This window comes from Pleurodeles waltl, chromosome 4_1, assembly GCF_031143425.1.
Source record: "Pleurodeles waltl isolate 20211129_DDA chromosome 4_1, aPleWal1.hap1.20221129, whole genome shotgun sequence".
Taxonomy (NCBI): domain Eukaryota; kingdom Metazoa; phylum Chordata; class Amphibia; order Caudata; family Salamandridae; genus Pleurodeles; species Pleurodeles waltl.
In genome coordinates, this window is record NC_090442.1 from 658086181 (window position 1) to 659123021 (window position 1036841).

General features: G+C 46.1%; 3 protein-coding genes and 3 non-coding genes across 7 annotated transcripts; 3 read left to right on the forward strand and 3 right to left on the reverse strand.

Annotated features, from left to right (window-relative positions):
- Nucleotides 1–22130: 22130 nt before the first annotated feature.
- Nucleotides 22131–32983, reverse strand: RPL18A (ribosomal protein L18a). The gene is made up of 5 exons (XM_069229123.1): nt 32842–32983; nt 27916–28095; nt 25500–25629; nt 24076–24185; nt 22131–22271 (listed from the first exon to the last, which is right to left on the reverse strand). Exons 1-5 carry the CDS (start codon nt 32857–32859, stop codon nt 22179–22181), a joined length of 531 nt encoding a protein of 176 aa, XP_069085224.1. The 5' UTR covers nt 32860–32983; the 3' UTR covers nt 22131–22178.
- LOC138288640 (small nucleolar RNA SNORA68) lies at nt 23269–23402 on the reverse strand. Its single transcript, XR_011202501.1, has one exon. It is a non-coding gene; the product is annotated as a small nucleolar RNA SNORA68 (small nucleolar RNA).
- On the reverse strand, nt 26620–26748 carry LOC138288639 (small nucleolar RNA SNORA68). The gene has a single exon (XR_011202500.1). It is a non-coding gene; the product is annotated as a small nucleolar RNA SNORA68 (small nucleolar RNA).
- A 436-nt stretch (nt 32984–33419) lies between the features above and the next one.
- N6AMT1 (N-6 adenine-specific DNA methyltransferase 1) lies at nt 33420–195686 on the forward strand. 2 transcript variants are annotated; one of them, XM_069229124.1, is made up of 7 exons: nt 33436–33567; nt 79095–79224; nt 101013–101099; nt 104693–104783; nt 148135–148218; nt 161490–161631; nt 195116–195686. In XM_069229124.1, the coding sequence occupies exons 2-7, from the start codon at nt 79100–79102 to the stop codon at nt 195223–195225; spliced, it is 639 nt and encodes a 212-aa protein (XP_069085225.1). In that variant the 5' UTR covers nt 33436–33567; nt 79095–79099; the 3' UTR covers nt 195226–195686. The 2 variants fall into 2 exon arrangements, with proteins under 2 accessions (XP_069085226.1, XP_069085225.1); XM_069229125.1 differs by lacking the exon at nt 79095–79224 and having other exon boundaries at nt 33420–33567.
- A 43130-nt stretch (nt 195687–238816) lies between these two features.
- On the forward strand, nt 238817–949008 carry XPOT (exportin for tRNA). The gene is made up of 25 exons (XM_069229126.1): nt 238817–238985; nt 276672–276811; nt 296628–296710; nt 314110–314166; nt 353369–353438; nt 413537–413755; nt 534550–534734; nt 541990–542158; nt 543549–543785; nt 557227–557265; nt 560313–560375; nt 622843–622967; nt 667873–668017; nt 735386–735505; nt 736232–736326; nt 744642–744711; nt 805761–805999; nt 813018–813303; nt 814132–814321; nt 833685–833801; nt 840425–840540; nt 851500–851547; nt 864629–864700; nt 881657–881713; nt 948356–949008. Exons 2-25 carry the CDS (start codon nt 276752–276754, stop codon nt 948380–948382), a joined length of 2889 nt encoding a protein of 962 aa, XP_069085227.1. The 5' UTR covers nt 238817–238985; nt 276672–276751; the 3' UTR covers nt 948383–949008.
- On the forward strand, nt 730159–730231 carry TRNAK-UUU (transfer RNA lysine (anticodon UUU)). The gene has a single exon. It is a non-coding gene; the product is annotated as a tRNA-Lys (tRNA).
- Nucleotides 949009–1036841: the final 87833 nt, after the last annotated feature.

A 1036841-nucleotide genomic window follows, 5' to 3' on the forward strand; every position in this document is an offset into this window, starting at 1 on the left:
ACTGCAACCCTCCCTCCCCTCACTAGACTGAGACTACCCAGCATTGCTGCCTAGGTCACTGGATCTCCTACAGGATCCAGGAGAAAGTTTCATCAACCTACATCTTATGGCTGGCAGATATCTGGAGAAGATGAAAGCTGCTAGGAATTTCGGGGGCACCTTCTTTTAAGGAAAAGGCATGGGCAGCAGGCACCCATAAGAGAAACAAGTCTGCCTGGTCAGCTTGGATCAGTTGGCGCGTGGTGAGAAATGTGGATCCCCATGAAGGCAGATGTGCTAAAAGTGAATTTCTTATCGCAGCTGGCATTGGTAGATAGAGCATTACTCTTAATTCCTTTCCTTCGGCCATTTCAACGATTATTTTCAGGTGGTGGGTAACCCAGTACGTTCCCACCCATTGACACAACTAAAGGCATCAGCTTCTCAAATCCTAGATACACTCACATATGGGAAGTTAACAAAGAAGTCTCTTCTTACAAGATGGCTGTAAGTTTTACCTTTCTCTGAAACAACTTTTTGCAACGTTAATGCTACTTTGTCCCATTTCATGCAAAAGGGTGTCAGATGTGAGGGCACTGGATTTGCAATGTAGGTCCTATACCCCAGAGGGTATCAAATGTTTACTGTCTCACAACAGACTAAAGCTGACACTGTCTGTATTTTACCCATCTTTATCAGACAACCCCAGTTTGTGTATGGTTTGTTGCTTGAGAGTATGAAAGTGTCTCAAGAGCTCCAATCAGGTGAGGTAAACCAGCTATTGATATCCATTACCAAACCACATTGGGAGGTATCTACACCCACCATGGCCAGATGAGTGATGCAGGAAGCCGGTGTTAATGTTTTCCTTTTTGGGGTACACTCCACTGGGGGAGCTTTTGCATCCAAGGCCTTTATTTTGGGGACTAGATTGGGAAGATTTAAGAACTGCAGATTGATCAACAGACTCCACCTTTAAGAGATTATATTGCAAACCAACGATCGTTTAGCTTCATTGGTGGCAAGTAAGCTTTAAACAAGCATAATTAAGCATCTGGTTCTGACAGAATGAAAAAGGTCTTAACTAGTGTGAAAGAAAATTCCAACGAACCGACTAGGGCATACAGGGAAGAACTGGTGACCTTAGCACGCACAGAATTAATGACCAGGGGCCCACAAGTACACCAGAAATATACACAACAAATGGCAAAAGATCTGCCCGCAGAACACCATTGGGACACCTCGCGAATGAGCTTTACTAATGAGGAACTTCAAGGGTGGGAGGATGAAACTTTGTACGAAACATTACAAAATGCTATACTAAAGTTACAAAATTGGGACACACTGCTACAAGGGCTAAATACAGCACAGATACTACAAGAATTAGAGGAACAGAAAAAGATACTGCACCAGATGCCTCTGAGAGAGGTGCCCACAGCTACAATAGGGGAGGAAGGCCACGTAACAACATACGTCTACGTACCATGGCTAGCCAATGACCTGTACGCCTTCACCAAGGACTACCCAAAACTACGTGAAGAGCCACAGAAATGGTACACAGAGTTGAACAGGATAGTGGCAATGGGGGAATTTCTGTGGAAGGATATAAACATGCTGTTCAGCATAATAATACCACAGGATCTCTGGGAGGATTGTAAGAAAGTGGTACAATGGCCAACAGAGGAACCAGAAAGGGGTAAAGGAGGGGCACCAGGAAAAGCAGTGGAGAAAGCAAGAGAGAGAGTAATTAAATATATAAAAGAAAAGGTACCAGAGGAAAAGACAGATTGGTCAAAAATAATACATACAAAACAAGAAAAGAATGAAAGTGTAACAAGTTACTATGACCGGTTACTCCAGGTGTACCAACAGAGCAGCGGGATGAAGAACCCACTAGGAGAGGCAATGCCAGCATTTGTAACTAACTTTGTATATGGATTACAGCAACGAATACAAAGTCACTTACAAACTTCACTTATGTGCTGGCAACAAGAAGCAATTGACAAAGTGTTAGTAGCAGCTAGGTACTGCGCTGATTACCAGGAAAACATGCAAAAAACAGAGGAAGAAAAGGTAAAAAAGGATAAGGTGAAACTTATGGTGGCACAGGAGAGCCAGGGAAGGGGTAGAGGAAGAGGAAGGGGCAGGGACGAGGGGAAAGGGTACCTTTCACGCCCCCGCCAGGCACTACCTGTTTCCACTGCAACCAACAAGGACACTGGAAAGCAGATTGCCCACGGCTAGCTGGAGGACAAGGGGGCAGAGGGCAACAGAGGCAGCAGCAGGAAATAGCACTACCACCTCCACCCTACACCAACAACGCATATAATGCCTACCCCTATGAACAGGCATGCGCTGGGTGGGGCAAACATCAAGACACACCACAAGCACCACAAAGAGGACACGGGTTTCCTCCTCCTCCCCCAGAGGCAAACTTCATGGGACCGGTATTATCAGTAGATCAAGCCGGCCCCTATGTGGAGGGGACGGTGATGAGCAAAACAGTGCTATTCCTAGTAGATACTGGGGTCACTAGATCAATGCTGAGAGCCTCCGATATACCAAATGCACCACTATCAGAAGTACAAATTACAGCAGTGGGGATGACAGGGCAACCCATGGACGAATTCCTTACACAGCCATTAACACTCACAGTAGGTCCTATCACCGTTAACCACCAATTCATCTTCACTAGATACTGCCCTGTAAATTTGCTAGGTAGGGACCTCCTATGCAAGCTACAGTGTGCCATTAGATGCTCACCGGAAGGCATCTTCCTGGCAAGTAAGGAGAATGGGATAACATTACAGGCATTCACCCATTGCACAACAGTCAAGCAGGAACAGTCACACACTCTTCCCCCTGAACTACAAGAAGTGGTCCCCAATGAGGTATGGGCGAAGGGACCGAATGATGTAGGAAGAATTCTGGACTACCCACCAGTAAAAGTGTTGCTGTGCCCTGGTGCAAAGTTACCACAGGCACCACAATACAAATTGGCATAGGAAGGAGAGGAGGGTATAGCTCCAGTAATAGATCTCTTGAGACGAGGAATATTGCGGGAAACTAGAAGTAGCCCATGCAACACTCCGATACTCCCTGGGAAAAAGGCAGCAACAGGGCCCAATGGAGCCCAGATATACAGGTTTACTCAGGACCTTAGAGAACTTAACAAGGCAGTAGTACCATCATTCCCAGTAGTTCCAAACCCAGCGACCATATTGTCAAATATTCCAAGTACAGCCACCCACTTCACCGTCCTAGATCTCAGCAATGCGTTCTTCTCAGTGCCTCTACACAAGGATTCCCAAGATCTTTTTGCGTTCTCATTCAGATCGAGAAGACTCAAATGGACACAGTTGCCTCAAGGCTTCTGTGATTCCCCTTCAGTCTTCTCGGACGCTCGGAGGTCAGACCTTGCATCACTACATCTACCGGGAGGATCTACCCTGATACAGTACATTGATGACTTGTTATTGGCCTCACCATCGCGGACGGCTTGCGTCCAAGACATGGTGGCTCTACTGTGCCACCTAGCAAGGAAAGGGCATAAGGTCTCCCAAAAGAAGTTGCAGTTCTGTCAAACAAAAGTGAAGTACCAGGGACACGAGCTATCCCAGGGAGTTAGGAAATTGCTGCCTGATAGGATAGCCACCATAACACAACACCCAAGACCAAAGACACAAACAGAGGTTTGTGCATTCCTGGGGGTGGCAGGCTACTGTAGACACTGGATACCAAACTTCTCCCTGATTGCAACACCACTGTTAAACCTAACTCACAAAGATGTGCCAGACAAGGTACACAGGCCGGAACAATGTGAGGAGGCCTTCCAAGAGTTGAAGAAAGAATTGTGTGCCACACCAGCACTAGGTCTCCCTGACTACACCAAGGACTTTCACTTGTTCTGTCATGAAAAGGGGGGCTGCTCACTAGGGGTCCTAGCACAGAAACACAGTACCTACTACCGCCCGGTGGCTTACTATTCAGCCACCCTAGATCCAGTGGCAGCAGGCCTTCCCCCCATGTTTAAGAGCGGTAGCAGCAGCGGCCCTTGCAGTAGAACAATCAGAGAACAGTGTCTTAGCACACACATTAATATTACACGTTCCCCACGCAGTGGACACGTTACTTACCACCACCAAGACGCAGCACCTGACAAACGCCCGCCTCTCACGCTATGAGCGAACACTGCTTGCGCCACATATTAAAATAAAGAGGTGCACTACTCTGAACCCCTCCTGCCTGCTACCAACAGAAAGAGATCACGATGACCCAACAATAGACAATTCCTTCCATGATTGTGTTGCAGCAACAGAGATACATACCAAAGTTAGGCCAGATTTGAGAGACACCCCATTCCCCGAGGCAGAAGGTGATCTATTTGTCGATGGTTCATGCATCAGAGACCACACTGGAAAAGTACAGGCAGCATATGCTGTAGGAACGACTAGGAGGTTACTAAAAGGAGGGAGGTTACCATCAGTAGCAAGCGCTCAAGCGGCAGAACTGATAGCACTGACTAGAGCATGCAGATTGGCAGCAGGACGGACAGCAAACATCTACACAGACAGTCAACATGCGTTTGGTGTCACACATGACTTTGGTCAGCTGTGGGCAATGAGGGGGTTCCTCAGCAGGTCAACGGATACAACATGCATCACTGATAGTTGACTTGCTACAAGCTTTACTGATGCCCAAGAAAGTGGCGATTGTAAAATGCCAGCACACACCTCAGCAAAGGATTACGTTTCAATGGGAAACGCATTTATTGACAAGAAAGTACGAAAAATTGCACTTAGTGGGTGTGAATACGAAATGGTTCAGGTAAAGCCTAACATAAGAAGTAAAGAGGAAAACACACACTTTGACCCAAAAAGCGTACAGCTACAGGCACAAGGAAAGGAATGTGAAGAATGGGAGGGGGCAGGTTATAAGAAAAACGAAGAAGGCATTTGGGTGGGACCAAACGGGAAGATATGCTTACCCTCCCTGTTCCTGACCTCCATGTCACGGCACTTCCATGGCCCCTCACATGTGGGAAGGGATGGAATGATACGACTGTTTTCACAGTGCTTGTTCAACCAAAAATTCAGACAATGTGCAGAACAGTTGTGTAAAAGGTGTACCGTGTGTGCACAATATAACACAGGAAAGGGCACCCCAACAGCACCAGGCCACTTTCCACCACCACACGGACCCTTCGAAAGTCTCCAAATGGATTTCATTGAAATGCCTCCAGTGAATAAAATAAGATATGTTCTGGTAATAGTGTGCATGTTCAGCAAATGGGTGGAGGCATACCCAACAAAAAATGGTGATGCACAAACTATCGCAAAGTGTGTATTAAAAGAACTGGTACCGCGTTTTGGGGTGCCGACTCTTAAGTTCTGACAATGGACCAGGATTCATCTCCCAGGTTATTCAGGGCCTTTGCAAAGGCCTGGGAATAACTCAAAAGTTACATTGTGCATATCACCCACCGGCAGTGGGAGCCGTGGACAGAAGGAACGGGGTACTGAAGAATAAGATAGGGAAGATATGCGCAGTGACAGAGTTATCATGGATAGACGCACTCCCATTGGTACTCCTTGCCATGAGGAGCACACCTGACCGCGTCACAAAACTGAGCCCCCATGAAATTGTTTTTGGTCGCCCCATGAACATACCAGGACACATGTCAGTTGCCCCATTGGCTATAACTGATGATCTCTTGTTACAATACTGTAAAAAAAATAACTGAGACACTCCGTTATCTTCACCGCCAGGTGTTGCAGGCCTTACCAGAAGAAGGTACACCACCGGAACAAGGACTGCATCCTGGAGACTGGGTGTGGGTAAAGGCCCACACCAGACGTCACTGCCTTCAACCACGGTGGAAGGGACCACACCAAGTCCTGTTGACAACAGCCACAGCAGTCAAGTGTGAGGGCATCACATCCTGGGTCCATACCTCACACACCAAGAAGGCAGCTGGACCAAAGGACGACCAGCCGCCAACAAAGTTGCCGATGAGAGTAATGCCACCTTCACCACAGTGGTACAACCTTCATTCAACAAGCGCCACCAGCCAACACTGACGGAACTGCTCCTGCTACACTCCCACAGGAGTCGGAGAGTGTAAGCGGGTTCCCCAGTACACCAGAACATTGTTTTTGTACTGCTTGTGCTGCAACCCCACAGGAGTCGGAGGGTGCAAGCGGGTCCTTCAAGACACCACGGTACTCTTTCAGAACTGCTTGTGCTACTCTCCACAGGAGTCGGAGAGTCTAGTGAGCCCACTTAAGTATTAAAGACATCAGGATATAAACGAACCGAATACTAAAAGTCCGCAAGAAAAATTTGCACCGAGAGGTACAGATCCCAGTCCTGCGGAAGCGGCCTGTCACTAGGATCGGTGCGGCTTGTAGCCCTATTGAGAGGTGCCTCTTCCAATTAGGAATACAGCAAAAATAGGACAAAAGGGCCATACCTCGGGTCAGTGGACTATCGCACCCAACTCCCTTAGAACTGGACATTGGGATTCACCCCTTTATACTCTGCATAACTACAAGTGTCAAATGGCATTCGACGTCGCCCCGAAAATATACCGAAGGGATAGACTATTCATGTGGCACTCCTACAGGAATAAGGAGGTACCAAAGGTTACATACCAATAGAACTGGTTTCAAGTGCTAGCCACATCCGACCACACCCTATAAGGCGACATGGATTTCAGATTACAACGTAAGAAAAAGGAGAAGAAGAAGTGGCTACTGGTGGTCACAGCATTACTCACCCCGGTAGCAGCTATAATACTAACAACGATCCTGATAGTATATAAAGACGACATACATATTCCATGGCTCGACCAGGAACACTACATCCCCAAAAGTCGCCAGGGTGAAGGAGCAACCGGTGGTGAGAACAATAACTCAAAACAACATGAGAGCGTGGAGGATAAAACAAAATGGGTGAAATATACAAAATGGAAAGAAGATGGAGAAGATTATAAGGACAATACATTTGTGCAAATGGTATCAATGTACAAAGAACTAGCAAATGTGTCTGATTGTTATATCTGTACCAACCTACTAGCCAGGAGAAAAGAACTTACACTCAGATGCCCCTCACAGAATTCGTGGCATGTAATATATTAGATAATATGTTGGGGGGGAATTTAAAAGAAATGAGAACAAGGAAAAGGGAAAAGGAGAGAATAAGAGAAAATATAAACATAGGAGAAATGAGGAGAAAAAGGGATGACTATGGTTTGGAAGACAAACCTTATGTAGGAGATATACAAGAAAAATTGGTAGAAAGTGTCAAATAAATTGAAGGAAGAAGATAGGAGAAGAAAGAAGTGTAGGAGATTAGATCCGAAGAAAGGAGAAGAGAATTTATTGAATACATTTACAACAGAAAGAGGGAAGGATTACACTGAAAGGGATCATGGCTCAGAACAACGAATACCATGCCTGGCCATAGAATTTGAAATAAAAGGCACCATGGTGTTTCAAATACTCAAGAGGTAACGCAGACACTAGAAAAAACGAAATTGATGTGGGACATAGTATTTGCAATAAAACATTGAGCCTGGACTACAAAAGGAACAACAACAGGTTTGGCCATAGCCCTGACACCTCCCAAAGGAATATTTATTATATGTGGGACATCAGCATTTTTTAAATTGCCAGCAGGATGGAAGGGTACCTGCTACCTAGCATTCGTGCTACCAAAAATGGCGCATAGAACAGAATTACAGAAGGGGGAAAGAACACACTTGGCGGGGTGCGCAGGAAGAGGACACCAACATGGGTGGATGAGGTAATAGCAATAGAGGGGATCATAGTGATGCCATTAGGGATAGCACACTCACAATATAAAATTCACAGACTGCCCGAATTAGTGGAAGGGCTAGCCAGCAACACCGCAGCAGCCTTAGGGAACATCACTGAGGAACTCAGACATGAGGGCAGTTGTAATCGAGAATAGGCTTGCTCTAGACACCATCCTGGCAAGAGGGAGGGGTCTGTGCAGTGATCCATCAGGAATGCTGCATGTATATACCGTATGTTAGACCTGACAGCCTTAGGGTAGTCACCCCTAACTTTTTGCCTGCCTCCCTCCACTTTGTGGACACTGTTTTTGCTGGTTTTTAGACTCTGCGCACTTTACCACTGCTAACCAGTGCTAAAGTGCATATGCTCTCTCCCTTAAAACATGGTAACCTTGAATCATACCTGATTGGACTATTAATTTACTTATAAGTCCCTAGTAAGGTGCACTTTATGTGCATAGGGCTGGTAAATTAAATGCTACTAGTGGGCCAGCAGCACTGGTTGTGCCACCCACTTAAGTAGCCCCTTTTCCTTGTCTCAGGCCTGCCATTGCAAGGCCTGTGGGTGCAGTTTCACTGCCACCTCGACTTGGCATTTAAAAGTACTTGCCAAGCCTAGAACTCCCCTTTTTCTACATATAAGTCACCCTTAATGTGTGCCCTAGGTAACCCCTAGAGCAGGGTGCTGTGTGGGTAAAAGGTAGGACATGTACCTGTGTAGTTATATGTCCTGGTAGTGTAAAACTCCTAAATTCGTTGTTACACTACTGTGAGGCCTGCTCCCTTCATAGGCTAACATTGGGGCTGCCCTCATACACTGTTGAAGTGGCAGCTGCTGATCTTAAAGGAGCAGGAAGGTCATATTTAGTATGGCCAGAATGGTAATACAAAATCCTGCTGACTGGTGAAGTCGGATTTAATATTACTATTCTAGAAATGCCACTTTTAGAAAGTGAGCATTTCTTTGCACTTAAATCCTTCCGTGCCTTACAATCCACGTCTGGCTGGGCTTGGTTGACAGCTCCTTGTGCATTCACTCAGACACACCCCAAACACAGGGTACACAGCCTCACTTGCATACATCTGCATTTTGCATGGGTCTTCTTGGGCTGGGAGGGTGGAGGGCCTGCTCTCACACAAAGGACTGCCACACCCCCTACTGGGACCCTGGCAGACAGGATTGAACTGAAAGGGGACCTGGTGCACTTCTTAGCCACTCTTTGAAGTCTCCCCCACTTCAAAGGCACATTTGGGTATAAAACAGGGCCTCTGCCCTACCTCATCAGACACTTGCTGGAGAAGAAACCTGAACCAGAAACTACATCCTGCCAAGAAGAACTGCCTGGCTGCTCAAAGGACTCACCTGTCTGCTTTCTACAAAAGGACTGCTGCCTTGCTGTTGGCCTGCTGCCTTGCTGAACTCTTGTCTGGCTGTGAAAGTGCTCTTCAAGGGCTTGGATAGAGCTTGCCTCCTGTTCCCTGAAGTCTCAGGACCAAAAAGACTTCCCTCTTTCGCTTGGACGCTCCGTGCGCCGAAAATTTCGACGCACAGCTTGTTCCGCGGCAAGAAAAACACCGCACACCGACGCAACGCTCTTGGGACGACCGAAAATCCGACGCACGGCTTCGCAAGGACAACGCCACCCAACCTCTAGAGGAGAAATCGACGCGACGCCTGCCGTTAGATCGTAATTTCAACGCGCAGCCCCGCAGAACGACGCGCAGCTGGAAAACAAGCAGGAAAATCCACGCACAGACCCGGGACATCTGGTAATCCTCACGATCCACGAAAAGAGACTGTCCGCGCGCCGGAAAACGACGCACGACTTTCCCGCGTGGAAAATAACGACGCAAGTCCGTGTGTGCTGAGGAGAAAGTCGACGCACACACCCTTTTTCCACGCACCTCTTCTTTTGTGGCCCTCTGAGGAAATAGAGGACAAAGGTAGAAGAAGGAGCTGGGAAAGTGGCAGATGGGACAGACGTTGGAGGAATGCTGGATGGAACAGCAGCATGGTTCAGGGGTTGGGGTACCTGGTTGGTAGAGGTACTAGTGATAGGGATCATGGCACTGATAACGCTATGTGTGCTCATACCAGTTTGTCCATCCTTCCTGGCCCTACTCTTGAAAAAAACCTGTCACCAGAAACACACACATTATCGAAGAAAAAGATATAAGGATGACAACAGGGACGAGCAAGAGGTAGAAATGAGAGCAATACACCATGACCCTTAGATTTGTCATTGAGTATCAGAGGGCGGAATGTGGAATCGCATTTTACAGTTCTTAGGTATGCTATGCCTAGTGGCCCCTGTGATACACAATGACAATCTCTGCACAGGCCTATCATTAAGTAAAGAGGCCTACAAATGTAATTCGCTACTGCTAGGAACGCATTATGTTGCAAAGCTTGCTCTCTGAACAGCCATCATGAAACATCGTCATTCCATGCTAGCTGAAGCAATCTCCCTTCTGGAAAGTACCAGTCTGAGTACGTGATGTTCTCAAGTTCTGTCACAAGATGGACCTTGTGATATTAGGCACGTAGGCCACCTTGTGTAAAATCCTTGTCTATGCTTTTTTTATTACTATATATGGTGTGATAGGAAAAAAACACCTTCAGCCATAATGGAGAAATAATCATAAGTCAATCATACGTCAATGTCAAAGAACCAATAGAACGTCGAATTAGGTTTGTGGTTTAATACTATAAAAGATTGTGTATTACTTCCTTTAATCAGGCTGTTCATGTACAACTAGTACCGAGCATCCTCCATGTACATGTCTTTCTATCTCTAATAAATTCTTTGTTTACCTAGAAGAGCTGGCTAACGGTCGTTTGTATCCTGGATGGGTGCTGAATAATTAGGCTTCTACAGTTGAATCAGCAATGTTAATGAAATTGCAGGTGGTAGAACTCCACTGCGAAGACAAAGAACAAAGGGGTTCACCCGGTCATAAACATATGAGAATTCAACAGCTAGCTGGTATATCAACATTTCAATTTGTAGGGAGACCATCTTCTAAGAGATCTCCAACAGGGAGACATGATGATCGGATTGTATTTGAAGGATACCTATATTTTGATACAAATCTTTCCACCACTCGACTCTTCCTTCAGTTCCTCTGAAGAGATCACAGTTAAGAATTCAGAGTGCTTCCCACACAGTGATGCTTCATGAAACTGCTGAAACCAGTAGTGGCGTGATTGAGAAGACCATGCACGATCATCTACCTTTCTGTGTCATTGATGCATCCATCGGGCAACTCCAACACCACTGCAACCCCCCCTCCCCTCACTAGACTGAGACTACCCAGCATTGCTAGCTAGGTCACTGGATCTCCTACAGGATTCAGGAGAAAGTTTCATCAACCTACATCTTATGGCTGGCAGATATCTGGAGAAGATGAAAGCTGCTAGGAATTTCGGGGGCACCTTCTTTTAAGGAAAAGGCATGGGCAGCAGGCACACATAAGAGAAACAAGTCTGCCTGGTCAGCTTGGATCAGTTGGTGCATGGGGAGAAATGTGGATCCCCATGAAGGCAGATGTGCTAAAAGTGAATTTCTTATCGCAGCTGGCATTGGTAGATAGAGCATTACTCTTAATTCCTTTCCTTCGGCCATTTCAACGATTTTCAGGTGGCGGGTAACCCAGTACATTCCCACCCATTGACACAACTAAAGGCATCAGCTTCTCAAATCCTAGATACACTCACATATGGGAAGTTAACAAAGAAGTCTCTTCTTACAAGATGGCTGTAAGTTTTACCTTTCTCTGAAACAACTTTTTGCAACGTTAATGCTACTTTGTCCCATTTCATGCAAAAGGGTGTCAGATGTGAGGGCACTGGATTTGCAATGTAGGTCCTATACCCCAGAGGGTATCGAATGTTTACTGTCTCACAACAGACTAAAGCTGACACTGTCTGTATTTTACCCATCTTTCCTAGACAACCCCAGTTTGTGTATGGTTTGTTGCTTGAGAGTATGAAAGTGCCTCAAGAGCTCCAATCAGGTGAGGTAAACCAGCTATTGATATCCATTACCAAACCACATTGGGAGGTATCTACACCCACCATGGCCAGATGGGTGATGCAGGAAGCCGGTGTTAATGTTTTCCTTTTTGGGGTACACTCCACTGGGGGAGCTTTTGCATCCAAGGCCTTTATTTTGGGGGCTAGATTGGGAAGATTAAAGAACTGCAGATTGGTCAACAGACTCCACCTTTAAGCGATTATATTGCAAACCAACGATCGGTTAGCTTCATTGGTGGCAAGTAAGCTTTGAACAAGCATAATTAAGCATCTGGTGACAGAATGTAAAAGGTCTTAACTAGCATGAAAGAAAATTCCAATTCTATTACAGGACACAGAAGCAAAATTATCCCCTCTGTAATCCCTATTATGCATATCCAGGTGTCTGAAGAGGAAGGAGGAGCCATGATGGGTGCAGGTATCTTACTTAACATATTTATACTCTGCCTCATGTTAATTTTTCAATGTTTACCATTGTCATAGTATTTACTGCTTGTATTACCGGCCTTGTTTAGGCAGAGCTCCTGTCTAGTTAGAGGCTGAACAATGATGACCACCATAGTAGCTATGAGATGCAAGGGTGTCAACTTTCTTTCTCTCTCAACACAAAAAAAAAAAAACAGGGTGACATGGACTGTTATACAGAGGGATTAGCTTTTGTGTCCCATATTATTGTTGATGACATAATTGGGTTATTCCTGGGAGAGTTTAAATTACATTTTTTTGCTGGTGTGAGTTTCGTAAAAGTTAACTATACCTACCGGCTGGTTAGGAATTTTTTTTAAGTTTCCCTTCACCCTTTGGCAGAACCGCATCTGAGATTCCATGCATACAGATTTAGTAAACATGGATTTAACTGCCAGCTTTACAGGTATTAACTGGGCTGGGTTTAAGAGCACCGACAGGCCTTAAAGAGAACGCTGTGCAAAAACTTAGCTGGTAACCCTTGAAAAGTAGGGTAAAACCATATATTTGTATTCTGTACACTGCAAGGATGTTAACCGGTGTTCTCAAATAGCTGCAAACCTGAAGCTATTTAAACATTAGGAAACTTTTCTAAACATTCATCTGTTAACTTGCACTGATGCACGTGGTTGGCAGCCAACACTGAAAATCATTTTTTCAGTTACTGTGAGCCCAGATAGTCCTTCCTCAGGGAAGCCTTGGTCTATGCGTTGCACCCCTACATGAGAGAATTCCTCAAGACACATTAAGAAAGTCTAGTAAACTCCTACAGCTCTAAGCTTGATCTTCGTTCATTATGACATTTTTAGATTCAGGGGTATGCCCAATATATGAAATGTGTGGAGTAACCATCTGCAGGAGCAGTCAACCAACAATCAGAATGCTAGAGTCAGATGGCCTGGGTTATCAACGTGGAGGACAGCAATCACAATAAAAAAATAAAAAATAAAAAACACACGAACAGTCACTCACAAGCATAGTTTCCCCAGCACTGACCCCATCCCAAGCCCTTCAAAAGGAAAAACCTGTCTGGTATTGTAGCTCTATTCAAACTCCTAAGATCTCTATTCCCTAATGGTAACAGAAAATGTTCTGGATCCTCCTGCAGTATCAAATTTAGAGCAGAAATTATAACAGTACTGTAGCAAGGCAAACGTATTATATGGTATGATCAGGTAGTCTTACTTGGAATACCAACACAATATGTGGACGTCGGGCTCACTCAGCAAACCCTAGCTCAGTCCTGGTAGTGTGGCAAAGAGCAGTCATGCTACATAGGGTAACACCTGTAAAGCATTTCACCTGACCAACATGGACAATAAATAAATGACTCCACAGACATCAAGACCAATTTAGAAAAATAGTCAGATTAGACACCAAAACACTTTGTAGCTTTTGTACAACCCGAGTCTATGGAAATAAAAAAAAAATTGAAGGAAAAAAAAAAAAAAAGTACTTTGTAGGTTAGGCGCCCCCATTGATGTCAATGGGGATAATAGGGTGCACTCTGGAACTTGTATGGCGAATTCCAGCAAACCCACAGGGACTTAAGGCTCTGCGGGTACCTAGACCAAGAGTCAAACTTTTGTTACCTTGCCCAGGGAGTCAGGCTGCAGAGATGACTTGGCTGTACTTGGTACTGAATGGTCCGCAGTGACTGGTGCATTTTGCACTCAGTTTCAAAAATGGATGGATTTGGGGGTGGACACACACACACTAAGGGAGGAGCCAGGATTCAAACCTTGGATCTTCACCACCTCGTCTGGTGGCTGCAGGTACAGAGGTAGCTCCTGCCAATCACCCTTTCCGGCTCCAAACTGAGGAGGGGGGGGTGACATTTATCCCTATGCTTTTGGAGAAGCCAGGGGGTGGTTGGTGCACTCGAGTCTGAACGTTGAATGGCCATTGGTTTCCAGGCAGGCGACTGACAAGCCTTGGTAGCAGCAAAGGTTTTCCACAGGCTTTCTGGCGGCCTGAGGTCGTTTGGCAGGGAGTAGAGGCTTGAAACTTGGCAGGGGTCTCACTTCCACTCCTTAGATGCTGGACACAGTTTAGACTGAGGTACTGTTAGCCTGTTGGGTCGCTATTCTTCCATGTCAGTCATTCTTTACTCCTGCAATTTACAGGTGACTGGTGCCACCTGTCAGGAGTCTTCCTTAGTTTTGGTGTCGGTGGGGGCCCCTCTGGTCAGGACCAGCGGGTTTCGACCTTCAGCGCACGTCAGGCACTGTTTAAGTATTGCCCCCCCCCCCCCCGAGGTCATTCTGTGCCTTCCTCTTCACGTTCGGGTCCAGGTCCTCTTGATAGTGCAGATGTGTCTGCTTTTCTCTCCTTTTCCAAGGAAGAACGAAGTTCTGGGGCCAGGTGAAACCCTTAATGAAAATGTCACTTACCCAGTGTACATCTATTCGTGGCATTGGTCACTGCAGATTCACATGTTGTGCACAGTCCGCCATCTGGTGTTGGGTCGGAGTGTTACAAGTTGTTTTTCTTCAAAGAAGTCTTTCGAGTCACGAGACCGAGGGACTCCTCCTCTTTGCTTCCATTGCGCATGGGCGTCGGCTCCATCTTAGATTGTTTTTCCCGCAGAGGGTGAGGTAGGAGTTGTGTGTGTTAGTAATAGTGCCCATGCAATGGAATGAATAAGTATGTACAAATTAAGGTTAAGTAAAATATATATATATATATATATATATATATACACAAATGTACAAATGTTGAAGATAACTTCCAACGGCTACAGGCTCCCGGGGAGGCGGGTGGGCACATGTGAATCTGCAGCGACCAATGCCATGAACAGATGTACACTGGGTAAGTGACATTTTCAGTTCGATGGCATCTGTTGCTGCAGATACACATGTTGTGCATAGACTAGTAAGCAGTTATCTCCCCAAAAGCGGTGGCTCAGCCTGTAGGAGTGGAAGTAGTCTGAAACAAAGTTCTCAGTACGGCTTGACCTACTGTGGCTTGTTGTGCGGATAGCACGTCTACACAGTAGTGTTTAGTAAATGTGTGAGGCGTGGACCATGTGGCTGCCTTACATATTTCGTGCATTGGAATATTTCCTAGGAATGCCATGGTAGCGCCTTTTTTTCTGGTTGAGTGTGCCCTTGGTGTAATGGGCAGTTGTCGCTTTGCTTTAAGATAGCAGGTTTGGATGCACTTAACTATCCATCTGGCTATACCTTGTTTTGATATTGGGTTTCCTGTATGAGGTTTTTGAAATGCAATAAACAGTTGTTTTGTTTTCCTAACCTCCTTTGTTCTGTTGATGTAGTACATTAGTGCTCTTTTGACATCTAATGTATGTAGTGCCCTTTCAGCTACTGAGTCTGGCTGTGGGAAGAACACTGGTAACTCTACCGTTTGATTTAAGTGGAACGGTGAAATAACCTTTGATAGGAATTTAGGATTGGTTCTTAGTACAACCTTATTTTTGTGTATTTGGATAAAAGGTTCTTGTAAACGCCTGAATTTCACTTACTCTTCTTAGAGATGTGATGGCAATGAGAAATGCAACTTTCCAGGTTAAGAATTGTATTTCGCAAGAATGCATGGGTTCAAAAGGTGGTCCCATGAGTCTTGTCAAGACGATGTTAAGGTTCCATGAAGGAACAGGTGGTGTTCTTGGTGGTATTCTTCTTCTTAGGCCCTCCATAAATGCTTTAATGACGGGTATCCTAAACAGTGAAGTAGAATGGGTAATCTGCAGGTATGCAGATATTGCTGCAAGGTGTATTTTAATGGAAGAGAAGGCTAGATTTGACTTTTGTAAGTGTAGTAAGTATCCCACTACATCTTTTGGGGATGCGTGTAATGGATGAACTTGATTATTATGGCAGTAGCAAACAAACCTTTTCCATTTGCTTGCATAGCAGTGTCTAGTGGATGGTCTTCTAGCTTGTTTTATGACTTCCATACATTCTTGAGTGAGGTTTAAATGTCCGAATTCTAGGATTTCAGGAGCCAGATTGCTAGATTGAGCGATGCTGGGTTTGGATGCCTGATCTGTTGTTTGTGTGGTGTTAACAGATCTGGCCTGTTGGGTAACTTGACGTGTGGTACTACTGACAGGTCTAGTAGTGTTGTGTACCAAGGTTGTCTTGCCCATGTTGGTGCTATTAATATGAGTTTGAGTTTGTTTTGACTCAATTTGTTTACTAGATATGGAAGGAGAGGGGGAGGGGGGGAAAGCGTATGCAAATTTCCCTGACCAGTTCATCCATAGGGCATTGCCTTGAGACTGTGTGGGTACCTGGATGCGAAGTTTTGGCATTTTGCGTTCTCTTTTGTTGCAAATAGGTCTATTTGCGGTGTACCCCAAAGTTTGAAGTAAGTGTTTAGGATTTGGGGGTGAATCTCCCATTCGTGGACCTGTTGGTGATCTCGAGAGAGATTGTCTGCTAGTTGATTTTGGATCCCTGGAATAAACTGTGCTATTAGGCGAATGTGGTTGTGAATTATCCATTGCCATGTTTTGTGCTAGGAGACATAGCTGTGTAGAGTGTGTTCCCCCTTGCTTGTTTAGGTAATACATTGTTGTCATGTTGTCTGTTTTGACAAGAACGTATTTGTGGGTTATGATGGGTTGAAATGCTTTTAGCGCCAGGAATACTGCTAGTAATTCGAGGTGATTTATATGCAGTTTTGTTTGATGTTCGTCCCATTGTCCTTGGATGGTGTGGTGATCGAGGTGAGCTCCCCACCCTGTCATGGAAGCATCTGTTATTACGTATTGTGGAACTGGGTCTTGGAACGGCCGCCCTTTGTTTAAATTTGTACTGTTCCACCATAGAAGCGAGATGTATGTTTGGCGGTCTATCAACACCAGATCTAGAAGGTGACCCTGTGCATGTGACCATTGTGATGCTAGGCACTGTTGTAAGGGCCTCATATTCAGTCCTGCGTTTGGGACAATGGCTATGCATGAGGACATCATACCTAGGAGTTTTAAAACCACTTTTGCCTGTATTTTTAGTGTTGGATACATGGCCTGTATGACCTTGTGAAAATTTTGAACCCTTTGTGGACTCGGAGTGGCTAATCCTTTTGTTGTGTTGATTACCGCTCCTAAGTAGTGCTGTATTTTGCACGGCACAATGTGTGATTTTTTGTAGTTGAGGGAGAACCCGAGTTTGTAGAGGGTTTGTATGACATACTCTGTGTGTTGTGAACACTTTGTTAGCGAGTTGGTCTTGATTAGCCAATCGTCTAGATACGGGAATACGTGTATTTGCTGCCTTCTGATGTGTGCGGCTACTACTGCTAGGCATTTGGTAAATACTCTTGGTGCGGTCGTTATACCGAACGGTAAGACTTTGAATTGATAGTGTATTCCCTTGAATACAAACCTTAGGTATTTCCTGTGCGAAGGGTGTATCGGTATGTGGAAATACGAGTCTTTGAGATCTAAGGTTGTCATGTAATCTTATTGCTTTAGCAGTGGTAACACCTCCTGTAGCGTGACCATGTGAAAGTGGTCTGATTTGATGTAGGTGTTTAGTATTCTGAGATCTAAGATTGGCCTCAGTGTTTTGTCCTTTTTGGGTATTAGAAAGTACAGTGAATAGACTCCTGTGTTTATTTCTGTACATGGTACCAGTTCTATTGCTTCTTTTTGCAGTAGTGCTTGAACTTCTATTTCTAGGAGGTCTAAATGCTGTTTTGACATTTTTTGTGTTTTTGGTGGGATATTTGGAGGGATCTGTAGAAATTCTATGCAATAACCATGTTGGATAATTGCTAAGACCCAAGTGTCTGTTGTTATATCCACCCACGATTGATAAAACTGACTTAGTCTTCCCCCACTGGTGTTATGTGGAGGGGTTGAGTGACTTGTAAGTCACTGTTTGGTTGTTGGGGTTTTGGGGCTTTGAAATTTTCCCCGGTTTCTCGGGAATTGTCCCCCTCTGTACTGGCCCCGAAAACCTCCCCTTTGGTACTGTCCCTGGTAGGTAGACGGTGTTGATTGTGAGGTGCTGGCTTGTGTGGCCTGACCCCGAAACCCCCCTCTGAAGGTTGTTTTACGGAAGGTGCCGAAAGTGCCTCTGCTTTGCGGGGAGTAGAGCGCGCCCATGGCCTTGGCTGTGTCAGTGTCCTTTTTCAGCTTCTCAATCGCCGTGTCAACCTCTGGTCCGAACAATTGTTGTTCGTTGAACGGCATATTGAGTACTGCTTGCTGTATTTCTGGTTTAAAGCCAGATGTGCGTAACCATGCGTGCCTTCTGATGGTTACTGCAGTGTTTATTGTTCTTGCAGCTGTGTCCGCTGCATCCATAGAGGAGCGTATTTGGTTATTGGAGATGTTTTGTCCCTCCTCAACCACCTGTTTTGCCCGCTTTTGAAATTCTTTGGGTAGATGCTCGATGAGATGCTGCATCTCGTCCCAATGGGCTCAGTCATAATGCGCTAGGAGCGCCTGAGAGTTTGCGATGCGCCACTGGCTTGCAGCTTGTACAGCAACTCTTTTCCCAGCTGCGTCGAATTTTCGGCTTTCCTTATCCGGGGGTGGTGCATCGCCCGATGTGTGTGAATTGGCTCTTTTGCGAGCTGCTCCTACCATGACTGAGTCTGGTGGCAGTTGAGAGGTGATAAAAAGCCGGGTCTGTGGGAGGTGCTTTATATTTTTTCTCTACCCTCGGAGTGATCGCTCTACTCTTGACAGGGTCTTTGAAGATTTGCTTCGCGTGCCTTAGCATTCCTGGAAGCATAGGCAGGCTTTGGTAGTTGCTATGGGTGGAGGAGAGGGTGTTAAAAAGGAAGTCATCCTCGACAGGTTCTGTGTGTAACGACACGTTGTGGAATTCTGCTGCCCTAGCTACCACCTGCGCATACGCTGTGCTGTCCTCAGGTGGTGAGGGCTTGGTAGGGTATGACTCTGGACTATTGTCTGACACTGGGGCGTCGTATAGGTCCCAAGCATCTTGGTCATCTTGGCTCATGGTGGTGTGAGCCAGTGAATGTGACTGAGTTTGTGCCGGTGATATTTGAGTTACAGGTGGAGGAGAAGGTGGCGGAGTTGCTTTCTTTGCCACCTTTGCTTGTGGTGTTAGTTGTTCAGTTTGGAACTCTAGTCTCCTTTTTCTCCTGATTGGTGGAAGAGTGCTAATCTTCCCTGTTCCACTCTGGATGAAGATCCTCTTTTGTGTATGGTCTACATCAGTAGTCTGTAACTCCTCTTCAAACCTCTGTTTACGCATTTGAGAGGACAATGATTGTTCCTCTGAATATGAGCCGGTAGTGGGTTCGGTTGCTGGTTGTTTTGGCACCGAAACTGTCTTTTTTTGTTTTCGGCTCAGAGGCGAATCTCTTTTTTGGAGTTGAGCCTTCTCGGCGTCGATCATCCTCGGTGCCGCTGTCTCTGCGTCGAGCAGCGTCGGCTCTGCTTTCTCTGTGTCGATCTTTTTCGGCAACACTTTCTCGGTCCCGAGAATGTTGCGTGCCTGTGTCTCGACCCGAGTCGGACGTTCTGGGCACCAGTTTGGCCTTTTTCGGTGCCGTTGGACGGTCACCTTTATGGGATGAGCCATGGCCAGTTGGCAGTGGCGTCCCCTGGGCCTTGTCTGTTTTCTTGTGCTGTGTGCTTTGACGTCTTACTCAGTTTCATCGACGTCTAATTCATCTGAGTCCGATTCATGGATGGAGAAGGCTTCCTCCTCTTCTTGTTCCTCAAACTCTCGGTGTTCTGTCGGCGTGGACGCCATCTGTAATCTTCTGGCTCGACGGTCATAGAGCGTTTTTCGGGACCGGAACGCACGACAGGCCTCACAAGTTTCTTCTTTGTGCTCGGGTGACAGGCACAAGTTACAGACCAAATGTTGGTCCGTATATGGATATTTATTGTGGCATTTGGGACAGAATCGGAACGGGGTCCGTTCCATCGGTGTCGATGTTACATGCGGTCGGGCCGACCAGGCCCCGACGGGGGATCGAAATTACCCGAAGGGCTACCGGAGCTGTTCACGATTCGGTGTCGATTCTAACTATCCCGAGCGAAACAATACCGACGTAGTTTTTCGAAGTTTTGACTATCTTTCCGTCCCGAAACCCGGAGCGAAAAGTAACACGTCCGAACCCGAGGGCGGAAAAAAAAACAATCTAAGATGGAGCCGACGCCCATGCGCAATGGAAGCAAAGAGGAGGAGTCCCTCGGTCTCGTGACTCGAAAGACTTCTTCGAAGAAAAACAACTTGTAACACTCCGACCCAACACCAGATGGCGTACTGTGCACAACATGTGTATCTGCAGCAACAGATGCCATCGAACACCCGTTTTAGGGGGAGTTAAGGGTGTGGGGGACAGTGGCCAGTGGGCTACTGTCCCTGCAGCTAGTCCACCCCTGCAGGGACGACTTCCCGTGGGAAGTACTTTACTTTCTAGAATCCACCAATTTTAGGGTCTGCCTAGATGGCAGAACCCTTCCTTGGCGTGCAGATCTCCTAACCCACCTCAAAAGGTGTGGCTAGTTTGAGGGAGGTGCACATGGCCTGCATAGCTAATTTCCTACATGCCCGACTGGGCAATAAAAGTCTTTGATCTCTGCTGGTTGGTTGGAAGGGAGGGGGGTAGAGCTCAGCACAAAGGCAGGGGGAAGCGTTTGAGGTTCACCGTCCTGATGCTAATCTCACTAGCCAGCCAGGGAGGGAGGGAGGTGTGACCTTCTTCCCAGGAATTTTGCCTTCTGTCCTGCCAAGGGGCTAGCACCACCAGTAGGTCAGACCCTTGTCTGTGGCAGCACCTGGGCTAGAGGAGGCCTGCCTTAGGGGGTGACCGACCTGTCCATGGGTAATAGGACTCTGCCAGCAGAGGGTGTGGGCAGTCATGCAGGCAGCAGGCTGACATGGTAGCTCTGCAATCGCTTACTTGGGATACTCTGGCTGGCACAATCAGTGCTGCAGCCCTGTTATCCAGTTTGCCATCTTTGCCCTGGGTACCATTTACTGGGGGATTTACAGGTGTTGTAAGGTGCTTGCCTATACAATTCGACGTACAACTTAAGGGTTGGTACTGGGGCCTGGTTAGCTCAAAGGCCACAGCATCTGACAGCAAAAAGTGGGGGTTACCATCCAAAAAAAGGGCACCTTACAACAAGTATCATGCACAGAACTGCTAACTGGAGTGTCCTCTGCTCAGCAGAAAATGTTGGCATTAGGAGGGTAGCTTTTTTGACCATTTTGGAGCACAACATTTAGGTTAACAAATAGGCAAGCAAAGGACGCTACCACTAAGTTTCTAATTTTCACAAAACTTTTCATTGTTGGTTCCCTTCATAAAAACAGCACATTGGTGCAATTTCACACCAAAAATGTGAAATTACAGGGTGTCACAAGCAAAACCTTATGTCACCCACTTTAAAAGTTACCAAACTAGCAACTGTCAGTGTCACAATCCCCTACAGCACAGCAAAGGAGTATGTATGGGAATTCTAGAGTAGCCATCTTTCGATCTATTTAGGTGAAGGGGGGGGGGGGGGGGGGAACGTACAATCCTACACCAGGTTTAAACTGCAACATAAACTAGTCAAAGGTTGACTACCAAATATTATATGTTTATTTAAAAAAATGTCATCCTGCAGCTAACCACCAACACTGGCCCCAAATATGTAGACTGGAGTTAGAAAAGCAAAATTAATGCAGTCCTACAAAAAAACTAAAATGACTGGTTAACTTTAAAAATGTTTTCCTCTAATGATATTGTACACTTCAGTATACTTTACTACATTTTTGCACATAACCATAGCCAAAGCATTTTTGTTGAGTGCGCAATGCAGACACTAAAACAAGCTTTTACAACACATCTTCAAGAACGGGGACACAAAAAATAAAACCAAAACGCTTTCCAACTAGAATTTTATTATACAGATCCATAGAAGTTTTCCTTTTAGAAGAATGTATTTGGTCTCTTGGTGGTAAAACGTGGTTTGTGCTGGCGGCGTAGAACTCTGTGAGGCAGAGGGAACTTGATTTTAGAGTCCTGCAAAGGAGGGAAAGAAAAAAAAAAAAGTTTAGCGTCCCTTTTTTGCCTTTTATACACCCTCTACTGTTTGTCTGTGGTTTCCAACCTTTTCTGCAGCTAGAGCTACTTAGTGAAAATCACAGTGAGCTACCGAATGCTAAACAACGTAAGCATTATTACCAGACACCCCCACACCTAGGTATCTTGACCATAAGCCTAATATCCACAGAGCCAGATACTATGGTTTGAACAAAATACTTTGACTGAGGGAATATCAATGGGATATGTGTATGGGTAATGGAGCATCTGTTATATGTACTTGTGGAACAGAACATACCTTGGTCATTTGTGGCACCATTAAGTAAAACCGACAGCCATTTTTTTTTTTTAATAGGAGAAGTTTAGATTGCAGAAACATTCATGATGTGGAACATTTTCTGCACTTCAAAATTCTCCAATTTAAATAATGATGGTATTTTTCATTTATAAATATGGCACAATGTTCTACTCACCACTGGGAGCAAGAGGCCTGCTATTTGTAAATGCAACACTGAATGTTTGTGAGAAAATTAAAATGAGTTAAATGTAAAGTAACATTTTATTTTAATTTTCTCCGATTTAAAATCATTGAGAAACATCATTTGGTTCTCACTTCCAAAATAATATTGAGTTGATGAGGACTTTTAAGAGTTAAATACTTAAGTGCTTCCATTCTTCACCTCTGCCCTGGGTCATAAATCTGACTCCACCACTGCTGCTCATCAGGCCCTGCTATCTGCAGCCTCATGATAATAATGTAAAATAAACAGAGCTTTCCCTTAATTTGAAAAAGAGAAATGGGACCCAATGCTTTTTAAAAATGAACTCTGGGCCACCAGCTACTCTGAAGGGGTCTGCCTGGTCTAGAGCTACTGAATATTATATACACACACACACATATATATATATACTATTTAAAAACTTAAAATTAATAAAAAGCTGACCTAGTGAGATAAATTTCCATTTTCTCAACAATACTTGTAGCACCTTCTAATTTCACTTTCATGAGCACTTCAGCCCACAAAAGGCGACAAGGTGCAGTTTCAATTTATGCAGCCCAGACAAGAACATTACAGGACGAAGTAATATTCTTTGGGTTTTGGGTGCAACGAGATGAAGTAATTATACAGTTGTAAGCAAAGTACATAAGAATAGACATCTAAGACAAGCTGGAGCAGTCTTTATAGGGTCATCAGTTGGATGTCACTATTGACACCATATTCTAGTCCTGTTTTCTCTTCTACAAGTCATGGAGTCAAAGTGGTTCTACTGATGTGGATTATGGATAGAACTTACAGAATACATTTCATTGTCGAAGTCCAGGATAACATACTATCTATTATTACCCATCTTGTTACTATAAGCATTTGTGACTGCTATTAATACACAACCAAAAAGGAACTGCAGTCTTCATAAACTTAAGTACTTTACAGCACTAATGTCAGATTAGCCACCAGGCACAGGTGTTTTTTTGTACCCAAGTACCTTCTACTCAACCACTAAAAATAGCCTTAACAAGTGACTGTACTGCCTCCCGCTGAGCATTATGTACATATTCTCAGAACTGGTGCCTTTCCATGTTCAGGGTTAAAAGTACTTTAGACTCCTGTGTTTGGACATTGTGCAACATTCATAAGACTACAATCCACAACACAGAAGTGAATTTACAAATGTTCTCACTGTTCTACTAACCAAATACAGGACAGTTGTCTACATTCACTAGAATGCAGACTACAGCAAAGTTCTGATACCCTCCTTGTTACCAAAATACAGCATTACTCACATGGAACTGCTTGACTGCAGGCCTACGGCACTTGCTGGCGGCAACCTCCTCAACCTTCATTATCTGAATAGAATGGGCTCTGGCACGATGACGAGCTCCCATATCCCGATCTAAAGTAAAGATTAATGGTTAGCATAGGATCACGAACCACAATTTGTCAGAACTAGCAACATCCTTTAGTCAATGTGTTTTCTCCCCCCCCCTACCAAAAAAAGCTGTTCACATGGATTTCTCTACCAAACGAGTTGCAAAATTGTACAAAACATTCACTCTATCAAGTAGTTTTAATTTTTCATCTGGACATGTGAAAAGGTGCTCCTAGCAAAACGAAAAACTACAGGGGAAAGTTGAAGCTTGCAAAAATATATTTCCAATTAATTTAGGTATACAGGAAACAGCTAACATGTGAAAAGTTAGTTTTGGTTAGCAGTACAGTGGCTTCTAGTGAAGGTGATAGATTTGCCATTAATAGTTTTATATCAGACAAGGTTATTTCTAAATGGTGGGTCAGAATGATCAATTATCTTCTGCTCAAATATTCCAACGTCTTTCAGCTGTTCCCATTTAAATGTATAACACGCTACCCTTCGGTGGTTTATGTTCTAAAATTCTTATTACCCTTCTGCCTCAGGCTATATTGGTGGTTAAAGGTCCCTTACTAGCGCCTCGCACATACAACTCTGGTTCAGGGCCTTTCAAGAACAGTTACAGCACTTAACTACTGGCTATAGTTAAGTGAAAAAATAAAAGCCACTCAATGATCATGAGTTTTTTTTTTAGAATGACGTCTAGGCTAGTGGAGGTACCAGTTTTAAGGCAAGAGTGCTTCCAAGCATTCTTTTCTAGGCGCCTTGCATTCATTAACAGGCAGAGAGGTTGAACATGATGAATTACTAATTGCCATACTCCAGGATGCTTTTAGTTGCATGTCGTAAATTACTGTCAGCTGGACAGGAGTTAAGCAAGTTGGGCAAGGCTGGGATTAGAATCCGACTGGAAATTTTAGTGTTCAAGCAGGACGATGTTAAATTAAGCACTTAATCATAGTGACAACTAAATGTAAAGCCTGAGCAAGAATTGTGAAATATTCATAATTTATTTAGTATAATATAATGAAAAACATTGCGATGTTTATATCATGTAAATGCTGAACACCTCTGATATAACCACGATTTAAGAGGACTCAAATCTTCGCCCACTCAGGGGCAGACTATGCATATTCATTACAACACCCTGAATTCTGTTCAAGATTCACTTTTCAGATTGTGACTTACACAAGGCATGTAAAATGGACAGTACAAGGTGGAATTACATAATTTCTTGTGAAAAAAAGTATAGGTTGTATTACATGTAAAAATACAAACACTGCCCATTTGCATCAATAAGTTGTACAACTAACTGAAGGGCACACAAAGTGATCTTACAGCATTGCGTCACAGCATTGGCAGTTGTTAGGTCTCTGTACTCTCTATACATGTTGTGGGTTCCACTGCGGGAATCATAACGCAGCCAAATACCAAAGTTCTTAACCTTCAATGGAGACTTATCAAACACCTGCAAGACAAAGCAGACCGTGAAATAGGTTAGTACATGGGCAACTTCACATCAACCAAACTCATTCTTTATATATGCCTTACTATATGGACACACAGGAGAGATTTCTCTAGCAGTTTAGGAGACAATGGCCCTCATTCCGAGCCTGGCGGGCGGCGGAGGCCGCCCGCCAGGCTTCCCCCCTCCGAAATACCGCTCCGCGGTCGTAAGACCGCGGAGGGTATTCCGAGTTTTCCCCTGGGCTGGCGGGCGGTCTTCACAAGACCGCCCGCCAGCCCAGGGGAAAACTCCCTTCCCACGATGACGCCGGCTCGTAATAGAGCCGGCGGAGTGGGAAGGTGCGACGGGTGCAGTTGCACCCGTCGCGTATTTCAGTGTCTGCTTTGCAGACACTGAAATACTTTTAGGGGCCCTCTTACGGGGGCCCCTGCCGTGCCCATGCCATAGGCATGGGCACGGCAGGGCCCCGCGACTCCCCCTCCCGCCATCCGGTTCCCGGCGGGAGAACCGCCAGGAACTGGATGGCGGGAGGGGGAGTCGGAATCCCCATGCCGGCGCAGCATGCTGCGCCGGCTTGGAGGATTCCTTTGGGGCAGCGGGAAACCGGCGGGAGACCGCCGGTTTCCCTTCTCTGACCGCGGCTGAGCCGCCGCGGTCAGAATGCCCCGCGGGGCACCGCCGGCCTGTCGGCGGTGCCACCGCGTCCCACGGCCCTGGCGGACTTGTTCCGCCAGGGTCGTAATGACCCCCAATATATCTGACCTTTGCTACCACACCAAGAGAACGCACTGCATGGCAACATTTGCTTTTCCAGTGCATATTTTCTAGAAAGGTGCAATGATAAACCTGTCAATAGGACCTTAACTACAAACCTACTAATGTTACAAATAACCCAAATTAGCAGTCATATCAGATTATCTACGAAAAACAAACTTGAAAAATGCTAGAGCATGCAGATGGTGTGATCACTTGAAACAATCCCCAGGCAAAACATGTAGCACCTTACGTTTCACTTTCAGGAGCATTTAAGCAATTGAAAGGCGACAAGGTACAATTAATGTCTGCACACCAGACAAGAACATTACAATGAATTAATGCTCTTTGGGTTTTGTGTGCAATTCCCTGAAATTTGGAAGTACAACCCGGTTTTGTGAGAGATAAAAAAAAAAAAAATACCCTATATTCTCTTATGGGTGTTCACAGATAATGGACATCTGAAATCCATAAGAGGAGCAAGTAAGTAATTAGTAAAGCGACAAACAAATATTTTCAGTATAACCGAGCAAAGTATCAATTACGTAGAGCAGAACTTACCGAGAGTTTGTAAAGTCTTACTAAGTACATTATGTAAGATTGAAGTGCAAAAAAATATCTGCAGCTACTAAAGCCTATTTAACATACATAAATCAATTGCCCAACAAGTTGCTGCATTCATAAGTAAGCAAAAAAAAAAAATTCCTCACTGCACTGGTTCAAACAAGTTTATGAAAAAAACAAAAGGAAATAACGCAAAAAAAATACATAATTCAAAGTTAGAATCACAAATAGGTATTAGCTGCAAACTAAAACACAAGTTGGTGAGAAACTTTTTTATATACTGAGAACGTTGGAACAAAAAGGAACTGCAGCTTCGTGCAGATGCCAGGTGAGCTGTTTCACATATTTAATTGCTGTGAGTATGCATGACAAACTAAGTTATTGTAGGTGATTTCAATCATTTTCAGATTTTAAAAAATTAATTAAAAAAGAAAAAAGGCGCGAGGACACTCTTGATCAACAAAAAAATTCATCTTTGTGATTCTCTCTCTCCCCCCACCCCCCAAACTACCAAATTAAGGGCAGGCTTAATACAACATGTGTCTATCAAGTGGTTTATAATTAGAGAAAGTATAGTAGTTGAAGCATGTCTAGTCCTGCCCACAGATACTTGGAGACATCAGTTTTTAAATGACAAGTCCTGAGGCACCATATTTTGGAGGCTATTCAGAAACTGGAAAATAAAAAAGAAGAAAAAAAGATGAATTTTTAGAAGTGTCCAGATCTTTAGAATGTGAATTAGATCATTACTGCTGGTCATGGAGAATTAGCGATGTACCAATGCCAGTGGGACAGTATTTGTAAGAATAGAGCCTTGTGACAAAATCAGCACATCCAAAGAACAATGTCACGACATAGCTAAGCGACAAGGTCATCTTTATAATGTAATGCAACTGGCTAAACTATACAAGGAAACCTAATATAGAAACAATAATAAAAAGCATTGTAAGTTATAGTATGAAAAGTCACCTGGCCACAGTACACAATTTCTCCGGAAGCCTTCTTCATCTTCTTAAGTTGAGAAACGAAATACCAAAATCGTGACTTGGCAACGACATGGTTGGGGGCAAAGATCCGCATGCGGTACAGGGGAGGGACTTTAGTTTTAACTGTAGGCAAAGCGCGCCCAACAACCTTGTACTCCCGAAGCTGGAAAGAAAGGATTTACAAATTTTAAGTTTTTATCTGAACCAAGGCAATTCCGCATAAACTGCATGATACATTACTCTACAAGAGCTACATTGTGACAACCAATAGTATGTAGCCCCCCGATGTGCACTGATATAAAATATGCATTAGTTGGCGAACAAATGTAGCCCCTTCAGATTCATTTTCATTAACACATCAACTCACAAAAGGCAATAAGGTAAAAATGTCAGAACATCAGACCACAACATTACAATGGTCTTTGGGAACATTCTTAGGAAACATTCCATCAATTGTCCATTATGCTGTAGACCTATGTTTTTCTATACTAATATTTAACATTTCCTTTAGCTAGTAACATAAAACATGTGTAATAAAGCTTACACCATTGCAAAGGTGTAAAAATACACAATGAAAGACACGCTCTTTAGCACTATCATAAAAATAGGAGTCCACGTAAAAATGTATTTTCTTACTAAAATACAGACCAATTTGACAGCGACGTTTATGGAGAGATCCAACTTCAATGATCACCTTAAAGATAGGGGCAGAAATGGCTACTGCAGCAATTAAAGTTTTGGTCACTTCATTGAAACCAGCACCATTGTGAATAAAAAACCATTTGAGACATTGTGAGGCCCCAATTACCACACCCAGCATACCATACTAACACAAAACAACATTGCAGCTTAGGGCACAAACTCTAAAAAGCTGCTTGCCTGCAATACCACAATGATCGCATGTCACGCTAAAGATAGGCAAGCCTGAGCATTCTTTATTTTTTCCTCAGTTTAACAACGTAACTAAGATGTTCAACCCCTACCCTTTCACTGTTCATAGTCCAGTCAGGGGAAGGCAGTGCCTTCACTTACACTAAACAATGGCTCCAGAAATAAAGACATTCTTTACCCATATCACAACAGACCAAATTAACATGAAAATTGTATTTACTGAACATAGGCTATTAACTCAAGTTGTGAAATATTTAAACAGAAAGCACTGTCATTCAGTAATAAAGACAGAGAAGATGGGGTTCAAATCCCAGCTTTCAAACTTTACCAAATTGTGCACTCCTGCAAAAATCACCACTCCAATATAAATTGGATTAACAAAGGGTCAAACCTGAGACTATCTTGGAATAAATTCAGCTCAAAAGAGCCTCATATATATGCACACCAGCTTGACACTCCTGTCAATGACGTGGCACTCCCAGGATTTTCATGAAATCTTAATTTAACACGAACAAATGATACCAAACAAACACCAACGCGTTTCGACCTACACGGTCTTGATCACGGTAATTATCCAATCCATTAAGTGCTCTATTTATACTCTCCGTCTCATTTCAGCCTTTATGTGGCATTCGGGGATATGTAGTTTTTTTTTAATAAAAAAAAGTGTGAATACATCAATTACTTCTAATAAATCACATCTGTCTACCAAACCCCACAATTCCATTACACCCCTAGCAATATCAACCATCAAAAGTAGACATATTACGCAGCTTAAAAACACAGACCATTTTCTATATTTGCGAATATGAGTCGCATTGGGTATTATAAAAATATAGAAGTTATTATTATACATGTGGCCTAAAAACTGACAAAGATGTAACAATAATATATATAGATACTGGTGATAGCTGTATAACTTTGGCAAGTATATACTCAGAAATATAGAAAATGGTCTGTGTTTTTAAGCTGCGTAATATATATGTTGACTTTTGATGGTTGATATTGTTATGGGCGTAATGGAATTGTGGGGTTTGGTAGACAAATGTGATTTATTAGAAGAAATTGATGTATTCACACTTTTATTAAAAAACTACATATCCCAGAATGCCACATAAAGGCTGAAATGATGGAGAGTAGAAATAGAGCACTTAATGGATTGGATAATTACTGTGATCATTACCGATTAGGTCGAAACGCGTTTGTGTGGTATCATTTGTTTGTGGTAAATGAAGATTTCATGAAAATCTTGGGAGTGCCGCGTCATTAACAGGAGTGTCAAGCTGGTGTGCAAGGAAAGTGAGGGAAAGGACCTTCCATGGCACGGGCAGCGAAATTAAGAAGCGCGCCTTAATTGGACCCCTTTGGGACGAATGAATATATATATATATACACACACATACATATATACACACACACATATACATACACACACACACACACACACACACACAAGAAAACAATGTTGCTCCACTTTCAAGAATTTTGCCCATAAAGACAGCACACAACAACCAGACATCTTTTGGTCTACGCGATGTGAAATGTTAATGTTTAAAAGCCATTACGTGTACAGGGGTGTGGTGTTTCATAAAATATCTACTTGTCCATGGGACAGGTTGCTTCATAAATCTACTTGTCCTGTAAAATAATCTACTTGTCCCTTTGATGCCATGTAGTGCTGCAACACATTATGGCAGCAATATAATTATATAAGAGCTCTGATAATAGCCTCTCTTATTAGGCCAGGCCTAATATTAGTGCAGCTCGAATACTAGCAATTTCCTTATTTCCCCACTGGTCCTCAGCTCTACATACTGGGGCTGGAGGTAGCAGAAAGTAATAGTTCCTGGGTTAGAATGCCTATTTCAGTCTCTGCAAACCTACTAACTGCATGTTTTAAGGGTTTTCACCAGCTCTTCTCTAATCTTCTCCTATAACGCGAAAGGGTGGAAATTTACTACTGAAAAGGGCAGAAGTTAAAAGCTTAGTTCAGGGTCGGGGAAGAAAAATAGTGGTGGGAAGGAACGTAAGCTTGTAAAAGCTCAGATTGTCACATGAGCAAATTTACAAATGCACATTTGCTCATGCTAAAATACAGTTCACAAATATTTTTAGGAGTACGATTTTCTAGTCTACTTTAAATTCTAGCATATTATTAATGAAATACATAAATCTGCACTAGGGCAGACCTACACCATGGGCCCATTTTGTGAGCCATTTTGTTCAGTGGCAGGAACTATTGTGGCAATGTGTGCTTTGAGACCAGGAAAGACGTTTGCTTCTTGCCAATGTTTGTTACAGTGGTGAGGGTCTGGAAGCTCCCACAGCAATAAAGATTTACAAAAACTGTTTAAAGTTTAATGAGGTCCCTTTGAGACTACAACATTTTAGCCAATGTATATACCAGACCATGTCAAAGCTGCTGCTTCTATGTACATATAGGTGCAAGCAGACTCGCCACAAGAAGTGTTGATGCTTCATCTGGGCTATATAAATACATTCACAGTTATAAACCTGTGGAAAATTGTGCTTTAAAATGTATTTTTTGGATTTTACCTAGGACGAAAAATCTTCCCACTGAAAACGCCTAAAAGAGTCCCGATTACAATCCTGGGAAATTCATAACATACCACCACTTTCAAAGATCATACAAGCAGCCTTTAACAGTACAATAAAACATGTGCCATCTAAAATACACATTTGTTCAGTGTTATATTATTCATCCAGCTACAGACCTGTCAACCCAAACAGAAATGTTCAAGTGTGAGAAGGGGGCAGATTCCTTATGTGGAGAGATACCTACGAGGCACTTTTGCCCCACCTCTGCTCCCAAACCCCGTCTTGCAAAAACAAGAATAAAGTCTGCTGAGACTGATGCCGCTGTCTTGGGGGTGTGTTTTAACATCACTTAAGGGACCTTAGCAGTTCAAAGCCTCCAAAAATGAGCTGGAACTCCACTATTTAGTGGTTTTCACCTAGATTTCCCTTCTACTGTATGATTTAGGCTAATCACCTGGTGTGATATTGCCTCCTCGCCAGGCGACCATGTAAAAGGAGAACATATCATGCGTCACATTTTTATCATGGTTTGAGTTGGTAGGTCTGCACCTATTATGGCACTTCTGGATCATCATTTACTGTGATCTTGTTAGAATTAGGGACAAGTGATATTGTTAACTGGGAAGATTTATGGCCATGTCAGCTCATTCGATGTTAACAGGGTCACCCGGAATGTCAAAACACACAGTTTCAAGCATTTTAGTGAATTGACGCCTACGACTGGTTCTGGCATGGGTCACCTCATCACTTTCCTGCCTCAGCAATCTCTAATAAAGAGTACATCACATTAAGATTAGATGAACAAAATAATGTCAAAAGGCTTAACCGTAAAAATAGCGTTTTGTACTACTTAAATTAGATGTGCTGAGAGTGAAAGCATGCAATTAAATCAGTTTCAGTCAAACAGTCAGCCCCAGCTACAAGCATGGCTATATGTCCTTAGAACTTCCACGGTGATGAACAGTTCCTCCAGTCTACCTCACGAACTTCAACCTAACGGGGAATTGCATGTACCAAGAAAGTTAGCTTCATCTATCCGCGTCATAAAAGTAACTACCTTCATCCAATGACACTCAAAACCAGTTAAATTGGCACCGACAGAATCTCTATGACAATCATTCTACTGAACAACGTAGAACTCAGTCTGGTCACCAGAAATCCACATGTTGAGGTAGAGGATGCATCGGATCCCTAGATAAAGCTATCGGGTTGGTTTGCAGCAGCACGTCGTAGTGCGGAATACAGCATACAGGGCCAGTAGCTGATCACACCTGGCCCACTCACGGTGCACCGCCATGCTGCAGATTTCTCGCCCGTGCGCACCCCGGGGCAAGACGCCTTCTCTCCCGGCATCTGAGAGAATACTCCTGACAGCACAAAAATTAGTCAACCCTCGAATAAACGACACTCTATTGGGACCTCAGAGCTCACAACACTTCCAGAATAAAAGCGCCCTTACGTTCCCCGATGCCTTCATGATGCCTCGACCACGGCCAGCGAGGAAAAGGAAGCGCGAGGTCCGACGACCGCTAGACGTCACCCGAACGCAGGAAGTTCACACCCAGTTAATAGACCAAGAGCACCCATTGGTCGAGAGTCAAACGATGCCTTAAGAATCATTGGCTAGCTTTTCTATCAGTCAATAATTTTACGTCTGCACGGCTGCAGTTTTATATAGAGTGAAGAACGTCAGTGGCTGATTGTTGGGGTAATAGAAGTAGGACTGGAGGTGCATTCCCCCAGGTGAAATGAACCACTTTCTCATGACATAGTAGCAGCCATCTTGGAAGTAATTAAAACATGTCTCCCAAGTGCACTGTCATCAAAACGGGATAACCCAGTGCCTTCATTTAAACTCTATACTCAAACCGCTAAAATGCTTCCTAGAACACTTTAGACTGGTGTGGAGGTATTACAAATTGAGCACAAATGCATTTATATTAGAATTGTAAAACTTCGCAGGTTTTTGCTTGGCTTTCGAAAGCTCGCGAGCTATTCTCTTTGCCAATGGAATTGCTTCTTGTCCATTTCTCTTTTTCTAGCAGCCGGCGCAGTTTTAGGTGGTACATAACCATATGTACACGCTGCCCGAGAACTACAGCAAAAGTGTCTCAGACACAACTAATACACGGCCGATGAGCTCGAACCTGGATTGGCTGGGCTGTTTAAGCATCCTGTGTAAAGAGTAAGAGGAACGGGTCGAGGGGAGGGGATGGGGGCGTTGGAAGAAAGGACAGCTGCATTTTTTGATATTTATGTATTATCTTTACGAGTTAATATTCGTGTTATGTTTACTTTGGCAGAACCAGTTTCGTTTGTCACATAATTATGTGTTTAGTATTGGGTTCTTTCAGAAGGGGAAGAGGCTGCTGCTAAACTATTCATCTTGTTTGTTTCAGTAGAGAGGTCACGCTGGCTGGCGTTCTCGTGTGGAATTATATATATATATTTCCATATTAACATAGCTGTTACATTTTCTACGCCAAAACGACGGTACTATTTGTGCAACGCCAGGGCTCACGTAGTAGGGGTGTGGTTGAGTTTTTTAAAATGTACCTGTCAAAGGGACGAGGTGCTACAGAAATATTTTTGTCCTACCTATAAAGACATGTAGTTGTCCCACCTACTGCATAAACAATTTAGGTGGGCCCGCACTTATGCACTACCAGTCTAATGCAGCCTCCTGATTGTAATTGCAGAGTATACTTGCCCCCATTCACTACCTTTCCTCCAGTAGGGACATACCGAGACTGCATGGGGCATACTTGGATGATGGAAAAGACCAGATGAAAGGAAGGTGGTCATTCGCAATGCAGTAAATTAGTCGGAAGAAAGTAGCTCATAGGACAGGACAATTGCACAAAGAAGTAGAAGGGCTTGTCACGGAGAGTGATGCCAACACAGAACTATATCGGGCAGGGAAGTGATGAGAGTGGCTATTATCGCAGGTTGCTAGCAGCATCAGTGAGAGACTGACATTCAGATAAGTAGCTGTCACTGGAGCGTACCTGAGAGGGTTCAGCAAGATAGAGGGGGTGGGAACAAACAAACTAGTAGTGCACTGGTGAAAGGGAAGACGAGCAACCAGCATGCAGGGTCGTGGGAGTGCCGGTAAAACGGGCATAGAAAGATCTCAAGAGATTTACGAGTTGATACCATGATTACATTGAGGGATGGCTTGAGAAATCAGGTGTTTGGCTTGAGTACTGGAAGGCAGTCTGAAAAATTCCACCCATCATATTTTTTTATTCTATTTTCCTCAGTAGCGTAAGGCTAGGGCACAGAAGTAGGGACGTCATAGGAATCTCAGTAAAAGAGGGAAGTGCAGTGTTGGGGGCTGTGGCAGAAATATCAGATGGTGAGGGGTAAAAAAAATCTGGCAAGGAAAAAACAAAAATCAGATAGATCATATAGCAACGGGAATAGTGCAATTGAAGCCAGGACTAATTACAAGATTGCTTGTATCACCCATAAAGCTCTACACACATCCACTTCCTGCTACTTGGCTGACAAACTCATGCTATCAGGCTGCTCTAGACCTTCGAGAAACGCCAAAGCAATGCTGCTTGAACACTACTCCCGCCCTTTAAAGAGAGCGAGTGATGGCACAGTTCTTCTCGGGTAGCGCAACCGGCATCTGGAATTCATTACCTTCAAATCTACACGCAACTTGATGGTGACCTTTAAAACAAACCTGAAAGCCCTTCTCCAGCTATATGTTAGCTAAAACACTGCACACAGACATCTAAACTGCCTTAACCTCTTACTGTTTATGTACCATGTTGTATTTTCAACTTTTGCATTTATTTATAGTTGTATTTTTTCTTTTTAAACTGCCTGTAACTTTAATGTAACAAAACCTTTCTTTTGTACAGCGCCTTAGGGTAATATCCGCCCTATGTAAATATGCATAAATAAATAAGGTGCAGGAGGTCTGAGAAGGAGAGCACTTAACTGAAACAGGCTACAGCGGGAAAACTGGGAAAAATCTATAAATGGACAAGGCGGCTCAGTGGGCTGTGGCTTGCTGCTGACAGGGGCAGCTGTTGTGATTTGCAGGTGGCAGTTCAATTTTCATCAAGGCAGATACCAGTTTCCAGCCTTTGAGTTCAGAAAATGGAGTACATTTAAACTGAACAACAGTAACATCTGTTATTTGTAGCTCAAAGAAACTGTAGAATAACGGTTAAGCACTATGTGAAAAACAAATTATCGATGGAGGGTGGATTGAGGTAGCGGGTAAGTGACATAATTAGAGATGAAATGCAAAACTTTTGTGAAAGAACTGAAGTGTCAAGAGCACTGGCAGAAAAACTAGAGGAAGTCATAGAAACCATAGTTGAAACAAAACTGGCAATAAATAAACACAGCACACGGATTATGGGATGGATAGGTAGTAGAAGGTGGGCAGATTATAATGGGACTGAGGGACAATAGGTAACTAGGCCAGAACGCAATGGGTGATATTAGAGTAGCGGCTTGTAGGCCAAAGGAGGGATCGTGAAAAAAGGCACAATTTACTAACCCGTAAGATGAGTATGTTTTGGTGTGGCATACAAGCATGCCGTGGTCCCCTAATTCAGGCAAAGAAAATAGTCCTCCCAAACCCTTAGATTTGATAGTCTTAAACAGCTATATTTGGGGAGCAGCAGATCCTGCAGACTCTTGAGCCCCAATGTCACTGCACCTACTGTGCTATCAACTGTGCCCCATGAGTATCGTCTCCTTACTAGCAGCTAGTGTGATCTGCCCACCACTTGTTTAAAGCCTGGTTAAGCAGATACTGCCTTCAATCATTAACAGTCAGTAAATGGGGGGGAAGTGGTCTGGAGATTAAAATAGGAAGTGAGTGGCTGGAGGAAAGAAATGATGGTAAAAAAAGAACTACACAGTGTCTTCCTCCCAGCTCCCTTTTCATAGAGAAACCTCCAGAGCCGGTTTATTCCTAGTAGTGAGGAGGCAGTGGGCTTTAAGACCCCAAATTCTGGTTTATAAATACCCTCTGGGGAAAAAGTGGAAGATCCCTGATGGCAGCATCCTGAGCCCCAGCAGTCTGACATGAGCAGAATAAACAGAAAATACATGAAATTGGGCCCCAGAAAACAAACAGTCCCGTAATCTGCACACCAAGTAGCGACCCCATAGTTTTCTTCATCACAATTTACTTCACAATCAAGGCACAAGCAAACGATATTTGTGTGCCTTGTCACTGATGTGAGCCCCTGACCTTATTTGGTCTTTTATAGTTTGGTTCATAAGGGAACACGTAAGAGGTTCGATGGACTTTTGGACTACGCCTGGAGTGATTCTACTATGAGTTTTACCTCCAATTGACAAACCTTTCAACATAATCAATAAACAAACATTTCCTTTTGAGACACTAATATTTACGCACCATGACCCATTTGGCCACGAATAACCACACTTTTTAATAAAAGTTAGAAAGTTTATTTTCCTATATTAACAATACTAAAGTCATGTAAATTAGTCTCAATACCAAATGATAAACATACATGAATAACACCGACTGACCAAATCTTCTAAAGAATCCTAATTTAACCAAAGCATTTATGGTTAAGCAATAAAGAGTCAGTGCAAATTAATAACAAAAACAACTGCGCAATAGAAGTGACATACGTCTAGATTCAACAGGTGAACAACATCAACTCTTTGTTAATTGCAATTTGTTACCATTCCCAATACTCCCTAACTAACCTTCTGATTAAAATAGCATGTTTGGGCTTCATGCTAAACAATTTTATTCAACGTTAATTTGGAAAAACATCTAAACTATGGCTCTATCAAAATAGCGGTTGGTACCTAGAAACAAAGAACAATTTACAACAAGTACCATAACATTTTGTTATACCTCTCCTCAATTGGATCAGCAGGCTGCGATTCTCTTCGTCAGTTGGACATCCGTCTGGACAGCTTCAGAAACGGGGAAGTGAAAGAGAATAGCTTAGACATGGGGGACTCTAAGCTATTTGAACTATTTAAGAAGCAATCTCTAAGAGATCAGCATCCACCATTAGCAATTTAAGCAATTAAGTAAAAGTTAGTAAATAAAGTCATCAGGAACTGTTCAGCTCCTCAAACAGAACCACTAAGGGGAAAATCAGAATAGGAAAAAGCTCCCTCTCCCATGTGCAGTTGGTCTAAGTTAGAATGTCCTAAAGAATTTTCCCACATTGTCATTGATCAGAAAATCATACGTTTATATTTAATCCAATAGAAATTAAAACCCAACCCTAAGATTATAACTAAACTGTCTTTCACATGTCGATGACTGCCTCCCCTTCTGTTCCCATCGTCAGACTTGTCAGGTAACTTTTTTTGTTGCAATACGTAGTCCAGTCAGTGCATCCATTGTTGGTTCCTGGGAACATCGCTGTCTCACGCATCAAACTTTACAAAGTTACATTTTCTAGTACAAGGCATTCTAGCAGCCAGTTCTCATTAGAAAGCTAAAGGCATCTGCGAATCGCTTGGTCAGCACAGTGTGAAAAATGAAAGCATTAATTCTCTGGTCATACATTTGCCACTATTTTATTAAGCATGGCAGCTTAACGTGAGGTTGTGCAGACTGGGCCCAAACCTCGCTAATTTAAGGCCTAAAATTAATTAAACAAATACGTAACATGTAATAGTTAATATGACATAGTAATACCATTTTTTTCTGTACACGTGCACATCAATCAATAATATACTAAAAGCATTACCTATTTTACATAGCGGCCACTCAACTGGGCACATTTTCCAAATCGCACATTATTTTCTGTGTTAGCCTAATTCCATGCAAATTCTTAACCCATAATAAATGAAGATCATAAGTAATTAATTCAGCTTTCACAGTCACTCCTCTGATAACCACACCTTACATCACTCTGTACAAATGTTTGTTCACCTAAAATTTGGATTCTCTGTAACTTTTATTTCTTTTTTCCCTTCTTGAATTTTCTCTAAAGCATTTCTCCAATTTAATTTCTTCCCTCCTCTGATCATTTTTCAGTTACTTCATTTTAATCATGCGATTAAATTTTTAAATTCCATATGCTCCAATTATACAAGTGACAGTAATCAATATTATCTGTATTATCTTCAAAAAATTATACCTTTCCCTAGGTTGCCCAGCCAATTTTCCACAGAAGCAAAACTTTCTCCAACCTTTTCTCAAACTCCAGGTTCTTTCAACTCTTTCAAATTAGAGCTATCATTAGTCAAATTGTTAAATAAGGCCTCTAACCTCTTTACTATTGTTAGGTATAAATGTGCAACATTGTTGTGAGTTCAGAATTTTACAAACTCCACCCTCCATTGCTAAAAGGATGTCTAACGCGAGGCAATTCTGAAGAGTCATACATCTTACCGCAGCCATTTCTGTGTCCATTAGGATCATGGCTCCTGAAAAAATAGTCAGCATGTTATACACAATAGTAGACAACTTTAACATTTTTAAAGAATTCAGAATAACTCCCACAGAAAGAATTATAGCTCCAAAAATATCTCCAATTATGTCAGAATAAGGTTCTCGCCTTTGTCTAACATGATGCAATTCAGGGATTTTAGATACCTTATTCAGGTTCTCAAGTTGATAAATCTTTGGGAAAACTATCCCCAAGTGACATCTGTCATACCATCCTCTTGGAACACGGTAATAAGTATGTGGTCCACAGATGTAATAAACCCTTGGAATTGCTAGGTCTTGTCCATTTAACATGAAAGTCTATTTGCTCTGGAATAGAAACACGTCTACATTCACTCGTTCCCACAAACAATGTATCAGTTCTAGATTTAGGTCTATATACACAAAGCTTCCGTACGTGTTATGCTTCTAAAGCTAATTTAATTTGTGTCTTTATTTAGCTAAATGCATGGTCATTTCTAAATGTCCTTTTCTATAAGCCCTTCTCTAATTTCTCCTTTAATGCCTTTCTCCTGTCATCAGTCTGATCTAAGAAACTCTTTTCTATAGGTGTAAGCAAGCATGTCAGGTTATTTCTGTGTGCCTAAGCTGTGCCAAAGGTTAATGTAGGTTCAAAGAAACCTCTCACTAATTCTATATTATTTCCTTAGCTACCCTACTCAGGTACTTAATTATAGGAACAAACAAGAACACTAATTCATGATTTGAATAGAAATACTGAATGTATTCTTGGTTATAGAATCTTGTTAGTAAAAGAGTGCAACTTATTCCATAAGTAAGAGGCAAACTATGGTAAGTAATTCCTTCCTCCACTGATGAAGGAATGTACGTACAAACATAACAATCTCTCGCATTCATCGTCTCAACATATTCACACAATAGGCAATAGAAAACATTAGATGAAAGATTCCCTTGGGAACTGTCTACGTGCAAATATTTCTCATCTCTCCTAAACTTGTCTAATTCTGTAAGTGTAGTAGGTATGGCTGGCTACAATTTTATCAGGAAAAGTCATACTCACATTCAATACAAAACACCCTATCATGCACACAATTGCCAAATCAATACCTATGTATTTACAGCACTTTTTGTTTCCAGACTGCTGATTGTGCTTACTCGTGATCTGTAAAGAATCAGAAAGTAGAAGAGCATAATATAACCATGGAGCAAAAGCAAAACACAAATCTTCAATCTTCTTTAGTAGTTATTTACAGCTTTCAGTCTCTTTTCCTGGATTTGTAAAAAATAGGTAGTTTCTCAAAATCGGCAATTGGTCAAAATCTTTTAAGCAGCTTGTCAAATTAGGTTATTTCTAAAGTCTTTTCCGGTTACTTTCAATTGTCTCTTTTTCACTTTTCCTAGTGTCACGACTTTTCAAGGGTCAGTTCATTGATCTTCTTCATGTGCCAAAATATAGACCTGGAATTTCTCGATCAAAACAAACAGACAAAAATTCACTCTGCCATTCACTTGTCGTTGCATACTCCCATTCAGGACCTGAGTACCTTCTGCTTGCAATTCGCTTTCTTTTCAATCTTCGATCTCCATTTAACTCTCCATCACTCTAGTCTTCGCTTCTTGTTGAGTCTATTTCTTCTTCAATTGTTGTCACTGTAATTCCTCCTTTTTTCTTGGCTTGTGACTTCAGCCACTTATCTACTTTCAGTGGACCTTTTGTCAATGCTCTTTTCAGTGTTGGGCTTGTAATTTCCCTTCGTGCTGCAGGATTTTCACTTGAGGTACCTGCTTCTGGTTCAAGAGGAGTCAGATCTTTTTGGCTTTGACCCACCTCAGCTCCTTCCTTTTCAGGGCCTCTTGTTTTCTCTGTTTGTCTTTCAAGACCATCTGCATCTGGTAGTGCCCTCCTCTGACTAGACTCTCCTGCTACCTCAGTTGAGGTTGGTTCACTGTCACTCTCCTGTGTGTCTTCCACTTTGTCTCTCACAGGAGTGTTTACTCTGTTTTCGGTCTGCTCAGATTCACTTCTCTGATTCTTCCATTTCCTGCTCCTTTTCTGGAATTTGTCCGGAAGTTGTTGGTACTCTCAACAACTCTTCTTCATTGTCCGCGTATGGCTGGCATGAATCCAGTTCGGAACTCCAGCGCACTTCACAGCTGTAGTAGTAACCAGTTTTACTTGATACAGCCCTTTCCACCTTGGCTCCAAGCAAGTCTTCCTCACATGTTTTCTGATCACAACCCAATCTCCTGCTGTCAGGTTGTGGTTTTGATCTTGAGATAGTTGTAGTGTGGTGGCTTCCACCTGATGAGAGAAAGAGCGAACCACATGAGCCAGACCCTTGAAGTAATCCAACACCATTTCATCTGTTATGTTCACAAGTGCATTGGCAGGAATCTGTGGAAATCTCATTCCTCTGCCCATGAGGATTTCATGCGGCAACAGTCCAGTTTTTCTGTCAGTTGAGTTTCTCATGCTCATCAGATCTACCGGTAGTGTGTCTGGCCATTTCAGGTTCATGGACGCACACATCATGGCAAGTCTTGACTTTAAGGTGCCAATTATTTGCTCAACAAGTCCGGAGGCTTCAGGGTGCTACAATGCAACTTTTGCTCAATATTTGAAGCTGAACATAGTAATTTAATTATTTCATTGCTGAAGTGACTTCCTCTATTTGATTCTAAAGAGACAGGAAAACCAAAACGAGTTATCAGTTCCCTAAACAACAACTTTGCTGCTGTAAGACTGTCATTTATTTGTGTGGGGTAGGCTTTAATCCAGTGACTAAAGATACAAACAATTACCACCGCATATCTCAATCCTCCACACACAGGCATCTCAATGAAATCCATCTGCATTCTGCTAAATGGACCTCCTGCTCTACCAATGTGGCTCAAATTAACCACAGTCCTCTTTCCCATGCTCATCTGCTGACAGATAATGCAACAGTGGCACATTGCTTCAGCAACCTGTCTAAACTTTGGATTGAACCAAAACTGTTTAAATGTTCGAATCATAGCATTCCTCCCAACATGTACTTGACCACGATAATATCTAGCAATGTGAGTCAACAAATGGTTTTGTAAAACCAGTTGTCCCTCCCCGGACACCCAAACATCATCCTCATGCTGAACACATTTCAAATTTAGCCGCGTTTTCTTTTCCTCCTTGTTAACGTTATCCTGAAGCGCTTTCAATTCTTCCCAAATGTCAATCACATTTAGCGCATAGCTGGTACATATTTCTTCCTCTGGTAACAATTCCCATTTATCTTTGAACGATATACAGTTCAATAGGCAAAACCTTGCGACTTGATCCGCATATCCATTTCCCATTGAAACAAAATCTTGTGATTTCAGGTGTGCACTGAATTTCACCACAGCAATCTTTTCAGGCATTTGTAAAGCTTGTAACAAATCATGGATTCTTTCACCATTTCTAACTAGTGAACCCGAAGAGGTCAGGAAACCCCATTGTGACCATAGCTGGCCAAAATCGTGGACTATTCAAAATATATACTGGCTATCAGTACAAATGGTAACTTTAAGCTGTGCAGAGACATGGCATGCTCTCATAAGGGCTGCCAACTCAGCCACTGGTGCAGAATACACTCCTCGATGCCAGGACGCTTCGAGTATACCAGAAATTGTGCACACAGCATATCCTGCTCTCAATGTTCCCATGTTATCTCTTAAACAGGAACCATCAATAAAAATAATCTGGTCATTTTCCTCCAGTCGGATATCTTTAATGTCAGGTCTCAGTTTTGTGCACAAATCAGTAACCTCCAGACAGTCATGTTCAACTTCCTTTAATTTGTCAATGTCAACAATTCAGTTTGGAAGCAAATTTGCTGGGTTATGCACTGTACACCTTTTCAGAGTTACATTTGGAGAACCTGGAATTACAGTCTCATAGCAGGTCAACCTTGCATTGGTTAAATGTTGACCTGCTTCTGGTTAGCAAAACTTCAATGGAGTGAGGGACCATAACAGTTAAAGGATGTCCCATCACAATGCTCTCACTCTGAGTGAGGCTCAATCCAACCGCTCCTACTGTACGCAAACAGCCAGGTAAAGCTGCTGCAACTGGGTCCAAAGTAGCTGAAAAATATGCTACTGGGGCGGTTTACCCCACCATAGACTAGTGTCAAATGGGCAAGGGACATGTATCACGTTCATGACAAAACAACATGAAGGGTTTTGTGTAGTCAGGCATACCCAAAGCCAGAGCTTTGCACACACTCTCTATCAATTCAGTAAAGGCTTTCATACAAGCTTGGTCTAACACTAAGGGATCAGTAATTTCTTTGTGAATCAGCTTCTGCAATGGCTTGAAAATGATCGATAAGTTAGGAATCCACTGGTGATAATAGCTCACCTTCCCAAAAACATTCTGACATCACTCTGTGTAGCTGGGGGATTCATATGTAATATGGCAGTGACCCTTTCTCCGGAAATTTTCCTAGCTCCCTTTTCAATTAGGTGTCCCAAGTATTTCACTTCTTTCTGACAGTATGCTGTAATTTTGCTGGTGACACTTTATATCCATTCTGTCCCAAGTGATTCAGCAAGGCAACAGTATCATACTTGCATGGTTCTCTTGTCTTTGAAGCAACCAATAAATCATCAATGTACTGGACTAACGTTGATTGGAAAGGCAAATCCAATGGCTCCAGGTTCCTTTTCAGGATCTGATTGAAGATGGATGGTGACTCTGAACACCCTTGAGGAATTCTGCACCAACAATAGACTCAATCCAAAGATTTAAAACAGAAGATAAATTGGCTACCCTCATGAAGAGGTACAGAAAAGAATGCATGCAACAGGTCCACTACAGTAAACCATTCAGCATCACATGTGTTCTGAAACAATATCACTGCTGGATTTGGTACCACTGGACAACATTTAATCACCACATCATTTACTTTCCTCAAATCCTGAACTATCCGAAATTTCCCACATGGTTTTCGCAATCCCATTATTGGTGAATTACATGGCCTGCTCAATACTTCTTTTAAAACACCTTGCCTTACAAACTCTGCAATTATGGGTGCAATCCCTTCAGTTGTGTCATGTGGTATTGAGGAATCTGGGGAAAAATCACATTTGGCTTGACTAGAACCTTAACTGGCTCAACTCCTTTGATAAGACCAATGTCTTTTCTTGTAAAATCACACAATTTCATTTGAACTGTTCCCTGTAGGTCAGAAGGAAGATCTCATATTGTAGAAACTGGAAAGAAACTGATCAAAGGGTACTCCTCATTCACTGAGTCACAATTTGTTCATGTGGACAAGTCATCTTCATCATCACTGTTTGTCTGAATGGCAATTCCATCATTTGAGCAAGTAATCAAATATCTTGTTTTGCATAGCAAGTCCCTTCCCAGTAAGGATACAAGACTCGAGTCGCAAACTACGAATTCGTGTACTCTTTTAAAGTTGCCAATTTTAACCTGAACTGGTTCTGTAATTGGGTTTGTCAAATACTGGCTTGCAACTCTTACATTCTGTACTGTTTTCCCTTAAAGGGGCAGGTTTGGAACTTCTTCCCTCCTCACTGTACAGCGTGTAACTTTTGTGCCAACTAAAAATTAGACTTTGTGACCCATCACGTTTCCCTTCACATATGGACCTTTCTGATCTACTTCTAATGAAGCTGCTAACACTCATTCCTCTTCATCTGAATTCTTGCTCACCCAGTTATCATTCGCTTCATCCTCACTGTGTAATGGGTATTGGTGTTTTGTGTTAAGCCTTTGACCTGTGACCTGCTGAGGAAGCATCATCTGCTGCTGCTCCATTGGGGCTTGAGGTATCTGAATTTGCTGCCTAGGTACCATTTGAACTTGGGATTGCATTTGCTGCAACTGTGGCACCTGCAAACGTGACATTTGCAGTTGTTGTGTAGGCGGAAAACCTTACACCTGATTCACATTATTTTGGAAATTTGGATTTTGACTTCTCATTCTTGGTCCTTTCATATTGGGGAAAGAATTTATTTCGTTCGTCTGCTGAACAACACCTTCCTGACTTAACATCAGACACTCCTGTTTCCAATGTCCGAGGCCTCCGCAAGCGTGACATGGTAACATCCTTTTCATCCCTTGCACATAATTCTGAATAACCACAGTAGTCAAATCAGGACCACGGTTCACATTTCCAATTCCATCCCAACCTCTACCTTTCGCCTGGTTCTGCAACCACACTTTTCCCTGCTGCGGAAAACTTCCCTGCATTCCTGATTGTGCTGCTTTAATCTGCATCACCGTTGCCTTTTCTTTAAACGTTCTCTGTTTCAGCGCAATCTCGTCACTACAGTACTTTGCATACTGCAATACTTCATCAATCGGCTTCGCTTGCCAACAAGTCAAATGACTCTTAATCATTTTGCTAATTTCAGGTCTCAGTCCTTCAACAAATCTGAACACAAAATGAATCATGTCTTTCGGCTCAGTAGTTTGTGTGCCACTGTAATGTTTAAATGCCTGAAACAGTCTCTCATAGTATGCATGAATTGACTCCTTCCCTTCCTGAGCTGTCCTGTCTATTCTCTGCCAGTCAGTATATATTGATGGGCGAAATTCTCATTTTCAGAAATTCAATTGCCTTATAGTAGTATTTCATTACGTCAGGAGATGGTGCACCTTTAGCTGGATCTCTTTGAGGTTCTCTTGTCGTCCAGTCTACACTCCTCTTGCACCCAACCAATAAGTTGTCCGGCACAACTATTTCTAACATGGTGTTCAAATCCTCCCACAGGCATTTTGCGAGTTTCACAAACCTATCTGTCTGCTGATACCATTCCACTGGTTTCTCTCTCTATCTGGGATACTCATTAGTAAGAGACAAAGGGGGTAATTCTGACCCTGGCGGTCATTGACCGCCAGGGTCAATGACCGCGGGAGCACCGCCAACAGGCTGGCGGTGCTCCCAAGGGCATTCTGACCGCGGCGGTATGGCCGCGGTCAGAAACGGAAAACCGGCGGTCTCCCGCCGGTTTTCCGCTGCCCTGAGGAATCCTCCATGGCGGCGCAGCTTGCTGCGCCGCCATGGGGATTCCGACCCCCTCACCGCCATCCTGTTCCTGGCGGTTGTGACCGCCAGGAACAGGATGGCGGTGAGGGGTGTCGTGGGGCCCCTGGGGGCCCCTGCAGTGCCCATGCCACTGCAGGGGCCCCCGTAAGAGGGCCCCTAAAAGATTTTCAGTGTCTGCCATGCAGACACTAAAAATCGCGACGGGTGCTACTGCACCCGTCACACCCTTCCCACTCCGCCGGTTCCATTCGGAGCCGGCTTCCTCGTGGGAAGGGGTTTCCCGCTGGGCTGGCGGGCGGCCTTCTGGCGGTCGCCCGCCAGCCCAGCGGGAAACACAGAATAACCGCGGCGGTCTTCTGACCGCGTAGCGGTATTCTGTTGGGGGAACTTTGGCGGGCGGCCTCCGCTGCCCGCCAAAGTTAGAATCACCCCCAAAATGTCACTTCTGCTCCAAGGGACATGAACAAAATTGCCTCCCGGAATCTCTCTCATAGATATTATTTTCACGGGGTCTTTAATCTGCTGCACATTTGCAGTAAGATTCCAGAATCCCTTTTCTTCTTGTCTCTTTTCTTCACCCACCTGCCTTCCCACCTATCTAATGCTCCTGCTGTTTCAATGTTCTGAACTAATTCCCTAATGTGAATTTTGATTCCCGGTATTCTCATGTTCTCAAAGTCCTTTGAGTCGAACTCTGATCTGTAACTCCTCTTTAAATGCTTTTTTTCTCAATTTCTACGTCATATTTTTCTGCCAGGTCTGTTAATTTCTGATGTACTATTCCTGCTTTGTTGGTAATCAATTTGCACAAATAACGTAACTCATCTTCACGGCATGAGTCAAGTCTGTCTAATCCCATCGTTCCCTTGAGTAAATCTTCTGCTTCTAGTCTAAGCCTTCCTTTCCAACATTGTAGTGAAACATTGTTATTACTTACACCGGGCACTTGCTGTAATGTTAGGCTAGGGGTCTCTGGTGTCATTGTAAAGGAGTTAGGGCCTATTTCTGGTCTTCCAAAATCATTCGGTGGGGTCCTAGGGTAACTCACATTTCTTAACGGTCCTGTTCAATTAAATGTCGGTCATTCTTGCGTTCTCAGTAAATCTTTCCCTCCGTACGCTTGGATTCATTATTTTCTGTTCACTGCTCTTATTGTTTACTTGGGCAAACTGGTTTGACTGGACCTATGATAACCAGTACTGACACTGCATCTGCACTTCGTCGGGCCCTGGGATCTCTCAGGTACATTACTCCTGTACTCTGACTTTTCAATGCAGACACCTTGTTATGAGGGTGTATCTTGGGATTGTCTGTGTTTGCATTGGGGACATCAAATTTGGGGTAGACTATTTGAATCAGAGTCGGCTTCTGATAAACTTGTCTCATGTGGGCAGCCTTCCCTGCCGGCACTACTAAGTTTGTTGCAGTATCTATAATAGGTACATCTGCATAGATTCTGGGTATGTCAATCTACGGCATAGGCATTTGAATTGCAGAAGTGGTGGGAACACTATGGCTAACCTGTATCTGTCTCTGCGTAGATTCAATTGGTACTGGAGCTGTAGGGTCTACATGAGTGTTGAACCTGACTCCTGTGCTGCATACGGGGGAGACAATTTCTCAGTAACTGCAAAATAAACTCGTCATAATCTGATTCTTCATCGTAAGTCAAAGACTTTCGAGACTGTGTGGATTTCTGCTCTCTATCATCTGAAGGATAGGAACCTTCTTTTTGGTACTCTTCTTAGCCTCGCTCCCGTTCTCTTGTGTAATTGCAGGAAACAACCCAATTCCCTCTGAAGTCTGCGCTCTCCAAATCCTCTGCTCACTATCCGATCTTGCCTCAGCTAAAGTTTTCTCAGCTTTTCGCATTCTCCTTTCATATTTCTGTTGCTGTCTAGCCACTAATTCCCAAATAGCTAATGCTTCCAACTGTGCAGGTCTCAGGGGAGGTTTCAAATCATACAGTACACTCCTCAAATTCTCTAAAATCCTCAATTTAAATGTTCCATGGGTGGGAAATGCTAAGCTCCCTTCTTTCTCTGTCTCTCTGCACCATTGTTTCAACTAAAAGCATGGTGTAGGACCTTGTTCTCCAAATACAATATATGCGGGTGTACCTCCCAGTAGTGTAATTTCTCCTATTCTAGTTGTAATGAATGTATCTCCCCTTAGGGCACTTTTCAAAGCTTTGAAAAATGTAATTTTCTGTAATTTACACTGCTTTCAATTGAATCAGGAAGTGAATTTCAATCCCAAAATCCTTTTCACCTACCTTCTCAACCAATTATGCTTCATGGTTGTCCACCAATCCGTTCGCGGCTTTTCACACTAACCAACCTATCTCAGCACCGCTCCAATGATGTCACAGTGACACGTACAGCAGCTGACAGAGCCCCTCGGCTTGCCCTCCTATACTCAGATCTGCACAAAAATACATGCGAATATTGAGTGCATTAAATTAAATCAACACACAACTTGTCTGTTTACTACAGGTAGGTAAAACAATCGCTTCAGAAACCTTGCTGAATTTTCAACTGCGGCATTTCGCTCTGACAGGCACTCCTTGTATCTCAGTTTCCCTGACTGGCAAACAAAATTTGACCAGCAAATTTTACTCTCAACTGATCACTGGATCCTCCTGGTGCACATAGGACTCACCAAATCTCTGTCAAAAAACTATCACTCACTTTAACACACATTCTAGAGTTTGTAAACCACACCCAATTTCCTATTAAAAAGACAAATTACAACATAAATCAAGTGTATCATACACTGTGCAAGTGCAAAACCTATTTCATTAATGCTGTCACTAGAAACGCTGAGAACATCCTCAAACAAGCATTGGCAAACTCCAAGGTTTTGGGAAAGTCATGGTAGGTTCTTAGGGAGACATGATCTTTCGCTTGTAGTACCAGATCTGCAAAATTATAGCCTTTGTAGCTGGGGAATCATAGTAGTCACTTAAGGAGATGCACCATCCAATTTTTCTACCAAATCTGTGAATTACGGTAATCTCTTAAGGAGACTAACCATCCTGCCTATAATGGCCTCACAAGGAGACTAACCATCCGACTCTGCTACCAAGAACTGTGAGCGCACCTGACCTTATTTGGTCTTTTATAGTTTAGTTTATAAGGGGACGCGTTAGAGGTTCGATGGACCTTTGGAATACGCTTGGAGTGATTCCACGATGAGTTGTACCTCCAATCGACAATCCTTTCAACGTAACCAATAAACAAACATTTCCTTTGGAGACAATAATCTTTACGCACCATGACCCATTTGGTCACGAATAGCCACACCTTTTAATAAAAGTTAGAAAGCTTATTTCCCTATATTAACAATACTAAAGTCACATAAATTAGTCTTAATTCCAAATGATAAACATACATGAATAACAACGGCTGACCAAATCTTCTTAAGAATGTCAATTTAACCAAAGCATTTACGGTTAAGCATTCAATAGTGACAGTGCAAATTAATAACAAAAACAACTGCACAATAGAAATTAAATACCTTTAGATTCAACAGGTGAACAACATCAACTCTTTGTTAATTGCAATTAGTTACCATTCCCAGAGCTCCCTAAATAACCTTCTGATTACAATAGCATGTTTGGGCTTCATGCAAAATTTTTTAGTCAAAGTTAATTTGGAAAAACATCTATACTGTGGCTCTATCAAAACAGCGGTTGGTACCTAAAAACAAATAACAATCTACAACAAGTACAATAACATTTTGTTATACCTATCCTCAATTGGATGAGCAGGCTGCAATTCTCTTCTTCAGTTGGACATCTGTCTGGTCAGCTTCAGCAACAGGGCAGTGAAAGGGAATGGCTCAGACATGGGGGATCTAAGCTAGATAAACCATTTAAGAAGCAATCTCTAAGGGATCAGCATCCACAATTAGCAATTTAAGCAATTAAGTCAAAGTTAGAAAATAAAGTGATCAGGAACTGTTCAGCTCCTCAAACAGAACCCCTAGGGGGAAAATCAGAATAGTAAAAAGCTCCCTCTCCCATGTGCAGTCGGGCTAAGTTAGAATGTCCTAAAGAATCTTTCCACATTGTCATTGGTCAGAAAATCGTATGTTTACATTTAATCCAATAGAAATTAAAACCCAAATCTAAGATATAACTAAACTGTCTTTCACATGTCGATGACTGGCTCCTCTTCTCCTGTTCCCATCGTCAAACTCATCATGTAAATTTATTGTTGCAATCCTTAGTTCAGTCAGTTCATCCATGTAAATTTATTGTTGCAATCCGTAGTTCAGTCAGTTCATCCATTGTTGGTTCCTGGGGAGAACGCTGTCTCACGAATCAAATTTTACAAAGTTACATTTTCTAATAAAGACATTCTAGCAGGCAGTTCTCAGGAGAAAGCTAAAGACTTCTGCAAATTGTTTAGTCAGCACAGTGTGAACAATGAAAGCATTAATTCTCTGGTCAGACATGTTCCACTATTTTATTAAACATGGCAGCTTAATGTGAAGTTGTGCAGACTGGGCACAGACCTCGCTAACTTAAGGCCTAAACTTAATAAAACAAATCCATAACATATAATCATTAATATGACATACTAATAAAACATTTTCTCTACAATTGCACATCTGCAGTGCTTAATTTGTAAATAAAAAGGTGCCGGTGCCCAGAGCCCTCCACTTAAACATGCAGCTGCTGCAATTAAATGTGCGAACTCAGAATACTGAGGCAGGGTAATCCTGAAGCCATCTCAGGCCTCTTCAATCCATATAAAGCCACTCCACGTCTCTTCAGCTCACTCTTGCAGCTTTCTGCTTTCTCCCTTTGTGACGCTTTTCCTTTTTCTCTTCCTCCGTCTTTCCCATATGTGTCTTTTGCTCGCAGCAAATGCTTGAGGCCGAAGAATAAGCCCCGGCCCTCAAAAATAAGTGCCGGTGCTCAGCACCGGAAACAACAAGCACAAATTAAGCACTGCACATCAGTCAAATAATAATTTGCATTTACTAAAAGCATTAAGTATTTTAAATTGCGACAGCCACTCAAGTGAGCACATTTTCCAAATCGCACATTATTTTGAATGTTAGCCTAATTCCATGCAAATTCTTACCCATAATAAATGAAAATCATTAGTAATTAATTCAGCTTTCACACTGATGAACAAACACCCTCTAGACACAGACATTTTAGACGAAAATACTGAATTAAGCAGTAATCATAGTTTCAAAATGTATATGTATCAAGGCCAGCTAAATACCTCCCCACCTATTATGTGGACATACCCTGAAAACTGTAACAGTGCAACTATGTGAGTATAATATAATGCACATAGTTTTCACTCCATGTCGCTTTAATGATCAATTAACTAATTACAATCATCTATTTTAAAAGCTCATGTCATTTTAAGGTAAAAGTGATGGTGATGATGATCACATGCGAAGGACCACATAAATAGGTGTCTGATAACATACTTTAGTGTCCTTTTATGTATAAAAGGCAGTCCAGGTGCCTGGAGGGGACCAAGTACAGTGGGCTAAACCAGTTCAAAGATAGCTCCAGAGAGATATGGAATGCCTGTATGTGAGATGACTATACCTTCTCACAAGGAAAATATTTTTGTCTCGGTATTGCATAGATCAGGTCAGAGGTGTAGGAAGGGGGTGCTCTCTGCATTTAACCTGCTACATGGATAGGTTACAAAAGAGGCATAGGTAGTTGAAGAACAGAAGCTAAGTACTTTAGCCAAGTGGAGGAGCTGGAGGAGAGAAGGGGTTGAAAAGGAGGTCCGGGAAAGACTGTGGGCAGATGACCATGGATTGAGAATTCAAGCACAGAGCTCAAGTGCTTTTCTGCTAGAGAGCTGTGGACAGGGAGTAAAATGTTGGCAGGGAGGGACATTTAGATTGGGAGAAGATACTTGGAGCTAGTCCCAGTGTTTCATAAGTCTCCTCCTCTGTGAGTGAACTGGAAGGCATATCTGTGCTTTAGTTCTGCACAGGAGATGTTTTGGGTGTGCTGCCTGACCGTTTGGTTAAGTGTCTCAGCTCTCTGGAGTTTGCAATCTTACCACTGAACCTGTTATATTTAGAACAGGTTTTTTATTTTCCTTCTGTAGGCCTGCTACCAATAAATTGAGATACAATCAGCCAATTTCAACTTAGGGTGCACACTCAGGCCTTTGACGCACAAACACCAGTAAGGAGTTACCTGAGCCAACGACAGGCCACCATACATTTCTCACAATATAAGGGAGGGACTGAAAGTTCTAAGGTGCTACAGCCCTGGTTCTTTTTATCGTAGTAACTGTAATTACTGATGGAGCCACAATGCACAGAATTTCACTCTGAAATGTAACCTTATTGAGGTTGTGGCTATATTAGAGGCAGAAGAGCAAAATAAAATGTTTACTTATCCGACGAACTAAACAGAAATGAAAACTTCTTGCCTCAGGCTCAAATCCTCATAGCCCGAGCAGGGGGTGATACAATTTCCAATTAGGGAGGTGGGTGTGGCATGTTGAGATGCTTGATAACATTTCGAACCAATAGTCGCAAGTGGTTGTAATTTAAATACCACTTTAGAGGTTGAGGTAATTGTTGCATTACAAAGCACACATGACTATTGTAATTGAGTCAGAATTAGATCTGATTTAAAGCCACTGTACAGTGAAACTATATCTATTCCAAGACATTTTGGGAGTATATTCTAGTTGTTGGTTAATTTTAAAGTATACTAGACTAGTTACTTTATCCAAAACCAGATGTGATTTACAGACCGTTTACTAATGGAAATGTGGGACTCTCCAAAGACATTTGTGGTAGTGGGCCAAGGAGGCTGCTCGGGTAAATGGCCCTGTTACTTACCGGTACTCTTCATTACCCTTAGTCTATTTCACCCTTGTCAAGGTCATTACTAATGAAGTATCTGCCATTTCGAGAGAGGAACAAAGCATAAGGATCACAAAATGCAAGTCTCACCCACCTATACAGGAGCTGGTACCTTCAGGCTCCTCCTCTAAACACCCAAGCCCCGTCAAGGGACTGAAAGGAGGGGGCAGGTGGGAGTGTTGTAATGACTGTGACGAGGAAGAAATGTACTGAGGGCAATTAAAATTACTGGTAAGTAACCAGGCCATTACACCTATGTCTCTCGTATCAGTCATTACTAATGAGGTATTCCAAAGCTAAAGTCCTTTGACAATTTAAAGAACAGGCCTGGTGAGGAATCTTAAATATACACCACCCAAATTTGATGCATATAAAAACACAACAAGCAGTAGTACAGACTAAATTATGATAATGCAGGCTTGAGAACCCCTGTACCCAAGTTTGATAGCAAGTCTGACAACTTATTCAGTTGATAATGTCTAACAAAAGTATGCTCTGATGACCATGTTGCATCTCTGCATTTCTCATGAATAGATCATACCTGAAACACAGCTATCCGTCTTGTTGATCTACATTGAACTGGAAGATTTCCTTGTCCTGCCAGAAAGCATGGTTGACCATATCGGTCAGTTCAACTGCTTCCAGATTGACCAAATATCACAGATTAATGATTGCTTTTTCTGTAATGCTGAGACCTGTCTACAAAATAGATAAAACTCTTTTAATATCCAAGGTGCTCAACAGTTTCTCTTCAGCAGTAGAAGAAGAAGGATTGAAAGAAGGAAGTAAACTCTCCTGAGATCTGTGAAAAACAGAGTTAACGTTAGAAATGAAAGTAGAGGCAGGTTTAAATTTCCAATCTTGCGTGGAGAAGTAGTAGCATAGAGAACAGAACCTTGAAAGAGAAATTTTAAATCCACCTCTTCCAGAAGTTTAAAAGGATGGACATTTAAAGCCATAAACACAAGACAAGGTCCCAAGAAGGAGAGATCAAATTTGATATAGGTTTAGTAATAAAAAAGCTTCCTTCCCTAATCTAGGTTTAGAAAAGACTCTGAAAGCCCTAATCACAAACCATTGAAATCTGAAGCTTGAAAGAGATGGAATAAGGTGAAACCCATCCAAGAGATACTGCAAGACCAAAGCGACATCAGAAGTTGGAGAAAAATCATTGTAAACAGAAGACTCTTCGTGCTTAGTCTAAGATTTAAAAGTGGATGGCCTTCATGAATCCTGAATCACCTCCACCAATCTTGAAAAACCTCTTTGCAAACAAGTTCAACCTCTCAACATCGAAACCTGTAGTGTAAGCTTGATAGGAAGATAGAGAGCAGAAGGCTTGAGAGGGGATGGAGATACAGGAAGCACCCAAGGAAGGAGTACTGCCAGAGACTTCATCAAAGTGAACCTTCTTCTCTGTGGCCAAAGGGGAACCACCATTATCAATGTTGCTTTCTCCTGTACTTTGGAGAGAACGTTCTCAATCAGAGTCAATGGAGGAAAGGCATAAATAATCCTCTTGTGCACGTTAATCATGAGTGCCTCTATCCCCAAGCTCCTTTCTCTGGGAATCAGAAGCAAAACCAGTGAAGGAGGGAAACCCAGGAATGGCCTTCCGAATGTCTTGCATACTTTCCTGAAAGACATTCTGGACAACAGGTGTTCCTGTGATGACTGGAACTTCCTGCTTAAAGGGTCGATTATTACAGTGTTGATTGCTCTGATACAGCCTGCTGCATGATTTGAAAAGTTCTTCTCTCCCCAAGAACTCAATTGGATCACCACTAAATTGAGGGCCTTCAACTGAGTACTTCCTTGATGAATTATGAATGAGAATGAAACAGTGTTGTCTGTTTTGACCAGAACATTTTTGTGAAGTACTAGGTTCTCAAAAAACTTCAGTACTCTGAAGATCCCCATCAATTCTTTACAATTTAATGATTTCCGGCTATCTGAAATTGGCCATCTGAACTGAAAGTTCTTGTTGCACAAGGTAGCTCACCAGCCATTGTGACTGGCATCCACTGGACTGTGTGAACACATGCCTCCATATGACCCTGGACCTCCAACCACAACTTGGCTTGAGCCTCTTGGGTGGACATCAGTTTGAGAAATACCAAATGTACATGTACAATCTTCTTCTCTCGGAGAAGGACTTTCCTTGGTTAAGCTCTGAAGTGAGCCTTGATAATGGTCAGGTACTTGGAAGGTTGAAGCTGACATTTCCAAATCTTCAGAAGACCCAAACGTGGTGATCATTTTTGTGTGATCCCAAATATGAAAAGTCTCTTCTTCTGTTAGAACATGTAGGAACCGTTAATACATCTGTGCCATTGAAAAAAATCTAGACTTTCTTTTACTAATAACTAGGAAAATCAAATTTTCTTAGAAGTCCAGAGGTTCCTGTTATGCTTGTTCAAAGAATAACAATGACTCTGGAAATGACAAATAACGGACCTCAGACCTTCTTTCAGATTGGACATGCAGGCAACAATTATTAGATCTTAAGATCTGCCTTCTGGGCCTTATGCTACGACTAAACACTTTCAAATGACATCTCGATTTTTAGCTCTGACTTTGGCAATGGCCAAACACACTCTAGCTATCAACTATAAATCAACACATGCATCTGAAATACATAAATGGAGGTCATAACTATGTAAGTGGGCACAAAACGATCTCCATCATATGCTGCGCCTAACGGAACAGGCAGGATTGATGGACTGGGGCACTATCTAAGTTCAGATCGACACCCAAGTCAGTTGACAAGCCTACCTGATCTGGCATAAACCCTCCCTTGATCCTCAACAATAACACAAAATTGCATATACACACAGGCCTTTGTTTCTGATTGATTAATCCCTGCAGTGCACTTATAGATCTCTTGCCAGTTTATCTTCAAGCTGTTAGGATGAGGGAATGATTGAGAAATAGATTGTGAAGTATTGGTTAAAGTTTGAGAAATGTTGGCATTAGTATTAAAAAAAATTGGACATGCGATAAAATTGGAAACCACAGCCGAGAGTACCAAAGAGGTGGTACCAGTACAGATACTACTTGTTGACAGTGTGCTTGGACAAGGACTATGAAAATCATTAGCAAAGGGAAAAAGCATAATTTTTTAATTAATTTATTTATTTATACAAATTTTACAAAACAACACTAGTAACCGCCCTGTGAGCTGTACATCAAGTGGAGGGGATACAGTAGTGCACAAAAATCTCGCAAGTAACCACCAGAGGCAAAATACAATGATCGAAGATCTCAACAAATCCAGCTTAGCGGAGACCAGCAGCCTCCTGGTCATCCAAAAACACAGCCACAAGAAGCGCACCACACAAATGAAGTCCGCAAACAGTCACTAGGGCACAAACGCACCCAACTCAACCCAACCAACAAAGTAAGGGCGGCAGAGCAAGCACGAACAGCGGGGGCCATTATCAAACATAACATACATGGCGCACAGTGTATCCCAACCAAGCCAAGCTATGTCAGAATGTAGCATGACATAGGAAGCAGCATCGCACTTCATTCAACCCTGAGAGCCCAGAAAAGCGCAGAAGGGCGCCCGATATGCCTAGGACGAGAATTCGCAGGGGCCAGCTCCCAGAAAATTGCCAACTGTTCCTGACAGAACGCAGCATCACGCAGCCAGTCAGCTCTACGCGGCGCCCTGCCCCGCCCCCAGCACAGCCACCCTTCTCTTTGCCAGAAGAAGCAGTATGCCCACCAGACGCCTCCATGCCGATGGCACCCCGTCCAGCAATCCAAGTAGCGCCATCACAGGGGAGAAAGGCACAACCAAGCCCGTCATTCCAGCAATATCATGTATCACATCCTCCCAAAAGGCACGCACCACAGCACAGTTCCATGCAAGATGTAAAAAATCTGCGTCTGGAGCCTGACAGCGCTCACAGCGAGCATCAACCCGCAAACCCATAGCACATAAGCTGCGAGGGGTATAGTATAGCCGGTGCAGAAATTTAAAGTGGATGAGACGCAGCCTATAGTTGGGAGACAGCATTCGCATATGCGCACAACAACTCCTCCACATTTCCTCGGTAAGCACCTCCCCCACATCCAGCTCCCATTTGGCCTTAGCAGTCACCGCCACCGCTCCCCGCTGCTCCTGCATGCACCCATACAATCGAGTAATGAGCCTCCGAGACGACTGCGCCCGCCACAGCAACTCCAGTGTTCGACAAGTCTCAGGCACGGCTGGGAGACCAGGATACTGCGCACGAAGCATAGCGTAAACCCGCAGTAAATATAGCCGATGTAATGGGTTGTCAGCACCCGCCCGCAGTGCCTCCTCCGGTGCAAGCAAACAGCCATTCACGAACCAAGCTCCCAGTGATGACAGCCCAGGTGTCTCAAGGAATTCACGCAGGCGAGTGTTGCGAGACATCCGCTCATCCGCCACATCCAACACCGCCATCGCGGGGGCAAAAAGCAATCCCGTCCCAGAGCTACGCCCCAACGCCGTCTAGGCCCTGGAAGTACATGCCACAGAATCTATCCCTCTCGCATGGGTCCGAGACAAACATCCGAGAACTCTTGGCAGTCGATCCCGCCAGACCAAGTCACTCTCAGGCGCAACATGAGGCAGATACCTTATAGGATGAATCCAGAAATACGCAAAGTGGGCCTGCCCGCAATAATAATAAAGCTCCAGATCCGGGGCAGCAAGGCCTCCCATCTCAAACAGCAGCGTCAGCTTCTCCCACGCAATCCTAGGCTGCCCGCCCGCCCGCCCACACCAGTCGCACCAAAGCGGATCTAAGCCTCCGAAGAAAAGTCACAGTAAGCACAAGCGGCAGGTTAACAAAGAGGTATAAGAACTTGGGCGAAACAACCATTTTAGCGATGCCAATGCGTCCAATGAGCGAAAACGGTAGTGTGTGCCACACCTCCAGTCTATCTTCCAGCCAGGACATCAATCTACCATAATTGGCAAGCCACAAAGTTTCTACATCACCGCTAAGCCACACTCCCAAATAACAGACCACCGACTTAGACCAGTTCACCGTGATGCCTGAGAAGCCGCCAAATCGAACGACCTCAGTCAACAGAACATCCATACAGTATTCTCACCTGGCTCCCTTACATATAACGCAATATCATCCGCATACAGCGAGATTAGAATCGGCCGCTGCCGAAACTGCAGACCCCTATGGTTGTGATGCTGCCGCAGATAAGCCGCCAACGGTTCCATGGCGATGGTGAAAAGGAGCGGGGACAAAGGGCATCCCTGACGAGTCCCCCGGGCCACAGGCAACGGGCCACAGACAAGGGCTCCGAAATACAACCATTCAGCCTCAACCGCGCAACAGGGCCCGAATACAGCAAGCAACTCAATTTAATAAATCGGGAATTCATGCCCACCTGGCCCAACAGCACGAACAAGTATGGCCAGGCCAAAGAATCAAATGATTTAGTCGCGTCCAAAAACACAGCAACCGCCTCTTCATCTGCCGAAAGACCACCCAAAACCGCGGAAAAGAAGATTATGCATCGTCGACCGCTCCGGTACGAAGCCCGACTGGTCCAGAAGCACCAAGTGTGGCATCAGGGGCCGCAGACACAGCGCCAACAGCTTAGCAAGTACTTTATTGTCCACGTCTCTACACATGCACATCTGCAGTGCTTAATTTGTAAATAAAAAGGTGCCGGTGCCCAGAGCCCTCCACTTAAACACGCAGCTGCTGCAATTAAATGTGCGAACACAGAATACTGAGGCAGGGTAATCCTGAAGCCATCTCAGGCCTCTTCAATCCATATAAAGCCACTCCACGTCTCTTCAGCTCACTCTTGCAGCTTTCTGCTTTCTCCCTTTGTGACGCTTTTCCTTTTTCTCTTCCTCCGTCTTTCCCATATGTGTCTTTTGCTCGCAGCAAATGCTTGAGGCCGAAGAATAAGCCCCGGCCCTCAAAAATAAGTGCCGGTGCTCAGCACCGGAAACAACAAGCACAAATTAAGCACTGCACATCAGTCAAATAATAATTTGCATTTACTAAAAGCATTAAGTATTTTAAATTGCGACAGCCACTCAAGTGAGCACATTTTCCAAATCGCACATTACTTTGAATGTTAGCCTAATTCCATGCAAATTCTTACCCATAATAAATGAAAATCATTAGTAATTAATTCAGCTTTCACACTGATGAACAAACACCCTCTAGACACAGACATTTTAGACGAAAATACTGAATTAAGCAGTAATCATAGTTTCAAAATGTATATGTATCAAGGCCAGCTAAATACCTCCCCACCTATTATGTAGACATACCCTGAAAACTGTAACAGTGCAACTATGTGAGTATAATATAATGCACATAGTTTTCACTCCATGTCGCTTTAATGATCAATTAACTAATTACAATCATCTATTTTAAAAGCTCATGTCATTTTAAGGTAAAAGTGATGGTGATGATGATCACATGCGAAGGACCACATAAATAGGTGTCTGATAACATACTTTAGTGTCCTTTTATGTATAAAAGGCAGTCCAGGTGCCTGGAGGGGACCAAGTACAGTGGGCTAAACCAGTTCAAAGATAGCTCCAGAGAGATATGGAATGCCTGTATGTGAGATGACTATACCTTCTCACAAGGAAAATATTTTTGTCTCGGTATTGCATAGATCAGGTCAGAGGTGTAGGAAGGGGGTGCTCTCTGCATTTAACCTGCTACATGGATAGGTTACAAAAGAGGCATAGGTAGTTGAAGAACAGAAGCTAAGTACTTTAGCCAAGTGGAGGAGCTGGAGGAGAGAAGGGGTTGAAAAGGAGGTCCGGGAAAGACTGTGGGCAGATGACCATGGATTGAGAATTCAAGCACAGAGCTCAAGTGCTTTTCTGCTAGAGAGCTGTGGACAGGGAGTAAAATGTTGGCAGGGAGGGACATTTAGATTGGGAGAAGATACTTGGAGCTAGTCCCAGTGTTTCATAAGTCTCCTCCTCTGTGAGTGAACTGGAAGGCATATCTGTGCTTAAGTTCTGCACAGGAGATGTTTTGGGTGTGCTGCCTGACCGTTTGGTTAAGTGTCTCAGCTCTCTGGAGTTTGTAATCTTACCACTGAACCTGTTATATTTAGAACAGGTTTTTTATTTTCCTTCTGTAGGCCTGCTACCAATAAATTGAGATACAATCAGCCAATTTCAACTTAGGGTGCACACTCAGGCCTTTGACGCACAAACACCAGTAAGGAGTTACCTGAGCCAACGACAGGCCACCATACATTTCTCACAATATAAGGGAGGGACTGAAAGTTCTAAGGTGCTACAGCCCTGGTTCTTTTTATCGTAGTAACTGTAATTACTGATGGAGCCACAATGCACAGAATTTCACTCTGAAATGTAACCTTATTGAGGTTGTGGCTATATTAGAGGCAGAAGAGCAAAATAAAATGTTTACTTATCCGACGAACTAAACAGAAATGAAAACTTCTTGCCTCAGGCTCAAATCCTCATAGCCCGAGGAGGGGGTGATACAATTTCCAATTAGGGAGGTGGGTGTGGCATGTTGAGATGCTTGATAACATTTCGAACCAATAGTCGCAAGTGGTTGTAATTTAAATACCACTTTAGAGGTTGAGGTAATTGTTGCATTACAAAGCACACATGACTATTGTAATTGAGTCAGAATTAGATCTGATTTAAAGCCACTGTACAGTGAAACTATATCTATTCCAAGACATTTTGGGAGTATATTCTAGTTGTTGGTTAATTTTAAAGTATACTAGACTAGTTACTTTATCCAAAACCAGATGTGATTTACAGACCGTTTACTAATGGAAATGTGGGACTCTCCAAAGACATTTGTGGTAGTGGGCCAAGGAGGCTGCTTGGGTAAATGGCCCTGTTACTTACCGGTACTCTTCATTACCCTTAGTCTATTTCACCCTTGTCAAGGTCATTACTAATGAAGTATCTGCCATTTCGAGAGAGGAACAAAGCATAAGGATCACAAAATGCAAGTCTCACCCACCTATACAGGAGCTGGTACCTTCAGGCTCCTCCTCTAAACACCCAAGCCCCGTCAAGGGACTGAAAGGAGGGGGCAGGTGGGAGTGTTGTAATGACTGTGACTAGGAAGAAATGTACTGAGGGCAATTAAAATTACTGGTAAGTAACCAGGCCATTACACCTATGTCTCTCGTATCAGTCATTACTAATGAGGTATTCCAAAGCTAAAGTCCTTTGACAATTTAAAGAACAGGCCTGGTGAGGAATCTTAAATATACACCACCCAAATTTGATGCATATAAAAACACAACAAGCAGTAGTACAGACTAAATTATGATAATGCAGGCTTGAGAACCCCTGTACCCAAGTTTGATAGCAAGTCTGACAATTTATTCTGTTGATAATGTCTAACAAAAGTATGCTCTGATGACCATGTTGCATCTCTGCATTTCTCATGAATAGATCATACCTGAAACACAGCTATCCGTCTTGTTGATCTACATTGAACTGGAAGATTTCCTTGTCCTGCCAGAAAGCATGGTTGACCATATCGGTCAGTTCAACTGCTTCCAGATTGACCAAATATCACAGATTAATGATTGCTTTTTCTGTAATGCTGAGACCTGTCTACAAAATAGATAAAACTCTTTTAATATCCAAGGTGCTCAACAGTTTCTCTTCAGCAGTAGAAGAAGAAGGATTGAAAGAAGGAAGTAAACTCTCCTGAGATCTGTGAAAAACAGAGTTAACGTTAGAAATGAAAGTAGAGGCAGGTTTAAATTTCCAATCTTGCGTGGAGAAGTAGTAGCATAGAGAACAGAACCTTGAAAGAGAAATTTTAAATCCACCTCTTCCAGAAGTTTAAAAGGATGGACATTTAAAGCCATAAACACAAGACAAGGTCCCAAGAAGGAGAGATCAAATTTGATATAGGTTTAGTAATAAAAAAGCTTCCTTCCCTAATCTAGGTTTAGAAAAGACTCTGAAAGCCCTAATCACAAACCATTGAAATCTGAAGCTTGAAAGAGATGGAATAAGGTGAAACCCATCCAAGAGATACTGCAAGACCAAAGCGACATCAGAAGTTGGAGAAAAATCATTGTAAACAGAAGACTCTTCATGCTTAGTCTAAGATTTAAAAGTGGATGGCCTTCATGAATCCTGAATCACCTCCACCAATCTTGAAAAACCTCTTTGCAAACAAGTTCAACCTCTCAACATCGAAACCTGTAGTGTAAGCTTGATAGGAAGAGAGAGAGCAGAAGGCTTGAGAGGGGATGGAGATACAGGAAGCACCCAAGGAAGGAGTACTGCCAGAGACTTCATCAAAGTGAACCTTCTTCTCTGTGGCCAAAGGGGAACCACCATTATCAATGTTGCTTTCTCCTGTACTTTGGAGAGAACGTTCTCAATCAGAGTCAATGGAGGAAAGGCATAAATAATCCTCTTGTGCACGTTAATCATGAGCGCCTCTATCCCCAAGCTCCTTTCTCTGGGAATCAGAAGCAAAACCAGTGAAGGAGGGAAACCCAGGAATGGCCTTCCGAATGTCTTGCATACTTTCCTGAAAGCCATTCTGGACAACAGGTGTTCCTGTGATGACTGGAACTTCCTGCTTAAAGGGTCGATTATTACAGTGTTGATTGCTCTGATACAGCCTGCTGCATGATTTGAAAAGTTCTTCTCTCCCCAAGAACTCAATTGGATCACCACTAAATTGAGGGCCTTCAACTGAGTACTTCTTTGATGAATTATGAATGAGAATGAAACAGTGTTGTCTGTTTTGACCAGAACATTTTTGTGAAGTACTAGGTTCTCAAAAAACTTCAGTACTCTGAAGATCCACATCAATTATTTACAATTTAATGATTTCCGGCTATCTGAAATTGGCCATCTGAACTGAAAGTTCTTGTTGCACAAGGTAGCTCACCAGCCATTGTGACTGGCATCCACTGGACTGTGTGAACACATGCCGCCATATGACCCTGGACCTCCAACCACAACTTGGCTTGAGCCTCTTGGGTGGACATCAGTTTGAGAAGTACCAAATGTACATGTACAATCTTCTTCTCTCGGAGAAGGACTTTCCTTGGGTAAGCTCTGAAGTGAGCCCTGATAAGGGTCAGGTACTTGGAAGGTTGAAGCTGACATTTCCAAATCTTCAGAAGACCCAAACGTGGTGATCATTTTTGTGTGATCCCAAATATGAAAAGTCTCTTCTTCTGTTAGAACATGTAGGAACCGTCAATACATCTGTGCCATTGAAAAAAATCTAGACTTTCTTTTACTAATAACTAGGAAAATCAAATTTTCTTAGAAGTCCAGAGGTTCCTGTTATGCTTGTTCAAAGAATAACAATGACTCTGGAAATGACAAATAACGGACCTCAGACCTTCTTTCAGATTGGACATGCAGGCAACAATTATTAGATCTTAAGATCTGCCTTCTGGGCCTTATGCTACGACTAAACACTTTCAAATGACATCTCGATTTTTAGCTCTGACTTTGGCAATGGCCAAACACACTCTAGCTATCAACTAGAAATCAACACATGCATCTGAAATACATAAATGGAGGTCATAACTATGTAAGTGGGCACAAAACGATCTCCATCATATGCTGCGCCTAACGGAACAGGCAGGATTGATGGACTGGGGCACTATCTAAGTTCAGATCGACACCCAAGTCAGTTGACAAGCCTACCTGATCTGGCATAAACCCTCCCTTGATCCTCAACAATAACACAAAATTGCATATACACACAGGCCTTTGTTTCTGATTGATTAATCCCTGCAGTGCACTTATAGATCTCTTGCAAGTTTATCTTCAAGCTGTTAGGATGAGGGAATGATTGAGAAATAGATTGTGAAGTATTGGTTAAAGTTTGAGAAATGTTGGCATTAGTATTTAAAAAAATTGGACATGCGATAAAATTGGAAACCACAGCCGAGAGTACCAAAGAGGTGGTACCAGTACAGATACTACTTGTTGACAGTGTGCTTGGACAAGGACTATGAAAATCATTAGCAAAGGGAAAAAGCATAATTTTTTAATTAATTTATTTATTTATACAAATTTTACAAAACAACACTAGTAACCGCCCTGTGAGCTGTACATCAAGTGGAGGGGATACAGTAGTGCACAAAAATCTCGCAAGTAACCACCAGAGGCAAAATACAATGATCGAAGATCTCAACAAATCCAGCTTAGCGGAGACCAGCAGCCTCCTGGTCATCCAAAAACACAGCCACAAGAAGCGCACCACACAAATGAAGTCCGCAAACAGTCACTAGGGCACAAACACACCCAACTCAACCCAACCAACAAAGTAAGGGCGGCAGAGCAAGCACGAACAGCGGGGGCCATTATCAAACGTAACATACATGGCGCACAGTGTATCCCAACCAAGCCAAGCTATGTCAGAATGTAGCATGACATAGGAAGCAGCATCGCACTTCATTCAACCCTGAGAGCCCAGAAAAGCGCAGAAGGGCGCCCGATATGCCTAGGACTAGAATTCGCAGGGGCCAGCTCCCAGAAAATTGCCAACTGTTCCTGACAGAACGCAGCATCACGCAGCCAGTCAGCTCTACGCGGCGCCCTGCCCCGCCCCCAGCACAGCCACCCTTCTCTTTGCCAGAAGAAGCAGTATGCCCACCAGACGCCTCCATGCCGATGGCACCCCGTCCAGCAATCCAAGTAGCGCCATCACAGGGGAGAAAGGCACAACCAAGCCCGTCATTCCAGCAATATCATGTATCACATCCTCCCAAAAGGCACGCACCACAGCACAGTTCCATGCAAGATGTAAAAAATCTGCGTCTGGAGCCTGACAGCGCTCACAGCGAGCATCAACCCGCAAACCCATAGCACATAAGCTGCGAGGGGTATAGTATAGCCGGTGCAGAAATTTAAAGTGGATGAGACGCAGCCTATAGTTGGGAGACAGCATTCGCATATGCGCACAACAACTCCTCCACATTTCCTCGGTAAGCACCTCCCCCACATCCAGCTCCCATTTGGCCTTAGCAGTCACCGCCACCGCTCCCCGCTGCTCCTGCATGCACCCATACAATCGAGTAATGAGCCTCCGAGACGACTGCGCCCGCCACAGCAACTCCAGTGTTCGACAAGTCTCAGGCACGGCTGGGAGACCAGGATACTGCGCACGAAGCATAGCGTAAACCCGCAGTAAATATAGCCGATGTAATGGGTTGTCAGCACCCGCCCGCAGTGCCTCCTCCGGTGCAAGCAAACAGCCATTCACAAACCAAGCTCCCAGTGATGACAGCCCAGGTGTCTCAAGGAATTCACGCAGGCGAGCGTTGCGAGACATCCGCTCATCCGCCACATCCAACACCGCCATCGCGGGGGCAAAAAGCAATCCCGTCCCAGAGCTACGCCCCAACGCCGTCTAGGCCCTGGAAGTACATGCCACAGAATCTATCCCTCTCGCATGGGTCCGAGACAAACATCCGAGAACTCTTGGCAGTGGATCCGGCCAGACCAAGTCACTCTCAGGCGCAACATGAGGCAGATACCTTATAGGATGAATCCAGAAATACGCAAAGTGGGCCTGCCCGCAATAATAATAAAGCTCCAGATCCGGGGCAGCAAGGCCTCCCATCTCAAACAGCAGCGTCAGCTTCTCCCACGCAATCCTAGGCTGCCCGCCCGCCCGCCCACACCAGTCGCACCAAAGCGGATCTAAGCCTCCGAAGAAAAGTCACAGTAAGCACAAGCGGCAGGTTAACAAAGAGGTATAAGAACTTGGGCGAAACAACCATTTTAGCGATGCCAATGCGTCCAATGAGCGAAAACGGTAGTGTGTGCCACACCTCCAGTCTATCTTCCAGCCAGGACATCAATGTACCATAATTGGCAAGCCACAAAGTTTCTACATCACAGCTAAGCCACACTCCCAAATAACAGACCACCGACTTAGACCAGTTCACCGTGATGCCTGAGAAGCCGCCAAATCGAACGACCTCAGTCAACAGAACATCCATATTCTCACCTGGCTCCCTTACATATAACGCAATATCATCCGCATACAGCGAGATTAGAATCGGCCGCTGCCGAAACTGCAGACCCCTATGGTTGTGATGCTGCCGCAGATAAGCCGCCAACGGTTCCATGGCGATGGTGAAAAGGAGCGGGGACAAAGGGCATCCCTGACGAGTCCCCCGGGCCACAGGCAACGGGCCACAGACAAGGGCTCCGAAATACAACCATTCAGCCTCAACCGCGCAACAGGGCCCGAATACAGCAAGCAAATCAATTTAATAAATCGGGAATTCATGCCCACCTGGCCCAACAGCACGAACAAGTATGGCCAGGCCAAAGAATCAAATGATTTAGTCGCGTCCAAAAACACAGCAACCGCCTCTTCATCTGCCGAAAGACCACCCAAAACCGCGGAAAAGAAGATTATGCATTGTCGACCGCTCCGGTACGAAGCCCGACTGGTCCAGAAGCACCAAGCGTGGCATCAGGGGCCGCAGACACAGCGCCAACAGCTTAGCAAGTACTTTATTGTCCACGTTAATCATGGACAATGGACGGTACGAATCACAACTGTACGGGTTCTTGACAGGTTTCAGGATCGTAGCAATCAGCGCTTCCCTCAGGGACGCAGGGAGGGATCCTGTCTCCAAAGCCTCAGCATAAACCTCCAGCAAATAAGGAGCTAGAATATCAGTGTAGTCCTTATAAAAGGCAGGAGTTAGCCCATCTAACCCCGGAGCCTTCTCTCCAGGCAGCCCACTGATAACTGCCTTGTCCTCCTCCACAGAAAAAGGCTCATCAAAATAGGCCCTATGAGCCTCCTCAAACCAAAGTAAACTAATCTCCGAGAAGTAAGCCTGCGCCGCATCAAGGTTATGCCCAGAGGGAGCAGAATATAGATCCTCAAAATATTGTGCAAAAACCTGCATTACACCTTCAGTACCCAATACTCTCTTTCCTCCCTGCCCATCGATTCCGGTCACATACTCACTCGCCCAGGGCTTGCGCAGCTGACTCGCTAGTGTCCGGTCCGGCCCGCCCTGCCCCCCTCCCCATAACGCCGTGCCCTGGCATACTTACCCAGAAAACAAACTTCCAGCTGAGCGGCTTCCTTATATCTAGAAATCGCCTCTCGCAGGGCCGCCACCGTCTCGCTCGCCCAATCCGCCACCAATTGCGCCTCCAGCTCCGATATATGCCCCTCCAGCTCGGCCAATACTCTCCGCAGCGCACGAAGCATCCCATGCTGCTTGGCCAGACACTCTCCCCGAATGACCACTTTAAAGGCCTCCCAGAGCGTACCTGCAGACTCTACCGACCCACGGTTCTCAGCAAAGAAATTCACAATGGCACTCTAATCTCTTCTCGAAATACCTGATCTCGAAGTGCTCTCCGCGGCAGACGCCATGCAAACGCGGCACTCGGGGCACCAGCTATGGAAAGCCGCAACAGGACCTGAGAGTGGTCCGAGACTGTCCAAGCCAGATGGTCTACCGACTGTGTCCACATCTCCGCATCTCGAGTGCCCAGCCATCGATCCAAGCGCGACCAGCTGCTATGAACATAATTAATGCACGTGCCCTCTCTCTTATCCCCATGCTTCACTCTCGATAAATCAACCAGGACACCATCACACATGACAGTCCTTAACGCAGCAGCAGCAGAATGCCGAGGCCTGGACGCACTCTCCCGATCACGCTCAGGATCCAGAACAACATTGAAGTCACCTCCCCAGATCACAGTCCCATGTCCCAGCGAGTCAACCAGGCGCCCCACCTCGCAGAAAAACCCAGGGTCATCAACATTCGGGCCATACACTGACATCAACTGACAAGGCCGATCCAACAGGGTGCCATTCAACAACACATAGCGCCCCTCTGGGTCCACAATCACACGATGAGTGCGCCACCGCAGCCCCCTACGAATCAGAATCACCACTCCTCTAGCATAGCGTGAAAAACCCACTCCATGGCATTCACCAATCCACCCAGCCCGCAACCGGTGCATCATAGAGCCATCCAAATGCGTCTCCTGAAGCATACATATATCGATATGGTGAAGCTGAAGATAAGCAGCCATTAGTCGAACCTTGCGCTGATCATTCAAGCCACGCACATTCCATGTAAGACAGTTAACTGTCGCCATCAGTCTTTGCCATAAACCAGCAACCACTCTCTCTGCCCCACCAGCATGCCACCCGCCGCCGCCTGCCAAGCCCCCACAATCCAGGGAGGCAAGAACCATATCTTGTGCCTCTCCCTCTTCTGATAATACGGCGAAATACTGTTTTAATTTAATTTGAATTCAGATGTGAAGTTTTAAAATTGTTAAAAAGTGAATTTGAAATCTGTCATTTTTTTAAATTGCAATCAGCACTGGTGTGTCCTAGGAACGAGACGCTCGCTTTTTACTAGCAGTTTGTTCCGTTTTCGGCCGCCATTTTGGGGGGTTAGCGCTCCAGCTTTTAGTGCTGGAGGGCTATATTAGCCACAACAGGAGCGCGGCGCGCACCTGAAGGTAGGCAGAGGTCCCTTGTGCCTCTCCCTCTTCTGATAATACGGCGAAATACTGTTTTAATTTAATTTGAATTCAGATGTGAAGTTTTAAAATTGTTAAAAAGTGAATTTGAAATCTGTCATTTTTTTAAATTGCAATCGGCACTGGTGTGTCCTAGGAACGAGACGCTCGCTTTTTACTAGCAGTTTGTTCCGTTTTCGGCCGCCATTTTGGGGGGTTAGCGCTCCAGCTTTTAGTGCTGGAGGGCTATATTAGCCACAACAGGAGCGCGACGCGCGCGGCGGGCGCGCCAAAGGCAAGCCCGTCTGCGCCCGTCCGCGCCAGAATGAGCCAAGAGTCCAGAAATTATGCCCGAGCCGGAGGGATAGGTATTACTTATTCAAGTGAAGAACTACTTCTCCTTAATAAAAATTCCTCAGTCCTATGCCATAACAGTCTAGACCCAGATAAGGTTAACTTTAGATGCCCCAGTTGTGCATGGTCACATAAAGCATTGACAAACCACCGACAAGCGAAGAATTATGTTAGATTTCCTATATGTCTAGTTAATTGTCGGTCACTAGGAGCGCATGCTAGGGACATTCATCTCCTAATAGAACAAACTGAACCCCTGGCCATTGTTTCTAACAGAAACATGGCTGGATGAAAGCTCCGCACCAGATATTGTCATGGCCCTCCCCTCAGGCTATAAGATTAGCAGAGTGGCCAGACCTAGCAGAGGGGGAGGCATTGCAGTCATTTTTAGAGACACATGTAAGATCGACTGTGCCCCTTCCCTAATTAAAGGCTGCGAAAGCATGTCGTTTGCGATCAATGTAAACCCTCACTATACACTCTCGGGGGTATTGATCTACCGTCCACCTGGTCCCATGGGAGATTTTATAATGTCACTAGCAGAATACACTTCGCAAATAACACACACTAAATCTAATTTTTTAGTGCTGGGTGACTTCAACCTCCATATAGAAAATATAGATACTGCATCTTCTAAGATGTTGATAGCAGAGATGAATGCATGTGATCTAAACCAACGTATTCAGGGCCCCACCCATGTTAAGGGCCATACACTTGACCTGGCTTTCTCTAATAATCCTAATTTAAAATTTTTACTATCTTCCCCGCTTGTATGGTCCGATCATTTCCTTGTGGAAATGGAATTACATCTTACGCACTACAAGACCCCACACAGGGGGGGCACCCCCTCGCCGTAGGAAATGGCATAGGTTAAAATCCGTAGATTTTGTCTCTGCACTGGAGAAAAACAGACCAGGGAGCATAAATACAAATAATATAACAGTCTTTTCGCATTCTGTTAATAAATGGATAGAGAACAGTTTAGATGAGATTATACCTCTCTCCTCGTCGAAATGCACCCGGCGTAAGAAGTCACCTCTGTGGTACAATGCCGATTTACTGGAGAAAAAAAGAGAGTGTAGGAAACTTGAGAGGAGATGGCGATGCACCAAAAATGAATCCATGAAAAAGGATTATAAAATTTTGATCCGAGATTATCACATGGAAATTAAAAAAGCTCAGGCGATCTAAGTTGCAGGAAAAATCGAAGCGGCTGCCAACTCACCTAAGGAGATCTTTAATGCCTTAAAAGATCTCATCCATCCAAGAGAGGAAGCAGAAAGTAGGGATACCCCCCAACAACGTGTAGAAGAGCTGGCTGTTTTTTTCCTGGACAAAATCCAGAATATCTACCTTGCATTCCCTAACACCCCTAATATAGGACAGGAAAGAATAAATTATGAGGCCAGGGAGGTAATCACTTTTACAAATTTCACTCCTATCAGTCTGGACAGAGTTATCAATTTAATGAGATTAACAAAATCGGGCTCTCCACTTGACCCGGCCCCTCCCCAGGTTTTATCCTTGGGAATCTCAGTAGTAGGGCCGATAATAAAGAATCTTATTAATAATTCTCTGAGTGACGGCATAGTACCTGATCACTGGAAACAAGCCATTGTCAAACCACTCCTGAAGAAAACCGGCTTGGACCCCAAGATACTGAGTAACTATAGACCAATCTCATTGCTGCCCTTAATCGCCAAATTGGCGGAGAAACATGTACACTCTCAATTATCCTCATTCCTGGAAGAAAATAATTGTATACATCCGACCCAGATGGGTTTCAGACCTAAACATGGCACTGAAACTGCCTTGATTGCCATAACAGAAGAGGCAAGGAAGAGGATGGACTCAGGTATGGAAACCCCGATTATCCTCCTTGACCTAAGTGCTGCTTTTGATACAGTTGATTTAAAAATCCTTATAGAAAGGGTACAAGGATGTGGAATTGCTGGGTCTGCGTTAGACTGGATTTGCTCCTTCTTATATGGAAGGTCTTTTCAGGTACTTGACAGAGAATGCATCTCTAGGAGCACTTTTAGCAGCTGTGGTGTTCCTCAGGGCTCGGCCTTGAGTCCATTACTTTTTAACATCTACATGAGGCCATCAGCAGGCATAGTTGAGCCCTTCGGACTGAAGATAGTTTCTTATGCCGATGATACGCAGCTGATAGTTTCCTTCTCCAACTTCCATCCGGATATGGGCCTAGCCTTAGGTCCTTGTATGAAGGCAGTTGCAACCTGGATGGCTGATAGTAAACTAAAGCTCAACGATGATAAAACGGAGGTTATGTTTTTTGGAAATAAAATTCCTCCTTTTAACTCCAGCATACTGAGAGGAATATCAACCCTCCCCCCTCCTAAAGGCCTGATTAAAAGCCTCGGGGTATGGCTTGATCCCCTTCTCTCTATGGCCCAACATGCAAATAGAGTAGCAGGAACCGCCTTTGCTCTACTAAGGACCTTGAGGAAGGTGTTAACTATTCTACCTTTCACAGCGAGGAGAATGGTTGTCCAGGCACTGATTGGTGCCCGGATTGACTATGGAAATGCGTTGTTCATTGGCTCCCCGAAATATGTAATTCAGAGACTGCAAAGAGTACAAATTGCAGCGGCTCGTCTGCTACTAAACATCCCTAAACATCACTCAATACGGCCAGGAATTGTTTCTTTACACTGGCTCCCGGTAGCAGAAAGGATTCAGTTCAAGACCCTGTGCCACGTTCACAGATCTATATTTGATAAGGGACCTGAAATGTTGAAAACTCTTGTTCAGGCCTATATTCCAGCCAGACCTCTTAGATCCTCCTCAGCTAATCTGGCTAAAGTTCCAATCATGAGGAAAGCCAGATGGGGAGGAAGATCGGTAGCTTACCAAGGCGCTTTACTTTGGAATAACCTTCCTCTCAAGCTGAGAGCTAATTCTCAAGAGTTGTTGTTCAGAAAAGAATTGAAGACCTGGCTATTTAAAACTTAAATCCCCTCAATAATTTTTTTAAGCAGTATGTCATCATTACGGCTGTATAAGCGCTACGAGGCCGTTGGCAGTTAGGCGCTATATAAACCTCTATAACATAACATAACATAACATCTCCACTCAACAGTGAAACACCCAAACGAAACACTCACCCCCCCCCACCCACGCCGATACCCCAACTGGATCAAAGCCAAAACACCCCCACCCAACCCCCAAAAAGAACATACAGGGGCCCACAACATTGTTAAGGGACTCATCCAAGGGTCTTGAGCTAGCCATCCAGACCGTCCGCAAGCAGACAGACCGGAAAGGACGAAGGGCAGAAACAAACTAAGACACAGACATAGCGGCTTAAAGAAAGTACCATAAGTCCAATACGCCAAGCACTCCAAGCAGGAGCCAAGTTCCAGCAGCGCCGCAGCGCAGAGGCAGTCAATCAGTATCACTGATGGCCTACCGATCCGGGCCAGCAGCTTCAGCTCCATCAGTCACAGAGCGCCACGGTAGCGTTTTAACAAACTTGGCCGCCCGTTTTGGGTCCGTGAAGAAATGCAGCGTGCCACCATGCTGAATCCTAAGCTTCGCCGGGTATATGAGTGAAAAACGCGCCGCCGTCAAACTCAAGGAGCGCTTCACTGGTAAAAAGGCCCTACGAGCCGCCTGCACAGTCAGAGTATAATCAGGGAAAAAAGATAACTCCGTGTTACCATATAACACTGGGCGGCGCTCCCGGGCCAGTCGCAGCACATTGTCACGGTCGCGATAGTTAAGGAGGGTGAAAATAACAGGACACGGCGGGGTCGCAGGGGGAGGCTGAGGACCCAGTGATCGATGCACCTTCTTCACCACCAGCATGCGAGAGAGCTCGCCAGAGAACAATTCCGCAAGCAACTTCTCCATTCTGCCCATGTCTGTAGTCTCAGGAAGACCAAGCATTCTGACATTGTTCCGCCTGGAACGCGCCTCCAAATCCTCATTCTTATTCCTGATCACCTCCAACACCCGCTCCATCTGTAACAGACGTTCTCTCCCCCGATGTCCCTGGTCTTCCAACTACGAAGTGCGCAACTCAAGTTGCTCAAAACGGGCATCATGCTCATCCGCCCGGGCCCGGATGCGATCCATCTGTTCTGTCAAATGATCCAGCTTGGCGTCAATGCCCGCCAGGCTGCTCTTGAGATCCAAAAACATGGACCGAACCGAAGCATCCGAGGCCCCCTCCTCCATCTGTACCTCTCCAGTTAATGGCCTGGGGCCGCCCCCCTTCCGCCTACCACCATCAAATGAGAGCTTCGCCTGTCGCTGGTCCGCCTTGCCCATATCGTACAGCACCAAAGAGCCAGCTACCAGCAGACCTTCAAGTACCAGGGGCCCAACAGTCCAATCAAACAGCCAGGTGAGTTCCAGAGGCCCACAATACACTTGATGGGCTCCACAAAGTATTAAGGACCGGCCAGAATGTCCATCACGCCTCCATCACCATCAGCAGCTTTACAGTTACTTCCGTCTGCGCAGCCCGCAAAGGCCCCACTCCAGTGCAGTGGCAGAAGGCCTCAAAGAAATCCCAAACAGGCCAATTCTGCACCAGAAGCCACAGGTGGCTCCCCCCAGCCCGAATCAGCCGGCAATCAGGGCTCCAGGGCCCACAGGCGGAGCCCAGGGCTAGGCAGGTCGAGACAGGCCACCAAGTGTGCAGGACCAGCCTCCAGCCCAACCGATCAGCACCACAGCAGGGAAGTACAGGGGGCCCCCCACCCCGATGCAAGCGCCAAACTAGGGCCCCCCCAGCCGCCACCAGCACAGCAAGGCAGCCTCCCCCGGCATCTCAGAGGGAGGCACACTCAGCCGCCAAGAGCACACAGCCAGCCCACAAGGGCCGCGTAACTCCAGCCCGGGGCCAGCCAAGCAGGTCCACAAAAGGGGGGGGGGGGCCCGGGCCGAAATCGACCGCCGAAGGTCCCCCAAGTCACCACTCACCGCTCGCCGCATCCCAGCGGGGCCCCAAATTTCCACCGCCGGCCACCTCCAGAGCCGCAGGGCACAGCAGCCGCCCGCACCGCCTCAATCCGGGCAGACTCGCCTGCCCAGGCCCCGCGGCCGCGCGGCCACCCCCACCAGGCCGCACGCCCAAAGCCAGGGGCCGGCCAGATTTCTCTCGGGGGTCTGCGGCCCGATGCGACCGCCGAGGGACCCCCCCACCCAGGAAGCACCTTCCACACACCCCGCTCCTGCGGAGCGTAAAAGCCTCTCCGGGCCGAGCTGTAGTCCCTTCAGCCAGGCAGGCCTCCAACCGCAGGCTCGCCCCAGGTCCGGCCCGCTCCGCGTCACTCCACCATGGGAGCACCCACAGGAGAAAAATAACCGCCGGCAGGGACACCACAGCAAACTGGAGGGCTCCCAACAGAGGGGCCCCCCCCAGCACTGCCACATCAGGAGAAATGAACGTTAAATGCCCTAAGTCCGGCAGAGCCTGACGAGGTGACAGCCATCTTGCCGGCAGGCTAGCTCCGCCCCCATCAGCATAATTGACATTTCAAGGTCAGTCCTGTAGGAAGGCATATCTGGCAGTATTTGCAGATATGACCTCGAACTGTAAAAGTAAGGGAGATGGAGATTTACACGAAGCTAAAGGGTCCAAAAAGTGTGGACTCCACTGAGAAGAATTGTTTTTGAATATCATAGGATGAAGAAAAACACCCACTGGAGTCTAGAAGATGTCTGGAATACCAATAAGCTATGGGGTTCAGATTTCTCTTGCAGATATTCTGCTCTGACTGAAATTTATTGTTGAATACAAAACTCCCAAAGACCCTTTGAGAGCTCTGCTGAAGGTCTGAATCTTGATTAATATATCTGATAGCCATCAGGTTACTCATCCTTAAAAGAATGACACAGTCAACTCTGTACTTTGCAAAGATCTGAATTGCAAAAGAACTGGCAAGCTGTCATTGGCAGGTCTGCTATGAGACAGTTTCAATCTTTCGTTGTTACGTAAAAATGACCAACCACTCCCTGAGGTTATCTCAGACTTCAGATTTCAACAGAAAGTCAAGAGGTATGATCAGAGGTGGCAGTTAGGAGGAATGAAAATGTTTTACTGGAGACAGTAAAAAAACGGTCTACCATGCCAGAGCCAGCAACAAGATGAGCAGAGAAGGATGTTCAAGGAAAATATTTGGAATCCCATGAATCCAAATAGCGAGCAATATGCTAAATTGTAATTGTGACACAGGTTGGAACTAGTTTCAACTCCTTAAACAGTCCAAATTCAGGGAGGGAACCTGTGAAAAAGCAAGAAGGCAGAAACATCATCTTACCTTTTGGTAACAAATTTCCTGACATAATGTTAACACTGCAAGTTTCCCAAAATATAAATATATATTTGTGGCTGGCTCTGTATTCCTTAGTCGTAGAGTAGGTAACCTGTAGTGTTTTCTAAACTTGAAGCATTACAGAGTTGCTGCAGGCATACATTTTCCCAGTGGACAGGGTTTCAGAAACGCCGCCACCAGAAATGAGTCTCCCTCCTGAATACAACATGCCGGGCCACAAAGAAGCTCGAGAGGAAGAAGCAGTGCAGGCACGATCAACATGAAGAGAGCAGAGCAGGCCTGGCACCCATGGGTAAGTGAGCCTAACATAAGTATCTGTAAACAGTGTATGTGCAGAGATGACTCCTATTCTGACCATTAGCCTAAAGTCAAGGCTCCACCACCTCTACCAACACAACCTATCAGACTAGAATCTGATTCTAGTACAACGTCTATGAGGGGGAAATGAAGATAGTATTCCTCTTCCAACCCTCTAAATGGTGGTCTAACCACCATTGGAGTTCTAGAATGGCTTCCAAAGAAATTGCATTTCTATAAGAAAGATCTTTTTGAAGATGACCCATCCATTCTACTTGAAGGGGAGACTCTGTCAGATGCAAGATTGTTTTCATCTTCAAATGATGGTATATTATAAAGCAACGGAACTGTTTGAAGTTTATTATGGGTCCCATATTATTGTTGTTCTCTTGAAACAGAAACATATTGCTTAAAAAGCCTTAAATATATAAAGGAATTTGCAAGATAGCTCCTTTCTGGGGTAGGGAGTGTATTTCCTGATCTGTTTAATCCAGTGAGAAACAGGGATGCTGCCAAACGACAAATTGATCTGCAATTGCATACAGTTCTATCACATCACCTTGAACAATGGATAGCACCCATGGGCCTGCTGTAATTGCCTGTGAAACAGTTAGAAATTCTGATAGACGTCCTTCAAAAATAAGAGATCCAGAATAAACACACGTACCAGTAACAGGGGGTTCCCCTTTGAGCTCTGAAACCTCTGTTCTTGAAACCTCTTCATCTTGGGAAAAGGACTGTGGACTGTACGTGTGGGCTGAAATTTGGAACCTGTGAAGAAGTTGAGCTTGCTGCCTAACTGGCTGGCAAATGGTACCGACCTCTGCCGGCCCTAGTAAAAACCTGTTGACCGAAAACTCTTGCGAGAAAAGACAGCTATGTCCTGGGAAGAAAACAGGATGACTTATTTACTCAGTTCCTTTATGAGTCTCCAAACAATAAGCCTTTGGCACGGGAACCAGCTTTTGTGCTTGTCATAGACTTTAAGTTAGGGTCAGTTTTGAGTGTGAGGCCCCTGCATCATTGTGGGATATAGCGCTGTTACCATTGACCAGTAAACAGCTTGCTGTGTGGGTTCAATTTGCTAGTTCATTGGGATCAATATGTTTATCTTCCAATATTGCCTCTTCAGCAATGTCCACGATCTTGGTGAAAGAACTAATTACACCAAGAAACACATCCTGGCTCACTGAGCAAGCTCTTTTTACACCCTTGTTATGATCTTTTTGGAATTTGGAAAAGAAAACTAGTTATAGTAGAGTCTATGGAGGAAGTAGTTGTACCATTCTCTGGCACCGATGGACGTGGACATTCTGAACATAAACGGAGATGTGGTTTGTTTGTGTTCTGATTTTTTTTGTTAGCATTTATTGCACAATATAGTCTGTAGGGACCCACTCAGTACTATTAGGGTGGTAAATGAAAGCAGGATCAAACATTGATAATTGGCTGGCTGACAATGGCCTACACGTTTTTGAGGGAGAACCAGACCATTCAATATTAATGGATAACAGATCATCCTTTTTATTGTTAGTTCTGTCATTATCAGTATTGCACTATAGGAAGCTGGCTTGTCCAGTGGGGCAAATTCTCCCATCACTGCGAACTTAGCACCTAGCAAACACTGTTCCTCAAAGACTGCCTCGTCTATCCCTTGGTAGCGTAGGACTGAGATGGAAAGTAACTTGAGAGAATGTGTGTTAAAGGTTAAAACTACCAGCACAACACTTGCACCAAGAAACCACTCCGAAAAGCTCTCAGCCCAATTTAGTAAAATCAAAACATATTTCATGATTAAAATAAGACCTAAATGACAAAAAGTGGTTGAGTCGCTGGAAAGTTATAGCTTCTTAGAGTGACAGTTGCATTCCACAAGGTGACTATGCTACTATATACTGCCAAACTTTGGGTAGTCAAGGATACTAAGATACAATTTTTCACATGAAGGTAATCAGCTGTACTGAAGTGAAGGGTGGGTGATATTATGCATAGGAGCACCTGAGATACATCTGTCCAGTTAAAATCTCAAGATAACAAAAATGTGGTAGGTGGGCACATAGAAGGCAATGGCTGCTATGTCATCCTTGATGGAGAGAATTGATGATCAAGGAGGTTGGATGTCAATGTAATTATTGAAAATATATGATGGGAGGTTAATTGTCAGCACTGACACACACGCATACATAATAACACAAGCGTTGGTAAGAATTATGCAAGAGTCATCTTCAGGTTGACTACAGCTGGTACCTGGTATGAGATCTAGATTCATGTTGGTCGATTACTTTCCAAGCCTCATTACTAAGACAGTTTTGGCTAGGTGCTCCACCTAAATGGTAGGACACTAGACACACTTGGTACAAGAGTGGCATACCGACTGAGTGGATGATCTGTGAGGTGGCAATCCCTACTAACTAGAAAATTGATGGGGATAACTGATTTCATGTTTGTTGCACCCACTGTTTGGGTGGGGCAAACTTTAGTTTGCAGGGTGGACAGTTCTTTGATTGCCCAGTTGGGAGTGGGTAGTAAAGGATATGTTATTTTTTTATCTAAAGTGTAGATGGATGAAGATAACAAAATATTTATCTTTGGATCCAACGCTGTGTGCTACCGCTGTCCGTTGGTATGCTCCTGCCCAATAGGATGTACTGCACTCAAATGACTTGTAGTGTTTGAGACCTTAATGATTACCAATAGCTCCTTAGGATCTACTCATTCCTTTGCAGACATGAAGTGGGATTAGTTGTGATCTTATACGTATAGCCAGCATATGGGGCCTAAAGGACCTGCCCATTTGGGTCTCACCTGGGTCACCACTATTAGTGAAATATACTTTCCAAGTTGCACAATGTTCTGATTTATGGGTTTAAAGATGGTCAAGAGATTGGCCTTCTTAACATTTATACCTCTAACATTGAGGTCCTGTCCTTTTTTGATAAACTGCTTCAGGTTTTGGTTCCAGACCTGGGTGTGGTAATAGCCTGGCGAGCCACCTAAACTGCACACTTCACAGTGTGCAGGATTGACTCTTGCTGAGTACCAGTGCTTTGTGTGCTGCCTTTTGGAGATTCTCTGCAACACAAATGTGGGATTTAACAGAGACCACCCAGATGTCAGGGAATAATTATTTTACATTGTTTAATTTGATCCTTCAAATCTATTTGTACTTTTAAGTTGGCTTTTTTTTAAAATAAATATACTGATTTTGAACTTACCTTAAAAGTCGAAGTCCGGGTGCAGTAGTAAGTAATAACAGATGCCTAAGTAATAAAGTTGGAATAATACTAAGTAGAAGCAATGGGGGTTCAGGTAATGAGGGTGCACCCACTGAAAGGCAAACAATTCCACTGAGGTTAGCAGGCTTTCTGCTGCTCATGCAAGACACTCCCCACCATGCTTGTATACTTATCTGAAAGAGCAGAGACCAAACATGTACAATCGTTTGATCAGTCAACCTTACAATCTTGCCTGATTGGCCAGACGGAAGCAGGAAAGATTTGGAATCCGAACTAAATTATGCTGCCCCCTCCAATGTGGATTCCGTTTACTCGGTAGAGAGCTAGCTTCACACCCCAGGAATTGTTCAGATAAAATTCTCATCATTGCAGAGTAAGGAGAAAGGAAAAAAGCAAGAGATAGTGACGTTGTACCAAAGTTTGAGATGGTCTGGTCTGATACGTATTAAACCAGGTTCCTAGGTAGAATTGCCAGAAGCATTGTCAGTGATATAGTGGTTTTTAATTGGTTACTGGGGGAAGGTTTATGTGAAACATGGATCTAACTTGTGTCCCAATACTAAATGTTCTAACTAGTCAGCTAGACCTTAAGTATAGTTTTTGTTTGTGTGTTTATAGTGGGCTAAAAGCTTCTTCAACATGATCATAAATGCTTGTGACTTTCTTAGCTCCACACATTTCACTGTGGCATCTATTACACTCTCATCATATTTTCTCCTTCTACTCACAGGTACCATGTACCCTACTCCATTATATTCACATGTTGGAGAAGAACCTTTCACTAATGTGTATGTGCCATCTGAGGACACCTTTATCCTAATAGACGCTCTCGAAAAAGATGCAAAACATATACAGCAAAGGTACTGAATGGCATGGAATGGTTAAAAGAAATAGTGACATCTAAATGTGCTAATAATAGCAAACAGCATAACAATATTCCTCTCCGGTATAAATGCCTGATGCAAAGTTTGGTGGGAATGTGGAATGCTCTGAGATATATGAGATACAATCGCATTTCCAAATACATAAAGGAATCATATTTGGGAAAGTCAGATATTGTGTTTATAAAATTAGAGCTTCAAAGTCCAGAAATGTCACAAAGTCTGTAAGAACCTTTAACCCTGGTTTATGCCATTGATTAGCTGTTGGATGCTTAAAGCATTCAGGAGGATAGAAATCGTGCCTAATTGGACTATAGTGGGAGACAGTAAGATGTTCAGCTAGTGGGAGAGACATGCCATTGGTTAGGAATAACTCAAGCTTTCAGTTAATCACATTTTATGTTCTTCTCTGGGGAGAATTGCCAAAGATGTTTTGTGTACCCCAGTGCAACTTATCGATTTAAGCCATAACTCACTAATAGTTTTAAGCTGCGCCTCACTGATGAGGCTAAAAGCAGCCTAGAGTTGCTTGTGTTTCTGTACAGATAAGGCATGGTTTGCATTCTATGCTGAGCTGACTCTCTTGGGTTTGGATGAAGTCAGAATAGGCTACGACTAAACACTCTTTTTTTTAACACAGGAGTGACCACAAACATGATGGAAATGAATGGTACCCTGAGCAGTGTTATGTTAAATTAATGTGTGAGTACGCATAGGCATAAATCCAACCTATGGAGATATAGGATAATCTTTAATCCTTTGATGTTATAATTTCATTTGATATTTCTCGATTCAAAATGTATCCACATTTATCCAGAATTCATCCTTATTTGAAAATATTGCAGAGCCAGCCAACACTTGTTTTGAGGGATAACCCTCCTCTTCAAGGCTGTAAAAATCATTTTTAGACATAAAAATCATAGACATTTATTATTAGTATTGAGTTTTGTGTGTTTATCGCAAGATGGGTGCTATTCAGACATAGATTAAAATTATTCAAAAGAGTTTCTCATTTAGTTCTATATCAATTATATTGTAATCTTGTTTGTGACAAATGTTTTGAAGAAAATCAGTAAAATCAAATAATTTTTATTTATGTCTGAATAACTTCCCTCTTGGGTTAGACATTTGGAATCAGTATGTAGTACGGATTTCAATGACATATGTCAGGGAAGTTGACATATGTACTGTAGTTTTAATTTGTTTGCATTGTGTGTACTATGCATTGAATTTTGTGTGTTTATGACCAAACATGGCATCCACAAAGGGAGGCAAGAGTGGACTATTAAAGACATGCTATCTAAATCCTAAGACCTCAAACATGACATTCCAATACGCAGTGCACCCAAGGGAGAGATGCCCAAACAGGCCAACCAAGAGCCTTGGCAGAAGTCCCATTGGCATTTATGGTGGACCTTTTTGAGGGCTTAAGAAAGGACTTCTTAACCTTGAAAGAAGAACTAAGATCAGACACTCAGTCGCTGAAACAGGACATGCAGGAGCTTAGGGACAGAGTTGACACATTAGAAGGGCAGTGCAGTGCTACCGAGGAGGTAACTAAGTTTATGGAACAAGAACTTCTCATCCTTGAAAATGGAAGACAGTGAAATTAGAGGAACACCTTAATCAGCGGAAGGAGATGGCCTAGACGGCTGTTTCAAATGACTCTTCAGGCAAATACTCCCTAGCCTAGATGAGGGAGACCTCATTCTCAACTGCATACATCGGGTTGCTTTGTGGCCCGCCCAGGCCAATTGTGACCCTGATATTCCTGACCTGCCTCCACCACTTTCATTAGAAGGTGACCATCATAGAAGCAGCTAGGAATCTAGAGAAGATTGAGTTTGAGAGATACACATTAAAGTTCTACCATGAGCTGCCAATGCTTACTTTGCAGGAAAGACATGAATTCTGCCCAGTTACAGAGTTCTTAAGAACCAGAGGCATCCACTACAGATGGAGGACACCCATTCAGAATTAATTTTCACATGGGAAGGCACTCTCTATCAGCACAAATCACTGAAAGAAATTAATCAAATCCTGGGGCTCAACAATGCCTACCAAGCGGGCTTGCCAAACGACCCCTGAGCATATTACAAAAGCTGGCCATTAAAGGAGGGCAGTAGCATCAAAAATACTTTTAAAGCCCCAGGGAGACATCATAGCAGCTGAAAGATAGGCAGTACTAGATAAAATAAAAGTCTGGGGAACACTGCGTCACTTGATAGGTGGCCAGGCATGAGGCCTGCTCTGTGATTATGATCTGGGCAAGAAGGGGGGCTACACAAAGAGAATGCAAACTGGTCAGGTCAGAAGGAAGGATATACCTTCTCTACATAAGTATTAGAGACATATAATTACACATAGAGGTTGGAGGTACTAAAATGTATCCCTTTGTCCCTGTTGCATCTAAGCCAGAGGTGAGACACGTACAGTATTTTGTTGTTTGATGACTGTTGCTTGTTTTTGTTTGGGAGGTTTGATGAATTGGGTGTGGAAACCCACAGTCCTTTCATCCCAACAAAGACTAAGCACTCCCTAACTCATGTGTTGTGATCCTAAGTGGAGGGGTGGCAGGGTGGCGGGGGGAGGAGATCATAATGTAGTGAGGTTCCCTTGTACTCAGTTATGCCACACAATCAATATTGGTATCCTCAAAATATTAAGTCTAAATGTCAAGGACCTCAATGCCCCTGCTAAGAGCGAGGTCAGTGTTGCCATACTCGGAGATACTGGCAGTCAGAAATGCCTTCTGTAAGAAACATACTTACTAAACTTTGGTGTGCTATTCGCTACAAGTGGTTCCTCCAGAGGTACTTCACCTCAGATTCTAAGAATAAATCACATGTGGCAATTCTATTAGCACACACACTTAACGGGAGTGTGAAAAACATTGCCAAGGATATTAGCAGAGGACACTAGCGTTGAGCCTAACCTTGGGAGGTCAAACCTTCACATAGCATCCATCTATGCTCCTAACATCAGTGAAGAACAATTTCTAAAAACAGAGATTGTGCACTTTTTGCAGTCACCCACCAAGAAATTGTTATTGGGAGGGACCTTAACCTCATGATGAGTAATGTATAGGGCAGATCTACACATAGGGTGAGATCTCTCTAGAGTGAAGGGCGTAGCTGCAAGAGATGGGATGATTTGATATGAGGACACCTAAATCCCCATCAACAAGATTACACACACTTCTCAGCAGCTCATAAAACCTATGCAAGACCTTATCACTTCCTGGGTACCTCCATAGTCCTCAACCTGCTAGATGAGGTAGAGACAGGAGTGTGTTCCAATTTGGACCACTTTGCATATCCCTCCACTGCCTAAATGGCTTAATGCGTGGTGCCTAAGAGATATACTCTCCTCCATAGCGAACTGAATAAGACTACCATTGAAGAAGCTATGTCCTAGTTTGTCAGAGAAAATGACAGAGTGTGAGGGCTTAATCCATCTATGAGAAACGCTAAAGGTCATTATCCGTGGAGCCTTTATATCCTTAGCCGCATCCATTAATAAGGACCGGGCAGTCAATTGCACCCAGTTGGAGGGCCCAGTTAGTAGACTGGAAGGGGAACATTAAAAAAACTGGGTCTTCCAAGACATGGGGCACATTGCAAGCGGTGTGTTTACAACTAAAGATATTAGACACAGACAGGACTGACTAAGCACTCCTTAGACTAAAGCAGAAATACTGAAAAAAGGCGTTAATAATGCAGGCAGGATCCTTGCTTGCAACTTGCAAGCTCAGACTGCAACAATTCACATATACTCCATTCGATCAGAGAACGGGGCACTGTTCACTATGAAGAGTGAGACTGAACAGGCATTTAGTGACTTCTGTCCTACCCTATGTGTGGAGGAAGAGCCTAGAGAATTGGATAGAGCAGAACTGCTGGAAAAGATTCCCCCTTCCATAGCTTGCAGACTCCAGGTGGTCATTTTGTGCAAGCCTGTTGAAGTGGAGGAAGTTATCTTGGCTATTTTCGAGACTCTAACTTTAGAAATCTCTGGGTCCTGACTGTTAGCATCAGTCCTTACACAATTGTTAAGTGCAGTAGGGAAAATGGGAGAAGCTATTATTACAATGCAGGTGGCGGTCGTTACAGTCTTACCTAAGCCAGGGAAGAACTCTCAAACTTTGCTCTTCTTGCCGCCTGATATCACTTCTTAATATTGATGCCGAACAACTAATGGGTGTCCTAGCTCATCGCTTGGGAGGCCATATGCGATCGTAGCCTGAAGTTATCACCATGCTCCTAGAGATCCAGCATTCCTCTCCATGCACCCATCACAAGAAAGCTTAGTCATCCAAGCTTCTTGTTTAGGGGCCTTCCTTAACCCCCATCCCCCCCACCTCAACCATGATCGAAATGTATAGAGCCCTGGGGAAAGAATGCCTTTTGGCGTTAAGACACTTGAGGGCCATGCTACTGGCAGAACTGTTGTTTTCCGGTCTATAATCAGGCAATGGACATGGCCCATATGATTCCACCACAGGTTCCGACCGACATGAAGGTTGACTTCCAGGAAGTCATACCCTACGGCCACAATGCACCCTGACACATCATAAAATCTGAGTTGGACACCGCAGACTCCGTTGCACAAGCCATGGGTACCTCAGTCATGGTGTGGCATCATGCTTGGCTTAGGACATCCAACGTTTCTTCTGATGTTCAGTCCAATCTAACGGACCTCCCCTTTGATGGAGTCTGCCTGTTTAGCGATGAAGCTGATTCAGTGCTGGGGCCCTCCAAGGCGTGTTAGGCCACAGCCTGATCCTTAGACCTTTGGGAGAAGATCGTTCCAGACAGTACCAACCAGCACTCCAGCCGCATAACCTGCTCATCAGACAATACAGAGAACTACAATGAGGAAAGGGTCATGGATCCCCCTTGCAAACCTCCTTCTATTCCTCTTCCTCCTCCCCTACCCCCCCCCAGGGAAGCAGGACCAATTCCCTTCCCCATCCCCATGCAGCACCTGTGTGTGGGTGTCCCTCTTTCTTCTGGCCTGGAAGGCTGTTACTTTGGACCAGTAGGCCCTTCAAATCATACAAAGGGGCTACACAGTTCCCTTCCTTCAGGTTCTTCCCACATCCTGCCACTTCCTAATTCTCCTCCTCCTCCTGAACATTTGGCTGTTGTTCAGCGGGAAGTGGCAGCTCTTCTCCTCAAAGAAGCCGTGGAGTTAGTGACAGAGAAGGAAAAGGGCTATGGTTGTTACATGTGTTACTTCCTGGTGCCGAAGAAGGATGGCAGTCTGCATCCAATTCTAGGTCTCACATGCCTTGACTTCTTCCTCAAAAAGAAAAAGTTCAGGATGTTTAGGATTGCACAAGTTTGACTGGTGTTGGAGCTGCAGGATGCATGCTTCCACATCCAGATCTTCCAGTCACATCGTAAGTACTTGTGATTTGTGATGGGTTCTACATACTACCAATTTGCATTACTGCCTTTTAGTTTGACATTAGCACCTCAAGTCTTCATGAAGGGGATGGCAGTAGTTTAAACCCATCTAGTACTGTCAGGTATCCCTGTCGTCCCATACGTGTATGACTGGCTACTCAAAGCTGCTTGCCGAACATGGTGTTGCTCCACTTGCAGTCAGTGGCATCTCTGCTGTTCGACCTGGGCTTTTCGATCAATAAACCCAAATCTCACCTGTGGCCTTCCCAACTACTCCAGTTAACTTTGGTCATTATTGGACACCACCCCTCTCCACACCTTCCCTCCATCACAAATAACACAGGATATTCAGTAGATGGTTCCATATTTCCAGCAAAGCGAGAGAGTACCAGTTCTGAGAGCCCCGAGATTCCTAAGTCTGCTGGCTTCCTGCAACCTTCTAGTCATCCAGGCATGTTAGCATGAGGGCCCAGCAATGGTGATTCTGCAGGCAGTAGGTCCAGTATGAAGGAGACCTGATCTCCCCCAGCACTGTGGCAGAATTGGTTTGGTGAGTGCAATAAATAGCAGTGTTGGCTGACTGGGGTGTGAGCCCTGGTCAACCAGCAACTACAATCTTTGCCCGTGTGGGGCACAATCCAACCCTTCATTAACCTGTGCTCAATCCTCTGGTAGCTTGGCATAGATCAGTCAGTCTTAACTTAGAGATCATGTGTAAAGTATTTGTGCAACACTTCAAACAGTAATTAATATGAAAATACCACACAAAAAGGATCCCATACCAATTTGGATCAATAGAGCTTTCTTTAATGCACAAAACAAAAACAAAATAAACATCCAATCAGTACAAGCAGAGATATGAAATTTTAAAGATTTTAGTGAAAATAGTGCCTAGAAGCAAAAAGCTCCAATCAAGTGTAAGTGGAGCTGGGTCCAGCTTCTCTCTCCCATCCTACCAGTGATGGCCCATACAGTCACACCTAAGCTCCACATTGTGTGCGGTTGGCTAGGAGACATACACAAAGCCTGTCATCTACACCCAGGCATGTGTCCCAGAGACAGGCTGCAGACACATAATGGCTAAGACAGGATCATGCCAACTTACTAAAAGTGGCATTTTCAAAATTGTAATTTAAAATCCGACTTCACCACAAGTTAGTATTTTTCATTACAATTCCAAAGACGCCAAATTTGAACTGCTTACCTGTAATAGGGTAACTCCAATGTTAACCAATGGGAGAGGTAGGCCTTGCAGTAGTGAAACTAATTCAAGAGTGTTTCACTACCAGGACATGTAAAACTTAAATGTTCATGTCGTACTTTGTAAATATATTGCACCCTGACCTCTGGGCTGCCCCGGACCCCCCCTAGGGGTGACTTATGTGGATTAAAAAGGAAGATTTGAGCCCAGCAAAAAAGGTTACTTTGACAGATCGAAATCCCAGTTTAAAGCTGCAAACACACAGGCTGCAATGGCAAGCCTGAGACATGTTTAAAGTGCTACTTAAGTAGCTGGCACAAACAGTGCCGTAGGCCCATTAGCAGCATTTAATTTACAGGCCCTGGGCACATGGAGTGCCATTTCACTAGAAACTTATAAGTAAATTGAGTATGCTAATTAGATGTAAGCCAGCCTAACATGTTTTAAGGAGGGACCACAAGCGCTTTAGCAATGGTTAGCAGTGGTAAAGTGCACAGAGCCCTAAGGTCAGCAAAAACTAACTTAACAAAAACAGGAGGTCCGAAGGCAAAAAGTTAGGGGGAAAAACCACAATCAAAGATGCCAGGTCTAACAGTGGGGAACAAGAAAAACCTGACTTGTTGGATTACCTTCACCATCCTCTCCACCACAGATCGTGACTACAGTAGTGACATATGCCTCCAGCCTAGGGTGGGGAGGCCTTCTGGAGGCTCTGGAGACGAGGAGCCTTCGGTCTCTGGAAGAGCAGACACTTCACATCACTGGAACTGCGGGTGATTCAGCAGGTGCTTATGGCCTTCCCCTCCATCATGGGTTGGCCCATCCAGATCTTGACTACTGCGATGTGGTACGTAAACAAGCAAGGGGAAGTAGGGTCTCACCTCCATTGCCTGCAGGCGTTGAGACTGTGGTCGTGGGCCCACTGACAAGGGATTTGGCTTACGGACAATCACCTAGCAGGGTGTGTGAATGAGAGTGGCATATTCTACCTGATGTAGTTCAGGACATCTTCGCTCAGTGGGGCACTCTTCAGGTGAACTTATTTGCCTCCTCAGAAAATGCTCAGTACCAAGAGTTCTGTGTCCTCCAGTATCAGGTTAGGGAATCTTGGGGGATGCATTTCAGTTGAGATGGAACTTTCCGCTGCATTACGAGTCGTCCCCCCCCTCTCATACCATTGATTCCTTGAGTTCTCAGGAAGATTCACCAAGACCAGGCCCAAGTCATTCCCATCACTCTGGATTGACCAAGAAGAGTGTGGTATGCAGACTTTCTGCACTTCCCCACTTTTTCCCACTCCAGCTTCCATTCAGGCCAGACCTTTGCTCCCAATCGGGAGAACTGGTTCTGCACCCCAATCTCTGAGACTTCCACCTTCATGCTTGGAGGTGGAGAGGGGCAACTTAAGCGCTTTCCAGCTGCCACCAATGGTGGCTGACATTATCTTATCTGTGTGTCGCCTGCCCCAATAAATCTGCTTATGGGGCATCTTTGTTGCATAGTGTGTGGACAATGGTGTGGGTCCATTGCAGGCCAGACTATTGCTACAATTTGCACTTTTCCTTGCTCATAGGGAATGTACTATTGGCCTTATAAAGGGCTACTGAGCCGCCATTGTCCGCTATCCTGTCTGCCAGAGCAGCTGTTCCTGTTTAGGTCCCTTGATGCCATGCCTTTTTTTTAAGGGCCTGACCAGGAGAAATATGGGGGTCTAGTGAAGAAATTTCTGATCACAATTACTTTTCCTACCACTCCCAAATTTTATAACCCCCAGTTTTACCCTGGGACTCAAAAAGGAGGTCGGTATGGTGATTGGTGATCTGTTTGACCTGGAGGGTTTAAGGCCTTTGAGCAAGTTATAAATGATTATGGTATAACGGCTGGGTGGAGGTTCTGATATTGTCCACTCCAACGCTGGGTCACCAACCCTGTGACTAAATTGGTGTTTCTGCTCCCACTTGAACAATATCTTATCACTAAATCTAGGGATAAAACATTTTTTGAGAGATGTATAAATACCTTGTACATGGAAGGGAGTCTGGGAAGATGACTGACTAGCTGCTGTGGGGGAAAGAGCTCGGGATAACAACCAGGGTTCGAGAGTGGGAGGCAGAATCCAGTGAGAAAAAAAACTACAGCAGCCAGCGCAGCTATTAAGAAGTACATGGACCACAGTTAAAGCTAGTACTTGGTGAAGAGGTTGCGGGCACACTGGGTCACTGTTACACCTGCTCTAGCCATGTCCTAAACTTACTAAGTACTGGAACAAGATATTAGATGCAATATTCAATAACAACATACTGAATCTACCAACATGCATAGTTCTTTGGGTTGAGGATAATGTTTCCTTCCCTCTGTAATCACTGAGGATTAAGCTGATGACGATTTCCATGCGTGTGGCTTAACAAGTGATCCTGGGCACAAGGGGAACTGCCAACATACCGAACCACCGACAATGGTTATGTAAAATATGGGGCCTAATGTGTATGGAAAAAATCTCTTTGGCAATTGAGCTAAAAGGGAGTGACTTTGCAAAGTGCTGGAAACCGTGTCTGAAATTTCTCTCCTCTGAGTTTCCGGAAGTAACCATAACCATACATAGGGATAAGGGAACGCATGATTAACCATACATGGGGATAAATGAACACACGATAAACCAACCATACATCAGGATAAGGGAGCACAGAGCTGATATCTTATAACATGACGAAAACAATAAGACTGCAATGGATCGCAGATCTCTCTTAGATGGGTAATAGTGCCTTTAGAGTAGAAGGGAATGGGGATTGGGAAAATTTATATTTGTCTTATTGACACCTTTCTCTCTGACGAATTGGAGATTTGAGTTTTTCAAATGGAGACCCCCCCCCTGGTGATTTCTGGAAGGGTGCTTCGGTCTATCACCCTCCAGGCTTTAAGAAAATTTTCAGTCATACATTGGTAGAATGTTTAGTTCCAGATGTGCTTGCCACAAATAATTTGCTTCTGGCGGTGATTTTAATTACCACTGGGAAGATACCTCAGATACACATGTAATCTGTATATTTCCTCACCTTAAATTGTTAAGGCTACAGCAGAAGGTCTCTGGCCATACTTTAGATCTCTTGTTCACCAACTTTCAGTTCTTAAATGTAGATCCCCTCATTCTCTTGTCTGGACCAATCATTATGCCATCAGCTTTCATTTTTCGAGAGCAGCTGGATGAGCAGAAGAACTTCAAGACAGTGGAAACGAGTTACACCCCTCTCCTTTTTAACTGCCTTTCATTCACCAGCGATAAAGCATAGTGATGATATAGAAATTGCCTTAACGTGTGTCCCCATAATAAGGCAAAATGACTACTCTACCAAAGGCAGCATCGATCAGGATTTACCAGGTCATTGCCATTAACTAAAAACTTTTCAGAGTGGGACCAAAGGCACAAATACCCAAGAAAGTCAGCTGATAAGATGTCACATCCTCAGTTAGAGGACCAAGCCAATTGCTCAAGAAGTGAGAGGTGTTACAGCGTATTAGACTATGATACTTTGAGCAAAAGGCAGCCAATATAGCTTACCCCGAGCAGACATTTGCCCTTCCAGAAGAGTCAAGGGGGTGGCCCGTCCCTGCTTCTTCATGGCACTGATGGGCACAGGACAGGCCCGTCCTTGGCCCAGGCTTCACCTGAGCACGGCCCGCACGCGTCCCATGCTGAGGAATGATGGATCGCACTTTATAGTGTTGCTGTAGCTCCCCAAGTTCGGCTTGTCCCAGTACCGCCTCCTGGGGCCCAGGGGATTCTGGTAAACTAAGTCCTCAACACTTTTGGATGGTTTGGTGAACCCCTCCTGCAGGACGATGGAACACGCTATATAGCGCTGCTGCAGCTCCCTATATGCAGCTTGTACCAGGGACTGCCTCCTGGCGCCAAGGGGATTGTGGTAATTGAAGACCTCAACACTTTTGGATGCGTTGGTTAACCCACACTGTGGGACGATGGGCTGCCCTATATAGCGCCACTGCAGCTTGTACCAGGGACCGCCTCCCCGGGGCCAAAGGGATTGTGGTAAAGAAAGCCCTCAACACTTTTGGACACCTTTTAACCCGCGCTGCGGGACGATGTAACACACTATATAGCGCTGCTGCAGCTCTCCAGGTGCAGCTAGTACCAGAGACCATCTTCTGGGGCCCAGGGGATTGGGGTAAACAAAGCCTTCAACACTTTTGGATGCACTGGTTAAACCCAACAGGGACCAAGTCTTTACAGGAAAAAAGGGTAAAAAAACACAAACTGGCTACGAGCCCGCGACATGACCATCCATCAGACAGTCTAACTATTAATAACATTGATAACCTATTTGGAGAAGTAGATAATCTCCTGGGTGGCATTGACCATACCAACTCTCTATCAAGACATTCTCTGAAGAAAGTACCATCCATATTCCTAAGAAAATGGAAGAGTAACGCAATCTGGACTCACATGTTCCCTCAACTTCAAACTCAGCCTCAGATGTGGACCCAACAAAGGTTCCCGGATGTGACAGCGATGTAATAACCACTACACAGCAAACTGTATCCATAGACACTGTATCTGTGCCCCTTTCTCCTTTGACAAACTTTGTAAATAGATCTCTGCCCCTTGCGAGCCCTACTCAGGTTTTTGTTTTATTCCCAAAGGGAGCTGATGCTCTCCCTCCTTCTGTCCTGCACTCATCCAGATTGAACCCAGCTGTTCTGCTTGAAAACATAGTTCGGGAATCAGGCTCTTTTGAAATAGTCTGCATCCTACAAACTCTCCAAACAGAGGTAGGGGATTTGAGGTCTAAGATTAACTTAATGTTCACAGAAATCGAAGAGCTTAAAGCTTTAGGGGCTCATTATGAGTTTGGCAGTTGGACAAGCCAACTGCCAAACTCTTGGGGATGAGGCAACAGTCACCTCTGCTGCATTACCCCCACCATATTACGATTTTCCCACCCGGCTGGCCAGTGGGATCATCGTATTACAACGTTCCCACCATTCAGACTGGTGGGACCTGTGCTACTGTATTGGTCTTTACGAGAGCTGAGGCCAATACCGTAGCACAACAGCACCCTTGGCAGACAGTGCGCATTCCGAGGGTGCTGGGAAGGGGGGGGGGGGGCTGCACTGCCCCTGACATGGACAGTGCAGGGGCCCCCTGGTCCAGTCTTACCATGGTGGGGTCCCTGCCAATGAATGGCTGGCCGAAACAGGAGTTGTGATCAGCATGACTGCTCTGAGTTCAGCGCCGCCGTGGTTCACCACAAGTCCGACCTCTGTCAGCCCATTGGGAACCATGTTGGTGGGAGTCCCCTGGCAGTCCGACCACCAGGGTCGTAATGTGGCTGTCAGACCTCCTGGAGTGAGGCTGTCTGACCATACCTGCGAGTCTGGCAGTCCTTGGACCGCCAGACTCGTAATAAGGCCCTTAGTTAATCCATCTTTTGCAGCTAAAATCTCTCATGGGACAAATAATTGCGCTTACACTTCATTCATTAATCATAAAAAAGTTGTAAAAAAACAATAGTCATGAAAAGCCGTGCTTCTCATCTAAGTTGGTAACACCTCAGTCAGCAGACAAACGATTTTTTTGTACCACCTATAGTTGGTATCTGTAGACTTAAAGTCTGCATTTGACCTCGTTCCACGTGGAAAGCTCTGGGAGGCCCTTAAAACTAAAGGGCTCCCACATAACATCTTGGAAGTTTTGATTAATTTACATGAGAACATATACGCCTAGTTAGATATGGAGGGGGTGGGGAACTCCCTGATCGGATACCCATCCAAAATGGAGTGCGTCTGGGATGTGTCCTAGCCCAACCCTATTTTTCTTTTATCTGAATGATGTGGCACAATTTTTAGAAGATTACCTGAACGACGTGCCTTGACTCACTGGTTGTAAGATTCCCCTTTTGCTATTTGTTGAAGATACCCCTTTGAGATAGAAAATCCTGAGTGGCCTCCAATCCCTAGTGGACACTGCTTTTTGCAGCGAGTGAGGGTTGGTTATTAACCACTCTAAGTCAAAGTTTATGGTTATCAGCCTGCTTAAGTCTTTATGGGTTCTCTAACTCTGGATGGCAGACCACTAGATAGGGTCAGTGAGTTCATCTACTTGGGGATCAAGCTAACTAAATCGATATCTTGGTTGTCTCCGGTTGAGAGAAGTAGTCTGAATCTTACTTAGCGCTCTACTGCCATCTTAAAACTGTACAGGGCCTCTCGAACCAGACAGATATCCTTGTAGGTCCGCCTTGAAAGTATATAGAGCTAAGGCTGAGGGCAGCGCATTGTATGGGGCTGAAGTATGGGGCAATGCTAATTTAGCTCTTACTAACCTCCTAATAAATACTCTGCTGATCCCGGGACCTGTCCTAGAGCCGATTGTTTAAAAAGCCCAACTTAGACCACTTTTGTTTTGGCAAAGGCTTAAATACTCCTCAGCAAGGATTTTTATAGCTCTTTCCAGGATGGAGCTGACCATGAAATGACTGGTAAAATCAAATGTCTTTATTATATTAAAAATCTGTTATTTAAGATTGGTCTAGTGAATTTTGGTCTTCTTCCACTACCATAAAACAGCTTTCTAGATCTTCTCTTAAGAAAGCTTTTTAGGAGTACATGCATGTCAAATAAATTAGCAATGTTTCAGAGGGATTTCTTGCAGATAACTTTTTCGATTTTAAGGGTATTATGGCCTTTGAGCCTTTTTTAAGTTATATAACTCAGACAGCTGCTAAGAGTATATATTGTAAATTCCGTTAAGGCACTCTCCAACTACAGTCGCTCCAAGTGAAATGGCATCCCGATGCTGTGTGAGCTCTATATGTCCAATATGTCAGCAGGCTGAGGAAACCTTGGCTCATTTTGTTTTCTTTTGCCCCTCCTATGTGCGTCCCTGAAAATTTCGGATTATTCCCATGTGTAAACAGTTTGGTTGTAGACATTATCACAGCATTATGGCCAGACAGTCGATTGTATGGGCAGTATCCAAATATTTGCATTGGAGTTGGTGCATTAGATCCTAATCAGGCAATACTGAAGATCTTAAATAGACAGTATACAAGATTGCTTATATTTTTATTGTGTTATTGTTTTTTTCTGTTTTTTTGTATTGATGTTGAGATTTGTATTACTCCTATTATGTATGGTTAGTTTGTTTTGTGATATTTTATGATTTTGCTTTATCTGTATTGATGGCCCTCTTTTTTGGTTTGGTTCTAGGAAACAGTATTTTTTAGCTCACAATTGACCTTACGTTTTGACCGAGCTGAATTATTTTATCTGATGGACTTGGCTGTCAAGCTTTTTATGTTTCTATCAACTTTGTAAAAAATGTTTCCATTTTATGAACGCTACATATATATGTGCTTCTCTTGTACTTTTATTGTGAAAGAATACCCAATAAAGTATTTGATGATGATGATATTGCCTTAATAGTGTACCATAACTCTCTTACACATGCCTTTGATACATTTGCTCCCCCTGAATATGGTGCTTCCAACTCCTCCTGACCTCATGTTCCTCTGTACTCTGAGGTATTGAGGACCAGAAAAACAACCAGTACAAAACTGGAAAGGAGTTGGCATCTGACCAAATCCCCCTCTGGTAAAAATGCTTACAAATTATCATAGAAAAATTAGAGAAGTGCGCAGACTTTATGCAATTAATAGGATTGACCAGGCTGGCAATTCTACTAAAAAACATTTTAGGGAGTTTGATGAATTCACCAAACCATAGGCCTGTAACACTGCTAGTCCTGTTTCACAAGGATTGTGTGATTCCCTAGCTGATCATTTTGAGGGGGAAAACATTAAAATGTATCACAACTTCCCTATTCCATCTCCAGAAGCTTCCGACTTATACAGTCATAACTCTCCTTCAAATTCCTGTGCATTATTGGAGACGTTTGTGGCTGTCTCCCAAGATTAGGTGCAGGAGATGCTAGACAAAGCTAAATCGGGTTCCCCTTTGGACCAGTGTATCCCCCATATTATGGCCAGTCTTTCAGCCACACTAACGCTGTATATCACATCTCTTATCTATCCCTAGACTCAGCGAAGCTGCCATGAGATTGGAAATCTGCACACGTTACCCCCATTCTAAAGAAAATCAATGCAGATCCCAACGACTTGGCCAATTATCAGTCCATCTTATGCCTCCCCTTCTAGGTAAGGTTTTAGGGGTCTTGTGAATAAACTTGCATCTTATTTAGAGGACCACAACTTACTGGACCCCTCTCAATCTGGCTTTAGGGCTTTCCACAGTATGGAGACCGCATTGGTTGCTGTAGTTGATTATATTATACTTTTACTGGAGGGTACCACTCCAACAATGCTGGTATCACTCGATCTATCAGCTGCTTTTGACATAGTCTCCCATTCTATTCTGATCCCTAGGCTGTATGAATCAGGCATCTATGGTAAGGTCTTGCACTGGTCCATCGAGTTCTTTGGATAACAGGACCCAGACAATTTCACTTGATTTTTTTTAAATCCCAAACTATGAGCATGAACAAGACAGGGCCCCCTTGCACCAGGCAGACCTGGGCAGGCCTGGGCAGGCCTGCAGTCCTGTTTGTCCCGTTATTGCATTGGATGGCACAATATATGCTGCAGCCCACTAGTGACATTCAACTTACAGGCCCACTGAAGGTGGGGCAAGGCCCACAAAGCAGGCCCACCGAAGCTGAGGCAAGGTAACCGAGACCCTATGGGACCGCCCGTAAGCACCGACACAACCCAAGCCCACAGCAGATCTCAATGAGGCCATCCAAAACTTCACCACCTGGTGACCACCAAATTCGCGGACAGAGTCGCTCCGTTGAAACCAGCTATAACCAACAACACCTCCAAGCCAGCAAGATGGTACACTCCGGAGCTTAGGAAATCCAAACACGACTGCCACCGACTCGAGAAACAATGGCGCATGACCAAGGACCCCTCTGACAGAACTGCCAACTAGGCGCAGCCCTCAAAAACTACTACCACTACATAAAGGCAGCAAAGAGGGCAGCACTCACTGCCCACATTGACACCGAAGCCAACCACACAAAAGAACTCTTCAGAATCATCAAAGAATTCTCTAACCCAATAGCCACAGAGACCACCTTCCACCCATCCTAGGAACTCTGCAACACTCTCTCAGACTACTTCTACAGCAAGATCACCACCATATACAACAATTTCGACCACCAACCCTCCACCTCCAACCAAGACAACATCTCTCAAACAGGAAACGCCAGCCACACAATAACCTCCTGGTTCCCGATTACCTCACATACCACCGCAGCCATCATGTCATCCATCCACTCTAGGGTACCCACTGACCCCTGCCCCCACTGGCTCTCCAACCTTGGAGCCAACACTATGAGCATGGAATTAACTTGCTTCCTCAACACCTCCATCTCCACGGCAACCTTCCCGGATGAGTAGAAGCACACAGAGGCCAGACTCCTCCCAAAGAAACCCTCTGCTGACCCCAGCAACTTCAAAAACTACAGACTGAGCTCCCTGCTCCTCTTCCGGACCAAAGCACTAGAAAAAGCCATCAACCAACAGCTCACCTACTACCTCAAATGAAACCACCTTCTCAACACCTCACGATCAGGATTCCGAGCCAACCACAGCATGGAGACCCCACTGATTGCCGCCACAGACATTATCAGGACCATCCTCGACCGAGGGGAGTCAGCAGCTCTAATCCTACGGATCTCTCCGTGACGTTTGATACAGTCTCTCATCACACTATCCTCAACAGACTCCACAACATATGCATTCAACAAAATACCCCTAAGTGGGTTGCTTCTTTCCTCTCAGACCGCATCCGCCTTCCTCTCTTCACTTCTGCACCCAAGAACATCACATGTGGCGTACCCAAGGATCCTCCCTCAGCCCCACCCTGCTCAAAATCAATATGACCCCCCTCGCAGACATCATCAGATCCTACAAACTCAATATAGTCTCCTACGCCGATGACACTCATCTAATCCTCTCGCTCTCCAAAGACCCCCACAACACCAAAGCCAGGTTGTGCAACAACATGACCAACGTAGCAACATGGATGAAAATCAGATGCCTCAAACAAAACACCGGCAAAATGGTCTTTGGGAAGAACAGCTCCATGTAGGTCCTCAGCTAGTGGCCAGCAGAACTCTGACCAACACCCTGTCCCTCAGACCACGAATGAAACCTCAGCATCATCCTCAACTGCCAACTATCCATGAATCGACAAGTAAACTCAGTCGCCTCCTCCAGCTTCTACATCCTCCGTATGCTCTGCCGAGTCTCCAGATGGAACCCTACCGACACCAGAAAGACCGTCATGCACGCCCTGGTCACCAGCTGTCCTGACTATGGTAACACTCTCTATGCCGGAGTGTCCTCCCAGCTATTTAAAAGTCTACAGACTCTACAGAAGACCGCAGCCAGACTCATTCTCAACCTCCCTAAGAGTTCAAGCATCACCCCACACCTTAAGAACCTCCACTGGCTTCCCGTCAAGAAGAGATGCCAATTCAAAACCCAATTCAAGCTCTCCACAACCTAGGTCCCAGCAAGACAACTATGCTCTGCCTAGCTTAACCTCGCACCCCCCTCAGACTGCATCACCCGCTCCTTCTCCTACACAGCAGCTAAGTCCTGGACCAGCCTGCCACTCCACCTCCAAACAGCTCCCTCCCTGGCAGACTTCAGGAGGACACTCAAGATGAGACTTTTCAATAGAGACACAGCACCCTCAGCACCCAGATACACTTAGAGGTGATAGTGTATCGCCATACAAATGCTATGATTGATTGATTGGTTGATTGACAGGCCCCTGGTAAGCTATAGGTACCATGTACTCAGGATTTATAGGTAAGTTAAATATGCCATTCAGGAGTATACCAATATCACCATGTTGATAGAAGGAGAACCAGCATGTTACCTCTTGTTAGCAGAGGTAAAATGCACAGAGTTCTATAGCCAGCAAAAATAGGGTTTAGCAAAAAGGCAAAACAATGGCGGTGACCTAGCAGAAAGGACACATTTCCAGCAGCTCTCACCTATATAATTACGACCACACATCCTTTAGTAAACGATTGAATACTGGATTATGTACTGAGGATAACTGTAGGCCTATAAAGCACACTAATACCTTGTGGTCGGGTGTTCGGTCACTAGCACAGGGAACCAAAGATGGCAAGATGGATACCTTAGCAGTTCTGCAAATGAGCTACATTATCAGTTTCTTGAGGGGGGAAAAAGACATGCACTCAGACAGGAGAAAATAGTTCAAGAATTTGCCCGGCAATTAGCTAAGAGAAAGATGTGGTCTCAATACAAGTGTGATGAAATTTGGGAACAGGCAGAAATGTTTCAAAGGTGGGTTGCTACCAGTAAAGCTTGTTTATGATATAGACTCCGAGGTTGTAGTGTCTGAAGTTTATCTTTGTTTAGTAGCCCTTTATATTTTTTATGGTTCCTATTCTATTAAAAGTATCTAATACTTTTCTTCATATCAGTATGTCTCTGGTGAAAAAATGTGTACAGAGAAACAATTCTGATGTGATAAAATAGCTTAGAAATTGTGAAAACATCTTAGTACATATAAAATCATTTTGTGGAAAAGAGATGTAAGTAATGTCTAGGTATTTACAGTGACATGTAATATAAAATACTTGCTGTGACTGGTAATATGGTATTATTGGTTATTTTTCCATGAATCTTTTCCGCTTGCAAGAAACTATTTTACAAGTAATGGGTGTAGGAAAGTGCCCCTTTTGACATGGCTACCCCCCACACACTTTCTGCCTGGTATTGAAGCTAACTTGACTGTGTGTGTGCTGGGATCCTGCTAACCATGCCCCAGCACCAGTGTTCTTTCCCTAAACTGTACCATTTGTTCCACAATTGGCACACCCCTGGCATACAGCTAAATCTCTTGTAAAAGGTACCAGTAGTACCAAGGGCTCTGTGGCCAGGGAGGGTCCCTAAGGGATGCAGCATGTATTGTGCTAACCCAAGTGGCCCCTTGCCAAGCACATGCACACTGCCATTGCAGATTGTGTGTGCTGGTAGGGAGAAGAGGGCAAAGTCAACATGGCACCCCACTCACCACTTCCTGTGGCATAGGAATGTCACCCCTCAAGCAGGCCTTACAGCCCTAAGGCAGGGTGCACTAAACCATAGGTGAGGGCATAGCTGCATGAGCAATATGCCCCTATAGTGTCTAAGTCCATTTTTAGATATTGTAAGAGCAGTGTGGCCATATTAGGTACATGGGCTGGGAGTATGTCATTACGAACTCCACAGCTCCTTGATGGCTTCACTGAAGGCTAGGAAGTTTGGTATCACACTTCTCAGCACAATAAACCCACACTGATGCCAGTATTGAATTTATTGCACAATGCACAGAGGGGGCATCTTGGAGATCCCTCCTGCACTTTACCCAACTCTTTAGTGCAGGACTGACTAGTCTGTGCCAGTCTGCCACTAACAGACAAGTTTCTGCCCCCTTGGGGTGTGAGCTTTTGGGCTCTCTGGGGTCTGGAACAAAGCCTGCTCTGGGTGGAGGTGCTTCCCCTCCAAGAACTGTAACACTTGACTGTGAGCCTCAAAGGCTCAGGTCTCCTGTTACAGTTCCCCAGGGCACTCTAGCTAGAGGAGATGCCTGCCCCCCCAAGACAAAGCCCAAGATTCCCAATGCCCAAGGAGAACCCTGCACCCGCAGCCTTTTGGCCTTGGGGAATCCGACAATGGCCCAGCAACGTCCAGTGGGCACCTACCCTGCCTGTCCATCCTTTGGTTTCCCGGAACCGACCCCCTGGACCCAGCCTGCAGCATCTTTTGTGACTCCCCATGGTCCCCCTATTGAAAAGCATTGGGCACCCAGCTCTCTGTTTGCACCCTGCACCCGGCCGCCCCTGTGCCGCTGTGGGTGTCGTAGTTTGGACTCTTGCTCTGAGCAAGACTGCTGGTCTCAGGATGACAGTACTTTTCGTTTGTAGGTGACTAAATCTCTTCCTACAACTAGTTGTAACTGTTGTCCAAACCTTACCGGCTCACTAGCAGTACCTCACCAGACACACAATAGTAAAATGTGATTTGTAGCAGTCGCTTACGCATGGACTCAAAGTAAGATATCTCAGGGTTGTCGTGGTTAAACGGAAATTACCCTTTTCTCACAGATCTATTATGTCTCATACAAACAAAGGCAATGACACAGATGCAGTGAAGTTATAATAGTTTTTATTTAACATAACTGCAATTTGCGATAAGTTGCATGAACTGCAATGATTAGGATAATGAATATACCAAGAAACAGTATTGTGAAGAAGAGAGTCATGGTTATAAAGACCCCCACCATTTTTGCAATATATGAAAGAAGTATATATATATATATATGAGATGGAATATGCCCTAATACCCTAATGAGAATAGGCCTAACCTCCTACCTAAAGGAGAGCTGGGTTTGCTATACCTAATCTGCCCAAGCAAGGTCCATGAGAGGAGCCCCCAACCCTCGTTACCTTGGAATGAGGTCTCTATCTCAGACTCCGTAGGGACACGAAGACTGGGTCAGCGTCAAGACGACTGCAGCATCGATATCAGCGATGGTGGCGATGCCCTCTGGTCGGAATCCCTCTGATTATCTGTCTAAAGTGTGATGTATTTATACAGATCTACAAGGTCCCCTGACGTAGGTGTAATTCAAAACAATAGATAACAGGCATGCTTGGGACGGCAATTAATATCAACAATCCCTCGAAAGTATAGGGAGGGAAAATCCCTAAGTGTGAACATCTACTGTTTGTTTGTCTTTCGTGCTTGATCTTGACGCCTTGGCGCAGTGACACCGATAATAAGACTCATAACAAGTGGCCTAACTATAAACAAGGCCGCCATCTTAAAGGAAATAAATAATTAAATGGACTAAGACAGAGCAAGCTAAGTAGGTTAAAAGTCACTAGGTGACGGGGGCACGAGTTTACAAGCCTACGGCTAAGCTAACTCCTGTTATCCCGTTAAAACAAACTAGGATTCACTACAAGGGTGTGTGTTTTTGTAGACCTATGGCCCCCAGTGCTCTTCTACACCCCCAGGTCTGCTCCCAGAGGACGCGGGTACTTACCTGCCAGCAGATCTTTTCCGAGTGCCCCCCTTCTCCATAGGATCCCATTCTAAACCCAACATCAACTTTGACCTCTGCACCCAGCTGGCCCTGTGTTGCTTGTGATGCATGTTTGGAGTCAACTTGACCTTTGACCGGTGGACATCCTAATTCCCAGAGACTGGAACTGTAAGATGAGTACTTACCTTCAAAACTTACTAATACTTTTCCTCCACTATGACAGCATTGGTTACTATGAAAAATGTCATTGTGTCAACTTTTGAAATAGAAAATTGCTACTTACTTGTAAACTGCTTTAGCTGCTGAAACCATACAAATTACATTTGATATATATGCTTGATACCTACTTGCAACTGTACTTAACTGCAACAAAGTTCTTCTGGATCTAGTATTAAACTAACAAAATATATTTTTGCTATATAAAATCAATTAGCCTGGAGTTACTCAAGTGTGTGCCTCATTTCTTGACTGTATGTGAACATCAAATGCTTTGCACTACCCTCTGATAAGTCTAACGGCTTGACCACACTACCACAAAAGAGAGCATTAGTATTATCTACTTTAGCTTCTGGGGAACCCCTGGACTCTGTGCACACTACACCTCATTTTGGTAGGGTATATACAGAGCCAGCCTTCTACAATGGGCTCACATTGACCTCAAACACAGACATGCTTCACTTTTTCATTTACTGTGGGATAGTTCCATAAATACTGAAAAACACAAACCGCAAAACTATTTTTAAATGAAAAGTCAGAAGTCTTATTTATATCATTTTAAATCTGTTCAGTATCTCTACATTCTAATGGCATTGTGCCTTTTAAAACTATTGTTTCTTGAAAGGCAAAGTTTTCTGGGACACTCTCTTTGCTATTCTATTGTATTGCATACACATTTCTGCATGCCCAGATACAGCTGAAGCTGCCATTTGTTGCCTTGTAGTTCCAAAGTGATTAGAAATGCTTTTTTAAAGTTAAATGCTAAAGTGAACCACTTAGAATGTGTACTATTGTCTGGTCTAACAACATTTTGATTCTATTTTTAGTGTTGAAATTTGTCTTGAAGTTGGATCAGGATCAGGTCTGGTGTCTACCTTTCTAGCTACAGTTGTTGGGCCCAACGCATTATATCTGTAAGTCCTACTGAATGGCTGTGCCTTGTTTCAAAATGCAATAAGAGTGTATGGTCAAAGGTCCAGTGCACAACTATATTTCTGTTTTTAAATGTATGTTATACGTCTACAATTGCCCTTTGGTTGCCATCATAACACCGGGTCTCAGTTAGTAGACCAGAAACTGTCTCCTATCACTGTGTTGATTCAGTCAGGGACAGGTGGAATATAAAGTAAGGCTATTAAAGGAAAACTAGACTGACAGGCACAGTTTTTGTCACCCAGCATATAAATCATGATATTACTCAGTTACCTTACTGGGAACCCCAGTAGCAAATAAATCAGGGTGTCGCTAATGAGATACTTCTGCTTGTGCCTTAATTCTGGGTGAAATGTTTAATTTGTAGTATGTTACATGCCTTTGTTATTACTCTTCATAACATTGGGTTTAAAGAACACCAACTATAGATACGAGTCCTTTATAGTGACGAAAATAAAAATCCCTCCATAAGTGACACAATAAACTACACAATCTTCATTCAATGAGTTGTCAAACCCAAGGTCAGCACTGACTGAGATTACGGTAAAGTGTAATACTTCTTTCTTTCAACCAGACTCCAAAGTTGCTTTGGCACCTTTCATTTATGAAACACTTCACTGTTTTCTAATAAAAATCGATGTGGGTCATGTTCCCAGAGAAAAATACAATTTGGGAAGACAGAGAAGTAAGATCAAATCCTACTTGAGGTCCTATGCTTTCATTAAAACAACAGTAAACAAGCATTGGCAAACGCAATAGGTCTCGCCTATGCAAGAGCTATTGGCTTTGCCAGTGTATTTTAACCATATTTTGTTGTACACCTGCGTGGCTGCTGTTTAGCATGGCTAAAAGTTAGTAGTGTCAGAGAGAGTGGTCTGGTGTGGAGTGTTGTTCAGTGGGTATAGTGCCATAGAATGATGTAGAGTGCAGTTGACTGTCGTAGTGTGGCGTAGAGTGTTGGGAGGGAGTAGAGTGTCTTGAGGGAGTGGGTGTAGAGTGAAGTAGAGTGTCCTAGAGTTGATTGGTGTAGAGTGTAGTACAGTGAGGTGGTATCGAGTGTTGTAAAGTGGAGTGGTGTAGAGGCTGTTGTGTAGAGTGGATCAGAGTGTTGTGTTGTAGAGTGACATAGAGCAGAGTAGATTGTCGTAGAGTGGAGTAGTGTAGTAGAGTGGTATGGAATGACATAGAATATTGTAGAATGGAGTGGCGTGGAGTAGTGTGTCATAGAGAAGAGTGAAATAAAGTGGCATGGAGTGGTGTAGAGGGAGTTGTGGAGAGTGTCGTAGTGTAGCATCATAGAGTGGCATAGAGTGGAGTAGAGTTCAAAGGAGTAGAGCATCATAGGGTATTGCAGAGTGTAGGGTCGTAAAATAGAGTGTCATAGAGTGGAGTAAAGTAGCCTAGAGTGAAGTGGCATAAAGTAGATTGGCATAGAGTGCATAGGTTTTGAGTAAAGTGATGTAGAACTTATTGGCATAGATTAGAGTGGCATTGAGTGCAGTGGTGTAGCGCAGAGTGGCATAGAGTGGACTGCAGTGGCATATAGTGCAGTTGCACAGGGTGAAGTGGCACCGGGTGGAGTAGAGTGGCATAGAGTAGATTGTTTCAGAGTAGAGTGAATTGTGTAGAGTGGAGTGGTGCAGGGTAGAGTGCAGAGGTGTAGAGTAAAGTGACATAAGGTGCAGTGGAGTACAGTGGTGTAGAGTAGAATTGAGTACAGTGACGTAGAGTGCAATGGTGTAGAGTATTGTGTAGTCACGTAGAGTGCAGTGGTACAGAGTAGTTGGCATACAGTGCATTGTTTTTTAGTAAAGTGCTGTAGAGTGCATTGGCGAAGAGTGCAGTGGTTTGGAGTATAGTGCCATAGAATTGATTTACCTGGACTTAAACTGTATTATATCCAGGATACTAGGTGGCAGTTTCATGTCTCTAGTGCACAACTAAAATTCTAGCTGGGACCGTCCTCTGCTTTAATGACCGTAGGTAAACAGAATCTGTAATTTAAAAAATCACAGGCAAAATGATCTGCATAATGAGTAAGCCATGAATAATCCTATTTTGGCCAGAAAGCAAGGCAGTAAGGGTAGGGATCTGTATAGTTTGAAAGCACAATATACCAACCCTGTGATGTCCAAGAGATTTCAGTAGTTTATACACTGGACATTTAGGGACTTGTGCAGACAGACTCGTGGTTTGGGCTTCGAATAATAAATATGAGTCCTCTTCTATTAGAAGGTATGTACATAGACAATTAGTGGTCAGAACATGTAGCGCTTGGCTTCCCAAAGTATTAGTTGAGGACATAAAAAGACTCTTGCCTTCTAAGGCACAAGAACTCTAAAATGTGCATGAGAAATAGTCTTAGTTCATTGCCAGATATGAACTTCCTGGCAAGTTCAGAAGTTTGGACTTTTTGGGGTACTGTGCCTTAAAAGTAGCACAAGGAGACCATATAGGAATGACAAATTTCCTAGCTATCATGAAGGAAAATGTCAATACCATTAAGGACACAAATATAAGGATTATGCCCTTGTCCCTTGTGTTATTTTCACAGTGTTTATGGGAAATGTGACTGTTTTATCTGGTTGTTGCTTTAACTGCTGCTATTCAAACTACAGTGAAGTATGAGAGCACAGTCCCGTGCTGAGAAGATTTCAAAGACACAGTAGAAAAATATTTGCAGACACCTGTCAATTAACTAACAGCGAGGACAGATAGTAGAACAGGTTGTAAGTGACATGTTTATAGTCAGTACATTCTGATAAATATCTAGCCAGTGAAGAGTGCTTCCATGATGACCATTGCAAAGTGCTTAAGTATTTTTTCCAGCTAGTAGGATCTTGATCAGGTGGCATAGTAAAAGTTACATTGAGGGTCTTATAAAATAGTGACTGGCCTTAGTTATGAGCAGCATTTTCACAAGAGGTAGTCTGTAAACATTTCATTTAGAACAGACATAATTTATTCAAAGCACTGTGAACTTGACACAATTGGAAGAGAACACTTTAGGACACAATAAATTTCCAATACACATTGGATTACCTGTACTTCATATAGCCACACTCAGTAGAAAAGTAATTCAGATAAGAAATCTGTTGTTAATAAATGATAAAGCCTTCTGGTACTATCCTGATCTCGCCAGAGCCCTATGATATCATCCTATAAAAAATACCACGGAGATGCTCCTATTTAATCAAGAGCTTAAATGAAATTTTGATGTTAAGCACATGAAAATGGCATGTCTTCAAGATACAAACCAGGGGAAGAGACAGTAACATCTGCCCAGCATTCTAAAGATGCCCTCTTGACATCTTCAATTTTGAAATTATGCATGCCAGTGTTTCAAAGATTTGGTATTTAACACTATTAAATTGAGGAGCAAGTATTACTTCAAAGTGCAGATACTTTTTTAAAAGGTCTGTTCGGGGTGGCCTACACAGACTTTTGCATGTTGCTCTACTGGTTTAGTACTTATTGACTGATCCGGTTTGAAAATGTGCTTCTGATGAATTATGACATTTTTATCCCATCTTACTGTGACTATGAAATAATAAACATTATTTTGCTCCTATAGGTGCACTGACATCAACAACGAAGCAACAGCCTGTTCTGTAGAGACTGCGCTGCGCAACAAAGTCCACATTCAGCCTATAGTAACTGATTTGGTGAGAAGCAAGACTGTTTGACAAATTAATACATTCGTAACATTCAGTTTAGCAGCAAAGCTGTATATCATATTCATCTACAGTGCTGATTCAGATATCCTCATTGCTCTTATTTTAACTCATGTCAATGGCATGTTCAGCCATTCCTGTCATTTTGTTTCATTGTACTGTATTTTAGCCCTAATGAAAGAATGGTCTTAACTGAATTACTTATATAAAACTGCCATAATGAAAGCTAAGGCAACTTTTCTTTCTAGCAACATTCCGATGCCACATATATAAATCAAGACGTTTTCTCCATTGTTAATGAGCTCAGACCCCTTACATCATTACAACTTTAGATACTTCAGAGGAGAAATGCAATGCATTTTCTGCTTGTTTTGTTCATACATTCTCTTCCATTCCTCAAGACTTTCAGGAGCACTTGAATGTAAGTCACCGGACTGGCCTATCCTTGTTGCCTCACCTACAGACATGCTGACGGAGCAATCTCCCCTGTACAAAGATTGTTTTTGACTCTTCGTAGCAGTGAGCGCGCTGGTTCATCTTTTGACCTGCTCCCCATTAAACTGCACAATGAGCTGCTGCTCTCTGAGTGCTTCTTTCTTTAGCCTGCCATTTATAAAGCTTCTTTATCATCTGGAATGTTTTCCAGTAATTTCAAACATGCATTAGTCACTCCCATTCTACAAAATCCTCATTTAGATCCCAGTATGTTGGCTAATTATTGGCCCATTTCCATGTTTACCTTTCTGTCTAAAGTTCTTGTATGGACATATTTTTGCACCTCCAATACTTTATGCAATTAACTCTGTGCTACAGTCTCGGCAACAAAAGTTTGCCCTAGTTATAGCACTGAATGGGCTGTGGTATCTGCCAGCAGTTTCCTGCGCTGCTATGCCAACCTTGATTTACCCACTGCTCTTACTCCTTTAGACCTATCAGCAGCGTTTGATATGATAAACCACCACATCCTCCTCAGTAGACTCTGGGAGATTGGACTCAGGGAGTTTGTGCTTTCTTGGTCTGCACGTTTTTTATCTAACAGATAGTTTTAGATATCATACTCTTCGTCTAGATGTTCTATCAGAACTTTGGATTGTTCCATTGGGATCTAGCTTGCCTCTTCTATTGTTCAATCTATATATGGTCCCACTAGCCAACTTTATCCAGTTATGCGGTTCTGATCTGTTTTTGTCTGCTGAAAACAGTAAAATTGCTCTGTAGATCAAAGGAGATGGCATGAGGCTACAGCTGCTTTCCATGATAGACCAAAGTCAAGGGCTGGATAAATGCCAACCATTTAAATCTGAAAGGTCATAGGACCAAGATTCTGTGTTTGGTCTGTTCCTCCTCTTTTGACCAACATTCTTTGAGTCTAAACCAGCACTGTCCACTCCTGTGAAAAACCTACAGGTAGTATTGGCTCTGACATGTCTTTGGTGGATCAAGTTAATGTAGTGACCAAGAGCTGTTTCTTCCAACTGCGCTCTCTTAACGATATTTTATACCAATTTATCTTCTCCAACAAGAACCACATCATAAATGCCTTTGTGTCTTCATGTCTATCCTATTGCAATTCGGTCTGTCTTCGATTGACAAACCACTTAATTCATAAACTCCAACTTATACACAATTATTCAGCAAGACTTGTACTAAGGCAGAAGATGGGAGACAACAGCTCCAGTTCTGGCCTCTCTACACTGGTTGCCAGTGAAAGCCTATATTCCTTTCAAGTTCATGTGAATGATACATAGAACTATCCTTTTGTCAGTCTGTTCTGCTATGAATTCTCTTTTTTGCCTGTATCATTCATTGTATTCATTCAGATGACAGAATACACTCCTCCTTTCTCCTTCAGACGTTTGCCACCAAAAACTTGGCAGTCAGGCTTTTTCTCTATTGGCTGCTGGGGAATGGAATCCATTGCCGGTTTACCTCGGCAGACCAGTGACTACCAGAATTTCAGGAAAGCGCTAAAGACTTGGCTGTTTAAACATTATTTTTAGTTGGCCTATCTGCGTTTTCGTCTACGATGTGTCTTTTTGAATTCAGAGTTATTTTTCCAACACCATGATACCCCTTGGGATGAATGCATACCTTTCAAAACTCCAGACTAAACTAGTACTTTTACTCCTTCATTTAGAATGGCAGATAAATGTAAAGCATAAGAACAACAATGCAGTGCTCAGTAAACCAACAAAACAGGTCTGCAGAACATTTTACAACTAAATTCGAAAAATTGGTGGGGCTAACACCCTAAAATTGGAAAACCTGAGGTGAGCAAATCCTAGTTACTGGTCGAAGTCTGAGGAACTCTGCTTTTGGACCTTTGCACAGATTAAATAAACATTGTCATAAGATCTACATTTTGCATCTTACCATTAAAAATATATAGACAAAAAAAGATTTTGCTAAATCGTTCCACGTTTTATTGGTCTTCAATCCTGTGCCAGTTTTCACAGGCCTCTAAAAACTGGAAACTTTGCCAAAAGTTCCATGTCCTTAATATTAGATTTTTTTCTTCTTTTTATCCTTTTTTCTGGTATGTTGTTATTTTCGTTTGCACACATCTTTCCTGTGCAGCTAAACATGTACCTCTACAGCCTTGGGCGTATGCACCAAATCACTGTTGGGTTGAAAATGTCCAGTGCATAATGAATGAGCATGTACACCTCCTCTTGGTGCTTGACTGCATGTGAAACTGGAATTGTGACTTTTTTTCTTTGGCCCTACCAGCAAATATATCTTAGTTGAGGTGGGTCATCCCAGCAAGTATCCAGAGGGCAATCTTCTGAGGAGCACAACTGCTAAGACAGTTGCAAGGGCATGCCTAGGTTACTTTTATCAGAATGACATACTGAAACAACTTTCCAATGCAGACCATTATTTGAAACTTACTTCAGATCCCACTAGAGAAATACAAAATATGATTTTCAACTTGACAACCGAGGGTAAAGAGGAGGGGTTCTTGACACAGAGCAAATTTCTTTATCTCAGTGTCAAGAACTCATGCACACCTGTGATATACACTTTACCCAAGGTGCACACGAATTTGGACCCTCTTCCTAGCAGACAAATTATGTTTGATTCTGGTTCCATCACGGAACCTATTGGACAGTACATTGATTTTTTCATCATTTTTTTTTCAGAAGAGATTTTGGGCCACACGTACGAAGCCTGTTTGAAGTCGCAAATGGGTCCATTTGTGGAATCGGCCCGTTTGGAAATGTAAAAATGCATTTTGAAATGTACCAAACCCAAATAGCGATTCTGCAACCTGTTACTGAATCGCAATTCGGTTTTGCCATTCGGTATTAAGAAGGGGCGTGTTGAGGGCGCCCCTTCCTAATACCGAATCGCAGTGGTATGTGTGAATGTTTTGTAACCAAAACGCGGTCACAAAACATTCTTAGACTTGAAAATTGAATTGGAAAAAGGCCTACTGTACACTGGTTTTGAAAATCTATGGAAATGAACACACTACTATCCTATTCTAGTAATTATCCACCAGCCCTCAGAGACTCCCTTTGATATAGCCAGTTTCTGAGGATTAGAAGAAATTGCAAATTCAGGAATGATTTCATTGAGGAAGCAGGTACTCTATTCTAGAAATTAATTGCAAGAGGTTATCCTACGGGCTTGATAAAAGGTTCACTCAAAAGGGCATGGTATTGCCTCCTGACACTGAATCTTAAAGGCTATGCAAACAAACTAGTACGTGTGGCCACTTTCTCACCTATCTCAAGCCACCCAACCGTATAAACATTATAACATTACACTATGTGGAGTACAATCACACAGAAGATGAAATCCAGTGGCAGGTTATCTTTGTCATCTCAGTATCAGACAGGGGCAGTGGCATCACATCTTTACTGAACAAAGAGGAACTGAAATGGATTCTGTGTCTGTCTGGACATGATTTCGGGCTTGAACCGCATGCTAGACTGGACTTCATTACTCTGATAGTTCCAGATGAGTTTCCTGAAGGACTTTCAAAATGTATACATGATATGTAATTGTTGCTCTGTGTTCGATGTGACAAACCTTACGTTTGACATCTGGGAACATACAAATTATTATATCAGGTGCGTTCTCTCAATAACAAGAATTTGAATGCTTACCTAAAATGTTTTTAATTCCTCCTCTTACAGTGTATATTTTCTAGACAGCATCTTTTTTAAGATTGTTTTTTGAGGTGGTTGGAAGGTAGGCACTCCCTTTCAAAATGCTTCTATGGTCTGACAAGAATGAACACCTGTGACCGCAGTGGCCTCTTTCTATATCCCCCTGTTTATATACGGTCAGATAACATGGCTTTCTAGACGCAGTTATCTGGTTTATCCTTCCTACCTGGTATGGAATACCCCATTGTGGATGTCACACACAACCAGGCCTCAAGGTTAGTTTGCCCCCAATTTCTACCCTTTTTGGCCCTTGATATCTTGCAGTTGTCTTTCAGGCCTCCTTGACAACTCAACATTTTACATTTTTTTTGCAGTCTGGAGCCTCTGTTATCTGTTTTTGCCTATCCCGCTGAAGTTGTTTGAATATTGAGACACGTCACATTCTCATCTGCATAGTTCCCCACACGTCCCGTCCAGTGAAGGAAGTATTGGTGAGCCAGACCTTTGATTCTCCTATTGCCTCTATTTCACAATATATTAATTTGCTCAAACTCCTTCTGAAACCTTAGACAGTGGATCCACATCCCCCGTCTGGAAAATGTATATAAAAGTGGGATCCAAACCACTCAGGTTTTCAGGTTTTTTATTAAAGATTTAGATCTTACATCGAAATCTACACTATATAAAACAATTCACTACAAATTCATTAAAGAGCTAAACAATGAAAATATTTTCCACACATCGCTGTGATATCCTTAAAACTGGGCAAACAAAAATAACATGCTCGATTGTCTCTATATCTGCATGACAAAGGTTACAAATTCTTTCTTTCCGAGGAATGCCCCACCAGGCATCGGTTATAACCTCTACCGGCAAACAATTAATCCTGAAGAGCAATATACACCTTCAAGCACCCTATGCTCCAAATTCCAGTTTAAATATGCCTGAGGGGTAGCCAGAAGACATGATTGAATCACATTAACAAAATGAGGCTTGGCGTTACAAACCTTCATATCATACAACATGGAAGAATTCTTCAAATGACACTTTAAAAATGACTTAAGATGAACATAACTCATATTCTGAATGTCTAATTTTGACAATGTAAAGTGCTCCAGTGCAAATTGAACATTAGATAAGAACGGCCCAGAACATACATAATCAAGAATAATGTCCAAAGCTATAAAACGCCTTAAAGTATTAGCATTAGCATGTAAAATACAATGATACCATCTCAAGATAGCTTCTAGTCCTCTAATATAGATACTCACCAATCCTAATTCTCATCTTAATGCTTCCACCGAGACCATGGAATTTAAAGTGCAACTAGTACGCAAAATGTTACCTTCCACCTTATGCATAAAGTGCCAACTACTAACTTTGATAATGTCAACAGCATAAAGAAGAGTGGGAGGAACTTTCATTTTCTATACAGTTAAAATACATTTAACCTGTTGCCCCATAAAGTGATTTTAATGAATTTCCATGGGTATAAGCCTTATTTGAAATATGGGCAATATGATCCTTATCTGCCAAATTTACTGACATAATTCTGCCCCGGTAGGGATACGATTTTACTTCCGCTAAAGACATATTTTTGAAGGACCAACTATACCTTTAACCCTGCGGGCAACCTTTTACAGAGCATCTCATAACTTTAGTCTTATTTCTGTTAACCTTCAGAAACTGGGCGTCCAAGTAAGTTGATAGAGCATCAAGAAGCTTCTGAATGTCTTTAGGGGTCAAATCCAATTAAACAATATCATCTACATAGAGCAGAGTCTCCAAAGAATAACCACCTAATTTTGGGGCATCCCCACCAATCTTACTCAACGCAATGGGTAAATCCGCCATATATACTGAAAAAAAGCAGAGAGGCCAGTAAACAGTCCTGTTTAAGCCCCTTTCTATTCGGGATCTCCAGTGTCATGCCCCGCCTACAACATAACATGACACCAAGTGTCTGTATGAAGGGAAATAATATGTTTTATGGTATAACTCTGTTCATCAAAGTATTCAATATACAGAATAAATTACAACATCTCTGCCTCTATCTACAGGCCAGCGGGCATATACAATCAACAAGCATTTGGTCATAGAGCTGCATAGGAGGGGGGCACGGGACGGTGTAGAATTAGCAGCGTTAACAATTGAGGAGGTCCATCATGCACCTATTTTAACATTAAAGATCGAAGGAAGTATGTATTTCTTACGTATTTGTAAAACAGGGAGGGGGAGGTTAAAATTCGTCTTTCTGTGTGAGGCGCAGAACCCTTAGGTACTGCAGGCATGTAAGCTCCTGAAGTTCCTGAGACAAGTACCTAATACATGCTCCCCATGTCTTATCGAAGTGCGGGAGAGCACGGTCTACCATGGCGGTTAATTTCTCCATTCCCAGTATAGCCCACAGTTTACACCACCAATTCAAAGTGGTAGGACATCGTCCGTGCCCCACCGTGCCAATATAACTTGACAGCCGGTGCCCTGTGCTAAGGCTCTAGCTTATCCTCGCGCCGATCACAATAGGTACGTCATAGTGTTGGGCAGTCCTAATATGATGTAGCTTGGGAAACGTGGTATGTCTGTATCATACATTTTGTCAATGTCTGACAGAAAGTCTTGCCAAGATGTTCCCAGTTAGGAGCATTGCCAAAGTATGTGTGTAAAAGTCCCTTGCTGCCTTCACTGTCACCAGCATATGTAATTTGCCCTGGGTTTCCACTTGGCCAATCTAGTTGGGGTGTAGTGCCAGTAACGCACTATCTTTATAAAGTGTTCCAGGCCGTCGGCTGTACACGCCGTCGCCTGGCCCTCGCTGCAATATGTCAGACCATTCTTTATGCTTAAAGGTCCTCTGGCATTCTTTTCCCCATCTTCTCTGCTCTGGTGATGCCGTCTTTAGTGTAGGTGTATTGAGGAAGGTGTATCTGTCCGATAGCAGGCGTCTATCTGTGTCTCTAGTGAGCAACAGCTGTTCGAATGGTGTGAGCAGGCGGCTCACATGTGGCCTCACATGAGGCTGTGTGAGCCAGTGACAAATTGCTGGTTACTTCCAGTGGGCATTGGGGGAAAGGCTGAATTCAGCTCATAGTTGTGCGAATTCCCAGAGCCCAGCTTGTTCAAATAAGTCCCCCGCTCTTTTGCAACCTGAAGCTTGCCAGTGTTTAACGAGGACACGTTCATTGCCGAAGGGAAGTCCTGGTTGCTTCTCTGTGGTGTCAATGGGGAAAGCTATGTTGATAATGATTTCATGATCTGTACCCTGTCCCACGTTCCCACTGTAGTTTGAAGCACTGGCGATGAATATACCCCTGCTGGTCTGGACAGCTTTGGAAGCCATGGGATCTTCCAAATATGAATCCTAACTATCACCTGATCTATAAAGCACCAGTACTTCTCAGTCATAGGCCTAGACCATTCCACCATATATCTAATCTTGGCAGCTTGATAATGGAGTAATTGTGGGATCCCCAATCCACCCTTCTTCATTGGCCAATAGGCCTGATTTCTGAGAGATGCGTGCTTTCTTGCTTCCCACCCCACCCCCATGTATGCTTCCAGCATTGCTTGTCTTTTCCCTAGACTTTGTGGTGGGAGAGGTAGAGGTAGTGTCTGCATCACGTACAAGAGTTTAGAGAGAAGTGTCATTTTTATCACTTCTAGTGGTCCTATTCAGGAGAGAGCAGCTCCAGCCCAAGGTTGGAGGTCCGATCTCACCATGAATATTAACCTTGCATACTATTCCCATATTTAGGCTCATCAACTGGAGCTAAAAGTTTTGACGTTGGACAACCAGCTTGCACTGCTATGTCACATTTACTGATTATTTTAACAAAATCAGGCTGCACTCCAACAGAAGCATCAACCCGCTCACATTTCATTTGAGGCTCTTTCAAAATTATTGTTAAGATGACCAGCATATGATCAGAGCTGTCAGTCAGTTTTTCCAGCAGCCGCAAAATAGAAGACAGGATTATCTTGAGACACTGAAGAATCCTAGAGAAACAAACATAGTCACTAGACGAATTTACTGCTGGATTTAGCAACAGCTCTGGACCAGAACCTGCCAAAAGAATCGACCTGGAAGAGAGATTTTTACTAGGAGTACTACTAAAACATTCCAGTGACTTTCTCTTTCTCTGGGAGGGTGGCACAGCATTTATAATAGATGAAGAAGCTGAAGGAGGACCAGCTTTGCAATGTGATATCAGGGGAGAGAATATCCAAATTTCAACAAGGCATCCCCAAGGCAGGACTCTTGTTGATAAGTCTGGTATCTCTCGCACTGAAAAATGCAAAAAGAACAAGTGATGGACGGAATGCTGAACTATGTCAAACATTCACCCCCAGTACAGAGATCTGGGCCTAAATCCATCGTTTTTTTGCTGCCCATGCCATTCCAGTTTGGACCCAGCCATATGCAAATCAGTCTTGACCCTGTTCCCCAGGGTCCAGAGTCCAGCCCGAACTGCCAGGCCATCTTACCCGGACTGGAAACAAGCATCCTGGGACCGGTTTCGGGGTTTCACCCCTCATCAACCAGGCTAGCTTGAATCCAGTGGCATGGGAAGCACAGGACCCACTTCTGGGCATACCCTTCCCACTTAGGGCGACAAATGCAAAAAGAACAAGTGATGGACGGAATGCTGAACAATGTCAAACATTCACCCCCAGTACAGAGATCTGGGCCTAAATCCATTGTTTTTTTGCTGCCCATGCCATTCCAGTTTGGACCCAGCCATATGCAAATCAGTCTTGACTGGGGTGGCATGGTGAGCAAAAGAACGATGGATAAAACCCAGATCTGTGACTGGGGGTGAGTGTTTGCATTGTCAGCACTCTGTCCATCATCCTTTTGTGTTACTAATGTTGCCCTAAGTGGGAAGGGTATGCCCAGACGTGGGTCCCTTGCTCACTGTGCCACTGGAATCAAGCTAGCCTGGCAGTTTGGGCTGGACTGTTCCCATGAGAAAAAGGGTCAAGACTGATTTGCATATGGCTGGGTCTGAACTGGGGTGGCATGGTGAGCAAAAGAACGATAGATTAAACCCAGATCTGTGACTGGGGGTGAATGTTTGCATTGTCAGAACTCTGTCCATCATCCTTTTGTGTTACTAATGTTGCCCTAAGTGGGAAGGGTATGCCCAGACGTGGGTCCCTTGCTCACTGTGCCACTGGAATCAAGCTAGCCTGGCTGAAGAAGGGTGATACCCTGAAACCGGTCCCAGGATGCTTGTTTCCGGTCCAGGGAGGACCTGGCCTGGCAGTTTGGGCTGGACTGTTCCCATGAGAAAAAGGGTCAAGACTGATTTGAATATGGCTGGGTCTGAACTGGGGTGGCATGGTGAGCAAAAGAACGATGGATTAAACCCAGATCTGTGACTGGGGGGGGGGGGGTGTTTGCATTGTCAGCACTCCGTCCATCATCCTTTTGTGTTACTAATGTATCTCTCGCACTGAAGCCCAAAAGCATCTGAGCCTGGAAGAACAACATTGAGCTGCTCTTTTCCATTAAACACTGATTAATACTTGAGGTGAGCGATGCAATATTAGATGAAGCCCCGTCTCCCAAAGAGTTATAAAGAGAGCTATGAAGATTCTCCATCTGTTCTGCTCCCTCATTTACCAGTCCGTTACTCAGAGGCGATAAATCAGCTTCTGCTTTACCCTTGGCCTCTCCAGGATGCAAGAAATAATACTGAAACATTGATTTCTCCTTTATGATACCAAAAAGTGGTGCCTTATTTCTTAATTGATTAGATTGCGTTTTTTGGCAACATCTTGTAGTGATCAATCTCCTGATTAATCTTCCCTATTTCAACTTTTTGGCAGTCACCCTAATGCTTGGCAAAAAATCGAAACAACAACAATGGCAACAACAGCTGGGGGCAGGTGGCGGCGAAAAATTATTTTGCCACTCGCACACCAGAAAAGAAGCTCGCCACTTCTGCCATGAACAAACTACTAAACAGAAGCCCGACTATAACGAGCCAACCAATGGTATTTGGGAGCGTGCAGAAATTCACCGTGGGGTGCAAGCCGCGCACCGACCTGCTGCCGGCCGCCTCCGCACCACACAGCGAGTCTGTGGCCCAAAGCCAGCCCCACAACCAGTTCAACTGTCCAAGAGTGGAGCCGCAGTGACTCCGTCCATCCTATTCTAAGCAGCGAAATGAGAGGACCAACACCAGCCGTATTACAGCCACAATTAAATCAATTAAGTCAGTTAAGTCAGAGTTACTAACTCGGAGGAGAGCAGAGCACCAACAGACAAGAGGGAGGTGCAAGGTGAGGACGAGTAACCAAAGGGCCCCCGCCACACACCCTCCAGACCCACTCATCGTCTACCTGGCTGTCAGGACTGAGCTCCTCTCTTCTTCACCTTCACCTTCTCCGGTCTGGTTCTGTTCCTACCTCACAGCAACACAAACTTCTGCTGGGAGAAATGTTGCCACCACCACCGCCTCTCAAGCACACCATGGACGCCCTCAAAGCTTTAAAAAAAACTTTTTAACACGAAAAGGTGTAGTATGATAGGGTGCCCAACATTAGGCAATGGGCATTGCGGAAATCACAATGCTCCCCACGGCCCTCTAATTCTCCAATGGCTTGTTCTGCTTGTACTGCAGAAGAGTGGAAAAGCAGGAATGCGGGGGTGGTAACCACAACGCTCCCCACGAACCTCCAGCACCTTACTCCACAGCTTTACTCCACAGTTCTTAGTGGCTACCACTCCTCTAGACCTTGTGGTAGCCACAAAACTCGCTGCGGCTGCACCCACTCCTCACTCCTGTAGGGTTAGGAAAGCGGCGGCAGCAGCAATCGGTAAGTGGCAGCAGTGGCGGTAGGCCCACTGCACCGCTCACCGCAATCCTCTGCCCTCCCAACACCAGCAACCCCTCCTCTGTCCCACCGTGGTTAGGCGAAGGGGGGTGGGTAGGATGGATAATGATGTGTGGTGAGCCTTGGCGCCTTCCTCCTCTGCTCCGCGATGGACAATTGACCAGTGGCGGTTTCTGTGCACGGGCGTCGGGCTCCGCCCCCTGTATAGTCAAAGTTAAAAGCAGTGGCGGTTTCTGTGCACGGGTGTCGGGGCTCCGCCCTCTGTATAGTCAAAGTTAAAAGAAAGCAATCACTCCAATATTATATGTTTTTAATTTTTTTAAAACCCTCTTATAACTTTAAAGAACGGGGAGCACTGCACTGTCTGCCCCACTCGCCGACACCATTGTTGTAGTTCCTGTTCTTAATAACAGTGCAGACACGTGACTGACACATTACTTTACCTGCTCTCCCAGCAGACCCAAAGTCTAAGTATTTGCCAGGCTGACAGTCTCACAGCCCTGAGGGCTGTGATGTCATCAGCTCGGCAAAGACCTAGCATCGAGGCCCAGTCTCCACCCACTGATGACGTTGAGGTGAAGTTAGCCCTTGGCGTTTTTAATGCAAGCGCTGTAGGGCTTACACTCCACATCAATCAGAGAGTGGAGGGTATTGTCACTCCACCCTTTCCTAACTTGTTACAGGGTGTGGGTGGGACCACCCTGTGACAAGTTGGGAAAGGGTGTGGCGAACGGGTAGCCATAAAATCGAGTCTGCGCACACTCGACTTGAGTGGTGTCTGAGACTGCCAGTGCTCCCACGCTTGAGCCATTTTAGTAACAGTGCATGCCGTGTGTAGGGTCCGATAGATCTATGATTTACTGCAGTGCCGCATTGACATATGTAAAGGAGTCAGGCCAGCATTCGGCAGTTCACCAGGTAAGGGTCATAAAAAATAAATTAATAGCTGCCGGGCCTAGGCTCACTTGCGTAGTTGTAATTCTTCAATAGGACTGTGAATTTTCTGTCGAAACTTGGTACTATTTTAAAACATTTCTTCTTGTGCTTTAACAAGTTCAGAGTTGCAATTATCGGTGCTAATAAGTACACATGCTGTTAACGAGTAAATTGGGTTTTATATGAGCGTAACCTCACTTTATTATGTTTCCTTAAAAAAGTGAGTTTGAAGTTGCATTTGGTGGAATGTAAATTAAATGTCTTTTTGTATGCGCCAAAGGACAAACTCTGTAGGCCTGTGTATCCAGCGAAATGTGCGGTGCAATTATTGTGAAAAATTGCCTCTGAGTTTCAACATGCATGCATCTAACTTTCACCCACTACACCCTACATTGTTTATGTCCAATTGCAAAATGATCATGTGTCACTGCCTATAATAATCTTTCAAACTCCCCATGAGCAGCAGGCGTTCTATATATGGCAAATCCAATTAGAAATCACTGCAATTCAAACAAAGCAATGGCAGGAGTATGCATGCATATCATGCATGATTTCACACGAGGCTGAGGAACCCTATGCACTCACACACATGGCTGTTACAGGGTGTAGGTCCCTGCTAGCTCGCGCCTATATGTTTAAAATGGCCCCACTGATGTTCATCCACTATTTTGTTTCCACATTCCAAGCCGGGGTATATAGATTAAGTTGGGGCACAGAGAGCCTAGTTGTGCTGCAGTCTGTCATGATTCACCTACTCCATGTATTACATGTTTTTTTAATATACATATGCACGTATGCCCGCATCCCCCCTAACGTGAACCTCCGCATTCATAATCATAAGCCACCTCTGTGGACTAGACACGCCAACGCCAGATCATTTTAAAAGTAAATGAAAACAGAAACACCAGTGCAGAACCAAACCCACGTCATGGAGGATTTCAACCAGACACGCCGTGGCAAATGAAAAAAGCACCAAAGCAAACAACAAAGGATGTTGGCTAATTGCTTGTTTGTGTTCGTTAAGTGCATGTGTTGTTGTTTAAGGCGAGGGAAGGTCATTGTTATCCTGGGTCTGAATATTATGTACAGTGCAATGGGAATAAAGGGCCGAGTTTCAGTGTAGACAGATCTGTCAAACAAATACACTGTGTGGGTGCCCGGTGTGCCTGGCAGCGCCTCTGCTGGGTATATAGCCCTCTGTGTCAGTGCAGGCACACACTTGGTTACAGGGCTTTCATTGTGCCGTAGGTGGGTGGTGTGGTGTGTGGTTTTGTAACTGTATGTCATCAGAGCTGCCAAGCTCCCATACTGCTTGTGACATGTCCATGTTTTGAGTGCATTTGCCGTTTGCGTGTGACACTCAAATGGTTTTGTGACACTTTTCTACAGTAATAAGACACATTTCAGAAAGGATTGTGAGACACCTACAGCTATTTGCACTTTTTTTTAGTCAACAGCAAAGTTGCATTCTGGGATTTGTAGTTTTGTTTGTAGAGATTGCTGGAGGACAAAGAAGTAGATTGGTTGAATCTTCCTGGCATCTATGCCAGCCACCTGGATACATTTTTGTCAAGTTTAGGTCCAGGCAGAAATGTAGGTGATACTACAGCATTGTGTTTTCTGCTGTATTCAGTTAATTAGGTGACAACTGCTAGGGGCATGTAATGTCTGTGAATCAGCCCTTGCTGGCGTTGTACTCAAACTTACAAAGGCTACTTCTGCTACACACAATAGCATTTGCAAATGATTGGTTTATTATTTTCACTATCAAATTAACTGGAATTATAGTTCATCTCGCATGGCTTTGTGTTGAGATCCATATACAAATAAACAATGCATCAAGCCTGCAGCACTATCTTTATATAAAAGAACTTTCAAACTTGAGGTTGTGATTGACAGGAAGAAAAACATGGTATACTCGAACTTTGAGCAGGCTGGAAAGATACTCATTAAAAATCAGTCAGCAATATGTGAGGGAGAAACTAACCCTAAAACCTCTTGACAGCTGCACACATCAATAAAGAAGGAAATCAGGCTTGCCTAAAAAGCCAGGCTTATGAAACGTATTCCTTTTATCTTAAAAAATGGAGCTTGAAAATGCAGCTTTTTATCCCATTTTTGTTAAATTAGATTTGCACAGGAAACGGCGACTAAGCTCCCCAAAAAATGCTGTGCCACACTGCCCTCTGTCCCCCACCCCTAGAACGAAGCCCAGCCCCACCACTCACAAACTTCACCAGCCGCCACTGCAATTGACTCCTCCCATCATGCACCTTCGGCACCCCACGCAATGATGTGCATCTCCAAACTAAACCACTCCACTGTGTTCCATTTCAAAGTTCTTCTTGTCCATGAAAAGGATTGCTCTGCAGAATTCTTAAAGAGATATGTACGTCCAGGGTTGGTATTTGCACAGCAACCAAGAGGTGAGGGAACATCACTTTCTGCTGAAGGAACTGATGGTCTACCTAGAGCCTATAAACGTGCCTGCCTACCGACAGAAAAAAAGACTGTGCATGGGCATGCTGAAGAAGAGACTGTAAAGGAGGAGTAGTCCTGCATGTTACCAGTTTGGGGTAGAGCCAGAGAATGTGAGGGACTGCCAGGGAGTGACCTGTATGTGGAAGGGATCCTCCATTCTCCCTAAGACATTCTCATTGTGAACCTCCTGAAGTCTTCTATAGAAATAAAGTATAGAGTGGCATAGGCAGCCCGGTGTGACTGAGAGTGTTCTTGCTGCCAACTTCATCCTGAGCGCTCCATCAAAAATGAAGTGTAAACAACTGTTATTCACAAGGTGGAGATCAACCTGGAGGCTGCATCTATCTGTTCCAAGCAAGACCTTTTCCACAGCCTAGAGAGCTTAGAAGCCGTGCTGTAGCAGCAAGATCGCTGCATACATTAGTCCTACATCCGGCTGGACTGCAGCTCCCAGGCACAGGTTATTTCAGGGCTGGGAACTGTGTGCGAACAGGAGACTGAATAAACAAATTAAGACATTTTTAAACAAATATTTCATGAAGTGAAAAGCGAAGTGAACTATGCAGTGCATATGCTTCTTGGGGGTGACTGAATGAAATGCATCTGTGCCTAGCCATCGACATGTCTCGGATTAGATGCCAGTAATTGCAGATGCTGTGGAACTCCATTAGGGGGGGGAGGGTTGGCACCAAAGGGTATAGCACATAATGATCATGAGCAGGATTTTTTTAACCCTGTGTTGCATTCCTTTAATTGTGTCAGATATGATTGTTATGTAAATCTGAATGCAGCACTGCATAAAGCACCTGTGTTGCAGGCACCTAACCATGGTCAGTCCTTCATTGTTCGAACTGACGATTTAGAGAAAGGAGTTTGAACAGTATTGGCTCACCTTGAAGACAATGGCAGAGAGCATTCAGTTTATGGGCCGCAGATTGCTTACTAGGGAACAGAACTGGGCAGCCATTGAAAGAGAATGATTTGTGATAGTGTGGGCCTCAGGTTCCGCCCTTATTTGTTTGATAACAAGTTTGCGGATCAGACCAATCACAAGCCAATGTTATTTTTCCTAGTGTCACACAAATCTAGTGTGTGCTCAGAGGCCGAGGCTTCATATGAAACCTGGTGCTGCACAGATCAATACAAGAATCTCATATTCCACGATCGCAGCCAGAATCAGGTAGTGTGGCTCAACAGATGAGCCACCTGTTCATGTTTCTGCAGGCTTTTTTCAAAAGTTAAACAATGCCAAACAGAAACATACAACTCCTATCTATAAAAATTCCAAAACTGTAGGAAAAGACTACGTTGTGCCACTCATTCAGACCACAGGGCAGCAGTGTGAAATACAACCTGGTCGGGATATTTGAATAAAAGTTCTGAAAATGTTTGTGTACTCCCAGTTTTATAACACCAGCTTAAATCCTAAAATCATCCAAAAATATTTTTGGTTGTTGGTGGTGTGATTCACAGTTAGTCACCAGACTATTTAATCACATAGATTCAAGCAATGGGGTTTCTTCTTACTTTAGTCAAATTGTCAAGATGAAATGCCAAGGGTGTTCTCACCTGGTATCCCCAGTGAAGAACATAAGAATGTCCTTGATGTGCCAACAAAACCTTTTTTGGCTCCAAGGCCTTATCTGAAGTGAGGTTTGAAAAACAGTGCGTCTTTCATCCCCGGTGCATGTTACACCAGCGATCTTCAGGTGTACATGATCTGTCACAGAGCCAAAGCTCTGCTGCAGACTCGCTCATCTGCCCATGGCCTTTCCCAATTCAACCACAAACCTTTTTATCTAAAAGAAATGTTTCACTATCTGAGTTGTATTCCTAGATTATACTTCACCGCAGTATGAAGTTTACCAGCGATCATAGGTTCCTTGCAGCCTCTAAGGGGAAATGAGCCTAGCAGAAAAGTTTGCATTTGTCACTTTCATCCTGATTCATGTCATGGGAAAATCTTTGTTTGAAACACGTTTTAATTATGTAGTGTTTTATATATTATTCTTCCATGCCCAGCTAGGTTTTGATGCTGTGACTTTGTGCTGCTTCTCTCCCTGCCCACATCTCCTTGCTGTCTTCTTCTGACATGTCTGAGTTACTTCGAGGCCTTTTCATGATTCTTTTGTTAGCTCGTCCTTCTCCGTTGCCCTCCGTGTTATACTGCTACTTCTTCGAACTCCTCTAGCCCTCAACGTGGTTGTGCGTCTACCTGCTTCTCTGTGGTTCTCCATGTTTTCACACTTTTACCTACTCACTTTATTCCTGGCTAACTCTTTTTCCTTGCGGTATTTTCATGTGCATTACCATTTCACCAAAATGATTAAAAAAATAATAATTGACGCTAAGTTGGCCCCAGAGCCTAGAGAAAGATTTCAAGTTTTTATTTTCCTTCGGGGGTTGGTATTTTTCACATATTGTCACAGCACCAAAGAGGTGTCCTTTCCCTCATAGGTTGTTGCCAACTCCATCAAAGCTCCGGTATCTGCTGTTCATCCCACAGCTCCTCAGATTATGAAGTGTCTATAGTAGAGTTTCCAGACTTGGCACCATCTGCTGCATCATTCACAAGTCACAATGGCAGACCAAGCAGGCACAGGGCCACATTTCTTTGGATATTTCCTAAAATGCTAAAACTTAAACCCTCCTCTACTTAATTAAAGCAGAGTTGATGCTGGCAAAAGCTTGGATTCTTAGAGTGTGCTGTTCCCGTGGATTTGGAGACCTGAAAGACAGAATGGAGTTCTCCAAGGTGGCAGTGGAGGCCAAGAGGCTGATTGAGAGATCTGCCGTCTGAGGGCACCAGCAATGCAAAATCGTAAATGGCACTGCCTGCAAAAGAAAGGTAGCAGTCATGGGTAACTGGCAGAAAGGCGGCTGCCCTTGAGATTATATATAAGCGCTTATTTTCTAAACTGCGCCTTTCATCTGGGAACAAGTAAATAGTGAACAGCAGACTTTAGGTCATGGGAGCTTGCATCACTTGGGGCAGATCCTTGCTCTGCAGTTGATGTGGCCTCTGAGAAGAGCTTCTATGCTACCTTCACTACTTCAGCAGGGGGAACTGCTGGAGATTACCAAGAGTGCTGTACAGGATTATGACACCCATTACTCAGGAAGGGCTCTCTGATCCTGTAGTATGTGTTGAAGACTTTCATCTACATAGTTTTTGCAAGTACCTGCTTACTCTGGTGGCTTCTTTGTGGTCAAGAAGTCTGACTAACTGGGGCGGCTAGAGAGTCTGGCAGCAAGATGGCCGCCGCCTAGTGAAGCTCTGCTGATGTTAACCTGCGGGCCCGATCCTACTCCTAACTGCACTGTCGGCCTGCGGCATGTAGAGATGAAGCCGCTTCTGCAGCCATTGAGACCCAAGATGCCTAAGGTGACCAAACATCACTAGCCTTCCCCACGGCCGCGCCAGGCCTTAGGCGTGGGTCGCACCATGGTATCCCGCAAGGGCCCTCTCCCCTGGCTGTCACAGCCTGGGCACACTGAGGGAGCTGCACGGGAGGGTACTTTTTGCTGGCCCGGCCCTGCTGCCCCTCTGATACCACACCGGGACATAAGGCGGGAGATCATTTGTGACACCACCCGGCCACGTGAAGCCCCTGGCAGCCGGGTGCTGCCTGCCTGTGTTGCGGCCTGCGCTGAAGCCTAAAGAGCAGGCCACCTCTGGAGACCATCAAGGCCCCCCTCTCCCATGCTGAGAGACACCAGGTGCACTGAGGGCATGGCGAGATGATCCGCTGTGTGCTTACGCGGCCCCGCTGCATCCCTGTTGCTTTGCAGCCCTGGAGACCCCCAGCGGAAGGAGATGACGCGGCGGGCGGGGGCCTGATAACACCAGAAGCACTCCCAACAGCTTCCCAGACCGACGAGATCATGGTCAACAACCACATCCATTACTGCAGTAAGTGAGGGGTGCCTTGTGCAACATCCCCCCAGATATTATTTGCTGTAAGTGAGGCTGCTATGCAGGGCCTGAGCATCGTGTACCGACCATGTCCCAGGGTCGCACACTGTTGCTTTCTCTGCGGCACTATGGAGGGCCGCTTTACACCTCAAGCGACCTGAAGCGTGGTCTGTAGAGCTGTGGCATCGAAATGCTACATTGCTCTGCTGCTGGCTCTATCTCTGAAGTTTGGCTGGGCCTGCTACCTCCATACCTTGTCTGCTGCTGCTGTGGCCCCTCCTGGCCCTTCTACAAGGGCTATTACACCTGTAATGGACTCTTGTCACCCTGGGCTCCTCCCCACCCCCACAACACCCTAGGCCTGCTCATGCCCCCCACTGAATTCCCCTGCTGCTGGGGAGAGGTGGGGCCTGGGAAGGGTCTTGAGCATCTCCCAATACCACATACCTCATTGCCCCATGGCCGGACTGTGACTGCAACCCTCGGGCCTGAGCGCATAGGGCATTGTGAGACAGCTAGCTGAGACCCTGGCACACAACAACCTCTTTACCTTCCCCCATTTAACTACGCACCCATTGCCAATATCTGGCACCGGTCTCCTGCCCACCCAACAGACTGGAAAGACATGGGGGGAACAGGACGCACGCTTATCAAAATCGACCTTTGAGGGCAAGCGACAAACGAACCACACTGAACCAGACAGATCTGCAGAGGATCCCCGAATGGCCCTATGGAGACTCTCTGCAGGACAACAACTTAAAGGAGATCCTAGTAGACGTTAAAAACAGCCTGCATGCCATAGACACAAAAATTGACCTCCTCACCATTCGCATCAACAGCAGGAAAGGGAGAGCAGAAAAGCACAAAGATCTGTTGGACCATCTTGAAACTCAAGTATCAGATGCGGAAGATGCCCAGGCTGCTGCTGGTGAACACCTTTTTTCACATGAATAAAGTCCTCAAACTCATTAAACTCAAAAACTAGGACTTCTAAGTGCGATCCTGGTACAATATTCTCTGCATAACAGGGATCCCTGAGTCCCTGAGCAATTGATAAAATGGAAGACTTTGTAGAGGCAATGCTTCGATCACTGTTCAAGGATGCTCTTTCAACAGTTTTCATTGTAGTGCACGCCCACAAACCACTCGGCCTGCGTCCTCCCCCTGGGACCCTAGCTCGACCCATAGTCGCCAGATTCCTTAATTACAGAGACCACGATTTGGTCCTCCAGCTCACCCGCGAGCACCCCTTTGGCCAATACCAGGGAAGTGTGGTCTCCTTTTACCCCACTTCTATGCTGGTGGTGCATGCGGCCCTCCAGATGACTCCTCCAGAAAGCGGATATTCCATTTGCACTACTCGACCCTGCCAAGCTGCACATTCTCTATGAGGGGAAGCCTCACTATTTTTCTGATGCCAAGGACTCCTTAAAGTTTTCAGAACATGCTACAACGCAGAAGGCGACTCCTCGGGCGTCTCCACAGCATCACGATGACAGCTGTCTCGGTGACAACGACTAGAGCCTTGTACAGCTACAGGTGTGCTCTGACCCCCAACAACTGTGCACCTACTCCCCTGACAAGCTAAAACTGTAACTGTCCTGTCATGTGCCCCCACTGCTGCTAATGGGAGGCCACTGCTAACACATCTTTACCTTCTAAACTAATACTGACTATTCACTTTGCGAACCTCGCTGACTCCATCCCCGGTGCTGTGGCACCCCTTGCGGCAACACAGTTCTATCTCGGCTGGCTCTTTTGGGATGGGATTTTGGGTGGGGATTGGAATGGGGGCTTTCAACTATGTTTGGCGGTTGAAGTGGGTGGGGGGAGGGTTCTGTTTATTGGTTCAATTGGTTGGTTTACTCTCTCCCTTCCTTCTTCCCGGCATATTCTCAAACTACACTCCTGCCCTTGGCGGCTACGGGCTGTGCCTGGCCCCACTTCCTCCTCCTCTGCCACCCCTTCTCCACAGTGCAATGACCATCACCAGATGTTTGACTTTGAATGACCGATGTAAAGCCAGACCGGTGCACACCTACATCAATAGGCATCATATTGATCTTTGCTTTCTCCAGGAACTCCACTTGACCCTGATCACTGTCCCCTGTTTTCACGCAGGATGGTGTGCTGAAACTCATGTATCCCTATGCTCTAGCTACGCCAGGGGAGTGGCAATACTTCTGCGTAAAGACTTGCCCTGGCAGCAGAGACAAGCCCTATGCTATGCCAATGGGAGAAATGTCCCTTTGCCGGCACACTCCAAATGTCACACAGTCATCCGGGCCTCAATATACAGCCCCATCGCTGACAGCCCAGAATTCTTCTCCGAGGTGTGGTGACTGATTTCTAGCCTAGGCCCAGGAGCCGTCATAGTACTTGATGGCGAGGTGGACCACTCTGGTGCCCCAGTCCCAACACAGCGGCACAGCTCCACACACCTGTTCGTAACAACTACATCACCAGTGTCTGCCGGCTGACACACACCAGCAGCGCAGAGGGCACCTGTGTGACAAACTCACGCAGCGTGTGGTCATGCATAGACTACTGGATGCTCACCCGCGATGCCCTTACCTGGGCCACCTCTGCGACACACGTGGCCCGCGTCCTTTCCAGTCATGCCCCTATCCTGCTGGAACTATCAATGCCAATAGCAGTCCCACGTGCCTTCACAAGGCGTCTGGCTCCCTAGAGCACACTGAGAAGCGGTATTTCGAGACGAGGTTCATGCTGTGATTATAGACTACCAATAATGAAGGCTCTGTCACCTCCCCATTGATGCTTTGGGAAGCCTTTAAAAAGCTTATTTGCAGCATTTGCATTGCAAAACAATCTGGCATCTTCAAGACGATAAGAGGGCAGCTGGCTATGTGAGAACGGGGCCTCCGTTCAATTGAGCTGGAGTTGTACGCCACGAAAAATGCCACCACTATGGTGGCCATCCATGCCAAACTTACGGAATATGATGAACAGGCAGTGCATGAGACTAGATACTTGAGCCAAGAGGTGACTGCACATCGTTATGGGAGGGTGAGCACCCTGGTAAGACGCTTGCAGGCATGCTGCGTAGATCCTGGCCCTCTATGTTATAGAGATCCTAGACAACTGCGAGGAGCAACAAACCACCCCTACCGGTCTCCACCAAACCATGACCTCATTTTAATCCAAGCTCTATAGTGCCAAAACGGTGCCCGGAACAAGGAGCTGACAGCATCTTGGATACAATCCAGCTGGTGGGCTGGACCAGGCCCATTTTCTATAACTGGACTCCCCTTTCATAGCTGAAGAAATTAGGCAGGTCATGCATGGTCTCCGTGGCGTCAAGGCGCCTGGCCTGGTTGGTCTCACCACCGTCTATAAAGAGTATGCTGCCATGCAGGCTCCCCATCTCTTGGCGATGTATGAAGACTCACTGACATCCTGTGCTGCTGTCTGCGTGAAGCAGTCATTGTCACTATACTAAAACCAGACAAGATGGCCTATGGATGCGATTCATCCCGGCCATTATCCATGATAAATGTTGACAACAAAATATTCACAAAACTCTTCGCAAACCGTCTCCTCTTCCTACTGCCTGATATTGTCCGCAGTCGGGTTCATGCCTGGCCGGTCTACCTCACACAATCCCCGCACAGTTTGCCTTCGTGCATTCCAGCCACCCTCGGCTCGCTGCTGCTGTACTGCTTGTTTCCACAAAGGTGTTTGACTCCTTTTGGGTGGCCATAGTTGTGCCGGCTACTCTTGCGCCTTGGCCTCAGTCCGCACTTTAGCTGCATGTTACCAGTTTGGGGTAGAGCCAGAGAATGTGAGGGACTGCCAGGGAGTGACCTGTATGTGGAAGGGATCCTCCATTCTCCCTAAGACATTCTCATTGTGAACCTCCTGAAGTCTTCTATAGAAATAAAGTATAGAGTGGCATAGGCAGCCCGGTGTGACTGAGAGTGTTCTTGCTGCCAACTTCATCCTGAGCGCTCCATCAAAAATGAAGTGTAAACAACTGTTATTCACAAGGTGGAGATCAACCTGGAGGCTGCATCTATCTGTTCCAAGCAAGACCTTTTCCACAGCCTAGAGAGCTTAGAAGCCGTGCTGTAGCAGCAAGATCGCTGCATACATTAGTCCTACATCCGGCTGGACTGCAGCTCCCAGGCACAGGTTATTTCAGGGCTGGGAACTGTGTGCGAACAGGAGACTGAATAAACAAATTAAGACATTTTTAAACAAATATTTCATGAAGTGAAAAGCGAAGTGAACTATGCAGTGCATATGCTTCTTGGGGGTGACTGAATGAAATGCATCTGTGCCTAGCCATCGACATGTCTCGGATTAGATGCCAGTAATTGCAGATGCTGTGGAACTCCATTAGGGGGGGGAGGGTTGGCACCAAAGGGTATAGCACATAATGATCATGAGCAGGATTTTTTTAACCCTGTGTTGCATTCCTTTAATTGTGTCAGATATGATTGTTATGTAAATCTGAATGCAGCACTGCATAAAGCACCTGTGTTGCAGGCACCTAACCATGGTCAGTCCTTCATTGTTCGAACTGACGATTTAGAGAAAGGAGTTTGAACAGTATTGGCTCACCTTGAAGACAATGGCAGAGAGCATTCAGTTTATGGGCCGCAGATTGCTTACTAGGGAACAGAACTGGGCAGCCATTGAAAGAGAATGATTTGTGATAGTGTGGGCCTCAGGTTCCGCCCTTATTTGTTTGATAACAAGTTTGCGGATCAGACCAATCACAAGCCAATGTTATTTTTCCTAGTGTCACACAAATCTAGTGTGTGCTCAGAGGCCGAGGCTTCATATGAAACCTGGTGCTGCACAGATCAATACAAGAATCTCATATTCCACGATCGCAGTCAGAATCAGGTAGTGTGGCTCAACAAATGAGCCACCTGTTCATGTTTCTGCAGGCTTTTTTCAAAAGTTAAACAATGCCAAACAGAAACATACAACTCCTATCTATAAAAATTCAAAAACTGTAGGAAAAGACTACGTTGTGCCACTCATTCAGACCACAGGGCAGCAGTGTGAAATACAACCTGGTCGGGATATTTGAATAAAAGTTCTGAAAATGTTTGTGTACTCCCAGTTTTATAACACCAGCTTAAATCTTAAAATCATCCAAAAATATTTTTGGTTGTTGGTGGTGTGATTCACAGTTAGTCACCAGACTATTTAATCACATAGATTCAAGCAATGGGGTTTCTTCTTACTTTAGTCAAATTGTCAAGATGAAATGCCAAGGGTGTTCTCACCTGGTATCCCCAGTGAAGAACATAAGAATGTCCTTGATGTGCCAACAAATCTTTTTTGGCTCCAAGGCCTTATCTGAAGTGAGGTTTGAAAAACAGTGCGTCTTTCATCCCCGGTGCATGTTACACCAGCGATCTTCAGGTGTACATGATCTGTCACAGAGCCAAAGCTCTGCTGCAGACTCGCTCATCTGCCCATGGCCTTTCCCAATTCAACCACAAACCTTTTTATCTAAAAGAAATGTTTCACTATCTGAGTTGTATTCCTAGATTATACTTCACCGCAGTATGAAGTTTACCAGCGATCATAGGTTCCTTGCAGCCTCTAAGGGGAAATGAGCCTAGCAGAAAAGTTTGCATTTGTCACTTTCATCCTGATTCATGTCATGGGAAAATCTTTGTTTGAAACACGTTTTAATTATGTAATGTTTTATATATTATTCTTCCATGCCCAGCTAGGTTTTGATGCTGTGACTTTGTGCTGCTTCTCTCCCTGCCCACATCTCCTTGCTGTCTTCTTCTGACATGTCTGAGTTACTTCGAGGCCTTTTCATGATTCTTTTGTTAGCTCGTCCTTCTCCGTTGCCCTCCGTGTTATACTGCTACTTCTTCGAACTCCTCTAGCCCTCAACGTGGTTGTGCGTCTACCTGCTTCTCTGTGGTTCTCCATGTTTTCACACTTTTACCTACTCACTTTATTCCTGGCTAACTCTTTTTCCTTGCGGTATTTTCATGTGCATTACCATTTCACCAAAATGATTTAAAAAATAATAATTGACGCTAAGTTGGCCCCAGAGCCTAGAGAAAGATTTCAAGTTTTTATTTTCCTTCGGGGGTTGGTATTTTTCACATATTGTCACAGCACCAAAGAGGTGTCCTTTCCCTCATAGGTTGTTGCCAACTCCATCAAAGCTCCGGTATCTGCTGTTCATCCCACAGCTCCTCAGATTATGAAGTGTCTATAGTAGAGTTTCCAGACTTGGCACCATCTGCTGCATCATTCACAAGTCACAATGGCAGACCAAGCAGGCACAGGGCCACATTTCTTTGGATATTTCCTAAAATGCTAAAACTTAAACCCTCCTCTACTTAATTAAAGCAGAGTTGATGCTGGCAAAAGCTTGGATTCTTAGAGTGTGCTGTTCCCGTGGATTTGGAGACCTGAAAGACAGAATGGAGTTCTCCAAGGTGGCAGTGGAGGCCAAGAGGCTGATTGAGAGATCTGCCGTCTGAGGGCACCAGCAATGCAAAATCGTAAATGGCACTGCCTGCAAAAGAAAGGTAGCAGTCATGGGTAACTGGCAGAAAGGCGGCTGCCCTTGAGATTATATATAAGCGCTTATTTTCTAAACTGCGCCTTTCATCTGGGAACAAGTAAATAGTGAACAGCAGACTTTAGGTCATGGGAGCTTGCATCACTTGGGGCAGATCCTTGCTCTGCAGTTGATGTGGCCTCTGAGAAGAGCTTCTATGCTACCTTCACTACTTCAGCAGGGGGAACTGCTGGAGATTACCAAGAGTGCTGTACAGGATTATGACACCCATTACTCAGGAAGGGCTCTCTGATCCTGTAGTATGTGTTGAAGACTTTCATCTACATAGTTTTTGCAAGTACCTGCTTACTCTGGTGGCTTCTTTGTGGTCAAGAAGTCTGACTAACTGGGGCGGCTAGAGAGTCTGGCAGCAAGATGGCCGCCGCCTAGTGAAGCTCTGCTGATGTTAACCTGCGGGCCCGATCCTACTCCTAACTGCACTGTCGGCCTGCGGCATGTAGAGATGAAGCCGCTTCTGCAGCCATTGAGACCCAAGATGCCTAAGGTGACCAAACATCACTAGCCTTCCCCACGGCCGCGCCAGGCCTTAGGCGTGGGTCGCACCATGGTATCCCGCAAGGGCCCTCTCCCCTGGCTGTCACAGCCTGGGCACACTGAGGGAGCTGCACGGGAGGGTACTTTTTGCTGGCCCGGCCCTGCTGCCCCTCTGATACCACACCGGGACATAAGGCGGGAGATCATTTGTGACACCACCCGGCCACGTGAAGCCCCTGGCAGCCGGGTGCTGCCTGCCTGTGTTGCGGCCTGCGCTGAAGCCTAAAGAGCAGGCCACCTCTGGAGACCATCAAGGCCCCCCTCTCCCATGCTGAGAGACACCAGGTGCACTGAGGGCATGGCGAGATGATCCGCTGTGTGCTTACGCGGCCCCGCTGCATCCCTGTTGCTTTGCAGCCCTGGAGACCCCCTGCGGAAGGAGATGACGCGGCGGGCGGGGGCCTGATAACACCAGAAGCACTCCCAACAGCTTCCCAGACCGACGAGATCATGGTCAACAACCACATCCATTACTGCAGTAAGTGAGGGGTGCCTTGTGCAACATCCCCCCAGATATTATTTGCTGTAAGTGAGGCTGCTATGCAGGGCCTGAGCATCGTGTACCGACCATGTCCCAGGGTCGCACACTGTTGCTTTCTCTGCGGCACTATGGAGGGCCGCTTTACACCTCAAGCGACCTGAAGCGTGGTCTGTAGAGCTGTGGCATCGAAATGCTACATTGCTCTGCTGCTGGCTCTATCTCTGAAGTTTGGCTGGGCCTGCTACCTCCATACCTTGTCTGCTGCTGCTGTGGCCCCTCCTGGCCCTTCTACAAGGGCTATTACACCTGTAATGGACTCGTCACCCTGGGCTCCTCCCCACCCCCACAACACCCTAGGCCTGCTCATGCCCCCCACTGAATTCCCCTGCTGCTGGGGAGAGGTGGGGCCTGGGAAGGGTCTTGAGCATCTCCCAATACCACATACCTCATTGCCCCATGGCCGGACTGTGACTGCAACCCTCGGGCCTGAGCGCATAGGGCATTGTGAGACAGCTAGCTGAGACCCTGGCACACAACAACCTCTTTACCTTCCCCCATTTAACTACGCACCCATTGCCAATATCTGGCACCGGTCTCCTGCCCACCCAACAGACTGGAAAGACATGGGGGGAACAGGACGCACACTTATCAAAATCGACCTTTGAGGGCAAGCGACAAACGAACCACACTGAACCAGACAGATCTGCAGAGGATCCCCGAATGGCCCTATGGAGACTCTCTGCAGGACAACAACTTAAAGGAGATCCTAGTAGACGTTAAAAACAGCCTGCATGCCATAGACACAAAAATTGACCTCCTCACCATTCACATCAACAGCAGGAAAGGGAGAGCAGAAAAGCACAAAGATCTGTTGGACCATCTTGAAACTCAAGTATCAGATGCGGAAGATGCCCAGGCTGCTGCTGGTGAACACCTTTTTTCACATGAATAAAGTCCTCAAACTCATTAAACTCAAAAACTAGGACTTCTAAGTGCGATCCTGGTACAATATTCTCTGCATAACAGGGATCCCTGAGTCCCTGAGCAATTGATAAAATGGAAGACTTTGTAGAGGCAATGCTTCGATCACTGTTCAAGGATGCTCTTTCAACAGTTTTCATTGTAGTGCACGCCCACAAACCACTCGGCCTGCGTCCTCCCCCTGGGACCCTAGCTCGACCCATAGTCGCCAGATTCCTTAATTACAGAGACCACGATTTGGTCCTCCAGCTCACCCGCGAGCACCCCTTTGGCCAATACCAGGGAAGTGTGGTCTCCTTTTACCCCGCTTCTATGCTGGTGGTGCATGCGGCCCTCCAGATGACTCCTCCAGAAAGCGGATATTCCATTTGCACTACTCGACCCTGCCAAGCTGCACATTCTCTATGAGGGGAAGCCTCACTATTTTTCTGATGCCAAGGACTCCTTAAAGTTTTCAGAACATGCTACAACGCAGAAGGCGACTCCTCGGGCGTCTCCACAGCATCACGATGACAGCTGTCTCGGTGACAACGACTAGAGCCTTGTACAGCTACAGGTGTGCTCTGACCCCCAACAACTGTGCACCTACTCCCCTGACAAGCTAAAACTGTAACTGTCCTGTCATGTGCCCCCACTGCTGCTAATGGGAGGCCACTGCTAACACATCTTTACCTTCTAAACTAATACTGACTATTCACTTTGCGAACCTCGCTGACTCCATCCCCGGTGCTGTGGCACCCCTTGCGGCAACACAGTTCTATCTCGGCTGGCTCTTTTGGGATGGGATTTTGGGTGGGGATTGGAATGGGGGCTTTCAACTATGTTTGGCGGTTGAAGTGGGTGGGGGGAGGGTTCTGTTTATTGGTTCAATTGGTTGGTTTACTCTCTCCCTTCCTTCTTCCCGGCATATTCTCAAACTACACTCCTGCCCTTGGCGGCTACGGGCTGTGCCTGGCCCCACTTCCTCCTCCTCTGCCACCCCTTCTCCACAGTGCAATGACCATCACCAGATGTTTGACTTTGAATGACCGATGTAAAGCCAGACCGGTGCACACCTACATCAATAGGCATCATATTGATCTTTGCTTTCTCCAGGAACTCCACTTGACCCTGATCACTGTCCCCTGTTTTCACGCAGGATGGTGTGCTGAAACTCATGTATCCCTATGCTCTAGCTACGCCAGGGGAGTGGCAATACTTCTGCGTAAAGACTTGCCCTGGCAGCAGAGACAAGCCCTATGCTATGCCAATGGGAGAAATGTCCCTTTGCCGGCACACTCCAAATGTCACACAGTCATCCAGGCCTCAATATACAGCCCCATCGCTGACAGCCCAGAATTCTTCTCCGAGGTGTGGTGACTGATTTCTAGCCTAGGCCCAGGAGCCGTCATAGTACTTGATGGCGAGGTGGACCACTCTGGTGCCCCAGGCCCAACACAGCGGCACAGCTCCACACACCTGTTCGTAACAACTACATCACCAGTGTCTGCCGGCTGACACACACCAGCAGCGCAGAGGGCACCTGTGTGACAATCTCACGCAGCGTGTGGTCATGCATAGACTACTGGATGCTCACCCGCGATGCCCTTACCTGGGCCACCTCTGCGACACACGTGGCCCGCGTCCTTTCCAGTCATGCCCCTATCCTGCTGGAACTATCAATGCCAATAGCAGTCCCACGTGCCTTCACAAGGCGTCTGGCTCCCTAGAGCACACTGAGAAGCGGTATTTCGAGACGAGGTTCATGCTGTGATTATAGACTACCAATAATGAAGGCTCTGTCACCTCCCCATTGATGCTTTGGGAAGCCTTTAAAAAGCTTATTTGCAGCATTTGCATTGCAAAACAATCTGGCATCTTCAAGACGATAAGAGGGCAGCTGGCTATGTGAGAACGGGGCCTCCGTTCAATTGAGCTGGAGTTGTACGCCACGAAAAATGCCACCACTATGGTGGCCATCCATGCCAAACTTACGGAATATGATGAACAGGCAGTGCATGAGACTAGATACTTGAGCCAAGAGGTGACTGCACATCGTTATGGGAGGGTGAGCACCCTGGTAAGACGCTTGCAGGCATGCTGCGTAGATCCTGGCCCTCTATGTTATAGAGATCCTAGACAACTGCGAGGAGCAACAAACCACCCCTACCGGTCTCCACCAAACCATGACCTCATTTTAATCCAAGCTCTATAGTGCCAAAACGGTGCCCGGAACAAGGAGCTGACAGCATCTTGGATACAATCCAGCTGGTGGGCTGGACCAGGCCCATTTTCTATAACTGGACTCCCCTTTCATAGCTGAAGAAATTAGGCAGGTCATGCATGGTCTCCGTGGCGTCAAGGCGCCTGGCCTGGTTGGTCTCACCACCGTCTATAAAGAGTATGCTGCCATGCAGGCTCCCCATCTCTTGGCGATGTATGAAGACTCACTGACATCCTGTGCTGCTGTCTGCGTGAAGCAGTCATTGTCACTATACTAAAACCAGACAAGATGGCCTATGGATGCGATTCATCCCGGCCATTATCCATGATAAATGTTGACAACAAAATATTCACAAAACTCTTCGCAAACCGTCTCCTCTTCCTACTGCCTGATATTGTCCGCAGTCGGGTTCATGCCTGGCCGGTCTACCTCACACAATCCCCGCACAGTTTGCCTTCGTGCATTCCAGCCACCCTCGGCTCGCTGCTGCTGTACTGCTTGTTTCCACAAAGGTGTTTGACTCCTTTTGGGTGGCCATAGTTGTGCCGGCTACTCTTGCGCCTTGGCCTCAGTCCGCACTTTAGCCGCATGATTATGCTTGATTATGCTTCCATGACAGGCCGCCTCCTCCTCAACATTTTCTTGGAGCCTTTCCCGATTGCCCTAGGAACTCGCCAAGGGTTCCCGCTGTGTTCAGAATCTATTGGTCGTGGTGATGGGACCACTGGCAGCCCGGCTGCAGCAACCCCGCGCCCGCAGGGGCCTTGGCTTCCGGGCCAGGGGTCTAGTGGTGCCCTTGTATGCTGGTGATGTGATATTGTACACCTGCGACCCCACAAAAAACTGTCTCCCTTGATAGGCGAACTCATTCGCTCTGGAGGATACTCAGGTGTCCATGTCAACTGGGCCAAGTCCACACCGTTTCCCCTCACTGAGTGTAGGCTGTCAATCCCATCGGAGTACCCACTGCGATGCCCCTTGCGCCGGTATGATACCTGGGCATATGGCTCAGTCGAGACTTGAAGGAACTTTGAAGGGCTATCTGTGGCTGTGCCATGGCGTGGCTGGAGGAGAGGATCCTGTCATGAACTCGACTTCGCTTCTCTGTAGGTAGCGATTGTGAACATTATTATATGGCCTAAATTTCTGTATCTCTCTTCAAACAGGCGCCGATCCCACTGACAGCACATTTCCTTCGCCGGCTGCGCTCCAGCTTAGTCGAGGCTGGCAAGCAGCCAAGGATTATGTGGGAGACGCTCACCCAACCATTTCAGCAGGGGGGTTTAAGGCCTTCAGTATTATGCACAGAAGCCCAATATATTCACTTTTGGCTCTACCCCACTTAATTTCAACCTCATACCGCAGTGGAGGCGGACCAGGAAGCGGCTTGCCCTCTGACAACGGCACTATACCAACCAAGCCACCGCGGGCTGAAATCAACATGGTAGAATGCATGCGGCGGTGTGCCCGACTCCTCTGCCTAGACGTTCCCTCCACCCCCATCACACGCACCCCTACTGCCGCTGCTGCAAGATGAAGGCACCAAAGCGAGAGCACATAAGTGCTGTCTCACAACATGTGCGGACCTGTGCCCTGACGACCACTTCTTACCCCCATTTGTGCCTTCAAGCCCCCATCCCACAGCGCTTAATGTCCTCCTCCATCATCAGCTCCGATCTACTCTGAGCTACTTGCAGCACAATACATTCCCTGCTTCCCCCTCCCAAAACGTGACAACTAACCCCTCCTACCTCCGCAGACTAGTCACCCGTCTATATTCAGGGCCACGGGGATTGTGCAGCAGGCGAGGGCCAAATTATGCGGCAGGGTTCAGTAAATTATGAGGCAATAAAAGGGAAATTTTGTAGAAGGATTACTTCATTATTTCGTCATTTCTAAACGTGGTAACACTGTCTGGACATTGAGTGCACTTCATTAGTACCATTTTAATACCCAAATATAGCAATAAGAAACAAAAAAGTGACAAGTTCAGCTTTGCAAAGGGCCTTTCACTGCGCTGTAACAGATGCTGCTGCATTTTTAGTAATTTTGAATCGTTTGAGCTACAAACAAAATGTTTTTTGCTAAAATCTGCAGATTATGCGGCAGATGATAGACTATGTGGTAAATGCGACAAATCTATATACTTATGTGAAAATCGCCGTGGCTGTACAATCCCATAATTCCAGCGGCCTTGCCTATGTTCTGTCATGCAAAAAAAAGCACTGGCACATGCCGCTGCGGCCGTGCTGCCTGGGAACTGGACACAAAACCTCCTCCCCCCAACCCTCTCCAGTCACTGATGCGCAATGGATCTTCTGTTGCAGCCAAACTGCAGCCCTCTCCCCCAACTATAGACTGCAACTTATTCACTTCAAATTCCTTCACAGCCTGAATCGCCACCCTGGACAGCTTCACTGCTTGAGGCTTGTGGCGGATGTGCTCTCCCTGCGCTGCGCAGCTCCACGGGACTCCTTCCTCTATCTCGCCTGGGAGTATCCACGAGAGGCGGACTACTGGTCTGAGGTTTTCTACCTTCCGCTCCCTATCGCCAGCCAAACTCCGCCCCTTAGACCCTTCTGGTCAGCCTTTTAGGATATGTGAAGGCTAGTTTCTATGAGGTCCCTTGCCTCATGGACCAACCCCCCCTACTTCTGGCCAAACGACGCATCCCCATGCACTGGGGGAGAGGGCCTGTTGCCAAGACTGAGGCTCTGTTACACAACGCAGCTTACTGCCAAGAACAGCTCTCCACCTATTGGGAGCCTATGAAGCCACGATCACACCCACAAGATATCTAGGAGCCGCTGCTGAAATACCTACGACAGGGACACACACACCCCAGCTGGACTCTGAGGGGATTCCCTGGGCGGCAACGCTCCCCCTCAGGCAGTGAAGAGGCCACATCCAACATGGGCCCAGCCCCTGCTCATCGGTTCTCTTGACACCTCATGCACTGGGGTGTCTGGAGGAGTTACGCACCCACATACCATACATCTCCTTGCCGGACCACAGACGAGCCAGTATGTTCTGAACTGCTATGTTGGCACTGCTGTAAATGTATCTCTCTGCTGGTGGGTTGATGCAATGATCCTTCATGTATTCAAGTGCTCCCCCACCATGCCCCCCCTCTGCTCCCCCACAAGGTTGTTGTCCTGTTGTTAGCTTAACAAAAATGCCAATAAATAATTCAAAAATAAAATAAGTCTGACTGACTAGTGCCAGTGCCCTCCTCACACGTCAAGTCATCACAACAGACTAAGCTTTACTTCTTTGAGAATTCTGAAGAGACACATACCTTGCAGCTTCAGAAGGATTGAGAGATTGAGAGGAAGAACATGGTATGACAGCGGATAGGTCCTTATCTTGTGAAGCTATGGCTAGTTCTGGCAACAATATCAATGATATCAGGAAAGAAATGCAGAGCCTAGGCTCAGTAGCAATCATACATTTGTTGTCTGGGTCTGTCACGAAGGCACTGCCTCTGTTGTAACAGAGACAATGAAGCATTTGTTAAAAGCCTGTAGAACACAGTCTCGGTTACTGTTCCAGGGCAGCCAGGTAGCTCTTTATCAAGATTTGGTAGCATTCACATTGTTGAGAAAGAGCCTGAAGTATCCTGTGGCAGAGGCATTCCAATTCAAGCAAATCTAATATTGCGGGTAGTATCTGGAAAGTCTGCAGTTTTTCTGGAAAGATAATGAATCAACTGCATAATCAGTTGAAGACGCTACAAGGCCATTGAAAAGTCACTACAAGAAATAGGAAGCACATGAGCTGAACTTTAAAAAATGACAGATGGAGTACAAACATAACCAACTGCTTGTGCATGCGCACAACGGAATAGGGACACACAGGCCAAATGAATTTCTTTTGCTACGTAAGCTATGGAGGACCTGGGGCAGGAATGCTGATGATGGAGAACGTGAATTTAAGTATTGCTCATTGACCATACGTACATAAGAGCTTGTGAAGGCTAAGTTGTCTCAGAGCCAAACTTCAACCCTCGTTACGCTTTTCTTATTACCTACTTATTTCCCTTCTTTGCTCCTGTCCTGTCAAATGGTACACTTGGAAGAGACATGGTTGATACTGTTTAAGTGGCCAACTTAGGTCTATGTAAACGGTGGGGTGATTGGTTTGACAAAGCCCCGATCAAAGTGCAAATGGATTGTTCAGTATGGGACATTTGGAGGTAGAGGAGAAAAAGGGCTCATCCATTCGGACACCTTGATATGAACGATGGATCTAGTAGTGATCTTTGGAGTTTGTCAATCGCTTTTCAAGCTCATCTCCCCAAACGTAAGAGAACTCAAACTGCCAAATAAATTGCAAGGCGCATGTTATTATCTGGGACACCAAGCTGCAGACATAGGCTTCCTGCAGGCCTATCGCATAAGAATGGTATAGATTATACCTTGTTTGCCATTTTGGGTCAGACTCTTCTAAATCAAGAGAAACAGCTATCTCTTCCATACAGGGTGCTTGCTTGCTATATAGTCTCTTCCCCAAAAGGATCTAGGTGTTAATTTTGAATGTAGCTCAGGATAGGGACCTTCTAGACGTTGTGCTTTCTTTGCCCCATCTCTAAGATGCTAAGGTCAATAGGGGTGCTTCAGTGTGGTGTGGAGGCAGCTATCAGCAAGTGTAGACCTCCTGGATGTATGACCAGAGCTGCAAACAAACAGTTGGAAATAATGCTCAGTGATTTAGGTGTTATAGATATTCTGCGGCATTTCCATTCCACTAACAGGGAATATCCCCACTTTTTGTCTTTGCATTGTACCTACATTCACATAGATTAAATTTTTGTCTGCAGCACCATGATGTGGGTGCAGCAAACAGAGATTGGGAACATGGAACTAGAAAACCATGCTCAAGTAACCTTGCTTTGGAGGAACACATATCTAAACAAGGTGCTTTATAGATGTCAGATCAAGGATCACTTTTTGAGAGACCCTGTCCGGATGCAGGAGGCAAGGGAATAAATACTGAACTTTTTGAACAGGCATAAAGATAGCCCCATCTCTCCGGCTACTAATGGGAGATGCTTAAGGCAACTGGGTGAGGTACCTTGATGATCTTAGACACAAATACAAATAGAGAAAGAAGATTGGAGACCAACAAACTACAAAACTGGTTGCAGAAACAAGAAAACGCTAATAAGGAATGTACAATGGTGACACACATCAGGAAAATGGATAGACTGGTGGACAGCTGGCTCGTTTACAAGCTAAAAAAGCGGAATTACATCTCCTGAGACTGGCAAACAATTTATAGTTGGCCAATAAGGACAACAGGCTACTAGTTTCTTACTGTAAAAAATAGAGCAGATCATACATGTAGGAAGCTGGCTCTGTATATACTATACCAAAATGAGTATACCGTGCATAGAGTCTAGGCGTTCCCCAGAGGCTTAACAGAGGCTAAAGTAGATAATACTAATGCTCTCTTTTGTGGTAGTGTGGTTGAGCAGTTAGGCTTATCAGAAGGTAGTGCAAAGCATTTGTTGTACACACAGTCAAGAAATGAGGCACACACAATGACTAACTTCAGGCCAATAGATTTTATATAGCAAAAATATATTTTGTTCCTTTATTACTAGAACCAGAAGATCTTTGTTGCAGGTAAGTACAGTTGTAAATAGGTATCAACCATATGTGTCAAATGTACTTTGTTTGGTTTTTGCAGATAAAGCAGATTACAAGTAAGTAACACATTTCACAGTTTTTCATAGAAGTCAGTAGAGTCCGGGGGGGGAGTGTTAGCACAGTCAACAGGTAAGTACACAACTTATGATTCCAGTCTTCAGGGAATAGGGTGTCCACGGGTCAAAGTTTGGGCTGACTTTAGCAACACAAAAGGATGATGGACGGAATGCTGAACAATGCAAACTCTCACCCCCAGTCACAGATCTGGGTTTAATCCATTGTTCTTTTGCTCACCATGCCACCCCAGTTTGGACCCAGCCACATGCAAATTAGTCTTGACCCTGTTCCTCATGGGAACAGTCCAGCCCGAAGTGCCAGGCCAGGTCCTCCCTGGACCTGAAACAAGCATCCTGGGACTGGTTTCAGGGTATCACCTTTCATCAGCCAGGCTAGCTTGAATCCAGTGGCACAGTGAGCACAGCACCCACGTCCTGGCATATCCTTCCCACTTAGGGCAACTTTAGCAACACAAAAGGATGATGGACGGAATGCTGAACAATGCAAACACTCACCCCCAGTCACATATCTGGGTTTAATCCATCGTTCTTTTGCTCACCCTGCCAGCCCAGTTTGGACTCAGACATATGCAAATCAGTCTTGACTCTGTTCCTCATGGGAACAGTCCAGCCCTAACTGCCAGGCCAGGTCCTCCCTGGAGCGGAAACAAGCATCCTGGGACCGGATCTGGAAATTTTAGGATGACCTCAAAGGTGCACCATCAGCAGCACAGGGCCGGCTAGGTGCAGAGGTCAAAGTTGGCGTCGGGTTTTCAATGGAATCCTATGAGGACTGGTGGTGCTTGATAGAAAGCAGATTGCAGGTAAGTACCTGCAGTTTCAGGACACAGGCCTAGGGGGTTTAGGTCAGCATTGGGAGAAGGGGAGAGGGCACACCAAACACACACCCTTAGTGGCACAAGGGCAGCCAGGTGCAGGGTGCAAACACAGAGCTGGGAGCCCAATGCTTTCCAATGGGGGGACTATGGAGGTCACAAAAGATGCTGCAGGCTGGGTCCAGGGGGCGGTTCCGGGAAACCAAAGGCTGGACAAGCAGGAGATGCGCCCGCTGGACGTTGCTGGACCGTCATCAGATTCTCGAAGGCCAGGGGACTGCGGGTGCAGGGGTCTCCTTGGGCATTGGGAATCTTCAGCAGATCTGGTTGCAGTCAGGGGGGTTCTCTGTATTCATCCTGCAGGCATCATTGTGTTGGCCAGGAGGGGTCAACCCACATAGACTTGAGGTCGGAATCGCCTGTGGACCTTCTCTGGACCAGTGGGCCACCTGGACTTGGGCCGTGGGTGTCAGGTGCAGAATGGGCAGGGGTCGCGGACCTAGGGCGGTTCTGGAGTCCTTTTAGAGGGTTTCTTCTGGACATGGCTGCTGTCCTCAGGAGCTCTTGGTCCCCTGCTGGGCATGCAGTCCTCTGGGGGTTTGGAGAGGTCTCTGGTCGTGTATGATGCGTCACCTTTTTGGAGCAGGAGTCTTGAAGCTGCAGACAGGCCAGTAGGGCTGGGTGAGGCAGTTGTTGTCAGGAGTCTTCACTGCTGGGGGTCGCTTTGCAATCCTTCTTTCTTCTTTCTTTAGATCGCCAGGAATCTGGTGAGTAAGGTTCAGGGGTGCCCCTAAATACTAGATTTAGGGGTGTTACAGGGATCAGAGGGTATTAGCCAATGCCTACTGTCCCTGAGGGTGGGTACACCCTTCCCCTGCCCTCTCCCTTTGGGGAGGGGAGCACATTCGTATCCCTATTGGTCCCTCTCCTCCAAACCAGGATGGAGGATTCTGCAAAGATGGGGTCACTTCAGCTCTGGACACCTATGGGATTGTCCTAGCTGCAGTGGTCATTCCTCCTTCTTTTACCTAATTTTCCCACTGGACCTGCTGTCAAAAGTGGGACCTGGTCCTACGGGCGAGCATTTCCACTAGCTCGTGTGCCCTGGGGAATTGTAACAGGAGGCCTGAGCATTTGAGGCTCACTGCCAAGTGTTACAGTTCCTGCAGGGGGGAGGTGTGAAGCACCTCCACCCAGAGCAGGCATTGAGTCTGACCCCAGAGAGCACAAAGGCTCTCACCCGATGTGGTCAGAAACATGTCTGTTAGTGGCGGGCCGGCACAGACTGGTCAGCCCTGCACTAAAGGGTTTGGTAAAATTCTTAGGCCCAGTCCGCTGCTTTCAGAATATCCTCCAAGCAAGCTCCAAGAGCAAAGGCCTTTGAGTACATCACTCCTTGAGTAGAGTGTGTCCTGAAAGGTTTGGTATCAAGACCCGCTTCTTGCATTATCCACCGCAGCCATCTTGCGATGGTCGTGATGAGACCTCCTTGAAAGTTTTACTTAGAGTGATCAACAGTTCCTTCTCCCCGTGAGGATGAAGTTCTTCTATCATGGTCGCATAGGCTTTTATGCATTGTACCACGCACAACTTGGGTGAGTCAGGAACGGCTGGAAATGAAATAAGGTGTTGTTTACTTCGCCGAGTGACATCAAATGTGACAACTTCTGGTATAAAGGTTCTTCCTGTGATGTCTATGGCTCTGACATCCGATATCTTTCTGCAGGAGATGAAGCACAAAAGAATGGCCAGCTTGGCCGACAACTGCTTGTGGGAGAGGTGCCTGTTACTTGGCCACGAGGAAAGAAGTTTTAAGACCTTATTGACCTCCCAAAGGAGGTCAGAGGTGGAAGAGACAATTTAATGCTCTGCAGCAATTTCTTAACCAGGGGATGTTCCCATTTTGCCCGACCCGCATTCACAGCGTGGCCCGCAGAGATTGCCGATATAAATGTATTGACTGGTCTACAAGCCAGTCCATCCGAAACTAAGGAGGCAAGGAAATTCAGGATGTGTACAACATCCGTGTAAGAAGCTGGGTTCTGGACGGACGGGGACAGACAGACAGATACACACACTTTATTTTGCCTGCTTTTTTGATGCAACTTTGACTGAAGTGCACTGGGTTCCTGCTAACCAGGTTGCCAGTGTTCTTCCCCAAAACAAGACACCTGGTCACTTGATCCCAAAGTGGTCAGGCCCCTTTAGCACCTCTGTAAGTTCCTAGTAAATGGTACCTCTGCTACCTAATGCCTAGGTACTAAAGAGGGTCCTTAAGAGTTACAGTATAACTTGTGCCACTCTAAGGAACCCAGCACGAACTTCATGCAGACTGCCATTGCATGCTGTGTGACATGCTACTCCAACGTGACATGACACACATCCTGTGTGCCATGTCCCCTAAACACTGCATGTAATATTTGTAAGTTACCCTTCCAGCAGGCCTTCCAGCAGGCCTTCCAGCTTAAGGCAGGGTGTATTATATTACATGTGAGAACATATCTGCAAGAGCAGATATGGTCGTGCTATGTCTGTCGATTCTTAATCATAGTAAATGAACAGGGAAGCCATTTTATATGTGCTGGACACTTCCCCAGCTACATGATGGCTTCAAAGAGAATAGAAATATTTGATATGAAATACCTCCTATTAATAAACCCTCACTGATTCCATTGATGGAGTTATTAATACATGCACCCAGAAGGGTGCCTTAGAGGTGTCCTCTGAAAACCTACCAACTGCTGGTGGGCTCACTGGCTAGTTCTAGCCAGCCTGCCACCAACTAATGTTAATACACCCCTCCCAACAGAATAACCTGCCAATCTGCATTCCAAGTCAGGAGGCTTCAAAGAAGCTCTCTGCAGTTGGTATTCAGATCTGGCCTTCCTCAGAGAAAGATGCTGACCACCTCTAGGGTGACCAGCACAAAATTAACACAGCATTAGATGTTCCACCATCTTGTGTGTGTTGTAATTAGGAATTCTGGGACAGGGTGATGCCCACTACCCAAAGGAAGTGGTCATCTAGGGGAGTAGTGAGCCCAAGGGTAAGTAGCCCATTAGGTACTACCCTTCACTCCCCTTAACATCCCATAAATTGAGAATTTAGGGGACTCCCTGATACCAGGACTTCAGATCTTTGCTGGTCACAAAGGAGTGGACAAGAAGCCTACTGAGCGAGAACCGAGGAGTACGACGGATTTGGTGCCAACCCTGCCAGTCTACCTGCTGCACCCGAATCGTGTGGCGTAACTGGCCTTTACGGCTGCTGTAGCCGCCAAGAAACCGGGAGAGCTGCCAGTGCTTCTCAAATCACCAAGAAGAATTCCTTTGGAGCAGAGGAGCCACTTCCCTGCATCTGCAGGCAACCTAAGAAGATTTGCGAGGACCCGGGACCGCAAAACTCGATGCCAGACATCACCACTTCAACCAAGCCACCTAGCTCAGGCTGGAGTGGGCCAATGGCGTCAACATGGTTCCCAGGCCCTCCAGAGACAAAGTTTATTTTGAGTTCACCCACTGGGGGCTTCCCAACAGCGCTTCCAGCCTCTGCCTGTAGGCCCCCCCTCAACCACGACTGCCTCTAGTGACGGAGACCCGACGGTCCACTGCATTTGTGCACCCGGATGCCCCGGACCGAGGAGAAAAGGACCACTGGTGTCCCAACATCCCCCAGGCTCGTGAGACCCAATCCCACTTGTTGATTCGGCCAGACTGATCCCCACAGTCAACGCCTGCAGCCTGTTTATGTGGGCCCCCTCTACCGCGACCACCACCGGTGATGGAAACCTGATGGTCCAAACCCCATCATGCACACGGCCGCCCTGGTGCAAGGAGATCAGGACCAGAGCATCGCAAGAAATGAACATCCCCTTGGTGGTTCACCTGGACTGGACTTTCAGTCCACCCCTGCAACATCTTAATGACCGTACTGATCTCATTTTACTTTGACGGGGTACCTGGCACTGAACTGCACCTCTGCACCCGGCCACCTCAGTGCCGCCTGAGGTGACCTGTTGGTGTGGCCTAGGAACCTGCCCTGTACTCACCTTAAGTCCAAAAGATTGGTCCTGTAAGTTACTGTGAAATACTTTTGCCATGTATGTTTTCTCTCCCACATAAAAAAACACTGCAGCTACAGAAAAATGCACTGTCAGCTTTTGAAAACTCAAAAAATTCCCATCTCGAGAAGTACTCACCTGATTCCGGTGATCTTGGTATCTAAATTTATATAAAAGTATGTGTTATTTTTATAAATTTGTTTTGTATTTTTTATTTAGTGTGTTCCTCACTTACTGCCTATGTGTGTACCTTACATGCTTAGCACTACTCCCTGATATGCCTAACTGCTTGCCCACACTGCCACAAAAGAGGGCATTTGGGGTGTCATTTGTACCTCCGTAATTCCTTTGGGGATTTCCTGGACTCTTTCTACAGTGTACCACTTTTTGGTTCACTATATAAAAAACCAGCTTCCTACAGTCCGGGATCCAAAATCCGTTGCAGACATTAACCCATCCATCGAGACCAGGCCAATCAATATCTTTTAACTGTACCATTCGCCTATGCTTGTGAGAGGAGGTCTGCTACATCTCTCAAAAGGCCAAGGACTTGCCATCGAGACCTGTAATCTTCCAGGCCATAAGCCGGAGGTTGCCATTCCTCACTAGGTAATAGTGATTCCCAGAGGGATTCCTCAGGAGATGAAGACTGTTGTACAGACAGATCTGAGAAGCCCAGGAAAGTTCCATCAGAAATGGAAACTATGCTTGCGACTTCCACACAAGGGTGTTCACTACCATATCCTCCCTCTGCCTGCGCACCTGAGCTGTCAGCCGCATGATCATGGCGAAGGGGAGTAAGGCATAACTCTGTTCCATCATCCAATCCTGGAGCAAGGCATTGATCCTACTGCTCCTGGATCCAGTCTCCAACTGAAGTACCGGGGAAGCTAATGGTCAAGTCTGGATGCAAATAAGTAAATTGTGAATGGGCCCCAAAGGGAAGAAAGGGCTTTAAACATTGACGGAAGTAGTCACCACAGGCTCGAATCTTGAAGATGTTGAGACTGCCAGTCCACAACTTGACTGGCTGACCACTGGAGATGTTCGGCCGTCACCAAAACATGGTGTTCCAGGCAGTACTCTCAAAAGTTCTTAGCTAGATCTGAGAGGGCTCTGGACCACATATCCCCCAGATGGTTGATATAACTGAGCGCCGCCACATCTTCAGAAGGCCACACGACTGTACTCGGTCTCTGGTCCAACATTTGACTGCAAAGGAACCCTGCATCAGCATTTGGCATGTAGGGACTGTTCTGCGGCGGAGCATCCTCGCCGGTGGTGAACTCTGTCCACTGGCTGAATCGCTAGATCTGGTTTTAAACTGAAAATGGCACAACCACTCCACGCCTCCATGTGGGAGAGCAACCACTCAAGCTCATCTTTGGCCTCTTCGGCAGGGTAATGTACTGGGAGTAGGTGAGACTGTGGCAAAAATTAGATGCTTTCATTCGTCAGAGGGCCCGAAAGTGAAGGGACTTCACGAATATGTCCCAAATTGAGGATGACATTAGGCCTACCACCCTGGCAATCTGGTGGAGGGAGGTCTGTGGTTTCGCCAGCATTTTTCTCACCTCATGTTGTATTTTGGCCACCTTCCTGGACAGAAGGCTCAGCGTTGTCTCCACCAAACTGATCACGAACCCCAGGAATGTGATGGAGCGAGAACTGGAGAAACTTGACTTCTCTCGGTTGATAACAAATCCCAGAGGCTGAAGTAGATTCACCCCCATCACTAGATGGCGTGAAAAAGCATGCAGACATTGTTTCATGAGAAGCATATTGTCCAGATACACTATCATGCGTACTCTGGACTCCCTCAAGCGTTCTATCACTGGCTTGAGAACTTTGGTGAAACACCAAGGAGCCGAAGACAGGCCGAAAGGTAAAGAGGTGAATTTGAAAGTTTGTCTTTGCCATTGGAGGTGGGTTTCCAGGACCGATGGTGGTGGGAATCTCCATCTGAGCCTACTTGAGAACCCTCTGAGGCCGGGGAGGGGAGTTTCGCGCATTTATGTTCGGATTCAAGGAGCCTTTTGGGGCTGGCTAGTTTGGGAGAGTAGGAGGGTTAAAGCCTAAGAAAGCCTTTTCTTAACCTGTCAAAAGCATTTAGGTCCACCCCTGTGAATTGCGGGCACTTGTGCGGATTCTCAGAGGGGGAGGCAGAGTTCAACCCTGGAGGTTATGGGGCCGAAGACCCAGCCAGGTCTTCACCTCTGTGCGAGGGGTTGTAGGAACCACTTTGCCATTTCCATGAGTCTCTTCTCCAGAGGGGCCAATGCTTCCGAGACTTGTGTATTATGGAGGTGTCCACCGCATCACAGAACTCATCTGTGACGGGGAAGTATGAGACTTCTTCATCCTCCTCATAATAGTCTCCGTAATCTTCCATGAGGCCGATGAAGCAAGTATACTGGGCTGTGGAAAGATATGTCTATATATATTGGACGGTGGCCACCCACCAGATAAGAGGGAATTAGGCACTGTAGAGGGTAGGCCCCAGCACTATGATATAGCCGGCTACAGATTTTGTAAGGTCTACACTGAAGGAGAGGGGTAGCGGAGCAAGTCATAGGGGGTTATTACAACTTTGGAGGAGGTGTTAATCCGTCCCAAATGAGACGGATATACCACCAGCCGTATTACGAGTTCCATAGGATATAATGGACTCGTAATACGGCTGGTGGTATATCCGTCACTTTACCGTCACTTTTGGGACGGATTAACACCTCCTCCAAAGTTGTAATAACCCCCATAGGCCTAAACGACATGGAATGGCAGGCTACAGGCTTTGGAGGGCCTAAAATACTATATGGTGGTTAGAGAAAGCCGTGGGCTACAGGCCCTGGGAGGCCCTTGGAGGCCCTCAATCAGGTAAATGAAGAATAAGCCTTGGCAGACAATTTGCCCTTATTCTCAAATGGGCTCTTCTTGGGGGAAAATGGCAGCCTGGGCCGTGTCTGTCATTATGTAGGAGCCACTGCTCCTAGAATGATCTTACCCCGCAGGGTGCTCTGACTCCAGGCTGACGGGGGCCACCAAGTTCATTGCTACTGTGGACAAAGATGCTCAGCAAAGTAGGTTATAACTCCTGTGTGCTCCACGGTTGAACGAGAATGAGCATCTTGAACTCAATGCACACCCCGAGCGATCACGGACCGCCGCTCGTTCTGACCCCAAGCCCTCAGATGAGGAAATTAACTTAGTGAGTGGGCGCGATGGAGCAGCGAGGTTATTCCAGCGGCCACTTATGTACACGAGGCCTAAGCGCCTTCCTACAAGAGAAAATCAAGCCAAAAACCACAAAAACATGAATTGGGACTGGAGCCCCAGCACTTAACTGACAGGGCCTGCGAGCAGAAAAGAAAGATGGCAATAGAAGAGAGAAAGCACCTTTTCCAGAGACTCACAGAGCCTGATTAATTGTGGACTTGTTTATTTGCAACTTCATTTTTCCTGGGGTTAGGGGAAATTAGGTTTCTGTTGACATGTTAATGTGCCTGCTGTACTAATAAACAAGTAAGTAAAGCTTAATCCTTGTTTCCGGGTCCTGCCATAGAACTCCATTTATTCCTCTGACGCTAATAATTTGCTGCTTCTTTGTTCAGTATTAAAAGTGTAAGAACATTGGCTCTTCTCTTTTGCTCCTAGGTCAAAGGGTTATTGCCACGGTTACATGGAATTGTTGACCTGTTGATTTTTAATCCACCTTATGTGACGACTCCCCCTGAAGAGGTAAGGCTGTGAGATATTGATTTCAGGGACATGCAGGTGCAAGGTATGTGCTGCGTATATATTTAGGCTGTGGAGAATTATTTTGAGGTATGATAAGGACCTTTTAGAGAATCTCACATTGATTGTAACTCAGTCAAAACCAGGGGCCATTCATCATTGTACTTTGCAGATCATTTCACAGTAAGAATCTGGCAAATGTAGGCAGATGGAATACAGGGAGTTGTGCACCTGCTTGGTCACCGTACAACATGCACATATTTTCTGTGTCTTAATAGTTTGTGCATATTTACATATATCTCTAATTCAACAGAGTGACTACATTTATTAGCTCAATATTCTGTAAATGTTTCACATGTATATATAGCTATAATAAATAATAACACATTGGTTCTAGATGCATTTTTTAAAATCTGAGTGTTGAAAAAAGCAACAGAGCACCGGTTACTAGAATTGTAGAACTGAATTGCACGACTGTAATAACATGACATTCAATTCCAGAAAGAATTCTGAAATGTTCTTTCTATACTGCATGTCCCCATTTAGAATTTTTAAAGAAGCTGGGTTGGTACTGGGGAGTGAGGCTCCCACTGCCATACCAGTTTAGCATCTTCTTAGGTAAATATAGTTTCATTGACAAACTCTGGGCCTCGCCCTGATACCATGGCACAAAGGAATATGCTTTTCCCCAGATAAATGCGTATAATGATTCAAGCAGTGCCAAACATCAGTCAAGGGACCCACTATTCATATGTCAAATAAGCAAAAATTAAAAAAAAATTATGATTAAAACATGACCAAAACATGTAAATAGGACTTGAAATATAATTTTTTTTTTAAAGTTACAAATCCACACAAACATGATTTAGATATAAAAGTCAATAGGATTTTCCATGGATTAACCAAAAGCAACTTTTACCCAGAAGCAAAATACATCTACCAGGAATCCCAGCTCCTTGTGCCCGTACACAGCCCAGCAGAGCAGGACAGGATTAGTTACTTCTTGCAGGGTGGTACATCCACGTCTTTTGAAGGAACCCATGGCTACTGATTCCCACAGGGGACTTATTTTATGTCCCTTTGCTTCTGTGTCACAAGCAGTAATTTGGTCCCCACTTTTCCATGCCCTGCACAGTGGCTGGCGGTAATTTTACGAGGGTGCGTAGCAGGGGAGGTTACAAATGCACCACACTTACACCCATTCATTCGCACACGCACTCACACACCCGTTGACAACCCTCACTAACAAATACACATACATTCATACAAACATGCATTCACCAAACTTAAAAAAAAAAAAAAAGAAGCCTTACCTCAAGACCAGCAGCTCCAACAGGGAACCAATCTCGTCACAGAGTGGGATGCGGTCAGTGAGACTGCTGATCCCACCCCATTCTTTGAGGAGATGTCACTGGTTCACAGTCGGCCCTGGGCACTTCAAGGCTTAAAACTGAAGCACAAAGGTCCGAAGCAATCAGTGATGTTCCCTCTTGTCACGAGGGTGAGGACCTCAAGGCACCTTTGCCAGTTTGAAGAGGCCATGCCTACGGGGCTGTGACTTCTTCAGCCCAGCAAAGTTCAGTTCAAGCAGCCAGGAGTCCGCACATTTAGCAGCTACTGGCTGCCTGACCTGAACCAGTAGGGTATCTGTCAGGCTGACTTTTGTTCACGTCAGGAAAAAGATAGTGGGTGTGGCTCCTCAGCCCATATAGACGACTAGGTCACTGCTGGCCTTGCATATGTTCCTCATGATGATGCCCAGAGCCCACTGACATCCAGTGAGGGGTTCTAGAATGCCAGGCGGCAACAATTTGAAATGAGATCAAACACTTATTCCTGCCAGGGCTCCACACAATACAGTCCAATTCTACTTCCAACTGTTCTGCTGGTTCTTACCCTGAATGTTATCTTTACTGGGATCAATAATGTTGAGAACACCAAGAGGCTGTAATATTATCCAGCTGTTCCACCGGTACTCCTGTGAGGTGCCCACAGTGATCTTTTGAAGACATAGCTTGTCTTTCTTTAATTGTTATGGAATAACAATGCAGGGCTATATATTTTCTGCTCTGCAGAGAAAATATTTGTCTAGGAGATAACTATATCCTTTTTAGGGTAGGTAGACCCTAAATACATATTCATATTTGTCCAGGCTTTGCTTTTTTGACAGATTTAATTGAGGATGGGGGTAGCGTTTGCTTATTTATCTCCAGCACTCTCTTTTTGAATATCCATCTACAGGAAAGCCCTCCAACCCTCAAGATACAGGGAAACAAACATCTCCTCTTCTTTTGAAGATTCCTTAATGTTGTTGGGTACTTATGGGCAGCCACCACCCTCTCCCAGGCTGACAGTAGATCTGCTCTCCGCTGCTCTCTTCCAAGTTGCAGTCATGTTCGTTGTGCCAGTAATCAGAAGCCTATAAGATGTGTACTGTTAGCAGTGTTGGATGGGAGGTCCACAGCCTTCCCCAGACTATGCTTATCATGTGCTTTGTTACATTTATAGTTGGATATAACCATCCTTGTCTTCCTTTTTTAAATACATAAAATTAGAACATTGATACATGGAATATACATGGCATTCTAGCAAACCTACACCTAAAAAATATGTGAATAAAATAAAGTTTCTCAGGAGATAGTACTTAACTAACATTAGTAACTGAGAAGGAATTAAGAATAAGCTATTACCTAAGAAACTTAATGTAAATCTAGCAGCCAATTTGTGAGTGCTTCTCCTGTGGCTACCAGTGGAATCATTGTGATCCAATTCATCTCCACCATGGACTTCACAGTTCTCCTGAAACTAATAGTATTCCCTGTCCTTACTACTTGCTTTTGAAACCTTCACCATCCTGTTAGCATTCCACCTTTGATTCCTCAAATTTCGTACAGTATTCCCACACACAATGTCATTCATTACAGGTTTATCAAACTTAGCATCTTCTTTCCTGATGTGACTGGTCCTCTTGATCCTGACTACATGACCTACAGCAAAAACAGCTCTTTTCTTCCTGTCTTCGTATCAGCATCTTCTGCCAAGAGTTTCTTCAACCTTGCACCTAACAATTTCGTCCAAAGCCTTCAAAGGTATCCCTTGTTTGATTCATTTCTACATCCAGGCAGGACACACTTTAGAGAAGGAACATCTACCCTGCAAAAGCTTGGATGGAGAAACTTTAGTGGCTCTGTGAGGCATGGTTCTGTGGAACCAAATCTTGGAGCACACCAAATGTATTATATCACATTCATTCATACGTGCCCATTGAATGCTTTCATTTAATTTAGTTCATTTGTTCTACTGGCCCATTTGCCAGAAGACATTTCTGCACTGACAACTATTATCCGAAACAAGATATTCCAGAAACCCTTGTCTAGTAAATACATCCTTTAACAATGCAGTGGCTTTATAGGCCTGCACAAACTAAACTTCAGGCCACTGGCTATAATAATCAAAACAAAGGTAAACTTGCACTGATTGGGTAGTGAACTGAATGGATCGTGGGTTATTGATCTTAAATTGTTGGTCACTTGACAGACAAATCACAATACATTTTACACAATCATCAATTTCTCGGCCCATACCTGGCCACCAAAATGTTTTACAAAGGCAGCATTTTGTCAAGGTGCCTGTCATGAACACACTATATAATCTTAAGTCTTAAAAGAGATCATCCTATCGCTGAGCATCAGAAGACTGCAATGCAAACTGTATGCTTTTGGACAATATTTATTTTTGTTGTTCCTTCCACTCTCGCATGTAAGATGTAGAAGCACCTACAAGAGCTACTGACGCTACCAGACAGTCTTCACACTCATCATTTTCAATACATTCATTAACATCTTCTATTGGACATCTAAACAAACAGTCCACCTGGCATTTTCCAACTAGGTATGTAAATTACATCAAAACTAAATTGTAAAAGCTTAGAAGCTAATTTGTCAAACTTAGGCATGGAATTACATGGCCTCCCCATTCAATATGTAAACGAGTAATGTACCTCCCTTTCTCTAAAAAACAATGTGTGAGGCATAACTTTTTGCTCACCTATTTCTCGAGTGAGTGTGGACCCAACCCACAGTTGCTGACATGATCTGTAATGACACACAACTTCAAAGAGTATAATGGTAACAAAGCTTTTGCACCAGTCATTCGGTTCTTGATCCATTCAAATGTCTTTTTGACAATTTACATCCCATTCACGGCACATTCTTCTTTAGCACATTACTCAAACATTGCATTTAGGAAGCATAATCAGGAATAAACTGTGAATAAAATTCACATAATACCATGAATGGTTTACACCTCTCCTTTTTTTTGGGTAGACGAGTATCCTTAACAGCTTTGGTAAGAGCAGGTCTCAGTTTTACACCTTTATCGTATACAATATGCCCAGATATTAAATTTGCTATTTCAAAACACTAAGGCCCTCATTTCAACCTCGGCGGTCCTTTCCAAAGACCCCTGAGGTACCGCCGTGCCGAAGACTGCCAATGTTGGCGGACTTCGTCCAACCATATTATGGTGACCCTCTCCCTTTTTTGGACGGAGAGCCGCCAGCAGCCATACTGGCGGTCGGCGGTGTAGTGGAGGCTGCTCCACCGTCACTGCCACGTCATCAGAACACCGCCCACCGAAATACAACTCAGTATTCGGCGTGGCAGTGTTCTGGTGACGGGGTGCTGGCAGCGGAGCAGCCCCCATGGATCCTGTTCCCTCCCGGAGGATCACCGAAACAGGTAAGGTGATCGTTCATTAGGGGAGGGGGGCGGATGGGTGTTGTGTGGTGTGTGCGTGCATGGGGGTGTGAGTGTGTAGAAGGGGGTGTGTGAGTGCGTGTATGTATGCGGGGGCGTAATATGGGTAGGGGAAATGTTACATGTATGTATGTGTGCATGTATGTGCGTGTGTATGTGTGTGAGTGGTGTGAGCGTGCGTGAAGGTGGTGTGTGGGGGGTATGTTTGGGGGGTCTATGGGGGTTGGGGTGAGGGGGCGGGGGTGGGGAGAGGGTCCTCCTACCTTTGGTGGGTGGTAGGGGGGGTCGTGGGTGTTGGGGGAGGACTGTGGGGAGGGGGAGGAGTAGACCCCAATCAGTGCCAGGGAACAAATTTCCTGGCACTGATAGTGCATACCGCCATGGATTTTGTGGCGGTTGAAAACTCCACGAAATCCATGACGGTATGCGGGGTCCTGATACCTCCGGCGGACTAGTGACGGCCGCCCCCCTGGAGACCGTTGTCTCCAGCCTGGCGGTCGTTACCACCGTGGCGGATGGTGAGGGACATTGGCGGTTTGGCATATGCCAAATCGCCAATGTCATAATGGGGCGATAATGACCGCCGGCCTGTTTGCAGTCTTACCACCATTTTTGCACCGTCCGCCAGGGTCGGAATGCGGGCCTAACTCTTCTATTTTGTCTGCATTTTTATAAAACTTCAAGAACCTTGGACAGAGTTCCATGCTCTGCACTGTTTGCAGAATAAATCAAGGCGTCTTCTTGAAATAAAGACACCCTTTTGATATCCTTATGGTTATGATACATAAACAGAAGCCATCAAATCCAATCTAAAAGCAAAAACTTCAGGGTGATGGATGGAATGCTTAATTACTCTCACCTACTCACAATTGCTGAGGGCCACATTCCAGTCCATCATTTTTTTGCACAGTGAGCCACCTCAGTTTAGACCCAGCCATATACAAATCAATCTTGACCATGTTCCTCGTGGGAACAGTGTAGCCCGAACTGCCAGGCCAGGTTCTTCCTGAACAGAAACACAAGCACCCTAGGACATGCTTTGCCCTACTTAAGGCTCTTCAGCCAGGTATAGCTTGGTTCTAGTGGCACAGTGAACCTGGGACCCATGTCAGAGTATACCCGGCGCACCTAGAGGGGCAGATGCAAAACAATAAGGTGATGGATGCAGTGCTTGAATTGATCTTATCAACTGGCAATCTCTCTGGGCCATATCCCAATTCATCCTTTTTTCTACCCACCATGCTTCCTCAGTTTGAACTCAGCCATATGTAAATCAGTGTTGACCCTGCTCCTCGTGGGAACAGTCCTACCTGGACTGTTAGGCCAGGTCTCCCTGAACCGTAACACAAGCAACCTAGGACTGGTTTTGCCTTAGTTTGGGCTCTTCAGCCAGGTATAGCTTGTTTCTAGTGGCACAGCAAGCCCAGGACCCACGTATGGGCATAGCCAGTGCACTTAGGGTGGCAAATGAAAAAACAATAAGGTGATGCTTGAATTAATGTCAGCCACTTGAAACCTCTTGGGGCCACATCCCAATCCATCGTTATTTTTCCCACCTTGCCACCTCAGTTTGGACCCAGCCATATGCAAATCAGTCATGACGCTGCTCCTCATGGGAACATTCCAGCCCGAACTGCCAAGTCATGTCTTCACTTACCTGAAACACAAGCAACCTAGGACAAGTTTCGCCCTACTTAGGGCTCTTCAGCCAGGTATAGCTTGGGTCTAGTGGCGCAGTGAACCCGGGACCCATGTCTATGCGCACCTGACGCACTTAGGGCGGCAAATGCAAAAAATAACAAGGTGATGAATGGAATGCTTGAATTAATATCAGCCACTGGCAGACGCTTAGGCCACATCCCAATCCATTGTTTTTTTGCCCACAATCCCACCTTAGTTTGGACATAGGCAAATCAGTCTTGACGCTGCTCCTCATGGGAACAGTCCAGCCTGAACGGCCAGGTCCTCTCTGAAACAGGACATTGGCAACCTAGAACCGGTTTCACACTGGTTGGGGCTCCTCAGACAGTTATAGCTTCATTTCAGTGGAACAGTGAGTAATTCCAAACTGAGATGGCATGATGGGCAAATTAAGATGGATTGGGATGTGGCCTGAGCGATTGTCAGTGGCTAAGAATAATTAAAGCATTCCATCCATCACCTTGTTCTTTTTTCATTTGCCGCCCTAAGTGTGCTCGGTATGAGAAGATGAGGGTCCCGCGCTGCCTGTGCCACTGGAACCAAGTCTGCTTCTAGGTCCTGGATGGATGTAATGACACAACCCCTCCACACAGCTACCAAAGTGGAGAGTCTTATTAAACCCCATTTGGTGAAACCGGCTAGTCCAGCAGTTGCAGACAACCAAGTGCCCTACCACAGCAGGGTCACTGCTATCAACCTCCCATGCCAGTGCATGTCCTTTAGTGATGCGTGCCAGCAAAGGAAGGGAAAGCGAGTAACAGGAGGGAGTGGGTATGGTGGTGACTTAACATATTGTAAGTTATGGATTCCATAGGAGTCGAGGAGTACATGCTCCAGACAGCTGGCCAATTTGTTTCTATCCCCATGTAGCCAGTCATCTAATGGCACCAAAAGGGATGCCCAGTAACATAGTTTAACATCTGCCCATCCCAGTCCAGTCACATATGAGAACACTGGCATTTAGCAAACGATACTCATCTTGTTGGCCCATACAAAAAGCCCCAATTTGGGCTTGGAAGTTCGAGAAAAAGATTGGGGGGAGAATGTATGGATAATGTTGGAGGATGTAACGGAATCGTGGGAGGGAAATCATTTTAAAAAGTGCTCCTCTGCCCGCCATCTCAGTGGCAAAGATACCCACGTCTCAAAGTCATGTTTCATCCTGCAAAGTAAAGGTGCCATATTTAAGTCTTAATAGCTCTTTTGGGTGAAAACCATAGTCATACCTAGGTAGCGGAAGCTGTCTTCCGCCAGCTGGAGTCCAGCGTCACTAAACGCCCATAGCAGCCACACAAATACTGACTTCCCCCAGTTCACCTGTAACCCTGATGTATCACTGTAAAGCTGAAGAATTTCTATCAGGCGGGACATAGTAGTCTCAGGACATTGAACTAATAGTATCATTTGCATAAAGGGAAACACTGTCTTCCAGCCCACTACACCACCAGAAACTCTGCACTTTAGTATCTACCCTGAGCCCTGAGTAGCCCCGTTGGGGGCTCCACCACAAAAGTGAAGAGCAGTGGGTATAGCGGGCATCCCTGTTGAGTGCCCTGCTCTATGGTAAAGGGAAGGCAGAGAATTCTGTTGACCCTGGCCTGGGCCCATAGGTCTCTGTAATTGTTTTCTATACAGCCAATGAACTGAGGGCCCAACTGCATTTTATGAAGGACTAGTAGCAAGAAGGGCCAGTGGACGGAGGCAGAATCTCGCTGCACATCAGTTAACAGCAGATGTGCAATGAGATTCTGACTCCGTCCATAATTCAATAATTAATTTCAACATTGATGAGTGATTTGGGAGGTTGCGAGGTGCATTCCATGTTTTTTTTTCCAGGCATGAGGATGACTGTCATGGTGGTCCTCCTTAGATCAGAAGGGAGTCTGCCCCCCTCCCGCTAGGGCATCCTCAAATAAGGCCAACAGATGCAGGGCAAGCCCAGAGGTGTACCTCTTAAAGTATTCTGGTGGAAGCCATTGGGGCAAAGTGTCTTGCCAGAGTTCATGGATGCATTAGCCTGCAGCACCTCCTCCACTTACTGTGATAGGTAAGTCCAGGTCAGCGCTGCCCCTACAACCCCCTCCACACCCAGCTGGTATGCGAATCTCCAGGACAATTACACTGGCATGCCAGTCAGTGGAATTGCTTCCCGGCCTTGTCCCCCAGTTCATACACTCTTCCCTGAGAATAGGACCAGCCTAATCAGGTCAAGCCCATGAGCGTCTTCCCGAAGTCCAATCTGGCTTGATTTAACTTGTCTCTGGTCAAGAGTGTATGGCCTCTGCCCGCTCAAGTCAGACTATGGCCCTCATTACAACCTTGGCGGGTGGCGGAGGCCGCCTGCCAAGGTTTTACCGCTGAGCGGCCGCCAATGCGGCCGCAATCCCGCCGGCCACATTATGAGATCCCCGCTGATGAACAGAGTTTCCGCCCGCCGGCCCAGCGGGGATGTCGCCGTAACAAGGGAGCCAGCTCCTAATGGAGTCGGCGGTGTTGCGACGGTTGCAGCTGCACCTACACCCGTCGTGCTTTTCACTGTCTGCTATGCCTGGGGGGCGCTGCATTGCCAATGCCATGCCCCCAGGGGCCCCACGACTCCCCTTCCCGCCAGCCTTTCTATGGCGGTCTCTACCGCCTTGGACAGGCTGCCGGGAAGGGGAGTCATAATCCCCTGCCCTGGAGGATTAAAACCGCCGGGACAACCATGGCGGGAAACCGCCGGGACAACCATGGTGGCAAACCGCCGGTCCCAGAGGTGCGAACGCAGCGCTACCGCCGCGGTCGTAATAAGGCAGCTTGTACCACCAGCCTATTGGCGGTACAGTCGCCAAAACAGCCCTGGCGGTCTTTGACCGCCAGGGTTGTAATGAGGCCCCATGCCTTGTTCAAGAGTCAGCAAGGCCTCTTCTCGTGTCCTGGTGCTACCTTTGATGCACGCCAGGCCTCCACCTGGATTGTGACCCTACAGGATTCCCATAGAGTATGTGGGCAAGAGATCGTACTAGCAGTGCAGTCAATGTAATCAGAAAGGGTGTCATGGATGTTGTTGCTGAAGTTGTGGTCGAGAAACTACCAAGGATTTAACTGGACAAACTTCGCTCACCACCAGCTGCTTTCCCAATAGGGGAATCCCCTCCAGATTTGAGCCGGCAACCAGGATGGGGCATACTCTCTGAGAAGTGTCCACGGGCTGCCATCCAAGAATCCTGTAAGGAAGACTTAGCGGTCTGTAAAGACTCACTGCACCACCATTGGGAAGGTTTTCCATAGTAATATAGCCACCGCCGAGAGCCCTCTGTGCTATACCCTACTGTAACCATATCTGCCTAAAAAAGGAGCAGTTCATACCCAGGAGGTATGTTTCATGAAGTAATAAAACAGCAGGTTGGAGCCATTTGACATGCAGCGTAACTGCAGCCCGCTTAAATTTATCATTTAGCCCAATGACATTCCATGAGAGTATACTGTGTCTCCTGGAGACTGCACTTATGCGGTCACTGGTCCTCAAGGGTGGGTGTATTACTTAGGAGTAGTTAAAGGACAGTCGAAGAGAATAGCACCTCAAGGGAACACAGATATGCAGTACTAAACAACCTGTGAACAAAAAAACGTGAACCCACCTTCCCCCTTCCACCTCCTCCACCCTACATTTCTGCCCACGAAGCATCTGTTCCTCAAACAAGGACTGAGTGAGAGCCCCAAGGATTATCCAAATGAAAGAAAGAGAATAGGCAGGGAAACACAACAGTAGGCCACTGAGTTATACAATTGATACTTGAATCCAGCAGGGGAGGTCGGCCTAGCATCGACATTACAGTCAGGTGTTGCAATCACTGATATGGGGCCAGAGTGATTACCATGGGCTGAGGTTAATTCAAGCATTCAATCCAACATTTCTCTGTATACTTGAAGTTGTGTATTTCAACATATTTTGTAAGTCAGTGACCCACGGTATATGTGATAATGACACAAGGTTGATTATATAGGTGTGTGTCCTCGTACCTTGTCGTCATCAAATGGTGTGATAATGAAGGGAGTCCAGGCGGCAAAATGACAGAAAAGATCCAGTTTTTCAGGACATTATAAGAAAGAAGCACCTCAGCACAGCATTCTCAGTCCCCCAAATCACACACTGCCACATGTTTTTTCCAGGTTCTACCATGGAATGCTACTCACACATTCTACAGTAAAGTTACGTCGAAGGGTGAAACAATTCAATAGACTAGACACCTTAATGAAATCTACTTTGCGATCACTACAGTTTTCGATAATTTTCCACAATTACAGTAATAGTTTTTTTTTTAATTGCTGGAGTGATCCAAACAGATCCAAATCATAAGTGTTTCCTTATACAACTACATCTTACCTGTCACAGCCATACCTCAATTTCCTTCTCCTGCCTGAATCCACATTAGGATAGTTCATCATAACTTAACTACACAATTGTGTCTTTTTTCTTTTCTTCCTCTATTTGTTTTCACAAAAATGAATGTTTATACATTACTTTTGTGCAACGACCTGAGGATTGAATGCAAAAATAAATGCTGCAACTTAAAATACTTGTTGGGCCAGTTTGACAAATGTCAGAAAGTGTCATTCATAGATTTGTGCACTGCATAAAGGTGGAAAGTAAGTATTACTTAAGAACTCTTCATGCCTCGATTATGTATGTATGTGTGTATTATTTCTATAGTTCAAACCTAGCCAAAAGGCTAAGGAGCGCCATACCTTGTCAAAGACAAGCATAAAGTCAACAAGCTACAGGAGAGGTAGCTGTTTTTTGTACTTTTAATGCATGTTGATGCAGAATTCTTTAAAGAGGGGTGTCTTCATTTCTTTCCTAAATTTGAACAGCGTTTGGGCGGTCCTGATGAATACAGGGTTGCTCCAGATCCGAGTGCAGCAATGGAAATTTCCTGTTGCCTTGTTATTTTTTTTTTTTTTACACTACCTAGTCTGCAGTCTGAAGGTGTCCTGGCCAAGGTTATGCTGAGAACCACCAGAGATGCAGAGTTTATCTATAATATAAGACGTGGTGGTGGTCATGATGGCTTCATGAATTATGCAACTGGTTTTGAGAGATGGAACATTCTGGTAGTTAGAGCCAATGACTTTGAAAAGGCTAAGGGTGATGTAATCCTATTTCTCCAGGATGAGCAGTGCTGTGGCATGTACGGTGCCCATAAAGAGTGGCATTATGGAGTATGAGAGGCCATATAGCATGGCATTATCACATCCAGATGCAAACAGCGGTTCCGAAGTTGGTTTCTGAAAAAAACAGTTTCACTTTCTTTAGAAGGGAGACCTGGTGCGAGTCCGCCGTTGTGTTTTTTGGCAGTGTTTTCCTTGAGGGTGAGGTTGATGACCAGGGTGAATCCAAGTGACTTGACACTCGGTGAAAGTGGGATTTGAAGCTGTCAAGATTCACGTAATTGAGCCAGGTTTGTAGTGTTTCTTGTTGTTCTTCGCAAATTACAGGATTTTTGCATTGATTGGGTTGAGCGTCAGGTAGATGGGGACATCTAGGCGTGGATGTTGTGTAGGCAGTGTTTGAGGTACTGGATATCTGAATTGGAGGAGACTTTTAAGTAGAGTTGTGTATCATCGACATATTGGTAAATTTGAATACTGTTATTTGTGAGTGGAGCACCAAGAGGCTTCATGTTGAGGTTGAAGATAACTAGGGACAGTATGGAACCCTGGGGGACTCCATAGGTGGTAGGGATTTTTTGTGACCTGGAGGTGCACATGTGAACAAACCATTGTTGGTTGGAAAAGCTATTCGTATGCATGGAAGAACCTGTGCTAGTGCACCATGTGCAATAATAATTCAGTAATCCTGTATTTAGACTATGAGAGGAAATGTGAGTATGTCCAGCAGATATGCTACCAAAATGGAGACTCCCATAACGAAAATAGGACTTTAGAAGGTTTCGGAAAGAGAGACCCCAGGAAAGGCTTCACATATGAATTAACACAAACACAAATGAGTAAATTATCCCCCAGCAGTCCTGATTGACTAAAACGGAGCATGATCCGTGCTCACACAGTGCTTCAGCCAGAGTGTTTGCATGCTGCATCAATGAATAGCAGCCATCCTACACTGCCGAAAGTGCTGTGCAAACTTACTTCAGTCCTAAATTGAACACAGCCACGTCTTCAAGTGCTTCAGTCAGTCCCCTTCATGTGCACAAGTGAGTCAGTAAAACTTTATCTGCGTTGGCTGGGCTTTACTCTCCACTATTAGTCACTCCAACACTGTTCACTTCTTCAGATGAATGTTGCTGTGAACCCTCAGTAGCACAAGCATGGATAGACAAGGAATGTTGATGAATATGCAACGTTTTTTAAGAGGGAAATGTTTTCAACTAATGTAGTTTGCTGTTGCCCAAAACCTCACCCTTCCTTAGAAAACAAGCTGGCATGGGGCTACCTTGCTCTCCTGGCTTTCCATGACGCCCATGACCTGAAAACCTCCTGCCTGTTTGTGTGTTAGAGCACCATATGGCCTTGATGCCCTCGGTTCAGGGGATGGTAAGAGCCTGTGCTTGTGTTTAAATTTAGATCTTAAACATGGCCACCTTCGTTGTTTTAGGTGCCAATGTCTTAGTATCTCTTAAAGTTAATAGAACATAGCCCTTGTCAGCAGTGATAGTCAAAATTGGCTCCAGGCATGCCAGTATGGCAGCGCTTGCTTTTATAATGCCCACACTTCCTTGTCTATTCATGCAAAAATATTTGGTGTGGTGCATTTGCTGCGGTGTTTATCCTAATAATTGTTTTACAAAGTAAGCACTGTCCTCCTGTCCATCACAGCTTGGAACCTCCGATTTAACAGCGTCCTGGGCTGGAGGCAAAAATGGCAGAGAAGTAATGGACCGTTTTTTCCCTTTTGTGCCAGAGCTACTTTCTGACCGAGGATTATTCTACTTGGTAACTCTTGAAGAGAACAATCCAGGTAAGAGTAGCATAACATACACTGACCATACAGTGCATATGTTTCGGTTTGTACCAGTCTGGTAAATGTTGTAAAACATGCTGTTCATGCATATGAAAGTTGTATACACTGAGCTGCCTTGTGCATTGCCTTCTCATGATATCCTAACTTCCTCAAGTGTGCCCATTACTACTTTGTGAAAAGGGCAATCACAGACTGTGTGCAGCTTACACTGGGTGCTCTAAGGGGGTTGTGTGCAGCACTGGATGTCTGTTGTGTAGTGCAGCATAGTGTGTGTACAGCATACCTGTGCAACAAAGAGTGCTCTGCAGTGTGCAATAGAGCTTGTGTTCGGCAGGAACTACAGAGCAGTGCAGCAGAAGATATTAAGAGCAGAGGCGGTACTTAATTTGGGCCGGTGGTTGCAAGTGGGGCCTATCAGCACTTATTTTTGGGGACCGGCACCTATTTCTACTCATCAAACTTTGGCCCAGAGCAGAAAAGGGAGAAAAACACTAAAGGCGCGAGAGAAGGCTGGAAAGATTGCACCAAGGGGAGAAAACAGGAACCTGGAAGAGTGAGATCAAGAAGGAGGGAGGGTCTAGTGGATGAAGGTGGCATAAGGCGGAATCACCTCAGTATTTAGCACGCCGATACTCAATAGCACCAGTAACAGGTTTCTGAGCAAAACGCATTCGTTAACAAACCTAGAAGCAGCTGTCCCTTACGACTGGCTTCAGCGAGCAGCCCCTTTTACATTGTTCAGTCTAACCGTGAACATGAAAATACTAAACTCATATAAGTCAGCCCCCTCTGCCTCGTCTCAAGGCTTCTGATTACAGGAGGAGGAGGGGGCTGAGGCATGATCCAGCTACAGAGTGTTGGTTCAAACTACAGTCCTCTTTAGCTGAGTGTCTGGATTATGCATATCTGAGGGGTGTAGTTCAACTACAAATCCCGCACACAGGCACAATCCATGGTATTTAGCAGACATGCTGTGAATGCCTTCGGCAGCACTGCTAAAATGTGTTTTGTCAGAGCACACATCAGTGCATCCCTGGAGCCAATGAAAAGCCACACAGACCTGCAGGGGCAGGATCACCAGCACTATTCCAGCTTCTTATATGGCTGTGCATCCCTTCCTGTTAAGAAGCTGGGAGATGGACTGAGGTGGGTTTTACCCCTGTCAAACCTGCTCCTGATACTACATCTGACTCCTCATTGGGAATCATGGCTTGCAGATTCCAGTGCCCAGCCCCAGATTCAGATTCCCATTCTGCTGCCATGAAGCCTCTGAGGTGCCAGCTAATTAAGCAAGGTAAGTAAAAACATGTTATTTCTCTATGCATGTGCGTATGTGTTTGAGAGTGACCGAGATGGACTGGGATTGAGTGAGCGTGTGTGTGAGTGTGTTTGAGTGCCAATGCGAGTGAAAGTGAGTTAGAATCTGAATTTGAGAGTGTATATGAATAAGTGATAATGAGCACAAAGGAGTGAGTGTGTTAGGATGAGTGATTGATTGGCAATTGTGTGGGGGAGTGGAAGTGAGCCAGGGGTGGATCGATCAGTTGTGCAGCAAGTGCAGTTTCACTAGGGCCCAGACTCGTGGGAGTGGCTTTTTAAGGCATCCCTTCCAAATACCGAATCCCAGTGGTATGTATTAATTTTTTGTAACTGAATTCTGGTCGCAAAACAGTAATACTTTACCACCAACTCAAAATTGGTGGTAACAAATTCACAAATCGGAAGGGGGGAGGCGTTCCCCGGCGGCCCCTTCCCCTTTTATAATTTTAAACAAAGTATTTTAAAAAACTAAAACAATTTAAATGTTTTGTTTTCTTTTTTTAAATGTATCCCATTTTCCTCTAGGGAAAACAAGATCCATTTAAAAAAAAAAAAAAAAGCAATCACAGACATGGTGGCTGGCTGACTCCAGCAGGCCACCATCCCTGTGATGCCTGGGATTCCTAGAAGGTGGCAAATTGTGACCTACCTCATTAATTAGGTCAATTTACTACCCATTTGGAATTATTATTTTAAAAATAAATATGTCTGTCATACATTATGAATTAAAATTCCCAAATTGTGATTCAATAAGAATCACAATTTGGAAATCGCAGTTGCTAGTGTTGACACATCTGGCCCTTAATGTGAGAGGCAGTGGGTATGTCTGAGGCAATTTTTTTTTAAATGGGATGAACTGGCCGGTATTACGCCCTACCACTTCCAAAGCATACTAGCCTACACTGAAAGTAAGCACTGATGCTGCTGCTCAGTGCAGTAAAAAGTATGTGCATAGTATCGAGTGCAGGGGCAGAATGCAGGCGTCTGCAGTCCTTGGATGCAGGGGAGCCCCCAGCCTATTAGCAGAGCCCCCAAACTCTCAGGGGCCCCCCATTGTGCCCAAGACCAATGAATATCTAGGCAATCTGAAAGATTCAGGGCTCCCTCATCACGTTCTCCAGAGATGCCCCATCTTATTCCGTTATGCCACCGATCGAATGGACTTCACACATTGTGTTGTGTGGTGGCGAATACATTTTATGCAGATATCACAGACCATGTGATGGGGGCTTTTTTACATTTTGCCTTATACAATTATGAATTTCTGAAATAGAGCTCTTGTATGAAGTGATCACAAAGTTTTAGTCCTTGAAAAATGTTATTTTCAACTTTCATAAGCAGAGTCAAAAGTTTCCATTTTAATATTATTTCTAGCGCCCGATCTATAGACATCCACATTTAATGAAATAGCCTGCAATTTGTTTACTCTTCTATCACACCGCATTCATATAATAAAACATTTTATTTTGTTGAAAATTAACTAGTCTAAGTAACTTTCTACACTTTTGTAACCCCTCAGTACCTTTAACCCAAAAATACCTAAAAAGGTCCTTAGTTCCCTTTATTAAAATGTTGACTGTATTCGACGCATCAAAGGCGACCTCTGAATGCTTGACTACTACTATGGGATAACATTATACATCTTTATTGTGTGGCAGAAGGCATCCTCTGATGACAGTTCATGAAAGCAAGCGAGGCACAGTTGTTTCAACACTATTGCACTTGTAGATACAAACAGCAGTCCACAGTTGATGCCACATTATGCGTTCTTTTTCTGATTGCTTGCATGCTGAAGTGCTGTTGTTTCATTGTATCTGTACGGCAATGTGGTTGTAGAATTTCAACAACTGAAATGGCAGCTAGAAGCCCTTGCTTCAAGCAGAGTGTGCCCGGGTACTTTACCTCCTTGTCCGTCTTCCTGGATGCAGTCTTTACGCTTGAGATACTTCTCCTTTCTGGCAGAACCAGTTCCCTAGCTGAAGCAAAAAGTTCCTCCAAGATGGCCCCTGTTACCCAGGAGCCACCATAAAAGGGAGGAACTACTGATGCACTTCCTGTAATGTACCATGTAAATGCCAAGAGACAAATATCAAAACTGGAAAGAATCAACTGAAATGGCAGCTAGAAGCCCTTGCTTCAAGCAGAGTGTGCCCCAGTACTTTACCTCTTTGTCCGTCTTCCTAGATGCAGTTCTTACGCTTGAGATACTTCTCCTTTCTGGCAGAACCAGTTCCCTAGCTGAAGCAAAAAGTTCTTCCAAGATGGCCCCTGTTACCCAGGAGCCACCACAAAAGGGAGGAACTACTGATGCATATTCTGTAATGTACCATGTAAATGCCAAGAGACAAACATAAAAACTGGAAAGAATCAACTGAAATGGCAGCTAGAAGCCCTTGCTTCAAGCAGAGTGTGCCCGGGTACTTTACCTCCTTGTCCGTCTTCCTGGATGTAGTCCTTACGCTTGAGATACTTCTCCTTTCTGGCAGAACCAGTTCCCTAGCTGAACCAAAAAGTTTCTCCAAGATGGTCCCTGTTACCCAGGAGCCACCACAAAAGGGATGAACTACTGATGCACTTCCTGTAATGTACCATGTAAATGCCAAAAGACAAACATAAAAACTGGAAAGAATTAACGCCATACCTGGGTTGGGAGGACGGGACTAAAATATTTTCTAGCTAACGCATCAAAAATCTTCAGTTCTATTAAGGACACTGAGGCGAGGATTATGCTTCTCCTTCTTTGAGGTTTATTAATACCAAATCGACAGCAGCCAATCATAAAAGACTTTTTTAATAAACTACATTTCCCGCAAACCATAGTATGACATCACGTCTCCTGCATCAGTCCCAATGTCTCTGCAGATATATAAATTGCATTGTTGTCATAATGCGTCCTCTTTCTCTGCCCTGTCAGTTATTTAACTTCGGCAGTAAAAACCAACTTCCACAACTGGAGATCACGGCAACTTCTTAACCATATCAGAGCGACAAAGATAAGATCAGGAACTAACACCATCCAAGATTAACAGGATCTGGAAGAAAAATTAATTCTAGAACTTCTTATTCATCTGTTCAGAGTTCTGATCAGACTCTGGGAAGAACAGAGAAAAAAAACAACGTAATAATTAGTGCCGATAGGGTAAAAACATGTAAATATCTGAGAACACAATATTATTGCCACATAGGAAACAGATACCACATATGCCTTTATCAGCACGTAACATCCAATGCTACGTAGAGTAAAGGATATCACATATGAATACATTGGTACCTGAGGGTGGGATAATATGAAGAATATGTGAACACTTCAGCATGAAAACCAATATTATTCAAAAAGTGAGGGTGGCATAATCCTCTCCATCGTGTCTTTAATATAATTGAAAATTCTTGACACGTTAGGTAGAATTTTTTTTAATTCTATGTCAGGACCGGAGGCTTCGGATTATGCATGTTCAGAGCTGTTGTAACAAAATTGAAGCCACATCTAGAAACAGCTTGTAAAAAGAAAATTCTGAAAATACCACCAGTAAACCCAGACGTTGCTCAAATTATATCTTGTATTGTAGAAACTAAGGCATAGTATTTCAAGGCCATATTCCATCCGATTGAGTAAGCTCTAAACTTAGAAGCATCCTTTGGAGAAAATCAGTGCACCCTGAAAGTTACACTATCTGAGAGTATTGAAAGGAAAACTAAACTGCAGAGCCAGTAAGAAAGGTCCCAAACAGATGCTGAAAACACTTAAAATGGTCTTTGTGTCTCCCCCAACACTACATCAGGACAACCTGGGATTGTCCAGAAATTAAATGAGTAGTCAGCTCAAAATCATCGCTGATCCTCTTGTTATGGGAAAAAGCATCCTGCCTGAAAAACAAAGCAAGCCTACCTGGGGAACTAGGGTAAATACCGTAACATTCTGCAGGAAAATTCAACGTAATAGAATGGTTCTGCAAGAGAATTCAACATAATAGAATCCGGTAAAATAGTTTTCTTGGTAAATTAAAGTTGGGAAACTAGCTAAGAGGGAACCCGATGATGGCCATAATATCTCAGAGAACAGAAACATCTGAAGGGAAGGAATAGACCATACAATTCTACTGTCTATAGAAAGATTGCTAAGCTGGTCCTCTCCAAAAGAGGTGAAGACTTAGGTGGTCATTACAACCCTGGCGGACGGTGTTAAAGCGGCGGTAAGACCGCCAACAGGCCGGCGGTAAAAATATTGCAATTACGACCGTGGCGGAAACCGCCAACTAAGACAGCCACTTTAACACTCCGACCGCCACGGCGGTACAAACAAACAGCACGGCGGTCACCGCCAACAGACAAGCGGGAGACAATGTACCGCCCACACTATTATGACAGGCCAATCCGCCACCTTTTCCGGGGCGGATTCACCGCGGATAAAAACACGGCAGAAACAGAAATTTCAAAGGGAAAACGCTCACCTCTACACACCCCACGAGGAACGAGGACACCATGGACCCGGAACTCCAAATTCTACCTGCGATAGTCTTCCTGCTCCTCTACCAGGAGCACGAACGCCGGCGGCGAAGACCACAGTGAGTACTGCACCTACGACACGGGGGGAGAGAAAAAACAGGGACATACACACGCAACACCCCCACCCTCACCCACTACAACACACACACTAATGCATATTAATACATCACAGTTACATCCCCCAACCCCCTGGGGAAGAATGCAAAGACAATAGAAAATGAGTGTAACCATTGTAATATATTAAAATCAAGTAGGCAAAAATATATATATACACCATTTACAAAATATATACCAAGCATAGTAGTACAGGTAGTGCTCCAATTAAGTCAGTGGAACACTGGGCCCACACGGTATGGGCGAGGCCCACACAAGATCCCCGACCATGATGGAGAGAACACTGCAGGGGCATCAGACAGCAACTAAACAGGCTCCTCAGGGGGAGGGAAAGGGGGGGCACCTCAGCCGCTTGAGTGCACGACGCCAAATCCACGAGGGGGCCACATGCCCACTGTTCATTCCTGGGGAGTGCAAAGCCACAGTCTCTCAAGTCTCTACAGTGGGTGGTCTGCCCACTGTTCAATCCTGGGGAGTGCAAAGCCACAGTCTCTTAAGTCTCTACAGTGAGTGGTCTGCCAACTGTTCAATCCTGGGGAGTGAAAAGCCACAGGCTCTCAAGTCTCTACAGTGGGTGAGTTTCCCACTGTTCAATCCTGGGGAGTGCAAAGCCACAGTCTTTCAAGTCTCTACAGTGGGTGGTCTGCCCACTGTTCAATCCTGGGGAGTGCAAAGCCACAGTCTCTCAAGTCTCTACAGTGGGTGGGTTGCCCACTGTTCAATCCTGGGGAGTGCAAAGCCACAGTCTCTCAAGTCTCTACAGTGGGTGGGTTGCCCACTGCTATATCCTGGGGAGTGTAAAGCCACAGTCTCTCGAGTCTCTACAGTGGGTGGGTTGCCCACTGCTATGTCCTGGGGAGTGCAAAGCCACAGTCTCTCAAGTCTCTACAGTGGGTGGGTTGCCCACTGGTATATCATGGGGCGTCCAAAGCCACAGTCTCTCAAGTCTCTACAGTGGGTGGTCTGCCCACTGTTCAATCCTGGGGAGTGCAAAGCCACAGTCTCTCAAGTCTCTACAGTGGGTGGTCTGCCCAATGTTCAATCCTGGGGAGTGCAAAGCCACAGTCTCTCAAGTCTCTACAGTGGGTGGGTTGCCCACTGTTCAATCCTGGGGAGTGCACAGCCACAGTCTCTCAAGTCTCTACAGTGGGTGGGTTGCCCACTGCTATATCCTGGGGAGTGCAAAGCCACAGTCTCTCAAGTTTTTACAGTGGGTGGCTTGCCCACTGTTCAATCCTGGAGAGTGCAAAGCCACAGTCTCTCAAGTCTCTACAGTGGGTGGGTTGCCCACTGTTCCATCCTGGGGAGTGCAAAGCCACAGTCTCTCAAGTGGATAACAGTCTCCACTGGTTCTGGAGGGGGCCTTGTGCTCAGAGTGCTTCATCCTGCTAAGGACAGAGGTAGTGGATGTATCTCTCCACTGGTTATGGAGGGGGCCTTGTGCCCAGAGTGCTTCAACCTGCTAAGGACAGAGGTTGTGGATGTATCTCTCCACTGGCTCTGAAGGGGACCTTGTGCCCAGAGTGCTTCATTCAGCCCGTGACGGACTCAGTAGCGTCAGTGCCCTTGGCGCTCATGGGCCAGCGGTGCTTGAGGCGGCAGTGCCTCAGCGGTGCTTGAGGGAGCGGTGCCCTGTTCAGCGGTGCTTGAGGCGGCGGTGCCCTGTTCAGCGGAGCTTCAGGCGACGGTGCCCTGTTCAGCGGTGCTTCAGGCGGCGGTGCCCTGTTCAGCGGTGCTTGTGGCGGCGGTGCCTTGTTCAGCGGTGCCCTGTTCAGCGGTGCTTGAGGCGGCGGTGCCCTGTTCAGCGGTGCTTGAGGCGGCGGTGCCCTGTTCAGTGGTGCTTGAGGTAGCGGTGCCCTGTTCAGCGGTGCTTGAGACGGCGGCCTCCATTGCAGGGACTCAGCTGCTGGCGGTCCTTCATGGCCCAGCGGGGCTTGTGCTGGCGGTTCTCCATGGCCCAGCGGGACTTTTGCTGGCGGTCCTTCATGGCCCAGCGGGGCTTTTGCTGGTGGTCCTTCATGGCCCAGCAGGGCTTGTGCTGGCGGTCCTTCAAGGCCCAGCGGGGCTTGTGCTGGCGGTCCTTCATGGCCCAGCGGGGCTTGTGCTGGCGGTCCTTCATGGCCCAGCGGGGCTTGTGCTGGCGGTGGCCTCCTGGGCAGCTGGGCTGGTGCTGGTGGTGGCCTCCTGGGCAGCTGGGCTGGTGCTGGCGGTGGCCTCCTGGGCAGCTGGGCTGTTGCTGGCGGTGGCCTCCTGGGCAGCTGGGCTGTTGCTGGCGGTGGCCTCCTGGGCAGCTGGGCTGGTGCTGGCAGTGACCTCCTGAGCAGCTGGGCTGGTGCTGGCGGTGGCCTCCTGGGCAGCGGGATGATGACAGTCTTCTCCGCCGTGCTGCTCTTCCCAGACTTGCCGGGTTTCTTGTGGCCCTTCCCCACCTTGGAAGGTGTCACAGCTGACTCCACACTCCCACCGGGACCCCTGGGAGCAGCTTTGGTGGCTGGAGTCTTCCCCCTCTCCCGCCGGGCACTGGCCAACTTCTGATGCTTCACAGGTGGGGGACTGTCTGTGCTGTGGCTCTGTGCCACACTGGCTGCCCTGGTGGCCGGTGCACTCCAGATTCCGATGACTACAGGCACCACTGGTCCCAGAGATGTTGTGGCTGAGGTGCTAGTTCGGGACCTATGAGACGGACGGGGTGGGGGAGGTGTGGGAAAGAGGTCAAGGTTGGACAGGAAAAGTTTTTTGGACACTGGGACGGGTAGCTGGATGGGGTTTGGGAGTGGAGGAAGAGGTTGTGGTTGTAGGAGGTGTTCTTTTGCTGACTTTGGGTGAAGGTGCATGCGCAGGAGGCTTTCGTGAGGTGGATGGCTGTTGGGTGGGTGTGTGCCTGCGTTTGTGTATCTTCAGAGGGGGCGTCACAGACACACTGGGAGAGGACACGGGACGTGTGAATGGCAGTGGGGGTGGTGACTGCACGTGAGCGGGGTGTGGTGGTGGGTGTGCTGGAGAGGGACGTAGTGGCTGTAGAGGTAGTGCATGCAGGTATGAGTGTAGACAAGACAGGGAGGGAGGAGGGAGACGAGGAGGAGGGGGACACAGTGGAGGAAGTGGATGTTGGTGTGTCTGCATGTGTATGATGCTTGCGTGAGTGCCTGTGGGATGTGTGGTGCTTATGTTTGCCTGAGCTGCCCTTGTGTGTTGACGTGTGTGCATGCTGGTCTGTAGGTGTGCTTGGGATAGGCTGGGGTACAGGGGATTGGGTCGGGGTGGAGGAAGTTGGAGGGGGGAGGCTAGACACAGGGACAATGGCTTCCATCAGTGCTGAGGCCAGAGTCTGAAAAAGCTCGCTGAAGGGCCGCCTGACCAGAATGAATGCCCTCCAGGAATGCATTTGTTTGTTGCAACTGCCTTTCTACACCCTGGATGGCATTCAAAATGGTAGTCTGCCCAACAGTGAGGGAACTGAGGAGGTCAATGGTCTCCTCACTGAGGGCAGCAGGGCTGACTGGGGCAGGGCCTGAGGTGCCTGGGGCGAAGGTGATGCCCACCCTCCCGGGTGAGTGGGCACGGGGAGAAGGCTGAGGGGCTGCTGGGAGGGCGGTGCTGGAAGGGGGGGTGCGGCTGTACCTGTAGATGGGAGAGGCACAGATGTTGCCGCCACCACAAGGGAGCTCCCATCAGAGGACGAGTCCGTGTCACTGGTCTCAGCTCCTGTCCCCGCCGTGGAGCTCCCCTCGCCCTCCATCCCACTGGTGAACTCCGAGTCCGTAGTGTGGCCCTCCATGGCCATGTGGGATGCAGCTCCCTCGTGCTCCGGTGCCACTGCTCCTCCGCCTGGTGATGCTAATGCACACAAGAACAGGGAGACCACAAAAAGGGGGGAGGGAGTCAGAAGAAAGACATGTTGAGTGCATGCATTACCGCTACCGTTGGCGGACATGACAGACACAGAAGCCCCCTGCACTACGCCGCACTCTTGGGCTCCACTGTTCAATTCCTGGGAAATGGCCTACAAGGCTATGGACGACATCTGCACACATAGATGACGCAGGGTCATGACTAGGTGTACTTGGCACTCTACAGAGGTGGGCTGGGGTGCCACATGGCCTGCCTTACGGAGGGACCTTGCCTACGGAACTCGACCTGGCCTAGGGAAACCCACAGCCCACCTCCCCCACCCAGACCCCTCCACTGCGCGCAAAGTCAGCAGAATGCGAGTGTACTCACCCCCTTGTGGCTGCTGCGATGCCCTCAAGTGCCCATCCAACTCCGGGTACGTCACCGCCAGGACCCTGAACATTAGGGGGGTCATGGTGTGACGGGCACCCCTCCCACGTTGGGAGGCCATCCCCAGCTGAGCCTCCGCCGTCTTCTTGCTCCAGCGGCGAATGTCCTCCCATCTTTTCCGGCAGTGGGTGCTCCGTCTGTGGTAGACCCCCAGGGTCCGGACGTCCTTGGTGATGGCACGCCAAATATGTTTTTTGTGGTGGGCGCTGACCTACATGATTTGTACATGGGGAAGAGAAAGTTATTACCAACTGCACCGTCAAAGTGATTGGCCCCCATCCCTACCCTTGCCATGTGGCACATGCACTCACCGTCGTTTCATTCACGCTGCACTCTTCCCCCCCCTTCCTTCTTACATCAACCCCTCTCCACACAGGCATAGCCCATACAGCATGCTCCCAGTGTACTTACCTGTTTGTCTGGAGGACCGTAGAGTAGCGTCTACTGGGGGAGGACCCCATCCACGAGTTTCTCCAACTCCTCCGATGGGAAGGCAGGGGCCCTTTCCCCAGACACTCAAGCCATTGTCTCTTCCAGAGCGAGGTCACTGCAGCACTTGCAGTGTAGGTCCTCTCCTGTCGAAGATCAGGTATCGAGTGATTGAACAGATAGAAAATGGCGGTCACATCCACAGCGGTGCGTACCGTCACCGCCGGCGTACAGCGTCATTGGCTCCTCAGACCCATAGGGTCCAATGTTAACCAATGCAGCATGGTGCCGCGGTCTTCGACCGCCTACCGCGACGGTGTACAACGCCAGCGCAATTACCTCACATCCCATTGTCCCACTTTAGAGGTCAGGCAGCCGCCATTTCAGGGGCCCACATGGCTTCATTTTCAACTGCGTCACAAATATCTAGGCCTAGACTCAACACACATACAGGCCACTTTTCGGATTAGGATTCGTGTTCTGTGTATGCTGTGGGTACGTACCTCTGAGTTGTTTGACTCTGTGCTCGCTGTTGTCCTGCAGAGGCACCGTCCGCTGGGACATGTGAGGAGATGGTGGCATCCTCCGGTGTACCGACCGTTGGTGGACCTGTCGACAATGTCAGCTATCCGCCATCCCACAGGAATCCCCCCTCAAGTGCAGGTGCTGTCAGTGCTCCATTTCCTTGCAAGTGGGTCATTTCAAACAACAGTGGCCATAGCATCAGGGATGTCCCAGCCTATGTTTTCCAACGTGTTGTCCAGGGTGTTGTCTGCCCTGCTGAAACACATGCGGAGCTACATCGTTTTCCCTCAGGTTGAGGATTTGCCTACAGTGAAAGGTGATATCTATGCCCTGGGACATATCCCCAACATCATAGGTGCCACTGATGGGACACATGTGGCTTTGGTCCCTCCACCCACAGGAGTGAACAGGTGTACAGAAACCGGAAGAGTTATCATTCGATGAATGTACAGGTGGTATGTTTGGCAGAACAGTACATCTCCTATGTGAATGCCATGTTCCCTGGCTTAGTGCATGACGCTTACATCCTGCGGAATAGCAGCATCCATATGTAATGGGTCAACTCCAGAGGCACCGTGTGTGGCTATTAGGTGAGCACCTGGAAGCTAGTCAGTGGGAATGGTTGTCTGGGTATATCCCTCCAGGTTAGTGTGTGTCTAACAGTTGTCCCTCGCCATTTGCAGGTGACTCTGGTTACCCCAACCTGTCATGGCTACTGACCCCAGTGAGGAATCCCAGGACAAGGGCAGAGGAATGCTACAATGAGGCACATGGGCAAACTAAAAGGGTGATCAAACGCACCTTCGGCCTCCTGAAGGCGAGGTTTAGGTGCCTCCATATGACAGATGGATCCCTATTCTACTCACCAAAGAAGGTGTGCCAGATCATCGTGGCCTGCTGTATGCTTCACAACTTGGCTTTGCGACGACGGGTGCCCTTTCTGCAGGAGTATGGTCCAGATGGCAGTGTTGTTGCAGCTGTGGAGCCTGTGGACAGTGAAGTCGAGGAAGCAGAGGAAGAAGACATGGACAACAGGGACTCAGTGATCCAGCAATATTTCCAGTGAGACACAGGTAAGAATACAAACCTGCCTACTACATGTACTTATACACTACTACCTCTCTACTGTCTGTCTTTTTCACCCAGTGTATGGTCACTGAGTTGTCACTTTCCCTTACGATTTCACAGATCTGGGTCCCACAGTGTGACATCTGCTTTGATTCCCCATGGACTAGAGCTGTGTGACATAGGTATGTTGACATTACAAATGAAAGAGCTTTTTGCCACAGTTATTGCTAATACAGTATTCTGAAATCACAGACTCCAGATTGTTTTGTGCTTTAAGGGTGTTTATTTTAGTGCTCAAAATTGGAGGGGGTAGCAAAATGGTGAGGGGTGATGGCGGATAAATGTCCATGGCAGAGTCCAGTCTATTAGTCTCACAGGTGCATTGCCCAAATGGGCATAGGAAGTGGAGCTGGGGCAGTTTAAGGATGGACAGGGTGACAAAGTGGGACAGTAGGATGACAATCAGGGTGATCTCATTTTTTGGCGGGGGTCCTGGCATTGTTCTCTGTCTTGTTCCTGGATCTCAGGGACCATTTGCGAGGTGGTTCTCCCTCTGCAGGGGGTGGGGTGCTGGTGTGGTGGTCCTGTGGCAGTGCCTCCTGTCCACTAGCGCCGGCGGAGGTGGTGGGCAGTTCATCGTCCAGGCTAGTGTCAGGAGCCCCTTGTAGTGCCACAGTGTCTCTCCTGGTGTTGAGTACTTCCTTCAGCACCCCTACGATGGTGCCAAGGGTGAAATTGATGGTTCTGAGTTCCTCCCTGAAGCCCATATACTGTTCCTCCTGCAGGCGCTGGGTCTCATGAAACTTTGCCAGCACTGTTGCCATCGTCTCCTGGGAGTGGTGGTAGGCTCCCATGATGGAGGAGAGGGCCTCGTGGAGAGTGGGTTCCCTGGGCCTGTCCGCCCCCTGTCGCACAGGGGGCGGACCAGTTCCCCTGTGTTCCTGGGCCTCCGTCCCCTGGACCGTATGCCCACTACCACTGCCCCCAGGTCACTGTTGTTGTTGGGGTGGTGGGTTAGCCTGGGTTCCCTGTAGTGGTGGACACACTGCTGATTGATGTGTCCTGGGGACGGAGGTATGGGCCCGGTGGGTGGGTGCTGTGCTGGTGTTTCCAGATGGGGGGAAGCTCTGTAGTGGCCTGTGACTGGGTGTGGAGAACCGACTGTCCCGAGGTCCCCGATGGGCTGGGCTGGTCATCTAGATCCAGTTGTACAGAGGTGCTGTCATCACTGTGGGCCTCTTCGGTTGGTGGTGTGGACATGTGTGGACCCTCCTGTCCGGTGACGTTGGGTAGGGGTCCTGCAAGGGTATAAAGGCATGATTATTGCATCTGTGTGTGTCAAGGTGTGCAATGGGTGGGTGACCGTGTACCCCAGTGCTAGCATTCCTGTGTGGGACCTTGTGTGATGATGGTTTAGGGGGGTGTATGGGTATGTGCAGTGTGCATGCTTTAGTGATGGGTGTCCATGCTTTGGTATTGCATGCAGGGCCTGGTGTTGGGTTGTGTGGTTTGTGATAGTGGGACATTTGTGAGGAGTAGGAGTGCTGGGGGTGAGGGCGAGGGTGGGGGTAGGTGATAGCATGCAGGTGGGTGGGGGATGAAGTAGTTAAAGGTTTGACTTACCAGAGTCCATTCCTCCACCTACTCCTGCGAGGCCCTCAGGATGCAGAATCTCCAAGACCTGCTCCTCCCATGTTGTTAGTCGTGGGGGAGGAGGTGGGGGTCTGCCGCCAGTCCGCTTAACCGCCAGGTGGTGTCTGGAGACCATGGAACGCACCTTCCCCGTAGGTCGTTCCACGTCTTCCTGATGTCCTCCCGATTTCTTGGGTGCTGTCCCACTGCGTTGGCCCTGTCTACTATTCTTCGCCATAGCTCCATCTTCCTTGCAATGGAGGTGTGCTGCACCTGTGATCCGAATAGCTGTGGTTCTACCTGGACGATTTCCTCCACCATGACCCTGAGCTCCTCCTCCGAGAACCTGAGGTGTCTTTGCCGTGCCATGGGGTGGTGTAGGTGATGTGTGGGGTGATAAGTGTGCTGAAATATGTAGTGGGGTGTTGTGTGAGGTGCGTGGAAGTTATGTGGGTGATGGTGTTGTGTGCCTGTGGATGCTAGTGTTGTTGATGGTGGTGTTTCTCTCTGGCTTTCGTTCATGATTTGTTGTCGTAAGGGTTTGTTGGTGATGTGGGTGGGTGTTTTATAGTGTATTGGGTGTGTGGGAGTGGTGTGTGTATGTGTACCAGGTGTGTGTATTTGGAATTGTCCAATGTGGCTGTGTTTGTATTTTGAGCGTGGCGGTGTGTACCGCCAATGGAATTCCGCGGTTGAAAGACCGCTGCGTGGATTTGTGTGTCGTGATAGTGTGAGCGTACTTCTGTTGGCGTGATGGTGGAGGTTTTGTTTTCGCCAGTTTATCACTGACCTTTGGTGCGGCGGACTTGTGTGGGTGTCTGAATTTTGTCGGATTCCGAACTGTGGGTCATAATAGCTGTGGCGGAATGCCGCGGCGGTGTGGTGGCGGTCTTCTGCACGGTGGTAAGCGGCTTTTACCGCCAATGTCATAATGAGGGCCTTAGTGACGTTACCAAAAGGTGCCCGAAAGGTGCACAGAAAAAGTATATGGAAAAAACATTTCTGGTAGGAATATGAAGAAAGAAACAACTGGGGATCCAAGGGAAACCAAACCTTGCCTGTTGTACCAGACCTAAGGCCTTTTCCTGGATGGCCGTACTACCTGTGAGTGAAAACTGACCAGGTCTGGGTAGGAAAAGGAGAAAATGTCTTTATTCCGAAATGGTTGGGAGGAAAAAAATTGCATTTAGAGAAGCACTAGGTCGTGAAACGAAGATGAAGATGGTCCTATGACAAGACATAGTTGTAGACACCACTGGAATCAAAAGAAAAAGAGAGAAAATTGTCTGGGTTATCGCATGTTATCTCAAAAGGACTGGAAATCAGGGAGAACTTTCCTTATCAGAAAAATTTGCGTTGTTTCTATTTGAAAAGTGAGAATATATGCTGATACTCTCAGGATGTTTAAGAAAGGGACAAAAGCATCATGTAGAAAAAACTCCTTAATTTGAAGGAGCATGTGTCGAGGATCTTCAAACTTGCATTGGGAGAAAGGGAAAACTGAACAGGATCGTTCTGAAGACCTGGGAACAAGGTGAGTCTTTCCTGGCAGAATAACCCGTATCAGTCATGTTTGGAACAGAGTTAGAATTGCCAGAACTTGAGAGAGAACATTATGCAGGAAAAAGCTTTCCAATTCGCAGGAGGGTGTCCGTGGTGCTTACTGCTCCTTGTGCCCATCTTAGAAGAACTTCAGGATCCCCATTTGTGTTAGGGGCGAGGATTTCTTTTACCACAGTGGGTGCTTGAAAAAGGGGTTCCACTTGGGATCGAGTACTAACTTCAACAGGAGCGTCTGATCAAGGGCAGATGGAGAGAAGACTGGTCGTCCCTGTCAGAGCCCTTCATAGAGCGGGTGCTGACGGGGTCTGTGACAACAGGAGGGGGTGTCCAGTTTATGGAGCGGGAATGTATGGTCATGTGAGGCTGAAAGTCTGGAGAGATTGTAGGAGTAGAGAGAAGGCAGAAGGCTTTGGGGGGGGGGAGTAATCTTCAGGGTCCCAGCAAACCAGCTTACAACTGAGGGTGAAAGCATCGACGTGAGTCAGAAAGGAAGGAATCAGGGCTGACCGTAGTGTCGGTAGAAGTAGAGTGAGAGGTGCAGAGGCCGTTAGAGGAAGGGAGGACCATAAAAGAAGAGAGGCCATGAGGCAGGCTCTGTGACAAAGGATCTAGTGACATAACAGGGGGGTCTAATGGAGGGAGAGGCATGGCAGACGTCTCAGGGAATGTGGAGGGGAGTAACCTCTAGTAAGGCAAAGCGAACGGGTTGTGTCTCAGAAGCGTCCAGAGTTTCTATTTTGCCGCCTGCTCACTTGAGTTCCTAGCTTGTTGCTCAAGGCGAACAAGCTAGAAGCAATCAGAGGCTTGAAGAAAAAAACCTGTGGTAGGTGACAGGGGAGGCCCTGAACAGAGGCAGAAAGTGAGAGAGCTGGTATCTGAGTCGGCAAGTCTCAAGCCCGTCAGGTGAAACCTGTATAACCAATACACTTGCCCACCTGAGGGGACTGTTTCTACACTACGAGTTTTGCCGCAAGAGCTGAGCTCTCTCTTGTGTAGCCAAGCGTTGTCTCTCTCACCCGTCCGATACAGGCCGGGACAACCCGCTGTCTGTACCTCATACGCGACGGGGTACGAGCAAAACAGGACAGAGAACTGTCCGTGCCACAGCGCACTGCCTCACTGCCTCAGGGCACTCCCGTCGTGTGCCACTGAAATACAACCTGAAGCAGTTAACAAGACTTGAACCTTTTAGCCTGCAGAGTGAGAGGCTACTACAACCTTAACTATTAGGCTACAAATAACTCTTGCGTGCCAAAATAACCCATATATATAAAGACAATGATGAAAAACTAATTCTACTTATCTGTGGTGAAGCAGCAAAGAAAGAGGACACATTATGACGACAATGCAATTTATACATGTGCATAGACAATGGGATTGGCGAGACGTGATGTCATGCTATGGTTTGTTGGAAATGTAGTTTATTTAAAAATAGTCTGTTTTGATTAGGCTGCTGTCAATTTGGTATTATTACACAGCAAAGAAGGAGAAGCATAATCTGATTCCTCCAGTCCCGACATAGAATCAGGACTGCATCAAGGAAAACCAGGACTTGAAGTAATAAAGATTACGGGTAAGTTACCTGGGCATTACCAAATCCCGCCATTGTTAGTGATTTCATCTTTTTATGTAGTTGGTTTCTGCGGGCATGTGGAAGTTGTTGATGGTCAAAGCTGGGGTGTTCTGAACACAGCAGTTCTTTGAATATTATGCAGGGTTCATCATTTCAACTTGGCAATATTAGTTTGACGAGTGAAAGTGAAGTGTCTGTTAGGGGATGAAAATGGGAGATGATGTGTTGATGTGTAACAGCAGCATACACTGATTATTTGTTTTGGGAGTGAGTGGCACTCTTTCAGATGCTGCTTGAAGGGTTTTCAAGCAGTAAGATGGTATGCAACTGCTCCTGGTTACCGCTGAACAATCTTGTGAGATAGTTGTCAGAGCAGTGATCTCTCTTGAAGGAGGGAGAAGAGAGTTGATGGCGTCTGCTAATAATGTCCTCATTAACACCCTCAACTAGTGCACTCCTGTGTGTGACTCCTGCTTTTCTCCTTTCTTGTATGTCAGAGAGAAAGACTTGTGAGGCACACAGCTCAGCATCCCAAGGGCTTCCCTTAGCCTGCCTCTGCTTCGGCCAGATGTGGCTTGTGTCACAATGTTTGCTGTGCATATTAATACCTGTTTATCGTAATGTTACTTTTAAGTTTCCTATTGTGCTGTTTGATTTGAAACCTGTAGATAATTGTGGAGCATGCTGGTGAGAACGTGCTGCATTGAAATATTATGACTGATGTGTATTTAGAAGAGGCAGAGTGTACGTGCGAGCATGAGAGAGCGAGAATGAACAAAAGAGAGAAAAGCCAGAAAAAGCAAAAAGAGAGATGGTAAGAGAGAAAATAGAGTACGTGCGTGAAAGAGAAACATCGAAAAAAGAGAGCTTGAGAGCAGCAGCGGCGCCGGCAATAACGCTCGGTGGAGCGGGGGGTAATAATAATAAAAAAACACTTACCTGCCACAGGCCCCTTCCATGTTCCTCACCGCCTCAGAGCTTCTCTGCTTCTTCTCTCCCCACCGAATCCAGATTCTTCTCTCATGCTGAATAAGCGCCTGAATTGGTCTGAGCGAGCTGAAATTCTGCTCAGTTGGGGACTGGGAGCCTGCACTGGTTCTTCACCCGGGCTGTGCAACACAGTCCAGGTGAAGAATTCTAAGTGTGCATGTAGTGAATCCTATCTTGTTTTAGTGGGAAGCAGGAGTTAGGTTAGCCTTCTGGCTTGTAGACTTGTGCCCCCGCCCCCCCAGTGACTTTTACCCTACTTAGTTTGCTATGTTTTAGCTCAATTAATTAATTATAGCTTTCCAAGATGGCTGCATTGTTTTTAGTTAGGCCAATGTTTTAGTTTCTTGTTATCAGTGCCACTGTGCTAAGGCATCACTATCAGCGACAAAGATAAATAGACTGTAGGTATTCCTATTAGGTACATTCCCTCTTTTCGCTTTCGAGGGAACTGTTTATGTAATTGCTGCCCCAAGCATGTCTTGTTATCTGTTGTTTGGGACCAGACCTACGTCAGGGGTCCGATAAGATCTGTATGAATGCACCCTACACAGACAGACAGTCAGAGGGATTTCTACCAGATGCCATCAATGCTATCGATGCAACATGTCGCCTTGATGCTGACACAGTCTTCGTGTCCCCACGGAGTCTGCTATAGAGACCTCATGCCAAGGTAACAAGGGTTGGGGGGCTCTTCTCATGGACACAGCATTGGCAGATTAGGTTTATCACACCTAGCTCTCTTTAGGGTAGGTTCATCATGTCAGGGTATTAGGACAGATATCTTATCTCATGTTATTTTATGTTTTTGCAAGATGGTGGAGGTCTTTGTACTAATGACTCTCGTTTTCACAATTCTGTTTCTTGCACTGTTCATTATCCTTATCATTGCAGCTCATGCAATTTATCGTAGATTGCAGTATTGTTAATACAAACCTATTAAGCCTTTACTGCATCTCTTTCATTGCCTGTGTGTTTGACTGAGAAATGTTGTTCATGTGAGATAGGGGTACTCTCCGTTTAACCAGGACACTCCCTGAGATGTCCCACTCTTGGGTACATGCATAAAGGCTGACACAAATCACCTTTTACTGTTTGGGTTTTTGGTGAGGTGCTGCTTGTGAGCCGGGAGGGTTGGGACGACAGTTGCAGCTTGTTGTAGGATTGGCTTAGTCACCTACAAACATAAGTACTGCCATCCTTAAACCAGTAGTCTTGCCTAGAGCAAGAGTCAAACTACGACATGGCGCCACCAACGATGGTGTTTAGGCACTAATTTACGGATAGCCTGACTATCACTGTCTCACATACAACAGGTACCCTAAGTACTTTTATACAGAGACGTCCGTGGTCTTAGGGAAGATCTTCCTCAGCTGAACAGGGAGCACCTGAGTAGGCTGTAGTTTGTTCGAGCTCGAACCATTCAAAGGACTTTTACTCCCCACTTGGTGTTCCATATCTGTTACCCATTACACAATATGGCTAACGCCATAGATATTCCTGAGAATGCTAGACAAGCATTAAAATTACACCTAGTAGCGCATGGCTTAACAGATGAGGACGGGGATGTCACATTCATAGTAGAAGCTAATGAAGCTTACCAAGCAGAAACATTCTACTCTTGGGTCACCTTTCCTGAGGAAGACCAAAGATCACTCACAATCCACACATACAGAATAGCAAACGTACCTCAACAGTACCAAACATACCAGTATCTTGAAATACCAATTACTTATTAAGAACATAAGAACTAGTTTAACGGCGCCCTACCACACAGCCAGTGAGACTAGGTCCCTTAGGTAATGACAGACCAACGTGGCCTATGTTTGCCACATACCCACCTCACCTAGGTGTACATGCAGGCAGCTGATCTGCGCAATTTATACACTGATCTAGTAACACTATATAGACGACTTGTTCAGTTCATAATGCGAACTCTGAACACTAAACCAGCGCGTCCAGCACTACCAGCACCTGCCGGATATCAATTGGCTACTACTGGGATTAATACACAAACAGTACATTCCATTATGGATAAAGTGCCCACAGAACGTGAGAAAATCCCCTTCTGGATACCAAGAAAACAAATCAGCTGGAAGCTGTGTTTCCCCATACTGGACCACAGGAAAAACAGATTGGATAGTTCCCTCAGTGGATGACTGGGCCACATGGGGTATAGTCTTCACTGCAGTTTATACTACCACACATGGTACCCAGGCAATTTGCCAATTTACCGGAAGTGTTAAAACAAATTCAGAATGAGCCCTAGATTTGAGGATGAAACTAATGCGTAACTTCAATGCAGTCTCCTCAATAATACTCTGTAACATTAAAGGTGAAGCAGTAGCATTGGCTATACGCCAGCGGCTCCAGGAGATTCCACATTTGGACCAGGAGAAACACCTACGGAAAATAATTTCCGATACCAATACCAGTATAGGATGGGATAGTTTGGGAGCCAAACCGAAAAAGCCTGAAATAGAAAGTACCACCTCTAAGGAAGGTACTAAACAAGCACAGGAGGGTTCTAAAAAGCGCCCGGATAAACAAAAACAATTTAAAGACAGACAAAGCCAGAGAGTAGATTCTCCACACCTGTAGAACTCCGACAGGAGATATAGGTGGTCATCGCCAGGCGGGAACCGCCATTTGGCCGCTATGCGGTCAAAAGACCGCTGCCGGCATTTCAACCTTCCCGCTGGGCCGGCGGGCGCTAACCATGTTAGCGCCCGCCGGCCCAGCGGGAAGGAGGCCTGCAACACAGGAGCCGGCTCCGAATGGAGCCGGCGGTGTTGCGGGCGTGCGACGGGTGCAGTTGCTAAGCAGACAGTGAAAAGCTTCATGGGGCCCTGTTAGGGGGCCCCTGCACTGCCCATGCCAGTGGCATGGTCAGTGCATGGGCCCCCAGGGGCCCCAGGACACCCGTTCCTGCCAGCCTCTTCCTGGCGGTGAAAACCGCTAGAAACAGGCTGGCGGGAAGGGGGTCAGAATCCCCAGGGCAGCGCTGCTTGCAGCGCTGCCCTGGCGGATTCGCCCAGCCGGGGGAAAAACGGCGGGAAACCGCCGGCCCCGGTTTTCTGACCGCCGCAGTCAGAATGGGCTTGGAAGCACCGCCAGCCTGTTGGCGGTGCTTCCGTCATTCGCGACCCATAATCTCGAGAAACAGAGAAAATATAAAAGCTCCTGACAGATACACTGATTCATGTCCCTCTAGTTCCTTTCAGGATGCACCAGATAGATGTAGCGAGAGAGGGTGCCGTCCAGATCGACATCCTGAATAAGTGAAACAGAAGAAAGACTCCCCACACTCTTCAGACAAAAAAGAAGACAAGCCCCAACAAGAAAAGCCACAATTTAAAAAAAAAAGGTGGCAGCACTGTCAATTAAAAATGCCAGAACACTTGAGTACACTGCTGAAGAAAAAGACGTGGGCAGTGTCACTGTTAGACAGCGCAGCAGAGGTCACGGTATGTCACCAGAGTCTGAAAGATCATCTGAATGCAACAGCAACTAGCGATTTAATTGCAGTTGAGACCATGGACGGGTACGTCCTCCCACCCGATAGAGTTTATGAATTAAATATCCAAATTGAGGAGATGTAGAGCACCCCATTGGTGTGACATTATCGGATGAACTTAGTTGTGATATCCTGCTGGCTGAAAGGGACTGGCCATTCTAGCACGTCCGTAAGCTCCCACATGGGGAAGATGTAGTTTTGCCTTCTTCTGTTTCTGATCTTGTTCCGAAGGCTGTAAAACAAGCCTACACTGTCAATAGGGTTTTAACGCAGGCACCTGTGTGATACCGCAACCATGTAGGTTGGGACAAGGATTCTCCTTGGCATGTAGTACCTATCAGGTCTACACCCCAGCCTCAGCCACAATATCCTGTTAAAAACTAAGCAAAAGCTCCAGTGATGGTCTTTATGCAGAATAGTCTTTGATTACAGACATTTAACAGTCATACACACACGGACGCTATACAAAATTCACATAGCACAGCACTAAATAACAACAGTGAGTGAAAAATACAAAATAACCTCGGATATCTCCAATGTTTTTTTCTGCCAAAACATAGCACACGAAAGTCGGGACCTGAGCGCATTCTCATGTGGCTCACAAAAACGCTTCTGCCGTTTGCCCCAAGGCTGTAAGATCAGCCCAGTTCTCAGTCCGTTTAACATCAATATTACATGATATTGATCCCGAGGCTTTGTCTTATGTGGATGACATCTATCTCACAGATGACGACCTCAACATTCATCTTGCCAGGGTCGATCGGATCGTTCTAGGATCTGCAGCCCTTGCCTACAAATTTAATTTTCGGAAAACAAAAATAGTCTTTCTCAGCGCATTGTTCCTGGGATACGAGCTATTAAACGAGGGCAAGTGCCTGGCCCCGCACTTTCTAGAAAAATGTGCTCAACTCCAACCACCAAATACAATTAAGTAACTACAGTCCTTAATTGGTTTCTTTAACTTTGGCAGAACTTACATTCCTGATTATGAACAACATATCAAGACACTTTATGACTTAATATGCCCCACGAAGAGACTAAACAGTAGAACACACACGCATTCTTAGGGAATTGCAATAGGACATGCTAGAAGCAAAACACTTACACACACGTGACAACAAAACAAATTTGGTCATCAGAATAATTGCTGGTGCCATTGGGTTCACTTATGTTACCTTTAACGAAGGAGACATGGTACCCATAGCATATAAATCACATTGATACTCTAACACAGAACAATGCTTTGCACCCACAGAAAAAATTCTAACCACAGTTCAGTTGGCTGTCATTAAGGAGAGGCGACTTGCCCAAGGGAAACGCATTATTGTCGTTAACCCTGGTGCCAGTCTTCGAGGCCGTCACCAAAGCAAGCGTTCCTAATGCTAAAGCATTACATCCATGCTGGATTCAGTGGGCAACTTCCCTGACTTCCACAGATGTGGATTACATCAGACACATGAATTTCTCCAATACGAACAGAAGTACCGTGCACCTCTAGACATTTTGTCATTTGACAGATACCATGCTGTTGTTTAGACTGATGGTTCAGCACAACCAGCTGTAGGTACTAGACATCTATACTCAGCCATTTGCGCAGCGGTGAGCAGACTGATGAAGGATGGTGTATTCCACCCTCACAATACCTGCACGCAGACTTTATGGGATTGCACAGCTCAGCTGGCTGAACTCAAAGCCCTTTTTTTTAGCGCTAGAACATACAGAGACAGGACTACTGACTCTGATTGTCTGTGATTCGTACTACTGTGTGCAATCACACAATGATTATCTTAATCACTGGAAGTTGAACTGGTTTAGAGATTCTAAAGGGAACACCATAAAACACAGAACTCTGTGAGGGAGGATAAGCTACCTTGTGCCCATTGGGCTACCAATGTGTAGGAGTACACGTTATTGGCAACACTTTGACTGATAAAGCTGCCAAATCTGCAGTAGCTACGTCTTCTGTGGCTGCAGTGACTCGTTCTCAGACAAGATTGGATAATGAAATTCTGACGTCCGTGAAAGCCTCAGCTCAAGGCAAGTCACTCTTAAAAGCATATCCTACAAAATACTCATACCACATCAGTGCACAGAATGTTGCCTATACAGCAATTCCTTGGGTTGGAGACCGAGCAATCTCCAACCAAGACCATAGATTAGATCTCATCAAAGCAGCGCATGAGGGTGTCGCATCTGCTCATTCTGGTATCTCGGCCACAATAACACTCTTACAGAAACGCTTCTGGTGGCCAGGTCTATAAAAACAGACAAGGCAATACGTCCTTTGTTGTGACATTTGCCAGCAAATTTAGGGCTCCAACATCAAACGCCCACTGTAGACATCCTTCTTAGTGTCCAACAAGCCACTACAATGTGTGTAACTGGACCCTTGCGGTCCGCTCCAACCAGATGGTGAATACAAACACATCTTAGTCGTTGTAGATTCTTGTTCTAAATTCCTGTGGGTATGGCCTCAGCGGTCAGCTGACGCTCGAACTGTGATAAAAGACTTGCTGATCTTTATCGGTACATATGCGGTTGCAGCATTCCACTCAGACCAAAGCCCTGCCTTTGCCTCTAAGGCATTCAGGGACACCATGGGGACGATGGGTGTTGAACTCCATTACTCCTCACCATACCATCCCGAGGGAAATTCGGTCATGTAGAGGAGGAATCGAGATCTAAAGCAGTCCTGAATAGCTAGAGTATTAGGTTCTGGCCACAGTTGGCTTCATCTCCTATATGGGGTACAGAGAGCACTGAACAATCTGCCAAGATGGTTATTGGGGGGAAGCACTCCTTATGACGTTCTCTTTGGGATACTTATGTATGTCCCAGATCATGGGGGCCCTGGTATGGTGGCAGCAGATACACCATTTGCCATAAATGAATGCCTCACTGTCTTACAGGAGCTTCAGCAATTTCGCGATGATAATTCATCCGCTAGTGCTGCCACCTTAGGAATAAGGGATTTACCAACAACTTCTACTGCCTGGATTCCTACACTTGGAGATCTGGTTCATGAGACGATTGCTGTGAAGAAGGAATTCAGCCTGTCCTAGAGAGCACTGCTCCTAGTCCTGGGAAAACAAGGCACCAGCACTGTTATCCTACCACCACTGCCAGGCTCTAAAGCTAACAGATTAATATCCATTGACGACATCAAACTTTACCATGTGGCTGATCCTGCATAGTAGATCCAGAGATCCCTTGGGTAGTTCCCGGTCCCCTCTCACTACCCAACAGGACATATCGCTTCAAAGAAGAAGCAACAATACTTCTGACCACACAAGCATGTCTAACAATGCTACAAATACCTCCTCGACCATGGAGAGGGCAGAAAATGAGCTCTTGCTGATTCCTGTTACCACTTCAACTACATCACCTATCCAAGATGTGGCTGTCTTCTATTCCAACACAAAAACAACACAACACAAACTGACGACATTGTCTACTATGAGCCTCCAAGTGAAGTGGATCCATCTACCGGTAATGTACCTGCTGCAGTGTTTGCAGAGACTGCTTCTGGTTACTTCATCAATATTGATGAATTTTCTTCAACTTCATTCACTCCTGCGATTAAAACTGTTTCAAAGACATGTAAGCTGTATATATGGCTTAAAAACAACTATTTAATTCACCGATGTAACTATCGATCATTATTCTTGACATTATTTGCATTTTTTCTAGGGATTGTTTTTGTGACTGTTTTCTTTCTGCTTATCACTGATCATTACCTTGTTGAACTCTCCTCTGTTGATCTTGTGGATGAAGTCTTAACTCCATATCATTCCTCACATAAGGTCTGAAGAGACTTGTCCCTTGTGAACATTTCAACTGTACCAATTCCCAATGGGATTGTGTGGGATAAAGTTCCATTCGATATATATACGGGCCTCCTAAGGTCATTCAGATTCCTTATGTTTCCCAAATGTCTATGACTGATGTAATTACACCTGGTGTTGTAGCTGATAAATGGGATGTCCAGACAGTTGATTCAATGTTAACTGAAATGAAAGACTATGCGGTATTTGAAAGTGATGATGTGAATACCAACACAAAGAATTATGGGGAAATGTTCTGCTATAACAACTGGGGACATTACTACCTGCACTGTGCAACTAGACATAGATCAGTATTTAATTATACGCAGTGGGAACACTGTTCAACTCCACCTGTGTGGAGCCCAAAATTTATGCGGATATATTTACTTATTTTTCTGGGCACAACACAAAAAATACACAGTCATATTACTTCAAATTACCACCTTCAAAAATTAGGAACATTTTGCTAACTAATACACAGTTAATTTACTCAGATTCCTTTTTTTCCCATCTTGCAGTTGAACGTTACGATTACTAGAAGAACACTATTGATGTAAAGACTGTATGGGGAACACAAGATTGTGAAATACAGGGTAGGGAAGCTTTATTTAGAGCGTGCCTTATTCTGTGCAAATGATCTTTTTAAATGACACCATTCAACAGACATCCTGCCTGGGGTTAGCAAAAATGAAGGAAATAAGTGCGCCCAGTATCCCCACACCTGCAAAATTTTATATCTGGCAATGCTTCCTAAATGTCACAGAGGAAGAACTAGATGCAAAGGTTCTGGCTAGTACCTACAACTCTTCACTTTCCAGTCCGATGGGTGGTTAGTATGGCCAATAGACACAAATGAGTGTCATACACGTTTTGTGAATTCTTCAGGGTGTTTCAAATTTAGCCGGCCAGACCCTCGCTTTGTCTCTGGTCAACACACGGGTATAGTTCCAACAAACAGTGTGGGTAAACTGTGCCAACAGTGGGGACAGACTAACACATTAGTCGCAGTTAGGGAACATCTTAACACTCTTTCTGAAGATATAGACTTACAGGACTTCTTGTTAGGTCCGAGAAAGCCACACTCTAAAAGATTCATCTATGCCACATATAATGAGATCTGGAAGCTTTCTCAGATAGAAGCTGCTGCGCGTTTAAGGCAGTAGACAAAAAAAATTAGAAAAGGCTTTAGCTGTTGTCGACAACGGCATGAACACTGTCCAACAAGGTTTATTCCCTAACGAACATAGTGTCGTCTTCGATTGATATTATTCAGACAGACATGTCCCTTTTATACCATGGACAAAGTAAGCTGCGTCCCGTCATGCAGTCAAGTTGAACATTACAGACTCTGAAAAACAGCCGCGTTCCGTGGAAGTATACTAACGGTAGTGACTTGTTTGCTACTTTTTATTTATCCAAGGAACAAAAGACAATGGCTAAAAGGGAAGCGAGTTTCACCATGCTTCACATTGAAAAGTTAGAGAAGTTGCCTTTTACAGTTGCAGAAAGTCCATCAACGGTATGGCTCCTACATAGCATTATACATATGCCCGTTTCCACTTTTAATTTTTTGAAATGCCTGAAACATCTTGTTGTGGGCAGATACGAGCGGCTAGGCGATAGCTATATTAAAGAAGAGTGGGGGTTTGCCTTTGAATATAAGGGTTTGAATGGCGAAACAAGGGTCTCTCTTAGCGGAAGTGAATGTGAGACTACTGTTAGTTGTTCAACAAGTGTCCCTTCATGGCCTCTGCAATGCAGGGGTCGCAAACTAGGCCTGTTTTCTGAAGGGTACTCCCGTCCCTTTGATTTGACCAGCATTTCATGTACTTGTCACAATCTGCACGATGCTTCTCACCTTTGGATGAAGAGCTTGAAAAAGCTCCTAGTCTTCTGTGGTTGTGGACTGACCAAGATAAGGGTGACCCTTAGTAGTAGCCACGGTGCTGCTTGACCGGAAATGCCCAAGCAGACAGTACCCTCCAGAAGGAGTCCCAGAGGAAAAAAAAAACAAAATGTGGGAAAACCCTCTACACAGGAACTTCTAAAAAAGAGGAAAAACCAAGAGTGAAAAAAGGAAAAATTGGAAAAAGCCACAGTCAGAGCAACAGGAACTGGAGAAAAAACACGACAAACAGGAGCGAGGATCACCACCAAGAGGAAGTGTTTGCAACACAAAGAATACCAGAACTGAAGGGCTTATATATTAGGAGACAGGAAGTGACAAAATAGGAAGAAAGAGTGACACCATCTTGGATTGGGAAAGCCAAATAGAAAAGAATAGGAAAAAAGTAGCAGTATAAAAGAAAAAAGAAAGAAGGCATGCTGGGAAAAAGGAATACCAAGAAGAAAACAACATGGACACCAGAACAAGAAAAAGAAATGAAGGTGGAAAAATAAGAAGAAAAAAGGAAGAAAGAATAGGGTTCAGACCAGGTAAGTACGGGAATAAGTATCAGGGCTGAAGGCAGGAAGAGCGGTGCGACCGGGAACATGAAATGTGCTTACCCGACCGTGCCAAGAACAAAGACAGGCAAAAACGTGGGCCGCATCGATGTCACCACTCCAAGTATCGGAGCGTCAGACCGACCGCAATGCGCAAGAGGGACGCTGCGGTAGACAGCGGCATCACAGTACTTTCAAATGGAAGTTATTTGGTGCTGAGCGACCAAAGCTGTTGCGGTATGTGACCAGGAATTGCCTACGGCTACGCAATTTGAGTCTCTAAGGCAGTTATATGTTACGGAAATGTTTTATTCCCCCCACAAAAAAGAGGTAAGAGTAGCAGAAATGTGGCCACACATTGATACTGCTCATGTAAATTATGACATGCCGAGCAGACTAAAGGCGCTACTGTTTCAAAAACAAGTTGCGTTGACATCGTTTGGAGAGATGTATGCTCTCCAGATAGCAAGCTCATCAGCAGAGATACAATCCCTATTAAATACCAACTTCCCCAAGCACTTTGGAGAGCTGGTATCCTAAATATTCAACTCCTCAAGCACTACGGGATTGTCCATTTCTTTAGGCTGTCGGGTCTGGATTCATGCCCATCTTCCAGACTGTCTTCGGAGTCATAACTTCAGCCATCCATTCACTCTTTTCAAGTGCTTTTGGTGGCCTTCCTATCACTTTGGCGTTAATAGGCAGAATACTGCTGCTATTGGTTCTGATTCGCAGTGGTTGTGTCTTTCCAGCTAAGCGGAGTGATGGAGCCAAGTGATGGAACCACAGCCACCAGCTCAGCTGTGCCGTGAATGCATGGTTCAGTTCTTTAATGCTCCGTTGCTGGAAGAGTTGGAGCGTGACTGGTCATTGTCATTCAGATCAGTCCTATGGTGCGTGCAGCCAGTCTTTCGCTGTGTGTGGTGCCTCTTCAAACATTTGCCTACAGTGTGCCATGCTGTTCCACCAGTGCCTCCTGTGGACCAAGAACTGCTGATGTCCCCAATGAGGGTTCATTCACGGTCATGCCCCTTGAGACTAAGACTGATTTGCGAGGCCACTTATGAGCCACCCTTGGTGAACGATCTGGCTCTTTTTGGCGTTGTGGAGAGTGCCGCCCATGTATGAGGTCCTGCACAAGAGACTGTCACACACTACTGCTCCGTGGATCCGTCTGCCTATCCTGTTATTGATCTAACATCTGACGATGTGGCCTCCTTTCTGAGGGCCTTTCCATTTAATGGCTTAGAACACACTGCAAGATCATGACTACTGGTAAATAGATTTGATGATTGGCTTATCCCACCAAAATTTAAAGCTTGACTTTTTACTTTGGCCTGCTGTGCTTCTCATGGTCGACATTATGGGGGTTATTCCAACTTTGGAGGAAGTGGTAATCCGTCCCAAAAGTGACGGTAAAGTGACGGATATACCACCAGCCGTATTACGAGTCCATTATATCCTATGGAACTCGTAATACGGCTGGTGATAAATCCGTCACATTTGGGAGGGATTACCACCTCCTCCAAAGTTGGAATAACCCCCTATATCTCTTTGTATGTTTTTAGCTATTTTTTAACATGTTTTTAAAATACGATTTTTTTAGTTAGTTTAATTTTAGTTTGTTTTAGTCCAGAGCATTTTTAGCTTGGATTAATTTGCTTTCGGTGGCGTCAACCTATGGCGTCATACTTGCTCTAACAGTAGGGAGGGTGAAGTGAATCCTATCTTGTTTTAATGGGAAGCAAGAGTTAGCTTAGCCTTCTGGCTTGTAGACTTGTGCCCCCGTCGGCTAGTGACTTTTACCCTACTTAGTTTGTTCTGTTTTGGAACAATTACTTAATTATATATTTTCAAGATGGCTGCATTGTTTTTAGTTAGGCCAATGTTTTAGTTTCATGTTATCAGTGCCACTGTGCTGAGGCACCCCCATCAGCGACAAAGATCAACAAACTGCAGGTATTCATATTAGGTACTCCCTCTTTGTGCTTTTGAGGGAATTGTTTATGTAATTGCCACCCAAGCATGTCTTGTTATCTATTTTTTGGGAACAGACCTATGTCAGGGGTCTGATCTGTATAAAAGCACCCTATGCAGACATATAGGCGGTCATTATGAACATGGCGGGTTGGCCCACCATGCCGGCGTTGGCGGGTGAAACCGCCAGCCGGCATGGCCACATAATGATCGCGGTGAGGGCCCCCATCGGCAGTCCTCACTCACCGCCAGGCTTCCTCTATCAGGCAGCCTGGCAGCGGGCGGAAACATCATGCGGGGCTACCCCTCGGATATGTTTCCGAATCCTCCAGCCTTTCCCTGGCGTGTTTCCCCGCCAGGGAAAGGCTAGCGGAGGGGGTGCCCCAGTGCAGTGCCCAGTCGCGCAGGTCACTGCCCGATTTTCTGAGCCGCCGTCAATGTCCCGGCCAGGCCTTCCTGTGGGCCGGTGGGCGGAAACAATGTTTCCACCCACTGGCCCACAGGAAGGTTCATTTTTTGGCCGGCGGGGATCCGGGGACGCTGGCGGTCAGTGTTTCGACCGCCAGCATGAACACGCGGTTGTTACCGCAGTGTTCATAATGAGGGCCATAGTCAGAGGGACTCCTACCAGATGCCATCAACGCTATTGATGCAACACATCGCCTTGATGCTGACCCAGTCTTCATGTCCCCACAGAGTCTGATATAGAGACCTCATTCCAAGGTAATGAGTTGGGAGGCTCTTCTCATGGACACGGCATTGGCAGATTAGGTTTATCACACCTAGCTCTCTTTAGGTTAGGGATTTGGTTCATCAGGTTAGGGTATTAGGACATATATCATATCTCATGTAATTTTATGTTATTGCTAGATGGTGGGAGTCTTCGTACTAATGACTCTCATTTTTACAATTCTGTTTCTTGCACTGTTCATTATCCTTATCATTGCAGCCCATGCAATTTATCATAGATTGCAGTATTGTTAATAAAACCTATTAAGCCTTTACTGCATCTCTTTCATTGCCTGTGTGTTTGACTGAGACATGTTGTTCATGTGAGAAATGGGTAATCTCCGTTTAACCACGACATTCCCTGAGATGTCACACTCTTAAGTCCATGCGTAAAGGCTGCCACAAATCACCTTTTACTGTTTGGGATTTTGGTGAGGTGCTTCTTGTGAGCCGGGAGGGTTTGGACGACAGTTGTGACCTGTTGTAGGATGGGCTTAGTCACCTACAAACATAAGTACTGTCATCCTTAAACCAGCGGTCTTGCCTAGAGCAAGAGTCAAACTACGGATGCATGTCTGTTTGGCTGTCCTAGAATATCTGGCCAAACCGACATGCACTTAGAATGCACAGTACTCCTCTTTCCCCTGGTGACGACGAGGATGGGCTCGCCCCGCCCTATACTCTGTAGACTGGTCGAGGAGGAAGCGAAAAATAAAATGATAATAAAATAGGATTATTATCATTTTATTTTTCTACTGCCTTTCATAAGTGGGGTAATGCTCCTCCGCATAATGGAGGAGCCGCCCCTGCTAGAGAGTGCTAGCAGAAAAAAACAAGGAAGCTAAAGACAGCAAGAAAATAAAACTTAACAAAGGAAAATTTATATTGAAAGAAAATAGCACGCGGGCATACAGTCAGAGTATGGTTTGGCCCCTTTGCATTGGGTACCGGCTTTGCTTCAAATCAGCTGCTTGCACTAAAGAGGGTTAGAATTGACAGTAGCGGAGCAATATCTCTTCATACATAGAATGGATACAGTTTTGCCTGTAGCAGTGCAAGCATGGGTGGCTCCTCCGTTTGGGTGGAGGAGTGTCGCCCCCTCCTGCCAGCAGCGGCAGCTGCAAAATCTTTAGAAGAAAACGATAATAAACGGTGCTTATTATTTTTTTTGTAAAGGGCCGGTGTCAAGGGGGTGACGAGCGAGGGAGGGACTGCACAGCCCTCCCTCTTAGTGCGAATGTATGTTTTGCCGGTCGTATCGGGCCGGCCAAACACATGTGCGCAGTGTGCTCCCTCCAGCCTGGGACTGTGTTGCCGGGCTGGAGAGAGCAGGTATTGGCTCCCTGTCTGCAGCAGAGGAGGTGCGGCAGCATGCAGGTAAGTGGTTTGAAAAAATAATAGTTTAATGTTTTTTTCCCCCGAAACTACACTCCCCCTGCCCCACCCGCACCGCCCCGTCCCTTCCACGAGCCGCAACTGAGTGCAAGGTTAGCACAGGCTGAGGTAATGCAAGCTTCTTTCACACACAGAAAAAATAATTTAGAATTAGCATCACTTCACAATCTGCACAAGCCAAGTATGACCAGCATCAGTGCAAGGTTCTTCAAACACAGACTAGGAGCTGCACAAAAGCAACCTTGCAGGCTTCCTTCACACACAAAGAACAGGTAGAGCAGTGCTGACACACAGAGAAGGAAGATAACATACAGCAATAGTGCAATTATTCTCATAAACACAAGAGATAGGCCACACCCACTGGGGTGCTTGGTTCCCTTTACAGACACTAAACTGTTACTGTACATCAATTGTGGCAACAGTGCAAGTGTCACTAACACAAACTCCTAAACTGGTATAGTACATCAGTTGTTGCAACAATCTAAGTGTCACTAACACAAACATTAAACTGGTACAGTACATCAATTGTGGTAACAGTCGAAGTGTGAGTCACACTGAACCGGTCCAGTGTAGCTAGCAGCAGTGCAGTGTTGCCACAACACACTCACCAACACAAGAGGAACAGCACAGGTAACAGACTTTTGAGACTCATTTGTAAAGAGAAACTATAGATATTCACCATTAGTACACCTTTCCCTCACACATAACAGGTTCAGTAGAGGCAGCAGCAATGCAAGGGTCTGTTACACATAGTTCAGCAGCACCGTGGGAAAACGCGGTGCAAGCTTCCCTCACACCAAAAGCAAAACATAACCATCATTGGCAGGAGCAGAATGTGCGACTCAACCCATGTAACACAACTTACCGATATGCCTCAGACCGCGCACACAACAGAACCTTTCATCCCCACGGACCATTGAGTGCAATATTGCATGATGGCCTCGATGTCACCATCCCTACGCAACCCAACCGTAGGCCAGGTGCTCAGCGCAACATGTGGTAGGAGGGATGATGGTAACAAGACTAATGGGCTAGTTACTTTCATTGCTATGTTTTGTTTCTCTCTAGTTGCCACGCAACTGGGAAACTCCATAGTCCATATCTGGACTTGTGCATTTTGACTTGTGCACTGGCTTTGCGCTCTTGTTTACCCACACTGGTGATCACGATTACTTATAGTTCCATTGCACCGCTTTCCTTAGTTGACCTCACTATTGCTTGATACTAAGTTTGATGACTATCTTGTGTCCTTAGAAATGTGACCTACTGAGTATGTACAGGAAATTTGGGCTGCATGTAACCACCACCATACATAACGTGCCTGGATAAATTGTAATGTGAAAAACAGCAATAAGCAGATTTAAAGAAAAAAAGTCATAGGCAGGAGCAGAGCAGTTTTCCATTCGTATGGAAATCCACCACTTGTGCATGAGCAGGTTATTTTCTATAGCATACCTTCAATTTCTTGATGTTTCTTGATGTTATTTAGAGCAATTAGGAAGCATTGAAACATAAGTGCCTAAAGCTTGATAAAATGGAATGCTGTTTTGCTATTGATGGATTGACCACTGTTTACTAACTCATATTCTTTTATTGCAGGTGATGTTATTAAATGTATGCAGGAACTTGGGCTACAGGGGACTGTGGCTCTTAGTCGACAAGCAGGAAGAGAACGACTTAGCGTACTGAAATTTTCCAGATCCTCCTAACCTTACTTAAGCTTCTGCGTTTTGAAGATGCAAAAAAGATTTCAGCTTCACTCAATGATGGAGAGAATTGCACAGAACGTATTTTGGCACATTACTGACAGTTGAGCAGAAAATACTCCGAAGCCAACTCAAAACCAGAAGACTATGTGCCCTACAGACTGCTTCTGTTACCCTTGACCTGATGCTAAATGTGTATTTGCTCTAAGTACATACACGGGGTCAGCGTTAACCTTTTTCATTTCTAGAAAACAGGGCATGTAAGGCAAACTGCATAAGTTAATGTTTCAAGTAGACAAAATAACCCATTTTGGATCAGGGAACGTCTTCTGAATAAATCTTGAATACATGGCATTGTTATAACTAAAAAAGAAAAACAATTGAAATGCTTTCTTAAGTTTAAAAGGGACCTAAATGAGAGACATTTCTGTTCTGCAAAATATATCTACCTCTGTTTAATATCATGCTTTGTGTCTGTACTTCACCTATATCTCTTTCCTCTGGTACTCTTGTAAAAATTGTTTTTTTTTTTCAGATCATTCATTCTCACTCCTTGGTAACTAACTTTACTAGGTTTGGATGACCTCTGATTCTCCTCTGTAATCACTGCCATTGAGTGTTGCTCTTTATTCTGCAACCCGTGCTTGGCAACATCTCTGGTCCCAGGATCAAAGAACCACATATTATCATGCTTTTCTTTTACCTTTTGGAGATCTTAGGGAAACCATTTGGCGCATACTGGCAATCCACCAATATACTGGCGAGTATCAATATAGCAGTGATTTTTCACATCATGTCAGGTCCAGGATCTCTTTATGTGGCCCGTTAGGAATGGTTCTCTAGTGCGTTGTAAAGAGATTTTCATTAATTGTAGTGTTAATCACTGGAATGGAGGGCACCATTAGCATAGTCCCTCACATCAAAAGCTGAAAGAACTTCAACGTTTTGCAAACTGCTCTTCAGACAAGTGAGAACGGTAAGTGACTTATTAAATGGATGAGTGAGTGACGAGATCAAACGTTAGTCTGATGTGAGAATTTTACTATGTTCTGTTTTCTTTCTTTGTGGAATTTGTAGTTTTGAGTTTATGTTGAAACAAACCTAAAACTTCGAGTCCCACTGGCAAAGGAAAATAATAATAAGAGCAGCAGCTTATAGCACCAAATATTGGACTCCTTAAAATCTTTTAGCGAGTGCTCAGTTCCTAATGTGTTATACAAGTCGGTCCCTAGGTACTTTGGTCAGTTTAGAAGAGAAGTTTAATGATTGTTTGTGGCCATGTAGGGTGTACATATGTGTGTGTGTGTGTGTGTGTGTGTATATATATATATAAAAATAAATATACAATAATTCCATTGCAGATGTTGCAGTGATATTATCAATGATGCATAGAAGAGGTCATGAGTGATGTAATATTTGGGATAATTAGCAGTGCATGGTGAGGATAAAAGTTATAGTTACCCTAGGGCACGAGTTATAATTACTTGAGATAACGGACTGGTGAATTTCTGTGGCTGTTAGAGTTTAATTTTTTTTTTAACTTAAAGTAATATTTTATTACCATAAATAAATCCAACACCCCACTGTGTGCGGCCTCTGGGGTTGACTGCAAAGCCTGGGCTGGGGCCAGGTCTTGTGGCCACCCCCCCCATCAAAGGCAGCCAACCCCACGCTGCACAGGGCCTTTGGTCGCACTAGGCAGGGAGTTGGCCGGAGACCTTGACCTGCAGCCAACCCCTCGTTCACCTTTGGCCGTGGCTGTGTTCAGTGGGGGTTTGGCTGGAGGCCCTACACCCACCCCGTAGTTATCCTACGCCATGATGTGCAGGCTCTTTGGCCATCTGCAGCAGGGGATTGAGTCTCTGGGTTCCTGCTGACCCCACCCCCCTGGGACAAATACTATTAAACAGGGGAGAGGGGTATGCAGATCCTCTCGACAAGTCTTTTTGGGCCAGGGGACCACATCCCTAAGGGACTTATGGATTTTAAAGGACAGAGGGGCCATGCAACCCCTCCCCACCCTTTCTGAGCCTCATTAGACCCTGGGGACCCGAACTACAAGGGTCCTATGTACTTTACTGGGGAGAGTAGCCACATGGTCCCTCCTCGCTGAGACTTAGTAGACCACAGGAATCTCATCATGAGGTGTGTGCTCCGGTGCCCACCCGGGGACCCACTCTGCAGAGGTTGGGGGCCATAGTGGAGCCCCAGGGGCCCTGTGGCCCCAGGCAGCTCCCCAGAGGCTGCGAGCGCTTGCATTGCTCCTGCCTGGAGGAGCAGCTCTTTATGCTGCTCCCTCCGGGCGGGAGCAATATCTTGATTAGTTTCCCTGCCCGCATCAGTGCAGGAAGAGAAAAAGGTCAAAAGTTTGCTCTTTGCTGGCGGGAGCATTTTCTAAAGCTCCTACCCGCTGGGAGCAGACTTTGTGTTTGCTCACATTTGGCTGGAGTTTTTCAAATACTCCCACCAGGCGGGAGCAAACACAAGTTTCTCCCGCCAATGCCGGTGGGGGAAGGGAAACTGCTGTGCCATGGGGATGGGCTCCCCGGAACACAGCATGTGAGCTAGCCCCAAGGGAAGGAGTCTCCAGGGGCATTAATAGCTCTGAGAGGGTAGTATCCTAGTGGTTGGGGTCCACATGGCCTTTTAATGGTTGGCTGGGGGAGAACAGCCCCACTCCCCTTATAAATACTTTGGGCCCCATGGCATGGTGGTCCCCAGGAATGAAAACAGCCTGTGGAGGGCGTGTGTGCCTCGCTCCCATTACAAAATACTTTGGGCCCTGTGGGATGGGGTACAGCCTCGGGACGGGGGATGCGTACCCAATAAAAATAAACATGGGTTGTCCCTCCGGGCTTTGGTATACCATGGGGGATTTTTTTTAAAGGAGCGTGAAAGGTGCACTGATTTTTTTTTTTTTAAATTGCTGCAGATTTGCGGATTCTCCCTCAATTCGCAGCAAAAGAAAAATTTAAAAAACGTTTTTGGTCCCAGGAGGATATCCCCCATCCCCAAGCATAGGGGGTTTAAGGTATTCCTACCCTGTCCTTTATGTCTTTTTTCTAGGACTTGGAACTGAATTTGAGTTGTAAGATGACTGCCACCACTTCCTATTTGAGGTAGTGACAGCCAATCAGATCCCATTTTGAGAACTGTCACATCTGCAGATCCTCCACAGCGTGATATATATATATTTTTTTAACCTTAATTTCTCCAGAACTAATGAACAGATTGACGCCAAAAAACACAAAGCACACCTCCTGGACCAAGCTCTAGCTTTCTTCTATATTTGGTGTAAATCCATTCAGCGGTTTGGGCTGTAGTGTTGTCTAAAATCCCCAGGGAAAAATGAATGTGGAAAATCCATTTCTTTCTCCACTCCCGCTTGACGGATCACCCAAAACATTCACAAAAAATCTAAGGTTCCTGCGATGGTATAGTTAAGTTCACATTTTAAACATACAAAACAATAGAAATTCACCTGTTTTACTTAGTTATTTCAAGTTACTGTAACGTGTGCCCTAAGGTAAGTATAACTCGTGACCTCACCTGGCATGTTTTTTTCATCAAAAATGTTACTGCAAATATTACATTGATATTACCAGTGATGTTATTAAAAATGTCAGGAGTGTTGTAATGTATGGGGTAATTAGCAGTGCATGGTGAGGGCGCGAGTTATAGTTACTTGAGATAACTCTAACTATAACAGGTGAATTTCTGTGGTTTTGTATGTTTAAAATGTGAGCCTAACTATAACGTCCCTGTAGACTTTGTTTTTTTTTAAGTGAATTTCTATGTTTTTCCAATTCTATTTCCTAGCTATAACGTCCCTGTAACCTTTGTTCTTTTCAGTGAATTGCTATGTTTTTTTCAGCGTAAAGTAATTTTCATTACTATACGTTAATCCAACCACTGCCGCCCAATGCATGTGGCAGTGTGCGGCGGAGGTTGTGCAGAGGGCCTGGCCTGTAGCCAACCACTTATAACCACTCAACCTTGCACCAGTCCCTGCAGCCAACCACCCAACCCGGAGAGAGAGAAAAGTGAGAGATTAAAAGAGAGAGCGATTTAGGCCTTGATGAATGATATACTTAAAATGTTTTTATCAATTAAAAAGAGTCAGATCACCTTTCAGTATGTAACTTAAATACATTTAGTTGAAAAACTAAATCAGGAAATAACCACAGATTCACCTAGACTGGAACCTTTAACCTTCAGTTTGCATGTCTGAGACCTTAACCACTAGGCCAGAGGCGACTCCTTACTATGCAGTGTCCAGACTTAGCTATGCCATTCCCACAGATCTTGAGGGGAAATATACTTCAGTGTTCCATCACTAGGAATGTTTAACAGCCAAACACTTGAACATAAACAGACACACTTTCATGAGATGCTAGGATTTGAACCTTCAACATACTGACAGTCCAAGAGCTTTACTATTAGGCCAGGAGTGACACTTGTCTGCTGACCATTCAAAGGTGAGTATAACATTTGCGCCAAACATCTTGGTAGTTTGACACTTTGAAGTCATTGCATTGAGTGACCATTGTAATAACAATCTCTCTCTCTCTATCTTCCATCCCATCATTATGGTATGGAAGAGAGAGTGAGAAGACTGTGGGGGAGCCTCAAGGCCCCTGCAGTCCTAGCAGCTCCCCACTTCCTGTGGTAGCTGGCATTGCTCCCGCAAGCAGGGAGCTGCTTTAAATACCAGCTCCCTGCGGTGGGAGCAATGTTTTTATCTGTTTCCCTGCATGCAACTTTGCATGCAGGGAAACAGATGAAAACTCTGCCTTGTGCAAGTGAGAGCTGTTTGATAGCTGGGGTGGCTGTCCCCAGGGCCATCTATGGCTCCTTGAGGGAGCCTGCATGGCCCCCCTCCAATGTAAAATATCCCCAGGAGGTGGTGGTCTCCGGGCCTGAGGGTCCGCAACAGACCCCGTTCATTATTTAATATCAGCCCGGGGAATGTGGTGGTCCCTAGGGTTGCGGGGTGGGTGCCCCCCGCATTTTATTTGATCAATACCCCAGGGCCACACCCCTGCATTTATTTTGACTAAAGCCTCAGGGAGGTGGTGGTCCCTGGGGCATCAAAATGCCCTAGTAGGGGGGCCCCGTGAGCCCCTCTCCTTTATTTCAACATGACCCTGGGACCTACCCTACCCGGGGGCTTCATAAAAACAACAGCAGGAGTCCATGTTTTTTTTTTTTATTATTATTTTTACCATGAAGTTGCAACGTTGTTCCAGATTCACTGCAATTTTTTTAAAGTGCTTTTTTGCCCTGGTGGGGCTCCTCTAGTGGGACCACCAGAGCTTAAGGGTAAGGGTGTCCCTACCCTGGCCCCTTTTCTTTTTTTTCCACTTTTTTTCTGGGACTCCGCTGAAGCCTAGTCTCAAGATGGCTGCCAACGTTGCCTCGTTTAAAGTGTTGGCAGCCAATCAGAGCTCTGCAGCTCTCTGCATGAGCTCTTTTGATTTGCAAAGTCGTCAGGGAGTATCCGTGGCCCTAGATATACAAATTTATTTTCTCTTCAATAGCTCAAAAACTACTGAAGAAATTCACAACAAATAACCAAAAGCACAATCTGCGAAGCAATATCTATCTTTCTGACAAATTTTGTGTAATTCTGTCCAGCAGTTTGGGGTCGTGTTCAAAACTCCTATGGGAATTAACATGGGAAACGCAAGTTTTTTTAACACCCTTTTTTCTTGGCCCCCACTTGACGGATCACCCTGTAACGTCCTATGCACAACAAGAATTACCAGCACCCTTTTTTGTGGGAAAATTTTGCCAAGATTTGTCAAGCGTGCCAAAGATATAGGCAAGTAAAAAAATAAAAAAATGCTTTTTCTATGGAAATATAGGATATATAAATATATATATATATACACGCACACACATACATATATTCACTTTAAAAAAACAAAGGTTACAGGGACAGGGATGGTGTTTTTAAGCTCATGAGCACCCTTTTCCCGCCCCTTTTCCCCCACTTATCTAGTCGCCAAATGAGCTGAATGTGCACAAGAGAGAATGCACTTAATAAAAGAAAGTAAACGAACAGAACAACAAATATACATAAATCAATATAAAACACTTACCTGACAAGGGCTTCTTGTTTGTCTCTTTTCCTTACCTCTCGCTGGCCACCGTACAACCAACCCACGACGAAGTTTTGCGGAACTGGAGAAACCTAAAAAAAACGAAAAGAAGAGCCTTAAGGGAAGAGATTAATCAGGTCCTGTCAAAGCAAAGACTTCAGTTGAATAAACAAACTTATTAAAAACTATTATTTTGGGAGTACTGCTTGTCTGTACGGGAAGAAGTAGTGTAACCCTCCCTGGTCGGCACCTGTGACAGTGTCGCATAGGCTCTCATTATTCTAATGAGACTACTGGATTTTGAGCAGCAAAGATTGTCCACAGTGTGGGAGACTGAGTCTAACCCTCAGTGGGTGACACCTGTCGCTCTAAATCCGGGTTTTGCTCCGGCTAACTAGCAGTACCTCTTCTCTCCCAAAAGGTAGAGATGACTGGGCAGCCGAGCGCATGACATATCATACTTCTCAGTGAAGTCGTGGTCACTCAGGTCGCATCCAGTTTTCTCATTCACAATTCGGTCTCATATATAAATGACAATGAAAGCAGTATAAGTTTTAAAGACTGGTTTAATAAAACAACTGCATTTTAGATAGCAAAGCGTGAGCTGCAATAACCAGAATGACACAACATGACAATATTAAAATGGTGACCATGAGAGTGAAGCATAAGAATAACGCTATCATATTGCCACTAGAATCGATGGACTATTTTCTATCTGAATCATAATTTGAGCACAGCATGTTAAGCTCTAATCCTGCCTTTCAGGTTCCGCCGGGAGGACATCGACCCTCATACCTGAGCAAAGGCCTGTAGTCTGCATTAGCATCTGCAGCGAAGCATTCAGCAATCAGCATACAGTTGTGGTTCCCTGGCTAGAATCTCCCTCTTAACGTGTAATGGGACTAGGAAGTGTTTTTATAATAACACAGCTAATGTTCTAAGAAAATGTCCCTTCGTAAGGATGTGTATTTTCTACGAATGTTGGAGACTAAACTTCTACCACGTTCACCGGCAATGTACCAAACTGTAGCCTTGACTGAAGCACAAAGTGATCAAGAATGTCTTTATTTGAGAACACAGTGCTGGGCTAAGCAAAACAGTTAGATAGAAGAAATTAAAACAAGACCGTAAAACTGGTTATTGTAAAAATAACAATGCGAAGCCGAATAAAATATATCTAGGTCAAAGTGCACAGCAGCCTAGTGTATTAAACTAACGTGCATGGAGCTATAGCTAAATGGCTACACAACAACAGAACCCAAGAAACCTTTAAATTGGCTGACAAAACAGACAATGGGATTTATATGTTGAGACAAATGTAAAGCCTGTCGCATCGGTAAAAACAAAAGAGACTTTTTGAATTTTAAAGGTAAAAAAGTGACAATGAGAATTACTTGCAACACCACATATGTAATATATGTGACTACATTTTACTGAGGACTAAGGCATGTGGGCAGTACCATGTGCTCCCTGAAGAAAAGCATACTGAAGCATATTAGAGCTGTGCAGAACCCGGCTTTGACCTATGCTATGACAAAGCATCTTCTTACACATCCTGGGGAAGACCGGCTAAGTACGTTTTACTTTGGTATAGCCAGCATTTGGAAGAATGAAAGAGGAGGTGATACATTGCAGGATCTAAGATGTTTGGAGTCAAAATTCATCATAAGGTTAAGGAAGGACGAAGAATGAATGGTGATGAGGAACTTTACAGTCATCTGTGAAATAATGAATTTCAAACACTTCCTTTTTCAGTTTATTATATGTTTTTGATTTCTTCTGGTTGGAGAAACTTAACTGTTGCTGAGTATCTGCAAAAGGGATAATTTTCCATAGAATGTAATTACATATGTAGGATAAACCGGGTGACGAGTTAGATTTGAGTTTCTTGTTGCAGACCAGATTGTGACATTGATATTTGAAAAGCTTCCCACATACGTTAATTTCTCCAGTAGTACTACATCATGAAATGTTCATAATTGGAAAGTCTCTTGATAGTTGTTAAATTGGGTTGTATTGACATCTGAATTATGTGTCAAGGACAGCTTACACAACAATGACGGTAGTAATAACTAAACCACACTTTTACATCTTGGCAGGGGATTAGACCTCATTTGAATTAAGCACTAAGGCACTAAGCCTACATGGTTTACACATTATCTATTATTATAGATACAAGGGGAAGAGACATTCTTGAACTACTAAAGTATAATATGGGAATTGAAATTGAGTGTTTGTCTCTCCTAGGAGGTAATGTGATTGATTGATGAGTTAATAGAACATCATTATGGCGACTCCATCAACTGTACACACAGAATTTACATCTTCACTCTAGGAGAATATGTATATCAACTGACAGGTACAGATGAGTGTTATGACTTAACTCATATGTGTTACATACCAGATGATTATTGATAAAAAATATGTAATATGAGCAGCTCAATATAAGCATACAAGTATAGAGAGATGAGGCAAAACCGTTCCACAAATTAATGTGGTTTCATTTTTGATTGTCATTTTGCTTTCTGCCTGCATATTAATGACCTGTACATTTGTTTATATTAGATATTGTATTGTGAAGGTTTTTATTGTATAACTACAAATCCCATAATGCCTCTTAGGTGGTCAGAAATAGGCAAGTATAAATAGAAGTAATGGAAGATGGACTCACTATACCGTGCACAAAACTTGTAGTCGAAACACGTCGGTGGTGGGGTAACAGTGTATGCTGGAAGGCTCCTGCGTTTGCCGATATCTTCCACCAATGAGCCGGTGCTGGGCAAGTGGGCGCAGGACCAACTATGAATAACTAATTTTGTGTTTTCACTCCAGAAAAACGCCCGCACTCCAGAATGCTGCTTAAAACGTTTAATCAAAGCTCACGCATATCGACCAACTCGGTCTTCGCCAGAGCACATACCTTGGAAAAACATATTGTCACATTTAAAGACATTACAACCCTGGTGGTTGGTGATAAAGTGGCGGTAATACTGGGGAATTGGGGGGTTGGGGCACCTCAGCCAGAAGATGGAACTACACCACTGGTCCTGGAGGGGGCAACATGCCCATTGTTCTGTCCTGGGGAGTGCAAGGCCATAGTCTCTCAAGTGGGTGACTTGCCCACTGGTTCTGGAGGGGGCATCGTGCCCTGTGCTCTTGTTCCTGGGGAGGATGGGGTTGGTGGGTGTCTTCCCCACTGGTTCTGGAGGGGGCAACATGCCCTGTGCTCTTGATCCTGGGGAGTGCAGGGCCACAGTCTCTCAAGGGGGTGATTTGCCCACTGGTTCTGGAGGGGGCATCGCGCCCTGTGCTCTTGTTCCTGGGGATGATGGGGTTGGTGGGTGTCTTCCCCACTGGTTCTGGAAGGGACATCGTGCCCTGTGCCCTTCGTCCTGGGGAGGATGGGGTGAGTGGATGTCTTCCCCACTGGTTCTGGAGGGGGCATCTTGCCCTGTGCTCTTGTTCCTGGGGACGCTGGGGTGAGTGGGTATCTTCCCCACTGGTTCTGGAAGGGGCATTGTGCCCCGTGATGCAGATCTTGGGGAGTGCAAGGTCACACTCTCTCAGCTGGGTGTCATACCCACAGGACTTGAAGGGGGCAGGCAGCACAACAGCCCATAGAGGCAGGTCTACAGAATGTCCGCCGGTGGTGATGGCTGCTCAGTGGTGGCAGTGGTGTTGCTGCTGCTGCTGCTCCTACTCGTGTTGTGGGGGGAAGCTCCTGCCCAAACCCCTGCAGCCTCGGATGGCTGCCCACTGCTGTTGGTGGTGGTGCTGCTGGTAGTGGTAGGGGGAAGCTCCTGCCCCTCCCCTGCAGCCTCGGACGGCTGCCCACTGCTGGTGGTGGTGGTGCTGCTGCTGGTAGTGGTAGGGGGAAGCTTCTGCCCATCCCCTGCAGCCTCGGAGAGCTGCCCACTGCTGGTGGTGGTGATGCTGGTTGTTGTGGGGGGAAGCTTCAGCCCATCCCCTGCAGCCTCGGACGGCTGCACAACCATGGTTGGTGGTGGGGGCTCCGACTGAGTCCCAGCACCAGGCCCCTTGTCCTTCCCGCCTGCTGGTGCAGGCCCCTTCTCCTTCCTGCCTACTGGTGCAGGCCCCTTGCCCTTCCTGGCAGCAGTTGGGGATGGCTCCTTGCCCTTCCTGGCAGCAGCTGGTGATGGCCCCATGCCCTTCCTGGCAGCAGCTGGGAAGGGCTCCTTGTCCTTCAGGGCAGCAGCTGCGGAGGGCTCCTTGCTCTTTCTGGCAGCAGCTGGGGAGGGCTCCTTGCCCTTCCGACCAGCACTTGGGGCAGGCACCCTTTCCATGAGGTTTCCTGGTGTCCTGCATCCTTTACCACCACAAGTTGCTGTGGACACTAGTGGGCCCGTGGACTGGGTGGCTGAGGTGCTTGCCTGGGTTTTAGCCACCCTGGCCAGACGTGAAGGACGGGGGGCAGGGGTAGGGAAGAGGTCAATGGTGGAGAGGAAAAGCTGCTTAGGGACATTGGGGCGGGAAGAGGGAGAAGGTTTGGGAGTGGAGGAAGAGAGAGTGGTGTGGGAGGTGTCTGTCTGCTGTGTTTGGGTGCAGGTGCATGGGCTGGATGCTGTTGTGAGGTGGATGGCTGTTGGGTGTCTAAGTGCTTGCATTTGTGTACCTTGGGAAGGGGGGGAACAGACACAGTGGGAGAGGACACAGGGGACGTGTGCATGGCTGTTGGGGTGGTGTCTGCCAGTGAGGTGTGTGTTCTGCTAGGTGTGGTGGTGATGGCGATAGTGGATGAGGATGTAGTGCATGCAGGTGTGAGTAGATGCAACTGGGCGGGAGGTGGAGGAGGAGGAGATCACAGTGAAGGCAGTGGATGTTGGTATGTCTGCATCTGGATGGTATTTGTGTGAGTGCCTGTGGGATAATGTGTGGTGCTTGTGTTTGCCTGTGCCACTTTTGTGTGTTGACTTGTGTGCATGCTGGTCTGCCTGTGTGCTTGGGATAGGTTGGGGTTGAAGGGAATGGGACTGGGAAGAGGCAGTTGGAGGAGGGAGGGTGGAAACAGGGACAATGGCTGCCATCAGAGAGGAGGCCAGAGCCTGGATTGATCTCTGTTGGGCCACCAAGCCATTGTGAATGCCCTCCAGAAATGCATTGCTCTGTTGCATTTGGGCTACCAGCCCCTGGATGGCATTCACAATGGTTGACTGCCCAACAGAGATGGATCTCAGGAGGTCAATAGCCTCCTCACTCAGGGCAGCAGGGCTAACTGGGGCAGGGCCTGAGGTGTCTGGGGCGAAGGAGTTGCCCACCCTCCTGGGTGAGCGGGCACAGGCAACTAGCTGAGGGGCTGCTGGGAGGGTAGTGCTGGTACGGGGGTTGGCGGCTGTACCTGTAGTTGGGTGGGCCACAGAGGTGTCTGCCACCACCAGGGACCCTCCATCGGAGGAGGTATCTGTGTCCAAACTGTCCCCTCCAGTTTCTCTCGTGGTGCTCCCTTCGCCCTCCGTCCTACTGATGCCCTCACCATCGGTGGACTCTGCCTCCTGGGTCCTGTGGGATGCAGCTCCCTCCGTCACCAGTGCCTCTGCTCCTCTGCCACATGATGCTAATGCACATAAGATCAGGATGACAAAACAAAAAGGAGGGGTGAGACAAAGGATACACTGGGTCATTGGCTGCACAAACACCACCATTGGCATACACAGCACACTCACACACAGGGAACAGGATTACGCTGCATTACCAGTAACAATGCTAGTCACCAGGGCATGGGGAGGGACACATACCGCCAACTGCAGCATACCTGGGACCCAAACAGCCTTGCCCAGTAGTGGATGCCTACAAGCTAGGTAGGAGGAATATCACATCAGAACCCTGCCCAATATGGGACCTACTCTGCAATGTCAGGCCTGGCCTAGGGGCACCTACAGACACACATCCCCCACCTGGATACCACCCCAACAGAAGTAGGTTGTAATGATGGTCACTGTACTCACCCCCTTGTGGCTGCTGTGATGCCCTCAAGGGCCCATCCAGCTCCGGATAGGCCACCGCCAGTATGCAGGCTATCAGGGGGGTCAGGGTTCGACGGGCACCCCTTCCTCTTTGGGAAGCCATCCCCAGCTGAGCCTCTGCCGTCTTCAGTGCCCAGCTTCTCAGGTCCTCCCACCGTTTCCGACAGTTGGTGCTCTGTCTGACGTAGACTTCCAGGGTCCACACGTCGTTGGCACGGCATATACCCTTCTTTTGATGGGCACTGACCTGCAGAGGAAATACTCACAGGGAAAGGTATTATTCAGACTGTCTTGCCTGTTAAACTCATGGCCCACCATACCCCTTCCCATCCCCATTTGCACAGATATGGCCCAGCAAACAAGCTGCACGACGCCCAGGGAACATCCACCAACCCCCCCGGACACGAGGCCTTCACACACACCACTCAATGCATTCATGCCCCATGCATCGTGCTCACAGTGTACTCACCTTCTGGTCTGAAGGCCCATACAGCAGTCCGGACCCCATTCACCAGTCTCTCCAACTCCGCCGAGGTGAAGGCAGGGACCCTTTCCCCAGTCACATGGGCAATGGTCGGTTCCAGAAGCAGGTCACAGCAGCACATGCAGTGTAGGTCCTCTCCTGTTGAAGGTCAGGTCGCAAGTGAGTGAACAAATAGAAAATGGCGGTCACATCCACGGCGGTGCATACTGTCACCGCTGGCGTACATCACCATTGGCCACTGTACCCCATAGGGCCCAATATTATCCCATGAGGCATTGCAACGCGGTTCCCGACCACCTCCCGCAACAGCGCACAACGTCTGCGGAATTACCTCACTTCCACCTGTCCCTCCACACAGGACAGGCGGACGTCATTTCAGGGGTGGGGGGTCAGGCCCTGGATTATAACTGCATCACATTTTACAATTAGACTGCACGAGGATGCCTGATTTAAGACACCAGACTGCGCGAGTTTTTTGTTTTGTTTAGGAAGGTTGTATTTTTTGGTCTTTAGATGGTATATATGGTATAGGTATGAGGTAGTTGTTGTTAGGTGGAGGGTTGCGATGTCTTCTCCTTCTGGACACTAAATCTCGTCGTCTTCTTCTTTTCTTTCTTTCAGGACCTCGCGGGAAGCGTGTGGAAAGAGAAGAGAATAGATATGGTAAGTGTGGGAGTGGGGTTTGGTTTTCTTTATTCTCTCTCTTTTCCTTTCCTCTCTGTTTTCCTTTCCCCTGTCTCTTCTCTTCACTCTCTTATCTCCTTCCCTGGTTCTCTCTCGCTTTCTCTTCTTTTACTTTCCTTGCTGTCTTTTCTGTCTTATCTTCCCCTCTTCTCCTGTTGTTCGTGTGATAGGGTCTTCTTTACTCTCATACTTTTCCCTTTCGTCTCTCGTGGTTTGGTTTCTGCACTATTATTAGTATACTGGTCTCTCCGCTGTCTTGGTCTTTTTTCTGCTTAGCCCTGTTCTGTCTGGTTGGTGCCTTGTTTTTCCTCTTTTCTTCTATGCGTTTTCCTATGTTTTATATCTCTCACCACCCCCCCTGTAGTGCCCGTTTCCTTCCCACCTCCCCGCCTTTCTTCGCCTCCCGCCTCCCGCTCCTTTCCTTCGTCCCGCACCCCCGTACCTGGAGTGGCCACGCTTCTCCTGAAGCGTGGCGGCTCTTTCACGGGCTTCCTGGGGTCAGCGGTCTTCACAACGGGGCTCCTCCGGCTCCAACTCCAACGTTGTTCCGCTCCTCCGGAGAGCGGTTTCCTCGTCTTCGGTGTCGGCGTCCTCCTGAGCCGTCCGTTCTTTTCCGGTTGAAAACTCCGATATACCCCAGCTCCTATTCCCGGCGCCCTCCCCGGAAAAGGGAGGAAGCCTCCTTTTGACCACCGTCAGATCCCGCGGTGGTGGCAGGGAACCAATGAGAGTGCCGCCTTCCCGGGTTACTTCCGGTGTGGAAGTGGCAGTGTCAGCACAAGTCCGAGGAGAGTGTGGGTCGGATCGGAGCAACCCATCACATACACTCCCCCTAGAGAGCGTCTGTTGATGACGCTCCGTAGCAGGATGCCGGGAGAGAAAATCAGCATTGACCATGTGACGGCCCGGAGAATGGAGCACCTGAAAAGAAAAAGGTTGTAGAGAAAGAAACCATCTCAGGATCCTAGGGTTGGTATCCTTATTGCGAGCGAGCCAGGTGAGAGGAGCATGATCAGTCAAGAGGGTAAAGGGACGGCCACTGAGATAATAACAGAGGGACTCAATGGCCCACTTAATGGCCAGGCACTCCTTCTCAATGGTCGCATAGTGCTGTTCTCGCGGGAGTAGCTTCCTACTGATGTATAAGATGGGACGGGTAGTACCATCAGATTGCGGTTGAGACAACACAGCCCCTAGCCCAACTCCAGAAGCATCGGTTTGCAAACAAAACGCGCTATTGAAGTCAGGGCAACACAACACAGGGTCAGTAGACAGTGCATTCTTGAGCCTGAGAAAGCTGCGCATACTAGCCTCGGACAAAGATGCTAAGGTTTTTGTGGACCCATTTTTCAGTAAGTTAGTAAGGGGCTCGGCTACGGTGGAAAACCCGGGTATAAACCGTCTGTAGTACCCTATGAGACTGAGAAAGGCACGTACTTCTTTTTTTGATGTCGGTACTGGGATCTGTTGGATAGCTTCCACCTTCTCTATTTGTGGGCGGACCTGGCCCTGTCCTAAGATGTAGCCTAAATATCTTATAGAGGTACATCCCAGTTTACACTTCTCTGGGTTGGCGGTCAATTGTGCTTCCCTTAATGCCTGTAATACCGCTGTTAAGTGTCGGAGGTGGTCAGACCATGTCTCACTAAATATCACGATGTCATCTAAGTATGCTGCCGCATACAAGGGATGGGGACGTAAGACCATATCCATTAACCTTTGAAAGGTGGCGGGAGCCCCATGCAACCCAAAGGGCAGGACGGTAAATTGATACAACCCAGAAGGTGCCGCGAAGGCGGTTTTTTCTCGGTCTGTTTTTTTAAAAGGGATCTGCCAATACCCCTTGGTTAGATCTAGGGTAGACATGAACTTGGCGTGCCCTATTTTCTCCAATAGTTCGTCTATGCGAGGCATGGGATATGCGTCGAAACAAGTGAGCTCATTGACCCTCCTGTAGTCTACGCAAAATCGGGTAGTCCCATCTGGCTTGGGTACCAACACCACAGGAGAACACCAGGGACTATTGGACGGTTCTATAATGCCTGTCTGTAACATGTTTTGGACTTCTTGTTTAATTACGGTTTTCTTGGCCTTGGGAATTCTGTAGGGTCTTTGTTGTGCTATTGCCTCGCTTTTAGTACGGATACTATGTTCAGTTAATGTAGTGTGACCGGGTTGTCAGGAAAAAACGTCTGCATAGGATTTAACCGTCTGTGAGAGGGACGTTTTATATGACTCAAATAGGGTGGGATTGATTTGTGGTTTACTGTCTTCTGGGTTTTGGGAGGGGGAAAAGGAGGGATACGGTATGTCTTCTCTATGATCTGTTGTGATATGTTGAATTTTGTGTATTTCGTCAGTCTCCTGCCATTTTTTAAACAGGTTTATGTGATAGATCTAGTCTTTATGGGGCCTATGGGGAAGGGCCAACCTATACGTTGTGGGGTTGATCCGCTCTAATACTTCATATGGCCCTTGTCATCGGGCTAACAGTTTATTCTCACTACTGGGGAGAAGGATCAGAGCCTTGTCCCCGACATTAAGAGTACGAAGCACACTTCTAGTATCGTGATTTTTCTTCTGTCTCTCTTGGGCTTCCCGGAGGTTATCGTGAGCCCTATCCCAAACAGACTGCAGATTCTCTCTCAATTCTTTAGTATAGGTCAGGAGATCCTTAGTTTCCAAGTCTGTCTCTTCCCACTGTTCAACTAACATATCTAGGAGAGTTCGAGGGGTTCGGCCAAATAATAGTTCGTAGGGACTATGTCCAAGGGATGATTGCGTGTGTGTACGTATTGCGTATAGTACAAGGGGTAGCTTTTTTCCCAATCCCTTCCGTCCTCCGCAATGCTTTTCCTACGTAATGATTTAATAATCCGATTATATCGTTCCACTAGTCCATCTGTTTGGGGGTGGTATACGGAGGTCCTGATTTGTTTTATTCCCAAGGTTTTGCTGACCTCTCCCATAAGCCGGGACATGAATGGGGTACCTTGATCAGTAAGGATCTCTTTAGGAAAACCGACCCGTGAAAAAAACTCAATCATAGCCTGAGCTACTACCTTTGTGTGAATACTGGGGAGAGGAATAGCCTCAGGATATCGAGTGGCATAGTCCACCAGCACCAGGATATATTGTCTCCCTCGATTAGACTGAGTGAGGGGACCAATAAGGTCCATTCCCACCTGGGAAAAAGGGGTTTCTATGACCGGGAGGGGCTGTAACGGAGCAGGGGGTTGCGTGACTGGATTATAGAGATGGCATTTCTGACAGTTTTGGCAGAACCTACGTATCTCCCCATATACCCCGGGCCAGTAAAATCGCTGGAGTACCGCCTCTTCTGTCTTGTCCCTTCCGAGATGCCCTTCCCCTTTTTCACCATGTGCTGACTGCAGAACCTGTGTTCGATAGCTGATAGGGACTAATAATTGTCTCTTTGGGTTGCCTCCTGACTGGGGTATCCTATATAATAGGTTATTATGGATGTGAAATGAGGGTCCTGCCCCTGCTCTCTCGTTACTAAGGGCTTTTTCCCATGCATTCTTTAATGAGGGATCCTCTCTCTGACTTTGTCTAAAATCACCCGCCACGGTATATACCTTGCCTGTGACTTCCGGCAAGTCAGTGTTCCCACGGTTCTCCTCCCAATGTAGTTGTCTCTGGACTCTTTTCTGACTTTTACTTAAGTGAGGTTTGATAGGTCGAACTTCAGCTACCTCAGTCTCATAGGGTATTTCTTCCCACCATTTTTTCATCATGTGTTCCTCCCCGGCTTTACTTAACAACCGTGTGAAGGCCGTATAATCTGTCCCAATGATAATATCTTCTTCGAGATGTGGCAACAGCCCCACCTTGAGGGGTTCTTCCTCACCCCTCCACTGAAACCTAATCATAGCTACAGGATAATAGGATTGGTCTCCATGGACACAGCCGATTAATACCTGGGCCTGGGGCAGAGTTTGCCTTGGGCCCACCAGGTCTTGTCTTATCAAGCTCTGACTGCAACCCGAGTCAACCAGAGCTACTTTCTCCTGTCCGTTCAGAAGAATGGGGAGAGTATATGTAGGTTTAGTCTCTCCTGCCCAGAATACCCTTCCCTTGGTGACACCGATTTCCATTGGTTCTTCTATATCCTTTTTTTGAGGACAGAATCGTGCGATGTGACCCCATTCTGAACAATTGTAAAACTGAGGTCCATTTGAGGGATATGAGGCTGGGGTCGGATGGATACGGACTCGTTCCAGTTCATGTGAGCTCGGGGGTCGAGGAAGTATTCCCTTTCCTATACTTGGATGCACAGAGGATGGTACTGGGTTTCTGCTAGGATTGGCTCTAAAATCCGGGCTCCTGTGAAAGGCACAAGCTAATTCAATGGCCGTTTCATTGCTTAACCCGGGATGTTGGCGAACCCAGTTCCTTGTGGAAGGAGGTAGTGCATCCAGGTATTGTTCCAGTACTATGACATTGAACATCTCCTCCCGAGTCTTTTCTGTGGGCCGCAACCCCCGCCCAGCAGCGTGTCGAACTCTGTAATATAGGGTGCAGGGTTTTCCTGTAACATCCATTTCATGTGTCGGAATTTATTCCGATAACTTTTGCTGTCCAGTCCCACTCTTTCTAGGATGGTCTTTTTGATCTCTTTATAGGATTTATGGCCTGATATGTTGCTTGTAATTGTCCGGTTAACAGTGGGGCAATATATTGACCCCATTTATCTTCGGGCCAACTGGCTGAGCTGGCCACCCTCTCGAAATTAAGAAAGAAGGAGTCAGGATCTTCCTGGTCTGATATTTTTGGAGCACGCTGCTGGGTACATTAGGATGTACCTTTGTGTGGGCAATGGTTTCTGTTAATTTGCTCAGGGCAGTTTCGTGGACGAGTTGGTTGTTGGCCATAATTGTGGCCTGACTTTTAAGTGCTGTTTGCAAAGCGTCTCTCTCCTCTTTAGCTTCCTTCATTTGTTGCTCCCACATCAACTGGAGATGACGTTGTCCTTCTGCGAGTTGCACGATTACATCCGCCATGGTGGGTTTTTCCTCCATCTTCTTTATAGGAGACCGGCTATAAATCCCACTTCTGACACCACTTTGTACGAGGATGGCTGATTTAAGACACCAGACCGCGCTGTTTTTTTTTTTCGTTTAGGAAGGTTGTATTTATTGGTCTTTAGATGGTATATATGTTATAGGTATGAGGTAGTTGTTGTTAGGTGGAGGGTTGCGATGTCTTCTCCTTCTGGACACTAAATCTCGTCTTCTTCTTCTTTTCTTTCTTTCAGGACCTCGCGGGAAGCGTGTGGAAAGAGTAGAGAATAGATATGGTAAGTGTGGGAGTGGGGTTTGGTTTTCTTTATTCTCTCTCATTTCCTTTCCTCTCTGTTTTCCTTTCCCCTGTCTCTTCTCTTCACTCTCTTATCTCCTTCCCTGGTTCTCTCTCGCTTTCTCTTCTTTTACTTTCCTTGCTGTCTTTTCTTTCTTATCTTCCCCTCTTCTCCTGTTGTTTGTGTGATAGGGTCTTCTTTACTCTCATACTTTTCCCTTTCGTCTCTCCTGGTTTGGTTTCTGCACTATTATTAGTATACTGGTCTCTCCGCTGTCTTGGTCTTTTTTCTGCTTAGCCCTGTTCTGTCTGGTTGGTGCCTTGTTTTTCCTCTTTTCTTCTATGCGTTTTCCTATGTTTTATATCTCTCACCACCCCCCGTCAGTGCTCCCCATGTAGTGCCCGTTTCCTTTCCCAACTCCCCGCCTTTCTTCGCCTCCCGCTCCTTTTCTTCGTCCCGCACCCCCGTACCTGGAGTGGCCACGCTTCTCCTGAAGCGTGGCGGCTCTTTCACGGGCTTCCCGGGGTCAGCGGTCTTCACAACGGGGCTCCTCCGGCTCCAACTCCAATGTTGTTCCGCTCCTCCGGAGAGCGGTTTCCTTGTCTTCGGTGTCGGCGTCCTCCTGAGCCGTCCGTTCTTTTCCGGTTGAAAACTCTGATATACTCCAGCTCCTATTCCCGGCACCCTCCCCGGAAAAGGGAGGAAGCCTCCTTTTGACCACCGTCAGATCCCGCGGTGGTGGCAGGGAACCAATGAGAGTGCCGCCCTCCTGGGTTACTTCCGGTGTGGAAGTGGCAGTAGCAGCACAAGTCCAAGGAGAGTGTGGGTCGGATCGGAGCGACCCATCACATAGACATACAGGACAAATGCCACTTATACATTTAAAATTAACATCATGCATTGTACTGTTGTGGCTACAATGTACAGTTTGTGACCGGCTCCTCACTCTTTTGCCCCATAGATTGCTATCGCTGCGGATGAATAGAAAATGGAGACATATCCCTGTGTACAGACCCCTGGTAGACTTGGCAACAATGGAGCACAGGCATATTATCCTCACCTACAGACTTGACAGGGCCACAATCACGGAGCTGTGTGCCCAGCTGGAGCCTGACCTGATATCTGATATCCGTCACCCCACTGGGATCCCCCCTCTTGTGCAAGTCCTAGCTGTGCTCCATTTCTTGACAACTGGTTCTTTCCAAGTGGCAGTGGGCTTGGCAGCAGGAATGTCACAGCCAATGTTCTCAATAGTGCTGGCAAGAGTGTTGTCTGCCCTGATTAAACACATGTGCAGTACATTGTTTTCCCCCAGGTGGAGGATTTGGCAACAGTGAAAGCTGACTTCTATGCAATGGGACATATCCCCAACATCATAGGGCAATTGATGGAACACATTTTGCATTTGTCCCCCCACCCGGTGAAATGAACAGGTGTTCAGAAATCAAAAAAGTTCTCACTCAATGAATGTCCAGATGGTGTGCCTCGGGGACCAATACATCTCTCACGTCAGTGCTAAGTATCCTGGGTCGGTGCATGATGCCTTTATCCTGAGGAATAGCAGCATCCCTAATGTGATGGCCCAACTACAGAGGCACAGGGTGTGGCTAATAGGTGGATGTTCGTGTATGGGTATGGTGTGGGCCATATGGCATAGTGTGTGGCTAAATGTTGTCCCTCAATATTTGCAGGTGACTCAGGTTTTCCCAACCTATCATGGCTCCTGACCCCTTTGAGGAATCCCAGGACAAGGGCAGAGGAATGTTACAATAAGGCACACGGGCGAACAAGAAGGATAATTGAATGTACCTTTGGCCTACTGAAGGCCAGGTTTCGGGGCCTCCATCTAACAGGTGGATCCCTATGCTACTCACCCAAGAAGGTCTGCCAGATAATCGTGGCATGCTGCATGTTGCATAACCTTGCCCTGAGACGCCATGTGCCGTTTCTGCAGGAGGAGGCTGGAGATGGCCGTGTGGCAGCAGTGGACCCTGTGGACAGTGAAGATGAGGAGGATGAGGATGAGGATGAGGACAACAGAACTGCAGTGATTCGTCAATACTTCCAATGACACACAGTTAAGACAGTGTAACTTCACATTTCATTGTCATTCTTTGGTTTCACATTGTCACTGGCAGGCTGTGCTTTCCCACTTCTATGCCCACTCACTGTACCCTTTGGCAACTCTTTTTGCAGATGTTGGTACCCCACTATCGCTCCTGGTGTGTTCACTGCAGCCAACTACAGGTCTATCTTATGTGAACATTACTGTACAGTTGATTTGAAATGTTTGAACCTTGTTAAACAAATACATACTTAAATCATTTCACATACTCCATACTTTTTCAAAGTGTGTTTATTGAAGTGTTAAGAAGAAGAGGGGGAAGTGCAATGGGATGGGGTGATGATGGAGGAAAGTCCAGGGTATTGTTCCAGTCTATTTGTAGCACAGGTGCATTGTCCAAGGGGACATAGGAAGGGAAGCAATGGCAGTTCACAGTGGACAGGGTGACAGAGTGGGACACAAGGGTGACAATCAGGAGAGTTTAATTTCCTGGCGGGGGTCTTGGCAATAGTCTCTGGCATCTGCCTGTATCCCAGGGAAAGTTTGCGGGATGGTTCTCCTTCTGCAGGAGGAGGGGTGCTGGTGGCCTGTTGATCCTGTGGCGGGGCCTCCTGTCCGCTAGTGGAGGTGGAAGGCAGTTCAGATGTCTGGCTAGTGGCAGGGGCCCGCTGTTGTGAGGCTGCCTCCCTCATAATGTTGGCCATGTCTGCCAACACCCCTACAATGGAGACCAGGGTGTTGTTAATGACCGGCAAGTCCTCCCCGATCCCCTGATACTGTCCCTCCTGCATCCGCCTGTTCTCCTGCACGTTGGCCAGGATCTGGCCCAGCGTATCCTGGGAATGTTGGTATGCTCCCAGGATCTCGGTGAGTGCCTCCTGGAGAGTCGGTTCCCTGGGCCTGTCCTCCCCCTAGTGCACAGCAGTCCTCCCAGCGTCCCTGTTGTCCTGTGCCTCTGTCCCTGAACCGTGTGCCCACTGCCACTGATCCCTGATTTTCTTGGGTGCGAGGTGTGCCCTGGGGTCCCTCTAGTGGTGGACACACTGCTGATTGACATGTCCTGGGGACAGAGGCATGGGTATGCTGAGTGGGTGTTGTGGTGGTGTTTCCTGAGGGGGGAGGCTCTGTGGTGGTGTGTGACTGTGGCTGGGTAACCGACTGTTCAGAGGTCCCTGATGGGCCAGGTTGGTCATCCAGATCCAGGCGACCAGAGTTGCTGTCATCACTGTGGGCCTCTTCTGTGTGGGGACTGGATATTGCTGGCACCTCTTTTCTTGTGACATTGGCTGGGATACCTGTGGGGATATAAATGCAGAGTTGTTGTTTCTGGGTTTGACATACTGTGCATGGGTGGGTTGCCCTCTTTGGTTGTATTTTCCCTGCCAGCTTTAAGTTGTGTGACTTGGCATGTGGTGAGCTAGCTGGTTCTCTCTGGTGTGCATGCTTTAGAGATAGGTGTCCATGCAAGTCTGTGTGTGGTGTCCATGTATTGGTATGGCATGCAGGGCTTGGCATTGGGATGAGTGAGGTGTGATGGTGGGGTGTGTGGGAAGTGGCGGAGTGATGGGAGTGAGGGTGGGGGTATGTGATGGCATGCAGGTAGGGGGGGGGTAGTAGTAGCCTAGAGTTGACATACCAGAGTCCAGTCCTCCTGCTACTCCTGCCAGGCCCTCTGGATGCATGATTGCCAAGAGTTGCTCCTCCCATGTTGTTAGTTGTGGGGGAGGAGCTGGGGGTACACCGCCAGTCCTCTGTACAGCGAGTTGGTGTCTTGCTGCAATAGAACGTACTTTCCCCCGTAGGTCGTTCCACCTCTTCCTGATATCATCCCTTGTTCTGGGGTGCTGTGCTACGGCGTTGACCCTGTCCACGATCCTCCGCCATAGCTCCATCTTCCTAGCAATGGATATCTGCTGCACCTGTGCTCCAAATAGCTGAGGCTCTACCCTGATGGTTTCCTCCACCATGACCCTTAGCTCCTCCTCAGAGAATCGGGGGTGTCTTTGGGGTGCCATGGGTGTTGTGTGAGTAGTGTGGGTGAGGGTGTGTAGGGGGATGTGTTGGGGTGTGTGTTGTAAGGTGCGTGGGTGGTGTATAGGTGATGGTGGTGCGTGGCTCTGGTCTTGTCTGTGGTTGTGGTGTCTATCTTGTGGCAATTGTTTGTAATCATAAAGGGTTGTGGGTAGTGTGGGTGTGTGTTTTATAGTGGTGTGGGTGTGGTGTGTATGGGTGCCAGGTGTCTGTTGTTTGAATGTCCAATGTGGCGTTGTTTTGTTTGAGTGTGTGTATTTTGAGCGCGGCAGTATGTACCGCCAATGGTTTACCGCCATTGAATGTCTGCCGTGGTGATTCGTGGGTCACAATGTGATGGGCGTTGTTCTGTTAGCGTAACGGTGTGGGTTTGGATACTGCCAGTTTATCACTGACCTTTGGTGTGGTGGAGTTGTGTCTGTGGCTGAATAGTGACAAATTGGTGTGTGTGTGTCATAATATGGTGAACGGATATCCGCAGCGGCGGTATGTTGGCGCAGTCAGCATGGCAGTGAGTGGGATTTACCGACAATGTCATAATAAGGGCCATAGCCACATCTCCTAAACCATAAACATGAAAAAAAATCCTTCAAAAGGCTGTCATTTTGTTGTCCTTATTTTGGTTGTTATTATTGTGTAATGTTTTTTATTAGGGCTGTTACATTTAGTCACCTGCCGGATGACTACTAGTATAGCAGTTATATAATGCCACTTGGCAGGGCTATCACTGCATGTCTTTTCATAGGATTTGCTGGGCAGATAATGCTACAAGAAATATTCTATTTGTGGGAATTCTCGTAAATACAATTTCAAATAGTTTTTTCCTATCATGTTTAAGAGACCGATGTGTTGATAATTTGTTGCAATGTAATATAAACAATGTATCGTGATGTTTGATCTGAACAAAATGACAGCCTTTTGAAGATTTATTTTTTCTATATATGGTTTAGGGGATGTGGCTATGTCTTTAAATGTGGCAATATGTTTTTCCAAGGTATGTGCTCTGATGAAGACCGAGTTGGTCGATACGCTTTAATTAAACCTTTTATAACCAGCATTCTGGAGAGCGGGTGTTTTTGTGGAGTGAAAACACTAAGGAACCTTTGATTTATTCACTGAAAAAAACAAAGGTTACAGGGACGTTATAGTTAGGTTATGAATTTACTCATACAAAACCACAGAAATTCAGCACTCATAGTTAGAGTTCTTTCAAGTAACTATAACTCGTGCTCTAAGGTAACTATAACTCGCGCCCTTGCCATGCACAGTTCACTTATCAATGATGTTATTGCAAACGTTGCAGAGATAGCAAAGCTGCCATATAAGATCTCATAAATGACATAATATGTGGAGTAATTAGCTGTGCATGGCAAAGGTGCGAGGTATAGTTACTTGAGAGAATTCTAACTATAACTACTGAATTTCCGAGTAAGTTCAGAACCTAACTATAATGTCCCTGTAATCTTTGTTTTTTTCAGTGAATTTCTATGTTTTTTTAACGTAAAGTCATTTTAATACATTATTCCAAGTCCCGCAGCGCCCGGCTTTCAGCTGTGTGCTGTGGGGTTTGGTCTCAAGGCCTGGCGTTGCAGCCAAGTCCTTATAACCACCTAACCCCGCGCCATGTATGGCCTTTGGCTGTGCGCATCGCAGGTTGGCCAGAGGGCCTGTCTCTGTCAGTGGATGTGTGAGTGGTTGTATGAGTGTCTGAGTGGGTCTGAAAGTGGATGTGTGAGTCTATGAGGGGTCTGAGTAGGTGCATGAGTGAGTGTGTCAGTGGGCGCCTGAGCCTCTGAGTGCATGTATGAGTGAATGAATTAGTGTGTGAATAAGTGTGTTTTAGAAAATATATATTTTACAATTGTGAATAATTTGCGGAAATTTACGGAAATCCGCAGATTTTTGTTAATATCGTGTGCCATGATGCAAAAATACCTTAAACCTATAATTTGCCCCTAAAACATACCTACATCACATCGCTGGGGTCAGGGTCTCTTCACCCTGACCCCTTATGACACTTTCAATTTGAATTTTCACCCCCGGGGACCGTGTCTGTGAAATAAAATAGCGGTTGCAACTTTCTAGTCAGGTTTCAGTCAGCCAATTACAAAGCTTCTTTTTGTGAATTATTCATGGCCAGTGTTATACATATTTATTTGCCCTCAAATATCTCCTGAACTACTGAATGGATTTACACCAAATAACAAAAAGCACAATCTGCGTACTGGCAGCTAGCGTTCTGCCAAATTTGGTGTAATTCTGTCCAGTGGTGTGGGCTGTAGACGTGTTGACATGTCCTATGGGGATTAACATGGGAAACGCAATGTTTTTGAGCCCCCTTTTTCTCTGCCCCCGCTTGATGGATCACACCGAAACGTCCCATGTGCAACTAGAATCACCGGGCTACCTTTTTTTGGAACATTTCATGAAGATTCGTCAAACGGTGCCAAAGATATAGGCAAGTCAAAAAACACTTTTTTCTATGGAAACATGGTCCTAACTATTACAAAGGTTACAGGTGCATTATAGTTCGGCTCACATTTTAAATGTACAAAACCATAGAAATTCATTGGTTATACTTAGAGGTATTTCAAGTAACTAAAACTCGCGCCCTAAGGTAACCATGACTTTCGCTCTCGCCATGCACAGTTATGTAATCAATAATTTTACTGCAGATGTTACAGGGACATTATAAATTATGTTAACAAAGATGTCATAAATGCTGTAATTTGTGGGGTAATTAGCAGTGCATAGTGAGAGCACGAGATATAGTTACCTTAGGGTGTGAGTTACAGTTACTTGAAATAATTCTAACTATAACAGGTGAATTTCCATGGTTTTGTATGTTTAAATGTGACCCTAACTATGACACCCCTGTAACCTTTGCTTTTTTTTATTGAATTTCAATGGGATTTTTAATTCTATTTCCTAACTGCCTAAGTTCCCTGTAACCTTTGTTTTTTTCATTTCTACAGTTGTTTAATGTAAAGTAATTTTCATTATTATACTTTAATTCAACCACTACTGCGCACGGCCTTTGGTGGTAGTTGGTCACAGGGCCTGCAGCCAACCCCTATAACCACCTAACCTCGCGCTGCGCACGGACTTCGGCTTGGTGGGAGTTGTCAATGCTCCTGCTAAGTCAAAGCAAACAGCTATATCCCAGGGGGCACACTGGGTCAAAGTAGGAGCCAGCCCTGATGGATGGTGGTCCCCAGGGCCATCAGTGGCTTGAGGAGGCCGCATGGCCTGGTGGCACTCCCCAGGGCCATCAGTGGCTCCTTGAGGGGGCCCCCCTCCAACTAAAATAGTCCTGGTAAGGTGGACGCCAGCTCCCTTGTAGTTAAGGAGATTTTAGCCCTGGGGTGTGGTGGTCCCCAGGACTGCGGGGGCGTTCACCCTCCCCCTGCATCCCATATCATATTGGCCCAAGGGTAGGTGGCAGTCCCCCTGCATAACATATGACATTGGTCCTGGGGAGGTGGCGCTTCCCAGGGCTTGGGCTAGCCCAGGAGGGGGGGCCCCATTCACCCCCTCCTTATTTTTTGCATGCCCCTGGGACTTGCCCACCCGAGGGCTTCATGAAAAGGACAGGAAACCCCTGGGTATTTTTTAAACGTCTTAAAAATCTGTGTATTTTTCTGACTTTTTTTTTTAATTAAAAAAATGCTTTTAAGCCCTAGTGGGGTGCCTCTGAGTGTCCCTACCCTGGCCCCTTTTATTTTATTTTTACTTTGTTTGCTGAGACTTGAGTCCCAAAATGGCTGCCAACACTTCCTGGTCGAAGTGTTGACAGCCAATCAGATATCTGCAAAGGGACTGTTGGAGCCGCGTCCCTATATATCTATATTTTTTTAATTCTAATTTCTCCTAAACTTCTGAACGGATTTACACCAAATGACAAAAGGTGTACTCTCAGGACCAAGATCTAGCTTTCTGCCAAATTTGTTGTAACTCCGTTCAGCGGTTCCGGCTGTAGTCTCTAGAAAGCAGTTAAATTGACCAAAGTATAGGTTTTGAAAATTTTCTGAAGATTCGTCAAGCAGCGCCAAAGGTATTGACAAAAAAAAATGCTCCATCTATGGTAAAAAAAAACAGTCCTATCTATAATTACCTAGTGGCGACTGCCACCAGGTGATATATATATATATATATATATTCACTTAAAAAAACAAAGGTTACAGGGATGGTGTTTGGATTAACGAATAGAAATTAAAATTACTTCCATTAAAAAAAACATAGAATTTCACTGAAAAAAAGCAAAGGTTACAGGGGCGTTATATTTAGGCCATTGAATTTAAAAAAACATAGAAATTAACTTAAAAAAATCAAAGGTTACAGGGATGTTATAGTTAGTCTCACACTTTAAATGTACCAAACCACAGAAATGCACCTGTTATAGTTAGAGTTAACTCAAGTACCTATAACTTGTGCCTTAAGATAACTGCTAATTACCCCACATAATACATCACTCATGACATCTTTGATAACATCAATGATAATATCAATGGAACATTTGCAGTAAAATTATTTAGTAGAAAACTGTGCATGGCGGGGGGGGTGAGTTATAGTTACCTTAGGGCACGATTTATAGTTACTTGAGATAAATGTAACAATAACAGGTGAATTTCTATGGTTTTGTACATTTTAAATGTGAGCCTAACTAACGCCCATGTAACCTTTGTTTTTTTAAGTGAATATATATGTGTATACACACACACATATCTTTGGGTGTGTGCATATATATTGCCGTAAGGACTCTTGTATTGGCTCTTGTATCTCGACAAGATTGCTGGATTAGGGGCGGCAGCACTTCTGCTTGTAGGTGACTAAGTCACTCCTACACCAGTTGGCAACCGTCAGATCAATCCTTCCGGCTCTCTAGCAGCACCTCACCAAAACCCAAATAGTAAAGGTGATTTCTGGCAGCCTATCACATGGACTCTGAAAACTTCTCTGGAAAATCGTGGTGGAACAAGTCTTACCCTTTTCTCTTGTTAGCAATAAGTCTCTTACACACACACACACACACACACAGGCAAGAAAGAAGATGCAGGATAGTTTTCAATACATTGATTGAAAAGACTACAGTCTGCGATAAAATGCATGAGCTGCAATGATTAGGATAATGACGAATAACAAAATTAGGATTGTGAAGATAAGCTATGTAAATATGAACAACCCCAACATGCTGCAATAAACATGAATATTCAAATTCCTCCCTAAAGCACATTTTCTACCCTAAAGAGAGCAAGACATGATAAACCTAATCTGCTAATGCTGTGTCCATGAGAAGCACCCCAACCCCCGTTACCTTAGGACAAGGTCGGCCTCCAGTCAGGCTCCGTAGAGACAAAAAGGCTGAGGTCTGCTGCAAAGTGACATGCAGTATAGATGGAATATCCTGGGTAGAACCCCCTCTAATGGCCTTGGTCTCACAAGATGTTTTTATAAAGCACGTGTTTTTATTTGTGCAGACATCCTGACACGAGTATGTACCTAAATGTTAGATTGTGTGCTCAAACTTGTATCAATAATATCATAACAAATGCCTGACATGTTCAGATTCTGTGCTTGTCCAACGTAAAGCAAAGAACATGATGACAAGCTAATATGTACATAAAAGTACACAGGGTGTGTGTGTGTAAAAAACATTTACATTGTAAAGCCATTTGTTGCAATGGCATTCAGTATTCCATCATACATCCGTCACCTGATTATTATACTTCCCATTTGCCATAAGCGCATATTGGGTGTGTGCCTGGAATTGTTGCCGATGACCTAACAAGATTAACATTTGGGACACAACTGAAAACTCCACCCCACATACAATGTGCAAGCGTATTTTTGAGCAATGTCATGGTAAGAAACTAAAGAGGAAGTCAATTTGGCATTATAAGCATATAGCACTACTGATGATAGTGGATTCCCATCTAGCGCTCCCTTGACAACCACATATCTATTCTTCTGGTCTACCTGGGGGTACTGAATCATGAATGGATCCCCAATGCAAACCACACCAACACCTTCCTAGCAAATCAACATAGTAGTTCCCGCTATGGAACCCCACCATCTTTTTCGCAGCTTAGTCAGCTCTGGGGCTGTAAGGTGGGTCTCTTGTTAATATACAAAGTGAGTATGATGATGTTTGAGGTAAACGTGGATGTAGTATCTGATCTCTTTTATAGCTTGTATATGCAGATCAAATTTATTTTATGCTCTTTCAAGGTTTTCTCCACACTGTTAACTTGCACTCCTGTGTCAACAGACTTGTCCATCTTGGCCGTAGGTCTGCCAGGAGGATTCCTAGCTTTAGATTTCTTAGGTTTTACCATGCCCACAGCTCTGAATTTGATACTTACACCTCCTAGCTATCCCCACTGGCTTGATTGGTAAAGAAATGTAAGGGGGAGGGGCGTGGCTTCGGGCGTCAAGATGGCGGTCGCACTCTGAGAGTGCTCTGGACCCCTCCGTCATCCGCCCATAGTTAACGCGGTCTAAAGGAGCAGAAAGATGCCGATTCAGACACCCTTGTGACCCTGGGGTCCCGTAGGGGGTCGATTGCGGCAAACGAGCGAGGATCCTACACCCCGCGCTCATGCGACGATCCAGCTGATCCCGGGAAGGGAAAAGAAGATGGCGGCCGCAACGCGATACGCCCGGCTGGGCTGAGGTCGGGCCGATGGCCTCACCGATGACGACCGCGACGAATCGAGGGAGCGGTGAGAGCCCCTAGGGAGCCTGGGCCGTGCTCCGGCCGCAGACCCCTGTGACCGGGGGGCCGGCGAGACCCCGGCCAAGAAAGAGAGAAACCAGGTGAGCGGCGCTGCCCCTGCGTACTGGCCCACGGGTGCTGGTCAAGAGGCCGAGACCGCCCATCTGTCCTACCAAGCCCGCGGGACTGAATTGAGGCGGCCGGGCGAAGAAAAGAGGACCGCCGCCGCAGCTGATGCCCTTCCCCCCGCGGTCCCTTCTGGCGCGAAGTAAGGGTGGGGGCCGCGTGGGGGGTTAAGACCCGGCTGAGGGCCGGGTGGGGCCCCGGGGGGACGAAGACACGACTTAAAGGCCAAAGAGGGGAGGAGGAGAGAGAAGGGGACGGCGATTGTGGGAACCCCCCTCTACCATCTCTGTTACGACAAAAAGGAGACCCAGTGGCCCGCTTCCTACTCTCCCTCAGACCCTCATCCGGATGGGGTTCGCCATGGCCCGTAACAGGAGCTAGAAGCAGACCAAGATCCGAGACATGGAGGAAAACATCCCAGAACGGACTGAAATTTAGGGCTCCGAACCTTAAATAGCTTATCCTTATCGAAACAGATCTAAAAATCAGAGGCCAACTTGAGGCAAGCTGTTCCTCCCCGCGCATGCACTCTGCAGTTACCTACTGACATTTCACTGACATTACCCTTCCAAATAGGAACACATACAACCCAGGGCTACGCTGATATCCGTGACGCCCTCGTTAAGAGAACCCCGTACTTTCTTGTGTATATTGCAAGATGGAACCTGCCATTGAAATACCAGGTCCTGGGTATGGGGGGACCTAGGCCCTGATCTAAAGCGAGTTCCTCCCATCTAAACGGAGGGAGCGAGGAGGGGGCTATCGGAGGGGAACCAGCGACCCGGCCCTCCTGCGGTGCCAGCAAGAGATGCCTCCGCAGGGCCCAGGGGAGAGTAAAAGAGACTGGAGGATGCCCCTGAGACAATGACCTCCTGCCGTCCCTGCGCAGAGCGGCACGGCGAAACCTTCCTTGGTCCAAGACACCTGAAAGCACACTGAAGTCTTAGGCTTGAAAACGTAATACGGAGGGTGCGACATACCTGACCCCCGTCCCAGGTGCCACGATGGGAAAAGATAAGGCGAACAAACAACCTCCACCCTCCCAGCAAAAAATCGACCAGTTCACGACGACGACGGGCCAACGGGGAGGGGGAGACACAGCTAGCAGGGGTCCGGCTCCGGATGGAGTGAACGCCATTCTCCAAGCTATTCAATCATCACAGACGGCCGTGGAGACCAAAATCGGAGAGGTGCGAGTGGACATGGGCCTCATCAGACAAGACCTGAGAAATGCAGTGAACCGAATCACTGAGGTAGAATCCCGAGTTTCTCAGAATGAAAGCGATTTTTCAGACCTCAAAACCAAAGTGGCCCAGCTGCAGACCCGAACCAGTGAGCTTCACCGCCGTGCAGAGGATGCTGAAAACCGGGCAAGACGCAACAACTTACGCTTCATCGGTTTCCCCGAGGGCATAGAGGATGACAAGACCTCCGAGTTCCTAGAGAGATGGATCAAAACTTGGATGCCGGACCAGTCCCTCTCGCCCTGGTTCGCAGTCGAACGAGCCCACAGAGCGCTCGCACCTCGTCCTCCTCCGGGCGGCCCAAAGCGCCCGATGATCGCACGATTTCTTAACTTTAAAGACAGAGACAATATCCTCAAGGAAGCGAGGCGGTTGGAAGATCTTCAATGGGAAAACCACAAAATCCTAATTTTTCCGGACTACACCAGAGAGGTCCAAACCCGCCGCAGGTCATACAAGCTTGTTAAACAAAAACTTAGGGCAATGCAACTCACGTACATGCTCCTCTTCCCCGCACGCCTCAAAGTTCTCATGGCTGGGAAAGCATACTTTTTCGAATCACCAGAGGAGGCATGGGACTGGCTGACAGAGGAGGGCGTCGGAGCCCGAAGAGGTCCCCCGAGAACTACGGGGAAAACCCCGCGTATCGAACCCTCCTCTTCAGAGGGGCCCCGGAGGAGCCGGCGGCGAACCAGATCCCGGAGAGGTAGGCGGAAAGACCTGAACACTCCTGCAGACAATGAGGCGGCCCAGGACTCTTACCCACAGACAGAGAACACCTCTGATGCCCTCCCGGGGCCTCGGACACCGACTCAGACAGCGGGGGACGGTCGCTTGAGTCAATCTCCGGGCCTCGGCTGACATAATATGTGTGACCCCTTTGTTGGAAGCGGGGGAGACTTGCCGCGCTTGGCTTGATCAGGCAGGCCTCAGCGGGACTGCCATTGATGACACCGGAGACTTCCTAATGTATGGTGTCTGACGCTCAATTTGTGACCGTTAATTGCAATTGATCCGAGTGAAAGGAGGGGTCCACCACTCCACCCCAATGACAGCTCCACTGGCTGTCTGGTTCTGGTTGGGTATTTGGGCGACAGATGCTTCCGGGGTGGGAGTATGGAGAGGGGGGGTCTTGGTTTTGGGGGGGGGGGAAGTTTGAGTTTGAATTAGGTTTAAAAGGCAACAAGTTAGTTAGCCTGGTTTGTAATCTTAAGGTTCCACTGACATGTTTGAAATGGTCGTCCCCAGACTCGCACCCGCACACTCAATCTTGTATAGCACCTGCACAACCCACGCTTGGCCCTCAATTACCCTAGTCCTCTCCTGGAATGTAAACGGCCTATTAGATAAGATCAAGAGGTCAGCAGTATTTAACACCCTCCGTAGATACTACCCCTCAGTGGTCCTTTTGCAGGAGACCCACCTCCTTGGGTCCAGGTGCCCTATGCTTGCGCGAGGAGGATATGATAGAGTATACCACACGGGATTCACCAGAGGCTCTAGAGGAGTGGCTATCCTGTTCCACCGATCTCTACCCATGGCGATCACAGCCACGCAGTCCGACCCACAGGGTAGATTTGTAGTAGTCACAGAGACTCTTCAGGGGCACCCATTAAACTTTGTATGCGCCTATGCTCCTCCGGCGGGTCTTGATGCCTTCCTACTTTCGCTCCACTGAGTGACTTCAGGACTTCCTCAAGGGACCACCCTACTGGGAGGCGACTTCAACGTGGTTCTTGACCCAACTCTGGACGTATCTGGGGGGATCACCACTAGTAGATCCAAACGGGCTTCAACCCTAAGCAACTGGGCGGAGAGCCTTGGCTTATGCGAGGTGTGGCGCACCTGGCACCCTAGAGAACGCCAATACACGCATACATCGGCTGCACACCAGACGCAATCCAGAATAGACCTTGTGTTTATGCCCGCCCTGGACTTCTTAAACGTCGCAGGGGCAGAGATTCTCCCTCGGGAGGTCTCGGACCATGCGCCAATACGTATCCGACTGGGCGGAGTAGACCCCACCAGGCGGCCTATGTGGCGCCTGAACGCTTGGCACTTACAGGACAAAGACTACACGCAGGAAATCAGGAATCACCTTAGCCAATATTTTGAATTAAACGTAGGTTCGGTTCGATCCCCGGGAATATTATGGGCCGCTTGTAAAGCCACTCTTAGAGGACACGCCAAACCCATCCTTCGGTCCCGTGAGCGAGACCAGAACTCCCAGATCTCTGAGCTGGAGACCAAGGCCCTAAGACTGGAACGCCAGCACGTAAACTTGGCATCGGCCTCTACCATGAGGCAGCTGACTAGAGTGAGAGAGGATATCAAACACATAATGCTGGAGCACATGTGGAGAGCCTCAGCAGCCCGAATTTATGGATGGGGGGATAAAAATGGGAAGCTGCTGCACTGGCTGGCCACCCGCCCCATGGCAGAATTATACCCGAAATTTTAGAGGACTCAGGCTCCCTTGTCAAAACATCAGTGGAAATTGCACATAGTTTCGCCTCCTACTATACTAGTCTATATGCCAAACACCCACGTCCCGCCATTGAGAGAGAGAGACCCCTACTAAACGATATTACCCTTCCTAGGGTGTCCCCGGAGGCGAGAGACAGATTAGAGGAGGCCATTAGCCTCACAGAGATCTGCAATGCAATATCCAGCCTGGCCACGGGCAAAACCCCAGGCCCTGACGGTTTCCCAGCAGAATTATATAGTAAATGCAGCGACATTCTGGGTCCCCACCTGCTTAACATGTATGACGAAGCTGAAAACCAAGGCCGCTTCCCTACTGAGATTGACCAAGCGACAATTGTGGTGATCCCCAAAACTCAACCTCCATCGCGACATTGCTTAGCGTACCGGCCCATCTCGCTCCTAAATGTTGAAATCAAGGTGCTCTCCTCGATCCTTGCCTCCAGACTGAAGGAGGTAATGCCCACACTGGTACACCCTGACCAATGTGGTTTCATGCCTACCCGTAGTACTAGGCACTGCATCAGGCGATTACATCTGGCCCTGGCGCACCACAAAACTCTGTCACACACGCACTTGGCACTACTTCTACTTGATTTTGAAAAGGCCTTTGACACAGTGGATTGGTCTTACCTCGAACAGATCCTACATAAGAACGGACTCGGACCTAAATTTCGAGGACTAGTGAAACTCCTGTACTCTAACCCAACTGCCCGAGTCCGGGTGAATGGAGTGGTCTCTGACCCGTTCCCCATTGGCCGTGGAACTCAACAGTGATGCCCGCTATCCCCCCTACTCTTTGCGCTAGTAATAGAACCCTTGGCGATACTACTGAGAAGTGACCCACTAATTGAGGGCTGGCGCTGGCCCTCCGGTTCGGAGGACCGAGTGGCATTGTATGCGGACGATGTTCTCCTGTATATCTCTAACCCACACAAAAGCGGCCCACGCGTCCTAGAGATCCTGAGACTTTTCGCAGAAGCCTCGGGACTGATCCTGAACCCAGCCAAGTCCTTGCTAATACCCTTACATCGCTCTCGCGACTGTATAGATTGGCAACGAAACATCCCAATACGGAGAAACAGCTTCAAATACCTAGGAGTACATATTTCGCTGTTTCCTGAGTTAGTGTGGGAACTTAATATCACGCCACTAACAAAGAAAATCAAGACCGATCTCCTGCGCTGGAGAACCCTCCCCCTGAATCTGCTTGGCAGAATAGCGCTTTACAAGATGATGATCCTTCCCAGGCTCCTATACCTCCTGCAGAACTTTCCACTTCCCGTCCCCATGAGATGGTTCGGGGAGATGGACTCCTTAGCGCGCCAATTCATATGGGGCGGTACTCGCACACGACTATCGCTCAAAACATGTCAGAGGGACATATACGACGGTGGCTTGGGCATGTCAAATATCCAATGCTACTATCTGGCGATGCACGCGCTCGTAATTAATGACTGGGTGGGGGGTGGGTGGACAGACCCCGCATATCAACTAGAACTACAGACAATGGGCTACCCACGGATCTTCGGTGCCCTATACGGGAACCCGATCCCCCGAGATGTCCCAGACGTGACCAAAGTGGTATCACAGGGATGGTGGACGGCCCATAAAGTGACGGGGTGGTGGAGACGTCTTACCCAACAGACCCCGCTATGGCATGGGAGGCAGTTGGTACAAGTGGCAGACCCTGGAGGGCTTCGAGAACTGGGACAACATAGGTATCTCCACTCTGGGTGATATCTGGGGAGGATCACATATGCGGTCTTTTCAGGATCTTCAGAAACAATACTCTTTAAACAAAACACAGTTCCACCGATATCTTCAGTTACGCCATGCCCTACTAGTACATATACAGGCAGGGGACACCATACCCGAGCATAGCCCCATGGAAGCCAAGGCATTGATGGGAGACCTGGGCAGGGGAGGGGTTTCCCAGATATTTCGCACCCTAATTACCGCCGCTGTGGGCCCCCTGGGAGGGCTGCGCCAAAGGTGGGAGAATTGGGTGGGTCCCATGGAGGAAACGGACTGGACAGAAGCACTGATGGCCCCACGCTCCCTTACAATGGCCACTCACTTCCGATTAATACAAACATACTTTCTTCATACCGCATATCTCTCGCCCGCCAAATTACACAGAGCGGGCCTCCGCCCCTCGGCGGAATGCCCCCACTGCGGGAGTCCCACAGCTGATTTCTTCCACATGGTATGGGCATGCCCAACCATAGCGGCTTATTGGGAAGCGGTGGTGCAGGAGATCTCTGGGGTCTTACAAGAAGATGTAAAGAGGATGCCGTTGCCTCTCCTTCTGGGGGTCATGGGAGACATTGGGCTGCGAAGAGCAGATCGGACCTTCTTAGGGGTGGCATGCCTGGTGGCCAAGAGGGATATAATGGCAGATTGGAAGGCCAGAAATGCACCGACACTGACTAAATGGAGACGGGGGTAGACTGGTGTGCGCAGCAAGAGAAACTTGTATATGAGGCCAGAGGTTGTTTAAATAAACATAATAAGATATGGGGGAAGTGGGAGGGCATGACAGGCTTCTAGGTTCTAGATTTTGTGTAATATTTATCAACAATGTGTAGCGGGGGCTTCGGGTTCGACCATCATTGTTTAATGCCCGTTGGCATCATGTTGAATTGTACACATTATTGTTTCATGCAAAATCAATAAAGTCTCTTTATCAACAAAAAAAAGAAATGTAAGGGGTTGATCTGAAGTTTGTAGCAGTGGTGTAACGAAAGGTACACCAAGGGGGCCCCCTTGAGACTCATTCTGGTGCTCTCTATCAGGGTACTGTGCTGAGGGGGGCCCTTGGAGCTTGCTCCCCCCCCCCCCACACAGGGATGCGAGGGCCTTTGTTACACCACTGGTTTATAGTGACAAATTGCTGCTGCTAGTCTTGTGGGTAGTCAAACTGTAATCCAGTCAAGTTGCCTCCATGCCAAAATACATACTATGTGTGTGACAGAAGAAGTACAATGCTAATAGTAAATAAATTAAATTGGGAAGGCTAGGGGAGAAACCCCTACTCTCCTCAATGGGCCCAATAAAGATTGTGCCAACAGCTGTAAAGCAGTAAGACATGATCTGTGATGTTGAGGTTCAAGAGCAAAGAGGCAGGCTTGTTATGTCTTCTGCGATATGGGATTTGGGTGCTCCTGATGGATTTAAAAAAGTTGCTAGTTCAGGCATCTTGCCTTCTCCCAATCCAATGTGCCCCTGTATGTGAATATCAAAGACTACAAAGCAAAAGGGAGTAAGGAGGGGTGCCCCCAGAACCGTGCCCTGTATTCCAGTCCCCGGCCAGCAATCAGGGGTGCCTGAACATGAACTGCCTCACACCCTAGGTCAGCCCCTTGTATACATCCACAAAGGCTCTGCTGCAGGGCCACTCATTGAAATGGCCCCCGGCCCCCTAATAAGGTTGTTTTCCTATCCCCCATTTAGCCTCTTCAGGATTCGGTCCTCAGGCATTGATGGGGATCGGGGAGCAGGAGAAGAAAGGAGCTATGTGCATGATGCATTAGAAAGCTCAAAATGTGAACTATTAGAAATGGTTGGACAGAGTGAGTGTGATCAGGGTATGTAGTTGATAATGAGTTTTTGACTGGTGAAGAACCAATATTTAGAGGAATGTATTATGTTTGTGTTACAACTGCTTATTTTAACCTCCCATGTAACTGAGTGGGGAGCTGGTATCTTGATATAGTTTTTCCTTGTGCTTATCATGCGATTGAAATGAATGAATTAAATGATACTGGTTTCAGAGGAGTAAAACATGGCTTTAGACAAGTACTAATGGATTTGTGTGGTGCTTTATTACATCTGTGTAGCTTTGAATGATGTGGAAATAAGAAAGCTTTCCACTTCGGTGGACCATTTGGCTACTGACACCGCAGGTTCATTAACCCATATTAATGAAGAGATACTGGCTGTGCATGCTATGGTGATGCAAACTTGCCTTGCTTTGGACATTCTTCTTGTTAAAGAAGGCAGAGTCTATCGTATATTGATGGTCCAGTTGTACAGCACATTCATACCTGACAGTAGCCAGCTAATTATTAATAATAGTATTAACATTACTAGTGTTTCCAATGTGGCAAAGGTTCTTGAAGAGTATCGTTTGTGTGAAACAGTTACTTCATGCTATAATGCAATTGGAAATGAGAATTCAAAAGGTAGGAGAATGGTTTGGTGATGTGGGTGGAAGTATGACTTGTGAAATCCTACTCCCGCTAATATTCATTCTACTTTGTATAATCAGTCTCATTCTTTAAATAACATTTTAAAAAATAATTTGTTTTAAGAGGGATATAAATTGTGGGTGTGAAAGGAAGGTGCTGACAACAACAAAAAGGGGAAAAGAGAGAGGATACTGAACTGGAGAACATGCAAGCATGTGCCTATGACAAGATCAAACTTTTGGAAGAACCAAGATGCAAGAAATTGAAGATGATGGAAACTGTATTATAAATTGATTTAGGGCCTGATTTAGATTTTTTTATGTTAACTTTATTTATAAATTTAGTTCAACGTAGAGCACTGACATCACATACAAATAGGATGTAAAGGCATATATAACTATGGTAGCATTTGAGCATTCAATAAATTGATGAGACATATTCAGACACATTAAGGTCTTGGCAGGCAAAGGGAGTAAATGGTTATCTTTTCTCAGTCCCGGCATACCAGGAGCATCAAGAGACATATTCTGTTGGTGTGTTATTACACAAAAAAAGTTTGAGCTAGGTTTGGGGAAAATCCACAGTCGACACGTTATATGACATTGGTTCCATTATTTAGTGTCAGAGGTTTCTCATTGTAGCAGGTAGTTTCTGAGGGGTTGCCAAATGTCAGGAGAACGGGAAGAAGCAGGTTGGAGGGATGCGTAGACCTTGCGTGTAGCGTCGCAGCATATCATACTACGTATCCAGTCTTAAGCAGAAGGGCAAAGTTCACTTCCTCAGTGAAGGGTGATCTTGTGCGTAGGTAATAGGAATGCTATAGCAGTAAATCTGCACACTCCTGTAGGCACATCAGCTACATATCCCAACGGGGTCAGTGGTGGGCCAGGTGCTATAGATGTCCCAAACATCGTGGAGAGTTGTGTGAATATAGACTGCCAGTTGGCGCCAATTGGATTGCAATTCCAAATCATATGTGAGAAATCAGCTTTGGGAACATTGTATTTTGGGCACTGGGAGGATCGGGATTGATCAAACCTGGCCAATGCACTCGGTAATAAGTAGACACAATGTAAACATTTGTAATGTATCAATTTATGTCTGTGATTGGGAGATACCAGTTTAGTTTGTGTAAAGCAGAAAAGCAACGTCTTCTCTGGTAGTGGTTGGCCCAACTCGTGTTCCCACTTCTCCCAGAGCTCTGGTGTCTGGAGTGTTATTGTGGTGTGATAGAGTTTGAACAATAACGCCTGCCCTCAGTGTCTGTAATCAACAGTGTCGGGGGGAGAAGTCGTTAGAGGGTAGGAGGGGACCTGGGCTCACAGGGTGCTATGAATGCACCTCAGAGAAAGTGGTCAAGTAGAGAGGTGTTTGCAAACTGATTATCATCTCAGTGGGACAAGGCTTGACCATCAGCAAACGTGTAGAGCTCATGGCGTGCAAGGGTGTGTTGGACCAGTCTGTCCTGCATAGGGGGTAAAAAAGTGGTTATTCGGTAGCAGGGGAGTAGAGGAGGCCACCCCCAAGTAGCCTGAGGAGTCTTCTCCATGCCCACCTGGTGGTGGAGAGGGGTTGTATGGCAGTCAGGCCCATCCGAACACCCATTGGGAGTATGGAGGCTAGTGGTATTTGAACCATCTGATCGCATTCCCGGACACCGTAGGGGAGGCAGGCATCAGGGTGGAACCAATGATAGGAGTAATGGCATTGGGTGGCAAGATAGTAACGTTGGAAGTGGGGAACCCGGAACCTGCCCCTATCACAGGGCAGCACTAAGGTATCCCACCCCACCCCGGGCCTATGACCCTCCCAGACCAAGAGAATAAGCAAGGTTTGGGCCTGAAATAGATCTTTGACGGTATTACTGCCAGTCTGCTGCTGAAGTGGACCCAAGTACGCCATCAAGTAGATGGTGTTCTGACTACCATATTTAGATGTATTACGGCTGAGCCGCCGACCGCCAAAACAGAGTGCTCTTCTGAGCCATCATGCTGGCGGGTTCCCGCCAACCATATTTAGATGTTAAAGTCCTTCAGGGGCTGTACTGGCTGACGGAGGGAGGCCATTGCAGGATCCAATGGACATCGTACAATGGCAGTGGCTACGGAAGACGTGTCTCATACACACAATCGGTACCTTAGCCAAAGCACCATACAACACACTACATACACACTACTATCCAGTGCCATTCCACCACAATCCAACACTCACTTGTCTGAAACACACATTGCCATACACCCATGACACAACATACACACATTCTTGGCACTACACCCACATGCAACACAACCACAACCAACACAACTACTCACTCATCTACAGAAACACACACCTACAACAGCACAACTACACACATCACAACAACGACCACCAGTCAACAACACTAAAAGTTACACACAGCAACACAACACACAACCAAACATACGCAACTACGTCAGGCCCATATGCACGTGGAACACAATCAAACACAACCACATCACCCACTCCAGCTCTCCTCACCTCAGCCAGCCAATCGAATTGCACACACACACATGTACTGACTCTCATACACAACTGGAAGCATAACATCACAGGTACAGATCCCCTTGCCATGTGCACACATGGGCATAGTTTACAAGTGTGAATGTTACATCATTGTGGTGGCAGCAATCATTTGGAAATAAATACTGACACCAAAATGATATCTGTGTATGTGTGCCTTGCACCAGTGTGTCCCCATCCATGTCAGACACAATTGTGTCCCCGACATATGCATGTCACAGTAATTTTAATAAATTACTGTGACATGTATATGACTACAGTGGTCCCAAGCTCATGTGCAGTGACCACATAACATAGACTGGCAAGGCGGAGTCCTCACCTTCGAGTCTGATGACGGTGGGGGGGGGTCTCATGTTTTCTCCGTGGTCCAGTGGCAGCAGTGACGGAAAGTCTTGTCCAGTCATATCCATTCAAAAACAGAAGTGAAATCTGGTAAAAAGGATGATGTTTACCTCATATCCTTCCACTAATCTGGCAACTCCGGTGTGGAGGTAGCACCGCTACAATTGGTTTGGCGGAGAGGCACATCCAAACCTGCTCGGCGGTAAGGGTGTTTGGAGTCCCGCCGTCAGCTACTTTCTCCTATGGCACCGTCAATGCAGTTAGGAAGTTCAGGCAAAGTCGGCGGGACTCGTGCAGGTTATCTGCTATTGGACAGGCTCAGACTCCTTAAATAAGTTTAAGGCTTCAATAGCTGAATTAAATACACCACCAACAATGTCTGAAATAATGTCTGCTGCCAGAACAGCCCCCAGTCTCAAACCAACCACCTCTAGAACATTGTCACCAAGGAGACTCTAACGTTCCTGGCATGAGACAAACGCTTCATTTAAAAACAAATTACAATTATACATAACTACAACAGACCGCCAATATCTAAATGGGGTGGACGGACTGCCAAGTTGGCAATCAGATTTTCTGTCGGAAAGTTGACGGCAGGACCATTACTGCCAAGATCTAAATCAGGCCCTTAGTGAGAATCATGTAAATGGTGATGCTTTGTTCATCATCAGAGGGGGCATTTGGTAGAGCAAATTCTTAATAAATAATGGCTATTTAATTACGAATGATTTACAGATGGAAATATTTTTTCTTCATTCTGTAGAACTGTGTTTTCCTTGAGTTAGCCAAACACAGGGCAAGGCTCCATTTTTTATTTTAAATAGAACTCTGTTTTCATTATTACTTTCTATTTATGCAGCAAAATGTCCACTGAAGCATTATTAAATGCAATATGTTTTGTGATTCTCTCATTTCCTTTCAAATAGGATGTTCTTGGTGAGCTCTGGAAAAAGCTTTCCTTTGATAATGTTGCTATTCAAGGATCTTCCTGCTTGAAGCTCAGTGAGACCACTCTTTTTATAAATCTGTAATTGTTATTTGTGAAACAAAATGTGTACTGTCACAGCCTGTGAAATTAAGGCAAATGGGAAATAAGGGTCTGATTTAGAACTTGGCCAAGGTGACTACTCCGTCACAAACGTGGCGGATATCTCCCCCGCCGTATTATGATCCAATTATATCCTATGGGGAATCATAATATAGAGGATGGGACATCTGTCACGTTTGTGACTGAGTATTCTATCCGCCAAGTTCTGAATCAGGCCCTAATTGTTCTTCATTTAGGAGATGATATTAGGTTTTGTTCCATTTTATTCTGTATTGTGATTTTCTGAGTCTATGTACTTTTGGCTCACCTCATGCTGACTGTATGAATTTACTGTGTGTTTTTGCTAAAAAGAGGGTTTATTTAGGAGGTGAACCATGTGGAGTTTCCCTACTCTTAGAGAGCGACCCATGTCAGTCTGCCTGTAATTAGGACTTAAAATAATGTTGATATTTATTTTGAGACAATACGTTATGTCAGACCTCTTGCTGCATCTATTAGCTTATTGCTAGACAGTATTTGTTTTTTGCAGTTGACTGAGCTTTATGCTAATTCCATGCATATGAGATTATTAAAACGTTGACTGATCTTATTTTTGCCTTAATTTATATCCTTTCTCAAAAAGGCTTATTGAATTGATTGTGTTACTTGATTTGTTGAATACAATCTAATCTTCTTAGGGGAACACGTCCAAAGAATACCTACACTTCTCCAGATTCTCCGTAGGCGCTTTATTTTTACTTTATCTTATAAAACAGCATCATCGCTACTGTAATCTTTGACAATCCATGTAACAAAATACTAGCCTACAGGCTTTAGGAAAGTGTAATAACAATACTCTTTTAAAGATTTAGGGGGTCATTACGACCCTGGCGGCCAGCGGTACACTAGCGGTAACACTGCCAACAGGCTGGCGGTGTTCCGCCAGTGTATTATTACCGTGGCGCATTAGCCACGGCCATACCGCCGCCCCCCCAAGCAGTGCTGCCCTGGGGATTATGAGTCCCCAACCGCCAGCCTGTCCATGGCGGTAAACACTGCCATGGAAAGGCTGGCGGTAAGAGGGACTCGGGGTGCCCCTAGGGGCCCCTGCACTGCCCATGCACTTGGCATGGGCAGTGCAGGGGCCCCCAGACACAGCCCCATCGCGCATTGAAATGTGCGACGGGTGCTGCTGCACCCGCTGCACATCAACATTGCTGCCGGCTGCAATGTGGATGTGACTTTTCCGCTGGGCCACCGGACGGAAAGGCTGTTTCCGTCCACTGGCCCAACGGAAATGTCATAATAGGGAGCCACCAATACTGCCAGCACTGGCGTTATTGTGGCGCCCGCGGCTTCAGCGGTCTTTTTACAAGACTGCCGAAGTCGTAACGAGGGCCTTATTGTCTTTAACATACTTTTACACAGAGAAGACAGAAACAGAAGACAAAAAAATTAACTAAACTAAAATACTAAACCGAAATACTAAACCAGTTAAACCAAAACCTGCCTACTAAAGTATGTGTTTGGGTATTGTGGATAAAAAGAAAACATAACAAAGTACTTATCCACTTTTTTATTATGTTCATTATAATATTTGCATGCGTTGTTTGTGCCACTAATAAAGTATATTCCTTCTTTTAGAACTAGGGCGCCAGTTGGTCCCTGGATGAATTCCTCATCCCAAGTCAGAATGTCTCTCTATTCTAATTATTCCTATTCACCATCACATTTCTGTAGTCCATATATTTTCAATTGAGTCATTTTAAAATACTATTCATTGGCTTAGCCAGTACTTATACACGGATAGGTACTTACAACATGGCAGCTACCGGACAGCTGATTCGAAAGGTGTTGCAGCAAAAGAGCTTGCTCTCAAAAGAGGGCCCAGCCGACCTAGCATCACTTACTGCCGTATATGTGGCAGCCATTTTGAACAAGGCTATTTTAGCGCGTCAAACAGAATAAAACATACACCGATGTAAAAAAAAAAATATACGAATATTCTAGTGGATTGGATGCATGAAAAATAATTAAAATAACTGAGGGGGCGATTATTTTTTAAACTATTTTCTAGTAGTTGTGCGATATTAGCGCAATACTTATTTTAAGAACGTCGTTCACAAAACTTTACATACGTAGATAACCTAAAAATTCCCCATATCTGACAACTTAAAGTGTCTTTTAAGACATTCAATGCAATATTGAATCCCGGTAGGTCTCCTCGCATGCTGTCCGTGTAGTCCTTCTTTTGTGTCGGTAGGTGGGTCGTGGCCGTGTGGTGGCGAGAGATGGTGTAGCTGAGGCTGCCGCTTCTGCATCTCCACACGCTGTTCTCTTTGCCTACTGCCTCGTAAAGCTGGCAGATCGCCCCTTTCTCCGTAGTGGAGGAGCACGACCTGGACATGGAGTAACAAAAAAGGTAAGAAGCGGGTGAAGAGAGCTGGCTGGCAGCAATTAGTGACAGGCACGTGAGGGCTGGCAGGCTGCTTTGAGAAGACTGTCTGTGCGGGTAGTTCCCTTCGGGACCCGGAGAGCCTTCTGGGAGTATAGGAATGGAGCCTACTCACCAGACAGCATCTTTTTCCAGAACATCTGTGTTGCCAGGGACCATAAATTCCAGACCTAGTCTTTCGTTCAGCTGCCAGATGTATTGGGAGTTGTATTCTTGGTTCACTTCATTTGAAAAAAAAATTGGATGAACCTGCCTCAAAGCAATGGTTTGTAAAAGTAAAATCCAAGTTAACTTATATGGTTCTTGGGGTTATGGGACATCTGGAGCAGGGTGTGTATCCCAGAAATTACAGACAGTGGGTTATTTCCTTCTGCTGCTTTACACTGAAGGGCAGCAGAGTGATCATGAACGATAACCCTACTTTTCAGGATTGGGGAGGTGAAGCCTCATCCAAGCAGCAGGGTATGTCTTACTTTCAAGGAGTAATGTAGTGCCTATATTCCAAATAGCCTGGCAAAGTCTGAGTTTATTTCTGGGACCAACTGTTAGATCCTTTGATTGTGATCAGGGGAGGAATGGGGAAATAGAGTTGCAATATTGCCTGTTTTCTCTGTCCCTTCAGATTTGTCAAGTCTTATGTTTAGGGAATATTTAAGGTGTTCTGAAGAAGGGGTTTTGCAAAAAGAATTTAGGTGCAGTGGTGCACCATCATATAAAATGTAATAAACGTATGTGTCCGCTAAGTTCTAGCCTACACATAGATATGAAATAAAAACATTGAAGTTCCTCATGACACAAAACTTAACTAATGTTGTGTTTGTAAGAACTCCAGTGAAAAAACAGAGGTTATTATGTTTGGGAAATAGGATAAAATAGGTGTTTTTTTTTTAACTCAGTATTTTAAAAGTACCAGGCAGTTGTTACTCGATGGATACAGTTACCTTCTTGTAAATAGATAGTCACCGTTCCCCTTTTAGCCCTTGTTCTGAATTAACCTCTGGTTTACTGTTGGTTACAAGTGTTCATGAACAGCCGCCAGCAGAGGGAAACATAGGAGCCTAAACCCATTGTTAATTAATGTGAACAGATTGGCTTGAGGGTTCAAGCCAAATCACCAGCATGACAATGAAGCTCAAATTCTTCATTGACCTATGTCATAAAACTAGGTGTGTATGGCCCAAACACAGCAGGGTGAGCAAGGAATCCCCTGCCTGCAAGGGAGACCCTCCAGAGCATGGCCTTCTCAAATAATGAACTGCTGAAATCATGATAGCCCACCATTCCTTTTAGCTGAGGTGAGGTTAAGATCAGGTGGTCCACACAGTTGTAGGCAACTTGTAAGTTTGTTAACATGAGCTCCATTGAGGTAACATTATCTGGTAGACCCTGGCCTAATTCTAAGTAACACCACGCCAGGAGCATGATGACTCTTGCTCAGTTCATCCTGGAATGAGATTTCCCCAAAGAACCAATTTGGAACAAACACACCTAAGATTCTCCAGACATCACACATTGTCAGCACTTTCACCACTCATGCAGTCCTAGACAAAGCAAGAAAAGACACAGCAGGTAACTTGCGAACAGTTAAGGATAGAGGGATTAAGCGAATGCCTGTGGGAGTATGACAGTTAGCCTATGGACAGGCTTGGAACCACGGGTCGTTGAGTGCAGTAGTTTTTATGATGAATTATACTGATGTTTACATGTCTTGCAAATTTAGAACTGGATGGATTATTTAATATGAATTTTAGATTTAAAATGGGTTTGTAAACTAATATGGAAATAATAATACAAAACACTTCAAATAAACTAGTCAAGTTATATTTGAACTAGACAATTTCACCCCCTTTCAGGGCACAAGAAACACAAACTTACATTTACTACTTTAGTATAAGATGTTATTGAAACAGGAAAAATGATCATCTTGCTAAAAGCCCGTACTAACCAGTACTACCTTAGGCAAAAAGTGCTTCATTGGATTTATTCACGCTGCAAACCCCAGACTTGAGAAGGGATACCAATTCTCTGGCGTACTAGGAACAGGGCAGCACCAAGTGAAGCCATGAAGAACGGGCAGAGGAAACAGGCTTTTGCATTCCTGGCCCTGAGGATCTCTAGCTACCAGTGGGTCCTTTTGGCTGGCCTGCTGCTTTAATTGAAAGGGGAACTAAATGCCATAGCATATATCCCATGTTAAGTAATAGGATCTCTCCAGTTCAGCTAGGAAGGATTGGAATTTTCCCACAAGCCCATATTGAAGTATATCCTTGGTAAGGTGGTTCCCTACAGAAAACTGTTAACAGAGGAGCGTTGACAGTAAAAAGGAACAAAGGGCAGAGTATGATTCTTCCAATTAAGGTGCCAAAAAGGCAGGGGGCTTAGCTGTTATTGCAATAACCCACCTTAACTAATACTACCCACGCCACTAAAAAAAATGATACGTGAGGCTCCACAGATGAGATCTCCGGGACATTGACTACTGTTTTTAAGGAGGGTCAATTATCCCAGAAATCAATCGGACATCAAGAGAGATTTTCTGCTCCCAAGCTAGTTGAGGGAGCACATGCTGCATGAAATTAGTTGTTGAAACCCCCCCCACAGATTTCCTTGCCCAGCTACGCATCGGTTTGCATGAAGAGGCTAGAGGTTTTTTCCTGAGTTCAGGAAATGGGTTAATGTCATCTGCACTAGTCTGCAGGCACAGATTAATACCAATGTGATGTTAGTGTCGACCTGTATGAGGGGATGCATGCCAAAGCTGCTTATTTTCACCTTCAGTGTCTGTTCGAGTAAAAGGCACACAAATAGAGTTGTCAAACACAGACAGACAGACATCGTTATTGCAATTTATGTGGGTGATGTGTTTATAAATTAGACATGTATGAATGTTATCCAGTCCTCAGTTGTGAATGCTGTAAATGTTGGTTATGGTTGAAGAAATTAGAATAGTTTCTAGATTGGCAAATAACAGAGGTGAGTGAATTCTATTCCCTTCGAGTGGATACACAGCTCTTTTGTTAGCTTATTTGGTGTAGCCAGTGATTAATTATTTCTCTGGGGTACAGGGGTGTGGAACTTTATAAAATATCTACTTGTCCGTGGGACTGGTTGCTTCTTAAATCTACTTGTCGTATAAAAAAATCTGCTTGTACCTTTGTGCCATGTAGTTCTGCGACAAATTATGGCAGCAGTCTCATGTAAGATCTCTGATGATAGCATCTCTGATTATGCCGGGGCTACTACTATAGGAGGGTTTCAATACTTGCAATTTAAGCCCCTACCTTAGCAATTACCTTGTTTTGCCACCTTTTTGCATATCTACATACTGGGTCTGGAGGAAGCAGTAAGCAATATTTCCAGGGCTGGAATGCCTTTGAGTTTGTGCAAACCTCCTGACTTAGATGTTTAAGGAGTTTCACCAGCTCTTCTCTAATCTTTTCCCATACTGAGAAAGGTTGAAAATTTTAGTCTTGCAAAGAACATGAAGTGCTCCTCCCACCAGACTCACAGAGGGCATTTGTTGTGCTAAGGGGGCCCTTGGAGAGGTCCCCGCACCACAGGGGCTGTGGGTCCTTTCTTACGCCACTGGTGACAGTGTGTGTTTTTCAGACCAAACATTTTTTTTGTTTTGCTTTTTGCCAGTGTTGTTTACAACGGTGAAGGCCTGGCAGCTCCCACAACAATAAAGTGTTACAAACGCCATGTCAAAACAAGACACGCATTGATGAAACCAAAAGACTCGCAACAAATGTCAGATCTGATGGCTTTGCTATTGCTTGTTTACGTATAAGGATACGTTCATGGCCCCAATCGTGTTCCAGTGATAGTATTCATAATTGGTCCATATTTCGGGCAACTCCCCGTCTTAGTTTTCCCTCACCTCCTCCCACCGCAGCAACCGCCACTGTGGGTGGGGGCAAGGGAAACGACGTGGGGGAGGTCAATAATGGAGAGATCCGTGGGAAGAGATGAATGATTCTTGTAGGTCATGGGGTCTGTAAGGCAGAGACAGTTAACAAAAGAGAGAGATTGGAGTAAAAAGAAGGAAAACCTGATGCATGGGTCTGAGGGAGGGAATCTATAAACATGCTGAAGGGATAGGGAAGCGAAGATAGGCAATGGTATAACGTAACTGATCACCCTTTCAGGAACACACTGGGGGATGCTGAGGTGTCAAGGATGTCTTAACATACTAAGCAGATTTTGAGCCGATATAGATCATGTTGATTAATGGGTGAGAGGGGTTGGTGCTAGACTTGAAGCACTGTGAATAGCGAACATCTGGTATGATGCGCTACTGATCTGGGGTTAGTTCTGAGCTATAAGGTATGAGAGCCAGAAACAAAAAGGAGAATCCCATAACAAACACACAACATTCGGGAGAAGAGAGAAAAAGGAAGGAGGTGGAAGATAGAAAAGGAGCTATGGAAAGGGTAAAGGGTAAAGAGAAGAGGATAGGAAGAAAGCGTATCAATATTAATAAAAACAATAACAGTAACTTCGGCCAAGGGGAGGGGGGGGTGGATGGAAATACAGTGGGGAGGATAAAGGGTGGTTTTTTTTGGGGGAGAGTAGGTGTGTGAAAGTAACTGAGTCCAAGGAAGGGTGAGAGGTATTGGAGATGATGAGGGCCCTGGGGATGATTAGTAGATGAGCACATCTTATCCACAGCCAAACATTGCTTAGCCCAAACGGGAGTGCAAGATAGGGTGTCTCTAGTACCAAGTGAAACGATATGGTAGTAGCCTGGGGCATGAATGTGTAGGTTCCCGGTGTGTGTTACAATGTCCGTTAGCATTAATCTCGGTGCCAACATATGTCCACTAATCCTCTGGTGCATATAGGAAAGGGGCCCACGTCTGTAGGAAGACTTCCAGCTTGTCCTGGAGACCGTAAATGAGCTTCTAATGCGTGGCTGCCTGGTACATAGCAGCAATCCATCCCCATGAAAAAGGACAACAGCTGTGCGCCAGTGTCTGAGGATACATACCTTGGACGTAGCGAGCGCAGTATGTAGTAGACGTTGTTGTGGCCGTGTTAGGCAACTTATCTCGCTGGTATCGTTTAATAATAATAGGGAAGGGGTGAGGGAGAACGATGGTGATATTATATCCCAGAGGGTACGCCCTACTTTCTGCCAAAAAGCGTGTATAGCTGGGCAGTCATGTAGGATGTGAGGCAGATCACAGCGGTCATGAGGGCACCTCCAGCAGGAGGCGTGGGATAATAACCCCTGTTGTGCTTGTGTTAAATGTTTCACTTTTATTGGTCCATTTGTGAAATGTTCCTCCATTGTGCGCTGAGTTCCCTCCCAGGCGATTTCACTAAGTGAACATTTTTGTTGGCCACTGTAGGAAGCTGGCCTGGTTGTGTGGTGCGTACCTGTGGTGTTATCACCTTATGCCACGTCCAGGTATCCCCTATTAGTGAACTGTAGGCAGTGTCTAGGAATTCAGGGCTCTCTAGAGGTAGCTGTGGATGAACAGCCAAGACTTATCTAGGAGATATGCTAAGCTTATGCAATACCACTATAGTCACACAGCACTTACCCACATGAAAGACCGTACAGTGTTAAGTCCCTGAACATTGTTTTCCTTGGAATGGCTGTAGTCTCAGGCAAGTGTTAACTCTATGATAGGGAAAACTACAGACACCTAGTGCACATGTTTGGTGGTGGTAATTTTTATTATTATTATTATTTGTCTGCTGAGTCCTGATTTTTGTTTTGCATTTTTGTGGGGGGTTTATATAATGTTGTTGGCAAAGGCAGAAGTACCAGAGTGAAGAATACAGAAGAACCTTGAACAGAGGAAAGGAACAGGACTATCTACTTCCTAATTGAGTTTTTATTTTCTGTTCACCTCTTCATCTTTGTGAATTAATAAAGAACAAAAGCTCCAGGCACAAGCTCTTAATTGTGATTACTTGCCTTTTTAAGTATTGGCCTGTGACAGGTCTGTAGTGTGCGGTCAGGACTGCCAGACCTGGTATTCACAGGCACCGTTATGAAAGTAGTCATTGACCTAATATTGTGAGTACTTTAGCCCTATACAGCCCTTTGGACTCAGATCTTTGGATCGCAAGGGTGTAGAATGGTTTGTTTTTCTGTAGTAACCTTCCTTTTATGTGCAGTATTTAGTTGTGTGTGCAATAAAGTAGTTTACTTTTTATAAAACGAAAGCCCTAACTGGGTGCTTTTCCATTAATGGGCACTTTGCTCTTTTTCTGTGTGCTGAGTTTCTAGTTCACGCCACCTTATTGAGTAAGTATTTATCAGTTAAGCGCTAAAGGGCAGTACATGGTAATCCACTGGGGGTCCAGTAGTAAGGTGACCACGATGTACCAATGGGAAAGGACTCCAGCTGTCACAGTTGAAGCACAGTAACCTTTGATTGCCCTGGGTACGCCCAAACCAGGTCTAGTCTTGCATTGTATCATGTTTGTGACATTGGGTGAAGCTTGTTTTGGGGTATCCCTAATTTGATCATTAGGATGTGCCTTCCAAACACATGGTTCATATGCTCTAGACCAGTGCACAGCTGAAGAGTCCATATGTCATAGAAGTGGTTTAGCCTAGTATGGTGGGTAATGGAGTGTCTGGAGGATTGCTTGCGTAGTTTTTATTACAACCCTGATCACTTAACTCTTTTTATGAGGCCCTAGTGTGTCATGTAATGTTTACTAATTTGTATTATTTTCCAATTCTGTTTCTTGGCCGACACCAATACATCATATTGAAATATTTGGCTACATGTATTAGGGTAACAATCTTTTAAAGAGCCTTTGCCTGATAAGGACAGAAAATCCTGCATTATTCACTTTTGTCCTCTTGTAGTGAACTCAGGGTTACTCCCAGAATGCCTGTGAAGGAGATACATCTTTCGGTTTTACATTTAACTTTTGCAGCCATATCTGGTATCCAGGTTCCTCATTCTCCTCTCTTCTTCTCCTGCTCATCGAGTCGAACCTTAATGCTGTTTGACGCCTCAGCTAGAGAAGGTGCCATCACTTGACTCTTTTATCTAAACCTGTTAAACAAAAGACTCTGTTAGACCAGTGGTTGCTATTGTTTAGCCTGGTTGGATGCTTAATGCAGCCACTTAGATTTTGGAAGAGATGGGGAGCTGCGGGGTACCTGAGCTTCTGAAGACCATGGGTCTTGGTCATCCCCCATTTGCTTTTAGGTTCTGCTCGTTGACTCTCTTTGCCTTGATTATACCAGTGCCAAGGGGTGGTGTAAAGAAATGGCTCCCTGTTGCAGTTACCCCCCCACTTTTTGCCTGATACTGATGCTGACTTGACTGAGAAGTGTGCTGGGACCCTGCTAACCAGGCCCCAGCACCAGTGTTCTTTCACCTAAAATGTACCATTGTCTCCACAATTGGCACAACCCTGGCACCCAGGTAAGTCCCTTGTAACTGGTACCCCTGGTACCAAGGGCCCTGATGCCAGGGAAGGTCTCTAAGGGCTGCAGCATGTCTTATGCCACCCTAGGGACCCCTCACCCAGCACAGACACACTGCTTGCCAGCTTGTGTGTGCTGGTGGGGAGAAAAAGACTAAGTCGACAAGGCACTCCCCTCAGGGTGCCATGCCAACCTCACACTATGGCATAGGTAAGTCACCCCTCTAGCAGGCCTTACACCCCTAAGGCAGGGTGCACTATACCACAGGTGAGGGCATAGGTGCATGAGCACTATGCCCCTTCAGTGTCTAAGCAAAACCTTAGACATTGTAAGTGCAGGGTAGCTATAAGAGTATATGGTCTGGGAGTCTGTCAAAAACGAACTCCACAGCTCCATAATGGCTACACTGAATACTGGGAACTTTGGTATCAAACTTCTCAGAATAATAAACCCACACTGATGCCAGTGTTGGATTTATTAAAAAATGCACACAGAGGGCATCTTAGAGATGCCCCCTGTATTTTACCCAATTGTTCAGTGCAGGACTGACTGGTCTCTGCCAGCCTGCTGCTGAGAGACGAGTTTCTGACCCCATGCGGTGAGAGCCTTTGTGCTCTCTGAGGACAGAAACAAAGCCTGCTCTGGGTGGAGGTGCTTCACACACCCCCCCTGCAGGAACTGTAACACTTAGCAGTGAGCTTCAAAGGCTCAAGCTTTGTGTTACAATGACCCAGGGCACTCCAGCTAGTGGAGATGCCCGCCCCCTGGACACAGCCCCCACTTTTGGCGGCAAGTCCAGGAGAGATAATCAGAAAAACAAGGAGGAGTCACTGGCCAGTCAGGACAGCCCTTAAGTTGTCCTGAGCTGAGGTGACTCTGACTTTTAGAAATCCTCCATCTTGTAGAAGGAGGATTCCCCCAATAGGAATAGGGATGTGCCCCCCTCCCCTCAGGGAGGAGGCACAAAGAGGGTGTACCCACCCTCAAGGACAGTAGCCATTGGCTACTGCCCTCCCAGACCTAAACACACCCCTAAATTCAGTATTTAGGGGCTCCCCAGAACCTAGGAAACGAGATTCCTGCAACCTAAGAAGAAGAGGACTGCTGAACTGAAAAACCCTGCAGAGAAGACGGAGACACCAACTGCTTTGGCCCCAGCTCTACCGGCCTGTCTCCCCACTTCTAAAGACACTGCTCCAGCGACGCTTTCCCCAGGACCAGCGACCTCTGAATCCTCAGTGGACTGCCCTGCTCTAGAAGGACCAAGAAACTCCAGAGGACAGCGGCTCTGTTCACCCAAGACTGCAACTTTGTTTCAAAGGAGCAACTTCCAGACAACTGCGTTTCCAGCCGGAAGCGTGAGACTTGCTACTCTGCACCAGACGCCCCCGGCTCGACTTGTGGAGAAACAACACTTCAGGGAGGACTCCCCGGCGACTACGAGACTGTGAGTAACCAGAGTTGCCCCCCCTGAGCCCCCACAGCGACGCCTGCAGAGGGAATCCCGAGGCTCCCCCTGACCGCGACTGCCGGACTCCCAGATCCTGACGCCTGGAAAAGACTCTGCACCCACAGCCCCCAGGACCTGAAGGATCCGAACTCCAGTGCAGGAGTGACCCCCAGGAGGCCCTCTCCCTTGCCCAGGTGGTGGCTACCCCGAGGAGCCCCCCCCCCCCTTGCCTGCCTGCATCGCTGAAGAGACCCCTTGGTCTCCCATTGATTTCAATTACAAACCCGACGCGTGTTTGCACACTGCACCCGGCCGCCCCTGTGCTGCTGAGGGCGTACTTTCTGTGCTAACTTGTGTCCCCCCCGGTGTCCTACAAAACCCCCCTGGTCTGCCCTCCGAAGACGCAGGTACTTACCTGCTGGCAGACTGGAACCGGGGCACCCCCTTCTCCATTGAAGCCCATGCGTTTTGGGCACCACTTTGACCTCTGCACCTGACCGGCCCTGAGCTGCTGGTGTGGTAACTTTGGGGTTGCTCTGAACCCCCAACAGTGGGCTACCTTGGACCCAAACTTGAACCCCGTAGGTGGTTTACGTACCTGCAAAAACTAACAAACTCTTACTCCCCCCAGGAACTGTTGAAAATTGCTCTAAGTGTCTAGTTTTAAAATAGCTATATGTGATTTATGTGAAAAGTATATATGCTATTTTGATTATTCAAAGTTCCTAAAGTACCTACCTGCAATACCTTTCATTTGAAGTATTACATGTAAAATTTGAACCTGTGGTTCTTAAAATAAACTAAGAAAATATATTTTTCTATACAAAAACCTATTGGCCTGGAATTGTCTTTGAGTGTGTGTTCCTCATTTATTGCCTGTGTGTGTACAACAAATGCTTAAAACTACTCCTTTGATAAGCCTACTGCTCGACCACACTACCACAAAATAGAGCATTAGTATTATCTCTTTTTGCCACTATCTTACCTCTAAGGGGAACCCCTGGACTCTGTGCATACTATTTCTTACTTTGAAATAGTGAATACCGAGCCAACTTCCTACATTGGTGGATCAGCGATGGGGTACAAGACTTTGCATTTGCTGGACTACTCAGCCAATACCTGATCACATGACAAATTCCAAAAATTGTCATTAGAAATTGATTTTTACAATTTGAGCTATTTTTCTAAATTCTTAAAAGTCCTGCTAGGGACTTGTGTTAGTCCCTGTTAGCATTTATTTTAGAGTTTAAAAAGTTTTGTGAAAGTTTGAATTAGGTTCTAGAAATACTTTTAGATTCTTAAAAAGTATTCCAACTTTTAGAAACATAATGTCTGGTGCAGAAGAGAATGTGATGGAACTCGACCTCACACCTTACCTCCATCTTAAGATGAGGGAGCTAAGGTCTCTCTGCAAAATAAAGAAAATCCCAGTTGGCTTAAGACCCTCCAAACAACAGCTCCAGGAGCTTTTGGCAGAGTTTGAAAAAGCCAACCCCTCTGAGGATGACCTCACAGAGGGAGAAGATAGTGACTTGGAGGAGAATTCTCCCCTTCCAGTCCTAATTAGGGAGATCAGGGACCCTCAATCCCTGACTCCAAACATAAAAGTCAGAGATGCTGCTTCCCTCACAGGAGGGGCCAGCACCTCTGTTATCACTGAGGAGAGCCTCAGTGAAGATGACCTCCTGCTAGCCAGGATGGCCAAAAGATTGGCTTTGGAAAGACAGATCCTAGCCATAGAAAGGGAAAGACAAGAGATGGGCCTAGGTCCCATCAATGGTGTCAACATAAATAGGGTCAGAGATTCTCCTGACATGTTGAAAATCCCTAAAGGGATTGTAACTAAATATGAAGATGGTGATGACATCACCAAATGGTTCACAGCTTTTGAGAGGGCTTGTGCAACCAGAAAAGTAAACAGATCTTACTGGGGTGTTCTTTGGGAAATGTTCACTGGAAAGTGTAGGGATAGACTCCTCACACTCTCTGGAAAAGATGCAGAATCTTATGACCTCGTGAAGGGTACCCTGATTGAGGGCTTTGGATTCTCCACTGAGGAGTATAGAATTAGATTCAGGGGGGCTCAAAAATCCTTGAGCCAGACCTGGGTTGATTTTATAGACTACTCAGTGAAAACACTGGATGGTTGGGTAACTGGAAATGAAGTGCATGACTATGTTGGGCTTTATAATTTGTTTATGAAAGAACACATTTTAAGTAACTGCTTCAATGAAAAGTTGCATCAGTATCTGGTAGACCTAGGTCCAATTTCTCCCCAAGAATTGGGAAAGAAGGCAGACCACTGGGTCAAGACTAGGGTAACCAAAACTTCCACTGGGGGTGACCAAAAGAAAGGGGTTACAAAGCCTCCCCAGGAGAAAGTGGGTGACACTAGAAATAAAGAAAAAGAGTCCTCTGTAGGCCCCCAAAAACCAGACCAGGTGGGTGGGCCCCGAGACATAACCCAAAACAAAGGTGGGTACCAGGGTAAGAACTGGGATGCCACTAAGGCATGGTGCCATAACTGTAGACAGACAGGGCACCAAACCAAGGACACTTCTTGTCCCAAAAACAAACCACCTAGCAAAATCCCAGGGGTAACCAGTGTAGCCATTGGGGATGACTCCTCAGATGAGGAGGTCTTCATAGCCTTCAACTGGAAAAAGGGCCCAACAGGTGAGTTGGAGATTCCAGAGGGAAGTAGACACTTCCAACACCTACTGGTGAATGGAATCCCAGCCACTGCCCTGAGAGACACTTGTGCCAGTCACACTATTGTGCATGACAGGCTGGTGTTCTCAAACCAGTACATCCCAGGTGAGATGGCCAGAGTAAGAGTTAGCCCAGACAGGGTCACTGATAGGCCTGTGGCTTTTGTGCCCATAGAAGTGGGTGGGACTTTTAGCTGGAGAAGGGTGGTAGTCAGTACAGACCTCCCCCTTGATTGTCTCCTTGGAAATGACTACCCAGAGGTTAGTCAGAGCCCAAGAGAGGAACTGGTCCAGTGCCAGTCCTCTCCCAAGGATTCTGGAGGTCCTGCCTCTGCAGTAAATGCAAGTAGGCCGCAGAAGAAAAAGAAAAGAAAATGGTGTAGGAAGGGTGGACAACCTTTAGCCAAGGTTCCAGCAAGCCAAGGAGATTCTGCTCCAGTAGGGGAGAACTCCACAAGTGGCACTGGTAAAGTCCAACCTGACCCACAAGAAGTCCTGGCTAGTCAGGCAACTGTTAAGCCTGAGTGGGGGGCTCCTCAGCTAACAGAAGAAAGAGTGGAAGAAGGGTGTTTACTACAAGCTGTAGTAACCCCCCACTCAAATACAGCAGACAGGCACCCTGAACCCAAAGAAGCCTGTAACTTAGCCCCTTCCCTTGTAGGTGAAGAGCTAAAGGTGTGGTTCTGGGCACTGACAGCTGTCAGTGGCCTCTGCTGGGTGTTAGCCTTTATGGCTGCACTATCCTTGGCATGGTGGTCAGACCCCATGCCAAGTAGCAAGTTAGGCCCCCTGACCCTGTTGGTCATGGTGGGGTTACTCCAGCTCTGGGTAACCTCTTTGGCTAAGATAAGATTAGCAGAGGTGGATACCTCTAACCCCAAAATAGAGAGAATGGGTGAAGACATTAAAAGCACAGACAAGAGGCAGTTCAGATTAGGTCCTATCACTGTGGAAGTGGGTCAGTTCCCCAGAGGGAATGACCTGAACAGGAGGATGTAAGGCAGACTAGGCCCTGCAACAAACCAGCCTATTTCCTCTACTCTTCCTTGCCTGACAGACTAGGAAGACTTTCCCAGCTTTGGCTGAGTCTCCTGGCCTGTGGGCTGGGGGGGGGGGGGGGGGGGGGGGGGGGCTTGTGTAAAGAAATGGCTCCCTGTTGCAGTTACCCCCCACTTTTTGCCTGATACTGATGCTGACTTGACTGAGAAGTGTGCTGGGGCTCTGCTAACCAGGCCCCAGCACCAGTGTTCTTTCACCTAAAATGTACCATTGTCTCCACAATTGGCACAACCCTGGCACCGAGGTAAGTCCCTTGTAACTGGTACCCCTGGTACCAAGGGCCCTGATGCCAGGGAAGGTCTCTAAGGGCTGCAGCATGTCTTATGCCACCCTAGGGACCCCTCACCCAGCACAGACACACTGCTTGCCAGCTTGTGTGTGCTGGTGGGGAGAAAAAGACTAAGTCGACATGGCACTCCCCTCAGGGTGCCATGCCAACCTCACACTGCCTATGGCATAGGTAAGTCACCCCTCTAGCAGGCCTTACAGCCCTAAGGCAGGGTGCACTATACCACAGGTGAGGGCATAGGTGCATGAGCACTATGCCCCTACAGTGTCTAAGCAAAACCTTAGACTTTGTAAGTGCAGGGTAGCCATAAGAGTATATGGTCTGGGAGTCTGTCAAAAACGAACTCCACAGCTCCATAATGGCTACACTGAATACTGGGAAGTTTAGTATCAAACTTTTCAGAATAATAAACCCACACTGATGCCAGTGTTGCATTTATTAAAAAATGCACACAGAGGGCATCTTAGAGATGCCCCCTGTATTTTACCCAATTGTTCAGTGCAGGACTGACTGGTCTCTGCCGGCCTGCTGCTGAGAGACGAGTTTCTGACCCCATGCGGTGAGAGCCTTTGTGCTCTCTGAGGACAGAAACAAAGCCTGCTCTGGGTGGAGGTGCTTCACACCTCTCCCCTGCAGGAACTGTAACACCTAGCAGTGAGCTTCAAAGGCTCAAGCTTCGTGTTACAATGCCCCAGGGCACTCCAGCTAGTGGAGATGCCTGCCCCCTGGACACAGCTCCCACTTTTGGCAGCAAGTCCAGGAGAGATAATGAGAAAAACAAGGAGTCGTCACTGGCCAGTCAGGACAGCCCCTAAGGTGTCCTGAGCTGAGGTGACTCTGACTTTTAGAAATCCCCCATCTTGTAGAAGGAGGATTCCCCCAATAGGAATAGGGATGTGCCCCCCTCCCCTCAGGGAGGAGGCACAAAGAGGGTGTACCCACCCTCAAGGACAGTAGCCATTGGCTACTGCCCTCCCAGACCTAAACACACCCCTAAATTCAGTATTTAGGGGCTCCCCAGAACCTAGGAAACGAGATTCCTGCAACCTAAGAAGAAGAGGACTGCTGAACTGAAAAACCCTGCAGAGAAGACGGAGACACCAACTGCTTTGGCCCCAGCTCTACCGGCCTGTCTCCCCACTTCTAAAGACACTGCTCCAGCGACGTTTTCCCCAGGACCAGCGACCTCTGAATCCTCAGAGGACTGCCCTGCTCTAGAAGGACCAAGAAACTCCAGAGGACAGCGGCTCTGTTCACCCAAGACTGCAACTTTGTTTCAAAGGAGCAACTTCCGGACAACTGCGTTTCTAGCCGGAAGCGTGAGACTTGCTACTCTGCACCCGACGCCCCCGGCTCGACTTGTGGAGAAACAACACTTCAGGGAGGACTCCCCGGCGACTACGAGACTGTGAGTAACCAGAGTTGCCTCCCCTGAGCCCCCACAGCGACGCCTGCAGAGGGAATCCCGAGGCTCCCCCTGACCGCGACTGCCTGACTCCCAGATCCCGATGCCTGGAAAAGACTCTGCACCCGCAGCCCCCAGGACCTGAAGGATCCGAACTCCAGTGCAGGAGTGACCCCCAGGAGGCCCTCTCCCTTGCCCAGGTGGTGGCTACCCCGAGGAGCCCCCCCCCCCCCTTGCCTGCCTGCATCGCTGAAGAGACCCCTTGGTCTCCCATTGATTTCAATTACAAACCTGACGCGTGTTTGCACACTGCACCCGGCCGCCCCCGTGCTGCTGAGGGCGTACTTTCTGTGCTAACTTGTGTCCCCCCTCGGTGCCCTACAAAACCCCCCTGGTCTGCCCTCCGAAGACGCAGGTACTTACCTGCTGGCAGACTGGAACCGGGGCACCCCCTTCTCCATTGGAGCCTATGCATTTTGGGCACCACTTTGACCTCTGCACCTGACCGGCCCTGAGCTGCTGGTGTGGTAACTTTGGGGTTGCTCTGAACCCCCAACGGTGGGCTACCTTGGACCCAAAGTTGAACCCCGTAGGTGGTTTACTTACCTGCAAAAACTAACAAACTCTTACTCCCCCCAGGAACTGTTGAAAATTGCAGTGTCTAGTTTTAAAATAGCTATATGTGATTTATGTGAAAAGTATATATGCTATTTTGATTATTCAAAGTTCCTAAAGTACCTACCTGCAATACCTTTCATTTGAAGTATTACATGTAAAATTTGAACCTGTGGTTCTTAAAATAAACTAAGAAAATATATTTTTCTATACAAAAACCTATTGTCCTGGAATTGTCTTTGAGTGTGTGTTCCTCATTTATTGCCTGTGTGTGTACAACAAATGCTTAACACTACTCCTTTGATAAGCCTACTGCTCGACCACACTACCACAAAATAGAGCATTAGTATTATCTCTTTTTGCCACTATCTTACCTCTAAGGGGAACCCCTGGACTCTGTGCATACTATTTCTTACTTTGAAATAGTGCATACAGAGCCAACTTCCTACAGGCGGGTTGTTGGTATCAGTTTATTTGCCTAATTAGTGTTTGTTGATATCTTAGGCCCAACCATGGGGCTGGTATGTATCTGGGCATCTCATTTTGGGAATTGTTTTCTCTCTGCCTGTTCTTTGATACAAGACAACTCTGCAACCACTGAATCATATATCAACTGTACACATTAGACACATAGCCTGGCATCATCATCTGTGCAACTGGCCTCTAAGCCATTCAGTTGGTCTAGTGTTTGCTACTTCAACTACATATCCAGTTTTGGCAATACTTGCAGACTGCCCAGTACACACAGTCAACATTACACCCACATCCTGTCACCATCCTGCACACAACACAATTGTAAGCTATAAAGTTGGCTATATGCTTGTTTCCTCAACATCAAGCTATATTTACACATCATGTTGCAGCAATGGTGCTCTTTAGATAGCTCCTGCTATCTGCATGCACACAACACAGCCTTATATTATGCAACGTCAGTGGTATATTTATTCAGGTTACACCGACACACCTGTACTCTCACTAGTCTACATATTACCCACTCTGAAGAAGTTAATTGAAACACACCACACCCAAATACACTTACGGTATCAAAGATTCTTCAAAACATAACTACCAAAAGCCGAGCAACCATGCACTTTAGCAGACTACCACAATTTTACATTTCCTCTGTCAACACATCCACTCTCATTTTATTTGTATATGTTTTTATTGATTTATCTCAAAGTTCTAACATAACACTGGCAAAACGGAAGTCCAGTACAACATGTCTCTTTGATTCAGTAGAACATTGCCATGTGCTCAGAAATCAAGAAAGAGAGTGGAGAAGAAATAGAGGTAGAGCAAATAAAAACAGAAAAGTGAAAGACAGAGGAGACGAAACACTCCCCCCTCCCCTCTCCCCTAATGTCATGCAGACGGTGGCACAGCTGTGAACATCAAGGCTACAGTTATGAACATTATGCAGTATAATAATCAGTTTTTGGTGGTAATCGTGGAGACCGTATGGAAATGGAATCTCAGTTCAGTAAATCAGAGGAATGTTATGTCTGAAGGCGTGGGATGCCACAGTTCTGTCGACACCATGAAAGTACTTATGGGCTGTGCAATCCGCAGATATCGGCAAATGACACATTGATACTCTTTGATCTGGGCACCCACCTCCAGTAGGACACATCATTTTTTGCCCCTACCTTCACCACAAATCCATCCAAGCAATTCCCTCCTCTTATTATCATGCCCTGCAGCCTCATTTTTGTATAGTAGTCAGCCTCGGCTCGAGTCCACGTCAGAAGTGATGTCAACCATTCCCCAAAGTCTGGAGTGGCTGGGGCTTTCCAACACATTGCTATTTAAAGATTAAAGAGGACAAATGCTAGGACAGCAACTTTATGCAAGTATTTGTCTTCAGCCTTTTGTGTTCACACCCCCAATATACAGGATTCTGGAGTGAGTGGCAGCACGCGCTCTACTATCGCACTTGTGGTCCCTGTAACCTTTTCCTGTACATGATGGAGTGATGGGCACTCCCACTCCTTATGATAGAAGCCCACATCTAGGGTTTTGCATCGGGGGCAGACAGAGACTGCCCCTCGATAAATACGTAGTTTGGAGACAGATATGTCTGGTTTATACAGTTGGTGTGTGAACCAAAAGCGTGGATTGCAAGACACTTCCTTAACTTGTTGCATCGCCTGTGTCCATTGTCGATCAGTCAGTGGCAAAGACAACACCGTGTTCCACCTCGCCTGTGCCTGTAGTAGACCCCCATTACCCATTGTTTGAAAAGCCTTGCATATGTCTGTGATACCATCCTGTGTACCCCTTGTGTTAGCAAAAGGTGTAGCACCTGAGAGCAAGGAGGGTGTCTTCCCTCCACCACGTCCCCCTCCCGTGGAGTCAGAAATTTGCACTGGATTGCCTGATGTTCCTGGATGTGCCCTGCTGGTATTCCACATTCATCTCTGAGGTCTTGGAAGGTCATAAGGACCCCCTCTTTATATAGGTCTCCCAGAGTTGAAACACCTGCAGCTTCCCATGTAGTCACATCAACACAAATATATCTCTTAAACCTGGCATCTGTCAAATCGGAACAAGGGGGAAGTAAGCCAAATCACACCGTGCCCTGTCAGATATAGCGCTCAACATTCCCGGGTTACCCTCATCTGTCAGCACTCCTCTATTTGTCGAGATTGCGGTGATGAGAGCCATGTATATAATGAGGCTCCATTGAGCGATGCAGAATTGTTAGTCTTTCAGGACAGGCACCTGTGCTTAGTCACCACATTGGCCATTGAAGCTGGACTGCCTCATAGTACCACTGATAGTTGGGTGCGCCTAGTCCCCTTCTAATTGCAGTCTCTGTAGCACTGACAAGGCCGCACTCCTCCTTCCTTTACCCCATATAAGCTCAGTCAACATACTGTGTATTTCCTTAAAGAATGCTTTGGGAAGGTACAAAGGGAGGGCAGCAGAATAATATAGGAGCCTAGCCAGTACCAGCATCGTTGCTATCACCACCTGTCCCACTGGGGACAGCGAAAGGGAGGTCCAGAAGGGAACAGATGCGTATCCCCCTCCTGGCCTTACCGATATTGCCATCCCTGAGGTCTTCAGGACTATGATAAATCTGCACTCCTAAATATTTGAAGGTGTCATAACGCCACTTCAGCTGGCACCCCGAGAGGAGGACTCATTCCGGCTCCCATACCAGTGAACACGGGTATATGCAGGATTTGCCCCTGTTCACCCACAATCCAGATAGCTCCCCAAAATCATCCATCAGTTTCATTAAGACTGGGAGTGTGGAGGGTGTGTCTTGTAAAAACACTAACCCATCATCAGCATATAATGAAACATCATGGTGTTCTCCCTGAACCTGTATACCCTACTGCTGTGCCTTACGGTGCAGTTCGCATGCCAGAGGTTCCATGGCCAGGACAAATAGCAGAGGGGATAATGGGCATTCCTGCCTGGTGCCCCTTTGAATAGCAAAGGTGTCTGAAATAGTAATTCCTATATGCACTCTTGCGGTCGAGCTCCCATATACGGTCTGGACCCAGCTCACAAAAGTGGGGAAGAAACCCATTTGGACAAGGGAGACAATGAGAAATTCCCATCCCAAAGTATCAAAGGCCTTTTTTATATCCAGTTATACAGCACATAATCCTCTATCGTGTTCAGGGGCCATGTCAATTCACCAAAGTAGCTGCTGGATGTTAATGAAGGTTTTACGACTGGGAATAAAGCCCAACTGGTCTGTGTGCCCCAAACTATTGATAACCAGGAGCAGCCTATTTGCCAATACTTTCCCTAGCACCTTACAGTCTAGGTTCAAGAGGGATAATGGACTGGAAGACCGGACGTCCAAAAGGTCCCGGTCAGGTTTGAGTAGCACTCCTATGAGTGACTCTCTGAGGGTTTGCAGCAATTGACCCTGTTGTCTAGCCTCACTAAAGACCTCTAACAATTTGGGCACCAGTATGGCTGTGTACATTGCATAGTATTTGATGGGGAGCCCATCTGTGCCTGGAGTCTTGTTCCTGGTGATCTATTTAATAGCTTGTTTAATTTCATCAAGCTGTAGTGGTAAATCCAATTCCAGTTCCTCTCTGTGGTCATCGACCATGTGGGCAGAACCAAGCCACAGAGATATGTCTGCACATAGTTAGCAGAGGGTGTAGGTATTTCTGTATGTAGTGACCTGTAATATTCCTTGAAGGCAGTGTTGATAACTGCCTGTGTATTAACCACCACACCATCTGGCAAACGTATGGCTCCTGTCGGTTAAATAACTGGCCATACTAGTAACCTGCTGGACTGGTCTCCCTCAGTGTACACTGTGGCCAGATGGCGCCTATAATCCTGTCTCCCTAGTCGTGTGTCTGTGTTCCCCTACGCAAACAGTACAGTTTTTCCACATAAGAGGGCCGGGGCACTGCCTCTGTCTCCAGTTCTCTCATCTTCCCCTCCAGCTTAAGGAGCTTACGTTACTGACCTCACCAGGATGCTCCCAGACAATGGCCTCGCACCAATACCTTATGAACTTCCCATTCTAACTTCCTGGATGTCGCTGTCTTGCTATTTTGCTCAAAATAGGCAAGGGTCTGGTTCGAGAGGTCTTCTCCAGGTAGGGATCTTTGACCGTACCCTCCACCAGGTCATCGTGAGCAATAGTGGGGAGTGGTCCGAGAGCATGCGCACCAGGTATTCTACACCTCTGACCTGCCGGCCCAGGGACTCGTCACAGAGAAAGGGATCTTGTCTTGTATGAATACCATAGACCGGAGTGTAATAAGAGTATTTAACGTGCATGAGATTGTGTAAGTGGCAGGCATCATACAAGCGATGCTGGGATATCCACTCCTGGAGGAGACACGTTGCCCGGATACACCCTGTGCCTTGTAACGGAGGGATCGATCTGTCCCTGATCACATCAGGCACACAATTTTAATCTCCACCCCACATTCCAGGTTTTTGAGGATCTCGCAATAATGCTAGGGTAAGAATGTCCACGCCGGTTGGCCAACATTCGGGACGTATATGCCCACTATCACCAATAGAAGGCCATCCAATTGTTCTTCTAGGATCATATATCTGTCTTCTATATCAGTCTTGTGTGACTCTACCACGTAGGAAACACCAGGGGAAACCCCCCGTCACACCCCTCGCATAGGCAGAAGAAGTGGTGTCCTACACCTCTCCATTTAGCTTGCACCCTTTCAAGTGCTGTTTGCGTGAGGTGCGTTTCTTATAAAATCGCCACATGTATATGGTGACGTTTGTGATATGCGAGTATCTTACAGCGCTTAGCAGGGCTGTGGAATTTAATAAAATATCCACTTGTCCATGTGACAAGTTGCTTCATAAATCTACTTGTCCTGTAAAAAAAAATCTACTTGTCCCTTTGGTGCCATGTAGTACTGTGACAAATTATGACAGCAATCTCAGGGGTGTTGAATTCCTATAGCCCAGTGTACAGGACATATTGTTTGGTGTCAAGGATAACAAGTTTTCAGGTTTATTTTGTCCTTTGGACAAGTAGGCCGAACCCCCTGCAGCACAAACCCTTTGGCTGCCAGGTTACAGAATTCCATTAGGGAGCAGGGAAGGGAATTGTCTGCAGTTGAGGTAATATTTGTGTTCAAATGTTAATGTTGTTCAAAGTTGTACTTATGGTTCATTACTGTAAAGTCTTTATTATTAGGGTGAGTGCTCTAAATAAATGTTGTAGTCTTGGACTGCACTATTGACAGTGGTTCCAGTAAAATAATGGGTAGACACGTTTGCAAAGTTTAACAATGTGAGACTACGTATAATGCTCCCAGGATATTCTCTGATTAGATGCATATTTTTGCAGAAGCTTACAAGCAAGATTCATGATTCTTTGCTTTCAAAATAAAATATTCACAAAAAAGTGCTTCTAGGAAAAAAATGTTTTGCTAAATTACTGTGAAATGTTAGGTACCATTTCTTTGAAGCATCATTTACTAAAATGTGTTGATGCATGCTAGTATATCCCAAAAATATTCATAATGGAAAATCGGTCTTACCAGTTTCAACAAGACTATGGGAAACATGGAAATAAACGAGCATTGGCAAAGCCAATAGGTCCAACATTGGCGGTCAGTCTTTTGGTTTTGTCAATGTGTGTCTAGTTTTGGCATAGCTTTTTTTAAACCTTTATTGTTGTGGGAGCTGCCAGGCCCTCACCATTATAACAAACACTTGCAAAAAGCAAACATTATTTGGTCTCAAAAAGCACACATTGCCATTGTAGCTCTTGGCACTGAGCAAAACTACTTTGTGTGCTGATATGCGGCTTGTAAAAGAGTAGACTGCTATCACTCTCAGTGAAGCCAGCCAACACATGGGTAAAGAGAGAGAGAGTTTTAATAAAAGCAGAAGGTATTGGTTAATGCCAGACCTAATTAGGGGCACAATTCTTGAAGAAAGTCACAAAAGTACACCCAGCGTAGATGTCTTTGCATTAGTGCAGATTTACGTATTTCATGAATTCATAAGAATTCATACAAGTAGACCAGGTAATTGTACTCCTACAAAATATTCCTGATCTGTATTTTAGCACGAGAAAATATGCATGTACAGATTTGTACATGTGAAAATCTGTCCTGGGAGACAGGCTATAGGAATTCCACACCCTTGCTTAGTAATAGTGGCCATGCTGTGTACATTCCACGTCAGCAGTTTATAGTGAGATGCATCGCCCATGTGTTACAGTGTATGAGTGTAGTGCTCCCCCTCGCGCCATCCCCAGGTACCGAAAGCATAGTAGCAGGAAATCGATCTTTGGGGCTGTAGGCCTTTGGTTGCTAGTGCACACATTCTGTACCCCGAGCATTAGTCTGCACTGTCTTTGCCAAGTGCACTTGCCATAATACAGAGAGGTGAAAGACAGTACAGAACCAAAGATTTAAAAAAAACTATAAGAATAACTCCTACCCTTGCCAGTAAGACCAGTAGTCTCCGGCCTAAACTCCCCATGCAAACAGTAACAGCATTTGAATAAAACTGATATATTCTATGAATGGTCCTCTTACAATTTGGTTGCCCTCTGGGGCATGGCACTCTTTCAGGAGCTCAGGTTCTACTTTTTCACCCACCTGCATGAACATGATGGGAAGGCTGCATCTAGAAACCCTGACCCCCCGCCACTGGGCAACCAGGCACATGAGGCACCAAGTCGAGAATAGCACAGAGATCAGCAAGCTCCGAGAGGGAAGCAGCCGAGGCATCATATTAAGTCATTCGTCGACCCAGGCGTCACCTCCAGACCCCAACCCTCTGAGTTGCTGGCCACTAAGCTGGCATCCTCCACTGCCTGTGCTCGCTCCCTGGCAGCCTGCTCCCTTTTGGCGCGGTGTGTCAAATTCTTGCATCTCCTGCAACGAGGCTTAGGTACCATCCACTTCTCTGTAGGTTTATTGGTGCCTGCTGCTCCCGCCATCACCTTGACGTGCAGCCAGGTCCAGGTATCTTCAGGAGTGGAGAAAAAATAAGCGACATCTTCATGTATCTCTTTCAATTTGGTCGGTAACAGCAGGGCATATTTTAGCAAATGTTTGCAGAGTTTCTGCTTCACTGCATTGTAAGAGTTACGGCGTTGTTGTACTTCAGCAATAAAGTTTGGATATGCCATGATATTGACATTTTTATAGTTCCAGGGGCCTCTAGAGCGTAACAGTTGCTGGATCAAGTTGCAGTCTCTATAAGAAAATGGGCATTCACTGGGCACGGTCGATCCCCAGGAGACTGTGGCCTACTGCATGTGAGATGCGCCCGTTCCACTGAGAAGAACTTCAGTACTTTACCACCCAAGACAGTGGACATCAGCCAATTCTCCAAGAAGATTTCCAAGTTGGGGTCCTCAGAGCATTCCAGAAATCCAAGGAACCAGACATTATTGCGACGGGAGCGTCCCTCTGCATCCTCTGCCGGTCGATGTAGCGCCTCAACCTCTGACTGGAGGGTGGGTCTCATGCTTGTGAGTTCTGACTTTGATTCGTCAAACCTCTCTACCAATTTGCAGTGGTCTACTCTGAGTAAGTTTACTCGGGGAGACCGGGCCAATCTTGGCTTCCAAGGAGGCTGTCCTGTTTGGGGTCCCTCACTCACTGGCCATCCAGCTTCATTCGCCACCTTCAGCGCACACCCTACGACGCCCTCAGGGGACCCCTGTAATTGTGTCTCACTGGGAGCACTGGACACATTTTTGGTAAATCTCTCTCCAGCTCATCATGAAAGGCTCATCATTTGGGTGTAGTCAGCGCGGCAAGCTCTTCTAATGTGCAGGTGTATGAGGAGAAATGCGCCTCACAGCAGATTATGATGGTAAAGTTCACAAGGGCCACCTGTATTCAGCAACTCGATACCCAAACTCTGGGCCAGAGCAGTTAGGCCCACCCAGTCAAATTAAAGGGTGACGTCTGCTAATTGGGCCTCTTAGCTCGTTCAGCAATGGCAGTTCTGAGTCATGATTTCCTCTGCCTGTTATGGCCCAGGGCTCTGGTGCAGCTGTGAGGGCCCCAGTATAGCGCCTCAGCACGCGCCCTCACCTTTATGCCTGGTGTGCATCCTTTTGGGCTCACGGCGGGGGAACAGCTACAGTCCTCTGCTCAACCTCCCAGTCCACACTTCTCAGTAGGTCTTCACCACTGGTGCACCGGCGAAAGCGCTCTGGAGGCTGCTTGTTGGCGCCAATCAAATCATGGCCTATCAGGGCTTCTTATTGCTGCAATTAGCGTTCCTCGCAGCCCCATGCCTTCTCAGTAGTCCTGGGAGTGCAGCAGCGCCCCCCCTCCATAGCTGTGCAGCAACCTCTGATGATTCATCGGCCTGCGGTCCCACCGCAGCTGGCGGAGCCTCAGGACGAATCTAGCTCCCAGCGCACCCTGCCCGACTGCTTCCTGACAGCAGTCATTCGCGGAGTTACAGCAGTTCACCCCGCATCGTCTGGGGATTTCCCCCAGCATGGCTGGGGATGAAGGGAGAACAGATCTGGCCAATGTATACAGGATTCAAGGTGGGCCGATCCAGAGGTCGGCAAAGCGCATCTGTCCTGGTCATTATCTTTGCCTCCCACCCCCATCCACTCTCATAATGTCAACACATCTTTTCTATTTGGTCCTACTGGCCTCTTTCTTGTATGACTGCCATCTGAACAACAAGAAACAAAACTTCATTAAAGTGAAGAGCTATGGGGCCATTGATGGAAAGGTAAGATTTATAGTAGGAAGTATGTGCTTCAGTCTATGGTCCTTGTACTGTAACAACCCCTGTTTCTGTAATCTTCTCAGACCAACATTCTATACAGCCTTCTCGTCAACATTCTGAACATTCTTGAGCATAGAACATAAGTCAAAGGAGTGGGGAGACAAAGAGAGGAATATACCACGTGAACAGCATATTACAACACATCTCCTTATTCAAGGAACATTTTCTTAAGATACACATTCAATACAGTTTGTGTTCTTTGAGCCATACAGGAGACTTACGCTTCCTGTAACATTTATAGTTGTTATTAGCTATTGACTCATGGCCATCGATGGGTGTTATTTCTGTTTCTGGAATTAAGAATTACCGGACTCTTCATACTTCTGTCCATTCTGTAGGTGCGGCCCTCTTCCAAAATTTACCATTTTGTGTTTCACACTTTTAATCCTAGCAGTTTCATAGGACTTTAAATTTGTTTTGTGCAGAAACTGGTTTCTTTATCACTATCCACTGTCCAACATGTCATTTTGTGGTACCACTCCCCGCTTATTGTCCTTCTATTGTTGGTATTTGTTCTGGTGTTGCTTCACATTTGCAATTACTTCACCTCTATCAACCCATACAGGATTACCTCCGTTAAACTAATTTGGAGTCCTTTTTTTACCACATTTTCTTCCCTTGAGCGAAACAAAAGGGGAGACACCTGAAACCTCATTAGGTGTAATATATGACCACAACGTATCTCCTAAAGCTTTCTCTTTGGAATATCTGACATAGTGTGCTTGTTCAATAGTCTTTTTGATGAAGTACTTTTATTTTTATATCCCTGAGTGTTTTCTTTCGTGTGTGTAAATGCTGTGTGACTACAGTGGTATTGCTTGAGCTTTGCACTTCTCCTAGATAAGCCTTGGCTGTTCATCCACAGCTACCTCTAGAGAGCCTGGCTTCTAGACAATGCCTACACTACACTAATAGGGGACACCTGGACCTGGTCTTAGGTGTAAGTACCCAAGGTACCCACCACACACCAGGCCAGCTTCCTACAGTAAGCTGCCATAACAACATGTATTTGTATATGACCTGAATAGACTGATAGGCCCAATAATGTCAAGACCCAACTTGTCCCATATTTTAGAAGGTAGCTCTTTGGGGGATAGAGGGGCTTTGTGAATGATTTTAGTTTTGTCACTTGAACTACATGTGAAACAGTCCTTGACTTTGTTCTCTATCATAGATTCCATATTTGGAAGACAATATTCCTCTTTGATTTTACTCTTGGTCATGCTTCTGCCTCAGTTACCTTTATGGGCAATGTCAACAATGTGCTTGTGCATGTTCTCCGATGATACAATTTTATCAGCTTTACAAATAACATGATTAATGATGAGTTCATTTCTCATATTCCAGAAAGATTGGAGTTCATCTGTAAGATCATAGGATTTTCCAGGCCAACCATTCAGTATTTTTTGTTTGGCTAGAGATAACATGTAAGAACAATTTCCTTAGAACGTTTTTTTCTGAATACTGCTTTTTACTGGTAAACAAGATGAGCAGTCAGAAACATGAGGCCTAGCACCAGAAACATATTCAATTATTCAATCTTGAATTGTAGCCTTATAATCCCAACCTCCACTTAGAGATACGTAGCATGGTTTCTTCTAGTCCCTTGGCGGAAAACATAGGTATCAGTGGCCTATGATCCATTCTTAAAGTATGTAGTAAACCCCATAGATAAAAGTTTAAATGATTTATTGCGTAATAATAGGTTAGTGCTTCTCTCTACAGTAGAGTAATTTATTACTGCATCCTTTAAAGTTATTGGTGAAAAAGCATTAAACTTTTCCTCCCCATTGTCAATTTGAGTCAAAATTACTCCTAATCCCTTGTTGCTGGCATCTGTGGTTAGGTTGGTTTTAGACTGGACGTTAAAATTGCCTATATTGGGGGCATTTGTGACTGCTTCTTTTGATCTCCCTGAAAGTTTTCTTACAATCTTTAGTCCACTGAAAGAAATTCCCTTTCTTGATAATACTCTTAATGGGCACACTAGGTCAGCAAAATGTTTGATCTACTTGGGCACATATTCTGCCAGGCCTAGCATTGACTTGAATTCTTCCTTACGTGTAGGAGAACGTGCTAACCTGACAGAGTCTATTAAATTGTATTTGTGCCTAATTCCCTCTGCTTGTATTTTGATATCATTAGTACATCTTGCTAATTGGTCTCTTATTAGAGAGTCCGCTAATGAACCGAATTTGCATGTGGCAGATAAAACCTTTAAGACCTGCTATGTCGTTCACAAGTTTCTCATTCCTTCCTTGAACCCTACTCATGTTTTTCTAGCACAGTTATTTATCTTTTCAGTGTACTGCTTGCCGTACTTCTTCAACAGCCCTAAAAACATCACCATGATATTCACTCAATCCTTTACCATCATTCTCATCCAGGACAAGCAGATCAACAGATACTTTCCTCCCATGTATTCCTATAGTGTGTAACAAAATATGTTTTTTGTGTCAGAAAGAAAATCTTTCCGCCCCTACGGCTATTAAATGAGACTCAGAGTTTCACACATCTTTTCCGTGGTAGAATTAGTTCTCCCACTATCATATAGGAAAGGTGAAGGTTGTAACATACTAGATGCAGCCACAGTGAATTAGCAAAAATAATAGTTTAATCAATAAACTAGAATTAACCATGCAGTGTTCCAAAGGATATGAAAGATTTTGCATGAAAAATAAGTTTTTAAGGGTTTCAATTTACTTTTAAATCAACTTGCACTTTGAGCAGGCACATCTGATAGAGACTTCTTCCTTACCTTTGAATTGTTCCAAGCATCAGACTGCATCCGGAAGAGTTTACATGAGCAGTACCCCTGTGCGCCGGTGGGTGCCGTGGATCAGCTCCGTGCAGCGTCGTCCGTGGCGGAAGTGATATCTGCATCACCTGTATAGGCGTCACCTCGGCGCGCTGATGACGGCTCTTTTCTTTTCACATCAGTTAGCGCTGATCCGGAGAAGAGCTACACCTCTGTCACTTTTTGACAGGATTGTTTCAGTGTTTTGTCAACTTTAAAAAAAAAAAAAATTCCTCCTGGTATGTCAAGGAATGTCTTCAAGAAAGACAGAATTTAAAGCATGTGGCACGCCAATGTTGTTTTGGCCCCACGTCTCGTGTCTGTGGTGTCTGGAGCGCAAACATGACTCTAATCAATCTCCGACTGCTGGGCCAAGGCGCTGAAGGCTTTGAGGGCGCAGTCTCTAAAGTTGCTAGTGGCCAGGCAGATAACTCCTTAGCGGTCTTGATTGAGAGGGAGTCCCGGGACCCTCAAATGGTCCCAAGTCCTCTATGTCCCATTCAAAGTTGTTGGGACACTCCGGTAAGAGGCACAAGAAGTCGAAGCGTGCTTCGACTTCTCCTCTTCCGTCCGCCGATGCGACGACGGAACATCAGCATTGGAAGCATGGTTCTTCAGGGCATATGCCAAGGCCGACTCCGGGCCTCCCTGCTTTTCCAGGCGCGACCCCTGCTCTACTCTGAGGTTTATGAGGCAGTGAAACTCGAGCGGACTGACCCCTCAGGAGTGCCTTTGGCCCCCACGGAGCCAGGAGGGGGGTCTCATCTGGTTCCCCCCTGGCATCTCCGATGGGCCCCATGGATCTGATCATGATCAGATCCAATGGTTGTGCCACTGCGTCCTTCCCCCGATGCTGGTGCCGATGCTCCTGGCGCCCTTCAACGGTGCCGGCCTCATTTGGATCCCCGAATCTGACAGAGAGCTGGAACAGCCCCAACCGATGTCTATTCCGGTGCCGACAGGACCTGTGTGTCCTATGTTGGTGCTTCAACCTTATTCTGAAGAGCTAGGCATCGGGGAAGAATGGGAGGGGTCATTGGACCCTTTACAATACATAGGGGGTGATTCTGACATTGACGGGCGGCGGAGGCCGCCCGCCAATGTTCCCCTGTCAAAATACCGCTCCGCGGTCACAAGACCGCTGAGGGTATTTTGAGATTTGCCCTGGGCTGGCGGGCGGCCGCCAAAAGGCCGCCCGCCAGCCCAGGGCAAATCTACCTTCCCACAAGGACGCCGGCTCCGAATGGAGCCGGCGTAGTGGGAAGGTGCGACGGGTGCTGTTGCACCCGTCGCGTATTTCAGTGTCTGCAAAGCAGACACTGAAATACCTTGCGGGGCCCTCTTACGGGGGCCCCTGCAGTGCCCATGCCATTGGCATGGGCACTGCAGGGGCCCCCAGGGGCCCCGCGGCACCCCCTACCGCCATCCTGTTCCTGGCGGGTGGATGGCGGTAGGGGGTGTCAGAATCCCCATGGCGACGGAGCACGCTCCGCCGCCATGGAGGATTCCCCCGAGCAGCGGAAAGTCGTCGGGGGACCGCCGACTTTCCGCTTCTGACCGCGGCTGAACCGCCACGGTCAGAATGCTCGTGGGAGCACCGCCAGCCTGTTGGCGGTGCTCCCGTGGTCGGTGGCCCTGGCAGCCACCGGCCGCCAGGGTCAGAATGACCCCCATAATATCAAGAAATGGACTTGTGTGAAGAACTGGGTAAAGTAAGGAGACTACACTCGTCTTCAGATGCTGGTATGCTTTCTCCCCCTGCCTTGACTACGGAGGAGGGAGCTACCTATGGTATAGTGGTTAAGAGGTCAGTTGAGATCCTGGACCTTGAGTTGCCTTTGGTGGCAGTCAATGTTAACATCTTGACAGAGGTGCTGCAACCATGAGTTTCTTCCTCCGAACCCCTAATCCCTTTCTACAAAATCCTCATTGATGTCCTTCTGGGTATCTGGTCCAAACCCAGCACAAGTGCGCCTGTAAATAGGACGATTGCCTGCCACCATCGCTCCGCCCCAGGGAGCCCAAGCTTCTTCACCCAACATCTTACCCCATAGAGCTGGATGGTCCAAGCCTCTACCTTCCATGGTGCGTTCCTTGCTGCTCCCAGGACAGGGAATCCGAGAGACTGCGTGGCTTTGGAAAGAAAATGTTTTTTTCCGCCAGCATTGTGATCAGTCATCACTGCATTCTTATTGGACCTGTTGCGCAAGTGCTGCCACAGGTCCCGTAGTAGCCCCGGGCCTTTCGCTCCCATGCATTTACAGATAGGAGAGACACAGCAAAGTTTGCTATTTGATGTGGTTTGGACATGACCGACTGTCTGGGCAGGGCAATTGCAACGATGATGGCACTCAGCCACCATGCCTGGCTTAGAACATGTGGCTTTTCAGGGTATGTCCAGGCTTCCCTCAAGGACATGCCCTTTGATTGCAGCTGTTTTTTCAGAGGCAAAGCAGACTCTGCACTGGAGTGCTTTAAGGACTTGTGGGCTACAGCCAAGTCCTCAACTGCCCTGCATCATCCGCAGTATGCCTTTTGCTAATTTCTTGGCTACGGAAGGGGCGTTCAACCGCGCCAACCCTATCACAGCAACGTCCTGCGCAAGCTTCCAGCCTTTGCATGGGTGCTTTCAGTTCACTGTGCTCCCCTTTGGCCTTACCTGCGCCCCTCGGTTGTTTACCAAGGTGACGGTTGCAGCACATCTGTGGAGATAAGAGGTGCCAATCTTCCCCTATTTTGAGGACTGGCTGTTGAAGGCGGGCTCACCCCAGGCTGTTGTTTCCCACTATCAAACTATGGCGAATCTCCTGCATTTGCTGTTATTCACTATCAGCATGCCAAAGTCACACCTGACTCCCTCTCAGACGCTCCCTTTCATCAAAGCTGTTCTGGACACAGTGCAGTTTCAGGCTTATTCTCCCGAGTGTCGAGTCTAGGATATTCAGACTATGATACAGGTGTTTCAGCCTCTATCCTGGATTTTGGTGGGACTGATTATGAGACTGCTGGGCCTCATGGTCTACTGCAGCCTGCTAGTGACACATGCCAGATGGCATATGCGTTCTCTGCAGTAGGACCTGAAGTTTCATTGGGTACAGCATTAGGGGAATCTCTACGACATGGTCCAGATCTCGGAGCGAACTGCAAAAGACCTGCACTGGCGACTAATGAACCAGTATTGGGTTCAGAGGCAGAACCCTCTCCCTTTCCTCATCAGATCTGACAGTTGTGACAGAAGTGTCACTTCCGGGATGAGGCGGCATCCTGGGAGAGGTGGAGATTAGAGAAAGCTGGTCTCCAGTTGAATCTGGACTCCACATCAACATGCCGGAGCTCCGTGCGTTCTGACTGGCAGTGAAAGCCTTTCTTCCCTCTATCAATGGAGGGCTGGTTCAGGTGTTCACAGACAACACCACTGCCATGTGGTACTGCAACAAGTAGGGCGGGGTGGGGTCTTGATCCCATTGTCAAGAGGCTCTGCGCCTCTGGGGATGGCTGGAACAGCAGGGCAAATCCCAGATGGTTCAACATCTGGCAGGTTCCCTGAAGGCCAGTGCAGACAAACACAGCCGTTGATGCTTAGTGGATCGCGAGTGTAGTCTCCATCCAAAGGTGATGCAAGGTCTCTTGGTTAGATCTGTTTGCTTCCGCTGAGAATGTACAATGTCAGCAGTTTTGTGCTCTGGAGTTTCCGAAGTGGCTTTGCATCTCATGTAGAGCTCAGGCCTCCTGTACACCTTTCTGCCCCTACCCCTCCTACCAGGTGTTTTCAAGAGGATCTGGAAGACCAGGCCCAAGTCATCCTTGTTGCTCCGGACTGGGCACAGAGAGTCTGTTATACCGAACTTCTGAACATGAGTGTCGATCCTCCGATCAGGCTGCCCTGTTCTGGTGGATCTTCAGTAGCAGGGGAAGGTCCTCCACCCGAACCTGTTAACTCTCCGCCTTCTTGTGTGGAGCTTGAGTGGCAACAGTTGACAGCTTTGAACCTTCCTCCCGAATTCTACAAAGTTGTTCTGTCCGCCAAGCATTCCTTAAACAAGACCATATATGCCTGATGATGGAAGAAATTTGTATTATATTGTACAGAAAGGTCAATTGACCCGCTTTCTGTCAGCAATGAAGACAGAAATTACCCACATAATCCTGGAAAAGTGCCAGAGGGAAACAACCCTTCAGGCTCCTACCTCAGATCTGCGAAGCCCACAATGCACCCAATTTGCCCACTGCAGATGCCAGCTCAGCAAGGATGGAAGGGCACTCACATCCACACAGGACCCCGCCTCCAATTTTGGTCTCTGTGGTCAGGAAGCCCTAGGTGCTTGGTAGCTTCCATAGAAACTAGTCTGTTGTTGCGGGCATGCACCTTCCCTTAAACTCTGTTACCAGGCTCCTTTTCTCAGTGGAGTAAAGATAACCCCCAGTGCATTCCCAACCACTATACCGGACTGTGAATCTAGAAGGCTGGATACCTTTGGTATGAAGTTGTTCTCTTCTCCAGCCTAGCACTGTGATTGGTAAAACTGCGTACCTTTTGGGCTGATACCTAGACATTTTATTAAATTCGGTTGCACACGTGCGTCCCATGATCTTGAAGGAGGCCTCAGTTATACTCTTCGAAGCTATTACTGATGGGCGAGATGCAACAAGGTTCACTATCAGATGTGGACTGGGCACGACTGACTCGCTGGCAGAGCGAATGCATCATTGATTTCACACTATACACTCTGCCTGGCTTTTCAGGGGATTCCCAGTCTTTGCTTATGGATGTATCGTTTGCTGGTTTTCGGCTTTTTGATGAGAAGACAGACTCTGCACCGGAGCACTTTTTTAAGGACAGCGGAGCTATGACAAAGTTCTTGGGTCTGTCCATGGCCACACACTGGCCCTAGTCTGCCTTTCGCTCCTCCCTTGGCTACTGGAGGGGCTTCCAACCACGTCTGTTCTGTCCAGGCACCAGGCTTTCAAGCATTTTGTGGCTGTGGGTGCGTCTCCCAGAAATCATGTGGGAACACCAGGCAGAGGTCGGGCCAATCTGCCATTTCTTAGGCAGTCACAGCCTCCAAAGCCCTTCAGTTTGCCCTTATGGGCACCCAGTGGGAGGCAGGATTCACCATCACTTGCCTCACTGGAAGTCTACAAGATGAGACAAGTGAGTTTTGCAGATTGTTTAGAGGGGTTACTCTAGCCCCCTTTCTGGGAATCCATGCCACCACTTACGACCGACTGAACACCATATGTCTTTGCTCTGTCAGGAATTAGTAGCTCTTTTGGCCAAGAAAGTGAGCAAGAGGATACTGGCATCAGAAGAAGGTTGTGGTTGCTATTTCAGCTACTTTTTGGTGTCCAAAAAGGACTGAGGCCTTCGTCCTATCCTACTCCAGCCCCTTCTCAACTTCTTTCTGTAAAAGCAGCTCAATATATTCAACTGAGCTGAGGCATGCATGCCCCGGACCCTGCAGACTGGATCGTAGCATAGTACTTGCAGGATGCATATTTACACATTCCTGTCCTCCCCGCTGACAGGCATTACCTGTGGTTCACAGTAGGCCAATAGTACTTTCAGTTCGCTGTGCTCCCTTGTGGCTTTACTAGCATCCCTCGGGTGTTCACCAAAGTGATGGCGGTGGTTGCAGCATACCTGCAGAGGTTGGAAGTCCCAGTCTTCCCCCTAACTCAATGATTTGCTATTGAGTGCAGGCTTGCATCAGGCAGTCATCTCCCATCTCCAGACTAATGTGGACCTCCTGCTTTCACTGGGGTTCACTATCAGAGTGGGCGCAGCATCAGGGGTATCTCTACAACATAGTCTAGGTCTCGGAGGGAACTACAAAAGACCTGCAGTGGTGGTTGGCAAACCACAATTGGGTCTAGGGCAGACCCCTCTCCCTTACCCAGCCAGAGCTGACTGTAGTTACAGATGCATCACTCCTGGGCTCAGGTGGCCACCTGGGAAAGATGGAGATCAGAGTGCTCTGGTTTCCAGTGGAGTCTGGACTTCATGTCAACCGTTGGAGCTTTGGATTATCAATTGGTATTGAAAGCCTTCCTTCTATCAGGGGAAGGCTGATGCAGGTATTCATGAACAACATCACCTCCATGTTGTACTCTAACAGGATGGGTTGGGGGTCATACACAAGGCCAAGCGTCTCTGGACACGGCTGTAATGTCAGGGCATTTTCCTGGTCAATCAGCACCTGGCAGGCTCCTCGAACACCTGGACAGATGAATTCGGTCATCAATGTCTAGTAGATCACAGTGGCATCTCCACCCGCCGGTGGTGCACAGTTTCTTTTCGCTCTGGGGAAACCCTTGGTTGGAAATGCCCACCATCGTTGAGAATGGGGATATCAGTAATTCTGCATTCAAAGCGGCTCTTCCTCGGAGAAGCTTTTGGTCTCGGGTGGAGCTCCTGACTCCTGTATACCTTTCTGCCTATACCACTCCTGTCCAAGGTTTTCAAGAAAATCAGGAAAGACCAGGCCCACGTTATTCTTATGGCTTCAGATTGGACACGGAGAGTGGTATCCAGAGCTTCTGAGCATAAGCATTGATTTTCCGATCAGGCTGTAGGGGAGGGTCCTGCACCAGAACCTGCGCACTTTCTGCCATCAAGCGTGGAGATCGAGTGGTGACAATTGACAGCTTTCAACCTTCCCCCTGAAGTTTGTGAGTTGATTCTGTCAGCCAGGTGTCCCTCCATGAAGACAGTTTACGCATGCCAGTAGAACAAATTTGTGGCATGGTGTGTATCTAGAAACATTGACGTTTCTGCACGTCTATCCCAGATTTTACTGTTTGTTCTTTATCTAGCCCTTGCCACAGTTAAAAGTTATCTGCCATTTCAAAATTCTTGCGGTTTCCGGATCAGCTTTCTTTGTTCTCAAGTTACCCATTGTGGCTAGGTTCCTGAAAGCATGTGTTACCCCCATCCCCTTTAAAAAAAACTTTCATCATGCCTGAGTGAGTTCTTAACCTGGTCCTCACCTTCCTCTTGTGCGTGCCCTTTGAGTTGCTACACAACTGCCTAGTTTCCTTGCTTACTATCAAGACTCCTTTCCTAGTGCCCATAACACTGCCATGGAGGGTTAATGAACTGCAGGCGCTCTCTGTGCATCTTCCTTTAACCCAGACACACTGGTTATGAGGACCTGTGCCTCCTTCCTTCCTTCTGAAGGTTGAGACATCCTTTCACGTAGGCCAAAACATCACCTTGTCTACCTTCTTTGCTCCGCTTCAGCCTTCTAAAGAAGAGGAGCAACTCCACAGCCTGGACCCAAAAAGAACATTGTCGTTTTTCCTTCATGTTTTGCTTCACTAATGACTAAGCTGAAACACGCATGCACTGCAAAAATCTCTGGAATGCGCTTCTTAGTCCAAAGAAGACATTTATTATTTCACTTTGCAAATTTCCTAAAAGGAGATTAGCATGCTGAAAACACACATTTAAAAATGGTCACATCAATGAAAGAAAACATGTACACATGATTCTCCACTACAATATACACAGCAAATATATGTATCTATATTATAATGCAAAACAAATAATGAATTAAAAAAAATGCATCACCATGAGGCAAAGGCATAACTGCTTCATCTCCCTCCCATTCAGCATCAGATCGCCAGATCCTAGAATATGTCAAGGAGAGAGAGATAAATTATCCTCACGGGAAGGATGACACACTCCAGCATCCTCGATATGCCTGAGATCTGCAAACACTCTCTGTCCCTGGTCCATGTGGTCTCGGCCTCCTATACTTTGAACAAACCAGAGAAAAAAATTCTAGAACATCCCTCTCTCTGCAGAAGTTTATTTAAAAAAATGCTGATTGCTTTAGGCCAGCTTTGAAAATAACACGTTATGACTTGGCCATAATCCCAAGGATGACAATTCAAAACAAGACCGTACCCTGCTGTCTTAGTACATTCTTATCAGCCTAAGCCCTTGGTGGGAAAGAACACAAAAAATAAAAACAAGTGCACATTGTACAATGTGGAAAACTGCTTGCAGCTTTTAACGTGGCAGTGGCTAATGCTAGAATAAAGTAAATAGGCAAAATGAATCTGGTGGTCACTAATGCTAAGTGCAACATGGAGGTAGTGGTCAAAACATAAATATCACTACACTTGATCACACATAAGATTTCCGGGTGGATGAGCAACTCTTTTTATGGCATGTTGGGGCCAAAAACGTGAAGGAAATGTAGAAACAGACAATCTCACGATGGATAGTGCTCTGTATTACGATCTGCTATGCATTAGCCAAGAAGTAACCCCCCTGAGGGTTTGCATGTTCATTGCACCAGAGTCAAGGCTGTGATAACTGCGTTAGCTCCCTGAGTCTCTCTCCTGGACATCTGTCAGGCAGCAATGTGGCCTTCGTTACACTTATTCACAAAGCATTACTCTCTGGATGGTCAGGTTCGATGTTATGGACACTTGGCCTGTTCATTCCTGAAGGGCTCTCTAGTTTAATCTTTTTTGCAGAGCCACTTCTGGGGAGATTTTGCTTGGATATCTATTTTAAGGTAAGGAATCTGCAGCTAGAAGTCTCTATCAGATGAACAAGTTACTAACCTTCAGTAACACCTTATCCGGTAGCGACTGTGTCTAGCTGTAGATTCCTTACCGACCTTCCCATTCTCCCCGCCCTGCGAACTCATTCATTAGGGTCACTCTTCTGAAGCCTTAACAATACACACATGTAGGTCAGAATTCTTCATGGGTGTGTTTTTTCTGCTGTGAAAAGTCAGGAAAACAAACTGACTTCTGCGCACTGGGGTGGCACCTATATCTGAACCACACACATCACTGTCTGGGGCCATCACGGAGCCGAACTACACATCATACCAGCACACAGGGGTACTGCTAAAAAATTTCCAGATCCCGTCTGATGCCTGGGGATTATTTTAAGGTAAGACATCTGTGGCTAGATAATCCTACCATATGAGGCATTACCGAAAGTAAGTAACTTCTTCTTCACTACCCTGCGTCAATGCTTCACACTGCACTGCCCACGCGGTCCTCACTCTCCCTACCACTGCATACTCCTATTTCATATATTATGTTGCACATCCATGCAGACTCACATGGCCTACTTGTGCTGCCTCCTTGACATAGCTTCTAGGGGCAACTTCATAATATGCCCACCAGAACCTCTTTTTCACACTGCCATATATACCTATCTCCTCACACCACCTTAAAATGCAAGCTCCTTAGACTGTCCACTTCTGCTTGATTTTTTTCACTGCCCACTAGTGCCTTCTTTTCTCTCTCCATTCATGCTGGCATTTCCACCTGCTCACCAGTACCATTTTCCCACATTCCCCTCCTGTGTGCGTCATATCTGCTCTGGAGCTTGATGGTGGAATTTAGTTTTCATGAGCAGCCAGTTCCTCGTCTCTGTGCTGAGATAGTGGCTGGTGTGCTGATAATGCTTTTTCCCCTCTCTTGCTCTTCGATCTCTTGTGTTTCCATATATCATTATGCTTATTAACATCCTCTTGTGCTCTCTTCTTCTGCTTCCTCGCATTCTGCAACATTGCTCTTACTTTTTTTGTTCATTCTTTTATTCTTGTTTCATTTCACTTATCCCTGGATTGACCTATTTTCTGTCTCTTATGGCTTTCTACTCTTTTCCATTTCCTTCTTTTCTCCTCGCTTTCCTTTCACACACCCCTCCTCTTCCATCTTTGACCCATTCCCTGTTCGGCCCAGCTCCCATCATCTTCCAGTAGAGGAAGGGCAGCCATTCTTGTAGTTTACCAGTCAGAGAAGCAACCAGTGGGAGGGATGAGGTGAGTTGACATCTCAGAACCCTTATGCATTCACCTGCATATCTTCCACTTGTTTAGGACAGGCTCTGCTATGAGGGAACTAGCTCGTACTGTCCCGACACCCCTTTATCTGTATTCTCTATTGAGTTCTAAACTTATACCACGTCTATACTCTGAGAATGACCATTTCCTACCTAAATGCTCATCTAGCCAGCCAGTGCATGTTATTTTATGTGAATCATGCCAGAGTGGGCAACAGAAAACTGTGCATGATGTGCCTAGAAGTAGTTTCTAGCCTATTTCTATTCTTCGTTATGAAAAAAGAGTGTATAGATTTCTGAGATGTATATAGGATCTTTGGGTGCTTGCTGTTTGCTGTGATGCGTGTATGTGCTGAAGGACAAGCGTGATTGGACCTGCATACACAATATACTTTTTTTCAGGATTAGGATGTTTGCGACTATTTGTAGTATTTTGGCAAATAAAAACAATGGTAGTATACATTTTATTAGCATTATTCATTCTAATTCGACCAGCCACCTCAGAAGTGTCTGCAGATCTTGTGTTATTTTTTGTCCAAATCTTTGACTCTCAAAAGCTTTTTATTTAAATTCTTCACACAGAAGCCCATAAAGACAGATATGTGCGTCCTCTGCATAACTTTAATTGTGAATGCTAGTATTTCTCTGTCCTTTGTACACTTACCAATGCTTATTTGGATTGGCTAGTCCAAAGAACATGAAAACTTGATTGTGCAAGTAAGGTTGAATGCCAATCATTCCTTATCTGTGTGTACACTTTAATTTGCTATGTACTGCGTGTTTATGCTGACCTGTATCGTCATTGTGCTAAACAGACGTGTTTCTCCTAATGTTGCTTTTCTGCTTCTTTTTTTCACAGATGTCCACAGTCCATGCATTTAGAGAATGGGGAGACACTGTTGAGAAAAATAGGCAACTTGAACTCTAGCAGTTGCAGCTATGGATGAACAAGCCCTTCTGGGGTTAAACCCAAATGCTGATGCGGATCTGCGGCAAAGAGTATGTATTCCATTATTTCATAATCTGGATATGGTCAACCAGTATCACCTCTCTCTAGCCTCCATTTCCTATGATTATTTGTACGAAAAGTAGCTGTTCTTTTGCTTTGAAAAATGGTTCTCCTGATCCCAGCAACTATTACTGATGGTTAGCTTAGTCTAATAAACTTTCTTTTTGTGACAATTTAAGGTCAAGTCTGGCGGATAGAAAGTGAAGGTTTGTTATTCCTTTTTCCATCATCCTCAAAATGAGTTTGGATATGTGCTTAAAGTTGATTTGTTCCACAAAGACATAACCTAGACTAAAAGTCAAATATTGTGCATTGAGACTTTCAGGCAAAACAGATGTGTTTAAATTATGAACAAAATATTTATTTGATAGGCTGTGTGGATAAATGTTATCTAACATGTTCTTCTGTTTAAGTGTTCCAGGAGAATTCTGTAGTAGTTGTTGGCCAGCCCCACTGATACTTCAGCAGAGCGTGTTGCATTAGTGAATTTTGATTATAGGAGCGTGTTCATGAGATTTTTTGATAGTGACGTAAATGTTAGTTTCTGAAGTAGTCTTAAAGATCATAACAAAAAGCCTCCAGAGTTGACCTGAGAGGTGAATCATGTGTATGGTTCTTGGGTTACGTTTTCATAACCACCTTGCTTCTATAATGTGACTACCAGGAACACGCTTGTAGGATCATTGGGGCAGAGCTATTTATAAAATATTCATCTTTAGATACTGGTTTGGCATTTAGCCAACATGTGCATGACTTTGGTACCCTTACTTATACGAGAGACAGTCACTGAGGCGTAACACGGGCAAAAAACAAACCGCACTTGTGTTCCCACTGATGGTTATTATTAAAAGGTTGACATTGTAGAAGAGCATGGATCCAGTGTGGCACTGGATTCTTTGGACCTGTCCTTACCACAGAGATCTTAATGGATTTTAGCATCCTGATAGGACCGGTACAACCACTTCAACAACCTCATGTGTTAAACGATACTCATCCACGGTGTTTCAGGACACAGCCAATGATATCAATGGATTGGAGATTGAGAAACAAGGGGAGGTGTTTAGTCTTTTGGGATTACTTGTGATAACTAGAAAAAAATTAATGGATGTTTGTACGTGCTAAGCAGAACACACTTTGCCCGGGCCTATTATTCAGTGTGGTGCAATGACATTTCCTGCATCTTTTGACTACGAGGTGGAGCGTCTCACTAAAACACGTTAAATGTGTTTCTAGTGGCTGAGGCTTTAAATTGTTTGGATGTGGTGAAAGGTAAGCAAATTGGTAGGAAAATCAATGGCTTCTCAATAAACTGATAAATCAGATGATTCAGATTGAAGATCCTTTTATTGAGTAGAACTTGAGAAGCTCCTCTCTCATCTGATATAAACTCATAAACCATTTTATTGATATCTTTCTCTGCCCTTTTCATTGCATTAGGAAGGAAACTTAATGCGGTCAGCGGGGGTATTGTCTGTTTTGCACTGTAGGTACTCATTCTGGGCTGGTATAGATCTTGGGTGCAAATGAAATGCAAGAGAAGCCAGTTAATGACCCAACTTGTCTCCAAGTCTTTTCATAGGGACATGTAGTAGTGGATCATCATCTCATGTGAATTGCTTGGAGATGCTGAACATTAGGGCACCCATGTCTCTGATAGTGGCAGTCAGCTGTTTTGGGTAATGGTGGCCCTATGGCAAACCTGCTTGCACAAAGATACACTTAAACTCTTATCACCACCCGCACACTGCAATCTCCATCCTTCTCTGAAGTCATGTCCCACAATCGCTACATCTGTTGGAAGAAAAGCATAAAGAAGGTTGACAGAGCTTAACCGAGCTATGCAGAGTACTTCTGTCCCTGTTCCTTTGTATTGTGGATACAATAGATGTGAGTCAACATGGACTTGCAGATCAAATGTAATTGTATGTGTAGTTTAGTTTTTTTGTAATGCTGTACAACATACGAGGATGACGGTTATATTAATATGTTTTCTTAAATCTTATATAGAGAACAGCTATGTAAGATCTAGTGGCTAGTGTGCAGAGACGTTTGCAAATGTTATGGTACCTTGTGTCTAAGTGGAAAGAAAGTTTAGTGTCCATGTGAAGCTGTGAGACAAGGTTTGGTCAGCTTTGCATGTGTAGTAGTGTGCAGTTGGCTATAATCACTCCTATAGCTTCTTTTTTTGTATGTTGTATGTGAGTTTCAATAGTCCGGTATTACCAAATGCATATTTATTGCTAAAGGTTTACTGTTTAAATTTCTCCTAGATTCTTCAGATCCTTTGTGTGTCACGGACTACTCATCGTCTATGTCTGTGGCCCACAGGAACTGCAGAGAGGTCTTGATTTTTGTAGGTTCTGCCTTGACCCATGTAGGGACAGCCCTTTCTGGTAGCCACAGTGCTGCCGACGGAGGGAACGCCAAAAGCAGTCCGTGCCCTCCAGAAGGAGTCCCAGAGGAAAAAAAAAAAAAAAAAGGGAAAAAAGCTCTAAGCAGGAACTCCCTGGAACAAGAACAAAAGTTAAAAGGTAAGTCTTTTCAACAGGACAAAAAATAGTACTGAAAAAAGCTGGAACAGGTTAGGAAAAAATATAACTGGCGAAGAAAGAAGCAGGAGCGAAAATCACCACCAAAGGAAGTGTTGCAGTGCAAGGAGAACAGGAATCACTCACCTCATATACCCAAGAAAAGGAAGTGACCAACAGGAAGTAAAAAGGCACCATATTGGATTGGGAATACATCATAGAAGCCTATAGAGAAAGACACCATGTTAAAAAAAAAAAGGTTCCTAAGGCATGCAGGGCAAAAGAAGGCATGCTGGGAAGAAGAAAGAACATGGCAGCTGGAAAAGAAGAAAAGGAAAAAAGGATAGACTTTAAGTGAGGGTGTGTGGGGGGGAAGTGTTCAAGAACCTAGTGAGGGCGCACACCCGCAACTCGTCGAGGCCCCATGCCCAATTTGGGACCTTCGAGAAAAATAAAGAATGGCAGAGGCGCAACACACCCTTCTGGTGGAATTCTAGCTACCGTCATAATTCCATGGACGGTGGGTAGCCCCAGTGACTGTATGTTGGCGGCCCTCGCCGTGGCGGTAGGCAGCATTTGCCGCCAATGTCATAATGAGGGCCATAGTTTGTTTCGGAAAAAGAAATGGGTCACATACAAATTTTAATTATTATGTAGTGTAATGGCTTGGGTGGAAAGACGTTTTCTCAAGATGGATAGCCTGAGAAGGCTGTTAGCATATCATATGTTTGTGTTTGTGATGTGACAAGGAAAGAAGTACAAGGGTGGAGTAATCACAGGATTTTGGTTATTGCTTTGTGTCTGTTAAAACATTCTATTTTTGTTCATACATCTACACTGCAAATCCAACTTATTTAGATCAGCATGGCAGAGGAGAAAGATGTAGGTGTGGAGAAGAGGCATTGCTCTCTTGATGCAAGTATGACTACATGGAAATGCCCATTCCTCCTAAGCCAGTCAGGTTTGATTAGGAATTGCACAGGGTCCTAAGAACCACGGAAACAGGTAGGGGAGCCTTACGCCTCCTTATTGCACAAACTCCATCAGTAAGTGGGGTTAATAGGCAGGCATCTTTTGCCCTGAAGAAAGTATGTCATTGGTCGAAACTTGTAGGCAATATTATCTTTGGATGTAGAAATCATTACGTCTCTAGACACATCCCATCTGTTTTTTTTAACAGTGGTGCAGATATCTGCAGAATAAAGAGATAGCAATGGTTTAAGCATAGCCATTTTTTATTGGAAACCCTACACCCTTCCAGAAAAATACTTTATTATGAGCTCCCAAACCCTTTCTGACTTGTTTGAGCTCATTTGGGTGAAATCTACCTACCTGGATAAGAGTAGGCACCTATGATGAAGCATGCCGCCTATTGGCGGGTATTGTGTCTCTTATAATCTCTAAAAGATATTCCCTAAGACATTGATACTCAAAGTATGCCCCGAGGGGCCACATGCGGTCTTCCCACCCTTTACATGTAGCCTCCTGGTCAAAAGCAGCACTGGGCTGCTGTTTTCTTGACTCCATACTAACAGTGAGAAAGAAGTTAAATAAACAGGCAATCCTTTATGTATGGGTTAACTGAAGTTAACGAAAGGAAGTAACTAGGTTATCCTGCACTGCTTAACCTTAGAAACAACTTTATTTTTAAAGAAATCTTGCAGCAAAAGTGTAAAAATATGATAAAATCTCTTCAAAATTCAACTAGTGTATTTCATTAACATACAGAACCGTTTCACCTTGGTACATCACATTATATCAGTACATTGGGAGGTATGTGTTTTAAAAGGCGATAGTTTTCAAACATGAATTTACATTCATGGTATCCAACCCCCCCCGACAACAATGACTATAGTGAGCTAAGATGCTAGTCAGCTGTTAAGTGCGTTCTTTGGGCTGGGTTCCTTTTATTCACCAACAACATAATTAAATCAAACACAGGAGAAGGTTTTGCACATTGCACATCCTCAAATCATGAATTTCAACATATTTTTGTATGTGATAATGAAGTAAAAAGAGGCAAAGTGAAATAAAAGAATTGCCTAGGATCACATACTTTGGTAAAGTGGCAAAGTTGGGATTAATTCCAGGTTTTCTGGTTTAACATTGTCCAATTTAGCAGTTGTATAAGCTTTGTTTCCAGTACAGCCACCTTACTAGCACCACCCCCCAGAACCTATCCGTCTGAGTGCCACCCTGCTGGCACCAAAGCGGTGCTCTGTCACATCACAGGCAAAGCATTTTGGCCCCCAGGAAAATGTTTGAGTACTCATGCTGTAAGACATCATGTTAGACCTATAATAGAGGACTGACAGACACTCTGGTCATCATGCCTTTAGTGTGTAAAATAGTTGTTACTGGGAGAACTTTTGATGAACAATTAAATTATCTCATTCTTCATGTGTGTGACAAGTAAAATTTATTTGCCTATGACATAATCCTAAAATATATAAAACAGTGATGGATGGAATGTTTAAATCAATCTCAACCACTGCTAATTGCCTGGGCCGGCATCCCAGTCCATGGTTATTTTGCACACTGTGACACCTCACGTTTGACTCATCCATATGCAAATCAGTCTTGAGCCAGCTCCAATGGGTACAGACCTCCCTTAACTGGAATACAAGCAACCCAGGACCAGTTTCACCCTAGGTGGGGTGGTGGGTATCCACAGACATGAGTTCTGTGCACAATGTCACTAGAACCAAACTAAACTTGACTGATGAGCCCCTCCTAGGGCAAAACTGGCCCTGGGTTGCTTGTGTTCTTATTCATGGAGTGCGTGGCCTATCAGTTCGGGATTGGCTGTTTCCATGGAGCGGGGTCAAGACGATTTTCATATGGTGGGGTCTGAACTGAGGAGGCATGGTGCTCAAAATAAGAATGGATTGGGATATGGCCTGAGTAATTACCAGTGGCTGGGATTAATTGAACCATTCCATCCATCACTTTTTGCATAGTTTAGTATGACATAATTTTGGCATAGGAGGACAGGTTTCCAGCCTTTGTTAGCAGAGCACCCCAGGGGTAGGAGGTGATTAAAGTACCCTTTTCCCCCCCATTTAACCTGACAGCATCAGGGAACACTGTGCTAGACAGTGGGCTGGGAAACTCGCTCCAGAGCCATAAAGAAACCAGACGGGATGGGATACAAACTAAATTCTTCATGTCAATCCCTTAAGGAGTATGTCTAAGATCCAGTCTCAGTATCCAATAAAACCAGAGCCTTAGCGAGATAAAAGCTATTCTAATGCAATTACAATACCAAGGCATAATAGCACCTTGCAATTCACCAATGAATATTTCCCTTTCACCTATTTTAAACCAAGATGGAACATATAGCATAGTAATGGACTATAGGAATTTAAATTGATACACACCTGTGTATATATATATGCCATACAAAATGTGCACAGTACGTATCTCATGACAAATCTGGTGTATAAAAAATGTAAGGCCAACCCTAGATATTGCAGATGGTATTTTTGTGTAAAAATATACCACCTGAAAGCGGGTACTAGGAATAACAAGACCAACCTAGTTATGAGAATTGTACCCACCGCCTCTGTAAATTACATAGCTGTAGCCAATGTGGTGCAGACAATTCCCATAGCATACAAATAACATTTGTACACAAATGTAAAATCATTTTTTGCATCCACTGAGAAAATTCTTGCAGCTTTTACAAACAGCCATTTGGAAAGAGTATTCTTTTCCCAGGGAAAACAAATTCTTGTTGTTTCTGCAGTGCCTGCCTTTGAGGCGTCCATCAACGCCACTGTTCCAAAAGCTAAATCACTATATCCCTGGTGGATTCAATGAATATAATCATTACATACAAAAGATGGGGAGTTTCACTGTGTTCCTACACTAAGGACACAAATTCTCTAATTTGAGCAGAAAGGGACCATTACACCAGAAACATTACCCATTGAGTGCTATTAGAACTTGATCTATAAAGACAACTCTGAACAGCCAGCTATGGGAACAAAACAGAAAATATGCACTGCCTGAATGTAATGTGTGAACTACCCCTGTGGCTACCAGACACGACTAATTCTTTATAAAGGTCTGAACGTTAGCAGATCTCTCAGAGAAAATGAATCTACTGCAACTAGAATGCATCTAAAGTGTAGTATTGCTTCTGGCATTTGGAAAACTGTGCCCTAATGGAGTGAGAGCCTTGTTTTGGTGCACATATTGTTAATTTCAAATATGTCTGGAGCTGCATCTGGAGCATCCACCTGTGAATTGCATAAATGTAGAATGTCTTTTGAGACCGTTGAGGTCACATCTGAGGTTTTGCCTCACAATCATGATGCCCATCCTATAAAATGTCCAATATGACAGACCAGCATCACCTTTTGAGCTGTTTCCAAACTACTGACTTGAACAAGAGTTGGTATTTATGGTGTCACTACCACCATCACTGGTGTCCCCTCTATCTATGGAGTGAGAAGAGTCATGCAACAGTTCACCCATGAACAACTTGAGCCGGCTGTTGAATCACCAAGAGAATGTCACAGAGGCTCAATAGCTGCATGCATCCTTTCACATGAACATTGTTGTGCAGCATGTGAATCCACTGCACACAACAACCCTGATTTAACAACTTCAGATGCCGAGGAACTTTAAAAAAGGACAAAACTTCAAAGACTGAAGATAAAGGGAATATTTTTTTCATCTTCTGTCTAATTTTTGTTGCTCTTAAGCCACTTTCATTTTCCTGTTGGGCCTTTATAATAACATGCATTGTTTTGCTTACGTTGACAAAAGGTATGTGTATTTTATTAAGCCCAGCTGTGACTATTTTATGTGTTAATGAAGATGCAATATTTTAATATGCAGTAGCTTCAAATATGCAAGGCTTCTCAAGTGAACATGTCGATTTGATACAAATACACTGCAATTATTGTGAAATGCAAACGCAAGGCTTTTTAAATAATCATGAAATGTATACCTTCCATTCTGCATGCGCTATGCATTGTTTTATTAGGCTTTATGATGAGTCTTTTAATGTGTCCTTACTTGGGGCCTGATTATGACCATGGCGGATGGGATACTCCGTCACAAACGTGACAGATATCCCGCCCGTCGGCTTACAAGTTCCATAGGGTATAATGGAACTTGGGATACGGCGGATGGGATATCCATCACGTTTGTGACAGAGTATCCCATCCGCCAAGGTCGTAATCAGGCCCATACTGTTAGCCTGACTGAGGTATTTTCCATTGTCAGCCTCAAGTGAGTTGTCTGGACATTTCACAATAAACGGGTACATTCAGTTTGCACAGCAATACCCTCTTGCTTGATTGCAGAATATGAGCCATGAATCTGGCCAAGATGCCCGGAGTATCTACTTCTCAAAGTCACCATCAGTGGGCATTTTGTTACGTAAATTCCAAGACTTGACCATCTGGGTTAGAAAGGATATTGCTTGAGAAGTATCTAGAAGAGAATGGATTTTAGACTGCTAGTTGTTGGCCCTCTTGGACTGATATTTGACACATGGAATAGAAGCAGAGTTTAGGTGTGCTCCACTCCCAGAGAGCATGTTTTTACTAAGAGAACAGCTACGTTTCCTCCGCCTTCTGCTCCAGCTGAGAGTCTGATAAACACAGAAGCACACTGTGTTCAGGTAGCCAGAACAACAATCCAAATATTCTCCCATTAGGCAAAATTAGTTTACTTCATGCTCTCAGGGTAGTACATAAGAATAAGGTATAGGATTTAGGAATCGTGTTCCTTAGAAACAGGGTCGAAATGTTTATTTTTTTCACATTTCTAGTAACTTTAATTATAGCAATCTGTTTTATATGTCTTGTGCTCACAATGCATGTACTGAGGAGCAGGTTACGGCAATTAATGTTTTTAAACATGCTTTGAGTCTTTATTAGTACATATGCTTGAGAGTGACATTCTAAACACAAAAAGCTGGGTTTCCAATTACCACTGCATCCCTGAAAACAAAGGGACTATTTGTTTACCAGAAAGCACCTCTCCCCCATGAGACCAGGCATGGTGTGGGTCTGTATTTCACCAAACCCGCCTTCCTCATGCATAGCACACTGAACTAAATCTGTGAGTTATAGGACTAGGGGATCTAAATCTGTAGACTAAGGGTGTATACCCCTAAGATACATAACACAAGGAGAGAGACAAAAGTGGTGTATAGCCCCGTAAAAAGGTAAACAAATAAAAAAAAAAACTTTATAATATCTAGTATATTCTTCAGAAATTTTTAACACTTGAAAGTGATTCAACAAATCCAACCTCAGAGCACAAAATACCTTTGTCATCTGTTTGCATTCAGTGGGAAGGCTTCATCATGGTAACCCAACTTTCGTTAACATAATATGGAAACCCATCAGCACAATAGTTTTACTTGTTGCTGAATTCAGATTTGGTTTTCATTGCGTCTTGTGAAAATGGAGGAGCTGAATCTGTAGCCATAGTTACATATGTACAAGAAACAAGGCCAGGTTCTGCATGAATGGTCAGTGCAAAACACATCTGCCTTGTGTTAGTCTATTGAAGAAACAGTCCACTTGTGTATTATCATGCACATGTATTTCCTTTCTTAAACAAACTCTGTTTTCTATGGGTATGTCATGTACATTTTACAGCTGCCGAATTGTTAGACTGAGAATTATGCAGTGTATGTAATACAATGTGAGGAAAACAAGAGGATTTATCAGTCCATCACAGGGCCTCCCTTATTATATTGTACATAAAATAGCATGAATTTCTGCAAAGACAAATGGCACGACCAATCAGATTTATTAAAGTCATCCTCTTAAGCTGCATGGGCTATCCTTTTCAGAAAACACAGACCCTCACTCAACAAGGTGGCATGCTTCATCATCGGGTTTTACTCCATGTTGTGTGGGTAGTGCAATACCCAGCATGCTCTGAAGGGGAACTTTGATAGAGATCTTTTCTCCAAGTTTTGTGGTCCAGCCAGGTTACAAGACTATGCCCTTGCTCGTCTTTAACAGGTTGGTGTACAGTATATTGGAAAGAGTTAAAAATTGGCTATGGATTCCTAAATATTATTTATTCCTGGAAGTAATCCTTGTCAAGGGTATAAACAGAAACTTGAGCTTATATGATAGAAACGGTCCGTGGGTTCTATTTTGTGGACACCCTGTTTTTTGCCTTTGTAGCTGAGGAGAGGTCACTGGTTATTCTCCAGGACCTGTGTAACCCTAGTCTAATAACAAAATCGCAGCACACATCACGGTGGTTCATCCTGTTTCACTATGTCTCATACAGGAATGACATTGGGTTAACTTACCATAAATACAGTTGGTGTAGGGCCCACTGTTGATGCAATGACATGAGGCACCACTTGACAATGATAAAAAAAAATACATTGGTGTGTGTATAGTTAGCCCCTTCAGATGAAATGTATCTATTGTTTTACCAGTGTGTGGATGACCTATAATCACCTACTTGCCCGTTGAAGATATCCCTGTGGTTTACCTGCCTGTGCCAGTATGACTTTTGTCCTGGCTTAGGGACGGTTGATCAATGCTTAAATCCTCCTCTTATTTAAATCTTTATCTTATTGTTAAAAAGTATGCAGTGCCGAGCAAGGTGCTATACATGGCGTTTATGGATTTACACTTGGCATTCAGAAGTCACTAGGGAGATGCTTTGGGGTATTATGCTGCTTATGGGAGTTGAGTTTAATACTGCTAAATTATTGCATGATTCACACATGAATATGCCAGCCACAGTCAGATGTGGGATAAATAGGGAATGCACTGAGCACTTTAACCGAGAACGGGGAGTGTGGCAATACTGTATTCTGGTGCTTTTTTTATTCACTCTTTATATCAATCATCTGGAAAAGGCACTTGTTAATGAAAGGGTGATATGCCCTGGATAGGCTCAAGCCAGATTCTAGCTCTTGGCTACGCTGACAAGTCTTCATTTCTAGGATAGCATTGGGGCTCAGGAGTCTATTACATTTCCTTTGTGTGCTTCATGGTTAGTTTAGACCTGGGTACCAACTTTAATAAATCCTGTGTAGTGGTGGTTTGCCCCGGTCTACCAAAACTAGAGCCTTTTGTGTCAGAAGCAATACCATCAGCTATGTGGCTACCTTCCTGTAAGTAGAAATGTTGTTAGACTCTGTCATGAACTGGTCCCCTTTGTTTGCTTTTAGAGGCAATATCTGTGCTAGGAGTGTAGCCTCTGTTTTTATTTTTCCAAAAGACTGGGTTGTAAGCCCATTGAGACCATGTTGAAAATGTATAAGGACAAATATGTCCCCATTGCAGCTTAAGATCTGGGTTATACTAATTTTTATACCTTATCTTTTACTTACAATAAGGTTTTAAAGGGACACTTATCTCTTCCTCAAAGTTCCCCTTCCTTTCATGTGGAACTTGGATTGTGATTTTTTTCTGACACTTTATAGCTGCAGCCTTTGTTACTGTAGCTGTCTGTTTGGCAGAGACCTGAAAAGCACCTTAATCGCTTAATCTTAAGGGACTGTATGTCCCTTGACTGAGCCCATAGAATTTCCTGGCTAAACTACTTTAAAACATGTAAGCTGGGATGTCCCAAGATCTTTGATCGCCCAGAGGCCATTGTTAAAAGCTATGCCGCCAGGACATAAAAGGCATTTATGACCTGGAAGTTCATTGAGAGATAAAAGTGTGAAATTAGTAAGTCTTCAGTAAGAGATGATATCTTGTGGCAAAATATTTCCATCCGTAGAAACTTATTTGTTGATTGATATGCCTAACTATTGTCATTCTTTACAGTCTCGTTTTAGACTTAACTTGATAAATGTTTAGTTAGCTACATTTGATTCTTTCCCTGTATCATGCAGATGTAATGGCGTTTCAACCCACGACATGATGCATTTAGTTATAATTTGTTCCTTTTACAAAGATTTGCAGAAATCTTTTATCTTTCCTTTGTTGGTTGGCAAACATTTTTTGCAAGTGTGTCCTACCCTGTTGTACTTTTAGTCATTGTCTAACATACAAACATTCCTGTTTTCATGTGGCTTGTTTTTTTAATCCGGGGCTGTCAGACTAAGGAAACGTTTACAATGTGATTAATGTACTGTCTTTTATTACTGCTTATGTCTTTTACACTTTTAATTTATTGAAACTGAATAAAGAAAGAACTTGGTCTTGGGACTACCTGTGTCTATGTTCCCGGATAGTAGTTTGCAGGGCGGATCGTGTTGTATGTAAATCGACATCCATGCTGGCGCCAAACGTGTGTAGTGCGTCTTTGCATAGATGGCTCAAGGCGTATGCAGAAGGCAGTGCCATCTTGGGTGATGATAATCTTTCAACAGCCTAAACTGAGCTGATCTTCAACGTTTCCAGATGCCATCTTTAAATTGGTTTATACTCTATACTGCCCACATTCTGTATTACTGTTGCAGGGACCCTGCAAAGATCCCAGCTTCGTAAAGGATGCAGTAATATCGGGTGTAACCAATGCATGATTTTATTGGGGGGAAAAAACCCATCTTTTTATTTTGTATTAAAAAAAGTGCAATGGTAAAGTTCTTTGTCTGAGGAGAAATATTATCACCATTAATTACTGCTTTGGCATATTATAACTAGGTGGTCAGAGTTGATTGTGTGCTCATATCTTGAGTTTAAGGTGAGATAATGTTATAATTTCAAGATCATAACATTGTCTGAATTAGTTTATTGATAAGAGTCCATGGGATTTCATCATTGAGACCTTTATCATATGTTTTCTGTTAGTAGATTCATCTTTGTTATTTTCTAAAGAGGCTCTGTTGAGTGCATGTTCCTTCCAGTACTGGCTCCGAAACCACCCATGTCATAGCATCTGGTGTGTAAGTGTTCTGCAGATGATGAGTGTAGGAAGTTGGCTCTGTATGTGCTATTTCAAAGTAAGGAATAGCATGCACAGAGTCCAAGGGTTCCCCTTAGAGGTAAGATAGTGGCAAAAAGAGATAACACTAATGCTCTATTTTGTGGTAGTGTGGTCGAGCAGTAGGCTTATCCAAGGAGTAGTGTTAAGCATTTGTTGTACATACACACAGGCAATAAATGAGGAACACACACTCAGAGACAAATCCAGCCAATAGGTTTTGTTATAGAAAAATATATTTTCTTAGTTTATTTTAAGAACCACAGGTTCAAATTCTACATGTAATATCTCATTTGAAAGGTATTGCAGGTAAGTACTTTAGGAACTTTAAATCATTGCATTAGCATGTATACTTTTTACATAAAACACAATAAGCTGTTGTAAAAGTGGACACAGTGCAATTTTCACAGTTCCTGGGGGAGGTAAGTTTTTGTTAGTTTTGTCAGGTAAGTAAATCACTTACAAGTCTCAGGTTTGGGTCCAAGGTAGCCCACCGTTGGGGGTTCAGAGCAACCCCAAAGTTACCACACCAGCAGCTCAGGGCCGGTCAGGTGCAGAGGTCAAAGAGGTGCCCAAAACGCATAGGCTTCAATGGAGAGAAGGGGGTGCCCCGGTTCCGGTCTGCCAGCAGGTAAGTACCCGCGTCTTCGGAGGGCAGACCAGGGGGGTTTTGTAGGGCACTGGGGGGGACACAAGTCAGCACAAAAAGTACACCCTCAGCAGCGCGGGGGCGGCCGGGTGCAGTGTGCAAACAAGCGTCGGGTTCTCTGTAGATTTCAATGAGAGATCAAGGGATCTCTTCAGCGGTGCAGGCAGGCAAGGGGGGGCTCCTCGGGGTAGCCACCACCTGGGCAAGGGAGAGTGCCTCCTGGGGGTCACTCCTGCACAGGAGTTCCGTTCCTTTAGGTGCTGGGGGCTGCGGGTGCAGGGTCTTTTCCAGCTGTCGGGAAATGGAGTTCAGGCAGTCGCGGTCAGGGGGAGCCTCGGGATTCCCTCTGCAGGCGTCGCTGTGGGGGCTCAGGGGGGACAACTTTGGTTACTCACGGACTCGGAGTCGCCGGAGGGTCCTCCCTGAGGTGTTGGTTCTCCACCAGTCGAGTCGGGGTCGCCGGTGCAGTGTTGCAAGTCTCACGCTTCTTGCGGGGAGTTGCCGGGGTCTTTAAATCTGCTCCTTGAAACAAAGTTGCAGTTCTTTTGGAGCAGGGCCGCTGTCCTCGGGAGTTCCTTGTTTGGTTTGAAGCAGGGCAGTCCTCTGAGGATTCAGAGGTGGCTGGTCCTTTGGAAAGCGTCGCTGGAGCAGGGTTCTTTGGAAGGCAGGAGACAGGCCGGTAGGACTGGGGCCAAAGCAGTTGGTGTCTTCTGTTCTTCCTCTGCAGGGGTTTTTCAGCTCGGCAGTCTTCTTCTTCTTGTAGTTTCAGGAATCTAAATTCTTAGGTTCAGGGAAGCCCTTAAATACTAAATTTAAGGGCGTGTTTAGGTCTGGGGGGTTAGTAGCCAATGGCTACTAGCCCTGAGGGTGGGTACACCCTCTTTGTGCCTCCTCCCAAGGGGAGGGGGTCACATCCCTAATCCTATTGGGGAATCCTCCATCTGCAAGATGGAGGATTTCTAAAAGTTAGAGTCACTTCAGCTCAGGACACCTTAGGGGCTGTCCTGACTGGCCAGTGACTCCTCCTTGTTATTCTAATTATTTTCTTCGGCCTTGCCGCCAAAAGTGGGGGCCGTGGCCGGAGGGGGCGGGCAACTCCACTAGCTGGAGTGTCCTGTGGTGCTGGCACAAAGGGGTGAGCCTTTGAGGCTCACCGCCAGGTGTGACAGCTCCTGCCTGGGGGAGGTGTTAGCATCTCCACCCAGTGCAGGCTTTGTTACTGGCCTCAGAGTTACAAAGGCACTCTCCCCATGGGGCTAGCAACATGTCTCGGTTGTGGCAGGCTGCTGGAACCAGTCAGCCTACACTGAACAATTGGGTAAAATACAGGGGGCATCTCTAAGGTGCCCTCTGTGTGCATTTTTTAATAAATCCAACACTGGCATAAGTGTGGGTTTATTATTCTGAGAAGTTTGATACTAAACTTCCCAGTATTCAGTGTAGCCATTATGGAGCTGTGGAGTTCGTTTTTGACAGACTCCCAGCCCATATACTCTAATGGCTACCCTGCACTTACAATGTCTAAGGTTTTGCTTAGACACTGTAGGGGCATAGTGCTCATGCACATATGCCCTCACCTGTGGTATAGTGCACCCTGCCTTAGGGCTGTAAGGCCTACTAGAGGGGTGACTTACCTATGCCACAGGCAGTGGGAGGTTGGCATGGCACCCTGAGGGGAGTGCCATGTCGACTTAGTCATTTTCTCCCCATCAGCACACACAAGCTGGCAAGCAGTGTGTCTGTGCTGAGTGAGGGGTCCCTAGGGTGGCATAAGACATGCTGCAGCCCTTAGAGACCTTCCCTGGCATCAGGGCCCTTGGTACCAGGGGTACCAGTTACAAGGGACTTACCTAGGTGCCAGGGTTGTGCCAATTGTGGAAACAATGGTACATTTTAGGTGAAAGAACACTGGTGCTGGGGCCTGGTTAGCAGGGTCCCAGCACACTTCTCAGTCAAGTCAGCATCAGTATCAGGCAAAAAGTGGGGGGTAACTGCAACAGGGAGCCATTTCTTTACACAAGCCCCCCCCAGCCCACAGGCCAGGAGACTCAGCCAAAGCTGGGAGAGTCTTCCTAGTCTGTCAGGCGAGGAAGAGTAGAGGAAATAGGCTGGTTTGTTTTTGGGACAAGAAGTGTCCTTGGTGTGGTGCCCTGTCTGTTTACAGTTATGGCACCATGCCTTAGTGGCATCCCAGTTCTTACCCTGGTACCCACCTTTGTTTTGGGTTGTGTCTCAGGGCCCACCCACCTGGTCTGGTTTTTGGGGGCCTACAGAGGACTCTTTTTCTTTGTTTCTAGTGTCACCCACTTTCTCCTGGGGAGGCTTTGTAACCCCTTTCTTTTGGTCACCCCCAGTGGAAGTTTTGGTTACCCTAGTCTTGACCCAGTGGTCTGCCTTCTTTCCCAATTCTTGGGGAGAAATTGGACCTAGGTCTACCAGATACTGATGCAACTTTTCATTGAAGCAGTTACTTAAAATGTGTTCTTTCATAAACAAATTATAAAGCCCAACATAGTCATGCACTTCATTTCCAGTTACCCAACCATCCAGTGTTTTCACTGAGTAGTCTACAAAATCAACCCAGGTCTGGCTCGAGGATTTTTGAGCCCCCCTGAACCTAATCCTGTACTCCTCAGTGGAGAATCCAAAGCCCTCAATCAGGGTACCCTTCATGAGGTCATAAGATTCTGCATCTTTACCAGAGAGTGTGAGGAGTCTATCCCTACACTTTCCAGTGAACATTTCCCAAAGGAGAGCACCCCAGTGAGATTTGCTTACTTTTCTGGTTACACAAGCCCTCTCAAAAGCTGTGAACCATTTGGTGATGTCATCACCATCTTCATATTTAGTTACAATCCCTTTAGGGATTTTCAACATGTCAGGAGAATCTCTGACCCTATTTATGTTGCTGCCACCATTGATGGGTCCTAGGCCCATCTCTTGTCTTTCCCTTTCTATGGCTAGGATCTGTCTTTCCAAAGCCAATCTTTTGGCCATCCTGGCTAACTGGATGTCCTCTTCACTGGAGTTATCCTCAGTGATTTCAGAGAGGTTGGTCCCTCCTGTGAGGGAACCAGCATCTCTGACTATGATTTGTGGAGTCAGGGCTTGAGAGGCCCTGTCTTCCCTAGATAGGACTGGTAGGGGGGAATCACCCTCCAAGTCACTATCATCATCCTCTGTGTTGCCATCCTCAGAGGGGTTGGCCTTTTCAAACTCTGCCAACAGCTCCTGGAGCTGTAGTTTGGAAGGTCTGGGGCCCATTACTATTTTCTTTATTTTACAGAGTGACCTTAGCTCCCTCATCTTAAGATGGAGGTAAGGTGTGGTGTCGAGTTCCACCACATTCATCTCTGCACTAGACATTATGCTTCTAAAAGTTGGAATACTTTTTAAGAATCTAAAAACTAGTTCTAGAATCTAATTCAAACTTTTACCAAACTTTTAAACTCTAAAAGAAATGCTAAACAGGATCTAACACAAGGCCCTAGCAGGTCTTTTAAGAATTTAGAAAAATTTCAAATTGCAAAAAATCAAGTTCTAATGACAATTTTTGGAATTTGTCGTGTGATCAGGTATTGGCTGAGTAGTCCAGCAAATGCAAAGTCTTGTATCCCACCGCTGATCCACCAATGTAGGAAGTTGGCTCTGTATGTGCTATTTCAATGTAAGGAATAGCATGCACAGAGTCCAAGGGTTCCCCTTAGAGGTAAGATAGTGGCAAAAAGAGATAATACTAATGCTGTATTTTGTGGTAGTGTGGTCGAGCAGTAGGCTTATCCAAGGAGTAGTGTTAAGCATTTGTTGTACATACACACAGGCAATAAATGAGGAACACACACTCAGAGACAAATCCAGCCAATAGGTTTTGTTATAGAAAAATATATTTTCTTAGTTTATTTTAAGAACCACAGGTTCAAATTCTACATGTAATATCTCATTTGAAAGGTATTGCAGGTAAGTACTTTAGGAACTTTAAATCATTGCATTAGCATGTATACTTTTTACATAAAACACAATAAGCTGTTGTAAAAGTGGACACAGTGCAATTTTCACAGTTCCTGGGGGAGGTAAGTTTTTGTTAGTTTTGTCATGTAAGTAAATCACTTACAAGTCTCAGGTTTGGGTCCAAGGTAGCCCACCGTTGGGGGTTCAGAGCAACCCCAAAGTTACCACACCAGCAGCTCAGGGCCGGTCAGGTGCAGAGGTCAAAGAGGTGGCCAAAACGCATAGGCTTCAATGGAGAGAAGGGGGTGCCCCGGTTCCGGTCTGCCAGCAGGTAAGTACCCGCGTCTTCGGAGGGCAGACCAGGGGGGTTTTGTAGGGCACTGGGGGGGACACAAGTCAGCACAAAAAGTACAGCCTCAGCAGCGCGGGGGCGGCCGGGTGCAGTGTGCAAACAAGCGTCGGGTTCTCTGTAGATTTCAATGAGAGATCAAGGGATCTCTTCAGCGGTGCAGGCAGGCAAGGGGGGGGCTCCTCGGGGTAGCCACCACCTGGGCAAGGGAGAGTGCCTCCTGGGGGTCACTCCTTCACAGGAGTTCCGTTCCTTTAGGTGCTGGGGGCTGCGGGTGCAGGGTCTTTTCCAGCCGTCGGGAAATGGAGTTCAGGCAGTCGCGGTCAGGGGGAGCCTCGGGATTCCCTCTGCAGGCGTCGCTGTGGGGGCTCAGGGGGGACAACTTTGGTTACTCACGGACTCGGAGTCGCCGGAGGGTCCTCTCTGAGGTGTTGGTTCTCCACCAGTCGAGTCGGGGTCGCCGGGTGCAGTGTTGCAAGTCTCACGCTTCTTGCGGGGAGTTGCAGGGGTCTTTAAATCTGCTCTTTGAAACAAAGTTGCAGTTCTTTTGGAGCAGGGCCGCTGTCCTCGGGAGTTCCTTGTTTGGTTTGAAGCAGGGCAGTCCTCTGAGGATTCAGAGGTCGCTGGTCCTTTGGAAAGCGTCGCTGGAGCAGGGTTCTTTGGAAGGCAGGAGACAGGCCGGTAGGACTGGGGCCAAAGCAGTTGGTGTCTTCTGTTCTTCCTCTGCAGGGGTTTTTCAGCTCGGCAGTCTTCTTCTTCTTGTAGTTTCAGGAATCTAAATTCTTAGGTTCAGGGAAGCCCTTAAATACTAAATTTAAGGGCGTGTTTAGGTCTGGGGGGTTAGTAGCCAATGGCTACTAGCCCTGAGGGTGGGTACACCCTCTTTGTGCCTCCTCCCAAGGGGAGGGTGTCACATCCCTAATCCTATGGGGGAATCCCCCATCTGCAAGATGGAGGATTTCTAAAAGTTAGAGTCACTTCAGCTCAGGACACCTTAGGGGCTGTCCTGACTGGCCAGTGACTCCTCCTTGTTATTCTCATTATTTTCTTCGGCCTTGCCGCCAAAAGTGGGGGCCGTGGCCGGAGGGGGCGGGCAACTCCACTAGCTGGAGTGTCCTGCGGTGCTGGCACAAAGGGGTGATCCTTTGAGGCTCACCGCCAGGTGTGACAGCTCCTGCCTGGGGGAGGTGTTAGCATCTCCACCCAGTGCAGGCTTTGTTACTGGCCTCAGAGTGACAAAGGCACTCTCCCCATGGGGCCAGCAACATGTCTCGGTTGTGGCAGGCTGCTGGAACCAGTCAGCCTACACTGAACAATTGGGTAAAATACAGGGGGCATCTCTAAGGTGCCCTCTGTGTGCATTTTTTAATAAATCCAACACTGGCATCAGTGTGGGTTTATTATTCTGAGAAGTTTGATACTAAACTTCCCAGTATTCAGTGTAGCCATTATGGAGCTGTGGAGTTCGTTTTTGACAGACTCCCAGCCCATATACTCTAATGGCTACCCTGCACTTACAATGTCTAAGGTTTTGCTTAGACACTGTAGGGGCATAGTGCTCATGCACATATGCCCTCACCTGTGGTATAGTGCACCCTGCCTTAGGGCTGTAAGGCCTACTAGAGCGGTGACTTACCTATGCCACAGGCAGTGGGAGGTTGGCATGGCACCCTGAGGGGAGTGCCATGTCGACTTAGTCATTTTCTCCCCATCAGCACACACAAGCTGGCAAGCAGTGTGTCTGTGCTGAGTGAGGGGTCCCTAGGGTGGCATAAGACATGCTGCAGCCCTTAGAGACCTTCCCTGGCATCAGGGCCCTTGGTACCAGGGGTACCAGTTACAAGGGACTTACCTAGGTGCCAGGGTTGTGCCAATTGTGGAAACAATGGTACATTTTAGGTGAAAGAACACTGGTGCTGGGGCCTGGTTAGCAGGGTCCCAGCACACTTCTCAGTCAAGTCAGCATCAGTATCAGGCAGAAAGTGGGGGGTAACTGCAACAGGGAGCCATTTCTTTACAATGAGTGACTAGTTTAGTAGGTGTAAGGTCTGCATATCATACTCCTATGTTTGTTAATTTGAACCTTAATGGGCCTTGTAGTCATACTAGGATACTGTTAATTACATGGGCAATTGATCCAACAAATGCAATTATATGTATTGTAGTAGGTGTGCTTGAGCAGTATCCATTTACAAAAGAGCAATGATGGATCTACAAACTGTGAACATATAATGTAGGCCTCAATGATGAAATCACATGCACTCACATCAATAAAGTATTTTATAAGGAAAGTAACGTTTTATACTTATTTTCAAAACCAGTTTTCGTTAAGGAGAAATACCTTTTAAGTTGCTGGGTATAAATTTTAATGATGAATGTTTTAGCATGATTGAATAGTGTTCCTCTGTTAATCACCTATCATTCATGTTTTGTTTTGTCTTTACTTTTGGTAGGCATTAACCTATTTTGAACAACTGAAGCTTTCCCAGGATGCTTGGCAAGTATGCGCAGAAGCTTTGGCAAAAGGGGTTTACAGGTAACAACGATTTGCTAAGCATTTCAGACATCTGACTATTTGCCTTTGTCTTGGCAAAAACCTGGGTTTTGCATGGCAGATTCTTCATTCACAGTCATAAATGTTAGAATAGTTTCCTGCTTCATGCACGGACCCTGGAACACTTTTTATCGAATGTGTAACGTAGAGATGGTGAAGATTCCAGCATTTCCATATTCAGAGATTCACACTCAAAAGCCCTCGGAAGACAAGGTTGTCCAAATTTTAGACCATTTACGAGAAAACCCTTCTTAAAACAACATTGCAACACCTAAAACTCAAGCTGATACCTTACAGTCTAAGTGGTGGTTAAATGATAATCCTGTTGTGCTTTAACGTTAGGAGAGTTTAAAAACACACTTAAAAATTCTAGGTGCTTCCAAATCTCATTATTCCATTTACTGACAGTTTCTTGCAAAGCCATTCCTTTTTTTCCAGCTAATCTGAATGCAATAATGCATCACTCTGGTTGCTTTTTTCACAATTTTCTGTTTTTTTTCCTTATGATATATGAATTTTTTATTTCACTCAACATCTTCAACATCAAAGAAGCCTTGTGAGAAGTTTTTTGCTGTTATCCCCATTTTTGCCAATTCTTATGCCTTCACTATTTGTGAAGTAGCCATTAGGTGGGAGTAAAAAAGATTGCCATAGACACTCACCAGGTGTGTGTGTGTTGTCTACCTCCAGGTTTCTCACTCACTTAAGTAGTGTTAATTCTGCTCAAACGTGTAAAATAACTTTACAAGTTAAAGAACACATCTGACTGTGAGGGAAGCAGGAAGATGTTAGGTCAAACAGAAGTAAACGAGTGACAATGCCTCCAGGGAACATTCTGTTTCACTGTGACTCTGCCTCCGATCCCAAAGAGTCTCATAGAGTAAGATCCAGGGAAAGAATTTCAAGATAAAGAAAAATAAGCCGTCTCCACTGACATTCTTGTCATTGTTATGAGGCATCAATGGCTTCTATGTCAGCAAAGGTACATTGCTGAACTGCTCTTTAAGGACAACTTTACTCTTTATTTTAAAACAGCACCACAACAGCTGTCAGGTTAGCCTTTGACTTTTAAAGCTCTCTCAAATTACTTCCAATGCTGGAACAATTTACACCATGGACATAGCTTGACGCTACTTACTTAAGTTGAGGTTTTTAACATTGAGTCAATCTCCGGAGGTGATTCTTATATGCTTAAGAAGAGGTTGAGACTGTTGCAGTCTCCTGACCAGTTGCCGATATCATTAGAAACTCACAGCATCTTAATCTGCCTCTTCTTCCTAAAGCCAAACGTGTCTTGAAAGAGACCATTGACTGTCTAGTCTCCTGTTGCAGTCATTCCATCTCAGCTCCATCTTTCTCATCAAGTGATCTAGATTTACATTGCTTTCCAAGAAAATTAAGGAGATTTCCTTTCCAAACAGCTTGTCACGACACCAACCCACTCCGCATGACACAGACTCAACCCTGTTTTCTCGGCCAGCTATCGCGTCTCTTTTAACCACACCACCGAACTCCACTGGACAGACCACCGCTGCATCCACTTTTCCTTCAAGAAACCCACAACACACCACCAACCACAACAGATCCCAACCCCAGTTGGAACAAGGTCACCAAAGACCAGCTAATAGCGACCCTCTCCCAGAACCCACCCATCAACACCACCGACACTGATGGAGCTGCCTACAACTTCAGGCAATGGGTCAACACCTGTGCCAATACTCTCGCCCCCATCAAGTATCCCTCAACAGAAGCACCAACAGAAAGGCCTTCTGGTTTACCGCCGAACTCCACGAATCTAAGCAAAGCTGCCGAAGACTCGAAAGAAAATGGTGCTAAGATCAGACTCTGGAGAACCTCACAGCCTTCAAAAACACCATCCGCAGACACCACCAACTCATCTCAGCTGCCAAGGAAACGCCTTCAAAGACTCAACAACAACGCACACAGCTGCAAGGAGCTCTTCAACGTTGTGAAGGAACTCTCCAACCCCAGCTCCAATGACATCCTGCCATCCCAAGACCTCTGCGACTCTCTAGCCTCCTACTTCCACCGCAAGACTGCAGACATCCTCGACAGCTTGGATAGGGTGCAAACCGACTGCCAACTAGAGACCCCATGTCTAGCATGTGCTTTACAGATTCCTGATTTGATTGATTGATTGATAAAGTCTTCTGATTCAGGTGATAGGGTCACCTTCCTGCAATACACTGCCCTTCTTATTGGGCTCTACCTTGGCTTGAAGAGAAATAAACTAACAATAAATTTAAACATTCCTCTGGGAAAATCCTCAGACGTCAATTTCCATAATAATTGAGACTTCAGCCCAGAGGCTTTCACAGGCCTTTGCTACTGCAATTACCAGGCTCGCTTGAAATAACACAGCAGAAGTTTTTAACACCAGCTGTTGTTAACGCTTCCACACTTCGCTTCCTAAAGAAATGCAAACCACCACTGCAAGACCCTGACTTCTTGAGGTCGTCCCCTAAACTGGACTTCATCATTGTCCCTGCAGTAAGGAGACATGCTTTAGGCCCAGAATCATCGCCTCCTGACACAGAGCAAAAGACTGGATGTAGAAGGCAAGGATGATACGGCAGTAACAGGGCCAATTCTAAAGCATGCAAAAAGCGATGGATGGAATGTTTGAGTGAATCTCAGCCACTGCTGGTAATTACTCGGGGCTTCATCCCAGTCCATCGTCATTTTGTACACCATGCCTCCTCAGTTTGGACCCAGCTATATGCAAGTGAGTCTTGACCATGATCCAGTGGAACAGTCCAACCCAGGTCCTTCCTGAACCAGAACAAAAGCAAACAAGGACTGGTTTTGCCATTGTTATGGGCTTATCAGCCGGGTGCAGCTTGGTTATAGTGACAGCGTGTACAGGACCCACGTCTGGCCATTCCCGTACCACCTTAGGGCAACATACTAAAGCATACAAAAAGTGATGGATGGAATGCTTTACTTAATCTCAGTTACTGGTAATCACTCAGGGCCGCATCCCAGTCCATTGTTATTTTGTACATCATGCCACTGCAGTTTAGACCTAGCTTTGTGCAGTTGACGCTGCTCCAGTGGGAACAGTCCAGCCTAAACTTCCAAGCCAGGTCCTTCCAGAACGCATGCAACCCGAGACCACAATGACTACCAAATATGGGATACCCTGACCTGCCTTGAGAGTGCAGAGATTTGGGAGAGGTAGTCTGAGAAGGTCATCTGGTTTCTAACCAGGTTATCAGTACCGCAATCTATTATGCACAGCTGGCAACTGCAGGGTACTCCTACTGAATTACACTACAACGCTCTTCCTGGTTGCACCGCACCACTATCATGTAAATTCCTCAACTGAAAATATTTAACCTTTCATACCCAGGTGCTTCCCTTCTTAGTCAGCATGATTAGGAAACAATCATGTAAATGAACCTACGATGCCAAGGCTGTTGAAATGGAGGAACGTTGTTTTATAAATTATAATACAGAAAAAGGGACTGCTGTTATCATGATCAGAGGGTTCAGTCCCCTTGCTGGACCAATTGAATAAGCAGGGCTGGGATATGCTTACAGAAATGAGGGCTAGGGAACAATTAGTCAATCTTACAATATGCTGCGCTGATCTTTAATCTGAAGTCCGGTGGTTGAACCTTCTCCAAGTACAGTTGCAGCAGCCTACCTCAGGTGTCAGAAAATATTAATTACCCATACCTAGATGAATGAGTTATAAAGTCCTGTGGTTCAGAGAAAGCGACACAAGATCTGCGCACAACAGTCTCTGTGATATGCCAACCAGACTGGTTCAGAACTCTATAGCAACCCCCAGTAAAAGTTCTATCTTATCACAAGAACAATATTAAAAACACCACAAGGAAAAGCGTTTTCCTTGGTGGAGAGCATGTCATCAATCTGGGGTCAACTCACCATAAAGACTTCCTTTCTTAAAATGCAACAGATTTTCTCCCTGTTCTAAGGGCCTGCTGCATCTTCATTGTTTCAAATGCGAAACTACGCAAGACCAGTGCAGCAATGTCTGGAGGATCACTGGTCACAGTGGGGGGGACAACTGGGATAACAAATTCTAGCAATCACTAGCAGCAAAGCAGCTCCTGTCATGGTGGACGGGAAAAATCTCCAAATTCCCTTCTTACAAAATCCTTCAGCTAAGTTGCTAGTCACTGATTAATTCCTTTCTGCTGAGGGCCCATCAGTGGCTCGTTCAGTCCAAAGAATGTGGTCAGGAACGAAAAGTTGTTTTCACATCAGTTTCTTAGATTTAAAGGCAGTCTGTATGACCTTCAAAGATTTTCTACTGTGTCTGATAATGAGCATCATTTAGGGATACAGGAAGGTCTGAGGTTGAGACTCATGTCTCTAGACAGCTGGCTATCTATGTAGTGTACTGAATGTGGGAGTACACTTTGAGGATAGTACAGACGACCCTTATTGTTTTACAGGGGTCAAAATAATAATCCTTAAAGCTCTCTTTTCTGGTAGTGTGGTTGAGCAGTTAGGCTTATCAGAGGGTAGTGATAAGCATTTGTTGAACACACAGCGTCAATAAATGAGACAGTCAAGGAAGAAACTCAAGACCAGCATAGAAAAATAACATAGAATAACATAGATAGATAAAAATTGCATAGATTTTTATCTTAATTTAGACACTACGATCTACAGAACCAGGTAAGTACTTTGAGTTAGTGATATTTCAACACTTAGAAAGAACAGCTGCCAGATTTGAGGAAAGAGCCTCGAACACAGTAACGTTAACCTGTGGGGAAAACGTACACTGCAAAGGGTCACTTCCAATCAACTTTCACGACTGATCTTCTGGACTTAAGGTAAGTAGGTGCCAAGGTCCTTAGGTGCTCCTTGTGATAGGAGCCTCATACGCTATGCGGTAAAGTCAATGGGAGCAATACCTGGAAGAAAGGGCTGCAAGTGGGGCCTTGTGACAAGTCCGGCTGAATCCACGGGGGTGGGAAGGGGGTGGGGGTTCGGTTCCTGACAGTCTCAGCTCTGCAGAAACATCATTGATTCTCTTGAGCCTGGGCTCAGGAGCTCGGGCGCAGAGGTGTTTTGTCCGGCTGGTCCCTGGTGTTAGAGACTCTGAATTCTTGGGGCCCACCTGGAGACGGGGTAAAACAAAGCAGCAAGGCCACTCTCGTGAAGGCCTTGGTGATGCTGACGTTCCTCATAGGTAGGTCAGGCTGGGCGGCGTTGGTTTTCCGCTAGATGCTAAACAAGCATTGGTGTGTGCAACTGGCGGTGGTACTCTGGGTATTGGTGCAGGGTGGCTCCAGGCAGGTTCAAGCTTCTCAGAACCAGGCTAGGGCGACAGTGCTGCACTTCTGGGCACTCGGATCCTCCTCCTGATGAGATGCTCCCCTGGTGGACCCGATGGTCTGCAAAACGGAGAGCCAGCCAGTCGCGGTTGGTGCCTGCTGGTGCAGGGAAGTGGCTCCACCACTGCAAGGGAGATGCTGACTGGGGGGCGAAGTGCTGGCAGTCCTCCAAGGCTCTGGGCAAATACTTAGCTATAGGATGAGTCGGGTCTTTGCAATTGTCGAAATAAAAGCAGGCAGGCAGGGTTTTGCACCAAGTCCTCAGTCACAACACATTTCTTGTGCCTGCGGCTTTTCTTTGTCCTCCTTTTTGTAGTCAAGGAAATCTGAAGTCCTGGTGTCAGGGCGCCACCTACGTACTCAATTTAGGGGAGTGAAGGGTAGTATCCAATGGGCTAATCACCCCTAGGGTGGCTACACGAGCTATAGGACCACCTTCTGTGGGGAGTGGGCATAACCCTGTCCCTGAATTTCTGATTCCACCAAAAACAAGCTAGTGGAACCCTTCCTTCTTGGAGGACATCAGACAACCCACCTTAGGGGTGTGACTAGCCGGGTAGTGAAACACCTACTTGCATTGCAAATTTCCCGCTGATCCTGGTGCCAAATTGGCCTCAGGGCAGGGTGTGGCATCTCCTAAGTCTGGAGGAAGCCGAGGTCTCATATCAAAGACTGCAGGGACTTCAAAGTCCCGGGCCTTGATTTGCAGATTCACTAGCCATCCTGATGGAGGAGGTGATAACACCTTCCCCAGGAGGAGGCTTTGTTTCCAGCTTCTGAGAGCTTGGGCTCTCCCTCCAGGCAAGCAGTTCAATATCAGTCAACCAGCCCACTAGAGGACTAGTAGGTTTTCGGGGACACCTCTATGGTGCCCTCTGTCATAATAAATCCAATACTGGCATTTGTAAGGCCTGCTATGTGGGTGACTTACATATATTGTATACAGTGACTCTGTCATCGCACAAAATGAGTGTGCCATGCCAAGTTTTCACTCATGGTTTGCACCATGACACACAGTCTGTAATGGCAGGCTGCATGCAGATTGCAGGGAGGGTCCCTTAGCGTGGCACAATACATGCTGCAGACCTTAGGAACCTTCTTTAGTACCCAGGCCTTAGCTCCAGGGTTACCATTTACTAGGAAAGAGCACTGGAACTGGGGACCTGGTTAGCAGGAACCTAGTGCACCTTCTGTTGAAAAACCTCAGTTCCAGTGGCAAAAAAGTGGGGGTGACCTTCTCAAAAGGTGCACTTTCCTACAACAATGAATGTGCTCACTACTTTAATTTAATGTTTACAATGCTGTTTAGCACAAGAATGCATAAGAAAGGGTTATTTACTTTAGTCTTGGTTCTGCATCATGGACATTGTCATTTAAATCATAAATGTCCCACCCTCCTCCTCTGCATTGTATCTGCCCTTAAGATCAAAGCATTAATTTTTGTTCTGCTCAGTAAAGCCTCAAAAGGAAATACTTTTGTGACTCAGTTGCCAGTACCAGGCATCGTGGAATTTGCAAAAGACTATGGACAAAATTATTCAAAGTGCCCTAGGGCCGTAACTGGCATGTGCGCCTGCTTTGCGCGCCCTTGGGTACTTTGGTATTACAGAAAGGGCAGCAGACGCTTGTGCGGCCCCTTATGTAATACAGATAGCACTGGCGCACATAGAACACCAGTGCTCTCACCAGAGGGTGTTCCCTCAATTGCCTGGAGGCGTGGCCCAATGCAAATGAGGGAATCCCTTTGCCTGTGCGCCAGTGATGTGTTATAGGCGCAAATGCAGAGTCAAAAAAGCTCTCCGTGCTCCCCCTGATAGCAGCCATCAAGAGGGGGAAAGGAGGTCCTATAGACCCCCTACGCATCCCATTGCAGGTAGTTGCAGTCATTCACTGCATCGCCTGCAAGGGGATCTCTAATCCTTCTTAAAAGTGCAGGTGGGTTGCTGCATGCACAGTGAAACACAGAGCAGCTGCTTCAAAGCTGTTCTGTTTTTTTCACTTGATTGTGCTGTCCTGGGGGAGGCATGAGTTTGCGTCTTCCCTAGAGTCGGCGCATTCAATTTAATAAGGCACACTTTCTCTGTTTGCACCCAGCACACTTGTTTTGAGGCTTGCCGTGGCGCAATTAGAGGAAGTGCACTCTGTGTAATAGGGCCCCTGGACTCTTAATAAAACTAATGTTAAAGGCTTGTAGGCTGCTCTTTCATTTATGGTTTAGACACATGTGGCAGTTTGAGTTATAAGTAATGTAGTGAATTTTAAGAGGGGTTTTATTTTTTAAATACTTTTAAATTTGAGAAAATCTTGCCTTAGGTGGAAAGGATAGCACTGCATTTGGACAGGCTGGACTGTTCACCCTTTCTGGGTTAAATATTTGGGGAAAAATGTTCTGGGGTTCTCGCATGCAGTTGATAATTAGTATACATTTTACAACTTTATTGAAGGGTGCCTATTATGTAGAGCTAAGACAACAAGTATTTAACCATTTTCTTTAGGGTAATCATTGCAAATCATTATCACTGGGCAAAATGATATGTGATTTTACCAAATGGTGGAACTCTGCTCCCTGCTTTGGAAAACTAACTTGTTAAATGGGTAGTGTTTTTGTTTTGTTTAATCCCACCAACATTAGTAACAACAAATTGAGGTAACCACTATTATATCTGGAGGGAACCCCGTGGGGTGGGTGTTATCTCCTTGAGGAAGCAGCAGATTCCCTTCTGCCGCTCACTTCAGAAGATGGATCCTTGATAGATTTATTCCAGTGCACAGTTCATTCTGTGATGTAATAAGCTTGAATTCTGAATCTTGCGGGAGCTATATGGCTACATCACAAATAGGTACTTCTGAAGTCTGTGCCAAGGGCTTTTGCATGTGTTTCTTTGATGTCGAGAGGACAGTATTTGAAATAGGAGCCTATCCTATTCCCAATGGTTATGCTTCCTATGAACATTCATGGTATAAGATCATGGACACAAATGAGCCCTCACCAAATACTACATAATGTATAGTTTCAGCAGTGGATAGCAGTCATAGATATTCTTTGGTGCATATTTGATACACCGTACCACCTTCCATGAACATGTCAAATTGCCTCCTCAAATAATAGCTGTGAGCCTGTGTCCAAGATAACTATAACCTATACTACACATTTTTTTATAGCACCATATTGACCATTTGATTGACTTCTTGGCACTGTGGGCGGCATTTAGGAGCATGGCCACACATGCACGGAACATATGAGCACATTTATTGTGGCCCCGCAGGACTTTTCTGCAACTGTGTAATTCTTGTGACATTTTAAAGGTGTTTGCATGCTTTGTGTCCTTTTGCAGAGTTAAGATTCTCTTAATTAGCAATGTAAAAGCATTTGATTAGAAATTTGTAGGAAGTTGGCTCTGTATGTGCTATTTCAAAGTAAGGAATAGCATGCACAGAGTCCAAGGGTTCCCCTTAGAGGTAAAATAGTGGTGAAAATAGATAATACTAATGCTCTATTTTGTGGTAGTGTGGTCGAGCAGTAGACTTATCCAAGGAGTAGTGTTAAGCATTTGTTGTACATACACATAGACAATAAATGAGGTACACACACTCAGAGACAAATCCAGCCAATAGGTTTTTATATAGAAAAATATCTTTTCTTAGTTTATTTTAAGAACCACAGGTTCAAATTCTACATGTAATATCTCATTCGAAAGGTATTGCAGGTAAGTACTTTAGGAACTTCAAATCATCAAAATTGCATGTATACTTTTCAAGTTATTGACAAATAGCTGTTTTAAAAGTGGACACTTAGTGCAATTTTCACAGTTCCTAGGGGAGGTAAGTATTTGTTAGGTTAACCAGGTAAGTAAGACACTTACAGGGCTTAGTTCTTGGTCCAAGGTAGCCCACCGTTGGGGGTTCAGAGCAACCCCAAAGTCACCACACCAGCAGCTCAGGGCCGGTCAGGTGCAGAGTTCAAAGTGGTGCCCAAAACACATAGGCTAGAATGGAGAGAAGGGGGTGCCCCGGTTCCGGTCTGCTTGCAGGTAAGTACCCGCGTCTTCGGAGGGCAGACCAGGGGGGTTTTGTAGGGCACCGGGGGGGACACAAGTCCACACAGAGATTTCACCCTCAGCAGCGCGGGGGCGGCCGGGTGCAGTGTAGAAACAAGCGTCGGGTTTTCAATGTTAGTCTATGAGAGATCTCGGGATCTCTTCAGCGCTGCAGGCAGGCAAGGGGGGGATTCCTCGGGGAAACCTCCACTTGGGCGAGGGAGAGGGACTCCTGGGGGTCACTCCTCCAGTGAAAGTCCGGTCCTTCAGGTCCTGGGGGCTGCGGGTGCAGGGTCTCTCCCAGGCGTCGGGACTTTAGGTTCAAAGAGTCGCGGTCAGGGGAAGCCTCGGGATTCCCTCTGCAGGCGGCGCTGTGGGGGCTCAGGGGGGACAGGTTTTGGTACTCACAGTATCAGAGTAGTCCTGGGGTCCCTCCTGAGGTGTTGGATCGCCACCAGCCGAGTCGGGGTCGCCGGGTGCAATGTGGCAAGTCTCACGCTTCTTGCGGGGAGCTTGCAGGGTTCTTTAAAGCTGCTGGAAACAAAGTTGCAGCTTTTCTTGGGGCAGGTCCGCTGTCCTCGGGAGTTTCTTGTCTTTTCGAAGCAGGGGCAGTCCTCAGAGGATGTCGAGGTCGCTGGTCCCTTTGGAAGGCGTCGCTGGAGCAGGATCTTTGGAAGGCAGGAGACAGGCCGGTGAGTTTCTGGAGCCAAGGCAGTTGTCGTCTTCTGGTCTTCCGCTGCAGGGGTTTTCAGCTGGGCAGTCCTTCTTCTTGTAGTTGCAGGAATCTAATTTTCTAGGGTTCAGGGTAGCCCTTAAATACTAAATTTAAGGGCGTGTTTAGGTCTGGGGGGTTAGTAGCCAATGGCTACTAGCCCTGAGGGTGGATACACCCTCTTTGTGCCTCCTCCCAAGGGGAGGGGGTCACATTCCTATCCCTATTGGGGGAATCCTCCTTCTACAAGATGGAGGATTTCTAAAAGTCAGAGTCACCTCAGCTCAGGACACCTTAGGGGCTGTCCTGACTGGCCAGTGACTCCTCCTTGTTTTTCTCATTATCTCTCCTGGACTTGCCGCCAAAAGTGGGGGCTGGGTCCAGGGGGTGGGCATCTCCACTAGCTGGAGTGCCCTGGGGCATTGTAACACGAAGCTTGAGCCTTTGAAGCTCACTGCTAGGTGTTACAGTTCCTGCAGGGGGGAGGTGTGAAGCACCTCCACCCAGAGCAGGCTTTGTTTCTGTCCTCAGAGAGCACAAAGGCTCTCACCGCATGAGGTCAGACACTTGTCTCTCAGCAGCAGACTGGCACAGACCAGTCAGTCCTGCACTGAACAATTGGGTAAAATACAGGGGGTATCTCTAAGATGCCCTCTGTGTGCATTTTTTTAATAAATCCAACACTGGCATCAGTGTGGGTTTATTATTCTGAGAAGTTTGATACTAAACTTCCCAGTATTCAGTGTAGCCATTATGGAGCTGTGGAGTTCGTTTTTGACAGACTCCCAGCCCATATACTCTTACGGCTACCCTGCACTTACAATGTCTAAGGTTTTGCTTAGACACTGTAGGGGCATAGTGCTCATGCACATATGCCCTCACCTGTGGTATAGTGCACCCTGCCTTAGGGCTGTAAGGCCTACTAGAGGGGTGACTTACCTATGCCACAGGCAGTGGGAGGTTGGCATGGCACCCTGAGGGGAGTGCCATGTCGACTTAGTCATTTTCTCCCCATCAGCACACACAAGCTGGCAAGCAGTGTGTCTGTGCTGAGTGAGGGGTCCCTAGGGTGGCATAAGACATGCTGCAGCCCTTAGAGACCTTCCCTGGCATCAGGGCCCTTGGTACCAGGGGTACCAGTTACAAGGGACTTACCTAGGTGCAAGGGTTGTGCCAATTGTGGAAACAATGGTACATTTTAGGTGAAAGAACACTGGTGCTGGGGCCTGGTTAGCAGGGTCCCAGCACACTTCTCAGTCAAGTCAGCATCAGTATCAGGCAAAAAGTGGGGGGTAACTGCAACAGGGAGCCATTTCTTTACACAAGCCCCCCCCAGCCCACAGGCCAGGAGACTCAGCCAAAGCTGGGAGAGTCTTCCTAGTCTGTCAGGCGAGGAAGAGTAGAGGAAATAGGCTGGTTTGTTGCAGGGCCTACTCTGCCTTACATCCTCCTGTTCAGGTCATTCCCTCTGGGGAACTGACCCACTCCCACAGTGATAGGACCTAGTCTGAACTGCCTCTTGTCTGTGCTTTTTATGTCTTCACCCATTCTCTCTATTTTGGGGTTAGAGGTATCCACCTCTGCTAATCTTATCTTAGCCAGGGTCACCCCTAGCTTACCCAAAGAGGTTACCCAGAGCTGGAGTAACCCCACCATGACCAACAGGGTCAGGGGGCCTAACTTGCTATTTGGCATGGGGTCAGACCACCATGCCAAGGATAGTGCAGCCATAAAGGCTAACACCCAGCAGAGGCCACTGACAGCTATCAGTGCCCAGAACCACACCTTTAGCTCACCTACAAGGGAAGGGGCTAAGTTACAGGCTTCTTTGGGTTCAGGGTGCCTGTCTGCTGTATTAGAGTGGGGGGTTACCACATCTTGTAGTAAACACCCTTCTTCCACTCTTTCTTCTGTTAGCTGAGGAGCCACCCACTCAGGCTTAACAGTTGCCTGACTAGCCAGGACTTCTTGTGGGTCAGGTTGGACTTTATCAGAGCCACTTTTGGAGTTCTCCCCTACTGGAGCAGAATCTCCTTGGCTTGCTGGAACCTTGGCTAAAGGTTGTCCACCTTTCCTACTCTGTTTCCTTTTCTTTTTCTTCTGGGGCCTACTTGCATTTACTGCAGAGGCAGGCACTCCAGAATCCTTGGGAGAGGACTGACACTGGACCAGTTCCTCTCTTGGGCTCTGACTAACCTCTGGGTAGTCATTTCCAAGGAGACAATCAAGGGGGAGGTCTGTACTGACTACCACCCTTCTCCAGCTAAAAGTTCCACCCACTTCTATGGGCACAAAAGCCACAGGCCTATCAGTGACCCTGTCTGGGCTAACTCTTACTCTGGCCATCTCACCTGGGATGTACTGGTTTGAGAACACCAGCCTGTCATGCACAATAGTGTGACTGGCACAAGTGTCTCTCAGGGCAGTGGCTGGGATTCCATTCACCAGTAGGTGGTGGAAGTGTCTACTTCCCTCTGGAATCTCCAACTCACCTGTTGGGCCCTTTTTCCAGTTGAAGGCTATGAAGACCTCCTCATCTGAGGAGTCATCTCCAATGGCTACACTGGTTACCCCTGGGGTTTTGCTAGGGGGTCGGTTTTTGGGACAAGAAGTGTCCTTGGTGTGGTGCCCTGTCTGTTTACAGTTATGGCACCATGCCTTAGTGGCATCCCAGCTCTTACCCTGGTACCCACCTTTGTTTTGGGTTGTGTCTCTGGGCCCACCCACCTGGTCTGGTTTTTGGGGGCCTACAGGGGACTCTTTTTCTTTGTTTCTAGTGTCACCCACTTTCTCCTGGGGAGGCTTTGTAACCCCTTTCTTTTGGTCACCCCCAGTGGAAGTTTTGGTTACCCTAGTCTTGACCCAGTGGTCTGCCTTCTTTCCCAATTCTTGGGGAGAAATTGGACCTAGGTCTACCAGATACTGATGCAACTTTTCATTGAAGCAGTTACTTAAAATGTGTTCTTTCATAAACAAATTATAAAGCCCAACATAGTCATACACTTCATTTCCAGTTACCCAACCATCCAGTGTTTTCACTGAGTAGTCAACATAATCAACCCAGGTCTGGCTCGAGGATTTTTGAGCCCCCCTGAATCTAATCCTATACTCCTCAGTGGAGAATCCAAAGCCCTCAATCAGGGTACCCTTCATGAGGTCATAAGATTCTGCATCTTTTCCAGAGAGTGTGAGGAGTCTATCCCTACACTTTCCAGTGAACATTTCCCAAAGGAGAGCACCCCAGTGAGATCTGTTTACTTTTCTGGTTACACAAGCCCTCTCAAAAGCTGTGAACCATTTGGTGATGTCATCACCATCTTCATATTTTGTTACAATCCCTTTGGGGATTTTTAGGATGTCAGGAGAATCTCTGACCCTATTTAAGTTGCTGCCACCATCGATGGGACCTAGGCCCATCTCTTTTCTTTCCCTTTCTATGGCTAGGAGCTGCTTTTCCAAAGCCAATCTTTTGACCATCCTGGCTAACAGGGGGTCATCTTCACTGGAGTTATCCTCAGTGATTTCAGAGGTGTTGGTCTCTCCTGTGAGGGAACCAGCATCTCTGACTATTATTTTTGGAGTCAGGGTTTGAGGGACCCTGTTCTCCCTAGATAGGACTGGTAGGGGGGAATTTTCCTCCAAGTCACTATCCTCTTCCTCTGAGTTGCCACCCTCAGAGGGGTTGGCCTTTTCAAACTCTGCCAAAAGCTCCTTGAGCTGTATTTTGGTAGGTTTGGGGCCCATTGTTATTTTCTTTATTTTACAGAGTGACCTTAGCTCCCTCATCTTAAGATGGAGGTAAGGTGTGGTGTCGAGTTCCACCACAGTCACATCTGTGCTAGACATTTTGCTTCTAAAAGTTGGAATACTTTTTAAGAATCTACAACTGGTTCTAGAATCTAATTCAAACTTTTACAAACTTTTAAACTCTAAAAGAAATGCTAAACAGGATCTAACACAAGGCCCTAGCAGGTCTTTTAAGAATTTAGAAAACTTTTCAAATTGCAAAAATCAATTTCTAATGACAATTTTGGAATTTGTCGTGTGATCAGGTATTGGCTGAGTAGTCCAGCAAATGCAAAGTCTTGTACCCCACCGCTGATCCACCAATGTAGGAAGTTGGCTCTGTATGTGCTATTTCAAAGTAAGGAATAGCATGCACAGAGTCCAAGGGTTCCCCTTAGAGGTAAAATAGTGGTGAAAATAGATAATACTAATGCTCTATTTTGTGGTAGTGTGGTCGAGCAGTAGACTTATCCAAGGAGTAGTGTTAAGCATTTGTTGTACATACACATAGACAATAAATGAGGTACACACACTCAGAGACAAATCCAGCCAATAGGTTTTTATATAGAAAAATATCTTTTCTTAGTTTATTTTAAGAACCACAGGTTCAAATTCTACATGTAATATCTCATTCGAAAGGTATTGCAGGTAAGTACTTTAGGAACTTCAAATCATCAAAATTGCATGTATACTTTTCAAGTTATTGACAAATAGCTGTTTTAAAAGTGGACACTTAGTGCAATTTTCACAGTTCCTAGGGGAGGTAAGTATTTGTTAGGTTAACCAGGTAAGTAAGACACTTACAGGGCTTAGTTCTTGGTCCAAGGTAGCCCACCGTTGGGGGTTCAGAGCAACCCCAAAGTCACCACACCAGCAGCTCAGGGCCGGTCAGGTGCAGAGTTCAAAGTGGTGCCCAAAACACATAGGCTAGAATGGAGAGAAGGGGGTGCCCCGGTTCCGGTCTGCTTGCAGGTAAGTACCCGCGTCTTCGGAGGGCAGACCAGGGGGGTTTTGTAGGGCACCGGGGGGGACACAAGTCCACACAGAGATTTCACCCTCAGCAGCGCGGGGGCGGCCGGGTGCAGTGTAGAAACAAGCGTCGGGTTTTCAATGTTAGTCTATGAGAGATCTCGGGATCTCTTCAGCGCTGCAGGCAGGCAAGGGGGGGATTCCTCGGGGAAACCTCCACTTGGGCGAGGGAGAGGGACTCCTGGGGGTCACTCCTCCAGTGAAAGTCCGGTCCTTCAGGTCCTGGGGGCTGCGGGTGCAGGGTCTCTCCCAGGCGTCGGGACTTTAGGTTCAAAGAGTCGCGGTCAGGGGAAGCCTCGGGATTCCCTCTGCAGGCGGCGCTGTGGGGGCTCAGGGGGGACAGGTTTTGGTACTCACAGTATCAGAGTAGTCCTGGGGTCCCTCCTGAGGTGTTGGATCGCCACCAGCCGAGTCGGGGTCGCCGGGTGCAATGTGGCAAGTCTCACGCTTCTTGCGGGGAGCTTGCAGGGTTCTTTAAAGCTGCTGGAAACAAAGTTGCAGCTTTTCTTGGGGCAGGTCCGCTGTCCTCGGGAGTTTCTTGTCTTTTCGAAGCAGGGGCAGTCCTCAGAGGATGTCGAGGTCGCTGGTCCCTTTGGAAGGCGTCGCTGGAGCAGGATCTTTGGAAGGCAGGAGACAGGCCGGTGAGTTTCTGGAGCCAAGGCAGTTGTCGTCTTCTGGTCTTCCGCTGCAGGGGTTTTCAGCTGGGCAGTCCTTCTTCTTGTAGTTGCAGGAATCTAATTTTCTAGGGTTCAGGGTAGCCCTTAAATACTAAATTTAAGGGCGTGTTTAGGTCTGGGGGGTTAGTAGCCAATGGCTACTAGCCCTGAGGGTGGATACACCCTCTTTGTGCCTCCTCCCAAGGGGAGGGGGTCACATTCCTATCCCTATTGGGGGAATCCTCCTTCTACAAGATGGAGGATTTCTAAAAGTCAGAGTCACCTCAGCTCAGGACACCTTAGGGGCTGTCCTGACTGGCCAGTGACTCCTCCTTGTTTTTCTCATTATCTCTCCTGGACTTGCCGCCAAAAGTGGGGGCTGGGTCCAGGGGGTGGGCATCTCCACTAGCTGGAGTGCCCTGGGGCATTGTAACACGAAGCTTGAGCCTTTGAAGCTCACTGCTAGGTGTTAAAGTTCCTGCAGGGGGGAGGTGTGAAGCACCTCCACCCAGAGCAGGCTTTGTTTCTGTCCTCAGAGAGCACAAAGGCTCTCACCGCATGAGGTCAGACACTTGTCTCTCAGCAGCAGACTGGCACAGACCAGTCAGTCCTGCACTGAACAATTGGGTAAAATACAGGGGGTATCTCTAAGATGCCCTCTGTGTGCATTTTTTTAATAAATCCAACACTGGCATCAGTGTGGGTTTATTATTCTGAGAAGTTTGATACTAAACTTCCCAGTATTCAGTGTAGCCATTATGGAGCTGTGGAGTTCGTTTTTGACAGACTCCCAGCCCATATACTCTTACGGCTACCCTGCACTTACAATGTCTAAGGTTTTGCTTAGACACTGTAGGGGCATAGTGCTCATGCACATATGCCCTCACCTGTGGTATAGTGCACCCTGCCTTAGGGCTGTAAGGCCTACTAGAGGGGTGACTTACCTATGCCACAGGCAGTGGGAGGTTGGCATGGCACCCTGAGGGGAGTGCCATGTCGACTTAGTCATTTTCTCCCCATCAGCACACACAAGCTGGCAAGCAGTGTGTCTGTGCTGAGTGAGGGGTCCCTAGGGTGGCATAAGACATGCTGCAGCCCTTAGAGACCTTCCCTGGCATCAGGGCCCTTGGTACCAGGGGTACCAGTTACAAGGGACTTACCTAGGTGCAAGGGTTGTGCCAATTGTGGAAACAATGGTACATTTTAGGTGAAAGAACACTGGTGCTGGGGCCTGGTTAGCAGGGTCCCAGCACACTTCTCAGTCAAGTCAGCATCAGTATCAGGCAAAAAGTGGGGGGTAACTGCAACAGGGAGCCATTTCTTTACAAAATTGATTACCGATTACCAATCATAACTCTTCTGAAACAGGCTGTCAAAGTCCAGAATTACTTGATGTGTCCATTATTTTATTTTGATACTGTTTTAGGGGAATTCTTAGTATCTAAAAACACTAGCTTTCGTGCAGCTGATTGGAGCACTGGGGCAATTTTGGCATTCAATTGATCTGATCATATTGCATATGGTAATGTTAAGAAACTACAAAAACATTACTGAAATGTGCATGATTGCCTTGTAACCGGGTTTGACTGCTAGTGTAGGAGCAGCATTAACTGAATGGATAGATCTCCTTTAAGTGAGGAGAGATGCATTCCAGTCAGAAATCTGTACAAAAAATTACTTGCTGTTATTACAGCTTGTCGATTGTAGAAAAATATGTGTTAAATTAAAACATAGTTACATAAAGCTGAATTCAATATTGGACAGTTGGATGACAGGATGGTATATTCAGAATCTTCCACTGACTTGATGTATTCCTCTGTTTCAGTGATGATCATGCGAAGTTCTTCTGTTTTCAAGTTCTGGAACATCAAATTAAATTCAAGTAAGTTCATTTAAACTTTGATTTCGTCTCATAAAGCTTGTATTTTAGAAAAGGTAGAAGCTTACTAGGGAAGACTCTTTCGATCTCCTATGCAAATGATGAAACCGACAGCACAGGTAAGAAGGTTATATGCCATCCAAGCAAATCTTTTAGTGCTGTTATTAATAAATGTAACAAAGTTAGGTTAGGCAACCTTTGGTACTTAATATAAGGCTTTCTTAAGAACTCACCAATAGTGCCTAATTGGTTTGAAAGGTGACAGATCTCTTGCCTGGCCATTTATAAGAAACAGCTTAGACTGACATTTGTCCCTAGTACACAAACATGTGATTTGTGGGATGCTTGATTTAATCTCACCCACTGGTAATTACTGAGGGCCACATCACAATCCATTGTTATTTTGCAAACCATGCCCCAAAGATTAGACCTAATCCTATGCAAATCAACCTCTATCCTGTTCTAACAGGAACAACCCAACCCTAATGGCCAACTCTGGTTCCTTAAACCAGAACACAAGCAACCCAAGATCATTTTCATCCCGATTGGGGCTTCAGTTGGGTGCAGCTTGGTTTGAGTGGCACAATGAGCACAAGACCCAGGTCTGTACATACACGGCACTCTTAGGGCGTCACACTGACGTAAACAAAAAAGTGATGGGTGAGATACTTGAATTAATCTCAGCCACTGGTTATTACTGACTGCTGCATCCCAATCCATCATTTTTTGCTCACCATGCCATCTCCGATTAGACCAAGTCATATGTAAATCAGCTTTGGTCCTGGTTCAGTAGGAACAGCCTAGCCTGAACTGCCAAGCCAGGTCCTCTTTGAACAGAATACAAGCAACCCAATTTTGGCGTCACCCCAGTTGGTACCCTTCAATTGGGTGCTGCTTGATTCTAGTGGCACAGTGAGCACGGGACAAATTTCTGGGTTTGCCCATCACACTCATTGAAGTAAATAAAAAGTGATGGGTGGAATTCCTGAATTAATCTCAGCCACTGATTATTTCTTGGGGCTGCATCCCAGTCCATCGTGTTTCATTTTTTGCCCCGCCATGCTACTTAGTATAGATCCAGACATATGTAAATCAACCTTGATCCTACTCCAATAAGAGCAGTCCTGCCCGAACTGCAAAGTCAGGTACTCTCTGAACTGGCCTTAGGTCGCTTGTGTTCCTTTGCAGAGAGGACTTGGCAAGGCAGAGGGACTGGACTGTTCCTATTGGAGCAGGACCAAGGCTGATTTGCGTATAACTGGGCCTAATCTGAGTTGGCATGGTGAGCAAAACAACGATGGACTAAGATGTGCCTTTATTACACAGTTGTTGTTTTTTTTAGAGGATTTTCATTCTGCTTTAAAATTGTTGCTGGCACCCTCATGATGATATAACTTGCAAAACCATTCCAATAATATGTTTCTAGTTACTTTCTTCCATTGCCACTGTGGCGCCCCCTAACACTACATAATGTCTTTGAGAATTATTTTATCATATCATAATTTGATGTTTTCTTGCATCGTTTCACTGCTTGCCATCATATTCTCTGTCTTATTGCTACTTTCTTCAAAAAGTTGAAATGTGCTTTTCATGCTTGACAACTGGCACACCTTCATTTTAGTTTTAATGTCTGCAGTTTGCTTTTGTACGTTTTTTTGTTTTAACCTGGAGGCTACTTTTATGTCTTCTTTTTCAAAATCCGATAAGCCTTCTGTCTTTCACAGAGCTAGTTCCACTTAACTAATACTGCAATGTTAATACTGTAAACCTTGTCCCTTCTGTACACGGACTCTGTCCTCTCTCACTTTGCTCAGTCTGCACAGTAAAAGCTTTTTGGATGGATACTTCTAACTGCAAATTCCTGAATATTTCCTAGGCGTCACACAGGATCTGGAAACTCTAAAGTAGTACCCCTTTGTGCTGGTAGATGGTGTCTTGTGGCTCTACGCTGATGTCATTGTGCTCCCAAAGTGTGGTACGGACCTGCAGATAAGCACCACTCATGCACGCCAATGTCAATGGCTTTCTTTCCGCACCTCTTGGGCTGAGTAATGGGCAACAATGTGGCAATTCGGTGTGTTGCCCGGATGAGGTCTATGGTCTTCTCTGGGGATGTCTAAGCATTCCTGACGGACATGTCATTTGAAAAGTGGACTCAGCCCTGAAGCAGTTTAAGAAGAGTAAGGCCTCTTCTTGGGTTTTTCTGCTTCCACCATTGTTCCTTCAACAATTTTGTCCTTTGCATGGCTACAGTCAGAGTTTTCAGTTTAACCAGTGCTAGACCCTCCACCAGCACAGCAGGCATTCTAGTCCTTCCATGGCCAAGGCCATGGTGCTCCGAGACTGCACTCAGGCCACCTGGGGATGGCCCTTTAGGATCTGCCATAGCAAAAAGGCCTTCTGGCACATAGCCACCTTGTTGGAAGCAGGATTCGAGATTTCCACCAGGTTTGGCAAGCCATCAATATAGACAAGTGGGCCCCCTGAACTGTCCATTGAGGCCACGACCTCCCATTTTTTTTTCTACCCTGCTGCACCTCCCACCACCATCAGGGCTGGTGAGGGAGGACTGTTTGTCTATCTTGAGGCAGGAAGAGCAGGTAATTTTAACCAAAAGGCTGTAAAGAGGGCTCTGGCTTCAGAAATGGGAACTGGGTGCTACTCCTGCTATTTCCTTGTGCCGAAGAAGGACAAAGTCCTTTGTACTATTTGGTTCTTTGGCCTCTCAATGCTTTCCTGAGGAAGGACACCCTAGCCGAGGTCCTGACTGCCCTAGACCCCAGAGACTGGATGGTGGTGTTGGACTAGCAGGGTGCTTTTTTCAGATCCCAATCCTGCAAGCCACCAGGCACTACCTGCTTTTATCACAGTGTGTGCCTGGAGCATTTTAAGTTCTTTGGCCTCACCAGTGCTGAGTGTTCAAGAAAGTGATGAAAGTGGTCACCTTTGGGTATTGGGGATATGTTTCTTCCTTCACCATGATGACTCGCTCTTGAAGAAGGGTTCCTTCCAGGCAGCCATCAACCACCTCCAGACGAGGAGGAACCTCCTGACATTGTTGGGGCTCACTGACAATGTGCGGAAGGGTCACACCTGACTCCTTCGTAGATTCCCTCATTCATCTGTGCTATTTTGGATTCGTTCAGTTTCTTGCCTTTCCCCAGGAGTGGAGACAGGCTATGATCCCAGTGTTTTGGCGTGAGTCCTGGAACTCAGTGCAGACAATTCTAGGGTTTCTGAAATTGTTGGCCTCCTTCATCATGCTGGCCACAGACACCAGGTGACATATGTAGGGTCTGCAGTGGGACTCGAAATCCCAGTTGTTGCAGCATCAAGGGAATATGTTAGATTTTATCCAGATTTTGGAGGAAACTGCAAAAGACCAACAGAGACGGCTACTGAACTGCAGATGGGTCAGTTGCAGACCCTCTTGTTACCCCATCCAGTGCTGATTGTGGTTATGGACCCATCACTCTTGGCCATGTGCATCTCTCCTCTGATCAAGCTGCTGCTTCGGGAGAATCTTCTGATGTTGTAGCAGGGCAGGGTTCTGCACCCAAGCCCGCATAATTAGCACCTCTATGCTTGGGGATTGGGTGGCGGCAGTTGACCTCCTTCGACTTTCCAACTGAGTTTGTTTATTTCATCTTGGATTTGAGGCATCTTTCCCCTGTATCATTGTATACCATTTGATGGGACAATTTTGTTGATTGGTGCAGCACCAGACAAATTGACCCATTGCGAGCAAAGTTTTTTGAAGGTTTGTTAATTGTTTTGTTCCTGGTCCAGCAAGGGATTCCTTTGAGCACTGTTAAGGCTACTTATCAGCTCTTTTGGCTTTATTGTGGTTACCCGATCAACTATTTTTAAGTTACTTATTGTGATGAGATTTCTTTTTTTTTTTAACCCTTTTGCTGCTAAGCCTTTTACCTCCCCTCCCCCACATGCTAAGCCTTTTTTTCTTTTAAGCTATTTGGGGTAGGTCATCCTTAGGCCCCCCCATAACTTTTTGTCCACCTAAGCTATCAATGCCAAATTTGTTCCCTTTTTTCCAACATTCTGGGTATTCTAAAAATACCCAGGGTTTGCGGAATCCCCTGGAGCGGAGTGTTTTTTTTAAAGAAAAATGGGGGAAAAGTACTGCAGAAGAAAGTGTCTTTTTTGTCTTTTTCCTTGCAAAGGGCATCAACGAAGGGTTTGCAGTGCTAAACTCACCATCATCCCAGCTTTCAGGAACAGGCAGACTTGAATCAGAAAATCAAATATTTCAACACAATTTGGGGATTTTACTGGTACATATCCCATTTTTACTATTTTTTTGTGCTTTCAGCCTCCTTCCAGTTAGTGGTAGAAATGGGTGTGAAACCAGTGGTGGTTCCCAAAAAGATATACATTTCGGAAAAGTAGACAAAATTCTGAATTCAGCCAGGGGTATTTGTGTAGACCCTTCAAGGTTTCCCCAAAGAAAGTAACAGTTGAAATAAAAAAAATATTGAAATTGAGTTGGAAAAACCAGCCATTGTGTCTATGTTCTGTAACTTCTTCGAACTATGGCAGAACTATGGCAGATTTCCAAACTCAATAGACCATTCTGTCCGCTGGACCCTGTTGGTTGCAGGATATATAGGCTTTGTAGGTTCACCAAGAACCCTAGGTACCCAGAGCCAATAACTGAGCTGCACCTTGCAATGGTTTTTCATTGTGTACTAGGTATAATGTAATTCATTTGGTAAAATATAAAGAGTGAAAAATAGTTTTCAGGGAAACCTATGTATTTCCCAAATGGGCACAAAGTATGGAGTTTGGAAGCAGTGTTTATTTGCACATCTCTGAATTTGGGGTTACCCATACTAGCATGTGAATTAGAGGGCATTTCTCAAAATGACTTCTTTCTTATGAACTGTCTTACATTTGGAAGGTGCAAATGCAGATAAAGACAATTGGTAATAACACGTATTCTACTATTTGTGTTCCCCCTAAGTCCCCTGAGGAAATAGTACCTCACTTATGTGGGCTGTTCTAGTGCCTGCATCAGGAAATGTTGCAAGCGCAACATGGATACATCACTTTTTTCCATGCAAAACTGACCTGCCCTTTACAAAGTGGGTAGCTGTGTTTTTTGGGCCCTACCTCAGCTTGCACCTAGGGAAACCTAGCAAAGCTATACATTTCAGAAAACTAGACACCCAGGGAAACCCAGGATGAGGTGACGTGTGTGGCTCTCACCAGGTTGTTTTACCCAGAATCCCTTGCAAACCTCAAACGTCGACTAAAAACCCATTCACCTCACATTTCTATGATGGAAAGTTCTGGAATCTGAACAGAGCCACAACCCTCCTTCCACCCAGGATTCTTCTTACCATCTTCTGATGAAAATGGTGCCTCACTTGTGAGAGTAGGCCTAGTGCCCGTGACAGGAAACGTCCCAAAACACAACATGGATACATCACATTTGTTCACACAAAACTGAACCGTTCTTTGCAAAGTGACTAGCTTGGTTTTTGGGTCTTACCTCAGCTGGCACCTAGGGAAACCAAGCAAACCTGTATTCAGGATGGGGTAACTTGTGTGGCTCTCTCCAGGTTTTATTAACCAGAATCCCTTGTAAACCTCAAACGTTGTCTTAAAAACACATTTTCAGCACATTTCTGTGATACACAGTTCTGGAATCTGATGTTACATTTGGACTTGAACTTAGTCCTTATGTTTTTTTGAAGTGCGCCTCTTTTGAGCAGCTGCACAGTTGTGCATTGAGGCTTCTGACGTTGAAGGTGGTGTTTCTCATCACCATAACATCGGCTATACGTTTAGTCAACTGCAGGCTCTTTCCGTCTACATATAATATGCAACTTTCTTTCCGGTAAAGTTGGTGTTTTGGACCGGAGCTTCTTTTCTGCCAAAAGTGGTCACTCCATTTCATGTCAGGCCGAGTGTCACTCTTCCAACATTCTTTCCTCCTTCTCACCTCTTTTAGGGATTAGAGAGACTCCATCATTTGGACCCTAAGAGGACACTAAGCTTTTTTTTTTAACATTTCCTTATTTTTTAACAATAAACGATGCAAACGAATAAACATAAGTGTCATCACCATATAAAATGATCAAAAACCCTTCTATATGTCAAGAGGAAATACAGGGCACTAAGCTTTTATATTGATCGCATCAAAGAGCTTTGAGTGGATGCTCAACTGTTTTTGGGGTTTTCCGCAGCAGAGAAGGGCACGGCAGTACCAAAATGGATTATCTTTTGATAGATTGTTCACTGCATAAAGATCTGCTGTCACTGGATAAGAAGTAACCCCAAGAATGGTTATTGGTTCATTCCACCAGAGCTAAAGTAACAGACCCACCACTTGGAAGGTACAACTACGTTATCTACTGACAAGGTGAGGAACCTGCAATTATAAGTATCTGTCAGAAGAACAAGTCACTGTCTTTCTGGTGGATGCCCTAAATAACAGTAGATTCTTCACCGACCCACCGGCCTGCTCATTCTGAGCACTAGACTCTTTTTCATCTAAAGAGGTCCTAATCTAGAGATCAGTATTTTAGTCATGCCAGTATGCAGATGAGCCCTATTTCCAAGGGATTGAACAGTCCAAGAAAGCAACTGACTTCATGCATGGATGCAACTTATGGCTGCACTTGTCACTTCTGGATGCCACAAGTTGCTTCCATTTCACCTGATGGCACGCAGAAGTACTGCTTTAAATTTTCTGGATCCTGCCCGGCGCCTGGTGAATATTCACAAGGTGAGGAATCTGCGCTTGGATAGAATAGCCACCAGAAAGATTGTTACCAAAATACCTTGTTCTTCAAGAGCCCAAGACAGTTCGCAGTTGTTTTGTAGTTTGACTGAGGTGCCATTTACTCTTCTTTCTTTTACCTGTACGCAAATGAAGATTAAATAGAGATTTCCTCTGAGGACATTATTTCTTTAGGAAAACAGTGGATCAATATCTACTACGGATTAAATACTCTTCAACATGGTGTCTTCAGGCTGCATGCTCTTAGGGTTCTTGCCAGGTTTCACAAGTAAAAACATATTGTACATCTTTGTTAACCCAAAAAATCTTGCTGTCTGCCTTAGCAGCGAGTATGCTAAGATCTAGGTATCTGTAAACACTTCCAATCGCTCTGCTTGACATGCCTTCTATAGTGAAGTGGCCCTCTCAAAATAATCTTGAAAAATTATTGTTTTAGATGTTGAACCTGAATGCTTCTGAGGTTACATTCAGCATGGATGGAGATTTATTTTTTATTTTAGTAGCAGGATGACCAAGCCCACCACCCTTGGTATGTAGATCTGGCTTCACTCAAAGGAGAGGTGCCAACCCCCCTGCCCCAAGGCCCATTTGAAATCTGGCCAGGCAGGAAATTTAGTATTCAGGGAGGTGTCCAACCCTCTTGGCATGGTTACCCCTGAATTTTTGCCTTTGCTGATGCTATGTTTTGAATTGAAAGTGTGCTGAGGCCTGCTAACCAGGCCCCAGCACCAGTGTTCTTTCCCTAACCTGTACTTTTGTTTTCACAATTGGCACACCCTGGCATCCAGGTAAGTCCCTTGTAACTGGTACCCCTGGTACCAAGGGCCCTGATGCCAGGGAAGGTCTCTAAGGGCTGCAGCATATCTTATGCCACCCTGGGGACCCCTCACTCAGCACAGACACACTGCTTGCCAGCTTGTGTGTGCTGGTGAGGACAAAACGAGTAAGTAGACATGGCACTCCCCTCAGGGTGCCATGCCAACCTCACACTGCCTATGCAGTATAGATAAGTCACCCCTTTAGCAGGCCTTACAGCCCTAAGGCAGGGTGCACTATACCATAGGTGAGGGCACCAGTGCATGAGCTCTGTGCCCCTACAGTGTCTAAGCAAAACCTTAGACATTGTAAGTGCAGGGTAGCCATAAGAGTATATGGTCTGGGAGTCTGTCAGACACGAACTCCACAGCACCATAATGGCTACACTGAAAACTGGGAAGTTTGGTATCAAACTTCTCAGCACAATAAATGCACACTGATGCCAGTGTACATTTTATTGTAAAATACACCCCAGAGGGCACCTTAGAGGTGCCCCTTGAAACCTTAACCAACTACCCGTGTAGGCTGACTGGTTCTAGCAGCCTGCCACACTCGAGACATGTTGCTGGCCACATGGGGAGAGTGCCTTTGTCACTCTGTGGCTAGTAACAAAGCCTGCACTGGGTGGAGATGCTATCACCTCCCCCAGGCAGGAGCTGTAACACCTGGCGGTGAGCCTCAAAGGCTCACCCCCTTTGTTCCAGCACCACAGGGCACTCCAGCTAGTGGAGTTGCCCGCCCCCTCCGGCCACGGCCCCACTTTTGGCGGCAAGGCCGGAGGAAATTAATGAGAATAACAAGGAGGAGTCACTGGCCAGTCAGGACAGCCCCTAAGGTGTCCTGAGCTGAGGCGACTCTAACTTTTAGAAATCCTCCATCTTGCAGATGGAGGATTCCCCCAATAGGGATAGCAATGTGACACCCTCCCCTTGGGAGGAGGCACAAAGAGGGTGTACTCACCCTCAGGGCTAGTAGCCATTGGCTACTAACCCCCCAGACCTAAACACGCCCTTAAATTTAGTATTTAAGGGCTCCCCTGAACCTAGGAACTCAGATTCCTGCAACCTAAGAAGAAGAGGACTGCTGAGCTGAAAAACCCTGCAGAGAAGACGGAGACACCAACTGCCTTGGCCCCAGCTCTACCGGCCTGTCTCCCCCCTTCGGAAGAAAACTGCTCCAGCGACGCTTTCCCCAGGACCAGCGACCTCTGAATCCTCAGAGGACTGCCCTGCTCTAAAAGGACCAAGAAACTCCCAAGAACAGCGGCCCTGTTCAACAAAGACTGCAACTTTGTTTCCAGAGGAGCAACTTTAAAGAGCCGTGCAAATTCCCACCAGAAGCGTGAGACTTGCAACACTGCACCCGGCGACCCTGTCTCGACTGGTGAAGAAACAACGCTACAGGGAGGACCCCCAGGCGACTCCAAGACTGTGAGTAACCAAAGTTGTCCCCCCTGAGCCCCCACAGCGACGCCTGCAGAGGGAATCCCGAGGCTCCCCCTGACCGCGACTGTCTGATTCCCAGATCCAGGCGCCTGGAAAAGACCCGCAGCCCCCAGGACCTGAAGGATCGGAACTCCAGTGCAGGAGTGACCCCCAGGAGGCCCTCTCCCTTGCCCAGGTGGTGGCTACCCCGAGGAGCCCCCCCTTGCCTGCCTGCACCGCTGAAGAGACCCCTTAGTCTCCCATTGATTCCTATTACAAACCTGATGCTTGTTTGCACACTGCACCCGGCCGCCCCTGCACTGCTGAGGGTGTACTTTCTGTGTGGACTTGTGTCCCCCCCGGTGCCCTACAAAACCCCCCTGGTCTGCCCTCCGAAGACGTGGGTACTTACCTGCTGGCAGACTGGAACCGGGGCACCCTCTTCTCCATTGAAGCCTATGCGTTTTGGGCACCACTTTGAACTCTGCACCTGACCGGCCCTGAGCTGCTGGTGTGGTGACTTTGGGGTTGCTCTGAACCCCCAACGGTGGGCTACCTTGGACCCCAATTTGAACCCCGTAGGTGGTTTACTTACCTGCAAAAACTAACATTAACTTACCTCCCCCAGGAACTGTGAAAATTGCACTCTCCACTTTTAAAATAGCTATATGTGTTTTATGTAAAAAATATATATGCTATTGTGATTATTCAAAGTTCCTAAAGTACTTACCTGCAATACCTTTCAAATGAGATATTACATGTAGAATTTGAACCTGTGGTTCTTAAAATAAACTAAGAAAATATATTTTTCTATAACAAAAACCTATTGGCCTGGATTTGTCTCTGAGTGTGTGTTCCTCATTTATTGCCTGTGTGTATGTACAACAAATGCTTACCACTACTCCTTTGATAAGCCTACTGCTCAACCACACTACCACAAAATAGAGCATTAGTATTATCTCTTTTTGCCACTATCTTGCCTCTAAGGGGAACCCTTGGACTCTGTGCATACTATTCCTTACTTTGAAATAGTGCATACAGAGCCAACTTCCTACATATCCCAAGGGGTAAGTAGCCCATTGGCTACTACCCTATTCTATCCTAACGCCCCTAAACTGAGTATTGGGTGCAGACCCTGCCACCAGGAAATCAGATTTCTGCTGACCTATGAAGAAGGGCACTCCAGATCTGCACAAGCAATGACTGAAAAGAAGCACCTGTCTTGGCCCCAGCACTGCCGGCCTGTCTGCTGTTTCCACCAATTTGCACCAAAGTCGACCTGTCCTGCAAGCTGCTGTGCCTCTTCAAGCTTGGGAAAACTACCTGCCTTCAGTAAAGATCCAGGAACTCTCTTGGAGAGGTGGAGCGGCTTCACTGCATCTAGCAGGCACCCCAAGAGACCTGAGAGGACTCTGGACCGCAAAAACCCAACACCGAAAGCACCAAGGCACCTGTGCCACCTAGCCTGAGTCGAAGTGTGCCAAAGTGGTTTCCCAGCCCTCTAGAGACAGGGCCCACCTTGGACTGACCCAAAGTGGACTCCCTGATGCTGCCCGCAGCCTCTGCCCACGGGCCTCCTCAACCACAAGTGCCCCCGGTGGAGAAAATCTGATACCTTAGGACACTTCTTCACCTGTTGCCCGTGGACTAAAGGTGTCCCCAAGCTTCTCAAGACTTGAACCCACCTGTTGGTTCTCCTCGACTGGACTCCCTGTCCAAACCTGCACCTTCTTTTCAACTGGACCGATCCCCACTGACTAACATTAGGCACAAGATGCCATACTACACCTCTGCACCCGGCCTCCTCAGTTCCACCCGGTGTGACCTGTTGGTGTGGTCCTGACCCTTCCGCAATATTTACCTTATGTCCAGGCGATTGGCCCTGTACGTTTCTGTACTGTATCTGTTTGCCTTATTTGTTTTTCCTCCATAGGATAACATTGCAGCTTCAAAAAATTGAATGTTGTTGACTTTTCAGAACTGCAAGGATTTTTCTTGCAAAACATACTTATCTGGTTGTATTGATTCTTGGTATTTTTCTAAATTGGTGGGGATCTCCTTATTGGGTTGTGTGCCTCATTTATTGACTGTGTGTGTATTTGCAGATGTCTAACACTCCTCTTTGATAAGCCTGAGGCTGCTCGACTACACTACCCCCTAAAAGAGAATTTTGGGATTGCTAGAGCAAGCCCCTGTCCACTCGTAAAGGAACCCCTGGGCTCTTTCTATGATATGTCTCAATTTGATGCATCATATAAAGAGCCAGCTTCCTACACTAACCAAAAGTAAAGGGTGTGTCTAGCAGTTTGAGTAATTTTACAAAATGTGATGGTGTGCTGATTTGGCTTGTTGTTGAGGATAACGTGTATTTTTTGAGGAAGGATTCCCTTCTGTTTGGCAGTGTTTTGTTTGATCTTCTATGAGAGGATAGTGGTTAATTCAACAGTGCTTCTTATTCTATAGCTCATAAAAATCTAATGATATCTATTAGGAAACCAGAGGTTGTGTAATCCAAAGAACCGTTGAAGGATCATTCTTGCCCTTTATTTAAAAAAAAATAAAAAAAATGACATACATGCTTCTGAAAGCTGATTTATGACCCTCAGAGGCCTACCTGTTTTTCTCCAAGGAGACCATTTCAAAGCACTGATTGTCATGACCTGAGTTTCTTCCTTGAATGATTCCAAAAGAGTTGGGAGAAAGCATGAATTTGCCATTCAGTAGAACCCAAAAATAATTTCACATGAGAAATAAGTCAAACATTGTCAAAATAAGTGCCTAAGGCAGCAAAAGTGATGCATTAGATAGTTTCAAGTTGTCTTTTCAGGTTGTGTCCTGTAGAATACTGCATTTGTATAGATGACTTACCTTTTGGGGTGGCAGACATAACTCATTTTATTATGATTGCCTCACTGAAACATACAGCCCTTGCCTTACATAGCTCCCAGTCTCCATAACATTCTGCTTAGTAGCATGTAGATAGCTGTACTGTTAGTCACATTCTTTCTTCCTTGTTCTTATGAAGCCTTACTTACCCGATGCTATGAAATCTGTCCACCTCTCCTTGAATGTTCATGGAGGAGAACTTTCTGCCTGAACCTTCAGTTCCTTGTGTCATTGTTGGTGAACATCTGAAATATTGGAGAACATTCATATATGCTCCAGTGGCAATTGATGTAGGCTTTAGTTGGCTTCACTTGGAAATAGTCTTTCATTGTCATGATGAGTGTTAGCAGGGGTATGGATGGAGGAGGAGGATTTGTATATACCTCAGAAAGTATCACTGAAAGTAAGGTTTACGGTTTTAAAATGAGGGTGCAATCTGTACAAGTGATGTTTGTATTACAGAAATGTCTGCATTAAAAAGAGCTTCCAGCACTACTTATTTTTGCAAAAATTTCATTGAAATATTTCCCTTACAATATAATCCATTACGACAGGAAACAAGTTTCTAATTGATTTTTTTCTAGTATAACTGAGTTAATTCATTCCATCAGAAAATACTGTCCTTATTGTTGCCACCCTGCCGCTGTTTTCACGCATGTACTCTGTTCATATAACTTTCAAATTGCTGGAAATCGTTTTATTTAAATCTTTTTTTAGCTTGTCTGGGCACCCTTTTTTGTGCACCTCTTTCATTCACCATTTTTCTATCCATTTCGGGAAGCCAAACAGTAATGGTATCATAAACTCTAATGGGGCAACTCTGTAATCCTGCGAACCTGGGCTAGTAAATGCAAGAACAAGACATTGGTTGTCCTCTGCACCTATCTTCTGAAGGTTCTCATCTCAACCTTGGGGGCGGCACCTGGCTACTATTATTTAGTGACTAGAAATTAATGTCCTGACTTATTGTTTTCCATATGAGAATGTTTTCCTTTATACTGGTTGATACTATTAACTTTTTTGTCCTGATGATGACCCTGATAAATCACCCCAAAAGGGTTTCAATACCAATGAACTAGTGGACTGATATAATTTATCATGATGAACACACTGTACTGTTATTTTGAATTGTGCTGAGAATCTTTAACATAATCAGCCCACAGTGACAAATGTACATACATGTTGTATATATTTTTGTACAGCATCAACACACAGACTTTTACCAATGTCACCACTCACTTTCACTTCGTTATTTTCGAAAACCTGTATTGTGATATATTGTATTAAACTAAGTATATAATTCTATTCTAATGCTTCTGGATCGTAAAACTGGGCTTAGGAGGTTTATGCTCAAAATCTCTACCGAAAAGAACCATTGTCTTGTTCTTACACAGCAATGGTAAGCAGGCTAAGGATTTTCAATTGCCTTGCAATGACTCCTTTTGATGACACCAATATGTTGCCTACTTTTCTCCAACTCTGATATCCATCTATCACAATAGGCTGTATTGCTTGGACTTCACTCTAATATTAGACTAGACCGTATCTTCTTCTGGATACTTTTGACTTCAGATTTCTCGCCTTTCGAATCATCTCATGTCTCAGACTTGATCTAGAAACTTGTGCAGTGGGTCCCATCCCAACACCTGGTGTTTTCATCCGCTGAGCAGACTCCACACTGCCTCTGGATGTGACAACAGCAGCTTCCCTTGTGCACTGATATCCCTTCCTCTTTCTCCACACCTTTTGTTGTGAATCCAAAGTTCTGCTTCTGATTTCAGCACGTGCCATTTTTTTCTCTAAAAAATCTTTCCAACAGAGTGATAGGGATGTCTTCGCAGAAAACCTGGGTTTACAATTTGTACTGTGACTGCTGGAAGCAGATGTCTGTCATGGACCTGCTCAAAGTTGCCTTTGGAGTCTCTGAACTAAGTGTGGCTTGAAGTCCTTCAACAGAGTCTCACTGATGCACCAAAAGGCCATCAAGGAATGCAAAGCCGAAACTTACATGGAAGCACAAGAAGAGGGGCTGGTCCTGAGGTCGCTGCTGGCGCTGGTCCAGTTTGCTGTCATCTTGTATGTCTAAGATGAGGTCAAAAGACAGGTGGAGTTATAAGCAGAAGACTTGAAGCAGGGTTTATTTCCTTGCCGATGTTCCTCTCTCTATGAGAAGTTGCACACTCACGGCTCCTTTGTGACTCCAGCAGGTTCTTGTCACTCGGATCCTGTTCCGGGTCTCAAACCGATATGTACTGAATTTCCTGGGCTATCTTTGACTCTGCAGCACACTTAATCCTTCAAAGAGGCCATGCTGCATTATTGAAGATGTTTCCAGGTCCCTGTAGTGCGCTTTTAGGCCCAGGTTGCCACTGGGCCCTCCAGCTGGAATCCTGAAGTCAGGTCCCTCCCCAGGACTCTCTGACCCCATCCAAACTCACTCCAGCCTGCACCCTGTCACCTTTGCCTCCAGCTCTGTCATTTGTCCCCGGTTCTGGGCCAGATCCAGACTCCACACTTGTTCCAATGTCACATCCAAAGCTGACTTCATCCCGATCCCGTCATATGTTCAGTATTGAAATAACAAAAGCCCAGCATGTGGATTTTGGGTGATTTCACTGTTGCTTCCCTGCTTAAGCAGCAATTTTGCCAAAGATTGTAGCCCTTGATTGGCTCTGGCTCTGGTTAAAGGGCCTGACCTAGTATCTTATAACGATGATGAGGCAGTGGATCAGCTTATGCCCCCTCTCACTACACTGATGAATGCCTGTATTTGGATTTATTGAATGCTAGTGGCTAAATACGTCTCCTGAAACGGACCCTAATTTGCCCTTGGGACACCATTCTGAGAATAGTGGTGTACATAGGGCCTGGGAGGTCTTGGATTAACAGTTGCCTTCTAGGGGGAGTGAGACTAATTTATTGACTGAAATTCTTAAACTTAGGCCATCTGCCTCTGAACCTTTGTTGTCATTTAATGAGCCCCTCACAAACTGCCTTTCTCCATGAGCCACACCTTTATTCTGGTCTCATGGTGAGCAGTCAGATTGCATAGCCCATAGGCCTGCTTATGGGGACCCCACATTCTTGACACAGCACCTGAATATGGCGAGCCTTTTGGTACAGGCTTTCACCACCAAACTCGTTCTGAATGCCTTTTTTCTGGCTCCTCCTGATATACAGTCCAAATGGATGGATTTTTTTAAGCAAATGTGTTTTGTTTGCCAGGCTAAACCTCAGGTCTTTGAACGCAGTGTGCCTCTTGAGTCGTTATCCTCACAATTTTTGGGACATGATGAGTGAGATTTTGCCTGCCTTTCCTGAAGATTTCAGGAATTCCTTTTTGAAGACAGTTCACATCAGCCACATTGCTGCACGACATGTGCTTTTGGCCAGCTTGAACACCAGAGATTGTCCCGTATGCCACAGGCACAAGTGTGGGTTTTCAGCACCTGCATGTGTTAAGGGGCATGAGACACTGACAGGATGTACAAGACCAAGAGACCATGAAGGCTGAGACCCATGCAGCTGGACCATAGCCCGAATGTCCAAGATTCACTGGAGAGGTGGAAAAGCATTCAGAGCCACCACATTCAAGATGGCCACAGGTAAGGGAATGTACTGCAGGGGCAGATGGGATTTTAGTTTGTTGATGAAGAAACCCAGGGTGGACAGTAATGAAATTGTTGTCTGCAGTTGGTCCAGGACTAGCTGAGGTAATGTTTCCTGCCGTAGCTAGTTGTTGATGTACAGAAAAACATGTGTCCCAGACGTGTGTAGATTGGTGCGACCACTGACATCATCTTTATGTACCCGGGGGCTGTGATAAGGCCGAAGGGCAGGATGATGATTTGATTATTTTCCATTCTGTCCAGGAACCAGAAGGAACACCTATGGGACTGCCTGCAATATAGGCACATAAAAGTACACATTCAACAGACACATCCAGTCTTCGGAATCCATGGCCAGTGGAACCTAGGCCAGTGTATGAATTTGTCCTTCCTTAGTAAGGTGCTCGGAAGTCTGACATCCAAGATGATCGGGATCTTCTGGGACCAGAGGGGTTAGATTAGTAGAAGTAGAGTCAATGAAATATGGTTCCCTTGAATCCTGTTAGATAATTCAGGGTGTGGGTCAGGTTGCTGACAGAGTCGATGCCCATTTTTATCATGAAAAGGGCATAGTTTATGATTTGTAAGGTAGGTTTCTAAGTGTTGTAGTGTGATCTGAAGCCATATTGATAGTTGTTTAGTAGATGGTAGGTGTTGATGTGCTCTCCAAGTTATACATCAACTGTTTTTTTATTTATCCTGCTGGTGAAGTGTAGATGAGTGATAAGGTGGTAGTTGGCAGTGTAGTTAGTCTAGCGTGTTTTTCTTCAGGAGTGTGTATTTTGCCTGTCTTTTGAACTTCATGGGAGATGTCTTTAGCAAGGGTGGTATTGATAAAGGTGAGCATACCTTTTTCCCTTACTGGCTACTGACCCGAAGACAGCAAACCACCACTCGGGCTTCCTGGATCGTGTACCCGCACTGGGAATGCAAGCGACTGAGCCCTGGAAGAGGCAGCAAGAGAGGGAGGAAACCATGTTAAAACCTGCGCACGAACCTCCAAATATTTGTATTTATGCCCCTTCAACCCCGCAATCGCAGAAGAATTCTCATGCGGAATGGAGGTGGACTGCTTACAATTTAAACGCAGCAAGGAACAATTGACTCCAAAATCATAACCCAAAAAATATAGAACAGGGGAATGCCATAAGCATTTTGTCCTGGAACATCGCTGGAGCAAAAAGTATAATCGCACAAGCAAATAGCTGCAACTACAAATTAATTGTATTGCAAGAAACATGACTAATGGACCCCATTCATCTAGGTGGTTACAGACTACACCATATCAGTGCAGTGAAACCAAATAGATCTGGCAGACCGAGTGGAGGCCTCGCAATCTACGTTTCAACAGCGCTTTGTGCAACAACAGAGCAACTAGCACTTTCAACTGATGATCTGCAGGTAATCAAACTCGGCTTTGGAGACCATCATAAAGCAGCTCCTTTTGTTAAATTTAACTTCTACGTCCATCCACTGAAAATCCGCAAGCCTAGCTTTTCAAGAAACTACTGAACAAAATTGTGGAAATAGATATGCCCACCCAATCTGGGATATTCTTGCGATGGATGACTTTAATGCACATTTAATTCATACGCCAGACCCAGACGAACCGCTGACTGCAGAAAATGCTCTATGGTTAGTCCTGCTTCAAGTCCTTCAACTACGGAAAAAAAACGGATGGTATGTGTAAAGAAATGGCTCCCTGTTGCAGTTACCCCCCACTTTTTGCCTGATACTGATGCTGACTTGACTGAGAAGTGTGCTGGGACCCTGCTAACCAGGCCCCAGCACCAGTGTTCTTTCACCTAAAATGTACCATTGTTTCCACAATTGGCACAACCCTGGCACCTAGGTAAGTCCCTTGTAACTGGTACCCCTGGTACCAAGGGCCCTGATGCCAGGGAAGGTCTCTAAGGGCTGCAGCATGTCTTATGCCACCCTAGGGGACCCCTCACTCAGCACAGACACACTGCTTGCCAGCTTGTGTGTGCTGGTGGGGAGAAAATGACTAAGTCGACATGGCACTCCCCTCAGGGTGCCATGCCAACCTCACACTGCCTGTGGCATAGTTAAGTCACCCCTCTAGCAGGCCTTACAGCCCTAAGGCAGGGTGCACTATACCACAGGTGAGGGCATAGGTGCATGAGCACTATGCCCCTACAGTGTCTAAGCAAAACCTTAGACATTGTAAGTGCAGGGTAGCCATAAGAGTATATGGGCTGGGAGTCTGTCAAAAACGAACTCCACAGCTCCATAATGGCTACACTGAAAACTGGGATGTTTGGTATCAAACTTCTCAGAATAATGAACCCACACTGATGCCAGTGTTGGATTTATTAAAAAATGCACACAGAGGGCATCTTAGAGATACCCCCTGTATTTTACCCAATTGTTCAGTGCAGGACTGACTGGTCTGTGCCAGCCTGCTGCTGAGAGACGAGTTTCTGACCCCATGTGGTGAGAGCCTTTGTGCTCTCTGAGGACAGAAACAATGCCTGCTCTGGGTGGAGGTGCTTCACACCTTCCCCCTGCAGGAACTGTAACACCTAGCAGTGAGCTTCAAAGGCTCAAGCGTCGTGTTACAATGCCCCAGGGCACTCCAGCTAGTGGAGATGCCCGCCCCCCAGACCCAGACCCCACTTTTGGCGGCAAGTCCCGGAGAGATAATGAGAAAAACAAGGAGGAGTCACTGGCCAGTCAGGACAGCCCCAGGGGTGGGGAATTTGTATCTCCCGACGCCCGAGACATGATGATTCCTGCCGCAGACAAGAAGTTTTAATCTGTACTTAGTCCGCCGGACAAGCAGACATTCTGCTAAGCTCTCCTGCAACTTATACAAGCACTGAGTCTGTTATTTCAAATTGCATGCTGAAAATGTCCCGAGTGCTTATTTTCATAGGTAAATACGTTAACCATAATAGGAAGAGAGAGAGCTTTGAGCACTCCTGTTCACAGCTAAAAAGCGAGGTGAAAACAGATCGTCTAGTTATTGGTTGTGGGCCGACACACTAAAAATTACATGCTGTAAAATGCCTTCCGAGAGTGAAACAATACCCCGTTGCGTTCCCCTGAGGTAGGATTGAAGTGGGAAGTATCAGATGCCCGGTCCCTGCATGTTTGAAACACTGTGGCAAATCTAGATGAATTCCTTGCTGCAGGCCATTTACAATGAAAATCGGAAGAAAAACGAGAGCACAAGAAGCCCGTGATCACAGTGACTGCCCGGCTCGCATGCCAAACAGCTGACAGTGAGTATGCTGCTTAACAGTGGCTGCCGAGAGTTTTCTGGCGTGGCCCGATTTGTTGATAGGCGGCATGATGAAGAAGGAATTGTGAAGTAGGTTACAGGGCAGGCAACTCTCCTTGTCAGGGAACCGAAGGTCAAGAGAGCACGAGTTCCCGAGTGTGGTATAGCACGAGTTCCCGAGTGTGGTATGCCTGCTGAGCAGCAGGGGCTCCAGAATGCTGTCACTTGCTGGAAGTGGAATAGGCAAACAAGATGTAACAAGTGGATCTCAAGTACTAGTTCAGAGAATGTGTTCGGATTTGCTGTTCAAACCATCATGGTGTCAAAAATACCACATTTGTCACCCAGGCAAACGAGGGGAAGCCACCATGAGTGGGGGTTGCTGTCAAATGTTTGAGTGCTTTTAGTGCCAAGGGTCGACTCTGGCTCTAAGAGCCTTGCGTGAGCCAGGCCTTAAAATATTTGTCATGGCTATCATGCAACAAACATGTCAGAATATGACAGTGTATTCACAACTCAAAAATTGTATATCCTTAACACAAGAAAGCTTTTCAGCATAGTGCATCAAATTATATCACTTCATTGAGAGGCATTTATTAATTTGCGAGTTTTCAAACACGCACATGAAGTGCTGATGACAATGCTATGAGGAAACTCAGATGCAAGCCAGTAATCTTGTGCACCATACATGTGACCTTGATTCTTATTATACTTACAGCACCATTATAGGCCACTGAATTAAGAACGAGAGGTTTTTGTGGAGAGAAGGAGGCTTGGTGAAATAAAGTATTTGCCTAGGATAAAACAATTTGATAAAGCGGGGAAGTGACGATTGATCCTGGTTCCCAGTTTCACATTGTACAATTCAGCAACTAAATAGCTATTTCTTTCACCTACCTAGAAGTAATGCTTTGTACTTAATTCTTATAGAATACGATTAGAGCGTCTGTGATGGGAATAATCCAGGTTATATTTTTGACTGTTTTATACGAATATACGACGAAACAACGACTGCAAAAAAAACTACTGCTTTAACAACGAGGTCGGAACACCGACCTCGTTGCTACTACTAATGATTTTACCACGAATGCCTTAACAACGATATTTCGTTGTAAAGGCATTCCTGATAAAATCATTAGCAATAGGCACCATTCACCCTACATCCCTCACCCCACTCCCCCAACCCCACCCCAAAACCTAAAACCCCCTGACCCCTCACCCACTCCCCAAAACCAAAAATGCCCCACCCCCCCAACCCCACCCCAAAACCTAAAACCCCCTGACCTCCCACCCCCTCCCCAAAACCTAAACCCGCCACTTACCTTCACCAAGTCCCTTCTTTGTACCTTAACCACGCATGTTCGTTGTTCAGAACATACGTAGTTAAGGCACAAAAAAACGAAGTCGTGGTTAAAAAAAGCGTTGTTGCGCTTTCGTTAACCACGACCTTCATAAAAAAAAAAGTCGTAAAAAAGGATGTTTCCCGTTTTATCCAGCTCAAATCTAACGCAATGAAATAACATTTCTTCACAACAGACATAGACCATGCGCCACCTTTTTTCATCACAGAGAGATTTGCTGGGATTCACAGAATGCTGAGCCGAGGCTGAATTTGAACCTGGTTCCACATATTGCATGGTTAGCAGCTGTAGCCAATAGTCCACATCGCCCCTAATAAAAGTTGGCTTGTCTGAACCTGTTGCCATGTTTTTTTCCCCACTTGCACTCGGTTCACACCCAATTAATATTGTGGCATGTTTACTATGTTATTTGCAACTGTGTGTGCTTCATTGAGAGCTTTAAATCGATATTTTAGCTACCATTGTAAATGTTTTATCATCCTGTCATCACTGCACAGGACACGTTAATTAGCTTCTATATTTCCCTGACTAGACCTGCGCAGCTCTTTACAACACACCTCTAAGATCGGTGTTACTGTGGGGGCAGGTTGCAGGACTGCTGGAAGACTTGAAGCAAAGTGGGATCGTTAGAGTAAAGCGGCTGCTGGACAGACCTTCTATTAGATAAGCACAAATAACACTGGGTAAAGAAAAGTGGGCAATCTGTGGTGAAAGAGTTGAAGGCAAGGGAGTTGCAGCTGTTGACAAGCACAGAGGGAGGGGATTTTGGAGTCGAGGTGAAAGAAAGATACTTGCAGCCTGTGGTGGGACTGGAGGAGAGGTAATGAAACCTATTGTGAGAGTGGTGAAGAAGAGGACAATTGCGGAACCTGTAGTAAGATTGGACATAGCGCATGCAGCTGTTGGAGGGGAGAGTGGCGAAGAGGGGAATTAAATCTGTTGTGAGAAAGGTGGGGAAGGTTGCATACATATTTCTGTATTTCTTCCTGTATGTATGTATGTATGTATGTATGTATGTATGTATGTATGTATGTATGTATGTATATATATATATATATATATATGTATATATATATAAAGAAAGTGCTGTATGTTAACAGGAAATTTATTAAACCAATGTTGTGTTGTGAGAAAGCAAGAAAGTATGATGGATCCTCAGAGTCAATGGAAGAGATATGGGCTCAGAAGTCAGAGAGTGAAGGGTAAGTGGTTTATGCCTATGGCAAGAAAACAGCCTGGGAGATAAAATGCTTCTCTAAGAGGATTTGCACGGCAGCCTACTAATGCAGCCAAGAGGCTGAGATGGACATGTTTACTTTGGAGGCTGTTTTAATGCATCCATGCAAGCCCTTCTAGTCGATTTGTACGGTAGGTGGGACAAGTGTATTTCTTTACAGGGCTAGAAGATTACTGTGGAACTTTGTCCTTTAGACAAGTAATTTTTTTCAAAAATTCCACACCCCTGCAGCCCCTAAGGTGTCCTGAACTGAGGTGACTGTGACTTTTAGAAATCCTCCATCTTGTAGAAGGAGGATTCCCCCAATAGGGATAGGAATGTGACCCTCTCCCCTTGGGAGGAGGCACAAAGAGGGTGTACCCACCCTCAGGGCTAGTAGCCATTGGCTACTAACCCCCCAGACCTAAACACGCCCTTAAATTTAGTATTTAAGGGCTCCCCTGAACCTAAGAATTTAGATTCCTGCAACTTACCAAAGAAGAAGAAGACTGCTGAGCTGAAAACCCCTGCAGAAGAAGAAAGAAGACACCAACTGCTTTGGCCCCAGTCCTACCGGCCTGTCTCCTGCCTTCTAAAGAAACCTGCTCCAGCAACGCTTTCTCAAGGACCAGCGACCTCTGAATCCTCAGAGGACTGCCCTGCTTCAAGAGGAACAAGAAACTCCCGAGGACAGCGGACCTGCTCCAAAAAGACTGCAACTTTGTATCCAGAGGAGCAGAGTTAAAGACCCCTGCAATCCCCGCAAGAAGCGTGAGACTTGCAACACTGCACCCGGCGACCCCGACTCGACTGGTGGAGAAACAACGCTACAGGGAGGACCCCCAGGCGACTCTGAGACTGTGAGTAACCAAAGTTGTCCCCCCTGAGCCCCCACAGCGACGCCTGCAGAGGGAATCCCCAGGCTCCCCCTGACCACGACTGCCTGACTCTAAAATCCCGACGGCTGGAAGAGACCCTGCACCCGCAGCCCCCAGCTCCTGAAGGAATGGAACTTCAGTGCAGGAGTGACCCCCAGGAGGCCCTCTCCCTTGCCCAGGTGGTGGCTACCCCGAGGAGCCCCCCCCCCCATGCCTGCCTGCACCGCTGAAGAGACCCCTTGGTTTCCCATTGACTCCCATTGGAAACCTGACGCTTGTTTGCACACTGCACCCGGCCGCCCCCGCGCTGCTGAGGGTGTACTTTTTGTGTGGACTTGTGTCCCCCCCGGTGCCCTACAAAACCCCCCTGGTCTGCCCTCCGAAGACGCGGGTACTTACCTGCTGGCAGACTGGAACCGGGGCACCCCCTTCTCTCCATTGAAGCCTATGTGTTTTGGGCACCTCTTTGACCTCTGCACCTGACCGGCCCTGAGCTGCTGGTGTGGTAACTTTGGGGTTGCTCTGAACCCCCAACGGTGGGCTACCTTGGACCCAAATCTGAAACTTGTAGGTGATTTACTTACCTGCTAAAACTAACAATACTTTACCTCCCCCAGGAACTGTGAAAATTGCACTAAGTATCCACTTTTAAAACAGCTTATTGTGTTTTATGTAAAAAGTATATATGCTACTGTGATTATTCAAAGTTCCCAAAGTACTTACCTGCAATACCTTTCAGTATGGGCAGGAAACTGGTCGACGCCTTGGAACATCTGGGCATGAGGGTCCTTAACTGTAGAACTAAAGATGATACGCCTCCAAGTTACACCTACTATAGCTCAAATGTGGGCTCAACAATAGATTACATTGCTATGAACCTTTCTCTATTGCCTCGAGAGAGAACATTCAAAATTGAAACCACCCTTCAAAGTGATCATTCATTCCAGCACATAGAACTGAATCTGAATGCCCCATGTTTTATGCCAGTCGCTGTCGACCTTGGTATTCTTGTATCCATCAACTTAAAAAATCTGTCCTGGTAGGAGAACTCACTACCGAAGATTAGCACCAAGATAAAAATCTTGTACCAAACTGCAATTCTTTTAAACACCTCAGCAGCGGAAGTGTGGACCACCTTTCTAGCTACATTATCCTCACTCAGTCCCGCTCCGCTCCTTGCAACGACGCGAACACAGTTAGTGTCCTCAAACCTGTCGATAATATGTTTACATTTAAGAAGGAAATTGAGGTATGAGCTCAGAAAAATTATAAAAGCGAATGTCACAGTATCCATGTGCGATAGAATAAAGTCCCTAAGGAAAAATTATAAATCTCGGGTATGGCTCGAAAGCAAGAAGAAGGAGGACAGCTTTTGGTCAAAACTGCTGTGCAACTCAACACCAGTAAATTCTAGGGCTTTTTGGGCAATGGTTAATGGCATTGACCAGATGTCAAGTGATATCAATTACTCGTCTATACCCAAAGAAAAATGGGTGAATCATTTGACTAACATCTTTTCCAACCAAGAATCACATAACACTATTTCATACTTAAAAGAGCAAGCATGTTCCGACTAGGTCTGCCAAAACCACATAGGCTACGACATAAAGGCATTATCTCTAGTGATTAAGAAGGGACATAGGTACGGTGCACCCGGCCCCATGGCCTTCCACAGGCAGTGTTCAAGGCTGACCTAGAATACTGGTCTACGCCACTTGCAATCCTCTTCATGGAGGTAGAGCGTAGCAGAATTATACCAGACAGTTAAAGAGGATCTATTATTAATCTGATAATTAAAGGAGGGGCTCGAGCTAATCTGGCCAACTATAGACTGATCGCCCTAATTGACTCTTAGACCAAATACTTTGCCTCTTTGCTCATGGATGATTTGCTGGACTTGTCCAACTCAGTCAATCTAGTTCCCCTAAATCAGACTGGCTTTCGGAAAGGATATGGCACTATGATAAACATATTAGCATTAAGCGATATTGCTGACAAATCAAAACGCCTAAAGGAAAAACTACATAAGTGTTTTATAGTCTTTAAAAGTGCTTTTGACCGTGTGGACAGAGCCATCCTTTGGGGAAAGTTGCGAAGTTAGGGCCTGCATGAAAGAATTCTCAGAAGCATTGAAATGCTATATGATAAAAACCTGGGTGCAGGTCAAGTTAGCTGATGGCACAAAACCTTCGAGGAGGATCCCAACAAATATAGGTCTGAAACAAGCATGTGTTCTGGCTCCGCACCTGTTTAATCTTTTCGTGGCTGACCTATCCCCAAAGTTGGATGCAATAAACTCTCTGAATTTGGGAAATCTGCCTATATCACACCTCTCATACGCAGATGATATAGTGTAATTGAGCTATTCAAAAGTGGGTTTGCAGCGGTTGGTTAGCACCCTGGACAGCTTTGCAGTAACAAATAAATTGGAAATCAATACCAGCAAGTCAAAAACCATGTCCATGGGGTGCACCTTCAATCCTGCACTCAGTCTTAAGTTAGGCAACGCATGATTGGAATACATTAGTCATTACAAATATTTGGGCCTCAATATAGATAATAAACTGAACTTTGTAGTGCAAAGTGTTGACATTCGCCTTTTGTGTCCTGGCCAAAAGGTTGAATGGGCCATCTCATAAACTTCTATTGTCTGTCCGCCAAACTTTTACCAGCCATTATGTATGGGAGAGCGGCACTTCATGGGAAAGACGCCTTCATTTTGGACCAGCAACAAATAAAAATCTATAAACATGTTTTTTGTCTCCCCCATACTGCTTCTTCCTCACAAGTTAGACTAGAGTTTGGTCTCAAACAACAACAGCTAGACAGTACATTTCGTACGATTAAGACCTGGTATAAAATAAGAGGAAATAAAATGAGCCCGTTAGTTGCATCCTTATGGAATTCTGTAGCCAAAGATCCAAAGTCAGTATGCAATGTGTATCTACAGTGCTCTCTGCACGAGACTCAAATGACACACTTATCGAACTCTAATATGTCATACCCCATTTTTTGATGTGCACTAAGAAGAGAAGTTAGGCTGCAGTCCTCACTGAACAACAAGGGCAAACTTGCAGTTTGGTACCAGCACAGTACTTGATTTCAACATTTCCAGTGCACATTAAACGCCAGCTACTTGCCATGCGACTAGGGTCCCTGCTGTCTCTAGCTGATCAACCAACATGGAAGAATGGGGGTGAGATGTTATGCAGGCTATGCAATGCCGGAAAAGAGGACATGGTTCATCTGATTTTGTATATGCCCGGTCCTAAGAGAAGCGCGCCGTCAACTGCTAAAACCAGTTTTTATCATGAATGGAGTCTGCTCCTGTCTGCCAGCAGTAATGAAAGTGTTTAATCCAACCGAACCGCAGATAAATTGTAGGCTCGTGAAATTTCTAGCCTTGCAAGCTAAATATTTCAATGGCTGTCCATGAATGTTATTTTATAGCAAATTCTAATATACCATGAGGATTTAACAACCTCTTTTACGTAAATGGGATTGTTTTAGTAGGTTACGTGAATTTTATATTTTAATGAATTTAGAGTGTATAGTGTACAGTTCAGCGGTCGTGACCAAGCAATAAGTATGGGTTTTGTAATCAAGAGGATTCAATTGTAACCATGCCCATTGGAGAGTTTGCGTACTTCTCCTCTCCTTTTGTTAGCTCCTCACTTTTGATCAGATTAAAACCTATAGCACTTAGAATGATTTTATACTTAGAATATTTTTTAACGGATTCATGTAAAGTATTATATAGCAAATGTAGGTATTTCTATTTGCGCTTCATATTTTAGCGAATTTTCTAGCACTTTAGTGAGACTTGAGGTTCATAATAGTTTTACCACTTCTGTCCAAAATGTCTAGTATCGTATTGAAATTCACGGATTGTTCTTAAGCATGTCATTGCAGTGACCATGTGTTCCGTTTGTCTTTGCTAAGATTTTAATTAATCATGCAAATAAAGATTACATACATAAGTGAGAGGGTTTCTTCATTGAGGGCTTTGATGAAGAATGAGGTAGGATATTCTCTTTATAGATGGTGGCTTTGAGGGAGTTGAAGATGTTGCTGAGGTCACTGAGAGACAGGGGCTTGAAGGTTGACCTTTGTGCTGTTAAAGTGGAGAAAGCCAGGTGTCTGAGGTAAAGCAGATGTGGTGTTCTTTAAGATCGTCATGCAGATTATTTGTTCTTTAAGATTGTCATGGGGAGGATTCTAAACATGTGCTCCCCTTGCACAGGGGAGAGTTGTATGTGTTTTTTTTTTCTGCATCCAGTTCAAGGTGGTCTAGTCAAGAGTATTTGCCTTCATCACTCTGTTGGAGCAATTTGACCAGCATTTCCATTTCTATTTTGATTAGAGAGATTTGCAGAGGACTACCTGCTTTCACACAGGTTAACCTACTTTGTAATACCTGTAATTGTTGCTTATTCCAAGCTTTTCTGGACCATATTTTCTCAGTTCTTTCAACATTGTTTGCCTCAAATTCCACCCACTGAAGTGGATCCAATTATCCCGTTGGGATAGCCTGGATTATTCAGTTGGGATAGCCTGGCTAGCCTAGATGTCTTTTGGGTCCCTCAATACTTGAAGCCTTCCGCAGAGCATTCTTTTCTGCAAACACTTCCAGTTCCACTGTCTCTGTCTCACCCAGAGACTAGTTCTCTGATTATAATTAGCTTGCATATTTGTTTTTGTAAGCTATGGTAGGAATTTCACTGCTTTGACTTGATGCTCATGAATTCTCCCGACCAAGGCTTTTTGAATCCATTTGGGTTCTGTTCTCACCACCATCAACATTTACCATTTACTTCTTGTTATTTCTGAAAGGATGTCTACTTAAGGATAGTCCAGGCATTTGCTTTTCTTTTCAGCTTTCAGTTTAAATCTTTTTGCTGAGTTTTCATATAAAAAATAATTATTGTTTAACAGTACAATGGCAACAAGTTCTTTATTGGATGTATGATTCCATGCACTCTGGGGGATACTTAAAGGACCCCCCCCCATTATTTCTCCTACAAGTCTTCTAGGGTTTTTCAGACAGCCTCCGCTCCTGTCACCCCTCATACAGGTTTCTGTCCTCCTGCTGCTTGAAGGCAGAACAAAGTATTTCCTGTGGGCAGGGAGGCAGCACCCTCTCCCTTGGAAATAGCTGTTACAAGGCTTGGGAAGGGTAGCCTCCCCAAGGCATGGTTTGCTTTAAAGGGCACATTTGGGACTCTCCTCGCATAAACCAGTTTCCACCATTCCAGGGACCACAGGACCCTGCTCTGGTGAAAAACTGGACACTCTCCTGTCCATCACCACCCCAGGGGTGGTGCCCAAATCTCCTTCAGGTGGCCACTCGATTCTGCCATCTTGAAGCCAAGATGTGCAGAGACCCCTGGAAACATCTGAGTGGCCAGATCAGCCAGGTGACGTCAGAGACCCCTCCTTTTAGATGGTCACCCTGTAAGGTGACCAAACCCCCTTTTAGGGCTATTTAAGGACTCCAGGTTCGACATGCAAGACTCCATCAGGACATCTCTGCATCGTTTACTTTTACTTCTGGCCACTGGAACCGCAACTGCTCTCTTCAAGAACTGACAAGACTGGAATTCCCGAGACAACCTCATCTTGCAAAAATGTTTCTCTGGCTTCTTCCAGCAACTGCAACATTTTCCCGGTCGTTCATCCTCTGGGGTCAGCAAGACGTCAGCCTGCACCAAGAAGCAAGAAGGAATTTCCCTTGGAGTGAAGGAGTCACTGCTCTGCATCTGCAGGCACCTACAGCAATGATGTGCAGCAACGTGGATCTGCCCTCCTCTGGAACTGCGTGGATCCTGCATCACAGGTGGTGATCTTGAGTGGTCCCCTTGGTCCTCTCTGCTCGCTGTCTAACATGGGAGACGGTGAGCCCTTGCCCCTCCTTGCAGGACAGTACCCCTGTGCAATGCGACTCTTTCAGCAACCAAGGCTTGTTGTCTCCTGCACCAAGGGCTCTTCAGGCTCCGAGTAGCCCCGGCCTCTAGCACTTTATCCTGCCAAGAACAGTCTCCTCTCTTCTGCTCTAGCGACGTGGGACTCCTCTCCATGTGTGTTGATTGGGCCTCACTGCAACTTACTGTGCCTGCTGCCAGTGAGCGCTGCAACTGCTTCTGCTGGCTCTTCCGACTGCTGACGGACACCCTGGACTCCCCTCCAAGGGTGGAGTCCCCTGGACGTTGCTGGTCCTCTTTAGCCTTACAACTCTTTTGCTTCAACAAGCCTTGGCAAATGCAAGAAGGTGGTTCTCCTAACCACTACCCATCTGCGACCTGACGCCTGATGTGGGACACCATCTGAACTGCTCCAAGGACTCCTCTTTAGCTCCTGGGCTCCACAGCTGGTATTCTATCGACCCAGATCTTCATCCACAGAAGGGTGGGTGGTGGCTCCTGCCCCCATTGGACGCTCCGTTATGGATTGGACTCTGTCCCCTTCTTTTGCAGGTCATCTTCTTCCAGAATTCACCTTTGGTTTCTTCTAGTCTGATCCTGTTTGTGCGCAATCCCTTTTCTAAGTCCTCTTGTTAGTCCTTGGGAACACCAGGTGCTTACCTCTGCTCTCCTGGTTGCTCGGGGTCACTTAGGTACTCCCATCTTGGGGTCCCTAGTTCTTCCTGCTTCCCTCTAACGATTCCATATCCTTGGGTGGGGGACTTAACTTTGCATTCCACTATTTTAGTGTATGGTTAGGTCCTCCCCTAGGGCCCTAACTATTTTTCACTAATTCTTACCAATGCTTTTTGTGCCATTCCTTAATTAGTATTAGTGTGTGTGTGTGATATATATATATATATATGTTCGATGGCATGTGTAGCTGCAGATACACATGCTGTGCACATCCCGCCATCTGGTGTTGGGCTCGGAGTGTTACAAGTTGTTTTTCTTCGAAGAAGTCTTTTCGAGTCACGAGACCGAGGGACTCCTCCCATTTCGACTCCATTGCGCATGGGCGTCGACTCCATCTTAGATTGGTTTTTTTTCCGCCATCGGGTTCGGACGTGTTCCTTTTTGCTCCGTGTTTCGGGTCGGAAAGTTAGTTAGAATCTCGGAAAAAACGTCTGTATTGTTTGCGTTCGGTATCGGGTTAGTTACAGCAGATCGACACCGAATTTTGAAGAGCTCCGGTGGCCCTACGGGGTTTTTTCGATCCCCCGTTGGGGCCTGGTCGGCCCAGCCACGTGTGACTTCAAGACTGATGGAACGGACCCCATTCCGCTTCTGTCCAAAATGCCATAACAAGTATACGGATCAGCATCTGGTCTGTAACTTGTGCTTGTCCCCAGAGCACAAGGAAGATACTTGTGAGGCCTGTCGAGCGTTTCGGTCGAGAAAGACGTTAAGAGACCGAAGAGCCAGAAGACTGCAGATGGCGTAGACGCCGACAGGACAAGAGTGTTTCGAGAAGGAAGAGGAAGCTTTCTCTATCCACGAGTCGGACTCGGAAGAGCTCGAGGCCGAAGAAATGCCGAAAACCGTGAGTAAGACGTCGAAACATAAGACTCACGAGAAGTCAACAAAAGCCCAGGGGACGCCACCGCCAACAGGCCATGGCTTAACCCAAAAAATAGGTGACCGATCCAAGGCACCGAAAAAGGGCACGCTGGTGTCGAAGTCATCCGACTCCGGTCGCGATACCGCCACACAGCAATCTCGGACCCGAGACATCGGTTCAGAGAAATTTCGGCACCGAACAAATTCGGCACCGAGACACCACCACGCCGAAAATTACAAAGGTTTCTTCGGAGCCTAAAAAGACGTCCGAAAAAGTTTATGTTCCGAAACATCCAGCCTCGGAGCCAAAAACCGGTTCCTATACAGAGGAACAAGGATTGTCCTCCCAAATGCAAAAACATAGATTCGGAGAGGAACTTCAAGCAGTAGAGCCAAACTATACTCAAAGGAGGCTCCACATTCAACAAGACACAGGGAAGATAACCACTCTTCCCCCAATTAAAATAAAAAGAAAACTTGCCTTTCAACAAAAGGACAAGGAGCCACAGGCAAAGGTGGCAAGGAAAACAACTCCACCACCGTCTCCACCACCATCAGTGCACACATCACCAGTAGCAACTCCTCCACTGATGCACTCCCGACTCATACTACCATGAGTCAAGATGATCCCAATGCATGGGACCTTTACGATGCTCCAGTATCGGACAACAGCCCAGACTCGTACCCTGCCAGGCTGTCCCCACCTGAGGACAGTACATCTTACACACAGGTGATCGCAAGGGCAGCTGCTTTCCATAACGTCACCTTGCATTCCGAACCAATTGAGGATGACTTTTTGTTTAACACGCTATCCTCCACTCATAGCCAATACCAAAGACTACCTATGCTCCCAGGAATGCTAAAACATTCAAAACAAATCTTTCAGGATCCTGTTAAAGGCCGAGCCATAACTCCAAGGGTGGAGAAAAAGTACAAGCCACCGCCAACAGATCCAGTTTATATTACAACGCAGTTAACACCAGACTCAGTAGTTGTCGGGGCAGCTCGTAAGTGAGCAAACTCTCATACCTCGGGGGACGCACCACCTCCAGACAAAGAGAGTCACAAATTTGATGCTGCGGGCAAAAGGGTTGCAGCACAAGCAGCAAACCAATGGCGCATTGCCAATTCACAAGCACTTTTGGCAAGATATGATAGAGCTCACTGGGATGAGATGCAACATTTGATAGAACACTTACCCAAGGAGTTCCAAAAAAGAGCACAACAAGTGGTGGAAAAAGGCCAAAGTATCTCTAATAATCAGATACAGTCTTCAATGGATGCAGCAGATACGGCTGCAAGGACAGTAAATACTGCAATAACAATAAGAAGGCACGCATGGCTGCGCACGTCAGGGTTCAAGCCGGAAATTCAACAAGCCGTGCTAAATATGCCATTTAATGAACAGCAGTTGTTTGGGCCGGAAGTCGACACTGCTATTGATAAACTCAAGAAAGACAGTGATACAGCAAAAGCCATGGGCGCACTCTACTCCCCGCAGAGCAGAGGCACATTTCGCAAAACACCTTGTAGGGGAGGGTTTCGAGGACAACCTACAGAAACCACAACATCACAAACAAGGCCCACTTACCAAAGCCAGTATCAGCGGGGAAGTTTTCGGGGGCAATATAGAGGGGGACAATTCCAAAAAAATAGAGGAAAATTCCAAAGCCCCAAAACTCCTCAAAATAAGCAGTGACTTACAAGTCACACATCCCCATCACATAACACCTGTGGGGGGAAGACTAAGCCAATTTTACAAACATTGGGAGGAGATGACAACAGATACTTGGGTACTAGCAATTATCCAGCATGGTTATTGCATAGAATTTCTCGAATTCCCTCCAACAGTCCCACCGAAAACACACAGTATGTCAAAACAACATATAAATCTTCTAGGATTAGAAGTTCAAGCATTGCTCCAAAAAGAGGCAATAGAATTAGTACCAAAACAAGAACTAAACACAGGAGTTTACTCACTGTACTTTCTGATACCCAAAAAAGACAAAAGTCTAAGACCTATACTAGATCTCAGAATATTAAATACATACATCAAATCAGACCACTTTCACATGGTTACATTACAAGAAGTAATCCCACTGCTCAAACAACAAGACTACATGACAACACTGGATCTAAAGGATGCATATTTCCATATACCAATACATCCTTCACACAGAAAGTACCTAAGGTTTGTATTCCAAGGGATACATTACCAATTCAGAGTGTTGCCATTCGGAATAACAACTGCGCCAAGAGTTTTTACAAAATGTCTAGCAGTAGTAGCTGCACATATCACAAGGCAGCAAATACATGTGTTCCCGTACCTAGACGATTGGTTAATCAAAACCAACACGCAAATACAGTGTTCACAACACACAAATTATGTCATAGAAACCCTACACAAACTAGGTTTCTCAATCAATTACTCAAAGTCACACCTTCTGCCGTGTCAAACACAGCAATTCCTAGGGGCAACAATCAACACAGTAAAAGGAATTGCCACTCCAAGTCCACAAAGAGTCCAAACATTTCACAATGTAATACAAGCCATGTATCCAAACCAAAAGATACAGGTCAAATTGGTAATGAAACTGCTAGGCATGATGTCTTCATGCATAGCCATTGTCCCAAACGCAAGGCTGCACATGCGGCCCTTACAACAGTGCGTAGCATCACAATGGTCACAAGCACAGGGTCAACTTCTAGATCTGGTGTTGATAGACCGCCAAACATACATCTCGCTTCAATGGTGGAACAGTGTAGGAAGTTGGCTCTGTATGTGCTATTTCAAAGTAAGGAATAGCATGCACAGAGTCCAAGGGTTCCCCTTAGAGGTAAAATAGTGGTAAAAATAGATAATACTAATGCTCTATTTTGTGGTAGTGTGGTCGAGCAGTAGGCTTATCCAAGGAGTAGTGTTAAGCATTTGTTGTACATACACATAGACAATAAATGAGGTACACACACTCAGAGACAAATCCAGCCAATAGGTTTTGTTATAGAAAAATATCTTTTCTTAGTTTATTTTAAGAACCACAGGTTCAAATTTAACATGTAATATCTTGTTTGAAAGGTATTGCAGGTAAGTACATTAGGAACTTTGAATCATTTCAATTGCATGTATACTTTTCAAGTTATTCATAAATAGCTATTTCAAAAGTGGACACTTAGTGCAATTTTCACAGTTCCTGGGGGAGGTAAGTATTTGTTAGTTTTACCAGGTAAGTAAGACACTTACAGGGTTCAGTTCTTGGTCCAAGGTAGCCCACCGTTGGGGGTTCAGAGCAACCCCAAAGTCACCACACCAGCAGCTCAGGGCCGGTCAGGTGCAGAGTTCAAAGTGGTGCCCAAAACGCATAGGCTATAATGGAGAGAAGGGGGTGCCCCGGTTCCGGTCTGCTTGCAGGTAAGTACCCGCGTCTTCGGAGGGCAGACCAGGGGGGTTTTGTAGGGCACCGGGGGGGACACAAGCCCACACAGAAATTTCACCCTCAGCGGCGCGGGGCGGCCGGGTGCAGTGTTAGAACAAGCGTCGGGTTCGCAATGTAAGTCAATGAGAGATCAAGGGATCTCTTCAGCGCTGCAGGCAGGCAAGGGGGGGCTTCCTCGGGGAAACCTCCACTTGGGCAAGGGAGAGGGACTCCTGGGGGTCACTTCTGCAGTGAAAGTCCGGTCCTTCAGGTCCTGGGGGCTGCGGGTGCAGGGTCTTTTCCAGGCGTCGGGACTTAGGTTTCAGAGAGTCGCGGTCAGGGGAAGCCTCGGGATTCCCTCTGCAGGCGGCGCTGTGGGGGCTCAGGGGGGACAGGTTTTGGTACTCACAGTCGCAGAGTAGTCCGGGGGTCCTCCCTGAGGTGTTGGTTCTCCACCAGCCGAGTCGGGGTCGCCGGGTGCAGTGTTGCAAGTCTCACGCTTCTTGCGGGGAGATTGCAGGGTTCTTTAAGGCTGCTTCTTGAAACAAAGTTGCAGTCTTTTTGGAGCAGGTCCGCTGTCCTCTGGAGTTTCTTGTCGTCGTCGAAGCAGGGCAGTCCTCAGAGGATGCAGAGGTTGCTGGTCCCTTTGGAAGGCGTCGCTGGAGCAGAGTTCTTTGGAAGGCAGGAGACAGGCCGGTGAGTTTCTGGAGCCAAGGCAGTTGTTGTCTTCTGGTCTTCCTCTGCAGGGGTTTTCAGCTAGGCAGTCCTTCTTCTTGTTGTTGCAGGAATCTAATTTTCTAGGGTTCAGGGTAGCCCTTAAATACTAAATTTAAGGGCGTGTTTAGGTCTGGGGGGTTAGTAGCCAATGGCTACTAGCCCTGAGGGTGGGTACACCCTCTTTGTGCCTCCTCCCAAGGGGAGGGGGTCACAATCCTAACCCTATTGGGGGAATCCTCCATCTGCAAGATGGAGGATTTCTAAAAGTTAGAGTCACCTCAGCTCAGGACACCTTAGGGGCTGTCCTGACTGGCCAGTGACTCCTCCTTGTTGTTTTCTTTGTTCCCTCCAGCCTTGCCGCCAAAAGTGGGGGCCGTGGCCGGAGGGGGCGGGCAACTCCACTAAGCTGGAGTGCCCTGCTGGGCTGTGACAAAGGGGTGAGCCTTTGAGGCTCACCGCCAGGTGTTACAGCTCCTGCCTGGGGGAGGTGTTAGCATCTCCACCCAGTGCAGGCTTTGTTACTGGCCTCAGAGTGACAAAGGCACTCTCCCCATGGGGCCAGCAACATGTCTCTAGTGTGGCAGGCTGCTGGAACTAGTCAGCCTACACAGACAGTCGGTTAAGTTTCAGGGGGCACCTCTAAGGTGCCCTCTGGGGTGTATTTTGCAATAAAATGTACACTGGCATCAGTGTGCATTTATTGTGCTGAGAAGTATGATACCAAACTTCCCAGTTTTCAGTGTAGCCATTATGGTGCTGTGGAGTTCGTGTTTGACAAACTCCCAGACCATACACTCTTATGGCTACCCTGCACTTACAATGTCTAAGGTTTTGTTTAGACACTGTAGGGGTACCATGCTCATGCACTGGTACCCTCACCTATGGTATAGTGCACCCTGCCTTAGGGCTGTAAGGCCTGCTAGAGGGGTGACTGACCTATACTTGCATAGGTAGTGAGAGGCTGGCATGGCACCCTGAGGGGAGTGCCATGTCGACTTACTCGTTTTGTTCTCACTAGCACACACAAGCTGGCAAGCAGTGTGTCTGTGCTGAGTGAGAGGTCTCCAGGGTGGCATAAGACCTGCTGCAGCCCTTAGAGACCTTCCTTGGCATCAGGGCCCTTGGTACTAGAAGTACCAGTTACAAGGGACTTATCTGGATGCCAGGGTCTGCCAATTGTGGATACAAAAGTACAGGTTAGGGAAAGAACACTGGTGCTGGGGCCTGGTTAGCAGGCCTCAGCACACTTTCAATTGTAAACATAGCATCAGCAAAGGCAAAAAGTCAGGGGGCAACCATGCCAAGGAGGCATTACCTTACAAACAGTATAAATTTAAACCAAGGGCGGCCTTTTCAAGACCCAGTGCCACAATACGTAATAACGACAGATGCATCCATGACAGGGTGGGGAGCACACCTCAATCAGCACAGCATCCAAGGACAATGGGACATTCAGCAAAGACAGTTTCATATAAATCACTTAGAACTGTTAGCGGTGTTTCTAGCGCTGAAAGCATTTCAACCCATAATAACCCACAAATACACTCTTGTCAAGACAGACAACATGACAACAATGTATTACCTAAACAAACAGGGAGGAACACACTCGACACAGTTGTGTCTCCTGACACAAAAAAATATGGCATTGGGCGATTCACAACCACATTCGCCTAATAGCACAATTTATTCCAGGGATTCAGAATCAGTTAGCAGACAATCTCTCTCGGGATCATCAACAGATCCACGAATGGGAAATTCACCCCCAAATACTGAACACTTACTTCCGAATTTGGGGAACGCCACAAATTGATCTATTTGCAACAAAAGAAAACTCAAAATGCCAAAACTTCGCATCCAGGTACCCACAACATCAGTCTCAGGGCAATGCACTATGGATGAACTGGTCAGGGATATTTGCATACGCTTTTCCCCCTCTCTCACTCCTTTCATATCTAGTAAACAAGTTGAGTCAAAACAAACTCAAACTCATACTAATAGCACCAACATGGGCAAGGCAACCTTGGTACACAACACTACTAGACCTTTCAGTAGTACCTCATGTCAAACTACCAAACAGACCAGATCTGTTAACACAACACAAACAACAGATCAGACATCCAAATCCAGCATCGCTGAATCTAGCAATTTGGCTCCTGAAATCCTAGAATTCGGGCACTTAGACCTCACACAGGAATGTATGGAGGTCATAAAACAAGCTAGAAAACCTACCACTAGACACTGCTATGCAAATAAGTGGAAAAGATTTGTTTATTACTGCCATAATAATCAAATTCAACCTTTACACGCATCTGCAAAAGATATAGTAGGATACTTACTACATTTGCAAAAATCAAAACTAGCTTTCTCTTCCATTAAAATACATCTTACTGCAATTTCAGCTTACCTGCAAATTACGCACTCAACTTCATTATTTAGGATACCAGTCATAAAAGCGTTTATGGAAGGCCTAAAGAGAATTATACCACCAAGAACACCACCAGTTCCTTCATGGAACCTCAACATTGTCTTAACACGACTCATGGGTCCACCTTTTGAGCCCATGCACTCTTGTGAAATGCAATACTTAACGTGGAAAGTTGCATTTTTAATTGCCATCACATCTCTAAAAAGAGTGAGTGAAATTCAAGCATTTACCATTCAAGAACCATTTATTCAAATACACAAAAATAAAGTTGTTCTACGGACAAATCCTAAATTTTTACCAAAAGTAATCTCACCGTTCCACTTGAATCAAACGGTAGAATTACCAGTGTTCTTCCCACAGCCAGATTCTGTAGCTGAAAGAGCACTACATACATTAGACATCAAAAGAACACTAATGTACTACATTGACAGAACAAAACTAATTCGAAAGACAAAACAACTATTTATTGCCTTTCAAAAACCTCATACAGGAAATCCAATTTCAAAACAAGGCATTGCTAGATGGATAGTTAAGTGCATTCAAACCTGCTATCTTAAAGCTAAAAGAGAACTGCCTATTACACCAAAGGCACACTCAACCAGAAAGAAAGGTGCTACCATGGCCTTTCTAGGAAATAGTCCAATGAACGAAATATGTAAGGCAGCAACATGGTCTACGCCTCATACATTTACCAAGCACTACTGTGTAGATGTGTTAACTGCACAACAGGCAACAGTAGGTCAAGCTGTACTAAGAACATTATTTCAAACTACTTCAACTCCTACAGGCTGAACCACCGCTTTTGGGGAGATAACTGCTTACTAGTCTATGCACAGCATGTGTATCTGCAGCTACACATGCCATTGAACGGAAAATGTCACTTACCCAGTGTACATCTGTTCGTGGCATTAGTCGCTGCAGATTCACATGCGCCCACCCGCCTCTCCGGGAGCCTGGAGCCGTTTAGAAGTAGATCTTAAACATTTGTACGTTTGTAAATATATTACTTTAAACTTCATTATGTACATACGCATTCACTCCATTGCATGGGCACTATTACTAACATACACAACTCCTACCTCACCCTCTGCGGGAAAAACAATCTAAGATGGAGTCGACGCCCATGCGCAATGGAGTCGAAATGGGAGGAGTCCCTTGGTCTCGTGACTCGAAAAGACTTCTTCGAAGAAAAACAACTTGTAACACTCCGAGCCCAACACCAGATGGCGGGATGTGCACAGCATGTGAATCTGCAGCGACTAATGCCACGAACAGATGTTAATCCAAACAATTATGGCAACGCGTTTCGGCCTGAGACTTCGACTGGCCATATATGTATATATAGTGTACTTTCCTCCAGTTGGGAGGACTGCCTATGAGTAATCTAGTGTAGTGTTACTGTAGTAAAGTACTTTTATTTTTGTAACACTGTGTGGGTTCTTTCATGTGTGACATGTTGCGGTGTGGCTATAGTGGTATTGCATAAGCTTTGCATTTCTCCTAGATTAGTCTTGGCTACTCATCCACAGCTACCTCTAGAGAGCCCTGGCTTTCTATACACTGCCTACATTCACTAATAAGGATTTCCTGGACCTGGTATAAGGTGCCAATACCATAGGTGTCCACCACACACCAGGCCAGCATCCTACAGTGTCTCAGAATGCAGATTTCAGTTATTGCTAGAGCATATTCTAGCCATAATTTTTTATGACTGTTTAGTCCATCACTGTCTTCTATATCAAGAAATAGTGTTATTTCCATTGACTGGGCTAACTAAGTCACTGGAATCCGACAGCTGATGCTGGATAGAGTTCCAATAAGTATTCTCTTTCGAACAAAACCAAAAGAAACCAGCATTCCTTCGAGGTTGAATTTCCCAGCATGGACCGCACGCCTAATAAGACATTACTCTTCAGGGTTCTGGCACTTGAGGTGCCCCTCCAAACACATGGTCACTTTTGTGCCTTTCCTATAGTTATCCTTATCTTTGAAGTTACATGATGTGTGAAGTGTATGCTGATGCTTTGAACACTATCAGTGATGTACATTCATTGCTACTTAGCTAAATAGGAAATGTCCAGGAATATATTATACTACACTGTTAATTGCAGACATCTGATTCATGATGCTTATGTATAATAGGTTATCAAAGCCAATCCAATTAATAACATTAAAGCAATCTGTTGAGGCTTACAAGTAGCTCTTCTAAATGTCTTTACTTTGTCTGGAAAAACATATGAATTTCATACAAATTGAGCAATTAAATGCATTTTATAGAGTGATACTGGTGACAACCAATCCTTGATTAATTTCATAGTATTCTTGTGGTGTATAGTTCCTAACTATATTGATCACATTTATGTTGACAGACTGATGTGGATGCACTCACTGCCCCATTCTTGCCCTCTTTACTTTTCTTCTCTTCATAAAGATGTGCACCTCAAAATTATTTCTTTGTCAGTCACAGTATGTGCCTCAGTTGGAACAAGAAAGTGAAATAGTTGGAGTGATTAGTGTGCTACCGAGAAGTGAGTGGGTGGTCTAGCTTGTGGGTATTGGTCTCTCAAGGGTTACTTAAATTCCATTGCCTACCCAAACTTTGTTATAGCATTAGCTCTTCCCATAACTCTATTTATGACTGTATTACTTTCCCTTCTTTGTTGAAAGTATGAGCTGTGTATTACACGGGGATCTTCATGAAAATTAGGTTCTGTTTATGGAAGGTGCAGCCTTGTTAGAGGGCTTTCGGTATAATGAGACCCTGTCTTTACTGCCAGACATATCGTGGATTTCACCAGTTAATTTGATAAATGTATCAGTTGTGTTCATCTGGCTTTGGGTTTACTACTTCTTGTCTACTTTCTTTGTTTTCATGTAAAACAGATATTTCAGAGCAATTATTTTAATTGTTATGCTGTTTTCTTTCAGATATTCTGAATTGACTGAAAACCAGCAGCAACTAATTAGGGAAACGCTAATCACTTGGCTGCAAGCCCAGGTACGTTTTTCTGCAAAATAATTAATGTGTTTACTTTGTTTAAAGGATGACAAAGCCTCTCAACTGTACCTCTATTTCTATCTGATAGAGACTTCTAGCTGCAGAGTCCTTTCTTTTGAATTCCCTGGCGTCCGCTTCGAATCCGTACTTTTTTCTGCTGAGCAATACCATGCTTGCCCTGTTTGGTGGCATTGTTCGGCTCCGCATGGCGTCATCAGCGTCGTTAGATCCGTCTGTGATGTCATGATTGCCTGGCGTTTATGGTAGTTCTTTTTCTTTTGCACCGGTTAAGCGCAGTTCCGGGATCAAGCTACCCTCTGCCTTTTTTGGCAGGCCTTTTTTCTGACTCTTTTGTTGAAGCTTTTTCGTCTGTGCAAGATGTCATCAAGGAAGACGGGATTCAAGACGTGTGGTGTCTGCGATCGCGCCAGATCAGTGATAGACCCCCACCAGGTATGTCTGTGGTATCTTGACAGAGACCATGGCTCAAAGTTGTGCTCCAACTGCAAGGCCATGGCCCTTAAAGCTTTGAGAGAGCGGTCTCTGAACTGTGGCTCAGCAGTTGACGTCGGTAGTCACGACTCCCAGGAGGTCACGGTCCCGCTTCAGGAGGAGGTCGCGGGACCGCTCCAGGAGCCCCAAGCCCTCTTCTTCTCATTTGAGGTCCTCGGGGAAGAGGCACAAAAAGAAGTAGTAGTCCAAGCAGACTTTGACTTTGCCATGCCAGTCGGCTGACGAGGCATCTCAGGAACATCCACATTCCGAGCACGGCTCTGCTGAGCCAATACCAGTCTGACTTCGTGTAAAGAAATGGCTCCCTGTTGCAGTTACCCCCCACTTTTTGCCTGATACTGATGCTGACTTGACTGAGAAGTGTGCTGGGACCCTGCTAACCAGGCCCCAGCACCAGTGTTCTTTCACCTAAAATGTACCATTGTCTCCACAATTGGCACCCAGGTAAGTCCCTTGTAACTGGTACCCCTGGTACCAAGGGCCCTGATGCCAGGGAAGGTCTCTAAGGGCTGCAGCATGACTTATGCCACCCTAGGGACCCCTCACTCAGCACAGACACACTGCTTGCCAGCTTGTGTGTGCTGGTGGGGAGAAAATGACTAAGTCGACATGGCACTCCCCTCAGGGTGCCATGCCAACCTCACACTGCCTGTGGCATAGGTAAGTCACCCCTCTAGCAGGCCTTACAGCCCTAAGGCAGGGTGCACTATACCACAGGTGAGGGCATATGTGCATGAGCACTATGCCCCTATAGTGTCCAAGCAAAAACCTTAGACATTGTAAGTGCAGGGTAGCCATAAGAGTATATGGTCTGGGAGTCTGTCAAAAACGAACTCCACAGCTCCATAATGGCTACACTGAATACTGGGAAGTTTAGTATCAAACTTCTCAGAATAATAAACCCACACTGATGCCAGTGTTGGATTTATTAAAAAATGCACACAGAGGGCCTCTTAGAGATGCCCCCTGTATTTTACCCAATTGTTCAGTGCAGGACTGACTGGTCTGTGCCAGCTTGCTGCTGAGAGACGAGTTTCTGACCTCATGCGGTGAGAGCCTTTGTGCTCTCTGAGGACAGAAACAAAGCCTGCTCTGGGTGGAGGTGCTTCACACCTCCCCCTGAAGGAACTGTAACACCTAGCAGTGAGCTTCAAAGGCTCAAGCTTCGTGTTACAATGCCCCAGGGCACTCCAGCAAGTGGAGATGCCCGCCCCCTGGACACAGCCCCCACTTTTGGCGGCAAGTCCAGGAGAGATAATGAGAAAAACAAGGAGGAGTCAGTGGCCAGTCAGGACAGCCCCTAAGGTGTCCTGAGCTGAAGTGACTCTAACTTTTAGAAATCCTCCATCTTGCAGATGGAGGATTCCCCAATAGGATTAGGGATGTGACCCCCTCCCCTTGGGAGGAGGCACAAAGAGGGTGTACCCACCCTCAGGGCTAGTAGCCATTGGCTACTAACCCCCCAGACCTAAACACGCCCTTAAATTTAGTATTTAAGGGCTTCCATGAACCTAAGAATTTAGATTCCTGAAACCTAGAAGAAGACTGCTGAGCTGAAAAACCCCTGCAGAGGAAGAACAGAAGACACCCACTGCTTTGGACCCAGTCCTACCGGCCTGTCTCCTGCCTTCCAAAGAACCCTGCTCCAGCGACGCTTTCCAAGGGACCAGCGACCTCTGAATCCTCTGAGGACTGCCCTGCTTCAAGAAAGACAAGAAACTCCCGAGGACAGCGGCACTGCTCCAAAAGAACTGCAACTTTGTTTCAAGGAGCAGATTTAAAGACCCCTGCAACTCCCCGCAAGAAGCGTGAGACTTGCAACACTGCACCCGGCGACCCCGACTCGACTGGTGGAGAACCAACACCTCAGGGAGGACCCTCCGGCGACCCCGAGACCGTGAGTAACCAAAGTTGTCCCCCCTGAGCCCCCACAGCGGCGCCTGCAGAGGGAATCCAGAGGCTCCCCCTGACCGCGACTGCCTGAACTCCATTTCCCGACGGCTGGAAAAGACCCTGCACCCGCAGCCCCCAGCACCTAAAGGAACGGAACTCCTGTGCAGGAGTGACCCCCAGGAGGCCCTCTCCCTTGCCCAGGTGGTGGTTACCCCGAGGAGCCCCCCCCCCTTGCCTGCCTGCACCGCTGAAGAGATCCCTTGGTCTCTCATTGAAACCTACAGAGAACCCGACGCTTGTTTACACACTGCACCCGGCAGCCCCCGTGCTGCTGAGGGTGTACTTTTTGTGCTAACTTGTGTCCCCCCCCGGTGCCCTACAAAACCTCCCTGGTCTGCCCTCCGAAGACGCGGGTACTTACCTGCTGGCAGACCGGAACCGGGGCACCCCCTTCTCTCCATTGAAGCCTATGTGTTTTGGGCTCCTCTTTGACCTCTGCCCCGGACCGGCCCTGAGCTGCTGGCGTGGTAACTTTGGGGTTGCTCTGAACCCCCAACGGTGGGCTACCTTGGACCCAAACCTGAGACTTGTAAGTGATTTACTTACCTGACAAAACTAACAAAAACTTACCTCCCCCAGGAACTGTGAAAATTGCAGTGTCCACTTTTAAAACAGCTATTTGTGTTTTATATGAAAAGTATATATGCTACTGTAATTATTCAAAGTTCCTAAAGTACTTACCTGCAATACCTTTCAAATTAGATATTACATGTAGAATTTGAACCTGTGGTTCTTAAAATAAACTCAGAAAAGATATTTTTCTATAACAAAACCTATTGGCTGGATTTGTCTCTGAGTGTGTGTTCCTCACTTATTGCCTGTGTGTATGTACAACAAATGCTTAACACTACTCCTTTGATAAGCCTACTGCTCGACCACACTACCACAAAATAGAGCATTAGTATTATCTCTTTTTGCCACTATCTTACCTCTAAGGGGAACCCTTGGACTCTGTGCATGCTATTCCTTACTTTGAAATAGTACATACAGAGCCAACTTCCTACACTTCGCGTCTCCCCCAATATCCGGGAGCTGGAGCAATCCCTGCTCAAATTAAAAACCCTGCAAGGTCAGCAGGGGCCCTATCGGGTTCGATGCCAGCAGCTTCAGCCTCTGTTCTGTTGGAAACCCCGGGATCCGATACTGGATCCAGACTAATGCTGGTTCCATACAGTCGGCCTCCTCCGGTGCCAGTCCTGACGTCGACGCGAGCCCCACCGGTGGTGCGAGCCCCATTCTCATTCCAGATGAGCTGGAACAACGTCGTAAAACACCTATTCCAACTTTGACGGCGCCGACATGGCCCAGATCAGTGCCTGAGACTTATTTTGAACCGCTAGGCACAGGTGAGGAATGGGAGGGGTCTGAGGACCCTTTAGGCTATGGATTGGAGTAGGACTAGTATGAGGATCTAGGGGAAGCCAATGGACTGGATATTTCTCCAGACGCTGGTATGCTCTCACTTCCTTTTGTGGCTACAGAGGAGGGAGTGTAGTATGCCGTGGTGGTGCGTAGAGCAGCTGAGGTCTTGGATCTAGAGTTGCCTACGGTGCCGGTCAGGACTAACATCCTGACAGGGGTGCTTCAGCTGGGGGTTGCTACATCCGAGCCGATGTTACCCTTCAACAAAGCCCTTACTGATGTCCTGCTGAGGACGTGGTCCAAACCCAGCACAGTGGCTCCTGCGAATAGGACAATTGGACGCCGCCATTGACTAGCTCCTACCGACCCAAACTTCGGGTCACCCAGCAACCCACCACTGAGAACTTGGTGGTTCAAGACTCTTCTTCCCATGGTGCCTTCCCTTCCGCTCCCCTGGATAGGGAATCCAATAGGCTGGACCAACTTGGGAAGAAGATGTTTTCTTCCTCAAGCCCGGAATTAAGGTCCGTAAATACCTCATGCCTATTGGGCCATTTTTCCCATACTTTATGGGATACGGTGGCACAGGAGCTGCCCCAGGTCCTGTAGGGCGTATGGGACACTCTCACTCAAGCTGTCAAGAATGCAGCCAAGTTTACAATTCAGTGTGGTTTGGGCACGACCAACTCACTGGGCAGGGCGATTTCATCGACAGTGGCCCTTCATCGCCATGCCTGGCTTTGTACGACTATCTTTTCGGGCGATGTGCAAGCAAACCTGATAGATATGCCCTTCGATGGCTCGTGCTTTTTTGAAGTAAAGGCAGACTCGGTGCTTGAGCGGTTCAAAGACTCTTGAGCTACGGACAGATTCTTGGGCCTCTCTGCACCTGCTTGCTAGCAGTCTGCCTTTTGCCCCTTTTGAGGCTTCAAAAGGGGCGTGGTACCACGCTATCCGCAGGTCAGCCACCATCCTCCATCATCCCAGCATCCAGTGTGAGGTCGAGGTCGTGGTACCTTCAGACCTAGAGAGTCTAGCCAGAGGTCGGCCACCACGCATCCCCCCTCTTCCACAGCACCCAAGCCCTCCTAATACGGTTCTGCAAGACCATGTTCGTCCAGTTGGAGGGAGGATTCAGTTTCATCTCCCTCACTGGCAGTCCATAACATCAGACAAGTGGGTCTTGCAGATCATATAGAAGGGCTGTTCCCTCCCCTTCCAGTCTTTCCCTCCCTCTGCCCCTCTATTGAAAGAACGGCTGATGGAGGATCATTTAATCTTGCTCTGCGAGGAAGTTATGGCTCTCTTGGCCAAGGGACCCATAGAAAGGCTCCCGATGTCAGAAGTAGGCAGTGGTTGTTATTCCCGCTACTTTCTGATTCAAAAAAAGAACCAGGGTCTTCGCCCTATCTTGGATTTAAGGGACGTCTATCTCTTCCTCAAGAAGGAGAAATTCAAGATGCTCACTCTTGCTCAGGTCTTGTCTGCCCTAGACTAAGCAGACTGGATAGTAGTGTTTGACTTGCAGGATGCCTATTTTCACATCCCCAACCGGCCCGCCCACAGGTGTTACTTTGGGTTCAAGGTGGGCCACGAGCACTTTCAGTTTACTGTGCTCCCCTTCGGTCTCACCAGTGCCCCTCAGGTGTTCACCAAGATGATGCCGGTGGTAGCAGCTCATCTGCGCAGGTTAGGGATTTCAGTCTTCCCCTACCTCGACGACTGGCTGTTGAAGGCTCCTATGCCCCAGGCTCGCGTCACCCACCTTCAGACTATGGCGGACCTCCTGCATTCGCTGGGGTTTACTATAAATGTGCTGAAGTCACAACTGACTCCCTCTCAAAAGCTCCCTTTCATCTGAGTTGTTCTGGGCACAGTGCAGTTTTGGGTTTATCCTCCTGAGCACAGTCCAGGGTATTCAGGTGATGATACTGATGTTTCGGCCTCTATCCTGGATTTCGGTGAAACAGACTCTGGGGCTGTTGGAACTCATGGCATCCTGCATCCTGTTAGTCAAACATGCCAGATGGCATATGAGGGCTCTGCAGTGGGACCTGAAGGTCCATTGGGCGCAGCATCAGGGAAATCTTACAGACACAGTTCAGATCTCGGAGGTAACTGCAAAAGGCCTGCGATGGTGGTTAGTGAACTGCGATTGGGTCAGAGACAGACTCCTCTCCCTTCCCCAGCCTGATCTCACAGTAGTGACAGATGCGTCACTTCTGGGATGGGGTGGCCATCTGGGAGAGGCGGAGATCAGAGGCCTCTGGTCTCCAGCTGAATCCAGACTCCATATCAACTTGCTGGAGCTCCAGGTGATCCGACTAGCACTGAAAGCATTTCTTCCTGTTGTGAAAGGGAAGATAATGCAGTTATTCACAGACAACACCACCGCAATGTGGTACTGCAACAAGCAGGGCAGGGTGAGGTCATAGACCCTTTGTCAAGAGGCTCTGCGTCTCTGGACATGGCTGGAACAGCAGGGCATAACCCGAGTGTTCCAACACTTGGCAGGTTCTCTGAAAGCCAGGGCAGACCATCTCAGCCATCGATGCCTAGCGGATCACAAATGGTATCTCCATCCGGAGGTTGCGCAAAGGACTGTTTCAGCAGAAGGGAGAGCCTTGGTTAGATCTGTTCGCTTCCGCAGAGAATGCTCAATGTCAGCAGTATTGCACGTTGGAGTTTCCAGGGTGGCAATCACTCGGCAACGCTTTTCGTTGCGAGTGGAGTTCAGGCTCTCCTGTACTCTTTTCGCCCATACCACTCCTACCCAGAGTTCTCAAGAAGATCAAGAACGACCAGGCCCAAGTCATCCTAGTGGCTCTGGATTGGGCACATAGAGTCTGGTATCCCGAGGTTCTCAAAATGAGCATCAATCCTCCAATCAGGCTGCCCCTTTGGGAGGCAGCAGCAGGGAAGGGTTCTCCACCGAACCTGTTAACTCTGCATCTTCATGCGTGGAGGTTGAGCAGCGGTAGTTGATGGCTTTTGGCCTTCTTTCTGTCTATAAAGTTGTTTTGGCAGCCAGGCGTCTCTCCACTAAAACGGTATACTCCTGCCATTGGAGACGCTTTGTATATTACCGTACAGAAAGGCCTATTGATCGTCTTTCTGATATCCTTCTCTTTATACTTTACCTTGCCCAGCAGGGTTCTGCCTTGGGTACTCTCAAGGGCTATCTTTCTGCCTTATCGGCATTCCTTTGACTGCCTGATCAGCCTTCTCTTTTTCTAATCCCCCATTGTGCATAGATTCCTCAAAGGGCTTAAACATATGTTTCATCCTGCGCCTCAATGGGACTTATATCTTGTCCTCACATTTCTTATGTGTGCTCCCTTCGATCCTTTACACAACTGTTCCCTCTGGCTGCTCACCATCAAGACAGCCTTCTTATTGGCAATAACATCTGCCAGGAGGGTGAGTGAGATGCAAGCTCTGTCAACAGAGCCACTGTGTCTCACTATGTATCCAGACAAGGTGGTACTCAGAACCTGTGCCTCTTTCCTTCCCAAGGTGGTGACCCCATTCCATCTGGGTCAGAACATCACCCTGCCCACCTTCTTTGCTCCGCTGCATCCCTCTAAGGAAGATGAACGACTCCCGTGACTGGACCCAAAAAGAGCATTGTCGTTCTACCTTGACCGCACAAAAGAGTTCCGGGTGGGTGACTGTAGGAAGTTGGCTCTGTATGCACTATTTCAAAGTAAGGAATAGTATGCACAGAGTCCAAGGGTTCCCCTTAGAGGTAAGATAGTGGCAAAAAGAGATAATACTAATGCTCTATTTTGTGGTAGTGTGGTCGAGCAGTAGGCTTATCAAAGGAGTAGTGTTAAGCATTTGTTGTACATACACACAGGCAATAAATGAGGAACACACACTCAGAGACAAATCCAGCCAATAGGTTTTGTTATAGAAAAATATATTTTCTTAGTTTATTTTAAGAACCACAGGTTCAAATTCTACATGTAATATCTCATTTGAAAGGTATTGCAGGTAAGTACTTTAGGAACTTTGAATAATCACAATAGCATATATACTTTTCACATAAAACACAAATAGCTGTTTTAAAAGTGGACACAGTGCAATTTTCACAGTTCCTGGGGGAGGTAAAGTATTGTTAGTTTTAGCAGGTAAGTAAACCACCTACGGGGTTGAGATCGGGGTCCAAGGTAGCCCACCGTTGGGGGTTCAGAGCAACCCCAAAGTCACCACACCAGCAGCTCAGGGCCAGTCAGGTGCAGAGTTCAAAGTGGTGCCCAAAACGCCTAGGCTTCAATGGAGAGAAGGGGGTGCCCCGGTTCCAGTCTGCCAGCAGGTAACTACCCGCGTCTTCGGAGGGCAGACCAGGGGGGTTTTGTAGGGCACCGGGGGGGACACAAGTCCACACAAAAAGTACACCCTCAGCAGCGCAGGGGCGGCCGGGTGCAGTGTGCAAACAAGCGTCGGGTTTTCAATAGTTTCCTATGAGAGACCAAGGGGTCTCTTCAGCGATGCAGGCAAGGGGGGGCTCCTCGGGGTAGCCACCACCTGGACAAGGGAGAGGGCCTCCTGGGGTTCACTCCTGCCCTGGAGTTCCGATCCTTCAGGTGCTGGGGGCTGCGGGTGCAGGGTCTTTTCCAGCCGTCGGGAAATTAGAGTTCTGGCAGTCGCGGTCAGCGGGAGCCTCGGGATTCCCTCTGCAGGTGTCGCTGTGGGGGCTCAGGGGGGACAACTTTGGTTACTCACGGTCTTGGAGTCGCCGGAGGGTCCTCCCTGAGGTGTTGTTTCTCCACCAGTCGAGTCGGGGTCGCCGGGTGCAGTGTTACAAGTCTCACGCTTCTTGCGGGGATTGCAGGGGTCTTTAAATCTGCTCCTCTGGATACAAAGTTGCAGTCTTTTTGGAGCAGGTCCGCTGTCCTCGGGAGTTTCTTGTTCCTCTTGAAGCAGGGCAGTCCTCTGAGGATTCAGAGGTCGCTGGTCCTTGAGAAAGCGTCGCTGGAGCAGGTTTCTTTAGAAGGCAGGAGACAGGCCGGTAGGACTGGGGCCAAAGCAGTTGGTGTCTTCTTTCTTCTTCTGCAGGGGTTTTCAGCTCAGCAGTCTTCTTCTTCGGTAAGTTGCAGGAATCTAAATTCTTAGGTTCAGGGGAGCCCTTAAATACTAAATTTAAGGGCGTGTTTAGGTCTGGGGGGTTAGTAGCCAATGGCTACTAGCCCTGAGGGTGGGTAAACCCTCTTTGTGCCTCCTCCCAAGGGGAGGGGGTCACATTCCTATCCCTATTGGGGGAATCCTCCATCTGCAAGATGGAGGATTTCTAAAAGTCAGAGTCACCTCAGCTCAGGACACCTTAGGGGCTGTCCTGACTGGCCAGTGACTCCTCCTTGTTTTTCTCATTATCTCTCCTGGACTTGCCGCCAAAAGCGGGGGCTGGGTCCAGGGGGCGGGCATCTCCACTAGCTGGAGTGCCCTGGGGCATTGTAACACGAAGCTTGAGCCTTTGAAGCTCACTGCTAGGTCTTACAGTTCCTGCAGGGGGAGGTGTGAAGCACCTCCACCCAGAGCAGGCTTTGTTTCTGTCCTCAGAGAGCACAAAGGCTCTCACTGCATGAGGTCAGAAACTCGTCTCTCAGCAGCAGGCTGGCACAGACCAGTCCGTCCTGCACTGAACAATTGGGTAAATACAGGGGGCATCTCTAAGATGCTCTCTGTGTGCATTTTTTAATAAATCCAACACTGGCATCAGTGTGGGTTTATTATTCTGAGAAGTTTGATACTAAACTTCCCAGTATTCAGTGTAGCCATTATGGAGCTGTGGAGTTCGTTTTTGACAGACTCCCAGCCCATATACTCTTATGGCTACACTGCACTTACAATGTCTAAGGGTTTGCTTAGACACTGTAGGGGCATAGTGCTCATGCACTGGTGCCCTCACCTATGGTATAGTGCACCCTGCCTTAGGGCTGTAAGGCCTATTAGAGGGGTGACTTATCTATACTGCATAGGCAGTGTGAGGTTGGCATGGCACCCTGAGGGGAGTGCCATGTCGACTTACTCGTTTTGTTCTCATCAGCACACACAAGCTGGCAAGCAGTGTGTCTGTGCTGAGTGAAGGGTCCCCAGGGTGGCATAAGATATGCTGCAGCCCTTAGAGACCTTCCCTGGCATCAGGGCCCTTGGTACCAGGGGTACCAGTTACAAGGGACTTACCTGGATGCCAGGGTGTGCCAATTGTGGAATCAAAAGTACATTTCAGGTGAAAGAACACTGGTGCTGGGGCCTGGTTAGCAGGGTCCCAGCACACTTCTCAGTCAAGTCAGCATCAGTATCAGGCAAAAAGTGGGGGGTAACTGCAACAGGGAGCCATTTCTTTACAGTAACCAACTCTTTGTGGGGTACGTTGGAGCAAAGAAGGGTCGGGCAGTGCAGAAGTGAACCATTTCGCCCTGGGTCATTCTCTGCATCAAGATCTGCTACGCATTGGCCAGGAAGCAGCTTCCTTAGGGCTTGAGGGCTCATTCCTTCAAGGGGCAAAGCTGCTGTTAGTGCGCTAGGTCAGTGCGTTCCAGTCCTGGAGATTTGTCATGGGGCAACATGGGTCTCTTTGCACATGTTTGCAAAGCATTACTGCCTGGACAATCAGGTACAGAGAGATGGACACTTTTCCCATTCAGTCCTACAGGACTTTAGTGTAGTAGAGGTATCCGCAGCCCGCCGCCAGGAGGTTATGGCTTGGGTATCTATTCAAAGGTAAGGAATCTGCAGCTAGAAGTCTCTATCAGATGAACAAGTTACCTACCTTCGGTAACGCATTATCTGGTAGAGACTCTATCTAGCTGCAGATTCCTTACACCCACTGTAGGAAGTTGGCTCTGTATATACTATCTCAAAGTGAGAGATAGTGTGCAGAGAGTCCAAGGGTTCCCCTTAGAGGTAAGATAGTGGCAAAATTAGATAATTCTAATGCTCTATTTTGTGGTAGTGTGGTCGAGCAGTAGGCTCATCAGAGGATAGTGTTAAGCATTTGTTGTACACACACCGGTAGTAAATGAGGAACACACACTCAAAGACTTAACTCCAGGCCAATAGTTTTTATATAGAAACATATCTTTTCTCAATTTATTTTTATAACCACAAGTTCAAGATTTGAAGTAAATACATAAAATGCAAGGTACTCCACACAGGTAAGTTAGGAACTTTGAATTAGAGCAATACCATATACAGATTTTGTTAAAATGGCAATAAGCTATTTTAAAAGTAGACACAGTGCAAAATCAACAGTCCCTGGGAGAGGTAAGTATTGGTTAGATTGTGAGGTAAACAAGACACTTACAAGTCTCAATTTCTGGGCATAGGCAGCCCACAGTTAGGTGTTCAAGGCAACCCCAAAGTTACCACACCAGCAGCTCAAGGCAGGTCAGGTGCAGAGGTCAAAGGTGTGCCCAAAACACATAGACGCCTATGGAGAACTGGGGTGCTCCGGTTTGGGTCTGCCAGCAGGTAAGTACCCGCGTCCTCGGGGGTGGACCAGGGGGGTTTTGTAGAGCACTGGGGGGGGGGGACACAAGTAGGCACACAAAACACACCCTCAGCGGCACAGGGGCGGCCGGGTGCAGCCTGCAAAGCAGGCATCTGGTTTTGTATAGGAAACAATGGAGGGACCCTGGGGTCACTCTGGCGGTGCAGGCAGGGCACAGGGGGGCTCCTCGGGCAAGCCACCGACTGGGCTGGGCAAAGGGTCGCCTGGTGGTCACTCCTGCACTTAAGTTTGGTTTCTTCTGGTCCTGGGGGCTGTGGGTGCAGTGCTTGGTCCAGGTGTCAGGTCCCTTGTTACAGGCAGTCGCGGTCAGGGGGAGCCTCTGGATTCTCTCTGCGTGCGTTGCTGTGGGGATCCAGGGGGGTCGTCTCGGGCTACTCACGAGGTTGCAGTCGCCTGGGAGTCCTTCCTGTGGTGCTGGTTCCCTGGAGCTTGAGCCGGGGGCGTCGGGTGCAGAGGGTGTAGTCTCACGCTTCCGGCAGGAAGAGTGAGTTCTTTAAAAGTTGCTTCTTTGTTGCAAAGATGTTGCTGTTGTTGAGCAGAGCTGCTGCTCACAGGAGTTTCTTGGTCCTTTGGTTCAGGGCAGTCCTCTGAGGCTTCAGAGGTCGCTGGTCCCTGTCGGATGCGTTGCTGTTGCAGGTTTTCGAGTCAGGAGACAGGCCGGTAGGGCTGGGGCCAAAGCAGTTGTCGTCTTCCGTCGTCTCTGCAGGGCTTTCAGGTCAGCAGTCCTTAGTTCAGGTTTCAGGAATCTGATTTCCTGGGTTCTTGGGTGTTCCTAAATACTACATTTAGGGGTGTGTTTAGGTCTGGGAGGGCAGTAGCCAATGGCCACTGTCCTGTAGGGTGGCTACACCCTCTTTGTGCCTCCTCCCTGAGGGGAGGGGGGCACATTCCTAATCCTATTGGGGGGATCCTCCAAACTTAAGATGGAGGATTTCTAAAGGCAGGGGTCACCTCAGCTCAGGACACCTTAGGGGCTGTCCTGACTGGTGGGTGACGACTCCTTGTTTTTCTCATTATCTCCTCGAGCCTTGGTGCCAAAAGTGGGGACAGTGGCCGGAGGGGCGGGCATCTCCACTAGCTGGGATGCCCTGTGGCGCTGTAACAAAAGGGTGAGCCTTTGAGGCTCACCGTCAGGTGTTACAGTTCCTGCAGGGGGAGGTGAGAAGCACCTCCACCCAGTACAGGCTTTGTTCCTGGCCACAGAGTTGTGGGAGGCTGGCAGAAACTGCCTAACACTAGAAGTATTCAGGGGCATGTAGGAAGCTGGCTCTGTATGTACTATTTCAAAGTAAGAAATAGCATGCACAGAGTCCAAGGGTTCCCCTTAGAGGTAAGATAGTGGCAAAAAGAGATCATTCTAATGCTCTATTTTGTGATAGTGTGGTCGAGCAGTAGGCTTATCAGAGGGTAGTGTTAGGCATTTGTTGTACATACACAGGCAATAAATGAGGAACACACACTCAAAGACAATTCCAGGCCAATAGGTTTTTATATTGAAAAATATATTTTCTTAGTTTATTTTAAGAACCACAGGTTCAAGATTTACAAACAATACTTTAAATGAAAGGTATTTCACTTAGGAACTTTAGGAACTTTGAATTAGCAAAATAGCATATACAGTTCTCACACAAATGGCAATAAGCTATTTTAAAACTGGACACAGTGCAATTTTCAACAGTTCCTGGGGGAGGTAAGCGTTTGTTAGTTTTGCAGGTAAGTAAACCACCTCCAGGGTTCAAAGTTGGGTCCAAGGTAGCCCACCGTTGGGGGTTCAGGGCAACCCCAAAGTTACCACCCCAGCAGCTCAGGGCCAGTCAGGTGCAGAGGTCAAAGTGGTGCCCAAAACGCATAGGCTTCAATGGAGAAGGGGGTGCCCCGGTTCCAGTCTGCCAGCAGGTAAGTACCCACGTCTTCGGGGGGCAGACCAGGGGGGTTTTGTAGGGCACCGGGGGGGACACAAGTCAACACAAAAAGTACACCCTCAGCGGCACGGGGGCGGCCGGGTGCAGTGTGCAAACAGGTGTCGGGTTCGCAATAGGATTCAATGGGAGACCAAGGGGTCTCTTCAGCGATGCAGGCAAGGGGGGGGCTCCTTGGGGTAGCCACCACCTGGGCAAGGGAGAGGGCCACCTGGGGGTCGCTCCTGCACTGGAGGTCGGATTCTTCAGGTCCTGGGGGCTGCGGGTGCAGTGTCCTTACCAGGCGTTGGGTCTTTGAAGCAGGCAGTCGCGGTCAGGGGGGAGCCTCTGGATTCCCTCTGCAGGCGTCGCTGTGGGGGCTCAGGGGGGCCAACCCTGGCTACTCACAGTCTCGCAGTTACCGGGGAGTCCTCCCTGTGGTGTTTGTTCTCCACAAGTCGAGCCGGGGGCGTCGGGTGCAGAGTGCAAAGTCTCACGCTTCCAGGGGGAAACGTGTGTTGTTTCAAAGTTGCTTCTTTGTTGCAAAGTTGCAGTCTTTGTGGAGCAGAGCCGCTGTCCTCTGGAGTTCTTGGTCCTTCTAGATGCAGGGTAGTCCTCTGAGGCTTCAGAGGTCGCTGGACCCTGTGGATCGCGTCGCTGGAGCAGTGTCTTTAGAAGTGGGGAGACAGGCCGGTAGAGCTGGGGCCAAAGCAGTTGGTGTCTCCGTCTTCTCTGCAGGTTTTCAGCTCAGCAGTCCTTCTTCGTCTTAGGTTGCAGGAATCTATCTTGCTGTGTTCTGGGAGCCCCTAAATACTCAATTTAGGGGTGTGTTTAGGTCTGGGGAGTTAGTAGCCAATGGCTACTAGCCCTGAAGGTGGCTACACCCTATGTGTGCCTCCTCCCTGAGGGGAGGGGGGGCACATCAATAATCCTATTGGGGGAATCCTCCATCTGCAAGATGGAGGATTTCTAAAAGTCAGACTCACCTCAGTTCAGGACACCTATGGGGCTGTCCTGACTGGCCAGTGACTCCTCCTTGTTTTTCTCATTATCTCCTCCGGCCTTGCCGCCAAAAGTGGGGCCGTGGCCGGAGGGGGCGGGCAACTCCACTAGCTGGAATGCCCTGGGGTGCTGTAACAAAGGGGGTGAGCCTTTGAGGCTCACCGCCAGGTGTTACAGTTCCTGCAGGGGGAGGTGAGAAGCACCTCCACCCAGTACAGGCTTGGTTACTAGCCACAGAGTGACAAAGGCACTCTCCCCATGTGGCCAGCAACATGTCTGGTGTGTGGAAGGCTGCTGAAACTAGTCAGCCCACACTGGTAGTCGGTTAAGGTTTCAGGGGGCACCTCTAAGGTGCCCTCTGGGGTGTATGTTACAATAAAATGTACACTGGCATCAGTGTGCATTTATTGTACTGAGAAGTTTGATACCAAACTTCACAGTTTTCAGTGTAGCCAATATGGTGCTGTGGAGTTCGTGCATGACAGACTCCCAGACCATATACTCTTATGGCTACCCTGCACTTACAATGTCTAAGGTTTTGCTTAGACACTGTAGGGGCATAGTGCTCATGCACTTATGCCCTTACCTATGGTATAGTGCACCCTGCATTAGGGCTGTAAGGCCTGTTAGAGGGGTGACTTATCTATACCTGTAGGCAGTGTGAGGTTGGCATGGCACCCTGAGGGGAGTGCCATGTCGACTTAGTCATTTTATCCCCACTAGCACACACAAGCTGGCAAGCAGTGTGTCTGTGCTGAGTGAGGGGTCCCCAGGGTGGCATAAGATATGCTGCAGCCCTTAGAGACCTTCCCTGGCATCAGGGCCCTTGGAACCAGAGGTACCAGTTACAAGGGACTTACCTGGATGCAAGGGTGTGCCAATTGTGGAAACAAAAGTACAGGTTAGGGAAAGACCTCTGGTGCTGGGGCCTGGTTAGCAGGCCTCAGCACACTTTCAAATCATAACTTGGCATCAGCAAAGGCAAAAAGTCAGGGGGTAGCCATGCCAAGGAGGCATTTCCTTACACAACCCCCCCCCCCAAATGAGAGAGGATGAGACTAACCTTTCCCAAGAGAGTCTTCATTTTCTAAGTGGAAGAACCTGGAAAGGCCATCTGCATTGGCATGGGCAGTCCCAGGTCTGTGTTCCACTATAAAGTCCATTACCTTTAGGGAGATGGACCACCTCAACAGTTTTGGATTTTCACCTTTCATTTGCATTAGCCATCTGAGAGGTCTGTGGTCAGTTTGAACTAAAAAGTGAGTACCAAAGAGGTATGGTCTCAGCTTCTTCAGGGGCCAAACCACAGCAAAGGCCTCCCTCTCAATGGCACTCCAACGCTGCTCCCTGGGGAGTAACATCCTGCTAATGAAAGCAACAGGCTGGTCAAGGCCATCATCATTTGTTTGGGACAAAACTGCCCCTATCCCATGTTCAGAGGCATCAGTCTGCACAATGAACTGCTTGGAGTAATCTGGAGCTTTGAGAACTGGTGCGGTGCACATTGCTTGTTTCAGGGTGTCAAAGGCTTGTTGGCATTCCACAGTCCAGTTTACCTTCTTGGGCATTTTCTTGGAGGTAAGTTCTGTGAGGGGTGTCACTATGGATCCATATCCCTTCACAAACCTCCTGTAGTACCCAGTCAAGCCAAGGAATGCCCTGACTTGAGTCTGGGTTTTTGGAGCTGCCCAGTCCAGAATAGTCTGGATCTTAGGCTGGAGTGGCTGAACTTGGCCTCCACCTACAAGGTGTCCCAAGTAAACCACAGTTCCCTGCCCTATCTGGCATTTGGATGCCTTGATAGAGAGGCCTGCAGATTGCAGGGCCTTCAAAACCTTCTTCAGGTGGACCAGGTGATCCTGCCAGCTGGAGCTAAAGACAGCAATATCGCCAAGATAAGCTGCACTAAAGGACTCCAAGCCAGCAAGGACTTGATTCACCAACCTTTGGAAGGTGGCAGGGGCATTCTTTAAACCGAAGGGCATAACAGTAAACTGATAATGCCCATCAGGTGTGGAGAATGCTGTCTTTTCTTTTGCTCCAGGTGCCATTTTGATTTGCCAGTACCCTGCTGTCAAGTCAAAGGTACTTAAGTATTTGGCAGCACCTAGTTTGTCTATCAGTTCGTCTGCCCTTGGAATGGGATGGGCATCTGTCTTGGTGACAGAGTTAAGTCCTCTGTAGTCCATACAAAACCTCATCTCTCTCTTTCCATCTTTGGTGTGAGGTTTGGGGACTAAGACCACTGGGCTAGCCCAGGGGCTGTCAGGGTGCTCAATGACTCCCAATTCCAGCATCTTGTGGACTTCCACTTTGATGCTTTCCTTAACTTGGTCATACTGTCTGAAAAGTTTGTTTTTGACAGGCATGCTGTCTCCTGTGTCCACATCATGGGTACACAGGTGTGTCTGACCAGGGGTTAGGGAAAGGAGCTCAGCAAACTGTTGCAGGACCTTCCTACAGTCAGATTGCTGTTGGCCAGAGAGGGTGTCTGAATAGATTACTCCATCTACTGAACCATCTTTAGGGTCTGTGGAGAGGAGATCAGGGAGAGGTTCACTCTCAGCTTCCTGGTCCTCATCTGTTACCATCAACACATTTACATCTGCCCTGTCATGGAAGAGTTTGAGGCGGTTCACATGGATCACCCTTTTGGGGGTCCTGCTAGTGCCTAGGTCTACCAGGTAGGTGACCTGACTCTTCTTCTCTAGCACTGGGTAAGGGCCACTCCATCTGTCCTGGAGTGCCCTGGGAACCATAGGCTCCAGAACCCAGACTTTCTGCCCTGGCTGAAATTCAACCATTGCAGCCTTTTGGTCATACCAAAACTTCTGGAGCTGTTGGCTGGCCTCAAGGTTTTTGCTTGCCTTTTCCATATACTCTACCATCCTTGAACGTAGGCCTAGTACATAGTCCACCATATCTTGTTTAGGCTCATGAAGAGGTCTCTCCCAGCCTTCTTTTACAAGAGCTAGTGGTCCCCTTACAGGATGGCCAAACAGAAGTTCAAAGGGGGAAAACCCTACTCCCTTCTGAGGCACCTCTCTGTAGGCGAAAAGCAGGCATGGCAAGAGGACATCCCATCTCCTTTTGAGTTTTTCAGGGAGCCCCATGATCATGCCTTTTTAATGTCTTGTTAAATCTTTCAACAAGACCATTGGTTTGTGGATGGTATGGTGTGGTGAATTTGTAAGTCACCCCACACTCATTCCACATATGTTCCAGGTATGCTGACATAAAGTTGGTACCTCTGTCAGACACCACCTCCTCAGGAAATCCCACTCTGGTAAAAATACCAATGAGTGCTTTGGCTACTGCAGGGGCAGTAGTTGACCTAAGGGGAATTGCTTCAGGGTATCTAGTAGCATGATCCACCACTACTAGTATGTATTGGTTCCCTGAGGCTGTGGGAGGTTCAAGTGGACCCACTATGTCCACACCCACTCTTTCAAAGGGGACCCCCACCACTGGAAGTGGAATGAGGGGGGCCTTTGGGTGTCCACCTGTCTTACCACTGGCTTGACAGGTGGCACAGGAAACACAAAACTCCTTGACCTTCTGGGACATGTTGGGCCAATAGAAGTGGTTGACTAATCTCTCCCACGTCTTGGTCTGTCCCAAATGCCCAGCAAGAGGAATATCATGAGCTAAGGTCAGAATGAACTTCCTAAACTCCTGAGGCACTACCACTCTCCTAGTGGCACCAGGTTTGGGATCTCTTGCCTCAGTGTAGAGGAGTCCATCTTCCCAATAGACTCTGTGTTCCTGTTATTTTTCCTTTGGACTCTTCAGCAGCTTGCTGCCTAAGGCCTTCAAGAGAGGGACAGGTTTCTTGCCCCTTACACAACTGTTACCTTGAGGGTCCCCCTGGGCCTAGGAGCTCAACCTGATAAGGTCCTAACTCCATGGACTCAGTTCCCTCAGAGGGCAGAACTTCTTCCTGGGAAGAGAGGTTCTCTTTTTCTTATTGTGTTGAAGCTGGTTCCCCAGCCTTCTTTCCGTTTCTCTTGGAGGGTTGGGCCCTTTTTCCAGGCTCCAACACCTCTTTTTCACCCTGAGCCTTGCACTGTGCCCTTGTCTTGACACACACCAGTTCAGGGATACCCAGCATGGCTGCATGGGTTTTAAGTTCTACCTCAGCCCATGCTGAGGACTCCAGGTCATTTCCAAGAAAACAGTCTACAGGGATATTTGAGGAGACCACCACCTGTTTCAGGCCATTGACCCCTCCCCACTCTAAAGTTACCATAGCCATGGGATGTACTTTAGTCTGATTGTCAGCGATGGTGACTGGATAAGTTTGTCCAGCCAGGTATTGACCAGGGGAAACCAGTTTCTCTGTCCCCATGGTGACACTGGCACCTGTATCCCTCAGGCCTTCTACACTTGTCCCATTAATTAAGAGTTGCTGCCTGTATTTTTGCACAATAGGGGGCCAGGCAGCCAGTGTGGCTAAGTCCACCCCACCCTCAGAGACTAATGTAGCTTCAGTGTGAACACTGACTTGCTCTGGGCACACTGTGGATCCCACTTGGAGACTGGCCATTCCAGTGTTAGCTGGAGTAGAGTCAGAAGTGGAACCTTTCTTGGGACAGGCCTTGTCTCCAGTTTGGTGTCCTTGCTGATTACAGCTACGACACCAGGCCTTTTTGGGATCAAAGTTTTTACCCTTGTACCCAAAATTGGATTGTGAAGAGGCTCTGGACCCTCCCTCCTGAGCAGGTTTTTGGGGCCCTATAGAAGACTCTTTACTATTTTTCCCTTTGGATGTCTCAACACTCTTCCCCTGGGGAGTCTTTGTGACCCCTTTCTTTTGGTCACCCCTTGTGGAAGTCTTGGTCACCCTAGTCTTGACCCAATGGTCCGCCTTCTTTCCAAATTCTTGGGGAGAAATTGGGCCTAGGTCTACCAGATGCTGATGCAGTTTATCATTGAAACAATTACTTAACAGGTGTTCTTTCACAAATAAATTGTACAGCCCATCATAATCATTTACACCACTGCGTTGAATCCAACCATCCAGTGTTTTTACTGAGTAGTCAACAAAATCAACCCAGGTCTGGCTCGAGGATTTTTGAGCCCCCCTGAACTTAATTCTATACTCCTCAGTGGAGAATCCAAAGCCCTCAATCAGGGTAGCCTTCATGAGGTCATAGGATTCTGCATCTTTTCCAGAGAGTGTGAGGAGTCTATCCCTACACTTTCCAGTGAACATTTCCCAAAGGAGAGCACCCCAGTGAGATCTGTTTACTTTTCTGGTTGCACAAGCCCTCTCAAAAGCTGTGAACCATTTGGTGATGTCATCACCATCTTCATATTTAGTTACAATCCCTTTTGGGATTTTCAACATGTCAGGAGAATCTCTGACCCTATTTATGTTGCTGCCACCATTGATGGGACCTAGGCCCATCTCTTGTCTTTCCCTTTCTATGGCTAGGAGCTGTCTCTCTAAAGCCAATCTTTTGACCATCCTGGCTAACAGGAGATCATCTTCACTGAGGCTATCCTCAGTGATTCCAGAGGTGCTGGACTCTCCTGTGAGAGAATCCGCATCTCTGACTATCACATTTGGAGTCAGGGTTTGAGGGACCCTGTTCTCCCTAACTAGGACTGGAGGTGGGAATTCCTCCACATCACTAGCTTCCCCTTCTGGGAGGTTATCCTCAGAGGGGTTGTTCTTTGCAAACTCTGACAAAAGCTGCTGGAGCTGTGCTTTGGTAGGGTTTGAACCAGTTTTAATCTTTTTGGTTTTGCAGAGAGACCTTAACTGTGACATCCTAAGATGCAGGTAAGGGGTGACGTTGAGTTCCATCACATTCTCTTCTGCATTAGACATTATGTTTCTAAAAGTTGGAATACTTTTTAAGAATCTAAAACTATCTCTAGAACTTTATTCAAACTTTTACAAAACTTTTAAACTCTAAAAGAAATGCTAACAGGGACTAACACAAGGCCCTAGCAGGACTTTTAAAAATTTAGAAAAATAGCTCAAATTTCAAACATCTGTTTCTAATGACAATTTTTGGAATTTAGTTGTGTGATCAGGTATTGGCTGAGTAGTCCAGCAAATGCAAAGTCTTGTACCCCACCGCTGATCGACCAATGTAGGAAGTTGGCTCTGTATGCACTATTTCAAAGTAAGGAATAGTATGCACAGAGTCCAAGGGTTCCCCTTAGAGGTAAGATAGTGGCAAAAAGAGATAATACTAATGCTCTATTTTGTGGTAGTGTGGTCGAGCAGTAGGCTTATCAGAGGGTAGTGTTAGGCATTTGTTGTACATACACAGGCAATAAATGAGGAACACACTCAGAGACAATTCCAGGCCAATAGGTTTTTATATAGAAAAATATAGTTCGATGGCATCTGTCGCTGTAGATACACATGGTATGCATGAGCTCGCCATCTGGTGTTGGGTCGGAGTGTTACAAGTTGTTTTTCTTCGAAGAAGTGTTTTCGAGTCACGGGACCGAGTGACTCCACCTTCTGTGCTCATTGCGCATGGGCGTCGACTCCATCTTCGATTGTTTTCTTTCCGCCATCGGGTTCGGACGTGTTCCTGTCGCTCCGAGTTTCGGAACGGAAAGTTAGCTGAAGACGGAAGATTTTCGACGGTATCGTTGCGATCCGGTTAGAGATAGACACATACGACGACGCGTTCAACATCGAAGCGCCTCGGTGCCCTTCGGGGTAGATTTCGGCACCCCGTCGGGGCCTAGTCGGCCCGACCGCGTGGAGGACAACGCCGATGGATCGGACCCCGTTTCGATTCTGCCCCGAATGCCACAACAAATATCCTTATACGGACCTACACTCGGTCTGTAATCTGTGCCTGTCACCCGAGCACAGCGAAGAATCCTGTGAGGCCTGTCGGGCGTTCCGGTCCCGAAAAACTCTGCGCGACCGTCGAGCGAGAAGACTCCAGATGGCGTCCACGCCAAAAGAGCGTCCACAGTTCGAGACAGAAGAGGAACAGGAGGAATCCTTTTCCATCCAGGATTCAGACTCCGACGAGCTACACTCTACAAGAACTGTGAGTAAGACGTCGAGATCAAACCTTAAAAAAGGAAAGAAGGCCCAGGGGACGCCACTGCCAACCGGCCATGGCTCCACCCAAATTCTCGGTGACCAACAATCGGCACCGAAAAAGGCCCATTCAGTGTCGAGATCGTCCGACTTCGGTCGAGACACCGGCACGCAGCCTCCTCGGGACCGAGAGAGTGCTAAACAGAAGCATCGACACCGAGAGTTCGGTGTCGACACCGATCGACGCCGAGACAGTGGCGCCGAAGACCATAGAGGCCAAGAATTTTCGGCACAGAAAAAGAGGAAGGTTACCTCGGAGCCGAAAAAACAATCGACAGGGCTTTCGGAGCCGAAAAAAGCGACATCAGACCCTGTTTCTGGCTCCTATACCGAAGAGCATTCTATGTCTTCTCAAATGAAGAAACATAGATTTGAACAAGAACTGCAATCCACTGACGTGGATCACACGCAAAAGCGTATCTTTATTCAGCAGGGGACTGGGAAGATCAGTACCCTCCCACCTGTCAAACGAAAGAGAACGCTTCAGTTTACTCCTCAGCAACAAACAACACAAAAGGTAACACCTCCTCCCTCGCCTCCACCTGTAACTCCGGCTTCGCCAACTTACACCCCGTCACATTCGCCAGCTCACACCGCCATGAGCCACGACGACCAAGATCAGGATGCGTGGGACTTGTACGACGCACCAGTGTCTGATAACAGCCCAGACACATACCCAACTAGGCCATCACCACCGGAAGACAGCACAGCCTACTCGCAAGTGGTGGCTAGAGCAGCTCTATTCCATAATGTGGAACTACACTCGGAACAAGTAGAGGATGATTTTTTATTTAACACCCTCTCCTCAACCCACAGCTCCTACCAAAGCCTGCCGATGCTCCCAGGCATGCTACGCCATGCAAAGGACATTTTCAAGGAGCCAGTTAAAAGTAGGGCAGTGACGCCTAGGGTGGACAAAAAGTATAAGGCGCCTCCTACGGACCCTGTCTTCATCACCTCTCAGCTGCCACCAGACTCTGTGGTGGTAGGGGCTGCCAGAAAACGGGCAAACTCACACACTTCTGGGGATGCACCTCCCCCAGATAAAGAAAGTAGGAAGTTCGATGCAGCCGGGAAGAGGGTTGCTGTCCAAGCAGCAAACCAGTGGCGCATCGCAAATTCACAAGCGCTGCTAGCGCGATACGACAGAGCCCACTGGGATGAGATGCAGCATCTCATTGAACATCTCCCAAAAGATCTGCAAAAAAGAGCAAAACAGGTTGTTGAGGAGGGTCAAAACATTTCCAACAATCAAATACGCTCCTCCATGGATGCAGCAGACACGGCCGCAAGAACCATTAATACGTCGGTTACCATCCGTAGGCACGCATGGCTCAGAACGTCTGGATTCAAGCCAGAAATTCAGCAGGCAGTGCTTAACATGCCAGTAAACGAGAAACTTCTGTTCGGTCCGGAGGTCGACACAGCTATAGAAAAGCTCAAGAAGGACACTGACACTGCCAAGGCCATGGGCGCACTCTACTCCCCGCAGAGCAGAGGATCTTATAACACCTTCCGCAAAACACCTTTTAGAGGAGGGTTTCGGGGTCAGGCCACACAAGCTAGCACCTCACAGTCCGCACCGCCCACCTACCAGGGACAGTACAGGGGAGGTTTTCGGGGCCAGTATAGAGGGGGGCAATTTCCTAGGAATAGAGGAAGATTTCAAAGCCCCAAAACCACTACCAACAAGCAGTGACTCACACGTCACTCACCCCTCCCACACAACACCAGTGGGGGGGAGGATACATCAATATTACGAAGCATGGGACAAAATAACTACAGATACATGGGTCCTAGCAATTATCCAACATGGTTATTGCATAGAATTCATGCAATTCCCTCCAGACATACCACCAAAATCACAAAATTTATCAAAATACCATTCACAACTTCTAGAGATAGAAGTTCAAGCACTACTGCAAAAAAATGCAATAGAATTAGTACCAAGCACACAAATAAACACAGGAGTTTATTCACTGTACTTCTTGATACCAAAAAAGGACGAAACACTGAGACCAATTCTAGACCTCAGGGTAGTAAACACATTCATCAAATCAGACCACTTTCACATGGTCACACTACAAGAAGTGTTACCATTGCTCAGAAAACACGACTACATGACAACCCTAGACCTCAAGGACGCATATTTCCATATACCAATCCATCAATCACACAGGAAATATCTAAGGTTTGTATTCAAAGGAATACATTACCAATTCAAAGTATTGCCTTTTGGTTTAACAACCGCTCCAAGAGTATTCACAAAGTGCCTAGCAGTAGTCGCTGCACACATCAGAAGGCAGCAAATACATGTGTTCCCGTATCTAGACGACTGGCTAATCAAAACCAGTTCGCTCACACAATGCTCAAACCACACAAATCAAGTCATACAAACCCTCTACAATCTAGGGTTCACCGTCAACTTTGCAAAATCAAACATTCTGCCAAGCAAAGTACAGCAATATCTAGGAGCCATAATAGACACGACAAAAGGAGTAGCAACGCCAACTCCACAAAGGATCCACAATTTCAACAGGGTCATTCAACACATGTCTCCAAACCAAACAATACAAGCAAGAACAATACTACAGCTCCTAGGCATGATGTCCTCATGCATAGCCATTGTCCCAAACGCAAGACTGCACATGAGGCCCTTACAACAGTGCCTAGCCTCACAGTGGTCTCAAGCACAGGGTCACCTTCTAGATCTGGTGTTGCTAGACCGCCAAACTTACCTATCGCTTCTATGGTGGAACAGTATAAATTTAAACATAGGGCGGCCTTTCCAAGACCCAGTGCCACAGTACGTAATAACAACAGATGCTTCCATGACAGGGTGGGGAGCACATCTCAATCAACACAACATAAGAGGACAATGGAACATACATCAAACAAAACTGCATATAAATCATCTAGAATTATTAGCAGTTTTTCAAGCACTAAAAGCTTTCCAACCAATCATAACCCACAAATACATCCTTGTCAAAACAGACAACATGACAACGATGTATTATCTAAACAAACAAGGAGGAACACATTCAACGCAGTTAAGCTTGTTAGCTCAAAAAATATGGAAGTGGGCAATCCACCATCAAATTGGTCTAATAGCACAGTTTATTCCGGGGATCCAGAATCAGCTGGCAGACAATCTCTCTCGAGATCACCAGCAAGTCCACGAATGGGAAATCCACCCACAAATTCTGAACACCTACTTCACACTCTGGGGAACACCACAAATAGACTTATTTGCAACAAAAGAGAACGCAAAATGCCAAAACTTCGCGTCCAGATACCCACACAAGCAATCCCAAGGCAATGCCCTATGGATGAACTGGTCAGGAATATTTGCTTACGCTTTTCCTCCTCTCCCTCTCCTTCCTTACCTAGTAAACAAATTGAGTCAAAACAAACTCAAACTCATTTTAATAGCACCAACGTGGGCAAGACAACCCTGGTACACAACACTGCTAGATCTGTCTGTAGTACCACACATCAAACTGCCCAACAAACCAGATCTGTTAACGCAACACAACCAACAGATCAGACACCCGGACCCAGCATCGCTGAATCTAGCAATCTGGCTCCTGAAATCCTAGAATTCGGACACTTTCAACTTAGCCAAGAGTGTATGGAAGTCATAAAGCAGGCCAGAAGGCCATCCACTAGACACTGCTACGCAAGTAAGTGGAAAAGATTTGTTTGGTACTGCCATCATAATCAGATACAACCACTAGAGGCAACTCCAAAACATATAGTAAATTACTTGCTCCATTTACAAAAAGCAAAGCTAGCCTTCTCTTCTATTAAAATACACCTTGCAGCAATATCTGCATACCTGCAAACTACATATTCAACTTCCTTGTATAGGATACCAGTTATCAAAGCATTCATAGAAGGGCTTAAAAGAATTATACCACCAAGAACACCACCTGTTCCTTCATGGAACCTAAACGTGGTTCTAACAAGACTCATGGGCCCACCTTTCGAACCCATGCACTCTTGCGGAATACAATTCCTCACCTGGAAAGTTGCCTTTCTCATCGCCATTACATCTCTAAGAAGAGTAAGTGAAATTCAAGCGTTCACAACACAAGAACCTTTTATACAAATACATAAAAATAAGGTCGTCCTACGACCTAATCCAAAATTTTTACCAAAAGTTATTTCTCCATTCCATCTAAATCAAACGGTAGAACTACCAGTATTCTTCCCACAGCCAGATTCTGTGGCTGAAAGAGCACTACATACATTAGATGTCAAAAGAGCATTAATGTACTACATTGACAGAACGAAGAACATCAGAAAAACTAAACAGCTATTTATTGCATTCCAAAAACCTCATGCAGGTAACCCAATATCAAAACAAGGTATAGCCAGATGGATAGTTAAATGCATCCAAATCTGCTACCTTAAAGCAAAAAGACAACTGCCCATTACTCCCAGGGCACATTCAACAAGGAAAAAAGGTGCTTCAATGGCCTTTTTAGGAAACATCCCAATGCAAGAAATTTGTAAGGCAGCCACTTGGTCTACGCCTCACACATTCACCAAACACTACTGTATAGATGTGCTATCCGCACAACAAGCTACAGTAGGTCAAGCTGTATTAAGAACTCTATTTCAGACAACTTCTACTCCTACAGGCTAAACCACCGCTTATGGGGAACTAACTGCTTACTAGTCTATGCATACCATGTGTATCTACAGCGACAGATGCCATCGAACTGAAAATGTCACTTACCCAGTGTACATCTGTTCGTGGCATCAGTCGCTGAGATTCACATGGACCCACCCACCTCCCCGGAAGCCTGTAGCAGTTCAGAAGTTACCTTCAATTTTGTACATTTGTATATATATTACTTAATCCTTTAATAGGTACATACTTACATTTTTCATTGCGCGGGCACTATTACTATAGTACAACTCCTACCTCACCCTCTGCGGGGAAAACAATCGAAGATGGAGTCGACGCCCATGCGCAATGAGCACAGAAGGTGGAGTCACTCGGTCCCGTGACTCGAAAACACTTCTTCGAAGAAAAACAACTTGTAACACTCCGACCCAACACCAGATGGCGAGCTCATGCATACCATGTGAATCTCAGCGACTGATGCCACGAACAGATGTACACTGGGTAAGTGACATTTTCATTTTCTTAGTTTATTTTAAGAACCACAGGTTCAAGATTTACAAACAATACTTTAAATGAAAGGTATTTCACTTAGGAACTTTGAATTAGCAAAATAGCATATACAGTTCTCACACAAATGGCAATAAGCTATTTTAAAACTGGACACTGTGCAATTTTCAACAGTTCCTGGGGGAGGTAAGTGTTTGTTAGTTTTGCAGGTAAGTAAACCACCTACAGGGTTCAAAGTTGGGTCAAGGTAGCCCACCTTTGGGGGTTCAGGGCAACTCCAAAGTTACCACCCCTGCAGCTCAGGTCCGGTCAGGTGCAGAGGTCAAAGTTGTGCCCAAAACGCATAGGCTTCAATGGAGAAGGGGGTGCCTTGGTTCCAGTCTGCCAGCAGGTAAGTACCCGCGTCTTCGGAGGGCAGACCAGGGGGGTTTTGTAGGGCACCTTGGGGGACACAAGTCAACACAAAAAGTACACCCTCAGCGGCACGGGGGTGGCCGGGTGCAGTGTGCAAACAGGCGTCGGGTTTGCAATAGGATTCAATGGGAGACCAAGGGGTCTCTTCAGCGATGCAGGCATGGGGGGGGGGGGGGCTCCTCGGGGTAGCCACCACCTGGGCAAGGGAGAGGGCCACCTGGGGGGTCGCTCCTGCACTGGAGGTCGGTTCCTTCAGGTCCTGGGGGCTGCAGGTGCAGTGTCCTTACCAGGCGTCGGGTCTTTGAAGCAGGCAGTCGCGGTCAGGGCGGAGTCTCTGGATTCCCTCTGCAGGCGTCGCTGTGGGGGTTCAGGGGGGTCAACCCTGGCTACTCACGGTCTCGCAGTCGCCGGGGAGTCCTCCCTGTGATGTTTGTTCTCCACAAGTCGAGCCGGGGGCGTCGGGTGCAGAGTCAAAGTCTCACGCTTCCGGCGGGAAACGTGTGTTGTTTCAAAGTTGCTTCTTTGTTGCAAAGTTGCAGTCTTTGTGGAGCAGAGCCGCTGTCCTCTGGAGTTCTTGGTCCTTCTAGATGCAGGGTAGTCCTCTGAGGCTTCAGAGGTCGCTGGACCCTGTGGAACGCGTCGCTGGAGCAGTGTCTTTAGAAGTGGGGAGACAGGCCGGTAGAGCTGGGGCCAAAGCAGTTGGTGTCTCCGTCTTCTCTGCAGGTTTTCAGCTTAGCAGTCCTTCTTCGTCTTAGGTTGCAGGAATCTATCTTGCTGTGTTCTGGGAGCCCCTAAATACTCAATTTAGGGGGGTGTTTAGGTCTGGGGGGTTAGTAGCCAATGGCTACTAGCCCTGAGGGTGGCTACACCCTCTTTGTGCCTCCTCCCTGAGGGGAGGGGGGCACATCCCTAATCCTATTGGGGGAATCCTCCATCTGCAAGATGGAGGATTTCTAAAAGTCAGAGTCACCTCAGTTCAGGACACCTTAGGGGCTGTCCTGACTGGCCAGTGACTCCTCCTTGTTTTTCTCATTATCTCCTCCGGCCTTGCCGCCAAAAGTGGGGCCGTGGCCAGAGGGGGCAGGCAACTCCACTAGCTGGAGTGTCCTGGGGTGCTGTAACAAAGGGGGTGAGCCTTTGAGGCTCACCGCCAGGTGTTACAGTTCCTGCAGGGGGAGGTGAGAAGCACCTCCACCCAGTACAGGCTTTGTTACTAGCCACAGAGTGACAAAGGCACTCTCCCCATGTGGCCAGCAACATGTCTGGTGTGTGGCAGGCTGCTGAAACTAGTCAGCCCACACTGGTAGTCGGTTAAGGTGGGGGCACCTCTAAGGTGCCCTCCGGGGTGTATGTCACAATAAAATGTACACTGGCATCAGTGTGCATTTATTGTGCTGAGAAGTTTGATACCAAACTTCACAGTTTTCACTGTAGCCATTATGGTGCTGTGGAGTTTGTGCATGACAGACTCCCAGACCATATACTCTTATGGCTACCCTGCACTTACAATGTCTAAGGTTTTGCTTAGACACTGTAGGGACATAGTGCTCATGCATGTGTCCTCACCTGTGGTATAGTGCATCCTGCCTTAGGACTGTAAGGCCTGCTAGAGGGGTGACTTACCTATGCCACAGGCAGTGTGAGGTTGGCATGACACTCTGAGGGGAGTGCCATATCGACTTAGTAATTTTCTCCCCACCAGTACACACAAGCTGTGAGGCAGTGTGCATGTGCTGAGTGAGGGGTCCCCAGGGTGGCATAAGACATGCTGCAGCCCTTAGAGACCTTCCCTGGCTTCAGGGCCCTTGGTACCACCGGTACCATTTACAAGGGACTTAACTGAGTGCCAGGGCTGTGCCAATTGTGGAGACAAAGGTACAGTTTAGGGAAAGAACACTGGTACTGGGGCCTGGTTAGCAGGATCCCAGCACACTTTCAATCATAACTCGGCATCAGCAAAAGGCAAAAAGTCAGGGGGTAACCATGGCAAGGAGGCATTTCCTTACACCCACCCATACCTCCCAGCTCTGCGGATATGTCTAGTAGGGTTTATCCCTTTCAGGGCCCTAGTTTTGCACAGATAAAACTGTTGGTTCCATCCGAGACACTGCACTTCAGACGTGGAGGGGGGGGGCAAAAACTCACTTTAGATATGAGGTAAGAGAACCATCCGCTTCTAAAAATATGCCAGAGTTGCGTAAAACCGACTCCAGAGTTTTAAAGGGTGCCTCGCCGCCAAAGAAAACGATGACTGCAGCAGCGTCCTGAGTCGAGGATCCCCTCGAAACCCATGATTGGTAGACCACAGATGGGAAAACCCTCAAAATTAAAGTCGTTGAAAGATGTATAGGGGAAAGGGGCTTCGAAACCTAAGCATGAGAGGTTGCAGGCCGAAATGGCAGTTCTTCTACAGAAACAAAAAGAATGCGAGGAAAGTCTAAAGGAATTTAGAATTCCAAAAGTACCATTGATGCCAAAAGAGCAGGGAGAGTTAAGCTTTAAAGAAATCGAGCCTCCCTGAACACCAGAGCCACAAGAAAATGAAGAAGAACTTTTTTATGAAGAGGAAGAGGAACAAATATCTGGTCGGTATCAAGGTTCAGAGGGATATGAATACTCAGAGGCTCAGTGGCAGGACTTGAAAGCTGAATCACTTGAAGAGGGGGTGGAGTGTTACCCTCACAAATCATCACCACCATATGACATAGACATCTACAATCAGGTGATAAATAAAGCAGCAGACAGATAGATTAGAGGAGGAGAGGTCACAGTAATTTTCTTATTAGAGACTCTTTTACCCATATGGTCAGAAGTCAATATCTGCCCATGCTTCCAGGCGTTTTAGACCTAGGATGGGAGACCTTCAAGGTACCAGCCACATGCACAGCGGTCACTTTGAGTGCAGAAAAGAAATACAAGTACTTATGAAAAGATCCAATGTACATAAGGAGTTCTGTGCCAGCTCATTCTATTATTACAGCTACAGCCAGGAAAAGGACCAACATCCCATCAACTTCAAGTTCTCCTCCAGACAAGGAGAGCAAACTGATGGATCTCATGAGCCAAACATTTGAGAGAAGTGCAGCAAATCTATGGCGCATTGCAAATTCAAATGTTCTACTAAACCGCTATGCTCACCAAATATGGGACAAGATGGCGGAGTTAGTGAAGCATTTACCGAAACTATACTGGAAGAGTGTAACACATTTGGCGGAAGAGGGCAAAAGTATTGCCAATATGTGCCTAAAGTCTGCACTAGATGCGGCAGACACATCCAGCAAACAGATGGTGACAGCTATCGTATGACATCACCACTTGTGGCTTAGAATTTTGGGATCATACCAGAAGTAAGGCGAACATTCTGAATGCCCCATTCATCGGGGAACAGCTTTTTGGAAGTGCAGTTTATGAGACACTAAATCAACTGAAAAAGGATAATGAGACTTCTGAGTCTGTGGCTGTGCTCCAGTTCAGAGGGAGCATGCGAAGGGGCACCACACCTTCAAGAAGACATGCGGGTAGTGGTAACTTCCAATCAAGCCCTCCAAAACGATCCTATCAGGGAGGCAGTCAATCTACACAACCGCAACAAATTTGTCAGTACAGTCAGGGCAGACAGACCTTTCGGGGCCAGACACGAAGAAGAGGACTTTCATAAAGAGGAAGGGGCAACACCCTCAAATAAGTGACACGTGGGCACTTCCAGCACACCCTCATACAAAGTCAGTGAGGGCGGAAAGCAAAAACATCTTCTACACATATCACCTGTCAGAGGAAGAATTAAATAACTTTCTTAATGTCCAGTATTTGGAACTAAAAAGAGTGTTCCTCGCCTTAAAAGCATTTCAGAAAGATTTTTTGGGGAGGTCAATATTGATCCAAACAGAGAATACAACCACCATGTTCTACATCAACAAGCAGGGGTGAGCACAACCCCTGACTTTATCCAAATTAGTTCAGGGAATTTGGAATTGGACTGTCCCATAGGCTCTCATTATCCTAATGAGGCTGTTGGATTCGGGCGGCAGAATCTCCTGAATTGTGGGCAACTGAGTCCAGTCTCACACCGTGTGACAACTGTCGGCCTAATCCCGTTTTCCGGCTAACTAGTAGCACCTCATCTCTCCCCAAGAGCAGGGATGATTGTAGCAACTGGGCACTTGACAGCAATGACTCCTCAGGGAAATTGTGGTCGTTTAGATCTTATCCTTTTTTTCAGTTACATTAGTCTCATACATGCAAATACAAACTAAGGCAAAGAATGGTTCAATAAGGTGTATTGAATTAACTGCATCTTAGATAAAAATGTCATAAATTGCAATAACTAGGATGATAGAAGATGCTAGAAGCAAAATGGTGACAAGAAGAGTCAAACACAAGAAAAGTCCCACCATACTGTCACTATGCATAATATATGTGGTTCCTACCTAAGCTATGTTAGAGCACAGTGTTATAAGCCCTAATCCACCCTTCAGGTTCCCCCCCTGGGAAGACATCATCCCCCATGCTTGAGCAAGTAAGGCTGTTGTCTAGAAAGGCACCATCCCATTTAGGCCAGGGATCCGGTAGTCTTAGCAAGCAGCTGTAGCAAAGGCAATCAGCATGCGGTCGTGGTCATCTGGCTGGAATCTCCCTCTAATGTTCTCACAGAGAAGTGTTTTTATAATAAAACAGCTGATGTTCTAAGAAAATGTCCCCACAAAAGGACGTGTATGTTTCTGTGAAAATTGGAGACACAGCGTACCACTTTGCCGGCAACTCTATTTGGCTGCAGCCTTGAGGAAAGCACAAAGTGAAAAGAATGTCTTGCTAAAAACGCAATGCTTTCCTAGGCAAAAGAACAACTAGATAAAAAAACAAAGCAGCACTGAAAATGTGGCCTATGCTAGAATAATAAAATTAAACTGAATTAAATGTAACTGGGCTAAAGTGCACAAGCGGCAGGCCTAGTTGCTAAAATAACATGTCTAAAAAATATGGCTGCTATACAAAAGGACAATCCAAAGGAAAATGGTTCTATTAGCAGTAGATCTACCAGGAAGGAACAGTCTTGAGGCTGACAGATTTGGCAGACAAGCTTCATGCTCCTACAAATGGGAACTCAACCAGACATTTCTTCAAATGATCTTTCAGGAATGGGGAACGCCAAAGATAGATCTATTAGTAATACCCTTGAATGCATAATGCCAAAGATTCGCCTCCAGAGAACCTTACTACCAATCAATGGGGAGTTGATCAACTTGTTGGGGAGATTTGTGTACGCTTTTCCCCCAATATCCCTGATAAATAGAGTGATCAGAAAATGTAAGATGATATTCATTCTTATTGCACCACCATGGGCAAGACAGACATGGTTCTCAGAGCTGATCGAATTGGCACAAGGGAAACAATCAAACTACCAAAGTGACAGGATCTAGTGTCAGTGGAAAAAAGAAGGGGTTCTACAGCCAGAGCCAGAATCTTTCAAACTGGCAGCATGACTCTTGTGAACTTAGAATTCGTACTTCTAAAGTTGCCAGAGAAAAACAATGGTTATCCTTAGAGAAGCAAGGAAACCAACAACTAGAATTTGCTAAATAGAGGAGATACTCACTATAGTGTTATAAAAAAAAGAACTCTAAGAAAGAATGCAAAGGAAAAGACGGTGTTAAAATATTTACCACATCTAGAATTCTCTCTAACCTATGCTTCTTTAAAGGTACACTTAGCCCCTATAGTGGCTTACACAAGAGGACACTTAGGGAGACGTTTTTTCACAGCACCTGAGTTGAAAATGTTTTTGGATGGAACAAAGAAGGCACCAGCTCCTAATTGGAATTTAAATGTGGTTCTCACACAGTTTATGAACAGCCCCTTTGAACCTTTACCCATAGCAACTTTACACATGCTCCCTCTAAAGGCTGCCTTTCTAGTTGCTATAACTTCCCTACTCAGAGTGGGTGAATTGCAAATGCTCACATTAAAAGAACCATATTTTCAAATACAAAAGGACAGGATTATTTTTAGAACTGATCCTTAATTCTTAACAACGGTGATTTCATAATTCCACATAAACCAAAATATACAAATACCAAGTTTCTTTCAAAACTAAAAGAATCATGCTGAAAAAAACATTGCAACACTGCACACACAAGATGCAAGACGGGCAGTAATGTTTTACATTGAAAAGACAAAGCCATATAGGATAACAAAACAACTCTTTGCAAATAATTTTCTCGGAAGACCAGTAACCAAATATTCAGTTGCAAGATGGATAGCACCAACAGTTCAATTGTTCCAAAAGAATGCAAAGAAACCATTAAAATCATCACCAGGAGCTCACTCAACAATGAAGAAAGGGGCAACTAATGCTTTTCTAGCAAATACTCCTTTACAAGACAATTGTATGACAGCAACGTGGTCATCGGTACACACGTTCACAAGTTACTACAGCATAGATGTACAAATGAATAAAAAGCACAAGTGGGACAAAGTTTTACATCTGTTTAGTAATCAGTTTTCATTTTCAACCCAACCACCTCAATGATAACAAACCACCACTAAGTCAATGCACCGCATGTGAATCCAGAAAAGATTCACACTGCAAAACATAAAGTTTCTTACCTGTCAGTGGACATTTGCAGCTTGAAGAATTTTCTGGATTCACTAGTGGCCCACTCACCTCCACAAATAAGATGAAAGAAAAAAAAAAAGATTTTGAAAATGGCGACCAAAGGTGGGATCTTCTAGAGAAAATGCGTCAGCGTTACAAGGGACACCAAATGGAGGTATGTCAACGCCCAACAGGAAAGAAAACACAAAAATAGAGGAAGGTAATTTTGGAGACAATTCTGGACACAACCGCTAGATTGTGAAACAATACACACCATGTGGATCTAGAAAATTCTTCAAGTTGTAAAGCTACACGTCAGGTAAGAAACTTTACGTTACTTATATGTGTCTTTCCCCAGTCAATAAAACAACTAAAGCTATTATTGCCATGTGGGTAATCGCAATAGATGAGATAAGAGGAGGTTGTGCATTTCAGAACCATTATGCGTATTCCACCAGAACAATGACAGCATCAGTGGCCTTCCGAAGACGGAATGTTTATTTAGCAGACCTACTCAGCTTAGCAACATGGACTAACCAAATGCTTTTATTTATTTAATGTTTTGGTTTTCACAAACTTTTTTTAGTGGATGTATCATCTAGTAATGTTGAAGCTTTTCACACAAGAAATTATGTGCAGTTATTTTTCTGAATCTATGATCTGCTCCCCTTTTCCCCGTCAACCACCATTGTTAAAGTCTGTGGAAACAGTTTCCAGTGGGAGACTATATTGATAACGTAAGGAAAAATGACATTCATGGTGTTCCTTGTACGCTCAGCTCTTCCGCTTTCATAACTCTCACCCAGCCATAAACTTATTACCTACTACAATCATAAGTGTTTGGAAAACGTGTTTGAATGTGGATGTGGCAGTTAGTGACAAACAAGTAAAGGTAATTCTCATGCCCGGGATGGACACACCAATGTATTGGGCTCAAATTCTTTTAAAGTGTGCACATTCATTTTAGACCACCTTTCCTGATCTTGCCTGCCGGTGCAGGTAAATCACATCCAGTTGTAAAGGAGGATGAACAAGAGCTAACACCTGAAGTGTCCGGGAATTAAATTATTATGTTTTTCCCTTTCAGTATATTTTTAATTTAACAACTTTTAGCCTGACTCACTAAAACACATTCTTAAGAACTGCATTTCTTCATGACAAATATAGTTACGATGAGAACTGTCACATGTAGAGAGAAACACTGCTGAGAAAGCGTTCCATTGTTGTCCCCTAGACCGGAGTTGATTTTCTGATGGCCAAATGTAGCAGGTACTGAAAAATTTGTTTTGGTCAGGCTGACATTGTTTGCTTGTGTAGTGCTGTATTCCCATTTTACTGTTTTTTTCTTTATATAGTTCCTCCTAGGCAATGTGTGCCCTTTGGAGTCTTACAATCAATCTGCTGATTTCTCTTGCATTGTGGCACGTGCCTCCTCCTCCCACACACTTACCTCTGGGTCTCTTTACTTCAAGTGCTCCATCTTTGGATGGTTGTGCTTCCATTGCTGATTGCATCCAACTTCTCTTAACCTCTCCCCTCGAGCTGTCTAGTCCAGGGAAAGGTCGGATACATCTTGGGTGTCTTCCTGCAACTTTTTTTTTGTCTTTCAGCCCATTAATACTAGGTGGTGCCTGTGGCCAGATGCTCCTTTCTTATCCCCTAAAACCTTGTCATTCTTAGCTCCTCTCTCCATCTAGTCATTAACAACTATGCCCCCCTACATCATTACCCCTACTTTTCTCTATACTACTGTGTGCTTAGATGCTTGTGTTTTAGATAACTCTGTGATTGAGCTAATTCATGGAGTTTGTAAAATCATACCTCCTTCATTCCTCAGTGGACCCTCTAGAGCTGGTGTCTCAAACCAGTGGATCGCGAGCTACCAGTAGCTCCTCGATACCTTCAGACTTAATTTTTATATAAGCACATGGTCACGTTTTCCTTTTAGAGTTAAGGAAAGGCTGTGCTTTTTTATGTTCTTATCATTGGGCTGCAGATAGCAGGGCCTGATAATAAGCACTGCTAAGTCAGATTTATGACCCAAGTTGGGGCACAAAGGCTTTAACTGAAGCACTGAGGTACTTAACTCTAAAATAAAAGGCCTTGTCAACTCAATATTGGAGTATGAGAACAAAATGATGTTTCTGTATGCTTTTAAGATGGAGAACGTTAAAATGAAAGGTCACCTTAATGATTAACTTAACTCTTCATTTTAATGTTCTCCCCTTTCAAGTGTTGCATTTGCAAACAGCAGGCCTCTTGCTCCCAATGGCCAATAGACACTGCAACATATGTATAATTGAAAAATACAGTTTTTTTTTTTTTTTATGGAAGCGATTTAAAGTGCAGAACAGTATTCCATATTATGAACATTTTTGAAGAACATTTTTCTGCACTTTAAATTTCTCGTATTAAAAAAAAATGTTTGTGCCACATATAGTGAAAGGTATGTCCTGTGCCACATACACATATATCCATTCCAACGTACACATTTTTGTTTATCCCCAAAGACCACGCTCTCACTGAGGCTCATGGCTGCCCTGTCATAGTGCTCCTAGTCAAAGTATTTTGTTCAAACCATAATATCTGGCTGTATGGACATTAGGCTTAAAGTCAATGTAGCTGGGCGTTTGGGTGTCTGGTAATTATGGGTGAGTTGCTTAGCCTTCAGTAGCTTGCAATGATTTTCACTGATCAGAAGTAGCTCTCACTAGAGAAAGGTTTGGTGCAGAGCAAATTCCCCTCTGCTTTTAAGGCTTGTCTTTTGTAGGCATCTCCTGCCTCACTCTGTTTGGACCGCATTACTCCCTGTCTTAAACCTGCACCGTTCTGTGGGTGGCTCCTGTCTTGCATGTGGGTAAACCGATAAAGCACTTTCCCGACTATCCTAAAGCTCACAGATAAACCTTGTTTGGTTAATTATAGATATTCATTCAAGTAAAAAAACACCTTTCTGAATTGCATTTCATCCTGTTTGTGACTTGTAGGCCATGTTAATTGCCAGCTGGTAAGGCACTACCACTCACTTAAATGGAGTTTACAACAAAGTGATGGAAGGGGTCCTTTAATTAACCTCAGCCACTGGTGAGCACTTAAGGCAGAGTTCCAGTATATGGTTCTTCATGATGAGTATACCCTGACATGGGTCTGTCGTGTGTTCACTTTGCCTCAGAACTCAAGCTATACCTCATTGTCAAGGTCTCCCTAGGTGAGACTGGTCTGGGGTTGCTTCTGTTCCCCTGCACTTGTATTGTGGGCTGGACTCCTCTGTTGAAATAGGAAGAAGGCTGATCTGCATGCATTAGGCTTGTTCCAATATGAGGTTGCATGGTGGGCAGAAAAAAAGAATTGACTGTTATCAGTCCTGGTCTCCTGTGAGACCTCATCTGGATTCCCTGCGTGAAATGGGCTCTAAACTCTATACTACATTTGAATTGAGCTAGCTGATTATTAATGCAAATGCCTACAGCATAGGTCTCTGTGTTCTTTTACTATTGCCCCAGTTACTTTGTGCAACACAGTAAGAGTTGCTTCCCAATAGTGAAAAGCATTCTCAGAGATTAAAAGTGTTCAGATCAGGTTTTTGGTAAGCAGAACATGATGTTCGGCAAGTGTCAAAACTGTCCCTGCTGTGCTCAACACCATACATTTATATGTTTGTAAGGACATCCCTAGAACACTCTATATCCCTCCTGTGTTCACCATGTGTCCTTTAAAAGTACTTTCCTATTTCCATACTGTGTGGAGCAGAAACCCTATCAGGAAATGCCATAAATCTGCAAACTATGAAATTATCTACTAAAAGAGGCCGACAATGGTATCAGGTTTGCCTTTCATTGTCAAAGACCAGTCTTGCTTTACTGTCTGTCCGGCAAGAGAGTATGGGTTTCAGTACAATATGTTGTCTGATTTACTGCTCCCAGTTAAGGGAGTTGAAGTACTTTCGTAGCGTAGATTTTGGTTCAGGCACAACAGATTCTTGACACGTTCAAAAATAAGAATATATTTATCTGAGCTAGTGCTTTGTACGTTGTGTTTAGGAGAATTATATTGACAGGAATAGCAATACACATGGAAGGGGGTACAAGAAGACTTGCAGGTAGTACATATTCATGTTTGGCCTTTACATATTTTGGAGTCTGTTTTAAATATATACACTCCTTTTTTTTTTTTTTTTTTTACAGGAGCATGACCTATTTTTTTTTTATGGCCATTACCATTATAATATGCTATTCTTTGCCGAACAAGACTTTTTTCTTTTTCAGTCTGTTCTTCCTTACCTTTATTCTGTGACTCCCTCTTATTATCATTACTAAGAAACAGATTTGCACTAGAAAGAAACATAACCAAAATGACCCTCGCTTAAATGATCTACTTATTGTTTACCCATCTTTCTTGAGGCACATGTGACACCGTTTTTTGGATTAGCTCAAACAAATTCTCTGTGAATCCATTTAATAAAGGTTGTTTGTTTTCATTGCCAGAATATAATGATGACACAAAGAGGCAGTTCATGTATCTCTTCAGTTTACTGCTCTTCTCCCTTATGGCAGTCTGTATGTTGTGATATTACTGTATCATGTTTCACAAAAAGCATTCACTTACTTACATACTTACCTATGTCTAGTACCCCTCCTGGGGTATAGGTCATCAACCAGGACTCTCCAGTCATCTTTTTCCTGGCCTTTCTTTCAATCTGACTCCAGGTGTAACCCAACTCCTTTCAGCCAGCCTCTTGAGTGTTTCTTGGCCTTCCTTTTTTCTTTTTCCCTTGAGGGTTCTGGGTCAGGACTTGCCTGGTGGTGTTTCATGCGGGCTTGCGGAGGCTGTGACCTATCCAGCCCCAGTGTCTCTTCAGGATTTCCTCATGAGCAGGGAGTTGGAAAGTCTGCTGCCATAGGTTGTTGTTGCTGATGGAGGTTGGCCAGGGAATTTGGAGAATTTTCCGAAGACTGGTGTTGATGAAGGACTGGGCTTTGTTTTTCTCCAAGTTTCTGCTCCATACAGAAGGACTGATTTTACTTTGGTGTTGAAAAGCCTTATCTTGGTTTGCAGCATTAGGTCCTTTGTGATCCAGATCTTCTTTAGCTGAATAAAGGCAGCCCTTGTTTTGCCGATTCTTGCCGTGATGTTGGAATCTGTGCCGCCCTTCTTGTCTATGACACTTCCCTGGATGGTGAAGGCCTCAACCTTTTCCAGTGCATTGACTGCAAGAGTGCTGGTCGTGTTAGCCTTCAGAGTTTTGTTTTTCCCCCTGTGTATGTTGAGGCCAAATTGTTCTGATGGGGGTTGCCACATTGTCAGTCTTTTCTTGTATTTGCAGGTGGGTATGGGAGTGTAGGGCCAAGTCGTCTACAAAGTCCAGGTCATCGAGCTGCTTCTAAGGTGTCAGTTAGATCCCATTTCTTCACCTTGTTGTGGATGTCTTCATGATCCATTCTGTAGCCAATAGGAAGTGAAAAGACGAGAGCAAACAACCCTCGCAGACTCCAGTCCTCACTTGGAAGGCTTCCATGAGTTGTCCTCCATGGACTATCTTGCATATCTTTCCCTTGTAAGAGTTCCTGTTGACTCTTACAAGTTTATCTGGCACACCATAGTGGCAGAGGAGTTTCCAAATGGTCTATCTGTCCATGATGTCAAATGCATCGATGAAGTTAACATAGAGGGGGCCTTCAGTTCCATCGACTGCTCAATGTGATGAGCAATGTTGCAATCTGATCTGTGCAAGATCTATCTTTGTGAAAGCCCGCTTGCTGGTCTTTGAACTGAGTGCATCTTGTTTCTTCATTCTGTTCAGGATGACTCTGTTGAACACTTTGCCTGAAGTTGATAGAAGAGTTAGCCCTTTGTAGTTTGCACAGTTACTAAGGTCACCTTTCTTTGGGATCTTGATGAGCTATCCCTCCTTCCAGTCTATTGGCACCTTTTCTTTTTCCCAGATCCTACCAAGCATGAGGTGGATCCTTTCTATTGATGTTTCAATGTCTTCCTTCAGTGCCTCTGCAGGAATGTTGTCAGGTCCTGCTGCCTTCTAATTTTTCAGATGTTTGATGGCTTGCTGTATGTCTTATTTGGTTGGTCTGTTGCAGTCAATTGGAGCGTCTTTGTCAGCTGGCTGTATGTCTGGTGAAGACTGCAGCACTGGCTAGTTCAGTAGTTCTTCAATGTGCTCTGCCCATCTTTGTTGTTGGCCTTCGTTAGCCATGATTGTCTTCCTAGCTTTGTCTTTGAGGTCTTTCTGGCTTGCTTTATCTGCTGGAGAGTTTCCTTGTTATGTCAGAGAGTTCTTTTAGGTTTCCATGGCTTGCTGCTTCCTGGGCGTCTGTGGCAAGACCATTGATGCATCTTTGCTTGTCTGCTCTTAAACTTCTCTTTGCTTCCTTGTTTTTTTTTTTTTTTGTGGTGCATTCACCTTGAGCTTTCGCTTTTTCCTGCTCTTGTTTGGCTGGTGTTGACGGCAGCTTTCTTTTCCTTTCTCTCTTGGATTTTGCAGAAAGTTTTGGTGGAGATCCATTGGTTATGCTGGTGTTTCTTGAGACCCAGTACTTTCTGGCAGGTTGATGTCACTGTTTCTTTGGGTGATTGAGTAGTTGCTCCATTTTGCATGCATCTTTGAGGAGGATAGTGTTTTATCGCCAACGTTGGTTTCAGTTCCCTCAATGCTTTCTTCAGCTTTAGCTGTAGCCTGGAAAGGTGATAGTCTGAAGCCACGGAGTCTCCTCTCATCACATTCACATCAAACTTTTTGTGTGGGGAGTGCACTACCACCTATCACCAGACTGTTCAGGGTACAGAGATGTGCAAGCATTTCACCATTCTCATTCATGTCACCCATGCCATGACTACCCAGGGCTTCTTTGTACCTACTGTTGCCACTCCACTCTTGGCATTGAGGTCGCCCATAAGTATGGTGTTGTCTCTCTCAAGGCATTTCTTCCTCTTCTCAAGGCATGTTTTCCTCTTCTTTGTTGCCATTTGTAGGTGCATAGCACTTGATAACATTCATGTTGATCCTTTTTCATTTTGTTGTTAGGTTGCTGTGATAATTCTGGGACTGTGGACTTCCCATCCAATCAGAGCTCAGTTGGCTGCTGGAACTGTTATCAGTGCTATTCCCTGAGTGTGTGGGGCATTCTCTTCCTCATGTTAAGAATACAGAAGCTTTCTTACTAGAGCCAGTCTTTTCTGTCCGGGCTGTGACCATGTGGTCTCACTGATGCCAGGTAGGGCAAGGTTGTGTTTTTCATCTCTGCTGCCACTTGGTCTGTCTCGTATATGGTCCTCACATTATATGTCCTTGTGGTGATGTGTTGGTCGAAAGCAGGAGGATTGGCCTTGTGGCTTCCAGGGATTTCTGCCTTTCACCACAAGGCATCATAACGCTCTGTGTAGGAGATTCATCTCTCACCAAGCCTGAGATCCCTTTTGGTCATTTTGTTGATGTTTCTTTAGCTAGGATATTTATTTATTTTTACATGGTAGGGTAGCTAGCCTCAGTCATAACCCTCCTCCACTTGCAGCAGGGCTTGGAACCGACCAAGGCATTCAGAGTTAACTGTTACTGGTGAATTGGTTCAAGTGTAGGTAGCTTGCAGACAGCTGATTATCTGTTGCCTTATGTCCTCCTTGTGTCAAATTATTTACTTTTTGACTTCCACTTACAAGTTGCCAATTACACCTCTTGTATTAAGTATATTCCTTTCTCTTCCAGGGGATCCTCATCAAAGTCATAAACATTGAATATTCCCGCCCTTGTGCGGGGACCCCGGAGCATATATAAAATACACATATATAAAGTATGAAATATGCACAAAAAATATATATAGCATTTTTAGTAGACAAATTTTCATACTAAACTCATATATACATGGTTAAAACAGCAATGCAGACTATAGTCATAAACAGGCTAAAATGCTTTATTTCTATGGAGTTTTTTTTTTTTATTGTTCTCAAAATTACAATAAGAGAAAAATATCTACCCAAACGACACCACTGAGCCTAGGGAAATCAGCAGTAGTAATCATCAGAGAAAAAAGATAGAAAATTACATTGAAAAACTCTAGAGCATTCTTAGCCAATAGGCTGCATGCAGGTTAACACAGGAGAACCATAAAAACTTTGGCACCGTGCCTTTAAGACCCTGAGCACCTCCAGTATCCCACCATGCCTCAGGGGTGAAGGAGAGGTGACAGTTGGTTCACAGTTAGGTCAGTTCTTTTTTCCGGCTTCTTCTGAGAGGATCCTGGAGCATTGAGCTCTCAGTTTTTCTGAGTTTTTCTCAGAAAAATGCTTTAGAACAGCGTTTTTTCCTACTTTACTCGACATCTAACATCATTGTCTGAGTTTGGATGTTTTTTCCTGACAGAAAAATGCCTTCACTTTTTGTGAAATGCCCTTCCTGTGGGAAGAAGAAGGCCCAGTCAGATCCACACACTCTCTGTAAAGAAATGGCTCCCTGTTGCAGTTACCCCCCACTTTTTGCCTGATACTGATGCTGACTTGACTGAGAAGTGTGCTGGGACCCTGCTAACCAGGCCCCAGCACCAGTGTTCTTTCACCTAAAATGTACTTTTGATTCCACAATTGGCACACCCTGGCATCCAGGTAAGTCCCTTGTAACTGGTACCCCTGGTACCAAGGGCCCTGATGCCAGGGAAGGTCTCTAAGGGCTGCAGCATGTCTTATGCCAGCCCTGGGGACCCCTCACTCAGCACAGACACACTGCTTGCCAGCTTGTGTGTGCTGATGAGAACAAAACGAGTAAGTCGACATGGCACTCCCCTCAGGGTGCCATGCCAACCTCACACTGCCTATGCAGTGTAGATAAGTCACCCCTCTAGTAGGCCTTACAGCCCTAAGGCAGGGTGCGCACTATACCATAGGTGAGTGCACCAGTGCATGAGCACTATGCCCCTACAGTGTCTAAGCAAACCCTTAGACATTGTAAGTGCAGGGTAGCCATAAGAGTATATGGTCTGGGAGTCTGTCAAAAACGAACTCCACAGCTCCATAATGGCTACACTGAATACTGGGAAGTTTAGTATCAAACTTCTCAGAATAATAAACCCACACGGATGCCAGTGTTGGATTTATTAATAAATGCACCCAGAGGGCACTTAGAGATGCCCCCTGTATTTTACCCAATTGTTCAGTGCAGGACTGACTGGTCTGTGCCAGCCTGCTGCTGAGAGACGAGTTTCTGACCCCATGTGGTGAGAGCCTTTGTGCTCTCTGGGGACAAAAACAAAAGCCTGCTCTGGGTGGAGGTGCTTAACACCTCCCCCCTGCAGGAACTGTAACACCTAGCATTGAGCCCCAGGGCACTCCAGCTAGTGGAGATGCCCGCCCCCTGGACCCAGCCCCCACTTTTGGCGGCAAGTCCAGGAGAGATAATGAGAAAAACAAGGAGGAGTCACTGGCCAGTCAGGACAGCCCCTAAGGTGTCCTGAGATGAGGTGACTCTGACTTTTAGAAATCCTCCATCTTGTAGAAGGAGGATTCCCCCAATAGGATTAGGGATGTGCCCCCCTCCCCTTGGGAGGAGGCACAAAGAGGGTGTACCCACCCTCAGGGCTAGTAGCCATTGGCTACTAACCCCCCAGACCTAAACACGCCCTTAAATTTAGTATTTAAGGGCTCCCCTGAACCTAAGAATTTAGATTCCTGAAACTACAAGAAGAAGAGGACTGCTGAGCTGAAAGACCCCTGCAGAAGAAGAAAAGAAGACACCAACTGCTTTGGCCCCAGACCTACCGGCCTGTCTCCTGCCTTCTAAAGAAACCTGCTCCAGCGACGCTTTCCCCAGGACCAGCGACCTCTGAGGACTGCCCTGCTTCAAGAAAGACAAGAAACTCCTGAGGACAGCGGACCTGCTCCAAAAAGACTGCAACTTTGTTACAGAGGAGCAGATTTAAAGACCCCTGCAATCCCCGCAAGAAGCGTGAGACTTGCAACACTGCACCCGGCGACCCCGACTCGACTGGTGGAGAACCAACACCTCAGGGAGGACCCTCCGGCGACTCCGAGACTGTGAGTAACCAAAGTTGTCCCCCCTGAGCCTCCACAGCGATGCCTGCAGAGGGAATCCCCAGGCTCCCCCTGACCGCGACTGCCTGACTCTAAAATCCCGACGGCTGGAAAAAGACCCTGCACCCGCAGCCCCCAGCACCTGAAGGAACGGAACTTCAGTCCAGGAGTGACCCCCAGGAGGCCCTCTCCCTTGCCCAGGTGGTGGCTACCCCGAAGAGCCCCCCCCTTGCCTGCCTGCACCGCTGAAGAGACCCCTTGGTCTCCCATTGACTCCCATTGGAAACCCGACGCTTGTTTGCACACTGCACCCGGCCGCCCCCGCGCTGCTGAGGGTGTACTTTTTGTGTGGACTTGTGTCCCCCCCGGTGCCCTACAAAACCCCCCTGGTCTGCCCTCCGAAGACGCGGGTACTTACCTGCTGGCAGACCGGAACCGGGGCACCCCCTTCTCTCCATTGAAGCCTATGCGTTTTGGGCACCACTTTGAACTCTGCACCTGACCGGCCCTGAGCTGCTGGTGTGGTAACTTTGGGGTTGCTCTGAACCCCCAACGGTGGGCTACCTTGGACCCAAACCTGAAACTTGTAGGTGATTTACTTACCTGCTAAAACTAACAATAACTTACCTCCCCCAGGAACTGTGAAAATTGTACTGTGTCCACTTTTAAAACAGCTATTTGTGTTTTATGTGAAAAGTATATATGCTACTGTCATTATTCAAAGTTCCTAAAGTACTTACCTGCAATACCTTTCAAATGAGATATTACATGTAGAATTTGAACCTGTGGTTCTTAAAATAAACTAAGAAAATATATTTTTCTATAACAAAACCTATTGGCCTGGATTTGTCTCTGAGTGTGTGTTCCTCATTTATTGCCTGTGTGTATGTACAACACATGCTTAACACTACTCCTTTGATGAGCCTACTGCTCGACCACACTACCACAAAATAGAGCATTAGTATTATCTCTTTTTGCCACTATCTTACCTCTAAGGGGAACCCTTGGACTCTGTGCATACTATTCCTTACTTTGAAATAGTGCATACAGAGCCAACTTCCTACACTCTCTGTATTGTGTGCTTGCCTCAGAGTCACTGCCCTGACACTTGCAAACACTGCAAGAACATGTCAAAGAGGACTCTGAAGGACAGGGAAAAGATCAGGCTTCATGGGCTTCACGAGAGGCAGAAAACATCATCCTCTTCGCTTCCCAGGCAGCTAACAAGCCATTCTCAGGAGAGACATGCTAGATCGACGTCAGCAGGTAGGAAGATACCTGTTTGTTCCCCGTCGACGTCGTCGCTGCCACCATCTCACCGCCATAGATCGCCGGCGACCAGACCGACGTCGAAGGATACGGCGTCGAGAGAACATGGCCACCGCAGGGGCATATCTCCGTCGACGGCAACCCGCCGATTGACGTTGAGTCATCACCGGCGTGCCCATTCGCCGCCAAAGGCCTCGCACCCCTCAATGTCGGCCGCCCACCACTCGACGTCGAGAGACACGACGGTGAGCAGATCGCGGTCCAGAGATCGCCGTTCGACATCAAGACATTCAACATCGAGACACTCAACGTCGAGACAGGAACAACCGACGGCGCTCCCTTCGACGTCATTACGGCTGTCGACGTCGACACAGGTTTTACCTGTCTTGCAGGGAGCAGAACATCGGCTTCCGCCAGCAGATAAGGCCACTCCATCTCCAGTGGTCTCCATAAGGAGTGGGTCATCTCGGTCGAGAGTGGCATCGTCGGGGCATGTCTCACCCATCAATTTGTCACCAAGATGGTTGGAGAGCCTTAACAGACCAACGGCCTCCACGGATTCGCAGTATTCAAGGATGTACTCTCCTACTGCCTCTCTCCCGAGAACACCATCACTGACAGCGCGGGCAGGACGGGCTCGTTCTGCTTCTCGCCAGCCGACCACGAGGCCTGGGCGCTCTGCTACAGCGTCTCGCAGCAGGTCACGTTCCCAGCGACGATCTACGTCACGATCGAGACACAGAAGGTCGCCCTCTTGGTCATCGTCAGGGTCATCCGTCAGACGATACTCCCCCACCTTAACAGATTCTCCACCAGCTAGGGTTTCACCGGTGGACGACATCACTACTTTTAATGAGGTGCTTGTCAGGGGAGCACAGAAGCTGAACATAGAGGTTCCAGAACCATCAACCTCCTCATCAGTCATTTTTGAGACTCTACAGCATAGAGCGGTTTTGAAAAAGCTACTGCTGCTAGTGCCTGGTCTGTTACAGCCAACCATGGACACCTTTTTAGCGCCAGCCACCCTCAAATCGGCTCCTGCTAGGATTTTGAAAAAATATAAAGCGCCTGAACAAGATCCTTTATTTCTCAGAACGGATCCGCCTCCAGACTCAGTCATATTGGCCGCAGCCAGGAAAACTCACTCAGTGGCATCATCCTCCACGGTTTCACCAGACAAAGAGAGCAGACATCTAGACTCTCTGGGGAGAAAAATGTGCGGCACTGCGGCATCTATGATGAAGGTCTCTAGCGCGTCTGCACTCCTAGGTAGATATGACCGTTCACTGTGGGACTCTCTGAACAGGTTCACAGACAAATTACCTAGAGAGGATAGGCAGGACTTCCAAGAGATCCTTCAAGAGGGATGTCTGGTCTCCAACCAGGTCATCAGCGCAGCGGCAGATGGGGCGGACTTAGCTGCACATGGGTACGCACATGGGATCTGTGCAAGAAGGTCTTCCTGGTTGAGACTGACTGGATTAAAACAGGAAGCACAACAGCGCATCTTAAATCTTTCATTCAACGGGAACTCGCTGTTTGGTACCCATACGGACGAAGAAATGGCGCGCATGAAGACGGAAGTGGACACCATGAGGGCAGTAGGCCTGGAGAGGAAGAAGGACTTCAGGCGAAGGTATAGGCCTTATGACAGGCGTCCTTTCCAGCAGAGGGTTCAAACCCCTCACTGGTCCCAGAGGCCACAGCAGAGGCAGGGACGCCCGCTTTTTCAGTCTTGTAAGGCCACAAGGTAACGAGGGTCAAGTAGACCACAACAGTCCACACCCAAAGCGCCGGCCAAACAATTAGGACTCGCTTCCCTTAACACTGTGCACCACTCCGGTGGGGGGGAAGTATCACAGACTTTATTCACGAGTGGCGCTTTATCACAAAAGACAAATGGGTCCTCAACATTGTCGAGAATGGCTACTCTCTTCTTTTCCGGCAACCTCCACCGCACTTGCCACCAGCCAAAGGCAATCCGTCTCACGTCCGCCTGTTGCGCAAAGAGGTTCTCGCCCTTTTACGAAAGAAGGCAATAGAAAAAGTTCCACTCGCGCACAGAGGGAAGGGGGTTTACTCCCGTTATTTTCTGTTGGCGAAAAAAGGCTGAGAGGGCGTTTTCAGACCAATTCTGGACTTACGACTTCTGAACAAGTACATAAGAAAGCAAAAGTTCAGAATGCTGGCTCTTCACCAGATTTTCACTCAACTACATCAGGGAGACTGGATGTGCTCCATCGACCTGCAGGATGCATACTTTCACATCCCGATAGTGCCCAAGCATCGGAAATTCCTGCGCTTCCAGATAGCCTCACAGCACTCTCAGTTCAAGGTGCTACCATTCGGCCTGAAATCTGCCCCCCTGCGTTTTCTCGAAATGCGTGGCAGTGGTAGCGGCACATCTACGAAAACAAAAAATCTTCATTTACCCATACCTAGACGACTGGCTACTGAAAGCCTCCTCTCCGGAGCAGGCGAGAACCCATCAGGACATTGTGCTCAGGGTTTTCGAGTCTCTAGGTCTTCAAGTCAACTACCAAAAGTCCACCTTGATTCCAACGCAGAACCTCCACTACCTGGGAGCAATACTAGACACAGAGCTCCAAAGAGTGGATCCTTCGGAGGAACGACTATTATCAATAAAGAAAAAGTGTCAAGACCTGTTAAAATCCAACGCACCTACGGCCCGTCAGGTGTCATCTCTGCTGGGCTCCATGGCATCATGCATTTTCATTGTCCCGAATGCCAGGCTACATATGAGGCCCCTCCAAGAGGCGTTGGAAAACAACTGGAGCCAAAGGACAGGTCGCTGGGAGGACAGAGTGCGGCTGCCGATAGCAGCACGTCAGTCATTGCAATGGTGGATGCACAGACCTCACCTGTCAGTAGAGGCTCCGTTTCACCAGGTAATTCCATCCGACACTCTGGTAACGGATGCGTCTCTTCAGGGATGGGGGGCTCATCTAGGTCCCCTTCAAGCTCAGGGCCTGTGGTCCGACAACGAAAGGAAGTACCACATCAATCTGCTGGAGCTCAGAGCGGTCCATCTGTCTCTCAAGCCTTTTGCTCCATCGATTCAGGGGAAATCTCTCCTAATACAAACGGACAATACAACCACAATGTATTATTTGAACAGGCAAGGGGGAACGAGATCCCTATCCTTATCTCGGGAGTCCCAAACAATCTGGCATTGGCTCCTGGCCCGAAGAATGTCGCTTACAGCGGTTCACCTACCAGGTCAACAAAACGTGGAAGCAGATTTCCTGAGCAGACACCTAGAGGACGCCCACGATTGGGTCCTACACGGCGAAGTCGTCGAAGACATCTTCGCTCAATGGGGTCGGCCTCAATTGGATCTCTTCGCAGACGAGGTAAACAAGAAATGCCCAGACTTAGCGTCCAGGTTCTACCGTCCGGGATCTCGAGGGAATGCCCTGTTGATCGACTGGTCAGGGATATTTCTCTACGCTTTTCCACCGATCCCCCTCATACCGGCAGTGATCAACAAACTTTACAGATCCAGCACCAGAATAATTCTCATAGTTCCGCAATGGCCCCGTCAGTTCTGGTACACAGATCTCCTCAACCTATCGGAACAACCTCACAGGAGGCTGCCGTGCAGACCGGATCTTCTGAGCAGGATGGAGGGCAGGGTACTACACCCCAACCTACCCTCTCTGAGCTTGACAGCATGGCTCCTGAATTCCTGCAGTATGGGCACCTAGGGCTCTCGCAGGAGTGCATGAACATCTTGAAGGAGTCCAGACGACCTTCCACGCGGCGTTCTTACGCGTTTAAGTGGAAGAGGTTCTACATATGGTGCTGTCAGCAAGGTCAGAATCCCATACGGGCTCAGGAGGAGGTTATACTGTCTTACTTACTCCATCTGGCAAAATCCGGTCTGCAGGTATTGTAAGGAAATGCCTCCTTGGCATGGTTGCCCCCTGACTTTTTGCCTTTGCTGATGCTATGTTTACAATTGAAAGTGTGCTGAGGCCTGCTAACCAGGCCCCAGCACCAGTGTTCTTTCCCTAACCTGTACTTTTGTATCCACAATTGGCAGACCCTGGCATCCAGATAAGTCCCTTGTAACTGGTACTTCTAGTACCAAGGGCCCTGATGCCAAGGAAGGTCTCTAAGGGCTGCAGCATGTCTTATGCCACCCTGGAGACCTCTCACTCAGCACAGACACACTGCTTGTGTGTGCTAGTGAGGACAAAACGAGTAAGTCGACATGGCACACCCCTCAGGGTGCCATGCCAGCCTCTCACTGCCTATGCAGTATAGGTAAGACACCCCTCTAGCAGGCCTTACAGCCCTAAGGCAGGGTGCACTATACCATAGGTGAGGGTACCAGTGCATGAGCATGGTACCCCTACAGTGTCTAAACAAAACCTTAGACATTGTAAGTGCAGGGTAGCCATAAGAGTATATGGTCTGGGAGTCTGTCAAACACGAACTCCACAGCACCATAATGGCTACACTGAAAACTGGGAAGTTTGGTATCAAACTTCTCAGCACAATAAATGCACACTGATGCCAGTGTACATTTTATTGTAAAATACACCACAGAGGGCACCTTAGAGGTGCCCCCTGAAACTTAACCGACTGTCTGTGTAGGCTGACTAGTTCCAGCAGCCTGCCACACCAGAGACATGTTGCTGGCCCCATGGGGAGAGTGCCTTTGTCACTCTGAGGCCAGTAACAAAGCCTGCACTGGGTGGAGATGCTAACACCTCCCCCAGGCAGGAGCTGTGACACCTGGCGGTGAGCCTCAAAGGCTCACCCCTTTGTCACAGCCCAGCAGGGCACTCCAGCTTAGTGGAGTTGCCCGCCCCCTCCGGCCACGGCCCCCACTTTTGGCGGCAAGGCTGGAGGGAACAAAGAAAGCAACAAGGAGGAGTCACTGGCCAGTCAGGACAGCCCCTAAGGTGTCCTGAGCTGAGGTGACTCTGACTTTTAGAAATCCTCCATCTTGCAGATGGAGGATTCCCCCAATAGGGTTAGGATTGTGACCTCCTCCCCTTGGGAGGAGGCACAAAGAGGGTGTACCCACCCTCAGGGCTAGTAGCCATTGGCTACTAACCCCCCAGACCTAAACACGCCCTTAAATTTAGTATTTAAGGGCTACCCTGAACCCTAGAAAATTAGATTCCTGCAACAACAAGAAGAAGGACTGCCTAGCTGAAAACCCCTGCAGAGGAAGACCAGAAGACGACTACTGCCTTGGCTCCAGAAACTCACCGGCCTGTCTCCTGCCTTCCAAAGATCCTGCTCCAGCGACGCCTTCCAAAGGGACCAGCGACCTCGACATCCTCTGAGGACTGCCCCTGCTTCGAAAAGACAAGAAACTCCCGAGGACAGCGGACCTGCTCCAAGAAAGGCTGCAACTTTGTTTCCAGCAGCCTTGAAAGAACCCTGCAAGCTTCCCGCGGGAAATGTTCACCGGAAAGTGTAGGGATAGACTCCTCACACTCTCTGGACAAGATGCAGAATCTTATGACCTCATGAAGGGTACCCTGATTGAGGGCTTTGGATTCTCCACTGAGGAGTATAGGATTAGATTCAGGGGGGCTCAAAAATCCTCGAGCCAGACCTGGGTTGACTTTGTAGACTACTCAGTGAAAACACTAGATGGTTGGATTCAAGGCAGTGGTGTAAGTAATTATGATGGGCTGTACAATTTATTTGTAAAAGAACACCTGTTAAGTAATTGTTTCAATGATAAACTGCATCAGCATCTGGTAGACCTAGGACCAATTTCTCCCCAAGAATTGGGAAAGAAGGCGGACCATTGGGTCAAGACAAGGGTGTCCAAGACTTCAACAGGGGGTGACCAAAAGAAAGGGGTCACAAAGACTCCCCAGGGGAAGGGTGATGAGACAACCAAAACTAAAAATAGTAAAGAGTCTTCTACAGGCCCCCAAAAACCTGCACAGGAGGGTGGGCCCAGACCCTCTTCACAAAACAATGGGTACAAGGGTAAAAACTTTGATCCCAAAAAGGCCTGGTGTCATAGCTGTAAACAGCATGGACACCAAACTGGAGACAAGGCCTGTCCCAAGAAAGGTTCCACTCCAAACTCCCATCCAGGTAACACTGGTATGGCTAGTCTCCAAGTGGGATCAACAGTGTGCCCAGAGCAAATCAGGGTCCATACTGAAGCTACTCTAGTTTCTGAGGGTGGGGTGGATTTAGCCACACTAGCTGTCTGGCCGCCTAACATGCAAAAATACAGACAGCAACTCTTAATTAATGGGACTAGAATAGAGGGCCTGAGGGATACAGGTGCCAGTGTCACCATGGTGACAGAGAAACTGGTTTCCCCTGGCCAATACCTGACTGGAAAAACTTACACAGTCACCAACGCTGACAATCAGAGAAAAGTACATCCCATGGCAATGGTTACTTTAGAATGGGGAGGGGTCAATGGCCTGAAACAGGTGGTGGTCTCCTCAAATATCCCAGTGGACTGTCTGCTTGGAAATGACCTGGAGTCCTCAGCATGGGCTGAGGTAGAACTAAAAACCCATGCAGCAATGCTGGGTATCCCTGAACTGGTGTGTGTGAAAACAAGAGCACAATGCAAGGCACAGGGTGAACAAGTAGAGCTGGAGTCTGGAAGAATGGCCCAGCCTACCAAGAGAACAGGAAAGTCAGTTGGGAAACCAACTGCAACACAGCAAAAGAAAGGGAACCTCTCTTCTCAGGAAGAAGTTCTGCCCTCTGAGGGAACTGAGCCTTTGGAGCTTGAACCTTATCAGGTTGAGCTCTTAGGCCCAGGGGGACCCTCAAGGGAGGAGCTGTGTAAGGGACAAGAAACCTGTCCCTCTCTTGAAGGCCTTAGGCAGCAAGCTGCTGAAGAGTCCAAAGGCAAGAAAAATGGAACACATAGGGTCTATTGGGAAGATGGACTCCTGTACACTGAGGCCAGAGACCCCAAACCTGGTGCCACTAGGAGAGTGGTAGTGCCTCAGCTGTTCAGAGAGTTCATCCTAACATTGGCCCATGACATTCCCCTTGCTGGACATTTGGGACAAACCAAGACGTGGGAGAGGTTAGTCAACCACTTCTACTGGCCCAATATGTCCAACATGGTTACGGAGTTTTGCCTCTCCTGCCCCACCTGTCAAGCCAGTGGTAAGACAGGTGGGCATCCAAAGGCCCCCCTCATTCCACTTCCAGTGGTGGGGGTTCCCTTTGAAAGAGTGGGTGTGGACATAGTTGGTCCACTAGAACCTCCCACAGCCTCAGGAAATATGTATATCCTGGTAGTAGTGGATCATGCTACCAGGTATCCTGAAGCTATTCCCCTTAGGTCGACTACTGCCCCTGCAGTAGCCAAGGCCCTCATTGGTATCTTTACCAGAGTGGGTTTCCCTAAGGAGGTGGTGTCTGACAGAGGTACCAACTTCATGTCAGCATACCTAAAACACATGTGGAATGAGTGTGGAGTGACTTATAAATTCACTACACCATACCATCCACAAACTAATGGCTTGGTTGAGAGATTCAACAAGACATTAAAAGGCATGATCATGGGGCTCCCAGAAAAACTCAAAAGGAGATGGGATGTCCTCTTGCCATGTCTGCTTTTCGCTTACAGAGAGGTGCCACAGAAGGGAGTAGGATTCTCACCCTTTGAACTTCTGTTTGGTCATCCTGTAAGGGGACCACTTGCTCTTGTTAAAGAAGGCTGGGAGAGACCTCTCCATGAGCCTAAACAAGACATAGTGGACTATGTACTTGGCCTTCGCTCTAGAATGGCAGAGTACATGGAAAAGGCAACCAAAAACCTTGAGGCCAGCCAACAGCTCCAGAAGTTTTGGTATGACCAAAAGGCTGCACTGGTTGAGTTCCAACCAGGGCAGAAAGTCTGGGTTCTGGAGCCTGTGGCTCCCAGGGCACTCCAGGACAAATGGAGTGGCCCTTACCCAGTGCTAGAAAGGAAGAGTCAGGTCACCTACTTGGTGGACCTGGGCACAAGCAGGAGCCCCAAGAGGGTGATCCATGTGAACCGCCTTAAACTCTTCCATGACAGGGCTGATGTGAATCTGTTGATGGTAACAGATGAGGATCAGGAGGCAGAGAGTGAACCTCTCCCTGATCTTCTGTCATCAGACCCAAAAGATGGCACAGTAGATGGAGTGATCTACTCAGACACCCTCTCTGGCCAACAGCAAGCTGATTGTAGGAGAGTCCTACAACAGTTTCCTGAACTCTTCTCCTTAACCCCTGGTCAGACACACCTGTGTACCCATGATGTGGACACAGGAGACAGCATGCCTGTCAAAAACAAAATCTTTAGACAGTCTGACCATGTTAAGGAAAGCATCAAGGTGGAAGTCCACAAGATGCTGGAATTGGGAGTCATTGAGCGCTCTGACAGCCCCTGGGCTAGCCCAGTGGTCTTAGTCCCCAAACCTCACACCAAAGATGGAAAGAAAGAGATGAGGTTTTGTGTGGACTACAGAGGGCTCAATTCTGTCACCAAGACAGATGCTCATCCAATTCCAAGAGCTGATGAGCTCATAGACAAATTAGGTGCTGCCAAATTCTTAAGTACTTTTGACTTGACAGCAGGGTACTGGCAAATAAAAATGGCACCTGGAGCAAAAGAGAAAACAGCATTCTCCACACCTGATGGGCATTATCAGTTTACTGTTATGCCCTTTGGTTTAAAGAATGCCCCTGCCACCTTCCAAAGGTTGGTGAATCAAGTCCTTGCTGGCTTGGAGTCCTTTAGCACAGCTTATCTTGATGATATTGCTGTCTTTAGCTCCACCTGGCAGGATCACCTGGTCCACCTGAAGAAGGTTTTGAAGGCTCTGCAATCTGCAGGCCTCTCTATCAAGGCATCCAAATGCCAGATAGGGCAGGGAACTGTGGTTTACTTGGGCCACCTTGTAGGTGGAGGCCAAGTTCAGCCACTCCAACCCAAGATCCAGACTATTCTGGACTGGGTAGCTCCAAAAACCCAGACTCAAGTCAGGGCATTCCTTGGCTTGACTGGGTATTACAGGAGGTTTGTGAAGGGATATGGATCCATTGTGACAGCCCTCACTGAACTCACCTCCAAGAAAATGCCCAAGAAAGTGAACTGGACTGTGGAATGCCAACAGGCCTTTGACACCCTGAAACAAGCAATGTGCTCAGCACCAGTTCTAAAAGCTCCAGATTATTCTAAGCAGTTCATTGTGCAGACTGATGCCTCTGAACATGGGATAGGGGCAGTTTTGTCCCAAACAAATGATGATGGCCTTGACCAGCCTGTTGCTTTCATTAGCAGGAGGTTACTCCCCAGGGAGCAGCGTTGGAGTGCCATTGAGAGGGAGGCCTTTGCTGTGGTTTGGTCCCTGAAGAAGCTGAGACCATACCTCTTTGGGACTCACTTCCTAGTTCAAACTGACCACAGACCTCTCAAATGGCTGATGCAAATGAAAGGTGAAAATCCTAAACTGTTGAGGTGGTCCATTTCCCTACAGGGAATGGACTTTATAGTGGAACACAGACCTGGGACTGCCCATGCCAATGCAGATGGCCTTTCCAGGTTCTTCCACTTAGAAAATGAAGACTCTCTTGGGAAAGGTTAGTCTCATCCTCTTTCGTTTGGGGGGGGGTTGTGTAAGGAAATGCCTCCTTGGCATGGTTGCCCCCTGACTTTTTGCCATTGCTGATGCTATGTTTACAATTGAAAGTGTGCTGAGGCCTGCTAACCAGGCCCCAGCACCAGTGTTCTTTCCCTAACCTGTACTTTTGTATCCACAATTGGCAGACCCTGGCATCCAGATAAGTCCCTTGTAACTGGTACTTCTAGTACCAAGGGCCCTGATGCCAAGGAAGGTCTCTAAGGGCTGCAGCATGTCTTATGCCACCCTGGAGACCTCTCACTCAGCACAGACACACTGCTTGCCAGCTTGTGTGTGCTAGTGAGGACAAAACGAGTAAGTCGACATGGCACTCCCCTCAGGGTGCCATGCCAGCCTCTCACTGCCTATGCAGTATAGGTAAGACACTCCTCTAGCAGGCCTTACAGCCCTAAGGCAGGGTGCACTATACCATAGGTGAGGGTACCAGTGCATGAGCATGGTACCCCTACAGTGTCTAAACAAAACCTTAGAACATTGTAAGTGCAGGGTAGCCATAAGAGTATATGGTCTGGGAGTCTGTCAAACACGAACTCCACAGCACCATAATGGCTACACTGAAAACTGGGAAGTTTGGTATCAAACTTCTCAGCACAATAAATGCACACTGATGCCAGTGTACATTTTATTGTAAAATACAGCACAGAGGGCACCTTAGAGGTGCCCCCTGAAACTTAACCGACTGTCTGTGTAGGCTGACTAGTTCCAGCAGCCTGCCACACCAGAGACATGTTGCTGGCCCCATGGGGAGAGTGCCTTTGTCACTCTGAGGCCAGTAACAAAGCCTGCACTGGGTGGAGATGCTAACACCTCCCCCAGGCAGGAGCTGTGACACCTGGCGGTGAGCCTCAAAGGCTCACCCCTTTGTCACAGCCCAGCAGGGCACTCCAGCTTAGTGGAGTTGCCCGCCCCCTCCGGCCACGGCCCCCACTTTTGGCGGCAAGGCTGGAGGGAACAAAGAAAGCAACAAGGAGGAGTCACTGGCCAGTCAGGACAGCCCCTAAGGTGTCCTGAGCTGAGGTGACTCTGACTTTTAGAAATCCTCCATCTTGCAGATGGAGGATTCCCCCAATAGGGTTAGGATTGTGACCCCCTCCCCTTGGGAGGAGGCACAAAGAGGGTGTACCCACCCTCAGGGCTAGTAGCCATTGGCTACTAACCCCCCAGACCTAAACACGCCCTTAAATTTAGTATTTAAGGGCTACCCTGAACCCTAGAAAATTAGATTCCTGCAACAACAAGAAGAAGGACTGCCTAGCTGAAAACCCCTGCAGAGGAAGAGCAGAAGACGACTACTGCCTTGGCTACAGAAACTCACCGGCCTGTCTCCTGCCTTCCAAAGATCCTGCTCCAGCGACGCCTTCCAAAGGGACCAGCGACCTCGACATCCTCTGAGGACTGCCCCTGCTTCGAAAAGACAAGAAACTCCCGAGGACAGCGGACCTGCTCCAAGAAAGGCTGCAACTTTGTTTCCAGCAGCCTTGAAAGAACCCTGCAAGCTTCCCGCAAGAAGCGTGAGACTTGCAACACTGCACCCGGCGACCCCGACTCGGCTGGTGGAGACCCGACACCTCAGGAGGGACCCCAGGACTACTCTGATACTGTGAGTACCAAAACCTGTCCCCCCTGAGCCCCCACAGCGCCGCCTGCAGAGGGAATCCCGAGGCTTCCCCTGACCGCGACTCTTTGAATCCAAAGTCCCGACGCCTGGGAGAGACCCTGCACCCGCAGCCCCCAGGACCTGAAGGACCGGACTTTCACTGGAGAAGTGACCCCCAGGAGTCCCTCTCCCTTGCCCAAGTGGAGGTTTCCCCGAGGAACCCCCCCCTTGCCTGCCTGCAGCGCTGAAGAGATCCCGAGGTCTCTCATAGACTAACATTGCGAACCCGACGCTTGTTTCTGCACTGCACCCGGCTGCCCCCGCGCTGCTGAGGGTGAAATTTCTGTGTGGGCTTGTGTCCCCCCCGGTGCCCTACAAAACCCCCCTGGTCTGCCCTCCGAAGACGCGGGTACTTACCTGCAAGCAGACCGGAACCGGGGCACCCCCTTCTCTCCATTCTAGCCTATGTGTTTTGGGCACCACTTTGAACTCTGCACCTGACCGGCCCTGAGCTACTGGTGTGGTGACTTTGGGGTTGCTCTGAACCCTCAACGGTGGGCTACCTTGGACCAAGAACTGAACCCTGTAAGTGTCTTACTTACCTGGTAAAACTAACCAAAACTTACCTCCCCTAGGAACTGTGAAAATTGCACTAAGTGTCCACTTTTAAAACAGCTAATTGTCAATAACTTGAAAAGTATACATGCAATTTTTATGATTTAAAGTTCCTAAAGTACTTACCTGCAATACCTTTCAAATGAGATATTACATGTAGAATTTGAACCTGTGGTTCTTAAAATAAACTAAGAAAAGATATTTTTCTATACAAAAACCTATTGGCTGGATTTGTCTCTGAGTGTGTGTACCTCATTTATTGTCTATGTGTATGTACAACAAATGCTTAACACTACTCCTTGGATAAGCCTACTGCTCGACCACACTACCACAAAATAGAGCATTAGTATTATCTATTTTTACCACTATTTTACCTCTAAGGGGAACCCTTGGACTCTGTGCATGCTATTCCTTACTTTGAAATAGCACATACAGAGCCAACTTCCTACAGGTATCATCTATTAAGGTACATTTATCTGCCATTACAGCCTATCGTAAATCACCTTCTCAGGAATCCCTCTTTACGAAACCAGTAGTCAAGGATTTCTTAGAAGGTTTGAAAAAAGTTTTTCCGCCCATTCGGAAACCCTCCCCTCCATGGGAGCTGATCATAGTACTGTCAAAACTTATGGGCCCTCCTTTCGAACCTATACACAAAGCATCTTTGCAACACCTTACCTGGAAGACGGCTTTTTTTGGTAGCCATTACTTCCGCAAGGAGGGTCAGTGAAATTCAGGCTTTGTCCTCCGAAGAACCGTACACAGTCTTTCACGACAATAGAGTAGTTCTGCGAACTCACCCATCATTCCTACCGAAGGTGGTGTCAGAATTCCACATCAATCAGACTATTTCTCTACCAGCTTCTTCCCCAATCCAGAGACTCCAGCGGAGAAAGCGTTGCACTCCCTAGATCTGAATAGAGTGCTAAAATTTTATTTGGATAAAACAAAATTGATTAGACATTCCAACCACTTTTTTGTAAATTATGGTCATTTGAGAACAGGAGAGGCAGCATCTAAACGAACCATATCAAGATGGATAGTTGCTTGTATTGTTAATGCATACCAGTTGGCTAACAAACAACTACTTGCTAGACCTAAAGCGCATTCCACAAGAGGAAAAGCGGCTACTGCTGCCCTCCTTAATAATGTTCCAAAATCTGAAATTTGTAAGGCTGCTACATGGAAGTCTGTACATACATTTACTAGACATTACACTGTTTGGACTCAGATGCAAGAGCAGACGCCCAAGTCGGGCAAGCCTCTCTGAGGAATTTGTTTGCATGATACATATCTATTCCTGCACTTCTATTGGACAGTCCGCAGAGTCAAGGGATGGGCTTGCTAATCTATTCAATGTTTATGACTATTGATGAGGATCCCCTGGAAGAGAAGGATAAGTTACTTACCTGTAAATCCTAGTTCTCTTCCAGGGGTATCCTCATCAAAGTCATAAACAACCCACCCTCCTCCCCGGACGCACGTCTCCTAGAAGTGCAGGACACACTATCTTTCGAATCGGCTACACAGCTTGTCACCGTAAAAAAGTACTGACCTAACTGTGAACCAACTGTCACCTCTCCTTCACCCCTGAGGCATGGTGGGATACTGGAGGTGCTCAGGGTCTTAAAGGCACAGTGCCAAAGTTGTTATGGTTCTCCTGTGTTAACCTGCATGCAGCCTATTGGCTAAGAATGCTCTAGTGTTTTTCAATGTAGTTTTCTATCTTTTTTCTCTGATGATTACTACTGCTGATTTCCCTAGGCTCAGTGGTGTGGTTTGGGTAGATATTTTTCTCTTATTGTAATTTTGAGAACAATAAAAAAAAAAAAAGAAAAACTCCATAGAAATAAAGCATTTTAGCCTGTTTATGACTATAGTCTGCATTGCTGTTTTACCCATGTATATATGAGTTTAGTATGAAAATTTGTCTACTAAAAATGCTATATATATTTTTCGTGCATATTTCATACTTTATATATGTGTATTTTATATATGCTCCGGGGTCCCCGCACAAGGGCGGGAATATTCAATGTTTATGACTTTGATGAGGATACCCCTGGAAGAGAACTAGGATTTACAGGTAAGTAACTTATCCTTATTCACTCTTCCTTATTCCCATTTCACTTTGTGATTTATATATTTGATGTAACACAACATGCAGCTCTTTCTCTCATATTCCTTGTAATGATCTACGTTTATTGGGCATGTTGAACAGAGAAAAAGTAAAAGCAACAAGTACATATAGTTACCCAAACTTAAAAGATACAAGTTAATGCTCCCTTTAGGCATATTTGTGACAATTACTGATTTCATTACTTATTTGGTGGTTGAATCTCATTACAGTAAACATTGATCCCATTGGTAAAAAGAACAGATGCACACATACTTAACCCCTCGGTCCCACAATAGACTACAACTCTGAAGGGGTTGAGTAAGAGGTTGGGGGGGGGGGCGTTATACATGTACTCGCTTAATGTACCACATTTTGCACTGGGAGTGATGGGGCATGTTGTTCAGGAGATGTGAAAGTACTGTGTCTGGTCCTATCAGCTTTAGAATTGGTGGCAAAGTTGTAGAGTGATGTGAAATGGTACTCGTTTTAAGGGTCTTCAATGTGTTTTTCTGGCATTTTTGGTGGATTCTCCATGGTGTCATCTACTAATACTGCTTTTTTTGTCGCCTATAATAATATCACTCAAAATTATATTTTCTGTTGGCCTCTTTAATATTATCTTCATCTATGTATATTTGGACCTTCCCTTGTCTCTGTGTTTACATAACCCAGTGGAAAGCACGTTTGACACCATTCTCAAAGAATGTACTTATTATGTTTATCATGACTTAACAAAACCTTGATGGATGAGGTCATGCAGCAAGCATACCAATATCCTTGTATTATTTGAAGTTCAATATGTGCAGTGTACTGATCAGAAGAGCATACAGGGAAGTTGAACCACAATGTCTCCAATAATATTCAAAACATCATTCAGAAAGCTTTATCCTGTTCTTCTGGCATCTGCTCCTACATGTAGTGTGATAAGGCTTAATTATTATAACAACAAATTCCTGTAGGGAGACAATCCTATTTTTGCTTGCTCCTGAATGTTATGTTTCCCTGCACCTATATTACATGGAATCCACTCAGTGTTTCTTTCCTTTCATACTTTTACTGGGTGCCATCCCAACTAATATTTTCTTACCAAAGTAAACATATTTCGCGCATGAACATTTAAAATATTACACGTTTATCATTTAAATTCCCCAAAAAATCAGTTATAGGTCAGTGATCATTTAAGTTCGCACCCAAGTTATATGTGAAATTCATAGTGCTGTTATTGCCTTCCAGTTGTCTTTCATATATGCATGGGTTTGAGTGAATTTGTCTTACGTTTCACACAATATATAGATTTAGTACCCTAATGCAAATATGGTAAATTATCTTTTCTTTTTTGCAGACGCAGAATACGCATGCAGAGAAAACGTTTATTCGGAACAAAGCTGCTCAAGTTTTTGCTCTGGTGTTCGTAACTGAGTATCTCCCAAAATGGCCCAAGTTTTTCTTTGATATTCTATCAATAGTTGGCCTTAACCCCCGAGGGGTGGATCTCTACCTCAGAATCCTCATGGCTATTGATGCAGAAGTAGTGGACCGTGATGTAGTTCATACACAAGAGGTAAAATAGATTTATCTCACTGATGTGTACATGTTGTCGCATTTCATCTGTGTTTCTGGATTTTGTACTTTTGCTCATCAGTAATTTTACTGTGCTGTTTACAAATGGAAACTGGTGGACACAGCGGTGTATTAGATTTATGTTTCTTTATTTTAGAACTAGTTGACGACTTTTAAGTGCTTGAGTTAAGACAAATGACAATACCTTTTCTAGGTTAGGACCATTCATTTGCTTAACAACATTTATTTCTGAGTTACTCTATTAGAAACAAACTTTATGATTGCAGAAACGTTTATATATTATTCCAAAGAAGCTAGAAATGTATAAGCCTGCAAAGTAATAGCCGAAAAGAAATATGGTGTGCATATAGATAAAAGTAATACTTTCAGGTGTTTTTCCTTAGCATAAACGGTTCAATCAACAGAACTTCTGCACCATAATTGTGTGCATTGAAAAGCACCCCCTAAATGAAGAGGGAGGTCTATTATATGTGTGCTACTCTTATTTCAAATTTTTAGTAATTAGCCAGACAAGTAGATTTTCTAATAACATTCACTGCTGTCATTAGATTATCCTAGTGCCCACATCCACAACGTACTGTATACATTCATGTTATTTGGCACATTGGTCAAAAGTGGGTGTTTTGTCGCTGGAAAGTCACATTTTAGTCTTCATCTAGAGTTTGCTAATTGTATTTAACTACTTTTTTGGAATATTGGAAGCAATGTCCAGAGAGGGTGTGCATTCTAAATTTGCTGTTGAATGGCAAGTGCTCTATAAAGCGATAGAGTTCGTAATGTAATGTTTTACAAACAATTGTTCAGATGTCTTAGCCAATTTCATTATGGTGAGTACATTTGACGTGTAGGGTGAAGAAGCTTATTCAAATGTATTGCTCATTGGGGATTATACTGGGGTATGAGAGCTACAGAATTGAATCATGCTTTTTTTCGTTCAAACTTGCACAGTCTCTCTATCTATCTCCTACTTTCTCCTGCATCAGTCCCTCACTCCTTAGCTCTATAGCACTCTCTCTTGGGTTTATTACACATCTCCAGGCTCTTGCATCACAACCTCTCTCTTGGATTCCATGCCATATACTGCCTCCAGGCTCCTTACCACCCCTGCCAAGATTTCCAGGCCTGTGTAACTAGCGTCTGCAATACAGCTTTTTCTCTGCCCTGCATTCCGGGACTTGAAGTCCAGATTTTAAATTACGATCTAAATAAGACTTTAAGTTCCAGAATACAAACTCAGAACCTAGACTAGAGCAGATGGTTGTTCATGGATCAGGAAACTTATCAGGGCTACTTACCCCATGCTCCTCTCACACCATGCTCCTGCAGTATTCTCTCCTCCTTGTAATCTGCAGCTCTCACTCAAGTATTTCTCTTTAACTATAGGATTACATCTCACCTCACCTACGGCCGCTCCTGCAAATCTCCCTTCCTTCTGTCTCCTCAAGTACTCCGTCGCTTGAGGCACCTGCAACACCACCTTCTAGGGTTGGCACATTTCTCAGAGAAAAATGTTGGTCATTTATACCCATTTTGGAGTACTGGAACAATAGTTGTTGTACTTCAACATTTTAACTTTGCTGCTGTTTTGATATAAAGACACATTTAGGAATAGTCGAACCAGCAATAGCATTATTTAGACACATTGTTTAACATATTAAAGACAATATATATATTTACCGGGCTGTGCATGAAATGCACACCAGGCCACTGATACAGATCTAGTGGTACAACTCTTCCAACTCCCTGCGGGGCCTCTGTGGACACCTGCACCTCTCCTCATGTGAGCTCTGCATTGCTCCATTGCATTGCTTTTTACTTCATGGGTTTTAAGCAGTTTTGCCTGTTTGCTTTTCCACCCTTTTTTCATTTAGCGCTGAAAGTAAAACTAGTTTCTTAGATGTGGAAGCAAGTTTCTTGAGACCACATCCGCCGCGTATGGGTCACACTTCTTACAGTTTGAAGACCTCGAATCTAAAGTCAACTCGGAGAGACTTAATTTTCCACTTGTTGGTATATCTTGCTAGTATTCCAAACGTCTTTAGATACTTTCTGATACCAGAGGAGATAGAATTGTACTCTGTTTGCATAACCGTTCCATATTTATTTGTATGTGGCCGGAGATGGTTATGCCCCCTTTCTGTAAATTAATGGATTTTTTCCATTATGACGATTTTTGTGAAAAAGTTGGATAAGACAAAAAGAAAATGGGAGAGGGGCAAAGGAGAACCGAACAAAAAGGACAAGATAACAGGTGAGAAACAAATGCACTTTGGAAGTGGGGGGGAGGGATCTCAGAACACCAAAAAATAGAGAAAAGAAAGGCAGAAGACGCATCCTTTGAAGAGGAGGAAAAGTGGGGGAAACAGAGAGAATGAACGAGAGATAACTGGGTAAGGGAGGGTACAAAGAAGGCAATAGAGAACGTAAGCACAAATAAACCAAAAAAAAGAAGGGCTTACTGGGAAAAGCCCATTAAAAAAAGAGTAAGTGAAAGAAAAGAAAAACGAAGGAGAGGATTATGTGTTTGGGAGGAGGGCTTTCTTAAAAAAAAATATATATATATATTTATTTTTTTTTGGTGTGAGAAATATCATTTGTCAGAACCAGTTTCAGCAGGTTGGTTACATTATAGACGCATATATCCTAATGAATATATAGCCGATATAGCATAGAAGAATAAAATGAACCAGTTCAAGGCACTTTTATACTCCCTGATTTGTCAGATCTCCCAGTTGTTTAAATCGTGTTCCTTCACTCTGTTACTACACTTGGGATACAAGACAGAATGGTTGAAGATGATAGTCTCACGTTAACGAATCCTCTTTAGTTCCCAAGCAGCGTGTGGTTCGACAGATGTTGCAGACTACCGAAGGAGTAACATTTGAGTCACATATATCCTTTGTCACAGAAGATGACTCCACAGGCTGCTCCACTAGCTGCACAGTTATTCCTGTGGGGACTGGAACATAAGAGGAGTGTGTAGAACCATCTTGCTTTTCCACGGTTTGATGTGGGTGGCTGAGACCAACCTGAACACCTCCACTAGTGTTGACAGTTCTCTGACAACTGATGCACTCTCCACGCTGTGCACTCCCATGGATGTAATTGCTTGTACTGCAGCATGAATGTCATGCCAGAATGGTATGAGACGTTACTATAACACATCATCACAAGCAGCACAGGTGATTCATTTTGTGAGTCAATGTTCTACATTTGTGGAGGGAGTTAAATGTGCCCATACCCAGGAATACTCAGGCATGGCACTGGTGCTGCACTTTCTGCATTTCTGCCTGCAGCCACAAGAGTGTGGATTGTATCTTTCTAACCTCTTGGGTATTCACAATCCGCTCATCCTGAAGGCTGAGCATTGTGCAGCGCGTGTGCGGATTCAGTCACAATACTTCTGCAACGTAGATGAACTTGCTCAATGCGCTTACTGTTCAACAATAAAATACGGCAGAAACTGTCTCAAGCCTAACTTGAGTTACTCACAAAATATGAAACTAATAACTCAAACGACAATAGCTGAGAAGCATTTTCGTAGTGGCAACACTTAACGCATTTGTGTTACTTAAAATAATAGCGTTATGTAGGGCATGTATAAAGACTAACTTTGCTCCCAAAACTGCAGAAGATGTGACTTTTCAGGACCAGCATTTGAAAAAGGAGTAGTTAATGGTCTGATTTCACCGAGTTGACCCACAGTTACTCGAAAAATCATTGTTAAAAAAGCATACAACATTAGACGTACTGAGGAATCACAATACCTTAACCCCTTGGCTGTTAAGCCTTTTCCCCCTTGGATGCCTAACATGTTTTTTTGCTATATGGGGTAGTTCATGCTTAGGCTTTCATAACTTTTTTCCTCATGCGGTACCCACACCCAGGGCGGGACTGAGAACCTAAAGCAGCCCTGGCAAATTTTGTCAGGCCAGCCCCCATAGGGTGTATAGCGAGCAAGCCTGACCACTACAATGGCGGTTGTCCCTCCTCCTCAAGAATATTTGGGGAAAATGGCAAAAACAGTGCATTTTACAACACATTTTTCTTTATATATTAATTCGTATTAGTTTTTAAAGCATAGTAAATGATGACCTTACTGAGCACCAGGATACAGCAATTTATTTTGTGGCTCTTCAATGAGTCCCTCTTACAGTGCCTCTCACCTCTCCAAAGCCCCTTTCTCACGTGTATTTCATTTGTTTTATAGTGCCTCTCTTACCATTGTAGGGAGGTGGAGCCCATTAATCACACACACATACAGAGACAATGAATAGTATGTATGCAAATCAGTGTATAGAAAATATTACATAAGACAAAGGGGACTGCAAGGTGTAAGATTCACATGTCATCCATTGTAGGAAGTTGGCTCTGTATGCACTATTTCAAAGTAAGAAATAGCATGCACAGAGCCCAAGGGTTCCCCTTAGAGGTGAGATAGTGGCAAAAAGAGAATACTAATGCTCTATTTTGTGGTAGTGTGGTCGAGCAGTAGGCTTATCAAAGGAGTAGTGTTAAGCATTTGTTGTACATACACACAGGCAATAAATGAGGAACACACACTCAGAGACAATTCCAGGCCAATAGGTTTTTGTATAGAAAAATATATGTTCGATGGCATCTGTCGCTGTAGATACACATGGTATGCATGAGCTCGCCATCTGGTGTTGGGTCGGAGTGTTACAAGTTGTTTTTCTTCGAAGAAGTGTTTTCGAGTCACGGGACCGAGTGACTCCACCTTCTGTGCTCATTGCGCATGGGCGTCGACTCCATCTTCGATTGTTTTCTTTCCGCCATCGGGTTCGGACGTGTTCCTGTCGCTCCGAGTTTCGGAACGGAAAGTTAGCTGAAGACGGAAGATTTTCGACGGTATCGTTGCGATCCGGTTAGAGATAGACACATACGACGACGCGTTCAACATCGAAGCGCCTCGGTGCCCTTCGGGGTAGATTTCGGCACCCCGTCGGGGCCTAGTCGGCCCGACCGCGTGGAGGACAACGCCGATGGATCGGACCCCGTTTCGATTCTGCCCCGAATGCCACAACAAATATCCTTATACGGACCTACACTCGGTCTGTAATCTGTGCCTGTCACCCGAGCACAGCGAAGAATCCTGTGAGGCCTGTCGGGCGTTCCGGTCCCGAAAAACTCTGCGCGACCGTCGAGCGAGAAGACTCCAGATGGCGTCCACGCCAAAAGAGCGTCCACAGTTCGAGACAGAAGAGGAACAGGAGGAATCCTTTTCCATCCAGGATTCAGACTCCGACGAGCTACACTCTACAAGAACTGTGAGTAAGACGTCGAGATCAAACCTTAAAAAAGGAAAGAAGGCCCAGGGGACGCCACTGCCAACCGGCCATGGCTCCACCCAAATTCTCGGTGACCAACAATCGGCACCGAAAAAGGCCCATTCAGTGTCGAGATCGTCCGACTTCGGTCGAGACACCGGCACGCAGCCTCCTCGGGACCGAGAGAGTGCTAAACAGAAGCATCGACACCGAGAGTTCGGTGTCGACACCGATCGACGCCGAGACAGTGGCGCCGAAGACCATAGAGGCCAAGAATTTTCGGCACAGAAAAAGAGGAAGGTTACCTCGGAGCCGAAAAAACAATCGACAGGGCTTTCGGAGCCGAAAAAAGCGACATCAGACCCTGTTTCTGGCTCCTATACCGAAGAGCATTCTATGTCTTCTCAAATGAAGAAACATAGATTTGAACAAGAACTGCAATCCACTGACGTGGATCACACGCAAAAGCGTATCTTTATTCAGCAGGGGACTGGGAAGATCAGTACCCTCCCACCTGTCAAACGAAAGAGAACGCTTCAGTTTACTCCTCAGCAACAAACAACACAAAAGGTAACACCTCCTCCCTCGCCTCCACCTGTAACTCCGGCTTCGCCAACTTACACCCCGTCACATTCGCCAGCTCACACCGCCATGAGCCACGACGACCAAGATCAGGATGCGTGGGACTTGTACGACGCACCAGTGTCTGATAACAGCCCAGACACATACCCAACTAGGCCATCACCACCGGAAGACAGCACAGCCTACTCGCAAGTGGTGGCTAGAGCAGCTCTATTCCATAATGTGGAACTACACTCGGAACAAGTAGAGGATGATTTTTTATTTAACACCCTCTCCTCAACCCACAGCTCCTACCAAAGCCTGCCGATGCTCCCAGGCATGCTACGCCATGCAAAGGACATTTTCAAGGAGCCAGTTAAAAGTAGGGCAGTGACGCCTAGGGTGGACAAAAAGTATAAGGCGCCTCCTACGGACCCTGTCTTCATCACCTCTCAGCTGCCACCAGACTCTGTGGTGGTAGGGGCTGCCAGAAAACGGGCAAACTCACACACTTCTGGGGATGCACCTCCCCCAGATAAAGAAAGTAGGAAGTTCGATGCAGCCGGGAAGAGGGTTGCTGTCCAAGCAGCAAACCAGTGGCGCATCGCAAATTCACAAGCGCTGCTAGCGCGATACGACAGAGCCCACTGGGATGAGATGCAGCATCTCATTGAACATCTCCCAAAAGATCTGCAAAAAAGAGCAAAACAGGTTGTTGAGGAGGGTCAAAACATTTCCAACAATCAAATACGCTCCTCCATGGATGCAGCAGACACGGCCGCAAGAACCATTAATACGTCGGTTACCATCCGTAGGCACGCATGGCTCAGAACGTCTGGATTCAAGCCAGAAATTCAGCAGGCAGTGCTTAACATGCCAGTAAACGAGAAACTTCTGTTCGGTCCGGAGGTCGACACAGCTATAGAAAAGCTCAAGAAGGACACTGACACTGCCAAGGCCATGGGCGCACTCTACTCCCCGCAGAGCAGAGGATCTTATAACACCTTCCGCAAAACACCTTTTAGAGGAGGGTTTCGGGGTCAGGCCACACAAGCTAGCACCTCACAGTCCGCACCGCCCACCTACCAGGGACAGTACAGGGGAGGTTTTCGGGGCCAGTATAGAGGGGGGCAATTTCCTAGGAATAGAGGAAGATTTCAAAGCCCCAAAACCACTACCAACAAGCAGTGACTCACACGTCACTCACCCCTCCCACACAACACCAGTGGGGGGGAGGATACATCAATATTACGAAGCATGGGACAAAATAACTACAGATACATGGGTCCTAGCAATTATCCAACATGGTTATTGCATAGAATTCATGCAATTCCCTCCAGACATACCACCAAAATCACAAAATTTATCAAAATACCATTCACAACTTCTAGAGATAGAAGTTCAAGCACTACTGCAAAAAAATGCAATAGAATTAGTACCAAGCACACAAATAAACACAGGAGTTTATTCACTGTACTTCTTGATACCAAAAAAGGACGAAACACTCAGAAAACACGACTACATGACAACCCTAGACCTCAAGGACGCATATTTCCATATACCAATCCATCAATCACACAGGAAATATCTAAGGTTTGTATTCAAAGGAATACATTACCAATTCAAAGTATTGCCTTTTGGTTTAACAACCGCTCCAAGAGTATTCACAAAGTGCCTAGCAGTAGTCGCTGCACACATCAGAAGGCAGCAAATACATGTGTTCCCGTATCTAGACGACTGGCTAATCAAAACCAGTTCGCTCACACAATGCTCAAACCACACAAATCAAGTCATACAAACCCTCTACAATCTAGGGTTCACCGTCAACTTTGCAAAATCAAACATTCTGCCAAGCAAAGTACAGCAATATCTAGGAGCCATAATAGACACGACAAAAGGAGTAGCAACGCCAACTCCACAAAGGATCCACAATTTCAACAGGGTCATTCAACACATGTCTCCAAACCAAACAATACAAGCAAGAACAATACTACAGCTCCTAGGCATGATGTCCTCATGCATAGCCATTGTCCCAAACGCAAGACTGCACATGAGGCCCTTACAACAGTGCCTAGCCTCACAGTGGTCTCAAGCACAGGGTCACCTTCTAGATCTGGTGTTGCTAGACCGCCAAACTTACCTATCGCTTCTATGGTGGAACAGTATAAATTTAAACATAGGGCGGCCTTTCCAAGACCCAGTGCCACAGTACGTAATAACAACAGATGCTTCCATGACAGGGTGGGGAGCACATCTCAATCAACACAACATAAGAGGACAATGGAACATACATCAAACAAAACTGCATATAAATCATCTAGAATTATTAGCAGTTTTTCAAGCACTAAAAGCTTTCCAACCAATCATAACCCACAAATACATCCTTGTCAAAACAGACAACATGACAACGATGTATTATCTAAACAAACAAGGAGGAACACATTCAACGCAGTTAAGCTTGTTAGCTCAAAAAATATGGAAGTGGGCAATCCACCATCAAATTGGTCTAATAGCACAGTTTATTCCGGGGATCCAGAATCAGCTGGCAGACAATCTCTCTCGAGATCACCAGCAAGTCCACGAATGGGAAATCCACCCACAAATTCTGAACACCTACTTCACACTCTGGGGAACACCACAAATAGACTTATTTGCAACAAAAGAGAACGCAAAATGCCAAAACTTCGCGTCCAGATACCCACACAAGCAATCCCAAGGCAATGCCCTATGGATGAACTGGTCAGGAATATTTGCTTACGCTTTTCCTCCTCTCCCTCTCCTTCCTTACCTAGTAAACAAATTGAGTCAAAACAAACTCAAACTCATTTTAATAGCACCAACGTGGGCAAGACAACCCTGGTACACAACACTGCTAGATCTGTCTGTAGTACCACACATCAAACTGCCCAACAAACCAGATCTGTTAACGCAACACAACCAACAGATCAGACACCCGGACCCAGCATCGCTGAATCTAGCAATCTGGCTCCTGAAATCCTAGAATTCGGACACTTTCAACTTAGCCAAGAGTGTATGGAAGTCATAAAGCAGGCCAGAAGGCCATCCACTAGACACTGCTACGCAAGTAAGTGGAAAAGATTTGTTTGGTACTGCCATCATAATCAGATACAACCACTAGAGGCAACTCCAAAACATATAGTAAATTACTTGCTCCATTTACAAAAAGCAAAGCTAGCCTTCTCTTCTATTAAAATACACCTTGCAGCAATATCTGCATACCTGCAAACTACATATTCAACTTCCTTGTATAGGATACCAGTTATCAAAGCATTCATAGAAGGGCTTAAAAGAATTATACCACCGAGAACACCACCTGTTCCTTCATGGAACCTAAACGTGGTTCTAACAAGACTCATGGGCCCACCTTTCGAACCCATGCACTCTTGCGGAATACAATTCCTCACCTGGAAAGTTGCCTTTCTCATCGCCATTACATCTCTAAGAAGAGTAAGTGAAATTCAAGCGTTCACAACACAAGAACCTTTTATACAAATACATAAAAATAAGGTCGTCCTACGACCTAATCCAAAATTTTTACCAAAAGTTATTTCTCCATTCCATCTAAATCAAACGGTAGAACTACCAGTATTCTTCCCACAGCCAGATTCTGTGGCTGAAAGAGCACTACATACATTAGATGTCAAAAGAGCATTAATGTACTACATTGACAGAACGAACAACATCAGAAAAACTAAACAGCTATTTATTGCATTCCAAAAACCTCATGCAGGTAACCCAATATCAAAACAAGGTATAGCCAGATGGATAGTTAAATGCATCCAAATCTGCTACCTTAAAGCAAAAAGACAACTGCCCATTACTCCCAGGGCACATTCAACAAGGAAAAAAGGTGCTTCAATGGCCTTTTTAGGAAACATCCCAATGCAAGAAATTTGTAAGGCAGCCACTTGGTCTACGCCTCACACATTCACCAAACACTACTGTATAGATGTGCTATCCGCACAACAAGCTACAGTAGGTCAAGCTGTATTAAGAACTCTATTTCAGACAACTTCTACTCCTACAGGCTAAACCACCGCTTATGGGGAACTAACTGCTTACTAGTCTATGCATACCATGTGTATCTACAGCGACAGATGCCATCGAACTGAAAATGTCACTTACCCAGTGTACATCTGTTCGTGGCATCAGTCGCTGAGATTCACATGGACCCACCCACCTCCCCGGAAGCCTGTAGCAGTTCAGAAGTTACCTTCAATTTTGTACATTTGTATATATATTACTTAATCCTTTAATAGGTACATACTTACATTTTTCATTGCGCGGGCACTATTACTATAGTACAACTCCTACCTCACCCTCTGCGGGGAAAACAATCGAAGATGGAGTCGACGCCCATGCGCAATGAGCACAGAAGGTGGAGTCACTCGGTCCCGTGACTCGAAAACACTTCTTCGAAGAAAAACAACTTGTAACACTCCGACCCAACACCAGATGGCGAGCTCATGCATACCATGTGAATCTCAGCGACTGATGCCACGAACAGATGTACACTGGGTAAGTGACATTTTCATTTCTTAGTTTATTTTAAGAACCACAGGTTCAAATTTTACATGTAATACTTCAAATGAAAGGTATTGCAGGTAGGTAGTTTAGGAACTTTGAATAATCAAAATAGCATACACAGTTTTCAAATAAATCACATATAGCTATTTTAAAACTAGACACTGCAATTTTCAACAGTTCCTGTGGGAGGTAAGAGTTTGTTAGTTTTTGCAGGTAAGTAAACCACCTACGGGTTCAAGTTTGGGTCCAAGGTAGCCCACCGTTGGGGGTTCAGAGCAACCCCAAAGTTACCACACCAGCAGCTCAGGGCCGGTCAGGTGCAGAGGACAAAGTGGTGCCCAAAACGCATAGGCTTCAATGGAGAAGGGGGTGCCCCGGTTCCAGTCTGCCAGCAGGTAAGTACCCGCGTCTTCGGAGGGCAGACCAGGGTTTTTTGTAGGGCACCGGGGGGGGACACAAGTTAGCACAGGAAGTACACCCTCAGCAGCACGGGGGCTGCCGGGTGCAGTGTGCAAACACACGTCGGGTTTCCAATGTAAATCAATGGGAGACCAAGGGGTCTCTTCGCGGTGCAGGCAGGCAAGGGGGGGGGGGCTCCTCATGGTAGCCACCACCTGGGCAAGGGAGAGGGCCTCCTGGGGGTCACTCCTGCACTGGAGTCCGGATCCTTCAGGTCCTGGGGGCTGTGGGTGCAGAGTCTTTTCCAGGCATCGGGATCTGAGGAACAGGCAGTCGCGGTCAGGGGGAGCCTCGGGATTCCCTCTGCAGGCGTCGCTGTGGGGGCTCAGGGGGGGCAACTCTGGCTACTCACAGTCTCGCAGTCGCCAGGGAGTCCTCCCTGAAGTGTTGTTTCTCCACAAGTCGAGCCGGGGGCGTCGGGTGCAGTGTAGCAAGTCTCACGCTTCCGGCGGGAGATGTAGTTGTTTTAAAGTTGCTCCTTTGGAAACAAAGTTGCAGTCTTGGGTGAACAGGGCCGCTGTCCTCGGGAGTTTCTTGGTCCTTCTAGAGCAGGGCAGTCCTCTGAGGATTCAGAGGTCGCTGGTCCTGGGGAAAGCGTCGCTGGAGCAGTGTCTTTAGAAGGGGGGAGACAGGCCGGTAGAGCTGGGGCCAAAGCAGTTGGTGTCTCCGTCTTCTCTGCAGGGTTTTTCAGCTTAGCAGTCCTCTTCTTCTTAGGTTGCAGGAATCTGAGTTCCTAGGTTCTGGGGAGCCCTTAAATACTAAATTTAAGGGCGTGTTTAGGTCTGGGGGTTAGTAGCCAATGGCTACTAGCCCTGAGGGTGGGTACACCCTCTTTGTGCCTCCTCCCAAGGGGAGGGGGTCACATTCCTATCCCTATTGGGGGAATCCTCCATCTGCAAGATGGAGGATTTCTAAAAGTCAGAGTCACTTCAGCTCAGGTTGCCTTATGGGCTGTCCTGACTGGCCAGTGACTCCTCCTTGTTTTTCTCATTATATCCTCCGGCCTTGCCGCCAAAAGTGGGGCCGTGCCGGAGGGGGCGGGCAACTCCACTAGGTGGAATGCCCTGGGGTGCTGTAACAAAGGGGGTGAGCCTTTGAGGCTCACCGCCAGGTGTTAGAGTCCTGCAAGGGGGAGGTGATAAGCATCTCCACCCAGTACAGGCTTTGTTACTAGCCACAGAGTGACAAAGGCACTCTCCCCATGTGGCCAGCAACATGTCTCGAGTGTGGCAGGCTGCTAAAACCAGTCAGCCTACACGGGTAGTTGGTTAAGGTTTCAGGGGGCACCTCTAAGGTGCCCTCTGGGGTGTATGTTACAATAAAATGTACACTGGCAACAGTGTGCATTTATTGTGCTGATAAGTTTGATACCAAACTTCCCAGTTTTCAGTGTAGCCATTATGGTGCTGTGGAGTTCGTGTTTGACAGACTCCCAGACCATATACTCTTATGGCTACCCTGCACTTACAATGTCTAAGGTTTTGCTTTAGACACTGTAGGGGCACAGTGCTCATGCACTGGAGCCCTCACCTATGGTATAGTGCACCCTGCCTTAGGGCTGTAAGGCCTGCTAGAGGGGTGACTTATCTATACTGCATAGGCAGTGTGAGGTTGGCATGGCACCCTGAGGGGAGTGCCATGTCGACTTGCTCGTTTTTTCCTCACCAGCACACACAAGCTGGCAAGCAGTGTGTCTGTGCTGAGTGAGGGGTTCCCAGGGTGGCATAAGACATGCTGCATCCCTTAGAGACCTTCCCTGGCATCAGGGCCCTTGATACCAGGGGTACCAGTTACCTGGATGCCAGGGTGTGCCAATTGTGAAAACAAAAGTACAGGTTAGGGAAAGAACACTGGTGCTGGTGCCTGGTTAGCAGGCCTCAGCACACTTTCAAATCAAAACTTAGCATCAGCAAAGGCAAAAAGTCAGGGGGTAACCATGCCAAGGAGGCATTTCCTTACACAACCCCCCCTCCCCCAAACGAAAGAGGATGAGACTAACCTTTCCCAAGAGAGTCTTCATTTTCTAAGTGGAAGAACCTGGAAAGGCCATCTGCATTGGCCTGGGCAGTCCCAGGTCTGTGTTCCACTATAAAGTCCATTCCCTGTAGGGAGATGGACCACCTCAACAGTTTTGGATTTTCACCTTTCATTTGCATCAGCCATCTGAGAGGTCTGTGGTCAGTTTGAACTACAAAGTGAGTACCAAAGAGGTATGGTCTCAGCTTCTTCAGGGACCAAACCACAGCAAAGGCCTCCCTCTCAATGGCACTCCAACGCTGCTCCCTGGGGAGTAACCTCCTGCTAATGAAAGCAACAGGCTGGTCAAGGCCATCATCATTTGTTTGGGACAAAACTGCCCCTATCCCATGTTCAGAGGCATCTGTCTGCACAATGAACTGCTTGGAGTAATCTGGAGCTTTTAGAACTGGTGCTGTTCACATTGCTTGTTTCAGGGTGTCAAAGGCCTGTTGGCATTCTACAGTCCAGTTTACCTTCTTGGGCATTTTCTTGGAGGTATGTTCTGTGAGGGCTGTCACTATGGATCCATATCCCTTCACAAACCTCCTGTAATAACCAGTCAAGCCAAGGAATTCCCTGACTTGAGTCTGGGTTTTTGGAGCTGCCCAGTCCAGAATAGTCTGGATCTTAGGCTGGAGTGGCTGAACTTGGCCTCCACCTACAAGGTGTCCCAAGTAAACCACAGTTCCCTGCCCTATCTGGCATTTGGATGCCTTGATAGAGAGGCCTGCTGATTGCAGAGCCTTCAAAACCTCCTTCAGGTGGACCAGGTGATCCTGCCAGCTGGAGCTAAAGATAGCAATATCGTCAAGATAAGCTGCACTAAAGGACTCCAAACCAGCAAGGACTTGATTCACCAACCTTTGGAAGGTGGCAGGGGCATTCTTTAAACCAAAGGGCATAACAGTAAACTGATAATGCCCATCAGGTGTGTAGAATGCTGTCTTTTCTTTTGCTCCTGGTGCCATTTTGATTTGCCAGTACCCTGCTGTTAAGGTGTAAGGAAATGCCTCCTTGGCATGGTTACCCCCTGACTTTTTGCCTTTGCTGATGCTATGTTTTGAATTGAAAGTGTGCTGAGGCCTGCTAACCAGGCCCCAGCACCAGTGTTCTTTCCCTAACCTGTACTTTTGATTCCACAATTGGCACACCCTGGCACCCAGATAAGTCCCTTGTAACTGGTACCTCTGGTACCAAGGGCCCTGATGCCAGGGAAGGTCTCTAAGGGCTGCAGCATGTATTATGCCACCCTAGAGACCCCTCACTCAGCACAGACACACTGCTTACCAGCTTGTGTGTGCTAGTGAGAACAAAATGAGTAAGTCGACATGGCACTCCCCTCAGGGTGCCATGCCAGCCTCTCACTGCCTATGCAGTATAGGTAAGACACCCCTCTAGCAGGCCTTACAGCCCTAAGGCAGGGTGCACTATACCATAGGTGAGGGTACCAGTGCATGAGCACTGTGCCCCTACAGTGTCTAAGCAAAACCTTAGACATTGTAAGTGCAGGGTAGCCATAAGAGTATATGGTCTGGGAGTCTGTTTTACACGAACTCCACAGCACCATAATGGCTACACTGAAAACTGGGAAGTTTGGTATCAAACTTCTCAGCACAATAAATGCACACTGATGCCAGTGTACATTTGATTGTAAAATACACCACAGAGGGCACCTTATGGGGGGGCCCCCTGAAACTTAACCGACTATCTGAGTAGGCTGACTGGTTCCAGCAGCCTGCCACACTAGAGACATGTTGCTGGCCCCATGGGGAGAGTGCCTTTGTCACTCTGAGGCCAGTAACAAAGCCTGCACTGGGTGGAGATGCTAACACCTCCCCCAGGCAGGAGCTGTAACACCTGGCGGTGAGCCTCAAAGGCTCACCCCTTTGTCACAGCACCGCAGGACACTCCAGCTAGTGGAGTTGCCCGCCCCCTCCGGCCCCCACTTTTGGCGGCAAGGCCGGAGAAAATAATGAGAATAACAAGGAGGAGTCACTGGCCAGTCAGGACAGCCCCTAAGGTGTCCTGAGCTGAGGTGACTCTAACTTTTAGAAATCCTCCATCTTGCAGATGGAGGATTCCCCCAATAGGAGTAGGGATGTGACTCCCTCCCCTTGGGAGGAGGCACAAAGAGGGTGTACTCACCCTCAGGGCTAGTAGCCATTGGCTACTAACCCCCCAGACCTAAACACGCCCTTAAATTTAGTATTTAAGGGCTCTCCCTGACCCTAGAAATTAGATTCCTGCAACAACAAGAAGGACTGCCTAGCTGAAAACCCCTGCAGGAGAAGACCAGAAGACAACAACTGCCTTGGCTCCAGAAACTCACCGGCCTGTCTCCTGCCTTCCAAAGAACTCTGCTCCAGAGACGCCTTCCAAAGGGACCAGCGACCTCTGAATCCTCTGAGGACTGCCCTGCTTCGACGACGACAAGAAACTCCCGAGGACAGCGGACCTGCTCCAAAAAGACTGCAACTTTATCCAAAGGAGCAGCTTTAAAGAACCCTGCAATCTCCCCGCAAGAAGCGTGAGACTTGCAACACTGCACCCGGCGACCCCGACTCGGCTGGTGGAGAACCAACACCTCAGGGAGGACCCCCGGACTACTCTACGACTGTGAGTACCAAAACCTGTCCCCCCTGAGCCCCCACAGCGCCGCCTGCAGAGGGAATCCCGAGGCTTCCCCTGACCGCGACTCTCTGAAACCTAAGTCCCGACGCCTGGAAAAGACCCTGCACCCGCAGCCCCCAGGACCTGAAGGACCGGACTTTCACTGCAGAAGTGACCCCCAGGAGTCCCTCTCCCTTGCCCAAGTGGAGGTTTCCCCGAGGAAGCCCCCCCTTGCCTGCCTGCAGCGCTGAAGAGATCCCTTGATCTCTCATTGACTTCCATTGCGAACCCGACGCTTGTTCTAACACTGCACCCGGCCGCCCCCGCGCCGCTGAGGGTGAAATTTCTGTGTGGGCTTGTGTCCCCCCCGGTGCCCTACAAAACCCCCCTGGTCTGCCCTCCGAAGACGCGGGTACTTACCTGCTTGCAGACTGGAACCGGGGCACCCCCTTCTCTCCATTGAAGCCTATGCGTTTTGGGCACCACTTTGAACTCTGCACCTGACCGGCCCTGAGCTGCTGGTGTGGTAACTTTGGGGGTTGCTCTGAACCCCCAACGGTGGGCTACCTTGGACCAAGAACTGAACCCTGTAAGTGTCTTACTTACCTGGTAAAACTAACAAAAACTTACCTCCCCCAGGAACTGTGAAAATTGCACTAAGTGTCCACTTTTGAAATAGCTATTTGTGAATAACTTGAAAAGTATACATGCAATTGAAATGATTCAAAGTTCCTAATGTACTTACCTGCAATACCTTTCAAACAAGATATTACATGTTAAATTTGAACCTGTGGTTCTTAAAATAAACCAAGAAAAGATATTTTTCTATACAAAACCTATTGGCTGGATTTGTCTCTGAGTGTGTGTACCTCATTTATTGTCTATATGTATGTACAACAAATGTTTAACACTACTCCTTGGATAAGCCTACTGCTCGACCACACTACCACAAAATAGAGCATTAGTATTATCTCTTTTTACCACTATTTTACCTCTAAGGGGAACCCTTGGACTCTGTGCATGCTATTCCTTACTTTGAAATAGCACATACAGAGCCAACTTCCTACATTGGTGGATCAGCGGTGGGGTACAAGACTTTGCATTTGCTGGACTACTCAGCCAATACCTGATCACATGACAAATTCCAAAATTGTCATTAGAAATTGATTTTTGCAATTTGAAAAGTTTTCTAAATTCTTAAAAGTCCTGCTAGGGCCTTGTGTTAGTCCCTGTTAGCATTTTCTTTTAGAGTTTAAAAGTTTGGTAAAAGTTTGAATTAGATTCTAGAACTAGTTTTAGTTTCTTAAAAAGTATTCCAACTTTTAGAAGCATAGGGGGTCATTCTGACCTCGGCGGTAAAATGCCCTTACCGCCGGTCAGAAGACCGCCATAACACCGCCGCGGCCGCGGTCAACCGCCACGGTCATTCTGACCCACAACGGCCAAACCTCCAAAAATCCGTCCTCCACTGCAGCCCGCCACATCGGCGGGCAGCGATAAACTGGAGATGACCAAACCTCCACCGTCACGCCAACAGAAATACGCCCATGCCATTACGACCCACGAATCCACACGGCGGTCATTCAAACGCAGTATTCCATTGGCGGTACACACCGCCGCGGTCAGAATACACACACAGCACCAAAACACAGCCTCATTGGACAATTTGAAATACACACACCTGATACACATACACACACCACTCCCACACAATCAACCAACTATAAAACACACACCCACATCACCCACAAACCCCTGCGACCATAATTACTGAGAGAAGGAGAGAGAGACACAGCAGACAATCCATAGCAAGACACACTGAGGCACACTACACCATCACACACACCACATAGTAGCACAAAGCACCACTCACCAACACACTCCTCATCACATACACCACCCCACACCTCACCCACACCACCCCATGGCACCCCAAAGGCACCCACGCTTTTCGGACCAAGAACTCCGGGTCATGGTGGAGGAAATCCTAAGAGTGGAACCCCAGCTCTTCGGTTCGCAGGTGCAGCACACCAGTATAGCCAGGAAGGCGGAGCTATGGCAGCGGATCGTGGACAGGGTCAACGCGGTGGGACAGCATCCCAGGAATAGGGAGGACATCCGCAAAAGATGGAACGACCTACGGGGGAAGGTCCGATCGATGGTCTCCAGGCACAACATCGCGGTCCAGAAGACTGGCGGCGGACCCCCACCCACCCCTCCCGAATTTACATCGTGGGAGCAAGAGGTCTTGACCATCCTGCATCCTCAGGGCCTCGCAGGAGTAGCCGGAGGAATGGACTCTGGTAAGTCCCATCTCAACTACTATATCCCCCCCACCCCACCAGCATGCCAACCCACACCCCCACCCTCACCCCCAACCCCCCAGCACACATCCTCCCTGACAATGTCTCACCAGCACAACCCACCCATCCCAACACCAACTCCTGCATGCCAACACAAATCATGGGCACCCATCACCTAAGCATGACCACTGCACTAACCCCTCCCCCCCACTAAATACCCTCACAACACCTCCCTCAAGGGAATGCCTGCACTGGGGGACAAGGGCACCCACAACACGCATGCTATTGCACACATAGAAACAATAACCAAACTCTCTTACCCCATGCAGGACCCGAACGACAACACACCAGCCAGGAGGGTCCAGAAGTGTCCATCCCACCACCGGAACAGGCCCACACTGAGGATAGCAGCTCTGTCGACAGTGAACCTGATGACCAGCCCGGACCATCGGGGACCTCTGGGCAGTCGGTTCCCCTCAGGCAGCCACAGGCCACACCAGACCCGACCCCCTCTACTGACACCAGCACAGCTCCCACCCAGCGGGCCCATGCCTCTGTCTCTAGGACAGCTCAATCAGCGGTGTGTCCGCCACTACAGGGCACCCAGGCTAACCCAACACCCCAACAACAACAGGGACCTGGGGGCAGTGGGAGCGGGCACACCGGCCAGGGGACAGAGGCCGGGGGAAACCGGGCAGCTCGGAGGGCTGCTGTGCGACAGGGGGGGGAGGAGAGGCCCAGGGAACCCACTCTCCAAGAGGCCCTCACCACCATCATGGGGGCATACCACCACTCCCAAGAAACGATGGCGACGGTACTGGCCAGGTTCACTGAGATCCAGGCACAGCAGGAAGAACGCTACATGGGGTTCAGGGAGGAGCTGAGAATCATCGGGACCGCAATGGGGACCATCGTCCTGGCCCTCCACAGGATAGAGGACGCGTTGCGGGACCATGGTGCACCACACAGGGCCCCTGTCACTAGGCCGGACCAGGAACAGCCTACCACCTCCGCCGGCGCTAGTGGACAGGAGGTCCCAACACCTCGACAGCCCCCCAGAACCCCACCTCCTGCTGAAGAACAACCACCCCGTAAGAGGAGCCTGAGACCAAAGAAAAAGACAGAGTAGGATGTCAAGACCCCCGCCAGCAGGACATACCCCCTGAACTCTTCCCACTGTCCCACATTGCCACCCTGTCCAACCATGAACTGCCTATGCTCCATCCTTCCACAGGCAAAAGAACAATGCACCTGTGAGACTGAGAACTGGACTCTGCCATGGATATTCCTCCACCCCCACCCATCACCCTTAGAATCACATGTACCGATATCTAGCACTGTAAATAAATCACATTTTGCACACAAATCTGTTTTGAGTCATGCTGTATTATTAACAAATGTATTACATATTACTGTTCAATTTCTGTTCTGTCAATTAGTCATGACAACATACCAATGTCAATACGCTGTATTTCATGGGCGAACCAAGCAGAAGTCAGGTACTGAGTCAGACAGCACTGAGAAGGGAAGGGAAAGGCAAAAATTACTGAAAAAAATCTGTGGGGAACTACAGAAAGTACAGATGCAGGAGGTTAGAAGCAATTGGGAAATGGCGTGGGTGATTCTTACCTGGGTGTTACTGGAAATACTGTTGTATCACTCTATCCCTATTGTCTGTGTCGTCCTCTGAGTCTTCCTCCTCTTCACTCTCCACAGGCTCCACGGCTTCTACAACACCACCATCTGGACCATCCTCCTGCAGGAAAGGCACCTGGCGTTGCAAAGCCAGGTTGTGAAGCATACAGCAGGCCACGATGATATGGCACACCTTCTTTGGTGAGTACATTAGGGATCCACCAGTCATATGCAGGCTACTAAACCTGGCCTTCAGGAGGCCAAAGGTTCGCTCAATCACCCTCCTAAGTACGCCCATGGGCCTCATTGTAGCGTTCCTCTGCCCTTGTCCGGGGATTCCTTACTGGGGTCAGTAGCCACGGCAGGTTGGGGTAACCAGAGTCACCTATTAGCCACACACGTTGTCTCTGTAGCTGCTCCATCACATAGGGGATGCTGCTATTTCGCATCACATACGCGTCATGCACTGACCCTGGGAACTTGGCATTTACATGGGAGATGTACTGGTCAGCCAAACAGACCACCTGGACATTCATCGAATGATAATTCTTTCTGTTTCGGTACACCTGCTCATCGTCTTTTGGGGGTACCAAAGCCACATGGGTCCCATCAATGGCACCAATGATGTTGGGGATATGTCCAAGGGCATAGAAATCACCCTTCACTGTAGGCAAGTCACCCTCCTCGGGGAAAATGATGTAGCTCCGCATGAGTTTCATCAGGGCAGACAACACTCTGCTCAAAATCTTTGAAAACATAGGCTGAGACATTCCAGATGACATGGCCACTGTGGTCTGGAATGACCCACTGGCCAAAAAATGGAGGACTGACAAAACCTGCACCAGAGGGGGAATCCCTGTGGGTTGGCGGATGGGGGACATCAGGGCTGGCTCCAGCTGGGCACACAGTTCATGGATAGTGGCACGGTCAAGTCTGTATCGAAGTATTATATGGCGTTCTTCCATTGTCGACAGGTCCACCAGCGGTCGGTACACGCGAGGATTCCTCCTTCTCATCGCAAGTCCCAGCGGACGGTGCCTAGGAAGGACAACATGGAGCACAGAGTCAGCCAAACCACAGGTACGTACAGACAGCTTGCACAGTTAAAGAATGGCAATGGGTTGAAAGGCGTGTATGTGTGGCAATGCAAGGCCTAGGCCTGTGTGTCGCAGTCAAAATTAAGCCATGTGGGCCCTTGAAATGGCGGCTGCCTGACCTGTGAAGTGGGACAATGGGATGTGAGGTCAATGCGCTGGCGGGGCACACCGTGGCGGTAGGCGGTCGAAGACCGCGGCGCAAAGCCGCATTGGTTAACATTGAAGCCTATGGGTTTCAGGAGCCAATAACGAAGTGCGCCGGCGGTCGTGGTACACACCGCCGCGGTACGCACCGCCGCGGACGTGACCGCCATTTTCTATCTGCTTAATCACTCGAGACCTGATCATCCACAGGAGAGGACCTATACTGCAAGTGCTGCTGTGACCTCGGTCTGGAAGATACAATGGCTGCTGCGACTGGGGAAAGGGCCCCTGCCTTCACGTCTGAAGAGTTGGAGAAGCTCGTGGATGGGGTCCTCCCCCAGTATGCGCTACTCTACGGTCCTCCAGACCAACAAGTGAGTACACTTGCTAATGGAATGGGCTATGCCTGTGTGGATTGGGGTGGATGTAAGTTGGTGGGGTGGGGGGCGAATGAGGAGTGCAACGCCCGACAGATGAGAGCATGTGCCATATGGCAAAGTGGGTGGGGGGGGGGGGCAATTACATCTAACATGCAGGTCATTGATGATTTCCTCCTTTCCACCCTGTACATGTCTAATAGGTCAGCGCCCATCAGAAGATCGAGATTTGGCGTGCCATCGCCAAGGAAGTCCGGACCTTGGGGGTCCACAACAGACGGGGCACCCACTGCCGCAAGAGGTGGGAGGACATCCGCCGTGGAACAAGGAAGACCGCAGAAACACTGCTGGGGATGGCCTCCCAACCTAGGAGGGGTGCCAGTCGCACCATGACCCCCCTGATGTCCCGGATCCTGGCGGTGGCCTACCCTGAATTGGATGGGCGCTTTAAGACATCACAGCAGACACAAGGGGGTGAGTATCAGCACATTCTCCTATCTTTCTGCGCAGTGGAGGCGTCTGGGTGGGGGAGGAGGGCTGTGGGTGACATTAGGCCAGGGCGCTTTCTGTAGTGTAGTCCTCTCCCTTAGGCATGGCCCTGTGCCCCCGGCCCCCACCTCGGTAGGGTGACAAGTACAGCCATTGAAGGTCCAGCATCTCCCATGTGCACGTTTGACGTCTCTTGGCCTGTTGTCTTAGTCAGTAGTACTGAGTAGTGTACCCCGAATGCGCGGCTTAGTGCATTAGGCACCTGTGTCTGTCCTCTCCGCCAACGGTGTTGACATTGCATGCACTCAACCTGGTCTTCTTTTTTCTCCCCCCCCCCCCTTTCTCTTCATCTTCTTGTGCATGTGTGCATTAGCATCATCAGGCGGAGGAGATATGGCATCGGAGCACGAGGGAGCTGCAGGACACAAGGCCCCGGTGGGCCCAGGAACAGACACCGAGGGCACCAGTGATCCGGAGGGCGAGGGGAGCACCACGACGGGGACCGCTGGTGAGAGCAGCGAAAGCGACACGTCCTCGGATGGGAGCTCCCTAGGGGTGGCGGCAACATCCGTGCCCCCCGCCTCTACAGGTACAGCCGCCACCCAGCGCACCAGCCCCGCCCTCCCAGCAGCCCCTCAGTCTTCGCTCTGTGCCGGTTCGCCCAGGAAGGCGTGCGTCTCCTTCGCCCCAGGCACCTCAGCCCCTGCCCCTGTTGCCCCTGCTGCCCTCAGTGCGGAGCTCATTGACCTGGTAAGGACGCTCATTGTTGGGCAGACGACCCTTTTGAATGCCATCCAGGGTGTGCAAAGGGAGGTGCAACAGAGCAATGCGTAACTGGAGGGCATTCATTCGGGTCAGGCTGCCCATCAACGAGCGTTCACTGCTCTGGCCTCAGCACTGATGGCAGCCATTGTCCCTGTTTCCAGCCTCCCTCTTCTTACTGCCTCCAGCCTGTCTCTGTCTCCTGTTCCTCAGCCTATCCCATCCACACCATCAGACCAGCCTGCACACACCTCAACACCCAAGAGCAGCTCATCCAAACACAAGCACCACAGATCCCGCAAACACTCACCCGAGCAACACCCAGATGCAGACATGCCAACAGCCACTGCCACCCCTGTGTCCCCCTCCTCCTCGTCTCCCTCCTCCCTCCCTGTGACGTCTACACTCACACCTGCATGCACCCCAACATCAGCCAGTGCTTCCATCACCACCTCACCCTCCAGTACAGTCCACACTCGTGCAGTCACCACCCCCACTGCCATGTTCACGTCCCCTGTGTCCTCTCCCACTGTGTCTGTCACCCCCTCTTCCAAGACACACAAACGCAGGCAGCCACCCACCCAACAGCCATCCACCTCACGACAGCCTACAGCACCAGCACCTTCACCCAATGACAGCACACCTGACTCTCCTACAACCACCTCCTCTACCTCCACTTCCATCTCCACTTCTCCTACCCTTTACCTTGGCCCTAAAAAACTTTTCCTGGCTAACCTTAACCTCTTTCCCCCCGATGAGCTCCCCCATCCATCTTCAAAGAGTCCCAAGAGCACCGCAGCCACCACCAGCCCAGCTTCGGGTGTCACTGTTGTGCCTGGGTTCTGGAGCCCACCCTTTGCCCCCCCCCCGGCAAGAGGACCCGCAAAAACAAGGACCGCCGTGCGAGGACCGACAGGGCTGCCCCCAAGGAGCAATGTGCGGCCACTTCACCACCCACACCATCTAGGGGAGGCAAGGGCCCGAGAGCCCCATCAAAGGAGCGGAAGGGCAGCAGGAGCGCGGAGAAGGTGGACCCCACATGCCACATCCCAGCTGGGAAGGAGGACACTAAGGAGGCCAGGAGTCCGTCCCCGAAGGGTCCAGAAACGTCACGGTCCGATGGCGACTGAGCAGGGAGTCGAGGCCAGGTCTGGCTCCCTTGACCTGCTGGATGAGCACCGCTGAACAGGGCCCGCGGTGCAGAAGAGCACCGCTGAACAGGGCCCGCCGTGGAGATAGGCACCGCTGAACAGGGCCCGCGGTGCAGAAGAGCACCGCTGAACAGGGCCCGCGGTGCAGAAGAGCACCGCTGAACAGGGCCCCGCCGTGGAGATAGGCACCGCTGAACAGGGCCCGCGGTGCAGAAGAGCACCGCTGAACAGGGCCCCGCCGTGGAGATAGGCACCGCTGAACAGGGCCCGCGGTGCAGAAGAGCACCGCTGAACAGGGCCCGCGGTGCAGAAGAGCACCGCTGAACAGGGCCCCGCCGTGGAGATAGGCACCGCTGAACCGGGCCCGCGGTGCAGAAGAGCACCGCTGAACAGGGCCCCGCCGTCTCAAGCACCGCTCCGCTGGGCCCCGCCGTCTCAAGCACCGCTCCGCTGGGCACCGCCGTCTCAAGCACCGCTCCGCTGGGCACCGCCGTCTCAAGCACCGCTCCGCTGGGCCCTTCTTCTCAAGCACCGCTCCGCTGGGCCCTTCCTCTCAAGCACCGGCGTCTCAAGCACCGCTCCGCTGGGCACCGCCGTCTCAAGCACCGCTCCGCTGGGCACCGCCGTCTCAAGCACCGCTCCGCTGGGCCCTTCTTCTCAAGCACCGCTCCGCTGGGCACCGCCGTCTCAAGCACCGCTCCGCTGGGCACCGCCGTCTCAAGCACCGCTCCGCTGGGCCCTTCCTCTGAGGCACCGCTCCGCTGGGCCCTTCCTCTCAAGCACCGCTCCGCTGGGTACCGCCGTCTCAAGCACCGCTCCGCTGGGCCCCGCCGTCTCAAGCACCGCTCCGCTGGGCCCCGCCGTCTCAAGCACCGCTCCGCTGGGCCCTTCTTCTCAAGCACCGCTCCGCTGGGCCCTTCCTCTCAAGCACCGCTCCGCTGGGCCCTTCCTCTCAAGCACCGCTCCGCTGGGCACCGCCGTCTCAAGCACCGCTCCGCTGGGCACCGCCGTCTCAAGCACCGCTCCGCTGGGCACCGCCGTCTCAAGCACCGCTCCGCTGGGCCCTTCTTCTCAAGCATCGCTCCGCTGGGCACCGCCGTCTCAAGCACCGCTCCGCTGGGCACCGCCGTCTCAAGCACCGCTCCGCTGGGCCGTTCTTCTCAAGCACCGCTCCGCTGGGCCCTTCCTCTCAAGCACCGCAACGCTGGGCACCGCCGTCTCAAGCACCGCTCCGCTGGGCCCCGCCGTCTCAAGCACCGCTCCGCTGGGCCCCGCCGTCTCAAGCACCGCTCCGCTGAGCACCGCCGTCTCAAGCACCGCTCCGCTGGGCACCGCCGTCTCAAGCACCGCTGAACAGGGCACCGCCGTCTCAAGCACCGTTTATGGTTCACTGTGCCCACCATGCCTCCTCCTTGACCAGTGGAGACTGTCATCCACCTGATAGACTGTGGCTTTGCACTCCCCAGGATGGTCCAGTGGGCAGCCCACCCACTATAGAGACATTGAGAGACTGTGGCTTTGCACTCCCCAGGATGGTCCAGTGGGCAGCCCACCCACTGTAGAGACATTGAGAGACTGTGGCTTTGCACTCCCCAGGATGGTCCAGTGGGCAGCCCACCCACTGTAGAGACATTGAGAGACTGTGGCTTTGCACTCCCCAGGATGGTCCAGTGGGCAGCCCACCCACTGTAGAGACATTGAGAGACTGTGGCTTTGCACTCCCCAGGATGGTCCAGTGGGCAATCCACCCACTGTACAGACATTGAGAGACTGTGGCTTTGCACTCCCCAGGATGGTCCAGTGGGCATGGTGGCTCCTCGTGGATCTTGTGTCGTGGACTCATGTGGCTGTGGTGCCCCCCCCTTCCCTTCCCCCTGAGGTGCCTGTAGTTTTTACATCTGATGCCCCTGCAGTGTTCTCTCCAAAGGACTCAGGTCTCCTGTGTGGGCTTTGCCCTTGTTTCTCAAGACTTTGGCCCACGGACATGCTGAATTCGTAGGATGTGCAGGACTTGGTACTTCAGTTATACACTGATGTGTATGTCATTAGTTTTGTTGTGGATATCTTTCATGGTTGTACGCTAATTTTCTGGAGCTTTTTGGTACATAAATATTTATTCCAAATATGATTATGTCCTAGCATTTTTCAGGGGTGTTTGGGTGGTGTCACTGTGACTTGGTGCTCTGCATTGGTGAGTACATAGTTTGGGGGGGGTCGCATATGTGTGTGCCCGTAACCTTTCGTCCTCCCCCTCCCGTGTGTCGTAGGTGCAGTACTCACCGTTGTCGTCTGCGCCGGACTTCGTACTCGTGGTAGATGAGAAGGTAGACGAGAGCAGGTAGGATGTTTAATTCGGGTTCCATGCTGTCCTCCTTCCTCCTGGAGTGCGTAGTGGTGAGCGTTTTCCCGTCCGTAGTCTGTTTCCGCTGTGTTTTTATCGGCGGTGCTCCAGCCCCGGAAAAGGTGGCGGATTGGTGAGTTGGAATAGTGTGGGTGGTACATTGTCTGCCGCCTGGCTGTTGGCGGTGACCGCTGCGCTGTTTGTTTGTTTGTACCGCCGTGGCGGTCGGAGTGTTAAGGTGGCTGTCTGTGTTGGCGGTTCCCGCCAGGCTCAGAATCCCATTATTTTTACCGCCAGCCTGTTGGCGGGTTGGCCGCCGCTTTAACACCGACCGCCAGGGTTAGAATCACCCCCATAATGTCTAATACAGATGTGAATGTGGTGGAACTCGACACCACACCTTACCTTCATCTCCAGATGAGAGAGCTAAGGTCACTCTGTAACATAAGAAAAATAACAATGGGCTCCAGACCTACCAAAGCACAGCTCCAGGAGCTGTTGGCAGAGTATGATAGAGCCAACCCCTCTGTGGATAACACAGAGGAGGATGATAGTGACTTGGAGGTTGATTCCCCACCACCAGTCCTATCTAGGGAGAACAGGGCCTCTCAAGCCCTGACTCCAAAAATAATAGTCAGAGATGCTGGCTCCCTCACAGGAGGGTCCAGCCTCTCTGAAATCACTGAGGATAACTCCAGTGAAGAGGACATCCAGTTAGCCAGGATGGCCAAAAGATTGGCTTTGGAAAAACAGATCCTAGCCATAGAAAGGGAAAGACAAGAGATGGGCCTAGGACCCATCAATGGTGGCAGCAACATAACTAGGGTCAGAGATTCTCCTGACATGTTGAAAATCCCCAAAGGGATTGTAACTAAATATGAAGATGGTGATGACATCACCAAATGGTTCACAGCTTTTGAGAGGGCTTGTGAAACCAGAAAAGTGAACAAATCTCACTGGGGTGCTCTCCTTTGGGAAATGTTCACAGGAAAGTGTAGGGATAGACTCCTCACACTCTCTAAAAAAGATGCAGAATCTTATGACCTCATGAAGGGTACCCTGATTGAGGGCTTTGGATTCTCCACTGAGGAGTATAGGATTAGATTCAGGGGGGCTCAAAAATCCTCGAGCCAGACCTGGGTTGACTTTGTAGACTACTCAGTAAAAACACTAAATGGTTGGATTCAAGGAAATGGTGTAAATGATTATGATGGGTTGTACAATTTATTTGTGAAAGAACACCTATTAAGTAATTGTTTCAATGATAAACTGCATCAGCATCTGGTGGACCTAGGACCAATTTCTCCCCAAGAATTGGGAAAGAAGGTGGACCATTGGGTCAAGACTAGGGTGTCCAAAACTTCCACAGGGGGTGACCAAAAGAAAGGGGTCACAAAACCTCCCCAGGGGAAAGGTGGTGAGACAGCCAAAAATAAAAATAGTAAAGAGTCTTCTACAGGCCCCCAAAAACCTGCACAGGAGGGTGGGCCCAGAGCCTCTTCACAAAACAATCCTGGGTACAAGGGTAAAAACTTTGATCCCAAAAAGGCCTGGTGTCGAAACTGTAGTCAGTCTGGACACCAAACTGGAGACAAGGCCTGTCCCAAGAAAGATACCACTTCTAACTCCAATCCAGCTAAAACTGGAATGGCCAGTCTCCAAGTGGGATCAACAGTGTGCCCAGAGCAAATCAGGTGTCACACTGAAGCTACATTAGTCTCTGAGGGTGGGGTGGATTTAGCCACACTGGCTGCCTGGCCCCCTAACATGCAAAAATACAGGCAGCAGCTCTTAATTAATGGGACAAGTGTAGAGGGCCTGAGGGATACAGGTGCCAGTGTCACCATGGTGACAGAGAAACTGGTTTCCCCTGGCCAATACCTGACTGGACAAACTTATCCAGTCACCAACGCTGACAATCAGACTAAAGTACATCCCATGGCTATGGTAACTTTAGAGTGGGGAGGGGTCAATGGCCTGAAACAGGTGGTGATCTCCTCAAATATCCCAGTAGACTGTTTGCTTGGAAATGACCTGGAGTCCTCAGCATGGGCTGAGGTAGAACTGAAAACCCATGCAGCCATGCTGGGTATCCCTGAACTGGTGTGTGTCAAGACTAGGGCACAGTGCAAGGCACAGGGTGAAAAAGTAGAGCTGGAGTCTGGAAAAATGGCCCAGCCTACCAAGAGAAAAGGAAAGTCAGCTGGGAAACCTGCTGCAACACAACACCAAAAAGAGAACCTCTCTTCTCAGGAAGAAGTTCTGCCCTCTGAGGGAACTGAGCCTATGGAGCTGGAACCTTATCAGGTTGAGCTCTTGGGCCCAGGGGGACCCTCAAGGGAAGAGTTGTGTAAGGGACAAGAAACCTGTCCCTCTCTTGAAGGCCTTAGGCAGCAAGCTGCTGAAGAGTCCAAAGGCAAGAAAAATGGAACACATAGGGTCTATTGGGAAGATGGACTCCTGTACACTGAGGCAAGAGATCCCAAACCTGGTGGCACTAGGAGAGTGGTAGTGCCTCAGGGTTTCAGAGAGTTTATTCTGACCTTAGCCCATGATATTCCCCTTGCTGGGCATTTGGGACAAACCAAGACGTGGGAGAGGTTAGTCAACCACTTCTACTGGCCCAATATGTCCCAGAAGGTTAAGGAGTTTTGCCTCTCCTGCCCCACCTGTCAATCCAGTGGTAAGACAGGTGGGCACCCAAAGGCCCCCCTCATTCCACTTCCAGTGGTGGGGGTCCCCTTTGAAAGAGTGGGTGTGGACATAGATGGTCCACTAGAACCTCCCACAGCCTCAGGAAATATGTACGTCCTAGTAGTAGTGGATCATGCTACTAGGTATCCTGAAGCTATTCCCCTTAGGTCGACTACTGCCCCTGCAGTAGCCAAGGCCCTCATTGGTATCTTTACCAGAGTGGGTTTCCCTAAGGAGGTGGTGTCTGACAGAGGTACCAACTTCATGTCAGCATACCTAAAACACATGTGGAATGAGTGTGGAGTGACTTACAAATTCACTACACCATATCATCCACAAACTAATGGCCTTGTTGAGAGATTCAACAAGACATTAAAGGGCATGATCATGGGGCTCCCAGAAAAACTCAAAAGGAGATGGGATGTCCTCCTGCCATGTCTGCTTTTCGCTTACAGAGAGGTGCCTCAGAAGGGAGTAGGATTCTCACCCTTTGAACTTCTGTTTGGCCACCCTGTAAGGGGACCACTTGCTCTTGTTAAAGAAGGCTGGGAGAGACCTCTTCATGAGCCTAAACAAGACATAGTGGACTATGTACTTGGCCTTCGCTCAAGAATGGCAGAGTACATGGAAAAGGCAAGTAAAAACCTTGAGGCCAGCCAACAACTCCAGAAGTTGTGGTATGACCAAAAGGCTGCACTGGTTGAATTCCAACCAGGGCAGAAAGTCTGGGTTCTGGAGCCTGTGGCTCCCAGGGCACTCCAGGACAAATGGAGTGGCCCTTACCCAGTACTAGAAAGGAAGAGTCAGGTCACCTACCTGGTAGACCTGGGCACAAGCAGGAGCCCCAAGAGGGTGATCCATGTGAACCGCCTTAAGCTCTTCCATGACAGGGCTGATGTAAATCTGTTGATGGTAACAGATGAGGACCAGGAAGCTGAGAGTGAACCTCTCCCTGATCTCCTCTCATCAGACCCTAAAGATGGCTCAGTAGATGGAGTGATCTACTCAGACACCCTCTCTAGCCAACAGCAGTCTGACTGCAGGAAGGTCCTGCAGCAGTTTGCTGAACTCTTTTCCCTAACCCCTGGCCAGACCCACCTGTGTACCCATGATGTGGACACAGGAGACAGCATGCCTGTCAAAAACAAAATATTTAGACAGTCTGACCAAGTTAAGGAAAGCATCAAGGTGGAAGTCCACAAGATGCTGGAATTGGGAGTAATTGAGTACTCTGACAGCCCCTGGGCTAGCCCAGTGGTCTTAGTCCCCAAACCTCACACCAAAGAAGGAAAGAGAGAGATGAGGTTTTGTGTGGACTACAGAGGTCTCAACTCTGTCACAAAGACAGATGCTCATCCCATTCCTAGAGCTGATGAGCTAATAGACAAATTAGGGGCTGCCAAATTCTTAAGTACCTTTGACTTAACAGCAGGGTACTGGCAAATCAAAATGGCCCCTGGAGCAAAAGAAAAGACAGCATTCTCCACACCTGATGGGCATTATCAGTTCACTGTTATGCCCTTTGGTTTAAAGAATGCCCCTGCCACCTTCCAAAGGTTGGTGAATCAAGTCCTTGCTGGGCTGGAATCCTTTAGTGCAGCTTATCTTGATGATATTGCTGTCTTCAGCTCCACCTGGCAGGATCACCTGGTCCACCTGAAGAAGGGTTTGAAGGCTCTGCAATCTGCAGGCCTCTCTATCAAGGCATCCAAATGCCAGATAGGGCAGGGAACTGTGGTTTACTTGGGACACCTTGTAGGTGGAGGCCAAGTTCAGCCACTCCAGCCTAAGATCCAGACTATTCTGGACTTGGCAGCTCCAAAAACCCAGACTCAAGTCAGGGCATTCCTTGGCTTGACTGGGTACTACAGGAGGTTTGTGAAGGGATATGGATCCATTGCGACAGCCCTCACAGAACTCACCTCCAAGAAAATGCCCAAGAAAGTAAACTGAACTGTAGAATGCCAACAGGCCTTTGACACCCTGAAACAAGCTATGTGCACAGCACCAGTTCTAAAAGCTCCAGATTACTCCAAGCAGTTAATTGTGCAAACAGATGCCTCTGAACATGGGATAGGGGCAGTTTTGTCCCAAACAAATGATGATGGCCTTGACCAGCCTGTTGCTTTCATTAGCAGGAGGTTACTCCCCAGGGAGCAGCGTTGGAGTGCCATTGAGAGGGAGGCCTTTGCTGTGGTTTGGTCCCTGAAGAAGCTGAGACCATACCTCTTTGGTACTCACTTCCTAGTTCAGACTGACCACAGACCTCTCAGATGGCTGATGCAAATGAAAGGTGAAAATCCAAAACTGTTGAGGTGGTCCATCTCCCTACAGGGAATGGACTTTGTAGTGGAACACAGACCTGGGACTGCCCATGCCAATGCAGATGGCCTTTCCAGGTTCTTCCACTTAGAAAATGAAGACTCTCTTGGGAAAGGTTAGTCTCATCCTCTTTCGTTTGGGGGGGGGGGGGGGGTTGTGTAAGTGTAGGAAGTTGGCTCTGTATGTGCTATTTCAAAGTAAGGAATAGCATGTACAGAGTCCAAGGGTTCCCCTTAGAGGTAAAATAGTGGTAAAAAGAGATAATACTAATGCTCTATTTTGTGGTAGTGTGGTCGAGCAGTAGGCTTATCCAAGGAGAAGTGTTAAGCATTTGTTGTACATACACATAGCCAATAAATGAGGTACACACACTCAGAGACAAATCCAGCCAATAGGTTTTGTTATAGAAAAATATCTTTTCTTAGTTTATTTTAAGAACCACAGGTTCAAATTTAACATGTAATATCTTGTTTGAAAGGTATTGCAGGTAAGTACATTAGGAACTTTGAATCATTTCAATTGCATGTATACTTTTCAAGTTATTCACAAATAGCTATTTCAAAAGTGGACACTTAGTGCAATTTTCACAGTTCCTGGGGGAGGTAAGTTTTTGTTAGTTTTACCAGGTAAGTAAGACACTTACAGGGTTCAGTTCTTGGTCCAAGGTAGCCCACCATTGGGGGTTCAGAGCAACCCCAAAGTCACCACACCAGCAGCTGAGGGCCGGTCAGGTGCAGAGTTCAAAGTGGTGCCCAAAACGCATAGGCTTCAATGGAGAGAAGGGGGTGCCCCGGTTCCGGTCTGCTTGCAGGTAAGTACCCGCGTCTTCGGAGGGCAGACCAGGGGGGTTTTGTAGGGCACCGGGGGGGACACAAGCCCACACAGAAATTTCACCCTCAGCGGCGCGGGGCGGCCGGGTGCAGTGTTAGAACAAGCGTCGGGTTCGCAATGTAAGTCAATGAGAGATCAAGGGATCTCTTCAGCGCTGCAGGCAGGCAAGGGGGGGCTTCCTCGGGGAAACCTCCACTTGGGCAAGGGAGAGGGACTCCTGGGGGTCACTTCTACAGTGAAAGTCCGGTCCTTCAGGTCCTGGGGGCTGCGGGTGCAGGGTCTTTTCCAGGCGTCGGGACTTAGGTTTCAGAGAGTCGCGGTCAGGGGAAGCCTCGGGATTCCCTCTGCAGGCGGCGCTGTGGGGGCTCAGGGGGGACAGGTTTTGGTACTCACAGTCGTAGAGTAGTCCGGGGGTCCTCCCTGAGGTGTTGGTTCTCCACCAGCCGAGTCGGGGTCGCCGGGTGCAGTGTTGCAAGTCTCATGCTTCTTGCGGGGAGTTGCAGGGTTCTTTAAAGCTGCTTCTTGAAACAAAGTTGCAGTCTTTTTGGAGCAGGTCCGCTGTCCTCGGGAGTTTCTTGTCGTCGTCGAAGCAGGGCAGTCCTCAGAGGATTCAGAGGTCGCTGGTCCCTTTGGAAGGCGTCGCTGGAGCAGAGTTCTTTGGAAGGCAGGAGACAGGCCGGTGAGTTTCTGGAGCCAAGGCAGTTGTTGTCTTCTGGTCTTCCTCTGCAGGGGTTTTCAGCTAGGCAGTCCTTCTTCTTGTTGTTGCAGGAATCTAATTTTCTAGGGTTCAGGGTAGCCCTTAAATACTAAATTTAAGGGCGTGTTTAGGTCTGGGGGGTTAGTAGCCAATGGCTACTAGCCCTGAGGGTGGGTACACCCTCTTTGTGCCTCCTCCCAAGGGGAGGGGGTCACAATCCTAACCCTATTGGGGGAATCCTCCATCTGCAAGATGGAGGATTTCTAAAAGTTAGAGTCACCTCAGCTCAGGACACCTTAGGGGCTGTCCTGACTGGCCAGTGACTCCTCCTTGTTGCTTTCTTTGTTCCCTCCAGCCTTGCCGCCAAAAGTGGGGGCCGTGGCCGGAGGGGGCGGGCAACTCCACTAAGCTGGAGTGCCCTGCTGGGCTGTGACAAAGGGGTGAGCCTTTGAGGCTCACCGCCAGGTGTTACAGCTCCTGCCTGGGGGAGGTGTTAGCATCTCCACCCAGTGCAGGCTTTGTTACTGGCCTCAGAGTGACAAAGGCACTCTCCCCATGGGGCCAGCAACATGTCTCTAGTGTGGCAGGCTGCTGGAACTAGTCAGCCTACACAGACAGTCGGTTAAGTTTCAGGGGGCACCTCTAAGGTGCCCTCTGTGGTGTATTTTACAATAAAATGTACACTGGCATCAGTGTGCATTTATTGTGCTGAGAAGTTTGATACCTGTAAGGAAATGCCTCCTTGGCATGGTTGCCCCCTGACTTTTTGCCTTTGCTGATGCTATGTTTACAATTGAAAGTGTGCTGAGGCCTGCTAACCAGGCCCCAGCACCAGTGTTCTTTCCCTAACCTGTACTTTTGTATCCACAATTGGCAGACCCTGGCATCCAGATAAGTCCCTTGTAACTGGTACTTCTAGTACCAAGGGCCCTGATGCCAAGGAAGGTCTCTAAGGGCTGCAGCATGTCTTATGCCACCCTGGAGACCTCTCACTCAGCACAGACACACTGCTTGCCAGCTTGTGTGTGCTAGTGAGAACAAAACGAGTAAGTCGACATGGCACTCCCCTCAGGGTGCCATGCCAGCCTCTCACTGCCTATGCAAGTATAGGTCAGTCACCCCTCTAGCAGGCCTTACAGCCCTAAGGCAGGGTGCACTATACCATAGGTGAGGGTACCAGTGCATGAGCATGGTACCCCTACAGTGTCTAAACAAAACCTTAGACATTGTAAGTGCAGGGTAGCCATAAGAGTATATGGTCTGGGAGTTTGTCAAACACGAACTCCACAGCACCATAATGGCTACACTGAAAACTGGGAAGTTTGGTATCAAACTTCTAAGCACAATAAATGCACACTGATGCCAGTGTACATTTTATTGCAAAATACACCCCAGAGGGCACCTTAGAGGTGCCCCCTGAAACTTAACCGACTGTCTGTGTAGGCTGACTAGTTCCAGCAGCCTGCCACACTAGAGACATGTTGCTGGCCCCATGGGGAGAGTGCCTTAGTCACTCTGAGGCCAGTAACAAAGCCTGCACTGGGTGGAGATGCTAACACCTCCCCAGGCAGGAGCTGTGACACCTGGCGGTGAGCCTCAAAGGCTCACCCCTTTGTCACAGCCCAGCAGGGCACTCCAGCTTAGTGGAGTTGCCCGCCCCCTCCGGCCACGGCCCCCACTTTTGGCGGCAAGGCTGGAGGGAACAAAGAAAACAACAAGGAGGAGTCACTGGCCAGTCAGGACAGCCCCTAAGGTGTCCTGAGCTGAGGTGACTCTAACTTTTAGAAATCCTCCATCTTGCAGATGGAGGATTCCCCCAATAGGGTTAGGATTGTGACACCCTCCCCTTGGGAGGAGGCACAAAGAGGGTGTACCCACCCTCAGGGCTAGTAGCCATTGGCTACTAACCCCCCAGACCTAAACACGCCCTTAAATTTAGTATTTAAGGGCTACCCTGAACCCTAGAAAATTAGATTCCTGCAACAACAAGAAGAAGGACTGCCCAGCTGAAAACCCCTGCAGAGGAAGACCAGAAGACAACAACTGCCTTGGCTCCAGAAACTCACCGGCCTGTCTCCTGCCTTCCAAAGAACTCTGCTCCAGCGACGCCTTCCAAAGGGACCAGCGACCTCTGAATCCTCTGAGGACTGCCCTACTTCGACGACGACAAGAAACTCCCGAGGACAGCGGACCTGCTCCAAAAAGACTGCAACTTTGTTTCAAGAAGCAGCTTTAAAGAACCCTGCAACTCCCCGCAAGAAGCGTGAGACTTGCAACACTGCACCCGGCGACCCCGACTCGGCTGGTGGAGAACCAACACCTCAGGGAGGGCCCCCGGACTACTCTACGACTGTGAGTACCAAAACCTGTCCCCCCTGAGCCCCCACAGCGCCGCCTGCAGAGGGAATCCCGAGGCTTCCCCTGACCGCGACTCTCTGAAACCTAAGTCCCGACGCCTGGAAAAGACCCTGCACCCGCAGCCCCCAGGACCTGAAGGACCGGACTTTCACTGCAGAAGTGACCCCCAGGAGTCCCTCTCCCTTGCCCAAGTGGAGGTTTCCCCGAGGAAGCCCCCCCTTGCCTGCCTGCAGCGCTGAAGAGATCCCTTGATCTCTCATTGACTTCCATTGCGAACCCGGCGCTTGTTCTAACACTGCACCCGGCCGCCCCCGCGCCGCTGAGGGTGAAATTTCTGTGTGGGCTTGTGTCCCCCCCGGTGCCCTACAAAACCCCCCTGGTCTGCCCTCCGAAGACGCGGGTACTTACCTGCTGGCAGACTGGAACCAGGGCACCCCCTTTTCCTCCATTGAAGCCTATGCGTTTTGGGCACCACTTTGAACTCTGCACCTGACCGGCCCTGAGCTGCTGGTGTGGTAACTTTGGGGTTGCTCTGAACCCCCAACGGTGGGCTACCTTGGACCAAGAACTGAACCCTGTAAGTGTCTTACTTACCTGGTAAAACTAACAAAAACTTACCTCCCCCAGGAACTGTGAAAATTGCACTAAGTGTCCACCTTTAAAATAGCTATTTGTGAATAACTTGAAAAGTATACATGCAATTGAAATGATTCAAAGTTCCTAATGTACTTACCTGCAATACCTTTCAAACAAGATATTACATGTTAAATTTGAACCTGTGGTTCTTAAAATAAACTAAGAAAAGATATTTTTCTATACAAAACCTATTGGCTGGATTTGTCTCTGAGTGTGTGTACCTCATTTATTGTCTATGTGTATGTACAACAAATGCTTAACACTACTCCTTGGATAAGCCTACTGCTCGACCACACTACCACAAAATAGAGCATTAGTATTATCTATTTTTACCACTATTTTACCTCTAAGGGGAACCCTTGGACTCTGTGCATGCTATTCCTTACTTTGAAATAGCACATACAGAGCCAACTTCCTACAATACCAAACTTCCCAGTTTTCAGTGTAGCCATTATGGTGCTGTGGAGTTCGTGTTTGACAAACTCCCAGACCATATACTCTTATGGCTACCCTGCACTTACAATGTCTAAGGTTTTGTTTAGACACTGTAGGGGTACCATGCTCATGCACTGGTACCCTCACCTATGGTATAGTGCACCCTGCCTTAGGGCTGTAAGGCCTGCTAGAGGGGTGACTGACCTATACTTGCATAGGCAGTGAGAGGCTGGCATGGCACCCTGAGGGGAGTGCCATGTCGACTTACTCGTTTTGTTCTCACTAGCACACACAAGCTGGCAAGCAGTGTGTCTGTGCTGAGTGAGAGGTCTCCAGGGTGGCATAAGACATGCTGCAGCCCTTAGAGACCTTCCTTGGCATCAGGGCCCTTGGTACTAGAAGTACCAGTTACAAGGGACTTATCTGGATGCCAGGGTCTGCCAATTGTGGATACAAAAGTACAGGTTAGGGAAAGAACACTGGTGCTGGGGCCTGGTTAGCAGGCCTCAGCACACTTTCAATTGTAAACATAGCATCAGCAAAGGCAAAAAGTCAGGGGGCAACCATGCCAAGGAGGCATTTCCTTACACAACCCCCCCCAAACGAAAGAGGATGAGACTAACCTTTCCCAAGAGAGTCTTCATTTTCTAAGTGGAAGAACCTGGAAAGGCCATCTGCATTGGCATGGGCAGTCCCAGGTCTGTGTTCCACTATAAAGTCCATTCCCTGTAGGGAGATGGACCACCTCAACAGTTTAGGATTTTCACCTTTCATTTGCATCAGCCATTTGAGAGGTCTGTGGTCAGTTTGAACTAGGAAGTGAGTCCCAAAGAGGTATGGTCTCAGCTTCTTCAGGGACCAAACCACAGCAAAGGCCTCCCTCTCAATGGCACTCCAACGCTGCTCCCTGGGGAGTAACCTCCTGCTAATGAAAGCAACAGGCTGGTCAAGGCCATCATCATTTGTTTGGGATAAAACTGCCCCTATCCCATGTTCAGAGGCATCTGTCTGCACAATGAACTGCTTAGAATAATCTGGAGCTTTTAGAACTGGTGCTGAGCACATTGCTTGTTTCAGGGTGTCAAAGGCCTGTTGGCATTCTACAGTCCAGTTCACTTTCTTGGGCATTTTCTTGGAGGTGAGTTCAGTGAGGGCTGTCACAATGGATCCATATCCCTTCACAAACCTCCTGTAATACCCAGTCAAGCCAAGGAATGCCCTGACTTGAGTCTGGGTTTTTGGAGCTACCCAGTCCAGAATAGTCTGGATCTTGGGTTGGAGTGGCTGAACTTGGCCTCCACCTACAAGGTGGCCCAAGTAAACCACAGTTCCCTGCCCTATCTGGCATTTGGATGCCTTGATAGAGAGGCCTGCAGATTGCAGAGCCTTCAAAACCTTCTTCAGGTGGACCAGGTGATCCTGCCAGGTGGAGCTGAAGACAGCAATATCATCAAGATAAGCTGTGCTAAAGGACTCCAAACCAGCAAGGACTTGATTCATCAACCTTTGGAAGGTGGCAGGGGCATTCTTTAAACCAAAGGGCATAACAGTAAACTGATAATGCCCATCAGGTGTGGAGAATGCTGTTTTCTCTTTTGCTCCTGGTGCCATTTTTATTTGCCAGTACCCTGCTGTCAAGTCAAAGGTACTTAAGAATTTGGCAGCACCTAATTTGTCTATGAGCTCATCAGCTCTAGGAATTGGATGGGCGTCTGTCTTGGTGACAGAGTTGAGCCCTCTGTAGTCCACACAAAACCTCATCTCTTTCTTTCCATCTTTGGTGTGAGGTTTGGGGACTAAGACCACTGGGCTAGCCCAGGGGCTGTCAGAGAGCTCAATTACTCCCAATTCCAGCATCTTGTGGACTTCCACCTTGATGCTTTCCTTAACATGGTCAGACTGTCTAAAAATTTTGTTTTTGACAGGCATGCTGTCTCCTGTGTCCACATCATGGGTACACAGGTGTGTCTGACCAGGGGTTAGGGAGAAGAGTTCAGGAAACTGTTGTAGGACTCTCCTACAATCAGCTTGCTGTTGGCCAGAGAGGGTGTCTGAGTAGATCACTCCATCTACTGAGCCATCTTTTGGGTCTGATGACAGAAGATCAGGGAGAGGTTCACTCTCTGCCTCCTGATCCTCATCTGTTACCATCAACAGATTTACATCAGCCCTGTCATGGAAGAGCTTAAGGCGGTTCACATGGATCACCCTCTTGGGGCTCCTGCTTGTGCCCAGGTCCACCAGGTAGGTGACCTGACTCTTCCTTTCTAGCACTGGGTAAGGGCCACTCCATTTGTCCCGAAGTGCCCTGGGAGCCACAGGCTCCAGAACCCAGACTTTCTGCCCTGGTTGGAACTCAACCATTGCAGCCTTTTGGTCATACCAAAACTTCTGGAGCTGTTGGCTGGCCTCAAGGTTTTTGGTTGCCTTTTCCATGTACTCTGCCATTCTAGAGCGAAGGCCAAGTACATAGTCCACTATGTCTTGTTTAGGCTCATGAAGAGGTCTCTCCCAGCCTTCTTTAACAAGAGCAAGTGGTCCCCTTACAGGGTGACCAAACAGAAGTTCAAAGGGTAAGAATCCTACTCCCTTCTGTGGCACCTCTCTGTAAGCAAAAAGCAGACATGGCAAGAGGACATCCCATCTCCTTTTGAGTTTTTCTGGGAGCCCCATGATCATGCCTTTTAATGTCTTGTTGAATCTCTCAACTAAGCCATTAGTTTGTGGATGGTATGGTGTAGTGAATTTGTAAGTCACTCCACACTCATTCCACATGTGTTTTAGGTATGCTGACATGAAGTTGGTACCTCTGTCAGACACCACCTCCTTAGGGAAACCCACTCTGGTAAAGATACCAATGGTGCCTTGGCTACTGCAGGGGCAGTAGTCGACCTAAGGGGAATAGCTTCAGGATAGCTAGTAGCATGAGCCACTACTACTAGGATGTACATATTTCCTGAGGCTGTGGGAGGTTCCATTGGACCAACTATGTCCACACCCACTCTTTCAAAGGGGACCCCCACCACTGGAAGTGGAATGAGGGGGCCTTTGGGTGCCCACCTGTCTTACCACTGGATTGACAGGTGGGGCAGGAGAGGCAAAACTCCTTAACCTTCTGGGACATATTGGGCCAGTAGAAGTGGTTGACTAACCTCTCCCACGTCTTGGTTTGTCCCAAATGCCCAGCAAGGGGAATATCATGGGCTAAGGTCAGAATAAACTCTCTGAACGACTGAGGCACTACCACTCTCCTAGTGGCACCAGGTTTGGGGTCTCTGGCCTCAGTGTACAGGAGTCCATCTTCCCAATAGACCCTATGTGTTCCATTTTTCTTGCCCTTGGACTCTTCAGCAGCTTGCTGCCTAAGGCCTTCAAGAGAGGGACAGGTTTCTTGTCCCTTACACAGCTCCTCCCTTGAGGGTCCCCCTGGGCCTAAGAGCTCAACCTGATAAGGTTCAAGTTCCAAAGGCTCAGTTCCCTCAGAGGGCAGAACTTCTTCCTGAGAAGAGAGGTTCTCTTTTTCTGACTGTGTTGCAGTTGGTTTCCCAACTGACTTTCCTTTTCTCTTGGTAGGCTGGGCCATTTTTCCAGACTCCAGCTCTACTTTTTCACCCTGTGCCTTGCATTGTGCTCTTGTTTTTATACACACCAGTTCAGGGATACCCAGCATGGCTGCATGGGTTTTTAGTTCTACCTCAGCCCATGCTGAGGACTCCAGGTCATTTCCAAGCAGACAGTCTACTGGGATGTTTGAGGAGACCACCACCTGTTTCAGGCCATTGACCCCTCCCCATTCTAAAGTTACCATTGCCATGGGATGTGCTTTAGTCTGATTGTCAGCGTTGGTGACTGTATAAGTTTTTCCAGTCAGGTATTGGCCAGGGGAAACCAGTTTCTCTGTCACCATGGTGACACTGGCACCTGTATCCCTCAGGCCCTCTACACTTGTCCCATTAATAAAGAGCTGCTGCCTGTATTTTTGCATGTTAGGCGGCCAGGCAGCTAGTGTGGCTAAATCCACCCCACCCTCAGAGACTACAGTAGCTTCAGTGTGGGCCCTGATTTGCTCTGGGCACACTGTTGATCCCACTTGGAGACTAGCCATTCCAGTGTTACCTGGATTGGAGTTTGGAGTGGAACTTTTCTTGGGACAGGCCTTGTCTCCAGTTTGGTGTCCAGACTGACTACAGTTTCGACACCAGGCCTTTTTGGGATCAAAGTTTTTACCCTTGTACCCAGGATTGTTTTGTGAAGAGGCTCTGGGCCCACCCTCCTGTGCAGGTTTTTGGGGGCCTGTAGAAGACTCTTTACTATTTTTATTTTTGGCTCTCTCACCACCTTTCCCCTGGGGAGGTTTTGTGACCCCTTTCTTTTGGTCACCCCCTGTGGAAGTTTTGGACACCCTAGTCTTGACCCAATGGTCCGCCTTCTTTCCCAATTCTTGGGGAGAAATTGGTCCTAGGTCTACCAGATGCTGATGCAGTTTATCATTGAAACAATTACTTAACAGGTGTTCTTTCACAAATAAATTGTACAGCCCATCATAATTACTTACACCACTGCCTTGAATCCAACCATCTAGTGTTTTTACTGAGTAGTCTACAAAGTCAACCCAGGTCTGGCTCGAGGATTTTTGAGCCCCCCTGAATCTAATCCTATACTCCTCAGTGGAGAATCCAAAGCCCTCAATCAGGGTACCCTTCATGAGGTCATAAGATTCTGCATCTTTTCCAGAGAGTGTGAGGAGTCTATCCCTACACTTTCCTGTGAACATTTCCCAAAGGAGAGCACCCCAGTGGGATTTGTTCACTTTTCTGGTTACACAAGCCCTCTCAAAAGCTGTGAACCATTTGGTGATGTCATCACCATCTTCATATTTAGTTACAATCCCTTTAGGGATTTTCAACATGTCAGGAGAATCTCTGGCCCTATTTATGTTGCTGCCACCATTGATGGGTCCTAGGCCCATCTCTTGTCTTTCCCTCTCTATGGCTAGGATCTGTCTTTCCAAAGCCAATCTTTTGGCCATCCTGGCTAACTGGATGTCCTCTTCACTGGAGTTATCCTCAGTGAATTCAGAGTTGTTGGTCCCTCCTGTGAGGGAACCAGCATCTCTGACTATTATTTGTGGAGTCAGGGCTTGAGAAGCCCTGCTCTCCCTAAGTAGGACTGGAGGGGGGGAATTTCCCTCCAAGTCACTATCTTCATCCTCTGAGTTGCCATCCTCAGAGGGGTTGGCCTTTTCAAACTCTGCCAAAAGCTCATGGAGCTGTACTTTGGTAGGTTTGGGGCCCATTGCTATTTTCTTTAGTTTACAGAGTGACCTTAGCTCTCTCAACTGTAGATGGAGGTAAGGTGTGGTGTCGAGTTCCACCACAGTCACATCTGTGCTAGACATTTTGCTTCTAAAAGTTGGAATACTTTTTAAGAATCTAAAACTGGTTCTAGAATCTAATTCAAACTTTTACCAAACTTTTAAACTCTAATAGAAATGCTAAACAGGATCTAACACAAGGCCCTAGCAGGTCTTTTAAGAATTTAGAAAACTTTTCAAATTGCAAAAATCAATTTCTAATGACAATTTTGGAATTTGTCGTGTGATCAGGTATTGGCTGAGTAGTCCAGCAAATGCAAAGTCTTGTACCCCACCGCTGATCCACCAATGTAGGAAGTTGGCTCTGTATGCACTATTTCAAAGTAAGGAATAGTATGCACAGAGTCCAAGGGTTCCCCTTAGAGGTAAGATAGTGGCAAAAAGAGATAATACTAATGCTCTATTTTGTGGTAGTGTGGTCGAGCAGTAGGCTTATCAAAGGAGTAGTGTTAAGCATTTGTTGTACACACACAGGCAATAAATGAGGAACACACACTCAGAGACTATTGCAGGCCAATAGGTTTTTGTATAGAAAAATATCTTTTCTTAGTTTATTTTAAGAACCACAGGTTCAAATTTTACATGTAATACTTCAAATGAAAGTTATTGCAGGTAGGTACTTTAGGAACTTTGAATAATCAAAATAGCATACACAGTTTTCAAATAAATCACATATAGCTATTTTAAAACTAGACACAGTGCAATTTTCAACAGTTCCTGGGGGAGGTAAGAGTTTGTTAGTTTTTGCAGGTAAGTAAACCACCTACGGGGTTCAAGTTTGGGTCCAAGGTAGCCCACCGTTCGGGGTTCAGAGCAACCCCAAAGTTACCACACCAGCAGCTCAGGGCCGGTCAGGTGCAGAGGACAAAGTGGTGCCCAAAACGCATAGGCTTCAATGGAGAAGGGGGTGCCCCGGTTCCAGTCTGCCAGCAGGTAAGTACCCGCGTCTTCGGAGGGCAGACCATGGGGGTTTTGTAGGGCACCAGTGGGGACACAAGTTAGCACAGGAAGTACACCCTCAGCAGCACGGGGGCGGCCGGGTGCAGTGTGCAAACACACGTCGGGTTTCCAATGTAAATCAATGGGAGACCAAGGGGTCTCTTCAGCGGTGCAGGCAGGCAAGGGGGGGGCTCCTCGAGGTAGCCACCACCTGGGCAAGGGAGAGGGCCTCCTGGGGGGTCACTCCTGCACTGGAGTCCGGATCCTTCAGGTCCTGGGGGCTGCGGGTGCACAGTCTTTTCCAGGCGTCGGGATCTGAGGAACAGGCAGTCGCGGTCAGGGGGAGCCTCGGGATTCCCTCTGCAGGCGTCGCTGTGGGGGCTCAGGGGGGGCAACTCTGGCTACTCACGGTCTCGCAGTCGCCGGGGAGTCCTCCCTGAAGTGTTGTTTCTCCACAAGTCGAGCCGGGGGCGTCGGGTGCAGTGTAGCAAGTCTCACGCTTCCGGCGGGAGATGTAGTTGTTTTAAAGTTGCTCCTTTGGAAACAAAGTTGCAGTCTTGGGTGAACAGGGCCGCTGTCCTCGGGAGTTTCTTGGTCCTTCTAGAGCAGGGCAGTCCTCTGAGGATTCAGAGGTCGCTGGTCCTGGGGAAAGCGTCGCTGGAGCAGTGTCTTTAGAAGGGGGAGACAGGCCGGTAGAGCTGGGGCCAAAGCAGTTGGTGTCTCCGTCTTCTCTGCAGGGTTTTTCAGCTTAGCAGTCCTCTTCTTCTTAGGTTGCAGGAATCTGAGTTCCTAGGTTCTGGGGAGCCCTTAACTACTAAATTTAAGGGCGTGTTTAGGTCTGAGGGGTTAGTAGCCAATGGCTACTAGCCCTGAGGGTGGGTACACCCTCTTTGTGCCTCCTCCCAAGGGGAGGGGGTCACATTCCTATCCCTATTGGGGGAATACTCCATCTGCAAGATGGAGGATTTCTAAAAGTCAGAGTCACTTCAGCTCAGGTTGCCTTATGGGCTGTCCTGACTGGCCAGTGACTCCTCCTTGTTTTTCTCATTAAATCCTCTTTCCTTGCCGCCAAAAGTGGGGCTGTGGCCGGACGGGCGGGCAACTCCACTAGCTGGAATGCCCTGGGGTGCTGTAACAAAGGGGGTGAGCCTGTGAGGCTCACCGCCAGGTGTTAGAGTCCTGCAAGGGGGAGGTGATAAGCATCTCCACCCAGTACAGGTTTTGTTACTAGCCACAGAGTGACAAAGGCACTCTCCCCATGTGGCCAGCAACATGTCTCGAGTGTGGCAGGCTGCTAAAACCAGTCAGCCTACACGGGTAGTTGGTTAAGGTTTCAGGGGGCACCTCTAAGGTGCCCTCTGGGGTGTATGTTACAGTAAAATGTACACTGGCAACAGTGTGCATTTATTGTGCTGAGAAGTTTGATACCAAACTTCCCAGTTTTCAGTGTAGCCATTATGGTGCTGTGGAGTTCATGTTTGACAGACTCCCAGACCATATACTCTTATGGCTACCCTGCACTTACAATGTCTAAGGTTTTGCTTTAGACACTGCAGGGGCACAGTGCTCATGCACTGGTGCCCTCACCTAAGGTATAGTGCACCCTGCCTTAGGGCTGTAAGGCCTGCCAGAGGGGTGACTTATCTATACTGCATAGGCAGTGTGAGGTTGGCATGGCACCCTGAGGGGAGTGCCATCTCGACTTACTCGTTTTTTCCTCACCAGTACACACAAGCTGGCAAGCAGTGTGTCTGTGCTGAGTGAGGGGTCCCCAGGGTGGCATAAGACATGCTGCATCCCTTAGAGACCTTCCCTGGCATCAGGGCCCTTGGTACCAGGGGTACCAGTTACAAGGGACTTACCTGGATGCCAGGGTGTGCCAATTGTGAAAACAAAAGTACAGGTTAGGGAAAGAACACTGGTGCTGGGGCCTGGTTAGCAGGCCTCAGCACACTTTCAAATCAAAACTTAGCATCAGCAAAGGCAAAACGTCAGGGGGTAACCATGCCAAGGAGGCATTTCCTTACATCCATACTGGTAGGCATTTTTCTTTAAGAGTGCTTGGTCTTGGGAAGCATAAATTCAGGATTTAGAATGTAACGCAGTGGTTAGGATTGACTTTACTAATAACAATTTATTTCTGCCTTAACAAACCCTAATTTAGCAAAATTAGGATAATCAAAGACGAGGAAAAAATATAAAATCCAAATCGGTACAATGCAGTTTGCATGCAGCTCCTTGATGGCAGTTCATATCTCACTGTGCTAGATTATGAGTGTAACATATGAACTGCACAGTAACAAAGGGATCTCTGACAATAACAGTATCCCACTGAGCTATGCACATAATACTGTTTTGTGATCTGCATAATACGTGTTCTTTGCAGCAGGTATAATATCCCTCTGCGCTACCTTAGTTAAAACAAAACTGCCACAGACAAATCTCAAATCTCTCTCCAGCAGATGCATTAAACATCAGAGTTATCCTGGCTTGTTTATTGTTGCCTGAAGACTGTTGGATATACAAGGAACTCTGCAGTGCTTATAAAAATGTGACACTGCTACAAAACCGGCCCCCCACTCTCCCAGCATCCCCGGGGAAATGCAGATTGGCTGGTACATGCCAAATTTTCTTTCTTTTTTCCAACATCCTGGGAATTCTAAAGGTACCCAGGGTTTGTGGATTTCCTTGGAGGGTACGGAGAAAACAGGTATAATATATTATCGGGAAAAGTGCTCTGCAAAAAAGTCTGTTTTTTTCCCCCTAAAAATGGCATCAACAAAAGGGTTGCTGTGCTAAAGTCATCATTTTTCCGGCTTTCGGGAACATGCAGAGCTGAGCAAAACACCTATATTTTACCACAGTCTTGGCATGTTTCAAAGAGGCAGCCCATTTTCCTAAGTTTGTGGTTTCAACCTATCTCCAGTTTGTGGTGGAGGCCGCTGTGAAACCCAAGGGTGATCCTGGAGGGCTATAGATGGCGGAAAATTAGACAACATTTTGAATTCAGCTAATGATCATTTGTGCAGATCCATCAAGGTTTTCCCAAATAAACTAACTGTTGAAATAAAAAAATGAAAATGGATAGGAAAAAACATGAGTTAGTGACATTCACACTTGTAATTTCCTTTTCATAATGGCTGATTTTCAAAAGCAATATACCATTACTTCCCCTATACCACTGTAGTTGCGGGAACATGTAGGGTTTGTGGCTTTTCCAAGACCCTAAGTTACTCAAGGCAAATAATTGAGCTGCACCGTACAAACGTTTTTCATTGTGTACCTCGTGTAGAGCAGTTCATATGGTATATTAAAAAAAAAAAAAAAGGTATTAAAGATACCTATGTACTTCTGACGTGGGTACAAGAAATGGAGTTTAGGAGCAGTGCTTATCTGCACATCGTATGCAGAGAAATGCAATTGGTAATAACACTTGTTCTACTATTCCGAGTTCCCCTTTGTCTCCCGATAAAAAATGGTACCACACTTGCGTGGGTGGGCCTAGTGCCTGAGATAAGGGTCAAAAACGAAACATGGACCTATCACATTTTCCACTGAAAACTGACCATTTTGTTTGCAATGTCTGTAACTGTAGATTTTGGGCCCTAAACCAGCTGCCACCTAGAGAAATTAAACAAACCTACACATTTTTGAAAACTAAACACATGGGGGAATCATGGGTGTGGTGACTTGTGTGGCTCTCACCAGCCTCTCTTACCCAGAAGCTGATAAAAAACCTCAAACTTTGACTAAAAACACACATATTCCTCACATTTCTGTGATGAAAAGTTCTGGAACCTGTGGGAAGCCACACACTTCCTTCCACCTGCCATTTCCCTAAGCCTCCTTATAAGAGTAATACCACACTTGTGTGCCTAGGCCTTGTGGCCGTAACAGGAAAGGCGCCAAAAAGCAACATGGACTCATCACATTTTTCCACTGGAAACTGACCCTTTTTTGCTGTGTGGCTAGCTGTGAACTTTGAGCCTTACCTCAGCTGGCACCTATGGAAACCTAGCAAACCTGCACATTGTGGAAAACTAAACACTTGGAGGAATCCAAGGTGGGTTGGCCTGCATGGCTCTCACCATGTTTTCTTATCAGTCAAACTTTGACTACAAAACACATTTTTCCTCACATTTCTGTGATGGAAAATTCTGGAATCTGCAGGTAGTGACAGGTTTCCTACCACCTACCATTCTCCCAGGTCTCCCGATAAAAATAGTAAGTCACTTATGTGGCTGGGCCTAGTACCTTCAACAGAAACAGGTCAAACCATGGTCAATGAGTATCCCTTTGCGAGGACTCCCATTGGCCTTAGTTTGATATGTTCCTGTCATGGGCCCTAGGCCCAGCTACACAAGTGGAGCAGAACTTTTACTGGGACAAGGGATAAAATGCTGGCAAGTAGGAATTTTGTGCATTCCTTCTGATTCTGGTAGAATATGTTGCAGAAATGCCCAGAAAAAGTGAGATTTTAGGCAAATGTTGATGTTTGCAGTGCATTGTGGATAAGAAAACTTTGTGGGATTCAGGTGTGGCATACCACCATGTACTCTCCTTGGTGTCTAGTTTTCAGACATGCCTCGGTTTGGTAGGTTTCCTTGGGTGGCAAAAAACACCTAAAAACTGCAACTACCCCTTTTGTTGATGTTGCCACATTGTATCGTAGACCTCACTCGTTTGTGAGCGCTAGGCCCATTCATGCAGGTGAAGAACCATTTTTATCAAGGGACATGTGGGAACTCTTGGTGGCGGGAAATGTGTGGCTCCCCGCAGATTCCAGTACTTTAAGTCACAGAAATATGAAGAAAAGTTGTGTTTTTAGCCTATGTTTGAGGATTGCAAGGACTAGGACGTCTGGGTAAGGTAACCTTGCGGGATCCACGAAAGACACAAAACCCTGGTGTCTAGTTTATGAAAATATCTGGTGTTGGTAGCCATAACGCGTACTTATGAATCTTACTTATGAAATTAACACAACGCACAAGACAGCACTAAACAACACTGTGTCAGATATATATATTTCTTTTAACTTTCTTTGTTGGTATTTTTATTACGTTTGGTATCAGTCATGATTTAACAGTACAATAACACAAAAACATAGCAGCAGTGCATTTCAGCAATTCAATAAAGGAACAATCTCAGAGGCCTGAGCATGAGCTAGGACAATACATACAATCTAGATCACATTTCCACCGGAGCCGGGCTCCCTGCTTTTCATGGCACATTGATGCGCAGGTGTCCCATCAACCACACACATGGGGACCACCCGGGAACACTATTAGTGATCAAACGTCACAACTTCACAAATAGAAAAACACTACCACGGTGTTCACACATCACTACCCCTCACTTGAGTCGTCCATAGAATCATGGTTATCCTCTTCTGTAAAGTTGTGCAGTAGGGACCCCCTTCAGCGCAATGGCCTCTGTGGCCCCCCTTTCCCTTTGGGTATTATGCATATGCACCTCCTCCGCTACTCCCTATTCAAGGAGATCCCTCTACCACGATTCCTCCCGGGGAACCTAAGCACTCATCCATTATATGTATCCACTCTTCTCTTGGCTAGCATCAATGCCAGTTGGGCCATTTTATGATGTATCGGTCATCCCGTTGGTCTAGGTACCAATCCCAGAAGGTAGGCCTTCGGGGTAAAGGGTATTGCTATGCCAGTCTCCTCTTATCTTAGGAACTAGCTTTTCCCGGTATCGCCGAACCACCCCGCATGTCCAGGATAGATGCAAAAAACTGGCGCTTAGCTCCCCACATCTTGTGCACCTTGCCTCCCTATCAGCAGTTATTCTATTAAGGTGCCGTGGGGTCACATATGTACTGTGCAGGTAGTTACAATGGAGAAATGTAAATCTGTGATAGCAGGACACTTTCTTCACTAGCATACACGCTTGTGCCCAATCAGCATCTGTTACCGGCTCCTCCAGCTCCCTCGTCCACGCAGCACGTGGCAGCACCTCTAACAGCTTTATAGAGTGAGATGAGATGTCTCCCTCTCCCCAACGGAGCAAGCCGCCCAACGCTTGGGATGGCTGCGGGGCAGCCGGGAACCCAACCTAAACCTCCTGCGACACACTTTCCAGCTTGGCATACTGCAGAAACTGGCTCCGCCCCACCTCAAAAGTTTCCTGAGCCTCCGGGAACTCAATGAATACCTCCCCGGGGTAAAGATTCCTACCACTCTGGCAGCCCCCGGCCCTCCAGCGATCCATAGACATATCGACGTAGATGGCCCTGAATGGGGCAAGATCTGAAATGCGCAGCTCCCTGTCAAACGGCACCCTACTCAGCACTTTACCCATGAACGCCTCCCAGATTGCCGCAGTCTGCCTCACCAGATAGGGAATTCCCTCCGTCGATCTCCCTCCCCTCATCAATAATTGCGCTAAGGTATCACCACCCAACATACCTAGGAACATCCTCTTCTCCCAATTGTCTGATACTGTCATCCATCGCGCAGCATGTTGTAAATGGGCCGCATAATAGTAATGCTGCACATCAGGCAGGGTGAGACCCTGATCCGCCATATCCTGTTTAAGAACCGACAGTGCCACCCTACTGCAACGTCTGGCCCAGACCAGGGAGATAAGAAACTGTCTAACTTCTGGAAGAAGGAGGAACGGATCGGGAACATGGCCTTCTGCATCAGAGAAAGGCAACACAGGAGAAAAAACATCTTGGCGACAGCTGCCCTACCCATCACAGACAGGACTGTGTCAGATTAGAACTAAACAAACTTAGCTGTATCAAATAGTAAATATAACTATTGACATAATGATCTGGGAAAAAAACTATGAATACAATCCACACAACAAACTTGATACCCCTCACTGGCTACAGACCGCTAGACTGAGGATCAACTGCACCTACTCTGCACAGGCACTGCAAGTACAAACAATAAAAAATATAATTACACACAAGATAACACAATACAGATATTTCACAAATTCAAACGTGAATTGTTTTTAAAAAAAGTCATAAGATAAATGTGCTTCAATTAGGACAGCTATTAAAAAGCGTTCAAGCAGGGCAATGATACTCATTTGAAGTAAATATTACAAAAAAGTTTCTTTACCAAACACATGCAACTACACAACCTGCATATCTACCAGTACTGAAGCGGCAAGCAGGAGTTGTCACCAAGAAAATCAAAAGCTTTTGTAGGAAGTTGGCTCTGTATGCACTATTTCAAAGTAAGGAATAGTATGCACAGAGTCCAAGGGTTCCCCTTAGAGGTAAGATAGTGGCAAAAAGAGATAATACTAATGCTCTATTTTGTGGTAGTGTGGTCGAGCAGTAGGCTTATCAAAGGAGTAGTGTTAAGCATTTGTTGTACATACACCCAGGCAATAAATGAGGAACACACACTCAGAGACAAATCCAGCCAATAGGTTTTGTTATAGAAAAATATATTTTCTTAGTTTATTTTAAGAACCACAGGTTCAAGTTTTACATGTAATATCTCATTTGAAAGGTATTGCAGGTAAGTACTTTAGGAACTTTGAATCATTTCATTAGCATGTATACTTTTCACATAAAACACAATAAGCTGTTTTAAAAGTGGACACAGTGCAATTTTCACAGTTCCTGGGGGAGGTAAGTTTTTGTTAGTTTTCACAGGTAAGTAAGTCACTTACAGGTTTCAGTTTTTGGTCCAAGGTAGCCCACCGTTGGGGGTTCAGAGCAACCCCAAAGTTACCACACCAGCAGCTCAGGGCCGGTCAGGTGCAGAGGTCAAAGAGGTGCCCAAAACGCATAGGCTTCAATGGAGAGAAGGGGGTACCCCGGTTCCGGTCTGCCAGCAGGTAAGTACCCGCGTCTTCGGAGGGCAGACCAGGGGGGTTTTGTAGGGCACCGTGGGGGACACAGGTCAGCACAAAAAGTACACCCTCAGCAGCGCGGGGGCGGCCGGGTGCAGTGTGCAAACACGCGTCGGGTTTGTAATGGTTTTCAATGAGAGATCAAGGGATCTCTTCAGCGTTGCAGGCAGGCAAGGGGGGGCTCCTCGGGGTAGCCACCACCTGGGCAAGGGAGAGGGCCTCCTGGGGGTCACTCCTGCACAGGAGTTCCGTTTCTTTAGGTGCTGGGGGCTGCGGGTGCAGAGTCTTTTCCAGCCGTCGGGAAAGGGAGTTCAGGCAGTCGCGGTCAGGGGGAGCCTCGGGATTCCCTCTGCAGGCGTCGCTGTGGGGGGCTCAGGGGGGACAACTTTGGTTACTCACAGTCGTAGAGTCGCCGGAGGGTCCTCCCTGAAGCGTTGTTTCTCCACCAGTCGAGTCGGGGTCGCCGGGTGCAGTGTTGCAAGTCTCACGCTTCTTGCGGGGAGTTGCAGGGGTCTTTAAAGCTGCTCCTTGAAACAAAGTTGCAGTTCTTTTGGAACAGTGCCGCTGTCCTCGGGAGTTTCTTGGTCTCTTGGAAGTAGGGCAGTCCTCTGAGGATTCAGAGGTCGCTGGTCCTGGAGAAAGCGTCGCTGGAGCAGGGTTCTTTAGAAGGCAGGAGACAGGCCGGTAGGACTGGGGCCAAAGCAGTTGGTGTCTTCTTTCTTCTTCTGCAGGGGTTTTCAGCTCAGCAGTCTTCTTCTTCGGTAAGTTGCAGGAATCTAAATTCTTAGGTTCAGGGGAGCCCTTAAATACTAAATTTAAGGGCGTGTTTAGGTCTGGGGGGTTAGTAGCCAATGGCTACTAGCCCTGAGGGTGGGTACACCCTCTTTGTGCCTCCTCCCAAGGGGAGGGGGTCACATCCCTAATCCTATTGGGGAATCCTCCATCTGCAAGATGGAGGATTTCTAAAAGTTAGAGTCACTTCAGCTCAGGACACCTTAGGGGCTGTCCTGACTGGCCAGTGACTCCTCCTTGTTTTTCTCATTATTTTCTCCGGCCTTGCCGCCAAAAGTGGGGGCCGTGGCCGGAGGGGGCGGGCAACTCCACTAGCTGGAGTGTCCTGCGGTGCTGGCACAAAGGGGTGAGCCTTTGAGGCTCACCGCCAGGTGTGACAGCTCCTGCCTGGGGGAGGTGTTAGCATCTCCACCCAGTGCAGGCTTTGTTACTGGCCTCAGAGTGACAAAGGCACTCTCCCCATGGGGCCAGCAACATGTCTCGGTTGTGGCAGGCTGCTGGAACTAGTCAGCCTACACAGATAGTCGGTTAAGGTTTCAGGGGGCACCTCTAAGGTGTCCTCTGGGGTGTATTTTACAATAAAATGTACACTGGCATCAGTGTGTGTAGGAAGTTGGCTCTGTATGTGCTATTTCAAAGTAAGGAATAGCATGCACAGAGTCCAAGGGTTCCCCTTAGAGGTAAAATAGTGGTAAAAATAGATAATACTAATGCTCTATTTTGTGGTAGTGTGGTCGAGCAGTAGGCTTATCCAAGGAGTAGTGTTAAGCATTTGTTGTACATACACATAGACAATAAATGAGGTACACACACTCAGAGACAAATCCAGCCAATAGGTTTTTGTATAGAAAAATATATTTTCTTGGTTTATTTTAAGAACCACAGGTTCAAATTCTACATGTAATATCTCATTCGAAAGGTATTGCAGGTAAGTACTTTAGGAACTTCAAATCATCAAAATTGCATGTATACTTTTCAAGTTATTCACAAATAGCTGTTTTAAAAGTGGACACTTAGTGCAATTTTCACAGTTCCTAGGGGAGGTAAGTATTTGTTAGGTTAACCAGGTAAGTAAGACACTTACAGGGCTTAGTTCTTGGTCCAAGGTAGCCCACCGTTGGGGGTTTAGAGCAACCCCAAAGTCACCACACCAGCAGCTCAGGGCCGGTCAGGTGCAGAGTTCAAAGTGGTGCCCAAAACACATAGGCTAGAATGGAGAGAAGGGGGTGCCCCGGTTCCGGTCTGCTTGCAGGTAAGTACCCGCGTCTTCAGAGGGCAGACCAGGGGGGTTTTGTAGGGCACCGGGGGGGACACAAGCCCACACAGAAATTTCACCCTCAGCAGCACGGGGGCGGCCGGGTGCAGTGTAGAAACAAGCGTCGGGTTTGTAATGGAAGTCAATGGGAGATCTAGGGATCTCTTCAGCGCTGCAGGCAGGCAAGGGGGGGGGTTCCTCGGGGAAACCTCCACTTGGTCAAGGGAGAGGGACTCCTGGGGGTCACTCCTCCAGTGAAAGTCCGGTCCTTCAGGTCCTGGGGGCTGCGGGTGCAGGGTCTCTCCCAGGTGTCGGGACTTAGGATTCAAAGAGTCGCGGTCAGGGGAAGCCTCGGGATTCCCTCTGCAGGCGGCGCTGTGGGGGCTCAGGGGGGACAGGTTTTTGTACTCACAGTCTTAGAGTAGTCCTGGGGTCCCTCCTGAGGTGTTGGATCGCCACCAGCCGAGTCGGGGTTGCCGGGTGCAGTGTTGCAAGTCTCACGCTTCTTGCGGGGAGCTTGCAGGGTTCTTTAAAGCTGCTGGAAACAAAGTTGCAGCTTTTCTTGGAGCAGGTCCGCTGTCCTCGGGAGTTTCTTGTCTTTTCGAAGCAGGGGCAGTCCTCAGAGGATGTCGAGGTCGCTGGTCCCTTTGGAAGGCGTCGCTGGAGCAGGATCTTTGGAAGGCAGGAGACAGGCCGGTGAGTTTCTGGAGCCAAGGCAGTTGTCGTCTTCTGGTCTTCCTCTGCAGGGGTTTTCAGCTAGGCAGTCCTTCTTCTTGTAGTTGCAGGAATCTGATTTTCTAGGGTTCAGGGTAGCCCTTAAATACTAAATTTAAGGGCGTGTTTAGGTCTGGGGGGTTAGTAGCCAATGGCTACTAGCCCTGAGGGTGGGTACACCCTCTTTGTGCCTCCTCCCAAGGGGAGGGGGTCACAATCCTAACCCTATTGGGGGAATCCTCCATCTGCAAGATGGAGGATTTCTAGAAGTCAGAGTCACCTCAGCTCAGGACACCTTAGGGGCTGTCCTGACTGGCCAGTGACTCCTCCTTGTGGCTTTCTTTCTTCCCTCCAGCCTTGCCGCCAAAAGTGGGGGCCGTGGCCGGAGGGGGCGGGCAACTCCACTAAGCTGGAGTGCCCTGCTGGGCTGTGACAAAGGGGTGAGCCTTTGAGGCTCACCGCCAGGTGTCACAGCTCCTGCCTGGGGGAGGTGTTAGCATCTCCACCCAGTGCAGGCTTTGTTACTGGCCTCAGAGTGACAAAGGCACTCTCCCCATGGGGCCAGCAACATGTCTCTGGTGTGGCAGGCTGCTGGAACTAGTCAGCCTACACAGACAGTCGGTTAAGTTTCAGGGGGCACCTCTAAGGTGCCCTCTGGGGTGTATTTTACAATAAAATGTACACTGGCATCAGTGTGCATTTATTGTGCTGAGAAGTTTGATACCAAACTTCCCAGTTTTCAGTGTAGCCATTATGGTGCTGTGGAGTTCGTGTTTGACAGACTCCCAGACCATATACTCTTATGGCTACCCTGCACTTACAATGTCTAAGGTTTTGTTTAGACACTGTAGGGGTACCATGCTCATGCACTGGTACCCTCACCTATGGTATAGTGCACCCTGCCTTAGGGCTGTAAGGCCTGCTAGAGGGGTGTCTTACCTATACTGCATAGGCAGTGAGAGGCTGGCATGGCACCCTGAGGGGAGTGCCATGTCGACTTACTCGTTTTGTCCTCACTAGCACACACAAGCTGGCAAGCAGTGTGTCTGTGCTGAGTGAGAGGTCTCCAGGGTGGCATAAGACATGCTGCAGCCCTTAGAGACCTTCCTTGGCATCAGGGCCCTTGGTACTAGAAGTACCAGTTACAAGGGACTTATCTGGATGCCAGGGTCTGCCAATTGTGGATACAAAAGTACAGGTTAGGGAAAGAACACTGGTGCTGGGGCCTGGTTAGCAGGCCTCAGCACACTTTCAATTGTAAACATAGCATCAGCAAAGGCAAAAAGTCAGGGGGCAACCATGCCAAGGAGGCATTTCCTTACACAACCCCCCCCCAAACGAAAGAGGATGAGACTAACCTTTCCCAAGAGAGTCTTCATTTTCTAAGTGGAAGAACCTGGAAAGGCCATCTGCATTGGCATGGGCAGTCCCAGGTCTGTGTTCCACTATAAAGTCCATTCCCTGTAGGGAGATGGACCACCTCAACAGTTTAGGATTTTCACCTTTCATTTGCATCAGCCATTTGAGAGGTCTGTGGTCAGTTTGAACTAGGAAGTGAGTCCCAAAGAGGTATGGTCTCAGCTTCTTCAGGGACCAAACCACAGCAAAGGCCTCCCTCTCAATGGCACTCCAACGCTGCTCCCTGGGGAGTAACCTCCTGCTAATGAAAGCAACAGGCTGGTCAAGGCCATCATCATTTGTTTGGGACAAAACTGCCCCTATCCCATGTTCAGAGGCATCAGTCTGCACAATGAACTGCTTAGAATAATCTGGAGCTTTTAGAACTGGTGCTGAGCACATTGCCTGTTTCAGGGTGTCAAAGGCCTGTTGGCATTCCACAGTCCAGTTCACTTTCTTGGGCATTTTCTTGGAGGTGAGTTCAGTGAGGGCTGTCACAATGGATCCATATCCCTTCACAAACCTCCTGTAATACCCAGTCAAGCCAAGGAATGCCCTGACTTGAGTCTGGGTTTTTGGAGCTACCCAGTCCAGAATAGTCTGGATCTTGGGTTGGAGTGGCTGAACTTGGCCTCCACCTACAAGGTGTCCCAAGTAAACCACAGTTCCCTGCCCTATCTGGCATTTGGATGCCTTGATAGAGAGGCCTGCAGATTGCAGAGCCTTCAAAACCTTCTTCAGGTGGACCAGGTGATCCTGCCAGGTGGAGCTAAAGACAGCAATATCATCAAGATAAGCTGTGCTAAAGGACTCCAAGCCAGCAAGGACTTGATTCACCAACCTTTGGAAGGTGGCAGGGGCATTCTTTAAACCAAAGGGCATAACAGTAAACTGATAATGCCCATCAGGTGTGGAGAATGCTGTTTTCTCTTTTGCTCCAGGTGCCATTTTTATTTGCCAGTACCCTGCTGTCAAGTCAAAGGTACTTAAGAATTTGGCAGCACCTAATTTGTCTATGAGCTCATCAGCTCTTGGAATTGGATGAGCATCTGTCTTGGTGACAGAATTGAGCCCTCTGTAGTCCACACAAAACCTCATCTCTTTCTTTCCATCTTTGGTGTGAGGTTTGGGGACTAAGACCACTGGGCTAGCCCAGGGGCTGTCAGAGCGCTCAATTACTCCCAATTCCAGCATCTTGTGGACTTCCACCTTGATGCTTTCCTTAACATGGTCAGATTGTCTAAAGATTTTGTTCTTGACAGGCATGCTGTCTCCTGTGTCCACATCATGGGTACACAGGTGGGTCTGACCAGGGGTTAAGGAGAAGAGTTCAGGAAACTGTTGTAGGACTCTCCTACAATCAGCTTGCTGTTGGCCAGAGAGGGTGTCTGAGTAGATCACTCCATCTACTGTGCCATCTTTTGGGTCTGATGACAGAAGATCAGGGAGAGGTTCACTCTCTGCCTCCTGATCCTCATCTGTTACCATCAACAGATTCACATCAGCCCTGTCATGGAAGAGCTTAAGGCGGTTCACATGGATCACCCTCTTGGGGCTCCTGCTTGTGCCCAGGTCCACCAGGTAGGTGACCTGACTCTTCCTTTCTAGCACTGGGTAAGGGCCACTCCATTTGTCCTGGAGTGCCCTGGGAGCCACAGGCTCCAGAACACAGACTTTCTGCCCTGGTTGGAACTCAACCAGTGCAGCCTTTTGGTCATACCAAAACTTCTGGAGCTGTTGGCTGGCCTCAAGGTTTTTGGTTGCCTTTTCCATGTACTCTGCCATTCTAGAGCGAAGGCCAAGTACATAGTCCACTATGTCCTGTTTAGGCTCATGGAGAGGTCTCTCCCAGCCTTCTTTAACAAGGGCAAGTGGTCCCCTTACAGGATGACCAAACAGAAGTTCAAAGGGTGAGAATCCTACTCCCTTCTGTGGCACCTCTCTGTAAGCGAAAAGCAGACATGGTAAGAGGACATCCCATCTCCTTTTGAGTTTTTCTGGGAGCCCCATGATCATGCCTTTTAATGTCTTGTTGAATCTCTCAACCAAGCCATTAGTTTGTGGATGGTATGGTGTAGTGAATTTATAAGTCACTCCACACTCATTCCACATGTGCTTTAGGTATGCTGACATGAAGTTGGTACCTCTGTCAGACACCACCTCCTTAGGGAAACCCACTCTGGTAAAGATACCAATGAGGGCCTTGGCTACTGCAGGGGCAGTAGTCGACCTAAGGGGAATAGCTTCAGGATACCTGGTAGCATGATCCACTACTACCAGGATATGCATATTTCCTGAGGCTGTGGGAGGTTCTAGTGGACCAACTATGTCCACACCCACTCTTTCAAAGGGAACCCCCACCACTGGAAGTGGAATGAGGGGGGCCTTTGGATGCCCACCTGTCTTACCACTGGCTTGACAGGTGGGGCAGGAGAGGCAAAACTCCTTAACCATGTTGGACATATTGGGCCAGTAGAAGTGGTTGACTAACCTCTCCCACGTCTTGGTTTGTCCCAAATGTCCAGCAAGGGGAATGTCATGGGCCAATGTTAGGATGAACTTCCTGAACAGCTGAGGCACTACCACTCTCCTAGTGGCACCAGGTTTGGGGTCTCTGGCCTCAGTGTACAGGAGTCCATCTTCCCAATAGACCCTATGTGTTCCATTTTTCTTGCCTTTGGACTCTTCAGCAGCTTGCTGCCTAAGGCCTTCAAGAGAGGGACAGGTTTCTTGTCCCTTACACAGCTCCTCCCTTGAGGGTCCCCCTGGGCCCAAGAGCTCAACCTGATAAGGTTCAAGCTCCAAGGGCTCAGTTCCCTCAGAGGGCAGAACTTCTTCCTGAGAAGAGAGGTTCCCTTTCTTTTGCTGTGTTGCAGTTGGTTTCCCAACTGACTTTCCTTTCCTCTTGGTAGGCTGGGCCATTCTTCCAGACTCCAGCTCTACTTGTTCACCCTGTGCCTTGCATTGTGCTCTGGTTTTCACACACACCAGTTCAGGGATACCCAGCATTGCTGCATGGGTTTTTAGTTCTACCTCAGCCCATGCTGAGGACTCCAGGTCATTTCCAAGCAGACAGTCCACTGGGATATTTGAGGAGACCACCACCTGTTTCAGGCCATTGACCCCTCCCCATTCTAAAGTAACCATTGCCATGGGATGTACTTTTCTCTGATTGTCAGCGTTGGTGACTGTGTAAGTTTTTCCAGTCAGGTATTGGCCAGGGGAAACCAGTTTCTCTGTCACCATGGTGACACTGGCACCTGTATCCCTCAGGCCCTCTATTCTAGTCCCATTAATTAAGAGTTGCTGTCTGTATTTTTGCATGTTAGGCGGCCAGACAGCTAGTGTGGCTAAATCCACTCCACCCTCAGAAACTAGAGTAGCTTCAGTGTGGACCCTGATTTGCTCTGGGCACTCTGTTGATCCCACTTGGAGACTAGCCATACCAGTGTTACCTGGATGGGAGTTTGGAGTGGAACCTTTCTTGGGACAGACCTTGTCTCCAGTTTGGTGTCCATGCTGTTTACAGCTATGACACCAGGCCTTTTTGGGATCAAAGTTTTTACCCTTGTACCCATTGTTTTGTGAAGAGGCTCTGGACCCACCCTCCTGTGCAGGTTTTTGGGGGCCTGTAGAAGACTCTTTACTATTTTTAGTTTTGGTTGTCTCATCACCCTTCCCCTGGGGAGTCTTTGTGACCCCTTTCTTTTGGTCACCCCCTGTTGAAGTCTTGGACACCCTTGTCTTGACCCAATGGTCCGCCTTCTTTCCCAATTCTTGGGGAGAAATTGGTCCTAGGTCTACCAGATGCTGATGCAGTTTATCATTGAAACAATTACTCAATAGGTGTTCTTTCACAAATAAATTGTACAGCCCATCATAATTACTTACACCACTGCCTTGAATCCAACCATCTAGTGTTTTCACTGAGTAGTCAACAAAGTCAACCCAGGTCTGGCTCGAGGATTTTTGAGCCCCCCTGAACCTAATCCTGTACTCCTCAGTGGAGAATCCAAAGCCCTCAATCAGGGTACCCTTCATGAGGTCATAAGATTCTGCATCTTTTCCAGAGAGTGTGAGGAGTCTATCCCTACACTTTCCAGTGAACATTTCCCAAAGGAGAGCACCCCAGTGAGACCTGTTCACTTTTCTGGTTACACAAGCCCTCTCAAAAGCTGTGAACCATTTGGTGATGTCATCACCATCTTCATATTTTGTCACAATCCCTTTGGGGATTTTTAACATGTCAGGAGAATCTCTGACCCTATTTATATTGCTGCCACCATTGATGGGTCCTAGGCCCATCTCTTGTCTTTCCCTTTCTATGGCTAGGAGCTGTCTCTCTAAAGCCAATCTTTTGGCCATCCTGGCTAACAGGAGGTCATCTTCACTGAGAGCATCCTCAGTAATTTCAGAAATGTGGGACCCTCCTGTGAGGGACTCACTATTTCTGACTAACACAGTTGGAGACAGGACTTGAGGGGTCCTGTTCTCCCTATTTAGGACTGGAGGAGGGACATTGGCCTCCAAGTCACTAATTTCTTCCTCTGTGAGGTCATCATCAGAGGGGTTGGCTTTTTCAAACTCTGCCAACAGCTCCTGGAGCTGAATTTTGGTAGGTCTGGAACCAATGGTTATTTTTTTGATATTACAGAGAGACCTTAGCTCCCTCATCTTAAGATGGAGGTAAGGTGTGGTGTCGAGTTCCACCACATTCATCTCTGTATCAGACATTATTTTGCTAAGAGTTGGAAGACTTTTTAAAGAATCTAAAACTGTTTCTAGAATCTAATTTCAAACTTTTAACAAACTTTTAAACTCTAAAAGACAATGCTAAACAGGGACTTAACACACAAGGCCCTAGCAGGACTTTTAAGAATTTAGAAAAATTTCAAATTGCAAAAATGAATTTCTAATGACAATTTTGGAATTTGTCGTGTGATCAGGTATTGGCTGAGTAGTCCAGCAAATGCAAAGTCTTGTACCCCACCGCTGATCCACCAATGTAGGAAGTTGGCTCTGTATGTGCTATTTCAAAGTAAGGAATAGCATGCACAGAGTCCAAGGGTTCCCCTTAGAGGTAAAATAGTGGTAAAAATAGATAATACTAATGCTCTATTTTGTGGTAGTGTGGTCGAGCAGTAGGCTTATCAAGGAGTAGTGTTAAGCATTTGTTGTACATACACATAGACAATAAATGAGGTACACACACTCAGAGACAAATCCAGCCAATAGGTTTTTGTATAGAAAAATATCTTTTCTTGGTTTATTTTAAGAACCACAGGTTCTAATTCTACATGTAATATCTCATTTGAAAGGTATTGCAGGTAAGTACTTTAGGAACTTCAAATCATCAAAATTGCATGTATACTTTTCAAGTTATTCACAAATAGCTGTTTTAAAAGTGGACACAGTGCAATTTTCACAGTTCCTAGGGGAGGTAAGTATTTGTTAGGTTAACCAGGTAAGTAAGACACTTACAGGGCTTAGTTCTTGGTCCAAGGTAGCCCACCGTTGGGGGTTTAGAGCAACCCCAAAGTCACCACACCAGCAGCTCAGGGCCGGTCAGGTGCAGAGTTCAAAGTGGTGCCCAAAACACATAGGCTAGAATGGAGAGAAGGGGGTGCCCCGGTTCCGGTCTGCTTGCAGGTAAGTACCCGCGTCTTCGGAGGGCAGACCAGGGGGGTTTTGTAGGGCACCGGGGGGGACACAAGCCCACACAGAAATTTCACCCTCAGCAGCACGGGGGCGGCCGGGTGCAGTGTAGAAACAAGCGTTGGGTTTGTAATGGAAGTCAATTGGAGATCTAGGGATCTCTTCAGCGCTGCAGGCAGGCAAGGGGGGGGTTCCTCGGGGAAACCTCCACTTGGTCAAGGGAGAGGGACTCCTGGGGGTCACTCCTCCAGTGAAAGTCCGGTCCTTCAGGTCCTGGGGGCTGCGGGTGCAGGGTCTCTCCCAGGTGTCGGGACTTAGGATTCAAAGAGTCGCGGTCAGGGGAAGCCTCGGGATTCCCTCTGCAGGCGGCGCTGTGGGGGCTCAGGGGGGACAGGTTTTTGTACTCACAGTCTTAGAGTAGTCCTGGGGTCCCTCCTGAGGTGTTGGATCGCCACCAGCCGAGTCGGGGTCGCCGGGTGCAGTGTTGCAAGTCTCACGCTTCTTGCGGGGAGCTTGCAGGGTTCTTTAAAGCTGCTGGAAACAAAGTTGCAGCTTTTCTTGGAGCAGGTCCGCTGTCCTCGGGAGTTTCTTGTCTTTTCGAAGCAGGGGCAGTCCTCAGAGGATGTCGAGGTCGCTGGTCCCTTTGGAAGGCGTCGCTGGAGCAGGATCTTTGGAAGGCAGGAGACAGGCCGGTGAGTTTCTGGAGCCAAGGCAGTTGTCGTCTTCTGGTCTTCCTCTGCAGGGGTTTTCAGCTAGGCAGTCCTTCTTCTTGTAGTTGCAGGAATCTGATTTTCTAGGGTTCAGGGTAGCCCTTAAATACTAAATTTAAGGGCGTGTTTAGGTCTGGGGGGTTAGTAGCCAATGGCTACTAGCCCTGAGGGTGGGTACACCCTCTTTGTGCCTCCTCCCAAGGGGAGGGGGGTCACAATCCTAACCCTATTGGGGGAATCCTCCATCTGCAAGATGGAGGATTTCTAGAAGTCAGAGTCACCTCAGCTCAGGACACCTTAGGGGCTGTCCTGACTGGCCAGTGACTCCTCCTTGTGGCTTTCTTTGTTCCCTCCAGCCTTGCCGCCAAAAGTGGGGGCCGTGGCCGGAGGGGGTGGGCAACTCCACTAAGCTGGAGTGCCCTGCTGGGCTGTGACAAAGGGGTGAGCCTTTGAGGCTCACCGCCAGGTGTCACAGCTCCTGCCTGGGGGAGGTGTTAGCATCTCCACCCAGTGCAGGCTTTGTTACTGGCCTCAGAGTGACAAAGGCACTCTCCCCATGGGGCCAGCAACATGTCTCTGGTGTGGCAGGCTGCTGGAACTAGTCAGCCTACACAGACAGTCGGTTAAGTTTCAGGGGGCACCTCTAAGGTGCCCTCTGGGGTGTATTTTACAATAAAATGTACACTGGCATCAGTGTCCATTTATTGTGCTGAGAAGTTTGATACCAAACTTCCCAGTTTTCAGTGTAGCCATTATGGTGCTGTGGAGTTCGTGTTTGACAGACTCCCAGACCATATACTCTTATGGCTACCCTGCACTTACAATGTCTAAGGTTTTGTTTAGACACTGTAGGGGTACCATGCTCATGCACTGGTACCCTCACCTATGGTATAGTGCACCCTGCCTTAGGGCTGTAAGGCCTGCTAGAGGGGTGTCTTACCTATACTGCATAGGCAGTGAGAGGCTGGCATGGCACCCTGAGGGGAGTGCCATGTCGACTTACTCGTTTTGTCCTCACTAGCACACACAAGCTGGCAAGCAGTGTGTCTGTGCTGAGTGAGAGGTCTCCAGGGTGGCATAAGACATGCTGCAGCCCTTAGAGACCTTCCTTGGCATCAGGGCCCTTGGTACTAGAAGTACCAGTTACAAGGGACTTATCTGGATGCCAGGGTCTGCCAATTGTGGATACAAAAGTACAGGTTAGGGAAAGAACACTGGTGCTGGGGCCTGGTTAGCAGGCCTCAGCACACTTTCAATTGTAAACATAGCATCAGCAAAGGCAAAATGTCAGGGGGCAACCATGCCAAGGAGGCATTTCCTTACAGTGTGCATTTATTGTGCTGAGAAGTTTGATACCAAACTTCCCAGTTTTCAGTGTAGCCATTATGGTGCTGTGGAGTTCGTGTAAAACAGACTCCCAGACCATATACTCTTATGGCTACCCTGCACTTACAATGTCTAAGGTATTGCTTAGACACTGTAGGGGCACAGTGCTCATGCACTGGTGCCCTCACCTAGGGTATAGTGCACCCTGCCTTAGGGCTGTAAGGCCTACTAGAGGGGTGACTTATCTATACCTGCATAGGCAGTGAGAGGCTGGCATGGCACCCTGAGGGGAGTGCCATGTCGACTTACTCGTTTTGTTCTCACCAGCACAGACAAGCTGGCAAGCAGTGTGTCTGTGCTGAGTGAGGGGTCTCCAGGGTGGCATAAGACATGCTGCAGCCCTTAGAGACCTTCCTTGGCATCAGGGCCCTTGGTACCAGGGGTACCACTTACAAGGGACTTATCTGGATGCCAGGGTGTGCCAATTGTGGAATCAAAAGTGCAGGTTTAGGGAAAGAACACTGGTGCTGGGGCCTGGTTAGCAGGCCTCCGCACACTTTCAATTCAAAACATAGCATCAGCAAAGGCAAAAAGTCAGGGGGTAACCATGCCAAGGAGGCATTTCCTTACAGCTTTGTACTAGAAGAAAATGGAGAAATATAACATTAAGATCACAAATGGAACTAATGACCAGAAATAATAAATCATTATAAACAATATAGATTCTGCCTCTGGAAGCAGAGTGGCCTCACAAACATCTATCTGATCTGCCCCTAAGGGGGGGTCACAGAGCAAAGGCAAGAAATTGGCATCACAGAGCGGTGTGACCCTTACCTCCAGCGAAACAACATTTCATACACACATACACATACACACACACACACACACACACACACCATCATCCAAACTCCAGCCATGCACATCTCCAGCCAGTAACCAGTCCATACACACCTCCAGGAAAATCCCCAGTTCAAACACACCATCAGCCAGACGCCAGCCACACACCAGTACAATTTGCACTGCCAATCAAATGCCGGTACGCACACACATTCCCAGCCAAATGCCAGTAAAGGCAGACAGCCAGTCAAGCGCAAGTACAAGCAGACTGCCATCCAAACGCAGGTTTACATACACGCACAAACTTATTCCCGGATGTCTAGTTGTTTTCTCCTCCAAACCCAACCCCGGTGGGACATTGGTCTAAGAAAAGTATGATCTCCCCCAGTGAGAGCAGAAAACAAAGGATATGCAAGCACAATACTGTGGTGCAACCCTTGGCGAAGGGGCTGCTCTTCAGCATACATATACAATAAAATCCTTGGTGTCTAGTGGTTTTCTGCCCCGCTTAGGGGCAGATTTGCCACAAATTTACTGATCTGCCCCCCAGTTGGAGTGGCGGAAAAAGGCCAAAACATGCTCCCAAAAATCAGGAAGAGACTCTTGCCGAAGGGGCTGCTCCCCATCATACATATTAGGCTAAAATCCCTGGTGTCTTGTTGTTTTCCACCCACCTTGAGGGCAGATCGGCCAAAAAAATTGATGCTCTGCCGCTGTGGGCGGGGGACAGCCAAAATCTATGGTAATATTTTTGGGGAGATGCTCCCCGACATGTATCTATATGAATCCTTGGTGTCTTGTAGCTTTCTGCCAACTGTGGGGGCATAGTATAAAAAAAATGCTGATCTGCTCCCAGGAGTAGGGGGGCAGAAAACAGACAAAACCTGTACCAAATATTAAGGAACGACCCATGCCAAAGGGGCAGCTCCCTGCAACAAAAAAAGCATCCATGGTGTCTAATGGATGCATTCCTGCTACACAATCGCTGTCTCACCTCCAATCTCACAGCAGGAATGCACTGCAAAGAGACACAGAGGGAAAGGACACATTTTCCTTTCACCCGGTGTCTCTCTGCCCTTCCAATGTCTCCTGGGAAGAAAAAACATACCTTCCTTCTGGAAGCAGATGGCTTCCATTGTGTCCCCTGCATGTATTGATGATGTTACCGCTCTGTGCTTGCGATGACATCATCAGATCGCCGGGGAGGGAGTAGGGGTGCCATCCCTATTGGGGGCATAAGGTGAGGAGGCTTGCGAGGGGGAGCGCCACAGCTTCCCCCAGGGGGATGCTGGGATGTGCTGGGCTCATCCTCATTGCCTGAGTGCAATTGCTAAGGATGTGCCCTGCACATCCTTAGCATCCAAGGAGGTAATGAACTTATAACTACTACTTTACAGAATCTAAATACTAATCTACAGTATGTTGCAGGCATTAGAACAGCTATTGCTCAATATGTTACATGCTACACCAAAAGGTAAGAAAGAAAAAAACTGAGAGATTCATGGCTGCCATATCAGCATGACTAAAGTTATTAACATCAAAGGTGCTTAGCCACAATGAATTTGGGGCATGTGAATATACTGATCATCTCGAAGGCAATACTTTCACATGTACAAGGAAGAACTCTAATTAACTGTTGCTGTCCCAGTTGATTACCTGCAATAAGAGATGCATGCTTAAGTGAAATAGCACAGAACTTTGCCTCCCAACCAAATGTCTCACTAGATTAAAATAAACCTAAGCATATTTTCAAAGGTTAGAATGCAGCCTTTTAAACCTTACAAGACCAAACTTAATTATGTACTGTAATCTAAGCTACAAAGGCGAACAGTACAAAAACCTTTAGCAGTACAAACCATGGTGAGATGAAAGTTTATTCAATGCACCCAAGATATTTAACAAATGCAGAAGTTAGGTTGTCTTATATCAAATTTCTAAATTAATCAGTTTTTTATGCTGCTGAATATAACCAATAGTACAATAATACCATGCACCAGATGTCTGAAAGTATTGTAATATCAGTTAGAAAGGTAATAAGCAGTGTTCCCTCAGTATCAATGAAGGTAAAGGTGAAGATCAACTTTATAGTATTATGCATCAGAATAAGATATTAAATATGAAATGTCACCCTCTGACATTAACGATAAAGCAATAAGTACTACAAATAAAGAAATAAGTAGATATTGCTTGCTCTAGTGTGTGTAGTTCCATTGTAAAATGACAATATTGTTGTAGCAAATAAAAGTTGTAATAAAATTGACGGTGTTAAGAGGCCTGAAGGGGGGGGAAGGAATGGATTGCTGGGGAGAGTATTTTTTGTGTGATGCAATGTAAGGGGAGCGTATTCAGCCAACCTCACAACTTCCTCATGTTGCAAGATGATAGTTCCAAAGGCATCAAGAGGTATGTGTTTCTGGTTTGAGGAAAGAGGCCATACATTGTTGAAGAGTCACATTTTATCTTGAAGCCAGTATACAATCTGCTTATAAGAAGCCACCTTATACATTTTGGCAAACCATTTGTTGTCCGTAGACAGTTGTGGCGATCATCAGTGCTGCAATATGCAGAACTTAGTTGTGGCTAAAGCTTATTATCAGCAATCTGTATTCGTGGTCCATGAGCTCGGTATGATTGTGTGTAAATAGACAGTTTATACCGAATGTTGTTGAATCAAAAGTCAATGCAGGTATTTCATGCCTAAAAGAATATAATCAATTCAGATATCTATACAAACTCCACTTACATCTCTATGAGATCCCAAAAATAGAACTTAAAAAAGAAAACATGCAGATCTTCAATCAATCTTTAAATATTAAACTTGGAAATTGGAAAGTTGCAAGGTTGGTTAACTTAAAAGTAACTAACCGTAAATGACCTCCCTTTCAAAAAAGTAAAGCAGTTAATTGCCTTGCCAATACTACTTTAACACTGCTTTTTGGAATTAATGAAATCACCAACAACAAAGAGAAAATACTTTGTGCAGTTCTTTCACACATGCTTGAAAATAAACATCAAGAAAACAGAATTGCAGCTGCCTCAAGAATATGGGAAATAGTTTCAATTGTAACAAACCATATACACAAAGCCATTTTAAGGCATGGTCAAAGTGAGCAATTGCCCACGACCTCCACCTTCCATAGGGCATCCGGCATATAATCAGAGCTCAGCAATTAAATAATCCATGTGCCTTAAATAAATCCTTTTAATGTCTTTACCTGCCGACTGCCTCCTGATTCTGCAGTAGTTAAGGTCCGGCTGATTGCAGTCGTCATATGCACAGCTGAGGTCAGAGCAATCAGCTGAAGCCAGGTCATAGGGATTTTTAGAGACTGAGAGTCAGTCAGTTTTACAAGGGTTATATAGGTTCTATGCCAGATAGTATATGCTATTTGGAAGGCTTTAATAGATCGAAGGGCACAGTAGAATTTGCCTCATAAGGAACCACAGGTAATTCTCTTCACCATTTGCCTAACAACTGAAAAACAAAGCTGGCACAGTAGCAACTTGCTTCTCATATGCCCCTGCACTAGAAAACGTTTGAGAGCCCTCAGAGCTTTCATATTTTTTCATGACAGAGTGGTGTTTCAGCACCAGTTCGTTGTGTATTATGGGCCACAGTGTATAATGGCTGGACTGCAGACATTTGAACCTGGAGGCTTCAGCACTTTCTTTAAATTATCCTGGTGGGCAAATTACTTAGTGGCAGACATATATGCTACCAGAAAAATGGGAAAGTAATCCTGACCCCTTGACAGTCATAAAGAACATCATGCTCATTTTTGCCAGATTAACAAACGGAAGGTTAAATCTGTGGTCACTGACCTGAGACTGTAAAATGAGAGTAACCGGATTTGCTTTCACATCCTTAGCCTGTCTAAAACCTTTACCCGAAGGATAGCTCCTCACAGAAGTAGGCATGTGCAACCGAGTGATAACTCTAAGGTAAGAAGTCTGGGCCTGTAAGATCTGCGTAACCAGATGGATAGCTCCATTGCCCGAGGCCTGAGCATGTAAGAGTTCTATAAGATTTGGAAGAGTTCCATTGTCAGATATCTGATCCTTGTAAGATCTGCATAGGCTAAAATATAACTTTGTTGCTTAAATACCTAGCTTTTAAGTGCTTCATACTTGATGGACCTTTGTTGTTTGTGTACCCTTCCGAGTCTTTAAGAGCTATATTACTAGAAGTGTAGCTCTGTGTGACATGAGGGCAAACTTTGCTGGAATATGCGTAAGTATGTAAGATGTGTAACCTAAACAATATCTTTACTGACTAAGCCAGTGGGATCTCTGTACGTTCATGTAATGTTCTTCTGAATGAGTCGTTTTTTAGCCTTTAAAATATTTACACAGTGAGGATGTGGCCTGAGCAGAGACCAGGCAAGACTTGTCACTGCAGAGCTCTGCTGAAGGGCTCCTAGTGTGAAAAAATGCAATACAGAAGAGCCTGAGTCTCAGCAAACAATGCCCTGCATCCTCTAGAGCAGTGGTCTTCAAACTTTTTAATGACGCGCCCCCCCAGTTGAAAAATAAAAATCACTGGGCCCCCCTCAGAATTTTTCACAATTATTTTAGAAAGATGGTAATGTTTAAATAGGTATAAACCTATTTAAACATTGCAGTTAAGTACTGTTACCTTTTTAAAACTGCAATAACATGCTTCTGCTTAAAACAAAGGCATGTTATCTGCATAATATTTCTTTTGGCCAGAGTTTGGCGCCCCCCCTGGGATCACTTGAGGCCCCCCAAGGGGGGCCCGCCCCCCAGTTTGAAGACCTCTGCTCTAGAGGCACCCGAGGTGCCTATAGCTTGCAGCAGCAAATACAATAGCCCAGAACAGACATTTTTGGTGGTCAGCAACTTTCTCTTTTCCAACTCGATGGAAGAAGCCACAGATCCGATGAACGTTGAAGTGCTAGTGGCTGTGCCCCATTGGTGGCAGTGAAACAATAAAACGATCTGCGACATGGAGGAAGAGTGATGAGCAGGATTATAGCTGGCGGATATAGGCACGTAGAGCGATCCCATCAAGAGTGGTGATGGAAGGGGACTGTGGGTGGCCCCTGAGCCTGGATCAACTCGGAAATGCTTAGTGGGCCACATAATGTATGTGGGCCAGACTTCAGCATGGGATTGCAGAACCCACCTACAGAATCACCCTACATGTTTCAACTCTCTCATGCTCATGTAACTCAAATCCAATATGTCCTGGTCAGGCGGGGGTGTGAGGAAGCTTAGGTCAAATTAAGTGTTCAATGGCATGTGTGGCTGTAGATACACGTGCTCTGCATGCTCCTGCCATCTAGTGTTGGCTTCAAAGTGTTACAAGTTGTTTTTCTTCAAAGAAACGTTTTCGAGTCACTGGATCGAGTGACTCCTCCTTCTTGGTGATACTGCACATTGTCATTGACTCTCTTGTTAGATTGTTTTTTCTCTGCCGTCGGGTTCGGACATGTCTTTTCGCTCCGGTTTTGAAATCTTTCTTCTGTCTTTCCTAAAATGGACAGTATTGTTTTCGACCGTGCTTTTCTACTGTTGTGATCGTCTCACCACAAAGGAGCAGGCAGGCAAATATGTGATTGCCAATCGCTTCTCTGAAGCGGTAGCCAATTTGAAGCTGGGCCATCTGCGGTCACTGCCCAGTAGTCATCCTGTTTGAAGAGGTCACATCTCCATCCTTCAGCAATTCTCTTTGTTCTGTGTTCCTGGGTGTACTTCATGCTTCCTAGCACAGGGTAGCATGTTGTCTCAGGTGGGAAATGCTGCACATAGTCAGGAAAGGCTACATAATGTTAGGGCAACCAACTTGTGACTCTCTTTTGTCACTTTCCTGTTAAGTTACCTTAAATCCAATCTCAGCAATGAGCCTTGTTTAATGTAACAATTAATTTGATACCAATGGGGCCATCGTCCTTGCTACAGTGCAAAGAGCAGTTTTATGTTAATACAGCAGTGCATGTTGAGCACAAAAGGAGCATGCACTTCTTTTTAATATTAAGCATCCTGCATGGGGGACAATCCAGACCTTTCATTGGGGTTGTTTATTAATATTAAAAAAGAAGGATTTCACCTCATAAAAGGGTTTGTTATGCTCTGTCAAGATGACAGGTTTAAACCTGCCCGACTAGGCTGCACTGGCAAGCGTAAGTCGAGTTTTCTTCTTGGTGGCACAATTAATTGCAACAGTCCTCTAGTGACATTTAACTTACTAGCCCTGTGTAACTCTTGTACTACATGCTAGGGACTTGTAAGTATGATATTTCAGCCAATCGGGTATACACGTACTTTGTGGGTCAGAGCACATGCACTGGGGCCAGGACAGCAGGTCTCAGTGCATTACAGAGTCAAAAAACCAGCAGCATCAGCCTAAAAACTTTGGAGGAGGGGTGCTTGATCATACAGAAGGAGGTCTTTCCAACAGAGACACAGCAGGCAAAGACCTCCTTACATTGGCAGCACAGAAACCGTAGCAAAAACTGATGCAAAACATACTATGACATGCAGTGACCGTCAGTGTTTTAAGCTGCTCTTAAGCAACAACCGACCCTGCTCTCAGTTACAGTAAAACAGTCCACCCACAGGCTTAAAATCTCATCACAGTAACAGCCTTTAAAGTACAAGGTCTAAACTCCCTGATAAAAAGAAGAGCTCTTAAATTGTTACATACTAAAGAATATGATATTGCGTTCTTGCAAGAAACACACCTGATGTACAACTATAAAATGAGGTTAAGATTGGTTTCCAATGCAGCTTCATTCATGCATGTCAAATAAAACAAAAGGCACTGGTATACTATTATGTAGAGGCATAACAAGAAAGGTAGAGACAAAAGGGGCATATCCTTCAGTGTACGCCATGACCCTGTTTTCTCTGTCCCTCTTAACGAGAATAGAGAGGATTTCTTCACCTCACCTCAGTAGCTGTGTTTTGCGAGTTCACAAAATTGTCAGAGATTTCAGCACAACGCTAAATCCAGATCAGTAGGCAAATTGATAGGTTCCCTGTCACTTGGCACGGCTCTCACACAAGCATTAGAAGATTTACAATTAGTGGACATAAGGCAACAAACCTACCCCATGTTAAAGGACTGCACCTTCTTTTCAGAGGTTTACAAAACATACTTAATAAAATATGTTTCTCATCAGCTTTTCCCTAACACAAACCCAGTCATTAAAATCGCAATCTGATAAACAAAAGCAAATAACTTCCAAGAAAATGAAGACAGTGAGGTATTGTGGAACATCACTGTGAAAGGTGCAGAATGGCATCTTTGAATTACAGAATCAGACACACTCAAATGCCTGAACTGAGAAAGAAGGAACTAGAGCCAAAACTGAAAAAACTAAAGGCCAGTCACAAAAACAGTACTTGCAGACAGTTTATAGAACGCTAAAAAATGCAAGGGATGACGAATAACAGAGGAAGAAGTTAACTTCCAGGTAGTAAGGACATATGACAGGTGGTGTTAAAATTGTTATAAAAATATTGGTAGCAGTCAGATCCTTTTTGGTCTGAAATTGTTTCCCTCTATCAGTCTGGCTTTGTTTAACATAGACAAACATGGGATAGCGTTAGGCTAGCTGTGAACATAATAAACATAGCTAAACGCGCCAACATGAAAAAAAACATACTAGCATTAGATGCCGGAAAGACTTTTGACAAGGTTCAGTGGAACTACATAGCTAGGGTGGACCTTGCACCCAAAATATTAAAATGGTTCTTTGCATCATATCAGTCACCCACGGCAAGGCGAAGATAAAGATTAATGGCATTCGCTCCACATATCTCATATTAAGCAAAGAGAGCCACTTTTTCAAAGAATCAAAAGTAAAAACTATCAATACTAGGGCCCTCATTATGAACTTGACGGCAATCACCGCCAACCGCTGTTCCATCGGTGAACAAAAGACCGCCAGTGGCGGTGAACTGCACACCGCTGTATAATGATGCCAAAAAGACAAACCTCTAAAAGTCTTGCTACCTCCATCCACTGCCAGGGCCAACGATGGCAGAAAGGCAGTACACTCCACCCCGCCATCGCCATGCAGACAAATCCCCAGCCCACCAAATAATGATTCACAAATCAGCTTGGCGGACAGTGAATGTCGAACGACCATTAGCGGTACAGACCGCCACGGCCAGCAATGGGACCCGCCAACAACAAATTCACACATTGGCAAGTTCGAAAACCACACACATCCACAACACTTTAAAACACACTTACACACCCCACAATCCTTTGCAATGCCAATAGCATTACAAATATTGACAACACAACACGCATACACTGAAATAACCATCACATAAGTCACGCACACAAATATACCACCAAAACACATGCATAGCACAACTACCATCACAAGCCACACACCCAACCACACAACAGCACCCTCACCAATACCCCTACAACACACCACCCACAACACACACCATGGCAACCCCTAAGCACCCCTGCTTCACAGACAGGGAGCTAAGGACCATGGTGGACGAAATACTCAGTCGAGCCACACCTATTTGGGGCACAGCTGCAGCAGTCACCCGTGGCCAGGAAGATGGAGCTATGGCAGACAATTTTCAACAGTCAACGCAGTGGGAAACCATCCACGCACAAGGGAGGACATCAGGAATAGATGGAATGACCTGCGTGCGAAGGTTCGGTCCATGGCATCCAGGCACAACATCGCTGTACAGAAGACTAGTGGGGGTCCCCCACCTCTTCCCTCTGAATACGCCGACTAGGAGGAGAAGGTCCTGGCTATCCTGCACCTGGAGGGCCTCACTGGAGGAATGGACTCGGGTAAGTCAACAACAATACCTTAACAGTCACCTCACCTATAATGCATGCATCACCCCATCCCTCTCACTACCACCTGGACCCCATCCCCTACCCAGTCCACAACACCCACACACTCACATCCAAGTCACCTGCATACCCACAGTCCCCCAAACAAATCACCATCCAGCCCCCTCTGCACAGTCACCAACCCCTGCATGGAATCCCTGTGGCACTACAGCAGCCACAATGCACCACCACCCCCCTCAAAAATGCATCTAAATGTACACGAAGGGACCCTGCATGCCACTACATGGGAATTTAACCATCAGTTAGTGCTGACCAGTGCTGCAATTGACAAAAACGTACAGGACACCCACACCTTTCTATTTATTCTCTCATACATTGGCACCACCACCCATGCCACCCGGATGGAGATGTCAAGGAGTGCCAGTCCTCCACCTGAAGGTGGAGGCCCCACTCAGGAGAGTGCAGAGGGATGTCTGGACACAGAGGAAATCCCTGGCCCTTCCCACACCCCTGGACTGTCACCCTCTAGAAGCCCCAACCAGGACACTACTGACACCCCTACCACTCAGCCACCATCATGTCCCTGGCCAAACGACCCCACACCAGTGTCACTAGGCCACGGACTGGCTGCCCACATGTACAGAGGCCAGAGTGTCCACCCACCAACAGGCAGGATGATGAAGGACCAACTGCAAGTGGGACTGCCAGACCTGTGCAGGGGACATAGGCATAGGGGGCTAGGGCCAGTGGGAGGGCATCAGTGGCCCCAGGGGGGTGGCCAAGGATGGATGCAGCAGCCCAGGAGGCGATATCTGAGGTCCTGGTAGCATACCACCATTCCCAGGACAGGGTGGGCAAGATCTTGGCCACCTTGGAGCAGAATCAGAGGCTGCAGATAGCACACCACCAGGAGGCCATGAAGCAATGGAAATAGCTCAGTGCCACCAAGGCCTCCATTGCAGGGGTGCTGCAGTGCCATTACCACAGCCAGCCTGAGTCCTCCACCCACCTGCAGGCCCCTACCACTAGCCAGGACACTGCCCTGCATTCTACATCTGCAGCATCCACTGGACTGGTGGCACTGCCAGAGGACTCACAGGACATCAGCATCCCTACCCATGCATCCCAGCTGCACCTTCGCAAACGTGCCCTCAGACCCAGATATCCCTCTGAAACACCAGCCAAGACCAAGCCCAGCGCCAGGAAGTGACACTGCCCTGAACTGTCACCCTTGTGTGCCACTGAGCTACCTCTGTGACACGCCACTGTCATCTCACCATCTTCCAATGGCCCAATAGACAATACCACTGTGCAACCAACAGCTTATCATATGCACCCGAGTATGTTGTTCACCATGTGCCCACTCCCTTTCACTATCCCAACACTCATGTATGTTTTGACTTTGAATAAATACACCTGTGCACTCAAAATATCTGTCCTTAATCAATATTAGAGATCAATTGTGAATGTGAATGCATTAGCCATCATAATGCCATGTTCGATGGCATCTGTCGCTGTAGATACGCATGTTCTGCAATAGCTCGCCATCTGGTGTTGGGCCGGAGTGTTACAAGTTGTTTTTCTTCGAAGAAGTCTTTCGAGTCACGGGACCGAGTGACTCCTCCTTTTGTCTCCATTGCGCATGGGCGTCGACTCCATCCTCGATTGTTTTTTTTCCGCCATCGGGTTCGGACGTGTTCCTGTCGCTCCGAGTTTCGGAACAGAAAAAATAGTTAATTTCGGAAGATTTTCGTCGGTATTGTTGCGTTCGGGATCGGCATACTTACATTCAACACCGCATCGAAGATCGAAGAGCTCCGGTGCCCTTCGGGGTAATTTTTCGATCCTCCGTCGGGGCCTGGTCGGCCCGACCGCGTGCTGAAGAACGCCGATGGAACGGACCCCGTTCCGTTTCTGCCCCAAATGCCACAATAAATACCCCTACACAGACCAACACTTGGTCTGCAACCTGTGCCTGTCACCTGAGCACAGCGAAGACACCTGCGAGGCCTGTCGTGCGTTCCGGTCCCGAAAAACACTCCGAGACCGTCGAGCCAGAAGACTTCAAATGGCGTCCGCACCGACAGCCCGACGGGAGTTCGAGGAACAGGAAGAGGAAGGTACCTTCTCGATCCAAGACTCAGACTCCGAAGGATTCGACGATACACAAACCGTGAGTAAGACGTCGAAAACCACACAAAGAAACATTTACAAGGCCCAGGGGACGCCACTGCCACCAGGCCATGGCTCAACCCATAAAATCGGTGACCGACCGTCGGCACCGAAAAAGGCCCAAACAGTGCCGAGATCGTCCGACTCCGGTCGAGACACCGGCACGCAGCCTTCTCGGGACCGAGAAAGTGCTGGAGACAAGCCTCGACACCGAGATGCCGGTGTGGACACGGCTCGACGCCGAGACAGCGGCACCGAAACAGATCGACGCCGAGAGGTTTCGGCCCCGAAAAGGAAAAAAGTCACCTCGGAGCCGAAAAAACACGCAGACAAAGTTTCGACGCCGAAACAAACTGCAAGCGACCCAGCTTCAGGCTCTTATACAGAAGAGCACTCGCTAACCTCCCAAATGCAGAAGCATAGGTTTGAGGAAGAGCTACAAGCAACTGATGCGGACCATACGCAAAAGCGTATCTTCATTCAGCAGGGGACAGGAAAAATAAGCACCCTTCCCCCCATTAGGAGAAAGAGAAGGTTGGAGTTCCAGACGGAACAAGCACCACAACCAAAAGTGGTGAAAAGAGTTACACCACCACCCTCTCCTCCGCCCGTGATTAACGTTTCACCAGCACAAACGCCATCACACTCCCCAGCTCACACCACCATGAGCCAGGGTGACCAAGACCAGGACGCATGGGACCTATACGACGCCCCAGTGTCAGATAACAGCCCAGAGGCATACCCTACAAAACCATCTCCACCAGAAGACAGCACCGCGTACTCTCAGGTGGTGGCTAGAGCAGCACAATTTCACAACGTAAGCCTCCACTCAGAACAGGTCGAGGATGATTTCTTGTTCAACACACTCTCCTCCACCCACAGCTCCTACCAAAGCCTGCCTATGCTCCCTGGTATGCTCCGGCACGCAAAAGACATATTTAAGGACCCGGTCAAAAGTAGGGCAATCACACCAAGGGTGGAAAAAAAGTATAAGCCGCCTCCTACAGACCCGGCTTTCATCACAACACAGCTGCCACCAGACTCTGTTGTTGTAGGAGCAGCTAGGAAAAGGGCCAACTCTCACACATCTGGAGATGCACCACCCCCAGATAAAGAAAGCCGCAAGTTTGATGCAGCTGGTAAAAGAGTCGCAGCACAAGCTGCAAACCAGTGGCGCATCGCGAACTCCCAGGCACTACTTGCGCGCTATGACAGAGCCCACTGGGACGAGATGCAACATCTCATTGAACATCTGCCCAAAGACTTCCAAAATAGGGCAAAACAAGTGGTTGAGGAGGGACAAGCCATCTCCAACAACCAGATCCGCTCCTCCATGGACGCTGCAGATACAGCTGCACGGACAATTAATACATCTGTAACTATCAGAAGGCATGCATGGCTCCGAACGTCTGGATTTAAACCAGAGATTCAACAAGCAGTTCTCAATATGCCTTTTAATGAAAAAGAACTGTTCGGTCCAGAAGTGGACACAGCGATTGAGAAACTCAAAAAAGATACGGACACTGCCAAAGCCATGGGCGCACTCTACTCCCCGCAGAGCAGAGGGAATTACAGCTCATTCCGTAAAACGCCCTTTCGAGGGGGGTTTCGAGGTCAAAGCACACAAGCCAGCACCTCACAAGCCACACCGTCCAGTTACCAAGGACAGTATAGAGGAGGTTTTCGGGGACAATATAGAGGAGGGCAATTCCCTAGAAATAGAGGAAGATTCCAAAGCCCCAAAACCCCTACTACTAAACAGTGACTCACATGTCACTCACCCCCTCCACACAACACCAGTGGGGGGACGAATAGGTCATTATTACAGAGCATGGGAGAAAATCACTACAGACACTTGGGTTCTAGCAATTATCCAACATGGTTACTGCATAGAATTTCTACAGTTCCCTCCAAACATACCACCAAAAGCACAAAATTTAACAACACACCATTCCAATCTCCTACAGATAGAAGTGCAGGCACTATTGCAAAAGAATGCAATCGAATTAGTGCCAAACACACAAATAAACACAGGAGTTTACTCACTGTACTTTCTGATACCAAAGAAGGACAAAACACTGAGACCAATCCTAGACCTCAGAGTAGTCAACACTTTCATCAAATCAGACCACTTCCACATGGTCACACTACAAGAAGTATTGCCATTGCTAAAGCTGCACGACTACATGGCAACTTTAGACCTCAAGGATGCTTATTTCCATATACCAATTCACCCATCGCACAGGAAATACCTAAGGTTTGTATTCAAAGGAATACATTACCAATTCAAGGTACTGCCTTTCGGATTAACAACCGCACCAAGAGTCTTTACCAAATGTCTAGCGGTAGTCGCTGCACACATCAGAAGGCAGCAAATACATGTGTTCCCATATCTAGACGACTGGCTAATCAAGGCCCATTCGTTAATAGAGTGCTCAAATCACACAAATCATATCATACAAACCCTCTTCAAACTAGGGTTCACCGTCAATTTCACAAAATCCAAAATTCGGCCACGCAAGGTACAACAATACCTGGGAGCCATAATAGACACATCAAAAGGAGTAGCCACTCCAAGTCCACAAAGAATTCAAAATTTCAACACCATCATACAACGCATGTATCCAACACAAAAGATACAAGCAAAGATGGTATTACAACTCCTAGGCATGATGTCATCATGCATAGCCATTGTCCCAAATGCAAGACTGCACATGAGGCCCTTACAACAATGCCTAGCATCACAGTGGTCTCAAGCACAGGGTCACCTTCTAGATCTGGTGTTAATAGACCGCCAAACTTACCTCTCGCTTCTGTGGTGGAACAACATAAATTTAAACAAGGGGCGGCCTTTCCAAGACCCAGTGCCACAATACGTAATAACAACAGATGCTTCCATGACAGGGTGGGGAGCACACCTCGATCAACACAGCATACAAGGACAATGGAACGTACATCAAACAAAACTGCATATCAATCACCTAGAACTTCTTGCAGTTTTTCAAGCACTAAAAGCTTTCCAACCAATAATAGTTCACAAATACATTCTCGTCAAAACAGACAACATGACAACAATGTATTATCTAAACAAGCAGGGAGGGACGCACTCCACGCAGTTAAGCATGTTAGCACAAAAAATTTGGCATTGGGCAATTCACAACCAAATTCGCCTAATTGCACAGTTTATACCAGGGATACAAAATCAACTCGCAGACAATCTCTCTCGAGATCACCAACAGGTCCACGAATGGGAAATTCACCCCCAAATACTGAACACTTATTTCAAACTCTGGGGAACACCTCAGATAGACTTGTTTGCGACAAGGGAGAACGCAAAATGCCAAAACTTCGCATCCAGATACCCACACAAACAATCCCAAGGCAATGCCCTATGGATGAACTGGTCAGGGATATTTGCTTACGCTTTTCCTCCTCTCCCTCTCCTTCCTTACCTGGTAAACAAACTCACTCAAAGCAAACTCAAACTCATATTGATAGCACCAACTTGGGCAAGGCAACCCTGGTACACAACGCTGCTAGACCTATCAGTGGTACCCTGCATCAAATTGCCCAACAGGCCAGATCTGTTGACACAGCACAACCAAAGGATCAGACACCCAGATCCAGCATCGCTGAATCTAGCAATCTGGCTCCTGAAATCCTAGAATTCGGGCACTTACAACTTACCCAAGAATGTATGGAAGTCATAAAACAAGCAAGAAGGCCATCCACCAGGCACTGCTATGCAAGTAAATGGAAGAGGTTTGTTTGCTACTGCCATATTAATCAAATACAACCATTACACACAACTCCAGAACATGTAGTGGGTTACTTGCTTCACTTACAAAAATCTAACCTAGCTTTCTCTTCCATTAAGATTCACCTTGCAGCAATATCTGCATACCTGCAGACTACCTATTCAACTTCCCTATATAAAATACCAGTCATTAAAGCATTCATGGAGGGCCTTAGGAGAATTATACCACCAAGAACACTACCTGTTCCTTCATGGAACCTAAATGTTGTCCTAACTAGACTTATGGGTCCACCTTTTGAACCCATGCACTCCTGCGACATACAGTTCCTAACCTGGAAGGTGGCATTTCTCATCGCCATTACTTCCCTGAGAAGAGTAAGCGAGATTCAGGCGTTTACTATACAGGAACCTTTTATACAACTACACAAAAATAAAGTCGTCCTAAGGACCAATCCTAAATTTTTGCCAAAGGTTATTTCACCGTTCCATCTAAATCAAACAGTGGAACTTCCGGTGTTCTTTCCACAGCCAGATACCGTAGCTGAAAGGGCACTACATACATTAGATGTCAAAAGAGCATTAATGTATTACATTGACAGAACAAAGAACATCAGAAAGACTAAACAACTCTTTATTGCATTTCAAAAACCTCATGCAGGAAACCCAATTTCAAAACAAGGTATAGCCAGATGGATAGTTAAATGCATCCAAATCTGCTACCTTAAAGCTAAACGACAGCTGCCCATTACACCAAGGGCACACTCAACCAGAAAGAAAGGTGCTACCATGGCCTTTCTAGGAAACATCCCAATGCAAGAAATATGTAAGGCAGCCACATGGTCTACGCCTCACACATTCACCAAGCACTACTGTGTAGACGTGTTATCCGCACAACAAGCCACAGTAGGTCAAGCTGTATTAAGGACATTATTTCAGACTACTTCCACTCCTACAGGCTGATCCACCGCTTTTGGGGAAATAACTGCTTACTAGTCTATTGCAGAACATGCGTATCTACAGCGACAGATGCCATCGAACTGAAAATGTCACTTACCCAGTGTACATCTGTTCGTGGCATCAGTCGCAGTAGATTCGCATGTGCCCACCCGCCTCCCCGGGAGCCTGTAGCAGTTTGGAAGTTACCTTCAATTATTTATATATGTATCATCTCAACCTTAAATAAGTGCATACTTAGTCACTCCATTGCATGGGCACTATTACTACAATTCAACTCCTACCTCACCCTCTGCGGGGAAAAACAATCGAGGATGGAGTCGACGCCCATGCGCAATGGAGACAAAAGGAGGAGTCACTCGGTCCCGTGACTCGAAAGACTTCTTCGAAGAAAAACAACTTGTAACACTCCGGCCCAACACCAGATGGCGAGCTATTGCAGAACATGCGAATCTACTGCGACTGATGCCACGAACAGATGTACACTGGGTAAGTGACATTTTCATTTTATTGCAGGAGTGGATCCAACGCACTGTAGTGAATGAACTATGTCACACTGTACATCCCATTGCGTGCACTGGTATCTGCCACTTCAGTCATGATTTTACATTTTCACTGGTAAAGGACACCACAGTACATGAGTCAGACTGGAACAATGCAGTGAATACATGAGTATCATAGAACAGTACCTGAGAGTCACTGGAAGTATAGGTGGATTAGCTGGTTCCTGGAGTTGATATCTTCCCCCTCTTCTTCTTCACCATCACTCTCATCCCTCCTCTGAGGTTGCAGGGCTGGTTGGACCACACCCTCCTCTTCCAGAAGTGGGATAGCTATCCTCACAGCCATGTTGTGCAGCATGCAGCAGGCCACCACTATCTTACACATCTTGTCAGGGACATAGCACAGGGATCCTCCAGAGAGATGGAGGCAACAAAATCTTGCTTTTAGGAGTCCTATGGTGCGCTCTATCACCCTCCTAGTACGACCATGTGCCTCATTATAATTCCTCTCTGCATCTGTCCCGGGATTCCTCACAGGTGTCAGGAGCCATTGCATGTTGGGGTGCCAGAATCCCCTGCAAAAATGGGTGAAAGAGGACTTAAACACACACTTTTAACTTGCATGCAGCCTGGCTGCCAGCTATGTAACTGATCCAGTGTCATAAACACTCACCTATGAGCCAAGCTCTGTCCCCGTGTAGTTGTCCCATCATGCGTGGCACACTGCTGTTTCTCAGGACAAATGAATCATGGCCTGATCCTGGTAACCTTGCATTGACATGTAAAATGTATTGATCAGCAGTACACACCAGTTGGACATTCATGGAGTGATAGTTCTTACGATTCCGATACACCTTTTCATTCACTCTTGGGGATCTGAGGGCTATGTGGGTTTCATCAATGGAACCTATCACATGGGGAATATTAGCAAAGGCATAGAATCCTGATTTGACGGCGGTGAGATCAGCCCTTTGAGGAAACTGGACATAACTTTGCAAGTGTTCAACAAATGCATCCAGGAAATTGGACAGTATATGGCTCAACATTGGCTGAGATACCCCTGCAGCCATGCCCACTGTTACTTGAAATGAAATGAGCCTGTGGCCAAAACATGGAGCACAGATAGCACCTGCACAATTGTAGGTATGGCATGCTGATTCCGACTGGCCGGTTTCAGAACAGGATCCATTACTGCACAGAGTCAAGGATTGTAGCTTGATTAAGTCTATAAGTTATGTTGATGTGATGGTTCATCCATGGTGGTCAGATCTAGTAGGGGTCTGTAAACAGATGGGGCTCTCCCTTGCCAAATGGGTCTGTATCTGTGGGGGATTAAGGAACACATTTTGAGTTTCGACATACACTTGCATCATATAGTGTCATTATACATTTCTACAATACAACACATAGGTAACGCACACAGAAACAAAGAATGAGGTAGTCCATCAGGCTAATGTGTGGTGAGGTTTCTCAGTCATAATGGCATCACAATGTAGACACACTTCCCACCATGATTCTATGGGGAACCAGTACTCGTGCCAGTAATCAATGAAGGGGAGAGAGAATGGGGTCATGGATGAGGCCCCTGGCCAGGCTATGGAGACGTGGTGGAAGCAAAATGGCAACCTCCTGCCATCCACGTATTGTAGTGTGGAAGTGACTTCATTCCGCTGGCGTTTAGTCATCATGGCGGTAGGCGGTGTTCACCGCCGTGCACCTCATCATTGGATTACATGGTTTTCAATGGGGAACCTGGGCAAATCATGATCGCCGTCGGCGGTGACAGTGCACACCACCTTGGTATCTACCGCCATATTAACAGACACTTGACTCCTGCATTACGTGAAGGGAAGAACTCCACTGCATGTGCTGCTGTCCTGACTCCCCCCGGCCTTCACCGCAGAGGAGCTTGAGAAGCTGGTGGATAGCATCCTACCCCTGTATGCCAAGTTGTATGGGCGACCAGAGGAGCAGGTGAGTTGCTATCTGTCCTCCTTAGATGTGTGTGATTGTAGTGGATGCCTGTATGCGTTTTTGTTCGCTGTGTGAATGCTCACACGTAGTGTATCTGGCAGTTTCTGCTTGTTATTTGTTCGTTTGCAAGTCTCCATGGGCCATGTCAATATGAACGGACATGCATTTGTGTACGGGGCACCCACACTGACGTCTGTTTCTTTACTCTCTGTGTCCCATGCAGGTCAGCGCCCATCAAAAGAGGGGACTGTGGCAAGCCATCGCCAAGGAAGTGCAGACCCTGGAAGTCTACAATCGGCAGAGCACCCACTGCAGGAAGCGGTGGGAAGACCTGATGCGCTGGGCCAGGAAGACTGGAGAGGCCCAGCTGGGGAAGGCCTCGCAACGAGGAAGGGGTGCCCGTCGGACCCTGACCCTCCCCCCCCCCCCCCCAACAGCACGCATTCCAGCGGAGGCATATCTGGATTTGGATGGGCGTTTGAAGGCAGCACAGCAGCCACAAGGGAGTGAGTACCAACACTGTTGTGATGCCAATATGATGAGTGTAGTTAGAAGCTAAGGGTTGCATGCATTAAAGGACCAGGCACATACAGTTGTGTCCCTGCAGTCCTGCCCCCCCTACGTTCGTGGGTTAGTGTCATTGCTAGTTTTTGCAGGGTCTGTAGGACTGTGAGCGGTCCCCTTTTTGTAATATTGTATTAAATGTAGCCTCATGAACTTGTAGATGTGTTGGCTTGGCATAGTTTCTCATGGGTTCATTTCACAAAGTGTATCAGAGTAGTGGTTCAGGATGGTAATGTAGTGTATTCTGGTGTCATGCCTACTATTCAGAGGCACATTCATAACGTGTGTTGTGTCTGCTGAGGGTTAGTGCCTGAGCTGGTTGGGAGTGTATGTGTTCCAAAATGTACATATTTCCAGGAATTTGGATACTTCTGCCTTGTTTTGTTTCCCCCACCTCTGTGCTCTTGTGTCCCTCTGTACATTAGCATCATCTGGCGAGCGAGCTGAGGCACCGGCGAGTGGGGATGCAACAGCCCACGGTTCCAAGGAGGCAGAGTCGACCGATGCCAAGGGGACTAGTGGTTTGGAGGGCGAGGGCAGTCCCACGGGAGAGGCAACTACCACTGGAGGTGGTGACTCTGATACCTCCTCCGATGGCAGCTCCCTGGTGGTGGCGGACCATGCTGGGCCCACCCATTGTTTGTCATCTTCCGCCACCCCCCATACCATCACCGCTCTCCCAGTTGCTCCCCACCAAATTGCCCGTGCCTGCTTACCCAGGAGGGTGGGCGTCTCCTTTGCCCCACGCACCTCATCCCCTGCCCCAGTCAGCCCTGCCTCCCTTACGGAGGAGGCTATTGACCTCCTGAGAACCATCTCTGTAGGGCAGACAACCATCGTGAATGCCATCCCAGATGCAGCAATGCAATCATACCTGGAAGGCATTCACGGTGCCATGTCTGGCCTACGGAGATCTTTTCAGGCTCTGGCCTCCTCTTTGACGGCAGCCAGTGTCCCTGGTCTTTCCGTCCCCCCTCCCACGACCTCTTCCAGCACCCCACTCCCTTCACCCATCCCAAGCACACATACAGACAGACTTGCACACAGATCAACACACACGAAGCACACTGAGAAACACAAGCACCTCACTTCCCACCACAGGCATGCACGCTCCCAACATACCAAGGCACACACAACAACATCCTCCTCCCCCACTGTGTCAGCCTCCCCCTCCTCCCTGTCTGTCACCTCACCATGCACATCCACATGCACTGCATCCTTAGTCACTGCTGCTGCACCCATTTTTGCAGTCACCTCACAAGCTGACATCCAGTCATGCACCCCAGACAGCACACCTCCACTCACCACGACTTCATTCACATACACTTGCAGCACACTCACCAGACCTACAGACACCCACACAACATCCATCTACACTGGCAGCCTGCCTTCTCCCACTGTGTCCACCCCCTCTCCTCCCAAAACACTCAAACGTTCACACTCATCCACACCACACACATCCACCATACATAAGCATACTAAAAAGGCACCTGCATCCACGTCCAGCACACCTACACATTGTACGACCACTCCCTCAACCTCCACTCCCAGACCTGGCCCAAGATCCCCTCCAACTGCACCTAAGAAGCTTTTCCTCTCCCATGTTGACCTGTTTTAACTCACTGGCCCACCCCGTCTTGTCCCTAAATGTTCCCATGCCCTAGCCCACTCCTTCCTCGTCTAAGTCTGCCCCAATCCGCATCTTCCATTCCGGTGCCCCTTCCCCAGGGAGGAAGAAGCCCTGTGTTGCCCCAGTTCCCTCTGCCACCCCCTCCTCCCCCCGGTCCAGGCCCACTCCCCCTCCTTCCAAGAACAAGCCCAAACCCTCTCCGCCTCCTAAACCTAAACCCAACCCCCCCCCTTCAAGACCTGAGTCCCCACCCTGCCATCCCTGCCCCTGTTCCCTGAGGTGCCTGGCTGCCCTATTGATGCCCCTTCCCAGTGGAGTTTCCTTTACCATCGTAGGGGTCAAGTTTGGGCTATATTTGCCCTTCCGGGAGTTTGCAATGAACTGGCCAATGGCCTTATTTGGACATTTATGTTCTTTGTTGCAATTAAATTTGAGAGCCCAGCAGTGCTGTTGGCACAATATAGAGACGTTGTGCAGCGTTCCACTGTGGGGGTGTGGTGTGCACAGGTGTGTGCATTGGTGCAGATATTTGTTGGCTTGTGTCTGGTAAGTACATCTTGTTATGGTATATATCAGTGGTTCCCAACCTGTGGTCCGGGGCCCCCCTGGGGGTCCCCGAAGCCTCCTCAGGGGGTCCGCGAGAGCCTAGAAAATAAAAAAATATTAACAAATATTGACAAATTAGGTCCCCAGCTTCCAGTAATGACTCAGGCGGGGGTCCCCGGATTCTAATGATGATTCAGTGGGGGTCCCTGGGTTCCATTAATGTTAAAGTGGGGGTCCACAGAAATCAAAAGGTTGGGAACCACTGGTATATATGGCTTGGGAGGGGTTGGTAGTGCGTTGCTGGGTGGGTGGGGTGGGTGTGTAACTGTGCCCTTTCTTCCCATGTGCACTAGGCTGGGGTACTTACTGTTGTCGTCTTCGTCCTCTGTCACGGTCCTGGAGGAATATGGCAAGGAGAAGCACTGGGATTATTTCCAACTCTCGCTCCATGTCTGCTTCGGTGTGCCTCCGGTGAGTGTTTCCCTTTATATGGTTGTTTTGGCCTCGCTTTGCCTGGCGGTGGTTCCGGCCCAGGAACTGATGGCAGTGTGGTGTTTCATTATTTGGTGGGCGGGTAGGGCCTTTCCGCTGGCCTGAGGGCGGCCTCCTTCGTTGGCGGGACTATAAAAATTGTCGGTGTGTCGATGGGCCGCTACTTGTTTCTCATGTGCTTCATTATTTAGTGGTCCGGACCGCCTGCCTGTTAGCAGTAGTTACCGCCACCACCGGCGGTGCGGTATTTCCCGCCATGTTCATAATGACCACCTAGGTCTGCATACCAATCTCGGTCATCACACTACAGCACCCCCCCCCCCCCAAACAAAAAAAACACACACACACACACACCTCCTCCAACCCCCATCTGTCTAGATAGCTTAGTCACCCTGACTAAACAAAAATATATGCTGAAATAAGAAACCAAAATAGGTTGTGAAATATCATTAGAAAATGGGGTATAATTTTAGGAAGGAGACTCAAAATCTTCCATTTGTACCCAAAGTAATTATGAGATGGTACCTTATCCTGCCAGACTAAACACTGTGGGAGGTCCCTTGGGTAGATGATAGAAGTATTGCAGGGAAGAAGGCATGCTGTACCACTTGTTGTGATCCTGCCCCAAAATACAGGATTATTGGGATAGGATGATGTAGTTGATGCTGCAAGTCTACAAATGCCTTTAGAACTAGATCCACTGCTGAGCACTACCATTTCCTGACTACTAACACATGAGTTGCTGGTAACCAAATCATCCATTGCTGAATTTTTGAAACTCCCAGAATCACTCACTTTAAGTAGTTGGTGGGCTAGTTTGTGGTCTACATGATTAGAAATTTGACAGCGAGGATTCATGACTGATTTTGTTTTTAAATTAGACCCCATTTGGACCCCTGCCTACAATATGTTAGAGGATTTTATGCCCAATATAATCATAAATCTAAGATACACTTGTAGGAAAGTGCTCCTTTGGGCATGGTTACCCCCCTACTTTTTGCCTGATATCTGATGCTAACGTGACTGAGTGTGTGCTGGGATCCTGCTAACCAGGCTCCTGCACCTGTGTTCTTTCTCTAAACTGTAACATTACTTCCACAATTGGTACACCTCTGGCACACAGTTAAGTCCCTTGTAAAAGGTTACCAGTGGTACCAAGGGCCCTGTGGTCAGTAAGAGTACCTTAGGGCTGCAACATGTGTTATGCCACCAGAAGGGACCTCTCACCAAACACATGCACACTGCCATTGCAACTTGTATGTGCTGGTGGGGAGAAACGGGTAAAGTCGACATGGCATCCCTCTCTGGGTGTTATGCCTACAAACCACTGCCTGTGGCATAGGTAAATCACCCCTCGAGATGGCCTTACAGTCCTAAGGCAGAGTGCACTATGCCGCAGGTGAGGGCGTAGCTGCATGAGCAATATGCCCCCACAGTGTCTAAGTCCATTCTTAGAAATTGTTAGTGCAGTGTGGCCATATAGAGTACATGGGCTGGGAGTTTGTCATTACAAACGCCACAGCTCCATGATGGCCTCACTGAAGACTTGGAAGTTTGGTATGAACCTTTTCACCTTAGTAAACCCACACTGATGCCAGTGGGGGATTTATTGAAAAATACACACACAGGGCTTCTTAGAGATGCCCCCTGTATTTCACCCAACCGTCTTGTGTAGGGCTGACCGGTCTGTGCCAGCCTGCCACTAACAGACAAGCTTCTGACCCATGGGGTGAGAGCCTTTGTGCTTTCGGGGGTCAGGAACAAAGCCTGCTCTGGGTGGAGGTGCTTCACACCTCCCCCCTGCAGGAACTGCAACACGTGGCAGTGAACCTCAAATGCTCCACTCCATCTAGTGGAGATGGCCGCCGCCCGGACCAGGCCTCACTTTGGCGGCAGGCCTGGCATGAAAAATACCAGGAGGAGTGTCCACCCCGGCTGGGACCACCCTTAAGGGAGCCAAGAGCGGAGGTGATTCCCTCTTGGCAGAATCCTCCATCATGCTTTGGTGGGTGTTAGCCAGTAGGGTTAGGAATGTGTCCCGCTCCCCAAAGGGAGTGGGCACAGGAAGGGTGTAGCAACCTCAGGGACAATAGCCATTGGCTACTGCCCTCTGGCCCCTGTGATGCCCCTAAATCTAGTATTTAGGGCCCCCCTGAGCCTTGCTCTTCAGATTCCTGGTGACCTGAAAAGAAGGACTGAAGAGCCACTCCAGCAGAGAAGACTCCAGACGACAACTGACTTGGGTCCAGCCCTACCGGCCTGTCTGCAGCTTCAAGACTCCTTCTACAAGAAAATGTCTCATCCTGCAGGACTAGTAACCTCTACAAACCTCCAGAGTACTGTCTGCCTACCCAAGGACCAAGATCTCCTGAGGATAGTGACCCTGTACACAAAGAAACCTACAAGAAGGACTTTAGATCCACCCTGGATTCGTGAGTCCTGACCACTCTGCATCCGACGCCCACATGTCCAGGTGGCCCACTGGTCCAGAGAAGCTCCCAGGCTATTCCAACCTTGAGTCCACCCTGGGTTGACCCCTCCTGGCCACCATGACAACACAGGCAGCCTAAATCCAGAGGATCCCACTGACTGCAACAGGCTCTGGTGAATATTTCCTAATGCCTAGAGGTATCCCTGCACCGCAGCCCCCTGGCCTTAGGGAACCCAACCGACGGTCCAGCAACATCCAGTGGGCTCTCTGCTTACCTGTCCATCAGTTGGGTTTCTTCAGTCTACTCCCTGGACAGCGCATGCAGCATCTTTGTGACCCCCGACTATTCGCCACCACCTATTCTAGGTTTGCCCAGGGAGCGGCAGTGTGGTTGCAAGCAGGAGTCCCCTTTAAAGCACAAGAAGTCAAAATGGACATGAATGTGGATCATTATATTGAGAAATGTTGGTCCTAGGTAGTTCATAAACAGCTAACACTGATCAGCAGGATTATTTTCTACAGCGGCTGTTGAGTGCACTAGCGGAGTGGTCTCATCTCCCTTGGCTGTTAGGAGGAGACTTCAATGCAATGCAGTATTAGATATTGTACTGTACTGCTCACAACCCCAACCCCCCCTGCCACACACAGGAGCGACCAAACAAACCAAGGCCTTGGCTAATTGGGTAACTAATTGATCTCTGTTTGAGGTTTGGAGGGAGCAAAATAGAGACATGCGTCAATACTACTCCTCCCCTTCACCCCCTTCCCAACACGGCCTTCATACTCTCTTCGACCGTATCTTATGTACATCACACATAGTTGGGAACTTCACAACGGCCGCCTATCTGGAAAGAAACTCTCAGACCATAGTCAACTAGAGGTTGCCCTGACTTGGGGTAAGGGCACAACACCTATTCCAACATGCTGCATTCAGCCTACTCTGTTTGAAGATGCAGTATTTCGTGACACCCTCAGCTATAGACTCCTACTTTGCAGATAATGAGGAAACGGCCTCAATGTCGCTTGTTGAATGGGAGGCTTTTAAGGTGGTAATTCAAGAAGTGTCCATAGCTACTAACACAGGCGCTAGGCGCACTATGCTCCAAGAATTAGAATGCACAGAAATACAGTTGGGACATCTAGAAAATGAGACTGCACATGTTCCAAAATGGCTAAGGGGACCTCCAAGAGACACACATAGCACATGCAGAGCTTTAAGAGAGCTTAAGTCTCATTGACCATAATTCATATATACAAAAGAAACACTCTGAAGATAACGCAGGAACCTTACGGGCCCGCGTGATACGTCCGCCAATGTCTCTCACCTCGAATCTTAATATCACATCACGTTCTGGAATACCCTGTACCACCCAAGTAGATATAAATGTGGCCTTCTGCTCTTATTACACTGAGCTATTTAGGAACTGACCCACCGGCTTCAGACATGGATGTTTTTCTGATGAACCTAGTGCTCCCTCAGATCACATCAGATGCATGCAAATTGTTGGAAGCTCCCCTGACGGCAAGAGAAATACCTAACACCATAAAAGAAATGGCATAGAGGGCTTGCCTGTTGAATTTTACTCCACTTTGGCCCCTTGACTGATAGAGAAGCTTGATAAGTTACACAATGCATCCCTGAAACTAGGGTCCTTACCTTCGACCACTAAACAGGCTCTAGTTACCTCCCTACTTAAACCTGGCCGATCCCCTGTCAATCTGTCATCATACAGACTGCTCTCTCTCCTAGCGACTGTATAAAAAATTATTAGCAAAATATTAGCCCACAGACTACGTCCCCTGCTTTTTAATCTAATTCATGTAGACCAATGCAGTTTTGTTCCACAACAAAGTTCATCACTTAACATCAGATGCCTCTTTCAGGTGATGATAACATCACATGATGTCTTCCCAGCTGCGGGCTGTTTCTCCCTAGACCTCCAGCAGGCCTTTGATTATTTAGACTTGGATTATATGATACAGACCTTCAATATACCCCCGCTCTTATAAATTGGGTTAAACTACTATGTGCAAGGACCAAAACAGGTGCACATATTTCCATGGAACATACAGTAGGTACAGGGACTAGACAGGGGTGCCCATTGTCACCACTATTATTTTTACTGGCCATGGAACCCTTAGTGCAAACAAATCGACAAGAGGCAGTGGATTGGTGCATCCGGAGGGGTCCCCAGACACACAACATTTCCTTATATGCTGATGACATGCTAGTTTATGTCTGAATTCTGCGTTCAGGCCTTCAACCAGTCGCTATCCTTCTGAAATCCTTTGAAGCCTTATCTGGCCTACAAGTCAGTCATGCCAAATCTTATGCCTTCTCTTTTCAAAATACTATTTCATGTGATACAGTCACCATGGGGGAGCAGACAATGCTGGTTGCCCAAAGCACCTTTCCTTATTTAGCCATCCAGGACCATAGGTCCTCAACAGACCTATGCGACGGGAACCTTCTTAGGGCTATCTCAACACTCTGAGCACAGGTAAGGTTCTGGATCACCTTAACCCTCTTGGTGACGTGTCGCCTTGCCCTTTCAAAAATGGTAATGTTACCAATATTGCTTTATTATTTTGTTAACCTTCCGGTAATAGTCCCATGTAGTGTATTTAATTCCCTAGACTCTCTCCTACTTGACCTCATCTCGGGCTCTGGTAGGAGGCCATTAGCCTCCAGAAGCTACAATTACCGCCGGGCAGTGGTGGGTTGGGAGCCCTTTCGGTCCTACTGCTTTGCAGCCCAACTGCAATGTCTTTCTCATTGACTGGCAGGAATACATCTCCTGGAGATAGATTACACATGCTCGTTGCCACGTACAGGACGTTTGAACACACTACTGCTTCCGGGGGTCTTGCACCCCCCAATTCTTCCCCTGCTACTACGCAACGCCGTGCAGTAGTGGACAGCTGCGCTTTGCTCCACGTGTACAGTCACATCTTACACACCAAAAAAACTCATATATATGCATGCCTACTCTACTAGCCAGACTCACGTCAGCGAGATTGGCAACATGAGAGGAAGTTGGGGTTACAACAATTGACGATCTATTCGAAGATGGCAATTATCCAGCATGGTTATTGCATAGAATTCCCTCCAAATGTCCCACTGAAAACACACAATATGTCAAAACAACACATGGATCTTCTACAACTAGAGGTCCAAGCGTTGTTGCAAAAAGATGCAATAGATCTGGTACCAATTCATCAGAGAGGAACAGGAGTTTACTTGCTCATACCCAAAAAGGACAAAACTCTAAGACCTATATTAGATCTCAGAACATTAAATATCTACATCAAATCAGATCACTTTCACATGGTGACATTACAGGACGTAATCCCATTGCTCAAACAACAAGACTACATGACAACACTAGACCTAAAGGATGCATACTTCCATATACCGATACATCCTTCACACAGAAAGTACTTAAGGTTTGTATTCCAAGGGGTACATTACCAATTCAAAGTGTTGCCATTCGGGATAACAACTGCGCCAAGAGTTTTTACAAAATGCCTGGCAGTAGTAGCTGCTCATATCAGAAGGCAGCAAATACACGTGTTCCCGTACCTAGACGATTGGTTAATCAAAACCAACACGCAAGAACGGTGTTCACAACACACAAGGTATGTCATAGAAACCCTCCACAAACTAGGTTTCTCACTCAACTACACAAAGTCACACCTTCAGCCGTGTCAAACACCGCAATACTTAGGGGCGACAATGAACACAACAAGGGGGATTGCCACTCCAAGTCCACAAAGGGTACAAGTATTTCACAATGTAATACACGCCATGTATCCGAAACAAAAGATACAAGTCAAGATGGTGATGAAACTACTAGGCATGATGTCCTCATGCATAGCCATTGTCCCAAACGCAAGATTGCACATGCGGCCCTTACAACAGTGCCTAGCATCACAATGGTCACAGGCACAGGGTCAACTTTTAGATCTAGTGTTGATAGACCGCCAAACATACACCTCGCTTCAATGGTGGAACAATATAAATTTAAACCAAGGGCAGCCTTTCCAAGACCCAGTGCCTCAATACGTAATAACGAGAGATGTCTCCATGATAGGGTGGGGAGCACACCTCAACCAACACAGCATCCAAGGACAATGGGACACTCAGCAGAAACAGCTTCACATAAATCACTTAGAACTACTAGCAGTATTTCTAGCGTTGAAGGCATTTCAACCTATAATAACCCACAAACACATTCTTGTCAAAACAGACAACATGACAACGATGTATTATCTGAACAAACAGGGAGGAACACACTCGACACAGTTGTGTCTCCTGGCACAGCAAATATGGCATTGGGCGATTCACAATCACATTCGCCTAATAGCACAGTTTATTCCAGGGATTCAGAATCAGTTAGCAGACAATCTCTCTCGGGATCACCAACAGATCCACGAATGGGAAATTCACCCCCAAATACTAAACACTTACTTCCAAAGATGGGGAACACCACAAATAGACCTATTTGCAACAAAAGAAAATGCAAAATGCCTAAACTACGCATCCAGGTACCCACAAGATCAGTGTCAGGGCAATGCGCTTTGGATGAGTTGGTCAGGGATATTTGCATACGCTTTTCCCCCTCTCCCAAGCCTTCCATATCTAGTAAACAAATTGAGTCAAAACAAACTCAAACTCATACTAATAGCACCAACCTGGGCAAGACAACCTTGGTACACAACACTACTAGACCTCTCAGTAGTGCCTTATATCAAACTTCCAAACAGACCAGATCTGTTAAATCAATACAAACAACAGATCAGACATCCAAATCCAGCATCACTGAATCTAGTAATTTGGCTCCTGAAGTCTTAGAATTCGGACATCCAGACCTTACACAGGAATGTATGGAAGTCATAAAACAAGCAAGGAAACCAACCACACGACATTGCTATGCAAATAAGTGGAAAAGATTTGTTTAATATATCAAATTCAGCCATTACACGCATCTGCTAAAGACATCGTAAGCTACTTACTACATTTGCAAAAGTCAAAGCTAGCTTTTTCATCCATTAAAATACATCTTACCGCAATATCAGCTTATCTGCAAATTACGCACTCAACTTCATTATTTTGGATCCCAGTCATAAAAGCATTTATGGAGGGCTTAAAGAGAATTATCCCACCAAGAACGCCACCAGTTCCTTCGTGGAACCTAAACATTGTCTTAACACGACTCATGGGTCCACCTTTTGAACCCAAGCACTCATGTGAGATGCTATACTTAACATGGAAAGTAGCATTTCTAATTGCCATCACATCTCTAAGAAGAGTAAATGAGATACAAGCATTTACCATACAAGAACCCTTTATTCAGATACACAAGCATAAAGTAGTTTTACGAACAAATCCTAAGTTCTTACCAAAGGTCATATCACCGTTCCACTTGAATCAAACAGTAGAACTACCAGTGTTCTTCCCAGAGCCAGATTCTGTAGCTGAAAGAGCACTACATACATTAGACATCAAAAGAGCGTTAATGTATTACATTGACAGAACAAAACAAATTCGAAAAACAAAACAATTGTTCGTTGCTTTCCAAAAACCTCATACAGGAAACCCAATACCCAAACAAGGCATTGCTAGATGGATAGTTAAATGCATTCAAGCCTGTTATCTCAAAGCAAAAAGAGAACTGCCTATTACACTGAGGGCACACTCAACTAGAAAGAAAGGTGCTACAATGGCCTTTCTAGGAAACATTCCAATAACTGAAATATGTAAGGCAGCCACATGGTCTACGCCTCATACATTTACCAAGCACTACTGCGTGGATGTGTTAACAGCACAACAGGCCACAGTAGGACAAGCAGTACTACGAACTTTGTTTCAAACAACTTCAACTCCTACAGGCTGAACCACCGCTTCTGGGGAGATAACTGCTTACTAGTCTATGCAAAGCATGTGTATCTGCAGCTACACATGCCATCGAACGGAAAATGTCACTTACCCAGTGTACATCTGTTCGTGGCATGAGATGCTGCAGATTCACATGCGCCCGCCCGCCTCCCCGGGAGCCTGTAGCCGTTTGAAGTTGATCTTGAACATTTGTAAATTTGTAAATATATTGCTTTAAACCACATTGTGTACATACATATTTACTCCATTGCATGGGGACTATTACTATAATACACAACTCCTACCTCACCCTCTGCGGGGAAAACAATCTAAGATGGAGTCGGTGCCCATGCGCAATGGAGCCGAAAGGGGAGGAGTCCCTTGATCTCGTGACTCGAAAAGACTTCTTCGAAGAAAAACAACTTGTAACACTCCGAGCCCAACACTAGATGGCGGGATGTGCAAAGCATGTGAATCTGCAGCGTCTCATGCCACGAACAGATGTACACTGGGTGTAAAGAAATGGCTCCCTGTTGCAGTTATCCCCCACTTTTTGCCTGATACTGATGCTGACTTGACTGAGAAGTGTGCTGGGACCCTGCTAACCAGGCCCCAGCACCAGTGTTCTTTCACCTAAAATGTACCATTGTTTCCACAATTTGCACAACCCTGGCACCTAGGTAAGTCCCTTGTAACTGGTACCCCTGGTACCAAGGGCCCTGATGCCAGGGAAGGTCTCTAAGGGCTGCAGCATGTCTTATGCCACCCTAGGGACCCCTCACTCAGCACAGACACACTGCTTGCCAGCTTGTGTGTGCTGGTGGGGAGAAAATGACTAAGTCGACATGGCACTCCCCTCAGGGTGCCATGCCAACCTCCCACTGCCTGTGGCATAGTTAAGTCACCCCTCTAGTAGGCCTTACAGCCCTAAGGCAGGGTGCACTATACCACAGGTGAGGGCATATGTGCATGAGCACTATGCCCCTACAGTGTCTAAGCAAAACCTTAGACATTGTAAGTGCAGGGTAGCCATAAGAGTATATGGGCTGGGAGTCTGTCAAAAACGAACTCCACAGCTCCATAATGGCTACACTGAATACTGGGAAGTTTAGTATCAAACTTCTCAGAATAATAAACCCACACTGATGCCAGTGTTGGATTTATTAAAAAATGCACACAGAGGGCATCTTAGAGATACCCCCTGTATTTTACCCAATTGTTCAGTGCAGGACTGACTGGTCTGTGCCAGCCTGCTGCTGAGAGACGAGTTTCTGACCCCATGCGGTGAGAGCCTTTGTGCTCTCTGGGGACAGAAACAAAAGCCTGCTCTGGGTGGAGGTGCTTCACACCTCCCCCCTGCAGGAACTGTAACACCTAGCAGTGAGCTTCAAAAGCTCAAGCTTCATGTTACAATGCCCCAGGGCACTCCAGCTAGTGGAGATGCCCGCCTCCTGGACCCAGCCCCCACTTTTGGCGGCAAGTCCAGGAGAGATAATGAGAAAAACAAGGAGGAGTCACTGGCCAGTCAGGACGGCCCCTAAGGCAACCTGAGCTGAAGTGACTCTGACTTTTAGGAATCCTCCATCTTGCAGATGGAGGATCCCCCCAATAGGGATAGGAATGTGACCCCCTCCCCTTGGGAGGAGGCACAAAGAGGGTGTACCCACCCTCAGGGCTAGTAGCCATTGGCTACTAACCCCCCAGACCTAAACACGCCCTTAAATTTAGTATTTAAGGGCTCCCCTGAACCTAAGAATTTAGATTCCTGCAACTTACCGAAGAAGAAGACTGCTGAGCTGAAAACCCCTGCAGAAGAAGAAAGAAGACACCAACTGCTTTGGCCCCAGCCCTACCGGCCTGTCTCCTGCCTTCTAAAGAAACCTGCTCCAGCGACGCTTTCTCAAGGACCAGCGACCTCTGAATCCTCAGAGGACTGCCCTGCTTCAAGAGGAACAAGAAACTCCCGAGGACAGCGGACCTGCTCCAAAAAGACTGCAACTTTGTTACAAAGGAGCAGATTTAAAGACCCCTGCAATCCCCGCAAGAAGCGTGAGACTTGCAACACTGCACCCTGCGACCTCGACTCGACTGGTGGAGAACCAACACCTCAGGGAGGACCCTCGGCGACTCCGAGACTGTGAGTAACCAAAGTTGTCACCCCTGAGCCCCCACAGCGACGCCTGCAGAGGGAATCCCCAGGCTCCCCCTGACCGCGACTGCCTGACTCTAAAATCCCGACGGCTGGAAAAGACCCTGCACCCGCAGCCCCCAGCACCTGAAGGATCGGAACTTCAGTGCAGAAGTGACCCCCAGGAGGCCCTCTCCCTTGCCCAGGTGGTGGCTACCCCGAGGAGCCCCCCCCTTGCCTGCCTGCATCGCTTAAGAGACCCCTTGGTCTCCCATTGATTTACATTGAAAACCCGACGCTTGTTTCTACACTGCACCCGGCCGCCCCAGTGCCGCTGAGGGTGTACTTTTTGTGTGAACTTGTGTCCCCCCCGGTGCCCCTACAAAACCCCCCTGGTCTGCCCTCCGAAGACGCGGGTACTTACCTGCTGGCAGACCGGAACCGGGGCACCCCCTTCTCTCCATTGAAGCCTAAGTGTTTTGGGCACCACTTTGAACTCTGCACCTGACCGGCCCTGAGCTGCTGGTGTGGTGACTTTGGGGTTGCTCTGAACCCCCAATGGTGGGCTACTTTGGACCCAAATCTGAACCCTGTAGGTGGGTTACTTACCTGCAAAAACTAACAATACTTTACCTCCCCCAGGAACTGTGAAAATTGCACTGTGTCCACTTTTAAAACAGCTATTTGTGTTTTATGTGAAAAGTATATATGCTACTGTAATTATTCCAAGTTCCTAAAGTACTTACCTGCAATACCTTTCAAATGAGATATTACATGTAGAATTTGAACCTGTGGTTCTTAAAATAAACTAAGAAAAGATATTTTTCTATAACAAAACCTATTGGCTGGATTTGTCTCTGAGTGTGTGTTCCTCATTTATTGCCTGTGTGTATGTACAACAAATGCTTAACACTACTCCTTTGATAAGCCTACTGCTCGACCACACTACCACAAAATAGAGCATTAGTATTATCTCTTTTTGCCACTATCTTACCTCTAAGGGGAACCCTTGGACTCTGTGCATGCTATTCCTTACTTTGAAATAGTGCACACAGAGCCAACTTCCTACACTGGGTAAGTGACATTTTCCATATATATGTATGTATGTGTATATATATATATATATATATATATATATATATGTGTGTGTGTGAATTATACTTTTAATGTATGTTACACCTGCTACTCTATGGCTGGAAATACTGTATATGACAACTTCGTACATATTTGTTATTTTGATAATCCAATAAAATACAGTTTAAAAAAAAACATAACAGCGCTATTATGAATACTGTGACTGTATCTACCATGGTAATGCCATTCCCGCTTTTTTCCTTTGTTTACTTATCTTATGTTATTTTTGTGTCCTCTTTGTAAAACATAAGAGGTATGTTTGCTGTTAGGAGCTTGTGACATCAGTGTAAAATATTAATTGGTCCTGCTTTGCGAAGCCTGCATATTTTCCTTAGCCCAAATGTCAACTCTTAGGCCTGTGGATGTAAAATCTAGGTTCGTTAGAAGATTGCTGTCTGAGCCATTAAGACTTGTTGGATAAAGAGTAGTTTTGCTGTCTGAGACCTGAAATTTGGGTAACCTAATAAGTAGAGCTTCTTTATGAGACCTTAGCTTGTGTGGAAATTGGAGTGCTTTATAGCCTTGACATGAGTAAAGAGTGTAATATAAATATGCCAATTCACTACAGCCTATAAAGACCTAAGACTTGAAGTTCTAAATAAGTTAGCTGGCAACATGGCTGGTTGAATTATACACTCCTTGATGACATCTGGTATGATCGGCAGGTCACAAGTTTGATACCAGTTAAGGTCAGCTCAATCTTTCATCCTTTCACGGTTGATAAATAAGAGTTTAATTGGGTAGTAGTAACTTCTGTTTTCTCGAGTCTGTACAACATGTGGTTCCAGAGAGCCTGATTAAGAACTGTGTAACCTGGAGATTGCTTTGCTGTCTAAAGATTACATATGTATAATTTTATGTAGCCTGGTTGATGGCTGTGCTCTTCAAAATCAGAGATTAAGATCTGTTAGTTTGAACTTACACTAAATGTCCTTTCTTTGAGCTGGGAAATGCGACCTGATGTTGCTCAGGCCACTTGTGTAACCTCCAGGTCTCTCCATGGCTGTATATCTCTCTTATAAATATGAATGGAAAGTCTGTACAATTACATGTTTCATGTATGTATTCTTGTTTTAAATACAAAATGTGCAATCCTGGTCATTGCAACAATGCACAGCCTCAACAAATCATTATGGATAAGAGGTTCCTTCTGTTGTAGCACCATGATGCAAATAAATGTTGATTTGCGTACTTTCTGAATATGTTCTGACTGATAATCTGCTCCGAATGAGAAAATACCATGTTGTTTACATTTCATAGTTTAATATCATAGATAGAATAGTTATGCCTGAAGAATGTCAGCTCAGGTCCCAGACAGAAGAGCTGCCACTCAGGGTAAATCTCCTTACAGTTTCATCAGCATACGTATCTTTTAGAATGCATTAACCTTATATACGAATGCCAATGACAGAAGTAGTAATGCTAAAGCCATAGTATACTGTTGATATAGATCATGAATATGCTTCACAAAAACCATGAAATAGCAGCAACTGCTGTCTTGTACCAACAAAGTAACTTGAACGGTATGCATCCCCCAACTCAGCATAAATTATCACTCACATATCAGCTATGAATATAATTTAGAAAGCTACTAATGATGTTCAACCATCAGTCAATATATCATTTTCTGAAAATGCACACAATGTGCACACAAATATGTGTTGTATATTAACAAATAAACTCATTTTCAGGTTTCAACGATCAGTAAACATTATTTTTATTGAAATATCTGCTTTTCATGTTTGTGACTATACCAGCTTGCTCCGTAAACATTACCATGTTAATTACAATAATTACTCACATTTACTAGTACCCCTACATGGCCAAATATAGCCTCTTATGCTAATTCATCTGCTGCTCATGTCAGGGATGTCAGCCATTCCAGATATATAGTCTTGCCATAAGGTCAGAAGGCCACCAAAGGCCAGGGCTTCTCACCGTGTACCTGGGTGCACAGCAGACATTGGGGATGCCCATCTGAGAGCCAGGAATGTGCAGTATGGGGCAGTAGTAGCCACAACATTGGTAGTGGGGACCACAAGAAGCAACGTCCCATGCAGAAAACTCTACTCCATGTCTAGAATGGCCACCAGATGTCAGAACTACCCCATCCCTTCCCTTTGTTGAACGATGATCAACCTATGCTAAGTATCCCACTCCCTTTTACATGGGTGGTCATATAGTAAGCATGAGCACCAGATTTCAGGTATACTCCACAAAACACACACAGATGTAAAACAATTGTCAGGTAATGCACATAACGACACACTGAGATTTCTGACTTTCTCTCTTTCCCCCTCCCCCCCCCACCCATGCATCATAAATACAGGCTGTGCTTGGGGGGTTTGGAGCCAAATGAACCATGCCCAGTACTCAGATGCTCAGTATGTGCGTGTACTGCTCTGCAGCATTCATACTGCCAGACTACACACTGAGGCTGCAGAACAGCTTGCTGACCTCCTGCTCTTTCCTCCTTTCTCCCAATGGCTCACTGCCTTAAGCCCCCTGAAGCCACCACAGCATTCAAACTTTCTTCTGCAAGTAGGGTCACATGTTAGTCCATCTTATTTTTCTTCATTTATCTTTATAATTTCTAACACTTATCAGGGCCCAAAATTGTTCTTTGCCCAGGGATTCATAATTCCATCCCCTCCCCTCATACTCACCCCCAGGCTTGCACTATATTAATGTTATTGTGCTGTACTACAAATGGGGAAAAATTCCCCTAACTATTTTTTTTTTATTTAAGCAAAGTTTTCAAGTACGAAAAAATGTACAAAAGGTATTACATATCTTGGTGGACAACAAGCTATTTCTGAACATTATTGTATTTATATAAGTAAATAACACTAATAAAGGCCTTGAAACCTTGAAAAAGCTTATCTCTTGCTGTTTAAAATTAAAAGATTTTAGAAAAAAAACATCAAAAAGTAACTATAACTTGAGCTCCTCCCAGGCACAGTTTTCTCAAAAATAATTTCATTGCAAATGTTGCAGTGATGTTATCAATAATGTCATAGAAGATGTCTTGAGTGATGTAATATGTGGGGAAATCAGCAGTGCATGGCGAGGGCGCAAGTTACCTCAGGACACGAGTTATAGTTATTTGAGATAAGTATAACTGGTGAATTTCTGAGGTTTTATGACTGAACATTTCACTAACTATAATGTTCCTTTAACCTTTGGTTTAACATAAAGTAATATTTTGTTATCGTACTTAAAGCCAACACCCCTGCCGCACATGGCCTTTGGACCTTCTTCCAACCCCCCTCGCAAGCAGTCAACCCCACGTATGGCTGTGTACCATGGGTGGGTTGACCACATAGTCTGACTTATACTGGGTGCTCCCTTGCGTCTGGACAAAGCTAAACCTCTCTGAAGAACTATAATGATAGCGAAACACGTTTCAGTGGATGATTTTATTCTTTCCAGGTTGGCTTGGAGTGGTTAAAAGGCTTTTGTCTTTTTATAGCACAGTGTGGATTGCACTATGCTAATCCTATGTTTAAAGACTTTGTTGTAAAAATGGCAAAATACTTTGTCCCTTTTTAGCTCGGCATGGATATCACTGTGCTAATCCTATGCTTAAGAGCCTTGCTAGAAAATAGACGTTTGAGGTGAGCAGATTCAGAGTGTTGCTGGTGTTATAGGGTGCTCAATACAGGAACTGCTCTTCACTGTTATGAATGATTCTACCACGCTAGCTCGGTTGTCACATAGGTTTATTCAGTTAAAAAGCAGATGGGTACGAAACAGATACAGCTTCCACAAAGTACCATTGGAGTCTTAACCACTGTCCCTCAGGAATTCCATACACTCGTCATACCATTCTCTCATCCATCCTCACTCATTCAACATTCAACCCATCCTCAGTACTCCATTACAGTGTATACCTGACATAACACATCCCTCTTTTTTTCTTTTTTTACAAAACATGGCAAAAGTGAAAATAAATATGTCAGAAAGGAAAAAGAAAACCAACATGAATATGAGGATGCTTATCAACTCCTATGCATCCAAGAAGTTATAGGTTACCTTAAATCATAGTTCAAGGCATGTGTGGCTGTAGATACACATGCTATGCATACTCCTGCCATCTAGCGTTGTGTCTGGATGTGTGCAAATTGTTTTTCTTTGAAGAAATCTTTGAGTCACGAGGTAAAGTGACTCCTCCTCTTGGTGATAATACACATGGACATTGACTCCATTGTTAGAATTTTTTTTCTTTTCCGCTGTCTGGTTTGGATGTGTATCATGACGCTCTGGGTCGAGACCGTTTTGGACTCCTTTCCGTTCGTGATCCACCCTTACCCTTGCCGGTATTGTTATTGAACACGTTCCCTCCTTTGTGTATCGAAATCTGAAAACTATCAACCGCTGAATCGACGCTCTCAAACAGCCCTTTGGGTCTCGCCCTTTCGGGCCTATGAATCTATCCCTTTCGGTTTCCCAGTAGAATGCCCTTCTGTTTCTGCCCCAGGCTGCCATGCCAAGTACCCACAGACTGACCGACCATCAGGTCTGTAACCTCTGCCTCCAGACCACAGAGAAGAGGACTGTGAGGCCCACTGATCTTTTCGGTCCAAAAAGACTCTACAAGACCAAAAGGGCACCTCGTAGGGAGATGCAGCAGAGAGAGAGAGAGAGGTCTTCGACACAAGAATGTCGAGGAAGCAGTAATCCATGAGGCCTCTGCAGCTGAGGAAGAGGCCTTTTACATCGAGGGCTCTGAATCTGCATTAGAAATCAACCTCGAGATGCAGGGTCTTCCACTGGGTCAGCGTACTCTGAGTACTGACATCCCCGTCCTGCCATCTAAACAACATTTGGCTCCCACCATACATAAGGCTTCTGGGCCACCACTGTCAACAGGCTATGATCGGCACCGAAAATCTGATTTGGATGCTGCGCCCTCGGGCTCAGCACTGAAACATCAGCCAAAGCCCACCACTTTGGTTCCATCTCGGCCCGAAGATTTTGAAATCGCCAGAGAGAGCTGACTCTGGTACTCCAGTGAAACCAATTCTCCACAAGATGCAGGAGAAGCTCAACAACCATTGGAGGCAAATGCAAATACTCTAGGTGTTTTTTGGCTACAACTGTAGTTTCTTTGCCACCTCCATCCAAGCGCCAACTCTCCATCGGAAAGGCCAGTGATTTGCCTGTGCTGATTAAGAAGATGAAGACTGACAAGGCCACCAGTATCTTGCATCCTTCTACACCATCTTCTCCCCCACCTCCACCACCACCCTTTATTTCCCCACCTCCACAGTCTTCACCTACTCCCCCTCATTCTCTGGGTGATCCATTAAACATCACTCTTCAGGGGTCCCCACATTCTTTCACTGGTGGGCATGGTATAGGAGATGATACCTTTGATGCACCATAACCCCCTAATCCTTGGTCAGTCTACAACATTGACCGTCAAGGGGACAATGATCCCGACTTGTGCCCTGCTAGGCCATCTATTCCTGATGATACCACCTCATATCAGGAGCTTATTAGCAGGGCTGCAAAATACCATCAGACACCACTCCATAAAGAAATTGTAGAGGAGGATTTTTGTGTGAAACCCTTTCCACGACACACAGGGCAACACAATGTCTCCCTGTGCTCAAGGGTATGCTATGACATACTGACGATATTTTTCCATATGGTACTGTGTAAACCCGTTTATCATTCCCAGGGTCGATTTAATAAATAAATATATATATATATGTTCGATGGCATGTGTAGCTGCAGATACACATGCTTTGCACATCCCGCCATCTAGTGTTGGGCTCGGAGTGTTACAAGTTGTTTTTCTTCGAAGAAGTCTTTTCGAGTCACGAGATCGAGGGACTCCTCCCCTTTCAGCTCCATTGCGCATGGGCGTCGACTCCATCTTAGATTGTTTTCTTTCCGCCATTGGGTTTGGACGTGTTCCTTTTTGCTCCACGTTTCGGTTCGGAAAGATAGTTAGCATCTCGGAAAATTCGACGGTATTGTTTGCGTTCGGTTTCGGGTTAGTTACAACAGATCGACACCGAATTTTGAAGAGCTCCGGTGGCCCTTCGGGGTTTTCGATCCCCCGTCGGGGCCTGGTCGGCCCGACCACGTGTCTCTTCAAGGCTAATGGAACGGACCCCATTCCGCTTCTGCCCCAAATGTCACAACAAGTATCCTTATACAGATCAGCATCTGGTCTGTAACTTGTGTTTGTCTCCAGAACACAAAGAAGATACTTGTGAAGCCTGTCGAGCGTTTCGGTCGAGGAAGACATTAAGAGACCGAAGAGCAAGAAGACTACAGATGGCGTCGGCGCCGACAGGACAAAAACACTTGGAGGAGGAAGAAGAAACCTTCTCCATCGAGGATTCGGACTCGGACGAGGTTGATCCTGAACAGACGCCGAAAACCGTGAGTAAGACGTCAACACACAAAACTCACGGAAAGACCACTAAAGCCCAGGGGACGCCACCGCCAGCAGGCCATGGCTTAACCCGAAAAATAGGTGACCGATCATCGGCACCGAAAAAGGGCACGCATGTGTCGAAGACATCCGACTCCGGTCGAGATACCGGCACAGAGCAGACTCGACCCCGAGACAGTGGGTCAGAGCAAGTTCGGCACCGAGAGGGCGGCACCGAAACGAGTCGGCACCGAGAGACCGGAACGCCGAAAATTAAAAAAGTGTCGTCGGAGCCAAAAAAGACTGCAGAAAAAGTTTCCATTCCGAAACATCCGGCCTCGGAACCGAAAACAAGTTCCTACACAGAGGAACAGGGACTGTCCTCACAAATGCAAGGACATAGGTTCGGACAAGAACTAGAGTCAATGGAGCCAGACTACACTCCGAGAAGGCTCCACATCCAAAAGGACACAGGGAAGATAAGTACTCTTCCCCCAATTAGGATGAAAAGAAGACTTGCCTTTCAAGAAAAAGACAAGCAGCCACAGGCAAAGGTGGCAAGACAAGTAACACCGCCACCATCTCCACCACGCTCAACGCACACATCACTGGTAGCCACTCCACCACTGATGCAGTCCCCAACTCATACTGGAATGAGTCAGGATGATCCCGACGCATGGGATCTTTATGATGCGCCAGTATCAGATAACAGCCCAGACTGTTATCCAGCGAGACCGTCGCCACCTGAGGACAGTACAGCGTACACACAGGTGGTGTCAAGAGCAGCGGCGTTTCATAATGTCACCCTGCATGCAGAGCCTATTGAGGATGAATTTTTATTTAACACACTATCCTCCACACATAGCCAATACCAAAGTCTCTCTATGCTACCTGGAATGCTAAAACACTTGTAGGAAGTTGGCATTTCCTTACAACACTCCAGACAGGTGTTTCAGGAGCCTGTGAAGGGCAGGGCCATAACTCCAAGGGTGGAGAAGAAATACAAGCCACCGCCAACAGACCCTGTATACATCACGCAGCAATTAACACCAGACTCTGTGGTAGTAGGGGCAGCTCGCAAGAGAGCGAACTCACACACCTCGGGAGACGCACCACCTCCAGGCAAGGAGAGTCGCAAGTTCGACGCTGCAGGGAAAAGGGTTGCCGCACAAGCGGCCAACCAATGGCGCATTGCCAACTCACAGGCATTGCTGGCGAGATATGATAGGGCTCATTGGGACGAAATGCAACATTTCATTGAACACTTACCCAAAGAGTTCCAAAAAAGGGCACAACAGGTGGTGGAGGAAGGACAGAGTATCTCGAACAATCAGATACGCTCAGCAATGGATGCAGCAGATACAGCTGCTAGAACAGTAAATACAGCAGTGACCATAAGGAGACACGCATGGCTGCGTACATCAGGATTCAAGCCGGAAATACAACAAGCCGTGCTCGATATGCAATTTAACGGACAGCAGTTGTTTGGGCCGGAGGTGGACACTGCTATCGAAAAACTTAAAAAGGACACTGATACGGCCAAAGCCATGGGCGCACTCTACTCCCCACAGAGCAGAGGCACATTTTGTAAAACACAGTTTCGAGGGGGGTTTCGAGGACAAAGCACAGAACCCTCAACCTCACAAACAAGGCCCACTTATCAGAGCCAATATCAGCGGGGAAGTTTTCGGGGACAATATAGAGGGGGCCAATTCCAAAAGAGTAGAGGGAAGTTCCAAAGTCCCAAAACTCCTCAAAACAAGCAGTGACTTCGACGTCACAAATCCCCAACACATAACACCTGTGGGGTGAGACTAACCAAGTTCTACAAACATTGGGAGGAAATAACAACAGACACTTGGGTCCTAGCAATTATCCAGCATGGTTATTGCATAGAATTTCTCAAATTCCCTCCAAATGTCCCACCGAAAACACACAATATGTCAAAACAACACATGGATCTTCTAGAACTAGAAATCCAAGCGTTGTTACACAAAGATGCAATAGAACTGGTACCAATTCATCAGAGAGGAACAGGAGTTTATTCGCTGTACTTTCTCATACCCAAAAAGGACAAAACTCTAAGACCTATATTAGATCTCAGAACATTAAATACCTACATCAAATCAGATCACTTTCACATGGTGACATTACAGGACGTAATCCCATTGCTCAAACAACAAGACTACATGACAACACTAGACCTAAAGGATGCATTCTTCCATATACCGATACATCCTTCACACAGAAAGTACCTAAGGTTTGTATTCCAAGGGGTACATTACCAATTCAAAGTGTTGCCATTCGGAATAACAACTGTGCCAAGAGTTTTTACAAAATGCCTGGCAGTATTGGCTGCACATATCAGGAGGCAGCAAATACATGTGTTCCCATACCTAGACGATTGGTTAATCAAAACCAACACGCAAGAACAGTGTTCACAACACACAAAGTATGTCATAGAAACCCTCCACAAACTAGGTTTCTCACTCAACTACACAAAGTCACACCTTCAGCCGTGTCAAACACAGCAATACTTAGGAGCGACAATCAACACAACAAAAGGGATTGCCACTCCAAGTCCACAAAGGGTACAGGCATTTCACAATGTAATACAGGCCATGTATCCAAAACAGAAGATACAAGTCAAGATGCTGATGAAACAACTAGGCATGGTGTCCTCATGCATAGCCATTGCCCCACATGCGGCCCTTACAACAGTGCCTAGCATCACAATGGTCACAGGCACAGGGTCAACTTCTAGATCTAGTGTTGATAAACCGCCAAACATACACCTCGCTTCAATGGTGGAACAATATAAATTTAAACCAAGGGCGGCCTTTCCAAGACCCAGTGCCTCAATACGTAATAACGACAGATGCCTCCATGATAGGGTGGGGAGCACACCTCAATCAACACAGCATCCAAGGACAATGGGACACTCAGCAAAGACAGTTTCACATAAATCACTTAGAACTACTGGCAGTATTTCTAGCGTTGAAGGCCTTTCAACCCATAATAAGCCACAAAAACATTCTTGTCAAAACAGACAACATGACAACGATGTATTATCTGAACAAACAGGGAGGAACACACTCGACACAGTTGTGTCTCCTGGCACAGAGAATATGGCATTGGGCGATTCACAACCACATTCGTCTAATAGCACAGTTTATTCCAGGGATTCAGAATCAGTTAGCAGACAATCTCTCTCGGGATCACCAACAAATCCACGAATGGGGGATTCACCCCCAAATACTAAACACTTACTTCCAAAGATGGGGAACACCACAAATAGACCTGTTTGCAACAAAAGAAAACGCAAAATGCCAAAACTTGGCATCCAGGTACCCACAAGATCAATCTCCGGGCAATGCGTGGATGAGCTGGTCAGGGATATTTGCATACGCTTTTCCCCCTCTCCCACTCCTTCCATATCTAGTAAACAAATTGAGTCAAAACAAACTCAAACTCAAACTCATACTAATAGCACCAACCTGGGCAAGACAACCTTGGTACACAACACTACTAGACCTCTCAGTAGTGCCTCATATGAAGCTTCCAAACAGACCAGATCTGTTAACTCAACACAAACAACAGATCAGGCATCCAAATCCAGCATCACTGAATCTAGCAATTTGGCTCCTGAAGTCTTAGAATTCGGACATCTAGACCTTACACAGGAATGTATGGAGGTCATAAAACAAGCAAGGAAACCAACCACAAGACATTGCTATGCAAATAAGTGGAAAAGATTTGTTTTTTATTGCCATAATAATCAAATTCAACCATTACACGCATCTGCTAAAGACATCGTAAGCTACTTACTGCATTTACAAAGGTCAAAGCTAGCTTTTTCATCCATTAAAATACATCTTACCGCAATTTCAGCTTATCTGCAAATTACGCACTCAACTTCATTATTTAGGATCCCAGTCATAAAAGCATTTATGGAGGGCCTAAAGAGAATTATTCCACCAAGAACGCCACCAGTTCCTTCGTGGAACCTTAACATTGTCTTAACACGACTCATGGGCCCACCTTTTGAACCCATGCACTCATATGAGATACAATATTTAACATGGAAAGGAGCGTTTCTCATTGCCATCACATCTCTAAGACGAGTAAGTGAAATACAGGCATTTACCATACAAGAACCCTTTATTCAGATACACAAGCATAAAGTAGTTTTACGAACTAACCCAAAGTTCTTACCAAAAGTCATATCACCGTTTCACTTAAATCAAACAGTAGAACTACCAGTGTTTTTTCCAGAACCAGATTCTGTAGCTGAAAGAGCACTACATACATTAGACATCAAAAGAGCTTTAATGTACTACACTGATAGAACAAAACAAATAAGAAAAACAAAACAACTGTTCATTGCTTTTCAAAAACCTCATACAGGGAATCCAATATCCAAACAAGGCATTGCCAGATGGATAGTTAAATGTATTCAAACCTGTTATCTCAAAGCAAAAAGAGAACTGCCTATAACACCAAAGGCACATTCAACTAGGAAGAAAGGTGCTACTATGGCCTTTCTAGGGAACATTCCAATGACTGAAATATGTAAGGCAGCCACATGGTCTACGCCTCATACATTCACCAAACATTACTGTGTGGATGTGTTAACAACACAACAAGCCACAGTAGGACAAGCAGTACTATGAACTTTATTTCAAACAACTTCAACTCCTACAGGCTGAGCCACCGCTTTTGGGGAGATAACTGCTTACTAGTCTATGCAAAGCATGTGTATCTGCAGCTACACATGCCATCGAACGGAAAATGTCACTTACCCAGTGTACATCTGTTCGTGGCATGAGACGCTGCAGATTCACATGCGCCCACCTGCCTCCCCGGGAGCCTGTAGCCGTTTCGAAGTTGATCTTGAACATTTGTAAATTTGTAAATATATCACTTTAAACACCATTATGTACATACATATTTACTCCACTGCATGGACACTATTACTATAATACACAACTCCTACCTCACCCTCTGCGGGGAAAACAATCTAAGATGGAGTCGACGCCCATGCGCAATTGAGCCAAAAGGGGAGGAGTCCCTCGATCTCGTGACTCGAAAAGACTTCTTCGAAGAAAAACAACTTGTAACACTCCGAACCCAACACTAGATGGCGGGATGTGCAAAGCATGTGAATCTGTAGCGTCTCATGCCACGAACAGATGTACACACACACACACACACACACACACACACACACACACACACACACACACACACTAAGGTGGAAACATAGAAGGGCAGGATCACAAAGGGTAGACACTGCGCTGCACCAGCCACAAAGCAGTGACTCCTTTCTCCTTCCCCCGATCATCCCACACCTGTCAGGTGACAGTTGCAACAGTTTCTTCCCACTTTGCGATCTATAACATCGGATCAGTAGGTGTTGGACATTAGGCAACATGATTATTGTCTGGAGCTCATTATCACACCTCCGAACTTTCCACCTTGCACTCACAGACTTTCTTTGGAACACCAAACATTACTCAAACAGGAAGTTCTGATGGATACAACTACCTGTGGATTCCTCACCTAATGAATACTCCCATGGCGCCAGCATTCGACGGAAATCTTCTTACTAGTCTCTGCACGTCGACGAGGACGTCACTCTAGCCCACGCGACGCCGTCTGACGTCATACAGGCAATAAGAGGTCCTCGACGACGTGCGGACGTCAGTTCCCTTTTTTCCGTGCATTCGAAACGGTTATCTTCGAGGGAGCAACTGTTACTTTTTTGGTTACAGTGTATTTTTGCTGCATAGTCTTTCGCTGTGGTAATAATGTCGCAGAGAAAGTCTGGATTTAAGCCTTGTCGTGAGTGTGGAGGCAAGATGTCGGTGACGGATCCTCATTCCGATTGCCTTTGGTGTTTGAGCTCCGACCACGACGTCTCAACTTGTGATTCATGCCAGCACATGAATCCAAAGGCCCTCAAGGAACGTGAGGCGAAGCTGTTTATGGCTAAATCGAAGGAGAAGCATCACAAGAAGTCTTCTTCTCCAAGACATCGGCGTCATCGAGACTCCCGGCGCCGTAGAGAATCTCGGCGTCATTCGAAGGAGACTCGTTCCAGGTCTTCGGATCGGCGCCGAAGGACATGGGAGATCAGTCCCACGGTTACGCCGCATCCTTCGACGCCGTTGCCCTCTCCGGCGTCTCCAACTTCACCTGGACAGGCGTCGGTGATTGAGGTATTGGAGCCTCAGGTGTTTTCTCCGGCGCAGACGCCGAGGCCGGCGTCGGGGTCGCCTCCGAGACAGGCACCTCAGTATCCGGCTTTTCCCACCCCTGGAGCCGATAGTTCCGCATTCTTGAATGCGATGTATGCCATCTTCCAACAGATGGCTCCAGGGGGTGCTCCGGCTGGGCCTTTGGCCTTTTCTTTGGGTGATCCTGCGCCTCTTCGGCCGGCACCCTTTATGCCTTTTCTCCCTTTTGGGAACGTGGGCTCGGCGCCAGTGTCGGCGCCAGTGGCCGCTCCGGTGGCTTCAGAAGGATTGGCCCCGGGGATTTCCATCCCGTCGACGTCGAAGTCGGGATTTCGGCCTGTGACTCCGGTGGGTCCATCTGCTGCAGCTGCTCTTTTGTCGGCGCCGAAGTTACCTGTGGCGCCGGACGCGGCGTCGGTGGCTTCTGAAGATCGGCGCCGATCTTCGACTTCGGCGGAGGCATTGTCGACTCCACGTATTGAACAGCGACTTCATTCCAGGAGACGTGCTCTCCGTGTATTAGAAGAGCAGGAGTACCAACGAGCCCTGGAGGAAGGAGAGCTAGAGGACTCGGGTGATGGGCTGCGTGGACTGGAGTCGGCCAGTGGGCTGGACACTTCCCCTGAGTGGGATCTTTCGTCCCCGGGGGAATATACTGAGGAGGCTGCTTCCTTTCATGCAGTGGTACGGAAGGCAGCTAGTTTTTTGGACCTGCCTTTGCCGTTGGTGGAGGCTAAACAAAACCTTTTAACAGAGGTGCTACATCCGGCCTCAGCTGCGGCGGAGCCTCTGTTGCCATTTAATGACGCTCTGCTGGATCCGGTGATAGAGGTGTGGAAGAGGCCGGCATCTTCCCCAGCAGTTCACAGAGCCGTGGCCAGGAGGTATCGGGCGGCTCCGACTGACCCTGGGTTTCTATCTAGGCACCCTACGCCGGAGAGCTTGGTGGTGCAGGCCTCCTGTTCATCCAAGTCAGCGCCTGGTTCTTTCCCGACGGTGCCTGGGGACAGAGATTCAAAGAAGCTAGAGGCGCAGTCGAAGAAGATTTTTTCGTCCTGCAGTCTGGCGTTAAAAGCCACCAATGCAACCTGTATCCTGGGGAGGTATATTCATGCTCTGATGGATGACATTTCCTCATCGTTTACAGAGCTTCCCCAGGGTCTTTTGGATCTTGTCTCAAATGCCCAGGCTGCTGCGACCCAGATTATCCAGACGGGACTGGATACCACCGACTCGGTAGCCAGAGCAATGGGCACAACTGTGGTGGCAAGGAGACAGGCCTGGCTCCGTAACTCGGGCTTTTCTGCAGATGTACAGTCCACATTGTTGGATCTCCCGTTTGATGGGGACAAACTGTTTGGAGCCAAGGCTGATTCGGCCTTGGAACGTTTTAAGGAAAGCAGGGCCACGGCTAAGTCGTTAGGGCTCCAAGCTCCTTCTTCCACGGCCTCTTCCAGATTTTTCAGGAGGTTTCGTGGATTTGGGCGTGGCTCTTCCTCCTCTTCCTTTCGGGGAAGATATCAGCAACCTGCCTCTTCCCATCCCTATAGATCTTTCAGGGGGAGAGGTAGGGTCCGCACCAGAGGAGCAACTCAGCAGCACTCTGCCTCTTCCTCATCCTCTGGCGGGGTGCAGCAGGGGAAGCAGCCTTAGGCTTCCACCATTTCCCACTCACTCCTCTCCTGTAGGGGGAAGATTACAGCATTTTCTCACCAAATGGAAGACTGTTACAACGGACACTTGGGTTCTCAGTATTGTGGGAAAAGGCTACACCCTTCCCTTTCGGGAGTTCCCGCCCCTCATCCCGCCCCGCCCTTCTTATTGTTCAGAAGAACACCTCCTGTTGCTAGAACAGGAGGTACAAGCCCTCCTTTCCAAGGGCGCGGTGGAGTTGGTCCCAGAGCAGGAAAGGGGTCGAGGATGTTACTCAAGGTATTTCCTGATTCCCAAGAAGGATGGTCGTTTGAGACCAATTCTGGACCTGAGGATCTTGAATTGGTTCCTCAAGCAGGAAAAATTCAAGATGCTGACCCTAGCACAGGTGCTTTTGGCGTTGAACAAGGAAGACTGGATGGTGTCTGTCGACTTGCAGGATGCTTACTTTCATATCCCGATACTCAAGTCACACAGGAAGTATCTCCGGTTTGTGGTGGGATCGCAACACTATCAGTTTGCGGTCCTTCCGTTTGGTCTTACTTCAGCACCTCGAGTCTTCACGAAGGTGATGTCGGTGGTTGCGGCAGAACTCAGAAGGAAGGGGATAGCAGTATTCCCTTACTTGGACGACTGGTTGATCAAAGCCAAGTCCCCGGAGCTTGTGTCGCATCATCTGCAGTCAACAACCCAGTTGTTGTTCGACCTGGGTTTTTCGGTGAACGAGCCCAAATCTCACCTAGAGCCCTCTCAGCGCCTCCTGTTCATAGGGGCAGTACTGGATACAACATTGGGTCGGGCCTTTCCTCCGCCTCAGCGGATTCAAGATATTCAGGATTTGGTTCCAATGTTTCAAAATGGAGCGGTAGTTCCAGTTCTCAAGGTCCTTCGTCTGCTCGGTCTTTTTGCCTCCTGCATTCTGTTGGTCACGCATGCTCGCTGGCACATGAGGGCTCTTCAGTGGTGCCTCCGAAGGCAGTGGTCTCAACACAAAGGGGATCTAGAGGGTACTGTCAAGATCTCCAGAGATGCTGCTGTGGATTTGAGGTGGTGGATTGCAAGCAACAATCTTTCACAAGGAAAGCCGTTCCAGCAGTCGCCACCAGTGGCCACAGTCATAACGGATGCTTCCACTCTAGGGTGGGGAGCACATCTGGGGGATCTGGAGATCAAAGGTCTTTGGTCTCCAGAGGAACAGATGTTTCACATCAATCTGTTAGAGTTACGGGCTGTACGTCTGGCTCTCAAGGCCTTCCTCCCTTCCCTTCGTGGTCAGTCGGTACAGGTCCTAACGGACAATACTACCACGATGTGGTACATAAACAAGCAGGGAGGAGTGGGGTCGTACCTTCTCTGCAGAGAAGCTCTTCGACTATGGTCCTGGGCAAAGGACCATCAGATTTGCTTGATAGCAAACCATCTGGCCGGAGTCTTGAACGTGCGTGCGGACAGTCTCAGTCGCCATTTCTCGGCAGACCACGAGTGGCGTCTCCATCCAGATCAAGTCCGTATAATCTTCCAGAGGTGGGGGTTTCCTCGGGTAGATCTGTTTGCCACTCGAGAGAACGCGCATTGTCCGTTGTTCTGCAGCCTCCAGTATCCGATGCAGGGAGCGTTGGGGGACGCGTTTCAAATAACCTGGTGCGGCCAGTTGCTTTACGCGTTTCCTCCCATACCCTTGATTCCTCGAGTATTGAGGAAGATTCGCCAGGACCGGGCTCTAGTCATCCTAATAGCTCCGGATTGGCCAAGGAGGGTATGGTACTCCGACCTTCTCCAACTCTCAATGTGCCCTCCGCTCCGTCTCCCTTTCAGGGCAGACCTCCTCTCGCAGTCGCAGGGGCAGGTTCTACACCCCAACCTCCAGAGTCTGCACCTACATGCCTGGAGATTGAACGGGGCAACCTGAGTTCCTTCTCTCTCCCGCCTGAGGTAGTGGATGTTATATTAGCGGCCAGGCGACACTCCACTAAATCTATCTACGCTAATAGGTGGTCTAAATTTGTTGCGTGGTGTGGAGAGAGGCAGATTGATCCTTTGCATTCTCATCTATCGGACGTTTTGTCTTTTGCTCTGTCTCTAGCGCAGAAAGGTTGTGCAGTGGCTACCATTAAGGGTTATTTATCGGCCTTGTCAGCCTTCATATGTCCTCCAGACCAACCATCTTTATTTAAATCCCCTATTGTTATCAGATTCCTGAAAGGTCTTCTAAATAAATATCCTCCAAAGCCATTCGTTATGCCGCAATGGGATTTGTCCTTGGTCCTGACTTTCCTTATGGGGTCCCCTTTTGAACCTATGCATTCTTGCCCCTTAAGGTATTTGGTTTTAAAAACAGTCTTCTTGATAGCTATAACATCAGCAAGGAGAGTGAGTGAGTTGCAGGCCTTATCAGTAAAGCCTTATACAACTTTTTATGGGGATAAGGTGGTGTTGAGGACCAAGGCTGCTTTCCTCCCGAAGGTTGTTTCACCCTTCCATTTGGCTCAGGCAATTACTTTGTCCACGTTCTATCCTCCGCCTCATCCTTCCAAAGAGGAAGAAAGACTGCACCGTCTGGACCCAAAGAGAGCGTTGAGCTTCTTTATTGATAGAACAAAGGATTTCAGGCTGGAGGATCAGCTGTTTATTGGATACGTGGGCAAGAGGAGAGGAAAGGCAGTCCACAAGAGAACACTATCCAGGTGGGTTGTTCTTTGCATTAAAATCTGTTACTCTTTGGCAAAGAAGGATCCTCCTGAGGGCATTAGAGCTCATTCCACCAGAGCTAAGTCGGCCACTTCGGCCTTGGCCAGGGGTGTTCCTGTGGTCGACATCTGCAAGGCCGCAACTTGGTCGTCCCTTCACACTTTTGCAAAACATTACTGTTTGGATTCTGAGGTTAGAAGAGACGGCCATTTTGCACGGTCAGTGCTGCAGGATTTCTTGGTTTGACCATTTAGGCACCCACCGCCGGGCGTGGTACTGCTTTGGGACTCTATTCATTAGGTGAGGAATCCACAGGTAGTTGTATCCATCAGAAGAACGAGTTACTTACCTTCGGTAACGACTTTTCTGGTGGATACATTAGCTACCTGTGGATTCCTCACGGTCCCACCCGCCTCCCCGTTGCCTTTCTGGTCTTACCAAGTAATCCTTGAGTGCGCTCCTCTTGGTCTTTGAGGGTGCAATAGATGTTATATATAATATATTTATATATATGTATATATGTATATATCTTTGTGTATGTACTTGATGTGTATATATATTTTAAAAAAGAGAGAGTTATATATATATATATATATATATATATATATATATATATATATATATATATATATATATATAAAAGATTTAGTTATTCATGCAATGTTGTGTATTTTTACAATATAATGGGATGTTGCCTTGCTCTTTCATTGCATTGCCTGGTTGTTCTCATGCACGTAAAAAATGATTGGTACTGACGTCCGCACGTCGTCGAGGACCTCTTATTGCCTGTATGACGTCAGACGGCGTCGCGTGGGCTAGAGTGACGTCCTCGTCGACGTGCAGAGACTAGTAAGAAGATTTCCGTCGAATGCTGGCTCCATGGGAGTATTCATTAGGTGAGGAATCCACAGGTAGCTAATGTATCCACCAGAAAAGTCGTTACCGAAGGTAAGTAACTCGTTCTTCAAGCTCTTTTACTCAAAGGAGATATAGGACTTGCCGCTCAACAATATCAGTAGTGAGGAGTATACAGGGAGTGCAGAATTATTAGGCAAATGAGTATTTTGACCACATCATCCTCTTTATGCATGTTGTCTTACTCCAAGCTGTATAGGCTCGAAAGCCTACTACCAATTAAGCATATTAGGTGATGTGCATCTCTGTAATGAGAAGGGGTGTGGTCTAATGACATCAACACCCTATATCAGGTGTGCATAATTATTAGGCAACTTCCTTTCCTTTGGCAAAATGGGTCAAAAGAAGGACTTGACAGGCTCAGAAAAGTCAAAAATAGTGAGATATCTTGCAGAGGGATGCAGCACTCTTAAAATTGCAAAGCTTCTGAAGCGTGATCATCGAACAATCAAGCGTTTCATTCAAAATAGTCAACAGGGTCGCAAGAAGCGTGTGGAAAAACCAAGGCGCAAAATAACTGCCCATGAACTGAGAAAAGTCAAGCGTGCAGCTGCCACGATGCCACTTGCCACCAGTTTGGCAATATTTCAGAGCTGCAACATCACTGGAGTGCCCAAAAGCACAAGGTGTGCAATACTCAGAGACATGGCCAAGGTAAGAAAGGCTGAAAGACGACCACCACTGAACAAGACACACAAGCTGAAATGTCAAGACTGGGCCAATAAATATCTCAAGACTGATTTTTCTAAGGTTTTATGGACTGATGAAATGAGAGTGAGTCTTGATGGGCCAGATGGATGGGCCCGTGGCTGGATTGGTAAAGGGCAGAGAGCTCCAGTCCGACTCAGACGCCAGTAAGGTGGAGGTGGAGTACTGGTTTGGGCTGGTATCATCAAAGATGAGCTTGTGGGGCCTTTTCGGGTTGAGGATGGAGTCAAGCTCAACTCCCAGTCCTACTGCCAGTTCCTGGAAGACACCTTCTTCAAGCAGTGGTACAGGAAGAAGTCTGCATCCTTCAAGAAAAACATGATTTTCATGCAGGACAATGCTCCATCACACGCGTCCAAGTACTCCACAGCGTGGCTGGCAAGAAAGGGTATAAAAGAAGGAAATCTAATGACATGGCCTCCTTGTTCACCTGATCTGAACCCCATTGAGAACCTGTGGTCCATCATCAAATGTGAGATTTACAAGGAGGGAAAACAGTACACCTCTCTGAACAGTGTCTGGGAGGCTGTGGTTGCTGCTGCACGCAATGTTGATGGTGAACAGATCAAAACACTGACAGAATCCATGGATGGCAGGCTTTTGAGTGTCCTTGCAAAGAAAGGTGGCTATATTGGTCACTGATTTGTTTTTGTTTTGTTTTTGAATGTCAGAAATGTATATTTGTGAATGTTGAGATGTTATATTGGTTTCACTGGTAATAATAAATAATTGAAATGGGTATATATTTTTTTTTTGTTAAGTTGCCTAATAATTATGCACAGTAATAGTCACCTGCACACACAGATATCCCCCTAACATAGCTAAAACTAAAAACAAACTAAAAACTACTTCCAAAAATATTCAGCTTTGATATTAATGAGTTTTTTGGGTTCATTGAGAACATGGTTGTTGTTCAATAATAAAATTAATCCTCAAAAATACAACTTGCCTAATAATTCTGCACTCCCTGTACAGCTTATACTGTCTGATTCCCAAAAAGGACGGATCTCTGCTTCCAGTCTTAGATCAACAGCCCATAAATTATTACAGCCTGCCAGAGCTTTCCATATGGTCAGTCTCCAAAACGTGATCCAGTTTCTCCAGCAAGGTGACTTTCTCTCAGCCCTAGACTTAAAGGGCACCTGCTTTCACATTCCAATACATCCTGCACATCGCAAATATCTACAATTTTTGATAGCACATTACCAATTTAAAGTTCTCCCATTTGGAGTGCATATTGCACCTCCACTGTTCACCAAATGCCTAGCAGTGGTAGCAGCACATTTATGCAGACAAAACATCCATTCCTTCCCATATCTCGACAATTAGCTTATCAAAGCCAACTCTCTTCCTGTCTGTCAACACCACACTCAAAGTACAGTAAACATTCTCCATCAGCTAGGCTTCACCATCAATTTCCAAAAATCTCATCTTCAGCTTGTACAAGTTCAACCATAGGTAAGGGGCTATTCTAAACACACAATTAGGATTAGCCTGTCCCAGTGCAACAAGGTTTTAAAAGTTTCAAGCGCTGCTGACACATTTCCACCCCAGTGAATAGCTCACAGTCAGAGCCATCATGAGTCTACTGGGTATGATGGCATCATGCATCGTCATAGTGCCACGTGCACAACTACACATGCGTCCGCTCCAGGAATGTCTGGCACGACAATGGTCTCAGTCACAGGGTCAATAAGAGGATCTAGTGTTGATAAACAGCCACCCTTACCACTGTCTGCAGTGACGTAACACAAGCAATCTGTTAAAAGGGCATCCGTTCCTTGACCCTGCTCCCACATCATCATGACTGCGGGCACATCAGTGACAGACTGAGGTGCTCACACAACCTCACCAAGGTCTCTACATCAGCTACCTAGGGCTTCAAGCTGTTTACCTAGCATTGAAAGTGTTCCTACCTCACCTGTTTGGCAAGGTTGTCTTTGTCCGGACGGTCAATAGGACATCAATGTACTAGCTACAAAAACAGGCGGGGGGGGGACACATCCTCTGCAGTTATCACACCTATCCTAGACCATTTGGTGCTGGGCTTTACATCACAACATTCATCTGTTAGTGGAACATCTTCCAGGGACCAACAACAATTTTGCAGATTTCCTCAACAGGATGCGGCAACAAGTCCACAAGTGAGAACTCTATCCCCAAAGTCCTCCTTCCTTACTTCCACAAGTTGGGGTTTCCACAAATATATATGTTCGCAACTGCAGACAACACAAAATGTCGAGCCTTTGCTCCAGGTTCCCACAATCCAAGGGCAATGCTCTATGAATCAACTATTCAGTGATATTTGCCAGTGCTTTTCTGCCTCTCCCTCTTTTTCTGTTTCTGGTTCGGAAGCTAAGGCAAACATCTCTGACACTCGTACTAGTAGCTCCCACATGGACTCAGCAGCCATGGTTCACAACACTACTTGAACTTTTAGTAGTTCTTCACGAGAAGCTTCCCCTCAAGCCGGACCTTCTCACTCAGAACCATGGAGAAATCAGGCACCAAAATCCCAAGGAATTCAACCTGGCAATTTTGCTCCTGAGATCATAGTGTTTAGTTACCTAAATCTTCCACCTGAATACCTTTCTCAAGGAAGCTCACAGACCTACAACTAGAGCATGCTATGCAGCTAAATAGAAAGGATTTGTCTTTTACTGCTATAATAAGTCTGTTGCTCTTTTAATGCTACTGTATAAAGCATTGTTTGCTACCATATCAGTTTACAGCTTTCTGGCTTTGCGTTCACTTCCATGTGATTACATTTGGCTGCAGTTGATGCCTATCTCAAAATAGGCAACACTTGTCTTCGTTTAAAGTACCAGTCATCAATGCTTTATGGGAGACCTTAAAAGAGTAATTCCACCTAGAGTTTCACCTCCACCTACGTGGAATCTTAACACTATCTTTAAAAGACTTATGGGACCACAATAAAGGTGTCAGTGAGCTCCAAGCATTAACCCTAGAGGAACCTTTCTTCCAGCTACACAGGGATGGGGTTGTTCTTCGCATCAACCCCAAATTCCTTCCACAGGTGGTCTCCCCTTTCCACTTTAACCAATCAGTTGAGTTACCTGTATTATTTCCTCAACCATACTCAGTGGCTGAAAGAGCTTTTCATGCATTAGATGTTAAAAGAACTCTAGTGTATTACATTGATAGAACTAAAGACTTTTGTAAAACCAAAAACTGTTTCTTGCTTTTTCACCCCCTCAAAAAGAAAAGCCCATATCCAAATCTGACATTGCCAGGTGGATAACTAAATGCATTCAAAGATGTGGTGCCAAAGCCAAAAGGACTTTACCTGCGCATCCTAAAGAACACGCTGCTCGCAAAATAGGGGCTTCCAAGGCTTTCCTGGGCAATATCCAACTAGCTGACATGTGTAAAGCAAATACTTGGTCTACTTTGCACACTTTCACCAAGCATTATTGTGCGAATGTTCTAGCACGCCAACAAGCTAATGTAGGTCAGTCAGTGCTACGTACACTTTTCCAAACAACTGCAACACCCACAGGTTAGCCACCGCTTTTGGAGGGCACTGTTTTAAAGTGGTTGCAAAGCATGTGTATTTACAGCTACACATGCCTCAAACAAATTATGTTACTTACCCTGTAAGAATCTGTTCATAGCATGTAGTGTTTACGTGTGCCCAACCTCCTCTGCGGACCTCTGTGACCGTTGTGTTTCCCTTACCTTTTTTCGTATGCCTGGACATCACTTTAATTACACTTACCTTATACTCCATTGTCAACCTCCTGCGGGACAGCAATCTATCATGGAGTCGATGCCTATGCTCATTATCACCAAGAGGAGGAGTCGCTCCAACTTGTGACTCTAAAGACATCTTAGAAGAAAAATAACTTTCTCACATCCGGACCCAACGCATTGTGACTCAAAAAAATATACAATTAAATACACAGACCATCATAAAGGAAAACTATCTGAGATATAACCCTTCAGCCACACCGGTGGTATTTTCTCTCTTTTAGATTCTATGACCCCTTACTCTCCTTTAGAAAGGTTACACTGTTAAAAAGAAGATTCATTTTCACTTCCATTAGAAGGGTCACATTCCACAGAAAATAAATCTTTGCTACTAACTTCCTTGTCTGTACTAATTGGTGCATCTAACACACTCGCACTGTCATGTTCAGGTACAGTATCTCCAGTACCATTTCTGTCAGTATTGTTTACATCAAACACATTATCCATTCTAAATTCATTATCCGAAGTATGATTTCTTGTGGATGAAGGAACGTAGCATTTAGCTGTTCTTTTAAAATTTCACATTCTTACATCAGTTAGTTGTACAGCATTATTTAACACTTTTTTGACTTCCATTGGCTTATTTTTTAACGTTGCCTATTGTCCCACTACAATTTCACTTTTCCTTGTTGCATGTTTGTTGTCATGCCAATCCTTACTTTTGGATTGCACAGATTCCAATCTCTCTTTTGCTGACCATTGTACAATACTGGATTGGAGCTCCGTCCCAGTATGTACTTGGTCCTTGTGTTTCTCCCTCTAATTAAAACAAAAGGCGACTGCCCTGTCACTTCACACAACCCTGAAAGCCCAAACCATTTTCACCACTGGAACCTCCAATGCATCTTGGTTCGGGACTGCACACTGAACAGTGTTCTTTATTACTCGGTTGAATCGTTCAACCATTGCATTGCTGTTTGGTTTGTACAATGCAGTTGTCCTGTGCTTAATACTCTTTGGTTTTATTTGAACTGCACCCCATTATCATGGCGTGATCTGCAAATTCTGCTGGAGTGCGCATGATTCTTCTGGGCTTGGCATTGAAGGAGTTTATATATATATATGTGGGTGTGTATATATATATATTATCCAGCGGTCGACAATAGGTAGTTATAGTTCGTTTATCACTGAAAAAGTATTTGTTGACTTGGCTATATCTTTGGCGCCATTTGATGAATCTTCATGAAATCTTCCAAAAAAAGTGTGCTCAAGGGACTACTTGTACATGGAAAGTTTCAGGCTTATCCGTCAAGTGACTACAGCTGAACCGCTTGAATGAATTACACCAAATTTGTCAGAAAGGTAGCTTTTGATCCAGAAAGTAGCCATTTGGTTTAAATCTGTTCAGTAGTTTTTGAAATATTAAAAGAAAACCACATTTGTACAGCTAGAGGTGCTAAGGCTTCGCAAATCCTTCCATCTCGTGCAGAGATCTGATTGGCTGCTAACCAGGAAGTGTTGGGAGCCATTTTGAGAGTCTGCTTCAGCCGAGTCTCAAAAACAAATGTCAAAAGAAAAGGGAGCAGGTTGCATTTACCCTAAGCCCCTAGCCTTGGTGCAGGCCTCCCCCTGGCACTCTGCAAGGGCAAAAAAACTTGTATTTATTTTAATTTCACGGTGAAAATCAGTGTATTTGTGAATTTTGCAATAATTAAAAAAAAACATTTAAAAAGCAAGCGTGGCCTCCCATGCTTGGTTTTAATTCTGTCCCCCGGATGGGCCAGGTCTGTACATATTTTCCTTATTAAGGAGGGCAACGCATGGGGCCCCGTGCTCAGGCTGTTAAAAGCCCTGGGGACAACCATCTCCCCGGGCCTACCTGTAAAAGCTATGCGGGGGGCACGTGGACCCTCCCTACCTCCGTCCTTGAGCCATTTATGGGCCTGGGGGCTTCCACCCCCTGGCTAACTCCTGAGGTGCTGAGCTGTAACAGCTCCTGTCAAGCAAAAGCAAAGACTCCGCTTTCAGTAAGGCAAAGACTGCTTTTAGCAAGCGGGAGCTTTAAAAATGCTCCTGCTTGCTGAAAGCTGAGTTTGCATCTCTTTCCCTGCCTGCTAACATGCGGGGCATGGAAAGAAATGAAAAGACACACAGGGAGCTGCTATTTAAAGCATCTCCCTGCGTGTTGGAGCAATGCCGGTTGACGCAGGGGGCATTCAGTCTTCCCCAGCAGATCCCATAAATGTTTACTGGGTTCCCTGGGGCTATTTTAAAAATATGCATGGGGGGGTTTTAGGAGGCTGCCCCATGCATATTTTTAAAATAGTCCTGGGCAGGTTGTGGTCCTGAGGCATAGTTTTAAAATGTAGCGGGAGGCAGTGGTTCCCGTAGCCTGAGGGGGATGGAGTCCATATGTATATATGAGACAGAGAGCGATAAGATAGATATGTTTATTTGTGTGTGTGTGTGTATATATGTTTAGACTGTGCTACTTACACGTCTGTTCCTCTAAATATAGTGACGAGATGCTCAATTAGTAAGTGGGTATTTAAGAGAGTCACATTAGGGAAATCCACAAAGGTTAGTGCCAGTAGATTGGCAAAGGAAATTTGCCTATCGCAGCAATGGTTTTCTGGTGTTAATATATTCAATAGAATTGTGCACTTTAAGAATGTAGAATAGTGAACTTTAAGAATGTTATACAGTGAGGTGGGTAGAATATGAAGGCTTTTTTTTTTCTTCATTCAACTGACAAATGTTGAAGTTTTTGGATACTCAGTGGAGAGTCATGTTGAAGTGTTGTAAGTGGCCGATTGCTGTTTTTTAATATTGAAGCATGCTGAGTAGGACTTTTGCTATTATAGTAATGCATGTGTTAAATGTGTTTTGAATCTTTCTTTTATTTTATAGGAAGCTCGTAGGAATACTTTAATAAAGGACACCATGAGAGAACAGTGCATTCCAAATTTGGTGGAATCTTGGTACCAAATACTCCAGACATCTCAGCACACAAATTCAGAGGTGACCTGCCAGTGCCTTGAAGTGATAGGTGCTTATGTCTCTTGGATCGATTTAACCCTAATAGCTAATGAGAGGTATGAATCTATCCTATGCATAAGTATAACAATAATGGGATTTGGAGAGGGAAATGGGGGAAGAAATGATGTTGAGATCAGAGCTTTTTGCAGACACGTTTCTCATTACTAAACGACACATGAATTTTGAGCAAGCACAAGCTGTAGTGCTATTCCACGTACCAGGAAATCAAAATGAGCCTTCTGTGCCTAATATTCTTTTGCACTAATTTCTTACTGTTTGAGTTATATTTACACTCAAGCGTTCATTTGAGTATCCCTGCAAACACCTATTAAATGTCAAAACGTCAGGAGAGAAGTCTTACAGCTAGGACTTTGCTAAGGGAGCGGTTGAATTGCAGAGTTGCTCATCAATAGATTATTTCACAAGAAGAGAACTAAAAGTGTATTTTATTCTTTTTTTATAAAAAGTGGAGAGGCCATAACTAACTTGTGGTCATCCTGATCCATAATTTAGTTGTTAGGTGATCTCATTCAGGTCTTTCTCTAATGCCTCTAAATTCACAGTAACCAGAGTATAGTAGTTACGGAACTACAGCGCTCCATATTCAGGGGTGGGGAATTTGTATCTCCCGACGCCCGAGACATGATGATTCCTGCCGCAGACAAGAAGTTTTAATCTGTACTTAGTCCGCCGGACAAGCAGACATTCTGCTAAGCTCTCCTGCAACTTATACAAGCACTGAGTCTGTTATTTCAAATTGCATGCTGAAAATGTCCCGAGTGCTTATTTTCATAGGTAAATACGTTAACCATAATAGGAAGAGAGAGAGCTTTGAGCACTCCTGTTCACAGCTAAAAAGCGAGGTGAAAACAGATCGTCTAGTTATTGGTTGTGGGCCGACACACTAAAAATTACATGCTGTAAAATGCCTTCCGAGAGTGAAACAATACCCCGTTGCGTTCCCCTGAGGTAGGATTGAAGTGGGAAGTATCAGATGCCCGGTCCCTGCATGTTTGAAACACTGTGGCAAATCTAGATGAATTCCTTGCTGCAGGCCATTTACAATGAAAATCGGAAGAAAAACGAGAGCACAAGAAGCCCGTGATCACAGTGACTGCCCGGCTCGCATGCCAAACAGCTGACAGTGAGTATGCTGCTTAACAGTGGCTGCCGAGAGTTTTCTGGCGTGGCCCGATTTGTTGATAGGCGGCATGATGAAGAAGGAATTGTGAAGTAGGTTACAGGGCAGGCAACTCTCCTTGTCAGGGAACCGAAGGTCAAGAGAGCACGAGTTCCCGAGTGTGGTATAGCACGAGTTCCCGAGTGTGGTATGCCTGCTGAGCAGCAGGGGCTCCAGAATGCTGTCACTTGCTGGAAGTGGAATAGGCAAACAAGATGTAACAAGTGGATGTCAAGTACTAGTTCAGAGAATGTGTTCGGATTTGCTGTTCAAACCATCATGGTGTCAAAAATACCACATTTGTCACCCAGGCAAACGAGGGGAAGCCACCATGAGTGGGGGTTGCTGTCAAATGTTTGAGTGCTTTTAGTGCCAAGGGTCGACTCTGGCTCTAAGAGCCTTGCGTGAGCCAGGCCTTAAAATATTTGTCATGGCTATCATGCAACAAACATGTCAGAATATGACAGTGTATTCACAACTCAAAAATTGTATATCCTTAACACAAGAAAGCTTTTCAGCATAGTGCATCAAATTATATCACTTCATTGAGAGGCATTTATTAATTTGCGAGTTTTCAAACACGCACATGAAGTGCTGATGACAATGCTATGAGGAAACTCAGATGCAAGCCAGTAATCTTGTGCACCATACATGTGACCTTGATTCTTATTATACTTACAGCACCATTATAGGCCACTGAATTAAGAACGAGAGGTTTTTGTGGAGAGAAGGAGGCTTGGTGAAATAAAGTATTTGCCTAGGATAAAACAATTTGATAAAGCGGGGAAGTGACGATTGATCCTGGTTCCCAGTTTCACATTGTACAATTCAGCAACTAAATAGCTATTTCTTTCACCTACCTAGAAGTAATGCTTTGTACTTAATTCTTATAGAATACGATTAGAGCGTCTGTGATGGGAATAATCCAGGTTATATTTTTGACTGTTTTATACGAATATACGACGAAACAACGACTGCAAAAAAAACTACTGCTTTAACAACGAGGTCGGAACACCGACCTCGTTGCTACTACTAATGATTTTACCACGAATGCCTTAACAACGATATTTCGTTGTAAAGGCATTCCTGATAAAATCATTAGCAATAGGCACCATTCACCCTACATCCCTCACCCCACTCCCCCAACCCCACCCCAAAACCTAAAACCCCCTGACCCCTCACCCACTCCCCAAAACCAAAAACGCCCCACCCCCCCAACCCCACCCCAAAACCTAAAACCCCCTGACCTCCCACCCCCTCCCCAAAACCTAAACCCGCCACTTACCTTCACCAAGTCCCTTCTTTGTACCTTAACCACGCATGTTCGTTGTTCAGAACATACGTAGTTAAGGCACAAAAAAACGAAGTCGTGGTTAAAAAAAGCGTTGTTGCGCTTTCGTTAACCACGACCTTCATAAAAAAAAAAGTCGTAAAAAAGGATGTTTCCCGTTTTATCCAGCTCAAATCTAACGCAATGAAATAACATTTCTTCACAACAGACATAGACCATGCGCCACCTTTTTTCATCACAGAGAGATTTGCTGGGATTCACAGAATGCTGAGCCGAGGCTGAATTTGAACCTGGTTCCACATATTGCATGGTTAGCAGCTGTAGCCAATAGTCCACATCGCCCCTAATAAAAGTTGGCTTGTCTGAACCTGTTGCCATGTTTTTTTCCCCACTTGCACTCGGTTCACACCCAATTAATATTGTGGCATGTTTACTATGTTATTTGCAACTGTGTGTGCTTCATTGAGAGCTTTAAATCGATATTTTAGCTACCATTGTAAATGTTTTATCATCCTGTCATCACTGCACAGGACACGTTAATTAGCTTCTATATTTCCCTGACTAGACCTGCGCAGCTCTTTACAACACACCTCTAAGATCGGTGTTACTGTGGGGGCAGGTTGCAGGACTGCTGGAAGACTTGAAGCAAAGTGGGATCGTTAGAGTAAAGCGGCTGCTGGACAGACCTTCTATTAGATAAGCACAAATAACACTGGGTAAAGAAAAGTGGGCAATCTGTGGTGAAAGAGTTGAAGGCAAGGGAGTTGCAGCTGTTGACAAGCACAGAGGGAGGGGATTTTGGAGTCGAGGTGAAAGAAAGATACTTGCAGCCTGTGGTGGGACTGGAGGAGAGGTAATGAAACCTATTGTGAGAGTGGTGAAGAAGAGGACAATTGCGGAACCTGTAGTAAGATTGGACATAGCGCATGCAGCTGTTGGAGGGGAGAGTGGCGAAGAGGGGAATTAAATCTGTTGTGAGAAAGGTGGGGAAGGTTGCATACATATTTCTGTATTTCTTCCTGTATGTATGTATGTATGTATGTATGTATGTATGTATGTATATATATATATATATATATATATGTATATATATATAAAGAAAGTGCTGTATGTTAACAGGAAATTTATTAAACCAATGTTGTGTTGTGAGAAAGCAAGAAAGTATGATGGATCCTCAGAGTCAATGGAAGAGATATGGGCTCAGAAGTCAGAGAGTGAAGGGTAAGTGGTTTATGCCTATGGCAAGAAAACAGCCTGGGAGATAAAATGCTTCTCTAAGAGGATTTGCACGGCAGCCTACTAATGCAGCCAAGAGGCTGAGATGGACATGTTTACTTTGGAGGCTGTTTTAATGCATCCATGCAAGCCCTTCTAGTCGATTTGTACGGTAGGTGGGACAAGTGTATTTCTTTACAGGGCTAGAAGATTACTGTGGAACTTTGTCCTTTAGACAAGTAATTTTTTTCAAAAATTCCACACCCCTGTAGCCACAGCATGAACTCTCCATAGGGAGAATAAGATCTACCATAATTATGTCTTTAACTCATAACAAACCATCACTTTTGGGATTTGAATACTGCCCTCATAATTAAGGCCAATGATGGTAGTTCTTTCACTAATAATCAGTGTGTGATTGGATTCTCTAAAATTAGAGCTTTACAACCTTGAGATACTAACAGCGTTCAAATCTCATTGGTTTCCCCAATGAGTCATGAAGCCTTTTGCAAAAAATGTATTCCTGTTCTGCATTAAAACAAGTTACTAAAAGGTGTATGTAGAACGTTTAGTCGAACACATTTTTGGTAAATTGTCTGCACATAGTTGACATTTGCTTAAACTTTGTGAATGTTCACGTATATTTCATTTCAACATTTAGGAAAAGGCTTGGGCGTCACTGTTGTTATTTTAAAACTTTTTTTCTTTTTCTTTTTTAATTAAGCCTTGATAACCTCGCTAAACAAAGCATGTAAAAGGTAATCCCATGACAATGCACGTTACAAGATACAGAGACTGGGTCTGTGTAAGCACTTGAGCCAGGATTCACACAGGTCAATGGCAAACAAAAGTGATGGCTGGAACCCCCCACCAGTCTCCGTCATCTAATTTTCCTAGCTCCACTTCCCACTTGTTCCTAAGGGCTTCGAGGGGCACATGGCCATTGGTTAGCAGTGTCCTGTAGATTTGAGAAATTGCATGTGTCCTCAGTGGGTGCCGCCAAGAGCCTGAATTCCAAAGGGGGCTCGTCCTCAAAAGGGGACTGCAGACAATGGAAACGCTGGATGTCATGGAACTCGTATTCTTGCTGGAGTTCCTCAAATTATGGCATGCACCCAGGATCCCAGATATCCCCCAGCTTGGAGATGCCCAGAAGATCCCATTTTTGAAAGGCCTGCAGCTTAGTTATATCCTGCATTTGGGCGGTGTCCCACAGTGGTGTTTCTGATGTAAGTTTCCCCCACCAGCCCAGTGCTTGGACGACCTCTTGCCAGATTTGAAGAATTGTCTCTGTCAGTATAGGCCGACAGTCCCAGCCATGCTACCCTATAGTTCCCTGGGATCTCCCCTGGCTGTCATGGTTCTCCTGTCCTTCGTTCAGTGAGGGTTCCCCTGGGCCCCCACTGTTGATTGTGCTTGCTGGTGTCAAGGGCTTTATGAAGGGACTTGAAATATTAATTCATCAATTTTTCACTGAAATCCTTATTAAATGTGTTAATTTGGTCCTGGAAACTAGTACCGTATCGCTTTTGGAGTTTAGAAGCATAGGCCTTAATAGTACTACTTAGAAACTGTTTTTCTGATATTAGTGTCTTCAGCCCGGAAGATTGCCCTTTGATTTGTTCTGACACCTTACAGTAAAGTTAGTGATTTTGACCTTCATACCATTTGAGGGTTCACATGTCCATCTCAATCAAACTGTATCCTATTGATCTGATTTCCTTAAGTTTTCAGCAGTGCCTAATTTGAGCTGGTGGTTGTCGGTGAGGGGTGCCAGCACTTGTTTTTGGGGACCGTTGTTTAATTCTCCACATCAGGCATTTTCCAAGATCAACAGAGGGAAAAACACACAAAACGAAAAGACAGCGGAAGAGAAGTACAGAAAATATGTCACCAAGGGAGAAAGCAGGATACTGTAAGAGTGAAACAGTAGGGCAGGCAGTGCCTGTCATTGAATTAAAGGGGTGTGGGATGGATTCAGGGCTGCGCACCCTTGCTATTTGCGCTCTGACATTTTATAACATCAGCTGCGGGTGTTATTTTAGAAATAAAGCACTGTTTTTCAGAAATGTTTCGGAGTGCATTTAAAAAAACCTTTTACTAAATAACAAAACAATCGAGCTTCAGATCAATGCTATGCATTTTGTGGCTACAACCCAGTGATAAAAAACAAATCTAACCACAGATTGTACATTGTATTAGGGAGTTTTACCTATTGTAAAAGAAAAAACTTATTTTACCAAAGATAATTCACCTGCTGTTGCTTTCCTGTGGAGATCTGTGTGGCTGCCTGGCTGGTTACTTTGTACAGCCGAACTCCATTTTAGGGGGCTGATAAAAACAGCAGTGCCATATTTGCCAGAGCAGTTTTCGAAAACCATTGTAATGCATCCCCACCCTACGAATCTACTGGCTTTCTTGTTAATATACTGCTTTGATGTTTCTTTGTTTCAAAAGTGTTCTGATCCATAAAATTGTACATCTGGCTAGATTACTTACACTGGCAAACTGTGACCCTAACTGAAGTGTTCTTGCACTTTGCCATCTTCCATCGTCTGTTATGAAGCTATGATGCTTCAGGTGCAGTTTGATGAAAAGGAGATCTATTGGGGAAAGGCCTAGAGGGGTTTTCTTTGGCTGAATCGATAGGCTCAGTAGGCAACAGTATTCAGAAGCATTCTATGAAGGGCCATTAAAACACTGGAAAAAGGTACCCTTTACCTATTATCTCTGACTCCTATGGTATTTCATGTGATGCAGGCCTATGGTTATTTCCTTTGGAGGGTTGGAAGTTTGTCTTCACAAGCCTTCTGTAAGATCTGTTTGCATTTCATTTTCTCCCACTGTTCACTGCTGTCAACCACCTCATGAGATGGAACCTTGTGAGTGCTAAAGTAATGTGGCAGTAGGTGAGAAATGGAACTCAGATATACAATTTTTGTTTTTATGCTGTAGTTAAAAAAGAACAAGCAGTAGATCGCTACACGTGGTTTGATTTTGAAACATTGTGTTTTTATAAAAATTGTTTCACAACACTAACTTGTAAGCAAGTCTAAAACTTGGTCAGTATGGCCAATATAGGGTCACCCAGATCATCTCTCTCTTCAGTGTTCATCACTGCCTTCAGTTACAGTGTTATCATTTAATCAAGACTATTTGAAGATGCTATGATCTGTCATCAGGCTTTTAAACTAGATGCCATGGAAATCAAAAGAAGTGTGATATCTAAATGCTAAAAGGATAGTCTTGGAGGTGACTAGTTTTATTTCTTGCTTCCTTGATAATTACAACTTTGATTTAACTAAATAAATGGATATGAGAATGCTCTAACTGTTACGTAAAAAGACAGAGACTAGAGATATGATCCAACGTGCCTTTTCTATTGTTGCATTGTTTCTTTTTAATCTTAAACATTAAGGTAGCTTCAGTTATGAGTCATTGGTTTTATTTTCAGTCTGACTTTTTCATGGCTATTATATAGTACTCATAATGAACATCTAGGTTCACACAATCACACAACCTGTTTGTATTAAATGCTTAGTTCACTTGCAATCATGTTCAACAAATACTTGAAGTACTCCAGTGACTCACTAAAAACTGAAACTTTTGGTTGCTTTATCTACAGGTTTATTAATATACTGCTAAGTCATATGTCCGTAGAAGTCCTACGTGAAGAAGCCTGTGACTGCTTGTTTGAAATTGTGAATAAGGGAATGGACCCAATTGATAAAACCAAATTGGTGGAATCTTTGTGTCAAGTGCTTCAGTCGTCTGGTTTCTTCAGCATTGATCAGGTTAGTTTGACACATTTCTCAGCGTAACGATTTACAGTCCCTTTTCTTCAAACCTCAGAATTTTATCAAATTAGCAGAGATTACTGAAAATGCAATGTAAAGTCCATATGCAGGGTTGGATTTCTATGGACCACACATAGGCAAAACGTCCTTGCAGTTTCCTTAGCTGTGATGATTTTATTGCCATGCAGCTCTCAGGTTGACAGAGGTGGTCATTCCGACCTAGGCGGGCGGCGGTTGCCGCCCGCCCGTCGGAAGCCGCCTGAATACCGCCCCGCGGTCAATAGACCGCGAGGGGTATTCTGACTTTCCCGCTGGGCCGGCGGGCGATCTGATTCAGATCGCCCGCCGGCCCAGCGGGAAAGCGCCTTCCACAAGGAAGCCGGCTCGGAATCGAGCCGGCGGAGTGGAAGGCGTGCGACGGGTGCAGCAGCACCCGTCGCGCTTTTCAATGTCTGCGATGCAGACAGACTAGGCTGTTGGGCCCTGTTGGGGGGCCCCCAGGGGCCCCAAGACGCCCGTTCCCGCCGGCCAGGTTCTGGCGGTAAGAACCGCCAGAGCCAGGCCGGCGGGAAGGGGGTCGGAATCCCCATGGCGGCGCAGCATGCTGCGCCGCCATGGAGGATTCCCCAGGGCAGCGGGAAACTGGCGGGAGACCGCCAGTTTTCCCTGTCTGACCGCGGCGTTAGCGCCGCGGTCAGAATGCCCTTAGGGGCACCGCCGGCCTGTCGGCAGTGCTCCCGCGCCCGTTGGCCCTGGCGGATTGTATCCGCCAGGGTCAGAATGAGGGCCAGAGTGCCTTAATGTGAAAATAGCAAAGGGGAATGTTTTTTCTGTTTCAAGCCTACATGGCAATCTCTGCTGATCATATTTCCCTATAAGTATTGGACTTAAAAATATTGATTAAAATAAAAATAGGGCATTATGGTTTCCTCTGTTAAAGAGAACACAAGCTAGACAGGGCAAAAATAAGCTCTCTCCACAACCTTATTTTGGTAGGATGCTGCCACACAACAGAGACTTTTTCAGCCCAAGCCTCTTGATATTATTCCCTGCTGGGGTTGATCAGTGATCCTTAATTCCTAAAATCCCAAGTTTTCTTTCAGAGAAGTATTATGATGAGAAGGGTTGTGATGTGCTTTATGGCTTTCCTAAAGCTGTCACCAATTTCTGCAATGGTAAAACCCCTCCTGTATTTTATGCATAATGTATTGGTGTTGTAATAGTTATTCTGGACTTATTTGTCGGCACATTGTCATATTATGTAGTTCTCACATGCTTCTAAGATATTTCTGCTCTGCCCTTCCTTCACCTTGCCTAGATTCCCATTCTTCTACCGTCCTGCTTTGTTGTGTGAACCTCATACTTAAAGGTAGCTATTTTATTGCAGGAGGAAGATGTGGACTTTCTAGCCAGATTTTCCAAACTTGTGAATGGAATGGGGCAGTCCCTAATAATTAGTTGGACTAAACTGATAAAAAGTGGTGATCTGAAGAGTGCACAGGAAACCCTACAGAGCATTGAAAGTAAAGTACCTCTCATGCTGCGGTTGCTCGTACATGAAGACGATGACATTTCTACCAATATTATTGGTTTTTGTTACGACTACCTGCACATCTTGAAGCAAGTATGTTTAAATTTTTTTAAATAAAGGTGAATAAAAATGTAACAAATAGTCATATTTTCATCATAGTAACTGTTTTAGCATGTTTTTATTTTCTCTTCCTTCATAATGTTTACCTGTAATACATTTTTTATTAAATATTTTGAAAACCACATTCTGTATTTTATCTGCATTTTCATTGTGCATACATGAATGTGACAGTGACCAACAAAGCCTATACACATTTATGAATAGGTGTCATACCTTGGCACAATAACTTTACTTGAATGAATAGGGATGATGTGGATTTAATAAATAAGCAAAATAAGGGTTCACACTGTTGAAGGTGTGTGTGGCAAAAGTTTAGCTGTGACTTAGTATGATGCCTTTTTATCAGTAGTTCTTAGTTGGAATGCATCTAGGTTCTGCGGGGTTAGTGCTGAGATAATGGGATATTTTAGTTAGGGGCTTGGAAAAACAACTGAAAGCTTCTGTTTTAGCTCTTGTAACCGTTATTGAAGAATATAGTGATTTTGAGTGACTCTTGTTCCAAAGAAGGTACTCGTGCTCGCTCTCCTTCCCAAAAAGCATATAAAAACTTCAAAAAAAGGTCTGAATCTTTAAGAATTTTTATCCCTTCCAAGTGTGGATGAACCTCGTGGTAATACCACCTCCTACCTGTACATATCAAACAACCACTCCCAGTTCCTGTGTTTTCTTCTCCTTCATGTAGGACTCTAAGCCTTGATTCTATGGGGTAGTACCTTTGTCTCATTTGCTGTCTCCCTTTTTTTGGAAAGAGTATATTTTTTATTCACAAGAATAGAAAAATGTTCCTCTCTTTGTTGCACGTGTTGTTCCCGTCTGGCTCTAGGCAGTGCACCAGATGCAACTGGTAGTGCTGATGGATGACCCACACAAATTGTCTGTTTAATGTATGAGGACCCAGCATCTACCGAGTTCCTGTTTCTAAAGTGTTGTAACTCATTTGAAAATGTTGAAGAGCGGACTTCTGTTGGTGTCCAAGTAGGGACCTTTAATTGAGGATGCCTTCAACTTCCTAGGAGGATATAAGGGGTCTAGCTAAGAGGAACTTGGCACCAGGCAGGTGAGCGTTAGCAGCCCCTATTGGTGCTGGTATCAGATCACTGTTACTAGACCCAGAACATCATAAGCAGAAGGGAGCTCTATGGTTGCATGCATGTTCTTTCCACTCATCCGCGGAAATGTATCATGTTGGAATCCTTGGGTTTCTGTAGTGCCAGATGTGCTTTTGAAATTGTATCTGATGAAAAAGGTACCTCAAATGTGTGTGCATGCTCCAGAACTCAACCATACAGACATGGAGCATTTGGGATAGTTCAGTATCCCAGAGCCAAATGGCAAAGGTCATATTAAACACAATCAATATTGTTTTGCATTACACTGTTTACCTCCTGTAACTCCTTTGTGTACAGTAGAGGTTTTCCAATGTCTTTATCCGGAGAGGAAGTAATTCACGTTTGATTAGTTTGAAGGCCTTGTAAAAATTGTCACAAAAGTGATTATGCAGTCTTTGTCATCTGACATATTTCTTAATCCGGCTTTTGCAGCATGATTCTTTTCTGGATTCACATGCTGTGCATTATTCTGCCATCTAGTGGTTGGGTCCATAATTTTCTACTATTTCACCAAATTGTTTAGCCCATATTCTTTTTCTACCTTTCTTTGTTTGTGGGCTTAGATGGAACCTCAATGTGATGTGCCCTTGTGACCTTATCCTACTTCCTCTGGATTTTCCCACCTTAGTTCGCCATCTTCAGATTCTATTTTTTTCCACTGTTGGGTTTGGATGTTTTGTAGAAACGTTTTAAACTTAACCCCTTAGCTGCTGGGCCTTCCCCCCCCAGTGCTGAGCCCTTTTTTGGCTATTTGGGGTAGTTCGCGCTTAGGGCTTCATAACTTTTTGTCCACATAAGCTAACCACGCCAAATTTGCGTCCTTTTTTTCCAACATCCTAGGGATTCTAATGGTACCCAGAGTTGGTGGTTTCCCCTGGAGGAGACCAAGAAAATAGCCAAAATACGGTGAAAATTTTGTTTTTTCCAAAAAAATTGGAAAAAAGGGCTGCCGAAGAAGGCTTGTGGTTTTTTCCCTGAAAATGCCATCAACCAAGGGTTTCTGGTGCTGAAATCACTATCTTCCCACCTTTCAGGAACGGGCAGACTTGAATCAGAAAACCGAATTTTTCAACACAAATTTGGCATTTTACTGGGACATACCCCATTTCTACTATATTTGGTGCTTTCAGCCTCCTTCCAGTTAGTGACAGGAATGGGTGTGAAACCAATGCTGGATCCCGGAATGCTAAACATTTCTGAAAACTAGACAAAATTCTGAATTCAGCAAGGGGTCATTTGTGTAGATCCTACAAGGTTTTCCTACAGAAAATAACAGCTGAAATAAAAAAATATTGAAATTGAGCTGAAAACAACAGCCATTTTTCTTTATGTTTTACTCTGTAACTTTTTCCTGCGATGTCAGATTTCTGAAAGCAATATACCGTTTTGTCTGCTGGACTCTTCTGGTTGCGGGGATTTAAAGGGCTTGTAGGTTCATCAAGAACCCTAGGTACCCAGAGCCAATAAATAAGCTGCACCCTGCAGTTGGTTTTCATTCTATACTGGGTATACAGCAATTCATTTGCTGAAATATGAAGAGTGAAAAAGAGGTATCAAGAAAACCTTTGCATTTCCAAAATGGGATCAAGATAAGGTTTTGAGGAGCAGTGGTTATTTGCACATCGCTGAATTCCGAGGTGCCCATACTAGCATGTGAATTGCAGGGCATTTCTCAAATAGACGTCTTTTTTACACACTCTCTTATATTTGGAAGGAAAAAATGTAGAGAAAGATAAGGGGCAATAACACTTGATTTGCTATTCTGTGTTCCCCCAAGTCTCCCGATAAAAATGATACCTCACTTGTGTGGGTAGGCCTAGTGCCCGCGACAGGAAATGCCCCAAAACACAACATGGACACATCCTATTTTTTTTATAGAAAACACAGCTGTTTTTTCCAAAGTGCCTACCTGTAGATTTTGGCCTCTAGCTCAGCCGGCACATAGGGAAACCTACCAAACCTGTGCATTTCTGAAAACTAGAGACCTAGGGGAATCCAAGGAGGGGTGACTTGCGGGGCTCGGACCAGGTTCTGTTACCCAGAATCCTTTGCAAACCTCAAAAAGTGGCTAAAAAAACAAGTTTTCCTCACATTTCGGTGACAGAAAGTTCTGGAATCTGAGAGGAGCCACAAATTTCCTTCCACCCGGCGTTCCCCCAAGTCTCCCGATAAAAATGATACCTCACTTGTGTGGGTAGGCCTAGCGCCCGCGACAGGAAACGCCCCAAAGCGCAACGTGGACACATAAAATTTTTTGGAAGAAAACAGAGGTGTTTTTTGAGAAGTGCCTACCTGTAGATTTTGGCCTCTAGCTCAGCCGGCACCTAGGGAAACCTACCAAACCTGTGCATTTCTGAAAACTAGAGACCTAGGGCAATCCAAGGAGGGGTGACTCGCGGGGCTCGGACTAGGTTCTGTTACCCAGAATCCTTTGCAAACCTCAAAAAGTGGCTAAAAAACAAGTTTTCCTCAGATTTCGGTGACAGAAAGTTCTGGAATCTGAGAGGAGCCACAAATTTCCTTCCACCCGGCGTTCCCCCAAGTCTCCCGATAAAAATGATACCTCACTTGTGTGGGTAGGCCTAGTGCCCGCGACAGGAAACGCCCCAAAGCGCAACGTGGACACATCAAAATTTTTGGAAGAAAACAGAGGTGTTTTTTGAGAAGTGCCTACCTGTAGATTTTGGCCTCTAGCTCAGCCGCCACCTAGGGAAACCTACCAAACCTGTGCATTTCTGAAAACTAGAGACCTAGGGCAATCCAAGGAGGGGTGACTCGCGGGGCTCGGACCAGGTTCTGTTACCCAGAATCCTTTGCAAACCTCAAAAAGTGGCTAAAAAAACAAGTTTTCCTCAGATTTCGGTGACAGAAAGTTCTGGAATCTGAGAGGAGCCACAAATTTCCTTCCACCCGGCGTTCCCCCAAGTCTCCCGATAAAAATGATACCTCACTTGTGTGGGTAGGCCTCGCGCCCGCGACAGGAAACGCCCCAAAGCGCAACGTGGACACATCAAAATTTTTGGAAGAAAACAGAGGTGTTTTTTGAGAAGTGCCTACCTGTAGATTTTGGCCTCTAGCTCAGCCGGCACCTAGGGAAACCTACCAAACCTGTGCATTTCTGAAAACTAGAGACCTAGGGCAATCCAAGGAGGGGTGACTCGCGGGGCTCGGACCAGGTTCTGTTACCCAGAATCCTTTGCAAACCTCAAAAAGTGGCTAAAAAAACAAGTTTTCCTCAGATTTCGGTGACAGAAAGTTCTGGAATCTGAGAGGAGCCACAAATTTCCTTCCACCCGGAGTTCCCCCAAGTCTCCCGATAAAAATGATACCTCACTTGTGTGGGTAGGCCTAGCGCCCGCGACAGGAAACGCCCCAAAGCGCAACGTGGACACATCAAAATTTTTGGAAGAAAACAGAGGTGTTTTTTGAGAAGTGCCTACCTGTAGATTTTGGCCTCTAGCTCAGCCGCCACCTAGGGAAACCTACCAAACCTGTGCATTTCTGAAAACTAGAGACCTAGGGCAATCCAAGGAGGGGTGACTCGCGGGGCTCGGACCAGGTTCTGTTACCCAGAATCCTTTGCAAACCTCAAAAAGTGGCTAAAAAAACAAGTTTTCCTCAGATTTCGGTGACAGAAAGTTCTGGAATCTGAGAGGAGCCACAAATTTCCTTCCACCCGGCGTTCCCCCAAGTCTCCCGATAAAAATGATACCTCACTTGTGTGGGTAGGCCTAGCGCCCGCGACAGGAAACGCCCCAAAGCACAACGTGGACACATCCAAATTTTTGGAAGAAAACAGAGGTGTTTTTTGAGAAGTGCCTACCTGTAGATTTTGGCCTCTAGCTCAGCCGGCACATAGGGAAACCTACCAAACCTGTGCATTTCTGAAAACTAGAGACCTAGGGGAATCCAAGGAGGGGTGACTTGCGGGGCTCGGACCAGGTTCTGTTACCCAGAATCCTTTGCAAACCTCAAAAAGTGGCCAAAAAAACAAGTTTTCCTCACATTTCGGTGACAGAAAGTTCTGGAATCTGAGAGGAGCCACAAATTTCCTTCCACCCGGCGTTCCCCTAAGTGTCCCGATAAAAATGATACCTCACTTGTGTGGGTAGGCCTAGCGCCCGCGACAGGAAATGCCCCAAAACAGAACGTGGACACATCACATTTTTTCATAGAAAACAGTGCCTACCTGTGGATTTTGGCCTCTAGCTCAGCCGGCACCTGGGGAAACCTAGCAAACCAGCACATTTTTGTAAACTAGAAACCCAGGGGAATCCAAGATGAGGTGACTTGTGGGGCTCGGACCAGGTTCTGTTACCCAGAATCCTTTGCAAACCTCAAAATGTGGCTAAAATACCACGTTTTCCACACATTTCGGTGACAGAAAGTTCTGGAATCTGAGGGGAGCCACAAATTTCCTTCCACCCAGCGTTCCCCCAAGTCTCCCGATAAATATACCTCACTTGTGTGGTTAGGCCTGGTGCCTGCGACAGGAATAGATCACACAACGGTCAATGTTGGTCCTTACGTGAGGCAGCTGTTGACCCTGGGGTGATCCATTCCTGACACAGGCACTAGGTGTAGGCACTCAAGTGGGGTAGTGTTTTTATCAGGACAGGTGAGGAGTCACTGGGTGGTAGGAATGTTGTGGATCCCAGCATATTCCTGTAGTTTGTGTGACAGAAATGCGAGAAAAATAGAGTTTTTTCTCAACATTTCAGCTTTGCAGGGTATTCTGGGTAAGAAAACTTTGGGGAATCCACACAAGTCACACCTCTGTGGACTCCCCCGAATGTCTAGTTTCCAGAAATGTTTGGGTTTAGTGTGTTTCTCTATATGGCCGCCGAATCCAGGACCAAAAACACAGGTGCCTGCCTTACAAAACCAGTTTGTTTTGCCATAGACAATTTTGATGTCTCCACAATATGATTTGGGTGGTGGAATTTGGGGCTGAACTAAATTGGTGAGCTCCCAAGAGAGCACTCTCTCTCTGCTTGCCGCCGCATTCACCTGCTCTCTGGGTTGGCCTAACCCACTATTACCCAGTTGCACGAACAGCTTGCGAAGGGACAGCAGGACTGTCCTCATCACCTCCCTCATAATGTACTGGAAGAGGAGTTTTCGAATGGGACTCCTCTGACTGAAAAATCACTCCCAGAGTCTGCGCCATTGTCCTATCCCTCAGATGCTGTCTCAGTATCTGATGTCTCAGTCTCTGATCCTATGTCAGAGCGGTCCTCTATAACCCGAGTGCAGGCAGCAGTCATCCATCAAGATGCCATCTCTGCTATTGGCTAAACTGTTGCTCTAAAACACTAGCCTACGTAGACAGTCACAAAATCGATGGTGTGTGTGAGATACGTGCAACAGTAGAGGCCACCTTACCTGCGCTTCTTCCCTCAATCAGCACGTACTTTCAAGACACTCAAAAAACACCTTGTCACATACCATTCGTCACAGTCTTTAGCACCTCCTGCGCCCAGTCCAACAATCATTATTGGTGCTCCCACTCCCTCCTCCTTGGATTCCCTCATTACCACCCAGCAAAAGTGCCCTTCATCTCTCCATAGACTTTACTAATGTACTCAGCTATTTACATAAAATACAGATGTGCTCTTTGCAGTAGGCCTATAAACCTTCTGCGCTTCTTTATGGCACTAAAACTGCCACTAGACAAGTCGGACCCTTTTCCCCCCAGGGAAACCACACACATATTGACAAAAGTGATGTATATATGACAGCCAACCACCTGAAACTCAACTCAAGCAAAACCGAAATAATCCTCTTTGGCCCTCACCAAAAAAACCTGGGACCCCCCATGGTGGCCCACCACGCTAGGCCCTGCACCCACCCCCGCCAACTACGCACGCAACCTCAGCATCATCCTAGACTCCTCCCTCTCTATGACCCAACAAATCAACGCTCTTACCTCCTCATGCTTCAACAAACTCCGTATACTGAAAAACATTAAAATGGATCCCCACAGAGACCAGAAAAACTGTCACTCACGCACTCATCAGCAGCAGGCTTGATTACAGAAACGCCCTCTACGCCGGCACCACTCTAAAACTCAAGTGCAAACTACACGCATCCAGAACTCAGCAGCACGACTCATCCTCGACCTCCACCGACACGAACACATCTCTCCACACCTCAAATCCCTCCACTGGCTCCCCATTGACAAAAGGATCACCTTCAAGATCCTCATCCTCACACACAAATCACTCCACAACACAGGCCCTGCCTACCTCAACGAGAGTCACCTTCCACACCCCCACACGAAACGTCCGTTCAGCTGACCTCTCTCTCGCCTCTGACCCCCGCATCAAACACACCACCACCGGGGGCAGATCCTTCTCCTACATTGCACCCAAAACATGGAACGCACTCACAACTCACATTCGCAAGACCCAAAACCTACTTCTTTTCAGGAAGGGCCTCAAAACCTGGCTTTTTGAACAGTGAACCTCCTAGCCCCTTTCCCTCCCCCCCGTCCCCCCCCCCCCCCAGCGCCTTGAGACCCTCACAGGTGAGTAGCGCGCTTTATAAATCTCTTTGATACAGATCTACCTATATATATATATATAAATATATATCTACATAGATATATCTATAGATATATCCATGTACCTAGATATATCTATCTACATAGATATATATATATAGATATATACATATATTTTTTTTTAGTTGTTGTATGGTTTCCTTGGGGGCCAAAATGGCCCCCAGGGAAACCCTACAACATCTAAAAAAAAAATTGCCCCCACAGGGGGTCACCCTGCCCACGGGCGACACCCTGTCATTTCATTTTTTTTTTTTTTTTTTTTTTTAAATCCCCTGGGGGGGGGGCGCCTACCTTTTTATTTTTTTAGGAAAATTATGCCGGGGGGGGGGGCGGCCCGTTTTCCGGGGGGGGCTGCCCCCCAAAAGTGAAATCCCTGGTGTCTAGTGGGGTTTCCTGGCCCCCGATCGCAGAAACCGTTTCAGAAGGCCTCATAAGAAAGGGGAGACTCTCCCCTTTCTTACGAGGCCTTCTGAAACTGTTTCTGGCCCCCGATCGCAGCACAGCTGCGATCGGGGGCCAGAAACAGTTTCAGAAGGCCTCGTAAGAAAGGGGAGAGTCTCCCCTTTCTTACGAGGCCTTTTCAAAATGTTTCCTGACCCCCCCGATCGCAGCTGTGCTGCGATCGGGGGAGCCAGGAAACCTGAAAGTGTTGTGCTGCGATCGGGGGCCAGGAAACACTTTCAGGAAGGCCTCGTAAGAAAGGGGAGACTCTCCCCTTTCTTACGAGGCCTTCCCGAACGTGAAAAAGGCCGTTTTCCCCCATGAAAGCAGGAAGCGGCCGCAAGGCTGCTTCCTGCTTTCATGGGGAAAACACCTTTGCAACGTCAGCGCGCCTCGCGGCGCGCTGACGTCACAAAGGGGCGGGTGGGGGGCGGGGGGAGACACGGTAGCTTCCGTGTCTCCCGGGGGGGGGGGGGGAAAATAAAAAAATAAATCCTCGGGTGCGACGCACCCGAGGATTTATTAATGCCCTTCCTGGTGTCGGCCACTGGTCGTGACCCGCACCAGGGAGGGTGTGTGGGCGTCGGCCAGTGGCCGACGCCCGCATTTAAGAGGTTAAGGAAGAGCTTTGAGGAATTGGCTGAAAACTTTTGCAAAAACTTTTATCAAGTTAGAGAACTCAACATCATCGACGGGAAGTGGACGAAAAATGAGAAAAGTTAGCGTGTATTTATTTTACTCTATCTCATGGACTGCCAAGAATGTGCTCAGACAGGGGGCCGCCACCGCCCTTCCCCCAGACCCTTGATGTGGCGTAATGGAGAAAACACCATTCCAGTTCTGCAAGAATTGCTATCACAAATGCACCCAGAATGACAAGTATCCAGTGTATAATATTTTTCTTCTTGTCAAACACTGGAGTGAAGATTGCAATGCCTGCTCCGTGTTTGCGCTGAAGACGCGGAGGATGAGAGCGAAACAAAGGATGGCCCATCACGCTTTGCAAGGCCAAAAATCAACACCATCCTTTAGAGATTTGGGACTTTCCAGCGACGAGGAGGAAAATGTTGCAGAGGGGAAAACTTTGGAGGCTGATCGGGAGATGATCCAGGTTGAAGAAGGTGCACCAAAGAGGAGCTGAAAGGATTTAAGAGTCCCTAACATTCGCTAAAACACTAAAGTCGAGGGAATCAGACTCGTGGGTACAAAGGGAGCCTTGAAGTCGAAATGCTCGTCGTCCGCAGGTGTGCCCCACGAAAAGGAGTCTCACAGAGACCTCAACGGAGTTTCCGGTGGAGAAAACCCCCCCAAAAAACATGTTTTGTCTAAAGGCAGGAAAACCAGAAAGGGAGCACCCTGCCTCACCCTCCAGCATGCAGGCAGCCCCAATGCATTATGGTAAATGCAGTCAAAGTTCGTTTTATATCCAGAAAGTAAACTGTCAAATATCAAGTATTCTTGATCTGGGCAGGGAAGTTTTTAAAGACCCAGCTACTTGTAGAGGCGTCACACCGATGGCTGAAAAGAAATATAAATTCTGCTCAGAAGATTCAGCTTACATTAAAGGTACTGTCCCAGCATACTCAACGTCAGTTGTAAGTTGCAAGGAAAAAGGCAAATATCCCCTCTATATCAGGGCCATCCCCAGATAAAGAAAGTAAAAGAATCGAACTCATGTGTCAGAGGATGGAATGGAGTGCAGCAAACCAATGGCTTATCGCCAACTTCAATGCTTTGCTCAATAGAGACACACCAACATTGAGAGGAAATAAGAGAATTAATGAAACATCTCCCTGAACAATATAAAAAAAAAGGGCAGCACATCTGGTGGAAAGAATATAGCAAATACATGCTTAAAATGGATGCAGTGGACATGTCTGGTCACTAGCTAATAATGGGGATTACTGTAAGATGTCACTCTTGGCTGAGGTTTCAAACCCGAGATCCAAGCAGACATAAAATAAAAACACTCCTTTTAATGGCCAAAAGTTATTCCAGATTTGAGTCGATGAAAGCCTGAATCGGCTAAATAGAACTATAAAACTTCAAAGTCCATGGGCGCATTGCAGTTTTGTGGAGGAATACGAAGGGGATCTTTCTCAGCAAGAAGTCCAGCCTCTAAGGGTAGCTTCCAGTTGGGGAGTTCACAGCAAGGCTTCAACAGTGACACACAAGCCACTTCCTCACAACAAAGCTGAGAGTACTAGCAACAAGGGAGAAATTCCTTTCGAGGATGAGTCAGAAGAAGAGGGCAATCAGCTAGAGGAGGTGCAACTCCTACAAACAAATGATTGCATTACAGCAATAACAATATCACATACACCATCTGTAAAAGAAAACAGCAAGAAGTTAGAGTACCATCACAACTCACCAGTGGGTGGAACATTGCAAAAGTTTCTCCAGGAGTGAAGGAAATTAACTTCAGACAAATGGGTCTTGATCACAATAGAATTTGGGTATTGTATAAAATTAATCAAATACCTACCAAAAAGGGGTCCAAAGGGAAAGATTCATTCAAAGGAGGAAACAAATCGGCTTCTCATGGAGGTTGCAGAATTGTAGTCAAGCAAGCAATAGAATTGGTGGTAAATCAAGAAACCAACAAGGGAAATTATTCAACATATATTTTCTAATTCCAAAGGTAGATGGATGCCTCGCCCAATCGTCATTCTCAGGGTTATCAACAAGTTTATAAAAATACAAAAGTTAAAGATGACAACTAAATGGTAATCAACAAACGCAAGATAAGTCACATGGCCATGATTTTAATTGCACCGCAGTGGGCAAGGACAAAACGTTACTCAGCGATAGTACAACTAGCTCAAGGAAGATTTCAAAAACTACCAAGAAGACAGGATGCATTATCAATTGAAGGTGGAACAGTACTATACCCAGAACCAGAATATTTCAAATTAGCGGCCTCCTAAAGACTTAGAATTCGAACGTTTGAAGTTTCTGGAAAATACAAAGGCTGTACTAAGAGAGGCAAGAGAACCAATAACAAGAAAATGTTATATGGCAAAGTGGAAGAGATTTTCAGTTTGGTGTGTTAACAATAAGCTACTCTTGAAAATCACAAGAGAAAATAAATGTTAAAAATATTTAACTTCTCTTTAACAAGATTGTCTTACATATTCATCATTGAAGGGTCATCTGGCAGAAATAGTGGCTTATACACAATGAAAAATGGGAATAGGTTTTTTCACAGCACTAGTGGTAAAAGGATTCTTGGAGGGTGTAAAAAGGATAGCACAAATAAGAAGGGTACTAGCTCCCACGTGGAACCTAAATTTAGTTCTCTCACAACTCAAAAAACAGCCCTTTACTACATTGCAGATGCTAACTTTAAAGACTGCTTTCTTGGCAGATATTACTTTGTTACGCAGAGTTTGTGAGTTGCAGGCATTCACAATACAAGAACCCTATTTTCAAATCTACAGGGACAGAATTGTCCTGAGAACAGATCCAAAGTTCATACCAAAGGTGGTTTAAGAAAGCTGCATACATTGGACGCCAGACGTGCCATTGTGTACTACATTGAAAGGACAAAACCCTTCAGAAAGACTCAGCAATTGTTTGGATCTTTTGAAAAAAGTTACTCGGGAGAACCAGATGCAAAGATCCCAATTCTAGATGGATTGCGCAAATAATGCAGTTATGTCACGCCTGTGCAGGTGGAACATTAAGAATAGCACCTGGAGCATGCTCCACACTGGAAAAAAGGGGCAACCATTACCTTTCTAACAAATACTCCTTTACAGGAAATTTGCATGGCAGCAAACATGGTCATCAGTGCACACGTTTACACAAGTTCATACGTTTACATAACATTATTGCATTGACATTCAGATGAACAGAGAAGCGCAAGTGGGACAAAGCGTGCTAAAGCATATTCACAAATCAGTGCCCATCTTCAACCCAGCCACCACTGTAATAAAACCGCTATAAAATCAATGCACAGCATGTGAATCCAGAAAAAAATCACCCTGCAAAATGTAGTTTCTTACCTGTAGGTGTAGTTTTGCAGTTTAAAGAATTTTCTGGCTTCACAAGCTTCCCACCCACCTCCACCAAGATGATGGGAGTTAAAAATAAAAAAGAATCCAAAGATGGCGACCTAAGGTGGGAACCTCCTGAGGAAGTACGACATCGTCACAAAGGGACCCCAAATGGAGGTTCCGTTGACGCCCACCAATGAAGAAAGATAGAAAAATAGAAAAAGAAGAGGGCCTAAAAAATCTGGTGAAATAGTAGAAAATTCCAGACCCACCCACTAGATGGGTGACGGAATAATGCACAGCATGTAAATCCAGAAAATTCATCAAGCTGCAAAACTACATCTACAAGTAAGAAACTTTACGTCATGCCTGTCAAAAACAAAATTGCTGTTTCAGAAATGGATGTTGTGTTTCTTAACTCCTTCTGCAGCAGGTCTGTTCTCAAAACCCACACCCATTGTAAGGCGCGTTACAGCCTACTCATTTCTCACCTACTAAAAATCTAAAAAGGAATTCTGATATAGATTCCCCAGCTGTGGTATTGAACTGGAACATCTTCAGCATGCCAGTCATTTTCATGCTGTGATGTCTAACGAAGCAAAGGTGTTAATTGTGCCCTTTTTAATCTGCTTTTTTGTGACTTTTTACAGATTGACTACTTCTGTTCAAGTACAATCATTTCTTGGATTAAAATCCTATTTGATTATTAAGTGCATTGCTACCTGACTAGGCCTTTGCCAACATTTTTAACGAAAGTCGTACGTTTTTAGATAATCACTGATTTGCCCTATTGTTAGGGGAGGGCTAATAACGTTGGTCTTGTGAGGGGCTATAAAGGCGCGGGCATCTTTCAGAAGGTTTGTGAAGATTGGCTAAATCTTATGACAGGAGGGTTTGAACTTTGCAAAAGTATATGAAAGTTAACACTTGGCGATTTACTTCAGGTCTGATGAGAGGCCGGCCAATTGTACAAGAGTGTTGTTTCTTGAACTGGGTAATTTTCTGACTGGGCGACAGAGTTGAATGTTTTATTCTTTCTCCGGAAATAGTCAGGGAATGACTCACATTTTTTGTGTGTGTTGTTGATAGTAAGCAGTATTTATGGGTTTATGAGTTTCCAATATCAAATTCTTTTCTGGGACTTTAATCAAGTAGATTTCCGTTAATTGGGGAGAAGATTAATTCCAAATTACATTTTTGCAAACTTTGTGAGAGCTGGAAAATGTGAGCGCATCTTCTGCATTATCTGAAAACTAGAGCAAGCAAGTGGTAAATAATGTTAAAAATGTTTTTGTTTGTAGCTCACCTTGCTGTCGGATGAACAGAAAGTGCACGTGGAGGTAAGCACCAAATATATACATGTATGAACCTGCATAGAAGTCTAAGAAATCAGTAGAGGATCTTGTGATCGGAACATTCTGATAAATTGAAGCATTTATTTTTATCTAAGCTATTTGTAAGAGTTTGATATATTTTTCCCATCGAAAATCTCTTGTGCTTTTTACCTGCAACATAATGAACACTGAACTTTACAATACAGTTGGTTCTGTGTCTTTAGCATTGATATTGTTTCAGTCTACTTAGTTTAGGGTGTTGGACATTGTATTTTTCCCCAGGGTCATTTTAATTTGGGGTGACCACACTAACTCTACCAGGCTGCCTTGTTGTCTTGCATTGGGTTTGGGCTTGTAAGATGAACAGGTTTACTTTGGTATGAATTTCCTTAGCAGATTTATTGGAGGCAACACAAGTTGGTAGTTCCTGGTTTCAGTTAATGCCAATCCTGCTTTTCTTTCCGGACAGCACATTCCAGGATGGCCCTGTCTAGGTTCAAGTTGCAATATACATTCAGTGTAAATCAATCCTTGAACACAAAAGACTGGATGAAAACTGGCTTTTCCAGTTAGCAGCTTTGCCTGTAGATCTGCTTAGACATACGTTGAGTCCAATTCAAAGTGTTTCCCGTGTCAGCCCTTCGTAGTTTGCCAAACAGTTTCTAGAAACTATAGAGACCTTTTTTTGAGTCTTGCATCCCTGGGTATCAACATTATCTTGTTTGAACACCCACTTTCAGACCTCTTTTTCCTTTGTAGAAGCCTTGGAAGAAAGACAACGAAAGTATGGTCTACTTTTGTTTGCTAGGATTATGATTTTTTTCATTTGGGACCTAACTTGATTTATCCTAATTTTCTGGCAGTGCTCCTAGGTTTAAGTACATTTTGCATTCATACCTGCCCCTCAACCCTGTTAATGCAATAGTTTATGTTCTTCTGGATGTTTCGAGAAGCTCTGCTACACCAGCACGGAAAGATGTCTCACAAGGTACAGGTTTCTAGATGTTTCCGGTTTTCCACAAGGCTAGGAACCAGTCTAAGATTTGAGATGAGGGCATGCTGCTGTAACCTGAAGTAGTGCAAGGTATCCTGACCAGAGCCTGGGGAGAAGCTGACACTTTTAGACCTCTCAGGGTCCCAGTTTCTTGGGTCAGTAACTCATCCAGTCCAGTTTCATTCTGTAGTTTGAAGTCTTGTTGATCAAATTGTAAAAATAGATCTAAACGTCCAAAGACCAAAGAAAAGCTTGGACTGGGCGTACTACTGATGCATTGACCTGGGAAACTGGACAGCTCTACCCCTGACCAGATGGACAAGGAGCATTTCCCAACCTACTGGGGCAAGTATATGCCATTATGATTGTTGGCCAACTTGTCGCCAAAACATTTCCACAGTAACCATTCATTCAGGAAAAAGAATGTGTGTCACTTTCAGGGGGGCACCTGCATTGTGTTCTTGTCCTTTTCCATTGCCAGTAGTTTCTCTGTTTTCAACTTTGACTTTAGAGTCTCTGCTTGAACTGTGCCGTTGCCCTTTGCTTGTTCTTTCTTTTTCTTCAGTCTAAAGATGATGTGTCATTGGTAAATCTGTAACATGCAAGATTACATTAGTTAAAGCCATTTCATTGAATGCACATTTGATGTAGTCTGTTGATGGGTGTCATATGATATACTGTATTGCAAATGGAGGAGGCACATGGAATATAAGAGTTACCGCTGCATTTTAAACCTTGGTTGTTTTGAGGTACCACCACAGGATTAGAAGAATGAACCAAAATGCATCCAACAAGTAGCAGTTTTAAGTCTCTGCGGACAAAGACTGGATTCAGTTGTCACTGATGAATTGCAGTCGGTCACAAAGTAGTTTACAGATACCCCTTTTTAGAGTGTGCTCTTGCATTGAAGAGGGTGCATCTCTCAGTGCCTGTGAAGAAATTATTTTGTTATTGTAAGCAGGAACTGAAGGCGAGGTGGAATATGTCTGGTGAGGAATGAACAAAGCTGAGAGGTTGAGGTAGGAGTAAAGGGACAGATGACGTGGGAAAGACACTGATCTGGGCAAAGTATGTTGGATAAGATAGAGTTAGATGTGGAGGAAGGAGGGTCTGATGGTGATGTAGAATGAACAGAAGGGTTAATGAAGACAGATTATTGTATGGCCGACCGGCTTTCAAAAGATTGCGCAAGGGTTTTGCTTTGAGAAACCTGAGTGGTAGGAGGGAGTAAAGAGTGAGATATAGTTTGAGTGCAGTGCTCAAAAGGAACAAGTGGTTTCTGGTGTTCGTCAAGCATGAAGCAATAGGTACTGGTGCGGTTTGAGGAGGCTGGAGAGGGGTAAGAAGATTAAGCAAGACTCTTGAGAGGAAATTGCAAGGAGAGAAGAAAGAACAAATATAAGTGATGATACGGGTAGCAGGATAAGCATAGGGAAAAAGTCAAGGGCGGTAAGAGAACAACTGGTGAGGGAACATAGATTGTGATGCTTAGGGATAAGCTGTGCAGATTAAATTATTTGAGAATAAATGTGTGGTGTGAGGGACCAAAGTTGTATTAGTAAAGATGTTGAAGTAGGATGCAAATAAGTGCTTTGAGGTGTGAGAAACTTACTATTAGATAAAGTCATGTCAGGATTTGAGCATGAAAGCATACCTCGGGCATTGGTGATGGACATAGTGTGGGGGAGGAGAATGAGTATGAAGGTTGGTAAAGGATGTGAAATCAGCGAGAAGAGAGGGAGGTTATGTAGTGTGAGATAGAGGTATGTGTAGAATGGCATTTTGAAGTAGAGAAGATAATGTAAAGACATTTCTGACTATTCCTAGGGCCACCTCCCTCTGAAATCAATTTTAGCATCCCGAAAATGGGTTTAAATCATGCATGCTTTATAGAGTGTTGCCTTTATGGGTAAATGAGGTACGTTGGTTGGAGAAGCCTGACAGGGTATAGTCGATTGTTTCTTTTTCCCTTGTTTTCTTGCATTTCTGAATATGATTCTAGTATATTGGCAAGCAAAATATCCTTGTGGCCTCGCTGAGATTTTCATGTTCCATTTAGGGAATCATGCTGGCTGTTATGAAAAAACTGACCTTTGATGAAGAATATAATTTTGAAAATGAGGTAAGTTGTTCATCCTTTTTTTTGTTTCATGTGTTTTTCACAAGTGGAGACTCAACTTCTAAGGAAGCACATTTTACAATGGATAGGTCAAAGGTGAAAGGGGGGAGTGGCGAGAGGTCTGTCACAGGGAGATGTGACAAGCCTGCATATTTAGAACATGACTCAGCCTATCGAAAAGCAAACAATAGCTCCTCGTTTATGTGGAACTGCAGACTCTTAAAACTTATTTTGGTGGAAGAACTATTTTAATTGATAATAGCCAACGTTTCTCGATGCTTGGTTTCATTGATTCTTTTGAGCATAGTGACTTTGTAGAAATCAATCTAATGCTTTATTGCACAAATTGCATAATTTAAGACATTAAAAATCTCACATTTTAGTGTTCCTTTAAATTTGTATTTTCACAACCTAATATCTAAGCACTAATTGCAGCAGCAAATCATGTATACTTTCATCATAGAGTTTTGGTCAGATCAATTACTGTTGGGATTCACTGCTTGCAAGTATTTATTTTGCATCACTCAGAGTTCGTGGCAGTGTGACATATCTTCTAAAAGGGAAAGTGAATATACCACAAGCCATGAGAAATTACCCCAGTTTTAAATAGTTTGATTGGAATTCCAAGCTATTAACATGCTGCGTTGTGATATCTGCGAGCTTCTACTTCACCCCTTGAATCCAACACTTAAACTTATAAATATCTCCTCCCTGCTCCAGCCCATCCAAAGTACTTACTGAAATGCTTTGAGGCCTAGTAAACCAGCCATATCTGCCTTCATAGAAAACAGTACTCTGTAATCTGGAGGTTTGCAGGTTTACGCAGTTGGAGACTTAATACTGGGCAACATAGCTGACGCATTGAGATTATGGCTGCCTTTTAAAGCCGATGTAGTTCATCTTGCATCCCAAGGTTATCAAATATATGCAGCTCTACTCACAGAGTTGGGAGAGATTGTTTGATTTCAAACTGTTCAGACAATATTGTTTGGCACCTTTCTAGGTAACGTTTTTTCCAAGACAACAATTTTTTCCAGCTGCAGATCCAGCTTTGGAACATGTTACTTTGATCATCAGCCTACCTGTAGTAGTGAACGTGTTTCAGAAGGCCTGATTTAGAGGCAGAATGAGGACTAGACCTATGTGAGGAAGCTGTGGATTTTTGAGCAGCAGAGATAGAGCAATGGTAGCAGATACCATTATATTCAAAATAAGCAGTTTGTAGAGTGTCACACATTTAAAGCTTTTATTTCCAGCAACTGAAGGTTAAATTTGCACTTTCTTTAAGTTATGTGGTGCTGGTGAAATTTCTATTTGGAAACCAGGATGCCAGTGAAACAAGTGTGGTAGATATTCAGAACAATATCTGAATAACACAACCCGGCTTTCTAACTACACTTTCATGCACCCTCAAGCACACGTACCGTTTTTCTTCTCCCCATACTCCCTCTAGCCACTTTATTCTCTTTGTGATGCCTCACCCGCTTCCTTCTTCTACCTAAACGCCACATCTACAACTCAACTTCCCACCATCTTTGTCCTCCTCTCACTGCGCTGCTCCCCATCCCTCCCGCCGTCTCCTTCCCCCTTTCTTCCCACCAGTTCCTTCCCTCCCCAGCATACCGAACGTATCTCTGTAAAATCCACGTCAACAGTTTATTCCACTAACCTATTTAAACACCCAACTACCTTTCCTAACATTACCACTGTTATTGTACAACTCCGGTAAGAATGTTAAAATCAAGTTATATCCCACCTATTTGTAATCTGACTCAACTCCTTCCAGTTACTGCTAACCCATCAACCCACAACTTCAAAACTCATTAATACAATCCTGCATCCTTCTCATTCTGTAATAGCATTTCACACTTAACCCAAAAACAGTCTCTCACTTCCCTCATCTCCTTCATGAGGACTGAACTGCGGACCCCAGCACCACTGAACATAACATCAACATCCCCTTCAAGCACACTCACTCACCCACGCACTATCCACATTTTACCAGTCACACTCATTCCAAACCCCGATCAAGCGCTATAACCATTCAATTCACAATGACTAATTATAAACCCCTACCCATCTCACCAGTTACTGAATCTAGAGCACTACAAGTAGATCTTGCGTTCTGATCTGTTTGTAAGAGTGCACTTGTAAATAAAGTCCATATAGACATTTCAAGCCCCCTGGCAAAGACAGGAAAGAACCAACTTAGCAACACGAGCAGGAAACACAGACAGGCTGTGACCTCTGCATCTCACCCAACTTACCTGGAGACTCTACATATTGGATAATGATCATTGCTTTCATAGACTGCCAGGATTATGTAATTTGTTCTTGTTCTAGAACCTCTTTCCCCAAAAGATGGACACACACGATATCCCGCTATATATTTTGAAATACTTTATTAAATATTAAAGCCCAGTTTTGAACCACATTATATAAACAAGCGTTCATGTAAAATGATGGTGAAATAAAAAAATACAATAAATGTAAAATCAAAACAACAATAATGGATATACGTGGTTCAAGTACCCACCGCATCTGTTATCACCGTATAATCAGGTTATTTATGTGTATGAATAGGCGTGGAATTGTGTGGTATGGAATGCAAGTAGTATGAAGGAGAAAACAATACTTCCTTGGACCCAGTGAATCCTATGCCGCCTTCCCTGGAATAGTAAACATAATGAACGTGTGACACCTGCCCTGCTGAAATGGAGCAGTGAAAGGACATCACGTGATCTAAAAAAACAATTACTTACTCAGGGACAGGAATAGAACCTGTGAAGGATATCGTAAAAATAAGGTCAGAAGCCATTACCAATTGTACTGAATTTATTGAGGAGCATATGAGGATCCACTTACCCCTGATAACACATTTTGCAAATGAATTATAGCGAGGGCGGCTTATAGTGGTGCTGCTCCAAATGGATGCAGACTGCGGCAGCCTGGGAGCAGTGAGGCGTGGGGACCGTCACTGTCTTATTCTTGTGCACAAATATTTGACGAAAGTGAGGCTTGAAGCACATCATGCGTTCCAGCATTCGCTGAGGACCCTGCTGAGAGAGACAGAACAGAGCTTGGGCCTTTGTGGAGGTCCGAAACGGCAACGCAAATTGAATTGAATAATTTCAGCCTTAAACGAACCCAAAAGGAAAAACACAATTGAATGGTATAATTCCAGTTTTAAGGAAAACTAATTAAAAGCACAAAATTAATGGCTAACAGAAAACAAATAACATAAATTACAAAACTCATAATAATCATAATACTGCCAAGATCTATAGATTGATAGAACTTATAAAGGCGCCTGTATTCAATCCTGAAGAAAACCTGAAAAAGATAACACAAATTGATTAGTGTACATCCAACCGCTAAGGAAAACCTATTAGAGGTGGAGAACCAGTATCTAAAAAGAAACAAATCAGTGACATTCAACATGAAATACAGACATAATAATAAGCAAAGTAATTCCATGAGATATTGGAAATTGTAAAGGCACCCATTATCATCTGAAATAAGTACACAAGTCAGCGCCTTTCTTCATTCGTATTGAAACCATTATCAATTGAGTAACAGCACATTATGCATCTCTATTCCAGTTCCTGTAGGATGAGGGCAGCATTATCCCCTTTCTGTGGTGCTTGTGCGACTTCCAGTACCTGCCATCTAATATTGGTGGATGAATGACCAGCCTCAATGAAATGGGGGTACCAAGGGTCCGGAGGTAACCCTGCTTCTCTGTTGGCCAATGTGTACCTTAATTTGCTGTGTGGTCTGACCAGTGTAGATCTGCAGGCATGGGCACTATACGCAATATACAGCATTAGAGGTGTCACAACTCAAGAAATGTCTGAGCTCCACATTAATGTCACTATGTACAAAGGTCTTGGTATTGTTTGTGATTTGGTGTGCCACAAAGCTTCCAAATTTATAGTGTCCCTTAATAGAGGGCAATCCCCACATATCTTGTACTGTGTTACAGTCTTGTTTGATGTGCCAATATTTCTTAATGGAGGCCACAATCTTATTGGTTTGGGGACTTGGTAACGCATACCAACTGGTGAACACTTTTACTGGATTTCTTCTGTAGTAACCCCTCTCAATTACTATACCAAGCTCTCTTAAAAGCAGCTCTAACAATTTGTTTGGGATTGCCCCTGTCTAGTAATATCTTTGGAAGTATGCTGACTTCCCTGAAATAATCAAATATTTGTGTACAATTCCGGCATAATGGTAGGAATTGGCCCTATGGGAGGCCATCTCTCAATGCCCAGGAGTGAAAACTTTGATATGCTAACCACATATATTGTTCATTGTTGTTTTGAGTGATACCTATGAGTCCCATTGTTTAGTTGTGCATTTACTCCAAGGCCTCATGGGTTGATGAGTAGCTCTTATAGTTGCGTAGTTGACTTAGAATGTGACAGAAAGCTCCAGTCTATGCCAGTGCATAATCTTCAAGCAGATTGCTTGTTGCTTCAATGCTTCCTCAGAAGCCTGGAGATTTTCTTTCTTAAAATGCCCTTGCATCCAACTTATATAGAATCTCCCAGCATTATTATGAGAAAAACAGGCCTCATGGTCTATGATGTAAGTTGTGAAAAAGAAACGTGAATGTCTTCTGTACGTTTACCCAAATATACTCTGCTTTATAAATCATTATCTGAACTATTGATGCAATATCACCCTACAATAAACCATCATATTTAGGCTTTCTTGTTTTCAGTTTCTCTTCAATGCGAATTCTAGTACGTTTTTCACTGTTTTCTAATGTTTTCAAAAATGGTAAAAACAGTTATCAGTGTTTAATATTTTTTGCTCCATAAATAATCAAAAGAGGGTGCTTTTTAAGAGCTTGAAAAGAAATCTACTGTGATTTGTTCTTACCCTCATTCATTACTGTTGTCATTTACTCCTACATTGTTTCTTGTTACAAACTCTCTTCTTCTTACTTTTTCATTGAAGGCAATCTTTCAAGTAACTAAATATATATTTATATTCATTCAGGGACGTTATAGTTAGGCTCACATTTTAAGTGTACCAAACCATAGAAATTCACCAGTTAGATTTATCTCACGTAGTTAGTTATCTTAAGTAACTATAACTCATGCCCTAAGGTAACAATAACTCGCGCCCCCACCATGCGCAGTTATCTGAACGATAATATTACTACAGATGTTAGTGACCTTTTCAATGATGTTATCATAGATGTCATGAGTTCTGCAATTTGTGCAGTAATTAGCAGTGCATGGCAAGGACACAAGTTTTAATTACCCTAGGGCACGAGTTATAGTTACTCGAGATACCTCTAACTATAACTGGTGAATTTCTATGGTTTGGTTCGTTTAAAATATGATCCTAACTATAACGTCCCTGTAACGTTTGGCCTTTTAAGTGAATTTCTATGGCTTTTTTAATTCTGTTTCCTAACTATAACGTCCCTCTAACCTTTTTTTTTCTTCAGTGATTTTCAAATTTTTTTGTAACGTAAAGTAATTTTCATTACTATACTTTAATCCAACCACCACAACGCATGTGTGGGGCGTCAGTGGACTGCAGGGCCAGACCTGCAGCCAGACCCTGCGGCCAACCCCCCCAACCACCCAAACCCATGCTGTGCACGCCTGTGCGGCAGGAGTTGCCTGCGGCCTGTCTCTGTGGGTGTGAGAATAGGTGTGAGAGGGTTATCTAGGGAAGAGTGGCAGTGAGAGTGTCTGTCTTGATGGGAGAGTGGGTGCATCAGTGTTTTAGTGAGTTTGTCAGTGTCTGTGTGAGTCTGTGAATGGGTGTGTGAGGGTTTTAGTGGGTCTATGACAAGGGTGCACAAGGGTCTGAGTGGGTGCATAAGGGTCTAAGTGGGTGGGTGTGTGAGTGGGAGAAAAATTGAAAAAGAGAAATTGAGAAAGGGAGAAACAGAGAGTGATTTTTTTAGACTTTGGTGAATGATCTACTTAAAATGAAATATTTCTGGACAAATTGAAAATTAAAAATTATTTGTCAATTAAAGAATGGGATCACCTTTTAGTATAAACCTTAAACTTTTAACATTTTAAAGACATTAAAATAGGGAATTTACTACAGACAGACCTGGACTAGAACCCTCAACTTTCTATTTGAGGGTCTGTGACCTTAACCATTATGCCACAAGTAACTCCTTACTGTGCTGTGTCCAGACATACCTATGACAGTCAACCCAAAGATTTTGATAGGAAGGACATGTACTAACAGTGAAAACACTAGTAAATAAACACACTGTAATGCAATTCTTGGATTTGAACCTTCAGCCTACAGAGTGACAGTCCAAGACCTTGAGCTTTAGGCTAGAAGCCACTCTAGTCTGGTGTGCATTAAAACATTACTCTAGCATTCGAAGCAAACATCTTGCTACTCTGACTTTTTGAAGTCATTGCATGGAGAGACCATTGCGATGACCATCTCTTTCTCTCTTCCATTTCATTATGGGATGGAAGAGAGAGACTTAGAGTGACAAGACCACGGGGGAGTCTCAGGGCCCCCGCGGTCCTAGCTGGCTTCCCAGGTGATGTGGGAGCTGGCATTACTCCCCAAGCAAGGAGCTGTTTTTAATAGCAGCTCTCTGCTTGTAGGAGCAATGTTTTCATCTGCCTTCCCTACACGCATATTTACGTGCAGGTAAGACAGATGAAAACTACACTTTCTGAAAGTGAGAGCTGTTTGATAGCTCTCTTGCACAAACTGGACTTTGTTTGCTTTTGCTTGGTAGAAGCTGTCATACCTCCCACCAAGCACAACAAACAGCTATGTCCCAGGGGTGGGCACCCCAGGGTATAGCAAGAGCCAGCCCTGGGAGATGGCGGCACCCACGGCCATCCGTGTCTCCTCAAGGGGGGCTGCATGGCTCCTATCCAATTGTGTTTGCCCCAGGGAGGTGGTGGCCCCTGGGGCTTTATGGGTCGAACCCCCTTCACTTGTTATTGTAGCCCCGGGTGATGGCGGTACCCGTCAGAGGAGAGGGGGTATTAGGGTTGCATGGTGGGGGAGTAGGCCCCCTGCATTAAAATGGGAATGCCCACGGGACTTGACCTACCCTGAGGCTTATTACAAAACAAGTGTGGAAGGCCACACTTTTTTTTTTTTTCACCCGATCCACCACAAATTACTGTGAAAATGAAAATAAAATGCACTTTAGCTCGGGGGTGGGGGAGTGTCTCTGGGACCCCAGCACTAAGGCGTCAGGGTGACTGTACCCTGGCCCCTTTTGTTTATTTTTACACTTTATCAAAATAATGCGGGGCAGGCCCTCCCCACCCCCCCAGCCCTGGGGACCACACCCTCCCGGGACACTTAATGTCAATAATGCCGTGGGCCCCCCTGCAGCCCTGGGAACCACCACCTCTCCGGGTCTAATTTTCAAACAAATAGGGGTTCCATTGCAGACCCCCAGACCTTGGAGACAACCACCTCCCTGGGGTGATTACGTTGGAGGGGGGGTGGGATGCACGGCCCTCGCAGAGCCACTTATGGCCTGGGGGACCACTACCCCCCAGGGCCGTCTCCTGCTTTGTCCTGGGGTGCCCATCCCCAGGATATAGCTTTTTGCTGTGATTTGGCTTTGACAGCACCAATCAAGTCAGAGCAAACACTCTGCTTGCAACATACAAAACCACAGAAATTCAGCAGTTATAGTTACCTCAGTTAACTATTTTGTGCTCCCATAATGCACTGCTTATGACCTCACATATTACATCACTCATGACGTGGCCAGGGACATCACTGATGACATTTCACGTGACATCACTGATGACATCATCCATAGAACCACTCACACACCCACTCATACCTGCATACAAACTCTTGTATATCCACACATAGCTACTCACATACTCATTCACAGACCCATCAAACTACTAACATAGACCCACTGACTCACTCGCACAACAGTACTAAGTCAGCTATTCACACACTCATACAGCCACTCACACATTCATTCACCTCACATGCCCAGTAACAGACCCACACAACAACTCACACACCCACACTCTCAGACAGCTACTCACACATCCACTCACTCTCCCAGACAGTGACTGACACAGCCACTCACGTATGCATGCAGCCATGTATATACCCATCCATACAGTCACTGACTCACCCAGTCACTCACCTATACAAGCACTCACACACCCACTTAGTCATTCATACAGCCACTCCCACACCCACTCACTCAGAAAATGCAGCCACTTGTACAGGCACTTGCTCATCCATACAGCTACTTACACATCCACTAACTCTCTCATACAGCAAATGACTCAAACACTCACCCATAGACCCAGTCACACACCTGCACAACCACTGGATGATGTCAACAGTCATGTTATCTGAGATGTCATCATTGATGTCATTTGAGATGTCATGAGTGATGTTAATGACCAAGTCATGAGTAATGTAATATATGAGGCCATAAGCAGCGCATTACATGGGGTGCAAGTTTTAGTTAGCTCAGGTAAATATAACTTCTGAATTTCTATGGTTTTGTACGTGTGAAATGTGAGCCTAACTAGAATGTCCCTGTAACCTTTGGTGTTTTAATTGAATATGTATACATATATATTTGTCCATTCATGCACCACCTTGACATGGGTTGGAAAAAATAATTTCAGCACTGGGAGATTAAATATGTTGACAAACCAGAAGTAACGTACAAAAAGCATCATAATTGAAAGACATGGTAGTCAAAAATAATTTTTCAAGAGCACAAAGAAAAAATTGGTTTGATCATTCTCAGAATGGATTCAAAATACCACAGCTGTAAAGCATGCAAAATTGGAAATAACATGACCAAAATTGTGGATGACAACATCAAACCCACACTTATAAACCATTGAATAACCTGCCAATCTAAATTTGTAGTTTACATAATAGACATGGGTTAATATACATTTGTAGCACCATATTTCTATTGATGAAACACATTTTGGAACATATCAGAGTGGTACAAACAAGAGACACCAGATTTGCAGTGGCAAAACATCAATTAAATTAAATTGACATAGTAACTGTTTGCAATAGAGGTGGAGACCAAATCAAAAAATTGAAAGTTTGAATCACGGGTACATCATTAAACTCAAAACCAAGCAACCAACAGGATTAAATAACGATGAGGCACTATATGTATGTCTATAAATTCAAATTGACTTGACTTTAATGCATAACGCATCTGAGGAACAACTATTTTAACACAACAGTGAAGCAATTTTGCAGTACAGTCCATTGATGAGTAGAACGTCCAAGGTTGTACATGTGTGCACTTACCATCACTTGAAGGTTATCTAAGAATACCTTCAGGAGCAATACCAATCAATGGAATAACATTAAAACAGTGTGAGACATTCAATTAGAATTTATAGGCATTGAAGCCTTGATTGCTTACCACAACCATTGCTTGAGCATTATCAGGATTATACAGAACGTGTCATGATTGTGAAACTCTTTGAATGAATAACATCCACAACATTGGTATAATTAGCAACACTGTGTTAATCACAATCACCAATGGTATGTATAATATTTTAGTAAGGAATATTAGCATCACTGTGTTATCCAGTATTGGATCTTTCATGGATTCACATGCTTGAATCATCCCCGTCATCGAACTGGGTGTCCCACGGTACCTTAGAAAGCATTAAGTAAGAATAACCATAGCCTATAATGCTAGCAATCTTAAAACATATAGCCTATCCATGTTCTTTTGAAAAAATAATCAAACGTGACCTATAATCAATCAGGTGCCAGCACCCTGTAGAGTACTCCCAAGAGAGAATCCTTCCCTCTGATTTTCTACTGCACATCGTGTGAAGAGAGTCCCTCGGAGCACTGCTCAGTTTTTTCCTGTCAAAAGTATTTTTCTCTCAGAGAATGTCTGATACTTCTAAGAAAGGCCTTTTTTGCGCTTGCAAGACCTGTGGCAAGAGAAGGCTCCATGTGGGTGATCCACATAAGGATTGTTTATACTGCCTGCATCCCAAACATCAAGTACAAGACTGCAAAATATGCCGCACCTTCTCTGCTAAAACGCTTAGAGATAGAGAAGGAAGACTTTTGATCTGGTTGCAGTCAAAATCTGCTGCTTCAGGTGAGGAGAGTGACATTGATCCAAAGCCTCAGAAAAGGTCTAGATCTTCTGACCCTGGGCGGTCTGAGGAAAGCAGAAGACATCATAAATCGCACCATAAAGACCCATCAAAGACATTCACAGCCATCCTCTCCACATTTCAAAAAGGAGTCTCAACATCATTCTCCTTCTTCAGAACCTTCAACATCAAAGAAGGCACTTAAATTGAAGTCGACAACGGCATTACCGTCAACGATAATATCGACTACAGCGACAACAGTCACAGTCGCCACAGTCTCGTCGACAATGACATAGTCGACGTCGGTGTTAAAACCGCCAATCTGGTCGGTGCGCGTGAGTGGCACCAAAGGACTTCCATCCACAGAATCATCAGCGAGATCTTCTGCGCCGTCGAAAATCCCAACATCGATGCAAACAGTGTTGAAGAAACCCTCGTCGGCAGAGACATCGTCAGTGAGGACTTCGTTGATGGAAACTACCCAGTTGAAGACACTGTTGATGATACCACAGTCGACAAGACCACTGTCATCAGAGCCATCGATGACATCACCGTCGACGATAATACCACTGTCGACGACGGCACTAACATTAAGAGACCCAACAGTTCCCTCCTCTGCTGGTTCTTCTGAGCATCGCACAACGGTCAAGATCACTACACTTTCTAGAACTACCCTTTATCCTGAAGACACCTCTTCTAGCAAGGGGACTACATTAGTGCCTAGTCATCTACTGGACTGGGAAGATGACGGACCGTTGGGAGACGCTAATAGTCCGATCACATTTACATGTCAAGTATCAGGATGATGATGATGATGAATACGAACACCATCAATATGGCCCTTATCATGCTCATCATAAGTATTATTATGAAACCGTACAGTATCAACAACCGTGTGATACCACGCAAATGCCTGCTTCATTGAATCAGGACCTACAGATCATGCTCCAGGACAATAAGAGGAGATTTCCAGTTCAAGTGAATGAACAGCCACAACAAGTACAACACTCCTCACCAGTTACACCAAGAACCGTTCCTCCACCTCCGGCAATACCAAGGTTCACACCTACCTCTTCATTAGCTGCACCCCAGAGGCAAGACATCACCTCTTCGGAAAGGGAGGAAGGAGAGATCATCACTCCTCAACATGTGAATGATGAGTGGGATGATTACTTGGCCCCTACGCCATCACCACCACCTCCTCATCTGTTGGATGCCCCTCCGAAGGATATTGGAGGATTTAATCTGTGATGGACAGAGCTGCGGCACGCTTTCATTTGCCAACATCTGTTTCACATTCTGAGTGTTCCTGATTTTAAGGAACAAGCAAGGAAATCAGTGAGATCAGTTCCATTATAGATTTTATATTGAGTGAGGGTGTGAAAATTATGAAAAACCCAGCCACAGTCCCGCCGGTACCACCTAAGTTAGACAAGAAATATAAAACTTCAGATGACTCTCCAGCTTACTTAATAGGGCTCCCTAAACCAGACTATGTCGTATCTCAAGCTCCCATCATTAGATCTCCAGGATGCCTATTCCCACATTCCTATACATCCCAGGCATCGCAGATACCTTCACTTCAATGGAGCCGGTGCCCATTACCAATTCAAGGTTATCCCTTCTGGGTTGAAGTCAGCACCAAGAATCTTCACAAAGTGACTTGCACCAGTTGCAGCCACTCTCAGCAACAGAGGCTTTCAGATATTCCCATATCTAGACGACTGGCGGATAAAGGCACCAACTTCGCAGCAGGCTTCTGATTCCACCAACACCTGTCTAACCTCATTTCACAATCTAGGTTTGACTATAAATAGTCAGAAATCAGCCATTATTCCGACACGCAAAAAGGTATTTTTGGGTGCAAAACTCCACACAGACAGAAACAAGGCGTTCAATGGCATCGGTCGCTGTAGATACGCATGTTTTGCATAGCTCGCCATCTGGTGTTGGGCCGGAGTGTTACAAGTTGTTTTTCTTCGAAGAAGTCTTTCGAGTCACGGGACCGAGTGACTCCTCCTTTTGTCTCCATTGCGCATGGGCGTCGACTCCATCTTCGATTGTTTTTTTTCCGCCATCGGTTTCGGACGTGTTCCTGTCGCTCCGACTTTCGGAACGGAAAGATAGCTAATTTCGGAAGATTTTCGTCGGTATTGTTGCGTTCGGGATCGGCGTAGTTAGATTCAACACCGCGTCGAAAGATCGAAGAGCTCCGGTGCCCTTCGGGGTAGTTTTTCGATCCCCCGTCGGGGCCTGGTCGGCCCGACCGCGTGCAGAAGAACGCCGATGGAACGGACCCCGTTCCGCTTCTGTCCCAAATGCCACAATAAATACCCCTATACAGACCAACACTTGGTCTGTAACCTGTGCCTGTCACCTGAGCACAGTGAAGACACCTGCGAGGCCTGTTGTGCGTTCCGGTCCCGAAAAACACTCCGAGACCGTCGAGCCAGAAGACTTCAGATGGCGTCCGCGCCGACAGCCCACCGAGAGTTCGAGGAACAAGAAGAGGAAGGAACCTTTTCGATCCAAGAATCGGACTCCGAAGGATTCGACGATACACAAACCGTGAGTAAGACGTCAAAAACCACTCAGAAGAAGATTTACAAGGCCCAGGGGACGCCACTGCCACCAGGCCATGGCTCGACCCATAAATTCGGTGACCGACCGTCGGCACCGAAAAAGGCCCAAACAGTGCCGAGATCGTCCGACTCCGGTCGAGACACCGGCACGCAGCCTTCTCGGGACCGAGAAAGTGCTGGAGACAAGCATCGACACCGAGATACCGGTGTAGACACGGCTCGACGCCGAGACAGCGGCACCGACGAAGATCGACGCCGAGAGGTTTCGGCCCCGAAAAAGAAAAAAGTCACCTCGGAGCCGAAAAAAGATGCAGACAGGGTTTCGGTGCCAAAACAGACTGCAACCGACCCAGTTTCAGGCTCTTATACAGAAGAGCAATCGCTAACCTCCCAAATGCGAAAGCATAGGTTTGAGGAAGAGCTACAATCAACTGATGTAGACCATACGCAAAAGCGTATTTTCATACCGGAGGGGACAGGAAAAATAAGCACCCTTCCCCCTATTAGAAGAAAGAGAAGATTGGAGTTCCAAACTGAACAAACACCACAAACAAAGGTGGTGAAAAAGGTTACTCCACCACCCTCTCCTCCACCTGTAATTAACGTCTCACCAGCACAAACTCCATCACATTCCCCAGCTCACACCACCATGAGCCAGGGTGACCAAGATCAGGACGCATGGGACTTATACGATGCCCCAGTGTCAGATAACAGCCCGGAGGCATACCCTACGAAGCCATCTCCACCAGAGGACAGCACTGCGTATTCTCAAGTGGTGGCTAGAGCAGCACAATTTCACAATGTAAGCCTCCACTCAGAACAGGTTGAGGATGATTTTTTATTCAACACCCTCTCCTCCACCCACAGCTCCTACCAAAGCCTGCCTATGCTCCCTGGTATGCTCCGGCACGCAAAAGAAATCTTTAAGGAGCCGGTCAAAAGTAGGGCAATCACACCAAGAGTGGAAAAAAAGTATAAGGCGCCTCCTACAGACCCGGTTTTCATCACTACACAGCTGCCACCAGACTCTGTCATTGTAGGAGCAGCTAGGAAAAGGGCCAACTCCCACACATCTGGAGATGCACCACCCCCAGATAAAGAAAGCCGCAAGTTCGATGCAGCTGGTAAGAGAGTCGCAGCACAAGCTGCAAACCAGTGGCGCATCGATAACTCTCAGGCACTACTTGCGCGCTATGACAGAGCCCATTGGGATGAGATGCAACATCTCATTGAACATCTGCCCAAGGACCTAAAAAAGAGGGCAAAACAAGTGGTTGAGGAGGGACAGAACATTTCAAACAACCAAATACGCTCCTCCATGGACGCTGCAGATACAGCTGCACGGACAATTAATACATCTGTAACTATCAGAAGGCATGCATGGCTACGAATGTCTGGATTTAAACCAGAGATTCAGCAAGCAGTTCTCAATATGCCTTTTAACGAAAAAGAACTGTTCGGTCCAGAAGTGGACACAGCGATTGAGAAACTCAAAAAGGACACGGACACTGCTAAAGCCATGGGCGCACTCTACTCCCCGCAGAGCAGAGGGAATTACAGCACATTCCGTAAAACACCCTTTAGAGGGGGGTTTCGGGGTCAGGGCACACAAGCCAGCACCTCACAGGCAACACCGTCCAGTTACCAGGGACAGTACAGAGGAGGTTTTCGGGGACAATATAGAGGAGGGCAATTCCCTAGGAATAGGGGAAAATTTCAAAGCCCCAAAACCGCTACTACTAAGCAGTGACTCACATGTCACTCACCCCCTCCACACAACACCAGTGGGGGGAAGAATAGGTCATTATTACAAAGCATGGGAGGAAATCACTACAGACACTTGGGTTCTAGCAATTATCCAACATGGTTATTGCATAGAATTTCTACAATTCCCTCCAAACATACCACCAAAAGCACAAAATTTGACAAAACATCATTCCAATCTCCTGGAGATAGAAGTGCAGGCACTATTGCAGAAGAATGCAATCGAATTAGTACCAAACACACAAATAAACACAGGAGTTTACTCACTGTACTTTCTGATACCAAAGAAGGACAAAACGCTGAGACCAATCCTAGACCTCAGAATAGTAAACACATTCATCAAATCAGACCACTTTCACATGGTCACACTACAAGAAGTGTTACCATTGCTAAAACTACACGACTACATGACAACTTTAGACCTCAAAGACGCGTATTTCCATATACCAATACACCCATCGCACAGGAAATACCTAAGGTTTGTATTCAAAGGAATACATTACCAATTCAAGGTATTGCCTTTCGGATTAACAACCGCACCAAGAGTCTTTACCAAATGTCTAGCAGTAGTCGCTGCACACATCAGAAGGCAGCAAATACATGTGTTCCCATATCTAGACGACTGGCTAATCAAGGCCCATTCGTTAATAGAGTGCTCAAACCACACAAATCAGATCATACAAACCCTCTTCAAACTAGGGTTCACCGTCAACTTCACGAAATCCAACATTCTGCCGTGCAAGGTACAACAATACCTAGGAGCCATAATAGACTCAACAAAAGGAGTAGCCACTCCAAGTCCCCAAAGAATCCAAAATTTCAACAACATCATACAACGCATGTATCCAACACAAAAGATACAAGCAAAGATGATATTACAACTCCTAGGCATGATGTCTTCATGCATAGCCATTGTCCCAAACGCAAGACTGCACATGAGGCCCTTACAACAGTGCCTAGCATCACAGTGGTCACAAGCACAGGGTCATCTTCTAGATCTGGTGTTAATAGACCGCCAAACTTACCTCTCGCTTCTATGGTGGAACAACATAAATTTAAACAAAGGGCGGCCTTTCCAAGACCCAGTGCCACAATACGTAATAACAACAGATGCTTCCATGACAGGGTGGGGAGCACACCTCGATCAACACAGCATACAAGGACAATGGAACGTACATCAAACAAAACTGCATATAAATCACCTAGAACTGCTAGCAGTTTTTCAAGCACTAAAAGCTTTCCAACCAATAATAGTTCCCAAATACATTCTCGTCAAAACAGACAACATGACAACAATGTATTATCTAAACAAACAAGGGGGGACACACTCCACGCAGTTAAGCCTGCTAGCACAAAAAATTTGGCGTTGGGCAATTCACAACCAAATTCGCCTAATAGCACAATTTATACCAGGGATTCAGAATCAACTCGCAGACAATCTCTCTCGAGATCACCAACAGGTCCACGAATGGGAAATTCACCCCCAAATTCTGAACACCTATTTCAAACTCTGGGGAACACCTCAAATAGACTTGTTTGCGACGAAGGAGAACGCAAAATGCCAAAACTTCGCATCCAGATACCCACACAAGCAGTCCCAAGGCAATGCCCTATGGATGAACTGGTCAGGGATATTTGCTTACGCTTTTCCTCCTCTCCCTCTCCTTCCTTATCTGGTAAACAAACTCAGTCAAAACAAACTCAAACTCATATAAATAGCACCAACTTGGGCAAGGCAACCCTGGTACACAACGCTGCTAGACCTATCAGTAGTACCCCACATCAAATTGCCCAACAGGCCAGATCTATTGACACAACACAACCAAAAGATCAGACACCCAGATCCAGCATCGCTGAATCTAGCAATTTGGCTCCTGAAATCCTAGAATTCGGGCACTTACAACTTACCCAAGAATGTATGGAAGTCATAAAGCAAGCCAGAAGGCCATCCACCAGGCACTGCTATGCAAGTAAATGGAAGAGGTTTGTTTGCTACTGCCATATTAATCAAATCCAACCATTACACACGACTCCAAAACATGTAGTGGGTTACTTGCTTCACTTACAAAAATCTAACCTGGTTTTCTCTTCCATTAAAATACACCTTGCAGCAATATCTGCATACCTGCAGACTACCTATTCAACTTCCCTATATAGGATACCAGTCATTAAAGCATTCATGGAGGGCCTTAAGAGAAGTATACCACCAAGAACACCACCTGTTCCTTCATGGAACCTAAATGTTGTCCTAACTAGACTTATGGGTCCACCTTTTGAACCCATGCACTCCTGCGAAATACAGTTCCTAACCTGGAAGGTTGCATTTCTCATCGCCATTACTTCCCTAAGAAGAGTAAGCGAGATTCAGGCATTTACAATACAAGAACCTTTTATACAACTACACAAGAATAAGGTCGTCCTAAGGACTAATCCAAAAATTTTACCAAAGGTTATTTCACCGTTCCATCTAAATCAAACAGTGGAACTTCCAGTGTTCTTTCCACAGCCAGATACCGTAGCTGAGAGGGCACTACATACATTAGATGTCAAAAGAGCATTAATGTATTACATTGACAGAACAAAGAACATCAGAAAGACTAAACAACTATTTATTGCATTTCAAAAACCTCATGCCGGAAACCCAATATCAAAACAAGGTATAGCCAGATGGATAGTTAAATGCATCCAAATCTGCTACCTTAAAGCTAAACGACAGCTGCCCATTACACCAAGGGCACACTCAACCAGAAAGAAAGGTGCTACCATGGCCTTTCTAGGAAACATCCCAATGCAAGAAATATGTAAGGCAGCCACATGGTCTACGCCTCACACATTCACCAAGCACTACTGTGTAGACGTGTTATCCGCACAACAAGCCACAGTAGGTCAAGCCGTATTAAGAACATTGTTTCAGACTACTTCCACTCCTACAGGCTGAGCCACCGCTTTTGGGGAGATAACTGCTTACTAGTCTATGCAAAACATGCGTATCTACAGCGACAGATGCCATCGAACTGAAAATGTCACTTACCCAGTGTACATCTGTTCGTGGCATCAGTCGCTGTAGATTCGCATGTGCCCACCCGCCTCCCCGGGAGCCTGTAGCAGTTCGGAAGTTACCTTCAACTATTTGTATATATATCATTTCAACCTTAAATAAGAACATACTTAGTCACTCCATTGCATGGGCACTATTACTACAATTCAACTCCTACCTCACCCTCTGCGGGGGAAAAACAATCGAAGATGGAGTCGACGCCCATGCGCAATGGAGACAAAAGGAGGAGTCACTCGGTCCCGTGACTCGAAAGACTTCTTCGAAGAAAAACAACTTGTAACACTCCGGCCCAACACCAGATGGCGAGCTATGCAAAACATGCGAATCTACAGCGACTGATGCCACGAACAGATGTACACTGGGTAAGTGACATTTTCATTATCTGTCAATAAAAAGACAACAAAAGATTTCCAAACTCGCTCTGGTGATCTCACAAAGAAAGTTAGTTTCTGTGAGGCAATTCAAGTTGCTTTTAGGAATGATTTTCTCTTCAATCATCTTGGTTCATCTAGCAAGATTAACAATGAGACCATTACAGGAGGAACTACAAATTCGATGGAACCATTCTCAAGGGTCTTGCCACCAATAAGAACACCAAATGCTAATTTCACACCAGTCGGCTCCCGCTCCCAGGATCATGGGGGAATACTCTGTCGATTCGATGGTCCAAGATCTTTGGATACGCTCCCCCCCCCCACACCCCTTCCCATTGATCCCCAAACTTCTCAAGAAAATTAAACAGAGAGGTGCTGGTTCATTCTCATAGATCGCAGATGGCCCAGACAGTATTGGTACACGGAGCTCATTCTCCGGTCAGTCGACAATCCCATATGGCTTCCCAGCTAACAGGAACCTGCTATCGAAGAACCAAGGCCTGATACTTCATCCGGATCGAGCTTCTCTGCAATTGCACTCATGGCTCCTGAATTCTATGAATTCTAGGGCATTAACACTGACCAGGAATGCAGAGTCGTTCTATCTAGAGCACAAGCTGACAGTACAAACAAGACTTACTAGCTCAAGTGGCGAAGATTTTGTAATTGGTGCCAACAACAAAGCATCCACCCGTTGGAGGCTGTACCAGAGCAAATTATATCATACCTCCTTGCTCTATCAGTCAGGGCTCGGGCATGCTTCAGTTAAAGTTCACCTGGCAGCAATTTCCTCTTGTAGATGTTCTTCAAATACACCTCTGATAGGTTCATCCAGGTGCATAAAACAATTTATGAAAGGTTTGTTTCTCACTTTTCCCCCAGTGCGACCACCTCCTCCTCAATGGTACCTAAACATTGTCCTTTCTCAATTAATGAAAGCACCATTCTAGCCCATACACAGGGCGGATCTAAAGTTTCTCACATGGAAGGTGGCAACTCTTCTTGCACTCACTTCCACTAGAAGAGTTAGTGACATTCAAGCACGTACCATCAAAGAACCGTTTACAACTTTCTCGAATGATTTTGTTCTTCTAAGAACTAACCCGAGATATATTCCCAAGAGGCCTTCATCTTTTCATTTATACCAGCCGGTGCCAAACAGTTCCGTAAAACAGACCAACTATTAGTTGCTTACGGACAGGGTCGGCAGGACACAGGAGTAACTAAAGCATCAATAGCTCGATGGATATCATCCACCATTCAGTTTTGTCATACCAAGGCAGGGAAACAGCTTACCAATCGACCTAAGGCGCACTCTACAAGAGCAATCTCAACCTCAGCTGCTAACTTTCAAGGTATCACCTTGCACAAGATATGCCAAGCTGCAACATGGAAGACTACTCATTCTTTCTCGCAGCATTACTTTTTGGAATCAGCACAGCGATTCACTTGTGGGGCAGGCGGTTCTCTGGCATCTGTTCCATTAACCCCTTCGCTGCCAGGCCTTTTCCCCCTCCTGTGCCGGGCCTTTTTTTTTCTATTTGGAATAGTTCTCGCTTAGGCCCTCATAACTTTTTGTTCACATAAGTTACCCACGCCAAATTTGCATCCTTTTTTTCCAACATCCTAGGGATTCTAGAGGTACCCAGACTTTGTGGGTTCCCCTGAAGGAGGCCAAGAAGTTAGCCAAAATGCAGTGAAAATTTCTTTTTTTTTTCAAAAAAATGGGAAAAAAGGGCTGCATATGAAGGCTTGTGGTTTTTTCCCTGAGAATGGCATCAACAAAGGGTTTGCGGTGCTATCAGTCACCAGCTTCCCAGCTTTCAGGAACAGGCAGATGTGAATCAGAAAACCCGATGTTTCAACTAAATTTTGGCATTTTACTGGGACATACCCCATTTTTACGATTTTTTGTGCTTTCAGCCTCCTTCCAGTCAGTGACAGAAATGGGTGTGAAATCAATGCTGGATCCCAGAAACCTAAACATTTCTAAAACGTAGACAAAATTCTGAATTCAGCAATGGGTAATTTGTGTAGATCTTACAAGGGTTTCCTGCAGAAAATAACAACTGAAATAAAAAAATATTGAAATTGAGGTGAAAAAAACAGCCATTTTTCTCTACGTTTTACCCTGTAACATTTTCCTGCAATGTCAGATTTTTGAAAGCAATATAATGTTACGTCCGCTGGACTCTTCTGGTTGCGGGGATATATATAGGGCTTGTAGGTTCATCAAGAACCGTAGGTTACCAGAGCCAATAAATGAGCTGCACTTTGCAGTGGGTTTTCATTCTATACCAGGTATACAGCAATTCATTTGCTGAAATATAAAGAGTGAAAAATAGGTATCAAGAAAACCTTTGTATTTCCAAAATGGGCACAAGATAAGGTGTTGAGGAGCAGTGGTTATTTGCACATCTCTGAATTCTGGGGTGCCCATACTAGCATGTGAGTTACAGGGCATTTCTCAAATAGATGTCTTTTTTTTTACACACTCTCTTATATTTGGAAGGAAAAAATGTAGAGAAAGACAAGGGGCAATAACACTTATTTTTCTATTCTGTGTTCCCCCAAGTCTCCCGATAAAAATGGTACCTCACTTGTGTGGGTAGGCATAGTGCCCGCAACAGGAAATGCTCCAAAACACAACGTGGACACATCAATTTTTTCTACAGAAAACAGAGGTGTTTTTTGCAAAGTGCCTACCTGTGGATTTTGGCCTCTAGCTCAGCCGGCACCTAGGGAAACCTACCAAACCTGCGCATTTTTTTAAAGTAGAGACCTGGGGGAATCCAAGACAGGTGACTTGTGGGGCTCTCACAAGGTTCTGTTACCCAGAATCCTTTGCAAACCTAAAAAGTTGGCTAAATGAACACTTTTTCCTCACATTTCGGTGACAGAGAGTTCTGGAATCTGAGAGTAGCCCCAAATTTCTTTCCACCCAGCGTTCTCCCAAGTCTCCCGATAAAAATGGTACCTCACTTGTGCGGGTAGGCATAGTGCCTGCAACAGGAAAGGCTCCAAAACACAAAGTGGACACATCAATTTTTTCTACAGAAAACAGAGGTGTTTTTTGCAAAGTGCCTACCTGTGGATTTTGGCCTCTAGCTCAGCCGGCAGGTGCCTGCAACAGAATAAGGCCAAAAACTTGTAGAGATAGAGGGAATAGCACAGCGAGTTGATAAGGATATATTCTTCTTTTATACATCTTTAGGCTGACTCTGCTTTGGGGACCCACACAAGTGAGGTGTCATTTTACTTGGGAGACTGAGGGGAATGCTCAGGAGTAGGAATTTTGTGCTGGAGCGGTGATCCTACTAAGAAAAGTCAGGATAATATGCTTTTTTTTAAGCAAATTTTGAGGTTTGCAGAGGAGTCTGGGTAAGAAAATGGTGGGGGATCCACGCAAGCCACACCTCCCTGGGCTCCTTGGGGTGTCTAGTTAAAAAAAAATTCTGGGTTTGGTAGGTTTCCCTAGACGAAGGCCGCACCCACGACCAAAAACATAGGTGCCCCCTCCAGCCCAAACACAGGTAGTTTTGCAATATATCATTTTGATGTGTCCACATACGTCCGTGATGTGCCAAACTCTAAAATTGTGAAAAGAAACGCACTTAGGTTATGTGAAAAAGACCCCTCACCCACCAACCAAGTTGGTGGCATGCTTCATCATCGGGGTAATTTCTTGGTCCCTTTCAGGGGAACCCACAAACTCTGGATACCTCTAGAATCCCTAGGATGTTGGAAAAAAAGGACGCAAATTTGGCGTGGGTAGCTTATGTGGACAAAACGTTATGAGGGCCTAACCGCGAACTGCCACAAACAGCCAAAAAAAGGCTTGGCATCTGAGGGGGGTTAAGGCCTGTCAGCGAAGGGGTTAAAACTAGATGATCCCTATTAACTATAAAAACAACTGCAGAGAATACAGAACTCTGAAGTATACAAAAAGTGATGCATAGATGGAATGCTTAAATTAATTTCAGCTGCTGGTAATTGCTCGTGGCTACATCCTAGTTCATTGTTATTTTGAACCCTATGATACCTCAGTTTCGACCCAGGCATATGCTAATCATCCTTGACCCTGCTCCAATAGAACACAAAACGCAGCATCAAGACTCCTCTTACACGCAAAGAGGTGAACTAGCATCTTTCATATTCTGAATGTTCTTTGCTGGCTTCCAGTTACAAGAAGGTATTTTTTAAAGCTGTTATCTATGCTCCACAGGGTGAAAAATGATGAAGATTCTAAATTCTTGCAATCAACAGTCATCAAAGTATTTGCACATTGTCTGATAATTTCATCTTATAAGAAGACCACAGGAGGCAAAACCTTCTCTGTTTAAGCTGCCAAATCGTTGAATTCCATTAGGGCAAGGATTAGAACCATTGGAATTCAGTAGAATGTTTAGAAGTTGGCTATTCTTAAGGCAATTCACCGGAGATCTGCCTATCATCTTGCCTCTTATATTCAACACATACATGAAACCATTATCAATGAAAATCAGCAGCTTTGACCCCCCACCGGCTACAGTTAGGCAGATGACGCACAAATAATATGCCAGCTAGGACACCCTAAAGACATAGGCGCTCCAAAACCTAATGACCACAGCAAAACTGTACGCTCATTGATGACACAGAACCATCTTAAACTAACTGTATCAAAAACTGAAGTGCTTACTTGTGGAGAATGGAAAAGTTATGATGTGTTAACTCTCTAGTCAAACAAACAAGGACCATGAAAAATATATACAGATATCTAATCCTGGAATTGTCATGGACTATGCACTCTTCATAAAAATGGAAAAACAAAATTCCCTTTCTACTCCAGAAAGACACTTTGTTGCATTTTTCCACATCTTGAATTTCTACAAGGGGCTAACACAGTAATATCTCTTGTTCTCTCAAAATTGGACTATACCACAGAATTCCAATTTCAACTATGAAAAGACTCAAAAGAATGCGGTACTCAGCCTCAACGCTGCTTTTATAAGTAAAGATACAATCACACATCTTCCCGGCTCTGGAGGCTCTCCACTGGTTACCAGGGGCAGTATGATCGTCATTCTGTTATGGATCAGCCACAGTACAATAAACTGTAACGGTCCTGAATGCCTCCAAATACAAAATCAACATATATTCTTAACATAGTAATTCATGTTTCCAAACTAGCTCTGTCGTTAATCAGCCCCCGCTTACAAGAATAAATCAGTAGGTGACACTACTTTTTCCAGACAAGCTTCCAAATTTTTGAACTCCTTCCCAGGAAAAATAAAAAAAAATCACAGCAAACCATTTGGAATTTTAGAGGATTGATTAAGAACTGATTATGTACAACCTGACCATAATGGGCACCTAGATGCATCATCACCATCATAAAGATGGAATATGTAGCAGGAAGTCTGGCTGCTTTATCTACTTGACAGAAGCTTAGTCCAATTTGGCAAATACCTGTTAGAGATTGCATACAGTCCAAGCTCAGAAGAAGCTTACTTGTTGCTTACTTGTTACTAGCTCCTTTCATAAGTATTTTAATATAGCACTATCTCACATGCATATGTTTCTTTCTACCGTTTTACAATGCTCACATTGCATGTTTTTTTTAATTTCTTTATTGGTATTTCAGCAGACAGCATTGCATACCCCAGAATTCCAATTGCTACAGGCACATCAAGTGCAGCTGGCGAATAATGACTGTAGGAAAGTGCCCTCTTCCTTGGCATGGTTACCCCATTTTCTGCCTATTATAAGTGTGCTTGACTGTTCACTGGGATCCTGCTAACGAGGACCCCAGTGATTATGCTCTCTCCTCTAAATTTGGTTGCTACTAACCTTTTATTTCCACAATTGGCATACTGGTCAGCCCATGCAAGTCCCTAATATTAGGGACCCAGGGCATTGGGGTTCCAAGGGATCCCTATGGGCTGAAGCAGTTATTCTGCCACCCATATGGAGCCCATGCAAAGGGTTCTGCAGGCCTGCCATTGCAGCCTGCATGAAACGGGTGCATGCACCTGTTTTCACTACAGGTCACTACACCTGGTCACTACAAGTCACCCTTATGGTAGGCACTCTCAGCCCAGAGGGCAGGGTGCAGGTACCTGTGTGTGAGGGCACCACTGCGCTAGCAGAGGTGCCCCCACGACCTCCAGATCCATTTTTCTGCACTCTGTGAGGGCGGGGACGCCATTTTACGTGTTTACTGGACATAGGTCAATTCCTATGTCCAGCTATGTAATGGTTACTCCGAACCTGGGCATGTTTGGTATCAACCATGTCGCAATCATACCCCAATACTGATGCAAGCATTGGAATTATGATTCCATGCACTCTTACAGGGTTTTCCGTGCAGCCCAGATGCTGCCACCCTTCAGACAGGTTTCTGCCCTCCTGCTGCTTGATCTGATGAAGCCCAGGAAGGCAGAACAAAGGATTTCCTTTGGGAGAGGGAGATAACACCGTCTCCCTTTGGAAATAGGTGTGACTGGCTTTGCAGGGGTAGCCTTCCCACGCGGCTGGTTTGCTTTGAAGGGCACATTTGGTGCCCTCTGTCCAGGAACCAGTCCACACCGGTTCAGGGACCCCCAGTCCCTGCTCTGGCGCGAAACTGGAAAGGGGCGTGATCAATCCCCTGTCCATCACCACCCCAGGAGTGGTACTCAGTTCTCCTCCAGAGGGTCCCTGGGTTCTGCATCTTGTTTCTAAGGTTGGCAGGGAACTTGGGGAGCATCTGAGTGGCCAGGCCAGTCAGGTGACGTCAGAGCCCCCTATTGATAGGTGCTTACCTGGTTAGGTGACCAGTCCCCCTTTCTGGGCTATTTAGGGTCTCTCTCTGGGGTGGGTCCTCAGATTCTGCTTGCAAGATTCCAGCAGGACTCCTCTGCTTTGACTTCTGGCCACCGCGACTGGACCCTCCAGGAACCGACAAGCTGCAGATCCACGAGGAAGACTCTTCTGCAACATTGTATCCAGAGTTACTGCCAGCTTTGCAACAGTTTCCTCATCGTACATCCTCGGAAGACCTCAACTCTTTAGCCTGCACAAGAAGAAAGAATTAATCTCCCTTGGAGTGAAGGAATCACTCCCCTGCAGCCGCAGGCAACGATGACAAGCGACGACCAGCTGTGTGAATCCCCTCTCCTGCTGAGCTGCGTGGATCCTGCGTCACGGGTGGTGGTCCCTAGTAGTCCTCTTGGTCCTCTCTGCCAGCTGTCCAACTTTGGTGGAGGTAAGCCTTTGCCTTCTTACGCAGGACAGCACCCCCATGCACCACGTCTCTTGCAGCTACCAAAGCTTGTTTGCATCTCCTCCAGGGGATTTTCAGGCAACGTGTAGCTCCAACCCCCAGCACTCCATCCTGCAAAGCACAGCCTCCTCCATGATTCTCCTCCGGCGTGAGATCCTCTTTTGTAGTGCTGCGTGGGTTTCTTCTGCGACTCCTGTGTCCCTGTCCTGAGGGTGCTCCCTCTGCTCCTGTGGACTCTCTGCGACACTGAGGGTCCCCTGTGAGTCCCCCTCCTGGCTTGAGTCCTCCTGGGCCAGGCTGGTCCCTGGCAGCACCTCTTTTCCACTAACCACGAGTTTGCCTTTGCCAAGGCTTGTTGGTGCAAATCCTGGACCAACACCCATCTGCAATCTTCCTTCCGACGTGGGACGTCTTCTGCATCCATCAGGAACTCTTCTCCGACTCCAGGGCTGCAGTGCTGACCTGTTCTTCAGTACTGTCTACCAAATCCTGCATCCACGGCTGGGTGGGTAGTACCTCCTACTCCTCCTGGACTCCATTGTAACTCTTGGACTTGGTCCCCTCTCTCCACAGGTTTTCTTTCTTCTGGAATCCCCGCGGTTTTCTTGCAGTCTTTCTACTTTTCCTCCTTTTTGGGTGGTTTTGGGGAAAATCCAGTGTTTTACTCATGCATTCCTGGTAGCTGGGTGGTACTGTGTTACTTACCTGTTGCGGTTTTCTAATAGCCCCAGCTCCCTTCTACACAGTTTACTTACCTAGGTAGGGGTACCCTGTTCGCATTCCATTTTTTTAGTATATGGTTTGTGCTCCCCCTAGGGTCACTATTGGTTATTACTTTATGCACTGTTTTCTAGCCTTTTCTATGCCTATTTGTGATTGCTAGTGTATATATTTAGTGTATTACTTACCTCCTAAGGGTGGGGTACCTGTCTAGTATTTTGTGGTGATTTGTGCCAAAAATAAAGTACCTTTATTTTTGTACAACGGAGTATTTCCTTTCATGTATGTAAGTGCTGTGTGACTACAGTGGTATTGCATGAGCTTTGAATGTCTCCTAGGTAAGCCTTGGCTGCTCATCCACTACTACCTGTAGAGAGCCTGACTTCTAGACACTGCCTACAATTCACTAAGAGGGGATACCTGGACCTGGTATTTGGCATCAGTACTATAGGTACCCACAACACACCAAGCTAGCTTTCTACATTAACCAACAAGCTTCCACCTATCAGTTGGTCAAATACATACCTGAGTTCCTAGTGTGTTAATCTGACATAGGATAGGCACTATTACGGCTGTAAGCGCAGTTTCTTCTTCTCAGTGCTCTAATACCCTGCACAGCGTGTTCTGCGCCCCACCAGACATATGGGGGGACATCTTGGTGTAGTACCCCCAGTGGCCCAGCGAGGGCCTGCATCATTACTCCCTGTAGGAAGTTGGCTCTGTATGCACTATTTCAAAGTAAGGAATAGTATGCACAGAGTCCAAGGGTTCCCCTTAGAGGTAAGATAGTGGCAAAAAGAGATAATACTAATGCTCTATTTTGTGGTAGTGTGGTCGAGCAGTAGGCTTATCAAAGGAGTAGTGTTAAGCATTTGTTGTACATACACAAGCAATAAATGAGGAACACACACTCAGACAATTCCAGGCCAATAGGTTTTTGTATAGAAAAATATATTTTCTTAGTTTATTTTAAGAACCACAGGTTCAAGATTTACATGTAATACTTTAAATGAAAGGTATTGCAGGTAGGTACTTTAGGAACTTTGAATTAGCAAAATAGCATTTACACTTTTCACATAAATCACATATAGCTATTTTAAAACTAGACACTTGGTGCAATTTTCAACAGTTCCTGGGGGGAGTAAGAGTTTGTTAGTTTTTGTAGGTAAGTAAACCACCTACGGGGTTCAAGTTTGGGTCCAAGGTAGCCCACCGTTGGGGGTTCAGAGCAACCCCAAAGTTACCACACCAGCAGCTCAGGGCCGGTCAGGTGCAGAGGTCAAAGTGGTGCCCAAAACGCATAGGCTTCAAAGGAGAAGGGGGTGCCCCGGTTCCAGTCTGCCAGCAGGTAAGTACCCTCGTCTTCGGAGGGCAGACCAGGGTGGTTTTGTAGGGCACCGGGGGGGGACACAAGTTGTAGGAGGCTGGCCTGGTTTGTAGTGGTACCAAGGGGTACTTACACTCTGCCCAGGTCCAGTTATCCCTTATTAGTGTAGAAGAGGTGTCTAGCAGCTTAGGCTGATAGAAAAGGGTAGCTTAGCAGAGCAGCTTAGGCTGAACTAGGAGACATGCAAAGCTCTTACTATACCACTGGTGTCATGTGCACAATATCATAAGAAAACACAATACACAGATATACTAAAAATAAAGGTACTTTATTTTTATGACAATATGCCAAAAGTATCTCAGTGAGTACCCTCAGTATGAGGATAGCAAATATACACAAGATATATGTACACAATACCAAAAATATGCAGTAATAGCAATAGAAAGCAATGCAAGCAATGTACAGTCACAATAGATTGCAATGAGAGCACATAGGTATAGGGGCAACACAAACCATATACTCCAAAAGTGGAATGCGAATAACGTATGGACCCCAAACCTATGTGAGCTTGTAGAGGGTCGCTGGGACTGAAAGAAAACAGTGAGGGTTAGAAAAATAGCCCACCCCAAGACCCTGAAAAGTAGGTGTAAAGTGCACCTAAGTTCTCCAGAGAGCACAGAAGTCGTGATAGGGGAATTCTGCAAGGAAGACCAACACCAGCAATGCAACAACGATGGATTTCCAGACGAGAGAACCTGTGGAACAAGGGGACCAAGTCCAAGAGTCACACTCAAGTCGTGAGTGGGCAGATGCCCAGGAAATGCCAGCTGTGGGTGCAAAGAAGCTGCCACCGGATGGTAGAAGCTGTGGATTCTGCAAGAACGAAGAGGACTAGGAACTTCCCCTTTGGAGGATGGATGTCCCACGTCGTGAAGAAGCTTGCAGAGGTGTTTCCGTGCAGAAAGACCGCAAACAAGCCTTGCTAGCTGCAAGGGTCGCGGTTAGGGTTTTTGGATGCTGCTGTGGCCCAGGAGGGACCAGGATGTTGCCAATTGTGTGAGGAGACAGAGGGGGCGCCCAGCAAGACAAGGAGCCCACTCAAAAGCAAGCAGCACCCACAGAAGTGCCGGAACAGGCACTACGAAGAAGAGTGAACCAGAGCTCACCCGAAGTCACAAAAGAAGGTCCCACGACGCCGGAGGACAACTCAGGAGGTCGTGCACTGCAGGTTAGAGTGTTGGGGACCCAGGCGTGGCTGTGCACAAAGGAAATCCTGGAAGAGTGCACAGGAGCCGGAGCAGCTGCAAATCACGCGGTACCCAGCAATGCAGTCTAGCGTGGGGAGGCAAGGACTTACCTCCACCAAACTTGGACTGAAGAGTCACTGGACTGTGGGAGTCACTTGGACAGAGTTGCTGAGTTCCAGGGACCACGCTCGTCGTGCTGAGAGGGGACCCAGAGGACCGGTGATGCAGTCTTTTGGTGGCTGCGGTTGCAGGGGGAAGATTCCGTCGACCCACGGGAGATTTCTTCGGAGCTTCTAGTGCAGAGAGGAGGCAGACTACCCCCACAGCATGCACCACCAGGAAAGCAGTCGAGAAGGCGGCTGGATCAGGGATACAAGGTTGCAGTAGTCGTCTTTGCTACTTTGTTGCGGTTTTGCAGGCGTCCAGAGCAGTCAGTGGTCGATTCCTTGGCAGAAGGTGAAGAGAGAGATACAGAGGAACTCTGATGAGCTCTTGCATTCGTTATCTAAAGAATTCCCCAAAGCAGAGACCCAAAATAGCCAGAAAAGGAGGTTTGGCTACTTAGGAAGGAGGATAGGCTAGCAACACAGGTAAGAGCCTAGCAGAAGGAGTCTCTGACGTCACCTGCTGGCACTGGCCACTCAGAGCAGTCCAGTGTGCCAGTAGCACCTCTGTTTCCAAGATGGCAGAGGTCTGGAGCACACTGGAGGAGCTCTGGGCACCTCCCAGGGGAGTTGTCACTCCCCTTTCCTTTGTCCAGTTTCGCGCCAGAGCAGGGCTGGGGGATCCCTGAACCGGTGTAGACTGGCTTATGCAGAGATGGGCACCATCTGTGCCCATCAAAGCATTTCCAGAGGCTGGGGGAGGCTACTCCTCCCCAGCCCTGACACCTTTTTCCAAAGGGAGAGGGTGTAACACCCTCTCTCTGAGGAAGTCCTTTGTTCTGCCTTCCTGGGCCAAGCCTGGCTGGACCCCAGGAGGGCAGAAACCTGTCTGAGGGGTTGGCAGCAGCTGCAGTGAAACCCCGGGAAAGGTAGTTTGGCAGTACCCGGGTCTGTGCTAGAGACTCGGGGGATCATGGAATTGTCTCCCCAATGCCAGAATAGCATTGGGGTGACAATTCCATGATCTTAGACATGTTACATGGCCATGTTCGGAGTTACCATTGTGACGCTATACATAGGTAGTGACCTATGTATAGTGCACACGTGTAATGGTGTCCCCGCACTCACAAAGTCCGGAGAATTTGCCCTGAACAATGTGGGGGCACCTTGGCTAGTGCCAGGGTGCCCACACACTAAGCAACTTAGCACCCAACCTTTACCAGGTAAAGGTTAGACATATAGGTGACTTATAAGTTACTTAAGTGCAGTGGTAAATGGCTGTGAAATAACGTGGACGTTATTTCACTCAGGCTGCAGTGGCAGGCCTGTGTAAGAATTGTCAGAGCTCCCTATGGGTGGCAAAATAAATGCTGCAGCCCATAGGGATCTCCTGGAACCCCAATACCCTGGGTACCTCAGTACCATATACTAGGGAATTATAAGGGAGTTCCAGTATGCCAATGTGAATTGGTGAAATTGGCCACTAGCCTGTTAGTGACAATTTGTACAGAGAGAGCATAACCACTGAGGTTCTGGTTAGCAGAGCCTCAGTGAGACAGTTAGGCATCACACAGGGAACACATACATATAGGTCACAAACTTATGAGCACTGGGGTCCTGACTTGCAGGGTCCCAGTGACACATAACAAACATACTGAAAACATAGGGTTTCACTATGAGCACTGGGTCCTGGCTAGCAGGATCCCAGTGAGACAGTAAAAACACCCTGACATACACTCACAAACAGGCCAAAAGTGGGGGTAACAAGGCTAGAAAGAGGCTACTTTCTCACACAAGTCCACACAGAAAGTACACCCTCAGTGGCACGGGGGCGGCCGGGTGCAGTGTGCAAACAAGCGTCTGGTTTGTAATAGGAATCAATGGGAGACCAAGGGGTCTCTTAAGCGATGCAGGCAGGCAAGGGGGGGGGCTCCTCGGGGTAGCCACCACCTGGGCAAGGGAGAGGGCCTCCTGGGGGTCACTCCTGTACTGGAGTTCCGATCCTTCAGGTCCTGGGGGCTGCGGGTGCAGTCTCTTTACCAGGCGTCGGGATCTGAGGAGCAGGCAGTCGCGGTCAGGGGGAGCCTCGGGATTCCCTCTGCAGGCGTCTCTGTGGGGGCTCGGGGGGGGGGGAGGCAACTCTGGCTACTCACGGTCTCGCAGTCGCCGGGGAGTCCTCCCTGAAGTGTTTGTTCTCCACAAGTCGAGCCGGGGGCGTCGGGTGCAGAGTAGCAAGTCTCACGCTTCCGGCGGGAAACGCAAGTTGGTTTAAAGTTTCTCCTTTGTAACAAAGTTGCAGTCTTGGGTGAACAGAGCCGCTGTCCTTGGGAGTTCTTGGTCCTTCTAGAGCAGGGCAGTCCTCTGAGGATTCAGAGGTCGCTGGTCCCTGTGAAAAGCGTCGCTAGAGCAGTGTCTTTAGAAGGGGGGAGACAGGCCGGTAGAGCTGGGGCCAAAGCAGTTGGTGTCTCCGTGTTCTCTGCAGGGTTTTTCAGCTTAGCAGCCCTCTTCTTCTTAGGTTGCAGGAATCTGAGTTACTAGGTTCTGGGGAGCCCCTAAATACTGAATTTAGGGGTGTGTTTAGGTCTGGGGGGTTAGTAGCCAATGGCTACTAGCCCTGAGGGTGGCTACACCCTCTTTGTGCCTCCTCCCTGAGGGGAGGGGGGCACATCCCTATTTCTATTGGGGGAATCCTCCATCTGCAAGATGGAGGATTTCTAAAAGTCAGAGTCACCTCAGCTCAGGACACCTTAGGGGCTGTCCTGACTGGCCAGTGACTCCTCCTTGTTTTTCTCATTATCTCTCCTGGACTTGCCGCCAAAAGTGGGGGCTGTGTTCAGGGGGCAGGCATCTCCACTAGCTGGAGTGCCCTGGGGCATTGTAACACGAAGCCTGAGCCTTTGAGGCTCAATGCTAGGTGTTACAGTTCCTGCAGGGGAGGTGTGAAGCATCTCCACCCAGAGCAGGCTTTTGTTTCTGGCCCCAGAGAGCACAAAGGCCCTCACCACATGGGGTCAGAAACTAGTCTCTCAGCAGCAGGCTGGCACAGACCAGTCAGTCCTGACTGAACAATTAGCTAAAATACAGGGGGTATCCCTAAGATGCCCTCTGTGTGCATTTTTTAATAAATCCAACCCTGGCATCAGTGTGGGTTTATTATTCTGAGAAGTTTGATACCAAACTTCCCAGTATTCAGTGTAGCCATTATGGAGCTGTGGAGTTCGTTTTTTGACAGACTCCCAGACCATATACTCTTATGGCTACACTGCACTTACAATGTCTAAGGTTTTGCTTAAACACTGTAGTGGCATAGTGCTCATGCACCTATGCCCTCACCTGTGGTATAGTGCACCCTGCCTTAGGGCTGTAAGTCCTGCTAGAGGGGTGACTTACCTATACCTGTAGGCAGTGTGAGGTTGGCATGGCACACTGAGGGGAGTGCCATGTCGACTTAGTCATTTTCTCCCCACCAGCACACACAAGCTGGCAAGCAGTGTGTCTGTGCTGAGTGAGGGGTCCTTAGGGTGGCATAAGACATGCTGCAGCCCTTAGAGACCTTCCTTGGCATCAGGGCCCTTGGTACCAGGGGTACCAGTTACAAGGGACTTACCTGGGTGCCAGGGTTGTGCCAATTGTGGAAACAATGGTACATTTTAGGTGAAAGAACACTGGTGCTGGGGCCTGGTTAGCAGGGTCCCAGCACACTTCTCAGTCAAGTCAGCATCAGTATCAGGCAAAAAGTGGGGGTAACTGCAACAGGGAGCCATTTCTTTACACTCCCCAAGAGATTATCATCTGCTACTTTCTCACCTCTGTGTGACTTTGGCATATGTGCTTCCTCAGCATCCTAACAGATCTCTCCTCCAGTCTCACAGCTGGCGAGGCCTCCCGCTCAGCAATACATCTCTTCACCACTGTACATCCCAGTACTGCAAAGGACCTGCTAGTTTCTTTTTTGAGCTGTCAGGGAGTAAGCCCAGCAGACATTGTTTAACCTTACACCGGATATCCCAACCCAATGCAGTTCAGATGTGGGTGAAAACCTCCACCATGTAGAGCCCAATTACTAAGCAACTCCACACCACATTCAGGAAGTCCACCACAGTGGCAGGCACCGCACCCACCACATCCGTGGTCCCTGTTCGGGGTTGATGGCATGCAGTCTCTCATGGTAGAGGTAGGTCATGTGGACAGGGTTATATTGCACCAATTTGAACTGTTTGTTAATCAACACCCTGCACATGCTACTATGAATGTTTAGCCCATTTTTTAAGCTAATAAAGTCATCAATGATGTGCTGCAAGGCCTCCTCCATCTGCAGGGGTGGTAGTGGTCTATCTGCACGTAGAGCACAATACAAATGTGTAATCAGTCTGAGACCCCCGCCTAGGAGAGCAGAGTAACTATTGTCTGCACAGGCTCAAGGACATTGGGGAACGATGGCCAAAGTTGTCAAGCCGTAACAGCGATCTTGACTTAATGTAGGAACTGACCCCTGCCCAGCCTAAACGTCTCAAATGTGTCCTGCATAGTAACAAAACGATCCTCAGAATGAAGGTCTGACAACATAACACACCCTTTCTCATGCCATTTGTCACCGCCATAGACTCTGCGATTTGTGCAAAAGGCCGCATTATCCACAAGTTTAGATCCAGGACGTATGGTGCTCTCCACAGCACCCGCTTCACTGCTCTTTCTCAGTTTCAGCATAGCAGTCAGATCACTTGGTTTAGGGAGTCTGAAACCCCTCTCCCTTTCATCAGCAGTGCTCCCCGCTCAAGGCCCTCCTTGGTACCAGCCAGGAGCATCCTTTGCCAGTTGTCCTTGCATCCAGCCTGTGGACGGTATGTTGGAGGTGTGCTGCCAGGTAATAGAGTCCTAGGTCACGGATCTCCATCCCACGGATGTCCCATTCCCTCTTGAGGATGGTTAGACTGATCCTACAGCTCCTCTCTGCCCAAAGTAGTTTTAGTAATAGTCCATCCAATTCTGTAAAGACTCATCCGGGGATCTCGTATATAGCTCCCTGAAGTACATAGAGACACCTCAGCAGTATCGCCATTTTAATGAGAGCCATTTTCCCCATCAGGGACAACTTTAGCATATTCCAGAGCTCAGTTACAAGAGGCAGGTTGCGGTTCACTTTGCACAAGTTCAGATCGTAAGTTCACCGCATGTATTCCCAGATATTTTACATCAGCAACTGTCTAGGGTAGCCCCGACTCAGGCATGCGCTCCACAGGTAGCCCCCTCTTTTGGCCTTTCGGGAAGAGGGTTGACTTAGCGCGTTTAAGGCAGAGCTCAGAGAGGTCTCCAAACTCTTGCATGACATTGAGCAGGATCGGGACCGATTTGTTAGATTGACACAAATAGACCATAGCACTGTCTGCTTGTAGGGAGACAGCTTGCACAGTATGCCCCATCCCTGAATCATCTGGCGAAGCCGGCACACCAGGGGCTCCATTCCAAGGGAAATAGGGAAGACAGCGGGCAGCCGTAGTAGGTGCCTCTCAGTAACAGACAGACCTTCACTGTTGGCCTTTCATAGAGTAATTGAATCCATTTAATGTAATTATGACCTAGTCCCACCCTAGTCAATATTTGCCAGACGTAATCCCAGCAAACCGATTCAAATGCTTGTTCTGTATCCTAAAAGGCTAACACATATGGGTCGCTGTCTAGGCCAGGATCATGTAGTACATGTGTCAGGCAGCACAAATTACCCAGCCTGTTCCAACATAAGAAGAATCATGACTGATCCATAGGGATCAGTCGTGGGTGGTAAGGCAGTAGCAGTATGATTAACATGGAGAGGAGACGATAGGAGACTGCCCCTGTTTGGTCTTTTCCTGATTTCAGTATCAGCACTATGATGTCTTGTTTTATTTTTTTTTGTTTTTAAAAGAGTCCGGGAGTGCACCTTTCTCAAGTGCCTAATTAAAGACCGCAAACAATTTGTCTAACAGCAGCTCTGAGAATTTTTTTTTTTTTAATTCTGCCGATAGTCCGTTTCCCCCACCACCCCAGGGGACTTAGCGGTTTTCAAAGGGTGTACCGCCTAACCAATTCATTTTTAGTTAAAGGGTCTCCAATTTCCTCACATTCCTGTGGTGTAAGCCCCGGCAGGGGCAATCCCACCAGATATTCAGGTAAGAGGTGCATGCCGAGTGCTGTGGCATGGCGTTCACCTCCTGGAGGCGATCTGCAAAAATCTCATTGATTCCCTACTGGATGGAAACAATGGTCCCCACTTAGTCCTTCAGGGCCAGTACGGGTTGCATAGAGGTTTCAGATTTTATTAATTGTGCTGAGTCGTCCTGCAATGTCCCCCTCCATGTAGAATCTCCTGCGATTGGTCTGCTGAGTCCGTTTTTCTAGTTGGTTCTAGAGCTCATATATTTTAAGCCTGGCTTGGGTCCACTCTCCTAGGGTCTCTAATTGTACCACTAGCACCCTTTCAAGAGTCATCAATACCTCTTCATTATGTGTCAGGTCTCTCTCTAGCGTCTGGCACATGGATGTAGCCATACATACACCCCCGGATGACCACTTTCATGGCATCCCATTCCACTGCCCTATTGCCCGCACTTCTCCAGTTACATTCAAATTATTGACCAATGGCATCTCTCAATGTCCCACAAAAAAACTGGGTATGTCAATGCCGCTACCTTGAGGTGCAAGAGCAGCACCGTTGGCACCACCTTGTGTAGAGTAGGCACCCTTGGCACCACCTTGTGTAGGGTATAAGTAATCAACAGGGGTGTGTGATCAGATATATAGCGGGCCAGATGAACTGAATCTACTATGCACGGTCATGTCGGCTTATGTGTAAAAAAATAATCTAGTCTACTTTGTGTAGGCCTGTTGCAGGGGTATAGCTGGAGTAGGCAAGTGTCTACGGATATTAAATGTGGCACACATCCACACGTCCACCAGTCCCATACTTGCCCTGGTCTGCTCAAGTGCAGAAGTGATTTTGGGCTTAGTGCCACAGTGCGGTGGGGTTCTGTCTAGCATACCATCTACTACACAGTTGAAATCTCCTACCATGACCACCTCCACCCCAAGGGAGCCCTGTGCTGCTTCCAAAATCTCACCAAAGTATGTACCTTCATCAATGTGAGGTGCGAGGTTGTATTTAGTCCCTACATTAGGCATGGAGGTTGCATGTGTGTGGCCAACATGTTAACAAGCAGCACCAGCAGTCTGTGGAAGCATCCCCAACAAAGTAAAGCATTAAGTACAACATACCCTCAGTGTGAACACTGTCCGAGTTTCAAAGCCCTCCATGAATCGCAAACCCAGTGCAGGCATTCTGCAATCTAGAGGAGGGAGGGTCCTTGGTCGTTCCCAGTCTTGAACTTGGTAATTAGCAAAATGTAGCACAACATAATAACACCAAGGAGCCCAATCTTACAAGATGCGAGACAATGTTCCCTTTCCTCAAATCCAGCAAGAGTGCAGACTGTGAGTGAGATCAGGCACAAACCTTGTATCAATAGGCATATCTTCCACATCTGTACTATCGCTCAGGGTGAATTGCAACAACCAGGACGACGCTGAGTGCGATGCTCAAGCATGAATAAAGGGACGCCTTTGTGATTCCGAAGGGCCCCTGCCGCAAATGGAAAGGGTCGCATTGTGGTCTGCCAAGATGAAACCTTGCGAGCTGAATTGACAGACATGTTATCCCAAAACTCATTTTCTCAAATAAGTAGGGCGAAAAGGCATAATCCTGCTGCGTCCTGCGCTCTTCATTTAAGGGAGCCTCACAAATCAGAGCGCCTGCACCCACTGCTTCCTGGGGTGCCAACAACTCTGATTCACAGACTCTTAGGACGTTTGGCAGCAGCAAAAAACGGACTGGTGCTGCAGTGGCGTGGCACCCCTGGTAGACAGCGAGGCCTAAGTTCTGCAGGGACTGTAGACTGCAGGCCTGATGGTGAGGGCACCAGTGCAACTGTGGTGTCAGTAGTGGAACTGAGCTTACCTCCTGACCCATCTGGACGGGCTGAGGGCCCACGAGAGACCACTGTATTAAACACTATCCCTACATTAAGGAGTAGCTCGCTACACACGGTAAACCACTTGAGCTCCACAGCAATAGTAAGTGCTATGTAATCTGAAAATGTAATACAGTATAAAAAGCTAGTCCTCAAAATTTACCCTTGTGTAAGGAAATGCCTCCTTGGCATGGTTACCCCCTGACTTTTTGCCTTTGCTGATGCTATGTTTTGAATTGAAAGTGTGCTGAGGCCTGCTAACCAGGCCCCAGCACCAGTGTTCTTTCCCTAACCTGTACTTTTGTTTTCACAATTGGCACCCCCTGGCATCCAGGTAAGTCCCTTGTAACTGGTACCCCTGGTACCAAGGGCCCTGATGCCAGGGAAGGTCTCTAAGGGCTGCAGCATATCTTATGCCACCCTGGGGACCCCTCACTCAGCACAGACACACTGCCTGCCAGCTTGTGTGTGCTGGTGAGGACAAAACGAGTAAGTCGACATGGCACTCCCCTCAGGGTGCCATGCCAACCTCACACTGCCTATGCAGTATAGGTAAGACACCCCTCTAGCAGGCCTTACAGCCCTAAGGCAGGGTGCACTATACCATGGGTGAGGGCACCAGTGCATGAGCACTGTGCCCCTACAGTGTCTAAGCCAAACCTTAGACATTGTAAGTGCAGGGTAGCCATAAGAGTATATGGTCTGGGAGTCTGTCAAACACGAACTCCACAGCACCACAATGGCTACACTGAAAACTGGGAAGTTTGGTATCAAACTTCTCAGCACAATAAATGCACACTGATGCCAGTGTATATTTTATTGTAAAATACACCCCAGATGGCACCTTAAAGGTGCCTCCTGAAACCTTAACCAACTACCTGTGTAGGCTGACTGGTTCTAGCAGCCTGCCACACTCGAGACATGTTGCTGGCCACATGGGGAGAGTGCCTTTGTCACTCTGTGGCTAGTAACAAAGCCTGCACTGGGTGGAGATGCTATCACCTCCCCCTTGCAGGAGCTGTAACACCTGGCGGTGAGCCTCAAAGGCTCACCCCCTTTTTTCCAGCACCACAGGGCATTCCAGCTAGTGGAGTTGCCCGCCCCCTCCGGCCACGGCCCCACTTTTGGCAGCAAGGCTGGAGGAGATAATGAGAAAAACAAGGAGGAGTCACTGACCAGTCAGGACAGCCCCTAAGGCAACCTGAGCTGAAGTGACTGACTTTTAGGAATCCTCCATCTTGCAGATGGAGGATCCCCCCAATAGGGATAGGAATGTGACCCCCTCCCCTTGGGAGGAGACACAAAGAGGGTGTTGCCACCCTCAGGGCTAGTAGCCATTGGCTACTGCCCTCCCTGACCTAAACACACCCCTAAATTCTGTATTTAGGGGCTCCCCTGAACCTAGGAACTCCGATTCCTGCAACCTAAGAAGAAGAGGACTGCTGAGCTGAAAAACCCTGCAGAGAAGACGGAGGCACCACCTGCTTTGGCCCCAGCCCTACCGGCCTGTCTCCCCCCTTTGGAAGAAAACTGCTCCAGCAACGCTTTCCCCAGGACCACTCCAGCAACGCTTTCCCCAGGACCAGCGACCTCTGAATCCTCAGAGGACTGCCCTGCTCTAAAAGGACCAAGAAACTCCAGAGAACAGCGGTGCTGTTCACCCAAGACTGCAACTTTGTTTCCAAAGGAGCAACTTTAAAGACCCCTGCAATTCCCGCCAGAAGCGTGAGACTTGCAACTCTACACCCGGCGACCCCAACTCGACTGGTGGAGAAACAACGCTACAGGGAGGACCCCCCGGCGACTCCAAGACTGTGAGTAACCAAAGTTGTCCCCCCTGAGCCCCCACAGCGACGCCTGCAGAGGGAATCCTGAGGCTCCCCCTGACCGTGACTGTCTGAATCCAAAATCCAGACGCCTGGAAAAGACCCTGCACCCGCAGTCCCCAGGACCTGAAGGATCGGAACTCCAGTGCAGGAGTGACCCCCAGGAGGCCCTCTCCCTTGCCCAGGTGGTGGCTACCCCGAGGAGCCCCCCCCCCCCCCCTCGCCTGCCTGCATTGCTGAAGAGACCCCTTGGTCTCCCATTGAAACCCCAATGCATGTTTGCACACTGCACCCGGCCGCCCCCATGCTGCTGAGGGTGTACTTTCTGTGCTGACTTGTGTCCCCCCCGGTGCCCTACAAAACCCCCCTGGTCTGCCCTCCGAAGACGCGGGTACTTACCTGCTGGCAGACTGGAACCGGGGCACCCCCTTCTCCATTGAAGCCTATGTGTTTTGGGCACCACTTTGAACTCTGCACCTAACCAGCCCTGAGCTGCTGGTGTGGTAACTTTGGGGTTGCCCTGAACCCCCAACGGTGGGCTACCTTGGACCCCAATTTGAACCCCGTAGGTGGTTTACTTACCTGCAAGAACTAACAATTACTTACCTCCCCTAGGAACTGTGAAAATTGCACTGTCTAGTTTTAAAATAGCTATATGTGTTTTATTTGAAAAGTATATATGCTATTGTGATTATTCAAAGTTCCTAAAGTACTTACCTGCAATACCTTTCATGCAAAGTATTACATGTAGAATTTGAACCTGTTGTTCTTAAAATAAACTAAGAAAATATATTTTTCTATACAAAAACCTATTGGCCTGGAATTGTCTCTGAGTGTGTGTTCCTCATTTATTGCCTGTGTGTATGTACAACAAATGCTTAATACTACTCCTTTGATAAGCCTACTGCTCGACCACACTACCACAAAATAGAGCATTAGTATTATCTCTTTTTGCCACTATCTTACCTCTAAGGGGAACCCTTGGACTCTGTGCATACTATTCCTTACTTTGAAATAGTGCATAGAGAGCCAACTTCCTACACCTTGTGAAAACTGGAAGAGGAAGTTTCAATAATGCTTAAAATTGACAGATACTAATACCCAAAATAGTGTTGTCATAGAGGCCTTCTGTATCACAAATAATGTCAATACATTTCTTTGGTTTTCAAATTATTTGAAAAGAAAACTCCATGGTGGAGGCAGGTTTGCATTTTGAAGTGTGGGAGGAGGATCTTCCAGCAGAAAGTAGTGCAGGTGGGTGGGCTTATACATTTACTATATCCTAATGTTATAGAGTTAAAACTCCATTGTGGATTTCAGAGACTGAGACAAGTTGCTGAGAGAAGAGAAAGCATGTAAATGGCACATTGGCACTGATAATGTAAGTCATGCATGATGTGATTGGTTCTTTCTATTGGCATGAAAAATTACCATTACACACCCCTATCACATCACCTCTCAGAAGGTTCACAAGAATCACTTTATTCTATAATAATTGCAATTGAAGATGTTTTCTTTCATTTACTTTAGTGTACTCAACGACAACAGTGACACCTGCTGATCTCTAGAGAGTCTATTTCTTCCAGTATGAGGATTATTGACTTTGCTTCTTTGCTCTAAACTAATGAACAAATGTAACTTAGCTTAATAAGTAAAAGTGAAGACGAACTGTGCTTACCCATTGTGCTGTAAATCCTGTAAACCAAAGGAAAAAGGTGATTCAGAATGCAACCCTGTTGGGGAGAGAGCTTGAGAATGTAGATGAAAGGGGTGTTGGAATTAAGGAAGGTACTGATAAAGGAACAACTCAGCATCTGGGTGAGTCACTATGCTAAAAGAAGTTTTGAAAGACACTATTGAGATCAAATCAACATGATCTCAAATAAGCATGCTTTAAAGACTGTAGAAAATACATGTCCGGGTGTGACTGTCTCACATTCATTTCCAACGAGTTAACCTCACATCTGGCACTTTCAGTGTCAGACCTTAAGGACATGTACAGGGTAGAAAACAAGGAAGGGGATAAAGGCAGAACAAGGATGATATTGTGTGCACACTTAATGCTGAGTTAGTAAAATTGTTGATTATGGGGAAAGACTAATAGCCCACATGTTGCAGCAATCTCCCACGTCATTGTTTGAAGTACTCAATAGTGGTGGGCAAAGAATAGCACAGTGTTTCTTCGTCTGCCCCAGGCAAGACTTACATAATTATTGCAACCAACATACAATATTTTGGGCTGCCCAGTATTAGGGAGTAGGTGTATTGGATTAGGCTATAGTAAAATATTACTTAAATTTCATCCATGTTGTCTAAAAGCCAAACACATTAAGGCTTCAGTTGCAGTAAAGATCCAAATGAAATGGGTCAATACTTCCACAGCAGTGTCTGGCAACGTAAAGTAATAATACCATATTAACTACCAACAGCGGATGATATTAATCAAAGTCATCAGAAAAAGGCCTGTAACCGAACTAATAGAGCAGTTTTTCTGCATCCACAACTCTCAATGTTCTCTTCTTGAAAACAATCACTGAAATGCCTGAGAAGGGCATACAAACAAGAAATATGGAAAGCAACAAAGGCTTATGAGAACTTGTGGACTAAACTGCTCTGTGCCAGTAAATCAAATATCATTAAGGTAATCTGGGGAATTATTAACGATATACAAAATGGTTGTAGTAGAGCAAACTGACAATATTTCTGAGTCTGTCTGGGAGCATTAGATATGCGATCTGTATGGTGTGCGAGTAGAACCCCAGAGTATGCAGTTAAATGCACTGACTAATTCTGTATTGGAGGAAGCCGAGACAAAGGATCAATCTACTTTGCTAGGTTCAAGCTTCTCTTCTGGATCAACACAGTCAATGGTGCCAATAAATAAGGAGCAGGTAATCACTCTGTTTGGGGAGATCAGATCCAATGGAGCCCTGGGCCCAAATGGTATCCCAAAGACAATTTTTAAAGTTAATCCTGACTTGTAGTCTGAGATTCTGACCCTCCCCTCCCCGTACAACAAAATCTTATCAACAGGGTCTGTTTCGGAATCATGGCAGTGGAGTGTATTTCAGCCAATCTATAAGAGCAGTCCTACAGACAATCCAGCGAAGTACCAACTTAATAACTGATGTAGAGGCAAAGTTATTTGTGTTGCGCCTACTGAAAGAGCTCGAAGAATGGGTCGGGCGTTGTTATCATCTGAACCTGGCCCGCTGGCAAATCTGTGTTGGCAGGAACTTAGTAACTCACAATTCACAAATATTTGGAGATATTACTGAGTGCCTTCATACCTTTAACTAACAACTATGTGGATTTCAGACAGTTAATAAAACGGGTCTAAAAATCTTTTTAAACTGAGCAACAAAACAACTATCTTTTGCAGCAGACAGATTGGACTTAAAGAAGAAGCATGTCTGATCTCTTATTAATTCCAGTGAAAACCTGAGGCTCAGCTCTATTTGAGGTCTCACTTTTCAGCTTGCATGATGCGCAAGATTTTAAGATGGAAATTTGGCGGGTTCCTTACTAAGGGTGGCACACCTAGGTGGATCCAACAAAGGCCATCATCGTGCTACAGAATATGTGTTTGATACTGAATCCTTATCTATAATCTGTACCTGTCCACGTTTAATACAAGCATGACAGATCCTGATAAAACCATTATTTCTAGCTGCAGAAGCGAGAACTTGCAGTAAAGCTGTCAAATTTTGTTTATCTGGTGGGACAATTCCGATAATCTGTCGGCTGGTGAAGTTTTTGACCCTGGCTGAGAATGTGTTGACCTCTGCCCAAATTCCACTCATCCTTGAAGGGTCCTTGCAACGCTGCGGAAGCCGGTAGAGTGGCGTTAGTCTTTAAAGTCACAATTGATGCATTGTAATTTGGTTATTATTCTTATTATTCTTATTCAGTAGCAGCCTTCTAACTTTATGAAAGAATCTTAGATGGATCAATGTGGTAGGTGAAGTTAATAGCTATAATCCTAAGAATGGTCAGTCCAACCCCATACACTTTACTGCTACTGCACATTGTTCGCACTTGGACCATTACATTTTTAATGTCACTACCCATACACTTTTATACAGTAATTATTATTATTCATTAGCAGCCTTTTGCTGCTACTTCAGCCAGCGCCATTACAGGTGAAGTCAGTTGTTATAAATGCTCAGAATGAGTAGCCTAGCCCTATGCACTTTAATTCTAATTTACATTGTTTGCATTAGGCTATTATGTTTTCATAGGCTGTTCTATCCAATAGTGCCCTGACTGCATCAGTGACATGAGCATCTTAGCATTATTTGGTACAATTGCTGGCCCCCTGATTCTGAAAGATTAAGATGTTCATATTCCTTTCTTTAGCTGAATTTTGAAATTACTTTAGGATGTTTTCTTTCCCCTTTAGTTGGAAGGTTTATATTAAATTGCCAAAGTTAACTTCCCTTTAATACCATCTCGGAACTATATGTTGTCCGGTATTGTTTTAAGAGATTGATTTGATTAATAATGTGTGATGTGTTTAATAATGCCTAGCTTGCACGGATGGCTTAAGCACTTTAGCAATTTGCTTCAACTCCTGAAACTGCTGCTAATTCTACTTTTTAATTAAACGGTTCAAATGTATGCAGTGAAGCATATGATCAATGCCGTCTCATGTAGTACTGTTGGTTTTATGAACAGAGGGTGAACAATAGGTGATTCAATGGCTGTGAAATTTTATTATGGCTTGTTTCTTAATCAGTGCATTGTTGTGAAGAGTGTTGTAATTGTTTTATCAATACACATTGTAATGATTTTAGTAATCAATCAATAAAAGTTTTACGTACTTACTAGAGTCAAAAGGAAATGCTTTATTTTGTCAGCAGTTAGAAAAATGATTGAATACAAGATTTGTTGATATGTTCAACAAGCACAATGACGTTTGTGATTGTTGATGGTGGCAAACATACTTTGCTGAATTAATCGTAATATTCATCTTGCTAGATGTTTAGAAACCCCTCTCATTCAGTTATTAATTTTCTACCAGCAAATAGACATGTTGAATGCATTGCCACTTTCCATTAAAACAGCTAATCATACACTAAATAGGTTTATCTTGAATAAAGAAAACTATGGAATAATATAATCACAATCTTCTTTACAATCAACAAGTAAAAACAGATTTAAAACAAAAACAAAATACAAATTACCTAAGCTGCTGATACACAAATTTACTAGTACAAAAAGCTGTGCTAAGTACGTTCTTCTCGTCACAGCAGATGTTTGTCTAACTCACAGGAATTTGAACAGTGCAACGCTAATAAGTTCAAGATTACTAAGTGCAAATTCTTTGGTGCAAAGTAAAATTTCTTCAAATGATCCATTGTAGCCAGTGTCTATATTTGCATTCTTGTTTTATCTGTTTTAAAAATAGATTCCTTCCTTATATCCAGTTGTGCCTTCTCTTTTCGCTTGCTACTTTGTTTGTGATGCATTCTAGTGCATTGCTGTCCTTGGAACTTGAACATCTTGGCTACAGCAGTCAACCACAAGATCCTCATTATTCATCCACTAGAGAACATAGTTTCGACTGGTGACACACAACTTTGAAGGGATCTCAGATTTTGCATGATCATCAAACTTCCTGCTTCTGCTTCAGGTGTCTGACGGCCAAGGAGGTGCCTACTCCTTTGTAGCACATTTTATAGCATTGTTACTGTCACAGTAGTAATCCTGTAACAATCTGCTGCTATATTGTAATACTTTTTTATGAATAAATCTTTTGCAAGAGATGTTCCCTTCTTTCTGCCTTTGTATTTACTCGTGACTTCCATCCAGCTTGATGTATAACTTGCAAGAATTTTTTTTTAATTTATCAATTAGTTTATTTTAACAAATCACTGAACATATTGAGTTTTCAAGTTGACAAATGAAGAGGGAAAGAAAAGTCGAGGTAAAGAAATCAGTATAGGTGCATTATCTTAAGAAAATCAAAGGAGTGGTCAAGATACCCCGCTGTTTGCACACTGTTGAAGAGTAAGCAATATGAGTCCATGTTTGAAGGCCATTGTGATCAAGGTGGAAAAGCGGGGATAAGCAAGTAAGATGAGCCTTTTGAGTCAGTCTATCTTGCTACTGTGATGTTCTAGCCTTTGCTGCATGCTCCTCTGAATCTCAATCCATTCCTCCTGATTGCAGACTTGTTGAACTTTACTTTAGGACATTATGACCTCATTCCGAATGCATCATTATTTGCTGTATCCAGTCAATACCGATAACATCAGCTGAGGTATTTGCCATGTGTGGTATTTCCCAGTTTCGGATGTCAAATGGTAATCATTTGATACTGCATGATTCCCCCTTCTAATGCCTTCCCACCCCAAGGTCTCCACAAGTATTTCTAGCACCTGGGGTCTTGTTCTGGCGTATATAATGCTTCATCAGACTTCAACTGCAAATCTTGCAATATTTTTATTTGCAGATGACTCTTTTGAGTCTTTCAGTTTCTTTCTAAACATTATTTTGTGTTGGTTTCAGATGACTAAGCATGAGCACAATGCATTGTTGTGTTTCTCTGCTTCTATTCTCGTTCCTTTGGGAAACCCAGCACAGCTCTTGGCAGATGTCTGCCCTCTACCATTCGACAAAATGAAGCACAGTCCCCCTTATGTGGATCTGTTACCTAACCACTGGCTTAGATATGAATTGCTAAGGTTGAGGATTCGAATCAATCCATGTCACTAACGCAAGATAAAATCAGCAATGATCGATACTACTGGCAAATGCACATGTGTTTTGAGGACAAAATGTGATAATTTGCACATTTTAATAGACTGTCTAAACCCCTCCATCACCACCCGCAAAAAAAGATTTTACGTCCAATCTTTTAAAAATATGGCATCAGGAATCTGGCGCAAGCTGTAGGACTGCTAACTGATATGCGATTCCTGGAAGCTGCATGTGCTGCAGGGAGATTTATGATTGCAGTAAAAAACGTTTTTTTAGGAGTACTTGAAGGCTAGTTTTATGCATTTTACAAATAAAGATTAATATTAAATGTGCTGGTTAGGGTGAAGATACACAATTGCTGTATATTTTATGGCACATAGGTTTTAATGGTGGTAATAGAAGGCTATATTTTAGGGAATGTTTTTACGAATGTGATTTTATTTGTATGTATTTATGCGTTTAAAGACTTTTGGTTTGACCTATACCACTCTGAGTTTTAAATAAAATATCCATTCTCTAGCGTACAACCTTTAGTAGTTTTTGTCTTAGTTTGCCTTCTTTTGCCTTCTTTTATGAGTTTCTCAAACTGATGCTGTTGTAGCTCAAGCTTCACAAAGCCGGTTGTTGTACACATGGAGTTGTCGGACTTCAGTTATTTTCAGGACAGTTGTGCTTTTTCAAAGATTAATCCACTCTTTGATGGGGTATGCAACCTTTTTTTTAATAATTACTAAAGAGAAACTTAGACCTATATCTATTTTCAGCTATCAATCACCTCTCTAGTGGATATGTCTGCAAAATCTTTAGCATGTCCCGGGGATTTGGGGAGGTAGTTTTATTAGTAAACATCCTATGCTTGCTTAGGGCTTTTAAGTTTTTAGTACGTCTAGTACATCATCTGTGTGGGTCTTTTAGGGACGTTCCCGTAAGCATTGATTATTAGTATATAAAGTATTTGTTGCTTGAGTTTATTTTTATCATTTTGTTCGAAAAGTTTCCATGCTTAGTTCTTGTAAGGAAATGCCTCCTTGGCATGGTTACCCCCTGACTTTTTGCCTTTGCTGATGCTATGTTTTGAATTGAAAGTGTGCTGAGGCCTGCTAACCAGGCCCCAGCACCAGTGTTCTTTCCCTAACCTGTACTTTTGATTCCACAATTGGCACACCCTGGCATCCAGATAAGTCCCTTGTAACTGGTACCTCTGGTACCAAGGGCCCTGATGCCAAGGAAGGTCTCTAAGGGCTGCAGCATGCCTTATGCCACCCTAGAGACCCCTCACTCAGCACAGACACACTGCTTACCAGCTTGTGTGTGCTAGTGAGAACAAAATGAGTAAGTCGACATGGCACTCCCCTCAGGGTGCCATGCCAGCCTCTCACTGCCTATGCAGTATAGGTAAGACACCCCTCTAGCAGGCCTTACAGCCCTAAGGCAGGGTACCATAGGTGAGGGCACCAGTGCATGAGCACTGTGACCCTACAGTGTCTAAGACAAACCTTAGACATTGTAAGTGCAGGGTAGCCATAAGAGTATATGGTCTGGGAGTCTGTCAAACACGAACTCCACAGCACCATAATGGCTACACTGAAAACTGGGAAGTTTGGTATCAAACTTCTCAGCACAATAAATGCACACTGATGCCAGTGTACATTTTATTGTAAAATACACTCCAGAGGGCACCTTAGAGGTGCCCCCTGAAACCTAACCGACTATCTGTGTAGGCTGACTGGTTCCAGCAGCCTGCCACACTAGAGACATGTTGATGGCCCCATGGGGAAGAGTGCCTTTGTCACTCTGAGGCCAGTAACAAAGCCTGCACTGGGTGGAGATGCTAACACCTCCCCCAGGCAGGAGCTGTAACACCTGGCGGTGAGCCTCAAAGGCTCACCCCTTTGTCACAGCACCGCAGGACACTCCAGCTAGTGGAGTTGCCCGCCCCCTCCGGCCACGGCCCCCACTTTTGGCGGCAAGGCCCGGGGAAACAAAGAAAACAACAAGGAGGAGTCACTGGCCAGTCAGGACAGCCCCTCAGGTGTCCTGAGCTGAGGTGACTCTAACTTTTAGAAATCCTCCATCTTGCAGATGGAGGATTCCCCCAATAGGATTAGGGATGTGACCCCCTCCCCTTGGGAGGAGGCACAAAGAGGGTGTACTCACCCTCAGGGCTAGTAGCCATTGGCTACTAACCCCCCCAGACCTAAACACGCCCTTAAATTTAGTATTTAAGGGCTTCCCTGAACCTAAAACTTTAGATTCCTGCAACTTACCTGAAGAAGGAGGATTGCTGAGCTGAAAAACCCCTGCAGAGGAAGAACAGAAGACACCAACTGCCTTGGCCCCAGACTTACCGGCCTGTCTCCTGCCTTCCAAAGAAACCTGCTCCAGCGACGCTTTCCAAGGGACCAGCGACCTCTGAATCCTCTGAGGACTGCCCTGCTTCAAGAAAGACTAGAAACTCCCGAGGACAGCGGCACTGCTCCAAAAGAACTGCAACTTTGTTTCAAGGAGCAGATTTAAAGACCCCTGCAACTCCCGCAAGAAGCGTGAGACTTGCAACACTGCACCCGGCGACCCCGACTCGACTGGTGGAGAAACAACGCTTCAGGGAGGACCCTCCGGCGACTCTATGACTGTGAGTAACCAAAGTTGTCCCCCCTGAGCCCCCACAGCGACGCCTGCAGAGGGAATCCCCAGGCTCCCCCTGACCGCGACTCCCTGAACTCCATTTCCCGACGGCTGGAAAAGACCCTGCACCCGCAGCCCCCAGCACCTAAAGTAACGGAACTCCTGTGCAGGAGTCACCCTCAGGAGGCCCTCTCCCTTGCCCAGGTGGTGGCTACCCCGAGGAGCCCGCCCCCCCTTGCCTGCCTGCATCGCTGAAACCCCTTGGTCTCTCATTGAAAACCATTACAGACCTGACGCGTGTTTGCACACTGCACCCGGCCGCCCCCGCGCTGCTGAGGGTGTACTTTTTGTGCTGACTTGTGTCCCCCCCGGTGCCCTACAAAACCCCCCTGGTCTGCCCTCCGAAGACGCAGGTACTTACCTGCTGGCAGACTGGAACCGGGGCACCCCCTTCTCTCCATTGAAGCCTATGTGTTTTGGGCACCTCTTTGACCTTTGCACCTGACCGGCCCTGAGCTGCTGGTGTGATAACTTTGGGGTTGCTCTGAACCCCCAACGGTGGGCTACCTTGGACCAAAAACTGAAACCTGTAAGTGACTTGCTTACCTGTTAAAACTAACAATAACTTACCTCCCCCAGGAACTGTGAAAATTGCACTGTGTCCACTTTTAAAACAGCTTATTGTGTTTTATGTGAAAAGTATACATGCTAATGAAATGATTCAAAGTTCCTAAAGTACTTACCTGCAAAACCTTTCAAATGAGATATTACATGTAAAATTTGAACCTGTGGTTCTTAAAATAAACTAAGAAAATATATGTTCGATGGCATCTGTCGCTGTAGATACGCATGTTCTGCAATAGCTCGCCATCTGGTGTTGGGCCGGAGTGTTACAAGTTGTTTTTCTTCGAAGAAGTCTTTCGAGTCACGGGACCGAGTGACTCCTCCTTTTGTCTCCATTGCGCATGGGCGTCGACTCCATCTTCGATTGTTTTTTTTCCGCCATCGGGTTCGGACGTGTTCCTGTCGCTCCGAGTTTCGGAACGGAAAATTAGCTAATTTCGGAAGATTTTCGTCGGTATTGTTGCGTTCGGGATCGGCGTACTTAGATTCCACACCGCATCGAAGATCGAAGAGCTCCGGTGCCCTTCGGGGTAGTTTTTCGATCCTCCGTCGGGGCCTGGTCGGCCCGACCGCGTGCTGAAGAACGCCGATGGAACGGACCCTGTTCCGTTTCTGCCCCAAATGCCACAATAAATACCCCTACACAGACCAACACTTGGTCTGCAACCTGTGCCTGTCACCTGAGCACAGCGAAGACACCTGCGAGGCCTGTCGTGCGTTCCGGTCCCGAAAAACACTCCGAGACCGTCAAGCCAGAAGACTTCAAATGGCGTCCGCACCGACATCCCAACGGGAGTTCGAGGAACAGGAAGAAGAAGGTACCTTCTCGATCCAAGACTCAGACTCCGAAGGATTCGACGATACACAAACCGTGAGTAAGACGTCGAAAACCACACAAAGAAACATTTACAAGGCCCAGGGGACGCCACTGCCACCAGGCCATGGCTCGACCCATAAATTCGGTGACCGACCGTCGGCACCGAAAAAGGCCCAAACAGTGCCGAGATCGTCCGACTCCGGTCGAGACACCGGCACGCAGCCTTCTCGGGACTGAGAAAGTGCTGGAGACAAGCCTCGACACCGAGATGCCGGTGTGGACACGGCTCGACGCCGAGACAGCGGCACCGAAACAGATCGACGCCGAGAGGTTTCGGCCCCGAAAAGGAAAAAAGTCACCTCGGAGCCGAAAAAACACGCAGACAAAGTTTCGATGCCGAAACAAACTGCAAGCGACCCAGCTTCAGGCTCTTATACAGAAGAGCACTCGCTAACCTCCCAAATGCAAAAGCATAGGTTTGAGGAAGAGCTACAAGCAACTGATGTGGACCATACGCAAAAGCGTATCTTCATTCAGCAGGGGACAGGAAAAATAAGCACCCTTCCCCCCATTAGGAGAAAGAGAAGGTTGGAGTTCCAGACGGAACAAGCACCACAACCAAAAGTGGTGAAAAGAGTTACACCACCACCCTCTCCTCCGCCCGTGATTAACGTTTCACCAGCACAAACTCCATCACACTCCCCAGCTCACACCACCATGAGCCAGGGTGACCAAGATCAGGACGCATGGGACCTATACGACGCCCCAGTGTCAGATAACAGCCCGGAGGCATACCCTACAAAGCCATCTCCACCAGAAGACAGCACCGCATACTCTCAGGTGGTGGCTAGAGCAGCACAATTTCACAACGTAAGCCTCCACTCAGAACAGGTCGAGGATGATTTCTTGTTCAACACACTCTCCTCCACCCACAGCTCATACCAAAGCCTGCCTATGCTCCCTGGTATGCTCCGGCACGCAAAAGACATATTTAAGGAGCCGGTCAAAAGTAGGGCAATCACACCAAGGGTGGAAAAAAAGTATAAGCCGCCTCCTACGGACCCGGTTTTCATCACTACACAGCTGCCACCAGACTCTGTTGTTGTAGGAGCAGCTAGGAAAAGGGCCAACTCTCACACATCTGGAGATGCACCACCCCCAGATAAAGAAAGCCGCAAGTTCGATGCAGCTGGTAAAAGAGTCGCAGCACAAGCTGCAAACCAGTGGCGCATCGCGAACTCCCAGGCACTACTTGCGCGCTATGACAGAGCCCACTGGGACGAGATGCAACATCTCATTGAACATCTGCCCAAGGACTTCCAAAATAGGGCAAAACAAGTGGTTGAGGAGGGACAGACCATCTCCAACAACCAGATACGTTCCTCCATGGACGCTGCAGATACAGCTGCACAGACAATTAATACATCTGTAACTATCAGAAGGCATGCATGGCTCCGAACGTCTGGATTTAAACCAGAGATTCAACAAGCAGTTCTCAATATGCCTTTTAATGAAAAAGAACTGTTCGGTCCAGAAGTGGACACAGCGATTGAGAAACTCAAAAAAGATACGGACACTGCCAAAGCCATGGGCGCACTCTACTCCCCGCAGAGCAGAGGGAATTACAGCACATTCCGTAAAACGCCCTTTCGAGGGGGGGTTTCGGGGTCAAAGCACACAAGCCAGCACCTCACAAGCAACACCGTCCACTTACCAGGGACAGTATAGAGGAGGTTTTCGGGGACAATATAGAGGAGGGCAATTCCCTAGAAATAGAGGGAGATTTCAAAGCCCCAAAACCCCTACTACTAAACAATGACTCACAGGTCACTCACCCCCTCCACACAACACCAGTGGGGGGAAGAATAGGTCATTATTACAAAGCATGGGAGGAAATCACTACAGACACTTGGGTTCTAGCAATTATCCAACATGGTTATTGCATAGAATTTCTACAATTCCCTCCAAACATACCACCAAAAGCACAAAATTTAACAACACACCATTCCAATCTCCTGGAGATAGAAGTGCAGGCACTATTGCAAAAGAATGCAATCGAATTAGTGCCAAACACACAAATAAACACAGGAGTTTACTCACTGTACTTTCTGATACCAAAGAAGGACAAAACGCTGAGACCAATCCTAGACCTCAGAGTAGTGAACACTTTCATCAAATCAGACCACTTCCACATGGTCACACTACAAGAAGTATTGCCATTGCTAAAACTACACGACTACATGGCAACTTTAGACCTCAAGGATGCTTATTTCCATATACCAATACACCCATCGCACAAGAAATACCTAAGGTTTGTATTCAAAGGAATACATTACCAATTCAAGGTACTGCCTTTCGGATTAACAACCGCACCAAGAGTCTTTACCAAATGTCTAGCGGTGGTCGCTGCACACATAAGAAGGCAGCAAATACATGTGTTCCCATATTTGGACGACTGGCTAATCAAGGCCCATTCGTTCATACAGTGCTCAAATCACACAAATCAGATCATACAAACCCTCTTCAAACTCGGGTTCACCGTCAACTTTACAAAATCCAACATTCTGCCGCGCAAGGTACAACAATACCTAGGAGCCATAATAGACACATCAAAGGGAGTAGCCACTCCAAGTCCACAAAGAATTCTAAATTTCAACACCATCATACAACGCATGTATCCAACACAAAAGATACAGGCAAAGATGGTATTACAACTCCTAGGCATGATGTCATCATGCATAGCCATTGTCCCAAACGCAAGACTGCACATGAGGCCCTTACAACAATGCCTAGCATCACAGTGGTCTCAAGCACAGGGTCACCTTCTAGATCTGGTGTTAATAGACCGCCAAACTTACCTCTCGCTTCTGTGGTGGAACAACATAAATTTAAACAAGGGGCGGCCTTTCCAAGACCCAGTGCCACAATACGTAATAACAACAGATGCTTCCATGACAGGGTGGGGAGCACACCTCGATCAACACAGCATACAGAGACAATGGAACGTACATCAAACAAAACTGCATATCAATCACCTAGAACTTCTAGCAGTTTTTCAAGCACTAAAAGCTTTCCAACCAATAATAGTTCACAAATACATTCTCGTCAAAACAGACAACATGACAACAATGTATTATCTAAACAAGCAGGGAGGGACGCACTCCACGCAGTTAAGCCTGCTAGCACAGAAAATTTGGCATTGGGCAATTCACAACCAAATTCGCCTAATTGCACAGTTTATACCAGGGATCCAAAATCAACTCGCAGACAATCTCTCTCGAGATCACCAACAGGTCCACGAATGGGAAATTCACCCCCAAATTCTGAACACTTATTTCAAACTCTGGGGAACACCTCAGATAGACTTGTTTGCGACAAGGGAGAACGCAAAATGCCAAAACTTCGCATCCAGATACCCACACAAACAATCCCAAGGCAATGCCCTATGGATGAACTGGTCAGGGATATTTGCTTACGCTTTTCCTCCTCTCCCTCTCCTTCCTTACCTGGTAAACAAACTCAGTCAAAGCAAACTCAAACTCATATTGATAGCACCAACTTGGGCAAGGCAACCCTGGTACACAACGCTGCTAGACCTATCAGTGGTACCCTGCATCAAATTGCCCAACAGGCCAGATCTGTTGACACAGCACAACCAAAAGATCAGACACCCAGATCCAGCATCGCTGAATCTAGCAATCTGGCTCCTGAAATCCTAGAATTCGGGCACTTACAACTTACCCAAGAATGTATGGAAGTCATAAAACAAGCCAGAAGGCCATCCACCAGGCACTGCTATGCAAGTAAATGGAAGAGGTTTGTTTGCTACTGCCATATTAATCAAATACAACCATTACACACAACTCCAGAACATGTAGTGGGTTACTTGCTTCACTTACAAAAATCTAACCTAGCTTTCTCTTCCATTAAGATTCACCTTGCAGCAATATCTGCATACCTGCAGACTACCTATTCAACTTCCCTATATAAGATACCAGTCATTAAAGCATTCATGGAAGGCCTTAGGAGAATTATACCACCAAGAACACTACCTGTTCCTTCATGGAACCTAAATGTTGTCCTAACTAGACTTATGGGTCCACCTTTTGAACCCATGCACTCCTGCGAAATACAGTTCCTAACCTGGAAGGTGGCATTTCTCATCGCCATTACTTCCCTAAGAAGAGTAAGCGAGATTCAGGCGTTTACAATACAGGAACCTTTTATACAACTACACAAAAATAAAGTCGTCCTAAGGACCAATCCTAAATTTTTGCCAAAGGTTATTTCACCGTTCCATCTAAATCAAACAGTGGAACTTCCAGTGTTCTTTCCACAGCCAGATACCGTAGCTGAAAGGGCACTACATACATTAGATGTCAAAAGAGCATTGATGTATTACATTGACAGAACAAAAAACATCAGAAAGACTAAACAACTCTTTATTGCCTTTCAAAAACCTCACGCAGGAAACCCAATTTCAAAACAAGGTATAGCCAGATGGATAGTTAAATGCATCCAAATCTGCTACCTTAAAGCTAAACGACAGCTGCCCATTACACCAAGGGCACACTCAACCAGAAAGAAAGGTGCTACCATGGCCTTTCTATGAAACATCCCAATGCAAGAAATATGTAAGGCAGCCACATGGTCTACGCCTCACACATTCACCAAGCACTACTGTGTAGACGTGTTATCCGCACAACAAGCCACAGTAGGTCAAGCCGTATTAAGGACATTATTTCAGACTACTTCCACTCCTACAGGCTGATCCACCGCTTTTGGGGAAATAACTGCTTACTAGTCTATGCAGAACATGCGTATCTACAGCGACAGATGCCATCGAACTGAAAATGTCACTTACCCAGTGTACATCTGTTCGTGGCATCAGTCGCAGTAGATTCGCATGTGCCCACCCGCCTCCCCGGGAGCCTGTAGCAGTTTGGAAGTTACCTCCAATTATTTATATATGTATCATCTCAACCTTAAATAGGTGCATACTTAGTCACTCCATTGCATGGGCACTATTACTACAATTCAACTCCTACCTCACCCTCTGCGGGGAAAAACAATCGAAGATGGAGTCGACGCCCATGCGCAATGGAGACAAAAGGAGGAGTCACTCGGTCCCGTGACTCGAAAGACTTCTTCGAAGAAAAACAACTTGTAACACTCCGGCCCAACACCAGATGGCGAGCTATTGCAGAACATGCGAATCTACTGCGACTGATGCCACGAACAGATGTACACTGGGTAAGTGACATTTTCATTTTCTATAACAAAACCTATTGGCTGGATTTGTCTCTGAGTGTGTGTTCCTCATTTATTGCCTGGGTGTATGTACAACAAATGCTTAACACTACTCCTTTGATAAGCCTACTGCTCGACCACACTACCACAAAATAGAGCATTAGTATTATCTCTTTTTGCCACTATCTTACCTCTAAGGGGAACCCTTGGACTCTGTGCATGCTATTCCTTACTTTGAAATAGCACATACAGAGCCAACTTCCTACATTGGTGGATCAGCGGTGGGGTACAAGACTTTGCATTTGCTGGACTACTCAGCCAATACCTGATCACACGACAAATTCCAAAAATTGTCATTAGAAATTGATTTTTGCAATTTGAAATTTTTCTAAATTCTTTAAAGTCCTGCTAGGGCCTTGTGTTAGTCCCTGTTAGCATTTCTTTTAGAGTTTAAAAGGTTGTTAAAAGTTTGAATTAGATTCTAGAACTAGTTTTAGATTCTTAAAAAGTATTCCAACTTTTAGAAGCATAATGTCTAGCACAGATGTGAATGTGGTGGAACTCGACACCACACCTTACCTCCATCTACAGATGAGAGAGCTAAGGTCACTCTGTAAAATAAATAAAATAACAATGGGCTCCAGACCTACCAAACAACAGCTCCAGGAGCTGTTGGCAGAGTATGAAAGAGCCAACCCCTCTGTGGATGGCAACACAGAGGATGAAGATAGTGAATTGGAGGAAGATTCCCCCCTACCAGTCCTATCTAGGGAAGACAGGGCCTCTCAAGCCCTGACTCCACAAATACTAGTCAGAGATGCTGGTTCCCTCACAGGAGGGACCAACTTCTCTGAAATCACTGAGGATAACTCCAGTGAAGAGGACATCCAGTTAGCCAGGATGGCCAAAAGATTGGCTTTGGAAAGACAGATCCTGGCCATAGAAAGGGAAAGACAAGAGATGGGCCTAGGACCCATCAATGGTGGCAGCAACATAAATAGGGTCAGAGATTCTCCTGACATGTTGAAAATCCCCAAAGGGATTGTAACAAAATATGAAGATGGTGATGACATCACCAAATGGTTCACAGCTTTTGAGAGGGCTTGTGTAACCAGAAAAGTGAACAAATCTCACTGGGGTGTTCTCCTTTGGGAAATGTTCACAGGAAAGTGTAGGGATAGACTCCTCACACTCTCTGGAAAAGATGCAGAATCTTATGACCTCATGAAGGGTACCCTGATTGAGGGCTTTGGATTCTCCACTGAGGAGTATAGGATTAGATTCAGGGGGCCTCAGAAATCCTCGATCCAGACCTGGGTTGACGTTGTAGACTACTCAGTAAAAACACTAGATGGTTGGATTCAAGGCAGTGGTGTAAGTAATTATGATGGGCTGTACAATTTATTTGTGAAAGAACACCTGTTAAGTAATTGTTTCAATGATAAACTGCATCAGAATCTGGTGGACCTAGGACCAATTTCTCCCCAAGAATTGGGAAAGAAGGCGGACCATTGGGTCAAGACTAGGGTGTCCAAAACTTCCACAGGGGGTGACCAAAAGAAAGGGGTCACAAAACCTCCCCAGGGGAAAGGTGGTGAGACAGCCAAAAACAAAAATAGTAAAGAGTCTTCTACAGGCCCCCAAAAACCTGCACAGGAGGGTGGGCCCAGAGCCTCTTCACAAAACAATTCTGGGTACAAGGGTAAAAACTTTGATCCCAAAAAGGCCTGGTGTCGTAGCTGTAGTCAGTCTGGACACCAAACTGGAGACAAGGCCTGTCCCAAGAAAGATACCACTTCTAACTCCCATCCAGCTAAAACTGGAATGGCCAGTCTCCAAGTGGGATCAACAGTGTGCCCAGAGCAAATCAGGTGTCACACTGAAGCTACATTAGTCTCCGAGGGTGGGGTGGATTTAGCCACACTGGCTGCCTGGCCCCCTAATATGCAAAAATACAGGCAGCAGCTCTTAATTAATGGGACAAGTGTAGAGGGCCTGAGGGATACAGGTGCCAGTGTCACCATGGTGACAGAGAAACTGGTTTCCCATGGCCAATACCTGACTGGACAAACCTATCCAGTCACCAATGCTGACAATCAAACTAAAGTACATCCCATGGCAATGGTAACTTTAGAGTGGGGAGGGGTCAATGGCCTGAAACAGGTGGTGGTCTCCTCAAATATCCCAGTAGACTGTTTGCTTGGAAATGACCTGGAGTCCTCAGCATGGGCTGAGGTAGAACTGAAAACCCATGCAGCCATGCTGGGTATCCCTGAACTGGTGTGTGTCAAGACAAGGGCACAGTGCAAGGCACAGGGTGAAAAAGTAGAGCTGGAGTCTGGAAAAATGGCCCAGCCTACCAAGAGAAAAGGAAAGTCAGCTGGGAAACCAGCTGCAACACAACACCAAAAAGAGAACCTCTCTTCTCAGGAAGAAGTTCTGCCCTCTGAGGGAACTGAGCCTATGGAACTGGAACCTTATCAGGTTGAGCTCTTAGGCCCAGGGGGACCCTCAAGGGAAGATTTGTGTAAGGGACAAGAAACCTGTCCCTCTCTTGAAGGCCTTAGGCAGCAAGCTGCTGAAGAGTCCAAAGGCAAGAAAAATGGAACACATAGGGTCTATTGGGAAGATGGACTCCTGTACACTGAGGCAAGAGATCGCAAACCTGGTGCCACTAGGAGAGTGGTAGTGCCTCAGGGTTTCAGAGAGTTTATTCTGACCTTAGCCCATGATATTCCCCTTGCTGGGCATTTGGGACAAACCAAGACGTGGGAGAGGTTAGTCAACCACTTCTACTGGCCCAATATGTCCCAGAAGGTTAAGGAGTTTTGCCTCTCCTGCCCCACCTGTCAAGCCAGTGGTAAGACAGGTGGGCATCCAAAGGCCCCCCTCATTCCACTTCCAGTGGTGGGGGTCCCCTTTGAAAGAGTGGGTGTGGACATAGTTGGTCCACTAGAACCTCCCACAGCCTCAGGAAATATGTACGTCCTAGTAGTTGTGGATCATGCTACTAGGTATCCTGAAGCTATTCCCCTTAGGTCAACTACTGCCCCTGCAGTAGCGAAGGCCCTCATTGGTATCTTTACCAGAGTGGGCTTCCCTAAGGAGGTGGTGTCTGACAGAGGTACCAACTTCATGTCAGCATACCTAAAACACATGTGGAATGAGTGTGGAGTGACTTATAAGTTCACTACACCATATCATCCACAAACTAATGGCCTTGTTGAGAGATTCAACAAGACATTAAAGGGCATGATCATGGGGCTCCCAGAAAAACTCAAAAGGAGATGGGATGTCCTCCTGCCATGTCTGCTTTTCGCTTACAGAGAGGTGCCTCAGAAGGGAGTAGGATTCTCACCCTTTGAACTTCTGTTTGGCCACCCTGTAAGGGGACCACTTGCTCTTGTTAAAGAAGGCTGGGAGAGACCTCTTCATGAGCCTAAACAAGACATAGTGGACTATGTACTTGGCCTTCGCTCAAGGATGGCAGAGTACATGGAAAAGGCAAGTAAAAACCTTGAGGCCAACCAACAACTCCAGAAGTTGTGGTATGACCAAAAGGCTGCACTGGTTGAATTTCAACCAGGGCAGAAAGTCTGGGTTCTGGAGCCTGTGGCTCCCAGGGCACTCCAGGACAAATGGAGTGGCCCTTACCCAGTACTAGAAAGGAAGAGTCAGGTCACCTATCTGGTGGACCTGGGCACAAGCAGGAGCCCCAAGAGGGTGATCCATGTGAACCGCCTTAAGCTCTTCCATGACAGGGCTGATGTAAATCTGTTGATGGTGACAGATGAGGACCAGGAAGCTGAGAGTGAACCTCTACCTGATCTCCTCTCATCAGACCCTAAAGATGGCTCAGTGGATGGAGTGATCTACTCAGACACCCTCTCTAGCCAACAGCAGTCTGACTGTAGGAAGGTCCTGCAGCAGTTTGCTGAACTCTTTTCCCTAACCCCTGGTCAGACACACCTGTGTACCCATGATGTGGACACAGGAGACAGCATGCCTGTCAAAAACAAAATATTTAGACAGTCTGACCAAGTTAAGGAAAGCATCAAGGTGGAAGTCCACAAGATGCTGGAATTGGGAGTAATTGAGTACTCTGACAGCCCCTGGGCTAGCCCAGTGGTCTTAGTCCCCAAACCTCACACCAAAGAAGGAAAGAGAGAGATGAGGTTTTGTGTGGACTACAGAGGTCTCAACTCTGTCACCAAGACAGATGCTCATCCCATTCCTAGAGCTGATGAGCTAATAGACAAATTAGGGGCTGCCAAATTCTTAAGTACCTTTGACTTAACAGCAGGGTACTGGCAAATCAGAATGGCCCCTGGAGCAAATGAAAAGACAGCATTCTCCACACCTGATGGGCATTATCAGTTCACTGTTATGCCCTTTGGTTTAAAGAATGCCCCTGCCACCTTCCAAAGGTTGGTGAATCAAGTCCTTGCTGGTTTGGAATCCTTTAGTGCAGCTTATCTTGACGATATTGCTGTCTTCAGCTCCACCTGGCAGGATCACCTGGTCCACCTGAAGAAGGTTTTGAAGGCCCTGCAATCTGCAGGCCTCTCTATCAAGGCATCCAAATACCAGATAGGGCAGGGAACTGTGGTTTACTTGGGACACCTTGTAGGTGGAGGCCAAGTTTAGCCACTCCAGCCTAAGATCCAGACTATTCTGGACTGGGCAGCTCCAAAAACCCAGACTCAAGTCAGGGCATTCCTTGGCTTGACTGGGTACTATAGGAGGTTTGTGAAGGGATATGGATCCATTGTGACAGCCCTCACAGAACTCACCTCCAAGAAAATGCCCAAGAAAGTAAACTGGACTGTAGAATGCCAACAGGCCTTTGACACCCTGAAGCAAGCTATGTGCACAGCACCAGTTCTAAAAGCTCCAGATTACTCCAAGCAGTTCATTGTGAAGACAGATGCCTCTGAACATGGGATAGGGGCAGTTTAGTCCCAAACAAATGATGATGGCCTTGACCAGCCTGTTGCTTTCATTAGCAGGAGGTTACTCCCCAGGGAGCAGCGTTGGAGTGCCATTGAGAGGGAGGCCTTTGCTGTGGTTTGGTCCCTGAAGAAGTTGAGACCATACCTCTTTGGTACTCACTTCCTAGTTCAAACTGACCACAGACCTCTCAGATGGCTGATGCAAATGAAAGGTGAAAATCCAAAACTGTTGAGGTGGTCCATCTCCCTACAGGGAATGGACTTTATAGTGGAACACAGACCTGGGACTGCCCATGCCAATGCAGATGGCCTTTCCAGGTTCTTCCACTTAGAAAATGAAGACTCTCTTGGGAAAGGTTAGTCTCATCCTCTTTCGTTTGGGGGGGGGGGTTGTGTAAGGAAATGCCTCCTTGGCATGGTAACCCATGACTTTTTGCCTTTGCTGATGCTATGTTTTGAATTGAAAGTGTGCTGAGGCCTGCTAACCAGGCCCCAGCACCAGTGTTCTTTCCCTAACCTGTACTTTTGATTCCACAATTGGCACACCCTGGCATCCAGATAAGTCCCTTGTAACTGGTACCTCTGGTACCAAGGGCCCTGATGCCAAGGAAGGTCTCTAAGGGCTGCAGCATGCCTTATGCCACCCTAGAGACCCCTCACTCAGCACAGACACACTGCTTACCAGCTTGTGTGTGCTAGTGAGAACAAAATGAGTAAGTCGACATGGCACTCCCCTCAGGGTGCCATGCCAGCCTCTCACTGCCTATGCAGTATAGGTAAGACACCCCTCTAGCAGGCCTTACAGCCCTAAGGCAGGGTACCATAGGTGAGGGCACCAGTGCATGAGCACTGTGACCCTACAGTGTCTAAGACAAACCTTAGACATTGTAAGTGCAGGGTAACCATAAGAGTATATGGTCTGGGAGTCTGTCAAACACGAACTCCACAGCACCATAATGGCTACACTGAAAACTGGGAAGTTTGGTATCAAACTTCTCAGCACAATAAATGCACACTGATGCCAGTGTATATTTTATTGTAAAATACACCCCAGAGGGCACCTTAGAGGTGCCCCCTGAAACCTAACCGACTATCTGTGTAGGCTGACTGGTTCCAGCAGCCTGCCACACTAGAGACATGTTGCTGGCCCCATGGGGAGAGTGCCTTTGTCACTCTGAGGCCAGTAACAAAGCCTGCACTGGGTGGAGATGCTAACACCTCCCCCAGGCAGGAGCTGTAACACCTGGCGGTGAGCCTCAAAGGCTCACCCCTTTGTCACAGCACCGCAGGACACTCCAGCTAGTGGAGTTGCCCGCCCCCTCCGGCCACGGCCCCCACTTTTGGCGGCAAGGCCAGGGGAAACAAAGAAAACAACAAGGAGGAGTCACTGGCCAGTCAGGACAGCCCCTCAGGTGTCCTGAGCTGAGGTGACTCTAACTTTTAGAAATCCTCCATCTTGCAGATGGAGGATTCCCCCAATAGGATTAGGGATGTGACCCCCTCCCCTTGGGAGGAGGCACAAAGAGGGTGTACTCACCCTCAGGGCTAGTAGCCATTGGCTACTAACCCCCCAGACCTAAACACGCCCTTAAATTTAGTATTTAAGGGCTTCCCTGAACCTAAAACTTTAGATTCCTGCAACTTACCTGAAGAAGAAGGACTGCTGAGCTGAAAAACCCCTGCAGAGGAAGAACAGAAGACACCAACTGCCTTGGCCCCAGACTTACCGGCCTGTCTCCTGCCTTCCAAAGAAACCTGCTCCAGCGACGCTTTCCAAGGGACCAGCGACCTCTGAATCCTCTGAGGACTGCCCTGCTTCAAGAAAGACTAGAAACTCCCGAGGACAGCGGCACTGCTCCAAAAGAACTGCAACTTTGTTTCAAGGAGCAGATTTAAAGACCCCTGCAACTCCCCGCAAGAAGCGTGAGACTTGCAACACTGCACCCGGCGACCCCGACTCGACTGGTGGAGAAACAACGCTTCAGGGAGGACCCTCCGGCGACTCTACGACTGTGAGTAACCAAAGTTGTCCCCCCTGAGCCCCCACAGCGACGCCTGCAGAGGGAATCCCCAGGCTCCCCCTGACCGCGACTGCCTGAACTCCATTTCCCGACGGCTGGAAAAGACCCTGCACCCGCAGCCCCCAGCACCTAAAGGAACGGAACTCCTGTGCAGGAGTGACCCCCAGGAGGCCCTCTCCCTTGCCCAGGTGGTGGCTACCCCGAGGAGCCCCCCCCTTGCCTGCCTGCATCGCTGAAGAGACCCCTTGGTCTCTCATTGAAAACCATTGCAAACCCGACGCGTGTTTGCACACTGCACCCGGCCGCCCCCGCGCTGCTGAGGGTGTACTTTTTGTGCTGACTTGTGTCCCCCCCGGTGCCCTACAAAACCCCCCTGGTCTGCCCTCCGAAGACGCGGGTACTTACCTGCTGGCAGACTGGAACCGGGGCACCCCCTTCTCTCCATTGAAGCCTATGTGTTTTGGGCACCTCTTTGACCTTTGCACCTGACCGGCCCTGAGCTGCTGGTGTGATAACTTTGGGGTTGCTCTGAACCCCCAACGGTGGGCTACCTTGGACCAAAAACTGAAACCTGTAAGTGACTTGCTTACCTGTTAAAACTAACAATAACTTACCTCCCCCAGGAACTGTGAAAATTGCACTGTGTCCACTTTTAAAACAGCTTATTGTGTTTTATTTGAAAAGTATACATGCTAATGAAATGATTCAAAGTTCCTAAAGTACTTACCTGCAATACCTTTCAAATGAGATATTACATGTAAAATTTGAACCTGTGGTTCTTCAAATAAACTAAGAAAAGATATTTTTCTATAACAAAACCTATTGGCTGGATTTGTCTCTGAGTGTGTGTTCCTCATTTATTGCCTGTGTGTATGTACAACAAATGCTTAACACTACTCCTCTGATAAGCCTACTGCTCGACCACACTACCACAAAATAGAGCATTAGTATTATCTCTTTTTGCCACTATCTTACCTCTAAGGGGAACCCTTGGACTCTGTGCATGCTATTCCTTACTTTGAAATAGCACATACAGAGCCAACTTCCTACAGTTCTGTTTTTGTTTTCTCAAGGGACTGGCAACTCTCTTTAATCTAATATGTAAAACTTTAACATTTTCAGGGCGAAGATGAAGCTATGTTTGTGGAGTACAGGAAACAACTGAAAATGCTGTTGGACAGAGTGGCTCAGGTTTCCCCAGAGCTATTGTTGACTTCTGTTCAGAGAGTATTTAACACTACAATTCAGTAAGTTATTTATTTATTTTTGGTAAGTTGATATTTTCTTTGTTGTATTGAATATGCTAGGTGCAGACAGGGAGAATATTGGGAATTCATAATTTTTTTTGCACTCCTATCCATAGTGCTCTCTCCATAGGATTCCAATTTGTTTAATGTACTAAACATTTTTCAAAATGTACATAGAAAAAAATATATATTTATGCTAAACTCCCTCTCTCATATCAGTTGTTTGGTGTATGTACTTATCTTGGTGCGTGTATCCCATATGAGCAGTGCTTGTTTTAATGGCAGCATGTAGTATGTATGAACATATAACAATTTATCTGTGTGTTAATTGTGACTGATATCGAAATTTGATGATTTGCAAGGTGAGTGGTGATTTAGCACCATTTAATTCACCTTGCACTTCAGCAGTCAATGGTATTCCTCACCGAGCAAGGGAAAGCTTGTTTTTACACCTTGGCACCCTTGTACAATGAGAGGTGGAGCTGTGTATAGCTGGGCTATATGGGCATTAAAGTTCTGCTCCCTTGTTAAAGGCCCTCAACTACTTCTTGGGCCTTTTAATGCTGAAGCGGACCTTTTAATGCTGAAGCGGGCCTTTAATGGCCGGTATAGCTACGGCGTGCTACAAGGCTATAATAAAACATGCATTTAAGGTTCTGTAGACCACATTCGTTTGGCCTTCTCTACAGGACATCACCCTGTACTATGATTGAAAAAGGCACATAGGAGTGCTTTGCCTTAGAACGGGTACACGCTGTGATTCAGTAGTATGTGTGAAAGAGAGAACAATATCAATTTGATAGATTGGATAGTTGTTAATGTCTGGTTTGGATATAAGGAATCATGGTTAGAAAATTTTACATAATCATGTCTTGGGTGTTTTCAGATTTGTAGGGGAAAAGAAATTAGCAGTCCTGCAGATGTAGGGACTATGTGTTCCATACAGGGTGAGTGGCCTAACTGTCTTGGGACTATTTTTTTGGGTTGCAGGGCAGAAGAAAATTGACACTTGTTTGATTATCAGAAGATGTGTGGCCTTCATGTGGTATAGTTTCTGATGGTAGTTTTGGCTGGGTTGAAGGGTGGGTTTATATGCAAACCTGAAGATTTTGAACTGGATATGTTGATATATTAGGAGCCATATCAGAGCCTGGCTGGTGTGACTGACCCTGGTTTTTGTCGCAAAGGCAATAGATTATCTCAGTAGAAAAGTTCTAAACCGGTTGATGTTTATTTTTATTTATTTTTTAAACCAAAGTTAATTTCAAATTGCAGTGATGTAGCCATGCTACTTCTTATTCAGTGGTTTTATGCCATTGTAGCCAAGCAAGGTTAGTGTAATGATGTGTTCACGTAAGGGTATAAACTTCTCAATCCCTATAGCTATAAGATTCAAACAGTTTGGTCCATTCTTTCCTAGGGAGAATTGGTTCATCCCCTTCATTGAAGAATGTAGGGGGTTACGACATGCTTGCTGACACATTGTTAAGTTGAATACAAGCTAATACATACAGAGAAAAGTGCTGAAAATGAGTTCTCTTACTTTAGAAACGCAAAGAGGTAGGGTGGTTAAAGTGTAAGATAGTGCAATTGCAGTTTATAAAGGTATTAACACAAGAACTATATAGCATGTAAATGTTGGTTTGTAGCTAAATTTACTTACATAAAATTTTAATTAGGTTAAGAAGGCTAAACCATAAGACACTAAGTTAATTATGATTTCAATTATAGAGGTTATCTGTTGTAGTGGGTGAGGTAGACTGGCCTCGTTTGAGTTAAGTGTGTATTGGCCCTGACAAGTGGGCTTCATTGGCTCCACCCAGTGGAAGTCTTCATCTCAGCACAGTACAGCAGTGTTCCTCGGTCCTGCCTAGTGGCAGTCTTCCTTTTGCGGGAGCGCATCTCGGCTATCTATAGTTATGATAACTAGAAAGCGTACGCATCTCTAAGGTCGATGAACCTTTTATTCAGCTTTAAATTGTAGAGTGTCAATAGTTTGAGATTTAGTATGACAACATCAAACACAATATATTTCATTAGAGAGACAGTAAAGAATGCACCATGACCGATTTGGCCATGAATAACCACATCTTTGATTATCTATTAAAATATTTATTTCCCTATATTAACAATGCTAAGGCCACGAAAGTTAATCTCAAACCTAAGTGATACATGTAAAGAAACAACACAGGCTGTCCAAAGAATGTTAGTTTAAACAGAGCTACAATCATAATGATTTCAAAAGAGAACACACACAGTAATAGCAACAATATCCGAGCAAGAGAAATGGCATACATTTGTTCAGCAACGAAATAGCATTAGGTCATAGGTCAAAAGGTAACACCTCACTAACTACAGATTAGTGTCAGCATGTTGCCCTTCGTGCAAAAGTTTTAGTACACTAATTTAGAAAACATCTAGCTATGGCGCTATCAAAACAGCAGCAGTTGGTACCTGAAAAACAAAAGTAAAATTACAATGCACAGTATTTCATATTACTTATCCTTAAGAAAACAGAAAACAGCTCAGCTTCATCAAGGGGTCAGCAGCATCAGCATCAGGACAGAGGCAGGGAAAGGGGGACGGTTTAGAATTTGGACTATAAGATTACTAAACCATTAAATCATTAGTTCAGCATTGACAGGCAAAGTAAACTCGAAAAATAATAAAGTACCAGAACGTCAGTAGACTAACTGGCAAGGCATGAAGTGTCAAAGTGACAGATCACAAAGAGAAAACATCTCAGGTCAATGGTCATAAGAAGAATGGCAAAGAATGGCTGGCTAAGAATGTCTAAGAGCTCTCCGTACTTAAAAGTTAAATAAAAAATATCATGCATTTGCTATTGCTCAGAAATATCAGGCAAAGAAAGAACATCCAATTACTGAAACATTAGATATTGGCAATGTATTAGGAAAGTTACACTAAAGCGTTAGTAGGACACCGATTGGTTTCTTCTCCTTTCACATAGTTCCAAGCTATACTATATGTATCATCCCGCTCTTCCTTCTGTTCACGTTCAGCAGACTCTTTTGTTTGGCATATCCCAAATACCCTGCTAGACAGTGCTTACAGAGACTGCAGGATTTACGTCACATCATATATTAAAACATAGGTATGATTACGTAAAAGATAATAATTAATGTTAATTTCAGCGCTCACAATCCTTCCTCTGATGAATATGTCATTACACTTACATCTCAAATAAACATATGTATTTCAATACACAGTTTTTCTAAAATTTCGATTCTCGCATGTTTTATAAATTTTATATGTATGTATGTGATACAATATTATTGGGCTCGATTATTTATTATATTTTATGTCTAGGTTTAACAGTTGTTGACTTGTGGGGTGTTAAACCCAGGATTCCCGTTTTTTTCCCCTGTTCCATTCAGGTTACGTGCAGACCCTTCAGTTTCATTAGATTTGTCTCCATCAATTTACTGATTTCCAATTTTAGTCCTTGGGAATATTAGTTTTGGTATCGTACTTTGAAAATTTGTCGATTTTCTGGCAGTTTGAGTCCTTCCTGGGTATTCGACTTCATGTTTTAAACGATTTACACATCCAAGATGGTGCCCGCGAGAAGGGTGTACAGTCCGTCTTCACTTTCTTTTCTTTTACTGCTGAATAGATAGCAATAAAAGAAGGACTCTTCTCAGTGCCGGCACGTCGATATGCCGACCGGAGTGCCACTTTACTCTCGGGACGTGTTATGTCGTGTCCTCGTGATTCCCTAAGGTAAGTTAGGGGATCTTTTCTTATAATGTTAACGGTTCTTTGTGACCGCGGTAATATAGATGCAATGAGATTTTTTCTGTAATGCCCTCGTTTGTTTGATTACAGCTACGGAGGTGTTTACACACACACCGTTATGTGCTCACACGGACTGAATAGGACATTCTGTTTACTGGGTAGGTGTCCTTCTCATTAATGCACAACTTTGCAAACTTGAGTTGTCAATCTTCGGTTTGGATTTGTGGTTAATTTGGCTACTATGTATATATATTTATTTGTAGGTTATTAATATTTTGGGATCTCAGGAGAGCTACTTTAGCATGTATGGAAACACGCATTTTCTCTCGTAAATATTACTTTGAGGTATGAACATCCATTCTTAGATGTGATCTCTTTACTATTTAGGTGATTTTCCTTCTCACTTCTGAACGGTTTTCGAGTAGTTATTATTTTCTTTTGTCACATAGACTTTTTTTCTCTTGGGTTATGAATCCGGGGCCCTCTGATGAACACTTCAGCCTCATGGTTTTCACGCAGGTGTCATGACTTTAATGCTATACACTATCCTGTAACAAATGCTGTTTTTTAGTCTCAATTTTGTATCAGATTTCTAATTAGTATTTCTATAGGTGGCTTCATGTCTGATTACTATTCACAAATTATCACACTTGAAAACTTAGGTGGCTTTTCGTTTGCCGTTTTCACAAAAGTCACGTGGGAATTGGTGTTGGATTTTTACTGTAGATGAGCCTTTCTGCTATATGTAGTTCCGTATGTTACACAGAGTGCTTATGTGTAATTTTTGTTTTTGTGATTTATTGTGAGCGCTTATTCCTATAAACCGTCTTCCCTTTTGTGTTCTTTTTTGTATATCTATTACTAGTGTGTTGTTTACTATTGTCACCTGTGGTCTGTAAAGAATCAGAAAGTAAAGCAAATACAAGAATATAGCTATACATAAAAATAAAAAAAAGACAAAAATTAATCTCCAAAATCTTCAATCTTCTATCTCTCCTTATTTTTTTCTTTTTCAAGAAAGATATTCACAGCTTCAATCACACTTTCAGGACCCTTCTTTGTCAAAATCAGTTTAGCAGCCCATCAAAAATCAGGTAGCAGCTTGTCAAATCAGGTTATCAGGGTCTTTTCAGATAAGTTCAACAGTCTCTCTTTCTTTTATTTTAAATGCACGATTTTCCCAATGAAGTTTTCATCAACTTTCATGTGCCAAAATATGGACCTGGAATGTCTTCGTCATAACAAAAATTCTTCTTGCCACTCCCTGGTAGTTACATATGCCCACTCAGGAGTATATGGTCTGGGAGTCTGTCATGCACAAACTCCACAGCACCATAATGGCTACCCTGAAAACTGGGAAGTTTGGTATCAAACTTCTCAGCACAATAAATGCACACTGATGCCAGTGTACATTTTATTGTAACCTACACCACAGAGGGCACCTTAGAGGTGCCCCCTGAAACCTTAACCAACTACCCGTGTAGGCTGACTGGTTTTAGCAGCCTGCCACACTCGAGACATGTTGCTGGCCACATGGGGAGAGTGCCTTTGTCACTCTGTGGCTAGTAACAAAGCCTGTACTGGGTGGAGATGCTTATCACCTCCCCCTTGCATGAACTGTATGTAACACCTGGTGGTGAGCGTCAAGGGCTCACCCCCTTTGTTACAGCACCCCAGGGCATTCCAGCTAGTGGAGTTGCCTGCCCCCTCCGGCCACGGCCCCACTTTTGGCGGCAAGGCTGGAGGAGATAATGAGAAAAACAAGGAGTCGTCACTGGCCAGTGAGGACAGCCCCTAAGGCAACCTGAGCTGAGGTGACTCTGACTTTTAGAAATCCTCCATCTTGCAGGTGGAGGATTCCCCCAATAGGGATAGGAATGTGACCCCCTCCGCTTGGGAGGAGGCACAAAGAAGGTGTAGCCACCCTCAGGGCTAGTAGCCATTGGCTACTGCCCTCCCAGACCTAAACACACCCCTAAATTCTGTATTTAGGGGCTCCCCAGAGCCTAGGAACTCAGATTCCTGCAACCTAAGAAGAAGAGGACTGCTAAGCTGAAAAACCCTGCAGAGAAGACGGAGACACCAACTGCTTTGGCCCCAGCTCTACCGGCCTGTCTCCCCACTTCTAAAGACACTGCTCCAGCGACGCTTTCCCCAGGAAATAGCGACCTCTGAATCCTCAGAGGACTGCCCTGCTCTAGAAGGACCAAGAAACTCCAGAGGACAGCGGCTCTGTTCACCCAAGACTGCAACTTTGTTACAAAGGAGCAACTTTAAAACAACTTGCGTTTCCTGCCGGAAGCGTGAGACTTGCTACTCTGCACCTGGCGCCCCCGGCTCAACTTGTGGAGAAACAACACTTCAGGGAGGACTCCCCGGCGACTGCGAGACCGTGAGTAGCCAGAGTTGACCCCCCTGAGCCCCCACAGCAACGCCTGCAGAGGGAATCCAGAGGCTCCCCCTGACCGCGACTGCCTGCTCCTCCGATCCCGGCGCCTGGTAAAGACTCTGCACCGCAGCCCCCAGGACCTGAAGGATCCGAACTCCAGTGCAGGAGTGACCCCCAGGAGGCCCTCTCCCTTGCCCAGGTGGTGGCTACCCCGAGGAGCCCCCCCTTGCCTGCCTGCATCACTGAAGAGACCCCTTGGTCTCCCATTGAAACCTATTGAAAACCCGACGCATGTTTGCACACTGCACCCGGCCGCCCCCGTGCTGTTGAGGGTGTACTTTCTGTGCTGACTTGTGTCTCTCCCTCCCCCCCCCCCCGTGCCCTACAAAACCACCCTGGTCTGCCCTCCGAAGACGCGGGTACTTCCCTGCTGGCAGACTGGAACCGGGCACCACCTTCTCCATTGAAGCCTATGCGTTTTGGGCACCACTTTGACCTCTGCACCTGACCGGCCCTGAGCTGCTGGTGTGGTAACTTTGGGGTTGCTCTGAACCCCCAACGGTGGGCTACCTTGGACCCAAACTTGAACCCTGTGGGTGGTTTACTTACCTACAAAAACTAACAAACACTTACCTCCCCCAGGAACTGTTGAAAATTGCACTGTCTAGTTTTAAAATAGCTATATGTGATTTATGTGAAAACTGTATATGCTATTTTGCTAATTCAAAGTTCCTAAAGTACCTACCTGCAATACCTTTCATTTGAAGTATTACATGTAAAATTTGAACCTGTGGTTCTTAAAATAAACTAAGAAAAGGTATTTTTCTATACAAAAACCTATTGGCCTGGAATTGTCTCTGAGTGTGTGTTCCTCATTTATTGCCTGTGTGTGTACAACAAATGCTTAACACTACTCCTTTGATAAGCCTACTGCTCGACCACACTACCACAAAATAGAGCATTAGTATTATCTCTTTTTGCCACTATCTTACCTCTAAGGGGAACCCTTGGACTCTGTGCATACTATTCCTTACTTTGAAATAGTGCATACAGAGCCAACTTCCTACACTTCCCCTATCTTATTCGTGGAAACGTGGAATTAACTCCCTAAGCAGTAATTTCGCTACCGTGAGACTGTCCTTTCTCAATGTAGGGTAAGCTTCAATCCAATGACTAAAGATGCACAGAATCACCAACACATATTTCTAACCAGCACATGCAGTCATCTCAATGAAATCCATTGCATTCTGCTGAATGACCCTCCAGCCATGCCAGTATGTCCCATATTGACCACTGTTCTTTTGCCCTCATTCATCTGCTGGCAGGTGACACACCCGTGGCAAATTGCCTCCGCAACCTGTCTAAATTTTGGATTTAACCAATGCTCCTTAAAAGTCCTGACCATGGCATCTCTCCCCACACGTGCCTGGACCATGATAGTATCTGGCCATCTTAGTCTGTAGACTGTTGGGCCATACTATCTTCCTTTCTCCCATGACCCAAATATCATCGTCCCTTTGGACACATTTAACTTTTCACCAGTCCCTGCGCTCATCCTTTGAAACATTATCTTGAAGAGTTTTCAACTCCTCCAAAGTGCATTGTAAAATTTGCATAGATTCCATCATTTTCAGGCAACAATTCCAATTTTCCTTTGAAAGATATGCTGTTCAAGGCACAAAAGTTTGTGACTTGATCTGCCTATTCATTCCCTATTTACACGTAATCCTGTGATCTCTGATGTGCACTGCATTTCACCACAGCAGTCTTTTCAGGCATTTGAATTGCTTGCAACAACTCATGTATTCTTTCACGATTTCTTATTGGTGAACCAGAAGAGGTCAGAAAACCTCTCTGTGACCACAATTGGCCAGAGTCGTGCACAATGCCGAATCCATATTGACTGTGTAAATTGTGACTTTCAATTGAGTTGAAATGTGCATGCTCTAGTAAGAGCCACTAATTCTGCCACTTGTGCAGAAAATACTCCTGGAAACCATGAAGCTTCCAGTATACCAGTGATGGTACATACTGTGTATCCTGCACTCAGTGTGCCTACATTATCTCTCAGGCAATAACCGTCAACAAAGATAATTTGGTCGTTCTCTTCCAGACAAGTATCTCTAATATCGGCTCTAGATTTTGTGCACAATTCTGCAATCTCCAGACAATCATGTTCGATGTCATCCATTTTATCAATATTAAAATTTTCAATTAGGAGCAAAGTTGCTGGGTTAAGTATTGTACATCTCTTAATTGTTATATTAGGAGATCCTAGGATTGCGGTCTTATATCTGGTCAGCCTAGAGCTGGTCAGATATTGTGTCTTAGACCAAGTAAGCAAAATCTCAATTGAATGAGGAACCATTATGGTAAGGGGATCGCCCATCACCAAACTTTCGCTCTGAGCAAGGCTTTGCTCAACTGCTGCAACGGACCGCAAACAGCCTTGTAAAGCTGCTGTGACCAGATCCAAAGTGGCTGAAAAATATGCCACCGGGCAATTTACACCGCCATGGTTTGAGTCAAGACAGACAAAGAACATGCATCTCGTTCATGACAAAACAATAGAAAGGGTTTTGTGTAATCAGGCATACCCAAAGCTGGAGCTTGGTACAAACTCTTTTTCAAATCAGTGAATGCTTTCAAACAGGCTTTATCTAGCACCAAAGGATCGGAAACATCCTTATGTCAGCTTCTGTAGAGGTTTTGAGAGAACTGAAAAATTTGGGATCCATTGGCGGCATTAGCCCACCAGTCCCCATAAATATTCTCACATCTTTCTGAGTAGTTGGTACTGGCATTTGCAAAATAGTTGCAACCCTTTCCCTGGAGATTTGCCTAGTTCCTTTCTCAATCAAATGACCCAAGTATTTCACTTCTTTCTGACAGTATTGCAATTTAGCCGGGGACACTTTATGACCATTATCTCCCAGAACGTTCAACAATGCAATCGTACTATATTTAGACCCTTCTTTTGTTCTGGAAGCAATCAGCAGATCGTCGGTGTATTGCACCACTGTTGACTGATAAGGGATCACCAATGATACTAAGTTCTTTTTCCAAGATCTGGTTGAAAATAGATGGTGACTCTGAAAACCCTTGTGGAGTTCTACACCAACAGTAGACCCTGCCTAAGAACTTAAAACAAAAGAGATATCTGCTGTCCTCATGAAGAGGCACGGAAAAGAATGCCTGACATAAGTCCACTACAGTGAACCATTCGGTATCGCATGGGATCTGAAACATAATCACAGATGGATTCGGCACTACTGGGCTACACTTGACCACTATGTCATTTATTTTTCTCAAATCTTGCACAAGTCGAATCTTTCCACAAAACTTTCACAAACCCATTATTGGTGAATTACATGGGTTGCTCAACACCTCCTTTAAAATTCCTCTCTCCACAAATTCTCCTATTAATGGTTTCACACCCTCGATTGCATCTTTGCCAGGGGGTATTGTGGAGTCAGAGGGAAAACTGCATTGGTGTTAACTGGAACTCTAACTGGCTCTGCTCCTTTTATGAACCCAACGTCCTTCCCTGAAAGATCCCAAACATTGGTTGTGACAGTTTTCTGTAAATCAACAGGATAACCTTTTACTGCAAAAACTGGAAAGAAGTTAATCAAAGGAGTTTCCTTATTCTCTGGCTCATCAAAACTGATCAAAGGAAATTCTTCGGTCAACACTGGCTCATTATTAACAGTAATTATCGGGTCTTTCTCATCATCACTGCTTGTCTGAATTTCAATGCCCTAATCTGAACAAGTAATTGAGCATCTTGTTTTGCACAACAGATCCCTTCCCAAGAAGGACACCGGACTTGAATCACAGACCACGAATGTGTGCGTACTTCTGAAATTGCCAATTTCAACCAAAACAGGTTCTGTAATTGGGTTAGTCAAATATTGATTTGCAACCCCCACAATTTAGACTGTCCTCCCTGATAAAGGTAGATGTGGAACTTCTACAGATCTCACTGTTGAGCGTGTAGCTCCGGTGTCAACCAGAAATGAGACTTTGTGGCCATTTACCTTTCCCTTAACATAAGGACCTTTCTGATCTACTTCTAGTGAAGCAGCCAACACACAAACTGTCTCATCTCAACTCTCAGACACCCAGATTCGTTTATTCATCCTCATTTTGAAGTGGAAATTGATGTACAGTATTATTACTCTGATTCACTTTTTGACCTGTGACCATCTGAGAAAGCATCACCTGTTGCTGATCCATAGGGGCTTGTGGTATCTGAATCTGTCTAGGCATTTGAATTTGTTGTCCAGGTACCATTTGCACCTGTGGTGCATCTGCTGTAAGTGGGGCATTTGTACTGGTAATGGTTGTACAATCTGCAAGGGCTGTAAAACTTGAAAACCCTGCATTGGATTTACATTATTCAGAAAATTTGGATTTTGACCTCTCATTCTCAGTCCTCTCGTATTCTGGAAATAATTGACACCATTCATTTGCTGAACAACACCTCCCTGAACAAGACTTCCCTGATTTGCCATCGGACACTCCCATTTCCAATGCCGGGTGCCTCCACAAACGTGACAAGGCAACATCCTCTTCCCCTGTGGCTCTCCTTGCATTACCACTGTATTCAAATCTGGGCCCCAATTAACGCTTCCTATTCCCATTCCCCCACGTTCTCTACCTCTGCATTGATTCTGAAACTGCATGTTTCTCTGCTGCTGCTGAAATGAAAAACCTCCCTGAAACCCTGCCTGTGCTGCTTTAATATGCATCACCATTGCTTTCTCTTTCAGCTTTCTCTGTTTCAATTCAATCTCATCACTATAGTATGTTGCAAACTGCAGCACTTTATCAGTCGGCTTTGCTTGCCAACAAATCAAATGACTCTTAATCATCTGTCTAATTTCTGGTCTGAGTCCTTCCACAAACCTGAACACAAAAGGAATCATGTCTTTCAGCTCAATCGTTTCGGTACCACTATAGTGTTTAAATGCTTTTAATAACCTCTCATAGTTTGCATGAATTGATTGCATCATGTAGGAAGTTGGCTCTGTATGTGCTATTTCAAAGTAAGGAATGGCATGCACAGAGTCCAAGGGTTCCCCTTAGAGGTAAAATAGTGGTAAAAATAGATAATACTAATGCTCTATTTTGTGGTAGTGTGGTCGAGCAGTAGGCTTATCCAAGGAGTAGTGTTAAGCATTTGTTGTACATACACATAGACAATAAAAGAGGTACACACACTCAGAGACAAATCCAGCCAATAGGTTTTTATATAGAAAAATATCTTTTCTTAGTTTATTTTAAGAACCACAGGTTCAAATTCTACATGTAATATCTCATTCGAAAGGTATTGCAGGTAAGTACTTTAGGAACTTCAAATCATCAAAATTGCATGTATACTTTTCAAGTTATTGACAAATAGCTGTTTCAAAAGTGGACACTTAGTGCAATTTTCACAGTTCCTGGGGGAGGTAAGTTTTTGTTAGTTTTACCAGGTAAGTAGGACACTTACAGGGTTCAGTTCTTGGTCCAAGGTAGCCCACCGTTGGGGGTTCAGAGCAACCCCAAAGTCACCACACCAGCAGCTCAGGGCCGGTCAGGTGCAGAGTTCAAAGTGGTGCCCAAAACACATAGGCTAGAATGGAGAGAAGGGGGTGCCCCGGTTCCGGTCTGCTTGCAGGTAAGTACCCGCGTCTTCGGAGGGCAGACCAGAGGGGTTTTGTAGGGCACCGGGGGGGACACAAGCCCACACAGAAATTTCACCCTCAGCAGCGCGGGGGCGGCCGGGTGCAGTGTAGAAACAAGCGTCGGGTTTTCAATGTTAGTCTATGAGAGATCTCGGGATCTCTTCAGCGCTGCAGGCAGGCAAGGGGGGGATTCCTCGGGGAAACCTCCACTTGGGCAAGGGAGAGGGACTCCTGGGGGTCACTTCTCCAGTGAAAGTCCGGTCCTTCAGGTCCTGGGGGCTGCGGGTGCAGGGTCTCTCCCAGGCGTCGGGACTTTAGGTTCAAAGAGTCGCGGTCAGGGGAAGCCTCGGGATTCCCTCTGCAGGCGGCGCTGTGGGGGCTCAGGGGGGACAGGTTTTGGTACTCACAGTATCAGAGTAGTCCTGGGGTCCCTCCTGAGGTGTTGGATCGCCACCAGCCGAGTCGGGGTCGCCGGGTGCAGTGGTGCAAGTCTCACGCTTCTTGCGGGGAGCTTGCAGGGTTCTTTAAAGCTGCTGGAAACGAAGTTGCAGCTTTTCTTGGAGCAGGTCCGCTGTCCTCGGGAGTTTCTTGTCTTTTCGAAGCAGGGGCAGTCCTCAGAGGATGTCGAGGTCGCTGGTCCCTTTGGAAGGCGTCGCTGGAGCAGGATCTTTGGAAGGCAGGAGACAGGCCGGTGAGTTTCTGGAGCCAAGGCAGTTGTCGTCTTCTGGTCTTCCGCTGCAGGGGTTTTCAGCTAGGCAGTCCTTCTTCTTGTAGTTGCAGGAATCTAATTTTCTAGGGTTCAGGGTAGCCCTTAAATACTAAATTTAAGGGCGTGTTTAGGTCTGGGGGGTTAGTAGCCAATGGCTACTAGCCCTGAGGGTGGGTACACCCTCTTTGTGCCTCCTCCCAAGGGGAGGGGGTCACAATCCTAACCCTATTGGGGGAATCCTCCATCTGCAAGATGGAGGATTTCTAAAAGTTAGAGTCACCTCAGCTCAGGACACCTTAGGGGCTGTCCTGACTGGCCAGTGACTCCTCCTTGTTATTCTCATTATTTTCTCCGGCCTTGCCGCCAAAAGTGGGGGCCGGGCCGGAGGGGGCGGGCAACTCCACTAGCTGGAGTGTCCTGCTGGGTTGGCACAAAGGAGGTGAGCCTTTGAGGCTCACCGCCAGGTGTGACAATTCCTGCCTGGGAGAGGTGTTAGCATCTCCACCCAGTGCAGGCTTTGTTACTGGCCTCAGAGTGACAAAGGCACTCTCCCCATGGGGCCAGCAACATGTCTCGGTTTGTGGCAGGCTGCTAAAACTAGTCAGCCTACACAGATAGTCGGTTAAGTTTCAGGGGGCACCTCTAAGGTGCCCTCTGTGGTGTATTTTACAATAAAATGTACACTGGCATCAGTGTGCATTTATTGTGCTGAGAAGTTTGATACCAAACTTCCCAGTTTTCAGTGTAGCCATTATGGTGCTGTGGAGTTCGTGTTTGACAGACTCCCAGACCATATACTCTTATGGCTACCCTGCACTTACAATGTCTAAGGTTTTATTTAGACACTGTAGGGGTACCATGCTCATGCACTGGTACCCTCACCTATGGTATAGTGCACCCTGCCTTAGGGCTGTAAGGCCTGCTAGAGGGGTGTCTTACCTATACTGCATAGGCAGTGAGAGGCTGGCATGGCACCCTGAGGGGAGTGCCATGTCGACTTACTCGTTTTGTCCTCACTAGCACACACAAGCTGGCAAGCAGTGTGTCTGTGCTGAGTGAGAGGTCTCCAGGGTGGCATAAGACATGCTGCAGCCCTTAGAGACCTTCCTTGGCATCAGGGCCCTTGGTACTAGAAGTACCAGTTACAAGGGACTTATCTGGATGCCAGGGTCTGCCAATTGTGGATACAAAAGTACAGGTTAGGGAAAGAACACTGGTGCTGGGGCCTGGTTAGCAGGCCTCAGCACACTTTCAATTGTAAACATAGCATCAGCAAAGGCAAAAAGTCAGGGGGCAACCATGCCAAGGAGGCATTTCCTTACACAACCCCCCCCCAAACGAAAGAGGATGAGACTAACCTTTCCCAAGAGAGTCTTCATTTTCTAAGTGGAAGAACCTGGAAAGGCCATCTGCATTGGCATGGGCAGTCCCAGGTCTGTGTTCCACTATAAAGTCCATTCCCTGTAGGGAGATGGACCACCTCAACAGTTTAGGATTTTCACCTTTCATTTGCATCAGCCATTTGAGAGGTCTGTGGTCAGTTTGAACTAGGAAGTGAGTCCCAAAGAGGTATGGTCTCAGCTTCTTCAGGGACCAAACCACAGCAAAGGCCTCCCTCTCAATGGCACTCCAACGCTGCTCCCTGGGGAGTAACCTCCTGCTAATGAAAGCAACAGGCTGGTCAAGGCCATCATCATTTGTTTGGGACAAAACTGCCCCTATCCCATGTTCAGAGGCATCAGTCTGCACAATGAACTGCTTAGAATAATCTGGAGCTTTGAGAACTGGTGCTGAGCACATTGCTTGTTTCAGGGTGTCAAAGGCCTGTTGGCAGTCCACAGTCCAGTTCACTTTCTTGGGCATTTTCTTGGAGGTGAGCTCAGTGAGGGCTGTCACAATGGATCCATATCCCTTCACAAACCTCCTGTAGTACCCAGTCAAGCCAAGGAATGCCCTGACTTGAGTCTGGGTTTTTGGAGCTACCCAGTCCAGAATAGTCTGGATCTTGGGTTGGAGTGGCTGAACTTGGCCTCCACCTACAAGGTGTCCCAAGTAAACCACAGTTCCCTGCCCTATCTGGCATTTGGATGCCTTGATAGAGAGGCCTGCAGATTGCAGAGCCTTCAAAACCTTCCTCAGGTGGACCAGGTGATCCTGCCAGGTGGAGCTAAAGACAGCAATATCATCAAGATAAGCTGTGCTAAAGGACTCCAAGCCAGCAAGGACTTGATTCACCAACCTTTGGAAGGTGGCAGGGGCATTCTTTAAACCAAAGGGCATAACAGTAAACTGATAATGCCCATCAGGTGTGGAGAATGCTGTCTTTTCTTTTGCTCCAGGTGCCATTTTTATTTGCCAGTACCCTGCTGTCAAGTCAAAGGTACTTAGAAATTTGGCAGCACCTAATTTGTCAATGAGCTCATCAGCTCTTGGAATTGGATGGGCATCTGTCTTGGTGACAGAGTTGAGCCCTCTGTAGTCCACACAAAACCTCATCTCTTTCTTTCCATCTTTGGTGTGAGGTTTGGGGACTAAGACCACTGGGCTAGCCCAGGGGCTGTCAGAGCGCTCAATCACTCCCAATTCCAGCATCTTGTGGACTTCCATCTTGATGCTTTCCTTAACATGGTCAGACTGTCTGAAGATTTTGTTCTTGACAGGCATGCTGTCTCCTGTGTCCACATCATGGGTACACAGGTGTGTCTGACCAGGGGTTAGGGAGAAAAGCTCAGGAAACTGTTGTAGGACTCTCCTACAATCAGCCTGCTGTTGGCCAGAGAGGGTGTCTGAGTAGATCACTCCATCTACTGTGCCATCTTTTGGGTCTGATGACAGAAGATCAGGGAGAGGTTCACTCTCTGCCTCCTGATCCTCATCTGTTACCATTAACAGATTCACATCAGCCCTGTCATGGAAGAGCTTAAGGCGGTTCACATGGATCACCCTCTTGGGGCTCCTGCTTGTGCCCAGGTCCACCAGGTAGGTGACCTGACTCTTCCTCTCTAGCACTGGGTAAGGGCCACTCCATTTGTCCTGGAGTGCCCTGGGAGCCACAGGCTCCAGAACCCAGACTTTCTGCCCTGGTTGGAACTCAACCAGTGCAGCCTTTTGGTCATACCAAAACTTCTGGAGTTGTTGGCTGGCCTCAAGGTTTTTGGTTGCCTTTTCCATGTACTCTGCCATTCTAGAGCGAAGGCCAAGTACATAGTCCACTATGTCCTGTTTAGGCTCATGGAGAGGTCTCTCCCAGCCTTCTTTAACAAGGGCAAGTGGTCCCCTTACAGGATGACCAAACAGAAGTTCAAAGGGTGAGAACCCTACTCCCTTCTGTGGTACCTCCCTGTAAGCGAAAAGCAGACATGGCAGGAGGACATCCCATCTCCTTTTGAGTTTTTCTGGGAGCCCCATGATCATGCCCTTTAATGTCTTGTTGAATCTCTCAACTAAGCCATTAGTTTGTGGATGGTAAGGTGTAGTGAATTTATAAGTCACTCCACACTCATTCCACATGTGCTTTAGGTATGCTGACATGAAGTTGGTACCTCTGTCAGACACCACCTCCTTAGGGAAACCCACTCTGGTAAAGATACCAATGAGGGCCTTGGCTACTGCAGGGGCAGTAGTCGACCTAAGGGGAATAGCTTCAGGATACCTGGTAGCATGATCCACTACTACCAGGATATACATATTTCCTGAGGCTGTGGGAGGTTCTAGTGGACCAACTATGTCCACACCCACTCTTTCAAAGGGCACCCCCACCACTGGAAGTGGAATGAGGGGGGCCTTTGGATGCCCACCTGTCTTACCACTGGCTTGACAGGTGGGGCAGGAGAGGCAAAACTCCTTAACCATGTTGGACATATTGGGCCAGTAGAAGTGGTTGACTAACCTCTCCCACGTCTTGGTTTGTCCCAAATGTCCAGCAAGGGGAATGTCATGGGCCAATGTTAGGATGAACTCCCTGAACAGCTGAGGCACTACCACTCTCCTAGTGGCACCAGGTTTGGGGTCTCTGGCCTCAGTGTACAGGAGCCCATCTTCCCAATAGACCCTATGTGTTCCATTTTTCTTGCCTTTGGACTCTTCAGCAGCTTGCTGCCTAAGGCCTTCAAGAGAGGGACAGGTTTCTTGTCCCTTACACAGCTCCTCCCTTGAGGGTCCCCCTGGGCCTAAGAGCTCAACCTGATAAGGTTCAAGCTCCAAAGGCTGAGTTCCCTCAGAGGGCAGAACTTCTTCCTGAGAAGAGAGGTTCCCTTTCTTTTGCTGTGTTGCAGTTGGTTTCCCAACTGACTTTCCTGTTCTCTTGGTAGGCTGGGCCATTTTTCCAGACTCCAGCTCTACTTTTTCACCCTGTGCCTTGCACTGTGCTCTTGTTTTCACACACACCAGTTCAGGGATACCCAGCATTGCTGCATGGGTTTTTAGCTCTACCTCAGCCCATGCTGAGGACTCCAGGTCATTTCCAAGCAGACAGTCCACTGGGATATTTGAGGAGACCACCACCTGTTTCAGGCCATTGACCCCTCCCCATTCTAAAGTAACCATTGCCATGGGATGTACTTTTCTCTGATTGTCAGCGTTGGTGACTGTGTAAGTTTTTCCAGTCAGGTATTGGCCAGGGGAAACCAGTTTCTCTGTCACCATGGTGACACTGGCACCTGTATCCCTCAGGCCCTCTATTCTGGTCCCATTAATTAAGAGTTGCTGTCTGTATTTTTGCATGTTAGGCGGCCAGACAGCTAGTGTGGCTAAATCCACCCCACCCTCAGAAACTAGAGTAGCTTCAGTGTGGACCCTGATTTGCTCTGGGCACACTGTTGATCCCACTTGGAGACTAGCCATACCAGTGTTACCTGGATGGGAGTTTGGAGTGGAACCTTTCTTGGGACAGACCTTGTCTCCAGTTTGGTGTCCATGCTGTTTACAGCTATGACACCAGGCCTTTTTGGGATCAAAGTTTTTACCCTTGTACCCATTGTTTTGTGAAGAGGCTCTGGGCCCACCCTCCTGTGCAGGTTTTTGGGGGCCTGTAGAAGACTCTTTACTATTTTTAGTTTTGGTTGTCTCATCACCCTTCTGCTGGGGAGTCTTTGTGATCCCTTTCTTTTGGTCACCCCCTGTTGAAGTCTTGGACACCCTTGTCTTGACCCAATGGTCCGCCTTCTTTCCCAATTCTTGGGGAGAAATTGGTCCTAGGTCTACCAGATGCTGATGCAGTTTATCATTGAAACAATTACTTAACAGGTGTTCTTTCACAAATAAATTGTACAGCCCATCATAATTATTTACACCACTGCCTTGAATCCAACCATCTAGTGTTTTCACTGAGTAGTCAACAAAGTCAACCCAGGTCTGGCTCGAGGATTTTTGAGCCCCCCTGAACCTAATCCTGTACTCCTCAGTGGAGAATCCAAAGCCCTCAATCAGGGTACCCTTCATGAGGTCATAAGATTCTGCATCTTGTCCAGAGAGTGTGAGGAGTCTATCCCTACACTTTCCTGTGAACATTTCCCAAAGGAGAGCACCCCAGTGAGATCTGTTCACTTTTCTGGTTACACAAGCCCTCTCAAAAGCTGTGAACCATTTGGTGATGTCATCACCATCTTCATATTTAGTTACAATCCCTTTGGGGATTTTCAACATGTCAGGAGAATCTCTGACCCTATTTATGTTGCTGCCACCATTGATGGGTCCTAGGCCCATCTCTTGTCTTTCCCTCTCTATGGCTAGGATCTGTCTTTCCAAAGCCAATCTTTTGGCCATCCTGGCTAACTGGATGTCCTCTTCACTGGGGTTATCCTCAGTGATTTCAGAGTTGTTGGTCCCTCCTGTGAGGGAACCAGCATCTCTGACTATTATTTGTGGAGTCAGGGCTTGAGAAGCCCTGCTCTCCCTAAGTAGGACTGGAGGGGGGGAATTTCCCTCCAAGTCACTATCTTCATCCTCTGAGTTGCCATCCTCAGAGGGGTTGGCCTTTTCAAACTCTGCCAAAAGCTCCTGGAGCTGTACTTTGGTAGGTTTGGGGCCCATTGCTATTTTCTTTAGTTTACAGAGTGACCTTAGCTCTCTCATCTGTAGATGGAGGTAAGGTGTGGTGTCGAGTTCCACCACATTCACATCTGTGCTAGACATTATGCTTCTAAAAGTTGGAATACTTTTTAAGAAACTAAAACTGGTTCTAGAATCTAATTCAAACTTTTACCAAACTTTTAAACTCTAAAAGAAATGCTAAACAGGATCTAACACAAGGCCCTAGCAGGTCTTTTAAGAATTTAGAAAACTTTTCAAATTGCAAAAATCAATTTCTAATGACAATTTTGGAATTTGTCGTGTGATCAGGTATTGGCTGAGTAGTCCAGCAAATGCAAAGTCTTGTACCCCACCGCTGATCCACCAATGTAGGAAGTTGGCTCTGTATGTGCTATTTCAAAGTAAGGAATGGCATGCACAGAGTCCAAGGGTTCCCCTTAGAGGTAAAATAGTGGTAAAAATAGATAATACTAATGCTCTATTTTGTGGTAGTGTGGTCGAGCAGTAGGCTTATCCAAGGAGTAGTGTTAAGCATTTGTTGTACATACACATAGACAATAAAAGAGGTACACACACTCAGAGACAAATCCAGCCAATAGGTTTTTATATAGAAAAATATCTTTTCTTAGTTTATTTTAAGAACCACAGGTTCAAATTCTACATGTAATATCTCATTCGAAAGGTATTGCAGGTAAGTACTTTAGGAACTTCAAATCATCAAAATTGCATGTATACTTTTCAAGTTATTGACAAATAGCTGTTTCAAAAGTGGACACTTAGTGCAATTTTCACAGTTCCTGGGGGAGGTAAGTTTTTGTTAGTTTTACCAGGTAAGTAGGACACTTACAGGGTTCAGTTCTTGGTCCAAGGTAGCCCACCGTTGGGGGTTCAGAGCAACCCCAAAGTCACCACACCAGCAGCTCAGGGCCGGTCAGGTGCAGAGTTCAAAGTGGTGCCCAAAACACATAGGCTAGAATGGAGAGAAGGGGGTGCCCCGGTTCCGGTCTGCTTGCAGGTAAGTACCCGCGTCTTCGGAGGGCAGACCAGAGGGGTTTTGTAGGGCACCGGGGGGGACACAAGCCCACACAGAAATTTCACCCTCAGCAGCGCGGGGGCGGCCGGGTGCAGTGTAGAAACAAGCGTCGGGTTTTCAATGTTAGTCTATGAGAGATCTCGGGATCTCTTCAGCGCTGCAGGCAGGCAAGGGGGGGATTCCTCGGGGAAACCTCCACTTGGGCAAGGGAGAGGGACTCCTGGGGGTCACTTCTCCAGTGAAAGTCCGGTCCTTCAGGTCCTGGGGGCTGCGGGTGCAGGGTCTCTCCCAGGCGTCGGGACTTTAGGTTCAAAGAGTCGCGGTCAGGGGAAGCCTCGGGATTCCCTCTGCAGGCGGCGCTGTGGGGGCTCAGGGGGGACAGGTTTTGGTACTCACAGTATCAGAGTAGTCCTGGGGTCCCTCCTGAGGTGTTGGATCGCCACCAGCCGAGTCGGGGTCGCCGGGTGCAGTGGTGCAAGTCTCACGCTTCTTGCGGGGAGCTTGCAGGGTTCTTTAAAGCTGCTGGAAACGAAGTTGCAGCTTTTCTTGGAGCAGGTCCGCTGTCCTCGGGAGTTTCTTGTCTTTTCGAAGCAGGGGCAGTCCTCAGAGGATGTCGAGGTCGCTGGTCCCTTTGGAAGGCGTCGCTGGAGCAGGATCTTTGGAAGGCAGGAGACAGGCCGGTGAGTTTCTGGAGCCAAGGCAGTTGTCGTCTTCTGGTCTTCCGCTGCAGGGGTTTTCAGCTAGGCAGTCCTTCTTCTTGTAGTTGCAGGAATCTAATTTTCTAGGGTTCAGGGTAGCCCTTAAATACTAAATTTAAGGGCGTGTTTAGGTCTGGGGGGTTAGTAGCCAATGGCTACTAGCCCTGAGGGTGGGTACACCCTCTTTGTGCCTCCTCCCAAGGGGAGGGGGTCACAATCCTAACCCTATTGGGGGAATCCTCCATCTGCAAGATGGAGGATTTCTAAAAGTTAGAGTCACCTCAGCTCAGGACACCTTAGGGGCTGTCCTGACTGGCCAGTGACTCCTCCTTGTTATTCTCATTATTTTCTCCGGCCTTGCCGCCAAAAGTGGGGGCCGGGCCGGAGGGGGCGGGCAACTCCACTAGCTGGAGTGTCCTGCTGGGTTGGCACAAAGGAGGTGAGCCTTTGAGGCTCACCGCCAGGTGTGACAATTCCTGCCTGGGAGAGGTGTTAGCATCTCCACCCAGTGCAGGCTTTGTTACTGGCCTCAGAGTGACAAAGGCACTCTCCCCATGGGGCCAGCAACATGTCTCGGTTTGTGGCAGGCTGCTAAAACTAGTCAGCCTACACAGATAGTCGGTTAAGTTTCAGGGGGCACCTCTAAGGTGCCCTCTGTGGTGTATTTTACAATAAAATGTACACTGGCATCAGTGTGCATTTATTGTGCTGAGAAGTTTGATACCAAACTTCCCAGTTTTCAGTGTAGCCATTATGGTGCTGTGGAGTTCGTGTTTGACAGACTCCCAGACCATATACTCTTATGGCTACCCTGCACTTACAATGTCTAAGGTTTTATTTAGACACTGTAGGGGTACCATGCTCATGCACTGGTACCCTCACCTATGGTATAGTGCACCCTGCCTTAGGGCTGTAAGGCCTGCTAGAGGGGTGTCTTACCTATACTGCATAGGCAGTGAGAGGCTGGCATGGCACCCTGAGGGGAGTGCCATGTCGACTTACTCGTTTTGTCCTCACTAGCACACACAAGCTGGCAAGCAGTGTGTCTGTGCTGAGTGAGAGGTCTCCAGGGTGGCATAAGACATGCTGCAGCCCTTAGAGACCTTCCTTGGCATCAGGGCCCTTGGTACTAGAAGTACCAGTTACAAGGGACTTATCTGGATGCCAGGGTCTGCCAATTGTGGATACAAAAGTACAGGTTAGGGAAAGAACACTGGTGCTGGGGCCTGGTTAGCAGGCCTCAGCACACTTTCAATTGTAAACATAGCATCAGCAAAGGCAAAAAGTCAGGGGGCAACCATGCCAAGGAGGCATTTCCTTACACATCACTTCCGGGGCTGTCCTGTTTATGCGTTGCTGTAGGAAGTTGGCTCTGTATGCACTATTTCAAAGTAAGGAATAGTATGCACAGAGTCCAAGGGTTCCCCTTAGAGGTAAGATAGTGGCAAAAAGAGATAATACTAATGCTCTATTTTGTGGTAGTGTGGTCGAGCAGTAGGCTTATCAAAGGAGTAGTGTTAAGCATTTGTTGTACATACACACAGGCAATAAATGAGGAACACACACTCAGAAACAATTCCAAGCCAATAGATTTTTGTATAGAAAAATATATTTTCTTAGTTTATTTTAAGAACCACAGGTTCAAATTCTACATGTAATATCTCATTTGAAAGGTATTGGAGGTAAGTACTTTAGGAACTTTGAATAATCACAATAGCATATATACTTTTTACATAAAACACATTTAGCTGTTTTAAAAGTGGACACAGTGCAATTTTCACAGTTCCTTGAGGAGGTAAAGTAATGTTAGTTCTTGCAGGTAAGTAAACCACCTTCGGGGTTCAGATTGGGGTCCAAGGTAGCCCACCGTTGGGGGTTCAGAGCAACCCCAAAGTTACCACACCAGCAGCTCAGGGCCGGTCAGGTGCAGAGGTCAAAGAGGTGCCCAAAACACATAGGCTTCAATGGAGAGAAGGGGGTGCCCCGGTTCCAGTCTGCCAGCAGGTAAGTACCCGCATCTTCGGAGGGCAGACCAGGGGGGTTTTGTAGGGCACCGGGGGGGACACAGGTCAGCACAGAAAGTACACCCTCAGCAGCGCGGGGGCGGCCGGGTGCAGTGTGCAAACACGCGTCGGGTTTTCAATGGTTTTCAAGGAGAGACCAAGGGGTCCCTTCAGCGGTGCAGGCAGGCAAGGGGGGGGGCTCCTCTGGGTAGCCACCACCTGGGCAAGGGAGAGGGCCTCCTGGGGGTCACTCCTGCACTGGAGTTCCGATCCTTCAGGTCCTGGGGGCTGCAGGTGCAGGGTCTTTTCCAGGTGTCGGGATTTCAGGCAGTCGCGGTCAGGGGTAGCCTCGGGATTCCCTCTGCAGGCGTCGCTGTGGGGGCTCAGGGGGGACAACTTTGGTTACTCACAGTCTTGGAGTCGCCTGGGGGTCCTCCCTGTAGCGTTGTTTCTCCACCAGTCGAGTCGGGGTCGCCGGGTGCAGTGTTGCAAGTCTCACGCTTCTTGCGGGGATTGCAGGGGTCTTTAAATCTGCTCCTCTGGATACAAAGTTGCAGTCTTTGTTGAACAGAGCCGCTGTTCTCGGGAGTTTCTTGGTTCCTTGGAAGCAGGGCAGTCCTCTGAGGATTCAGAGGTCGCTGGTCCTGGGGAAAGCGTCGCTGGAGCAGGTTTCTTTGGAAGGCAGGAGACAGGCCGGTAGGACTGGGGCCAAAGCAGTTGGTGTCTTCTTTCTTCTTCTGCAGGGGTTTTTCAGCTCAGCAGTCCTCTTCTTCTGTAAGTTGCAGGAATCTAAATTCTTAGGTTCAGGGGAGCCCTTAAATACTAAATTTAAGGGCGTGTTTAGGTCTGGGAGGGCAGTAGCCAATGGCTACTGTCCTTGAGGGTGGGTTCACCCTCTTTGTGCCTCCTCCCAGAGGGGAGGGGGGCACATGCCTATTCCTATTGGGGGAATCCTCTTTCTACAAGATGGAGGATTTCTAAAAGTCAGAGTCACCTCAGCTCAGGACACCTTAGGGGCTGTCCTGACTGGCCAGTGACTCTGCCTTGTTTTTCTCATTATCTCTCCTGGACTTGCTGCCAAAAGTGGGGGCTGGGTCCAGGGGGCGGGCATCTCCACTAGCTGGAGTGCCCTGGGGCACTGTAACACGAAGCTTGAGCCTTTGAAGCTTACTGCTAGGTGTTACAGTTCCTGCAGGGGGGAGGTGTGAAGCACCTCCACCCAGAGCAGGCTTTGTTTCTGTCCTCAGAGAGCACAAAGGCTCTCACCACATGGGGTCAGAAACTCATCTCTCAGCAGCAGGCTGGCACAGACCAGTCAGTCCTGCACTGAACAATTGGGTAAAATACAGGGGGTATCTCTAAGATGCCCTCTGTTTGCAGGTTTTTAATAAATCCAATACTGGCATCAGTGTGGGTTTATTATTCTGAGAAGTTTGGTACCAAACTTCCCAGTATTAAGTGTAGCCATTCTGGAGCTGTGGAGTTCGTTTTTGACAGACTCCCAGACCATATACTCTTATGGCTACCCTGCACTTACAATGTCTAAGGTTTTGCTTAGACACTGTAGGGGCATAGTGCTCATGCACCTATGCCCTCACCTGTAGTATAGTGCACCCTGCCTTAGGGCTGTAAGGCCTGCTAGAGGGGTGACTTACCTATGCCACAGGCAGTGTGAGGTTGGCATGGCACCCTGAGGGGAGTGCCATGTCGACTTAGTCATTTTCTCCCCACCAGCACACACAAGCTGGCAAGCAGTGTGTCTGTGCTGAGTGAGGGGTCCCTAGGGTGGCATAAGACATGCTGCAGCCCTTAGAGACCTTCCCTGGCATCAGGGCCCTTGGTACCCGGGGTACCAGTTACAAGGGACTTACCTGGGTGCCAGGGTGGTGCCAATTGTGGAGACAATGGTACATTTTAGGTGAAAGAACACTGGTGCTGGGGCCTGCTTAGCAGGGTCCCAGCACACTTCTCAGTCAAGTCAGCATCAGTATCAGGCAAAAAGTGGGGGGTAACTGCAACAGGGAGCCATTTCTTTACAGTTGCCAATCAATGTTCTTAATCAAAAATTTTGTTTACACAAACTCAATAATTTTATAGTAAGCTTTCATTACTTCAGGAGATGGTGCACCTGTTGCTGGATCCATTCATGACTCAATTATTGGCCAATCTACACTCCTTTTGCATTCGATCCACAAGTCTGCTGGAACAGCTATCTCTAGGAGAGTGTTCAAGTCCTCCCACAGGGAGTTTGCAAGTTTTACAAATCTGTCTGTCTGGTGATACCATTCTACTGGTTTTTCTCTCAACCTGGGATAATCATTTGTAAAGGACAAAATGTCACTTCTATTGCAGGAGACATGTACAAAATTCCCTTATGAAATCTCCATCAGTGGTAAAACTTTCACTGCTTCCTTCTTATCCTGCGGTACTTCTGCAGGAGGATTAGCAGGACCCTTTTTCAGCTTTTTTCTTTTCTTCACCCATCTGCCTTCCCAATTTTCTAAGGCTCCCCATACTTGAACCTTCTCAAGTAGCTCTTAAAGGTGTGTTTTTATCCCTGCTGACCTCATGTGTTCAAAATCTTTTGCCTCAAAATCTAACCTATAATTTTTTTTCATGGTTTTCATTTTCAAAAGGTCTATCCCATATTTGTCTGCTACATCTTGCATCTGTTGATGTTCCTCAGCTGCTCCTTTAGTAATCTTCGGTCACAAGTATCTGCACTCTGTCTCAAGCTCTCAGGTTGAGGTGACAACATTTTCATTCCAGGTCTATTATGTGACCCTGCCGTTTCTGGAGCTCTGAAAGGACTCAAATCTAACAAAGACCCTGTTCCATCTATGATCTGTCTCACAGGTGACACTATCCTAGTATTTTCATTACTCTGGCTCTGTACTCCTTGAACATCTGTACTGTTGTTACCATAAGCAAACAATGGTATAACTGGACCAATAGTGACGGGTACCGACACTGCATCTGGATTTGATCGAGCCCCTGCGTTTTAAGCCTGCATAACTCCTGTATTCTGACTTATTTCCGGCTGTATCTGAGGCAGTAAAAGTGGAGTCTGGTCTGTCTGAACAACATTGGCTTCTGATAAACATGTCCTGTGGGCACTACCAGATTAGTAGCTGTGTCCACAATAGGTACATCTGAATAAATCCTAGGAACACTAGGCTGTGGCAGCGGTCTCTGTGCTAGAGACGTAGTCAGCAGGTTAAAGCTGCTCTGCATTGGTACCTGCACTGAATGAGGACTAGTCTGTACTGAACTTTGTGTCATGTTAGGATCAACCTGCCTGTACGGAACTCTCAGTCATGTTATTCTGCATTGCACTCTGTGACACAGTAACCAGTAACGGTGCAGTTGGGTTTACACCACTAACACTTGGACCCTCTTGTGCTGGATATGGTGGCAGACGATTTCTCAATAACTGTAATATAAACTCATCATCGTCCAATTACTCATTATTAGTTAAAGACTTCTTAGCTTCTTCTGATTTTTGCTCTTAATCCGAAGATGAACTCTTCTTCGATTTCTTAGACACTTTCTTTGCTTCTTTCTCACTGTCTTGTGAAATCGCCAGAAACATTCTAATACTGTGTAAGGTATGTAATCTCTATGGTCTCCTCATTATCCCACCTAGCTTCTACTAATTTCTTATCATATTTCTCTTTCAAATTTCAACAACTGTTGTTGTCTGCTTACTAGCTCCCAGATCGCTAATGCTTCCAACTGAGCTGGTCTTAGTAGAGGTCTTAATCGATATATCACCTGTCTTAAACTCTCCAAAACACTCAAATTGAAAGTTCCATTCTCAGGAAATGCTAAGCTTCCTTCTTTTTCTGTAATTTTACACTAATGCTTCAACCAAAGCCAGACTCCAGTGCCCTTCTGTTCTGCTTTCCTGCTCTTATCTCATAACCGAGGTTACAGAACCTCTCTGGAATGCACTTCTGAGTTTAAAGAAGACATTAATTGTTATTATTATTTCACCATGAGGTTCCTGAGAGATGAAATTAGTAGGTTGGAAGCACACGTTCAAAAGTAGTCGCAGCAAAGAAAGCAAAATATATCAAAGTACTTCTCAGTTGCAATGTACACAGCAAATACATGTGATTATATTATAGCATAACTTCAAAGCAAAGCATAAAAGTCAAACTTCATCACCGTAGGGCAAGGCTGTAGGGCCTATATTCAGCTTCATCTTTTCTGGGGCTTCAATGTGATGACTCCGTTCAACTGCAAGAAAGAGATTTTCTACCCAAACGGGAGACAGGCAACTGACGTCTCCGTTCCTGTCTGAAGTCAAAGCAGATTCATTCTAACTAAATCTGCCGTTGCCCAGAACCAATGTTCCAAAAACGTGCCCCCTCCTCTCAGACTCGGGAAAACTATGCAAGCCTTTGGAGACTGGCCAGATCTCCTAGACCCCTCCTCTTCCCAAGGCTGAGCAGAAAGGAAAACACCAAATGTACTCTCTCTTATCAGGTCTAGTCTGGTGTGAAAAACACAGCTTGGTCTATCATGTGGAAAAACACAGCTTGGAAAAACACAGCTCATCTGCAATGTCTCAACTGCAATGTCTAACCCCACGTTAAAGCCAATAGGCAGCTAAACTGAATACCGAATGTAATGGCTAATGCCATGTCAAAGCCAATAGGCAGCCAAACTGAAGACAGAATGTAATGGCTAATGCCATGTCAAAGCCAATAGGCAGCTAACCTGAACAAAACATATAATGTGCTACTGGTAAACATTGAGCAACTAATATGCGCAGTGATGAAACACAAAGTCATTGGTCAAACACAATTAATAGCATCACACCTTCTCTTCAATTACAGTGTATGCCGGAGAACCCTCAGGCGGACAAATTCCCCCTCGCCTAGCCGGAATACATTCATCTCCCCTAAACGCACTTTTAAAAGCTTTGAAAAACGTAATTCTCGCTAATCTATGTCAAAAATCAATAATCAGGAAGTGACTTTTAATCCCACAATCCTCTTTGTCTACCATATCAACCAATTGTGCTTCACAGTTGTCCACCAATTTGTGCGCAATCCTTCTCACTAACCAACCTATCCCAGCGCTACACAAAAATGACATCGCACTTACACACAGCGGCAGACAAAGTCTGCGGCTTGTCCTCCCAAACTCAAAACCACTCAAAACTAATGCAAAACTATTGCGAGCATTTCAACAAGAACCAATAAAAAAAACAAATCTGTCTGTTTACTACAGGTAAGGAAAATCACAATCGCTTCAGGAACTTTACGGATTTTTCACTGACAGCTTCTTCTCTAACAGCTATTCTTTCTTTCTCAGTTCCCCAGATTTGCAAATGAAATTCGACCCGCAAATTTTGCTCTCAACTGATCAGTGGGCATGTCCTGGTGCACATAGGACTCGCCAAATCTCAGTCAAAAAAGACCTTTCACTCAATTTTGACTTGCCAACTACACCTGATTGGCCTACTAAACAGAGAAATTTCAACAGAAAACCAGAGTCTTAGACCTTGCAGGGCCTGTTTACCAACAACAACCATGTGGCCAATTTTTAAGCATTTGCCACACATGTGAAGTTCACCGACTTCCCTATTCTCACACTTTGGAGTACGCCAACTCGTTCTACAATATCATTTGGAGTACGCCAACTCCTTCTACAACATCGTTTGGAGTATGCAAACTCCCCTAAAATCTCGCAAACAACTCAATTCACCTGCAGTTTGCGAAAGCTGAGCAAGTGTCTAATCTACTTCATTCTCACTCTCAATAGAAACACTGAGAACATACCCATCAAATGTAGGCAAACTCGAAGGACCGGAGAAAGTCACCTTGGAAGTTTAGGGACACATCTCCATATTCTTCATCAAATAAAAAAAATCAATAAATCTCAAACAAAACAAAACCAAGATCAATACAATTAGGGGCAAGCTCTGCTGCCAAAACTGTACAATTAAGGAGACATAACCATCAAGCTCTGCTACCAAAACTGCAGGAGCTCGTCTGGGCTATCCATAGTTAAGATAACTAGAAAGTGGACGCATCTCTAAGGTCGATGAACCTTTTATTCTGCTTCAAATTATACAGTGTCACTAGTTTGAGACTTAGGATGACAATATCAAACACAATGCATTTCATTAAACGAGACAGTAAAGAATGCACCATGACCTATTTGGCCATGAATAACCACACCGTTTGATTATCAATTAAAATATTTATTTCCCTATATTAACAATGCTAAGGTCACAAAAGTTAATCTCAAAACTACGTGATATATGTAAAGAAACAACACAGGCTGTCCACATCACCTAAAGAATGTTAGTTTAAACAGAGCTACAATCACAATGATTTCAATAGAGAACACACAAAGTAATAGCAACAATATCTGAGCAAGAGAAATGGTATACATTTGTTCAGCAACGGAATAGCATTAGGTCATAGGTGAAAAGGTAACACCTCACTAATTACAGATTAGTATCAGCATGTTGGGCTTCACGCAAACATTTTCGTACACCAATTTAGAAAACATCTAACTATGGCGCTATCAAAACAGCGGCAGTTGGTACCTGAAAAACAAAAGACAAATAGCAATGTACAGTATTTCATATTAACAAACAGCTCAGCTTCATCAAGGGGTCAGCAGCATCAGGACATAGGCAGGAAAAGGGGAACGGTTTAGAATTTGGATTATAAGATTACTAAACTATCAAATCATTAGTTCAGCATTGAACAGGCAAAGTAAACTTGGAAAATAATAAAGTACCAGAATGTCAGTAGACTAACTGGCAAGGCATGAAGTGTCAAAGTGACAGATCACCAAGAGAAAACATCTCAGGTCAATGGTCATAAGAAGAATGGCAAAGAATGACTGGCTAAGAATGTCTAAGAGCTCTCCGTACCTAAAAGTTAAATTAAAAATATCACACATTTGCTATTGGTTAGAAACATCAGGCGAAGAAAAACACATCCAATTACAAAAACATCAGATAATGACAACGCATTAGGAAAGTTACACCAAAGCGTTAGAAGGACACTGATTGGTGTCTTCTCTTTTCACGTAGTTCTAAACCATACTAAATGTATCATCCCGCTCTTCCTTCCATCCATTCAGAAGACCCTTTTGCGTGGAGAAGTGTGGCACAATGGCTAGAGCGGCAGACCCTGATGCAGAGATCTGGCTTGGGACCAGGGTTCAATTCCCACCTCGGTGGGTCTTGGGCTCAGTTCCCTTGGACCAGATAATTCTCGCCTCGGTGCCTAATCTAATTAATGGGTCCCACTCTGTAACTCTGGGCAATAGCTTGCTTAATCTCCACAACGGCCCTCACAGCGCTTAGATGCCTGGCTTCACCCTGGGGCTGTCCAGGAATGGGCGCCTTACAGGGAAAAGCCAGGAGGGGTTCCACAGCGGTATGTGTACAGCGCCTTGAGACCCTAACGAGTGAGTAGTGCGCTATACAAGTGCGAAGTTTACAGTTTACCGATCGGCACATCCCAAATACGCTGCTAGACAGTGGTTACAGAGATTGCAGGATTTACGTCACATCCTCGGAAGAAAAACATGAGTTAGAAACACAACTTCAGACAGATATGCAATTCATTCAATGGAATCTGTTACATAGCGGACGTGAGATCACACAAAAGTTAAATTTGCTAGAACATTGGTAGTTAGATAATTTCTCGCTGTGGCCTTGTTCTGCTTGAGGCCCAGGAGAAACGCAAGAAAAGCTCATATTATTTCAACCACTAATTTGACAGAGAAACAGTTTTTAACCACTTGGGTGACGAGGACGTAACCGTTACGACCTGCTATGGGCCCTCCGATGGCCAAGCACCCCCTCCCATGGGCAGGGATGGAAGGGGAATCGTGATTGCACGCTGACCTCATCAGAGGCTGCCCCCTCCGCACTGAAAGCTCTTCCAGCGTGGATCAGAAGAAAAATGCTTTAGCATTTCCTTTCCGATCACATGGAGGGGGCGAGAGAGGCATTAACGGAAAGAAAAGGCCTTTCCTTGCCTTTGATGTCTCTCTCATGGGCAGCAGAAATGCCCACTAGACACCAGGGAGTTTTTTTAAATATATATATATATGTTCAATGGCATGTGTAGCTGCAGATACACATGCTGTGCACAGTCCGCCGTCTGGTGTTGGGCTCGGAGTGTTACAAGTTGTTTTTCTTCGAAGAAGTCTTTTCGAGTCACGAGACCGAGGGACTCCTCCCATTTCGACTCCATTGCGCATGGGCGTCGACTCCATCTTAGATTGTTTTTTTTCCGCCATCGGGTTCGGACGTGTTCCTTTTCGCTCCGTGTTTCGGGTCGGAAAGTTAGTTAGAATCTCGGAAAAATCGTCGGTATTGTTTGCGTTCGGTATCGGGTTAGTTACAACAGATCGACACCGAATTAAGAAGAGCTCCGGTGGCCGTTCGGGGTTTTTTCGATCCCCGTCGGGGCCTGGTCGGCCCGGCCACGTGTCTCTTCAAGGCTGATGGAACGGACCCCATTCCGCTTCTGTCCAAAATGCCATAACAAGTATCCATATACAGATCAACACCTGGTCTGTAACTTGTGTTTGTCACCAGAACACAAGGAGGATACTTGTGAGGCCTGTCGAGCGTTTCGGTCCAGGAAGACACTCAGGGACCGAAGAGCAAGAAGACTGCAAATGGCGTCGGCGCCGACAGGACAAGGGCGTTTCGAGGAGGAGGAAGAAACATTCTCCATCCAGGATTCGGACTCGGAGGAGATCGATCCCGAAGAAACGCCGAAAACCGTGAGTAAGACGTCGAAACAAAGAACTCCCGAAAAGACTGCTAAAGCCCAGGGGACGCCACCGCCAACAGGCCATGGCTTAACCCGAAAAATAGGTGACCGTCCATCGGCACCGAAAAAGGGCGAGCTGGTGTCGAAGTCATCTGACTCCGGTCGAGATACAGGCATGCAGCAATCTCGGGCCCGAGAGAGTGGCTCCGAAAAGATTCGGCATCGAGACAGCGGCACCGAAATGGGTCGGCACCGAGAGGGCACTACGCCGAAAGTAAAAAAGATTTCGTCGGAGCCGAAAAAAGCAGCCGAAAAGGTTTCGGTACCGAAACATCCGGCCTCCGAACCGAAAATAAGTTCCTATTCAGAGGAACAAGGACTGTCCTCACAAATGAAGACACACAGATTTGAACAAGAATTAGAGACAATAGAGCCAGATCACACGCAAAGGCGGCTCTTTATTCAAAAAGATACAGGGAAGATCAGCACTCTTCCTCCAATCAGAATGAAACGAAAACTTGCCTTCCAAGACAAGGACAAACAGCCACAAGCAAAAGTGGCTAAACAAGTAACACCATCACCATCCCCACATCACTCTCCACAACCATCACCGGTAGCCACTCCACCAATGATGCAATCCCCAACTCATATGGGGATGAGTCAAGATGACCCTGACGCATGGGACCTTTACGACGCACCAGTGTCAGACAATAGTCCTCAATGCTATCCAGCGAGACCCTCGCCACCAGAGGATAGTACAGGCTACGTTCAAGTGGTATCAAGAGCAGCAGCATTTCACAATGTCAGCCTTCACTCAGAACCCATTGAAGACGACTTCCTTTTTATTACACTGTCGTCTACGCACAGTCAATATCAAAGTCTGCCGATGTTGCCCGGAATGTTAAAACACTCCAAACAAGTGTTTGAGGAGCCTGTCAAAGGGAGAGCCATTACTCCAAGAGTAGATAAAAAATATAAACCGCCACCAACAGACCCAGTGTACATCACACAACAGCTATCACCAGACTCTGTTGTACTTGGAACAGCGCGCAAAAGAGCCAACTCTCATACTTCAGGAGACGCGCCACCTCCAGATAAAGAGAGTAGAAAATTCGACGCAGCAGGCAAAAGGGTGGCGGCACAGGCAACAAACCAGTGGCGTATTGCAAATTCGCAAGCTTTGTTAGCCAGATATGATAGGGCCCATTGGGACGAGATGCAACACCTTATTGAACATTTACCAAAGGAGTTCCAAAAAAGAGCGCAGCAAGTGGTAGAAGAGGGACAAAATATCTCCAATAATCAAATTTGATCAGCAATGGATGCTGCAGACACAGCTGCTAGAACTGTCAACACAGCAGTAACAATAAGGAGACATGCATGGCTGCGTACATCAGGCTTTAAACCAGAGATACAGCAAGCTGTGCTGAATATGCCATTCAACGGACAGCAGTTGTTTGGGCCGGAGGTTTACACTGCAATAGAAAAACTTAAAAAAGACACTGACACGGCCAAAGCCATGGGCGCACTCTACTCCCCGCAGAGCAGAGGCACATTTCGAAAGACACAATTTCGAGGGGGGTTTCGAGGGCAGACCACAGAAGCCACAACCTCACAAACAAAGCCCACTTACCAGAGCCAGTATCAGCGGGGAGGTTTTCGGGGACAATATAGAGGAGGACAGTTTCAAAGAAACAGAGGAAAGTTCCAAAGTCCCAAAACTCCTCACAACAAACAGTGACTTCAAGGTCACAAATCCCCAACACATAACACCTGTGGGGGGGAGACTAACCAAGTTTTACACACATTGGGAGGAAATAACAACAGACACTTGGGTCTTAGCAATTATCCAGCATGGTTATTGCATAGAATTTCTCAAATTCCCTCCAAACGTCCCACCGAAAACACACAATATGTCAAACCAACATATAGATCTTCTAGGACTAGAAGTTCAGGCATTGCTACAGAAAGAAGCAATAGAATTAGTACCAAAAGAACAATTAAACACAGGAGTTTACTCACTGTACTTCCTGATACCCAAAAAAGACAAGAGCCTGAGACCTATACTAGATCTCAGAACATTAAATACCTACATCAAATCAGACCACTTTCACATGGTTACTCTACAAGACGTAATCCCACTGCTCAAACAACAAGACTACACGACAACACTAGACCTAAAGGATGCATATTTCCATATACCAATACATCCTTCACACAGAAAGTACCTAAGGTTTGTATTCCAAGGGATACATTACCAATTCAAAGTGTTGCCATTCGGAATAACAACTGCGCCAAGAGTTTTTACAAAATGCCTAGCAGTAGTAGCTGCACATATCAGAAGGCAGCAAATACATGTGTTCCCATACCTAGACGATTGGTTAATCAAAACCAATACGCTAAAACGGTGTGCAAAACACACAAAATATGTCATAGAAATCCTACACAAACTAGGTTTCTCAATCAACTACGCAAAGTCACACCTGCAGCCGTGTCAAACACAGCAATACTTAGGAGCAACAATCAACACAGCAAAAGGGATTGCTACTCCAAGTCCACAAAGAGTACAAACATTTCACAATGTAATACAGGCCTTGTATCCAAAACAAAGAGTACAAGTCAAAATGATAATGAAACTACTAGGCATGATGTCCTCATGCATAGCCATTGTCCCAAATGCAAGGTTACACATGCGGCCCTTACAACAGTGCCTAGCATCACAATGGTCACAAGCACAGGGTCAGCTTCTAAATCTGGTGTTGATAGACCGCCAAACATACATCTCGCTTCAATGGTGGAACAGTATAAATTTAAACCAAGGGCGGCCTTTCCAAGACCCAGTGCCACAATACGTGATAACAACAGATGCTTCCATGACAGGGTGGGGAGCACACCTCAATCAACACAGCATCCAAGGACAATGGGACATACAGCAAAAACAGTTTCACATAAATCACCTAGAACTGTTAGCGGTATTTCTAGCGCTCAAAGCATTTCAACCCGTGATAACCCACAAATACATTCTTGTCAAAACAGACAACATGACAACAATGTATTACCTAAACAAACAAGGAGGGACACACTCAACACAGTTGTGTCTCCTAACACAGAAAATATGGCATTGGGCGATTCACAACCACATTCGCTTAATAGCACAATTTATTCCAGGAATTCAGAATCAGTTAGCAGACAATCTCTCACGGGATCACCAACAGATCCACAAATGGGAGATTCACCCCCAAATACTGAACACTTACTTCCAAATTTGGGGAACACCACAAATAGATCTATTTGCAACAAAGGAAAACTCAAAATGCCAAAACTTCGCATCCAGGTACCCACAACATCAGTCTCAGGGCAATGCGCTATGGATGAACTGGTCAGGGATATTTGCATACGCTTTTCCCCCTCTCCCACTCCTTCCATATCTTGTAAACAAGTTGAGTCAAAACAAACTCAAACTCATACTAATAGCACCAACATGGGCAAGGCAACCTTGGTACACAACACTACTAGACCTGTCAGTAGTACCTCATGTCAAACTACCAAACAGACCAGATCTGTTAACACAACACAAACAACAGATCAGACATCCAAATCCAGCATCGCTGAATCTAGCAGTTTGGTTCCTGAAATCCTAGAATTCGGACACTTAGACCTCACACAAGAATGTATGGAGGTCATAAAACAGGCTAGAAAGCCTACCACTAGACACTGCTATGCAAATAAGTGGAAAAGATTTGTTTATTACTGCCATAATAATCAAATTCAACCCTTACATGCATCTACAAAAGATATAGTAGGATACTTACTACATTTGCAAAAAGCAAAACTAGCTTTCTCTTCCATAAAAATACATCTTACTGCAATTTCAGCTTACCTTACTCAACTTCATTATTTAGGATACCAGTCATAAAAGCGTTTATGGAAGGCCTAAAGAGAATTATACCACCAAGAACGCCACCAGTTCCTTCATGGAACCTCAACATTGTCTTAACACGACTCATGGGTCCACCTTTTGAGCCCATGCACTCTTGTGAAATGCAATACTTAACGTGGAAAGTTGCATTTTTAATTGCCATCACATCTCTAAGAAGAGTGAGTGAAATTCAAGCATTTACCATTCAAGAACCATTTATTCAAATACAAAAACAAATACTATGAACAAATCCTAAATTTTTACCAAAAGTAATCTCACCGTTCCACTTGAATCAAACGGTAGAATTACCAGTGTTCTTCCCACAGCCAGATTCTGTAGCTGAAAGAGCACTACATACATTAGACATCAAAAGAGCACTAATGTACTACATTGACAGAACAAAACTAATTCGAAAGACAAAACAACTATTTATTGCCTTTCAAAAACCTCATACAGGAAATCCAATTTCAAAACAAGGCATTGCTAGATGGATAGTTAAGTGCATTCAAACCTGCTATCTTAAAGCTAAAAGAGAACTGCCTATTACGCCAAAGGCACACTCAACCAGAAAGAAAGGTGCTACCATGGCCTTTCTAGGAAATATTCCAATGAACGAAATATGTAAAGCAGCAACATGGTCTACGCCTCATACATTTACCAAGCACTACTGTGTAGATGTGTTAACTGCACAACAGGCAACAGTAGGTCAAGCTGTACTAAGAACATTATTTCAAACTACTTCAACTCCTACAGGCTGAACCACCGCTTTTGGGGAGATAACTGCTTACTAGTCTATGCACAGCATGTGTATCTGCAGCTACACATGCCATCAAACGGAAAATGTCACTTACCCAGTGTACATCTGTTCGTGGCATTAGTCGCTGCAGATTCACATGCGCCCATCCGCCTCCCCGGGAGCCTGTAGCCGTTTAGAAGTATATCTTAAACATTTGTACATTTGAAAAATATATTACTTTAAACTTCATTATGTACATACGCATTCACTCCATTGCATGGGCACTATTACTAGCATACACAACTCCTACCTCACCCTCTGCGGGGAAAACAATCTAAGATGGAGTCGACGCCCATGCGCAATGGAGTCGAAATGGGAGGAGTCCCTCGGTCTCGTGACTCGAAAAGACTTCTTCGAAGAAAAACAACTTGTAACACTCCAAGCCCAACACCAGATGGCGGGATGTGCACAGCATGTGAATCTGCAGCGACTAATGCCACGAACAGATGTACACTGGGTAAGTGACATTTTCCATATATATATATATATATATATATATATACATATATATATATATATATATATATGCATAAGGGGAGCGGCCCCTTGGGCAAGGGTGGCTCCCCAGGGGGGTAAATTATGTGTAGACCTTTTCTGCCCGCTTGGGGGCAGATCGGCCTATTCTAATGATCTAATCTGAACTTGTATTTTTTTATTTGTGAGGAGCGACCCCTTAGGCAAGGGTCGCTCCCTTGGTGGGGGGGGGGTGGTGGATATATGTTTAGGCCATTTCTATCCCCCTTGGGGGCAGATCAGCCTATTTTTATTATTTTTTTTAGGCCAGAAACCACTAGAACCAGGGATTTTTATTTTTTTGCGTCAATTTCAAGCAAGGAGAGCGACCCCTTAGGTAAGGGTCGCTCCCCTGAAAGGGGAGGGGGAATTAGTTTTAGGCTATTTCTGACCCCCCCGCCCCCAGGGAAGGTTTATTTTTCCCCAAAATAAAAGGGTGGGGGTATGCCCATACACCCACCCCAAATAAATGGGGCCAAAGTTGCTCTGCCCACTGGTGGGCAGATGGCACAGTTACCCCCGATCCACTCTGGGGAGGGGGGGTCAGAAAGCCTACTAGATGCCAGGGAATTAAAAAAAAAAAATTGTGGGGTGGTGTCTACCAACCAGTATGGGCATGGTTATTCCCCCAACCGAATAGGGTAACAGTCTTTAAGCTCTTCCCCGCACACTAACACATCTTATCCCACGGCAAGCAAGAGGACATTTGATTATTTGGGGTTTCGGTTTTACATTTGGGCCATGAGAGCTTGTCTAACTCTCAAAATTGTCCCATTTGGAATGGTGAGGGCTGCACTTTTTGGGCTTTGGGACACTGCCATGTAAAGAAAATCCACAAGACTGAGACACATTTGAAAACTAAACATCTGGGTGAATCCAGGGTGGTTTGCTTCACATGCAGCCTGCACCAATTTCTTACCCACAATGTCCTGAATACCTCCAACATTGCTGGAAATCACACATTTTTCCTGCATTTTTGTGATGGAGCCTTCCGGAATCTACAGGAATCCACAAAATTCCTACCACCCAGCATTATCTCATCTATACCGATAAAAATTCTGCCCCACTTGTCAACCTAAAAGCGTTTTTTTCCAAACTGCCCTTTTGGACCCGCTTTGGTTCCCCCTCATTTTTTACATGTTTTTGGTTCTTCCCTGTCACATGCACTTGGCCCACCTACACAAGTGAGGTATCATTTGTACTGGTAAACTGAGGGGAACGTCAAAATGTCATTTTTAGCTAAATTTGAGGTTTCAGAAATGCACTGGTTTGGTAGGTTTCCCCAGGCGTCGGCTGAGCTACAGGCCAAAATCCACAGCTAGGCACTTTGCAAAAAACAGCTCTATTTTCTTTGGGAAAATGTGATGTGTCCACGTTGTGTTTTGGAGCATTTCCTGTCGGGGGCACTTGGCCTACCTACACAAGTGAGGTACAATTTTTATCGGGAGACTTGGGGGAGTGCTGGGTGGAAGGAAATTTGTGTCTCCCCTCAGATTCCGGAACTTTCCATCACCAGCATGTAATGAGAAAGTGTTTTTTTTTTTGGGCCAAATTTTGAGATTTACTAAGGATTCTGGGTAACAGAGCCTGGTGAGAGCTCCACAGGTCACTCCATCTTGGGATTCCCATAGGCGTCTAGTTTTAAAAAATGCACAGGGTTGGGAGGTTTCCCTTGGTGCCGGCTGAGCTAGAGGTCAAAATCCACAGCTAGGCACTTTGCAAAAAACAGCTCTTTTTTGGGGGAAAATGTGATGTGTCCACGTTGTGTTTTGGGGCATTTCCTGTCGCGGACACTAGGCCTACCCACACAAGTGAGGTACCATTTTTATCGGGAGAGTTGGGGGAACGCTGTGTGGAAGGAAATTTGTGGCTCCTCTCAGATTCCAGAACTTTCTGTCACCAAAATGTGAGACAAAAGTGTTTTTTTGGCCAAATGTTGGGGTTTGCAAAGGATTCTGGGTAACAGAACCTGGTGAGGGCCCCACAAGTCACCTCATCCTGGATTCCTCTAGGTGTCTAGTTTTCAAAAATGCACAGGTTTGGTAGGTTTCCAGCAAAAAACAAATCAGATTTCAATGTAAAAATTTGATTTGTCCATGTTGCGTTTCCTGTCGCAGGCATTAGGCCTAACCATCCAAGTGAGGTACCATTTTTATTGGGAGACTTGGGAGAACACATAACAGAAGAACAAGTGTTATTGCCCCTTGTCTTTGTCTACATTTTTGCCTTCCAAATGTGAGTCCGCGTGTAAAAAAAGACATCTATTTGAGAAATGCACTGTAATTCACATGCTAGTATGGGGACCCCGGAATTCAGAGATGTGCAAATAACCACTGCTTCTCAACACCTTATCTTGTGCCCATTTTGGAAATACAAAGGTTTCCTTGATACCTATTTTTCACTCTTTATATGTGAGCAAATGAATTGCTGCAAACCCGGTATGGAATGAAAACCCATTGCAAGGTGCAGCTCATTTATTGGCTCTGGGTACCTAGGGTTCTTGATGAACCTATGTTTTACTTTCACCAATGACCAAGTTGACAAAAATCTCTAGAATGCACTTCTTAGTTTAAAGAAGACATTTATTATTACTTCACCACGAGGTTCCTGAGAGAGGAGATTAATAGGTTGGAGACACACGTTTAAAAATAGTCACAGCAATGAAAGGAACATATATCAAAGTGATTCTCAACTGCAATGTACACAGCAAATATATGTGATTATATTATAGCATAACTGTCAAGCAAAGAATAAAAGTCAAAATTCATCACTGTAGGGCCTACCACTGCTCGTCATCTTTCTCATGCCAGAAAGTTGATGACCCCTGTTCAACTGCGAGAAAGAGATTTTCCACCCTCACGGGATAGGTCAGGCAGTTGACGTCCACTCCTGACTGAAGTCTCGGAAAATTCCCCTCACTGCTGCCCTGGGACGCCTTTTATAATATTCAAAGCATGCTGGCTAATGTAGGTCAGAGTTGGAAGAAACAAGCATAGAAAGTTGGCCAAGTTTTCAAGGCTGTGTCTCCCAAGGCTGAAAAACACAAAATACGCGCTTTCTTATCGTGCTATCGTGTTCGGTACAAAAAACACAAGCTTCGTTTACCATGTGGAAAAACACAGCTCATCTGCAATGTCTCAACTGCAATGTCTAACGCCACGATAAAGCCAATTGGTAGCTAAACTGAATACAAAATGTAATGTATACTGCCACGTTAAAGCCAATAGGCAGCTAAACTGAATACAAAATGTAATGTGCTACTGGTGAACATTGAACAACTAATATGCACAGTGGTGAAACACAGTCAGTGGTCAAACATAATTATTTTCACTACAACCTACAAGCCCTATATATCCCCGCAACCAAAAGACTCCAGCAGACGTACCGGTATATTGCTTTAGAAAAATCTGACATTGCAGGAAAAAGTTACAGAGTAAAACGTGGAGAAAAAGTGCTGTTTTTTTCACCTCAATTTCAGTATCTTTTTTGTTTAGCTGTTGTTTTCTGCAGGAAAACCTTGTAGGATCTACACAAATGACCCCTTGGTGAATTCAGATTTTTTTTCTACTTTTCAGAAATGTTTAGCTTTCCGGGATCTAGCATTGGTTATACATCCATATCTGTCACCAACTGGAAGGAGACTAACAGCGCAAAAAATAGTAAAAATGGGGTATGTCCCAGTAAAATGCCAAAAGTGTGTTGAAAAATGTGGTTTTCTGATTCAAGTCTGCCTGTTCCTGAGAGCTGGGAGGATGGTGATTTTAGCACTGCAAACCCTTTGTTGATGCCATTTTCAGGGAACAAACCACAAGCCTTCTTCTGCAGCCCTTTTTCCCCATTTTCTTTTTTTAAAAACTACATTTTCACTGTATTTTGGCTAATTTATTGGTCTCCTTCAGGGTAACCCACAAACTCTGGGTACTTCTAGAAACCCTAGGATGTTGAAAAAACAGGACACAAATTTGACGTGGGTAGCTTATGTGGACAAAAAAGTTATGAGGGCCTAAGCGAGATCTGCCCCAAATAGCCAAAAAAAAGGGCTGGCACCTGAGGGGAAAACGGTCTGGCAGCGAAAGGTTTAAACTAATAGGATTTTTAATATATTATTAGTACATTATTTATGAAAGAGCATTTATGGGCCTTACATATGTTGGTGGCCAATAAAGGAGGCACATTATGTGTCGCATTAATTTCAACGTTAGAACATTTCATATATTAAAACATAGGTATGATTACGTAAAAGATAATTAATAATGTTAATTTTTGCGCTCACACTTTGCGCGACAAGTGGGCTTCATCGGCCCAGTGCAACTCTCTGCCTTGACACGGCACAACAGCATTCATCCATAGAAGTCTCTGCCTCTGCTCCAAGTGGCTGGGTTAGCACTGCCCCATGGGATTCCCTGCAGCACTCATAGGGCGCACTCACAGGAACTGAAGGGAAATGGGTAGGATGCTGAGAACAAGAGTGCTTGTGACGCACTTTGAAGAATCCCCCTGGCATCGCCCCGAAATAGAGGCGGCAACAATGACTGAGATTCTTTCTGCTGCCAAAGGTGTTCACAGCGCCCACTACGAGGATGCCTGTAGTGTGGAGACTTCTAGCCTGTTGTGTGGAGACTTCTAGCCTGTTAGGTAAGTTTCTCTGAATATATCAGGCTAAAACACAGGTCAGCATTCTTTATGTGACAACGTGGGCGGAACATCCACTAGCCACCATCAGTTGACAAATAGAGTAGACTGGATCAGTATTTGGAGGGGGTGGTGGTTATGCTGGCCCCACCCAACTGTAAATATTCGTCACATTGTTATGGATAATCTCCACACAGACTTCATAAGCTTCAAATCTTATTTTATTGTCGCTTCACAGTTCAGTCCGAGCGTAGAATGTGGAGAGACAGAGCTGGCTTTAGGGCAATGCGACTGCTGCCGCTGCACTGGACGGCGACCTGGGAGGGGGTCGCTGACCTCAAGGGGAGCTCTGTGTTTAGCAATAACTTCCGATGTACGGAACCAGAACCTTCCCTTACATTGACTGCACTATTTTACTTGGCTGGTGGCCGTAGGTTAATCTCCTGTATATATTCAGTAGTCCGAGACAACATGCAGATGCCAGTACCAGAGGCGTGTGCTCAGTGGGAAAGGACTTTATGAGAACCCCCGTCAGCCCAACAGTGGAAGAAAATTCATGCGGGGACCCAAACTGTGAGCTTGAATGCACGATTTAGATTAATTCAGTACAATTTTGTCCACCAAGCACCTGTCTCACCAAAAACACTGTTACATCGACGAATACAGATCGGATACATGCAGTAGATGTAGACACCCCGCAGCGGACTTTGAGCATGTGGTTTGGAGTTGCTTGTCACTTGCGAAGTATTGATCGAGGGTGGTGGAAAGTGTTAACAGGGCAGCAGGATGGTATTTACAGTTGGAACCAAACTGGGTGCTGCTGGGATTGATACCAGCCCCGGCAAATAAGAAACTGAGTAGGAAATTCCTTCTTCTGGGTCTGCTGCTGGCAAGACGTCGCATTGCCATAAGGTGGTTGAGGCTACCCCCCTCACCCATGTACGGACTGGCTCCGAGATGTGTCGGAATGGGCGGTTGAGCAAGAGGTATGGTTGAAGCATGTGAGACGTGATGGGAAGGTGCCAGATAATTTGGCCTCATAGGCAGCGATGCTGGCAGACTCATGGATTAACCAGTGGTACTGGGATGGCGTAGGAGTGCTATCATCTGGGGGTATAGACGTGCAGCCTAGGCGGTCGCAGAAAGAAGGCATGGCGAGGTGAGGGACTAGGGGTATCAGAGCCTGACCCTGCTACATTGGGAGGGGAGGCGGGGGAGGAACACGGGAACGCGGGCAAGTGATAATGTCTGGGCGACGTCTGGTTTCCTAGGCCGTAAAACTGTAATTATAAGCAGTGGCGTGGATGGTGTGCACAGCTGACTGACGATGCCTATTGGACACCTGTAGCACTGGAGATCGAACGTAGTCCTATACACGAGCGTGATGAGAGCAGCAAGGGTGGATGGGAAATTGGTTGGGGGCGATTCTTTTTTTTCTTTATCGAATTCCACAATTTTTATTTTTAATCGGTGTTTATGGAATTGTGGAACATTTATTCTGTAATGTCTTCCCTTGCTGAAAACTCACGATTTAAAAATGCCTGCTGCAGATTTCCTTGCTCCAGCTTTCAGACAGTTATAAGAATTTCAAGATAACTCTTGTGTTTAAAGTTCCTGCTAGAGAGAGAGCTGTAGTTTTGTCTAGTGGCAGTTTTGACTCGCCATAAAGTAGTGCAGAGGGTTAATATGCTTGCTATAAAGATGGTGTACCGTGCAGATAACATCTGTATTTTATGTGAATAGCTGAGTGGATTACTGCATTTGTCCAGAGATCCTTTTGTTACCACGGTTCATAAGATACAACCCTAATATAGAAGAGTGACTTATGAATTGCTATCAAAGAGCTGCATGCAACTGCATAAAATGGGATAGGATCTTAAGTTTCCAACCCCCATCCCCAGTCTTTCATAATCTATTCCTAATATTGCTAAAAAGGGTTCGTTTGGGTGGATATACATTCTCATTAGTAAAGCCAGCCTTTACCAGTGCTTTACAACAAATTAAATGTATCTGTGAAAGGGGCTATGGAGAGATACGGGGCACTTTTGACCAGTGTAAGAGGAAATCCAAGGAGAGATCAAGGGGAGGGCACCAAAATTGATTGTCGCACCAGACGCCACCAGCGCTAAAGCCCTCCCTGTTGAGGGTTGAAGGTTAGAGCAGGAAGATTCCAGGGTTCACGGGATTAGGGAATATACCAATTTGGAAGAAGGATACTTGTTACAGTAGTTAGGATTTTTATTAGACAGTACGTTTTAAGAATTAATTTGATGTTGAAAAGTTAAGGTGTTGGTCAGAAATGAAATATGGATTTCACATTTTCCTTCCTGAAATAGCACGGAATCCTACATCAGTGCAGTAGGTGGACGATGTGGAATGCTGCATTTTTTTTGAATTTTCAAACCACAGGTGTCTTTTTTTCATGTCCTGGTCTTATTAGTACCTAGATTTTTAAAAAGGTGAATGTGGTTTGTGTTTTGTACATTGTAACAAGATTGAAGCAAATGATCAGAAAAGGCTAGTTGGTAGATTTTTCAGGGAATTTGATGAAAGGGCTGATTCACGTGGACTTGCTAATACCCATTTCAAGGGAAGCATTGAAAACTGTGATTACACTACACACTTCCTTACAACTGTGCGAATGTATGTTTATTGCAGTGTCTTTTATCTGGGTTAAAAACTAGCTGGGTAATGGTCAGTCAACTGTATTGGTGAAAGGAGTCTGTTTTGAGAGAAGGTGGCACTTTAGGTTATGCAGGCAAATTGGTCTTGTGTCTATTTGTTAGTGACATCACAAAGGTGTTGGGAAGTTCACAAAATCATGTTTGCTGTTGGCACTCAGGCCTATCATGTTGTGTAGACCCTGGCTCAACTGGGAAAAAGTAGGCACAATTTGAAAGGTTTGATGTTTGGTTTAACGAGCATTGTAACATTTAAGGCCTACATTTGCCATGTTATTTTTAGAATGGGGAACAAGGGAAGATGGGCGTACAGTGACTGATTGTGAGGTTTATGTTCAATTATGACGTCAAAGTAGGTCTTCAAGATGACACATAGTATAGTGTGGGCTGTTGGAAGATCAAATGGAGAGGTGTACCCAACATAGAAGAAGTCGTGACTGCACCTAACTCTTCGTTAGCGAGACTTTAATATCATTTCCATTTCTGCAGGTCTCCTCTCCAAATAGATGAAAATCAGTTAATTCTGATCGAGAGTCTCGCTGAAATAGTGCTGTGCGGCATAAAAAACAGTTCACGAGTTCAATATTACAGTCTAAACTTCTGAAAGTGAGGTCAGAGGGCAAGCTGGCGATTTAAAATACTTAAGAAAATACAATAAGAGAAGCACATTGTTTGAACTGGGGTACTCTTGGCACTACGTATCTGTAGAAGTAGTAAAGTTAAAACATACTTATATACATACATTATAGTGATTAAATTAAACACTCTTTAAGCAGAGGTGCCAATCGAAACTATTAAGTGTTCAAATTCAATAGAAAGTCCTAATTCTGACATTTGATGGGTAAACTGAAAACTGAGCAATGTCTGGGGTGCCAAAAATGGTCTAGAAGGTAAGTGCATGATGACGTCAGATTATTTGTGTGCACGTGTGACCTTTTACAGTACCAATCGAGGTGACAACAAGGGAGTGAGGTAATTATATCTGGGAGATACTCAGCCAATGAAAAGTTGTGATAGGGCTCCAGGCAAAGCCAGATATCAATCTATGCCCTAACACGTCCACCCACATTGCACCTTCTTCACAGCACCAGTCATGTCCCTTTAACTTTCTAAGTTAAACAAATACGTTGTCTCATTCTCTAACAACACACACTTGGGGTAAAGAATAATTTAAATGTATGCATGTACTTTTTGTGTAGAAGAACCTGGCCTCAAGTCAGCAGGGTGTTACCTTTTTGCTGCCTACAATGTAAATAAAATCTGTTAATTTCTTAGTCTAAATTATTATTATTTTTTTTTTTTAAAGAAATTGGCAATCTAAGCCATTCATGGAAGTAGAAGTAGCGATACGGTTGCTGTACATGCTTGGTGAAGCGCTCCCAGTGGCTCACGGAGCTCATTTCAGTGGTGATCTTGCCAAAGCCAGCGCCCTGCAGGATATGATGAGAACTGTACGTAAGAAGCACACCATCCTGCTATAACAATGTTAAAAATCTTCTTGTGGTGAAAGCTTATCAACACGAATTGTTCATAGGACTGAATTTTTGCGGATATTTATGACTTTTCTTTTAGGATATACTAGAATAGTATATCCAACAGTTAAATGCCATATGCAATCATGTGTGTGTGTGTGTTTATATATATATATATATATATATTATATGTTCGATGGCATGTGTAGCTGCAGATACACATGCTTTGCACATCCCGGCATCTAGTGTTGGGCTCGGAGTGTTACAAGTTGTTTTTCTTCGAAGAAGTCTTTTCGAGTCACGAGATCGAGGGACTCCTCCCCTTTCGGGTCCATTGCGCATGGGCGTCGACTCCATCTTAGATTGTTTTCTTTCCGCCATCGGGTTCGGACGTGTTCCTTTTCGCTCCGCGTTTCGGTTCGGAAAGATAGTTAGAATCTCGGAAAATTCGACAGTATTGTTTGCGTTCGATATCGGGTTAGTTACAACAGATCGACACCGAATTTTGAAGAGCTCCGGTGGCCCTTTGGGGTTTTCGATCCCCGTCGAGGCCTGGTAGGCCCGACCTCGTGTCTCTTCAAGGCTAATGGAACAGACCCCATTCCGTTTCTGCCCCAAATGTCACAACAAGTATCCTTATACAGATCAGCATCTGGTCTGTAACTTGTGTTTGTCTCCAGAACACAAAGAAGATACTTGTGAAGCCTGTCGAGCGTTTCGGTCGAGGAAGACATTAAGAGACCGAAGAGCGAGAAGACTATAGATGGCGTCGGCGCCGACAGGACAAAAACACTTGGAGGAGGAAGAAGAAACCTTCTGCATCGAGGAGTCGGACTCGGACGAGGTCGATCCCGAACAGACGGCGAAAACCGTGAGTAAGACGTCGACACACAAAACTCACGGAAAGACCGCTAAAGCCCAGGGGACGCCACTGCCAGCAGGCCATGGCTTAACCCGAAAAATAGGTGACCGATCATCGGCACCGAAAAAGGGCATGCATGTGTCGAAGACATCCGACTCCGGTCGAGATACCGGCACAGAGCAGACTCGACCCCGAGACAGCGGGTCAGAGCAAGTTCGGCACCGAGAGGGCAACACCGAAACGAGTCGGCACTGAGAGACCGGAACGCCGAAAATTAAAAAAAAGTGTAGTCGGAGCCGAAAAAGACTGCCGAAAAAGTTTCCATTCCGAAACATCCGGCCTCGGAACCGAAAACAAGTTCCTACACAGAGGAACAGGGACTGTCCTCACAAATGCAAGGACATAGGTTCGGACAAGAACTAGAGTCAATGGAGCCAGACTACACTCAGAGAAGGCGCCACATCCAAAAGGACACAGGGAAGATAAGTACTCTTCCCCCAATTAGGATGAAAAGAAGACTTGCCTTTCAAGAAAAAGACTAGCAGCCACAGGCAAAGGTGGCAAGACAAGTAACACTGCCACCATCTCCACCACGCTCAACGCACACATCACCGGTAGCCACTCCACCACTGATCCAGTCCCCAACTCGTACTGGAATGAGTCAGGATGATCCCGACGCATGGGATCTATATGATGCGCCAGTATCAGATAACAGCCCAGACTGTTATCCAGCGAGACCGTCGCCACCTGAGGACAGTACAGCCTACACACAGGTGGTGTCAAGAGCAGCGGCGTTTCATAATGTCACCCTGCATGCAGAGCCTATTGAGGATGAATTTTTATTTAACACACTATCCTCCACACATAGCCAATACCAAAGTCTCTCTATGCTACCTGGAATGCTAAAACACTCCAAACAGGTGTTTCAGGAGCCTGTAAAGGGCAGGTCCATAACTCCAAGGGTGGAGAAGAAATACAAGCCACCGCCAACAGACCCTGTATACATCACGCAGCAATTAACACCAGACTCTGTGGTAGTAGGGGCAGCTCGCAATAGAGCGAACTCACACACCTCGGGAGATGCACCACCTCCAGACAAGGAGAGTCGCAAGTTCGACGCTGTGGGGAAAAGGGTTGCAGAACAAGCAGCCAACCAATGGCGCATTGCCAACTCACAGGCATTGCTGGCGAGATATGATAGGGCTCATTGGGACGAAATGCAACATTTCATTGAACACTTACCCAAAGAGTTCCAAAAAAGGGCACAACAGGTGGTGGAGGAAGGACAGAGTATCTCGAACAATCAGATACGCTCGGCAATGGATGCAGCAGATACAGCTGCTAGGACAGTAAATACAGCAGTGACCATAAGGAGACACGCATGGCTGCGTACATCAGGATTCAAGCCGGAAATACAACAAGCCGTGCTGAATATGCCATTTAACGGACAGCAGTTGTTTGGGCCGGAGGTGGACACTGCTATCGAAAAACTTAAAAAGGACACTGATACGGCCAAAGCCATGGGCGCACTCTACTCCCCACAGAACAGAGGCCCATTTCGTAAAACACAGTTTCGAGGGGGGTTTCGAGGACAAAGCACAGAACCCACATCCTCACAAACAAGTCCCACTTATCAGAGCCAATATCAGCGGGGAAGTTTTCGGGGACAATATAGAGGGGGCCAATTCCAAAAGAGTAGTGGGAAGTTCCAAAGTCCCAAAACTCCTCAAAACAAGCAGTGACTTCGACGTCACAAATCCCCAACACATAACACCTGTGGGGAGGGGGGAGACTAACCAAGTTCTCCAAACATTGGGAGGAAATAACAATAGACACTTGGGTCCTAGCAATTATCCAGCATGGTTATTGCATAGAATTTCTCAAATTCCCTCCAAATGTCCCACCGAAAACACACAATATGTCAAAACAACTCATGGATCTTCTAGAACTAGAGGTCCAAGCGTTGTTACAAAAAGATGCAATAGAACTGGTACCAATTCATCACAGAGGAACAGGAGTTTACTCGCTGTACTTTCTCATACCCAAAAAGGACAAAACTCTAAGACCTATATTAGATCTCGGAACATTAAATACCTACATCAAATCAGATCACTTTCACATGGTGACATTACAGGACGTAATCCCATTGCTCAAACAAGACTACATGACAACACTAGACCTAAAGGATGCATACTTCCATATACCGATACATCCTTCACACAGAAAGTACTTAAGGTTTGTATTCCAAGGGGTACATTACCAATTCAAAGTGTTTCCATTCGGGATAACAACTGCACCAAGAGTTTTTACTAAATGCTTGGCAGTAGTGGCTGCACATATCAGGAGGCAGCAAATACATGTATTCCCGTACCTAGACGATTGGCTAATCAAGACCAACACGCAAGAGCGGTGTTCACAACACACAAAGCATGTCATAGAAACCCTCCACAAACTAGGTTTCTCACTCAACTACACAAAGTCACACCTTCAGCCGTGTCAAACACAGCAATACTTAGGGGCGACAATCAACACAACAAAAGGGATTGCCACTCCAAGTCCACAAAGGGTACAGGCATTTCACAATGTAATACAGGCCATGTATCCAAAACAGAAGATACAAGTCAAGATGGTGATGAAACTACTAGGCATGATGTCCTCATGCATAGCCATTGTCCTAAACGCAAGGTTGCATATGCAGCCCTTACAACAGTGCCTAGCATCACAATGGTCACAGGGTCAACTTCTAGATCTAGTGTTGATAGACCGCCAAACATACACCTCGCTTCAATGGTGGAACAATATAAATTTAAACCAAGGGCGGCCTTTCCAAGACCCAGTGCCTCAATATGTAATAACGACAGATGCCTCCATGATAGGGTGGGGAGCACACCTCAAGCAACACAGCATCCAAGGACAATGGGACACTCAGCAAAAACAGTTTCACATAAATCATTTAGAACTACTGGCAGTCTTTCTAGCGTTGAAGGCATTTCAACCCATAATAAGCCACAAACACATTCTTGTCAAAACAGACAACATGACAACAATGTATTATCTGAAAAAACAGGGAGGAACACACTCGACACAGTTGTGTTTCCTGGCACAGAGAATATGGCATTGGGCGATTCACAACCACATTCGCCTAATAGCACAGTTTATTCCAGGGATTCAGAATCAGTTAGCAGACAATCTCTCTCTGGATCACCAACAGATCCACGAATGGGAGATTCATCCCCAAATACTAAACACTTACTTCCAAAGATGGGGAACACCACAAATAGACCTATTTGCACAAAAGAAAACGCAAAATGCCAAACCTTCGCATCCAGGTACCCACAAGATCAACCTCAGGGCAATGCGTTATGGATGAGCTGGTCAGGGATATTTGCATACGCTTTTCCCCCTCTCCCACGCCTTCCGTATCTAGTAAACAAATTGAGTCAAAACAAACTCAAACTCATTCTAATAGCACCAACCTGGGCAAGACAACCTTGGTACACAACACTACTAGACCTCTCAGTAGTGCCTCATATCAAGCTTCCAAACAGACCAGATCTGTTAACTCAACACAAACAACAGATCAGGCATCCAAACTTAGCATCACTGAATCTAGCAAATTGGCTCCTGAAGTCTTAGAATTCTGACATCTAGACCTTACACAGGAATGTATGGAGGTCATAAAACAAGCAAGGAACCAACCACAAGACATTGCTATGAAAATAAGTGGAAAAGATTTGTTTATTATTGTCATAATAATCAAATTCAACCATTACACGCATCTGCTAAACACATCGTAAGCTACTTACTTCATTTACAAAAGTCAAAGCTAGCTTTTTCATCCATTAAAATACATCTTACCGCAATTTCAGCTTATCTGCAAATTACGCACTCAACTTCATTATTTAGGATATCAGTCATAAAAGCATTTATGGAGGGCCTAAAGAGAATTATTCCACCAAGAACACCACCAGTTCCTTCGTGGAACCTTAACATTGTCTTAACACGACTCATGGGTCCACCTTTTGAACCCATGCACTCATGTGAGATACAATATTTAACATGGAAAGTAGCGTTTCTCATTGCCATCACATCTCTAAGAAGAGTAAGTGAAATACAGGCATTTACCATACAAGAACCCCTTATTCAGATACACAGGCATAAAGTAGTTTTACGAACTAACCCAAAGTTCTTACCAAAAGTCATATCACCGTTTCACTTAAATCAAACAGTAGAACTACCAGTGTTCTTTCCAGAACCAGATTCTGTAGCGGAAAGAGCACTACATACATTAGACATCAAAAGAGCTTTAATGTACTACATTGATAGAACAAAACAAATAGGAAAACAAAACAACTGTTCGTTGCTTTTCAAAAACCTCATACAGGAAATCCAATATCCAAACAAGGCATTTCCAGATGGATAGTTAAATGTATTCAAACCTGTTATCTCAAAGCAAAAAGAGAACTGCCTATAACACCAAAGGCACCTTCAACTAGGAAGAAATGTGCTACTATGGCCTTTCTAGGAAACATTCCAGTGACTGAAATATGTAAGGCAGCTACATGGTCTACGCCTCATACATTCACCAAACACTACTGCGTGGATGTGTTAACAACACAACAAGCCACAGTAGGACAAGCAGTACTACAAACTTTATTTCAAACAACTTCAACTCCTACAGGCTGAGCCACCGCTTTTGGGGAGATAACTGCTTGCTAGTCTATGCAAAGCATGTGAATCTGCAGCTACACATGCCATCGAACGGAAAATGTCACTTACCTAGTGCACATCTGTTCGTGGCATGAGACGCTGCAGATTCACATGCGCCCACCCGCCTCCCCGGGAGCCTGTAGCCGTTTCGAAGTTGATCTTGAACATTTGTAAATTTGTAGATATATCACTTTAAACCACATTATGTACATACATATTTACTCCATCGCATGGGCACTATTACTATAATACACAACTACTATCTCACCCTCTGTGGGGAAGAGAATCTAAGATGGAGTCGACGCCCATGCGCAATGGAGCCGAAAGGGGAGGAGTCCCTCGATCTCGTGACTCGAAAAGACTTCTTCGAAGAAAAACAACTTGTAACACTCCGAGCCCAACACTAGATGGCGGGATGTGCAAAGCATGTGAATCTGCAGCGTCTCATGCCACGAACAGATGTACACTGGGTCAGTGACATTTTCCATATATATATACATATATATATTCAATGGCATGTGTAGCTGCAGATACACATGCTGTGCATACGTCTGCCATCTAGTGTTGGGCTCGGAGTGTTACAAGTTGTTTTTCTTCGAAGAAGTGTTTTCGAGTCACGGGATCGAGCGGCGACTCCTCTTCGGCTCCATTGTGCATGGGCATTGACTCCATGTTAGATTGTTTTCTTTCCGCCATCGGGTTCGGACGTGTTACCTTTCGCTCCGATAGTTCGATTTGGAAAAGCTTGAAAACTCTTTATTTCTCATCGTTATTGTTTCGATCGCGTTACAATTTCTATCGACACTTCGATACCGTCGGATCAAACATCCTTACTCGCTCTTCGGGGCGCCCGAGCCCAACTTGGGCCTCGTCGGGCCGACCGCGTGGAAGCCTTATGGACCGGACTCCATTCCGATTCTGTCCTCTGTGCCACGCTAAATTCCCTCATACGGACCAACATCTCGTCAGTAATCCCTGCCTTTCCCCAGACCATCGGGAAGAAAACTGCGAGGCCTGCAGATCCTTCCGATCCAAGAAGATGCTCCGAGACAGAAGAGCATGGGGACTCGAGATGGCATCCAAAAGGACCGAACATCTCGACGTCGAAGAGGAGGAGGTCATGCAGACCGCTGTGTTGGTTCGAGGATCCGACTCCGAGCAGAAATCAGAGGAGGACAGACCGGTCACAGCAGGGCAGCACGTGAGTACGCTTGCCCCTGTCCCATCCAAGGCGAAACATAAGGCCTTGGAGACGCCACTGCCTGAAGGCCATGGCTCGACCCGAAAAAAGATCTTCGGTGAGCAACCCACAAGTTCAGCACCGAAAAAGGATACTCCCCCGAAGCCATCGGACTCGAGTCGGAGCTCTGTTTCCGAACCGAGCAAACACCGCTCTTCCGAGTCGAAATCTCAAAAATCTTTTTCGGAACCGAGACCATCTTCGACTCCATCTTTTTCGATCCCGAAAAAGCCAGTTTCGGAGCCGAAAAAACTGGCTTATACTGAGGAGCATTGACTTTCAAAAGTACTTGGAGAAAGACAAAAATCTACTGAGGAGGACTCACAAATGCAGCCTATCATAGAACAAATGGATGAAAGGCAAGCCAGCATTCATATCCACAAAGAAACTGGCACAATTTTGACTGCACCTCCTCCAAAACCAAAGAGGAAATTAGCCTTTCAGGAGGAATTGGACACTGCACAGCCTACAGCTAAATTGCCAAGAACAAAGGAGTGACCTCCACCTCCTCAATTTTCTCCTTCGCAGGCTCCTCCTCACTCTCCACATATCTCTCCTCCTACTAGCCGTACACCTATGCAGTCACCATCACATTCATTTGATTCACAGCACGACAATATAGGTCCATGGGATCTTTATGATCCAGATCCCATTCCCGATAATGACCCAGACTGCTATCCCTCAAAGCCTTCACCACCTGGGAATAGTACAGGGTGCAATCAAGTACTAGCCAGGGCTGCAGCACACCATAGTGTTGCCATTCACAATAAACAGTTGGAGGACAATTTTTTATTTAATATGCTCTCCTCCACACACACACAGCATACCAGTTGCTCCCTATGCTCACAGGCATGCTAAAACATGCTGATCAAATATTTAGTGAGCATGTCAAAGCGAGAATAATAACTCCCAGGGTAGAGAAGAAATACAAGCAACCTCCCTCTGATCCTGTGTGTATAACTCCAACTCCCTCCAGACTCCATAGTAGTAAGCGTTGCTAGGAAGAGGGCAAACTTAGTAGTCGTCAGTTGATGCACCCCCACCAGACAAAGAGAGCAGAAAATTTGATGCTGCAGGGAAGAGAGAGGCATCCCAGGCAGCCAACCAGTGGAGAATAGCCAACTCTCAGGCGTCGTTGGCTAGATACGATAGGGCACATTGGGAGGAGATGAAATATATAATTCAGCACCTCCCCAAGGATCATCAAAAGACGGCACAGCAGATAGTAGAGGAAGGGCAAGCCATCTCCAATAACCAAATTAGGTCTGCCCTGGACTCAGCAGACACAGCTGCGAGGAGCATCAACACTGCTGTAACAATCAGGAGGCACATGGCTCAGGTCCTCCGGGTTCAAACCTGAAATTCAACAAGCGGTGTTGAATATGCCGTTCAGTAAAAAACAACTTTTCGGCCCAGAGGTGGAAAAATTGCGTAAAGACTCAGACACCGCAAAGGGCATGTGTAAGGAAATGCCTCCTTGGCATGGTTGCCCCCTGACTTTTTGCCTTTGCTGATGCTATGTTTACAATTGAAAGTGTGCTGAGGCCTGCTAACCAGGCCCCAGCACCAGTGTTCTTTCCCTAACCTGTACTTTTGTATCCACAATTGGCAGACCCTGGCATCCAGATAAGTCCCTTGTAACTGGTACTTCTAGTACCAAGGGCCCTGATGCCAAGGAAGGTCTCTAAGGGCTGCAGCATGTCTTATGCCACCCTGGAGACCTCTCACTCAGCACAGACACACTGCTTGCCAGCTTGTGTGTGCTAGTGAGAACAAAACGAGTAAGTCGACATGGCACTCCCCTCAGGGTGCCATGCCAGCCTCTCACTGCCTATGCAAGTATAGGTCAGTCACCCCTCTAGCAGGCCTTACAGCCCTAAGGCAGGGTGCACTATACCATAGGTGAGGGTACCAGTGCATGAGCATGGTACCCCTACAGTGTCTAAACAAAACCTTAGACATTGTAAGTGCAGGGTAGCCATAAGAGTATATGGTCTGGGAGTTTGTCAAACACGAACTCCACAGCACCATAATGGCTACACTGAAAACTGGGAAGTTTGGTATCAAACTTCTCAGCACAATAAATGCACACTGATGCCAGTGTACATTTTATTGTAAAATACACCACAGAGGGCACCTTAGAGGTGCCCCCTGAAACTTAACCGACTGTCTGTGTAGGCTGACTAGTTCCAGCAGCCTGCCACACTAGAGACATGTTGCTGGCCCCATGGGGAGAGTGCCTTTGTCACTCTGAGGCCAGTAACAAAGCCTGCACTGGGTGGAGATGCTAACACCTCCCCCAGGCAGGAGCTGTGACACCTGGCGGTGAGCCTCAAAGGCTCACCCCTTTGTCACAGCCCAGCAGGGCACTCCAGCTTAGTGGAGTTGCCCGCCCCCTCCGGCCACGGCCCCCACTTTTGGCGGCAAGGCTGGTGGGAACAAAGAAAGCAACAAGGAGGAGTCACTGGCCAGTCAGGACAGCCCCTAAGGTGTCCTGAGCTGAAGTGACTCTAACTTTTAGAAATCCTCCATCTTGCAGATGGAGGATTCCCCCAATAGGGTTAGGATTGTGACCCCCTCCCCTTGGGAGGAGGCACAAAGAGGGTGTACCCACCCTCAGGGCTAGTAGCCATTGGCTACTAACCCCCCAGACCTAAACACGCCCTTAAATTTAGTATTTAAGGGCTACCCTGAACCCTAGAAAATTAGATTCCTGCAACTACAAGAAGAAGGACTGCCTAGCTGAAAACCCCTGCAGAGGAAGACCAGAAGACGACAACTGCCTTGGCTCCAGAAACTCACCGGCCTGTCTCCTGCCTTCCAAAGATCCTGCTCCAGCGACGCCTTCCAAAGGGACCAGCGACCTCGACATCCTCTGAGGACTGCCCCTGCTTCGAAAAGACAAGAAACTCCCGAGGACAGCGGACCTGCTCCAAGAAAGGCTGCAACTTTGTTTCCAGCAGCCTTGAAAGAACCCTGCAAGCTCCCCGCAAGAAGCGTGAGACTTGCAACACTGCACCCGGCGACCCCGACTCGGCTGGTGGAGATCCAACACCTCAGGAGGGACCCCAGGACTACTCTGATACTGTGAGTACCAAAACCTGTCCCCCCTGAGCCCCCACAGCGCCGCCTGCAGAGGGAATCCCGAGGCTTCCCCTGACCGCGACTCCTTGAATCCAAAACCCGACGCCTGGGAGAGACCCTGCACCCGCAGCCCCCAGGACCTGAAGGACCGGACTTTCACTGGAGAAGTGACCCCCAGGAGTCCCTCTCCCTTGCCCAAGTGGAGGTTTCCCCGAGGAACCCCCCCCTTGCCTGCCTGCAGCGCTGAAGAGATCCCTAGATCTCCCATAGACTAACACTACAAACCCAACGCTTGTTCCAACACTGCACCCGGCTGCCCCCGCGCCGCTGAGGGTGAAATTCCTGTGTGGGCTTGTGTCCCCCCCGGTGCCCTACAAACCCCCCTGGTCTGCCCTCCGAAGACGCGGGTACTTACCTGCTGGCAGACTGGAACCGGGGCACCCCCTTCTCCATTGAAGCCTATGTGTTTTGGGCACCACTTTGAACTCTGCACCTGACCGGCCCTGAGCTGCTGGTGTGGTAACTTTGGGGTTGCTCTGAACCCCCAACGGTGGGCTACTTTGGACCAAGAACTAAGCCCTGTAAGTGTCCTACTTACCTGGTTAACCTAACAAATACTTACCTCCCCTAGGAACTGTGAAAATTGCACTAAGTGTCCACTTTTAAACCAGCTATTTGTCAATAACTTGAAAAGTATACATGCAATTTTTATGATTTAAAGTTCCTAAAGTACTTACCTGCAATACCTTTCGAATGAGATATTACATGTAGAATTTGAACTTGTGGTTCTTAAAATAAACTAAGAAAAGATATTTTTCTATAACAAAACCTATTGGCTGGATTTGTCTCTGAGTGTGTGTATCTCATTTATTGTCTATGTGTATGTACAACAAATGCTTACCACTACTCCTTGGATAAGCCTACTGCTCGACCACACTACCACAAAATAGAGCATTAGTATTATCTATTTTTACCACTATTTTGCCTCTAAGGGGAACCCTTGGACTCTGTGCATGCTATTCCTTACTTTGAAATAGCACATACAGAGCCAACTTCCTACATTGGTGGATCAGCGGTGGGGTACAAGACTTTGCATTTGCTGGACTACTCAGCCAATACCTGATCACACGACAAATTCCAAAATTGTCATTAGAAATTGATTTTTGCAATTTGAAAAGTTTTCTAAATTCTTAAAAGACCTGCTAGGGCCTTGTGTTAGATCCTGTTTAGCATTTCTTTTAGAGTTTAAACGTTTGTAAAAGTTTGAATTAGATTCTAGAACCAGTTGTAGATTCTTAAAAAGTATTCCAACTTTTAGAAGCAAAATGTCTAGCACAGATGTGACTGTGGTGGAACTCGACACCACACCTTACCTCCATCTTAAGATGAGGGAGCTAAGGTCACTCTGTAAAATAAAGAAAATAACAATGGGCCCCAAACCTACCAAAATACAGCTCCAGGAGCTTTTGGCAGAGTTTGAAAAGGCCAACCCCTCTGAGGGTGGCAACTCAGAGGAAGAGGATAGTGACTTGGAGGAAAATTCCCCCCTACCAGTCCTATCTAGGGAGAACAGGGTCTCTCAAACCCTGACTCCAAAAATAATAGTCAGAGATGCTGGTTCCCTCACAGGAGAGACCAACACCTCTGAAATCACTGAGGATAACTCCAGTGAAGAGGACATCCAGTTAGCCAGGATGGCCAAAAGATTGGCTTTGGAAAGACAGATCCTAGCCATAGAGAGGGAAAGACAAGAGATGGGCCTAGGACCCATCAATGGTGGCAGCAACATAAATAGGGTCAGAGATTCTCCTGACATGTTGAAAATCCCTAAAGGGATTGTAACTAAATATGAAGATGGTGATGACATCACCAAATGGTTCACAGCTTTTGAGAGGGCTTGTGTAACCAGAAAAGTGAACAGATCTCCCTGGGGTGCTCTCCTTTGGGAAATGTTCACAGGAAAGTGTAGGGATAGACTCCTCACACTCTCTGGACAAGATGCAGAATCTTATGACCTCATGAAGGGTACCCTGATTGAGGGCTTTGGATTCTCCACTGAGGAGTATAGGATTAGATTCAGGGGGGCTCAAAAATCCTCGAGCCAGACCTGGGTTGACTTTGTAGACTACTCAGTAAAAACACTAGATGGTTGGATTCAAGGCAGTGGTGTAAGTAATTATGATGGGCTGTACAATTTATTTGTGAAGGAACACCTGTTAAGTAATTGTTTCAATGATAAACTGCATCAGCATCTGGTAGACCTAGGACCAATTTCTCCCCAAGAATTGGGAAAGAAGGCGGACCATTGGGTCAAGACTAGGGTGTCTAAAACTTCCACAGGGGGTGACCAAAAGAAAGGGGTCACAAAACCTCCCCAGGGGAAAGGTGGTGAGACAGCCAAAAATAAAAATAGTCAAGAGTCTTCTAAAGGCCCCCAAAAACCTGCACAGGAGGGTGGGCCCAGAGCCTCTTCACAAAACAATCCTGGGTACAAGGGTAAAAACTTTTATCCCAAAAAGGCCTGGTGTCGAAACTGTAGTCAGTCTGGACACCAAACTGGAGACAAGGCCTGTCCCAAGAAAAGTCCCACTCCAAACTCCAATCCAGGTAACACTGGAATGGCTAGTCTCCAAGTGGGATCAACAGTGTGCCCAGAGCAAATCAGGGTCCACACTGAAGCTACTCTAGTCTCTGAGGGTGGGGTGGATTTAGCCACACTAGCTGCCTGGCCGCCTAACATGCAAAAATACAGGCAGCAGCTCTTCATTAATGGGACAAGTGTAGAGGGCCTGAGGGATACAGGTGCCAGTGTCACCATGGTGACAGAGAAACTGGTTTCCCCTGGCGAATACCTGACTGGAAAAACTTATACAGTCACCAATGCTGACAATCAAAGTAAAGCACATCCCATGGCAATGGTAACCTTAGAATGGGGAGGGGTCAATGGCCTGAAACAGGTGGTGGTCTCCTCAAACATCCCAGTAGACTGTCTGCTTGGAAATGACCTGGAGTCCTCAGCATGGGCTGAGGTAGAACTAAAAACCCATGCAGCCATGCTGGGTATCCCTGAACTGGTGTGTGTAAAAACAAGAGCACAATGCAAGGCACAGGGTGAAAAAGTAGAGCTGGAGTCTGGAAAAATGGCCCAGCCTACCAAGAGAAAAGGAAAGTCAGTTGGGAAACCAACTGCAACACAGTCAGAAAAAGGGAACCTCTCTTCTCAGGAAGAAGTTCTGCCCTCTGAGGGAACTGAGCCTTTGGAACTTGAACCTTATCAGGTTGAGCTCTTAGGCCCAGGGGGACCCTCAAGGGAGGAGCTGTGTAAGGGACAAGAAACCTGTCCCTCTCTTGAAGGCCTTAGGCAGCAAGCTGCTGAAGAGTCCAAGGGCAAGAAAAATGGAACACATAGGGTCTATTGGGAATATGGACTCCTGTACACTGAGGCCAGAGACCCCAAACCTGGTGCCACTAGGAGAGTGGTAGTGCCTCAGTCGTTCAGAGAGTTTATTCTGACCTTAGCCCATGATATTCCCCTTGCTGGGCATTTGGGACAAACCAAGACGTGGGAGAGGTTAGTCAACCACTTCTACTGGCCCAATATGTCCCAGAGGTTAAGGAGTTTTGCCTCTCCTGCCCCACCTGTCAATCCAGTGGTAAGACAGGTGGGCACCCAAAGGCCCCCCTCATTCCACTTCCAGTGGTGGGGGTCCCCTTTGAAAGAGTGGGTGTGGACATAGTTGGTCCACTGGAACCTCCCACAGCCTCAGGAAATATGTACATCCTAGTAGTAGTGGATCATGCTACTAGGTATCCTGAAGCTATTCCCCTTAGGTCGACTACTGCCCCTGCAGTAGCCAAGGCCCTCATTGGTATCTTTACCAGAGTGGGTTTCCCTAAGGAGGTGGTGTCTGACAGAGGTACCAACTTCATGTCAGCATACCTAAAACACATGTGGAATGAGTGTGGAGTGACTTACAAATTCACTACACCATACCATCCACAAACTAATGGCTTAGTTGAGAGATTCAACAAGACATTAAAAGGCATGATCATGGGGCTCCCAGAAAAACTCAAAAGGAGATGGGATGTTCTCTTGCCATGTCTGCTTTTTGCTTACAGAGAGGTGCCACAGAAGGGAGTAGGATTCTCACCCTTTGAACTTCTGTTTGGTCACCCTGTAAGGGGACCACTTGCTCTTGTAAAAGAAGGCTGGGAGAGACCTCTCCATGAGCCTAAACAAGACATAGTGGACTATGTACTTGGCCTTCGCTCTAGAATGGCAGAGTACATGGAAAAGGCAACCAAAAACCTTGAGGCCAGCCAACAGCTCCAGAAGTTTTGGTATGACCAAAAGGCTGCACTGGTGGAGTTCCAACCAGGGCAGAAAGTCTGGGTTCTGGAGCCTGTGGCTCCCAGGGCACTCCAGGACAAATGGAGTGGCCCTTACCCAGTGCTAGAAAGGAAGAGTCCGGTCACCTACCTGGTGGACCTGGGCACAAGCAGGAGCCCCAAGAGGGTGATCCATGTGAACCGCCTTAAGCTCTTCCATGACAGGGCTGATGTGAATCTGTTGATGGTAACAGATGAGGATCAGGAGGCAGAGAGTGAACCTCTCCCTGATCTTCTGTCATCGGACCCAAAAGATGGCTCAGTAGATGGAGTGATCTACTCAGACACCCTCTCTGGCCAACAGCAAGCTGATTGTAGGAGAGTCCTACAACAGTTTCCTGAACTCTTCTCCTTAACCCCTGGTCAGACACACCTGTGTACCCATGATGTGGACACAGGAGACAGCATGCCTGTCAAAAACAAAATCTTCAGACAGTCTGACCATGTTAAGGAAAGCATCAAGGTGGAAGTCCACAAGATGCTGGAATTAGGAGTAATTGAGCGCTCTGACAGCCCCTGGGCTAGCCCAGTGGTCTTAGTCCCCAAACCTCACATCAAAGATGGAAAGAAAGAGATGAGGTTTTGTGTGGACTACAGAGGGCTCAATTCTGTCACCAAGACAGATGCTCATCCAATTCCTAGAGCGGATGAGCTCATAGATAAATTAGGTGCTGCCAAATTCTTAAGTACCTTTGACTTGACAGCAGGGTACTGGCAAATAAAAATGGCACCTGGAGCAAAAGAGAAAACAGCATTCTCCACACCTGATGGGCATTATCAGTTTACTGTTATGCCCTTTGGTTTAAAGAATGCCCCTGCCACCTTCCAAAGGTTGGTGAATCAAGTCCTTGCTGGCTTGGAGTCCTTTAGCACAGCTTATCTTGACGATATTGCTGTCTTTAGCTCCACCTGGCAGGATCACCTGGTCCACCTGAAGAAGGTTCTGAAGGCTCTGCAATCTGCAGGCCTCTCTATCAAGGCATCCAAATGCCAGATAGGGCAGGGAACTGTGGTTTACTTGGGCCACCTTGTAGGTGGAGGCCAAGTTCAGCCACTCCAACCCAAGATCCAGACTATTCTGGACTGGGTAGCTCCAAAAACCCAGACTCAAGTCAGGGCATTCCTTGGCTTGACTGGGTATTACAGGAGGTTTGTGAAGGGATATGGATCCATTGTGACAGCCCTCACTGAACTCACCTCCAAGAAAATGCCCAAGAAAGTGAACTGGACTGTGGAATGCCAACAGGCCTTTGACACCCTGAAACAAGCAATGTGCTCAGCACCAGTTCTAAAAGCTCCAGATTATTCTAAGCAGTTCATTGTGCAGACAGATGCCTCTGAACATGGGATAGGGGCAGTTTTGTCCCAAACAAATGATGATGGCCTTGACCAGCCTGTTGCTTTCATTAGCAGGAGGTTACTCCCCAGGGAGCAGCGTTGGAGTGCCATTGAGAGGGAGGCCTTTGCTGTGGTTTGGTCCCTGAAGAAGCTGAGACCATACCTCTTTGGGACTCACTTCCTAGTTCAAACTGACCACAGACCTCTCAAATGGCTGATGCAAATGAAAGGTGAAAATCCTAAACTGTTGAGGTGGTCCATCTCCCTACAGGGAATGGACTTTATAGTGGAACACAGACCTGGGACTGCCCATGCCAATGCAGATGGCCTTTCCAGGTTCTTCCACTTAGAAAATGAAGACTCTCTTGGGAAAGGTTAGTCTCATCCTCTTTCGTTTGGGGGGGGGTTGTGTAAGGAAATGCCTCCTTGGCATGGTTGCCCCCTGACTTTTTGCCTTTGCTGATGCTATGTTTACAATTGAAAGTGTGCTGAGGCCTGCTAACCAGGCCCCAGCACCAGTGTTCTTTCCCTAACCTGTACTTTTGTATCCACAATTGGCAGACCCTGGCATCCAGATAAGTCCCTTGTAACTGGTACTTCTAGTACCAAGGGCCCTGATGCCAAGGAAGGTCTCTAAGGGCTGCAGCATGTCTTATGCCACCCTGGAGACCTCTCACTCAGCACAGACACACTGCTTGCCAGCTTGTGTGTGCTAGTGAGAACAAAACGAGTAAGTCGACATGGCACTCCCCTCAGGGTGCCATGCCAGCCTCTCACTGCCTATGCAAGTATAGGTCAGTCACCCCTCTAGCAGGCCTTACAGCCCTAAGGCAGGGTGCACTATACCATAGGTGAGGGTACCAGTGCATGAGCATGGTACCCCTACAGTGTCTAAACAAAACCTTAGACATTGTAAGTGCAGGGTAGCCATAAGAGTATATGGTCTGGGAGTTTGTCAAACACGAACTCCACAGCACCATAATGGCTACACTGAAAACTGGGAAGTTTGGTATCAAACTTCTCAGCACAATAAATGCACACTGATGCCAGTGTACATTTTATTGTAAAATACACCACAGAGGGCACCTTAGAGGTGCCCCCTGAAACTTAACCGACTGTCTGTGTAGGCTGACTAGTTCCAGCAGCCTGCCACACTAGAGACATGTTGCTGGCCCCATGGGGAGAGTGCCTTTGTCACTCTGAGGCCAGTAACAAAGCCTGCACTGGGTGGAGATGCTAACACCTCCCCCAGGCAGGAGCTGTGACACCTGGCGGTGAGCCTCAAAGGCTCACCCCTTTGTCACAGCCCAGCAGGGCACTCCAGCTTAGTGGAGTTGCCCGCCCCCTCCGGCCACGGCCCCCACTTTTGGCGGCAAGGCTGGAGGGAACAAAGAAAGCAACAAGGAGGAGTCACTGGCCAGTCAGGACAGCCCCTAAGGTGTCCTGAGCTGAAGTGACTCTAACTTTTAGAAATCCTCCATCTTGCAGATGGAGGATTCCCCCAATAGGGTTAGGATTGTGACCCCCTCCCATTGGGAGGAGGCACAAAGAGGGTGTACCCACCCTCAGGGCTAGTAGCCATTGGCTACTAACCCCCCAGACCTAAACACGCCCTTAAATTTAGTATTTAAGGGCTACCCTGAACCCTAGAAAATTAGATTCCTGCAACTACAAGAAGAAGGACTGCCTAGCTGAAAACCCCTGCAGAGGAAGACCAGAAGACGACAACTGCCTTGGCTCCAGAAACTCACCGGCCTGTCTCCTGCCTTCCAAAGATCCTGCTCCAGCGACGCCTTCCAAAGGGACCAGCGACCTCGACATCCTCTGAGGACTGCCCCTGCTTCGAAAAGACAAGAAACTCCCGAGGACAGCGGACCTGCTCCAAGAAAGGCTGCAACTTTGTTTCCAGCAGCCTTGAAAGAACCCTGCAAGCTCCCCGCAAGAAGCGTGAGACTTGCAACACTGCACCCGGCGACCCCGACTCGGCTGGTGGAGATCCAACACCTCAGGAGGGACCCCAGGACTACTCTGATACTGTGAGTACCAAAACCTGTCCCCCCTGAGCCCCCACAGCGCCGCCTGCAGAGGGAATCCCGAGGCTTCCCCTGACCGCGACTCCTTGAATCCAAAACCCGACGCCTGGGAGAGACCCTGCACCCGCAGCCCCCAGGACCTGAAGGACCGGACTTTCACTGGAGAAGTGACCCCCAGGAGTCCCTCTCCCTTGCCCAAGTGGAGGTTTCCCCGAGGAACCCCCCCCTTGCCTGCCTGCAGCGCTGAAGAGATCCTTAGATCTCCCATAGACTAACACTACAAACCCGACGCTTGTTCCAACACTGCACCCGGCTGCCCCCGCGCCGCTGAGGGTGAAATTCCTGTGTGGGCTTGTGTCCCCCCCCGGTGCCCTACAAACCCCCCTGGTCTGCCCTCCGAAGACGCGGGTACTTACCTGCTGGCAGACTGGAACCGGGGCACCCCCTTCTCCATTGAAGCCTATGTGTTTTGGGCACCACTTTGAACTCTGCACCTGACCGGCCCTGAGCTGCTGGTGTGGTAACTTTGGGGTTGCTCTGAACCCCCCAACGGTGGGCTACTTTGGACCAAGAACTAAGCCCTGTAAGTGTCCTACTTACCTGGTTAACCTAACAAATACTTACCTCCCCTAGGAACTGTGAAAATTGCACTAAGTGTCCACTTTTAAACCAGCTATTTGTCAATAACTTGAAAAGTATACATGCAATTTTTATGATTTAAAGTTCCTAAAGTACTTACCTGCAATACCTTTCGAATGAGATATTACATGTAGAATTTGAACCTGTGGTTCTTAAAATAAACTAAGAAAAGGTATTTTTCTATAACAAAACCTATTGGCTGGATTTGTCTCTGAGTGTGTGTATCTCATTTATTGTCTATGTGTATGTACAACAAATGCTTAACACTACTCCTTGGATAAGCCTACTGCTCGACCACACTACCACAAAATAGAGCATTAGTATTATCTATTTTTACCACTATTTTACCTCTAAGGGGAACCCTTGGACTCTGTGCATGCTATTCCTTACTTTGAAATAGCACATACAGAGCCAACTTCCTACAGCATGGGTGCGCTATACACCACACAATACAGGGTATCCTTTCGGAAACCACAGTTTAGAGGTGGATTTAGGCCCCAGAGTACAGAGCCATCCACATCACAGCCAAAATCACCCTACCAACCTCAATATCATAAGGTAGTTTCAGAGGTTATAAAGGCCAGTACCTCACAGGAAAATATCAGACATCAAAACAAGCCTCACAAGGTCAACAGTGATTTGTACCATTCCTTTCCAATTCACCCCTCCCCTGTGGGGGGAAGACTGCAAAAGTTCCACAACAATTGGCTAAACATTACCACAGACAACTGGGTATTATCAATTATCCGCAATGGCTATTGCCTAGAATTGATACAAACTCCACCAAACATTCCACCAAAAACATACAGGCTATCCACAGACCATATCACTCTGTTACAGGAAGAGGTCAAATCTCTATTACTCAAAAAAGCAATAGAACCCATGCCACAAAGTCAAGTAGGAACAGGAGTTTACTCAATGTATTTCCTCATTCCTAAAAAGGATGGCACCTTAAGGCCAATATTAGATATAAAAACCCTCAATCTTTATATTCTGTCAGAACACTTTCATATGGTAACACTACAGGATGTTATCCCACTACTTCAGCAACACGATTTCATGGCAACATTAGACCTCAAAGATGCGTATTTTCACATACCCATCCATCCTGCGCACAGAAAATATCTCAGGTTTCTCATTCAAGGAAAGCACTATCAGGTCAAAGTGTTACTCTTTGGAATAACAACAGCTCCAAGGGTATTCACAAAGTGGCTAGCGGTAGTCACAGCCTACCTAAGAAGACAACACATACATGTCTTTTCATATCTAGACGATTGGCTAATAAAATCAAACAGTCATACACAGTGTCAAAACCATGCGCATTATGTAATACAAACTCTGCACATGCTAGGGTTCTCAATAAACTACCAAAAATGACAATTACAGGCTGCACAAATACAACTGTATTTAGGGGCAATACTAAATACTCAAAAAGTCCAAATACGCAGAGAATACAAGCATTCCACAATATATTAGTACAAATACAGACAGGTCAACAATACACTGTCAAATTTGTCATGAGACTATTAGGTATGATGGCATCATGTATTGCAATTGTTCCATATGCAAGACTAAACATGTGGCCCTTGCAACAGTGCCTTGCACAACAATGGTCACAAGCACAGGGTCAGCTTCAAGATCTAGTGTTGATAGACTGCCAAACATACATGTCCCTTCATTGGTGGAATTCCACAAATTTAAAAAAAGGACGGGTGTAAAGAAATGGCTCCCTGTTGCAGTTACCCCCCCACTTTTTGCCTGATACTGATGCTGACTTGACTAAGAAGAGTGCTGGGACCCTGCTAACCAGGCCCCAGCACCAGTGTTCCTTCACCTAAAATGTACCATTGTATCCACAATTGGCACACCCTGGCATTCAGATAAGTCCCTTGTAACTGGTACTTCTAGTACCAAGGGCCCTGATGCCAAGGAAGGTCTCTAAGGGCTGCAGCATGTCTTATGCCACCCTGGAGACCTCTCACTCAGCACAGACACACTGCTTGCCAGCTTGTGTGTGCTAGTGAGGACAAAACGAGTAAGTCGACATGGCACTCCCCTCAGGGTGCCATGCCAGCCTCTCACTGCCTATGCAGTATAGGTAAGACACCCCTCTAGCAGGCCTTACAGCCCTAAGGCAGGGTGCACTATACCATAGGTGAGGGTACCAGTGCATGAGCATGGTACCCCTACAGTGTCTAAACAAAACCTTAGACATTGTAAGTGCAGGGTAGCCATAAGAGTATATGGTCTGGGAGTCTGTCAAACACGAACTCCACAGCACCATAATGGCTACACTGAAAACTGGGAAGTTTGGTATCAAACTTCTCAGCACAATAAATGCACACTGATGCCAGTGTACATTTTATTGTAAAATACACCCCAGAGGGCACCTTAGAGGTGCCCCCTGAAACTTAACCGACTATCTGTGTAGGCTGACTAGTTTTAGCAGCCTGCCACAAACCGAGACATGTTGCTGGCCCCATGGGGAGAGTGCCTTTGTCACTCTGAGGCCAGTAACAAAGCCTGCACTGGGTGGAGATGCTAACACCTCCCCCAGGCAGGAACTGTGACACCTGGCGGTGAGCCTCAAAGGCTCCCCCCTTTGTCACAGCCCAGCAGGGCACTCCAGCTTAGTGGAGTTGCCCGCCCCCTCCGGCCACGGCCCCCACTTTTGGCGGCAAGGCTGGAGGGAACAAAGAAAGCAACAAGGAGGAGTCACTGGCCAGTCAGGACAGCCCCTAAGGTGTCCTGAGCTGAAGTGACTCTAACTTTTAGAAATCCTCCATCTTGCAGATGGAGGATTCCCCCAATAGGGTTAGGATTGTGACCCCCTCCCATTGGGAGGAGGCACAAAGAGGGTGTACCCACCCTCAGGGCTAGTAGCCATTGGCTACTAACCCCCCAGACCTAAACACGCCCTTAAATTTAGTATTTAAGGGCTACCCTGAACCCTAGAAAATTAGATTCCTGCAACTACAAGAAGAAGGACTGCCTAGCTGAAAACCCCTGCAGAGGAAGACCAGAAGACGACAACTGCCTTGGCTCCAGAAACTCACCGGCCTGACTCCTGCCTTCCAAAGATCCTGCTCCAGCGACGCCTTCCAAAGGGACCAGCGACCTCGACATCCTCTGAGGACTGCCCCTGCTTCGAAAAGACAAGAAACTCCCGAGGACAGCGGACCTGCTCCAAGAAAGGCTGCAACTTTGTTTCCAGCAGCCTTGAAAGAACCCTGCAAGCTCCCCGCAAGAAGCGTGAGACTTGCAACACTGCACCCGGCGACCCCGACTCGGCTGGTGGAGATCCAACACCTCAGGAGGGAGGGACCCCAGGACTACTCTGATACTGTGAGTACCAAAACCTGTCCCCCCTGAGCCCCCACAGCGCCGCCTGCAGAGGGAATCCCGAGGCTTCCCCTGACCGCGACTCCTTGAATCCAAAACCCGACGCCTGGGAGAGACCCTGCACCCGCAGCCCCCAGGACCTGAAGGACCGGACTTTCACTGGAGAAGTGACCCCCAGGAGTCCCTCTCCCTTGCCCAAGTGGAGGTTTCCACGAGGAACCCCCCCCTTGCCTGCCTGCAGCGCTGAAGAGATCCCTAGATCTCCCATAGACTAACACTACAAACCCGACGCTTGTTCCAACACTGCACCCGGCTGCCCCCGCGCCGCTGAGGGTGAAATTCCTGTGTGGGCTTGTGTCCCCCCCCGGTGCCCTACAAACCCCCCTGGTCTGCCCTCCGAAGACGCGGGTACTTACCTGCTGGCAGACTGGAACCGGGGCACCCCCTTCTCCATTGAAGCCTATGTGTTTTGGGCACCACTTTGAACTCTGCACCTGACCGGCCCTGAGCTGCTGGTGTGGTAACTTTGGGGTTGCTCTGAACCCCCCAACGGTGGGCTACTTTGGACCAAGAACTAAGCCCTGTAAGTGTCCTACTTACCTGGTTAACCTAACAAATACTTACCTCCCCTAGGAACTGTGAAAATTGCACTAAGTGTCCACTTTTAAACCAGCTATTTGTCAATAACTTGAAAAGTATACATGCAATTTTTATGATTTAAAGTTCCTAAAGTACTTACCTGCAATACCTTTCGAATGAGATATTACATGTAGAATTTGAACCTGTGGTTCTTAAAATAAACTAAGAAAAGATATTTTTCTATAACAAAACCTATTGGCTGGATTTGTCTCTGAGTGTGTGTATCTCATTTATTGTCTATGTGTATGTACAACAAATGCTTAACACTACTCCTTGGATAAGCCTACTGCTCGACCACACTACCACAAAATAGAGCATTAGTATTATCTATTTTTACCACTATTTTACCTCTAAGGGGAACCCTTGGACTCTGTGCATGCTATTCCTTACTTTGAAATAGCACATACAGAGCCAACTTCCTACAGCATGGGTGCGCTATACACCACACAATACAGGGTATCCTTTCGGAAACCACAGTTTAGAGGTGGATTTAGGCCCCAGAGTACAGAGCCATCCACATCACAGCCAAAATCACCCTACCAACCTCAATATCATAAGGTAGTTTCAGAGGTTATAAAGGCCAGTACCTCACAGGAAAATATCAGACATCAAAACAAGCCTCACAAGGTCAACAGTGATTTGTACCATTCCTTTCCAATTCACCCCTCCCCTGTGGGGGGAAGACTGCAAAAGTTCCACAACAATTGGCTAAACATTACCACAGACAACTGGGTATTATCAATTATCCGCAATGGCTATTGCCTAGAATTGATACAAACTCCACCAAACATTCCACCAAAAACATACAGGCTATCCACAGACCATATCACTCTGTTACAGGAAGAGGTCAAATCTCTATTACTCAAAAAAGCAATAGAACCCATGCCACAAAGTCAAGTAGGAACAGGAGTTTACTCAATGTATTTCCTCATTCCTAAAAAGAATGGCACCTTAAGGCCAATATTAGATATAAAAACCCTCAATCTTTATATTCTGTCAGAACACTTTCATATGGTAACACTACAGGATGTTATCCCACTACTTCAGCAACACGATTTCATGGCAACATTAGACCTCAAAGATGCGTATTTTCACATACCCATCCATCCTGCGCACAGAAAATATCTCAGGTTTCTCATTCAAGGAAAGCACTATCAGGTCAAAGTGTTACTCTTTGGAATAACAACAGCTCCAAGGGTATTCACAAAGTGGCTAGCGGTAGTCACAGCCTACCTAAGAAGACAACACATACATGTCTTTTCATATCTAGACGATTGGCTAATAAAATCAAACAGTCATACACAGTGTCAAAACCATGCGCATTATGTAATACAAACTCTGCACATGCTAGGGTTCTCAATAAACTACCAAAAATGACAATTACAGGCTGCACAAATACAACTGTATTTAGGGGCAATACTAAATACTCAAAAAGTCCAAATACGCAGAGAATACAAGCATTCCACAATATATTAGTACAAATACAGACAGGTCAACAATACACTGTCAAATTTGTCATGAGACTATTAGGTATGATGGCATCATGTATTGCAATTGTTCCATATGCAAGACTAAACATGTGGCCCTTGCAACAGTGCCTTGCACAACAATGGTCACAAGCACAGGGTCAGCTTCAAGATCTAGTGTTGATAGACTGCCAAACATACATGTCCCTTCATTGGTGGAATTCCACAAATTTAAAAAAAGGACGGGTGTAAAGAAATGGCTCCCTGTTGCAGTTACCCCCCCACTTTTTGCCTGATACTGATGCTGACTTGACTAAGAAGAGTGCTGGGACCCTGCTAACCAGGCCCCAGCACCAGTGTTCCTTCACCTAAAATGTACCATTGTATCCACAATTGGCACACCCTGGCATTCAGATAAGTCCCTTGTAACTGGTACTTCTAGTACCAAGGGCCCTGATGCCAAGGAAGGTCTCTAAGGGCTGCAGCATGTCTTATGCCACCCTGGAGACCTCTCACTCAGCACAGACACACTGCTTGCCAGCTTGTGTGTGCTAGTGAGGACAAAACGAGTAAGTCGACATGGCACTCCCCTCAGGGTGCCATGCCAGCCTCTCACTGCCTATGCAGTATAGGTAAGACACCCCTCTAGCAGGCCTTACAGCCCTAAGGCAGGGTGCACTATACCATAGGTGAGGGTACCAGTGCATGAGCATGGTACCCCTACAGTGTCTAAACAAAACCTTAGACATTGTAAGTGCAGGGTAGCCATAAGAGTATATGGTCTGGGAGTCTGTCAAACACGAACTCCACAGCACCATAATGGCTACACTGAAAACTGGGAAGTTTGGTATCAAACTTCTCAGCACAATAAATGCACACTGATGCCAGTGTACATTTTATTGTAAAATACACCCCAGAGGGCACCTTAGAGGTGCCCCCTGAAACTTAACCGACTATCTGTGTAGGCTGACTAGTTTTAGCAGCCTGCCACAAACCGAGACATGTTGCTGGCCCCATGGGGAGAGTGCCTTTGTCACTCTGAGGCCAGTAACAAAGCCTGCACTGGGTGGAGATGCTAACACCTCCCCCAGGCAGGAACTGTGACACCTGGCGGTGAGCCTCAAAGGCTCCCCCCTTTGTCACAGCCCAGCAGGGCACTCCAGCTTAGTGGAGTTGCCCGCCCCCTCCGGCCACGGCCCCCACTTTTGGCGGCAAGGCTGGAGGGAACAAAGAAAGCAACAAGGAGGAGTCACTGGCCAGTCAGGACAGCCCCTAAGGTGTCCTGAGCTGAAGTGACTCTAACTTTTAGAAATCCTCCATCTTGCAGATGGAGGATTCCCCAATAGGGTTAGGATTGTGACCCCCTCCCCTTGGGAGGAGGCACAAAGAGGGTGTACCCACCCTCAGGGCTAGTAGCCATTGGCTACTAACCCCCCAGACCTAAACACGCCCTTAAATTTAGTATTTAAGGGCTACCCTGAACCCTAGAAAATTAGATTCCTGCAACTACAAGAAGAAGGACTGCCCAGCTGAAAACCCCTGCAGCGGAAGACCAGAAGACGACAACTGCCTTGGCTCCAGAAACTCACCGGCCTGTCTCCTGCCTTCCAAAGATCCTGCTCCAGCGACGCCTTCCAAAGGGACCAGCGACCTCGACATCCTCTGAGGACTGCCCCTGCTTCGAAAAGACAAGAAACTCCCGAGGACAGCGGACCTGCTCCAAGAAAAGCTGCAACTTTGTTTCCAGCAACTTTAAAGAACCCTGCAAGCTCCCCGCAAGAAGCGTGAGACTTGCAACACTGCACCCGGCGACCCCGACTCGGCTGGTGGCGATCCAACCCCTCAGGAGGGACCCCAGGACTACTCTGATACTGTGAGTACCAAAACCTGTCCCCCCTGAGCCCCCACAGCGCCGCCTGCAGAGGGAATCCCGAGGCTTCCCCTGACCGCGACTCTTTGAACCTAAAGTCCCGACGCCTGGGAGAGACCCTGCACCCGCAGCCCCCAGGACCTGAAGGACCGGACTTTCACTGGAGAAGTGACCCCCAGGAGTCCCTCTCCCTTGCCCAAGTGGAGGTTTCCCCGAGGAACCCCCCCCTTGCCTGCCTGCAGCGCTGAAGAGATCCCGAGATCTCTCATAGACTAACATTGCGAACCCGACGCTTGTTTCTACACTGCACCCGGCCGCCCCCGCGCTGCTGAGGGTGAAATTTCTGTGTGGGCTTGTGTCCCCCCCGGTGCCCTACAAAACCCCTCTGGTCTGCCCTCCGAAGACGCGGGTACTTACCTGCAAGCAGACCGGAATCGGGGCACCCCCCTCTCTCCATTCTAGCCTATGTGTTTTGGGCACCACTTTGAACTCTGCACCTGACCGGCCCTGAGCTGCTGGTGTGGTGACTTTGGGGTTGCTCTGAACCCCCAACGGTGGGCTACCTTGGACCAAGAACTGAACCCTGTAAGTGTCTTACTTACCTGGTAAAACTAACAAAAACTTACCTCCCCTAGGAACGGTGAAAATTGCACTAAGTGTCCACTTTTAAACCAGCTATTTGTCAATAACTTGTAAAGTATACATGCAATTTTTATGATTTAAAGTTCCTAAAGTACTTACCTGCAATACCTTTCAAATGAGATATTACATGTAGAATTTGAACCTGTGGTTCTTAAAATAAACTAAGAAAAGATATTTTTCTATACAAAACCTATTGGCTGGATTTGTCTCTGAGTGTGTGTACCTCATTTATTGTCTATGTGTATGTACAACAAATGCTTAACACTACTCCTTGGATAAGCCTATTGCTCGACCACACTACCACAAAATAGAGCATTAGTATTATCTCTTTTTGCCACTATCTTACCTCTAAGGGGAACCCTTGGACTCTGTGCATGCTATTTCTTACTTTGAAATAGCACATACAGAGCCAACTTCCTACATTGGTGGATCAGCGGTGGGGTACAAGACTTTGCATTTGCTGGACTACTCAGCCAATACCTGATCACACGACAAATTCCAAAATTGTCATTAGAAATTCATTTTTGCAATTTGAAATTTTTCTAAATTCTTAAAAGTCCTGCTAGGGCCTTGTGTGTTAAGTCCCTGTTTAGCATTGTCTTTTAGAGTTTAAAAGTTTGTTAAAGGTTTGAAATTAGATTCTAGAAACAGTTTTAGATTCTTTAAAAAGTCTTCCAACTTTTAGCAAAATAATGTCTGATACAGAGATGAATGTGGTGGAACTCGACACCACACCTTACCTCCATCTTAAGATGAGGGAGCTAAGGTCTCTCCGTAATATAAAGAAAATAACCATTGGCTCCAGACCTACCAAAATTCAGCTCCAGGAGCTGTTGGCAGAGTTTGAAAAAGCCAACCCCTCTGAGGATGACTTCACAGAGGAAGAAATTAGTGACTTGGAGGGCAATTCCCCCCTTCCAGTCCTAAATAGGGAGACCAGGGCCTCTCAAGCCCTGTCTCCAAAAATGATAGTCAGAAATGTTGCTTCCCTCACAGGAGGGTCCAGCATTTCTGAAATCACTGAGGATGCTCTCAGTGAGGATGACCCCCTGTTAGCCAGGATGGTCAAAATATTGGCTTTGGAAAAGCAGCTCCTAGCCATAGAAAGGGAAAGAAAAGAGATGGGCCTAGGTCCCATCAATGGTGGCAGCAACTTAAATAGGGTCAGAGATTCTCCTGACATCCTAAAAATCCCCAAAGGGATTGTAACAAAATATGAAGATGGTGATGACATCACCAAATGGTTCACAGCTTTTGAGAGGGCTTGTGTAACCAGAAAAGTGAACAGATCTCACTGGGGTGCTCTCCTTTGGGAAATGTTCACTGGAAAGTGTAGGGATAGACTCCTCACACTCTCTGGAAAAGATGCAGAATCCTATGACCTCATGAAGGGTACCCTGATTGAGGGCTTTGGATTCTCCACTGAGGAGTATAGAATTAGATTCAGGGGGGCTCAAAAATCCTCGAGCCAGACCTGGGTTGATTTTGTAGACTACTCAGTAAAAACACTAGATGGTTGGTTAACTGGAAATGAAGTGTGTGACTATGTTGGGCTTTATAATTTGTTTATGAAAGAACACATTTTAAGTAACTGCTTCAATGAAAAGTTGCATCAGTATCTGGTAGACCTAGGTCCAATTTCTCCCCAAGAATTGGGAAAGAAGGCAGACCACTGGGTCAAGACTAGGGTAACCAAAACTTCCACTGGGGGTGACCAAAAGAAAGGGGTTACAAAAACTCCCCAGGAGAAAGTGGGTGACACTAGAAACAAAGAAAAAGAGTCCTCTGTAGGCCCCCAAAAACCAGAACAGGTGGGTGGGCCCCAAGACACAACCCAAAACAAAGGTGGGTACCAGGGTAAGAACTGGGATGCCACTAAGGCCTGGTGCCACAACTGTAAACAGTCTGGGCACCACACCAAGGACACTTCTTGTCCCAAAAACAAACCCCAGAACAAAATTCCAGGGGTAACCAGTGTAGCCATGGGAGATGACTCCTCAGATGAGGAGGTCTTCATAGCCTTCAACTGGAAACAGGGCCCAACAGGTGAGTTGGAGATTCCAGAAGGAAGTAGACACTTCCACCACCTACTGGTGAATGGAATCCCAACCACTGCCCTGAGAGACACTTGTGCCAGTCACACTATTGTGCATGACAGGCTGGTGCTCTCAAACCAGTACATCCCAGGTGAGACTGCCAGGGTAAGAGTTAGCCTAGACAGGGTCACTAAGAGGCCTGTGGCTTTAGTGCCCATAGAAGTGGGTGGCACTCTTAGCTGGAGAAGGGTAGTAGTCAGTACAGACCTCCCCCTTGATTGTCTCCTTGGAAATGACTACCCAGAGGTTAGTCAGAGCCCAAGAGAGAAACTGGTCCAGTGCCAGTCCTCTCCCAAGGATTCTGGAAGTCCTGCCTCTGCAGTAAATGCAAGCAGGCCCCAGAAGAAGAAGAAAAGAAAACAGAGTAGGAAGGGTGGACAACCTTTAGCCAAGGTTACAGCAAGCCAAGGAGATTCTGCTCCAGTAGGGGAGAACTCCAAAAATGGCCCTGATAAAGTCCAACCTGACCCACAAGAAGTCCTGGCTAGTCAGGCAACTGTTAAACCTGAGTGGGTGGCTCCTCAGCTAACAGAAGAAAGAGTGGAAGAAGGGTGTTTACTACAAGATGTGGTAACCCCCCACTCTAATACAGCAGACAGGCAACCTGAACCCAAAGAGGCCTGTAACTTAGCCCCTTCCCTTTTAGGTGAAGAGCTAAAAGTGTGGTTCTGGGCACTGACAGCTGTCAGTGGCCTCTGCTGGGTGTTAGCCTTTATGGCTGCACTATCCTTAGCATGGTGGTCTGACCCCATGCCAAATAGCAAGTTAGGCCCCCTGACCCTATTGGTCATGGTGGGGTTACTCCAGCTCTGGGTAACCTCTCTGGGTAAGCTAGGGGTAACCCTGGCCAAGATAAGGTTAGCAGAGGTGGATACCTCTAAGACCAAAATAGAAAGAATGGGTGGCGACATTGAAGAGGCAGACAAGAGGCAATTCAGACTAGGTCCTATCACTGTGGAAGTAGGTCAGTTCCCCAAAGGGAATGACCTGAACAGAAGGATGTAAGGCAGAGTAGGCCCTGCAACTAACCAGCCTATTTCTCCTACTCTTCCTCGCCTGACAGACTAGGAAGACTCTCCCAGCTTGGGCTGAGTCTCCTGGCCTGTGGGCTGGGGGGGGCTTGTGTAAAGAAATGGCTCCCTGTTGCAGTTACCCCCCCACTTTTTGCCTGATACTGATGCTGACTTGACTTAGAAGAGTGCTGGGACCCTGCTAACCAGGCCCCAGCACCAGTGTTCCTTCACCTAAAATGTACCATTGTATCCACAATTGGCACACCCTGGCATTCAGATAAGTCCCTTGTAACTGGTACTTCTAGTACCAAGGGCCCTGATGCCAAGGAAGGTCTCTAAGGGCTGCAGCATGTCTTATGCCACCCTGGAGACCTCTCACTCAGCACAGACACACTGCTTGCCAGCTTGTGTGTGCTAGTGAGGACAAAACGAGTAAGTCGACATGGCACTCCCCTCAGGGTGCCATGCCAGCCTCTCACTGCCTATGCAGTATAGGTAAGACACCCCTCTAGCAGGCCTTACAGCCCTAAGGCAGGGTGCACTATACCATAGGTGAGGGTACCAGTGCATGAGCATGGTACCCCTACAGTGTCTAAACAAAACCTTAGACATTGTAAGTGCAGGGTAGCCATAAGAGTATATGGTCTGGGAGTCTGTCAAACACGAACTCCACAGCACCATAATGGCTACACTGAAAACTGGGAAGTTTGGTATCAAACTTCTCAGCACAATAAATGCACACTGATGCCAGTGTACATTTTATTGTAAAATACACCCCAGAGGGCACCTTAGAGGTGCCCCCTGAAACTTAACCGACTATCTGTGTAGGCTGACTAGTTTTAGCAGCCTGCCACAAACCGAGACATGTTGCTGGCCCCATGGGGAGAGTGCCTTTGTCACTCTGAGGCCAGTAACAAAGCCTGCACTGGGTGGAGATGCTAACACCTCCCCCAGGCAGGAACTGTGACACCTGGCGGTGAGCCTCAAAGGCTCCCCCCTTTGTCACAGCCCAGCAGGGCACTCCAGCTTAGTGGAGTTGCCCGCCCCCTCCGGCCACGGCCCCCACTTTTGGCGGCAAGGCTGGAGGGAACAAAGAAAGCAACAAGGAGGAGTCACTGGCCAGTCAGGACAGCCCCTAAGGTGTCCTGAGCTGAAGTGACTCTAACTTTTAGAAATCCTCCATCTTGCAGATGGAGGATTCCCCAAAAGGGTTAGGATTGTGACCCCCTCCCCTTGGGAGGAGGCACAAAGAGGGTGTACCCACCCTCAGGGCTAGTAGCCATTGGCTACTAACCCCCCAGACCTAAACACGCCCTTAAATTTTGTATTTAAGGGCTACCCTGAACCCTAGAAAATTAGATTCCTGCAACTACAAGAAGAAGGACTGCCCAGCTGAAAACCCCTGCAGCGGAAGACCAGAAGACGACAACTGCCTTGGCTCCAGAAACTCACCGGCCTGTCTCCTGCCTTCCAAAGATCCTGCTCCAGCGACGCCTTCCAAAGGGACCAGCGACCTCGACCTCCTCTGAGGACTGCCCCTGCTTCGAAAAGACAAGAAACTCCCGAGGACAGCGGACCTGCTCCAAGAAAAGCTGCAACTTTGTTTCCAGCAACTTTAAAGAACCCTGCAAGCTCCCCGCAAGAAGCGTGAGACTTGCAACACTGCACCCGGCGACCCCGACTCGGCTGGTGGCGATCCAACCCCTCAGGAGGGACCCCAGGACTACTCTGATACTGTGAGTACCAAAACCTGTCCCCCCTGAGCCCCCACAGCGCCGCCTGCAGAGGGAATCCCGAGGCTTCCCCTGACCGCGACTCTTTGAACCTAAAGTCCCGACGCCTGGGAGAGACCCTGCACCCGCAGCCCCCAGGACCTGAAGGACCGGACTTTCACTGGAGAAGTGACCCCCAGGAGTCCCTCTCCCTTGCCCAAGTGGAGGTTTCCCCGAGGAACCCCCCCCTTGCCTGCCTGCAGCGCTGAAGAGATCCCGAGATCTCTCATAGACTAACATTGCGAACCCGACGCTTGTTTCTACACTGCACCCGGCCGCCCCCGCGCTGCTGAGGGTGAAATTTCTGTGTGGGCTTGTGTCCCCCCCGGTGCCCTACAAAACCCCTCTGGTCTGCCCTCCGAAGACGCGGGTACTTACCTGCAAGCAGACCGGAATCGGGGCACCCCCCTCTCTCCATTCTAGCCTATGTGTTTTGGGCACCACTTTGAACTCTGCACCTGACCGGCCCTGAGCTGCTGGTGTGGTGACTTTGGGGTTGCTCTGAACCCCCAACGGTGGGCTACCTTGGACCAAGAACTGAACCCTGTAAGTGTCTTACTTACCTGGTAAAACTAACAAAAACTTACCTCCCCTAGGAACGGTGAAAATTGCACTAAGTGTCCACTTTTAAACCAGCTATTTGTCAATAACTTGTAAAGTATACATGCAATTTTTATGATTTAAAGTTCCTAAAGTACTTACCTGCAATACCTTTCAAATGAGATATTACATGTAGAATTTGAACCTGTGGTTCTTAAAATAAACTAAGAAAAGATATTTTTCTATACAAAACCTATTGGCTGGATTTGTCTCTGAGTGTGTGTACCTCATTTATTGTCTATGTGTATGTACAACAAATGCTTAACACTACTCCTTGGATAAGCCTATTGCTCGACCACACTACCACAAAATAGAGCATTAGTATTATCTCTTTTTGCCACTATCTTACCTCTAAGGGGAACCCTTGGACTCTGTGCATGCTATTCCTTACTTTGAAATAGCACATACAGAGCCAACTTCCTACAACGGGCGTTTCAAGACCCTGTGCCTCAGACCATAGTTACAGCAGATGCATCAATGATTGGCTGGGGAGCGCACCTCAACAATCACAGCATTCAAGGACAATGGGATTACCAACACAAACAGCTACACATAAATCACTTGGAGCCGTTAGCTGTCTTCCTAGCACTCCACGCTTTTCAGCCTCTCCTTATTCACAAGAATGTCCTGATCAAAACAGGCAACATAACCACTATGTATTACCTAAACAAACAAGGAGGGACACATTTGTCCCAACTCTCCCTCCTAACTCAAAAAATGTGGAAATGGGCAATAAACAATCAAATTCACCTGGTAGCACAATACATTCCAGGGATATACAACCAGCTAGGGATGTTCTCAGCAGAAATCATCAACAGACACACGAGTGGGAGATTCACCCTCAAGTACTGCCAAAATATTTTCAACAATGGGGAACACCAGGCATAGATCTGTTCGCCACCAGCAAAAATGCAAAATGCCAAAACCTTGCATCCAGATACCCACATCCTCTATCCAAGAGCAATACTGTATGGATGAATTGGTCAGGGATATTTGCTTACGCTTTTCCCCCTCTCCCGCTCATTCCATTTCTAGTCAACAAATTGCATCAAAACACACAAAATCTAATACTAATACTAATAAACAACACAATTTCATGGCAACATTAGACCTCAAAGATGTGTATTTTCACATACCCATCCATCCTGCACACAGAAAATATCTCAGGTTTGTCATTCAAGGAAAGCACTATCAGTTCAAAGTGTTACTCTTTGGAATAACAACAGCTCCAAGGGTATTCACAAAGTGGCTAGCGGTAGTCGCAGCCTACCTAAGAAGACGACACATGCATGTCTTTCCATATCTAGACGATTGGCTAATAAAATCAAACAGTCGTACACAGTGTCAAAACCATGTGCATTATGTAATACAAACCCTGCACACGCTAGGGTTCTCAATAAACTACCAAAAATCACAACTACCGCATGCGCAAATACAACAGTATTTAGGGGCAATACTAAATACTCAAAAAGTCCAAATACGCAGAGAATACAAGCATTCCACAATGTATTAGCACAAATACAGACAGGTCAACAACACACTGTCAAATTTGTCATGAGACTATTAGATATGATGGCATCATGTATTGCAATTGTTCCATATGCAAGACTAAACTTGTGGCCCTTGCAACAGTGCCTTGCACAGCAATGGTCACAAGCACAGGGTCAACTTCAAGATCTAGTGTTGATAGACCGCCAAACATATATGTCCCTTCAGTGGTGGAATTCCACAAATCTAAACAAAGGGCGGCCGTTTCAACACTCTGTGCCTCAGACCATAGTTACAGCAGATGCATCAATGATTGGCTGGGGAGCTCACCTCAACAATCACAACATTCAAGGACAATGGGATTCACAACACAAACAGCTACACATAAATCACTTAGAGCTGTTAGCTGTCTTCCTAGCACTCAACGCTTTTCAGCCTCTCCATGTTCACAAGAATGTCCTGATCAAAACAGGCAACATGACCACTATGTATTACCTAAACAAACAAGGAGGGACACATTCGTCCCAACTCTCCCTCCTAACTCAAAAAATTTGGAAATGGGCAATAAATAATCAAATTCACCTGGTAGCACAATACATTCCAGGGATATACAACCAGCTAGCGGATGTTCTCAGCAGAAATCATCAACAGACACACGAGTGGGAGATTCACCCTCAAGTACTGCCAAAATATTTTCAACAGTGGGGAACACCAGGCATAGATCTGTTCGCCACCAGCAAAAACGCAAAACACCAAAACTTCGCATCCAGATACCCACATCCCCTATCCAAGGGCAATGCTCTATGGATGAATTGGTCAGGGATATTTGCTTACGCTTTTCCCCCCTCTCCCACTCATTCCATTTCTAGTCATCAAATTGCGTAAAAACACGCTAATTCTTAAACTCATAGCGCCAATGTAGGCACGTCAACCGTGGTACACAATGCTACTAGACCGGTCAGTAGTACCACACTCCAAACTCCCAAACAGACCAGATCTGTTGACCCAAAACGAAGGGCAGATCAGGCACCCAAATCCCAACACACTCAATCTAGCGATTTGGCTCCTGAAATCATCGAATTTGGGTATTTACAATTACCAACTGAATGTATGGTAGTTATTAAGCAAGCAAGAAAACCCACTACTAGACAGTGCTATGCCAACAAATGGAAAATATTTGTATATTACTGTCAGTCCAAACAAATTGCCCCTCTTTCAGCATCAATACAAGATATTGTATGTAATTTGCTTGATTTCCAAAAATCAAATCTAGCGTTCTCTTCCATAAAAATACATCTCACTGCAATTTCTGCATATTTGCGAAATATACAGTGCACGTCTTTATTTAGAGTACCTGTTATCAAAGCCTTCATGGAAGGCTTAAAACTCATCATTCCACCCAGAACACCTCCAGTTCCTTCTTGGAATTTAAACATAGTGCTTACGTGACTTATGCGCCCACCATTTGAACCTATGCACTCATGTCAAATGCAATTTTTAACATGGAAAGTTGCCTTTGTAGTCACAATTACATAATTGACAAGAGTTAGTGAAATTCAAGCTTTCACTATTGAAGAACCATTCATACAGGTACACAAACACAAAGTTGTACTACAAACTAACCCTAAATTCCTTTCTAAAGTAGTTTCACCTTTTCATAACAATCAATCAGTGGAACTACCAGTCTTCTTCCCACAACCAGATTCTGTAGCAGAAAGAGCTCTACATACATTAGACATTAAAAGAGTTCTAATGTACTACATAGATAGAATAAAATAATTCAGGATAACTAAACAGCTATTTGTAGCTTTTTAAAAACCTCATACTGGTAACCCCATTTCAAAACAAGGTTTAGCAAGATGGATAGTTAAATGGATCCAAACATTTTACCTTAAAGCTAAAAGACAACTCCTAGTTGTTCATAAAGCACATTCCACAAGGAAGAAAGGTACTACAAAGGCCTTCTTAGGAAATATACCAATGGCTGAAATATGTAAAGCAGCTACTTGGTCAACACCAAATACATTTACTAAACACTATTGTGTAGATGTTTTAGCAACACAGCAAGCCACAGTAGGTCAAGCTGTACTCCGAACATTATTTCAAACAACTTCAATTCCTACAGGCTAACCACCGATTTTATGAGAGGACTAACTGCTTTGTAGTCTAAGCACGTGTATCTGCAGCTACACATGCCATAGAACGGAAAATGTCACTTACCCAGTGTACATCTGTTCGTGGCATTTTCCGCTGCAGATTCACATGCACCCTCCCACCTGCCCGGAAGCCTATAGTAATTTAAGTTTACCACATTTGTACATATGTGTGTATATAGATATATAGATATATATGTTCGATGGCATCTGTCGCTGTAGATACGCATGTTCTGCAATAGCTCGCCATCTGGTGTTGGGCCGGAGTGTTACAAGTTGTTTTTCTTCGAAGAAGTCTTTCGAGTCACGGGACCGAGTGACTCCTCCTTTTGTCTCCATTGCGCATGGGCGTCGACTCCATCCTCGATTGTTTTTTTTCCGCCATCGGGTTCGGACGTGTTCCTGTCGCTCCGAGTATCGGAACGGAAAAAATAGTTAATTTCGGAAGATTTTCGTCGGTATTGTTGCGTTCGGGATCGGCGTACTTAGATTCAACACCGCATCGAAGATCAAAGAGCTCCGGTGCCCTTCGGGGTAGTTTTTCGATCCTCCGTCGGGGCCTGGTCGGCCCGACCGCGTGCTGAGGAACGCCGATGGAACGGACCCCGTTCCGTTTCTGCCCCAAATGCCACAATAAATACCCCTACACAGACCAACACTTGGTCTGCAACCTGTGCCTGTCACCTGAGCACAGCGAAGACACCTGCGAGGCCTGTCGTGCGTTCCGGTCCCGAAAAACACTCCGAGACCGTCGAGCCAGAAGACTTCAAATGGCGTCCGCACCGACAGCCCGACGGGAGTTCGAGGAACAGGAAGAGGAAGGTACCTTCTCGATCCAAGACTCAGACTCCGAAGGATTCGACGATACACAAACCGTGAGTAAGACGTCGAAAACCACACAAAGAAACATTTACAAGGCCCAGGGGACGCCACTGCCACCAGGCCATGGCTCGACCCATAAATTCGGTGACCGACCGTCGGCACCGAAAAAGGCCAAAACAGTGCCGAGATCGTCCGACTCCGGTCGAGACACCGGCACGCAGCCTTCTCGGGACCGAGAAAGTGCTGGAGACAAGCCTCGACACCGAGATACCGGTGTGGACACGGCTCGACGCCGAGACAGCGGCACCGAAACAGATCGACGCCGAGAGGTTTCGGCCCCGAAAAGGAAAAAAGTCACCTCGGAGCCGAAAAAACACGCAGACAAAGTTTCAACGCCGAAACAAACTGCAAGCGACCCAGCTTCAGGCTCTTATACAGAAGAGCACTCGCTAACCTCCCAAATGCAAAAGCATAGGTTTGAGGAAGAGCTACAAGCAACTGATGTGGACCATACGCAAAAGCGTATCTTCATTCAGCAGGGGACAGGAAAAATAAGCACCCTTCCCCCCATTAGGAGAAAGAGAAGGTTGGAGTTCCAGACGGAACAAGCACCACAACCAAAAGTGGTTAAAAGAATTACACCACCACCCTCTCCTCCGCCCGTGATTAACGTTTCACCAGCACAAACTCCATCTCACTCCCCAGCTCACACCACCATGAGCCAGGGTGACCAAGACCAGGACGCATGGGACCTATACGACGCCCCAGTGTCAGATAACAGCCCAGAGGCATACCCTACAAAACCATCTCCACCAGAAGACAGCACCGCGTACTCTCAGGTGGTGGCTAGAGCAGCACAATTTCACAACGTAAGCCTCCACTCAGAACAGGTCGAGGATGATTTCTTGTTCAACACACTCTCCTCCACCCACAGCTCCTACCAAAGCCTGCCTATGCTCCCTGGTATGCTCCGGCACGCAAAAGACATATTTAAGGACCCGGTCAAAAGTAGGGCAATCACACCAAGGGTGGAAAAAAAGTATAAGCCGCCTCCTACGGACCCGGCTTTCATCACAACACAGCTGCCACCAGACTCTGTTGTTGTAGGAGCAGCTAGGAAAAGGGCCAACTCTCACACATCTGGAGATGCACCACCCCCAGATAAAGAAAGCCGCAAGTTCGATGCAGCTGGTAAGAGAGTCGCAGCACAAGCTGCAAACCAGTGGCGCATCGCGAACTCCCAGGCACTACTTGCGCGCTATGACAGAGCCCACTGGGACGAGATGCAACATCTCATTGAACATCTGCCCAAAGACTTCCAAAATAGGGCAAAACAAGTGGTTGAGGAGGGACAGACCATCTCCAACAACCAGATCCGTTCCTCCATGGACGCTGCAGATACAGCTGCACGGACAATTAATACATCTGTAACTATCAGAAGGCATGCATGGCTCCGAACGTCTGGATTTAAACCAGAGATTCAACAAGCAGTTCTCAATATGCCTTTTAATGAAAAAGAACTGTTCGGTCCAGAAGTGGACACAGCGATTGAGAAACTCAAAAAAGATACAGACACTGCCAAAGCCATGGGCGCACTCTACTCCCCGCATAGCAGAGGGAATTACAGCACATTCCGTAAAACGCCCTTTCGAGGGGGGTTTCGGGGTCAAAGCACACAAGCCAGCACCTCACAAGCAACACCGTCCACTTACCAGGGACAGTATAGAGGAGGTTTTCGGGGACAATATAGAGGAGGGCAATTCCCTAGAAATAGAGGGAGATTTCAAAGCCCCAAAACCCCTACTACTAAACAATGACTCACATGTCACTCACCCCCTCCACACAACACCAGTGGGGGGAAGAATAGGTCATCATTACAAAGCATGGGAGGAAATCACTACAGACACTTGGGTTCTAGCAATTATCCAACATGGTTATTGCATAGAATTTCTACAATTCCCTCCAAACATACCACCAAAAGCACAAAATTTAACAACACACCATTCCAATCTCCTGGAGATAGAAGTGCAGGCACTATTGCAAAAGAATGCAATCGAATTAGTGCCAAACACACAAATAAACACAGGAGTTTACTCACTGTACTTTCTGATACCAAAGAAGGACAAAACGCTGAGACCAATCCTAGACCTCAGAGTAGTGAACACTTTCATCAAATCAGACCACTTCCACATGGTCACACTACAAGAAGTATTGCCATTGCTAAAACTGCACGACTACATGGCAACTTTAGACCTCAAGGATGCTTATTTCCATATACCAATACACCCATCGCACAGGAAATACCTAAGGTTTGTATTCAAAGGAATACATTACCAATTCAAGGTACTGCCTTTCGGATTAACAACCGCACCAAGAGTCTTTACCAAATGTCTAGCAGTAGTCGCAGCACACATAAGAAGGCAGCAAATACATGTGTTCCCATATCTAGACGACTGGCTAATCAAAGCCCATTCGTTAATAGAGTGCTCAAATCACACAAATCATATCATACAAACCCTCTTCAAACTAGGGTTTACCGTCAATTTCACAAAATCCAAAATTCTGCCACGCAAGGTACAACAATACCTGGGAGCCATAATAGACACATCAAAAGGAGTAGCCACTCCGAGTCCACAAAGAATTCAAAATTTCAACACCATCATACAACGCATGTATCCAACACAAAAGATACAGGCAAAGATGGTATTACAACTCCTAGGCATGATGTCATCATGCATAGCCATTGTCCCAAACGCAAGACTGCACATGAGGCCCTTACAACAATGCCTAGCATCACAGTGGTCTCAAGCACAGGGTCACCTTCTAGATCTGGTGTTAATAGACCGCCAAACTTACCTCTCGCTTCTGTGGTGGAACAACATAAATTTAAACAAGGGGCGGCCTTTCCAAGACCCAGTGCCACAATACGTAATAACAACAGATGCTTCCATGACAGGGTGGGGAGCACACCTCAATCAACACAGCATACAAGGACAATGGAACGTACATCAAACAAAACTGCATATCAATCACCTAGAACTTCTAGCAGTTTTTCAAGCACTAAAAGCTTTCCAACCAATAATAGTTCACAAATACATTCTCGTCAAAACAGACAACATGACAACAATGTATTATCTAAACAAGCAGGGAGGGACGCACTCCACGCAGTTAAGCCTGCTAGCACAGAAAATTTGGCATTGGGCAATTCACAACCAAATTCGCCTAATTGCACAGTTTATACCAGGGATACAAAATCAACTCGCAGACAATCTCTCTCGAGATCACCAACAGGTCCACGAATGGGAAATTCACCCCCAAATACTGAACACTTATTTCAAACTCTGGGGAACACCTCAGATAGACTTGTTTGCGACAAGGGAGAACGCAAAATGCCAAAACTTCGCATCCAGATACCCACACAAACAATCCCAAGGCAATGCCCTATGGATGAACTGGTCAGGGATATTTGCTTACGCTTTTCCTCCTCTCCCTCTCCTTCCTTACCTGGTAAACAAACTCAGTCAAAGCAAACTCAAACTCATATTGATAGCACCAACTTGGGCAAGGCAACCCTGGTACACAACGCTGCTAGACCTATCAGTGGTACCCTGCATCAAATTGCCCAACAGGCCAGATCTGTTGACACAGCACAACCAAAAGATCAGACACCCAGATCCAGCATCGCTGAATCTAGCAATCTGGCTCCTGAAATCCTAGAATTCGGGCACTTACAACTTACCCAAGAATGTATGGAAGTCATAAAACAAGCAAGAAGGCCATCCACCAGGCACTGCTATGCAAGTAAATGGAAGAGGTTTGTTTGCTACTGCCATATTAATCAAATACAACCATTACACACAACTCCAGAACATGTAGTGGGTTACTTGCTTCACTTACAAAAATCTAACCTAGCTTTCTCTTCCATTAAGATTCACCTTGCAGCAATATCTGCATACCTGCAGACTACCTATTCAACTTCCCTATATAAAATACCAGTCATTAAAGCATTCATGGAGGGCCTTAGGAGAATTATACCACCAAGAACACTACCTGTTCCTTCATGGAACCTAAATGTTGTCCTAACTAGACTTATGGGTCCACCTTTTGAACCCATGCACTCCTGCGACATACAGTTCCTAACCTGGAAGGTGGCATTTCTCATCGCCATTACTTCCCTGAGAAGAGTAAGCGAGATTCAGGCGTTTACTATACAGGAACCTTTTATACAACTACACAAAAATAAAGTCGTCCTAAGGACCAATCCTAAATTTTTGCCAAAGGTTATTTCACCGTTCCATCTAAATCAAACAGTGGAACTTCCAGTGTTCTTTCCACAGCCAGATACCGTAGCTGAAAGGGCACTACATACATTAGATGTCAAAAGAGCATTAATGTATTACATTGACAGAACAAAGAACATCAGAAAGACTAAACAACTCTTTATTGCATTTCAAAAACCTCATGCAGGAAACCCAATTTCAAAACAAGGTATAGCCAGATGGATAGTTAAATGCATCCAAATCTGCTACCTTAAAGCTAAACGACAGCTGCCCATTACACCAAGGGCACACTCAACCAGAAAGAAAGGTGCTACCATGGCCTTTCTAGGAAACATCCCAATGCAAGAAATATGTAAGGCAGCCACATGGTCTACGCCTCACACATTCACCAAGCACTACTGTGTAGACGTGTTATCCGCACAACAAGCCACAGTAGGTCAAGCTGTATTAAGGACATTATTTCAGACTACTTCCACTCCTACAGGCTGATCCACCGCTTTTGGGGAAATAACTGCTTACTAGTCTATTGCAGAACATGCGTATCTACAGCGACAGATGCCATCGAACTGAAAATGTCACTTACCCAGTGTACATCTGTTCGTGGCATCAGTCGCAGTAGATTCGCATGTGCCCACCCGCCTCCCCGGGAGCCTGTAGCAGTTTGGAAGTTACCTTCAATTATTTATATATGTATCATCTCAACCTTAAATAGGTGCATACTTAGTCACTCCATTGCATGGGCACTATTACTACAATTCAACTCCTACCTCACCCTCTGCGGGGAAAAACAATCGAGGATGGAGTCGACGCCCATGCGCAATGGAGACAAAAGGAGGAGTCACTCGGTCCCGTGACTCGAAAGACTTCTTCGAAGAAAAACAACTTGTAACACTCCGGCCCAACACCAGATGGCGAGCTATTGCAGAACATGCGAATCTACTGCGACTGATGCCACGAACAGATGTACACTGGGTAAGTGACATTTTCATTACCATTCCATTAGCATGGACATCTCTTTCCTTTATACTCTATCACTCCTACCTTACCCGCTGCGGGAAAACAATCTAACATGGAGTCGATGCCCATGCGCAATAGAGCCGAAGAGGAGGAGTCACTCGATCCTGTGACTTCGAAGAAAAACAACTTGTAACACTCTGAGCCCAACACTAGATGGCAGACGTATGCACAGCATGTGAATCTGCAGCGGAACATGCCACGAACAGATGTACACTGGGTAAGTGAAATTTTCCTTCATTTTCTTAATTAGATGAAAAATACACATGAAGTGCACTTATTTATCAGACATATTATGGATGTCCTTCAGTGATACAAACCACAGATCTTGAGCTGTATATAAAGTCTCAAGAGAACACTTTTCGTTAAATGTTTTGACTATTTTATGATGTTTTAACTTCTGCATTTTTTTGCTCCTCTACTGCTCCTTGTACCAGTTAAACTGTTTTTTAGCTATTTTATCATCTGTCAAGCATACCGAATTGGCCTCTGACAGCATTTAGTGATAAGAAAATAATCCATTTTAACATTCACATCATTGCCTTTGAATCCTACCCTTTTGTTTGTGTCGCCATTGTAGAAAATTGAATTAAATTCTTTTGTTTTTCATTCAGAAAATAGTTACTTGCGTTGTACATTCTTTGTGGTAACTTACACAGCCCGGTTGTAATTTATATTTCAGGCAAGTGTGCCCTTAAATTTAACTGTTGGGCGTGTTAGTGTTTTGTTTGTTTTATATTTTTATGCATTATTAACAACGTGCAAAATGTAGATTTACTGTTGTTGTTATACATACACAGTGACATGGTATTATTTTTTGTTTGAAACAAATTTGCTATGACTTGCTAAAGTGCCTTTCCAGCTTTTGCTAACTAGGCCTCACTTAGGCCTTGATGCCACCTTGTTCAAAATGGATGTCTCCTCCTGCACGTTCACTATTACTGCTGTACATATTCAGTCGGTGTATTGTTTGTTTATTTCCGGTGACGCTGTTCTTGCTGTTCTTAGAAGAAAACTTTACAGCATGTACACAGTAATGTTGCAGTTACTCAAGGCCCTCTGCTAACTCCAATGCACAACATTCATTTACAGTAGTTTGCTGCTGTTTTGTAACTAGTTGTTTTGCCATCTCCTGATGGTATTAGCATTGAATGGGCAGAATCAATATTTATGTAGTGGGATAGTGCTTAAATTGTAAGGCAATAGGGCGTTTAATAGAACTGTGCTCTGATTTGCTAAAAGTATCATATTTTTGCTCACACCCTGATTTTGCAGAATTTAATGCTTTCATATGTGAGAAAACTGTATTCAAACCCTTTATTTTGGGATGAGCCAGAAGGTTTTTCGATGCTGCCCAATTCCTTATTGCCTTTGCTGCCCATTTTGGACTTTGGAATTTCATCAGATTTTTCACCTTATCATGTATTGCTCCATTTGCTGAAATCCTTAATGGCAATAGCCTCATGGATTTGCATTTACAGTTTCTGTACTACACGTTATGAATTCTTTTAATCTTTAAAATTTGTATTCCTGCCCTAGAACTCAATTAGTGAGACTGTCTTTAATTGATTGTATGAATGGCATGTAGTTTGGTGACTTGTCTCACTTTGCTTCATGAAACTGAGGTCTTGGATTCATCCACAGGTGTGTGAGCTGTTTAGATGTCATTTTTGGGGTGTACAATTTAAGTGGTTCCTGCACCTACAGAAGCTTACACAGTTATATAGTAGGATAACTGTGTGTTGCCAGTCTGTCTGTTCGTCCATTTGTACATTGGAGTGTGGTAACAAAATATCTATGTTACAAAAAAAATTCCATTGCCATTTGTTTAGCATTTACCAACTGTAGTATGCCATTGTAGCACTTTCTATAATCATACATTCAGGTTTCAGATTGCTGTAGTGTGTAAAGACAGCAGTGACATCCAGGGCACTTACTTCCCCTTAATAACAATACACCAAGACACCTCCTCATTCATTGGCATCAATGGGAACATAGTATGTGGTCATCACATTTCTAAAGGGCTCACCTGGATGCCTCTACTGTCCAGCTCTGAAGAATCTCTTCTTACCTGACCAAAGCTTTCACCTGACCCAAACCACCACTGGTTTGCAGAGCTGAAGGTCTTCATCTAAATATCATTAATGGATCTCAGCTTGCCATGGTAGCAATATTTGAATTGCAGTGTTATCTAAAGGAACATGATGTCAAAAGACATAAAATCTGGCCAGTACGAAGACTCCTTTCCCTGACCAAGACCATTATAGGATCTCAGGTAAACGCCTTCATTTATTTTTTGGAACTCGCAGCAGCACACACATATGCCACTTTATCTGTGGAACATTTTCTAGCCATTCTGTCCTGAGATACTGTCTTCTAAAGAAGTTCAGCAACCAAACTCCTGCTCTTCTCATTCCACCGTTAAACATTCTGCATGTGATTCTCATATGGACACATCACCTATTTTTGTAATATATTGGCATTACCATTTTTAAATTAACTGTGTTGTTAAACCTGGACATTGACTATATTTCCAATTCTTTATTCATTTACCTCTGGAGCACAGCCAAATCCAAGGTAGTTGTTGCCCTGAACCTTCTGTGTAACTTCCTACATTGAGTCACTTCTGTGTAATAGTATTTTTGGTATCCAGTTTGGCTCACTCCCTTATCTATTCACTTTCCCTGTTTTTCTTGATATTACTTGGGATTTTAACAAGGATGATGTCAAAATTGTCTTGTGATAGTCATCTGCCTCTACCAGCAAAGTTGTCTGTGGCCTGTTTGGTTGACTTTGGTGGATAGCTGAAATCTGTACACGTCTTTGTGCAAAAACCTAATTCTGACTGGTCTTTACTCTTGTCCATTGTAGGGGCTTCACTGATATTTATGAACACTGAATAATTCTGCCTATTCGTGAGGTCCCTGTGCAATTTACACAATGTAATATTTTTGAAATATATGTTTATACTTGCCTTATAGGGAAAAACTAACAAATTCAACCTTTGGACTGACTGTATACTGACAGCTTTATCAGAACTTTCCTAAAGTTTTTTTTCTTTTTTTTTTAAAACTCAAATCATAAAAAAGTAGGAAGATCGGGAAGACCACCATACAGAGAGGAAGAGTTACACTATTTATGTAAATCCGAAAAACGACTGAATATTGGGTGCCACCTTTTTGCTTCTGATAGGACAATTGTTAGCCTATTTTCTCTGCTGCAACTCTGTTTAACATCTTTTAGTATAATCTTCCTGAAAGCAGACTTGTTTTTGTTTTATTTTATTGCACATATATCACATACACACACTGTAGGAAAGTGCCTCTTTTTTGGTGAATCCCCCCAGCCCTTTAAAAAAAAAACACACACACGCCCGCACACTAAAGGAAAGTTCCTCTCTTTGACATGGTTTTCCCCAACCTCTCCCCCTCCCAGGACTTTACCTAGTAATTGATGAAATTTTGACTAAAAGTGTACTGGGTTCCTGCTAACCAGGTCCCTAGAGCCAGAGCTCTTTCCCAAAACTACACAGTTGTTTCCCCATTTGGCAGATCCTTTAGCACCCTCTGAAAGGCCCTACTAAATGGTACCCTTGGTACCTAGGACCTGAGATACTCAAGAGGGACCCTAAGGGCTGCAACATGAATTGTCACCTTCACGAAGCACGGCAGGCTGCCACTTGGTGTAGACAAAAGTGAAACGCAACATGGCACACAGCTTGTGTGCCATGTCCCCGAACACTGTGTACAATGTATGTAAGTCACCCCTCTGGCAGGCCTTACAGCCCTAAGGCAGGGTGCATTATATTACATGTGAGGGCATATCTGCAAAAGCATATATGCCCCTGCTATGTCTTTGTCAATTCTCAGACATAGTAAGTAACCAGGGAAGCCATTTTAAATGCATTTGCTGGACACTGCTCAATACGAGTACCCCAGCTTCATGATTGCTTGACTGAAGATAGGGATGTTTGGTTTCAAACATCTCGTATTGGTGAACACACATTGATTCCAGTGTTTTATTTACCAATACAAGCACCCAGAGGGCACCTCAGAGGTGGCTTTTAAAACCTACTAGCCTCTGGTTTGCTCGCTGACAAATTTCTACAAGCCTGCCACCAAGACACTGATCTGGTTCCATTGTGTGAGAGCCTTCTGATCTCAGGAGGCCAAGAACAAACACCTGTCCGGTAAGAGGGTGTAACACCCTGTCCCACAGGATGACCTGCTGATTAGCCTCCCCAAGGCGGCAAACCTCAAAGGGCTGCCACCCTTTGTAGGAGGTTGGCTCTGTATGTGCTATTTCAAAGTAAGGAATAGCATGCACAGAGTCCAAGGGTTCCCCTTAGAGGTAAGATAGTGGCAAAAAGAGATAATACTAATGCTCTATTTTGTGGTAGTGTGGTCGAGCAGTAGGCTTATCCAAGGAGTAGTGTTAAGCATTTGTTGTACATACACATAGACAATAAATGAGGTACACACACTCAGAGACAAATCCAGCCAGTAGGTTTTTGTATAGAAAAATATATTTTCTTAGTTTATTTTAAGAACCACAGGTTCAAATTCTACATGTAATATCTCATTCGAAAGGTATTGCAGGTAAGTACTTTAGGAACTTCAAATCATCAAAATTGCATGTATACTTTTCAAGTTATTTACAAATAGCTGTTTTAAAAGTGGACACTTAGTGCAATTTTCACAGTTCCTAGGGGAGGTAAGTATTTGTTAGGTTAACCAGGTAAGTAAGACACTTACAGGGCTTAGTTCTTGGTCCAAGGTAGCCCATCGTTGGGGGTTCAGAGCAACCCCAAAGTCACCACACCAGCAGCTCAGGGCCGGTCAGGTGCAGAGTTCAAAGTGGTGCCCAAAACGCATAGGCTAGAATGGAGAGAAGGGGGTGCCCCGGTTCCGGTCTGCTTGCAGGTAAGTACCCGCGTCTTCGGAGGGCAGACCAGGGGGGTTTTGTAGGGCACCGGGGGGGACACAAGTCCACACAGAAATTTCACCCTCAGCGGCGCGGGGGCGGCCGGGTGCAGTGTAGAAACAAGCGTCGGGTTCGCAATGTTAGTCTATGAGAGATCTCGGGATCTCTTCAGCGCTGCAGGCAGGCAAGGGGGGGATTCCTCCGGGAAACCTCCACTTGGACAAGGGAGAGGGACTCCTGGGGGTCACTTCTCCAGTGAAAGTCCGGTCCTTCAGGTCCTGGGGGCTGCGGGTGCAGGGTCTCTCCCAGGCGTCGGGACTTTAGGTTCAAAGAGTCGCGGTCAGGGGAAGCCTCGGGATTCCCTCTGCAGGCGGCGCTGTGGGGGCTCAGGGGGGACAGGTTTTGGTACTCACAGTATCAGAGTAGTCCTGGGGTCCCGCCTGAGGTGTCGGATCTCCACCAGCCGAGTCGGGGTCGCCGGGTGCAGTGTTGCAAGTCTCACGCTTCTTGCGGGGAGCTTGCAGGGTTCTTTAAAGCTGCTGGAAACAGAGTCGCAGCTTTTCTTGGAGCAGGTCCGCTGTCCTCGGGAGTTTCTTGTCTTTTCGAAGCAGGGGCAGTCCTCAGAGGATGTCGAGGTCGCTGGTCCCTTTGGAAGGCGTCGCTGGAGCAGGATCTTTGGAAGGCAGGAGACAGGCCGGTGAGTTTCTGGAGCCAAGGCAGTTGTCGTCTTCTGGTCTTCCGCTGCAGGGGTTTTCAGCTGGGCAGTCCTTCTTCTTGTAGTTGCAGGAATCTAATTTTCTAGGGTTCAGGGTAGCCCTTAAATACTAAATTTAAGGGCGTGTTTAGGTCTGGGGGGTTAGTAGCCAATGGCTACTAGCCCTGAGGGTGGGTACACCCTCTTTGTGCCTCCTCCCAAGGGGAGGGGGTCACAATCCTAACCCTATTGGGGGAATCCTCCATCTGCAAGATGGAGGATTTCTAAAAGTCAGAGTCACCTCAGCTCAGGACACCTTAGGGGCTGTCCTGACTGGCCAGTGACTCCTCCTTGTTGCTTTCTTTGTTCCCTCCAGCCTTGCCGCCAAAAGTGGGGGCCGTGGCCGGAGGGGGCGGGCAACTCCACTAAGCTGGAGTGCCCTGCTGGGCTGTGACAAAGGGGTGAGCCTTTGAGGCTCACCGCCAGGTGTTACAGCTCCTGCCTGGGGGAGGTGTTAGCATCTCCACCCAGTACAGGCTTTGTTACTGGCCTCAGAGTGACAAAGGCACTCTCCCCATGGGGCCAGCAACATGTCTCTGGTGTGGCAGGCTGCTGGAACTAGTCAGCCTACACAGACAGTCGGTTAAGTTTCAGGGGGCACCTCTAAGGTGCCCTCTGTGGTGTATTTTACAATAAAATGTACACTGGCATCAGTGTGCATTGATTGTGCTGAGAAGTTTGATACCAAACTTCCCAGTTTTCAGTGTAGCCATTATGGTGCTGTGGAGTTCGTGTTTGACAGACTCCCAGACCATATACTCTTATGGCTACCCTGCACTTACAATGTCTAAGGTTTTGTTTAGACACTGTAGGGGTACCATGCTCATGCACTGGTACCCTCACCTATGGTATAGTGCACCCTGCCTTAGGGCTGTAAGGCCTGCTAGAGGGGTGTCTTACCTATACTGCATAGGCAGTGAGAGGCTGGCATGGCACCCTGAGGGGAGTGCCATGTCGACTTACTCATTTTGTTCTCACTAGCACACACAGGCTTGTAAGCAGTGTGTCTGTGCTGAGTGAGGGGTCTCTAGGGTGGCATAAGACATGCTGCAGCCCTTAGAGACCTTCCTTGGCATCAGGGCCCTTGGTACTAGAAGTACCAGTTACAAGGGACTTATCTGAATGCCAGGGTGTGCCAATTGTGGATACAATGGTACATTCTAGGTGAAGGAACACTGGTGCTGGGGCCTGGTTAGCAGGGTCCCAGCACTCTTCTCAGTCAAGTCAGCATCAGTATCAGGCAAAAAGTGGGGGGTAACTGCAACAGGGAGCCATTTCTTTACACCCTTGAAATGCGAATCTGGCTCCCATCACTAGAGAGGAAGCCAAAACCCTCCCCCCTGTCCAGAGCCCATTTGGCACCTGAACAGGCGGGAAAATGAGCTATTAAGGTAGAGGTGCCTCCTCAAGACTAGGATCGCACCCTAAGGTGGGCTACTGCGAGGTAGAGACGATTTTTCAGAGGTAGCCATCTTTGAGTTGGCATACCTAGGAATTATGGGACAAGGTTATGCCCACTTCCCACAGGAAGTGGTCCTATAGTGAGCGTAGCAACCCCAAGGGTCAGTAGCCCATTGGCTACTACTGTACACACACACACACACCAAACACCCCTAAATGAAGTATTTAGGGGAGCCCCTGGCACCAGAGGAGCATATCCTGATGACCTAAGGAGACCAAGGACACCAAAGTGCTGTGACCTGCAGAAGAGGAGAAAAGTAGCAGCTGATCTGGTACCAAAACCCGCCAGCATTTCTCCATCCCTCGTCGAAATCTGCACCAAATGCAACTTATCCTGCAGCTGTGACTGCAGAAACCCAGGAGGACTGCCTGCCTTAGAAAAAGACTGAAGACCTCCTGTAAACTGTGGACTTGTTCTCCAGCAATCTCTATAAGAAGGGCCTCTGAAGCCTCTGGAACCATCAGAACCTGACACCTAAAGTCGCCACTTCACCTGCCGTCTCTGACCTGATTTGAAGTGGACCACAGGTGCCAACAATGTTCCCCAGCCCTCCAGAGTCCGAATCCAGGGCCTGAGCCCTGCTGTTGGTTGAGCCCGACTGGTTTCCTGGACAGAGCCTGCAGCCTCTTTCCTCAGTGATCAATCCCCATAGGAACGCATTGGGCACCTGACGATGTTTGGCACTCTGCACCCGACTGCCTGTGCTGCTCAGAGTGTATTGTGAGTGCTGCTTTGGACCTTGTATTCAGCTTAACTCTTGGAGATTGATCTTGTAAGTCGCTGTACTCTACCTGTTGGCAGAACTTGTTTTTCTCCCATTGGATAACATTGCGGAACTCAAAAGGTGCATTGTGTCCACTTTTTAAAGTGAAAACAATTCCTATTTAAAACTTATTTAACAGAAAGATTTTCTCTGATGCCTAAACATATTAAGATACCTGCTATTTTTATAAATTGGTGTGGATCTCCTTCTTGAGTCGTGTGTCTCATTTATCAACTATTGTGTGTATTTGTAAATGTCTTGCAACCCTCTGTGTTAAGCCTAAGGCTGTTCGACCATAGAGCACTTTGAGATTGCAAAGCAAGCCCTATCCACTCACTGGGGAGCCCCTGAACCCATTACACGGTATTCACATACCTCATAAGGAACCAGCTTTTTACATACAGGGAGTGCAGAATTATTAGGCAAATGAGTATTTTGACCACATCATCCTCTTTATGCATTGTAAGGAAATGCCTCCTTGGCATGGTTGCCCCCTGACTTTTTGCCTTTGCTGATGCTATGTTTACAATTGAAAGTGTGCTGAGGCCTGCTAACCAGGCCCCAGCACCAGTGTTCTTTCCCTAACCGGTACTTTTGTATCCACAATTGGCAGACCCTGGCATCCAGATAAGTCCCTTGTAACTGGTACTTCTAGTACCAAGGGCCCTGATGCCAAGGAAGGTCTCTAAGGGCTGCAGCATGTCTTGTGCCACCCTGGAGACCTCTCACTCAGCACAGACACACTGCTTGCCAGCTTGTGTGTGCTAGTGAGGACAAAACGAGTAAGTCGACATGGCACTCCCCTCAGGGTGCCATGCCAGCCTCTCACTGCCTATGCAGTATAGGTAAGACACCCCTCTAGCAGGCCTTACAGCCCTAAGGCAGGGTGCACTATACCATAGGTGAGGGTACCAGTGCATGAGCATGGTACCCCTACAGTGTCTAAACAAAACCTTAGACATTGTAAGTGCAGGGTAGCCATAAGAGTATATGGTCTGGGAGTCTGTCAAACACGAACTCCACAGCACCATAATGGCTACACTGAAAACTGGGAAGTTTGGTATCAAACTTCTCAGCACAATAAATGCACACTGATGCCAGTGTACATTTTATTGCAAAATACACCCCAGAGGGCACCTTAGAGGTGCCCCCTGAAACTTAACCGACTGTCTGTGTAGGCTGACTAGTTCCAGCAGCCTGCCACACTAGAGACATGTTGCTGGCCCCATGGGGAGAGTGCCTTTGTCACTCTGAGGCCAGCAACAAAGCCTGCACTGGGTGGAGATGCTAACACCTCCCCCAGGCAGGAGCTGTGACACCTGGCGGTGAGCCTCAAAGGCTCACCCCTTTGTCACAGCCCAGCAGGGCACTCCAGCTTAGTGGAGTTGCCCGCCCCCTCCGGCCACGGCCCCCACTTTTGGCGGCAAGGCTGGAGGGAACAAAGAAAGCAACAAGGAGGAGTCACTGGCCAGTCAGGACAGCCCCTAAGGTGTCCTGAGCTGAGGTGACTCTAACTTTTAGAAATCCTCCATCTTGCAGATGGAGGATTCCCCCAATAGGGTTAGGATTGTGACCCCCTCCCCTTGGGAGGAGGCACAAAGAGGGTGTACCCACCCTCAGGGCTAGTAGCCATTGGCTACTAACCCCCCAGACCTAAACACGCCCTTAAATTTAGTATTTAAGGGCTACCCTGAACCCTAAAAAATTAGATTCCTGCAAACTACAAGAAGAAGGACTGCCTAGCTGAAAACCCCTGCAGAGGAAGACCAGAAGACGACAACTGCCTTGGCTCCAGAAACTCACCGGCCTGTCTCCTGCCTTCCAAAGAACTCTGCTCCAGCGACGCCTTCCAAGGGACCAGCGACCTCTGAATCCTCTGAGGACTGCCCTGCTTCGAAAAAGACAAGAAACTCCCGAGGACAGCGGACCTGCTCCAAAAAGACTGCAACTTTGTTTCAAGGAGCAGCTTTAAAGACCCTGCAATCTCCCCGCAAGAAGCGTGAGACTTGCAACACTGCACCCGGCGACCCCGACTTGGCTGGTGGAGAACCAACACCTCAGGGAGGACCCCCGGACTACTCTACGACTGTGAGTACCAAAACCTGTCCCCCCTGAGCCCCCACAGCGCCGCCTGCAGAGGGAATCCCGAGGCTTCCCCTGACCGCGACTCTCTGAAACCTAAGTCCCGACGCCTGGAAAAGACCCTGCACCCGCAGCCCCCAGGACCTGAAGGACCGGACTTTCACTGGAGAAGTGACCCCCAGGAGTCCCTCTCCCTTGCCCAAGTGGAGGTTTCCCCGAGGAAGCCCCCCCTTGCCTGCCTGCAGCGCTGAAGAGATCCGTTGATCTCTCATAGACTAACATTGCAAACCCGACGCTTGTTTCTACACTGCACCCGGCCGCCCCCGCGCTGCTGAGGGTGAAATTTCTGTGTGGGCTTGTGTCCCCCCCGGTGCCCTACAAAACCCCCCTGGTCTGCCCTCCGAAGACGCGGGTACTTACCTGCAAGCAGACCGGAACCGGGGCACCCCCTTCTCTCCATTCTAGCCTATGCGTTTTGGGCACCACTTTGAACTCTGCACCTGACCGGCCCTGAGCTGCTGGTGTGGTGACTTTGGGGTTGCTCTGAACCCCCAACGGTGGGCTACCTTGGACCAAGAACTGAACCCTGTAAGTGTCTTACTTACCTGGTAAAACTAACAAAAACTTACCTCCCCCAGGAACTGTGAAAATTGCACTAAGTGTCCACTTTTAAAGTAGCTATTTGTCAATAACTTGAAAAGTATACATGCAATTGAAATGATTCAAAGTTCCTAATGTACTTACCTGCAATACCTTTCAAACAAGATATTACATGTTAAATTTGAACCTGTGGTTCTTAAAATAAACTAAGAAAAGATATTTTTCTATAACAAAACCTATTGGCTGGATTTGTCTCTGAGTGTGTGTACCTCATTTATTGTCTATGTGTATGTACAACAAATGCTTAACACTACTCCTTGGATAAGCCTACTGCTCGACCACACTACCACAAAATAGAGCATTAGTATTATCTCTTTTTACCACTATTTTACCTCTAAGGGGAACCCTTGGACTCTGCATGCTATTCCTTACTTTGAAATAGCACATACAGAGCCAACTTCCTACATGCATGTTGTCTTACTCCAAGCTGTATAGGCTCGAAAGCCTACTACCAATTAAGCATATTAGGTGATGTGCATCTCTGTAATGAGAAGGGGTGTGGTCTAATGACATCAACACCCTATATCAGGTGTGCATAATTATTAGGCAACTTCCTTTCCTTTGGCAAAATGGGTCAAAAGAAGGACTTGACAGGCTCAGAAAAGTCAAAAATAGTGAGATATCTTGCAGAGGGATGCAGCACTCTTAAAATTGCAAAGCTTCTGAAGCGTGATCATCGAACAATCAAGCGTTTCATTCAAAATAGTCAACAGGGTCGCAAGAAGCGTGTGGAAAAACCAAGGCGCAAAATAACTGCCCATGAACTGAGAAAAGTCAAGCGTGCAGCTGCCACAATGCCACTTGCCACCAGTTTGGCCATATTTCAGAGCTGCAACATCACTGGAGTGCCCAAAAGCACAAGGTGTGCAATACTCAGAGACATGGCCAAGGTAAGAAAGGCTGAAAGACGACCACCACTGAACAAGACACACAAGCTGAAACGTCAAGACTGGGCCAAGAAATATCTCAAGACTGATTTTTTCTAAGGTTTTATGGACTGATGAAATGAGAGTGAGTCTTGATGGGCCAGATGGATGGGCCCGTGGCTGGATTGGTAAAGGGCAGAGAGCTCCAGTCCGACTCAGACGCCAGCAAGGTGGAGGTGGAGTACTGGTTTGGGCTGGTATCATCAAAGATGAGCTTGTGGGGCCTTTTCGGGTTGAGGATGGAGTCAAGCTCAACTCCCAGTCCTACTGCCAGTTCCTGGAAGACACCTTCTTCAAGCAGTGGTACAGGAAGAAGTCTGCATCCTTCAAGAAAAACATGATTTTCATGCAGGACAATGCTCCATCACACGCGTCCAAGTACTCCACAGCGTGGCTGGCAAGAAAGGGTATAAAAGAAGGAAATCTAATGACATGGCCTCCTTGTTCACCTGATCTGAACCCCATTGAGAACCTGTGGTCCATCATCAAATGTGAGATTTACAAGGAGGGAAAACAGTACACCTCTCTGAACAGTGTCTGGGAGGCTGTGGTTGCTGCTGCACGCAATGTTGATGGTGAACAGATCAAAACACTGACAGAATCCATGGATGGCAGGCTTTTGAGTGTCCTTGCAAAGAAAGGTGGCTATATTGGTCACTGATTTGTTTTTGTTTTGTTTTTGAATGTCAGAAATGTATATTTGTGAATGTTGAGATGTTATATTGGTTTCACTGGTAATAATAAATAATTGAAATGGGTATATATTTTTTTTTGTTAAGTTGCCTAATAATTATGCACAGTAATAGTCACCTGCACACACAGATATCCCCCTAACATAGCTAAAACTAAAAACAAACTAAAAACTACTTCCAAAAATATTCAGCTTTGATATTAATTCGTTTTTTGGGTTCATTGAGAACATGGTTGTTGTTCAATAATAAAATTAATCCTCAAAAATACAACTTGCCTAATAATTCTGCACTCCCTGTATATATCTATATATATCTATATATATATATATATAAAACCTGTTATGCACTTGCTACTGGGAACCCAGTAATAAAACTGAAGGAGGAGATAAATTCGTGTATCTTAAGGTGGGAAGATCAAGGCCTCATTGATCAAGTAGAGGCAAAATATTTGTTAGTGGAACATCCTGTAACTCCAACAATATACTTCCTCCCTAAAATTCATAAAAATTTGCAACATCCAGCAGGTAGACCTATAATATCAGCCAAAGCATCTCTATTAGAACCTATGTCAGAATACATAGATTTCTTTCTAGCACCCTTGGCAAGAAATTTGAACTCCTATTTACGTGATACAGGAGACTTACTGTTACAATTGGAAGGGATACCTTGGCAGGACACCTATAAATTAGTAACAATGGATGTAGTTTCGCTGTACACGAACATTGAACATCAAATAGGAATCCAGGCATGCAAATTCTTTCTCAACCAAAGGAATATACGTTTTTATCAACACAATGAGATGCTTCTGGAAATGATTAACATTTGTCTAACAAATAATTATTTTTTGTTTAACCAACAACTGTATCTGCAAATTAAGGGCACGGCAATGGGTTTTTCTTTTTCTCCCAATTTTGCGAATCTGACGATGGGATGGTTTGAACAACGAATAGCTTGGGCAGAAGAAAACGAGATTTACCAACAAAAAGTAGTGACTTGGTTGAGGTTTATTGATGACCTTTTTCTTATCTGGGATGGTACTGAGTCAGAATTTGATGAATACTTTAAGATCTTGAACTCTAATGTAGCCAAACTTAATTTCACCTACGACATCAGTGCAACACGTGTGACATTTCTAGATACAGAAATTTATGTTAAAGAGGGGACAATTCAGACTTCATTGCACAGGAAAATAACAGCTACGAACTCCATATTACATGCTAACAGTTTTCACCCACCACGAACAAAGTGGAACATTCCCTATGGTGAATTTCTACGAATAAAGAAAATCTGCTCAGAGCCGGAAGAGTGTGAGAAGCACTTGAAATTAGCAGAGGAGAGATTCCTGGCAAGACAATATCCGAAAAAGTGTTTAGCTCTGGCACAGAAACGTGTGAAACAATCATCAAGAGAACAACTAATTCATGGAGGAAACCAAGCCATTAAACATGCCAAACAACAACAGCTGAGGTTCATAACAACATACTCACAGAGTGCTACACAAGTTCGTAAAATCTTGGAAAACCATTGGGCAATTTTACAAATGGACCCAATAGTGGGGGAAATCATGGGACAATACCCATTAATGACTTTCAGAAGAACAGCAAACTTAAGGGATAAATTAACGCACAGCCATTTCCAAACTACAAAAGCAAACTGGTTACAGAAAACTGGCTTTTGGAAGTGCAGCAGCTGTAAGGCATGTAAAATTGGGGTGAATAAGAAAGAGTACTCAACAAATACTGGCATGGAGAGAGTGATACGTAAGCACTTGAACTGTAAAAGTCGATTCACAGTATATGTGATTGAATGTCCTTGTGGGTTGAAATATGTTGGCAGTACCATATGTGAGACTAAAAAGCGAATTTTAGAACATATTCGAGCAACTATCAATATAGATAGGAGCTATGCAACAGCGAGACATATGGAACAGAAACATGATAGCAAGTGGGAACTCATGACATTCTATGTAATTGATCAGGTACTAAAATCAGAACGCGGTGGTGACAGAGAAAAGAAATTGCGTCAACTAGAATCCAGACATATACTTGATATCCGATCTCTCACCCCGCTAGGTTTAAACCAGGATGAGGAGTTATTTGTACACCTATAAGAGTTGTCATAGCTCATAAGATGTTGCCATTCATTTATTTTATGTCATTTCCACCAATTGATAAGATGCTTTCTTTCCCGTTGTCATTTGTCAGATAGACATACAATTTTGGTGCTATCAATATAAATTGACTGAAGGAATAATACCCAAACATTAATTTTCTTCCATCAGAGGTGCAGGATTTAGCGAGGGCCTTGTTTAAAAGAAACTTTGGGGATTGTGCTATTGTAGGTAACATGCAATACATGAATATGAATCCAATGTGAATATAAATTAAAAACTAATGAGGGCCCCTATATTTTTTTAACACACCTCAGAAATTGTTTTGAAGTCTCCATTAGTCGCTGAAACAAGATTTTATGACATATATTTAAAAATAATTTGATTTAATGAAATGCTATAAACTACATATACCAGAATGCAATGTGGAACTCAGTGAAAAACACCTTGGATTGTAGTCAAAACACTGTTACAATTTGGTAAATATGTATATAGAAAAACGTTTAATTTTTCTTTGTTAAAGTATATATATTTAGTGATGTTATGGAGTAACTCTTGATAAGTGGTGTAACTTGAGTATTTTTTCTGTTACTTTGGAGTACTTTATTTTAAGCGCCGAAATTAGCACACAGGAAACACCTGTGAACAAGGTCTGGTGAGACCGAAACGCGTCAGGGGATTCCTGTTTGTTTGTTTATGATCTCACTAATGTATTAAAAGTTAAGGTATTTTTGGCACAACGACAGAGTGCGGTTTTCTCTTGCTAAAACAGAAAGAGAATCTTGTTTTTTGAAAATATGGTTGTCCTGCCTCAAACCAGCACCACCGGAGAATTAAGTGCGCCGTAACACGCAGATCAGGACATCTTTTCTTTCATATATATATATATATATATACACACACACATATTTACACACTCTCTTTTTTCAGTGGGAAAAATCAAGAATATGGTATATCTTTTTGCGGCATTACTTCACCAACCTTAGCTTTTTTGGGCCCAAATGATATCCTTGTCCCTTATCCTGCAGGTTTTGCCTTCAGAGAGGCAATGTTCAGGCACCAGAGCAAAAGGAGTGAGTTGAAGTGATCTTTGGCATCCTCATTAGGGCCATGAAGGATGAAGAAGCCACCAGCTATCATCATACCACTAGAGACGCAGGTCTTATCCGCTTAACCCCATTATTTTGGCAGCAATAGCGTGGTGATTATCAAAGCAAGTTCAATGTTGCTTATATCTTATCAACCCCTTCCCGCAGCAGTAACATTTCTGATTTACAGGGTTTGTAATCATATTTGCCTTTACTGCTACACCAAACGTTCAGCTGGCTAACACCTTGGATGCACCTAACTTTAAAAATGAGAGGTCTGTGCCTTTATTTGAAGGGAGGCATTCTAAAGGGTTCAGTTTTTGTAATTAATCTTTACAATTTCTAGTCCTGCCCTAGAGCTCAATTATTGAGCCTGCCCTTAGTTGTTTGTATATATGACATGTTGTGATAAATGCCTTATCTCAGGGTCAAATTGCTCAAGGAAATTGAGGTTTAACACCGTATTTGAGTCATCCACCTGCGGGCGTGCTGTTGAGGTGTCATATTTGGAGCGTACAATTTTAGGTGTTCCCCTCAAGTTGAGGCTGCAAGTTAGAGGGCCAGGGCAAAGACAGTTCATAAACTTTGATTATGCATAACATTACAACTTGCTCTAGCTTCTCAACTCTTGATGAGTCCACCGTGGAATATTCAGTACAGAACTCATGACTCTTTGGCAGATTTGCTGGCTGAGCTGCGGGGGGGGAGGGGAGAAGGATGGGGAGGGCAGGGGAGGGGCATAACCTGCAAATGCTGCAAACGCTGTCGAATAGTACAAGTAACCTCAACAATCTATAAAATATACCGGTGCTGATGAACCACTCTGACAGGTAAGTAACATATTTTTCTGCTTATGTATCAATAGACAGCAAATGGTACCATAGCTGACCATTCTGGAAAACAAAATGGTTTAGCCATGAGTGCAGTGTTGTCACTCTGCTTGCTGTTACTCATTGTGTCTCGATGGATAAAGTTCATGGGATAGTAGTCGACAGGAACTACTTGTGTTCTATTGTCATCTAAAATGATGTGATCGTTTTATATATTTTTGAAAATTAGGTGGATAAACTTGAGATTGAGCTGAGCGTCAACTGTGCAAAAACAGAATTGCAGGTCGGGTATCACTTGGCACCAATGAAGTAAACAAGTTGTTTTCCGTATAATCAGAAATATTTTTTTTTAGACAAAATTAGGTCAGCCAAAAATCTGTACATTTATATTTTTACACAACAGTCACAGGCAGTAATGCAGGCTGGTGCAATTTCATTTTGCCTCAACAGTAAAGTATTTACAGTCCTACAGCATATCTTCAGCAGCAGTTACAATGTTATCTGTTCTTAACACTGCTGCTTTGAGGACATAGACTCATTCAACTTAACTCGTGAACAGGACAGTCACTGCACACCACTGCAACATTCAACAAAACTGTTTTGGACATGATATTTTCAAGTAAAAAATAAATTATCCTAATTGCAACCCCAAAAAACGTTCTTTCCGCAGTATGGAGCCTCTTATTGTACTGGCATCACGCTAGCTCAGACCCCTAACAGTGTTTGTATAGCCACACATTAATAGCCATGTAAAGCTGTTAATTTGCGAAAAAAGTATCATGTTGTTATTATTGCTCTATTCATATTTTCTATGGAATCTATTCAGGATGGTTTGCAAATTCAAATTGATAAAAGTGTGGGCACACGGTATCCCTAAAATCGTACACCACATAAGACAACCCATGGCTGGTTGGATCGAGGGCAATGATAAACCTCAATTTCGTGAGGCAGTATGTCCCAAGATAACATGGAAAGCAGGATATTAAATGCTCAGTGAGTTCTACAGTGGAATGAAGAATGAGGGGAAAAAAGGTGTACTAATATTCTTTGTGTAAAATACACGATGCAGATGCATAAAATCATTGCCCTGAATGCTCTCAGCAGTAAGACAGTTCAGAATAAAAGAGAAAATCAAAATTATTTTAAGTTCCAATTGGGCAGCAAGATACATTAGAAATCGGACATCCCGAGTAGCTCAGGAAAGTCACCATAGGAGATGTAGCTCCCCCCAAATCCAAGGGTTTGTGTAGAAAATCGTCTCATAGAATACAATAGAAAGTGCATCATGGCGGACTAAAAAAAAAATACAATTTCAGCAAATCAAACCATTGAATTAATAAGTGTCAACAGCCTTACCACCGAAACACTATCCCACTATTTGAATATTTATTCAGCCACCTCTGTACTAATGTCATCCGGCGGTATCAGAACAAACTAGTTACAAAAACAACATTGAACTATTATGAAAAAAATGCAGTAACCAGTGCAAGCGGAAAGACCATGAAGAAAGTTGCAGTCCTTAGTTCATTCTAGAGGGTCTTCTTCAAGAACATTGTCAATCTGAAATAAACAAACATGACTTTATTGTATACGTGCAGAAGGAATAAACAGTGAATGTGACAACCATTTTTAACAAGATGGTGTTGAGGCTTACCTGAAACCTGGTTGGCATAAACCAGGAAAATACCCTTTAACAGATCCTATAAAAATTGGTTAAAAGGCAATATCATCTTGTCATTGTACACATGTAAATTCAAGTGTAGATTATTATCCGACAGAGACATCTAGCAACAGATTCCTTACCTTAGAATTGTCCCCCAGTCACCAGACTGGATCTGGATTTCTTTTCCAGCAGTACCTCTGTATGTCAGGAGAGGGTGTCATGCAACTCCGTAGAGACGTCTTCCACCAGACGTGACTTCGACGAAGTCCATATAATCCCCTCTCTGACGCGTTGACTTCAGTTCCTTTTTTTTTCCCTGCGCTTACATTGCAGATCTGAAGCTGTTCCTCAGGCCGTTTTGGCCTGGTTTGACAATTTCTTGTCAAAGGAACAGTGTACCCCCATTTTTTTCCTCATGTTCTCAGGGTTCAAACCTTGTGGGTCCTGTGGAAGGCAGATGTTGGCTATAGACCCTCATACTGTTTGTATGTGGTGCCTCGAGGAACACCACAACTCTGAGGAGTGCGGCTCCTGCCGTCGGCTTCACACAAAGGGGTTGTGGGAACGACATGTGAAGATGCTTGCAGCGTGTCTGGCGGAGGCTCCCTTACTCATCTATCTTGTTCTAGGTGGCGGGAGTGATTGTGAATCCATTCCAGGAGCCGTTCCCGCAAGCATTCATCACCTTTGATGTTGAAGGAGAAGACTTCGAATCGCAAGCGGTCTAAGTCATGGCATCCACCAACGTCAGGGAAGTCCTGCATTCCCGACGCCCTCTCCCAGCCTCTGGCTGAGAGGTTGGTGCATGAGTCCCCAAGCTGCTTTCCCTGGAGCCGGGGTGACTGTGGCCCAGATGTGGGATTATTATTATTTCTTCATGCCATCTTTGGGCCCCTACCTCTCTCTTGTGCACTTTCAAGCCCCAATGAGGTGAGAGGTATCCTACCACCTGCGTGTTCGTCCTTGGCGTCGGATGGGCCCTCGATCTATACTCTTGTCCTTACTGGCGCTGGTGCACAGCCGTTTGGGGTTCTCACCTGCGACGCCAGAGTTTGATCAGCCAATCTGAGTCCATCATCGCCAAGCTGATCACCCTTTCCTGACGCCGCTTCACTGACGCCAGATGCAGTTGCGACACCAGTGGTGCCGTTCAGCTCGGATGAACTCCCTTCTTTTTCTACACAGTCCTTTGCTGTTTTTCCTCTGGGGGAACAGGCTTTTGGAGGTGAAGGAGAGGAGCTTGGGTTTAGCAACCCCATGGACGAGACTGTCAAGCCTCCTCTAGAGGGCAGCTAGTTGACGGAGCTGAAGGTGAGCTCCTCCTTTACAGAGGTACTGAAGAGGGCAGCTGCGGTCCTAGATTTGCAGCTCCCCCCGTGGAGGTGACCACTGATCCCTTGATAACAGTGCTTCACCAAGGCCACCCAGGAATAGAGCTTGTGCTCGCATATAGCGAAGCACTATATAATCTTTTATTAGGGGCCTGGGCTAAGCCCAGTACTGGGGCCCCTGTGGACCGGTCCATAGCCCGTAGACAACGTCCTACCCCTGGGGACCCGCCTTGTCTCTTCCATCAACCAACTCTGAGAAATTTTGTGGTGCATGCCGCTACAGCCTCTTCCGAACCCAGGGTCCTGCCTAACGTTCCTCCGGACAGGGTGTCCAGATGGCAGGAAATTTGTGGAATAAACATTTTCTCCTCAGCAACTCAGCCTTGCGGTCAGTAAGCACTGCATGCGTTCTGGGCCGTTTTCCCCATGCATTCTGGGATTTAGCTGTTAGCCTGCTGCCTTCGCTTCCAAACTCACCCAGACACTCCAGGGTGGTGGAGAGGCAGCCAAGTTTGCAATAAAATGTGGTATGGTCAAGCCATGGCTCATTCAGTAGCACTGCGCGGTCATGCCTGGTTATGCCACTCAGGCTTTCGAAGGCTCTTCAAACCATCCTGGAGGACATGCCCTTCAAAGGCGTTCGCCTGTTTGGCATTCATGCAAATTCTGCATTGCAATGCTTTAGGGACAGTCATGGTGGATATGTCTGTTTCTGAACCGTCTGGCCCTCTTGCTCCCAACTTTCTCCAGTTGTAAGGGGGTGCTTATCTTTGATTCTTCTCATAGATGGACCCATACCAGAGTGGAGTCCTATATTTCTTGTTGAGTCTGAACCATTCTGTCTACAGGTGGCACCCAGTGTGGTGTTCCTGCCTTGTGCAGGTATTATTATTATTATTATTTATTTCTCAATGACTGTGGATGGCAGCTTTTCACTCCCGCTATCTGGGAGGTATTTTCTTTGTGGCCCTAAGTGGGTTTAACACCTGATGGAACAGGGTTTCTTTCTTTTTCTCTGAAGACAGGCTTCATGATCAAGAGATTGTTGCCTCTGTGGCAGTGGTTCCCAACCTTTTGACTTCTGTGGACCCCCATTTTATCAATACTAGAGCCCGGGAACCCCCCACTGAATCATTATTGGAACACAGGGACCCCCACTGAGTCATTACTGATAGCTGGGAGCTAATATTATTAAATTTTTTAAGCAGTCGCAGACCCCCTGAGGAGGCTTCGTGGACCCCCAAGGGTCCCCAGCCCACAGGTTGGGAACCACTGCTCTATGGTATATTCCCTTTTCTGTGTAGAGCATCTTCTGTATCCCTTATAGGCATTACTAGAAAATGAGCCTGGATAGCTCAGTAGGTAGAGCATCAGACTTTTAATCTGAGGAGCCAGGGTTCAAGTCTTTGTTCAGGCTGTTAATCTTAAGTAAGATAATTTAACTACATTTGTGGCACTTTAAGTATTCCTTATAGGGAGCTTATAGTTATAACTCCCTGGGAGCCTTTGAACATGGTTGACCGCTTTGTACAAGAGACAATTCATGGTGAATCACTTGTTTCTCCTTGCTTTAATCTTCGGAGCATTACTTCCTCTTCTCCTGAGAGACTCTTAATTTCCTGTACAGAGCAGTGGTGCAAGTGGTAAAGCCATTCTACATCTGTGCGTCCTTGCACTTCTTTAGCGAGCTGCTCTTGCTATACCTCAGAAGTATGGGCTCTTGCCGATGGTCTTTCCAGCACTGGTGCTACATGGGTTCAAATTCCTTCTTGTGATCGATATAGAAGGGGATTTTTCCTTCATACTTGTACCCTTCTGGTCCTCCTTGTTTGTGGCATCTTGCCTACATTCCTAGTCTGTGTGGGTCATTCTCACGGCACTCTTCTCTTGTGCCACCAGTCTTGTTGTCATTACACTGACTCTTCATCGTAAGGAGATGTGTGATACTTATTAGTTAGAGGCACTAACCTGTACCTTTTGTTGCTAGAGTCACCTCTTAGACAAGAGTCCACACACCACCCATGCCCTCAAGAGGTCTACTTATTTATTCTTCAGGTGCCGCCATGTAGCCATCTTCTGTGTTGATGGCTGTTTTCCATCTTACGGTGGATACCTGGTTGTTTACGCATGTTCTTTGAACAGTATGGTTCTGTCTTTCTTGGGAGTACTTCGTGCTTACGATTGGTTTCTCCATTCAGACACAGTCTGCGTGATTGGTTCCTTTCACTCTATTCTACAGGGTGTCATAATAGTTCTAGCCCTCCAGGGATAGTTATAACACATCCGCGTTAATGTTAGGGTTCCTTACTTCATAAGGGAATATTCCCCTCCTGCTGTGTACCTCACTTCCTTCAGGAGATGTACATATACATTAGTATAGTGAAGGGGGTAGATGTGCTTTGTAATATACCTCCCAGTGAGGTGGTTAATGTCTCCTATTTCCTGTAGGGACATTATTTCCTATAATCAACAGATGTTGCTCTTCTATATGTTGCAACTCCATCTGTTGATGTAAGCTTTTACTACATTGGATTTAATTTTTGGACTTCCACTTTATCAGGGTTTTGTCCTTAAATGACTATGTATTTTACCTTTCATTCCACACTTCAGCCATGTCTTCTTCTGTCTGATATCACTTACTGTTGGGTGTTGATGCCACATACCTATTCTAGACCTCACATGTGTTGGTCTCTGTCACCTTGACCTTCTTGTAGGTCCAAATTGTGGCCTTGTTTTATTTTTCTATACTAGCAAGGTTTTCTTTTTCACACCAGCTGTCTTCTTTCAAGCTTATGATATCAGTGACCTGAATGTGGGTTACTCAGTCAGTTGGCATTGCTTCGTCAGACTTTACTGTACTGGGGTGGGGTGGGTGATGTCCTCCATACTTTCCTTCCTCTGATATTGGTACTGTCTTGCTGATTACGCGGCTCGGTCCTCATATATATTTACAACATCATTTAAGTGACGGCTTCGGTCTATTATATTATTAGGACTGTCAGATCCGTTTTGACGGGCATTTTGCCCATTCAGCCCTGCAGGACTTCCTTGTCTGAAATTGGTCTGCAGACCTACCTCTGGGGATGGTATTGGTTTGGTGTCTAATTCTAAGGTAAGGAATCTGCGGCTAGATGTCTCTAACAGATGAACTAGTTACTCAGTAACACCTTATCTGGTAGAAACAGGATCTAGCCACAGCTTCCTTACCGACCCACCCATCCTTAACTCCCGGCAAACTAATTTCTAAAGATAGGGACTCTCCTTACAGGAGAAGCTCTGTGAATTGATTTTTTTTCTTCTTCTCGCAAAGATCCCATTCTTGGAATTAAGGTCCCTTAATTGGGAGTTCGTAATTAAATGACACAGAAATGTCTAATTTTTGGCATACTATTTCCATGGGCAGTTTTTAGAAGTGGCTCTGTGTTTTTGGCATGGAAAACAGTCACGGAAGAAACTGACGTCGGCACGTTAGAGAGGGGATTTTATGGACTCTGTTGACGTCACATCCGGTGGACGACATTGCTATGACATCTCTATGGAATCGCACAGCACCCTCTTTTGACCCGCAGTAGTATTACTGGAAAAAATGTCCAGGTCCAGTGTAATGCCTGGGGAAGAATTCTAAGGTAAGAAATCTGCAGCTAGGTCCTGACTCTTATCAGATAAGGCATTACTGTAGGAAGTTGGCTCTGTATATACTATTTCAAAGTAAGATAGTGGCAAAAGTAGATAATGCTAATGCTCTATTTTGTGGTTGTGTGGTCGAGCAGTAGGCTTATCAGAGGGTAGTGTTAAGCATTTGTTATACACACACAGGCAGTGAGGAGCACACACTCAAAGACTTATTCCAGGCCAATAGGTTTTTATATTAAAAATTATCTTTTCTTAGTTTTTTTTAAGAACCACAGGTTCAAGATTTACAGTTAATACTTTAAATGTAAGGTACTTCGCTTAGATACTTTAGGAACTTTGAATGAAAACAATATCATGTACAGTCTTTGTAAAAATGGCAATAAGCTATTTTTCAAAGTGGACACAGTGCAAAAATCAACAGTTCCTAGGGGAGGTAGGTAAAGGTTAGATTAGGAGGTAAGTAAAACACTTACAAGTCTCAGTCCTGGGGCATAGGCAGCCCACCGTTGGAGGTTCAAGGCAACCCCAAAGTTACCACACCAGCAGCTCAGGGCCGGAGAGGTGCAAAGGTCAAAGAGGTGCCCAAAACACATAGGCGCCTATGGAGAATAGGGGTGCTCCGGTTCCAGTCTGCCAGCAGGTAAATACCTGCGTCCTCGGGGGGCAGACCAGGGGGTTTTTGTAGAGCACTGGGGGGGTGACACAAGTAGGCACACAAAATACACCCTCAGTGGCACAGGGGCGGCCGGGTGCAGTGTGCATAGCAGGTGTCGGGTTTCAGGTAGGAAACAATGGAGGGACCCGGGGGTCACTCTAGCGGTGCAGGCAGGCACAGGGGGGGGTCTCCGGACAACCGCCACCTGGGCAAGGCAGAGGGTCGCCTGGGGGTCACTCCTGCGTCGAAATTCGGTTCCTTCACGTCCTGGGGGCTGCGGGTGCAGTGTTGATTCCAGCCGTCAGGTCCCTTGTTACAGGCAGTCGCGGTCAGGGGGAGCCTCTGGATTCTCTCCGCAGGCGTCGCTGTGGGGGCTCATGGGGGTCATCTCTGGTTACTCACTGGCTGGCAGTCGCCAGGGAGTCCTCCCTGTGGTGTTTGTTCTCTGGATCTCAAGCCGGGGGCGTCGGGTGCAGAGTGTGAAGTCTCACGCTTCCGGCGGGAAACGTGCAGTCTTTGAAAGTTGCTTCTTTGTTGCAAAGAAGTAGCTGGTTTTGAACAGAGTCACTGGTCATGGGAGTTTCTTGGTCCTGTAGTTCAGGGCAGTCCTCTGAGGCTTCAGAGGTTGCTGGTCCCTGTCGGATGCGTCGCTGGAGCAGGTTTTCGAAGTTGGAGACAGGCTGGTAGGGCTGGGGCCAAAGCAGTTGTCTTCCTCCTTCTTTGCAAGCCTGCAGGTCAGCAGTCCCTCTTGTTTATTCAGGTTGCAGGAATCTGATTTCCTGGGTTCTGGGTGCCCCTAAATACTGAATTTAGGGGGGTGTTTAGGTCTGGGGGGCAGTAGCCAATGGCTACTGTCCTTGAGGGTGGCTACACCCACCTTGTGCCTCCTCCCTGAGGGGAGGGGGCACATCCCTATTCCTACTGGGGGAATCCTCCAAAACCAAGATGGAGGATTTCTAAAGGCAGGGGTCACCTCAGCTCAGGGCACATTAGGGGCTGTCCTGACTGGTGGGTGACTCCTCCTTGTTTTTCTCATTATCTCCCCCCGACTTGCCGTCAAAAGTGGGGGCTGTGTCGAGTGGGTGGGCATCTCCACTAGCTGGAGTGCCTTGGGGCATTGTAACACGAAGCCCGAGCCTTTGAGGCTCACTGCTAGGTGTTACAGTTCCTGCAGGGGGGAGGTGTTAAGCACCTCCACCTAGTGCAGGCTTTGTTTCTGTACTCAGAGATTACAAAGGCTCTCACCCCAGGGGGTAAGAAACACATCTCAGCAGCAGGCTGGCACAGACCAGTCAGTCCTGCACTGAGGGATTGGGTAAAATAAAGGGGGCATCTCTAAGATGCCCTCTGTGTGTATGTTTTAATAAATCCAACACTGGCATCAGTGTGGGTTTATTATTCTGAGAAGTTTGATACCAAACTTCCCAGTATTCAGTGTAGCCATTATGGAGGTTGTGGAGTTCGTTTTTTGACAAACTCCCAGACCATATACTTAATATGGCAACACTGTACTTACAGTGTCTAAGAATGGCCTTAGACACTGTAGGGCATATTGCTCATGCAGCTATGCCCTCACCGGTGGTATAGTGCACCCTGCCTTAGGGCTGTAATGCCTGCTAGAGGGGTGACTTACCTATGCCACAGGCAGTATTTTGTGTGCATGGCACCCTGAGGGGGATGCCATGTCGACTTTGCCTTTTTCTCCCCACCAACACACACAATCTGCAATGGCAGTGTGCATGTGTTATGTGAGGGGTCCCTAAGGGTGGCACAACACATGCTGCAGCCCTTAGAGACCTTCCCCCGGCCACAGGGCCCTTGGTACCACTGGTACCTTTTACAAGGGACTTATGTGTGCCAGGGGTGTGCCAATTGTGGAAACAATGGTACATTTTAGGTGAAAGAACACTGGTGCTAGGGCCTGGTTAGCAGGGTCCCAGCACACTTCTCAGTCAAGTCAGCATCAGTATCAGGCAAAACGTGGAGGGTAACTGGAACAGGGAGCCATTTTCTTACAAATACCGAAGGTAAGTATCTTGTTCATTCTGCATGTTGTGAATAATGCACAAAAAAGCTTCCACATAAGCAATGAATACACAAATTATATTTTCTTTACAAGAGTCACAGTGTTTAACAAAGTTGAATGCTGAAATCCTCTATCGTTGCAGATAGAATAGATATTTCATACATTTTGTTAACTTGAACACACTGAAAAAATCGCAGTGAGAAGTTGTCTTAGCTTATAAACTGAACTTTCTTTCCTTGTATTTCCCTATTTTGCAGCTGGTGACTTCTGGAGTCAGTGCTTACCAGCACACATCAGTAACACTTGAGTTTTTTGAAACGGTTGTAAGATACGAGAAGTTTTTTGCAGTTGAACCTCCGCACATTCCTCACATTCTCGTAAGTATGAGAATTATTTATTTTCAGAATTTCATTTAAGGAAAATGTTGGTACTTTACTTTTACATTTACTGATTCCCCACTTCCCCAAAGACATTATTCTAGTGCTATGTTGCATTTCTTAATTATACATTAATTTTTCTAAAATATTTTAAGCTCCTTAAATAAATCTTGATGAAACTCCATACGGCTCCCCTTTCCGGCTTGAACCATATACAGTACCACCAGAATAATTTACAAATACATCATGACTAGCCACCCGCGTATCTTGCAGAGAAGCTCACCATATCTGATGGTTTTCGGCACACTCACAGCCAGGACACCATCGGACTACAGACTTAAAATACTGGAGAGAAAAAAGACAGCAGGGGCTTTTTCCATTGATGCACTCATTAACGACACCCCCGTATCCATCAGGACCACCCCAACGTGCTGCAATTTAGAAAGAGCTGAAGACTCAACTTTTTTTAAAGAACACTACTTCACAGCGCATTAAGTGTCCGCAACCAAGATTCCTCTACTATAACATGTTGGTTTTACAGTTGTCGTTGACCATGAATAGCGCTCTGCTGCCTTTTGTCTGGGTTTGCATTATAGGAGTACTATATACATACATACACACATATATTAAACATTTTTGTGTTGTAGCTTGTATGTGGAAGAAACATGTGTATCACATTTTTTTTAATTATAAAAATGTTTTTTGCTTCTTTTTTTTAAACTGCAGATGGCTTTCTTGGATCAAAGGGGCCTGCGCCATCCAAGTCCAAAAGTCCGGAGTCGAACATCATATCTTTTTTCAAGATTTGTGAAGTCTCTCAAGTATGTTTTGAATGCAAAAACACATTTGTAGTAATTCTAATTGCTTCTTTTCATGGAACAGCCAGTTAAAATGTCACTGTTGTCACAAATTAATCTGTTTAACAGTGCCTTTTGAAGCCCCCCCACAGTGTGCTGGATGGGGGAGGGTCAGAAAATATGATTTTGGAGAGGAAATGGAGTAGCAGTACATTTCCACTATCCCGGCTCTGCTCCTCTTCTGGTACCGGAGCAGCTCTTCTTTTACCCACTGTGTTACTGTGTTATGCTATGTAAAGGCTGAGCTAGCAGTGTGTGTATGTTCTCAGTGCTGCTTCCCTCGTCATCCATTTCTAGTTCCAGTAACATTTGAAACCTTGTCTTGAGCTCACAAAGATTTCATAATATTTTAAGAACACTGTCTGGTTAAACGACCATTACTTCTTGTGAGTAGGGAAATGTGGACCAATTTCAAATGTGTTTAAATACTGATGATGCAGTACTCTTGCTATTAAGAAGTGGCGCTCATTGCAGTGAGTTTTATCTTTGAGGCCCATTCTCCACCCTGATGAAAAAAAAACAGGCACAGGTTGACTCAAACAGTTGTACTTTCTAAACAGTGCAAACTGCTTTGTGAATTTAAGGTACCCGTTTGATGTACATCAACATAAGGCAATACTGGGTAAGGAGGTATTGCAGAAGAACGAGGGACTTTTATATTTAATTATTAAACAGGAGTCTGATGAGGGGTATTTTGGGAGAGAAAGTAAATATATAATGAGGCATAAATATTTTATAACTTCAGCATTATTGCTTTGAGGAAAATCTTAGTGCAGCCATTTCATTAATCAGTGACTTCATGAGTCACTGCAACTTGATTTAATCTAGGTCCACATTTGAAAAACTGGCTAGACCGGTATTTGGAATGATTTGAACTATAGTTCATTAACTCGCATCTTCAGTGGTTAGCTTCCTCAAAGTCACTGGAGTCTATTGCATCATTCCATGGTGACAGTGGTGCCCTGAATACCACTGGATACAGAGTGGCTCTAGGCAAGGAGTGATTGCGCAGCTTTTAAAATTGCTAAATTGTATTCAGAGGCATTAAATACTTAAGTGAACTAATTTTAATGATTCCTTGTCCTAGGACAGCACAATTCTTTATTTGTTTTCTGGTAATTATATGTGGCAGGAGATTGCACTGTAATTCATGTATTTCACCTGGACAGGTGGCCAAACGTTGCATGTTCAAAAATGAAAAGGCCATTATCACTGTGGTGAACATGGACTTTTAATGGGTTTGTTCATATATATAATTGAGTATAGTATAGTTTTGACAGGAGTGCCTGACATGATAATTTTATGAATGACAGAGGCTCTGCCTGCTAGATTATGCTGAGGAAGTGAATGCCTGCTGGGATGTGCAGTGTGTAGGTGAGTTATACTGTGATTTTGTAGTGCACTATCGATGTTTAAGGGTGCTTCAGAATACATGTATCCAGAGGCATATGAATTGGAGCCAGAAAGGATGAGCAGCGAGACAGACAGACAGGCAATCAAGATGATGATAATTTAGAAGAAATGTGTTTTTTGATTCTTTTAGCCCTTGCAGCAACTCACTCGAGTATTCCAGTCAAAGTGTTCTGCAGCGTCTATTTAGGAACAATGCCAACATTGGTATCAGCTGATTTCAGTGTTGAGAGAATAATCCATATTGGATGAAGACTTCTGTGGCTATATAGCACAAATCATCCTTGTATGTTATGCTTTGCATCATAAAATGATTTCAAATTGCAACTGGAAGCCAGTGAACCAATGTAACCATTGCTGTGATATAATCACCCATTTTTCAGTGTTTATCAGTATGTCTAACTGCAAGGACCTGAAGTAATTGTGTGTAGATTGTGCTGTTGTGCTCCATTCTGGAAAGAGAAACTGCTCAACCCAGAAATGTATTCAACTTTTTGGTGGGAGAATGGAAAATATTTCCTTTCTGACTCTGATAACTTACATGATTTGATTCGTCTGGCGCAATATAAATTGATTGTGAAACCTTTTCATATAGTTAGTTAGAAATCGCCTAGTGTGATAATGTAATCTAATCAATAGAAAGTAAGCATTTCTTTCCATTTAGGATTTCTGGCAAAGTTATGGGATATTGTAAGACTTTTTTAAAATAAGTTTTATTAATTTTCCAAAACATATACATTTCTAGTCTAACATCAACACAAACACAACCAAACAATGCAGTGATTTCTACCTCCACCCTTTTCCTCCACTCCTCTTAACAGTAGATATAACACATTGAACAACCAGGAGAGGGGCATTCATTACAGTGCTTCTGTTGCTCTGTCTAGAGATGTTTATTCATTCCCTGCCCACCGGTCCCTAAGTCACCGCCTACCCCCACCAACCCTCTTTGTTGTGTCCTCTCCTTTCCGTCCTTCCCCCTGCAGGGCTTATTCGCCAGTGGTCCATCTCCTCCACACTTTCTCAAACTTCCTTGGGCAAAACCGAGCCCTCATAGAACAGCCTTTCCCAGTTGCAGAACACATCCATCTCTCGTGCACAGTCTTTTATTTTTATTTTATTTTTTTATTGAAGAACAGAAAGTGATACAGCACACATAGGAATATCCCTTCAGAGCTTTTTTTTGTACCATAAGTGATTACACATTACATATATAAGCTTATGCAATCTAACAAATATTCTAGATATTCAGTTGAAAAATCTTAGATAAACATTTAAGGGGAAGAAATATAAAGGAATGTAAGAAAAGGAAAAGAGAGAAAAAAAAGACAAAAAGGAACAAGAAGAGTAGCGGGGGGATGTAATCATGGGATGGGGAAAAGATAAAAATATCGTATAAGCTAAGAATGGGGGGAGGAGAGCAGAGGGGAGAATTGATGAATGGATAAATGTATAGAGGGGTCGCAGGTCTCGGCGCCATAATGACGTGGCTGTTGCATAAATAGTTCAATTGTTCCCTGTCTGGTGTGAGTTGTTGGGAGGGATTGGCCAGTTTGGCATATGTGCCCAGATTGTTATGATACGAGAGGAAGATTCCGACATCTGAGGAAGGGTAGCACCAGGGGAGAAGCTATCAAGGGATTGTTCGTAGGAGAATGTAGATTGGAGTTTATTTAGAGGATATGTTCTTCTTTTATGAATTAAATAATCAGACCATGATCAAATAAGGGGAAGAGGAGGAGTACCTGGCTACTTGACCCGAGATCCAGGGCGTTTATCAGGGTGAGAGATCCAGAGGATGGGAGAAGGAGAATAGAGAGGAAGTGGGGGGAAAGAACAAAGAGGTGCTAGGGGAAGAGTGGGGAGAGGAGGGGGAGGGGTTGAAGAATTCTAAAAAGGCGATTGACTCTCGCTGGACATCCGCCAGCTGCCTCATGGCCATGTCAAGAAAGGGCTCCAAACTTCCGTGAATAGGGCCGCTTGGTCCTGCAGGTTGTAAATTACTTGTTTGTGGATGGCAGTCTGGAACATAGCTGTCATCCATTCTGTTGGTGTGGGGGCGATACTGGACCTCTAGTGCCGAAGTATGCATACTTTGGCTGTGGCAAGTGCCGTATGAAGTAACCGTTTTTGGGCTCGCGATAGGGAGGGGTACTGGTGCATATCGTGTAGAAGGATGAGCGAGGACGGGGTCGGGCTTGGTATCTGTATAAAGTCTGTCAGGGCATGGCGTACTGCTTCCCATAAGGGTTGTATTGTCGGGCAATGGCATAGGATATGGAGTAAATCACAATGAAGGTCGGCGCATCGCCAGCATTTTGCATGTGGTGTCAAGCCTGCCCCGCGAAGTTTGATGGGGGGTCCAGTACCATTCTTGGAGAACTTTAAATAGACAGAATTTCAGGCGGGCTTCGTGGACTCCCCTGTCAAGGGCTTCTAGGATGTCCGACCATTCTTCTTCCGTGTAGATGATCTCAAGTCGGTCCTGCCATTTTAAGCGCAGTCGTTCAAGAAGAGGCTGCGAATAAAGGTGATTCGTTAGTTCTGCGTATAGACCGGACATAACACCTCGTTGTCGGCCCCACTTCTGGAGATAGGTGACAATGGGTGAGGTTTTAAGTGTCCACGGAGGGGTTCCTAGGGCTCTACCTATACAATGCTTAAGCTGCATGTATCGCCACTCTTGGTTACTGTGTATGCCGAACTCTTCCTGAAGTGAGGCGAAGGTACGAAAGCTGTCTCCGTCTATGATTTGAGATAAGTTATGGATACCTGCCTCGATCCATTGTGGCCATCGGAGGAGGTTTCCTCCTATTTTTATGCTTTTATTCCCTGCTATAATGGCCTGGGTGTGCAGGGAAGGGTGTACCCCAAGTAATCGATGGGCTCTGCGCCAAGCTATGCTCGTGGCCATGAGGATGGGGTTAGATAAGTGGGGGTGATCAGTGTATGTCCCTCCCATCTATGTATGCCGGCCTCTTAGGAGTTTCTCTGTGGCTACCAATTGTGGGGGATCTGGTATATCTGGTAGTGTATACGCTAGCTGTGAAAGTTGTAAGGCTAATGAGTAGTGTTCTACTGAGGGTAGGCCTAAGCCTCCATAGGGTCGTCGTGCCAATATTGTTGCAGGTTTCAGCCTACGGTGTAGGGAGCCCCAGATGAAAGTCCTTATGGATGCGTCGATCAGGCGGCGTGTGGAGAGGGGTACCAGTAAAGGGAGCATGCCTAGTACCTATGTGAAGCGCGGGAGAGTGACCATTCTGACCGCCTGTGTCCTGCCCCACATGGACAGGCCCAGTAGTGACCACTTGGCAAAGTCCTGTTTCATTCTGGCTATAAGAGGATCTAGGTTGTCTCTGACCATGTGTTCCAGACCTCGGTTAATAAAGTGCACAGTCTTTAACCGTACTACCCCATTTCAGATTCATCGCCCTCTTTGCCAGGAGAAACCCTAAGTTCCTCAAGATTCTCTCAGATGAGTTAAGATTTGTGGACCTCCACATTCCTAATAGTGTCAAATGGGCCTGAAGTGTAAGTGGTTTTCCAATGGCCATTTCCAGTCAGATTGTTCTGTCCTCCCAGAAAGGGTGAATTGTGGGGCACCTCCACAGTATTTGTAGGAAAGACCCCTTCTGACCACAGGGATGTAAGCATTCACTAGAAACAGCCCTTCCAGTCTTGTGCAGAAGTATTCCAGTGTAGTAAGTTCTGTGAAGGATTTTAAACTGAATGAGGCGGAATTGAGCTTGAATAGCTACCTCCCTTTGGAATTATAGTGCCTGCTGCCATTCATTGTCTTCTAAATCACCCACGTCTGCCTGCCATTTCAGTTGTAGATGTGCGATTTCCCTGTGTATATTTTATGGGAGTCTTCTAGGTTAATTAAATTGTCTTAAATGGCATGTGATCATCTAGGAGTCATCTCTCCAATGGGGATTCCTTATTGTCTCGTCATCTGGTGTTGTGTTTTCCTACGGGAGTCTCAATTGGAAATATTTAAGAAGCTGGGAGGGAGCCTTATTGTATTCCTCTCTGAGTTGCGTAAACGGCATCATGCTATTCGCATCCCACACATATCCAAGTGTGGAGGGGCCAATCAGGTCATATCCTGTGAAACCCTTTAGGCTCGAAACTGACATAAGTCTTGTACCTAACCATAATGGGGCACTGGGGGTCAGTTTCCTCTTCTAACCCATTTCTTTTCAAAAGGGTTTCCCAATTCCTGCACACTGTCTTGGTCGCGGCTTTGGCACTAGGGTCGAGTTTACCACCATAGAGTACATGAAGGTAGCCCTCCATTGCATCTCAGTCATGACAATAGGCTGGGTCGTCGAATGCCGTGAATGCCCAATCATTTATCGTACTAACCTGGGCAGCTTAATAATATTTGCAAACATCTGGCAGGGCTATCCCACCATGATACGTAGATCATTACGGAGTGCGGAGAGCTACCTGTAGCTGCCCATCCATCCACAGGAGTTTTCTCTCATAGCAATTAACCTTATGGAAGAAGGCCTCCAATATGGCTGATACGGGCTATTTTTTAGGATAAAGATTAATTTTGTCAGGAAGATTATTTTAAACAGAGCCACTGTACTGAATAGAGAGAGTGGGATTGTCCTCCTGTGTGTGGTATCGGCCTCTAGTCTGTACAAAACTGGGGCCAGGTTATTCTCATAATGGGCTGGTCTGTCACTGGTAATCCAAAGGCCCAAGTATTGGAATCGCTCATGCTTCACTCTTAGAGGCATAGGGAGAGTTTCTTGGGCTTCCCATGTGCCCAGGGGGAACAGGAGTGATTCCTCCCAAATCAAATTCATGCTTGAGTACCTTCCATACGTCCTACAGATATCCCCCACTTGGAACAGTGTTTGCTCTGGTTCTGATGAATAAAACGGAACATTGTCTGCATATAGCAAATAATTTGCCTCCCAAATATCTCCCCAGTACCAGCCCCAAACCTGTGCATCTACACGATTCGTCTTTGCTAACGCCTCCATTGCCAGAACAAACACCGTAGGTGATAAGGGGCAGCCCTGTCTAGTTCCCCGTCCCATCGAGAACTTTTGTGAACCTTTTTCAACTCGAACCTTCAAAGCCTTATAAAGGAGGCTGATCCATCGCCTGAATTGGGGCCCCATGCCCATTTTGATTAGAATGGCAAACAAGAACGGCCATTCCACCGAATCAAACACTTTGTTTGCATCTAACTCTACCACTGCCAGAGGACGTTTCACATTATCAGCTACAGCCATGCTGTTATGTAGGCAACAAAGTTTAAGCTGTGTAGATCGTTGCAACATAAAGCCATTCTGATCCAGATAGACCAGGCCAAAGATTACTTTCCTCAAATGGTTTGTGAGGACCTTAGACAGTACCTTTTACATCTGCATTGAGTACTGATATTGGGCCTTATGAGTCCCATCAGTCCTGCGGTTTCCCGGGTATCGGGATCAGTGCTGTTGTTGCTCGGTTAATATCTTGAGTGAGCCCACCCTGGTGATGTGTGTCCTCGAACATCTTATGTACGTGCTGTGCCACTCTTAAATAAAACTGGGAGCACGTTGAGGCCTGGTGCCTTCCCAGGTTGTAGTTGAGTCAGTGCTGTTTGCATCTCCCGAACATTCAAATCTTTTTCTGGTGAGTCCATTTGTTGTTGAGTGAGCCTCCGAAAAGGACACGCCTGGATGAAGTCAGATAGATTCTCTCTGATTCATATCGGAGTTTACTGGCATAGAAGTCACTCAGATACCCTGCTATAGTTTCTGCAATGACCTCAGTGCTTGTCACAAGGGAGGTAGTAGGTTCTTGGACTCTCAATATATGGTGCCGATCTTCCTTACTGACCCATGGGGTATTGTATGATTGATAATCATTTACAATAAGAATAGGGGCCGACTTTGACCTGTGCGCATTAATCTGTATCTCTGCATAGGTGCTGCTGGACATCCCAAACTAGGGAGTTGGTAGACATGTAGGTTTTTGGATGGTTTATTTAGTGTGCATTTGATGTCATCCTGCCAAAGCTCTTAATGGGGGGCAGTAAACCACAGAGTATGTGTATGTTAACCTACATAGCTACATGGGGACCTTATTGTGATTGTACTAGTCCAAATGTTTCAAAGAGCAAAGTTATAGCAATATTTCAGTGAATATTAAGTATTTGAAATGGAATTGGTGGAGCGCATGATTGAAAAAGTATCATTAATTAGCAAGAACAGAAACCTCGATTGTTTGGTATTCTTGTTTCATAATGTTCTTTTACTAGTCATACGGGCAGAACTAATTCAGGTATACACATCAGTTTGCTGGGATACTTTGCCCCGGATGTCATGAATAAATTGCACCCCTTCTTATACATGCTTATCTGTTTCTCATTTCACGGGTGAACTAATGTTGTGGTGCATCATGTAGAACATAGAGATGGACCAAAAGCATAATTATTTTGATGGTTTATGAGGGTTAGGAGTGGAAGACAAAAGCTACTAATTATTCTATGACTGCAGGGAATGGTTGAATGGTGTTAAGTGGTCCCATTCTGTTCCGTACTTGACATTATTTGCAACTAAGGTGTCTCCTGTAATCTGGATTTCTTATAAATTGGGGGCTAATAGATTGGAGTCAGTTTTATAAGACTGCACATAAGTGTAAATTCCCCCTGTCTTCTCTGCCAGCAAATTCAGAGTCTCTGTTATTACCAAGACAAGATGCTAACTGGAATATTGTGACAAGTGTGGTGTGCATTCTTGTAGAGAAGAATTTATTTTAGAGGTATTCAAAGATATCAACAATGTATCAAAGATTTCCTCTTTGTCTTAATCTCTTTTATCCGCAATAAGTGAACTTTTCCGTTGTTTTAAATATTTTAGCAGACAAATGAATGCATACATTGAAGATATTTTGAACAGGATTCAAGATCTGCTCGAAATTTCTCCTCCTGTAAGTATTTTTAACATACCTGTGAAAGATGTTTAAAAGTAATCGTTTTCCAGTTACTTTGCATCTTCCTGCTAGTTACCTTGTCACATTGTTATGAACAGGGCTGCAATTTCTTTGGATAAAGTTGTATAGGTGAATGTGATATTGAATTTTGCTCAAAAAGAGTTTTAGATAAATTGGTTCATGCTTTGCTGTTTTTGAAAGATGCTATGATGTTTATTTTTTATTTTGATAGCTTTTGTGTAACACTTATACAGTATGGCGGCTCCATCATCATGTGCTGTGTAATTGAGGAATAAGAGGATACAGAAAGTAATTGATGGGATTATCTAGTGCCCCGTCAGAAACTTCTTGATTCAGCAGATTATCACCCAGCTTGACAGTAACCTGGGGAACTATCCTAATGGAACAGCTGTGCATTTAGGTCTGTTGATTTTTAGGAATTCATCTTCTAAGCAAGGGAATGAAAGCAGGGAGGCATAGTCGAACATTTCTGAAACATCATTTCTTTTTACATCTGTTTAGAACTAAAGACTGTAAACATGCTACCACCCGTTGCTGGGATTAGAACTACCATAAAGTGTTTACATGGATAACCCATTTGCAAGTTGTCAGGATGAGATGCCATGAGTCCCATACTGCAATTACTTGCCCTGAAGATTATCCCATAATGAAGTAAGTCTTGGTCCACTGAGACTTAATTCGTTAGTTGTTGCTGCTGTTTAATCAGAAAAAAGCTTTTGCAAACATTCAGCATCCGTGTCTCGCCAGATTTTCACCAAACCTTACTGACTAAACTTGTTGCTGAAGAAGCCAAGTGTGATCATTCCAAACTCGAATACCTCTTTACACACACTCTATTATGGAGACACCCAACATAATAGGAGCTGCTCTATTGAGCAATTTAAAAGACATACCAAGAGAAAATGCGTATTATAATGTGTGGCTTTCCTTCCAGTAGCTATGTTTTTGATTATGACACTGCATGGATGTAGAGCACTCCTTTGCTTTGTAGCTGTGTATTTTCAGCCTTCTCTCTTAATAGTTGTGGTGTGGGACAAGACCCTGTGAATTTGTGTTTTGTATGAGGATTATGAGATTACGAGTGTAGGGGGTGGTATGTATGTGAGCGAGGCAACACCTTGAGTGAAGTAGACATCAAGTACTGCTACTGCGCATCGTGAGTCTTAATGTGGACCTTTTTGATTGTAAAATCGTTTGCTTGAGAATACCTCAAACAAAGCACATTTTTAAAAGAAAATATTTGCTCGTTAGAAATATAGATACCTTTAGCATAGTTGCCTTTTGCTATTGAGTTCTGGTAGGCTACACCAAAAGAGCCATTTCTATTAGACATAATGCTCGCAAATCTTATTTTTGTCTGTTTTCCTAGCTGCTTGACACCATCTTTAAGCTGAACTGCTTTTGTTAGTACCTTCCTGCCAAAGTTTGTTTTACTTTGTATCTGTTATAGTCACCGGTCTTTGAAATCCGACAGTGAGGCTTCCTCTGCAAAACCAGTCATCTGGATAATATGCACTTCATTTGTGTTTCAGGCAGTCTGTTTGCTCCTTAACCTGCAAGGTACCTGGATGCTCCCTGTAAAGTTGTCCCATATTGTACAATATTGTCTGAGAGTGTACTCTGATAAAGCCTGTCTTGTATCACCATATTCGGGTGCTGCCCTTCTGTCCCTGGTGGATTGCCTGTTCTCAGGATTTTTCAAGCAGTATTCTTTATTCATTCCTTATGTCCCGGGCATTTCACCCAATTGCAGTGGCAAGGGATTAGAGGTGCTGTATGCCCCTGTATTCTGGGTAGGTTTTTCTGTAGGATATAGTAATGTGGCATGGACTGCCTTGGCCATAGATCTGCATTATAAACAATCCAAATAGTCATGTATTTTTGTGTTGGTTACTTTGTTATATGTCACCACCAGCTCATATTTAAGTGGAGTTACCTTTCCAAATTGCAAGCGAGAGAGATGCGATTGTTGATCAGGGCCTGTGACATTCGCTGTTCCTTCTGCTGGGTGCCGAGTAATCAGGCTTTCTGAATTCTGTCATATTACAAAATGAGTTCCCTATTGTGTGATGGATCTGTTGTAGCGCTGGAATTTGTCATGCAACCTCCCCACGCTTCAAAGGTTCACTCTAGCCATTTTGGGGAGTGGCCAAAGCCAGTAAGACTTCAGCCAGATTTGAGTACTGACATCACTTTTAACAACCATATTAATGTAGTTGTACAGCAAACCAGCTAGTACATAATCTGCTTTCTTTTTTGTTTTTTTGCTAATTATACACCTTTTTAAAGAAACTGATTCAACTATGCACTGAAATGTGCATTAAAAAGATAAGTACATGTCCTCCATTAGTCCTTTATTATGACATTTCTCCCTCTGATTAGTGTACTCTCTTTAAGGACCACTGACAAAAGAGCTTCCGAGAGTTACAGAAAAAGCTCTGATTTATATTTTATTCCGAAGGCAGAGAGATTTTGAATGATGTCTGGATTTGAATGATAGTCAGTGTGCTGTACATGACATACATTAAGAGCTATCTAACTAGGTTGAACTAATGTTATGTACCATAGGAACACACCGAATAACACAAATATTGGAAATTATGTTTTAATGTGCCGTATACAGTATCTGTTACCTATAGAGTCTACACATCCTGACATAACCATTTTGCAGGGGTTTTCACCCCAGGTGATGACACAGGTAGAAGATGTGGATATGCATATTCAGACAAGGGAAAGCATCCACTTTATGTTTTTGGAGTTACCAAGTATATGGTCAGAAAGTCACAATTTAAATGCATTCTCACTTAATGATGTCAGTTATTGCTGATTCATGTTTCACCGAGGCTGTAGTATGAAGGTTTTCTTAGGGGAATGAATGTATGTTTTCTACTTTTCTTCATACGATTTTAGACAATTTATTTGTTACAAATGCAAGATTTAGACCCAAGCTTCTTTGTCTGTGTCGACAAAATCTGAACCCGAGCACAATTGACCTAATGGTGTTACGAAAGGCCATTTATTTTTCAGAGAAAATAAAAGGATACTTTTTACAGAGTTTAATCTATAGAATCTCTAATGCATGCTGTCCCGTAAGTAATTTCTATAGTATCTGAAGTTGTTTGGAAGTTGATATTATCACACCCAAACAACTTATTTCACGTGATTTCTACTGGTTTTAATTTCCACACCATCAGAAGTTATAACAAGAACAATATTGATGTTAGTGTGTCATTTAAGCCTTTAGAACCCTACCTTGCTTCCATTCTTACTTTTCTGCCCTTTGTGTAAATGGAATTTATTAGTTCTTAAGTAATATATATATATATTTTTAACAAACCAGTATTTTACATTTGAAGTTGTAACTTTTCTCCAGAGAACAACATTGTCAGACGAGCCTGTGTGTTTCATTTGGTGTGGCTAAGTTTTAATTTTCCTGCATACATTTTATTTTGCTTGCTCTGCATTATTCTGCCATCTAACGGTTGGGTCCAGAATTGTCTTACATCCAGTTATTAGGGTCGAGCCTGCAAGTGCGTGTGCTGGCACCTGCCTCTCGCTTGCTAGACTCTGTTGTGAACAGTAAAGGGCTTGGAAGCCTGGCCATTACTTACCATTTGATAGCATGTCACTCTTCTTTACAGCCTCCTAATTTGTCATTGCAGGCCAAGCATCAAGTCAGATCCTCTCTGTGGAGCAGGGACCAGGCACTGATTGATTCAACTTAATCAGTACCCGTCCACTGCTCCCGGTGTGATTGAGATACTGATTTGTTCTTATTAACCTCTGGTGCCCTGCAAACAGAAGGCTTGTGACTAGCAAAAACATGCCCAACAGGACAAACACATTTAGAAAGTTTTATTTTCTATAGCTAACTTTTTTTATTTTGCCATGTCGTCTTTTCTCACTTTGCACTCATGATTTCCTTTGTTTTTGCTTGTGGGCTTAGTTTTCTAAAGATGACAATTATGTTTTGAATGCTACAAAGCGACATTGTTTCTTTCTTATGTGTAATTTCTGAAATGAGGCTTTAACACATAATTGTGCAGTACACCCTATCCACCCCACATCAATCTACCCCATTCACCCCAAACCAATCCTCTCCTACCCACCTCACTCCAGTCCTCCCAACCCACCCCAATCTAATCTGCTCAACTACAGTTTGCCCCATTCCAGTCCAAATCAATCTGCCCCACTCCAATCTGTTCCACTCCGATCCAAAACAATCTGCCCCACTCCCTTCTGCCCCACCGTAATCTGCAGCACTCCAATCCAGAACAATCTGCTCCACTACAATCTGCTGCTCTCTAATACAATGCAATCTGCCCGCTGGAAATCCAAAACAATCTGCCCCACCCGAATCTACCCCACTCCAAATTGCCCCACTCCAATCTAAACATCCACCCCACTCCAAATTGCCCCACTCTAATCTAAAAATCTTCCCCAAACCAAACCTCCCTATTCCAGTCCAAAACAAACTGCCTCACCCCAATTGACCCCACTCCAATCCTCCTTACCCCAATTCACCCCAGTATAATCTGCTCCACTCCAATCTTCCCATCTCCAATCCCAAACAGTCTGTCCCACTCCAGTCTGCTACACTCCCATCAAAAACAATCTGTCCCACTTCAGTCCAAAACAACCTTCCCCACTCCAATCCATTTCAATCTGCCCCTGTCCAATCCAAAACAGTCTGTCCCATTCCAGTCTGCCTCACTTTAATCCAATCCACCTCATCTGAATCCAATCAACCCACCCCATAACAATCCACCCCACTTCACTCCAATCCAGTCCACCCGCACCAATCCAGTTCACCACAATCCAGTCCAATCTACCTCACTCTAGTACACCTGACCCCATCCACCCCTTTCCAGTTCACCCCAGTCCACTCCAGTTTACCCCACTGCCCCCACTCCAGTCCAACCCACCCCACCCCACCCCACCCCACTCCAATCCAACCCACCCCACTTTAATCCAACCCACCCTATTCCAGCCCAACCCATCCCAGTCGACCCCAATCCACCTGCTCAAATCAATTCCACCCCACACCAATCACCGCTGCCCAATCCACTTCACTCCAGTCCAGGCCACCCACACTACCCCATCCATCCCAGTCCTTTTTAATCCACCCAGTCCAATCCAGTTAGCATTAATCCACTCTTCTCCAGTACAGTCCACCCCCTCCAAGCCACCTTAATCTACACCACCCCAATTCAATCCACCCCATTCCAGTCATGTCCACTGCTACCCAATCCACTTCACTCCACCCACACCACCCCAGTTCATCTGTCCACTTAAATCCACCCAGTCCGTATTAATCCACTCTTTTCCAGTACAGTCCATCCCATCCAAACCACCTTAATCTACCCCACTCCAATCAGTCCACCCACACAATACAATTCACCTCATTCCCATCCACCCCACTCCAATTCAGTCCACCCCACTCCAGTCCAATACACCACAATCCACCCCACTCCACTTCAGTCCAATCTACCCCACCCCACCCCAATTCAATCCCATCCCTATCCAGTCTACCCCACCATAATTCACTCCACCCATGCCAATCCAATCCAACTCACCTCAGTGCAAACCAATCCACCCCACGTCAATCCAACAAACTCCACCCCAATCAAATCCACCAATCAAGTCCAAAACATTATCTGGGAAGGCAAAACCATCTCACAAGCTAGCATCCAAAGTGCTTTAAATAGAGCTGACACTGCAGCTAGACAAACCACACTGGTGTGGTCAGTAGAAGACCTGCATGTTTCAGGAGTCTGTTCTGGAAGTACAGTAGCATCTGCTACCTCTGCCTTTTGATGGTGACTATCTGTTTGACATGCACTCTTATCGTTTGCATCTCGTGTGGTTTTAATTTTATATTTTTTGTCTGTTGCATACCTGTTTCTAATAATAAAAATGTCTGAAGTCTAGCAACAGTATAATTCACCACTGGGCAATCCTTTATTCTAGGGGTCAGTGATGGGCGGTGCATAGACTGGGTAGTCTCAAGTTGGTTCCTGGAAAAACATTTTCCCGTGTAATCTTCTAGTCAGTTTATAGATCAGAACAAAACATTTCCTAGAAAATTTCAAATCTGTTAAGGACACAGAGGTTAGTCTTATGGTCATTTTCTTCACTTTATTTAGTACAGCAGCCTTATTTGAATAGCAAACTATGTTTCCTAGAAAACTGAAGGAAAGCAGAAACAACAGCATAACCAATCAGGTAACAGTCTCTCCAATATAATCCATCAACTCTGTTCATGCCTCCTCTTTCTTCATGCGACAGAATCCGTCAAAGTTGAAAAGTGGCTGAATAGTCCAATCATTCTTGCTTGGAAGCCTCATTCCCTGCAAAAGAAATAATCCTCTAATATCCAACCACAAACTGATCGTCCTAACAGTAAAGTAAACAGGCCTGAAGTAAAGGAAATAGAGTGGAAATATCACCATTCATTAGAAACAATCATCATAACCAACAGTCTCTAGGCAAACGACTTGAAATCCCACAGAGGAAAATGAACATAATGAAAAAACTACTTATATCTTAAACGAGTTTCCACCATTCCCAAAATGAAAAAAATTACCCTGGAAGAGGGAGGGTTATAAAACCACTTTATATGGGAGGGAATAATCCTTGCCTCAGTGTCCTTAATAGAATTAAAACTTTCCGTTACAATAGCTAGGACATTTTTAATTTTATTTCAGGACTGGAGGCTCGCATTATGCTTGTTCAAAGCTTTTCCACCACCAAGAAAGCCATATGAACCACAGGTTTGTAATAGAACTTCTTAAATGTCAAGTCTGAGGACTAGTCTGCCGCATTCAAAATGTCCTCCAGACAAGCATCTACCTCACATGCTTTAGATGCCATAGCACCTCTCGCAGAATGTACTCCAAAAATGGAAATGTCAATTCCAGCCTCCTGAAGGATACCGTCACCCATCATGCTATGGTGGGAGAAGATCCGCCCTGAACCGCTTTCATAAAGCAATCAGCAGTTGCTGGTCTCCTCTGTAGTCGATTCGTAATCCTTGAGACATTGAACAATGCATAACTTAGGCTTCTACGGAAAAGAAGGGTAGGAAACCAATCTGGAATGACATTTCGTCCTTCTAGAGACCTGGAGCGTAACACCCTTGGGGGTGAATACTCTCCCCCAAATATCCAGAGCCCCAGCGTCAGACACACTTCAACAAGAAATCAAACACATAACATAGCCAACTTACCCAATAACTGTTTTCTGGACAAATATTTATTTTGTGGCCAAGAGAGGAAAAGTTCAAGAACCTTTTTAAGATCCCACAAGATTTAATACCTGTGTTCGGGAGGGACTGACAACTGCACCTCTCTCATCATCCTTCTAACCATTGGGTGTGATTGCAAGAGATCTACTTCCCTTTGGAAACTTCAACATAACCACCCTCCCCAAACTGACTTTTACCTCTTATTTGTTCCTTCTGCCCAAGCTTTGGATAAGAGACCCTGAGCCGCTTCCAAAAGCCCTCGGACCTTCCACCTACTCTGGCAATCCTTCATACCATGATATTTAATTGGCCCTCCAGAACCATGCGGTGAGGACTCCCTCAGGATCCCAAAGGATATCCTATCTTTGGGGTAGATGGATTGTAGAATCCCTAGAAAGTTCCATCATCACTTGAAATGATGATTGAGCCCTCCAAAACAGCAAGATCACCACCAGCAATGACTTCTATCTGCCTACTTGAGCCGCCAACCTCATCAGCATTGCGAACTGAGAAAATGTGTGACCTGTTTCCACACTCCAGACTTGCAGGAATGCATTGGTTGCCACCACCTGCGAATCAGGCCTCCAACTGAGGAACCGGGTGAGGTGACAATCAAGACGAGAAACAAACAGGTATCCTGAAAAAGTCCCCACAGCCTTTGAATCACCTGGAACACCTCTGGGTGCAGCTGCCATGTCGTGATGTCCTGAAGGTGTCTGGTGTGCCAGTCGGCCACCTCTTAGGATAGTCCTGGAAGATACTCCACTGTTACCAAAATCTTCCGATTCAGACAGTACTGCCAAAATGCCTTTGCTAGATCCGCCAATGATTTGGATTGGGGACCCTCCAAAGTGTTTAATGTACATCACTGCTGAGATGTTGCTCATCTTCAACAGGATCGAGCACTTGACCCTGTGATTCGTGCAATAGCAAATTGCAAAGGAGCCCTCGAGTTTCCAGGCAGTTTGTGTATAGACCGTTTTTCCGAAGACCTCTTTCCACCTTTGGATACACCTCCACAGCTGGCCCCTCAACCTGTTAGACTGGCGTTAACTTTGATAACCAAATCTGGACTGGAACTGAAGATTACCCCTCCACCCCCACCCCCGTTCCAGGCCATCTAGCCACCACCTCATTTCCTCCTTGACCTCGTCTGTGAGTGGGATCTCCGCAGTGTAGGACAACCCTTCTTGCAGATGATGCACCTTCAACCTTTGCAGTGCTGTGCAGTTAAGAGGGCCAGGGAATATGGCCTGCATGGAGGAGGCCAACAGCTCCACCAACCTGGCCAAGTGTCTGAAGGATGTCTGAGGATGACTCAAAGTCTTGTGCAGCTTAAGACAAATTCTTGCCATTTTCTTGGAAGGAAGACTTAAGGTGGACGTACAGGAATCGATCACAAAATCGAGGAAAGTAGCCTTCTGCTCCGGAATGAATAACACCTTCCTTTCATTGATCACAAATCCCAATCTGTCCAATAAATCCACCACCATCTGAAGATGATGAACCTGTGTCAGCGAACCCTGGTTGACCATGTATGAAGCTGGTCCTTTTATGATATATCAAAATGAGATGCCTTGTGCTAGGAGTCCACTGGTTCCCTTACTAGTGGACAGGGGCTTGCTCTAACAATCCCAAGGTGCTCTTTTTAGGGGTAGTGTGTGTAGGAAACTGTCCCCTTGTACCAAGACCCCCCACCCCCTCTTTTTGCCTGATATTTGATGCTAACTTGACTGAGTGTGTTCTGGGATCCTGCTAACCAGGCCCCAGCATCAGTGTTCTTTCCCTACACTGTACCATTGTTTCCACAATTGGCTCACCCTAAGCCACTTTTAAAAGGTCCCAGTGGTAACAAGGACTCTGTGGCCAGGTAGAGTCCCTAAGGGCTGCAGCATGTATTGTGTCACCCTAAGGGACCTCTCACCAAACACATGCACACTGCCATTGCAGATTGTGTGTGTTGGTGGTGAGAAAAAGGTAAAGTCGACATGGCACCCTTTGCAGGTTGCCAAGCCCACCAACCACTGCCTGTGGCATAGGTAAGTCACCCCTCTAGTAGGCCTTATATCCCTAAGGCAGGATGCACTATTCCACAGGTGAAGGCATAGCTGCATGACCAGTATACCCCTACCGTGTCTAAGTTCATTCTTAGACATTGTAAGTGTAGTGTGGCCACATCAAGTACATGGGCTGTAAGTTGGTCACTACAAACTCTACAGCTCCATGATGGCTTCTCTGAAGACTGGGAAGTTTGGTATCCAACTTCGCAGCACAATAAACCCACACTGATGACAGTGTTGAATTTATTGTAAAATGCACACAAACGGCATCTTAGAAGATGCCCCCAGTGTTTTACCCAGCCATTTAGTGTAAGGCTAACCAGTCTGTGCCAGCCTGCCACTAACAGACCAGGTTCTGATCCCATGGGGTGAGAGCCTTTGTGCTCTTTTGGGTTAGGAACAAAGCCTGCTCTGGGTGGAGGTGCTTCACACCTCCCCCCTGCAGGAACCGCAACACTTGGCTGTGAGCCTCAAAGGCTTAGGCCTCCTGTTACAGTGCCTCAGGGTACTCCAGCTAGTGGGGATGCCTGCCCCCCGGACCAAGCCCCACGTTTGGCAGCAGGTCCGGCGGGAGCTAAAACAAGGAGTGACCACTGAAGCTAGGACCACTCCTAAGGTGTCCACAGCTGAAGTGCCCCCATCTTTGCAGAATCCTCCATCTTACTTTCGAGGAGAGGGACCAATAGAGATAGGAATGTTCCCAAAGGGAGTGGGCACAGGAAGGGTATAGCCACCCTTGGGGACAGTAGTCATTGGCTACTGCCCTCTGACCCCTGTAACGCCCCTAAATCTTGCATTTAGGGGCACCCCTGAACCTTACTCACTAGATTCCTGGCAACCTCAAGAAAGAAGGACTACAAAGCCGACCCCAGCTGTGAAGACTCCAGATGACAACTGTGTTGGTCCCAGCCCTACCGGCCTGTCTGCAGCTTCTAGACCCCTGCTACAAAAAGGCAACGCATCCTGCAGAACGAGCGACCTCTACTAACCCCAAGAGGACTGCCTGCCCAGCAGAGGACCAAGAACTCCTGAGGACAGCGGGCCTGTCCAGAATAAACCCTGTAAAAGGACTCCAGAACTGCCCTGAATCCGCAAGCCCTGCCCACTCTGCACCCAACGCCCACGGCCCAAGTCGAGGTAACCCACTGGTCCTGAGAAGGTCCCCAGGCGATCCCGACCTCAAATCCACCTGGATGTTCATCCCTCCTGACCAGCATGACAATGCCTGCAGTCTGAATCCAGACGACCCCCCTGACCAGATCCGACGAAGATTCCTAACGCCTAAAGGTACCCCTGCACTGGCAGCCCACTGACTTTGGGGAATCCGACCGATGGTCCAGAAACGTCCAGCGGGTGCCTCTCCTACTTGTCCAGCCTTTGGTTTTCCGGAATCGACCCCTGGACCCAGTCTGCAACATTTTTTGTGACCCCGGGGGTCCTCCTTTTGAAAAGCATTGGGCGCCCAGCACTGTGTTTGCACACTGCACCTGGCTGCCCCTGTGCTGCTTAGGGTGTGTGTTTGAAAAATTGCAAAGGGCACAGAACAGGCTGCAGGCATGGACTGTGAGATAAGTCCGGGTGAACCAACAAGTGCGCTCAAGTCTCACAACCCTGGGTGATGCAGAGACACCAGTGGTCCTCTTCTTCTTGATCAGGGTCATCCGGTTGCAAAGGTGCACAGGACAGAAGAGGATGCCATCACCAAAGGCGGTCACAGTTGAGGGGGGCCTGCACAGAAAAACTGCAGGCGTCGGAGTGGAGGTCACAGTGGGGAAACCCATGATGGACTCTGTCTCTGGAGAAGCTCGGACCAGGTTGGCACAGTTGTCTCACTTCAACACTGGCAAGGAGGCTCGGTTGCAGTGGTGCTGTCAGGGGTCACTTTTGGTGTTCTGGAGTCCTCTTTAGTGGTTCTTAGGTCTCTGCAAGAATGCAGGGGTGCAGCTCCACTACTCCACTGGAGTGCCTTGTGCTGGGGTGAAGCCTGGCAGTCTTCCAGGGCTTTTAGAATTTTCAGCAGCTAGAGGACGAGCGGTCTTTCTCACAGTTGCTGAAGTCCATGGCAAGCTGGGTTGGCGCTGAGTGCGTCATGAATCTTCATTTCTCCAGCATTGGATTTTTTATAGATCCAGATGCTTCAATCATCCCGGTCATCTAGGTGGGAGTCCCACTGTAACTTTAAATATACATAGCAGTAACTGTACTACACTAGGCCTCAATGGCATGGACAGGCACTGCTATAGCCTATCTGTGTTTTCTTTAAAAAAAAAAAAAAAAGAACCAAACCTGAACTACAACCAGTAAGGCGACAGCACCCTCTAGAACACTCACAACAGAGGCTGATTCCCTCAGATTTTCTTCTGCACGTCGGATGAAGGGAAGCCTGTCTAAGCTCTGCTCAGCTTCTATTGTTTCTTACTACACTATATTGTTTTTTTTATTGGACATAATGTCCCAACAAACTAAAACAAGCATTTGAAATGCAATGGGTCTTGTGTTTGCTCAAGATAGAGATACTAGCGTTGTAAATCCCTAACTGGACTTTTCTTGCCACACAAACTGAAAATAAAAAGTAAAACAGTTGACATAAGCAAGCCGATTCAAAGCGCCACCCTGAGCACGAAGAGACAGACAAAAGGAAAAAAGAAGTTTGTTTGCATTCAAAGTTATTGGCAAAAGTGCAGTTAGCCATGTAACAGGGTCGATGTTCAAGGCGGTAACAAAACTGCCCTAAGGAGGGACAAATGTAAAGCAGTTACCAACAAAAACAAAGGATGTTTAAAAGGCAAGCCCATGAACGAGTGATAGTGATCGGCGTGCAGTGGGCATGGTTAAAAGCCCAGATACATACCAACACATCAGAAAAAGCAGTGCTTGTGAGCTGCTATGCTCAACCTAAAAAGCACTCTTCAGAATTTGTGACACTTGTGGGAAGAAAAGACTTAATATTGATGACCCACACAAGAAATGTATATACTGTCGACATCCGAATCATAAGGTGAGAGATTGCAAAATATGTCGCACCTTTATTCATAAGACTCTTATAGACAGAGAAAGGAGACTTTTACTATGGCTGCAGAGGCAAAAAGCAATGGAATGCCCGTCTTCTGATTAGAGTGAGTCCTCCTCACAGGTCTCTCAATCTCTTAAAAGGCCTAAAAGTAAAGAGAAACTTTCTTCAGAACCACCTAAGAAAGTACTTAAAAAATCCAAGCACCTTTCACTGTAACAACAGAAAGGTCAGGAAAGATGTGCTCCATCAACAGAAAGTCATTCAAAGGCCTTAAAAAAAGGTTCACTCAGAGCCTACTACTCCATCAGTGAAAAAAGCACCCCCAAAAAGTGCTTCACTGTCTTTGCCGTCGACTACAAAAGTAAAGAAATTCCCTCTAGAGTCTGACAAAAAATCCTTGTCAACGAAAAAACTGTTGAAGACAAATGCATTGACAACCGTGTGCGTTGACGACGACAATCACGTCGACGTTTACCACTGCTGTGTCTCCTATGATTCACATTGTCGCCACTTCATCAACGACGATTATGACGGCTAGAATATGTAAAAAGACACCATTGACAGCTACTCATCCAACAACGACACACCCATCAAAGAGGGACTCGTCTACGAGGGATACCGCGATGAAAGATCTGTCGACGACTGGCCCATCTACGACAAACACTGAGAAAGCAAACTTTTTGCTGCTGTCTTTGATAACGGTGACGAGAAAATCCTCTACAATTTTGCCAATGCCTACTTCTCAAAGCAAGGTGTTACTATACCCTCCTCAACTCCTTTTAGACAACAAGGATGATGTATACTCTCAGGAAGAAGGCATGTTTGGGGTAGCCAGCAGTCTATCGCAGCTCACCATCAAGTGCCAAGAGCTAGACGATGACGATCACTACCAGGACAACTGTTATTCAGCAAGAGACCAGGTAAATCCCTTACATTCTGAATATGGCAATAGGGACACCTCCATAACTGTCAATGTCATTGGTAACTAATCCTCAAAATTTGTTGGACGAGTACTATAGAAGATTTCCACCCTCAGTACCGGCAGCACTGGTTCCACAACCTCATGAATGGGAAGCAGTAGAATAGACTCCTATCCCTATCCATCCGGGAACACCACTCAGACCAGATCTGGCTATGCCTTTCGACCAACCACCTCAGGATGACCCTCAAACCACAGATAATCAAAGAAAAGGAGGAGAAGTAACTGATGCTACACCAAGTGAGTGGGACGAATGCATAATACCTACTCCATTGCCACCTTCCGCAAGACCTGTAGATTGTCCACCTGAAAATATAGGTGGGTTCCATAATGTAGGAAGTTGGCTCTGTATATACTATTTCAAAGTAAGAAATAGTGTGCATAGAATCCAATGGTTCCCCTTAGAGGTAAGATAGTGGCAAAAAGAGATAATTCTAATGCTCTATTTTGTGGTAGTGTGGTTGAGCAGTAGGCTTATCAGAGGGTAGTGTTAAGCATTTGTTGTACACACACAGGCAATAAATGAGGAACACACACTCAAAGACAAATTCCAGGCCAATAGGTTTTTATATAGAAAAATATATTTTCTTAGTTTATTTTAAGAACTACAGGTTCAAGATTTACAAACAATACTTTAAATGAAGGGTATTTCACTCAAGTATCTTAGGAACTTTGAATTACCACAGTAGCATGTATAGTTTTGACAAAAATGGCAATAAGCTATTTTAAAAGTGGACACAGTGCAAAAAACAACAGTTCCTGGGGGAGGTAAGTAAATGTTAAGTTCACAGGTAAGTAAAACACTTACAGGGTTCAAAGTTGGGTCCAAGGTAGCCCACCGTTGGGGGTTCATGGCAACCCCAAAGTTACCACACCAGCAGCTCAGGGCCGGTCAGGTGCAGAGGTCAAAGTGGTGCCCAAAACACATAGGCTTCAATGGAAATAGGGGTGCCTCGGTTCCAGTCTGCCAGCAGGTAAGTACCCGCGTCTTCGGAGGGCAGACCAGGGGGGTTTCGTAGGGCAGCGGGGGGTACACAAGCAGGCACAGAAAGTACACCCTCAGCGGCACAGGGGCGGCCAGTTGCAGAGTGCAAACAGGTGTCGGGTTTCTAATAGGAATCAATGGGGAGACCCAGGGGTTTCTTCAACAATGCAGGCAGGCACGGGGGGGCTCCTCTGGGTTGCCACCACCTGGGCTAGGCAGAGGTTCGCCTGGGGGTTGCTCCTGCACTGGAGTTCGGTTCCTTCAGGTCCTGGGGGCTGCGGGTACAGTGTGGTTTCCAGGCGTCGGGTTCCTTAAAGCAGGCAGTCGCGGTCAGGGGGAGGCCTCTGGATTTCCTCTGCAGGCGTCACTGTGGGGGCTCAGGGGGGTCAACTCTGGCTACTCACGGGCTTGCAGTCGCCGGGGAGTCCTCCCTGTAGTGTTAGTTTTCCGCAGGTCGAGCCAGGGGCGTCTGGTGCAGAGTGGAAAGTCTCAAGCTTCCGGCGGGAAACGTGTGGTCTTTAAAAGTTGCTTCTTTGTTTCCAAAAGTTGCAGTTTCTTGAACAGGGGCGCTGTTCTCAGGAGCTTCTTGGTCCTTTAGATGCAGGGTAGTCCTCTGAGGCTTCAGAGGTCGCTGGACCCTGTCGTCGCTGTTGCAGTTTTCTTCAAAGTAGGGAGACAGGCCGGTGGGGCTGGGGCCAAATCAGTTGTCTCCGTCTTCACTGCAGGGCTTCAGGTCAGCAGTCCTTCTTCTTCAGGTTGCAGGAATCTATCTTCCTCGGTTCTGGGTGCCACTAAATACTCAATTTAGGGGTGTGTTTAGGTCTGGGAGGGCAGTAGCCAATGGCTACTAGTCCTGAGGGTGGCTACACCCTCTTTGAGCCTCCTTCCTGTGGGGAGGGGGACACATCCCTAATCCTATTGGGGGAATCCTCCATCCACGAGATGGGGGATTTCTAAAAGTAAGAGTCAGCTCAGGTCAGGACACCTTAGGGGCTGTTCTGACTGGGGAGTGGCTCCTCCTTGTTTTCCTCTTTATCTCCTCCAGCCTTGTCGCCAAAAGTGGGGGCAGTGGCCGGAGGGGCGGGCATCTCCACTAGCTGGGATGCCCTGTGGCGCTGTAACAAAGGGGGTGAGCCTTTGAGGCTCACCGCCAGGTGTTGCAGTTCCTGCAGGGGTAGGTGAGAAGCACCTCCACCCAGTACAGGCTTTGTTCCTGGCCACAGAGTGACAAAGGCACTCTCCCCATGTGGCCAGCAACATGTCTTGTCTGTGGCAGGCTGGCAAACACTAGTCAGCCCACACTGGAAGTCGGGTATGTTTTCAGGGGGCATCTTTAAGATGCCCTCTGGGTGTAATTTTACAATAAAGTGCACACTGGCATCAGTGTGCATTTATTGTGCTGAGAAGTTTGATACCAAACTTCCCAGGTTTCATTGTAGCCATTATGGTGCTGTGGAGTTCGTGTATGACAGACTCCCAGACCATATACTCTAATGGCTACCCTGCACTTACAATGTCTAAGGTTTTGCTTAGACACTGTAGGGGCATAGTGCTCATGCACCTATACCCTCACCTGTGGTATAGAGCACCCTGCCTTTGGGCTGTAAGGCCTGCTAGAGGGGTGACTTATCTATGCCATAGGCAGTGTGTGGTTGGCATGGCACTCTGAGGGGAGTGCCATGTCGACTTACTCATTTTCTCCCCACCAGCACACACAAGCTTGCAAGCAGTGTGCCTGTGCTGAGTGAGGGGTCCCCAGGGAGGCATAAGACATGCTGAAGCCCTTAGAGACCTTCCCTGGCTTCGGGGCCCTTGGTACCAGGGGTACCAGTTACAAGGGACTTACCTGGGTGCCAGGGTTGTGCCAGTAGTGGAGACAAAGGTACAGTTTAGGGAAAGAACAGTGGTGCTGGGGCCTGGTTAGCAGGGTCCCAGCACACTTTCAAATCATAACTTGGCATCAGCAAAGGCAAAAAGTCAGGCGGTAACCATGCCAAGGAGGCATTTCCTTACACGACCTCCCCCAGTTACAAGGGACTTACCTGGGTGCCAGGGTTGTGCCAGTAGTGGAGACAAAGGTACAGTTTAGGGAAAGAACACTGGTGCTGGGGCCTGGTTAGCAGGGTCCCAGCACACTTTCAAATCATAACTTGGCATCTGCAAAGGCAAAAAGTCAGGCGGTAACCATGCCAAGGAGGCATTTCCTTACACGACCTCCCCCCCCCCCCCCTCCCCCAACGAAAGAGGATGAGACTAACCTTTCCAAGAGAGTCTTCATTTTCTAAGTGGAAGAACCTGGAAAGGCCATCTACATTGGCATCGGCAGTCCCAGGTCTGTGGTCCACTATAAAGCCCATTCCCTGTAGGGAGAAGGACCACCTCAACAGTTTTGGATTTTCACCTTTCATTTGCATTAGCCATCTGAGAGGTCTGTGGTCAGTTTGAACTACAAAGTGAGTACCAAAGAGGTATGGTCTCAGCTTCTTCGGGGAACAAACCACAGCCAAGGCCTCCCTCTCAATGGCACTCCAACGCTGCTCCCTGGGGAGTAACCTCCTGCTAATGAAAGCAACAGGCTGGTCAAGGCCGTCATCATTTGTCTGGGACAGTACTGCCCCTATCCCATGTTCAGAGGCATCAGTCTGCACAATGAACTGCTTGGAGTAATCTGGAGCTTTGAGAACTGGTGCTGTGTACATAGCTTATTTCAGGGTGTCAAAGGCCTGTTGGCATTCTATAGTCCAGTTTACCTTCTTGGGCATCTTCTTAGAGGTAAGTTCTGTGAGGGGTGTCACTATGGATCCATATCCCTTCACAAACCTCCTATAGTAACCAGTCAAGCCAAGGAATGCCCTGACTTGAGTCTGGGTGTTTGGAGCTACCCAGTCCAGAATAGTCTGGATCTTGGGTTAGAGTGGCTGAACTTGGCCTCCACCTACAAGGTGTCCCAAGTAAACCACAGTACCCTGCCCTATCTGACATTTGGATGCCTTGATAGAGAGGCCTGCTGCTTGCAGGGCCTGCAAAACCTTCTTCAGGTGGACCAGGTGATCCTGCCAGCTGGAGCTAAAGACCGCAATATCATCAAGATAAGCTGCACTAAAGGACTCAAAGCCAGCAAGGACTTGATTCACCAATCTTTGGAAGGTGGCAGGGGCGTTCTTTAAGCCAAAGGGCATCACAGTAAAGTGATAGTGCCCATCAGGTGTGGAGAATGCTGTCTTTTCTTTTGCTCCTGGTGCCATTTTTATTTGCCAGTACCCTGCTGTCAAGTCAAAGGTACTCAAGTATTTGGCAGCACCTAATTTATCAATTAACTCATCAGCCCTTGGAATGGGATGGGCATCTGTCTTGGTGACAGAATTAAGTCCTCTGTAGTCCACACAAAACCTCATCTCTCTCTTTCCATCCTTGGTGTGAGGTTTGGGGACTAAGACCACTGGGCTAGCCCAGGGGCTGTCAGAGTTCTCAATGACTCCCAATTCCAGCATCTTGTGGACTTCCACTTTGATGCTTTCCTTAACTTGCTCAGACTGTCTAAAAATGTTGTTTTTGAGAGGCATGCTGTCTCCTGTGTCCACATCATGGGTACACAGGTGTGTCTGACCAGGGGTTAGGGAAAAGAGCTCAGCAAACTGTTGTAGGACTTTCCTACAGTCAGCTTGCTGTTGGCCAAAGAGGGTGTCTAAATAGATCACTCCATCCACTGAGCCATCTTTAGGGTCAGTGGAGACAAGATCAGGGAGAGGTTCACTCTCAGCTTCCTGGTCCTCACCTGTAACCATTAACATGTTTACATCTGCCCTGTCATGAAAGAGTTTGAAGCAGTTCACATGGATCACCCTTTTGGGGTTTCCTGCTTTTGCCTAGGTTTACCAGGTAGGTGACCTGACTCTTTCTCTCTAGCACTGGCTAAGGGCCAGTCCTGGAGTATCCTGGGAGCCACAGGCTCCAGAACCCAGACTTTCTGCCTTGGCTGAAACTCAACCATAGCAGCCTTTTGGTCATACCACATCTTCTGGAGTTGTTGGCTGGCCTCAAGGTTTTTACTTGCCTTTTCCATGTACTCTGCCATCCTGGAACGTAGGCCTAGTACATAGTCCACTATATCTTGCTTAGGCTCATGGAGAGGTCTCTCCCAGCCTTCTTTAACAAGAGCTAGTGGTCCCCTTACAGGATGGCCAAACAGAAGTTCAAAGGGGGAAAACCCTACTCCCTTCTGAGGCACCTCTCTGTAGGCGAAAAGCAGACATGGCAAGAGGACATCCCATCTCCTTTTGAGCTTTTCAGGGAGCCCCATGATCATGCCCTTCAATGTCTTGTTGAATCTTTCCACAAAACAATTGGTTTGTGGATGGTATGGTGTGGTGAATTTGTAAGTCATACCACACTCATTCCACATGTGTTTAAGGTATGCTGACATGAAGTTGGTACCTCTGTCAGAAACCACCTCCTTAGGAAATCCCACTCTGGTAAAGATACCAATGAGTGCTTTGGCTACTGCAGGGGCAGTGGACGTAAGGGGAATTGCTTCAAGGTACCTAGTAGCATGATCCACTACTACTAGGATATACTGACCCCCTGAGTCTGTGGGAGGTTCAAGTGGACCCACTATGTCCACTCCCACTCTTTCAAAGGGGACCCCCACCACTGGAAGTGGAATGAGGGGGGCCTTTGGGTGGCCACCTGTCTTACCACTGGCTTCACAGGTGGCACAGGAGGCACAAAACTCCTTTACTTTCTGAGACATGTTGGGCCAATAGAAATGGTTGACTAACCTCTCCCAAGTCTTGGTTTGTCCCAAATGCCCAGCAAGTGAAATATCATGGGATAAGGTCAGGATGAACTCTCTAAACTCCTGAGGCAGTACCACTCTCCTAGTGGCAACAGGTTTGGGATTTCTTGCCTCAGTGTAAATCGTCCATCTTCCCAATAGACCCTATGTGTTCCACTGATTTTTACTTTGGTCTATTCAGCAGCTTGCTGCCTAAGGCCTTCAAGAGAGGGACAGGTTTCTTGCCCCTTAAACAGCTGTTCCCTTGTGGGTCCCCCTGGGCCTAAGAGTTCAACCTGATAAGGTTCCAACTCCATGGGTGCAGTTCCCTCAGAGGGCAGAACTTCGTCCTGGGAAGAGAGGTTCTTTTTCTTTTGCTGTTTTGAAGCTGGTTCCCCAATCTTCTTTCCTTTTCTCTTGGAGGGTTGGGCCAGGCTCCAACACCTCTTTTTCACCCTGAGCCTTGCACTGTGCCCTTGTCTTAACACACACCAGTTCAGGGATACCCAGCATGCTGCATGGGTTTTGAGTTCTACCTAAGCCCATGCTGAGGACTCCAGATCATTTCCAAGCAGACATTCTACTGGTATAGCAGAAGAGACTACCACCTGTTTCAGGCCAGTGACCCCTCCCCATTCTAAAGTTACCATAGCCATGGGATGTACTTTAGTCTGATTGTCAGCGTTGGTGACTGGATAAGTTCGTCCAGTCAGGTATTGTCCTGGGGAAACCAGTTTGTCTGTCACCATTGTGACACTGGCACCTGTATCCCTCAGGGCTTCTACACTAGTCCCATAAATCAAGAGTTGCTGCCTTTATTTTTGCATAGTAGAGGGCCAGGCAGTCAGTGTGGCTAAGCCCACCCCACCCTCAGAAACTAATGTAGCTTCAGTGTGAACCCTGATTTGCTCTGGGCATACTGTTGATCCCACCTGGAGACTGGCTATTCCAGTGCTAACTGGAGAAGAAGTAGAAGTGGAACCTTTCTTGGGACAGGCCTTGTCTCCAGTTTGGTGTCTCTGCTGATTACAGCTACGACACCAGGCCTTTTTGGGATCAAAGTTATTACCCTTGTACCCAAAATTGGATTGTGAAGAGGCTTTGGATCCTCCCTCCTCAGCAGGTTTTTGGGGCCCTTTAGAAGACTCTTTACCCTTGGATGTCTCAAACCTCTTCCCCTGGGGAGTCTTTGTGACCCCTTTCTTTTTGTCACCCCCTGTGGAAGTCTTGGTCACCCTAGTCTTGACCCAATGGTCTGCTTTCTTTCCCAATTCTTGGGGAGAAATTGGTCCCAGGTCTACCAGATGCTGATGCAGTTTATCATTGAAACAATTACTTAAAAGGTGTTCTTTCACAAACAGATTGTACAGCCCATCATAATCATTTACACCACTGCCATTAATCCAACCATCCAGTGTTTTGACTGAGAAGTCAACAAAATCGACCCAGGTCTGGCTCGAGGATTTTTTAGCCCCCCTGAACCTAATCCTGTACTCCTCAGTTGAGAATCCAAAGCCCTCAATCAGGGTAACCTTTATGAGGTCATATGATTCTGCATCTTTTCCAAAGAGTGTGAGGAATTTATCCCTACACTTTCCAGTGAACATTTCCTAAAGGGGAGCACCCTAGTGAGACTTGTTTACTTTTCTGGTTACACAAGCCCTCTCAAAAGCTGTGAACCATTTGGTGATGTCAACACCATCTCCATATTTTGTTGCAATCCCTTTGGGGATTTTTAGCATGTCAGGAGTATCTCTGACCCTATTTAAGTTTCTGCCACCATTGATGGGTGCTAAGCCCATCTCTTGTCTTTTGGCCATCCTGGCTAACAGGAGTTCATCTTAATTGAGGCTGCCCTCAATGCTTCCAGAGCTGTTGGACTCCCCTGTGGGAGAAGCAACATCTCTGACTATCACTTGTGGAGTCAGGGTTAGAGGCACCCTGGTCTCCCTAACTAGGGGTGGAGGGGGGAGATTGTCCTCCACTTCATTAGCATCATCATCTGTAAGGATATCTTCAGAGGGGTTGTCTCTAGCAAACTCTGCCAAGAACTCCTGGAGCTGTACTTTGGTAGGGTTTGATCCAGTTTTTAGTTTCTTGATTCTGCAGAGTTCTTAACTCTGACATCCTAAGATGCAGGTAAGGGGTAAGGGGTGAGGTTGAGCTCCACCACCATCTCTTCTGCAGCAGACATTATTTCTCTAAAAGTTGGGATACTTTTTAAGAATCTAAAACTATCTCTAGAATTTAATCCAAACTTTTACAAAACTTTTAAACTCTAAAAGAAATGCTAACAGGGACTAACACAAGGGCCTAGCAGGACTTTTAAAAATTTAGAAAAATAGCTCAAATTTCAAAAATCAGTTTCTAATGACAATTTTTTGAATTTAGTCGTGTGATCAGGTATTGGCTGAGTAGTCCAGCAAAAACAAAGTCTTGTACCCCACCGCTGATCCACCAATGTAGGAAGTTGGCTCTGTATATACTATTTCAAAGTAAGAAATAGTGTGCAGAGTCCAAGGGTTCCCCTTAGAGGTAATATAGTGGCAAAGAGAGATAATTCTAATGCTCTATTTTGTGTGAGTGTGGTCGCGCAGTAGGCTTATCAGAGGGCAGTGTTAAGCATTTGTTGTACACACACAGGCAATAAATGAGGAACACACACTCAAAGACAAATTCCAGGCCAATAAGTTTTTATATAAAAAAATATATTTTCTCAGTTTATTTTAAGAACCACAGGTTCAAGATTTACAAACAATACTATAAATGAAAGGTATTTCACTCAGGTATCTTAGGAACTTTGAATTATCACAGTAGCATGTACAGTTTTGACAGAAATGGCAATAAGCTATTTTAAAAGTGGACACAGTGCAAAAATCAACAGTTCCTGGGAGAGGTAAGTAAATGTTAAGTTCACAAGTAAGTAAAACACTTACAGGGTTCAAAGTTGGGTCCCAGGTAGCTCACCGTTGGGGGTTCAAGGCAACCCCAAAGTTATCACACCAGCAGCTCACGGCCGGTCAGGTGCAGAGGTCAAATTGGTGCCCAAAACACATAGGCTTCAATGGAAATAGGGGTGCCCCGGTTCCAGTCTGCCAGCAGGTAAGTACCCGCGTCTTCGGAGGGTAGACCAGGAGGGTTTCGTAGGGCACCGGGGGGGACACAAGCAGGCACAGAAAGGACACCTTCAGCGGCACAGGGGCGGCCGGGTGCAGAGTGGAAACAGGCGCCTTGTTTCTAATAGGAATCAGTGAGGAGACCGGGGGTCTCTTCAATGATGCAGGCAGGCACAGGGGGCTCCTCGGGGTAGCCTCCACCTGGGCTAGGCAGAGGGTCGCCTGGGGGTCGCTCCTGCACTGGAGTTCGGTTCGTTCTGGTCCTGGGGGCTGCGGGTGCAGTGTGGTTTCCAGTCCTCCTCCTTCAGGTTGCAGGAATCTATCTTCCTCGGTCTAAGGTTTTGCTTAGACACTGAAGGAGCATAGTGCTCATGCACCTATACCCTCACCTGTGGTATAGAGCACCCTGCCTTGGGGCTGTAAGGCCTGCTAGAGGGGTGACTTATCTATGCCATAGGCAGTGTGAGGTTGGCATGGCACTCTGAGGGGAGTGCCATGTCAACTTATTCATTTTCTCCCCACCAGCACACACAAGCTGGCAAGCAATGTGCATGTGCTGAGTGAGGGGTCCCCAGGGTGGCATAAGACATGCTGCAGCCCTTAGAGACCTTCCCTGGCATCAGGGCCCTTGGTACCAGGGGTACCAGTTACAAGGGACTTATCTGGGTGCCAGGGTTCTGCCAGTTGTGGAGACAAAGGTACAGTTTAGGGAAAGAACACTGGTGCTGGGGCCTGGTTAGCGGGGTCCCAGCACACTTTCAAATCATAACTTGGCATCAGCAAAGGCAAAAAGTCAGGGGGTAACCATGCCAAGGAGGCATTTCCTTACACATAACCTAAAGAAGAGAGCAGCTAAAAGCTTGAGTTACCGATCCTATCTAGGTAGACAGACTGTTTCCGCTATGACTTTAAGGATTGTATACAAAAGAGGGAATCCCAATAACCCGTACTTGACCTGGGTCCAGTAACATAAACACAAAGAGCAGTGGTCAGTAAGACGAGATCAATTATTTATACAATAACAAAGAAACATGATTAATTATTTCTTTGTGGTTTACTTCCTTTCCCAATTTTATTTCAAGAAGTATTTTTACAAGGCAGAGAATGGCTCAAAAAGCTTCTCTTGCATGGCATTCGGTATTTAAACACATAACATATATAACATATATATACAAAGTAAACTACACATGGTATAGTCTATTTCGAGGGCAACTATATATGTTGCAACCTCAGAGACAAGCAGACTGTCACCAGGGGGTTGTGCCCTAATGTAAAGTTTTTAGAAGACAGTAGTGGTTACATATATTCTTTTTGGTTGTAATCCACTAGGATGCGATGGTAGGGGTAAGAGCCTCTCTAGAATACCTGTGTATTTTTTAAAAGGTATCTAGCAAGATGAAGCATATTTGTTTTAAGGATTGAATACAGCTCAAGACCTCTATCTCGCCAGAAAGTGTGTTGACGCGTTTCGGCCTTCAAGTCTGGGCCTCATCAGGACAATCAAGGGACAACTACAAGGATTGGAAAAGAAACATATAAGCTAAAATCCAAGAAATTACTGAGTTTCAAGGGTTAAAAACTGTGAATGGAGTGACCCTTCTGCCGCCGTAATCTAAAACGGTTGGTGATGAACTGTAACCACACGTGAAAAGAAAGATCTATGGTAAACATATCTATGACTAAAAACACATGGGTGTCGCAAAAGTCTAATTGTAAGCAGTGTCGGGTCAGCTTAGTGCTGGAGGTGCTTCTCTATAGGTACAGTACTATAGAGTGGTGCTTGCAAACCACCTTATGAGTTGTAAGCATGCTAGACAAACTTTGTTTATAATATTGTTGGGAAAGTACCTTTAATAATTTAAGTGAGCCGAGCCCATTTAGTATTAGAGGAGGATGGCATCAGTGAAGATCTTTGCTTTATCTCTAGAAAAGATAAATTATTTGGGATAAAATGAGTGAACAAATAGCCGGCAAAGTTTACACAGCATGAGATTAGGAAGTACACTTACTCGTAGAGAGTTAAATGCCGGAGTGAGTCGTCGGCTGGCGGGGAAGCGCGTCTAGAAATGACGGCTTGATTCCTTAAGTACTCTGAAACCAGGGAGAATGTGTCAGCACATGACTGTATAGTGCTGGCAAGAAAGGGGTGTGACAATTTAGTTGTGAAGCATGAGTGGCACTTACTTGTTGCAGAAACGGGAGCTGCAGAAGTCCGCTGTAATTTATCTCCGGAACGGAGATCATGCCCTGTTCTGAGAATGTTGTGGGGCTGCTAATTTATGGCAGTCGACTAGACCGGGGTTGCGTGAAACGGGGGGCGACTGATGCCAAACCTAACTTGGTGGCCATATTGGGGGGCGGGGGGATATATAATGTGTAACGGGGTGCAGAAAATAAATTTCTTATAAATGTATAGGAAATACAGGATACGGCAGCACTAGCAAGTAAATTAAAAAACGAAGGGAAATATATTCAATTGTATATAATAGTGGGCGCATGTCTGAGGATAATGGATGACAACTTGGAGCGAAAAGGAGGTACGGCAGGCTAGGTCCGTATAACGTGATGCCAGAGGGGCATAGTAGAGCGTGAAACAGGGGTTGGGGAAGATTACTGGATAATGATCATGCCCATCAATATGTACAGTGGAGTTCTTAATGATATCACGTGTTAAGGAAGAAAAACATACAAAAGCAATTTGCTCACAACATGTCAGATAAAATGTACGGAATATCAATTGAGTCAAATAAAATAGGTTATTGCCTTTTGTAGTGGCGTTGCCACGACAGTTACTGAATTAATGTCCATATTTCATCGATATCGTTAAGCCCTTCACGGGCTGTTTGATACTTTTCTATCAGTCTTGCTTCTAGTTTAAGCAGTTTATTCGTTGTTGCTTGTGCAGCTGGTTTGGGTTGTACCGCAGCCAAAACTGTCCATTGGATATCCTCTGTTGTGTGTTTTTGTTCAATGAAATGCTCCACCAGCGGTGCTCCTTTAACAGCGCATTTAATCCTCGACCGGTGTTGTAGAATGCGTCTTGACTTGCTGAGATGTTTGTCCAATGTAGGCTGTGTTGCAGGGACACATTATACAGTAAACAACGTTTTTGGTATAGCAATTCGAAAAATCTCTTTGAAAGTGAACTATTCCATTTATTTTCACTTCTTTGGAGTCTTTTGTGTATTTGCATGCTAGACATTTGCTGCATTTAAAATGGCCCTGAATGGCTGGTAGCTGTAACATGGTTCTCAAGCCTTTCTGCTCTGTTGTTGTGATGGCTGCTCTACCCCATTGGTCTTTTAAGCTGCGTGCTTTTTTAAACGCAAAAAGAGGTTTAGAAATGCCTAGGTCTTTGACGATTTTCCTGTTTTTTTCTGTTATTGCCCGAATTTTGTTAGCTTTGGGGCTGTATGTTATAACACATGTTAGTGGGGTTTCTTTTGTCTTGACTTTGGGAACTAGTAGTGTTTCTCTAGGTGTAAACCAGGCTCTTTTGGCTGCGATTTCACCAGTTTCTTAGGGTATCCTCCGTCTATAAGTTTATCTGTGAGTTCCCCTGCATTATGAAAGTAATCTTCGTTGTCTGTACAGTTTCTTCTAACTCTTAGAAACTGGCCATATGGTAGGTTTTCTTTGAGTGTTCTGGGGTGGCCGCTAGAGAAGTGTAGTAGTGTGTTGCGATCTGTAGTTTTTTTTTAAAAGGCTGACTTCTAGTTTGTTATTCCTGTGTATGACTTTAAGGAGCCAGCAAAGAAGTCAGTGAGAGCCATACCTATCATAGATTTTATATGATAGCAAGGCCTAAAAGTGATGAAGCAGCCACTACAATACCTTCTCAAGTACCACATTTAGAGAAGTATAAAGCCCCAGAGGGTTCTCCAACTTGCTTAGTAAAACAGCCTAAGCCAGATTCCGTGGTCTCTCAGGCGGTACACGGCCGCTCAAAGAATCCCTCCACGCCAATACCCTCCCCACCAGATAGAGAGTGACGTTGTCTCGATAATATTGGCAAAACGTTCTCCTATGTTGCAGCAATAACTGTCAAAGCTGCAAATTCTTTAGCCATTCTAGGCAGATACAATAGACAAATGTGGTCAGATATATCCACACACATCGACTACCTACCTGAAGACGCTAAACTGGTTGCAAAGAAAGTACTACAAGAGGAGGAACGGATTGCAGCTGAAATAATTGATTGTGCCATTGACATCTCCCTAACGGGATTCAGGCTGCTGGCTGGGGCAGCAGTTTTGCAAAGGCAGGGTTGGCTGAAATCTTCCTCCTTTAGACCATAAGTACAGAGCAAGATACTCGATATGGCATACAATGGTGAATGCCTCTTCGGCAAACATGTGGATGAAGTTTTGCTATCTATCAAGGCGGACAGTGACACAGCCAGATATCTGGGCACATTGCAGTACAAAACAACAACCCTTTTGAGGGTTCAGATCACATCAGGAGAAACTTATTCTTTTCCCAGTGGATACCATCCATATAGGCACCAATATCAAGTAGGCCAAACAGGATGTCGACCACAGTATGGACAACAGCAACAACAATACAGATTACCACCAACAGCTGCGTACAAGCACCCCACAACAGGAAGGCTTTCAACCCGTGGCAGAGAAACAGGCAGAAAACAATGACCGTACATTGCTACCAGCTACCCACCCCACTTTCGTATAAAAGATTGGAGGCCGCATACGTTACCACATCCTTCAGTGGTCAGTGATTACATCAGACAAATAGGTACTAGATTGAGTATCCAAGGGACATACTTTAGAATTTCTCCAGAAGCCTCCAAATACTCCTCAATCAGGACCACCACCTTCACGTTTAAAGCAACTCCTCGTGTAATTATCTTCCATGCTACACAAACGAGCATTGGAGATCGTCCCACCTCTTCAGAGAGGCCAGAGGTTTTACTCCCGCTTTTTTCTGGTGAACAAAACCTTTGGAGAATTGGCGTCCCATTCTAGATTTGTGAGCCTTGAACAGGTTCCTGAAAACCAAACGTATTGTATGGTAAAGGTTCAGGACATTCTACATCTCTTAAATACTGGAGATTACATGACATCTCTAGATCTCCGGGATGCTTACTTTCATATCCCAATACATCTAAATCATCGCAAATTTCTCAGTTTCAAGGTAGCTGGTATGCATCTACAGTTTACTGTCCTACAGTTCGGGCTAAAGTCAGCTTCCATAATATTTACCAAAATGCTAGCCCCAGTAGCAGCTCACCTAAGACAACTAGGAATACAGGTTTTTCCATACTTGGACGATTGACTCATAAAGGCATCCCCACGGCATCAGGTGGTGCAGCACACGTTCATCAACAATCAAAAGTCGCATTTCCATCTCACAAAAAGATAGAATTTCCTGGGAGCACTACTGGATATTACGCCAAGCATTTCCATCCCAGAGAGAGAGAGAGAAAAATCTGCCAGATGGCTCACAAGCTCTCAGCAAAATAGTTTGTTTCAGTACAGATCTATAAGTCATTCATGGGAATGATTTCTTCATGTATTCTGCTGGTTTGCAATTGCCGACTACATATGCAACCTCTGCAGGAGCAGTTAGATAGCCAGTGGCTCCAGGTGAAAGGCTCATTCGAAGATCAGATTCAGATCACATCAGGAATAAAAACTGCCATGTCTTGGTAGACAAAACAGTCAAATCTGTCAGAGGGCCTATCATTTCTGCAACAAGTTCCATATTTGTTCTGAACGACCAGTACGTCCCTCGAAGGTTGGGGTGCCCACCTACAGGATTGGCAAGTAAGTGGCAACTGGACGCAAATGGACAGAAAGCTTCACAGAAGCCAACTGGAGCTAAAGACAATCGATCTGGCACTAATAGCTTCCTTGCCAAAAATCCAGAACTCAGTAGTCCTTATAAGAACAGACAACACCACAATTATGTTCTATCTGAACAAACAGAGAGGTACAAAATCGTTAGGGCTCTCACATCAAGCCCAGAGCATTTGGAAGTGGGCCATAGAGAATCAAATTTCTCTGTAAGCGAAACGTGTCGGGACAGTCCAACCTCCTGGCGGACTCATTAAGCAGAACATCTCGTATCACGAGTAGGAACTCAACCAGCAAATTCTCGACCAGCTTTTTCCAGAAATGGGGCAAGCTGAATCTAGACCTTTTTGCCACAAGCGAAAACAAGAAATGCCCATGTTACGCAAGCTAGCAACCCTCAAAAAGGGTCATGGGTAAATGCCTTTTTGATGAGATATTCAGGAATCTATGCCTACACTTTTCCCCCAATTCCTTTGATTCCCAGGGTGATCAGTAAGATGAAAACAGAGGGATGTTGTCTCTTCCTCCTAGCACCGAAATGGCCCAGACAGTTCTGGTTCACCGAACTTCTTCTTTACTCGGAACAACCACATGTACAACTCAGACAGACATCAGCCCTGCTGACCATGAACCAGGGCCAAGTCCGACATCCGGACCCATCGTCTCTACACTTATCGGCCTGGCTTCTGAATTCAATGACTTTTCCACCTTGAACATTCCACCAGAATGCAGAGAAATATTAGCAAAAACAAGGGCCAAAACTACCAATAAGACCTAAAAGTTTAAATGGAAGTGCTTCCACTTGTGGTGTGTCACTTCAGGAATCCATCCTATGACGTCGCTCCAGAGCAAATACTTCCTTATTTACTATAGCAAAATCCAGACTTTCTTATTCAGCAATAAGAGGACATGTAGCGGCAATTTCAAGATTCCGACTCTCCCAGCATGGTCCTTCGTTATACTCTTTCAGAATTGTAAATCAATTCCTCAAGAGTCTTTATAGGGCGTTCCCTCCGATGCGAAAACCTCCACCGTTACTACTTTTAAATGTAGTGCTAAGACAACTTGTGAAGCCGACATTTGAACCTATTCACAGGTCAGAATTAAAATTCCTTACTTGGAAAACATCACTTTTATTAGCTCACATCAGTGAAGAGGGTGAGTGACATACAAGCCTTCACCATCAAGGATCCTTCTCTTCAGTTCACTCCAAACTGTTATACTTCGAAAAAAATCCTAATTATATACCGAAAGAACCATCAAATTTCCATCTCAATGAGCCAGTAATTTTACAAACTTTTTTTCCAAATCCGCAAACAATAGCGGAAAAGACAGTTGCTGGATGTAAAGAGATGTCTGAAGTTTTACCTTCAAAAGAACGCATCAGATAAGAAAATCAGACCAGCCGTTCATAGCATATGGAGATGCAAAGAAGGGCTGGGCTGTATCTAAGCAGACAATCACCAGATGGATTGGATTGACTATACAATTTTGTCATTCTCAGGCAGGAATGCCTTTATGCAATAAGGTTAAAGCCCATTCCACCAGAGCTGTAGCCACGTCCGCAGCTCTATTTGCTGGAGGGCCTCTGCAACATATTTGCCAGCCAACAACATGGTCCAGTCAACATACGTTCACTAAGCACTATCGCCTGGATGAGACGTACAAAAAGCCGCCCCACCCCCACCCGGGCCATATCAAACTATATTGATTAGGATAGACAACGGGGATTGATTATTATTTCTTTTTTTTGTGTATCATAAGGGAAACAACCCCTTAGGCAAGGGTCGCTCCCCTGGGGGCAATAATTTTATTAGTCCTATTCTGCCCCCCTGGCGGCAGATCGGCCTATATTGATTAGGCTGATCTGCCCTCGGGGGAGGGGCAGAAGCCACTAGACACAAGGGATTGTTTTTTGTGTCATAAGGGGAGCGACCCCAAGGGGCGCAGAAAGTCCACCAGAGACCAGGGAACTAACAGGGTGGGGGCCATACCCCCACCCCAAATAAACGAGGCCAAAGTTTATTTGCCCACCTGTGGGCAGATGGGGCAATTACCCCCAATCCACACGCCGGGGGAGGCAGACAGTCTACTAGATGCCAGGGAATTCAAAATTATCTTTTTTTTTAAATCGTGTGGTGGTGGCTACCAACCAGTATAGGCATGGTTATGTCCCCACCCCAGCTGAACGGGGTAACAGTCTTACATCTCTCCCCCGCACACTAAAACATCTTATCCCACTGCTAGCAAGAGGACATTTTATTATTTTGGGTTTTGGTTTTACATTTGGGCCATAAGAGCTTGGCTAACTCTCAGAATCGTCCCACTTGGAATGGTGAGGGATGCACTTTTTGGACTTTGGGACGCTGCCATATAGAAAAATCTGCAAGACCTAGACACATCTGAAAACTAAATATCTGGGTGAGTCCAGGGTAGTGTGCTTCACATGCACCCCACACCATGTTCTTACCTACAATGCCCTGACAACCTCCAACTTTGCTGGAAATCACACATTTTTTCCACATTTTGTGATGGAACCTTCCAGAATCTGCAGGAATCCACAAAATTCCTACCACTCAGCATTGTCTCATCTATACCGATTAAAAAGTCTGCCCCACTTGTCAACCTAAAAATGTTTTTTTTCAAACTGCCCATTTGGACCTGCTTTGGTTCCCCCTTAATTTCAACATGTTTTTGGCTCTTCCCTGTCACAGGCACTTGGCCCACCTACACAAGTGAGATACAATTTTTAACGGGAGACTGAGGAGAACATTGGGTGGTAGTAATTTGTCCCGGTGCGGTGATCCCACACAGAAATGTGGGGAAAACGTTTTTTTTTTTTTTTTAGGTAAATTTGAGGTTTGCTGAGGATTCTGGACAAGAAAACACTGGGGATCCACGCAAGTCACACCTCCCTGGACTCCTTCGGGTGTCTAGTTTTCAGAAATGTCTAGTTTGGTAGGTGTCCCCTGTATGGCTGCTAAGCTCAGGACCAAAAACGCAGGTCCCCCCCCCCCAAAAAAAACAGGTAGTTTTGTATTTGATAATTTTGATGTGTCCAGATAGGGTTTTGGGGCATTTCCTTTCGCTGGCACTAGGCCTACTCGCACAAGTGAGGTACCATTTTTATCGGGAGACTTGGGGGAACGCTGGGACAAAGGACATTTATGGATCCTCTCAGATTCCAGAACTTTCTGTCACCGAAATGTGAGGAAAAAGTGTTTTGGGCCCAAATTTTGAGGTTTGCAAAGGATTCTGGGTAACAGAACCTGGTGAGAGCCCCACAAGTCACCCCATCTTGGATTCACCTAGCTGTCTAGTTTAAAAAAATGCACAGGTTAGAAAGGTTTCCATAGGTACCAGCTGAGCTAGAGGCCAAAATCCACACCTAGACACTTAACAAAAAACAGCTCTGTTTTCTTTGGGAAAATGTGATGTGTCCATGTTGCATTTTCTGTTGCGAGCATTAGGCCTATCCACGCAAGTGAGGTACCGTTTTTATCGGGAGACTTGGGAGGAACACAGAATAGCAAAACAAGTGTTATTGCCCTTGTCTTTCTCTACATTTTTTCCTTCCAAATGTAAAACAGTCTGTAAAAAAGACGTCTATTTGAAAAATGCCCTGTAATTCACATGCCAGTATGGGGACTCTAGAATTCAGAGATGTGCAAATAACCACTGCTTCTCAACACCTTATCTTGTGCCCATTTAGGAAATACAAAGGTTTTCTTGATACCTATGTTTCACTTTTTATATTTCACCAAATGAATTACTGTATACCCGATATAGAATGAAAGCCCATTGCAAGGTGCAGCTTATTTATTGGCTCTGGGTACCTAGTGTTCTTGATGAACCTACAAGCCCTATATATCCCCGCAAACAGAAGAGTCCAGCAGACTTAACGGTATATTGCTTCCAAAAATCTGACATTGCAGGAAAAAGTTAGAGTAAAATGTGGAGAAAAATGGCTGGTTTTTTTCACCTCAATTTCAATATATTTTTATTTCAGCTGTTATTTTCTGCAGGAAACCCTTGTAGGATCTACACAGATTACCCCTTGCTGAATTCATAATTTTGCCTACTTTCCAAAAATGTTTCGCTTTCTGGGTTCCAGGACTGGTTTTATACCAATTTCTGTCACTAACTGGAAGGAGGCTGAAAGCACAAAAAATAGTAAAAATGTGGTATGTCCCAGTAAAATGCCAAACTTGTGTTGAAACATTGGGTTTTCTGATTCAGGTCTACCTGTTTCTGAAAGCTGGGAGGATGGTGATTTTATTACTGCAAACCCTTTCTTGATGCCATTTTCAGGGGAAAAAAAAACCCAAGCCTTCTTCTGCAGCCCTTTTCCCCCCATTTGTTTGAAAAAAAATGGAATGTTCACTCTATTTTGGCTAATTTCTTGGTCTCCTTCAGTGGAACCCACAAACTCTGGGTACCTCTAGAATTCCTAGGATGTTGGAAAACAAGGACGCAAATTTGGCGTGGGTAGCTTATGTGGATAAATAGTTATGAGGGCCTAAGCACAAACTGCCCCAAATAGCTAAAAAAAAGAGCCTCTCACCTAAGAGGGAAAAGGCCTGGCAGCGAAGGGGTTAACTATGGTTATTATCATTATTGTTATAACCAGTAAAGTTATAGTCAAAATAAACGTAATGCTCGCTATTCTAATTCAAGCATGTGAATCTATGAAAGATCCAATACTGGAGAAGAAAATTGGTTACTTACCTGTAACTATGGTTCTTCAGTATTGGTATATTTCATAGATTCACATGCAACCAACCCTCCTCCCCTTAGAGGCTCCCCTCAATTATATAAAACGATATGCTTCACACTCATACTAGAAAATCTGAGGGAATCCGCCTCTGTTGGAAGTGTTCGAGAGGGTTCTGTCGCCTGATTGGTTGTAGTTCAGATTTATGTGTTTTTGTTTTTGTTTTCTATTTTAAAAAAAAATTTTTTTTAAGAACATGGATAGGCTATAGCATTGCCTGTCCATGCCATTGAGGCCTAGTGTAGTACACTTACTGCTTTGTATATTTAAAGTTACAGTGGGATTCCCACCTAGATGACTGGGATGATTCAAGCATTTGAATCTGTGAAAGATACCAATACTGGAGAACCATAGTTACAGGTATGTAACTGATTTTCGTCTTGCCTGTTGCAACTCTGGAGTGTCGTCCTCCTTCTTCAGGTCAGCACGGATCTGATTTCCTGGTGCCAGGGACTCCCCTTAATGCTATATCTTGGGGCATTTCGGGTAGCGTACGGTAGTAGCCAATGGGCTACTGACCCCTGGGGTCACTACACCACCTGTATGAGGGGTCACTACACCAACTGTATTACTACTTCTTTGGGAGGTGGAGTGACATGTATTAGTAAATATCCATCACTGGCATCAGTGGGGGTTTATTAATACAAGATGTTTGATAGCAAACATCCCCAGTTTTTGCCCATGGAGGACATATCGGCATGAGTAGATATGCTCCTACTATGTCTTTGTCGATTCTTGGACATAGTGAGTGAACCAGGACGCCATTTTGAGTACATGTGCTGGATGCTGGTCACTACGTATTCCAGAGCTTCGCGATGACTTAACTGAAACGAGGGATGTGGACCAAATGCACCAGTGTGGTTCCCCAGTGCCCCCTCCCCCCCCCAGAGACCAAGCTGACCTTGGACTTGCCCACTGTTGACTCACCAACACCTCCTGCAGCCTGTGCAGACAGGCCCCATTGACTGTGAGTGCCCTATGTATTGTGTCGAGTCTCTGGGCTCACCCTTCTGAACAGGTTTTTGGGGGCCTTTAGAAGACTTTGGGGGTCATTCCAATGTTGGCGGGCGGCGGAGGCCGCCCGCCAGAATTCCCCCCTCCGAAATACCGCGCCGCGGTCAAAAGACCGCGGCGGGTATTACAAGTTTTCCCCTGGGCTGGCGGGCGGTTGCTGAAAAACCGCCCGCCAGCCCAGGGGAAAACGACCTTCCCACGAGGATGCCGGCTCGTAATCGAGCTGGCGGAGTGGGAAGGTGCGACGGGTGCAGTGGCACCCGTCGCGTATTTCAGTGTCTGCAAGGCAGACACTGAAATACTTTGCGGGGCCCTCTTACGGGGGCCCCGCGACCCCCCCTACCGCCATCCTGTTCATGGCGGCTTTTCCGCCATGAACAGGATGGCGGTAGGGGGGGTCGGAATCCTCATGGCTGCGGAGCGCGCTCCGCAGCCATGGAGGATTCACACGAGCAGCGGAAAGTCGGCGGGAGGCCGCTGACTTTCCGCTTCTGACCGCGGCTGAACCGCCGCGGTCAGAATGCTCGTTGGAGCACCGCCAACCTGTTGGCGGTGCTCCCGTGGTCGGTGGCCCTGGCGGCCGGTGACCCTCAGAGTTTTTAGACTGGTCACCATCTTTCCCTTGAGGGGGCTTAGCTAGCCCTTTCTTTTGGTCACCCCCACCATGAGTAGTCTTCGATACCCTAGTCTTGACCCAATGGTCTGCCTTCTTTCCCAATTCATGGAGAGAAGTTGGACCTAGATCTACCAGGTACTGATGCAATTTTTCAGAAACACAGATACTCAAGAAATGCTCTATCATAATAAGAATATAAAACCCATTATAGTCCTGCACCTGGTTCGCTTTCAACCAGCCACCTAGTGTTTTGACTGATATGTCATCAAAAGCTACCCAGGACTGACTAGAGGTTTTTCTAGTCTCCCTGAACCTAACCCTGTACTCCTTAGTTGTTAGTCCAAATCCCGCAATCAGAGTATTTCTTCATTCAGCCATAGGACTCAGCATCTGCTCTAGTCAGCGTCGGGAGTCTATCCCTACACTTCCCTATAAACAGCTCCCTTAGTAGAGTGCCCCAATACTTTTGGTTGCGTTTCCTCTTGGACAGGCCATTTGGTGATATCATCACCCTCTAAATATTTGGGGATAATTCCTTTGGGAATCTTAGGGTCAAAAGTGTCTTCTTTCTCCCTATTTAAAAGTTTGCTGCCACCAGAGATGGGTCTGAGGCCCATCTCAGTTCTTTGTTTCTCTATAGCTAAAAGTCTAGTCTCTAATTCTATTTTATTCTAAATTTTGGAGTTCAGCATATTTACTGTCTCCATCTCCTGGGGTACTATCAGAACCCAGGAGATGTTACACCCAGGAGTGTTACTGTCAGCGGAGTTGTGGAGGTAGTCATCCTCCTCTTGCCCCTCCTCTTCCTCCTCAGTCTCCTGAGAGGCTCCTTTACTTGCCTTGGTTCTATATTTTTTCTGCAAGCAGTTCCTGCAGATGAGCTTATGTGGGTAAGTTTCCATGCTAGGAAGAGGGCCTTAAGTTGGGCCAACTTAAGGTTTTGGAAGGGGCCCAGGTGGAGCTTCTGAGATGTACCTTCTGTTTTAAAGTAGTTAGGATCTTTTTAGAAACTTAAAGTCCCAAGTATACTTCTGAAAGGCCTAACTTACTAAAATAATTTTAAATTCTAAATAGTTTTGACTGGGGAATGTAACACAAGGCCCTAATGGTAAATTTTCAACAATTTAGAAAAAAATTAAAGATTGAAAAAAATGTTTCCTAACTAAAGTCAGTTTTAGATTCCTTAGTGGTATCACTTGTTACCCGAGTGGTGCAGTGTTAGAAATGGGGTCTCTTGTTGGCAATGGTCTGCACCCTGTCAAAGTAGGGACCCTTATTCTAGTCAGGGTAAGAGAGTCACACAACTAAGATGAGCCCTGCTCACCCCCTTGTTAGCTTGGCACAAGCAGTCAGGCTTATCTCAGAGACAATATGTAAAGTATTTGTACACACACACAGTAACACAGTGAAAACACCATAAACGTACTCCACACCAGTTTAGAAAATAGCCAATATTTATCTGAGTAATACAAGACCAAAACGACAAAAATATAACATAAACAAATAAAGATACGAATTTCTGAAGATTAAATCCTAGTATAGCGTTTAGGGACACAATAGCTCCAACTGGGGCTATATCTGCGTCTTTACAGAGTCACTCCCAACAGTCGGACACGACTCGTGAGGAAGTGCTGGCCGGTCACAGAGTTGCATGACCCCAGGTACAGTACCTTTGAAAACGAGGAAAAAACAAAGACATTGCACAGAGTCGGGTAGGTGAGGCATCGCTGGAGCCGGTGCGACATTGCTTCCTTACTGTTACCAGGGAGGTAAGGAGAGGCCTCAGTTCCTTACTGCTAGGCAGGAAAGGTGAGGGGTTGGTTCCTTACAGTTGCAGGGGAGATGATGCAGCTGTGGTGGTGAGGTGTTGGTTCCTTATGAACTGCCACAACTTCGCTGTGCCTTGATCACACCACGGTGTCACCGGTGCTGCAGGAGAGTCGGGTGTCATGGGCGTCATTGACACGGCACTCTGAACTCACACTGTTGTGGGGGGCTGTGGAGGCACTGCCACAGTCTTGGGCCTGCGGTGTTGCTCGTGGTTTGTTGCACTCAGTGGAAACCATGGCTCCAGTGCAGGCACCGGCATGGAATCGGACAGCAGCACCAGTTCTGAAGTCGCTCTGGAGTCAGTGTACTTAATTTCATCTTGGTTACACCAGAACTCACTCCAAAGGGCACAGGAAATGGATTTGGCACCACTTGGCAAGTCAGGACTCTCAGCAATAGAGCCCAGTCACTGATGGGTGAAGCCTTCGATGTCCTAACAGGAGGCAAGCTCAGTCCAAGCCCTTGGAGAACCTTTGGAAGCAAAATGTAGAAAGCCAGTTCCATTCCTTTAACTCCTAGGACAAAAGCGGGAAGTACCAGGCCAGCACAACAAAGCAGTAGGCAGAGTGTCAGTCCCTCCTTCAGCATCCAGCTCTTCTTCCAGGCAAAATGACCTCACTCCAGAAGGATTCTAACCCTGTGGTGTCAGAGGTCCAGTGCTTATACTCATTTCTGCCTTTGGAGTAGGCAAACCTCAAAGATAAATCTTTGTAGTGCACAAGACCCTGCCTTGGCACCAGCTACACTCCAAGGGGTTGGAGACTGCTTTGTGTGAGGAGAGGCACAGCCCTATTCAGGGGCAAGTGTCGGCTCCTCCCACCACTCTAGCTCAGGAAGACCCATCAGGAAATGCAGGGCACATCTCAGCTCCCTTTGTGTGACTGTCTAGAGTGAATTCTCAAACAGCCCAACTGTCATCCTGACCCAGACGTGTATTCCCCAGACAGGCAGAGGCACAGAATTGTTAAGCAAGAAAATGCCTACTTTCTGAATGTGGTATTTTCAAACCTACAATTCAAAACCAACTTCACCAAAAGATTAAGGATGTGTTTATAAATTGTGAGTACACTTAAAATGTATTTCAAGGCAATTCCCATGTTATCCTAAGGGAGAGACAGGTTGTGCTATAGTGAAAAACAAATTTAGCAGTATTTCACTATCAGAACATGTAAAACACACCAGTATGTGCCCTACCTTTTTAAATATACCGCTCCCTGCCCATTGGGCTGTAGTCGGCCTACCTTAGGGGTAACTTACATGTAGTAAAGGGGAAGGTTTGGGCAGATCAAAATGGCAGTTTAAAACTGCACACACAGACACTGCAGTGTCAGGTCTGAGACATGTTTATAGGGCTACTCATGTGGGTGGCACAATCAGTGATGCCCACTAGAAGCATTTGATTTACAGGCCCTGTAATGCAGATTCGCAGGTCATCTTGTTGTTTGAAGTGTGTGAACACCTCACCCAGAGCAGGCTTTGTTATTGATCGCCTGAGAGCAAAGGCTCTCACACTAGGGGTCCAGATTTTTTTTTTGTGGTGACAGGTTGGCTAAAACTAATCAGTCTCCACACAGGTAGTTGGTAAGTGTTCAAGGGGCACCGCTTAGGTGCCCTCTGGGTGGATGTATTAATAAATCTATCACTGGTATCAGTGTTGGTTTATTAAAACGAGGTGTTCAATACCAAACATCTCTAGTTTCGGTGAAGCCTTTATGTAGTTCGGGAACTTGTAGTGACCAGTGTCCAGCACATGTACTTAAAATGGCCCCCCAGTTCACTCACTATGTCTAAGAATTGACGAAGTCATAGCAGGGGCATATCTGATCATGCAGATATGTCCTTGCATGCAGTGTAATGCACCATGCCTTACGTCTGTGAAGCCTGCTGCACCCTGTCTTAAGGTTTGCAAGGCCTCCTAGCTGCAGGGGTGACTTACATATATTGCACACAGTGTTAGGGGACATGTCACACAGGCTGTGTCCCATGTTGTGTTTTCACTGATAGCTGCACTGAAACATGTAGCCTGCAATGGCAGTCTGCATGTGCTAGGTGAAGGGTCCCTGAGGATGGCACAACACATGCTGCATGAGGGGGCTTCCTACTCCATGGTGGTCCGGAGAGCGGCCAAGGTCCTGGGCCTCAAGCTGCCTTCGGTGGATGTCAGGACTAACCTCCTGACTGAGGTGCTTCAGCTGGGACTTTCACATCACAACCCCTTTTTCACTTCAATGAAGCCCTCATGGATGTCCTGCTGGGGACCTGGTCCAAACCCAGCACAGGGGCTCTTGTTAATGGGACAACAGCCCACCGCCATAGGCCTGCGCCTAAAGACCTGGATTTCCTGACCCAACACCCCACCGAGTGATTGGTCATCCAAGCCTTAACGTCCCATGGCGTGTTCCCTTCCACTCCCCCAGATAGGGAATCAAAGAGGCTGGACCATCTTGGGAAGAAGTTGTCCCCTTCCTACATCCTGGCAATGCAATCTGTGAACAGCACATGCCTTTTGGGCTGTTACACCCATACTTTATGGGACACTGTCCCCAAGCCCCTGCAACCCTCACTAGATTGTAAACGTGGTGATGGTTGTTTGAGCCAAACAAAGGGGATCTGGACCAAATAAATTAAAATAGAAGGTGAGGGGGCGTGGGCAAGATGGCCGCCGTGTAGGAGTGTTTCCCTGGCGCTCCTCTGCCGGGTCGCGAAGCGACTTAGAGCGGTCGCCCGGACACACTGCTGGAAGACGTGGAGGGGCAACCTCTGTACCCTCGACGCCCCGGGGACCGGCTGGTGGCAGCAGATGTGAAGCTAGGTCTCACAGGGCCCGGAGTCGCGAGCTGTCATGGGCCGTGGCTGTAGCGGCCCGAAAAGGGCAGCCACGTGGTGAACACAGATCCCTGCTGAGGTGGCGGGAGAGGCACTTTCGGGCGCGGTTCTCGGCTGCTGCGTTGTTCGAGGAGACTACCATGGCGAGCCCTGGAGTCCCTGGCCCACGGACAGGACAAAGCGAGGAGGGGTCCGGCTGCCGGCCCGGGAGAGACGTGCGGGGACTGGGCCTTGACAGGGCCACCCCGTGAGGAAGCATCCTGAAGGAGGTCCGCGTTGGGCATGGCAGTGAGGCGCTTGTCGGCTCAGCGTGTTGCGGGCCTGAGCTGTGCGCAGCTGGTCGAGGGCAGGCACCTTTGGAATCTGAGTGAGTGTCAAGCATTCCCCAGGTGAGGAGCCCTGACTGGGTACCGGGCGGACCAGGGGCAAGTGGCCGGCCACCATAATTGAGTGGAGGAGAGTCGTCTGGGGCCCATTGACGGGGTCTGGGACCCCACCCCTGCAGGAGGACGCGGCTCCCTAGGAGATGGGCGCTGGGTGAGACAGACCGGGAGCTAGATGGTGCAGATCCCATTCCGCGGGGGTGCTTTGCGGCACTAGGCCACACAGCAGGAGAGAAGGCAGCGCACGCTGGCCTGGCAGCCCGGCCGGGGCTCCTGGAGCGAGTGCGCTATCCGCAGCGGCATTAGAAGGACGACAAACCTTTTGGTGGCCTCAGACGGATACAGGCAACTGGGAGTGGTGTCTCAGAAGCACAGCAAGAAGGAGGGTTCCCTCAAGGACCTCTTCACTAAAACCCCTGCCAAAAGAATGGCACTGTCAGGAGCACCAGAAACGGAGTGCAGAGATGTGGCAGGGCCAGGGCCGGCGGAGAGTGATGGAGCATCCTGACGAGAGCATTCATGGAGCAACACTTCAGGTCCTTACGCAAAGACTTAGCAACACTGAAGCGGGAAATAGCGGCTGACATTAAAGACCTTAAAAGAAAGGTGATTGACCTGGGCCAATGAGTGGATGCGGTAGAACAGACACACGAGAGGTAGAACTGAATTGCCACAAGAGAGAGCTCCTCACCCTGCAAGACAAGAACCAAGTCTTGTTATACCAAATAGAGGATCTAGAGAATAGATCACGTCGCTCTAACATTTGGATATTAGGGATACCGGCACAGACAGTGGCGGGATCTCTGGAAGACTTTGTAGTGCGCCTCTTTCGCCATGTGGCGCCGACCCTGAAGGAGCAGGACATTGTGCTTGATAGAACGCACAGGGCTGGCAGGCCTGCCAGAGCACCGGGACAGGCTCAAGACATACTAACTTGTTTACACTACTATAAACGGAGAGAGGTTATTATGGCGGGAGTTCGTGACACCACGTCCATTGAGTTTGAGGGCCATCGGGTCGGTCTGTACCAGGATCTCTCAATGCTAACATTACAGCGACGCAGACTGCTTTGGCCGGTGACTGACCTCCTCAGGGAGGAAGGCATCCGGTAAAAGTGGGGCCACCCCTTCAGGCTTCTCTTCACATGCCAAAATCAACTCCGTAGTATCCGCACCTTAGAAGGAGCTCAGAGACTGGAGGGGATGCCACAGAATCTTGAGGATCGGGCCCAGAAGGCTGTGCCACCGGTGAGGCAGCCAGGCTCGGACATGAATGGCCTGAAAACAACCAGCCCACGTCGTAAAACTCACAAACCCTCAACGTCTGAGAGACAAAAGGAGTGGGTGGCATTAATCAGTAGTCTACGCAGCCAGGATAGTGTGCCGGAAATGGACTCGGACCACTGAATTGCATATGCCACCCTGCGAGACACCACATGACCCTCTACGCTGGCGCCCCCTGAATGGCCTCAGCGAGTGCCTGTCCGATGACACGGCCACAGATATAAAGGACTGCGCTATCCAGTTGGCGGAGCAGTTGAACTTGAACTTTGGCGTTGAACTTTCGACGGACTGATGTATACAAACGCAAAAGATTGTTCTCAGACGGGGAACATTGTTAACAGTTTACCCAGAGTTAAATGTTCCCTTGACCCTACTTTCATACACTATTCTATGGGGGACATTTGCCTCTTACCCCACTATTCCTGAACACACAGGAGGGAACCACCACATGCTTCACACACAGAGACGACGTACGGCACTGCAACACTCGTCAATTCCCCGATGATAACCATACTTAGTCTTAATGTGAGAGTCCTTAATGCTCCGGTGAAGAGGCAAGCACTCCTGCTACAGCTTAGAGACCTGAAGTGCAACATATGTCTACTGCAGGAAACACACTTACTCCATTAGGACTGGAAAAAGACGAGGACGTGCTGGTTTGACCGACAGTTTCACTCATCGGATCCTGGACAACGGGTGGGAGTGGCGATCTTGATGGCCACGAGCTTCTCGGAGAGGGTGATCCGAGTGCAGGCTGAGATCCCTGGGAGACTCCTCTCGCTGCAAATTGACATGCAGGGGCACCACCTGACAGCAGCTAATATATATACAGACCAAATGAGCACCCAGAGGGCTTTCTAAGAGTTCCACTGGGTAGAGTCCTGGTGACACCTGGCGAAGATATTGTGGTGGGTGGAGATTTTAACTTAGCACCAGATCCCCACCTAGACAGATCTGCTCAGAGATATGGTCAGATGGGCACTTTCACACAGGGCTTCCAGGACTGGCTTGGGGGAGCGGGACTGACTAACATCTGGTGCCGACACCACCCAACAGATAAAGTGTATTCTTTCTTTACCTGCCGCTCACCAGACATATGCCCGTATAGACCTCTTCCTCACCTCACCACGCATTACCACCCTAGCTACCAGCTCTGCCATTGGGGTGGCCTCACTCTCAGACCACTCCCCACTCACACTTTTCCTCATGCTACCTGCCTACCACCCAAGTAGACGACAATGGTGTCTCAACACAAGGCTTTTAACGTACGAGGACACGCTGGTGGAAATTAGAGACACAGTCAGTCACTTCCTAGCTGTGAACGATACTCCTGAGATTAATATTGCGACCGTTTGGGAGACCCTTAAAGCAGTCACTAGAGGTCAGTTTATAGCGACAGCTGCAAGGACGGATGCCTTACGTCATGGTAAGCGTCAACAGTTAGAGGGACGCATAAGGGCTTTGGAAGAGGCACATAGAGAGCCTGGGTCCCCTGGCTGTGAGACGACAGCTCACCATCCAACGAAAGCAGCTATGGGCTTTGGATGAGGATAAAGAGGAACATGACCTACTCCGAACTAAGCAAAAGTTCTGCACAGGGGGAACAAGGCAGGACGATTTCTAGCACCAAGAGGCTATGCCACCTACTGGACAAGGTCCATCGAGCTGGAATCCCAGCTCTTCTCCTCTCCATTGATGCGTAGAAGGCATTTGACTGAGTGCACTGAAAATTGAACTTGGCCCCAGATTTCGAGGGTGGATCCGTTGCAACTATGACAAACCCAGAGCAATGGTCGCTGTGAATGGGGGACTGTCCCGTCAGTTCCCCATCGTACGGGGCAATCAACAGGGATGCCCCCTCTCGCCCCTACTGTTTGCTTTATACATAGAGCCCTTTGCTGAGCACATACGGCAGCATCTGGAGATTTCTGGAGTGCCAGTGGGTGGCAGATCGCATAAGCTGGCTCTCTATGCAGATGATATGCTCCTTCACTTGACCCGGCCCCAGATCTCTCTCCCTAGTGTAATGTCGGGACTGATGGCTTTCGGTGAAGTATCAGGGTTTGAAACTAACCTTACTAAATCTTCCACATTGAATCTTACCATTCCGGAGGCTGAGATGATCTCCCTGGAGGCCACCCTTCCTTTCCCGTGGGCTACACAAGGAATTACATACTTGGGTTTGCGTGTCCTCCCCACAATAGCAGCCACAATAGACAGTCACTACAACCAGATACTTGATACTACCTGTTCCGACTTAACCAAATGGAGGTCGCGTGGCCTCTCTTTGATGGGGCGTCTAGCATCAGTAAAAATGACACTCCTGTCTAAGTTACTCTACCTCATGCAGACCCTGCCACTGCAGCCACCCCCTAACCTCCTAGATAAGATGCAAACACTCATCTGGGTCTTCATCTGAGGTGGAAAGAGGGCCAGAATGTCAAGACCATAGGCATATCTACCCCATTCTGAAGGCGGGTTGGGAGTTCCAACCCTACTGAGATACTATCAAGCCGCACAGCTGCTCTATATGGTTGAATGGCACCGACCCATGACTGAGAAATACTGGTGCTTTATTGACCAAGTGGTGGCAGGGGTCCATATCTGGAAGGTGCCCTGGTTGCAGAAGAAACACAGACCACATGGGATTTATGTCTCACCAATTCTGAGGGCCACGATGACTGCATGGGACAGGGTGCAGGTTACGAAAGGACTTTCCACTCCGTTGTCCCCCCAGACACCGATCATTGGCAACCCGGACTTCCCCCCCGCACTTGACGAGCCTGCCTTCTTGTCCTGGCAGGAAGATAATTGTAAAAGGATAGGGAACCTCTTTGACGAGGACGGAGTCATGGATTTCAACAGCCTCCAAAAGGGGTACGGTCTCCCGACCTCTACCTACTGGCAGTTCGTGGCCGTCCACCACTGGGTGACCTCGCCCACAATGCTTCCACACGCCGGCCGACCCCTTACGGAATTTGAACAGTGGTTATTGACCAAAGATACAGACAAGCGGCTCTTGTCCGACATTTATAACTTCCTGACTACAACACCCACACTTTCCATGACATCGGCAAGACGTAGATGGGAGAGGAAATGTGAGCGCACTTTTATGGACCGGAGGTGGCATGATATCTTCCAACGAGCACGGGTCACAGCACAAGCTATGAGCACTAAAGAAATGTTTCTGAAAACAGCCCACTACATGTACTACACACCTGCACTGGTGGCCCAGTGGACGGTATATGGTGATGGCGAGTGCTGGCGTCAGTGTGGACAGAAAGGTACACTCACCCATATATTATGGCATTGCCCAAGGGTCACCTCCTTTTGGCAATCCGTCCTCACAGCAATTGATGACATGTATAACACAGCCATACTGCGTTTTCCATGTTGTGTTGCTGGGCCTTCCCAATCCTCAAACATACCCACTCTGCACACCTAAGGGTAGAGCTATTACCCTGTCGTTGGGGGCTGCTAAACAACTACTGCTATCCCACTGGTGTACAGTTACTATTCCCACCCGCAACAACTGGCTACATAGGCTATGGGCTCTTATGGGCATGGAAAAGCTGACAGCCGCAGTGACCAGTTCGTTGCCCCTCTTCGACAAAACATGGGGACCATGTATACAGTATCTATCCGATGAAATTTCAGGAGCTAACATGCCCCTCCTACCTGCGCATCCTTCGACTGACAAACTCTCCCCAGGGCCCCCGCTAACTCAGCTGACTGTGGAGACTTTAGGCCTTTCTCATCCGCACTGACCGTCTTGAGTCCGTACATTGAGGTAGGTGTTGTAGGTTGGTATACTGTATTGTTCCTGCTTCACAAAACAATAAATCAATAAAAGAGATTTAAACCATAAAATAGAATGTGAAAGTAAGAAAGAAGAAACAAGCACCTCTCCCTGTGGAAGAAACAAAGGTTAATGTCAGTTGAGTTGTCAGCTGTTTATCTTGGTCGAGATTTCCTCACTGGTTTCTTACTTGGGCCTGCAATACTCTGCTCCTTACTGAAGTGCCTGGGTAGCTCCGAGAGTGTGATCTGGCTCTGGTCTTTAGTTAGGGAATTGCCAAATTAGGCTGACTGATACCTATTTTGAGAGAGGACAACCATTAAACATTTTGAGTTAACCATCGTTTATTCTGGTTCCATTCTGCTTATTTTGTTATATGGATGTTTTACTTCATACCCAACAAGTTACTTTTTATTTCACTAGTTAACCTAAGAGTGCAGTTCTCAGTCCTAGGCAAATTGTTAGTCCAGTTCGTAATCTTAGTTCTTAGTCATAGCCTGTGTTGCTGTAGATACACAGGCTCTGCATTCTCCTGCAAGATGTACTGGGCTCAGATGTTTGCAAGTTGTATTTCTTTCCTTTCACAGGATGCACTGTAACCCCACCCTTAGCTCACTGTCCACATGGGCACCAACACAGTGTTTTACCTGCCATTGGGTTCGGGCATGTACCGACGAGGCTCTGAGATTTGTTGTGTCCATCTTGTACCTTGTTGTCCAAAAGGTGAAATTCGAAACCAATATACAGAACAGCTTTCAGCGTCTGCGTTTTTAGTGACATCCTTCAAGACTGACTTTAGTTGATTGACTCCCACTGCTAGGGCCTCAGGCCCACTCTGTGGCCATGTACCACTCAGTTTCGATAACTCATTGGTAGAAAATTCACACAGATGGAACGGGTGTCTTTCAAGAAATGTCGTCCATGCCATGCACAGTACACGTGGTCTGAACCACAGCAGGTTTGTAATTTCTGCTTCACCCTACCACAGTGATGCTGCGTGCAAGACCTGCCTCATCTTCCATCCGAGAGGTGTTGGGCACATCAAAAGATACAGAGGCAATCCCAGACAGCACCACAGACATCTTCAGACAGCAAGCCATGCTTGGTATCGAAGAGTGTGAAGACGCTTTGGATATTCTGCCCCACCAAACTATCACCTAGTCTAGCGGGAGTTTGGTCCCCCAAATCTAACTAGGAGGAAGATGAGGAGGTCCCTTTTTCCTCAATGGCCAAAAGTCTGTGAACAATAACCTCCACCGGGACCGTGAGAATGATACACACCAGCACTAATGTGACGCAGAGGCAGAGCACCATTTGTGTTTCCCCAAGCCCATCAACCCTCTTAAGCCTACAGTCCAGGGCATCATCTGTTATTAGCTCCATCTACAGAAATCGGGCGTTGCATACACTTCCACACAGCTGCATTCGGCAGCCGCCACTGCTTACATGCAAAACAGGGAAGATCCTCACTTTTTGTGTCCTTGTAAAAAGTGTTCATGGATGGTCTCCAAAGGATCATGCCTTCTACAGTTCCCGCTGCTCCAGTATGGAATCTCAGTGTGGTCCTTACCAGGCTCACGGGTTCCCCCTCTGAGCTCCTACATTCTTGCACTCTCCAATTTCTTTACCGCAAAGTAGCTTTTCTTATAGCTTGTCTTCCCTCAAACTTGCACAGCAGCAGAGTGCCCTCCACACCCTAACCCAGACCGGTTCTCATGTACTAAATTGACAGAATGAAGCCCTTTTGCAAAGTCTACAATATTTTCGTAGCCTTTGCCAAACCCTATAAGGATGAACCTATTTCGAAGGCTGGTTTTGCAAGATGAATAGTGAAATGTGTCCAAACGTAAGTCACAAAGCCAGAAGAGCACTCGTTGCTGCCTCCAGAACACAATCTGCAGGCAAAAAAGCAGCAAGCATGGCCTTCTTGGCAATACCCTGATAGCTGATATATGTAAAGCAGCTACTTGGGCACCTGCTCACACTTTTACCAAGCATGGTTGTGTGGCTGTCTTAGCCAAAAAGCAAGCACTGGTTGGCCAGGCAGTCTTTAAGATCTTGAAGACAACTGCATCATCCACATGCAAGTCACTGCTTGTTGGGGGATACTGTGTTACAGTCCATGCAGAGTATGTGTATCAGCAAGATATTACAAAGTGAAATGTTATCTACCCTTCAAGCATCTGTTCACAGCCTGCAGTGTTGTAGATTCACATCCTCCCACCTTCATCCCTGAAAGCATGTGGCTTTTGTTACAGGTCTCCTCTTTACTAATTAATTCTCTTTTAACAATCCACGTGTACACTAAACCGCCTTCACTGGCCACTCCATACTACTACCACCTGCTGTTTGAAAAACAATCCAGCATGAAGTTAGTGGCCATTCACATTGTAAGCTAAGGGTGGAGTCACAGTGCATCCCGTAACACAAAAGATTCTCTTCTAAGAAAAACAACCTGCAAATGTCGGAGCCCAACACTAAATGACAGAAGTATGAAGGACATATGACTCTGAGATACTGTACACTTAGTAGAGATGCCAAAAGGGTAAGCAACATTTTCCTGTTTCGTCCGAAATGTCTCAGATGACTTAAGAAGGCTGCATACTGAAGAGAGGCAGAAAGTTTATATCATGGTCCAGCCTCCAATGTTCCTTCCTCTCTAACAGCTGCTGTCTGAGCCATTTCTTCCCCTCTTCTGTTTCCCCTTTCCAAAATCTGCCTGCAAACAGAAAAAAGAGAGAAACCTACTGTAGGAAATTACCCTATGTTTGGAATGTTACCCCCACTTTTTGCCTGCTGTCAGTGTGTTTTGACTTTGTTCACTGAGATCCTGCTAACCAGGACCCCAGTGACTATGCGCTCTCCCACTAAATTTGGTTCTTCCTGACTTAGTACACCCTACAATTGGCATACTAATGCCCCCATGTAAGTCCCTAGTATATGGTACCTAGGTATCCATGGCATTGGGGCACCAGGGGTTCCCCATGGGCTGCAGCATGTATTGTGCCACTCATGGGATCCCATGCAAAATGTGCCTGCATGCATGCCCTTGCACCCTGTGTGAAAAGTTGCATGCACCCTTTCCCTACAGGTCACTGCACCAGGTCACTGTAAGTCACCCCTATGGCAGGCCCTCCTAGCCCAGAGAACAGGGTGCAAGTACCTGTGTGTGAGGGCACCCCTACATGAACAGAGATGCTCCTACGAACTCCAGCTCCATTTTCCTGGACTTCGTAAGTGCGGAGAAGCCATTTTACCTGTGTACTGGACACGGGTCACTACCTTTGCACAGCTACTTAATGGTAACTCTGAACCTGGGTATGTTTGTTATCAAACATGTCAGAATCATACCCCAATACTGTTGCTAGTATTGGTTGCATGATTCCATGCACTCTGGGGGCTCCTTAGAGGACCCCCAGCTTTGCTCCTACCAGTTTGCAAGGTTTTCCCAGGCAGCCCGCGCTCCTAACATTCTGCAGACAGGTTTCTGCCCTCCTGCGGCTTGAACAGCTCAAGCTCAGGAATGCAGAACAAAGGATTTCCTTTGGGAGAGGGAGGTAGCACCCTCTTCCTTTGGAATTAGGTGTTACATGGCTTGGGAGGGGTAGCCGCCCCAAGCCACTGGTATGCTTTGAAGGGCACATTTGGTGCCCTCCTTGCATAAACTGGTATGCACCAGTTCAGGGACCCCCGGTCCCTGCTCTGGCACAAAACTAACTGGACAATGGAAAGGGGAGTAACCACTCCCCTGTCCATCACCACTCCAGGGGTGGTGCCCAGAGCTTCTACAGGTGGCCACTTGATTCTGTCATCTTGAATCTAAAGTGGGAGAGGCCCCTGGGAGCATCTGAGTGACTAGGTCAGGCAGGTGACATCACAGCCCCCCCTGATAAGTGCTCACCTTGCTAGGTGGCCAATATCCCTTCCTGGGCTATTTTGGGTCTCCCTCTTGGTTGGGTCCTCAGATTCGATGTGCAATATTCCAGCAGGACTCCTCTGCTTCGTTTACTTTATCTTCTGGCCACTGGAACTGCAATTGGACCCTCCAGGAACCAACAGTCTGCATCCACAGCAACGACTCTGCTTGCAACATTGTTTCCACTGCTCCTTCCAGCAACTGCAACATTTCCCAGGCTGTGCATCCTCTGAGGGTGACAAGTCTTTAGTCTGCTCGAGAAGCAAGAAGGAATCTCCCTTGGAGTGAAGGAGTCACTCCCCTGCATCTGCAGGCACCAAATGCAACAACGGCAGGCTGCGTGGATCTCCTTTCCTCCAGTGCTGCGTTGATCTTGCATCACAGGTGGTGGTCTGCAGCGGTCCAACTTGGGAGATGGTAAGCCATTGCCTCTCCACGCAGGACAGTACCCCTGTACACCCCTATGCATTCCCTGTCTTGCAGCTACCAAGGGCATCTTCTCCAAGGGGTGTTCAGGCTCTGTGTAGCCCCAGCCCCCAGCACTCTTCCCTGCGAAGCACAGTCCTCTGCGTGCTGCTCCTGCGACGTGGGACTCCTTCCAAGGTGTACTGCGTGGGCCTCACCGCGATTCCTGTGCTTGCTACCTGTGGGTCGCCTGTGGGGGCTGCCTCCTCGTCCTGTGATTCTCCTTACTGCTGAGGGTCACCTGGGAACTCCCCTCCGTGGGTTGAGTCCTCCTGGAACTTGTTGGTCCCCGACAGCTCTACATATCTTCTTCCACAACATTTGCCATTGCCAAGGCTTGTTGGTAGCTTTTCCACACCACTGACAGACTGCAATTCTTCTTCCGGCATGGGAAGTCGACTGCATCACTTCAGGAACTCTTTAGCTGCTCCAGTGCTGCACTACTGACTGTCTTCGTCCACCGTCACCCTGGTCCTGCATCCACAGACTGTTGGCCAGTGGCTCCTTCCACCACTGGACACTCCAACCTGAACTGGATTGGGTCCTCTTACTTTACAGGTCTTCCTCTACCAGGATCCACCTGGTTTCTTGCAGTCTTGTCTGGATCTTGCAAAATCCTCTTCTGAAGTCCTTTTGCTGGCTTTGGGGAGAACCAGGTACTTACCTTTCTTCTTCTCCTGGTCGGCACTCTGGTACTTACCTTTTGTGGTTCCTTGTTCCTCCAGCTCCCCTCTACCTATTCCACTTCCTTGTGTGGGGCCCGACTTTGGCATTGCACTTTCATAGTTTATGGTTTGGTACCCCCCACCCCCCCAGACAGTCAGTACTTACCATTGTTTTCACTGTTTTCTGTTGCCTTTTATGCTAATTCCTGACTCCTAATGTGTATATAAAAGTGTGTGTACTTACCTCCAGATGGGGGTATTGCCTACAAAGTATTTTGATATTTGTGTTACCATAACAAAGTACCTTTGCTTTTGTAACACTGTGTGGTTCTTTCGTGAGTTTAAGTGCTGTGTGACTACAGTGGTATTGCATAAGCTTTGCATGTCTCCTAGATAATCCTTGCCCGCTCATCCACAGCTACCTCCAGAGAGCTTGGTTTCGTAGACACTGACTGCACCTCACTATTAGGGGATACCTGGATCTGGTATAAGGTGATAACACCATAGATGCTCACCACACATCAGGCCAGCTTCCGACACCTACCGTCAGGATCCAGCCCTCAGTATCTCTTCAGCAAAGGATGTCCTGTTGAGCCTTTCATAGTGGCATGAGATGGAAAGCCCTCCCTTGCTGTACCTTCCTTGTTTGATAATTGGCCATACCACTGTTGAAATAGTTTTTTCTTCTTTAATTGGTGAACCTCTCATCAGTACACAAGGAGGCCTATTCCCATTATAAACTAATTTCACCTAATTTTTCCTCATCAGATTCCAGCATGGTTGTCTTTGCATTTTCCTACCTATTTGGGGGAAAAACTTTGTCGCACCAACTGGAGTTTCTTCCTCTGTAACAGCACTCTGTTGCCTTTTGGCTAGGTTTGTGTTATAAAAATACCATTTAGATGTATTTTAGTGTAAAGATTTATTTTTGAAGACTGTGACTCACACGTTTGTCCCCTATCGTTACCTGCAAGAAAGCTGCTGAGGTTTTTCCAAGCTTTCTAAAGGTGTTTTGAGATTTCACATTACAAACACCACTCACCCCTTTAGAGAAGTCATGTTGAAGGTCACATGACAATCAAACATTACAGCTACATCTAGGAGAGTCTCCATTCTTCTTGGGGTGTCTGAATATTGTATTGTATTGTAATCGTATTTATATAGCGCTTTCTACCCCTGACGCAGCGTCAAAGCGCTTTTCGGTGAGTAGCACGCTACTCTGGAACCCAACAAGAATTAGTGATGGATTAGTATCGGGAAATAATGAGTACAGTTTTAGTATTATTATGAGTTAATTTGAGACACTGATATGAGAGTTTGTTAGTTAGATTGACTGGAGTCATGGAGGGGTGGAGGAGGAAAGAAATCCAGAAGTGTTAATAGGGAGTATATCCTTAATTTACTCAACCCAAAGGCTTGGGATGAGTAAAGGGGGATGGAGGAGGGAAGAGTATGTGGAAGGGTTAGGGAGAGCATAGTAGCAGGGTGAGATAAATGCAGGAGAATTTAGTAGGGTTGTGTGGGAGGTCACGGTAGTAGAGTGAGGTTTGGTGAGTTAGATGTGGAAGCGGAGGGAAGAGCTTAGGCAGAGATATTTAGGAGATGAAAGTAGTAGAAAGGATTTGGGATGAGTCGGAGTGAGAATGGATGATAGTTTGATAGAGACATGACATATGATGATGGGTAGATAAGTGTGATAAGATGAGAGCAGGAATTCATAGATATCTAGTATAACAACCCACCCAGGAGCCATGCAATGACCCACAAACATGCCAAGCACAGAAACAACATATATATATATATATACACACACACACACACACACACATATGCACATACAATACATAATTAGAACCATGGGTAAAATATACTTAGTCAAGCAGGTTTAAAGATGGTGTGTATTTTATTGTTATGATATAGTAGCAATACATATTTTCTAAAGAAACTGTAGGAAGTTGGCTCTGTATGTGCTATTTCAAAGTAAGGAATAGCATGCACAGAGTCCAAGGGTTCCCCTTAGAGGTAAAATAGTGGTAAAAATAGATAATACTAATGCTCTATTTTGTGGTAGTGTGGTCGAGCAGTAGGCTTATCCAAGGAGTAGTGTTAAGCATTTGTTGTACATACACATAGACAATAAATGAGGTACACACACTCAGAGACAAATCCAGCCAATAGGTTTTGTTATAGAAAAATATATGTTCGATGGCATCTGTCGCTGTAGATACGCATGTTCTGCAATAGCTCGCCATCTGGTGTTGGGCCGGAGTGTTACAAGTTGTTTTTCTTCGAAGAAGTCTTTCGAGTCACGGGACCGAGTGACTCCTCCTTTTGTCTCCATTGCGCATGGGCGTCGACTCCATCCTCGATTGTTTTTTTTCCGCCATCGGGTTCGGACGTGTTCCTGTCGCTCCGAGTTTCGGAACAGAAAAAATAGTTAATTTCGGAAGATTTTCGTCGGTATTGTTGCGTTCGGGATCGGCATACTTACATTCAACACCGCATCGAAGATCGAAGAGCTCCGGTGCCCTTCGGGGTAATTTTTCGATCCTCCGTCGGGGCCTGGTCGGCCCGACCGCGTGCTGAAGAACGCCGATGGAACGGACCCCGTTCCGTTTCTGCCCCAAATGCCACAATAAATACCCCTACACAGACCAACACTTGGTCTGCAACCTGTGCCTGTCACCTGAGCACAGCGAAGACACCTGCGAGGCCTGTCGTGCGTTCCGGTCCCGAAAAACACTCCGAGACCGTCGAGCCAGAAGACTTCAAATGGCGTCCGCACCGACAGCCCGACGGGAGTTCGAGGAACAGGAAGAGGAAGGTACCTTCTCGATCCAAGACTCAGACTCCGAAGGATTCGACGATACACAAACCGTGAGTAAGACGTCGAAAACCACACAAAGAAACATTTACAAGGCCCAGGGGACGCCACTGCCACCAGGCCATGGCTCAACCCATAAAATCGGTGACCGACCGTCAGCACCGAAAAAGGCCCAAACAGTGCCGAGATCGTCCGACTCCGGTCGAGACACCGGCACGCAGCCTTCTCGGGACCGAGAAAGTGCTGGAGACAAGCCTCGACACCGAGATGCCGGTGTGGACACGGCTCGACACCGAGACAGCGGCACCGAAACAGATCGACGCCGAGAGGTTTCGGCCCCGAAAAGGAAAAAAGTCACCTCGGAGCCGAAAAAACACGCAGACAAAGTTTCGATGCCGAAACAAACTGCAAGCGACCCAGCTTCAGGCTCTTATACAGAAGAGCACTCGCTAACCTCCCAAATGCAGAAGCATAGGTTTGAGGAAGAGCTACAAGCAACTGATGCGGACCATACGCAAAAGCGTATCTTCATTCAGCAGGGGACAGGAAAAATAAGCACCCTTCCCCCCATTAGGAGAAAGAGAAGGTTGGAGTTCCAGACGGAACAAGCACCACAACCAAAAGTGGTGAAAAGAGTTACACCACCACCCTCTCCTCCGCCCGTGATTAACGTTTCACCAGCACAAACGCCATCACACTCCCCAGCTCACACCACCATGAGCCAGGGTGACCAAGACCAGGACGCATGGGACCTATACGACGCCCCAGTGTCAGATAACAGCCCAGAGGCATACCCTACAAAACCATCTCCACCAGAAGACAGCACCGCGTACTCTCAGGTGGTGGCTAGAGCAGCACAATTTCACAACGTAAGCCTCCACTCAGAACAGGTCGAGGATGATTTCTTGTTCAACACACTCTCCTCCACCCACAGCTCCTACCAAAGCCTGCCTATGCTCCCTGGTATGCTCCGGCACGCAAAAGACATATTTAAGGACCCGGTCAAAAGTAGGGCAATCACACCAAGGGTGGAAAAAAAGTATAAGCCGCCTCCTACAGACCCGGCTTTCATCACAACACAGCTGCCACCAGACTCTGTTGTTGTAGGAGCAGCTAGGAAAAGGGCCAACTCTCACACATCTGGAGATGCACCACCCCCAGATAAAGAAAGCCGCAAGTTTGATGCAGCTGGTAAAAGAGTCGCAGCACAAGCTGCAAACCAGTGGCGCATCGCGAACTCCCAGGCACTACTTGCGCGCTATGACAGAGCCCACTGGGACGAGATGCAACATCTCATTGAACATCTGCCCAAAGACTTCCAAAATAGGGCAAAACAAGTGGTTGAGGAGGGACAGGCCATCTCCAACAACCAGATCCGCTCCTCCATGGACGCTGCAGATACAGCTGCACGGACAATTAATACATCTGTAACTATCAGAAGGCATGCATGGCTCCGAACGTCTGGATTTAAACCAGAGATTCAACAAGCAGTTCTCAATATGCCTTTTAATGAAAAAGAACTGTTCGGTCCAGAAGTGGACACAGCGATTGAGAAACTCAAAAAAGATACGGACACTGCCAAAGCCATGGGCGCACTCTACTCCCCGCAGAGCAGAGGGAATTACAGCTCATTCCGTAAAACGCCCTTTCGAGGGGGGTTTCGGGGTCAAAGCACACAAGCCAGCACCTCACAAGCCACACCGTCCAGTTACCAAGGACAGTATAGAGGAGGTTTTCGGGGACAATATAGAGGAGGGCAATTCCCTAGAAATAGAGGAAGATTCCAAAGCCCCAAAACCCCTACTACTAAACAGTGACTCACATGTCACTCACCCCCTCCACACAACACCAGTGGGGGGACGAATAGGTCATTATTACACAGCATGGGAGAAAATCACTACAGACACTTGGGTTCTAGCAATTATCCAACATGGTTACTGCATAGAATTTCTACAGTTCCCTCCAAACATACCACCAAAAGCACAAAATTTAACAACACACCATTCCAATCTCCTAGAGATAGAAGTGCAGGCACTATTGCAAAAGAATGCAATCGAATTAGTGCCAAACACACAAATAAACACAGGAGTTTACTCACTGTACTTTCTGATACCAAAGAAGGACAAAACACTGAGACCAATCCTAGACCTCAGAGTAGTCAACACTTTCATCAAATCAGACCACTTCCACATGGTCACACTACAAGAAGTATTGCCATTGCTAAAGCTGCACGACTACATGGCAACTTTAGACCTCAAGGATGCTTATTTCCATATACCAATTCACCCATCGCACAGGAAATACCTAAGGTTTGTATTCAAAGGAATACATTACCAATTCAAGGTACTGCCTTTCGGATTAACAACCGCACCAAGAGTCTTTACCAAATGTCTAGCGGTAGTCGCTGCACACATCAGAAGGCAGCAAATACATGTGTTCCCATATCTAGACGACTGGCTAATCAAGGCCCATTCGTTAATAGAGTGCTCAAATCACACAAATCATATCATACAAACCCTCTTCAAACTAGGGTTCACCGTCAATTTCACAAAATCCAAAATTCGGCCACGCAAGGTACAACAATACCTGGGAGCCATAATAGACACATCAAAAGGAGTAGCCACTCCAAGTCCACAAAGAATTCAAAATTTCAACACCATCATACAACGCATGTATCCAACACAAAAGATACAAGCAAAGATGGTATTACAACTCCTAGGCATGATGTCATCATGCATAGCCATTGTCCCAAACGCAAGACTGCACATGAGGCCCTTACAACAATGCCTAGCATCACAGTGGTCTCAAGCACAGGGTCACCTTCTAGATCTGGTGTTAATAGACCGCCAAACTTACCTCTCGCTTCTGTGGTGGAACAACATAAATTTAAACAAGGGGCGGCCTTTCCAAGACCCAGTGCCACAATACGTAATAACAACAGATGCTTCCATGACAGGGTGGGGAGCACACCTCGATCAACACAGCATACAAGGACAATGGAACGTACATCAAACAAAACTGCATATCAATCACCTAGAACTTCTTGCAGTTTTTCAAGCACTAAAAGCTTTCCAACCAATAATAGTTCACAAATACATTCTCGTCAAAACAGACAACATGACAACAATGTATTATCTAAACAAGCAGGGAGGGACGCACTCCACGCAGTTAAGCATGTTAGCACAAAAAATTTGGCATTGGGCAATTCACAACCAAATTCGCCTAATTGCACAGTTTATACCAGGGATACAAAATCAACTCGCAGACAATCTCTCTCGAGATCACCAACAGGTCCACGAATGGGAAATTCACCCCCAAATACTGAACACTTATTTCAAACTCTAGGGAACACCTCAGATAGACTTGTTTGCGACAAGGGAGAACGCAAAATGCCAAAACTTCGCATCCAGATACCCACACAAACAATCCCAAGGCAATGCCCTATGGATGAACTGGTCAGGGATATTTGCTTACGCTTTTCCTCCTCTCCCTCTCCTTCCTTACCTGGTAAACAAACTCACTCAAAGCAAACTCAAACTCATATTGATAGCACCAACTTGGGCAAGGCAACCCTGGTACACAACGCTGCTAGACCTATCAGTGGTACCCTGCATCAAATTGCCCAACAGGCCAGATCTGTTGACACAGCACAACCAAAGGATCAGACACCCAGATCCAGCATCGCTGAATCTAGCAATCTGGCTCCTGAAATCCTAGAATTCGGGCACTTACAACTTACCCAAGAATGTATGGAAGTCATAAAACAAGCAAGAAGGCCATCCACCAGGCACTGCTATGCAAGTAAATGGAAGAGGTTTGTTTGCTACTGCCATATTAATCAAATACAACCATTACACACAACTCCAGAACATGTAGTGGGTTACTTGCTTCACTTACAAAAATCTAACCTAGCTTTCTCTTCCATTAAGATTCACCTTGCAGCAATATCTGCATACCTGCAGACTACCTATTCAACTTCCCTATATAAAATACCAGTCATTAAAGCATTCATGGAGGGCCTTAGGAGAATTATACCACCAAGAACACTACCTGTTCCTTCATGGAACCTAAATGTTGTCCTAACTAGACTTATGGGTCCACCTTTTGAACCCATGCACTCCTGCGACATACAGTTCCTAACCTGGAAGGTGGCATTTCTCATCGCCATTACTTCCCTGAGAAGAGTAAGCGAGATTCAGGCGTTTACTATACAGGAACCTTTTATACAACTACACAAAAATAAAGTCGTCCTAAGGACCAATCCTAAATTTTTGCCAAAGGTTATTTCACCGTTCCATCTAAATCAAACAGTGGAACTTCCGGTGTTCTTTCCACAGCCAGATACCGTAGCTGAAAGGGCACTACATACATTAGATGTCAAAAGAGCATTAATGTATTACATTGACAGAACAAAGAACATCAGAAAGACTAAACAACTCTTTATTGCATTTCAAAAACCTCATGCAGGAAACCCAATTTCAAAACAAGGTATAGCCAGATGGATAGTTAAATGCATCCAAATCTGCTACCTTAAAGCTAAACGACAGCTGCCCATTACACCAAGGGCACACTCAACCAGAAAGAAAGGTGCTACCATGGCCTTTCTAGGAAACATCCCAATGCAAGAAATATGTAAGGCAGCCACATGGTCTACGCCTCACACATTCACCAAGCACTACTGTGTAGACGTGTTATCCGCACAACAAGCCACAGTAGGTCAAGCTGTATTAAGGACATTATTTCAGACTACTTCCACTCCTACAGGCTGATCCACCGCTTTTGGGGAAATAACTGCTTACTAGTCTATTGCAGAACATGCGTATCTACAGCGACAGATGCCATCGAACTGAAAATGTCACTTACCCAGTGTACATCTGTTCGTGGCATCAGTCGCAGTAGATTCGCATGTGCCCACCCGCCTCCCCGGGAGCCTGTAGCAGTTTGGAAGTTACCTTCAATTATTTATATATGTATCATCTCAACCTTAAATAAGTGCATACTTAGTCACTCCATTGCATGGGCACTATTACTACAATTCAACTCCTACCTCACCCTCTGCGGGGAAAAACAATCGAGGATGGAGTCGACGCCCATGCGCAATGGAGACAAAAGGAGGAGTCACTCGGTCCCGTGACTCGAAAGACTTCTTCGAAGAAAAACAACTTGTAACACTCCGGCCCAACACCAGATGGCGAGCTATTGCAGAACATGCGAATCTACTGCGACTGATGCCACGAACAGATGTACACTGGGTAAGTGACATTTTCATTTCTTAGTTTATTTTAAGAACCACAGGTTCAAATTTAACATGTAATATCTTGTTTGAAAGGTATTGCAAGTAAGTACATTAGGAACTTTGAATCATTTCAATTGCATGTATACTTTTCAAGTTATTCACAAATAGCTACTTTAAAAGTGGACACTTAGTGCAATTTTCACAGTTCCTGGGGGAGGTAAGTTTTTGTTAGTTTTACCAGGTAAGTAAGACACTTACAGGGTTCAGTTCTTGGTCCAAGGTAGCCCACCGTTGGGGGTTCAGAGCAACCCCAAAGTTACCACACCAGCAGCTCAGGGCCGGTCAGGTGCAGAGTTCAAAGTGGTGCCCAAAACGCATAGGCTAGAATGGAGAGAAGGGGGTGCCCCGGTTCCGGTCTGCTTGCAGGTAAGTACCCGCGTCTTCGGAGGGCAGACCAGGGGGGTTTTGTAGGGCACCGGGGGGGGACACAAGCCCACACAGAAATTTCACCCTCAGCGGCGCGGGGGCGGCCGGGTGCAGTGTTAGAACAAGCGTCGGGTTCGCAATGTTAGTCAATGAGAGATCAAGGGATCTCTTTAGCGCTGCAGGCAGGCAAGGGGGGGCTTCCTCGGGGAAACCTCCACTTGGGCAGGGGAGAGGGACTCCTGGGGGTCACTTCTGCAGTGAAGGTCCGGTCCTTCAGGTCCTGGGGGCTGCGGGTGCAGGGTCTTTTCCAGGCGTCGGGACTTAGGTTTCAGAGAGTCGCGGTCAGGGGAAGCCTCGGGATTCCCTCTGCAGGCGGCGCTGTGGGGGCTCAGGGGGGACAGGTTTGGGTACTCACAGTCGTAGAGTAGTCCGGGGGTCCTCCCTGAGGTGTTGGTTCTCCACCAGCCGAGTCGGGGTCGCCGGGTGCAGTGTTGCAAGTCTCACGCTTCTTGCGGGGAGATTGCAGGGTCTTTAAAGCTGCTCCTTAAAACGAAGTTGCAGTCTTTTTGGAGCAGGTCCGCTGTCCTCGGGAGTTTCTTGTCGTTTTCGAAGCAGGGCAGTCCTCAGAGGAGTCAGAGGTCGCTGGTCCCTTGGAAGGCGTCGCTGGAGCAGAGTTCTTTGGAAGGCAGGAGACAGGCCGGTGAGTTTCTGGAGCCAAGGCAGTTGTTGTCTTCTGGTCTTCCTCTGCAGGGGTTTTCAGCTAGGCAGTCCTTCTTGTTGTTGTTGCAGGAATCTAATTTTCTAGGGTTCAGGGTAGCCCTTAAATACTAAATTTAAGGGCGTGTTTAGGTCTGGGGGGTTAGTAGCCAATGGCTACTAGCCCTGAGGGTGGGTACACCCTCTTTGTGCCTCCTCCCAAGGGGAGGGGGTCACAATCCTAACCCTATTGGGGGAATCCTCCATCTGCAAGATGGAGGATTTCTAAAAGTTAGAGTCACCTCAGCTCAGGACACCTTAGGGGCTGTCCTGACTGGCCAGTGACTCCTCCTTGTTGCTTTCTTTGTTCCCTCCAGCCTTGCCGCCAAAAGTGGGGGCCGTGGCCGGAGGGGGCGGGCAACTCCACTAAGCTGGAGTGCCCTGCTGGGCTGTGACAAAGGGGTGAGCCTTTGAGGCTCACCGCCAGGTGTTACAGCTCCTGCCTGGGGGAGGTGTTAGCATCTCCACCCAGTGCAGGCTTTGTTACTGGCCTCAGAGTGACAAAGGAACTCTCCCCATGGGGCCAGCAACATGTCTCTAGTGTGGCAGGCTGCTGGAACCAGTCAGCCTACACAGATAGTTGGTTAAGTTTCAGGGGGCACCTCTAAGGTGCCCTCTGTGGTGTATTTTACAATAAAATGTACACTGGCATCAGTGTGCATTTATTGTGCTGAGAAGTTTGATACCAAACTTCCCAGTTTTCAGTGTAGCCATTATGGTGCTGTGGAGTTCGTGTAAAACAGACTCCCAGACCATATACTCTTATGGCTACCCTGCACTTACAATGTCTAAGGTTTTGCTTAGACACTGTAGGGGCACAGTGCTCATGCACTGGTACCCTCACCTATGGTATAGTGCACCCTGCCTTAGGGCTGTAAGGCCTGCTAGAGGGGTTTCTTACCTATACTGCATAGGCAGTGAGAGGCTGGCATGGCACCCTGAGGGGAGTGCCATGTCGACTTACTCATTTTGTTCTCACTAGCACACACAAGCTGGTAAGCAGTGGGTCTGTGCTGAGTGAGGGGTCTCTAGGGTGGCATAATACATGCTGCAGCCCTTAGAGACCTTCCCTGGCATCAGGGCCCTTGGTACCAGAGGTACCAGTTACAAGGGACTTATCTGGATGCCAGGGTGTGCCAATTGTGGAATCAATGGTACATTTTAGGTGAAAGAACACTGGTGCTGGGGCCTGGTTAGCAGGGTCCCAGCACACTTCTCAGTCAAGTCAGCATCAGTATCAGGCAAAAAGTGGGGGGTAACTGCAACAGGGAGCCATTTCTTTACAGAAACTATACATAACTAGAAATATACACATAATCTGAAAAAAATATTTATCAACATAGGCATATGCAGTCCATAGTTGTTTGAATATGGTGGTTATGAAGGAAAGAGCCAACTCTTGAGTAGTTTTATGAAGACAAGAAAGTTATCTGTGGCTCTTATAGTTGGGGGTAATGAATTCCATAGGACGGAGAAGGATGTACCACCTCTAGTCTTTTTCTTGTATGGTGGTGTTCTAAGGCGGGGTGCCAATCTTGAGCGGAGGTTTCTTTGTTGGATGTATTTGGTTATTTTGTTTCTGATAAAAAAAGCAGTCCTGTTCCATGTATAGCTTTGTGGGTGATACAAAGCAGCTTGAAAGTGCATCTTCTGGCAACGGGTAACCAGTGTAGTGCTCTCAAGGTAGGGGAGATGTGGGCTTGCGGCTTTACATGTAATAGTAGCCTGGCTGCGGAATTCTGGATACGTAATATGTTTCATAGAGCTTTATAATTGCTGCTTGAAAATAAATCAGAGTGATTCAATAATATCCCTTTGTGGATATAAATAAGGCAGCCAAAAATGTTGTATTTTTTAATTCAGACTCATTTTTTGCTCACACACCTTTGCACTTGAGCACCACACCATCCCAGTTATTGCCTCTTTTAGCAAGGTTTGTTCAAATGGAAAAAAAAGTTATGGAAGTTTTTTAACGAAAGCTTGAGATAAATGGATTTCAAAGTACTGTGTTCTTAAAAATACGGTTGTCTCACATGTGTTTATTATTAAGTGTGCCAAAGTTTAGGGGACGCTTTAATTTTTTCTGATCAAGTTTGAAGGAATTATTGTTTTTCTTGATTACGAGATACAATTGAGTTGCCCCTTTTCTTGCAGGCATGTTTATAATCTGTGTTGCATTGTTATTTTATGTAGTGTTATAAAAAAACATTATTATTTGTGTTTCAGGAGAATGGTTTTCATGGCTTGCTAACTAGTGATGATCAGCTCTTTATTTACGAGGCAGCTGGAGTGCTGATTGTTAACAGCGACATCCCAGCAGAACAGAAGTGGCTTCTGATGAGAAAGTTATTAAATCCATTGCTAGAAAAATTTAAGATTGTACTAGAAAAACTGATGACCGAGAAAAATGAGGAACGACAAGGGGTACTGGCAGACTGCCTTAACCATGCTGTTGGCTTTGCCAGGTGGGTTGGACCACATATATTTAATCTGTTGTTTGTTTGCAAGTGCATTTTTAATCATTTTCCGTTCTGTTTTTTACATTTCATATGCACTTCTCAAAACTCTGTTGTCTTTTGGGGCTAAAGACAATTAGTATTAAAGGAACGTCTAGACTGTCAGCAAGGGGACCCTGAGCCTAGTCTCCTCCACAGATGCTTCATCAATGTTGTCTGTTAGGAACTTCTAGTCGCAGATACCTTACCTTAGAATTATCCCCAGATGTCAGAATGGATCCGGAAATTATTTGTGTGCAGTACCCCAGTGTAGGAAGTTGGCTCTGTATGTGCTATTTCAAAGTAAGGAATAGCATGCACAGAGTCCAAGGGTTCCCCTTAGAGGTAAGATAGTGGCAAAAAGAGATAATACTAATGCTCTATTTTGTGGTAGTGTGGTCGAGCAGTAGGCTTATCAAAGGAGTAGTGTTAAGCATTTGTTGTACATACACACAGGCAATAAATGAGGAACACACACTCAGAGACAATTCCAGGCCAATAGTTTTTTGTATAGAAAAATATATTTTCTTAGTTTATTTTAGGAACCACAGGTTCAAATTCTACATGTAATATCTCATTTGAAAGGTATTGCAGGTAAGTACTTTACGAACTTTGAATAATCACAATAGCATATATACTTTTTACATAAAACACATATAGGTATTTTAAAAGTGAACACAGTGCAATTTTCAACAGTTCCTGGGGGAGGTAAGTTATTGTTAGTTCTTGCAGGTAAGTAAACCACCTACGGGGTTCAAATTGGGGTCCAAGGTAGCCCACCATTGGGGGTTCAGAGCAACCCCAAAGTCACCACACCAGCAGCTCAGGGCCGGTCAGGTGCAGAGTTCAAAGTGGTGCCCAAAACACATAGGCTTCAATGGAGAAGGGGGTGCCCCGGTTCCAGTCTGCCAGCAGGTAAGTACCCGCGTCTTCGGAGGGCAGACCAGGGGGGTTTTGTAGGGCACCGGGGGGGACACAAGTCAGCACAGAAAGTACACCCTCAGCAGCACGGGGCGGCCGGGTGCAGTGTGCAAACACACGTCAGGTTTTCAGTAGGTTTCAATGAGAGACCAAGGGGTCTCTTCAGCGATGCAGGCAAGGGGGGGGCTCCTCGTGGTAGCCACCACCTGGACAAGGGAGAGGGCCTCCTGGGTGTCACTCCTGCACTGGGGTTCCGATCCTTCAGGTCCTGGGGGCTGCAGGTGCAGGGTCTTTTCCAGGCGTCGGGATTTTAGAGTCAGGCAGTCGCGGTCAGAGGGAGCCTCGGGATTCCCTCTGCAGGCGTCGCTGTGGGGGCTCAGGGGGGACAACTTTGGTTACTCACAGTCTCGGAGTCGCTGGGGGATCCTCCCTGTAGCATTGTTTCTCCACCAGTCAAGTCGGGGTCGCCGGGTGCAGTGTTGCAAGTCTCACGCTTCTGGCGGGGATTGCAGGGGCTTTTAAAGCTGCTCCTCTGGAAACAAAGTTGCAGTCTTTGTTGAACAGGGCCACTGTTCTCGGGAGTTTCTTGGTCTTTTTAGAGCAGGGCAGTCCTCTGAGGAGAATTTAGGGGGTTGTTTAGTTCAGGGAGGGCAGTAGCCAATGGCTACTAGCCCTGAGGGTGGCTACACCCTCTTTGTGCCTCCTCCCAGGGGGAGGGGGGGTCAGATTCCTATCCCTATTGGGGGGGATCCTCCATCTGCAAGATGGAGGATTCCTAAAAGTCAGAGTCACTTCAGCTCAGGTTGCCTTAGGGGCTGTCCTGACTGGTCAGTGACTCCTCCTTGTTTTTCTCATTATCTCCTCCGGCCTTGCAGCCAAAAGTGGGGCCGTGGCCGGAGGGGGCGGGCAACTCCACTAGCTGGAATGCCCTGTGGTGCTGGAACAAAGGGGTGAGCCTTTGAGGCTCACCGCCAGGTGTTACAGCTCCTGCAAGGGGGAGGTGATAGCATCTCCACCTAGTGCAGGCTTTGTTACTAGCCACAGAGTGACAAAGGCACTCTCCCCATGTGGCCAGCAACATGTCTCGGGTGTGGCAGGCTGCTGGAACCAGTCAGCCTACAAAGGTAGTCGGATAAGGTTTCAGGGGGCACCTCTAAGGTGCCCTCTGGGGTGTATTTTACAATAAAATGTACACTGGCATCAGTGTGCATTTATTGTGCTGAGAAGTTTGATACCAACCTTCCCAGTTTTCAGTGTAGCCATTATGGTGCTGTGGAGTTCGTGTTTGACAGACTCCCAGACCATATACTCTTATGGCTACCCTGCACTTGCAATGTCTAAGGCTTGGCTTAGACACTGTAGGGGCACAGTGCTCATGCACTGGTGCCCTCACCTATGGTATAGTGCACCCTGCCTTAGGGCTGTAAGGCCTGCTAGAGGGGTGACTTATCTATACTGCATAGGCAGTGTGAGGTTGGCATGGCACCCTGAGGGGAGTGCCATGTCGACTTACTCGTTTTGTCCTCACCAGCACACACAAGCTGGCAAGCAGTGTGTCTGTGCTGAGTGAGGGGTCCCCAGGTGGGGTGGCATAAGACATGCTGTAGCCCTTAGAGACCTTCCCTGGCATCAGGGCCCTTGGCACCAGGGGTACCAGTTACAAGGGACTTACCTGGATGCCAGGGTGTGCCAATTGTGAAAACAAAAGTACAGGTTAGGGAAAGCACACTGGTGCTGGGGCCTGGTTAGCAGGCCTCAGCACACTTTCAATTCAAAACATAGCATCAGCAAAGGCAAAAAGTCAGGGGGTAACCATGCCAAGGAGGCATTTCCTTACACCCAGTGTGCCAGTAAATGGTGTCGCCTGGCTCTGTGATGCCTATGTAGGCGCCACCCCAGTACGCTCATGTCAGCTGTTTCCTTCCCGTGCCAGTCTGAGCATATCTGGAGAGAGCCACCCCCAGTCTTTTTGTCAAAGTTTTTTGAGACTTGCTTCCTAGTGTGGCAAGGATGTCAGTGTAGAAGGCTGGATTAAGGCACTGATGCTCCTGTCACTGGCAAATGTCGGTGATAGACCCGTACCTCGTATGTCTCTGGGGCCTTGATCTCAACCACGATGCCAAGATCTGTGTCGATTGTTGTGCACCCCTAGGCCTTGAGGGAGCAAACCCTCAAGCGCCTTGCCAAGAGACTCTGACAGTCTTGATCCTGGTCGAGAGAAAGATCCCGAGATTGGTCGCGGACCCTTCTATCTTTGTCGCAATCAGAGTCATCCTACTGTGGAAACTCTACAAGAAGAAGAAGAGCAAGAAGTCGAAGAGGTCTTTGACTTCGTCCTGTCCATCAAAGTCAGTTGAGCCTGTGCATGGGCCATCTCCATGCCTCTCTGAGCATCCATGAGCTGGAGTGACTCCCCGCATAACTCAGAGAATTCTGTGAGGCTGTGCACCTCATATTTGGGTGGCCTGCCCCAGCTGGAGCACCTTCAAGCCCCATGGGTTTCGGAGGGGCCTCTACTGGTTCCCCATCAATGGGTCTGCCCTCTGCGCCATTCAGGCCCCTTGGATCCAAAGATGGATCCTGACCCGCGCCGGTTGTGCCACCTGGACCTTCTCTGACACTGGTTCCACTGTTGATGCACCACCCTCATTCCTGTCCCTTACTCCAACATGGAGCCAGAGGGGTGCTGCCCGACGCCCACTTTGATCACAACTGGAGCCATTTCCTCTAGGTCGGACTCTGAGCCTTATTCCTATGGGCTATGAGTTGGGGAATATTGGGAGGAACCACTGGACCCTGAAGAATAGCAGCCCCTATACCCTGATATGGACTGGTGTGAGGAGTTGGCTGATGCCAGTGGACTGGACACCTCCCCAGATACTGGCTTGGTCTCTCCTCCTACCCTGGCTATGGAGGAGGGAGCCACATTTGCCATGGTGGTGAGGAGAGTGGCCAGGTCTTGGACACTCAGTTGCCCTCTGTGGCACTCAAGACTATCTTGACAGAGGTGCTTCAACCGGGAGTCACCGCTTCAGAACTGCTTCTCCCAGTTAATGAAGCTCTCACAAACGTCTTGCTCGGGCCCTGGTTCAAGCCCTGCACAAGGGCTCCTGCGAACAGGGCAGTTGCCTGCCACCATCACCCTGCTCAGGGGATCCCTCTTTCCTCACCCAACACTCCACCCTGAAGGGCTTGGTGGTCCAGGCCTCCACCTCCCGAGTTAATCCTGGTGTATTCTCTACCACCACACCGGATAGAGAATCGAAAAGGATGGACACCAAAGGTAAGAAAATGTTTTCTTCCGCCAGTCTAGGATTTGCGGTCTGTGAACACTGCATGCCTTTTGGGCACTTACTTTCATTCCTGTTGAGATTCGGCTGCACAGATTCTGCCTATGGTCCCCGAGGAGGCCCGGGCCATACTTTGTCATGCTGTGGCTTATGGGAGAGACATAGATAAGTTCACAGTCCGATGTAGGCTGGACACGACTGACTTGCTAGATAGAGCGCTTTCTTTGTCAGTAGCCTTACAAAGCTACGCCTGACTGTGGACAACTGGCTTTTTAGGAGATGTCTAAGCTTCACTTATAGAGATGCCCATTGATGGCTTCCCTCTCTTTGGATACAAGGCGGACTCAGCACTGGAGCACTTCAAGTACAGCAGGGCTACAGCCGGGTCTTTGGGCCTTTTCATGGCCACCCGCCAACCACAGTCTGCCTTTCGCTCCTTTCATGGCAATGGAGGGGTTTCCTGCATGTCTCAACTGGCCCAACCACCACGGCCCGCAAGCTTCCCATCCCCTGTGTGGCTGCGGACGTAGCACCCACAGACTCCGTGGGTCAGACAGCCAGAGGTTCTCTCCCTCCACCTCCAGCAGGCCCCAAGCCTCTTCAGTTCACCATCCGACCATCATGAACGACCAGTGGGCGGCAGGATACGCCATCCCCTGCACACTTGAGGTCAATAACATCACACTGCCGGGTTCCCCAGATTGCCCGAAAGGGCTGCTCCTTCCCTTTCATGACTTCCCCTCCACCCATGCCACCCACACCCACTTATGACAGGCTGATGGGAGACTACCTATCCTTACTCCGCCAGGAAGTGGCAGCTTTTTTGGTCAAAGGGTGCCAGCATCAGAAGCAGTTTATGATTGCTATTCCTGCTACTTTCTTGTATCCAAGAAAGTCAGAGGCATTCATGCTATCCTAGACCTGCACCCTCTCAATTGTTCCTGAAAAATGAGAAATTCAAAATGCTCACCCTTGCACAAGTCCTGTCTGCCCTGGACCCAGGAGACTGGATGGTAACATTGGACTTGCAGGACACATTCTTCCACATCCCTGTCCTGCATGTCCACAGACGATAACTGCGATTCACACTAGATCACAAGCACTTTCAGTTCACATGCTTCCGTTTGGCCTTACCGACACTCCTCGTGTGTTCACCGATGATGGTGGTGGTTGCAGCTCATCTGCTGAGATCATTATGTGTCCAAAGAAGAAATGGATGACTGATCTGGATCTATTTTGACTGGGTCAAGGCCCTTTCGTACCTGAGAGAGGTTGCTAAACATTCTTTCTTCAGATTAAAATCACTTAAAATCCTGCATTGGATTTATTACTACAATGTACAGCTTAGAGTAGTGGGTTTGGTGAACAGTTCCACTGTGTGTGATTCTCCAGTGAACCTGTAAACTTTACACCACGTGTAGCTGCTGCAAATAAATTCAGAATCATTAGGAATTTTGGGGATGTAAGTAGAGATGATTGTTAACATGGCCTTGCTGAGAATGAAGGGGTATAACACATTGTCCTAGTATGTGAATCCTGTATAATGATAGCCTGTTGACTGTGCTCAGCGACATTGCATGTGAATAAGTTAACATTGTTACGAATTTGTCCATCTAATATGTTAAGGACATGGGTGCCTTAAAGAAAAGTTTGTGCTCCTGGATAAACATCTGAGGTAAAGACTTCATGGGCCCACTCAGCATTTTATTTCGGGTTCTAATGTTCCTCTGACCTGAGTGGCAATAACCACAACATGTCTTCCAATTGGGCATGTTTCTTTGCTGTAAGGCGAGATATTGCACAGTTATGATTTCACAAAATGAATGATATGTAATATTATTTGCTTCATGTACAGGTATTAAAATGTCAAAACTTCAGAAGATAATAAGAATAGAGAGTAGCGTAACCCACACCAGAAATGGATACAATCAAAGTTGAAGAAATTGAATGAGGCACTTTTAAAACTGGAGAGGAAAATGACAAAGTTGAAGGGCAATGCTAGAGAATAGCAGGTACAAACTGTAGAACTGGTTTCAGAAATTAAGGAGATAAGGGAGATTAACTGTGTTAATCTAAAGACAAATGAAATACTGGTGGAGACCGCATGTAGCAGCTGTAAAACAGGGTCCCCAGGAGAAGATCAGGCTGAATTTGGAACTCCAGGTTGGGACTGTGGTGAACGGTGTTTAGAGACAGGGACAATTATACCTGGTTTTGGTGGTTTATATCCTCATAAAAGTATGCCATTAAGAAGTATTTTATAGTTTTTTCCGTATTAAATTGTTGGCTATATGTGCATTCTGGGTATGCACTAGTAATTGAGATAAGTGCTTATAAAAAAAGCTAATAAAGATAGTCAAAGAGAAATATTTGAAGTCTGTGTGATTCAGTCGAACACCTATCTTATGGAGAGGACAGTCCAAGCAATGCATTTGTAAGTTGCCCAGAGTTTTTTAATAGTTATTTTTGTCCTTTTCAGGTACCCCTGTAACCCTTTCTGTTGTGACTAGAGTCTTTCTCCTTAGTGTTACAAGACTCACAGTCTATTAACACTTAGTTGAGCCTTGCATTAAGATAGCACATTTTTCCTGTATCTGACGGCTCCAGGAATTCCCTTTTGAGAGCTTTGTGAATAATGTAATGTTGCTTATATATATTTTTATGATGGTTTTGAAGCAAGGGTGAGACAATAACATTGTGAATGAATATGCAGTAAGGAAAAGAAATGTGGTGGTGAAGATAAAATATTGGTTTACTTTTGTTTTTCCTTCATGCAGCCGAACCAGCAAAGCTTTTAGCAATAAGCAAACAGTGAAACACTGTGGGTGTTCTGAGGTGTACCTTGACTGCTTACAGACATTTTTGCCAGTTCTCAGCTGCCCCTTGCAAAAGGAAGTCCTTCGAAGTGGTGTCAGAACCTTCCTTCATCGCATGATTATCTGCCTGGAGGAAGAAGTTCTTCCATTCATCCCTACTGCGTCAGAGCACATGCTTAAAGATTGTGAAGCAAAGGATCTTCAAGAGTTTATTCCACTGATAAACCAGATTACAGCAAAATTTAAGGTATGAATGTACTTTTCTTTTAAACCAAAAAAAAACACTCATCTCGCTCTTTCTCCTCTTAAGTATTGCATGTGTGATGTAGGGCCGTTTTGATGCTAAAACATTTTTTTGCCTCGTATAATGTTCAGAACTTTGTGCCTGGTGCTGTATACGTCTTCATTCCTTAGTCTATTGCAGGGATGCATGAGAGCCCACATGATATCACTCTGAAGCCACACTCACAGCCCCATCCTACTTGGTCGTGAGGGCTTTTGTAATGACAACCAATCACTGATGTCCTCAGGTTCTAGAGAGAAGGTCTTGTGCCTAATTCATTAGTTATATACTCTTCCAATCAGCATAATTGACCTTCCAGTAAAGTTTTGTTCAATGTTCCCCTTTTTAAATGCACAAAATGAAGAATCAGGACACTTTGGTGACCTACAGATCTGCTTCCCCGAAGCCCACAACCATAATCCAACAATATTGTCTTGAAAGCTGGTTTTAAAAAAAACACCACCTGATCTTTTTTCCTCCACTGCTCGGTTTTGATCAAAACTAGAGGTGGTTATTTCTGAAGCTTAATCTTTACAAATGATTTGACTCGTGCTTACCAATCCTTGATCCGCGGTACTTTTCCTCTCTTCTTTTCAACACTACACGTGTGTGTGTGTGTATATCACTGAAAAATAGTTGGTTAAAGTGATATTAAAAACTCAAACACCACTGCAATGTCCCTGTTATAGTTTAGTGAAATAACTATAGCTTCTGTCCCCATTATGCACTTCTTATGACTTACTTAATCTGTTTTTATAAACCCTTATGCTGTACCAAATGATTTTTTTCCAGACTCAAGTTTCACCATTTTTGCAACAAGTATTTATGCCGCTTCTTCAAGCCATCTTTGAAGTGTTACTCCGTCCTGCAGAAGAAAACGACCAATCTGCTGCCTTAGAAAAGCAAATGTTACGGCGCAGTTATTTTGCCTTCCTACAGACAGTGAGCGGGAGTGGAATGAGTGAAGTTATTGCTAATCAAGGTGAGAATAAAGTATGTAAAAAGATGCTCAGCTCACAGATTTAGATTTAATAAGCAAAGTTATGAATATGTTTGAGTGTTTGATTGCAGTGACATAGGTTTGTTCTGCTAAAAGTGTAGCCAGCAATGTGAACTGCAAACCTGTGATACGAAACAAATGGATGATTTAAAAAAACTAAAAACATTGAGGTCATCCAGGGTTTGTTTGTGATGATAAAAAAAAAGCTCAGCTTATAATATTCTCTGTTGGGATGTATTCGGCCTGACTAACCAGCTTACTCAGTACAGCGTTTAAAAAATATAAATATACATCAGGATTCACAGTTTTTCAAAGACTATGGCATCAATGACATTTGATCTCTGTATCAAAACTGAATGCAGAAAAGTCCTAATGAGTAAGCTGCAAAAAGCATTCCATTTCAATTTACCATTTCACCTGACAATGTTATACAAATTGTTTCTCTCCCATGCCCTGACATTTGTTATTTATTCATGCTTTGGTGGCGTGATGTTCTGTTCGTGACCTTGTATTAAAAAGCCATGAAAGGTTTTATATATTGGAGTTTGTTTTCTTTATCTTTGCCTTCTAGGAGGGTTCCTCATGACTAGTGTCAGGAGATAGGATGTATGGCATGGTGTGGTTGTGTGACCTCACCATTTAATAAACTTACCCTTTAGATCGAGTAGGTTTAGTATGTGAAACCCTCAGCTCAACCCGGGGTAGTTGTGACACTGAGCAGCAAGGCTTATACAGAGGAACAAGGGTAACACATTTAAACAGCATCAAAACAACTGAAGAAGAAATCTACATAACATTCAAGAACTCCAACACCAATTTATAAAAAATAGACCGTATTTTTCCAAGAATTTAAACCCTAGAACAAAGAAGATCCAATGGAAGGTTCAGGAGATATAGATTTTACAAGCAATAATAAAGCAATTTCACTCAACCACAAACAAGCCTCAGCAAAATGAATGAATTGGACACTTGAAAACTTTTTCAGAGAAAACGTAGGTAAGTCTCAATGCGTTTGGGAGCTCGTCAGGGGGTCCAGGAAGGCCCTCAAGAACAGTTACTTTCCTAAAAAAAAAAAAAAAAGAGTCCTCCAGCAGTTCCAGGCACTTTATCCACATTGCAATGGATTCCTATGGAGTGATCCTAATGCAAGGGATGAAAGATGCAGAAGATGATCTAAGGATGCTGTGGAAAGGCACTCAGTGGGTCTTCCCGCTGGCATGCCTCAGTCATTGAAGATGGTGGGGGGGGTCCTCGTTACAGAGTCAACATCCCATGTAGTCCTCTGGTGTGGCTGAAATCCAGTCGCCTGTTGTCACAATCGCATTCCAATCTTTCCTGGGTCGATACCTGTCCTTCTGTGGTTCCCAGCTGCTCTCTGACAGCACTCCTGGGTTCAGCTAACTCGGGTGCAACTCTGCATTGGGTCTTCATCCTTGGTGCTGCATAGCTGCAGTGGTAGCGGTGTGAAGACTTTGGGCCACCAACTTGCCCCTGCAGGTTTCTTCAGCTATTGTGCCCCTGTGCTGCGAACATTAGGCCAGTCAGCTGGCCCGCGAAGTTCTCTTGGCATGACTCATCTCTGGAGAACGCTTCCCTTGAGCAGGACATGGCAGGCACAGTCCTTTTCTTTGCTAGCCAGGAGGTACAGTCTTTGATGGTGCAGCAGGGCAGTCCTTCGGTCCTTCTTCCAAGTCGGTCGAGGTCTGAGTTTTGGGTGGCAGGGATGCCGTATCTACCTTCAGAAAATGCACTCTTGGTTGGATGCGATTTGTAGCCAATGGGCTACCAGGTTCCCTCCCTCCTGGTGACCACTTCCTGGGAAATCTGGCATCTGGCTATCCCTGGATGCACTATTCTGCCGACTCCCAACATGGCGAGACCCTTCTCTCGACACTGAGAGCTCCCTAGCCCACTCCCAGAGGTGTGGCTACCCAGGGTCTACACGTCCCTGGACAAAACGTTTTGACAACAGGCTTCTCATCTCCTGTCCCAGCATATCTGACTAAACAATAGAGCAGCCCCTCTCCCAAGGGTTATTCCTTTACCCTTCAAAGACTGCTTCTGATTTGAAGCTCGCCTTTTGGGCTAACTAAAAACACAACTAAATACACAGGTTCTTATACACCACAAAAGGTGCTTCCATGTTGTGCGTAGCAAAACCTTATTTCAGTGTACTTTCTACTGTGTGAATACTTTCTTCACCTCTCACGGGCACTATGACATATCACTATCTGTTTACATGGGGGGTACCTTTAGTGTATAATAACCTGTGATTTGAATTTTGTAAAAGGACAATATATGTTTCAACATTCTTGATATAGACATTAATTAGTCTAAGCCTGTGTTCGATCAGCTGACATGTATCTGTCATATGCTTTCAATCTCTGACAATTTATTCAGACCATAATGTATGGTGTTATATTTCAAAATCAAAGATGCTTCTTTTTGAAGTAATTGAGGTTACTTCCTCTGGGACCTTTTTGAATCACAGTTCGAACAAAGCATTTCAAGTTCTGTTCATTTTGAACATGTTCAGTGCAGTGTTTAACTAATGCTGTAATCAGCACCTTACATCGAATCCATGCTCTGTATTGACCCTTCCATTTCTGAACTTGAGTGGTTTGACCAATATAGGGCCATTACAAATTATGCCATAGATCACGTTTTTCGTTTTGTAATTATAGAACACTTTATGGATTATTTGAACCCTCAATGGTCAAATACTGGACCCTCAATCATTTGGGCACAGTGAGTACAGCCTCCATACCGGTGATGATCAGTGATGGGTGGTAAATTCCAGGAAATTCGAAGCAAACTTGTAGGAAGTTGGCTCTGTATGTGCTATTTCAAAGTAAGGAATAGCATGCACAGAGTCCAAGGGTTCCCCTTAGAGGTAAAATAGTGGTAAAAATAGATAATACTAATGCTCTATTTTGTGGTAGTGTGGTCGAGCAGTAGGCTTATCCAAGGAGTAGTGTTAAGCATTTGTTGTACATACACATAGACAATAAATGAGGTACACACACTCAGAGACAAATCCAGCCAATAGGTTTTTATATAGAAAAATATCTTTTCTTAGTTTATTTTGAGAACCACAGGTTCAAATTCTACATGTAATATCTCATTCGAAAGGTATTGCAGGTAAGTACTTTAGGAACTTCAAATCATCAAAATTGCATGTATACTTTTCAAGTTATTCACAAATAGCTGTTTTAAAAGTGGACACTTAGTGCAATTTTCACAGTTCCTAGGGGAGGTAAGTATTTGTTAGGTTAACCAGGTAAGTAAGACACTTACAGGGCTTAGTTCTTGGTCCAAGGTAGCCCACCGTTGGGGGTTCAGAGCAACCCCAAAGTCACCACACCAGCAGCTCAGGGCCGGTCAGGTGCAGAGTTCAAAGTGGTGCCCAAAACACATAGGCTAGAATGGAGAGAAGGGGGTGCCCCGGTTCCGGTCTGCTTGCAGGTAAGTACCCGCGTCTTCGGAGGGCAGACCAGGGGGGTTTTGTAGGGCACCGGGGGGGACACAAGCCCACACAGAAATTTCACCCTCAGCGGCGCGGGGGCGGCCGGGTGCAGTGTAGAAACAAGCGTCGGGTTCGCAGTGTTAGTCTATGAGAGATCTCGGGATCTCTTCAGCGCTGCAGGCAGGCAAGGGGGGGGGTTCCTCGGGGAAACCTCCACTTGGGCAAGGGAGAGGGACTCCTGGGGGTCACTTCTCCAGCGAAAATCCGGTCCTTCAGGTCCTGGGGGCTGCGGGTGCAGGGTCTCTCCCAGGCGTCGGGACTTTAGGTTCAAAGAGTCGCGGTCAGGGGAAGCCTCGGGATTCCCTCTGCAGGCGGCGCTGTGGGGGCTCAGGGGGGACAGGTTTTGGTACTCACAGTATCAGAGTAGTCCTGGGGTCCCTCCTGAGGTGTCGGGTCTCCACCAGCCGAGTCGGGGTCGCCGGGTGCAGTGTTGCAAGTCTCACGCTTCTTGCGGGGAGCTTGCAGGGTTCTTTCAAGGCTGCTGGAAACAAAGTTGCAGCTTTTCTTGGAGCAGGTCCGCTGTCCTCGGGAGTTTCTTGTCTTTTCGAAGCAGGGGCAGTCCTCAGAGGATGTCGAGGTCGCTGGTCCCTTTGGAAGGCGTCGCTGGAGCAGGATCTTTGGAAGGCAGGAGACAGGCCGGTGAGTTTCTGGAGCCAAGGCAGTTGTCGTCTTCTGGTCTTCCTCTGCAGGGGTTTTCAGCTAGGCAGTCCTTCTTCTTGTAGTTGCAGGAATCTAATTTTCTAGGGTTCAGGGTAGCCCTTAAATACTAAATTTAAGGGCGTGTTTAGGTCTGGGGGGTTAGTAGCCAATGGCTACTAGCCCTGAGGGTGGGTACACCCTCTTTGTGCCTCCTCCCAAGGGGAGGGGGTCACAATCCTAACCCTATTGGGGGAATCCTCCATCTGCAAGATGGAGGATTTCTAAAAGTCAGAGTCACCTCAGCTCAGGACACCTTAGGGGCTGTCCTGACTGGCCAGTGACTCCTCCTTGTTTTTCTCATTATTTTCTCCGGCCTTGCCGCCAAAAGTGGGGCCTGGCCGGAGGGGGCGGGCAACTCCACTAGCTGGAGTGTCCTGCTGGGTTGGCACAAAGGAGGTGAGCCTTTGAGGCTCACCGCCAGGTGTGACAATTCCTGCCTGGGGGAGGTGTTAGCATCTCCACCCAGTGCAGGCTTTGTTACTGGCCTCAGAGTGACAAAGGCACTCTCCCCATGGGGCCAGCAACATGTCTCGGTTTGTGGCAGGCTGCTAAAACTAGTCAGCCTACACAGACAGTCGGTTAAGTTTCAGGGGGCACCTCTAAGGTGCCCTCTGGGGTGTATTTTACAATAAAATGTACACTGGCATCAGTGTGCATTTATTGTGCTGAGAAGTTTGATACCAAACTTCCCAGTTTTCAGTGTAGCCATTATGGTGCTGTGGAGTTCGTGTTTGACAAACTCCCAGACCATATACTCATATGGCTACCCTGCACTTACAATGTCTAAGGTTTTGTTTAGACACTGTAGGGGTACCATGCTCATGCACTGGTACCCTCACCTATGGTATAGTGCACCCTGCCTTAGGGCTGTAAGGCCTGCTAGAGGGGTGTCTTACCTATACTGCATAGGCAGTGAGAGGCTGGCATGGCACCCTGAGGGGAGTGCCATGTCGACTTACTCGTTTTGTCCTCACTAGCACACACAAGCTGGCAAGCAGTGTGTCTGTGCTGAGTGAGAGGTCTCCAGGGTGGCATAAGACATGCTGCAGCCCTTAGAGACCTTCCTTGGCATCAGGGCCCTTGGTACTAGAAGTACCAGTTACAAGGGACTTATCTGGATGCCAGGGTCTGCCAATTGTGGATACAAAAGTACAGGTTAGGGAAAGAACACTGGTGCTGGGGCCTGGTTAGCAGGCCTCAGCACACTTTCAATTGTAAACATAGCATCAGCAAAGGCAAAAAGTCAGGGGGCAACCATGCCAAGGAGGCATTTCCTTACAAAACTCTTCAGGATCTCATTGGGTGTAGGCTTTAATGATACATTCTCTAATGTTGTTCATTCTTTTTAAAGCAAACATGGTAGGAGATATCATAGTTTTTAATGTAGCTAGTATAACTCAGTTTTGCTGGATAATTTTTTTGAATTGGTTGGTGGCAGGGCAAAGGTTGTGACACATACTATGTTCTCCATATTCCTCGTTTTAGTAGAGCATTGTGATGTCTCTCTCTGGTGTAAACAATGCTCTTATGAGTGAGTTCTTGATCAATTTCTTAGGATAGCTTCTCTTTAATAATTTGGTTTTGAGAAGTTCTGCATGTTTGTAATATTCATCTTTGTTGGTGTTGGAGCCTTCATCCAGGCAACTTGCGGGATAATTTACTGTATTGCTAGTTTTTGAGAATATGAAGAAATTGCTCCAACAAAGATGAATATTTGTGTCAACGTATGGGAAACCATGTACTTTTAAATAAGTTGTGAGGACCAGCTGACATTTGTGGTTGGCCTCAGTATCTTTTGAAATTCATTTCATAAGCCAACAGGTGAGGATGTTTAATGATTCTCATTTACAAGTCCAGCCTCCCCCTGGTTTATATGGGCTCAACTATTTTTGTCATTGATAGTCAATGCACCAAGGTAACTACACTCAGGTGACCTTAGAGGCTCGTACCAGGTAGTAGAGTTCAGCTTCTTCAGCTTCTTCTTTGGGGATTATCTTTCTCATTCCCGACCTGATTCTTCCTTGCCCCTACTGGCATTCTAGCACTAGAAATGTGCAGGTGATGTTTGAGAGAGAGCAAGAGATTGGGAGAGAGGAAATCACTAGGCCAGCAATTGGAGACCACTACATGAAATAGTGCATGAATCTGGCTTGGACTCCTTTTTATTTGGACACATGACCTGTTTCATGTTTCTTCCTTGAGAAACCGAGAAGACACAAGAAAAGGAGACAATGGATTTTTACTTAGTCAGACTGTCAGGCCAGCCACTTGTAACACAATTGTTGGGAGATCACATCAAAACCAAAGGTGAACTGGCCTCAGGATGGATTTGTAGCCAAAAATGTTTTCACCAATGACAGATGTACTTTTGGTTACAAATCAAAACTGCATGAATAACCAACTAATTTCCATTTTCCACATTTTCAAAACACAACCCACCATAATAACTATTGCTGACATACTGGACAGTTTAGAGATATTGCTGGTGTTTTTACTGCTTGGACCAGGATGGACATCCTGAAAAGGGGGAAAAAATCAGAGGTCGCATTGGAATGGATTTTCAGAATACAGAGTCTGCATTAGCGCCACCACTTCTAGATGTGACAGGAAACCAGGAATATTATGGACTTAAACTTCAGCCCTTTGTTGGCAGATTTCCAGCCAAGCTTTAAATGACCCTCCTCCTCATTCTCTTCTGCAGTCTTCCCTGGCTATCTCTCTATCACAGAAAACGGACTTCATGGTGGACAAATTAGATGTGTTGCCACTGGAGTTGCTAGATCAATAAGTGCCCAACCCATCACAACTCCCTCAGGCTCAGGTGCAGGCTTTGCCGCCATACTGTCCTCCATTCTAATTTTGGACCGCTTCTTGTGTACTCTGGGTGCAAAGTTAAAGGCCAGGGAGGCCTTTCTTTTGCAATTTCATGAGTCCATGGTGAATCTCCCGCCAACCCAGAGGAGCACCCATCCCCCCCGTGCCCCACTCCGTGAGACCAGGTGCACACTACATCTTCCTCGTTTCTACTAACAGAGAGGTTCCTTATCCAGGTTCTGACCCATGATTGTAGAAAGCTGGCTATCTAAGTAGTCTATCAATGTAGGGATACACCATGCAGATAGTCTAGACGACCCTTGCTGATTTACAGGGCTTAAATTAATAATCCCAAATGCTGTCTTTGTGGTAGTGTGGGTGACCAGTTCAGGTTTATCAGAGGGTAGAGTCAATAAATGAGGCGCACACTCAAGAAGGAACTCAAGATTAATTTAGAAAAATAACATCGATTTTATTGTAATTTAGCCACCATGATCTACAACATCAGGTAAGTACTTTTCGAGTTAGCTACTTTTTAAAGGTACAATAAAAACAGCTGTCAGATTTGAGGCATGAGCCTTGAACACAGTAATGTTATCCTATGGGGAATACATACACTGCACAAGGTCACTTGCAAACGTCTTACCGGTTTGATCTTCTGGACTTAAGGTAAGTAGTGGCCAAGGTCTTTGAAACCACCAGAAATTATGGGTTACCTGTCCTGGTGTGTCCGTGTGCAGAAGTGCTGGTCCCGAGGGTAGCCTCAAATACTACCACTGAATTCAGTGGAGAAACCTGTAACAAGAAAAAGGCTGCAAAAGGAGCCCGGGGACCAGCACGGCGGAACCCAAAGGGAGGCTCAGCTCTTGAGGAACTCTGGAGCAAGGGTGCACCGTCGATAGGCTCGGACTAGGGCTGTAAGGATCAGGTGCAGAGGTGTTTTGTCCAGTGGTTCGTTGTGTTAGAGGCTCTCATTTGTTTTTGGTTGACCTTAAGAGAGGAAGAAAACAGGGAAGCACGGTCACTCTTGATGAAGCCCTTGTGGATCCTCAAGTCCCTCGTTGGTAGGTCAGTGTCTGCGTCGATGGAGACTGGACACGCAGCAGTCTTTGGTTGCCGCAAATGCTGGTGCTGGGTGGCTCCTGGAGGTCCTGGCGCCTTCAAACTTGGCAGGGAGATGAATCACACCTCCTAGAGCAAATAAGACCTCCTCCTGGAGTGATACTGCCTCGGAGGGCCCAGGCAGATGTTTGTCGGTGCCTGCAGCTGCAGGGTAATGGCTTCTCCACCCGAGGGAGATGCTAGCTGGTTGTCGAAGTGCAGTCCTCCAAGCGTTGGAGATGATGCACAGCTTTTGGACGAGCCGGGTCTGTGCAGTGGTAAAGTTCCAGCATTTAGGCAGGGTTTTATGCCACGTTTGTAGTCAGTCCTCAGCTTGCGGTGACTGCTCTTCTTTTGACCTGTTCAGTTCTCAGGAAGTCGAATCTAAGTTCTGGTGTCAGGGGGCCACCTAAATACTAAATTGAGGGGTGCCAAGGGGAGTGTAGGATATTAGCCAATTAGCTACTTAACCCTTGGGCGACTACATCCCTTATATGATCACTTCCTGTGGGAAGTGGACATAACCCTGTCCCAGAGTTCCTAGTTCTGCCATCACCAAGATGGAGGAATTTCCCTAGAGTCGGCACATCAAGCAGCTCAACTTAGGGATATAACTGGCCTGGTAGTGCACCACGCCTCCTTGCATACTTAATTTCCCACTTTTCCTGGTGCCAAATGGGCCTCAGGGCAGTGGGTGGTATCTCCCAGGCCTGAGGGAAGCTGGGGTTGCCTCCCCTACCGAAGCCCTCTTTGATTATTAAGCATTTGGTCCTCTAAAAGTCATAGGAGATCTAGCGGAAGCTGTTCCCTTAACTGGAAGTCTCTGGGCAATAAATATAAGTTCATCAATGATCAACCAGTCTTTTTCTGTGGGAATCTTCTAGTTAAGTTTTGAGGTGGGATAGTCACTTCCAAAGTGTGTTCTTCCGCATGGACAAGGTGGTAATTCTTTCTTAGGTCTTAAGGGATTCGGATGTACCAGTCTATCTAAATCTCCTTGGACAAGTCTGCTGATTAGACATGTAGTACTGTTACGGCCAGCCATGTCCTGCACTTATGACTTGCATTTGAACACTACACTTTGGCATGCTTTTGAACAGTACGCTGCCGTGCTCTTGTGACGTTAAAAAGGCAGTAAAAGGCACTGGCTGCTGAGAAGACTCCTGGCAGTGCCCACTTTTTTTTTTAGCACACCCACCTCATTTTAAAAGGCCCAAACTTCGGCCAATGAGGTGAGAATGGTATCTGTCTCACACTTCCCAGAGAACTTCACACCTCAGATGTCTACCACATGTCACATGGAAGGGAGTTCCAGAGCTTTACTCTTCACATACAGCTCAGTTAATGTTTAGCCTTTTTCTTGGGATTTAGCTGTACTCCTTACACTGCTGCCCCTGAGAAACCGTGACAATGGAGAAATCAACGAAAAGCCTTTTTAAACCTTGTGATTTCTATGGGAAAATGAAGGTTGTTTCTGAAGATCCTCACTAGAGATGGATCTACTAACTCGATCCAGACCACAATGCTTCGAAGACTGCAAAATCTACAAAACATTTTTGGAAAAGACCTTCAGTGACCGTGCGGGAAGATTACTTGGATGGTTCAAAAGAATAAAGCATCTGAACACCCATCATTACGAGATGAAACTGAGGCTAGCTCCTCTAAATCTGGGGGAAAGACCGGAGTGAAACGAAAGCCTGGCGATTATAAATCCCCAAAGGCCAAAATTATGCCTAAGGAATTTTCCTTAGGAGAACATGAGGAAAAATAGCACACAAAGGCTCTTAAAAGTACATACTCTCCAGAGAAAGAAAGGAGAAAAAGGTACTTTTCAACATCATTGTCTCCAACGTCCTTGTGACTGACTCAAGAGTTAAAAGTAATGCCACTATCTACTATTACTCATCTACGCCTCCGAAGGTGAAGAAGCAACATGAGGAAAAGAAGTGACGCACTCACCATTGACCACACAAGCAACTACGAGCCAGTTGACAGTGGTCCTGTTGACAACAGACGTTGCAACGCTTGTTGATAAATGAGTAGTTGACGGCACAGCCATCATCCATAACACTTGGGTCAGCGGCTCCGACAACATTGTTGACAATTATTCCACCGACAGCTTCACTGCACATGACTCCATTACACCCAGAGCATAATCTCCAAGCAGAATTGCACCTCAGCCTTCAGTTTAGCTCCTAGAAACAGAAACAGGGGAGGAATCTACTCTGGATAATCTCTGTGGAAAAGTTTATAGTCCATGACAGGTTACTGTCAAATGCCAGAACACAGAAGAGGATTAAAAGGAAAAAGGTTCCCTTACCAGCAAAATATTATTAACAATTTGCGCACAGAAATACAATGAACTCTATGCGTGATCTCAATGTAAAAAATTACTTATTAATAAATCATGAGCAAAATGAAGGAATGGGGACATGCATGTCATATAATAAAGTATGCAACTTCCAGCATATCTTATATAGTGAAAACCAAACACAGTGAATTGTCTCTGTTTCAACAATTATATGTATGAGCATTTGCAATTTTAAATGGTAGTTGATAAATATTGATTGAGGCATATTATAATAAACGATAGTAAAACTCAGGCAGTACCATATGACACAATATAATGCAAAAATGTGTGTCAGATGCAAATAGTACCAGAACTCATACCAAGGACCAATTTACAAGTATCGAAATGAGTTATGGTACAAGTTGTCGACGATGTTTCGATCCCGAAAACGGAATGCACCAGATCATCATCAGTACTTGGGGAGTGTGCCTGAGAGAAACAAATGGGTTAACATCAATTGTAACCCTATGCCAGCTGATAGGAAGAGAAAAGGGGAACGAAGGAAAAGAAAGTAATAAGGATAAAAGTGTTAGAAAAGGATCAAAATTTAGTTGCAAAAAAATTAGTTGCCACAAAATCCAAGGAAGAGTTAGGTAGCAAGTTAAACAGCGCGAAAACACTCATGAAGACAAAACCTGAAGGGAAGTGAATGTAATGTGTGGTGTAAAAAAAAAAGTAGTTAACTCCATACACTGAAAGCAAAGTAAGAAATGACCATTTACAAAAGAATCTTAGCCACAAGGTAAGAATCCACATTAACATAAATTATGTCAAAAGGTAAAAAGGTCCTTGCGGCATGTGTGTTCTGATAATTCACCTATAGCCAAAAGGGTATACATTTACTCAAGAAAAACAGAAACAGATCAATGAATGCGGCATACAAAATAGTGCCCTAAAATATGCCTTGCCGCTTTTAAGAATAGACAGTGTAAATAAGCCGGAGAATTAAAATAACCAAAACCATGGAAACATGAGAATCAACCCAGAAAAATACCAACAATCCATCAGGGGAAGTCAAAACCCGTCACTCACCAGTGAGGCAGATTGCAACTGGTCAGCAAGTCCTAGTCTCTGAACAAGGTGGAACATAGACACTGGTATACCTCAAGGAAAAATGCAGGTCGGCATGGGGGCAAGGGAACTGACGATGCCCATGACACTGGCGGAATGGGGCACCCACCATCTTGAAGGTACTAGTAGATTCAAAATAACGAGACAAGACTATTGTTCAGCAAAATATTGTTGCGAGTCATGGCTACAGGACACAAAAATTACTCAGTACCATCACAGTAGTGTAATACCGATAGTGTGTGCATGCGAACCACAAGGATATTAGCGGATGGTGCCAGGGCGGAGAATTTCTGTGCAGGTAGCCGCCATCTCAGAAGGTACTAAAAGAGTCACAGTAAGGAGGCGACAGTATCGTGCAGCCTAAAATTATAGAATGTGTAAAGAAATGGCTCCCTGTTGCAGTTACCCCCCACTTTTTGCTTGATACTGATGCTGACTTGACTGAGAAGTGTGCTGGGACCCTGCTAACCAGGCCCCAGCACCAGTGTTCTTTCACCTAAAATGTACCATTGTTTGCACAATTGGCACAACCCTGGCACCTAGGTAAGTCCCTTGTAACTGGTACCCCTGGTACCAAGGGCCCTGATACCAGGGAAGGTCTCTAAGGGCTGCAGCATGTCTTATGCCACCCTAGGGACCCCTCACTCAGCACAGACACACTGCTTACCAGCTTGTGTGTGCTGGTGGGGAGAAAATGACTAAGTCGACATGGCCCTCCCCTCAGGGTGCCATGCCAACCTCACACTGCCTATGGCATAGGTAAGTCACCCCTCTAGCAGGCCTTACAGCCCTAAGGCAGGGTGCACTATACCACAGGTGAGGGCATAGGTGCATGAGCACTATGCCCCTACAGTGTCTAAGCAAAACCTTAGACATTGTAAGTGCAGGGTAGCCATAAGAGTATATGGTCTGGGAGTCTGTCAAAAACGAACTCCACAGCTCCATAGTGGCTACACTGAATACTGGGAAGTTTGGCACCAAACTTCAGAATAATAAACCCACACTGATGCCAGTGTTGGATTTATAAAAAAATTTACACAGAGGGCATCTTAGAGATACCCCCTGTATTTTACCCAATTGTTCAGTGCAGGACTGACTGGTCTGTGCCAGCCTGCTGCTGAGAGACGAGTTTCTGACCCCATGCGGTGAGAGCCTTTGTGCTCTCTGAGGACAGAAACAAAGCCTGCTCTGGGTGGAGGTGCTTCACACCTCCCCCCTGCAGGAACTGTAACACCTAGCAGTGAGCTTCAAAGGCTCAAGCTTCGTGTTACAATGCCCCAGGGCACTCCAGCTAGTGGAGATGCCCGCCCCCTGGACCCAGCCCCCACTTTTGGCGGCAAGTCCAGGAGAGATAATGAGAAAAACAAGGAGTCGTCACTGGCCAGTCAGGACAGCCCCTAAGGTGTCCTGAGCTGAGGTGACTCTGACTTTTAGAAATCCTCCATCTTGCAGATGGAGGATTCCCCCAATAGGATTAGGGATGTGCCCCCCTCCCCTCAGGGAGGAGGCACAAAGAGGGTGTACCCACCCTCAGGGCTAGTAGCCATTGGCTACTAACCCCCCAGACCTAAACACGCCCGTAAATTTAGTATTTAAGGGCTCCCCAGAACCAAGGAACTCAGATTCCCTGCAGAGAAGACGGAGACACCAACTGCCTTGGCCTCAGCTCTACCGGCCTGCCTCCCCCCTTCGGAAGAAAACTGCTTCAGAAACGCTTTCCCCAGGACCAGCGACCTCTGAATTCTCAGAGGACTGCCCTGCTCTAAAAGGACCAAGAAACTCCCGAGAACAGCGGCCCTGTTCACCCAAGACTGCAACTTTGTTTCTAAAGGAGCAACTTAAAGGCAACAGCGTTTCCCGCCAGAAGCGTGAGACTTGCAACCCTGCACCCGGCGACCCCGACTCGACTGGTGGAGAAACAACACTTCAGGGAGGACCCTCCGGCGACTCAGAGACTGTGAGTAACCAAAGTTGCCCCCCCTGAGCCCCCACAGCGACGCCTGCAGAGGGAATCCCGAGGCTCCCCCTGACCGCGACTGCCTGACTCTAAGATCCCGACGCCTGGAAAAGACAGTGCACCCGCAGCTCCCAGGACCTGAAGGATCGGAACTCCAGTGCAGGAGTGACCCCCAGGAGGCCCTCTCCCTTGCCCAGGTGGTGGCTACCCCGAGGAACCCCCCCCTTGCCTGCCTGCAGCGCTGAAGAGACCCCTTGGTCTCCCATTGATTCCTATTACAAACCCGACGGGTGTTTGCACACTGCACCCGGCCGCCCCCGTGCTGCTGAGGGTGTACTTCGTGTGCTAACTTGTGTCCCCCCTGGTGCCCTACAAAACCCCCCTGGTCTGCCCTCCGAAGACGCGGGTACTTACCTGCTGGCAGACTGGAACCGGGGCACCCTCTTCTCTCCATTGAAGCCTATGCGTTTTGGGCACCACTTTGAACTCTGCACCTGACCGGCCCTGAGCTGCTGGTGTGGTAACTTTGGGGTTGCTCTGAACCCCCAACGGTGGGCTACCTTGGACCCAAACTTGAACCCCGTAGGTGGTTTACTTACCTACAAAAACTAACAAATACTTACCTCCCCCAGGAACTGTTGAAAATTGCCCCAAGTGTCTAGTTTTAAAATAGCTATATGTGTTTTATTTGAAAAGTATATATGCTATTGTGATTATTCAAAGTTCCTAAAGTACTTACCTGCAATACCTTTCATGCAAAGTATTACATGTAGAATTTGAACCTGTGGTTCTTAAAATAAACTAAGAAAAGATATTTTTCTACACAAAAACCTATTGGCCTGGAATTGTCTCTGAGTGTGTGTTCCTCATTTATTGCCTGTGTGTATGTACAACAAATGCTTAACACTACTCCTTTGATAAGCCTACTGCTCGACCACACTACCACAAAATAGAGCATTAGTATTATCTCTTTTTGCCACTATCTTACCTCTAAGGGGAACCCCTGGACTCTGTGCATACTATTCCTTACTTTGAAATAGTGCATACAGAGCCAACTTCCTACAGAAAGTCATGGTGATAAGCCACAAAAAATACCAGACCCACCTGATCACTTTGTCAGATGGTCAGGGTTATGACTACATGACTAGGCCTGAATTAATTTTCGCAAATAATGTATCAAATTATTTTATAACCCTTCAAGAATTTTATAATAGGACGCTCAGAACTCTGTAACTTTGAGAGACAGTCATAAGACCCCGACTCTGTACTGCGCTCTCCTGGCTGCTACGTTAAATTAAACCGACTGTTCCTGCTTTGCCAAACACCTTTTTTTTTCATTTCTTTAAGGTAAATTCACATTCGAGAAACACAATCCCCTTCATGATTTACCTTTCAAAATGGAGATATTTCAACTAAAGAGCAAAACCATTCCCTCAGCAACATCAATGGCTAAGAGGTCCGATTGAATTCCCAGTGGATTTAGAATTCCCATTACTGTCTCACTCTACTCTAAGGTTTAGCAAGGCTTTCTCCACCTCAGTCATTATTCAGCTACTGCGATGCGTGGGTCTTTTTGGTGGTCCTGAACCTCAAAACTTATAGCTTTCTCTTCTCCGTTAAGGTTGCTTAAACCTTCTATATATAATCTATTGTATATGTAAGACTATAACATGTAATATATTACATATATGGGCCTCAGCAGGAGCATTAGAACCTGCCTGCCCTTTGTAATAAGGACATGATTTTTCTCCCAATATTTTTCTTAGAAAAGCTTTACAAACTGCACGATGTTTACTTTCGTGTCCCTGTTCTGCAGAAACGTGAATGTACTTCGGATTCACAGTGGAAGACCAACATGTACATGTTAATGTAGATGGACTTCACCTAGATCCAGGCCCAGAAGCCATACCAAGATCCAAATGCTCTCCCCGCAGCTTCAACTGATAGAGTATTACATTTGATTTGCTGGATATGCAGTCTTAGCCTGTCACAGTCTGCCTATCCTTTTTTCTCCAGCTTTTTTGTGGAGTGCCCATGCACCAAACCTTTTGGGGAAGGGCCAATTTCACATGCATTCTCCACAGCTTGCTGTCATAATTTACTCATACGTTACAGGTGGGACTCACTGCAAAGAGCTCTCCATCAGTGCCTTCTGTAATAGATCAGGTATGTTACTGCAAATAAATGTTTCTTAGGGATATTTCTACCTGCATATTCCTCGCTTTATAAATCCCACCATGTGCCAGACTTCATTTGGAAACTCTTGCAGTAGTTTGTCAGCACAGTTATGTGGTGTCCCTTGCTTCTGACTAGGTCTCCAGGTCCACCCCCTGATGTGACATCATGTAGCCATATTAGGCACCACCACAAATATTGACATCATTATCCTTTTTCAATGGGGATCCGCAGCTGCTCCCATTTTGTGTTTTTTTTTTTTTTTTTTTTTTTTACAAAACTCTTTAAATGGTAACTTCTGTATTTTCACCTATTTCAGAACTCAAGATAGATGCGATCTTGGTGCTCCCTGAGGTCTAGAGCCCCAAAACATCTCAATTTCCTGTGAGACGGGCAACTTAAAACCCTTGCAAGAATCTTAGTAATCTGACAACTCCATTCCCCCACCACTTCCCCCAATGTCTTTCTCAGAAGAGGTCTGAAAGTTAGCAGTACCTTTCCCCAACTACAGCTTTGACAGTCATTGGAGATTGAGGAAAGAAACTGTGTTTTGAGTTTCTGGTGCTGTCAGCTGACAACAAGCAGGTGGGTTCCTTCATGCAGGCTGTGCCCTAGATCTTCTGCTCTGTTTTGGCTTCTCTTGAATGCCTTCTGGCCTCATGAAATATACAGATTATCCAACCTCTCCTCTGCTAGCAGCTGCTGCCTCGGCTCCAGTCGACCCTGATCAGTGTGGTCTCAAAGCTGACCTGGCTTTGGTGGCTCACCTGGCTGTTCCGCCGAAGACCTTGACTGTTGTTCCAACAGAGGTGCCTTTTAGAGCCATGCTGCCTGATACTCTTGGATTTGACCACTCATATTCCTAAAACAGAGCTCGAAAGGCTGATGACAATGACAGTGCGACATACACAATACTAATGATGGCCTTTATTTTGCATTGTGAAATGCTTGTGATCCGAACACCTCTCCTGGGTTGGGGGTTGGATTATCCGTTCTGTCAAGAAATTGCATTCAAAATATGTCACCCTACAACAGGCCTTAGTGGCCTAAGTCAGGGTGCATTATATTTTATGTGAGGACATATCTGCATGAGCAGATATGCTCCTATGATGTCTACTTCAATTTATAGATATTACAAGTGTACAGGGAATCTATCTTAAGGTATGTACTGGGCACTGGTCATTACGAGTTACCCAGCTATATAATGGCTTCACTGAAATCTATGGTGTTTGGTATCATACACCTCGTCTTAATAAATCCATACTTATGCCAGTATTGGATTTATGACTTTCACCCAGAGGGCAACTTAGAGGTGCCCCCTGAAAATCTATTAGTTCTCTAATGTACTGGTTGACTTTTATTGATTAGCCTTCCACCACAGACTGTTTTCTGACCTCCTGGAGGTGAGAGCCTGCGCTCTCAGAGGCCAGAAATAATGCCTGTTCTGGAGGAAGGTGTTATCACCTACTCCAGCAGAATGGCTAGTGAATCTGCATACCAAGGCCAGGGACGTCAAAGTTTCTGCCGCCTTTGGTCTGGCTTCTGCCTGAGGCCCATTTGGCACCCAGACGGATTGGAAGTTAGTATGTTGTAGGTGTGTTGCACTACCAGGCTAGATACACGCTAAAATGGGCTGTCTGATGTGCCCCATGAAGGAAGGGTTCTACCATCTTGTTTTTGGTAGGATAAGGAATTCTGGGACAGGGTCATGCCCACTCCCCACAGAAAGTGGTCATATAGGGGGTGTAGTCACCCCAAGGGTAAGTAGCTCATTGGCTACTACCCTATACTCCCCTAAACACTCCTAAATTGAGTATTTGGGTGGCCCCCTGACACCCGGAACGTAGATTAGTTAGACTAAAGAAGGAGGACAGAGAAGATTCAACCAACGCAAGATCTGAGGACCAGTCTGGACTTTTGGTGCCAAACCCTGCCTACCTTTTGCTGTCCTGACAATCACCTGCACCCGACTCATCCTGCAACTGTGCATCTTTCAAAAGCCTCAGAGGGCTGTCACCCTGTCACAAACTAGCCAGCATTTCCCTTTGAGTGGAGGAGCCACTTCTCTGCAACCTGTAGACACCAACCGTGATGTCCAGTCCACCGCTCTGCTGACCACCGCGTCCACCGATGCAGCAGCCACTCGGGGAGGTCACAGTGCTTCAGGGTGGCAGACCTGTCTCTCGACAAAGTTTGGAGATGCCAAGACCACCAGGAGTCGCCCTGCACCAATACCCAGATACCACCGTCACAAAACAATGACCTGCACCCGAAGGGACAATGGAATCGATAAGACTGCCCAATGAGAGTGGCCCGCTGGTCTGTTTTTCTTCACCCTCTGCAGGTGTAACATTTGTTTTTCTTCCCCGCTGCAGGTGTAACCAAACACAGTGCCTTTGACGCACAGGACCAGCCGACCAAAACCCTTTGTACCTGAGCACCCCAGCCTGGGTCCATGACTATCAACTGTGCCCCCTGGCTCACAGGACCCTCACTCACTGAGCCCCCTAGAGCTCCCGAACTTGTCCCCAAGTCCCCCCCTGTGCCCTGTTTTCAGGAGGCCTCTCCCCCTCTTCGCAAACCATGCAATGTTCACGGCACCTCTGCACCCAGACACCCCAGGGCAGGTAAAATTGAACTCCTGGTGTTTCTTGTGACCTTGCCTCCCCTAGCACCCTAAGACCAAAAGGGGACACCCAAGATACTATTGCAAGTACCCTATGCAGTACATGTTCTTCTTACATTGAACAGCATTACTGTGCAAAAGTGCATTTGTGGGATTTACTTACCTCACTGTACAAAGTAATATCTTGAACATTACTTAACTAATTCTGAAGATGTTTGATGTGTTATGTTTTTTGTACAATTGGTCTCTGGTTCCTTCTTGAGTCTGGGTCCCATGTATTGACTGTGTGTGTTCAGAAAATGCTTAGAACTACCCTCTGATAAGTCTATACTGCTCGCTCACACTACCACAAAAGTGTACATATAGGGTTTTTAATTTAACTCCTTTAGGCCAATAAGGGTCGCCAGTACTATCTGCATAGTGTACCCCTACATTTGGTACACTGCATAGATAGCCAGCTTCCGACAGTGATTACTCCTGGAGTAGTGCTAAATTTGGCTAGGAGGGCCTGCAACCTAAGACTAATTTGCCCAGTGCTGCCATATTATCAATTGTTTTCTTCTTACTTGCTGTAGAACCTACCAATAATGTGAGATTGTGGGAGCAACAGGGCATAAAAGTAGAATAAAATAATGGTGACTCCATTAGCCTTTGGACTCTTTCCTATTATCATCATCTTGCAGTATAATGACATTTTAACCATTTTCATTGTAGCCATCTTCCGATTTCAAGGCATTTGAAACAGTTTTCAGACCCACTACGAGGTGCCAGAAATATACCCATAGTGATAATGGGAATTGGCCTTTTGACTTATTTGACATATAACTAACTCCACCCCTCTTTTATTAGTTCTCAGCAGTCTAGGACACACTGCAAAGTTAAGTGTGTACGTGTAATTTGTAATCCTAGTTTCTTGTCATTTACAATAGATTTCTTTTAGGATAGCCTCAATAAAACAGTATAGTTGAACCCAATGCTTGCACGAATGCCATTGATACAATTGCCTGTTATTGTTTTTGTGTTCAGGTGCAGAGAATGTGGAGCGAGTGTTATTCACCGTCATCCAAGGAGCTGTTGACTACCCTGATCCGATTGCACAAAAAACCTGCTTCATTATCCTTTCCAAATTGGTTGAACTTTGGGGTGAGAATATCTTAATGTATTCTAATCACAGTACAAACGTGTATGCTTTAAACCACTTTATTTTTCGATTAGAAAATCCCACTTGAAATGTGTGTATGCTGAATATTTCCACTTTTGTGGAATTCCCAAAATTTTTGCAGGAGGTAGAGAAAACATAAATGGCAATCTGAAGGCATATTTGCTACTGAATAGGACAAACATATGTCTAGTTAAGACAGTAAGACGAAGAATAACTTTAATTTCATGTTGACATGAAAAGTTAATTGAAACAAACTGGACTGAGGGTGTCTGTTCCCTAAGAAGAATTGAACTGCCCCTTCAAGGCAAACAAAGAGTTTGAATATACCAGGGTGCCTTGTCTTAATGGTTGGAGCACACCTTTTGTGGTGTGCTTTGCAGAGAGGGATCGCTGAGTGCTGCACAATACTCACCTTTTTTCTTTGCTGAAAATGTATGTACAAATGGGTTTTAAAAAGTATCCCTCATCATTTATTGCAACATTTTGATCATTTTCTGCATTTGTGAAGATGGATGATTTGTTTACACTCTTCTCCTGACCAAGCAGAAATATCCCATGTAACGGTACTTTGTGAATCACATATTCATTCATTCATTCACTTCATGTGAGAGTGTTCTGTACCTGGAAGAACCCTGAATGATGGGGATATTGCAGCAAACGTTAGGTATGTCTGTCTTGGCAGTATTCCGAAAGATACGGATGGAAGATAAGACTATGACAAAAGTGTATGTTCATGAGATTTGGGATAATGTAGTACAGGTATCCCCAGAGGACAAAAAGGAGAATTGAAGGACACATATAAGTTAGATCACATGTTCCTGTTACGCCACTTACCGCTCTTTGAGGTCCCTTTTACTTTTCTGCTAAATTGCTGATATTTATTGTAGTTAGTTTTTACCCTACTATTATTATTTAGTATACATAGTAGGCTTCACGATTGATGTGGTGTTATGTACATTAATAAATTCAGTATGATCACACACAAGCCATTGTCTTTAATCTGTCATACATAGGCGGTTTCTATGCACTACCTTTGACGATGCACTGATATATTTCGCAGACGAATCCATAAATGTGCCAATTAATGATGTGTCAACTCAGTTTCATCCTGTAAATAAAGATTGAAAATGTTGTTCATTAGTTTGGGAACAGCCTCAAAGGGCAATCAATATTTTGTTATCTGGAATCGAAATGTGTCTACTGTTCTGCAGCTGCAGGGAAATGTGTAGGTTGCAGAAACGCTCCCTAAATTCAAATCGACTTTGATTCTGGCAGAACAGAAGTGGCTACCTTTCTTGTTTCTAAATGAAGTCCAAATTGCTCTAGAAATATCCATTGGCCTTGTGGTTGCTATGTGTCATTATGGTCATTTCAGGGAATTTCCGGCTGAGGAGACAAAGTTCGGATACAGGGTTCAGTTTTCTTTTACTCCTAAACCCAGAGGAAGAGAAAATATTGCTTGAAGCATAATCTATACTGGTTAGCCCCACAATGTCTGCATCATTATTTGCAGTAGAGGCCCAGATGTTTTGGCAAATTCACACAAAACGACTTGCAAAAGCACTGTCTTTCCCAAAAGTATGGCAGTACAGGCAGCTCATCTTAACACTAAGGGCCTGATTACGACCTTGGCAGATGGGAATCTCCATCTCAAACGTGACGGAGTGAGGCATCCGCGAAGGTCATAATCAGGCTCTAAGTCTTTTACTTCTTAGACTATTGGTGAACCGGACACTGAAGCTTTTCTAGGCATTGTGTAGATCTTTCAAGTAAAATCAGGTGTCAGGCTCAGCTTACATCACCATTGTTTGTACCCATCCCAATAATTGGTAAGTTGGATTGTACAACAATGGCGAATAGGAAACACAACAATTAATCTTCATAAGATGACGTTTTTTTCTTTCTGGATGAGATATTGCCTCCTTTCCAGGCTTGACTCTTTTTTTTAATAGCATTTATGCATCATCGCGTAAGACTGTGATGAAAGTGACACAAGATCCAAAGCTAGCAGATGCTGTCTTTGCCTGGAGCACCTAGACCTCTCTCCTCAGAAAGAGCCAGAGGTTCATGGTAAAGTAGTCCCTTTTATAATGACAGCAACTAACCCAATGGATGCATCTATAACTGACTGGTGGGATTGCATGGGCCATCTAACAGTTGTCAAAAAGAGGTCTCCAACTCGGGAGTTAAACCCTCAGCATCTGTATAAAACCATTGAAAATCTTCATGCATGCTAGGTATAAGTAGGATGCTGTATCAAAATACGCAGTGTGTAAGTGTGCGTAGAGCTCAAGCCTTTTGAAGGAAATCTAAAACAGTAGAACCTTTGTTCATTACCCACAGTTAATTGACAGCACCAATAAACTTTCCATCTCTAGAAAGGTCCAGGCAGAGGCCTGGTGCAGACCATTTGCTAAATGTAAGAATCCCTCATTAATAGCCCGGGTGTCATTGGGGGATGTTTCAAGATAAAGCTAAACCTACTGCAAAGAATACATAGTGCTGACTTTGAGACTAATTTTAAAGAACATTCCCCGTTTAAAAGTATATTTTTGTGCTTTTTTGTGTTGTACATAGATTATGCAATATTGGAGCTGCAGATTAAAAAAGAAAGAACCAAAATAGCATTTCTTCTCGTAGTTCCAAGGTGGTCTCTCAAATTGAGCATTTTGAGGCCATCACCTGTTCAGAGCTAGAAAACCAGGCTTCTAGCTACCTCAGGATTAGCTGTTTAAACACCTGTCCACAAGGTGTGTGTTTTGTGCAAAAGCAAAGTAAAAGGTTTAACACCTCTATAATAGCTATATAAACACTTGCCTGCAAGATGTGTCATTTGGGGATAAATACAAGTAAAAGGTTTTGCTGTATCTTCTTTCTGCACCTTTATCAGTCAGAGCTTCTAATTTTGATCTCATGAGAAGTCGCATAGTAGTTCCTGTTTTATCTCAAGCATGTTACATATCATCCTACTCTCTGTGAGTAAACCAGCTAAGAAGCCTCTCGTAAGAGAACAACTGTTTCAAAGATTAGGGAAGAGAGCTCTCCTTAGTCTTCAGACATTCTAGATACCAGACATATACTCACCCATAAATTCTTTTAGGGAAGAATATGGTTTACTTGTCATTTTCCTTATCAGTAATGTTTCTATTGACCATATACTTGCTGTATCGTTTGGCTCACAGAGCCAAACTTTATATATTTTTTATTTATTAGTGGCAGTGTTTTCTGAAAAGTCTAATTCTCTAGTATGGGTGTTTTTAACAATAGCCTCTCTATTGCGTTCTGGTCTGTTAGAGCAGTATGCCTGTCTTAAAGAAGCAGTGTAGTCCATCTGTTTATCTGCCTGTTTTTTTTTGCCCTCAGATTCTATTTAAGTTTTTTGAAAAATCGAAACATGTGGTTAACATTATCTTATCTTATGTTTTTTTAAAAAGCCAAGTATATTTTCCACTTCATTATTAAAAAAAAAAACATGTTTTTAGATATGGCATGTGCTATGTTCAAAACCGTATCTGTATGGCTTACAGAGGAATGACTTTTAGCAGCTCCTTTTCTGTGACAGCAATGCTAGCTCCCACAGAAGGTGGGGAGCCGGCTGGGACCGCTGGGGCCTTCAGGCTCCCCCTGTGGTCCTCAAAATTGTAACTGGGTGCCCTGGGGGCCACCCAGGTCACATGGCCGGAACTTGGAGGATGGGGTCCCTGGAGCCAAGATCTACCCTGCTAGGGCCCCTTCTTTCCCCCCGAAAAACAATTAAATTATTAGACTGGGCCCTGAGGGATGGGGCCCTGGGGCCGAGATCAGCCTGGCCTGGGGTTGGGGGATGCACACCCCCCCATCCCCAGGGGTTTGGATAGGGCATGGCGGGGGTGCAAGTTATAGTTACTTGAAATAACTCTTAACTATAAGTAGAAATTCTCCTGTTACAGTTAGTTATCTCAAGTAACTATAACTAGTGCCCTAAGGTAGTTATAACTTGCGCCCCCACCATGCACAGTTGTTTCGTCGAAAATTTTACTGCAAATATTACATTGATGTTATCAATGCTGTTATCAAAGATGTCATGAGTTCCGTAATTTGTGGGGTAAATTAGCAGTGCATGGCGAGGGTGCTAGTTATAGTTATCTTAGGGCACAAGTTATAGTTACTTCAGATAACTCTAACTGTGATAGGTGAATTATTATGGTTTTGTGTGTTTCAAATGTGAGCCTAACTATAACGTCCCTGGAACCTTTGTTTTTCTTCAGTGAATATATATGTTGTTTTTTTTAAACTAAAAGTAACTTTCATTACTAGACATTAATCCAGCCACTCTCGCAGCTTAGCCGCGTGGCCATCCCCTTTAACCACCCGGCCATACACAGTGGTATTGTCTGCAGGGCATGTCCTGCATCCAGACCCTGCAGCCAACCCCCTAACCACACAACCCCGTGCAGCGCACAGCCTCTGGCCATACGGAGCGGGAGTTGACCACAGGTCTATGTGCTTCACCCACCCCACCCCCCCTCTCCTTGCTGATTTCAGCCCTGAGGACCCCATCCCCCAGGGCCCGGCCTTCTAAAAGTCTTTGGCAGGGGCCACATGGCCCCACCATCCCAGCTGATTTTGGCCCAGGGGACCCAGGGAAATGACCACAGACACACATACACTTGAACCCTCAACTTTCAGTGTACAGGTCTGAGACCTTAACCACTAGGCCAAAAGTGACTTCTTAGCATGTGGTGTCCAGACTTAGCTATGACATTGAACTCAAAGATTTTTAGTGGAAAAATACTTCATTGTTACATCACTACAAATGTGTAACAGTCAAAACACTTGAAAATAAATAGACATATGCCATACAATGATTAGAACCTTCAGCCTACTGAGTGACAGTCCAAGAGCTTTACCATTAGTAACCATGGTCTGCTGTCCATCAAAACATAACTATAACATTCTTACCTAACATGTTGCTAGTCTGACTCTTTGAAGTCATTGTATGGAAAGACCGTTGCAAAAATGATCTTTCTTTTTTCTATCTCATTGTGGGATGAAAGAGAGAGTGACAGGACCTGGGGGGAAGCCTTTAGGCAGCCCCACCCCCTTTTTTTCTAGGCCCCTGTATGACATATCACCCTGAAACTTTCCAGAAAGACACTGAAGTGAAAGTCATATTTTTTTAGACACTTTTGTGAAGATTCATCAAACGGCACCAAAGGTTAATAGCAAAAAGCACTTCTTCTGTAGAACTTAAGTCCTAACTATATCTATCTAGTGTCAGCTGCCACTAGGTAATATATATAAATTCAGAAAACTTGAAAAAGCTGTTTAACACGCGTTAACCAAAAAAAAGTAGGTTTATTCAGCAAAACACCACAGACAAGTTTTGGTAAAAGCCCAGGCTTTTGCTAAAACGCGTCTATCGTGTTGAACAGCTCTTTGAAGTTTGCTGGATTTGGATTCTTGGCCACATATTCTCCTTTGTCTGCTGTTCCTCCTCCCTTGAGGTTGGGGGATGCCCCTTTCTGGATGGATATATACATCTATATTTTCACTAAAAAAACAAAGTTTACAGGGACATTATAGTTAAGTTCTGAATTTACTCATACAAAACTGTAGAAATTCAGCAGTTCTAGTTAAAGTTATTTGAAGTAACTGTTACTTGTGCCTTCATCATGCACGGTTTTCTCATAAATAATTCTATTGCAAATGTTGCAGTGATAATTTCAAAGAAGTCATAGAAGGTGTCATCAATGATATAGTGATGTGGAGTAATTAGCTGTGCATGGCGAAGAAGTGAGTTATAGTTACTTGAAATAACTCTAACTAAAACTGCTGAATTTCTTTGGTTTTGTGCGAGCAAACTGAGAACCTAACTATAACGTCCCTGTAACCTTTGTTTTTTTTCTGTGAATTTTTATTTTTTTAAAAAAATGTAAGATAACTTTAATTGCTTAATCCAACCACCATCACGCACTGCCTTTGCCCATATGCAGGGGGGTTTGACCAGCCAATTACAACACTTCTATTCACATGTGCATTCACGAATGTTCATGAATTCTTCGCAACCCTAGATACACTAATTTGGATTTTTCTTAATTTCTCGTAAACTACTGAACAGATTTAAATCAAATAACAAAAAGGGCCTTCTGTGGACCAAAAGCTACCTTTTTGCCAAATGTGGTGTAATGCTGTCCAGCGGCCCGTGGTGCAGGCATGTCTAAAGACTCTATGGGAAATTACCATGGAAAACACAAATTTTTTGATCTTTGATTCCCACGCTCCCCCTCCCCTTTTCTCTCCTCTGGCTTCACGGATCACCCTGAAACTTTTCATGTGCAACAAAAATTACCTGCACACTTTTTGGGGGGAAATTTCCATGAAGATTCGTCAAACGGCGGCAAAGATATAAGCAAGTCAAAAAATGCTTCTTCTATGGGAACATGGTCCTACCTATTTACTACCTGCTGGCGAACGCCAGTATGTTTTATATACATATATTTTTTTAAGCTTTGGCTGAATTGTCCATTATACAGTGCAGAAAATGGTGTTCATATTGGGAGTTTTGCAATTTTAAGCTCTTTGGCAGATATCTGCGTGAATACTACATTTTTATTTCCCTCAGGTGGCAAAGATGGACCTCCAGGATTTGCAGATTTTATCTACAAAAACATTGTTCCGGCATGCTTTTTAGCACCTATGAAACCAACCTTTGACTTGTCGGATGCTCAAACAGTATTGGTATGTACGGTAAATTTCTCGAGATGTTTTGCATGTTACAGTTTACATAACATTTGAATGTGAATTGGTGTTTTTAACTGCGTCCTGCACACAGAATTCCTTATTTTTTTATAACGGGTATCTCAATGGTGGTGATATCTGTGGGTTAAGCAACGCTTTCTTGCAGTTCATGTTTCGTTATTTTCACATTTTATATGTTCAGTGTTGCCAAAGACTTAAAACGATTGAAATTCAGAGCAGGAATTGGCAAAGGCAATAGGTCTGGCTTGCATTTTGAGCCCTGTCTAAAACATTTACAAAAGCTTGCTGCAGTGGTAAAAACAAAACGAGAAATGATTGTTTTATGCATACAGTGCACCTGTGAGTTAAAAAGATTTAATCTGGGGTGATTCAGAGTACTTGTTAAAGGTAAAATAAAATAGCCCATCATGGGTTACAGTGCAAGCAATCAAAAGGATGCAGAATGATACACTGTAGAAAAGGTCCTTTCTGTTTTTTTTTTACCATTGTCTAGTACCTGATCTGCTAATTTAACTTACTCATTAATCCCTATTATATGGTAGAGGAGGTGCCAAGAGCTAATTAATGTCACAAGTGGGCTGCAGCCCGTAATTGTGCCACCACTACAATGACAAGATGACAACGTGAATCTAGGCTTGCCAATGCAGGCTAGTCAGGCAGCTTTAAACCTGCCAACTCGACATAGCAAAATAAACCCTTTTTTGCCAGGTATGAACCTTCTTTTTGAGTAATAGTGAACTTCCCCCATGGAAGGCCTGGGTAGCCCACCAGACAGGGTGCTTGATATTAAAAAGCATTGGCAAAGCCAATAGGACAAGCCTATGTGAGAACACTTGGCTTTGGGAATGTGTTTTAGCCATATTGTACACCAGTGTGGCTGCTGTTCAGCATGGCTAAAAGTTAGTGTTTGTAAGTTTGTAGCAGCAGGTATTATGAAAGAGCTTAAAAATACTTACCTGGTTATATAGAGAAAGACAAAATCATACTCTCAGCATGCAGGATTAGAACGCTTGAAGTTATAATGCATTGGTTAATACTCTAGGAGTAAAATATTAATAATGCAATCTTTGCAACGCCAACAGTGATTATAGAGCAATATCACCGAAGGACTTCTGCTGGGTGGAGGATGCTAAAACAAACACATATGCATGCAATAACATTGGCTGGTTTTTATTGCTTTTTTATTTTGCATTTCCCAATCCAAGGCACATCCTGAAATGTTACTTCACAAGCAGCAAATGCGTTAAAAATCAATGCAACTTGTTGATGATGGAACACAAACTAAATGCTCACATTGGACTAACAGTGTAGAAACTATTCTTTGCTTTGGCGCCAACTAAAGAAAACCCAAACTATAAGCTTACTATGTTCCTATTTATACCAAATGTTCTATTTGTAACCAGCCCAATCTATGTACACTAGACAAGCAAGTTCCTGCCACCCAACCAGAATGCTATACAAACCATCAATAATTTAACTGCTATTAATAACAATAATTGTAATAACAATACTGACAACGGCTTGTTCCATACATACCTATTACCGGCTGGAATTGAAGCCTGTGTCCTGCATAACATGCAGATCTCATCAACAAGCTCTTAGCTCGTGAAACCCGCTTGCTAAGTACTACGGGGCCGACAGTCCTTCGATATGAATCCGAAAAACACCATTGTGATAGAACCCAAGCTGCTGAATGGGTATTCAGAGGGATCACGAACCTCACCAAGTCTCATGCAGCCCTCAAAACAAGAGGCTTCTCAAGAACAGGCAACTGCACTGGTAGCTAAGCTGCTCTCCTTGTAGCGCCTGCCGTTCACGCCTTGCGGCAGTCATGACCATTCATGGCATTTGGCAACTGCGACTGGATAGCTTTTTGAGACTGCAGTGCTTTACCGTCTTTTATTTTTTATTAACACATAATGACAATTATTTGTAAGCATGAAAATCGTCTTGCCTCATTTCTTTCATCCACGTCCTTATATTTTTCAAGAAGTAATTTCAATGCAGGGACATTGCCATCTCCGACAAAGTTTAGCAAACTCTGAGAAACCAAGCTCGCTATCTCTCATGCAAAGTGAACAATTGCAATGGCAGCAGACAGCGGTAAACAAACAACATTGACATGTACGTTAATAGGGACATTGGTAGAAATGATACTCAACTGTAAAGTGTACGTTGTATCACCTCACCCAGAGTAAGGCATGAGCTCATATAGCGCTCTGCACTACCTTCTCAGTGCTAGGACTCCGCTCCACCGAACATCTGCCACCAAACAAGGGCATCTCAGTGAGTTTCCTACCCCTGCTGCTGGGGCAATGTAAGCTCTGACGAAACTGCCAGCCACAAAACTGAAAACATGATACGGCAGCAATAAACTGCCTGCCTCTCATCCCCAGGACCAGTAGCCATTCATTGACGAATTTGAAACTAGGAAAATATGTCTCTCTCAAATATGTGTTACAATTGTGTTTAGCTAAAGGAGCGTGTTTAGGAATTAAACTAATAGAGCGAGCTATTCAAGTTTATTCATTAAGTTTACCTTACAGTTTCCTTCAAACTAATTCAAAGTATGGCTAATAGGATTGCACTCCTTTTCATCATGATCTGAAATTGTGCAATGTACTTAAGCCATGTTATATCTGCAAACCCATAAGAACAAGAGAAGCATTAGTATTTGAGTCTTATTAAAATACATGAAAAATGCATTATAAAAATGACAGTTTCATTGTCATTTTCTTTTTGTTTCTTTATTGATGAAAGCGAAACTACAAAGAGCTTCTGGTGGGAACCCCTGCTAAAACGTGGCCTTTTCAACCTAGCAGGTGCAGATGAAATCTTGTCCACTTAAAGGTTGAATAGCTTCTGCTCAAGTCGCAATCTTTGGTTGCCCTTTAAATAATCTCACTCATTTTGCATAACTGCACAGGAGTAGGCAGCATCTCCACGCTTTATCGGTTATGCGCATGTGACCGCTTGCATTATTGAAGCTACTGTGATCATGATCTTTTGGTGAAAACAGAGCAGTCGGTTGCCACCTTTGCTGGGACCGTTGTTTGCTCTTTCGATGCCTATGAGACATCCTTATCAATGATCTTTCGGTGAAAAGACAGCAGATGGAGCTTTTGTATCAGCATTTTATTCCTCACATTTGGCCATCTCAAATCCAGAACATTTAAACCAAATGAACAGAAGTTTCTGGTAAACACCTCTAGTTGCAGGTTCCTCACTTTTGAATTTCCCCCGGGCGTCAGACTGGATCAGGAGAAATTTCTGAGCAGTACCCCTGCGTGCCATTAGGTGGCATCGATAAGGTCCGCGTCCATCGCCTGCTTCGTCTGCGCGGGATATGATGCCGCGGGTCCTATATAGGCGCCACCCCGGCATGCTGATGTCAGTTCTTTTCTTTCTGGCCAGCTGGCGTTGATCCAGCGAGACCTACTCCTTAGTCATTTCTTGACTGGCTTTTTTCAGCTTTTTGTGAACGTTTTTAATGAGTTTTCAACTCCTGGTGTGTCGAGGATGTCATCGAGGAAGACCGGGTTTAAGCGCTGCGGTTCCTGGCATCAGGCAATGTCTGTGATGTATTAACATCTCGTGTGTCTTTGGTGCCTGGAGCGGGACCATGACCCAGTCATGTTCCGAGTGTGGGCCATGCATCCGAAGGCTTTGATGTAGTGGTCCCTGAAGCTGATGTGGCCCAACACTCGACTCTGCACCAGTCGAGATCACAGTTGAGAGGAAGGTCCTGGGATTAGTCACAGAGTCCTTCATCATTGTAGTCCACACTCCAAGTCCTCGGAACGATCGGTTAAATCAAGGCACAAGAAGAAAAGCAAGAAGTTGAAATGTTTTTTTTACTTCCCTTCATCCTTTGGCCAGTGAGTCGAGGAAGTTTCAACGTTCTAGGCCTCGCTCTGCGCAGCCTGTGCCGACTCCATGCCTCACTGAGTTTCTGAGAGCTGGAGTGACCCTTGCCCAACACAAGGAGTAGTATGAGGCCATGCATCTCATTTTTGGGCAGTTAGACACCGTTGGAGCATCTTCGGGCCCCGTGGAGTCAGAAGGGGCCCCTTAGGGTTCCGCACCTGTGGTTACGGCTTCTGCACTGATGGGCAACTATTGATCCAGTCCTGGATCCAGACCGACCTTGGTCAAACCACCCGACCTTCCCCGATGTCCCGGCACTACCCGTGCCCACAGGCAGTTGCATCCCAATTTCTGACACACAGCCGGATGAGCGTTGTACGACTCAGACGCTGTAAGGTGTCTTGCCTCCTATGTTGGATCCTGAGCCCCTTTCCTGTGGCCTAGGTTATGGTGAGGAATGGGAGGGGTTGCTGGACCCTTAGGAATACCAGCTCCAAGACCCTATGTTGAGGACAGCAAACTGGACAATTCTCCAGATACTGGCATGCTTTCTCCCCCAACAGTGCCTACGGAGGCGGGAGCTTTCTATTCCATGGTGGTGAGAAGAGCAGCTGGGGTCTTGTGCCTTGAGTTGCCTTTGGTGGCCGTCAGGACTAACCTCCTGACAGAGATGCTTTAACCTGGATCTTCCTCATCAGAACCAATGTTCCCCTTTAATGAAGCCCTCACAGATGTCCTACTGGGTACCTGGTCCAAGCCCAACACGGGGGCTCCTGTGAACAGGATAGTTGCCCGCCGCCACTGCCCTGCTCCGGGGAACCCAAGCTTTGATGCAACACCCCACCCCTGAGAGCTTGGTTATCCAAGCCTCTACTTTCCAGGGCGCGTTCCCTTCCGGACCCTCAGATAGGGAATCTAAACGGTTGGACACACTTGGGAAGAAGGTTGTTTCTTCTTCCAGCCTTGCATTGTAGTCCACGAACACCACATGCCTTTTGGGCCGTTACTCCCACATGCTGCGGAATACGTTGCACAAGTGCTGCTACATCTCTCAGAGGAGGCTCGAGCTATACTATCTCAGGCAGTTGCCAATGGGAGAGAAGCAGCAAAGTTGACCATCCTTTACAGACTGGACATGACTGACTCACTAGGCAGAGCAGATTCGTTGACAGTGGCCCTGAGGCGCCATTCCTGGCAGAGAACGTCTGGCCTTTCAAGGGATGTCCAAGCTGCTTTGATGTATATGCCCTTCAATGGCAACCGTATCCTCAGAGACGAGGCAGACAAGGTACTCAAGCGCTTCAAGAATTCGAGTAGTAATGCGCGTTGGAGATTCCAAGGTGGGTCTCGCTCTGTGACACTTTTAGTCTGAAGTGAAGCTCAGGCCTCCTGTACACCTTTCCACCCATACCACTTCTGCCCAGATTTCTCAAGAAGATCAAGAATGACTGGGCCCAAGTAACCTTTGTGGCTCCTGACTGGGAAAGAAGAGTCTGGTATCCTGAGCTCTTTAGCATGGCCATCGATCCTTCGTTCAGACTGCCCTTTTGGGAGGATGCGATGTTGCAGCAGCACGGGAGGGTTCTTCACCCGAACTTGTCCAGTCTTTTTTTTTTTGCATGGAGAGTGAACGGCGACAGTTGACAGATTTTGACCTTCCGCCTAAAGTTTGTAACATTATCTTGGCAGCCAGGCATCCCTCCACCAAAGCGCTATATGCCAGCCGTTGGAAGGAATTTGTGGCGTGGTGCACAGACAAGTCTGTTGACCCCTTCTCTGCCCCTCTGCTTGAAGTTCTATTGTTTATACTTTAATTGGCTCAGCAGGGCTCTGCTTTGGGCACTCTCAAAGGTTATTTGCCTGCAATTTCTGCTTTCTCATGGCTACCTGATCATTCTTCGTTTAAATCTCCTATTGTAAATAGGTTCCTTAAAGGCCTTACTTATGTTTCCTTATTCCCCATTCAGTATGCCCAATGGGATTTGAATTTGGTTCTGACATTTCCGATGTGTGCTCCTTTCAAGCCTCTCCACAATTGTCCTTTAGGGCTTCTCACTTTGAAAACAGACTTCCTTGTGGCCATTACATCTCTCTGCTGGGTGAGTGAGCTGCAGACATTGTCATCTAAGCCATCCTACCTTTCCATCTATCCTGACAAAGTGGTGCTTCGCACATGGGCCTTCTTTCTTTTGAAAGTGGTTACTTCCTTCCATGTAGGCCAGTCCATCACATTGCCTCCTATGGAAGAGGGGAGACTCCACTGCCTGGACCCAAAAAGAGCATTGGCGTTCTACCTTGATAGTACCAAGGAGTTCCGGGTGGATAATCAACTCTTTGTCGGTAATGTGGGTGCAAAGAAAGGTCGGACAGTGCAGAAGAGAACCATCCCCAGGTGGCAGCGTGGGTGTCTGCATACGCTTACCAAACTCTACTGCCTGGGCAGTCAGGTCCATAGGGACGGGCACTTTGCCCATTCGGTCCCGCAGGACTTTCTGCTGTGATCTTGGTTTGCAGACCCACCTCCAGGGATGGTATTGCTTTGGCCTATATTATAGGGTAAGTAATCTGCAACTAGATGGCTGTATCAGATGGACAAGTTACTTACCTTTGGTAACGCCTTATCTGGTAGAGACAATATCTAATTGCAGATTCCTTACCAACCGACCCATCCTCCCTACTCTGCAAACGGATTTCTAGGACTAGGGACTCCCCTTTCAGGGCCCTAGTGTTGACATATTAGTAGTCAGTGTTCTTAATGGCTCTGCGCTTCTGGCATGGAAAATCATGAAAACAAACTGACGTCAGTGCCTCGGGGTGGCACCTATATAGGACCCACAGCGTCATATCCGGTGCTTACGCCGATGGACGCCACCTAACGGTGTGCAGGGGTACTGCTCGAGAAAAATCTCAGAATCCAGACTGATGACTGGGAGAAATTATAAGGTAAGGAATCGCAACTAGATATTGTCACTACCAGATACGGTGTTACTGAAGGTAAGTAACTTGTCCGTTATGTCATGCTACTGTGTGGGCCTTCAGGTACTTTATGTGGACTATAGTCTGCATTTCTGATTCATCCACTGGAGATTTTCTACAGGGGAGAAATTAAAGCTGAACTACATTTGTTGTGCGTGGGCAAAGGGTGAGGATTATTCTAATGGCGGAGAACAACAAACGGAGGTGGGTCACATTTTTCCAACCGAATTCTGTGTGAGTAGGTCCTCTCTGCTGGCTGTTAACCCGGAAGGGGTCGAGGAAGGCATGTACCAGGGTCTTTGTACCCTCTGTCTGACCTGTGTCAACTGATCGTCGCATGCCACAAATTCATGTATGAGGAACGAGATGCCTTTTCCTTTCATATGTATCTTTTTATATAAAAAAAAGGAAAATTTGGTACCGAGGTGAGACAGAGTGCTGTTGGTCTATAAAATATAAACAACAATGGGGAAAAGCAGTGACGGGGAGGGGGTGATCTTAGATGGGGGATGAGGGTGGGTGGGAGGAGACCGAGCTGGTAAAAGCACAAGCACTGTTTAGAGTGCTGAAAAAGAAGGGAAAAGCAGGTCCTAAAATGGTCATAAAACGGGAGCAGTACTTAGTCCATGTAGTAAAGGGAGGGCTTAACACAAGAAGAGGCATGACCATGCATGGCAAGGACAGATGGTGACAAAGAATATGAGACAGATGACGGAGAGAGCAAATGGGAAGCCTGTGGGCGGACTGAAGCCCACAGATTAAACACAACATGTCTCTTCACGACAACACAAGCTCTGTTTAGCCAAGACCGAAAAAGAAGGGCATGTTTATTTTGTATTTAACATTCCCTGACAGTGAAAACACAAAATTGTCACTTTCACTGTAGCAAGGATGGTGGTCCCATTGGCTAATACAGAGTTTAACTAGCCATGGTCCTAATGGCTAACTTCTTTTTGGGACCATCAAAAATGTAGATTACACCAGGATATCTAATTGTTACATTAAACACAACTCATTGCTTAGACATGATTTAAGGTTACTTTTAATACAAAGGTGACTTTAAAAAATTGCCACTTTGTTGCCCAAACCTTTAGAAGCCTTTCCTAGTTATCTGCACTAGTTGTCACTCGATGCAACATGCTGCCTTTCTGCTAGGAGATATGAAGCAATCCCAGGAACAAGGAACAAAGAGAATTGCTGAAGGGAGGAGGTGTGACCTCATCCAGCAGATGGCTACCAGGCAGTGGCCACAGATGGCACTGCTTCAAAGCAGCTACTGCCTCAGTTAAGTAAATGGCGAGCAAACCTTCGCCTGCCCCCTCCATTGTATAGGTAGACAGGCTGGCTTTGCAGAACCCGTTTTCCAGGAGGAGTGGCTCATTATGCTGGACAAACCCAAACAATGTGCCCAGGGCCTCTCTCAGGGGTTAAAAGCTTGCTCTATCTTGTTTTCTAGAAGGGGGTATTCTCAGATTGTTTGAGGGCCAAATCCCCTGGAAGTGACATAAAGTGGAATTAGTAGACTCATGGGAACTATTGTCTCATTGGCCACTGACTCCACCCCTCCCACAAATGAGATGATGGCATAAAAGTTGCACCCAGACTCAGTCTTCAGATCACTGCTGGATTGGCAAGAAGACTGTAGGACTGCCTTTCTGCTCCCTGAACTCAGCACAGAGAGACTACACGTAGGAAGGACTTCACCTGCCGAATTCAAGCGAATGTCAAAGAGGACTGCGTCTGCTGAGCCCGTTCCTGGAAGAAGAGCTCCACTTGTGCCCAGAACTGAAGGAGGTTTGCCCTTTTGCTCCCTGGACCCAGCAAAGAGATGCTGCACCAAAGTCTGGACTGCACCTGCTGAACCAGAGGGTCTCACTAAGAGGCCGACTGTCCTTGCACTGGCCACTTGTGGAAAAAGGATCCAAGGGCTAGGTAGATAGAGTCCTGTTTAGCACCTGGGACAAAGAAAACTGAAGGAAACCTGCATTTGTGAGGGCCCAGCTACCCAGGATCATCTGCCTCCCACTGGTCTCCAAAATGCCTGGTGAGAGGCAGGGTCCTGACCTTCCTGAAGTGTCCCAAAGTCCATGGGACATGCAGCCATCGTTGAATAGGACTCTGGTCATCCTGCAAGAAAGAGACACTAACATGTGGAGAACTGCTGAAGACGACTGTGATTAGAGACCAGTTGCTCAGTGGCAACTGGACCTGCACTAGCCTCTCCACTGTGCATTGTGGGAAATCTTGTCCTGAGACTGTAGACCATCCCTGAAGATTGTGGACCCTGGGCTTGCCCCAGGAATACTCATTGCAACTCTTTCACTGCTTCAGCATGTTTAGCAGTATTAACATCTTCTCTGCATCCTGCATCCCCAGCATCAGGACCACTTATTTGCTGATACCATGATCCCGGTGAGATCTTTTCTGAGGTCTCTGAGACTGCTGCACCTAAAAGGTAACTGTCTCCCTGGAGCATAGTGGTCCCTGTGACTGGCTCCTAATCTGTTGTGGCCTGTCCAAGAGAGGATTGATGATCGTGCTAGCCAGCTGGCTCAGGAATCATGATACAGATTACACAGATTTATTAAAATTTAAAAGCATTCACTTATCTTTGAAAAATCATCTCTCCAGTCTCTCCAGTTTCCCTCTATAGATTTTTATCTAATTTAAAATAAAAATACCCTCCATGTTTTTTTTTTGTTTTTTTTTATAAGTTAGGGTTGGTCTTTTATTGCGTCATGTTTCATACATACCTATTGTTTCGGTACTTCTAAAGATTTATACTTGTTCCTTTGACTAAGCCTGACTGCTCTGTGTCACAGTTAACTAGAACTGATTGTGAAGAATTATTAAGAAACTAACTGAACATGATAGAGATTGTCACATTATTACCCGGTGAGGTATCACAACCACACCACATAAAATTCACTGTTCACAGAGCCTGTTGCATTTTACCTTCTTTTCCCAATTTAATTCTGATCTCACCAAAAGGTTTTTAATCACAATTGTCAGGAAGCAGGGACTTAAAAGCCATGGTGCAGCTCTGGTATATCTACAATTTGACTCCCCATCAAATTGTGTGTTATTAATAAAAGTAAATCAGTGCTGTTTTAGCTGGGTGTTTTTTTTTGGGTGTACTGCAATACCTGCTTCGTTGAGGGATATGCAGTGGCCGCTGCTTATGTATGATAAGAGGTTGGGAAGGTCATGTTGATTTTTATACAGTGAATGTTTATAATTGTTGGCAATAAAAATTGTTTTTTTGAAAACTTTTATCTGGCCTTTGCACTTTATTTTTCACTGTTTTATTCGGAACCGGAAACAGCTTTTTTTAAGGGTTGATTTATACTTGTTTATTATGATCATGATCTCCTGAGGCATTGCCTGTTTTTTGTTTTGAGTTATGTATCTGCTGATGTGTTTTTTTCTTTTTAGTGTAATGAATTGTTGCCTGTATATTAATGATGTGATTTGTATGTGCTATCATGGCTACTTTTGCTACCGAAATAAAGCTTTATTTAATTTGATTTTAAATCCACTTTCCTACATAACATCAAATGGCATGTGGCATGAAGAGAGAGATACTTCTCTGGTCAGTGCCACAGCCCTCAGATTATATAGTTAGGCATAAGTAACAGTTGGTCTTGCAGACAGTTGTGTTGTCAAGACAGAGCTAAAATAAATTTCTAGTTACAGTATGTTGCTCACAGCAGCCAACATTGTCATCACTTGAGCTCTGATTGTTCTCATTGCCTTGTGGCAATTCACAAGTGCTGAGTATGAATAATTTATTGTACCACACTGATGTGTTAAATTGCAACTATGTGGAATGCTTCAACTATAGTGAAAGATGGCCTGTTTTTTTGCTGCAAAATAGATATTGGTCCTTACAGTCTTACTCCTTCCTAAGCGGAAGGTTGTCGTTTGGATGCAATGCACTCTTTTTTTATTGTAATTTTTAGAAAGTAAGAATTGAACAGCTGCCATGCTGTTTAACTCCGGGGGCAAAATGTAAATAATTACTTGTTTATGTTATACAAAGAATGCTAACACATAGCTAGTTGCTGTTGACATCCATTTAATTTCTTTCAACAGGCCTTATCCGAATGTGCTGTGACAATTAAAACCATTCATCTCAAAAGGGTAAGAGTTCATTAACACTGCATCATGTAAGCCATTATTGTGCTGTTAATGTCAATTAAGTGACATTAAAATATTATCACAATTAATAATTTCAGCTTGGTTTAAGTGATTTCATGATCCAGAGCCTCATTCCATGTCTCAGGCTGTCAGTGCCTTCATGTACTGGCTGCCATTTTGATGTTCCTCAACCCCAATCATCATCACTTAATCAGAAAACTGCTTGAAAAATTCATATAGTTATGTACTAAATATTTACGCGTACCTATCCCATTGGTCATCAGTGACCCAAAATTGAAGAATTGCAGAATCAGCTTTGATACTGTGGAACACAGTAGGAAAAAGTAGTACCTCTGAAATGTTTTTAAAACCACATCAGTTCTACTTGATGAATGATGCCTTTGTTTGACTGCCTAGGACTGCTGAACTTCCTCACAGTTCTGTTGCATGTAATACGTTGAAGAGAAGAAGTGGAAGGTGATTAGTAGCCGCACCATTATTGGCAGACACATGAAAATAAGAGAAAGTGGGCGCAATGTGGCCAGATAGGCTGCACCCTTCTAAAAGCCGGGAGAACTGCCACAGATGTATTACGAAACACAGACTTCCAGTATCTTATTCTCTGTCAGATGCAGTTACCTTGGTTCTCTTTTCTGGATTCTGCAGCTTAGAGGGAAAAAGCTCAGAAAAAGCTTTTAACAGACTTTCAATCTTGATGCCACTCAACATCTTTAAAAGGGAGTGTTTTGTCTGTTTCTGACTGAAAAACGTTTCCTTTTTGTCTTTTAAATGTTTTAATTCTTTGACAAGTGTCAGTCCTGTGGCAGATAGGACAGCAAAACAGATCGTCACCAGATGCATATCCTGTGTCGACAGAAAAATAAAATCAAACTACACAGCAAAGACAAACATAAAAAAATGCGAGGACTTTTTGGAAGAGGCAGTGAATGCAGAAAAGTGGATCATTTTAACCTCACTCACCTACTTTTTCTTCATACTTCTGTAGGAAAGTGCCCTCTTTCTTGGCATGGTTACCCCCAATGTCTGTCGGTTGTCAGTATGATTGACTGTGTCTACTGTGTTCCTGCTACCCAGGAACCCATTAGTTTTGCTCTCTCTTCTAAATTGTACCTTTTTCTTCCCACAATTGGCATACTAGTTCCCCCCATGTAAGTCCCTAGTTAATGCATGCACCCATTTTCACTACAGGTCACTTCACCAGGTCACTATAAGTCATCTGTATGGTAGACCCTCTCAGCCCAGAGGGCAGGGGCAGGTACCTATGTGTGAGGACACCCCTGCAGTAGCAGAGGTGCCCCACAAACTCCAGGTCCATTTTTCTGGACTTTGTGAGTGCGGGCCGCCATTTTACACATGTACTGGGCATAGGTTTCTACCTATGTTCAGGTTCATAATAGGAACTCTGAACCTGGGCATGTTTGGTATCAAACATGTCAGAATCATACACCAATACTGTTGCACGCCCAGGAAGGTAGAACAAAGGATTTCCTTTGGGAGAGGGAGGTAACAACCTCTCCCTTTGGAAACAGGTGTGACTGGCTTGGGAGGGGTAGTCTCCTCAAGCCACTGGTTTGCTTTGAATGGCACAATTGGTGCCCTCTGGCATAAACCAGTCCACACCGGTTCAGGGACCCCCAGTCCATGCTCTGGCACAAAACGGGCTGTCACAGGCTGGTGCAGATGGCCATAGACAACACCACCACCATGTGATACCACAACAAGCAGGGCGGGTGGGGTCTTGGGCCCTGTGTCAGTAGGCTCTGCACCTCTGGAAGTGACAGGACCACAATGAGATTTCGCTGGGGTTAAGCCATATCGCAGGATTTTTAAACACCTGGGTGGACGAACTCAGCCGCAGCTAATTAGCAGGTCACAAATGGCAGTTAAACACACAGGTCGCACAAGGCATCTTCCAGCAATGGGAAGGACTCTGACTCGATCTTTTCACAACCACCTATAACGCACAATGTCAGCACGTTTGTGCACTGGAGTTTCCAAAGCAGCTCTCCCTCGAAGCGGGGCGATCAGGACTTCTGTATGCTTTCCTGCCACTGCCTCACCTGTCCCGAATTTTAAAGATCAGGAACAGTTGGGCCCAAGTATCCTAGTGACATCGCATTGGGCCAGGAGTGGGGTACTCGGAACTCATGGGCATGACCATCTATCTTCTGATCAAGCTGCTGTTCTTGTAGGATCCTCTGTCATAGCAGCAGGAAAGGGTGTTTCACCTGGGCCTGCGCCCCTTTTATCTTCAAGCTGGAAGATTGAGTGGCGACAGTTGGCCTCCTTTAACCAGCAGTCTAAGATTGTTAATGTCGTCTTGCTGGCACAGCATTCCTCCACTACATCAGTCTTCGCCTGCCTTTGGGATTTGTGCGGCACCTAACAAATTGACCCTTTACTGCCAAAACTATCTGAAGGTTAATTGTTTGTTCTGTCCCTAGCCCAGCAAGTGCTTGCTTTGGGCTCTGTAAGGGCTACATATCAGATCTTTCAGCCTTTTTTCGGTTGACTTATCAGTCTTCGTTATACAAATAACCTCTTATGATGGTTTTTTTTTAAGGTTTACATTTGTTTTCACAAAAAAACCTTTGTGCTGTTGCAGAGGGACTTGAACTTTTTCCTCACTTTTTTTTTACATGCACCCCTTTTGAGCCTCTGCACAATTGTCTCTCAAGACTTCTAACCATAAAGACAGTCTTTATTATTGCCATAGCATCAGCTAGATGTGTGATTTAACTTCAGGCTCTGTGCCAATCCACGTTATATCACCGCCTTTCCTGATTAGTTGGTTATAAGGTCCCAGGCTTCATTTCTACCTAAAGTAGTCACTCCTTTTCATGTTGGTTGAGCTATCACAGTTACCAGCACTCTTTGCTCCACTTCTGGCGAGGAAGAAGGACTCCATTGTTTGGGATTGTAAAAGAGCACTGAGTTTCTGTATTGAGTATATCACGGAACATCAAGTGATCCTGCAGGACTATTTGGTTTGAGATAGTTTGCAGATTCACCACCTTGGGAGGTACTACTGTGGTATCTATTCACAAAGTGAGGAACTTGTAAGAAGTATCCATCTCAAGAACACGTTACATACCTTCAGTAAAGATATTTTTTGTGGCTTTTCTGTCTAACTGCAGATTCTTCACCAACCCTCCCACCTTCCTGTTCTGTGAACTGAACTTTTTACATTCTAGACCGTTCTCAGTCTAAAAATCTGCAAAACGGTCATACCAATTTTCAGTTGGGCTCTGGATCTTAGGGTGCGGACATCCTAGGAAGTAACTAATGTCTGCACACATGGGTGGCCCTTATATGGGGCTCTGCTCGTCACTTCTGGAGCGGAGCTGCACAATGCCATCTAGCAGCATGCAGGAGAACTGCTAGAACTGGGGTTATTCACAAGGTGAGGAATCAGTGGTTAGAGTATCCACCATAAACACTGTTACCGAAGGTAAGTAACTTGAAGGTGAGGAATCTACCGTTAGGTAGATATCCACCTGAAAAATTGCTACGGAAGGTAAGTAACGTGTTTCTTGTGTCTAGGCTGTATCTTGCACGCCATAAAGGGGGGATTGAAACATGTTTCCAAACTTCAACTGTTTACAAAAGAACAAAATTAAATTGAAACAAGGTTAACAGAAAGAACTACAATCAGAAGAATGAACTGCTTGACTTCTTGACTAACTGAATCATGTGTTACATTGTAATGACAAATCATTAGGTTTTCTCCATTTAAAAAATATATCATCTGCAATCAGAATTGTACTTATAAGCCAGAATGAATGGTTGGTAGAGTCAAGCCAGGAGCGGCAAAGGAGCAAGCTACAGCATATGCTGACAACCAGGATTTTGTAGTCTCTAAGATCAACCCCAGTACCAGAAGCAGGCCAAAGGCATCCAGGATGACTAGTCCTTAGATACAATCTTGGAGCAAGAGGAGAAGTTCTCATGGGTACGCACTGGATGCAAGTGGGCAGTATGGGAGCTGCACTGAGTCAGTCCTAGGGACCTGTTGGCAACTGGAGTATGTACCTGGAAGTTTTAGGATTAGTAGTGTTGGGAGTGAAGTGGTAAGAATATGAGCAGTAGGTCATAAGAATTGAAGGGGTTTAGGGAGATTTATAGGTGTGGCATGGTCGTCGGGCAGCAGGGCTTCTTACCAGGACCAAACAGAAAAATAGTCACTCTGAACTTCCAACCATTTGTCTGGATCCCTGGCTTGATGAACTTGGAGGAATAATTAAATAGGGACATATTGGTCTTGCACGTTTCATGGCTGTATAGTGCCTTTTCTGCAAACAAATAGGGGGGTGGGGATCTGAGAGGGGAACGCAGGCTGAGGGCCAATGGAGCGAAGAGTAGAGGGAGAGCAGGAAGTAGAGTCCTTGGACAGTCCTAGTACACAAAGACAGTAGAGGAGAGGAAGTTATTCCAGCAGAATGGAGGCTTGTCCAGCCAAACTTTATGCAGTATCAATCGCTGTTGAAATCATGTGAGGATGACTAAAGGGAAATAAAGCAGCACTCTTCCTCCACAATGTACTTTACAGCCATCAAAAATGTGAATGGCACTTTCCCTGCCGACTGTTTGGAATATTCCCATTGCAATCGCTGTAGAGGAAGCTGTGTGGGTGACCGGTCACTGAACAGGAGGCTCCTACAGCATGAAACATCTAAGTTAGATAAGTGGGCCCATAAGAGATACAAATGTGGGAATTTACCCTGATCACTGTAACTCATGATTACAACTCGGTGCCCTGTGTTACTCAATGAAACTAGGACAAAACCGGCAGGTGCAGTTCTGACCAATCAGAAGCCAGGCCTGCACAATAAATTCCCAGCTCTGCGGGGACATTGCGCTTCAAATGGAGTTGCACCAGGTCACCCTTGAAATTAGATAGAACACACAAGTGTGGGTAAGAGCAACACCGAAGCAGGATGGTTGTGTGTCTGAAGTTTTTGTTTCATACTGGCTATTATGGTTTTTATGTTCACTCCCACCTACAGTGGTGTCTCCTGTTTATAAAAGGAGAAACTTTGGCATGGATTGAACTGTTGTGATTCCTTGAGACTATGCCTTACGCAAGCCCGTTATGAAAGTACAAAAAGACAAGTGCACATGATCTGTTCACCCTAGCGACACAGCACTGATTCCTAGTGATGCTTGAGACGCAAAGTACACATGAAGATGAAGGGGGGGAGAAAGCAGTATCTCACTGTGGTTGAGACACTTTTGCTAACTAGACCAGCAGTGGACATTGGCAGCTCTGGAGAAGGAAGCTATAGGGGAGAAAAGATTTGTAGTTCAGGAAGACCAGTGAGAGGGCAGCCGTTAAATAGGTGTTTCTACTTTTACTGCTGTAAAGTGACCCTAAGCTTTGAATGGAAATAAGAAATATAAAGGGAGAGCAGTTTGTATCTTTTTTCAAGAGGTAACAGAAATAAAAAGGGTGAATCGCTATCCAATTCTCTGCCTTTGTTCTTCGACAATACAATTCTTTCAGTAACAAGCAGCAGGTGGTTATCATATCCCTGAAAATACCAAAATGGCAATTTAAAGAGTCATGTTATTCTCCAGTTTTTCTAAATCGGAGATTGATCAGATTATGTAAAATCGAAGTGCCCAAAACACAGAATGACTCTCCTAAAATGAGAAAGCTTTGATCATGTCACTACAAATTGTTTATAGGAAGGTGGATACAAGAGGATGTTGTTATGGTTAAGAAGGAGAGAATGGAGGAATCTGACTACAAAAGGTATGGTGGAAATAAAGGCCTGCTGCCAGTGCAGGCAAGAGCAAATGGCTTTGCTTTTGCCATTGGTCTCTTAAAAGCTGTTTAATTTTTTTACAGTCTCCAAGCAAATTGAAGAATTATAATTGAATGTTGGAAATCTGATAGAGACTTATAGCTGCAGATTCCTTACCTTAAAATAATCTCCAGACTGGATCCAGACACTCTTGGTGTATAGTACCCCTGCCTTCTGGTAGGTGCCGTCATTCAGCTATGTGGGGCTTAGTCATCCACTCCGGAAAGGATGCGTACACTGCCTCTATAGGCACCACCCGAGCGCAGTGACGTCAGTTAATTTGTTTCCTCTCCATTCAACTCAAATCCAGAGAGAGCTAGCCCCAGTCAGTTTTTGAATGAACCTTTTTTGACCTTTTGTTGAAGATTTTTTTCAAGACTTTGTCCTTTGGTGTGAAGGATGTTCACCAGAAAAATACGTTTTAAACCATGCTGTGCCTGTCACTGGCAGAGGTCAGCGATGGACCTGCGCTTGGTATGTCTTTGATGTCTGGAGCGAGATTACGATGGCAAGACATGCAAAGATTGCCGTGCCATGCGTGCTAAAGTGCTGAGGGAGCAATCCCTCAAGCTTCTTGTCTTCAAAAGACTTCAGATCTCGGTCACAAGGAAGGTCCAGAGATCACTTGTGAAGTTGTACCTGGTGAAAGTTGTCCCACTCAGTCATTGTGGAAGTCAGGTAAGTCCCACAAAAAGAAGTTGTCACAGAGGCCTTCAACTTCACTGCTCAAGTCTTCGTACGAGTCATGGGGCTCGGAAGCTGGCTCAGTATTTACTATACCAAAGTGAGGTATAGGGTGCATAGAGTCCAGGATTCACCAGAGGCTTTAAAGAGGCTTAAGTAGATAAAACTAATGCTCTCTGTTGTGGGAGTGTGGTTGAGTAGTTAGGCATATTAGAAGGTAGTGCTATGCATTTGTTGTACACACAGAGGCAAAAAATGAGGCACACACTCAATGACTAACTCCAGTTCAATGTTTATGTATCCAAACAATCCTTTGTTACTTTAATTCTAGAACTAAAAGGATCTTTGTTGCAGGTAAGTAAAGTTTCAAGAATGTATCACTTTCAAGTATCAAATGCACTTTGTTTGTAATTCACAGTTAAAACAGTTTTCAGGTAAGTAATTCTTTTCAATTTCAAAAGTAAACAGTGCAATTTCCATAGAAAGCAATGCAGTCCTAGGGGAAGAAAAGTGTCAGCACAGTTTGCAGTTAAGTATTCGACTTGCGTCTTCAGGGGTTAGAGTGTCCACAGGGCACAGTTCGTTCAAGGGGGCACCTAGAGTGCACCACCAGCAACACATGGCCGGCCGGGTGCAAAGGTCAAAGTTGGTTTTGGGCGCCTAATTGAAACCTGCAGGGACTGGGAGCACTTGGAAAGAAACAGCTTGCAGGTAAGTACCTACGACCTCGGGGCACAGACCTCTGGGGGGTTTAGATCAGCACGGGGTGGCAAAGGTCAGCATCAACCACACACCCTCAGCGGCATGGGGGTGGCCGGGTGCAAGGTGCAAACATGACATCAGGCACGCAGTGCTTTTCAATGGAGGAACCCCAGGTTTCACTAAGAGGTTGCAGGCTTGGTCCAGGGTGTTGGCTGAAGAAGACCTATGACTGGACAGGTAAGCAGAGAGCCCACTAGACGTTGCTGGACCGTCAGTTGGGTTCCCCAAGGACAGGGGACTGTGGGTGCAGGGGTACCTTTAGGCGTTGAGGAAATCTTTACCAGATTCGGTTGCGGTCAGGGGGGTCCTTAGGATTCAGGCTGCAAGTGTTGTCGTGGTGGCCAGGAGGGGTCAACCCGGGGTGGACTCAAGCTCAGAATCGCCTGTGGACTATCTGGCCGTTGGGTGCAGAGTGGGCAGGACTCGCGGATCCGGAGGGCTCTGGAGTCCTTATTGTAGGTTTTTGTGAGGACAGAGCTGCTGTCTTGGTGAGTTCTTGGTCTTTAGGTAGGCAGGTAGTCCTCTGCGGGTTTGTAGAGGTCGCTGGTCCTGCAGGATGAATTGTCTTTTCGTAGCAGGAGTCTTGAAGCTGCAGACATGCCGGTAGGGCTGGGACCAAGTCATTTTTCGTCTGGAGTCTTCTCTGCTGGTGCAGCTCTTCGGTCCTTCTTCTTTAAAGTTGCCAGGAACCAGAAGAACAAGGTAGTGCCGCTAAATACTAGATTTAGGGGCGTTACAGGGGTTAGAGGGCAGTAGCCAATGGCTACTGACCCTGAGGGTGACTATACCCTTCCGATGCACACTTCCTTTGGGGAGTGGGGCACATACCTAACCCTGTTGGCTGTTTCCCTCCAAAACAAGATGGAGGATTCTGCCAGGAGGGGTTCACCTCAGATTTGGGCACCCTAGGGGTAGTCCCAGCTGGGATGGACACTCCTCCTAGTGTTTACGAATTTTCCCACCAAAAGTGGGGCTTGGTCCGGGGGGTGGGCATCTAAACTAGCTGAAGTGCCCTGAGGCAGCAGAACAAAAGGCAGGAGCCTTTGAGGCTCACCGGCAAGTGTTGCTGTTCTTGCAGGGAGGAAATGTGAAGCACCTCCACCCGGGACAGGTTTTGTCCATGACCCCTGAGAACACAAATGCCCTCACCCCATGGGGTCAGAAATTCGTCTGGTAGTAGCAGGCTGGCATACACTGGTCAGCCACACACCAGAGGGTTGGGGGAATTTCCGGGGGCATCTCTAAGATGCCCTGTGTGTACATTTTACAATAACTGGCATAAGTGTGGGTTTATTGAGCTGATATGTTTGATACCAAACTTCCCAGTCTTCAGTGAAGCCACCACAGAGCTGTGGAGTTTGTAATGACAAACTCCCAGCCTATGTACTCAATATAACTACACTGCAATTACAATGTCTAGGAATGGACTTAGACTCTGTAGGGGCATATTGCTCATGCAGCCATGCCCTCACCTGTGGTGTAGCTCTCCCTGCCTTAGGGCTGTAAGGCCTGCTAGAGGGGTGACATGCCTATGCCACTGGCAGTGGTTTGTTGGCATGGCACCTAGGGACCGATGCCATGTTGAATTTACCAACACACAATCTGCAATGACAGTGTGCATGTGTTTGGTGAGGGGTCCCTTAGGGTGGCACAATACTTGCTGCAGGCCTTAGGGACCTTCTCTGGCCACAGGGCCCTTGGTACCACCGGCACCTTTTACAAGGGACTTAACTGTGTGCCAAAGGTGTACCACTTGTGGAATCAGTGGTACAGTTTAAGGAAAGAACACAGGTGCTGGGCCCTGGTTAGCAGGATCCCAGCATGCACTCTGTCAAGTTAGCATCAGATATCAGGCAAAAAGTGAGGGGGGGGTTGGTGGGACAAACATGCCAAAAGGGGCACTTTCCTACATACCTAAAAAGAGCAAGGGTCTTCGCCCTATTCTAGACCTACAGACCATAAATCTCTTCCTCATGAAGAAGTTCAAGATGTTCACGTTGGCTCAGGTTTTGTCTACCCTTGACCTAGAAGACTGGTTGATATTGCTGGACTTACAGTATGCGTATTTTCATACTCTCATCCAGCCTGCCCACAGGGGTTACTTGCGGTTCAAGGTATGCCATGAACACTTTCAGTTCATTGTGCTGCCATTGGCCTTACCAGTGTCCCTCCAGTGTTCACTAAGGTGATGGCGGTGTTCACAGGTAGGGGGTTTCAGTCTTCCCCTACCTTAACGACTGGTTGTTGAAGGCGGGTTCACCCCAGGCTGTTGTCACCCACCTCCAGACTACGACAAACCCCCTGCATTCAATGGGGTTCACTATAAACATGCCGAAGACACATCTGACTCCCTCTCAGACGCTCTTTTTTTATAGAGCTGTTCTGGACACAGTGCAGTTTTGGGCCTTTCCTCTAGAGCAGAGAGTCCAGGATATTCAGGCTGTGATACCGATGTTTCAGCCTGCATCCTGGGTTTTGGTGAGACTGACTTTGAGACTGCTGAGCCTCCTGCATCCTGCTGGTGAACCATGCCAGATGGCACATGCAGGGTGTGCAGTGGGACCTGAAGTTTCAGTGGGCACAGCATCAGGGAAATCTGCGTCACTTGAGGATGGGGCAGCCATCTGGGAGAGATGGAGATCAGAGGACTCTGGTCTCCAGCGGAATCCAGACTCCACATCAACATGTTGGAGATCCAGGTGATCCGACTAGCATTCAAGGCATTCCCTCTGTCAAGGGAAAGTTGGTGCAGGTGTTTACAGACAACACCACCGCCATGTGGTACTGCCACATGTAGGGCACGGTGGGGTCGTGGACCCTTTGTCAAGAGGCCCTGCTTCTTTGACATGGCTCGAACAATAGGGCTTAACCCTGGTGGTTTACCACCTGGCAGGTTCTCTGAACAACAGGTCAGAGGAACGCAGCTGTCGATGCCTAGTGGATCATGAGTGGCATCTCCATTCGGAGATGATGCAAGGTCTCTTTCAGCATTGGGGATAGCCTTGGTTAGATCTATTCATCTCTGAAGAGAATGCACAATGTTAGCAGTATTGCGCTTTGGAGTTTCCAAGATGGCAAGAGCTCAGGCTTTTTATATGCCTATCTGTCCATACCACTCCTGTCCAGAATTCTAAAGAAGATCGTGGCCAAGTAATTTGTGTGGCTCAAAGACTGGACACACAGAGTCTGGTATACTGAGCTTCTGAAAATGAGCATCAATCCTCCAACAGGCTGCCCCTTCGGGAGGAGCTTCTGTTGCAGCAGCAGGGAAGGGTTCTCCACCCGAACCTGTCAACTCTGCGCTTTCATGCGTGGAGATTGAGCAGCAAAAGTTGATAGCTTTCGACCTTCCTCCCGAAGTCTGTAATGTTATCTTGGCAGCCAGGTGTTCCTCCACAAAAATGGCATACGCCTGCCATTGGCAAAGAGTTGTAAAATATTGTACAGAGCAGCAGAAAGAGGATCTGTAGACATCTCTTTCTGCTATGCTTCTTTTCATTCTTCTGCTTGCCCAGCAGGGTTCCACTCTGGGCACTCTGAAGGGTCATCTGTCTGCTCTGTCTGCCTTTCTGCCTTTCTGCGGCCGCCTTCCCAACCCTCTCTGTTTAAGTCCCCTGTTGTAAATGGATTTCTAAAACGGCTTGTACATGTTCCCCCTATGCCCCAGTGAGATTTTAATCTGGTTTTCACTTACCTCATGTGCGCTTCCTTAGAGCCACTGCACAATTGTCCCTCTCCGGCCACTTACTATCAAGACAGCCTTCTTAGTGGCAATAACATCTGCCCGGAGGGTGAGATAGATACAGGCCTTGTCATCCAGGCCCCAGTGTCTCACAATGTTTCCAGACAAGGTAGTGCTGTGCATCCGTACCTCTTTTGGTGCCAGTTTGACCCACATTTCATGTGGGTCAAACTGTCACCCTGCCAACCTTCTTTGCTCCCCCACATCTCTCTAAGGAAAAGTAACAACTCAACTGGCTGGACCCAAAAATAGCATTTTTGTTCTATCTTGACCACACAGAAGAGTTCCGGGTGGACGACCAACTCTTTGTGGGGTATGTGGGAATCAAAGAAGGGTCAGGCAGTACAGAAACTGAAAATTTCACACTAGGTCATTCTCTGTATTAAGATCTGTTATGCCCTGGCTAAGAAGCAGCCTTTCTAGGGCTTGCGGGCCCATTCCACCAGGGTAAAAGCTGTGCCCACAGCGTTACCTTGTGGAGTCCCAGTACTGGACATCTGCCATGCAGCACTGTGGGCATACCTGCACACATTTGCCAAACACTAGTGCCTGGACAGTCAGGTCTGCAGGGACAGGCATTTCACCCAATTGGTCCTACAGAACTTGCTAGTCTGAAAACATTTGTCCGCAACCCACCGCCAGGAGGATATGGCTTGGGTATCTAATCAAAGGTAAGGAATCTGCAGCTAGAAGTCTCTATCAGATGAACAAGTTACTTAACTTCAGTAACGCATTACCTGATAGAGACTATCTAGCTGCTGAGTCCTTACACCCACCCATGCCTTCCCACTCTGCGGACTTGTTTACTAGGGTTAGGGTGATCCCTTTATCTAGCAACAGATTCCTTAGCTTAGAATTCTCCCCTAGGCATCAGACTGGATCTGGAAACTTTTCATCAGCAGTACCTCTGCCTATAGGTAGAGGGCGTCATGTGACTCCATAGTGACGTCATCCCCAGATATGAGTCCATAGAGTCTCTTCCCCACTTTCGCTGACGTCTGTGTCTCTACCAGATAAGGCAAGATAAGTACCTAGTTTGGACACACATATGCACCACTTCTTGTCATGGCTCTTAGTTTCTGGCGGGGAAAGTTGTGATTAAAGTAACTGACGCCTGGGTGGCGTCTATATAGGTGACTGCAACGTCACTTCCGGCTCCAACCACGCCACGCGGAGTTGAATGGAGCGAACCAATGGTGCGGGCTGGGATATTGCTCATGCAAAGGTTTCCGGATCCAGTCTGACGCCTGGGGGGAAATCAAATGTAAGGAATCTGCAGCTAGATAGTCTGTAACAGATAATGCGTTACCGAAGGTAAGTAACTTGTTCTTTTTGTAAGGATCAGGCTCCTTCAGTCTCTTTTAAAGCCTTCAAGATAGTTTTCCACGAGAACAAAGTCCTTCTTTTATCCAAGAGGTCTTAAGAACAAGCTTCTTTTGAAAGTCAGACCATCTCTTCATTATATTGTGTCTTTACCTCAGGCAGTAAGGTGGCAAACACTATTTTGCCTTGTGAATAATCTCCTATATAATATATCAGTAGGTTGGCAGATGCATGCACCTATCAGAGAAGGCAGCTCTACAGGCTCATCTTCATGCCTATCCAAGCAGCATTTCCTTGATGCATCCTTTTGGCAAGAAGCCCTTTACAATTCTGTTGCTTGAAGCATTGAGTGTTAGTTGGTGGCCACCTCCCAGTGTTTTAGTGCAACAATGGTTTCCCTGCAGCCTCTACATGATAGTTCTAGTACTCTTGCTGTTCTTAATTTCCTGGAGGTTAGCTCCAGAAAGGGCCAAGAGTTCCTAAAGAGGTTTGGCAGTAGAACCAGTGTTGCCCTGGTGATCCAGCATGCCTGTAACTATGGGGAAATGTTGGTTGTGTGTACATTATGAAATGCTCAAATGTTGTGTCAGAAATGACTATTTTATGTAGGATTTGCAGTTCATAACCTGTTTGTACACCTCTGAAACAGAAATGAAAACTTAAGTTGCAATTTATAGGTGCAGTCATGTTTCTTTCGAAAAAGGAATACTTCCTCTTTGAAAATATTGATGTTTGTTTTTGTTAGGGACTTGAATGTATTCAGTATCTTCAGCAAGAATACCTGCCTTCGCTGCATGTAGCTCTTGACATTATTCTGGTAAGTTTATGTTCCCATTTTCCAGTCTAGGTTTAACAGTCCACTTGTGTTGATGCCCTTACTGCTTAAAAAAAAACTATTTCTTCACCATATTTAATAAGTATACTTAATTACAAATCCCTACCATTACTAAATCTTCAGAATTATGCAAGTATTATGTCTCAAGTTTTAACTTAAATGGCATTTCCAGGTTGACAGACCAGTTTGGTGAATGCACTTCTTGGTGATATATTTTGTTTTCTAAAGGTTTGTCTTTCCAGTTTTCCGTATGTTTGTCTGCGACTCCTCATATCAGCCACCTGAACCAGACCCACCCACACCTGTCTTGCTTCCCTTCACCTCATACACCCCCACATTTCCATTATCTAAATTGTTTTATGTTGTTTGGGGATGGTTCATTTTTGTTTCATCAAAGTCCTTCTTGGTTTTTTGTTGGGGCTGTTTGGGGGCTTTTTAAGACCGCCTCACTTAAAGCCACCTTGGTGTCCCTTGCCGTAGTGTCCTCACATTTTAAGCCCTTGCTTATTTCTTTCCCTTCACACCCACCGGGTTTGCTTCCTGACCCTTTCTCCTTCATTCTCGTGGTTATTACATATTTAACTTTTGCTGACTGTTAATAGCATTTTTAACGTCCTCCTTTACTCTTCCTCCTATGCCCCTCCCAAACCCTTTCCCCTTCAATCTTCTACTTCTCCCTCCCACTCCTTCACACCTTTGCTATTATCTGGTTGTGGTCGAACTAAAAAATAAAAGCTACTGCTGACATTTTGTTTTTCTAATAAAGAAAAGTTACTTTTCAGCATCTTTATTCTTTGAAATTGTCTGAACTTTTTTTCAGTTTTTTAATTAACAAGTGGGTTCTGCAGATTGTCCAGTTGCCCTATGCCTTACCATTTCTGACTGCCCAGTCGCTCATTCCCCCAGCCTCAGAATGGCTGACTGAGATCATCTGTCCCCTTTGCAGCAGGAAGTGCAAACCCTTCTGGCCAAAGGAGCCATAGAGAGGGTGGCGGCATCAGAAGTATGCTGTAATTGCTATTTCTACTACTTCTGGTGCCAAGAAAGGGCTGAGGTATTTGTCCTATTTTACATCGTTGTTCCCTGAATGCCTTCCTACAGAGAACAAATGAAAGGTTCTCACCTTGGCCCAAGTCTTGTTAGCTCTCAATCCCGAAGGTGGGATGGTAGCATTAGACCTACAGAATGCTTATTTCCACATACAAGTCCCACAGGCACTGCAGGTAGTTCACGATGGGCCAGGAGCATTTCCGGTTTGCTGTGCTCCCCTTTGGCCTTACCAGTGCCCTTGAAGTGTCACAAATTGATGTTGGTGGTTGCATCACATCTTCAGAGGTTAAGGGGTCCCTGTCTTTCCCTACCCCGACAACTGGCTGCTGAAGGCGGGCTCGCCACAGTCAGTCATCACCCACTTTCAGACTCTGGTGAACCTCCTTATATGCTTGGGGTTCACTATCAACATGCCAGAGTCACACCTGACTCCTTCACAGAAGCTCCCTTTCATTAGACACATTCTGGACATGGTGCAGTCTAGCACCTTTCCCTGGCAGATGAGAGTCCAGGACATTTGGGCTGTGATCCTGATGTTTCAGCCTCTGTCGTGGATTTCAGTGAGGATAACTCTGAGGCCAAGCTTTCTAAAGTGTTGCTTTTTGCATTGTTCGTAGTCCAGCAAGGTTTTTCTTTGGGCACAGTTAAAGGGTATTTGTCAGCTCTTTCTGAGGATAGTTTTGAAAGGTTTACAATAAATGCTTCCTCCTTCTCCATTACTTATGCCCTAGTGGGACCTAAATTTGGTTCTTATGTTCCTTATGTGTGCTCCCTTTGAACCTAGGGTCAGCTATCCTCCATGGCTTCTAACCCTCAATCCAGCCTGTCTCATCTCCATAACATAGGCACCGTGGGTGAGCGAGCTGCACGCCCTCTGTCAACCTGCCACACACCATGTTCTGTCAGGATGAACTGGTTTTGAGACCTCAAGCCACGGTTCTTCCCAAAGTGGTAACTCCTTTTTATGCCTGGCAAACAATCACCCTTCTAATGTTCTTCACTCCACCTTACGCCTCTAAGGAGACGGAGAGACATCATGAGTTGGAACCCAAAAACAGCCCTTCGTTTTTACATTGATTGCACCAGAGATGATTGGCTGGGAGATCAGCTTTTTATTAGTTTTGCAGGAGCGAAAAGGGCAAGGCAGTGCAGAAGAGGACCATCTCTCATTGGATCGTACTCTGCATAAAAATCTGCGAGGCTTGAAAAACAGCCTCAGGAAGGGCATGTGCTCATTCCACCAGAGCCAAGGGTGCTACCACTGCGTTGGCATGCAGACTACCTGTTCTGGGCATTTGCCAGGCTGCAACGTAGACGTAATTCCATAAGTTTATAAAGCATTACAGTCAGGACACCTGGGTCTGTCAAGATGGGCATTTTGCCCACTTGGTCCTGCAGAACTTTTTTGGTTTGAGCCAGTTCACAGATCCACCTCCGGGATGGTACTGTTTTGGTATATATTCATACGGTGTGGAATCTGAGGCTAGAAGTCTCTATCAGAAGAACAAGTACCTTGGGTAATGTGTTTCCTAGTATGGATTCTATCTAACAGCAGATTCCTCACCGGCCATCCCATCTTCCACTAAAAGGGTCCTACTTAGAGATCTGCACACTGGTCCAAGTCAGTCTGTGATTGGGCTCGAGTCTGAGGGTGTGGACAGCTCAGAAAGCAACTAACATTGGTGACATGGGTGGCACCTATATACTACTCTGCAATTCAATTAGAGAGCAGAATGACATCACTGCAGAGCCGTGCAGCGCCACCTACCAGCACAACGGGGTACTGGAGAAGATTTTCCAGATCCAGTCTCATGCCTGGGGAAACTTTCACAATGTGAGGATGCTGCAGTTAGAAATTCTCTACCAGAAAATGCATTACTCAAAGTAACTTGTTCTTTAATGCAACTCATTCGCTGTCCTGTTGATGTCATCAAATCGAGGATTGTGCTGCTGTTAGGTCCTACTGCTTATACTGCTAGGGTCATTTGTCTCATCAGTTATTGATAGTTAGATTTGTTGGTAGCTGTCTTTTCCGTTTAACGGTATGACACTTGAGTGTTACTGTAGGCATAATGAGTTGAATGGAGGTGCCAGACTTGGGGAGAACTTCATATCCTATCACTGTAGCATGCCCATCCAACTTCCAGATGAATGATTTTCTTCAGATGTAATTGGTAGATTAATTGTGCAGATGAAGGGCATCGATGTTGAAGAGTACAAAAAGATTTTGGTTACCTGTGGTTCAGCAAGGTTCCCAATGTGTCCCTGAGTACCTGAAGAGGAGGGTTCCCAGACTTCGGTAGTCAACATCTATGATTTATTTTTATTTTTATTTGAAGTCCGAACTATTGAGTTTTACTTGTTTAGAAATTAATACAAACCAGTGCCACACAAGGGTAGCTGCACCTTCCCATTATTGTGAAAAGAAGCCTTGCAGACTCACACTAGTGGTAGAAATTCTTGTATTTAAATGGAGAAGGCTGGCAGTGAATCCTGCGTTGACAATGGATTAGATTTTCTGTACTCATTCTACAGCTGAGCCAGAAGAGATTTCCAGCTATCCTATACCTAGGCAATCCATACAGAGACCGCAGATGTTTTGAACTAGTACTTTTGTAGCATGTATCCTTCCACATGCTTTGCATTATTCTGCCATTTAGTGGTTGGGCCGGAATTGTCTTTCTTCCTTCCTCTGTTTTTTTAAAGTTTTTTTGGTTTATTTTGGTTTATTTTTTGGGCATCATCGATCACCGTTTGGTGGTATGCCCATCCCATGTATGACGTCAGATGCCTCCCCGGATGTGCATAATGTCCATCTTCAGATACTTTTCTCCGCTGGTGGGTCTGGAAGCAGCGGAGGAGCTCTGAAAGGTTTTCGAGAAATATCAAGTTTTTTCAAGAAAATCTACAGAGCTGCCGAAAACAGCAAAGAGGATGACGAGAAAGAATAGGTCTCTTCTCTCCTTGTTTTTCCAACAAGGGATCTCTCCAGAGCCAACCACATGGTCTGAGAATGAGGGCAAGTAAGGGACATGGAAAATACTCCCTTTTAAAGTTAGCTCCAACTGTCACCACAAGTTTGTGCACAGAGACTCCCACAAGGTCTGTAATCTCTGTCTCCCGAAGGACTATCCAAACGAGGACTGTGAGGGCTGCGCCACATTTGTGCCAAAGACCTTGAAGGCATGTCGAAGGCAAAGCCTGCAACACCACACAATGGCCACCCAAAGACCACAGGTATTGTTAAAGGACATAGGCAGCATTGCTCAGAACAATGCACGGTCCACTAGATAACCTCCGGTCTAAATGGGTGTCTCATCTGGACAGGACCCTCACTGACACAGAGTGGAAAAAGGTGTTAACTTACACTCCCACAGGATACAGAAATACACAACTGAAGTATATCCAATATACCTATACCCATAGGACCTATCTTACCCCAAGTTGAAGCAAGCTTATTTATGGTGGGGATGTGGTGAACTGTCCTTGGTGTGGACTGCAGGATGCAGACTTCAGCCGTATGACCTGGGGATGTCAGACTCTTCAAGAGTTTTGGGATGGGGTCATACACAAACTTAATCAGGTACTACATAGAAGCCTTGAAAACTCCATGACAACCTGCTTGTTGGGATTGTACAGCAGGCCCACTCCAGGAAGGTTAGTAACAGGTTTGTGGACCTGGCCTTGATCTGGGCTAAACTCTGAATATCTTTAACTTGGAAGCAGAGTAGAGATCCAAACCTCACCACGTGGGATAGAGATGTAACAAGCTGGGCCAGAGCGAAGAGAGAACTCAGGGGAGGAAGGAGAGTAAAGGGATCAGACACAAGCCGATAGCCCCTCAGTCTGAAGTAATAGATAAGTGGGAAACATTGGGTTCGGTGGCACCTCAGAGAAGGAAGACGGGGCCAGGGTGTGAAAGGCGCAGAGTTAATGTACCCACCAGGGACATAGATGCCAGTTGGATTGGGTGCCTGGTGTCCACATGGGTGTCCTTCCTCTCCCCCTCCCCCCGACACCCCCATACGGCTGCTATAATCAGTATTATATAGTTGACATTATGTGCCTAGACATGGATACCTATGACGTCTAGTTGTGCCTCCACCACGGGTCATTTTCCAGTTCTCAGTTCTTGACTTTTACGTTTGCTTAGTTCCATACACCGGACACAACTAATCTAAATGAGACCACAACATGGAATATTCTCACAGTGGGTAGTAGTATCCCAACCCTTTCCAGACCATAGAAACCAAAAAGCCAACCTGAAAGAAAAAAAAGGGAAAAAAGTATACCCATTATACATCTGATACTCAAGATATATAATGAGGGACAGCAACACTAAACTTGCTGTAGAGGACTCTATACTGTATTTGTGCCTCGAAATGAGACATATATATGCGTGTATCATAAGTACTCTTGTGATGGTTGGAAAATGTGTGGTACAATTGAAATGTAATTGATGAACGGTAACATTGAGGAAGTCGAAACTGCACACGGCGTCGGACAGTGAAACATATGCTACAGACGCCGAGAGGAAACAGGTGGAGAAGAAAGTGGCGATGGACGCCGAAAGGAGGGCTCAAAAGGTAACAAAGCCACCTAAAGGCACCAAATATTATAAGTCCTCTGACAGAAAGCCGAAAAAGGCATCCTTGGAGCTAAAAAAGTTGACCGTAGGTCAGCCAAAAACCAACGAGGCCCACGGATCCTGAGCGGGGGGATACCAAAACAGCCAAGACACCGTTGAAACCCTTGACGTTACCACCAGCACAAGAGGTCAACAGACCCATCGAAGGAAAGACCTCCGCCAATGCTCAACACCGAAAAGAAGGCACAGAAAGTCGAAAAGAAAAAGAGAGACGATTGGAGGCCGAAATGGCGGAGCTCCTTGAAAGGAATAGAGATTTTGTCAACTTCTTGAGGGAATTTCGAATCCCCTTTAGGACCTCCAACGTTGAAGGCGATCAGTCTTCTTAGAACCTCCCGTAACACCAGAGCCACAGGAGAAAGAACCTGAGGGGGAGTTCTGTGACACAGAGGAGACTGGAGGGAGAAATAGGCTTTGACGAACAGTCATGGAGCAAAAAGGAAACAGATTCCCCCAGAGGAAGGGGTGGACATCTACCCCTCGAGGTCTTCAACCCCCCCCCGCTGACCTCTCCTGGTACAATTGCCTTATCAAAAGGGCTGCTGATACCTCTGGTGTAAAACTGGAGGAGGCGAGGGGAGACTCTTGCGTCCTTCTTGAAACTTTAATAACTGCTCAAAGGGGGAACCAGTACCTACTAATGCTACCAGAGCATCCTGGACCATGAAAAGTGGTGTTCAGAGAACCTGCCACTGTAAAAGCAGTTACGCCAAGAGTTCCTCAAGGCCCAAAATATATACAGGGGAATGCACTAGCACACTTCATAATTGTCTCCACAGCAAGAAGGCTCAGCAATGCTCCCACATCAACTGGGCCTCCACCCAAAAGGAGAGCAAACGATTACACATGGTGGGATGGAAGATGGAGAGGGAGGCTGGCGAATTGCTAACTCAAACACACTGCAATATCAATACGGTCATCAGCAGTGTGATAAAATTGGGGCCCTCATACACACCTTCCTGAAGACTACAAGAAGAGGGACAAAGCAATCATACAGGAGGGACGAAATATAGCAAATATGTGCCTGAAGTCAACCCTGAATGCAGTGGATACTGCCAGTAGGCACGTGTACCAAATCCATGCTAAGAAGGCATGCCTGGCTAAGAGTGTCAGAGTTTAAACTGGAGGTGCAGGCATCCATAATTAACATGCCATCCACAGGAAATACCCTGTTCTGCAAAGCCGTTAATGAGTCTTTCCAACAAACAAAGAAGGACAGCAAAACAGCCAAGGCCATGGGAGCCGTACAGTTCAGGGGCTCATTTAAAAGGGAAGGCAGCACACACAAAGTCCAACAAGCAGAACACTATTTCCACAGGGCCAGCAGCAACATCAGGCTCAAGGCAGCTCCCATCAGGCCACACAACAATCAACGTATCAACAATGGCAACACCCTTTCGAGCGAGAGGAAAAGGCCAATCCCCACGAGAGGAAGAACATCAAGTAAGTTAACAGCAGTGGGAGACAGAATAAGACATTTCCCAGGAGAGTTGTAAGAAATAACATCAGGAAATTGGATCTTAAACGTGATCTTAAATGTGATACATCACTGATACTGCATAGAATTAACCAAGAAACCACCTCAAAAACTGCCAAAACCAAAGACATTTCGAGGAGAGGAACACAGACAATTAAGAGAGGAACTAAAAGCGCTCTTACAAAAAAAACCTCTATCGAGAGAGTACCTCCAAGGGAAAGAAACAAGGGAAATTATTCTCCTTACATTCTGGTTCCAAAGCAAGACCTAAATCTGAGACCAATGCTAGACTTCAGGTTTCTAAACAAATTAATTTGCACTCAACATTTCAAAATGGCAACACTCCAAGGAGTCATTCCACTTCTGAGACAAGTAGACTACATGGCTACCCTAGATCTCAAAGATACCCGCCTTCACATCCCGGGAACACACAGGAAGTACTTCAGATTTGTATTAGACAGAGTGCACTACCAGCTCACAGCGCTACAATTTGGCATAAAGTCAGATCTACGTGTCTTTACAAAGTGCCTTGCTGCATTACACACTTATCTAGGAAGGGAAGGGATACCCATACCTAGACGACTAGCAAGGACAAGACAGAAATGTCAAAGAGACATTCAAACAGTAATCACAACTCTAGAATGGCTGGGTTTTTCCATAAACCACAAGAAATGGTCACCTCAACTGGAACAGGAAAAAGTGTTCTTGGGAACGACCCTAAACAAGGGGTGGGGTGCACACTCTGGGAACTTGAAAATACAGGGTCAATGGAACAACACAAATGTGTTGAAACACATCAAGGGCCAGATGTAAGAAGGCTCTTGCGCCTCGCAAACGGCGAAAAATTCCGTTTGCGATGCGCAAAAGCCCTTATGCAATGCTGAAACACATTTTGCGAGTCGGTACTGACTCGCAAAATGTGTTTCAGACTCGCAAATAGGAAGGGGTGTTCCCTACCTATTTGCGAGTAGCACCGCGATGTAGAGTTGATTTGTGACCGCGAAAGGGGTCGCAAATCAACTCGCAGTTGCCATCCACTTGAAGTGGATGGTAACTCATTCGCAAACGGGAAGGGGTCGCCATGGGACCCCTTCCCCTTTGTGAATGCTCACAATAATATTTTTTGAGAGCAGGCAGTGGTCCTATGGACCACTGCCTACTCTGAAAAAAAACGAAACAAAAAGGTTTTGGTATTTTTTCTATTTGCAGCCCATTTTCCTTTAAGGAAAACGGGCTGCAAAGAGAAAAAAAAAACTGCTTTATTGAAAAGCAGTCACGGACATGGAGGTCTGCTGTCTCCAGCAGGCCACCATCCCCGTGAGTGCCTAGACTCGCTATGGGGTCGCAAACTGCGACCCACCTCATAAATATTTACGAGGTGGGTCTTTGCGACCCCATAGCGAGTCGCAGAAGGTGTCTGAGACACCTTTCTGCATAACATTTTGCTAGGTGCAAATTGCAAGTCGCTGGGACTCGCAAGTTGCACCTCGCAAAATGTTTTCTACCTACATCTGGCCCCAAATTCCTAAGGAGGAAGACAGTTTTTTTTTAGCCCTGAAGGCTTTCCAAACACACATGTGCTAATACCAACAGACAATACAACAACCATGTTCGACCTGAACAAACAGTGAGGCACAAAGTCATACACATTGATCAAACTAGTGCAAGGGATATGGCAATGGACAATTTCAAAGAGGATCAGTCTCTTCACCGTCCATCTCCCAGGGAAGGAAAACTCAAAAGCGGACAGACTAAGCTGACAGGAAAACAGCTCACACAAATGGGAGTTGAACCAAGAAACACTGGAGAGGATAATCAAGGTCTGGGGAAGACTGACAATAGATCTGTTCTCAACAGCAGAAAACACAAAATGCCAAAACTTTGCCTCCAGGTTTCCACACCACCAGTCAGAAGAGAATGCCCTTTGACTAAACTGGTCAGGGAGATTTGCTTATGCTTTTTCACAGATCCTCTTAATACACAAGGCACTGGAAAAAGTCAGAAAACCAGTGACAAATCTTATCCTTATACCCCCTCAATGGGCCGGACAGACCTGGTACTTGGAACTACTCGAGTTGTCCAAGGATCAAATGATCAAGATCAGACCAGAGAAGGGCCTGCTAACAATGCAGAAGGAGAAAGTGTATCACCTGGAACCAGCAACACTCAGCCAAGCGACATGCCACCTGAATACATAGAGATCGGACATTTACACCTAATGCCTAGAACAATGGAAATCCTTAGGGAAGCAAGAAAACCTACCTCAAGAACTTGTTACACAGCATAGTTTTAAAGATACATCTACTGGTGCACGGACAAGAGAATGGAAACACAAAACTGGAGACAGTACTAAGATATCTCACTCATCTATTAACAGTGGCTTAACCTATTCATCATTAAAGGTACAACTGGCAGCCATAGTCCCATATACCAGGGGAGCTTGTGTGATAGTTTCTTCACATCACCAGTAGTGAGGAGGTTTTTAGAGGATTCAAGGGAATTGCTCCACCAAGATCAGTTCCAGAACCAATGTGGAACTTAAACACAGTATCAACTCAATTAATGAAGAAAAAAAAGTTTAAACCTATGCACAAGACCAATCTCAAATCACTCACACTCAAAACTGCATTCCTAATCGCTATCACTTCACTGCAGAGAGTGAGCAAACTGCATGCACTCACAATACAGGAACCATACCTACAAAAACACAAGGACAAAGTGGCTCTCAGGACCAATGCCGAGGTAGCCAGCAGTTTTCATGTTAATCAAAGAATATAGCTACCAGTATTGTTCCAGGAACCACAAATAAAAATGGAAAGAGCTGTACACACATTTTACGTAAAATCCTTAATATGATATCTGCAAGAAATTAGAGTGTTTCGCAAGGGAAATCTTTTATTTGTATCCTTTGCAAAATCAACCAAGGGGTTGCCAATAACACAGGGAACAATCTCAAGATGGATTGTAGAAATGATACATGCATGCTATTCAGGGGCGGAGATGATGCTACTCACACTCCCCAGGGCACACTGAACAAGGAAAAAGGGTGCAACGTTTCCATTACTAACATACCCATGGAGACAATCTGTGCAGCAGTAACATGGGCAAATCCTCACACATTCACAAAACATTACTGTGTGGATGTTCAAATGAACAAGGCTGCACAAGTGGGACCAAAAGTACTACAGCACCTGTTTGCAAACTCTGCCTCATTTCACCCCAACCAACCCAAGTGAGGGGATACTGCTACATAATCTAATGCAAAGCATGAGAATCTTATAAAGGAATCATGCTGCATAACGAAATGGTTACTTACCAGTAGGAGTAGCTTTGCAGCCTGAAGAGGTTTCTGGATTCACTTGCCCGCCCACCTTCCTAGAAACGGGAGATAATGCAACCAGGTCGGAAAAGGAGAGACAAAAAAAAGGAAAGTAAAGGAGGAAAGGGAAGATTCCAAGATACAGAAAAAAGAATCCGAAGGTGCCACTACGCACAGGAACATCCAGGGCGCACCGTCTGATGTACATGAGATTGGGCATACCACCAAATAGTGGTCGACGACGCCCACAATATATAAGTAAATAAGAAGTAAGAAAGACTGTTCTGGACCCAACCTCTAGATGGCGTAATAATGCAAAGCATGTGAATCCAGAAAACTCTTCAGGCTGCAAAACTACTCCGATTCATAAGTAAGCATTATGACGGGGTATGTTTGAATGCTGCTTGTGTCCTTAATGGCTGTCTGTCTTTCTGACCGTATCACACATTCAGAGCAAAAAGTTACAAACTTAAGGCGACCTTAACTTACATCAAGTCGGCTTGGCTTTATTGTATGCTCACATTTCCCTCACTGCTGTCAGCCTTGACAGTAGTGAGGGAAGTATTCATCTATTACCTTCCTTGTGGTATTGCCTTTACAGAACAACTTCCTGGAGTGCCATCAGACAGTTTTTGCAGCTCCTATCATTTATTTGATCTGCATACGGAAACATACTTTTTGACCAGGACAAATAAGAGCAGTTCACAATAGTGATTTCATCCCAATTCTTTCATTAGTTATAGGAGATTAACTCGGTCTTTTTCTTTACACACTATCTTAGTTTCCCCATTCCTGAGACATCAGAGGTAGTGTTGAAGTGGAGCAGGAAGGGACAGCATTAACAGTGCATGCCTTTTGTCATGCTGATCTAAAGCCTAAATACTAAAGAATAGCAGGGGATACGTGTGCTTCCTTTCCGAGTTTCTGACTTATTTGAGCTTTGATGCAGTAGTCGTCACCCTCTAGCTGGTGTTCTTTGTTGACTAGTCATAGCCTTTCCTGTTCAGTCTATATCTTCATTTAATATTGGCTATTTTAGACTCTATCCTGGGGATTACGTGTTCTTCCCAGAGGGATTCAGGGGGTTAGATGCCATATTTTTTCCATTATCACATGATAGTTGTAGCAGACTGGTTTCAGATCGCCCGGCATCTGAGCTGCTTAGCTTAGACATTTAGTACTGGGAAGTAAACAAACATCTTATCTATAGCAGTTCTTCTTGTAATTGTGACAAATATGGCAGCATATATTTAGCAGATACCACAAGCAAGGCTTTTCTCGTCTCTGCATGTATTTTTATCACTTTGAAGAGGTGAAATTGGGCTGTTTCAAAATGGACATCTTTGACAGCAGGCTCATTTGAAATGAGTCGTTCAGTGTAAGCCAAGACTGATAATTATTTATATACTATTTTATCTGTTAGAATGTCTTTAGTTTGGACCATTCAAGTAGAGTGGTGTGGCAGACCTTCCAGGGCAGTAGGAACCCTCAGTGAGGACGATACTAATTCAGCTTATAGATCTCTTTGTGGAGTGGAGGAGTGCTTGAGGTAGGCTGAAAGAATGTGACCGTCAGCTGTTGAAATAATCAGTACAAGGGTAGCACGCAAAGAGGTTGCATGCTCTTTTGCAGTCTGCTGGGATGTTGAATAGCCCTCCAGCTGAGGTAAACCTATGTGCCCAAGAGGGATCCAAGAAATGTGGTGCATTATTTCCATATCCCTGGCTGTACTTGGTAAAGATCTAGACTACAATGTTATTACTCAGCAGAACTTATTGAATTAGAGCATTGGCGAAGAGATGTAATAATCTACCTGCATCGTGGTGTAGGAAAGTCCCCTCTTTCTGGCATGGTTACCCCCACTTTTTGACTGATGTCAGTGTGTTTAGACCGTGTTCACTGAGGTCCTGCTATTTAGGACCCCAGTGATTGTGCTCTCTCCTCTAAATTTGGTTGTCTTGGTACTACTTACACACCACAGTTGGCATACTGGTGTACCCCTGTAAGTCTATGGTAGATGGTACTTAGGTACCCAGGGCACTAATACACTAGGGGTCCCCCACGGACTGCAGCATGTATTATGCTACCCATGGGAGCACATGCAAACTGTGTCTGCAGGCCTGCGATTTGCAGCCTGTGTGAAAAGGTGCATGCACCCTTTCACTACGGGTCACTACACCAGGCCCTTGTAAGTCACCCCTATGGTAGGCTCTTTCAGCCTAAAGGGCAGGGTGCAGGTCCCTCTGTGTGTGGGCACCCCTGCATGAGCATAGGTACCCCTACGAACTCCAATTCCCTGGACTTCGTAAGTCCAGGGAAGCCTATTTGCTCATGTACTGGCCACTGGTCACTCACTACCTGTGGTCCAGCTACATAATGGTAATTCCGAACCTGGGCATGTTTGGTATCAAACATGTCGGAATCATACCCCAATACTGATTCCAGTATTGGTGGCATGATTCCATGCACCTGGGGGTTCCTTAGAGGATCCCCCTGTTCTGCTCCTACCAGTCTTCCAGGGTCTGCAGGCAGCCTGCGCTCCTGCAGCCCCCCAGACAGAAGTCTGTCCTCCTGCTTCTTGACCAGCTCGTGCAGGGGACAGCAGAACAAAGGATTTCCTGTAGGAGCGGGGTGCAACCTCCTCTCCTTTAAAAATAGGTGTTACTGGGCTGGGGAGAGGTAGCCTGCCCACACCACCAGGTTGCTTTGAAGGGCACATTTGGTGCCTTCCGTGCATAATCTAGTTTGCATCAGTCCAAGGACCACTGTCCCTGCTCTGGCGCGAAACACACAAAGGAAAGGGGGGTGTCCAGAGCTCCTCCAGGTTGGCACTTGGTTCTGCCATCTTGAAACTAAGATGGGCAGAGGCCTCTGGGAGCATCTGACTATGTAGGCCAGGTAGCTGAAGTCAGAGACCCCTCCTGATAGGTGGTCACTCCAGCGAGTGGCCAAACCCCCTTTTTGGGTTATTTATGGACTCCCTAGAGTGTGGGTCCCCAGATTCCTCATGCAAGACTCCACCAGGACCTCTCTGCAAAGACATCTTTTGCTCCTGGCCTCCAGAACCGCTGCTGGGCAACACTTGAACCGAACAAGACTGCAACGCCTGAGAAGGCTTTTCCTTGCAACATTGTTTCTGTGGTTCCTGTCAGCAATCTGCAACATTTCCACCACTGTGCATCCTCTGGGTTGGCAAGACTTCAGCAGCACCAAAGAAGCAAGAAGGAATCTCTGTTGGAGTGAAAGAGTCACTCCCCTGCATCCGCAGGCACCTAAGGCAACAATGTTCGGCTGGTGGGATCTTCTGTCCTCCAGATTTGTGAAGATTCTCCAACATGGGTGGTGGTTCTGAGGGATCCCCTGGGTCCTCTGCCTTCTGTCCAGCATGGGAGAAGGTATGCCCTTGCCCTTGCCACTTGGACAGAATCCCTATGCACCACAACTGTTGCACCAACCAAGGCTTGTTGACTCCTGCACCAATGGCCCCAAGTAGCCCCGGCCCCCAGCATTTTACCTCTGCAAGGACAGTCTCGTCTCTGCTGCTTCAGAGACGTGGGACTCCTCTTCATGTGTGCTGACTAGCCTCACTGAGACTTATTGTGCCTGTTGCCAGTGGGTTACTTGTGGGGGCTCCGACTGCTTCTGCTGGCTCTCCTGTTTTCTGAGGGTCAGCCTGTGCTCCCCTCCAAGGGTCACGTCTCCAGGAACTTGCTGGTCCTCCAGAGCTCTGCAAAACTTCCAACAGATCCTCTTGCATTTGCTTGTGTTTGTTGGCGGCCATCCTGACCACTGACCCATCTGCAATCCGGCAACCGGCAAGGGACAGCTCGTAGCAGGGACTCCTCTGCAGCTCCTGGACTCCGCAGCTGGACTTCATGCATCACTATTGATTGACTTTTGCGTACCATTTTATTAGTATATGGTTTGTGTTCCCCTCCCCCCCCCCCCCCACCCCCCACCCCCCCAAAAAATAGGGCCCTTGCTAATTTATGCTTTTTCTTGATACTTACCTGGGTATATCTTGTGTGTGCCTGCCTCCAAAGGGAGGTATATCAATGGTAGTCTAGTTTTGTCTGCCTATAATAAAGTACCTTTTTTTTTTTTTACAACCTTGTGTGGTTCCTTTCATCTGTGATAAGTTACTGTGTGGCTACTGGCCATATTGCAAGTGCTTCACATGCCTTCTAGATAAGTCTTGGCTGCTCACCACAGCTCCCTAAAAGCACTGGGTGTGTAGACACTAACACTATCTAATAGGAGTTTGCCTGGATCCAGTATAAGGTGTAATACCAAGGTGTCCACCACACACTGGTCCAGCTTCCTACACATGGCATTCACTTGAGGCTGATAGCCTGGATATTTCATTACATATTTTAAGAAGTAAGTAAGTTTGTTCATTATTCTAGCATACGCCTTAACAATGAAAATTATACAAACAAAATCACTATAATACTTTTTTTTAAAAGATTGCATAATCCCTAGACAATACAATCAAATATACAAACCATAAAATCAATTCAGATTAATCTGTTCACCAAGTAAGTAATTTAAAATAGAGGTAAATAGTAACTTCCCCTATCTATTTAGTCATAGACTACAAATCCTGTTAGACCAGCTTGATAATTTACATAATACAATATAACTGATTATCAGTTCTAAAGGATAGTAAATGAGATAATATTGACCTGATTTTCCCTTATTCCTGAGTTTACTAGTCACAAACTAGCAGTCCAGATAGACATAGAGACTGCACGATAAATCACAGGGTTATCAGTCCTAGTACGCATGGCTAAGACATCTGCCTCACTCAATATTTTAAGCATCAAATAAAGGGACGAGCCATTTCTTATGGGCAGTCAGTGTGTTTGGACAGAATACAATAAAATGCATGATGATCGTTTCTCTAAATCCCCTGGCACATTTGCATAATTCATCATTACCCTTGGCATATTTCCATACACACGTATACTGTATATGTTTTTAGCAAATGTATACCAAGACAAAACTTTATATATAGCATACAACATATCTCAGGGTAAAGATCATCTAGGTAGGATTCAAAACCAACATGGTCTTTGTATAAGAAATCCGTGTACCCTGTACTGAATTGTTGTGGGTGTATCACCGTTTATGGCAGTGGGATCCTCATATAATTTTGAGGCAGAGCAGTTTTAGGATGCTTCAAACATGGTCCAACCAAGGCATCCTAAAAGCTTTAGGATAAGAAGCTGTCTCTTTCATGAACTTCAAGTATTTACCCACATGCCAATTCCTATGTAAACAAATCCAGTATAGTAACTGGGGCCGAGGGAATGATGTCCGAAATGGATGTAATGCCCAGTTCCAGATAAAAGGCAGTTAAGAGTGTATGTAGGCCGAAAGACAATATTGATTCTAAGAACATATTCTCAACGTTCTGAATTGTAGAAACATCTTTGTGATCCTATATTTCTGCTCCATATATTGCTGCAGAAATTGCCTTTGTTGTATTTGCATGTAGCATCGTACTCCAAGACGTGCCCCCGAATTTGGCTTATTAATACAGACAGCCGCGGCTTGCTTTAGTATAGCAGCAGCCTTTTCACTGTGTTGACTCGAAGTCAATCTAGTATCATATACCAAGATAATCATACTTATTCACCTGTTCCATGGGTTCATTATTGCCAAAAATGAGAGTTTTAGTTTTTGATACATTAATAATCAACTGCTTTCCTAGTTTTCAACAAAGCCCTTAATCAGCGTATGCATGGAGAGCTCAGTCATTGAAAAAAGGACTGCATCATCCGCAAATAATAACAACAGGTATTCTTAAATTGCAGAGTCTCAGGTTATCTAATTTGAAATTATCCAAACATGAACCTACATCATTAAAAAACAGTGGAACAAGCTAAGGAGCAAATACGCACCATTGGTGCACTCCTCTGCTAATTGGGAAAGTATCTGTATTTTCCCCTTAGGCCCATAGCAACTGTCATGTCTTTGTGTAAGCTTTGCATAGATGTTAAATACTGGCCCAGCCCCTGCTGCTCCAACACCAGTTGTAACAATTCTCTATGTAACAAATCGAAGTCCGACTGAGATCAGTAAACGTTAAATAAAGAGGTACTTCCATTTGCCTTACATATCTTGTGTGAATTTAATACAGGCACTTGGCCTGATAATTGTCCCATTTGTCCCTCCTAAAACCAGCTTGCTGATGTTTTTAAAAAAATGAAACATGGGCGCTCGTGGTCCTAAAGGTTACAGTAAGATGATTGGGTTTGTAGGTATTGAACTGCTCATAAAATGAAGACATTCTTATCCTCTGCCATTCATTTAAGTTCCTCAGATCAGCATCAGAGAGTCTCGCTTATTTCAGGTTAGTGCACAAAAACGAAATCATAAATGGAATGAATTTAAATTTTGAATGTGATTAAGTTGTGTGCCTTTCCTCTGTATTTGCAGGAGTTCTGTCAAGTACTTCAGCATCCAGATGTTAAAATGTTTAAAAATTACCTAAAGGTAAGATATTTCACTGATCTATTCATTACAAAAGAATATAGAATTATGTACATTCCTACCTGAGATCCACAATGAAATTAAACATATTAAAACAGAAAAAAAGAATGGTTGTCTGCGTTCATGGACATGTAGACACTGGTAAGAGACAAATAGCATTGTAAATTGTTTGTTATATCAAGTTATGGCTGGTTATCATAGACGTGGCAAGCCCTATGGGCCTTAAGATTAGATGAGATACTCCTTGAGCCCTAGCAAACATGTTTTCAAAGTGAGCACCTCCGTAAATTTACAATGTATATAACTTTCATATATTATGTATTTGCAACCATTCCAGGTACCCAAGTGTAGAAAAATGTTTTGTTACTGTAAGGTCTGTAATGAATAATATAATAGAAAACTCAATACATTTTGTTCAAATAAAGACAATAGGTTTACAAATGTCCGAAAATCAAAGCTTTTCACTTAATCTTTCTTCTAAAACGTATGCCTGTGCCAAGTTGAGGCGTTTCTTGTAGCTTATAATTGGCTAAATTGTCATTAAACAACACATTCAGTACATTTGCAAATGTTGTTGACGCCAGCCTTTCCCTATCTTTTCTAGACAATGATATTATAAATTCAGTATGATCACATTTTATTTATTCTGGGTGGGTCGAATTTACAGAGGACAGCAAAGCCAGCATGAAAGAATATATTATGGTTAATATATTCCATAGCTGCACAGTGAACATTGTTGGCCACCAGTTCGCCTGTTGGACTCCCATCGTTTTTTTGGCACTCATCGTACGCTAAAGAGAACTACATTTAAATTCTGAGGGCTTCTATAAATGCACTGTGCTTCACAGCACCAACAAGCTGCTTGAAGCAATGAAGAAATATATAATTCCTGTGCCTTTTTATGGCAATGCAGCTAAGATCGGTTTTCAGCAGCCATGCGTTTCTTCCAAATGTGCAGTGGACCTATTCAGCCTTATTTTGAGTGACTCTGTTCTGATGGCACTGATCTCGCACTAGATCGAGACCTGTTCTGGACTGCCTACTACTTTTGTCACAATGGAATTATTTTTTGTTTTCATAACATTTCATTCTTCAAGGCAGGAACTAAAGGTTACCAGTAAATGGTGTTAAACTTGTTGTGAGATGTTATGACTACTGTGGTGTCACAGGAGTCACTGAAAGACCCCGTCCACTTCAGTGCGTTAGTTACCAAATATGATCAAAGTTACTAATTTGCTTTTGATAAAAGAGGCCTTTATGTGGGTTATACTGTAAATGATAAGCCATAACAAGTAGAAACAATGAGAAAACATTTCTCTGGCATTCGTGTGATTGTTACCTTCAGGTTTCCTTTTATGGTTCACAAACTTCTGTCTAATTGAGAGGAGAATGGTCTAAAAAGTTAGGAGACCAAATGAGTAAGGGAATATACTGCTGGCACTAAAGTAGGAATTTCAACCAGTAGTCTGTTTGTGCTGTAGACATAGGATGTGCACGGTTCACATGGCAGTCATTGAATAAATATTACTTAAATTCAGGACCTTTAACAAACTCTATCAATGCGCATATTACCCTTTGTGTTAAAGTTGGTCCTACAAGTCTTTTCCTAGTGTATTGTATTGTTGTCTGCGTTATCAGATAGAGAATTCTAGCTGCAGATTTCTTACCTTAGGATATTCCCCAGATGTCAGACTAGATCCGAAAAATCTTGAGCAGTACCTCTGAGTGCAAGACAGTAATGCTGATTGGCTCAACGTTAGCATAATAGGCATCGCCTATTCCAGAAGTGACACACGCTGTGCCTGTATGCTGACACCAGTTGCTTTCTGTCTGCACTATCAAATCAAATCCAGAAGAATTACCTCAATCACTTCTTGACGCTTTTGCTGCCATCATTGCTGCAGGGACTCAACGTCCCATAACTCAGTGCCCCAGGAGGAGGAGGGGCTGGTTCCTGTTTCTTCCGTGCTGTATGCTATAAAGTGATTTGCCAACTCCAGCGGCGCGGGCAGTGCCTTGTCAAAGCCGTCATGTGACCTGTGCTCGTCATGAACAGAAAGAGCCAGGGCAGGGCCATCCTCCTTGGCTTTGCTGCTGAGCACTGTTTGGTACTATCAGCAAGACTTCGTCTTACCATCCAGGTGTGCACTTATTTGCCACTCCTGTCTGTTTTTTCTTTTTTTCCGGCCTCTCCCACTGGGGTGGGAATTCGTCTCCCAGCTTGCTTGGGTTTGAAGAAAGGCTGCAGGGTGTGTTTGGGGGCCAGACTCTCGCTGCTTGAGTTGGCCCCCTCTTATTTTAACCCTACACCGCTTCTTCTTACGGTCTTCCCGCTGAAGGGGGCCACATGAGCCAGATTCTCTGAAACTGTGCCCCCAAACAGCCCATACAAACAGGAGGTGGAGGGGCATTTCCATGCTCTAAACGCTTCTTTGCTACCGTGGCGTGGTATGTACTAGACTCTGCCCTTCCACCCTGGTTTTACCTTTGTTGCTCCTGGGGGGGGGGGGCAACTGTCCCCCCGGCAGCCTATTCAACCATGCAGTGGTTGTTGCTGTTACTGCTGCTGTTGTAGGTTCTTGCACTCCCAGAATCCTGTGCCCCAGGAAAAGAAGAGGTTTCCAGCTGCATTTCCCATGCTGCCACACTATTTAGCGCCAGGCCAGAAGGTACTGTTCAGATGCGTTTATTTTGCAATGGGGAAATGCAAACCACCTGCTAGCACAACCAAGCCCCATACTAGTACCTCCTTAGATGGGTTTTTGCAGCATCACCTTTCCCTTTCCACCCCAACTCTCAGATGTCTCTAGCCTGGGTTCCGCAACTTCTACTGATTTGGTGAGATCATGTGCTATCAATTCTCTCCCTGTCCCTTGCACTCCCATGCCTTGTGTGCCCCTAGAGTTCAAATTCCAAATTGTTTCTTCAGAATGTAATGGTTCCAAAGAGAGACAAAAGAGAGCAGAAGTATGTAGTAAGTCCAAGCGCCCAAGGACCGTGCCTAAAAGTCTGCAGGGGGACTCTGAGGCTTGCAGTAAGGACACGGTTGAGGAGTTGTTGGAGAAGTTTTATGGAAAACTCAGGCACACTACAATAAAAACTGAAATCAATGTATGAGCGTTTATTTGCAATAGCAGCTGAACTAAGCAGACTAAAATTGCCTTTGCTGCCCACTGTGGCTCCTGTGGTTGCTCCACATGCTAGGGTCCCATTTTTCTTGCATCTACTCCTAACAAGGGAAAACTGCTGTCATCGTAGAAATTTGCTTCTCGAACAGGGGTAGAACGCACATCTTTCATTAACTAGAAGTGTGCAATAGGAGCTGTGCAGTCCTGCTCAACAAGAGGACAAGATTAATAATGAACGTGAGAGTAAGGGAGTTAATGGGGCAGGAGAACTGACCCCATATGTGTACCCAACCCTGCTGTAATTGATCTTCCGTCTGAGGCAGGTCCTTATGTGGTAGCGCTATTTAATGTGCCCTGTTTATCTACTCATACAACTGAGACAGCAGTCCAGCTCATAAATAAGGGTTCGATGGCATCTGTCGCTGTAGATACGCATGTTTTGCATAGCTCGCCATCTGGTGTTGGGCCGGAGTGTTACAAGTTGTTTTTCTTCGAAGAAGTCTTTCGAGTCACGGGACCGAGTGACTCCTCCTTTTGTCTCCATTGCGCATGGGCGTCGACTCCATCTTCGATTGTTTTTTTTTCCGCCATCGGGTTCGGACGTGTTCCTGTCGCTCCGAGTTTCGGAACGGAAAGATAGCTAATTTCGGAAGATTTTCGTCGGTATTGTTGCGTTCGGGATTGGCGTAGTTAGATTCAACACCGCGTCGAAAGATCGAAGAGCTCCGGTGCCCTTCGGGGTAGTTTTTCGATCCCCCGTCGGGGCCTGGTCGGCCCGACCGCGTGCAGAAGAACGCCGATGGAACGGACCCCGTTCCGCTTCTGTCCCAAATGCCACAATAAATACCCCTATACTGACCAACACTTGGTCTGTAACCTGTGCCTGTCACCTGAGCACAGTGAAGACACCTGCGAGGCCTGTCGTGCGTTCCGGTCCCGAAAAACACTCCGAGACCGTCGAGCCAGAAGACTTCAGATGGCGTCCGCGCCGACAGCCCACCGAGAGTTCGAGGAACAAGAAGAGGAAGGAACCTTTTCGATCCACGAATCGGACTCCGAAGGATTCGACGATACACAAACCGTGAGTAAGACGTCGAAAACCACTCAGAAGAAGATTTACAAGGCCCAGGGGACGCCACTGCCACCAGGCCATGGCTCGACCCATAAATTCGGTGACCGACCGTCGGCACCGAAAAAGGCCCAAACAGTGCCGAGATCGTCCGACTCCGGTCGAGACACCGGCACGCAGCCTTCTCGGGACCGAGAAAGTGCTGGAGACAAGCATCGACACCGAGATACCGGTGTAGACACGGCTCGACGCCGAGACAGCGGCAACGACGAAGATCGACGCCGAGAGGTTTCGGCCCCGAAAAAGAAAAAAGTCACCTCGGAGGCGAAAAAAGATGCAGACAGGGTTTCGGTGCCAAAACAGACTGCAACCGACCCAGTTTTAGGCTCTTATACAGAAGAGCAATCGCTAACCTGCCAAATGCGAAAGCATAGGTTTGAGGAAGAGCTACAATCAACTGATGTAGACCATACGCAAAAGCGTATTTTCATACAGGAGGGGACAGGAAAAATAAGCACCCTTCCCCCTATTAGAAGAAAGAGAAGATTGGAGTTCCAAACTGAACAAACACCACAAACAAAGGTGGTGAAAAAGGTTACTCCACCACCCTCTCCTCCACCTGTAATTAACGTCTCACCAGCACAAACTCCATCACATTCCCCAGCTCACACCACCATGAGCCAGGGTGACCAAGATCAGGACGCATGGGACTTATACGACGCCCCAGTGTCAGATAACAGCCCGGAGGCATACCCTACGAAGCCATCTCCACCAGAGGACAGCACTGCGTATTCTCAAGTGGTGGCTAGAGCAGCACAATTTCACAATGTAAGCCTCCACTCAGAACAGGTCGAGGATGACTTTTTATTCAACACCCTCTCCTCCACCCACAGCTCCTACCAAAGCCTGCCTATGCTCCCTGGTATGCTCCGGCACGCAAAAGAAATCTTTAAGGAGCCGGTCAAAAGTAGGGCAATCACACCAAGAGTGGAAAAAAAGTATAAGGCGCCTCCTACAGACCCGGTTTTCATCACTACACAGCTGCCACCAGACTCTGTCGTTGTAGGAGCAGCTAGGAAAAGGGCCAACTCCCACACATCTGGAGATGCACCACCCCCAGATAAAGAAAGCCGCAAGTTCGATGCAGCTGGTAAGATAGTCGCAGCACAAGCTGCAAACCAGTGGCGCATCGCTAACTCTCAGGCACTACTTGCGCGCTATGACAGAGCCCATTGGGATGAGATGCAACATCTCATTGAACATCTGCCCAAGGACCTACAAAAGAGGGCAAAACAAGTGGTTGAGGAGGGACAGAACATTTCAAACAACCAAATACGCTCCTCCATGGACGCTGCAGATACAGCGGCACGGACAATTAATACATCTGTAACTATCAGAAGGCATGCATGGCTACGAACGTCTGGATTTAAACCAGAGATTCAGCAAGCAGTTCTCAATATGCCTTTTAACGAAAAAGAACTGTTCGGTCCAGAAGTGGACACAGCGATTGAGAAACTCAAAAAGGACACGGACACTGCTAAAGCCATGGGCGCACTCTACTCCCCGCAGAGCAGAGGGAATTACAGCACATTCCGTAAAACACCCTTTAGAGGGGGGTTTTGGGGTCAGGGCACACAAGCCAGCACCTCACAGGCAACACCGTCCAGTTACCAGGGACAGTACAGAGGAGGTTTTCGGGGACAATATAGAGGAGGGCAATTCCCTAGGAATAGGGGAAAATTTCAAAGCCCCAAAACCCCTACTACTAAGCAGTGACTCACATGTCACTCACCCCCTCCACACAACACCAGTGGGGGGAAGAATAGGTCATTATTACAAAGCATGGGAGGAAATCACTACAGACACTTGGGTTCTAGCAATTATCCAACATGGTTATTGCATAGAATTTCTACAATTCCATCCAAACATACCACCAAAAGCACACAATTTGACAAAACATCATTCCAATCTCCTGGAGATAGAAGTGCAGGCACTATTGCAGAAGAATGCAATCGAATTAGTACCAAACACACAAATAAACACAGGAGTTTACTCACTGTACTTTCTGATACCAAAGAAGGACAAAACGCTGAGACCAATCCTAGACCTCAGAATAGTAAACACATTCATCAAATCAGACCACTTTCACATGGTCACACTACAAGAAGTGTTACCATTGCTAAAACTACACGACTACATGACAACTTTAGACCTCAAAGACGCGTATTTCCATATACCAATACACCCATCGCACAGGAAATACCTAAGGTTTGTATTCAAAGGAATACATTACCAATTCAAGGTATTGCCTTTCGGATTAACAACCGCACCAAGAGTCTTTACCAAATGTCTAGCAGTAGTTGCTGCACACATCAGAAGGCAGCAAATACATGTGTTCCCATATCTAGACGACTGGCTAATCAAGGCCCATTCGTTAATAGAGTGCTCAAACCACACAAATCAGATCATACAAACCCTCTTCAAACTAGGGTTCACCGTCAACTTCACGAAATCCAACATTCTGCCATGCAAGGTACAACAATACCTAGGAGCCATAATAGACTCAACAAAAGGAGTAGCCACTCCAAGTCCCCAAAGAATCCAAAATTTCAACAACATCATACAACGCATGTATCCAACACAAAAGATACAAGCAAAGATGATATTACAACTCCTAGGCATGATGTCTTCATGCATAGCCATTGTCCCAAACGCAAGACTGCACATGAGGCCCTTACAACAGTGCCTAGCATCACAGTGGTCACAAGCACAGGGTCATCTTCTAGATCTGGTGTTAATAGACCGCCAAACTTACCTCTCGCTTCTATGGTGGAACAACATAAATTTAAACAAAGGGCGGCCTTTCCAAGACCCAGTGCCACAATAAGTAATAACAACAGATGCTTCCATGACAGGGTGGGGAGCACACCTCGATCAACACAGCATACGAGGACAATGGAACGTACATCAAACAAAACTGCATATAAATCACCTAGAACTGCTAGCAGTTTTTCAAGCACTAAAAGCTTTCCAACCAATAATAGTTCACAAATACATTCTCGTCAAAACAGACAACATGACAACAATGTATTATCTAAACAAACAAGGGGGGACACACTCCACGCAGTTAAGCCTGCTAGCACAAAAAATTTGGCGTTGGGCAATTCACAACCAAATTCGCCTAATAGCACAATTTATACCAGGGATTCAGAATCAACTCGCAGACAATCTCTCTCGAGATCACCAACAGGTCCACGAATGGGAAATTCACCCCCAAATTCTGAACACCTATTTCAAACTCTGGGGAACACCTCAAATAGACTTGTTTGCGACGAAGGAGAACGCAAAATGCCAAAACTTCGCATCCAGATACCCACACAAGCAGTTCCAAGGCAATGCCCTATGGATGAACTGGTCAGGGATATTTGCTTACGCTTTTCCTCCTCTCCCTCTCCTTCCTTATCTGGTAAACAAACTCAGTCAAAACAAACTCAAACTCATATTAATAGCACCAACTTGGGCAAGGCAACCCTGGTACACAACGCTGCTAGACCTATCAGTAGTACCCCACATCAAATTGCCCAACAGGCCAGATCTATTGACACAACACAACCAAAAGATCAGACACCCAGATCCAGCATCGCTGAATCTAGCAATTTGGCTCCTGAAATCCTAGAATTCGGGCACTTACAACTTACCCAAGAATGTATGGAAGTCATAAAGCAAGCCAGAAGGCCATCCACCAGGCACTGCTATGCAAGTAAATGGAAGAGGTTTGTTTGCTACTGCCATATTAATCAAATCCAACCATTACACACGACTCCAAAACATGTAGTGAGTTACTTGCTTCACTTACAAAAATCTAACCTGGCTTTCTCTTCCATTAAAATACACCTTGCAGCAATATCTGCATACCTGCAGACTACCTATACAACTTCCCTATTTAGGATACCAGTCATTGAAGCATTCATGGAGGGCCTTAAGAGAATTATACCACCAAGAACACCACCTGTTCCTTCATGGAACCTAAATGTTGTCCTAACTAGACTTATGGGTCCACCTTTTGAACCCATGCACTCCTGCGAAATACACTTCCTAACCTGGAAGGTTGCATTTCTCATCGCCATTACTTCCCTAAGAAGAGTAAGCGAGATTCAGGCATTTACAATACAAGAACCTTTTATACAACTACACAAGAATAAGGTCGTCCTAAGGACTAATCAAAAATGTTTACCAAAGGTTATTTCACCGTTCCATCTAAATCAAACAGTGGAACTTCCAGTGTTCTTTCCACAGCCAGATACCATAGCTGAGAGGGCACTACATACATTAGATGTCAAAAGAGCATTAATGTATTACATTGACAGAACAAAGAACATCAGAAAGACTAAACAACTATTTATTGCATTTCAAAAACCTCATGCAGGAAACCCAATATCAAAACAAGGTATAGCCAGATGGATAGTTAAATGCATCCAAATCTGCTACCTTAAAGCTAAACGACAGCTGCCCATTACACCAAGGGCACACTCAACCAGAAAGAAAGGTGCTACCATGGCCTTTCTAGGAAACATCCCAATGCAAGAAATATGTAAGGCAGCCACATGGTCTACGCCTCACACATTCACCAAGCACTACTGTGTAGACGTGTTATCCGCACAACAAGCCACAGTAGGTCAAGCCGTATTAAGAACATTGTTTCAGACTACTTCCACTCCTACAGGCTGAGCCACCGCTTTTGGGGAGATAACTGCTTACTAGTCTATGCAAAACATGCGTATCTACAGCGACAGATGCCATCGAACTGAAAATGTCACTTACCCAGTGTACATCTGTTCGTGGCATCAGTCGCTGTAGATTCGCATGTGCCCACCCGCCTCCCCGGGAGCCTGTAGCAGTTCGGAAGTTACCTTCAACTATTTGTATATATATCATTTCAACCTTAAATAAGTACATACTTAGTCACTCCATTGCATGGGCACTATTACTACAATTCAACTCCTACCTCACCCTCTGCGGGGGAAAAACAATCGAAGATGGAGTCGACGCTCATGCACAATGGAGACAAAAGGAGGAGTCACTTGGTCCCGTGACTCGAAAGACTTCTTCGAAGAAAAACAACTTGTAACACTCCGGCCCAACACCAGATGGCGAGCTATGCAAAACATGCGAATCTACAGCGACTGATGCCACGAACAGATGTACACTGGGTAAGTGACATTTTCATTCTGCATTGGTTACACCTACACGCTAAATTTCCGTACTCAATGGCCTCGGGTATGCTGATGGTTCAAAGAGTAGGATGGGTATGTTCGCTGCCCACGCATTTCTCTGACGATTGTGATTGTTACCTTCAAGTCTCCACTTATGCTTCACAAAGTTCTGCCTTATTGCCACTTAGATGGCAGCACACATTCTGGTATGTCTCTCCGTTCACTAAGTTTCTTTTACCACCATTGGCACCCTAAAACAGCCCCTTTACTAAAGCAATTCAAGTCATTGGCCTCACTAAGCAACAGACAGAGTAAATCATTATCAGGTCCTGCCAGGCCGCAGCAAGGTTTCTTTCCCCCTGGACAGATGTTGATTGACATCTCACTGGTGATTGCTTACTGAACACCCTTGTCCCTCCAGTCCTTGGGCAGATTACTTTAAGTCCAAGTCCACAAATATAGGTGCACCTAATTCCCTCTCACCTATGAATAGCCCTTCATCCCGGTGACCCGTGTCACCTACTGTTCGCATAGTTAGTTCAATAGCAATCACTGAGTGTCCATCAGCTATTTCTGCTTCAGCACACATTGGGGAACTTCCATCATCATTGCCATCTAGTGTACAATGATCATCTTTTGTCATAGACGGCAGCGCTTCCTCTGTTAACCCAGCAGTTAATCCAGCAGGTATCCTTAGTTGGAATATTGCAGGGATTAGGTCCAAGATTGCTAATGCATCATGGGGGCAATTTATTGACATACATCAGATATGCCTTTTCAGGTGGCCTGGGTTATAGTTTAAATTTTCAGGAGTGGTTTGAAGAGCTTTAGGATCCCAGCTAGTGAATCCACGGCGGGGCACCCATCAGGTGAGTTGCATTTTTGGGTAAGCACATCTTTCCTGTTGAGTAGTCGAATTCCACACAGGATCCTGGGATATTCAAGGGTTATTTCTTTCCTTTATAAAGGGTATGCATCTTGTGTTCATTAACATATAGAATGGAAGTCTTTGGAAGTGCTGTGAATTTCCAACACTTCACATGCTGGACAGGATTTTGGAGGGCCTTTCAGGCTCTGACTATTTAATTGTAGTGGGTGACTTCAACCTTACATTTGAGCTAAACACCCTAGCACAGGAATTATTCAATGATGAGGACCAGTTATGGGGAATTCCGGAGTTAACAACCCTTTGCAGGATGACGTATCAAGGGCTGCTCTTCAGGTGTTGGACATCACCTTAGCCCATGGGTTGCGATCGTGCAACATCAATTCACCATCTGATGCCACACCTGCTCCAACATTTAGATGTGGGACTTATGTAAGTCTCATTGATTATGTTCTTTTAGATATTAGTCCATGGAGGCAAATGGAGGATATTTCAGTAATGGCACAAGGCAAGAGTTATCATCATCCCCTAGTGTTATATATCTGACAGCTGCTGTCTTCAGTCCCTTCTAGCTCAACTGGAGCATACGATCAACAGTTGAAGGTTAGAAACAATCGGATTTAAGAAAGTCAACAGTTCATGTTTCAAAAGAGTGTAAGGTGGTCATTCCAGGGCAATTGGAAGGCCCAGTTTCCTGTAGGAATTGTAAGTGGGAAGGAGGGACTACTAAAGTAATTCCCTACAGCTCAAAACATCTTTCATGCTCTCCATCACCACATGTTTTACACTGCCTTTATTTGAGTGCAAGGTCACTGTCTAGACACTGCATTGAGATCTGGGATGTTATTACTGAGTCAGCACCAGATGTGGTACTTATTACTGAGATGTGGTTAAAAGAGCATGCCCTACCTGACACTGCCATTTCACTGTCTTTTGGGTACAAGATGATGAAATGTGATACAACAGAACGGCCGACGGAAAGCTTAGCTATCATTTTCAAAGATTTGTATTTTGTAACTATTGAGTCCAACCTATTCAACAGAGTATGAATTGTTCGCATTTCAGCTATGCCTCAATGAGCAGAGAATACTGGGGAGGGGGGTGCTATTACATATAGACCCCCAGGATATAATTCTCAGTGGATAGCTAATTTACTGGCATGGCTCTCCCCATTAACATTAAAGCATGAGCTATATATATATATATATATAGCGATTGGCGATTTTAAGAACTTGGATGACCCATTTGGTGAACAATTAGAAAGCGATATGAGTATTCTTCAGCTGACGCAAAGAATTTCGGGGCCTACGCACACAGTGGGACACACACTGGATCTTGTTTTCAAATATAGAGATCATACAAAATATTGAGATCAGGTCTTTAACCTGGTCAGACCATTCTAGCATCAGTTTTTCTATTTCTCTTTTTTACTTTGTAAAGACAGACTTCCAAAACTCCCTGTGCCCCTAAAAGGCCTTGGTGGAAAATCAGTGCTGAATCGTTTGCTGAACACTTTTCCCCAGCGATTGCGACTCTGATACCCCTTTGGATGCTCATCTAGTGGAAATTAATTTAGCTTTTCTGTTTCTGAATCTCTAGAAAGGTGTGCCCCATTCAATACTGAGCAGTCTCATAGACAGAATCCCACTCAGCATGGTACTTGTCTGAGTTAAAATCTGAAAAAGTGAAGTGTAAATTAGCTGAGAATAGATGGCGCCTCACAAAACATCATGACGATGGTCAAATTTACAAAGAGCAATTAAATGCATACCATTGACAGCTTATGGTAGCCAAAAAAAAATGTCATTAAGAGATTGGAAGATAATAGAGGCCTCTTTAAAATGGTTAAAGACATGGTTAACAATTTTTCAGAGAAAATAAACACTATTTATTCCACTTTTGCGCCTCACCCCCCTCCCCAACCCTCCCAATACAGTTGGATGCAAGAACACATCTTGGTGAATTAACCAACTTAACAAGGGAATATGGTGGAGAAAGCTATGCTTGAGGTCAAATCTGGTTCTCCTCTCTACAGTAAGGCAAGTGAAAGCTGCCTAGGAGTGTAAGGGATGGCCCTGACCTTTTGGGATGACCTCCTTGAGGCCTCGTTATCGAGCAACCAGAAAAGTTTCTGGCATTTAGCAAGTGTTGGTGGTGGGAATTCCCGGACTCCTGCAGATTCATCTATACTGCCCTGTGAACTGCATCCGTGGATATATTCAATCTGGATGAAACTTTTGCTCCGGTGGTCTCCTTAGAAGAGAATGCTATAGCGACCAACTCTCTGAAGCAAGGGGAAGCACTGGATTTAAAATGGCACAGCACTATCTGGGTTTTATATATCAACACCATTACTAATGCTCCGATACCACCCACACAGAGGGGGGCTGAGTTTGTTCCTGTTTTCAAGAAAGGGGAGTCCTGGCATTCCGTCCAATTACCGGCCAATTAGCTTCCTGCAAACAAATTTCAGAGCGGTTATTGGAATGGGTAAATGACAATCATGTTCCCTCCAACCTGCAAGCAGGATTTAGAACAAAAACCAGCTCTATTCAACATTTTTTTTGCTCCCTCCTGGTTCATAAGTGGAGGCGATTTATTTGTGGCGTTTGTCAACCTTCGTGCCGCCTTTGACCTGGTCCCGAGAAATAGGCAATGGGTGACCCTGCAGGAGATGGGAATCCCGTGTGATTTGTTAAAAATCATAGTTCGCCTCCATGAGGGGAACTTCGCCAGGATTCAATGCAGAACTAAGAGGGAATTGACTGATCCAATTTGTATTTAAAAAGGGCATCCGACAGGGGTGCTTCCTGGCTCCCACTCTTTTCCTGTTTTATATTAACAACTGTGTGAAATATCTAATTAACTGTGCCAATAAGTCCCCTACTCTTGGGAGGCAGAAAATCCCAGGTCTTTTCTGTGCTAATGATACTCTTCTGCTAGCAAAAAGGAGGGCAGGCCTTCAACACCTTGTTAATAAATTCTGCAGATTTTGTGCAGACTACGGTCTTGAGGTAAATGTTGACAAAAATAAATAGATGATTTACTCCAGGAAGAATAGGGTGAATGTCATGGTAAAATGGAGGAATGAAGTACTGGAAAGGGTTACAGAATTTGATTACTTGGGGGTCAGCCTGTTTAACGCCAGATCAGCTGCACCACAACTCGCTAAAACCTCTCATTCTGTAACCCATAGAGCAGGGGCTATTCTTAGGATGACCAAAAAAAAAAGGCTGAGTAGTCTCCAGTCATCCCCGCAAAAGAAATGTATGAGATACAGGTGCGAGGAATGGTACTATATGGGGTGGAACTTTGGGGTTATTGTGATCTAAGCATTCGGGCAATAAAGAGAATAACTAGTTCTTACGGGGTTAGGAAAAGGAAATCCTTTGGGGCCATAGTCGCTTGATCTCTGCTTGGATTCTGTGTCTGGATTGGCTGCTGTGAGACCACTGCTTTATTGGGTGCATATTTGGGCCAGTAGCGAACTACTAGAATATAGAGTGGGCCTTACTGATATTATGCCACTTCAATCTTCGAATAAGATCAAATAACTGAGCTATATAAAAGAGCTTGGAAGGAGTTACATTTCCCAATTTCTTGAATGACCCCTCCTCCATCCCGGTTAATGAAGCTCAAATGGCTAAAACTAGATACTGAGAGAAGATAGCTGTACACAATGAACAGTCTAGCCCTAGGGAAAGACTCGCAAGGTTGTTTCTAGTGCACCAATTGTTACCCAAAGCTGAGGAATTCCTTGATTTTATTCACCCAGTGCGTGCCCATACGTTGTTTTTGCAATTTAATATGGGACCTCACCAACTGCTGCTTATGGGATCCCTCTAGGATTCCTTTAAGTTGGGGCTGTTAAGTTGCAGTTTGTGGAACTCTTTTGATTAAAAACTGATGAACACTTGAGTTTTTTCTGTTTTAAGTATTGCTCCTCTCTGCAGGTGTTTATCTTTAACAAATCGTGTAAGCGTACTTAGAAAAGAGTGATTCCTCAACTGTGGTTATGGTGGTAGTCTCTAAATTTCTCTATGTGACTTGGTTTATTAGGCAAAATCTATTAGTAATTTGCAGTAGATTAAGGTATACGGAAGATTTTCTAGTGCAAATTATGTATTTTGATTATGTAATAGTAGGTTTTATGCTCTTTTATTATTAACTAATTAATCAACTATTCTTTTATGATGTATTTATTTCGCTGTTTGCAGGTTTTTTTGATGATTTAAATGTATTTTCGACTATCAATGAACTTTGATTGCTTTTTCAACCCTTTTTTGAGCTTTTGCTTTGAATGTGCCTTAGGGACGTCCCCTAAGAAACTTGTGGGTTTTAAATGCTGTGGAGTCTGCCATAGTCAGATGTCTGTGAAAGAGGTCTACTTGGTTTGTTTATTTGTGCCTGGAGCCAGTCCAGAAGTCCAAGGCCTACCCTGACTGCCGTACGATGAATCCAACAGCAGTCTGGGAATGAGTGTTGAAGCTTCTGGTCATTCAACACCAGATGACTCAGCGCTACCACAGGTCCAAGTCATGTAGAAGGGCCAGGGCCTGCTCTTGGAATTGTTCCTGCCAATCTTCATTGAGATCAAATCGTTGTTGGGTAAGTCGCACAAGAACAAGAAGTCGAAGAGTTCTTCGACTTCAGTGTGCCGGTCCAAGGACAATGTGAAGTAACAATGACAGAAGTTTAGGCCCTGCTCCCACACTTCCCCTGCAGAGCCTGAGTCTGCTCCACTCCTCCCTGAATTTCCAAGGGTAACCCCCACCCAGTTGAAGGAATTTTATGAAGCTATGCACCTCATCCATGGCCCCATGGGTTCGGAAGGTGCCCCAACTGGTTTCTGCCAATGGGTGTGCCCTTAGTGCCAGTCAATCCTTTGGATCCATTCCTGGATCCAGACCAACTCGATCGCATATCCATGACCTTTACCGGAGTTCAGTCCAGTGGCTCTGTTCCTTGCACCTCCGCCCCCATAGTTATTCTCGATTCTGATATGGAGCTGGACCCAAGGTATCCCACACTGATCCCCTCATCTCTTTCAGTGAAGCGCTCACTGATGTCTGCTCCAGCCTGGGCCAGGCCTTGCACAGGCACTCCTGTGCAAAGGACGAGCGCTTATCGCCACTGCCCTGCACCTGGGGATCCAGCTTTCCGCACCTAGCACCCCACTCCTGAGAGCTTGGTGGTGCAGTCCTCAATGTCTAAAGTTAACCCTGGCACATTCCCTACCACAACACTAGGTAGGGAATCCCAGAGGCTGGATTCCTTTCATTAGAGCATTTTCTCTTCCACCAGCCTTGCAGTGCAGTCAGTGAATACTATGTGCCTGTTGAGCCTGATATATTCCCACAGTATGGGATTCGGTTGCACAAGTGCTGCCCATGGTCACGAAGGAGACCCAAACCATCCTGACCAAGGCTATTGCTGATGGCAGGGATGCAGCAAAGCTCATGATACACTGAAGACCAGGAAAAAAAACTATCCTTGCCAGGACAGCCTACAGGAACCTCCAGTGGACCCAATCATAGGCTTTCCTTGCATTGATAGATAGGAGAAGACCCAGGTTGTGAGCATGTGAAACTTTATCTGAGATGCAGTATCTGCTTCGTATCATCACTACAATCTCTTTCTGGGCTAATTCTGGTCTGATCGGGGTCCATCAGCCCCTGCATGCATCACTTAAAGTGACAAGCAAGTATGCTGGTGAAAATCTTTGCATCTACATTGAGGAGTGAGAGGGGATAATAGGAGGCACATAGGCTAGATTATTTACCTTGTTTCAAACAACTGTTATGATCGCCTCAGACATAATGGGTGTGAGGACTCCAGAGTCGCTAAAGGAGTTGAATGGTTGCATCAGGAGCGGTGCCAGGATTGGCCAAAAGGTTTTATAGCATGCAGGGCTGAACCCATCCCTCCCGGGAGCCTTCTGGATTTGTAAATTGGCTATAGTGGAAATTAAGTTCTCGATCTGGATGTCTGCCTCCAGCTCTCCCAGAGGGAGGAGAACCAATTCCAATGCAAACACATCACTTGAGCTCATCCTGGTCCAGCTCATTCAACCAGGTATAACCCGGCATAGAAAGCTCCAAAGGCGTGTGATATATCCTTGTCTGTGAGGGCCTCTGTCCCATCACACATGATGATGCTTAAGACCATGACGCGTTGTTGTTTGGCCCGCATCTCTCACGCCAGAAACCGCTCAGTTTTATTGCTGGCCATGCAGTATTTTTGTTGGATGCGCAGTCGGGCATACTCTACCCTGTCGTAGTCCATCGCTTTGAACTGTTTCTGCACTAGTGTTAATTGTCGCCACACCGAGCGTCTTCCATTGACTTTACTCGAGTCTCTTGCTTTTTGCACCTCTTTGTTGTGACGGGCAGCTATAGCTATACAGCAGCCCCGATACGTCAACCCTTAGAGCATCCAAGAGCACAGGCAATGGGCATTTTTCTAATAATTGTAATTGAGATAATGTTGTATCGAGTTCTGTATCTCTTCATGGTCCTCTTTCAAATGCAGGAGGTGGTCATTGAGTCTCCAGGTGTGGCTACTATTTGGCTGGTGGGGGAGGGAGTGTGAGCGTGATGTGCACTGGTGAGTGGTCCGAAACGGCAGAGACACCGATAGCCGCCTGTGTTGCGGCCTGTAGGATACAGGGGAATGCTAGGAAAAAGTCCAGCTGTGCATAGGTCTCTCTGGATGCTGAGAAGAATGAATTGTCTCTAGAGTGGGAGCATGTGTCTCTAGACATCCTAAAGCCCCAGATTTATAAGCCTCTGAGCTTCTGTAGGTGAAAGGGCATCTGATTGGTCCGTCCTTTGGACCAATCTGTCCATTTTGCCATCAAGTACTAGGTTAAAGTCCGCTCGAAAAATGTCTCCACGATTAGAAGAGACCGCCATAGATATGGCTTTGCGAATTAATTGTTCCTGTGCATCGTTGGGGGCGTAGAACCTGGCCAGTGTGAAGGAGAAGGAAATGGTGGAGATCTAGGGAGTGAGAAGCCTATCCAGAATCTCGATAGAAGATTGCTGCCCATGCCCCTAGAATTTGCTTAAGATTGGGGCCTGAGGAAAAGAATTGTCCAGAGACCCCCCTGGACCTCACTTGGCCCCAATTGTGTATCAGAAGATGCCTCTCCTGTAGGCAACAGGTGTCACTATCAAAGTCTTTAGGCATTTTCAGGACCGCAATGTGTGTGGCTGGTGCGTTGTGGCCCTGATATCCAAACTGGTGATCTTAATCGTGAGGCGAGGTGGTGAGCTTCAAAAGAGAACATCTGTAGGTGGTATGGGAGGCTGGATGGGGGTCCGCATGTTATCTTTGTGGCAGGTTCCGCACCGAGAAGTGGGGTGGGGCACAGCCGTACATCAGAACCTTGAACAATGGGGTTTACAAACAATTAAACTGGGATTTCAGGAACACCACTCTCCCCAGGAGAGCAAACGAGATGAGTCAGAAATGGAAGGAAGCGTCGAGCCCTGCACCAGGCCATCCACGATTGGTCAAGACGTGATACTCCCATAGCCCCAGCCCTCGCAAATGAGTAATTCCCCATGTAGCCCATCAGATTGTGCTGGAGTTTAGTCAGCTTCCATCCCTGCATTACTATGAGACCTAAGTCACTTATCTTGATTTGTTGGGAGTTGGCAAGGCAGAATCTCATGTATGTTGTTCCTGTAGCAGGTCTGTTCTTTTGTGGCTGCTTTCCTCTTATGAGAGGAATTTTTGTAAGTGCAGTGACCTGGTGGAGTCCTGGAATACCCTTCTCCCCACGCCCTCTCTTGCCAGGGGCGATCATCAGGTGTCTGCTGTAGGCAGAGAAGGGCCTGGGCCTTTGTCAAGGTGCAAATTGAGTGCGCTTCCTGATTTCACTGGAAAGCGAGCCAGAAGTGGTGCTCCCATTTGCGACGAATGCCCTTGTCATCGAGGTAGGCTGTGATGGGGCGCATCATATGCTATTTATACAGGGTAGCCGATGACTGGTCCCGGTACTGCCAAAACATTGCTCCCTCAAATGCGATTAGCTCTGCCTCCCTTGCCACTGCCTTTAGCCCCTCTTTTTGTTGGAAATAGTGGACGCAGATTAAGATGTCCGGGGTGGGGGGCTTGGCCAAGCAAAATGGCCAGCGGGATGCGCTCCTAGTGAGCTCCCACTATCCTGGCCTAATCCTGACATAATCCTGGGGTGCCTGGGACAGCAGGTGCCCCCTCTCGGCAAGGGAAGGTGCCCTGGTCACATCGCCACACCATAATCCCATCTCAGGGTTCGGGATCCCTGCATTTTGGGTTGCGCGGGTAGGCCTGTCTCGTGCATGAGGAGTGCGGCCTGGCAGCGCAAGGAGGAGGCAGCGGCTCGGCTGCCTCCGTCAGACTTCCTGCACTTTCTCTGCTGTGTGCTGGCGGTCGGACGGCCCCCTAAAGTGGAGTTTAGGGCCTGCTGGCCCTTTGATATGCGCGGCTCTGCCTCTTGGACTGGCGCGGCTGTGGGACTCGGAGTGGCCTGCTGAGCACTCGAGGCGGGACCTGGCTCACGCAGTCGCGCACCAGCAGACAGCCCAGGCTGGACCGGGGGGGGGCCAGCCCAGAAAGACGGTGGAAAGAAGGGGCCCAGGCAGCGGGCAGAGGACCAGTTGAGTTGGGGCTGTGACGAGCGGCCGAATGAATTGAGTTGCAGCCCGGAGAGGGAAGGCTGTGGCTCCCCATGTGGAGAGCTGGCTTATTGGTGCATGGTCAAGGGCGTCCATCGAGTGAAGAAGCACTGGGCTTGCTGTGTGGAACTTTCTGGGAGCGCCCGGGGGCTGCCTGCGAGGAGGCGGGAAAATAACGGCGCCCCGCAGCTGAGGGTTTTACGAAGTCAGGAGACTGATCTCAACTGCCCAGTGGTGCCTCAAATTCCAGGTACTTTTACTCCTTCCCTGGGTCACTTGAGGCGGTGATACCGCTTGGTTTTTGGCTGGCTGCGAGATGGGGCGACACCGGCAAACAGCAACATAGCAGGGGAACACTATGGAACAATACACCACGCCGGTGCCTCTACCACAGCGCCAGACTCGATTAGGGGAACCCAGAGATGTTCTGAGCACGCCAGTGACTGCTGAAGAGCCTTTGCGAGCTGAGCTTCTCGCAGCTATACAGGGTTCCAGGGTGGCCCTTGAAGGGAAGATAGAAATGGTGGCGGTGGAGGTCAACCTCCTTCAGGCAGACTTCAGAAAGGTCTCTGATAAGGTCATGGTGGCGGAGGGCTCCATTGTGGAGCTGTAGACAGAGGTGGGTGGAGGCAAGACTGGAGAACTCTGAGGGCATGTCCCGACGGAACAAGGTCTGTCTGCTTGGGTTCCCGGAATGCTCGGAGGGGTCCACGGTGGAAAGCATTGTGAAGAGTTGGATTAAGGACGTTCTGCAGCCGGTCAGGCTGTCCAGGGTGTTTGTGGTGGAGCGTGCTCACAGTGCCCTGGTGGCGCCGCCTCGGCCCGGGGCGCCTCCAAGGGCTATCATTGCCTGTCTTTTGAATTATAAAGAGAGAGACTGTATCCTGCGAGCAGCCCATGAATCTGACAGGGCGGTCTCTGAGAACTGTAAAATTTCCATTTATCCTGACTATATGAACAAGGTTCAGACCTCCAGAAAGGGGTTTCTGGAGGTGAAATCCAAGCTCCGCGCCACGAACATCAGATATATGTTGTTGTATCCGGCACGACTGAAGGTGCTCTCAGGGGGCTGTCCCACTTTTTTGAACGTCTGGAGGAGGTTTGGAGATGTGGGACAAAGTTACTCCTGGCAGACCAGAAAGGACCAGCCTGGCAGTTCATTGTGCTTCTGGTGAGGACTTGTGGGGAGAGCCAGGTGGAGTGCACCGCGGCACAGGTGGTAGATATTGATACTGATCATAGAATTGAGATTCAATAGGATGGGACAATGGCGGTGGTGACTCCCGGACGGGCCGATGGATCGAGAGGGGCGCTGGAACAGGGGGCGGAGAGAATCCCTGCGGATGCTTGATTTGTATCTGGAGGCTGTTGCCGCACCCTCTTTTTGGGGGGCCTGTGTCTATGCGGAAAGGCACCTGTGCTACATGGTGGGGGTGTTTCAGGATGAAGGCCAAGTTTCCGATGGGGCACATTTGAATTTGTATTGTATAAGGGGGGAAAAGGGGGACAACGAGATCACTGATTTATGTTGGTTAGGTATTCAGGCACAAGTATATTGCGTACCGGGTGGGGGGTAGTTACTCCACGGTTGTGGTAGGATCTAGTAATTGGGGAGTTGAGGATTCGGCTGTTGTCCTGGCAGCATTCACAGATATGGATCTACAGTATGGATTGATGTGTTTGTTCTACTGTTCATCCGGGGTGGGGAGTTGGGTTATCTGGTTGGTCAGGATTGCAAATGTTTGAAGTTCACAACAGCAGTGCATGTGTGTATGCGAGAGACGAAATCGGCACTCATCTTGCCTTATCCTCTCGGGAGGGAGGTGAGGGGTGGAGGACCAGAGGGACGGAGGGTAACAAATCCTTGGTATGGGCCGACACATTAACATGCTGACATGGAATGTCAGGGGGCTAAATAGTTACACTACACAGTGGTTACAGGGTGCATTCCTTTCTTAGGCGACATAAGGTTCATATAGCCTGTCTGTAGGAAACGTACATGACTGAGGAGGAAACGCAAAAACTAGCTAAGAAATGGCGGGGTCAGATGTTCTCCTCCTCCTTCTCATCTTACGCAATGGGGGGTGACAATATGGGTGGCGCAGGGATCACATTTACCCACGTTTACAGTGAAGTGGATATGGAGGGGAGATATGTACTCATACAGGGCACCTTAGACGGGACGCCTATCACTATCCTCAACACTTATGCACCCAATATAGATGATCACTCCTTCTACAATAGTATACCTGAGATTTTGGGGGACGGGGTGGACGCGCCTATTATATGGGCCAGCAATTACAATTGTGTTTTGGATGGTGAGAAGGATCACCTCCCGCCTAAGTTGGGGACTAAACTGTTGATGGTGAGATCTCTTGTGGAGGTAATGCGCAATTTAGGGCCATGGGACAGATGGCGGGAACTACACCCGGAGGGTAGGGGGTACACCTGTCATTCTAAGACACACAACACGTATCGTCGGCTAGATCGGTTTCTTCTGGGTGAACTGAACGGCTCACAGGTGCTGGACATTAAGCATCTGGGTAGGTTTCTTTCTGATCATGCACCGGTGTTGATGCAGCTGCAATGGGGAGCCGATAATACTAGGTTACAACGTAGTTGGGGCATGCCTACGTATTTTCTGATGGGTGCTGGGTGTCGCGATAAGGTGGCGGTTGCCATTAAAGGTTACAAGTACTTGAATTAGAACACAACGAATTCTAGGGGCACGGAATGGGAGGCCCTGAAGGCTGTAGTGAGAGGGGTGTGCATAGGCACCGCTTGTGGGGTGCGTAAACAAATGGAACAATAACTTACTGACTGGGAGGACAATGGAGGCTGAAAGGGAGCAGCTCTGGTTATATGAGACAGTTAACAGCTGCTGGGACACACTAAATAAAGTAACACTTAGAGCATATAAACAGCACCTGCATAGGAAGGGGAATTAATCTGGGAAATTATTGGCGTGGATCGTAAAACGGGAACTGGAGTTGCCCCCCATCTTGCATATTAGGAATGCCAAAGGTGAGACGATTACCAATGGTAAGGATATCCTTTAGGTGTTGGTGGAACATATGCAGAGAGTATCGAGGGCTGGTGCCTCAGTCACAGTTGACGATTTAGGGGAGTTCCTGCAGCGGATGCGGCTTCCGCGGTTGGAACTGGAGTGTATGGAGACTCTGGAGGCTGCGAATAACTGTAGAGGAAGTGAGTGAGGCGGCGGAAGCATTGACGAAATCTAGCTCTCTGGGGCAGATGGGTTCCCAGTCGAGATGTATCAAATGTTTTCCCCTCCTCCTGCGAGAGAAGTTGTTGGCGGTATTTGAGGAGGCCCGGCAGCGGGGTATATTGCCGGAAACCATACGCCAAGGCATTGTGTGTTTGATGCTTGAGCCTGGGGGGATCCCAGTGATCCCTCCTCCTATCACCCATATTAGGGTGGGAGGAGATCTCTCGGAATCCTGGGTGATTGGCAGGGGAACCAGGCAAGGATGTCCACTTTCGCCGCTCCATTTCACCTTAGCTGTGGAACCCATGGCGATCTGGCTCCGACAGGAACTGGAACCTTGGGGTATTCGGGTGGGGCAGACTACCCACATTGTCTCCCTATATGCAGATGATGCGTTGGTATATCTTCAAGAGCCAAGTGTTTCGGTGTCTTTGTTGTTGCGGCTGTTGGAGGCTTTTGTGTCTGTGTCTGGTCTCCAGGTGAATAGGAAGAAGTCACTTCTGTTCCCTTTGTGTTCCCTCTGTGGTGCGCATTCAGGAGGATTTACCAGGGTGGGGCTCAGGTGGGAGCTTGAAAGCTTCAGATATCTAGGTATTTGGGTCACTCTCACCGTCGCGGTGCATGAAAAACATAATGTAGAACAAGTGGTGACTGGCCTTGAGCGCTCGGTTTTGTTCTGGAATAGACTACCTTTTTCAGTGATGGGGAGGGCGGCTGTGGCTAAGATGGTGTTCCTGCCACAGTGTCTTTACCTGGTCCAGAACTCTATGTTTCCGCTATCTGCTCGGCTCTTTAATCGCCTAGACAGCTTGTTGATTTCACTGGTGTGGGCTGGGCAATGTAGTAGGGTGGCATTATCCATGCTGCAGAGGGATATGGAAGAGGGAGTACCGGCAATTCCTAATATTAGACTTTATTATTACACAGTGCACTTACAACATGCCGCAAAGTGGATGACTGAATCGGACAATTGAGAGAAGAGAATGTTTGCAGGAATTCTGGGTGGGAAGGTGTTGACGCATCTATTGATGTTGAGCGGTCGGTCTGAGTCTGCTGTCCCATACCTGGTCAGAATTACTGCCTGGATCTGGGAGCAGACCTTTAGAAATGTGCTTGGACGTGCCCCGTTTGATAGAGGATTAAAGATTTGGGACTTAGCCCCCTTTAGGGACATGGATAACCTAATGTCAATGGAAGGCTGGAGGCTGGGAGAATGTGAAATGGCTGGAGATTTGTAGGAAGCTGGCTCTGTATGCACTATTTCAAAGTAAGGAATAGTATGCACAGAGTCCAAGGGTTCCCCTTAGAGGTAAGATAGTGGCAAAAAGAGATAATACTAATGCTCTATTTTGTGGTAGTGTGGTCGAGCAGTAGGCTTATCAAAGGAGTAGTGTTAAGCATTTGTTGTACATACACACAGGCAATAAATGAGGAACACACACTCAGAGACAAATCCAGCCAATAGGTTTTGTTATAGAAAAATATATTTTCTTAGTTTATTTTAAGAACCACCGGTTCAATTTCTACATGTAATATCTCATTTGAAAGGTATTGCAGGTAAGTACTTTAGGAACTTTGAATAATTACAGTAGCATATATACTTTTCACATAAAACACAAATAGCTGTTTTAAAAGTGGACACAGTGCAATTTTCACAGTTCCTGGGGGAGGTAAGTTATTGTTAGTTTTAGCAGGTAAGTAAATCACTTACAAGTCTCAGGTTTGGGTCCAAGGTAGCCCACCGTTGGGGGTTCAGAGCAACCCCAAAGTTACCACACCAGCAGCTCAGGGCCGGTCAGGTGCAGAGGTCAAAGAGGTGCCCAAAACACATAGGCTTCAATGGAGAGAAGGGGGGGCCCCGGTTCCAGTCTGCCAGCAGGTAAGTACCCGCGTCTTCGGAGGGCAGACCAGGGGGGTTTTGTAGGGCACCGGGGGGGACACAAGTCAGCACAAAAAGTACACCCTCAGCAGCGCGGGGGCGGCAGGGTGCAGTGTGTAAACAAGCGTTGGGTTCTCTGTAGGTTTCAATGGGAGACCAAGGGGTCTCTTCAGCGGTGCAGGCAGGCAAGGGGGGGGGCTCCTCGGGGTAGCCACCACCTGGGCAAGGGAGAGGGCCTCCTGGGGGTCACTCCTGCACAGAAGTTCCGTTCCTTCAGGGGCTGGGGGCTGCGGGTGCAGGGTCTTTTCAAGCCGTCGGGACTTTAGGTTCAGGCAGTCGCGGTCAGGGGGAGCCTCGGGATTCCCTCTGCAGGCGTCCCTGTGGGGGCTCAGGGGGGACAACTTTGGTTACTCACGGTCTCGGAGTCGCCGGAGGGTCCTCCCTGAGGTGTTGGTTCTCCACCAGTCGAGTCGGGGTCGCCGGGTGCAGTGTTGCAAGTCTCACGCTTCTTGCGGGGATTTGCAGGGGTCTTTAAATCTGCTCCTCTGTAACAAAGTTGCAGTTCTTTTGGAGCAGAGCCGCTGTCCTCGGGAGTTTCTTGTCTTTCTTGAAGCAGGGCAGTCCTCTGAGGATTCAGAGGTCGCTGGTCCTTGGGAAAGCGTCGCTGGAGCAGGTTTCTTTGGAAGGCAGGAGACAGGCCGGTAGGTCTGGGGCCAAAGCAGTTGGTGTCTTCTTTTCTTCCTCTGCAGGGGTCTTTCAGCTCAGCAGTCCTCTTCTTCTTGTAAGTTGCAGGAATCTAATTTCTTAGGTTCAGGGAAGCCCTTAAATACTAAATTTAAGGGCGTGTTTAGGTCTGGGGGGTTAGTAGCCAATGGCTACTAGCCCTGAGGGTGGGTACACCCTCTTTGTGCCTCCTCCCAAGGGGAGGGGGTCACATTCCTATCCCTATTGGGGGAATCCTCCTTCTACAAAATGGAGGATTTCTAAAAGTTAGAGTCACCTCAGCTCAGGACACCTTAGGGGCTGTCCTGACTGGCCAGTGACTCCTCCTTGTTTTTCTCATTATCTCTCCTGGACTTGCCGCCAAAAGTGGGGGCTGTGTCCAGGGGGCGGGCATCTCCATTAGCTGGAGTGCCCTGGGGCATTGTAACACGAAGCTTGAGCCTTTGAAGCTCACTGCTAGGTGTTACAGTTCCTGCAGGGGGGAGGTGTGAAGCACCTCCACCCAGAGCAGGCTTTGTTTCTGTCCTCAGAGGGCACAAAGGCTCTCACCGCATGAGGTCAGAAACTCGTCTCTCAGCAGCAGGCTGGCACAGATCAGTCAGTCCTGCACTGAACAATTGGGTAAAATACAGGGGGCATCTCTAAGATGCTCTCTGTGTGCATTTTTTAATAAATCCAACACTGGCATCAGTGTGGGTTTATTATTCTGAGAAGTTTGATACTAAACTTCCCAGTATTCAGTGTAGCCATTATGGAGCTGTGGAGTTCGTTTTTGACAGACTCCCAGACCATATACTCTTATGGCTACCCTGCACTTACAATGTCTAATGTTTTGCTTAGACACTATAGGGGCATAGTGCTCATGCACTGGTGCCCTTACCTATGGTATAGTGCACCCTGCCTTAGGGCTGTAAGGCCTACTAGAGGGGTGACTTATCTATACTGTATAGGCAGTGTGAGGTTGGCATGGCACCCTGAGGGGAGTGCCATGTCGACTTACTCGTTTTGTTCTCATCAGCACACACAAGCTGGCAAGCAGTGTGTCTGTGCTGAGTGAGGGGTCCCCAGGGTGGCATAAGATATGCTGCAGCCCTTAGAGACCTTCCCTGGCATCAGGGCCCTTGGTACCAGGGGTACCAGTTACAAGGGACTTACCTGGATGCCAGGGTGTGCCAATTGTGGAATCAAAAGTACATTTTAGGTGAAAGAACACTGGTGCTGGGGCCTGGTTAGCAGGGTCCCAGCACACTTCTCAGTCAAGTCAGCATCAGTATCAGGCAAAAAGTGGGGGGTAACTGCAACAGGGAGCCATTTCTTTACAAGATTTATACCCCAACGGGGAGTTTTTCTCTTTCCCTGATGCTCGGGACACATTCGGATTGGGCCCAGGTCAGGTCTTGCAATAGGTGAAAATGGAGAGTGTGGCTCAAGATCTGGTGTGGTTTCCTGGGGGCCCCTGTGGCATCGACGGTGTTGAGTGGGCTGATAAATTGGGGCGAGAGGACTAATTTGATTACTCGGTTCTATAAAGCCCTTCGGGATGATCAAACAAGGCACAATAAGTTTTGCGCAGAGGGCCTGGGAGCGTGAACTGGTGGACCCCATAGAGGATGCGGCCTGGGCAACGGCGTTGTCACTGGTGTGCACGGTGTCATGCAACAGCAGGTTTAAACTATTACACTTCAATTTTGTGCATAGGACATACATCACACCTGACCGTCTGAATAAGATCGACCCAGGAAGAGGGGCTGGGTGTCCAGATGTGGTGCATTCAATGCCTCCTTTCTACACTTGGCTTTGTCCTGTAGAATGGTACACCGATTTTGGCGGGAGGTGGTTGGGAGAGTAGAGGAGGTAATAGGACTGGGGCTAGAAGTAACGTCTTTGACATGCCTTTTAGGTGTAGTGCGGAGACCGCGGGACAGGAGTATCCCATATAAACTCACACAACTGGCTCTGGTACTGGCCAAGCACAGTGTGTCCATTGCCTGGATGAGTGCTTTTATCCCTCACTGTATCTGAGATTTGATGGAATGGGGTGCTGCTGAAGAACAATATATGTGGATAACACGTAGAGAGGAGGGGGCACTAACAGATGTGATTGCCTGGGTTAAGTTCAGAGGGAAGCACGGATGATGATGGCTGATTAAGTGAACTTTGCTTCAATCTGAGAGGTGATGACAAACTGTGGTGAGGCTGCGTCTCTGTTATTTATGATACATGTAAGTACTAGTTTCATGTGGATCCTATCTGTGGGAGGGGCAGGGGAAGGGGTTGGGAAATTACTGCTGCAGTGGGTGCTATTGATCCCTGTCTTGGATTGTATGTTTACTCGGTCCTCCAGAAATGTGACAAAAAGATACTGTGATATTTCGCATTGATATGCACTGCACTGTATTCTTGTTGGTTATGTTTTCCAAACTCAATAAAAACAGAGTTATAAAAAATAAAAAAATAAAAGATGTCCGGGCGGGGTCCCGCTAACCTGCAGATCTCCCATCGCGATGGAGTTGGTACTGGTTCACATCCACTGCCACAAAGCTTAGAAGGAGTTGTCGGAACAGTTGTACCACATCCTCCTCAGTGTCTTTTCTTTCGTCCCCCAAGGTCACCATCCCTCTTTGGGGTGGTGCAATCTGTTTTCCAGGTCCTCCAGGTGACGCTGCAGGTCCTTGTTGCACTCTGTAAGGTCCACCAGTTCCCGACAGAGGCCATCCAGCTCCTCCTCTCTTGTATCCCCTGCATCCTCCAACGTAGAATCTCTCTCGCCCAGCGCTGCCATACCCCGCTTGATGTGCGTGGTCTGATTTCACCTCCTGTCGCAGCGAGCGGAGGTCTTCCCTGATTTGGGTAAAGAGTCCACCATGTGCACCTCCTGCTTCCACATCGTACTCATGCTGCAAAAAATCTTGAAATGGTTGCCTTAGAACACCAGACTGTCACACAAGCACTCATAACCAGCAAGCTGGACTGCGGCAGCACTCTCTATGCCGGAATCTCCAAACAACTACACAGACCCCTATGTACTACTCCCGACGTCATCACGGCGACGGCGATGCCTACGACGCCTGCAGAGTCGACCGATGCCACCTACCGACGCGCAAGGGTATTGCTCAAAGAAAAAGTCTCTGGATCCAGTCTGTCGCCTGGGGGAAAATTCTAAGGTAAGGAATTTGCAACTAGAATATGTCTCTACCAGATATTTTGTTACCGAAGGTAAGTAACTTGTACATTTGACCTCCCAGACTGCACGCATATCACACTGCACCTCAGGCTGGCTCCTCATTCACAAGCGCAGCCATTTCAAACATCTCACACACATACAAAGCCCCACACAACACAGGACCATACACATAGCCGCATACACTTTCACCAACTCACCAGACTGATGTTGCTCCAAGAGTCAACTATCTTGCTCTAAACTGAGGAAAAAATCTAGTACTTGATGTTGTTGCTTTTGTGGCCAGTGGTCTGATTTAGGTGCATTTGATGTTGCTTTGGGCAACCTGACTCGCGTAGCTTTCTAAAATGACACTTGAGTGTAGACATCTCCAGAACAAGGTGTTTCTGTAGCATTGGGCATTAGATATATATATTCGATGGCATGTGTCGCTGCAGATACACATTCTATGCTTATATCGCCATCTAGTGTTGGGCTCGGAGTGCTACAAGTTGTTTTTCTTCGAAGAAGCCTTTTTCAGGTCACGGGATCGAGTGACTCCTCTCGGTGATAGTGCGCAGGAGCATCAACTCCTTTGTTAGATTGTTTTCTTTCTGCCGTCGCGTTCGGAAGTGTTCCTTCTCGCTCTGGGATTTTCAGTTCAGTACTTCTCAGAACTTCTCTTACCGTCGGTATAGTTTTGAACGCGGTTTCCCACTGCACTCGATCTGATCATACCGTTGGGATTGGTTAAATGCCCTTTTGGGCACCCGTGACCTCCTCTGGCCTACAGAGTCACAGGCTCATGGTTCAGACTCCATTCTGATTCTGTCCTCAGTGCCACGCCAAGTTTCCCTACACCGACCAGCATTCGGTGTGTAATCTTTGCCTTTCTCCAGACTATTGGGAAGAAAGCTGCAAGGCGTGTCGGTTTTTTCGATCGAAGAAGACCTTACGTGATCGGAGTGCAAAACGACTGGAGATGGCGTTGAAATTCACAGAGCCCGCTACCGACATCCTTGGCGAAGAACAGGCACAAACAGCTGTTTTGATTCCAGAGTCGGACTGTGACCAAGATTCAGACGAGGACAGCCAGACACTATCTGTGGTGCAGTACGTGAGTACCTCAGCCCTGACCCCAGCAAGTAAAAAAAACACGCAAGGCCTTGGGTACACCACCACTGCTTCTTAGCCATGGTTCCACCCGAAAACATTTTATCGTCGACTGACTCTTGGGTTCGGCGCCGAAAAAGGCCAAGACACTCCTCCAACAGGCTACCACACCTGTTTTGGTGTCGGTGTTGAGCCGAAAGATATAGGCTTCGACCTCCAAACCGAGTTGGCACCCTACTACATCGGAGCCGAAACACCCTTGTTCCTCTTCAGAGCCGAAACATGCGAGTCCACCTTCGGAGCCCAAAACACCTTCCTATACCCAGGAAACTGGACTTTTGACTCAAACTAAGCATGCTGCCACTAAATTTACATACATTCTTTTAAAGGCACCGAACATGCTTAAGAACAACAAGGGGATGAATCAGACATCCAACCCATTCTGGAGGTTATGGACCAAAGACAAAGGAGAATTCAGATCCAGAAAGACACTGGAAAAATTATTGCTTCTCCACCTTCGCTTACCAAAAGGAAGTTAGCATTCCAGGAAAGTCTGGATACTCCCCCTTCACGGGTGAAAATTAACGAACATAGCTTTCTCCACCACATTCGCCTCAACTTTCCTTTTCTCCACGACCTCCAACACCACCTACACACTCCCATACTTCCTCACAGGACGAAGATATAGGTGATACTAGTTATACCTTGGATCAGTGGGATATGTATGACTCTGATCCGATCCCACCTAACGATCCTGAATTGTATCCCACAAGACCATCTCTACCCGAGGATACCACAGCATATAATGATATTATTTCCAGGGCAGCTGCATATCATGGGGTGCAAATGCATGCTGAACAATTAGAGGAAGATTTCCTTTTCAACACCTTATTCTCAACTCACAAGCAGTACCAGTGTTTACCAATGCTCCCTGGTTTGCTCAAACTTGCAGATTACATTTTCAAGGAGACTGTTAAAGCCAGAGTCTTAACACCCAGGATAGATAAAAAATATAAGCCTGCACTAATAGACCCAATTTTTATTTCTCAGCAGTTATCACCAGACTCCATTGTAGTCAGTGAAGCCAGGAAGCATGCCAACAGCCAGTCCTCTGGGGATGCTCCTCCCCCTGACAAAGATAGCCGCAAATTTGTTCCAGCAGGTAAAAGGGTAGCAACACAAGCAGTCAATCAAAGGTAAATTGCTAATTCCCAAGCCCTTTTAGCTAGGTATGACAGGGCACACTGGGATGAGATGTAAGAATTCTTGCAATATCTCCCCAAAGAACATCAAAAAAGAGCACGCCAAATAGTGAGGGAAGGGCAAGCTATCGCAAATAATAAAATCAGGTCTGCATTAGAAGCAGCTGATACTGAAGCTAGAGGAATAAACACTAGCATTACCATCAGGAGACATGCTTGGTTAAGGTCCTCAGGTTTTAAACCTGAAATTCAGCAGGCGGTCCCTAATATGCTGTTCAATAAACAGCAGTTTTTTGGACCAGAGGTGGACACAACCATTGATAAACTCAAAAAGGACTCTGAAAAAACAAAGGCCATGGGAGCCCTTTATACTACACCAGTGGTTCCGAACCTTCTGACTCCTGAGGACCCCCACTGAATCACTGTTGAAAGCCGGGGACCCCCAAGCAATTTGTACAATTTAAATTTCAAGAATTAAAACACTAATTCGCAAAAAATACACAAACAAGAACACACCAAACACTCAAATTACTAAAGATATAATTATTTTCTTTTGAAAATATGCACAAAAATTGAAAGATTTTAATGGGAAGGTCGACACTGCATCTTGACGACTAACTTTCCTTTTAAATGTTTGGTTTTATGTAGGGAAGCAGAATCCTCTGGTCAGATTCTACATTTCCCAAGCCATTTGTTTCTATTTTTAGGTACATAAGATCTGAGAAGCTTTTTCACATATAAATGTGGTGGGGAAAGGAAGTAAAACCATAAGGGCCTCTCTTCTCTCCATAACCTCTCTGTCACATGTAATTCATTTGTTTAATAGCACCTCTCATGCCACTGTAGGGTGTCGGAGTGCTTTACAGTGGACTACAAAGTGTAGGATTCACATGTCATCTATACTTGTAGGCATTTTCTAAGCGTGCTTGGTTTGGAGACGTGCAAACTCGGGATTCAGAACATAACACTGTGGTTAGCGTTGACTCTAATAATAAGAATGTATGTCTATGCAAGCAAACATTTTTTACAAGCATTAGGATAATGAAAGGCTGGGTAAAAACACAACTTTCTAATTTCTGCCCTGCAGGTTGCATGCAGCTCTTTGTCCGCAGTTCATAGCTCACTGTGCTACATTACGATTGTAATTTATGAAATGCACAGTGACAAAATAATCTGTCACAAAAGCAGTAACCCACTGTGCTATGCACATAAAATACTGTTCTTTGCATAATATATGTTCTTTGCAGCAGGCATGTTAACCCTCTGCGCATTGTGGCTAAATGGTTAGAGCGGCAGACCCTGATGCAGAAATCTGGCTCGGGACCTGGGTTCAATTCCCGCCTCGGCGGGTCTTGGGCTCAATTTCCTCGGACCTGATAATTCTCGCATCGGTGCCTAATCTAATTCATGGGTCCCACTCTGTAACTCTGGGCAATAGCTTGCTTAATCTCCACAACGGCCCCAACAGCGCTGGGATGCCTGGCTTCACCTTGGAGGTTGCCCAGGAGTGGGCACCTCACAGGGAAAAGCCAGGAGGGGTTCCACAGCGGTATGCGTACAGCGCCTTGAGACCCTAACGGGTGAGTAGTGCGCTATACAAGTACGAAATGTACAATTTACAATTTTACCTTAGATGAGTCAAAACTGCCACTAGTCAAACCTCCCATCTCTCTTCTGCAGGAACATTAATCACCTGAGTTCTCTTGACGCTTTTATTTTTTGCGTGAAAGTTGGTGGATGAATTTGTAGTGCTTTTTACACTGCTGCATAAATAAAGTAATGAATAGAAAAACATGCTTGTGTTTCTGAGAGGCCCCAGCTAGAGAGGCGTCTTCCTGCCAGCTCAGGCCTGCGGACCCCCTGGGAATGTGTCACGGACCCCTGAGGGTCCGCAGACCAATGGTTGGGAACCACTGTACTACACCATTCCAGGGCTCATTTCGTAAACCTCAATTTAGAGGAGATTTAAATCACAAACTCCAGAGGCTTCCACGTCCCACTAAAAACAGGGACAACAATATTACACTAAGGGATCTTTCAGAGGTTCTTACAGAGGACAAAATTCCAGGTCCATAGGTAAATCCGATACTTCAAGGGGTGCTTCCACCTCCTCAAAACAATGACTTCCCAAACATTCTACAGCAACATACATCTCCTCTGGGAGGAAAACTGCAACATTTCCATTCTCACTGGCAACAAATTACAAATGTGTACTGTCAATTATCCTCAATGGTTATTGCCTAAAACTTATCTCTACTCCACCAAACATTCCACCCTGTTTTCACAGGCTCTCTCTCGAACACACTGCTCTGCTGAAACAAGAGGTACAATCTCTACTACTAAAAGAGGCAATAGAAATAGTTCCTATGAGTCAACAAGGGGCAGGACTATATTCTCTATACTTCCTCATACCAAAAAAAAGATGGCGCACTCAGACCCACTCTCAATCTCAGGCCTCTATTTAAATATATCCTTTCAGGGCATTTTCACATGGTCATTCTACAGGATGCCATTCCCTTGTTACAAAAACACATTAGACCTAAAGGACGCTTACTTCCACATTCCCATACACCCAGCTCATTGTAAGTATCTAAGGTTTGTTATAGCAGCCAAGCACTATCAATTCAAAGTACTACCATTTGGGGTAACAGCACCAAGAGTATTTACAAAATGTCTAGCTGTAGTAGCGGCATACCTCAGAAGGCAGCACATACATGTCTTCCCTTATCTAAACAACTGGTTAATAAAAGCCAGCACCATTCTAAACTGTCAGCAGCACACACAATACACAATAGATACCCTACACAAATTAGGGTTCACAATCAATTACCAGAAATCTCACCTTCAGCCAGCGCAAATTCAACCATATCTATAAGCAATTCTGAACACTCAGTCAGCATTGGCCTACTCAAATCCACAACAAATCCAAGCCCTTCACAATATGATATCCCCATTACAAGTCAATCAAACCTACACAGTAAGGTTTGTCATGAGGCTATTGGGAATGATGGAATCATGCATCGCAATAGTGCCCAATGCACGTCTAAACATGAGACCACTTTAACAGTGTCTCACAAAAATGGTCTGAGACACAGGGCCAACTACAGGATCTAGTTTTGTTGAACCGCCAAACTTACAAATCTCTGCAATGATGGAATGAAACCAACCTATCAAAAGGGCGGCCATTTCAAGACCCTGTGCCACAGACCATAATCACCACAGATGCATCAGTGACAGGTTGGGGGGAGCCCATCTTAACAATCTTACAATACAGGGGTAATGGGACTCAAACCAGCAAGCTTACCATATAAACCACTTGGAATCTAAATAAGGGCAGACAACATGAAACAATGTATTATCTGCAGAAATAGGGGGGACACACTCATGCCAATTGTCCCTTCTAGCACAAACAATTTGGAAGTGGGCGATTCACATTCAACTGCTAGCGGAATACATCCCAGGAATACACAACCAGTTAGCGGACCTCTTAAGCAGGACCCAGCAACAAATACAAGAAAGGGAGATTCACCCACAAGTAACTCAACATTACTTTCACATGTGGGGAACACCAAACATAGACCTTTTCGCAACAAGCAAAACCCCAAAATGCCAAAACTTCACGTCCATATACCCACACCCTCAATCCAAGGGCAATGCTTTATGGATCAATGGGTCAGGGATATTTGCTTATGCTTTTCCCCCGACTCCCGTTAATTCCATTTCTCGTCGACAAAATCCTTCAGACTTCACTCACTATGATACTTATAGCTCCTACGTGGGCACGTCAACACTGGTAAACAACACTATTGGATCTGTCAGTAGTACCACATCACAAGCTCCCAAACAGACTAGGCCTATTGACGCAAACCAAGGGTCAGATCAGGCATCCCAGTCCCAGTGTGCTCAACCTGGCGAATTGGCTCCTGAGGTCATAGAATTTGGAAATCTACAGCTTCCATCGGAATGTATGGACATTCTAAAACAAGCACGTAAACCTACAACCAGGCAGTGCTACGCAAATAAATGGAAACGTTTTGTATGTTACTGCCAACCTAAAAACATTGACCCACTTAAAGCATCAGTACAAGATATTGTGTGTTATTTGATTCATTTACAGAAACTAAATCTTGCATATTCACCTATTAAAATTAATTTAACAGCAATATCAGCCTACCTCCGAAACAGACAACATACATCTCTATTTAGAATTCCTGTCATAAAAGCTTTTATGGAAGGTCTTAAGAGTTATTTCACCTACAGCTCCACCAGCTCCAGCATGGAATCTTAACATTGTACTCACATGACTTATGGGTCCACCATTTGAACCCATGCATTCTTGCCCTCTTCAATTTCTCTCATGGAAAGTTTTTTTCCTAGTAGCAATTACTTCTTCACATAGAGTAAGTGAAATTCAGGTATTCACTTTAGAAGAACCTTTCTTCCAGGTACACAAACATAAAATAGTACTTAGGACAAATCCAAACTTTTTACCCAAAGTCGTCTCACCATTTCACGTTAATCAGTCAGTGGAATTGCCAGACTTCTTTCCACAGCTAGATTCAGTTGCCGAAAGAGTTCTCCACACTCTTGATCTCAAAAACGGGTCTAATGCATTATATAGACAGAACAAAAGACTTTAGAAAATCTAAACGGCTTTTTGTCGCTTTCCAACAACCTCATAAAGGTAATCCTATTTCCAAGCAAAAATTTGCCAGATGGGTAGTAAAGTGAATTCAAACTTACTATTTTAAAGCTAAAAGGCAACTATTAGTAACTCCTAAAGCACATTCCACAAGAAAGAAAGGTGCTTCAATGGCGTGCTAAGGAAATATACTAATGGCTGACATATGCAAAGCAGCCACATGGTCCACGCCACAAACATTTACTAAACACTACTGTGTAGATGTGTTATCTCGACAACAAGCAAATGTTGGTCAAGCAGTGCTTAAAGCACTATTTCAAATTACTTCAACTCCTACAGGCTAGTCACCACTTACTTGAGAGAGGAACTACTTTTCAGTCTTATGTACAGCATGTGTATCTGCAGCTACACATGCCATTGAACGGTAAATGTCACTTACCCAGTGTACATCTGTTCGTGGCATGTAGTGCTGCAGATTCACATGCGCCCTCCCTCCTTTCCGGAAGCCTGTAGCCTTTGTAGTACTTTATTATGTAAATATGTATATACATTGCATGGACATCTTCTTCACTTTCTGTACATATACAATTCTTCACTCCTTACTTCACCCTCCTGCGGGAAAACAATCTAACAAAGGAGTTGATGCCCATGTGCACTATCACCGAGAGGAGGAGGTCACTAGATCCCATGACTCGAAAAAGGCTTCTTCGAAAAGAAATAACTTGTAACAGTCCGAGCCCAACACTGGATGGCGATATATGCACAGCATGTGAATCTGCAGCACTACATGCCACGAACAGATGTACACTGGGTAAGTGACGTTTTCCTTACATGCCTTAAATATTCCCCATAGTCTTGCTTTGAATGCTTGGGACTTTAATAAAGCACAGAAACATAATTTCTGCTCCTTTTTTCGTAAAGAATGAATGGATGCATGTTAAGGTTTGCCCCTCTTAAACCAGTTCAAATTCCTTCACCTCATTTCTTGTGAGGGAAAGCTCAGTTGTCCTCTACCTACTCCCATTAAAGATAATACTTTGAGAATACTTAATGCGTTTAATCTAGAAACTGTGCTGCACTCTTAGCGCTGGCTTGACAGTCATCTTCGCAGTCAAAGTCCATTAAAAAAAAAAAAGGAACTCAATAAAGCAAAACAGAAGTCGAACCGTCCCGCCACTTTCTGTCTTAAAAGAGGACACTACAGTGTCAGTAAGTCTCCTTTCCGATCTCCAGTTGCGGAACCGATTCCACAGTTGATCCCAATGTGCTCTGAACTCTCTGAGCCAACGGTGGCACTGCAGCAGCAACTCAAGGTATTTAAGAAGTCCATGGTGTATGTTCCACTCACTCTGTCGCACCTTCAGCCCTAAGGATCCACAGGGGTCTCAGTCGAATAATCAGTCAGTGTATCTGTCCTCTGCATTGTCTGAAACCCTTGGACCCTTCACAGGCTCTGTGCTGGCTCTAGTACAGACTTCCACCCCAACTGCATGGCCTGTGTTGGTCCCTTCTTTGTTGGCGCCGGTGCCTGAGGAGGATTCCGTGGTGGCTTCAGTATCTGACCCCAAACTAGTTTCAGCATGAACCCGACCACGGTCATGTGCCAAAATCACTACAGCGCAGCTGGTTGCCATCCAACCGAAGCCTGATTTCATTCTCCGATTAATATGGACGGACCCTCAAGGGCACTGTTGTCCTTTTGGCTTTGACTCTCACAAAAGCTTGCCACCATCCAGAGATGATGATGGGGATGATTTAATCACTTATTATGATGATGGTGATTTTTTTATGGACTTGCAAGAGGCCGGTAGGGTTGATACTTCCCCCTCGGACCACCAACAGAAGAGAGTGCTTTGTTTTCTGTGGTAATTCGACAAGCACTTAAGGTTCTGGACCTTGAACTGCCCTCTTTTGAGGTTATGACAAATGTCCTTACTGAAATCCGACCAGTTACATCTGAGCCTTTCCTATTCAATAAAGCCATAGCTGGTACGGTAATTGGCACCTGGTCTAAGCCCTATTCTTGCCCACCACTGAACAGGGAAGTGGCAAGACACTCTAGACCATCTGCGGGCCTGATTTCCATACTGAACATCCTACTCTAGAGAGTCTGGTAGTCCATGCTTCCACCAGCAAGGCAAACCCTAAATCCTTCCATATGACTATACTGGCTAGGGACTTTAAGGGGGTTGAGGCGTTTGGGGGAAAAAATGTTCTCTTCGGCTAGCCAGCATTAAGCTCAATCAATGCAGTTTGTTTATTGGCCCGGTATACGCATGCCTTCTGGGATATGGTCAGCGAGTTCCTGTTGACAGTCCCTTAAGAGCCAAAGGACCAATTCCAACCATTCAAGATGGTGAAGATACAGCAAAATACCTGATTTATGTGGACCTAATACTAATTAGGAACTGCGTTCGGTACCAGCATGCCCTTCACAGGTTTCTCTGGAGACATACAGACCTTGGTTATTGGAATGCCTTTCTGTGGCTCACATCTGAAAGCTGATTCTGCCTTGGAACTTTTTATGGTAAGTTGGGCTACAGCACCCTCACTCGGTCTTTTGGCTCCTGCTAAAATAATTCCTCACCAGTTTACTAAGTACAGAGGCCACTCTAGGGGACTGGCATATAAGCAACTCCAGTCTCCTCAGCCCCTGCTACAGTCATCCCAGTCTTTCTGGCCAGGGATGTGGATCTAGCAAGCAACACAGGTCACCAAGGGCATCAAACCTCCTGGTTTGAGCCAAATCACCTGCTGCAACAGCTATTCATCTGGTCTCGAAGTCCCTCCTGACATCTGTGAAAGGGCAACTGGTCCCTCCTGACATCTGTGAAAGGGCAACTGGTGCATGATCTCATTGACAACACCACCACCAAGTAGTACTGCCACAAGCAGGGCAGAGTGGGTTACTGGATCCTGTGCTTGTGGAGGCTCTGCACCTCTGAAAGTGGCTGAAGTTTCAGGTCTCTGTACCTGTGGAGTTGTCTGGAGCATCTGATAGACTTCTAGATACAGATTCCTTACCTTAGGATTTCCCCAGGTGCCAGACTGAATCCAGAAGATTTTTCAGAAGCAGTACCCCTGCATGCCGGTAGGTGGTGGTGTTCGGCTCCACGTGCGTAGTCTGCCCGGAAGTGATGTCCACGGCACCTATATAAGTGCCACCCAGGTGCACTGATGTCAGTTCTTTTCTTTTCTTGCCATGCAGCGCCGATCTGGAGAACAGCTACCCCATATGTCACTTTTGACTGAACCTTTTCAATGTTTTGTCAACTTCTTTCTGAGGTTTCCTCCTGGTGTGGCAGGGATGTCATCCAAGAAGGCTGGCTTCAAGCCCTGCCGCACCTGTCATCGATTGATTTCGGTGACAGACCTGCATCTTTTTTGCCTGTGGTGCCTCATGCGCGGCCACAACCTGAACTCATGCTCTGACTGCCGCGCCATGCACCTGAAGGCCTTGAGGCACTGGGAACGCAGACTCCAAGATCCTCGTCACACTCCAAATCGTTGGGCCACTTGGGTAAGTTCCGCCATAAAAAGAAGTTGTGTCGAAGAGGTCTTTGACTTCTCTGCATCTATTGGCTGACGAAATCCAGGAGGATCAGCATTCGAGGCCTGGCTCTGAGGTGGAGCCTGTGCCTAGGCTGACTCCACTCCTCCCCTCATTTCCAGGAGCTGGAGCGGCACCGTCCAGCTGAAAGAATTTTGAGGCCATGCACCTCATATTTAGGTGGACTGACTCCTCCAGCGTGCCTTTGGGCCCAAGGAGGCGGCAGAGGCACCTTATGGTTAGGCGCCAGTGGCTCCAGGGTTCGGACTGATGCCAGTCATACCATCTCAACCTTCCCTGCTGCCAGTCCCAATGCCAATGCTCCCGGTGCCCTATTATGATCACTTGACGCCGTTCCCGGCACCATCTGAGGCCGTGCCTTCCAGGTCAGAGCCTGAGCCCTATTTGTATGGGCTAGGACTCTGGGAGGAATGGGATGGGGGTCACTGGGGCCTGAAGAATGCCAGCATTATGAAGACCTTAATATGGACTGGTGTGGGGAAACTGGGTGAAGCCAGTGGACTGGATACGTCTCCAGATACTGGTATGCTTTCTCCTCATACCATTGCTATGGAGGAGAGAACTTCTTTTGCAATGGGGGTATGGAGAGCAGCTGAGATCCTTGACCTTCACTTGCCTTCTGTGGAGATCAAGACCATCATCTTGATAGGGGTACTTCAATCAGGAGTTTCCCCTTCAGAACCACTACTCTGCAGAGAACTCTTCAGCATCGTCAAAGAGTTCTCCAACCCCAGCGCCAGCGCCAACGCCGTCACGCCCTCACAGGATTTGTGCGAATCCCTCGCCACTTTCTTCCATCGCAAGATCAGCGACCTCCACGACAGCTTCGGACACCAGACCCAACCATACACCACTGAACCCGCTTCCCCGGACATCACCCTCAACAACTGGACCCACATCAACACGGAAGAAACCAAATCCATCATGAACTCTATCCACTCCGGCGCCCCTTCGGACCCCTGCCCGCACTTCATCTTTAACAAAGCCGACGACATCATCGCCCCGCACCTCCAGACCGTCATCAACTCTTCTTTTTCTTCTGCTACCTTCCCCGAATGCTGGAAGCACGCTGAAGTTAACGCCCTACTAAAGAAACCTACGGCTGACCCAAGCGACCTGAAAAACTTCCGCCCCATCTCTCTTCTACCTTTCCCAGCCAAGGTAATAGAAAAGACCGTCAACAAACAGCTGACCACCTTCCTGGAAGACAACAACCTGCTCGACCCTTCACAAACCGGATTCCGAACCAACCACAGCACGGAAACCGCCCTCATCTCAGTCACAGACGACATCAGAACCCTGATGGACAACGGTGAAACAGTCGCCCTCATTCTCCTCGACCTCTCGGCTGCCTTTGACACCGTCTGTCACCGCACCCTAATCACCCGCCTACGCTCCACCGGGATCCAAGGCCAGGCCCTGGACTGGATCGCCTCCTTCCTCGCTAACCGCTCCCAAAGAGTTTACCTCCCTCCGTTTCGCTCAGAACCCACCAAGATCATCTGCGGCGTACCTCAAGGCTCATCGCTCAGCCCGACACTCTTCAATGTCTACATGAGCCCCCTCGCCGACATCGTACGCAAGCACGACATCATCATCACCTCCTACGCCGACGACACCCAACTTGTACTCTCCCTCACCAAGGACCCCGCCAGCGCCAAGACCAACCTACAAGAGGGTATGAAGGACGTCGCAGATTGGATGAGGCTCAGCCGCCTAAAGCTGAACTCTGAAAAAACGGAAGTCCTCATCCTCGGCAACACCCCGTCCGCCTGGGACGACTCCTGGTTGCCCACGGCCCTCGGCACCGCACCGACCCCCGCAGACCACGCCCGCAACCTCGGCTTCATCTTGGACCCTCTTCTCACCATGACCAAGCAAGTCAACGCCGTGTCCTCCGCCTGCTTCCTCACTCTCCGCATGCTCCGCAAGATCTTCCGCTGGATCCCCGCCGACACCAGAAAAACCGTGACCCACGCCCTTGTCACGAGTCGCCTGGACTACGGCAACACCCTCTACGCCGGGACCACCGCCAAACTCCAAAACCGCCTGCAACGCATCCAAAACGCCTCGGCCCGCCTCATCCTCGACGTACCCCGCAACAGCCACATCTCCGCACACCTGAGACACCTGCATTGGCTCCCAGTCAGCAAAAGGATCACCTTCCGTCTTCTCACCCACGCACACAAAGCCCTCCACAACAAGGGACCGGAATACCTCAACAGACGCCTCAGCTTCTACGTCCCCACCCGCCCCCTCCGCTCCGCTGGCCTCGCACTTGCTGCCGTCCCTCGCACCCGCCGCTCCACGGCGGGTGGGAGATCTTTCTCCTTCCTGGCGGCCAAGACCTGGAACTCCCTCCCCACCAGCCTCAGGACCACCCAGGACCACTCCGCTTTCCGGAAACTCCGAAAGACTTGGCTGTTCGAGCAGCGATAACCCCCCCTTTCCCCCCTAGCGCCTTGAGACCCGCACGGGTGAGTAGCGCGCTTTATAAATGTTAATGATTTGATTTACTCTCGTTTAACGAAGCCCTCACTGATGTCCTCCTGGGGGCATTGTCCAAACCTAGTACAAGGGCTTCTGTGAATAGGACGATTGCTTGTCACCACCATCCCTCACCAGGGCACCCAAGCTTCCTCACCCTACCCCAGGTAGGTTGGTGGTCGTAGCCTCTACATCATATGTAAATCCTGTTGCATTCCCTACTGCAACCCCCTGACAAGGACTCCAAGAGGCTGGACACTTGGGGGAAGAAGATGTTTTCTTCTGCTAGCCTGGCATTGCGGTCCGTGAACAAAGCATGCCTTTTGGGCCACTATTCACAAACTCTGTGGGATACGGTTGCACAGGTGCTGCTAACGGTTCAGTGAGAGGCCCAAGCCATACTCCCTCAGGCTGTTTCTGACTGGGGAGATGCAGCAAAGTTCACCATCCGTTGTGGACTAGATACAACAGACTCACTTGGCAGATCAGTTTTGTCAATGGTGGCCTTGAGGCGACATGCCTGGTTAAGGACAGCTGGCTTTTCGAGTGTTGTCTAATCATCCCTGATGGACATGCCCTTTGATGGCTCCTGTCTCTTCGGAGACCAGACTGTTTTGTCGCTGGATCGTTTTAAGGACAGTCTGCCTATGGCCAGGTCCTTTCTATGGTCCCACGTCACCCACAATCCGCTTTTCGTGGCAATGGAAGTGGCTTCCATCTGCACCAATACCCTTCCAGCTACCTTGCTGCACATGCTCCACAGCCTCTGTATGGCCGATTGCATGGTACCCCCAGACCTCGTGGGTCAGGCAGTCAGCAGTCTACCCGTACCCCGGCAGCCTCAGCCTCCAAACCTTTCTAATCTGCTCACTTACCATCATGGGCATCCAGTTGGCGGCATGATTTGCCATCATCTGCCCCACTGGCAGTCCACATCATCGGACAGGTAGTCTTTGTTGATCGTCCAAAGGGGCTATTCCCTCCCCTTCTTGACCGCCCCACCCCGCTGCCACCATCTTACAACAGGCTGATGATCTATCCCTTCTATAACAGGAAGTCACAGCTCTACTGGCCAGGGGAGCCATAGAGAGGGTGCCGATGCCAGAAGTGGGTTGTGGCTGGTATTCCCACTTTTTTCTGGTGCTAAAGAAGGACGGAAGCTTTCATCCTGTCCTAATGCTACGGACTCTCAAGTACTTCCTCAAGAAGAAGAAGTTCAAAATGCTCCCGTTAGCTCAAGTCCTATCTGCCCCAGACCCTGGCGATTAAATGGTAGGATTGAACTTGCAGGACGCATGTTTTCACATTCCCGTCCTCCCTGCTCATAGGCATTGCCTGTGGTTCACGGTAGGCCAAAAGCATTTTCAGTGTGGCGTACTCCTTTTTGGCCTTATGAGCGTCCCTAGTATGTTTACCAAGGTGGTGTTGGTGGTTGCAGCTCATCTGTGGAAATCAGGGGTGTCAGCTTTCCCCTGTCTCGACAACTGGCTGTTGAAGGTGGTCTCGTCCTAGGCTGTCGTCTCTCACCTCCAGACTACAGCGGACCTCCTGCACTCGCTGAGGTTCACTATAAACGTACCAAGGTCACATCTGACTCCCTCTCAAATGCTCCTTTTCATCAGAGCCATTCTGGACACAGTGCAAGTTTGGGCTTATGCTCTCAAACGGCTGGTCCAGGATATTCGTTTCAGTATCTATCCTGGATTTTGGTGAGGCAGACTCTGAGGCTGTTGGCTTCTGGCTTCGTACATCCTGCTGTTAACACATACACAGTGGCATATGCGGGCTCTGCAGTGGGAACTGATGTTCCAGTGAGCACAACATCAAGGGAATCTCTTAGACATGGTCCAGATCTCAGAGGAAACTGTGAAAGACCTACAGTGGTGGCTAACAAACTGCGATTGGGTCAGCGGCAGACCTCTTTCCCTTCCCCAACCAGATATCAGTCTTGACAGATGCGTTACTCCTGGGATGGGGCAGTCATCTGGGAGAGGTTGAGATTGGAGGACTCTTTTCTCCGGCAGAGTCTGCACTCCTGCTGGAGCTCCGAGCGATTCAACTTGCATAAAAAGCCTTTCTACCCTCCATCAAGGGGAGGCTAGCACAGGTGTTCACAGACAACACCACTACTATGTGGTACTGCAACAAACAGGGCCTCATTGTCAAGAGGCTCTGCGTCTCTGGACATGGCTAAAACATCAGGGTGTATCCCTAGTGGTTCAACACCTTGCAGGTTCTCTGAAGCCAGGATGGACCAACTCAGCTGAAGATGCCTAGCAGATCACAAATGGTGTCTTCATCCAGAGGTGGTGCAAGTTCTCTTTCAGTAGTGGGGAGAGCCTTAGTCAGAATCTTTTCGCTGCCTACCAAGAACACGCAATCTCAGCAGTTTTGCACGCTGGCGTTTCCAAGGCGGCTCTCGCTCATAGGCACTTTTCATCTTGAGTGAAACTCAGGCCTTCTGTACGCCTTTCAGCCAATACCACTCCTGCCCAGAGTTCTCAAGAAGACCGGGCCCATGTCATCCTCTTGGCTCCAGACTGGGCATGGAGAGTCTGGTATCCCGAGCTGCTGAGCATAGCCATTCATTCTCCGCTCGGGCTGACCCTTGGGAGGATCTTGTGTCGCAGCAGGGGGGAGAGTCCTCCACCCAAAACTGCCAAGTCTCTCCCTTCTTGCGTGGAGATTGAGCGGCAGTAGTTGACAGCTTTCGACTTTCCTCCCAAAGTCTGTCATGTCATCTTGGCGGCCAGGCGACCCTCCACTTAGCATACCCCTGTAGTTGGAAACAATTTGTGGCATGGAAAACAAAAAATCAAATTGATCTCCTTTCTTCCCCTCTTTCTCAAGTTCTACTTTTCATACTTTCTCTTGCCCAACAGGACTCTTCTGTGAGCACTCTCAAGGACTACCTCTTTGCTATATCTGTTCTTTTCTGTAGTTGCCTGACTAGCCATCCCTCTTCAAATCCCGTATTGTAAATAGGTTTCACAAAGGTCTTAAACATCTTTTTCCGTCTTCATCGTTTATCATGCCTCAGTGGATCCTAATCTTGTGCTGACATTCTTGATGTGTGCTCATTTCAAGCCTCTCCATAATTGCCCACTAAGGCTCCTTACAATCAAAACAGCCTTCTTCATGGTGATCACATTTGCATGAAGAGCAGGTGAGCTTTAGACCTTGTCATCCAAGCCTCCCTACCTCACCATCTATCCTGACAAACTGGTGCTTGGCACAAAAGCTTCCTTTCTTCTGAAAGAGGTCACTCCATTTCAAATAGGCCAATCCATCACCCTGCCTACATTTTACGCTTCTCCATATCCCTCTAAGGAAGAGGAGCAATTCCTTCATCTGGACAGAAAAAAAGCATTGTCATTCTACCTTGATCGTGCAGAAGAGTTCCGGGTGGATGACCAACTGTTCCCGGGACATGTTGGAGCAAAGAAAGGTGGGACGATGCAGAAGCGGACCATCTCCAGATGGGTCGTACTCTGCATTGACATCTGCTATGCAGTGGCCAGAAAACAGCTTCCTGAAGGCTTGCGAGCTCATTCTACCAGAACTAAAGCTGCCACCACTGTACTCGCAACTGGAGTTCCAGTCCCTGGATATGTGCCAAGCTGCAATGTGGGCCTCTTTCAACACGTTCACAAAGCACTACTGCCTGGACAGTCAGGTCCTGCAGGACATCCTTGTTTAAAATTGGTCCACAGACCTACCTCGGGGGGAAATGGTATTGCTTGGGTATCTATTCTAAGGTAAGGAATCTCCTGCTAGAAGCCTCTTATCAGATGAACAGGTTACTTACCTTTGGTAACGCTTTATCTGGTAGAAACAGTATCTAGCTGCAGATTCCTTACCAATCCACCCATCCTCCCCGCTCTGGAACGGATTTCAAAGGGCAGGGCTGTTCCCTTTCAGGGCCCTAGTTTTCCACACCAGTGGTCAGTGTTCTTCATGGCTCCGCACTTCTGGTGTTGAAAGTCAATAAAATGAAACTGCCGTCAGCATACCTGGGTGGCACCTATATAGATGCTGCAGATGTCACTTTTGGCACATACGAAACCGATGATGCTTGCAGAGCAGAATGTCACCACCTACCGGCGTGTAGGGGTACTTCTTACAAAACATTTTCCACATCCAGTCTGATGCCTGGGGAAATTCTAAGGTAAGAAATTGCAGCTAGAACCACCTAGCGGGATCCTTTAATGCCAGGGCAGATGAATCATGAGTGGCATCTGAATCCTGAGGTGGCATGAGGCATCTTCTAGCAGTAGGGAGAACCCTGGCTAGTCCTTTTCACCACCATCAAAAACATGCTGTGTCAGTGGTTTTATACGTCAGAGTTTCCATGAAGAGACTCACTAGGAGATGCATTCCTGTATGCCTTCCCACCCCTGCGTCTTCTGCCCAGAGTTGTGAAATAAAATCAGGAACGAGCGGTCTCAAGTCATTCTAGTGGCTCAGGCCTGGGTCTTAATAGTGTGTTATCTGAAGCTTCTGGGCACTGCATTTGATCTACCACCTGAATTTGTGGATGCCATCCTTTCTGCTAGGCATCTGTTTACAAAATCCATTTATGTCGGGCGCTGGTACAAATTTGTGGCTTGGTGTAGAATTTACTAAATGGATCCTTGGCAAGTCAGACGGTCAGCTGTTTTAATGCTTGTTTTGTTTGGGCTCAGCAAGGACTTGCAGTGGGCACTTTCATAGGTTATTTATATTGGCCTTTTCAGCCTTTTTGTGTTTGCCGGACCAACTGTGTTTGTTTAAGTCATCTGTTGAGATGTGAATTATTAGAGGGTTGACAAACATGTCCCCTCCAAACCATTTGTGATGCCATAGTGTGATCTTAATTTGGTCCTGAGGTGCCTCAGGTTCACCTCCTTTGAGCCTTGCTGGATCACTTCACTTCATTGCGTGAGTGAGCTCCTGGCTGTCTTGGTGAAGACACCTCACACCATCTTTTTCCCAGACAAACTATCATTGAAGACCACAGCATCCTTTTTTGCGTAAGTCTTGGCTCTGTCTCACTTGGGGCAATCAGTCATGCTCCCAACATTCTTTGCTTCTCCTCACCCTTCAAAAAGAGGAGTGTAACTCCATCAACTGGGCCATAAAACAGCCCTAAGCTTTTACATTGATCATACCAAATATCATTGGGTAGACGATCAGCTTTCTGTGCGTTTTTCGTGGACAAAGAAAGACAAGGCTGTGCAGAATTGCATTTTGTCAAGGAGGATATTCCTCTGCATGAAGATCTGTTAAGCATTGGTGAAGAAGCGTCCTCAAAAAGAATGAAGGGCTCTTTCCACCAGGTTCATGACTGCTACCTCTGCGTTGGTACGCGGAGTCCCTGTTCTTAAAATCTGCCAGGCCAGCACTTGGGTGTCAGTGTGCATGTTCACAAAGCACTGATTACAAACCAATTCGACTGGAAGGACATTTTGCCCATTCAATCCTGAAGGATTTTTTAGGTTAAGCCTACTCCACAGACCCTCCCCCATTGTGAGGTACTACTTTGGCATCTATTCTAGACTTGTGGGATTCTGCGGCTGTAAGTACCCATCAGAAAAACATGTTACTTGTCTGCAGAAACGCTCTTTCTGGAGGCTACTCTATCTAACTGCAGATTTCTAACAGTTCTCCCACCTCCATTTTCTATGGAATTGCCTCATTCTTACCATCCAAAAAGGTACTATAGTAGAGATCTGCACAATAATATATCTCCAATTGTTTTGTGCTCTGGGTCCGAGGGTGCAGAAAGAGTCAAGCAGGAAAGAGATGTTGGCACACAGGGGTGGCGCTTATATGTGGCTCCGCTCAGTCACTTCCAGGGTGAAACAAATTCAAAGAGGAGCTGCAAAGTGCCACCTGGTGGCGCACTGGAGCACAGCTATGAAAACTTCTGGATCCAGGCTGGACCTGGAAAACATTCTAAAGCTGAATAATCTGCAGTTAGATAGAGTATCTATCAGGAAGAGTGTTACCAAAGGTAAGTAACTTGTTTGAGTGGTTCAGTGGGAAAAGCTAGGCCCACTGCTATATGTCTGATCTGGCTATTATGAAAAGATATTTAAAAGGTAGTAGGCCTAGCTTATTGATTGTAAAACCAATAGGCCTTTAACAGGGAGTTTTTATTGCAATTTGTTAAAGGCTGTAGAAGGGTGTTTTATTACATGAAATGTCACAGATTAGCGTAGTAGGCAAGGATTGTGGTGTTGGTCACCGCCTCTGGCAAACCCTGTAGGTAGAAAATGTTCACAGAGACAGTCCTTATTAGTCCCTTTTGAGTGGGGTTGTACATTTGTTCAACAGCTGTATTTCAGTACTTTTATAACTGTGTGCATGATGGGTTTTAGCCCTCTATTTAATTATGACATGTTCGAGCCAAAAGGCCTTTAAGGGTGGATTGTTATTGCACTATGTTAAAGTATACACATGTTCGATGGCATGTGTAGCTGCAGATACACATGCTTTGCATAAATCCGCTGTAAGGAAATGCCTCCTTGGCATGGTTGCCCCCTGACTTTTTGCCTTTGCTGATGCTATGTTTACAATTGAAAGTGTGCTGAGGCCTGCTAACCAGGCCCCAGCACCAGTGTTCTTTCCCTAACCTGTACTTTTGTATCCACAATTGGCAGACCCTGGCATCCAGATAAGTCCCTTATAACTGGTACTTCTAGTACCAAGGGCCCTGATGCCAGGGAAGGTCTCTAAGGGCTGCAGCATGTATTATGCCACCCTAGAGACCCCTCACTCAGCACAGACACACTGCTTACCAGCTTGTGTGTGCTAGTGAGAACAAAATGAGTAAGTCGACATGGCACTCCACTCAGGGTGCCATGCCAGCCTCTCACTGCCTATGCAGTATAGGTAAGACACCCCTCTAGCAGGCCTTACAGCCCTAAGGCAGGGTGCCCTATACCATAGGTGAGGGTACCAGTGCATGAGCATGGTACCCCTACAGTGTCTAAACAAAACCTTAGACATTGTAAGTGCAGGGTAGCCATAAGAGTATATGGTCTGGGAGGTTGTCAAACACAAACTCCACAGCACCATAATGGCTACACTGAAAACTGGGAAGTTTGGTATCAAACTTCTCAGCACAATAAATGCACACTGATGCCAGTGTACATTTTATGGCAAAATACACCCCAGAGGGCACCTTAGAGGTGCCCCCTGAAACTTAACCGACTGTCTGTGTAGGCTGACTAGTTCCAGCAGCCTGCCACACTAGAGACATGTTGCTGGCCTCATGGGGAGAGTGCCTTTGTCACTCTGAGGCCAGTAACAAAGCCTGCACTGGGTGGAGATGCTAACACCTCCCCCAGGCAGGAGCTGTAACACCTGGCGGTGAGCCTCAAAGGCTCTCCCCTTTGTCACAGCACCGCAGGACACTCCAGCTAGTGGAGTTGCCCGCCCCCTCCGGCCCCGGCCCCCACTTTTGGCGGCAAGGCCGGAGAAAATAATGAGAATAACAAGGAGGAGTCACTGGCCAGTCAGGACAGCCCCTAAGGTGTCCTGAGCTGAGGTGACTCTAACTTTTAGAAATCCTCCATCTTGCAGATGGAGGATTCCCCCAATAGGGTTAGGATTGTGACCCCCTCCCCTTGGGAGGAGGCACAAAGAGGGTGTACCCACCCTCAGGGCTAGTAGCCATTGGCTACTAACCCCCCAGACCTAAACACGCCCTTAAATTTAGTATTTAAGGGCTACCCTGAACCCTAGAAAATTAGATTCCTGCAACAACAAGAAGAAGGACTGCCTAGCTGAAAACCCCTGCAGAGGAAGACCAGAAGACAACAACTGCCTTGGCTCCAGAAACTCACCGGCCTGTCTCCTGCCTTCCAAAGAACTCTGCTCCAGCGACGCCTTCCAAAGGGACCAGCGACCTCTGAATCCTCTGAGGACTGCCCTGCTTCGACGACGACAAGAAACTCCTGAGGACAGCAGACCTGCTCCAAAAAGACTGCAACTTTGTTTCAAGAAGCAGCTTTAAAGAACCCTGCAACTCCCCGCAAGAAGCGTGAGACTTGCAACACTGCACCCGACGACCCCGACTCGGCTGGTGGAGAACCAACACCTCAGGGAGGACCCCCGGACTACTCTACGACTGTGAGTACCAAAACCTGTCCCCCCTGAGCCCCCACAGCGCCGCCTGCAGAGGGAATCCCGAGGCTTCCCCTGACCACGACTCTCTGAAACCTAAGTCCCGACGCCTGGAAAAGACCCTGCACCCGCAGCCCCCAGGACCTGAAGGACCGGACTTTCACTGTAGAAGTGACCCCAGGAGTCCCTCTCCCTTGCCCAAGTGGAGGTTTCCCCGAGGAAGCCCCCCCTTGCCTGCCTGCAGCGCTGAAGAGATCCCTTGATCTCTCATTGACTTACATTGCGAACCCGACGCTTGTTCTAACACTGCACCCGGCCGCCCCCGCGCCGCTGAGGGTGAAATTTCTGTGTGGGCTTGTGTCCCCCCCGGTGCCCTACAAAACCCCCCTGGTCTGCCCTCCGAAGATGCGGGTACTTACCTGCTGGCAGACTGGAACCGGGGCACCCCCTTCTCTCCATTGAAGCCTATGCGTTTTGGGCACCACTTTGAACTCTGCACCTGACCGGCCCTGAGCTGCTGGTGTGGTAACTTTGGGGTTGCTCTGAACCCCCAGCGGTGGGCTACCTTGGACCAAGAACTGAACCCTGTAAGTGTCTTACTTACCTGGTAAAACTAACAAAAACTTACCTCCCCCAGGAACTGTGAAAATTGCACTGTGTCCACTTTTGAAATAGTTATTTGTGAATAACTTGGAAAGTATACATGCAATTGAAATGATTCAAAGTTCCTAATGTACTGCAATACCTTTCAAACAAGATATTACATGTTAAATTTTAACCTGTGGTTCTTAAAATAAACTAAGAAAATATATTTTTCTATACAAAACCTATTGGCTGGATTTGTCTCTGAGTGTGTGTACCTCATTTATTGTCTATGTGTATGTACAACAAATGCTTAACACTACTCCTTGGATAAGCCTACTGCTCGACCACACTACCACAAAATAGAGCATTAGTATTATCTCTTTTTACCACTATTTTACCTCTAAGGGGAACCCTTGGACTCTGTGCATGCTATTCCTTACTTTGAAATAGCACATACAGAGCCAACTTCCTACATTGGTGGATCAGCGGTGGGGTACAAGACTTTGCATTTGCTGGACTACTCAGCCAATACCTGATCACACGACAAATTCCAAAATTGTCATTAGAAATTGATTTTTGCAATTTGAAAAGTTTTCTAAATTCTTAAAAGACCTGCTAGGGCCTTGTGTTAGATCCTGTTTAGCATTTCTGTTAGAGTTTAAAAGTTTGTAAAAGTTTGAATTAGATTCTAGAACCAGTTTTAGATTCTTAAAAAGTATTCCAACTTTTAGAAGCAAAAATGTCTAGCACAGATGTGACTGTGGTGGAACTCGACACCACACCTTACCTCCATCTACAGATGAGAGAGCTAAGGTCACTCTGTAAACTAAAGAGAATAGCAATGGGCCCCAAACCTACCAAAGTACAGCTCCAGGAGCTTTTGGCAGAGTTTGAAAAGGCCAACCCCTCTGAGGATGGCAACTCAGAGGATGAAGATAGTGACTTGGAGGGAAATTCCCCCCCTCCAGTCCTACTTAGGGAGAGCAGGGCTTCTCAAGCCCTGACTCCACAAATAATAGTCAGAGATGCTGGTTCCCTCACAGGAGGGACCAACAACTCTGAAATCACTGAGGATAACTCCAGTGAAGAGGACATCCAGTTAGCCAGGATGGCCAAAAGATTGGCTTTGGAAAGACAGATCCTAGCCATAGAGAGGGAAAGACAAGAGATGGGCCTAGGACCCATCAATGGTGGCAGCAACATAAATAGGGTCAGAGATTCTCCTGACATGTTGAAAATCCCTAAAGGGATTGTAACTAAATATGAAGATGGTGATGACATCACCAAATGGTTCACAGCTTTTGAGAGGGCTTGTGTAACCAGAAAAGTGAACAGATCTCACTGGGGTGCTCTCCTTTGGGAAATGTTCACAGGAAAGTGTAGGGATAGACTCCTCACACTCTCTGGAAAAGATGCAGAATCTTATGACCTCATGAAGGGTACCCTGATTGAGGGCTTTGGATTCTCCACTGAGGAGTATAGGATTAGATTCAGGGGGGCTCAAAAATCCTCGAGCCAGACCTGGGTTGACTTTGTAGACTACTCAGTAAAAACACTAGATGGTTGGATTCAAGGCAGTGGTGTAAGTAATTATGATGGGCTGTACAATTTATTTGTGAAAGAACACCTGTTAAGTAATTGTTTCAATGACAAACTGCATCAGCATCTGGTGGACCTAGGACCAATTTCTCCCCAAGAATTGGGAAAGAAGGCGTACCATTGGGTCAAGACTAGGGTGTCCAAAACTTCCACAGGGGGTGACCAAAAGAAAGGGGTCACAAAACCTCCCCAGGGGAAAGGTGGTGAGACAGCCAAAAATAAAAATAGTAAAGAGTCTTCTACAGGCCCCCAAAAACCTGCACAGGAGGGTGGGCCCAGAGCCTCTTCACAAAACAATCCTGGGTACAAGGGTAAAAACTTTGATCCCAAAAAGGCCTGGTGTCGAAACTGTAGTCAGTCTGGACACCAAACTGGAGACAAGGCCTGTCCCAAGAAAAGTTCCACTCCAAACTCCAATCCAGGTAACACTGGAATGGCTAGTCTCCAAGTGGGATCAACAGTGTGCCCAGAGCAAATCAGGGTCCACACTGAAGCTACTCTAGTCTCTGAGGGTGGGGTGGATTTAGCCACACTAGCTGCCTGGCCGCCTAACATGCAAAAATACAGGCAGCAGCTCTTTATTAATGGGACAAGTGTAGAGGGCCTGAGGGATACAGGTGCCAGTGTCACCATGGTGACAGAGAAACTGGTTTCCCCTGGCCAATACCTGACTGGAAAAACTTATACAGTCACCAACGCTGACAATCAGACTAAAGCACATCCCATGGCAATGGTAACTTTAGAATGGGGAGGGGTCAATGGCCTGAAACAGGTGGTGGTCTCCTCAAACATCCCAGTAGACTGTCTGCTTGGAAATGACCTGGAGTCCTCAGCATGGGCTGAGGTAGAACTAAAAACCCATGCAGCCATGCTGGGTATCCCTGAACTGGTGTGTGTAAAAACAAGAGCACAATGCAAGGCACAGGGTGAAAAAGTAGAGCTGGAGTCTGGAAAAATGGCCCAGCCTACCAAGAGAAAAGGAAAGTCAGTTGGGAAACCAACTGCAACACAGTCAGAAAAAGAGAACCTCTCTTCTCAGGAAGAAGTTCTGCCCTCTGAGGGAACTGAGCCTTTGGAACTTGAACCTTATCAGGTTGAGCTCTTAGGCCCAGGGGGACCCTCAAGGGAAGAGCTGTGTAAGGGACAAGAAACCTGTCCCTTTCTTGAAGGCCTTAGGCAGCAAGCTGCTGAAGAGTCCAAGGGCAAGGAAAATGGAACACATAGGGTCTATTGGGAAGATGGACTCCTGTACACTGAGGCCAGAGACCCCAAACCTGGTGCCACTAGGAGAGTGGTAGTGCCTCAGTCGTTCAGAGAGTTTATTCTGACCTTAGCCCATGATATTCCCCTTGCTGGGCATTTGGGACAAACCAAGACGTGGGAGAGGTTAGTCAACCACTTCTACTGGCCCAATATGTCCCACAAGGTTAAGGAGTTTTGCCTCTCCTGCCCCACCTGTCAAGCCAGTGGTAAGAGAGGTGGGCATCCAAAGGCCCCCCTCATTCCACTTCCAGTGGTGGGGGTCCCCTTTGAAAGAGTGGGTGTGGACATAGTTGGTCCACTAGAACCTCCCACAGCCTCAGGAAATATGTATATCCTAGTAGTAGTGGATCATGCTACTAGGTATCCTGAAGCTATTCCCCTTAGGTCGACTACTGCCCCTGCAGTAGCCAAGGCCCTCATTGGTATCTTTACCAGAGTGGGTTTCCCTAAGGAGGTGGTGTCTGACAGAGGTACCAACTTCATGTCAGCATACCTAAAACACATGTGGAATGAGTGTGGAGTGACTTACAAATTCACTACACCATACCATCCACAAACTAATGGCTTAGTTGAGAGATTCAACAAGACATTAAAAGGCATGATCATGGGGCTCCCAGAAAAGCTCAAAAGGAGATGGGATGTCCTCTTGCCATGTCTGCTTTTCGCTTACAGAGAGGTGCCACAGAAGGGAGTAGGATTCTCACCCTTTGAACTTCTGTTTGGCCACCCTGTAAGAGGACCACTTGCTCTTGTTAAAGAAGGCTGGGAGAGACCTCTTCATGAGCCTAAACAGGACATAGTGGACTATGTACTTGGCCTTCGCTCTAGAATGGCAGAGTACATGGAAAAGGCAAGCAAAAACCTTGAGGCCAGCCAACAGCTCCAGAAGTTTTGGTATGACCAAAAGGCTGCAATGGTTGAGTTCCAACCAGGGCAGAAAGTCTGGGTTCTGGAGCCTGTGGCTCCCAGGGCACTTCAGGACAAATGGAGTGGCCCTTACCCAGTGCTAGAAAGGAAGAGTCAGGTCACCTACCTGGTGGACCTGGGCACAAGCAGGAGCCCCAAGAGGGTGATCCATGTGAACCGCCTTAAGCTCTTCCATGACAGGGCTGATGTAAATCTGTTGATGGTAACAGATGAAGATCAGGAGGCAGAGAGTGAACCTCTCCCTGATCTTCTGTCATCAGACCCAAAAGATGGCTCAGTAGATGGAGTGATCTACTCAGACACCCTCTCTGGCCAACAGCAAGCTGATTGTAGGAGAGTCCTACAACAGTTTCCTGAACTCTTCTCCCTAACCCCTGGTCAGACACACCTGTGTACCCATGATGTGGACACAGGAGACAGCATGCCTGTCAAAAACAAAATTTTTAGACAGTCTGACCATGTTAAGGAAAGCATCAAGGTGGAAGTCCACAAGATGCTGGAATTGGGAGTAATTGAGCGCTCTGACAGCCCCTGGGCTAGCCCAGTGGTCTTAGTCCCCAAACCTCACACCAAAGATGGAAAGAAAGAGATGAGGTTTTGTGTGGACTACAGGGGGCTCAACTCTGTCACCAAGACAGACGCCCATCCAATTCCTAGAGCTGATGAGCTCATAGACAAATTAGGTGCTGCCAAATTCTTAAGTACCTTTGACTTGACAGCAGGGTACTGGCAAATAAGAATGGCACCTGGAGCAAAACAGAAAACAGCATTCTCCACACCTGATGGGCATTATCAGTTTACTGTTATGCCCTTTGGTTTAAAGAATGCCCCTGCCACCTTCCAAAGGTTGGTGAATCAAGTCCTTGCTGGTTTGGAGGCCTTTAGCACAGCTTATCTTGATGATATTGCTGTCTTTAGCTCCACCTGGCAGGATCACCTGGTCCACCTGAAGAAGGTCTTGAAGGCTCTGCAATCTGCAGGCCTCTCTATCAAGGCATCCAAATGCCAGATAGGGCAGGGAACTGTGGTTTACTTGGGCCACCTTGTAGGTGGAGGCCAAGTTCAGCCACTCCAACCCAAGATCCAGACTATTCTGGACTGGGTAGCTCCAAAAACCCAGACTCAAGTCAGGGCATTCCTTGGCTTGACTGGGTACTACAGGAGGTTTGTGAAGGGATATGGATCCATTGTGACAGCCCTCACTGAACTCACCTCCAAGAAAATGCCCAAGAAAGTGAACTGGACTGTAGAATGCCAACAGGCCTTTGACACCCTGAAACAAGCAATGTGCTCAGCACCAGTTCTAAAAGCTCCAGATTATTCTAAGCAGTTCATTGTGCAGACAGATGCCTCTGAACATGGGATAGGGGCAGTTTTGTCCCAAACAAATGATGATGGCCTTGACCAGCCTGTTGCTTTCATTAGCAGGAGGTTACTCCCCAGGGAGCAGCGTTGGAGTGCCATTGAGAGGGAGGCCTTTGCTGTGGTTTGGTCCCTGAAGAAGCTGAGACCATACCTCTTTGGGACTCACTTCCTAGTTCAAACTGACCACAGACCTCTCAAATGGCTGATGCAAATGAAAGGTGAAAATCCTAAACTGTTGAGGTGGTCCATCTCCCTACAGGGAATGGACTTTATAGTGGAACACAGACCTGGGACTGCCCATGCCAATGCAGATGGCCTTTCCAGGTTCTTCCACTTAGAAAATGAAGACTCTCTTGGGAAAGGTTAGTCTCATCCTCTTTCGTTTGGGGGGGGGGGTTGTGTAAGGAAATGCCTCCTTGGCATGGTTGCCCCCTGACTTTTTGCCTTTGCTGATGCTATGTTTACAATTGAAAGTGTGCTGAGGCCTGCTAACCAGGCCCCAGCACCAGTGTTCTTTCCCTAACCTGTACTTTTGTATCCACAATTGGCAGACCCTGGCATCCAGATAAGTCCCTTGTAACTGGTACTTCTAGTACCAAGGGCCCTGATGCCAGGGAAGGTCTCTAAGGGCTGCAGCATGTCTTATGCCACCCTAGAGACCCCTCACTCAGCACAGACACACTGCTTACCAGCTTGTGTGTGCTAGTGAGAACAAAATGAGTAAGTCGACATGGCACTCCCTTCAGGGTGCCATGCCAGCCTCTCACTGCCTATGCAGTATAGGTAAGACACCCCTCTAGCAGGCCTTACAGCCCTAAGGCAGGGTGCACTATACCATAGGTGAGGGTACCAGTGCATGAGCATGGTACCCCTACAGTGTCTAAACAAAACCTTAGACATTGTAAGTGCAGGGTAGCCATAAGAGTATATGGTCTGGGAGGTTGTCAAACACGAACTCCACAGCACCATAATGGCTACACTGAAAACTGGGAAGTTTGGTATCAAACTTCTCAGCACAATAAATGCACACTGATGCCAGTGTACATTTTATTGCAAAATACACCCCAGAGGGCACCTTAGAGGTGCCCCCTGAAACTTAACCGACTGTCTGTGTAGGCTGACTAGTTCCAGCAGCCTGCCACACTAGAGACATGTTGCTGGCCTCATGGGGAGAGTGCCTTTGTCACTCTGAGGCCAGTAACAAAGCCTGCACTGGGTGGAGATGCTAACACCTCCCCCAGGCAGGAGCTGTAACACCTGGCGGTGAGCCTCAAAGGCTCACCCCTTTGTCACAGCACCGCAGGACACTCCAGCTAGTGGAGTTGCCCGCCCCCTCCGGCCCCGGCCCCCACTTTTGGCGGCAAGGCCGGAGAAAATAATGAGAATAACAAGGAGGAGTCACTGGCCAGTCAGGACAGCCCCTAAGGTGTCCTGAGCTGAGGTGACTAACTTTTAGAAATCCTCCATCTTGCAGATGGAGGATTCCCCCAATAGGGTTAGGATTGTGACCCCCTCCCCTTGGGAGGAGGCACAAAGAGGGTGTACCCACCCTCAGGGCTAGTAGCCATTGGCTACTAACCCCCCAGACCTAAACACGCCCTTAAATTTAGTATTTAAGGGCTACCCTGAACCCTAGAAAATTAGATTCCTGCAACAACAAGAAGAAGGACTGCCTAGCTGAAAACCCCTGCAGAGGAAGACCAGAAGACAACAACTGCCTTGGCTCCAGAAACTCACCGGCCTGTCTCCTGCCTTCCAAAGAACTCTGCTCCAGCGACGCCTTCCAAAGGGACCAGCGACCTCTGAATCCTCTGAGGACTGCCCTGCTTCGACGACGACAAGAAACTCCCGAGGACAGCGGACCTGCTCCAAAAAGACTGCAACTTTGTTTCAAGAAGCAGCTTTAAAGAACCCTGCAACTCCCCGCAAGAAGCGTGAGACTTGCAACACTGCACCCGGCGACCCCGACTCGGCTGGTGGAGAACCAACACCTCAGGGAGGACCCCCGGACTACTCTACGACTGTGAGTACCAAAACCTGTCCCCCCTGAGCCCCCACAGAGCCGCCTGCAGAGGGAATCCCGAGGCTTCCCCTGACCGCGACTCTCTGAAACCTAAGTCCCGACGCCTGGAAAAGACCCTGCACCCGCAGCCCCCAGGACCTGAAGGACCGGACTTTCACTGCAGAAGTGACCCCCAGGAGTCCCTCTCCCTTGCCCAAGTGGAGGTTTCCCCGAGGAAGCCCCCCCTTGCCTGCCTGCAGCGCTGAAGAGATCCCTTGATCTCTCATTGACTTACATTGCGAACCCGACGCTTGTTCTAACACTGCACCCGGCCGCCCCCGCGCCGCTGAGGGTGAAATTTCTGTGTGGGCTTGTGTCCCCCCCGGTGCCCTACAAAACCCCCCTGGTCTGCCCTCCGAAGACGCGGGTACTTACCTGCTGGCAGACTGGAACCGGGGCACCCCCTTCTCTCCATTGAAGCCTATGCGTTTTGGGCACCACTTTGAACTCTGCACCTGACCGGCCCTGAGCTGCTGGTGTGGTAACTTTGGGGTTGCTCTGAACCCCCAACGGTGGGCTACCTTGGACCAAGAACTGAACCCTGTAAGTGTCTTACTTACCTGGTAAAACTAACAAAAACTTACCTCCCCCAGGAACTGTGAAAATTGCACTAAGTGTCCACTTTTGAAATAGTTATTTGTGAATAACTTGGAAAGTATACATGCAATTGAAATGATTCAAAGTTCCTAATGTACTTACCTGCAATACCTTTCAAACAAGATATTACATGTTAAATTTGAACCTGTGGTTCTTAAAATAAACTAAGAAAAGATATTTTTCTATACAAAACCTATTGGCTGGATTTGTCTCTGAGTGTGTGTACCTCATTTATTGTCTAAGTGTATGTACAACAAATGCTTAACACTACTCCTTGGATAAGCCTACTGCTCGACCACACTACCACAAAATAGAGCATTAGTATTATCTATTTTTACCACTATTTTACCTCTAAGGGGAACCCTTGGACTCTGTGCATGCTATTCCTTACTTTGAAATAGCACATACAGAGCCAACTTCCTACATCCGCCATCTAGTGTTGGGCTCGGAGTGTTACAAGTTGTTTTTCTTCAAAGAAGCTTTTTCGAGTCACGAGATCGAGTGAGTCCTCTCAGTGATAGTGGGCATGAGCATCAAGTCCTTTGTTAGATTGTTTTCTTTCCGCCATCGGGTTCGGATGTGTTTCCTCTAGCTCCGGTAGATCTCGATTTGGTACTATCTGAACTTCTCTCTTCTATCTATAAACGCCTGTGTAGTTTTCGATTGCGTTTTTGCACTTATATTCAATCCGATTGTAATCGTTGAGGTGGATTAAACACCTTTTTGGGTGACTGCACCCTTCTTGGGCCTACTTCGACCTGTGGTTGTCGAACAATGTCAAGCTGATGGAACGGACTCTGTTTCGTTTTTGCCCTCGGTGTCACACTAAGTTCCCATACACCGATCAACACTCTGTGTTCAACCTCTGTCTTTCTCTGGATCACAGAGAAGAAAGCTGTTAGGGATCAAAGAGCACTTCACTTGGAGATGGCGTCCAAGTCGTCAGAACAAACGCCTGACATTTTCGGAGAAGAACACACTCAAGCTGCAGTTTCCATCACAGACTCTGATTCAGAACGAGATTCGGATGGGGACATCCAATCGCTTCCAGTGGCGCAGTACGTGAGTACATCAGCCCCTTCCCATCACCCAAAGATAACCAAAAAGACTTCAGCACTGATCTTGGGTCCACCACTGCTTGCCGGCCATGGTCGAACCCGAAGAACACATGCGGTTGACCAACCCTTGGTTTTGTCACCGAAAATTAAGACCAAAGTGCAATCTGCGCCGACCGAACAGTGTGCAAAACACCGGATTCGGGATCAAGTTGAAAAGCAAAAAAACTGCCATCGACTTCGGAGCCGACATTCTCGGCCCAACTAAAACATTCGGACTCCAGATTTTCGGAGCTGAAACCTGTGGGTGGAAAATATGCTCCAACTACCGAGGAGTCTTCTGAAATAAGGCCTGTATTAGAAGTAATGGACATTAAACAGCGCAAAACCCAGATATACAAAGACACTGGAAGGATTATTGCTTCTTCTCCTCCTCCTACAACAAAGAGAAAGTTAACTTTCCAAGAGACTCTAGAAGTTGGGTCTCCACCTGCTAAAATATTTAAGCATAAGGAGAAACCAAAGGCACTACAACAGCCTTCACCACCACATTCTCCTTTACTTACTGCTTCTCCACCACCACCACCTTCACCTACACAATTTTCTCCACTATCCCCTAACTACACATGGGGATGATTTAGGTGATACTCATTACAACGTAGATCCATGGGATTTATATGATTCAGATACCATACCTTCCAATGATCCTGATTCATACCCGCTTAGGCCATCTCCACCTGAAGACACCACTGCCTGTAATCAGGTCATAGCTAGGGCATTTGCATACAGATCCCATTGAGGATAAGTGTAGGAAGTTAGCTCTGTATATACTATTTCAAAGTAAGAAATAGTGTGCACAGAGTCCAAGGGGTCCCCTTAGAGGTAAGATAGTGGCAAACAGAGATAATTCTAATGCTCTATTTTGTGGTAGTGTGGTCGAGCAGTAGGCTTATCAGAGGGTAGTGGTAAGCACTTGTTGTACACACACAGGCAATAAATGAGGAACACACACTCAAAGACTTACTCCAGGCCAATAGGTTTTTATATAGAAAAATATATTTTCTTAGTTTATTTTAAGAACCACAGGTTCAAGATTTACAAGTAATACTTCAAATGAAAGGTATTTCACTCAGGTATTCTAGGAACTTTGAATAATCACAACAGCATGTACAGTTTTGACAAAAATGCCTATGAGCTATTTTAAAAGTGGACACAGTGCAAAAATCAACAGTCCCTGGGGGAGGTAAGTAATTGTTAAGTTCACAGGTAAGTAAAACACTTACAGGGTTCAAAGTTGGGTCCAAGGTAGCCCACCGGCAGCTCAAGGCCGGTCAGGTGCAGAGTTCAAAGAGGTGCCCAAAACACATAGGCTTCAATGGAGAACAGGGGTGCCCGATTCCAGTCTGCCAGCAGGTAAGTATCCGGGTCCTCCGAGGGCAGACCAGGGGGGGTTTGTAGGGCACCGGGGGGGGACACAAGTAGGCACAGAAAGTACACCCTCAGCGGCACTGGGGCAGCCGGGTGCAGAGTGCAAACAGGCATCGGGTTTTGTATTGAAAGCAATAGGGAGACCCGGGGGTCTCTTCAACGATGCAGGCAGGCACAGGGGGGGGCTCCTCGGGGTAGCCACCACCTGGGCTAGGCAGAGGGCCGCCTGAGGGTCGCTCCTGCACTGGAGTTCGGTTCCTTCCGGTCCTGGGGGCTGCGGGTGCAGTGTTGGTTCCAGGCATCGTGTCCCTTGTTACAGGCAGACGCGGTCAGGAGGAGCCTCTGGATTTCCTCTGCAGGCATCGCTGTAGGGGCTCAGGGGGGTCAACTCTGGCTACTCACGGGCTCGCAGTCGCCAGGGAGTCCTCCCTGTAGTGTTGGTTTTCCGCAGGTCGAGCCGGGCCCGTTGGGTGCAGAGTAGAAAGTCTCACGCTTCCGGCGGGAAACGTGAAGTCCTTGAAGTTGTTTCTTTGTTGCAAGAAAGTTGCAGATGGTTGAACAGAGCCGCTGTTCACAGGCGTTTCTTGGTCCTTGGGTGCAGGGCAGTCCTCTGAGGCTTCAGAGGTCGCTGGTCCCTGTTGGATGCGTCGCTGTTGCAGTTTTCTTCGAAGTTGGGAGACAGGCCGGTAGGGTTGGGGCCAAAGCAGTTGTCGTCTCCGTCTTCATTGCAGGGCTTCAGGTCAGCAGTCCTTCTTCTTCTTTAGGTTGCAGGAATCTAGTTTCCTAGGTTCTGGGGGCCCCTAAATACTGAATTTAGGGGGGTGTTTAGGTCTGGGAGGGCAGTAGCCAATGACTACTGTCCTTGAGGGTGGTAACACCCTCTTTGTGCCTCCTCCCTGTGGGGAGGGGGCACATCCCTAATCCTATTGGGGGAATCCTCCATCCACAAGATGGAGGATTTCTAAAAGTAAGAGTCACCTCAGGACACCTTGGGGGTTGTCCTGACTGGTGGGTGACTCCTCCTTGTTTTTCTCATTATCTCCTCCAGCCTTGCTGCCAAAGGTGGGGGCAGTGGCCAGAGGGGCGGGCATCACCACTAGCTGGGATGTCCTGTGGCGCTGTAACAAAGGGGGTGAGCCTTTGAGGCTCACCGCCAGGTGTTACAGTTCCTGCAGGGGGAGGTGAGAAGCACCTCCACCCAGTACAGGCTTTGTTCCTGGCCACAGAGTGACAAAGGCACTCTCCCCTTGTGGCCAGCAACATGTCTGGTGTGTGGCAGGCTGGCAAAAACTAGTCAGTCCACCCTAGAAGTCGGGTATGTTTTCAGGGGGCATCTCTAAGATGCCCTCTGGGCGTATTTCACAATAAAATGTACACTGGCATCAGTGTGCATTTATTGTGCTGAGAAGTTTGATACCAAACTTCCCAGTTTTCAGTGTAGCCATTATGGTGCTGTGGAGTTTGTGTTTGACAAACTCCCAGACCATGTACTCTTATGGCTACCCTGCACTTACAATGTCTAAGGTTTTGCTTAGACACTGTAGGGGCATAGGGCTCATGCACATATGCCCTCACCTGTGGTATAGTGCACCCTGCCTTAGGGCTGTAAGGCCTGCTAGAGGGGTGACTTACCTTTGCCACAGGCAGTGTGGGGTTGGCATGGCACTCTTTGAGGGGAGTGCCATTTCGACTTAGTCATTTTCTCCCCACCAGCACACACAAGCTGTGAAGCATTGTGCATGTGCTGAAAGAGAGGTCCATAGGGTGGCATAAGACATGCTGCAGCCCTTAGAGAGCTTCCCTGGCATCAGGGCCCTTGGTACCAGGGGTACCAGTTACATGGGACTTACCTGAGTGCCAGGGTTGTGCCAATTGTGGAGACAAAGATACAGTTTAGGGAAAGAACACTGGTGCTGGGGCCTGGTTAGCAGAGTCCCAACACACTTTCAAATCATAACTTAGCATCAGCAAAGGCAAAACGTTAGGGGGTAACCATGCCAAGGATGCATTTCCTCACAATACTTTTCTGTTTAGGATCCCCGTCATAAAAGCTTTTATGGAAGGCCTTAAAAGAATTATTCCACCTAGAGATCCACCAGCTCCTGCCTGGAATCTTAACATCATGCTCACAAGCCTGATGGGTCCACCATTTGAACCCATGCACTCTTCAGTTTCTCCCATGGAAGGTTGCTTTCCTAGTAGCAATTACTTCCTTAACAAGAGTTAGTGAAATTCAGGCATTCACTTTAAAAGAAGCTTTCTTCCAAATTCAAAAAAATAAAATAGTACTTAGGACTAACCCAAAATTCCTACGTAAATTAGTTTCACCATTTCACATCAGTCAGTCAGTGGAATTGCCAGTCTTCTTTACACAGCCAGATTCAGTTGCTGAAAGAGCTCTTCACACTCTTGATCTTAAAAGAGCTCTCTTGTATTATGTAGATAGAACAAAAGATTTCAAAAAATCTAAACAACTTTTTGTGGCTTTTCAACAACCTCATAAGGGTAATCCTATTTCAAAACAAGGATTAGCTGTTAACAATGAATAGTACAGTGTGTTCACACTTGCTATCTTAAAGCTGAAAGACAGCTATTAGTAACTCCTTAAAGCACATTCTACTAGAAAAAAAGGAGCTTCAATATCATTCTTAGGAATATACCAATGGCAGAGATTTGCAAAGCAGCCACATGGTCCACACCACACACATTTACTAAACATTAGTGTGTGGATGTGTTATCTCTCCAACAAGCAAATGTTGGTCAAGCAGTGCTTAAAACACTATTTCAAATTACTCCAACAGGCTAGCCACCACTTATTGTGGGAGGGGACTGCTTTTCAGTTTATGCAAAGCATGTGTATCTGCAGCTACACATGCCATCAAATGGAAAATGTTACTCACCCAGTAGACATCTGTTCGTGGCATGTAGTCCTGCCGATTCACATGCACCCTCACTCGTCCCCGGAAGCCTGTAGCCGTTGTAGTACTTTATGTAAATATATATATACACTGCATTAACATCTTCTTTTCTTACTATATATATATATATATATATATATATATAGATATATATATACACGCATACATATATATATGTACATATACATTTCTTCAATCTTTACTTCACCCTCCTGCGGGAAAACAGTCTAACGAAGGACTCAATGCCCATACGCACTATCACCGAAAGGAGGAGTCACTCTATCTCATGACTCGACAAAGCTTCTTCGAAGAAAAATAACTTGTAACACTCCGAGCCCAACATTAGATGGCGGACTTATGCAAAGCATGTGAATCTGCAGCACTACATTCCACAAACATGTCTACTGGGTGAGTAACATTATATATATATATATATATATATATATATATATATATATATATATATATATATATATAATACAGTGATGATTACCACTCTATAGTTCTATTTAGATCAGTTTTCACAGCAGTATCATTTTTTGTTTTGAAATAAGTCTGGTGCCATTTGAGGAACCTGCACAGAACTTTAAAAAAAAAAAACTTTTCATCCACATCAGCTCCTTCTGCAGTGTGAATCTGTACAGCCTTTTTTCGAGCATTTAGATTTAAAGAGGTGTTTAGGGTGGTCATGAAGGGTTTGACAAAATAGATATAACTGGATAGTTGCACCGGAAGCAGTCCCACTGTACCAAAAAAAAATTAAGTCTGAGCCTCCTTATTAGCTGAAGGAGTTTTATCTTAAGTCTGTCCTTTTGGTACTGCAAGACCAGTACTGGTTGATTTGATTGGCTGGCTGTAACCCAGAGAAAAGTGTTGCTGCTACCATTACAGGACTCTGGGCTCAGTACCCATGCCCTGAAGTAGAATTAAAAATAATATAAGGGGGAGCAGGGAAGGGACACCCTGACCTCCTGACATTTGTAGGTTAGACCCAGAGGGCCTGTTGTGGGGGGGAGGAGGGGAGGGCTCCACCAACGGTTGGTTGGGCACAGTCGGCCAACCCCCACTGCACACAGCTGAAGGGCGTGCTCAGCAGGGAAGTTTGGGGAATATGATAAAAAACAGAACTTCACTGAAAAAACAAAAGGTTAATGTTGCCATTAGTGTGGTAATAAGATTTTAACTTAAATTTAAAAAAAAAAAAAAAAAATCACAAATTCACTGAAAGAATCGAAGGTTAAAGTGACAATATAATTGGGTATAGTAATAAGATATTAGGTTACGTAAAAAAAAAAAAATGTGTCAAAAAAAACAAAGGTTAAAGTGACGTTCTAGTTCTGTGTTGAAACTAACATTTGAAATTAAAAAAAAAAAAGAAATTCACCAATTATAGTTTACTGAGTGAACTATATCTTGCACCCACCATGCTCTACTTAAGACTTTACATATTGTATCACTAATGACATGTTTAAATTACAACATTGATGACATCTCAAATGACATCATTGATTGCATCATCTAGTCATCCTGGTAGCGCCTTATAAGGTTAGTAAACTTGAAGTAATTCAACACAGTACATCTACAGCCAGTTTTCTATCACCAGTCATGTGATAATGGACATAACTTTTGACCACATGCTGGATACCTAGCATTTCTGTCACGTTGTCCATATTTGGTGGCCATTAACCTCTTAATGCCATTATTCACTCAGATCTCTACATAGACCTGTATGGTGTATCCCTCTTTTCAATCCTTGAACTCCCTGCAAAAAAAAGAGTTTGTATTATATTCATTTCAAGGGTCTCACCCTTATAAAGGCTTAACATGCCCGCAATTGTAGGTCAGGAGGTTGAAAGGTATACATTTGCCACTGAAAAGGCACCTGCCTTGGAAGTCTGGATAATCCTCTGTAGTGTGGTGAAATGCACCACGCACATTCTTGAGGTGGGCACAGTATCCTATAACCTTAGACCCATGTTTACAACACCAGTGTGAGACAAGCCATCTCTTAAGAGGGACACCACTATTTCTACTTTATTCAGTAATCTGCAGTGTATCAATATTTTCTGCGAAGTTCTGAAAATAAATATCCACACCTTGTAAACGTCTTCATTATATAGAATTTGTCTATAGCACAGCATTCCAATTGTTCTACACCGTCACTTGCCCAGATTTACAAGTCATTAATCTGTTGTCAATGGAAGCAGAGTTTGCTCACAGATTTCTGTCATTAAAGAATATTCTACTTTGAAACACTACTACTCTGCAACCAACATCACATGCACTCAACTTTTACCTTGTTTAACGTGGAGTACTTATTGCACCCCAGATTTTAATGATTTGTAAACAGTGCACCATGTAAGTTTGAACATGCACAACCACACCTGCCTCAAGGACTTGCGCTATATCCATTCTATGCACTCACACACTTTCACACAGTAACTAAAGCCTGTGCATGGTTATGGTGTTACCAGTGATGTCCTCGATGACTAGAAATGTCATCAGTGATGTAATTGAACATGTCATGCGTAATTTAACGTGAGGTCATAAACGGTGCATAGCAGAAGCAGAAATTATAGTTAGCTCGGTAAATTACAACTGGCGAATTTCAGGGTGTTTTTTTTTTTTTTAAACGTTCGTTTTTTGTGTTATTTCATTAACCTTTATTTTTTTTCAGTGAACATGTATGTATGTCTGTATGCACGTATGACTGGCCCACCGGCCCTGGCATTGCAGCGCACTTATTTTCAGTTGGATGTGCACTTGTGATCAGACAAATGCTATTTGCTGCTCGCAGGGCAAAAGAGCTTTGATGGTCCTTGGGATGCCACTTATTGGATGTCATCCATCATTGACTGGTTGTGATGACATGGCAGTATGTGCATAGTGCTCACACTCCCACCAATTCAGTTCACAGATTTGTTCCCACCTCTAGAAGATTCCTGATATCATGAAGATGAAGATACTGGATTATAACAAATCTGAGAAAAAGTTATATTTTGATGTCTTAGAGTCAATGTTACCAAAGTTAACATTTTCCTCTTTAGATTCCGAATTATAATGTAGAATTTATGCCCTCTGTGTTCTCTAAATATCTATTAGACGCCATGTTACGCATCTGTCCTGCGACATGATGGGAGCACAGCAGAATTTAAACATTTTGCCTAGCCCCTCCACCTTTTGAAAAGGATTCGGACTTTAGTGGTCGGAATGTGAGTTGAGACTTGTCTGCTTGATTACCTCTTACTGTTTATTGATACATCGATCCTGGAATCCTACAATTCACTATACTAATTTATCCTCAAGAAAGTGTTCTCTGCTGGATATTGAGCAATCGCCCTTGCATTCTGAATTTGAGGGTGGCTATATCACAATAACACCAAAGGTACCTTCTTTGAAATGTTTGGAAGATATGACACAAACTTAAAGATATATGGCCACAGGTACACGCTTCTATAGGCGATCTGCAAGTTAGACTAATCCCTGATAAAAAGAACATAATTTCTTCCACTCCTGCATGGTGGATCATGGCAGACTCCCCCACTTGTAGTCTGTCTCTCTTGGTATTTGAATACAACTTAAATTTGCTCCAATATCATTGGTTGTAATTTACTACTACTCGTCTAATCAGCCAGTTTTTGAGATTCAGTTTGTGATACAAGATATGTGTTGTCTAATCTCGAAGTTTAAGACTTTTGAGTTTTGTGTTGTGTTTGGTTTTTTATCTTGTAAAAAACATTTTTTCAGCCATTATTTTCTTTTTTCACAGGTTTTCTTCCAGAGAGCCAAAACTTGAAGAACTCACTGGACAGCAAAGGCTACTGTCCTTGTTATTGGACTCCAGTTATTAATTTATGTAGAGTTCTAAACTCTGTGCCATACAATCTGGTGGTCCCAAAATATATTGCTTTGCAATAAATAGTAGTAAATATTTTCATTTGTTTTATGGTATGGAAGAACATATGCCTTTTGTATTGCTTTAATAAGGGATTTGACAGTGTTCAAGATTGTCTGTATTCCTGGCAGAGCTGCGCTATTTTTCTTTAATTTGTAATTAAGTTGAGCCGTGGTTTCAAATGCAAGAAAACAATGAAATTGTATCATTAATTTGATTGGATTTTTTCGAATGAAAAAAATTAAAATCCAAGATGAAAATTGTTCCTTTATGTGTACATAAAATTGCTTTTGAGTAAAACATGTAACTGTAAATGAAAGATGAATTCCCATGCATTGCTCATTTATGGCTGCAAATAAACATTCTAATTCATTTTTGTAGATAGTCAAGTAATGCATTTGTTACAGCAACCTTAAGCTATGTTTGTGCCTCCCACAAAACACAAATTGGTTAATTATCCATAGGAAATGATCCTGAATACTTTTTATTTGTGAGAAAGAGAAATAAATTTTATGTAGTTAAAAACAGTGTTTTGTAGCATTGTTGTATTTATAAAGCTTGAACAGAGACCAAAACAAAATGCACCAACAAATAACTAAATTAGAATTGAGGGTTAAACATCCGAAACATTGGTGCCAAGGGTTTTGCACAATTATTTTGCTCAAAATCAAATATCTTAAATGTTGGCCCAAACCTTGATTAGCAATTAATTGTTGTATTACACTGGTTTACCCAAATACATTTGTCACATGAAAATAGCAATAACAAATGGGCTGTAGAAAAATATTTCCCCATCACAAAAACATTTTTTTGCTCAAAAGTATTTCCGTGGTCCAGCCACCTCTCCAGCAATCGGCGAGTTTGTAGTAACCATTTCCCATTACCCAGCGTTGGCCTTTGCTCAAAAAGCACCCTGTGCAAGCCCAAATTTGGTGCCCCCTGCCTCGCGTCCTCTTTAATTGTCTTATGTATTGAATGTTTGAGACGAGCAGAAGAAAGGTGAGGGGTGAAGGATTAAGGGCCGTCGTAGAAAAAAAAAAGCTGACAAGGGCGTCCGCAGCCTTCGGGGGGAAAAAGAGTTTAAGCACGCTTTTCTTTAGCCCTAATTCAGAGGGAGACTGCTGCAGGGAGCACTAGCGCCCCTGTGGAGGTCTGCGCCCTGGGCCTGGGCCCAGCTCGCACATGCTGAAGGCCGGCCCTGCCTTTACCAATACCTTAAATCCCTTTTCAAGACACGGTGTTCTGTGGCGCGAGAAGTGGGTGTAAGCGCGGCTCCTGTATCATCATACAGGATATCCAAACAAGGCTTCTTGTTCAAGAGAGTTCATGCGGAAACTTGCTGCCACTTTCCTTCTTTCAAACTGGACGGAACACACAAGGGCATCTCCTTGCTAGCCATCTTCAGCTGCAACATTTACAAACAGTGCGTGCACCGTGGAATGAGAATTGTGCTTCTCTGGCTATTTGAATGATTAAAGAAAAAAACATGTCACTCCAAGCACACCTTTGTTAGCTTCAAAAAGACAAATTAGTCTGCTTTCTAAAGCTTTCACTTGCTCTACACATACACACTGTATTTCAGTGCATAAGCAGTAGTTATGTTAGACTGCATTGCATGCATCCAGATTTGTATTGTATGCAATAATTACACAAAGAGGCCTTGCCACATATCAACTCCATCTTGTTCACAGATCGTCATAGCTGATAGTCATTTGCCCAGTTTAGTGTGCAGATTAGTACCTTAACAATTCGTTTTAGCTTCTCGAATTTCAAGCGTGTAATGCTAAGTCTGTGTACTTAGTGCAAGGATATAGCTCCGTGACCATGAACAACATTGCTCAAGTGTGTTTTCGGTTTGCTCCGCCCAGTGCCTCAGAGCATCATTTCTTCTTGGTGCTATTCCCACCGAATCGTTTGAGTATCAATATTGTGCTGTGGTCACACCTAGATAAAGCGACTAAGGAATCTCCCACTACCAGTATATATTTATTGGGTTAAGTAGCCTGAAGTGATCGATATGAATGGTTCCCTCGCTTTTATGGTGGAGGTTTGTGATGACCCCACTATAGTCGAAGGCTTTATCCGCAGGCAGATTCCGCACTGTACTTCATACTGCAGAATTGATTGAGACATTAATGGCCAGGTTCTTGCTATGTTGGCAGTTGGATGAGACTCCGGCATGTGCTCAGCCAGTCCCTTTGCTCTTACTAAATCTAACCTACCTGATTAATGTGGAATATCTTACTCACCCGCTCCTGGGATTGTTACCTAAGGGTCGTCTTGTCTCCGGAAGTGAACGCAGTTTGCTGACATTTCTGGAGGCGGTGCTGACTGCGTGATACTTGTATTGCTAAGAACTTTTTCTGGGTTGACTTTAGTTTTCCGTCGGTTACTGTTGTGACTTAGCGCACATGCACCGTAGATTCTGCACTTTGAGACGTGGCTGAATTGCCTTTCGAGTGGGTTCCCTCACTCTGGTGTGTGCGTGTAGTTTGTGTAATCATTGGATTCCCAATATTTTAAATCCACATTGAACCCTGTAGCTGAGAGCAGGGAGTCAGATGACCAATGCGGAGATCGAATCATCGGCTTTCTGTGGTGCGGGGAGCGCATTTAATTCACCTGTTTGTTCTGTTGAATCGCCTAAGTATTTCACGTGTTCCTGCTTTGTTAATTTCCGAATTTTCTAACACCCATCTCAGCTACATGGTCAGAGGGGTACAGCTATTTGCTTAGTATAAGTTGTTCTTATCTTCCTTATAAAAAGACAGTCTGTTAATTACTCAGTATATTCACTGATGAGATGTATGAAGTTGCTTGCTGATTTAGAAGGAATTTCTGAGTTTTTATTGGTGGATCATACTCAAATTTGAAGTCTGAACTTGCTTGGCTCGTGGCAAGTCTCCAGGAAATGGTACGGGCATCATACATTTCTTGATTTCCTTTAAAGATATCCCTCTGCCTTAAGGTCTTTTCGGTCGAGCTAAGCACAGTTCTGCTGTGAATTATAAATGTGTTTTTTGTGCAATCAGTATAGTGGGCCTTAATTACAGATAAATGTAAGTGAACCCTGCCTGACTAGGAGTTCCTATTAGTAAGTCACCTGTCTTATCCTGTGTTTGCAAATGTGCTTGTGTTCTTCTGGCCAGTACTTCCCTATAAATGTGAGGATGATCAACTGGTGCAATTGTTTCACTTTTACCTTGTAATGTGGGAGACATGGTCCCCCAAAATTGGGAAAGCCTATTAATGGTGTTTTTTTTAGTTTTTTTTTTAAAGAGTATTCAGTGTGTGTTCTGGGCAGCTTACATTTTACAGTGTTAATTCGAAATACAACAGTCCAGTTCTAATTTCCAGAGTTTGTCTGGTTTTAAAACTGAAAAATTAGAGCTGCTAATGGGATGATTATTCCTTGATATTGTAATTCATCTAATACACGTTAACATTTCGCTTTGGTTCCGAACCTGTGGTGCATCTCACAAGAGGATCCTGTATGTGAATTGCTCTATTCTACCAACCTTCTTTGTTTATTATATGGATCTGCAGCTATTTGTAATTCCTACTTCGTGGCATTTCAGTAGCAAAGGCACAAATGAAGAAAAGGCTCCCATTACAATTTTCTCTCTAGTGGAAGTTTAGAATTTTTGAGAACCAGTCTTGCTCATATAGTATAATATCCTAGGAACCTGCCAATCGAGTCCAGAAATCTCATTATCTCCTTCAATTGAAAATTAAATCTGGTTTATTGAAATGGCCATCAGGAGTTTCTATCTAAACACAGTTATTAGTGTCCTCCATGATCAGGAGTGGTTTGAGCCTCAGGTGGGCTGTTGTGATCTCCTCTGCACTATACAGGACAGCCACCACCCATTCCCCATTCTTCAGCAAGACTATTTCTGTGTAACATCCTATCTTCTGGTACCTGCTTCTTTCTTCTTCTGTTGGGTACTTTTAACTGCAGCTTCCTCACCTTTAGGGTAACCCCAGGTGGCGGACTGGATCAAGAAGATTTTTCATCATAGCGCCTGTGCAGTAGTGGAGTCTTGCAACTCCGCATCAAATCTGATCGCCCCAAAAAGGAGGATGCTTACTTTCTGTGTCTTCTTACACATATCCTGACGCAACTCCTACTTTTTTCTTATCTGTCCACAAGCCTTTTTCTCAAAATTCTTTTAAGAGTGTGCAAGGGAATATGTCCCCTCCTAAACATGCAAGGTTTAAGCCTTTAAGGGACTGTCAAAGAAGCAAATGTCTATACAATACCCACTAGCTGTCTCTCTAGTGTTTGGTGTCATGCCACAACTCCCAATCATGCCAGGAGTGTGCCCTGATGCACCTGAAGAAAATCCGAGACTGCTGAGTCCAGCTGTACGTCACCGAGTATAGGAAGTCACATAAAGGGATCGCTAGCTCAAAGTCAAGGTCACAGACGGATTCCCACCTTGGTGCTGGTCCTGTGACAGGTGTTTGTCATGTTCCAAGTGTTCAGGTAAGTCAAAGTCAAAAAAGAAACCCACTGTAAGGTGCAGCTCACTTATTGGCTCTGGGTACCTTGGGTTCTTGATGAACCTACAAGTCCTATATATCCCTGCAACCAGAAGGGTCCAGCAGATGTAACGGTTTATTGCCTTAAAAAATCTGCCATAGCTGGAAAAAGTTACAGAAGGAAACGTAGACAGAAATTGTTTTTTTTCCCCCAACTCAATTTGAATATTTTTTAATTTCAACTATTACTTTCTTAGGAAAAACTTGAAGGATCAACACAAATGAACTCTTGCTAAATCCAGAATTCTGTCTACTTTTCACAAATGTTTAGCTTTCCGAGATCCACCATTGGTTTCACACCAATTTCTGTCACTAACTGGAAGGAGGCTGAAAGCACAAAAAAATTGTAAAAATGGGGTATGTCTCAGTAAAATACCTAAACTGTTTTTAAAAATTTGGTTTTCTGATTCAAGTATGCCTTTTCCTGAAAGCTGTGAAGATGGTAATTTTAGCACCGCAAACCCTTTGTTGAACAAATTTGCAGGGAACATACCATACCTGCAGCAGATTTTTCAAATTCTCCCCTCCTCCCACCACAACCCCCCCACCCACACAAAAAAACGAATTTTAGCTGTTTTTTGGTTAATTTCTTGGTCTCCTCCAGGGGAACCCACAAACTCTGGGTGCCTTTAGAATCCCCAGGGTGTTGAAAAAAAGGATGCAAATTTGTCGTGGATAGCTTATGTTGCCAAAAAAATATGGGGGGCCTAAGCGCAAACAGCCACAATAGGGCTCAGCACTTGGGGGTAGGCCCAGCAGCTAACATGTTAAAGACTGGGGGGAGAGCATTATTCCACCACTAAAAATATTTATGAAGAAGTATACTTCTAGTTTGCCCTCATTTTGTTCTTGGAGATTACGTATTTGTTCTCTTACTTTAGTCTGCATCAAAAAGAAGAGTTCCTCTGTCTCCCTGATCATCCGTCAGCTGTGGATTGTGGTTATTCCCCTCGTTGGTGTCTATATTTACCTGTTTCTATATATGTTGAACTAATCTGATGCTAGAATTAGGAGAACAGGACTTTGTGGGGGCCTGTTTATAATGTACTGATTGTGCACTTGTGTAGTCTACATTAGTAGTTCAGCAAGAGTTTTGTTTTGGGTATAGCCTTGCCATTGTCATTACAATATTTATTTCTGGCTGCTATACAATTAAAATGTAGGAAGGACAGCATAACACTTTCCTCCGTATATTCAATAAAATTAGGACTTTCCTACCTTAACACTCGGAAAATCCTCATTTATGCCTAGATAGGACAAGACATCCTGATGTACAAAAGTTCAATTTAAATCAAAAACCAAGAATGAGACAAACATGAAAAAAGAAGCAGAATGTGTAGCGATCCGAGCAGAAGGATACAAAAACCTAATTTGGATTCAGGAAAAATAATTTTCAATATTATCATAAAAATCAAGAGAACGGTCTATAACTTGAGAAATAGCAAAGAAAAATAAAATAGGGCTCCTGAGCGCTATCAGTCCTCTGACATTATTTACATTCTTCACAGGATCATGGGGATTAAAAAACAGACCCCAAAGTAGCCCATTCTTCCTAAGGATTTGACAAAGGACAGACTGTTCAGCAGGGGAGAGGAACTAGAAGGAAATGAGGTCATGATTCGGGACAGAAGCCAGTACTATGTCAAAAGAAGTATCCAGACCACTGTTCTCTTTTATGTCCATATACAATAAATCATATTGTTGTGATACTGCGCCCTCATCACCACCAAAAGCTGTCTGGTTCTGGTCAGAGTCCGATACAAATGGTTGATCGAGCACTGAAGAAAGGTTCCAAAGCAAAGACACAGCGTTATCAGAGTCAACTTAACAGTCAGAATGTACCAGGCACGTAGGGACTGAACTTGTGCATGTCTGTGGCCAAGGTTTAGACATCCTCCTCTGATGTCATTGGCATCAGTGCGTTGACGCAGCAAGATCCAGCAGACATGACGGTGCCGGACGTGGAGCTGGCTCTGGAGTCTGAGTTGAATCCGAAGTGTGTTCAGGGGGTACAGGCGGTGCCGAGGATAGATCCACTAGCAGTAAACCAAATGACGATCTCTGCCGTTCCGTGGGGCCTGAAAAAGCAAGGAAAGGGGAGCTGGAAGGGTCCTGAAGATGCAGACCATGGCTTCCTTAAATGCCCCAATCTGTATTGCATCATAGATGCAACAAGGATTAGGGGTGCATAAGAATCAGCTGTGAAATCGACTCCCCAGTACAGGACCAGGAGGGTGAAGACAAGGCACCAGGAAGTCCTCGCAACTTCTCAGACGGAATGCAGTGAGGCTGGGATGAGGCCCACTTTGGCTTCTTGTATACAGCAATTCTTTTGGTAAAATATAAAAAGTGAAAAATCGGTGTCAAGGAAACCTCTGTATTAGCGAAATGGGCACAAGATATGGAGTTTAGAAGGATTGGTTATTTCTACATCTCTGCATTCGAGGGTACCCATAGTAACATTTGAATTACAGGGCATTTCTCAAAAAGACTTCTTTCTTATACACTGTCTTACATTTGGAAGACACAAATGTAAAGAAAGACAATTGGCAATAACACTTGTTTTTCTATTCTGTGCTCCTTGAAGTCTCCTGATAAAAATGTTATCTCACTTGTGTGGGTAGGCCTAGTGCCCGCAACAGGAGACGCCCCAAAATTAAATGGGGACACATTACATTTTTCCGCTAAAACCTGACTCTGTTTTTGGCAAAGTACATAGCTCAGCTCAGCCGGCTCCTAGGGAAACCTAGCAAATCTATACATTTTTTTGTTTAAACCAGATACCTAGGGGAATCCAGAATGGGGTGACTTGTGGGGCTCACACCAGGTTCTGTCACCCAGAATCCTTTGCAAACCTCAAAATGTGCCTAAAAAACATATTTTCCTCACATTTCAGCGAGGCAAAGTTCTGGAATCTAAGGGCAGCCACAAACGTCCTTCCACCTAGCATTCCCCCAAGTCTCCCCCACACTTGTGTGGGTAGGCCTACTGCCCGCTAAACGAAACGCCTCAAAACACTATGTGGACACATCACATTTTTCCATTGAAAACGGACCCTTTTTTTTTTTTCTTTCTCCAAAGTGCCTAGCTGTGGATTTTGGGCTCTAGCTCAGCCGGCACATAGGGCAACCTAACAAAGCTACACATTTTTTTAAACTAAACACCTAGGGGAATCCAGAATGGGGTGGCTTGTGGGGCTCTCGCTAGGTTCTGTCACCCAGAATCCTTTGCATACCTCAAAATTTGTCTAAAAAAATATTTTCCTTATATTTCAGCGATGCAAAGTTCTGGAATCTAAGGGGAGCCACAAACTTCCTTCCACCCAGCATTCTGCCAAGTCTCCCGATAAAAATGGTACCTCACTTGTGTGGGTAGGCCTGGTGCCTGCAACAGGAAACACCCCAAAACACTACATGGACACATCACATTTTTCCAATGAAAATGGACGCATTTATTGCAAAGTGCCTAGCTGTGGATTTTGGACTCCAGCTGAACTGGCACATAGGTAAACCTAGCAAATCTATACATTTTTTAAAACTAGATGTAGGAAGTTGGCTCTGTATACACTATTTCAAAGTAAGAAATAGTGTGCACAGGGTCCAAGGGTACCCTTAGAGGTAAGATAGTGGCAAAATTAGATAATTCTAATGCTCTATTTTGTGGTAGTGTGGTCGAGTAGTAGGCGTATCAGAGGGTAGTGTTAAGCATTTGTTGTACACACACAGGCAATAAATGAGAACACACACTCAAAGACTTAACTCCAGGCCAATAGATTTTTATATAGAAAAATATATTTTCTTAGTTTATTTTAAGAACCACAGGTTCAAGATTTACAGTAAACACTTTAAATGTAAGGTACTTCACTTAGATACTTTAGGAACTTTGAATAAAAGCAATGTCATATACAGTCTTTGTAAAAATGGCAATAAGCTATTTTCAAAGTGGACACAGTGCAAAAATCAACAGTTCCTGGGGGAGGTAAGTAAAGGTTAGATTAGGACGTAAGTAAAACACTTACATGTCTCAGTTCTGGGGCATAGGCAGCCCACCATTGAGGGTTCAAGGCAACCCCAAAGTTACCACACCAGCAGCTCAGGGCCGGTCAGGTGCAGAGGTCAAAGAGGTGCCCAAAACACATAGGCGCCTATGCAGAACAGGGGTGCTCCGGTTCCAGTCTGGCAGCAGGTAAGTACCTGTGACCTCGGGGGGCAGACCAGGGGCGGGGATTTGTAGAGCACTGGGGAGGGACACAAGTAGGCACCCAAAACACACCCTCAGCGGCACTGGGGCGGCCGGGTGCAATGTGCAAAGCAGGCGTCGGGTTTCAGGTAGGAAACAATGGAGGGACCCGGGGGTCACTTTAGTGGTGCAGGCAGGCACGGGGGAGCTTCTCGGGGCAGCCACCACCTGGGTTAGTTAGAGGGTCGCCTGAGGGTCACTCCTGCGCTGAGGTTGGGTTCCTTCAGGTCCTGGAGGCTGCGGGTGCAGTGTTGGTTCCAGGCGTCGGGTCCCTTGTTACAGGCAGTTGCGGTCAGGGGGAGCCTCTGGATTCTCTCTGCAGGCATCGCTGTCGGGGCTCAGGGGGGGTCGTCTCTGGTTACTCACAGGCTCGCAGTCGCCGGGGAGTCCTCCCTGTGGTGTTTGTTCTCTGGATCTCGAGCCGGGGGCGTCGGATGCAGAGTGTGAAGTCTCACGCTTCCGACGGGAAACGTGCAGTCTTTGAAAGTTGCTTCTTTGTTGCAAAGAAGTAGCTGGTTTTGAGCAGGGCCGCTGCTCACTGGAGTTTCTTGGTCCTTTAGTCCAGGGCAGTCCTCTGAGGCTTCAGAGGTCGCTGGTCCCTTTCGGATGCGTAGCTGGTTGCAGGTTTTCGAAGTTGGAGACAGGCCGGTAGGGCTGGGGCTAAAGCAGTTGTCGTCTTCCTCCTTCTCTGCAGGCTTGTAGGTCAGCAGTCCTCCTTGTTTCTTCAGGTTGCAGGAATCTGATTTCCTGGGATCTGGGGTGCCCCTAAACACTGAATTTAGGGGTGTGTTTAGGTCTGGGAGGGCAGTAACCAATGGCTACTGTCCTTTAGGGTGGCTACACCCTCTTTGTGCCTCCTCCCTGTGGGGAGGGGGGCACATCCCTAATTCTATTGGGGGAATCCTCCAACCTCAAGATGGAGGATTTCTCAAGGCAGGGGTCACCTCAGCTCAGGACACCTCAGGGGCTGTACTGACTGGTGGGTGACTCCTCCTTGTTTTTCTCATTATCTCCTCCAGCCTTGCCGCCAAAAGTGGGGGCAGTGGCCGGAGGGGCGGGCATCTCCACTAGCTGGGAAGCCCTGGGGCGCTGTAACAAAAGGGGTGAGCCTTTGAGGCTCACCGCCAGGTGCTACAGTTCCTGCAGGGGGAGGTGAGAAGCATCTCCACTCAGTACAGGCTTTGTTCCTGGCCACAGAGTGACAAAGGCACTCTCCCCATGTGGCCAGCAACATGTCCGTTTTGTGGCAGGCTGGCAGGAACTGGTCAGCCTACACTAGAAGTCGGTTTGGTATTCAGGGGGCATCTCTAAGATGCCCTCTGGGTGTATGTTACAATAAATTGCACACTGGCATCAGTGTGCATTTATTGTGCTGAGACGTTTGATAGCAAACTTCCCAGATTTCAGTGTAGCCTTTATGGAACTGTGGAGTTTGTGTTTGACAAACTCCCAGACCATATACTCTTATGGCTACCCTGCACTTACAATGTCAAAGGTTTTGCTTAGACACTGTAGGGGCATAGTGCTCATGCACATATGCCCTCACCTGTGGTATAGTGCACCCTGCCTTAGGGCTGTAAGGCCTGCTAGAGGGGTGACTTACCTATGCCACAGGCAGTGTGAGGTTGGCATGGCACTCTGAGGGGAGTGCCATGTCGACTTAGTCATTTTCTCCTCACCAGCACACACAAGCTGTGAGGCAGTGTGCATGTGCTGAGTGAGGGGTCCCTTGGGTGGCATAAGACATGCTGCAGCCCTTCGAGACCTTCCCTGATATCAGGGCCCTTGGTACCAGGGGTAACAGTTACAAGGGACTTACCTGAGTGCCAGGGTTGTGCCAATTGTGGAGACAAAGGTACAGTTTCAGGAAAGAACACTGGTGCTGGGGCCTGGTTAGCAGGGTCCCAGCACACTTTCAGTCAAAACTTAGCATCAGCAAAGGCAATACGTTAGGGGGTAACCATGCCAAGGAGGCACTTCCTTACACTAGACACCTAGGGGAATCCATAATGGGGTGATTTGTGGGGCTCTCACTAGGTTCTGTCATCCAGAATCCTTTGCAAACCTCACAAATTGGCTAAAAAACACTTTCTCTGTACATTTCGGTAATGGAAAGTTCTGGAATCTGAGGGGAGCCACAAATTTCCTTCAACCCAGCATTCCCTCAGGTCCCCCAGTAAAAATGTTACCTCACTTGTGTGGGTAGGCCTAGTGCTCGCGACAGGGAAGGTCCCAAAAAGTATTGTGGTGATAATCATAACTAAAGTTAGTGTACTAATTAGTCCTGGGATTGGGAACCATTTAGGGAAACCTATCAAACCCAGACATATCTAAAAAAGTAGATCTCAAGGGGAGCCCAGAGAGGTATTGCTTACGAGGATTCCCCAAAGTCTTTTCCCCCAAAATGCCCTGCAAAGGTAAAATGCTGAATAAAAGCACTATTTTTCCTTGCATTTCTGTGACGTAAACTACAGGACTATGCAGAAATCCACAAACTGCTTACAACCCAGTGTTTCCCAATTTATCCTGATAAAAACACTACCCCACTGGTGTGCAATTGGTTCACAATAGAAAGCGAGAATGAGAAAAACACCCCAAGGGAGTAAACCGTTTGGCCAACAGATCCAAAGTTTTTATATTTCACACATGAAAGAGTCTAAGCATAACAAAATTGTCAACATTTCTGATAATGTTTTCAGTGGCAGAGCAGGATTTTCAGGCCATGATACAAACAAATTGTGATGCACACTTCTAGCTGTAGATTCCTCTCCTTGTGAATTTCCTTAGGCTCTGCACTGGATCTGGAAAACTCAAAAACTGTGTTCCTGTGCACCAGCAGGGGGAGCTGTGTGACTCCATGTTTACACCATTCCACTGTAGAAATGATGAACGGAGCCACATATAAGCATCACCCATGTATGCAGATGTCAGTTCCTTTCTTGCTATGCCTTCTGACGAGGTTACAGACCACCAATAGTTCCTTCACCTTGCAAGAGATTTTTCTAGTGTACGAGATATGTCACCCTCTATCACAGGGCTTTAGCCTTAGAGGGTCTGTCACAAGCAATTGTCTGTGACCAATCCCCACAAAGTATGCCTCTGGTGGCTTGGTCTGGCATACAACTCCAAAGCCTGCAACAACTGCTCCCACATAAACTCCAAAGCCATCCGAGAACATAAAACAAAGCTCTGTGTTGCAAAACACAGGAAGACCCCATGCTGTTCCCACTTTAAGTCAATGGTGTGGCCCTACTCCCAAAGTTTTTCCTTAAGCAGATCTTCCTCAAAGTCAAAATCTTCAGGTAACTCAAAAAATAAACATACAAAGTCTGAGGAGGACTTGGCTCCTTCCTTCCGTTCTTGTTCTCCTGGGAAGACACAAAGGTGTCACTGTGCCTTCAGGTTTCACTCCGAGTCCATCCCTGGTCCCAATGCACCCCAGTCCCCACATTTATTGGTGAAGCAGCCTGTTGAGGGTTTATTGGGAAGCCATGCAGTGCATCTCTGGCACATCTCCAACTCCCTTTGGAGTACCTTCAGGCCCCAAGGATCCTCAGGGACTCCTAGTAGGGATACCACTGGCAGGTTCACTCTGCCGTCTAGGCCCCTTGAAGTTACTTTCCAGGAGCCCACTTTTCCACACTGGCACCAAATTCTGCACCTGTCCATAAGTATCGACGGTGGCACCTATGTTACCCAAACACCCAAAACTCCTCTTGGTGTTTGACTCCGAGCCAGCTTGTTCTTGAAAAGGCAACATCTAGATCTTGATGTGTCACAGCCTGTACTGAACCCGTTTGACTCAAACATGAATCTACTGTTGCGCAGCCATGCACCAACTTTACACCAATGTTTTTGCTCAGTCTCAGGACCAGCCTTGTGGCAACAGGCAAGAGTTTGCCTCACTTTATTTTAATTGTAGTTATATAGCGCTTACTACTCCTGACGAGGCGTCAAAACTCTTTCAATGAGTCAAAGATGAGGTTTGGGATGAGTAAAAGGAGAGATGGAGGAGGGATACATGAGGGAATAATTTAGAAAGGGCTGTTTGGGGAGATAATAGTAGTAAAATGAAGTTTGGGGTGAACAAAGAAGGGATAGAAGAGGAAAGGTCTAGAAAGGGTCATTTTGGAGATCATAGTAGTAGAATGAGGTCTGGGATGAGTAAGTGAGTGGAGATAGAGGATATATTATAATGATCACTGGTACTTGGACGTATTCCACCCCACTCCTCCTCACCCCCTCCTCTGGCCTGTGTGAGGAAATGGGTTGTATAATATAGTGTTGTTGTGTGATCTCACCATGCAATACACTTAACAACCCCTCTAGGATCAGCAGGTTTTGTTTGTGAAACATTAGGTCCACCCTGTATACATGTGGCTCTGAGCAGTCAGGTTTAAACAAAGGAACAAGTGTTAAACATTTAAACAGCACCAAAATAACTGAAGAAATACACAAGACACTCAATAAATCTGACACCAATTTACAAAACAATAGACTGTATTTTTAGACACCAAAACAAACAAGATCCAGTGGAGGGATCTGTAGATTTAGATTATACATGGCATAGTAAATATAAACTTTTTCATTCAAGCATTGCCAAATTCAACAAATTTAACACAAACGTTTTCAAGAAATCTTGGATAAGTATCAATGCGGTTACGTTCAGTTACTTTAGGCGACCAACTCCAGTAGGAAGTCACTTAAGGAGACAACCTCTCTCCCATGCAGGCTTCTATTGTTTCCTCCTGTGGGAGTTCTTTGCATGCTTGCTTCCCAGGATGGCAGAAAGCTGTCTTGGGAACAACCTGTGTGTAACCGTTAAGGGCACAGAAGACTAAAATCAACAAAGTGGCAGATTTGTAAAAGTTGTACACTACAAGAAGTTACATTAATTTCGACATGAGCATCAAGTTGCGCTTAACATAACAAGTTGTTAGATACCTTGGAGTATCAACTTTGGTTGCACAGTTCAGGAGTTGGCACGGCTGTGTCAGCATGTTACCCTGTACTCTCCAATGGGGCAACCAAGTCTTCCCACAGAAAAACATCAGTTTGCCATTTTTACTGCCAGAACATTCAAAGTACATGTTCTCCTTTTACAATATGCTGCACACCCTGTCTTAGGCCTACCACAGGGGTGACTTACACATATTAAAAAGGGAGGTTTGGGATTTTCTATTCTTTAAAATGGCCACGTCGGGCTAACAGTGACAACACTGCTTATCCAGTCAGTATTAGTAGACTGGGAGACATGTCTTACTTTTGCCACAGCCAGGGTGGCACAACCAGTGCTGCAATCTCTTGGGTGACCCTTTGACTTACAGGCCCTGTGTGCATATAGTAGGGACTTATAAGTAAGTTAGCTTATATGAGTGGCCTTTAAGCCAATGCAACAGACATGTTTCAAGGTCAGGGCACTAGGGATACACCAGGGACGTTAATGTAGTACCAATATTAGGCTCCAACACCCGCATAGCAGGCCTCCCAGCTCTTTCGAGCTCATGACGGTGGGCCCCACAAACCAATACCTGGCACCAGGAGCAGTACCTTTCTTAATTTTCAACCCCTCCAGGTACAGCCTCCAAGCTCCTTTAGTATGCCCTAACCAGTACACAACCATCAAACAGGAGGTCTGATCAGCCTCTTCCCGGAGGTGTGGCAACACACTACATCCAACAAATGCTCTGTCACTCCTAAACACCCAAAAAACATATGTTCATTTTATGCAGGGTAGCGTAGGCTCTTTTGGCAAAGACACCTTAGAGAAGGTACCAGCCTCAGAAGTAGGGACTGAGTGCTATTCCCACCATTTCCTTGTGCCGAATTACAGAGCCCTACATCCTATCCTTGATCTTTGTTCTCTCAACACCTTCCTGCAGAGGAACACATTCAAAATGTTAAGCTTGGCACAGGTTCTCTTTGCCATAGATCCCACAGACTGGATAATAAAGTTGGACCTGCAGGATGCTCATTTTCACATACCCAGCAGGCCCACAGATGCCTTGCTACCTGTGGTTCATGGTGTGTCAAGAGCGCTTTCAGTTTGCTGTGCTCGCTTTCAGCCACACTAGTGCCCTTCTGGTGTGTTCCAAGGTTATGACGGTGAATGTTGCCCATCTGCAGATGCCAAGACTATCAGTCTTTTCCTACCTTGACAACCAGTGATTGAAGGCAGGCTTGCCACAGTGAGTCACAGTCCACCTCCAGACGACGGCGAACATCTTAACATCACTGGGGTTCTAAACCAACCTGCTGAAGTCATACCTTACTACTTTGCAGAGACTCCTCTTCATTGGAGTTGTTTCGAGCCTTTCCACTGAACCTTCAAGCTGTGATTCTGATCTTTCAAACTCTGTCCAGTGACTCGGTGAGGATGGTTCTGAGGCTTTTTGGCATACTAGCATCCTGCTCGCAGTCCATGCCAGATGGCACATGCGCACTTTGAGGTGGCACCTGAAATCACGGGAAGCCCAAACCAGCGGAACCTGTCAGATTAAATCCATGTGTTAGAAGAGACTGCAATAGACCTATAGTGGTTTTTGCTCCATTTGCAGTTTGACCTGTATCGGTCCCCTCTCCCAGCCCCACCCAGAGTTTGATGGTGACTGATGTGTCGCTACTGAGCTGGGGAGGTCATCTGGGATATCTGACAGAGGTGGAGACCAGAGGACTCCACATCAGTTTGCTGGAGTTGAGGTTGATAGGCTTGGCACTGAAGGACTTCCTGTCCTCCAACAAGGGATGGCTAGTGCAAGTTCTTACAGACAACACCAATGCCATTTGGCACTGCAACATGCAGGGTGGGATCCTAGCAACCGGACCAAGTAGCTCTTCACTTCTGGAGCTGGCTGAATCATGTGAGTTCACTGGTGGGTACACCATCAGCTGTATCTTTCAGAACAAACTCAGCTGGCGGTGCCTAGCAGATCTCAAATAGAATGGCACTTATACTCAGAGGTGGTATAGAGAATCTTCTGACAATAGGGAGACCCTTGGCTCATTCTTCACCATCACTAAGACCGCACAATGTCAACACTTTAGTGTGCTGGAGTTCCCAAGAAATCTCTATCTCTCTCTCAGACATGCTTACTATCCAGAGTGGAGCACAGGACTTCTGTATGCCTACCCACCACCACCTCTCCTGTCCCTAGTTCTGAAGATCAGGAACAATCAGGCCCAAGTAATTTTAGTGGCTCCCAATTGGGTTAGTAGACTGTGGTACCCAGAACCCCTCTGCCAATTAGGCTGCCAGGCATCCTTCAAAGAAATCTTTGTAGGCGGGATGCTGTAACAGATTTGTGGGTCGTTGTGGTACCTGCCACTTGCACCCATTGGAGATACAGCAAGGTCTTTCTCTGGGCACAGTTAAAGGTACCCATTAGACTTTTTGGCCATTTTACTTTTGTTGGACCAAACGTCCTTTATCAAATCACCCTTTACATTCCGTTTTCTTAAACATTTACAGCATGTTTCCACCTAAGCCTTTCACGATGCCATAATGAGACTTGCATCTGTTTTTCACCTCCCCATCTATGGGCATGAAGATAATGGAGGAAACTGATGTCAGTGTGCATAGGTGATGCTTACTTGAAGCTTTGTTTGCAATTAATACCAGTCATACAGCACTACCTACCAGCATACAGGAGCACTGCTTTTGAGTTTTCCAAATCTAGTCTAATGCCTGAAGAAATTCACAAGTGGAGGAATCTACAGTTACATAAAGTAGCCACTAAAAAGAGCTCAATGGAAGGTAACTAACTTGTTCTTTAGGACAGAATTAACGTCCCACAGACACTTATTATTATAAGTATTCTTCCTACTTGAGAGTAGGATGTGGTGGAATAATTAGCAATTGTTCAGTGTGCGCTCTCCTGCAACGTAACAATGATGTAATAGCATGGCAGACCTGTGGAGATTGACTCCTGTGCAAAACTTGTTTGTAGTTGCTAAATGGTTTAGGAAATTGGCTGTTGAAAAAAGGGATTTGTGTTTGATTCCAGACACTAACAAGACCAAGCTGACTTTTAAACGTTGGCTTTTCTCAGAGCCCGCTCTTTATTATTGAGCCTGAGAGTCTCAGTGGAAAGTCTGCGATGGATTAGGGTGCCCAAAAACCTTCCATGCCATGAGCTGGAGGTTGCCTGAGAGAACAAGTTTGTAATTCACACCTGACATGTCTTGTAAATGATAAGGAAAACTTGGCAGAATTGGAATATCTAAAAACATTTTTACCAGTTCTGGGAAACAGATTTGGGAAGGTTAAAAGCAATTTACGCTTCCTTCCTGGGGGGCGTGGCCAAGGCGTCAAGATGGCGGACGCACTTCTGTAGTGCTCCGAACCCCTCCGTCATCCGCCTTGGAATCCACCTAGAACCAGTGGCCACCTGTGTCATCCCCCCTGCTGGAAGGGCCCCGACACCCTCCCCTTGATGGATTGGCGAAGGAGAGGAGAGCCTAAGTCGGGCGGCGAACTGTATTGAGGCCTGAGAGATCGGCGGCCCTGGCTGTCGGCGGATGCGGCTGGCTGGAGTGCCGGAGGAGTCGAGGGCCCCGGGGGACAGCCCTGGAGGACCAGAGACGATTGCAGAGGTGAGAGTTGGGAGCGGCCCCCTTCCCGTTCTGCGGGCCCCCTCTCTTTCCCTCCCCGCACCGGCGGACGAGCGGCCTGTCCGAGGTCCCGATGGGATGAGGAAATAGCCTCACCCAAGATGGCGGACTGGATGACGGACGGAGGAAGCGGCTCCCGCTGAGAGAGCCTGGTCGGACAGCGACAGCGGGCATGGAGTGCGGAGACTCCCGGGTGCGGCGCTGAGCCGGGCGACTGGATCGTACCGCCGGAGTGGACGAGATCAAGAGGGTCGGGAGCTGCGGCCCCCCTCTGGGACCTGAGAAGCGGCAGAGGGAGTGGTGCTGACGGCGGTGGGGGAGAGGCCTCTCCCGGGAGGCTGGCCCTCCGTCTGGCTTTCCCCCGCATCTGCTGATATTTTATCTCTCCCCCCCGGGGTGAAGACTGGGGAGTCATCTGGAGGGCACTGAGCCTGGAAGCATTGTGGGATTGTTGCCGCACCCCCTCTGACTCATCCCCCCCCCGCGGGGCCCCCTGCTTCTTCAGCCTTCCCCTTCCCCCCCCCCCCCCGGCTGGTTGTTGCCTCTCGAGAGGGGGGGTCGGAGTCGGCTACCAAGAGACCCGGGCCCCGTGGTGAACGGGGTCATGGTGGGATTGGCCCCCTGTGGCTGAGGTGGAGACCCCGGGGTCTGACGAGCCCCCCGGAACCTGTGCGGAGCCGCAGGCGGACACAGAGGGAACTTGACCCCCTGGGGCGTGGTGGCTCGCTGCCGGGAGTGGAGACAGAGGTACTGAGTGGATCGGACTGCCGCTGAAAGGCGCGGCATCCGGGTCCTGGCGCAGCGCACAGAAGAAATTCCCACAGCCCCTGTCTTAGATACTGATGGGATATTGAGGGAGAATCAATGGCAAAGACAAGACGGCGCGGCAGTCGGCCGCCCAGACGCAAATGGAACAATTCACTACAAGTGCAAATGGTTCCCGAGCTGATTTTCGACCTCCTGGGGAAAAGGCGGACCAGTCGGTGGCACCCGGGGACCTGGAGACGATTCTTCGAGCCATACACACATCCCAGGCCGCGGTAGAGGCCAAGATAAGAGAAGTCAGAGAAGAAATGATCTTGACTCGCCAGGACCATCAAAACACTGTGGCCCGTATCACCGAGACAGAGACCAGAATATCCACGGTAGAAGACGAAGTCAACGCTCTTAAGAAGCAAGTAGCCACACTTACGACACGTACATCAGAGCTTCACCGCAGAGCCGAAGATGCTGAAAACAGGTCAAGACGAAATAACCTCAGGGTGGTAGGCCTCCCAGAGCCGCGTTCCTGGAGGAGTGGTTTCGCTCACGGATACCGGCGGAGAGACTCACCCCATGGTTCGCCATCGAACGTGCCCATAGAGCGTTGCAGATGAGACCCCCGCCGGGGTCCCCGCCGCGACCGGTGATACTCTGCCTTTTTAACTTCAAAGACAGGAACGTGATCCTACAAGAGGCCCGTTCTAAGGGAGAACTCTCCTGTAATGGAACTAAAATCCTCCTTTTTCCCTGACTACACATGGGACGTTCAACAACAACGATGCTCGTTCCTTGAAGTCAAGCAAAAATTGAGAGCCATGAACATTCCATACCGCCTGCTATTCCCCGCGAAACTACGAGTGGTGTATGAGAACAGAACACACTTCTTTGAACAACCAAATGTGGCGTGGACATGGTTGACGGAGGAGCTTCCACTCAGACTGCCAGGTGAACGCTCGGGCCTGATACTGATCGGAATCCGATCCAACTCCCAACCGAAGAGAGTAAATACCAAAAGAATCCGCACAAGGTCGTGGAGACGCCAGGAGCGCCTCGGATCCCGCTCGAGCTCTCCGCCGAGGGTTACGGCTGACAACGTGAGGGACCACCAGCGGGCCCCTGGGCTTGGAGAAGATGAGAAAGCCCCAGAGACACAAAGCCCGCAATGAGCTGGCTCGATTTCATCCGAGATCACAGACTTATCTCGCAGCCCGATAATATAACTTGGGGACCGGGGGGGTCTCGGAGGGGGAGACACTCATCACGGTGAACTGTCAAAGACACACACTTAGTTCATCATTATCAACTGTTCTACTTTAACGATCCGTTGATAAGGAGGGGTCCACCACTGCTCAATTGGTTCAGGTTTTATCCCGCCACATTTATAGGTGAGATGTTTAAGGGTGAGGGCGACAGATGCTTCTGGGGGGGGTGAAAGTTGGGGGGGGTCAGGCCAAGTGCTACAGGAAGGGGTCTAATTCAGTTCAAGGCCACGTTGGCACGTTGGGTTGAAGTACGAGACAGACAACAGACAAACTTACATGACTTCCAAAAGCTCACATATTTGCACAGAGGGAGCAGAAGGGGAGGAGATTCGAACCCAGGGCGAACACACCAGAGGAACAGAGTAGCGACAAGACTATACACAGAATCAGATGAACCCAATATAAGCGATCTCTTGGAATGTTAATGGGCTGATTGACAAAATCAAACGCACGGCAGTTTTTACATACATACATAGATACAAACCTGAAATGCTCCTATTACAAGAGACACAAATCATAGGGGAGTGTTGCCCCTTCTTGGCGCGAAGAGGGTTCAATAGAATTTATCATGCGGGATTCACACGAGGATCGCGAGGGGTCGCAATTTTATTTCACTGTTCCTTCCCTTTGACGGTGATGCAGGTTTCGAGGGAAGGTTTGTGGCAGTCACCGGTAGATTAGAAGGAGTGACGGTCAATATCATTAGTGTATGCATCCCCCCAACAATACAGCGTGGAACAACCAAGGAGCTGACACAGCTTCTCTTGGGGGTACCCCCGGGACTCACGGTAGTGGGAGGGGATTTCAACGCGGTCCCTGATCCTGTAGCGGATGTAAGTGGCCCAATAACTGCTCATAGGTGCAAAATGGCGACAGGTCTCACGAACTGGCTGACAGCGGCAGCTGTGGCACCCGAGACACAGGCAGTTTACCCACACTTCGGCGGCACATGGCTCACAGTCCCGAATCGACCTACTATTACTACCCAGTACTGACTGCAACGCTCTGACTCACATTGAAATTCTAGCAAGAGGCATTTCGGACCATGCACCAATCCGATTCATGATAGGACATGCCCGATCCACGAATCGACCCATGTGGAGACTAAACGCCTGGTATTTACAGGATGAAGGGTTCGGGGAGCAATTGCAAAAGGCGCAAAGTGAATTCTTCACTCTTAATCACGGGTCGGTGTCCTCTCCCGGTACCTTATGGGCCGCAAGTAAAGCTGTACTGAGAGGAGCAGCCAAGGGCCTAATACGCGAGATAGAACGCTAAAAAGCCCACAACATTACAACACTAGAAGAAAGAGCGGCAATACTCGAACACACACAGGAAGGGGCACCCTGCGAGAAAGTGACAAGACAGCTCTCCCTAGTACGAGATGAAATCAAATACCGATCATTAGAGGCAGTGAAGGCTTTATGGAGGGCGAGTACGGCACAAATATACGGATGGGGGGACAAGACCGGAAAACTGAGCCTCGAGCATCATTCCCGAATTATGGGATGACAAATTTGGTAAGGCCGAAAGGCATCAGGACATAGTGGAGGCCTTCGCCCGCTATTACAGGGAGCTATACAGAGCCTCAGACACAGTAGATCCGACACACACCCACAGGCTACTAGACACTATCTCCCTGCCCCGGCTACCCCCTTCGGAGGTACGAATTTTAGATGAGCCTCTGAGAGAGGAAGAGATAGAGAGGGCCATCTCAGAACTGGGAGCTGGGAAAACTCCCGGCCCAGACGGCTACCCATCAGAAATACTATAAGAAATACAGAAAGGAACTGATGCCTCATCTGGTGACTCTCTTTGCAGAGGTGGAACAACAGAAATCCTTCCAGAGAGGATTAGATGAAGCAACTATAGTAGTAATTCCCAAGTCCCAACCCCCATCGATACAGTGTGCGGACTAATAGACCGATATCTTTGATCAATTGGGAGGTCAAGATCCTCGCCACCATCCTAGCCACACGTCTCAAGAGAGTCATGCCACAGCTGGTCCATTCCGACCAATGTGGATTTATGGCAACTAGAAGCACTCGTCATTGTATCCGCCGACTTCACGTAGCCCTCGTCGAGCGCCACAGGCTTCCCCGAGACCTTGCGCTGCTCTTCATAGATTTCGAGAAGGCCTTCGACTCAGTGGATTGGGACTTCCTTTTCTTGGTGCTCTGACGGGCGGGTATAGGACCGAGGTTCCGCCGCCTAGTCCGAGCGCTGTACACTGACCCATCTGCCCGAGTACAAGTCAATGGAACCATGTCAATCTTCCAAATAAGACGGGGTATGAGGCAGGGATGCCCGCTCTCCCACCTTCTCTTCACCCTTGTTATTGAACCTTTAGCTCAGATGTTTAGGTCGGACCCAGAATATTGTAGCTGGAAATGGAATCATGCCAGAGAGGACAGAATAGCTCTTTATGCAGACGACGTGCTGCTATATATGAGCACGCCAAGTGTATCGGGCCCACGCAGTCTCCTACTCCTCAAAAGCTACGCGCTGGCATCAGGCTTGAAAATGAACCCCACCAAATCTATACTGGTTCCTCTTGTAAACGGCCGTGATTGTTATGACTGGCAAGACACAATACCGCTTCGTAGATTAAGCTTCAAATATCTAGGGGTCTGGGTGACTCTCCTACCAGAACTGACATGGGCAAGGAACCTAGATTCGCTGGTGAAGCGACTCAAGATTGATCTGCAGAGATGGCAGTCACTGCTGCTGAATGTAATGGGACAAGTTGCTTTATACAAGATGATGATTCTGCCCAGATTATTATACTCCTTCCAGAACTTCCAATTTCCAAATCGTGGTTACGGTCCCTAGAGGCAGCCACAACATTATTTCTCCCGGGGGGAGCCAGACACTGAGTGGTGGCAAGATACTGTAAGAAAGGGATATATGAAGGGGGACTAGGAGCGTCTGACCCACACTTGTACTAGCTGGTGACACAGTTACTGGTACTACACGATTGGTTTAACGGGGTTGGTCGGACCCGGCATACCAGGGGAGTTAGGAATTATGGGCTTCCAGCGCGTCCTAGATATGCTATATGGTACACCCCTCCCACAATCCATGGAAGCGACTACCAAGGCAGTTTTCCTGGCTTGGAGAGCGGCGCTGAGGCACACCCCTTGGAACAATGTGATCACTCTGCAGACCCCGTTATGGAGGGGGATGAGTGCCGCAGCCGCGCTGGAGGGATTTACAGAATGGGACTTACTAGGTATTTCTTTGGTCGAGGACGTTTAGAAAGGAGAGACACTAAAGACCTTCCAGAAATTACAATCAGACTTCCGTCTCACCAAAACACAGTTCTTTAGATACCTCCAATTTAGGCACGCCATAGGAACACATTTTACAAGAAATCCACTACCAGAATTCAACCCGCTCAAAGCTAAACTACTTATGGGAAACCTGGAAGGGAAAGGGGTCTCACAAATCTACAAAATGTTAGTTAGCACCGCGTCAGAGGATGCTGACCCGACTAGGATTGGATGGGAAGCCCGGGTGGGTGTCCTGGAAGACTCGGAGTGGGAAGAAGCACTGAGAGCCCCTAGGACACTACCCATATCGGCGAAATTGCGCACCATACAGTTTTTCTACCTCCACAAAGCATACCTAACACCAGCTAGACTTTACAGAGCCGGATTAAGGCCGGGTGGCCGATGCTCTCGCTGTGCCGGGGACCCAGCCGATTTCTTTCACATGGTATGGGACTGCCCGGTTGTGCAGACCTATTGGGAGAGGATACTAAATGACCTAAACAAGATATTGGGAATGGAATTGCAGCTCTCTGCGGGTATGGTACTGCTGGGGGTAATGGAAGACGTGGTGAGGTCACGGGCGAGGCGAGCCCTAGTTGGGGTTGCCTTCTTAGTGGCAAAACTAGATATTGCTGCAACTTGGGCCTCGTCCTCAGGACCGTCCCTACAGAAATGGAGAATAGGAATGGACTGGTGTGCAAATCAGGAGAAGAGAGTGTACGAATCGAGGGGATGCACCGGAAATATGAAAAGATATGGTGCCCCTGGCTAGGGGCGCTGACATAGACTGAACTGGTACAGCCGCCCCAATGAGGTGCCTAGTCAAAGTAGCATATATTCTCCCTCACCTGTCACTTGTGCAAGTGTTAACAACACACAAACTGAACTGCTGTGATATGTCTGTACTAACTGTTTAGTATTATATCTTTATGAAAATAATAAAAACTTGTTTATAAAAAATAAAAAAAAGCAATTTACTCTGAGCAATGGAGTTAACTCCATCCTGATTTTGAAGTGATATCAAGAAATCTTGAGAAACGAAGGAAACGCATACGGAAGGCTTGGATTCAACAAATAAAAAAAAGTATCTGTTGCTAATTGGCCTTGTCCCAAGCTGTAAAAGTGAAGTTGGGTAGTCCTTCTAGAGGTGAAAAGGTATATTTAGAAAGGACCCATTCTTCCTGAAGGAGACGAAAAAACAGAAAATGAAGTTGCCAATCCGGGAATACCAAACTACTGCTGAATTCAGATGGACCTTAAGATAGTTCACCTTTACTGAATTGTGATCTTGAAGTCAGGACTCCCAAAACTGTTTCCCTACATAGGCTAAGATCTGGGAACGAATAAGCCCAGGTGACTGTTGTATCTTACTGCTATGAGGTTGTCCATTCTGAGAAGAAACAATATGTCCAAGCTTTTTTGTGAATGTTTGGATCACATAGACACCTGCTAGAAATTCAAAATCATTCATATGCGTTGACGAATGCCTTGGACACTGTTTCAGCCTTTCAATAGCCTGATACTTAATTGAACTTGAAAATATATCTTCAATTGATGAAGCCAAACCACCTACTAATTGAGCCAATTGGCTATGTGATACATGTGAACATGTCAATAAATGAAGTAACTATTTTCTGATAGTGATCAGTTCCACCTCTAAAAGATGGGAGAGTACAGGAGGTTCAGCTCACCAGAAATCTCAGAAATTGTGTAGACTGAACTGGAGAGAGAAGTTATTTTTGTTGGTTTATAACAAAACCTAAACTCTCCAAAACAAGAATAGAAGTTTGTAACTGAGACATGACAGTTGTTTTGTCCCATTACATTAATGTTGTCCAAGAACATTAACATGTGAATGCACTGGAATCTTAGATGGGCAACCACTGGCTTTAGATGTTTGATGAAGCATCAATGAGTTGATGAGAGACCAAAAGGAAGTTTTGTGAAATGATAAAACTTGTCTTCCCAGTGGAATTAGAGAAATGTTTGATGCAGTGGAAAGTTGGGAAACAATAGAGAATGTCTCCAGATTTCCAAATAAATGATCTGTTGGGACCGAACGACAGTTGCCTGAGATGGAGAATTATCTCAATCTTGAAGTATCTTTAGAGACAGAAATTTATTTCAGGACATAACTTCTTATTTTCCTTCTTTACTAAGGATAGATTGCTAAGAAAACCCGTTGTGTTAAATGTATTAGTGGCTGGTGACTTTTAGAAGTGGTGGAGCATAACCACTTGTCCTGAATTACACGGCGCAAGCGAGTGAAGTGATTAAGTCCAACTGTTATCAAAAGGGCTCAGATGGGTTCTGCACCTTAGAAAGTTTTGAAAAATAGAGAACAAATGGTGCATTTTACTGCTCATTTGCTAAGGACATGAGTTAACTATATATAGGATTCATATATAGGCCTCATTAAAGTTGGGCAAGAAACAGTAAAATATACTTTTTTACTTTAAGACGAACACAACCACGAACAGAGTATATTTAGGCTGTAACTTAACCTACTACAAATTAATGAAGGAAGTGCCCACTACCAAATTTGTCATTTCACTTTCCCAAGTTGTGGGTCTGCGAGTTTTATTCATCAGTTCTAGTCTGCAGACTTTGTCACACATAAAACTCTATGCCAAAATGTTTCTTTCAGCTTCCTTTTCCTGATGTTTTTGTTCCATCAGAGCCCCACCGGTTTAGGGCTACTGATAGTGTATTAACCTAGAGGCTCCTGTGTTTGCTGTTTTTTTTTTTTTAACCAGGCAACTGTTCCCCAATTAAAGCATTATTTGAGCACACTGGGTTAATTTACCCTCCTTGGAGATCTCAGGCTGCATTGTAAAGTCCCAGACTTTGGGAAAATTCTGAATATCTTTGAGTTCGCACAGAGAAGGCCCACATTGGATGACCCAGTTCTTTTTTTACTTGCCCTGTGCTCTTGTGGGCAAGAAACGGAACACTGTAGTATTAAAAATAAATGCACTTTACAGTGTATTACCATTTGTTACTTCATAATATTATTATTCAATATTATTACACCTAATGCTAAAACACAAAATGGAACAAGAAAACATTGAACCCGTTTGAATACCTCTTTATACAGCTCTTTCCAGAAACTCTGTTCACCAACACAGAATCTGCTAACTGTGAACATGTTTTTATCGCCAATTAGAACATTGGAATGTTGAGGTCTCGATTGGAGACAATGAAGTAGGTCCAGGCTTCTAATGGCTGGTAAAAGCCCGGAACCTCAACATTCCAATGTTCGTCATTAACAGTAACAGCTGTAAAGAAAGGCCTCACAGAGTCCCTGAGAAGTTCAAACCCCTCTGGCTCCATGAGGCATTTGATTTACTAATTAGAACATTCTACCCTCTAGGGGATGAATGTTCTAATAGCCTTATAGCCCGATGTAGCAGGCTATACCGGCTATTAAAGGCCTACTCCCTTGTTAAAGGCTTTTGCCTTTGGTTTGGGCCTTTAATGCAGGAGTGGGCCTTTAATGGCCGGTATAGCTCACCTCGGTGGGCTGAGGCTATATCGGAAAGTGGAATTTTGAGCACTATATTGGGGACAATGGAATAGTTCCGAACTTCTAATGGTTAGTAGAAGCCCGGAGCTCCAACATTCCAATGTTTGCCTTTCACAGCTGTTGCTGTGAACAAAGGCCTCACAGAGCTCAATGGGATTTCAACCCCCTCGGGCTCCGTGAGGCCTCTATTTTACTAGTTAGAACATTCTGCCCTCTAGGGGAGGAATATACTAATAGCCTTATAGCTTACTGGAGCTGGGCTATACCAGCCACTAAAGGTCCGCTCCATTGTTAAAGGCCCTCACCTTTGGCTCAGGCTCTTAATGCTGGAGCAGGCCTTTAATGGCCAGTATAGCCCGCTACGGCGGGCTATAGTATTTTCATTTTTTTTCTTTTTTTACAGCTCTATATATTGCAAACTCGACCTGAAGTTATTGGAGCACTTTGCATGAGCACCAGTTACATTACACAAGATAACATTCATTTTTTTAGGCAAGGGCAGATTTAGGAATTTGCCCAGAATCAAAGGATGTTGGTCAGATGCCGATACTCGAACCTGGCTCCTTAGTTCCAAAGTCAGCAGTTCTAGCTGTATCGCTACAACCTCTCCCTGTCATTGCATAGTGGGCACTTTTTATCTACGGTTTAATTTAAGGTTGCCAACTGTTGCATCTTGGTTTACATGTAGTTTTAATTTACCATGAGATGGCAGGCAAAACCTCCAGAGTCTGAACACCAATAACCAGGGAGCACAGAAGCTGCTGGAGTCATTTGCTGACTCCCCTCGTGCACAATGCCAATCACTGGTACTGTGAATCAGGGGGAAAAAGCAGCATTGCGTCACATAACCAATCACCTCGCCCATGTAATGCCTCAAGCGCAGGCTGGTGGGACTGCCTAGCCTTCCAGAGCCAATTCATTTTTTTTTTTTCCATGCTTTTTTACCTAAACCTGCATTGGAGCAAAGCAAGAATTGGTTGAGAACATGAACCAATCTCTCCAAAGGAGGGCTTTGTTTTTTTTCACCTGGTTATCTAACAAAGCACTGTTTCAAGGCCTGAAGTGCACATGGTGGGTTTGCCACACTCAGAGACCTGTCCAACCCAACGTGCACTTCAGCTGATGCTGCTGGCATTGGCAATCACTAGGATTGGCTATACCTTCCTGTCTTGATCCTGACCCTGCCCCGCAGGCTGCACAAGTAACCTAGAGCAGCTAGGAGCCCAGTCCTTAGACAGGACTAGATTTGTTTTTAATTGTGCGCTAACTATTACTGGCTGCACTAATGAGATGGTTGAATATAGTTAATTAATTTATTCATTCTGACAATAATTCTTGGATGATCAAATAAGAATCTGTTTGAGAGAGATGCGCGGATAGAAAGTTTGAACTGGATCATTGAGAAATTCTATCTGCTAACCTGTTAAATGCTGGAGAATCCAATGGCCGGTTGTTATATGACACCAGGCCGCAATGCTAAGGTGAACAGCGAAGGCAGTTGCGGCTGCGAGCCTGGTCGCGAACTGACTCCCCATTGTATCAGGTCCTCCCCGGCTGCTGGTAAGACTCGGGGATAGTGGTGTGCCGAGGCTGCAGCCATCAGGCCTACGGCCCCGCCTCTGTGTGACTGGGATGTCAGCTATCGAGGAAGGTGAGAGTCGGGCCCAAGGCGGCATCGGTGCCAGACTCTCAATCACTAACCTGTTCATCCCACGGAGACACAATGCTAACCCAAGTTGCTTCTTCCCAGCTCCACCTAGAGGTTGCGTGCCTCCCACTTACTTGTACGTGATCAGCACGGGAAACGTTCAGGGAAAAAGGGGATGGACAAGAGAGAGAGAGGAACACAAACATCACCTGTCATGATCAGAACGGCTAGCGGTGGTCTATGAAGAGCATATATCTCCTATGATGAATTAAACATTGGTCAAATAACACTTTTCAAGTAATCGATATACTAAAACTACTCTTCACCAATTCCCACAAAATAGGTGTACCTGTCAGAGTCCCCTTTCCCGCTTTTGATGGCTCTCCCCCTATCTCTAGGGATCTCCAAGAAACAGTATGGAACCTGCAGCCAGATACAATGTTTAGCCTTCTATACTATCTACATGTATTCCCACCTTTTTCCCAAGTGAATGTGGCCCCGAATGGAAGACCTACCTAAAGTGTTCCAGAAAGTCAGTGTACGTCTTGCTCGTATCGTCTTGATGAGACTTTCTAAAACACAGTCACACTCACAATCATAAACATGTAACAGGCGATAAAGAATGAAAATCAATTCTAAAGTATTTAGATTTCTCAAATATTCAGGGATTAATCAGCACAACGTGTTAGTATTGGAAAGAACACAGTTCAGTGTTTTAATCACACTGCATAGGGTTAATATACTAAAGCTCAATTTCATATGTAATTGGTGTCATCACTGTTACATCACAGTGACAATTCAACGTGGAAATAACAGACCTTTGATCCACGATTTGAAACTAGCGTGTGCCAAGTACTGTGTGTTCTTTATCATAGGCAATAATTAGTATCAGAAAAGTGCTACATGAAACCCAACTATAACAAACATGTTCATAGTACATCATTAAAATAACAATTGTCCAACACACGCTCAAATCTGTAATGTCATTGCAAGCTAACAACAATGAGCATTATTATTCAGCAGACCGCAAGTATTCAAGTAATCAAGGACATTGATAACATGCCCTTCTAGTGCGTGCTGCCCGTCTGAACATCCGGCAATCAACTATCAAAGGTGACTGGTAAGAAGCCTTTAAAGCGCATACAGTGCTTTACCACCTTTTATGATGCTAATCTTTTTGATCTCTTCTTTTAAAGGATCGGCATCCACGGTGCTGGGCTGTGGAATAGATGATCCGGGAGCAAGCGTAGAGGAGCAGAGAATCCCATTCTGCATCTGAAGATCTCTGACAGCAAGCAATCACCTCAAGACTGGTGTGGCTTTAAATACCTGCTGTGCCTGGCCACACCCAGTCTGAGTCATGAGGCTGCTGTACCTGACCACACCCAGTCCAAGTCATGAGGGTGCCACAAGCTCAGGCAACAAGTTGACACGTGCCCCAGATTCCTACATGAGTTCTAAAACAAGCATTGGCTCAAGTAAACATTTCTCAGAGGCAACAACAATCATTGGCCCATGCAAGGGCATGTGATATGCTTAGGGGCACACTTTACTAAACATCAGATGTGGGTTCTGGAGCATATTCGGGTTTGCAACAAGCTGGTGTTTGCGGGGCGACCTTACGGCCAGGCAATCAACGGGCACTGTGGAGACCGAAACCGGCCTGGCGGGTTACAGAGACCCATATCCACAACACTAAGCCCCTCCAACACACACCTCATGGAGCCTCAGACGCATTACCCAAAGTGACTGGGGGGGCATTCAAAAGTAAACATTCAGAGCAACCAAAAGAGAATAAGTGGCCTACATTTCCACAACATTTCAAAAAGGGAACAAGCGAGTAGTGGGAAAAGACAAGTAAAGTAGTACAATCACTCCTCCCTCCCCTGAATGGCACATGGATGTGGGACAAACTGCAGCTATACCTGTTGGCCTCCTCCCATCCCTGGTAGGCAGCCAGGCTACAGAGGCTGCTAGGGGGTGAAGGACTACACATGCTGCGCACGGTGTGGTGTGCAAGCAGGCCCTGGGCTTTTCCTTTGGCACTGACTGAAACCACGTGGCTGGTTTTATGCACAGGAGCTCCTGTTAAGCGGCCCGACCGAGACACGGAGCACCCACCACCTCAGCCTACCCAGAGAAACAAAGATCACATGAGAGGGCAGACCTCTTGTGCTGATAATGTCCACATCCATCGTTCTGCCTCTGGAGTCTCCTAGTAGGGTGCCTGGGCGATGCCAGCATAACAACTCATAAAACACAGCCGGGGGGCACCCCGACAAAAATGGAGGGGGTCGTAACCAATGTTCCCTGTAAAGTGCACGCGCGCGCACCCTTCCTTCCCCCAACGCGCAGGCCTCTCTGCCAAGCGTGTTAGTCACGTCACAGTGCCTGCATCACACGTTGCTGTCTCGTTCGAGAGAGTGAAACCATACATCAACGATACGTTTAAAAATAGAAACAGCGCGAAAACACGGTCACTCTCTTCGCGGCAGAGCAGGACAGCAGTGCAGCAACCCAAGGTGAACCCCCTGCACACGGAGAGCACCAAATGAAAGCAGATAAGTGTGATTAGAGGGCATCTTCTCTGCTCTCCTTTCATTTTCTTCACTCTCTGTCTCTCATTCGTCTTCATCTCTCCACCTTTCTTTTCCTCTGCTCTCCTATTTCTCTCCATCATTACCTTCTCCTCTACCTCTTCTTCTCCCTCTCCCTCTCTCCCTTTCTCTCTCGATTATTTTTCTTCATCATCTCTCATTCTCTCCCTCATCTCGCTCCCATTTCCTCCTCCTCTTCTCCTTTTTCAATCACCTCTCAGTGCTTAATTTGTAAAGAAAAACGTGCCGGTGCTCAGAGACCTCCTTTTAAACATGCAGCTGCTGCAATTAAATGTGCGAACACTGAATACTGAGGTGGCGTAATCCTGAAGCCATCTCGGGCCTCCTCAATCCGTATAAAGCCACTCCCTGTGCCTTCAGCTCACTCTAGCTGCTTATGACAAAGCTAATTGTTTTCAGGGTTCAGGGATGGGAACCGCTAAGGAGTACTATTGGGTCCTATGGTACAGTTGGAGAAATGAACTAATGCATGTAATAAACATCTTTTAAAAATCAAGGTAAGAAAGGACACCACAATATTAAATAGACTTTAAAACGTAGAACGCATTTTAAAAGTCAACTTTATTACAGACAACCAGGGATAAGTGACCTTTGTTTAAAAGACTTGGTTAAGTTTGACTTTTGTACAATATTATGAGAGTACTCCCAAATATGTATTCATTCACACTCTGGAGAAAGAGTGTTATTCAGTGGACATGGTGTTGAAGGGACACAGATGCTTATTGCACATAAGCACACTCTTTTCAGGTTTTTCAGGCACAAGTCATGGCTATGTGCACTTCTATAAAAAAAAATAGTCCTATACCAGTGCTTAATTTGTAAATAAAAATGTGCCGGTTCCCAAGCCTTCCTCTTAAATACGGGGCGGCTGCAATTAAATGTGCAAACACGGAATACTGAGGCAGATTAATCTTGAAGCCATGACAGGCCTCTTTAATCCATTTACAGCCACTTCCTGCCCCTTCAGCTCTCTCTTGTAGCTTTCTGCTTTCTCCCTTTGTGACACTTTTTCGTTTTTCTCTTCCTCTGTCTTTCCCATATGTGCCTTTTGCTCACAGCAAATGCTTGACGCAGAATAACTCCCAGCCCTCAAAAATAAGTGCCGGTGACCAGCACCAGATACAACAAGCACAAATCTAACACTGCTGCCTCTACCTGGCAAAGTCTTCTCGGTGAGAGTTCTATTATCATCCAGTTTTACCTGGATCCTGGTGTCCGAATATAGTGCTTGAATGGCTCTTAATAATACATGGTAAAATCTCTACAGCTTCAGTTTGTACCAGAGCCTTTCTGTCTAAACAGTCAAAAAAGTCCTGAAGTTGATGGAGCAGGCCTTTACTTCTGGCAGTGAGGATGTCACATGCTTCTTTATTAGCATTGAGAGTGTTATGATGTTATCAACAGAGCTGTGTCTGTTCCTAAACAATGTTTGAAACCATGATATGAGGTTTTTATCAATTGTTTATTTGGGGAGGTCATTTAAAGGTAAAGAGGCGTACAGTTTTTCATCACTGTCAAATAGAGTAGTCATTCTATCGTTGGAAGGTATGGCTCTTTATCCCTTCTTGTGTAGTAGACAGAGTATAAATCTTGTCCTTGAAGTTGGCAGCAAATGTGTAGAGTAACAGGCCTTGAATAATGGATGGAGCCAGGAGGTCCAGTAATCTTCGTCTGACTTATATAATGAGAAAGGGAGACCACGGAGTCCTAGAGCACCTTCAGAACTTATTTGACTCATGCTTGATGTAAGAGATTTTGTTGTACACCATTGTGCTGATGAAAACTTAGGGTTCTTGTAGGAAGTTGGCTCTGTATATACTATCTCAAAGTGAGAGATAGTGTGCACAGAGTCCAAGGGTTCCCCTTAGAGGTTGATAGTGGCAAAATTAGATAATACTAATGCTCTATTTTGTGGTAGTGTGGTCGAGCAGTAGGCTTATCAGAGGGTAGTGTTAAGCATTTGTTGTACACACACAGACAATAAATGAGGAACACACACTCAAAGACTTAAATCCAGGCCAATAGTTTTTATATAGGAAGATATATTTTCTTAATTTATTTTAGAACCACAAGATTCACGATTTGAGGTAAGTACATAAAATGCAAGGTACTTCACACAGGTAAGTATAGAACTTTGATTCAAAGCAGTAGTACACAGAGTTTTAGTTAAAATGGCAATAAGCTATTTTAAAAGTGGACACAGTGCAAAAATCAACAGTTCCTGGGGGAGGTAAGTTTGGTTAGGTTTTGCAGGTAAGTGAAGCACTTACACAGTCAGTCTCCTGGGCATAGGCAGCCCACCTTTGGGGGTTCAAGGCAATCCCAAAGTCACCGCACCAGCAACACAGGGCCAGTCAGGTGCAAAGGTCAAAGGAGGGCCTAACACATATAGGCGCATATGGAGAACAGGGGTGCTCCGGTTCCGGTCTGCTGGCAGGTAAGTACCTGCGTCCTCGCGGAGCAGACCAGGTGGGTTTTGTAGAGCACTGGGGACAGGCACACAAAACACACCCTCAGCGACACAGGGGCAGCCGGGTGCAGTTTGCAAAGTAGGCGCTGGGTTTGCTATAGGAAGCAATGGAGGGACTAAGGGGTCACTTAGGCGATGCAGGCAGGGCACAGGGGGGCTTCTCGGGCCAGCCACCAAGAGGGCTGCCTGGTGGTCACTCCTGCACTGGAAGGTGGTTCCTCTCAGTCCTGGGGGCTGCAGGTGCAGTGCTTGGTCCAGGCGTCGGGTTCCTTGTTACCAAGCAGTCACGGTCAGGGGGATCCTCTGGATCCTCTCTGCAGGCGTCGCTGTGGGGGCGCAGGGGGGTCGACTCAGGGTACTCACATCGTAGTAGTCGCCTGGGAGTCCTCTTTGTGGTGTTTGTTCTCTGGAGCTCGAGCCAGGGGTGTTGGGTGCAGAGTGAGAAGTATCACGCTTCCAGCGGGAAGAGAGTTGCAAAAAAGTTGCAAAGTTGTTGCTGTTTTTTAACAGTTCCGCTGTTCTCAGGAGTTTCTTGGTCCTTCGGGTTCAGGGCAGTCCTCTGAGTCCTCAGAGGTCGCTGGTCCCTGTCGGATGCGTCGCTGTGCAGGTTCTTTGCGTCTGGAGACAGGCCGGTAGGGCTGGGGCCAAGTCAGTTGTCGTCTCCGTCGTCTCTGCGGGGCTTTCAGGTCAGCAGTACTTCTTCTTCTTGTAGGTTGCAGGAATCTGATTCCCTGGGTTCAGGGTCCCCCCTAAATACTAGATTTAGGGGTGTGTTTAGGTCTCGGGGGCAATAGCCAATGGCTACTGTCCTGGAGGGTGGCTACACCCTCTTTGTGCCTCCTCCCTAAGGGGAGGGGGGCACATCCCTATTCCTATTGGGGGAATCCTCCAATCTCAAGATGGAGGATTTCTAAAGGCAGGAGTCACCTCAGCTGAGGGCACCTTAGGGGCTGTCCTGACTGGTGGGTGGCTCCTACTCCTTTTCCTCATTATCTCCTCCAGCCTTGCTGCCAAAAGTGGGGGCAGTGGCCGGAGGGGCGGGCATCTCCACTCGCTGGGATGCCCTGGGGTGCTGTAACAAAAGGCCTGAGCCTTTGAGGCTCACCGACAGGTGTCACAGTTCCTGCAGGGGGAGGTGAGAAGCACCTCCACCCAGTACAGGCTTTGTTCCTGGCCACTGAGTGACAAAGGCACTCACCCCATGTGGCCAGAAACTCGTCTGGTTGTGGCAGGCTGGCAGAAACTGGTCAGCCTAGCACTTGGAGTCGGACTGGTATTAAGGGGGCATCTCTAAGATGCCCTCTGGGTGTATTTTACAATAAATCCCACACGGGCATCAGTGTGCATTTATTTTGCTGAGAAGTTTGATACCAAACTTCCCAGATTTCAGTGTAGCCATTATGGAACTGTGGAGTTCGTATTTGACAAACTCCCAGACCATATACTCTTTATGGCTACCCTGCACTTACAATGTCTAAGGTTTTGCTTAGACACTGTAGGGGCATAGTGCTCATGCACTTATGCCCTCACCTGTGGTATAGTATACCCTGCCGTAGGGCTGTAAGGCCTGCTAGAGGGGTGACTTACCCATGCCACAGACAGTGAGAGGTGGGCATGGCACTCTGAGGGGAGTGCCATGTCGACTTAGTCATTTTCTCCCCGCCAGCACACACAAGCTGTGAGGCAGTGTGCATGTGCTGAGTGAGGGGTCCCCAGGATGGCATAAGACATGCTGCAGCCCTTAGAGACATTCCCTGGCAACAGGGCCCTCGGTACCAGGGGTACCATTTACAAGGGACTTATCTGTGTGCCAGGGCTGTGCCAATTGTGGGAACAAAGGTGCAGTTTAGGAAAAGAACACTGGTGCTGGGGCCTGGTTAGCAGGGTCCCAGCACACTTTCAATCATAACTGGCAACAACAAAGGGCAAAAAGTCAGGGGGTAACCATGCCAAGGAAGGCATTTCCTTACAGTTCTAGATTTCGATGTAACGGAATTGGACTCTTCATCAGATCTGCTTTGACAGTATAAACAAACGGCCTGATGTTCCCATTCAATTGCAGTATTATTTTTTCTAGGTTTGTTTGAGCTGATTTGGCCATGGAATTTATGTAAAAAGAACAGATGTTGGACTGAATGCTGAACAATGCAAATATTCCCCCTCAGTCACAGATCTGGGTTTAATCCATCGTTTTTTTGTTCACCACACTACCCCAGTTTGGACCCAGCCATATGCAAATCATTCTTGACCCTATCCAGCCCGAACTGCCAGGCCATATCTCAGGGTCCCTACACTTTGCAAAAGTTGCTTTGAAATCGAGCCTTTTATCTAAGTAGCCACAAAGTGTTTTTCAGTGGTCATTGACAGAAAATGGTGAGCCTGCAGCAGAAATTAGGGCTTCTGACACGCTGACCTGTCACCAACCCATAGAACCAGCAGAACAGACCAGAAGCCTCCAAAAAGTGAAGCAAAGCCATGACCAGCAGCACATGAAGGTCACACAGACCTATGCAGTGCATCTCAAACTTGACTATTACTGTGAACCTCGCACAAAGCTCTACCAGTGCACTTCAAGGCTTCTTTCTAGTGCTGCAGCCACATCTCAATAGCTCTACCAGTGCATCTCAACCCAGATCCTCAGCGCCCCCTGCTGCTGTGGTATTGAGAATCCTCACATATCTATGCCCGTGAACCCCACATCTGACATGATAGATCCAGGACTCTTCCAGCCTAGTGATCAGCACACAGTGCTCTAACAATACACCCAAAAATGATGTAAAAATAACGCAAAGAAATCTAACAGATTTCTTTGCGTCATTTTTTCCATGAGTTTTAATGCCTGCTCAGAGAAGGCATTAAAAGGAGTCTATCATTGGTTTCAATGGGCCTCTGGAACCAGAGTTCGTCTAAACTGAAACCCCAGGTAACTATTCAATTGCTCTGGAACTGTCATGCATAATGTTTTTGGAACTCCTATAACCTATGCTAAATATCTTCTTTCCAATTACAGACAGTCAACATTTGGATTTGAACGGGCAGGCGTGAGTACCAAGGAAGACCAGGTAATTCTGTAGACGTTCCACGTGGGATTAAGGGTCTCTAGATAAATCACGTTCATGATCCACACCTTTGCGTCTATTACAGGTTTGTCGGGCCAAGCAAGTTATAGATTTGAATGGGCCGACATGCGAGGAAGCATGAGGACCATGTAATTATTTGGTAGGTCCCCCATCTGGGTCACCTGGCACATTATAACATGGCAACATGCTGTAACCCACTGTTAACCATCTTTTCTTTTGTTGCAGTCATCTCAGACAGACCTGGTCATAGAGGAGGGGGGCATACCGGAGAAGCAGCAGAAAGAGCAGGTTATTTTTTGCTAGTTTTTCCTTCTGGTGAATATGAGACATTGAAACGATCAGGCTTTTTAATCAATTTTTCCTCTTTTAAAGGCATCTTAGACCCTGCTACACATAAATTTGAACAGGCACACATGAGTAGAAGGAGAAAGACAAGGTAATAATTTGCAGATTTCCATTGTAGTGCACCTAGTACAGTGGAATATGACAACCTGCTTTAATCACCTTTTCTTCTCTTGCAGGCATCTCGGACAGCAGTACTTATAGATTACAAAAGGCACATGAAGCAGAAAGACAAGGTCATTATTTAGTAGATTTCACTTGTGATGCACCCAGTACATTATCATATAACAACATTCTTCAACCCCTTTTTTTGTTCTTTTGCAGGCTTCTTAGGCAGTGCTAATCATAGATTAGAAAAGGCAGAAGTGACTACAAGCAGACAGACCAGGTGATTATTTAGTAGTTTTTCCTTGTTGTACATCTGAAACATTGGAACATAAGCATGTGCTCTAACCATTTTTTTCTTCTATTGCAGACATCGCAGACAGTGTTACATCTACAGGCAGGTGTAAGAACAAACAGAAAGGCCCAGTTGATTACTTGCTACATTTACCAAGAGATAGCTCAGACTTGTCTGGTAGAATGTATTTAGTAGCATAAGAACCAACTTTAAATAATGTTCCTCACTTTAAAAAAATGTTCTTTTTTTTTTTTGCAGGCTTTGCGGCATAGTAGGCTCAGACTGATTGGCACCAAAATGTTCAAGCGCAAAGCTTGACTTCTGCAGAGAGCAGTGCTTCACCACAAAGGAAGAAATGCTGTCTTGTGTTCAAAGAAAAATGGCTGAAAGAAATTGTGGAGACTGAGGCACAGAAGTCACGAAGCAAGGTTCGCGTACAACTGGGAGAGCTATTTCTATACAATCCAGAAGTAGGCCTGATTTGCAAAGTATGTGCAGAAGCAAAGATCGCAGGGGACTTTTCTACTGGGAAGAAAGGGAGAGATGGCTGGAAGCTGAACTACTTGAAACGCCATCTATGTAGCAAAGTTTATGAATCTGCTTTGGTGACCCAGAGAAATAAAAGTGCTGCTGCTAGGCTGGGTTTTGGAGTGCGCACCATGCTGATGGAAACCGCCAATGACAGAGCAAACAGACTAGAAGTGGTTGAACGGCAAAGATCCCTGCCTGAGGAGATAAAGATTCTCATCAACAATGTGTTGCTAGCAGTCAAAATGAACACGTCAATGTTATCTGTTCAAGACATCCATGACCACGTCGCATTGTATGTGAAGATACCAGACAGCTGGAGGAGCAAGAACTATGCCTTTTAGTTTTTATCAACGCTCTGACTTCATGGCAGAACTGCACAGTGCTTGGTATCACACATTGATAATTGATAAGAGCACAGATATTTCAGATACAAAATTGCTCATCCTCTACTTCAAATCCGATCTGTAACATCAACAGAGCACAAAACAGTGTTTGGGGGAATTGTAACTCAGAGTACATGAAATGCGGAGGCTATCACTAAGGCTGTAAAAGACTTCTACACTGCCAATAAGCTGGACCTTATGAAGATGGTCATGTTTACATCAGATGGCGCATCAGTGATGCTGGGAAAGGACAATGGTGTTGCTACCCGCCTCAAAAAATCCATTCCCCATCTAGTTGAGCAGCACTGTGTGGTGCACAGGGAAGATTTGGGAGTTAATGAGGCCTGGAAAAAAGTGCCGATGATCAGGGAAATGGAAACATTACTGAGGACTACCTACATATGTTCTCCTGCTCACCTGTAAGGAAGTACAAGCGGAACGAAATTGCTTTGGTCACTGAATGTGAAGCAGTCTCCTTTCAGCCACTCAATGAAGTGGGGTGGGTTTCAAGGCATTTTGCTGTTGGTGCACTCTTGCGTAATTATGAGGTTGCTATCAGATACTTTGAAAGAGTTGAGGAGAATTACCCAATTGCTAAATATTGCTATAAAAAACTATCTGATGCCAACTACCATATTTCCTTTGCAGCACTGAATGACATTCTGGGTGAACGTGCATCTTTGTGCAAGTTCTTTGAGAAAAGCTCTTTGACCACTGTTGAAGCTGTACAGTATGCAAGAGCAAAAATTGTTCAAATAAAGGAACAGTACTTGGGCGACACTGTCTTTTGGAGCAACACAGTAAGGGCCAGATGTATCAAAGGTTTTTACCCACTCTGTGTCTATGGGAAAATGTGTTCGTCCATATGGCCCTAAGTGATCTGATGGCTTTGTACAGAGAGGACCGAGAGTATGATGGTGAGCCGCTGTTATCTTTCATTAAACTTCTTTGTGAGCACATGTAAAGAAGGTTCCCAGAAGATGAATTGAAGGAATGGACAAGCTTTGATTTCTATGCAGTAACAACACCATCACAGTTTGATTTTGGCACTGAGAATGTACAAAGACTTGTTGAAAAGTATAAGAAGGTCTTGGTCCTGGGTGATGGTGACACCCCTGATGATGTTGTTCAGCAATACTGAGATTATAAATATGTGGTGGCAGAACATATAAAAAGCGGATTGTTTATGACCTTTCAAGACATGGTGAATTTCATTCTGCGGAATGCTGCACAGTATAGTGTTGTATCTCAGCTTGTTGATGTCTGTGCAACTTTCCAGTCTTCAAGTGCAGACTGTGAACGAGGATTCAGCCTCATGAATGCAATCAAGTCCAAATTAAGAAACAGACTCAAGGAGAGTCACCTAGATATGCTGATGAGGACAAAGGCCTACCTCTCAAATGGGAAGGTTGAGTTAGACCAAGTTTATCAGCACTGGAAGATTGGCAAGGTCCGGCGAGAGAAACAAACATGTCACACATCTAATGTTGGTACCTGACTTGTCTAAACTCTGATGCGGCTCCTACAGTCCATGTGTGGCTTGGGTAAGAACATTTCTCAGCCTGTCTCTTGGCAGGAGCCTCATGGCATTTATCAGTAGTGTGTTCATCAAATTATAAATGTTAACTTATTGTACAACTTGCTCTATTTGATGTGCATGGCCCTCTGTAGCACACTGAGAGAATTCATTAAAGTTTCAAAATGGTTCAACCTCCTGATTTCTGTTTTCTCTAACTGGGGTGTATGTGGCACTCTACAGGTCATGTCCTTGGGGTGTGCCAACAGGTCACAAAACTGCCTTGATGCCCTATTACATGGAGCAATGTTTATACAAATATCCCATTTTTGCTTTAGTGGTAAAACAAAGCTATGGAGAGGCAAATGCCAAAGATCTTGGTAGTTATGCGCTGCGCTCGCGTGAATGGTCAATTTCTTGGCTCACATATCCCTGGCTGCAGCGCACAGAGACCTTACACTGCCGCACACAGTGGAAAAAAGTTAGAGGGAATATTGGTCGTAACTCCGGGCCAACGCATTACGGTATGCTTTGAAGGCTACTAACTGCAGGGCCAGGGCCCAGGCGTGAAGGCTCGCTCTTCCCGCACTTAACCGCAGTGCTGGACTATTGATGATAGGTAACCACGAGAGACCCAACATGGCTAAATACAAAGACAGAGACCCTAAGGCCTCCAAACAGGGCAGGATTGATTGTTAAGTGACAATGACTGCACCCATGATGGGGGCAGATCCGGCTGGCCAGAATATTTCAGACAATGCAGCTATACTGCAGGCAATCCAATCTTCCAGAGAGGCATTGGAAGGAATGACTGGGGGAGTGAGGTCAGACATATCCCTGATTAGACAAGACCTATGGAACGTATCCAAGCAAGTCACCATGGCAGAGAATAGGATCTCCGAGATTGAGGCCACGACTCAAAACCTCAGACAGGAAGTCTTGGAAATTCACAACATGGAAAAAGAACTGCACTGGAGGGTGGAAGACACAGAAAAACATGCCAGGGGAAACAATCTGCGTTTGTGGCCTTCCCAGAGGGGGCAGAGGGCCCCAATATTGGGGCTTTTCTAGTCAAATGGCTGTGGACCTCCCTCCCAGTGGAACAGTTCTCCTGTTGCTTCATTGTCCAGGGTGCACATAGGGCTGAAGAAGGTTAGGGGAGATGTTTAATGAGTTCTGGTTTTAGCTGTTTAGTGTTGTTTGAAGGCATGCAGCTAGAGCTTCACTATATGAAGGACACACACAGACATGCGGAGGTACATGCAACAACCTATCTGGGATGGCATGACCTAACACAGTAGAAGACCAGCCACTCACATTTCTGACCTGGAACATCAATGGTCTGGGTAACAAGATTAGAAGGGGGCTGGTGGTAAAATATATTAAGTGCATGCAGCCCAACATAGTCTTTTTGCAGGAAACCCCCTTGCAGCTCACAGTTTAGTTTTCTGGGACAGGAAGCCTACACCACCTTTGCTCATGTGAAGTTCTCCAGGGGGGCACGGGAGATCGCTATTTTGATGAAGAAAAACCTTCCCTTCCAGGTGTTGCGGACCTGGATAGACCCCAATGGCAGCTATGTGGGGGTTCAGGGACACAGGGGTGGGCCAAAATGACTTTATTGAGTGTATTCGTCCCTCTAAGACTTCAAGAGCCCACCCTGGCCAAAGTGACAGAAATCCTGTTGGAGGCTACCTCAGCGCTACATATAGTAGCTGGGGACTTTAATGACGTGATGACCCCTGAGCTTGACCGCCAAAGAATACAAGCGGCACCCCCACAGGCTACCCCCTTGCGGCAGTTCGCGGATGGGTTGGGGGTGATGGATCTTTGGCGAAACACACACCCGACAGATAGAAAGTATTCTTATTTCTCAGAGGCCCACAAGCTGTACTCGAGGCTGGACTACATCTTTAAACTCCATGGGGAAATAGGAGAAATTCAGAAGGAAGAATATCTGGCCAGAGGTCTGTCTGATCATTCTCCTTTGGTGGTTCGAATAGGGCACATTAGAGGGAGGCGACAGACAGAATGTAAACTAAATGCGTGGGAAACTCTATTTTGGAGAAAAAGAAGGAACACTGGCCTCCAGAATAACATTGTAGGAGGCACATAAAACTGTGCTTTGAGATAGGGCCCAGAGCAGAATAGCATCCAAGAAGAAGAGCATGTTGGTGGAGCCTGAGCAGTTATAGAATCAAATACTCCAAATTGATGGGTCTCCAGGTGTGGAAACCAAACTCCTAACACTCCGACAAATTGCAGCCTTGCAAGCTGAATATGGAGGCATAGCAAAAGAAGGGGCCAAAATACAGATGATGGCCACAGCGCACTGCCTCTACGAGGCAGGAGACAGGGCCAGCAGACTTCTGCCATGGTTGAACAAGAAAGAGGAAGAAGCCCTTTGGATACACATCATCCTCAATCCGCTCGGGTGGCGCAAGACACAAACATCCTCATTGTACAGGAATTTGCTCACTATTACGAGAAATTCTACAAGGCTGGACCTCTCCACACTCAGGAGGATGTAGCCCACTGTTTGGCCACGATCCCTACCCCAGTTCTGGACAAAGATGTTCATGACTTGCTAGAAGAAGAACTAAAATTGCCCGAAGTACAGGCCGTCCTATTTAAATTATGACCCGGTAAGACCCATGGTCTTAACAGGATTCCTGCAGCATTGTACAAACGCTATACAAATATAGTTGGGCCGCATCTCCTGCATCTATTCATAGAGGCTAGAGACGTGGGGGAACTCCCTCTGGACCTGCGCAGAGCCACCATAGTGGTTCTCCTAAAGGATCCTGGCCAGAGTGTTGAAAGTAATCACTCCCCTGATACACTGGGGCCAGTTGGTATTTATGCCTGGTAGGTCGACTTGTCTAAATTTGAGACCCTTACATAACTGGCTAAGTATAGTGCAGACATGCCTGGCCCCACACGTCTTCCTCACCTTAGACACAGGGAAGGTGTTCAATGTGATCCACTGGCCCTCCTTGGAACAGACATTACTCAAATTTGGATTCTGCCCTCATTTCCGGCAGTGGCTGGCATTACTTTATAAAATCCCAGTGGCAGCAGTCAGGGTAAATGGAAGAACGTCTGTGGAGTTCTCCATTGAAAGGGGAACCAGACAGGCCTGTCCCCATCTGCCCTTCTGTTTGCTTTGACAGTGGAGCCCTTGCCATGTGCGGTACGACTCCACCCTGGAATTGTCCGGTTTTGAATTTCAGAGGTGGACGTGCAGGATGAAAACATCTTACTGTGCACCAATGATGTCCTTCTGTATGTCACTAATCCAGAGGCCTCCATCCAGACACTTTTCTAACTACTAAGTGAATACGGGGCACATTCGGGATATAAGATCAATTGGGACAAGTCAGTACTATATGCGCTGAATGGACTTTGAGCCCAACCGTCATTACCACAGGGGCTTCGGTGACAGAAGAGGGCTTCTGATACCTAGGGATGTTCATCACAACACACAGAGAACTGTGTATAAGGTGCAATGTGGGGAAAATTCTCTCAGATTTTCAAGTAGATGTGATTCGGTGGAGGGGGTTACCGGTCACTCTGATGGGGCGGGCAGCCATGTTTAAAATGATTACACTCCCCAAATTCTATATGTCTTACAGAACACATACTACCCAGTGCCTCAGACACTCTTTACCAATTTTACCAGGGAACTACAGAGCCTGCTGTGGGATGGGGGCCATCCGAGAGTTGCGCTCCAAACTCTACTAGGCAACCCTTAGAATGGAGGTATTGCTCTCCCAGATATCGAGGGCTATTAATGGGCAACTCATTTGATGAGTATTAATGACTGGATCTATGCCTCACAAGTTCACCCAACATTTTAACTTGAACATGATCTATTAGCACAAAAAACACACCTACACTATTTATACGGAGGGAGGGGCGCCCAGGTGCTGCTGCCAACAACACAAGTGGCACAGGAACTATGGGGAAAAGCCACTAAAACATTGAGCTGGGACCACAAAATGACGTAAGAATCACCCCTGTGGGAAAGGACCTGACTTTGAGAGATCACCAACCTACAGGGCTTTGAACAATGGGATACCATTGGTATCTTTAAGGTGGGATATATCATGACATAGGGTGATTATATGTCCTTCCCAACACTGCAGAAGGAATTTCATATGCACTTGTCCAAATTCCTAAAATATGCACAATTGAGACATGCCTGGCAGGTGGAAGAGCTGGTAGGGAAAGGCTTACTCAACTATGCCCCATTGGAGGGTCAGATATTGATGGACAAGTTAGGCAAAGGGGCGATCTCTGCCACACATGGAACGGTTAATAATAACATGCCAGATACATTAGATCAACCACCTGTAAGCTGGCAGAGGACATAGGAGAACTTGAAGACATTGACTGGGGGGCAGCACTGATGCATCCACAGGTAGTTGCAATCAAATCCTGTGTCCGGTTGATTCAATTCAAAATCCTACATGGGTCCTACTACAACTGTAATAAGCTACACGTAATGGGGAGGGCGGTGACCGCTACCTGCCTATGCTGCAAAGAGGCAGTGGGGACGTTTCTGCACACAATATGGGACTGCCCCTGTATTAAACAATACTGGACTACAATCGTTTGAGATCTTTTGGCCATTCTAGAGGTTCCCATACCACTCGTACCACGGTTTGTGCTGCTGGGGATTCCAAATAATGTAGATGTACCACGTTTCAAGCTGTTTTTTAGTTCCCTGGCCTTCATAGTGGCCAAGAGAGACATAGCTAGGTATTGGGGAGCAGCAGAAGGGACTACCCTGCAGGAATGGCAATGAGGGATGGACCTATACACGGAAGCAAAGAAAGTCACATACAGTGGTAGTTTCTGCCCGAGTAAGTTCGACAAAATCTGGGGTGTGGTGGAGAACTTACTATGGGCTGGGGCCCCTAGAACGGGTCACCACCGCGGCACTGGATCAGACTACCACCCCACCACCAGAGGAAGAAGAAGTTAAAAGATTGGTTGTCATCAACAGTACTCAGATGGTTGTATACACGGTGCTTGTTAAGCCTAGTGCCTAAGAAATTTCAACTTGAGGTAATGCTGAATCTTAACGGTCAAGATAATGTGATGGTACTGTTTAAGAAGAATGTCTGTATCGCCTTTCTTGGTTGTGTTCAGTATGTTTGTGGAAAAACAAGTCAAAAGATTTAAAAGATTTAAAAAAACAAACGAACAAGGATATTTGCTAAAATGGAAGGACTTGGTTTCACGCTCTTGTTTGGCCTCTGACCTGGGTTCTGGCACCTCTGTGTCTGATAATCCTTCATTTTTCTAGGAAATTTTAAGATTTGAGTTTGTTTTAATTGGAGCCCAACCCAATTAAAGTCAGGGTCATTATAACACCCTAGTCAAGTAAGTAAGCTACTTCATACGAGTCATTGTCGAACTGATGTATAGTAAAATCAGCACCTCTTTATTTCAGGTGGCCCAACAAAATCATCTGAGGCCACAGACCACCTCAATCACACATCTGACGCTGTCAGGATTCTCTTGAGCAGGAGATCCTGCCACTTTCATTGGCCCATGCTGGAGGAAAGTTTCATTTTTTTCGGCAAATGGATTGGTGGGAACATTACCTACGTATGAATTTGAAGCATTATTCAAACTACAAGGGGCTGCAGTAATTCTGCTTCCCCCTGCAGGCATATGTGGGCCAAAGTAGTATATTTGGCATTTTTTCCTGTCCAGAGTCAAGGCTCCAATTGAGGCATTAACTGCAAACGTGACATAAGCATTAATTGTTTCAAATTGTCTCTAAACATTTCTTAACTCGCATTTGACTCTACATTTTAAGAAGGATCAGCCATGATAGTAAAAATATTATTCTAGACGAATGTTACGAGTAAACTGTGGAAACCTCAGTGACAAAAAAACAAATAGCCAATAAAGTTTTTGGTTTTGAATATGAGACCACAGCATGGGAAGTTTGGATTGTTTCTTTGTTAAAAAATGTCAGTCAGCATAGAAGCTTTTCCTGGGTCTACTCAAACGTATACCACTCCATTAATGCGCCCCGACAGGAACAAGGTGTTCAAGAGATTGGAAAAGCACCCCCCCAACATGGGGGGAGCGCGGCCCCTTAGGGGTCGGGGAGGGACCCTCGCACTAGTTGTGCGCGGGCTGGCCAGCTGCTTCCGCTTACACGCCTCCTGAGGCGTGGGGGCGGAAGTAGCGCCTCGGTGAACGTTGGTCCGACGATGGAGCCGGACCTGTTTAGGCCGCCACGAGCCAGTGGGGGGCTTAAAAGCGCCCCCCCAGAAGGCTTGGCCTTCTTCTTCTTGGCGTGGCGGCCTGAACGATCGGGCTTCCTGTTTTCTGCACATTTCTTCGCATCAGGCTTCGTGGGGACTCCGCGCATTCCGCGCATTCTTCGTTTCCTCGTTTCTTTGTGAAGGGAAAGAAAGGAGCGGAGCCGGCGGCAGGTCACTGGGGGCACGAGGAGTGGAGATCCGGACGCGCTGGTTCTATTATCCTGCTGCGCGTAAACGGACCTCGAGCTTTGCCGATTTTGAACAAAGGTGAGTGTGCGCTCGGTGGCTGGGCTCCGTTTTTAGGAGTAAGTGTATGGCTGTGCGCGCTCTCACCTGTTAGGGGTTCCCCCTCCTTTTGTGGCAAAAGCGTCCTGGCGCCCTTAACTCGTTGTTTTGGGGGAACAAATTTTAACACCGGTGCGTGGTTCACGCGGGTGGGGCGTTACTGTGATTTGTGGCATTCAACATTTATTAAGGCATGTATTTATTTGAACAGTGTTCCTAGGTGCATTATCCCCCCCCTCCTTTTTGTCTGCTGCACAGCGCAATCGTTTTTACATTAATTTGTGGTTAATTCTGTTTTAAAGCTTTGCATTTTATGGTTTGTTAAACGTGAAGTTATTTACAGGTTAATTGTCAAGCTGGTGTTCTGAGAAACTGTTTTAACAGCTTGTCTTTCAATTTTCTGTGGGTGTTAATTTAACACAAATTTATTTCAGGATATTTTCTTGGCTAATTCTGTTTTAAAAACTTTGCATTGTTACTGTTGCTAGGGTGGTGTTAAACTCTAAGGTAAAACTCTAAGATATTTGCAGGTAATTGTCCAGCTGTTGAACAGAGAAATAATTTTGTAACAGCTGATCTTTCAATCTTGCTGTTGGTATTGTTTTAACAATTTTTTTTGCAGGGTAATTACTTGTTAGCGGGGTGTTAGTTGCATCTTGGAACTTGTTTTTCACCTGTCTCTTACATTATGGCATCTAATAGGGTAAAGGTGGGCAAGAGGAAGGGAACCGATCCAGAGTTGGCCCAACTGTTGAGATTGGTCTTAGCAAAATTGTGAGTGACGGTGACTCAGATGGAGGTTATGTCCCTTCAGAAGGAGAGGACTGTGGGGAAGGCCCTTCCCGTCCTCGGCAAACGCATGTGGCCCCGCGCGAAGCTTTTCCTCCAGTCAAACTGAGGAATAAAAAGCAGGTCACAGCAGTCCAACAACCCATGCCCGCAAATACAGTTTCCGCCCCGGTACACCCCTTGGCTGATTGGTGTTTGGAGAGGGGGCAGAACCCTGAGCATGTGGGCAAGGAACAGAGGAAGCAGGGGTACCGCCCCCCCCCCCCCAGGGATACAGGTGACGACCAGTCCCTGTGTGGTCCAAAGGAGGTTCAGGACAGGAAGGGATCCTGTCAAAATGATTTATGGTTACAAATGTAAAAAGTACGTATATCAGTAGATATTAATTTTGGATTTGCAGTGAAATGTTTAATAGAGTAATTAGCATAAGACGATTTGCATACATTGATTAATGTATTTGATTTTAATGAAAGTATATAAAATAAATACTTCTTCCAACGAAATGATTGTCTTGTCGGTTGGTGTATGACCGGTGTTGGGGTAAGGGCCTGCTGGCGGCTTCCGAGTCCTGAAGCAGGTGAGTTGCTCGCTTCACAAACACCAGCCCTTCCAGCGCCCAACACGCACCTCACAGAGATGCGTATCCTGGGGCAGAAGCTGCTAAACTTGACTGGAAAGGAAGTGAATTAACACAGCACGTGCTCAGTACTGAGTAAATAAACGGCTGAAAATGAAGTGACAGATGAAACAATTACATACCTGATACTAAAACAGGCAGAAGGAGGAAGCACTGGGGCATTGGGGGTGGGGGGTCTGTTTATAATATACTGATTGTGCACCTGCTTATTGTTGGCGTCTGCAGAATTTGTTTTTGGTGGGGGGGGCACGACGTCCTGGACTGTTTTTTGCGGGGCCGCAGTAGTTCAGGCAGCGTAACACTATGGCGGCTGTATTGTTACGCTGCACTGTGAGCCTGCACACCAGGCGAAAGTGCACCCCTGACTCCCTAGGGTGACCACCTGGCATTGAGGCAAATTCTAGACAGGACTGTAAAAAATTCAGGACAAAGGGTCAAAATTGAGGACACAAATTGAAGAACAAACATCCGTTTTGCAGACACACCCAAGAGATGCCATGCCTCACTGTGTTGTCAGTGCATTTATTTACTCTTTTTTTAACATAGCGCTATTTATTCACTGTGGCCTTTTTGTGATTGCCTCCTAGTATGCTACATTCAGGTGTCACATTACGTCCTTGTTCAGTAGTAAATGAATCCCCTTCAGCACTGTGTCAAGGCAATCACCCGTACCCAAATCTACCCAATCTTGCCGAAAGAGAAAGTAGCAGCAAATTTTTGATTATGTATCTGAAAAATGTTAAACCCCTGGCAAACAGTTTGGGAAACATTAAGGTAATTAACCTTATGCTAGTTTAAACAAATTGAACAAAAACATCTGGCGCACCCCAACTGCCCATGGATTTTCAACCTAAAACAAATTTAACGAGGCAGGGCAGATGGTGTGGGCGACAGTCTCATGCCTAATGTCAGGATGTGAGGTACCCACAACTTGTCTGTCGTCTCACAGCACTAGAGTGTATGTCTGGGCTCTACATTTATCTCAGAAATGGGAGCCCAGACTACCAATCAAAGATAATTAAAGAGAGGGATGAAATTGAGATCAAATGGGAGATCCACGGCATGTGATTCAAAGGGTTGTTGCTAAGAAGTGGATAAATGAGGAAGAGAAGAACAAGGTGAGACAATTCCTAAAATCAGACAAGATGGATCCACCAAGACTATCGGAAGGTATTGGGTACCTGGGGAGTTGTCTCTCGGCAGAGCGTCACAGTCCCTCCAAGCCCAGTTTGCTTTGTGGTCTTCTCTTCTGCTTTCTGTAGTGGGCTACGTGGCACTAGTGAAGATGGTGTGCTACCCTGATGATAGTATTATTTTGCAAACCTTCCCCTGCTCGTCCTTCATTCCTTCTTCAGACATGCCACACATCTGATTTGGTCACTACTTCGTCGTCGGGTAGCTCTTTTCTCTCCGTGACTGCGGGTGGATTAGGTCTTCTGGACTTAAAATGCGATTATTCAGCTGCACAGGTCCAATTTGTGGCTTGCTGGCTTTCTGCCCGCCTCCCTGCATGAGATGGGGTTTATCAGTAAAGACTTTTAAGGAAGGCTTACTGCACTGCTCATTGTTTCCTACTGATCATTCAACGGATTACCATCCGGGGTTATCATGCACAGATTTCTCTTGCCTTGCTAGACTTGGTAAACTCATTGACGCAAAGAAACCCTGTGCTCCTGCACTACCTTTGCTAAGCCTTCCCACTCCCACAGGACGGCTGTGCTCAGAGCAGCTCCATTAGTGTCATGCTGCAGGTGTCTTAAAATTGGGGGATTTGTTTCTGGACAGCAAGCTACTAAATTTCCAAACCCTTGTGGCAGACTACAATTTTCACCCCGGTCAACTCCTTACTTACAACCACCTTAAATAATCATTAAATACCCTATTTCATGTCTGCCACCTAGCACTAGCCCTACAAGAGGTGTGCATGAAGCTCTACACCATAGGAATTGGTGGCAAACTGATAGAATGGGTGTATAGACCTTTCCTGTGCTAGCGCAGGTGTTTTAATAAAAATTATTAATGAGTGTTTATGTATTTTGAATAATAAGTTTATGTATAAAGTAAAATAACGTAGAAAAATAATGCACGCATTTGAAAGTGTGATTGCGAAGAATGGCCACCAATGTTAATGAAATGTACTAATCAATGATTTAATACTTATGAAATGTTGAATATGTGTTAGACTAATGCAGTAATATGTCATATTGAAGGTTATGCAATATGCTTTAGCTTTATTAATTGTAGGCCTTAACTTAGCGAGTGTCTTGGCCTTCTTGCTAGGCCTCATGTAAAAGCTGTATTTCTTAGCGTTTAATGAAATTGCTGACCAAGTGAATTAAACTATGAATTTCTGTTGTATTGTTCAAATGTGCTCATAACTGAAGCTTTTCATGTGAACCGACTGTTAAAAGATTATATTCTTGCTAATGCAACATTTTATGTGTAATGTGTGTGAGACTGACTTTCCCAAGAAAAGAACAATGAAGATACTAACTAGAGTAGAAGCTGCAACAGTATTGTTACCTGACAAGTCGGATGATGAGGACATCGCAAGACGAACCAATCAACAATATGAGAACGGAGTAATAGTAGAATTCATAGATTTGGGATATTAGTTTTATTGGACAGAGTGTGAACATACGATTAACTGACCAATAGGGATTTGGGGGGTAGTTTTGGTGACTTTAACTTAACGACACTGTACAGTGAGAAGACGGACATTCTGCCCCTGCCTTCATGCAGTCATCTGGCCCATATTTTTCCTGACCGAGAGGTTACTACTTTCTTATGCGTCTTGATTAGAGAAGTGCTTAGCTTAAAAGCTTAAAGACTTTGCCCTTTTAATTCTGATGCTGAAGCCTGATGCCTTGCTGATCGACTGATGTCCTGAGGATGAGGACTGATTCTGCTTTGCTGATCCACCCTGAGGATAGGTATATCCAGTCTGTGATTATTATGCATATTTGTTTTTCCTAGGTACCAACTGCGCTGTTTTGATAGAACCATAGTTTGTTGTTTTTCCAAATTTGTGTTACTAAATTGTTTTGCATGAAGCCCAACATGCTGATGCTAATCTGACGTTAATTAAGGAGTCTCACTAATGAATTATGATAACAGGGACCAATGTTTGGTAAATTTATCTGCTAAACTTCACGTACTTCATTCATTGACGCAGTTGACTTTGTTATTGATTTGCACCATAACTTTAGAATGTGTTGTAGTTCAAGCTTTGATTAGATTACGTTTCTTCCACCACTTTGGACAACCAGGGTTGTTTCTGTATGTGTTTCATTTGATTCTGAGATTAATCTACATGACCTTAGTATTGTTAGCATAGGGAAATAAACATTCTAAACTTTTACTAAAGGTGTGGTTATTCATGACTGAAAGGTCATGTGCGTGATAATTACTGACTCCATTGATTATTGATTTATTGATTAATGATTATTGATTATTGTGTATTGATTATGTACTGGATCTATGGTAAGAACATCTTAATTGCGAGTCAAAAGTTTCATTGACCTATTCGCGTCCCCTTGTAAGTTTTCTTATTAAGGTCAGGCGCGCTAACACCTGCAGCATGGAAACCACTCCAGGTCTTCTGGACAAGGGGACAAGGCAGTAGCTCGCGGCACCGGAGACAGGTGTGGGCGGATCGGGCCGGTCAGGGGCAGTAAGCTAATGGTGGCCCTAGTTTGAGTTTGGGCGGTCACCCAGGGACAGCAGCCATTGGCTGATAGGTGATGGGCGGGGGCGTCTGGGCAGGCATCAGGGGCAGCCACACCAGTTAAATAATGAGCAGGGCTACCTGTTCGCCCTACCTGTTCGCCCTCTTTTTTGCTGCTGGCTGCCCCTGGAGACTACAGACGCGCCCACCCACCCCTTTTTCCAGACCAGATTTCTTCTTTTCTTCTCTAGGGGCCTGCTTGAGGTCACCTCCCGGGGGCTCCGGCTGCGGGGATGGGTGAAAACCTTTTTTCATTTAATGTTCGGAGGTGCCACTGGTTGCCGTGTCAGGGCCTCGTAGGGAGGCGCCGGGGCAGGAGCAGGTGAGGCAGGGAAGGTCTGGCTGGGGGGCTGTAGAGTTGATGGGGGAGACGGTGGTAGCGCCTCCAGGGCAGCGCGAGTTTTCCTGTCTGGTCGGAGCTTTCTTTATGCTTCATTGATGCCTCATATTAATTCGTATATCCAATCATTTTAATCACTTTTGCATCAACAGGGCCCTAGGTGGTGCTATTGGGTAACTTTTAACAACAAGAAATGAAAAGTGGGGAGCGGTAACTCAGAGGCATGGTCAACGGCCTTTGGTGCCCTTGGTAGAGAGGTGCTTTCCAAACATGCTTTATCATCGGGTTGATTTTGGGAAAGGACGCCATTAATGCGAAGGAAAATGGCGCCAAAGTCACCTTTCTGTCTGGGTCTGCAGCATCTGCACAGCAGAGAAGTGGCGAGCGCTGGGGAACTCGCGGGGCAGAAGTGTGTGTCCATTGTTTGGACAAACTACTGCATACGCAAAATTAGAGGTTGAAGTCTATAACAGTCAAAGCATGCGCATATATTCTTCTGCAAAGACCCTTTGCCCAGTTCTTTATTACACCAGTAAATCTGCCCCAACAATGATTTTGCGCCGTTGTTTGTACTGGTGCAAACTTAATGTAATGAGGCACCATCCCTAGCCTGGATAATTTGTAACCCGCGCCGGTACTGCTTGTGCCCTAAATGTGTTACTATAAGGATAGAAACACAAGTTGGTTATAAAAATACATGTGTAAAATATAAACTTGTATACATTTCCTGAAAAACAAGTCAACATATTTCAAAGTTAAATGAACAGCTGAGAAGAGAATAATTTCACAAGGTCAGCTCAGCTTTATTATTCAATATTTCACGGCACAAGTGTCTTTAAGGAGGAGGTCTGGCGCGGCACAGTCCCCCAGCACAATTCCCAGGACAGTTAGGCCCAACTTTGTTACTTTTGCATACTTATTTGATGAAGTACCCTTTCTGCACCTTCAAACATGAAACATGCGATGCCATAAAAGGTGAATTGAGTTTATTCATTTACTATGACACAAGTAAAAAAATAGTGCCAATCATGTGCTTCCTTTTGAACAGGACCGTTCATAAGTTGGATGTCTTCATTTAGAGTTGCCGATGTTTTTTCCCCTTTTTTAAAGAGTAAAACAAGATACATTTCGTTTCCTAATTTGTTGCCAAATAAAAACATTTTCTGTACTATGGACAGCTCATTTTTGCGCCATCCAGCATCACACAGACAGCACAAGTGCCGTAGTGCAGCTGCCCTGCAGGGCTTAAAGCCATCGCTACAAGTGCCATTAGCCTTTCCTGGGATTTCTTTTGCCAGCCAACTGCTTTATCAGAATTTGGGAAGAAGCTAAATTCTCAGCGAATCACTATGCCATAGACCATTTGAAGCAACGGAGAGTGTCAGTAGACTCTGGGTGTGCAGATAAGATTCTTATAATGAGGAGATTGGCCTCTTACCACATCCAGGCTTTAAAAGTGCCAACTACATATTCAGATTTCAGCCTTGGGACAATTGTCAATGAGGAAGGTTGAGGTTTGCAGGAATATCCCGTGAGGCTCCCCAAGAGTGTAGGGGGGAGAAGGAAGGGATGTCAGCTTATTATGGGCATCTTTAACGGATGACCGGGAGAGTCTCCGGTAACTTCTGTCTTGGAGAAGGCTCTCAGGCATGTACCTATGTAACACTCCCTGGCTCAACTTGAGCAAGGGCATAGTCACTGTAATGGAGTTTACAGCCTTATACCAGTTGGCGTAGAAGAATGTTGAGGTTCACAGGTTAATGTCCCTTGAGGGCCCCCGAGAATGTAGGAAGGGACGCCAGCTTATTATGGACCTCATTAATGGATGATCAATAGAGAGCCTAGCAGTTTCTATCTGGCAGAAGGCTCTCAAGAATGCACTTATTTAAACACCCCTTGGCTCAGCCTGAGTGAGCGCATGGGCACTCTGGAATGTCCAGTGGACTAATTTATATATTACAAGTGTTGGTATATGAATGTGTGTATATGTGTATATATATATGTATATATATAGGTATGTATATATAGGTATGTATTTTTATGTGTGCGTGTGCATATGTGTATATATATGTGGGTATATATCTATATATATGTATATATGTGTGTGCTATAACAGGCACTCTTTAGAAGAAGGTTTGTATTAATGAAGGATTCCATCGCTGTTCTTTTTTGCACTAGGTCAAGTCAGATACCTTTCTTAACTTTGTGTTTGTTGACTTCAAGTGCTGTCAATGACTTTGAATAGGTGTGTGGTAAACCTTTGCAACACAGCAAGTGTAACTTGGTAACTACAGTGTCATGCTCCTACTATGTGACAGACTTTCCTTCCAAAACATTGTACGGTCAGAGTGACCAGTTGCTCAAAGTATTTCAGAGGGATGTTGGTTCCCTGTCTCATTTATTCTGTTCATGACAACATGTTATCCTTTATCCCGCCCCTCGATGGGCTATATGGTGTGAAGGAATTCAAAATGATATTGCTATCCTAATAATTAGGGGAAATGGGGGGGGGACACCAAAAGGAGGCTATTATGAATGGTGAGTTCCACGGGTGTCACATTGCAAAACCCTGCAGATATGTCAGGCAGCATCCCCCCTGACCACATATAAGTCAACACCACAGGCAGGCTGCTCACCAAATAACTTTCCGCCCTTCCTTAATATTGGACGGCAATAACCCAGATAAACAGAAAGGAGGGTCAGTAAAGGAAAAACAGGCTTCGAAGGGCACTATGTGCGCCCTAACATAAAGTGGATACAATGGATGCACATCAGTAATGACTTGTATTCTCTCTCTATCAGTTTTTTCCATTGGGTCACATGGCTTATGCCAGTGCTTGGATCCTCTGTCTTTCCTTCGTTGGGAGTGCAAGGTAAACATGCTCAGCACCAGTTTATCAGACAGGCATGTTATCAGGAGAATCTTAGTTGAAGCTCGAGCAGAATGCCACTGTGGGCTGAAAGGTGTCTGGGTTTGGTTTTTGTGGGGACCCATGTCAGCCTGAAGGATAGTCTGGAGGCGGGAATGATCGTCTGAAGAGCCTGAATGAATTGGATTAATCAGGCATCTTGACCAAGCAACAGTTGCTAAAACACAGGTTGTAAAAGTTGGTTTAGTGTGGTGCTCCCAGGTGAGTTGTTCTTCACACAGATAGGGCGACAAGCGGTCCATGAAGAAATCGGTGTCACTTGTTATGTTTGACATTGTTTACAATATACAGCAACATACAGGAATTTGGGGGAGGCCTGGCTGGTCGGGAAACCATCCAGGCCTGTGGCGGAGGAGGAGTCATGTTGGCCACAAAGACAGGTAGACGACCTTGGCATCAAGGATATAAGTGCAGACAAATTCAGGATGGAATCAGTTTTTAAGCCTTTAACTGAAGCAGGGGTACTGCGGTCTTTATTGAAAGGCTGAGGACGTCTGCTACCGCGATTGTCCATAGCTGGCCAGGGTACTCCATTACACGGCCCTGGGGATACTGGGGGGTGATGGGCTGCCCCAGTGGACCGAGGTATGGACCAGTTGACAAGGCACATCTCCCAATGGGTGCCAGGGGGAGTCCCATTTATTGGTTTGCTCTGGCATGGTTGTTTGGGGGACCAGCTGTTGTGCTGGCCCAAGCTCCCTCTGTCTTGAGGGGACAAGTGAGTTCGCCTTGTAAAGGACAGCTTATTGAAGGACCAGCAGGGTTTCATCCCGGGTCCAAGTCAATGCCACAAGGGGCCTGGAGAGTGGTTCCTCATGTATTTGGTATTTGCTAAAATTGTTCATATATTAGTGTTGAATATTTGTTAGGAATTTCATGTATTAGTTATGTACATGTGATAATTATGATGCTATTCTGTATATAATGTACCTTAACATGAGGAAAGAACATTTGTCGTGTTTATGGGATGTAATAAATACAGCCGGAAAATGTTTTATTCTCTAACGCAATAATGGCATCTTGTATTGTGTCCTTGCAGAATTAGTCATGGATGTGTTGATGTATAATGTTTGAGTGGTTGAGATATGACCGGTCTCGCTGTGGTCCCCCACCTGTCGTCATACTATCTGGGTGATTGATGTGGCCAAACCTCTGCAAGATACAGACTGGACTTTCACCACAAAGTATCCCATGGCTGTCACTTTAAGTACATTCATAGAGCTTCCTTGGGAATGCATTCCTCCCATTGCTTGCCATTGGCCTTCTGGTTTGTAACTCACATTTCGTTGCTTTCAATTTGCTGGCTTTATTTGTTTTAGGCTACGCAGCTTGAGTTTGTCTCTTCCCTTGCCCAAACCTTTTTTTATAGTATCCTTCTGAGTGCTCACTTTCTGTAAACAGACCTGTAAATCTTCTTATCGGATCACATTTTCTGTGCATTCAAAGAGCAAGGTCAAATGTCAGGCTCTGTCTTAGATGGGAACTTAGTGTTTACTTTTCTTTCTCTGACTTCAAAGTGAGAGGATTTATATGACAATATTGCTGGATACTGGGGTTAGGAAAGAGTTTTTTCTATCACAAACTTGACAATATTTAAATAAACCAGAATATATCAGAATTAGGAGTACAAATGAAGCACATTTTTGTTAATTCTGAACCATGCTGGAAACAAATATCTTTATATGATTAAAACAAATCATTGCATTAGGTGATGCAATTTCCACACATCATCGTCTGTGCACTGTATAGTTTGATTTGAAAAACTGTATGTCTGTGCAAATGTAATGTTCATTCAATCAAAAACGTTTTGTCTTTAATGGAAGTGTGTTACCACACCATGCAAACTCCACTCCGCACCACTCCACACCACTGCACCCTACTCTGCATCACTCCTCTTTACACCACTCCATGCCACTGCACTGTGGGACAGTGCACTCTTATCCATTCTGAACCACTCCACATTATGCCACTGCACTCTATGCTGCTTCCCACTATGCCTCTCTACTCTGTACCACTCCACTTTATGCCAAAGCACTTTACGGCTCTCTACACCACTGCACTCTGCACCTCTGCACGCTATACCACTCTAGTATAGGCGACACCAATCTAGTCCGCACAACTCCACTTTATGCCACTCTACAACACTGCACTGTACGCCACTGCACTCTATGCTAATACACTCTATGCTAGTGCACTTTACTCTGTAACACTAAATTCTATGCTCCTGTATGTCACTCTAATCTATTCTGCACCTCTGCACTCTACACCACTTTACTCTATGCCATCACACTCTATGCCACTGTACGCAACTCCACCCTACCCTGCACCTCTCCACTCTATGCAACTGCACTCTACTCTGAAACAATCTATTCTACGCCATTGCACTCTACGCCACTCTGTCCCACTGCACGCTAAACCACTGCAGTCTACTCCAATGCACTCTACACCACTGCACGCTGACACTCTACTCTGCAACACTGCATTGGCCACCACTGTACTCTACATCACTCTACTCTGTACTACTGCATTCTGCACCAATACACTCTATTCCACTGCACTCTATACCACTCTACTCTGCATAACTCCACTCTACGCCACTGCACTTTACAGCACTATACTCTGCACTGCACCATTCTACACTACTCCACTCTGCACCATTCTGCACCTCTGCTCTCTATGCCACTCAAGTCTACTCTGCACTCTATGCCACTGCACAGCTCTACACTACTGCACTCTCTGCCACTCTATTGTATGCCACTGCACTCTCTGCCACTCTACTCTGCCCCATGTCACTGCACTCTATGCCAGTGTACTCTAAACAACTGCACTGTATGCCACTGCCCTTTACTCTGCACCACTGTACTCTACGCCACTGTTCTCTGTACCACTCTACACCACTGCACTCACACTCTACACTGCACTGCTATATTGCACTCTCCGCCACTGTATTCTACACCACTCTACTCTGTACTACTGCATTCTATGTCACTGCACTATGCATCACTCCACTCTATGCCAATCCACTCTACAGCACTATACTCTACTCTGCACTGCACCACTCTACAATACTCCACTCTGCCCTTTATTCCTGGGGCCCAGGAATAAAGCCAAGGACAATCAATGTGTCAGTTAGGAGACTTAACACGGAGATGGCAAAACTATGCCCTGGTCCGGGCCATTTGTGGAACATCCCTCATAGACAATTAAAAGGACCGGAAATGTTTCATAGGAACTTGGTTCACTTATCCGACGCAGGTACTGACCAATTCATGGCTGATATGTGGTTTTTCGCCAAGTGTTTGTTTTCTGTTGGGAGGGCGAAGGACCTTTGGGGCCCTGGTCACCCTTGTGGCGGAAGAAGAGAGACTAAATGTAACCGGAAGCAACAGAAGGGTGGGGCCCCAGTATAACAACAGAGATAGGATCCTGAAGTCCTGGACCAACCTGCGGATGGACACACCTGATTGGGGGTAGGGAGCCCAGATCACTGGGGTGGTCACGGGGCTCATGCCCTGGGCCGCCCCGGTACACCCCTTGGCTGATTGGTGTTTGGAGAGGGGGCGGAACCCTGAGCATGGGGGCAAGGAACAGAGGAAGCAGGGGTACCGCCCCCCCTAGGGATACAAGTGACGACCAGTCCCTGTGTGGTCCAAAGGAGGTTCAGGACAGGAAGGGATCCTGTCAAAAATTATGTATGGTTACAAAGGAAAAAAGTATCTATAACAGTATATATTCATTTTGCAGTGAAATGTTTTTAATAGAGTAATTTGCATATGATGATTTACATAAATTGTTTATTTGATTTTTAATGAAAATCTATATATAAAATAAATACATCTTCCATCGAACTAAATTGTCTTGTCGGTTGGTGTATGACCGGTGTTGGGGGTAAGGGCCTGCTGGCGGCTTCCGAGTCCTATACACTACTGCACTCTGCCACTCTACTCCACTGCACTCTATGCCACTCTACTCTGCCCCACACCACTCCATGGCACTGCACTCTAAACCACTGCACTCTACGCAAATGCACTCTAAACAACTGCACTATACTCTGCACTACTGGGCTCTACGCCACTGCTCCTAGGCCACTGCTCCTAGGCCACTCTACTCCACTCCACACCATTTGCCACTAGCATTTAGCCATGCTGAACAACAGCCACTCTGGTGTATAGCATGGCTAAAACACATTGGCAAAGCCAATAACTCTTGCGTAGACGAGACCTATTGGCTTTGCCTATGTTTTTTAGTACTATGAGGTACCAAGGTCCCTGAAAGAACTGTAAATGTGTAAGTCCTTATTTAAAAATGCATTTGACGCCTCCTCAGGGGTAGTAAGTGATATATGAATACAATTACATCATAATATAGGCTGCTACAAAATGCGCAAATACATTTTGGTTAAACAAAAAAAAGTGCTTCCAAAATACAGATTTGAATGATATACAGTTTATACCTAGTACTAACATTTTTTATAACACTCCATTAAAACCACAACCTCCACAGCTCACCTTGGAACACCATTAGAGCACCTCTCTAAAAGAAAATATCTTTGCCATCAGAAAGCTTAGAGTGACTCTTTTGATTAAAGTCAATGCATGCTTTCAAGCCCCTTTACATTTGCAGATTTACCAGGTGCCCACATTTGCATTTCTTTAGGGCAAGAGACACCCTGGCAAGAAGGCCTTTTCTTATCTGTCTGCCCCTCCCTCCCTCAGAGCACAGGAGACTCCCTGCCTTTCAATCCAGGTGGGGAAACTGATCTGTCCTAATTACGTTTGTCCTTTAGGTGAAAGGCTAAAATTACCTACAAATGCTGTCCATCGAGCCTTTCATCAGGGACAACAGACCGCAGGGACAAATTACGGGCAGTCCGTGAAAATTACAGACGGGTGGTCACCTTATGACTCCCCCACAGAACGCCCAAGCTGCTTAGTCTACATTGGTAGTTCAACCATAGGGTTTTCCGGATATTCTAGTCTTGTTATTGTTATCAAAGTAGTGTTTCGTTTGTCCCTATCTGGCTGAGGAGAGAGAGAATTTTGATAACTCCAATTCTTCCTGGTCCGGGAAGCATGGCGCATCTTTTGCGTAGGATCAATAAAGACGCATAGCTTTGAAAGTCTGTATTTCCTGTCAGTTTCTTACCCAGGCCCTCTGCATGTAAGGCACAATGCTCTTCTTGCATTTCATTGCATTTGATTGAGGACCTCGGGTTACACAGCTACCGTGTAAAGATCAGAAAAATGCTTCCCCCACACTGGCGTTGCTGTAGGTTGTGCCTGTATTGGTTTTGAATAGCACACGTAACCTCAGTGCCCCGCTGCTGTAGTACAAAACGTCTCAAAGGTCTGTATGTCACTGTTACCCTAGTCTTTTCCATCAGCGCCTTTCTATGTGTGGTGCACAGGTAGCTGCTGCAGGCCACATCTGCCCTTGCAACGTTATAGATCCCAGCCGCACTGCCTATGTTACACGCGGTGGCCTCCCTTCACCCAAAGTTCTGTGTTCTATGTAAGTTAACAACACTGTGTTGCATATTTTGTGAATTGTCATGCTGCCTCTCCAGGGTCAATATAAATCCAGGAATAGATTGTATCATTTATACTGGTCACGTTTGTACCTTTTACACTATTTAAATGGAATCCTATTGCTATCAATCAGTAGGGTTGGGGTGCAAGTTCTCTGATATAGCCACTCTTTCTAGCCCCCTCCGTCTACTTTTCCTGCTCTCGCTTTCAAATACTCAAAATCAGTACCAGCTATTCTGGAAGATCCTTTTTAGATGTTACACTCTCAATAAACCTTAGCTGAGCAAAGGGGCACCTTCCCTAGTACTGAGGAGGATCGTAAAATACCCTCCGAGGTCTGTGGTTAAATCTCTGTGTGCGTGACTTACCTTGGGATACCAGGCCCTTGAGCACTGTGGTGTTACACGTGGTACATCCCAAAAGATAAATACAACCTTTTCAGTGAAAAAGAGAACCGGCAGGTATCTCACAGTCGCCCAAACTGAGTTAGGCTTGGGTTCAAAGGAATGCTGGGAGTCAGACACACCTCCTAGAATTTCTCATCCCCAGGTAGTGTAAAAAGAGCCTTTACCTGTATCTTCCCAGTCAGTACCCACACACATTGCTTAATATTTTACTTATCTATTATTTTAATACACATTCGTCTACTAATCATTAGAATGACTGTAAGTATTATAAACAGCTCAGCAACAATTATATGAATTAGGGCAAAGGTAATTTGTGCCCCAATTATATTTCACCGTAACCCCAATCCTACTAGTTTGATCTAAGTTGGTTGTAGACAGCCATCCAGTGGCATGGTTGAGTGAATAACATGCTAATATGCCAAGTCCTGCATTGGTTCCCCACATACCCCTGGTGCCTTCAGGCATGTAAGTTATAGTTCAGTACTCCGTCCAGCAACTGACTCGTGTGTGTTTAACCCCACCTCTTTACCAATACCTCATGCTTTGCTTCTGCACTATTATACAAGATATTTGAGCAATGCAAGTGGAAATTTCCTGATACTTTTCTTCTTTCTTCCTACAGGGTAGAGTACACAAGGTCATCTCATCTGTAACTATCTTTGGCTGCCACGTTTGCAAGTAATGTGTGCACTACAGAATGTACATTTTCCTTCTCAGTTCTCATAGCATGATTTAAAACATGGCAATCCAAGCATACACCTATTAGCTGCAAAAATAAATTGATAAGTTGGCCTACTGTCTAGGCTTTCCACTTTCGCTGCACAAAGTATTTAAACGCAAAGGCAATGTTATATTAGACTGCACTGCATGCAACCAGGCCTATAAGGCTTGCAATAGAAAAATAAATAGACATAGAAGCCTTGCCACATTCTCCATTTACTTCCATGGAGGATCATAAGGCAGGCCCAGCCAACAGAGCACACGTTTACCGACTCCATTTATGAGCAATGGCACAATCACCTGTGTAAACATCCTATCTCAATACCTGCTTCTGCTACAGAGGAACGCCCACAGCGCACATTTTTACGGCGTTGCTTATGGTTGGTAATTGTCAGTGATACAGAGTTAAGTAAGTAGAACAGTGTAAGTCTGGCTTGATAGCGCAGTTGTTGCTAGACCTTTTTTATATAACTTTATTAAAATTATATGCCGTAAAAAACAATAAAAGGCAATCACAGTAATATCTTTTCTCCATACACAAAGTATCAGGAAGTTTACATTATGGCATGGCAATCACATAGTTTACTACCATAGTTATCATAAAGTGGTGATATTCTAGGGCAAACACAATACATAGACACCGGTAGCACTGAAAAAAAAGTATTATGTCTCTAAGCATGCATTGCTGTGTGGTAAATGCTGCAGGAGGAATAATATTCAGATTAATCCACTCTATTACTACAGTTGAGTAAATATACACGCGCAGGAACCAGATATCCTTGGACCTTGATGTCTGGTAAAACATTCTTCCATCGGTTTCTAACTTTCTAACAAGTGTGGACAAATGCCACACCCCAATGGCTGTCGATTTCTTTTTTCGCAACCAGTAGGGACATCACACTGAACCTCCTTAGGTTGGTCAGGCATATTGTAACAACATCAAGAAGAGGTTTTGAGGGGTCAAGCAGTATATGTATATCAATCGTTACAGATAGTGTGCCTATAGACTCTCACCAATAGTTACTAAAGGGGAAAGGCATGACAAAGCTAGATGCAAGTAATCCACATCTACCAATTGGCATTTCTTACATCTATAGTCCTCCCTCAAACCATATTTTATCAGGCATAATGTGGTGTAATGGAGTACATGAGTATATTTAAAGTGTATTATCGTCTATCCACTCTTGGGGAAGATAGTCCCAGTAAGAAAGTAGCAACATTTCCAGTTTTCTTCATAGGTAATATTCAGAAGGACATACTTTTTTTTGTGTTTGAAATAAAAGTATAAACTTTATTGATAAGGGCTAATAAATATAAAGAATGCATAGTGGTTTTGCTATAATAGTGGAAACCATTGCTTTAAGAAATGAAAATGGTATGTCAGTATCTTTATCACAAGGAGATCTAATACATTACTTTTATCTTGAATATAGTGAACTGGAAGCAAAGCAATTGAAATTTCCGGGTTATAAACACGACTTAGCATCTGGCAAGATTTGGTCCTGGGTTGAATAGGACTCTTAGATGCTGCCCACTATACCAGATTCTCTATTGTGTGCATGTCGTCAGCAAGTGCCACTTCTGCATGCTGACACTGGTTTCTTTCTGATCACTGTCCGATCTGTCGGACGCATAGACCATGTAAAGCAGCATAAATAGAAATGATTTTTAGGCTGGAAGCTCATTAACAGACTATCTAAGTCCATTCCACAGATCAGAGTGGGGAGAGGGTTGTTGAGGAATATGCAGCTAGAAAAGGCGTTACCAAAGGTAATTCTGACAGATAAGCTTCTATCCACACATTTCTCAGCTTGTGAATAGATATGAAAGCAGTATCTCCCCAGGTGATTGGACTCAGTCCAGGAAATCCCGTAGGACAGGTCAGGCAAAATGCCGGTCTCCCTGGACCTGGTTATCCAGGCAGGAGCGTTTCATGAATGTGTGAATGGACGCCCATGTCACCGCCTTGTCCAGGACTGGCACACCACACATCAGAGCAACGGTGGCAGCCTTTGCACTGGTGGCGTGCCAGTAAGTAGTATACTATAGTTTGAAAGCCAATAGCACTTTTCAAAGAGAAAGCCTTTCATAAGATATAAGATAAAATATGAAATACTAAACAATAGTCTTATGATTAGGATTTGTAGGAGCCTTAAAACAGCAAGAATTAAGGTTTTGAAGTGAAGACTTTAACCCATGGGGTTGCTTGTTAAAGGGAACACAATAAATATGATCTTCAAGATTACATTAAGGTCTATATTGATTGTGAACTGTGTAAATAGGAATGATTGATACAGGTTAGTGGGATAGTATGGACTATAGAAACAGGAATCATGAATATTACGTTATTTATCAATTTAAAATTAAGTTCTGTGCAATTTGTAGGAAACCGAACACATATATTTTGGATTTAAAATGAAGAAATGTAAAGGATTCATGCTGTCTTACAAGGAAGCGTGATATAAATATTTCCTATATACTTTCAGATGAATCATATGGCGGTGAATTCAAGCGGTGGGGCAGTGACTTCATAATTGCAATATATATTTTAGACTGCCATGGTACCTTTGAATTAATGATTGTCATCTAAATTTTGACATGGCATAAGTAGGGTTGGTATATATGTGTGCTCAGCTTTATCATGTGTCTTTTGCATGCTTGCTGGGAGGATTGTGCCACCTCTTTGTGGTCTTGGCAGCAATAAGGATGTGATTTGTAAACTGCTGTTGCTTGTATTTGTTTCCTAAACCTTTGCAGGTTGTGGGATATATGTGTGTATAAACTCATTTAAAATAAAATTCAACAGACTGCTAAAATCAGCATGTAACCATGAAAATTATTTTCTTGTAAATTGTTTGTGCAGTGTTCTTTGTTTTTAGCATATTCAAAGGAAAGGTTTTTATGTGTAGACATATTCTTCTATTTTGGATTACCACAAAACATATGTAGACTGCAGCTGTTTATATGATGACTGAGTTACAGCTTTATAATCGTATTGAGTAAAAAGAGGCTACATTGGAAGCTACTGCAGAAAATAAAAAATAAATAAGTTGGCATGGTGTGAATTAATGGACATTACTTACCTTCAGCAACGCTTCTCTGGTACAGACTCTATTCAGCCGTGGAAAAAGTTAACAAAAAAGTAAAAATGTCAGAAACCAATCAATAATCAGTGTTCTTTTTTTTAAATGTATTTTTATTAAGCATATTCAAGCAGGTATGACTTGAAAGTCCCATAATTACAATTCAAAATCATGGCATAATCATAAAAATCAAAACAGTAGTACAACACTTATAATGAGTTTTAATACACTTCTTATATAAAATTGTACTACCCTAATAGTTCATGGATATGTATTGATTCATTGAGCTTGAGATTTCGATTGCAATCTGAATCAAAGCTGAGGATGAAGAGGTTTTTCCCCACATATAATGAAACTTTCTAATGGCCCCGTTCCTCTGTGCATACAAAGGTTCTTTACCTTGAACTGATCCCATTTTGTTGCCCCAGAGATCATATGATGGAGGTCGTGGGTTCTTCCATTGTTGCAAAATCAAAGATCTCGCTATTAATGTTGCTATAAAAAAAATACTGTTTCGCATATTTAGACAGCCCGGGGTGATTAATTGTGCCAAAAATTGCCCCCAATGGCTCTGGTGTTAATGTTATCTGGAGTGTCGAACTTATAGATCGAAAAATCTGGTCCCAAAAGTTGGTGACTAGAGGACAGAGATAGCAGACATGAAGCCAATCTCCAACCTCGAGATGGGATCGGAAGCAGTTGCTTGGAATAGATGGTACCATCTTATTAAGTTGTGCGGGGTATAAAAAAGCATCCACTTCGTATAGAATGAAATTGTTTTGAAATTTGCGCCTCTTAGAGCTTTAGCGGAATATCTATTGTAGTGCTTCCAAGCCTAGAGATCCACAGCACAGAACGTAGCTGCTGCTATTCTTTGTAGTGCAGGAGGAAGAACTTTAGCTGACAATTCTTCTAAGAGGATACTATAACAATTACCAACCCCTGTCTCTTTCTGCACCCACAAAGCCTGTGTGTTAGACTTGGCAGCTTTTTGGCGTGTCTCCCCTGTCTTTTTGCCTTCTGACCTCCTGGTTTTGGACTCTTTTTTTGCTGGTTTATTGTCTCTGCGCACTTTACCGCTGCTAATCAGTGCTAAAGTGCAAGTGCTCCTCATATAAATTGTACTGTGGATTGGTTCATCCATAATTGGCATATTTGATTTACTAATAAGCCCCTAGTGACATGCCCTAGAGGTGCCCAGGGCCTGTGAATCAAATGCTACTAGTGGACCTGCAGCACTGGTTGTGCCACCCACATTAGTAGCCCTGTAAACATGACTCAGACCTGCCAGTGCAGTGTCTGAGTGTGCCGTTTTAAATTGTCAATTCGACTTGGCAAGTGTACCTACTTGCCAGGCCTCAACCTTCCCTTTTACTCCACGTAAGGCACCCCTGAGGTTAAGCCCTAGGTAGCCCCGAGGCAGGGTGCAGTGTATGTTTAAGGTAGGACATATACTAGTGTGTGTTATATGTCCTAACAGTGAAATACTGCCAAATTCGGTTTTCACTGTGCAAGGCCTATCTCTCTCATAGGTTAACATGGGGGCTTCCTTTAAATATCCTTAAGGCGCAGATTCCCTTTGAGAGTAGATACAAATGTGGAGTTTAGGGTCTCTGAACTCACAATTTAAAGATACATCTTTTAGTGAAGTTGGTTTTTTAATTGTCTGTTTGGAAATACCACTTTTAGAAAGTAGACATTTTCTTGCTTATACCATTCTGTGACTCTGCCTGTTTGTGGATTCCCCACCTGGGTCAGTTTGACAGTTGGGCTGTTCACACCTCTCCTCTAGACCATGACACAAAGGGGGCCGGGGTGGAGCCTGCATATCTTGATTAGCCATCTGTGCTAGAGGGGAAGGGAGGGGTGGTTGTTCACACCTGAAAGGACTGTGCCTGCCCTCACACAATGCAGTCTCCGACCTCCTGGTGTGCGTCTGGGGCCTGGCCTGGACAACAAGGGATCTTGCAAACACTTGAGACTTTGCTTTGAAGTTTGCCAACTTCAAAGGCAGAACAGGGTATAAGAAGAAGACCCAAAACCCCAGAATTTTAGAATCTTTCTGGAATCAAGAGGAACCTATGCCCAGGAGAAGAGCTGAAGGAGGAGAACTCGTCCCTTTGCTGTGTTGCTTTGCTGGACTGGCCTGCAGTTGCTGCTTCTGCCTGAAAAGAGTGCAAAGGGTAAACTTTGCTGTGTGTCCTGCTTGAGAAAATTCTCCAAGGGCTTGGAGTAGAGCTTGCCTCCTGTTGGAAGTCTCAGGGACACCAAAGACTTCAGTTTTCTCGACCTTCAGCACTGGAACTGTGTGTTTTGTGCTGTTCAAGAGGAGAACCCACCACAACGCCGCCAACGACGACGCTGGCCTGCACCATGACCTGCCGACACCACACGGAGTCGCATTGCCCTGCTTTGCACCATGACCCTGGTCTCACCGACGCCATCATCGGACGACTTCACTTAGCCGCTGCTCGCACAGCGACCTGTGGGCCCCACACTCCGGCATCGCCTGCTCACACCGCAGCCTGGGCATCCCCAAAGACACCGCTCCTGCTGACACCGACGCCGCTGCCTGGACCGTGGCCTGTGGACACCGCTCCTGAGGTACACGAAGCACCGTCCCATCCAGCACCGCAGCCCAGGTCCACCGACGCCAGCACCATTGACTCCTGTGTCGTCACCAGGCATCTTGCCTGCACCGTGGCCTGTGGACACCGCTCGTGAGGGTCACGAAGCACCGCCCCGTCCTGCACCGCTGGGTTGGGCCTACCGACGACAGCGCTTCAGCAACGACGACGCCGCTGCCTGTACCGTGACCTGTGGACACCGCACGTCGCACCGCCATGCTTTGCACCGCAGCCCTGGTCTCACTGACGCCGCTGGATGCGGTCACCGAGCTGCTGTCTGCACCGTAACCTTTGGGCACTGCACGTTGTATCGTGTCACTTCACACCGCAGCCCCGACGCCATCCACGCCGGCGCACCTGACTTCATCAGCCTGGAGTTCGATCTGCAGTGCGTGTGACCTCAAGGGCCCGACGACTCCTGCACCGACTCCGGACCCGACACCGCGACGTCAGAGACGCCGCCTTCCACAGCTCACCGCGAGGATCACAACGCCCTGCAAATCCAAGGTACTGTTTGCGGGTCTTCCCGACACCATAGCTGACCCGCAATGCCGCAGCCGGCCTGAACTGTTGGTTTTGTTGATCACGACGCAGTGATAGCCCCAGGTGGAGCTATCGACTTCAAGGAACTGTAGTTTTGAATAAATCTTGCATAATTCATATTTTTCTTACTGTATGTTGGATTCTTATCGTATTTGGTCTTGTTTTATATAGATAAATATTGGCTATTTTTCTAAAACTGGTGTGGTGCCCTTTTGTAGTGTTTTCACTTATTACTGGGTGTTATGTGAAAATGCTTTACACATTGCTTCTGAGATAAGCCTGACTGCTCGTGCCAAGCTACCAAGGGGGTGAGCAGGGGTTATCTGAGCGGGTAGCTCCCTTATCCTAACTAGAGTGAGGGTCCCTACTTAGACAGGGTGCAAACCGACTGCCAACTAGAGACCCTATTTCTAACATTGGTTGTCAGCAGTGAGGATAGGACTTGCATTTGCACTTGACCTACAGTGATTGGTGTACACTACTACCATATCGCAGACCATTACGTGCCACACACAGTTTTTTGTTTTTTGATTTTTTTTCTCTTTGACCTATTTTTGATCTTGAGTTCAAGTGAACCCTAACAAAATAATTTCAAGAGCATCTTCAGTTGCATCCAAATGGAGAGTCTACTGACACAAATTCTAGGGAAGATGTACTGAGGGTGCAGGAGCTGCCGGGGGGAGGTACCCCCTGTGCCAAGCAGCAGTGGTGGATCAAAAGGACTGACTCCAGAGGAGCTCGAGGACAGGAGAGAAGCCAGGAGGCACCAGATTGATTTGGAGAGATTGCAAATGGAGGCTCAGAGGGAGCAGCGAGCCATGGAGGAAAGAAAGATGCTTTTGGACCATGAGCTTAAAGTAAAAGAGCTGGATGTGAGGAGCAGGTCCAGCCAGGATGGTGGCAGCAGTTCCTCAGTGCAGTCAGACAGAATTGTGCACATTCCTAAAAATGTTGGGAGAGAGTACAAGAAGGGAGATGACATACAGAGGTGGTTTCAGGGATATGAGGCGTCCATCCACATGAATGGGGTCCCTGAGAAGAATTGGAGAGCAGGATTGTGGAACCACTTCACAGAGGAGGGGAGGGACACTTTGCTAGCTTTGGGTAAGGGGTACAACCTCACCTATGCTGACATGAAGGAGGCCCTTCTCACTCGGTATGGTCTCACTCCTGACAAGTACAGGGATCAGTTTAGGCAGAGTAAGAAAACTGAGTCCCAGACCTGGTTAGAGTGTGTAGATTTGTTTTGCAGAGCACTGAATGGTTGGGTGAAGGGGAGTAATGTGACAGATTTTCTGGGGCTGTACAACTTAATTGCGTGGGAGCGCTTGTCTGTGTTTTGCAGAGCTGCGCCAGCACTTGACTGATAGCCGGCTGACTGACCCCAGGAAGCTTGCTATGGAGGCTGACCGCTGGGTGAGTACCAGAGTCCACAAAAAGGTATATGGGAGAGATTCTGCCAAAGGTGGGCAGGGTTCCCAGCAGCAGAGTGGGGGGGACAAGAGTAAACAAAAGGAGTCTACCAAAGGGCCCCAATCTAGTAACCCGGGTAAGAAATCCCACCCCCCAGGAGATAAGAAACCATTGGCTTCTGAAGGAAAGCCTGCAGAGGCAGGGCACCGTAAGTGCTTTGCTTGTGACCAGGAGGGTCACATGAAGGGAGATCCCAAGTGTCCCAAGTGGACACCACCACCCAGCGGTGGGCAGACCAAGGGGTTGGCCAGTGTAGCACTTGGGGAGGAGGTGGTCCCAGGAGGGTGTGGGGACCCCACAGAAATGACCCTTGTCTCACTAGGGGACGGTGAGATGGTCCAGAGAAACCTAATGCCTGATAACACTAAAAAATACAGGCAGTGGGTGACCATCAATGGACAGAGGGTAGAGGCTCTCAGAGATACTGGAGCCAGTGTGACCGCGGTCCGGTGTCACCTGGTGTCTGAAGAGCACATAGTCCCTGGTCTATTCCACCAAGTAGTTGCAGTGGACAGCTCAGAGCGCCAATGTAAGGTGGTGCAGGTTCCCTTTGACTGGGGAGGGGTCTCAGGTTCCTTGAGGGTAGCTGTGAGTCCCACCATGCCAGTTGACTGTCTGCTGGGCAACGACCTGGAGACTTACGCCTGGAAGGAGGTGGAGCTCAGGTTGCACTTGGGGATGCTGGGGTTGCCAGAGTGGGCATGCGTGATCACTGGGTCTATGGCAGCCAATCAGGGTGATCAGACAGACTTGGAGCCTGAAACAGTGGCCCAGGGGACTGCCACGAGAAAGAGCAAGGGGTGTGGGAAACCTGCCCAGAAGTTTCCACGGTCCGGGAGGAGGCTGACCTCGACGGGGAAGCCCCGGCACCTACAGGGGAACAAGTGGCTGAACTGGGAGACCTACCTGAGCTGACCCATTGGCAGCAAGAGGGGGGTCCCACTAGGGAGGAGTTCTGCACAGAGCAGAAGGTGTGCCCTACACTCATGGGTCTTAGGCAGCAGGCCGAAGACCAGGCAGCTGGAGCTGAGCCCAAGGATCACCTGATATACTGGGACAATGATCTCCTGTACAGAGAGGCTAAGGTTGCTGAGCCTGGGGCAGCCCGTGTGCTGGTGGTACCCCAGTGCTTCAGAGCCTTCCTACTGGGTTTAGCTCATGATGTGCCTCTGGCAGGACATTTGGGGCAAGGCAAGACCTTTGACAGGTGTGTCACCCACTTTCATTGGCCCCAGATGAGAAAACATTCTGATGCATTCTGCAGATCCCGTCAGACTTGCCAAGCAAGTGGCAAAAGGGGAGGGAAATGTAAGGCCCCCTCCAACCCCTTCCTGTTGTGAGCACCCCTTTTGAGCAGGTGGGCACTGACATAGTGGGGCCTCTGGACCCCAAGACAGCCCTAGGCAACAGGTTCATCCAGGTCTTGGTGGACCATGCCACCCGGTATACCCGGAAGCTATCCCTCTGAGGACAGTGACAGCGCCCGTTGTGGCCAGGGCCCTGATGGGGATCGTTACCCGAGTGGGTTTCCCCAAGGAGGTGGTATATGACCGGGGTACCAACTTTCTGTCCATATACATAAAAGTCATGTGGAAGGAATGTGGAGTGAACTACAAATGCACCACTCCTTACCATCCCCAAAGTAATGGATTGGTTGAGAGATTCAACTGAACCCTGAAAGGCATGATTGGGGGTCTGTCAAACTCCATGAGGCGTAAGTGGGACATCCTATTACCATGCCTTCTCTTTGCCTACCAGGAAGTACCACAGAAGGGAGTTGGCTTTAACCCCTTTGAACTGTTGTATGGGCACCCGGTCAGAGGACCTCTGAGTCTGGTGAAAGAGGGCTGGGAGCAAGCTCCTAGGAAGCCACCCCAGGATGTATTTAGTTACATGCTGGCCTTCTGAAACCAGACTGCCCGCTTCAGGAAGCTCGCATAAGAGAACCTTGAGGCAAGCCAGGAGGACATGAAACGCTGGTACGACCAGAATACCACTCTAGGTGAGTTTCAGCCTGGCCAAAAAGTGTGGGTCATGGCCCCCGTAGAGCCTTGTGCTATACAAGACAGGTGGTCAGGGCCATTTGAGGTGAAGGAGCGCAAGAGTGACGTCACCGACTTGGTGGACTTGCAGACTCCTAGGAATCCCTTGAGGGTTCTACATGTGAACCGCCTCAAACCTCACTTTGAGAGGTTCGAGTTAACCATGCTTCTGGCTACAGATGATGGGACAGAAGAGGAGAGTGAACCTCTCCCTGACCTCCTGTCTAGCAAGGAGCAGGATGGGTCAGTAGAAGGCGTGGTCCTCTCCCCTTCTCTGACTCTAGAACAGCAGAGTGAGTGTCGCCAGTTACTGGAAGACTTTGCCACTCTATTCTCACTCACTCCAGCGGTCACCCATCGGGAGACTTGGGGAAAAGCTGGGTGGAAGGAAGTTTGTGACTCCCCTCAGATTCCAGAACTTTGCATTGCTGAAATGTGAGGAAAATGTGTGTTTTTAGACAAATGTTGAGGTTTTGCAAATGGTTCTGTGTGACAGAACCTAGTGAGAGCCACTATTCTGAATTCCTCTAGCTGTCTAGCTTTAAAAAATGCATAGGTTTGCTAGGTTTCCCTAGGTGCCGGCTGATTTAGAGGCCAAAATCCACAGCTAAGCACATTGCAAAAAAAAGTCCGATTTCATTGAGAGAATGTGAAGTGTCCACATTGTGTTTTGGGGCGTTTCCTGTTGTGGGCACTAGGCCTACCCACACAAGTGAGGTACCATTTTTATCGGGAGACTTGGGGGAGTGCTGGGTGGAAGGATGTTTGTGGCTGCCCTCAGATTCCAGAACTTTGCATCGCTGAAATGTGAGGATTTTTTTTTTTTTCTGGACAAATTGTGAGGTTTGCAAAGGATCCTGGGTGACAGAACCTGGGGAGAGCACCACAAGTCACACCATTCTGGATTCCCCTCAGTATCTAGTTTTTAAAAATGTATAGACTTGCAAAATTTCACTAGGTGTCAGCTGAGCTTGAGGCCAAAATCCACAGCTAGGTACTTTGCAAAAAATGCATCAGTTTTCACTGGATAAATGTCATGTGTCCACGTTGCATTTTTGGGTGTTTCCTGTCACGGGCACTTGGCCTACCCACACAAATGAGGTACCATTTTTATTAGGAGACTTGGAGGAACACAGAATAGAAGAACATGTGTTATTGCCAATTGTCTTTATCTACATTTTTGCCTTCCAAACGTAAGACAGTGTGAAGGAAAGAAATCATTTTCAGAAATGCCCTGTAATTCACATGTTAGTATGGGTGCTCCCGAATTCAGAGATGTGCAATTAACCACTGTTTCGAAACTCCATATATTTTGCCCATTTCAGAAATACATAGGTTTCCTTGATACCTATTTTTCACTCTTTATATTTTACCAAAAGAATTGCTGTACACCCAGTATACAATGAAAACCTATTGCACAGTGCAGCTCATTTATTGGCTCTGGGTACCCTAGGTTCTTGATGAGCCTACAAGCAACCAGAAGAGTCCAGCAGACGTAACGGTATATTGGTTTTAAAAATATGCCATAGCTGGAAAAAGTTACTAAAGAAAACGTAGACAGAAATGGCTGCTTTTTTCAACTCAATTTCAATATTTTTTTTATTTTAACTATTACTTTCCATAGGAAAATCTTGAAGATCTATACAAATGATCCTTTGTTGACTTCAGAATTTTGTCTACTTTCAGAAATATTTAGCTGTCTGAGGTCCACCATTCACTAACTGGAAGGAGGCTGAAAGCACAAAAAGTAGTAAAAATTGGATATCTCCCAGTAAAATGCCAAAACTGTGTTGAAACATTTGGTTTTATGATACAAGTCTTCCTGTTCCTGAAAGCTGGGAAGATGGTGATTTCAGCAGCGCAAACCCCTTGTTGATCAAATTTGCAGGGAGAAACTGTATGCTTTCTTCTGCAGCACTTTTTTACCACAAAAAACAAAACTTTAGCTGTATTTTAGATAGTTTCTCGGTCTCCTCCAGGGGAAAACACTAACTCTGGGTGTCTTTGGAATCCCCAGGATGTTGGCAAAAAAGGATGCAAATTTGGCATGAAAAGCTTATGTGGACAAAATGTTATAGGGGCCTATGTTTGCCACTAATCCTGTAGCCTGATGGGATTTGGAGTTTGTGTTATCTTGATTGCTGCTATTCAAATTAAAGCAAAATTAGGAAGTATAACATTTGCTTCATGACTTTAATAAATGTAGGGCTTTCCCTCACAAATTACTAGGAAAATCTATATGCTTTGCCTGGACTAGAGGTGAGCATTATGTCTGTTTGTAGTCTACTTACCACCAATGACACAACTTCCAAAACTGAATTGAAAGAAAAAGTTTGAAGGCCAATTCAGATAACCAGTGTGCCATACTCATAATATCTTCCAGGCAAACTTCCACTGAAAATGTTTTGGAGGTCATTGTTTCTCTTGCTGAATGTGCACTAAAATTGGATACATCCACTTCTGCTTCCTTAACCACCTGATAATAGAAGAAGCTGAAACCGCTTTGAAAGGTTGTCTCAAGGTAATCACCAATTGCCTTGCATCTGCCCATCTCAGATCCACAATCTTTTCTTCATAGGCCTTAATACACCTGACACACATAATTTAGGTTTCTTTTCCATTGCAGGACAAGAAATAGATTTAGTATGTTTTCACTCGTCTGTCGATGGAAACCGTGCTGTCCATCCAGTTGACCTGAAGAAATTTCATGATCTCCTAAGCAAATATAGGGACCAACAAATAAGCATCTTTCAGATCCAATCTTAACATCCAATCCCCTGTGAAAAGGATAGCCCTTAAAAGATGGATAACCTACTGTAGGAAAGTGCCCCGTTTTGACATGGTCACCCCCACTTTTTGCCTTGTACTCAATGCAATTTTGACTGAAAGTGCACTGAGTTCCTGCTGAGCGGGTCCCCAGTGCCAGATCTCTTTCTCTAAAACTGTGCAATTGTTCCCCAACTGGCAATACCTTTGCCCCTACTGTAAGTCCCTAGTAAATGGTAAGCCTAGTACAAAGGGCATGGGTACCAAAGAGGGTCCCCAAGGGCTGCAGCATGTATTGTGCCACCCTCAGGGAACCCTCACCTAGCACATGCCGACTGCCTTGCAGACTGTGTGTCTTGGTGCAGCTAAAAATGAAAACACCACATGGCACACAGCCTGTGTGCCTTGTCCCCTTACACTGCATGTAATATATGTGAGTCACCGCTACAGCAGGCCTTACAGCCCTAAAGCAGGGTGCATTCTATTACATGTGAGGGCATATCTCCAAGAGCAGTTATGCCCCTGCTATGTCTTTGTTGATTCTTAGACATAGTGAGTGAACAGGGAAGCCATTTTAAGTATATGTGCTGGACACTGGTCAATACGAGTTCCCCAGCCATATGATGGCTTCACTGAGTATAGGGATGTTTGGTATCAAACTTCTTGTAATAATAAATCCTCACTGATGCCAGTGATGGATTTAATAATACATGCACCCAGAGGGTACCTTAGAGCCACCATCTGAAAACCTACCAACTACCCGTGTGGGGACTGGCTAGTTTTTGCCAGCTGGCCACCACCAGACAAGATTCTGGGCCCCTAGGGTAAGAGCCTTTGATCTCGGGCAGTCAGAGACAAAGCTTGCTCCGGGTGAGGTGTTTACACAATCCACCCAATAGGATTACCTGTGAATCTGCATTGCAGGGCAGGGGGCTTCAAAGAAGCCTACTGCCCTTGGTGTGCATATCTAGCTTCACTCAAAGGAGAGATGCTGACCCAGAACCCATTTGGCACCTGGACAGGCGGGAAATTGTAATGTTCAGAGAGGTGTCTCTACCCTTCAGGTCAGTCCCACCCCTAAGGTGAGCTGCCTGATGTTGACACAACATTCAGAAATCTGCCATCTTGGTGTTGGCAGATTTAGGAACTCTGGGCCGGATTATGCCCGCTTCCCACAGGAACTGGTCATATAGGGGGTATAGTGACCTCAGGGGTAAGTAGCCCATTGGCTACTACCCTACACTCCCCGAAATGTCCCTAAATTCAGTATTGAGGGGAGCCCCTGGCACCAGGAAATCAGATTCCTGCTGACCTGAAGAAGAAGGACACTCCAGAGACACAAAAAGCAAGAACTGAAGATCCGTGATGGGCTTGGCGCCAATCCTGCCAGCCTGTCTGTGGACCTCAACAATTGCAAGAAAGACGCCTCATCCCCCAGCTGCTGAAGCTTCCAAAAGCCCGGGAAGACTGCCAGCCTTCACCCCAGCACAAGGGACTCCCGTGGATTAGCAGAACTGCTCCCCTGCATCCATGCAAGCACCGATGAACCACTGAAGAGGACTCTGGACTGCCAAACAGCTGCCAGACAGCACCACTGCACCTGGGCCTCCCAGCCGGAGTTGAGGTGGGGCAATGGTGCCAACCTGGTCCCGAGCATCTCCAGAGACAAAGTCCATCATGGGTTTTCCCCACTGTAACCTCCACTCCGACGCCTGAAGCCTCTTTGTGCAGGCTCCCTCAACCCTGACCGCCTCTGGTGACAGCAACAACCCTGACGGTCCACTAAACCTTTGCACCTGGACGCACCAGACCAAGGAGAAGATGGCCAGTGGTGTCTCTGCATCCCCCAGGCTCGTGAGACTTCAGCCCACTTGTTGGTTTTGGCAGGCTGGTCCCCCAGTCCACCCCTGCAGTCTGTTTCTGTGGGCCCCCCTTTACCGCGACCCCCTCTGGTTATAAACATCCAATGGTCCAAGAACCCTCTGACACTCGGATGCCCCAGACTGAGGAGGAGAGGACCACTGGTGTCCCTACGTCCGTGAGTATCGCAAGACCTGAGACCACTCGGTGGCTCAGCCAAACTGGACACCTAATCCTAACTTGCAGCCTCTTTCCAACCGGACCAATCCCCACTGATTAACACTGTGCACCCAGCGCTATACTACACCCCTGCACCCAGCCTTCCCAGTGCCGCCGGATGTGACCTATTGGTGTGGTCCTGACCCTTGCCTAATACTTACCTTACGTCCAGCAGATTGGTAACTAAGTCACTGTACTATAGCTGAATGCAGTACTTGTTTTTCTCTCCATAGGATAACATTACAGCTTACCTGATCGGATTGATTCTAGTGCCAAAACGTATATAAAGATACTTGGTATTTTTGTAAATTGGTGTGGATCTCCTACTTGAGTCATGTGTCTCGGTTGTGTGTGTATTTGCATATGTCTAACACTCCTCTCTGATAAGCCTAAGGCTGCTTGACCACACAATACCCCCTAAAAGAGCACCTTGGGATAGCTAGAGCAAGTCCCTGTCAATTAGTAATGGAACTCCTGGACTCTTTGCATGATATATCTCATTTTGATATATCATTTAAAGAGCTAGCTTCCTACACCTCCATCTTGAAGTGGCAGAATACCAGCCACTTGTTGAACTCTCTCAGGCTTATGACAGGCCTGAAACACCTGTCTCTCTTTCCCACTAAAAAAACAAGGCTGAAAACCCTCTGGGTGTAGGACAGACCTGCAAATAGCTTCTTTTCTGGCCATCTCCAACACCTCTGTGTCTATCAGGAATGATTCTTGAGCCAAAAACCTCAGCGGCCTGGACCTCATCTTTTGAAGTAGAGAACATTAAAACTCTGTGTGAAACTCCTGCATAATTTCCAGAAACTTTTCAGAACACAAGGGTTTCTTGTAATCTTTCCCCAATTTTACCTGAAAAGTACTACCTCCCCACTGGTTTTAGAAGGGAAACAATAATATTGCTAAGCATAATAACTTTAACAGAGAAAAGGGACAACTGCTATTGACCCTGCAGCGCATCTGACAATATACTTTAAATGTCACAGCGCTTCTACCAAAGACCAGGGCTAGCTTTTTTTGCATGGGCGAGCAGGGCCCAGGATGCCAATTTTCAGAGCGGGCTAGTGAGCTGTGTGCATGAGGGTCATGCAGACAATATAGTCCCCGTTTTTGGCTTCAGGACTGCAAGCGCTGTTTTAACATATCATAACATCAGCTTGCTTTCTTGCTCTCCCGCCGCCCTCTCAACCCCTGCTGCCACACATAATTAACCCTATTCTCCTCCAACAAACAACTTGGCACCAGCTGAGGACCTAATTTCTAAGTGATTCAGGTAAATTGGAGGAGGTGCTCATTTTATTCACAAATAGCAGGAGGGCCCCAAATTTCTTTCCGGCCAGGGCGCTTACTTGGCAAAGGCAAGTGTGGTATCTGGTAGCTACCCAGCAGCGCTACCTCATTTGAATGCTAGGTATATCATTCCTCAAGTGGAATGATAGTTATGTCATCTCCTATAGTTACTGGGGGGCGGAATGTAGAGAGGGGAAGCAAGAGAGGTGATGGCTGAGTGCGACGGTTGGATGGGATCTTCCTTATTAAATAAAGAAGCTACTGGAACCTACGATCTTCTCCGTGTGGTGCCTTTGATGTAATAAACACTACATCTCTGGCGTAGTCGGCAGGATCAGGGAAGATCTCAACATGTATAAGAGAAAAGAGAAAAAAAGGGAACTGTAAGCGCCGCAGGCCTCATGTGGGAATCAGTGTTGTTCTTTTGTGTGTCCTGATTGCGATGGGCAAAGGAAAGTGTGTCTGCATTTGCCCATATTGAAATTTTACTAAACAAACTCAGGAAGTAGATAAACTATTTTAATTAGACTGCCATCGAGGGCATTGTAACTACGGCAAATAGAAAATTCAACTAGTTTTTTAAGTGCTGCACAAGAGTGGCATGCACTTGGTTTCAGGCACTACTGAGCTATGCATTTGAATTGCGCCTGTGATTTGGATGCTCACATCAGGAAAAAAAATGTTTCTACATGTGCTGCCCTATAAGAATTGACAGCATTTCCAGGATAATGGCTGCATTCAATTGTGATGATTAAAACTTAACAAGCTGTACCCCACAAGCATTTCAGTGAGCATTTTTCAACATTTCTCAAAACTCAGTCTCGAGGCTATCCACGCAAGGTCCCGTAGAAGAAATACAGAGATAAACTCAAGGGCCTCCAACTGGATATTTCCGTGTCTCACTGTTTACATAAGCGAGCCTTTTGTCTTATTCGGCGCAGCTTCACCGTTATTACAAGCAGTGGTTTGTCTGTTGTTTCATGGCTTATAACAACTAAAGCGCTGACTCTTATCATACAGTGATGTGCACACTCATATTGGACTAGTCTGTTACTTCCCTTTTGTACAGTGACACACACACTTATCAGAGGTGTTTTATGATGCATGTCTTTATTAGCATTTCACAGTGATATGTACACTAATCATCATACATTGACGCGCATACTCAGGTTAAACTAGTGTGACACTTGGAGGTGTTTCATGATGCGTGTCTTTAACAGTATTGTTCAGTGATACCTACACTTACTGTGAACTTACAGTGTCACCCCTCAGATGTTTTATTCTACAGTGATATGCTCACCAGTGTATTAGGAGAGTGTTGCTGCCATTTTCTTTTACACAGTGATATGCATGCTATTGAGGTGTGTCTAGCACAACAGTGTATACTTTATATGCTTTACATATATAGCTATACAGTCATACTCACACTAAACAAGATAGTGTATCACGACAACTGTAATGCTCTTATTATTATAGTACTTTGCCATTTCTCCTGATTTATTTGACTGTGGTGAAGGTGTGTCGGAATTGACTTAAAAAAATGCAGAATGTTCCTGCTTTGCCCTTCTTTTTAAGTAGTCCCGGTACACCACCCATGAAGTGGCAAAAACTGAAAAAAGTGTTTGAAAGATACGCTAAGGTGTGTGGGACATCCTGAAAGTGCAGAAAGAAAAACATCTCTTCTTCTTCATTGTTTAGGGTCAGAGGACCAAGAAATCTTTGATCACCTTCCAGAAATTCCTCAAAGTGAGTCTAATGGTTTAAATGAGTATGAAATATGGTAGAATGATATGAAACTGAGTTACGAAGACTTGCTGCATCGTGTTACTTTGCTGGCCTCATAAATGTATCTGAGATCAGTTTATGTTAGGATGCATTATTTAAAAAGTAAGGGAGGAGTTATGGCTGAGGGATGAACCCACTCTTGAGGAAGTGTTTATTGTTGCTAAGGGAATAGAACTTCTATAAAGTGTGTAGACGTAATTAAAAAATAAAATAGTAAGGAACAGTGTGTACATGTGGTGAGGGATATGTTAAAAAAGATTACTATCAAGAAGGAGGAGGATCATAGTGTTATGAGCAAGGTCACTGCATGCAAATGTTATATATGTGAAAAACTGGCCACCTAGCAATTGATAAAAGATGTCCAGCATTGAAACCAACTTGTACAAAATGCAAGAAAAAGGGGCACTTTGCTGTGGTATGCACAAACAAAGACAGCTGGTCAAAAGTCAGGAGTGTAGAGGTTGAGGATGATCAAGAAAGTGAAGAAACAGACTTTGAATACGGACAAATTGTCTTACAAGTTGGTGATGAAGGCAAACCTAGATCTAGCCCAGTTGACACAATCGTGGTAGAGGGTGAGGCCACCAAGGTTTTGTTTGATTCAGGAGCAAAGATCACAATAATCTCGAATAATTTTGGGGGTGATACTTTGAGACATAAGGTCACTCTATTTAAACCTGATATTAATCCTTGTGCGTATGGAGGTGAGCCAATAAAACTACATGGCTATTTGGCTATTTCATATGATTAATTGAATACAAGCAATGGCTGGTATTGGGAAAGGTATCTGCATCTAAAAAAGGAGACAACATCATTAGTTGGTTACATCAAGGTAATTTGGGGGTTATGTTAGATCCTAACAGTGATCTTGCTGGTGTGTCTTAAAGAAAAAGTAAATATGGTTAATGGGGATACAGTATCAAATGAGAAAGTATTGGAGTATGTTGTAGAGTAAGCAATGTACCTGGAGCTATCAGAGAGGAGATGCAGATATAAATTGAAAAGTTGAAAGAAAAATGGGATTATAGAAGACGTGCAAGACACAGAGTGGCTGGCACCAGTTGTGGAAGCTAGGAAACCAATAGATGGGTATGCTTGTGTGTGGATTTGAAACATCTTAACAAAAGCGTGATTGTAGACAGATATCCACTTCCCAATATTTCAGAATTTGTAATGTTGCTGGGAGGCGCAAATGTATTTAGTACTATAGATCTTACCACAGCTTACCGTCAGATTGAGTTAGAAGAAACCTCTGTCTAGAGATTACACTGCCTTTGTGACATTCAGGTTTCAGGACATTCAGATTTGTTAGGCTTCCTTTCTGATTGGTTTCCACTGCTTCTGTATTCCAGCAAGTCATAGAAACGGTTTTAAAAGAACCAAAAGGTGTTTGTGTATATCAAGATGTTATACTGGTATTTGGCAGGGGTACTGAAGAACATAATAATTGTCTCAGAGCGATTTTGAGGAGGTTAAATGACTGTAACCTCACAATAAAATCTGAAAAATGCATTTGGTACCAAGACCATTAACTATTTAGGTCATACCATTACTGGAGACGGGATTAAACCTAAAACAGATTTGGTTGATACTATACAACGCATGGGTTCCCCTACTTCAAGGGAGGAGTTAATGAAGTACTTGGGTATGGTGGAGTATTACAATAAGTTTGTTAAAAATGTTGCTAAACTAACTGTTTACATGAGACGTCTGTTGAAGAAAGGGGTTGATTTTATTTGGGATAAGTGGTGTGAGAATGAATTTCTGCTACTTAAAAAAGAACTTAGTGCAGCACCTACAATAAAGAATTCTAAGATCCTAAGAAAAAGTAGGTAATTACAACAGATGCCAGTTTGGAAGGTTTGGGAGCTGTGTTACAACAAACGGCACAGAATGGCATGAATACTATTATGTTAATTTCATGTGGTTATACTCAGTTATTGAAAGGGCAGCCCTTGTGGTTTACTAGGTAGTTAAGAAACTGAAGAAATTTCTATGGGGTGCCAATTTTGAAATAAGAACAGACCACGAGCCTCTTTGCGAAATTTTCAAAAAGAAAGGAGTAGACTTGGTGTCAGGGAGGATAACCAAATGGGTTATTGCATTACAGGAATATAATTTTGAAATAAGAAATATTCTAGGTATAGAAAACGGTGCAGTGGATACGTTTTCAAGATTAGTCCGTAAATAGATACAGGAAGAGAATTACCATATTGATGAGGAAACAGAATTTGTGTGTGAGATAGATAACAATATTACCTCAGAAAAAAATGGTGCAAGTAGTTGAAGTCTGACGATATTCTTGTTGAAGTGATGCAATTGATACAGAATGGATGCAGTAACAGGAAACAAGGTTCAGATGGGTGTAAAGTTTGTTGGTGTATACAGAATAAAATATCTACATGTGATTATCTTCTATTCAGAGGGACTCGACATATCAACTGTTTAAACTTAGAGAATTGATAGCCCTAGCACTAGAGTCTCATCAAGGTATGTCAAAAACCAATGAAAGATTGTGATTAACACATTGGTGGCCAAAAATGGACATTCAGATGGAGAGGGTTGTATGTGACTGTTTACCATGTGCACTGAGCGAGAAATCAAAGAAGACTAGAGTATAGCTTTTGATTGTTAGAGAGCGTCCAAAAGGGCCATGGAAGGAGATTGCATTGGAAATTTTAGGTCAGGTTCATGAGAATGGACAACAAAAGTTTGTATTAGTAGTAAGTGACATATTCAAGATGGCTGGAAATATGTTTTAAAAGTTCAATAGAAACCAGACATGTTATTAAATTTCTGAGAGATCTCATGGCAAAGGAAGGATATCCAGAGATGTTGCTTACAGATAATGGTGTCTAACTAGCACCCAAACAAATGGAGGAGTTTCTTGAGAAATGGGGAATAAGGCATAAACAATGTGCTCTTTATTACCCAGGGACTAATGGTATGGTTGAAACGCTGAACAAAGTACTCAAAGAAACTATAATGCAGGCAAAGTCAAATGCATTAAACTGAAAGGAAGAAGTGGAAAAGAAAATTGAAGTGGATAGATTAACTCCTCTTTGTACAACGGGTAAAACTCTGTTGGAACAATTTTGGGGAAGATATCCAAACTCTTCTGTACAGCCTACCTGGCTCAAGAAGTATGAGTTGGAGTGGTGTAGTAAGGAAAGTTGAAAAACTGGTGCGAAAGAGAAACAGGAAAAGTAAAAAACAGGAAAGAATATTTTGACAGTAGAAAAGCAGTAAAGAAAACAGAAGTTTGGTGGGTGACTTGGTAATGATTAAACGCCCTGGAAGAAGTGGTAATGATCCCATGTTCTCAAAGCCGTTACTAGTTGGTAAGACTTTTACAAATGCTGTTAAAAACCAGGATCATTGGATATGGAATCTCAGTAGAGTTGTTGTGTACAAAAAGAAGGTGGACACTTCTGTGAGTGAGGAATGAGAAACAAAGGAGAAGGAGAAAAGTAGAGAAGAAAAGAAGAAAAGAAAGCCAAGAGAAGTGTGAAAAACCTGTGTATTTAAAAGATTATATTCAATAATCCTGTCAATATAATCTTTAGGTTTACTTGAAACATTGTCTTATCTGTTAGATACTTTTGCTTATTTTAGTTTGGTAAGGAAGGCAGGTGTGTGGTATCAGGTAGCTAGGCAGCAGCGCAAGCTCATTGGAATGCTAGGTATGCCTTTCCTCCAGTGGAATGATAGTTATGTCATCTCCTATAGTTGCTGGGGGACCGAATGTACAGAAGGGGCGTAAGAGAGGCGATGGTGTGAAGACGGTTGGGTGGGATCTTCCTTATTAAATAAAGAAGCTACTGGAATCTACGATCTTCTCTGTGTGGTGCCTTTGATCTAATAAACTCTACAGCAAGACACTCGGGATTCCCTCCAAGGAGGTCCTGCCGTGCTACGCCAAGTCACCCAATTGGACCAACTCTACCTAAAAGAAAGGAGAAATATGGCTAAAAAGACATTCTCAAGTTTGAAAAACGAAACATAGATTCAATTTAACTTGGCTGTAGCAGTGGTGAAAGAGGAGTAGTTAGCTGTGGGGATTATAGTGGACATCGGTTATTGGTTAGTGGAAGACATTGTTACTTTTTTGGTAACTTTTTCCCTGGTTTGTTGGGAAACGTAGTTCTGTTAATGTTTGGGATGACGCTGTGAACAGCTGCTGTGATTAAAGTGAAGATAGGTATGCATAATTGTTGCCTTGATTCATTACAAAGAATGTGAACTGTGATTGGGTGCTGCGCAGAATGGCATGCTGACATGGGGAGCAGTTATCATGCCACAAATTTGCAATGGTGACATGCCAGGGGTTACCCAGTACATCAGCAGAGTGGGAATGAATCTACATTATAACAAACTGATCAGTAAATGCCAACATTAAAAAAAATTCTAGCAGTCGCGCTAAGAATTTTTCAATTCTATTAAGGACACGGAGGCGAGGATTATGCTTCTCTTTCCATGCTTTATTTTTAACAGCAGCCAATGAAAATCATGGAAAGTAAAAAACTACATGTCCCAACATTTGTTATATCACGTGATGAACCATAGAGGAGGAAGCCTATAAAGTGTTGCACCACACCCAGCCACTCCTCTTTCTTTGTCCAAAACTCACAAAAGAAAAGTCAAAGTCTTAACATGAACTTGAAAACGAAATTCTGAAAACAGAAGAACTGGAATCCAACTTGACTGCAAGTAGAGCGAAACCGGAACAGGCCGAACTACTTCTCGTCATTTCCTAGGAAAAAAGGAAATATTCAGGCCATAAAAACGGAATACCATAAGAGATACTTATATCAACTACTAAATAGGGTGGGTTAGCACTGAAATACAGTAACTTGCACATGAACTTAATGAAATAATATGTACCACAATAAACATATATAACAGTGTGGCGGGATAATCCTCGCCTCCGTGTCCTTAATAGAATTGAAAATTCTTAGCGCGACTGCTAGAATTTTTTTTATTCTATGTCAGGACCAGAGGCTCAGATTATGCTTGTTCAAAGCTGATTTACGACCACAGATGCAATATTAACAATAGGTTTATAATAAAACGTTTTAAAAGTCGAAGGGGAAGACCAGTCTGCTGCCTTTAAAATGTCCTCTAAACGAGAACCCAAAGACTTCGAAGCCACAGCTCCTCTGGCAGAATGAGCACCAAATCTAGAAATATCAATGCCTGCTTCACTCAGTACCCAACGCATCCATCTTGCGAGTGTGGCTGAGGAAACAGGATGATACGGCTTAACTAATGAAATGAGTAACTGACCCCCCCATATCAGAACTAAACTCTTCTGTACTCACCTCGTAAGCTCTAAGGCACTGCACCACACAAAGTTTGGGGTTGTCCACAAAACAGGGATAAGAAACGGTCTTCAGATTGCATTTAGTTCTACGCGAAATAGAAAAGGAAACCCTCTCAGGAGAAAAAACTCCCCCAGCCAAACCCAGAGCCCTAACATCTGAAACTCTCTTACAAGAGATTAAACATAACAAGATAGTGAGTTTAGCTGACAGCTGTTTCCTAGACAAAAATCTATTAGAAGGCCAGGATTCTAAAAAACGAAGGACAATATTCACATCCCAAAGGGACGAATAATGGGGACGAGGGGGATTAGCCAATCTGATACCCCTCATTAATTTACACACAATTGGAGACTCCCCGATGGGTTTACCCTCAACTGGTAAATGACCTGCCGAAATAGCAGACCGATAATTATTGATAGAGCGATACGCTGGACCTGACGCCGCTAGAGAGGAAAGGAAATTTAGGACCAGACAGCAACCTGCTGAAGAAGGATCCGCAATCCTAGAACTACACTAAGCTCTCCATTGCTTCCAAGCCGAAGTGTATCTCTTGTGAATACTGGAGGACCAGGAACCTGAAATGAACTCGGAACACTCTTGCAAAAGACCTGGGATGCTCCATCTTTCCCTGAAAGACGCCAAGCCACCAAGGATAGTTGACCCGACAGGATTAATGGATGTAACAAACCCAGAGGGTCCTGAAGAAGATTCTCCCGGAAGGGAAGAAGGATTGGATGATCGCAACTCAACTCCATTGCCAATGGGAACCATGCTTGAGATCTCCAAAGGGGAGTCACCAGGACTAACTCCGCTTGCTGACGTCTGATCTGAGCCAAAACCCTGGGTATCATGAAGAAAGGAGGAAAGGCGTAACTCTGTTCTTGAGACCAGTCCTGAAGAAACGCATCCGTCTTTGATGCCTCTAATCTGGTCTCCAACTGAAACAACGTTTTATCTGCCGGTTGAGGCGAGAAGCAAACAGGTCGATTGAAAAAGGACCCCACTGCGCAGCAAGAGTTCTGAAAACTCTGGGATGTAACCTCCAATCGCTGAAGTCTCTCAGATGACGAGAGTTCCAGTCGGCCACCAAGTTGTTGGCCCCAGGAAGGTACTCCGCCACAACTGAAATCCTGTGTTGAAGGCAAAAGTGCCAGAACTCCTTGGCTATCTCCGCTAGAATGCGGGAGCGAGTTCCCCCCAGCTTGTTCACATATCTCACTGCTGAGATATTGTCCATGCGAAGGAGAGTACAACAATTCGCTCTGATGGGCGGGAGACTCTTGATTGCAAATGAGCCGGCTAGGAGTTCCAAACAATTGATGTGGAGATTCAACTCTGTGCTGGACCATCTGCCTCCCGTGGACACTGAGCCGCACCCGGCTCCCCAGCCCCAACGACTGGCGTCGGACTCTATCACTACGTCCGGGTAAGAGCTGAAGATGGCTCTGCCGTTCCAGGCTTCCATATGATCCAGCCACCAATTCATCTCTGCATGGGACTCCTCTGAAAGGGGAACCTGATCCGCATAACGGAGACCTTTCTGAAGATGAGATATCTTCAAACGTTGAAGGGCTCGGTAATGCAAGGGACCCGGAAAAATCGCCTGAATCGAAGAAGAAAGCAGGCCCAGCATGCGGGCAATCGCCCTCAATGATACAGTCTGTTTGGATAATAGAGACCTCAACTCTCTCTTGATCGAATGAATCTTCCAGGGGGGAAGAATCAATAGAGACTGCATCGAGTCTGTCTGGAAACCCAGAAAATCTATCCGATGAGAGGGAACCAGAATGGATTTTTGGGCATTGATTATAAAACCCAGACTCTGAAGCACAGACACCGAACATTCCAGATGAGACAACAGCAGGTCTCGATCCTGGGCCATGATCAGAATGTCGTCTAGATAAATTATTAACCGGACCCCTTGGGAGCGAAGGAATTCCACGACTGGACGCATTACCTTCGTGAAACACCAAGAGGCAGAAGACAGACCAAAGGGGAGAACTTTGTACTCGTAATATTCGGTCTCCCAACAGAACTGGAGAAATCTCCGATGCGGAGGAAAAATAGGAATGGTCAGGTAAGCGTCCTTTAGATCTAAACGGACTAACCAGTCTCCCTCCTGGAGTACGTCTCTCAGCAAATGGATGCCCTCCATCTTGAAATGATATAGTAAAAAACCGTTGAAGTCTTTTAAGTTTAGAACCAGGCGAGAACCGCCACCCTTCTTGTCTACTAGAAACACTGGGCTGACAAAGCCTGAAGTGTGATGAGAAACCCTGACAACGGCGCCCTTCTTTACTAGAGCGGAAATTTCTGCGGAAATGAGACTGTGTTCTTGAAGGGAAAAATATACCTGCCTGGGAAGGCATTGTTGATACGGGGACTCGTAATATTCTAGCTTGAACCCCTGCACGGTCTCTAAGACCCAAGCATCTGAGGAAATCAGACGCCAAGCCTCCAATAAATTCTGAGTTCTGCCCCCCAACATTACCTCTGAACTTACAATCAAGCTCACCTGTGGCTCCCGACTCCTGGGAGAAAGATTGCTGGCCTTTGGATCTCTCCCTGCGGAATCTGCCCTGACCATATCTTGGTCTCGACGGGTAGAAGGTAGAAGAGGAGGAGTCGTACTCCTGAAAACCCCCTCTTCCTTGCTGGTAGAAGCCACGATGAGGGCCATGTTGATTGAAGCGGCCGAAGGCACGCCCTCTGTAGCGTCCGGCCCCTCTAAAAAGTGGACGTAGCACTCTCCGGATGGATCCTTGTGCCTTGCCCAGACTGGCGTAAGTGGAAACAAACTTGGAAAGTTCCTTCATAAAGGGGGACCCAAACAGCAAACCCTGGGCCATGGGGCCTGATTCAGATGCAGCGAGGTCCGCCAATTTGGGGTCTAGCTTCATCAACACAGATCTGCGGCGTTCAGAAGATATGGCGCAGTTGGCATTGCCCAAGAAGCAAAGAGCTCTCTGAGCCCAACCTACTAGAATGTCCGGGTTGATAGGCTCACCCGACTCTTTGGCCTGAAAGACCAACTCTAAAAATTTATTTAGAGGACCGGAAATGTCCAACAGCTTATCCTGGCATCGGCGCCAGGCACGATCAATACACTTCTTTGGGTCCTTTGCGGATTTCTTGAGGAAAGTGACCAGAGTAGGATCTAACTCGGGGGTCTCGGTAACTTTGGAGGGGAAATCTGGTCTGGGACACTCAGCCCTCAGCCTAGAGCGAATATCCTTATCGAAGCTGTGTCTAATGTGGGCTTCCACATAATCTGCCACCTCAGGGGGTGGTAACCACAGTGAAGATCTGGGGTGCACAATGTCCTCTGGTTCAGAAGTCAGACCCTTAGGGGTAGGAACTTCCTGGTGATGAGCTTTCTTCTTGCGTTTACGAGGGGGAACATCACCCTGCTCGGAGGAGTGCTCAGAGGAAGAAGAAGAAGCTGGGTCACTAACAGCTTTCTTTTGCGATCCCGCATTATAGTCATGCTCCCTTGCCATGTTTCTTATAAGGTATTCAAATTCCACAGCATGCGGGTTAGAAGTTTGCTTAGCAGCCTGGGTGCTCGCTGAAAGGGAAGATTCCCCAATGGGTTGGGCGCCGGCCGGGGCTACCCAGCCCTGTTGTTCCACCAAACCCAAGAGATGGTGTTTGATGGGCTGAATGGCTTGAGCTAAAGCCTGATTGACTGAGTGACGCACTCCTGCGTCAAGAGCATATACTAAGTCCTGGTCAAAAGATCCAGCTGTATCATCCAGATAGTACAGTTCCTCGGCTTGGTCATCATAGCCAGCCATACTGTAGAACAGCAGAAAGGGCTCCAAACGAGCAGTATAAACAGTTTAAAGAAACAGGGCAGAGAAAAAACTATCAGATTAGGATGTGGAGGGAGCTGCCCTGTGAAGGGGTTAATTAACCCTTGAAACCAGGCCCAGCCTGAATAGTGATTATTTCAACCCCAGTGTCCAGGCACTGAGGTGTAGTCGGGGAGCTGAGCCGGTGAGGAAAAACCAATTAAATTAATAGCGCTGCTGCGCTTATTTTTTGAAGAGGCAGAACCTCTGATGAGAGCGCTCAACGAGCGTGAAAAAGTCCTTGAAGGCTTGAGATTATAATCAATGCGCTCCGGCACGAGCGCTATCTGCAGGGAAACCCACTGGGGCAAAGTAAATAAAATACTCGGCCCGGCTGTTCTAGCGCTCGGGCTCGAGTGATTTACAGGCGCCCCGGGCAGGAAACACAACACGCGGCTTCGCGCTGGTGTCAAGAAGAAGAAAAGTTCCGGAGAGGCGCGCACAGGGACAGTGCTGTTCCGGATAACGCACTCACGTAGAGCGCGTGTAATAAAACAATAAAATAAATAAATTAATAAATTTCCAACCGGCATAAAGAGAGGACTGCGCTGGAAGCGCGAGTCCTCGCTCCCCTGCTCCCACTCCACACGAATAAAAAGCAATCCAAACGGACGCTTTACAAGGTGGGGAA

Coding starts and splice junctions, on each gene's coding strand:
- RPL18A (XM_069229123.1), bottom strand. Junction 24,186..25,499: donor CAATGCTGTGACGCAATGCT/GTAAGATCACTT, acceptor TCTTTACTTTAG/ATCGGGATATGGGAGCTCGT. Junction 22,272..24,075: donor CTGCAGTCAAGCAGTTCCAT/GTGAGTAATGCT, acceptor CCTCCTTTGCAG/GACTCTAAAATCAAGTTCCC.
- N6AMT1 (XM_069229124.1), top strand. CDS start 79,100: ATGTACCCTACTCCATTATATTCACATGTTGGAGAAGAACCTTTCACT. Junction 104,784..148,134: donor AGCCTATAGTAACTGATTTG/GTGAGAAGCAAG, acceptor TTTTGCTCCTAG/GTCAAAGGGTTATTGCCACG. Junction 161,632..195,115: donor TCTTGAAGAGAACAATCCAG/GTAAGAGTAGCA, acceptor CTTTTATTGCAG/GTGATGTTATTAAATGTATG.
- XPOT (XM_069229126.1), top strand. CDS start 276,752: ATGGATGAACAAGCCCTTCTGGGGTTAAACCCAAATGCTGATGCGGAT. Junction 622,968..667,872: donor GTATTTAACACTACAATTCA/GTAAGTTATTTA, acceptor TTTTTTTTAAAG/AAATTGGCAATCTAAGCCAT. Junction 881,714..948,355: donor TGTTTAAAAATTACCTAAAG/GTAAGATATTTC, acceptor CTTTTTTCACAG/GTTTTCTTCCAGAGAGCCAA.